This window comes from Crinia signifera, chromosome 4 (assembly GCF_055691185.1).
Source record: "Crinia signifera chromosome 4, ASM5569118v1, whole genome shotgun sequence".
Classification (NCBI taxonomy): domain Eukaryota; kingdom Metazoa; phylum Chordata; class Amphibia; order Anura; family Myobatrachidae; genus Crinia; species Crinia signifera.
In genome coordinates, this window is record NC_139220.1 from 255,343,115 (window position 1) to 256,460,218 (window position 1,117,104).

Here is a 1,117,104-nt window from a genome sequence, read left to right on the forward strand (position 1 = left end):
GGCGAGCGCAGCGAGCCGAGCAAGGGGACACGGTGCTACGTTACGGTGTCCATGTCACTGTGTTAACATTTGAGTAAAAAAGGGTGAAAAGTTCCCCATGTCAAACTTTTGACTGTCAACCTTCCCTATATCAACCTAATGACCCTGTCAACCTAACCATATGTCGACCTTCAGACATGTCGACCTTTGTGCATGTGGACCTTCAGTGGTTGACCTAATGCATGTTGACCCTATGACCAATACCCATTATGATGAATAAAAATGTTTGCTTAACAATTTACACCTAAGATGACAATTTCACTTGGCTCTCAAAGGGTTAAGGGCCTGATTCTGGTAAGATGCGAAGATTGCAGCTTACCGAGTGCCAGAGAGGACGCCCAACTGAATACCTTTCAGTGTGTGTTGTCCCTTTGTAAAGTTATGGAGGGCACAAATTTATAGTTTACAGGAGGGCACTAAACACCCTAGCACTGGCCCCGGCGGCTTACCCATGTATTTGCAAATATATGAAACCAATATCTCTACTGCCATGGTGGTTTTTATATCTGTGTACTGATATCCTTCAGTGAACATATTGAATGCTGACATTCTTCATGATGACAAATCATAGCTAACCTGTTTAAAAGCAATAAAAAAAATAACAAAAAATAGAAATATTTTCTACATCTTGCCATGTGCTTGATTTTTTACTGATTTAATTTAGCATCACCAGACGATTGTAATGAGAGAAAGGGAGGACAGGCTGCACCTGTTGGGATGCTCTTTTGCCATAAGGTTGTGCTCATGGTCATTCCCACACTCTAACAGGATTTGGAATTTTAAAGAACAGGTGTCCACTATAGGATGACTGCTGTGTAAGGGGTTTCCCGGTGCTAAATGATCCTGCACAGGAAAAATGCTAAATGAGTAGGTTCTATATGCGGTTGCTGTAGTTTTCATGCATTTTTACCACTATAATTAATTACATTGGGACCGATTCAGACCTGCTTGTAGAGCAGAGAATTTGGCCCCTCTGTCGATGGTGGGGGTCTACAAATGTGCATAGGTGCAAATGCAAAGTGTAGTCCCCCGCTGTGATATTTTTAATCGCCCGGGTGATTGACAGGAATTCCGGGGTGGACACCTGACGTTTCATGTGCATGCCCACAAAAAACGGTAGGCGTGCCCATAAGAAAGCTGGGTGGGCTCCAGGGAACGCCCATGGGTCAGTTATGACCACCTCTATCGTCTTGACATTCATTCAAACTTTGACTATATCAACGACTGCATGTTCGGAGCGAGGGCTGGGTGACGTCTCTGAATAACATCATTAGCGATATTCATTGTGTATGCACTATAGCGTTTGCACAGGACTGCCGCCAACATATATGATATCTCTCATTAAACGTTTCATATAGTGTGTATGCACCCACACATTTCACAACATGTGTACCCAGGGGACTATGTAAAAACCGGACCCAGTCTGAACCCCGGATCCGCCAGACCGGACATCAAAATCTGCAGTCCGGAGCTTGTAGTGTCCGGTCCTAAGTGTGGTCTAACAGTTGTACCGTAACCAGCCAGTGATATCGGCAGCAGCAGGGAGCCAACATGGTAGAGACTAGATCCCCTTCAGTATTGATTACAGGATGTGACGTTCAGTGAGGGCGGAAGTTGTTAGATGCCCTCACAACGTTTCTTATTTCATCTATAATTCACGTAGGTGAAGGTTATTTTGTTTTATTTTAGCTGCATTGTACCCTCGCGGGCTCGCTACGCTCGCATGCTTCGGGCACGGTGGCTCGTTTCACTCACCACAGATTTATTTCCCCCCTCCAGGTATACGTGGACCCAGGGCATGATGGGAAAATTGTCAAAACTGAAGGGGATCTAGACACTACCGAGCCAACATCAATGAATAGTGGGGTGGTGCGAGCGGGGGCCATGCTGCCCTCCTTAACAAAGTATTCTGTCATCTGTACATGGAGGACGGATGAAGGACATCGCAAGAGCACACATTGTTGACGATATGGAGCATACACACTAATCTATATTATAAACAATATCGCTCAGGAGGTGCTAAATGAGGGATATTGTTTAAAATATCACTAAGTATGTATTTATGGGGCTTTAGAACGTGTGAAAAGTACCATTGACTTTCTGTTTAATTTTTAAAACAGTGTATTTTTAATGTTTAAAAAACTATATGTTTTAAGGTGCGTACACACGGGGGCGATTTTGTGCAAAATTGTGGGAAATATGGTCGCTGAGCGACCATATTGCCCGCAATGGGAGTGTGCACCCGCGATATATCGCCGGGTGCGCGCTCCCGTTTTTGCCCCTGTGGTGATCGCTGGTCGCAGGAACATGCTCCACCCGGCAGTTTCTTTTTCATCAGCGACCATCTCTGGTCGCTGATGAACAGAAGAAACTGAGCAATATATTGCTCAGCCATATATTGCTCAGCCATATATGGCTGAGCAATATATCTCCCCCGTGTGTACACAGCTTAAGTGTTAAATGCTTTGGGCATATGTTTGAGATAAAGGAGAGGCAGCGTGGATATTTTGGTCTCTCGGAGACTCCTCTCATTTTAATGCAGGTGCTCTGCTCATCTGCTAGCCCTACTTTCAGCTGCCACTACTTGCTTGCTAAGAAAAATAACGTTTATTACTTGTATGTGTGATAATAGCTGTGTCCCAGCAGGTGGCGCCCTCTCCCTGCATACTGGAAGATGCTGTCATCCCTTTTCTGCTTTCATTGCAACTGTTTTTGGAAGCCCCAGTTCAGAAGCCCAGTGTCAGTGGACTCCTCCTTTATTAATTGTCACTCCCCACTGCTCTAGGCTTATTCCGTTTCAGTTCAGAAAAGGACTCAGATCTCTCTGGGCAGTTTTGGGAAAAAGAGATCTAGAATTTGGAGGAAGAATATTTTCACTGATACACAGAGTCCATAGGAACCACACTAGCCCTAAACATGCTGTATGTGAGAAGAGGGTTTGGGGATGAGAAATCCCAGCTAAATGAATTAAATCACCGGTTGAACCAGTACCTCTCCAGAGTGAGGCAACTGGAAGAGGAGAACCAAGTGCTGGTGGCAGAGATACACAGGCTTCGCCAGGAGCGAGGAGCGGAATGGGCACAGGGGTACCAATCTGAAGTCAGCACGCTGCGGATGAAGGTGGAAGAACTCACTGTTCAGACATGTGAAGCAGAGATACAGAAAGAGAACCTCTGGCTGGAGTTGCAGAACTTGCAGGAACTGTGGGAGCAAGTGAGGGCCATGAGGCTCAAAATTGACCAACAGCTGACACTTTACAAGCAAGATCTGCAGCAAGCAAAGAGCAGCCAGGCATCCTTGGAGGAACTGTATTTTCGCCTGCAACAGGAACGTCAGATGCTCCTGGGCTCCCAACAAGAGGAACTGTTAGCACTCAGAGATCGGGCCCTCCAGATTCCATTGCAAATTACCATGCAGGAGGTGGCACATCCCCGGCTGAGTCTGACAGAGGTGCAGAGCTTCTCGCTGGAGCTGTCAGAGTCCTGGAAAGATGCTTTCCTCATCTATCAGAAGAAGATTGAGGAACTGGAGAACAGCCTTCGGCTGAGTGAGGAGGACAGGCATGGGGCAGAGGAGACAGTCAGGATACAGAGGTTGCAGGTGGAGGAACTGCGCAGAGAGTATGAGGAGCTGCTGGGGATCCAGAAGATGCTGGAAGGAGAACTTCTAAGGATGAAGGAGAAGTACAGACTGGAAGTGGAGGAATATCAGGTAGGTGTTCCAGCAGCAAAATATCTATTTTAGTAAGATTATCATGTGTGGACAATTATAATCATTTACATCGTGTAATATTCAGTTAAAAAGCAACTTATTTGTTTATGAATCCTTATACATCCTCACATTTCAATTTTATCTTAAGCTGAGAGTTGTTGTCTCTCTTATAGACTTGTCTTTAGCAGGGTGCACACTGGAACGATGTCGGGCCAATTTATATTAGTAACAACAAATCTGCATGGACCAGAATATTCGCATGGCCTCGATTTCTGCGCATGTACATACGCCTGGTGCGTGCGGCCATGACGAACATGGTGTTTGGCGAGTGCACGCACCCAAGTGTTCGGGCGGGGGGCGTGGGGTGGCAAGCCATGCCATTTGCACATGGGAACGCCCAGCGTTTCATGGGCATTCTCATGCATATGCCCTGATGACGCGGGTCCTGGGGGCGGCCAGCTGACATCACCGGACTTCCTCCTGAGTGTCTACGCATGTGTAAGTGACTTGAGAGTCACTTTTATATGCGTGCACCTTCGCCATCATTCGATGGTCGTCTGGTCGCTGACCATCGAATGATGTGGGTGTATCCCACTAGACTCGGAGTGGATGTAACATCCATCCGCAGTCTCTGCGGGGGAATCGCCCTTGCGAATTGGTGGCGGCCAGGCCACCATTAACAAAGCAGGGTTTGGCGGACTCGCAAGGCTACGAATTTGCAGAATAACCCCCAGAATACAACCAGAATAACCCCCAGTGTGTACTGTGATAGCACATCCTCATGGTCGCTAGTGATGGATGCTAGGTTTGATGCGCTTCCAAGATGCCCCCAGCTGTGTTTCTTCCTTTACTGGATTATTTTGTCATATAATTATACATGGACCTATTGTACATAAGGTATCAGCCTGGCTAATGCTAACTCCTATTGTGTTTCCAAACATGGTATATTAGATGTGTGATCTGTCATCTAATAATAGTTTCCATAAACATTAATCCTTCTGAAATCTGTAGTGACTGGATGTCTCCATTATAAAGTGCATTGCCCAGGCACCTGCTGCAGATATAGACAGTGTGGCTTGGCCAGTGTAACCAGAGACCTGGGGGCATATACTGAAATAACTGCACTTGTTGCGCACCTCTCCATGCTGCGAAGCACGCACAGTGACTGGAGGAAGGGGCTTTTTCTGGGGATGATTTTTCAGATTACTATAACAGCTCTGTTGGTCCCTGTTGATTTTGACCAACTGGTATAAAGTTGTTACCACACAACTGTGGTTTTAAAGCTACTAATGGAGAAATAATTATTTTGTCCGAGCCGTACACAATGGGCCTGATTCAGGTTGGATCAGTACGGACCAAATTCGGCCCAGGGACCAATGTTGCGGGTGAATGGGTGAAAATGCGCATGTGCAGACACGCTGTGCGAACGCCTTCAGCAAATACCACACTCTCCAAGGTGTTCACACTGTGAGGGGTGGGTAGGGGGGCGGATAGTGGGCAGGAGCAGGGGAACAACCTGCATTTCCTGGGCGTGCCCGCAAGAATGGTAAGTGTGCCCAGGAAAACGCTGGGGGTCCCCCTGCGAATGAAGGCGTGTCGACGCCTGGTCAGGGTGGGCGGCTGATGTCACATGACGTCAGTGCCTGCCTCGAATTTGGCCATGTCCGTCGGAAATAAAAGCCAGCCTGGACTGACTTTTATTTGCGAAAGGGAAAAAAATCATACAATGGTTGGCGGCCACCTAATGATTTTTCGCCCATACAGCCAGGAGATCTTGCGAACGTTTAGGCACTTAATGTGCGAATTTTAAAATGCATGCGATTTTACCCATGTAAATTCCTGGGGAGCTATGCAGCGGCGGGGTCCGGGCTACGCTGAGTGCCCAAAGGGGTCTGATGCGTTGCAGCGGGTCAGGCAGTCCAGAGTGTCCATGAAGAGCTGAGCGGACCTGTGGTGGCAGAATTTTTTTTAAATTCAAAAGATAGGCGGGACGCTGATTGGCTGAGTGCTCTATCTCTCTGCCAATCAGCAGCGAGGAGGTTGGTATAGATTAATGACGGGAGATGCACTAGGTCCTGTCATCTGTGTGACAGAGTTTGTATAAGAACTTCTGTATTATCCTACAGATGGTCATGTTGTCATCAAGTGGCATGACATGCAGATTTACTATAAAGGAATTGTTTTGCATATTAAATTAAACTAGTGAAATAACAAGCTTAATGTTTAAAAAGTAATATAAGGGTCATAAACCTAGACTGGTTTGCCTGTTGCATTTGTACTGTACCTCAGGCTTGAGTACAGCATGCACCTACTATGTGTGGACTATTGCCATTGTTCTCAAGTAATAATGGGGGATATTTTTCTGCAATGTTTTCTTTCAAGGATAACCTGCCACTAACTGAGTCTGCCCCATTGCAAAATATTCAAACATACTGTATATTACATACTAGCATGTTTGACCCATCATTTTTATGAGAAGAGTTCAACTGGGTGTTGTGTCATAGGGTCAACAGCGTCCAGGTCGAAAGTCAATAGTTTGATCATGAATAGTCAACACAAGGTTGACATGTGAAAGGTCGACATAGACAAAAGATTGACACAACAATGAGTCGACTCATGAAAAGGTCAACATGAGGTTTTCATATTTTTGTGTCAATGTCGGTATCTGTCGACATGGGACCCAAATTAGTGTAGCACTTATTCTCCCATGGCTCGCTTTGCTGAAAAAATCCAAAGAAAAAAAAATGAATATCAACCTTTTTAGTGTGTCGACCATCGGCATGTCGACTTATTGTTTGTATTGACCTTTTGTCAATGTCGACCCAATGTAGGTGGGTACATTGTGCCTGACAACCATTCATGGTTGAACTATTGACTGGCAACGTAGACACTGTCGACCTATCATCCGAGACCGGGTACCAGTTGAACTTTTATAAACATGTAGTATTGTAATATGTTTGTCTATTTGTTGGCACAGATCAACTTTGCTTTGGCAATGTCAATATTTCTAAATGAAGTAACCAATGGGCTTGCATGGTGATGTCTGTTGTATGCACAGACACACACTCACACACAAAAAATAAACAACACACAGGCTCCATCCAGGTCCTCTGGCAGGCTGCCCCCCCCCCCCTGCCCCCACCCCAGAAGAGTGGCCAAATCTCCCACGTTCTGTCCACTTCCTAACGTGGGCAGGTATAATGGATGGTACTGTCAATCTCCAGTATGTAGGGAGGGGGCAGGACCCGGAAACCCTCCTGCATTTCCTTCTATCTCCCCCACCCCCGCGGGTCAAATGACGCATTTTAGCCCCGTCCCCGCAGTGCAATGCCTGAAAATCCCCCCTTCCCGGTGATGGCCCCACCCCCCTGCTTCAGTGATCCAGAAGGGATCTTCTGGAATCCTCTGCGGCAATGGCCGCTGCAGATTTAAAATATCAGAACATACTATAAAACAAGGGATAAGCTACTAAACATAGGTTGAACTAGATGGACGCAAGTCTTTATTCAGCCTCACCTATTATGTAACTATGTAACTATGTAAGATCGTGCATGTGCATAATGGAAACAGCTCACTGGTCTATTTAGAATGGGCGCAGTGTGCGATAGACACAAGCCCCAAAGGCCCACACTATACACCCTCAACCCATTTATTTTAATACTAACACTCCATAGTCCTGCTTTGGCAGCAGCAGCGCTGCAGAACTCACCAGGAAAATTCCACAATGGTCAGTTTTCTGATTCTGTTTCTAAGGTCCTCTAGTGACAATAGTGCCCAGAGCATAGCTGCCTACCCTCCTGCATTCTGCAGGAGACTCCCTGAAATAGCAGGAATCTCCCTCTCTCCCTCATTAGTGTAGCAATCCCGCTCATTTCACCTAGCCCACATTACACGATTAGCTTTTTGGGGAAAAAAAGAATGAGAGATAGATACATTTACATTGAATTATCAACACCATTTCCCAGCACTTTACCAAGTATAGTATATCTTACTAACGGCTTTGGGGCTCATCTACATTTGGATGTAAATCCTTTTAAAATATTCCTCTCCTCGGTACTTGTGTATAATAGCGGCGCCCATCGCATCGCATACCAAAAGGCATGCGATGGTATGCGATGCGATGCGATATCACGCGATGTTGCACAATGTCATACAATTTTAAAATTGTATGACATTGTATATGGCATACAATGCCATACAATGCGATGCGATTGAAAATTGTATAAGCACCCAAATGGGTGCTTACAATGTAAAATGCACCCCCACGCCACCCCCCCCCCCCCCCACTATAAACATGAACCCAAAGCGTGGCAAGCGCAGTGAGCCCGCGAGGGGCGGCAGTACGCGTCCTCCGACCTTTTCATACCCCCACTATCCACGTCGGCGTGGAGTTGAGAATATAAAGTGTGGCGAGCGCAGCGAGCCACCGAGCCCGAAGCGTGGCGAGGGGACGCGGATACCTGTGAAGCCCGCGAGGGGACGCGGATACATGTGAAGGTATCCGTGTCCCCTCGCGAGGCTCACTGCGCTCGTAATGCTTCGGGTTCGGTGGTTCGCTGCGCTCGCCACACTTTATATTCTCAACTCCACGCCGACGTGGATAGTGGGGGTATGAAAAGGTCGTAGGACGCGTACCGCTGCGCTCGCCACGCTTCAGGTTCACGTTTATAGTGGGGGGGTGGCGTGGCGGTATTTAACATTGTAAGCACCCAATTTTTCATCGTATAGGGGGCAAAATCGCGTCGCATCGCTTGCCTACGGGTGTATGGCATGCGATGCGATTCGATAAAAACATCGTACGACCAACATCGGGGGCGCCACTATAATACACAAGTACCCTCTCCTCTTCCTCTGTAGCAGTACACACCCACGCTTCTAGGTACCAAGTTTACAATCTCTTTTCACAATCTCTCCATGTATGGAACTAGACACGCCCTTTGGGTGGAGCATGACACGTCCCCTCAGTGGGGCACTTTGCAAAATTCTGCCACCAACTATAATCTCCCTGAAACTAGTTTTCAAAAGTAGACAAGTATGGCCTAGACTGTACAGTGCTGCTGGCTAGAGCAGAGGGGGCCCAGAAGGAATCTCCACCTGGTCTCCTCTTCTCTAGACGTGTCCCAGCACAGAAGTAAAATTATAACTTATACTCTCCCTGAGTGTGAGAATTAGTACATTCAGCCGAATGTTCATTTGATATTGCCACGATTAGCAGTGACAAGAAATTCTAATACTTTGGTATAAAACTCAATAATTAGTAAATATGCCCCTATGTACTTATCTCTGCTCAGGGTACTTCTATCTCATGTCTTGCCCCTACTTTTTGTTCCCCTGTTCTTCCACAACCCAATTGCTTTACACTTTATCCACTCTTTCCTTTACTACTTCCTGCCTTCTGCATCTTCTGCTGCATGTCATTGGCACGATCAATGCTAGTGACTGATCATATGGGATCCGGTCAGAATACCAACAGTCGGGATCTAGACAGTCAGAAGACTGACAGAGGAATCCAGATGGTCACAATTCCAACAGATTCCAGAATTAACTACGGGATGCAGTTTAAATCCCGGCAGTCCGGATCCCGGCGCCGGAATCCTGACCGCCGAAATCCCGACAGTTTCTCCCTCCGTGGGTGTCCACGACACCCCTGGAGGGAGAATAAATTAGCGTGCCGAGCGTAGCGAGGCACTGGGCCCGCTGCGTGGCGAGCGCAGCGAGCCCGCAAGGGGGGGGGGCGATTCACGTCCCCCCCTTGTCTGGATTTCGGCGGTCGGGATTCCGGCGTCGGGATTTTGAACGCCGGGATCCCGACCGCTGGGATTTCATACTGAATCCTTAACTACAGTGGTGGGGTTTAGGGTTAGGCACTAGGGGGAGGATTGGAGGGAGGGGTGCAAGGGCAGTTAGTTTTAGGCTGCATTAGGTGGAGGTTAGGGGTAGGCTGTGTAGGGTGAAGTAGGGTGGAGTAGGGTGAAATACTTACCCGGAATCCTCAGGATTCTGGCCTTCGCGATTCTACTGTCGGGATGCTGATTCCATGATTTCGTACCCAATCCTATGCAGCAGGAACAATTTGAAAAGCATCAGCAGGAAATGCTAGCTCAGTTTTCTTTACACTTCTGTTAAATGTGAGCAAAAATGATCAAGGATTTACTGTAAAGTCCCTACGTGTCCAGCTTTGTATCGCATGAGGTTCCAACAGATGGCCTCCACTACCTGAATGTCCTCCATAACTGCAAGAAAAAATACTGATGGTCTAAAGGTGCCTATACACGGTGTGATAGGGCAGTGCGATGAGATGCACACTCCCGTCACACATCTCATCGCACAGCTCAAAAGTACACTATGTGCTGCACATACTTTTTGTACTAGATCTCATCTCATTGCATCTCATTGCATTGCAAAACCTATGCCATGCGATGTGATCTAGTCCAAATTGTATACAATAATTGTACCGTGTATGGGCACCTTAACAGCTCTGTGAACTGGGAAGTTTGGGACGCACCACTGTAAAGTCCCAACGTGTTATATATCGCATGTCTCCCCCCAACTTTAGTTTCGAGTTATTCTGTCGGTGCCAGTATATGACATGACAGAATGCGGGCACTTGTCCTCTGAGATAGTTTGGGTTATGTGATGACAACACCATGGCCCTTATTCTGATTGATGCGGACTTTACCGCGTACTTACGGATCGCGTCTTTATGACGTCTGCGCATGCGTGGAGAACGCTACGCGCATGTGCCACGCATTGACTCCGTACCAGTTCGGCCAAATCCCGTCCAAAACTGTTCGCCGCTATCAGTCGGGAAATAGGGGCGTATTATGGGCGTCATGCGGAATGACACATGGGCGTAGTTTCAAAGTGGGCAAAACGGGGCGGAAACATGGGCGGACACGGGGGAGTACACTTATGTTGGGGGGCGTACATTCGGAAACCACTCCGAATGCACGCGATGAAAAAAGGGCAGAAATGTGCGGTGTCCACAAGTGTACTATTGCTTTGCGGACACCACTCGTTCATGCGGTAGGCGAACGTACGCCTAATGACTACAACCATTAACACCTGAACCCAATAGAATCTACTCCTTTACTCATTACTCACTAATAGGCCGCTTGTCAGTGCTTTAATAGAAACCATTGCACTTACATTGCTGTAAGGGTTAATGTGTGCTATGCATGTGTTAGGCATGCTTGTAAGGATATATTGGAATCTAATTGATTCCAATTCCAAATAAGCTGTTTTTTATGAGGGAAGTTAATTGAATAAGTGGGTCATGTGATGTATTGCAGAAGATACTTCATAGTGGGTTGTTTTGCGGAAATCCTCCGCTTACGTGCGGTAGCACCGCTTGGCTCCCGTTCGGATGCGGGATTCCCGAGCATACTCTGTAATACTCTGTAATACCGTGACGAATCGGAGTGTTTCTCCCGCACACGCATGATTTGTATGTCGTCCGTAAACACGCCCTGTTCTTAAAGAGTGAGTCCGTCCGAATGCGGAGGACACGTGGGCGTTTCTACGGACGATGGCCGCATGCGGAAAAACACCGTGGCGTGCGGACCGCACCGTAAGAATGCGGGAATATCCGCACCGATCAGAATAAGGGCCCATGTTATTGGCAGATCACTATTACTTATGTCATCTACCTTCTATATTCAGCAACAGTCTTACAGCATGAATCCGGCAACTGTAACATTTTCCAGCACACAGTGATGTTATCATCCAGCAGTCAGGTGACATAAATATAAATCTTCCTCTCTTATGATATGTACTGTGGGCCTGATTCAGACCTGTGTGCTAGGCTGCGTATGAGAACTTTGCATGAGGTAACGACTGTTGATGTTTTTCTTGAAGGCCATCACTCAGGTCGGAATCGGATTCATAAATCTCAAAACAGGATTAAAAGACTGACGATGGGAAGTGTACATAGCTTTCAGATTATTGTTATGCTGGGCAACATAGGCAATAATATGACCTCTCATAATACTTTGAAATCTCTCAAAAGAGAATGAGATTTTCAAAGTGTTCAACATCGTCATCATGAAACTCATCCAATTCAGGTTAAAGAATTTTTGAAAATTCTCAGATTTATACATATACGGTATGAGGGGAAATACCAAAAGCAGCAAAGCAGCACAGAAATAGGAGCATGGACTGAGAAGAGGATATCACCAACCTAAAACTTCGGAATAGGGTTATCACTTACCAAAATTTTAGCAATTTGAAAATCTATTGGTGAACTGCAGAATGAAATGTACAGAAATGACCCGAGGGATTGCAGCCTCACCGGAGATCAGTAAGACCATGAAACAACTTTAGTTGAGCGATAGACCGGCAGGCAAGTGGTCTTTGGTGGAGCAGTATTGGGAACCAATGAAGGAGAAAATTAACACTTTAAAATTGCCACCCAAAATGAAATTAGTTTAAATAAAAAAAGGAAGGATTTGAGGATTTCATGGAATAACAGAGTTGGCTATATGGGGAAAATATTCAGCAGTGTATAGGGTGCATTATGAATTTCTCTAAAGAACATAGTGGCTGCATACAGAATATATAGAGTAAGGTAAATGTTTCGATGGCAACACAACTAGAGTTTGTACAGTATATGGAGCAGAAAAACTTTCCGTCATGTCATATTTTAACCTCTTACACTGGGCAAGAACTTTATTATGTTTCAAGGGCATATTAAGGCCTTCCACATTCCCTGATATAACATATAAAGAATGCAGGGAAGGGATAGGAATCGAGGGAACGGTGGAAGCTGGCGCCACTAAATCACTCCCTCTAGCGGGAAAGAAACAGGACAAGTGAGGCAGCAACATAACAGCCTCCCTGTTTCCCACAGCAGAGAAAGAAAAAAAAAAGTATCTGAGATGGCTAATAACCAATAGTATATCATATAAATGCAGAGCAAATACCAATGCAAGGAAAATCCAAATAAAAAAAAGATTCAATACAATTTGTAACATTTTGCAAAACAAAATTGTGAGCAGTTGGGCTTTAGCGGAGTCCTGAACTTAACAGATATATTAACAATCGAGAAATATTAAACACCAAATTGAGTAAAGATAAGTAAGGTGAGCTGGGTGTGGTATAGCTTACAGACAATGTCTAGGTCGACAGTTATTAGGTTGGCACATGTCAACTATTGCTATGTGAACCTTTTCCTTGTCAAAAACACTTGTTACGTTGGTATGCCGCAAATATAGGGTTCTAAGTGGTTCTGCCTCCAATCTCTATGCTAATATTAAGTTATTAGCTAAAGAGAGAAAGATTTTTCTCATAGGTGTCTGGTTCAGCCTAGACTGAGGAATGTAACAAATGTAACAACAAATCAGTTTTCCACAAGGTATGAATAACAAATGTATCAAACAGTGGCTACCACAGAGTTTATTGTGAAGAAACACTAGTGGGCGAGATTTAATAGGATGAGATATTCAGAAAGTGAGAGATTTTGGAAGAAATCTCCAGTTTTTTTAAAGCGGCAATCATTTACACTGCAAAACCAGTTTGATTTTGCAGTGTAAATGATTGCCGCTTTAAAAAAACTGGAGATTTCTCACCAAATCTCTCACTTTCTGAAACTCTCATCCTATTAAATCTCACCCACTGTGTCTGATGAGAGATAAAACTCCAGCCTGTTGTTTGAATTTAATGAGGCAATTAAATTATATTATTTAGATGTGTTTATTAGAGCAGTAATTAAGCACAAAGTTTACTTTAACCCTCTATGAAGCGGTATCTACAGTTCACCACATTTAGTTTAAGTGAGACAGTTATAAATTAATGTCTATGGCTCTTAAAATATGCCATTGTTTTGTTCCGCAGCAGAGGATAATCAAATTATTTATATGAAAACCATTTTTAAAGAATCTTGGTGCAGGTACAGGTACATAAAACTTGAATAATTCTGAAATCATAAAGTAAGGGTTGCTCTTCCTCCTACCCTCAAGATGGAAAAGAAAAGAGAGAGTGGGAGAGAGATAGTATGGGAGAGAGATAAAGTATAGTTTGAAATATCCCTGATGGTCATGGATGTGTGTTTTCTATCCTACTTTATATACCTATGGCAAGAATGGGTTATTTGATCTATTACAGCAGTGGTTCCCAACCCTGGTCCTCAAGTACCCCCAACAGTGCATGTTTTCCAGGTCTCCACACAGAATCACAAGTGACATAATTAGCTCCACCTGTGGATCTTTTAAAATGTGTCTGAATAGTGAGTGCACCTGCTGGGTGACCTGGAAGACGTGCACTGTTGGGGGTACTTGAGGACCAGGGTTGAGAACCACTGTATTACAGGGAAGTCCCCTTGCCTGTTTTTTTAGTCAAATACCCTTAATAAGACTTGCCAGCTTCCACTGTCAATCAGTGGGCTACTTAGGTATTGCGGGAAAACACAATTTATTTAGGATTTGGGGGGATATGAAAGGAAAAAACCTCCTGTTCTTCCCTAATAGAGCTGCTACTGCCCGACTATATATACCTGTAAAAAAAAGTAGGGAATTAGCATTCCATCTTAGAGAGGTCACCCTTCTCAATTATCATGCAAGTCCCACGATTTGTCAGCTGCCATCAAAATAATTTAGTGGGCTCTTATAGGTATTGTGGGTGAGCGTGCTCTATTTGTAGGGGGAATTATTAGGAGGAAAGGTATGAAAAACTGCTGTCCCCTCTGGTCTGGCTGCCCCCCTGAATAGAGGAATCTCCAGCGCAGAGTAGGTTTGTACATATCAGGTTGGATGAGTGTTTCCAAATAGCAAAGGTTAAATAGTGCAGGTACAGCCCTTTTGGTGGTCAAATGTGCTTTGCTGTCCTCCACATACAACAATGTCCTAGTGGTGGGGGATGAGCGGCACACGGCCAGCAGCCCGGCTGTGAAGGAGGACAGGGATAGTGGAGAATGCAGGATAGATTGAGGTTGGTGCCGTCCTTAAAGGAGAGGCAAACAGCAGCTGGGAGTGGAGAGCGGAGAGGAGAAGCAGAAGAGTGTCTGGCTGTCCGGCCACGGGCGGAGCCTGAGGCTTTCACCGGAATCCCGCTGCGAAGGATGCAGAGAGACTGCATCTGGACTGTAACGCACACCTTGAGAAAGCCTCTTCTGGTGAAATGATCGTCAGTGAAGTCCAGATGCAGTCTCTCGGCAAAATTCATATAATGCCACATGGATTTTGCCAAAATTCACGTAATGCCACACAGATTGTTCCAAAATTAACATAATGCTACACGGATAGAGCCAAAATTCACATAATGCTACACAGATTAAGCCAAAATTCACAATATGCTTCATAAACAGGGACATTGCGTACTAAAGGCACACATTAAAAATTTACACCATAATGCCTATTACTTGTTAAGCCACACATCAAAATGTCCATTACATATTATGCCAAACACCATAATGCCTATTAAAAATTATGCTACATAAGTGATGCTTACCTACATGCTCATTGCCAAGGGTTCCATGCTCATTGCCAGGGGTTCCATGCTCGTTGCCATGTGGGATTACATGCTCATTGCCAAGGGGAAATACATGCTCACGGTTACTGGGGGACAGCTGCCGCCGGGCAGAAGTGACAGCCATTGACAGCCGGGCAGAGTTCGGGAGGCTGCCCAGCTATATTCAGAGCACTGCAGATCCCGGATATTTGAAATAATACCCCTTTCACACCAGAAAATGCAGGGATTTACCTGGGAATATGGTCCCAGGATCATTCCCGGGTTGGCCCCTTTCACACCAGCCTAGTCCCTGCATTTTCTGGTGTGAAGGGGAGAGAAAACCACCCCCCTCTCCCCCGCCCCTTTAACCGGCTATATTGTTTACCTTCGGAACCAACTGACCCATTTACATGAGACCAGTGTTATATTGAAGAATTTTTGAGTGGCCTTTGAATGATCTTGGTCCCGTGAAACTGGTCCGTTTGGTTCCAGAGTAATCTGCCCTCAAAGAATTACAAACAGCCATGAAATTACATTTCAGAAATAAAACAATCGGCTTACCCACAATATCTCCGGAACCAATTGACCCATATGGACCAGCCTGGTATCAAATTGAAGACCCGGTGATTTGGATTCGAATGTTATCAACCACAAACTTCTTGGATGCCAGCGGGAGAACTGGCAGCCATCAGAACCGGGTAGGGGTCGGAATTAGCGGGTCCCATGTTATCCTATGGGGAAAACTTTGGTATCTCCGGTTCCCGGGGGCTAGCGACACAAGGCTAGACTCATTGAAAAGCCCTGGTCCTCAGCTACAAAATTATGAAATAAATGGGGGGGCATTTGCCCAGGTACCCTCCCCCCCCCCTGAATCCACTTATGTAGCCAACGACCAAGCATGTTCAGCAATATTGTTCAGTGTGTACACTGAGGTGGAAATTTACTAAGGTGGGAGTTCTACTTCACATGAGATGTTGCTATGGGCAATCACAATCTACTTCTCATTTATTTAGCACCTTCTAGAACAGGGCTGGGCAACACCGGCCCTCCAGATGTTGATGAACTACACATCCCAGCATGCCTTGCATCAGTTTCAGCATGGCCACGTAGCAAAACTAATGCAAAGCATCCTGGGATGTGTAGTTCATCAACATCTAGAGGGCCGGTGTTGCCCAGCCCTGTTCTAGAATCGGATTGGTTGCCCATAGCAAGATCCCATGTGAAATAGAACTCCCATCTTATCTAAATTTCTCCCTGAATATCATTTGCGCGGGAGTTCATTGGGAGCACTGCTGATATTACTCATGGAGCATATAGGCTAATGTGTAAAGAGACAACGGTAATTATCCATACTATTATTAAGGCCCAGAAATAACCCGAATCCAGGTTGTGGTGCAAACGGGTTTCAAGCCGCAGTGACACAGATTAAAACCTGTGTTGAGTGACCTGGACTGAAGCCAGAATTGTGATGTGACAGGGGTTTATGCAAGAGCATTTACAATATTGGGGAGTATTCAATGTTTTGTGTTCTCCATGTGCAGCGAATCCTGTTTAGGATTCGCTGCATATTTGCAGGGTTCAGCATTCGCTGCCAGCCCTCCCTGTCAACCTATTCAATGCAGCAGGGGCCCCTGCTGGCGAATTTTAACCCCTGCGGCGAATGCCGCAGGGAGCCGGGGGACGGAGGCAGGCAGGGAGATGTAAGCCTCCCTGCCTGCCCCAGAAATTATGGGGGAGGGCTCCCGGGGCAGAGGCTGCCCCCGGGAATTCTGGCAGGGGGGGGGCACGTAACAAGCCGGGACCAGAATGCAGTGAAGATATGAATATTAATGAGCGGCTCCCTGCTGGCGAATGTGTAAAAAAAAAATTGTTTTAAAAAAAAAAATGACAAATATATTCATGCCCCTTCACAGAAAAAAAATCAGATTTTTTTTTACACCAAAAAAAAAAAAACGCTTTATTTTAAAAGATCACAGTCCAGTTCACCTAAAAAAGATGACGAATGTAAAACGGAGAATCATGGCGAAAATCAATGGAGAAAGCAGTTCTCCATTTGAGCATTGAATACACTCTCGGCGAATCCCAGTGAAAACCCCATTGAAATACACCAGCGAATTGCAGCGAGCATGAAACGGAGAACTGGCCGGCATTCACTGTTCGCTTACGGCGAACAGTGAACATTGAATAGGGTGAATCAGATTTTCAGTGAAAAAAATTCACCGCAAGGAGTGAAAACAGCCCGATTCGCCGAAAAAACGGTGAATCGGGAGCATTGAATACTGGCCATAGAGTGAATATAACTATTATGGCGGTTTACCACAACACTGTACATGATGTGGCTGATTCTGAGGCAGGATCAAAGCAAAAAAGCAAGTTAATGAAAACGGTCAACCCAATGCAATACTAATGCAATACAAGGGTGCCATTGTATGCCTGCTTTTGCTAGGGGTGCCCTGAGAAGAAAAAGGCTGATATTCTAAGGTGATTCAAGAAAGTTTGGGAACCACTGTACTATTTATAATCACCTGCTTGTCAACCTCAAGGCCCCCATACACTGGGTCAATTTGTCCTAAGGACAAGTCAGACCAGTTTGCCCTTGAGAGCCGCCCGGCAGCTTCCCGGGAGGATCACATGCGATTTGGCACTTGATGTGCCAGTTTTACATGCAATAAATCACACGCCGGCGGTGTGGCGGGAATGGGATGCAGCTGCTGAATATTTTGAAATGACTGGCTGGACACTGATTGGCAGAGAGTAAATGAGTTTGTGCCAACTTTCTGTATCATAGCCCAGCTGAGAGGGCTCAGATGTGTCATTTGCCTGTTCCTTCTGTATTACTTCTGGGTTAAAAAAACTATTGTGAGATAGTTAATGCAAACTAGATGTAAAAGTGGTAATCTCCACAGGGAATTACATCACCTGGATAAGTAATTAATGTGCTCATTTCCTCTGACATGGAACACTCAAATGTGTTTTTCTCTCTTAACTAGCAAGAAAAAGGATGGAAAATCTACGAAACAGAAGTTGACACTTTGGTTTTCCTCAGGGCCGGTGCTAGGTTTCTTTGCACCCTAGGCAAAACCTCTGTCCCCCCCTCCAAAAAAAACTCTGACACCCCCCCCCCCCAATATCCCCTCCCAAAACCTCTGATTCCCCCCCCCCCCCCCCCCCAATAAAACCTTTGACTCTCTCCCCCAATAAGTAAACACAATACCGTGTCTCTGGTGCAGGTACAGCTGCCAGCCAGGGAGCACACGGAGGGTGTCAATAGTAGGAGATGAGGAGCTGCAGACCTGCAGCTTGCTATTTGAAGCATACTGTGTACAGCCGGAGGTGGTGGGAGGTTGTTCCTCCCAGCGTCCTGTAGGCACCAGGCGGCCCGGGCAGCGGAAGCAGAGTCAGTGCGGACTGGTAACCGTGGTAATCGGCGGCGGCAGGGGGGGGGGAGAGCAGTGCGCCAGACGGGTGTTTGGCACAATGAGCACCAAAAATTGCAGAGCGTCTGCGCCTCTACTCCGGCCATCCTTCCCCAGCCCCAGTTCTGTGCTTGGGGCAGTCCGGAGTGAGGTCGGACAGGCGGCTGTTGAACAAAGGTGAGGTGAACAAAGAGCGCCCTCCAGTGGCCGGCGCTCTAGGCAGCTGCCTAAAGGTAGCGCCGGCCCTGGTTTTCCTACCTGTATGTTTAGTTCTTAGTCAAGTACATTCATTTTTACAGTACATCCAAAACACATAGCCAAGTATTTTGTAGACAGATTAGAACTATGAGCCTGATTCAGGCCTGTTAGCAAGGCTGCAATTTTTGCAGATCCGCAAAACCATGCTGCACTGCAGGTAGGGCAAATGTAATAAGTGCAGAGAGAGAGTTGGGTGAGTTTTTTTGTTTCTGTGCAGGGTAAATATTGGCTGCTTTATTCTTACACTGCAAATTAGATTTCAGTTTAAACCAGGGTTGCCTACCCTCCCAGAATGGCTGGGAGGGTCCCGAAAATCGGATCCCCCTCCTGGCCCCCCGGAAAGGTGGGCAACCCTCCCAGATACCGGCGGACTCCCACATTTCACCAGTGGCAGAGTTTTAAATTGCCGAGATTCGTGGCTTTCCGGTGGAGGGGTGGGGCTAAATATGCAACTCACGTCTATTTAGCCCAGCCCCCCTCCTCGGAGACTCGCAAATTGCAGGATTTGCATTACTGGGGGCAGGGACTAATGATGTCTCCATCAGCCCCGCCCCCTGAAGTGCTGCTGACAGTCTCCTCTCCAGGGTTCTGGCAACCCTGGTTTAAACACACCTCACTCAAATCTAATGGTGCATACGCATTGTGTTTATGCCAAGCGATCATGTGAAAATCGCTGGCTGAAAAATCACTCAGTGCATACACACTGTGCGATTTCCACCCAGCCCAGTGATTTCCACAGGTCAAACAGGCCGACAGCTGGCGGTGGCTGGCGATACTGAGGACTAGTGCATCAGCGCTCACAGCCCATACACACTCAAAGTAGCTCAAAACGTGAATACTAAGCTAATTTGAGCTCAAAATCACCTATTGGGTCTCCAATATTATATTTTCCCCACCCGCAATGCACCATGGTTTTTTTTCCATCAGCAAAAATTGCAGCATAGTTGCCTACCTTTTAGATTTCCTCTCCAGGAGATGCACTACTAGAACCAGTGCTAGTTGGTAACAGGTGTGATAATGCTGCTTCCAAAAAATCTAGGGACTTCCTTCATTTAGCATATTATTAAGTTTAAATGTGAACTGGTTGGAACGTCCCCTCTGCATAATCTAGCTTCCTATTGTAATTGGAAGATAGGCTGGAAATCTGGGAGCAGGACACTGTGTTCCTAATGGAATGGGTCTCGGTGACATAGTTGCTTCCTCATTATATAATGTCTGTTGTGCTGCAAGTAAGGAACATGGTCACATGATGTCCTGTAACATATCCTTTATAAAAAGGTTCTTATCAGCCAGACCCAGCTTGTCATGTCTCTGCTCTGGCTGCAAATGTTTTCTCTGTTAATAAACATATTTATATATGCCAAAATATTTATCACCAAGCAACTCCAACGTTTTAGTAACATTAAAATTAGAATATACAATAAATATGAGAAAGATCGCTTTGTTGCTAAATGTTGATAATATTCTGTAAAGGACATTAAAGATGTTTATATTCTGCCATCAAAATTATTTTTGTGTATATTTTGCATTAATGCATTAAAGTAATGTATTCCATTGTACATATTAAGGCCCCCTTACACATGTCCAACTTATTGTCCAACAAGTTGGACCTGATTGACTCAAGATTTATTTATTGCAGGAGGATCAATCTCTTGTAATCTCTTGGTTATACCCAATGGCATGGGATTGTGCAGTGGGTCCTACACATCAGGCACATCAGATTCAGTCAGATAAATTGACCCAATCCACCTGAATTGGGTCAAATCTGACAAAATCTCACAAGTGTGGGGCCCTTTAATAGCACAATGGCTTTTAACATGACTTGTAAGGGCGGCAAGCATAACCAGGCACAGCTAAAGCTGGCCATATATTAGAATGATTTAAGGGCTGAACACAGGTTGTGCAATGCCCTGTGTGTGTCCTGAGTGCACATGGGCCCTTATTCAGATCTGTTTGGAAAATGGACAAACCCATGTGCGCTGCAGGTGGGGCAGATGTAAAATGTGCAGATAGAGTTCAATTTGGTGTGGTGTGTTGAAACTGAAATCTAAATTGCAGTGTAAAAATAAAGCAGCCAGTATTTAGGGATGCTGTTAAAATCGGGATCCCGGCGTTCAGAATCCCGACCGCCGAAATCCCGACACATTCTCCCTCCGTGGGTGTCCACTACACCCCTGGAGGGAGAATAAATTAGCGTGCTGAGCGTAGCGAGGCACCGGGCCCGCTGCGTGGCTAGCGCAGCGAGCCCGCAAGGGGAGCCGATCCACGTCCCCCCCTTGTCGGCATTTCGGCTGTCGGGATTCCGGCGTCGGGATTCTGAACGCCGGGATCCCGACCACCGGGATTCAGTACTGAATCCAGTATTTACCCTGCGCAGAAACAAAATAACTCACACAAATCTAACTCTCTCTGCACATGTTACATCTGCCCCACCTACAGTGAACATGGTGAATGCCCATTTGTACTGCGATCAGATCTGAATAAAGGTCATGGTGAGGTGTTGTGGTCCAATGCGCAGGCCCACAGGTTGTGAGGTGGATCCTCAGACCTTATGTGCTGGACACTGAAGATGCTACTAACGAACAGTATGCTGGGAGTTGCAGATCTTACGATAGATGTGAAATTAACACATAAAATCTATCATGTGTCTGTGAGCTGCTGGGGAAAACCCCGTGTCAATGCAGGGCAGAAAAATCTGCTTAAAAAAATAGAGACAAGAAAGTAAGTCCCCAAAAACTTCTAAACATGCCACTTTAGTGTTTCTGTAGTCAGAAGTGAATATGAAATCAAAATAAGGGGAGGTATAAAAAAGAAAGGTCCACACAAGGTACAAGGCTGGGAGACATAATGTAAGGAATGGAAGAAAGGAGACACAGAGATAGCTGAGAGAGGACAGATTGGAGAAGGCTTTTAGGGAAGAAAGACTGCCAGTGTGGGCAAAATGTCATTTGCTGTAGTAGGTGGGCTGGTCGGGATGCTAGTAAATGTGGTTAATGCTGGCGATATACCAGGGACCAGGAGTCCTTGGCTGTGCAGGATTGTTCTCTGCATTGATGGAAAAGCAACAATTATCAATATCTCGTATACTACGCCGAGGTATCACATGCAGCTTCCCTGTATCGGATCAGAATCGGAAATAAATCTTATATACACTTTTCACACACACCGGGCCAATAAATTGCATATTTGTTCGACAAATACAGTCACATACAATAATATTCAGATTGTAAGCTTGCGAGCAGGGCCCTCCTACCTCTATGTCGGTTTGTTTCAACCCAGCTAGTTTAATCACTGTTGTTTCCAAATGTAAAGCACAACAGAATATATTGCGCTATATAGGAAACTAAATTAAATAAAAAATTGAAACTGTGCCTGCACATAACAAATAATGTTACACTGTTTGGCTAGGAAATACAGTATCAGAACATTTTTTCTGCAGATAAAATCACAATTACGTACAGAATATAGGTATGCTATATATCATTTTAATCACAAAAGCTGCTTATATGTATAATTAGCATCCCGGTGTGCAGAATATGTATTTAACAGGAAAATAAAATGCAAAAATGTACACATACAGTACATGAACTATTTTGACAAATCAAAGAATATACAGGTTGAGTATCCCTTATCCAAAATGCTCGGGACCAGAAGAATTTTGGATAACGGATTATTCCGTATTTTGGAATATTTTAATATTTAAATTATGTATTTTGAGGTATATTGCATTTATGCTGTATAAATACATCAACCACGTGAAATTAATAAATATGTCAGGAAAATATAAATTTGTGAAACTTTCATCCTTTTGACGTGATTGCAACTGACATATCCCTACATCAGATAAGTTATCTTTATCCTCCATATTAAATTAAGTTCTCACTATCATCTCTATTGGATACGTTATCTATGTTTTCTCCATTGAACAAGTTCTCTCTAGCCTCTCCATCAGATAAGTTATCTTCCCCTCTCCATCAGATAATCTCTATAGCGTCCCTGTCAGATAAGTACTCTCCAGCCTTCCTGTCAGATAAGTTCTCTCTAGCCTCCTTATCAGGTAAGTTCTTTCTAGCCTCCCTGTCAGATAAGTACTCTCTAGCCTCCCTGTCATATAAGTACTCTCCAGCCTCGCTGTTCTCTTAAGCCTCTCCATCAAATAAGTTCTCTCTAGCCTCTCCATCAGATACATTCTCTCTAGCCTCTCTATCAGAAATGTTCTCTCTAGCCTCTCCATCTTATCTGGAGATGTTCTTTCTAGCCTCTCCATCAGATACGTTCTCTCTAGCCTCTCCATCAGATACGTTCTCTCTAGCCTCTCCATCAGATAAGCTCTCTATAGGCTCCCTGTCAGATTAGTACTCTCCAGTCTTCTTGTCAGATAAGTACTCTCTAGCCTCACTGTCACATAAGTACTCTCCAGCCTCTCTGTCAGATAAGTTCTCTCTAGCCTCTCCATCAAATAAGTTCTCTCTAGCCTCTACATCAGAAACATTCTCTCTATCCTCTCCATCAGAAATGTTCTCTCTAGCCTCTCCATCAGATAAGTTCTTTCTAGCCTCCCTGTCAGATAAGTACTCTCTAGCCTCCTTGTCACATAAGTACTCTCCAGCCTCACTGTCAGATAAGTTCTCTCTAGCCTCTCCATCAAATAAGTTCTCTCTAGCCTCTCCATCAGATACATTCTCTCTAGCCTCTCCATCAGGTACGTTCTTTCTAGCCTCTCCATCAGGTACGTTCTCTCTAGCCTCTACATCAGAATCGTTCTCTCTAGCCTCTCCATCAGATAAGTTCTCTCTAGCCTCCATCAGAAATGTTCTCTCTAGCCTCTCCATCAGATAAGATCTCAATAGCCTCTCTCAGACAAGTCCTAAAGTGCCTATCCATCAGATAAGTTCTCTCTAGCCTCTCCATCAAATAAGTTCTCTCTAGCCTCTCCATCAGATACGTTCTCTCTAGCCTCTCCATAAGAAACGTTCTCTGTAGCCTTTCCATCAGAAATGTTCTCTCTAGCCTCTCCATCAGATAAGTTCTCTCTAGATTCCATCAGAAACGTTCTCTCTAGCCTCTCCATCAGAAACATTCTCTCTAGCCTCTCCATCAGAAACGTTTTCTCTAGCCTCTCCATCAGATAAGTTCTCTCTAGCCTCTCCATCAGATAAGTTCTCTCTAGCCTCTCCATCAGATATGTTCTCTCTAGCCTCTCCATAAGAAACGTTCTCTGTAGCCTCTCCATCAGAAACGTTCTCTCTAGCCTCTCCATCAGATAAGTTCTCTCTAGATTCCATCAGAAACGTTCTCTCTAGCCTCTCCATCAGAAACGTTCTCTAGACTCTCCATCAGAAATGTTCTCTCTAGCCTCTCCATCAGAAACATTCTCTCTAGCCTCTCCATCAGAAACGTTCTCTCTAGCCTCTCCATCAGATAAGTTCTCTCTAGCCTCTCCATCAGATACGATCTCAATAGCCTCTCTCAGACAAGTCCTAAATTTCCTATCCATCAGATAAGTTCTAGCTAGCCTCTCCCTCAAATAGGTTCTATCAGATTACTTCTCTGTAGCCTCTCCATCATTTAAGTTTTCTCTCTTGCCTTTCTGTTAGTTCTCTCTTTTGTCCCTGCCATATAATTTCTCTCTAGTTTCTCCATCAGATAATCATTATAAAGAACATGGCATATAACAGTGGCATACTGGGATGCACAGAGGCACTTGCAGCAGGGGTGCCCTGGATTCATGGACCAGGACAAATCAAATTTGTATGGTCAATCAAACCAGTGATTGTAGCTTCCATTCATTAACTCTGTGGACAAACAGAAGTAAATCCTGTCCCTCACCACATAACTGAATTTAAGGATGACATATAAACACTACTAACTTAATAGTTCTTTGTAAATTTCCCAATAATACCCGTTTTGGCCAATCTTATTACACGGCATAACCAGGTTAGTTTTGCTGTAAAAATGATTGATGTTTTAAAAATCTGTCCAAACATGGACAAAATCCCCCACTTTCTGCTTCTTGCACTAGTTCCTTGACAATAAAGGCAGAGTTTGGGAAAATCTTACTTACAGTAAGTTCTAGCAGCAAAGCCAAACTAATTAGTATAGAAACGTAATGAAATGCAGTTAGCATGTGGAAAAATAAAGCAAATATAACAACAAACAGATAATGATGACTGTAATGAAAGTGATATATAACAAGTACCAATGAGCATATAGCAAAATATAGAACACTTTAAAAATATCACCGTGGCTACAAAGTGACAACAGATAAACATAAACGTTGTCACTTTACAAATTAATCCTGGCACACTGACAAAGGACCATTACAGCTCTGACACAGGGAACCAGAGACCTCTGATTATACAGCCAAATGTAAGAGGCAATAGGCGCTAGTACCACAGGTGAAACAGTTTATTATTATTTTATTTATAAGGCGCCACAAGTGTTTCACAGCGCCATACAAAGGAACAGTACAGGGAGACAAAACTTAACATTACATTGAATAAATAACAAAAATAGAGTACAGGTAAAGAGTGCCACAGTTCAATACACATTACAGCTTAAATATAAGTAGTGAGGACTCGATTAATGTACTATAAGAAGCTTGTGGCCAATGATGGAGATGAGTATGCGGACGAAGATGGTCACTGAGTGTTTGAGTATAGGAGAGCTGTGAGTGAAATGTGAAGAGAAAAGGGCTTTGACAACAGGAGGGATGCGCTGCGTTATGCAAAGCCATCCACCCCCCTGCTAACAGCGCCGGGCAGGGGGGAAGCCACTCAGTATGTATGCACTGAGCAGATTTTCCCCCAGCGATGACAGCGGTCATCGCTGTCCATTCATGCTGGGCATAATCGCCCGGTGTGTATGGACCTTTAAGTGGCAGTGAAGCCTTAAAAACGCTCTTTAAAAAGTTGTCAAGCCCAGCAAAAAGAACTACTATGATCTCTAGGTGGTACGTAGATGTGCAATCGCTTGTAATCCAAGAAGTTTGCTTGCTTGTAATGAAAAAAGGTGTATCTATTACATGGGGTTCAATGAAAACTTTGTTGATGTTTGATGAGCAACAGTGTCTAAGATGAGATCATTGTAACTAACTGAGGAAAAGATAACATTGCAAAGGGCAATAGTAGGAGGTTTGCATCTTCCAGGCCAGGACTGAGGTATATGAAGAATACAGAAGTGCAGAGCTAAGCAGATCTGTATTACTGCAAGTCAGTTCCTAGTGTAGCTGTAGCTTGGGAAGTGACAGCAGATGACATCACAGTGGCAGTGCTGCTGAGAGGGGGGGGGGGGCAGGTACAATTTACCCGGGCCAGGGCCTGTCAGGGGGGCCCAGGTCTGGGGACACACACACAGTTTTTTTTAAATTCTTTTTTGGCCAGCGGTGGCGGGTGCGCGGGCGATGCGGCAGGGCCCTGTGACTGAAGTCGGTACTTGTTTCCTAGCACGGTGCCCATCGCATGCCATCGTGTACCTTATTTAGTGGTCTGCGATGCGTGCGATGTGATGCTTGTACAATTAAATATCGCATAGCATCGCATGCCAGCAAATGGGATGCGATGCGATTTTTAATTGTACAAGCACCCATGCCATGAGATGTGATAGGTGCTTACAATGAGATGTAACCCCCAGTATCCACGCCTTCACGAAGCGTGGCGAGCACAGCGATCCCCGCGGGGGGCGGCGGTACGCATCCTGCGACCTTTTCATACCCCCACTATCCACGTCGGCTTGGAGTTGATTATAGATAGTGTGGCGAGCGCAGCGAGTCACCAAGCCCGAAGCGTGGCGAGGGGACACGGATTACTTCACATGTATTCCACGTCCCCTCGCCACGCTTCGGGCTCGGTGGCTCGCTGCGCTCGCCACACTATCTAAAATCAACTCCCCACCAACATGGATAGTGGGGGTATGAAAAGGTTGGAGGATGCGTACTGCCGCCGCTCGCCACGCTTCAGGATGGCGTGGATACTGGGGGTTACATCTCATTGTAAGCACCCATCACATCTCATGGCATGGGTGCTTGTACAATTAAAAACCACATCGCATCGCATGCCGCAATATTCCAGAGGGATGCGATGAGATTTTTAGGAGCCCATACAATGGAAATCGTGGACGCCGTTCTAGGAAACAAGTACCCTGAAAATCAGGGAGCCGCTCTCCCCGCTAAGTATCCTATCTGCTGTGTAGTGTTACTGCCAGCTGCGCAGCCTGCGCCTGTCACACAGTGCGCGTCAGGCAGCAAGATCCGCACTTTTACAATTTTTTCTTGGTACTACCAGCTGTTTATTGATAATCAGCATATTTACTTGATTGTCTTTTTAATGTTTAATTCCTTTTATCGTATTAAATTTGAACTATATTTTTACACCTGTTGCATGTTTTGAGATATAGCGCAGTTTCAACCCCCCTTTCTACGCAAGTATAAGGGGGTCTACCATTTAGTTGCATGATGTGTATAAGAGGGTATATGGTGTGGTACACTACACTGAAGGACATGCTCCCTTTTGAGTGCCCACCCCCCTTTACGGGAGCGGCGCTCGCATGATTACAGCCTTCACTTTTCCATACCCCCACTTCTAAATGTCCTCTTTAACCACTGTAGATATGCCCTCCTATGTGCAAAACATGCCCCCAAAATGCTGTGGTCACACCCCCTCCAGGGGGGCCCTGGGAAGTTGTTGTACCGGGGCTGAGAATTTCTCTTGGCGGCCCTGCACAGTGGTCACATGTGTTTGCTATAAATGGTCCCTGTTTGCTCATTACCTGCTATGGCTGCTAAAGACCAGACCTGCTAAGAAATTATAAAAAATACAAAAATAAAAAAGATGAGATGTTTCAGGTCCCGAGCACATATAAAAAAAAGCAAATTCTCCAGACACATTGCACAAAATCAGCTCTGCATAACCACACATCCGTAAAGTGTTTATCATCAGCTGACTATCAATCTACTGTTATTTGTCCTTGCAGATCATAATAGAGGAGCTGGAGAGTGAGAGACAGACCGTTGCAGTAACCATCACAGAGCGTCTGAAGGATTACCATGACTTAATGCAAGTGAAGACGGGACTCAGCCTGGAAGTGGCCGCATATCGGTAAAGTACATTTGAAATTAGACCACCTAGATGTCCCCGTTTTTTCTCTGCTGTCCCAATATTTGATAGAATGTACATAACTTTATGGATACATGTTGCCACTGGCTCAACAGTAGCGTACAGTAGATTGTGTTTGCAGCAAGCGGTTTAGAAGCGACCCGCACCCGGCAGTATGGTCATTATTCAGATCCTACCTGCAGCAGGTAGGATCTGAATAACGACCGACCGACCCGCGGGACCGCGCATCGGATCGGTATCGGTCCACACCAGGACAGAAAAGGGCCCAATCACCACACAATCTACATCCAATTGGTCGGAATTGGGTCTAGATTGAGGGGATCGGGCCCTAGTCGTCCTTGTGTGTACCCAGCATTAGATCTCAGGGAGTGGTGGATTTGAAGGGCAGATTATGTCTAGTTTGACATTCAATAGGTCGACAACATATGGTCAACATGCATAGGGTCAATATAATCAAAATTGTTTTTCACAATTTTTTGGACTTTTTCATACTTTATTATGCATGTGAACTCCAGTTGGGAATGGTAAACTTGCCCAAAGTGCACCATGGAAGTGGAAAACAATATACTAATTTGGGATCCACTTGCTCAGATGTCGATATTGACATGAAAACCTGAAAAACTCATTTCATGTATCAACCTTTTCCATGTCAACTTTTTTCCAGTGTCGATCTTGTGCATTTTGGCCTATTGTGGTCTACCAAGACATTGTGGACTTGCTATACCACACCCCCCTACAGTAGATTAAATCCACCACTGGGACTCACTACAACACCTGTAATGTATAATACAAAGAAAGGAACCTGGGGCTAGTACTGAAATAAATATAACAGTATGCTGCTCCTAATTGAGGGATTATGCCACCATCATATATACAGTATATAAACTAAAATAATAATGATAAAGAAGCGCTAGTGTCAGAAATGTGTTACATCCAATCTATAATAAACACATAAGGGCAGATGTAGCTGGTATTACAGAAAAAAACATGCGGCAGATTGGTATGGGAAAAGCAGCCCAGGAAATTGATGGAAGCAGCCCTAATGGGGGCAGGGTCCAGAGGCGGATTGGCCCACCGTGAAACCGGGCCGTTTCCCGGTGGGCCGGACAAGATTTCACTCTGGCTGGGCCGCTTACCTGTGTTAGAAGCGGCCGCAGCCCAGCCTGGTCATAAACGGCAGCATTGCCCAAAACAAATATGGCCGCCGCATATATGCATATATTGAATGCACGCATGCTGCGGCCATATTTGTTATTGGCAATGCTGCACTGTCTGCGACCCCTGGATGCCGGCTGAAGCGCGGCGGCCCCCCCACACATGAACACCCGCGCCACCGCCTGTACGTCCGCCGCGGCGCCGCCCTCCTTACTGACCTGACAGACCTTTTCTGCTCGGTCACTTATTCCGCCCGACGCCCACCCTCCCTGCAGCTTGCTGCTCCGCCCACTCCCGCACGTTCAAACCCTCCGGTCAGCTCACCCCCCCGCAACAGCAGGGAACCCAGGTGGAAACTTTTTTAAGTGAGTAGTCGCCCACTGCCACCAATGTGTTAATTGTTAAAAGTATAATGCACACAATATATATATATATACATATATATATACATATACACCTAATAAATATATATATATATATATACACACACACACTATATATATATATATATATATATATATATATACACACCTAATAAATATATATATATATATATATATTAGTGTGTGTGTGTGGCTAAACATAGCACTTTCAAACATATTTTGCAAAATGAAAGGTCGACACAACAAGTCGACAGGGTAGTGGACAATTTTGGAACCAGGGCATGTCTGGCTAAAACATAGTCCCAAGTAATTTTGGAATGGGGTACATTAAAATAACCAAAAAGAACCCCCAGACTGTTGTTCAGCATGTTTTAATTCTAATATGCACTTATATATCTGAGTCCCCATATCTGCTGGTTATATTTGACTTGCAAAGGCACACAGGTCCTTTACAACAGCCGCGTGGAGTGCCGGCTCGCTGCTATCTGTATGTATATAATATATATGTGTGTGCAGGGGCGTAACTAACTATTCAGCGCCCCCCCGCCGCACGTTTATTCGGCACCCCCCACCTAACCTGCCCCCCCGTTCTTACCTGCGGTCTGCGTCGTCTCGCCCGGCTCTCTGTCGGGACCTTCCTGACGTCACGGTCCCGGCCGGCTCCTGCTGCTACAATGAAAACGGACTCTTAGAAAATGGCTGTCCCCATACTGCAGACAGAAAACTGTCTGCAGTATGGGGGCAGCCATTTTCTAATTGTCAGTTTTCATTGCAGCATGAGCCGGCCGGGACCGTGACGTCAGGAAGGTCCCGACAGAGAGCCGGGCGAGACGCAGACCGCGGGTAACTATAGCCCCGCAGCCCCCCCGGCGGCGCCCCCAATTTCTCTGCGCCCCCCCGCCACCGCGGGGGCTGCGGAGCTATAGTTACGCCACTGTGTGTGCATATATGTGTGTGTATATATATAAAATCCGGGAGACCGGCACTCAGGTCTTAAATGATGAAAGCCACTGTTACTTGCTCCGGTGCCCTCCGATGAGAGGGGATGAAGCCTCAGCGATGTATGTGCAGGACAATAAGCGGCACTCAGAGACTAGGTAGCGGCTCGAGCTGCTTATTATTGTCCTGCATATATATATATATATATATATATATATATATATAGCTTGTGGGGTTGCGGCCTGGCACTCTCCGATCCCTTAGCAGCTGCCCCGGTGCCTTCGCATTGCATAAACAACAACAAAAGCATGATTGGCGGCACTCAGAGGTCTTTTCAAATGTATATTTGAGCAGAAAAGCTTGACGTTTCGGAGCTTGCGCTCCTTTTTCATAAGCGTGTGGGTGAGTCTCACCCACACGCTTTTGAAAAAGGAGCGCAAGCTCCGAAACGTCAAGCTTTTCTGCTCAAATATACATTTGAAAAGACCTCTGAGTGCCGCCAATCATTCTTTTGTTATATATATATATACTAGGTGATTCATCGCGCCCTACGGGCGCTCTTCACACCGGCGTAAGGGGCTACGCCCCTTAATTTGTGAACATTTGTATTGTGAGAAATATGGTTAGAATTGTATGAAAGATGCCCTGTATTGCAGCTTCTGGCAGTGGGTGAGGGTCCAGCGTGGCAGCACAGGAGTACCGGACGGTGGCCCTGAGTCAGTGTCTCCTCCTACTGGGTGGGAGTTAGGGTGCATGAGAGCAGGAGGCTGGGATATGAGGCATGATAGGGGTATGTGGGCAACACAGCGTCAGCGATTACCCAGTGGTGGAAGTTACGGTTCAGGAGAGCAGGAAGCTGGGTAGTGATAGGGGTGTGTGGGCATACGGGGGACTAAAGAGGGTGGTGGACACTGTGCAGCTTCTGCCAGTGGGTGAGGGTCCAGCGTGGCAGCACAGAAATACAGGAGTCAGTGTCTCCTCCGACTGGGTGGGAGTTAGGGTGCATGAGAGCAGGAGGCTGGGCGGTAAAGCATGATAGGGGAATGTGGGCAACACAGGGTGAGCGGGTCTCCACTGGCGGAAGTTACGGGGCAGGAGAACAGGAGGCAGGGCAGTGTCCTCCCACATTGATGGCAAAAGTATTCAACATCGGCCATAAACCATCGATTATTTGAAAATCATTGATGGTCGATGGGCATCCCTAGAACTGGAGGAGGGTGGGGGACAGTATGCAGCTCCCGGCAGTGGGTGAGCGTCTCCTCCCACTGGGAGGGAGTGAGCGTGCATGAGAGCAGGAGGCTGTATAATAGTGGTATGTGGGCAAGACATTGATAAAAGTTGTGGCGCTGGTGCAGAGGGCAGTGGGGAAACCTGCAGTGCGGCAGCCAGGGCCGGATTTCCCACCTAGGGGCGGTACCTGCTTGTGGTGGTACAGGATCCCCCATTGTCACGGGGGTACGTGAAATGCGGGAGCGGGGGCCGCGGTGGTCCGCTGGGGGGTGGAATTGCCGGAAGGGTGGATAGTAGGGCATGAAATACCGCCTGTCGGCACATGTCGGCTCAATAAACAGCGAAAAAACCCATGTCGACCTTTTGACTGTCGACATAGACACTGTCGACCTAATGGCAGTGTCGACCTAAAAACATGTCGACCTAAAAACATGTCGACCTAATGAGCTGTCGACCTAATGAGCTGTCGACCTAATGAGCTGTCGACCTAATGACATGTCGACCTAATGGTATGTCGACCTAAAACCATATCGACCTATTGAGGTGTCGAACTAATGGTGTCGATGTAATGGCTGTCGATGTAAGTGCTGTCTAACAATAGTCCGGATACCAGGGTGGTCGCGGGGGTCCCGCGAATCGCGGGAGGGGGGTCGCGGGGGTCCCGCGAATCGTGGGAGGGGGGGTTCGCGGGGGTCCCGCGAATCACGGGAGGGGGGGTCGCGGGGGTCCTGGCAGAGGGTAGGGATGTGCAGGAGTAATGGTGAATGGTGGCTGTGGAGTAATGGTGGATGGTGGGCGTGTGCTGTAGCCCTGGCTTGGCGGGGGGAGGTGATGTCAAGGGGGTGGAACGTCAGACACATGAAAGTGAAACTGTTCTACACAGGAACGTTCTCCACAGGGGTTGAGTGACAGATCTGGCTAAATATATAAGAGATATATATATATATATGAGCCAGCAATGTATGTGTTGCCGCCATAACATAATGTACATTGATGGCCAGTGGCAGCGATAATGCATACATTGCTGACCTGCACCAGCAAGGTATGTTTTACCACCATACTATACATTGGTGGGCAGTGGCAGCGGTAACGTATGCATTGCTGGCCTGCGCTACCGCTGCCACTGACCATTAATGCAAAATATGTTATGGTGGTGATGCACACGTTGCTGGCGCAGGTGAATAGGTTTCTACCTACATTCCAATTGTAAAGCGCAACGGAATATGCTGCGCTATATAAGAAACTGTAAATAATAATAATGCATGGCTGCAAATTAAATTGTAGCCATGCACATGGGCGGGATTTTCACCCAGACAGGGCGGGACCTGATTGCTGGGCTCTGACTATAAGCAGCCCAGCAATCAGTCCTGAATCAGGCCGTGTGAACAGAAATGCACTGAATAAAATGGCCCCTGCTCCCACCCTTGGAATTCAAACCCGCCCATTATGTAAATAACCTTTTGTATGAAAGATTTTCAGCAAAGTCTTTTACCTCCTGAAAATCTCTCGCTCTTTGGCAAAAATGGCTCAGTGTGTATGCACTACTTTGGTGACAGATTTATCTTTCAGAGATTTTGGCAAAGTCTTTTGAAATGAAAATCTTCTAGTGTGTATGGGCCTTAAGATGTAATATAATACATTTTACAATTTTATACTGTCAGCTTTTATATTGAGCTAAAGAGGTGTTAGTGGGAGATGTAGTATCAGATGCAGACAGAGATGTGGTAGAAGTTTTGAGAGGATTTCGGACCTACTGTATTTACCAAATATTGCAGGATATTCCCCAAAGAAGCCATTTTTAGGAGACACCCAACCACACCCCCAAAGGTTTCTATAGAGAATGCAATCAGATTCATCAAGCTCTAGTCTAGAATGCAATGTATTCCAGAACTTTGGTCCAATAGAATAATACGATCTCTAGACAGCATTATCCTATAGTAACCCGTGGGCTACCTTTTTGCAAACTGAGCATGTGCAGTCTGTGGCAGGGACCCAAACCAGGAAGTAGTGTTTCTCATACTCAAGGATGGTAATGGGTAACCATGGCTATGTAACACTGACAGGGCCAATCCGCCCCTGTCAGAGAGAGCTATTAACCATGCCCCCACAGCGGCGAAAATGGGGCGTGACCTCATTGAAATAGGCCACACCCACAACAGCAGGCCACACCCCCTAAAAATTTTGGGCGCACCTCCGGCGCGCAAAAGGTACCCCCCTCCCCGAGGGCTGCTTAAAATTATTTCCCGGGCTGCTTTTAATTCCCAATCCGCCCCTGGCAGGGTCTGTTTATGGGGTGGGGTCTGTCAAGGGGGCAGGATCACTACTTATAGGGCATGGTTCTGATTAGTGGCCTTCCTGACATAATTTGCTGCAGCTGCGTCTGTTACTTTATGCTAATTCCGCCAGGGCCGCCATCAGGGGGGTGCTGTGGGGACAACAGTCCTGGGCCCGGCTGCTCTGACAGAGGGTAGGTCCTGGGCCGCTCTGTACCTGCAGCCTGCATGGCCGCCAGCACCAGGGAAGGATGCAGTGCAGGGCCGCCATCAGGGGGGTGCTGTGGGGACAACAGTCCTGGGCCCGGCTGCTCTGACAGAGGATAGGTCCTGGGCCGCTCTGTACCTGCAGCCTGCATGGCCGCCAGCAACAGGGAAGGATGCAGTGCAGGGAGGCGCCAGGCTGGAGAGGCACTCTCCCCGCACTGCATCCCCACTGATGTGCCTGTGTACTGCTGAAGCTCCAGTCTGTCCCTCCTGCCCTTCTGAGCAGCGCATACAGGAGCAGGAGGTATGCCTCCTCACACACTGTCTGACAGCCTGATCTCCGTCCGTACAGGCTGTCAGAAACTACTGTGTGTGTGCTATCCCTGTTACTTTCTGTTCGTAACACAAGGCAAGAAACTATTCTCCCTGCACTCCGGTTACTGAGCCCTCCTCTACTCTACAATGTGGCACTACAGTATAGCACAAAATTAATTAGGGCAATACTGTGTGCTTAACATTAATAGGGGCGCTACTATGATTCATAAAATAATTTAGCACCTGCATTGGTGCAGGTGCTATTATGGGGCTCATCAATTTCTAGCTACACCTCTACAGTTGTGGCTTAGGGGGTAGGGCTGCAGAACATTCCTAAATTCAAATAAGGGAGTCACACCAATGGCAGGAGGGTCTAGTAGCATCATACTATACAGAATATTGCATCTTCTTGAAACATATGTTAAAAATAAACATTACAGAGAAAAAATAAATGCATGATGTCACAAGGCAGAAACACATCAGACATAAGCATAAGCCTTGGACAATATTTTTTTAATAGCTTGTGTTCCTTTCAGTTTCCTGTGGAGCAAAACAGTGGGACTTGGCAGCCGTTATTATTATCAGAGAATCACTGGCTAGATTACATTATCTGGACGGATCATACTAGAAGGCTCCGCTCTGTTGTGTGCTGCGATTACTAGGCCTATCCCTTGTCTGCTTACTGCTTTATATGGTCATTCTGCATATATATATATATCTATATCTATATATATATATATATATATATATATATATATATAGATTATATATATATATACACATACACACAGACGCTATCATCGGTATAACTGCTTGATACAAATGCAGGCACCTGTCATCTTTGCGTGGTCTCATTTCTAAACCATGGATAACTGTCCTGCTGGGTGCGGTTGGCATGTTGGATAACATTTATATTCACACCTAACATACTGAAAATGAATTATCGCCAGAGAGCGAGAAGCAGTGAGTCAGTTTCCGTATCCCAGTAGGGTGGGGTCACATATGAGTCTGCTTTTATTTTGAGTCTACTACATTCTCACTACTGAGAGCTGGAGATTAATGCTGAGCTCCTGTTGCTTTGTTGCCACATGTGGGACGCGCCACTTGTGAATATATTTAGAACTCTCTATGGCTGCACGGACTACAGACAGCAGCAGCCAGCTATTCCAGGCCATCTGCCCAATCACTTAAGTTTTTGGTATGATGTCGTCTCTTCATCCATGATAAGGAACGCTTGGCTCCATTACACACAGTAGTTTATATAAATTAGAATAGGAGGAAGAAAAGAACAGTAATATAGAAAGTTACAAAACTCAATCTATGATCTCTGTTGCGCTAAAGCCCAAAACACACTAGGCCAGTGGTTCCCAAACTTTTTGAATCACAGCACCCTACAGTATCAGAATTTTTTTTTTTTTCGCGGCACCCCTAGGCCAAAAGTTGGTTACTAAGAATTTCAGAAAAAAATATTACATTAAATAAGTTGTGATTAAATCTTATCCTTAGGTCCAGTTATGTGGTGAGGAACATGATTCACTTCTGTTTACCCACATATTTTATAATTGGAAGCCACAAGCACTGATTTTGCCTATTTCATTGGCCATAAATAATTTTAATTGGTTCTGGACCACCAACCTGAGGAACCCTTGCAAGTGCTCCGAGGCACCCCAGGGAGCCTAGGTGCACAGTTTGGGAACCACTGCACTAGTCGATGGACTCTACCACCGATATCATTCATTGTAGTGACGGTAAGTGCGTCTGTACGATATTGTGCGTACACACTGAACAATAAATGATATAGTTCAGTGGCATCACCGAGTCCCTCGCAGTGCGAGCAGTTGATAGTGTTAGACTGAGTGTTAGATTGAGCTGCATGCACAGTTGGTGGGGGGTTGTTAATGATGCGTAGGAGTGCACATTATTAATGATATTGAGCATACTCACTAGACAATCTTTTAAACAATATCGCTTAGAAGGGCCCTTCTGCGCGATATCTTTTCAAAAGATGTCTAGTGTGTATGGGGCTCAACTGTTTCACAGTCCTCGAATGAGCTAGAGAGAGAGAATATGTTATGTTTTTGTTTTTTTTAAAACAATTTTGGTCACTAGTTAGCAAGCTTCGTATTTCTTATACATTGTCATACATTCTTTATTCAAAATGCTCGGGACCAAGAGCATTTTGGATAAGGGATTTTTTTCGGATTTTTTAATATATATTTTTTTCATATTTACCTGGTCCCCTGGTGGTGCCTCGATGGTCCCCGACGTCCACAGTGTCCCCCGGCGTCCACGGCGGCCTTTAAGATTCTCTGCAGCGGCATCTCCGGTCGAAGGGTGCATTGCGCGAGTGCACATGGATAAGGCCGATATGACCTGTACTATGTTCTTCTGATTTAGTAAGATTTAAAATGTGCAATGCCTTCTCTTCCTGGCAGGGCTCTTCTGGAGGCAGAAAACAAAAAGGGCAAAGTGATCTGGACGGAACAATCAGTGAGAACCAGGCCTGCAGGTAGGGATCGCTCTGTGGGCATGTCATCTTTATACACAAGGGGATACATTTACTAAAGCTTCTAAACAGTAAAGAGGAGGATTGTATTTTGATACCTGTAGTTGGAATCTGCGCGCTTACAATGACCAACTCCATTATTAATGAGATTTTAGTGTATCTAATCCAACGAGTATATAAGAGAACATGTCCTTATCATATTTTATAAGGTACTTTATTCTGTTTATAAATAAAATCTCAAGGGATGGTTATTTCACCCATGCCTTGAGATTTTATTTATGCTTTATATCCTTTTTAAAGTTCCCTGTTTTCGTCAGCCTTGTTATGTATCACATGTCCCCTGCTTTATAGCTCATAATTGTGATTAGTAGTGGTACAGATAAACACATCCCAATAAGATTTTATAGTAATAATTAGCAGAGTATTATTTGAGAAATTGGTAGAACATTATCCACTACCAGCTTCCCTATGATAGATACATAGAGATATAGTCATAGTACAAATGGGGGCAGATGTATTACGCTTTGGATGGAGATAAATTACCACCCAACCAACACCTAATTGTAAATTTTCAAACACAGAGCGGGATGCGCTAAAGTGAAAATGCGGAAAAAACTCGTTATTGGGTTTTTACCGCATTTTCGTATGCACTAAAGCCCCTCTGCCTGGGCACCCTATAGAAGCTTAAATAATTAATTTAACAGATTTAAAAAATAATAATAAACTAATGACTATAGAACAAGCAAAAGGTCAATCACAGTAGGCATTAATAAAAACATCCTTTGGTAGAAACCACTGCTTCGTAACATTTCTGGTAGAAAACTAAGAGTCTTTCCTAGCATAGAGGTAGATTAGGTCTTCTTGCATACATATGTCCCCACTGAGGAGTAATATACAACTTGGTGGACTGAGAAGACTTCTAAAAAAAGCTTCATATTTTATTTGTGGAAGCACATTATGACTCATTGCCTGCAGAGACCGTTTAACCTCTTCATTTAGAGATTCAGTAAAAAATTCAATTTAATCAGGGTTGCCCAAATTTTTACATACGTCTGCACGTAAAGCCATGTTTTGCCGTTTTATGCATATATTAAATACAAGACATTTTCTCATACAGTATGTATATATAATATTTACATTTTTATATTATTTCTAGAATATGTGACATCAAGTTTTGATGAGTCAACGAGATTTTCTCACAGAGGAGGAAAATATATTGAATACCCACTTGAAATAAGAAGGAAAACACAGAGCACAAACACAGACAGATTCCTTACTCGGACTGTACCGGCAACACAGATCAGATCGCAATATGCAAATGTTGGTAATACAAGTACTTCTTATACATCACGTGTTCATAACCCAATACAGGAGAAAAGATGGGAAACAAGTATGTCCTCCAGATATAACCTATCACCCAATACCAAACTCCCACAGACCACATATCACGCAGCAAAACCGACAATTGTAACACCGTATTCATCTACTCAGTCTAAAGTCATTAGTGAAACAACTAAAACAGAGCAAATGAAAGATTTGAAGCCAGTAGCTCGTCCAAGAACTCACTCCAGAGAGTCCAGAAAAGTTCAGGTGAACATTGGCACAGAAGACAAAAAACATGAATCAAGTTCACAAACGGCTTTGGAAACTAAAGTAATCGAAGAGAGGAAAGCAACTCCAGCGTCTGTAGAAGTAGAAAATATATTTTCAAAGATAGATAAAAAATATACCCCACAAGGTATAATATATAGTGAAGATACAGCAAGTGTAGCAGAAGCAGTACAGAAAGAGACAATTCAAGAACCTAAAGCACAAGACTTACCTGTCAAAAAAGAGAGAAAGAAAAGAGAACAAGCCAAAAAAAGAATAGAAGAGGTAGAGCAAGTTAAAATAGGTGACATGAATGTGGAAGCAGGATCAAAGGTTGAGGTCTACGAGACTACCCAAGTGAAGAAATCAGTTGTACTTGAAGAACAACCACAGGCTGAACAAATTATCTTTGAATTACCAATACAGGTTGAAACAAGAAAAAAGGAAAACAATTCACAAAAAAGCAATATGGAAAACAAAACAGCAAGAAATGTTAGTCATACATATGCCAATAAAGAATTTGCTTATCACAGCAGTGAAGAGGAGCTCAAAACAGGTAAAAATGTTGACAGCAGCAAAACCGGGGATGTAACAAGAACTTCGTCAGAACCCAGAGAAGAAATTACAATGGTCAATGATATTCTTAGACATATAGGCCACTCCTCTATGATGCCTGTGGAAACAAAACAACAAGGCAGTGGATCTAGAACAATTGTGCTAGGAGAAAAAATGCAGGGTGAACCAGTTGTCCTGGAGATACCAATAAAACTTGAAGTGAGCAAAACTCAACTTAGTTCAAAGAAAGGTAATGAGGAAAAGTCAGAGCAAGGTGCATTTGCAAGGAATGATAAACAAACAAATGTGAATGTAGAATCTACTTTTCAAAGAACTGAAGAAGTGCACACAACTCATAAAGATGTTGAAAACAAAGGAATCAGTAACTCTGAGGAATCTGTGGAGGTAGACATTTCATCTAAGAACTTTGAGAAAAAGGCTATGGTTGCGGATATCCTTAGACAATTAGGACATCCTTCTGGTCTGGATGATTTTAATGTAACCTATGCAGAAAAGAAGGGGCAGTGTAAAGATGGGTCTGTGAAAACTGAGATTGTTGTCCAATCCAGAACAGAAGAAGAGATAGATTTGTTTGATGAACCTGACTTAACAGATTTGTGGAATACGACAACCACTCAATCATCCCAAAAGAGTGGTACAGGAGCAGCTGAATGCTTGGATGAGGAACATCATAGCAAAAGGATTAAGAAAACTATTTTGGAAGATGTAACAGGAGCAGAAGCTGAAGAGTGGATAGGAAATATTGTCCACACTGGATTAAAAGGGTCACCAGGAAAGTCTGTCAATGTTGAGATTGTTGAGGAAACTTTTGAGACATTTGGATATGATAAAGGAGAAATTTCAACTCCATTTCACGTAGAAGAAGCAGAAGATAGCTATAATGTAGAGGGATCTTTCAATATAGAAGAACATGTTTCAATGAAAACAGAGAAACTGCATGATAAAATTCAATCTGCTCAAGGTCCTACTCAAGTTGAAGAAGTCACAGAGGGTGAAAATGTTGATGATGAGACAAGTTACTTTGTGTCTATTCCTGAAGATAGCCCATACATAGAAGAAGAGGAAGAAGACACTTTACGAGGACAGATTCATACAGAGGAAGAGTCCCATGTTAAGTATTCCTGGCAAGATGAATTCTTGCAGGGTTCCCAAGGTCGTAAGACTCTGAGTGAGCTTGTTAAATTTGCTTCAGCCACTGAACCAACCTCAGCCAGTCATATGACCTCAGACGACAGCAGTCTGAGGTTGGACAATGAAGAACAAAAAGAAGGTTCACTCACTGAAACTGTTGTGATTGAGAAAAAAATTCAAGTTCCACATGAAATCCAGTCATCAATAATGGATTTCCTTGCAAAAGATGTCAAAGATCCAAATGAAAAATTGAAAGGGGCACTGGAGTGCCTGCAAGGAAGCCTTCCACAAGACCTAGCCAAAGAACTAGCAATGTTGGCTGGAGAAGAGCAAACAGAAAGCAGCAGTTTCTCACTGGATATTAAAAAGGTTGGTCAAACTGGGGAAAGTGGTGAGGTCACTATTGTGGCAGAAATCAATATATCACAAACCATGGACATAGATAATATAGATGATTTAGACAAAATTGAAGGCTTTAAAAGTCAAGAGACAACCATAAATAAATATCATATAAAACCTTCTGAAGATTTAACATCATTCCAGTCAAAAGAATCTGGTGGAAGCAAAGAGTCTGTCACTGTAACATTGGGGGCAAATAATGCACAGGACTTTTACACTACTGACAGAATAAGTCAGAAAGCGCCAACTACTACAAGTGTTCATTTCAGTCCTACAAAAGATCTATCCTTAGGGCAACTCTCCACAAATGTGACCAGCTTCATAAAACATGTTGAACTTGGAGGCTCTGAACAAATCTCACAAGAGGAGTCCATGCTTGATAAAGATTTATCTGGTGAACTTTCTCCAACAGAAGTAAGCAGATCTGAGCATCATATCAAGCTTGGGCCAAGGGAAATGCTTCCCAGGAAAAAAATTATCTTTGAAGGTCCCATCTCTGAAACACTTAAACTGGACATAGTGAAAAATACAGAAGATACATCAGATCAGAATATATCTATTAGACATATAAAAATAAGTCCAACAGAAAAGTACCCAACAGAACAGATAGTGTTTCAAGGTCCTATTTTTAAAACAGTGGGAATTGGGGCCAATATCACAGGAGATATTGCGGTCAAAGAAAACCTCACAAAACAAGCTATGCCAAACTTGTCTACTGAGAAAATACAGGATAGCCATCAGGAAAATACAAGTCAGAGCCGCGAGTTTAGTACAGGTGTAAGTAAAACCATTTCACATTTTACACTTAACTCAGGTGAAACTCTGAACAAGGAAATTATATTGGAGGGATCCATTCCAAGGGCTCATGATATTGGTAGAGGTATCACAGTGGAGGATGAAAGTAAACCTATTGAATATAACTTTTCTGCTCAGAAAATCCATGTTGGGAAACAAATAAAATACCAGGGTTTTGTCTCTGAACATCATCAAGTGGCAGATACCAGTAATCTTGATGAGTCAAAAGATCAGTCCAATGTCAACACATCTATCCACCATATAAAATTGAGCCCAAGCAGGGAGCAAATAGTTTTTGAAGTACCTGTCTCTTCAAATCTGCCCATCATTGGAGAAGATAGCTCTCTTTTGGAAGACACAAACCGATCCATAAGATATATCCAGCTTGGTTCCCCAGAGGCATATACATCTGAGAAAGTAACATTTGAAGGACCGAGTACAGAATCTTACGAATCATCAGATTTCTTTGTTTCTTCTCCATCTGGAGACTCCAGTGAGAGTGAAAGATCAATCAAGCATATTAAACTGGGCCCAACAGAAAAGTCATTCACCTTTCAAATGGATATCACCAAAATTGCCAAAAATTATTCTGGAGAAGAAAGGGTTCAGGAGAGTGGACCGGTAGTAACTTCCAGAGAGTTTGAAGGACTGCCAGAATTCGGTCAGTCATACAGTGAATTAACAGATGACCCAGAGGTGACAGAAAGCGGATATGGTGAAGAAGAAATTGCCGGTGTCTCTCAGCTCCCATATAATGTCATGTCCCAGGGGAAAAGCATTACAGATATGTCAGAGCTTAATAAAACAGTGCAGCTGCAAAGAATAGTCCATCTGAGTGATGTTGTCTCTGAAGACAAGAAAGTGGCCGTTGTTTATCTTGATGATGAAGAAGAGGAAGATGACCAAGATTATTTACGGCGGTCATTTTGAAACGTTCTCACCTACACCTTGACAAAGGGGCGCAGCCCCGAAACATTGGTTGGTCTTTACCATTGTTCAATACACTTTGTTTGCAAGACCCCGGAGTGCCAGTCTCTTCTTTCGATTATCTGTTTCACCAAAGAAAGGCACCGGGGCAGTTGCCCACTTGGAGTGAGTGCCGGACCGGACTACAATATATATAATATATATATATATATATATATATATATATAATCCATCAATATTTTGGGTCCCTCTCTACAAGTGGAACTAACTTAATGTATTGCCAATGTATGTGCTTGGCCATTCAGTTATTGTTTCTAATGCATGAGTGGGGACATGATCCCTGCAAGGTTTATGCATAATACTCGGCCTACTATTCCGAGCCTTGTTCATCAGAGTCACGACTAATGTATGCATTCAGAATATCTTAAAAAATCTGTAATGATGGTATAAATACTAGACCACTCTTTAATCTGTACCTTCAGTTACTGCACAATACTATTCTTATTATCAGTAAGTTCAGCAGCCAGCCAATGAGTTTTAGAGTTAAATTGCACAACAGAGAATGAATTGAGCAGCTTTACTTTAGGACAAGGTAATGAGCTGAGCATTCTCCTACCGGTCGTTGAAAGTGGGAGTCAGTTCATGATTTGTTACAATGCAATAAAAGGAACACCAGTAAATTTGCAAATAGTAGTATCTAGACCTGATAGACTTAAGCAATGTTTGGCATATTGTAGGAATCGGCAGAAGGATGTGCCAAGCCTTATGATTGAAATAGTTGTTTTATTTTTATTTATTTTTTTGAATTTCCTCAATGAACTATGGGCCTAATTCAGCATAGATTGCTAATGAGAGCGAAAGCAGTTGCCTAAATTGCCGCCCAGACAGGAAGCAAAAGCATCTGCAAAAAACTGCCACCCGGACCCAGAGGAAGAATAAACACCCCTAGCAAAATTGCAAATGCATTGCAATTAATTTGTAGATCCATTCACAAACCCAGAACCATCAAACAGTTTTTTTTAAATCTGACTAAATCTAGGGCTTCCATTAATCTGCTAAAGAAACAAGCTGGAATTGGTCATCGCTGTTGTCTGGGTCCGCCTGCGTTTTCAAACACACCTAGAAAGCGCCATGTTTCCGCCCCTAAATGCTGGCTTCCTGTCACTCAAACTGTGACTGCTCTGCAACAGCTTTGTGTACAGATATTTATTTGAAAATTGCAGCCCTGAATGCCCACTGCAAGAATGCAGTCAATTGATAATTGGCCAGACTGCGAATTTTATAAATAGCGATCCATTCTGAATTAAGCCCTATGTTGGAAGAACATTAGAGTCATTAGAAAAATCAATGGTAAATAAATAGAGATAAAATCAAGTTGATACTTGAATTGCTCAAATATGTCAAATTCTCAATATAAATTACGGTACTTGTTTCCTAGCACGGCCACAATCGTGAGTAATCGTGTCCCTTACTTAAGGGACACGATTACCCACGATGGACCCGATTTCTTTTGAAATCAGGTCCATTTTGCCGGCTAGGATAAAATATCGGGGGCATCGCGTCGGTCGGGACCATTAACATTGGTCCCGACGCGACCGACGCGATGCCCCCGATATTTCCATAGACTTCAATGTTAAAAAATATTTTAACATTGAAATCTTGTCGGGAAAGGTAAAATATCGGGGGCATCGCGTCGGTCGGGACCATTAACATTGGTCCCGACGCGATGCGACGCGATGCCCCCGATTTTTGCATAGGATTCAATGTTAAAAAAATTTTTAACATTGAAATGGTGTAAAAATGTCAAAAAATGTGAAATGGGTCCATATGACCCATTTCACATTATAGATGTCCCCGTCGTCGCCCCACGATAGACGCCAACCCGAAGCGTGGCGAGCGCAGCGAGCCCGCGAGGGGCGGCGGTACGCGTCCTCCGACCTTTTCATGCCCTACTATCCACTAGGGCGTGGAGTGAGAATAGAATAGTGTGGCGAGCGCAGCGAGCCACCGAGCCCGAAGCGTGGCGAGCGCAGCGAGCCCCGCGAGGGGACGCGGATACCTTCACAGTTATACGCGTCCCCTTGCGGGCTTCACAGGTGTCCGTGGCGACGCGGACACCTGTGAAGCCCGCGAAGGGACGCGTTTACCTGTGAAGGTATCCGCGTCCCCTCGCGGGGCACGCTGCGCTCGCCACGCTTCGGGCTCGGTGGCTCGCTGCGCTCGCCACACTATTCTATTCTCACTCCACGCCCTAGTGGATAGTAGGGCATGAAAAGGTCGGAGGACGCGTACCGCCGCCCCTCGCGGGCTCGCTGCGCTCGCCACGCTTCGGGTATGCGTCTATCGTGGGCTGCTGTTTACGCGCTTCAATTTGGGGGGGTTGGGAATTTTTTTCATTGAATACAATGTAAAATTGGGTCCCAGGGACCCAATTTACATTGGATTCAATGAAAAAAATCGGGTCAAAAATCGGTCGGTCGCGTCGATCGCATCGCATGCGACCAAATCGCATGCGATGCGATCGACCCGATTTTTTTCAGCACGACCACCCCGATCTTAATCGGTGTGGCCGTGCTAGGAAACAAGTACCTAAATTACAATAGTGTACATAAAGGGGCTATGTAAGTAGCCACAAGGTTCTGCTGTATGTTAATATACTATGGATTATGTGGTCGGAAAACCTCACTTGTCTTTGCTTGCACCCCCATAAAGGAGTAATAAAAAATTGAGTAAGGTTTACTTGATTGTTAGTGGAATATTAGTCTATATGGAAACAAATGGTAAATTATAGCATACAGCGCAGGTGTGAATTTTGCGTATGTTTGTATATATTCATCCCTTTCCGGGTGAGATGAATCTTTGCTGGATTTGGGTGTTCCAGGATGGGAAATGGCCGTCAATAATACAATTTCATGGTGGGCGTGTAATGGGAGTGCTGTGGATGTGTACCTTAAGTTCCATGCGATTAGTCGCACACACGGCAAGGAGGATGGGGCTGATGCAAGTGCCATGCTAATTATGATGGCTGTGGCAGTAGGTGACATCACAGCTTCCCACACTTAGCATGGATCGTTGCATTAGCTGTACAGAATCTCGCAATAACATTTGGTGGTAAAAGTGGCTTCTGCGGCTACCGGTCAGGTTGCAGCTAAAAGGAATATACCCATAGTATACTCATAGCCATAGCAGCTGTTTAGTGGGCGTATTTATGAGAATGCAGGCTGTCAATTTACTAAGAACTAGCGATATTAGAATACTGTACTTACAGTACCAACTGTCCTGATCTGTGGACCACAAAAGAAAGGTTACTGGAAAGCAAGCGTGGTCAATTTCAAATGAGGCCTGGTCAGATGAAGACAGTGTTAGGGAGGTCCATACACACTGGGCGATTATGCCTATTGTGTATGGACAGCTATGACCGCTGTCATCATTTGTGCTGTCAGCGGGGGGCGGACGGCTTTGCATAGTGCAGTGCTATGCAACGCCCTCCACAAAGCCACTCCACCAGCAGATGAGTGGTTTTCCTGGCGATTATGCAGGAGTGCGCATCACTGCTCACCGCTCATTGTTGGGCCGCACACACTGGGCGGTTTTAAGCTGGAAGCTGCTCAAACTTGGTGTGTTGAGCTGCTTTCAGCTCAAAATTGCCAAGTGTGTATGGGCCTTTAGGGTTAATCAGAAGCACAAAGCATTCAGCTCTCTGTTAAATGTTGAGCTATATTTATAACTAAGAGAACAGGTGCTGCCTCATACCTCAATGATGCCACTAGATCTTGGTGAATGTTAGCCTGCATACATTTATCATGAATATAGTGTAGGTTAAGCCGTAGCCCACATAATGTCTGCCTGTATTGCCCTACTTAAATAATTGTAGCAGAAAATCACCTTATCCAGTTTTGTGATGTATACTGTAAATAATACTTTCCCTTTTTGTGGGACACAATGTAGATTACTTTGTTAACGTTGCTCATAGTCAGAATTCTGTGCTAAATCAATGTGTATTTTGCATTAAACAAACAGCTCATCACTGATTGGTCACTAAAGTCTTAGTCTAGATTTGCACCTTTGGACACACACAGTGATTTGCTTTGTAACTTTTAAATATCTGGAATTCTATCTCTCATGCGTATCAGTTCCCTGCACTCTGCTCATGTTTTCTCCCTGTGCCGCAGCAATGTGCTCAGCCAGCTGAGTAGGAGGATTAGTACAGAGGACTAGAAGTAAATTATCAGGAAAGAGGACTTTCATTTCTCTGAAAGCAATGTTCCTCAGTTGCAGGATCCGGTAGGCTTGGTCAGAGGCGGAACTACCATTGGTGCAGCAGGTTCAGTGCACCGGGGACCCCGAAGACTAAGAGGACCATTGCTGTCCCTGTCACCATTTTTCTGTCACCCACTGCCGTGTTGCATATTGTAAACTTGGGTAGGGGTGGATGAAGGAGTCCAAATTATATTTTTGCATGTGGGCCCACCACCCGCAAGTTCCTGCCACTACACTTGGTAGTACTTGTCACACTGCAGGATACTGGCACGGTTGTGATTCTGGCAAGTGCAGTTCTGGTGAGTTAGACCGTAGCAATAATTTAAAAGACAAAGCTAGGTTGCTTTTGCCTTTGAAATTATTGTTGCTTTAGAAAGAGAGGTTAACTCACTGGAATTGTGCCCAGGTTTGCATCACCGGATATTATATAAGGTGCTAGATATGAATAAAAGGTCAAGTACTGTAAACATGTGCCCCAATTGTTTGTAAAATAAGACATCGTTATTTGGATTTTGTTGCACATTTTGAGCCTGATTCAGTCAGTTGTAATTGTTCCACCCAGCACAGGACAAGGCCGCCTGCGACCCCTCCCAGCAATGCATTGCATGTTTCCTGCTGCCCCCTGGCTGCATAGCTTAGATGCGAAGCCCGGCGCAGGTCAGCTATATCTGCGTCTGATGTCATGCGGCCGCCAGGCGCAGGTCAGCTATATCTGCGTCTGATGTAATGCGGCCGCCGCAGCCCTCCCAGCATGCGATCTGGACATGCCTACATTGTCTGGATCTCTCCCGCAAAACAGTAGGTACCGGACCGTCACTGAAACTGAACAGCTACAGAAGTGCAAAAATCGCTGAATACCAATTTCCGCACTTCTACAATCATGTCTGAATCAGGCCCGTTATTAGGCTGGCAGCGTCACTTCTGAAGGTCCATGATTGTACAGAACCACTAAATGTAAAACTATTCTGTCACACATGTCCCAGTCATAATATTCTAATAGTATGACAAGAGGATGTCATGTCTGTGCAAATTAGTACAGCTGTGATTTTGATTGACTCATTTAGTCAACACAAGTAATATCCTATATATAGATCAGAGCGCACTGAGCTTATTGCTGCTGGAAGGTCACAGATCCGTCTAGTAATGCAGATCATATAGACAGCTTGCCTGTGATATATAATGTAATGAGTCATAGTGATAGACATACAGTAAGAAGGGTTCATATGTCATATCTACTAACTAGATCCACTTCACCCAAGACAGAGGGAGGGGGTATTCAATATCGGCCGTTATTTCCACCGGCAGAGATAGCGGCCGCCGCCAATTCAATGCTGCCGTTTCTGACAGTATTGAAGGCAGATTACGACACAACAGATCCGACTTTAAAACAAGTCAGATCTGTTTTGTCGGAAACAGCTGCGGATTGTCGAATCACAGCCGTTTTCACCAACACGCCCACTTCCCGACACTTGAATGCCACACCATTGATTACGAGCTGAGCGAAAATGGCCCAGGATTCCGTCTGTCGGGACGTTCCGGCAGTCATAATCCCGGATTAAATACATCCCAGCATCGTTGCTCATGGTCCTTCCAGGTGTGTATTATAAGGTTGACAGTGTCCAGGTCAACAGTCAATAAGTCAACCGCTATTGGTCGACAGGCAAAAAGTTGGCACATGAGAATGTCAACATGTAATAGGTTGACATGGACGACACAAGCAAAAGGTTTACATGGAAATGGTCAAGATTTTCACGGGTACCCCTTTATCTTCATCCACTGTAACTTTCTCCAAGGAATAAATGGACCCCCTAAACTCTCACCAACAGTGGATATACAGGTAGGCTGAGCAGCAAGTGTAATTGTAGAGAAGGCCTACCTTTATTAGCATAAAAAGATGGTGGTAGACCTGCTTGAAACTAATGGATGGTAATGGAACTAACAACACAATCCAATCATCGAGATCAGAATTCAGATATACACTGAAAACTTTTCAATGTGTCAACCATACAGTGACTTGGGGAGACTGAATGGATTGGGTCAAGTGTCTGGTGTTCCTGCATGACAGAGGCATGCACATAGACAGTGATTTAAAGTTAAACATAAATATGCCACTTGTGACTTGTATTTTAATGTCTGTATTTTGAGTATATGATTCATGCAATCCTAAATATAGTGCATAGATATGTGCAAAATATCTGTCTACATGGAACATACTTTGCACCTGTCTTGTGTGTGCACCCTATTCATGCTGAGCGAGACACTCTCGGACTACCATGGACTACCAGAACTGTAGGAAATGCACTCTGCTGTACTTTTCAGACACGTACATGCCTAAATTGTACCTCTTGGCCATACCTCTCAATTATCATTTCATCTGGGTAGTTCTGATTTCTGAGCTCACCCCTAACTCCCATGCTGTGATGAGTATCTCATTCTCTGCTCCTCTGCTATGAAAGGGTGCTTACACCTGCTACTGGGGGTGCCGGACGCGTTCCCGTCAGTCGGGATCCCGACAGTCATTTACCCGACACCGGGATCCCGACTGTCAAAACACAGACAGCCGGGTGCCCGATGGCCACCCGCTATTTTCCCTCGTGGGGGTCCACGACCCCCATAGAGTGAGAATAGAATAGGTGGCTCGTGTAGCGATTGTGTGTGTGGCAATTACATATTTATTTGGACAGGAACACAGGACAGCCTCAAACTTCAGAACTACTAGGCCCATTATGACATCAGAATGTCTACTTTAAAATATATATGTGGCCCCTTATCTTGCTCACGAATGGGAGGTAGACCCCTTGTCTGCACACAGTGGAAGCAGCCATTTTGTTCGCTGGCACTCAGGTCTGTCTAGTAACAATATTGGAACATGGGGTGTTAGTCATGTCACTAGTTTCTACTGATTGAATGGCTGTATTGTCTTGATTCTGGGTTCAGTGCACAAAGAATGTCTGCCTCCACTGTGAACCTTCAGCTCTCTAGCTGTTGTTGAAATACACATCCCAGCATGCTTTGCAATAGTTTTAGCATGGCAACATAGCAAAACTGTAGCAGGGCATGCTGGGATGTGTAGTTCAACAACATCTGGAGGGGTAATGGCTCCCTATCCCTCGTGTAGACGATAGACGCTTTATACAGTATTTCCAATTCGTCTATGAAGCATATTTAATTAACATTGCCTTATTTTAAACTAGAATTGTGGTAATTAAGGGAAAATAACTAAAGTCCAATGTTGTCTGATTTCCCCCTCACTTGTGTATGAGTGGTAACCTGGCCTAACCAGACTTCTTGTTAGGTGCTAAGGAACAGTAGGACTGTTTGACAACGTGTGGAAGCAACAGGCAATGGTGGCTTATACCAAGAATAGAGCATGTTTATGTTATCCTCCAGATGGTATAGAGCAGCTAACGAGACAGTGCACATTAGCATAAAACACAAGAACAACAACCAATTAATATTACAAGCCTTCTACTGGGTTCTAAGAGGACATAGACGTTTCATGGGGCTGATAAAATAAGTTGAGCACTTGGAGATAGGCTGGAATGTTGGAGGGAATCCTAATCAGACACACTAACTTGTATGGCTCTGAAGTGCCTGGATAACTTGGGGTAAATGTTCAGAATCAAGGGCCTTGCTTACTTTCTTGTACTCCTAGGTACAGTAGATAAGTCCCACAATTCAGCTGCTTTGCATATGAGTAAACCTATTGAATGAACTGGAGTAAACAACAACAGTTAATGGAATCAGTTTTAGGCTTTGGTGGTCCCAACTGGTCTTAACCTATGTCCAAGGAACCACCTCTCATTGCAACTTAATGGTGTGTGCACACAGCTAATGGAAGTTGTGTGTTTAAGCGCATTCTACTCAATCTTGTCCATGATCCACCACATGTTATTGTATTACAATCACACAAATACACCTAGCGAACTAGTGATGCTTCTGCTCACCATTTCTAAAACACAACAGTACCTGGTGTGAGAACTATTCCTTTGTGCACTAGGCCTTGCCATTGTAAAGCTATTGGTTACCTAAATGCTTTATTTTCACCACCATGCAAACATATTGATCATTTCCAGAGTTTTTCATGTTTGTCTGTTTTTCTACTGAAATAGAGTTATGATATAAGCAAATGAGATTTATTTTTGTAATGTGAATGGTTTGCAGCTCACAATATTGCACTCAGTATTATCCAATATAGATATCTAGGTTACTCTATCTGTACTTTTGATGATATGGATATTAGAAGTCACAGAGGAGTTGTATAAAAGCCAAGGCTGTAGGTTCTAATAGCCATAAATAGTACAGTAGGGAATGAATTGACCTTTCTAATAAACATTTTTAAATGAACACTGATGTAATGACATCATAACTCACAGATTATAAGTGATGACATCAGAACTCACTGTTTATTTAGATATTATTTACAGGAGTATAAATATATTAAAATCACTTGTGTGTTTTATATATATATATATATATATATATATATATATACATATACACAGTATATATATATATATATATATATATATATATATATATATATTCATCAACTTAAGTTTTGCTATTACGCAGGTTTTGAATGATGACTTTTTTTGGTGTATTCATATATTTACTTTTGTTTGCACTTTTTTCCCTTATGGTTGAACATTAAAATATATTAAAAAAATCAGCCTTGATGTTCTTCTTTAAACAACTGTATGGTATATCTGATGTTACAGAGAACAGTAATAGAATGATTTGGTCTAAAAGGGTCCCACTGATTTGTATGTGGTCAGGTTGGACTATTCAGCACAGAACGCATACAGTACCTATTCTTCTCCCTGCAGTTGGTCAGCTATTAATCTATCCTGTATAAGAGGGGAGTCCTGAAAGTGCTTGCTAGCCACAACCTAGGAAATATTTTTGTTTGTTTGTACATTCGACCCATATTCATTCATATCTTGCAACTTTGGGTGTTGTGGAATCTGTACTTTAAAAAAAAAATTGTTATAAAAACAGCTAAAATCATAGAATTTGTTGTTGTTGTTTTTGATCCTACAACAGTATTATTAACCTCAATAACATTAATTTCCACTCGTTTCCAGTCTATCCTGAACACCTTATAGCTCATAATATTGTTTAGGCCAAAATGTTGAACCAAGATAGCTGGATGACTAAGCTAAGCAACACAAGTGGGCAAGACAACCACTGGACTGATACGGCACACTGGGTAGCACCCCTGGAATTATACAGCACACATGGCAGCACCCCTGGAATTATACAGCACACTTAGCAGCACCCCTGCAGTAAAAAAATACATTTCTTCTATTAATAAAAATGGGCAGCACCCATGGACTGATAGGGCACACTGGGAAGCACCCCCTGGACTGATACTGCACACATGGCAACACCCCTTAAATTATATGGCGCACTTAGCAGCACACCTGAAATTATACGGCACACATGGCAGCACCCCTAGAATTATACAGCACACATGGCAGCATCCCTGGAATTATATCGCACATTTAGCAGCACCCCTGGCATAGTTGCCGACTTTTACGCTGCCCTCTTCGGGAGAGGGCAGCCAGCCAGCTCACTGAAGTAGGGGGGCGGGGCCATCACTGGGAGGGGAAAGGGCGGTTCAGGGGTCACGTGTGGGCTGCTCTATCGGGGGCGTGGCTATAGCAAACACTTCCTTTTAGCCCCACCCCCCCGCAGTGCAATGTCGGTATTTCAGTTATTGCACTACGGGGGGCGGGGTGGGGGTTCACGGGTGATGGGTGGATATGCGGGAGGGTTGCCCTCCTTTCCGGGGGCCGGGAGGGGGACCCGATTTCCGGGACTCTCCCGGCCATTGGCAACCCTGACCCCTGGAAATATATGGCACACATGGCAGCACCCCTGGAATTATATGGGGCACATGGCAGCACCCCTGGAATTGTACAGCACACTTAGCAGCACCACTGCAGTAAAAAAAAAAAACTTTTTCCTTTTAACCCTGGACTGATGGTGCACACTGGGCAGCACCCCTGGACTGATATGGAACACTTATATGTCACCCCTGGACTGATATGCCACCCTTGGACTGATGGCAAACCTATATGGTGCCCCTGCACTGATATGGCACACTTCTATGGCACCCCTGCAGTGTTTTTGGTGAAATTGCAGGCCTTTTCGCCACCCTTTTTTTTCCATTTTTTTGCACAAGCCTATTTGACCAAAAAAAAAAATGATTTGGTAAAAAAATACTAAAGTCTGTTTGTTCGGTTACCCGGGGAAACAAACGGACTTTATTGAATACCCTCATAGTGTGCTAGTTAAAATGCTGTACCACTGTTATCTCTTAAAGGTATAACATGTCTCTGATTTCTGGAGTTAAGGTAGTGAACTAGTTAAGAATGGGTGAGAAGGCACATCTTCCCAGCAGCACAGAACACCACACAGGAATAGCTCTTCTACAAGGAATGCTCCCACTGACAGCTTCAAAGGTCACGATTATTTTAAAAGGCAGCAGCTTCTCCTCTTGTTTAAAATACAAGGCACGGGCATTTAAATCAGAGTACACAAGGCAGCGGGAGAACCATTTTATGGGCCAAAAATGACTACCAAACATAGCCCAGGAATCAAGCAATCTAACACTCAAGTGTTTGTTAACATTAGACTTTCCATACGAAGACTTAATATAGATATAAATAATACACCAGGTGAGAGATCTTAGAGGTAGTTTCCACTTACAAATAAAACTCAGCTTTGTGTCAAATTCCAGAAGGTATTCATTACAAAGCCTGCTTCCCAGGTTCCGGTGATGCTGTCTCTATTGCAGCATGGCAACTGAACTATATATTTCATATGGGCCAGCTGGAGCAAAAATAGCAATAATAGATCATGGAAGAGGACCTGCTGCAGGAGCGGATTAGCACATCCAGTTATATTCTGTGAGAATTTACTGTGTACTAATAATATCTACTTCATGGATCTCCATGCATCAACTGATTTCCCATCTTTGGGTGAAGTTATCCTTTAATCCAGGACTGGCTAAACCGGTCCTCAAATCTACTAAAAATTCACATTTCCCAGACGGTAATGTTATAGAAGATTGGCGAAGTCTACAATGAATTGGTCGACCACTAATTACTAATTAGATGCCTAAAAAAAGATTGCAGCATCTAGATTGACAGTAACAGAAAAGCCCCATTTTTGGGGCTGACTATGTCGACATAGGTCAACATGGACACCGCATAAGTGTATGGTGTCCCCTCACATGGCTTGCTGTGCTCATCTTGCTTCAGGTATGGTACCTTGCTATGCTTGGAACACTATTTTTTTCTCCCTCTAAGTCCACTGGGATGGTAAAGTATGATCAAGTCAATTTAAAAAAAAAGATCACCACATGACAAATAACCATGTCATTGTCAACCATGTTCATGTTGCCCTTTTGCTTGTGTCGACCTTCGGTCAATATCATTCTAGTGTATGCCGATAATTTTTAGGCATCTCCATTGTCGCGGTAGACCATTAGTGGTTGACCAAGTCATTGTTGATCTAGACATCATCGATCCATCAACCAGATATGTCCCAGACCACCCAGCTGGTGCACACTAACACATTTTCAAACATGTGCTGTATTCATTCCTAACCGACACATTCTACAGATCCACAGGTGGCCCGGAAAACATGAACCTTTGGTAGATGTAAGGACCGGTTTGGCCACCATTGCTTTAATTCCTCGCTCTCTCTCATTGTCATGGGTGATACATTGCCAAAATCTTACACAACCATGAAAGAAACCGTTACATGAGGATCCATCGTGAGGCTAATGTAAGCATACAAGTGAGCACTTAAAGATACCTTGATATGTTTATTACCATCACTATGAATGTAAGCTTATTGTAAGCACCATTTATTACTGCCTGCACGAAGGATGAACCCATAAAGTGTAGAACCACCATCTTATATAAGAGGACTCCATACATCAGGGGTGGCCAAACCTGTCCTCAAGATCTACCAACAGTGCATGTTTTCCAGGCAACCTGTGGATCTATAGTAGGAATGAATGCAGCAGGTTTTAAAATGTGACAGTTAGTAATGACTACAGCTGTGCACCAGCTAGGTAACCTGTAAAACGTGGACCGTTAGTAGATCTTGAGGACTGGTTTGGCCACCCCTGCCATACATCATCCTTGTGAAGATAGCCCTAAAATTAACTTTATATAGAAATACTACACCATAAATTTCCTTGTTTACTTGTTTTTTTATGTACGAACGGTCCATGAGAAACCTGGTGTGATACAATCTACATTTTGGCCATACACAACAAAGGACACGTAATTATTCCTATTTATTTGTATTGTATTGAGCGCCATCTATGAAGAACCAATGTTAAAGGTGATCCCAAAGTGGGAATATATACTGTAGCACTGATAAAAGTCCATTCTAGATCAATTATTGCATCTAATATTGTGTACACATACTATTCATAGCACAAATTCATGCTAGAATACTGTACATGTCATTATTTCATTGCCGAATACAACTTATCCAAGAACAAAATAACTCTATGTCCAACTTTATTGAGCTGTTTTGTGTGAGCCTTTCTAACTTGTCTGTCATTACTTTCTGGCCTGCAACTGTTATACTTTGTCGCATTACGGTTGTTCTAAAAAAAAAGTTGCTTTCTGCTCTAAATATATCATCATACGTAGATCTAATTTACAGTCAAAACGTTAAAGGCGCACACCATAACACTGGCCAAGTTCTGGGGAAAAGTCATACATTTTACCGCCCGCTAAAATTGCCTCTCGTTATATCATGGTCATTGACTTAAGAATAAGTATTTTGGCGACTCCAAGCTTTAATCTTGCCAAGTTATGTTCATGTTAACAAACAAACAAAAATATATAATTTGATTTATTTTTAATTTATGAAATACAATTTTGAACAAGCATTTCAAGCTTTGGGAGCATTTTATGTAAAGTTGAAATAAAGTTTGTCTAAATTGTGTTTTATTCTTTAGCATTTTGGTTTAAAGCCATGACTCAGACACAATGTTTTTGCCTTGTGTTTTTTTTTTCAAAAAGGTTGGATGGAGCCTCGGCCAGTGGCGTAACTAAAAAATGGGCACCCCCTCCAGAAAAATTTGGCACCCCCAGGAAGGTTAACCCCAACCCCTCCTCATCCCTCCGTTTATCCCTGCCGCTGGGTCTATAGCTGGGAGTGGACCTGCAGATCTACTTGTTTGAGGTTCCAACACTCCTTCTGCTGCCAATAGAAAACAAAATGCCCCCCCCCCCCCCCCCCCCCCACAGCAGACAGGAATACTCTGGCATTTTCTATAACTGTCTGCACTAATGGGGCATCCATTTTCTGAGGGGTATTTTTTATTTGCAGCAGGAAACAAGTAGATCTGCAGTTTCCAGCAATCGCCCCCACAGATCCCGGCTCCCACACTTACTCAGCGCCTCCAAGCCATGAGGGGGTCTTCGGAGGCTATTGTTATGCAAATGGTCTCAGCCCTCCACTGTGCAACTGGCTGCATAATTCACTAATAAGTGCCTGCCCTTTTACACATACTGAAATGTAGATGCTAACTTTCCCTAATATCAATATTAAGATTTATTCCTAGAAATGTTTTTTCCAATACTTATCCTCTGTAGTCCCACATTACAGTAGCAGCACTGCAGAAATCACTGGGAAAATGGCACAGTGGCCATTTTGCCATTGTTCCATGCATGCGCAATAGAAAACTGCTGCCACACCATTTTCCAGTGACCTGCACATATGCACTAAATTAGTGGTCCCAACCTTATTTGGGGTGTGAGCTATTTGAGAAAAATGAAACCGCTTGAAGAGTTACTAAAAATGTTTTCAGTGCTTATTTCTCATGTGGTCCCCGTACCTGTCTGGCCAACTTCCAGGGGTTCCTCTCTCCATCTCGCAGTGACTCCCAACTACCTTCCCACTTATCTCTGTGGGAGTGTCAGCTGTCTCCCACCAGTGGTGTCTTCATGGGTCCCCCGAGCAGCCTCTCGTCTGCTATGGGACAATGACACTGCAGCTGCCAGTGGCTTCTGGATTCTCTCTTCCTGCCTTGTGGTGGCTCCCAGATTCAGGTCCTGATTTCAGGCACTTAGGGCCTTATTCTAGTTCACTCTTTCTGACAAAATCCTTCTTAGATGGACAAAACCATGTGCACTGCAGGTGTGGCAGATGTTACTTGTGCAGAGAGAGTTAGATTTGGGTGGGGTTTTACTTCAAAGTGAGATCTATATTGCAGTGTAAAAATAAAGCAGCCAGTATTTACCCTGCACAGAAACAAAATAACTCACCCAAATCTAATTCTCTCTGCACATTTTACATCTGCCCCACCTGCAGTGCACATGGTTTTGTCCATCTAAGAAGGATTTTGTCAGAAAGAGTGATCTAGAATAAGGCCCTTAATCCCAGCTGACAGCAGTACTGTAGCTAGGCGAGCTACCCAAACTATGACCGTGAGCTACTGGTAGCTCCGGAGCTACAGGTTGGAGACCACTGCACTAGACTCTGGGACAGCCCTTGTGACACTAGTGTCCAATTAACTACATGGCACACAGCACAGCCTTCTATAGCACTTTGCATCTTATCTCCATTATACACTACTATTCAAAAGTTTAGGGTCCTTATTTTTTAAAGAAAAACACAGTTTTTTTCAATGAAGGTGACATTCAATTAATCAGAAATACACTCTATACATTGTTAATGTGGTAAATGACTATACTAGCTGCAAAAATCTGTTTTTTAAAGGAATAGCTACATACTGTAGGTGTATAGAGGCCAATTTCCAGCAACCATCACTCCAGTGTTCTAATGATACATTGTGTTTGCTAATCATGTTAGAAGACTTATGGATAATTAAAAAACCTTGTGCAATTTATGTTAGCACAGCTGAAAGTGGGTTTGCTTGATAAAGAAGCCATGAAACTGGCCTTCTTTTGAGCTAGTTGAGTATCTGGAGCATCACATTTGTGGGTTCATTTATACTCTCAAAATGGCCAGAAAAAGAGAGCTTGACAGACTATTCTAGTTCTTCAAAATGAAGGCTATTCCATGTGAGAAATTGCCAAGAAGCTGAACATTTCCTACAATGGGGTGTACTACACCCTTCAGAGAACAGCACAAAAAGGCTCTAACCAGAGTAGAAAGAGAAGTGGAAGGCCCCGATGCACAACTGAGCAAGAAGACAATTACATTAGAGTCTCTAGTTTGAGAAAGCAGCTTCATTAAACGGTACTCAAAAAACGCATGTCAACGTCTACAGTGAATAGGCAACTCCGGGATGCTGGCCTTCTAGGCAGAGTGGCAAAGAAAAGCCCTATCTGAGACTGGCCAATAAAAAGGAAAACTTTAATATAGGCAAAAGGACACAGACATTGGACAGAGGAAGATTGGAAAAAAGTGTTATGGACAGACAAATTGAAGTTTGAGGTGTTTGAATCACACAGAAGAACATTTGTGAGACACAGAACAAGTGAAAAGATGATGAAAGTCAAGCATGGTGGAGGTAATGTGATTGTCTGGGGCTGTTTTGGTGCTGGTAAAGTGGGAGATTTGGACAATGTAAAAGGGATATTGAATAAGGAAGGCTATAACTCCATTTTGCAATGCCATGCCATACCCTGTGGACAGAGCTTGACAGGAGCCAATTTTCTCCTTCAACAGGACAATGACACAAAGCACACCTCTCAATTATGCAAGATTTCTTTAGGGAAGAAGCAGGCAGCTGGTATTCTGTCTGTAATGGAGTGGCCAGCACAGTCACCAGATCTCAAACCCATTGAGCTGTTGTGGTACGTCAAGTATGGTACCCAAGAAGTGCCCATCTAGCCAATCCAACTTGTGGGAGGTACTTCGGGAAGCATGGGGTGACATTTCTTTAATTTCTTTACCTCAACAAATTGACAGCTATTATGCCAAAGGTCTGCAATGCTGTAATTGCTGCAAAAGGAGCATTCTTTGACGAAAGCAAACTTTGAAGGACAAAATTATTATTTCAAATAAAAATAATTATTTCTAACCTTGCCAATGTCTTGACTATATGTTCTATTAATTTTGCAGCTCATTTGATAAATAAAGTCAGTTTTCTTGTAAAAAAATTAATTTGTCTGGGTGACCCCAAACTTTTGTGTATAGTGGTTATTTATTTATGGTGTACAGTATGTGTGTCAGTCTATCCACAAACATAAAATTCATACAATTCACACAGAAATATAAAATATATAATAAATGCTTTAAAATCTCTTCATAGACAGATAAAGTGCAAAGTGCGCTTTTACTTGTGGTAAAAGCGCACTTTGCACTTTATCTGTCTATGAAGAGACTTTAAAGCTTTTATTATATATTTTATATTTCTGTGTGAATTGTATGAATTTTATGTTTGTGGATGTTATCATTAAAACTGGATTACGCTATGTTACCCTTTTATCTTCTATGATTTACATACCACCGAATCTGTTGTGAACTACTGGAGAAATACTTTCATCCTCAAGGATACTGCTTAAAGAGTATTAAGTATTCATCCTGAGCGCTGGTGAAGGGTTGTGTCACCATTATTGTCTTTTGCCCACTATAGTTAGTATGCTCATACCCCCACTATCCATGTCGGCATGGAGTTGACTTTATATAGTGTGGCGAGCGCAGCGAGCCACTGAGCCCGAAGCGTTGCGAACGAAGCAAGCCTCATGAGGGGATGCGGAAAACTAAGCAAATAGCATAGTGGGCTCCCAACTAACATATAAGTACCCATTTCTTTTGTAAAGCCAAACGGTGTTCATTTTTTGGATTTCCCTTGTATTCTTACTAAACATACAGCTACAGTATTGTGATGTTCACACAGAACAGGTTGTGTGGAGGAGATATGTGTGTGTGTGAGACTGTGTTAAGTGTTAGAGAACTCTTGGAATGAAACCAAAGTCTGCATCAGAGAGAATGAAATAATTTCCAAACATGGTTCTCATGGCTGAATTGATGTCTTCTGCTTTGCTTCGAGCCTTAAACGTAACACTGGGAAATTATTTCTCCCCAGAAGGGAGGTAATTTATTTTTCTGATTATTTAACCCTCTCACTGACAAAATAGTTACTGAGTTAGACCCCAGCAGCCATCTGTACTGCACCGTAGTGTTCTAACAGCCGGCAGGTAAATGTATTCCGCTGGGCCCGGAGTATGTAGCAGCTTTCTATTTGCCATCAACTATGACCAGGGGCTGGCTGGCAACTTTCAGCCTGGGGGGGCAACACAAGCAAGTGGCCCACCACCATCACCATCGTTTCACCACCCTACCCTCTCCCCTCTATGTAGAATGCAGCAATTATTAAACAATCATTCCCCTACACACACACCCTCGAAACAGGGACAGCGCGCAAAATTTTACACTGTAATGCCCATTACACATAATGCCACACACCGTAATGCCCATTCCACATTAAGCCAACACAACAATCCCCATTACACATAATGCCAACACCGATATGCCCATTACACATATTGCCGCACACCGTAATGCCAATTAAACAATGCTCATTACACATATTGCCACACACCGTAATGCCCATTACACATAATGCCAACAACGTAATGCCAATTACACATAATGCCACACACCGTAATGCCCATTCCAAATAAAGACAATATTGCAATGCCCATTAAGCATGCCAATTAATCAATGCCCATTACACATAATGCCAACACCGCAATGCCCATTACACATATTGCCACACACCGTAATGCCCATTACATATAATGCCAACAACGTAATGCCCATTACACATAATGCCAACAACGTAATGCATTATAATCCTGTATAATATAAAAGTAATGCCATGACACCACTGGCTGCTCCCTCTGTATAATAATAATGCAATGGCACCAAAGGCTGCTCCCGCTGTATAATAATAATGCAATGACACCACAGGCTGCTCCCCCTGTATAATATAAAAGTAATGCCATGACACCACCACCAGATATATCGATTTTTAAAGGGTTTAATGCTAACTTACTTTCTTTTATCCCTCAGGCTCCTGTCCTGCTGCTGCTGTGGCGGCTCCAGGAATTTCAATTCCGCTCTCTGCGGCCTGTCCTGCTGCGGCTGCGGCACCCACGACTCGTCCTGCAGCCTGCCTTCCTTCCTCTCTGCAGACGTGTGGGTGGGAGGCATCATCGTCATGACGTCCCCACCCAGCGTCTGCCACTGCAGCCAGGGGATAAGAGGGAACAGGCTGCCGGGCCCTCCTCCACGTAGCCGTGGAGGCCGGCGGCCATGTTCCTGTGGCCGCAGACATCTTTAACATGGCAGTGGAAAAAAAAACGTTAAGGCGGCCTCGGACACGTCGCGTGTGACATTATGCACAGGGGGTGTGGTCATGGCTTCCCAATAGTACAGTGGTTTAGGATCCCAGAATGCTACATGGTGCTTATCTACTGGCTACAGGGTGCTGTTCCATGTACCCTAGAAGCCAGGAGTGCAGGCAATGGGGAAGATGACACTACACCCTAGCGTTTGGGCTTTGTGTGGTGCACCACTCGCCTACACACATGGTCTTGCTTAGCACTTCCGTAGGTGATCAAACATTATTAACATTGTTGTTATTTAGAAATGTACAAAAATCTTTTAATCCATCAATCTTCCCTTAATGCAGATGGCACATCAATACTTAGGATGTCACCTGGTCGTATACCTCTGGCCAGTAAATGACCACAAAAATAGCTAGGGGACTGCTAGATAGTATTTTAGAGTAGTGGTGTTCTGGACAAGATTAGATGTGGCTTTAACTATACAGACTATATGGGCAGTAAACATGTAATGAAAACCAATGACATGGGACAACATTATTATATAACATACACAGCAATACTCAATAATATGAGCAGTTGGATGGAATAACAATATCATGAAACACAATATGAGCAGCTCGAGCACCCATCTCAGAGATGTTATGTTGCACAGCATACACACAAGTATAATGCAGGCGACTGAGAAAGAAGCAGGACCAAACCAAATATGTGATCTGACCAAATTTACTATAAAAAAAAGTAAAAAAGAACCAAAACCAGGTGGAATTTCAGCAATGCCCGGCATGAAGACCACGCATGCACCACCCAATTCAAAAATTCAAATCCCGACGATTTTGGCCTAAAATCCCAGGGTTACGCCAATCCCGATCCTTGGGTTGGCCACCCTAATGGATACTGATAATTTGTCCCTAGTGGCAGGGAGGGGGCAGCGATGGCTTCCATTTTTTAAAACAGAGGTGTGTCAGGGCCATTTAGGGGGTGGTCAGAGGTCAGGAATGTCCCTTGTAGGACAGAGATTTTCTGGACTGAAGGACAAGTAGGTTGCTGGACACAATAGGTGCCATAAGCTGCCTGATGGTGGGAGAGAGATCTGATGCCCTAGGATGCTTCTGAGATCAAATCTGCAGCAGGCTTGGAGAACCACAACCACTTGTAGTCTTACTACAGAACCAATACTCCAAGAACATACACACTGTACACACAAACACAAACCTTTAAAAATAAAACTTATTTTTAAAGGTGTGTATGTTCTTGGGGTATTGAATGGGCCCATTAATGCCCTGCATGCTGGGACTTGTGTTTTTCCAATATTTATTTTTAACACTTTAATTTTTACACTTTTAACACCATTAGCCCATCACCCACAGCCCCGGGCATAAGCTAGCCACGGTGCTCATTCTTTGCCTGGGGGACCTTATGTAAAAAGTGTTTCCCCCGGCTGTGGCATGACACCGCTGGCTGTTTTTAGCGCAGTGCTGGTTTCTGAAATATGGGGACGCCTACTCCTTTTGTCCCCCGTATTTTTGGAACCATTACCAGGCCCAGAGCTTGGTGCTGGTTAAAGAAATACAAGGGGACTCCACTATGCTTCCTGTATTTTTGCAACCAGGACCTGCTCTATGAGCCCATAATTGTTTTTTTTATTTTCTTTTACACAGAGAAGCACCGCACGGATATGACTGATCCATGTAATACTTCATGCTCATCCATATTTGGCTGCCGGGAAACTCAGCAGCCAAATACGAATCACTTGACCACTGGAAAATATGATTCTGGATAAAACAGCAGCTTTGGAAATTCGCCATATTCTCCGTTCATATTTCCGGGCCAAATTCAGCTGATCCAGGTGTACCTGTTTATACACGGGATTGGCCGTAATCGGCCGACTTAGTAAATGTCCCCTGCTGTGCGCAAGGGTAAGTGTATCTGCTTACCTAATCAGCCGCTACAGTATTTCCGTGGATCCATCTGCATAGTGTGTACTCAGCCTAAGAAATGTTATAATGTATAACTGCACCATAACTCAGTAACTATGGATAGTAGAAAGAAATGAAAAAAGGCATTGCTATTTAATGTCTTATACGTCATAAATAATACTAATGTATAATAAAAGGAGTAATCTTATTTGACTGGGGTAATAACTAGGCAGTGACGGGCTGGTCTTGGAGTGCTAGAACTGAATCAGTAACTCCAATAGTCCTAGGATTTTAACTGTAATGGCTCATAATCATAAAAGGAAATAATGGAATGCCTTGTGGGCTGTCAGTTCCAGAGTTCATATTTTCCTCTCTCCGTCTGGCCTCTTTCCAGTTCATTTGATCTAGGTGGGAAAAATGGCTATAGCTCTCATTTCCACCAAGAGTTTGGTAACAGTGCCAACACTACGCCAGCCTGAATCAATGCAATCCTTTGTTTGCCTCACAGAGCACCAGTGACACCCCATCCAGAGGCACACTCACACTCACACACACATACACACACTTGGAATATAATAGGTAATGTGTGATACTGGAAACTTCTAAGCAGTGAATCCTTGCAAACTCATTGAGAGCAAATAATAATGGACAGTAACACCCATTTCCTGAGCGCTTGCTCGTCTTTTCCATTTCATAAGATTTTTTTTTTTTTACTTTTGTTTGGAAGGTCCGATCTCCATGGAAACCAGCTCCAACAAATTTCTTTGTTGAAAAAAGTGGTTTCATAGGAAAATGCACAGAGACATCAAGTCCGGAGGATTTGCATAATAACTATATATACCATTGTTTAGCATATGACATTAGAGAGTAGCTTACACCAGGATATTATGTAATGAAGTATATAGTATTACAAGGCTTTAGTGACAGGGAACGCTGCACAAGCTGCTGAGAGGCAAGGTGAGCAGCAGGAGGGGCTGTTGCACTTTGTATAGATATATATTTGACTCCTATTTGTACAGCATCTCTTTAATTATGAGCATGTTTTGTAAAACAGTTTATTCTCTGGAGTGAAAAGACAGCAATAAAGGCTGGCTACATAGACTTTAATTCAGAATTTTAAACCTCAGCAAGTTTTAATTCAATATACAATACACTTTCTTCCTGTAAGTATCAGTATAATGTGGGGTGAAATGTAAAGCTATTCAAATTTATTTTGAATATACAGTATTGTAAAGGGGTCCATACACCTATGTTGTGTTGGGACAATCTCCCAATCCCCTGGCCAGGGGCGGATTGGCCATTATAATTACCGGGAACTTTCCCGGGAGGCCGATGCTACTGAGGCCGAATTTAAAGTTGCAGGCAGCAGGGGCAGCACTGAGAACACAGCACAAAATATACAGCTGAGCGGCGGAGCGCTACAGGCCGGCCGCAGGGCAATAAAGGGGCCCGGCATGCTGAAGTCCCCCCTTTTTAAAAAAAAATGTGCAGTCACAGTGCCGCGCACGTGCACGGGTGCCTGGGGGTATGTGGCCGGTCGGCCTGGCAGGCAGGGAGTCAGGACGGATAAGGGAGGAGTTCGCCCCCCCTAGGCTTTGAAGCTGCCACCCGGGACGACTGCCACCCCCCTCAAAACATACACATATACTTGAGAAATGTAAACACTCCCGTCCCGCATTCTAACCTGCGGACCCCGCATGGGTATGGGCACGATGGGTGGCGAGCTTCACAGCCGGCCACACACTGTGACTTTGGGCAGCCTCACCAGCCAGCAGAACTTGAGAGTGGACACCTGTGAAAAAGTGCAGGCATTGGGAGATGAACCCAGAGCACATCTCTCCAGAGACAGCAGCGCTGGATCCCCCCTTCCCCGCTGCCAGTGGCGTAACTATAGAGGGTGCAGGGGGTGCAGCTGCTACGGGGCCCGGGGCATGGAACCTCTGGCAATGAGCATGGAACCTTTGGAAATGAGCATGTAGATAAGCAGCACTTATGTAGCATAATTTTTAATAGGCATTATGGTGTTTGGCATAATACATAATGGACATAATGGCATGTAACGTAACGTGTAATGGACATTATGGTGTAATGTTTAATGCGCGACTTTGATGTACAATGTCCCTGTTTATGAAGCGTATTGGGAATTTTGGCTTAATCTGTGTGGCATTATGTGAATTCTGGCTCAATGCGTGTGGCATTATGTGAATTTTGGCTCAATCCTAGTGGCATTATGTGAATTTTGGCTCAATCCGTGTGGCATTTTTTTAATTTGGCTCAATCTGTGTGGCATTATGTGAATTTTGACACAATCCATGTGGCATTATGTGAATTTTGGCTCAATCCATTTGGCATTATGTGAATTTTGGCTCAATCCATGTGTTATTATGTGAATTTTGGCTCAATCCGTGTGGCATTATGTGAATTTTGGCTCAATCCATGTGGCATTATGTGAATTTTGGCTCATTCCATTTGGCATCATGTGTAATGGGCAAGTATAGTGGGGTCTAGTATTTTGTTGCATAATGTGTAGAAGTTGTATAGTGTTGTACACTACACTCAAGGACATGCCCCTTGTTGAGTGGCCACACCCCTTTTCCTTCGGCGCACGCACAACTGCATCCTTCAATTTTGTCGCCATGGGGAGCCTGCGTACTTTAAATGCCAGGGCCTATTTTTAATCCCATTCCCACCCTCTCTCTGCCACTCTCTTAGCATGTACACTGGCATTACTAACACCGCCCCTCCCCCACCTAAACCTTCTTTTATCATGGTGCCCCCCTGTCATTTTATCCTGGATCCGCCACTGCAAACTACTACTGACCCGGACCCGGTGGCGGGTTGCACATTACATGAAGGAGGAGGAGGAGGGCCAGTTGATTCAGGCTCTCCCCTTCTCCCTCTCTGGTAGTACTGGTGCCGGGGCTCACGTCACAACCTAGTGACCAGCCCGGCGTGTGAACTAAATCTTCTGCTAGCGCAGTAGCGCTGTCTGACACGCGCTGACATGCGCCACTACATCTGCAGGAAGAAAGCTGCTGGAGCACGGGCCCGGCGCCTATGCACCTAATGGGAGACCTGTCCCTGGAGATCCGGTAGAAGGGGAGGCCTGTCCCAGGAGGGAAGGCCCTGGAGACTCAGCGCTGCTGGAGGTAATTGAACTTTACTAAACTTTACCTCTCCTCACCCTCTCTCCCTCCCTCCCACTCTTTCCCTCTCTCCGTCTCCCTCCCTCTCTTCCTCTTTCCGTCTCCCTCTCTCTCTCTTTCCCTCTCTCCATCTCCCTCTGTCTCTCTTTCCCTCTCTCCGTCTCCCTCTCTCTCTTCCTCTTTCCGTCTCCCTCTCTCTCTCTTTCCCTCTCTCCATCTCCCTCTCTCTTTCCTTCTCTCCGTCTCCCTCTCTCTATCTCTTTCGCCCTCTAAGTCTCCCCCTCTCTCTCTCTTTCCCTCTCCGTCTCTCTCTGTTTCCCTCTCCGTCTCTCTCTCCGTCTCCCTTTGTCTCTCTTTCTCTCTCTCCGTCTCCCTCTCTCTCTCTTTACCTCTCTCCATCTCCCTCTCTCCGTCTCTCTCTTTCCCTCTCTCCGTCTCTCTCTCTCTTTACCTCTCTGCATCTCCCTCTCTCTCTCTCTTTCCCTCTCTCCGTCTCTCTCTCTTTCCCTCTCTCCGTCTCCCTCTCTTTTTCCCTCTCTCCATCTCCCTCTCTCTCTCTTTTTCCCTCTCTCCATCTCCCTCTCTCTCTTTCCCTCTCTCAGTCTCCCTTGCACGACAAAAAGGGGCGTGGCCTAACACCATAATGCCCGTTGCACATTTGTCACATAAGTGCCACTTACCTAAATGCTCATTGCTAGGAACTTTATGCTCTATGCCAGGGGCTTCATGCTCGTTGCCAAGGGGGATTGTCCTTGCTCATTGCTAAAAGGACTGACCTTGCTCGTTGCCAAGCCCGCTCGCCCGCCCAGCTCCCCGCTGTGCCCACCTGAGTCAGAGCTCAAGTCTCCCGCTGGACTGCTAACCAATAGGCGCTCGCAGTTCAGCAGCCAATGCTGCTTCTGATTGGCTACTGGACCGCAAGCGCCTATTGGCGAGCGGTCCAGCGAGTAACTTTAATTACAGAAGTTACAAGTAGGGCGTCCCAAACCGGCGCATGCGCAGTGAGAGCGCTCGCCGGATTTTTACTTACCTTACCCCACTGAGACTGATGCCGGGCACAGCGGGCGAGCAGGGCGGGGGCACAATTTAGAGTGATGTTACCGCTCTCACCTATGTATCTAGTTAGCGCTGCCAAAACAAAGGATTCCCCAATCCTTTTAATGCAATCGAAATAGACAGTAGATTAGCGCTGCCAGTATTGAATGCCTTTTATGATTATGGAACTTCCTACGTGCCAACAGAGTAGTGCACTATGTGCTATCTCTATATGAATGAGTGAAATGGCTCCCCTTATTAGTTGCTATGTTAATAAATGGACGGTGCTGGAAAAGTAATAATAAATACTTTAATCTAAATAAATGGTGCACAATGACCAAAATACACAGAAATGTATGCAAGTGTCCATGCAAATGGAGCAGGTGAATGCAGTCTCTGTGGGCAGGGGGGTCGTGTTGCATGGAGCTGGCGTCCCGACTCCCTGCAGTGCACGCCCCCTGAAGGTACCTGAAAGAGTCCTGGCAATAGTATCAGAGTGGGGCAGAGGTCCCCTGCTGTTGCGTCGGTCCCCCGCCATCTGTTGCCGCTGTGCTGTGGGCTTGCTTCTGGCAGCGGTCATGGTGAGTTCTACACCAGAGCACACACGCCACTCAGTCCAGCACAGCTGCCTGGCGCGCGCCTGGTAATGATGTCACCGGCACCGGACTTCGCTGCATTGACTGATAGCTGGAATACACGCCGTGTATGTTATCAGTAGGGAGATTTAAGAGTCTCCTGGGGGGGGGGGGAGCCGGCGGCAGAGCTCTGGTGCCAGGTGACATGTCGCCACCTGGAGCTTGTGCTCCGCCGGCTCCACCGCAGCTACGTCTCTGCCTGCGGGTGCACCTTTGGAGTGCACGCGCCAATATATCTCCCTGCATTTTTCTTATGCCAGCCCCCTGCCATTTCCAGGCATATATAATTAGTTGAAAGTATTTACACAAATAGAGACACACCCATGAGCAGACCACCCAAACAGAACACTGGTCACGCGCCCCCCCACACACACACACATTATTAGGTGCTGGCTGCAACCCCTATTATTGCGCATAATAGGCCCTTGATCATTTTCAGCTCCAGGCCCATTTAGACCTTAATCTGGCTCTGCTCACATTGATGTGCCATCCTGGATGAGCTGCACTACCTGAGCCACTTGTGTGGGTTGTAGACCCCGTCTCATGCTACCACTAGAGTGAAAGCATCACCAGCTTGTGACCAAAGTGACCAAAACATCAGACAGAAAGCAGAGGAGCTGAGAAGTGGTCTGTGGTCACCACCTGCACAACAACACCTTTATTGGACCCCCATGAGGGAGAATAACCGACGGCCGTCTGGAACCCGGCCATCTGTTTTAACAGTCGGGATCCTGACGTCGGGTTAATGACTGTCGGGATCCCGACTGTCGGGACCCCGTCCGGCACCCCTTTCTGCTACCAAGGTAAAGCAGGAAGCTACAACTCACCTGCTGGAGCAGGTGAGTGGAAACTCCCCACTTCGGCAACCACTGCTACAGCACAAAGCACACATCAGTTTAGTACTGTGTATCCCTGCCAGGCCAACTTCAGTGCGCATGTGTGAGATCTCACATGCAGCCCAGAGACTGGACCTGCTGCAGCAAGGGAAAGAACACCTGGAGCTGTTGAAATCTATAGCTGCTGACCATTCTTACATTGCCCTGCATGCTATCTTTCAATGTGCGTACACACGTACAGATTTTCTGTCTGATCTATCTGATGGGAACAAATACCTGGAAATGTATGGGAGCATATGACAATCAAAAATTTCCACCTAAATGCAGGAAAACAGAAAAAAAAATATATGCTTTGATAAATTTGTTATATCAGAATGATTAAACAATTTGTCTGACTGATCACTGTTTGTTTTCAAGTGTTTGGGAACAATTTTTTGATTGTCATATGCGACCATATATTTCCAGGATTTTGTTCCCACCAGATAGATTAGACAGAAAATCTGTACGTGTGTACGCACCTTTAGATAGTAGTAATACATGGGAACGAAGTGGATTTTAGAGAATTTAACATGCACTGATACCACATCTCCCCTGTAACAGCATTTAATTCATTTATTATAGAGTCCGCTGTGAGGATTTGTTAACTTTTTGTTAGTATATATTTGCCATATTAGGTGCTAATTATTCTTCACATACTGTTTTGATTGATATATTAATCTAATCCAGTTTTCTGTTTCTTCTTGTAAGAGATTTAAACATATCCATCTATAGTACTTCTGGCAACTTCCACAGCAAAAATGTTTGGAACAATATTCATAAACTAGTTAAAAGACCATCAAATGAATGGCTTCTACAATGTACTTTCACTTTAAACTGTGACAGTTTTTAGCCCACAAAGTCTCCACCCAGCCCCCTATCTGCTCCTACCTCCAATATCTGTGTTCACAGCTCCCTCTCCATATCCAGCAAGTTTGAAACAGATCACTGTTCTTGCATCAATTGCTTTCCCTTTGGTCACAGAGGTGAGGAGTAGTTAGCCTTTATATATATAGATATATATGTGTGTGTGTGTGTGTGTGTGTGTGTGTGTGTGTGTGTGTGTGTGTGTGTGTGTGTGTGTGTGTGTGTAGAACAGAAACAGAGTGCGCCAATGATATAAATCTTCACCACCAAAGTTGCTGTAATAATTACAGACACATATTACAGTTTGACAATTTAATACATAATGGTAAAAAACAATAGTTTAAAATCTTTTCTTGAAATTTGTCGATTTCATATGACAGAAGTATCATCCTTGTTAGTTTCAAATGACAGATAAACACCCAACGCGTTTCGTCAACAAATTACTTCTTCAGGGGTAACAATTCTAGGTGGTGAAGGAAAGAATGGAAGAGATCATATTAGCTTGTGTGTGTCAAAAGCCATTGGATCGAAATAATCATTGTATGTGTACATACCAATATGTAGATTATATACTGGACACGCATATTACGTATACCAGCTTCCAATCGAAGCGACAATAGGGGGTCTTCTATGGATCCTAATAGAATGAGCAAATGAGCAGCATCTAAAAAGTATTATACACTAATGTAAGGAGGAGAGCGTATTTTCACAATGAAGAGAAATATATACAGAACAATAACAAATATAGAATATAAATGATATAGGATAAACAGGTGTCACATACCAGATTTGATCAAATATTCTAAAACCGGGTAATTCGGCAGAGGAGCAAACAGTGATTTTCTCACAAGCGCCTACAGAATTGAGAAGTGCAAGGGAGCATCACTATCGGGATAAGATTTCATAATACCGTCAAAGTATAACATTTACGTACATATATATGATACGTGAATCCAACAACATGTTTCATCTGAAGCCGAACTCCTGCTCCCAAGGGGGCACCTCTCCACCCCTGCGAGTTTTAATCAGTTAATTGAAAGCTGTCAATATCGCTTCTGTGGGTGACCCCCCCTTACCAGTGGTGTAGCTAGGTGCCGCGGTGCCCGGAGCAAGGGCATGTTTTGCGCCCCTCCCTCAGATTTGTAGTAGGTGGGCTCTTGTGCTGTGGAAAGGGGGTGTGGTCTACATTATGGGCCTTATTCTAATCCACTCTTTCTGACAAAATCCTTCTTAGATGGGCAAAACCATGTGTACTGCAGGTGGGGCAGATGTTACTTGTGCAGAGATAATTAGATTTTGGTGGGGTTTTACTTCAAAGTGAGATCTATATTGCAGTGTAAAAATAAAACAGTCAGTATTTACCCTGCACAGAAACAAAATTACTCACCCAAATCTAATTCTCTCTGCACATGTTACATCTGCCCCCCTGCAGTGCACATGGTTTTGTCCGTCTAAGAAGGATTTTGTCAGAAAGAGTGGATTAGAATAACCCCCTATACCACACACCGTGCCCATTGCACATTTTAGCAAACTTTGTAATACCCATAACACATAAACCACCATGCCGTAATGCCAATTACACATAAGGCCACACATGATGCCCATTACATACTATATAACAAACCATAGAAAACGAAGAGGAGTGATGTGGGCACACAGGGTAAGATGAGGTGGTTTCATAGGGTGAAGGTGGTCAGAGGGAATGATAAGTTGAGGGGGAGAACCCCGCCAGAATGAGGGGAAGAACCCTGATTCCCCCATCATGTACAGTAGCATCCAGTGGCATAACTATGGAGGGTGCAGGGGATGCAGCTGCTCTGGGGCCGGGCCACTTGGGGGGCCCGAGAGCCAGCAGCTATCTCCTGCACTGTTTAGCAATTGTTTTTAAATTTTAAAGCAGCACCTCAGGGATAGACATTATGGCGGCACTGCAGTGGGACGCGGCTGTTTTGTGAAAACACCCACCCCATAACATCCCATAAGCAGAGATGGTCACACAATGCTGATATCCAGCCTCTCCTACCCCTTTCTGATGCTGCTGTCCTCGGCGGCATGATCTGGCCCCAGCGGAAATGAAGAAAAGCTGCGCGCTTAACACTGACGTGTGGGAGGACCAGAGCCCATGGCAGGATACCCGGCCGGCGACTATGTGCAGGAGACCCGGCTTTCACAGAGCCGATGTACAGTGAGTCTGCGCTGATGTGCGGGAGATGCTGCGCTCACATGAAGAGACCCAGAGGTGCGGAGTACCGCTGACAGCCGCTACCTCTCATCAGAGAAGGTGAGCGTCACGGCCTGTCAGCGAGGCAGGCGCGGGGTGTAGCGAAGATCTGACGCGCTGCTCTGAGCCACACAGACAGGCAACTCAGTCCCGACCTCTTGGGACTGAGCTGTCAACCTATCAGCAACGGGTGAGAGCGGGTGGCACAAGGGCGCATTTTAATATTGATTTTTAAAAAGGCAGCGATATAGAGCTAGCGGCTGGGGGAGTGGGCGAGCTGGCGTGCACGGCACGGGCGCCCTGTGATCCTCCGGTGCCCGGAGCTTGTGCTCCACCGGCTCCACCCTCGCTACGCCACTGCACCTTCCTAGCAGGACCAAAAATGTTACATACATGCATACATATATTTATATATATATTGGGGGAGGGGGCAATATTTATCTTGCCTCCGGGCAACTGGGACGAACTTACGCCACTGATTAATTGTTTAATTATCCGCAGATGCATAACATTACAATAACCCCCCTTAACCAAAAGGTCATTCAGTTTGTACCCAGAATTCTGTATAAGATGCATCTACCTCTGAATTAGTCCTACACTTCTATGCATTGTTGCTTTCAGCTTCTGCTGCTGTGATGTTTATTGTGTTCCCATATCCATGTAACCTGATAAATACATTTTGGATAAAGAGATCAGTCTCAAACACTGTTCCCAGCAAGATCACTATTTATAAATTTGGATCTGTAAATCTGGTGTCCACCTGTTAACATGTATCATTTACCTCATAGATACGCTGGCAGTAAAATGGGCAACTATCGTACTTCCATTATCCTCTGCACCTCACTCATGCCTAGGGACATCACACAGAGTGCTGGAAGTATGAACTGGATCATGGGAAAATGCGTATTTCCCAAGATGGCGCATCATATATTCTATATTGAACACACTTATTTTCGGAAGATGAAGCAGTCAGTCAGGTGTAGCACATTAGCAATTGTAGACTATAGGCCACACTCCACAGCAATAGCCACTTGCACAGGTGATTACTTCACTCCAATAGGTGCGTACACACGGGGCGATATATTGCTCAGCAATCATAATGCTGTGTCCCGTTTTCATCTGCGACCAGAGATGGTCGCAGATGAAAATGCCACACTGCCGGGAGAAGAGGCAGTGGAAGTCACTGGTCGTGGCAGTGGAAGTCGCCCCCAATAACACATCACAGGGATAGGCCTTTGCCGCAGCCCCTGTCCCTGCATGTGTGTGTTTCCATAAATCTGGCAAACCCTTAATATCTTATAGAGGTGGCAAGAAATTATAATGATCGGGTGTGGATCGTTCGGTCTACACAACTAGGTCAACAAGCATTGGGTGGACACCACTAGGTTGACAGGCAGCAAGGTCGAGATGGGTTTAAGTCGACATGGGACAAGGTCGACAGAACATTAGGTCGACACAAGCATTAGGTCGACATGTGCAAGGTCGACAGTCAATAGGTCGACATGGGGTTTTTCACTGTTTTTTTACCTGAATGTCGACACTGTCGACATGGACATCGTTTGAAGTGCACCGCACTATTTTATTCTCCCACCACGCCCTAGTGCATGAAATACCGCCTGTGGGCACATGTCGGCTGAAAAAAAAACCCAGTGCAAAACCCCATGTCGACCTTTTGACTGTCGACCTTGCCCAAGTCGACCTAATGCTTGTGTCAACCTAATGAACTGTTGACCTACCCCCATATGGAGCTTGACCCATGTCGACTTAGACCCATGTCAACCTTACTGCCTGTCGACCTAGTGGTGTCGACCCAATGCTTGTCGACCTAGTTGCTGTAGACCCAATGACCGTATACCATAATGATCATACTGACTACACATTAAACAATATTTTTTAATGATATGCACATTATTATTAACAATATTTGAATGATATTTTCGTCAGTGACATAATTAGGGCTCAGCAGCCCTAGCGGTGTTGGGGGGGAGCCAGCTTGAGACTTGCCAGAGACTAGGGATGGCCATCGTTGCCTTTGCCATCGATGGCAAAAGTGCAACTGACCTTCGTTGGGCCACAACTATGCAATGGTTCACCATCGATGTTTTTACATATCGATGGTCATCCATTTTCTCTGACTGATTGGGCCAATCAGAAATTGAGGGCAGGGCTTCACGGGTGTCCTGGGCGGTGCTATGCCCCGTGTCCCAAGAAAAAGGAAAACAAAACTGTTCGTTTAACCTTGACATCGATGGTGGGAAACCATCTGGTTCTCCCCCATCGATGGCAAAACTATTTGACATCGGCCATCAATGTTTTTGAATCATCGATGGTCGATGGCCATCCCTACCAGAGACTTGCCTGAACTGGAGAAGTTACAGGGTGAATGCTGGGGGCTGCCGCTACTCCGCAGCCGCTCTTACTGTGCAATCCCCTGCACAGGCACACACTGGCAGTCAAGAGCATGGCAGTACAGAGCTGGTCTGTCTGCTCCGGCTGCTGTCAGAGAAGGAGACAAGTGAAAGCCTGTTGCTGCGCACTGTGCGCAGGCTGTTGGTGAAATAGAACAGCCTAGGCAGCCACAGGCAGACAGCCCAGATCCGTACTACAATGCACTCGGGTGAAGTAAACGCGCTGTTGTTGGTCAGGTTATGAGCTCCTTCACTATCCACACCACCACTGGTTGCCTTTAGTAACCAGGTGGCGAGCGAAGTGGAGCGAGCCACCGTGCCCGAAGCGTGGTGAGCGAAGCGAGCCCACGAGGGTCCGTTTGGGACCCTTCTTCCGACCTTGCTCCTCCTCTCTCCACCCCCTCTCCTCCCCTGTGATGTGAGGAGGTCCTTTACCCCACTACAATTTAGACCTAACATCAGGTTATGCTTTTGCAAGCGGCGCATGTTTACCTCACAGATATACAGTGCAGCTGTCTAGCCATGTGGGCTGCTGCCGGAGGTAACCAGGCAACGGGATGCTGTCTGAGCTACAAGGAAATTGGGTGACCACACAGCTAACCCACCCTAAGCCACCCACGGATGCACACGCCGACTGACAGAGCACCTAGAGATACATTCACTCACAGGTATTTAATTGATAATAATGGCACTTTTCTGTTTGTTTTGTTTGATTTCCACTGTCAACGAGCATAGATCCCCCCAGCAGCAAGCATATAGTTAAAAAATATAAATTACGCCACTGGGCAGGCAGACAAAGCGAGCAGGCATAGATAGGCAGAAAAGAGGGGCACAGATGGACAAACAGGAGGGGCATAGACAGACGGGAGAACGGGAGGTGGCATAGTTGGACAGGCGAGCAGATAGAGAACCATATGGGGTTATAGGCAGACTGGCAGGAGGGGCCACATATGGACAAAAGGGGGGCAAAGATAGACAGACAGATGGGAGTGAGGGGCATAGACATAAGCTGTATTATAAGTTTATGTGTATCCCCTTTTACAATAAATATATTATGCCAAATACGCACAATGATCGGTAATCAGATACCATTGCCATTTATTGTCATAACTCACTGTTGGTGCATGAAACCAGATGACATGGCTGCAGCAGCACAGTTCTCTACAAGCAGCGCTGTCTGCCGGGTCAGGTACTGTAGGATAATATAGAAGCCAGCACAGCATGGGGGCAATGACCTCTCCTCCTCCAGCCGCGGTTTCTAATCACTAGCTGGAGGAGAACTCTAGAGGAGGTGCCCAGGTAGAAGTGCGGGACAGTGCTGCCGCTGCAGCTCTGCTAAACCGGCAGCTAGAGCATGCAGCATCGCACCAGCGCAAGCACCCTGTCAGGAATGGCAACCGTCCGCCTGCCACCCACTAGAGATTAATGGGGATGGCTGCTGTGTCCTTGTGTCCAGCACAGGGCAGCGGATTGCGGATGACCGACGGGGGGGGGGACCCGCCGCCGAAGAATCCCGCTGGCGGCTAACGAACAGCCAGGGATGGGGCAGCGAGTTTAACATGGGCGGGCTCCGGCGCACGGGGAGGGGGAGAGAGGGCGGGCGGGCAGCCGAATCACTCACCAAATAGTTCAATAAGTGCTTGAGGGTGCTTGGCAGGGCCCAGCTTCCTTTCTCCTGCTCTCCTCTGCAGGAACTTTCTTGCTGCTGCTGCTCCTGTGGCTCACTACCGCCCTCCAGTGGCCGGCACCCTAGGCAAATGCCTAGACCTGCCTAGTGGTGGCGCTGGCCCTGTGTATATGCAGTAAAATAGTGAGGAGCTGCAGATTTATTAAGCCTGGTGAAGTAATAAAGGCCGGTAAAAATGCATCAGCCAATAAGCTCCTATTATTTTTTCAAACCCAATCAGTAACTTGACAGTTCAGAGCTGATTGGCTGGTACATTATCACCTTCCACTTTATCACTTGACCAAGCTTAATAAATCTGCCCCCATATCGTCAGCAACTGCTACATTACTGGATGTTGCCACTGAAGATATCTTTCAAAATACAATGGGCCAGATGCACTAAGCTTCAAAAGTGATAAAATGGAGAGTGATAAACAACCAACCAATCAGCTCCTGTCTGACATTTTTCAAACACAGTCTGTGACATGGCAGGTAGGAGCTGATTGGTTGGCTGTTTATCACTCTCCATTTTATCACTTTTTGAAGCTTAGTGCATCTGGCCAAGTATCTTTTGTGAAATCTTTTTCAGTTTTCACAAACTATATATATATACTATATCTTTTGTCCTGAAGCTCTGGGGAGTTCAAGGAAAATAGTTAATGATATCTTTCATGAAGCATACGTCTGATGTGTACCCAGCTTTAGAACCTGATAATAAATATGCCACCATATGTGAGTGTGTCCTTTATTTCAGGGCCATCAAACAGCACTACCTATTCAACCACTCACAAAAATGTCAATTATCACACTTAAGAAAGTGAAAATTATTTTTTTTTGCACTTTATCACGTTGAGTTTATTAGGTCAGCCGTCCCGATGAAGGGGCTGTGACCCTGCCACTGTCGACCTCCTGACTCCTGTTTTACACTTATGATTCGAATTACACAGTTTTGATTTTGGGGAGTGCTGCCTCCTGTCTTTATGACAACAAGTGAAGCAGGCATATATATTTATCATTTGGAAGGCACTCCCACGCTATACACATGATGATATACCTTAAAATAATATGGGCCCAGCTGGCAGCTGCTTACTTTTAATTTTTAAGTACCATGGAGTGAGGGGAGCCAGGACAGGATGCCAATGGACAGTGGAACAGGACTGGAGGCTCGGGACCTGGTGGACCCATGGATGACGACTTGGTGGTGGTGCGTGGCTGCCCAAGTCCTCAGTCACGAGACACAGTTGCGCAGCCACACTGCTTGCAGAGGCAGAACGGAAGTTTAACTGCAAGCAGGGATCCCGCCTCCCCCCTGAGCCGCCTCCACACCATTGGTTGGTGTGGCCGCCACGTGACCGCGTCCCTGACCCCTCCCACACTCCCAGTAATGCTGTGCGGGGCAGGTGTCGAGCATCGTCGGCTCCTCCTTTTTTTTTTATTCGAAGTATGTTGTGTTGTGCCATGCCATGCCACTGGGACCCGACATGTGGAGGTGACTGTGCGGGGGTACAGTCAGTGGGCGTTTATACTATTGCTTATACAGGCTGCGACCAGGGGGGCGACAGGGGTGGTAGGCTTTGGAGCCCTTAGCATTTTGGGGCCCTGGGGCAACTGCACTTCAAGCCCATGTGAAAAGATGGCCCTGCTTTGTTTGGTCTGGGTGGTGGTAGGATTGCCTTGTAATCCCTTGGGGAAACTAACCAGCAATAGCTCATGTCTCTCTCTCTCTCACTTTGGGGCTGATTCAGGACTGTTTAAACAGGTCTGAATTCGGCCCTGTCCCCCAATGGTGGGGGTCTGTGCATGCGCATAGTCGCTCATGCGCGTGTGCAAACCCCCGGAGCGAATGCCTTCAGTGAGTTTTACACGTTTGCAAAATGGTTGACAGCCAGGGGGCGATCGCTGGGGTCCACGAAAACAGTTGGGGCACCCATGGAAACACTGGCGTACCCCTTCGAACGAAAGTGTGCCCATGCCTGCTTTGGGTTGGTGGGTGAAGTCACATGAAGTAAGGGCCCTCCCCGAATTCTGCTCCTGCTCACCCGGCGACATTCTCCCTGCCTCAATCCGACTTCTTTTAAAGGCTGATTGAGATTGCCGGAAACTAGGCCAAAACCTTGCCGCAAAGCAAGTGGATTGGTGGCTATTCAACTGGTTTCCGACAGGTCAGAGCATTCCGACCTGTCGGAAAAAAACAGCCCTTATTGAATAGGTCGGAACCCCTTCCGACATATTCATGTCAGATACTACCCTCTTTCCGACAAGATGGCAGATTCTACAACAATTGAATGTATCACTACGTGTACTAATTTTCCGATGGTGTGAAATCAGAATAAACACAAACGACCGTAAATTAGTGTCTTATTGACAGGAATAGTATTATTATGTTGGTTGCAAGAGATTCTCACTAAGAAATCCATAGGCAATATTAAGCCATCTCTTTTCTTGCTACTGTTCCCCTTAGGGTTACCACCTTTCCCCTTTAATTCCGGACACATATTAATTACACAGGTTCTGTGGAAGTTTAAAACCAGGTGATATGGAGTCTTGAAGTCAGCTAGCCACAGAACCTGTGTAATTAATATGTGTCCGGAATTAAAGGGGAAAGGTGGTAACCCTAGTTCCCCTAGATCAGTGGTCAGGGAACTCTGTCCTCATAACCCTACACAGTGCATGTTTTGCTGGTAACCCAGCAGGTGCACAGGTGTACTAATTACTCACAGACACATTTTATAAGGTCCGCAGGTGGAGTTAATTATTTCACTTGTGATTCTGTGAGGAGACCTGCAAAACATGCACTGCGTGGGGTAATGAGGACCGAGTTCCCTGACCACTGCCCTAGATGTAATCACTGAACACAACAAAAATCAACAATTTTAGATAAAAAAAACCTTGGTTCCGTGGTCATTATATTATTAATTTGTCTTCAGACAGCTTTGTCAAATCCCAAAACATATTAGATCATGTTCAGCACAAATATACCATACTGAAGGCAGTTGAAGAGTTAAAGTAGAATCCTCCCAGTTCCACGGCCTGCGTGTTTGCAGCAGATGGAAAGTTAGATGTTTAAAGCATGAGAATAGTCAACAGTTCCATGAAAACAGCACTTTGCATCTGTCAGAAGAGTTCCAGCAGGGAACACTGGACACTGGAGACGAGACTGCTAGCCTTTTACTGCAGCTCAACAATGCCTCAGTAATAAGAGTCATTTACAAAAGTGCAAGACATATCACCCTCCCCACTATGCTGTGCTTATGATATTTGCATGATAGCACCTTTTATGGGGAAAAGCATATTTTGCATGGTGGGAGAGGTTGATAATTGCCAATGCTCCTTGCTGTGTGCAGAAACCACAAGCACAAATAGATTGTGTTATTCAGTTATTATGTTGTGAGAAGACAGGGGTACAGGGGTCCGACAGTCATTAGCCCGACGTCGGGATCCCAACTGGCCGGACCCAGACAGCATGGTGAGCGCAACTAAGCCCCTTGGGGGCTCGCTGCACTCGCCACGCTGCGGGCACGGGGGTCGTGGAAGCCAACGAGGGAAAATAGCAGGTGGCCGTCGGGAACCCGGCTGTCGGTGTTTTGACAGTCGGGATCCCGACGTCGGGTAAATGCCTGTCGGGATCCCGACTGTCGGGACCCCATCCTGCACCCGAGAAGACACACCTTGGGCATTCTCTGTTTAGCAGGGGGCCACACTGCTTATTTCCTCTACATTTGCCGACTGCACCAAAATGTCCCAAAAACCTCCTGCACTAGGGAGCTTAATCCTGCAATAATGCCTCCTGCCATAGGCAACTGCCCGGGGGGGGGGGGGGGGGGGGGGGGGCACATTAAGGAGACAGTATCCAACCCACATTCAATCCTACACTGTATCCAACCCACTCTATATCCCGTACTGTATCCAACCCACATTGTATCCAGCCTGCACTGTATCCCACATTGTATTCAACCCATCCTTTCTCCAACCTGCAGTGTATCCTACACTATATGCAACCCACACTGTATCCAATCCTCACTGTATCTAACCCACTTTGTATCCCTCTCTTTTTCTAATCTTCCCTGTATCCTGCATTGTGTCCAAAATGCTCTATATGCCGCAATTTATCCGACCCACACTGTGGGACCGAATCAAACCTGCTCACTTAGCTGCGAGAGTCCGAAGCCCAGCAAGACGGTAGCTGCTGCCCCACCGAACGCACGCCCCCGCACTTCCCTGCCCATGTGCACAGCTGCGAATGTGCATGCATGCACACATGAGGAAAATCGCAGTGATGAGCCAGGACTCACTTGGCACTGTGAAGGCTTTAGGGAGAGAGTGGCCGCTAATTAGGGTTACCACCCGTCCGGGATTACTCCGGACAGTCCGGTAATTAAGCCCGGTGTCCGGAGTCCGGACGGGTGTCGTTCCCGGACTATAAAATGTCCGGGAACTGGGCACATAAAAGAATCTGGCTGCCGTCCCTGTCCGTCCGTCTTCCCCCCCGCTGGTGAGAGCAGAGCTGCGATCCGCCTCGGTTCCCTGCTATACAGCGGCGCAGCTGTGGCTGGAGAACACAGGACTTCCAAAAAAAAAAAAAAAAAAAGCCCATACAAATGAATGGGAAGCCATTCATTGGCTGAGACCTCTCTCAGCCAATCAGCGATTGGCTGAAAGAGGTCTCAGCCAATCAGTGGCTGCCCATTCACTATGGGCTTTTTTTTTTTTTTTTTGAAGTCCTGTTCAGTTCTCCCGCTGCTGGCGCTGCACCGCACCCGGCAGCATCTTCTCTCCTTCTGCCCCGACTGCCCGGTTTCTTTGATGCTTCCAAAGAAAATTCTCCAGGTTGCAGAAACAAGGTGTCCTCATCCTCCTCTTCTTCTTCCTCCTCCACCACTAATGTTTACACCGTGAACTCAGCCTATTGCATCATATAATATCATACAGAGGTGTGGGGGTGATGGGTGGCTGGAATGGAAAGGTGTAGGGGGGATGGAGAGGATGATGGGGGCATGGATAGCTGCAGGAGTGGGGACAGAAATTCACTCTGTCTCTAGCAGACTTGTCCCAGCGAACTCACCTGTCCCTAACCCTGTCTCCTACCACACCTGACCCTGCACAGTCACCTGTCCCTAACCCTGTCTTCTACCACACCTGTCCCCACACACTCACCTGTCCCCTACCACACCTGTCCCCGCACACTTACCTGTCCCTAACCCTGTCTCCTACAACACCTGTCCCCGCAGACTCACCTGTCCCTAACCCTGTCTCCTACCACACCTGTCCCTGCACACTCACCTGTGCCTAACCCTGTCTTCTACCACACCTGTCCCCGCACACTCACCTGTCCCTAACCCTGTCTTCTACCACACCTGTCCCCGCACACTCACCTGTGCCTAACCCTGTCTTCTACCACACCTGTCCCCACACACTCACCTGTCCCCTACCACACCTGTCCTTGCACACTCACTCTGTCCCCTAGCATATCTGTAGTCGCACACTCACCCTGTCCCCTACCACACCTGTCCCGCCCACTCACCCTGTCCATAATCCTGTCCCTTACCACACCTGTCCCTGCACACTGACCCTGTCCGTAATCCTGTCCCTTACCACACCTGTCCCTGCACACTGACCCTGTCCGTAATCCTGTCCCCTACCACACCTGTCCCTGCACACTGACGCTGTCCCCGCACACTCACCCTGTCCGTAATCCTGTCCCCTACCACACCTGTCCCTGCACACTGACGCTGTCCCCGCACACTCACCCTGTCCCCGCACACTCACCCTATGGGCTTCTACAGCAACCCACCGCCACCCCGCACCGCCACCCGAGCCCCCCTCACCTGTGTCCAGGCAGCACAGAGCTGTGGTGCCCGGACCTTTGACCTCCTCCTCCCTGCACTGTACATCCTCTTCCGGGTGCAGGGAGGAGGAGAGCCCGGCGCTGCAGCACCGGGTAAGGGAAGGGAGAGCCGCTGGGACCAGCTAGGACCCGGCGACTCTCACCGCAAAGGACAGCTCTTAACGCAAGAGCTGTCCTTTGCCATAATTATCGCATATGTTAGTGCATATGTGAAAATTATGAATGCGGTAGTCGACGATAGGGGGCGGTAATTGGGCGCGGATGTTAGAGCATCCCCCCCCCCCCTGTCCCCTACCAGACCTGACCAGCACATTCATCATGTCACCCACTAGAACTGTACCCCATGCTCCACACACAATGAAAATTAGTGTGACTCGCATTCCCTGTAAGACCACTCCCCTGGTTTTGTGGCCACACCCAAAGGCACGCGCAATATTACCCTACACCCGGCCCACTTATTGTGGTGCCCCTCCTGTCATATTTTTCTGGATCCACCCCTGGACCTGATTAATGTTCTCTGCCTGCCACTGTCACCCTCACCTCCCCCATGGTAACAAGCATCTCACTTTCCTTGACAATGAGCAAGTAACCCTTGCATTGAGCATGATGCAACCCCTGGCATAGAGCATGCAATGCAACCCCTGGCATGGAGCATGCAACCCCTGGCATGGAGGATGCAACCCCTGGCAAAGAGCATTAAACCTGTAGCAACGAGCATGTAGGTAAGCGGCACTTATGTGGCATAATATGTAATAGACATGACAGCGTGTGGTATTATATGTAATGGACATTCCAGTGTGTGGCATAATGTGTAATGGGCATTACTGTGTTTGGTATAACGTGTAATGGGCATTACAGTGTTTGGTATAATGTGTAATGGGCTTTATGGCGTTTGGTATAACATGTAATGGGCATTACGGTGTGTGGCATAACATGTAATGGGCATTATGGCATGTGGTATACTATGTAATGGGTGTGTGATGTGCAATCGCCATTACTGTGAAATATTTTGATGCCGCGCGCTGTCCAAGTTGTCCCTACTTTAGAAAAAATTGCGTCCTGGCATAACAAGTAATGGGCATAATGTGTAATGGGCATCACAGTGTTTGGCATAACATGTAATGGGCATTATGGCATGTGGTATACTATGTAATGGGTGTGACGTGTAATCAGCATTATGTTGAAAAATTTTGCCGCGCGCCTTCAGCGCGCACTGCACATTTTGACCCTCCTTTAGGAAAAACATCTTGAGTCCAGGCATAACATGTAATGGGCATTGCGGTGTATGGCGTAACATATTATGGGCATCACAATGTGTGTCATAATGTGTAATGGGCATTACTGTGTGTGATCTACCATGTAACTGGCATTATGGTGTGCAAAATCAGGAATGAAATTGAAGCAAAGGTTAAAAAACCAACAACATAAGACTGGTCAAGGGGCGGGGTTGGGGCGGGGTTGGGGGCGGGTAAGTGGGTGGGCTGTGGGTGTGTCAAGGGGTGGGCCACTGTCCGGGAATCTCTCAACACAAAGGTGGTAACCCTACCGCTAATGTCCCTCCCGATGGCTGGAGAACACCCAGAAAACGCCAGCAGTACCATGCACAGGTGCAGTTGTTTGATAATCGAATTCTCAGCTTGTTCGAACGGGTCTGAATTCACCCCTGTATCTGACCCATACTGTATCCATCCCGCTCTGTATCCCACATTATATCTGACCCAAACTTTATCCAACCTGACTGTATCTTAAACTATTTGCAACCCACACTGTTTCCAACCCACACTGTATCTAACCCACTTTGTATCCATCTATTTTTCTAATCTGTGCTGTAACCCACATTGCATCCAACCTGCTCTATATCCTGCACTCTATCCAGCCCGCATTGTGATCACCAGGTAGGATTTACCACTTTGGCACAAACACAACTGAACACACAAATTATTAAACACCACTAAACACAATTGTATACACCATCAGAAAACAAGATTTTGTCCAACACAATACTCTGCACTTTGATCTTGAAAAACTCCCAGCGATGCTGATCGTGTTTAATCTCGACCACACATGACCCTGTAGAGTCTTATGAGTGTGTCAAAGGTATGCGCCGAGGCAGTATATACTTTGTATATGACATGGAAAGTGGCTGCATACAAAGACAATAGATCTCATTGTAAACATACCCTGAAGAATCTGCATATGGCTGGGGTAAGTTTTGATGTTTTGTCTGAACATACACTAGGCATGATTGCCATGTCCGCAGACATTCAAAATAGATGTCTTAAACCTTACAAATTCAAATACACGGAAGTACACCAGGGAAGGACTTTGTAGTAGCATAAAGCCACAGATCTTTCCCGATCTCACTGTTGCAGGAATGTTTATTGTTGGATAACATACTCCTGCATACATACTATACAATTACACTGGGGAACAGTCAATCTGTTGCCAGGGATTTAAGAGTCAATTCTGATTAATTTTGTGCTCCTGATCATTAATACTGCTTTCACATTGCAGAAATAGGTAATGACACGGTATTCTTAAATGGGACTTTAAAACGGGTCTGAGCCTTGAGACCTTTCACATTGCAGGTGAAAACCGTTTTTAAAAATCATTTAATACCATTCGAACATTCAACCCGTTTAACCCCCAAGGGACACGTTTCAAGCCATTGAAATAGAGCTGTTCAAACTGCCAAAAAAACAGCTTTAAAACGTGTAGGACTCTGCTTTTTAACCGTGTTGAAATACCGGTTAACTTTAACCGGTAAATCAACTCTGGCACTTTCACATTGCAGCCTTAAACGTTTTAAAATGGAAAAAAAACGGCAATATACCGTTTTAAAAGTGTGATGTGAAAGGGGTATAATATGCCATGCTTTAAATATTTTTTTTAAATATGTATATGTAAATATGTATATGTCTCCTTCCAGCGTTAGTGAGGAGATAGGAATGTATTGTGTGTCTCAAACATGACTACCAGCTACGTAATCACAAATAAAACTAATTCTTGTTTATTGAAATAAGTTAGTTGTTAAAAACAAAAAGGTGAAAGTCGAATCTGTAAAGCAGCTTAGACTAGTAAGGTACTTCAAATTAAGAAAATAACGGAATTTTATCATTTTTCCTCAATTTTTAAACTGGCGCCAATTCAGCTATAGTGAAGCTCTTCTGTGAAAATAGGACCTGCGCGTACTTGCAAATCGATCTTAAATCCTCAGCAAGGAAAAAATATATCGTTTTGCCTGATCATACAATTATCTTCCTATTTGGCTGATAATTGTATAGTGTATATCCATCTTTACTGTAAAATGAATATGGTTCCAATTCAGGTGGGCTTGGTAAGTTGCAAAGATCGCAGCTTACGTGCACCTGAGATGCCGACTGTCTGAATGCCTGACCTCCCTGTAGCCGCCGATACCCCTCACTAACATGCGAGGGGATGTGTAACGAAGACACATCCCCTCGCATGACTTTGCTGCAGGAGAAATCATTCCATGGTTGCCGACCATCGAATGATTTCTCTCGGCTTCACAAATAAAAGCCAGTGAGAACTGACTTTTATTTGTGAGCGTCAGGACGAAGACAGGGTGGGTGGATGACATCCTGTGATATCAGCCACACGCCCCCTGCAGACATCACCCTGCCCACATAACCATAGGAATGCCTAGCGTTTTCATGGGGATGACCATAAAACGTTGGGCGTTCCCATGGGCTATACCCGTCCTTGCCGCCATCCACCCCCGGCCCAATGATTGCGAATGGCTCGGCAACTATGCAAGTCGCCAAAGCCATTCGTAAAGGGTAGCTGTACATGCGCATAATAGACCATGCGCATGTGCAGTCCCCAAAACATTGGGATGGGGCCGAAATCGCTAAATAGAATCTCCCCCTATATTTGACCAATTTAGCTTCAATTTCCATTCTCTATTCCTTTTGGGCCACCAGTCAATCCCAGTCACAAATCTCACATTTGAAATGGATTCTTTAAAGAGACTTTTTACATTTTCACCCATTTACAGATATGGATATTTGGTACTCTTTACCTAGCACGGCGCCCACGATTTTGATCGTGGGCATCGCAGGTAAAAAAATCGCGGGCATCGCTGGCATTGAATGCACTAAAAATCGGGTGCGATGCGACCGACGCGATGGCCGCGATTTCCCATAGGGAACAATGTTAAATGTCTCAATTGACCCGATTTTCCTGTTCAATGCCTTAATTGACCCGATTTTCCATAGGAAACAATGTTAAATGGCCCACAGAGGCCAAATAGCCACCCTGAAGTGTGAAATGGCCCCCACAATTGTTAACGCCACCCCACGAGCCCACGAGGGGCGGCGGTACGCGTCCTACGACCTTTTCATACCCCCACTATCCACGTCAGCGTGGAGTTGAGAATAGAATAGTGCGGCGAGCGCAGCGAGCCCCGCGAGGGGACGCGGATACCTTCACAGGTAAACGCATCCCTTTGCGGGCTTCACAGGTATCTGCGTCCCCTCGCCACGCTTCGGCCGTGGTGGCTCGCTGCGCTCGCCACACTATTCTATTCTCAACTCCACGCCTATTTGGCCTCTGTGGGCCATTTAACATTGTTTCCTATGGAAAAATCGGGTCAATTGAGGCATTGAACAGGAAAATCGGGTCAATTGAGACATTTAACATTGTTCCCTATGGGAAATCGCGGGCATCGCGTCGGTCGCATCGCACCCGATTTTTTAGTGCATTCAATGCCCGCGATGGCCGCGATGGGCACCGTGCTAGGTAAAGAGTACCGGATATTTTTTAAATCCGGGACAGCTGAAATGTTTGTTTGCTAGTCTACAGAAAGCATCAGCTTCTGGTGCACTTCATCACTAGACCATCTACCAGTGCTTGGTCGCTTAGTGGCATATTTAAAGTAACATTTGCTGGAGTTTTCAGGGAGTAACCTCAAATATTAAATATCTCCTGGATGTATCTAGGAGGGGCTGCAGCAGGTAAAAATCTATACAGGTAGACCTAATGCTGAGCATTTTAGGCGAATGCTTAAAAAAATGAAAATGCTCATTGGTCCTCTGAACACCTTTTTGTGTGTTTTTTATTATTATTATTATTATTATTATTATTAATTTATTTATTTATTTATTTTGTGCCCGGACCTTCACAATGCAACCATGATTCCTGCAGTGATTGGGTTACAAGGAACCAAAGAGCTCTCCACTACAAAAAAAGCAGGATGAAGGGATTCAAATTCTTGCAGATATGTTTATCGTAACCAACACTATCTCACTGAACCGAAGCACGAAGTATGCAATTCCTATAAATAGTTCTAGAATTCTGTAAATCAAGAGTTCCCTCTACTGTCCGAGTCAGGTAACAGTACAAGCTCATTCTGTTTAATATGGCCAGACGCACCAAGCTTCAAAAAGTGATAAAGTGGAGAGTGATATACAACCAGCCAATTAGCTCATCTGTCATTTTTCAAAACCAGCTTGTAACAGGGTAGGTAGGCAGTCAGCCAATGAGCTCCTATCACTCTCCACTTTATTATTTTTTGAAGCTTGATACATCTGGCCCTTAATCTGTCAAAAGACACCCCAAACCTTATTGTGGGAGGTGATTTCAATTTATTATATGACACATCCTTAGACAGATCCCCCTCTCTTCCAAATAGACCTTCTAGATGTCAGGATGGACTAAGCCTAATGCTATCCTCTCACAACTTGATTGACTCGTGGAGAACACTCCCACCACAACAAAAAAGAATTTACATTCTTCTCTCATGTTCATCAAACCTCCTTCCAAGAATCCAAAGTGCTAACATTGAAAATGTTTTAATTTCAGATCATGTCCCTATACATCTGGACATTGCTATTCAAACAACCACTAATTCTAAGCTCACTTGGCGATTCCCATCCTATCTCTTTTCACAAGATGAACTCCAATTATATCTCAAGTCTAAATGGAAAGAGTACTCAGAAACAAATTCATGCCACAAATCAAACTCAATTCTCTTCTGGTTAGCATCCAAAGCTGTCATGCGAGGGCATATCATTGCATTTATGTCTCAAAGATGTAACAATCATAGAGACAAAAATTAAGAGCCTTTCTAAGAATCTTAATCAAGCCTATTCACTGGATACATTGCTGATCCGAATGAAGCCACCAAATCTGAGTATTCTCGCCATAAGCTCCTCATGGAGACATTCCTCAATCACGAAGCCCATTTGAAGGTAGACTATACCTTCATCTGCCCTGGCTGACTATTGAAAGCTGACTATTTTGTCAGATTTTAAAGTAGGAAGACTTTTAAGTAGGAAGAAAACTGTTAAGGCCCATACGCACTGGGCGACTTTGAGCTGAAAGTCACTCAAAACAGCAGGTTTTCATGATAGGTAATTCATATCACCTGCTATTACACCAGTATTGAACTAGCTGTTTTACATACTACAATGTTCTATATTTAGGTAATTGCGAAAATATTTTTCTAAGATTTGAAAGTGAGTTAGAATGTATTAGTGTCTGGGATGGTATATAACCTCTTACCATTGGTTTATCTTAGTTTTATTGCTAGTGGGAGAGGGGCACTGGCTTGGTGGGGTCTCAATCAATGAACTTACAAACAGCTTTTAGTACTTATTGAGGATAGAAGGTTGACTATAGCCTTGGCTGACTATTGAAAGCTGACTATAGATATATTGGGTTTTAGTAGATTTAGTAGGAAGAATTTTAAGTAGAGAGAAAACAGTTAAATAACTTTAGCCTGGACTTAAACTGGACAGAAAATGACAACCAACTTGGTATCTTAGAATGCCATGGTCGGCATAATTAAAAAATAACTGCAGCATTATACCAACGTCACACCAAAGTGAAACAGAAGGATAGAAAACAACAGCAACTCAGAAAGCCTAAACGCCCCCATACACTAGCCGATTTTGGTCAGATTTCGGCCAGATCAGTCGGATCTGGCCGAAATCGGACCAAAATCGGCTAGTTTTGATGTCCCCTCAGATCCGATGCGCGGTCCCGTGCGCATCGGATCTGCGTCGGGTGGTCGGACCTGCTGCACGTCCAACCACCCGACTTGGGACCTAGTGGGGCGGCGCGGCGGTGGAGGGAGCAGGGGGGGCTGGGGACGCTGCGGGAGACACAGGCAGCATAGAGCCGGGCAGGGGGAGCCGGGAGCTGTCAGTACTGAATAAAAAAAAAAGCCCATACAATGAATAGGCGGCCTGTGATTGGCTGAGCGCTCTCTCAGCCAGTCAGCAATTGGCTGAGAGAGCGCTCAGCCAATCACAGGCTGCCCATTCATTGTATAGGCTTTTTTTTCTAGCACTGACAGCTCCCGGCTCCCTCTGCCCGGCTCTATGCCGCCTGTGTCCCCCGCAGCGTCCTGGGTTTTTTACATGTGATAAATCGAGACGATTTATCACATGTAAAAAATGGCACATCAAGTGCCAATCTAATCAAGCTCCCCCGGGGAGCAGCCGGGGAAGCTCAGGGGGAAGTCGGGGGCGACTTGTCCTAAGGGTAAAGTCGGGGGCGACTTGTCCTAAGGACAAGTCGCCCTAGTGTATGGGGGCCTAAAGTGTGCTCTCCTATTGTGACAGATGACAGATGAAGAAGTGATAGAAAAGGAAATATGTAATTGTAAAAGGCAATTTATTATAAATGAAAAAATGCAGTGTTGTGATGAAACACAGAGCGGGATTTGTTAATCGCACAGGAAGATAGGATTTTTTGAATATATTTAGTGGCCCCTCAAAATATTAATTACACATAAGTATTTCCATTGCTTGGACGCCCCTGGCGGTGAGGTTTTGCAACATTACCAACCAGGAAGTGTCACTAGGCAATGTAGAGTGCCGTGGAACCAGACCTGGAGAGCCTGCAAACGCACGCAGGTCCCGGCTGAAGATTGAGGCGGCCGGGGACTGAGACTACATAGGGGGACCAGACCAAAGAAAGAAGCAATTGGATTTATATGGTCGTGCAAAAAAACTAAAATGAGCCTCAAAATCCTTCAAAGAAATAAAAAAGAAGGGGGTATTAATTTTCCTCACCTAGCACTTTATAATTAAGCTGCGATATGCCGATACATCAAAGATTGGCTCTCCTCCTCTAATTACTATGCAAACTTACGGTAGATCTGGAACAACTTATCCATGACATACACTTAACAGCCTTTCTCCATATGGATAAAAAGATATACTGTACCTCTCCCAGCTTTAGAAAATCCACTGTTGACCTCTACTAGATCAGTACGTTTTAAAATTCGGAAAAATTAGAAACTGAACCGCCTAACATCATTATTTCTTCCACTTTGGTTAAACCCCTCTTTCCAAGATGGGAAATCACATGTCCCTTTCTGCTTGTGGAGCCACAGCGAATTATCTTCCATCAGATGTATAACGGATATTGGCCCTTTTTGAGATGATTGCAGTACAAATTTGTTCACAAAATGGACAAAACCATGTGCACTGCAGGTGGGGCAAATGTAACATGTATAGAGAGAGTTAGATTTGTGTCAGTTTTTTTTTATGTACAGGGTAAATACTGGCTGCATTATTTTTACACTGCAATTTAGATTTCAGTTTCAACACACCCCACCCAAATTTTACTCTCTCTCTGCACATGTTACATCTGCCCCACCTGCAGTGCACATGGATTTGCCCATTCTGAGAACAAATTTGTACTGCGATCAGATCTGAATAATGGCCATTGGGTCCCATAAACCCTCACCATCACACAAATCAATAATAAATATAATTTCACTGGCCCCCATAAATTCACTATATATCAGGTGCAACACTATACCAACGCAGTTATCAAAACTCTCTCAAAAAACAACTTTTTTATATCCACTAGAGTCTAGACACAGTGGGTGACATTCTATGGAGTGAGATTTTTTTTTTAGATTTTTTTCGCAAAAACGGCGCATATTTAATGAGCTGCGAAAATGTGAAAAAAGTGCGATTTTGGCCAACAAATTGGACATTCTGGAAATGCGATGGCTGTCTCTCGCAGCACATCGCATCCAGATGTTTTCACATTAAAAAGTATACAAATCGCATATTTAATGGTATTTGATTTGTATAAATGTGTCTAAAATTCGCCCAAAAATCAGACCAGGTTCTGATGGGCGAATTAGCCAGAACCCTGCACAGATCATTGAGATCTGTGCAGGGTTCTGGTGGAAAAAAAGGGTTAAACAGTTAAAAAAAAAAAAACTGTGCGGGGTCCGTAGTAATCCAAAGGGGTACCTGAGGAAGGAAATCCTACTCACCTGGTCCCCGGCGACGACCCCGGCGCGCTGCTCCCGGCTGGTACCCACTCACGGACTGGAGAGACGCAGAGATTTTCATCTTCCGCGCCTCTCCTCAGACTGATTCTATTGGCCGCCTAGCGGCCAATAGAATCATCCAAAGGAGAGGCGCGGAAGATGAAAATCTCTGCGTCTCTCCAGCAGGGACGTGCAGACAGGGGAGGATGTGCCTCCCCTGTCATTAATGATTTAAATAATACAAAGAAGATACTTATGACACATATTCTGTCTCATAGGTATTTTATTTATATTAATTTAATCATTTTTAATTGTGAAATCATGTTTTAATTGATCTGGAGGCACCAAAAGTGGTGCCTCCAGTTGCCCTGTACAAATAGATAGAAGTATGGGGGCGGGCAGGGGTGGGGACAAAAAGAGGGCTGTAAAAGTCCACTAAAAGTGCATGCCTAAGCGGCACCTTTACAGGTGCCTCAGTGACAGGGGTGTGCCGCTGCGCCTGCAGTGAAGCTTGCCAGTACCTTTCTGCGCTGATCTTTGGGGCTGCAGACGAAGAGCTACTTCTCCTTAATGCCAGCAGCAGCCTGCCGTGCTCTTCTCATAACCTGGCCCATTTTTAGAGGCATACGAGCCGTCCAACTGCACAGGGCAGCACTGCACGTCTCGTCCGTCAGCACACCCGCCGGCTCCTGCTCCTCCCCGGCCGCCTGTACATTGCACAACTGCAGCCAGGGCCGGCCCGACTGTTTCACCTGATATGCCGCCGAGTGCAGTAAGGGGGTCATCAGGCAGTCTGATGACATGCCGCCGCAGCCTGCCCCGAAGCCCAGCTCATCCCGCCAGTGTGTCCACCTCAGTCAAAAACTGCAGGTGCCGGCATTGCAGTGCGGAGCAGAGCTGAGCTCAGCAGCAGGAGGATCAGCAGCACCGCTCCCCAGTCCCCTGATTGCCTGTCATGTCTAGCGCTGGTCCCTGGGGCTCCCAACTGCCAGCAGCAGGCTGCCGACAAAGAGTATCCGCAGATAGCCTGATGCCGGACCCTCAGCTTCCAAATAGCCCCTCTACTAAATGTGAGTAATAAAAAAATATGAAGGGGGGGGGGGGGGTATGGTCGTCTGTCAGCGGGGAGGGGGAGGTGCAGTGGTGGCTCTAGCTGTGCCTCTCTGTACACAGCCACCACCGCACGTCACTGCTCTCCAGTCCGTGAGCGGGTACCAGCCGGGAGCAGCGCGTCTGGAGCTGAAGATGCCGGGGTCGTCGCCGGGGACCAGGTGAGTAGGATTTCCTTTCTCAGGTACCCCTTTGGATTACTACGGATCCAGGACCCCGGAATCTTCAGCCCAGGAGCCCCGGACCAGCCCCGGAACCAGGACCAAGGCCCTGGAACCGGACTCTTCAGCCCAGGAGCCCCGGACCAGCCCCGGAACCAGGACCAAGGCCCTGGAACCGGACTCTTCAGCCCAAGGTAGGTAAGTATCAGTATGTGTGGGCTGTGGATGTATTAAACGTTTATTTTTCTGGGTGTCAGTGTGTTTTATTTAACTATTTCTTGTACTGTGGAACTATAAGTGCCAGCGGGCCCTTTAATGCCCCACATGCTGGGACTTGTGGTTCTCCAAGTCCCAGCATGCGGGGTAGGCTTGCTGGGACTCATAGTTCTACAGTATAAGACAATAGTTTTTATTCTTTTTTTACACTTTTCATCAGCCCGATGCCCACCGCCCAGGGGCATCGGGGACAGCCCCGGACTTTCAGCATGGGCTGGTAAGTCCTGGAGGGGGGGGACCCCTTCTTTGGGGGGGTCCCCACTTCCCCAGGACCCCTGCTGACCAGCCAGGGGGATAATGCTTTAGCCGCAGAACCTTATATAATAAGTGTCCCCCGGCTGTGGCATTACCCTGCTGGCTGGTTGGGTCTGGTGCTGGTTCTTGAAATGCGGGGGACCCCTAGTCATTTTGTCCCCCGTATTTTGGGAACCAGCGCCGGACCTTGAGCCTGGTGCTGGTTTCATTAAATCAAGGGGACCCCTATTTGTCGGGGACCGTGATTTTATGTCACCAGCACCGGCTCAATGAGCCCGGGGCTGGTTATGCTTTGGCGGGGTGACCCCGCACAGTTTTTTTTTTTTTTTTAAATTGCGATTTCCTTCAAATGTGCGTTTTTCGCATCTCATTAAATATGCGAAAAACGGCCCAATCTTGCGATTTTCAAAAGTGCGATTAGGTGCGGTAAAAATCATGCGGTTTTTACCGCTACACATAGAATGTCACCCAGTATTTCTTCTCCCTACTCAACCACCAAAACTTATATCCCTTTTTTACTCTATCATTCGTACCCCATTATTTAAAAAAAAAAATTAATTCAGGCATAAACACCTGGTTAACACACTTTTCACACTTAAAACAATCAGACAAACTAGTATCACTATCTTGCTCTCTATACACTATGCCTGCTTCTTCTTACAGAGAAGTGACCTACAAATTATATTATCGTATCTACGTCTCACCTTCTCGGGCAAATCAAATTGGTATAACTACTTCAGCATCATACCTAAAATGCAATCATACACCTGCCACTGTGTTCCGTTGCATTTGGGAATGTCCATTGATACAACGTTTCTGGTCCCAAATCAGCAACCATATAAAATCATTCACTTAACATTAAATTACATTTTTGGCAACCCCAGATTGGGCTATCTTGGGGGTAATGAAATCCCTTTCACATCTCTCAACTAAAGACAAATACTTTGGGTGACATTTAATGGGATGAGATATTTAGTCATTTTTCAAAATTGTACATTATCGCACTTTTTAAATTCACATTTTTTTTGTCACAGAGCTATATAAGCTGTTAGCCTGGTTGGCTCTATGCGTCTCCATGGAGACGCATAGCTCAGCCAGGGGCGTAGCAAGGGTGGAGCATGAGCTCCGGGCGCCAGTAGATCAGAGGGTGCCGGAGCCGTGCCGAAACCGCCAGCTCCCCTGCACGGTCCCTGCTCCGCCGGGTGACGTTTTCTGCCCCGCTGCTAATTTCAATTCACGTCTCCCGCTGGAATGCTAGCCAATAGGCACTTGCGGTCCAGCAGCCAATCAGAAGCAGCATTGGTGGCTGCTGGACTGCGAGCGCCTATTGGCTATCGGTCCAACAGGAGACTTGAATTGAAAATAGCGGTGGGGAGCCGGGCACAGCGGGGAGCCGAGAGCAGGCTGCTGCACAATTCAGTTCCCTTTGGCAATGCGCAATTTTAGTCCCCCTTGGCAACAAGCAATTTCAGTGCCCCTTGGCAACAAGCAATTTCAGTGCCCGTTGGCAACAAGCAGTTTCAGTCCCCCTTGGCAACGAGTAATTTCAGTCCCCCTTGGCAACAAGCAATATCAGTCCTCCTTGGCAACAAGCAATTTCAGTCCCCCTTGGAATCAAGCATGAAGCCCCTTGGCATCGAGCATAAATCCTCTAGCATCGAACATGAAGTTCCTTGCAATGATCATGTAGGTAAGTGGCACTTGTGTGTCAAATGTGTAATGGGCATTACGGTTTGTTATATAGTATGTAATGGGCATTATGGTTTGTTACATAGTATGCAAGTGGCATCATGTGTGGCCTTATGTGTAATTGGCATTACGGCATGTGGCTTCATGTGTAATTGGTATTACAAAAATCGCTAAAATGGGCAATGGGCATTATGATGTGTGGTATAATGTTAGGCCGTGCCCCCTTTTCACCGTGCAATAGCCCCGCTTACTACAAATCAGGGGGGGGGGGGGGCATGAGACATGCCCTTGCTCTGGGCACTGTGGCACCTAGCTACACCACTGAGCTCAGCCCGCTGTCAGTGCGGCTTTTTTACTGGCTTTTTTGCAGCCATACAACTGGTTTGGCTCGTTGGAACTAACAATATAAGAGCAAACGACAATTTGCGGTTTGCAATTAAATGCCTCACAGCGCTGAGGTCATGGGTTCGATTCCCAACATGGCTCTAACTGTGCAGAGTTTGTAGATTCTCCCCGTGCTTGCGTGGGTTTACTCCGGGTACTCCGGTTTCCTCCCACAATCCAAAAATATACAGATAGGTTAATTGGCTTCCAACAAAAATTAACCCTAGAATGTCTGTGTGCGCGTGTACACATGGTAGGGAATATAGATTGTAAGCTCCACTGGGGCAGGGACAGATGTGAATGTTCAAATATTCTCTGTAAAGCGCTGCGGAATATGTATGCGCTATATAAAAAACTGTTAATAAATAAATAAATAAATACCACATGAAGGATGATTGTCATTTGTTCCCACACATTACTAAATTTTCATTCCAACCAGCTAAGAAGTTGGGTAGTTAGGGGTGTATTTACTTCCATGAGAGTATGTAAATATGAATTAGGATATGCTGTCAATCTTAACATATGCTGGCCATTTTATAAAGTCAACTTCTCTACTCTTTATAAGGAATAATACACCTCCTCCATAGTCTTTCTCCCCCTCTCTCATTTGTGTCTGCGTGAAATGATCTGTTTATATTGTTTGTCCTATGCAATTTACGGTACTTGTTTCCTATCTGGGCGCCCAGGTTTTCTAGGTACGGCACCGTAATGAAATCGGATCGCATCGCATCGGATTCGGTACTCGATGATGTACGATGGTATACGATGCGATGCGATTTCCCATAGGAAACAATGTGAAATGGCTCAATTTAGCCAAATTATCATAGGAACAATAGTAAATGGGCCAAAAACACCCCTGAACATTGAAATGTCCCCCCAAAAGTAGTTGACGCCACCCCGCCATCAACGTGAACCCGAAGCGTGGCGAGCGCAGCGAGCCCGCGAGGGGCGGCGGTACGCGTCCTCCGACCTTTTCATGCCCTACTATCCACTAGGGCGTGGAGTGAGAATAGAATAGTGTGGCGAGCGCAGCGAGCCACCGAGCCCGAAGCGTGGCGAGCGCAGCGAGCCCCGCGAGGGGCCGCGGATACCTTCACAGGTAAACGCATCCCTTCGCGGGCTTCCCAGGTGTCCATGGCGACGCGGACACCTGGGAAGCCCGCGAAGGGACGCGTTTACCTGTGAAGGTATCCGCGTCCCCTCGCGGGGCCCGCTGCGCTCGCCACGCTTCGGGCTCGGTGGCTCGCTGCGCACGAGACCCGAGAGCTACCTGGTTGATCCTGCCAGTAGCATATGCTTGTCTCAAAGATTAAGCCATGCACGTGTAAGTACACGGCCGGTACAGTGAAACTGCGAATGGCTCATTAAATCAGTTATGGTCCTTTTGCTGCGCTCGCCACACTATTCTATTCTCACTCCACGCCCTAGTGGATAGTAGGGCATGAAAAGGTCGGAGGACGCGTACCGCCGCCCCTCGCGGGCTCGCTGCGCTCGCCACGCTTCGGGTTCTCGTTGATGGCGGGGTGGCGTCAACTACTTTTGGGGGGACATTCCACTGCTCTGTGGGTTTTTTGGGGGTTTCTGGCCCATTTACCATTCTTCCCTATGCTGATTTGGGTAAATTGATCCATTTAACATTGTTTCCTATGGGAAATCGAATCGGATCGCATCGCATCGCATCGTTCAATATCGTGTATGTGTATTTGTGGTATCCGATGCGATCCGATTTTTATACGGAGAATAGCATGGTGCGCAATTAACTTAGCGGGCGCCCAGATAGGAAACAAGTACCCAATTTACTTGTCCTCTGTACCAAAATATACATTTTCATGGGGGAAATTTACTAAGAATACGAATACAAAAATTTGTATTCATATTCTTAATATGAATGAGTACGACTGGCATAGCCATCGTATTTCAGTTACAAATTCGTAATCCGGAGGGGAATTTACAAAGCAGTTGTATTTGACTGATTCGTATCAAAGAGCCAGTCCTGGACCAAATTAAATAGGGGTTCCCTGTAGGGATGGCCATCGACTATCGATGTTCCCAAAACATCGATGGTTGGGACCTAGTGCTCGATGTTTTGGGCATCGATAGTGGATGGTCGAATAGTTTTATGCCATCGATGGATGGCTTCCGATGGTAAAAGTTGTGGGCATCATTGCGTCCAGCGTCATCGCTGCGGGAAGCCCGCCCCGCCGGAAGGTGCGCGCATGCGCAAAAGAAACTTAAACTGGATTGATGGCTAAAGTTTCTTCTGCGCCTATACGCAGATCCCGGCCGAGCAGGCTGCCCACAGCGACCCTTCACGTTGCTCCGCGCATGCGCGGCTAAGCGATGGCAGGAACCATCAATGGTGTGAGATAGAATGGTTTATAGCCATCGATGGTTCCTGCTCTAGAAGCCATCAATGGCAACCATCGATGGGGGATGTGCCGATGGCCATCCCTAGTTCCCTGTATTTTTTAAAACCAGCACCAGGCCGAACCAGCCAGCAGGGTAAAGCCACAGCCGGGTAACACATATTATATAAAGGTCCCGTGGCCAAAGCATTACCCCCTGACCGGTCAGCCTGGGCAGGGGTCCTGGGGACCCCCCCAATGAAAGGGTATCCCCCTCTAGAACTTACCTGCCCCGGCGGAAGCCTGGGGCTGTCCCCGGTAACCCTGGGCTGTAGGTACCGGGCTGATCTTTGTGTAAAAGTTAGAATAAACGGTACTCTTTACTTATCACGGCGCCCATCGCGGCCATTGAATGCACTAAAAAATCGGGTGCGACGCGACCGACGCGATGCCCGCGATTTCCCATAGGGAACAATGTTAAATGTCTCAATTGACCCGATTTTCCTGTTCAATGCCTCAATTGACCCGATTTTTCCATAGGAAACAATGTTAAATGGCCCACAGAGGCCAAATAGGCACCCTGAAGTGTGAAATGGCCCCCACAATTGTTAACGCCACCCCACGATCAACGTGAACCCGAAGCATGGCGAGCGCAGCGAGCCCGCGAGGGGCGGCGGTACGCGTCCTACGACCTTTTCATACCCACACTATCCACGTCGGCGTGGAGTTGAGAATAGAATAGTGTGGCGAGCGCAGCGAGCCACCGAGCCCGAAGCATGGCGAGCGCAGCGAGGCCCGCGAGGGGACGCGGATACCTGTGAAGCCCGCGAAGGGACGCGTTTACCTGTGAAGGTATCCGCGTCCGCTCGCCGCGCTTCGGGCTCACCACACTATTCTATTCTCAACTCCACGCCGACTTGGCTAGTGGGGGTATGAAAAGGTCGTAGGACGTGTACCGCTGCGCTCGCCACGCTTCGGGTTGACGTTGATCGTGGGGTGGCGTTAACAATTGTGGGGGCCATTTCACACTTCAGGGTGCCTATTTGGCCTCTGTGGGCCATTTAACATTGTTTCCTATGGAAAAATCGGGTCAATTGAGGCATTGAACATAAAAATCGGGTCAATTGAGACATTTAACATTGTTCCCTATGGGAAATCGCGGGCATCGCGTCGCACCCGATTTTTAGTGCATTCATTGCCCGCGATTTTTTACCTACGATGCCCACGATCAAAATCGTGGGCGCCGTGCTAGGTAAAGAGTACCGAATAAACAATTGGGTTCTGCTCTGGAACTATGAGTCCCAGCAAGCCTTAGTAAATTAGGAATCACCATTCTTTTGAGCAGTGATTCCGATTCTGTTGATGGCGTATGCATTTGTAAATATGAATGTGCCATGAATACGAATTGTTGTATTTTTTGCATAGTAAATGGCAAAAATACAAATACGCCAAAAATGTTCATAATTTCTAATATGAATACGAATTTTTTAGGCGTATTTGCCTTAGTAAATTTCCCCCTATATGTCTTAGGGCTATTTCCCACTGTCCGGCAGGAAGCCGTGTCGTGCACAGTAGTTGTGAATGGACACAACCATGATTAATAATTAATAATTATTTCTGCTCAGTATTCACTGCTGAAAGAGAGGGGAAGGGGCCACAGTTAAGTTGCAAGTATAGTCAGAAAACTGAGGGAGAGACAAGTACATTTACAGAGGAGAAAGTCCTCACAGAACTCTCAAAACTGAAAGTGGATAAATCAATGGGGCCAGATGGGATACATCCAAGGATACTAAAAGAGCTTAAAGGGGAGCTGGTAAAACCAATAACAGAATTATTCAACCAGTCACTAGCTACTGGAGTAATCCCAGAGGACTGGAAAACAGCGAATGTAGTCCCACTGCACAAAAGTGGAAGCAAGGAAGAGGTAAGCAACTATCGACCAGTGAGCCTTACATCAGTAGTAGGGAAATTGATGGAAACACTCTTAAAACAAAGAGTTGTAGAATATCTCAAAACCAGCAATTTACAGGATCCAAAACAGCATGGGTTTACTGGGGGAAGATCATGTCAAACAAATCTTATTGACTTTTTTGACTGGGTGACTAAAGTAATAGATCAAGGTGGGGCTGTAGATGTAGCTTATCTAGACTTTAGTAAAGCTTTTGACACTGTCCCACATCGCAGACTGTTAAATAAACTTGAAAGCTTGGGATTGGATTCTAAGATAGTTGAATGGATAAGAGCGTGGTTGCAGGACAGAAAACAGAGAGTTTTAGTAAACGGAGTACAGTCAAAGGAGGGAAAGGTTACAAGTGGAGTACCCCAGGGATCTGTACTTGGACCGGTGCTTTTTAATATCTTTATTGGTGATATTGCAAATGGAATTGAGGGTAAAATGTACCTTTTTGCAGATGACACAAAGGTATGCAACAGGGTAGACACACCAGGAGGGGTAAAACAAATGACTGAGGATCTAGGCAGATTAGAGAAATGGTCAAGAGAATGGCAACTACAGTTTAATGCCAAAAAATGCAAAATCATGCACTTGGGTCTCAGAAATCCAAAGACTCAATATAGTATAAATGGCACTATAATGGAAACTACTGAGGAAGAGAGGGATCTAGGTGTCACTATTTCAGGGGACTTAAAAGCAGGAAGGCAATGTAACAAAGCAATGAAGAAGGCAAGTCAGATGCTTGGTTGCATAGGGAGAGGTATCAGCAGTAGAAAGAAAGAAGTAATAATGCCACTGTATAGGTCATTGGTACGACCTCACCTAGAGTATTGTGTTCAGTTCTGGAGGCCATATCTCCAGAAGGATATAAATACATTAGAGACTGTACAAAGAAGAGCAACTAAAATGGTGCATGGCCTACATCACAAAACGTACCAGGAAAGACTAAAAGATCTTAATATGTATACTTTAGAGCAGAGAAGGGAAAGGGGGGACATGATAGAAACTTTCAAATATATCAAGGGCTTTAACAAGGTACAGGTGGGAGACATTCTTCACAGGAAGAGGAGCAACAGAACACGAGGACATGCACTGAAACTAGAGGGAGGAAGATTCAGGGGAAATGCGAGGAAGAATTTTTTCACAGAAAGAGTAGTAGATAAGTGGAATAGCCTCCCAACAGAGGTGGTAGACGCAAATACAGTAGTACAATTTAAACATGCTTGGGATAAGCATATTGATATCCTTACAAAAAAATAAGGATCAAATATGGTTTGAGGTAACATGTTTAAAAAAAGGGGCAGACTAGATGGGCCAAGTGGTTCTTATCTGCCGTCAAATTCTATGTTTCTATGACACTATTGTGTCCATTCACACGGGACGGCCACGGTCCGGCCGTCCGGTAGCAGCCGGATCCCGCCACTGGAAGGGACGGCTGCCGGGCTGTGGCCATCCCCTCCATGATAAAGTACTGTGTGCTTAACGGCTTTCAGGCCGTGCGGGTTTTTGCCGCCCGGCAGGAGCCGGAGTGTGTTAAACCGCCCTTACAGCTCATTGCTCACACAATTCTCATCCACAGCGACAGGCATTTCATCATTAGAAGCTGTGAGCAGTGTGCATTAGTGCCACCACAAGCCATTGTGCTTTTAGTCACCCGACAGTAATAATATACACACAGTCAGAGTCATAACTAGAGTGAGCATGTACCATGTGGGTGAAATTGGCTGCCTCCACCTGCGATCCACCTATGAATGCAACACCACCACTGACTATCTTCTGCCCACTACAATATATAATAGTAGCACATAAACCAAATATGGTGAGAATCAGATTCAATTTCTCTTCTGTTCAGCTACTGGTCACAGGACTATTACCAGTGTGTGTGGAATCGGATGCCTATCAATTATTCCCTATCATCGATGGTTTATGACCAATTTCGAATGTTTTGGATTGCCATAGTTGGGGGGGAAACCAGACGGCTTCCCTTCATCGATGGTACAAAACAAACAAAGATATTTTTTTTTCATAGCTCCGCCTCCGACAATAGTGATGCCCCGCCTCCACACTTTGATTGGGTTTACTGAAAGAACGGGGATTAATAAAAAATCAACCATCGATTGTCCCGTCCAGTGGTAACTCGTTGACACGCCGATGGCCATCCACATGAATGTGTGCCGCTTGCGCTAGGTATCGGTTTCATGCATACAATTAATATGGTGCATGATAATAGGTGCTCGGGCCTATCAGTTACATAGAAGCCAATCATACGCAGCCTAGCAAAAATCGTAGTAAGAGCCCTGGGCGAATAGGAGCCTTCCCATTTGCAAGTGATCCGGGGCCGGCAGCCAATAGGTGTTTAGGTAGCAAAATAATGCATGTTAACGTAAAACCGATTGGTCGTCGAACAATCCTCCCACTCTGTGTCCAACCAACCGCAGTGCGGCGCTTCCTCTCAGGCCAATCAGCTGGGGGGTTTTATGGCTCAGACGGCTTCATGTGTCTGGTCTTCAAGAGCAATAAAAAGGTGAGTGAGTGTGAGTGATGGTTTGAGTATGAGTATGAGTATGAGTGTCCCGGCCGGTGTCTGGGAGCTGATGTAGACAGGGAGGTCGTTACCTGCTCTTCCCTGTGTATGAGGTTGAGTCAGAGGGTGACACTGAATGCATGTAATCCCCATGCAGGGGGCAGCTGTCACTGCTTCTCTGTCACTTCTGCATCATACTACGTTATATGACTGCATGTAATAATCATGTATGAGGTTGTGTGCATGCCGTCATTAGACATGGGGATGTTGTTATTATAAATGTGTATTCGATATCAATGCATTGTGTGCATGCAACACTCATTTTAGCATTTATAAATATAGAACCAGCATAACTCATAGCGGAGCATATACAAACAAGACTGGCCGATTAAAGAAAGAGGGTCCTGCTTTCCATCTGTCATGAGATTATTACGTGTCATTCTCATACGTGTTTTCTATTCTTTATGTAATCCTACATGGTTTGATTATTGTGCATGCCATCATTGTATGATACATGCTTGTGCTTGAGCTCATCATGGCCAATACATTGGTTACAGGGCTGGGCTGGCCATTTGGTATTTCTTGCAAACGCCAGGTGGGACGGTCCTGGGTACAGAGAGAGCTGGGATGCACACAGCACAGCTTCCTTGCTCTCCATTTGTCTACCCCCTCACCCGCCATGTGTGTGCTGAAGAAGCCTGGCTCCAGAATTGTGGCACACCACTGTGAGCAGTGGCTGCTCCCCCTGTAACGTTCACACACTCACAAAATGCAAGGCCCATAGAGCAGCCCCAGTATCCCTGACTGGTCATCAAGATTGAATTGCTCACAATCATTTTGCGTTAATTTATTGGTATGGTAATCTCTTACTCGCCTCCGCTGGGTAATGACCAGACGGCATTATTCAGAAGTGTCTGCTAGAGTTAAGGTGCCCATACACGCAGCATTTTTGCTGCATCGCGCTCCCGCTGGCATCCCATCGCACAGTTCAAGAAGTATGGGCTGCTTGAACTAGGTCCCGATCACATCGTATGCGATGCTATAGAGTCCAAACGATATATTCAGCGTGTATGGGCACCTTGAGCCAATACAAACCTAATTTAATTTGCATAGACTGTGTAAAGCAAAAAATATGTTTTATGTGGCATTATGGAACCATATTTTAGTGAGGGGTCATTTACACAGGGCAGGAGTACCTAAAGTTCTAACTATGGGTGCTTAACGTGACCTTGTTGATTGTTATCATCCCATAAAGGTATCAGGGGGGGGTGAGGGGAGAGGAGGTTTATAATCCGCACACAAATGATTTTTCTATCCCTCTTATAAGGATTTCAAGGGCCGCCTATTCTTTGCTGTGGCGGGGGTGCTATCCGGGTAAGTTGAGTACAATTTCGATACAAGGGAGAAGAAAGATTTGCACTATGGAGGCACTCCTAAAGAAAAGAGAATTTATTCTAAAATTTTAAACTTTATTAGGTACTTGTGTATTTTGGCGGCGCCCATCGCATCGCATACCATAAGGCATACGATGCGACGCGATATCGCGCGATACTGTATAATGTCATACAATTTTAAAATTGTATGACATTGTACATGGCATACAATGCCATACAATGCGATTAAACATTGTATAAGCACCCTAATGTGACAATGTGAAATGCACCCCCACGCCACACCCCCCCCCCCCCCCCCCCACTATAAACGTGAACCCGAAGCATGGCGAGCGCAGCGAGCCCGCGTCCTCCGACCTTTTCATACCCCCACTATCCATGTTGGCGTGGAGTTGAGAATAGAAAGTGTGGCGAGCGGACGCGGATACCTGTGAAGCCCGCGAGGGGACTCCGATACCTGTGAAGGTATCCGCTCGCTGTGCTCGCCACGCTTCGGGCTCGGTGGCTCGCTGCGCTCGCCACACTTTCTATTCTCAACTCCACGCCGACGTGGATAGTGGGGGTATGAAAAGGTCGGAGGACGCGTACGGCCGCCCCTCGCGGGCTCGCCGCGCTTCGGGTTCACGTTTATAGTGGGGGGTGGCGTGGGGATGCATTTCACATTGTAAGCACCCATTAGGGTGCTTAAAAGCACCCTTTATGGTGCTTATACGATCTTTCATCGCATAGGGGGCAAAAATCGCGTTGCATCCCATGCGATGCGACGCGATGAAAACATTGCACAATGCACATCGGGGGCGCCGCTATAATACACAAGTACCCTTTATTAAAAACTTTACTAAAAGGATAAAGGGGGAGGTATATACTGTGGCCGTTTAGCTTATAGGACGTCCACAATTTTAGTTCTTCCAATATTTCACTAACAATAAGGAAGGACGTTATCTGTGATCCTATAAGCTAAACGACTACAGTATAATCCTCCCCCTTATCCTTTTAGTAAAGATTTCAATAAAGTTTAAAATTTTTTAATAAATTCTCTTTTCTGTAGGAGTGCATCCATAGTGCAAATGTTTCTTCTTCCTTGTATCGATATCATCCCATAAATAAGGATGTACCTCTCTGCATTTAAAATCTATAGATCAGGGATAGTGAACCTTCGGCCCGCCAGCTGTAGAACTACACTTCCCAACATGCCCTGCTACAGTTTTAGGATTGCCAAATAGCAAAACTGTAGCAAGGCATGCTGGGATGTGTAGTTCAACAACAGCAGGAGGGCCGAAGCTTCCCCATCCCTGCTATAGATTGTAAACTCCTAGATGGATTTTGATATTGTATATCACAAGGTAATAAATACCTCAGTGTAATTTGCAGGTAAGTAAATGATACATAACATTGGAGTATATGTGGCCAGTTCAGCAGCATTATCTAACTCAGTGGTTTTCAACCTCGGTCCTCAAGTACCCCCAACAGTGCACATTTTCCAGGTCTCCACACAGAATCACAGGTAAAATAATTAGCTCCATCTGTGACCTTTTAAAATGTGTCAGTAAATAATGAGTGCATCTGTGCACCTCCCGGGTGACCTGGAAAATGTGCACTGTTGGTGGGTCCTGAGGACCTAGGTTGAGAACCACTGATCTAACTTTTGCTTCTCTATGACACAGCTGAATAAGCAGGTGTGTGTGTGTGTGTGTCTCACTGTAATGCAGGGTGACAAGTGGGTGTATTGTACTGTAGTTTTTATATTTACTTATTCTTGTAAATATTATGTAGGATGTGCATAACTGTCATGTTTGCTTGCATAATTAGGGATATTTATTCACATTGCCCAAAGGTTCAATTTGCACAATATCCATTGTGCCATTTGCTTTTATTTTGGAACTAAATGCTCTTTACTGATTGGATGCTATGGGTTTGTCACATAATTTTACCTTTTGAGCAATGTTGGTAATAGCTTCTTATTTATTAATTATTTTTTAACAGTTTCTTATATAGCGAACACATATTCCGCAGCGCTTTACAGAGAATATTTGAACATTCACATCCGTCCCTGCCCCAGTGTAGCTTACAATCTATATTCCCTACCACATGTACACGCACGCACAGACATTCTAGGGTTAATTTGTTGGGAGACAATTAACCTACCAGTATATGTTTGGCATGTGGGAGGAAACCGGAGTACCCGGAGGAAACCCACGCAAGTCTGGGGAGAATATACAAACTCCACACAGTTAGAGCTATGGTGGGAATCAAACCCATGACCTCAGTGCTGTGAGGCAGTAATGCTAACCATTACACCATCCATACTGCCTTCTTATGCAGAGCTCTATATGCAAATACATTGGTGAGTACAGTACTTTTTGGCAAGCTTCAGTATGGTATGAACTTCCCTAGGAAGAATACAATGCCCTTCAGAAGAATAATACACATTCTAGTTAAGCATAACAGGAAACTGGACCATTTGCCTAGATGACTTTATTGCTGGCATGATTTGACTATCAAACAAATTATTGTCCCATTGCTTCATCTCACGCCCATTTCTCCTTGTGCAGTCTATGGCCAGTTAAAGACCCCTCCTTATAAGCAGTTTATGCATGCTTATTTTCAATTACACAATGCTCCTGCACCATACTTTATGTAAACATTCATCGCACCATTGTCTCTTGTTTGCTTTATAGTTCATGCCTACTTATTTATATATATATTTCTAATAATCTGTCATTTAGTTTACTTATACCACTTTTACACCACCGCAAAAACCCGGGTTTTCCCCTTGTGGACCAAGGCAGCGGCGGTGTAAAAGAGGTTAACCCGTGTCCCTACACGGGACTTCTATCCAGGTCAGGACAGGGGAGGAGGTGAATGGATGCCTGTGTGCAGCATCTATTCACCTTGTGGATAGGGGGCAGCTTACCTTGGTGCTTGCCCCCAGCATAGTGATCGGTGGTCCCGGTGCTCCTGTTTACACTGCGGGTCGGCACCGGCGTGTAAACGGACAAAAATCCCGGTTCCGGCATGGTTTGGGACCATCTTCCAAATACCGGTCGGATCTGGGATTTGGTGTAATAGGGGTATTATTGTAATATATTTTGTAGTAGTATCCACCTATGAAAGGTCACAACTGTAAAATGTAGGCAGAACTTTCAGTGTGGGAAATATGTCCTTTATAAGGGCTGTGATAATGTACCCTTTGAGTTTCAGCATCTGAGAGATGTGCAGCATAGCCGCTCAAAAAGCCAGTGTTGCTTATATTTGTTATATAAATTCAAATAAAAAAAATGTGTGAAAAAGATTATATTTCCTACATAAGGTAAACATTACAGGTCATTATAATGAATAAAAATGTTTGCTTGGCAATTTTCACACAATTTTGCCAAATTCACTTGGCACTCAAAGGGTTAAAGGTTATTTGGTAGCAAGCATTTTCTTTTCCTTTATATTTAGCAAATAATACAGTAGAACAAGCCCAGTGATATATTAATGTATGGTGGTTATTACGCTGTACAGAAGAGACCTTGTTCCTTTGGTGTAAATATCATTTTATTTTTTTAAGAAATCCTCTGTAAATGTCTATATTACAGCAAGGGCAAAGCCTCTGTACATTGATGTAGCTTGACTCACGGTCACAATAGTAGCGTCCCAGCATCTGTTCCTGCAGCTGTGCTCTGATACCGACATTTGATACTGGCCTCCTCCTGACTTTGTTGGCTGACACTGTGTACACGGCTAAGTGCAAAGTGAGTTGGGACAGAGCAAGCCAAGAGTTAGCTGTTTATTTGCTCGAAAGAGATAAATGGTCATCAGGGAAAAATGTTTTCCTACATCAGTGATGTGCAAATAGACCAACTACGTATCAGGTTTGCTCTTTTGCAGGGGTTGGTCTTGTGGAAATTGGTCTATGCAGGTAAAATAATATTAATAATTTCTGTTTTTCTTTTGTCTAATGTAAATCTTATGTTGTGCATGTATTATGCTGTGTACACACTGATACAATCTGCATAAGATCCAGATAAGATTTTGACTATATAGTCAAAATCTTATCTGGATCTCATGCAGATTGTATGGGTTTTATCCCAAGCGAACCAGATGCGTTCAAGATGCGCGCTCCCATATCTTAACCAGAAAGTCTTGGCTGCCCTGTCTATATAGTGCAGATCTGCACTATATAGTCTAAATTGAATGCAGATAGTGTAAATTGTATGCAGATAGTCTAAATTGTAATCGCATCTGGATCTTATGCAGATTGTACTAGTGTGTACACAGCATAGTATAATTCTGTCTCTGCAGCACTTTATTAAAGTTTGCTTAGACTGAACCATCTTTGGTGATTATAGATATCTGAAGAGTAAACCTATCCCTTATCCAAATATCCGTTATCCAAATGATTCCAAAAACCATCGTTTTTGTTTGTTTTTTTGCTAAAGCCTACTGGGGACATCTGTAACTGGCACTACTGGGGACATCTGTAACTGGCACTACTGGAGACATCTGTAACTGGCACCAAATATGTGTAAGACAATGATTGCTTGGCATTCAAATTCAGTATCTGAGATTGTACACAAACTTTTTCATATTTTAAAACCTTGTATCATGCACAAATAAAATATATTTGTGTGTATTTCATGTGTTTCTACAACATAAATGCAAGGTGCCTGAAGATACATCATTCAAATATAAAAATATTCCAAAATTCGGAATAATCAGTTATCCAGAATTCTTCTGGTCCTGAGCATTTTGGATAACTCAACCTGTATGTCAATTTTATCACAAACCTTCATTACTGCATCATACTCGTGCAGCTGAATTTCTTGCCTGTATTCTTGTTAAAGGCAGTACCTGGTTGGGTTGAAAATGTGTAGCTTTTTTTTATTAAATACTGTTTGCAATATGGTAGCTTGGGTTACTGTATGTGGGTAAATTTAGAGCCTTTGTTCTTGAAGTGAGGATAGTGGGTTAAAGTTTTGAATTTTAGACCTACACTACAGTATATGGACAAAAGTATTCTGATGACTGGCCATTACACCAACATGGACTGTAATGATCTTGTATTGAAATATAAATAGTGTGACAAGGATTACAAACACAGGCACTCATACCCCTTTCACACTGCAGCTCTTAACCGGTACAGTATGTTGAAGATTTTTTTAGCCTTTTAAACCAGTTAGAGCTGCAGTGTGACAGCGCCAGTCTGCATTTACCGGTTACAAATAACTGGTACTTGCAAACGGGTAAAAAGTCCTACACAGTTCAGAGCCATTTTTTATGCAGTGTGAATGGCTCTGAACCGTGGCTCTGAACCGGTATATAGGACTCAGGCAGCAGTAAGCACTGAGCTGGTTATCAGCGCAGTGACTATTTAATGAATGAAACCAGCTCATTACATATTTGCATATGTAATGAGCAGGATCCACTCCCTCCTAGTGACCGTGCATGCCAGTTGCCTACCTCACTGCCAGGTACCAGGGGAGGGAGGGGGTGTTACTAGGTTCTGGCTGTGTGTGGGGTGGGAAGGGGGGGGGGGGCCTGCTGCTTTACCGACACCTGTGGCTGCCACCCCCAGGTCACCCCCTGAACCCACTCTGCCTACTGCATGGTATGTTACTTGTTAATTACAGTGTACCTTTCACAACGGGTTCAATGTGAAAGGTACAAAAACGGTAATTATCCAGCAATATACCGTTTACAACATGCAGTGTCAATGGGGTTAAACTTGCTCTGACCCGGTTAAAGAAACGTTTAAAAAAACGGGTCAGAGCAGGTTTGGCAGTGTGAAAGCAGCATCAGATGAAGACTTTGTTGTTTGTTTTGAACATCAGGTCCTTCTCCATAGCTTCACCATACGGTTGCTTGGAGGATCACGACCTACAAACCCCCTGGAAAAGGCATCAGCATTGTGGTGCTGTTTCTCCGGACGATGCCTCACCTTAAACTTAATTGGTTACAAGGCCAAAAACCAACGGGTCACATCAGCATTCACCTTTTTATTTGTATGCATCCACTGTAAGGGTGCATTGTCTGTGACCAACAAAAACTCTTGTCCCAATAAATAATACCTTAATGACTCAGCTGCCCACTTAATGGCCAAGCACTCTACCGTTGAGTACTTGCCCTCTCTGGGCAATAATTTACGGCTAAGGTAGAGGATGGGCTTCTCCTCTTCATCTACCTCTTTGGGACAGGATTAGGAGCAGTCCTTTCCAGAGGCATCCGTCTGTAACACAAACTGTTTTTTAAAGTCAGGAGCTTGCAAGACAGGCTTGGTACACAGAGCTCATCTTAAATCCTGCCAAGCAGTTTCCACTTGTTTAGACCAAGTTATCTTGTCTAGGGGCGAAATATCGAATAACCCTGTGATATTCTCCCACCAGACCGAGAAATGTCCTGTTGTGACTTACATTTAGGTTTAGACCAGGTGAGGACTGCTTCTACCTTACTAGGCTGAGGTTTAACCTTTCTAATGCCCACAATGCACCCCAAATACTTGGCCTCAACCATACCAATGCCACATTTTCTTAGGGTTGGTGGTTAACCCTGGTGCCTCTAGAGCAGCGGTTCTCAAACTGTGGGTCCGGACCCCCAAGTGGGTCCCGACCTTCTCAGTATGGGGTTGCATCTATTCAAAAATCTGTTGAATTGTTTATTTTAGACTCCTCCCATCATTTTTTGCCTCCACAATGCTGCCATGCAGGTGCTCGCTGATGACTACACATGTTATGTGATCTTCTGCAGTAACTTTCTGGGGTCCCGTAATTATTTTTATTGTCTGATGGGATCCTAGAGCAAAATAGTTTGAGGACCCCTGCTCTAGAGACTGTAAAACTGCTTCTACCTTCGATACTATAGGTGCGACTCTCAGTCAGAGCTGAAAATAACAATGTCCTCTAAATATGCAGCTGCATATTTCCTGTGGGGCCACAGCAGCTTATTCATAGCTCTGTGGAAGGTTGCTGGGGCACCAAGTAAACCAAATGGGAACACTTTATACTGGAATAAGCCCTGTGGGGTAGAGAAGGGTGTTTTTGCCTTAGCAGCTTTTGTTAACGGAAACAGCCAATAACCTTTTGTCAAATCAAGTGTAGTGAGATACTGACTATTGGCTAAATTTTCTACCAACTCATCAACCCGGGGCATAGGGTAAAAATCAAACCAGGATTGATTTAGTTTACGGAAGTCATTGCAGCACCTTTAAAGCACCTGAAGGCTTAGGTACTAAGACAGTTGTAGTAATGCACTTGCTGGTAGATTCCTCTATGACCCTTAGGCGTAACCTCTTTACCACCTGCTGCTTTACCGCTCCCTGCTTTGCTACAGGTATGCGATATGGCCTTTTGTTTAATGACCAACCCGGGGGGAGTCACAGCATCGTGTTGGATGATCTGTGTCTTTCCCAGAATGGCAGAAAACACAACTTGGTAGCGCTTCACCAAGTTCAACACTTGCCGTTTCTGTCCAGGAGGTACGTGGCATTCTGAAACCTTTTTCGCTACCAAAGAGGGCTGAATAGCAGTTTCCTTCCAGGGTTTTAACAGGTTACATAGTAGATTTGTACTTCCCATCCTGTCAGACCCTGTAATTGACCGGTCCCACACCTCCATAATTTCATAAGGGCCCCGCCATTGTGTATACATCTTGCTTTCTGAGGTGGGTACTAGCACTAACCCTTTGTCTACCGGGTTAAAGGACTGCTTAACGGAGGTAATGTCATACCTTTGTTTCTGACGTTGTTTGGCCCTTTCCATGTGTTCATTCAGGAGTGGTGCAGTCTGCCTTAGACGGCTGTGTAACTGGGCCACAAACTGAACAATGTTAGTATCCTGGCACGGTTGTTCTTCCCACCCTTCTTTTAAGAGATCGAGAAGTTCAAAGGGACTAAACCCCTGTAGAGCAGGCATGTCCAAACTCTGGCCCTCCAGCTGTTGTGAAACTACAAGTCCCATCATGCCTTGCCACAGTTTTGCTACTAGGGAATGCTAAAACAATGGCAAGGCATGCTGGGATGTGTAGTTTCACACTTTACAACAGCTGGAGGGCCATAGTTTGGACATGCCTGCTGTAGACGATTGGGGTACCTCTCTGACCGAAAACATCACGTAAGGTAGGAGCAGATCCCAATCTAGTTTTTCTTGTGACACTACCCTCTTTATCATTTGCTTAAGGATTTAATTAAATCTTGCGACCAGGCCTTCTGTTTGCCGTGTTACAAGTTGGTAATCCTATCTGCTTTTAGCAACAGGCATAAATCCTTCAGGAGTCTAGAAAAAAAAGTTGTACCTTGGTCCGTTAAGACCTCTTTTGATTATTACTAAGCGGGTATACATGGTTAGTAGCTCTCTGGTAATGGTGCCAGATTTCATATTGTGCAGGACTATAGCCTCTGGTGGCATAATCAACTATCACCAATATGTATTGGTAACCTTAAGCAGATTTTTTTTTTTTTAACTGGCCCTATCAGATCCATACCAATCCACTCAAAAGGCACGGAAATGATAGGGAGGGGTACCAGTGGAGTCCTAAACAGCCGTGGGGCTGTCCTGTGGCACACTGGGCATTCCTGACAATGCCTCTTAACGTAAGCATAGATACCAGGCCAAAAGAACCTTAAATGGATGTGTTGGAGTGTTTTCTCCTACCCCAGATTGCTACCCCACAAATGCATATGTGTAGCTTCTAATACGAACTGTTCCAGTTTCAGGGAACTAATAGCTGATCTACCCTTTTCCCTTGTAAAGTAGCAACATGATATAGCAAATCATTTTTCAATACACAATATGGCACACCCTCTGATGGTAAAGCATCACTTAACCTGCCATTAACCACTTTAACAGTCTCAAGGGCATGTACCAAATTGCTGTCATCGCGTTGATCTCTCCCAATCCTGCAGTGATATCTTCTCGCCAACTGGTTTCTATTGGGCCTCGGACTCAGTCTCTTGGTGTGGTCCAGGACCAACAACATCTCTCCCGGATGCTAAACCTCGGTAGTCTCTGGTCTTTGGCCCCTGAGTTGCTTCAGTGGCTGACATTTTGTTGGGGTCATGCCAGGTAACCAGCTCCTACAGCAATGGAAAGTCATGGCCCAGGATCAGCGGATAAGGTGGTCTGGAGGTCACCGGTGCTACCACCTTTTAATGACCAGTCTTTTAATGGACAGTCAGTGGTAAGTGGGCACTCCTTGTCAGCTCCTGGAGTATCCACGTTGGCAGATCAATGGTGATCTCACTGCCGGTATCCACCAAGGCCCAGATCTCCTGGCATTCCAACTGTACCAGAATCTGGAACACGGAGGACTCTGCTTGTGATACACCTGCAGCCATCATGCTGACCATCGGGTCCGTGATATTTCAGAACTCTTCCGCTTTGGAATCAGCAGAGCGTTGGTGACTTGTACACACCATGCGTCTTAGCAGTCGTTGAACCCCGCTCTGGTTTTACACTTTGTGGTAGAGTTTCTGCTAGTCCTAAACTCTTCTGCTTTTTAATAATGGGGAAGATGTATTAAGCCTGGAGAAGAGATAACGTGGAGATCAAGTGAAAGGAGATAAAGCACCAGCCAATCAACTCCCAACTGTCATTTTCAAACACAGTTCATTGGCTGGTGCTTTATCTCCTTTCACTATACGTCTAGTTTATCTCTTCTCGAGGCTTAATACACCTTTTTTCACAACCATTATTGCAATGGGTCTGATTGAAATACCTGAATTCAATTAACAGGTGTGGTCAAATTTATCCATATAGTGTATATGTTGCTCTTAGCCTACTTGCTAACTTCTGATACACCTTTTAGATATCCTCCAAAATCCCGGATGTTTGCAAATGAACGTGCATCAACCTGGGATTTTGTTATGTCTGAAAGGCGCTAACCCAGGAACGTGTTTGCAGGTCTCCGACCAGGCAGTTGACCTGTGTTGTTACTGAGTCACCCCCTTGTTATGTGTGACTGATGCGACCTGGGAATTTGCTCTCTGGCTGCATAAAAACAGTTTTGATTGACCTGGAAGGGCCGTCTGATGCGTGCTGATGATATCAGTGGCAGCTGGAGAAGAACAGAATACACACATGATTTTGCAGAAGAAAAAATCCCCGGTCTAAGCATGGAAATTCCCGGGTCATATGTCTGAAAGGGGTGTAAGTGGGTTAAATATATGCTTTGTCATTTAATTCTAACTTGAGCCCTATTGGAAACAGAGCATTTAATAAAAAAAAAATGATAGACATATATTTTGGACTACAGTATTTCGGCTTTAAAGCACCTTCATCAGGCTTTAAGAACGTTCAGGAGTCCCCAGTCACCTCCATGTAATGGCTTCCTCACAAGCCACTGAGCAAGCTTACAGAATTCTGACACCTTTACATAAATTACGGTTTCCTTCAACACATGTAAAGGAATATTTATGTTTTTTTAATATAAACTCTGTTCCTGCATCCCAGTTTTTAAAGTTGTTGACATTCAAAAGCATTGGATGCAGGGACTACCATTTGCCCTTTATTTACGCGTTAGCCTTGAAGTGGTTGTACTACAGTGGGTGTAGCAGAATTTCAATCTTTTACCTCTGTTCTCTGGTCAGAGGAAGAAGCAGAATTTAATGGGGCTGTTCTTTACCCACCTCCATGTGCCATAGCCTCTGAGTGCTGCATTTATAGGAGAATAGCGCTGTGTCAGTGGAGACCATAATGCCCTTATTACGCTGTAGCTGCTGGCACTGCAAGCCATTAGAAGACCCAGAGTGCAGGGAACCTGCTGTCCTTGGGTGGTGTGACATACACTATGGTAATGGTGGTCATGCAATAGGGACCATTAATCAACTACATCCATCTACTGATTCCACAAATAACTTGTACAGCAATAAACAAAGTACATTTTTAATTGTAACCATTTTTGTCTATGCTGCCTTTTTAGAGATGATTTGAGATGTTGACGGGCAGTGTGTCCACTTGGATGGATCCCAGCGAATCATGGCTTCTGAACTGTGCCAGACCATCTCTGTGGCCAAGCTGGAAAGACACAAGAATCTCTTCTTAAATTACCGCAATCTAAACCATTTTCCTCTGGAACTGCTTAAGGATGAGGGTCTGCAGTATCTTGAGAGACTTTATATGAAAAGGAACTCTTTAACCACACTGGTAAGTAGAGTAAAAACAATAGTGTGAAACTGATGTGTGAGTTTGGGGATTTTGTATTGATAGTGGAACTTTGGTGCTCTGTACATCTTCACATACCACCATCTCTTGGTCCTTCATTTAAGAGCTGTTCACGGAAGTAGCACACTCCTAATGCTGTCACTGATTTTAAATGGGCGTGTTAAGGCCACAACAGTCATATTTAGCAAATGAGATGCACACTTGGGTGTAAAGTGATATATTCCCCCAAAAAGAGCAGTGTGGTGTATATAGCCCCATCAGCACCATGCTGGTTGTACATTGCACAGCATGTGCTAGTGATAGAGGAAGTAGACCGATATATACTGTAGGTCAGGCTGGGGAGATGTATACATGTTACATATGTGTGCGGCTACGTTTAGGCCTTAACACCTTCCACTCAGGCTCTTGATTCCCCTTCTGTCTCTCAAGGATTCCTTTTTTTTTTTTTTTTTTCGCCAAGTGACAGATTTGTCCCATTGGACCTCAAGAGGAGGCACGTTACTTTGCTGTATCAGCAGAGATAAGGCAGCCAGGCTGCAGGGTCACCCTTTCTCTGCACTGGCCATCACCAAACTCAGGGCCGGCGCCACCACTAGGCAGCTTTAGGCATTTGCCTAGGGCGCCGGTCACTGGAGGGCGGTAGTGAGCTGCGAGCAGCAGCAGCAGAGCTTCTGCCGGCGCAGAGGGTAGAAAGTGGCTGGGAGTCTGGGACTGGAGCAGGTGAGTAAGCCATACCTCCGCCCCTGGACAGCGCCTCCCGCACACCACTGACCCCCCTGCCCCGCCCGGAGCTGCGGCATCTCATTTCCCCCCCCCGCCCGGAGCTGCGGCATCCCCCCCCCCCCCCCCCAACCTCGGTGGAGAGGGTGAGCGCCGGGGTGGCCCCCCACCCTGCCTGGGGGCGCTCCGGCGTGTCGCATACTTATAATACTATGTAGTACTGCTGCTTATATGGTGAGATACAGGGGCAGGCACAGATACATTATTATTAATGGCCCCTGCCAGGCAGAAGCTGCTTGTACATAATAGAAATACTGTATAGATAAATCTCTTCAGCATAGTTACAGCAGTACCACTCTTGGAAACTGAGCAGTGTAGAGCACAACATTCTGCTTTATTTTTTATTTTTTTTTCCCCTCTTGAGGCGTGGATACGCTATAGTTTGGGCATCCAAATAAACTTTGGATTTGTTTAGCCACTTTTTGCCCAATAGTGGTAAGGGTTCCATTCTTAGCCTATTCTATTACCTACAAACAATGATCTTGGAATATAGGCTCACCTGGGGCTATCTAATTAGCCCCTAAAAGCCAGATGTCTCTGCCCCGGCAAAATCCCCTAAAAACAATTTCACTGAACTCGTGTGTTTTTCTTGAACTCGTGATTTTATCGGACCATACATATTGGTTAGTCTGGTTTATATATAAAAAAAATCTTCGATAACCCCTCTGGAAAAATTAGAAAAAGCCTGACTTTTTTGCACCTAGTGCTTTAACAGACATAATAGGATATACCTGTTAGATTTTTTTTTCTCTCATTTCAGATCAACATGTGGATTTTTTAAACACTGTGATATTTGAATTTAGTTTTGCCACATAGTTTAATATTTCTTTACACTATGTATGTGTTCCATATCAGATGTGTATGGTATGCATAGTGCATGCAGATGTATAATATTTCCTTCTATTTTGCAGCCAGAAAATCTTGCCCAGAAGCTCCCAAACCTTGTTGAATTGTAAGTGACTGGTTACTTTAACTGTTTTATTCCAGTTTATCCACTAGAGGGTGATAAAGACCTTGCTGACTTCAGTCTGTATTCTGCGTGTTGGTTAAGGAAGACATGGTATAAAATGAATTAGTAAAATTATTCAAATGGACAGTATTTCATGATTACCCGATGTGAAACCAAATATTGGAATATATTCAAATCTACCTGTATCAGTTGCAGTATATTGACAAACATTAGTATCTTGTATGCACTTACTAAGTTTTCACACTATTCCAACGTAGATTAACAGTGGACAAAAGCATGTGTTTGACATCCAATCCAATGCGTTGTCCCATGCACATCGGGTTGGAGGTCGGAAATGTTGCACATAACCTAAATTGGATGTGCAGCTGCCAGGGTACACATGTCGCATCCGATTTCCCCTAAACTCCCCCGGCAGCTCCCAGGGAATCCTTTTTTACATGGGAAAAAACGATCACATGTACAAATGACACCTCCATTGCCAAATCGGAAGCTAAAGGGAAATCTGGGCCAAGCCTCAGACAAGTCGGACTAGTGTATGGAGCCTTTAGATCCCCACACAGGTCACGTTTTCCAGATCACCCAGCAGGAGCACTGGATCACTACCTGGAACATTTCAGAAATCCACAGCTGACATGGAAAACCTCGACTGCATGGGGTTTGAGAACCCTTGGTCTCTATCTATTAAAATGTCATAAACCACCCCGTCCATGTTTTTTTTTTTTTTTCTCTTCTTTCTCCCTTCATGTAGACAAAGGGGGGTGGGGTGGAGTAATTCAATCTCTGATTCCGAATGTCGGGACGTCCTGACAGTTGGAATCTGGGACTTTTTTTGTTCCTTCTGACAGGAACTCAACAGTTGCCATTCAATGTACCGAGTGTCAGAAAGTCTGCAAAGCAGCGAAAACTGACCCAGATTGTCAAAAAAAACATCAGTGAATTTGACAATCCGTGGCCATTTTCGATAAAACAGATCTGAAATTGAAGATTTTTTTTTTTCACCAGGCAAAAAATTTGGCCGGGATTTAATACCGTCCTATAGGGCAGATTTATTAAGCCTGGTCAAGTGATAACGTGGCAGCCAGTCAACTGTCATTTTTCAAACCCAGCCTGTAACTTGACAGTAAAGGCCCCCATATACTAGGCACTGCTGCCAGCAGGAATCCACCTGCAATTTGTCTTTTTTTATTTTTTTTTCCTGCTATTGATCTTCATAATCACAATCGCAGGAAAAGAGCCCAAGAGAATTATTGCAGGTCCCATGCGCAAAGCATCGGACCTTGTGCAGGGCAAGAGAAAGATTACTTGCGTGTTTATTTGGTCCTCTAACTTTTTCTCAGTATGTAAAGCCCCGCAATGTGTATACAGGCATAGGATCTATTTTGCAGAATGCCAATGATTTTATGGTTTTCATATACTAAGGAAAGGTTATGCAACTTGGAGCCCCTTGCCTACACTCTAACAAATTATCTATGTCAGCGGTTCTCAAACTCTGTTCTCAGGACCTCACACAGTTGACCTTTTCCAGGTCACCCAGCAGGTGCACAGGTGCACTCATTACTCACTGACACATTTTAAGAGCCACAGATGGAGATCATTTACTTCACTTGCGATTCTGTGACGAGGCCTGCAAATCATGCACTGTGTGGGGTCCTGAGGACAGAGTTTGAGAACCTGTGATCTATGTAAAGGATTCCTACCTTTCTACATACTGTTTAGCAGTTGCTCATAGTAACTGTCTGTATATACTGATATAGAGCATCCCTGACAAAGGCTTCTAGTAGGACATATAACTTTATAGCATGTCATTCTGTATAACAAAATGTAGGCTTTAAAAACTTGTTTCCCTTCTGGGTGTCATCCTGGTCTTATCACTTTGTAATTGCTGTGCAAATATTGATTTATTTATTTTTTTTACGCATTTCAGAATTGTGCTGTTGCGCTTTTATATTGCTTTCTGGAATTCTATAGGGTAATTATGCCTAGGGTCACAGGATGTAATTGGAGAGAATCTGGATCTTAAACTGTGCAATAAATATACTGCAGACAGGGAGACGACTAACTTTATGCACAAATGACCATCCGAATTAGGTACACAAGAGTTTAAGTTAGTGCTAAACCTAAATAACTCTCGTTTTGAAAAGCTATCTTCCATGTGGTGGCTATACACCAGCTTGGTGGCTTTAAAAAATCTACTAGATTTAATTAAATTCGTTTGAACGGAGCATTAACGGTGAAGGAAAGGTTAAAGTTGCAGCCTGTACTAGACCAGGAGGATTCTGGTTCATAGATTGTCCTTGAGACGGGTGGGTCAGGCAGCAGTTAGCTTTGTCCCATCCCTTGTCATGTGAAGGGCAGGGAAGATCTAGTATCTGAACATGGCACTGCCGCCAGCAGGAATCCAGCCAGATCCCAGACACAGGTCTGTGTGTGCCCTTCACAAGGGTGAGAGGCTTCCTGGGTATCTGAGTGGGCACAGTCTGTGTATATCGACAGAAAAAAATAAGGAAGACTTTTTTTTTTTTTTTTTTTTTTTGTAATTTTAAGCTATAAGAAAAAAATACTGTGATCTGTATCTGCGGTGTAAACCTTAATGCTGCTGTGAAAGCAATGTATATGTTTCTTGTATTGGCCATGTACTTCTGTAACTGTATTAAGCCTGCACACAGCAGAAAACCAAGCTACAGCAGGGCTGGGCTAATAAATGTGGGCCATTGACTGCTTTCGATAGAACCCTCAGCAGACCTTGTGCGTTTAATTCCATCGCTCAGTCTCTATTATTGGGTTGGGATCGTTTGGTCTACAGCAAGTAGGTTCTAGGTCGACATGGGACAAGGTTTAGGTCAACAGTCAAAAGGTCGACATGGTTTTTTTTTACCCGAATGTCGACATGGACACAGTTTCCAGTGCACCGCATCCCCTCGCATCACTCGCCATGCTTTGAGCACGGTGTCTCTCTGCGCTCTCGCACACTTTTTTATTCTCCCATGAAATACTGCCTGTCGGCACATGTCGACTCGAAAAACAGTGAAAAAACCCATGTCCATAACAGCTTGGATCTCCCTGGTAAATGAAACAGTGAGTCATGAAAAATTTGTTTACCTGTCCAGAAATAGTGAGAAAAAGTTTCAATCCATATGGTATAAATGGTTGGAGTCTACTTATGCAACAAGAAATACCCCCTAATACCAGCGCCCTGGGGTTAATACTCTATTATGCAACAAATATTCTAATGTGAGTTGAGACCAATAATAATACTTTATAGTTAGTTAATGTGTGAATATACCTTGTCTGATGATTAGTGATGCCTTGTACCTATACAACTACAAGTGCCTCACATCGCAGTAGGGCATGATTCCCTGCCACGGGCAGAGCCCAACACACTCCTTGCACCCTTCTCTTGAAATACTTCCTATAGATTCCTCCACGCGATGCGCCTAAACCACACCTGAAGCTAATCCGCTCACTAGGGATGCTGATCGTTCTTTAACACCATGAACCGTATAATGACTGAATACCAATATATATATTCTACCACTGTATGTATAAATAACCATCACCCATTATATCTCTGTATAATGTAACCCTCGAATGGATGAGGGATTTCGCAACTGTACTAAGTCTTGCTTGTATTTGTGTACGTTTGTTCTTGTTTTGTTTTTTGTTCTTTTGTACTAATGCATATAAAAAAAACAATAAAAATTTATTGAATAAAAAAAAAAAAAACCCATGTCCACCGTCTGCCTGTCGACCTAATGATTGTCGACCAACTTGCTGTAGACCCAATGACCGTATCCCCCTATTATTTACCCATCTTTCTGTCCTAACACTTCTCCTCCCTCTCTTACGCAGTGCAGGGAACCCAAACCTTTCACCTTGCTCAGTCACATGACCAGGCTCACCTGTTACATAAAATATCTGTCACTGGAACATAGATGCTACTTTCCCAGCAGTGAAAGGGACCTTAGAGCACATAAGAACTCTGTCCCATAATCCTCCACTGGCCTTTGATTATGGTGCCAGATGCATACTGTGTGACTGGCACACTCCGGCTCCTGCCGGGCGGCGAAAACCCGTACGGCCAGGAAGCCGTGCAGCACACAGCAGTTTAGAATGGAGGGGATGGCCACAGCCCAGCAGCCGCCCCTTCCAGTGGTGGGATCCAGCTGCAACCGTGGCCATCCCGTGTGAATAGTATCCATTAAAAACTACTGTGCACGGCTTTTGGCCTGTGCGGGATTTCGCCACTCGGCAGGAGCCGGAGCGTGTGAAATAGCCCTAAGGCTGGTTCACATGTGCATCAGTTCTAATGTTGGTTATTTGGCCAGGCATATGGATAGGGTTGCAAAGATGCATCCAACATGGCATGGTAGCGAATATTTAATACAGAGGTGAACTCTGTATTAAATGAATAGACTGCAACCTTTCATGTAAATTATTTGTTTAGAAATGATAACTGCTGCCTGAAGAAAGCCATTAGACACTAGAAAGTTTATGTGTTCCCTTTTTTTTTGGGGGGGGGGGGGGGGGGTAGGTGACTGGTCCACTTTTTTGAAATGGTGTAACGAGTAGTGCGTAGAATTTGGCATGCTTGTATATTTCTGGTATCTGTTTGCCCTTGGTACTTCTAGTGTAATGCCAAGTAATTGGTGTCCTAGCACACATCCTTCAGCCTAACAGCTGTTCTGTTTTCTCTTTTATTTTCAAGGTATCTCCATTCAAATAACATTGTGTTTGTCCCAGAAGGTGAGTATATCCCTTGTAACAATACAGTTTGTCTGATTATTGTTTCATTTTATACTGCAAGTGCTTGCAGGGATGTTGCCGGTGGTTCAGTCCCTAATCAAATTATTAGGGTTGGCAAGTTTGAAGGCTGACTCACTGCGCTACCTCTGTTGTACCGCCATTGCATTTACACAGGTTGTACAGCAGGCTGTGCGTCCCTGCCCTTTCCATTTCCACTTAATCTTGCACATCACTACGTGTTCCTTTGGAGCTTATAGTGTGTACACACGGTTAGATTTGGCTTCCGATGTTCCCGATAGGGAACATCGGAAGCCAAATCGCATGCTTTTTTTAGGGCTTCCGAGCTCGATGCGTGCACCTGTGTGATCTCATATCGGCAGCCAGATAGAGAGGGCAGGCAACAATATATAGTGCAGCTCTGCACTATATAGTGTGAATTGTGCCCCCCTGGCAATGCCGTGAATTGCGAGTCCCGATGCGATCTGATCGCGTCGGGACTCTCATCTCACGACAGCATCTGCCATGTGTACACACCTTTACAGACAGAGGGCCAGATGTATCAAGCTTCAAAAAGTGATAAAATAGAGAGTGATAAGCAGCCAACCAATCCGCTCCTATCTGTCATGTTACAGGCTGGGTTTGCAATATGACAGGTAGAAGCTGGTTGTTTATCACTCTCCACTATCACTTTTTGAAGCTTGATACATCTGGCCCTAGGTAAACTCTTAACACACTTCTATCAACAGCCAGTTTGCTTGTCTTTAGGATGTGGGAGGAAAATTGGCGTAACCCACGAGAACACAAGGGAAACCTACATTCACCACACAAATGGGGCATAATCAGTAAACTCTTTATTACCCCATCACTGTGAGGTTGCACCATTCCCGCATTACTGTAGTAATGTGATGTTTGATCATAGGATTTTATCTTTTCAATAAATGCTCTGTAAAAGTCATATCAATCAACTCAGAAGAGGCAACCGATATATTCTCAGTGTAAATATGGTTGCAACCAGCCATTCTGTTCTGTCACTCCAAAACAACTTTTGGTCCCTTTTTTTTTTTTTTAAGACCAACTCTCCAACTAGAATGGGTATAATGTAATCCAGTCTATGTTCTTATCGGGGGCAATCACATGGCGATCTGTTCTTGTGTGCAGTTGTTTACTTATTATGCTGTGGTGCTGCTATACACTTAAGGCCAAGTTTCATCACATGCAGTCCCCCCGGGGAGCTGCTGTCAGAGGGAGCCAGGAGCAGAGCAGGGCGGCGGGGGGGGCTGCAAGCGCAGAGCCAGGCAGGGGACGCAGAGGCAGTTTACTCACTGGGTGGCGAGGGATAAGATTGCTGGGTAGCTTAGGGGAAGCCGGGCAGCAGCGGGCGCACATAGAAAAAACACACAGAAATGAATGGTCAGCCAGTGATTGGCTGAGAGCTCTCTGACTGAGAGAGCTCTCAGCCAATCACTGACTGTCCATTCATTTCTATGTGCGCCCGCTGCTGTCCGGCTTCCCCCACGCTACAGGGTGCCCATCACTGTGTTCACCGCCCCGGACCATCGGCTCCCTGCTTGCGGCGATCACCGCCCAGGTCAGTGCGCCTCCCCTGCCCGGCTCCTTGCATCAGCTCCCCCATATGCCGTGTCCCCTGCCTGCCTCCAGGCTGCACATCATTTACCAAATCTTATGTGCAGCCCGTCCGACCTCCCGACCCCGACCCGATGCGCACGGGACCGCGCATCGGGTCGGATGGCATGTCTGCACATACGATTTGGGCCGATTTTTACTGCCCGATCCCTCCGAATCGGGTGAAATCAGGCCCAAATCGCACAGTGTATCAACTTCAGCCAGCGGAACGGTTTATAACTTATATGGTTGCTGGACTAACAAGGGAGCAGAATGGCCCTTACATGACCGCTTGTTTCCTTTCCTCTCCACAGCCATTGGTTCTCTGGTAAAGCTGCAGTCCTTGGACCTGAGTGACAATGCGCTGGAAATCTTGTGCCCTGACATTGGGAGACTTAAATCACTACGCCATTTACGACTGACAAACAACCGTCTGAAATTCCTTCCTCCAGGTACGGCACCACAACATAAGTCCTTGCTGTTTTGTATCTTGCCTTGAGCTGACTGAGATAACAGAAGCTGGAAGCCGTCCTCTCTGGAAATGTTTCTTACCCGGTATAGCTGTTTGTATTTCTTGTAATAATGAGCTTTTTACAAGGAGACACAACAGGAAAAGGTAGTGAATGGAAATACTGTGTGGTAATACATATGCTGTGTGATTTGGGCCCAGTTTCACCCAATTCTGGAAGATCAGGCAGAGAAATCGGGTGAAATCAGCCTAAATAGCATGATGCGAGACATCCGATGCACGGTACCGTGCGTATTGTATAGGAGCCGGAGATCATACGTGCTACACATCTGGACCCACTCCCAGCGGTGGATAAAGGTGATCGCATGTGATGCATCACATGCAGAAGTACCAGGATACATGCGGTCCTGCCACCCGGGAGGGTCACAGGCGGCTGAAGGGGGATTGGATGCGACTTCTTCCAGAGGAGAAGTCGCACAATGTATACACTGGGAGATTCAGCTACAATTTGGGCTCTTTTCCTGTGATTGTGGCATTGGCTTAGCATCAGAGGAATAAGTTAATACCAGGTGCCCAGAGGTGAAATAGACAGTGGTGCCCTACCCCTGCCAGCCCCACATTCTCAGTAGGGAGAAATGTTTAGCACACAGTCACTGCAGAGGGACTTTTTGTACATTCCATTACTCTTTAGCTCAAGGTCCTGTTGGGACTTGTGAGCAAGGGCATCAGTCAGCAGTGACTCACTTCAGACAATAGCAATGAAATGTGTGAACAGAGCCACCGTGCTTTCAAAAATCTCCCAAAAACTTTGTTCTCATTGTCATTATGGGGTATTGTGTGTAGAAATTTGAGGGGAAAAAAATTATTGGAATAAGGCTGTAACATAAAAAAAATGTGGAAAAAGTGAAGCGTTGTGAATACTTTCCAGGTGCACTGTGGGCCTGATTCTGGTTCACTTGCAAAATCAAATTCTCTAATGGACAAAACCATGTGCACTGCTGGTGGGGCTGATTTAACATGTGTAGAGAGAGTTAGATTTGGGTGAGTTATTTTGTTTCTGTGCAGGGTAAATACTGGCTGCTTTATTTTTGCACTGCAATATAGATATCCGTTTGAAGTAAAAATCCTGCCCAAATGTAACTTTCTCTGTGTTACATCTGCCCCACCTGCAGTGCACATTGTTTTGTCCATTAGAGAGAGAATTTGCTTTTGCGAGTGAACCAGAATCAGGCCCTGTATGTCTACAGTATGCTCAGTACCTCCCTCTGTCCTTCCTCCTTCGTTACCACCCTGACAGCTGGAGTCAATACTTCCACTACCTTCAAGAGACAATACATGCTAGAAATAACACTTGATGTAATAAAAAATAAATAAAGAGACTTGAGTTGCTATGTTCAAGGGCCCTACACAGAGATTTGTGCCAGAGATTCATAAAGGGAGATTCAACATGAGATTAAAGGTGCGTACACACGTACAGATTTTTCTGTCCAATCTATCTGGTGGGAACAAAAACCTGGAAATGTATGGGAGCATATACAATCAAAAATATCCATGCAAATGAAGGAAAACAAAAAAATATATATATGCTTTGATGAATTTGTTATATCAGAATGATTTAAACAATTTGTCTGACTGATCACTGTCTTTTCAAGCGTTTGGGAACAATTTTTTGATTGTCATTTGCTCCCATAAATTTCCAGGTTTTTGTTCCCACCAGATCAGACAGAAAAATCTGTACATGTGCACGCACCTTTAAAGTCTTGCACAGAAAGTGTTTAGGTGACTTCAGGGCAATAAAAAAAAGTATTCAAATTTAAATAATGGGTTGGAATAAAGCCTGGGGGAGTGTCATCTTCTTTGTCTATAATAGAAAAATAAATAATGTAAAAAAATGCATGGGGTCCCCCCCCTAAGAGCATGACCAGCCCCGGGCTCTTGGAGTGGTACTGGTTCCCAAATACCTGGGACAAAATGAAGGGACCTCTGTATTTTGGGGACCAGCACCAGGCTCCACTAGCAGGGGGTGTAATGCCATAGCCAGGGGACACACTTGACGGGGTCCCATGGACAAAGCATTACCCACCCTAGCTAGTCAGCTAAGGCCGGGAGTTTTTGGGGAGGTGGGGACCCCCCCTCTCCAGGACAACCCAGGCGTTGGCTGAAGCCCGGGGCTATCCCCTGCACCCCTTGGCGGTGGGTGGTACTTGGGAGAACCACAGGTAACAGCATGTGGGGCATTAATGGCCCGCCGGTACCTATAGCCCACCTGTAAAGGGAATACTAAAAAAAAATACAAAAAAGGGTTATATTTTGTTAAACTGGTTAAGCTCTTTTGCGTTGCTGCCACCTCCCAGGACTTGGCCTCCAGGAGCTCTTCTCTGCTCCTCCTCCGCAGTTGGACTGCCTGCCCCCTGTCTCAAGGTGGCTAATCTAGCCAGCTCTAGGGGGTGGGGCAATTATGCGGCAAGCCGTGATAGGCTGGCCGTGGCCATTTTGAAATTCAGGGGGTTCTTTTTCCTTTCTCCGCTACCTCCGATGGATGAGGGAGACCCAGACTGCCGCCCCTGGGGACCCGGACCGCTGCGGTTGTTGCCGCTGAGAGCAGGACTCAGGGTGAGTGCAGCTCTGCAGATCCACATTCTGCAGATGGGGGTAGGGGGTGCCGTGTGGTGGGGTTCAGGAGGCATGGCAGTATTGCATTTGCCGCTCAGAAGGCCCTGCACATTGCCCGTTACAAGAACATACGGGTGATGTGCAGGACCTTCTGAGCGAGTGCTCTGAATTTACCAGCAGGGCCGTTCTTCATTGCTGCCAGATTCGGGGCTGTGGGCCGCGCTTTTTGCTGTTACACACACAGCGTTATTCTGCCATTTTCTGAACGATTTGTTGAAATTATGTAAAATGGCTGAATATCGCCCAGTGTGTATGGCCCATAAAGGTTAACCTTTGTGCTTGATCCTATCAAACTTTACCCAGAAAATAAGAAACCTCAGCCCCATCCCTGTAGCATCCCTAGTTTGTGATTTAGCACTGAGATCCCCAACTAGAAATTCCAGAGTTCCAATTGAGTAACACTGCTCTACATAAGAGAAATATTTTAAGCGTGCCTTGTAAATATGTTTTCTCCACGTGGAGACCTTTAAAAAAAATGCGTTATTGGTATGTATTTTAGTATGGGCATTGTTTTCCATTCATGTAACATCTAAATTAAATGAGTTATTGTGGTTTTGTTTTTTTTATTATGGAAGTGATGTGGGATGAAATTTAATTAAATGTACTGTAGACATGTCTTTTAAATGTTGGACTTCAGCACTTAGCCGGGAGAGGCAGGAATATTATGTAATAATGTCAGGGCACCTGTTACTGGTTATTTTCAAAGGCAAGAGGGCCAGTTACTGTGCGGTGTTTTGCATATGCTGCTACAATTACATGGCTGCTCCGTAACCAGTGGAAACATTTTTGTGGCTTTTTTTATTTTTTTTAAATTAAGCTGCCCCTGCAGTACATCCAAGCCCACCCTTATCCTGCAGTCTTAGGCTTTATGGGAGTAGTTGCCTCATACTTGCCTACCCTCCCGCATTGTAGCCACAGCACCTGCTCCCCCCTTCCCAGCGGTATAAAGTTTCCGAATTTCGCGGGTCCGCGGGGAGGGGGTGGGGCTAAATGACGCGAATCGCGTCATTTAGCCCCTCCCCATCCACGGACCCGCAAATTAATGCGGCTGCCTTCGTGGGGGCGGGGCTTAGTGACATCAGCCTCGTCCCTCACCCAAAACAGAGCCTCGTCCAGCCCCCCTTCTCCCGGAGAGGAGTTTTCAAAAGTAGGCAGGTATGAGTTGCCTGTTAGGACATTATGCACATTTGTAAAATGGGAGTATAATGTATTACAACTACACCATGTTGTATTTCCTCTGAAACTACACACATAACATTTTGTGTTTTATCTTGTTGGATCAATGTTACAATGTTGTATATAGTTCCTCTGCTGCAATGCTTGACCTGAGTGTCTTCCCTAAAACGATCTGATGTATTTAACTGGACGGATGACGTCTCCTTTATGGAAGATACATTTCCAAATGGCTTTTCCTTCCTCTGTAAATGACATATGTGTGTCTTTAGTTTGTGTGGCTTTCTCATTACAGTGACACTGACGCTTGCTCTTTTGTTTCTAGAAATTGGAAAGCTGAAAGAGCTCCAGACATTAGACCTTTCCACCAATCATCTGGTCAGTTTACCGGAGAAGTTGCACCTGTGCCAGTCATTGCAGTATCTGACTGTGGATCGGAACTTTCTGTGCAGCATTCCACGCCACCTCTGTCAGTTAGCCAGTCTCAATGAGCTGTCTATGGCTGGCAATCGCCTGGCATCTCTGCCTTTGGGTGAGTATGCTGGGGAAAGAATGAAATCCATTTCAAGCTACTTAAGAGACAAGAAACCTTTTGGTTACCCGTTTTTTCTGGTGATTTTAAAAGGCTGGAACGACAAATTGTGAACAATGCTTGTGCAGCTTGTCCTACTTTGTGCTTGTGGCAGGTGTTTCCTCCTAAGTTTAGTCCACACTAGTGCTGCCAGCACTAGGATTTGCCCGTTCAGGCTTGTCTGGGATCACATGGGATATATTGGGATATATTGTAGGCAAAAGGGCTGCATGTGATCCTGCCGCCCAGTAAGGTCCCAGGTGACTCGAGGGGGATCGCGGGCAACTTCTCTGAGGGAAGATGTCACCCTAGTGTACAGTATGCCTAGCTTAACAGTTGGATATAATGGAGGACAAGCACCGGGTGCATAAACATAAGCTTCATCAGCAGATGATACTGAAATAAATATCGGCTGTGAGAAAACTGCATGATTTTGGGCCATCGAAGATTGTTTAAGTAAGAGAAGGAAAAGCAAATGAGGGAAGAGGGTCCTGCTCATAACCCACAAATATAGTGGAATACATATGCTCCATAAATGGGATGTTGTGCAACTGATGTAAAGGTGATAGACCGCTCTGTGCTTTCATAATAACGTAATCCATTAGGAACTTCCCTGTATAGCTGGGACAGTGCTGACCATTGCCTGTAGGGGGAGTAGTGCGCTGTACGGCTCTCGCCAGCTTCAGCAGACTGACTGACTAACTGGATGTAGTAAGAAACTGTATAAGCAAAGTGCACATATTGGCATCTCTAGATAATTACATGTTCTTTGTAAAACGCATGCTTCTGTTGCCGCCTGATTATTAATGACATTCCAGTTATGAAGAAGCATTTCTGTTGAAAAATAAAATTGGGACGATTACTATGCTGTTCTGCCCCTCTGCTGCCCTGGTATGTGGTTCTCTGGTCTCTGAAGTGAAGGAGTTAATGCATAAGTAATCTTCATCGCTCCCTTCACCTTCCTAAAATATCTATTGTACCATATCGAAGTGCTTTTGGCAAGGTGCTCTATACAAACCTCATTTAGCTATGTCCATTCTGCACAGTTAGCAGAAGTTCCCTTCCCATATTTGGACATTGTGTAAGTTTTTGGCCATCTCCGCTAGACCAGTCCACAGCTCAGTGTAAATCCAAAGCCTTGCTCTACAGACAATACAGCTGCAGCTGCCAACATCTGAGCTGCGGTGATAAAAAATAATGTGTTGGGCTGCAGCCAAGGGGCCAGCAGAGTGACAGCAGCACACTGCAAGAGCAAGGGAACGCTTCTCCATAGAGGATGAGCTGATGAAACACAAGCACTGGTTAATACTGTACATTATGACTGGTGAAAGGCTAGGGTGAGCAGGTCCACTCGGTCTGTGCCCTGATGCGGCTGGGCAGGAAGCGGACCTTTCTGCCCTTCAGCCTGAAGGTAGTGGATGCACAGAGCCAGTCCCCAGAAGTGTTGTTGGTATAGTCCAATGACTTTTAATGTTCTGCTTGGCTGAGAGTCTTAGAACTCTTAGACCAGCAATAGTTAGGCATGTAAAGCAGGAATGTAAACAATTCAACCTGTAATCATAATAATTAGGAGAGGTCAAAACCTCTATTAATGCCATACTATATTATATATATATTTTTTTCCCTTTCATTCTCCTCTGCTTTGTAGCACAGGCAGAATTTACTCGATCCCCCTCCCTTCTAAATTAACTGTGCTTAGTGGAGTGGAGATGTTTGCCAAGAATATACTTTTAATATAATTATCTATTTTGTTCATTGCAATATTTTCGTGTTCTTTGTTTTCAGTTTGCTGTTTAGTTGTGGAGTTGTGTATGTATATTTGTGTAGACCTTAAGGGAAACAACTAATGTAACACCTGCTGTACACTGTATTAAGGCCCCATACACTTATCTGAGGTATTGCATGCAGCCTCGCATGCGATACCTTGGCTCCCCGGCAGCTGGGCCGCATACAATGTGTTGTATATACGAACCCCAGTAAGTACTGCAGGATCCTATAGATCTTATGTGCAGCACTTGGATCTGATCCAGTGCACATGGTACCGTGCATCTGATAGAAATCTGAGGTTGGCACATAGGATTTGGGCACTTTTCACCTGATTTTCTCAGCCTGATCCATCGGACACGGGTGATAAGGTGCCCATACAGTTATTCGAATTGGGCCCTTAAGTGAATACATGGTTTCCCCCAGCACAATGAATGATATCAGTAACTAGATTTAAACACAACATGGTAATAAATTTCAGAGATCTTGGTTACATATATTTTGCGAATAGATGAATAAGCCCTAAGCTGTTTTCAAGGCTACTTTGTGTATTGGGGGTCCCTATTGCTATATCTAGGTGTGGGATGGAGCACCCCAAAAAATCAGCATAAACCAGAAAGCCCAGAGCAATACACCAGTGAGGAAACTAAAGTGTTAATACATTTTAGTATTAAGAAGCCAGAGCTACTGTATGTACAGAAAGTGGTACAAAAGGGATGAATGTAATTAAGGAATAGTGTTAGTGAGATTAAATTATATGTGGAACATTTCATTCCAAAACCAGGGCCATAAACATGGATTTTGTCTCCTTTAGTTAGAACTTTCACACTCTACTGAGAAGACTTTCCACTAGATTGTTGTGTGAATTTTACATCTGTTAAGCCACACCATAGCTTCACTAGTGGGATGTTGACCTGGTCTAACCATTCAAGGAAGTGGCTCAAATCTTGGGAGTGTTGAACTGTGGTGTGATCACTGTTCTGGCTTCCTGTCGCTTCGGAGGAGCCAGCTTTTGGAAAGAGTAGCCTAGCATATCTGGGAGTGCTAAGCATGGATTGCTGGAAACTGGAGCATGCAGAGAGGTCGTGCCTACTTCGGACGTACACTGCTTCTCTTTGGTGCACTGGGTGATGCTGAACCCAGTGATGCCACTGCAGACACAACTTGCTTGGTGTATGAAACCGCAAAGTGTCTTTGACAAACTGTTCGACACACTCCAATCTGTACAGTATGCCTTCTTTTGCCAGAAGGCGGCCTCCTGGCTCCTGCTTAGCCCAGATGTGCAACATAGTGAAGCATTTACACTGCTGCCAATGTCTGCTCTCTCCATTACTCCATCCTACATATAGGATTGTGCCAGACCCCCTTGTACAGTATATAATGTATGAATGAACAAGCAGGATGCCCGGCACAGCCTCCAAAGTAGGTACTAAGTGGTTGCCGTCACACAAGAGAGGAATATAGATAGCAGCAAGTGCAGCACTCCAAATAGAATACAGTAAAATCGTAGCAAGTTTATTGTTCAGAGAATGTTTCAATAGTATATCAGGCGCTGTGCAGTTTGGCAGGTATGTGTTCCCTATGTCATAGCTATACTGTCCCTGTTTATATTGTTACCTATCTGGCTGCTGCAACGACCAGTGGCGCCATGGTCGGCTGCCTAGGCGCTGTGCAGCTTGGCGGGTATGTGGTTCCCACATGTAATGTCTTAATGTAATGTATAGAATGTCTCCCCCCCCCCCCCCCCCCCCCCCCCCCCCATCCCTGCTTGATGCTGCACTGTAATCCACAAACAATTCCTAGTGTGCGCATGTATGGCCAATAAAGTTGATTCTGTTCATTAGGCCTGATGACAATACTGATCTAGTATTGAAACATTCTATTTGGAGTGCCGCACTTGCTTCTAGCTATTGTCTCGTCAAAATGACGGCTTCTGCAACTTTCACTTTGAGCATTGACCATTTTTAGCCCACATACTCTCCAGTCCTTAGCTGCTCCTACCTCCAATCTCTGTCTTTTCAGCTCTGTCTCTCAATATCCAGCTTGTTTGAAACTGATCATTGTCCCTGCAAAACATGCTTTCGCTTTCTGTTAGGACATCTTTTTAGCACAAAGGAGTCCTATTTGATCCTTTGAGTGGTCAGTGGTGGTACTTCACCTCATCGTGGTGAGAAGCAGTTGGCCTTATAGATAGATATATAAACTGCATATTCATATAGTGTACGCATTGTCTATATTTGAATAATTCGTATTTATTTTTTTGTACTTTGAGACTTGGGAAGATCCCGTGAACTGCAGTATGTCTATGTGGATAACAATATACAGCTGAAGGGCCTTCCTTCCTATCTTTACAACAAAGTGATTGGCTGTAGTGGGTAAGCTCTTCCTATTTCTAAACCATATCACTGTCTTCTGAAATAAACATTGGTAGAATTATGAACTAGGGAGGGTTAAATTAGGTATACTACTAGTTAACTATAGAAGTTTATCTTCACATGAGATGGCGGGCACAAGTGCACACACAGTAATTTCATGCAAAAGGACTCTCAATTAAAATATGGGCGCTATAAGGGAAGAGGGGGGGACTTGTACTCCCCTGTTCTGGTGATTGGTCCTGATGTCCTTCTTCTCCCTTTTCCCTTGATCACGGTTTATATGAAAAGACAAGAGAGAAAAGAGGGCAATTGTCCTCGTGTAATACTGTTTAGTTGTGGTGCCGGTTAAGGTATTCAATATTGGTATCCCCAGTATCACAATAGGTCTATTAATTTCGGGGATTTTCCCCTTTATCAAACACTCACAATGTGTCAAATGTATAACAGCATATCACACTATAACCAGTGTATCCCAAAATAATGGAAGATAGTGTCACGGGGTTAATTTCCCCCTAATCAGCTTACTCACTCCGATAGGAATTTTAATTGCCTGTCAGGTGGGTCTTTTGTTCCGCCGTCTCCTCCTCCGTTCCCCCTGAGTCGCAAATTGGCAAACTTTATGGAGGTAGGTGGGAATTTCAAAAAAGGTACTGTTTATATAAAATAGTAACCTTTATTGAGAATGCACACACAGTAGTGTTCACTAGATACGCAGTCTGTGCAAATTAGCTATCTATACTGGTGTACTTTTAGTAGTACTTGCGAAATGAAAAGCATAGAACTGCGTTCTGTATACGATTGTAGCAGTATCCAGACCTATGTCTAGATGGACACGAGACCAGGTCAACATGAGGGTTTTTTTTGTGTTTTTTTTTCCCCGGGAGAGAAGAGTTTGGCTGGGGGCATGTCCGTCAGAGAGGAGAGTGTCTTCCATTGACCACGGCTCCAGCTCCCAGTGGTGCTGTTGCTGCTGCTCTCCTGGTGCCATCCTGCCTGCCTCATCTCCTCAATCTGATTTTTCAAAAAGTCTGATTGTCAGAAACAGGCCAAAACTTGTCGCATTTTCCAACAAAAGCGCGCAGATTGTCAGCTTTTTCGCCAATCCACGTGTTTTCTGACCGGTCAGAGCATTCCGACCTGTCAGAAAACTTTTTAAAAAATTGAATAGGTCGAATCATGGATCCGACTAAAAAAAAAAAATCGGAAACTGCCATTTCCCAACAAACGGCCGTTTCTGACTCTAATATGAATAATACCCCATTGTCTGCTAAATCACACCCAATTGTAGCCAATGGCTGTGGGGCTGCAGAGCTGTGTCCAAGGTAAAATAATCAAATGTGCTGCAATACTATAAAAAGTACAATTCAAGAGTGCACAGTAAAACCAGTAATCTAAAGTGATCTGAAAGTAAAATACTCTGCTGCGCATGCAAAGTGCAAAGCTATGAGTCCTGTGAGGGCCTTTGTGCATTGTGCCTTCAGTGTAGTAGTGATTTCCTGTTCAGAACTCTACAGAGTCTGTCTGCAGTGGAAAATAGTGATCATATACTGGCCAGCATCCAAAGGGATTGGAATGGCTACCCGCTGACTTCAACTTAATTTTTTCTGTATTAAATGTATTTCTTTTATTTAAAGACTGGGTTTAGCGTCATGATAATGAAGATGCTTTTTCTCATGAATTACAGGAAATAATAACACCTTTGTGATGTTAACAGTTTCCTTCCTTGCATACCCGTTACAGCTGCGGCTCTCCGCTTCCCATATCTGAAACAAAGCTGCTTACTTTTACCTCTGGACCACTCAGCGTCCATCTCCCAGTCGAGGTGAAGTCTATTGGATTGTCGGCTGATTCAGTGTTACCTCTACAAGAGCTTGCACTGCGCTCTCTCCATGCTGCTTTCTGCTCATTCTTACCAGGTGAAGCTCTTATTTCTAGACTACAGAGGTTTTATTTATTCACATTACTCTGTTTCACTTTATCATTGGAAACAAAACCGTAATAGAACAGTAATAAAACACTGGGGCGCTGCTAAGAGTGTGACACTAACTGCTGGTCTTATGAGTTTTAGCTCGGCTGAAAAAAATGATGCTTTCACTGTGTATGGGTGGTGTAGTTACATGTCAATTGTGACCTGCTTCCTCCCAACATTTTCTATATTAATTACTGGGTACTTGTTTCCTAGCACGGCGCCCATCTCGTTGATTGTATGCCTTAAGTTAAAGGCATACAATCAACGCGATGGACCCGATTTTATGTCAATCACCAGCTAATTTGCCGGTGAAAGACAAAATCGCGTCCATCGGGGCCGCGATGCGATCAACGCGATTTTCCCATAGGGAACAATGTTAAATTATTTTTGAAGTGAAAATCAACGCGATCAACACGATTTTACATAGGTGACAATGTGAAATGGGCCAATATGGCGAATTTCACATTGAATATGGTTGAAAAGTATGTTTAATTCCCCCCCCCCCCATTGTTAACGCCACCCCACTATTGCCGCCATACCGAAGCCTGGAAAGCGGCGGCGGTACGCGTCCTTCCGACCTTTTCATACCCCTACTATCCACGTTGGAGTGGAGTTGATTTTATAAAGCGAGCCCCGCGAGGGGACGGGGATACCTGTGAAGCCCGCGAGGGGACGGGGATACCTGTGAAGCCCGCGAGGGGACGGGGATACCTGTGAAGCCCGCGAGGGGACGGGGATACCTGTGAAGCCCGCGAGGGGACGGGGATACCTGTGAAGCCCGCGAGGGGACGCGGATACCTGTGAAGGTATCCGCGTCCCCTTGCGGGGCTCGCTGCACTCGCCACGCTTCGGGCTCGGTGGCTCGCTGCGCTCACCACACTTTATAAAATCAACTCCACGCCGATGTGGATAGTAGGGGTATGAAAAGGTCGGAGGACGCGTACCGCCGCCCCTGCGCTCGCCACGCTTCGCGGTGGCATTAACAATGGGGGTGGGCATTTAAAACATGAGGGGGGGGGTTTGGTATTAAAATGGGGGGGTTTTGGGGCTTTTTACATTGAAATCAATGTAAAATCAGGTCTCATGGACCATTTTACATTGATTCCAATGTAAAAATCGGGTCGATCGCATCGCATGCGATTTGGTTGGCATGCGATGCGATCGACGCAATTTTTCCGACCCGATGGATACAATCAAAATCGGTGGCGCCGTGCTAGGAAACAAGTACCAGTTACTGTTTTGTTTGTTTAGGCCTGGGGTGGCCAAACCTGTCCTCAAGATCTACCAACAGTGAATCTATAGTAGGGATGAATGCAGCAGGTGTGAAAATGTGACCGTTAGTAATGACTACAGCTGTGCACCAGCTAGGTGATTTGGTAGCCGTTGAACCGTTGGTAGATCTCGAGGACCGGTTTATCCACCTCTGGTTTAGGCATTACCTTGGCACTGCTAACCTACATTTTCTAAGTATCTCCTCTGTATAGCACACTTTGGGGTCATCCTATGAAAGCCCCACCTTCATTGTACAGAGTTAGATGGACTCTTAAGTACAGGACAGTTGAACTGATTATTGGACTGCATCTATGGCAAATTAACTATATTAACTTCAATATGAAAAAACAGAGATGTCCTTCAGCTCTAAATTCTCTTATCCATTGGTGCTGTCTAGTGACTACCACAAGGGACCATGAGTTGAGCCACAGCAGTGGAAACATACTTAATAAAAACCGAGCATTAATGATGGGAGTTGTGCTTCAGCTGGTCACTGGTTATATCCACTTACACTTGAGTTTCAAAACAAAACTGTGCAGCTCCATTGAGCTCTCCATCTGTTGTTTTAGTGCAATCTTCACACTCTGACACTTCCCTTACACATATCTGAAACCCCAATCCTGATAGGGATGATAATTATGCGAGGAGGTAAACCATTATGTGTGACGTAGTGTAATGTTAAGCCGCTAAAAGAATATACAAAATAGAAAAGCTGACCATACACATTCATAAATCCAGAACTCCCTGCCAAAAGTCTGAGTAGTGGAATGCATTTAGCGGTTTATGGGGGTTGGGGGTTATCTTGAATCAGATTTGTGTACATTTACCAGTTTGTTTTGTTTTCTAGATCTAAGCTGCCTGTCCTACATATCGTTACCCCGAAGTCTCTTGGAGCTGCTGCAGTGCCCCCTGGGGCACTGCCATCGCTGTAGCCAGTCCATGTTTACTATTGTTTATCCAAAGCTCTTTCCTCTGAGAGAGACGCCTATGGCTGGACTTCATCAAGGGTAATTCATGAGCTAAGAAAGAAGAGTGTTTGTGTAGTTGCATTGGGCTTGGATTCATGTATATGAGCGAGTGGGTATTATATTAGCTGAATCTGTAGAGGGATCGGTTACTAGCAGAGCATCCCTAGATCTGTACTTGGACTAGTACACTATAATATCTATAGTAGAACCACTACTGTACCAGGAGTGACTAAAGTCCCTCCACTCTGCTTTGAATAGAAAAGGTTTGTTGGGTTGCCTTGGTGCTCACGCGGTCAATTTCATTGTATAGTGATTGACAGGAAGGGACCATTTGGGGGCGGTAACAAATAGTGCTGGCAAAAATACAAGCGTGTCATGGCTTGAATATGCCTTCAGCTGCGATCAAGCGCATGAAGAAATATGGCTCCTGCACAGCTACTGGCGCTGCCTGTCTGCAAAGCCATAGGGCTACCCAACAGTCTATGTTCCTCTGGATAGCTTATTTATTTATTTACAGTATCTTATATAATTCAGCAAATTCCATTGCGTTCACAATAGGAAACAGTGGTAAAACAAACTGGGTAGTAACAAACCGACAGAGGTAGGAGGGCCCTGCAGGCAAGCTTACAATCTTTGTATGTGCATGCAGTTGCAAATGAGTTGGATCGCTGCGGGGGATGGTTGTCTTATTTGGGCAACAGCTTCATTTTTTGATAAAAATAACCATACCAAAGCCTTTAAAAAATCTCAATTGGGAATACAAACATCAATTAGGCCCATGGAGCATTAGGAGATATAAGGTTTTGAGATTAGACACGTTTTAGTCATTGTATTTCAGTAACCGTTTGAGTGCCAAGTGAAATTGTCAAAATAGGTGTAAATGATTACCAAGCAAACAATTTTTATTCTATAAGGTTTACCTTTTATATAGGAAATATATAAATTCAAATAAAAAAAATGTTGTGTAAAAAAAATATAACCAATGTGAGCGACGTTGGCATTTTTTAGCTGATATTTTGAACATCTCTCACAGGTGGCACTCAAAGGGTTAAGATGTAGCAGGGAGTGTGTTTAATAGACGTAATGATCAATTCCTTTATAAAAATGATTTTATGGAGGCTTTGTTTGTTTTTTTCATATTCAATTTATCTTCAAAGATGGACACAAATACCCTGTACCCTTTGAAATTCAATAAGGGAAACACAAGTACAGGTTCTGGGACATATACAGGTTATACTGAATTGTTATAGAATAAATAATGAACACAAGCAGCAATATCAAATAATCAAAAATGATTGAATTCTTGTAACTACAATGCTGGGTTTTTCTTGAAGCTAAATAGTTATTTTCCACGTTGCAGTACTACTCCTGACTATCTGCTTACTTTCTGTTGCAGGAGGACAGCTATTAGCTTTGTGGCTTACTGCTGCTCCACCCAGTGTCTCCAAACATTCGACCTTCTGAGTTGATAAACAATTCACTGTGGATATTGGACTACTCCATTTTGCACCATCCTCTGATGTTAGAAACCTGGAGAATAACCAGCAGCGACCTCTCCTGGGTTTGCAGATTAATATACGAGTGGTCTGGATCACCTCTTATCGGAGCTGGCTCAGCTACTGTAGCATCTCATCTTGTCTCTTACACTTTCCTGTTCCTTTCCCGCAGGTTACTCCATAAAGACTTTGTTCTCCTTGTGTGGTTATGGATGTCACTTGTATACCCAAGGGAAATGGAACTAGCATCCAATATACAAAGGAAGTGAGAGACTTTGCCGTGTATTTAGTACAGGTCGATATTCGATAAATTAAAATTTGATCTTAATCCATGTCTTCCAGGGCTAGAATACACATTTGCTAACACTTTTTAAGATGAATATAATAATCAATCTGTTAGTAAATGTTTGTATTAGCCCTGGAAGCCTCGATTAAGATCCGTTTTAGTTGATCAAAATTCGACCATTAGTAATATCCCGCTCTTCTGGTCTTAAACTATTTTTTTTTTTAGTGCATAAATGTTACATGAGTTAGACGAGGATGGAAATCTTTCTATACCCCCAATAACTCTAATCTTGCTTTAATTCTATGTACAGTGTTGATTCGGCAGTGGTTTCAATTAATTTAACTAAATGGGCCTATATATCCTTAATTTATTTTTTTAGTTCTATGAAATATGAGTTTGAAAGCAGGGTTGATAAATCTAAAATGATGACAAATACAAAATGATCTCTAACATGCAGAAACATACTCTTAATAATCATCGTCCATAGACCTTTTTAGTTGTCCTCTGTTAGCATAAATAAAATACGTATTCGTAGTCCCCTTTTGGTAAAGTAAGCAGCATATTGACCCAACCAAAGAGCCACCGTCTCTTCTCTCTGGTGTGCACTGCTTCACTCTAAGCCTACTATTGGCTCGGTCTGCCAGGACAGGCCTAGCGGTAGTAAATGTGTCTGGACCCTAATAACACACGGCCCAGGGCAGTCTTTACAAAAGCACACGTGGCGCTTACACAATAAATATGACCCGCTGCTGTTATGTGAAATTCTAACGAGGTCAGATTTTTTAAGTGTCGGGCCGCCTTTGAATCCTGAGATCGTAATAATGGTGCTTCGTCAAGACTGAGTATCTCAGGCTTTCAATCGTTTTACCATTTCACTGCCAGAAACTAAAGCAAATCCTTTTATAAACGATAATCCCAAACGGGGAAGGAAGTTTTATGTGTGGATACATCTGCCATAGGTTTTTTACCTCAGATATGAAAAGCTGCAGATGTTTTTTGGGATCGCCTGTGCCAACAGCAAATCTCAGCGATGTATGTGAAGAGGACAGCGGGTCTGCTGACCAGCCAGACCTGTTACAGGCACTGGAGGAGATCATCTCTATTTATGATCTCATCTAGGCAATTTCTCCACAAAATAAGGACTATGGATTGCAATAAAGCTGCTTTTTATGTGAATCTTAAGCGTGTTCATTCGTTCCTTAAAGTAGACAAAAATTCAAATACACTTCATCTAAAGAGACTTCCAGCCACATCACTTTTATCTGTATTATCCGACGTCTTATGGTTGCAAAGCATTTACACTAATGGTTAACTTATGCAGAGAAAGATTGCATAGTAAAAGCAGTGAAGTTGAGATTGAGTATCATGGTCTTTTGTAATGAGTAGGAAGGGGAGGAGGGATGTTAGAACCCAGAGTACTAAATAAAAAAATCTATATACAGGTTGAGTATCCCTTATCCAAAATGCTCGGGACCAGGAGAATTTTGGCTAACGGATTATTCCGTATTTCGGAATATTTTTTAATATTACACATCTTAGTAAATTTCCCACATCATGTCCTCAGTAGTGCTGTTACACATGTCCCCAGTGAGTTTTTTAGCAAAAAAAATATATATATATATATTTTTTCACTTTCTGGAATGTATGGTTTTCGGAATTATTCGGATAACAGATATTCGGATACGAGATACTCAACCTGTATTTGTATTTTCCTTCAAATTCTACAGTTGAAAATTACAAATATATTTTGTATATGATGGTTGCGGTGTAGTAAAAAGCTCCATACAACTGTACTGCATTCATTTGTATATAATCGGACAATTTGTTTGGTACTTGTTTCCTAGCACGGCGCCCATCGCATACCATTACATATGGTATGCGATAATTGGGTAAATGACCCGGATTGTACAATTAAATATCGCATGCCAGCAAATGGCATGCGATGCGATTTTTCATTGTACAACCCTCATGGGTGCTTACAATGTTAAATGCACGCCCATTGTCCACGCCACCCCCACCCGAAGCGTGGCGAGCGCAGCGGTACGCGTCCTCCGACCTTTTCATACCCCCACTATCCACGTCGGCGTGGAGTTGATTTTAGATAGTGTGGCGAGCCACAAAATCATACAAAGAACTAAAGATAAAATAAAAATTAAAACAAATGGTACTTGTTTCCTAGCACGGTGCCCACGATTTTGATCTTACTGCATCTTCTACATCTCATACAATATAGTGGGATGCGATGCATGCGATACGATTTTTAATTACAATGTTAAATGCACCCCCATTGTCAACGCCACCCCCACTATCAACGGCAACCCGAAGCGTGGCGACCGTAGCGAGCCCGCGAGGGGAGGTGGTACGCGCCTTTCGTCATTTTCATAACCCCACTATCCACGTCGGAATACATGTTAAGTCATCCACGGCCTCTCGCCACGCTTCGGGCTTCACTATATAAAATCAACTCCATGCCGACGTGGATAGTGGGGTTATGAAAATGTCGAAAGGCGCGTACCACCTCCCCTCGCGGGCTCGCTACGGTCGCCACGCTTCGGGTTGCCGTTGATAGTGGGGGTGGCGTTGACAATGGGGGTGCATTTAACATTGTAATTAAAAATCGTATCGCATGCATCGCATCCCACTATATTGTATGAGATGTAGAAGATGCAGTAAGATCAAAATCGTGGGCACCGTGCTAGGAAACAAGTACCATTTGTTTTAATTTTTATTTTATCTTTAGTTCTTTGTATGACTATTTTCCAAACAAATAAGCACCACAATCTTCTTTAAACTTTATTTATTGCCAGTAAAGGGACTTGGGTCACCTGTTTGCATTGATACTTGCCCAATGTTGCCCTGACTACACTCCACTTTTTCGCCCCAGTCACGTATCTCTTTTTCTGATGTCCATTTTAGATATTTATTTTATTATTTCTTATGTAGTGCAGCATATTCCTTTACGCTTTACAAAAGGAGACAGTGATACAACAAACAGGGTATTTACCCAGTCAAAAGGTATCAGGGCCCTGCTCTCAAGCTTACAATCTATAAGGAAATAGGCATTGATACATAAGGACAGATACTGTATTCTTTATTGAATTAATTCCACCAGAATGCAAGGTTCCTGGTGGTGCATTCCCCCCCTGCTCTCATACTTATACAGTTCTCAACTCCTCTCCTTAATTGCCCTTAATCAGATCTGATTGCACTACAAATTTGTTCTCAAAATGGGCAAAACCATGTGCACTGCAGGTGGGGCAGATGTTACATGTACAGTATAGAGAGAGTTAGATTTGTGTGAGTTATTTTGTTTCTGTACAGGGTAAATCCTGGCTGCTTTATTCTTACACTGCAATTTAGATTTCAGTTTCAACACACCCCACCCAAATTTAACTCTCTCTGCACCTGTTACATATGCCCCACCTGCAGTGCACATGGTTTTTCCCATTTTGAGAACAAATTTGTACTGCGATCAGATCTGAATAAGGGCCAATGTGTCCCATCTCCCTAGACATAAGAGATGTTGTGACATGCACTTTTAGATGCTGGGACAGACTTTATGAAATCCTTAAATAGATTCCTCCCTCTGATATCATTTTGAGTTGAATAATTCTTTTTAATGCAGACATGTTTTTGACAATATTCAAGCATCATTATTACACTGTGCTGTTAGATGATTCGTTCTTTCTAATATCTGTATTTAGATGGTTTCCAACTTGTCCTTTCAAGAGTTCCATGTTTATACCTGACATAATGGGGCAGATGTATCAACTAGCGTTAAGTGCATTTGCTGCACTTAACGCTAGTTAAGTGAGGGGAGGACGTTTTTTTAAATGTATTACTAGCACACTTAACGTGCGCTAGGGACAGCCCTCCGAGTAACACTCGGCGGGCTGTCCCCTGTAATCCCCCCAGCAATTAGCGGCCAGGGCGATGTATTAACAGCCTTTTAGGCCTTCATTAACCCGGGCCTGTTCGCCAGCTCGGGGCTAGCTTTGTCCTATCCCCACTACAGGGACAACGCTAGCCCTGCTGCTGGCTCCAGGCTGTGCCAGAGATCTCACGATAATAACGAGATCTCATGCATGCGCAGTAAGCCGGCTGGGTAGAGACCACGCATCAGTGTGAACTGATTCGCTGTCTCCAGGAGGGGGACAATGCCGGATGGAGGAGATTACGCTACTCCGCTTCAGCGGGCAAGATGTTAACACATCTTTTCAGTCTCACCTCCTGCTTCGCCTCGTTAATGACGCTAAGCGCCGCTATAATACATCTGCCCCAATGTGTGCTGCTGCATACCTCCCAACTGTCCCGTAGGAACATCCCGTCTATTCATTCCCTCACAGCAGCGAAACCAGGGGTGTGGCCTCGGAGAGGTGTCGCGAGGGCAAGAGAAGATTAAATTGCATAACTAAAATGAGCTGCGACGCTGACACATAACAAGCAATTAAACACTCATTAATTAATCTATATATATATATATATATATATATATATATATATATATATATATATATATATATATATATATATATAAAGAGAGAATAGGATGATCTGGTAAATATAAATGAAATGGGTACTGTTTATGTACTGCACTACATATGGCCTGTGTGCTTTTATTTTTCTGCAGCAGGAGAGAGATGGATCTCTCAATACATCTTCATTGCAGGATAGAAAACATGCTTGAAGTAAATGGATTGCATATACGGGAGGCAGGCCGGCTTAAGGGCCTAATGAGATTGGACCTGAAAATGTTCAAGGGCCAATTCTAGAAAGTGGAGGAGACCAATACATGTGGAATCCATACACCGGGGTTGGCCAACCAGTGTCAGACAAAGAGCCGATTTGATGCATGACAAAAATGGGGCATGGCCTAGCTGGTACAAGGACTGTCACATAAAATAAATTTAAAGAGCCAGATCCACATAAAATACAGTTTAAAATCTATAACCACATAAAGAGGGTTATTCAGGCCGGATCGCTGCTTTGCATATTTGCACAGCAGCTGATTATCGAATGCGCATACAAATGGTTCTTCGCGTGCATGTCCATTCAGTGGAATAATGAAGTGTCTTCTCTGATCACTGGCCAGCATTAAGTGACAGGAAGCTGGCATTTGTGGGTGTCACCCAGCCATTTTGTGGGACAATTGGGAAAACGCAGGCATGCCCAAGCGATTTCAGGAAGGGCCTGTGACTTTGATTAGTCTGTCTCTATAGCACAGGCAGGGTAGGTTCTGGGTTATTCACAAACTGGGAAATCCATTGGATAGTGAGTGAGCGGCGAATGGTATTACAGCTAGAAGCCAGTTGGCGTGTATTTCGTAAGCCATTCGCGGACTTGCAGAGAGTGGGATTTCACACTGTATGGGCAGCAGCTATCTGATCGCAGGGCTCTGCTAAATCACCCAGCAGTGATCATGGCCAGAATAACCTCCACAATGCATAGAAAAAGACAGATTCACATAATACACTATGGCTACTTCATGTGTCATTCCAATCTGCCCCAGCTCTGTATGCAGCCGCCACCACACTGTTCTCACCTTGATACTGCATCCACGACTACATCCTCCATGTAGACTCTTGAAGCAGAACGTAGCATGCTCCTCCCAGATGGTGAAGCCTCTGAACAGCTGCATGCCTGTCAAAGGAGGCAGCTGCCGGCGCCGCCTCACAACAAAAAGCCACATGCGGCTCAAGAGCCCTGGGTTGAAAACCTCTGCCATACACTATAAGCACCAGTACCTGTATACATATATAAAATACATAAATATGTAACATACAGTAGGAATGTAATTTTAATACTTAGGATTAATGCAGCTCCATCCGCCCCATTGTTATTCTGGCCCTCACGGGAGAGAAAGGTTACCAGTTGTGCACCCCAAGGGCTCTGTGCTTTGACCAATGCTCTTTAATAAAGTGGTTACATTTCAGATTGTTATGACACAAAGGTAAGCAACAAGGTAGACACACCAGGAGGAGTGAAACAAATTATTGAGGATCCAGATAGACTAGACGGGAATGGGCAGGTATTTGGCAACTACAATCTAATGCTAAATCATGCCAAAGGTTAAATTAAGGGAACTATAATGGAAACTACTGAGAAAGAAAGGGATCTAGCAGTTACTGCTTAAAATTCTGGTAAGCAATGAAGAAGGCAAGTCAGATATTTGGTTGCACAGGGAGAGGAATCCGCAGCAGAAAGAAGTAATAATGCAACTTTGTAAGTCACTGGCATGGCCTTCTCTAGAATACTGTGTCCAGTTCTGGAGACCATACCTTTAGAAGGATATAAATACATTACAGACTGTACAGAGAAGGGCAAGAAAAATTGTGTATGGTCTGTACCAGCCATTCTCAACCTTGGTCCCCAAGTACCCCCAACAGTTCACGTTTTCCAAGTCACACGGCAGGTGCACTCATTACTAACTTACATTTTAAAAGATCCACAGTTGGAGCTAATTATTTCACTTGCGATTCTGGGTGGAGACCTGGATAAAGTGAATGGTTGGGGGTTCTCGAGTACCGAAGTCTGAAACCACTGGTTTGTACCACAAAACTTACCTGGAAAGACTGATAGATCTTATGTAAGGTTAGGAGAAGGGAAAGAGAGGACATTATAAAAACTCCAAAAAATCAAAGAGCGTGGCTCATTAGGTGCACAATCATTAGGTCAACCACTGTTGGTTGACCGTGAAAAGGTAGACACAGGACAAAGATGAACATGAAAATGGTTGACACATAAAAAGGTCGACATGCGTTGTCCAATGTTGATGCTGGTCAACGTATCCATATTTACTATAGCGCTTACCCTGACTTTACTCGCCACGCCTCTGGCCAGGTGCCTTGCTATGCTATTGCTGTGTTCAGTAAACTTTACCGTTCCATGTCAGCCTTTTTACCTAGACAGAAAGGTGAACCTTGAGGCTTGTGATTATTCTAATTGTGTGATTATTTGCATTGCATTTGGCAGGAGGTGTATACAACGTAATACTGATAGGCTTACACATTTCTGATATAGATCACTAGAATGTCCACAAGGTTTGTACTGCCTGCATGCTATAGCCAGCAAAACTGCAAATGCCAGGCTCAGATAGGTCTGATGGAAGTTTGAGACTAGTACAGTTGGTTCTGATGTGTTCTTCATAGCGAATTATTGATCCCTGGATTTAGGTCTATTGTGATGGTGCATGCCTTCCCGTAAATGTAAGATTCTATTTAAAGACCAACATTTTTTTAGGGGGCAATAATTGTTTTGTCACCACTAATTCTGTGCACTTGATTCAGCTTAACCCCATCATTTAAATATCAAATCACATCCCCTTAGAATAAAATACCCATATGGCCTTCTTAATATAGCCATATATTAAACTCTCCTCCCTAACGCATTCACCAATAATTTATCCCAAATAAAATGAATATTGTTCTGCCTCTTTAGCCCATAAATAATGGCTGCACTGATAAGTATACTGGGCCTCCTCCTCTGCATGCTGATGGAGCTGACACAGACACTTATTTATTTTCTTAAGTGTTTCCGTCAGTTAGTAAAACCGCAGCTTGATAAATCTGGTGGTTTGTATATTTTTGCATCCAAAATCATCAGGACAGCATTGTGTATTGTAGCGGATTACCAGCTGTTTCATACAGTTTATGCATTTCGTAATCTGGGGATCTAACAACAGCCAGAGAAACATCCACACATTGTTTAGTAAATTAGTAAATTCCCCCCTGTGTGAATGAAATACAATTGTGTGATGGGTTGTCTGCTATTTTTACTTTTAGCATTGCCTTGCTAAATCTCAGGTATGATATAGATAAGTATTCCTGACCAATCAATAGCCTTAGTCATTTATTTTGCTACGTAAGCAGCGGCATCTATAAATCTTGATGCGTTCTACGTATTTGTTGTCTAAAAAGAACTTTCTGTTCCATACTGTTGGATTTGACTTTCAAAGTACGCTTTCAGAAGAATGAAAAATGCAAATGTGTGCTCCTCATTGACTTGCTGAGTCCCATATTTAATTTTAGGGGCCCCAAGGAACACGCTCCCCCCCTTCCTTAAATCTCTTGTATAGGAATTGCAGCTTCTCCCCCGGAGCATGCTGCGAATATGACTTCTAATCTGGGCATTGGTTCAAAAACCCACAGAGACAGACCTAGTGGTTACTTTAATTGAATATCGATTGAATTCCTGCCATCAATCTGTTTTTACTCTAGCTGCTCTGCTACGTGTGCGTGCATCCAGGATGATGGAAGTGATATATATGTCTAAGAAACCTTCACTGATTGGACTTACAAGGAGAGGACGGGTAGAGGCTTTCATCGACACAATGTGTTAACACGTTGCCAAAAGTAAAGAACTTAAGTAATATATTGTGCAGTTATGGTGTAAAGCAAGGATGGGAACCTTTAGCCCTCCAGCTGTTGTTGAAAGACACATCCCAGCATGCCCTTCCACAGTTTTAGCATGGTCAAATAGCAAAACTAGCAAAGCATGCTGGGATATGTAGATCAACAACAGCTGAAGGGCTGAAGGTTCCTTATCCCTCGTCTAAAGGGTCGAGTCGACCCCAAATGGTTGACAGACAAAATTGACACTGAAATTGTGGACACATTAAAAAAAATGAATAATAATTTATTTTATGTTTTTGGTGTCAAATTGTGGATTTCATCACATGGAACTGTATCCCCTTACATTGCTTGTTTCGCTCCCCACGATTCGGACGAGGTGCTTTGTTTTGATAACGATGCTCTCTCCACGCTTTTCCATTCCCAGTCGAAGTCCACGTGGATGGTAATGCACGAAAAAGTAAAAGAAAATTGTGAAACATTCAGATCAACCTTTTTTATGTCGACCATATGGTGTTATACTGACTGTCAGCTTAGACACTGTTGAGCTAAACCATATTGAACGTATAAGCTATAACAACATAGTTTTTAAGCAGCTAAAAGTGACAGGCACCCAATGGGACAATTCAGTTGTTTTGCCAATAAAATGCATCATCTTTAAATGTGTAATGTACTTAAACCCATGCAAAGTCCTTTCTGCTGATTTCTGGTCACTGCCTCAGTAGTCAGCGAGCAAAGCTCACGCAGTTGTACAGCTGAACAATCGAATAATAAAAAAGTTGGGCGCCCATGGCTGGCGGAACACTAAAATCCATTGAATTACCCCCCCCCCATATCTGTGCTGCATGCTTAATGTTGACTATATTACCAATGCAAGTTACTGTGGGGGGTGGTCGGGTGACATTATTAAAATATATTGTTCAGTGTTTACGCTCAATATTGTTTGCCCAGGTAACTTTAAGGGTAAATTGCTGGGGATATCGCTCACCGAGCGAGCAAAGTTACTAGTGTGTGTGGGCTTCATTCTACGTGTTAGATATTGTTATTACTGTCCATATTCCATATGGTGTATAGGTGGAAGTAGTGTTTGCATGTGTTAATATTTATTTATTGCCATTTATTACCCATGAACACAGCAACTAGGTCTAACTGTTGAAGAGCAGAGATTCTGTGCAACAGGTTCATGTTCAGCGGCCTAACATCGTGACGCATCTTCTCATAAGGCAGCTGCACATATCTTTCCTGGAGCATCGGGTGACATTATGGGATCAGAGCACCACTTAAATTGCTCAGACCCCATTGCAATGTAATCTATGGCTGGTTACACAACAATCCAATCATGTACTGCTTCAATACACTGTGCTCACTCTACACCATGGGTCTTCAAACTGTGGCCCTCCAAATGTTGTGAAACTACATGTTCCAACATGCATTGCCACATTTTTTCCTATAGGAGCATGCCAAAAGTGTCGGCATGCTGGGACATGTAGTTCCACAACATCTGGAGGGCCACAGGTTGAAAACCCATGCTCTACACCAGGCATGTCCAACGTTGACCCTCCAGATGTTGTGAAACTACACATCTCAGCATGCTTTGCCACAGTTTTGCTATTAGAGAATGCTAAAACTATTGCAAAGCATGCTGGGATGTGTAGTTTCAAAACATCTGGAGTGCCAATGTTGGACATGCCTGCTCTACACCATCAGAGTTACTAGCAGGAGAACCAAACTGTGGATCGGACAGATAATGATGTTTTGAGACACTAATTGTTGCATCACAACTAACTACAGCAAGGTCTGAAAAATATACTCATGGCAGCTCCTAATCACATTGTACAGATGAACTACTATGGCAGAGATATTTTTTAGAATGGTACCCTTTACCTAGAAGGGCGCCCACGATTTCGATCTTGGGCATCGCAAGATAAAAAATCGCGTCGGTCGCTTCGCATGCGACCAAAAATCGCATGCGATGCGACCGACGCGATTACCGCGATTTCCCATAGGTAACTATGTTAAATGTCCCAATTGACCTGATTTTCCATAGGGAGCAATGTTAAATAGCCCACAGAGGCCAAATAGGCATCCTGAAGTGTGAAATGGCCCCCCCAATTGTTAACGCCACCCCACGATCAACGTGAACCCGAAGCGTGGCGAGCGGCGGCGGTACGTGTCCTACGACCTTTTCATACCCCCACTATCCACGTCGGCGTGGAGTTGAGAATAGAAAGTGTGGCGAGCGCAGCGAGCCACCGAGCCCGAAGTGTGGCGAGGGGACGCGGACACCTGTGAAGCCCGCGAGGGGACGCGGATACCTGTGAAGGTATCCGCGTCCCCTTACGGGGCTCGCTGCGCTCGCCACACTTTCTATTCTCAACTCCAACTCTAACTCAACTGTTATTCACTGGTCTCTTGATTTCATGTGAAGACCAATTAATTTTATTTTTGTTACCTGGGGCAATGGGTTTTGTTTTTTTTCATGTGGGGGCAATGTGTTTTTTTTCCTGTGGGGGTCTAATGGTGTGCCTTGGCAATTTTATCTTGTTTAGTGTGAGTTGAAAATCATTGGCATACAGTCTGGTAAAGTGAGTAGGTGAGAGGTGAATCCACATCATCATGCACTTGCCAAGATGATCATTGTGACCCATCTGGGATCCAGTTGATTGGTTTCCAGGCAATAGGTCGACACATGAAACAAATTTGACAGGCTTTAGGCCAACATAAAAATGGTCGACACAGGAAAAGGTCGACATTAGTTTTTCATGATTTTTTTTTAAACCAACTTGTTGTTCACGATCCATGTGGGCATAGAGTTAGATTATAATAGTGCCCGAGCCATGAAAGGGGACGTGGTACACTTATACGGTGTCCATGTCAGCAGATTTCGACATAGACACCAAAAAAAAGTGAAGAACTCATGTAGATCTTTTCCTGTGTCGACCATTTTCATGTTGACCTTTTGCTTGTGTCTGTTTTGGCAATGTTGACCTTTCCCATGTGTCAACCTATTGTCTGTCAACCAGAAGTGGTTGACCTATTGACTGTCAACCTAATTACTGTTGACCTAATGATTCACACCTGACCCATCCACTGCACTGTGAAAGTGGACAGGTTCCAACAGCATGGTTTTTCTTAAGTAAGTATGTGTTTATATACCACCCCAGAGCCAGTATTGCCATGTCGGATTGGTGCCAATATACTCGCAGTCAGGAGATCGACATATCCTGGAGGTAAGTGCAGGAGTTATGGTAAGGCTGCGGGGATGGGGGAACTAGGCATAGACTGTGGGAGGGGGTGGCTAAAGTCAGGCTGTGGGGGGTGGTTTAAGGGTAAGGAGTATATTCCATCCATGACGAAAATTCAACTACTAAGATGATGAAAAGGGTTAAAAAATGTTCTTCATCTCCGAGATAATTGAGTGACAAAGAAATGTGTCCCAAGTGCTGCGGGACTGTAAGCTCGTTGTCTGGTACGAGTGGCTGCTCAAGGGATGGGGCAAAAATCAAATATAGGCAGTGTTTGGAGGGGGGATTTTTTTACATTAGAGCATCACATGATAACTTGGTTAAATTACCTTTTTGACCGTTGGCTCAGGAGAAGCCCAACAAGCCCTACAGTGATATGGCTAGAAAGAAACCCATGTTAAGTGTCCCAGGCTGGATCCAGAAAAGCAGTATTAGTGGTATTACTAAGTATCTACTTTGTTAACAGTACTTAACCTATTAATTAAATGGAACACAGTGACTAATTCTACTACTCTATGGTTAATGGCAGCTTTACAGTAAAAAATTACAACACATACAGTAGCTAGCTCTAAAGGATCCCATACACTGGTCTGATATGAGCCGATATCAACAGATCGGGCCAAGATATCAGGTGTGTGTGACATCCCGATTGCACACTGAGTGAAAAATAACTACATACAGTAATTACATATTAGGGACCCCTAGTGACAGAGTTGCCTTGACGTACGGCCTGGGGGCTTAGCCCTATATCTGCAGATATATGCAACCAAGATCTCTGTATTATCTGATTATTATGTAGTTATGTTTCACTCAGTGTGCAATTGGGATACCGAATGTTTTTTTTCCTTGACAGAATTACCCCTCCCTTTTGGCACCTGAGTGACACACCTCTGATTGAGCAGCTTACCAACAAATGTGTTGTGCAGTTGAGAGAGGCATAGATGGGTCAGCATTAGGAGGGATTGCTGACACCTGAATGCCATTGGAGAAGCCAGGGGTATCTCCAGGTAAGCTGGCTCTCAGATGTTATATGCTATTATCATGTGGCCTTACACTGGGCTATTAGACCCAGACATATATGTTACTGCTAATGGGATGGGTTTGGGAGTGTGGTGCCTCCTGTGTTGGTAGGGCTGGTCTGCTCCAGGTTAGCACACCCTAACACTTTATTAACACTTATTTTTTCCTATCACATTGTATATATTTTGAATTTTAATCACACCTTCACTTCCCTACATAGCACTTATGTGCTTCTTATTAACCCCTACTAATTTTCATTTGTGTGCTGCCCTGAAGTACTCAGCCTGTGTTGGCTTGTTGGGGGTCCACACCCCAGACCAATACCCAGTATTAGGGACCCCCAGTGACAGAGATGCCTTGACGTACGGCCTGGGGGCTTAGCCCCATATCTGCAGATATATGCAACCAAGATCTCTGTATTATCTGATTATTATGTAGATATTTCTCACTCAGTGTGCAATTGGGATACCAAATGTTTTTTTCCTAGACAGAATTACCCCTCCCTTTTGGCACCTGAGTGACACACCTCTGATTGAGCAGCTTACCAACAAAAGTGTTGTGTTTGACATCCCACCTGGTCTGATGCGTTATCCCGTGCCCATCGGAGTCAGAGGTCAGACCTGTTGCCTTTCTCTCCTCGGGAACAGGGTCGCATGCGATGCATCACATATCAAAGAAGTGCATGTGATCCTGCCACCTGGAAAGGTCCTGGGAGGCTCAAGGGGTATCAGATGGCCATACACTACTGCGAGAAGTCATATGGCCACCATAAGATTAGAGAAATTAAACTCTACATGTGTAATCATTTTAATTTCCAATGCAGGATGGAAGATTGAGAAAGACTTTTTGTGGATTTTTAACAATCTCGTATATTTTTTTTTTCTGTATTTATTTTTTATTTTCACAATAACACAGTAAACATTAATTTGCACTTGTGTAAAACAGCACAGAGAAAAAAAATAAGAGAGATGACAGTAACATCAGGCCATCGGTGAGATTATAATCTTCTCACTAGGTTTTTTATTACTGCCTTTCACCATTAAACCAAAGTTGAAAAAAAAAATGTGCTAGAAAAGCGAAGGGCTAGATCATTATCTTGCTGATAGCATGGAGCTGGCTGATGTCGGTGTAATGATGCAGCTGCATGTTCAGAATACAATTAACTGTTTCTGAAAATTAATAGTTCACACATTTTTATTCAGGAAAATGAGAACACTTGGAAGCCTGCAGAGCCCCTTAGTTTACAATTAAATCTGTCTACTTCCTTAACATAAAAATACAGAGTCTGAAGGTTATTAACGTATGAAATTCAAGGGCATTATTAATCAAGAAAAGAAAATAGATATTGATTTCCTCCTGCTGAGGGCATTGACCGAGGACAGAGCAAACGCGTTCCAAATTTATATGAATTTTAACTGTATATCGGGATTTTTGAATAGTTTTAGTTTGTGTTTATGTTTAACCCATTAACAATCCTTTACACCTCAGATTATGCACATGGGGACTAAGGGGGTTATTTTGGCTCTTCATTCCCCCAAAAATGGCAACAACATGCCTCTGTTTTCAGAAGTGGAGGCCATTGTCACCAACTCTTCGCCTCCCAGGCGACAGCAGACTGTCAATCACAAAGAAAGTGTTCTGCCGCTCTGTGTTCTTTGTTGCAGGACCCATTCACGCATGCATAGAATGGATCCTGCACATGCACAAAAATGAAAAACTAAAAATTTGCAACATGGTCGCATAACCAACCCAACCCGAATAAGGGGGTTATTTTGGTTCACTCTTTCTGACAAGTTCCTTCTTAGATAGACAAAACCATGTGCACTGCAGGGGGGCAGATGTAACTTGTGCAGAGAGAATTCGATTTGGGTGGGGTTTTACTTCAAGTGAGATCTATATTGCAGTGTAAAAATAAAGCAGTCAGTATTTTCCCTGCACAGAAATATAATAACTCACCCAAATCGAATTCTCTCTGCACATTTTGAGTATATAAAGCTCTCATTTACCGGAGCGCAGACTCCGATTTTTTAACTCCAATGCTCTTCTTGGATACATAACAGTATGTAGAGGGGAAAATAAAAAGCGTTAGAGCATTAACTCAAGGAGGAATCATTTATTGTTTTTCAAAGTACACACAGATGTTAGACACAAATATATATTAAAAAAAATGGACATGACAAACATTTAGGGGTGTATGTAATAGGGTGTGCAAAGCTAGGGGTGCAGGACTTTGCAAATGCTTTAGAAATTGCTCTAAAAATCAAAGATTTGGAACCCCACCTCCAGATATCCTAGTTTACTTTGGGTTCTTTAACCCAAGCACAAAACAGCTATTAGAATGTTTCCTCCCTTTCTGTTGTATAATTGACTGTGGCCGGGTTATGTTTTATATAAGGTGCCATACCTCCCAACTGTCACGATTCCGTCGGGACAGTCCCGATTTTCGGGTCCTGTCCCGCTGTCCCACCCGCGGCAGGCATTGTCCCGCTGCGGGGGGTGTCAGTTGGGAGACCCCCCAATATTCTCTTATGAAAATGAACTTTTTTTGGAGATTGATTGTGAACGTGGCACCCAGAAGCGTGGCTGTGTACTGCTACATCTGAGAGGAATCTTTTTAAATGACTTATATCCAAATGTAGATGAGCCCCAAAGCAGTTAGTAAGAGCCACTATACTTGCTAAAGTGCTGGTAAATGGTGCAAATGATTCAATGTAAATGTATCTATCTCTCATTCCTTTTTTTCCCCAAAATGTAACAGTGTAATGTGGGCTAGGTGAAATGAGGGAGATTGCTAGACTAATGAGGGAGAGAGGGAGATTGCTGTTATTTCAGGGAGTCTCCTGCAGAATGCAAGAGGGTAGGCAATTATGCCTTAGGGTCAGTTATATGGTAATGGACATGATTCACTTCTGTATGTCCACAATTTGCCTATTACATTGGTCATAAATAATTTTAATTGATAATGGGCGACCAATCCAGGGCACCCCTGAAAGTCCCTAAAGGCACCCCAGGGTGCCACGGCATACAGTTGGGAAACAACTGGTGTAGTGTATTTCTTGGTACTGGTTCCAGCTCTTACTTCATATACAGTACATCCCGCGGAAAGTTTCTGTATTGTACACGTTTACCATGTGATATGTGTAGTGCCAAAAAATGGTATATCTGGAAATGGACACTCCTCCATTAATCAGTGCCAAGCAATCGTTGTGTGAATTAGTATAATCATGGCCACTGGGGGGCAGTGTTACATTGTTATTTATGAAAAATGCCTACGTAGCAAGCATCCTGTGTGGTATAATCATGGTGGTTACAGTATAAAGGGTCAACAGGTCGACACAAAATGGTCAACATGGACAAGATCAGTAGAGACAAAAGGTTGACACAAGCACAAGGTTGATTGCAAATGATCGACTCATGAAAATGTCGATATTAGTTTTTCATGTTTTTGTGTCAATTTGCAGATTTCATCACGTAGACCCCAAATAAATGTGCTGAGTCCCCTTACTCCGCTACTGTCCCCATAGTGTCCCCTGACTCTACTAATGCTGCCCTCACCAGACTTTACTTTTCCATATTGGAAACCACGTGGGAGGTAAAGTATGAATGAGTTCTAAAACAGAATAACACTAAAAAATAACTAATGTCTGTCAACCAAGACACTATATTGACAGGATACCATCATGGTTAGGGTGTGGTACAGGGGTCCGATAGTCGGGATCCTGACAATCATTAGCCCGATGTCGGGATCCCGACTGTCCGGACTCAAACAGCATGGGGAGCGCAACTAAGCCCCTTGCGGGCGCGGTGGCTCTCTACACTCGCCACCTATTCCCTTCTCCCCCACAAGGGTAAATAGCAGGTGGCCGTCGTGAACCCGACTGTCGGTTTTTTGACAGTCGGGATCCCGACTGTCGGGACCACGTCTGGCACCCGATGGTTATAGGGGGGGAATTGTTACATTGTCATCTGTGAACAACTAGCATTCTATGATTTAGAACACTGGTGTCAAACTCATGGCCCTCCAGCTGTTGTGGAACTACATGTCCCAGCATGCCCTGCCACAGATTTTATATAATGGATTTCTAAAACTGTGGCAGGGCATGCTGGGAGTTCCACAACAGCTGGAGGGCCATGAGTTTGACACCACTGATTTAGAATGACACTGGCCATTTGGGACAGTGTTGGACTGCATTATATTGTTATCTATACACCACTGGCAACACAGCATTATTGGCTCACAGCATTAGCATCATGGGTATGATCATAATAGCAGTCCTATCTATGTTTCCTTTTATTTACACAGTTTGGTGAGTTTCCAGTCCACCATGTACTCAACTACTTGCTGTACTACGAACACATAGGGGCCGATTCAGGATCGCTCATTGCGATCAGAATTCGACCCCAGTCCCGATGGTCGGGGGTTTGCGCGTGCGCATTTCTCCACATGTGCAAACCCCAGCAGCAAATGGTTTCAGCGAGTTACACAGTCGCCGTCCGCGGCAGGGAGGGAGGGCCGGCTGCATGTAGGGTGCGGAAGCAGGGGAATGCCCAGCGTTTTATGGGCGTCCCTATGAAAATGCTGATCGTTCCCCCTAGGAGCACAGGCGGGCCAATGCCTGCTCGGGGAGGGCAGCTGACATCACATGACATCAACGCCCGCCCCCTCTTTGGCGGACTCCAACTGTTTAGACTGACTTTTATTTCCGATGGGGAGAAAAATAATTTGATGGCCGGCAACCATCAAATGATTTTTTTCCCCTTCAGCTGCATGCGAGGGGGTGTGTTTGCGTACACATCCCCTCGCATTGTACCAAGGGGATTCAGCAGCGTGGGGGGCGGGGCATTTGGCCGGACAGCGTTTTTGGGTTCACTAGACAGCTCGCGACCACTGCTTAGCGATCCAACCTGAATCGTCCCCATAATGACAAGTTACTTAGCTTATGATACAAAATAGCTTAAGGGTGCATTTACTAAAGTGCAGTTTTATAGAAGTAGATATGTTGTCCTTAGCAATAAATCAGATTCTATTTATTTATCTAGCACCGTCTAAAACAGGGCTGGGCAACACCGGCCCTCCAGATGTTGATGAACTACACATCCCAGCATGCCTTTCATCAGTTTCAGCATGGCCACATAGCAAAACTAATGTAAAGCATCCTGGGATGTGTAGTTCACTAACATCTGGAGGGCCGGTGTTGCCCAGCCCTGGTCTAAAAGATAAAAGCTAGAATCTGGTTGGTTGCTATTGGCAACATCTCCACTTTAGTAGATGCATGTGTGTTTATGGTAGGGAATATTTTCTATAAGTTAAAGGACTAATCTGGTGGAGATGTACTAAGTCTTAATGATAAATAAAGAGAGATACAGAACGAGTCATGTAACAGGCTGTGTTTGAAAAATGACAGTTACTGTCGGAGCTGATTGGCTGCTCCTAAATACGTTAGAAGTCCCCAAGGGTCTTGGCATTTAGTTACTGTGTGGACCAGCTGTAGAACGCATTAGAGACACCACTTCTTAGCGCACATTCTCTGGCAGTCAGAGTGTTAATGAAGTTGTCATAACGATGCTTAATCCCTTCTCAGACCAGAATGACCTTTGTGTTTGTTGAGTAGCTGGCTCTGCAGACAGAGATGGGTTCCTAGAAGTCAGGAGAGTGTTACTCACCCCATGCAGAGATGAGTGGGATTAGAGGAGGTGGCACGCTGCCTTCATGGTATCTTCATTATATGCAGCTACTTTACCAGTCTTTATTCTCCTCGGCAATGAGAAATAATGATGTCATCATTATCCATTGATGTGCCCCTGGTACGTGCACTTTCTGTGACTTGCTGTGTAAGTGCTGGTACCAGTATTGTCCATGTAAGCTGTTTAATACTATTTTGTGATCGAGAGAGTCCTAAGCAGCTTATGGGGTTCACACGAGTCAGGACTCCTTTCAGTTTAATGCCCTATAACGCTACACATATCCCAATGCCCTTCACCCCCTGCTCTGTGTGTGCGTAGCAAAGGCCTTTTAACCTTCTCTGTCCTGGTATGCCTACACTCCAAGATGTGACTATCACTGTGATAAATTAGGTTTTGCCTCAATGGATCATATCAAAGCAGCTCAATGGGACAGCTACAGTCTGCGATACTCAGCTCCCTGGCAATACTGGGTACCATTGAAAATTCAGAATCACACTTGCTCCCATTTCAAAGTAGTTTGCTCAGATCTAATCTGTTTTAGCAGCAGCTAGTTTGTTTCAATGGTAACATGATACAATGGGATTACTCACGGGTATGGTATGAGGTTCTGACGGTTGTATTTCCGCCCCCGGAAGCTGAACTGTCAGGAGCCCAACAGGGGAAGGTGAGCATATTCAGGCCCCTTGCCTGCAGTGCTGCTGGCTCGGTGGCGAGCTGCCACCTATTCTATTGTCCCTCTAGGCGGGTCGTGGACCCCCACGAGGGAATATAGCCCGTGTACAGTAAGTTGGGATTCCAAATGTTGGGCTCTTGACAGTCGGGATTCCGATGCCGGAAAAACGACTGCCGGAATCCCGAAGGTGAGTCATCTGACACCTTTGCTCACGACCTTTGTTTCTACCTATACTATGGATTAAAGCCACTCAGCAGTCAGCACATAGATTTCAATAGGACTTTTCCAATTGGCATCCAGTCCTAAACTTGCAAGATCTGACAGCATGACAACATTTTTCCTGGTTTTAGGATCTGAGGCAAGCGAACAGATCCGAGCCCCATCTCAGATCCTGTACGTTTGGATGGGCTGGGTTCTCTGAGAACAAACTCCAAATCTATATAGTAGTCTGACAAACTTAAAAAAATAGAACTCTGTGAGTGTGAAACACTCTAGGAATAGAAACTCTGACACACTCCAGTTAAACAGAACTCTGACACACTCTGGTTATTTAAACAGAACTCTGACTCTGTAGGTGCATCCTACAGATACTTCCCAACATGACCCTCTCCAATGCTCTGTTTCTGGACTTCCCTCTTAATGTATGATTGCCATCACCTGTTTTAAACAGGTTAATTGATAAGAAAGGTGGTTCCACACAGCCAGGGCCGTTTCTAGACAATTTAGCTCCTAGGGCGAAGAAAAGAAAATGCGCCCCCCCAATACATAACATGGTATCATAGAAATTGCCTTCGGCGCGCGCCGAAATAGGGGGTGTGGCTTAATTCTAAAAGGGGGTGTGGCTTAATGTAAGGCGTGGTCTAGCAGGAAAACAATTACCTTATATCACACTTTTGCAACCTGCATGACCAGACATTGGTTGCTGCAGGAATTGTTATTGTCCTCCCGCACTTAAGTTGGCGGGCTGAAGGCCACACACAGTGACCTAGTACGCCTCACAGATCAAGGCCAAACAATGACAGGCTACTTAAATCATTATACACTATTTATCCGTGATGACAATTACCCATTACGCCGTACACTGTGATGACGATTACATATTACGCCGCATACCGTGATGACAATTACATATTACACCGCACACCAAGTTGCCCATTAGACCCCACACTGTGATGGCAATTACACAATACTCCCCACATCGTAATGCCCATTACACATTATGCCCCATGTGCCGCTGCCGCACAACTGATGCTGTTTACTAATATGCCCCCACAGTGCCAGATATGCCCCCACAGCGCCACACATATGCCCCCACAGTGCCACAAATATATGCCCCCTCAGTGCCACACATATGCCCCCACAGTGACACAAATATATGCCCCCACAGTGCCACAAATATATGCCCCCACAGTGCTACACATATGCCCCCACAGTGCCACAAATATATGCCCCCACAGTGCTGCACATATGCCCCCACAGTGCCACAAATATATGCCCCCACAGTGCCACACATATGCCCACATTGCCACACATATGCCCCCAGTGACAGAAATATATGCCCCCAGTGCCACACATATGCCCCCAGTGCCAGAAATATATGCCCCCACAGTGCCAGAAATATATGCCCCCACAGTGCCAGAAATATATGCCCCCACAGTGCCACAAATATATGCCCCCACAGTGCCAGAAATATATGCCCCCCCAGTGCCAGAAATATATGCCCCCACAGTGCCACAAATATATGCCCCCACAGTGCCACAAATATATGCCCCCACAGTGCCACAAATATATGCCCCCACAGTGCCACAAATATATGCCCCCACCGTGCTACACATATGCCCCCACAGTGCCACAAATATATGCCCCCACAGTGCCAAACTCACTTTGTCTATGCTGCTTCCGAGGGGAGGGGAGCGCATCTTGCCTCTCTCCTTCCCCTTCAGTGTGTGTACCTGAGCTGAGCCGTCAGCCATTCATATCTCGCGCCCGAGCTCTGATTGGCTGACAGCGGCAGCCCAGTGACTTGAGCGAGGGGACGGAGAGAAGCACGATGCGTTCCCCTCCCCTCTCCAGCGTGTAGTCGGGCCGGCCGGGGAGACTACGGCGGCGGAAGCGGCTACGGGGTGTTGGGGGGGGAGACTGCCGGGCGCCCTGGCTGTTTCAGAGGCGGACAAGCCGTGCGGCGCCCCGGGCTGCTGCCCGGCTTGTCCGCCTCTAGAAACGGCCCTGCACACAGCTGATGGTAATCCAGGGTTGCCGACTTTTGTTATCTCCTCCAGGAGAAGCCCGGAAAAGAGACATTCAGCAAGAGTACGGGGGGCTGGCTTGAGCGATGTCATTAAGCCCCGCCCCCACGTTGGGAAATGGTCCGGTTTGCCTATCTCCATGGAGGGGGCAGGGCTAAAGGACAAGATTATGACACTATAGCCCCGCCCCCTACCGGAGATCGGCAAATCAGGATATCTAAACACCGCGGTCAGGGGGGGAGGAAGCCAAAAACGGGGGGGGGGGGAGGGTTGCCCACCTTTCTAGGGGGCCGGGAGGGGGACCCGATTTTCGGGACACTCCCGGCCATTCCGGGAGGGTAGGCAACCCTGTGATAATCATAAATTAAGAGTAAAGTCCAGGAATAGATCATTGTGTTCCTCCTGGAAAGGGTCATTTTGGGAGGTATGCAGTAAGGACGTTCTCTAGGTGAACATAAGCCTTGCACCCGGGGCGGTTGCACAGTTACAGAGCCCTTAGAGTAGCCCTGGATGAATTTCTTTCAATATTATTCACTGACACATTTTAATAGATTACAGGTGGAGCTAATTATTTTGTGTGGAGACCAGAAAAATGTGCACTGTTGGAGGTATTTGAGGACCAAGGTTGAGAACCAATGCTGTATTTGTATGTGAGCTCCTACCCGCCAGTAAGCCACCTTCTCCTGCATTACTACAACTCTGGCACAGAATAGCCCTCTCTTTCCTCTTTCAAACCCCCCTGATATAGATTGGTGTCAAATGAGTTTGATGTTAAAAGCCAGTGGAACATAAAGCTCTTGTAAGTTCCTATTTCCCCTGATGACCACTCTTGCCACCTCCAGTTCACTACAGACTATGTAAATAAATATATTAATGAAACAAATTATAAAACAAAAATCATAGGAAGGTGTGAGTAGAAGCAATGCTACTACCCCATGTAATTCCTGTAAATCTAGTAGAAATAAAAAAAAAATACCTTTTGCAACCAAGAATATAAATTGCAACACAGTTTTTTTTTTTTATATATAAAGTGTTAAGTATATGTGTGCTTGAGCACAAGTGGGTCATGAAAACAATGCGAGCACTCATTACTTAATCTCCATGATTATTGTTAAAATCTGGACTAGTGACCAACCATGGAGACCGTAAATGCATGGGCAGATGCTCCCTGCTCCCTGCATCCTTACTCCCTGCTCCCTACTCCTGCTCATAGGGGGCTTGGAGACCAACATTGTGAAATACTGGGTTAGACATATTGCCAGTTACTTATAAACATTGTTTAATCAAAGCCTAGGGTCTGTGCTTCTTCACAGAGAGCGGCATCTAATATGCTCAGTTCCCACAGGCTGTTCAATAGGAGAAGGGCACCTTTATCAGCCCTCAGTTCTATGAATCCACACTGAAAATAAGGTTGTTCAGGCTTTTTTTTCAGGGCCCGATAGCTGAGGTTCCCCTTTTTCCAGAGATACCAGAAATTGGAAAATCGGTCCTGGGGAACTGGAGATATCCAACTTCAAAGCAGCAGTTCACATCCGACCTGTTAATTGCAATTCCCAGTCATATTTCTCAGGTTCTCTCTGACTTAAAGTTTTTCTGAGAGTATATTCCAAAAGTTGTGACTCACCCCTTTCTGTCGACACTAGCAGCTTGTCTATATCCTGCCCAGAACCAGATATATCAGCCTTCCAGCAGCCGACCCCTGCTTCAGCTCCAAACGTCTGGTGTACAGTTTTATATTTTGTCAATGGATTGCTCTGGCTTCTGATCTCTGATCCCCAAGTCCCTAGCACTTTACTGAAAGTTGGGACTCTAGATTTTTATACTATTGAAGGCTAAGAAATCTATTTCCAGATAATGGCGATATCTGCAGTCAAACAAGCTGCACTTCGACCGGAAAATGACGAATATTAAGCCCACTCCATTTTCCAACCCTCCCTGCGTATAAAACACCCCCTACCTCCCTGGAAGTCATTTACAAGGGACCCTTCATTCAGCTCAGTGCCCCCTTCCACACGTTAGTGTTCTCCCTCCCACCACCTGTGCAGTAAAGGAGTAATTAGCAGAAGTTACTGCTCCTACATTATAAATGGAAGATAGAGCACCCCCTGCCACCCGTGGGACATCAAAGCTGCTGATGATAGTACCCCCACCCCTAGGGGGTGATAATGGGTAAGGGCCCCAGTGCATTGCTTTGCCCAGGGGCCCACACTGCTGTTAAGACGGCCCTGAGGATTTCTTACCAAGCCCATGATTCCGTAATATCAGGTAGTTACATGAGGGTAGTGCTGGGACATAGCCAGCTGAAGGGGTGATGCTCTGTGCTGTTATATAAGGTACCCTACAACCAGACCCCTTTTACCAGGTACAAGAAGCTCTGGCCTTATGTTATGGGGTCTGGTATTCTGCAGCACCTGCTGCCAGTTGCTGCATTAGGGAGGGGCTAGGGCATGTACGGGTGTAACACTGATGATATGTTTCACTGTCAAACCTACATCGGCAGAAATCACCTCCAAAAAGGTCTGCTCGCTGATTGACAAATCTAGACGTCATGAATACACCCTAAGTGGAGTAGTTCCCCAAAGCCACCAATCAGCTGCTGGCATTTCAGGGAGCTGATTGGTGGCTACTTTGTCTTTCTCTAAAGGTTGATTCACCTCCCCTTCAATGTTTTATACAGTTAACTTACAGTATATTTAGCTCTTCACATTTTTATCATACCCAACTGTCCATTCCCTAATATTTCATACCACACATCCAATTATGACTCTGTCATGGTCTGTCTAATCCTTTCATGCCACTATTTATGAACCCCCCCCCCGCACTATTGCACACTATTGCAGCACCTCCTGGAGACCGCTTGTATGGGAGTAAGTCCCAAGTCCTCACAACAAGGCTGCAGGGCTGCAGCTGCTCAGAGGGGGGAGAGTTCCGTGATTCACGGGTATTAAGGGGGCAGGGCTTAATGCAGTGAAATGCCTGCCCCCATCAGATACCTTGGCTGGAGCCTGGATCAGGTAGTGTGCTGGCCCCCCTGCCCCCTCTCCCTAACACTCTCCCTGATACTCTCCCTCTCTCTCTGACACTCTTCCACCTCTCTCCCTGACTCTATGTCCCACCCTCTCTCCCTGACACTCTGCCCCCTCTCTCTCTGATACTGCCCCCCTCCCCCTGACACTGCCCCACTCTATCTGTCTGACACTGCCCCCCTCTCCCTGACACTTCTCCCCCTCCCTGACAATCTGCCCCCTCATCTTCCTGACTTTCTGTTCCCCCTCTGTCTGATGCTCTGCCCCCATCTCCATGGCACTCTGTCTCCATCTGCTGTGTGTCCGGTGCATGCGCAGCAGCTACTGAAAGACACTGGGGCTGCAACCAGCGCCATTTAAATTTACACGACTGGCCGACACCTGGCTGCACTGGCTGCTTCCTGTCCATGTCCAGCCAGTCCCAGTGTGCCCAGTCCGCTGCCCCAGTAAGTCAATTGCAAGTGCAGTGCTACTGCGCTTCAGCCCTGTGTGTGCTGTCCCAGAGTCCTCCTGAGCATGTAATCCCCCATGGCATCGAGCATGAAAGCCCTAGCAGTTATCATGTAGGTAAGCAACATTTACTGTATGTGGTATCATATAAAACAGCTATTATGGTTGTGGTATAATATGTAATGGGCATTACTGCATGTGCATAATGTGTAATGGGCATCACGTGTGTCAAATAATGCACAATGGGCATTACAGTGTGTGGCATAATGTGTAATGGGCATGCGGTGTGTGGCATAATGTGTAATGGGCATCACAGTCTGAGGCATAACGTGTAAGGGGCAACGCGATCTGGGGCATAACGGACATCACAGTGTGAGACGCAACGTGTAATGGGCATCACAGTGTGAAGCGCAACGTGTAATGAGCATCACAGTGTGAGGCACAACATGTAATGGACATTAAGATGTGTGGCGTAATGTGTAATGGGCATTACTGTGTGTGGCATGTGTGATGGGTATTATGGTGTATGGCATTATGTGTAATGGTCATTATGTTGGGTGGCATTATGTGGAATGGGCATTACTGCGCATGTGGCATTATGTGTGATGGGCATTATGGTGTGTGGCATTATGTGTAATGGGTATTACTGTGTGTGGCATTATGTGTAATGGTCATTGCACTGTGTGCCATTATATGTAATGGGCTTCACAGTGTAAATTTTTGCAGCGCACCTTCGCTTTGCACTGTCCCTGTTTCTAGTATGTGTTGAGGGGAGTGATTCATTCTCAAGTGCATATACATAAATAAGTCACCTTCTATTTAATTTGCATTGATGCCCAATAGGCATTGATGGACACGCCCAGTAGGCTGTGATGGATCCGCCTACAGTATGGTGCCCCACGGGGGAACGCAGCCGACCCGCCTCCCCCTGCTCATGGATAGGCTGCTGTGAGATGAATGTCACCTGTGGAGAGTGCATGAGTCACCGCGCGGCGCACAGCAGAAGAGGAACGGCGCCGGGTGGGGGACGTGTGGCGGGGCAGGTAAGGTGATTTTAGGCATATTCAGTGACAGAGATCAGAAAGCGGCAAGCAGGGGGAGCTGTGTGACATGTGCTGCTGCCTAGGAGGAGGGGGGCACGCTGGGCTCTTGTCAACACAACCAATGCTGTGCACCCAGGATGTGCAGAATTGACCTTTACATACCCTCCAACTGACTGTACAATTGAAAGTGAAGGAAAGGGGGCTTGGCCACCCCCCTTTCACAGTGGACACACCCCCTTTACGTTTGTGTACAGATTTCTGCCCCTCAGATGTTGGAGGGTATGCTATTGCTGCAATAGTCCATACTGGTGCAAAGTTACAAAGCAAGTTTCTTTAATTACAAATGAATAAATAATATACTTTACCACTGACCACTAAACTGCAGGTTTTTAGACGTGGAAATCAGATTATAGCTAATTATATTCCGTATTTGCAACATCTCCACTACTAAAACCCCACACCTTAGTAAATATACCTTTTAGGGGTACATTTACTAAAGCTTTTAAAAATGAAGAGATGATGTTGCCCCTAGCAACCAATAAGTTTCTGTCTATTATTTTCTTGGATGTACTAAAGAATGATTAACAGGATCTCATTGGTTGCAATGGGCAACATTACCCCTTACTGTCTGGGATAGACTAATGGAAATATCCCACCATACAGACATGAGTTAAGGGAGTTACATATAGGGGTATCCTTTGTTATTGCACTGGGTTACACTGCACCCTACACCATCAACACATATTTTAGCAACACAAATATTGTTATTAGAGGGCAACTGTAATACAAGATAATAGTTAGAATTGTAAGTAACCAAAACCCACAGACCTCACTCCCTACTTGATGATCTAAATCCCACAGAGGAAGCACAGACCGCAGCTTGTCCACTACTGCTTCCGTCCCTGTGAATCACCAGCCAGCACTCACCCAGCTGCATGCAGTAAGACTATGAAATATGGAAGTGGCTGCAATTGACAAAACAGGAAGCCCATCGGTAAATCCCCCTCCCCTTCACACTCTCTAAAGAAGAAGTACCCACAAAATATACATTTTTACCACTAAACTTAAAATATAAATGGATTTGATGTGAAAAGCCATCTCGTAAAATAAAAATGAAGTAGAAAATAGTTAAGGGCCTTTTCACACCTTCAGCATTTGTGCGCATGTAATCTGAATGATGGGGGTACAAATACGCATGGAGGATGTGTGAATGAATTCATGTACATCAGAGGCCGAACTACCATTGGCTGAGGACTAAGAGGCCCACTGCTGCCCCTGTCAACCTCTTCCTGTCACCCACTGATTTCTCTGCCTCCCTCTGTCTCTCCCTGTCACCCACTCTTTTTCCCTGTCACACTCTGCCTCCCTCTGCCTCTCCCTGTCATCCACTCCTTTTCCCTGTCACATTCTGTCTCCCTCTGCCTCTCCCTGTCACCTAGGGTGACCAACTCATCCCTTTAATCCGGGACACATATTAATTACACAGGTTCTGTGGCTGGCTTTCACCTGGTTTTAAACTGCCACACCTCAAGACTCCATTTCACCTGGTTTTAAACTGCCACAGAACCTGTGTAATTAATATGTGTCCCGGTTTAAAGAGATGAGTTGGTCACCCTACTGTCACCCACTCAGTGGCGTAACTATAAATTTTGCTCCCCCTTGCCAAAAAGTTTGTGGCGCCCCCCCTCCATGCTCCTCTCCAGCGTGTTTCCCCAGCGTGTGACGTAATGACATCACATGCATAACAGAGAAGCTGAAGCAGAAGAGAGACCAGTATACACTGCTGCTTCCCTTGGCTCCGACGAATCCCAGGCCACCCTAGCACGCCCATCTGCCCGCCCATCCTGTACACAGTAGCCAATAGACGGCTCTGTGTACAGTCAATTGAATCAGTGGGGGAATTTGTCATCTCTGCCATGGCCCCACCTGCGCTGCGGCAGACTAGCCTCCGGTGCTCAGCCAGGGCAGCGGCAGGCAGCAGCATGACAGTGCGTCGAGCGGGTGCGGCGCCCACACAGACCCTGCTGCTGCTTGCTCCCCCAAGCGGCTGCTGGGGCTGCCTTACAGTAGTTACGCCACTGCACCCACTGCTGTGTTGCATATTGTGAACTTGGATTGGGGTGGTGTAAAGATACAAGTATTTAGTTTATTCCAGATCATAAAGTACCGAAATCCTATATGTACAAAGACACATGTCATCCTCAATAGCATTACATGTTCGGGTGCACCATTAACTTACATTTACTTTGAATGTAATTATTATTATTATTAGTATTATTATTAATAATACATTTGATTTATAAGTGATGCAGTCTAATTTATGGCCGGATTCAGTAAGGAATGCAGGTGGCAGCCTGGTGACGTGGAAGAGTATGTGGCCACTTTATGGAAATATTTCCAGGGCTAATTTAAATTCCCACTCCGTCCATGACAGCGGGGAAGGGTATTGAAATGGAATTAGCATAAAGACACAGTATATATACAAACAAAAATAGGTGACCAGTGCTGCAAGTGATATACACAGATGTCAATGGCTGATATTTCATTGATTCTTCTTTGATGGGAATAGGATGCCTGCACTTACATAAGATTTGTTTTACGAGTACACGTAAAGGTATCTTTGTATAGCTAGAAGTTCCCTCTTAGGGCCTTATTCTGCTTGGTGCAGTCTGTTCCGTCTTCTTTCGGACCGCGTTTTTTAGCCTTCTGCGCATGCGTAGGCAACGCAATGCGCATGTGCAACGTAGTGTCTCCGCACTCGTTCTCGCCAATACGTCTAGAAATGTGCACCGAAGTGGCTCAGGAAATATGGGCGTAACATGGGTGTCATGTGGGCGTACACAAGGGCGTGGTTTCAAAGTGGGCAAAACTGGGCGTATATCTGGGCGTACACGTGGGAGTGCACGAACTGTGGTAGGCGTGCATTCGGACACGACACCGACTGCAAGCGAACCAACACGCCAGAAATATGCAGGGTCCATAAGCAAGTTTCAGTTTGTGGAGAGCACTGGTTCATGCGCTAGGCATTCGGTTCGCCCAATTAGTACGCCCGGACCTGAAGCACTCTCAGCTGACCACAATACAATCCACTCCTCTACTCATTAGTGATTAATTACAAGCTTTTCACAGGTTCAATTGGAAGCATTGCTGCCTTAACATGATGTAAGGGTTAATCTAAAGTGCAAGTAATGTGTTTAAGTATCAATTAGGAAGTAATTGATTACATTTAAAAATAATCTATGTGTTATGAGGTAGGCTAATTGGATAAGTGTGTCATGTTACAGAAGCATGACTTCCGAATAGATTAATGAGGTTTGCGGAAATACACCAACTCGGTGCGTAAGGTCAGCTTCCCGTCCGTTCGGACGCTGTAAGAATGTGCAGAATCTTTGTGTTCCCACCGCACACTCACGTTTGGATGAAGTCCGAAGACACTCCCTCTTCTTAGAGAGTCCGTGCGGACGACCTGTGGGCGTGTGTTCTTAGAATGTCCGCACGGCGTGGCGGTTGGTCAGTTCCGAAAGAAGACGGAACGGACCGCAATAACCAGAATAAGGCCCTTAGTGTATGTATAACAGATAAACTTACATTTGAATTATTTCAGATGTGCACATAAAGGTATCTTTATCAGTAAGATTCCATATGAATAACTGCAAGTAGCGAATCAACACTTACACGCGTGCATGTAGCGATATCTTTCACTTCAAGAGATGGTACTCAGGTGCTTCCAAAATAATAATATTTTATCAAAAGGTAAAAATGAGGTACACATTAAAATGGTGAAGTCCATAGTTAAAAAAATAAGTAGGAAAGGAATTGTCAGACAGACAGCGGGGCATGCTGCAGACACAGCGGGCTCAGTGAGTCGGATAAGCATTGATTAGCGGTAGTCTCTCTGTCCTTCCTTCTTGATATGGCAGCGGCTCCTCATCAACACGTTCCGGATAATGGGTATATCCTTTTTCAAGATGTGCCGCTTTCCTTGCAATGTGACTTTTCAAGTTGGCATAAAGGCACAACTGTAGGAAAAGACACAAGGACAGCTGGAATTGTGTCAAACTCAGAATCAGGCCCTTTGAGGAGGAATACCGCCCATCAACAGACCCCACCCTGTGAACAAACCCCTCCTCCATAAGGGCTGCTTACAGAAATTTCCCAGCCCCGCCTCCCATCCCAATCCACCCTTGTATTGTAACAAGAACCTTTTAATACTGTTTGTCTATTTGCCCAAGGCTTCTAATCTATGTTTTTTTTAAACCACAGAGAAATATTTAGTTGTGTTGCTTTTGTTAACAGCATGGTCCCTTGGGTACGGATGTGAGAAGAGAAGGGGGTTCTCCATCAATTTGACCTTGTTTGGGTCCAAGCTCTGTTGCCATCACAGGAGGCTAATGAGTGATTTCAGCTGCCTGTGAGTCCTATAAGGCTGGCAGCCACTAGAGCTGCACAATACCTGAAGAAATGGAACCTGCAGATCTTCTGTGAAAGAAACCTGGTACTGGAAACAAGTAAGCTACTTGGTGAAACTTCCTGTATTTTTATGTAGGGAGTTGGGAATTGGGGGGGGGTCCAGCCTGTGATGTCATGATGCAGCGGCAGCTGCCACCGACGTCAAGTCAGTCAATAGCTGATGACTGCCCAGTGGCAGTAAAGGTTCTCATCAGGCACCACTCACCTAAAGAAGTGGTTGGGGTGAAAAATCACTGGGCCAGTCTGAGCCTTGACCATTTGCACAAGAAACCTTGGATCTGTGATTTCCCAGCTGATGTGCACTGCCCCATCTACCCCTACTGTAGTTTATTAAATAACTTCCATATATTAATCTAAAATATGCTGATGTTAATAATTAAGCTATCCAAAGGTTAGCAGGTGTGAAGTGGTTAAAAATCTTATCATTACAAAGTGCCGCCAACACTAGGTCATTGTAAAGCTGCAATCAGAGGCGTAGTCCCACTATACAGCCATCATCACAGCTAGCTTCAATGCACTGCACCACAGACAAGCCATGCATGGTGTATGGGTAAAATCAGAACCGGACAGCACACTGCAACACTGGACAGGTTCCATTCATAAATATCTATCATCCTGGAGTTGTAGTGTCCGGTCTGGGGTTGCTGTGACACCTGTCACCAGGGAGAGGAGAAGAGGGAGAATAAAGCATCCCTGCATGGTCCGGGGGGTGTACTGAAAACCGGAAGGAATGGTCCGGAACATATGAGGATGCTGTAATCTCTCCTTCCCCATGTCCCTGGTGAAAGCTATCTCAGGGCCCCCCCCCCCCCCCCCCCAGACAGGACCCCCACCTCCCGGACAGCCACCCCCTCCCCCCGGCGTTACGGGTCCGGTCCTGTGCCGGTTTTCATTTAGTTGCATGGGGCCAATTCAAATAACCGAGGTGTAGGAAAGCGAATTTGAAATGCCAGCAGCAGCACTTCATCTTGCCCAGACTCCCGGATATAGTAAGAACAACTGCAGGGCTGCAACAAGAACCTGTGAGTATGAACCTGCCAAGTGCAGAATTACTCATGGGGATAGCTGCAACACACCTTACTGAGGGCTAGATCAGTGGCGTAACTATAACATTTTGCTCCCCCCTGCCAAAAAGTTTGTGGCGACCCCCCCCCCCCCTCCAGGCTCCTCTCCAGCATGTTTCCTCAGCGTTTGACGTGATGACGTCACACGCATAATGGAGAAGCTGAAGCAGGAGAGAGGAAGAGAGACCAGAAGACACTGCTGCTTCCCTTGGCTCCGACGCATCTCAGGCCGCCCCAGCACGACCATCCTGTACACAGTAGCCAATAGCCGGCTCTGTGTACAGTCAATTGAATCAGTGGGGGAATTTGTCATCTCTGCCATGGCCCCACCTGCACTGCGGCTGACTCGCCTCCAGTGCTCAGTCAGTGGGCAGAGACAGGCAGCAGCATATCAGTGCGTCGAGCGGGTGCCGGAGCCCACACAGACCCTGCTGCTGCTTGCTCCCCCAAGCGGCTGCTGGGGCTGCCTTACAGTAGTTACGCCACTGGGCTAGATGTATTAAGCCTGGAAAGTGATAAAATGGAGAGTGATAAACCACCAATAAGCTCCTAAATGCCATGTCCCAGGGTGGGTTAGAAAAATGATTGGTTGCTGGTTTATTTATTTACTCTCCATTTTATCACTTTTCAAGGCTTAGTACATCTTGCCATGAATCAATCCCTCAGACTGCAAATAGCCTTGCTCTGATTACCTGCTCTTCTTGGATATTCTAGTTTGGCTCCAGTTTGTAAATGCCCCTTATACACATTAGTGGCAACATTGCCAATGACAAATAGCAAAACAGATGGAAAAGCAGTATGCATCATTAGGTCGAATGGTCTAAAGGTCAACATGGTAAAAGATTGACATGAAACAGGTCAACAGGAGCGCAGCGACCTTTTGGAATGGTCAAAAGGTCGACATGGAAAGGTCGATACGAGCACAGTGAGCCATGAAAGGGATGCGGTACACTAATACGCAACCTATGTCGACATAACCACCCAAAAACATGAAAACCACAGGTCGACCTTTTGACCATGTCAACCTTTCTCACATGTCACCCTATTCTCTGTTGACCATTAGTGGTCGACCTAACACACCCCGAAAACCTATGTTGTCGAAATGAATTAATTTCTCAGACTTGGAAGTACTTGTTTCAGTCAACATTTGAGTAAAATGAAACGCTTCAAATCATTTATTGTAAAGACTTAACAAAATAATGCACTTCTGAGATAATAAATCTATTTACGGATTCTGTTTTGATGATTATTTCCACCTGTAGCGAATTGGTGAGTGTGTACTACAATAAAGGTGGCCATACACTACTGTATGGCGGCAATGTATCCAATCCAATCCCCTGCGAGCTGTCTGGGCAAGATCGCATGTGGTCCTTTCACATGTGATTCTGAATTCACAAGAATATTTTTATATTTCTTTGCATTTATATAAAAAAAATATGACGCAAATGACAAATGAAACTACTGTTTACCCTTAATTCCGGGATTTTTGATCAGACATTGAAATAGTAAAATTACTTTTGTATCATTTCAATTTAACAAAATAGATACCAGTAACCTTCATACAGCTTTGTATATTCATATGTGCAGATATTTAGGAGTCAAAATGAAGTCAATGTAAGTTCCTATTCTTTCACAAGTTAAGACCATAACTACTGTATCAAACTATTATACAATTTGCCCCTTTCATCACTATTTTCGTCCTTAAAATTCTGCTTACAATGAAATGTGTAAACAGTGATATGTGTAGGGAATCCACAGTGTCACGAACTGCCGAATGTGACGTGTAAATCCGGTGGTCTCGGGTCAACTATTGTCTGAATCTGATGGATGACAACTGTTATAAATTTAGCTAGAGATCTATTATAATCCAGACAGAGCATTGTTTTCTGAGCGAAAGGAAGCAGTCAGTAGGACTTTTTCCATTACTTTGTTACATAGAGGAGCTGAGTCAGGAAGTGCGTCTCCCTCTAACACGGTAAAGAGGAAAAGTTATCGAATGTCTTAAGGGAAGGTTGTGTATGGTTGTATATAGCTGTGTATGATGCCATATTTATTTTTGGATTGCATAGCTATCTTCATAATCACGGTCATAATCCCGGCACCCATTGACCCACAGTCAAAATACTGGCACGGTTAAAATACCGACATTCATTATGGCGACATGTTAAAATGTCTATATGAGTATTAAAGGAATTTTTGCCCAAAAACAGACTTGTTTGTGCTTTAACATCCCAGTGGACCTGAAGGGAGAATATAATAGTGTGCTGAGTGCAGGAAGGCAAAGCATATCGAGCACAGCGAGCCTTGTTTACCTATGTCAATATATATATATATATATATATATATATTTATATATATATATAGAGACACCAAAAAATAAAAGCAGGAAAATTATGTTGACATTTTGACATGTAGGCATTTCAAATGTTGGTGTTTTAAATATGTCGGTATTTTGAACATGCCGGCATAAAGAATGACGGTATTTTGACCAAGACAGCTTTTGACTGTCAGTCAATGGGTGTTGGGATTATGGCCCTTATTCAGATCTGATCGCAGTACAAATTTATTCTCAAAATGGGCAACTGATACAATGTTTGGCCTGGTGCAGTGCAGTGGATGTAATGCATTTGTTTGTTGAGGGAGACATTCTGGAGACTTGGCTGCTGTCAAATCTGCAAACAATTTTCTTTGCTGCAGGAGGAGATAGCTAAACTGCATGCTGAGCTACGTAGGATGTCTGTGTCCTTGCAACCACCACTGCCTCAGAGAGCCCCCAGAAGACATTCTGCCTGGACTGCTGTGGGCTCTGAAAGGAAAACCCCATACACTATGCGATTTTCGCCCGATTTCACCCGATTTCGGCCCTTTGGGCCGATAAATCGGGTGAAATCGGACGAAAATCGCATGTGTTTGACATCTGATCTGATCTGATGCGCGGTCCCGTGCGCATCAGATCAGATCAGGGCGTCGGACCTGCTGCACATAAGATGTATCGGAATCTGACCCATCATGGGCACATCGTGGGTGCTTTTTAGCACCCACGATGTTTCAGATCCGATATATCATTATGTACAGCTCCAGGTACCTCCTTCCGTGCGGCTGTCCACTCCTCCAACCCGGCGCAGCAGCAGAAACACGTCACTGGGGGCAGGCACAACGGGAGCCATAGCAGCAGCAACAGGTGCACTGACTCAGCGTGACAGGTCGTCCCATCGACGCACGGCACACAGTACATTGACATTCTCTGGAGCTCAGCCTGAGCTCCGTCCTCCCTGCCCGGCAGAGACATAGCATTCCTGTAGGTAGGAGGGAGGGAGGGAGGAAGCAGCAGAATATTTGTGCTTAGAACGGGACTCCCCCTCTCCTCTGCTCAGTGCTGGAGGTGACGGTGTGGCCAGCAGAGCCCGAGCCCCCCCTTCCCTCTCCCCTGCTGCTGGGAGGTCGGTCAGCGTCCGTGCAGGCAGAAGAGCCCAACACCCTCCCCTCTCCCCTGCTGTAATTACACAGGCATATCCCTATTAGCTGCCTGACAGGCAGCAGCATGGACTGTCCTGTGACACTGTACCCAGTGGGATAGGTGGCAGGACAAACACTGCCCCAGTTTACCTGTGCCAGTGTCACATTGGGGCAGTGCTGGACTGGCAGTACTAGTACCCAGTGCCAGCCTGCATTGTCTCTGGGGCAGATATATTATAGCGGTGCTTATCGCACCGCTATAATACTTCCTGCTTCGCCTCATTAGCGAGGCGAAGCAGGAGGGGAGACCAACAAGATGTATTAACATCTTGTCTGCCAAAGCAGGGGAGCGCTAACTCCCCCCACCGGCGATGTCCCCTCTTGGAGATAGCGCATCAGTTTACACTGATGCGCTGTCTCCTGTCCCCCGGCCGGCTGGACTGGGCATGCTCAGGATCTCACTACTTGCAAGATCCCCAGCGCAGCCCAGAGCCAACAGCAGGGACAGCGCTGTCCCTGCTGTTGAGATAGGGCTAAGCCAGCCTGCTGCTGGCGCAAAACCAGCAGCGGGCTGAATGGTCAGCAGTGCTGACCGTTCATACATTCAGCCTGCTATCATTTCGATAGCAGCGCCGATATGAACAGAGGCGCATAGTGCCCTTGTCATTTACCGCATGCTGGCTCCTGAATACAATGGGGAGAAGCGGTTTCAGTGCACATAACATGCGCTGATACCCCTTCTCCCTCATATCGATCTTTAATAGATCTGCCCCTCTGTACCCAGTGTGCTAGGTGCCAGTCTGCATTGTCCCAGGGACGCTTTAAGGCCCCCATACACTATGCGATTTTGGACCGATTCCTCACGATTTCGGCACTTGGGCCGATAAACCACGTGAAATCGGCTCAAAATCGCATGTGCGCATCGGACATGCTCATCGTACCGGATCAGGCAGTCGGACGTGCAGCATGTGTGATCACGTCTGACCTCCTGCAGTGGGCGGGCAGCGGCGGCTCTTAAATGAGTGGCCGGCGGGTTGCGGCCACGGCAGTGATCATCAGTGTGCTGTGTGCAGCGGGCGGGCAGCAGCGGCAATTACAACTTTAAAATAATGTGTCCATTGACTGTCCGTCTTCTGATTGGCTGAGATAGAGTACTCTCAGCCAATTTTCGGCCTCCGGAGGGAGGCCGCTGATTGGCTAAGAGTGCTCTATCTCAGCCAATCAAAAGCCGGACAGTCATTCGACACATTATTTTAAAGTTGTAATAGCCGCCGCTGCGGCGGTGCACACTGATGATCATTTGAGATCCGCCGCAGCCCGCCCCCACTGCTCCTCACAGGAACCGCTGCTGCCCCCTGCCTGCTCCTCACCGGCACCGCTGCTGCCCGCCCCACTGCTTCTCACCGCCCTGCAGCTCCCCTTTTTTTTTTTACATGTGATCAATCGCATGCGATTGAGACAAGGCAATGGAGACCCAATCACAGAAACAAAAGACAGAGACAGAAGGGATTGTTTAAGGTAGGGTTTAGAGGAGTGGAAGGGAGTATGGAAAATATTGAGGGGGGGAGGGGGGGAAGAAGTGGGGGATGAGGGGGGGGGGGATACAATGGAGATCCAATATCGGTTATAACCTTTTGGTTTGGCATTCTTAACTATATTATAGGATATATTCCTATCTATTTATCTCAACTATTATGCAGAAAATAGCACTGTTCACATCAAAGAGATTGAGAGATTGCCAGTTCGAGGGAATTTAGAAAGTTAGGAACTGCTCTAAAACAGGTGGCAACCACTGTAACTTTTTCAGAAGTATTGCCAGTACACCAAGGGGAAGATAGAACTCTGAGAATCAGAAACTTCAATGTTTGGCTAAGGAATTGGTGCAATGAGGAGAGATTTGGATATTTAGGTCAAAGTCAAGCTACCTGGCAAGACAGAGCCTTATATAAAAGTGATGGCCTGCACCCATCTTCAAGGGGAACGAGAATATTAAGTGAGAAGTTTGGAAGCTTCATAAGCAACTATTTAAACTAACAGAGGGGGGCAGTGAACCAAATGAAGAAATCTGCTCCCCCAACCTAGAGGTATTGTCTCAGCAGGAAAATGGAACAGGAAGCCTATCCACTGCAACAAAAGATAATACCAATCAAAACCAAATAGATATAGGCAGAAAGATGAACATAGCTAGCAGCAGGAGAAGCACAAACACAACTTTAAGAGCTATGTGTGCAAATGCTAGAAGCTTAGGAAATAAAATCCCAGAACTAATTGCAATAATGACAAGGGATGAACTGGATATTGTGGCTATTACAGAGACATGGTGCAATGAAAATCATGACTGGGACATAGCTATACCAGGATATAATTTATTTAGGAAGGACAGAATGGGAAGAATTGGGGGAGGGGCAGCAATATATGTGAAAAAAAGTATAAAGACTACCTTAATACAAAGTATTGAAGAAAAAACTGAGGCCCTTTGGGTGACCATAGAAACAGGGGAGAAGGCGATTTTTCGTATAGGGGTGATCTACAGACCACCAGGTCAGGAAGAGGAACTTGACAAGAGCCTATTGCAGGACATCAATAAAATGGCATGAAAAGGAGAGGTGATAATCATGGGAGACTTTAATCTACCTGATGTAAACTGGGAGCTGCCTGTTGCAAGTTCCACCAGAAGTAGGGACATGCTGAATTCCTTGCAAGGAGCATCCCTCCAGCAATTGGTGAGGGAGCCCACTCGTAAGGACGCAATATTAGACTTAATACTTACAAATGGTGACAGAATATCTGACATAAATGTGGGTGAAAACCTGGGATCCAGTGACCATCAAGCAGTATGGTTCAAAATAAAGACAGAGACTTACTCATCGCACACAAAAACAAAGGTGTTAGATTTTAGGAATTTTGTAGAGATGGGAAACTCTGTAAGGGATTCTTTGGCAGAGTGGAGGAACTTGGAAGGAGTGCAGGATAAGTGGAAAATTAAAAAGTGCAATTCTAAAAGCAACAGAACTTTGTGTCAAAAGAGTTAGGAAAAACACACGAAAAAGGAAGCCATTGTGGTTTGCAAAAGTAGCAAGTATTGTGAAAGCAAAAAAGTTGGCCTTTAAGAAATTTAAGAAGAAGCAGAAGAATGAGGACAAAGAGGTGTATCTTGTTAGACAGAAGGAGGCTAAGAAGGTAATCAGATGTGCAAAAGCACAGGCTGAAGAGAAAATGGCCCAATCAGTGGGTAAAGGGGGGAAAACTTTTTTAGGTATATAAGTGAAAGGAGAAAAACAAAAAGTGGAATAATAAGACTAAAGACAGAGAGTGGAAGTTTTCTTGAGGGGGACAATGTAATAGCAGATAATATTAATAATTATTTCTGCTCAGTATTCACTGCTGAAAGAGAGGGGAAGGGGCCACAATTAAGTTGCAAGTATAGTCAGAAAACTGAGGGAGAAACAAGTACATTTACAGAGGAGAAAGTCCTCACAGAACTCTCAAAACTGAAAGTGGATAAATCAATGGGGCCAGATGGGATACATCCAAGGATACTAAAAGAGCTCAAAGGGGAGCTGGTAAAACCAATAACAGAATTATTCAACCAGTCACTAGCTACTGGAGTAATCCCAGAGGACTGGAAAACAGCGAATGTAGTCCCACTGCACAAAAGTGGAAGCAAAGAAGAGGTAAGCAACTATCGACCAGTGAGCCTTACATCAGTAGTAGGGAAATTGATGGAAACACTCTTAAAAGAAAGAGTTGTAGAATATCTCAAAACCAGCAATTTACAGGATCCAAAACAGCATGGGATTACTGGGGGAAGATCATGTCAAACAAATCTTATTGACTTTTTTGACTGGGTGACTAAAGTAATAGATCAAGGTGGGGCTGTAGATGTAGCTTATCTAGACTTTAGTAAGGCTTTTGACACTGTCCCACATCGCAGACTGTTAAATAAACTTGAAAGCTTGGGATTGGATTCTAAGATAGTTGAATGGATAAGAGCATGGTTGCAGGACAGAAAACAGAGAGTTGTATTAAACGGAGTACAGTCAAAGGAGGGAAAGGTTACAAGTGGAGTACCCCAGGGATCTGTACTCGGACCAGTGCTTTTTAATATCTTTATTGGTGATATTGCAAATGGAATTGAGGGTAAAATGTGCCTTTTTGCAGATGACACAAAGGTATGCAACAGGGTAGACACACCAGGAGGGGTAAAACAATTGATTGATGATCTAGGTAGATTAGAGGAATGGTCAAGAGCATGGCAACTACAGTTTAATGCCAAAAAATGCAAAATCATGCACTTGGGTTGCAAAAATCCAAAGACTAAATATAGTATAAATGGCACTATAATGGAAACTACTGAGGAAGAGAGGGATCTAGGTGTCACTATTTCAGGGGACTTAAAGGCAGGTAGGCAATGTAACAAAGCAATGAAGAAGGCAAGTCAGATGCTTGGTTGCATAGGGAGAGGTATCAGCAGTAGAAAGAAAGAAGTAATAATGCCACTGTATAGGTCATTGGTACGACCTCATCTAGAGTATTGTGTTCAGTTCTGGAGGCCATATCTCCAGAAGGATATAAATACATTAGAGACTGTACAAAGAAGGGCAACTAAAAGGGTGCATGGCCTACATCACAAAACGTACCAGGAAAGACTAAAAGATCTTAATATGTATACTTTATAGCAGAGAAGGGAAAGGGGGGACATGATAGAAACTTTCGGTACTTATGTAGTATCTGGGCTGCCGATTTTGTGATTGTATGCCTTACCTTAAGGCATACAATCAGATGCGATGCGATGCGATTCGATGCGATTTTGCATAGGATTCAATGTTAAGAAGGTCCTGTTCATTTCCCCACTATCCAAGTGGGCATAGAGTTGATTTTATATAGCGTGGCGAGCGCAGCGAGCCACCGAGCCCGAAGCGTGGCGAGCGAAGCGAGCCCCACGAGGGGACGCATATTTCTTAAAAAGTATTCTGTGTCCCCTCGCGGGGCTCGCTACGCTCGCCACGCTTCGGGCTCGGTGGCTCGCTACGCTCGCCACAGGTTTATATCCAACTCCATGCCCACTTGGATAGTGGGGAAAGGAAAAGGACCCCTTTTTCCCATTGAGTTCTATGTTAAAATGGACTCTTTTAACATTGAATCCTATGGAAAAATCTTGACCATCGCATCGCATACGATTTGGTCGCATGCGATGCGATACGATGCGATGCGATCCGATCCGATTTCTAAATCGGAAGCCCAGATACTACATAAGTACCAAACTTTCAAATATATCAAGGGTTTTAACAAGGTACAGGTGGGAGACATTCTTCACAGGAAGAGGAGCAGCAGAACACGAGGACATGCACTGAAACTAGAGGGAGGAAGATTCAGGGGAAATTACTTCACAGAAAGAGTAGTAGATAGTAGTAGATAAGTGGAATAGCCTCCCATCAGAGGTGGTAGAGGCAAATACAGTAGTACAATTTCAAGGAAAAGTGACTTTTGGAAAATGGCTGCCCCCATACGAAAGACAGTTTTTTTAAACAGGTTTTCCTATGGGGCAGCCATTTTCTGAAAGACACTTTATTTCATAAGTGCTTCCGACCATACTGAACTGCAGTGCCGGGATCCACAACGGAGGTACCGGCTGCACGGGGGGTAGGTCGACACGGGGGGCGTCGACACGCGCGGGGTCGACACGCACGTGGGGGCGGGGGAGCTGCACAGATGGGAGGGCTGAAGGCTGCACTGGCTTTGACCCTGTATTTGGAAAGTTTCTAAAAACGGGTCTGCCAGTGTCAAAAAATCGGCACTTAAACGGTAATATACCGTTTAAGAGCTGCGGTGTGAAAGGGGTTTTATCTGGCAGACCCGTTTTTGGAAACGTTTTCAAATACAGGGTCAAAGCCAGTTATGCGGTCTGAAAGCAGCAAGACATATCCTGCCCATGGCTAAAGGGCACAAATCACATAATGAAGCCTTGCTCCCTGAAGTGGTCTGTGGGGTCTCCACCCAGGCATCTCCTGGAAAGCAGACATAAAAGCCGATAAGTATGATACACAATTTTACATAGAACATTGCTATATGCCTTTTACAAGGGGGGAACATAAAGTACTACCAGTTTTAGGTAGGAAGAAGGGATGTTTTGGACTCTTCATAAGATTTGATAACATAATTTGGCTTCCACACAACACAGAAATAATTGTCGAGCCCTATTCATAAAATAGATAAAATGAGTGTGAATGTGACACCTCTTCTGTTCAAACAAAAGCTCAAACTTATAGAAATGACCAGTCCGATTTTGAACATCAATGTGATTGACTAGTAAGCCTGCTCAAAGCAAATGCCTCAAAAGCTAGTCTGCTGCCTTGTGATTGCTTCTGTGTTTGTGCATGTGTGATAGAGAAAGAGAGGTAGTTTCACTCACTGCCAACAGGTGGCAGTGTTTTTTTCTCTCTTATTTTGTCTTTCATCCTATTACCTCATTGCATGATTCTAATGGGGGAAAATCCCCATGTGAACATTAGGCTAAAATAGACCGAATGAAATTTTCAATATATGTGATATGTTCCCATGATAAAAGCCCTTCATACCCTTATTCCCAGTGTGACACAAATATCTCCTTACATGTGGGATTAAAAGTAAGGTTTCTCATATGTAGATATGCATACACATCTATAGTAAAATAGAAAATTTCCTTTCTTGAAGGTTCCACCCACCCTCAAATGTTCTATACAATGTTTGAATAGATGTATAGTGACACGATTAAAGATCCTAATTGCATGCAAGGATATTATTCAGCATCTAATATAGATCAATGATTGAGTATATACATATTGCAGCTAAACAATTGTTGGTTGGGAACTTGGGACACTACTGTTAACCTATCACCGATTTATAGAGGTCCAAATGGCCCTATTACCATACAAATGAATATCGGTTAAGTTTAGTTATGTGTATTATTTATTGATTTGGATTACTCATTTAACTACCAAAATTCTTTTTGGATGTTTTATTATTTATTGATTATTTATTATTCATTATTTATCGGTTATTAATGAATTAACGGACAATTATTTATTGATTACTGTATAATGGATGTTTATTAAGTATCGTTGATCGATTGAAGAACTCTCCCTCTAAATCTCTATTTCAAATACCACTATCAATATCTGTAAATGTTGAGTTTTTTTCCGAGTGCCTTGTGGCAATGGTAACTTTCTACCTGTCCCCTGCCACTCACCATTTGGTTAAGTTACTATAAATTTCTATAAATTTCTATACTTAAGAATGCAATGATCTCCCTAAAAATGCGAAAATAAAGAGTATAACTGCTCCAACACTATTACTATGGAAATCAGAACCAGCGATAAATACTCTCTATATAAAAGCCATATAGATGTTATAGTAGAGCCGACCAAGCCTGAAAAACATGCTTATTTAGCGTATTAACCGCAAATGCGTGCGTAACCTGTCTACACAATTGCAGGTCGACTATACTATAGTTGAGCTTATTAAATCTAAGAAATACTTATTTCCAGCGCATTATTAGAAAACATGTTTGCAAACCTGTCAACTCATTTACCTGTCGACTTTATTGTGTAGATAAGCTAGCTAGTGTGAGTCTATCCGCTATAGCAATATTATTTATTTATTTATATATTTTTTTCTTTTAGTATTTATGTGTTTTTTTAAAAAAATTGAACATATGCATTATTTTGTTCTTTATTATATCTTTAAACATATAATGCCCAAAGAAATACAAACTGAAGTATAAGAGTGGTTCACTTCCTCATTAAGGAGAAATTACAAGCGAGACCCACAGGGCTATACAGGTGTCCAATTAATTAGGAACACCTGAAGTGAACTAATGAGACCAGCATTTAAGGCAGGTCAGGGAGGATGTCTCCACACTCTGGTTGAGAAAGCCGCCCTGTGAGCGGAGAAACGCGTTCCACAAAGGACCCATAAAGGACACTAAAGAAGAACACCCCTGCTGCCGGCTTACGTCTTCCTGCAGAGCCGACTTCTTCAGATTCACCAGCCGCAGACCTGTATCACCTGCAAGGACGCAGGGACAGAGCGCCGTGGAAGGTATTTAACCTGACGCTTACAGACAAAAGAAAGCAGCTGCTGCCGGGGCATTCCACTAACATTATCTGTGTGAACACAGTGGAGACAGCCGAGCGGCACGAGAGGGGTGAGATAGCGCTGCGGCGCACTAAACTTTCAAGTATTGACTGTGCTTATTATATTGTGCCGTGCAACCAACACCAAGTGGAGGCAGGACGGACACTGTCACCCAGCTATCCGACAGAAGTCCTTGCCCTCCGCATGCACGGGCACTAACAGAACAGCGCCATTTGACATTGGTCCTTTATTGTTTCTTTAGCCCTCATTTGAGAACCTCAAGCAAATCTGGACATTTGCCACTAAATTCAGTTAGCATACTGGGACTCAAACACCTCCAATTTGAGGAATCAATCCCCAACCTCTGGCCACGAATAATCCCCAGAGCTAGATATAATGGTGCACCATTTATGAGATTTTAAATGCATTATATGATTGTGTATTCGTTGTTTTAATATTGTGGTTTGTTTTTTAATAAATTGTTCAATTCTTGTTCACCCTTGAGCGCCCTGCAATTCTTTTCTTGGGCAGTGTTTCATAGACACACAATCAGACACTAAACATAAAGTGTATGTGTATATATATATATATATATATTACCACAAGAAAAGTCCAATTAGCGCGCAAGTCCTATTCCTTTCAGTAGAATTCAAGTCAGTCCTTTAGCTTTGGGGGAGAAGGAGATAATTTCCCAGCACTTTAGGTCAGATGTACAACCGGCTGCTTCCTCTTAATTACCCTTGCGGGCACCTGGATTCTCAGGTAAACGGTATTTCTAGGAGAGGAAAGAGGAGCGCTCCAAATAGTGCTTTATCTTTTTATTTCAATCACAAAAATAAAATCATCCACAGGTACATTGTAAATGGTGTCACGTACCACAATAGACGGTTAGGCACAACCGCGGGTGATAAACAGCATGAACTGGGGCTGTCTCCGACAGCAAACAGATTGGCAAACGGGTGCTCTCACCACTCTCTCATCCACCACGGAGTTCAGACCGACGCCAGGCCACGCCCCTACGCGTTTCGTCACGAGGACTTCGTCAGAGGGCTGGTCCTGGCGTCGGTCAGCAACCCCTTTATAGCCTGGATACAGCCTGAGTCACCTTCTAATGACTAACAAGCTGTTGCAGCTGATATCAATTAAAAGTGCCTGTGCATAGTGTTACATAGTGTTACATAGTAAAAATTTGGGGTTAAGAAACCTTCTTTTTACTATGTAACACTATGTAACACTATGCACAGGCACTTTTAATTGATATCAGCTGCAACAGCTTGTTAGTCATTAGAAGGTGACTCAGGCTGTATCCAGGCTATAAAGGGGTTGCTGACCGACGCCAGGACCAGCCCTCTGACGAAGTCCTCGTGACGAAACGCGTAGGGGCGTGGCCTGGCGTCGGTCTGAACTCCGTGGTGGATGAGAGAGTGGTGAGAGCACCCGTTTGCCAATCTGTTTGCTGTCGGAGACAGCCCCAGTTCATGCTGTTTATCACCCGCGGTTGTGCCTAACCGTCTATTGTGGTACGTGACACCATTTACAATGTACCTGTGGATGATTTTATTTTTGTGATTGAAATAAAAAGATAAAGCACTATTTGGAGCGCTCCTCTTTCCTCTCCTAGAAATATATATATATATATATATGTATAGTTCAATTCTCAATCTGAGAAGTGAGCACTCACCAATATAACAAGAAAGTCCATTTGTTATAAAATCAATAGTGCTTTATTCCATCAAAGCAGACAGAGACAATTAAATGACCAATGAGCTCCGATGTTTCGGTCCTTCATATATGGACCTTTGTCAAGGAGCCTGAAATGTACAGAATAATGCATACAACTTAATGGATGCAGAATAGCAGTACAAGTACATGGCAAATATATATAGTCAAATTTACATTACTTGGTACAAACAAAGACATCAATAGTCATTATGGTGAATCAAAACATCACGGTAGAGGGAATGTGCTCATGACCAGAACTGCCCGGACCCGGCTTAAGTACCCTGTGTAATGTGATCAGGTGGGGCACGCATTTCCCGCTGCTGTCCACATTTTGACGCACTTCCTGCCGAATCTGGATGTGTGCAGCCGAAAGTAGCAGCTCCAATGAGCCGCACACTGACATGCACAGAGCAATCGGAAGTCCGGTGCTCTGTGTGATCAGCTTTTGACCCGCACAGTGGAACGCACCGTTTCCGGGCTAGCCGGAGCTGTGTGTCTTATGCGGGCGATTAGAGAGTACAAAGGGGATATTAAGTATGCACAATTATCTGTATTTAAGAACTGAAGTTAAATGCGGATAAGGATTCCTATTATGTTGCTTGGGTAGCTGTCTCAGGGTTTAGCCGGGTCCCGCTGTTGGACTTCACTGCCTATGCATCAAATTAGTGGGCTCAAATAGAAGTATTTACCTACGTAATTATGTGATTGTTCAATAATTAATTAATTGATTGATCAATAATTAATGAATAATGGATAACTTTGAATTGCGTGAATTTAGATGTTTTTTGCTGAGAATAAATGGCCCATTAGTTAATGGTGTATAGGGGTGGGTCCAAATCAGGACAATAAATAGGTCAGAACTGATTTAAACAATTGGAATCAGTTATGTCCCCTAATATATCTAATTAATGTAAAAACTGTCCCTGAATATATAGGGCAGTTTCCCAAAAAGAAACCTTTGTTAGATATTGCCAATACACTGAGCAATATATTGCTGAGCGGGTTTGATACGAAATCCCGGCGGTCGGAATCCCGCCATTCAAAATCCTGACGCCGAAATCCCGACAAGGGGGGGACGCTCGCCACGCAGCGAGCCCGGTGCCTTGCTACGCTCGGCACACTAATTTATTCTCCCTCTATGGGTCTAGTGGAAACCCATAGAGGGAGAAAGTGTTGGGATTTTGACGGTCGGGATTCCGGCGTCGGGATTTTGAACGCCGGGATTCCCACCGCTGGGATTATAACTGCATCCCTGCTGAGCAATATATTACTGAGCGATTTTAAGCCAAAATCTCTCAACCAAATCACACTGTGTGTACACAGCTTTAGGATATCCATGGTTGAGCACAAGTGCTTAAATTAAATTGACAGTGGTACTAATTAAGAAAAATGTATATATTTAAAACCTGGATTGAGGAACAAGTTTGGAAACTTCTGTTGTAATGTTTACCATAACAAGGGAGGAAACACTGCACCAGGCTTTATGATATAATACTGACTGTTCAAATAATCATATATAAATAATAATGAGTGGGTTCTTGATCTTACTATGAGGGCAGGATAAATTATATACATACATATATATATATATATATATATATATATATGTATAGAGTCGCGGCTTGGCACTCCAGCCCAATAGGATAAATTCCCAGGTGCCCTCAGGATACAATAGATAGCCAGGAGGTATAGAAGTATACACAAACAGCGGCACTCAATGGGTTTTTCAAACAGGTGTATTCAAGCGGTCCAACGTTTCGGGGACTAGCCCCTTTGTCAAGGTGCAGGAAACAACAATAACAGTGATCATACATCAAACTTATATAGGGTGAAAATTTACCGTGAGGCGTGTTCGTTCAGACGCCGGGGAGCCCGCTGCCGGAAGCCGCTCTAACCGGAAGGCGGATGCCTGCGTATGGGTGGTGAGTCATTTGCGTGTCAGCGTCATGGCGCTGGAACGCAAGCTTCAAATCAGCAAACCGCCAGCATATATTTGAAGCTTGCGTTCCAGCGCCATGACGCTGACACGCAAATGACTCACCACCCATACGCAGGCATCCGACTTCTGGTTAGAGCGGCTTCCGGCAGCGGGCTCCCCGGCGTCTGAACGAACACGCCTCACGGTAAATTTTCACCCTATATAAGTTTGATGTATGATCACTGTTATTGTTGTTTCCTGCACCTTGACAAAGGGGCTAGTCCCCGAAACGTTGCACCGCTCGAATACACCTGTTTGAAAAACCCATTGAGTGCTGCTGTTTGTGTATACTTCTATACCTCCTCCTTTTCTTTTTTTAAATTTCTTTATTATTATATCAAATTTTAATATGACAATCCAAAGGGATATACAATCCACTTAAGAAAAAAATAGAAAAACATTCAAGACATACAGAATAAAAAATACATTACAAAAACTCACAATAACTAAACAATGACAAGACAAGACATTATATCATCTTAATCAATGCTTTTAAATGTCATCATTATAATTATATTTATATTGGGGGGTAAATTAATCGATCGGGCGAGAGACAGGACCCCTACTACACTTTCCCGAGAAACACCGGCTCTACCTTCTTAGCATTTAACCCCTTTTTGATACTTCGTTTTATTTCTGTCATCCTTCTCAATATGTTTCCAACTCTCTCCATAACTTGACTATCCTGGAGTTACCGTTTTTCCCTAGGGTTTTCATCTTGTAGTTAAACTCTATTTTATTTATTACCTTCTGCAAGGTTGGGATCTGTTCTTGTTTCCATAATTACCAACTGCGATGTCAACTGGTTCCTGAGTCACAACATCTCAGAGAGGAAATTTTTCATTTCCCGCCAGAAGCTCTCTATTTTTTTGCAGGCCCAAAAGATAAGCTTAAGATCCCCTCTTTCTTAACACCTCCAGCATGTATCTGGTTGTTGAGGAAAGAATTTATTAATCTTTGCCGGTGTATAATACATCTGATAAAAGATTTTTAAATATCTTTCAATCTGTGTCGTAGACTTAGACATTTGGTGGACCGATTTAAATAATTGCGTCTATTGTGTTATTTCCAAAGAAAAATTCAGCTTGGCTTCCCATTTCTTTTGCCAACTGGTTTTGACTTCCTCTCTCTCTTGTAGTAGTATCTTGTACCAAAAAGTGATTCCACCCTTCCTACTCAGCCCAGATAAATGGTTCATCATTTCCTTTGGCAATGTGATCTGTGAGTATTTCCTTCTTTTTCTCTTTTTATGGAATTTCATTTGTGCATTTCTTTTAATGTAATAGTGACAATAAAAAAATATTTGATTTGATGATCAGGACTTATATAGCATCTGGGTCTCACGAGAATCCAACAATGGGAAGATGACATTCAGTCTCCTTAATGCTATATGTACTGTTGTATAATCAGATAATAGTTTGGCATGCAAAAGGTATGTCAGAAGTAATATATATCATATAAAATTGTTTTTTTTTTTCTTACCTTTTCTCTGATTCCTCAGGTGACATAGAAGGGCGACTACCAGGAGCATGGGCACTTTAAGAAGTGTGGCTAGCTCCTCCCCTTCTACTTCTCCTTCCCAGGCAGTCTGAGTAATTGTGCCCAGAGGGAGCTGGAAGAAAACTGCACACATACAAGAAAGCACAGGAAACAGTTAGAGCAGAAATTTTGAAAACAGAATAACCACACACAAATGACAAGGGCATTCCAACAGAGATCAATCGGAATCAATCCTGGCAGGAAGCTTCAACTAAAAGAAGTTAACCTGAATACCTAGAAGAGCAGCGCCGGTTGGGCGTCCAGTGTCACCTGTGGAATCTTAGAAAAGGATTTAACGGTAAGTACAAAATCCCATTTTCTCCTTCATCCACTAGGTGACACTGGAGTTCACAGTGGGGACGTCCCAGTGCTCCCATCACGGGTGGGACAGCAATGAGATCCTCCCAACACCGATCGGCCTAACTGAGAAGCCTGGGCCGTGAAGTGGTTGAAACAGTAGCTTGATAAAGCTTGATAAAGGTTCTCTGACCGGACCAAGTAGCTGCCCTGCATAGATGTTGAGCAGAGACCTCTCGGGCAGCTGCCCATGAGGGAGCAACCGAGCACGTTGAATGTGCTCCAATAGAAGAAGGCGGCTCCTGTGATAAGAACGGTGGGTGACATAATAGTCCACTTAAGTCCAAAACTCTTCTGACTGAAGCCAGTACCAAGAGTAGGACTGTCTTCCAGGTAAGGTACTTAGGTAAGGTCTACTGATTCCAATGGTTCGGACAATGGATATTGTAAGAACAAAAGCACCAGGGCCATGGCAGGATGGAAGGGGGGTTGGAATCGCAACACTCTCTGAAAGAAGGTTTGTACCTGAGGCATTAATGCTCTTTTTATTTGGAAGAAAATAGAAAGGGCAGACATATCACCTTTAAGGACTCCAGATGAAGACCTGCAGAGAGCCCCGCCAGGAGAAAAAGAAGAAAGGGAGCCAATTGAAGCTGGAAATGGTAATCTTTGATGGTGAAACATAGAAAAGCCTGATGTGCTTGCCAGATGGGAATGTGAAGGTAAGCGTTCTTGATGTCCAGGGACACCAAGAACTCAGGGGGAGGGGCCCTAAACTGCACACCCTGGACATATGAGGTGCTACCTGCTGAGACCTGTAGTGCAGCAAGCAGGAGGAGGAGTTTGCAGGTGCACACTAAATATAAATGCTACACCTTTTAATGTCATTGCTATATTGCATTTCTGAGGTTATTAGCATAATGATGGCCATTATTATCGGCTTGTCCACCACGTCCAGGTTACCTCAATAGGACAAGTCCCTAACACTACTCTGAGACAGGTCCAGGGCACAGGACCCCCCAGGCCAGCCCAGCAGAGCCACCCCATGGCATCACATTAGTGTGAAATTGAAGTGAAAGTAAAAGGGATAGGGGAAATTATATGTGATAAGACTTACCTAAGTAAGAGGTAATAATAAATGTGAAGGGTGCTACATATATATTAAACAAACTAAAGGGGTGAAGGAAAGTGTACGATATGATGCCATGGAGCAGCCCAGCAACAGCAGCCCAAAGAGCCCTGCGCCCCAAACACAGGAGTCCCAACATTCAAGACTGCACACCTCAGCTTGGCACTATGAGGGTAAGTCCTACTATACATATATGCTGAGTGTTAGTCTGTGGGACTGTGTTTGGGGCGCAGGGCTCTTTGGGCTGCTGTTGCTGGGCTGCTCCATGGCATCATATCGTACATTTTCCTTCACCCCTTTAGTTTGTTTAATATATATGTAGCACCCTTCACATTTATTATTACCTCTTACTTAGGTAAGTCTTATCACATATAATTTCCCCTATCCCTTTTACTTTCACTTCAATTTCACACTAATGTGATGCCATGGGGTGGCTCTGCTGGGCTGGCCTGGGGGGTCCTGTGCCCTGGACCTGTCTCAGAGTAGTGTTAGGGACTTGTCCTATTGAGGTAACCTGGACGTGGTGGACAAGCCGATAATAATGGCCATCATTATGCTAATAACCTCCAATGCAATATAGCAAAGTTATTAAAAAGTCTAGCATTTATATTTAGTGTGCACCTGCAAACTCCTCCTCCTGCTTGCGACACCAAGAACTCCCCTGGCTCCAAACCTGTGATTACAGAGTGTAGTGATTTCATCTTGAACTTTACCACTCGCAGGAAGGGGTTGAGATCTTTGAGGTTGAGTATGGGCTGTGCCGAGCCGTCCGGCTTTGGCACAAGAAACAAGCTGGTATATAAACTCTGCATTCGCTGGTCATGAGAAACTGGAATCACTACTCCCACTAAAGCAGTTTTTGAACTGCTGACATCAGGGCAGCACCTTTGTCTAGAGAAGCTGCCAAACCAGTTGTAGAAAACCGGTGTGGTGGCTTCTCTAGAAAATCTGTTTTTTCGCCGAAGGCCACTAAATCCCTGACCCAAGCGTCCTGACTGGATTGGAACCATATATCGCAGTAGAGGCGTAGACATGCCCCCCACTATGGGATCCCATAGTGTGGGATCCAAGTGTATTGGAAGCGCATCATGATGAAGTTTTTGAGCAAGACTTAGCCTCCTGCTGGACTGCAGAGGTGACTCCCCCAACATGGCCATTGGTACTGTGGGCAAAGGAAGAACCGGCCCCTGAAAGGACCATATCGGAGGAGGAGCTGCAGAGGGAAGAAACAGATACTTACCCCCTGTAGCCTGTGAAATTCATTTGTCCAACTCAGGACCAAATAGAAAATCTCCCTGAAAAAGGTAGTACTTCCACTGCCCTTTTGGACTCCGCATTGGCCTGCCATTGATGCAGCCAGAAAGCCATGCATGCGGAAATAAACAGAGCTGAGATACGTGATGCCACCACACATACATCAGTCGAAGCCTCTATGAGATACTCCGCGGCCTCCTTAAGTGGTCAGCCAGAGCCACCAACTCACCCGCAGCCGGGTCTTTTTGAAGTTCCTTGGAGATCTGGGCTGCCCAGGCCTCCATTGCCTTATTTACCTGGTGTAATACCCCTGCGGCTGGGTAGATAGTTTTTAAGGTAGTCTCCAGCTTCCTGTCGGAAGTTTCCTTAATGGAAGAGACACTCGGTATAGGTCTTCTTGGAGAGATGAGAGACCGATGGGTCCAATGAGGGTGGAGTCTCTCATACCTTTCTACTATCAGCAGGGAAAGGATATGAGGTTAAGGATTTGCTTGATACCTCAAAATGCTTATCAGGATGGAGCATTGTTTAAATGGAGGTAAAATTCCTCTGACACGGGAAATGCAGCTGCTTGTCTGCGTCTTTTACCAAACATCTGTGGACGAGCTTGCAATAAGGCCTCATCGTCTACTTTTAAGGTTGAACATGGCAATAAGGTCCTCCAGCCCCTGTGAAACCGGTTTTGGAGCCGGTTGTTCCTCTAATAAGTCAATGGGGTCGGCAAACTCGCCCTCTTCTAAAGGGGCAAGTCATCATCTGACCCATCTGTATCCACTGTGTCTGGAAACAGTCTTTTTGAGTTACAGTAGGTAAAACCGGAGGGGCTATAGGTTCAGAGTCTCCAGGAGCTAAAGCCCTGGTGAGAGACTCCACCGCTGATGTTAAATCAGTCTGTTTGGATCTGGCAGTTTACCTATCTTTCTGTGAGGCTGACAATTCAGAGGATAAATGAGAAATAACCTCTGTAATGCTGGGTACACACCAGGACGACTAGGGCCGATTCTGACAATTTAGATCCAATTCCGACCGGTTGTATGCAGATTGTATGTACTTTTGTGCATTTTTGTCATTTATTTGATCCGATTCCGATCCAATGCGCGTACACGCCACTCGTTTGGTCGCATCTTTGGTCCAACGTGCTGCAGGTAGGATCCGTCAATCCCAGGCCACCGACCGTCAATCGCATGCAGATCGTGAGTGTTTTTTGCCGCCTTCGTCGGCCGTCCGTCGGTGCGTCCGTCGTTTGATCCAGAATATTTGAGTGGCATTTCCTAAACACTCCCCCCGGTGCCATGTTTTTCCACATAGAAAACAGTGCTGGCGCAGCAGTTGGACTCTCCTTCTTGTCTCATCTCCCAGAACAACAACCTGGTATGTTTGCACTCCCAATGCTCTCCTATGCATGCCCACTGTTGCCACCAATGTATATAGTGTGTATAGAGCACTGGTTTGGCAACCGTGCACCCTACCATGTCACTTTTTCCTCGGGTGGGCCCCATGTGTGTGTGTATAAATATAACCATTGTCCACCATTGCAGTATTCCATGCACTCCTCTCTGCTAGGCCCCATTAACCTGTGTGTGTGTGTTTGTGTGTATATATAGATATATACATATAGATATAACCATTGTCCACCATTGCAGTATTCCATGCACTCCTCTCTGCTAGGCCCCATTCACCTGTGTGTCTGCGTGTGTGTGTTTGTGTGTATATATAGATATATACATATAGATATAACCATTGTCCACCATTGCAGTATTCCATGCACTCCTCTCTGCTAGGCCCCATTCACCTGTGTGTGTGTGTTTGTGTGTATATATAGATATATACATATACATATAACCATTGTCCACCATTGCAGTATTCCATGCACTCCTCTCTGCTAGGCCCCATTCACCTGTGTGTTTGTTTGTGTATATATAGATATATACATATAGATATAACCATTGTCCACCATTATTCCATGCACTCCTCTCTGCTTTCCCCATTCACCTGTGTGTGTGAATAGCAATCTGCACAATAAAATGTATAGTGGTTTTCATAAAAGTTTATTAACATTTTAAATACTTAAAACATAAGAACTAGGTAAACTGGTAACTATAACTATAAAAATGTAAATATGAAACAAAACATGGATATAACTATAACTATAAAAATTTAAATATGAAACAAAACATGGATATAACTATAACAACTAAAAATGGTTTGATCTTTTTACAGTCCCAATGTCCAACGCAAAAGAACAAGAATTTTTAGAAGGGTTTATCGAGAAGTATCGTTCCCATGAATGCCTGTGGCGAACAAAGTCCAAAGAGTATTCGAATAAAATGAAAAGAAACCAAGCCTTGGAGGACTTGTCTCGCTACAGTCTCCCATTTCATCCAGAGGCCAATGTACAATGGGTGCGGAAACGCATCCAGAATCTGCGCACGGTTTTCTTAAAGGAACACAAGAAGGTGGAGGCTGCAAAGAAGTCTGGTGCTGGAGTCGACGAGATGTATCAAACATAGCTATGGTACTACGACAGGTTGACGTTCACCCTCAGCCAGGAGTCGATGAGGACAGGAGTAGTCCTGATGGTCGAACACGAAAACCAAGAAGTCACGGCGCAGGAGGAGGATAATTCGCAGTCTGCATCGGTGAGTCTATTTTTTTGGCTATCTAATTGATTCCTCCTGCCAATCCACAGCCCCCTCCCCATTAAAGTAGGCCATATACTCTTCCCTCACCTGTTTGGCTCGTGTACTCCCTGTGAAGTGTTGTGTTGGGGTTTGCAAGGAGGATATCTGCACTACCTCCTCTGGCAGATCTTGGTCTTCTTGGAGTGCTGTGCCTGTAGCCCTTTGCTGTGTGGCTTTTCTGCGGAGCAAATTGTGCAGGACACAGCACACCGTGACAACCCAGTCAATTTTGTCCACCCTCAGGTTAATGGCAGTGTGGAAAATGCGAAACCGGCTAGACAGGATGCCAAAAGCATTTTCCACAACACGCCGTGCCCTGTATATCCTGTAGTTGAAGATCCTTTTGTCATGGTTCAGGCCCCTTTGCGCATATGGCTTCATGACATGCTCGTGCAGGCCAAAAGCCTCGTCTGCCACAAAAACAAAGTTAAGCCCCTGTTTAGTTTCCTGGACAGACGGCAAGTGAAGGGTGTTCGCTATGAGCCTTTCGTAGAACTTTGTGTCCTTGAAAGTGCCACCATCCGATGCACGGCCATTCCTTCCTACATCCAGGAAGATAAACTCATAGTTCGCATTAACAACAGCCATTAGTACAATGCTAAAATAGCCCTTGTAATTAAAGTAGTAGGAACCACTATTGATAGGCTGGGCTATGCGGACATGTTTGCCATCAATGGCTCCACCGCAATTTGGAAAGTTCCATCGCTGTTCAAACTCCTCTGCGATGACTTTCCATTCATTCACGCTGGTAGGGAACTGAAATTAGAAGTAAATAGAATTGATTAGTAAACATGTTCAATTTTTTTACAGCTTGCTGACTACCCACCTGCAACCCCAGACCTGTCTGTCCTATCAGATAATGCATGCACATCGAGCGAAGCTCCTACTCCGGCACGCACACCGCCACCCACCCTGGAACCCACTCCACCACTCCCCCGTGCCAAAAAAATGCGTGGCAAAGGAAAAAAAGGAGAAGCAGCAGCACATAAAGAATTTATGATGCGGGCACAGCGAGTCCTGCAAAGAAACCCGGACAAACATGACAACTACTTCACTTATGTGGCAGAGTGTGTTCGCAACATGGCTCTGGACCAGCAACTTACTTTTGAAAAGTTATGCATGGAGTTGGTGTATAATGGCAGTTTAGGGTATCTCAACAGTGGCACTAAAATAGTTGGCATGGGTAGTGCACCAGACACACCACTGTCATTAGAATCACCAGTGCCTACTCCGCCTGCCACCGGTACCAGGCCAGTCGAGCACAATTCCAACACATACCCAGTCAACACCTACACAGCCTTCTCAACCCTCCCAGTACCGTCAATTCTACAGTTCTTTACTGATAGAAGATCCGGAGTCTCCTGTTTTTGAGGATCTGTCTTAAAAAATAAGCTATTTTATCTTTTACCATCGACATGGTCTCAGCTGCAGGTATGTGATGGCCACTGCTCACATGGCGTATGGCGCACATCAATGGGGCCGGGACCATTGCATCTGCGCCATGCGCCATGTGGGCTACAGCCTTTACATATCTGCAGCAGACATCCTCTGCCACACAAGGGCCTGTTTCATAAGTTACCAGAGTGTCTTTTTTTTTTTCCTACGTATATGCTGCTACCTGTACCTGCATTACCAGAGGGAGAACAGGATTCTCCTCAATCTGGAGAGCAAACTCCATTTATTGCCCTTTTGTCTTTGCCAATAGTATGGGGTACTGTGCGGCAGACATGGTCTCAGCTGCAGGTATGTGATGGCCACTGCTCACATGGCTTATGGCGCACATCAATGGGGCCGGGACCATTGCATCTGCGCCATGCGCCATGTGGGCCGCAGCCTTTACATATCTGCAGCAGACATCCTCTGCCACACAGTACCTTATCCCTACTGTTGTAAGGGCCTGTTTCATAAGTTACCAGAGTGACTTTTGTTTTGGTTTTCTACATATATGCTGCTACCTGTACCTGCATTACCAGAGGGAGAACAGGATTCTCCTCAATCTGGAGAGCAAACTCCATTTATTGCCCTTTTTTCTTTGCCAATAGTATGGGGTACTGTGCGACAGACATGGTCTCAGCTGCAGGTATGTGATGGCCACTGCTCACATGGCTTATGGCGCACATCAATGGGGCCGGGACCATTGCATCTGCGCCATGTGGGCCGCAGCCTTTACATATCTGCGGCAGACATCCTCTGCCACACAGTAGCCAGTACTTATTGGGAAAGTTTAAACTGGGTCATACATACTTAAATGTTTATATATAGTGTGTTTTTTTGTACATTATCTTTTATATGGTATTATAATATATTTGTGTTGACACAATAAATCTATTTACTATTTTACATGTTTTACATATGAAAGGCCTAAAAAACCTGTTTCTGTCCTAGGCCTAAATTATAAATAAAAATTTTTTGTTTGCACAATAAAGTGTACGGTGTATTTTTCATCCTTACCTTGCAATACTGGTACTGCAGCACCTTCACAATGGCTTTGCAGGTCTCCGGGATGATGAGGCCCAAAGCTTGCGGGGAGATGAGGGATCCAAACTTCAGGTCAGCAAGAGACCGTCCTGTTGCCAGAAACCTCAGGGTCACCACCAGCCGTTCCTCAGCAGGGATAGCCACGCGATACTTGGTATCCTGCTTCTCGATGTGGGGAGTCACCAGACGCAGCAATTCCTGGAATGTGGCATCATCCATCCTCAAAAATTTTCCCTGATTTCCCTGAGCAGTGGCATGTGCGAACGAGTCTGATGCTGCAGTAGCCACTGCTTTGTCCAGCATGATCTTGCTCTCCTGCGCTGGGCCCTCTGACGCCTGAGCTTCAGCACTGCATAATAGAGCAGGTAATGTTGCTGGTGACTACCCATCACTGCATTCTCCATAGTGCAGGGTTAAAAGACACTTTGTAATGGCAGGCAAAACAAAGTAATGTGTAATAGCTATGTCCAGCGTTCAGCAGCTATAAAGCAAGCCTCACTAGTAACAAAGCAGAAATACACTGGTTTAAAATGGCTGCTGCTATTCCTATCCCCCTCTGCTAGTCCAGCCCCTTCATTCAAATTTCAAAGGCCAATCTGACGACGGTCGCATGTGTTCTTGCAAAAAAACAAAAACCAGCGATCCGACCGTCTTAACGACCATCACGGGCGCATCGGGATCGGATCTAGATCGTTCCGCAAAAAAAACACAATTTTTGCTAATCGTTTGCTCGGGACTGCCTGGGAGCTCCCAGGAAGTCCAAGGGAAATCGTTCCATGGTCGTCTTACAGTCGTGGACGACGGTGGTCGTCCTGGTGTGTACCCTACATTAGTTGTGAAGCCCATGCATGAACTCCCTGCTGGGGAGGTAACACGGGGGATCTGTACAATTATCACATATTACAGTATCCTCTGTTTGTGTTGTAAATTTGTTATTACATCTCTTACATGTCACCTTGGCCCTTATTCTGATCGGTGTGTACTTTCCCGAATTCTTACGGTGCGGTCCGCACGCTACGCTGTGCGGTGGCGTACGGCCAACGTCCGTAGAAACGCCCACGTGTCCTCCGCATTCGGACGGACTCACTCTTTAAGAACAGGGCGTGTGTACGGACGACATACAAACCGTGCGTGTGCGGTGGCCACGTACAGATTCTGCACGGTCTTCCCGCACAAGCACGGTCTTACCGCGTCAGAACGTACGGGAAGCTGTCCGTACGCACCGATGCGGAGTATTTACGCTCAATCCCACACTTTTGTACTGAGTACACACAGCGATCACATGACCCACTTAGGCAATTAGGCAACCTCATTAAAAAGGGATTGTTATCTATTTCAATCAATTAAATGCTCATCTATACTGACCCACATTCCTACTACATTCATTACACACATTAACCCTTACAGCATGTGACCCTAACATACATCTATATACACTATTTACATTTGGCTTATTTAAAAGATTTTAAACAAGTTACACATATACTTTTGCATGTTAGAAAAAAAACACTGACAACTTTAAACTGTAAATAACTATTTATTATTACAATGAACAAATGTTTGAAAAAAAAAATAGCAACAAAATTAATTTGGCCCATCTAGGAGCCGGTCCAATTTGGCCAACATCTGCCGCATGTGGCCTCTCATTTGTAGGAGGGCCCCTCCTCTGCTTGGGCAGGCTCATCTGTGGACCAAATACAAAGTGAAAAATTAATAATGATATTCATGCATAAATTTAACATAGTCATACCTAAATTTGAAACATGCACCGTCACAGGTGTGTGTGTATATGTATGTATATATATATATATATATATATATATATATATATATATATATATATAGACACATATATAACTATATATATGACACATACACCTATACATACATGCATACATACTACATGGAAAGCCTGATTTTTGCCCTATACCCTTTACTCTGTAGAACACCTCACAGTCATACTGCTCCTTCTCAATCCAAACCCACCCATGACTAAGCTCTGAGAAGCATGTCACGCGCTGCACCAATCCCAATTCGGCAAACAAAGTTCAGTGTCTGTTATATGATGGAGCCTGGCAGGGGAGTTACACAACTCTCAGGAATGCTCAGTACATTTGTGCAATCAAGCATGGCTTGCCTGCTGATGGTCTGCTCCAGAAATCATTGTCATAATGCCAGTTAGGGGAAGCTGCAGCACTAACCCACTCCCATGCTCCAAAGCATTACTAAGACCAAATCAACACACAATTATGGTGCAAAACATACATGCAGACCGCAGGGGGTGGTTAGCTAGAGGAGGGCCCAGGGGCACTGACCACTTGTTACTCCAGTCTAAGCCACGCCTGTCCATACTCCATTTATGCCATACTGAATCTAGTTTACAAAGATCAATCACCAGTAAACTCTACTCACCTATATGAGGCTACAGATTGTATGCTTGCAGCAGGGACATGTAACCCTTACATGAGCAAGTCATCACTTTCTTCCAGGATACAGATTAACTACACAGGTTCAGTGGCACTTAAAATCGACCTGAAAGCCATCCGCACAACCTGTGTCATTAATATGTGTCCAGGATGAAAGGGATGGTTTGGCCACCCTATCTAAACCCAAAGTGTGTCTGTTGCTACCAAATTTGTTGTTTGCCTTTATAGTATTTTCAAACACATTTGAATCAGCAGGGCTACATATCAAATAGTGGATGACAAAAGGAATAATGAATCTTTATGTATGCATACCACTTTCCTCCGCCTGCGCCACCTCACAGGCCTCCTCATCCTCCTCTTCTTGGTGGTCCTCCGCAGCTGGCACCACCTCCTCTTCAGCTGGTACCACCTCCTCCTCCACCAGCTCCTCCTCCTGTGGCACCACCTCCTCCTCCACAAGCTCCTCCTCCTGTGGCACCACCTCCTCCTCCACAAGCTCCTCCTCCTGTGGCACCACCTCCTCGCCCATCTCGGCAGTGCCCTCCTCCTGGGCCTGGGACGCCTCTGCCTCCTCCCGTGCCTGTCTTGCTCGATCACGTGCTGTGTTTGGGAAAAGTAAAAAAAGTGGCCATTAGTGGTAATTTGTATTAAGCCTTATCAACCTATAAATGCAAAGGTTATAAGTACAGATAATTGTACAGGCAAACAGCTCCTTAGTGGCCTTTACAAAACACAGCCTGTAACATGGCAGGTATGCTGTGACATTTGGGCCATTGTAAGCATCACAAGCATTAATCCTCCCCAATAACATATTTTATGACCATTACAGGGTGTCAAACAGGAAGTAGCACTCATATATTGTATGCCATGTTTAACTCATGATCAGGCTGGTGACCTTAGTGGCTTAAATAATGTCAGGTAAGCAATCATGTCCAAATGGCCATTTACTGTAGAAACACTCACATCTAGCAATGCTGGCCCTTATTTGCTGAAGCTTGTCTGGCTCCCTGCGCCTCAGGTCAGACCACCGCCGCTCCAGCTGAGCGATGGTCCGCCGCACCTGGGTGCGTGCGAATATACGGCGGCGGGCCACCGCATAGGCATTCCGCTTCTGGCGGTTAGTTATAAATGGGCCCGCCAGCCCCAGCCTGGTCTCCATAACGGAGACCAGTGTCCTGAGCTCCGCAGCTGAGAACGGTGCTGCTCTTCCATAAGCCGCCATCTTAGCAATGGCACAAATCAAGCTATCATGTGCTGTCATTGGTTGATCAGAGTGATATTTGGTATTAACTTTATTGTTAATTTTTACACTAACAGCGTGTATGCGCCCAAACAGACGGCTAACCCATTGCATCGCACACCCATCCTAAACAGACAGTGTAAAATAAGATGGAAACACATTATATATAATCTATAACATTCACCAAACATGGGTATAAGCAACAGGTGAAATAGTCTGCATCACTAGACACTTACACCTAACTCAACAAGGTACTAAACAGCTATTTTATAATGAAAGCTATGCAGCAGAAACATAGCAAATAGTGGCAGACCTTTTCCCAAAATTAGGCCATGCTGCCATGTGTACACTTACCTTCTACTGGCCCATACTACAGAGGTGGAATGAAAAGTAGCTAGCATCCAGCCTGAATTTGGAGTGCTTTCACATGTGATTTGGATGCTAGCACTGATTACTTGTGCTTAAGTGGTGGACTGGATTTACATATGGAATGGGTAGTGTCAGTTGTACTACATACCAAACAAGTGCACAATACAGATGTACATTCAAATATACATTTCATGTGTGACCTCAGTTTTATTTGGTCATTGGTGTTCAAATCTGCATTTAGCTACTAAATCAGACTTACTCAGTTTGCCAGGTTTTTGAGAAATATTTATCCACAGCAAGGGGCGTGCCGTATGCGCCGCACGGTTGACGCTGCCGTACGGAATGCGGCCGTACGGAACGCAGGTTGTAGCTGATTAACGCCAATTACAGAAATAGTATTTAAAGTTGTCCTAGAAAGGCAAACAGTTGTTGCAAACATGGCTGGCTCAGAGTCAGAGGAAGAACAGGTGGTGCAGAACCTCTTGGCCCGCATGGAGTCCAACACCACCTATGTCCCCCTCAACCCAGAGCAGCCAGATGGGCCATCAACATCACGACAATCGGCAGCTGGCCCATCCTCAGCATCAGCAGAATCATTGGGAACACAGCAGGTGGCTTCCCAACAGAGTAGCCTGGCCAGCACTTCAAGTACAGCAACCGGTGGCCGTGGCAGTGCCAGTGGCAGTGGCGGTGCCAGTGGTCGTGCCCGTGGCCGCAATCGGGCAACAGAGGAACCAACCACCAGAAACATGGCATATGAACCGCAGGAGCTTGCCATCCTGGTGACCCGGGCACGGGATTTGATCGAGTGCCCACCTGTAAAGTTGACACACACAAGGAGATGGAAGATCTGGGAGGCGATAACGGCGGAGATTAATGCGGTGGCTCCACAAGTTCGTGAGGCGGAGCACGTTAAGAAGAGGCAAGTTCATGTGTGTTACATTTGAGTAGTACAAGTCCAGTAATGTTTACATTCAATATTAGATGGAGTTGGTCAATGGGTGGTCACGTTGCTTGGAGGCACAGACATGTTTGCCATGTCATTGAATTGATAGTTATTGTAGGGTGACTGTGGTTGTATCTTCTAAGGGTTGTTTTTCAAAATGAATATAATGTAAGTTTGGTGTCAGGAGGCACATGTTGTATTATGTTTCAGATTGCAATGGGTGCTACAGCAAACATGAGGAGTGACATGTATTAATATGTACACTTTGATTGCAGGTGGCACAACTTCAAAGGCAACCTCAAGAAGAAATTGACCCAGCGGTGGGAACACAGCCACACCTCTGGGGCTGGCCCCATGCCTTCAAAGCTGCAGCTCACCCCCCTGGAAGAGATGGCCGAGTGCTGCATTGCAGTGGAGGAGGTCCGGGGGGTGAGCACCATAGACAGCGAGTCCCCAGCGGAAGTGATGGCTTCTATGCTTGAAGGTAAATATTTGCCAGGCCATAAGTAGATGTATTGAATTTTGCATGGAATGTGTGGTAATTGGTATTTTCTCTTTCAACAGCATCCCCACCGATTGGTCAAGAATCTCTTGAGGAGGTTGTGGAGTCCGTGCCACCTGGCCCCAGTAGCAGGCACGTGCAGCAGCAGGCGGCAATGTCCGCGGCTGAATTGTCCACGTGGGGGCATGTGCTTGAAAATATTGTGCAGCAGGGAGAGTCGGCATCAGAGCGGGTGCGTAGGGCCGAGGAGGTGCTGCAGGGTTTGACCACCAGCCAGCAGAGTATTGCTGCGAGCATGCAGGCTATTGCTGCTAGCCTGCAGGTGCTGGCTGATCAAGCCCTGCGGCAAAATGAACTCCTCCTCCGCCATAATGAACTTATGGTGGAGCTAATTACCAGCAATAGGGTCCTAATGTCACCAGTTTCTGGTGCAGTCACAACATCATCACTCCCTGCTGCCAGAGGGGGAAGAACATCCCCCCCCTCCCCAGCATGTGCTCCACGTGACCCACCATCTGAGCGTGGCCGTGGGCGAGGCCGAAGAGCTGCTGCTCGTGGCAAGGAGCCTGCCAGGGGCAAACGTGGCCGCAAATGAACTTGTGTCCCCATTAATCTCCACCCTTATGTCTTCCCAAATCTTCCATTGAGCTGTGTGTGTCAGCATCCTGTGTCAAATTCCGTGCCGAGGGTCACCACATTTGCCCGCGGTTCAAATGTCATGTTTGGTTCCCCTGTTGCCCTGTTTGGGCTAGCATTACTGTGTGCTGTACTTGAAGTGTTGGTGCTCTACTTTTGTTGTGAAGCCACCTGCTGTGTTCCTAATGATTCTGCTGTAGCTATTTATTATATATTATTTACTTTTAGTCCTGTTATGGTACTATTTATTTTGTGATGGTTTCGAAATTATTTTCTACGTTGATTTAATAAATGTTATTTTTGGACCCCAAATGTCTGGATTAATTGATACATGCAGAAGTGACATGTGTATTAGTATTATTAATATGAAGTTGTGTTCATTAAAGTGTGTGAAAACTGCAGCATATATGTGTGTGTTTAGTAATGGTCCATTTAAGGTGCATTGGTTTCAATTGAAGCAGTGAGAAGCGTGTATTTTACAAGTAATGAGTAAATTAGGTGATTGTATTGTGTTCAGCTGACATTGGTTGAGGTGCGTCCGTCCTGATTAGGCGTTCCGATTGCCTAGCGCATGACCGAGTGGTGTCCGCTAAGCAATACTAGCCTTTTGGACACCAGACATTTCTTCCCTTTTTGTTCGCGTGCATTCGGTGTGCTATCCGAATGCACGCCTACCAAAATAAGTGTACTCCGCCGTGTCCGCCCATGTTTCCGCCCAGTTTAGCCCACTTTGAAACTACGCCCCTGTGTCATTCCGCATGACGCCCATAACACGCCCATATTGGCCGAGTGATTGCGGTGCACATTTCTGTACGGTATTAGTGAGAACAAGTACGGAGACCATGCGTGGCACATGCGCATGGCGTTCCCCACGCATGCGCAGACGGCTAAAAAACGCGATCCGAAAGAATTCGGGAAAGTACGCACCGATCAGAATAAGGGCCCCTGTGAGGTGCCTTTGCGTTACCACCTGCCATAGTATACGCCACACAGAACACACTATGCACACAATAAAGGAGCAATAGGGTTAAAAAGTTAGAAAAGGACTGGACAGGAGAGTAGAAAGAGGAGGCTGCCACAAGTACTGCACTATGGCATATAACACTGGAGCGCTATGACTTACAATTTTGAAACACAGCCTATATCTCCTGAAATTGCTTTTAAGTCCCCACTGTGTAACTCCCAGATCCTGGGGCTGTATGTGAAGCCAGCGGCAAACAGATACCTTCTGAGGCCAGCAGCAGAACATCAGGTCCTGTCTCCTGCACAGACTCTGGAGCACATGTGCTAAGCCGCCTGTGAGGGGAAGTGCCAGGGAATCCTTGAGCCTGCAGCACTAAGCTCCGCATGAAAAGTTACCAAATCACATGCGAATCACCCTAGTGTATGGGAACCTTATATCTTGGCCTTTGGCTGTACAGACTGGACACAGCAGTAGCAATGCAGGCACCATGTTTTTGCACATACAAGCTGGCAGATGACGACGTGGACAGACAACAATGTGATTGCTATTTACTATACAGAGAAAAGATTTAATAATCATGAGCGGAAGTGATCTGCATTCTTCACAAATACCTACATGTAAGGAACGTGTCATTGAGTCTATCTATTGCGCTGTAAATATATGACATTTCTTCTGGGATAATGCCATGGTATAGCTGCAGCTTATCGTCTAGAAAGAAATAAATGAATCAATCAATATAAAGCCATTGACAGTCCAGATAACCCTACACAGAAGATGACATGTTATTTATAGAGAAACTAATCCCTAGAGCTCACAACACACGCTCAGGTGAGCATTACAGCAATGTGCTCTGAAGCATTAGAGCACACAGTTCATGGGTACTAGTACTACAGAGGTGAGGTCCAGGTTACACTAACAATAGACTCCAGAGAATTACAGTAGCCAGTTAATGGCCAATACAGAAATGAGATTCTCCATTCAGGGTTAATAGCGATTAGCTCCTGGGAATTACAGTACTGAGGTTGTGGACAAAACATGGAGAATCACAGGGGGAATGCCGAGGTAAGGTCCAGGTTATGACAGCAATCAACTCCTGGGCATTAGATCAGTGAGTTCATAAACAATAGACAGATGAATTCAAGGCGGATACAAAAGTAACATCAGAATTGGACACAAGTCCTTGTGGTTTTATACACAGTGCATATTCCACAGCCAGGCATATGCAACTCTGAGTAACTACAGTGATTCAGTCTCATCTCTACTTGTGGCATTTGCATGTGGGGAGATTTATCAAAGCTTGATGAGAGATAAAGCATGGACCAATCAGCTTTAATATTATATGCTGTGTTTGAAAAATGACAGAAGCTGATTGGTTGGTAGTTTGCAGAAGATTTATAAAACTTGGAGTGAGATAAAGGACAGAGATAAAGGACCAACTAATAAGCTCCTTACTGTCATTTTTTACAAACACAGCCTATAAAAGAACATGAGCTAATTGGATTGTATTCTCTCTCCACTCTATCTCTCTCCACGGTTTAAAACATCTCCCCTTAAGTGTTCTGAGAGTATCCCCTAGGGGTGTCATGTAGACGGCATTGCAGGCTTTTCAGAGATGCACCTACATCAGATTTTGGGTGACTTCTTGCACCAGGTATACGACTGTCACAAAAGCATGCAATAATGACTCTAAGCTTGTGAGCAGGGCCTTCCTACCTCTATGCCTATCTGTTATTACCCAGTTGTTATTACCCACTGTTGTTTCCAATAAGGTGCCCATTGTTTTACTGTGACACACATGAGCATAACCTTAAACTAGTTTATCACTAAGAAATAAAGAAACGGACACCAAAATGCTAGATTTACAGGAATTTATTGATTTTAATGACCTGAATATTAATAATGTATGGGACAATGGCAAAAGAAGGCACTACCAAACCAGCACCAGTCAACTAATCTCACAACAAATAACCAGGAGGGGAGTTATCATGGCCTGCTAATTGCATAACCTGCATTGTGTAGGACTCACCACCATTTAATCTTGCAAAGCACTGACATCCCCGCACAGGAACACCCATTGTCCAACCGTAAGGGAAGGACCACGTATGCAAAGCTTTGACCGCTGGTTGGCTGCGACTTCTCGTCCATCTGGCTATAAACTTAGCTAACTAATGTGAAAATAGCACCAATACAAAAAAAGCAACCAATCATAAAAAGAGTTATCAGAATGCAATTAATGGTTGTATTATTTAAAATTTCACAATGGGCGGTATTCAATGAGGCTGATTCTCCATGTTTTTATGGCGATTTTGTGCTGTAAGGCGAATTTTTGACTAAAACGGTGAATCACCCTATTCAATGACCAGATGGCGAATACATTTCAAGGTTTTTTTCGCCATGATTCACCAAGTAGTAATCGCTATCTTTTTATGGTGAAGTGGAATGTGAACTTTTAAAATAAAGTGTTTTGCTTTTTACATTTGGTGTCAAAAAATCAGGAATTTTATTCTGAGGAGGGGCATGCTATTTTTATTCATGTGCTGTAAGCACATGAATATATATTTAATTTAATTTTTTTTTTTTTTTTTTACACAGACCAGCCAGCAGGGGGCCGGAGCCGAGCCGCTCATTAGATATTCATATATTCACTGTACCCGATCATTACATATGCATGATCGGGTGTAGTTAATATACCCGGTCCCCTGCTGGCACCCCCGGGGGGCAGCCTGTGCTGCCTGGCACCCAGGGAGCCCACCTCTCCCCCACAAACGTTCTGGGGCAGGCAGGGAGACTTCCATCTCCCTGCCTGCCGCCGTCCTCGGGCTCCCTGCGGCATCGCCGCAGGAGTTAAAATTCGCCAGTCAGGGGCAGTGAGCCCCTGACTCGTTGAATACTGGAGCTGGCGAGGCTCCGGAACGCAGCGAGCAGTGGCGAATGTGCAGCGAATCCTAAACAGGATTCGCTGCACGTCGTCAGTATTCTCATTGAATACTGCCCAATGTCTTGAAAACAACTTTTGATGTTATTGTCATGAAAATATAATGCAATGCACAATAAAAGTTGTTTAAAAATAAAAAGAGTTATCAGGCGGGTCGGAGGGCTTCCAATATGACAAGAGAAAGCTGGAACTAACTTACACTCCTCCCACTAATTACTCCATAGTAAGGGAAAAACACATGACCCTGCACATGGGCATCATGGATGGTATAATGCAGGGCTGGGCAACACCGGCCCTCCAGATGTTAATGAACTACACATCCCAGGATGCTTTGCATTAGTTTTGCTATGTGGCCATGCTGAAACTGATGCAAGGCATGCTGGGAGGTGTAGTTCTTCAACATCTGGAGGGCCGGTGTTGCCCAGCCCTGGTATAATGGTTAGCATTACTGCCTCACAGTACTGAGGTCATGGGTTCAATACCCACCATGGCCCTAACTGTGCGGAGTTTGTATATTCTCCCCGTGTTTGCGTGGGTTTCCTCCGGGTACACTGGTGTCCTCCCACGACCCATTAAATTACTGGTAGGTCGATTGGCTTCCAACAAAATTAACCCTAGCATGTCTGTGTGTGCGTGTACATGTGGTAGGAAATATACAGTAGATTGTAAGCTCCACTGGGGAGGGGACTGATGTGAATATTCATCTATACTCTGTAAAGCGCTGCGGAATATGTGTGCGCTATATAAGAAACTGTTAATAAATAAATGTAAATAAATAAATGACCCAGTAAAGCTAAACCACTGACATAAACTAGCTGTCTGAGTAACTTTTAACTATTGCCACAAAAACCTCAGACAGTTTTATAAAGATCAATGGAATATGCTGTGCTACATGAGAATAATAATATTAAGAATAATAGCGATGATGATCGGGTGGCGAAGGCCGTATAGAGTATAGATGTGGACAACTTTAACCAGTGCTATTTTTCAGCAGGAACCAGCAGGAACTCAGTTCCTGAACCTCCAATTAGGAACTGAAAATGTACTTTTTATAAGATAAGTTTTATTTTAAAGCCACCTGTGAGTGCCTTTGTTTCTAAATACAATATATACATCTATCTCTCCCTCCCTCTCTCTATTATATGTGGGTTTTTTTTTATTTAATTGATCCACCCCCAGACCTGGAGTTCCTGAGCCTATTTTTCCAGAAAAATAGTACTGACTTTAACTATTGGAGTTGATCCATATTTATTTCATAAACCAGGCACTGTAGGTCATCCATAATCTCCTGGGTAGTCCCTGTGCAGCAGTCCCTGAGGACATACAGTAGGCTGATACAGTTGCTGGTACAGAACATGATATGAATTCATGGAATCCTGACTGCAGCTGCTCCTACACCTCACACAAACATGTGGTTCTTTTATGTGATCTGGAGACCAAATGGTCTGATGACAAAATCAGAACCTCCCAAGGCAAAGCGATTCCCCATTAAACGACATGTTTTACAGACATTTAAAACTGTATTTAACATTTTGACAGCGTTTTATATTCTAGTTAAGGAATATTTACAATTTGCATTTGAATTGCGATTGTGGTGTGTTATTTGTACCTCATATAGGGGTTTATTCTAGTTCATTCTTTCTGACAAAATCCTTCTTAGATGGACAAAACCATGTGCACTGCAGGGGGGCAGATGTAACATGTGCAGATAGAATTAGATTTGGGTGAGTTATTTTGTTTCTGTGCAGGGAAAATACTGACTGCTTTATTTTACACTGCAATATAGATCTCACTTTGAAGAAAAACCCCACCCAAATCTAATTCTCTCTGCACAAGTTACATCTGCCCCACCCGCAGTGCACATGGTTTTGTCCATCTAAGAAGGATTTTGTCAGAAAGAATGAACTAGAATAACCCCCATAGTTTGCTTAGGAAATATCACTTGAATGTATCAAAAATCACTCACAAGGAAAGAGCTTGCGAGAAAGCTCTGTCCCTCCGCTCAAAATGAGAAAGAGTCTTTGCATGTGTCTGACTCCCTATCACCACATCCCAGCAGCCTCCTTGCTTGTCCCTGCTGTACCTGCCCTAGTGTCTCTACTAATGCCAGGCTCTATTGACTCTTCCTTGAACCAGAAACGGGGGGAGGGTCACACCTTACTTAACGCCATCTCCAGGAGACGTTATTATAACAGGTTTCTCCAGCTGTATTTGTTAGAAAGCAGCGCTCCGCGTCTGTCTCCATATCCCTGGTTAGTGAGCAGCCTACAGACTGCCTTGTCCCTCTGCAGCCACTGTAGTTAGAGTGTCACCCTGAGTGACAGCTTGCGAAGCGAATAGCAGGGCAGAGTCCCCTGACCCTGCTGGCAGCGCGTTTTTCCTCTCAGTCAGGAAGTGATAGTGTGTGCCTTTAGCGCGTGTATCCTATCCTCCATGCCGGTTCACCGCTCCACATGTATCGGAGCGTGTAATAGCAAGCCCCGCTGTATTCTTCGTTACCAGCGCGTCACTTACACAGGGAGATCCATCCTGTGTAGCAGCAGCGTTACTGGGAGAGATACCGCCAGCGTAAACCGGTCATTGCCATTAACCCTGCACAAGCTGAACGGATCAGATAAGTAACATCTGTGACTGTGATTCCTGCATCAGTTATATTGCATGTGAAGTTAACCACTGAAGTACCGTTGTACACTGCAAGCTTATCACTTGAATAAATCTAAAGCTGGTTATATCTTCTAAGTGTGTCGTCTAACAACCACACAGCACGATCATACAAATACTCTGCCAATAGTATTTGCCATGACGAAATTGAGAAATGCGATCTGCTTACTTAATATATGTGAATTAAAGAGTTTGCAGTACTTTTTTTTACAAAGTTTCAAAAGCCCTTTAATACATTAAGTGAAACTAAAATAAGGTGAAAAGGTTGGTAAAACACCTGTTTACACATTATTTTACTAAAGAAATATAATAATTGATAGAAAAAAAATTGAAAAGATTACATTTGTTCTCTTTTAAGGTCCATACACACTGGGCGCTTACCACTCATCGCTGCCCCGTACACACTGGGTGGCTTTCAGGCTGAAAGCCGCTCGAACAACTAAACTGAGCTGCTTTCAGCTCAATGTCACCCAGTGTGTATGGGCCTTTAGTTGTGAGTTGGGCTTGTGGTCACTAGTTATGTATCCTTCCAGCAGCAGCCCCCAGATGCAGAGGAATTTTCACCCCACATACTGTATTGAAGAAGCTAATTAGAAAAAGAGGCTGCCACTTTAAAAAAACTGGAGATTGCATGTGCAAATCCCAAGAGTGAACGGCTTTGGCGCCCACCCCGTATTCGTCCATCTCCGGCTGAAATAGAAGTCAGTGAAAACTATTTCTGAAGGGAAGAGAAATCATTCGATGACCGGCGACCATTGAATGAATTCTGTCCCCTTCGGCCGCCACGTCACCTCACATGTCACCGAGTCAATCTGAATGAGGCATTATGTTCTGTTCATCGTAACTTAATGTATACAAAAGCAAGTGTATATTAACATTTTTACTTTTGTATAAATTATTTTCCAGGACCAATCATTATACAGGCAATTCGAGAGATAGGTACTCTTTACTTAGAAGGGCGCCCATCTCGGCCATCTCGGGCATTGAATGCACTAAAAAATCAGGTGCGATGCGACAGACGAGATGCCCGAGATTTCCCATAGGGAACAATGTTAAATGTCTCAATTGACCCGATTTTCCTGTTCAATGCCTCAATTGACCCAATTTTCCCATAGGAAACAATGTTAAATGGGCCACAGAGGCCAAATAGGCACCCTGAAGTGAATAATGGCCACCCGAATTGTTAACGCCACCCCACGATCAACGTCAACCCGAAGCGTGGCGAGCGCAGCGAGCCCGCGAGGGGCGGCGGTACGCGTCCTACGACCTTTTCATACCCCCACTATCCACGTCGGCGTGGAGTTGAGAATAGAAAGTGTGGCGAGCGCAGCGAGCCACCGAGCCCGAAGCGTGGCGAGCGCAGCGAGCCCCGCGAGGGGACGCGGATACCTTCACAGGTATCCGCGTCCCCTCGCGGGCTTCACAGCTGTCCGCGTACCCTCGCGGGGCTCGCTGCGCTCGCCACGCTTCGGGCTCGGTGGCTCGCTGCGCTCGCCACACTTTCTATTCTCAACTCCACGCCGACGTGGATAGTGGGGGTATGAAAAGGTCGTAGGACGCGTACCGCCGCTCCTCGCGGGCTCGCTTCGCTCGCCACGCATCGGGTTGACGTTGATCGTGGGGTGGCGTTAACAATTCGGGTGGCCATTATACACTTCAGGGTGCCTATTTGGCCTCTGTGGCCCATTTAACATTGTTTCCTATGGAAAAATCGGGTCAATTGAGGCATTGAACAGGAAAATTGGGTCAATTGAGACATTTAACATTGTTCCCTATGGGAAATCTCGGGCATCTCGTCGGTTGATCGCACCCGATTTTTTAGTGCATTCAATGCCCGAGATGCTTGAGATTTTTTACTAACGATGCCCACGATCAAAATCGTGGGCGCCCTTCTAAGTAAAGAGTACCGAGATATCATAAATATCTCCTGCTTAGCTTTTCAGCCCCTATCCGGCCCCCTGTCCCCATACACAAGTATGGGGACCTAAATTAATCTTCAGATGGCGTTTGTTCCTGCACCCCAATTGCAAAAAAGATATTTGCCTCTGCTCGGCTCCCTCTGCTGGTAGTCACGTATGTATGAACCCAAGACCACAGATGAGAACTGCACAGTATTTTTTTTAACTACCGTACCAATTTTACTAAGTAAAAAAAAATAGAGGTATGCACAGGGCTTATAGAAGAATGAATTTGATGGGAGATCTTACTAATGTTGCTTAGAGTAGCATCATATAAATACAGGCCAGCAATGCTCCTAGCTGGATTTACCGCGCCTTACATAATAACCCAGCTATTAAAGGACATTCTGATGAATAAAATTATTTCTGCTATAAATTCATATTCAACCTTCAACTGAAATGACAATAAGCCAGACTTTCTCTTTAAGATATATTTATGGTTTTGCACTGCACATTTTATAATTAAAATAAAACAAGTAGCTATTAAAATTTGACATGTTTCTTCAGAAAGTAAGAGTTTATCTTTTTATCAGTTAATATCTTTAACATTGGACACATCCTAAGCCTTGAAAGATATAATGCTACTTTAAGGACTAGTACCAGCTGTCATGTTTCTCAGAACACCTCAAACACTCACTGCCAAGGTCAAAATGTCCTTGTCCAGACCTTTGTCACATAACACTCTCAGACACAGCAGTCGTGCGTGGACTGATATTATGCAAGCTGGGTTTCCATGTACTGGGTTCTTCAGTTCAAGAAAATGCAGGAATCTGGCCTCTTTCTTTACACTCAAATGACCATAGCATCAAATCTGCAACCTCATGAGTGATTACACAGCAGACAACACTTGTTTCTGCATAACAGCAAATCGTTCTTTATTATTTGCGTAATGTTAGGTAACTTTCCGAACATATTAGGAAGCTTTACATACTTTTTATAATTTGCTGACCTATAGGTTTTTTTTTGTTTTTTTTTAAATTCAATCGTCTTTATTTCATTTTTTTCCCATAGAAAAGTTACAAATAATTACATCGCATATACATCCATTTACATCACATTTGCATGACAAATCCTTTACAATGCACAAGACCACATAAATATTAGGGATGAGCGGGTCCGGATCTCCGAGATCCGGACCCGCACGGACGTCCTGAATCCGAATCCGGATCCAGGACGTCCGCGGACTCCCGCGCAGGCCCGGATCCGAAATCGAGGCCCGACGTCACGTTGGTGACGTCGGATTCTCGCGAGATCCGGATCCCTTAAAAGCCGGGACCCGCCGCCGCCATCTTCATTCTGTGGGGAGACGCAGAGCAGGGAGCAGTGCTGCCAGAGAGGGGGGTTTTTTCCTTTATTGCTGGAGCGTTGTGTTGTGTGTGTCACTGTGCTGCTGCTACAGAGCTGCTGCTACAGAGTACAGAGTCAGACAGAGGGGGTTTAATAATTTTTATTGTGCTGCCGGAGAGGGTTTTTTTTTCCTATATTGCTGGAGCGTTGTGTTGTGTCACTGTGCTGCTGCTACAGAGTACAGACAGAGGGGGTTTAATAATTTTTATTGTGCTGCCGGAGAGGGTTTTTTTTTTCTATATTGCTGGAGCGTTGTGTTGTGTCACTGTGCTGCTGCTACAGAGTACTACAGACAGAGGGGGTTTAATTTTTATTGTGCTGCCGGAGAGGGGTTTTTGTGCTGCCTGGCTACCTGTTATACGGTAGTAAACACCTACCAGGCAGTCACCTCTGTTGTTGCCAGTGCCACTACCTAGTACCTACCTCTCAAAGTATATAAAAAAAAATAAAAAAAAAATAAAAAATATATAAAAATATAAAAAAAATAATTATAAGTTGTTGTTGTTGCTGACACCACTGGCTGCCGTTAGATATCGCAGTAATTAAATTTTTAACTCCGGTTTGCTGACGCCACTTGTGTTACCTACCAGTATATCGCAGTATATACACAAAATAAATATTGTATCTTGCTGCTGTTGTCACTGGCTAGTGACAACCAGCTGATATCTCGGTATCCAGTTTTCTGACACCGCTGCCTACCGTTAGATATCGCAGTAAATAACTCCGGTTTGCTGACGCCACTTGTTGTGTTACCTACCAGTATATCGCAGTATATACACAAAATAAATATTGTATCTTGCTGCTGTTGTCACTGGCTAGTGACAACCAGCTGATATCTCGGTATCCAGTTTTCTGACACCGCTGCCTACCGTTAGATATCGCAGTAAATAACTCCGGTTTGCTGACGCCACTTGTGTTACCTACCAGTATATCGCAGTATATACACAAAATAAATATTGTATCTTGCTGCTGTTGTCACTGGCTAGTGACAACCAGCTGATATCTCGGTATCCAGTTTGCTGACACCGCTGCCTACCGGTAGATATCGCAGTAAATAACTCCGGTTTGCTGACGCCACTTGTGTTACCTATCAGTATATCGCAGTATATACACAAAATAAATATTGTATCTTGCTGCTGTTGTCACTGGCTAGTGACAACCAGCTGATATCTCGGTATCCAGTTTGTCTTGCTTATCATAGTCATCCAGCTACCTCGGTGCAACATTTTGGCCTAAAAACAATATTGTGAGGTGTGAGGTGTTCAGAATAGACTGTAAATGAGTGGAGAAGAAAGCTATTGGGGTTAATAATAGCATAGGAGCAAAAAAACACCTAAATTATGCGATTTTAACCATTTTTATGCTTTTTTCAAAAAAATCAGAACCCAAAACCCAAAACCTTTAGGGGGTGTTTTGGCAAAACCCATTAGAACCCAAAACCTGAAGGTAATCAGAAGCCAAAACCCAAAACGCGAAAAAGTGTCCGGTGCACATCACTAATAAATATACACATTTAGGGCCTTATTTTGGTTCATTCTTTCTGACAAAATCCTTCTTAGATGGGCAAAACCATGTGCACTGCAGGGGGGGGGGGGGGCAGATGTAACATGTGCGGAGAGAATTAGATTTGGGTGAGTAATTTTGTTTCTGTGCAGGGAAAATACTGACTGCTTTATTTTTACACTGCAATATAGATCTCACTTTTAAGTAAAACCCCACCCAAATCTAATTCTCTCTGCACATGTTACATCTGCCCCACCTGCAGTGCACATGGTTTTGCCCATCTAAGAAGGATTTTGTCAGAAAGAATGAACCAAAATAAGGCCCTTAGAGAGAAAAAAAAAAACCATACAAGTCTGGTCGTTAGTGATTTTATGCACTTATCCCTGTCTTAAGGCCCCCATACATTAGGCCGACTTGTCCTAGGGACAAGTCGGACCCAATTTACCTGCGAGCCGCCCGGCAGCTCCCCGGGAGGCTCACATACAATTTGGCACTTGATGTGCCATTTTTTACATGGGATAAATCGCATGCGATTTATCCCATATTAAAAAAAAACCCGGGGAGCTGCAGGGCGGTGAGCAGTAGTGGGGGCGGGCAGCGGCAGTAATGGGGACGGGCAGCGGTGGTGGGGGCGGCCAGCGGCGGTAGTGGGGGCGGGCAGCGGCGGCGGTGGGGGGTGGGCAGCGGCGGGGACGGGCGGCGTTTGCGGTGAGCGCAGTGTACTTACACATAGCAGCAGCGGCGGGGACGGTACGCGCAGTGGCGGCTATTATATTTTTAAAATACTTGTCAAATGACCGGCCGCTCTCTGATTGGCTGAGAGCTCTCCGGCCAATCAGAGAGTGGCCGGTCATTTGACAAGTATTTTAAAAATATAATAGCCGCCACTGCGCGTCCCGTCCCCGCCGCTGCTGCTATGTGTAAGTACACTGCGCTCACCGCAAACGCCGCCCGTCCCTACCGCTGCCGCTGGCCGCCCCCACCACCGCTGCCGCTGGCCGCCCCCACTACTCCCCCGGTGTCTGTATGCATATGCCTGTCAGGTGATCCGGTCCGATGCGCACGGGACCGCGCATCGGATCGGATCAAATGTCACATACCTACGATTTTGGGCCGATTTCTTCCGATTATCGGCACAAAGTGCCGAAATCGGATGAAATCGTCCCAAAATCGCATAGTGTATGGGGGCCTTTAGTTTAGGTTATTATTTCTTCGTCTCCGATCCTTGCCAAATGCGAGTTCCTCCATCTATCCCACTTATCGTGAAATTTCTTTTGTGTATTCCTTGAGTAAAACATATATTTTTCATGTTTCATCACATCGTTGACCAATGCTCTCCATCTTGCCACTGCTGGGCGCTTAGGCGAGAACCACACTCGAGCTATCACCACTTTTGACAAAGTGATCAGGCTAGTAACATATGGGTAGAGCATTGGTGAACGATCCCCCCCTATTTCCACGCCCAGCAAACAGGCTCTAGGACTCATTTGTGCTATCGAGGGAATTGTCGTCTTTAGGTCCTGCCATACTTGTTCCCAGAATATGTACACTCTAGGGCAATCCCAAAGCATATGCTGGAAACCTGCCTCTGTTGCCGCACATCTTGGACACTTATCATTTTCTCTTAGACCTGCTCTATGCATCCCCACTGGGGTACGGTAGATTCTGTGGAGTTTAAAGAAGTGAATTTGTTGGTATCTAACTGATGATGTTGCATGCTTAATAGATCCTAATATATCTTCCCAAACCTCTGTGGACAATGGGCCCAGATCTAGGAGAGGCCCAGATCTAGGAGCGGGTACTAATTACCCGGGCCCAGGCTTGCTAGAGAGGCCCAACAGGAGCCCTGGTCCGACCCCTCCCTTCCCCCTCCATCCCTCCCAGGCTGAAGCAGCAGCACACACCTTCAGCATGTGCTGTGCTGATAGCAGGCTCAGTATGAGCGTCTCACTGACAGCATGACAGTTCATGCTGAGCCTGCTGTCAGCACAGCACATGCTGTAGGTGTGTGCTGCTGCTGAGTTTAAAGTTTTTAAAGTTTTCTTTCACCCCCTGTAAACATTTTAGGGGCGTGGCCTAAGCGAGGAGGGGGCCACATCTCCCACACTTAGGCCACGACCCCAAAATTTTACCGGGGCCTGGTATTCCTCTCGGCTGCCCTGGGCTTAGAATGTGTGTGAAGCATGCTGATTCCTGAGTGCGGCATTGTGCCATTCCCCAGGAGAACCATTCAGTACATAAGCAGTCCCTGCTGAACTACATGGTCAGCACTGTAGCCCTGGGACTGCAGCTACCGCTGTCCAATATGAAGAATGTCGCATTTATAAGGGGTGTTAATTTTGAGGGCATTAGTGCATTTCTTCACAAATAGGCCTCCAAGTAGCCAGTGAGAAGTAACTTTTTTGTTATGTATTTTATTTTCTAAACTGAACAAGGCTTATGCTATTTTATAACTTTTGGCTTTCATATATTTAACATGACAGTTCTCCGCTAAGCCAACCATGCAAATCTAAGAGGCACATTCATCCCTCCGGAGACCGTTGCAGAGTTGGCTCACACACTAGGACCATGTGCAGTAAATAGGAGGAGCCCCTGTGCGTTCTGCTGCTCGCTGAGTCATTTTGTGCACTTTGGAAGTCATTACCTTCATCTCAGCTCTCAGCTTTGTTGCAAGCGCATTAGGTATGAAGCCTCGGTAACAGTCGGCTGCTGAACCTGCCGGCAGAGAGAGCCACAGGTGATGGAAAAAGAAATTGGTCTCTGCAGGGTAAGTGGTATTTTCAGTGTGTATGGGATGTTAAGCATTCTGATGTGAATCCAGATGGATATTAACTATTACATTGACAGTAATGCATTCTCTTTATATACATTCAGATATTGTTTTATTTCGTAGAATCGAAACTAACATGTTTAAAATATATATAAATACTGAGTTTGAACAAATGGAATACTGTTTTTTTGTGAATTTGATGCCAAGAATGAAGATGACGAGGTCAGAGTTTTTCTGGATGGGCACCTTCTAGAAAACTATTGTGTGGCAAACTTTTATTGGGTAGTATTGCTACATTGCAGCATGAATGGAGAACATTGCTAAACAACTCATCATAAATGACATTCTTCTAAAATGTATTTACTCTCTGATAGGTAATATCTTGCACTTTCATGGCATTAATGACTAAAGGTCCATACACATTGGGTGTTTTTGCCCAGCATGTATGGACAGCGATAATGGGGAAAATCACTGGGCTGAAAATCACTAAGTAGATGTATGTAATGATAAGGGAGAAGTGATAAAGTGCCTGGTACTTATCACCGGCCAATCAGCTCCTAACTGTCCCTTTTTAAACCCAACCTGTAACAACAGTCAGGAGCTGATTGGTCGGTGATAATGTACCAGGTATTTTATCACCTCTCCTCCCTTATCACTGTTTCATACATCTACCCCTCAGTGCATATACTGTACACTGAGCAATTTCACCCATCCAAGCCGTCCACCCCGTCGCTCACCTGCTGGTAATAGATTAGCGGCAACGGCCGGTAATGATGCTGTAGCGCGCACCAGCACTCACCACTCATCGTTGGCCTGTACACACTGGGGTCTTTTGAGCTGAAAGCATCTCAAACTACAAAACTGAGCTGCTTTTAGCTCAAAATCGCCCAGTGTGTATGGGCCTTAAGCATATAAGTTTAGTTTCTGGTGCCAGCTTCCCTACTTTATCTCTCCCCAAGGCTTGATACAGCTACCCTTGAGAGAGTCCATACTAAGAGCATGTAGGTGATACTGACATGGAGCAGTTGTCTGGGAAGTTCAGTGGCAAACGCAGGATTTTCAGAAGGGGGTTTCCAGAGGGGCGGAGCAAAGCACGGAGATGGACACTTAGGTGACCCAGTATATGCCGGGTCAGTTAAAGTATTATAGATAGACCAAATGTATATAAATAATAATAATAATAATAATAATAAAATAAAAAAAATATATATATACATACATACATACAGGGGCGTCAACAGCAGTGTATGACCCGTGGGCATAGCAATGTTTTGGGGCCCCTACCGATCCTCCAGCGGTAGGGGTGTGGGAAGCTTTGATGTCCCCCGGGTGGTAAGGGGTATTATACCAACCGCTCAGCATGTAGGGCCTGGATCATTAATTTCCACTAATTACCCCTTTACTGCACAGATGGTGGGAGATGAGGTGGGAGAAGGGGCATTGGGATGAATGAAGGGGTCCTGATACATAACTTCCAGGGTGTAGAGGATGTTTAATATGCAGAGGAGGGGTGTATAGTGGAGTGGGCTCATTATTCATCATTTTCTGGTAGGAGGACAGCTTGCTTGACTGCAGATATCTCCAGTTCCCAGAAATAGATTTCTTAGATTTTAATTGAATTAAAAACTAGAGAATCCCACCTACTAATGGTACTGGGGTCTTGGGGATCAGAGTTCAGGAGGCAGAGCAATCTGCCCACGAGTATATAATACTACATACCAGGTGTGTGGAGCTGGAGCAGTAACCAGCTGCTAGAAGGCTGATATCTCTGGTTCTGGGAAAAGTAGAGACAAGCTACTAGTGTCCCTCAAAGGGGAAGAGTCCCAGCTTTTGGAATATACCCTCAGAAAAACTCTAAGTCAGACAGAACCTGAAATATCTGACTGGGAATAACAATTAACAGGCTTGGATGGGGACCACTGCTTTGAAGTCAGATATCTCCGGTTCCCAAGGGCCGATTTTTACAATTCTTATACCATTGGAAAGAGGGGGCCCTCAGCTTTCATCTGAGGGCCCTCAGACTCCTGGGGTGGTTTCTGGGTACTCAGAAACCCCCCCTGCGTGCGCTACTGAAGTTTACACAAGTCCCATCATTTTACTAAATTTTGTAGTTAATTCTTGAAAGAATAAAATGTATCAATTAAGAAAACAATCTTTGCACATAAGCTATCCTGCCGTACTACAGACTGGACTCTTATTTCCCAATATTACCATTTGGAACTTTGGTATTTATTAGTCGACACCCTAACCAGGGATGGGGAACCTTTGGCCCTCCAACTGTTGTTGAACTACACATCCCAGCATGCTCTGCTACAGATTTGCTATTTGGCCATCCTAAAACTGTTGCAGAGCATGCTGGAATGCATAGTTCAACAACAACTGTAGGGCCAAAGATTCCCCAGCCCTGCCCTAAACCATGCCATCATCTGCCCATGCCATACCCATTAATGACAAGACCACACCTTTTTTCTCAGTAGACCATTTGTGATAATCAGTGCTATTAATTGGTATGTGTTAAGTGCTGTCAATTGGGTCACTCCAATATGTTTGCTCCAGTTTTAAAGCAAGGCACATAGGATACAATAACCATACATCCGCAAGATAATTGCAGCTTATAGACCAGCAGCCAAGCAGCAGTGGCTAGTCTATAAACTGTGATTGGCCTGCAGCCAGCCACAAATACGAAATGCCACCAGAGCTACAGTCTTTCTTTTCAATGCTGGCTGTGGTCTACAATCTGAACCCAGTCACCTTGGTGTTCCTGCCAAGCAGGGGGTCCTTGGAGGCAGCGGATGCAGCAGCATCTGTGGCAGAATCTGCCTTCCACCATCAGCCAGTCCTCCATTCTCAGGTGCATGTCTCAGTGGATGCCCAGGTCCAGCCTGTTCTGCCCTGCACTCCCCAAGGTACAGCATTCCCTGTCCTCTGACCACCCCCAAGTCCAGCCTTCTCTATCATGTGCCCCTGCCACTCCATTCTTCCCTGCCCTTTCCTCAACCCCCATTAAGGAGTCAGGACCAACCTTTACTGCCCTTTTTCACCACCACACCATTTTGTCATCCCTGTGTCTCCACTAGGTCCAACCATCCCTGTCCTGCACTTCACCTAGCCCTCCCTTACATATACACATCAGGTTCAGGGGCAAATGCAGGATTTGCGGGAGGGGGTTTCCACTGCGCACTCCTGAAAAAGGGGAGTGACCTTGGAAAAAGGGTCATGACAGTCACTGTGGGGGCATGCCCAGTGTGCTGTGTGCTGCTGGCATGCCCCCTGTTCCTCTGTCTTGCTGTGAATAGATGCTGTGCACACAGCCACTATTCACTGCTGTGGTCGGGATACTGTAGCTGCAGGACAGTCCCCCCAAAAATGGGCCTGTCCCAGTAGCGCACGCAGGGGGGGTTTCTGAGTACCCAGAAACCCCCCCAGGAGTCTAAAAGCTAGGCTGAAAGCTGAGGGTCCCCTCTTTCCATGGGTACAAGAATTTTAAAAATCGGCCCTTGGGAACCGGAGATATCTGACTTCAAAGCAGTGGTCCCCATCCAAGCCTGTTAATCGCTCTTCCCAGTCAGATATTTCAGGTGCTGTCTGACTTAGTGTTTTTCTGAGGGTATATTCCAAAAGCTGGGACTCTCCCACTTTGATGGACACTAGTAGCTTGTCTCTACTGTTCCCAGAACCAGAGATATCAGCCTTCCAGTAGTTGGTTACTGCTCCAGCTCCACACACCTGGTATGTAGTTTTATATTCTCGTTGGCAGATTGCTCTGCCTCCTGAACTCTCATCCGCTAGTCCCCAATACCATTTGTTAGGTGGGATTCTCTAATTTCTAATTCCATTAAAATCTAAGAAATCTATTACTGGGAACTGGAGATATCTGCAGTCAAGCAATTGTGAAATTATGAATAATAAGCCCACTCCACTATACACCCCTCCTCTGCATATTAAACATCCTCTACCACCCAGTGGCGTAGCTACGTTTTGGGCGCCCCCCCTCGCCGCCGCACCGCCAAGCACCCCTACCCCCCTGCCCTGCCGCCCCGCCGCCTATGCAAACCCCCCAATCCCCCATGCCTTACCTATCGCTCGCTGGTCCCGGCGGCTCCGTTCTTATGCTGAGGACCACCACAAAATGGCCGCCCCCATACAGCAGACAGTTTCAGAGAACTGTGTGCTATATGGGGGCGGCCATTTTGTGGTGGTCCTCAGCAGAAGAACGGAGCCGCCGGGACCAGCGAGATAGGTAAGTCTGCAGGGGATTGGGGGGGGGGTTTAACTATAGCTCCGCAGCCCCCGGCGCCCCCACATGCACAGCGCCCCCCCGCGGTGGCGGGGGCTGCGGTGCTATAGTTACGCCGCTGCTACCACCCTAGAAGTTATGTATCAGGGCCCCTTCATTCAGCCCAATGCCCCCTTCTCCCACCCCATGTCCCACCATCTGTGCAGTAAAGGGGTAATTAGTGGAAATTACTGATCCAGGCCCTACATGCTGAGCGGTTGATATAATACCCCCTACCACCCAGGGGACATCAAAGCTTCCCCCACCCCTACCGCTGGAGGATCGGTAGGGGCCCCAATACATTGCTATGCCCAGGGGCCTACACTGCTGTTGACGCCCCTGTATGTATATATATATATATATATATATATATATGTATGTATGTGTATATATATATATATATATATATATATATATATATACACACAGTATGTGTGTATGTGTGTGTGTGTGTATGTATATATATATATATATATATATATATAAGTATTATTATTATTATTATTATTATTAATAATATACATTTGGTCTATCTATAATACTTTAACTGACCCGGCATATACTGGGTCACCTAAGTGTCCATCTCTGTGCTTTGCTCCGCCCCTCTGGAAACCCCCTTCTGAAAATCCTGCTTTTGCCACTGTGTCCTGCAACATTATAATATATATCTGCTTATGGGAGTGGTGCAGTTCGGCGCTAACACCCAAGTTGAGACACTAACACAGTGAACCTAATTCCAGGGCCCCTATAAATGTTCCACTGTCCTGGAGAACAGTTGTGTACACAATTCCACCTCTTCTGGGGCAGCTGCCTCCTCTCCAAAAGGTACTTGCCCAAAAGGACCTCAAAAGAGATTTACAAATAAAGTGAGAATTAGCGCCTTCTAGCATTGGATTTTTCTTAATGAGACTCATGTATCATCATCAAAATGAACACCCTAAAAGGTAAAAAAGTACCATGATAAGTGGTTCCTAGACCACTTATGTAGCGCTTAATGATAATCCAGCCCAACGAGCACAGCCCCTGTCCTGGCGATATCATAGAGATATATTGAGCTCCAGCTCCAATAGCACATACATATGATCAGTATATTCTGTAATATTCTATATAACTTAATAAACAGTATATGATAGTTTGTTGAAAACACAAACTGCATCGATTTGCGGAATATACCTTTGGTGTGGTTATGCACACATAAATAGCTTTAAGAAAGAGCATACAACTGTATATACTATTGTATTGTAGCCTTGAGCACAAAAACAGATTTAATCAACAAAGAGAAGATATAACAGTAAATATAGATAACTACAGTATGACTATTTACAGCAAACAGATACTTATAGCAATCTAGATAGTTACAGTAAACAGATACTTAAACCAACAGTCTCTAGGATGTCAGCAGATAGATATAACTTACATAGATGAGAATTACAACCAACAAATATACCATTACGTACGCAAGTGCATCTCGGATCCAGGAGTTATCAGTCTTCTGACATCATGTAAGTGTGTGGGTGTGTGTGTGTGGGTGTGTGTGTGTGTGACCAGATTCCTTTCTGATGCCTGATTTTATGTACTGTATACAATAGAGAATCAATAGTACACAATTAAATCTCTTTTCATTGGTCTGAGAGACACACACCCTTCAAGTCATCAATGGTCCACACACTGGCTTTGTTTAGTACTGTATATAGCAAAATGTAAAGAGTATACTCTGAACTTAGGTGCTCCTATTTTGGACACACTAGGTGATATGGCTAAAAGGAGAATTTGTAGAAGAAAAATACTCCCCTTTGGTGTTTTTATGTATATTTCAATATTTCAATTCTTATGAGAAACTTCTCCTCTCTTCTTCTCTCAATTATTATTGAGGGGTGTATTCAATGCCGAGGCGAGCGGCCAGCGAGGGGGTTAAACAGCGAGGATTGCAGAAAACCAGCGAACCCCCGCGTCGGCCGCTCGCTCTATTCAATGTTCTGGGGAAATCCTTGCCGTCACAGGATGGCGAGAATTCCCCAAAACAGCGAGACCCGTGGCTAATGCAGGAAACTCGCTGTATTTAGCCGCGAGTCTCGCTGGTTCAGGAGCCGCATACGCTAATTCCCCCTCGTTCAAAAAATGGAGCGAGTGGGAATTGGCGTATGAGGGGGCTGCGTTGAATACTGTCAGGGTGAGTGGTGACAGCGAGCAGGAAGCTCTGCTCGCTGTCACCACTCGCCCACAGCATTGAATACCTGCCATGGGGTGAAATGTAATAGGATGAGAGAATCAGAAAGTGAGAGAATTGGAAAGAAATCTCCATTTTTTTTTTTTTTTGAAGCGACAATCATTTACACTGCAAACATGTCCTTTTACACTGCAAAACCAAACTGGTTTGCCGCTTTTAAAAAACCTGAAGATTTCTTACCAAATCTCTCACTTTCTGAATCTCTCATCTTATTACATTTCACCCTTGGTCTTGAAACATGTTGACTCAGATCTACTGTTTTTCCTGCAAGATACTTCATGAGGAGAGTGTATAAGTGTATATGTGGCTGTCTACACTTGTCTAGATCCGGATCTCTAGTCCTGTGTGTTGACTGCATAATATCACTACCTTGACTTTGAATCTCCAGCAGATTTTATTGTTTTATCATTTGGATTTTTTTTATTTTATGTGATTTTTTCTGATTAAAAATCCATTTTATGAAGTCTAAAGAAACCTTGATATACGTTGCATGTCCCATCACACCGTGAGTACGGGTATGCCACCCATCTTAAAGAAACCTACATATGCCTGTTAAAACCCTTTATATAGTGAGTTGGATACACCATTCGTATACCCACTGCACTTTGATTTACTCACATTTTCTCATGGCAGGAACAGCATACTTCCACATGAGATGAATGTGGAAGATCCAGTCTAGGTTTTAGAGCAGCAGTAGCAGCAGGGCTAGTGAGATCCAGTCTGGGTTTTCCTAAGATGCAATCACTGTCTGATAATCAAAACATATTACTTCCTGTTATATGTTCATCCAGAGCAAAGGGTCAGTGTTCTCAATGCCTTTTAGTGGCTGGGCCATAGGCTGGGGGGATTTTATTAGGGATTTTCTGGAGTACCCGTTTTGTGATGCCTGTGTTTTTACCTGCTGAAACCTGCCATTGCTGTTGCCTGAGAACTGCACTGCTGTAACCTAAGAATTGTCAAGCTGTTATCCTGGTATGCTGTCTACCTGCTACAAATAAAGAACCAGACTTCATTTCAATCTCAGTCTATGTGATTCCTCATTACAATATATATATATATATATATATATATATATATATATATATATATATATATATATATATATATATATATATATATATATATATATATAGTAAGGTAGGTAGGTGGCACTCAAGGTCTTCAAAGTGTAAAGAGAGTCAAGCTCAAGTTGATTTTGAAAATCAACTTGAGTTTGATACTCTTTATACTTTGAAGACCTTGAGTGCCGCCTACCTAACTTTATTATTGCTTCTGGGAAGGTACCCGGCATATCCTAAACGTTTGGCTAAACCCAGAGTGCCAAGTACCTACTATATATATATATATATATATATATATATATATATATATATATATATATATATATATATATATATATATTACACAAACAGTATATATATATATATCTATACACACACACACACACAGTATATATATATATATATATATATAAAAAGAGAGAGACATTATATATAAATAAATTATTATTATTATTATTATTATTATTATTCAGTGTACTGTAAATAGGCTGAAATAATAATGTGTATGAGACAGCTTTCTCATTAATTATCTCAAAATATCTGCTAAACGAATACACTTGTTTTCCTCTTTACACATGTCCCTGTTAATGAATGCGGATGGTATTTTCTCCACTGGGGAAAGACTGCTACCCAATTAGTTACTATACCCCTAGAGAACAATGTATTGTAAAATTTCAAAGGAGAAATATTTAAAATGGAAATTGAGTTGTAAATATATGCCAGATCTTAATTAGTGTATCCATAAACATATCGCTAGCAGTGCTCCTACTGGGTGGTTTTAATATTAATTGGGACAACAAAAGTAGCTGTTCTGGCCAAGAAAGCTGATGTGTCTCTATTTTAAAATACATTTACAGTACTTTTAGTTTGGTGTTGGGAATTGCTGTCGGACTTTGTTATTGTGATCCCAACATTTGAAAATTTGCCTTTAGTTCATATAAATCATTTTACAATGAACATCAAAAAAGTCAACGGATTTTAGAGCAGGTCAGAGATGTGCAGGAGTTTGTAAAGTGCAAACATGTAACCTTAAATAAAAAGGCCAGACTGGGAATATAAAGGTAATATGTGAAATACTAATGCAAGATCAATACATATGGGAACACATTTTCTAGGAAAAACAAGGCCTAATAAAGGTAGTAATCTGGGGAAAGAGATAGTTGGTCTGATGATTGATTATGAGACAATAAGAAATAGCACAATATGTAACAAGGAAATCAGGGTACCAAAAATTGATTCTCAAGAAAAGTGGAAAAACAAAAAGCACAAAAACAGCTATAATATAAAGCTTAAAAAAAAGTACATCACATAGTTTTAGAAAATAAGCTGGTCATTGAACTGCTCCAATATTTACCAAGGAAAGAACATACCGATCTTCTGACAGGTTGCTATGACACAAATTACTTAAGGTATCATTTCTGAAAGCACATATCAGTGTGCCTGTATTAGTCACACAATTATGCTGCTTCTCCGAAATGGCAATGTTCCACTGTGGTTCAGTGGTACTAAAGGCTGGTAAGCACAGTAGCCTTAACACATTTCTCGACACGCAGCAGTTGCTACAAATGAAACAGTCTGAAGAAACTGCTGCAGGCAGAGAAACGCGTTATGCGTACTGCTCTTCTCTCCCCTTAATGGTGAAATGAACACCCAGCTGTTACCATCCTCCTTCATGGGCCATCTCCTGTAAGGAGAACTTACCTGTAAGTCTGTGTCTGTCTATACTTCCCTACTACTACTACTACTACTACTACTACAGTAAGGGAGTGCTGTATTTACATCTTCATGTCAGAGGTGGATTTTTCACAAACCAACCTAGGTGCCTGCGTAGGGCCCAGCAGCTCCCAAGCGGCCTCATAAAGATATCCTGACCATCTAAAACATTCCCAGAGGAGCATTGCGCAACTACATCATAACATCATGACATCTTATGGACCTGCCCACACACCCAAAGTCCCTTTAATGTTCTTTGATAGGATAAAACATGTTTGCAAAGTAAAGCGGGGGGTCAGATTACTTTAAATGTGACACAGGTAACATTTAAAGTAAACTGACCCCTAAGACTGCTTCCAAAAGACCTAGAGTCTGATTCGGCTTTGTATGCAATGAAAATGTTCATGCAGCTGAGCATTTGTTAGAATTCTGTGCATGCGCCAAGGTACTCTTTTGATGCCGTCTGCAATCAACCGCAAAACTATAGTGCTGTGGATTGTTGGAGGGAGGAAGTCCCCAAACTGGTATCTTGCCTAGGGCCCCATGAGGTCTAAATCTACCTCTATTTGGTGTGCAATCACCGAAAAGGACTACTCAGGACTCATTGCTGCCACTACAATCCGGGCTGTCCTTCCGGCAATGCGGGCCCCTGGGCAAAGCAATGCACAGGGGCACCTACCAATCCTGCAGCTTTTGAAGGAGACTGATGTATGGGAAGGTGGTGGGTTTATGCAATCAGGGGCTGTGATGTCCAGAAGGGGGGAACTATCAGTGGTGGCGGCTGTGACACAGTAGTTGTGACACTTTGACATTACGCCTACACAGTAGTGTCCCTTACACATTATGCCCACACATTGGTAGTGCTGTTACAACTTATGCAGCAGTGCCTGGCCCTGCCAAAGGGTGGGGGGTGCCAGTAAGTGGTACCAACCTTTGCAGGGAGTAGAATCAAATAGAAGTGGCAGCACCTGGTGGGCTTCCTGTGAATTTCTTCGCTGCAGTGCAGTGCTGGACATTGGTGCCAGTAACAATTCCTCCTGCTTGCATGTATGAGTCTCAATGCCGGGCACTGCCCTAGGCAGCACATCAGGTTCTGCCTCTGAATGTGCTGAGGGTAAGGAGTGCTATCGGCAGAAGCCACTGTGATGTACAATGGGAGGAGAGCGGGTTGGTGCTGTCAGGGACTGTGATGTCTGGGGATAAGGGGTACTTTCAGCAGCTGGGATTTAAACCGGGACACTCAAGGATTACACAGGTTCTGTGGCTGATTAAAACTAGGTGAAATGCAGCCTTGAATTCAGCCAGCCACAGAACCTATGTAATTCATTAGTGTCTCAGTTTAATAGTAAGCCTACATACGTATAAGGAGTACTCAGGATTGTGGTTGTCTATTCTTCCCTTCTGCCACTACAGTGAGGGAGGGCTGTAAGTACAACTTGCTTTAATCTGGTTAACATCTACTTATTCTAAATGTGTTTTGCATTTATTATCAGATCAAAAATCTGCTTACATTGATGCTAGGTAAAAGTGGGGGATTACCATTGGCACACTAACAATATGACGCAGCCTCTTATCTTGTCATGGTTACACCCAGGGCTGGTAAAAGGTTTCCAAGTGCTCTAGGCAAAACTTCAGCTTACTGATCCCATCACCCACACACCAATACCGACTTCCCAGAACCTCAGGTGAAAGTGGGGAGGTGGCGTTTTACAAGATCAACACCTGCAATTTGCATTAGGTTCAATAAGGATACCTCTCTCAGAGTCATCCTTAATTTTGTGATAGTTCATTTCAGATTTTGAAGCTCCTAGGCAGCTGCCTAGTGGTAGAGCCAGCCCTGGTTACACCTATACCCTGTAAACACTAATGACAAGAGATGGGGCACTGGTATGCTTAATCCTAACAGCAAGGCTTAACAATAAAGGAAAACAATCACTTACAGATGGAGCCAGCCTGAACTATCACCAGATCTCTTGAGCTGGCGCAGGCTGGTGGACAGGAGTTCCATCGGACTGGAAGGGGCAAGCGTCTCACATGCTTGCACATCCCAGTCAGCATGGCAGCGGGGAGTGGATTCCCTGCCCGTCTCCACTTCAGGGAGACGGGCAGGGCAAATGAGGGCAAGTGGGGGCTGCGGGGGGCTAAGGGGGAGCAGCTGGGAGCCGGTGAAGGGCGGCAATGGGCTCCGACAGACTGGGGAGCGTGAGTGCCTCATGCACGCGTGCCCCCTTCTGTTGGTTGGTGCACAGCAAGGATTTCTGTCATCAGGAGCAGCTCCATTGAAAGCACAGTGTAAGCAAACTTGGCTTATATAACACAAGGGTGATCCTTAAAAATTATACTGTACCTCCACATCCCATAGCAACATTGGGTATGTAGCCAGGCTAGTTGTGGAAATTTACCTTACCTTCTCTGAAATATTATACACTGATACTATCCCTCCTCATCTACATTTCATAAACCACACCTGAGAGGAAGGACAAGAGAAGAAGGCAGGGAGAAGGAAGGTGGTGAAAGATACCTTTATATGTATGGTGGCGTCTTACTTTATGTAAGCAAGTGTAAGCAAAAACTAACATCTCAACACTACGGTGACCCCATAAGAAGTAATCCCTTCACGCCCTAGAGTGGAACATATTGGGATTTTTTTGAGGAACTTATTTGTCAAGACTTGCTACACCATTGTATTTTCCTCTTTTCATTTTCTCCTATGTCACCGATGTGGGAAGGAATCCTGGAAAGAACAGAAAACTGAGAACTTTAAATCCTCCCTAATTTTAGATAGAGGTGGTAAGAGCGCTGTTTTGAGAGGAATATCTACTTGTTTTCTTGTATATTTGCCTTAGAGGGTTTGGCGACCCCCTATTTTGATATTCCTATTTGATAGCTGCTCTAAGCGCAGTCTAGATTGTCATTCTCTGTATTACCATCTGTACCTTTACAGATGACGTCTTCCTTTGACCATGCCTTGTGAGGTCAATTAATGATGGATATTGTTTTTCATATAATATCCCAATATTCCACTACGCGCTATAATTTTATACAAATAGAAGGATAAAGCAATTGAAAATAGGAGAATTTTTTAATTGGTATGTATTTTTTTCATACTTTTTCACTGAAATTAACGGTTCAAATCACCCAATTCACCTATACTTCCTAACCTACCTGTTTAGGGTAAAAAGAAAAAGGATTTTCATGACTTTTTAAAGGATAATATGAAATTCCATATCAGCTAAATTATTACCAGTTTTTTCTTCTTCCCCTTTTTTCCACATCACCTCTGGTTCACCACCACCTTCTTCGTTGTTTTCTTTTTTTCTTTCTCTGTATGGGACTATATGCTCATAAAATAGGTTCTTCTACAAAATCCTATTTCACACAGTTCAATATAAAGATGGTTACATTTTTTATTTATATTATTAAAGTATTTTATGTTTTACTGAAATAACTCATTTCTATTCATAGATTGTTACATTGTTCCCCTGATGAAGTATTTTTAAAAACGAAACGCGGTGGCACGTTTCCTTATTATCAGTTATCTGTGACAACCTATTGTAGGATCAATAAACAATTATTGTTTGAACTCCTCTTTGTTTCACTGAATTTGGATCACTTTATATGGACTGTGTATCTATAGGCGCCGTACCACTGTTGGGGAATACATTGTTTTTTAATATATTTATATAAAAAAGTCCAGAATAGTATAAAAAGTTTTCAACAATTTATTTCCATCATAAAAAGATTGCGTCCAAGAAAATGTATGAAATCATTATTTAAAATTAACAATCACAATGGTTAACAGTGGAGGTATTCACATAAATATGTGGCTGAGAAGTACTGTATATAGATGTCATGTAGATCAAGGCTCCTGAACTCTGGGCTAATCTTAAGGGGTGTACACACGGAGCAAATTTGTGCTATTTTCTAAGCAATCTGACTAGATTGCTTAGAAAGTAAGCACAGATCTCTCCGTGTGTATGCTCCGAGAGATTAAATATCTCTTGCTAACTAAGTCAGTGCATGCAGTCACAATCTAGTCATATTGCTTAGCAAATGACTGCAAATCTCTCTATGTGTACAGAATGAGAGATACTGATCACAATCTCTCATTCTGAACCATTACCCTGACTTTTTTTGCTTAAGCAAAATTGCTCAGCAAAATCACTTAGCACAAATCTCTGCATCTGTATGTGCTCCCCATGGGAGATCTTGACACCAGCAAAATTGCTTAGCAAAATAGCTTAGCAAAATTGCTTAGCACAGATCTCTACATGTGTATGCTCCTATACTCTGTGACAAGATGTAGCAATGCTGGAACTACTTTAGCCTTCAGTAGAGAGATCAACCTGTTATATTCCAACATGTACCACGCATCATCTCTTCCACAGGGCAGTGATAATTAGCCTATGCACAAAGGACCTTATTCTGGTTGAAACATTTCTGCGCATGTGCAGGTGCCGGGTGCAAACGTGCATGGCGAACTGCAAGTTCACCGTCCATAAGCACCCAACAGTGCGGGTGGGGGGCGTGGGAGGCAACGGATGGACACGCCCATGGGAACGCCCAGCATTTCATCAGTGTTTCCATGATAAAGCTGGGCGTTCCCATGGTTATGAGGCAGTGATGCGGCTGCCTGGGGCGGGCAGCTGACATAATCGGATATCAGTTGCTCACCCTGTCATCGCACAGAGTACATGTAAGCCTACGGCACCTGATGTGGTCCTCCCCCCCCCAAAGGCAAAACATCCATTCGTAGCCTTGCAGGGATTGTGGCGTGCGAGGGAAGGCTGACATCCCTGTGGTCGGGCTTACCAGAATATCCTACAATGTGCATTGGCTTATGACAGATATACTCTGATTGCAGACAGTTTATATATAGTTATTTTCTACAAGTAATCGTCCTATTTAAGCACTAAAAGTATCCCCTTTTCTATTTCTATATATGACCACCAACTACAGTAGTATTATGTTGTGCCAACTTTTGCCCTTAATATGACTTGAATCTTCACAATAATTTGCCTATTCGGTGTATATAGTAATAGCAAAGAGTTCAATTATAAAGCGATATTAGAAAACATATACATATTTATTTGTGAAACAGGTACCTTAGAAGTGAAGTCATTAATACAAAGATTTGTTAATTTAACTCTTTGTACTGAGGACCATAGAGAACATTAATTCTGAGTGGAAGAAAGATGTTTTCACCAGGAGCATAAGAAAGGGGGTCATTGGGGACGCGGTGCACTGGAAACTGTGTCCATGTCGACTGTGTCGACATTCAGGTAAAAAAAAAAAAAAACAGTGAAAAACCCCATGTCGACCTTTTGACTGTTGACCTAGACCCTGTCGACCTATTGCTTGTGTCGACCCATTGGCATATCTAGGTTATATCTAGGCATTTGTGGGCCTGGTCCCAAATTGACAATGTTCTCCCTGTACCACCCACATATGAATGCACACAACGTACAGTTGGTGCTATAACATGCTACCAGCTATTAGTGGTTTAGGATGATGTTTCTTGCCTCAGGCAAATTAATGGAGGCGAGTGTAGGAAACAGGAAAAAAAAAGTTTTGCTCGAGATTGCTGTCATTGGCCTTGTGCCTCTCCCCTTTAATTTTCCACATGATATGATTTATGAGATGCAAATTTATTTAATGTAAAAGAAGAGTCTTGGCACAGGAATTCTCACGCTGCTAATTAATCATCTCTGACAAAGAGTGAGAGAGACTCAGGTACACAGTATCCTTTACTTAATTATAGCTTAGTGGCGATAAAGGAGAAGCAAGATGATGGAATTGCTACAAGATTTTAATAGGCAGTCTCCTGTCTTAATTAAACACTTTTTCCAAAATCTGTACTTGCACATTTTTCACATGTCATTAATTTGCATGCTTACTAATGTGTTCTTGTGTCTCCCAGTAATAAATAGGTCACAGTTGCAGATAATGTACCTTTTGTATCATATGGCTGGAATTGATCCCACAGTACTAAAAGTCTACAGTCCATTGTGTTGAAAATTTATAAAATTGCTTCTTCTACAATTATGTATGGACGGTGTAGTGGTTAGCATTACTGCCTCACAGCGCTGAGGTCACGGGTTCGACCCCCACCATGGCTCTAACTGTGCGGAGTTTGTATCCGGGCACCTCCGGGTACTCTGGTTATCTCCCACAATCCAAAAATATACTGGTAGGTTAATTGGCTTCCAACAAATTAACCCTATAATGTCTGTGTGTGCATGTACATGTGGTAGGGAATATAGATTATAAGCTCCACTGGGGCAGGGAATGATGTGAATGTTCAACTATTCTCTGTAAAGTGCTGCAGAATATGTGTGCGCTATATAAGAAACTGTTAATAAATAAATAAGTAACTTACCCAGCTCTTGAAGTGTGTAATGTGGAAATAAATATGTAATTCAAGGCAAATGCAAAATGTGTATCTTGGTTCCCCATCAGTGTGTTTGACATACACTCAGTAAACAATTTATAAGGTAAATGCATGCATGAATATATGGTCAAAAGGTTCAGGTGTTGTTCAAAAAAACTATTTCTGAACCTGGAACAATTGTTGATGCCGAATGGGTTGGTTTGATTGTCTCAGAAACTGCTCCTGAAATTTACAAGCAGAACAGTCTGTATGGATGCAGTTGATAGCTCGATAAGCAAAATGTTAACAATCGATAGTTTGACGACTATTGGTCGTCAGGAAAACTGTCAACACATGAAGAAAGGTAGACATGGATATATATATATATATTACTTTCTGTAGTGGGCACAAGCACTAGCACCTTGTCTCCTGGGTTAAAAGACTGTTTGACTGTGGAGACATCATAACTGTGAATAACCACACCAGAGGGGATGCGGTCATTTGGTCTACAGCCTGATGGTCGACAGTCATTAGGTCGACACCATTAGGTCGACATGGGAAAAGTTCGACATGGGTCTAGGTCGACATGGTAAAATGTCAGCATGGTTAAAGGTCATTAGTTCGACAGGTTATTAGTTCGATTGTGTCTAGGTTGACAGTCATACGGTCGCCATGGGATTTTCACTGTTTTTTGAGCCAACATGTGCCGACAGGCGGTATTTCATGCAGCACCATCCACTAGGCCATGGTGGGAGAATAAAATGGCACGCATAGCGAGCACAGCGTGGGGATGCGGTGCACTTTAAACTGTGTCCATGTCGACATTCAGGTTAAAAAAACAGTGAAAAACCCCATGTCGACCTTTTGACTGTCGACCTAGACATTGTCAAACTAATGACCTGTCGAACTAACGACCTGTTGAACTAATGACCTTTGGACCTAGAACCATGTCGACCTTTTCCCACGTCAACCTAATGGTGTCGACCTAATGACTGTCGACCATCATGCTGTAGACCAAATGATCCCAACCCCAGCAGAGGCATATTACGCTAATAGACACAGTTTCGATCCACGACAAACTATCACATACAGTACTGTTTATTAAGTGTTGTAGAATATTACAGAGATGTACCTCCAACTCCGATCAGATTCACACGGGCTGCGTACCGAATCGGATGTCAAACAAGATTTCATTGATTTCTCGGCCTGATCTCCTGGAATCAGGTGAAACTGGGCCCAAAGCAGACAAGCGTATGGGAGCCTTAAGAGATAACAGATGATTTTCATACCTCTCGTTAGTTACAGTTACACAGGAAATCTAGTTTACATACATTGAATACACACAGAATGTCAACATTGTAACTACTGTTAGTCATACTTGCCTACTTTTGAAAAGCAAAATGAGGGAGATTTTAGATGCTAGCAAAATGCACCGAGAGCAGCGTCGCGCACCATTGAAGGGGTGTGTCATATTTCAAAGGGCGTGTTTAGTGACACATACTGTATGCGTATATATATATGCGTACCTATGCTGTTAATAGGATATTTATCATGGTGCTGTGCCTATTCAACTGTGGCCTCATTCTGTCTCCCCCATGCCAGGTCTCGGTTAACATATCTGTTCCTAAATAATCTTGGGGAGCTGTCCCTATTTGGAGACCTGAATCAGCCACTTGAGTGCTACTCCCATGTAGAGGGACTGCCGTCAGGCACCTCTTTACTGCAAATGTGTGGTGCCACCCTCACTGATAAATCCCTACCACCTACAGAAAGCAACCAAGCCACAGGGATTCACATATACACAGGGATATATATATATATATATATATATATAGGAAGGAGATTTGTGGTGAGGCACTCGTGGCAATTGTAATCCAGAACAAAGCTAGCCAACAGGAGATAGCAGCATTGGCTAGCTTTGTTCTGGATTACAATTGCCACGAGTGCCTCACCACAAATCTCCTACCAATCCTCTGTGTAGGCACCGGCGCTGCTGTTTTTGCTGTTACAAGGAGTGCCAAACCCCTGTCCTCTATATATATATATATATATATATATACACACACACACACACACACACAGTGCTTGAAGTGGAAATTTGAAAGTGGGGGTATGGAAAAAATAAAGGATTTATGTGCGCGCCGTAGGCGCGCGCTCTGGAAATGGGGGTGTGTACCACACCACATACCCCGTATACACATTATACACCACACTAGTGGGACCCCTTATACTATCTAGTACTAGTGCCCTTTACAGATTGTGCTACAGCAAATCCAAAGGGATAGGGAGAGTGACAGCAGAGAGAGACTGACAGTGGGAACAGAGAGAGAGAGAGAGACAGCAGGGACAGTGTGTGGCATATGTATAATGGGTATCACGGTGTGGGGCATATGTATAGTGGGCATCATGGTGTGGGGCATATGTATAATGGGCATCACGGTGTGTGGCATATGTATAATGGGCATCACGGTGTGTGGCATATGTATAATGGGCATCACGGTGTGTGGCATATGTAACATTCAGAGATCCTTACCTTCTGATGTGTGGGGTGTCTAAGAGATGCAGTTTGTGGTTCTTGGGGTGTGGGGTGCCTAGGCAGTCATAGATGGTTGAGCTGGGTCCATCCTGCTGAGGTCTGCAGTAGTCTCCATGTAATCGGGCTGGAGAAGAACCATTTCCCTCCTCGTCCTCCTCCCAGTTCTGGATCTTGGGGCTCTCATACTGCGTTCGGTCGCTGGGGAGTTGGACTCCTAGAAGGCCTCTAGTCTTTTCCCGTGCTGTCCACCTTCTCACAATCACTGTGGGATAAGAGTGCAGGGGGAAGCATGAAGCACGGATGTCCGTGGAGCACACTGAGGAATACGTGCCCAGTTGACATGGATGTGGACGTCTGCCCCACAGAGCAAATGTGCTGTGTGCTCAGTACCATCTGCACCACCCTAGTTACAACTCTGGGATAGACTGAGTATGGACAGAGTGCATAGGTGACTGGCTGTGACTGGTGGGTAGTGGGTGACAGTCTGTAAGTGGGAAGGTAGGTGTAGTTGGTGTAGGTGAGTGGAGACAATGGGTGTGGGGTGATGTGCTGTGACTAGTGTGTATATGCTGTGGAATAGCAGGTACTGACAGGCTGTGTTTGGAGTGGGAAGGTGGGGGTGACAATGGATGTTGGGTGACTGGCGGGTAGTGGGTGTGGGGTGACAGTCTGAGCAGGAAGGTGGGGGTAACAGGTGTGGGGTGACAGGAGGTGTGGGCACAATGGATGTGGGGTGACGGACTGTGACTGGTGGGTAGTAGGTGTGGAGTGACAATCTGTGAGTGGGAAGGTTGGGATTAAGGGTGTGGGGTGGCAGACTGTGGGCAGGAAGGTGGGGGGTAATGGGTGTAGGGTAACAGCAGAAGTGGGGACAATGGTGGGTAGCAGTGGCGTAAGTTCGTCCATGTCACCCAGAGGCAAGATAAAAGATGGTGCCCCCCATAGATAGATAGATAGCTAGAGAGAGGGAGAATTATAAATAGGGGGAGAGAGAGAGAGATAGGGAATCACGGAGAAAGAGAGAAACAAGAGTGTCAGAGAGAAAGAAATAATGTCAGGGGTAGAGGGGTGCATCAGGGAAAGTGAGGAAATTAGACGGAAGAGTGAGAGAGTGCCAGGAATAGAGAGGGTGTCAGGGATAGTGATAAGGGGGTGAGAGGATTTAAGCGTAAAAGAGAGGGGTTAGGTACAAAAAGAGAGGGTGAGAGGGGAGGTCAGGCAGAGGGGGGGGGGGTTATGGGAGAGAGAGTGAGAGTGGGGTCAGGTGTAGCAAGGGATGGGGTGAGAGGGGGGGGGGTTATATGCACACACACATATATATATATATATATATATATATAGATACAGAAGTACCAACACACTCGCCATTCCTAGAAATGGGGTGCAAACAGCACCCACATCCCAGGGTGGGGTGCGGTGGCCTGTGACCACACACTCTAGTAAATACAAACACAGGGGGCCCAGCACTCACTACAACAAAGTGAGTGCTGGGCCCCCTGTGTTTGTATATATATATATATATATATACACATACATATGCACACATATATACATATATATATATATATATATACACATATCTTTTAAGTGTCCCTTGTAGGAAGGCAGGCAGCTAATAAATTGTCTTGGGTGCCAGTCAGGGACCAGTCGTGGGGGGGAGGGAGGATCAATAAGCAGCAGGCTTAGTGGGTGGGGGGAGAGAGGTACGCTGTTACAGTCACAGAGTTATACTTACTGCAGCTGCCGCTCCTCACACAGCTGAGTCCACTCTGACTGACAGTTTTGCTTCCTGCCTCCAGTCCCGGCCGGCTCCCGCTGCCCGACTCACTGCCTCAGGCCACTGCCGCTCCTGATGCCGGACCACACAAGTTCACCGGCCAGCACTATCCTCACAGCCCCGCGGTGGCCATCATAATGACGTCAGGACGTCGCGCATTTAGGCCACGCCCCCGCAATGACGCATTCGCGCATGCGCAGTCACTTTTTTTTGGCAGAGGGGACGAAAAACCGGGAGGACCCAAGGGATTTGCGGGGGGCCGGGAGAATGATTGACAAAGCGGGAGACTCCCGCTGAATGCGGGAGGGTAGGCAAGTATGCTGTTAGTACACTGAATTATACTATTACTGCAGGATGATATGCAGATAAAACAAATAAAACAAATAGATATTATGCATAGAAACACAATAGGAATAGATGGATGTGGAGGAGAGCCCATATACTGTAGGTGCTCTTCATAGTATATAAGTCCCTGTGAAGAAATGCATTTCAATCCCGTTTGGACCTTCTTCTTGTAAGTTTTATTATACAGGTTTGTCTTTGTCAGAAAAGCTTCCAGATAGCACAGTATCATTGTTACAGTTATGAGCCGCATTGGACTGTATAGGTTTCAAATGAAGACAAAATTAAATATTTTGAAGCATGTTTACTGTGTATTTAGGGGGTCATCCTGATTGTGGCAGGGTGAGTGAATGTCCGCCCCAGCAGCACTCCGAACATCCGATGTTTTGCATATACATTCATTTAATGGGTAGCGTACATGGGCAAATCATTCGATGATCGCGTACCATGGAATGATTTTTTTCCCCTGCTTGCAAATCTAAGACAGTCTGTGCTGAGTTAGACCTGGGGCGTCCAAGTCCGAGAATGGGGCAGGCCGCTGACGTACTGTGACATTAGTAGCCTGCCTCCGCCTCCGCATGGGGACGCCCAGCATTTTCCTGGGCACCCCACCATTTTTGTGGTGGGGCGCCACAAAATATAATTAAAAAAACAGGGACAGAAGAACAACAAATATATTGATATAGCAACTTTTATCTATAAGAGTCATAAGAACATCTTCCCATTGCAGCATAAACATTTCTCAACATACTGTAGGGGCAGAATTAACAACAAAGATTTTCTCCTTATACCTTGTTACATAAGGTTAAATGATGCTCCAACCAATCAGCAATTTCCAAGCACATGACAGTTACTGTAGGAGTTGATTGGCTGAAGCACCATTTATGTAACAAGAATATTTCTTGTTGATAAATCTGCCCCATAATCAGGAATTCTAGCCTGAATAATATTACTATATGTCAAAGCAGGCGAGTGAAGAGAACGTTTTGTGTCACAGCAGTCATCCGGGAGCTGTTTATGCTGTTCCTGTGTTGTTGTTATTATTGACCAAATCCCAGAATGCCTAGGAGACTCCCGAAAATCCCCCCCCCCCCCAACAAAAATAAAATTGGGCAAGATAACGTTCCAGCCACATGCGTAACTAGACATTTGTAGGCCCCATAGCAAAAGTTTGTATGGGCCCCATATTTAGCAACTGTTGGTGATAAATGAATATAGCACATATACCTTATACTGTAAAGATGGGTCCCTTCAGCTCTGGGCCCCATTGCAGTTGCACCCCTTGCACCTATGGTAGTTACGCCTTTGGTTCCAGCCAATCAGCTGCTAAATGCCATGTCACTGGCTTTGGTAACAGCAAAATATGACAGAGCGCAAATCTACGGAACAATTCCAATCTGCTGCTGTTAAATGGGATACTCAACCCTGTAAAAGGATACCAACAAATAGCGCTTTTGGATTTGACCCAAAAAGGTTTTTATTCACAATAAAATATTGACACAATAATACATTATAACCGTCCGGTACTAAACGCAATTAAAACCCATGTTATGGATATAGCAATGTCCAATCAGCCGGATCTATATTAATGACATAGAGAGCGCATAGAAAATAATAAATCAGTTTATCTATTCAACTAAATGCAGCTGCATTGATGAAGAAGAGTCAGTAAACACTTATTCCTTGAGGCTTAGCGTATTTAGTAGCAATAAGTTGTAAGAAGCAGGTTTTAGTCAGAGACACTTAGGGCTTGATTCAGACCCTAACGAGCGGGTAAGTGCTGCATGCCACACGCCCGACCCTGCCGCCAGCGTTGCCTGCATGTCCTCAGTAACATGTGAGGGGATGTATCTGAGAACACAGCCCTTTGCATGCGGCTGACCATCGAATGATTTCACTCCCCTTCGGAAAAAAAAAATCTGTGAAAACTAACTTTTATTGCCATCGCTGTTCACCGAGAAAGGGATGGGCGATGCCGTTGTGTGATATCAGCCGCCCACCCCATGTTGGCATTGGCTCGCCTGTATTCCCAGGGGAACACGCAGCATTTTCATGGGAATGCTCATATTTATGGGCGTTCTCATGCCCCCGTCTGGTGTCAGCACCCGCCCCATCTAGAGCGAATGGCTCGGCGAGTGTGAAACTCACCAAAGTCAGGAACTTTTTTGGCAGGGGGGAACAAAATTTGTAGTTACGCCACTGTCGAGGACTACTAGCACCCTAGCTCGAAGCTCTCTATTGTTGATCTTAACTCATTCACATGTAGATTTGTGCAAGGCCACACCTCAATGTCACACACTCAAATCACACTCTTACCTCAAGGTTGTCATCCTTCTCTTCCTATGCATTTTTGCAGGTCCCCCATACCAGGGTGTGCTGGATGACCTCCTGACAGTGGGGATTTTGATGGTCAGTATACTGACATCTGAATCTCAACTGTTAAAAGCCCGAAAGTCGCTCATGGGGGTTCATAGAGGGAGAACAGAACCTGTGGTTTCGATGCGCTCGCCCCCCTGTCGGAGTACTGGCAGTCAGGATACCGATGTCGCTATATTGATCAACGGAATCCAAACTATCAGAATGCCATACCAAACCTTTCACAGAAACCTTTGTAAGAAACAGACATGCAAGGGTTTCAACTGCCAGTTATGTACCCGACAATTCTCTGTGGCAGCAACTCTGATTACTGGGTTTTTGAGGAGGAAGTAATACAGTAAACCTAATTTCCTGGTTATATTTTTCTGCTGAGGTACAATTGGGATTCGCATAAATGTACAAATATTTTAATTCTACCATGTGCCTGTCCCAGTGATGGAAACAGACATACCGAAGCACTGGAAGGCAATATTCCCCCAGTATAAATTATTAGCTCATTAGTGTGCCCAAACACACTGTATAAACACACAGCCTTCTGATATGTTTTCATGCCTGGCTGCCGGACTGGCTCGGCAAATGTCTTGGAGTTTCGACAGTTTTCCGTAATTATATTTTGTTTCTTGAAAACACATTTAAAAAAAATGAATAAATAAAGGCATACAAGGAAGGTTTCCCTGAGTGATTGCTCTGTAGTGATAGTGATCTATCTGGCGTAGCTGCTCCGTTCTCAGTTTTCTCCTGTTGAGCAAGCTGTACATACACTTCTTGTTCCAAGTTTCCAAGCCCTGCAGTATTGTGCTGCTAACTGAAACATAGCCTCCAGAATGAATCATGTAAATCAATTCATAAAAACATTATGTACCTCAAGCTCTGAACAATTAAAACAGCTTTTTCCACTATGAACCAAGTTTAAGATTATCATTCAAATTTCCCCTAATTTTATATACAGGTTGAGTATCCGGTATCCGGACATCCCTTATCCGAATTATTCCAAAAACCGTGGTTTTTGGAATCATTCGAATTTTTTTTTTAACCCCCTAACCCTCCTTTCATACTTACCAAGTCCCCGGGCGTCCACAGCAGGCCTCCGGCATCTTCTCCAGGGTCTCCAGCGGTCCCAGGAATGCATTGCGCGAGTGTGCGCGCGCGCCGGTGACGTCACCGGTGCGTGCGCACACTCGCGCAATGCATTCCTGGGACCGCTGGAGACCCAGAGAAGATGCCGGAGGCCTGCTGTGGACGCCCGGGGACTGCGTGGACGCCGAGGGACCACCGGACACCATCAGGGGACAGGTAAGTATGCTTTAAAAAATATATTCCAAAAACCGGAAAATTCCCCTATCCGGAATGCTCGTGGTCCCGAGCATTTCGGATAGGGGATACTCAACCTGTATATATATATATATATATATATATATATATATATATATATATATATATAAAATAAATAATCACAAGTCGGGTCACTCAGGGTCCAGTCAGGGCACTCACCAGCATTAAGCAATAAAATAATTTATACATATATCACCAAGTGTACAGGGGACCTCGGTCACAGTCAACATTTTGACCGATAAATGGCCTTTGTCAAGACAATAACAGCCAACAACAACAGCACAGCTCCCGGGATCAGAAGTTCAACTTCTGATCCTGGGAGCTGTGCTGTTGTTGGCTGTTATTGTCTTGACTATTACACTTTTAGTGCCGCTTATATGCATAATGCCCTATGTAGTGCCGCTTACATATAATGACCCCTGTAGTTCCACTTATACACAATACGCCCTCTAGTGACACTTCTACACATAATGCTCCGCTCCATCATTTGGAAACAGTGGGCTTGGTGCCAGCCTACACAGGGACAGTTCCATCCTATACACAGAGGGGGCAGTGCCAACCTACACACACAGGGTCAGTTCCATCCTATATACAGAGGGGAAGGTGCCAGCCTACAAACAGGGACAGTGCCATCCTATAGACAGAGGGGGCAGTACCAGCCTATAAATAGGTTGCAAGTAGACACTCGCCTCCTGGGACTGTTCACTCCACCCTTACACCCAGTACTCTCCCTCCCACACACATACCCCAGTCCTGCACCCTCCCTCCCTCACAGACACACACACCCATACCCCAACCCTGCACCCAGCACCCTCCCTCACACACACACACACACACTCACAACCACCCAAAGCCCAGCCCTACCATAATCTCCTGCATTATTTCAGTTCTGGTACTGTAGCAGCAGGAGCAATATGGTGGAATCTGCCTGGGCCAAGTTCTGAGTGTGAGGCGGAGTAGGGGGTGGCAGGGGGCGGCTGCAGGAGCTATGATGCAGCACTGTGACTGGATGGAGGAAGCCTGGAGACGGGCCCTGCACCCAGAGGAGAGTCTGTCAGTGGTGAGGACAGACTCTCTTCCCTCATCCCCCATATTGAAGCATGTCAGGCCACTGGGGCACCTTCTCCTGGCTGCAATGTTCCTCTCACAGTATGTGGAGAAGCATGCCCACGGGGGTGCAGGCATGATGTCACCAGGCAGCTAGCTGCTCTCTCTGTATATCGCTGCCGCACACTTGCACCCACAAGCCCCGCACCCAACTCCGGTCACCCGTTAAAACACCCCCGCCACCACAGCTGACTCACTTCACAGCACGTCCGCCACCCCCATGACACAACCATACTCCAGCCATGTAAGTGCATCCTACCCACAAACCACCAGCGGCTCCACTCACTGCTGAACCTGCTCTCTCTGTGTTAGGGCCATCGGCTACGGGTCCCCTGTGACACTGCGGCACCCCAGGGAGCCGCGGCACACAGTTTGGGAACCAATGAAATATACAATGTAAATTAATCAACAGTATGTGATTATTTCAGAACAAAAGACGGAAATGATGCCGCTGAACTAGTTTGTAATCGAATCCCGATGTAGTGTAATTCAGATAATTTTTCTTGTGATGTTCATAATATAAACATAAGTGAAAAGGAAAAAATTGTGTGGACAATGGTATACCAAGAGAAAGATGTCCAATGCTCTCAGATGCATACTTGGGTAACGGACGCAATAAAGTATAACGGTTTCTTTAACAGTCAGAGAACCAGAACATGGGGTTAATAATCCACAATATAACCCCATGTGAAGATAAGCACTTGGTTATCAATAATCCAGATAGCAGCGTACCATACCTACTAATTGAGAAGGCGCCTCCTTCATACACTAATAATTAGGTCTCCCATGGATGTAAATATAGGAAGAGAATAAACTGGTCTCAGTAAAAAATATTTAATAAAAATGAAAAACAAAAATGCATACACTTAGAAGTGGCCACACTGGCCAAATAGCCACAATCACAGTGAAGCACAGTAATAAAATTCACTAGCTCTCTGCCAGAGAGTGAGTGAATTTTATTACTGTTTTAATCTACTTTTTATCTGTGCTTCACTGTGATTTTTAATTTTTATTAAAATTTTTTACTGAGACCAGTTTATTCTCTTCATACTATTTTTATACAGTTTATTCTCTTTACACAATTTTTTCATTTTCACTTATGTTTATATTATGAATATCACAAGAAAAATCATCTGAATTACACTACATTGGGAATTGGGATTCGAGTGCAAACAAGTTCAGCGCCATAATTTCCGTCTTTTGTTCTGGTGTACGCTCTAGTGAGGATTGTGTTGTGGTCCTCCATCGGATTTGCGGCTGCAAGGACTGGTAGCGCCTTGGGACTTTTCTCACTGTTTGTTTATAGTATGTGATTATTTACTGGGAGGAACTGAAGGAAAAACTGGGTAAAAACAGGATTTAAAAAAAAATTGGTATGCAATTACTGCCGTTCCAATGTTCCGCTTTGAGGCGGAATACCATGTGACAGAATACCACAATAGTTCTCAGATGCAAAGATTAGAATTCCATAAATTGCAATCCCTAGGGGGGGGAATTATTTTATGTCTGTGAAGTGTCTTCAGGATGGTCAGAATACTTGCAACCAACTGGCAACCCATAGGCACCAGCAGTAACCACACAGAACAGATACTCCAATAAGGTGCCTAAGAAAATTTGGGAAGTTGGTGACCGTAACTTGTGTGATGTGTGCAGTTGAAATCATGACCTTGTGCCACATCTCAGAGAATTACATTTTCTGTAAATAATGAATTAGCAGTATTCTAATAGAAAAAGTAAATAGCCCACTGTTTACCTTGGATTTCATTTCTTTTTATTGATCAAGTTGAATCCATTTGCCTGGAGCCTAAATCAGTTGCCCAAAACAAAAAGGGACAAGATCAGGAACACATGTGCAATCATGGGTTACAAAACATAAATCCAGTTCTGTTACTATTCATTTTTACTTCAAAGAAACTGATTTGTGTAATATTTTGGTTCACCATTTTGTTATCGTATTCTTTATACATTACACATTGGGGGAAAGTTACTAAGAATACGAATACAAATGCATACAGCTGTTTTAGCCCATGCAAATTCATATTCCAGAGGGGAATTTACAAAGCAGTCAAATACGACTGCTTTGTATTTTCCAATGGCGTATTCATTCGCATTAGCTGCCGTATATACGTATTTTAATACGGCTTAGTATTTTAATATGGCCGCTTAGTAAATAAGGAATCATCATTCTTTTGAATGGTGATTCCTGTTGTATTCTATCGATGGTGTATCCATTCGTATTTGTAAATACAAATACGAATGTCTATGCAGAAACAGGGATTATCTGCAGCGCTGGGTTAATGTGCAATTCTTTATATGGGGTTCGCAGGTTTTCAAAAATAACAGATTATTCCAGAAGTTTTTTCTTCTTTTACTTAAAAAAACTTTTATTTATGAAGCCAATATATATGCAAAAAAAAAATTTGCCAAAGATATAAGTAAAAAACTTTTCCCAAAAATATGAATAAAAAATTGCAAAATATAAAACATAGTATACAGTCTCGTTCCTTGCAGAAAAAAAGTTTTAAAATAGGCTCACCGGACCTCTCGGGGGCAGAATCTCCTACCACTTAGATGTTTCTCAGTGGGATTTCTTTTAGCAGGATGAAATGCTGCTCCTGCACTGGTACTCTTCCCTTCAGGCACCACACTGCCACTGTGGTGACCCTTCGGGTTTTCCCTGTGTTTGGATAAAGTATTCCCTCGTGTGTAGGAGATAGGGACAGGTAATCCTTAGAGCAAAAAGAACACACAGCCTGCGTTCCTCTCACCAGCCAGCACCTGCCTGCGCTCGCAGTCTGGCAGGGTCACCGGGACGATGTTATCTGGATACCTCTCCCAGGCTTCACTTGAATGTATGTGAGCCTCTCGGGTGCGATTGTATATACCCCGGTACTGCTCCCGTGTGTCTGGCGGCTTTTTACTTTTCTGTGAGCTCCAATCTCCAGCTGCTCATCTACTAGTTTCAACCTCTTGGGTCTTTCTCAGTACCGGGTTGGGTTTAGGGAAATCTGAAGATGTAATACTACTTGATATCACTGAAGCTTTTGATATGGTGCCTCATAAAAAGGTTATTAATAAAACTAGGCTAACTTAGGGTTAGGAGATAAAATTTGTAATTGGATTAAAAACTGTTTGCCCAATCTGGGACAGAGAGTGGTGGTAAATGGCATACGTTCCAGCTGGGTTAAGGGTCAAAGTGGAGTCCTACAAGGTTCAATATTGGGACCCACTTTGTTTAATATATTCATTAATGATATAGGAAGTGACATATTGGGCAGTATTCAATGAGAAAAATTCGCCCTGGTTTATGGCGAATTTGTGCTTTTTTCGCCTTGGACGGAGCATTTTGCTCTCCAAAAGCGAGCAACCCTATCCAATGTGAAATATTCGCCGTCTTTCTAAGTGATTTTTGCCGTCTCTCTCCGTGTAGCAATTCTCCATCTTTTCATGGAGAGCTGGAATGTGAACTTTTAAACTAAAAGGTTTTTTTTTTTTTAATTTTGGTGTAAAAAAATCTGGATTTTTTTTCTGTGAAGGGGCATGTTATTTTTATTCATGTGCTTATAGCACATGAATATATATTTAATTTAAAAAAATATATTTTTTTAATTTTTTTTTTTTTACACGGAGCAGCCAGCAGGGGGCCGGAGTGCTCGAGCCGCTCATTAGATATTCATATATTCACTGCATCCGATCATTACATATGCACGATCGGGTGCAGTGAATACTGGGTCCCCCGCTGGCTATAGGGGGGGGGCAGCTTGTGCTGCCTGGGTCCCGGGGAGCCCACCTCCCCTCCACATATGTTCTGGGGCAGCCAGGGAGACTTTAATCTCCCTGGCTGCCACCATCCCACGGCTCCCTGCCAGCTCCCTGCCGTGGACGCTCGTCCGCTGCAGGGGTTAAGACTCACCGCGTGTGGCAGCGAGTCTTAACCACATTGAATAGAGGGAGCAGGAGTGGCAGCGAGCCCTCCGGAACAGGGCGAATGCATGGCGAGAGAAAAAATCTCTTGCCATGCACCACAAATTTTTTTCATTGAATACTGCCCATTGAGTAAAATTGCCATAATTGCGGAACACTTGAAATGAGTAAGGAAATTAACTTAGGAGATGATGTGGAAACACTACAAAGTGATAATTAAACTGGAAAGGTGGACTGAAAGGTGCAAAATGCAGTTTAACCTTGTGAAATGTAAACATTATGAGAACAGAAATGAACAAGCTACGTATAGGCTAAATGGAGTTATTATAGGGAATTCTGCTGTAGAGAAGGACTTGTTCAGTTCTGGCCACCGCACCTTAAAAAGGACATAAATGAATTGGAACAGGTACAGAAAAGGGTGACTAAGCTTGTAAAAGGTCTCAAATCACTAGAATACAAAGATAGGTTAACCAGGCTGAATATGGTTGCACTGAAGAAATGGAGGTTGAGAGGTGATATGATTAAGATGTTCAAATATAGGATTGAGAGTAATAAGGAACTTGCAGATGATTTTTTCACTAACAGGTCTATACTTAGGACACACGGGCATGAAATGAGGCTCCAGGAAAAGAAATTCCGTACTGAGTTAATAAGAGGATTCTTCACCATTAGAGCAGTAAAATTCTGGAACTCATTGTCGGTTGGGGTTGTTACAGCAACTACTGTTAATGAATTTAAATCAAAACTGGATACATTTTTGGCCACTAAGGGAATCACATAGGCCCTTATTCTGGTTGGTGCGGCCAGAGCCGCACACGGTGCTCTGGCCGCACAAACCAATCCCCGCCCACGAGACGGATCGCCACGGCCGTCCGTACACGGACGGCTGGCGATCCGCATAAAAATGGTGGAGGCGTACGCCTCCACCATGGTGGGAGCTGCCCCCTGCATTCGATGGTCGTCGACCATCGAAGGCAGGTCCGCACGCCCCAGCAGCTCCCGCAAGCTGAGACCACACGGACAATCGTCCGTGTGCTAGCTTGTATGGGGGCTGAGAGCTGACATCCGGCGACGTCAGCTTTCCGCCCCCATGAGTTGCGTCATACCCTCATTACCATGCATACGCCCCGCGTTTGCATGGGAACGCCCATGAAACGCGGGGCGTACACATAGGGAAATGAGGGTATGAAGCCCCTCACGCCCCTATACGCCCCCTTTGCGGCGGACGAAATACGTCTGCGGCGAAGGGGGCTGCACATGCGCAGATTGACCTCTGCGCATGTGCAGAATAAAAACATCGGCGGTACGGCCGCACGCGGGCCGTACCGTCCGAATTAGAATAAGGGCCCCAGATAGGACTTATTCAAGTCAGTAGTTACAAGTCAGATAGGTTGAACGTCTTTTTTCAACCTTAATTACTATGTTATGTTACATTATTGGTGTCCAAATGAAAATCTTTTGGACACCAGATTTATTCCCATTCCCCTTTCCCCACAATTAATGCATTGAAAATCTTTGAAGGAAGGTGTTGGTTGGCAAATATAGAATACTTTTAAAGTTTTACAATATATTTGCATGTTAGGAATAAGACCACAATAACAGTTATTGTTCTATAGATTAGCAATCAGGTTTACAAGCTTCACCATCCATTGTTTCTGTGCTGACAAATGAAAAAACAGAGTGACTATGGTCATAGCTGAGGATCAAGGGAACTCTGTCACGATCCGAGCTCTCAGACAGACTTTCTTACCGGCTAAGTGCCTCCGCAGGTTCAGCTTGCGGTCCAGACGTCATCCCTGCCGGCGTCCTGTCTGCCGTGCGCCATCACCGCTGCCATCCTCCAGTCTGCTCAGCGCTGCTGAGTCCGCGGCTGCGCGGCGCACCGCTCTCCTTGTCCCCAGTGACAGTACCCAGTGCACGGCAATCCACCTGTCCGCCGCCATTGCTCCCAGTATCCAGCATGGTGTGCGCAAACATACTTTCCCGCCATAGCCTGACATGGGGGCTGCCATGTTTTCCCAGTCACATGTCATTCCCGTCCAATCCTGTGTGATCTGATCTCCCAGTCATACCTGCCCGGCCAATCCTGGCCACCCAGTGGGTATAAGTATGCTGGGAGCTCTCAGATCAATGCTAGTGCTTCAGTTGTCTCCTGTATATGGTCAGCTGTCCTTGTCTCCGTGCAAGTGTATTTCTCTGCTGGTGTTGTCTTCCATGCTGCAGTGTATTCCAGGTTATTCCATCTCCTGTGAAGTCCAGGTTATTCCATCACCTGTGAGCCTGCCTCGTCAGCCCAGCGATCCAGCCTAGCTCCAGGACTCTGGTCCTCCGATGCTCCAGCATCATCCGCCTCCGATGTTCCACCATCGATAGTCCGACACTCCGGACCCACAGTCAAGCTTCCGTCCGTCATTCCGGACCCACAGTCAAGCTCCTATCTTCCGTCCGTCATTCCGGACCCACAGTCTCCATATCCGATATCCATCCGATGTTCCACCATCGATTCCACATTTCATCATTCCTGTAAAGTATTGCAATCTGCATGAACTGTCATTACTCCTGCATACTTTACTGCCTGTACCGTTACAACCTTCTGCATAATAAATCTGGTTGTACTTTTACCTCTGACTGCTTATTGGCTCTGGGTGCACTGTCGCGCAGTTCATGCGCAGGGGTCCTCTCCAACCTCCCCGGTTCAGGTACCGGTCCAGGTCCCCACCAGAGGTCTCAGTCTTGTCGACTGAGTCCCCTGGTGTGACAGTAAGCACTAGCCAAATGGATCCAGCCGCAAACCAAGCTTCTCCACCCAGCCCTGTACAGCAACTGGCTGTTCGCTTGGATCAGCAAGAGGCTGCGCAGAGCCAAGTGATTCATTGCCTGCAAGATCTGTCTTCCCGGCTGGATAAGTTACAGACCACTCTCAGTGGCCCTGAGCCTGTCAGAGAACTTCCAAGTCCCGTTCATCCTCCTGTAATGGCTGCTGCACCTCGCCTTCATCTGTCTGTCCCCACCAAGTATGATGGGAACCCCAAGACCTGTCGAGGCTTTCTCAATCAGTGTGAGATTCATTTCGAGCTGCAACCCAGTAACTTCCCTACTGAAAGGGTCAAGATTGCCTACATCATCTCCCTCCTGTGTGGAGCGGCACTAGAGTGGGCGTCTCCCTTATGGGAAAGATCTGATGCCATCCTGTCCAATTACAAGGACTTCGTGTCAACATTCCGGCGTATCTTCGATGAGCCTGGGCGACCAGCATCTGCCTCCACTGAACTCCTCCGTCTCAGACAGGGATCCCGTTCCGTCGGGCAATATCTGGTCCAGTTCCAGATTCTGGCGTCTGAACTCTCCTGGTGTGATGGGGCCTTATACGCAGCTTTCTGGCATGGCCTATCCGATCGTATCAAGGATGAACTCGCTACAAGAGACTTACCCTCAGGTCTAAGTGACCTTATTTCATTGTGTGTTAAAGTAGACCTACGCTTCCGAGAAAGGGCTATAGAACGTCACAAGAGCGCTCCAGTTAAAGTGCCAACTCCTCCGCCTTCTTTACCCACTGCTCCTGCGGTCCATTCCAAAGAAGAACCAATGGAGATAAACCGTTTCCGCTTGTCTCCAGGAGAACGTCGACGTCGACGGTTGGCACAGCTCTGCCTGTATTGTGCCGATCCTGCACATCAAATTTCTGCATGCCCAAAGCGTCAGGAAAACTCCTCCTCCTAGCCAGTCAAGGAGAGGGTAGGCTAGGAGTAATTAAGTCCTCTCCATCAGCAACCGATTGTGTCCTTCCAGTTTCCCTACAAGTTGGTCAGCATTTCAAGACTGTCTCCGCGCTTCTTGATTCCGGTGCCGCTGGCAACTTTGTTACTGCAGAACTGGTCCGCAAGTGGGGGTTGCCCACTGAAAGTCTTTCCAAGACTGTCTTCCTTACTGCTGTGGATGGCAGTAGGATTCCTGATGCGACAGTCTCCCGCAGAACTTTGCCACTTACAGTAAAAGTGGGAGTCCTGCACACTGAACTTTTGTCCTTCCTGGTTTTACCCCGAGCCACTCATGCTCTGGTTCTGGGTTTACCCTGGCTCCGTCTTCACAATCCTCGTCTTGATTGGAAGACATCTGAAATCCTTTCCTGGGATCCTTCCTGCTCCGGTACCTGTCTCCAAAAGGTACTCCCAGCTCGTCATTCTTCAGCCGATGCAGCAGACCTTCCGCCTCTTCCCTACCAAGGGTACTCAGATGTATTCAGCAAGTCTGGCGCTGATGTCCTACCTCCTCACCGACCGTGGGATTGCCCTATTGAACTCATCCCAGGCAAAGAACCACCCAGAGGTAGAACCTATCCTCTCTCTCTTCCAGAGACTCAAGCCATGACCAGTTACATCAAGGAAAATCTGGCAAAGGGATTCATCCGTCCTTCGACTTCTCCTGCTGGCGCAGGATTCTTCTTTGTCAAAAAGAAGGATGGAAGCCTACGTCCCTGCATTGATTATCGCGGCCTTAATGACATTACAGTAAAGAACCGATATCCGTTGCCTCTCATCACCGAGCTGTTTGACCGTGTCAGCGGTGCAACCATCTTTACAAAACTCGATCTGAGAGGTGCATACAATCTCATCCGCATACGAGAGGGCGACGAGTGGAAGACGGCGTTTAATACCAGAGACGGCCACTATGAGTACCTCGTCATGCCCTTTGGGCTCAGCAATGCCCCAGCCGTGTTCCAGCACTATGTCAATGAGATCTTTCGGGACATTCTGTACAGTCATGTAGTTGTATATCTCGATGACATTTTAATCTACGCCAATAACATCACAGAACATCGTTATTGGGTCAAAGAGGTTCTGTCCCGGCTGCGAGCTAATCATCTCTACTGTAAACTGGAGAAGTGTGTCTTCGAGGTGAAGTCTATACCCTTCCTAGGGTACATTGTCTCCGGTTCCGGTCTTCAAATGGATCCAGGAAAACTGCAGGCCATCCAAGATTGGCCAATTCCCTCTTCGCTGAAAGGTATTCAACGTTTCCTGGGTTTTGCCAATTATTACAGAAAATTCATTCGTAACTTCTCTTCTATTGTGGCTCCCATCACTGCCTTGACTAAAAAGGGGTCTAATCCAGCGAAGTGGCCGGCAGAAGCCATCGAAGCCTTCCATCTGTTGAAACAGAGGTTCACTTCCGCTCCTGTTTTAAGACAACCTGATACCACCTTGCCCTTTATTCTCGAGGTTGATGCCTCCTCCGTGGGTGTTGGGGCAGTCCTCTCGCAGAAAGCGCCCGATGGTCGTCTTCATCCCTGTGGGTTCTACTCCCGTAAGTTCCTGCCTGCAGAGCGTAACTATGCCATCGGTGACCAAGAGCTTCTCGCCATCAAGTTGGCATTAGAAGAGTGGAGATATCTTCTAGAGGGCGCTGTTCATGAGATCACAATTATCACAGACCACAAGAATCTTCTGTATCTCAAGTCTGCTCAATGTTTAAATCCCCGTCAAGCCAGATGGACACTTTTCTTTTCCAGGTTCCGTTTCAAGCTGTCGTTCTGTCCAGGGACACAAAACCGAAAAGCTGATGCCCTTTCCCGCTCATGGGAGCAAGAAAGTGAGTCAAAGTCCACACATCAACATTTTATTATTGATCCAGTGGCCTTCTCCGCAACGAGAGTTTCAAATCTCACGCCCCCTACAGGGAAAAGATATGTAAAGCCAGCTCTAAGAAAGAAGTTGCTCTGTTGGGCGCATGCTTCAAAATTCGCTGGCCATGCAGGCATTCAGAAAACTTACGAGTTTATCACCAGATCCTACTGGTGGCCGTCCCTCAAACAGGATGTACAGGACTTTGTTTCCTCTTGTGCTAAATGTGCTCAGCACAAGACCAGTCGTCAGTCTCCTCCTGGGCAATTGATGCCACTGTCAGTGCCACATCGTCCTTGGACGCATATTTCTATGGACTTTGTAACTGATCTTCCAGAGTCTGACAAGTTCACCACCATCTGAGTGATTGTTGATCGGTTCACCAAGATGGCTCACTTCGTTCCCCTCACCGGTCTTCCGTCAGCTTCCAAGCTGTCCCAGCTCTTCATCAAAGAGATATTCAAGCTTCATGGACTGCCTCTCGAAATCATCTCCGATAGAGGAGTCCAATTCGTAGCCAAATTCTGGCGAAGCCTGTGCTCCCTGCTTCAAATCAAGCTAAAGTTTTCCACAGCCTACCACCCTCAAACCAATGGCCAAACGGAGAGGGTGAATCAGGACCTTGAAGCATTTCTCCGCACATATGTCTCTTCTTCCCAAGATGACTGGGCTCAACTCCTTCCATGGGCAGAGTTCTGCCATAATAACCAATATCATTCTTCATCTAATGTCACTCCATTCCTTGCCAATTATGGGTTTCATCCTCGAGTTCCTGACTTCACTCTGCAACCTGTGTCCTCTGTTCCAGCGGTCGACACGACCATCCGGCAATTCGTCAAATCCTGGAAGCTCATTCGTTCTTCACTTCTGAAGGCTTCAAGCAGGTACAAAAAATTTGCCGACAGGAAACGCAGAGCTGTGCCAGCCCTCCGTCCAGGAGATCGTGTCTGGTTGTCAACTAAGAACCTTCGATTGAGAGTGCCATCGATGAAGTTCGCTCCCCGATATATTGGTCCTTTCCCAGTTGAGCGAGTCGTCAATCCAGTAGCTTACAAGCTCAAGTTGCCGCCCTATTTGAAAGTGCCAGCTACATTCCACATTTCGCTGCTCAAGCCGCTGGTCTTGAATCGCTTTCATTCCAAGCTCCCCAAGGCTCCTAAGGTCTGCACCCAGCGTGGAACAGAATATGAGGTCAGTAAGATCTTGGACTCTCGCATCCGATATGGTCGTCTGCAATATCTGATCGATTGGAAGGGCTACGGCCCCGAAGAGCGATCATGGACCAATGCCATCGATGTCCATGCTCCCAGACTCATCCGGGCGTTCCACTCCAAGTTTCCCCGCAAGCCTAAAAGGTGTCCTGGGGCCACCCTTAAAGGGGGGGGTGCTGTCACGATCCGAGCTCTCAGACAGACTTTCTTACCGGCTAAGTGCCTCCGCAGGTTCAGCTTGCGGTCCAGACGTCATCCCTGCCGGCGTCCTGTCTGCCGTGCGCCATCACCGCTGCCATCCTCCAGTCTGCTCAGCGCTGCTGAGTCCGCGGCTGCGCGGCGCACCGCTCTCCTTGTCCCCAGTGACAGTACCCAGTGCACGGCAATCCACCTGTCCGCCGCCATTGCTCCCAGTATCCAGCATGGTGTGCGCAAACATACTTTCCCGCCATAGCCTGACATGGGGGCTGCCATGTTTTCCCAGTCACATGTCATTCCCGTCCAATCCTGTGTGATCTGATCTCCCAGTCATACCTGCCCGGCCAATCCTGGCCACCCAGTGGGTATAAGTATGCTGGGAGCTCTCAGATCAATGCTAGTGCTTCAGTTGTCTCCTGTATATGGTCAGCTGTCCTTGTCTCCGTGCAAGTGTATTTCTCTGCTGGTGTTGTCTTCCATGCTGCAGTGTATTCCAGGTTATTCCATCTCCTGTGAAGTCCAGGTTATTCCATCACCTGTGAGCCTGCCTCGTCAGCCCAGCGATCCAGCCTAGCTCCAGGACTCTGGTCCTCCGATGCTCCAGCATCATCCGCCTCCGATGTTCCACCATCGATAGTCCGACACTCCGGACCCACAGTCAAGCTTCCGTCCGTCATTCCGGACCCACAGTCAAGCTCCTATCTTCCGTCCGTCATTCCGGACCCACAGTCTCCATATCCGATATCCATCCGATGTTCCACCATCGATTCCACATTTCATCATTCCTGTAAAGTATTGCAATCTGCATGAACTGTCATTACTCCTGCATACTTTACTGCCTGTACCGTTACAACCTTCTGCATAATAAATCTGGTTGTACTTTTACCTCTGACTGCTTATTGGCTCTGGGTGCACTGTCGCGCAGTTCATGCGCAGGGGTCCTCTCCAACCTCCCCGGTTCAGGTACCGGTCCAGGTCCCCACCAGAGGTCTCAGTCTTGTCGACTGAGTCCCCTGGTGTGACAAACTCCCTTTCACAATCAGCCAATCACAAATAGCTTATGTGTGAAACCACTTGTGGTTGGAGGCCAGTGAAGGATAGACCCGGGGGTTCCCTGCCTTTTTAATGGAGAGTTTTTTGAACCATGCAGACTTGATAACTACATAATTGGTTACTGTTTTACATACAGATTTCAGATCAGGGAGACCAAATAACTATGGCCCTTATTCTGATCGGATCGGTACGGCCCGCGTGCGGCCGTACCGCCGATGTTTTTACTCTGCACATGCGCAGAGGTGAATCTGCGCATGTGCAGCCCCCTTCGCCGCAGACGGATTTCGTCCGCCGCAAAGGGGGCGTATAGGGGCGTGAGAGGCATCATGCCCTCATTTCCCTATGTGTACGCCCCGCGTTTCATGGGCGTTCCCATGCAAACGCGGGGCGTACGCATGGTAATGAGGCCATGACGCAACTCATGGGGGCGGAAAGCTGACGTCGCCGGATGTCAGCTTTCAGCCCCCATACAAGCTACCACACGGACGATTGTCCGTGTGGTCTCAGCTTGCGGGAGCTGCCGCGGCGTGCGGACCTGCCTTCGATGGTCGACGACCATCGAATGCAGGGGGCAGCTCCCACCATGGTGGAGGCGTAGCCTCCACCATTTTTATGCGGTTCGCCAGCCGTCCGTGTACGGACGGCCGTGGCGAACCGTAGGGTGGGCGGGGATTCGTCTGGTGCGGTCGGAGCCGCATATGCGGCTCGACCGCACCAACCAGAATAAGGGCCTATGTGCTGTCAAGAAAACAGTAGTGTTGCAAATAAAAATCTGCCAGAACAACCACAATTTAGATTTTAGGATGCCTTAATTCAATCAGATTGTCGTAATTATAATGATACTGTAGCGTTTCTTTTCCAGCTTTACAAAATCCGCAGTTAGGAGTAAAGCAGCCATATCTGTCAGTCAACCTTTGCTCTAATTGTCTTTACCCAACAGGGAATAAACACAAATGTGGACAGTTTTACAGAGATTTAGATGCCTTATGACTATAATAATAGTTTATGGGAACTTTTTGTATCTAACAACACTCGTGCGTATACTGCACAATTAAATATGTAGCAAAAAATAAAGGCACCAAAGCATATACTGTAGTAGTGATTACTTCCAAATGCATTTCCGAGACAAGATATGAGGAAAGGAAAGAAACAATGATGGGCTTATGCAATCCATGCCAGTTGATCTATACACATTTGTGAAACGTATCTTGCTTGAGCCATACTATAAGCTTATATAATACTCTAAAAATGAAAGTACGCAAGTGTAGGGGATGCAGAGCTGTGTGCATTTCAATATATTTACGCAAGTGTAGGTGAGGCAGAGCTGTGTGCATTTCAATTTGTAGGGTGATGCAGAGCTGTTGTGCATTTCAATGGATTTACACAAGTGTAGAAGATGCAGAGATGTGTGTATTTCAATGGATCTATGCAAGTGTAGGTGAGGCAGAGCTGTGTGCATTTTAATGTGTAGGGTGATGCAGAGCTGTTGTGCATTTCAATGGATGTATGCAAGTGTAGGTGAGGCAGAGGTGTGTGCATTTCAATGTGTAGGGTAATGCAGAGCTGTTGTGCATTTCAATGGATTTACACAAGTGTAGGCGATGCAGAGCTGTGTGCATTTCAATGGATGTGCGCAAGTGTAGGTGAGGCAGAGCTGTGTGCATTTCAAAGTGTAGGGTGATGCAGAGCTGTTGTGCATTTCAATGGATGTACACAAGAGTGAGGCAGAGCTGTGTGCATTTCAATGGATGTACGGACAGTGTAGGTGAGGCAGAGCTGTGTGCATGTTTATGGCTACCATTGCTACCAAAGAGAACAAGATTCTATCACATCTATGTTTTCACCATGCTTCTCATTGGTTAATAGATGTATGAAACAGGCGTAACTCTGGGAGGCAATGGAGTCATCTGCCGCCGGACTCCCAAGGGGTAACCTCTCCTCCCCATGCGAGTTTGAATTCATTTGAATCAGTTATTTAGCCGATATCGCTTCTGTGGATGACTAACCCTCCTAGCAGAAAAATAGTCTTCTTCCAGTGAGATAGGATTAGAACCTATTAGACCTATGTATGACGACTACTTAGCAATGGATTTGTTTAAAATAATTAAGAATATAAATAACTATGGTAATATGTACCAAGATTTATAGAAATATTTTCTGGATTGTTTTATATGATGATGTTTATTGCTGAATAAGAACATTAAATGGAATCTGGCAGGGCCAAATTAAGGGGGATCTCAGTACCCCTGGGTCCTCCTCTATCTATTGTTAAAAATTGTTAATGGTGCTGAGCATCGGGAGCCAAAGCACACAGACTGCTCAAGTGTGCAGTGCATTACTGGGAGTTGACTATGTCCCATGAGACTGCACAAGAGGTCAGAGGCTGAGAGGCTTGTGCTGAGCTCTGATTGGTGGAGCTCATACCATGCTTCTCAGGCCCATGGAGGACAGCAGCAGCAGCCTTGTCATGGGAGGGTTTTTTAATCAGAGGTAGCGCTGAGCCTGTGAGGTCTTCTACAGAGTAAGGTACAGAGGGACAAGCATAGGCTTTTCATGTGGTGTATATATATTAATTCCCCCTGCAGTTACCCATTGACCATGTTTATACTGCCATTACTCTGTTTTGACAGTGTAATATTCTCCCATGCAGTTTGCGGCCAATAATGACAAATGAGAGGGGGCTCCACTATTTAAAGTGACCAAGGCCCCCCGAAAGCTTAATCCGGCCCAGGACTCTGGTCTATTTTAAAAGGAGTGCTGCTCTCTATATGTCTGTTTCATGCAGAGATGTTGTCTGTCTGTCTCTATATATATACTGTACACGTGCATGGGGGGGGGGGGGGGGAATAGGGCACAACTTACACCACTGTTATAAAAACTCCAATACTATAAGGACAAATAAATGTAATCAATGCCATTTTTTTTTTCATATTCTCAGCACTTATGCGCTAACTAGCCCTGAAAGAAGAAAAAAAACAAAATACTCTGCAATGGGACTGTATGAAGGATAGAAAAAAGTATGAAACTTTGGATTGTTTTATTTAAAAGAGAAAATGCATAATGTGGCTTGTTTGTGTTTCAGACAAGTAGAGGCTAAATTAGTGTACACACTGTGTTATTTACTTTCTATTCAATCTTGATTCGATCCCAATCCCACGGCGCAATGTACACATTCGATTTAGACAATATAGTACAGATCTGTACTACAGTATATAGTCATGCCTGCACAGTCTATTTTTCTATTCAATCTAGATGCTGAGGGGCCACGCATCGTGATCAAATTTGTTTAATTTCGATTTTGCTTATACTGTATAAGCAAAAACGAATAGAAAAATAGCCAAAACTGTGTGTACACAAAATGATGCATGAAAGGCGGTGCTACCCTTTCAGACCGGCTGTGGACCCAGGATATTGCAATGGAAACTTAGGTTCTCGCTTGGTGGGAAAGGGTCAACCCATGTTGTGTGTCCAATGAGGTTGATCTGACTGGCTGAGGTGTGAAAGGGTCATTTGACCCAGGTCCAAAATTAGTGGAATTGCAGCTCAGGAGTGATTAAAGATGAAGTCATCTCCAATTTAGATGAAACACACAGGTCCAGTGTAAAATACATCAATCTGGGAATAACCCAGGTCCATCCCACGGTGCGAAAGGAGGAAGTACAAATCTGGCTTCAAAATGTATTCAAACTTTGTGGTCTGAAAGCAGAACAAGTGTAAATATTTAGGTTAGCTGAACAACTTCATTATACTATGACAGCACTATAGATCTGCTAATAGAACACTTATTTTTTTTGCTATGCCTAACACATGAGTATTGCGTAATGAATTGTTTACCAACAGGAGATTTACCCATTTTGTTAAATACAGTTTATTGGTGCTTTAGTCCCCAGTGAGGCAGAAACACTTTAAAACGACACCATTATGGAAGTACGGACGGTGTAATGGTTAGCATTACTGCCTCACAGCACTGAGGTCATGGGTTCGATTCCCACCATGGCCCTAACTGTGCGGAGTTTGTATATTCTCCCCGTACTTGCGTGGGTTTCCTCTGGGTACTGCAATGTCCTCCCACAATCCCAAAACTATACTTGTAGGCTAATTGGCTCCCAACAAATTAACCTTAGAATGTCTGTGTGTGCGTGTACATGTGATAGGTAATATAGATTGGAAGATCCACTGGGGCAGGGACTGATGTGAATGTTCAAATATTCTCTGTAAAGCGCTGCAGAATATGTGTGCGCTATATAAGAAACTGTTAATAAATAAATAAATCACCTAAAGAGAAAATAAACCATTCAAATGTGTGCAGCTGGGTTTGAGCAGAATGACCAGTTGCTTCTCATTGGTCCTCCCTCACACACCCCATACACAGTTTAAATTTCCAGCAGTGTGTGCGAAACTTGTAGCAATATAAAGCTCCAAGTTATAGCTGCCATCATGCATTATTCTAGGGAATAAAAAGATTTAAAAAAAGGACATAAGGCAAGACCTGGCACCTACTGAAAGTAGTTGCTGTGATGCCTACTCCCACATATATATATGCAGCTAGTGTGAGCTGTGTCTTATTTTCTATTTGACTGAATGTTGAAAGTGTCCAGAGTGCCTATTCGTTGCAGCATATACCTCCCCCCCAAAGGGACAGAGAGCACCGGACCACAGAGACCTTTAACAAGGAGAGTGCCAGGCTATTATCCATATATATATATATATATATATATATATATATATATATATATATATATTGCAAAAGAACACTGGTAAAATTAGCGCTAGATTGAGTCCAACCAGCTTGCAAACACTTCAAGAGTTTCAGACTCTATGAAGGAAAACACCAAGTCCTCTTTCCAGACTGCTGCTCACTCCAAATTAGTTCCCAGGATTTAAGGAACGGGGGAAGATCTGTCAAAATAGAGGGCGTTCCTCTGACGAAGTTTTAATACGAAACGCGTTAGGGCGGAGCCAGGTGACGATCGCTCTCCTTACCGGGCATCCCCCTTCTACCCGCTGTCCCTGTGTCGGGTTCCCGAGACGCCGAGTCCACGTGGAGTGACCAGCGTTCCTTGCTGAGGCTTCCCCCAGAGCTCCGGAGGTGGTAGGAGTGATTGCCTGGATTGCATATATAATATCGTGTGGTAGCCATCCCACAGCAGTGTGTCCTTTAGTACGAGCACTATATTGGCTGTAACCTTGGAGCTTTTTATTGCCCATTAAAATATTGTGGTTTTACACTATGGAGCGCTCCTCCTTTGTTCTATTTTGACATATATATATATATATATATATATATATATATATATATTTTTTTTTTTTAAATATGTCATCCCCAGGACCTTCAGTAAAACACACCTTTCAAATTTTCAAATGACTGTCGTACCCATAGGCGTGTGCAGCATTTTTTATTAGGGGGTGCACCGTCAAAGGGGTGTGCCTAGCACCACATATTGGGCATGTATAACACCACCCATTGGGTGTGTCTATCAGCGCCAATCAGGTGTGTCTACCATCATCTATTGGTACTCGCTACAATATAAAACGGCTCTCAGTATAATAATACATGCAAATAAAGTAAAAAACATATATGGATGATATGTAGTGATATGACAATGATCTGGTACAAGTAACAATGCAAAACACACATAATTGATTGATGAGCGCTTCTTTCAATGGAATTCAGTTCTAAAAAGCAAGTCTTTGGAAAAAGGTATTGGTGTTAGGGAGGTGTTCATAAGGGTGGGCACAGCATTAGGTGTTGCCTGTGCACCCATAAGACTCAATGTGCGCACACCTATGGTCGTACCTACGATTTAAACCTATGACCTTCCATGTTTCATTCAGACCCTTGCTCATGGAGCGTTTTTACTGTTGTACGTTAAGTCAGTGGTTCCGAACCTGGCGTACTAGTACTCCCGGGAGTACTCTCCAGACAGGTTGGGGTTACTTGAAAATAATATTATTAATGGCAGAAGAAGTCTTCCATTGCCATGGAGACGTTCCTTGTTGCATTACCGGTTCAGTCTGCACTGTCATCAGTTTCTCCTCGTGCTATTGTGCGACCAGCAGGAACTCAGGAGAAAGTATTATTTACTTTTTCTATTAACAGTATCTTACTGTATATCGCTCAGAAAATTCCTTAATATAAGGACACACTCGTAAGTACTGTGGATATATCAAATTGAGAGGAGGTCGTACTCATAAATGAAAAGCCTAAGGCAGGGGTGGCCAAACCTGTCCTCAAGATCTACCAACGGTGCATGTTTTCCAGGCAACCTGTGGCTCTATAGTAGGAATGAATGCAGCAGGTTTTAAAACGTGACAGTTAGTAATGACTACAGCTGTGCACCAGCTAGGTAACTTGGAAAACGTGGACCGTTGGTAGATCTCGAGGACCGGTTTGGCCACCCCTGGCCTAAGGGGTACAGGAGAGAAAAAATGTTCGGAACTGCTTTGTTAAATGTATGAGTATTTTGAAATGTGTACCTTAAATAAAGGCATGTGTGAGATGGGGGGAAGGTGCTCCCGGGGATTAAAGATGGAGTAGTTGCATGTGAGATTGATTAAAACAGAAAACTGACAGGTGCTGCAGAACAGCGACCTTTGCCCTGATGTGCCTGTGCAGTGGCACATGTCGTATGACCCTTGTTATGGTCCTGGGATCTCACGCAACAGTTGTGCCCTCCTGTAATATAGCCATATTATTTATTTTTCCCTCTTGATGTTAGGCCATACACATATAACCATCCACTGCGGACGTGCAGTAAGGCAACGGGAACGCTATAAACGGAGACCTTGTGTGGAAGCGGCTCCAATATCATAATGAGGTATCATTTCTAAAACCAACAGCGCCCCAGGGTCGGATGCTTTCCTACATACTAAGTACTAAATTACAAGCAGACTACACTCTATGAGTGATTTTACCAATCCTCTGTCTAGTTAAACTGCTAACCTTTGTATTACAGTTGACATGACCAACATTTATTGGCCAAGACGCGACACCAGTAGAATGAATTAGTATTACTAGAAAGTTTCAAAAACTTTGACATTTTACAAGGTCAAGAGCGATTAGTTTCCCCGAAATTCTACTTGGATACAAATAAATATAGACGATATATGCTCTTTCAATAATTGTATGCATTCATGTAAACAACGGACAATGAATCCCCCACCTTAACTGTGTTCCATTTCAATGTTGGTGCCTAAAAGTGACTTGTCCAAGATTACATTATGGAAGCATTGCACTTTCAGTATATATTCGATAAAGCGTAGCTGTGGTTATAAAAAGAAATTTATAGATTGGAGGCTGTGTTTACCCCTGTATAATTCAGACATCCTTTTTTTTTTTACAATTACATTGACAACAAAATTGTGCAAGATGTACATAAACCAAGATTATATTGCTTTATTGAACTACATAGCTATGAAAGCAAATACCATACAACCTGCATAAAAACACAGACAGTGCAGACGTGCCAGAAATGTTGCCAAAATATTATCTTTTTTTTCCATCCTTTTAAAACATGAATTAAAAAGGGTAACTGTTCACAAATTTACAGGAAATACCAGAAAGCAAGGTTTCAGTTTTTTAGTACCAGAAGAATTCTAAGTATGTTTTGCGAGGGAATATTTAATTACCAGCTGGGATGTAATGAATGGATGCAGGATCTGAATGAGGTGCCCTCATGAAACGGTGAAATAAATTGCATTCCATGGATGGATAATGTAAACACTGATGGCATCTCTGACTTCTTGTCTGCAGAACATAACTGTAATATACTGTCCTCTGGGCGACAGGCGTCTGCCCATAAAAGAAAAGCAATTATAATAACGGTGAGCAGTAAACGTGTTAAACGTATGTTAAAAAAGAATGTACTCTGCATTTATTTATATTGTGTTATGTCCCCGCAGTGTCTTTGTTTTTGTTTGTAGGACTAAAAAAAAAAATAGTCCCTGAGGTAAACGGCTAAAATGGTGTCCAAGGCACGGATTCTGTTACTCGACCCTGTTACATCTTATGCACCAGTATACACACGTTGCCAGACATGGCTATTTACTGTTCCTTGAGGCTCCATAACCAGTGGACCGTACAGCGCATACAGTACATATAGAGTTAAAAAGAAGGAGAGGTATTTTGGCTATTTATGCTACCTCTCAGAACCCAAAACCTTCCCAACATAGCAATATTTTCGACATGGTACTGTGGAAGCACCTTTATAATACCATGGCTAAATTTAGATTCCCATCTCAATTTTTATCCTTTATAAAAATATTATCCATGCAAATTTCTGGCAATGCTTATCTATCCCAACCTTTTCAGATACAAAGAGGCACCAGACAGGGGTGCTCTTCTATTCCCATTACGGTTTGCCATTACATAGGAGCCGTTAGCTATAGCATTGATGCACTCACCCTTGTTTCAGGGAATTTTAGTAGATAATATTGATTTGCACCTAGACTTATTTGCAGAAAACATGCAGCTTTTCCTATCTAACCCCAAACTTTCTCTTCCATTAGTATTAGGTATTATAGCTATATTTGGTAGTTTTTCTGGATAAAAAGTTATTATTGATAAATCAGAAATGATGTCATTATCAGGAGACGTGAAGTTCCTTTCTTCAGATATAGGCTGAGTATCCCTCATTCAAATATACGTTGTAAATATTATTCCAAAAACTATAGTTTCCAGAATGTCATTTATTTATTTATTGCTTAAAGCAGAGATTCCCAAACTTTTTTGAATCACGGCACCCTAGAGCATCAAAACATTTTCAAGGCACCCCTAGGTCAAATGCTTCTTATCGATAAATTCAGAAAAAAATATTAAATTAAGTGCATTGTATTTGTAGGTCAAAGTTATCTGGTGAGGGACAGGATTTGCTTCTGTTTGTCCACATATGTTATGATTGGCAGCCACCAGCACTGGTTTTGCCTGGTACATTGACCATAAATAATATGAATTGATCCTGGTCTACCAACCCAAGGCACCCCTGCAAGTGTCCTGAGGCACCCCAGGGTGCCTAGGCACACAGTTTGGGAACCACTGCCTTAAAGCACTACTGGGGACATCTGTAACAGTATAAAATATATTTGTGTGTGTTTCATGTGTTTATACAACATAAATGCAAGATACTTCAAGATGCCTCATTAAAATACAAAAATATTCCTGAAAAATGAATAATCTCTTATCCGAAATGCTTCTCATCACAAGCATTTTGGATTAGGGATACTCAACCTGTATATCAATTTCAATTAGTTAAGACCCAATTTAAATACCTTGCAATGCACATCCCACCCAAATTAAGACAACTTTAGAAAGCAAACTTCTCCCCTCTTATACCACTTTCACATCAGAAACAAATTACCAGGTTAAAGCTTTTCAACCCGGGAATTTGCGGGAAAACCCGGGTATTTCTTTGATGTGAAAATCCTGGCACTCCGACCTAGCTCTTGACCAGGGTTGGAGTGCCGGTATTTAAGACCCGTGTTGATTCTTTCACACCACAGAAAAACCCAGGTCTTTCAGCAAATTCCCGGGTTTAAAAGCTTTAACCCGGTAATTTGCGGGTGGTGTGATTTGGGGTCAGGCTGCACCCGGTAAAATGACCCTGCGCTCAAAAATGCTGGGTAATTGCTGGGTGGCTGGTAAGAAAGGGGTATTATATAATAACTAAACTATTAGACAACTGACATTTTTTTACTGTTATCACTATTTGGACAGATTGTGGTCATTAAATCAGTAGTTTTTTCGTAAAATCATAGGCAATCCAGATGATCTTGTTAAAGTGACAAACTCTGATACCAAACACCTAAATTCAATAATTCAAAAATGTATATGGAAGGGTGGAAAACCTAAAATAGTGAGGGCAGACTCCAGAATATGCAAGAAAAATGGTGGTCCAGGATTGTTTGACATTTTAAAATACTCCCATTCATTATTTTTTTGTTATATTTGTAACACCCCCTTCTGTAGTATGCGAAGTGAGGGTATATATGTACCAGGTGATGTAGGTGTATCTCACCTCTGAACTTTATTGGCAGTGCCTCCACCCGAATCACGGCTTCTCTTCTGGGGAGTGTTCTGGAAGTACACCAGGGGGAGATTCGGGAAACCCCCTGCCCAGTACTAATACGCTGTGACACACTGTGTGCTGCAGAAGCCAACTTGGCACATTTATTTAACTGGGGCAACTAAATGCAGCTTTTATAATTTTATATGAAAATCATACATTGGAATGACATGACAGAATGACGGGAACAATACAATAATAGGACATTGGGGATGAATGCATAACACCAGCTCCTAGCTTATACTGTGGACAATCGGCTAGCACAATAACTCTAAATGACTCCAACAGTCTCTGACATAAACATCACTTGTCATACACTGTTACACTGACTCAGTATCTCAGAGACTAACCTTACAGGTGCTGGCTAATGGGAATAACCACATGTGATGTATGTAGCATATTTACTTATAACTCTACAATACCTTCCATGCACAATGATACCACACACAACCACACAAATGGAGCAGTGCACTGCAAGTTGGGGCCCTTCTATATTGATGTCAGCATGGCTTGGAAGCACTCTCTGTCCAGTTTACAGCTTTGCAGGAGTTGTTAATCCTTTGCAGGAAAGTAGAACAATCCCAGTGTGTACACATGTATGCAGCAACAAATAGTAATTCCTCAGCATGTATCCTTGCTTAGGTGTATCCTGAGACTTGTAGTTCCACAGCTTTTATTTATCATCAGGGGAATACCATGGAGTATAAGTTCAAATGCATGATGCTTGCTGCATATTTACCTGCCCTCCCATCTATCCCTAACTCTTCAGCCCTTGTGGCCAGACACAGTCCAAACCCCACTTAAATAACAGTTACTTATCTGCACACATGGGGATCACAAGACTTGAACTTGATTCTCACTCAAGATGGCTGACTAGCAATGTGTCCTTCCTCAGAGGTGCATGCAAGCCTCTCTCTGGTGCTCCTCACTGTCACTTCACAGCACTCCCTCTGGCTCTGGAATCCTTCTTCAAACTGTGAGTTCTGTCTATATCAAGAATATTGTGACTTCTTGTACAGGGTCCCCTCTCCTGGACTTCTCACAGAGCACAGTCTCTCTCTCTGGATACTCTTTGATCTCCTCTCCCTCATGCACTGGGGGATTCCAGTCCTCCCACACACAGATCCGTTTTTAGCTCCTCCCCCTTTTTACAGTGGCCTCCTGGGAGGTGTAGTTTCTCTTCCTGGAATGTTAAAAGACATTGTCCATCTCTCTCCTTATTTGTGTAGAAGTTATTAGTAGCCTCTGGGTGCTCAAGTCCAACTGCAGCACTCCCAGGGGTTACACACTCCCCCTGTGGGGCAAGTCCATAATGAACAGATGATGCGGCTTGTCCCACAACCTGAAAATTAATAGGGGTTAAGACATCCTGTCTAAATAAACTTTCACAGTCATACTCAACAAGCCCTGTCGTAATAGATATGGGAGTTACATAAGGCCACTGGTAGACCCAGCAAGGATGAATCATCCTAGGAACCTCACTAATTTGACCTGGACTATCATAAGTCAACATCATTGGAGCTCTAGGTGTTCTTTTAGGCCGACCTTGAACTGCTGGGGTCCCTTCCTCTCCCCCTGACACTCCTCTGGGGCATTCAGTATTCTTCACATCTGGAACAACCACATCCCTATCAATGTCATTGATTGGTTCAAGTCCTTCCTCTGGATGCTGGGAATCTAACCTTCCCGATATCCTTGGGTTGATGCCTATTTCATATGGTATGGAAACCATAGGTATACTTTCTTCTACTTGTGGATGTCTCATAGGGGCCCCCTCGGTAGACCCAGTGAACCTTGGGATATCTTGTGTGCAATTAATTTCTCTTGATGGCCCTGGAGCATCATAACCCCAATCATCTTCTTCCTCATTATCTTCTGTGAGAGGCTCTCTGAATCTTTTTGATCTTCTGCTTGTGGACACTTTAGGCACATCTTTTTCTTGCTCTTCCCAGAACCTGGTTTCAGCTTTGAGGGGGAGCAAATGCTGTCGGTGGTAGGTCTTTATAGGGCCTGTCTGTCCTTCAGGTTTTATCGTGTAGGCTGGGATGTCTGGCAATTTTGCAATCACAACATGAGGATCCTTTCTCCACCGATTGGCTAACTTGTGTTTACCTGGGATGCCCAAGTGTCGAAGTAGAACCCTATCACCAGGCTCCAGAACATGCTCCTTGACCCGTAAATCAAATCGACGCTTGTTTCGTTGTCCAGCTTTGGATGCAGCAGCTTCAGCTATTCTGTAGGCCTCATTTAGTTCCTGTTTCAGCTGCTGTACATATTTTAAATGGGGCCTTTCTTTAGGGTCAGCAGTGTCTACTCCAAAACAGATGTCGATTGGTAATCTAGCCTCTCTTCCGAACATTAGGCGATATGGTGAGTATCCTGTGGACTCGTTTTTCGTACAGTTGTAAGCATGCACCAACTGGCTGATGTGCCTACTCCAATGTGCCTTTTTATTAGTGTCCAGAGTGCCCATCATGCCCAAAAGTGTCCGATTGAACCTTTCTGGCTGGGGATCTCCTTGAGGGTGGAAAGGAGTAGTTCTTGATTTCTTTATCCCGCACACAATACACAGTTCTTTTATGAGCTTGCTCTCAAAGTCCCGACCCTGATCTGAATGAATGCGGGCAGGCAATCCATAATGGACAAAGAACTTCTCCCATAGGATTTTGGCCACCGTCACAGCCCTCTGGTCTTTTGTTGGGTAGGCTTGAGCATAACGAGTGTAATGGTCTGTCACAACAAGAATGTTACAAATGTTGCTCTCATCTGGTTCCACTGACAGAAAATCAATGCAGACTAACTCCAAGGGGCCATTGCTGGAGATGTTCTTTAACGGTGCTGCCTTCTCTGGGAGTGCTTTACGGAGTATGCATTTCCCACAAGATTTACAATAAGCTTCAATGTCTTTCTCCATTTTCGGCCAATAAAATCTATCTGAAATTAAAGTCATGGTTTTCTCTATTCCCAGGTGGCCGTGGTTATCATGCAAAGCACGGAGGACCATGGGACGGTGCTTCTCGGGTAATACAAGCTGGCTCCTCTCTCTTCCATCTTTGTGACTGGTTTGTCGAAACAGTATCCCCTGCTTTACCACCAAGGACTCCCTCTGTCGGTTCAGCAAGACCGCTTCCTCCATTTTTAAACTCTCCTGGAGGAGTCTTTGTCTGTGTTTTACAGACCACCTAACTGCTGCTATAGAAGAGTCATTCTGCTGATCTTCTCTGACTTGGCATGGACTCAGCTTTTGAAGATCACTGAGCTCCAATTGACTCAACCAGCAATATTGTCTTGGTAGTGCATCTATTGTGGCACCTAAGGCTGTTAGGCACTCTTTGACTGGGGGCACCACAACTCGCCCCTCGTGGCACATCCCCTTCACATCTGGAGCAGGCACCTCTATCCATTCATCTTCTTGAGACTCCACAAACCTGCCCGGTAATCTTGACAAAGCATCTGCATCTACATTGCTTTTTCCTGGTCTGTACTTTATGGTGAAATTGTAAAGGGCCAGGGCCGCCAACCATCTGTGCCCCGTTGCATCTAGCTTTGCTGTGGTTTGCACATAGGTAAGAGGATTGTTGTCTGTGTGCACTTCAAATGGTACTCCATATAAATAGTCATGAAGTTTGTCAACAATTGCCCATTTAAGGGCCAGGAACTCCAACTTGTGCACTGGGTAGTTTCGTTCACTGGGTGAGAGGCCTCGACTGATGTAGTAGACTGGTCTCAGCTTTCCTTCTTTCACTTGGTATAGCACTCCTCCAAGTCCCTCGAAGGAAGCATCTACATGAAGAATATATGGCAACTCTGGATCAGCATATGCCAGAACGGGTGCTTGAATCAGGCAGTTTTTCAAACCCTCAAATGCTTGTTCACACGATTCATTCCACCTTTCACCAAAGGTATCATTTACCCGGAACAATGGTTTTTCTTTCTGGTGAGAGCCTCTTGGAGCTGGGTAACCCCGAGTTAGATCTGTAAGAGGTTTGACAAGTTTACTGTAGTTGGGGACAAACCGTTTGAAGAAGTTACCAAACCCCAAGAATGACCTTAAGTCCTTCAGTTTTGTTGGTCGAGGCCACTCTATCACTGCTTCTATCTTTGCCGGATCTGTAGAAATTCCATTCCTGTCCACAATATGTCCCACATACTTGACTTTGGCTTGGCAGAAACTACACTTGTCAAGAGATAACTTCAACCCCTTCTTCATTAAGCGATCCAGCACCTTGAGGAGTCTTTCATTGTGCTCTTCTAATGTTCGGCCAAATACTATCAAATCGTCCAAGTAGACCAGCACTTCTCTGAAGTTCATGTCACCCACAACTTCATCCATGTATCTTTGGAAAGTGGCTGGGGCTCCTTTTATTCCTTGTGGCATTCTTTTAAACTGAAAGAATCCAACTGGACAGATGAAAGCGGTTTTGTCAGCATCCTTCCGACTCATCAATATCTGATAGTATCCACTGCGTAGGTCCAGCACAGAAAACCACTTGCTTCCCTGAAGACAGTCAAGGGCTTCATCTATCTTAGGGACTGTGTACTGGTCCGGAATAGTGCGCTTGTTTAAAGTCCGATAATCCACGCACATTCGTATTTTCCCATTCTTCTTTCTAGCTACTACAATAGGGGATGCATAGGGGCTCTCTGATTTCTCAATTACATCATTCTCGAGCATCTCTCTTAAATGTTCTCGAACATCATCCAAGTCAGCAGGTGCTAGGCGTCTTGACCGTTCTCGGAAAGGCCTGTCATCTGTCAGCCTGATGTGGTGTTCTACCCCTTTGGCTTGGCCCAAATCCCAGTCCCCTGAGGAGAAGGCAGCCTCTCTTTGCAGCATCTGCTCAACAAGCCATTGTTTGTCTTCTTGACCAGCATCACTTCCAGCAAAGCAGTGATCAAAACTTTGCATGTGTAATTTGGTATCTTTTGAAGAACTCTTTCCCTCTTCCTTCTTCTTATAAGCATCCAAACACATAGGGTGAATTTTAAGAGTTTTACCATAATTTGCCCCTCCTGCCTCTTTGCACCATTTGGCCAGTATCTCAAACAAGTGGGAGTTTGTTCCAATAATCACTGGGACATCTCGAGGTTCTCCTTCACTATTAGGGCAAACAAGTGCAACCACCTCTACCTCCTCTTCTATTCCAGCTATTTCTTTTGGGAACTTCAATGGTACAGTGATGTATCCGAGGTAGGGATAACTCTTGTCACTCAAGCCCCAGATAGTCAGTCCACATAATGGCTTGATGGGGAAGTCAGACAGATTCTTTCGGTACCAGTTCTCAAACACAATGGACACTTGAGAACCACTATCTAGCAAAGCTATACATGATCTTCCATTCAACGATGCAGGAACATGAGGCGTAGGGCCTAGCAATCCTTCAGGAAAATGGCTCCATCCTGGGTTAGAGTTCCCCACAGTGTTAATGTTCACTTTCTTTAGAGGGCCAGTGTGGGGTATCCTGGTCCTCCCCCTCAGTTTTCCGCCGGCTTCCCATTCCTTGGGCATGGTGAAGGAGACCTCCTCTTTCTCCACCTATGTGAACATTGTCTAGCGAAGTGCCCAACTTCTCCACAATTGAAACACTCTCCCTGCCTCCGAGCGGAGATATCTTCTGACATGGGTAGTCGTTCTGCAAGGTGGCCTTTCTGCATCTGGGACTGGATCTGTTTCTGCATCTCCAACAGCTGGGCAATCTGTTCCCCTTGTTTCTCCACAATCTTCATTAGCTCAGCACCGGGAAGGGCAGCATCAGGTTTTGGCTGTACAACCTTGACTTTCTTGGTCAACCTTTCTCTGGACTCGACTATAGATTCCTCTTGCTTAACATCCTCTATTAGCTGAAGGAAGGTAGGTGATGTTTTACCAAGTTGAGAATTTCTTATCTTCATTGCTACTGGGTCAAGGGACAAAGCTCCCCTTAACAACTGTTGCATACGCATGTTGTCCACTTCTGCTAGGGATATCCCTTTCTTTGATACGATAAAATGGATAAGCTTGTCTAGCCGATAGATATAACTGGACAATTTCTCCCCGGACTCCTGGTAAGTGTGTCGTAGCTGGTATAGAAGATCAGTGGCATCCCCTGCTATCCCATATTCCCGGTCCAGAGCCGCTAAGTACTCTTGAGCAGTGGCTTGGGAATTACTTCTCCTTACAGCTTGGATTAATTCTCCAGCTGGACCTCTCAGGCTCTCCACTACCCGTTGTCTCTTATAGGGTTCTGAGCAATGCCATTCTGCCAGGTATTGGGAGGCCATCTCCCTCCAAGCTTCATAAGTTTCTTCCCCAGCAGGGACTGGCGTTAGTCCTGAGAAGATTCTGAGCCTTCTGTAGCTCCCATCATGCTGTGACTTTCCTAACTGTTCCACCAATTGCTGTACTGCAGTGAGGAACAGTTCACTTTGACCCTTGTCAGTTTCACTAGTACAGGAGGACGGCATAGGATTTTCTTCCCTGGTGGCAGAGAATACTTGTTGGCTAATATTTCCATCAGACACTTCAGCAATAAGAGGTGTTGTAGCTAGGGGTGTTGGCTTCAAAGGAATAACAATGTTCCATCTTTGTTTACTTGGCCCAACTATGATGGAGGGAAGAAAATCTCTATCCAATTTTGCTTGTGTCTCACATAATATCAGGCTGGTCTTGTCAGCATCTCTATGTTTCTGTCCAAGTATTTTAGGCTGTTCAATCCCATAAACCCTGTGAAGCACCTGCATGACTTCATCCTCGGTCACACCTTGAGAATCCCCATAGATCCCTAAACATTGGGTTGGGTCTGCAGCCTGCTGTTCACACCACAAATACATTTCCTCTCTTATACTATCCATGGCGTCTGTGCTGAGTGGTGTTCACTGAGGGTGTCTTCAGAATCTCAGCATGTGCCTCCACTGTAACACCCCCTTCTGTAGTATGCGAAGTGAGGGTATATATGTACCAGGTGATGTAGGTGTATCTCACCTCTGAACTTTATTGGCAGTGCCTCCACCCGAATCACGGCTTCTCTTCTGGGGAGTGTTCTGGAAGTACACCAGGGGGAGATTCGGGAAACCCCCTGCCCAGTACTAATACGCTGTGACACACTGTGTGCTGCAGAAGCCAACTTGGCACATTTATTTAACTGGGGCAACTAAATGCAGCTTTTATAATTTTATATGAAAATCATACATTGGAATGACATGACAGAATGACGGGAACAATACAATAATAGGACATTGGGGATGAATGCATAACACCAGCTCCTAGCTTATACTGTGGACAATCGGCTAGCACAATAACTCTAAATGACTCCAACAGTCTCTGACATAAACATCACTTGTCATACACTGTTACACTGACTCAGTATCTCAGAGACTAACCTTACAGGTGCTGGCTAATGGGAATAACCACATGTGATGTATGTAGCATATTTACTTATAACTCTACAATACCTTCCATGCACAATGATACCACACACAACCACACAAATGGAGCAGTGCACTGCAAGTTGGGGCCCTTCTATATTGATGTCAGCATGGCTTGGAAGCACTCTCTGTCCAGTTTACAGCTTTGCAGGAGTTGTTAATCCTTTGCAGGAAAGTAGAACAATCCCAGTGTGTACACATGTATGCAGCAACAAATAGTAATTCCTCAGCATGTATCCTTGCTTAGGTGTATCCTGAGACTTGTAGTTCCACAGCTTTTATTTATCATCAGGGGAATACCATGGAGTATAAGTTCAAATGCATGATGCTTGCTGCATATTTACCTGCCCTCCCATCTATCCCTAACTCTTCAGCCCTTGTGGCCAGACACAGTCCAAACCCCACTTAAATAACAGTTACTTATCTGCACACATGGGGATCACAAGACTTGAACTTGATTCTCACTCAAGATGGCTGACTAGCAATGTGTCCTTCCTCAGAGGTGCATGCAAGCCTCTCTCTGGTGCTCCTCACTGTCACTTCACAGCACTCCCTCTGGCTCTGGAATCCTTCTTCAAACTGTGAGTTCTGTCTATATCAAGAATATTGTGACTTCTTGTACAGGGTCCCCTCTCCTGGACTTCTCACAGAGCACAGTCTCTCTCTCTGGATACTCTTTGATCTCCTCTCCCTCATGCACTGGGGGATTCCAGTCCTCCCACACACAGATCCGTTTTTAGCTCCTCCCCCTTTTTACAGTGGCCTCCTGGGAGGTGTAGTTTCTCTTCCTGGAATGTTAAAAGACATTGTCCATCTCTCTCCTTATTTGTGTAGAAGTTATTAGTAGCCTCTGGGTGCTCAAGTCCAACTGCAGCACTCCCAGGGGTTACACATTACACATTGGCTTTTGGAAAGCAGTAATTTTGTTATATGAGTTAGATTGCGTTTTGATGACACCCTACTCACCTTAGCATTACTCCATATTCCCTAAGTCTAAGATACCAGCATATGGTCTACAAAACCTTCTCTTTAGTAATACTTCTCAAACATGACAGTTATAAATAAGAAACTAAAAAGGCATCCTGGTTATACTAATCATATATCATTCTGGAGAAATCCACTCTTTCCCCTGGGGATGTAGGATAGAATTTTTCTCAGGTTAAAGAATAAGGGCATTAGATCAATAGAAGTTGTGTTGGTACTTGTGTAGTTTCACGGTGCCACTTACGAAGTCAGCGTAGTGTCCCTGTCAGCATCAGCGTTGTAGAAAAATTTGACAAAAAAGCCCTTGAACGCTAAAAAACTTTTGAATCTTGCTGCTGTATATCCACAAGAAAAATAGTCCAACTGTAGACTAAAGTAAGGAAATATTCAAAAAGAATCCCATAAGAATTTCTTTGTGAGTATCAGCGTTGTGTTCCCACAGCCAGCGTAGTCACTGTCCCTGTCAGCATCAGTGTCGCGTTCCCAAAGCCAGCGTAGTCAGCATAGTTAGCTTGTGTCTGCGACTGTGTGTACGTTCGCGCCTAACCGGAGCTGACCCAGTCAGTCAGTATTATGCAGTTAGCGTAGTCAGTCAGCATTGTGTCACCGCTTATTACATTGTGTGGGTATCATTGACCATTTTTCAGAGCCCGAAGCGTGGCGAGCGCAACCCGAAGCGCAAGGGGACGCAGAAAACGAGCCCGAAGCGTGGCAAGCGCAGCGAGCCCTGCGTGGGGCCGCGGATTACTTGGCATGTATTCCGAGTCCCCTTGCTGCCCTCACAGCACTTTGTAAAGTCAACTCCACACCGACATGGATAGTGGGGGTATGAACAGGTCGAGAGGACACGTACCGCGTCTGCTCGCCATGCTTTAGGCTGACATGGATAGTGGGGGTTTGAAATGGAGGCATTTGCCAGTATGTAACATGGAGCACTGGCAAATGCATCCTTTACTGTGCATGAGACGCACTTGCACCTGCACCCCCCCCCCTTTGTGCACAAGAGGCATGCACTACTGAACCCCTAACCCTGAACGTCTCCCTGATGCGGACATGGGCAGGGTTGCTGTACCCTGCCGCATGAATTACTGAGACGCACTTGCATATGAGACGCTCGTGTGTCCTAGGCAGATGGAGGGCCTCTCCGCGGGCGCCCTCATGATCGCCTCTCTGCCGGCGTCCGCCTACGCAGGTGATCTGGCGGTTACTGGCGCTGTGTGAGAGGCGCTCACTAGGGTTGCCAGGGACTCCAGGGACAGAGCTGCAGCTCGCGGGTACAGTACGGTGACTATGCTGCCTGATGGGGACACTACGCTGACTACGCTGGGCTGGCATTGGCCTACGCTGACTACGTAGCTTGGCCTACACCAGTGATGGCTAACCTTGACACTCCAGCTATTGTAGAACTACACATCCCAGCATGCCCTGTTACAATTTTGCTATTTGGCCATGGTGAAACTGTTGCAGGACATGCTAGGATTTGTGGTTCTACAACAGCTGGAGTGTCAAGATTAGCCATCACTGGCCTATGCTGACAACTTAGCGTAGCGTGGTGCCGTAAAAATATATAAGTACCGTTGTGTTTGACCCTGGAGGTAATTTACTTAATTTTGCAGACTTACGAGAAAATAAGGACTAACACAACATTCTTTATATGTATATATCCAAAATCAACATTAAATAAACTCTCTACCCCATAATAAAGATCCAAATTCAGCCCCAGACCTTATATTGAGGCTACTCAGGCAATTCAGGACCACACTGTTTAGGGCATGATATTTGTATTTGGACTTGTTGTCCTCCCCTCACCAAAAATATGGTCGGGATTAGAGAAGGCATTGGAATGTAACCTTCCCAGAACAGATAATGAAATATTATGATACAGTGATTAAGACATTACATTCAGGTTTCAATTAACATACAGTGGTTCACAATACATCTGAAAAATCTGGACTTGATCTCACTAGCCCTGTTGCTACTGCTGCACTAAATCCTAGACTGGATCTTCCACATTCACCTCATGTGCAAGCATGAAGTTTGGGGTCATCCAGACAATTTTGTGTGTTCACATGAAAACAGACTTTTATTTATCAAATGAGTTACAAAATTAATATAACATATAATGTAGTCAAGATATTGGCAAGGTTGTAAATAATTATTTTTATTGAAATTAATTGAGCACGGTAATAGTGACAGTAGCTAAAAAGATTATCCTTAAATACTAGACGACGAAAACACGAAGTCAAGGATTACCTACTTAAAATACTATATTAGAGAGACGATCTACTCTTCTGGATTTAGAAAAAGGTAATAAAACTTTTTACAAGAACTGGGCTCCATACATTGATACTATGGATTAACAAGCACAGTTAAAGGTTTTAAAATATTTGAAAAAAAAAAAAAAAACAGAATGGTGGGTATATAGGCAATTGTACACTAAATCAAATTAGTGAAATCTATTATACATCCAGGAACACAACCAAATACACATCTGCTTTAGAATTTGAAATAATTGTCATCCTGTATTTGATCCTATGTAAAAGACCCATATACTGTTAATATTACTCTATTGTCCCTAGATCCTTCTGACACTCCCGATAGAAGACATTTTACAATTCTAAACTTTTTGACTCTACATAAGATAGGAAAAAATCTGTACAATATCTGTTATTGTTTTGGATGCCAACTTAATTTTGCTGTTATTTCTGCTGAATATTCATGTAAATTTGTGTTTGCTATTGTACACTGTTTCTTTTTTTTTTCTCTCTGAAAACCCCAATAAATATATATGAAAAAAAAAAGTTAGGGAGAAAACTGTTCCTTCCCCTCTAATACCCTTCAGCCTGCAGTGAGGAAAGTGAAGACCAAGAGGTGATGAATAGCATAGCGAAACAAGGAAGAAACACCAAGAACAAAAACAGGCAGGTGACCAGAGCAGGGAAAGTGTCCAGTGTCCCATGCGGATTTCGATAAACTGATTTAGTGGTAGGAACCAAAATCCTCTTTTTTCGGTCATCCAAAGTTACCCCCACAGGTGGGAGAGCTCAGAGGAACCTGCAAAACTAATCATCCAAGTTGAGTGGTCGAGGAACCGAATGTATCGAACTGTAAAATTTCACAAATGTGTGAACTGAAGATCAAGTGGCAGCTGGACAGAGTTGTAAGGTGGATGCACCCTGGCTGCCCCGAGTCTCCCACTGACCTGGTAGAAATAGACAAAGGTAGTGGGCAATATGACTGGACAAATGCTTGGCGAATGGTAATGAAAATCTACCTAACCAAAGTGTGTTTGGAAGCCGGACAGCATCATAAAGGATAAACAGAGAATAAGTCTTTCGGAGAGAAGTCGTCCTAGTAAAATAGATCTGTAAGGCATGGACCACTCCAGTGTTGAAAGGTGACCAGTGTCCTCTTGGAAAGAAGGCGTTAAATCAACGGTTTTATGTGAAAAGTTGAGAGCACTTTAGAGAGGAACGAAGCTTGGGTCCATAGCTCAGCCCTATCATCATGAAAGATGAGATACTGCGTTTTCCAAGACAGGGCACCAAGTTCTGAGACACATCAAGCTTATGCCAAGGATAAAAAGGATCACCATTTTCCTCTGCACCTCTGGTAAAAGAGCTAATTTATATTGGAAAAAAATGGATAAGGCTGAAACCTGAACCTTGAAGGAACCCAGCTGAAGACCTGCATCCACACCTGCTTGCAGAAAGAGTAATACAGTAGGTGTCAGAGGTGTGTGTATCACATACATATTATTTTAATTTCACCAGAAGTCCAAAGCTGGTAAATACTACACTATGTGACAACATGGCGTTGGGATGCGGTGTGGAAGACTGTATTGCAAGTACATGCACAGTTGCTGATGCTGGCAGTGACAGATCAGTCGCAGCAACAAATCAGAGGCGGGGCCAGGCTGCATTCCAAAGCATGGCTCTCCCTTGCAATGTCCTCACAATGGAGGATGTCACTGACAACATGTGGGAGCACGCATCTGCAACATAAAGCATAAACACTGGACGATATGAACATTCTGTATTTCCGACCTGTCAGAATCAGCAAAATTGTACAAAATATCATTTAGTGCAGGCCTGGCCAACCTGCAACTCTTCAACTGTCCGGAGGCACTAGATTCCAAGCAATAGTTAAACAACTCCAACATGAGTGTAATAGAGTCATTTAAAAAGGTGTAAAACAAGTAGTCAAAGAAAATTAATTTAGGGGAAAAAAAACAATGATACTGTAAATGGTCTCTGTGTAAATTTCCACAGTACCCTGGAGAGCTGCAGAAGTGTGTCTTTACTATCTGCAAGTTATCCCGAACAATGGCTGCAGCTGCACTTCCTGAATAACAAAAACTTATTGTGTAACAAACAATTCCCGTATGGCTAGTAGATAGCAATGATGTAACCCACATACAGATGCCTTGCCAGTTTATTTGGCACCTACAAAACACATATAAATTTCACAAAGGCAAATAAACAGAATTTAAGGGTTAAAGGCATAATCCCAGTTGCGATTACTTGCTAACATGCATGAAGGCTTGAACACCACAAGAGACTTTTGGTTTAATACCCCAGACAACAATCTAAGTACTGCTAGTGTCAATATCAGTCTGTGGAGAGCAATAAGCTTAATGAAATGGTCTATTGGATAGCACTATGGTGTGTACCAGAACACTTGCATGCGCATCTTTAACATTATTAGGAAGGCTTACAAATGGCATGTCTAATAGTGCAGAGTATCTGCACATATGGTATGTGATATAACTGTTGTTTAGGGATACGGTCATTGGTTCACCACCAAGTAGGTCGACAAGGATTAGGTCGACATGCAGTAAGGTCGACAAGACATTAGGCCGACAGGGTCAGTAGGTTGACAAAGGTCATTAGGTCACATGGCTCCCCGAAGCATGGCAAGCGCAGCGAGCCATGTGAGGGGTGGTGGTGGTACCTCTCGGTGTCAATGTCGAGACAACATATGCTGACAGGCTGTATTTCATGCCCCTCCATCCACTATGTCGTGGTGGGAGTATAACTTGCAGTTCGCCATACCCGCTCGCACCCAGAATCTGTACATAAATGTGCATGCGCTCAACATGGCTCCCCTGCGTGTACACGCAGGGGAGCATGTTAATTAGTATAACCCCCAGAATATGGTGTGCAAGAAGCCAGAGCAAGTCAAGGACTTTATTCTGGTCAGTTCGCAGCCAGCATTCATTCGCACAGTGCATATGCCAGGTGTGTGCCGTCACGGAGAAGAGACTGTTCAGTGGATGCACGCACTCAAGGTTGCGGCTGGAGTTCAGGGGGCGGCGGCGGATAGTCGCACCCATGGGAATGCCCAGCGTTTCATGGACGTTCCCATGGTAATCGGGCCATGACATCGGTGCCGGGGGCAGGCAGCTGACATCACCGGATGTCAGCTGCCTGCTCACTTCCTCCCGAGGGTACACGCAAATCTAAGTGACCTGAGAGGCAATTAGATATGTATGCACGTTCCACATCATTCGATGGTCGGCCACCGTCAAATGATGTGGGTGTTCAAACATCCATTCACAGGCCCTGCTTGTGAACACACGCTGTGATGGGGTAAGTGCGAATCCACATCCAAGCGAATCAACCAGAATAACCCCATAGTCCCTATAGAATACGTGCTCTGTATAGCAACACTCTTTCGCAGGAATGTCTGTTCACAACAGCTGATTCAACCTGTTTCCTTCCTCTTCAGCCCATAGAATGGCCCATTCCACTACTGGCAAGGCCATGGCAATGGCCCACTGATTAAATGTAGTTTATCCAATAAAAGTCCTGGGAAATGATCTGTACGGATGGGAACCTGTCTGCTGCTCTATTAATTTCTGTTCCTAGTTAATAAGTGCAACCAAATACAGGTTGGGATACAGTCAATAGATCATCCCTAATTAGGTGGACATGCATTGGGTCGACCACTGAAGGCTTACATGAAATAGGTCGACATGGCTAAGGTTGACAGGGTTGGAAGGTCGACAATAAGAAGGTCGGCAGTCAACATTCAAATATGAATACGTGAAAAACCCATGTTGACCTTTTGACTGTCGACCTTCCCATTGTCGACATAATGCATGTGTTGACCTTTCTGACCCTCTGTGTCTGGCTGTATGCTATATGCAGGTTCACGCCAACGCCTGTAGGATTATTGCCGCTGCTTCCTCCATCTGTGTCAGCGCGGGGGAGATGAATGCTGATGCCTAAGGGCAGTGCGGGTAACTCTCAGTGGATTGCTGGTAGGGCAATTATAAATATTATTTTCAAGTACCCCCAACCTGTCTGTGATGTACCCCACGTTGGGAACCACTGAAATGTATGTTCTATAACTATGGCTGCAGCACTGTATAATATTACATTGTACATAACCATGACACAGGGTTGCCTACACTCTCGGAATGGCTGGGAGACTCCCGAAAATCGGGCCCCCCTCCCAGGCCCCCGTAAAGGTGGGAAACCCTCCCAGATACCTGCAGCACCCTCTGAATCTCCCTGGCCGTGGCGGTAAATTACCGCAATTTCCGGCTTTCGGGGGGGGGGGGGGGAGATGCAAGTTGTGTTGTTTAGCCCCGCCCCCTCCCTGAAGACCTGCAAATTGCGGGATGCCACCCCCCGAAGTGCCCCACCCCCCGAAGTGCTGCTCACAGTCTCCTCTCCGGGCTTCTTCCAGAGAGGAGACTTTAACCAGTGGCGGTTTTTACCTATGGGCTACAAGGCTGCAGCCCCCCAGGTAAAATCCGCCACTGTAGTGAAGCCAGATGCAGTCTGTGAGACTGCTCTGGCTTCACTGTGACTGGTAGTGACTTTCTATTGGAAGCCTGACCTGCCAGTCACCAAGGCAGTCCCATTGGGAGGTGTTCCCTCCAGAATGGACGCCTTTCTGCGTGCTGCCGAGCAAATTCCACGATTGTGCACGTGCCGGTGCCTGTCATTTGTATTATACAGGCAACGGGACCATGATTCCCTTCTATGGGCTGAAGCTGGCCACATGCGCAGTACAGATGTTTTTCCTGCGCATGCGTCAGTTCCGGTGCCTGACATCATAGCACATGCGACGGGAACTCTCACTCTGTGGGGGCCGGGAGGAGAGGCGTGGCAGCGGCAACAGGGGGCGGTGCCTGCATCACGGTAGAGGCAGTCCCCCTCCCCCCAAAAGGTATGAGCTGCTACTGACTTTAACAGTAGGCAACCCTGCCATGGCTGCATCAGCAGAGGACACTGGAGTAAGTATGAGCGTAGCAGAAAACCGCAGGATTTGATTTTGGCTTAAGTAAGAGAAGGAAAAGCACATGAGAGAAGAGGGCCTTGCTCGTGAGAGCTTACACTCTAAAAGGGAGGGGCAGACAAACAGGGGTGACACAGATGGGGAAGACAGTAGGCAGTAAAAGTACAAACACACAGGCATAAAATCGCTGGCAATATGGTCGCTGAGCGACCATATTGCCAGCGATTGGAGTGTGCACCGGCGACTTATCGCCGGGTGCGCGCTCCTGTTTTCAGCCCCCTAATGGTCGCTGGTCAAAGGAGCATGCTCCTCCGACCAGCGACTTCCCCTGCCTCTTCTCTCGGCAGTGTGACATTTTCATCTGCGACCATCTCTGGTCGCTGATAAATACGGGACACTGAGCAATATGATTGCTGAGCAATATATTGCCAGCGATCATATTGCTCCGTGTGTACACAGCTTAAGAGTTAAGGTGAGATTTGGCTGGGTTTGGTGAAGAAGTAAGTATTGAGAGCCCGTTTGAAGTTATGTAGGGAGGTGGAGAGTCTGAGGAAGAGGGGTAGAGAGTTTCAGAGGTACTGTAGAGTTAAGAGATTTGGCTGGGTCTTGTGAAGATCAAGGTCAAGATGAAGATCAAGACTCACTTCTCCTTCCTAAAACTGGTCCCATACATATTATGAACTGTAGGACGTGAGAGCTCATAGCTTAAGGTATGAATGAGATACCACTGAAAGAATGGATATATGAATATGATTAATGAGGGAGCCAAGCTGATATGTCCTTTGCTTTAATAATGTTTAAAGCAGAACTATTGCTAGAAATCTGAATTTTTTACTGTATCAGGTTATTTTTGTTGGTTCTATTTAGGGAAACTCCTGTCTGTACCATCACCTAAAATAAATGCCTGTAATGTGTGAGAACTCTTTTCTTGAAGCAGAATTATTTGCTTATCGCCCGTCATATGCTATCGTAAAAATGACATGATAACATCTTGTAGATTTCCCTGCCTTCCATTTGTTTTTAATGGCAGTGTGAAAGGATTTCCCTGCTAGGTCTTATATGACTCTCTGTGATAGTAAAACATTGTTCACTGCAGGACAATGGACTAGAAACACTTTAAATCATGATTTAGGATATACAACAGCGGCATATGTCAAAATGATAGTGGGCAGGCAGAATTAAAGTTTGTTTTGTAGCTTTTGAAAAAACACAAGAATCATTTGCTCGACTGATCTAGCATATATCTCGTTGTGTAACGCTGTATCACAACCTATTACCCATTTCCCCTTTTTCGTTCTATCTACCCTCCCTCCGGGATATGGTCATTGGGTCACCAGCAACTAGGGTGACAAGCATTAAGTCGACACCACTAGGTCCACTTGCAGGAAGGTCGAAATGCCGGAAGGTCGACAGTCAAAAGGTCGACATGGGGTTTTTCACTGTTTTTTTTTTTTTTTTGAGCCGACAGACAGTATTTCATACCCTACCATCCACTAGGGGGTGATGGGAGAATAAAATAGTGTGCCCCGAAGCAAGGCGAGCACAGCAAGCCATGCGAGGGGACGCAGTGCTACGTTTCAGTGTCCAAGTCAACTGTGTCGACATTCGGGTAAAAAAACTGCGAATAACCCCATGTTGACAATTAATTATTAGGGGGAAGTCAACTGTACAAGACGTGCTGCCAGGCTGCTGCCAGGCACTGCAGCACAAAAATCTGCCAGTAGTGCTGTCTTTGCAAGTTTTCACTTGCACCCTTTGCATACAATCAGATTCTCCCTTATCATTGTACTCTTCATTTAAAACAATGCCGTCACTTTGTTGCAGGTTCTTTACCTGTGGAGGGAGAATGCTAATTAGAACACTTATGCAATGGTGGGTTTAACCTGTGGGCCAGGCTAATTAGACATGAGATCATACACAAGCAGCATGTACAGTATAATGCTTCAGATGTCTCCCATGATCTGACCAGTTTTACAGAGTTGGATGGATAACTTCATGCATATCTGCCATATGCCCAAAAACATGGCAGCTGTTGCACCAGATTCTGGAGAATGCTTACCCATAACTGATAGCCCCTTTGCGGATAGGTATGGGTCATTGGGTTGACACATATTAGGTCGAAATGCATTGTGTCGACCATATAATAGGTCAACAAGGCTTAAGTCGACACATGAAATAGGTCGACTTGGCTAAGGTCGACGGGGTTGGAAAGTCAACAGTCAAAAGATCAACATGAGTTTTTCACAGTTTTTTTTGTCCCGAATGTCGACATGGACACCACCATAGTGCACTGCTTCCGCCATGCTACGCTTGGCACAGTATTCTATTCTTCCTCCACGCCCTAGTGGATGGTAGGGCGTGAAATACCGCCTGTTGGCACGTGTCGGCTCAAAACAACTCATGTCAACTTTTCAACCTAATGCTTGTGTTGACCTTCCAACCCTGTCAACCTTAGTTGTGTGTGTCGACCTAAGCCGGTACAATATGTCGTTTGTCAGTTTACAAACAATATATTGCATAATGTGTACTGGGCACTGAAAATCTTTATCATTTCACTGAGCTCTATTCACCTTACTGCATTCATCCAGGAAATCTTCGTCTTTGTAGTGGACGGGAGACGAGCTACTTGAAGTCAATGAGTTGATCACAGCATTCATAGAAGCAGAAGGTGAAGGAAATCATATTGTAGGAGGCAGTGTCCAATTTGTTAGAATCTTCTGTTTGAATTGAGAAGTAGATGCAATTAAATGATAACTCCACCAAGGCTAAATATTCAGCTTTGGGTGGAGTTCCATAAAAGAAATATAAATACTGAAAATGACATACCTGTAGTCAGGCAATTCTCCCAATCTGCCAGGTCTCTGGAACCTGCAGCAGACAGAGAAGACTGAAATAAATATTTACCTCTTCTTGAAAAAAATAATCAAGGTTGCCTTGCCCGAAATTGAGGAAAACCCCCTCTGCCATTGTCCTGGCTCCTAGTTCCTGCAGATTTTTTTTTCATGCCGGCAGTGTTGTCGAGGTGTGAGGACGATCTCCTCTAACCACAGAAGACCTGCTGGACACCTAATACTCAGGTATTTTTAGAATTGCCTTGAAATAACACACAGCAGACGATGGTCGGCAATATTACAAAATTCTAATGTCCCCATAATGGGGGTTCTTGTAATTACATGCTTGTTTCCAGGGATTACATCCTCATTCCCAGGTGATTACATGCTTGTTGTCAAGTGATTTATACTCCTTGTCATGGGGGGGGTGTTTACATGCTTGTTGCCATGGGGAATTACATGCTCATTGCCTAGGGGGATTACTGCTCTGGGGTCTCGGGTTTGTGTTCTGCGGTGGGGCCTGGGGATACGAAAGCGGTGGCTGGGGATAGGAAGGCGGTGGCTGCCGCTCATGGAGTAGAAGCTGCTGCGGCTGGGCATGCGCATCAGCCTCCCTCTATGACCAGCAGCCATTTTTGCCAAAGGCCATAACTAGAACGTTTGGGGTCCCATAGCAACGTTTTGAAAGGGCCCCCATATGCAGAGACAGGAGATATAGGGTATAGTATAGGTATTTTGCCCTCTCCCCTGACTCCTATTGGAATATACAGTATGGGTGGGGAACCTTTGGCACTCCAGCTGTTGTTGAACTACACATCTCAGCATGCATTACAACAGTTTTAATAGCAAAACTGACATGCTGTTATGTGTAGTTCAACAACAGCTCTAGTGCCAAAAGTTCCCCGTCCCATATTACTGAATATGCCCCTTCCAAAAATGTATTTTAAAAATGGTAAATAAAAACACATTGGGACATACAGCACACCTTTAGTAACTAATTTTGTGCTGTAGGCATCAGAGCAGACATTGATGCTGTATGCTGCTGCAGTAGTACTGCTTACTGGCAAGCTATAGGGGGGGGGGGGGCATACTGACCCCAGAAACCAATTCACAGCAGCAACATAAACCTAGTACTGAGTGAGCACCACATACCCTCCAACTGTACCGAATTTGCCGGTACAGTACCGTTTTTTAACAGTCTGTACCGGCAAATTGCAATTGTACCGAATGTACCGCTTTTTCAGCAGTCAGACTCACGTCGCCGCATATCTTCCTCCTGGCCCCGGCGGTGTGCTGCCTGGACCCGATGGACTGGGCCGGGCTGAGCTCCCCCTGCCCACCCATTCCCATGAGTGCAATGCGCGGGCCGGTGCCGTGCGTCATGAGGTCACGCGCCGGCACCGCGCACTCATGGTAAGGTGCAAATCATCTATTTTTACCCCACATCGGAAACGCTGGCCTGGCATACAGGAGTGAGCGGTACTGGGTTTGGAAGCGCTGCTGTACCTGCCGGCCTGGGCTGTGTGTGCACGCGGAAGTGCGCGGCCAGCACGCAGCTGCCTGGAAGAAGCCGGTGAATGTGCAGCCTCTGGCAGTGTGAGTGTTGCCGAGATGCCTGAGGAGGGCAGGTTACACTGGGCCGGGCTGAGCTCCCCCTGCACTGTAAATCTTCTAAAATCCTGTCCAGTGCAGTACACATTCGGAAAGGGTGTGTGGCCATGCCCACTTTGGCTGTGACCACACCGACTTTAACCCGTGGCCACACCCCCTTCCCAAATGTGTACCGATCTCTGCCCTCCAGATGTTGGAGGGTATGGCACCGTATTCCCCTCTCCGCACATCTGACCCAGATTAGGGTTAGGAGCGCAGTCCATTGCGTCAGGGGGTGACAAGGAAACTCCACTAAGTTCACCAGAGAAGGGAGAGGAGGAGAGATCAGCAGCAGCTGCAGGAGGGCGGACATAGTTGTAGGAGCCGAACGGCTCTTCCTCATCTCTCCGCCGGTGTTGGGTGCAATACAGGCCAGGAAGGCCCCTACTTCTCTACAGCCGATAAGCAGCGGGCTGGGTCCTGGGACGGGTGATCTGCAGTGAGCAGAGTACCCGCTCCCACGTCCACCATTTTTAGCAGCCGACAGGTGCCCTGCCCTAGTACTAGTGTGCCCTGTGCGGTTGCACAGTCCGCCAACCTGTAAAAACGGCGCCACCCCCAGGCACTGATCCGGAGACCCTGAGTCCCCCAGCGGCGGGGCTCTGGGACTATATAGATACAGTTGAGTCAAAATAAACATGTAAAGCGAATAGCAATGAAAATGAAACTTCATCTGGCTGTAATAGGAGCAGTAACCAACCGCATATAACTAATGTTTATCCATAGCAGCAAAACAAAAAAGTTTCTCTAGTAATATTTTAGATTGCGCGCTGTACACTCATATTATAAGTTATAAAGTAGCCGAACGATGCACGCCCAGCATATACACCATTCCCCATCCCCAGTATGCAGCAGCAGCTAATAAACATTGACCATAACAAGTATTATTGGCCCCGCCCCTCATCCGTCCCTATTAGCTTAGGCGCACGTCAATCATGCAGACTCCTGTCACTGTAGCGGCCAATCGCCCGAAGCTATGGGGTGGATGACGTCATCGGTTACTAAGAGGAATCCAACGTGCGAGCTGTCAAGCCGGCGGCCTCACCTTTACCCGCCGCATTTCTCGACAAGACGAGAGCACTGCTACCTCTGACTGCCGTTGTGTGACACGGTGCCATTACAGAGCCCGCAACCGGGACACTTAACCCCGGGAGGACGCTCTCTATTAATGTTATTTCTCTAAACTGTCGCTGACGTCATCAACCGGGCCTTGGCGCGGAGTGATCCGCCCTCCTCAGCCCCCCGAGCTTCTGGAGGTGAAGCGGTTGTAGCGGAGAGTTACTAAGAAGCACTTATTCGCCTCTGCTGGCTGTGTGTGTGTATTTGCTGGGGGCAGGCTGGAGAAAAGGAGTCCGTTTGGTCCTGTTGGCAGAAACGTGCACTCAGGTGAGTGAGGAGTATGGGGTGTTCGTTTACCCAGCAGGGGAGGCTAGGAGGGGTGCCTGATGTCACAAAGAAAGCACAGCATTAGTGACGTATAGCAGCACACTGGGTGAGTGCACAAAGTGGTCTTAATGGGCACTGGGACTTTATCCATGTGCTGTCATTGCATTTATTGTGCGGTGACAGGAGACTTTCCTGGAGTCATTTGTTTCTTTCTGTAGATCTACTTTTCTTAAGTAGTCAGGTATCCAGTCTGATTGCTTCATTGTAGCTCTGTGGGTCTGATCCCTGCCCACCCCTTTAACTGGGCATACACTGTATACTGAGGGTACCACCAGCCCTGTGCTGTGCCAGCAGTGACCCTGGTGATAGTGTTGTTACTAGTGCTTGTGCTCACCACACCCCCTCCCTCCAGGCTATATACACCCAGCAGGTTATGAGGAGGGGAAACACTGAGACCCCTGATCTTGTGCTCCCAGAGAGTATCTTCCTTGTCATCCAAACTGGGTCTCACACCCATATACCCATTGGGTACTAGTAAGGTAAAACACACCCATAAACACTCTGAAGTGTGTACCAAGCTTACCTTAACCATACACTTCCCAGTTTGTATACTATAGTTTGTAGTTTATTGGTGTATTCTGCTCAACTTGGCTAGTTTCTTGTGAAATGTATGCCTATGGTTATATTCTGCACAGCACTTGCTATTAATCCTAACACAATTCTAGTCTAACATCTGTAACGGGATTTTATCTCACTTGATACATAGATTATCTATCTATCTATCTATCTATCTATCTATCTATCTATCTATCTATGTATCATAGTGTAATTGGTTAGTTGTTAAGCTGTGGTCTCACCATATGCCTACTGTTTAAATAAGGCTGCTGTAAACAAATATTTGATTTGATAGTGATTAGCTAGGTACACACTGGGCGATTTCTGCGGTGCTGTGAAAGAACGATATAGTGCATACACACTGACCATTATCGGTCAGTGACATTACCCCCCCCCCCCCTTCCCTCGCATGCAGTCACTGACAATATTGTCAGATTGAGCTGCATGTACGGACCCACGGCCACGCGCATCTTTAACGATATTGAATGTACACACTGGATGATGTTGACACGATATCGTTAACGATATCAATAATGTTCATATCGTTAATGATATATCGCCCAGTGTGTGGTCAGCTTTAGACATATTTGATGATGCCTAGAGTCTTAGTACAACCCCAGATTTTTGATTGCAGCATGTGTGTGCGTTGGCTGTATTCAGAAGCTTATTAATAATATAACCGCCAAACAAACTGTGTAATTGGGTGAATGTGCTCCCAATGGAGCCTTGTGTAGTCACCTAGAGGCGTCTCCAGATGTTCCACTTGCTCGCTACTACGGTATTGTCTTTGGGGAAAATGATTGGTAAACACATTTGAAAAACAAATCTAATAGATGGGATTTCGTTTAAGAAGGTTCATTATTAACCCCCCACCTTCTAGTTGATGCTGAGGAACCAAGTAAAATGTACGAATAGCTTGGTATATTGATGAGAAACAAAAGTATTTCGTTATTAAAAGTGTATTTTTGTTTTACTTGTTTCAGTGTTTATTTTAAACAAAAAATATATAGATACATTGTAAAGCTGGGTAAACACTAGGACATTATGGAGAATTTACCATTACTAGAGAGTCCTCCTTTGGTGTCTATACATGCAGCTCAGTTTGAGGATATCGTCCACTACGGCTATACTCCTGGATGTTGCCACTGACCATATATCGTTGGTTATTTGTAAGATTGCACAGTGTGTATGCACTATATAGCTTGACTAGGAGTTCAAGGAAAAGCATTAACAATATCCTATCATTTGCACATTGTACAGTAGAGGTATTACTATTATAACTATTCAAGAAGTTTAGATTTGTTTGTATGATAAATAGTTCTATCTATCTATCTATCTATCTATCTATCTATCTATCTATCTATCTATCTATCTATCTATCTATCTATCTATCTATCTATCTATCTAATAGAGGTCAGAATGGTTGGCATAGGCATAACTTCCTCATAGCATTCAGGGGTCTATGTACTAAGCCTCGGATAGATAAAAAGTGGAAAGAGATAAAGTACCAGCCAATCAGCTTGTAACTGCCATGTTACAGGCTGTGTTTGAAAAATGACACTTCAAAGCTGATTGGCTGGTAATTTATTTCTTTCCTCTATCTTTCTCGAATGCTTAGTATTTACCCCTGATTCCTTGAGTTCAATGTCCTCCACAGCCCGAACTTGCGTATAGTTTGTATAGTCTCTTTGTGTTTTTGTGTTGGTTTTCATGGGGTACTCTGGTTCCTCCCTCAATCCAAAAATATACTTTTAGGTTGTTTGTCAAAACAAAAATGACCCCTTCATTGTGTGTTTTAGAGGTAGAGAATCGGTTGGAAGATCTACTGGGGCAGGGACTTGCATAAATGGCCAAATATTGGGGCAGATTCAGACCCATTCATTATGGGCCAAATTCGGCCTTGCCCCACATGCACAAACCCCAGTGGAGTTTCACAAGTCAGTTCAGGCTGACTTTTTTTCTTAAAGAAGGCAGAAAGGTACTTGTTTCCTAGCACGGCCACACCGATTTACATCGGGGTGGTCGTGTCGGAAAAATCGGGTCGATCGCATCGCATGCGATGCGACCGACCGATTTTGGACCCGATTTTTTTTTTTTTTTTTTTATGAAATGTAAATCGGGTCCCTGGGACCCGATTTTACATTGGATTCAATGTAAAATATTCCCAACCCCCCCAAATGTCACGGCGTACACCCCACCCCACGATAGACGCCAACCCGAAGCGTGGCGAGCGCAGCGAGCCCGCGAGGGGCGGCGGTGCGCGTCCTCCGACCTTTTCATTCCCCTACTATCCACGTCGGCGCGGAGTTGAGAATAGAATAGTGTGGCGAGCGCAGCGAGCCACCGAGCCCGAAGCGTGGCGAGCGGACGCGGATACCTTCACAGGTAAACGCGTCCCTTCGCGGACTTCACAGGTGTCCGCGTCGCCATGGACACCTGTGAAGCCCGCGAGGGGACGCGTATAACTGTGAAGGTATCCGCGTCCCCTCGCGGGGCTCGCCACGCTTCGGGCTCGGTGGCTCGCTGCGCTCGCCACACTATTCTATTCTCAACTCCACGCCGACGTGGATAGTAGGGGAATGAAAAGGTTGGAGGACGCACACCGCCGCCCCTCGCGGGCTCGCTGCGCTCGCCACGCTTCGGGTTGGCCTCTATTGTGGGGTGACGACGGGGACATCTAAAATGTGAAATGGGTCATATTGGCCCATTTCACATTTTTCACATTTTTTCAGGATTTCAATGTTAAAAAATCTTTTAACATTGAAGCCTATGTAAAAATCGGGGGCATCGCGTCGGGACCTATGTTAATGGTCCCGACCGACGCGATGCCCCCGATATTTTACCTTTCCCGACACGATTTCAATGTTAAAATATTTTTTAACATTGAAGCCTATGGGGAAATCGCGGGCATCGCGTCGGTCGCGTCGGGACCATTGTTAACGGTTCCGACCGACGCGATGCCCCCGATATTTTGTCCTAGCCGGCCAAATGGACCTGATTTCAAAGGAAATCGGGTCCATCGTATGGATCGTGTACCTTAACTTAAAGGTACACGATCCATACGATTGTGGCCGTGCTAGGAAACAAGTACCGGCAGAAAAAATCATTCGATGATGAGCGACCATCGAATGATTTTCCCTCACATACGAGGGGATGTGTTGGCATACACATCCCCTCGCATGCTAGTTAGGTAGTATTCATTGTAGGATTTTGTTTAGGGCAGGGTGCTGACTACCGGGCAGGGCACTTTTTTTTTGAACCGGGAGGGCACATTTTATATTAGAAATTTTCATTCGTAAAAAACAAATATAAATAAATTGCACACTGCACTAGGATTACGCCCATTAAACATTGTCTTACTCTGCTATGCCCATTACATATTCTGTCGTAATGACAAGTACACATTATGGCACACAATGTAATGCCTTGTACACATCCCACACACCATAATGCCCATTACACATGATGGCACACACCATAATACCCATTACACATGATGGCACACACCGAAAGTTCTCAGCGGCATGTCAGCACTGTGGGGGGCAGCGTAAGGGCACACAATGCGACACCCAAAACGGCCAGTGCGGCACCCTGCAAAAGAAGCTTAGAGGGAACACCATTAGGCGATTTCATCAGGGGGGCGTTTGGCGGGCGATGTTTACCTGTTCACTAGGCTGTGAACATACGCAGCGCAGTAAACAGGTCTGAATCAGGCCCATTCTCTATAAAAGTTCTACAGAATTTAAATCGGCTATACAAATAGTTGTTGATATGTTCCATTTTTTTCCATAGCTGTTGAATTACTTTTTCTACATAATTAGGTGGCCTCCATTAAGACTTGGTATATTTATCTATAAGACTAGATAAGTCATCTGTATTTCCAACCCCCGAAACATACTGCTCACTGTACTGTTGCCCCCCCACTCTTTTTCTGTATAACTTTCATTTCTTAAATATTACAGTGCTGTGACACTATAGTAGCAGTATAGAAAATAGCCCAAACACATATTTTATGACCAGTCCACTTTAATTGTACTGTTGTTGGACTTGCTCATGTCTGTACTTAATGTATTTTAACAGTATGTTCACAGCCAGATATGTGACGGCAAAGTTGTACTTTGTTAACTATGGCTAGATACAGCAGATTCCTCTTTTAAAGCCTGGTACATAAATGCACAATTGGTAATCGGGCTGATAATCTGGCTGATTTCAGTTCGTCCCGGACTATACCAGATTACCGTACACACTGCCCGGTGTAATGGAGGGTGGGGTAACCTGTCATGAGATGTTGCTATGAGCAACCAATCAGAAACTACTTCTCATATTTTTAGCACTTTGTAAAAGATAATAGATAGAATCTGATTGGTTGCCCATAGAAACATCCCATGTGAAATACAACTCACATCTTAGTAAATTTCCCCCAATATGTTCTGGTTGGCTGTGCAGCATGGCTGACCAGAAAATGTCATTTGCAACCCACATGAGCGTGCATTCTGGCATATACATCAAACCTGTACATTAAACATTATGCACGTTTAGTGATTCCAGTGAGGCAAAACGTTCCGATATCATTCTAATGTGTTTCCAGCCTAAATATAGTATTGTCCATTTTAAGCAAGTTTCTTCATTTTTATATGTATGTTGGTTTTTTATATGTACATTGTACAGCAGTAGAGAAGGGCTTGCAGACTACAGTAACTTTGGCTACTTGCGTTTCCTATCTCCAAGACACTAAATTAAAATATGCTCTGCACTAAATGGCTTTAGAGAAGATTGTACATAAAGCAGGCACCGGTTGCAACTGTCTCCAACCCAGGAGTACAGTATATTTGGAAACTGTACAAGTACTAAAAAATGAATGTGTTTATCTAACCATAAATGTAATATAGGTACTAGAAAATATAAAGTTTTTTTTTTTTTGTTTGTTTCTTTTTTTTTTTTTTACTACTTACTCTTTTGAACAGCTTCTAACCCTAGGTGTCTGCCACTATCAAATTTAATTATTTCAGTGTCCTGTCCCCTGGTGCAACTATCTTTATTTACCATGTACTTGTTCTAAATTTCCTTGTACTGTAAGTCATTAGGATGTATTGAATGCAGCCGGGATCGCCGAAAACAAGCGATCCTCGCCGTTTAACCCCCACGCTGGCTGCTCACCATATTCAATGCGTCGGTGAAATCCCCCAAACAGCGGGGCTGCATTGAGCCACGAGCCTCTCTGTTTTAGTGGCCGCATACGCCATTTCCCCCTCGCTCCAAAAACCTAGCAAGGTGGAAACTTCAGTTGAATAATGACCCTGCAAGCTGTGACAGCGAGCAGTCAGCACTGCTCGCCGTCACAGCTTGCAGAAACCATTGAATACCCCCCATTGTCTACTTGCTAATTTATGTATTCTGTAACAATAGATAGGGTAGGTTGTCACAAGATGGACAAACAACTTTACATATTTCTTGTTTAATGGAGTTTGACGTCCCACTTTCTATTTGCCCTGGCTGGTGTCTTCTGCATTCTATTCTGTATGGTGTTAGATGTAGAAGAGAGCGGGCTGCAGGGACAGGGGGTCGTTTTCAAATATGAAGAAATTTAGATTTTATAAGCGCATGTCCAAACTCAAATATAAATAACAGTGTATACATAAACCTGTCTGACAATTGTGTAGTACATGCAAAATCAGCCAATATTTACCCTGCATGAATAAATAAGGTAGGTTATATACTTACTAAAAAAAAAAAAAAATTAAATGTCCACCTATTAGATGTCCCACTTGCACTGCTACTTCAACTATAATTCTAAGCTGGACTGCAGCCATTGTGTTTGGGAAGCAGAACTGGGGAAGGAAAGAAGTGTCATGATGTAAGGAGGGAATGAAAGAAAGTGGGAAACCACAGACTGAAAGTTAAGCTGGGTACACACCATGTGATTTTGCATGGCACAATGATGTATCAATACGTGTACCATTACTCGCTGCATATAACAACATCCAATGGGTTATTCAATTAACGACAGCCTTGAACCATGGATTGGGGGTACACGCTATATGAAATGTTGTCCAGTTCCGTTCACGTCTCACAATATATCTTCTGTGTGTACCAAGCTTTATACAGTGCATTGGCCACCAATAGGAAAGAGGAGTAATAAAAGGCATTCATAAAACTGTTTTGTCAGACTCATCTGTGTACAGGATCCAACAAAGTTCATACAGTACATTGATTGTTTCCTTTTTATAGATGTGCCATAAATAAATGCCATTGTCAAGGGCCTTACACACAGGGAGATTTTAACCCCATTTCTAATGGCGTACACACGGTGAGATTCCCTTGCTATTCTACTTAAGATTCGATTGCTATGCAATCTTTGCTAAGTCTGTACAATTTATATACAATTCATGCTATATACATTCGATTTGCACTATTGTCATTGCAGTCCTGTCTATTTCGCTATTCAATATGTGCTGAATGGGAGCGCGCATCGGGATCGAAAGTTTAAAAACCTGTTCAATCACCATGCGATCCCGATACGATATTGACTGTATAGTCAAAATCTAATGTTAAATCTCACCGTGTGTACACACCATAAGCGATCTTACTAGATCTATTAGCAATGAAGCACGGATCACTTCATGTGTATGGCCCCAGGCGATGGTGATGCGCAGTCCTGTGCGACGCTATCGCCCACAGAGATACTGCTTCCTGCTAGATAAACATTAGGCTCAGCACAGATCACTCCGCACACATCACGGATGCATCGCTTCTGGGGGCACTCTTTTCTAAAGAGTGCCCCCAGAAAAAGAGAGTGCTTTTCTTTGCTTCTTTCTACGTATATAGACTCTCAGGAGTCCGTGTCCACTAATACTCCACATGAGTCCGTGTCCACTAATACTCTTAAGCTTGGACGATTATTATTGTGGAATCTATTTAAGCATTATACCTAACAGCTAGTGCACAGCTTTCCCATTCTCCCCCCTTCCCTGTTACTGTTCTAGAGGATAACAGCTAGAAAAAGATTGGTTGCTATGGGCAACATCCGTCACTTCTTAAATCTCACACTTTAGTCAATTTACCCCAATGGGTGAACATGGTAAGAAAGAAAGGAGGAAAGCAGGTATCCAAGAGTTGGAAAAGGGATAAAAGATGGGGCTGACATCCTCCAGCACCAGTACACTAAAATAAATGACTATAAGGAAAATAGCAAGAGCCTGTTTTAAAGTTTTTTTTAAGCAGGTGGCAAGTTTTCAGTTATTCAGGGGTAGAAAATTCCAGAGATACGGAGAACAATGGGCAAAGTCCTGGAGGTGGGAATGGGAGGAAGTAACTAGTTGGCAGGAGAGGTGATGTGCATTTGAGTGCGGGTGAAAGTGTAGAGAGATAGATATGTACAGATGGAGCGCCTGTCAACCAGACTGCAGGACCGGCAGATGTTCTGAGCTGGCGCAGGCTGGCGGACAGAAGCTTTATCTGACGGGGAGCTGCTTCCCTGCCCATCTCCACTTCAGGGAGATGGGCAGGGCGAGTGGGGGTGGCGGGGGGCAATAGGGAAGCAGTGGGCAGCCGGCGGAGGGCAGCGGCGGGCATCTGACAGAAATGCATCTCATACGCGGCGTGCCCCCTTTTGTCGGATGACGCACAGCGGCCATTGGCGATACTATCACCAGGAGTAGCTCCATTGAGAGCTGCTCCATCTGTAGGTGGGAAAGGAATTGGTGATGGCTTTATAAGCGAGTGTGAGGAGCTTGAATTGTATTCTTAAGGGAAAGGGAGCCAGTGCAGGGCTTGTATGAGAGGGTAGGTGGACACTGTACGTTTGGAGAGGAAGAAGAGATGGACAGCAGCATTGAGGATAGATTGGAGTGTAGAGAGGTATTTTACAGGGAATCTAGAAAGTTGGAGATTTCATTAGTCCAATTAACGGCTAACTGCAACCCAAGCAGGATCGTAGAGCCATCACAACTAAGAATCGTATTGGGGGTTTACAACCAAAATCCCAGACAAAGTAAATGCCTGTTAAGAACAAATAACAAAAACATGATACCTTTAATAAAATAATGCTGATCAGTTTGGTCAATTATTTACAAACACATTTAAATACTTTTTATATGGTCATAGAAGATCATATGTTGGCATCTTTAGATAATGGAATTATAATGAATGTTGCATTCTTTCTACTGTTGGCTAAAACAAACCTTTGTAATTTGACAAATATCATCAAATTTAGCTGTATGCATTATTTGCTACTGTATATAAAAAAGGAAAGACGCCTTCTGCATTTTGTAGTTCCATGAAAAATGACGTTCTCCAGGAATCCTGCTCACTCAGGCTCCAGCCATTTATTCAGAGCATTGTGTATTTGCTGTGCTGTCTCCCTGGCAGGAGAGCTGTGAGGTATAGAGGAAGCCGCCTCAGGAAAGGCTCACTACTGTCAGCCCTGCTGGCATCCTGTGTACCTCCCAGCTCTCCTGGTGGGAGCCTGCCTAGGAGAAAACATAGATCACAGAATAATATGCCTTTTCCTTAGAAAACAGTATAGAAGTGCAAAAAAAAAAAAAAAACCCCATTGTATCTAAACCAAGACACACTGTTTATTTTCGTTACTCTTAAGCTGTGTACACACGGTGCGATTTGGGCTGTTGATGTTGGCTATAGAGTCAAAATCGATAGCAAGTTTGCCAGTTTGCCCGCACTTGATCCAGATGTGCGGCATCGTAACCAAAAGGTGAAATGACTGCAGCACAGTCTATGGCTACTATCTCAGAACAAGGGCCATGCTGCTCAATTTATTCACATAAGCTGCATGTTATAATGGTTTCTCAATCCATACACACTGGTGGCTCACAAACGCTACACTACACACTTTTATATGCTGCCATATTTGGTGAACTGAAGGGGTATGGGTCATATGGTCGACAGCACAAAGGTTGACATGCACTGAGTCGAACAATATAGGCCAACATGCATCAAGGTCCGAAGGTTGACATGGAGTTGGGTCGACAGCATCATTAGGTCAACACATGCAAGTTCTGTACTTTAACATGCAGTCATTTATTTGAGTAATGCATCACTTCTTAAAAGCAGCAGTCACAGAAAACATAACATATATATATATATATCATAGACTAGTATTGCTCTTGCTGCACTCTCTGTAATCATACTGATGCAGTGGTTGCTTTCTTGCAACCCATTCAGTAATTAAAGGAGAAATCCCTTTAAGGTTGTACCTTTACAGATCAAAGACATGATGGGGGAAATTTACTAAAGGAAATTTGTTAAAAAAAAATAGGTGTATTTGTATCCAGAAATACACAATATTTTACTATCCGAAAATACGGCAATTCGTAGTCGTATTGATGTGTTATCAATACGAATACGAATTGCCGTATTTTCGGGATAGTAAATGTCAAAAATAAGTGTATTTCTGGATACAAATACACCTATTTTTTACAAATTTCCTTTAGTAAATTTCCCCCGATATCTTATGTGTGTATAATGGGCCTTATTGTAGTTCACTCTTTTGGACAAAATCCTTCTTGGATGGACAAAACCATGTGCACTGCTAGGGGGGGGGGGGGGGGGGGGGGGGGGGCAGATGTAACATGTGCAGAGAGAATTAGATTTGGGTGAGTTATTTTGTTTCTGTGTTGTTTTGTTTCCGGTATCTCTCCTAAATATTTGGTCAGACTGATGCAAGATTTATGATTTTTTAGGACCCTAACTAGACAGTGGTGGGGGAAAGAACGCCCTCGACTCTTGGCTGTGTGAACTGGTGGATATCCATATCTCAAAGTATAAACCATTTCTACTTAAGAATTTTATTAATGCTGTTGGAGCACTATTCCCAGTTTTCTGGAAGGCCCTGTACCATCCTCATATATCTGCTTAGTTCGATGGCTTTATATGTACATGAATATGGAAGATTTTCTCCCTTTTAGATAGGAGCAATATCAGGAATCTGTTTCTACCTGGTTTGCTTGGTTAGACTCTGCTCAGTACTGACTCCAGCTGTCGAAATATGGGCATTCAGAGCAGTCCTGTGCCACCATTTTTAAATCCTCCTGAAAACCACTGGGCCAGATTATAGCTAAGCGGTTCTCAAACACTGTCCTCGGGACCTCAAATAGATCACAATTTCCAGGGGCACAGGTGCATTCGTTACTCACGGACACATTTTAAAATATCCACAGTTGGAGTTAATTAGTTCACTTGTGATTCTTTGAGGAGACCTAGAAATCATGAACTCTTGTCCTGGGGACCGATTTTGAGAACCTGTGTTATAGAAAAATTTTAGCTTTACTACCATCCAACCATTTCACCATAATCTCCTTTTTCCTCCCGATATTTGCTTGTCTCTTACGTTTTCTTTCTTCCATCTATTTTATGTTCCTTTCCAATATTTTCTTTGGTTTCTTCCTTTTTTGCTGCTCTTTGACCTGTTAAAATGTCATTAACACTGTTGCTTGGAAGATGTCATCATTACTTATGTATATTTGTGAGTGCTAATAAATATTGATTATGCAAAATAAAATAAAGTCCAGATCATTGAAGAAAGTAAGTAAAGGGAAATAAGCGCTCATAAAGTCTTAAATTCCAATGGTCCTCCGTACATCTAGGTTGATTATTTTCTTTCTTTTTGAGTGGGTGGGCATTGAAGAAAGTGCTGGACCATACGACTGATCCGTCTATGATTGATGATTTGGATTTCCCTTTAGGTGGACAAAGATATACAAGACTCCCTAGAAGAATAAAGTAGGGTCAATGGGGCCGGTGAGCCTCTGACAGCGAGCTATACGACGAGCAGTGCCGATAGCTCGCCATCAGAGCGGGCTCACTGCATTTGTGGCGAACCTCGCAGTGGCGGGGAATCGGATTTCCCTGGAACATTGAATACAACAAGTGGCCGGCGAGGGGGTTAGACGACGAGGATGGCTTGTTTTCGTCGATCCTCGCTGAAAACAAGCCTTCCTCGCCGCACAAACCCCCTCGTCTGCATTGAATACTGCCCATAGCCAGATCCTCCTCCTTTGAAAGAAAAATACTACAGACAGAGTGCATATGCATAGCTGCTAAAATGTATCTATCTATAGAAGAGAGTCCCAGACACCAGTAGCCATGTTTCATAGTGCTTTCCCTTTATGATGGATATATAGTGACTAGGCCTTTTGTATTATTTGCTGAGAGCTAATTGCTCCTGCAATCAGATTTAATTGAGTGACAATCATTTTGGATGTACTCCTCAGTAAATGCATAACTATAACATATACAATATTCTTTGGTCATTGAGGCTATCACATGCTTGTAACTACTGTTGTAGATTGTTACATCATAACATACCCAGTAAACTGAAATGTTTATACGTTAGAATATACAATTTGATCACCTTAATTACCACTGGTAATCCATAATGAACACTGTAGCTAAAAAGTTGTGAATAATACATTCGCCTTGTCTCTGATTTTTCCATGGTCTCCAGCCTGAGATGTGACTCAGATTTTATTACTAGTAAGGCAATTCCAAGTTCTTATATACCCTCATTCGCATAATTTGTTTGCAGCATGTTGATTGCTGTCATATAAGCCCGGGGATAGCTCTGGTTCTTTCAATGAAGTCTGTTTAATAACTGTATACTTTGTCTAGCCAAATATAGAAATAGCAGCAATGGTATCTGAAGGCTATAGTAAAATACTATATACCTTAGATTAAATGTTTACTTACGTGTGCATAAGTCTTTTAGAAACCCAGATATCCTTTTTAGGAGGCTTATTTCTTGTGTGTGCAGGAAAGTTAATGCTATAACTTATGGGGCGGGATGCAATGAAGTCTGAGTTTGACGGCCACGCAAGATGCTCGCTCAATTCGGACATTTTTTTTTAAAGGGGCAATTATTGAACCAAAGTTTTCTAGGTAATATAAATGTAACATGTTTTCTCCACCAACACGACCAGGAAATACCCAGCCCTCTGAATTTAAACCCTCTTTTATGGTCCACTAGGAAAATTTGGCATATCATGCTTCATGCTGCAGGCTTAAACCAATATCTTTCCTTGCGCCTACCCTTGATTAATAACCCTGCTTTTCTGGACAGCATGGCTGCTCACCCCTTCACTATGTGGAGATTGGCAGGGGTCAACACCATAAGGTCCGTGGTCTCCATAGAGGATAAAAGCCTCTTACATTTCTCTGTCCTCAGTATGCCATGGTTAGACCATACCCATTAGCATTTTTGCAAGCCAGGTTTTATATTACTTATGTCCTCACACATTCTTTAAGGAGACTGGAATAATACTTTGGATAGCCTTCTGGCTCACCCAGTGCCTCATAGTACTACTATATCAATTCATTATATCTTCTTGAGAAAAATTCTTGATCAATGCTGAACTAACGGGAGGTATGTCTAAATGGCTGATACATTTCCCCAATCTGACTATACTAATGTTGGAAGCAAAAAAATACTATTGGCCCTTAATTCTTCAGGGATTGATACCACCTTTATTTTTAACTACACTTAATTTTTTTGTTCAGAATGGATTGGGTGGAGGCCATTGAAGATAATTGCAAACAAGTGGAAAATGTTTTCATCTTATGGGAATATTATATAACCACTCTTTCACCACGTAGGAACAGATACACTTTAGCCTAAAGAATACTACTTGGTATCTCATGAGATTAGCTGCACAAGGTCCACCTGCTCCTTTGGTTTAGAGATATCAAATTGGTTGATGGCTTCTCACATAATTTCCATGCATTAACAGTAATTAGATGAAAATGTAAACAAATCCTGTTTGTCTTTGAGAATATAATTTTATTGTATTATTTAAATTTTTATATGTATACCACTGGGGTAGCCAACCCTAGTCCTCGAGAGCTACCAACAGTGCATGTTTTGCAGGCCTCACAGAATCACAAGTGAGCTAATTAGCTCCATCTGTGGATCTTTTAAAATCTGTCAGTGATTAATGAGTGCAGCTGTGCAGCAGCTAGGTTGTCTGGAAAATGTGAACTGTTGGTAGCTCTCGAGGGCTAGGGTTGGCTACCACTGGTATACCACAATAGATTTCTGATACTTTTACTGTAGTTGTTGATTCACTGTATCAATTATCCATCATGTCTGAATCAAAAACTTCAGAGTTCGGCCAGCATCTTGCACGGCTGCCGAACTTTAACTACATTACATCCTACCCCATGATTGTTTATTGACCCTTACATCTTATAGTACTTAAATCATTTCTGATGTGGCTAATTATACGGACTTGCAGACATCATGGTTTAACATTTTAATTTTGAGGGCCGACTCAGTTCTGCTGTAGTGTTCCGGGAATAGGGCACCCCAAAATCAAAATGCATGTAAAAGTTGCAATTCAATTTTTTTTTCTCCCACCCCCCTGAGCAGGGTGAAAATGTGGAGAAAATTTTTATTTTAAGATTAAAAGGTTTTTTTAATTTTTTTTTTGTAATTTAATTTGGCCAATAAAGATACAGTACAGTATGTCCGTTTGTCAAGTTTCCTTTTCCCTAAAGAAGTTCATAAATGGGTTAAATGATGTGGGACATGTACATTTGGGTATTACAGGGTATAATGATTCAAAAGCGTTTTTGGCCTTGCACATGGGAACTAATAGTGTTTTTGTTGTTTTTTTTTTTCATAATTTTTCAATAAAATAATTTTGAAGACCCAAACTCCTGTAAAGATTTTAGTTTGCTGGAGAAACCATCGCCAGATATAATTTTTATTGGGCCATTTTTTTTACATTTAAAAATCAACTATTTTGACACCTACTTTGCCTATAACCTCTAACCACCTTCTGATACTGTTTTACTATTTTATTTCCCTTTCTTCTTTTTTCAAGTTTGATTGTATTTAATTGTTGTTTACAGTTGAATTATGAGAAATGCGGTGGTGTGCTTCTTGAAATTGAGGGCGTTATCCACGGTAAATGATAATGGGTTGACCAGGGTAGTATCCAATTGGCCCTGACAGCCAGAATTTATCGGGATTACGTTTCATTTGCCTCAGGCACGTGAAGCATAGGGGTTGATTCGCAAGGCTGCGAATTCGCAGCCTTGCGAGTCCACCAAACCCCGCCCGGCGAACGCACGCCCGCCCCCCCCCCCCAGCAATGTGCAGCTTCGGCCGCACAGCAGCGAATGGATGTTTTGCATAAACATCCATTCGCTTTGCTGGGGTGTCCGCCCACATCATTCGATGGTCACCGACCATCGAATGATGTTTAGCGTGCATGCATATATAAGTGACTTTTCAGTCACTTACATTTGCGTGCACGCTGGCGTGATATGGGCGGGCAGCTGACATCCGGTGATGTCAGCTACCCGGCCCACACACCCGCGTCACTGCTTCATTACCATGAGAACGCCCAACGTTCTCATGGGAACGCTGGGCGTTCCCATATGGTAATGGGGCAGCCCGGCGCCCCCCGCCCATCTCCGCCCCGCCCTCGCTGCCATGGGTGCGTGCAACCGGCGACCCGAAAAGGTCGCCGTGGGTGCACGCACCATTTGCCTGCACATGCTCAGATACCCGTCTGCGCATGTGCAGATGGCCAACATCGGATCTGCGTGCGAATGCACGCAGATCTGAATAAGGCCCATAATCCCCTCTAAGCAGCCGTCAGAACTGCGATAACACATGGGTCCGGATACTTATCCCGGATTGCATTTGTAACTGCACAAAAACAGCAAATTTTTAATAAAAAAAATGCACTTTCATTGGATAGCCCGATCTTAACCATCTGTGATTAATTGTGCCATCAGCCCATTTATACCCCTTTTTACACTGACCAACATTTCCTGGGTTATTGCACATGAATGCACAACAACCCAGGAAATTCGTCAGTGTGAAAGGGTCTTGAAAGTATGTCCCCAGTCCAGCGTTTCATTATTTCAACCCGGGTCTTGATCAGGACCCGGGATGGTCAAGGGTCCAGGGGCAGTGTACACAGGTAACCTGGGTCGAAACGACCCAGGTCCCATTCACTGCACTCTAAAGATGCTGTCATCTCCCAGCACCGCCACGGCCCTGCCTCCAGATATATACCGGGTCGGGTGACTAATGTTAAAGCGCTTGCAAGCCGGGTGCGACCCGGCTTGCAAGTGTGAAAGGGGTATTTAATTAGATACTGGCCTTAGGCAGCGGTGTACGAGGGGATGCGGAAGGGGGCGTGTACAAGCCCCCATTTTCTGTGTGAGTCTCTGTGTGTATCCCAGCCCAGATGAATGCCGCGCAACAAATTGGGGACGGGCGCTGACGTCATGTAATGTCATATGCCCTCCTCGAGCAGGCAGGCGCACGGCCTGCTTTTGCTGGGGTCCACCCAGTGTTTCTATGAGCACACCTAAAAAGTAAAAAAGTGAGGGTTGCTTGGTTAGAGGCTAGTCAATCCTCTATAAATCAGAAAGAAAGATCAAGTATACCAGCACTGGCTGAACAAAAACACATTTATCTTATTTACATTGTTTTATTATCAATTAAACATATACTTTTTAAAAATAAAATATAAGAGTATAATATCAAGGCTAAAAATGACCATTAGTTATTGGTAGATAAATGTCCAAGGACAAATGTACTTTTTCAGAGGTTTATATGCAATTTTGATATTACCAGTTCTTGGAGATAAATGGTTTATCCTGGCTCTGTGGTGCTTTTTAAGAGCTGTTGTCCCAAATGATTGTCACGAGATGGTTCTCCTCAGATGGTAAAAGCAAGATGGAACTGCAATTGTGGTTTTTACCATTATAAAGTATTCGCTTGGTCCAACCTTCTTGGTGCTTCTTAGGAACAAATCTGCAGTCCCAGGTTGTTTGCACAAAGGATTCCTCAGGTGGAGCCGAAATCAATTAGGTTGCTAAAGAACAAACTTTTCAACATGGACGCATGCACCCAGGCTTATGCACATGCGCAGAAATGACCCTGCGCATACGCCCACCATCTACGCAATCAAGAAAATATTCTGGTCTGTGCAAATGGACCAGAATAAGGGCCTTTATTTGCTTGGCTGTCTAAGTGTGTAGGAGGTACCACTGGGTTAAGTGCTTTTTCCACCCTTTATTTGTGACAGCAGTCGCACGTGTATGTCAGTAAATAGACATCGTTGCCAGAATCCCGCCTCAGATTAGAACTGCTGGCACACATCACATAGGATTTTTTTTCTAAACTCAATGCTGTTAATAGTTTTAACTGTAGCAGATATAGTATCCACTGAATGAGTATAATATAGCAACGATTCAAAATAAACACCCAAATAGATCTGCTCACTGTACTATGCAAGACTATTTCTGGCTGTCATATTCTCTGGGCTACTTTTCAGTCAACACTTGTAAAAGGCAGAAGATGTTCTCAGCCTCTGGGTTCCAATGACAACTGAGAATTTGTCAGGCCTGTACTTAGATTTTTATTTTTTATATGTCTGTTTGTCTATAAACCCTTTTGGACAAATCCTTTTTTTTTTATCGAACTACTAAATTAATTTACAGTATTTTACTTTTTTTTTTTTTTTTTTTTTTTTTTTAATACAATAAAAGAAATACATGTACATTTATGTTAAATGTCATTACAATTTCACTCTCCACCATTTGCCTTTGTCACGCAAACACAGGCATCCATCCCCATAGATCTGGATTTAGGCTCAGGGAGAATTAGGGGTAGTGCAAGAGGTATTGTTCAAGATTGGTTACTAATACCATTCATTGAGCTGGGGGAAACAATGTATTTTTTACTTACTCACTATTAACCCATCCCTCTCATGTACCTGAGTAGTATTTCTTAACTAATTGAGCATCTACCACTATCCATATGTGGGTAGTGCAAGAGGGTTTAGGGGCATCTAATTAGGATGCCAGTATAGGTCTTTTGATGGTCAACATACCAAACATTGGCAAATCATATGTATTCCAATTGTACAATAGTTGTCAGAGGAATATTGAAAAATAACTGTAGCAATGCATATTAGATCAGAAAAGTCATTTCTAGGTTCACATTGTTTGTACTTTTCATAGCTTCCTTGGATATTGAAATATTTAATTGGTAATATTCACTTGTGTACTGCACCCTATAAATAATTATACTGGAGTAATCCAACAATTGTTTAAAAAAAAATAATCATTCTAAAAGCGAAATATACATTTGTTTTTAGTTTGAGTAATGTTTTTGCTGTACATAAATGATGTGCCAGTTTGCCTTTATCAGGATGTGATTAAATAGGCTATTGGTTTACTCTTTTTAACTTGCTGTGCATGTAGATTTCACCTGAATATATGTGGCATTGGGAACATTTGCGGAGTGACAGAAATTTGGCTCATGTTAGTGGAACTTGTCTTACACCTCCACCTTTCTTTAGCACATTTATAGTCTTCAGAATACTCCAATTATCCACTTATACTTGACTTTTGTGGGTTTATATCTTAAATATAACAACCGACAAATATGTTTTTCCATTAAATTGTAAGTTCTTTACCTGGAAAGAGGCCCAATCACAACTGCTGAGACTATTTAATGCAGGCTTGGTCAACCTGTGTTTCTCCAGATGTTGTGAAACTACATATCCCAGCTTCCTATGCAATAGTTTTAGCCTTCCCTAATAGCAAATTTGTGGCAGGGGATGCTGGGTTTTCTAATTCCACAACAACTGGAGAGCCACAGGTTGCCTAGGCCTGATTTAAGGTATCTTTCATGTTGTCTTTCAATCATATGCATATACAGGTTTAGTATCCCTTATCCAAAATTCTGTTATCAAATATTATAAAAACCGTACTTTCCTGAATGAATTTGAACTATAATTGTTTCTGTGCTGCCTGACTATGTATCTGGGTATTATATAAAAACAATCCTAAATACAGAATAATGATATGTAACTGGCACTACTGGGGTCTATCTGGAACTGGCGCTACTGGGGTCTATCTGGAACTGGCGCTACTGGGGTCTATCTGGAACTGGTGCTACTGGGGACCATCTGTAACTGCCACTACTAGGGATCATCTGTAACTGGTACTGCTGGGGACCATCTGTAACTGGCACTACTGGGGACCATCTGTAACTGGCACTACTTGGGGACATGAAATGTTACTGGCACTGAATATGTGCAAGAAAATGATTTCTTGGCATTCACATTCAGTGCCTGAGCTAGTACACAAACTTTGTTTCATGTTTTCAAACCTTATTTTATGCACAAATAAAATATATTCTTGTGTGTATTTCATGTGTTTATACATCATAATTGCATTATGTGTTCACACATTGGTCCCGTCCTCAAGAAACCTCATTGAAATATAAATATATTCCGAAATATGCAATAATCAGTTATTCAAAATACTTCTGGTCCTGAGCATTATGGATAAGGGAGACTTGACTTGTATAATATCACTGATCCATATGTGATATTTGACTTTCTTGAAAGTCTTTCCAAACTGTTCTTCTGTTATCGGTCATAATGATCAGATGTCCTTCAAGAAGCTAATTCGCAGGGAGTATTTTTGGGTGAATGTGTGTCTGTATTATTTTGCAAAACAATCGATTCAAAAGGGACAATCTCTGCTCCTGATTGTATCCTAGCACTGACTATAATAACAGCCATATTATCAGCATGCTGTGTTCTGCTGGTTGTGCACAACAGGCCTATTACGAGCACTACCAGCTGAGGAAACTCATTGCTGTTTGTACCCTCTGCATTACAGGCGTGATGAGGAATAGCTGTCCTTCAGATATTTTACCATATGTCCTCTCTGATCTTATGACAGCTGTGAATTTATAGGTGCAGTGATAGACTGGTTACAAGTATTTTTATTGTCCTATGTGTAAAGTATTCTATGGCTAACAAGATCATTAATTGACCTTACTAGTAGTCATTTGGCTGCATCAATGCATTTTTTTATTTTATTAGATTCCTCTCTGGTAATTTGCAGTTGCACAAGCATGGCATAATGGATGTATTAAGCAAGCTGGGTCCAAACCAGGAAATAAGTGTCAGCCTGTGTCCTGGCATCCGCCCTCCATAAATAGTTTAGAATAATCATTTCAAATAGACCTTGGTAAGGGGCTAAATTTAATAGTGCAAGTTTAGTGCTAAGCTCTTACATTTTCAGAACTCACACATGTTTGGCAGCACAGACGGTGTAATGGTTAGCATTACTGCCTCACAGCACTGAGGTTTTTGGTTTAATACCCACCATGGCCCTAACTGTGCGGAGTTTGTATATTCTCCCCGTACTTGCGGGGTTTACTCCGGGTACTCCGGTTTCCTCCCACAATCCAAATATATACTGGTAGCCTAATTGGCTTCCAACAAAATTAACCCTAGAATGTCTGTGTGTATGTGCAATGTGGTAGGGGATATAAGCTCCACTGGGGCAGTCCCATGTAAATGTTCAATATATTCTCTGTACAGCACTGCGGAATATATGTGCGCTATATAAGAAACTAAATAATAAATACATGTACAATGCTAAAAAAATGCAAACTCTCATTTTCACCACTCACAAAGGGGAAACTCTCATCCAGGTGTTTTTTCCATTTTAAATATATATATATATATATATATATATATATATATAATCACTGGATGCGGCACTCACGTGTCTTCATGAAATAAGACAAATGACAACTGTCTTGATCAAGACAGTTGTCATTTGTCTTATTTCATGAAGACACGTGAGTGCCGCATCCAGTGATTATATATTGGGACCTCATCTCCTGAACGAGTTTAGAGGTTTTTGTGAAGGCACCCGTGCAAGCTTCTACCGCTGGTTGTTTGAGTGCCGGATAATCCACACTGCTATATATATATATATATATATATATATATATATATATATATATATATATATATATATATATATATATATATATATATATATATAACCTGCTATGAGTTATTACTGTATGTAAAAGTTATTAAATAGTTTTAATTCCAAAAGAGACAGCATGGAGTCTCCCCTAAAGCAGAATCAGCCCCTGGCTCTTGGGTCTGGCCTTCGGTCTAAAAATGTAATGAAGAAAATGACTAGGGGTCCACTGTATTTTTAGAACCAGCACTGGGTTCTATTAGCAGGGGGTAATGTCATTGCCAGGGGACACACTTGACTGGGTCCCCACTGAATCTTTTAAACCCTCCAACTACTTAGACCAGGCTGATGAATACTGGGGAAGTGGTGACAACTCCATTAAAGGGGTCCCCCAACTCCAGGGCATGCAAGGCCTGGGAGGAAGCTGGGGGCTTTTTTTTTTTTTAGCAATCAGTGAACGTTAGAAATAATATTGTCTCTTTACAGGAGGCCTACAGGTCCCAGCAATCCTCTTCCACATGCTGTTACTTGGATAACCACAAATACCAGTATGCAGAGCATTATGCACTGCTGATACCTATAGTCCTCCTGTAAAAAAGATTTAAAGGAAAAAATAGGAAACACACCAAGCCTCCACAGGCATATGGCTTGCTGAGACCTGCTGCCCCTCTTCCGCTGCCCGATGCTGGTTCAAAAAAAATATCTGGACACACCCATTCCTTGTCCCCCTCCCATATGTTTTAGAACCAGGACTGGCTATGTATTTTTTGGGGGAGAATCTCACTGATCTGTGCAGGCTTCTATTAAACTCTCATTATAAGGTGTGAGTTTACCCGCAGTAAAACTTGTATGGAGGCATTTTGTGCTAGCCTCGAGTTACGGTACAAACTCACAGCGAGTAGGTGCAAGGTTGTACTTGTACCCTATTACATTTATCCCAAGAATACTTTTTGATATTAAACTTCAGATAATCATACTATACTAAAATGATTGATTAATTCTGCGAATTGCTCCTTTTCTGCAATTAGGGGCCTGTTTATATTTTAGTATTTCTGCCTGTTGCACCCTAAATAAATACATTTGGTACTTATGTATTATCTGGACTCCCATGTTAAATGCACCCCATTTTTTCATACCCCTACTATCCAAATACGCATGGAGTTGATTTTATATAGTGTGGCGAGCGCAGCGAGCCACCGTGCCCGAAGCGTGGCGAGCGCAGCGAGCCCCGCGAGGGGACACGGTCTCATAAGAAAAACGGGAGCCCAGATATTACATAAGTACCATACATTTATATATTTTTTTATCTACATAATCTACCAAATGAAAGCCAGAGGTATCCTTTGAAAAGAAAAATATCAACTCAACCTCTATATAGAAGGTCAAGTTCATAATCTGTACGCGCCACTGCACCTGCAGAAGGAACATTATAGCTACATCTTAGCTTAAGCATGTGGCTTGAAGTTTTTAATTTCAGTTTCATTTTCTTGATGTTGTTTTACCAGAAAACATCTGTTGAATTTTCCATAAGACTTACTACTTCACTCGGGGGTGGGGGGTGGAAGGAGGTATTTTTTTCAGAAGTCCTTTATTTTTGTTTTCTCCAGTGCTGCATAAAGTGTTATGGGGTTGATTCAATACGGTGCACAGCACTGGGAGGGTGCTCCCGCAGCTATACCAATCTGTGCATCGCTAACTCAGACTGGTGGATTTCTGCTCGCAGAAATCTGGCGAAACTATGGCGGCACAAACAGCATGACGGCAGGGCAGTTAAGTTCGAAAATGCCAGTACTCGCGACTAAACACCCGTGCTTATCGGCATTCTCCAACTTAGCAGCACGCCGATTAGAATAGCGCTGGGAGCTCCCTCCCGGTGCTATTCACAGTACACCATATTGAAGCAACCCCTTTGGGTTATTGTTTTTTTCTTTATGGGGGGTGTTCAGCAGTTAAAATTTGTATATGCTTTGGATTTGTTATATAGTCTTTTTTTGCGTGTGGAAAGTACAATTAATGGATTATGGTATGTAACCTTAACAAATGTTACTTTTAGGTTTTTATGTTTCTGTGGGATGAGTTTGTTTATAGGGGCGAGAAGTCAGCCAACGGTGGACAGGACTACATGGTGTGTATAGAGGTTATGGTTGGCTAATGTTGGCAATGCTTGTGTTGAAGTGAGTACAAACTACACAATGGCAGGTATTCAATGCGGCCGGCGAGGGGGTTAAACCGCGAGGATTGCAGAAAACCAGCGATCCTTGCTGTTTAACCCCCGCGCCGGCCGCTCGCTCTATTCAACGTTCTTGGGAAATCCTCGCCGTCACAGGACGGCGAGAATTCCCCAAAACAGCGAGACCTGTGGCTAATGCAGAAAACTCGCTGTATTTAGCCGCGAGTCTCGCTGCTTCTGCAGCCGCATACGCCAATTCCCCCTCGCTCAAAAAATGGAGAGAGGGGAAATTGGCGTATGAGGGGGCTGCGTTGAATACTGACAGGGTGAGTGGTGACAGCGAGCAGGAAGCTCTGCTCGCTGTCGCCGCTCGCCCACAGCATTGAATACCTGCCATTGTATTTTGTGTATATCGTCTACTATGTACACACTAGTGTTCATTCTAGCACCCGCCAACTTTGAAATCCCATGCAGTTCCTCTTCCCTGCCTGGGGTGTCGCTGTCTGCTGTAGTGCTTCTAACACAGGACTCGTTTGCATATCAGTGCTGATATACAGACCAAACTGTGCTAGAAGCACTACAGCAGACAGCGACACCCCAGGCAGGAAAGAGGAACTGCATGGCTTTTAAAAGTTGGCGGGTGCTAGAATGAACACTACTCACTATATCATAAGTGAACTCGCCGGGCAGTGGCAAATGTGTATGCATTTGCCGATACTGGCTACCCTGCTGATATCCGTTTGGGTACACATCGTATAATGCATAGCCAGCTTTAGAATACCTGGCTTTTTTATAGTTAATACTTCTAGGTGTAGAGACAATTGTTCGGGTGTTTTTATTTAATTTCATAATGAGCAGCTGTAGCGTAAATATTGGCTCCTTCATATGGGGATATTTATTCATTTTGTATTTAGAGGACCTTAGTGACAGCACAGCTAGAAATATATGGTTTAAAAAAGACTGAGATTTAGGTTCTTGTAATAAAACCTTCATGTCCTGTTTACAAAACCACTAAGAATGAATTAGAATGTTTCTATTTGTACTGTGAGTCTGTTTCTACAAAGAAACTTCATAGAAATAAGTGAAATGCGTGTAACATTTCTGTTCTACAAATTGTAGTTGTTGTCTGTATTTTAGCTGTAGCCTTTCCTCTGCAGTTAGCCTCCTTACAGATATCCAGAGTAAAAGAGCAGTTTACAAACCACAAAAAAGGCAGACTACTAGTACTTTTAATGTATATTTTCCTGAGTGCGCCTCCTTGTATGGTTACTGCATTTGACGCTACTTGTTTACTTTCACATTCCCCAAGACTACCACCAGAATATTAGTGTACATCCAGATTTGTATTTTTTTTGCAGATTCTGAATGATGGAAACTATACGAAGGTTCCGCCTACTTTTAAAATAAAACCTTCCATTCATTTCAATCGTTTTTACATTTGTTCTAACATTCTTCATGTTTTAGCTGCATTTACAAATTAAATAAATTCTGAGTGAAAAGGGTTATTTTCATTTGTCCCATGTCTCTCGTGTGTCGTGTTATGTGTCTTGACCCCCGATTCACCCAACTCCTTCCCATTAGCTTGTACGCTTTCCTGTAAGACCAGGTGCAGTTATGTACTGTAAGTCCTAAAATATCCTTTGTACTTCAGATACATCTGATAAGCATGAGACCGATGCCAATTTTAATGAAGCACAGCAAGGCATAATGAGTAATACTGTTGCCATTGTTTTCACACTATTTCGTATGCACATTTAGGTCCACTAAATGTATTTGTAATAAATTCATAAATATGAATCAGACCCTTAGTTTGTATATTTATGGGTTATAGTTTTAAATGTCAAACAGAGATCAGTACCTGGTTAACGAATAGGCTGATTGGGCTGCAGCTCAGGGTGCCAGGACTAGGAGGGACACCTTGCAGGTGGCAGCCAAGGAATAAAATGAAGGCCTTATTTATTCCATGCTTGTTAGCTATTACCCATCCTGATGTACTGTGGGGGGTAAAGTTCCTAAGGTGACTGCCAGATGGCTGTGCCAATGTAACTTACTGATGGAACCATTGCTTTATAAACAGTGTGCTTCAGTGCCAGCTGGGCAGCCTAAAGCCTCATTCCCATGCCACAAGCATTAGAGCATACATGCCAGTTGTATAAAAGTATGTTACATGCACATGGGCAGTATGAATGGATGGGGAGTTCCTAAGCACCCATAAATGTGTCTAAAAAGACAGAAAAAAGGTGTGCTCCATGGTGCATATATCATTTAATAAAATTTAATCCATTAAAAAATCCAGCCGGAAGTACATAGGACGGGATAAACGTACCGCATTCAGTGGTTAACACAACCGCAGGAGAAAGGGATGCCGTCTGCTACAAGCAGTGTAGTTTGAGCGGTTACACTCTACGACTTGACCGACACCAGGCCCCATAAATGTGTGCTTAACAGCATTATAAGGAGAGCTACATTTGTACTAGCCTAGGGCACCATAAACTTTTAATCAGTCTTTGATCTTGATGCTACGCATGCCTGATTTTTAATTGCCAAAATGCACCCTGACCTACAACCGGCGCCCTGCCAAAACAGCCTGCCAGCTCCGTGTCCCTACCATGTAAATAGATGCTGTGGGAGCTTGGGGGAAGCCCATCACCTCCGGTAGGTGCTTTGCATGATCCCATGTATGCCCCAATTTGTGACGTGAACACCCTGCCACCCCCCCCCCCCCAATATTGAAGATGGCTGGGCCATGCCCCCTTTTTCATGTGTACATACTGCCGCTGTACCTCTGAACATTGCCTGCATCCTAGCGTGGTCACTCCATCTCTTTAGATGCGAAAAATTCTGGTAGCCAAATTTCTGCAAATAATTATAAAAAAATAAAACTAAAAACCTGAAACTATGGAAATGAAATCCGGTTTATGAAATTACATGTTTCAGTACCATTTGTGGAGCACAAGGATAATTTTTTACTGTTTTGATCCCTTTTTTTTATGTTTTCAAAAATGAGTCCAATATAGAAGCCTAAAATATGAAACACCTACATGTAGCTATAATAGTACTGTAGGGCGTTGGAGCTTCAGTCCCCGTTCTTTCTGTGGATTTTTTGTATCCTGCGACGAAAGTGAAACAACTTTAAGGACAAATGTTCCAAGAACAGCCCAGATAGAGATCTGTTGGGAGGAAATGAAGGCTATGGTGCTACTTTCCCACATTAATCACTTTATAATGTATATGCTACTTGGACGCAATCCTCTGTTTAGCTCACTTGGAAGAGAAGAATCCATTTCCCAACTGCCTTAATAGTGAGGGCTATTTTCTCTGTACATGGCAACATTGGATGATATGATAATGGTTACATGGCACCAATGTTATAGTTAAGGCATACCTGGTGATGGAAGGGCAGCACCTTGGCCCAGAGAAGGGGGTGGGTCTGTGACTATAACTATGTGATATTTTGCAGTAGTCTGACATGTTGCATTGTCATTTCAGAGCCATTGCAGAATGCCAGAGCAAGTTTATTAAAGTTTTCATCTATTGGGAATACATTATAAAAGTCAGCTGCCTGACTTTGCATGTACTTTGTAAGAGTGGTCTTTGCCAAGCAGCATATCTTCTCATATCATGTGACACCTTGCTAATCACATACACAGATACATTGCTGCTGCAGTGGAAATCCCTCCCTCCTGTGACTTTTCCATGGAACTGAAGGTTTGGAAGCTGGGCACTTTATGCAACCTACATTCTGCAATCAGAAACCCGCTATCTTCCCTGTGTGAAACCTCAGTTACAAAGTTGGGCCCAGTCCTTGAATCTGAATGTATCCAATATGAATATGTGCAGGCAAATAATATTACATTTCAATAGCTGCAAGGCTTGATGCCGCTATCTATGTCATTTTTTTTGTCCTGGTTTCATATAATTTAATACCAGTTATGCTGCTTTCAGACCGCAAAACTGGCTTTGACCAGGTATTTTAAAATGTTTCTAAAAAGGGGTCTGCCAGCTAAAACCCCTTTCACACCGCATGTCTTTAAACGGTATTTCAGTGCAGTTTTTGTTTTTAAATGGTATTTCAATGCAGTTTTTGTTCCTTCACAACACTGAACCCGTTTTAACCCATAGAAAACAGTGGATAAAAAGAAAAGGGTCTGAAACGGGTAGGACCCTGCTTTATTAACATTTAGAAATACCAGTTCAATAGAACCGGTAAATTCACTCTGCACCTTTCAGACTGCACAAATTACCGTTTTAAAACGGTAAAAAAATGGCAAAATAACGGGTAAAAATTGCGGTTTGAAAGGGGTATCAGTAAGCCTTGGTTTGTTATACTAATAACATAATCTGAACATGCATTTATAAAATGGCCTTCTGAAGCAGGTGGTGTACTAAGTTATACCCCTTTCACACTTGCAAGCCGGGTTCTAAGTTCCGGGTGCTACCCGAGTTGCAAGTGCTTTAACACTGGCCACCCGACCCGGAATGAAGTCGGGCAGGTGGCGTCATCTGGAGGCTTGGCCGGGGCGGCGCTGGGAGATGTCAGCACCTCCCAGCGGCGCATTTTCACTGCAGTGAACGGGATCTGGGTCACGCTGACCCGGAATACCCGTTCACACTCACCGCATCCCGTGTCGATTCCGGAATCTACCCAGGTCAGGACCTGGGTAGAAATCCCGGAATTCTGAACATGGGATGTGGTGACCAGACCCTTTCACTCTGATCTAAATCCCGGGTTGATGTGTGTTCACATTTTTCTGCCGTGAGAGTGGAGCATACAAGATTTTAATTTGAGGCTCTAAATATTTTGGTTCTGAGGGTGCCGCTCATGTCATGAGGGCTATGATCATTCCAAATACCCCTTCCAAACTGGTTATTTCCTCAATCGAATTACAGCGTCGAGCTAACCTTTTACGTTGTGGGTGTTCTATAAATTAGTGTTACACTCTAAGCAGTGGAGGTACTATTTGTTTGTAGAAACCAGTCTCGCGGTTTTAGGACTAGGCACAATGAAACCTATTTAATCTTTCAGTTCATCTTATTTTACCACATTCGCTTATGTACAATCATCCTAGAGGTAGAAGATCTACTGCATGCAATCTATGGCTGCTTGCTCCAACGGCTTAAAATGGGGTCCATGGAGCAATTAAGACCAACCACAAAGATTCAAGATAATAGATATACCAAATACATCCCTTTTTTTTTTTTCTTTTCGGTGTCAAAATATAACATTATAATATAATAATATAACATTACTCAACAGCACATTTATTGAAGGGCGACATTGTTGAGAGCTGTGGAAATGTCTTGCAACACACAATTTAAAAAAAAAAAAGGAATGTTTTACTGCCTTTTACTACACAGCACATGTTAAAATATACATGCCCTGTATTCTGCGTACCTACATAGGATTTTAAAATCTGATAAAACTATTTACACTGAAATTTCAATGTTCGCTTTCGCTCAATGGCAAAAAAAAAATTATTATTATTATTATTATCATTTATTTATATGGCACCACAAAGGATCCACAGCATCCAATTATAGCGTATGTAAACAAATAAGCAAAACAGGAAACGGTGACTTACTGTTAAATACAATAGAAGACAAGTACAGGGTACATAAACATAGAAGCATCAGCACATTGAAATAAGTATCGGGCTGGAAGAAATCAGCAGAATTTGGTGCCATCTAAGTAAGAGAAAGAAGAGCACATGAGGAGATTATAAAAAAAACTTTTTCCCAGCTTTCTAGCACCAGCAAAGGAGAATAGACCCCTACCCTCGAAGTAAAGGTGGCCATACACCTACAGATTTATCTTCAGATCTGGTTGGAACAAAAATCTGGTAATATCTGAATGACAGTTTGTCAGTTTTCCAGCATTTCCAAGCAAATGGTCAACTGTCATTTGCTCTCATCCATAACCATATTTTTGTTCCAACCAGCCAGATCTGAAGATAAATCTGTAGGTGCATAGCCACCTTTAGTGGTTTCATTAAGGCAGGTTTAAGATTCTATGTAAACTTTAAAATGCACCCCCCACACCCCACAGACATATTGTTTTAAGAACGCAGCCAATCTGTTTAGCTAGAACTGTTTGAAACATTAGTGATGTAACTAGATCTTTATGAATTAATAGATTCAATGTTGGCATAGCCCAAAAAATAGCTGCTTCTGCCTTGTAGTCAACCGTTTATGGCTAAAGTCTTAATATTACCTCAAGTTCTAAATATAAGCCTATTTTATGAATGTGTTCAGCAACCTGTGCCTACTAAGGCTATTTTATAAGAATATCTTCTAATGTGCAGACTTACTTGGCTGCTCATCTTTGTTTCTAAATTCCACCATGGGTTCTGTAAGAATCCATATTTGTGCCAAGTTCTACTTTGATGTGCTGTAACAGTCCATATATTACACAATGTTAGTATGTCCATGCACCATTGTTGCACTCTAAAATGATTTAATGGAAAATCAGATGATGATCTGTCATGTAATTGTTTGCCATCTTTAGAGACAGGCATCTATGAAATCAAATAATATTGTAACTAGCTTTATGTTCCTGGTAATTTCCGAATTTTAGTCTGTAAATGAGTATTGAACCACTAATCCAGGGCAGCCCTGCAAGTAGCCTAAGGCACCCCAGGGTGAAACAGCACACAGTTTGGGAACCACTGGTTTAGCTGCATAATAAGGGGATAATTATGGGGTAGGATAGAGATTGAAGAATAAACTTCTTATTCTGTTTAAGTAAATATATTTTATAGGTTTGTGATGAAATGGGTTAATGGCATCAGTGTCTCATCAGACATATTTTATTCAGACGCAGCTTCAAAAGACCTTTATTGTTACAGTTATACCCCTTTCACACCAGCCTAATTTCCCGGTTTGGGCCCAGGAACAACCCGCGACTAGCGCTGATTTGTAAGGTTCCCGGGCTTAAATCCTGGGAAAATTTGCCGGGATTTCAACCCTGCTATGGAGCAGGGTTGTTCCTGGGTTCAACCCGAGGTCCTGGCCAGTGTGAAAGGGGTAGGGGGTACTAACCCGGGTTGCCGGTCCACGGTGCGGGTTGTCAGGCCGGGGATCCACACAAATGGCGGGCGCAGATGACAGGACAGGCGGCAGATGAAGATGACTCAGCTCTCGGGCACCCTCACTGTCATCTGCACCCGCCGTCTGACCTGTCATCTGCGCCCGCCGCCTTTGTGGATCACCAACCTGCACCGAGGACCAGCAACCCATGGTGAGTACTGTTCACTGGCCTCCGCCGCCATCCCAGCTCCTGGCCACCTCCCACCTCCTCCCCACACCAGAAAATGCAGGGACTATTCTGGTGTGAAATGGGCTAACCCGAGAATGTCCCGGCATGATCCTTGGCCCAAATTCCCAGGTGGCTCCCCGCATATTCTGGTGTGAAAGGGGTATAAGAATATTCCATGTTTTGCTGTAGGTCGTTGTTTTTTCTTTTTTTATTATTAAACACTGTAAGGAATAATGTTATTGTTTGGAAACCTAAACAGTGTTTAACTGGGAGCATACGGATTTCTTATTTACTTCATGTACAGGTCTTTACTTTTTGTGCATTGATGTTATGTATCTATTAATGCTCCTACCCCTGAATAGCACAATAACAGAGCCTACCGCTACGGCTGATCAGCCTATCAAAGCTTCCATTCTCTGGTCATTGGTATCTAGAGAATCTTCAAACCATGGTGCTGTATTAATGGGACAGCGGCACCGGATTCCTGACATCGTTCTGAAAGTATTAATTTCCCTAGGGCAGTGGTTCCCAAACTGTGTGCCTAGGCTCCCTGGGGTGCCTCAGGACACTTGCAGGGGTGCCTTGGGTTGGTGGACCAAGATCAATTCATATTATTTATGGTCAATGTACCAGGCAAAACCAGTGCTTGTGGCTGCCAATCATAATATATGTGGACAAACAGAAGCAAATCCTGTCCCTCACCAGATAACTGTGACCTATACACACAATGCACTGCATTTAATATTTTATTTCTAAATTTCTCAATAATAAACATTTGACCTAGGGGTGCCTTGAAAACATTTTGACGCTCTAGGGTGCCGGGATTCAAAAAAGTTTAGGAACCACTGCCCTAGGGGGTGAACCCACCATTTAATTTTTACTAGTTGGTGGATTTAAACTCATTGGTGGTGTTTTTTTTTTTTCTTTGTTCCATCTTTAACCCTTTTATATTATGTGAGGTTTTGCTAAAAGCACATCAGTACTAAAGAGAGTTTGTATCTGATAATAGGAATAATAGTGGAATAGTAAATGTCTAATTTACAAGTCTGCCGTATATTCTAAATCTGTGACGGCTAACCTTGACACTCCAGCTGTTGTTGCACTATACATCCCAGCATGCCCTGCTAAAGTTTTACTATTTGGTTAGCCATCACTGCTCTAAATCAAACTAAATAAATAAAGCAGCAGCTACCGTTGAATAGAGTTAGTAAGATAGACTTCACATCTGAAGCCTCTGGGCAAGTTTGCCAATCATTTATATCTGCGGTGCATGTTTCAACACAGACTGAAGTATAAGAAGTGTGTGATGTATTTCACTGTTGGCTCTGCTTATGTAAATGTGTGCTATGCGTTTGAAATGTAACATTCTTTGCTGTGAGCCTGGCTTTTTTTTTCACGGTGCTGAAGCTTTCTCCTCAGTAATTAGCAGTGGTCTGATCCTGAGTGGATAATAATTACATATTAAGAGACGTTAAAATGCCAGTCTCACGTTATTTTCCTGTGTTAAGAAGTTGGCACCATGTCTCTCAGTAAATGGAGTGGAATCCAAAACCCTTTAGGGCCTCTCTCTATGTATCTGCTTCTGAACAAGGAATAGTCTGAACTGCTCGTGCAACACGTAATGAACCGCAAAACCCGAGATATTAACTGTATGCATTGTACATCACTGGTTAATGACCTTGAATTACGAACTGTGAATGTACATTGTAAATCAGAATGGCAGAGGACAATTCTGTATTGCAGCTGAAGCTTACAAGTACATCCGGCCACTTTTCTTGTTTCTAGGCATTCGTATACATCGAAGTAGTCAGATATACAGATGGATTCTTCCTCAGATGCACCTACAGAGGGAATACATTTTATTCATATGTATGTACATGTTTAATATATACCAGTTAACCCTTTGAGTGTCAACATCTCTGTGAGAGATGTGTAAAATATCCACTACAAATGCCAGTGTCGGTCACATTTGTTATATATAAATGAAAATAAAACATTTTGGGCCAGATTCTCTAAGCTTCAAAAGTGATTAACAGTCAACCAATCAGCTCCTGTCTGACATTTTTCAAACAGAGACTGTGACATGGCAGGTAGGAGCTGATTGGCTGTCTGTTTACCACTCTCCATTTTATCACTTTTGAAGCTTAGAGAATCTGGCCCTTTGTATGAAAAAAAATATATTTCCTATATATGGTAAACATTACGTGTCGTCATAATGAATAAAAATGATTTGCTTGGGCAATTTTCACACCTGTTTTGACAAATTCACTTGGCGTTCAAAGGGTTAAAGAGGAATGACAAAGGAATAGAGTAGTTCGCATTGTATTACTAACAATATATAATTAATTTGTGTAAGGAAGTTTGAGCGGTCTACATTTAAAATAATTTTCAGTTTTTCGGAACTATGCAAAATCTTCCACCCCCTCGATAATCTGCTGGTAATACCAGCAGATGAGCGACCGGGACAGCGATGACGCGGGAGTGCGCATCAGCGCTCATCGCTGGAACATACACACTGGGCGGCTTTTGACCTGAAAGAAGCTCAAATGAGAAAACTGAGCAGCTTTCAGAGCAAAATCGCCCAGTGTGAATGTGTCTTTACTGACTGGTACTGGTTATTAGATTTTACAGTGTCTAGATACAGTCAATAGGCCTACCCAAAAAGGTTGACATGCAATACAGATGGGGCCGTTCTCTGCCAGCCTGCAGGCGCCATCCACTGGTATCTAGCGGATGGTGAACGCCATTGGACGTGGACGTGAAAGTTTCTCACGTGTCCATTGCTGAGCATGGGGTGTGCGAGCGTCTCCAATGCATGTGCGCCCCATTTGGTGGACGGTGAGGGCTGGCAGGTGGTGGGATCGGCATGCCGGGAGCCGCTGTGATGAGAGCGCTCCATCTGCCATGCAATACGTGGGCAGGGTCAAAATGTTGACGTACATAACGTGGTTTGTTTATGCATTTGCCCATTTTTCTTTGGTGCTGGGAATAATTGGAAAGACCTAGGTATTTACCTTACTTTGTTGCCTTCTGTGGTTTGGATTCTGCTTCCTTTTGCAGCTGAGGTTATGTAACCATGAAGAGAACCCCAGCTGCTATCGAGTTTGATTGAGAGGAGTGTGTGTCCTCTTGTGACATTGAGTTTGTTGCTTTCGCCAAGCGATCATGGCACCTAATTCCTTAAATGTCACACAGCGTTTGTGATTTCAATCCGTAGGCCTTTCGGTAAAGACACTAGTATATTGATGCCCACAAACATTTAAACACACAATTGCTTTGCTGTTTAGGAAACAACTTGGACTGCCCTCAAACCTAAAAGCTAATACAACTATTGTTTCAAAAAAACAAAATTCCCATGAAAGGTTAGCGGTAATTTGACTAAGGCTAGTTTTGTGGCTTCCCAAACACCCCTACATAGCCATCGGTTTTCATTCCATGGTAACAAACGTTCCATTTTTGACTAAAATGATCATGTGAAATATAAGTTTTGGGGATTTTTGTGTTTTGATTATTTTGTGCAAAGTAAATGTTGTTTGTGTGGTACAGGATATGCTTTCATTATGATGCAAAGCTTGTCCTAAAAACGGGAAACAAACGTTAAATGAAAAGGACATTTTCGTAGAATGACCCTTTGCATATGGCTGGTTTGACTATTCTGTGGTTTGGGGAGATACCCACCAGTATGCCGATTTGCCACATTTATGGGGCCAATCGACAGGTGAGCACTGCTAATACCATTGTAATAATGGCGATCATAATGTGTTGGAAAATGAGGAAAACTTTATAATACTCTTATGGGAGCAATAATATTTTATTATGTTTTGGTGAAAAAATTATTATTAAGTGTGTGTGTTGGTGTTAAATATATGATGAAGGGAACATTTCTTTTATGAACCAATATAAATGGATAACCTATTCTAACTATAACAGCAATTAAAGATAATATTGCTTTCTTCGTCAAATTAATCATTACGGTTTGCACCCGCATATAGGCCCTTATTCTGGTTCACTCGCAAAGACAAATTCCTTCTCAAATGGACAAAACCATGTGCATTGCAGGGGGGGCATATGTAACTTGTGCAGGGATAATTTGATTTGATGGGGTTTTACTTCAAAGTGAGATTTACAGTATATTGCAGTGTAAAAATAAACTAGCCAGTATTTCCCTGCACACACACAAAATAACCCACCCAAATCTAAATCTCTCTGTTACATCTGCCCCACCTGTATTGGGGCAGATGCAAATCCCCATATTTGCATGCAAAGGGATGTGTACGCTGACCATCAAAAGATTTCTGCAGCCTTCGGTCTGAAAAGTAAACCAATACTGACTGGCTGATCTCCGAATTCAGGGCAGGCACTGAGGACGTGTAACGTCAGCCGCGCGCCCCAAGCAGGCATTGACACTCCTGCATTCCCAGAGGATCACCCAGCATTTTTATGGGGACGCTCTTGCCACCCCCTTCTGTACATTCCTCAACGATAACGAACGCTAAGTATGTAACTCGCTGAAGCCATTTACTCTGGGCGAAGAGGCCAAATATAGACCCAAATGAATGAGTCTGAATTGGCCCCTTAGTACATTTTAATGGCACTTACATAGAATACAACAGATGCTTTGTTTCTCAAGTGTGTTCGTCATATTGAATATCTTATAAACCTCAGTCTAGCGATAGGATCTAGTAATGTTTTTTTTTTACACATAAAATGTGTCTCCAACTCCCTAAATTATCAATACATCATAAACTGCTTTATTCTACTGCAATAATGTGTTCCCATAGAGCTGAAACTATATTGCTTCATCATTACCATTGTACGGTGGCAGTGCTGCTATTTCATTCTATCATCTGTACTTTTCCTGCCTCAATGTGTACTCTCTAGGTGCATGTGTTAGCAGCAGGGTACTATTAGCAATACAACCTCCTGCAATAGACTGATAAGTGTTCTGTTGCGTTCTGCGACCTGTCTTACCTGTCGGCACAATACATATTCGTATTTCTTCTGATGACACATTCTAGGACTAGCAACATTCTTGAAACTTTTTTTTCTCCCCTTGGTATTTTTAAAAGACTTTGTCCACATCAAAAGGAACCTTAAGACCAGCATCTTCCCACTCCCAAACACTATCTTTGCTGATGCAGGTGAAATGAAAGACGCAAGCCTGTGCTATCTCAGCTGTTACCGGCCAACCATCAATATTCATTGCTTCAGCTGCCATTGCTCCTCAAAAAGGAATCGGAGGGGGAGAGAGGAAAGGGGACGGCAGTGTACTGTGAGAAAGGTGCTCTGGGTAACAAACTTGCCAACACTGACTGTACTACATCTTCCCTCTATGTCTTTTCTGGCAAACACTGGGTGGATATATCTCAAGAAGCTGACAAGGTTTGTTTCTATGTAATGATCTGTCTGCGTATTTATCATAATTGGCTGGTTTTCCTTGATTGACAGCAGATGGGGTTTGCCGAAAGTGTTAAAGGAAGCACACAAGCAAAGTCCTTATATACAGGTTTATCTGCTATAGTGCAGCTGGATGCGATTTATCGGTTTCTTGTGGTTTGATTCACATTTTTGCCTCTTACTAAAGAACAGTAGGCACTATCATCATCATCATTTATTTGTTCTTTGCTTGTTTTAAATGTTAGCTGAGATGATCGTGGTATTTGTGGTTAGCTGGTTGGATCTGAAAAAAAGTGTAACTTGATAATTCCCAGCTGAGCAGGTGCCAATGTAGATGCCATTCTATATGCATTCTGGTATTGTCTAATGGCTGTGTAGTGAGGTGGAATGATCGGTACCCGCCCCCCTTCTCCCCCCATTCCCTTATACAGCATTCTGATCCGGGTCACATTTGTTTCTGCTTTTCATCCCCCCAATATGTACAATGGGGTCATTACTTTTCAGATTCAGTTTAATGGATATATTCACATCTAGAGTAGTTAACGGTTTTCATTATGACACAACCAGTGCTGTTTTAAGAATCTTTGTCTTCATGGATTGTTGACTTCTATCTGACGCATTTGAGAAATTAGTCCAACTTTGCACCCATTTCTATGAAATTATTATTATTATTATTATTATTATTTTCCTTTTTCCTTGCATGGATAAAGAAGCCATGGTGAACTGCTAATATCAACCTACACAAGACATCCTTGTTCCAAAGGTAGTTAGAGTAATCCTATATTCTGAATTGACCCCTCTTTGCTTTTTAGTTTTTTGTATTTTAGGTTGTTCATTGATCTTATTTTAATTGGTTGTGTAAGTAAAGGAACATTTGAGAGCTGACCAATGTTGTCGACTTTAAGAAAAATATATTATTATAAAAAATGATGGGGTGTGATGCAGGCACTGGCTGCACTCTTACGTTTGGCTGTTCTTTCAGCATTTCCTGAAGTAAAGATTTGCACGTGCCAAAAGTGACTGCTGTACCATTTATAACTATTACAGCTGCACTTCATGTATAGTATGTGGATGTTTCACCAAGTGTGACTTTCTGTTTTGTATATGAAGTAATACCAGTATTTACTGTAAAGAATATAAAACGACAACTTAAGAGAGACTTTTTTTTTTGTTTCTTTTTGTTTTCTTTTTCTTTAACACAGTTGGCTATACTTATGATTTGTAAGTTGTTTTTTATAGTGTAGTCTTAAATTGGCAGTAACTATATATAATCATATTTTACTCTATTTTGCATTTCCATGACACAAAGCCGTAATTTAATTCACTTATACTTGTGTTAGCCCCTGACATATATTTGTTTTTTGTTTTCTATAAGAAAATGACTGCCCGCTCATGGTCTTTTTAAATAATCTTAAATTTTTAGGGATATTCACACAATAATGTTGGAAGCACCATCAAAAACTGACCAATTTGTATGCACCAGCGATGAGCGCTGATGCACACTCCCGTAAGTCACCGCTGTGAAAATCGCTCAGAAGGGTACAAATCGCTCATTGTATGTGCACTGAGTGATTTCCAACCCAGCGATTTTTTTTTTTTTTTTTTTTTTTTTTTTTTTTTTTTTCCCTACCTGCAGCAGGGGACACTGCAGTAATTACATGTGGGATAGAGTGGGTGCATTGGAGGAGTTGGCACTTTAAGTGAAACATTTGCATGTGGCTGGCTCCTCCCCCCCGCTATCCCCACCAAGACCCCAGTCTTAGAAAAAGTGCCCGGAGGAGTCTGTCTCCTGGGCAATGATCTCCTCAGGGATTTTCTTTTCTTTTTTTCTTTATTTTCTTCATATATTTACTTTAAAAGTCGCTTGACCATGCTACCAGTTTGCGGGACATGGTAGCCCCGTTCACATCGCACCAATTACCGGGTCAAACTGGCATGAACTCTGTAATTAGGTGCGATGTGAAAGGGGTATTACTGTCCTCCACATTTTCAGTGTCCTTTCTTCCTAGTAGTATTCTGGAGCATTGCGGACGGTTACCGCACAAAGCCAGTTACAGCCTACCTTATTTCCAGTAAGTTTGCAGTTTAATAATAAAGGTATACAGAAAAAAAATACTGAATACCAAAGTAAATTAACCATGACTGATGTGTGCTGTCCTTCAGTTCCCTTCTGGCATCAGACACATCACAACATCTTTTTTGTTATTGCACACCATTTACAACCTGTATATTGGCACAGCCAACCCCCCCCCCCCCCCCCTTCCCATCCTCTTACCATCCTCTTCCTGTGGTGACACCTCATTACACAGATTACTGCTCCTTTCCATTGTGTCAGACCTTGGAAGAGCTGCTCCAAGTGTCATAAAACAAAGGGTCACTGATGTTTTCCTCACTATGATCTGTCATCCTGAGATCTGCACACCAGCTGATTTGTTACACTGTGGTGGGACATTGTTTCAATAAGAGGTCTCACAGCAGTTTCTAAGTACCAAACAACTTTCACAATGAACCTACTAATGACATTGATGGATTTTTTTGTGCATTCTTATGTAGACTTAAATACACCATTTTTTGGCAATACCATTGTCCCTTAAACCCACAGTTGAGCTGAAGATGGCTCTTTGGTAATTCTTTCCTAATTCCTCAGTGACTGTCCTTTTATATTTCTTGGTATATAATGTGTTTATATAATTAAACAAGAAGACCCTAAGGGGTATATTTAGCAAAGGTCAATTTTTGCAGTCATAAGATGTACTGTAATTGAATGTTTAATGTTATGCTGAAGTGAGCACATATTGTACAGTAGTGACACTGTAATCCACTGTATGTATCCTTTTGTGTTCTCTACACACATTTGGGACAATGTTTTTTGGGCTAAATAATACAGGTAAGAATACAGCCTGTACATTCAGTAGAAAACTGTCTCACTGTAGCCAAAATTCTGTGGACTGAACGGTCCTTACCGACAATGCAGCTTTGTTACCAGGGATATCACTGCATAGAAGACAGGTGTGCGTGTGTTGTATGTGTGGTACCACATCATGGGCTTGTATACACAGAATTGTTCATTTGTCAGGAATATACTTTTTTATGTTATTTACCTTTCTTTGAAATGCTATACTGTGTTGCATTTCTTGGATATGTGTATGTCCAGTTCACTGCTGTGCTTAGGTTTCCATGCAAGTAGACGTCCATTTGCCGGTTTAGGTCTTTATAACCAATCATTTAACTTGTGTATAGCATGAATGACTGACTTCCTGTGGCCATACCAATACAGGAAGTGGGTTATATGGCCTTCAGACTACCATAGCTAATTCAGAGGAAGCCACCTGTAATAAATGTAATACTATGTAATCTATATTTACTGATTATAGCTCTTGACCAAAATAATTACCACTCTTATACATTTTATTATATAACATTTTAATGTGTAAGCATATAAAGTAGCAGTGTTTTTTAAACGCTGTCCTCATGGAATTCTGACAATGCGTGTTTTCAAGGCATCCTCAGGAATACTTGGTATCCTCTGTAAAACTATTGCATTAGTCAATAAATACACCGGTGCTCCAGGTACATGATCTAGAAAACATGCACTGTTTATTACCAGGTTTGGGAAACCCTGACATATATTCTGAATCAATATAAAACTAGAAAGCTAGTAAGGAGAATTTGCAGTATTGTAACTATGAATTTTCTAGTTCTTGTAGCCATAAGAGGGCTGTATATGTATTATTCATTATTATATACTATTTAGTTAACTTTTAAATTCTTTGTATGTTCATTAAAAAAACATGTAGACCTAAATTGATCTTTTTCTGCATGTTGACCTTTACTACTATGCATACTGTATACGCTGAGATCCCTGCCTCTAGCGACCACATGTCTTGGTTATTGCCCAGCCCTAGCAATTAACCAGCACATTTCTCAGACATGGGATTTGCTTATAGGTTTGTAATGTGGTGAAAGTGTTAGTAAAACAGATGAATGCTTGTAATGGATAGTCCTTAGCTGAATAGCAAATGGTTTGAAATAAGTTAGCAAGACCGCAGTCTTATAAGCGAGCTGGTACACCGAGCGTCTTCTGCTGACAGGCTGCTTGTTCCATTATGTTCTTATTTCTGCAATAGTAAATGGCTCTTTATAAATATATTTGTGTGAACTCTTTGAGTTTACTATCTAGCTGAAGCAGAGGCTGTCATGCCATGATGCTGGGATGTGCACTTCCACAACAGAATAAAATCAACATTGGGCAGTATTCAATGCCGCCAGCGAGGGGTGTCTGCGGTGAGGGTGGCTTGTTTTCAGCCATCCTTGCCGTTTAACCCCCGCACTGGCCATTTACCCTGTACAACGTTCCGGGGGAATCCTCCCGGTCAGAGGACGACGAGGATTCCCCTAAACGGCGAAGCTCACAGCTAATGCAGGGAGCCCACTGCATTTAGCCGGCCCGTGAGCCTCGCCTTTTTGGTGGCAGCACATGCCGTTTCCACCTTGCTGTACAAACCCAGCGAGGTGGAAATGGCGAGTACAGGGGGGTTAGTTGAATACTGACCCGCGAGCTGTCTCGCCATCACATGAAAACCTAAAGAGCATTGAATATATATACCCCATTCTCTGCGAGTCATCTTAAGGTCCATACACACTTGCCAATTCCCCCTGCTGCCAGTATTGGCGGCGTGGGGGGGCAGGCATTGGCAATTGTGTATGCTTGAGATGAGCGACAGCAGGGGGGCGGCTGGTGGAGCGACAGCCGTGCTGCAGCTGCAACGTGGCCACCATTAACAAGGCCATGCTAGACGAGGGAGGAAGTCATTAGCGATACACGGGAGTGTGCATCGTTAGCGAGAGGGAGTGTACACAATAACTGATAGGGCTTTAGTTGGAAAGAAGCAAAAGTGTACATTTTTGTTCATTTTAACCCATGGCTATGTATTCCTATTTTTTCTTACCTGAGATGGTTATTTGACAATACATATTTTTAGGAATCTTTTTCTACGCTAGTTGTACAGCTCACATCATGACACATGCTTGTCTGTTTTCATGGGGTAGAGCAACCGATATCTGCCAACATACAGCAGGAGACATTTACATTCTAAAACGTTTTCAACAAGCAAGTCCCGAGTAGCCTGCTTATGTTTAATCTCTGACAGCCTTAAGTGGAATGTGTAGCTACATTTTCTGTCTGATTCCTCTGTCTGAATTTAATAAGATAACAAACCATTCTGTGGCTTTGAAGCGAGAAGCGTGTTGGCAGGACTTTCTTCTAAACCCTGCACTTTACTGCAAATGTAAGTGTGACTCGATCTGTTTTGAAACCTGACACAGCGATTGCTCATACAGAGATGCCTTTGAAACGATCATTTCTTTCCTGCTTTGCAGGATGGGAGGAACTTGGAAGGAGACTTTTTTTGACCAAAGAAAGTGCACACAAGTTGTCCTTGGAAGGGATCTGTGAGGTGTGATATTCAGTGTCATCTAGTCCAATCTCCTCAAGCAGTTTTACAGAGATTAAAGACTTTAGTGTTTAGCACAGGATAGCTTCAGGCCAGTCTGCCTGGCACGTCTCTTAGAACTCTGTTTGTCACCTATAATATATGGTAAGTCAGAGCAGTGTTTCTCCATCTCCTCACATACAGGTCATGTTTTCAAGATTTCCCATGTTTGAGTCAGTAAATATCTTGGCTGATCCACAGAAGGATCATGTATTAAAACATGATCTGTTGGCCTTGATTTGAATATGTTACACTGCCTCACATATACCTTTATGAAGGAGTGCCACAGTTGTGACCAAGGGGTACACAATTAGGTGTATTCAATGCTCTGGTGAGCACTGCTCCGTGTTCTCCATTTTTTATTCGCTGTGCATTCCCCATTTTTTTTCTACCCCTCGCCATGCCTCCTGTTCACCCTATTCAATGTGTCACCTGCATTAACCAATGCGGCGTTCAAGGATATATTTGCTTCATATATGCAGAAAAATGCAAATTAGCCTTAAAAAGCAATTCCAAAGCAGCTGATGTGTGAAAAGCTGATGCTTTAAAGTGAGCAGCTTTTTTGCGGCATCACTTTACTACATCGGGGGTTACAGCAGCAGCACGTGACCGGTAGACCTCATGAACCATCGTTCAGTGGACCCTACACTACACTACACTACACTACAGTGATCAGCTTGTGTGTCCACCCACTGTCAGTGGGTACAGGGAACTGCAGTGACCGATGTGATTATGCTATCTGAAGATTGTTTACTTCTTTTTCTTAACCTTTAGAAGTTTGGGAAATGACAAAAAAATGTTAATGAAAGGGTTTTGGAGCAGTTTTTCAGAAAAACGGCTCCAACATATCCTTAATACTTCTCAGTAAAATTTAAATAATATGAAAAATGTTTTTAGAACAGCCACCTTTTCACATTAATTTAGTAAACATAATGTTTCTAAATAGACCCCTTATTAACACAAAATATACACGTGTCATATCTGATTAATCTCCTGGTGCGTACTAGCCACATTGCGTTGCAACTAAGACACATTTTTGGCAAAAAAAGATGCCCGGCCCACTCATGCTAGGTATTTCGCTCTGCATGATGTATTAAGCCTGAAGGTGGGTATGAGGACACATCTGTATAATCCTTTCTAGGTTTATTTCAAAATAAAGCACTTTTACACCTTTTTATCAAATGATTGCAGTTGTTCTTTTGCAGTGGTAAACATTTCCTACTGGAAATAGTGACGCTCATAAAGCAGAAATGTAGCCTGGGTACTGTTTTATCGGAGGCACTGCAATGTAATCTGAAGACCGTTGAGACCAGCGTATTCCCATTGATCCATTTGTATAGTGATGCTTACACTTGATAAATTGGTAAAAGTCATACAAGCACATAAACCACTCAGGCTCCCCTTGTATAGAAGCCCCCTGCATGGCGGAGAGAGCTGACCATTAGCATCTTCTTTCTGCTGAGCCAGGATCTGCCATGTGCAGCATAAATACATTGTGGCAGATGAGGACAGCTCACAGAATATTTTCACTTAAAGCGCATACACGCTGGGCGATTTTGCCCAGCCTGTGTACAGCAGCAATGGCAAACATCGCTGGGCTGAAAATCACTCAGTCTAAGCGATTTTCTCAAGAGTTGTTCATCGACGCTGCAATGCCCGCTTCGGCTGGTGATGCGAAAGCATGCATTATTACTCACCGCTCAGCAGCTCAAACGGCAAAACTGAGCTTCTTTCAGCTCAAAATCACCCCACTGTGTATGGGCCTTTAGTACTTTCATGTACATACTGTACTTCATCCATTTTCAATAGTGTCAGAATTTTTACATTCAAACAGAAAAATCAATTAAATATTTTTGCTGTTCTCATTCAGTATAGCTATCTGCAGAGAAAATATTGCTAAATTCTAACATTTTTTTGTATCTATTCTATGATGTGAATTATAAGCAACAGCTGCAGAACTTGTGCAGGACTGGACCTTTAGTAGCTATTCCCCATTTAGCAACCACTGCCTAACGTTTTACACAGAATGACATATTATTTCATTCTTTAGTATCCCTATATACTATCTTTCATTCACTGTGAAGCACATTTACGAGATTACACATAATTCATTATGTGTAATAAAACAAAATTACATAATACAAAGATTGTAGCTTAGTATTTTCCATTCATTACATTACTTGGGATCAGATGATTTTACAAAACTACGGTGATAAAGTTATTTAACCCAAGGTCTTACATGATTCTTTTCTCTCAAACTCCACTTATTTCGCATAAATGAAATAGGAAATATGGCGTAAGTCAACAAAGTGAAGGAACAAATGTTTTTTTCTTTGACATGTTCTACTAAAATCATCACTGCTTGCCTCCTTTTTATCATAGGTTAATGTATACACCTAAGCCTTCCACCTTGACAAGTGCTCTATTGAATTGTTAACACCGCATTAGTCCAGTGGTTCTTGAGGTTAGCCAAAACAGACAGCCCCCTTTTACAGGGAATATATTGTATCCACATTTAGGCCCTTATTCTGATCGATGCGGTCGGATCAGAATATGCGGCCAGCACCGTGCGTCCTAAACCCCGCCTTCCATACGGATCGCCAACTCCGTCCGAACGCGGTAAGAAGCTGTCCGAACGGACCGCACGTGTATTTCTCATGAATACACCTCCTCCATCTCAGGGAACCTCCCCCATCATTCGATGGTCGCAGACCATCGAATGCAGGACCGAGTGGCCAGGCAGCTCCCGCAACCTCAGACCACATGGGCATTTCTCCGTGCAAAAGCAGGGATCTGGGCGGGCAGCTGACATCCGGCAATGTCATATGTCCGCCCCCTACACGTGCGTCACGGCCGCATTACCATACGTACGCCCAGCGTTTGCATGGGAACGCCCATGAAACGCGGGGTGTAAACATATGATAATGAGCCCAAACAGCCCTTCACGCCCCTCTCCACCCCCTGTTCGTAGTGTACACATTTCATGCGGAATGTGGCCGTGCGCCCCCCTCGCACATTCGCAGAGACGCCTCTGCACATGCGCAGACACAAAACATCGGCGGGACGAACACACGGGGATATTACTGCACCAACCAGAATAAGGGCCTTAATGTGGAGATCTAATCAGTGATGCCTTCCTGGAAACCTGTCTCTCTAACTTAAAAAGCATAGGTAAAATCCAACTGAACAATTGTAAGCTTGAGAGCAGGGCCCTCCTACCTTTTGACTGTCTGTTAATACCCTGTTTGTTGTATCACTGTCTCCTTTTGTAAAGGACAACAGAATATGCTGTGCTATATAAGAAACTTTTAATTAATAAAGATTTTAATTTTATTATTGACCCTAGTATCCCATCCTACAATTGGTCAAACAACTGGCATAAAGAAATGAATTGCATAATATATTGAGGGGAAATTCATCTATAGTGCACCATATAAGAATATTCTGACTTTAGGCGGGATTCTCTATGACAGAAATGCGGTAAAAACCCCGTTATCGGGGTTTTTACCGCATTTCTGTATTCTCTTACCTCCCTCCGCAGTGTCACCGCTGCGGAGGGAATCGCCAGCAAAAGCTGGCGGTTCCCTGCAGAAGCCTATGGGCTTCTTACCGCAGCGGTGTGTGAGGGATCCGTCACGGTCATTAGAAATGCGATGCCGGGCGAAGAGGGCTGCGGATTTTAGAGAATCCCGCCCTTTGTGTAAGTGGTAGAGGGACAAAATATAACTATATTTCTGAAAAAGTATGTCTTTGAAGGAAAATGTACTGACCTCATAGAAATAACCCATTGCTTTTAGTTACAGCAGGACTAATTATACTGTATGAAGTATAGCGTAGTTCTATGGCATGCCTTTATATAGGTCATGTAACCATTTCAGTTATAAATATGCTAGTTGTAGAGAAAATGTTCATCCCTAAACTGTAAACTACATGACCATCCCATATACATTTGATTGTAGGATAAAGGTATTATCAAAGCCAAATGATATCCTTATTGATTGGGTGATTGATAATGAGCATCTGTGGCTATGCCAGAAATCTACACAACACATTTGTTGGCAAGCTGCTCAATCAGAGGTGATGTCACTCAGGTGCCAAAAGGGAGGGGTAATTCTGGTTAGGAAAAAAACATTTTGTATCCCAATTGCACACTAAGGGCAGTATTCAATGTGAAATTTCGCCGTGTGCAGCGAATCCTGTTTAGGATTCGCTGCACACTCGCTGTGTTCCAGAGGGCTGGCTGCCACCCGCTCTCTCCGTATTCAATGTCGGAGGGGCGAGTTGCCCCTCGCGGCGAATCTTAACCGTGGGACGGTGGCAGGCAGGGAGATTGAAGTCTCCCTGCCTGCCCCAGAATGTATGTGGGGGGGAGGTGGGCTCCCCGGGACCCAGGCAGCACAAGCTGCCCCCCACTATAGCCAGCAGGGGACCGGTTATAGTCACTGCTCCCGATCATGCATATGTAATGATCGGGTGCAGTGAATATATGAATATCTAATGAGCGGCTCGAGAGCTCCGGCCCCCTGCTGGCTGCTCTGTGTAAAAAAAAATATATATATTTTTTTTTTAATTAAAATATAATTAAAATTAAAATATATATTCATGTGCTATAAGCATGAATAAAAATAGCATGCCCCTTCACAGAATAAAATTCCTGATTTTTTTACACCAAAATTAAAACAAAAAAACTTTTATTTTAATAGTTCACATTCCACTTCTCCATGAAAAGATGGAGAATTGCTACACGGAGAGACGCGGCGAAAATCACTTAGAAAGACGGTGAGAAGTGCACATTGAATAGGGTTGCTCGCTTTTTGAGAGCAAAAGTCTCTGTCCAACGCGAGAAAAGCACAAACTCGCCATAAAACACGGCAAATTTTTCACATTGAATACTGCCCTGAGTGAGAAATATACACATAATAATCAGATAATACAGAGATCTTGGTTGCATATATCTGCAGATATAGGGTTAAGCCCCAGGCCGTACGTCAAGGCGTCTCTGTGTCACATATGCCATAATTCTCTCTGGAGAAATTGTATAATAACGGATGTGAGATTTGCTACTGAATGGGATCAAACAATTCAGTATCTGTATGATAAAATATATATATATATATATATATATATATATATATATATATATATATATATATATATATATATATATATATATATATATATATATATATATATATATATATATATATAAAAAGGTCTAGCCGGAGCTTAATGATAAAAACTGTACATCCTTTTTTTTTTTTTTTTTCTTTTTTTTCTTCTTTCTTTTTTTTTCTTTCTTTTTTTTTTCTTCTTTCCAGTCGTTCTAGATCGTTATCCTGGGGGGTTTATACAGTTCCAAAGATGTTAGGGAAATCTGACTGATGAAAGTTAAATGTTTGGCCGCAGTCATTGTAATGTCTTGATTTAGATTAGTAGTTATCCATGTACAGACACCAAACAGTGTGCTTTAAACCTATTATTATAGAAGGGGTATTAAACATGTGGCTCTCCAGCTGCAGTGTAAATACAGATGTGTTCATGTACATTGAGCTTCCTTTTGCTTCAAACTGCCCTTATAGTCGTGCTGTAGCACCAGGGGTCTTCTATACATCTGCAGTCAAACACTGTATATAGACATGCCACATAGAATTTTAATCAGCAGAAGCTACTTGTGCATTCATTTTGCAAATAAGACACATGAACTGAAAAAGTTGCATGCAAATATGCCTGGCGCTACAGAATCATACAGCGCTCATGCGACTTGTATCACATGGAGTTTAAATGTATGAGGACACATCAATATACATCCCAGCATATCCTGCCACATTTTTTGCATGGCCTAATAGCCAAACTATGGGGGATCTGTAGTTCTACAGCAGCTGGATGACTGGATGTTTGTTACCCCTGTAGTAATGGGTCAATATAGAACTTATGTAGTGTTCATTCTAGCACCCTGCATCTATTCACTGAGGAGGACATATTTTCATTTTGAAGAGCACATTTTAGGCGAGCTGCGTCACTACAGCTATTTTTGCAATTGAAAAATGCTCATTGATTAGGTGTAGGGTGCTAAAATTAACATGTTTATCTTCCCTGTAGCATTTTAACTAAAGAAAGCCTTAGTTTTGTTATCTCTATGTAAAAACCTGAGAAATATTAATATTATTCATTTTCAATAACTACTATTAATATTGCTTTGTCACACCATAATCAAACTCTAGCAATAGCTTTTCATGAACTGGCTCCATGTATACCCCAGACTTCATGTACTGTAGACTTAAATATTAGTCATAGCATTTTCAAAATACATTTACAAAAACTCTCGCATAAGAACATCACTGGCGGAAATCTCATACATTAATTGATTTCTACACATATGATTATTACTCTTATTACTATTATATACATTTTTCTAGTACATTTTTGGTTTAAAGAGAGAAAAAAAATAGTAGAATTTTTACAAATAAAAAATAAGAGGTACAGAATTTACCAGTGAATGAATGCACAAAGCCACAGAACAAACATACAAGTCCAGTGAATGAATAGGGCTTCCATTAATAAAACCTAGTCAACAGATCTAATTTAGGTCATGAATTAAACCTGGAAATGTTCATTCTTTGGCTGACTCATCCTGTTGGTGTATTGTAGTTTGGTTAATGGGAAGATCAGTTTAACCGCTGCTTTCCGAATGGATTGTAGTGAATATTTGCTTTGGGGAAAACCAGTAAAGCGACTATTACAATAATCAATGCGTGAGGTAATGAGTGCATGAATTACAGATTTTTTAGTGTCTTGCGTAAGATTTGGGTGTATTCAGAATATACTGTATGTTAATTTGATGTATGTAACATGATTTAGAAACAGATTGAATCAAGAATGACACCTAGGCAGCGAGCTTGTGGGGTAAGGATAATTGTCTAGCTAGCAACGGTCATAGAGATCAGGTTTGTTACCGTTGAAAATATAATTCAAATTTGGAAAAATGAAGTTTGAAGTGGGAGATGACATCCAAGATGTAATAGCAGAAGGACTTCAGTAATGTGTGCCAATATAGATGGTGAAAATTCATGAGATGTTAGGTAAATTTGCATATCATCCACATACGGAGAAATACTAAAATTCAAAAGAGCTGATAAGTTTGCCTAGAGACATAGTAAAGACTGAGTATAGCTGTATACCTAGGACTGAGCCTTTCTGTGCTCCAACTTATAGAGGTAACGAGGAGGAGGGGCATTCAGGAAAATTAGCACAAAGTGATTTCATAGATAAAATGTAGTGTGTGTAGGAAAAGAGAGTGGTTAACAGTGTTAAATGCAGCAAAGAGATGTAATACATAGTAATGGCCTTTACACTTCACAGTAATCAAATCATTTACTGCATTAGTCAGTGCAGTGTCTGTGTCTGTAAAGTGTTGGGAATGAAAGCCTGACTGATCTGGGTCCAATAAGTTGTGTACAGTAAGTGAAGAAATAGGAATCAGGATCTTGTGCACTAATAAGGTTTGATTTCACCTGGAATACTGTGTCCGGTTCTAGCGATCATAACTCGAGAAGGATATAGATGGAGAACATGATAGAGACTATCAAATATACCAAGGTTTTTTTATAGGAGGGAAATATTCTTTAAAGGAAGAGAAGTACTAGAACACAAAGACATGCAATGACACTGGCAGGGGAGGGTGGTTCAGGGAAAATATAACAAAAAATAACTTTAGGAGTAGGGTGGCCAATCCCGGGATCGGCGGGATCCTGGGATTTGGCCCCGAAAATACTGGGATTTCAATCCCAGGATTGGAGTGTCCAATCCTGGGATTTTGAGATTAGACTGTGCATGCACAGTCTAATCCTGGGCAGCGTCTGAGTACCCGCTCAGAAGCTGCCCTGCTGTTCCTGATGCCCGGCATGCAGCTCTGCGCAGCATGACAGTTAGAGGTCACACTGCGCAGGCCAAACAATTGCTCTATCCATCCAGAGCCTCACTGCACATCCCTCCCCGGCCAGCGCATTAACTTTTGCCAGCACTGCCTCACAGCTGCCCGCCGGCACAGCTTCCGCCCGCACCCGGCCATAAAGGTAAATATGTGGGGCGGCCAGAGCATTTTATTTTTTTGCACAGCCAATCGCAGGATTCCTGGAATTGAGCATTTTTCAATCCTGAATTCCGGGATGTAAAAAAATGTGCCGCGATTGACTTCTCTATTTAGGAGTAGTGTTTAAATAGTATAGAGGAGCTTCCTTGTAAACAAATGGAATGTATCCAGTAGTTTAGCTTCTGCAGAGAGTAGCAAAAACTACATTTGCCTAGGAGAGAACATTGTATCCTACACCCTGCTCTCCCAACATGCTCCTTCTAGAGTGATGTGTAGAGGAAGTCTGCCTGGTAAGGAAAAGAATGCACAAACTGCAGATTTGCTTTCGTTTCAGAAGACTTGAGAAAGCGAGGGCTGCATAGGCATGAGGGAATATAAGAGCCTGTGCATTTTGTGATGGTATGACAAAAGCTGGAATAAGAGTTCACTTACCCATAGAAGTGCAGGCTTGTTAGGTAGCCAATCAGGTGTAGAAGGGGCGGTAGCTTAGGTAGAGGTATATAAAGGGTAGTCAGGTGATCCATCTTCCTCTTGAGTCTGGATTCCCACCCTCCCTCCCTTGTTTCTTAAACTACCACCGGCCTTTCGGCCTTCACCCAAATTTGGCTCTCAATATTTCTATTATAATTGGTGGGAGGGCGCTCTCGATCAGCGGTCAAGTTTGAAGTACAGGAGGTCACTGTGCAGTATTGCCACCCTCTGCCAGGAATGCTGGTGAGTCCTGCCCCCGAGGGGGGACGTTAGACACTTACTAGAACTGTCCTCACCATGCACTAGGAGGGGCGGCAAGACTGTCACAGAGCAGGCTGTGCTTTGAATCCAATGGGGGCGGTTCATCGCCCTGGTTACAAGTTGGGGCGTTGTAGTCGCCGCCATTGTTAATGTTTTATGACTTAGCTGGTCTCCAAGCGCTCTCCAGGCCATCCCTTTTCAATAGGGTCATACCACAATAAATACCGTTGACCTTTTAAACTTACGCAGTGGTTGTCCGTGTGGTTATTTCAGGTCATGTGTCCGTGTGATTTATTTCAGGTCATGTGTCCGTGTGATTTATTTCAGGTCATGTGTCCGTGTGATTTACTTCTAAGGGTAATCAAGGTTTAAGTTAAAAGAAAAGGTTAATCACAATAATTCAATAGGCGCCTTAAAGTTTCCAGTGAACCTTTTTTTGTTCTTCCTTTTCTTCTTTCTTTTACTAAGGGGCCTTGGCCACAAGGCACCATGTAGTGAGGCATGAAATATTACATCATAAGACCTGGTGAATCCTTAAGGTTATCTTTACGTTTGGTTTGGTCAGCACTGTGCACAATGATCATCTTGCTGCTCCACAGCATTGAGAGCCAGTAAGGAATATATATTTGTATACTTTGTGGTGTTCTGTGGTTATTTTTTATTGTTTGCCAGAAAGCAGAGGTAAAGATAGATCTGAAAATACACCTACTTTAGATCAGAGGCGTAACTACAATAATGTAGATGTAGGTCTCCACACAAGGACATTGTTTTTAGCCAAGTATTTAAAAAAGAAAAAAGGGTAAACTAATCGAACCAACAACTTAATTACAGTATATCTTCTATAGTACAGCAATTACACTACCAATATTTAGTTAATATAGGGGTCAAAATGCTCGGGTTCTTCTTTTATAAAAAATAATATATACAACGTTCTATCTAGTCTGCCGGTGGTGCAAATCTCACCGCTGTAGCTTGGTATAAAGGCCCCCATACACGATTGGGCCCGATATCACCCAAATATAATGGATCGGGGTGAGAAATCCGGTGAAATCAGACAAAATTGCCTGTGTTTGACATCTGATGCAATGCACAGTGCCAAACTTGTTGGAGGTTGGACCTGCCCACACGTCCAACCTCTGACTCTCCCCCCTCCTGGCAGCGGGGAACGGGGTCGCAAAAAGACTGCAGGGGATCGGATGGCCATACACACAGTAATGTATGGCCGCATTTAGCGGTTTATGTATTTCTGAACACTTTTAAACTTGTTTTTAATTTAAGCATTCCCATTTTCTTTTCTAAAGCTAAATTCCCTTCAACATTACAGCTTTCAACAAGGCACAGACATGTATATAAATGAAGAAAACCTCTCTCTACGGATGACTGCTATGTGATGGACAGTTATTTTTGGCCCATATAGACTGCAGTTTGTGGCAATTACTAGTAGATTCACTAAAGCTTCTAAAAATTAAGAGGTGCTTTTGTCCATAGCAACCAATCAAATTCTGTGTATGATTTTCTAGCATGCAATAGAGAAATTATAGACCTAATCTGATAGGTTGCCATAAGCAAAATCACCTTTTAATTTGTTAGAAGCTTTGGTAAATTTACCCCTAGGTCTAAATCCTGCTATATGGGGAATTCAGTTAGTCATAGTCATTTATCCTGCAGTTAATAAGGATTTTAAAAAAATCTGTGTTAAATAGTATATTTGCCACCCAGATTTTTCTGTGGTAATGTCCAATAACACAGTAGTTATCAGGTGAGAAAAAGGGGCTCTAATTAAATAGATCTTGGGTGTTAAACCCAAAGCTACCACCATTTTCACCTGCAATTAATTCTCATGTAGGAAGCCATCTCCTGCCTGATAGTCAGCCCTTGCTGGCTTCCATGGGCTGCAGTCAATAGAAGCAGGGGGTTTGCGCATGAACAGTCAAGCCACTACTTGTGCGCGTGCGCTGGTTCCAGAGCCTGCCAGTTCCATTGTGCAGGTGCCAGGACCCAACCAAGACCAAGGGCTCTCTTAATTCCGGACCAGGCAGCATGTCCATTGGCAGCCCCTATCAGCAACAAGGGGTGGAGCCGCTGCAGATAGAAAAATACATTTGGATTCAGTAGCTTTGCCCAGTCTAGGTTACTGCACTTGGAACAGACACAAGCATTCTGTCTGGTGTAATTAGACCTGTGTGACAATGAATTTACACGTATCCATGGTTTGAAGACCTCTCTAATACTGCATTGATACATGGTGTAGCGCCACGTCTTATTTAAAGGCAAACATACAGATGTGTCTATATAGAGCTGCTGTTTTTGCACCATACGGTGAGAGATGCCAGGCACAATTAGACGCTGTGAGACCGGTAGCGATTCCAATGCTTCCGTACTTTTCCCTGAATTCTGTGTTTTAATTCCCTGAACATGAACGAAGTACTTCGAGTTAGTCTTTTTTTCTGTTCCAAAGGAATTAGTATAAGGTAACAAACGAAGCGTAATGATGATGCGTCATGCTGGTGTAAGACCTTTGCCTTTTTTATTAGGATCATGTTGTTTCCTGACATATCTTACAGTGGGGCAGATGTATTAAGCCTTAACAAGAGATAAATGCAAGGGTGATAAAGAGAGATAAACGTCCAGCCAATCAGCTCCTTACTGACTTTTTTCAGACACAGCCTGTAACATGACAGTTAGCAGGTGATTGGCTGGACGTTTGTCTCTCTTTATCACCCTTGGATTTATCTCTTGGTAAGGCTTAATACATCTGCCCCAATGCTAGTAGTGTAGTATCTACTTAGGTTTAGCACTTTGTTGCAAAATGTAGCTGAATATGGAACATCATTTTAAAAAAGGTTGCATTGCACAGTTAAGGTACGTTAATTGACTTACAGAGGTTTGTGGCAGCCGGTAGATTTGTAATGTTTGCTATCTGTAATTGAATATAATTAAATGAGCCATTCACTTATTTAAAGTATTGAAGTTTAAATTTAATGTCGCCCATACACTTGTGCAATATTATGCGATCTGATATCACGCTGCGATTTCCCTTGAACTACCCATGCGATAAATCTCAAGTGCTTTTTTTTTTGCATTCCATGTGCTATAAATCGCATGCTGGTCTATCTGGGGGTAAATAAACTGGCAGATCGCACATCGCATCTGTTTAAAAACCATATGCGATCGCACATGCAATCCGCTAAATATGATGTGCAGCACATAATATCTTGAGATGCGTGATCTGACCAATGTGCCGTGTATCACATTGGGTGACACGTGATTGGTGTGCGATCCATGTGATTTGTCCCTGCAATTTTGAAATTGCTTGATTGTACCCTGTATCTCACAAGTATATGAGTCTGGAACTTTTATATTGGTTATTTATTTATTACCAGTTATTTATATAGCGCAAAAAAATCCACAGCGCTTTACATTGAATATGTGGCCATTAACATTAGTCATTGCCCCAGTTGTGCTTGCAATCTATATTCCTTACCATACATACACTCACACACATTCACACTAGGTGTAATTTTGTTGGGAGCCAATTAACCTACTGATATATTTTTGGAGTGTGGGAGATAACTAGAATACTCGGAGGAAACTCAGGCAAGCCTGGGAAGAATGGGTCATCGGACCCATGACCTCAGTGCAGTGAGGTAATAATGCTAACCATCACACCGTCCATATTGCCCATTGTAGATTTGGCAAAGAGTCCATGTTATCATGGAATCCTTTCCCTCCTGTAGTAATCTCTCTGAAATGGGGCATCCAAAGTTACTATAATTTCACACACATTCCGCTTCTGACTGACATAATGACATGGAGAAAGGGGTGTCTGCCTGTAGTATGCTGTGAGACCTTTACATGTATCTCATGTGACAACATCAGATTACAAATAAACCTACATATCGGCAATGCGTTCTGGTAACACAGATTATGCAGGGTTAACCAGCAAACAGGGAGCCTGTAGCTGGCACATTTTCTAGCAGTGTGTGATCATTCAGATGGCACACCCAAATTCAGCGTGCTTAGTGGGATATGGTACATGCTGTGACATAGAAGGGAGGATCTCAGAATGGTTTTATGTATGATATTTCTGTGTCTGCTCCTAGTGGGACCTGTAACATGCTGTTCTAAAGATAGAGAGATCAGAACCTTCATTTACATGACATAGTGATTGCCACTTATTTCAGTGGAAATTATTCGAATAAAAGCAGTGCAGCTAATGCTGGCAGTCCGTCCTCTCTAATAGTTTGCTGAAGCAACAGCTGAGTTTTATATGCAGGCTCAGCAGGAGAGGTAAAGGTTGACAGCAGCACCACCATGTCTAATCTCTTCTCTATGGTTTATTAACTGTTACCTGGTCATCTCTGCAAAGTCCAGCCGACTTAAACACTTAGTTTGCTGATCTTCTTAAACACAGGGACACAGAGCTTTCCATGCGTAAACTTGTTGCAGAGTCTGTTGTAAATCTATAGAGTGCAACAAGTTCACCTGCAGAGTAAGCAGATCAGCAGTCAGCCACATGTGATGCCACGGAGTATATTTCCCTAATAACTGTTTCTACAGGCTTTTAATTTATGTATCAACCTGACCGTAAGCTACAGTAACCATAGGCGTGTGCACATTAATTGTTAGGGGTGTACAGACCACCCCCTAATGTTGTGCTCACCCTTATGAAGACCAACCTGCCACTAGCAACACCATCAATACCTTTTACAGAAATCTTTTGCTTTTTAGAACTGTATTCCCATTAAAAGAAGCACCCATCAATCAATTATGTGTGTTTTGCATGAAAAATTGTACTAGATCAGTGATAGCCAACTCCAGTCCTCGAGAGCTACCAACAGTGCACATATTTCCAGACAACCTAGCTGCTGCAAAGGTGCACTCATTACTCACTAATAACCATACTTGCCTACTTTATAAAACTAGTTTCAGGGAGATTATAGTTGGTAGTAGAATTTTGCAAAGCGTCCCATTGAGGGGGCGTGTCATGCTCCACCCAAAGGGCATGTCTAGTTCCATATAAGGAGAGATTGTGAGAAGAGATTGTGAACGTGGCACCTAGAAGCGTGGGTGTGTACTGCTACATCTGAGCGGAATCTTTTATTATGACATATCCAAATGTAGATGTGGGCTAGGTGACAGGAGGGAGATTGCTAGACTAATGAGGGAGAGAGGGAGATTGCTGTTATTTCAGGGAGTCTCCTGCAGAATGCAGGAGGGTTGACAACTGTGCTAATTACACATATTAAACGATCCACAGGTGGAGCTAATTACTTCACTTGTGATACTGTGAGGAGATCTGGAAAACGTTAACGGTTGCGTCATCCATATATGTTTTTGACTTTATTTACATGTAGTGTTACACAAAGTAACTATAAGATTAAAACTGAAATAGGCAGGAGATTATAGTGCAGCTGAGAGACCTTTTATATTGTAGTGAGTGGCAATAGATGATGGTAGAAACGGCTGATTGGCGGTGTAAGACACACCCAGTGGGCGGGGTTAGACAAGCCCAATCGGTGGTGCTAGGCACATCCCTTTGACAATGCACCACCTTATAAAATGCTGCACATGCCTATGATGGTAACTACACGTATGCCTCTTCAACTCCTTTTTAGCTTCAAGGATGATTGGGAGTTACCTTTCTTATGCTGGCCATACACTGAACTAGATCAACTTTCATCCAACTACTTGGTTGGATGGAATAAAAATCTTTTACTGGTTGGGGCAAGTGTAATTTGTAATTTATTAATTTGTTCCCAAAAACTGTCGGTCAGACTAGGTGCTGTAGCTGAATCTGTTTGATTTAAACAATTTGTCTGAATGGTTTTGTCCATATCCCTGGGTTTGTTAGCTAATTGCTGACTTCCATACAGTACCAGATTATCAATCCAACCAACCAACTAGCTGGATGAAAGCTGATGTAGTGTTTGGCCAGTATTACACTTACAGGCATGTTAAGCATAACCTGGATACAGGGTACATGACACCTGGGCGACCAGAGCCATAACGGTAGCTTTATCACTTATGTAGCTGTCATGCCAACACCAATAATTGATTTTGTCATGGAAAAGGTCATTTGAAATATCCTTATATTCTTCAGTATATGAGCAGTATGTCATTCCCTATAGTACATACAGTAAACAATTACAAAAATTGAGGAAAAAGATAAAAAGTGTAAAATGCTAAAATCTGTTAGGAGCTGATAAGACTTCAGTTTGGTAGATGTTAGTTATTTATATACAGTGTGTGTTTATATATACACACACAATTTCCTCAGTATTTTAAAGGAGTTCTGTAGCATAAATGATAACCCTTTCAGACATAGGCCAATAACCTGGAGGTTTTCCTGTGCACACGCATCAACCTGGGTTTAGGCTATGCTTGAAAGCACTGAACCATTTTGACCATCCCCGTTCTGTTACTCACCATTTGACCAGGGTTTTTCCATGGACTTGCAACCCGTGTCAGTGACCCAGCTTACGACTGAAAAGAGTGACCTGGGTCTTGATGACCTCCCTAATGGAAATTTTCCAAGTGCCCACTGTAGGCTGGAAAACCTGGGTCTGGCATGAAGGCTGACAACCCAGAAATTACCATGGTTGTCGCCTGTATGGGAACAGGGCTGAAGTCACAGGTTTGAATTGGGTTAACGCTGGGGTTTTAGGTCTGAATGGGTATGACAAATACAATTTTTCCATTACATAGAAGTGTGTCAGCTGTGAAAACACTAAATGCTTGCTTCTATGTGATTAGAATGACAGGTTTCAATTCATCAATGTTGATGCCATACAGGGGATTCTAACACCTGCAGAATGCCATTGTTTTCTGTATACCATGTCATCTTGAAATGATCATTGCTTACTGTATATGTCCTCATTCATCTATCCTTCATATGTCTTGAGTCACGTTACACAAGGCGCATGAGAGCCACCTGGTCCTGTGTGCCAGCTTCTGGTGTCTTTTTTTTTTTCCTTCTCCAAAAATTTCCTTCTCAAAACTATATGTTTATAATCTTTGTGCGACTCGGCTTTATATGAAATCTTACATTACAGTGTCCGTGGAAAACAGCCACTGACTCTATAATGTGGCATTACAGATACAGCTGCAGTCGCATACAGAATCTAATCATCATTTTAATCGGCACTGTCTGCTTGTGCATATCAATGCGAATAACATGTATTCTAGGCGGACTAGAAGGACAATGTAACCTTACTGCAGCTACACTGGAGAAGGACACATCTGTCTTTAAATGTATTTCTGAGCACCATATCCAGTATGGCTCAGGCTGTGTTTAATAAATGGCGTGCGTGTGTGTGTGTGTGTGTGTCACTCTCTCTCTCCTACAAGGCCAGTGAAATCGATGTTTGTTTGCTTTCCCTGTCAGCTGCTGGTTGGATTGCAGCACTCTCATGTTGTGAAGGTCAGATGTGTACAGAGGTAATTGGTGATTTGTGTAACAGCTGCTCTCCTTCACTAGTGCGCAGGATTTCATGCTTTGACCAGGTACAGGTGCAGACTTATAACACCATTGCCATGCAGCAGCTGATGCACAGGTGCCTGAGTATGCCTGTCAGAAGGTGTACACACCATAATAAGTTACATGCGTCTCCATATTGTGCTTTCTTTCCTATTATCAGTTTCCTAACCCTGACTTTAATAGACCCTATTAAACCTTCCCTAGGCCATGAGTGCGGAATAACCTTGACACAGATTATTTTTCTGCTAGGGTGACATTGTGTTGCCATAGATATTATCATAGTTGTGCATAATATTAAAATGTATTTCACTTCACCTCGAGCTGGGCAGGTTACTGAAAACTAGTGGTCTGCGCGTTTTTATAGAAAATAGGAACAGTCTGTAGTGTACTCACGGTGCGAGTCTGACTAATTTTCGATCTGATTTTGACTATAAAGGCAAATCGAATAGACCTCAAATGATTTTTAGCCGCATTTGATGCCTATTCGATCCCGATGCACGCTCCCGTTTAGTGGAAATTGACCAGAAAAATAGACTTTGCAGGCAAGACTATATAATACAGATCTGTACTATATACAGTAGTCAAAATCGAATGTATTTTGCCTGCCGTCGATCCCGAATTGTGCAATTGCACCGTATGTACACAGTAGGAGTAGGTCTCCAAATGTCCTCACTTCAGCGGATGGAGATGTCTGTCACAATTTTCATGAAAAATCTCGTGCTTGAAAAACAAAAGTTTATCATAGTGTGATATCGCAATGTAAAAATTATACTCCCAGCGAAAAAGGGTTCTAAGGATGTGTTGTCCAACTTCCCAATTCTGACATGAGGGCAGCACAAATGTGACGTGGGTGATGATGTTATCACATGCTTTCTTACATATAGGGCGGGATGTACTAAAGAGAAAATGCGGTACCATTAGCCGTCCACCCCGTCTCCGCCTGGCAGAGGGTGGCGATACCCTATAGAAGCCTATGGGCTTCTATCGCCATCCGTGCGACGCCCCTCCCGTCCTCCATCGATCTCCTCCCCCAGCAGGTGTCACAGCCGGGAGGACATCCGGCTGCAGGGGGGAGGAGGAGATGCAGGGGGACACTGGCAGCCAATGGAATGTGACGGAGACCCCCGCACACCACATTACAGGTATCGCGGGGGTCTCCATCACCGCAACCCGATGCTAACCGCATATGTTAGTACATATGCAGTAGCATCACGGCGGCTGGATGGCGAAGGGTGGCGATGTATATTAATACATCCCGCCCATAATGTCTTTTTATATGCTTAAATGGCATTTTAATATCTATTAACCACTTCGGCAGTATGTGCAGAATTACTCTGGGCAAGCCGCTTATAAGTCTGTGTGCGCCGTTCGGGGTCGCTTGGAACTGTGGACACCCCAACACGTGAAGGCCCGAGCGCACCAGAGTGCAGGGGATGCTGCAGAAGAGAATCTAGTAATCTGATAGCCCCTTCAAGTGGTGAGTATGTTTGGGGCCCTGCCCTGGAAAACCCACCACTCAAGGGGTTAAAAGCAGACTGCAAATATACGTAGCCTAATAATTGAATATAATTGTTGCTGCTTCTGCCATAGACATGAGCTGCAAGTGATTAATGCATAAGATCTATTTTCACAGGTTTCCTAGCAAAAATATCGCCTGATTATTGTAATTTTATACATTGCCCTATTGACTTCTTATACAGGTTGAAGTGTGTGTGTGTGTGTGTGTGTGTTTTTTTGGCTTCTTCAGATGTTTGAGTCAGATTGTATATAATATGTACATATATAATATGTAAGCCAACCACTGCTGTTATAAGTGCTATGATCATTTACCTCCAGTGCTGGTAAACAGGAGAGGAGGAAATAGTCCATGCTAGTGGATGATATAAGAAAATATCTGATATGACTTTTCCCCTCTAGTCCTAGAGACTTGTATGTCTAGAATAGGTTGGAACCACTTTATTACTTTGTGCTAGTGCAAGGGTGGGCAATAAGTGGCCCTCCAGCAACTACACATCCCAGCATGCCTTGCATCAGCATGGCCAAATAGAAAAACTAAGGCAAGGCATTCTGGGATGTGTAGTTCATCAACAGCTGGAGGGCTGCTTATTGCCCACCCCTGTGCTAGTGGTTTCTAGTGAATTAATAGGCTACGATCTTATTACCTCAGGCTACAAAATGGCTGCCACCATTGTGTTTATACTATATGCACATTCCATTGCACGGGGGACCTATATCTCCTTGCTCTCTATAATAGCTAAAAGCACCAGAATGGCTTCGTGATGTAGGATCCCTACAGTATTTGGAATTGGTAACATCCCCTCTTGCATTATTTTCAGTCCTTTCCATTTTCTGTGTGCCTTAATGATTGACCTCTTCATCGGTGCAGGTTTCATTGTATTTTTTTTTTCCTCTGGTCCTTCATCCTGGTGTTCTAGTGTCTGCTGCTGATGTCATATTAAGCTATGTGTGACATTTCCCCCCATATCATGTACCCGCTAAAGTAATTTCGTGCTCAGAAGATTTATCCATTTCAATGGGATTTTGTCAGCAACAAAACCGTGGAGCTGTTAATTGGCTTGTTAGTGTATGTGTGAAAACTGGCATGGCTGTGAGTAGAAACCTTGACGATTTCTCAGTGAGGCTTCGGAATGTGACAAGATGAGGGAATCGTGTGAAATGAAGCAGATATGGTCTTTATAACCCGCACATTCTGTTTATTTCTTACTCACTGTTACAGATTTTATTTATATACTGCACAGTGACTACTGGACTGGCTTCTGTAACCCACTAAACAGCTTATATATACATTGGGCACAATTAAGGGAATATAACCAAATAAAAAAAAGTTGGTGCATTTCAACCAATGAGATGTTTGTTTCCGTTTTTTTATAATCGGCACTGGAAAATGTATTATTTGGTTGGTACAAGCAACCTTATTCTCTACACCAATTGCCAGAACGGTTTCCTTTCCAGCTTATGTTTTTATTATTTATACTTTGTGTAGAAAGAGTAAGGAGGACACAATACATAAAGGCCCGGATTCTAGTTGGTTCGGTCCCCTGCGTGTCTTCCCCCCCAATTAGTGTAGCGCGTGCCCTCGCATGGCTTACTTCTCTCTCCATGTCTCGGGCCCGGTGCTTGGCACATTTTACATTCGGAGTCGTTAATCAGATATGCTAATGTGTGAAAAATTTACAAAAAATAGAGAAAACGGTAAAAAAAATGAAGGCGGCATTTTTGTGTCAACCATTGATGTGTTGACCTTTTGACGATGTCGACCTATCATCCAGATCCCTTACAAAATGCTCTTCCCCCAAACATTCCCTGTGTTAACTGTTACCTGTACACGATGCTTCTGTTTGGTCGAATTTATATGAAGCAGGCAATTGCTGGGAGCAGGGCATTTTGTAGGGCTCAGAAAATCAGTGGGCTCATCTTTTTGTGAGCGTATAAATGTGCAGAGACTGGAATAGCCACTTTCAGCATCTAGTTTTGAGATGTCCCCATCAGTTGCACCAGCGCTATGACAAGTGCTGATTTTCCATCTGACTATGGCCTTCCACTGAGGTTAAGGGACTGATTCTGGTTCACTCGCAAAAGCAAATTCTCTCTCTCTAATGGACAAAACCATGTGCACTGCAGGGGGGCAAGTAACATGTGCAGAGAGAAATGATTGACACCTTCTTTATAAACCTCCAGTATATTCCTAATGGTCACTAACCGCCTTCTATGCGGTCCTGCTTGTTCAGTTGTCCGGGACAGTTTTATGCACTTCTCCCAGGTTGCCATCTGCAGAAAAGTGGCACCTAAATGAATTGACCCCCCTGATGTGGCATAAACACATAGTAAGTTGCTGAGCATTCTCAGTATAGCTAGGTCACTCAGCACACAGCGATGTGTCAGCGCCGTGTGCCGAGCGATCTGTCAGGGCCAGTGTTCTCTGGTGAGAACACTGGCCCGGCCATTAAGAGATTAATATCCAACATACAAAGGCGTAACTACCATAGGTGCAAGGGGTGCAGCTGCTATGGGGCCCAGAGCTGAAGGGGGCCCATCTTTCCTGTCTAAATAATATGTTTGACATACATTTATCACCATCAGTTGCTAAGTAGGGGACCCTTACAAACTTTTGCTATGGGGCCCACGAATATGTAGTTACGCCCCTGCCAACATGTTGTCTCACAGGGGCCCCGCATCGCTTTTGATATATCCCTACACACGGAGCGATGTAGGGGCATTTTCTAAGCAATCTAGTAAGATCGCTTAGAAAATGTCCGTTAATCGCTCCGTGTGTAGCCCCATTAGACTGAGCTAAAATGTATCACAACTAATGAAGCCAATCCCGGAGCATTTTTTCAATCCCGGATTTCGGGATTGAAAAATGCCCAATACCGGGATTCCCGGGATTGGCTTCCCTAATTTAAAAAACGCACCCCGGCCACCCCGCATATTTACTTACATATGTGGGGTGGGGTGCGGCCGGGTGTGTGGGTGGCCAGCCGGCCGGGTGTCTGTGGAGCCGGGCAGCCGAGGGGGTTGGCGGGCGTCAGGGGAGCCGGCGGGTGGATGGGCGGGGAGCCGGCGGGTGGATGGGCGGGTAGCCGGCCGGGTGGATGGGCGGGTAGCCGGCCGGTAGGATGGGCGGGGAGCCGGCCTGGAGGGTGGGTGGATGGGCGGGTAGCGGCTAGCGGGGCGGGCAGCGAGCCGGGGGTGGGGGGCGGGCTTCTGGGGAGCCAGCCGGGTTGGTGGGCGGGGGCGAACGCATGCTGCACAGAGCCACACTGGCTCTGTGCAGCTGCTTGGCCTGCGCAGCGTGACCTCTGTACTCGTCACGCTGCGCAGGGATGCACTGCCGGGGAAGGGAGAAGCCGGGCAGCGTCTGAGCACACGCTCAGACGCTGGCAGGCATTAGACTGCGCATGCGCAGTCTAATCCCGAAATCCCGGGATTGGAAACTCCAATCCCGGGATTGAAATCCCGGCGTTTTAGGGACCAAATCCCGGGATCCCGCCGATCCCGATCCCGGGATTGGCCACCCTTATCACAACCTTACACCTGAATGGATATAGATTGGAAGGTCACTCCTAACCAGCACAGCTGTCAGGGTGGGACTTGCCAGTGTGCTTGGCTGTGCTGAAGTAGTTAAGAAAAGCACAGCGTAGAATTATTTCTCACCAGACGCTGTCCACATGTCTCCTGCAGCTTTACATCTGCTTACAGTCTGCTAAACATCACACACTTTGCATGATAAATAATTCTAGGCAGCATGCAAATGAGCTGAAGTATGTCACTTATTGCTTCCTGCTTCCACTTTAGGGCTACCTCAAAGCGCCTTCCGACTATGGAGCGAGGCAAAGTGAAAGCTAGTTTCAGGTATCTCCAGCTGTGAATAAGCCTAGATTTCGCCATCATCTGAGATAGAACTTACAGTAAAAATGCAGATTGGCTGCATTACATCCAGATGCATTCTTAGCAAGGAAATATAGGTCACCGCTTTGTTTGCCTGGTCAACGAGTTCAAAACAAGGATCTATATCTCTGTATACTAAAGTTTAGATACTAAAATGTGTATAAATAGGTAGCGCTGTATTGTGCTATGTTGTTGATATTCAGATTGCTTTCAGTTAAACAAGCTGGTATGCAGGGATTTGCAGGTCCTGTTGCAATGCTTAATGTGTATGCAGAAATGTAATTTTGGGGCTGTTTTTTTTTTTATTTTTGTCCTTTTTTTGTCATTTTCAACCATTTCTATCTTGTTGCTTTAGGTTCCTGAAGCCTTGGGATAAATCGACAAAGCAATTGTAAGAAAGCTGCTGACAATGCATTAGAATTCGGGATACTGCCAAAAATTTGGATTATAACATTTATTCTGGATTGTGCAAGGGAACGAAAGCGACAATGGGGAGGAAGAAAATCCAGATTACTCGGATAATGGATGAACGGAACAGACAGGTACTAACTAGAAAGCTTATAAATGTATATTGGGTACTTGTTTCCTAGAACGGCGCCCAGATTTCCTACGTACGCTAAAGTAGGGAAATCGCATCGCATGGGCCATTATAGCGGCATGCGATGCAATTTTTTAACGTCATTTTTTCAATGCTCTGTGTGCCCCACTGTATCGCATCGCACCTCCCACAAAATTGCATTCTATCGCATGTGATTTTATAGGGTGTGCGATGCAATTGCATTAGCTATACAATGATATCATTGTATGTCCTAAAAAGACGTTTTACCCCCCCCCCCCCCCCCACTATCCACGCCACCCCGAAGCGTGGCGAGCAGCGGCGGAGCACGTCCTCCGACCTTTTCATACCCCGCGTGGAGTCGATTTTATATAGGGGGCCGAGCGCAGTGAGCCACCGAGCCAGAAGCGTGGCGAGTGGACGCGGATTACTTTACATGTATTCTGCGGGGCTCGCCACGCTTCGGGCTCGGTGGCGCGCTGCGCTCGCCACACTATACAAAATCAACTCCACGCTCCGCTTTACTAAAGGAAATTTGTAAAAAATAGGTGTATTTGTATCCAGAAATACACTTATTTTGGACATTTACTATCCCGAAAATACGGCAATTCGTATTGATAGCACATGAATACGAATTGCCGTATTTTCGGGATAGTAAATGTCCAAAATAAGTGTATTTCTGGATACAAATACACCTATTTTTTTTACAAATTTCCTTTAGTAAATTTCCCCCAATGACCTGTAAATAAATGATAAAACAGTCTGTTGCACATCATCTTTCCCAGTGCTCCAGAAGCTGCTGGTCAGCCACAGCCTCTCTCAGCACTGTGTGGATGTGCACCTCGTTTATCCCTGCTGCTCGGTGACACCAAAAAAGTAGAGCAACATCCTTATTTATGGTCACTGGACGTCTTACATGTGTAGTGTTCTCCATTTCTTTCTAGTTTCCCACCAGGCCAGAGCACGTAGACTACTACTTCCCCTAACTGCCATTAGATCCGTCTCCTATCTGTCATACTATTCCAACACTGAGGGTGTTTGTGTGATCAGATTTGTAAAGTGGACATTGGCAGCTGAAATTCATTGACAACTCATCAAGATGTTTTGGTTCAGTGTGCTGCGGTGGTGGATGTCCTTGACCACTGCTCATCTTGAAACATCTGACTTGATGTTCTCAAAAGCAGTGCAAAAAACCCAAACCTGCTTAGACCTTGACTTGTGTGTGTGTTTGTGTATGTGTATATAAGATATATATTACATGATGCTTGTTGCCAAGGGAGATTACATACTCTTTCCATAGGGTGTTCCATGCTCGTTGCCAGGGGGTAATACATGCTTGTTGCGATATTGGATTAAATGCTCATTGCCAGGGGGGAATACATGCTTGCTGCCATAGGGGGTTAAAAAAATGCTTGTTGAGATATCTTATCTTGCGGGGGGAAGTGCGGCAAAGATGGCCACCGCAGCATGGGAGACAGCTGCTAGAGGTACAAGAGTACTTCTAGCGTGTCTTCTCTGTGGCGGCAGCCACTTTTGAAGAGGCGCGGGGTCTCTGTAATGCTGTCAGAGACTCTGTGCCTCCGCGACACTGCTCCCCCTGAATGTGATATTAACGCGTGAACATGCCCAGCACTAATCTCCTATATATTTGGCTACATCTGTCACTCAAAGTGGGTGTCTGTGTCTATAACGCTCTGTTCCTGGACTTTCCTCTTAATGTGTGATTGCCTTCATCTGTGCTGAACACCTTTCTGAGAAATTAACCTGTTTAAAACAGGTGATGGCAATCATACATTAAGGGGAAGTCTAGAAACAGAGCATTGTGTCCCTCCTGGAGAGGGTTATGTTGGGAGGTATGTGACAGAGAACCAGCCCAGTGAGCCCACAGACAGTGCCAGACACCCACTGCCTTCCCATGTTGCCCAGCACTGCTACTCCACAGCCACCAGGTGAGCGCCCCCCTCCCGCGATTTGCGGCAAAACCTCCCCCCCCCCCTCCCGCGATTTGCGGCAAAAACACCCGCTCCCCCGCGACCCCCCCTACCGCGATTCGCAGCAAAAACACCCCCGCGACCCCCCCTCCTGCGATTCGCTGCAAAAAGAACCCCCCCACGACCCCTCCCGCAATTCGCGGCATAACCACCACCCCGCGACCCCGCCTCCCGCGAATCGCGGCAAACCCTCCCCCGTGACCCCCCCCGATTCGCGGAAACCCCCCCCCCCCCCCGCGACCTCCCTCCCGCGATTCGCGGCAAAAAGAACCCCCCCGCGACCCCCCTTTGCACGATTGGCGGCACCCCCCCTGCGACCCCCGTCCTGCGATTCGCGGCACCCCCCCCCCGCAATTCGCAGCAACCCCAGGATTAAATGGCACATGCAAAACACTGACATGGCTATGGTCGACAATGAAAAAGGTTGACATGAATTTTTGAAGATTTATTTTTAATTTTTTTAATTTTTTCATATTCATTGTCATGTGTCGACATGGACACCAATGAAGTGGCACACTTATGTCAACATTTACATGTGTTGACCTTTCTGTGTTGATTTTTTTCTTGTGGCGATTCGCGTCACACCCCCCGCAACCCCCCCTCCCGCGATTCGCGGCACCCCCGTGACCCCCCACCTCCCGCAATTCACGGCAACCCCCCACCGGAACCCCTGTGAACCCCGCCCTCCCGCGACACCCACCCCCGCGACCCCCCCTCCCGCAATTCGCGGCACCCCCCCGTGATTCGCGGCAGCTCCAGAATTAAATTGCACATGAAAAACACTGACATGGCTATGGTCGACAATGAAAAAGGTTGACATGAGTTTTTGAAGTTTTTTTGTCATTTTTTGAATATTTTCATATTCATTCTCATGTGTCGACATGAACACCAATGAAGTGCCACACTTATGTCAACATTTACATGTGTTGACCTTTCTGTGTTGATTTTTTTCTTGTGGCAATTTGCGTCACACCCCCCGCAACCCCCCCTCCGGCGATTCGCGGCACCCCCCTGCGACCCCCCCCCCTCCCGCAATTCGCGGCAACCCCCCACCGGAACCCCCATGAACCCCGCTCTCCCGCGATTCGCGGCACCCACCCCCCGCAAACCCCCCTCCCGCAAATCGCGGCACCCCCCCGCGATTCGCGGCAGCCCCAGGATTAAATGGCACATGCAAAACACTGGCACGGCTATGGTCGACAATGAAAAAGGTTGACATGAGTTTTTGAAGATTTATTTCATTTTTTGAATGTTTTCATATTCATTGTCATGTGTCAACATGGACACCAATGAAGTGGCACACTTATGTCAACATTTACATGTGTTGACCTTTCTGTGTTGATTTTTTCTTGTGGCGATTTGCGTCACACCCCCCCGCAACCCCGCCCTCCCGCGATTCGCGGCACCCAACCCCGCGCCCCCCCCCCCTCCCACAATTCGCGGCACCCCCCGTGATTCGCGGCAGCTCCAGAATTAAATTGCACATGGAAAACACTGACATGGCTATGGTCGACAATGAAAAAGGTTGACATGAGTTTTTGAAGTTTTTTTTTCATTTTTTGAATATTTTCATATTCATTCTCATGTGTCGACATGGACACCAATGAAGTGCCACACTTATGTCAACATTTACATGTGTTGACCTTTCTGTGTTGATTTTTTCGTGAGGCGATTTGCGTCACACCCCCCCCACCCACCCCCACAACCCCCACTCCCGCGATTCACGGCGCACACACACACACACACCTCCCCCGCGATTCTCGGCACCCCACCCCGTGACCCCCCCTCCCGTGATTCACGGCACACCCCCGCGACCCCCCCTCCCATGATTCGCCGCAACCCCCGCCCCGTAACCCCCCCTCCCGCGATTCGCGGCACCCACCCCCGCGACCCCCCCTCCCGCAATTCGCGGCACCCCCCCGCGATTCGCAGCAGCTCCAGAATTAAATTGCACATGGAAAACACTGGCATGGCTATGGTCGACAATGAAAAAGGTTGACATGAGTTTTTGAAGTTTTTTTTTTCATTTTTTGAATGTTTTCATATTCATTCTCATGTGTCGACATGGACACCAATGAAGTGCCACACTTATGTCAACATTTACATGTGTTGACCTTCCTGTGTTGATTTTTTCTTGTGGCGATTCGCGTCACACACCCCCCACCCCCCCGCAACCCCCACTCCAGCGATTCACGGCACACACACACACCCCCCCGCGATTCTCGGCACCCCACCCCGTGACCCCCCCTCCCGTGATTCACGGCACACCCCCCGCGACCCCCCCTACCATGATTCGCCGCAACCCCCGCCCCCGTAACCCCCCTCCCGCGATTTGCGGCAACCCACCCCGCGACCCCCCTCCCGCGATTCTCTGCAATCCCTCCCCTCCCGCGATTCGCAGCATCCACCCCCCCACAACCCCCCCTCCTGCAATTCGCGCCACCCTCCGCGACCCCCCCCCCCTCCCGCGATTCGCGGACACCTAAGTTGCAATACAGGGCATCTTTCATACAATTCTAACCATATTTCTCATATACAAACGTTCACAAATTAAGGGGGCGCAGCCCCTTACGACGGTGTGAAGAGCGCCCGTAGGGCGTGATGAATCACCTAGTATATATTATATGTGTGTATATATACTGTAGCTATCAATGTTGTATTACTATATAATCATATACAGTATATCACTCTATTGCTGTATTGTCTGTATTATAGTATTGCTGTATTATCATCCATACCGTAAAGGGACTAAATCGAATGGAAGAATTATCGTATCCATTTTTGTTCCCGCAGGTCACATTTACCAAGAGGAAATTTGGGTTAATGAAGAAGGCCTACGAGCTGAGCGTACTCTGTGACTGTGAAATTGCACTGATTATTTTCAATGGCTCTAACAAACTGTTTCAATATGCGAGCACTGACATGGACAAAGTCCTTCTCAAGTACACGGAGTACAATGAGCCACATGAGAGCAGAACCAACTCTGACATTGTGGAGGTAACAGCATTACTCCTATCTATTCACATGCACTAATAATAATAAACATTTTAAAAGATACGTATTAGAAGGGTAAACGTGTTGAACATTTGACCCTACAATGTAATAAATTATGCAAGTTTTTGAACTTGCTGCAGTAGCAAAGTAGGGTTTTGAGGATTATATTCAAATGTGTTTTCGTCAGTTGTTTTAATATAGCATTAATTGTAGTGCTAACTACAGTGCACTGCTCAGCCTAAGATGCTCAGAAGACTCTAATGAGGTTGGTGTATGTTGGACATTTAATATAGAAGTGTATTTGGTTAACTGGTACCTTTTTTTTTTTTTTATAAAGAAACTGCCCTTGTGACATACGGGGCTTATTAATATGGTTTGGGGGATGGTAACAGGTAGGTGCTTATGTCCATAGATTTAGGTCATACTTGCCTACCTGACCCTCTCCATAATGGGAGAAACGGCTCTGTTCCTGGACTTCCCTGGTAATGTATGATTGCCATCACCTGTGGTGAAACACCTTTCTTATCAATTACCTGGCTCCACACAGGTGACGGCAATCATACATTACCAGGGAAGTCCTGAAACAGAGCATTTACTCATGGAAAGGGTCAGGTAGGCAAGTATGATTTAAGGATATACCAGAAATAACAGTAGAAGGCATAGGTTCCCAAATGCGGTCCTCAAGGCACCCCAACGGTCCAGGTATTAAGTATATCCATGCTTGGCCACAGGTGACTTAATTAGGAACTCAGTCAGGCTGATTTAATCATCTGTGCTGAGCCATGGAAATACCTAAAACCTGGACCGTTGGGGTGCCTTGAGGACCGTGTTTTGGAACCTCTGGTATAAGGTATAATTTCCTATAATGATGTTGCATGGGTTAGCTTTTATAGCCTTTCCCCCTCCAAATTATGAGTAATTACTAATAATCACTTGTCTCATCCTTCTTGCGACGACATTGTCCATGACTTTTTTGATGTGCTACACGTTACCTTCTTTTCCTCTGCCTCCGCCATGGCAGCCATCAAGAATGGGTATCTCCCTGCTGGGTAGTGCTTTGGAAAGGAAAAAAAGACCTCTGGCCCCTATAAGAAGGCTCCTCCTCCGAACACCAGTGTCTTTTTTTCCTTTCCGGGTAGTGCAGGGCATGTGGACACCAGCTCACCTTAGATAGAGACTGTCGCTCCCTGCAGCTGCTTTGGCTTCATGCAGAGGAGAGAGGAGCGTAAGCTCCATGATGCCGAAGGCGGGCCCCATGGGGTAGCTATACGGCGGCGTCCAGGAGGAAGTATACGGTGGCGGGCACGGTGGTTGTCGGCTCACGCTTCCCCTGCCCCAGCTCTGTGCTAAGGGCGGGCGCCGAGTAGTGCGAGCGGCGTGTACACAGAGGAGGCGCGTCATTAGGGCGCGACTTCCGGTACGCGTCATGTCTTAGGGGCAGCCGGCGTTGGTTCCACGCTGATCTGAGGTGCGGTTTGGCTTCCCCAAGAGACGGTAGCAAGAGAGAGGTAGCGTCTATTGGCAGATCAGGCGTGGGGGAATATTGCAGCAAGGAGAGGCGCACTACTCATAATGGAGGAAGACAGGCAGTCTGGTGCGAAAACGGGGTGAGCTATATGTGGTGTAGGGTGTCCACATGGTGTAATGTTGTGTGGAAGTTGTAGTGACTGGTGATATCTTTTAGGTCGGAGCATAGTAAGGATAAAGGGAAGAGCAAGCAGAAGAAAGTGCTTAGCAAATGTACAGCATGTGACAAAACGCTGCCGGACAAACATGTAGGGACTGTATGTGAAGGCTGTAAGGCCTCTCAGCTGTTTTCCCCGGCTCAGATGTCGAGCTTAGTACAAATGCTGAAAACAGCCCTGGCTGAAACATTTGCACCTAAGGAGGATACAGGCAAGACACCCAGCAAGCGGAAAAGCTATGTGTTAAATGAGTATACTGAGGATACAGCGGGTCAGTCGGCCGGCCCTAGTAATCTTGGAGGGGACTTGGATGATGAAGAGGAGGAGGATCCAGGTCAGGATAGGTCTGAATCAGACTTTAACGCCGACATGGTCGACAACCTTTTGGTCCGGATTTATAAGGCATTGGATATTGAGGACAAGCAGGAGGATGTGAGCTTGCAGGAGATGCTTTTTAAAGATAAAAAGCAGAAAACTAAAACGTTCCCCCTGTCTCAAACCCTGAGGGACATAATAACTGAGGAATGGAAGCAACCGGATAAAAGAGTGGCTATTCCGGGGAAGGTTAACAAGATGTACCCCTTTGACAAGGCGCAGGTACTCTCATGGGAGGAAGCACCGAAAATAGATGCAGCGGTGGCGAGACTGTCAAAGAAAACGACACTGCCACTAGAAGAGGCCAACGCCTTTAAAGATCCAATGGATCGTAAGATTGAGTTGGGTCTAAGGAAACAACATCTAATTTCGGGGGCTTCTCTAAAAGCAGCGTCAGCTATGGCTGTGACGTCCAGGATAGTAAGAGGCTGGTGTCAGCAACTAGAGGGAGATATTTTAGATGAACTCGCAACTTCTGAACTGTTGAAGGTTGTGCAGGATGTGCAACTGGCAGTAGAATTCATTTGTGAGGCATCTATGGATGCGGTAAGGTTGTCGGCCAGAGCAGGGGCAGCAACGGCCGCAACAAGAAGGGCGCTATGGTTAAAACCATGGGCGGCGGACGCGCAGTCCAAAAATAAACTCCTGTCCATGCCGTTCCAAGGGGACTATTTGTTTGGCAAACAATTGGACGAGCTGGTGGCTAAAATATCAGGAGGGAAGTCGGTTTGGCTTCCTCAAGATAAGGGAGGCAGACGAGTACCTCCAGCCAAATTCGGGAGATTTCAGCCCCAGGACTATAGAGAGTCACGGGCTTATAGACCAGGGAGACCCTATAGAAGGGGATCCTGGGTATCAAGGGGCAATTTTCGTGCCCAAAGGAACAGAGATAAGTTCTCCTCCAAAAAGGAGGCACAGTGACGTCAGGTCACAAACAGTAGGGGCCAGGTTGCTGAAATTTGCAAGCGTCTGGTCCGGGACCACTGGAGACAAGTGGGTCCAAGAAGTAATATCCTCCGGGTACAAAGTGGAGTTCAACAGAGTTCCCGGAGAATTTTTTGTTCAGTCTCCAATTCCCAAGAACAGGGAGGAGAGAAAAGCCTTATTGGCAAGTTTGCAAGAGATGCTGGAACAGGAAGTAATCAGCGTGGTGCCAGAAGGGCAGGAGTTTCGGGGATGTTTTTCCCGTTTTTTTGTAGTAAAAAAAGCAACAGGAGGGTTTCGTACCATACTAGATCTGAGACGGCTCAATCAGTTCATAGAGGTGAAATCCTTCAAAATGGACAGTATCAAGTCAGTAATACTGGATTTAAGTCAAAAAGACTTCATGACGTCGATCGATCTCAAAGACGCCTATTTACACGTCCCAATTTGCATAAGCCATCGAAAATATCTGAGGTTCAGGCTGATGGGCAAGAGTTATCAGTTCAACGCCCTACCATTTGGGCTGGCAACATCCCCAAGAACATTCTCCAAAGTGCTAGTTGTGTTGATAGCCGCACTAAGGCAGAGCGGGATAAGATTATTTCCTTACCTCGACGACATTCTAATAGTCGCAGATTCCGAGGAGAAGGCCCAGGAGCACACGGACAGAGTGGTGCAGTGTCTGTTGGAGCACGGATGGCTGGTGAATTACAAAAAGAGCCAACTCATCCCGGCTCAAGAAATAACATACCTGGGAGTAGTGATAAATACAAAGGAGCAAAAAATTTCCTTAACAGAGGTCAGAAGAAAAAAGCTAATTCACCAAGTAAAAAACCTGAAAAGAAAACGCGTTGCATCCTCACGAGATTACATGGAAGTGCTAGGCCTCATGGCATCAGCAATAGAGGTGGTTCCTTGGGCAAGATTCCATACAAGAAAGCTGCAAAACTGTTTCCTTCTACAGTGGAACAAAAATTCAAAAGATTTGTCCCAAAAAATAATCCTGTCGACAAGGGCCAGGCAGGACCTGGACTGGTGGGCAGCAGGAAGCAGGCTGACAGCAGGAAGATACTTTGGCACAAAGCCACAGGTAACGCTGACCACGGACGCCAGCGAAACAGGCTGGGGAGCAACCTGCAATTATCAGGTAGCCCAAGGAAAGTGGCAACAAGACTGGAAAGAAGCTCACTCCAATCTGCGGGAAATGGAGGCGGTGGTCAGAGCCTGCAAGTGGTTTCAAAACCAACTACAAGATACAGAACTAATCGTGAGGACGGACAACCAGGTGGTAGTGGCCTATGTGAATCGACAGGGTGGCACACGAAGCAGAGCATTGATGGAAGTGGCCGCCAGACTGTTCGAGTGGGCGGAAACCTGGGTTCTGAGCATCACGGCAGTTTACCTAGCAGGGAAGGAAAACGTGGTGGCAGACCAATTAAGCAGGGTGGAGTGTCTGCCAGGAGAATGGGGCCTCAACCAAGAGGTGTTCGAAAATCTGGTGCAAAGATGGGGACGTCCACAGGTAGACCTTATGGCGACGGCAAGAAACAGGAAAGTACCCAGATTTTTTGCCAGGTTCTGGGAGCCGTTGGCAGAACAAGTAGACGCCCTGTCGGTGCCCTGGGACATAGAGAGGGCTTATGTTTTTCCCCCGATACCAGTGATCCAGAAATTACTAAAGAAACTGCAGAGGGAAAAGATAGAAGTAATAGCTATCCTGCCGTATTGGCCTCGCAGAGCATGGTTCAATACAGTCCAGAAGTTGGCAATAGACGATCCATGGAGACTACCTCCAACCAAGGACATACTAGTACAAGGAGAGGTATACAAGGAGCAGCCGGAATCGTGGAAACTGACGGCTTGGCTGCTGAAATCGGGGGTCTGAAGGCGAAGGGGTTCAGTGAAGGAGTAGTGGAAACCTTGCTGAAAGCAAGAAAGCCGGTAACCATGAAGATATACTATAGGGTTTGGAAGAAGTATGCGTATTGGGCGAAGGAGAATAAGAAGAATCCTCGCAGTGTGGTCACCATACTTTCTTTTCTTCAAGAAGGGTTACGGATGAACCTCTCCCCAAGTACTCTGAAAGTACAGGTCTCAGCGATATCATGCATACTGGATTGGGACATAGCCAAGAACAGATATGTACAAAGGTTCATGCAGGCTGTAAAGAGGATCAAACCAAAGATAAGAAGTCCGGTACCCTCGTGGGACCTGAATCTAGTACTGGGGGTACTAACAGAATCTCCGTTTGAGCCACTACAAGAAATAACCTTAAAGCTTCTGTCGTGGAAAGTGTTATTCCTAGTGGCCATGACCTCAGCTCGTAGAATATCGGAACTCCAAGCATTGTGGATAAAGGAGCCGTACTTTAAAATGTATGCGGATAAAGTAGTCCTAAGGACAAACCCGATGTTCGTACCAAAGGTGGCGTCAGAGTTTCATATCAATCAGGAGATTATATTGCCCACATTCTGCGCAAATCCGGCGAATAGTAAAGAAAGCAGGTTACACTGTCTGGACCTGGTCAGAGCCCTCTCCATTTACAAGCAAAGGACGGCCGAATTCCGTAAAGTCGACAATTTATTTATACTGTCAGAGGGAGAAAGAAGGGGGCAAAGAGCCTCTAAACAGACTTTATCAAGGTGGATTAAAAGCTGTGTGCGACAAGCATATGTCATAAGACAACAGGAGCCACCAGAAGGTTTTAAAGCACACTCAACGCGATCAGTGGCGTCGTCATGGGCAGAGAAAGGATCTGCATCACTGACAGAAATTTGCAAAGCCGCAGGGTGGGCCTCAGCGCACACGTTTACACAGCATTACAGAGTAGACGTCTGGTCTTCCGCTGATGCTAAGTTTGGGAGGAAGATCCTGAGCGCAGCAGTAAACTGAAACATGAGGAAATGTTCTATTGAGTTATGTATTATAGGGCCGGTGGCCTGTTCCTAATTTATACGTGAGTATACCCTCCCTACGAAATACAGTACTGCTTGGGCATGACCCATTCTTGATGGCTGCCATGGCGGAGGCAGAGGAAATACCGGATTATTACCTGGTAATGGGTTTTCCTCTACTCCGCCATGGCAGCGGTATTTCCCTCCCTTGAGTGAACGCTCAGGAAAGGGGGGGGGGATGTGTAATAATGATGTTCGTTTGTTTTAAAGCTGAAGAATATAAGACACTGGTGTTCGGAGGAGGAGCCTTCTTATAGGGGCCAGAGGTCTTTTTTTCCTTTCCAAAGCACTACCCAGCAGGGAGATACCCATTCTTGATGGCTGCCATGGCGGAGTAGAGGAAAACCCATTACCAGGTAATAATCCGGTATTTTCCCATGCGATAAAAACAAAACAAAAACAACACGCAGATAACTGCCCATTATGTAGTGCAATGTAATCTCATACAATGGCCATCAATATACTCTGTGCCACTGTTTATTAATCTGTGCTATTGAGCTAGACTTTCCTATGTGAGCTAGTAATCTGTGCTATTGAGCTAGACTTTCCTATGTGAAGGACCCAAATCATTTTACAGTATAGTGTTAAAAAAAATGTCCTACAGAAAACCTCTAATTATCTAAATGACCATACCGTGTGTGGGTGTCACCATAGTTTCAGGGCATAACCTGGGTCAGAAATAATCCAAGGTCTTTCTACCTAGTGATGCTCCTTGACGAAGGCCACCCAGTAAGCACGGGCATGCCCCCAAGATCATGTTGCGACGGCTCCTGCAGTAGGTAAAAAGAGCCCCTAATATTTAAAACTGGGTATATCCACACCCCCACCAGATCTCCAGATCTGCAGCATTGAGCTTCTAACTCTCATTGACAGCCATATGCCTCTGATGCTCATCACAGATAACTTGTATCTTAATTTACATGCAAAGTAATCTGGTTTGTCAACAAGATAATGTTTGTGTCATTTTATATTATTATTGATATTATTATTATGGCGTGCAATTAGTTTAAGATACAGTATAGTACTAATATAAGTGAGTATTGGACAGTGTTTTTTGGTTCACCTTATGCCATTGCATATTACTTTATCAACTGGACTTGGTGAACCCCTATCAAAATTGTTAAAGGTCTATCAAATTGTAGGTTACATGAATGGGTTTGCCATTTCTGAGGTTGTATGTTTAACTGGTCTTTTTTCTATTTGGTTGTTACTCAGCTGGAAATAAGTGTTTTGTGTAATTCTCTTGAAGCATAGCAGACTGATTCCATAATAAGGTGGTCTTATTTCTTGGGGACGACCTTCAGGTACTCCATAGTAAAACCATTGCTAACAAATGACCCCATCATCCCTATTGTAGTTCAGTGAATTGGGCTGTGCTTTGGTATAGTTTCACTAAGTACAGTGTATTTATAATTTGCAGCAGTTACTAACCTGAAGGTGCTTGGGTCTTTTCAAAGGGTATAGTGATAGTGTATTTTGGGGGGGTTTCATTTTATTTTTCTTTCCATTTTTGTCTTTCTTCACAAACCAAAATAGGTCCTATTTTATTTCTTCATAATGATATTTTTACCAGTGGTATATTTGCCGAGAGTGTTCCTCTACATTGACCTATTTAATGTAGGGTCTGGTCAACCCATATGGATGGAAGAGGAAGTGACGAGAGATTTTTTGTTTTGCTTTTTTAAGTTTTTTTTTTAATATCACCTGTCTATACGAAATGTTCTTTCAGCTCAAAGCCGCCCAGTGTGTATGGTCCGGCGATGAGTGCTGCTGCGCGCTCCCGCAACATCGCGGGGAAAGCCGTTCATCTGTCGGGGCCGGGCAGGGGGAAATCTGCTCAGTGTGTATGCATTTAGCGGCTTTCCCTGCAGCGAAGAACGCTATCATCGCTGTCCATACACGCTGGGCATAGTCGCTCAGTGTGTATGGACCTTAACTGTTGTTGGCCCTCGATGACTGGAGTTGGCTACCCCAGCCTTTATATGATTTATGTTCATGACAACAGGGCTGTATGGGATCAGAGCATTAGTGTGATAAGGTGGAGTAGGAATCAATGGGCACTACAGATTTATATTCCCAACACAAAGTGATGATGTGATGTGGGGCTCCTGAACAAAAAAAATACTGTCAAAAGGCCAGTGGTTGGCATTATGGCTTTAAAATAAACTCCATCATTTTGCAGAGCTGGCGCATTATATATTTTCATGAGCGAGACACTGATGACAAGTTGCAATGGCTGTGTACTTAAATACCCCACATTCATCTAGTAGCAAAAACAAGAGCCTGTAAAAACCTCTGGAGGGACACAATGAGCATTTGATGTCTGTGCTCACAGAAGACTTCCTGGTGTGGCTCACTCTGAATTCCTGCGTTTGGGAAGTGTTTTCACAGATGTTTTCAAGCTTCTGTAGAAATGCATTAGATTACATTGAGAGCAATGAAAATGGTAATTTTGGTAGCCAAATAAAACATAATACTGAAGTTTGGTACCTGGCAGCTCTTGTTTAATCTCATAACCCAAATCAATATTATTGAAGCTGTTGGGGCAAATTATAAAGCGTCCGTGTTTCAAGGAGCTTAATTATTTTTGCTCATGTGCTTCAAAATAGGGAGGCAATACATCTGGCAGGTTTATATGACAATTGAATGCTCTAGTTAATGAGTTTTGGCAAGAGCCTTCCGTGCCAGGAGAAATGAGATCAGTGGTTTTCTCCACAACGTCTTAAAGACAAATTGCAGTGTGTTCCTTGGCCCGGGCTTTAGTTGAAGAGTTGCCTGTCTATTTCGAACATTTTATTGGAACAAAGTCAATGTGTTTTTGGATATGTTGTGTTTTTCTGGATGGGACGGTTAAGATCTTAAGCTAGAATTAATGGCCATTTAGGTTAAGCACTTTCTTGTTTGTTTGGTGTCATTACTGAAGTGTGCCTGATACCAGGATGTTTGGACTCTACAAGCAGAACGTTGTGAGTTGTGGATGGAAGCCCTTTCCTGTGGGGTATACACTGCGCAGTTATTCTACTTTTAAACCTGTATCCTGTGCGCAGGATTTAAAGAGCACTGATAAAAAAAGCAGCTAAGAAGACTTTTTGCTTTGGAGATCATTCAACTAGCCACAGAACTTACTGCAGGTTTTTAGCTATTCTATTATCCAACACATTAAGCGTTTAGTTTATACAGTTACTACGCACAGTGAGCCGCAAAGGGCGCACTAAATGCATGTTTCTGTTTGCACCCTCCCGTAGCTAATTAAGGTCCTGATTCAGGATTGTTTGATAAGATGCAAACATTGCTGCTTACCGAACACCTGATATGCCACCGCCCGTCACCGAATCCTCTCAGAAACATGTAAGGGCATGTGTAACGAGAAGACATCCCCTCGCATGAGCCGCCAGCAGGAGAAACCATTAGATGGTTGTCGACCATCTAATCAGTTGTCCTGCCATCGCAAATAAAAGTCAGTCTCAGAGAGAGCCAGGATGAAGATGGGGCGGGCAGATGGGAACGCCCAGCATTTTAATGGGGATGCCCATAAAATGCTAAGCGTTCCCATGGCCCAGCGCCGTCACTGCCCTGGGCCCTCCCTCCCCGCTACGTATGGCCCGGCGAGTGTGTAGCTCAACGCGGCCATTCCCTGTCAGGGTTTGCACATGCTCAAACCCAGGCAGGGGCCTAATTCAGATCACTGCTGGTGATCCAGAATCGCCTTCAAAATTCCACCTCATTCAGTACAGTATAGAATGTTATATTGGGGCAGATATATGAAGCAGTTGATTATGGACGAGAACTGAGCCAATGGAGAAGTTGCCCATGGCAACCAATCAGCTGCTCTTTTATAATATGTGTGTGTGTATGTATGTATACAGGTTCAGAAGCACACAGATATTCAAGTGTTGCATCTCAAATAAATCTGTGCAGTCTTGCAAAGCTGTTTCTTATCCAATAGCAACTAGATTAACACAAAAAAAACCTCGTGGAGTAAGCGGAAGCTCATGGTGCACCGAGAAGGAATGTTTGGTGTGACTGCAGTAATAGTGAATGAGGACACATCTGTAGCCTGTATCTGAGCTAGAACACTAAGGCCCTTATTCTGGTTGGTGCGGTCGAGCCGCATATGCGGCTCCGACCGCACCAGACGTATCCCCGCCCACACTACGGATCGCCACGGCCGTCCGTACACGGACGGCTGGCGATCCGCACGAAAATGGTGGAGGCGTACGCCTCCACCATGGTGGGAGCTGCCCCCTGCATTCGATGGTCGACGACCATCGAAGGCAGGGCCGCACGCCGCGGCAGCTCCCGCAAGCTGAGACCACACGGACAATCGTCCGTGTGGTAGCTTGTATGGGGGCTGAAAGCTGACATCCGCCGACGTCAGCTTTCCGCCCCCATGAGTGGCGTCATGCCCTCATTACCATGCGTACGCCCCGCGTTTGCATGGGAACGCCCATGAAACGCGGGGCGTACACATAGGGAAATGAGGGGATGAAGCCCCTCACGCCCCTATACGCCCCCTTTGCGGCGGACGAAATCCGTCTGCGGCGAAGGGGGCTGCACATGCGCAGATTGACCTCTGCGCATGTGCAGAAGAAAAACATCGGCGGTACGGCCGCACGCGGGCCGTACCGCACGAATCAAAATAAGGGCCTAAGATATCAATGAACACAAAATATAAGCAGTGCTGCTTGTAGGAGTTCCACAGGGCAATCCCTGCAGACAGACTGATCTGTGCTTTATCAGGTTTATGGATAAACCTTAAAGTCTATGTAATCTTCAGCATTTTGAGGGCAAGGACAAAAGCAGGTGCTCTGCGCATTTGGAAAGCCTGTGCTTGGAAGTAATCTGCTTTCAGTGAGACGTGGCATCTTTTGTATGCAGTAGTCTTTCACATTCATGCCTACAGAATGTTTGGCTATGCTTAGCATTGTAACTTGTCTTTCAGTGCTAGAATAAATATTTTAGCCTTTTATATAGTTGTCACCTGGGCAAAGTCATGTTTAAATTGCGGTTCCACAGTTAAATCTTCTATACATAATACGGAGAGGATGCCATGCAAATGCTTTAATCACTAGAACAGTGTTTAAATGCAGACAGTGTTTTGGACAAGCATCCAAATCTCTTGACAAATACACTGTGTGATCTAGAAAGCATTAATATCTTCCAGTGGCAGTTTAAAAAAAATTTATATTTTTAAGGATTGTAAATCTAGAAAAGCACTGTTAAGGTGCCCATACACTAGTAAGATTTATCTTCAGATCTGGCTGGTTTGAACAAAAACATGGTTATGGATGAGTGACAGTTTGTCAGTTTTCCAGCATTTCCAAGCAAATGGTCAACTGTCATTTGCGCTCATCCATAACCATGTTTTTGTTCCAACCAGCCAGATCTGAAGATAAATCTGCGTGTGTATGGCCACCTTGAATACTGAAAACCTCTCACGGGACACTGCCCTTATGTGGGTGACTGTTTCTGATAATTATGCATTTCGTTGTGAAGGTACAGTACACTAGTGTTGTCATGATTGTGACTGGATGGCCTTATTACTCCGCTGGCTGGTACAGAGTTTGAGTTTATTGTATTCCTGAGTAACTTAAATGGACTTTGCTAATCCTGGAGTAAAGGCAGGGCCGGACTGGCCATCTGGCACTTCTGGCAAATGCCAGAAGGGCCGAAGACCTTGTGGGCTGCTTTGTGCAGAAAGTTCTGAGAACTTTCTGCAGTAGCGCTGAGCCCGCCCTGCTGCCTTGAGTCCTATTGCACCGCGCAGTCCCCCCCCCCCCCTACGCTTCATTACAGCGGTATTCAGCCCAGAGATCCACCAGATACCGTGAGAACCGGGGGAAGCAGTGCAGTGACGTCGCAGTTAGAGATGATCTGCACTCTCGTGAGAGCGGGACCCGCTGTCTGGCACCTGGGGAGAGATGCGATCTGGACTGTGAGTACGGAGGCAAGGAGACGCAGATACCGTTTGCAGCACAAAACAGTGAGTTGTGACAAACCTAACCGCAACCACTCAACATACGGAGTGGGACACCGCAGGTTAATCTAAGGGCAACATTGACACTGAGCACATAGCTATTTGTAATGGGAGAGGACATAGGCAGAATGCCTATGAGATTGTAAAGGGGTTCCCATGAATCGCCTGAAGCCTGCCTAGTCTCCCTCCTAGTTCTAAAGGTGCCCACACACGCACCGATCCCGGCGTGCGTTGTGGGCTTAACTAGCACACATAGCATCGCATCGTATGCCTTGTGCATACAATGTGCATGCGATGCGATGCTATGCTAGAAAAAGCTAGTACAAAAAGTATGTGCAGCACATACCTTTTGTACTGTACGATGAGGTGCCGCGGGAGCGCGCACCCCATCGTACAGCATCGCACCGCCGGGATCGGTGCGTGTGTGGGCACCATAAGAGCTCAAAACTCTAACTAATCTGCTTGCAGAGAGACGTTACCAATTACCCCACAAGTGACACCCTACTTAGACAGAGGAAGCAGATGGGCATTACGGTGTGTTCCATAATGTGTAATGCCTCCTTTTTGTGATGCCACGCCTCCTTTTCATGAGGCCATGCCCCCTTTTACGGGGGTCAGGCACCCTGTGCTCCTCCTGCCCCGTGCAGCAAAGGGTGCGTGGTGTATGAATGAGCCGGCAGCGGCAAGAGTTCTAGATTGAGCACAGCGCAGAGCCCCAAACACTACAGCCTCCCCACCACTGCTGCTGCTTACCCGGCGCCTTCCTCCCCGCCTCATCTCCCCAATCCGACTTTTTTAAAGTCAAATCGAGATGTAAGAAACTGGAAAAAACTGTTGAATTTGGCCCCGTTCTGAAAAAAGCACACGGATTGTCGGATATTCCACCAATCCACACTTTTTCCTACAGGTCGCTGCTGCTGCTCACCCGGCGCTGTCCTCCCCGCCTCATCTCCTCAATCTGACTTTTTTTTAAAGTCGGATCGAGATGTCAGAAACGGGGAAAAACCTGTCGAATTTGGCCCCGTTCTGAAAAAAGCATGCGGATTGTCGGATATTCCACCAATCCGCATGTTTTCCTACAGGTCGCCGACATCCCTTATTGATGGTGCTGTAGAATTAAAATGTATGCGATGTTGGCCATCTTGGCTGTGTGACTGTGTCCCCAAATGCAATGGCAATAGCCACTCGTAATTAGTGCAACGTTTTCAGTTCTGTAGTATCTAGCTGTGCCTGGTCTAAATACAGAAGCTACATTTTCACTCAATAGTTACATGGGAAATGGAGAGACATGCTTTTCAAAGGTGCGTACACACTATACAAGATGTTTTAACAATGTGCACGATAATGATATCACACATATCGTTTAGTGTGTATGCACTAAATCATTAATGATGAATGCTACCCGCAGCGTGTCTATATATCGGGAACGGAACTGTAAAGAATATGAATTTAAAGGAACACGAAAAGGCATATTAAATTACCACAAAATTTACCCTGCGGCTAATTGTTGGGTAGTTGCCACGTAACCTGTGGATTCAATGTTTTTTTCCTACATGTAAACCCCCAATTACGCCTATTTCTCGCTGACTTTTCCTTACGCCTTTTAAAGTTGCGAGGAAAGTCCCTGCTCAGGTAAATCCCTGCTAACTACAGTAAATCACACTGCTCCTGTAATAAGCCACCGGGTAAACATGACAGATTGATCTGCAGAAACCTGCCAGTGAATGTCCTGAGGAGTATATATTATATTATATTACAATATTGTCAAATACTAAATAAATGACCAGCTGCAGGGTGACTGTAAAGTGCTCCTCTTTGGTTGATAAAGACAAGGATATTAACGCTGGTAAGATGATGAGAGAATCAAGGCTAATGTGTCTCGTAACCATTTTGGCAAAGAGGATTTGATCCAAATTGCTTTAGTGTTGTTTTTTTATTTATTGTATTTTGTGTGCAATCTTGTAAGTCGTCCCAAAACAGCCAAGTGTAGAATGAGCTGATTAATGAACTCATTTTCCAGTGTGTTTCCTGAAGAAAGGAAACTTCAAATTTTGCATCATACAAAATGTTGCCATATGTTTTGTTATTATTGTGTTGGTTTTAATTTATTTATTATTATTATCATCATTATTTTTTTAAATTGCTTCATTTGGTAAAAAGTCACTTTTGGCGGTATCCAGACTGATCATAGACTGACTCATGATAGACAGTCATATGGTCAACCACTAATGGTAGTCAAAAGGTCGACAGGGTCAAAAGGTCGACACACAATAGGTCGACTGGGTCTAAAGATCGACATGGAAAAGGTAGACATCCATTTTTTTTACAAAATTTGAAGCCGACATGCAGTATTTCATTTCCTACCATCCGCTAGGACATGGAGGGAAAATAAAATAGTGCCCGGAGCATGGCGAGTGGACGCGGTACACTTAGACAGTGTCCAGGTCGACCTATGTCGACATAGACACCAAAAAAAACCATTAAAAACTAATGTCGACCTTTTTCCAAGTCAAACTTTTACCTGTCGACCTTGAGGCCCTGTCGCCCTTGTGAATGTCGACCATTAGTGGTCAACCATATGACTGTCTATCATGAGTCAGTCTATGTTTTATACCATAACCACTTTTGGCAACACAAATGTACCAGTACCAGACTACCAGTTTCTGCGCCTGTGACCAGATACTGTGTAAATGACTCTGATCAGGACACCGCAGCTTCTGTTTGTGCGACTTTGGCCACAATCACACATGCGACTTTTAATACCGCTAAAAGCCTGTCCCTGTTGTACAGACACGCGTCTCAAGGACAAGCACATTCAGTGTCTTTAGACACTCACATACTCTATACTGGTTGGTGCGTCTGAGACTGCAGCCACTTCTGCAACACGCCCATAAAATAGCCACCTCTGAGTCACCCCGGGGGAAGGGGCCCTCATTACTTGTGCAGTACATTTCAGAGTATGTGCATCTAATCTTCACTCTATAGTATTGCAATTTCATGCTAAACTCCTGCTGAATTAGGCCCTATGTGCACAGATTGGCACATGTACTGTGCATCTTTTTTTCTACTTAGACGCATGTATAGTTGAAAAACATAATTTTGCTTCATGAACATCAACATTGCTTCCAGCTCAGAGGTTTTCTATAGTTTCTTCTAGTGTTTTGGATGGGAGGGTTCAAAAGGCATAAAGCGCAACAGAACCTGCTGCACTATATAGGAAACTGTTAATAAATAAGCATAAATAAAAGGCTGAAAATAATAGAACTGGGAAATATGTGGCCAGCTGGCTCCACAGTCAGAAATGTGATGTGTATGGCAGTGTAAGGGTTAGGTATGGAATTGCATGAATTTACAAAGTCGTGTAATTTAGCAACGTGAATAAGCATCCAGTCCTGCTGGTTTCCTGGTAACGGTCAGAAGAGGAGCACTTACCTTCAGTAAATGGCTCTTTGACGTCAGTTCTGCTTTCCTGTCAGAAGCGCAAGTAAATGTTTTCCCAGACTCCACTTTTTCTGTTCTGATTATTTCTGGCAAATATTAGCCACAAATAGGTGTCTAACTGATCTTTTAAACCAGGGATGGGGAACCTTTTTTGTGCCAAGGGCCGTTTGTATGGGGAAAAAAATCCTTCGGGGGCCATATGTAAAAATTTCTCTTTCAAATTGTCCTGCTGCAGCCGTCCCACGCTCCGGCGGCTACCGCTGAATAGGACTGACAGTCTCTGGCTGCTGTTGATTAAGAGGAATCTCGCGAGAACTACCGACCTCTCTTGAGAATTCCCCTGTACTTGACTCCCGGCAAAGCCGCCGGGTGGGTGGGCGCGCCACTCAGACTGGCTACGGGCGCCGCATACGGCCCCTGGGCCTGAGGTTCCCCAACCCTGACTTAAACCATTTAGTAAGAACCCTATGTTCTTATTTAATAATAAATACCAGAAAATTATATTACAAATTCGCAAAGAATGAGAGTTCTCTTTCGTTTGGTCAAGTCTGGACCTCTACTACATTGCTTTCTGTGAGTGTGGATCATAGTGTAGACCCTAAAAGTTCAACAAGCAAAAAGATAACATGCTTCTCAGCAGGTGCCATTCTCCGCTGCGCTTGGCACCCTTCACCATTCCCAATCGTATTCCATGTGGATGGTAAGAAAAAGTTCCAGAGGAAAAAATCAAGAAAAACGTTTTCAGGTGTCGACCGTTGTAATGTCTACGTTTTTGTTTGTGGCGACCTGTTGACTATCGATCGACATACTGTAGACATTGTCGATCTATAATCTGGATCTTATTGTCACCCCGTATGTATGGGGATTAAGAATGACAATAACTTCCTCCTCCCACCCCTCCCCCCGCCATCACTTAAGGCCCATACACACTGGGCGACTTTGAGATGAAAGCCGCTCAAAACAGCATGTTCGAGCGGCTTTCAGACGTTTGTATGGTCTGGTGATGAGCGCTGAGGACAGCTTTGCATAGCTCTAGACTGAGCAGCTTTCCCCCAGTGATGAACGCAATCATCGCTGTCCATACACGCTGGGCATAGTCGCCCAGTGTGTATGGACCTTTAGTCATCAAAAGATAAAAAATTGGACATTCCACAGATCACTGTTTTTTTTTTCCAACAATTACATGGACTAAAATATAGGCACATATATCACATGCTCTAATAGATGTTTCGCACTTTTAGACATTAATCTTAGCATGCCTTCTTTGCAATCTAATTGGTTAATGTGGAAACACTGGAAATCTCTGTCAGTCCCAGGAAGAATAGCAGTCCTTTAAAATAACTGCAAATAATTATATCATTCCAATCTGCATTTAGTCTATTTTAAGAAGATTGGCAATTTTGCTATTTGTGGTTATAAAATATGTGACACTGGATTCTATGCTGACGGTGGTCTGTATGTATGTGTGACCACTGGTTTGCACATCACCGGCATTGCTTGGGATTAAGGGGAAGGACTTATAGAACTGCTAAAGCCTTAACAATCCAACTGTTGGGAGATTGTTAAATTGAGGAAGACCACCATTCTCATTGTATCCTGATGTTAGGTTGACACATACAAAATGTCGACACAAGCAAAACTGTTGACATGGCAATGGTCGCCACATGAAAAGGTTGACATGAGTTATTCATAATTTTCTTTAAATAGTTTTCACTTTCTTATTCTTAAGCATCCATGTGGACTATGATAGTGAATAGTAAAATGTGCTGATCGCAGTGGTAGCGCGGCACCTGTCCCAACACATGGTAAGGGAAGCGAGGGTACGCAGGACACTAATAAAAAGTTAAACACAACACAAAATGTCAACATTTTGCTTGTGTCGATCTCTTCCAAGTATCCACCTATTGATGGTCGACCTAGATCAGTGGTTCTCAAAAAAATTTTAAATCACCGCACCCTGGAGTATTACAATGTTTTTCACTGAACAACCCAGTGTTTTTCACTTAACCCCATTAAAATAAAATAGGAAACAATAGAAATGAAATTGTGTTTTATATCTCATCCTTGGGGTCAGTTACATGGTATTAAAAAGGATTCACTTCTAGTTGTCCACAATTACATTGGCCATAAATAATTTTAATCTGTCATGCAACACCAAACCAAGGCACTCCTGGTAGGCCCCCATGGCTCCCCAGGGTGCCACAGCACACAGTATGGAAAACACTGACCTAGACACTGTTGACCCTATGACCCACACCTGTTCTCATAGAGGACTAAGGGGTAGCGGTATTACTAGGTACATGGCTTGAACACCTGAGATATCTGAGGGATCTCCGATCTCCTGTTCAGTGTCCTCTTTTAGAAATATATAGATACATTTGTTTATAGAAGCATGACCTTGAATTGTGTCTGAATTAATATGGATGTATAGGGCAGATACAAATTTATCAGCTTAATCTTTGCCCTTATTTCCGATTTTTAGAAATAAGGGGATTTCGCTTTCCAATCCCAGCCATTTTTCACCAGGAAAACTGGCGGGATTTGCAGAGCCGGCTCTTTGAGAAGCCGAATCTGCATTCGCGGAAACGGTCACCATTTCTGCAGAAAGATACATGGATTTGTGGATCCACGTCTTCTCAGATTTTTGGATTGTTTTTTTGCAAATCGAAAAAATATTAAAAACTTTAAATAGACGGAATGCAAATTCCATCTCCACGAAAAAGGCGGCTATTTCACCATTTTTTGCAATGGATCAGATCATTAAATACCATCTATAATGGTTCATGTCCAAAAATCTCCACTATGGCAGGGACTAATATAAATGACTAAATATTTTCGGTACTTGTGTAGTTTCACGGCGCCACTGCTCTAGCTGTTCTCAGCACAGCGTGTGGCTGCTTTACATATGTAATATACGTTATCAGCGTAGCGCTGGCAGCAGCAGCGCGCGCTGCCCAGCGCTGACAGGTCATTGTGGTACTTGTAGTTTCACAGTGAAATAGACAGTCCTGCACACCACGGACAACGGGGGGCATGTAGTGTGCAGCAGTGTGCAGGACTGTCTATTTCACTGTGGAACTACAAGTACCACAATGACCTGTCAGCGCTGGGCAGCACGCGCTGCTGCTGCCAGCGCTACGGTGATAACGTAGATTACATATGTAAAGCAAGCACGTGCTGCGCTGAGAACATCTAGAGCGGCAAGCGCACAGTTAAACACAGAGTCTGGCAAGCTGCCAAGTTTCAAACACAGACTGGCGCCGTGAAACTACACAAGTACCATATTTTCTGTAAAGTGCTTTGTAATGTGTAGGCACTACAGTATATAAAAAATAATAATATGCTACTGACTAAATTACACTTGCTGCATCATTAGTTTCCAACTGTTTTTGCTATTCGAACACACAAGTTTCATAATGATTATATATCTAGAAATGTAATTCACCTGCCATGCCTATCACACAATTCCAATTCATTGTGCATTCTCTCCATATCCCGATGACCAGCCCGTTTCATGATACACAGCTGTGTCCCCACTTATATTGGACCGGGGGTTGTGTATGTATCGGTGCAGCTGTAGCTGTATGAGAGCAGGGCTTGTAGTTGACATGGAGAACTTCTAGTCACGTGTTGCAGGGGGTGTGTCTGAGAGCGTTTCTGGCAGCAGCGTTCGTCATAACAAAATTTGGACCTTATCTATGTGATATTAGCTTTTTTTTTAATTTTCCAATGCAAATGTAATTCCATATAGCTTTAAGCATAACATGATTTTTTTGGCAGTGAACCTTCTTAGGAATTCAGATGACTTGGACTGTTCCAAATTGATGACTTGAATGCATATGTCCACATTACCATACGCTGTATAAATGGGGTGCTGGATGACGGCCTGATAGTCAGGCTCCCGATATCGGAATCCCGCCTGTTCAAATTCCCGACAGTCGGGATCACCACTGGCTGGGGCTATTCTGCCTTCTGGGGGTCCCCATTAAGGGAGAATATAACCTGTGGTGAACTGAGCGAGCCACCAAGCCTGCAGTGGGGCGAGCCTGCAAGGGGCTTCTCTTAGTTAACCCCCTGACAGAGTACCGTCATTTGGGATTCTGATGTTTGTATATTGACCGTCAGAATCCCGACTGTCGGGTCTTCATACCACACCCGTGATTCACCATTCATTTCCGCATATGTACTAGGAGGTCTTCTCTGTAGCGCATGCCAAGACTTCCTGGTGGATGTAACCACGCAATAACCAGCAGCTCTGTAGCAATCACTATTATCTGTAAGATGTGGTAATAATATACACCGATGTTTATTTATATGAAATATTGAGTATTTCAGCAGGTGGCAGTGCAGCCTTGCAGAGCTAGTATAACAGTGTAATTGTATTCTGTACAAGGAACCATGTTTTGCACTTTTGTTTCACGTTTATCAGACGCAGCCTAATAGTTGTGTGGGCGGTTATCCATGTGTTCTAACATTGAAGCCTTCCGGGCATCCCCAGAGGAATGTGATGGCTCGCTTGTCCACAAGAGATAAAAGTAAAATCTGCCAGATATTGTAAGTGTTTCAGCGCCAGTTCACAATGGACCATTTCACAGGACACATCCATAGATGAATGGGTTTTACATTTATAGTCATTTTAGACGTTAACTGGCTGCTTATCGGAGCTTCTGTTGGCAGGAAGACTTCTACGGTAAGAGAGTGCCTACTTCTCCTGCCCTACTTACTGATTTCAGCCAACGTGCCTGATAACTGAATCATCAGTGCCGTACACATTCATCTACGGCCAAATTAGAAATCCAGTAGATCCAGGGTCTTTACGATGTATCACCACATAGTTTCATAAGAGCATTTAACATGTTGGAAAGACTTCACAAATCTTTTTATTTTCCATTCACATTTGTAAAGCATTCCTCTATATGGTGTGTTAGTAATAATTGTTTCTGTTTGTTTTACAATGTTATTGTTTGCTTTGAATTGTTCTATGATTTGAAAATTAAATCTTCACTTAACTTCCCCAATGGGCCATCCCCATGACAACCTTAGTTGCTGCCCATCTGTTTGCTGTTGTTAGAGAAATGCTTCCAATGTGTTGACTAGTATCGAGGAAGAAAATATATTACTGGTGATGTCAAGGAAGAAAATATATTACTGGTGATGTGTGTATTTTTTTATTTATTTATTTATTTATTAACCATTATTTATATAGCGCACACATATTCTGCAGTCCCTGCTCCAAATTTTCTTTTTTTGTTGGGAGCCAATTAAGCTACCAGTATATATTTTTGGAATGTGGGAGGAAACTGGAGTACCCGGAGGAAACCCACGCAAGGCTGGGGAGAATATACAAACTCTGCACAGTTAGGGCCATTGTGGGAGTTGAACCCATGACCTCAGTGCTGTGAGGCAGTAATGCTAACCAATAAACTGTCCGTGTTGCCCTATGTGTTTGACGATCAGGGGATTTCATTTGCAGCCCTTAGGGTACAAATAGGTGTTGTGCCATGACCTTGCCTTGTGTAGGTCTGGCTCCTCAGCCAGTTACAGTCTTACAAAACGATTCTCAAGTTTTTACGTATTGACTTCCACAAACATATTTTATCTAATAAGCCCATTGGTAAAAAGTTTGTGTTTGTGTCTATGTTGGGTGTGGCTGCTGATCTGCATGGTATTTTAGTTATAATACAGTGATTTTGGTACAGTATTCTTCCAGGTACTTGGGTTTCTCAGCGGGGCAGAGACTTACGTTAGCGATTATGTTCTGTAATGCTGTGCATGATATGTCTGCACTATATAAATAAAGGATATTATTAATTATGTGTTTCTGTACTACTTTAACCTTAAATACCTTTTAAGGGTATTTATTAGTCACATTTAATACCATGCGTTTATTTAGCTATAATGTCTTTTGATTAAAAATAATTGCTATAGAGGGTCACTTTATTTAAAATAAAATGTCATTAGTTGATTTGTTACATTGGAGTTGATGCGTGGAGAAGTTGGCTGTAGTAACCAAATGTATTGATAAAGGCTACCAGATTGATTGCCATGGGCAACATTTCCACTGGTTGACTACTTAACTGTCTCATTTCTTTCAGCCATGTTCTAGTTTGGGGGGAAAAACACAATTCCACACAGCCCTGAGAGTTCCGTGCAGAGAACAGCTATGTCACTGCCCAATATAAAATGTAAAACAAAGAGCCACCTTACTGCCCGCATTATCATGTTAGAGTTAAGAGGGAATGAATGGTAGTAATGCTAGCAAGTAAGGGGGTTAGAAACAAGTTCAGCATCTTTGTAACAGAAGGCAGCTCAATACATTTTATATTAAGCAAGTAGATGGGTGTAAATGAGCACTGAAGGTGCAGATCAAGAAAGTGACCGCCCAAAAATGATTTGGAAATGGAAGCCTGTTCTAATACTTGTTCTTGTTCGTGAAAATGCTTCTCAAGTCCCTTTTGTAGTATTTCCACTGAGGTATGGGTTTCTGGTGCTGCCTGCTCATAGTGCTGGGATTAAGGGAATTCTCTGACGAAAATGAAATATCCTCCATTTACTCTCCCGTCCACAAATGCTTATTCACCATGTGTCAGTGGTGTAAGTTCTTCCCAGTTGGCCGGAGGCAAGATAAATATTGTTGCCCCCTCTCTCCACACACACACACACACACACACACACACACACACACAACACCAACAACACCAACACCACCACATTCTATTATCCTGCTAGGAGGGGGGGGGTCAGCCACAGAAGCAATGTCGATGGCTTTCAATGAACTAATTCAAACTCGCAGGGGAGGAGAGGTGCCCCCTTGGGAGCAGGAGCCCGGCGGCAGATGACTACATTGCCTCCCAGAGGTTAAACCTCCTGGTGTCACTGTCGTTTAACACAAAACCAATGCTTAAGGGCCCTGACCGATATTATCATATTCCATTGTACCACTTATACATGTTTTTATTATTAATAATAATAATACCTGAAGTAAACTACAATATTTAACATTTAAAATTGTACACATATATGTCCCTCAAGCTGCCATGAAATTTAGTTTTGTGAATGTATTTAGGGGGTGATTCAGATCCGCTCGTAGTGGGCCAAATTTGCTCTCCTGGCCGATGGTGTGGGTTTGCGCATGCACAGACTCCCTGAGAGAGAACACCTTTGGCGAGTTTCACACTCTCTGGGGCATTAGCTCCAGGATGGGAGGGAAGGGGGAATTTTATGGGTGCGTCCATAGTGCTGTGCGTATCCCTGAGATGCAGGTGTCTCATGACGTCAGCACTCGTCCGGCATTCGGCCATCTCCGGCCAGGATAAAAGTCGGTTTATACAGAGTTTTGTCTACGAAGGAAAAAGAAAAATCATTCGATGGTGACCGACCATCGAATGATTTTTCGACCGTGTGGCCTCATGCGAGTGGATGTGTAAGCAGAGCGGCGTTTACCTGCTCGCTAGGCATGGAATATATGCTGCCTAGCGAACAGGTCTGAATCGGTCCCTTAGTGTGTATAACGTGCTTGCCAGGATCAGTGACCTCTCTGGGATGGCCACATATTGAGATGGGAGCCTCTATCTGTCTGAGCACCTGTGAGAAAGCAAAGGGCCACCCTGTCTCCCACATACCGTCATATCCTTGGCTAGAATGTTCTGCTAGAGTACAGCCTATTGCATATGTCTGATGGGTTACTCTGTCCTAAATAGTAAACCCACAAAAAAATAATGGAATTCATGCTACAGCGAGGCCTTTTTCCACTACTTCTGATTGCATGTCACCAGCTTAAGCATGACCTAACCATGTTGTATCACAAATGCATGGTACAGTTTCCCATGTCAGGGCTTATTAAGGTCCTTGGGCAGCGTCAGGAAGTATGATTTCTTAAAACATTGGGCCTAATTCAGAGCTGATCGCAGGACAAAGTTGTTCTCAAAATGGGCAAAACCACGTGCACTGCAGGTGGGGCAAATGTAACCCGTCTGAATTAGGCCCATGGCAGAAGTTGGTAAAGCTAGTGTGAAACATTTACCTGACCGATATATGGCACGGCCCTGCTTTACCGGGATTTGTCACAGTATGCCTCTACAGTTCTATTTTGCATTATATATAAAGTTGGAGAAGGGTGGGGTAACATCCATGAAATTTGGGGAGTGATACTGCAGAGATCAATGTAAAATACTGTACAAATCGGGCAAGCTCATTCGTGAAACAGACTTGGCACGCTAATGCATTCTCACATACATGTAGGAGGGCCTTGAAGCTGAGCTAGTCATATAATCGCTTCCATGCACTGCTATGATGGTCACAATGTGCTTGGCATTAGGCAGGGCTCTCGGCGTGGTGGGAGTTAACAATAACAAGCATATAAAGTGACCACAGATTACTGACAGCCCAGGAAGGTTTTGGAGGAGAGCAACATCCCGACCTTCAAAGCCTGAAACAACAGCTCCATGTATGGCTGTGCCCGTGCTCTTACCCACCTGATTGGCCGGGTCTTGTTGGGAGCTGTGACAGGTGCTAGAGAAAGATACACCTGTTCCTTCGTGTGCTGCTGTTGTAGCAAGGTTTGGGAGGCACACAACTCACGCCAAAGTAATACAAGATGATCTAGTTGGACATTTCAGCCAATAATCACCTCCAACCTGCCACACATTAACCAATTACAGTGTATTTGTTACTGTAAAATTTAACCCTTCTCTGATAATTTTTTTTGTATTAGCCACCTACTACTGAACAAATGTATGTACTAACCAGACAGACTGGTGTATGATTTTATTTGGAAAATCACTTATAACCACATGGCTGATACATATTTGATTTATTAACTGCTAGAATGCATGGTTCAATGAATAAGTGTATACAGCACTAAAGTGACTTAGATCATGCGGAACATTACATATGCTTGTACGGAGTTGTGCATTTAGTGTTGAGAAATAATTTGGTGTGTCATTATCACTCTGTGCTTGCTTTGGAAGATTAGGTCGTGTCGTCGTCGGCATGTGGTTTGGGTGAGGCCATACTCGAGGTTATTAATCTGGCCCATGACTTGCTAGATGAGTCAAAGCAGGCATGGAAATTCCCTGGTCTAACCCAGTGTACTGTCTGTGTGTGAGACACATAATTATGGGAATAGATCTAGCAGCGCAAAAATGTTCCTCCTTGAATAAAGACGCTCTCCAGGTAGAATTTTTTTACTCACATTCTACATTTTACTGGGATACTTGTTAATACAAAATGAAAGATAGGGGCATACACACGGAGCGATTTTGTGCTATTTTCTAAGCAATCTGACTAGATTTCTTAGAAAGTAAACACAGATCTCTCCGTGTGTATAACCCGAGAGATTAAATATCTCTTGCTAATTATGTCAGTCAAAATCTAGTCAAATTGCTTAGCAAGTGACTGCAAATCTCTCTGTGTGTACAGAATGAAAGATACTGATTGCAATCTCTCATTCTGAACCACTACCCGGCCTTCTTTTGCTTATGCAAAATTGTTTAGCAAAGTTGCTTAGCAAAATTGCTTAGCACAAATCTCTGCATGTGTATGTGCTCCCCATAGGAGATCTGGACAACAGGAAATAGCCTACCCTAAATAACTTAGCAAAATTACTTAGCACACATCTCTGCGTGTGTATGCCCCTATAGAGTAGCCTACAGTATACATTATCCGTGTTTATTTGGTTTGCTTCTTAATTTGTGTATGTCCTATTAAATTCTCCTACTTTATCTCTAGTTTCCATAGAGATTATATATAAATATATCTCTGTCGTCTCAGCCAGCACAAAAGGTGTGCCATCTCGCTCGTCATAAGTTACACAAAAGATTTTTGGATAATCCCAGCGCTCTAAATAAGTGTTCGGTTCTAGTAGGTGAATCCACAATTGAATAGAGTTTCTGGGAGGTTTCAGTCTCTAAGGGCTTCGCTCTTTTAGACCCAGATTCTGCCTTCTCGGTTAGCGCAGTTTGCATGTGAATTTTCCAATTGTGTTTCAGACTCTCAAAAAGAAAGGCTTAGATGGCTGTGAGAGCCCAGATGCTGAGAGATACTTTGAGGAAGACACATTCGCCAAATTAAATGAAGATAGTGATTTTGTTTTCAAGCAAAACCCTGTAAGTATTTTTCACCCTCCTTCCCTTCCTTGTATGTGTTGATCCTTTTTATTGACTTCACTGTCTAGGCCCTGAACAAGAAGGAACACAGAGGCTGCGACAGCCCGGACCCAGACGGCTCATACGTCCTCACCCCCCACACCGAGGAAAAGTACAAAAAAATTAACGAGGAGTTTGATAATATGATGCGAAATCATAAAATCCCTGTGAGTACAAGTGTTTGTTTTTCTTCCTTCCGATAACGGGAGAGCAGTACCCATTAGATGACATGAAAAGTGACTCGGTCGACATGTCGACACAAGCAAAATGTCAACATAACGTTGTGACATGAAAAGGTCGTCATGAGTTTTTCGTGCTTTTTTTATACGTAGCATGGCGAGTGAAGCCACTAATTGGGGGGGGGGGGGACTCATGTTGACGTATTGCTTGTGTCATCTGTTTTCCAGTGTCGACACTATGATCCATGCCCGTGAAATCTACATTAATGAACATGGCCATTAATCATCAGACAGGGAACTGGTAACACTCACATGTATATCTGACAGATGTTAAAGTATGATATCAGGGCCTGATTATTTTATGTACATTGTTAATTGGAAACATGGAGGAGAAATAGGAAAAGAGGCAGCAGCTTGGATTGATGTTGAAATTGGGTCAGCAAGTCGACATTGCAATTAAATTATCAAGCCACTCTCACTAAAAGAAAACATGGGCCCTTATTCAGATCTGATCGCAGTACAAATTTGTTCTCAAAATGGGCAAAACCATGTGCACTGCAGGTGGGGCAGATGTAACATGTGCAGAGAGATTTAGATTTGTGTGAGCTTTTGGTTTCTGTGCAGGGTAAATACTCTCAGCATTATTTTGTAGACTGAAATTTAGGTTTCAGTTTCAACACAGCCCACCCAAATCTAACGCTCTCTGCACATGTTACATCTGCCCCACCTGCAGTGCACATGGTTTTGCCCATTTTGAGAACAAATTTGTACTGCGATCAGATGTGAATAAGTATCATGGAGCATTATGGGTGTGATGTCACATTTCATGTGATCCTTTTATGTGTTTACACACATGGGCTTTTCCCACCTTCCTCACTGCATGTAAGAGCTCTGTTGGAGGATTTCCTGCTAACCTGGAGAATACAGTCATTAGGTTGACCCTATTAATGTCGACATGCATTGGGTCGACAGGTTGACAGCTGAAATAAATCAACAATGGGAAAGTCAAAAGCCAAAATGGCAACATGAGTTTTTCACGTTATATTTTAAGCGGACGTTCAGACTGGCGGTATTTCATGCTCTACCATCCACTACAGCATGCTGAGAGAAGCATGACGAACGCAGCGAGCCACGGCACAATTATACCCCTTTCACATCCCACATAGTTATCGGGAACATGTCGGTTTGAAAGGGATTTACTGTGTCCCGCAAATGGGTAGCAACACGGCTTTCGGTGTGAACGGGCTAATCGGGTCGAGCGGCCATTTCCCGTTCACACCAATGGAGGAGGCAGCGCTTGGAGCAGAGCCACCTCTATGCGCTGCCTCCTCACACGCCCCCGATAATGCTCCGTCACTCTGCCGCGCCCCCGGATGACGTCAGCGATCCAGCAATATTGTCTGTTCGCTGGCTATCTAAACAGACCAAAATGCAGGGTCGCACCGGGACTGAACCATTTCAAAGTCCCGGTGCGACCCTGCATTTTGCGGTCTGAAACCGGTATAAGACCGTGTCAATGTCGACATTCGGGACAAAAAAAAAACATGAAAAACTCAGATCGACCTTTTGACTGTCGACCTTCCCATTGTCGACTTAATACTTCTGTCAACCCTCCGACCCTGTTGATCTTAGCCATGTTGACCTAAAGCCTGTCAACCTTTAGTGGGCAACCCAATGCATGTTGACCTGAACTAGGTCAACATAATGACCAATAGCCCTAACCTGGTCTCCTACATCACTGAATATTCCAATAGGTAGACAGCTACCTTATAGCATGGTACCCACGGCCTACACACGGCTGCAGACAGTACATGGGCTATAATTCAAGACCTGGCAATCTTTTGAATGCACCCAGGTATTATGTGAATACATTTTTGGTTCCGCACACTTTATCCAAAAATAAACACTTATCCACTTTTATACCAAAAATAGAACTTTAAGACACTTTAAAAATGAAGTAGTCTTGTACAAAGGGCACTTGGTGTAACAAGCCTGTGCTGTGCCAATTTGTAATATTAAGTCTATTAGCACAGTGTTTGTCAGTGCCATTTATGAAGGCTATCCTCATGTAGCTATGATGATAATCGTGTTTACAGAGTTCATTAGGGATTCTTGTATTTGCCGCTTTGTGTACTCAGCTTATTCCAGGAATGCAATGCAATTACGTTGTAAGCAGATGGGCTTTCCTCACAATCTGTCAGACTGTAGCAGAACATCTTTGGATGGTTGTGACAGTTGTTCCCCTCTATGTTGTTGTGCACCCCTGTTTGTTTATTAATATGTTAACTTGCACCACTAAAGTATCCGTTGCCTAGGACTGGAGATAATGCCAGGTGGGTGATCTGCAGAGCCATCCTAGATTTCTGTAGCCTCATGACTCAAGATATCTTCAGTTAAGCAGATTGCATTATAGTAACATACCACAATTCCTATAGAGCCACATTTAGGGGGTGACTCGCAAAGCACATTTGGTTTGCTAATAGATAAAACCCTGTGCACTGCAGGTGGGGCAGATGTAACATGTGCATAGAGAGTTAGATTTGTGTGAGTTATTTTGTTTCTGTGCAGGGTAAGTGTTTTTGTTTTTACACTGCAATATAGTTATCAGTTTGAAGTACACGCCCCACCCTCATAATTCTCTCTGCACATGTTACATCTGCCCCACCTGCAGTGCACTTGGTTTTGTCCATTAGCAAACCAAATGTGGTTTGCGAGCAAACCTGAATCACCCCTTTAATGTATTTGTAAGGCTGCTGCTTCTTCCAGGATCCAAACTGTCAACAAAAGACCAGTCACAATAGTACAGCAGTAATCTTTTATGTCATTTGATAACCTTTTATGTCATTTGATAACTGCTTCATATGTGTCACTGGGGGTTATTCAGACCTGATCGCATGGCTTGGAATTTGCATGCTGTACAATTATCTTTAGACTCCGTATGCGCAAGGTCGTCTTGCGATTAAAACCTTCAAGTTTTTAAATGCTGGCTGTATGCAAGTTGATTGATGGGAAGTCAGCATTTGGGGGGTGGTAACTGGATGTTTTCTGGGAGTGTCAGGGAAAATGCAGGCGTTTGAGGGGAAGCTGTGTGACGTCCCCTCCAGCCCTAATCTGACTGCTTCTATCACATCCACCAAGTAAATCTCGGGCTATGCACAGAATGCACACCGTACACTGGAAAAATCGTTCGATGATGAGCAGCTTGCGAATGTAATCGCCGATCCAGCTAATTTTTGCAAGTCGTGCTAAGCAAGCTGCAGGCTTGCACAGGGCGGGATTTCAGGCAGTCTCTGCGGCAATTACGTTATTGCCAGGGTCTGGAAATTATCAGTCCAACAGTCAGGTCTGAATAACCCCTATTGTTCAGTTGTATACCGTTTGTTTCTATAACTCAGATTATTTATTTATATATATATATATATATATATATGTATGTGTGCTATAAACCAAGATGCATTTAAACTTTATATAAAGTGTGACTTTAGTTTAATTATTAATTAGTGAAACTTATTCAAGGCTTCTACATCTGACATTATTATGCATAATCTATCATTATTGTTGTATTTACACGCCTTTTATAATGCTTTACATTTTTGTTTGTACATGTTGTTGTTGTTTTTGCTTGTTTATTTTTTATTTTTTGCTTTTCATATATTTGTTTTGTGTGCGCACCCCATGTTCCATTTACCATATTCTCATCATTGTGGTATTCATTTTACGATACGTTTTTTTGTTTTACATTTAGGCATAACCAGCTTGTTAATTCTCTCTTACATGCACATAAACATACATCCATGCATGCACACCATGATCTATTTAGTGGGGTGTGGTCATTAGGTCGACAGCATATTGGTCGACAGTCATTACATCGACATGCTGAAAGGTCGACATGGGTCTAGGTTGACATTGGACAAAGTCGACAGTTCATTAGGTCGACCTAGTCTAGGTCGACAATCAAAAGGCCGACATAGGGTCTTTCACTGTTTTTTGAGACAACATGTGCCAACAGGCGGTATTTCATGCCCTACCATCCACTAGGGCGAGTGTAGTGAGGTACCGTGCTCGAAGTATGGCAAGCGCAGCGGTGCAATTTGTCCTGTGTCCATGTTGACTGTGTCGACATTTGGGTAAAAAAAAAACAATGACAACCCCCATGTCGACCTTTTGACAGTCAATCTAGACCATGTTGACTTTATACTTTTTTCACTTCTGTAGTATGTATTTTAGTAGTATACTTATGTAGTATGTATGCTCAATATCGTTAACGATGCGCGGTCCATGCAGCGTTAATGATACCCCCTCCCCCCAATTGTCTGAACACGCAGGCCATTGACCTGCACATTCAGGATATCGTTAAGGATATTATTCTGTGTGTACACATTCTATTGTCCACCCGTGGGTCGCCTAGTGTGTATGGGGCTTTATACTGCTTTTATACATCTTTTTTACATGTACTAGGAGTAAAGAACCCACTGTTCTGCCATTGCTCCCAGTGGAATGCAGTATTGGATACGCCATGTGATCTTACAGACATCAGTATGAATGTATAGTATCTGAGAGATTCAAGGCTGCATGACTCTGGTCACCAAATAAGTCTTATTTGATACTAATAAACCTGTGGTGCAGGGAAGAAACCTCATTTGGAAGTAGTGCCAGTTGAAAGTAGTGCCAGTATCTTATTTAGTATCCTATTAGCAGCTGTGAATTTACCAGGCAGAGGCATACCAATGGCACTGCAGCCCAGGGGGGTGGGGTGAAAAAGTATCACATCTAATTGGAAAACCCCCGAAAATGGATAAATATTATATTGCGATCAGGCACCTGCCAGCCATGGTGATACGAGACGTCTTTGCATTCTACATGAGCTATTAGCTGGCAGGAAACGTGGAGACTTTTAGTTCCACTGCAGCTAGCAGATAGTTTAGGCTCTTGCTGCATTGGAACATATATCTCTGTTACAGCAGAGGCGACAGGTTTGCTAGGTCTATTTAATATTCATCTATATGTGGGCCACGGGTGTAACATATTGTAAGTCTTTTCTTTTTATCAGTCACTTATTGAAGTTTTTATGTAATATTTATTTTAGATAGAAAAAGATGAAACCATTAAATAACTTTTATTTTTTGGGGGGTAACCTCCAGGAAATTTTTTGCTTACATTTTATTGTTAAAACACATCTGCTCAGTGCATTGTAGCCCACCCACTTCCTGCCTTTATACTGTACGCTAGAATATATGGTGATGACATTTCTTTGAGCACTTTTATGTTTATGCTGTTGACCCTTTAGAAGGGTATGATTCATTGTCATGGCTTGGCTTGCATTGCCATTCATATAGGCATGGCCGTAGTTTTTACAAATAATTTTAGTATGATTATTCTTTCATTTGTTCGCAGCCTGGACTACCACAGCAGAACTTCTCAATGTCTGTGACTGTCCCAGTGTCCAACCCAAACAGTTTGACGTACAGTTCTCCAGGGAACACACTCGTCACATCTTCCCTGGCTGCCAGCACCTCATTAACAGATACGGGCATGCTGTCCCCTCCTCAGACAGGGCTCCACAGAAATGTGGGTTCCCCAGCGGTGTCCCAGAGGCCGCCTAGCACTGGTAGTGCAGGTAAGAAGCTGTTATTTTATCTCTTGTATCAGTGTCACCTCCGTGTCCTATGTTCACCCTTATCCCTTTCATATCAATGACCTGCAAAGCATCATTCTGTGTATACCACCTTGAGTTATGTCCAGCAGAGCATCATTCCATGATCCTCCCCATATGATTCTCCTGCAGAACATAACGCTGTATACCCTTGCAGAGCCTCACTGTATTAATGCCTCTCACATTAACTAAATTAATGAAATAATACATCTTTATAATATACGCTCTCCTCCAATAACACCCTGCATAGTGATATTGTCATTCTGATAATCACCCCATTACCTAGCTGAGCATACTTTCATTGTCCACCTGCTGCTGACAGTTGTATTAACATTATATCTGCATCAGAATACGATGGTTTGAAATAAAACAAATGAAATGAACGGTAAAATGAAATCTTTTGTATTTCCTAACCAGCTATTACCACTTGCAATGATAGGATGCAGGAAGGCTCTTGTACCTGTGATTGGCGGGAGTGAGATAAAAACTAAATGTCATGTTCTGTGTCTTTTTGTGTCTCCAAAATGACCACATTGTTTCTTAAAAGAAATAAGACCTGGAGTGGCTCTACCTATATTTCCTAGGTGGAGCCTTGTTATTATGTTTGGGTTGGAGGTTTGTGTGTTTGTTTGTTTAATACTTTTAATTTAAATATATAATAATGTTTTACTACATTTTGCTCAGTTCCATAATTTGTCTTTTCTCCTCCACAACTGTGCAAGATACACCCATCCATAGTTTGAGAGAGTCGCTAGGGTCCAGTCCTCAGTGGAATGTACTGTATCTGGTTGGGTCTCTGGTGTTGCTGATTTGGTCCCACTCCCCTGCTTTGTAGCAGACAGGACACGGGCATTGGGCTAAAGGGTCATATTTAGCAGTGTAGGTTTTGAAATCTCTAAAAACTGCCTTTTGGTTTATGTCAAAAAGACTTGAACAAAGCCATAGGGCCTGATTCAGAGCCACGCACAATGGTTATGTTCACAGAGCTGAGAGGCTTTCTGCTTCTGTGTGTGCGCTCACATCCCCTCTGAGGCATAGGTGTACGCACAGCAGAGCTGTGGTGATTGTCACATGGTGTCAGAGATGGCTAGACCGATATGTTCTCTCTTGTGTGCCTGTCACTGAAGTGTCTCTTTACACAGATGATGAATCCTTTACTATAGAGGCCATACTGGGACAGAAGCTCTGCACCTGATAAGGTGACCGATGGTGTCACCTATAGAGGCTGGTGTATGTACACCAGAGAAGGACTTTGTATAAGTGGGGTTTATTCTGGTTCACTCCTTCTGACAAATTCCGTCTTAAATGGACAAAACCATGTGCACTGCAGGGGGGCAGATGTAAAATGTGCAGAGAGAATTTTATTTGGGTGAGTTTGGGTGTTTCTGTGCAGGGTAAATACTGTCTGCTTTATTTTTACACTGCAATATAGATCTCACTTTGAAGTAAAAGTAAAACCCCACCCAAATCTAACACTCTCTCTCTGCACAAGTAACATCTACCCCACCTGCAGTGCACATGGTTTGAGAAGGAATTTGCCAGAAGGAGTGAACCAGAATTTACCCCAGTATTTGCAGAAAGTTACAGACACTGGTGACTGCCAAAAACGCATCCACATCTTCGCCCCCCTAGGAATCAAGCCCATAATGTCAGAAGTGTTAATGGTCCGTAAACGAGTAATTGCTGTTTTGTCAAATGAATTATGAATAAAATTCTGCCTCACAATCTTTTTCAGTAACCTCCTATAATATTTTGGCAGGTGTGATGTTATGTCCGTCCGACATTTCTGTACCAAATGGAGCCAATGCCAGTCCAGTGGGTGAGTGCCATGACCGTATCTGTTTTCTGGGCAATGGGACTGTGTGTTTGAAATCCATCACTAGTTAGAGAAGAAATGTATTTCCAGAAACAGATTGTATAAATGACATATTCCAATCACCACAAGGGAAGCAGTGTAGAACGATTGGCTCTCATCTGTGGCACCGCGTGTGTTTATATTTATGTCATTTATATTGAGGGATCTTTCTGTAATCGGTGTGTTAAGGTTTATGTGTTTTCTATTGAGCTAGATCTTTCTATATTCAGTGTGTGTGTGTGTAATGGGGCCTACACACGTGGGGATTTCAAGGCATTTTGTAAGCGATCTCACTAGATCACTTAGAAAATGAACCTACATCGCTCCGTGTGGAGGGCAATAGCAATGTGCTGCCCCTCGTTGCTATCGCCTGGCGATTAATATCCAGCATGCTGGAAAATTCTAGTAATATATCCGGACAGGGCCAGTGTTCTCACAGGAGAACACTGGCCCTGACAGATCGCTCAGCACATAGCTGACACATTGCTGGGTGCTGAGCATTCTAGCATTGCTCAGAACCCTCAGCAAATCTTTACATGTGTAGGCCCCATTACACCTATGCAGATCTTGCCCTATCTATTCAAATTCTTCCTCTGTAGAGCTTAAGTATCCTTGGACCATTATCAAATCATTAAACATTTATGTTAAGCCGCATATAAGTAGAGTTGTTTGAATTGAAAGGTCTTGCTATATGTAGGAAATCATTAACTGTTACTGCAGCAACATAGAGGCTCTATCAACAGGACTCCTTACACACACATGTACTGTACAATGCAACAGATTAGAGGAATGGATCTACAGCAAGATTTGTTATAAGTGAAGTGGCCACAGTTTAGTAAGGTGACACTATTCATTAATGTATATAATCTGCCACAGTACATTGTGGGCAATGCTGTATTAAGGGCCGGATTGGGACCAAAAATAGGCCCTGACATTTTGAGCACACAGGCCCACCTGCTGTGTGTCAAAAGGGGGTGTGACCTAAAGGAAAGTAGGCGTGGCATCACAAAGGGGCGTGGCATAACAAATTATACTACACACCGTAATGCCCATTACACATAAAGGCACATTATATTATTAGAAGTAACAATAAATAAATTAGGAAAGAAATAGGGTGAGGGAGCAGAAGAAAAATGCACTGCAAGAAGTGCAAGTAGCCACAATGGGAAGCTCAAGGTTAATGACCACAATGATTAGGGTTAATGACCACAATGATGCACTGTGTACTAAGTGCAGTCACCAGCAATCACCCCAGTACACCCCACGCCACTGTGCAAAGTGCAAATGGCACTGTGCACTCTGCAGCCCCCCAAGTGGTGCCTACCTCCTTTCACTCAATTTCAGCCGCTGGGTTTCTGTACGCTGGCGCAGGGTCTCATACTGGTGCTGGCCGCCATGTCTTTTGATCCCTTGTGCTGGCCGCCGAGTCTCCTGCGCTCTAGCCACTGGTCTTTAGTCCCCCGGCGCCGGCAGCCACGTCTTCTATGCGCCAGCTTCTGGGTCTCCTCTCCTGTTCCCCGGCACTGACTGCAGCCAGATCACATGTTTCTTGCCGCTGACAGCTGGGTCTCCTGTTAGGCTCCCACCACCACTCAATAATCAAAACGGTGCAGGGGGTGCTTTCTGCACAAAATCGACCCACAAAGCCATTTGCCAGAAGTGCCAGATGGCCAGTCCGGCCCTGGCTGTACTGCAATCACAGCAGAGCACAAACCAAAGGTAGGTTTGTGGTGGCTCTGCCACACATCAGAACGACTTTCCTCCAACCATCCAACTAGTTGGTTGGATGAAATAAAAATCTGGTACTGGATGGGAGCAAAGGACAATCAGAAATGTACTCACAAACCCAGGAAAATGGACAAAAACATTCAGTCAAATAGTTTAAAACAAACCGGTTCAACTACAGTATCGTGTCTGAGCGACAGTTTTTGACGTTTTCCAGATTTTGGGAGCAAATTTCTGAAGTGAATATTACATTTGCTCCCATCCAGTACCATATTTTTATTCCATCCAAGCTACTAGTTGGATGGTTGGAGGAAAGTTGGTCTGATGTGTGGCCAGCAAAGAGTACATTTAATAATAATAATAATAATAATATAACTAATAACTTTACTGTCCCTGGTAATGCTGAGAAGATGTTTATGTTGCAATTTGCACAATTTTTTTTTAATCTTCCCATTACCTATGCACTTTTGTATGTGTTATACATATGTGGCACTCTTTACTTAATAGACTTCACATCTTATTCAGTGGAAAGAGACATTTTAGTCTGATGCAGATACAGGTCTGGAAGTGTACATTTAATGCACTGCAGAACAGTCAAATGAACTTGAACTCCATTAGTCTGCCCTGTCCTTCAGCAGGGTACAGGGCACTGTATAGTGATGCAACACACCACTGCCTTCGTTCAATTTGGAAATTAATTATCAGGGTACTATTGAGCTTTCATAAAATTGTTATTTTGTTCTTTTAATATTAAGTAGGCTCATCTTGTGTTCTCTTAGGATGATTGCATTTTTTCTTAATATTACATTTTTATTGAGTAAATGTCACATGTGATATGAGCAACAAAACAGCGGTAACTTATAATACAATAAAGAACATGGAATGAAGAGGGGAGGGAAAAAGGCCCTGAGTACAGCAAGTTGCATGGGAAGAAGATCCACCAAAATCTCTGGTGAAAATTCCAGTCTGTGTCCCGGGATCTTGGCGGAAATGCGGTATGAAGGGACATACACACAGAGCAATTTTATGCTATTTTCTAAGCAATTTGACTAGATTGCTTAGAGTAAGCACAGATCTCTCCATGTGTATGCCCTGAGAGATTAAATATCTCTTGCTAACGAAGTCAGTGCATGCAATCAAAATGTAGTCAAATTGCTTAGCAAGTGGTGTACAGAATTAGAGATACTGATCGCAATCTCTCATTCTGAACCACTACCCGGCCTTTTTTTTGCATAAGCAAAATTGCTTAGCACAAATCTCTGCATGTGAATGTGTTCCCCATGGATGATCTGGACACCAGGAAATCGCCTACCATAAATAGCTTAGTAATATTGCTTAGCACACTTCTCTACGTGTGTATAAGTAGTTAATCATATGAAAGCGAGAAAGCAAGCAGATAACCAAGAAACATAAACAAAACTATAGAAAAGGAAAGAACCCCAGCCTTTTAGGGCCCTAATGGGAGGTGTTCATTCGGCTTTGTTCACCAGCCAAAATGTTGCTAGCTAATCACTCCACCCAAACCATATCATCAGAGGGTTAGCTGCTTATGAAGAGTAAGGGAACTTCCACCATCCAAAAATTTACAGTGTGCCTGTACGTTAGCCTAAGTAGCTTTGAGTGTCTTTGTCATGCTGAATGACAATGGTAGGCAATGACTCCAATTTTGGACATGACCAGAACACGACAAGATTAAAAAACCGCAGAAGCACACCATAAATCATTACATCTCACAAAAAAAAAAAATCACAAATCCCGTATCAAAGCTGCTACCATCCTCAAAGGATGAGGTTAGTAGTAGGCAGTGGAAACTCATCTGATGGAGATATTTCTCTGTTGTATGCAATGTATTTAGAGAAACCATGAATGCTATAGGAAAGAGGGCAACTATTTTGTTGTATTACACGTTGGCCCTTATTCTGGTCCATTTGTTTGCACAGGGACCGATGTTGGCCGCATGCGCATTTCTGCACATGTGCATATGGCGGGTGCGTCTAGCCATGGTGAAATAACCGTTCACCGGGTGCACACACCCAAGACAGCAGGGGGGGGAGGGGATAGTTGCGCCTATGGGAACGCCCATCGTTTCATGGTGACGTGGGCACTGGGGGCGGGCAGCTGACATACACGGATGTCAGCTGCCCACCCACTTCCTGCCGAAAGGCCACGCATATCTGAGGTTACCTGAGAGTATCCTTAGATGTGCGTGGGACTTCCACATTCTTCAATGGTTGCCGACCATCAAAGGATGTGGGTGTACCCCCGCAACCTGCGAATGGATGTTTATGTAAAACATCCATTCGCAGCCCCTGAAAATGTACGTGGCATGCGAGGGGGGTGGGGCGAGGAGCGTTGGGGGGTGCGGGCATACCGGCATTTGGCATCTGGTGGACTCGCAAGGCTCAAATCAACCAGAATAAACCCCATTGTCCAATATATTGTATGGTATTCTACTAACAATGAATAATTAGCTCTGAAATATGTATTTAAAGAAAAGCACCCAAAACCAAATGTTGTTTTATTACTTGGAATTCATTATAATAGCACTAAGTCCTGTTACGCCCCTGCACTGTATACTTCCATCTACTGGGATTATGTAAATAGGAGCTAGCAGGGGTGTGGATCGTTTGGTCTACAACAACTAGGTCGACGTGACATTAGATCGACACAAGCATTAGGTCGACATGGGCTAGGTCGACAGTCAAAAGGTCGACATGGGGTTTTTCACTGTTTTTGGACCCGAATGTCAACACAGTCGACAGGGACACACTTTGAAGTGCACCGCATCCCCTCGCATCGCTCACAATGCTTCGGGCATGGTGCCTTGCTACGCTCGGCACACTATTTTATTCTCTCACCACGCCCTAGTGGATGGTACTGTAGGGCATGAAATACCGCCTGTCGGCTCGAAAAACAGTGAAAAACCCCATCTCGACCTTTTGACTGTCGACCTTGCCCATGTCTACCTAATGCGTGAGTCGACCTTGGCCCATGTCGACCTAGTGGTGTTGACCCAATGCTTGTCGACCTAGTTGTTGTAGACCTAATGACCGTAACCCGCCAGCAGGGTGTATTGTCATTGCAGTGTCACTCAACTCTTCTCCATCGTGCTCAGTACCCGCATATTCATCCCTATGGGGCTGCGAAGAGGAGTCTGTGAGTTTAGAGGTACTGTAAGTGCAGAGTTGATCCCTACTAACTTTCTTCTGGGGTATGCCAATTCTCTCCTATATGTGCATTTGGATGGGGGCGTTGCAACTAGTATACACTAGTGCAGTGTTTGATTAGTAGAGGTAGAGGCACATAAAAATAAGAGAATTTTAATGTCCACATACAGGACTCGGACCAACTCTAAACTGTTTTTTAGTTTCGTAAAAGATTATTATTGGCATCTGTTTATATAGTACTAGCATAGTCTGTTGGGAATACAGTAAGAAATCAATACTGGGTGATGACCAAGGCAGTGAGGTAAGAGGCCCTACTTTGAAGCTTACCATCTATAATACATTTGGCTACTTTTTTCGGTACTTGTTTCTTAGCACGGCGCCCATCTCATCGTATACCATAAGCCTTACAATGGTATGCGATACGACGCGACGGCGCCCGATGTTATACAATTTTAAATCGTATACCATTGTATATTGCATAATGGTGCTTTCAATGTTAAATGGCCCCCCTATAAGATTATTATTTGTATAAGCACCCTATTGGGTGCTTACAATGTTAAAAGCACCCCCACTATCAACGCCAACCCGAAGCGTGGCGAGCGGCGGCGGTATGCGTCCTCCGACCTTTTCATACCCCCACTATCCACGTCGGCGTGGAGTTGATTTTAGATAGTGTGGTGAGCGCAGCGGATACGGAATACATGTAAAGTAATACGCGTCCCTCGCGGGGCTCGCTGCGCTCGCCACGCTTCGGGCTCGTTGGCTTGCTGCGCTCGCCACACTATATAGGATCAACTCCACGCCGACGTGGATAGTGGGGATATGAAAAGGTCGGAGGACGCGTACCACCGCCCCTCGCGGGCTCGCTACGCTCGCCACGATTCGGGTTGGCGTTGATAGTGGGGGTGCATTTAACATTGTAAGCACCCATAAGGGTGCTTATACAATAAAAAATCGTATAGGGGGACCCTTTAACATTGAAAAAAAACCATTAGGGCGCTTATGCAATTTAAAATCGCAATGCATATGGCATGCGATGCGATACAATGAATACAATGCCATACGACTGAATATCGTGGGCGCCGTGCTAAGAAATAAGTACCCTTTTTTCTCCCCATGACTGGTATCTTAGAACAAATGTATGATGGTGATGCTCCATACACTAGAGCCATTGTAATAATCTATAGATATACTTCTAGTATGTGCAACCTAACAGTGGTACCTCAGGGTGAGAGACACAAGGTGGACAGGGAAATATGTGCATATAGGAAAGACAACGAAAGCTGAGAGTGGGTATAGATGACAATCTTTGCATAAGGACGTAGTATAAGGTACGCCAGGGGTTCTCGGTCCTCAGGACCCCACACGGTTCACGTTTTCCAGGTCACCCTGAAGGTGCACAGGTGCTTTTATTACTCATTGACACATTTGAACATTTGTGATTCTGTGAGGAGACCTGGAAAACATGCACTGTGTGGGGTCCCGAGGACCGAGTTTGAGAACCTGTGAGGTAGGCCATGCTATTTACCAGTCTGCTGCAAAGTTGTCATCTTGTCTCAGTTGCACGTAAATATACATTTTCTGTCATGGGGCACAACAAAAACTAGTCAACAGCTTGGCAGATGGCAATGTCTTTGCAGAATTGTGTTGTTCCAGCTTTACAGCTAATTTTCCAATGCCGGTGGAAAATCTGGTCACCCAGAAGTCACATTTTTAATTGTCACGTCTGGTTGGTTATTAGAGCTTGTAACACTTGTATTACACTGCCTGCTGATTTGGTTTTTAGTCACTCAGTGTCATTTTTTGAATCCATGTAGTTTTATTTCTTAGGGTAATGTGTAGCCCATGAAGTCTTTCAGGTGTACCCATCACTGGTTTATGCAGACATTAATAACAAATGTATTGGTATCTGTTGTGCATACATTTTTTGTATCATTTGTACATGAGATTTAGGGTCAGTTTGGAACTGTAAGCTTTACAAACATTTCACTTGATGTGTCTGTGCACGCTCCTGCTTAATGTTAAAGGCCTGTATGCAGGATATAGAGAGTGCTAAATTCATTGGTATAAATGATTGCTTACCAAGCACAATGACATGGTACTGATCCTCTGGATAGGTAGTGGTGGTTGGGGATGGCTGGATCTTGCATTTGCTGGATGGTTATGTCCCTAACATCTATGTCTTATGTTGGACACACGCACATCAGACCAACTTTCCTCCAACTAGTAATGTCGACACAGTTTAAAGTGCACCACATCCCCTCGTGTTGCTCGCTTCGCTCATGATGCTTTGGGCATGGTGCATCGCTTTGCTCAGCACACTTTTATTCTCCCACCACACCCTAGTGGATGGTTGGGCATGAAATACCGCCTGACGGCACATGTCAGCTCAAAAAACAGTGAAAAACCCCATGTTGACCTTTTGATTGTCGACCGAGACACTGTCGATCGAATGACCTGTCGACCTTGACCCATGTCGATCTAGAACCATGCTGGTCTATCCCCATGTGGACCTAATGCTTGTCGACCAACATACTGTAGACCAAGTGACCGTATCCCCTCTAGTCTGAGTAGACCTACAGTTGCGCTCTAATTTGCTGCCATGATTTACTGTAAGCTATACGTTGGTACTATGCAGCATGCAGCCTAAAGGCTGCTACAAGTTCTAAACAACAGGACTGTTTGTGTCTGTGGAACAGAACTATTTTATTTTGTTGAATAAGCACATTGGCAATTGTGATAATATTTTAACTAAATAATCAAAAGTAATGGCAATACTCTGAAAATATAATAGACTGTGTTAGCCCAACCACACTGTATGCTGTAATAACTAATTTGCTTAAACTATTACTGAACATAGCGTTCAGCATATACTGCACTCTTGCCTCTTACTCCTTTTTGGACGTTGACCATGATAAATATTTAATGATGTGAGCGTTGCTGTATCCCGCCACAGTAATAAGAGCATTATTATTGGCAGAGTTCCTGTAGACCTGATTCACAGAGGGAAATATGACCTGTATTGATTGATTTTTTTTTTTTCTTCATCTTCTTTCCTTCTGAAAAGCAAGCGCAAAATAATCTTCCTGGGATGCACATAATACAAACATTTCCATATTTTCCATATGCTACTGAATAAACCTGTGATTTCTCCATGATGAATGCCTGGAGAGAAAGACATACAATTTGTATCCCCCCCCCCCCCCCCCCTAACACACAGTAGATGGTGATGGGTACGATTGCTATACATGGGCTATTCGCTCATTGTGTGCCTGCATTGGAGGTAAACCTTTTGTCAGCTGAACCAATATTTATGGTAATTTTCCGGTGCAGTACTAGGCTGGCTGCTGCGGCTGATAATGGCGGCCTCTGCTCCATTCCTTAACATTATATAGCTACTGTTTACAGGTGACTTGTGCAGAGTATTTCTTATTCAAGTTAGTTGATCAGTAATTGTTTGAATACAGAGATCCGTGTTGGCCCCATTCACTTTTCCTAATGTTTTATGGTGTTTTATATGGCATGTGCTTCACTTTGAGGGAGATTTATCAAATGTCAGGGAGAGATAAAGGGTGAAGTTTAATAGGATGAGAGATTCAAAAAGTGAGAGATGTGGTAAGAAATCTCCAGAGTTTTTTTTTAAAGTGGCAATCATTTACACTGCAAAACCAGTTTGATTTTGTAAATGATTGCTTTACGTTGTTAAGGGATCATTTTTATTAAAGGAAGATTAATTCAATTTTTTTTTTTTTTTTTTTATTAGATATGGAGTTTTCTCATGTAACAACCTTCTACCGCTAATGAGACAGATAAGGTTGTATGGGGGACCCATATCATTAGGATCAATACTCTTATGTTGTGAACCCTTACAGGAAAATTCTACATGTGAATAGCCTACTTTAGGCTTTCCTAAAGCGATAATATTTCTAAAAACAGATATTAATCTGTTTTCCTGTAAACTGGAACTGGGGGCCTAAGTCCAGGCTTGCGGGTTCACTGTGCTGGAGCGGCTGTCAAAACGTCCTTTTATGGCTGCAAACCAGTATAGCAAGAGAGATGACCATCTCGCCAATGCTCCGTTGGTAAATTCCGGCAAGAGGATTTTCTTATTGCCGGAAAGTAATAAATATGACCAAACAAAATCATTGTAATGCAGCAGTAATTTACAGTTTTCCCTTCCCATATTTCTACAATATCTGGGTAACTGGCTCTCTGGTAAGAGACCTCATGCATATTTTCCCTTCTGTTCGCACCAGGTTTAGAATTAGAACGGTACTTATATGTTAGTTGGGCACCCAATTTACATACGTACGCTTGCGGAAGGAAATCGCATCGCAAGTTCCGTTTTAGTGCCATGCGATGAGATCCCAGTACTTTATATGCATATAGTACTGATGTATGTATTTAAAGTAGCGTAACTATGTTTTGTGAATACACTTAAGCACCACACCACTGTCCACACCATCCCGAAACGTGGCGAGTGGCGGCAGAACGCGTCCTCCCAACCTTTTCATACCCCCACTATCCACGTCGGCATGGAGCTGATTTTATGTAGTGCAGCGAGCCACCGAGCCCGAAGCATGGTGAGCGGACGTGGATTACTTTACATGTTTTACGCATCCCCTTGCGGGGCTCGCCACGCTTCAGGCTCGGAGGCTCGCTGCGCTCGCCACACTATATAGAATCAGCTCCACGCCGACCTGGGTAGTGGGGGTATGAAAAGGTCGGGAGGACGCGTTCCGCCACCCCTCGCGGGGCTCGTTACGCTCGTCACGCTTCGGGATGGCGTGGATCGTGGGGCAACGCTGCACTTGCAACGCGGTGTGGTGTGGATAGTGGGGGGGGGGGGTAGCTATGGGGTGCTGTGGGTAGTAGGGGGGGGGGTACCTAGAATTGGTAGGACACTGTAAAATCGCATCGCATTGCATGCGTGCGGTACAATGCGATGCGATAAGACCTGGAAAATAAGCACTGACTACATTAATTATTAATATCGCATCGCATCCTGTAACACACTGGACATGCTATGCGATGCAATGCGATTACTTATGCAGAATAGCCCACTAAGCAAATAGCTTAGTGGGCGCCCAACTAACATATAAGTACCATTAGAACATTTGTTTTATCCCTTTTCACCCCCCTAAGGAGTTGCATTTTAAAAAGAATCCCTGCTTAGTGGGTGGCTGCAAATAACTGTCACAGTTTTTAAACTACCCAACAGGTCACATGTTGCAGATTACCCAGTAGCTGCACAAGGAGAGTTCACTAACTGTCACAATGGTGACGCATTGTAAATGGCAGGTGGACGTTTAGCCACATAACTTCTAAATGAAGCAATCCGTTAGAATGGCATTTCATTTTTCTGCCAATCCACAGACAAAGCTCTATTAGTTTGGCATACAGTATGCTCATACAATGGCATCATAGAAATATGTCACTCCTATTAATATATAGATAAAATGTACACATTTTAACCACAGCCCACAGTAATTTTTTTTTATAATGGCAAAATGCTTTTCCGTATACATAAGTTATCCATCAGCCAGCATCGGGGGTGCTCGTTATGAGGTGGGAGAGCAGCCACCATTCAGCAGAACCGTTCTCTAAAGCCACTATTCAGACAGGATTGGCCCCTCGGCTGGATAATTGCCTTCTGTTATGACAGTGAAATGGGATTGAATCAGACATCATTAACAGCAGAAGTGACTGCCTGGAACTCTGAGATTCTGCTCCCCAGTTGGTGCCTGATTAATTTTGGAGCCCAGCTGCAGAAACCCAGATCGAGACGGAGCGGTTTTGTGACAGTAGTGACAAGAGGATAGGGATTGTATTGTGTCTTGCCTGTTAAAAATAAAATAAATATAAAATCTCCGTACAGCCCTGGTTGTAATTCGTGATTGATTTCTCAGCACAGGTCCTCCGTAGCATGTCCCGCTATTGACTAGTGACTTTCCTGTTATCCCGTGGGGGGGCAGCACTGGTCTCACCACTTACTTCTCTATTTCCATTAAAAATCATATTCGAGATGTTGCTATGCTTTTGGAACGTGCTAATAAGCACAGTGCTGTGTGAAATGCATAACCCTGGGTCTCTAAATAAATACACATTCTGTACTCCTAACCATTCCCATTTGTAGATTCGGAAAGGGGTGAAAGTGTGTGTGTGTGTGTGTGTGTGTGTGTGTGTGTGTGTGTGTGTGTGTGTGTGTGTGTGTGTGTGTGTGTGTGTGGAGGGGTGTATTTGGAAAGTGCGTATGATCAGGTTTATAATGGAGCTTTTGTTTTATTTTTAATAATGGAATAGGTGCATGGCTTTGCTGCAGCTAGTGTATAGATAATAAACAAGCAGGGCCCTCATACTTCATCTGGATGTTCAGTTATGCACAGACTTGTTTTATTACTGCATTTGTTCGTTAAATACAAAGTGTTGCAGAATATTCTCAGGGCCTTTACATAAACAGTATTAGTAAAGATCTGAATGTCCCACTTGATCTATTCATTCAATTATCCTGTGTCAGCCTGTAAGCCACATGGACACTGGATGCACAGTCACCTCAACAATATGACATCCCAAGTACAGTATGTGGCCATTCTCAACTCCCTTCCCCTTGTGTTGGCATTTTGGACTTTCAAAATGTACTAAAGCTCTGGGCTGACCTGGTTTACAGTTACTGGGGAGTGAATTCCGTTCTGGAAAAGTGGAGCCCACACATGGTGCAGTTGTTAGTTCTATTTAGCTGAAGTGGAACACATGTACCACTGCTAATCAGAATGGCTAACACATTTTCTTTGTGGGATGTGACCAAGAATTCACAAATCTCCTCTGCAGTTCTGAAATTTAAGGGAATGTACTGTATGTGACCAATTAAGCTGTCTTTATGCAACGTTTTATCTTCACAATGCTGCCACTTTATAAATGATGTGGTAAAATAAATAAAAAGGTTATACCATGTAATGGTTGATGTCTGTCTGCCGGTCTGTTTTTTAGGAGGTCGCTCAAAGTAGACTTTTGAGACTTTAATATGTTCATGCTAATAACTATTGCTTTTGTCCCTTCTTTCCAAGGCAATGGGTTTGTAAATCCAAGAGCTTCTCCGAGTCTGCTAGGACCTGCAGGGGGTAATGGACTGGGAAAAGTTATGCCAACCAAATCCCCCCCTCCTCCAGGGGGCAACCTGGGCATGAACAGCCGGAAGCCAGACTTGCGCGTGGTCATACCTCCCTCCAGCAAAGGAATGATGCCTCCTTTGGTTAGTGCCCTCTGTAATATGTGATGTATTATAATTGCAGGATGTGTATGTATAGTAAGCAGTGATTCACTCTATCAAAGGCAACTAAGTGCTGAAGATGTCTGCATCCGATCTGGGGTTTGCCAAAAGCTGGTGTTGGTAATTATCTGTCCAAGCCAGGTGATGTTTTGGTGAATCCAATGTGGAGAATGAATTGTGTCATCACTTGTACCCTGTTCCGCTGTCTGACAGTGCATCACCAGCGCATTACCCATTCAATACAGGGTATAGGAATTCTGGAAATCATTCCAGGGGTGGGTACAGTGTACTTGCCAGCCTCTCTACAATAGGCAGTGTATTATCCTCTATAATTCTGCTTTTCCTCATTTATGTACAGACAGAAGAAGATGAATTAGACCTGGTGAGTTTAATGTGTGCTTGCCAATAATATAAATATATGGTGAGAAATGTTCCCTTTGAAATCTCTGGAACATCAAAAAAAAAAAAGAAACTAAAAAAAAAAAAAAAAAAAAACCTGAAGAATTACTAAGTGAACGGGATGAAATTAATTCTCATTCGATGAATAAATAAAAGGTCTTTATCAGCTGTTTTTAAAGGGAACATTAGATGAAATGCATTTAGTTTTGTGTCTGGGAAAGCACTGACCACAGGACTGTACCACACATTATCTCCCACTCACTACCACCCCCCACCCCACAGATCCCCACTCCCCCCTGCCATATCACTATTCACCATGTCTCAGGTTATTATATGTTCCCCTCAGCCTGGTAAGAGTGCAGCACAGCAGCTCTGTCTCCTCACACTGAGGTTACATCATCCCTGATGAGGTCATTTCTTGACTGAGCTGTAAATGATCTCATCTTCCTCAGGAGGGCTCAAACACAAGTCTGCTATGTATACAGACAGCTTCCAGGCTCACACAGCACTCGTCAGAGTATTCTTCACACCTGAATATATATTTATTTATTACCCGTGTGAATGATTTCTGCTGTTCCTGGAGATCCACCCTTCCCTCTGTGCATTTTTCAATGGCAATCTCTATGCCATGGGTTTTTAAACATCTGAGCTTTTATACTGGTATTGTGTAACAGTGCCCCTTGCTGCAACTATGGGAAATGCCTACTGGTGTGTGTGTGTGTGTGTGTGTGTGTGTGTGTGTGTGTGTGTGTGTGTGTGTGTTTGTGTCACCACTACACAGTAACAGCAAACCTAGCATACCTCTATATCTGTCCTTTCTGCAATGTAACTCATTCTGCTTAACCAGTTAAGTGAAGTGGTACCTGAACATTGTCAGGGATATTTCCCCCCCATAGACCCCAATTACTGTACATCCAGTACTGAGTTACTAAAATGAGATGTGCAGCCAGATATTGGGCCAGATGCACTAAGCTTCAAAAGTGATAACATGGGCCCTTATTCTGGTTGGTGCGGTAATATCCGCGTGCATTCGTGCCGCCGATGTTTTGTAACTGCGCATGTGCAGAGGCGTCTCTGCGCATGTGCGAGCGGCGCGTACGGCCAAATCCCGCATGAAATTTGAACACTCCGAATAGGGGGTGGAGAGGGGCGTGAAGGGCTATTTGGGCTCATTACCATATGCATACGCCCCGCGTTTCATGGGCGTTCCCATGCAAACGCTGGGCGTACGTATGGTAATGCGGACGTGACGCACGTGTAGGGGGCGGACATATGACATCGCCGGATGTCAGCTGCCCGCCCAGATCCCTGCTTTTGCACGGAAAAATGTCCGTGTGGTCTGAGGTTGCGGGAGCTGGTGGAGCACTCGGTCCTGCATTCGATGGTCTGCGACCATCGAATGATGGGGGAGGTTCCCTGAGTTGGAGGAGGCGTATTCCGTGAAAAATACACGTGCGGTCCGTTCGGCCAGCTTCTTACCGCGTATGGACGGAGTTGGCGATCCGTATGGAAGGCGGGGTTTCGCACGCACGGTCCTGGCCGCATATTCGGATCCGGCCGCACCGATCAGAATAAGGGCCAAGGAGAGGGATAGCCAGCCAATCGGCTCCTACTTGCCATATCACAGGCTATGTTTATCACTCTCCATCACTTTTAAAGATTAGTGCATCTGGCCCATTAAGTGTACATAGGCACATGTACTGTAATCCATGTGTGAGGAACTGACTACCTAGCAGACTTGTGTCCTGAGGATGAGCACCAACAAATCACGGTCTGTTACATTGCATGTGCATGTCCTGCCATGCGGCATTGTTTCTGTAGTCTTGTGCATGATCTGTTATTAAGTTATCTATGTTTCTGTGCGCATGTATATAGTACATATTTATGTATCTCAATTGTAAGACTCAGCGGAATATACTGGCAACGATATATGTCAATTGTAATAATAAAATCTCTCACACGTGTGCTTTGTGACATGCAGGTTGTCCGTATGTGCATGATCTGCCATAAGCAGAACAAGACTGCCCTCTGCTGGTCACATTGCAGTCACCTATTTCATGCTTTATTGCTACGATCAATCTAATGGATTTGATCACATACATTTGCTCACACAAGCTTAGTATGTATCGTTTTGCAGTCCAAATTTTGTTTTGCAATTCGAATAGTCTGGTTTAAATGATTAAATGAATTGTAATTTTTTATTTTTTTTTATGCAAAAATGGTCTACATTGAATGTTGAACAATTTTAATGTTCTCATTTTAAAGTGGCTCACCATTGGATCTGCTACTATCGCAAGGGCTGTTGAGCCAGGACGAGACGTTGGACTTGATAGGCTTAATTTATAACACATACCATATACTTTCTATTGTAATGCTGAATAAGTGATGTGCTAAGGAATGCCCAGCTGGTTGTAGAGTATAGTGTTCATACAGATAGTGGTAGATGCTCAATTACAGTAGTTCAGTAATATTACTCAGGTGCATGAGGGAGGGGTTAATACTGAGTAAGTAAAAAAGACATTTTTTCCCTCAGCACACTGAGTAGTATTAGTTACCAATCTTGAACACTACATGATAATAGAATTCAGAGATATTCGTTACATATACCTGCGCAGGTGTATGCTATGCCCCCAAGCCGCGTCAAGGCTTCTCTGTATATTGGGGGTCCCTAGCGCTATATCTAGGTGCAGGGTGCGGCACCCCAAAAACTATCATAAGCTAGGAGGCCCAGTGCGGCACGCCAGTGAGATACTAAGTGTTAATAATTAGTGATAAGAAGCCGAAGCTATATATAAAGAGAGAGATAAATTAAATGTAATTAAAATAAGAGAGAGATAGTGTTAGTGAGGGAAAAGTGTTAATAGAATGTAAGGGCATGCCGCACTAAAGCCACCCAGCCCATCCAGTCCAGGAGCACCGCACCCCACACCACCGTTACCCTAAATTGGGTCTACGATTAACCAGCAAGGAGCCACATGATAATGGCTCCTTACTTGATATATCCAAACTAAGAGCTACCTACCTTGGAGCAACCCCAGACTACTCCATGTGGCATATCAGGACCCACATCTCCTCCTAATATGGGCTCCCTTCTGCCTCTAACAACATACATACAGATAGTGGTAGATGCTCAATTAGTTCAGTAATATTACTCAGGTGCATGAGGGAGGGGTTAACTACTGAGTAAGTAAACAAGACATTTTTTCCCTCAGCACACTGAGTAGTATTAGTAACCAATCTTGAACACTACATGATAATAGAAGTCAGAGATATAGGGGGAAATTTGTAAAAAAAAATAGGTGTATTTGTATCCAGAAATACACTTATTTTTGACATTTACTATCCCGAAAATACGGCAATTCGTATTCGTATTGATGTGCTATCAATACGAATACGAATTGCCGTATTTTCAGGATAGTAAATGTCAAAAATAAGTGTATTTCTGGATACAAATACACCTATTTTTTACAAATTTCCTTTAGTAAATTTCCCCCATAGTGTTCAAAAGATTTGTGCTGAATACTGCATTTATTAAAGCTGGTTTGGACCTTCAAAAAAGAACACTGTTTATTCCCATCGATTTCTAAACTCCTATGGAGAGGCAAACACTGCAGTTTACACACACTTGATAGATCCCTGGTACCGGGCAATTTTAATTAAAAAAAATTATTTTGATACATTTTTTAAAAAATTCTCAAAATAAAGAAAAAAAATGGCATGGCTCCCCCCACCAAACCTGACAACCAGCTGTAAGCTGACGGCACACATCATTGCATCCATCTGGTTTTCCGGCATCTGTTCAGGGTTTTCTACAAGCATGCCTGCCACTGTCAGGTTTCTATATAAGGCTTTGCCAGAGGGATTGTGGCACGTTCCAAATCTTCCAATTTGTACGTCCATTTTAATCAGAGGAGATCAGAATTTTAATTAGTTGAGGCTTCCATTAGATTTGAAGTGATACAGTAATGGGGACCAAAGTGGAATGGTCACCCATTTTTGGGCTCTGAGGCACAAGTTGAAAACTTCTACATTATACAGTCTGTTTTCTTCCTTAATTTGTTTCCTAGCCTCAGTTTTCAGCTTGCCAATTTACTGAGGGGAACTGTAATACAAGATACAGTAGTTCTATACATGGGAGAAATAATTTAATGATAAATATGTACTTCCGTTTTTTAATCCTTATGTCTGTTTGTTCACAGAATACCCAAAGGATAAGCAGCTCTCAGTCTACACAGCCTCTTGCCACCCCAGTGGTCTCTGTAACTACGCCCAGTTTGGCAACGCAGGGCCTGGTGTACTCTGGCATGCCAACTGCGTACAATACAGGTTAGTTTAACCAATATTGTCTATTGCAATAGTCCTATCTGTCTTATTGGGTTAATTACCTTAGCAAAATGATTGTTAACCAGTTCAGGATTTTTAACGGGGTATTCCATAATGAGACCTACAGTATGCTGGACTTGTGCAGCGATGATGAAAGGGAGTTATAGGATCTCACACATTGATTCAAGTACCAGCTGACTCCTGAACAGGTGGTGGCAACAGTAGCACAGCCATTGTCACAGTACGTACAGAAATATGTCATTGTATATGTACGTACTGAAATATGTCCTTGTATATGTTACAGGCCCAGTGGGAGATCAGGCATAACGGAGAATGTCCTACGCCTGAAATGTGTTAGGCAATGTTGGAAATGCTTGTCATAACCTACTTTCTCTACTAATTGATAGCAGTACCTGGGTGTGGATTCAATTACCTGCTGCCAGTAACACGCGTTGAGCCTTCTTGACCAGTCGCAGTAAACCGATTCAGTTCATACGTCTATAGAGGGAGAACTAAATCTTCCTTCTGCATGGAAGCCGGAGTCTTCCTGAAGAGGCTTCGTAGTGTGTGTTAGGCAATGTGGGAAATGAATTAATTTATTTGCCTTGGGAAATTGAAATGCATACTTTGTCTGGGAACCGCTTAGTCTGCCAGGACCACCTTACAAAGTATGCTGTCCTGTAACATTTTAAAACAAGTGCTGAGGAAGTGGCATATCATATAATTGACCGCTTCCCTGTTGACAGAACACCATTCATCCTGTAGTTCGACAATGGGAGAGTTTGCATATAGCATTTTCCACCTTGCTTAAGAGCAATTAGCCTAGGCTTTGTGGACAATTCATAGGCAAAGCGTGTAACAGTTTCTTAATTTTCCACTTTAAAGTGATGGGAGATTGGGGGTCGTTATGCAAATGTTTATTCTTAGCGCCCATAAGTGTTTATCTGTCTTACAAGGCTAAATTTAACCCAAGTACTGGTTGCAAAACGAAAAGTGCCGTTTGAACAGCCAAAGGTGTAACTTTTTGCATATTTCTGCTCACCAGCTATATGAAATGTGTCTCTCAACGGCTAATCACGCCCAAACAGCAATAATTTGATTGCTCTGTCGGCCCCATCTAGTGGTGGCCGTGGGGAAAAAACAATTGAATCCCCCCCCCATAGACTATTGTGAGCTATCTGCTTTCATTTAAAAGTGTGAGCGCAAAGGGCTTTTGTATGAAGAAGTCATATATCAGAATTTTTTTTTATTGGGAATGACCGAAATCTGACATTTTCTGATTTGGTGTTTTTGCATCCTTGATTTAACATGATGTATTTAGTTTTTGTCTCCTTGGTCTCATCTTGAATGCTGAAGTAAACCATCCCTTTCTTTTGTACAGATTTCTCCCTCACCAGTGCGGACCTGTCTGTTCTCCAAGGGTTTAACTCCCCAGGAATGCTGCCTATCGGACAGGTGTCGGCATGGCAACAGCATCACTTAGGGCAAGTCGCCCTCAGCTCCCTTGTGTGAGTGTCCATTCAGAGGCAATGCTTCTTCCACTACACCTCACAAAGGGCCTTATTCCAGTTGACTCTTAGAGGCAAATTCCTTCTAAGATGGACAAAACCATGTGCACTGCGGGGGGGCAGATGTAACAGGTGCAGATAGAATTAGATTTGGGTGAGTTATTTTGTTTCTGTGCAGGGAAAATACTGACTGCTTTATTTTTACACTTTGAAGAAAAGCCCCATCCAAATCTAACTCTCTCTGCACATGTTATATCTGCCCCACCTGCAGTGCACATGGTTTTGTCCATTTGAAAAGGAATTTGCCTCTAAGAGTGAACTAGAATAAGGCCCAGAGTATCAGATGTGGTGCAAGCAGGGTAACTGAGCAGCAGATAATAGGAAAATCTATAGTGTGTATACATTATTTATATGATAAAAAAGACTGGAGCCATGTTGGCATGTTCTCAAAAGAAAACGACCTATAAAATATTTTAAAGCAATATAAAATACAGAGAACTATTATTCAAAATCAAATGTTATATTTGAATTAAAAACTACAGAAGGATGAAGACCTGTCTAACATTACAAATAAGTCTAAAGGTGTAAAAATCATAGAATGTGAGATGTTAATGTTAATAAATTATGTTTTTAGCCATTTTGTATAGATCACATGCTTGTAGCAGCTTAAAATTACTGAGGTAAATACAGTTTTTGTAGCAATTATGCAGCTTCACACAAAGGGCAGTATTCAATGCCGCTTTTTATGGTGAATGTGTGCTATTTTCGTGCTCCACGGCGTATCTTTTGACTTAAAGTGATTCGCCCTATTCAACGCTCAATATTCGCCGACAGTGAACGGTGAATGACAGCCAATTTGCCATCTGTTAGTCGCTGCAATTCGCTGCTGTTTTTCAATGGGTTTTTCACTGTGATTCGCCGTGATTGTATTCAATGCTAGGATGGCGAATTGCTTTCAGCGTGATTTTCGCCGTGCTTCACCGTGTAGCAATCGCCATCTTTTTAAGGTGAACTGGAATGTTATCTTTTAAAATAAAGTTTTTTCGGTACTTGTGAGTTATCCGGACGCCCGATTTCAAAATCGGGTCGGATCGGGCACATCGCATCGCATGCGACCATCGGATGCGATGCGATGACCCGATTTTTCCATAGGAATCAATGTTAAAATGGACTGAGTCCATTTTAACATGGAATTCAATGGGAAAAAGGGGTCCTTTTCATACCCCTACTATCCAAGTGGGCATGGAGTTGGATATAAACCTGTGGCGAGCGTAGCGAGCCACCGAGCCCGAAGCGTGGCGAGCGTAGCGAGCCCCGCGAGGGGACACGGAATACCGTCCCCTCGCGGGGCTCGCTTCGCTCGCCACGCTTCGGGCTCGGTGGCTCGCTACGCTCGCCACAGGTTTATATCCAACTCCATGCCCACTTGGATAGTAGGGGTATGAAAAGGACCCCTTTTTCCATAGGAATCATTTTAACATTGATTCCTATGGAAAAATCGGGTCATCGCATCCGATGGTCGCATGCGATGCGATGCGATGCGATATCGCATCGCATCGTATCTGATTGTATGCCTTAACTTAAGGCATACAATCAAAAAATCGGGCGTCCAGATAACTCACAAGTACCGTTTTTTCTTTTTTTTTCATTTGGTGTAAAAAAATCAGTAATTTTATTTTGTGCTGCACATGAATATATTTCACTTTCATTCGTATGGGATACTGAGGTCTCAATACATTGGGGAATAGAGGTCATCAGACAGGAGACAGGCACATAAATTTCTTCCACCAGGGTGTGCTAAAACTCCACTAGCCAGTTTTAGAAAATGTGCCCTCAGGAGATGATGCACACTCCTGGAGCTCCAGAGAGTTTTTCTTCAATTTACTTTACATTAGTTATTTTGTGGTTGCTGTTTGGGCTAAACAGCTTTCCTGCTTCGTGGGAAGCCGGGGGAGGGGACAGTTGCAGGCCTCTTAAGGAACCGAACTAATCCCTGCATTGCGTTGCAGCATGCCGCACACCCTTGGCTCAGCCGGAAGCCGTCGAGTGGGGAGTGTTACCCGGGGTCCCCACAGTGGGGTACCCCGGTTCATGTGAGGCAAGATGGTGGCGGTGTCCCTGCACAGGGACTGCTGACAGCCCCGCGGACACTGGATGCCAGGGGCTGCCACTGGACCACCAGGGCATGTTCCATTTTTATTGTTAACATTAAGTTTAACACAGGCGCCAGTCTAAACATTAGTATAGCCCAGGTGCCATTAGAGGGGTGGGGCTTAGCTCAGAGCGGGACCAGAGCCTCAAAGCGCGCCTATACACTGCTTCCTGCATCTTTCCATGCTGTGGGCGCCATTACAGCAGCAGAAATCACTCCTCAGCGGTGCAGCCTTTGGGAGAGAGAGATTAAGTATAGCGCTTCCAATTATCGAAGTGTTTTAGGTCTACCTTCCCCTTTGACCCTGCTGGTAGAAAGGCATGGGAGGAGCCTCCAGTAGTGGACGCTTCCGTGTCCCGCCTATCCAAGAAGGTGGTGCTCCCGGTTCTGGGAACTTCGACCTTAAAAGATACGGTCGACAGAAAGCTAGTCGGCACAGTTAAGGTTATTTACACGGCAGTGGCGCATCTCAACGCCCAGTGCTTGCTAGTTGCTGAATGGCTAAGGCTATATTTACTTGGGCCAATCAAATACAGGAAGGTTTGTTGGGTGACATGGATGTGGCCACGGTAGCTGAAAAGCTGCGTCACATCCAAGACACAGCAAAAATGTTGTGTGAGGCGCAAAAAGAAATAGGCGCCATTAATGCGCGTAACTCAGCCATGGCGGTATCGGCCCGTAGCGCCTTATGGTTACGGCAGTGGGTCGCTGATGTGGACTTAATTTCTAAGGCTACGGCTGGCGGGGGACTTTCCTCCCATCTGCTTCCACACTGGTAAGACGCCCCTTTTCAAGGAATACCCAACAATCCTTTCGGACCTCCAAGTTTCGGCCAAAGGCCATGGGTGGCTCAAACGCCAACAGAGGTACTCGTGGTAAACCCAGGAGAGCAGCAACCTCTTCCACTCGTGACCGCAGCACAAGCACAGCTGCGCCCAAGCCCTCAGCATGACTGGCTCCTCCCACCTCGAGACATACTCCCAGTTGGGGCTCGGCTGAAATATTTCAGCCACGTGTTGAATGCATCATCCCTCGACCCTTGGGTCAGGGATATTATTTCACATGGTTACAAGCTGGAGTTCGAAAGACTGCCCCCTCACAAGTTCTTCAGGTCAGGACTCCCAGCAGCTGTGGAGGATCGCAGGATTCTCATGCAAGCCATGCAGAAATTGGTACATGCCCAGGGATACTTCTCCAACCTGTTCATAGTACTGACGCTCGGTCAGACAAATCCTTGAACCCTTATCTTCGGGTCTTCAAATTCCGGATGGAATCCTTAAGGGCGGTCATTGCAGGGTTGGAGGAGGGAGAATTCCTGGCGTCTATTGACGTGAAGGATGCCTACCTTCATGTGCCGGTGTGGGGACCATACCAGGCATATTTAAGGTTCGCCATACTGGACGAGCAGTTCCAGTTTCAGGCCCTACCCTTTGGCCTGTTCACCACTCCCTGGTTCTTCACCAAGGTGATGGCGGAAATTATGTTCCTTCTGAGGACTCAGGGGATAAATATAATTCCATACCTGGACGACCTGCTCTTAAAGGCGGAGTCAGAGAAGGCCCTGCAGGGCATGATCAAAACCACCAGGAGTGTACTGTTGGACCACTGGTGGATACTGAACATACCCAAGTCCTCTCTAGTGCCGACCCAGCGTCTCCAATTCTTGGGGATGATATTGGATACGGTGGAGAGGAGGGTTTTTCCCAGCAGAAAAGATCACCGCACTCCAACAGTTGCTGTTGGAAGTGCTGCACCCAGAGAAGGTGTCAGTCTACCTGTGCATCAGGTTGATGGGAAAGATGGTGGCCTCATTCGAGGCACTTCAGTCCGGGAGATTCCACTCCAGAGTGTTCCAGTGGGACCTATTGAGCAAGTGGTCCGGATCACACGTCCACATGCACAGGTTAATCCGCCTGTCAGTGCAGGCAGGACAGTCTCTACAGTGGTGGCTCCACTCTCCAAACCTCCTTGCGGGATAGAGCTTCGGAATCCAGGACTGGATTCTGTTGACAACAGAGGCCAGCCTCCTAGGCTGGGGACGGTGACACAAGGGGTGCATTTTCAAGGAAAATGGACACCTTTGGAAGCGCAGCTCCATATCAACACCTTGAAGCTGAAAAGAACAGAGACTTTGTGTTCAAATTTAATGGAAATAAGTTAACCTTTTGCTGCTAAAGAAAAGCTGGTTTTGTTTTGGACTTAATCTGCTGTTGATAATCCTCCTGTTAATTTGCTTATTAATAAAACCCTGTCTTGCTGCAACCTATTTCATTTGAGACCTGTCTTGGAGCCAAGATCTCACAGTACATAACGAGACACACCCAGAAAAGTATAACTTTAATAGACACTCCTTTTACACTTGAAATTCATTCACACATACTTACCTGGTCCAGCGCTGTTCTCTCTCTCTCCCACTGCTTCACTTCTATCAATCCTGAGAATAGCCACATCTGCCACGTATCTGCCGTAGCACAGCAACATCTGCTACATACAGTATTTGTCTTACTAGCCACATATGCCACCTTTGCTGTAACTTGGTACATATATCCCATTACCTGTTTAACGAGTGTCTGTTTGTTTATTTATTCCACAGGGCTGGTGGGCAGTTATCTCAGGGTTCAAATCTATCCATCAATACCAACCAAAACGTCAACATAAAGTCAGAGCCAATATCTCCTCCACGAGACAGAGTTGCCTCGTCTGCATTCCCTCCACAGCATCACCAACATCAACACCAACACCAGGCCCGCCCAGAAATGGGCAGATCACCTGTCGACAGCCTAAGCAGCTCCAGCAGCTCTTATGACGGGAGTGACCGAGAGGACGTCAGGAATGATTTCCATTCTCCTGTCAGCATGGGACGAAATTCCAATAACGAGGACAGAGACAGCCCCTCCATGAAGCGCATGAGGATGGATGCTTGGGTGACATAAAGCCTTCTCTTTCATCTTTTGTGGCTGAGTTCCCAGCATATCTAAACAGGTTTACAGAGGATGCAGGACCCTTAATCTATATTCACAGTGTATGGGTAATATATATATGTACTTATATAATATATATTAGGCATACACACAAATATATGGAGAGAGAAATATATCACAAATCTATCTTTTGTGTGTTTCTGTCAGCTCGCTTGTGTTTATCACAAATCAATCAGGTACCTGCTACAGCGACTGTACACAGACCTACAACAATCTATGGCAATGTGGCACTTACGTAGAGTTTGGAATAACCCTAATCTAAAGGGGAGAAAACTTTCTGCATCTTATACTGTACCACATTGAGACTTCTATAGTAAAGGGATGTTTCTTTAATATGGGGATGAGGGCAGCGAAAACACGTTTCATCCCCATAATGCAGTGCTGTGTTATCAGTCCCTTCACCACCTCACCCTTATTTCCAAGGAGGTATGCATTAAAATATAAAAAAAAAAACAAATTCAGCAATGCGATGTGTTTATAGCCCCTCTGTAAGCAGACGAGATCATGACATGGCTTTGCAGCAGGAATGAACACCCAAATGCAGGAAACAAAAGAAAGCAATACTGTATATGAAATGTTTTATCCTACAGGACCGAACCATAAATAAATACCCCCCCCCTCACAAGAAATATGAAGGGCTTAAGCCACATAATCTATTTTTGCACGTGCAACATAAACCGCAATTGTACCAGGGAAGAGAAAGGAGATTCTCCAGAATTGTGTGTTCTTTAAAAAAAAAAAAAATGTTAGGGGGGGATATGTTTAAGCATGAGAATTTATACGCCCATTGGAGGCATTAAAAAAATAATATATTAAGTTATAATTGGGATATGTTTCAGAACTTTTTTTTTTTTTTTACATTCATACCTTGAAAACAGATAAAATAAATGATTTTAGCTTGTGTATATTTTATATTCTTAAAATTTAAATAAAAAAATACCCATAAGAATTAATAACTATATATAAAAGTTATATACTTTTTGAACACTTTCTGTAAGGAATTATTTATAGAAACCAAAGCTATATGTTCAAGTTTTTTTTTTGTAGACTATAGCTCTATCCAGTTATTTCATGATTTTTATATATTTTTGTTTTTAAATTTCCTTTATTTTATTATTCTTTTTTTTGCTTTGAAAATAAAACAAAAAAGTAAAAATGAATAATGCAACATCTACAAAACGAAAACCAAGCCATGCTACACTTATAATTGTATGTGTAAATTAATCTTTTGAGCCAAACTTTGTATATAGCATCCTAAATATTTCACCAGAGGGTGTAAGTACCAATGTATTGTATGATCACCAAACTTAAACAGGAGATATATAATGTTATTCTAAAAATATTTTTGTGGATTGTTGCCAACTTGAACTGATAAAGGCAATATCCTATCATGTAGAAGAGTATTCAATGTGTAATGTACAATTTTGTCAAACATGCTGTATTCCCTTTTGGGTATTAATTGCTAGTACTGTTACTGCACAACTCCTTTTTTTCTGAGAGTTGTATAAAATTTTGTTTTGTGGTTTTCACAGTGCTGTGTTTTTGTTTATTATTTTTAAAATTTAATTTAATTCACTTGTATTTCATGCACAGCAACGTGGCAAAACATATGTTCTGGTTAAAGAAGAAAAATGCTCTGGTTTCAGAATGCAGCTGGATGGTTTAGTATCTTGTGAAGGTGGCGCTCTATAGTACACTAGCATAGAGTTGTGGGTATTGTACGCAATTGATGCCAAGTTTGTGTTATTGTTTACACAGCATAAACACATAGATACATAATGTATGTATTGGCAGTTAAATTGAACTAATTTAAGCATGTGGTTAATAGTATGACTTCTCGAGGGAAAGCATTGGTCTCTCTCCGTGTGACATCTGGTGGCAGGAAGTAAAACTACATCTAGCTTTTGAAGCATTTGCTTCAAGTGGGGGCATACTAATACTATATACAGTATGTTAAATCTGATCTTGGTGCTAGTAGAACCCTACATACCCATGTCCATGTAATGAATTTCCACTTACGTGTAATCTACATTGTCACTTGTCCAGTGGTTGTAGATGGCTGTAATGTAATGTGATGACTGTGAGATGGGTCATAAGATCACTAACGAAATGTGGATATTATTACAGGATGCTTTCTTTTGGAATAGTACTATGAAGAGGGATAGGCTCTACCAATAACTTCCTTGGTCTTTGTCCTGTGCCACAAGAAAGATATATTTTAGGGTTAATGCAGAGTCACAATTGCAACCCAAATTACAGGTCAAAAATGCAGCAGTTGCATGCAGCTATATTGTAAGGTGTGTGCGGGTGACACCATCATCATATTTGTCCAGTAAACATCCACTTTAATACATCAAAAACAAAATCCTTTACTACATCAAAACTTTATATATGCAACAGTGAAAGCACCTACCAGCATCAGTGGTGTATTTGCAATAAGCCAATCACATACAGTGTAACTTGTATTGGTACCGGCCTGCATATTGCACAAACATGCACTTAGTATTTGTGGCCCTTGGATGAATTCCCAGTCATACGTTTATGTTCCATGTTCACCAATCATCTGGCACTGGAGATTCTACGGAACCTTTTTTTAAATCAATTTTCTCCACCTTCTCATACATACTGGGATCCTTCCTGTTCCCTAATAGGAGTCACACAGTATCTCTCAGAAGAGGATTGGCTAGTTAGCAGGGCCATGGGGAAAACATGACTTCCTTGTAACAGCATCAACATAGAACATCTGAATAAAAGTTGTTGTTTCTCAGTTTACGTACAGACATGTAACTTTTGTAGTGGTGTTAATAGAATTTTACTCAGCCCTTACAAAAATACTTACCTCAGCATTGTCAAGCGGAACAACTGTAGCAAACTGTATATCTACTCCATGTCAAAACAGTACTCCCTAGTGAGGCCACTGCTGGGAAAGTGTTCTGAAAATGTATCTTGCTATACTTCAGGAATCGGGTATCAATCTACCAATTACATTTGTTTGCCACCTACTGTACGTGCAGATCCTTTGCCACGTTGCTATGTATGAAGTCAATTAAATGAAACCTGCAGTGGTGAAGATGAAACATTTTCATTTTTGTATAGAGGTTTATTAACTTATGGACGCCTTTCCCCTGTTGTGAGTGTAAATATACGCAGTAACACTTTCCCCTTTACTGTCTATTATCTTGTGTGCCTTACAAAATGGCTGTGCTGACTGTATTATTGTCCTATGCAGATGATTCCGCTTTAAGCAGAGGTTCCAAATGAATCCTTTAACTAAACTGTTCAGGATTGAGCTACTTTTTATGGGCCAGAGAACAAATCTATTTAAAAGCAAAAAAAGTACATTTCATTATTGCCACCTAAATGTTTAAATATAAGACACTAAACCGTAAACATGATATGTATCACTCCTCTTATAAAATATAACTTTTTGCATATGAGAAACTGGAGTGGGACTTGTTCCTTTACATTTCTCTATATTGATACATTTCTCTATATTGATATATAATGCAACAAGTTGCAATGTGTAGAGGGTTTTATGATTGAGGGTTGTCTGTCAGATGTGACTCGGGAGGTTTATTGCATCCAATTTATGTGTATAGATTACACAGGGCATGTCCAAACTGTAGCCCTCCAGCTGTTGTGAAACTACACATCCCAGGATGCCTTGCCAGTTTTAGCATCCCCTAATAGAAAAACTGTTGCAAGGCATGATGGGACTGTAGTTTCACAACAGCTGGAGGGCCATAGTTTGGACATGCCTGGATTACACCGTATGGTGGTAGATAGTGACTGTACATAGTGTATACCTTTTTAAAGAATAACTGACAAATATGCATTTAATTATGTTGTGTAAAAAAAAAAAAATTATAATATATATATAGAAAAACTGCAGTTTCTTGAATTTTGAAAATTTTATGCTAAAAATATTTATTACTTTTAAGTACTGCAGTCGCATTTGTTCACTTAGTTTAGGCAATTTAATTGTTTTGGGTGCCTGTAGATCCCATCTAAAATGACCGGGAGTGATACAGTTGTTTTGATGAACATATTACATATTTCTGCTCTTACCCTCTTGGTGGGCGAGAAATCCACGTAAAGGCACAAGTGCAGGGCACTGCAGCATGTCCGGTACTCAACATAGGAGATCTCATTTTACGTGGCTAATACCTGCATTTTCTGTGCAAGAATGCGGCCTTCACAACCAGCATCCGTTGGTTTGTCCATGCAAACAATTGAATAGCTCCCATAATGTTTAACAGATGTTACAGGCACCCAAAACATTTGGATGTGGCCCAACAGAGTTTTTTTTTTATCCAAAGTACATGAAGGCTAGTCAGATTATAGGATAAGATACCTGTGGTTCTCCAGCAGGACTGTTATCAAGTACTGCCCGCTTGTGTCCTTTGCGCATATGTTATAAATTCTTGAACTGATACTAGTGTCCCAAAATTGATGTAGAACTTGATCATCGTATTTAATTGCAATGTCGTGCTAAAAATAAAAAAGTTCAAGTCCTGCTTTTACCTGAAATGAGCTAAACAATAGTGGTCTTGTGGGATGTTTTTTTTGTTTAATTACTGAACATGTAATTGCTAACGGATCTTGTGTCCAAATTACCCATGTTATAAGTGCTACGGCCTTTAGAATGCACAGCGTGCAGTATTTGCAATAAGACTCGTATGGATCATTAGGTCTACAAGAGAATGGTCGACAATCATTTGGTTGATATGGGCAAGGTCAAAAGGTCGACATGGGGTTTTTCCACTGTTTTTTATTACCCGAATGTCCACATGGACACTGAAACGTAGCACCACATCCCCTCGCATGGCTCGCTGCACTAGCCATGCTTCGGGCACGGTGCCTCGCTACTCTCGGAACACTATATTTTATTCTCCCACCATGCCCTAGTGGATGGTAGGGCATGAAATACGACCTGTCGGCATATGTCGGCTCAAAAAACAGTGAAAAACCCCATGTTGACCTTTGGACTGTCGACATTGCCCATGATGACCTAATGCTTGTGTCGACCTAGACCCATGTTGACCTAATGGTGTCAACCTAATGACCGTATCCCAATAAGACAGGATCTGCCAGCCAGAATACACTAGGATTGTGTCATGCTGGCACTTGGGTAAACACATTCAAAATTTTGATATGTGAGGGAGCTGTAAAGTACACTGATTGTCGATTATTGCTAGAATATATATTGGGTCAAATTTATTAAGTCTGGTGAAGTGATAAAGTTGAAGTGGATAATACACCAGCCAATCAGCTCCTAACTTTTTCAAACCCAGCATGTACTGTAACTTGACAGCTGATTGGCTGGGGCATTAGCACCTTCCACTTTATCACTTCAATACTTAAGGCTTAATACATCTGCCCCACTATTCCTTAACCACTTTCATCCACTACAATGGCTATAAGTCTGATGTTTCTATTGGCTACAGAGAAAAGTCAGCTGACCGGGTCAGTGTATCTTGCTTAAAATGTTATCTGTTTTTGCTAAAGGGAAAAAATATTTATTTGTTGGTTTGCTTTCTTTTTATAATTACAGGGCATATATTTGGTCATGTAACCATCCTGTTTTTGTCAGTAAGCAGCACTGCTTAAACTCATTAAGAAAATTAGGAAAACCAAGTGCTAATATATGCAAAATGGCAGCTCCGATTACATTATCCCCCATATTTCAACAATACATGCCTAATTCAAAATATTTTTTATTTTTTTTATTGATACTAAAAAAATATAAAGGGTAGAAAAGGGGTCTGAAACATTTATGTTTCTCAGTTATTGTGGAACTCCAGTTCCCATTATTTATACCGAACTAGCTGAGAATTGTCCTTGCCTGCCTCCATTTGTGAATCCCTCTTAACACTTCCTAAATTAGAGGCCAGTAACTATTACTGCATTGGACTATTAAGACCAGCAGAGATGTTGAGCAATGTAGCATTACAAGTAATATACGTATTTGTCAATCTGCTACCTTACCAATCATTTTTTTTTAACATGACCCATATCTGCACACAAGAAATACATAGTAAACATGGAATTTTACATGGCTGGGAAACCGTTAATGAACATGCCAGACTTTAAGAATGGATCACAGAGCGAACCTTTTATGTACCGTGACAGCGAACGGTTTGCTTGAGCTAAATCTCAGATGTTTTTGAAAGTTGTCCATGGTAAGCGGACTATGATCTATTTGGCGGCAGAAGCTGGACTTTGTCGCAGTCACTTTGGTGTAAAGGGAATGACAAAACAATATTGAACTTGTGAGGATTTGCTCAATGGGTATATTATTTTATCTTTATTATACATACTGATATTCTTGTGACTTTGTTGAATGGTTATAAGAAAAAAAAAAAAGAATAGCGATTGTAAAATATTTGTATCCTGCACTTATGAAAGTAAATATACTGGCTTTTACCGTCCATCCATCCTGGACTGTGTCGTCTTTCAAACAAAAGTTTATGCAACGTCTATACCAAGTGTTTGCTCCATTTACTGGTGCTTTTTATTACTTTGGAGTCTGAAAAAGAAGTTTGTGCTATGCTCTGCTGGCATTTCAGCATGGCGAATATAAAGGGGAACTCCATTTAATGATTTTTTTTTAATATTTACAAGATTGGACCAAAATACTTCTGTCATTGCCCTATGAATGTGGTCAAAAGATGGTCCCCACACACACTGGCATTTAGTAACATGTCCAATAATGATCTGACCAACATGTCAACTACGTCAGGCATCATAGTCCTTTTTGGGCCAAGATGCTACATCTGGCTATTTGTGTGAGATCAGGTAGGGTATGGCCGCACGTGTGTAGATAGAACTATAGTTGATGCACATTCCTGAGTTTTTGCAGGCAACCAATCTCCCTGGACAGTTCCCTAAAAGTAAAGATATACCTAACCAAGAAAATGTGAGTTAATCATAGATTAAGGATTCAAAAAAAAGGTTCCCCTTAGATGTGTTCTGTATTGCAGCACTCGGTACTTGTTTCTTAGCACGGCGCCCACAGTATTCAGTTGTATGGCATTGTATTCAATTTAAATTGTATATGGCATACAATGCTATGTGATGCGATTTTAAATTGTATAAGCACCCTAATGGGTTTTTTCAATGTCAATTGGCCCCCCTATACGATTTTTAATTGTATAAGCACCTTAATAGGTGCTACAATGTTAAATGCACCCCCACTATCAACGCCAACCCGAAGCGTGGCGGTACGCGTCCTCTGACCTTTTCATAACCCCACTGTCCACGTCGGTGTGGAGTTGATTTTATATAGTGTGGCTAGCCCCGCAAGGGGACGCGCATTACTTCACATGTATTCCGCATCCGCTCGCCATGCTTCGGGCTTCACACTCGACGTGGATAGTGGGGGTATGAAAAGGACGGAGGACGCGTACCGCTGCGCTCGCCACGCTTCGGGTTGGCGTTGATAAGTACGGGTGGCGTGGGGGTGCTTTTAACATTGTAAGCACCTATTACGGTGCTTATACAATTATTTATCTTATAGGGGGCACATTTAACATTGAAAACGCCCATTAGGGTGCTTATACAATTTAAAATCGTATACCATTGTATATGCCATACAATTTCCATGGTATACAATTTAAAATTGTAAAACATCGGCTCGCATTGCATACCATCGTATGCGTTATGGTATGCGATGCGATGGGCGCCGTGCTAGGAAACAAGTACCCAGCACTCTTCCTCAGATTGTGGGGATCATTCTATATTCAGTGTCTAACAATTGATATACATCTTGCTTTAAGATTGAAAAATGGGAAAAAAGGTTGGTCTTTTAATTGATACTTTTCACTTTTCTGTATGCATAAATTGTTTAATTTTGAATACATTATCTATTGGTGTTTGACAAGTAGAATATTTTATATATAATTCCCACCTACCATGCACTGCCGAGGAACCATTCAGTTGGTCAGAGAGGAACTAGTACAGTGTGGACACAATGTGTACACTATTCAAATATGCCAGACTGCCAATAGTCAACGATGGCAGCAGTGCCACAAAAGAAATGACCTGCTGGTTAAACACTGAACAATATTTTTCAGCAATTTCAACGGGATCCCTGCCGATCATGCATTAACTGAAGATCTCTTCAGATTTGATTGCATGTTCAGACTATAAGGGGATATCCTTATTGATGCCCGGGTGCATACATCCTTAATGATATAGTGGGTACACATTGAATGATATTAACTATATTCCTATCATGCATATCGTTAAAATAAAAAGTATCATGTGTCCACCTAAAAGGCACTTCTACTATGGGCATAAGGTGTACTACTGTGTGGTATAAGGTTCACTGCTGTGTTATGGAACATATATACATATTATGCCACACTATTACCCATTATAAAGGGTTGCATTGTGTTGTGCAATATGTATGGGTACTAATGCGTTGTGTAATGTGTTGCGATCTAGTTCAAAATGCATGGAGCATATCACGGGATATATATATATAGAGATAGAGAGATAGATATAGATATAGATATATATATATATATATCTATATATTTATATATCTCTATATATCTCTATATATATATATATATATCTATCTCACTGGAAGGATGATTGGGGTCTGGCACTTCCACACAATACCACAGCAACCGCGGTGCCCTTCAATATGTAATATATTAGGAGGATATCCGATACCTTCCGGTGGCACGCATAGGGTTAACAAGGTCATGAAATAATACAGACCGACACCCACACTTTGGCCTGACGTTTCAGTAAGATGTCTTTGAAAAAGGTAATAAAGTGCGTGCCGCCCGAAGGTATCGGTGTTATCCACTTAATCTATATTGCTAAGTATATATATATATATATATATATATCTCTATATATATCATTTTTTATTTTTTTTGCAACATACAGCAATTATAACTGTTTGGTAACCGATCCAAAGAATGGATATTTATAAATACCAAGTACACTACCACCCATGGGTCGTTCTTTATGCAGCTCAATGTGTACCCAGCTAAAGAGGAAAATCAGATGATGCCCACCAATCTTACACAGAAATAATGTTTATTTGTATTTAGTCTTTATACCAAATCTCATACATTACAACTTTCCTTCACAGAAGAAAAAAAAATATATAAATGGTTTATTTGTATTTCATTGGCTTATAAACTATATTTCCTCAATATGGCAGGGGGACTTAGCTTGTAGGGTAAGACAGCAATATGTAGGACTGCTGTAAATCAAAGGAAGTAGATTTAGTTGATCAGGCAGCAAACACAGGAAAATCAATGACAAAATGAAGAGAATATATTAATGCTGTCTTTACTTCAAATGGAAACCTACTTCCACAGCCAGTCAATTTCTGTTAAAAGTACTTTGTATGTAATAGGTAAGATGCAGTATCAATCTCCAGTGCCTATGGAGCAGCAGCCAGACCCTCGGACACTAGTGAGTTATAATGCAGCCGCACTCGTGGAAACAAGGAGCTATGCAGCGGGGAGGAGGGGAGAAACACCTTTATCCAGTTATTGCAGTGGTTTTCCCATCCATTGCTTAAGTACCACCAAAATATTTTCTAGATGCCTTTATTCTCACACAGGTTAGTTAATCACATTTTCCTGGGTCAATTTGCCCACATGCATCTGCTGACCTGTTGGGAAAATGTGGGGCTGAGGTGGAGGACCACTCCGATATAGATTGACACGTGACATTACCATTTACAACAGAAGTAAGAAGCTAGCTGGTGTTCTTAGTAAGATTAGTTTGTACATCCATGTAGTAATATTACCTTGAATAATTTTATCTTGGAACAAAGTCAGATAACAGATCTTTTAGTTACTGGGTTGTCATCAAGGGGGATTACAGGAATAAATAGTGCAGGCACTTCTGGGAAAGATGAACAGGAAATGAAGCTGAACAACTATGAACCAAAAGAATAGGCAAACCACTCGTTCAGCTACTAACTTGAAAAACCCCTGTGCCCACCCCCCAAAAAATAATGTGTCAATGATTAATGGCTTATGTGAGCAAAACTTAGTAAAAATATGCTCATTTAGGGGGTAATTCTAAATCAATCGGTCCCCCGCGCGTTTTCATGGGAGACTGATTGTTTGCAACTGTGCATAAGGTTTTATGCGCGTGTGCAGCCGCTGTGTGCGAGCGCCTACAGTGCTCGCACGCAGAAGTCCAGGCATGGGGTGTAGGGAGACGGGCCAGGGAATTTGCCTATGGGAACGCTCAGTAGTAACTCCCTGATGGTGGGGGGTGGGCAATAGACGTCAGCAGATGTCAGCTCCCTGCCCTGTCCTCAAACAAGGCGCCCACAGGTCTGAGACCCAATCAAGGTGTCTCAGATCTGAGATCAGATCAGAGTGCTGAAGAAATCATTTGATGGTCACAAATAATTGAATGATTTCTCCCCCCACATCCACTCGCATGGGGGGGGGGTGGTCAACTGTGCGGGCGGCGTCCGGAGGGAATTCCGCAGCCTTGCGAGAAAGCCAGAATATGGCCCTTAGTGTATTGGTTCTCAGAACACTGCAGAGTTCACGTTTTCCAGGCCACCTGACAGGTGCACTCATTACTGACTGACACTTGAAAAGATCCACAAGTGGAGCGAATTGTTTCACTTGTGATTCTGTGTGGAGACCTGCAAAACATGCACTGTGTGGGGTCCTGAGGAATGACCGAGAACCTGTGATTTAGTGAATCATTAAACCCCACCTCACATGAACAACTACATTATTACGCATCTAACTGATTTCCCCAGCAAATCGGTTAAAGAATTACCACTGCTCGACACTGACCTCAGCCCACATGCTTATCCTACTGGATTCTAGTCATTTCAGTTACTGTGATATAATAGGTACTGTTTCTGTGTATGACAACCAAGCCACACTGTACTTCTACACAGTAACTGTGCAAAGCGGTCATTCCTAATTTGCACTACTGCCATAGAGAAGCAGCTCTTTGCTAACATGGCGACTTACACTAGAGCAGTGGTTCTCAAACTTGGTCCTCAACGTCAAGTTTTCCAGGTCACCCGACAGGTGCACTCATTACTGACGGACACAATTTAAAAGATCCACAGGTAGAGATAATTATTTCACTTGATTCTGTGAGGAGACCTGCAAAACATGCACTGCGTGGGGTCCTGAGGACCGTCTTTGAGAACTTGTGCTATGAGGACCAAAATTCATTATTGGTAATTTAAACGCAGTAAATACTTCATTTCTATTCTTCAGATCAATATAAAAGATTTAGATAAGGCTTTATTTTCTCATTAAAGAGCAAAGGTTGGCTTACCAAACTATTCCTTTAAACTGGGACACTCATGAATTACACAAGCCTGCTTTTAATCAGCCACAGGACCTGAGTTATGCCAGCTATATAACCTGTGTAATCAGGAGTATCCCTGTTTAAAGGGATAGTATGGTAAGATCAGTCAAATGACATTGTAGCTAGTACATATTTACATGAATCCTGCACTGGCTTACATTGCCGGTCTGAATGATAACTCCCAAAATAAATTAAAAAAGGAGTGTTATCTACAAAAACCAACACTGACTGAGAACAGGTTTTCTCCCAATGTGCAAAGGATCAATACAAAACTAAACATTCAAGTGTACATTTCTCAGCTTTAACAGAACAAATATACTAAATGTAGTAGTGTGCTCGGCTTTATTACTTTCATGAAGAAACATTGTAAATGCTGTTTAGATCTGCTTTTTATTTTGTGAATTAGTATTTAGATTAAAACTATATGGAATCAATGTACGGATAGAAGTTGAGTCTCCAATATCTGAATATCCAAACCTTTACTGAGATACCCCTTTTACACCGCACTTATAACACGGGTCGACCCAGGTCTCTATGCGGTGTAAATGCGCAAAAACAAAGGTCCGGCATTCCGACCCGGGTTAAATTAAGTGTTTCACCCGGGTTGCTGGGTAGTGTAAATAGGGAGGGGGCAGTGTCAACTTTAAGAGGTACTCTTCTCCCCCAGATGATGCACCACTGCTCCACTCAGCCCCGTGTGATTTCAGCGACCCAAGGGGAGCTTCACCTAGCAAAATGCTGGGTCACTTCCGGGACAGACCCGGTTTCCGAATCCCAGCATTTGCGATGTGAAAGGTGTAATAGGGGACACCTTTACTTTCTCATGACTGTGTTTACCATTATTAAAATATTGTCTCAAATTATCTTCAGGCTGTGTGTAAAGTGTATATGAAACAAATGCATTCTGTGTTTAGACTTGGGTCCTGTTCACAAGATGTCTCATTATGGTATGCAAATATTGAAACACCCGGAAAAGTCCAAACATTTCAGATATGGAAGACACAACCTGTACTAGAAAACACTTTTTACCCATTATTTTGCCATTTTAAAACGATAATTTGTGCAATCTGAAAGGTGCAGAGTGAATTTACCGGTTCTATTGAGCTGGTATTTCTAAACGTTAATAAAAGCAGGGTTCTACCCGTTTAAGACCCTTTTTTTTTGCATCCACTGTTTTCTATGGGTTTAAACGGGTTCAGTGTTGTGAAGGGACAAAAACTGCACTGAAATACCGTTTAAAGATATGCGGTGTGAAAGGGGTATTAGCTGGCAGACCCGTTTTTAGAAATGTTTTAAAATACCTGGTCAAAGCCAGTTCTGCGGTCTGAAAGCAGCATTACACTTGCAAGGAGGGAAACAAGAAAATCAAATCAATGGAAGAAAAATTCTAGTTCCATGTTCACCTGGGATTTTAAAAATCCTCATTTGTGCAAAATAGAATAGTATTTTTATAAGAAAATTATCATGTTAAAAGGGAATTATTTAGCACACATCTAAAAAGGTAAACAGAGGAAAGGGCATTACAGATCTGAGACCACACCATGGGTAGTATTCAATGTAAAAAATTGCGGTGTGCAGCGAATCCTGTTTAGGATTCGCGGCACACTCGCTGTGTTCCGGAGGGCTGGCTGCCACTCACTCTCCCAGTATTCAACGTCGCAGGGGCTCGTTGCCCCTCACGGCGAATCTTAACCCCTGCAGCGAACGAGCGTCCGCGGCAGGGAGCCGTGGGACGGTGGCAGGCAGGGAGATTGAAGTCTTCCTGCCTGCCCCAGAACGTATGTGGAGGAGAGGAGGGCTCCCCGGGACCCAGGCAGCACAAGCTGTCCCCCCCCAGAGCCAGCAGGGGACCGGGTATATTCACTGCTCCCGATCGTGCATATGTAATGATCGGGTGCAGTGAATATATGAATATCTAATGAGCGGCTCCGGCCCTGGCCCCCTGCTGGTTGTTATGTGTAAAAAAAAAAAAATGTTTCAATTAAATATATATTCATGTGCTATAAGCACATGAATAAAAATAGCATGCCCCTTCACAGAATAAAAATTACTGATTTTTTTACACCAAAATTTAAAAAACAAAAACCTTTTATTTTAAAAGTTCACATTCCACTTCTCCATGAAAAGATGAAGAATTGCTACATGGAGAGACACGGCGAAAATCACTTAGAAAAACAGCGAAAATATCACATTGAATAGGGTGGTTCACTTTTTGAGACCAAAATTGAAAAAACGTGAAAAAAGCACAAATTCGCCATAAAACACGGCAAATTTTTCTCATTGAATACTAACCCATATGTGCAAGGTCTAGGCTGAGCTGCTCTGTAAACTTGCAATCATAGGCAGCTATCTATAAATATTTGTACCATTATTCAATACTAGCGCCTCACAGACAGAACTAAAGGCAATATCCTATTAACATTGGATTCAAAAATATATATTTTTCACAATTTTTTTTTTTTTTTTTTTTTTTTTTTTTTTAATTCAGCTGTCCACTTTGGATTGCACTATAAAAACCATTAGTTCTCCCAAAAACACATAGGTTCAATAAAACCTGTGTGTTTTTGGTTCCCACAGCCACTTTTTAGCTGAGAAAGAGCTGTTTTTAGGGATTTTGTTTTGCCTGTCTGAGGCAGGCCAAACAATATCCCAGAGGATCTTAGATTATCCAGGCTAATTAGATTAGTCCACAGTGAGCCTATTCTGCTGGCGATAGGATATCAGGGTAAAGGGGCATACACATGTAGAGATCTGTGCGAAGCAATTTTGCTTAAGCAAAAAAAGGCAGGGTAGTGGATCAGAATGAGAGATTGCAATCAGTATCTATCCTTCTGTACACACACAGATTTGCAGTCTTTTGCTAAGCAATCTGACTAGATTTTGACTGCATGCACTGACTTTAAAGGGGTGTACACGTGGAGAACTTTTAACAGGAGATTTTGACTAGATAGTCAAAATCTCCTAGAAGGTTAGCCAGTATCTCCCTATTTTTCTCCTGCTTAGTTAATATTGTCTAGCAGAAATTGCTTAGCATAGATTGGCTGTGCAGGCAAGGCAATTTTGACTAGATCATAGACTATCATTGCTTAGACAAAATCGCTTAGTCAAAATCTCCAGTGCATCTAGCCAAAATCTCTCCCAAAATCGCTTTGTCAAAATTGTACATTAGTCAAATCTCCCCGTGTGTACACCCATTTAGTTAACAAGATATATTTAATCTCTTGGAGCATACACATGGAGAGATCTGTGCTTACTTTCTAAGCAATCTAGTCAGATTGCTTAGAAAATAGCACAAATTTGCTCCGTGTGTATGCCGCTTAAGGATTTCTGAGCAATGGCAAATCATGCAGAAGGACATCAGAAGCATGAGTTTTGGCAGATTGGTATCACAAACTCTTTAAAGGTCAAGCAAATAATTTATGTAGAAATACTGGCAACATATTGCCAACATCAAAAATAAAAAGGTCACCCTAAAATAGGCTCTTGTTTTGAGGAATGAGAGTTGGGGATGGTTTGAGGAGAAGAATGCGAGCAGTACAGAAATTTTCAGCTTATCTTGCGGGTGGCTGTATCCAACAAGAGTTAAAGTGGCAAGTGTTCGACTCCTGTCACAGGGAATGAAGAATGCGGTTTCTTCTTCACCGTTCTGCCTTCTGTGGCAAGAACTCTCTATGAATCACGTAGATTTCTTATTATTCTATTCACCATCTTTGTAGTTATTTTTGGCATAAGAGTATTAGTCACATTTGTAGAAATTTGCGATTGCTCTGGTACTTTTCGGGTCTCATAATAGAGAATATAAAATACTGGCAGCACAATTCCAATTAACAACATGATAACAACGGCATTCCACCACCGTATACCGCAATCTGCCCCCGAACTGGGGTCTTTTTTCCTTGGAGAAATGGGAATGGTGTCCGCTCCAGGAATCAAAGACCCACTAAGCAGGTCATGTGTCTGGGCGGCTGCCTCAAGGTCCTGGTCGATCTCCTGAAAGTACCGCGCTATGTCTCTGTCTGCTGTAGGACTAGCAGGCTCACTTGCAATGTCCTCAAAGTATACAGATTGGCCTCTGTGGGTGTTGGATTCCGCATGGTGTTCCGTAAAAATACCATGAACCTTGACTGGGATCTTAATTATCTTCAAGGCGTACATATCCTGCTCTGTAAGAAAGTTGTTGACTCTCTTAATATCAGCAACCTAAAAGAAACCAAAGTGATGAATAAAATAGAATGATTAATACCTAGATTTTGTCATAGGACACAGATTTCTGTGCAAAACTGTAAAATAGGATTACACACAACCATTTCTTATTTCTGCTACATAAATAGCATATTAAAAGGAAAAAACACTTTCTTAGATAACTCATAAAAATATCTTTACCCTCACATCTTGAATACATATTCCTACATTTTATAGGTATAACTCCCACCCTCGCCCCCTGCACCCTAACCATTACGTGAAAAGACAGGTTTCCTTCTCTCCCACAAATACCCACAATGTGATGACTAAACACAACTCCAGGTGCTACCCATCTGCCTCAATATGCCCATTATAGTACATCATAACATGTTAGTTTTAATAGCTCTGAAGTGGTTGTGTGGAAGAAATTAGGGTGAAAGCGCTTTTTTTCTTATTCTTGATTCTGTCATGCTGGTAGAAATGACATCATGTGTATAAAGACTACACTATGGACAGTTAGAGGAACATGATGGGGGTCAGGTATTACCTTGCAGCCATACTGTAGTGCCAGCTTGTTCAGGGTGTCATTTTCTGTGACGGCACACTCCAACAGGATGACATCGCCAATCTTCTCTCGGGAGTTGTTTTGGCGCATGAGTTCTCCACCCCGCGCACGCAGCTCCATGATATCAAGTTCCTCTTCTGAGGAGCTGCCAAGATCTGGCGACCCATTGGTAAACGTGTAGACACTGCTTCCCTGAGATGAACGGATTGCAGTTGGTGGATGAAAAGTGTGAGAGGGACCTTTTTTCAGACGCATGGTCAGTAGAGCCCTGTATGAGCAATGCAGAGAAAACCCATTATTCAAACAAGAGTGATTAAGAAGACTCGTCTGTATGAGAAAAGGCTACCAGAGGGACATGTGAGTGATGCTGGAATTTGCTAGATATTTTCAACATCTTACACAAAGATGTTGGCACTCAAAGGGTTAAAAATAACATCGGAAGTTAAAGTGATGCAAATAGAGCGACTGAAAGAATCCATCTGAACCGACTTTTGTAGTACATATCTAGGTATTGTAAACATCGAGGAGTAACCACAAAATATATTTACTGTCCAATAAACCACAAGAGCAACCTCACATAACACAGATCATTAGTGTCCAATGCTGTAGGAGAATAGATTTAACACGCTGCGTGCTTGGATCAAAGTATACAATTACAATAGTGATAACTCCTGTCACCAAACTTTACACTACTAAAGCAATTGCCAACTCTTCAGTTTAAAGTCCTGTGTGGCAATTATATTCCTCAGATACAGGTCTGTTAAGATTGTCAAGGTTTACCTAAAGTGATAACATATTAATAGTGTGTCTTTTCATAACTGAAGTTTTATAGATTTGTCACAGAGAAATACTTCCAGTTGACATTTCCTTCTAAGAAAAAAAAAAAAGGGGGGGGGTGTTAAGGGGGAGGAAATACTAAGTACACAATGTAAGAGTAAATGATCACTGGCATGGCCTTGTCTAACAGCAGTAAACGTGTCACTACATTGCGCTACCGCGCCTGGGATTTGGCAAATTTCCATTTAACCAAAAACAATAGTAACAATAGTAGAATGGTTTCAAATGCAAAAATATATTACCAGAATCTGTATGCGAGGGGACACTTTTTCTGTGTCCATGTCAAATGTATCAACATTCGGGATAAAAAAAAAAAGTGAAAACCCAAAGCTGACCTCAACCTTTTTCATGTGTCGACCTAAATTTGGTTGGCCCAATGACCCATACCCAGGCTGCACTTCATTCTGCAACACTTGAACCTTTTGGGCACCTATGCAAGAGTCCTGTTCGCCGAGCTCAGCACCATAGTCCCCAGCATCTTTCACCCTAAATTACTCCGTCTGAGTCTCGGAAGCTACCTGTTCCTGGATTGTGGACTGCTTGACAGACAAGGAACAGGTGGTGAAAGCGGAAGATTTAACCTCGAGCAAGAGATCTAGCGACATGAGTGCCCCCCAGGAATGTGTCCTCTCACCCCTTCTCTTCTTCTTATACATTAATGATTTACATCTCAGAGGCGCATTTGGTTAAAAATAAGGAATTTGGTACCATTAATTCCCTCCTTGGACACTGCAGTCTACTCCCCTCTATCCCCACCCAGACGGAAGGGGAGGAAGGAACGAACAAGATGAGGTTGGTAACAGGCAGAATATTAACAACAGTCATGACCACACTCGTAGAAGAAGTGTAAGCCAAATGGCAGGAGGACAGATGGGGAACTACCAAAGCACTAATACCAGGCAGGAGAGCGCTGAGACTCCTGCAATGCCGCTCTACCATTTTTAAAATGTGACAGTTGGTGATACAGAGGGCAGCTGCTGGTAACCTGGAAAATGTACACTGTGTGGGGGTCCTGAGGACAGAGGTTGAGAACCACTGCTCCAGAGGTTCAAAAACATCTGATTGATTGTAGAAAAGACTAAACCAGGGACACACGCTTTCCATATACAATGATAAATGTGCGGAAGTGACTTCCTTTCGTGCCTTCATCATTGTCGGAATAACAGCAGGTGGAATACCTCGCCTCTTTAACAAGTCGGCTTCAACAACCAGGCCACTAAAAAACGTAGACAAGCTAAGTCTGGGTAAACGAACGGATCTTGTTGCAGGAGGTCATGCCGGAGTGTAAGGCGCCATGGAACGTCCACTAGAAGGAGACGGAGGTCTAAGTACCACGTTCGTCTCCCCCAATCTGCAGCTATTAGAAGCACTGAACTGGACTTTTTTATTCATTTGAGTACCCTTGGAAGAAGAGGAAACAAATAAATATCAGTCATAGTTCCACAGAAGAGCGCATCCATCGCCACGCCTCTGGATCCTGGGATCTGGTGCAGTAAATCAGAAGTTTGTGGTTCAATCTGGACGCCATAAGGTCTATCTGATGCATCCCCTAGCGAAGGGTCAGCTGATGAAAAACCTCCGGGTTGAGGGCCCATTAAAAATCCTGGCGGCTGAGGAATTATGCCTCCCAGTTCTCTACTCCCAGGATGAAAAAAGCTGAGAAGTTGGTTGTGTAACGTTCCGTCCACAACAGTATCGGACAGACCTCCTTCATTGCCACCCAACTCTTGGTTTTTCCCTGGCGATTGGATATAGGCAACCGCCATTGCATTGTCAGACTGTATCCTGACTGTTTTTCCTTTGAGGAGATTGTGTGCTTGGAGTAACGCCAGTCTGATGGCCTTTAATTCTAGTATATTGATTGGAAGACTATTCTGGAAGAGACCAGCGACACTGAAAAGGTGTGACCCAGGGTCACTACTTTCCATCCTCAGAGACTGGCATCAGTCATGACAATGGTCCAGGTACAGGTTTGGAAACTGCAACCCTGTAGGAGATTGGGAGCAATGAGCCACCAATGTAGGGAGGAGCGAGCTTCCCTTGACAGGACTATCGTCTTTTGCATTTGAAGATGTGATCCTGACCACTAGAATAGGAGGTTCCACTTCAAAGATATGGAGAGTGGAACTGACCAAATGGGAGAACCTCGAAGGAGGCAACCTTCATGCCCAACAGACCAGTACAGAGATGGACTAATACCCTGCGAGGGTGTAGAACCTTTCTTCTGCAAGGCCAGGACCTTGTCCATTGGAAGAAAGACTTTTCCTACCTCTGTGTCAAAGATGAGGCAGAGAAACAGTAATCGCTGAACAGGTGTAATTGGGACTTGGGAAGTATAAAATCCACCCGTTTTGTACTAAAAATTGTCATGTTCATAGTGCCTCTGCAATCAGTTTTGGAAGAAGATCATCCATATATAGGATAATTGTTTATTCCCTGAAGCCGAAATCATGCAAGCCATTATTTTTGTAAATACTCTGAGTGCTGAAGACAGGCCAAAGGCAAGAGCCCTCAACTGGTAGTGATGATTTCGGATCACAAACCTCAGGAACATTTGGTGTGGTTCCCATATGGGTATGTGTAAATATGTGTATTTTATGTCTAGGGAAAGGAGGAGCAGCAGTCTGGTGCCCACCTTGGGATCCCCCAAGTCAGCGGGAAGCCTGTCATGCCACTGGCTTATCGACGGGCTTGGCATCCTGTCTACGTGCTGTTGCTGGGACAGAGGACGCTGATCTGGCACCTCTGCTTCTAAGTTCATGGAAGGAGGAAAATCCTCCTCTGGATCTACCTCTAAAACCTGTGGGGCCCCGAAAGGAAGTTCCCACAAACTTTGCTTTGGTGCAGGAGCTGAAGACAAAAGAAACGTTGACTTGCTTCCCGTAGCCTATGAGATAAGCTTGTCTAATTCAGGTCCGAAATGCATGTCACCTGTATAAGGTAATGCCTCAACAGCCTTTTTAATTTCTGCCCCTGCCTGCCATGAATGAAACCATGTTAGTACACAAGGGGTATTATTACTCTACACAAGCAGCAAACATAAATTTTGGTCAACCAGAATTTAAAAAAGAAGAGGATATATACTGGTCGCTATGGAAACCCCATCCACGTTTATATTGTATGGATGTTAGAAATATATCATATCTGGTGGTGCTCCCTTAGAGTTTAAATTATATATAAGAGAAAACGGAAACAAAGAAACTTTTTGTTGGGGAACTGCTTATTTACTTAGATCATGAAAAAAAATAATTAAAATACTTTATTATAATTGGATAAAAGGACATACATAACACTTAAGGACATACAAAGTCAGGCTATTACAATCTAACTCCATATATGGAAATATTATATTATAACTGCGGAGTGTAGGCCTTGATTGGATAGGTTTTATAGTTAACCGTGCATTAGGGTGCGAAAAATATATATGTCAATATACACTTATGCTGCTTTCCCACTGCAGACCAGTTTAAAGTACTGGTAATCTTAAATGGTCTTTAAAACGGTATTAGCATTCCCACTGCAGCAGATTACCATTTTAAATACCATTTAAGTACCATTTCCATTGCAGTGAACCATGTAAAATGTAGAGTGCCTAACCCCCCCCCCCCCCAGTGTAAAGAGTGCCTAATCCCTCCCCCCCCAAGTGTAAAGAGTGCCTAACCCCCGCACCTGCCCTGTGCCCCCACCTCCCCTCCCCTTGTACTTACCTGCACGGGGATGCAGGGCAGTGGGTAGGCAGCGGGGTCCATGCAGGGTCCATGAAGGGTACAGGCAGTCCCAGTGCCTGATGAGAACTAGTAGTTCTCACTTTGCGCATATGTAATGAGTGCATGTGCATAATAATGAATCGCTCATTACATATGCGCATATGTAATGAGCGGCTCTTTATTATGCACGTGCACTCATTACACATGCACAAAGTGAGAACTACTAGGTCTCATCAGGCACTGGGACTGCCTGGAGGCTAAATAACGTTTAAGAGGCATTCCCACTGCCTCTTAAACGTTATTTTAACGTGTAGGACTCTGCTTTAAAAACGGGTTGAAATACCATTTAGCTTTAAACGGTATTTCAACTCTGGCACTTTCCCACTGCAGCCTTAAAACGGTAAATTGCGCTGAAAATCGGAAATTTACCGTTTTTTTGCTGCAGTGGGAAAGGGGCATTATTGAAGTAGAAATCTACCAATTGCTAAGCTGAGATGTCCATACTGTCTGATCTCTAGTGTGTATAATACATTATAATTGTAACTTTTAATATGTTCCATAAATGTAACATTCTACTGTGCTATATAGGAGTGACTGTGATTAATTCTATCAAAGATGTTACCTAGAAACTTAAATGGCATAGATCACAGAAAATTATTGTCCATCAATAACAGTGGATACAGGATAGTAAGTGTATGAAAAGATCACGTATTATTACATTGGATGTAGCATGAGTTTCTTCTGTTAACCCAATGATCTATATAAAAGTGGGGAGAGATAGTTATACCCCTTTTCCACTTGCAAAAATATCCCGGGTTTTTGCACATGAACGCGCATCAACCCGGGATTTAGTGCAGTGTGAAAGGGTCTTGGGCGAATATCCCGTGTTCAGCATTCCGGGATCTCTACCCAGGTCCTGACCTGGGTAGGATCCGGAATCGACACGGGATGCGGCCAGTGTGAATGGTCCCGTACCCGGGATCGGGTACACGGGACTTTAAAAAAGCTGCTGATTGGAGCTTTGTTTGGGCTCACAATGCTGATGTCATCTGTAATCGCACTGGAAAGCGGAAGAGAAGCCCTGGACATGTGCAGATCGGAGCAGACGGGCATCATGGCAAACTGGGCGGACCAGGAAGTGAGAGAGCTCCTGAGCATAAGGGGCGAGGAGGAGATAAAACGCCAAATTACTGGCACAGTCAAAGATGCCGTGGTTTATAAAAACATATCAAAGCTGCTTGAAGCCAGAGGCATGATCCGGACACAACAGCAAGTTGTCAATAAACTGAAGACCCTGAGAAAGAAGTTCATGAAGGTGCATGACAACAACCGTAAAAAGAGTGGGGCTGGCCGCATCGAGTGGGAATATTATGACATCTGCGCAACCGTCTTCGGGCACACAGCTCTCTGCAATCCTGTGAGTCTGTCTTCAAGTTCACAGTACATTGCTGCAGAAAGCAGCCAAGGCCCTGAAGATACACAGACAAGTGAAGTCTGCCACTCATCACCCCTGCTAATTGAGGACACACCTGATTGTAGTGAGCATGAAACATCCACCCACCTGCCCAGCCCTGATGGCAGCATATCCGTCACCGTTGAAGAGGTCGTGGAAGCTGCGACCACTGACAGTGGGTTTCCACAAAGTGCCGTCTCCCCAACTTTGCAGAGAAACAGTAAGTTTATTTTTTAAAGACACATAGCACACTATAGGGTTAGGTTGGGGGTGGGGTGGAGGTGGAGCATAGGGTTATGCACAGCATAGTGGTCCTCCAGCAGTTGTGGAACTACATATCCCAGTATGCCTTGGCACAGTTTAAGCATTGCCTAATAGCAAAACTGTGGCAAGGCATGATGGGACTTGTAGGCTGTGGGAAGGGGGGGGGGGGGTGACATAATATACAGTTATCAAAGTATAACCTGCAGTGATGTCGCAGTGAAATAGTTTGCCAAAGCTGCTATTTTTATGTATGGTCATTTTCAATTTATATCTTATCTTTACAGTTTACAACGTTCCACCTAGAACGAAGAAAATGAACAAAGCGGGGCAAGCAGCTAGAGCCATGACAAGTGCCCTTGTTGAAGAACTCCGAGAAATGGACAATGCTATGTCCACACAGGAGAATGCAAGGATCGACAAATTTTTAGAGGCCGAGCGTGAAATGCAGGACTCATTTCTTTCTAAAATCCTGTCAATGCAGGAACGCATGAATAGAGAGGCTCTTGAGCGTCATAGGGAATTGCAGCAAATGAACATGGCGTTCATGGAACGTTTGTTCAATAATCCAAAAGCTCCTAACCAACACCACAGCTCACAATACCCTGAACCGGGTTATTCCACATATAATCATGGACCATACTTTGGTTCAAGCAATGCTGCAAATGAGCAAACCTCAGAGTTTTCAGTTTTTCGCAATTTGTCTTAAAGCTATAGGCACATTTGTTTGTTTTGCACTTAAAGTGCCTCGGCACTAGTTGACCTCAGTGTTTATGTACCTGTAGTTCATTGTTTTGCACTTAAAGTGCCTCGGCACTAGTTTACCTCGTTTTTTATGCACTACTAGTACATTTTGTGTTGCACTTAAAGTGCCTCGGCACTAGTTTACCTCAGTGTTTATGCACTACTAGTACAATTTGTGTTGCACTTAAAGTGCCTCGGCACTAGTTTACCTCAGTGTTTATGCACTACTAGTACATTTTGTGTTGCACTTAAAGTGCCTCGGCACTAGTTTACCTCAGTTTTTACATACCCTCCAACATGACCCACTCCATTAGGTACAAAATGTTCTGCTCCTGGACTTCCCTGCCAGTGGCAGTTACAGAGGTTGGACTCCAGCATAGTCCACAATTCAAAGAGGGGGGTCACATCAACTGTCAGTGAGTCCAGGACAGTGATGTTTTGAGTGGCATTAGGTGTGGCTCCCCTTTTTGAACATTGGATTGTGCTGCAGCTCCAACTCTGCAACTGCCACTGGCAGGAAAGTCCAGAAACAGAGCATTTTGTACCTAATGGAATGGGCCATGTTGGAGGGCATGCGTTTATGTACCTGTAGTTCATTGTTTTGCACTTAAAGCAGGCATGTCCAACGTTGGCCCTCCAGACGCTCCGAAACCACACATCCCAGCATGCTCCGCCACAGTGTTGCTATTAGAGAATGCAAAAACTATCGCAAAGCATACTGGGATGTGCGGCCTCAAAACACCTGGAGGGCCAACGTCGGACATGCCTGACTAAAGTGTTAATGCACAACTGGTTGTGCATTCGGTTAGCTTGAAATGCTAAACTTCAAGCAATTCTTGTTTGGGATGGGGGGGTTGGGACGAGGGAGGTTGGTATGGGGGGATTGGGACGGGGGCGGTTGGGATGGGGGTGGTACGGGTGGAGGAGGGTTTCTTTATTGTTTTATTGTTGTGTCTATACAAAGGCAAAATGAAAGGCAAATAAAAATTGCACCTACAATCCAAAGGTGCTAAACCAAATAAAAAAATTATAATTTTAAACACCCTTGTCATCACTTTTTTTTTAGTTAAAATGACCATTTCATATGGTATTTGCAGTGATTTCCTGGGATCAGTATGAATGGGGCTGTCCCGGGTCGATCCCGGGTCTGAATGCAGTGTGAAAGGGTACATTCCCGGGTAGTGTCCCGGGAAGCATCCGGGTACACATTCCCGGGTCTGACCCGGGACTGCAAGTGGAAAAGGGGTATTAGTGTTCGCGCTAGGCTTATTTTACAGGGCGCTGCGCCCTGCCCCTTTAAAAGCTGCCGAATTCCGCCCTGCCCGTTTTTGCCCGCCCTGTACAGTTAATAGGTGCGGACAAATTACTGTCAGTGTCCCTCCCCAGCCTTTGCCACGCTTCTATTACCTGCCCGCTGAGTGTACACTACTGAGCACGCAGCGTGTGGATACTCCCCTCAGCCCTGCAGTCTCCAGAGTCCTCCTCCATAGCCGCGCTGACAGGCTGCTCACCTTCTCCCATGTGAGCGGCTGCTGTCAGCTCTTCAAGGAAGCGTCCCTCCTCCCCCCTCGCTGCCGAGTGTGTCTGCTATCTCACTCAGGTAGAGGCTAGGATCCCCTAGAAGTCCTGCTGTTATGATGCAGCAGCAGAGATGGGCTCCCAGCACAGTGAGACAATGGGAGGCTGAGAGCGGCAGCACATATATGTAGAAAGTTGCCCAGGAAGTGCTAAAGAAAGATATGCGTGAGGGCCTGGAACAGCCGGGACTCGGGAGAGCAAGAGGCGGCAAGTTCAAAAGTGAAAGCATTGATCAGTGCGATGTGCACTATGTGATCAAAGCTGTGACTGTAGGGTATACCCTCACTGTTCCCTTGTACAGTTCAGTGATTTATTACTGTCCCAGCAAGCAGACTCTTCATTAACTGTTTGGATGCAGGAATTAGCTGTACTTTCCTGCATAGTTGTCTGATGCTGCTGTTTGTGACATGGGGAGATATGTAATATCTTAAATTTCCTTGCAGTTTATTTTTATTTGAAGGAAATAATATGTGGGTTATTGTGTCACTGCTTTGGGGCACTATACCCGTGTCACTGCTGGGGGGCACTATACCCGTGTCACTTATGTGTGTCAATTATACTGGCAGCATGGCACTACTGGTGGCACTTTGTCTAGGGCGCTACTGTGGGCATTTTGTCTAGGGCGTGTGTGTGTGTCGGGGGTACCCTCCCAATTGAAAAATGTGCCCTGCTCGGTGGTCAGCACCCTGCCCTAAATAAATCCTAGAGTGAACACTAGATAGTTTAAGAGAAGATGGAAAAGAACCTGTGCAGGACTAGCCACTAACACCTACTAGTTCCTCTCATGTATATATTAACAGCGGAGAGGAAGATTCGAGTGTTTACGCTTCGTGTCTCACACGTGACTCAGAAAGAGTAGAATTATAGGAAAGACATTCTGTCTAATACTTATTGTGATTTTATGATGGTATAATTTAAACTATACAAGTACAGATCTCTTATATCCCCTTTCACACTTGCAAAAATATCCCAGGTTTTTGCACATGAACGCGCATCAACCCGGGATTTAGCTCAGTGTAAAAGGGTCTTGAAAGAATATGCCAGGATTTCTACCCAGGTCCTGGCCTGGGTAGATTCCGAAATCGACCCAGGATGCGGTCAGTGTGAATGGTCCCCGGACTTTATAAAATCTGCTGATTGGAGCTTTCTTGGGCTCACAAATGCTGATGTCATCTTTCAGAGCCCTGGAGTCCTTTTCTAATGACATGCATATGTATTTGCAGGGATCAGTGTGAATGGGGCTGTCCCAGGTCGATCCCAGGTCTGAGTGCAGTGTGAAAGGGTACAGTCCCGGGAAGCATCCGAGAACACATTCCCGGGTATGACCCGGGTCTGCGAGTGTGAAAGGGGTATTAGTATTTAAATAGATCACACCAAAAGATGCCCTGCATGTAACATAGTACACAGCAGTACAAATCACATACTCCTGCCCACATCAGACTGGACCATCTGTCTGTATATAATATGAGTTGTAGAGAGCTAGAGTGTTTACATACAATGTATTAGACTCGTATCCTGAGATCTATACCAATCATAGATCACTCCCAGCACTGTTTGTATAGATTATTATGCTCATATGTATGAATAATTTATCGCTACACACATTTAAATCTCTTAATATTTAAATAGATCACAAACACAGATATCCTGTACGCAACATCACACCCTGCATAAATATAGGTCATACAATCCTGCCCACATCAAACTGGACCGTCTGTCTGTAGGCACATATAATATGAACTATAGTGAGCTGTATTGAGTCTGTAATCCTGGATGGGTGTGGTATAGGGGTCTGACAGTCGGGATCCCGTGAAGTCAAGCGCAACAAAGCCCCTTGCGGGCTCGCTACCTATTCTATTCTCCCTCTATGGGGGTCGTGGACGAGGGAAAATAGCCTACGGCCGTCGAGAACCCGGCTGTCAGTGTTTTGACAGTCGGGATCCTGACGTCGGGTGAATGTTTGTTGGGACCCCGTCCGGCACCCATCCTGGATTTATCTCAATTATAAACCTAGACAGGCACTAATGCAGGGGTTCCCAAACTTTTTAAAATCACGGCACCCTAGAGCATCAGAATTTTTTTCACGGCACCCCATGTCCAAAAGTTTCTTATTCTGTAAATTGATTTGTATGTCATACATGGGTTTATTTATGGGTGAGGGACAGGATTAGCTTCTGTTTGTCCACATATTTTATTATTGGTAGCCCACCAGCAATGTTTTTGCCTTTTACATTGACCATAAATAATTTCAATTGCCTCTAGACCACTAATCCAAGCCACCCCTGCAAGTGTCCCGAGGCACCCCAGGGAGCCTAGGCACACAGTTTGGGAAGCACTGCACTAATGTAAATATCTGCAGATTTATGTCTTGCAATTGACTAAATTGTCTGTATGCGGATATTTAGATGCGTAGTGAAACACAATATCTGTTCATAAGTTTCAGTGTGCCCTGATATATAGGAATACAATTAAATCCACAGTATCACTTAGAAAAATAAATTAAACATGCAGCATTCCATTGATTTAAGATAGCCATATATCACTAAAATCGCAAAGAATGTTATGGGTTACGTTATTACCTCCCATGAATCAGAATAGCGGGGTATTAGTGAATCCAGACGGCCCTTCTCTCCGCATGGTACTCGGCGTCCCAGAGCAGTAGGTTATGCCCGGCAAACACAGTCAGGGGTCATTTGGAAAGTTGAATGTTCGTCGTTAGTATAGTTTCCCATAGGTAGGAGATTGTACGTCCAGGCTATCACCCGCACCAGGATGGGAGATGAGCGAGAAGTCCCGACACCTTACTCAGTTGGTGACTGTCTGGATGCGATATAGATAGTCAGTATCCGCACTAGGTCGGAGGGAGAGAGTAAAGTCACAGCGTCCTGATTTGGTGTGTGGCTGCAGGGATTTGTGTATGGGCAGCCTGTTACCCGTAGTTTCACCGGCGGCTGGGCGGGAGGTCCCGTTGTCCTGCCTGGGAGTGCGGCTGCTGCTATAATAAACGGGCAGTCACTGGTCTGTGTCCCATGTAGCTGCAGTAGTGTAGTAGTAATAAAGGAATATATCGCCCCGTGTGTACACAGCTTAAGACAGCAGAAGCTGAAATTCTTGCTCTTAATTCAGACACGCCCGAAGACGCTTCAACAACATAGGAAGCTGCATCCTTGACAAAATCTGCTAAAGGTAACCGTTCTGTCCTAGGTATATTTTGTTGTAGTCCTATGGCAAGCTCGTCCACCCATTTTTCCATGACTCTACTGAACCACGCTGAAGCCAGAGCCGGCATAGGAAGGGTAGTATGCTTTGACAGGCATGACACTGAAACATCAGGTGCAGGTGGAGTTTCCCACTTCTCCCTTGAGTCGGGTGATAAAGGGTACACATTTTCATTCTTCTTGACATTTCTTATCGGGTGTTTTCCAAATGGCTAACAAAGGGTTGTTAAATTCAGAAAAATCTGGAAAGGTTACCTCCTGTTTCTGAGTACATCCAAATATAGACACGTGGAGGTGCGTCTACATCAGCAATATTAAGGGTTGACTTAACAGAACTTATTTAACCGTCAATATGCTGAGGTTCATCTTCGCCGGATATCTCCTGTGTGATTCCCGGTCAGGAACTAAAGGAAATTCTCCCTCCTCTAAGGAGGAATCTTCCTCTGAACCCTCTGTCTGGTAAAGTGTAGAAATAGCTTTGCGCTTAGCCAGGCCCAGCAAAAGCAGTCTGGCCTGAAGGACCCAAGACAGAATGCGTCAGAGAATCTACTAACTGCAATGGCAGATGCAGGATTTTACAGGGAGGTTTCCAAATGTAATCCAAAATCCCCCACTCTGCTGTGCATTGGAGTAAGTGCTGGGGTCTGCGGGCGTGGTAAAAGCCCTGAATATTGGTCTTTTTATACACTGGATACTGTATGAAATGCAGTATTAATATTTAACAGTACAGATGGTCTAAAGTTTAGGCAGGTTCAAACATTTAAATAATTGGTCAGGAAAAGGTTAAACATAAATAAATACTAAAAAATAATAGAAACAGTACTGCACTTTCTAAGCTCACAATCTCCCACTTCATGATAAGGCTCCGGTCTATTCCTCCTTGAAGCTGCTCTCTGGTCCAGTGCAATGTTTGAGGGCTCAACTCCTCACATACAGTAAATGTGGTAGAAGAGGTTGGAACACTGGGCATGTGCTGCAACTCCGCTATGTCCCTTAATATGCATAATGTGGCGGCAGTTCTAATAATCATATTATATACCAGTGCTATTGTCATCATTTAAGGCACTTGCCAAGGGGAGGGGGGTTTCCAGTCAACCAGAAACCCCCTCTGCGTTTGCCTATGGACTGAATTAGGGTTTTAGCCCATATTGGCTCAGTAGAAGCCATGTTTTCAAATTGAGCATGGACTTTTATCTCTGCGTGACGCTGCCAATTCAACTGCTAGATTAGACAGAACAGAATTAAATAAATCACCAGCTGGTTGATCTGGATTCGGTATGGAATGGCGGCGGTCGGAATCCCGGCGTTCAAAATCCTGACGCTGGAATCCCGACCGACAAAATTCCGACAAGGGGGGGGGGCACTGCGCTCGCCACGCAGCGGGCCCGGTGCCTCGCTACGCTCGGCACACTAATTTATTCTCCCTCTATGGGTGTCGTGAACACCCACGGAGGAAGTTTCGGGATTTCGGCGGTCGGGATTCTGAACGCCGGGAAATTGACTGCATCCCGTTGATCTAACTCTGCCTGTGCAGCAGGTGGTTATTGTGGGAGAGTTAAAGGGACCTGCACTGCAGCATAACATGTCTCACATAAGGAAATGCCCTTGATATATTGTTCCTTGCATGCATATTTGCATGAAAATACTTTGAGAGCTGCTTTTGAAGAAGTAGCCCTACCAGTCATTGTTCTTGATACACAGGTTAACAATAACCCCAACAGACTGTCACGCAAGGCTATAGATTTAACCAGGGCCTGGGTGACAATAGGGAGAGGGGAGCCACAACCCCACCCTAAAATTGTGTGGAAATGTATGAACCCTCCGGTGACTAGACTAGAGAGGGAGAGCTGAGGCTGTACAGGAACCAGGAGGACCAGGGCCTGCCGCCAGATGGGGAGGAGATTAGGGTGACAAAAAATGGCGACCGGTGCTGTGAAGGCGCCAGCCGCTAAAGCAGTGGTTCCCAACCCTGGTCCTCAAGTACTCCCAACAGTGCATGTTTTGCAGGTCTCCACACAGAATCACAAGTGCTATAATTAGCTCCACTTGTGGATCTTTTCAAATGTGCCTGAATAATGAGTGCACCTGCCGGGTGACCTGGAAAACGTGCACTGTTGGGGGTACTTGAGGACCAGGGTTGGGAACCACTGTGCTAAAGGACAACACTCCCCGGCACTGTCTCCTTCTGAGGGGGAAGAGGGTAATTAGGTGTCATAGAGAAATGAGTTCCCCCACCTCTGCATGACCACTTTAAGCCCTGTATATGTATATATATATATATATATATATATATATATATATATATATATATATATATATATATATATATTACACACACACACACACACTATTTTTCTGGAAAAATAGGTCCAGGAACTCCAGGTTGGGGGTGGATCAATTAAATAAAAAAAATATATATATATATATATATATATATATATATATATAATATAATATAATATAGAGGGAGAAATTAGAGATATGTGATATAATATATATATATATATATATATATACACACATACATACATACATACACACGCAAATTAATCCTCTTGTTAAAAGCCAGATAGACTGTAAACCAGAGACCCTGCGAGGTGACAGAGTATAGCCACATTCCCAGCCACAATATAGGGGGTGATTGAGCAGGCACACAATGCTGCACCAGGCAGCCATAGAGCCGAGTTACCTGTATTGCGCTATCCCTCCACAACCTCACGGGCCGCCAATCCCCGGTCTGTGCCGTCCATCCGCGCCGCTCTCCGGCCCCCGTGCTAGGCTCCTGGAATCGGCGAATTCTCGGACAATCAGCGCACGACTCCCGGTCTAGGAAGAGGCGGAGCTAAGCTGCGACCTATCCAATCACATACCGGGACGAAAGCCATCCAACCAATAGCAAAGCAGAGTGGCTGTGAACGAGCCAATGACAGAGGGGGAAAAAAACAAACATTGACGAGCCAATGGCAAAAGGCGGAAGCTGTGAGGTAACTGTCTGAGGAAGCGGGCGGCGGCATCGCAGGGTCTGACGTGTCTGTGGCCGTGCACGGTGCTAGCTAGAGGCATGGCCGGGGCTCCCGCCGTGCTAAGTCCTTATGTGGACATTGGTAATGGGTAATAATGGGACAGGTGGTGGCTGCTGCTAGTCCCACACTGGCTGTCTGAGCTCACAACCTCACAGGCAGCCGGAGAGGTGTTTGTCCCTAGAAATCATGTCAAAATATTTAAAATATAGAAAGAATGGGTCTATTCATGTAGCAGCAAAAAGAGTAGGGAAGTGTGCTATGACAACCAATCAGCTTCTACGTATCATTTTATTGCATGTGCCTTATAAATGTTACTTGGTTGCTGATTGGTTGTCATGGGCATCTTTACTGCTTCATCAACAGGTACCATAGTGACCAATCTGCTTTTCCCAGATAGATTGAAGCTGGAGTGCGACTGTTAAGTTGGCATGCACTGAGCATAGTTGTATACTTTTGATTTTGCCTCTGCATGAGAAGCCCGTAAAGGAGATCCAAATGCTGCTTGTCGGGAGAGGAGGGGGACGGTGACAAGGCTGACATCACCAAGGCACACATTCCACATGAACGTGATTCGCATCATTTAAGTCCCTTCCCTAAAGAGCAGGGAATTCTGGAATTTGTTTCAGCGAGTACGGGGGGCTCCGAGGAGCATGCGGGAGACTTGCTGACCAATCCAAGGTGGTAGGCAGGTATGGCACTAGAGTCAACATAGACAAAATGTTGACATGGCAATGGTTGACACATGAAAAGGTCGACATGACTTTACACTTTTTCACGGTCAACCATTCATGATCCACACCCCATTACATGTACTTATTATTATAGTGTATATCTATACAAAACTGATTAGAAGTGTGTAATATATCTGAGAGTACCTGGTGTATATATACACACATCATGGGCGCTTTGTATAAAAGTGTGGTGTGGGGAGTTATTACCCTTACACAGTCAGCTGTACAGACATTTACAAGCATTACAGTGATTGTAAACACTGCCAGTACTTGCATTTATTTGTTAAAAGAATGCTCACACTTCAGAAGCAGTAAGGCATCGGTAATAAAACATTTCTATATTTCCATCTAAAGTAATACATTAGTCATCCATGCAGTTTACCTGCTGGCTATAGGCAGCTATAGGGATTGACCATAGGTATGGTTTTCATCAATGGTTAACATTGACAGCAAGTGGCCATGGATGGTTGCTAACTATGGGCCTTATTTTGGTTCATTCTTTCTGACAAAATCCTTCTTAGATGGACAAAACCATGTGCACTGCAGGGGGGGCAGATGTAACATGTGCAGAGAGAGTTACATTTGGGTGTTTTATTGTTTTTGTGCAGGGTAAATACTGGCTGCTTATTTTTAAACTGCAATATAGATATCAATTTGAAGTACACCCCCCACCCAAATCTAACTCTCTCTGCACATGTTACATCAGCCCCACCTGCAGTACACATGGTTTTGTCCATTAGAGAGTGATTGTGCCTTTCCGAGTGAATCAGAATAACCCCCATTGTCCTGGATCCCAGATAAAGGGCATATTGCCACACTACAGATAGCGCCGCTCATCCGCCGGGGCTCGCCAGACCACCCCCACTGGTGAGTAGCAGGGGAAGCGGTCATCTATTAGAATGAACTTAGGTCTACAGTCATTAGGTCGACCCCACTAGGTCGACTGGCAGGAAGGTCGACCTGACTTAAGGTCGACATGGGCCAAGGTCGACATGACTTAAGGTCGAATTTGCATAAAGGTCGACATGAGGAAGGGCGACTGGTCATAAGGTCGACATGGGTTTTTCAATGTTTTTTGAGCCGACATGTGCCGACAGGCGGTATTTCCTGCCCTACCATCCACTAGGGCGTGGTGGGAGAATAAAATAGTGTGCCGAGCGCAGCGAGGCACCGTGCCCGAAGCATTGCGAGCGTCCGATTCTCATTGCCAACTGTGTCCATGTCGACTGTGTCGACATTCGGATAAAAAAACAGTGAAAAATCCATGTCGACCTTATGACCAGTCGACCTTCCTCATGTCGACCTTTATGCAAATTCGACCTTAAGTCATGTCGACCTTGGCCCATGTCGACCTTAAGTCAGGTCGACCTTCCTGCCAGTCGACCTAGTGGGGTCGACCTATTGACTGTAGACCTAAGTTCATTCTGACAGATGTACCGCTTCCAGTAGCAGGGGGACGGGAACCCTGCCCATCTCCGCTTCAGGGAGATGTGCAGGGTTAGGGGGGAGGTGGGGGAACGCAACGGGGACCCGTTGTATGGGGACGCATGCGCACGTCCCCTTCTGACGGCTGGCGGGGACTGGTGCGTGTCGAATCCACTGCCAGCCCCTGCAAAGATGAAAGACGCTACAACTGTATATGCCGATTTTGAAAGATCTGAGTTAATCCATCCCCTGGGAGCACTCTCTACCTAATCCAAGCTGATTGTGTAAGTCTTAAAAATATTCTGATTGTCTTCAAACTGTGATTTTACAGAAGGAAGAATGTTTTCCTGCTGTATCTGGCCTATTTTAAGGAATGTTTTCCAATTGTTCAAAGGTAGAAAAGAAGATCAGACGAACAAAAGTTAGTGCCCAAACATTAACACTTGTTCTCATAAGAGGTTTTATTTTCTTAAATGCTTTGAATATTCTTGCAACCTACGGTTAGAATATAAAACCCTTCCCACATCTGTAAAAGCTAATAACGCTAATGTTTATGTTAATGCCAGTGTTCAAGCTGAGATGTTTTTCAACATTTCCTCTTCAACACAGACAGATTCCTTCTAATGTCTCTATTATCTACATGTTTTCTAAAGTTTTAATAGGCTCTGTATTAAGTATTCTTCTTTGAATCCATTCAATTATAAGTGGTATTATCTGGTAGGGGGTAATTCTGTGTCCAATAAACTCACATTATGTAAAAATGTTATTCCACCAGTTCAGATTTTGTGAAAATTTGGTATGTGAAGATTATATGTGTAGCATAAGAAAATTACAAAATTTTATTGATATATTTCATGCTGTTTCCAAATTATGGCTATGTAAAGTTTTGAAATATTGGTCAAAAACGCACAACCAGAATATTTTCAAATCACCATAGCAGGTCTCCTAAGTAAATTTAGATTTCAGTTTGAACACTCCCCAACCCAAATCTAACTCTCTCTGCGCATTTTATATATGCCCCACCTGCAGTGCACATGTTTTTGAAAAAAAGGTGCTTTGCGATCAAGTCTGAATTAGGTCCAAGCTACATTCACACCTGATGCAGCTGAGCTCACTTTGGGGTTTATTCTAGTTCATTCTTTCTGACAATCCTTCTTAGATGGACAAAACCATGTGCACTGCAGGGGGGCAGATGTAACATGTGCAGAGAGAATTAGATTTGGGTGAGTTATTTTGTTTCTGTGCAGGGAAAATACTGACTGCATGATTTTACACTGCAATATAGATCTCACTTTGAAGAAAAACCCCACCCAAATCTAATTCTCTCTGCACAAGTTACATCTGCCCCACCCGCAGTGCACATGGTTTTGTCCATCTAAGAAGGATTTTGTCAGAAAGAATGAACTAGAATAGCCCCCTGTGTGAACTGCTTTGTAAGCGTCTCCTCCGCAAAAAAAATTGTTGTTTTTTTTTTTTACCACATTCCGATCAGGTAGTTTAGCCTATAATGCAGCTTGGGGACATACTGTACTATACAGTAGCATATAATTACAGCAGAAATTAAAGCATGAGTTAATAAATTATACGATCCTCGTGATTTTAAAGCAATCTTCAGCCCTCTATCCATGTGAAAGGCAGGCAGTACTGTACTGTATGTTCACATTTCTAGTTAATATGTGTGATCTGTAGTCATCTGCCCTGTAGCTCAGCGCTCATCTGTAAAGCATATTATCACTGCGTGTCTGCTGCCACACCTATATATTGCATTTAACATACAGTTTAGTAGTTCTCGCACTATATATTACTGTACTGTCTTTCATTGGAGACCTTACAAATGCGCTTTGGTGATGTTCAAAAGCCACTTCTGGTGGATGAACATAAGCATTACACTCATGACAACTCCATACACCACCCTAAACCACATTGCACAACTCTTCAACATGCCTGATGCATCGATCTAATCACCAAAGGTAGAATAGATGAGCGTGCCTACATCTGTAGGTAGCATGTCTGTGCAAGCTCTTGATACGTTTTGACACTGAACCCAATCAGTGCCCCCTCCCATCGCAGTCTGTGTCAGTATTGAGTACATATAAGTGCATTATAGTTCTGTTTTGGAAGATGTTTTCAGTTGATTATACTGTCATTTGTTATTACATTTTAGTATTATATTAACACAGTATTTTCAAAAAAGCTAAACATTCTGTTTTAATCTTTTTATTTAAGGTGAAAGAGTTAATAGCATGTTGTAAGTACTGTAATTTAACTAATAAAACTATCAAATGTATTGTTACATATTACTACTACATGTAATGCACCTGGCATTTTTTAATAAACTACCTTGCTTTAAAATTATGTTTGACTATGAACTAATTATCCTCCCACTTTTACATTTTGACAAACATTATATATATATATATATATATATATATATATATATATATATATATATATATATATATATATATATATATATATATATATATATATATATATATATATATATATATATATACAGGTTGAGTATCCCGTATCCAAAATGCTCGGGACCAGGAGAATTTTGGATAATGGATTATTCCGTATTTCAGAATATTTTAATATTTCAATGATGTATTTTGAAGTATCTTGCATTTATGTTGTATAAACTCATCAAACACATGAAATGCACACAAATATATTTTATTTGTTCAAAAAACAAGGTTTCAAGAACATGAAAAAAGTTTGTGTACTTCAGATATTGAATTTGAATGCCAAGCAATCATGTTCTTGTACATATATAGTGCCAGTTACATATAATGTCCTCAGTAATGCTGTTACAAATGTCCCCAGTGAGTTTTTAACAAAAAAAAATATTTTTTTTTCACTTTCTGGAATGTATGGTTTTCGGAATAATTCGGATAAGGGATATTCGGATACGGGATACTCAACCTGTGTGTGTGTGTGTGTGTGTGTGTGTGTGTGTATATATATATATATATATATATATATCTAAAATATAGAAGCAGAAGAGGAGCGCTCCATGGTGCGTGTAAAAGATTTTAATGGATATACCACACAATTCTAAAAACAGGTAAAGGCAGGTGCCTTTATATATACAGTACCATTTTTCTGGAAAAGGTTCAGGAACTCCTGGTCTGCGGGTGGATCAATTAAATAAAAAAAAAAAAAACGTATATAATAGAGAGAGGGAGGGAGAGATAGATGTATACTATATATTGTATTTAGAAACAAAGGCACTCACAGGTGACTTTAAAATAAAACTTATCTTATAAAAAGTAAATTTTCAGTTCCTGATGATGTCATATTTAATGAGAGGTTCAGGAACTGAGTTCCTGCTGGTTCCCCCTGAAAAATAGCACTGTGTATATATATATATATATATATATATATATATATATATTTTTTTTTTTTTTTTGTTTACACAAACGAGATATTTGTGATCAAAAATTTTCACTTGTATTTGGAAAAAGTTTTTCCTCACGAAGCCTATTGTGTTCTATATCATGACAGAGGGCATAAAAAACACAATAAAATGACCCCCCTCCCACCTCTCTAGATATATACTATATATACTCTCCATATAGCAAATTTAAGCAAATCTGAGCTGTATTTTCATTTTTGTCTATCCAATCCCTATTTAATTGTAGGATACATATTTTAACAGGTCTTAGGAAGATTTACATATCTATTACACCTGAATTTTTTTGTTTAATACCTGGAGAAGAGATAAACTGGAGATAAGGTAAAAGGAGATAAAGCACCAGCCAATCAAATCCCAACTGTAATTTTTAAACAAAGTTCATTGGCTGGTGCTTCACTTTATTACATCTGACCCTTTTGTGAGAACACAAAGTGGCACCGGTATTTACTGGACTCCTTCAGAACTCTTTATTGGATGATAATTAAGGGTGAATATTTCTCTTGCAATATTAGTGCACATTATATTTATCCACGTAACGTGTTGTTTGATTGTACATGCCTTAAAGGGGAGTGATTTATTATACATGTATTTTATATCCTTTTATCTGTGGATGAACATTTTTGGTACCTGTGTAGTTTCACGGCGGCAGCTTACGCTACGTTTGAAGCTACGCTAATAGCATAGCCCAACGGCTGCCTTACTTGTGTAGTTTCACGGCGGCAGCCTAAGCTACGTTATCAGCGTAGCTCAATGGCTGTCTTTCTTGTGTAGTTTCACGGCGGCAGCCTAAGCTACGTTATCAATGTAGGCTGCCGCCGTGAAACTACACAAGAAACTACCATATTGTTGCCTGGAACTGCATCTCTGTCCCCAGCGTCCCTGGCAAGCCTAGTCAGTGCCTTTCTCACACCGCCGGTGCCAGCATGATCCCCTCTCTTTGGCGGAGAGGGGATCATGCTGGCACCGGCAGAGAGGTACTCCATCTGTTTGATGCTCCAGCAATGAGACGCTCCTGCGTCTGAGTAGTTTTTTAAATCATAATGACAACTATCATTGATGTTAAAGGGGGCAATACACAGTGTTAAGAACTGGGGTATGTAAACTTTTGATCAGGGTCATTTGGGTAGTTTCTGTTGTCATTATGATTTAAAAAGAGAAAACACAGTTGTTTGACAATAAATGGGTTCACCCAACCACTAACCATGAGTGAAAGAAAAGTTTGTGAGATATCATTCATTTCTCTTTCGTCCATCCTGGCGACACAGCTAACCTTGGGATGTAGTAGGGTCCGCAGTAGCAAAGGCACCTATGCTGACTTCTTTTGGAAGCAGGCTCCTCTCTTCTGCATCCCAGAATGCTTCAGTTAGTTTTAGGTGCCCACTGGAGTGGGTGCTTTGCTGACTAGGCTGCTGACTGCAGCCGTTTATCTGATGGAATAGTATAGCTAGGTATTTATTTTTTTATTAATGCACTAGTTAGACAGGCTTTTACCAGTGTGTTACGTCTTAGCAGAAGTTCCCACACACTGAGGTTTATTCTGGTTCGGGCGGCTGGGCCATAAGCGTACGTTCCGGGTTTTTTTTTTATCTGCGCATGCGTACCTTCCGCAATGCGCAGGCGCGACGACTCCACAACGCTCACGGACGGTTCTTTCCGGGCGAAAAAAACTGTCCGCAAGAGTACGGTCATTGTGGGCGGCATAGGGGCATGTTGAGGGGAGCGGCCGAAATAATGAGGAAAACTGGGCGTAAACATGGGCGTACACGGGGTTGTGCACAAAAAATGTACGCTGCTACAACCGCTCGATCGGCGAAAGCAACGTGCATTTCGGACACAAAACAGGCGGCCGCCACCTCCAGACCACTGGCGTAACTATAAGGCCGCAGCCCCCGCGGTGGCGGGGAGGCGCCGGGGGTCTGCGGGCGCTATTTTTTCTCCGCCAGCGCCCCACTGCTTGTGGGTGCAGCGGGGAGCTGGCAGGGGGGTCCGTGCGGCGCGGAGGTACCTGTATTCAGGGAGAGCCTGGAGGTCCCTGCGCCGCTGAGTATGATGTTGCCGCCGCCGGGGTCCCTGCAGTGAAGTGGAAATAACGTGCTATCTCCGCCGGAGATAGCGCGTTATTTCCACTTCACTGCAGGGACCCCGGAAACATCATACTCAGCGCCGCAGGCGCAGGGACCTTCAGGCTCTCCCTGAATACAGGTACCTCCGCGCCGCACGGACCCCCCTGCCAGCTCCCCAGGGGGGTCTTTTAACAGGGGGGGGGGGGCACAGCGAAATTATCGGGGGGGGGGCGGCGAAATTGTCCCGGCGGGGGGGAGCAAAAGTTTTCGTTACGCTACTGCTCCAGACCACCCCTACAGATACCGGACTCCTGGGTCTGCTAATTAACGCTGATTACTACTCAAACACATACACCTGAATGTAATAAGCAATGCTGCAGCCTATTAAGTCCAAACCATTATTTCACTACCTGCAAGCCACACACAGCACTCAAACACATTGGAAGCATATCTTCCTACACTTCTCTACATGTAAAGGTTGGTTTCATTTTAGTTAAGATTCTTTTTAAGACCTGCTTATATATGCCAAGGTAGTTATTTGGTAACCATTTACACACATTCAGTAAGTGTTTTCATATACTTTAAACAGCAGCACACTCAATCTACACAAGTCGACATGTGTCAACGTTTACACTCGAATACAAACAATTTTTTTTTCATTTTGATAAAAATACATAAAACAATAATTGAATAACAATTAGAATAAATCATTTAATTGTCTTAATCATAGTTGAAAGGCTAGATTATGAGGGCCATATATGTGAAGGGTATGCCAGCGTGCACGGACGTACGCTAACTCTCACGATCGGTGACATACACTGAGTTTTCCATTGAAAACAGGCGAGACCCGTCCGTACAAGGTGGCGAACGCTCAGAAACGGAAGAGTCCCGTCCGTAAACGGTGGCTTACGCTCTGTTGTACGCCAGTTGTCGGTGTATAAGCGGTGATCCGTCCGTGTACGGTGGCGTACGCTCTGTTGTACGCCACTCCCCTTTGTCAGTGTTTGTGGCCGTCCGTATGCGGATGTTTTGTGGGTGGACTTTCGCTCAATGTCTGCGTACGGTAAACGTACGCTGATACGGAACGTACGTACATTTGGCCGCCGCAACCAGAATAAGGCCCACTGAGAGCTCAGCAGAGGCTGACAGAAGCACGTCCTGTCAGCTCTCTGTCTGCAGAGGGAAGCTCTTGGCACAGCGCTTAAACCTCTTTTAAAATAGGTTTTTCCTGGGCTCTGAGGGGTCCTGAACCGGCTCCCTGTGTAGAGGGAGATCATGGGGGATGGGCTCCCCGCGATGGCGGCCACCATCTTGCAGGGCTTACAGACTGAAATCCCCTAGGGAAAGTGAAGTCTGTAACAGTAGTCCAGCGGTGATGGACACTTCCAAGTGGTCCCAGAAAGAAGGGGAGGCACTGGAAGGAGATAACACCAGTGGGAGCGGCTGAAGGGGGTAAGGTGCCGAAAGGACTGCCACGTGTGGTCCAGCAGCCAATCAGAAGCAGCACTGCAAGCGCTTATTGACTAGCGGTCCAGCCGGAGACTTGAGAATTAAAAATAGCGGCGGACAGGCTCAGCCGGGCATAGCGAGCAAGCGGGCTGCAGTCCCCCCTGACAACAAGCTATTTAGTCCCCCTTGGTAATGAGCTATTTCAGTCTCCCTTGGCAACAAGCTATTTCAGTCCCACTTGGCAACAAGTAATTTCAGTCCTCCTTGGCAACAAGCTATTTCAGTCCCCCTTGTCAATGAGTAATTTCAGTCCCCCTTGGCAACGAGTCATTTCAGTCCCCCTTGGCAACGAGTAATTTCAGTCCCCCTTGGCAACAAGCAATTTCAGTCCCCCTTGGCATCGAGCATGAAGCCCCTTGGCATCGAGCATGAAGCCCCTGGCATTGAGCATGAAGTCATTGAAGGTTTGTTATATAGTATGTAATGGGCATCATGTGTGGCCCTATGTGTAATTGGCATTTCGGCATGTGGCTTTATGTGTAATGGGTATTACAAAGTTCGCTAAAATGTGCATTGGGCATTACGCTGTGTGGTTTAATGTTAGACCTCGCACCCTTTTTGCAGCACAACATATAATGTTAGTCCGCCCCCCCTTTTTGCCACACAAGAGCCTCGTCTACTACAGAATGGGGGGGGGGGGGTGCGAAACATGCCCTTGCTCTGGGAACCGTTGCACCTAGCTACACCACTTCAGGTGGCCATACACAGGTCTGATTTGGCCTATTTTCATCCGATTCCGTAGACCGGGACGATGTATCAGATGAAAACTGGCCAAGTTGAGGTGTTTGCTATCAGTTCAGATCTGATGCCAACTTAAGGGCCATAGATACATCTGAAATTGCTGGTTCGTTTTATATGCGCACCACTGAATAGGCATTCTCTCTGCACCCGAGCAAACTAATTCTTAGTGCCGTTACCGTTTTGATGTACTGATTAATATGAATGATCTAATCAAACTAATTGATACTTCCTGTTTGGTGGGGTAAATAGAGCCACCAGCCACACAATGCAAATCACCTTTGACAAAGCTGCCACGCAAGGCATGGAATCGCGTCAGGTGCTACATCGCTTTGCCTAAGGACTGATGCTTGAACCAGCCTGGGACATATACATATCTTGGGAGGAGACCCTATTTGATGAGGTAGACATTCTCTGCTCAGAGGGACTGCTATGTATCTACAAAAATCTGATTGCTGAATATCCAACAGGAAGAAGCGATTTGGACTCCATTACATCAAGGGGTACTGACTTCCTCTTACCTTGTGGCAACCAGTCCGGTAACTATAAAACCTCCGGAGACAACCCTTCACCTCCGCACACACAGTTAACATTATATGGCATTACCATCTGCCCCCAGGCATAATAGGAACAAGTGACTGATATAAAGGGGGAAATTTACTAAAGGAAATTTGTAAAAAATAGGTGTAAAAATAGGTGTATTTGTATCCAGAAATACACTTATTTTTGACATTTACTATCCGGAAAATACGGCAATTCGTAGTTGTATTGATGTGCTATCAATACGAATACGAATTGCCGTATTTTCCGGATAGTAAATGTCAAAAATAAGTGTATTTCTGGATACAAATACACCTATTTTTTACAAATTTCCTTTAGTAAATTTCCCCCAAAATGTCTATCCTTTTAGGCTTATCAACCTATATTGTATGTATCAATATTGTTATGCTTTTATTATTATTAAAAATTGTTATTATTAAAAATTGTGTATTCCACATCTGCATAGTACAATTGCTGATGTACCTATGTGCGCTGTATAAGAAACTGTTAATAAATAAAATAAATAATTGTACCCATTTACCTGGTGACCTCAATGCTGTTCTTAATAGCCCACAAACAGTAAGTGCAGAGATATGTATGTGTGCAGCTGCAGGCGAATTACCCGTAACCTTGATTTAGACCCTCACTCTAGAGCTTGTTTTGGTACTCTTTACCTAGCACGGCGCCCACGATTTTGATCGTGGGCATCGCAGGTAAAAAAATCGCGGGCATTTAATGCACTAAAAATCGATGCCCGCGATTTCCCATAGGGAACAATGTTAAATGTCTCAATTGACCCGATTTTCCTGTTCAATGCCTCAATTGACCCGATTTTTCCATAGGAAACAATGTTAAATGGCCCACAGAGGCCAAATAGCCACCCTGAAGTGTGAAATGGCCCCCACAATTGTTAACGCCACTCCACGATCAACGTCAACCCGAAGCGTGGCGAGCGGTGACGGTACGCGTCCTATGACCTTTTCATACCCCCACTATCCACGTCGGCGTGGAGTTGAGAATAGAATAGTGTTGCGAGCGCAGCGAGCCACCGAGCCCGAAGCGTGGCGAGCGCAGCGTGCCCCGCGAGGGGACGCGGATACCTTCACAGGTAAACGCGTCCCTTCGCAGGCTTCACAGGTATCCGCGTTCCCTCGCGGGGCTCACTGCGCTCGCCACACTATTCTATTCTCAACTCCACGCCGACGTGGATAGTGGGGGTATGAAAAGGTCGTAGGACGCGTACCGCCGCCACTCGCGGGCTCGCTGCGCTCGCCACGCTTCGGGTTCACGTTGATCGTGGGGTGGCGTTAACAATTGTGGGGGCCATTTCACACTTCAGGGTGCCTATTTGGCCTCTGTGGGCCATTTAACATTGTTTCCTATGCAAAAAATCGGGTCAATTGAGGCATTGAACAGGAAAATCGGGTCAATTGAGACATTTAACATTGTTCCCTATGGGAAATCGCGTCGTTCGCGTCGCACCCGATTTTTTAGTGCATTCAATGCCCGCGATGGGCGCCGTGATAAGTAAAGAGTACCCTTGTTTTTAATTGTAATAGTTATCTAAGAACTGTATTTGTCCTTTTTCTTTATAGCTACATTACTGTCTCATGATGTAATTAATGAAAATGGCTGATCTGCTAAGATGTAACGTCTGCTTTCAGCAGCCCAGCAGAGAAACCCCTCGATTTGCCATAACAAACTGTGGTCATTTGCTGTGCGAAGTCTGCCTGCAGAAAGGTACAGGAGTTTGTCCGCTTTAGTCTGAAACTTCTCCATAGGTTACGTAATGTAATGTTTTAAGGATTTTTGCTCAACTGTTTACATTAATGATGCAGTTTTGAGTGTTGCCATTCTCTTCTAATTTCACTACATTACGGGGTGTATTCAATGGGCCGTATTCAATGCGGCCAGCAAGGGGGTTAAATGGCCGTTTAACCCCTGTGCCGACCGCTCACCCTATTCTATGCTCCGGGGGAACCCTTGCTGTCAGATGACAGCAAGGATTCCCCCATACAGCGAGGCTCGCGGCTAATGCAGGGAGCCCACAGCATTTGTAGGGAGCCCGCAGCATTTACCGCGAGCCTCGCTGTTTTAGCGTCCGCACCCGCCATTTACCCATCGCTACAAAAACCTAGCGAGGTGGAAAAGGCGTGTGCTGGGGGTCAGTTGAATACTGACTGTGCGAGCTGTGACAGCTTGCAAAAGTTATTGAATACTGCCCAATGACTTTTGAATACGGCCATAAGAGATGACAATAACAATGGATTTTACATTTGCATGGCTGTATTACAATCCTTTATGTATTAGTGTAATTAGCAGTTTCTTTTGATGACTGTGTGCAAGCTAAATCTAATAGCCTTTGATTTGCTGGACGTGCTAGTGTGCCCGTTTTTAAAACAGTAATCATTGACAATGAAAAACCAACCTGATTCTGCCTTGTAAATGATTGCAGCTTTAAAAAATGGGCAGAGTCACAGAAAGTTCTGCCTCCATGGCTACTCAGAGGATATTACATTTAGCCCTTCATCTTGTCTCACACCGCACACCATGCACCCATATTTTAGTACGTACCCTTCCATGATCCGACGTCGATGACAGCTGTGCTGCCGAAAATTACCGCCATTACATTCTCCCAGAGATCTGCACATCTGAGAGTCTGAGTCCTTTAGAGCTCATACTCAACAGTTCTGCGCTGCTGCGGTCAGAGAGGACAGGGGGACCAGGAGGGGGAGGCTTCACATGGGCCTCCTCCTCTCTTAAAACGCCCCTGTGTTGAAGTGCTGTATGTGAAAAGTAAGTTCTAGTGCTATCTTTGATGTTTACATTAGTGTCTGTTTTCTCTTTATAGGACAAAAAGAAGAGTGTGGTGTGTGCAGATCACAGTGCCGCACAATATTTCTTACCAATGAGGTATAAGTATAAGAAAATTGTGTTTTTTAACTATATGCTACAGGTTGAGTATCCCATATCCGTATACCCAAAAACCGAAATATTCCAAAAAACGTGTTTTTTCAGAATATTTTTTTATTTTTTGGTTCCCCCCGCCCCTTTTTTCATACTTACCATGTCCTCCCGCATCCACGGCGGGCTTCAGGATCCTCTTCAGTGACATATCTGGCCCCAGGGGTGCATTGCGCAAGTTCGTGGGCACGCCTGTGACATCACCGGCACACCTGCAAACTCACACAGTTCACCCATGGGACCACTGAAGAAAATCCTGAAGGCCACCGTGGATGCCGGGGGACCATCAGGGCACCACCAGGGGACCAGGTTGGAATGTTAAAAAAACTACTCCAAAATCCCAGGAAAAATCCCTTATCCAAAATGCTCGTGGTCCCAAGCATTTCAGGATACTCAACCTGTATAACCATTGCTTTTTTCTGTATAAAAGTGAATAGTTATCACCTAAATTTATAAGCTGATACATGATTTATAGTATCTTGTATAAGAGAGAGAAAAGGGTGCCAGTGGCACAGGACTATTGTATTTAAGATATTTGACCCCCACTTATCGATTATTTGTCAAACTCTATTTTCATATCATGAAGGGGTTGTGCTACCATTGCACAATAAAAGATACAACAAGCATTAAAGCGAAAAAGTATTGTCCTTGATTGTGGTGCACCTCATTATAATTAAAATGTAACTTTTATTGGCTATTAAAGGAAAAAACTGCGAAAATATTAAAAAACACACAACATATAGGGAAATCAGACCATACAAGTGATGTTAAAATAAGGTGGCAGGCATGCAACACATTGTATGTTACTTTATTTTTTAATAAAAGTTCTGTGAGTTTGTCAGTGTTTTAATTCTTTTTCACATGTATATTTAACTGTCATACGTATAGTGTGTGGTGCTTATACTGTGTTCACCCATGTCTTCTGAGTATTTTATAATTTGTATCAATACTCTGGTAAATTAATGTTTGGGGAACAGAGTTTTACTTATCCTTATCTCAGTGGTTTCACCGGAATTGTGCTTTGGAAAACAGTACTTAAATGGTTAATGATTAGAGTAATGAAACCACCGCTGTTTAAGCAGTCCTTATACTATATATGTGTGTGTGTGTGTGTGTATATATATATATATATATATATGTATATAGTGTTCATTCTAGCACCCGCCAGCTTTGAAAACCCATGCAGTTCCTCTTCCCTGCCAGGGGTGTTGCTGTCTGCTGTAGTACTTCTAGCACAGTGTGGTCTGTATATCAGCACTGATATGCAATCCATATCTGTGCTAGAAACACTACAGCAGACAGCGGCACCCCAGGCAGGGAACAGGAACTGCATGGGTTTTCAAAGTTGGCGGGTGCTAGAATGAGCACTATGTATATATAAATGTGTATATATATGTGTGTGTGTGTATGTGTATATATATATGTGTGTGTGTGTGTGTATGTATATATGTGTGTGTATATATGTATATATATATATATATATATGTAACAGAAGAAAAAGAGGAGCGCACAGGTGAGCGAAATTTGAAACAGCGTTTACTGAAAAAAGTGCAGGCTCACATACATAATAGAAAACAGCAGTCAGCATATGCGGAAGTCACCGTCAGTACACCGTCGGATAGCACGGACACTAGACACTAGAGGACATCCAGACGACCGGCAAGATGGACACAGCGGCGGCGGCGGCGTTCTCCACACACGGACTCAAGACGGACAGGTAGCACAAGATCAGGATCTGATACGTCGGGTGACCACGCCCCAACGCGTTTCGTCACTGATAACGGTACTTATGAGTTATCCGGGCGCCCGATTTCTAAATCGGGTCGGATCGGGCACATCGCATGCGACCATCGGATGCGATGCGATGACCCGATTTTTCCATAGGAATCAATGTTAAAATGGACAGAGTCCATTTTAACATGGAATTCAATGGGAAAAAGGGGTCCTCTTCATACCCCTACTATCCAAGTGGGCATGGAGTTGGATATAAACCTGTGGCGAGCGTAGCGAGCCACCGAGCCCGAAGCGTGGCGAGCGTAGCGAGCCCCGCGAGGGGACACAGAATACCGTCCCCTCGCGGGGCTCGCTTCGCTCGCCACGCTTCGGGCTCGGTGGCTCGCTACGCTCGCCACAGGTTTATATCCAACTCCATGCCCACTTGGATAGTAGGGGTATGAAGAGGACCCCTTTTTCCCATTGAATTCCATGTTAAAATGGACTCTGTCCATTTTAACATTGATTCCTATGGAAAAATCGGGTCATCGCATCCGATGGTCGCATGCGATGCGATATCGTATCGCATCGCATCTGATTGTATGCCTTAACTTAAGGCATACAATCAAAAAATCGGGCGCCCAGATAACTCATAAGTACCCTGATGACTTCGTCAGGAGGCGTGTCTGAGGTGAGTATGGTCTGGGTTTTTATCTACGCCGGCTCAATCAATAAAAAGTAAACAGCTGATGCTAATTACACATAATATACATGGAATAAAGGAGAGACATAATGGAAGTACATAAAATTAACAGTATCCAAACTGGCAGCAAAAACAAATATACGCCCCTGTAGGAATTACATACAATTCATAGGACAATTACAATATTTAATAATGTTAAATATACAATATAAGAAAAAAATATATAAATACAAAAATACAAAGATATGAAGACAATTAAAATACCTATAGTTGATATTAAAAAGAGTATATATATATATATACACAGATAAATGCATATAATATATCAATATAAAATACAGAGATTCATATTAAAAATGACTGGATGTTTACTGTTGAGGGAAATGAGAGGCATGCTATGATGGAGACAAATAAATATATATGTGTGTATATATATATATATATATATATATATATATATATATGTATGTGTATATATATATATATGTGTGTGTATATGTATGTATGTATGTATATATATATATATATATATATATATATATATATATATACAACGTTGTGGGAGACGCACACCAATCTCAGGTATAGGTGGGTGCCAGGTCAATTTAATTTGTATAGTCCTATATCACAGGCCATTCAACCAGTGATATGACCAGCACACCATAGACAATGCAAAATGCAGCTTGTAAATTTAAGCACATTTATTGTGGAACACATGGGCCATAAGCAACAATACTTATCCACGGGCAGCAATCATAAAGCAGCACATTCAGAACCGTGGAGTCATGTTTCTACCCTCTTTAGGGTAGAAACATGACTCCACGGTTCTGAATGTGCTGCTTTATGATTGCTGCCCGTGGATAAGTATTGTTGCTTATGGCCCATGTGTTCCACAATAAATGTGCTTAAATTTACAAGCTGCATTTTGCATTGTCTATGGTGTGCTGGTCATATCACTGGTTGAATGGCCTGTGATATAGGACTAATATATATATATATATATATATATATATATATATATAAGAAAGGCAAGGGGTACCCAACACCGCGCCCTATTAGCCCAAAGCTGCACCTCTGAAGGATCCCTGTTAGCTGAGACCCGGGACGGACAGAAATACAAAGAAGATCAGGGTGCGCTAAGGTAAATTACACAACTTTCTCATTAAAACATAAATATTTAATAAAAAGCCTCTGATAAGGCTTAGAATAAATCAAATCAAAAAGAGTTACACAGCCATTTCATAGAATAATTTAACAATCCACAGTATGGAACAGGCCCAACGCGTTTCGTCACCCACGTGACTTCATCAGGGGCGCTTTGGATGTTGATTGAAATAAGGTGCGATAGCACTGCAAATGATAAACATAAATTCAACATAATGCATAAAACAGCAGAAAATAGAAATACGTATTTTTTATATGCATTCTGCTGTTTTATGCATTATGTTGAATTTATGTTTATCATTTGCAGTGCTATCGCACCTTATTTCAATCAACATCCAAAGCGCCCCTGATGAAGTCACGTGGGTGACGAAACGCGTTGGGCCTGTTCCATACTGTGGATTGTTAAATTATTCTATGAAATGGCTGTGTAACTCTTTTTGATTTGATTTATTCTAAGCCTTATCAGAGGCTTTTTATTAAATATTTATGTTTTAATGAGAAAGTTGTGTAATTTACCTTAGCGCACCCTGATCTTCTTTGTATATATATATATATATATATATATATATATATATATATATATATATATATACACACGACCAGGATCCTGGAGATCAGGAATAACACGTCACTGCAGCATAAGTTAAAGCGGATGTAGATCCAAATTTATTGCATAGCATATATGCAATAAATTTGGATCTGCATCCACTTTAACTTATGCTGCAGTGACGTGTTATTCATGATCTCCAGGATCCTGGTCGTGTATCTTATTACTACAAAGGCACGCAGCTCTTGTTGAAGTGCCGGTCTAATAGCTGGATATATATATATATATATATATATATATATATGTTGTCAGTAAAGCTGGCTGCTGGCGGCTGGTTAAGTTTGTAAGGTTAGAGCTCCTATTGCGGGCCCGCAACTAGGAGAAATACAATTGCCAAAGTCCGATTCAGGCTGCCTATCAGTCACTCCTGCTGGGGTGTAAAGTGCAAAGTGCTGGGCAGTACAGAATGGGAAACCAAAGGAGAGGCACCGCATGGAGTGGTTCCAGCTGCCCTTACAAAGGCTGTGGAGTCACCGTGCTGACAAAGACAATGAGCTGGTCTGCCTGCGCACCGCTAGCCAGCATGCACTTCGCAGAGTAGCCAACCAAACCGGAGATCTGACATGGTTTAAGTACCCATGTGAGTATTGGCACTCCAATCAGCAGGTATGTGGTCGGTTCCGTTCGGGGAACCACTCCCTAAGGCCGGTTTCACACACTCCGGCTCCTACCGGACGGTGAAATCCCGCACGGCCAGGGAGCCGTGCCACACACATTAGTTGTGAATGGACACTATTGTGTCCATTCACACAGGACGGCCACGGCCCGGCCGCACGGTTGCAGCCGGATCCCGCCACTGGAAGGGACGGCTGCCGGGCTGTGGCCATCCCCTCCATGATAATCTACTGTGTGCGGCACGGCTCCCTGGCCGTGCGGGATTTCACTGTCCGGCAGGAGCCGGAGTATGTGAAACTGGCCTAACACTGCGCTGATTGACAGCATGTATTCAGTATGCCAAAGTCCATGGTAAAGAATAACTTATTCAATATGGGTATGTTCCTTTGCTCCATTATTAATTTTTAATCAACAAAGTATTCCATTGGTGTCCGTGTGTAGGATCAATGTATCAATTACTGCTTTTATTCATCATTTTGATATTGCGAAATGGCAAATCAATGGTATGTATTGTATGAACCCCAATGATACCATGTATCAAAAATTACATATGGTTGTTGTTCAACTGTTAGTAGGGGGAATTGGATGAAACAAGTATATATATATATATATATATATATATATATATATATATATATATATATATATATATATATAGAATTGTAGGACAATAGGTGGGTGAAAATACATTTAGTGTTCATTCTAGCACCTGCCAGCTTTGAAAAACCATGCAGTTCCTCTTTCCTGCCTGGAGTATCGCTGTCTGCTGTAGTGCTTCTAGCACAGTGTGGTCTGTATATCAGCACACCACAGCAAACAGCGACACCCCAGGCAGGGAAGAGGAACTGCATGGGTTTTCAAACCTGGCGGGTGCTAGGATGAACACTATTACATTATTATGTGATCCTTTATATCTGTAATATAATTATTTATAATTCTATGAGATATTCAAATTATCTGAGACCTTGTTGGTTATTTATTTAGAGCTATATAGATGAATCTTAAGGAGCCCATACACGGTCCGTTGTGGACCGGCTCCGTTCTGTACTATGCGATGCGCGCTCCCGCGCATCACATAGTACGGTACAAAAAGTATGTGCTGCACATACTTTTTGTACTAGGTAAACATCGTATCGGATCGCAGTGCATGCACAATGCATGAACGGACCGTGTATGGGGGGCTTTAATGTGATCTATATGTGAATATGAATAAATATAGTGTGTAAGTAAATACAAACACACATGTTAAACATTCATGCAAAAACAACCTTGAAAGTGGAAAACAAAAACAGAAAACACACTGAAGGTTAAAGGCCCCCATTTAGGTTAAAGGCACCCAATTCTCCTCCTCACCGCCCGGCAGCTCCCCGGGAGGCTCACATACGATTAGGACTTGAGTTGCCATTTTTTACATGTGATAAATCGCATGCGATTTATCACATGTAAAAAAAAATAACAGGGAGCTGCAGGGCGGTGAGGAGCAGTGGGGGCGGGCAGCGGCGGCTCTAAAATGAGTGGCCAGCTGGGAAGGAAGGAGTGGGGAAGCAGCGCTAATCAGAGGACTCACTGTGTCCAGCACCGCAGCGGGCGGGCAGCAGCGGCTATTACATCTTCAACATAGCATGTCAAATGACTCTCCGGCTTTTGATTGGCTGAGATAGAGCACTCTCAGCCAGTCAGTGGCCGCAGAGGGAGGCCACTGATTGTCTGAGAGTGCTCTATCTCAGCCAATCATTAGCCGGGCAGTCATTTGACATGCTATTTTAAAGTTGTAATTGCCGCGGCTGCTGCCCGCCCGCTACGGCGCTTGAGTGGACACTGATCATCATTCTGGTCACTGTCGCCCGCCCCACCGATTGCCGGATCTTATGTCCCGCCGGTCCGACCCCTGGGGCCGGGTCCGATACGCATGGGACCGCGCATCGGACCCGACGCCATGTCATGGAGAAACGATTTGGTCCGATTTAACGGGCCGATTGATCGCAATCGCCCGAAATCGGACCAAATCGTCTCGATGTATGCCCACCTTAAGTCAGTAAATTTCTATTGACTTAACCTTCAGTGTGTTTTCTGTTTTTGTTTTCCACTTTCAACCCAAGCAATAAAGTTAGGACCTACAGTATACCAAATTTGGATAAGGTCCTAATTTTATTCAAAGATGCAGCTGCTGTGTGCCATGCGTCCATCTCTGAATCGTGTGTTGTTTTTCTGTATTTTTGCAGACACATCCTGATATCAAAATGCTTTTTATGGATGTTAGTGAATTGTGCAACAAGTATTCCAAGGAGTTCACACATGTAAGTTGGCATCTGAAAAAAAAAAAATATCAGTTCTCTAAACTCATGCAGTTTAATTATGTGAAGTATAAAATTCTATTTATTAAAATATTATTTTATATTTGTGCTTCTAAAGGTCCATACACACTGCCCAGTATGTATGGCCAGCATGTATGGACAGCGATGATGACTATCATCGCTGGGGGGAAAGCCGCACAGTGCTTACACACTGAGCGGCTTTCCCCCTGCCCGGTGCCGATGGAGGGGGGTGGATGGCTTTGCATAGCGCAGAGCTATGCAAAGCCGTCCTCAAAGCTACTCATCTGCTGGTAATACCAGCAACAGCGCTCACCGCTCACCACCGGGGCATACACACTGGGCGGCTTTGAGCGGAAAGCTGCCCAAACCTGCTGTTTTGAGCGACTTTCAGCTCAAAGTCGCCCAATGTTTATGGGACTTTAGTGGGGACTGCTTAGTGTGCGGCGTCTCACCAAACTACACCTGGGGGTGATTCATAGTAAGATGTAATTATGCTAACCTTCGCAAAATGACTGATGCCGGCGTTAGGCTGCAGGGGGTTCGCCCATTGGAGGGTAAGGCCTCCCCACTCACCTGGTTCCTAGCACAAAAGGGGAGGTAGGTGGCAGTCATAAGGGGGGGGGGGGTCAGAGGCACAACTGAGGAGGCACTGGTCAGGGGCAGGGGAACAGGGGGCAAAGGTAAATATGGAAGGGAAGATGATAGGTACACATTAAAAAGCTGTGTCATGGAGTGTCACGGGCGTGTCATTGAATGCGACTGTATTCCCAAATGCAGATCCAGAGCCAGAGAGGCCATTTGCATATTAGCACAACCGTGGCAAATAAATCAATGGTTTGCATGAATTAGTATCCACTTCTGAATCAGGCATTTACTCTTATCACCCAGCTTTTTTAAATCTAAAATCTGGCCCCACAGGTGGGAGGCGTGGCCTGGCTCCCTCCCGGTTTCATCACTCTGGGGGCGTACGCTGCACTCGTGGATATGCTAGTTTGCCTTCAGAGATTGTCCCTGCATTGTGTGACTTATGGTGGTTATTCTGACCTGATCGTACGGCTGTGAATTTGCAGGCAGGGCGATTATCGAACAACTGCTTGTGCATATGGTCCGTGGTACGCATGAGCAAGGCCATCCTGCAATGAAATCCTGCAGAGACAGAGAGACAGTATTTAGGGGTGGTAACAAGCCATTTTCTAGGCGTGTCAGGGAAAATGCAGACGTCTCCAGGCATTTGAAGGGAAGTCATGTGATGCTATGGGCAACATTACCTGTCAGAGAGTTAAGCCTCGTACACACCTGGCGATCCCCACCAACACCGATTTTGGAGTGCGTACACACTTGCCTGTGTGATGGCAGGGGGCATTGGGGGAGTCGCAGCCAAGCTACTGCTACAACATGGCCGTCATTAACGAGGTACACGGTACATGTTCAGACGAGGGAGGGGGACATTAATGAAGTGCGGAAGCACACAATATCGCATGTACACACTGGATGAGTTATTTATTTAAAGATATCACACAGAAGGGCCCTTATTAGCGTTATCTTTTAGTGTCTCATCTAGAGGGTATGGGGCTTAACATGTAGAACAGAACTAGAGTAAATAAATAATATATACATTTCCCAAATAAATAAATAAATGTGTTTGTGGTTAATGCATTTTAATATTAAGAACTATAAAGAAAATGCTTATTTGTAGGTTGCAGACTTTCAGGACAGTCACCGGCGCCGATCAGTAGCGCATTACAAAGGAAAGGTAAGTGATATATATATATATATATATATAGATTGTAAGCTTGCACCTCCAAGTCTGTCTGTTGTTACCCAGTTTGTCTTATCACTGTCTACTATTGTAAAGGGCAATGGAATCTGCTGCGCTATAAAAAAAATAATATATATATATATATATATATATATATATATAATGAAAATGCCTGTATCTGTAAATTAGAATAAGGCATATTGCACACAATTTATTTGTGCATCATTATGATAATTTCTATTTATAGAAGATAAATATACAGATGTCCAGATAAAACACTGGAAACAACAAGGAATATGTGGTAGAGATGTGCACCGGCCACTTTTCGGGTTTTGGGTTCTGATTACCTTGAGGTTTTGGGTTCTAATGGGTTTTGCCAAAACACCTCCTAAGTGTTTTGTGTTTGGATTTCTTGGGTTTTGGGTTCTGATTTTTTTGTTAAAAAAAGCATAAAAACTGCTAAAATCGCAGAATTATTATTTTTTTTGCTCCTACGCTATAATAACCTCAAAACCATTCATTTCCACTCATTTACAGTCTATTCTGAACAGCTCACACCTTACAATATTGTTTTTAGGGCAAAAGGTTGCACCGAGGTAGCTGGATAACTATGATAAGCCACACGAGTGTGCGGCACAAACACTAGACTGATATGGCACACTTAGCATACCCTCTAGGCTGATACTGCACACCTAGAATTACCCCTGGACTGATATGGCACAGGTAGCATCACCCCTGGACTGATACGGCACATTTAGCATCACCCCTGGACTGATATGGCACACTTTTTTTTTTTTTTTTAGTTCAATATTCTTTATTAGACATGTTTTCAAATAGCATACAAACATTTACATTCTTGTTTTCTTATATTCTTTATACCAAAATACTTTATACATAACAAACATACATCTTCTATAAAATCACTGGTGGCACCTCATGACCCTCCCTGTGTCTACAGGGGCACCCAATACGGATCCACCTACTGTGTTCCCATCTTCTTCTTCTTCCATCTTACTCCCCCCAATCATTCTCCCGCATTCATACCCCCCACCCCCCCCCCCTCCCCCCCTGTTTCTTCTCTATAGTTATATTACTGGGTTTCTTTAGTTCACTTATCTTATCCTTCATTTTGGTTTCCACCTATGTTTTTATTTCCTGTTTTACACTAATGTGTCTCATTTTGTAACCCCACCTCTGATATTTTTATATATAAGTGCCACCTTCCTTTCCTATATCTATAAATATGTATATGTTTTAACTACTATACCTTTCTATTAAGTTTTAAAGTGCTATTTGTGCCCTAACCTTTTATAACTATACATTTACTTTTATTTCTCACATCTATTTGTTTATGTTTTTTATTTATTTCTAAGTGCTTTTATGCATAAAAAACTAAAGATACAAGGTGCTGGCATAGAGAGGCCCAATGGAACCCTCCTTTCTATTCTACTCTAAAGTATGATTTCAATTCATTGTGCACGCTACCATTTGCCATTTTAACGTTCGTGTGTGTATTTTTTTTTTTTTTGTTCAACGTGTATTTATTCATAATATTTTGATTTCATCCATTTATCCCATATTCTATTGTGCTCACTTATATTATGCATTTCTCTAATTGAGGCATGTTTCTCGTGGGCTATCGTTTTGTTTACCAGGTTTATCCACTCATTCTTTCTCGGGCTTTTGTGTGACATCCAGCCTCTCGCTATTAGTACTTTTGCCAAAGCCAACATTCTTTCTGTTAGTTTATTATTACACCCCCTCCTTCCTTCTTTGATATTAATGCCTAACATGCAGGCTTTAACACCTATACATTCCCTATTGACCCCTATTTCGGCCATAATGTTCTTCACTTCTCCCCAAAATTTTTGTGTTTTTCTGCACTGCCATATCAAATGGAAGAAAGTCCCCTTCGTTTGGCTGCATTTTGGGCACTGGTCATTTTTACTTCCGTCATACTGTCTCAACCTCTCTGGCGTGATATAGGATCTATGGATTATGTAGTATTGGATTTGTTGAAATCCAATCGACCTCGTCGCTCTTGTATGCGACGACATCGCCTGACCCCACTCTTGGTCCGTCATGACCCCTATGTCTCCTTCCCACTTTTCCCTGGTCTTTTCAATCTGGGGGTTTTTTAGTTCCTTTATTAGTATTTTGTAGATCCCTGCCACATTGACCTTATTCCCCTGTTTTAATATCTTTTTTATCGGGGAGTCCTGGATATCTATTGTTTTTCCCCCTAGCACTTGTCCCAATCTGCTCCTAAGCTGTAGATACCTAAAACCATATCCTTTTGTGATATTATATTCCATTTCTAATTGATTATACGTCTTGAGTACCCCAGTATGATACACCTGGCCAATAGTTTTTATCCCTACCTTCTCCCATATTGTTTTGATCTCCTTGGTCTTATTCCTTAGTTCTAATTTCCCCCTGTCCTCTCCGACCCATATTGGGATTTCTGGATCCAGACTTTCATTCCCCAGCATCTTGTTCGTATATGTCCATATTTTCGTTGCTTGTTTAAGTATTGGATTTTTTACTCTTAAGATATTACTTGAAAGAAGTATTTGCCTCGGGTCATAATTACCATATGTCTGCGTAATCAATGTTCTTATCTGCTCTGTCGCCTCTCCTTTGATCCATGTCTGCAGGTGGCTTAATTGTGCTGCCGCGTAGTATAACCTAAAGTGGGGAAGGCCCATTCCTCCCGTCTGTTTAGTTCTCCTGAGAGTATCCAGTTTGATCCTGGCTCTCTTTTTCCCCCATATGAATGATGTGGTTACACTATCTAAACATTTAAACAATTTTACAGGTATATACCAGGGGGCTTGTAAGAATATATACAATAATTTTGGGAGTATTACCATCTTTATTAGATTTATTCTACCTGTCATCGTAAGGGGAAGCTTGCTCCATGTTTTAACCTTTTCTTGGTATAATTTAATTGTGGGGATAACATTTAATGTAATATACTCCTTAGGGGCGTTTGACACTATTATACCCAAATACCGCGTATTGTTGGTCCATTTTAGCGCTGTACTTTCTATGTTCTCTGGGCATTTCCCCACCAATGGCAAGATGCTGGACTTTCCCCAGTTTATTTTTAACCCGGAATACTCTCCATGTTCCTCCATAATTTCCAACACTACCGGTATTGCCTGCATGTAGTTGGCCAAGTATATCATCATGTCATCCGCATACATCGATACTAGTTCTTTTTTCTGACCCATTTGTTCCAACCCCCTTATTTCCTGATTATCTCTTAGTCTACATGCTAGGGGCTCCATTGCCAGATTAAAAAGTACTGGGGAAAGCGGGCACCCTTGTCTGGTTCCTCTAGTCAGAACAAAGGGTTCTGTAGTGTACCCGTTCACCTGGACTCTTGCCATTGGCGATTGGTACAGTAATTTTATCCACTTTATTATTTGTGGGCCAAATCCAACTTTCTCCAATACTACCCAAAGGTAGTCCCATTCGACGCAGTCATAGGCCTTTGCCGCGTCCAGGGTAACCACCGCTGCTTCACCTCCATATTCCCTTTCCACCTGGGTATTGATAAAAAAAGTCTGATATTTATGGCTGTACTTTGCCCCTTCCTAAACCCGGTTTGATCGGGGTGGATAATTTTATTCACCACTCCCTCAATTCTGTTTGCTATTACCTTTGCTAAGATTTTTGCATCCAAATTAATTAAGGATATGGGTCTATAGGATTCAGGGTTCATGGGATTCTTCCCCTCTTTTGGTATCACCACAATGACTGCTTCATTCATTGATATTGGTAGTTTCCCCTCACCCCTACAGACATTAAATACCTCTGTCAGACTTCCGGCCCCGCCCCCTGATGTGAGCGGCAGCACACAGCAGAGCTCCGCTGCCACCCCGGCTCCCTAAAACCCACAGAGCCAGCCAGAAGTTACACAAGCTGCCCCAACTGACCTGCCAGCCTGCGCAGCCCCCGCGCTGGTGCATGGACAAGTTTCTGTCCCCCCAGATGCCGTCCAAAGCCGCGAAGGAGAAGGCAGAAAAGAAAGCTGCAAAATCCAAGATGGCCGCCGCATCGGAGTACACGCAGGAGGAACAGCATCAGGTATTACTACCTTCTCACACGCAGCACTCCCTGCTAGACACTGACTCCCCTGCCCTTTATGATACAGTAGTAAAAGCTATCCAGGCCACCATGGGCCCCCTGATGGACGCACAAGCTGAGAAGCTATCTCTAGCTGTGCAGGACATTAAACAGCAGCTGCAGCAAATTACACAGGCTCAGTCTGCTACAGAAGGCAGAGTTGGGGAACTTTTCCAGGATGTGGCTGAGCTCAAGACAGATACATCTAACCTCCAATCTACAGTTTACCAGCTCCAAAACAAGCTGGACAGCCTGGAAAATAGGTCTAGGAGAAATAACCTACGAATTATAGGTCTAGCTGAATCTCTTAAAGGGCCAGACCTATTTCACTTTCTCCTGAATACCTTACCGGAACTGTTGCACGTACAGGACGAATGCAGGGGCATGGTGATTGAAAGAGCCCACAGGCTGGGCCCTCTACCCAAAAGCCCAGACAGCAGACCCAGAGTAACCATATTCAGATGCCTAAACTTCTTACATAAGGAGGCACTGTGGGCAGCTGCTAGAAAGCAGAGAAGTCTATCCTGGCAGGGATCCAAGTTTTTTATCTCACAAGACTTCTCGGCGGAAGTAACGAGGGCGCGTAAAGAATTCTCCCCTGTTTGCACCAGGCTGTTTAAGGCTAGTGTTAAATTTACACTAATCTACCCCGCAAGACTGCGCATATTTGAGGAGAATGGCTTCAGGGACTTCATGACAGCCGCAGACGCAGTGGGATACCTGGATGAAAAAGAGGGCACCCCACTTTCGGCGCCTGTAGATGCATGTAGGTTGTCCCCTACATAAAATCGCCACTATGCGGTTCATCGATGCTCCATCTATACCCGAAGTGACATATAGATTTGTGACGGTATTTGTCTGTGACGGCTGTTGCGGGAGATGAACACGGAAGTTCAAGTATATGTGCCGTAGCCCTGCTTAACACATGAGGCCTGATGGAATATGTTGACCAATATAAAATAAGCCACGGAAGATGCCTAACACCCTGAGTGTGTATGGACCCAACCTGCAGAAATGAGCTATGTTGGTTTTTACATAGAAAATTGATAGAGAGGTCCTCACATCAGGCTCTAAGACCTTTTAAATGTAGCAGGATGTAATCCATAATCATGCGTTTTGGTGAATGTACGCAGCTTGTCACCTGTATTTAGCAGATTCGAGAATATGCCACAGGAACGCCTTTTGGGCTCAGCAAAGTTTAGATATTTTAGTATCTGGTTGTGTTTTGTTATAAACATATATTGTTTCATGGTTAATACATAAGTTAGGTGAGCCGGGGTCGGCTAGGACCGACCCGGGAAGTAGAGTTGATATGACCTGGTTTACCGACCAGCTTCCTGATTTCTGGAAGTCAAGATTCTACACTGTAAGTGTTTTTGTGCACTGGTGGCACAAAACTTGTACTATTTTTGTTCTTTTGTGTTTCCCCCTGTTTGTTCTTGTCTGCCCTTGTGTGTCCTGTAGTTGCTCCCTCAGTCAAATTTGTACGGCAAGATGCCCAATGATGGTATGCATTTATGGCTAGTCTGAAATTTGGTACGCTGAATGTTGGGGGCTTCAATACCCCGGCAAAAAGAAAGAAAATATTAATGTATTTAAATAAGTTGAAAATGGATATTGTCTTTTTACAGGAGACCCACCTTCTCCCCCCTGAAGTAGCCAAGCTTAACATGCTCCAATGGAAGGTTCTGGCCTCGGCCAGTTACTCTTCCAAAGCCAGAGGGGTGGTGACATTGGGTAAAGCCAACTTAGATGTGTCTATAATTAAGTCTGATATTGACCCACAGGGGAGATATACCATATTAGAGGTATCGATTAATAACCATGTTTACACACTTTGTAACGTCTATGGCCCTAACTACGGGTCTCGGGAGTTCTTCCTTCCTTTGATCAACAGGTTGCATGCTTTTTCTGAGTCCGAGATCATAGTTGGTGGAGATTTCAACTTAGTGTCGTCGCCTACACTAGACAGGAACATACCCTCTAGGAGAGCTTGCCAACGAGTAGACCCACTTTTCAGCAACATACTTCACCAACTAAGGGTAGTGGATGTGTGGAGGGCCTGCTATCCCACCGAAAAGGAGTATTCATGTATTTCAGCAGCACATGGTACAATGTCCCGTATTGACTATATCCTAACTTCAAAAAGCTTATTTTCCAGAGTAATTGATTCCAACATGGAGACAATTAGTGTTTCAGACCATGCGCTGTGTTGGATGACAGTAGCCATGTCCACAGAAAAAGGCCCCATACGACAATGGCGCTTTCCATCACATTTAGCTAACTTGCCACCCTTTAGGAACATGCTGGAGGCCACATGGGCAGACTATATCAACAATAATGGGGAGTTGGATTTCACAGACCCGGTGTTACTGTGGCAAGCTTTTAAACCCATGGTAAGAGGTCATATCCTGTCTTATTGCAAGCATAGAGAAAAAACTTTAAGTACAACATACCTTGAAGCGCAACAAGAATTAACTAATGCTTTCCAGATCTATAAACAGGCCCCATCGCACACAAATAAGAACCTATATCTTGAGAAGAAACAAGCTTTTGATAATATCTTATCAGCTTTGGAGGCTAAGTATACATTTAGGAGAGATGCAGCCATTTACAGATTTGGAAACAAATCTGGAAAATTACTATCCAATTTACTGAAAGGCAGACACCCAGCGACCATTATACAATCTATTAGAGCCCCGGACAACACATTGATCAGACAAGCCTCAGGTATCACCCGGGTCTTTAGAGACTTTTACTCAAAATTATATTCAGCCCCCACGGTCGACTTTGCAAAGCAAGAACACTTCTGGTCTAAAATTAAAATCCCCCAAGTATCCGAAGCCCAAGCAACCGAACTGACTCAACCCATAACAACGGAAGAGATAATAAATACCATCAAAACCTTAAAAACAGGGAAGGCCCCTGGCCCTGACGGGCTCACCAACGAATTTTACAAAATTCTAGCCCAAAAAATAAGCCCATTATTAGCCAAAGTCTTTAACCGGCTCTTGGAGGGACATCCGTCGCCTTTATATTATAACATGGCCACTTTAAAAGTACTGCCCAAACCTGGAAGGGATCTGGAGAACCCGGGGTCATACAGACCAATATCCCTCCTTAACTCGGACTATAAAATATTGACAAAGATTTTTTCAGACAGACTAAAAGTGATAATGCCCTCCATCATACACCCAGATCAGTCAGGCTTTATATGGGGTCGACAATCCGTAGTTAATATCAGGAAAGTAATTACAGTTATGGAATGGATAAAATCTCACCCATCAAAGACACAAAATGTAATCCTAACATTGGATGCGGAGAAGGCATTCGATCTAGTGACATGGGAACATTTATTTGACGCCCTGGGGAGGTTTGGGCTGCCAGACAGGTTTATCAAATGCCTGAAACAGCTATATACCAAACCGACAACCCAGGTCTTGGGCAACGGTTTTCTTTCCCAGCCATTTGAGATTCAACGAGGTACCCGACAGGGATGCCCCCTTTCGCCATTGCTCTTTGCTTTGGCGCTAGAACCCCTAGCTATTTCGCTAAGACAATCTGACACCTACAAGGGGATCCAAGTAGGGAAGGTAGATGTAAAATTAGCAATGTTTGCTGATGACATGCTTTTGTTCGCTTCTGACCCGAATCAATCTATACCCACCATAGTAAACCTAATAGAAGACTTTGGCTCTTTTGCAGGATACAAGGTGAATTTTAATAAATCAGAGCTCATGGACTTGTCTGGCTGCCCCGGCTCACTAAACACGACCCCTGGTATAATGCAATTCCCACTTGTCAAATCCTCATTCAAATACTTAGGGATACAGATTCCCAGACGTATAGAACAATTATACTCAATTAACTTTAAACCAATTATAGCAAAACTATCTAAACTTCTGGGAGATTGGACTAAGCTTCCTTTATCGTTGCTGGGAAGGGCTGCAGTCATCAAAAGCATAACCTTTCCTAAACTATCTTATCCCCTCCAAATGTTACCAATGACACTTACAAAAGCTGATAATAATGAGATTGGCAAAATTTTCTCCTCATTCCTGTGGGTCAACAAGAAAGCAAGAATTGCATATAAAAAATTACAATTACCCAAGGCGGAGGGTGGCCTGAATATTCCTGACGTAGACACCTTTAGTAAGGCTGTGAATTTCAGATATATTAACGATTGGCTTTGGCAGAGATCCATGTTTGTTAACTTTGACCTAGAATCGGCCTTTTTCTACCCATATTCCCCCAGTGCTCTTATACACTCCCCTAGAGAACAAATTCCACCACAACTTAGGGATAGTATTTTATTTAAGGAAACATATAGAACTTGGAAAATCTCAAATAAAAAATTGAAACGCAACCCACAATCATCAAGACATATATCCATATGGGGCAACCCCATGTTTCTCCCAAGCATGGAGAATGTCACATTCCTGCAGTGGAATCAAAAGGGCATCTCAGCAATCCGGGATGTCTATGATCCGGGAGGCAGGATGTTGTCATTTGCTGACCTGAAAGAGAAACATGGATTGCACAACTCTCAATTTTTCATGTACCTACAAGTAAGACATTATGTTCAGTCATGCCCCCCAGCCATGCAGGGTGAAAACACCCCAGATCCCATAAACTCTCTGCTTGCAATAACACGAACTATTCCTTATAGATTAAACATGTATTACTCGCTCATACATCAAACCAAGGGCGGGATGCTATATAGCAGAAATGCGGTAAAAACCCCGTTTTCGGGGTTTCTACCGCATCTCTATATGCTATATGGCGCCTCCGCAGTGTCAGCGCTGCGGAGGGAATCGCCAGCTAAAGCTGGCGAATCCCTGCAGAAGCCTATGGGCTTCTTACCGCAGCGCTGTTTGAGGGATCCGTCACGGATCCCTCCCAGCGTGCCCTGCGGCCGGCGACGGGGTCTGCGCATGCGCAGATGGACTCCCGGGTCACAGACCCGGAAGTCCAGCGCCGGCACCGCATCGCAAGGGACAGCTCTTACCGCAAGAGCTGTCCCTTGCATGAATAACGGCATATGTTATAGCATATGCCGTTATTAAAAATGCGATGTCCGGCGAAGGGGGGCCGCGGATGTTATAACATCCCGCCCCAATAGAGATGCGATATGGAAAAATACAATTCAAAAATGGCAGTTAGACATCCCCACCATAAATACAGTGGATGACATTTTAAAGTACTCCCTGACAACATATAAACATATTTTTTCTGCCTCACTTCAAGAGGTATATTTTAAAATCATCTCACGTGCATACATTGCTCCTGCGCAAAGAGCGCATATGGTCTTAGGAGCCTCGGATAGTTGTGTGAAGTGTACTCAACGCAATGCATCCCTTTTCCACAACCTATGGGAGTGTGGAAGAGTAGCTAACTTCTGGAATAGGGTTATTGCATACATAAACTCTGTCTTTAAACTACATTTAAGCAAATCGCCTCTGGCATGCGTGTTTTTAAACTTCAAAGATTGGGATCTGGGTGTAGCGGGGAAATCTTTAATTCCGGTACTAACAGTGATCATGGGCACCGCCAATAAGTTGATATTAACGTATTGGATCAAACACTCTATACCGACGGTTACCGAACTCAAGAGAGTAATACTTAAAGTCATCTACATGGAAAGAAAAGCGACCATGTCTGATTTAGAAAAAGGCATAGTACGCTTTTATAAGAAATGGGGTCCATATGTGGAAACATTAGATGACATTACGAAAGAACATATCTACAAGCTGTTTGAGAATACTAACTGGTATCTGTATAGGCAATTATCGAATCTTACTTGTACTTGAGGTAATATACTAATGGTATAAATGTATATGAACACAATGTTAATCCATATCCCTCATAATATCTATAACTGAGAGTTTTGGCTGAGGGTTTTATTATCGAAGACGATGCCATTTTCCGAATAACTTGCTTACCTATATCGATGTTTATTCCTGATGTCTTATTCCCCCCTATTGTGTATGTCCTTTGTCCGTCTTTGTCTATGTTTGTATGTGTTATTATTGGTTCCATCCATGTTTTTGGTTTTTATTTCACGCTTACATTACAATTGCTAAGCAGCAGCTACCTTAAAAGCTGCACTCACTGAGGAAGCCAGAGAAATGCATAGAGGTAAATATGTATCCCTAACAAGGGGTAAAGAGGTATTAATGATGAGGTATATTACTTGTGTACCCTTGAAGATATTGTATGGCGCTTTCTCTGTATATGCTATATTGTGAATCAAGCTTTGAATGTTCATCTGCACTCTTGTTTAAAATCAAATAAATTACTTTTGAAAAAAAAAAATACCTCTGTCAACCAGGGGGCAAATACTTCCATATGTTTTTTATACAGCTCGGGTGGTAACCCGTCACTGCCAGCCGCCTTTCCTTTTGGCAGTTCCTTAATAGCCCATTTAACCTCCTCTATCTTTATATTTTGCTCCAACCCTTCACGCTCTTCCTGGCTAATGGCAGGGAGGGACACCTTATCCAAATATCTTCTTATCTCCTCCTCATTTTTCTGTAGCCCCGATGTATATAACCCTTCATAAAACTGGGTGAATATCTGTGCCATTTCCTGGATCTTGTCTGTTACTACCCCGTTCTCATTTTCCATCCTTAATATATTTTTAGAGGGAGTGTTATTACTGATTAGGTGGGCCATATAACTGCCTGGTCTATCACTGTTTAGATACCTGCTGTGGGATTTGAACATTTCCTGTCTCACTGCTACTTCTTTGAGTTCGTTAACCCATATTTTATTAACCCGCGCCCACGCACTCTTATCGCTTTCTGATTTAGTTTGCCAATATTTGATTTCCAGGTCCTTACTTTCCTTCTCCAACTCCTGTTTTTTTTCCCTGGAACCCTTCTTTATATTTGCAATTCTTTTAATTAGTGAGCCCCTGATTACTGCTTTACCCGCATCCCATACTATGTCCTTTGTTGTTGTTTCGTCGTTATTATGTATTCCTGCCACTCTTGTACCAATTCGAGCCCATTCCCCATTTGACCCAACCATACTGGATGACATTTCCAGAGGCTGCACCCTCTCTCCACATTCTGTTTTAATTGTATCATTATGGGTGCATGATCCGATATGCCTCGGGGAAGATACTCTATTTTTTCCACTTTAACTAATGTCCTATCATCTACAAACGCTATGTCAATGCGGGACAGTGCTTCATATGATTGGGAGTGACATGAGTATGCTTGGGTGTTGGGGTATTTCTCCCTCCATACATCCCTCCATCCAATATTTATCATAAATTTATCCAGGCCCTTGTTTCCCCCTTTCCCCACCCCTAATTTCCTTGACCATCGATCTATTTGGGGATTCATGACATTGTTGAAGTCCCCTATGCAGATCATATCTGCCCCCTGGGACCTTGACACAAAGTCCACCGCACATAACAACACCTCATATTGAAAAGGAGGAGGTATATATACCGCAATCAGGCACATTGGTTTGTTAAATATCTCGCATTGCAGAAATATGTACCTCCCCTTTTCGTCTATCTCCTGTCTAATACAATGAAAAGGTGCATTTTTATGTACGATGACCGATATACCTCTTGAGTCATGGGTGAAGCAGGCGTGAAACATCTGCCCCATCCACGCCCTCTTCAATACCATAACCTTATCCTGTACCAGATGAGTTTCACTTAAACATGTTATATGAGCCCCGTATTTTTTGGCCTGGTTTAAAACTGTAGCTCTCTTAATTTTTTCATTTAAGCCCCGAGTATTCCAATATAGTACCTTAACCATATCCTACTGCGATTTTATAACCATTTACAATCCACACGTGGAACCAACCCATCTTATCCCTCAATCGCTGTTTGTGAACCATGTATCCTCCCTCCCTCCCCCCCCTACCCTCCTCCCTATATGCCACCCCCTTGACAGCATATTTTATACCTCCCCCCCCCCCCACTCAATCATATCCCCCCCCATCCCCATTCACCCTAGGTTATAAGGCTAGGGTTTTTTATGCCCTGCCCTATTCCAACATCCACTCTTCACTAGGGGCACTTTCTACCCTAATGACCTCCCTGGATGACCCGCTTTCCGGCGTGCTGCCATTTTACCCCATTTTTCTTTTTCTTACTTCTATTTCTTGGTACAGAGGAACTGTCTAAAGACAGAGGAGACAGATATGGCAACACAGATATACGAGAGGGAAAAAAAAAACCTTTGGAGAACACCCATCACCAGAAATACATTTTATCTCGGGGGGGGGGGGAGTCGGATCAACCTTGTTTCATCTCCTTCATCACTAAAGATCCAAACCGGCCTCCTACTCCCGAAGGCAAAACACAGTGAGTTTTTATAGAAACATAGTCCCAAAAGTACAGTTATCTCGTAGGTATCTAATTGACCATGTTTCCATCTCCTTTATCATTAAAAGCCAAAACCCGGCCTCCTGCTCACGATTTTTCCCTCAAAGCACCAGGGAACCTTTTTTACAGAGACACAGTCCCAAAAGTACAAGTTTTCTCGGGGGGATCGAGTTGACCATATTTCCATCTCCTTTATCACTAAAAGGCAAAGCCCGGCCTCCTACTCACAAATTTTTCCTCAAACACAAATTGAGAAAAAAAAAAACCGCTCCATCTCCCTTTTTTCTACTAATTTTATCTCCTTATATATTTCCAGTCCCGGATTTCCCCTCCCCCCGCTACTTTCTTCGACCATCCAACCATTTTGAGATTTCTTCGGGGGATGAAAAAAATTTTGTTACTCCATCAGCAATTATTCTCATCTTTGCCGGGTACATCATCGAGTACTGTAAATCATGCTCTCTCAGTCTTTTCTTAATATTCACAAATTTCAACCTCTCTTTCTGTACCTCCCTTGCGTAGTCTGGAAATAACATGACATTTGATCCATTTATCTCAAGCTGGTTCTTGCCCCTAGCCAGGCGTAATATACAGTCCCGGTCCCGGTAATTTAGGACTCTTGCAATCATAGTCCGTGCCGGAGCCCCTGGTGGTAATGGTTTACTGGGTACCCGGTGTGCCCTCTCCACACAGAACAGGGGGGACAGGGCCTCTCTTCCGAATTGATTTACTAGCCAGCTTTCCAACCACTTTTCGGGGGTTATACCCTCCATTTTTTCGGGTATCCCCACTATTCTAATGTTGTTCCGGCGGGCTCGCCCCTCCATCTCTGACATCTGGTTTTGTAATCCTGCCACGGCATTTTTTAATTCCTTCATTTGGGACTCAATTGGTACCTGTCTGTCTTCGATATCTGAGATTCTTTTTTCAGTCTCTTCTAATCTTGCTTGAGTTTTTTGTACATCTAGCCTCAACAGGCCAATTTCAGTTTGAGTTTGCTCTATTTTTACTCCTAGCCGGGTTTCACTGCCCTTGATTGCCTCAAGCAGTTTTTGCATCATTAACTCATTCATAGACTCAGTATTTATTGACTTAGACAGTATTGATGTGTCAGGGGATAATGATTCTCGTGAATCTTTGTCTAAGTTTTTACTCTGGGGATTGCTTCTGGTGAATTTTTCCAGCTTTGCGGCTGCCGCTGCTGCTGCTTGCCCAGCTTTCCCCTGTTTAGACATTTTATCACCGGTATCTCTCTTTAGCCTTCACCCCTGTTCTCTTTATGCTGCTTATCTCAGGTACACTTCCCACCTGGTATGTCCACCCCACCGCTCCTTCACAAAAACACACTTGAGCTGTTTACCAATATCAGGGATTACAACAGTTTGTCTACAGTCATGTACTCACGCCTTCCCTTGCAGTACTTCTGACTTGATTAGACTTGCAGGGTTTGCGGGGGTTAACTCACGTGATGTGTCTCAGCTTTCTTCCACGGGAGACTCTCACCTCTTAGGCTGTTACTTGTACCAGGGAGAATTCCGGTTTCCTGTGTCTCTACCGTGCTTTCCTTGCTGAGGTTGTGGGTTCTCTTGTGACTTGTACCTATAGTTCAAGCATGGAGGTACATGAGCATTTACAGTGTCTCTGGTACGGATGTGCCTCCCCTCTCCAACGCTATTCAGGGCAGTAAACTTAATTAGGGAGTCAGGTTAACAGCTGCCAGTTATTTGCACTGCGTCCACCAATATCTTCTGCTGTACAGGCAAGCGGCCATCAGATTGAGCCAGTGCTGTGTGTGCTTTACAGCTTAGGCTTGCTTCTCCTGTCCCTGCTATGGGCTGGTCTGCTGCTGTAAATGTACAGGGGTCGGCGTCCAGTACCTGGCGTCCCTCGCACCTCCAGGCTTATTTTCCCTGCTTTTCAATCATTCATTGCGGGGGGAGCGTCCGACAGCAGGTTGCTTCTTAACTCTCCGCAGGCACCCGGTGGACACGATCATCTACGTGTCTAACTACCTCCTGCCATTCAGCGCCGGGACCCACAGCACAGGTCTGAAATCACTCCAGGGGAGGCGCTCAGTATGAGACGCCGGCTCGAGTATCGCGTAGCCGGGGTCATAGGGGATTTTTACCGCCTCCTTCTCCTTCTCAGAACCTCCGTCCTACAGCAGCACGCCGCATCGCTCCGGACCTCCGTCCTACGTCATCCGCTCCGAGGTCACGCCCCACCCGTCTCCAAGGTCCGATATGGCACACTTAGCATCCCCTCTAGTCTGATACGGCACACCTAGCATCACCCCTGGACTGATATGGCACAGGTAGCATCACCCCTGGACTGATACGGCACATTTAGCATCACCCCTGGACTGATATGGCACACTTAGCATCCCCCCTAGTCTGATACGGCACACCTAGCATCACCCCTGGACTGATATGGCACGCTTAGCATCACCCCTGGACTAATACAGCACACTTGGCAGCACCCCATGAATTATACGGCAGACTTGGCTTACCCCAGAAATTATACGGCACAGATGGTGGCACCCCTGACCTGATACAGCACACATGGAATTATACGGCACAGATGGCAGCACCCCTGGACTGTTACGGCACACATGGCGGCAGGCATGGAATTATACGGCAGACAAATTCCTGCAGTAAAAATAAAAATGTGTATTCTTTTAATTATAAAAAAGAGCAGCACACCTTACTTAGCAACACCCCATGAATTATACAGCACTTTTGGCTCACCCCTGGACTACAGCGCATTTAACAGCCCTTGCAGTAAAAAAAAAAAAACACCTTAATTTCTCTTTCAATGGTCCTGGTGACACAGCTCAACACTGGGATGTAGGAGGGTCCGAAGGAGCCAGGCACCTATCCTAAAGTTTTAGAGGGTAGGCTCCTCCCCTACTGCATCCCTGGACTCTTCAGTTCGTGTTAGGTGCCCACTGGAGTGGGTGCTATTCTAAAGGGCTGCAGGAGCATCCGAAGAATTAGAGTAGTTAGGGGATTTTTTATTGTTTTATTAACTTTTACCCTAGCTAGGTAGGCACAGTGTGAGGATTCTCATAGTGAATCCTCACACTGCTAGCGCAGCAGGAGCTGACAGAAGCGCGTCCTGTCAGCTCACTGTGCACAGGGGAGACACTGTCTGGTCTCCCTGTGCAGCGCTTATAGCCTCTTCTAAGAGGCTGCCTGGGCTCCGGAGTACCCTGAAACCGGCTCCACATTTAGGTGGGGATCATGGGGGACAGGCGCTCCGTGATGGCGGCGGCCATTTTATGCGGAGCTTACACGCTGAGCTCCTAGATGAGAGGACAGCAGCGTTGTGACAGGCATGTTCCAAGTGATCCCCAGTTGAGGGGGAGACACTGGAACTAGGAAATCCTACCTAAGGAGCGGCTGGCTGGGGGTGGTTGGCGCCAAAAGGTCACGGACCCCGCAGCAGCAGGGACCTGTGGTCTCTTCCTTCACTCTGACATTGGCGCCTTTCAGAACGCTTGCAGCGGAGCTGAGCTGGCTTACTGATCCTGGCAGAGTGACTTGGATTTCCTGGGCATCGCTTCCCCGCAGTTGAAACCAACAGACAGATAAGTGACTGGGTGCATTACCTCTGTATAAACGCTTGTACATTGTTTGCACTGTGTATACTGATAGATATACATTTATCACTTGCATCATGTCTGAGCATCAGGCTGTGGTTTTGGGGGAGGGAGCCCTTAGTGCACTGAGCGCGTGCAATGTTTGTACCCAAAAGTTTGTCCCTGAGCAGATGGCCAAGGGGGGCTTATGTATTACTTGCGCTGATGTGAGACCCATGGGCAGTGAACCCCATAGGGCAGAGCAGATGGAACCTGCGTGGGCCAGGGCCCTAGGCAGGTCAGTAAACGCTTTGGTGCAGCTTTTGGACAGGCAGAGTGATGGGCTGGTAGAATCACAGAGACCTATGCCATCATCTCAGCAGTCGTCTGGCTCCTTGCCTCTTACCCAGGCAGATCCTGCGCTGATTCAGGTGATGCAGGATACTGCAAAAGGGATCAACAGGTTCGGTGAAATGCTGGACAAAATGGATGATGTGGCAGGGACCCCTAGAAGGTCTTATGCTTTGACTACTGTGGTAGATGAGGAGGAAGGAGAGTATACTGACATCCCCTGGGATCAGGGTGATGATTTGGAAGAGAACTCTGCTGCTGGTATAGAGGATCTCATTGTAGCTGTGAAGCAGGCTTTAAAGCTGTCTGTGGAGGATAAGACTCCTGTTAAAGGTGTTTTTAAGCGACAGCGGAAGGAGGCTGTTACTTTTCCTTCAGATGAGGGGTTACAGGAATTGTTAGAAGGGGCTTGGAAAACTCCTGATAAGAGGCTTCAGATGCCTAAGCGATTCCTTAGTCTGTACCCCATGCCAGAGTCTCATGCGGAGCTCTGGGAAAAGGTCCCAGTTGTGGACGCTTCAGTGGCACGGTTGTCCAAGGCTACTGTATTACCAGTACAAGGCGGTGCAGCTTTTAAAGATTCTGTGGATAAAAAGCTGGAGGGAAACCTCAAGGCTATCTTTGAAGGGGTGGGGTTTACCTTACGGCCCCTTATTGCTTCAGCCTGGGTCTCTAAGGCCACGATAGAGTGGGCTGGTGAATTATGCACCATGCTGCAGGCTGACCCTGGTGCGTTACTGCTTGCAGAAAAGATTAAGGCAGCTGCAGAATATGCAGTGGAAGCAGAGGAGGAAGCTATTAAAATGGCAACCAGAGTGTCCACAGTCTCCATTAATGCCAGGAGAGTGCTTTGGCTTAAAGCCTGGGAAGCAGACAATGAGTCCAAGAAGGCTCTGGAAACATTAGCCTTCAAAGGAAAGGTACTCTTTGGTACCGAATTAGAGGAGATTATAAAACAGGCCACGGGCGGCAAAAGTACATTCCTGCCGGCCTCCTCAGCAAAGCAGACGTCCAGATTTTCTGCTTTTAAGCCGTCCTTTCGGCCCTCCCCTAGAGGTGGTGCGTCCTTTCGAGGACAGTCTTTCAGGGGAAGGTTTCAGTCCTCTAGAGGCAAGACACAAAAGTCAAAATTTGGCTCTTTTCACAAGAAGCCTGCCACAAAAGGAGAGGACAAACCCTCTGCATGACTGTCAGGGGCTTCGCCCGACAGTGACAAAAGTGGGAGGGCGTCTCACACTCTTCAGGGACGCTTGGGCTTCTCTAGGCCAGGATGCCTGGGTGTTAGATATTATAACACAGGGTTACAAAATCCCTTTCAGAGGGCCGCCTCCGAAGAGGTTCATTCCCACATCCTTACCAAAGGAGGCACGGCTTCGTACAGCTCTTGTGAGAGCAGCTCACTCCCTTTTGGAAAAAGGGGTGGTTACACTAGTCCCCAGGGCAGAGTGGAAGAAAGGCTTTTACTCCACGCTGTTCCTGGTGCCCAAACCAGACGGGTCTTTCAGACCAATACTAAATTTGAAGTCTCTAAATGTTCATTTATGGGTAGACCATTTCAAAATGGAGTCCCTACGGTCAGTACTCCTGAGTCTGGACCAGGGAGAATTTTTGGCATCCATGGATGTCCAGGATGCATATCTGCACGTCCCTATACACCCGGAGCATCAGACCTTGTTGAGGTTTGCCATAGGAGACCTGCATTTACAATTCCGGGCGTTACCCTTTGGGCTAGCAACCGCGCCAAGGGTATTCACAAAGATAATGTCAGTGATGGCGGCGGTGCTGAGGCTCAGGGGAATCACAGTAATACCCTATTTGGACGATCTCCTGTTCAAAGCAGAGTCAGCAGCCATGCTGCAGAGTCACTTGGCAGAGGCCATCAGTTTTTGCAGGCTCACGGCTGGATTTTAAATTTGCAAAAATCTCAGTTGGTACCGTCACAAAGGCTCCAATTCTTGGGAGTCATACTGGACACCCATCTTCATCGGGTTTTCCTCCCGGAGGTAAAGGCCAGGGATCTGGTCACCCTAGTCCAGGAGATTCTCAGGGCTCAGAGCATTTCAGTATGGAGGTGCCTCAAGCTCCTGGGGAAAATGGTGGCGTCATTCGAGACGCTTCTATTTGCCAGGTTCCACTCTCGGAGGTTCCAATAGAACATTTTGTCAGCCTGGTCAGGAAACACTTTGACCATGAAATCCGAGATGATAGTGCTGTCTTCGGACACTCGGGAATCCTTGAAATGGTGGACAGAGGTAGATTCCCTTCAGTGGGGTCGGTCATTACAGACCTGGGACTGGTTGGTAGTAACTACCGACGCCAGTCTCAGGGGCTGGGGGGCAGTAGTCCTGGATCTCAGGCTTCAGGGCCTGTGGACGGCAGAGGAATCAGCGTTACCAATCAACATCTTGGAGCTGAGAGCTGTCTGGAAAGTGATTTCCTTGGCGGGAGACAGGTTACAGAACCTCCCTTTGAGGATTCAGACCGACAATGCCACAGCTGTGGCGTATCTGAATCACCAGGGAGGTACACGCAGCAAATTGGCCATGTGGGAGGTGTCCAGAATCTTCCTATGGGCGGAACAGAATGTTCCAGCTGTATCGGCTATATTCATTCCAGGAATAGAGAATATAGAAGCCGACTTCCTGAGCAGGGAGGAGCTCAAGGAAGGGGAATGGAGCTTACACCCTCAGGTGTTTCACCAGATCACTTCGATGTGGGGAACTCCGGATGTGGACCTGATGGCATCCAGGGTCAACCGTCAAGTGCCCAGGTTCTATGCCAGAACGAGGGATCCACTAGCGGAGGCAGTGGATGCCATGACTATTCACTGGCAGGGAGATCTCCTTTATGCATTCCCACCAGTACCAATGTTACCGAGACTTCTGAAGAAAATACAGGGGCAGAAGGTTCCAGTGATCTTAGTGGCCCCAGATTGGCCAAGGAGGTCCTGGTACTCGAGGCTTCAGAGGTTGTCTGTGGACTCATGGCGTCTACCTCTGAGACCAGACCTTCTAAGACAAGGCCCATTCAATCACCTGGATTCCGATCGATTGATTTTGACGGCCTGGCTATTGAAACCACCATTTTGAAAAGGAAAGGGTTTTCTGAGGCAGTAGTACAGACGATGATAAAAGCCAGAAAAGCTGTATCTTCGGCAAATTATTATAGAGTCTGGAAGACTTACATTCGATGGTGTGAGAGAAGAAAGGCTCATACATCTCATTTTAAGCTATCAAGAATGATGGAATTCTTACAAGATGGTTTTTCATCGGGTCTAAGCCTTCAGTCACTGAAGGTGCAGATTTCGGCCTTGTCCATCTATTTCCAGAAAAAGATAGCCATTTTGCCGGAAATTCAAACCTTTTTACAAGGAGTATCCAGGTTGAAACCTCCATACAAGCAACCAGTAGCACCTTGGGATCTATCACTGGTTTTGGAATGCCTTCAGAAGGCACCATTTGAACCTTTAAGGTCGGCTGACTTTAAGTTTCTCACGTGGAAGCTAGTGTTTTTGTTAGCAGTAGCATCTGCTAAAAGAGTTTCAGAGTTGGGAGCCTTGTCATGTAAATCTCCCTTCTTAATTTTTCATGATGACAGGGCTGTTTTGAGAACAGTGCCTCAGTTTTTACCGAAGGTGGTATCTACCTTCCATTTAAATCAGGAGATAGTTCTACCTGTGTTTCAACCCCCAGAGGGTTCTAAGAAAAGGGACAAGTTGAGAACTTTGGATGTTGTGCGTGCTTTACGCATATATGTGGACAGAATGAAGAGTGTCAGGAAGACTGACACATTGTTGGTATTGTATGACGTACACAAAATTGGTTGGCCTGCATCTAAGCAGACTATTGCTAGGTGGTTGCGGTCTGTGATAGCCTTTGCATACACCAAAGTGGGTAGACCGGTACCGGCCAAAATAAATGCGCATACCACCAGGTCAGTTGCCACCTCTTGGGCGGTTCGACATGGGGCCACAGCTGAGCAGGTTTGCAGAGCTACCACTTGGTCATCTGTTCACACATTTGCCAAATTCTATAGATTCCATGAGTTCGCGTCGGAGGACGCATCATTCGGGCGAGCAGTGCTGAGAGCTGCAGACCTGAGCGTACCCTCCCAAAGGACCGGCTCTGGAACGTCCCAGTGTTGAGCTGTGTCACCAGGACCATTGAAAGAGAAAAAGGGATTTTTGTAAGAACTTACCGTTCGAATCCCTTTCTCTGATATGGTCCTGGTGACACAGCGATCCCTCCCTTACGCTCAGTAAGTATGCCAGAGTTTTCATGATGTTCATGTTAAAATGGTTAAAAGTTAACAGTTTCTGTTATAAAATGTGCATATAATATGTGCAGGCGTTTGTACTGAGTTAATGTATTCCAGTGGCTTTGAAAGATTGAACTGAAGAGTCCAGGGATGCAGTAGGGGAGGAGCCTACCCTCTAAAACTTTAGGATAGGTGCCTGGCTCCTTCGGACCCTCCTACATCCCAGTGTTGAGCTGTGTCACCAGGACCATATCAGAGAAAGGGATTCGAACGGTAAGTTCTTACAAAAATCCCTTTTTTATTTTCATTAAAAAAAGGGCAGCTCCCCTGGTCTGATATGGGACACATGGGGCACCCCTGGAATTATACGGCACACATGCGGGCACCCCAGGACTGATACAGGACACATGGGGGCACCCCTGGACAAATACAGCACACATGTGGGCACCCCTGGATGGATACAGCACACATGTGGGCACCCCTGGACTGATAGTACTGGTAGCCAGTGGAAACAGCAGATTGGAATTATATACTGCAATAAATACTGGTAGCCAGTGGCAACAGACTGGAATTATATACTGCGATAAATACTGGTAGCCAGTGGAAACAGCAGACTGGATTTTTATATACTGTGATAAATAATACTGGTAGCCAGCGGCAACAGCAGACTGGAATTATATACTGCGATAAATACTGGTAGCCAGTGGAAACAGCAGACTGGATTTATATACTGTGATAAATAATACTGGTAGCCAGCGGCAACAGCAGACTGGAATTATATACTGCGATAAATACCGGTAGCCAGTGGCAACAGCAGACTAGAATTATATACTGCAATAAATAAAATACTGGTAGCCACTGCCAGTGGCAACAGCAAACTGGAATTATATACTGTGATAGGTACTGGTAGCCAGGGGCAACAGCACACTGGAATTATATACTGCAATAGGTACTGGTAGGCACTAGCCAGTGGCAACAGCAGAGAGCAGACTGCAGCAGACACTAGGCAGTGCAGGGCAGGCAGTGGCACTAGCAGCACCAGTGGACTATCACACTGTGACTGACTTTACAGGAGCAGACGCAGAGGCAGGCCCCAGCACAAAGGAGAGACAGAACACAGCACCAGTCATCCTTGCAATGGTGATGTCTTGACTGAGCAGAGACACAGTACACAGCAGCACGGGCCCCAGCAGAGACCACACACAGCAGCAGCACACCCTTCCCTACCCTTCTCCGAGATTGGAGTGAAGATGGCGGCACGAGGTTGCGGAATTTAAGGGTTCCGTGATCTCGCGAGAATCCAACGACGGGCGATGACGTTTTGCCCGTGCGCCCGGATTCGAGTAAGGCGGGAAGCGCCGAGCGCTGCTCGTATCCGAGCCCGGATTGATGACGTCCGTGCGGGCTCGGATCTGTGGAATCCGAGCCCGCACATCTCTAGTCTGTGGTGGAGTGGGGATTCCAAGTGCAAATCTTCTTCAGTAAATGGAAATAAAGCACATACTCCATGAACCAGGGCCATGTAGAAGTAGTGACGGGTGCATGGAGATCTCACACTGGTTTTGTATAGAAAATTAGGTACTTATGTAATATCTGGGCTCCCGTTTTTCTTATGAGACCGCGTCCCCTCACGGGGCTCGCTGCGCTCGCCACGCTTCGGGCACGGTGGCTCGCTGCGCTCGCCACACTATATAAAATCACCTCCATGCGTAGTTGGATAGTAGGTGGCGATGAGGCATGGGAACTCCCAGCATTTCGTGGGCATTCCCATGACGCAGCCGCCTGTCCTATCCCAACTGACTTATACTGTGAGTCCTGGAGATCATTAGATGATCAGTGACCATCAAATAATTTCTCCGTCACCGGGACATGCAAAGGGATGTTTTTTCATAACACATCCCCTCGCATGGTTGCGACGGGATACGGCGGTGCCCGCGCGGGGGGGCTGTCACAATTTGTCAGGGTGGGCCCTCTGGGAGTCGGTAAGCTGCGAGCTTCTCAGCTTACTGAGCCAACCAGAATGAGGGCCTTAAAACGCTTCCCAATTAGATGATCACAGCTGCAATTATTTGCTACGTCCATTTTGCTGTGCACATAAAAAGTCAGAGCCACTTGTTTTTGCCCCCAGGCAAAAAGTTGTCAGCCAGCCCGTGCTACGCACTGGGTGTTATCACACCTGGTGACGCCTTTCATTATGATGAATAAAAAGATTTGCTCTGCAATTTTCACACCTATTTTGACAAATTCACTTGGCACTCAAAGGTTTATCGGAGAGCCCTGGACTTAGTACCACCTAGTCAATTATGCAGTAATCACTGAATAATACACCAATCACACTTCATATGACAATTCCTTGTCCCCTTCCAGAATGACACGTGAGATTAGTTTCAGGATAAAAGTTCTTTATTGAAACCCAACACGTTTCGTCTGAACGACTTCATCACGGGTGTGACAAAAGAGTTTAATATTAGGCCTGTCTGGCAATTAATGTTTATTTCAAACAAGATAAAATCAATAAGAGGATTGATTTCGGGGAAGCCAATCCGGCTTAACGTGCCAAATTTCTCCGTAAGGGTAAAGTCCTTAACTAATGGACTCACAGGGCCGTTTTAATACTGATGCACCTTATAGGCCAAATGAAAATAGATCCGGGTAAGCGTAATCACCTCTCAAATAATCACCGCAGTGTAGTGAAATCCCAAGCTCCTTCACTGGTTGATAGTAATAGTAATTGTATTTATAAATGTAGACGTGTGTGTATATATATATATATACATAAATGTAGACGTGTAATTTTATTGTTGTTTTAGATAGCAAAGTTAGAAGAAACAATTAAGGAATTGACTCAACAATTACAGAAGTAAGTTTTATTTTGTATTTTGATCTTGTATTTTTCATGTAGATATACAGGGTCTCCTGCATTGCAAGCGTGGGATTCAAGGTGTACAGTATATTTGCCTGTATGTACAGTTACATCTTTAAGGTCCACACCCAACCCCCCTCTCTATCCATATACTTGATTTTGTATAGGTCATAATAATAATAATAATAATAAGCGTACTTGCGCTGGACTGGTTACATGTATGTATGTACTTACCTCCAGCTCCATTGTGAGAACATCCTTGTTCAGTTAGTTACACGTCTTCCGTTGCATGTGGAAATGTGACTCCACTGCACATAGGACCGGTTCCTGTTCCCAAAATACGGAGGACAAAACGAGTAGCGGTCCCCTGCATTTTGTAAACCAGCCCCAGGCTCAACCAGCCAGCAGGGTAATGCCACTTATACTATAGTATGTCATGTATATTACACCACATTACAATATCTCAGATCTGTATTGTAAAACACATGTTTTTTCTTAACATTACAGTGTGAGAGCGTCTCAGTCTTACAATCGATTGCCAGCCTCTGCAGAATTAAGACATCTAGGGCCCAGTAAGTAGACTGCCTTACAATTATGCATTCTCCTTGATACTGTAGGTCAGACTGAAACAGAACACTAATCCTTTGATGGAAAATGTGTTGATATGAGCGCAAACACGGTTAGGTAACAGCAGGGCCGGCGCCACCACTAGGCAGGTCTAGGATGGCGGTACTGAGCCGCAGAGGAGGAGAGGTACCATAGAGAAACCAGGATGTGCCGCGGGGACTGGGAGCAGGTGAGAAAGGAAGCGTATCTTCCCTCCCCCCCCCCCCTGGACACGGTGCAGTATCGTCCGCACCCCCCGCCCGCCCGCTGAAATTTTCCCTGCAGCGGGGTCTGGGAGCAGGTGAGAAAGGAAGCATAGTTTCCCTCTCCCCTTCTGGACACGGGGGTTGCGGGCGCACGCCGCAGTGTCGCCCGCACCCCCACCCTGTGGTGCAGTATGGTCTGCTGCCCGCTGAAATCTCCCCAGCGGCGAGCGGGCGGGCGGGGGATTTGCCTGGGGCGGGGGGGAGGCTTCCACCGGCCCTGGGTAACAGCTTACAAATTAAATGTACCAATGTTTTTTTTCCAGTTAAGGTGAGCAATGGTGGATTTTACCTATGGGCTGCAGGGCTGGATCCCCTTCCCCAGGTCAAATCCAGACACTAGGAAATCACATATAAATGTGTTTCCTTTCTCTTGGACTGCCAGTCCTCGATTAGCAGGAAGCCACTTGCTGCCTTTTGCGCACCACTAGTCGGCATGGGCTTGGATGGTGCCTTTGGTGCCGCACTTTGGGCCTTATTCGAGTTCACTCTTTCAGACAAAATCCTTCTTAGATGGACAAAACCATGTGCACTGCAGGTGGGGCAGATGTAACTTGTGCAGATCTAATTAGATTTGGGTGGGGTTTTACTTCAAAGTGAGATCTTTATTGCAGTGTTAAAATAAAGCAGCCAGTATTTACCCTGCAAAGAATCACCAAAAAATCACCAAATCTATTTCTATATGTACATGTTACATCTGCCCCCCTGCAGTGCACATGGTTTTGTCCATCTAAGAAGGATTTTGTCAGAAAGAGTGAACTCGAATAAGGCCCTTTGTCCTAGTGGGACGTATGAGGTTTGTAAACGGTGATAGATATACTCTCCTTGCACTTGTTTGCAAATAGAGTTGTTGGCTTATATTCCTATATGAAATTATATTTATGTTACCATGATCATGATCTGGGTCAATACGAGGGAGTATATTTACTAAGGTGCGGGTTGATAGAAGTGAAGATGTTGCCCATAGCACCTATCACATTCCAGCTAATATCTTCTAGAAGATGCTAGATAAATAATTAGAATCTGGTTGGTTTATTTGGGTTGCACCAATCCAATTTGTTGCACCTTAGTAAATATACCTCCAGGAGAGGAGTACTAAGTGCCCGATTCAGACCTGTTCACTAGGCTGCGTACACTCACAGCCTAGCAAACAGGTCAGTGCCGCCACGCATATTTATGTGTTATGATTTAAGGGGCATACACATGAGGCAATGTAAGCCGTATTTTGAAGCGATCTGACTAGAGAAATGAAGCACAAATCGGTCCGTGTTTACACCCTATAGCAATGGAATACCCTATAGTGATGGGACTCTGTGTGTACACCCTATTGTAATGGAACACCCTATAGCGATGGAACACCCTATAGTGATGGGACTCTGTGTGTACACCCTATAGCGATGGAACACCCTATAGTGATGGGACTCTGTGTGTACACCCTATAGCAATGGAACACCCTATAATGATGGGACTCTGTGTGTTCACCCTATAGCGATGGAACACCCTATAGTGATGGGACTCTGTGTGTACACCCTATAGCGATGGAACACCCTATAGTGATGGGACTCTGTGTGTATACCCTATAGCAATGGGACACCCTATAATGATGCGACTCTGTGTGTACACCCTATAGCGATGGAACTCCCTATAGTGATGGGATTCTGTGTGTACACCCTATAGCGATGGAACACCCTATAGTGATGGGACTCTGTGTACACCCTATAGAGATTGAACACCCTATAGTGATGGGACTCTGTGTAAACCCTATAGTGATGGAACTCTGTGTGTACACCCTATAGTGATGGAACACCCTATAGTGACGGGATTCTATGTGTACACCCTATAGTGAAGGAACACCCTATAGCAGGGGTTCCCAATCTTTTTTGAATCACGGCACCCCAGAGTATCAGAATTTTTCCACGGCACCCCTAGGCCTCAAAAAAAATTATATACAATTAAGTAGATTTGTGTTTATATGTGCTTCTTAGGTTCAGTTATGTGATAAAGGGCAGGATTTGCTTCTGATTGTTCACATATTTTATGATTGGCAGCCACCAGCATTGGTTTTGTCCATAAATAAATTATCATAAAAAATTTGAAGTGGCACCCCTGCAAGTGTCCTGAGCTACCCCAGGGAGCCACGGCACACAGCTTGGGAACCACTGCCCTATAGTGATGGGACTCTGTGTGTACACCCCATAGCGATGGAACACCCTATAGTGATGGGATTCTGTGTGTACGCCCTATAGCGATGGAACACCCTATAGGGATGGGACTTATTCTGATTGAGTCGGACGGCTGCGTGTGCGGACAGACGGCCAATGTTTTGTGTTTGCGCATTTGCAGAGGAACACGGCGTGAATTCCGTGCAGAAAACGATCGTACGGTACCATCCGAGCAGGGGGTGGAGATGGGCATAAAGGGCTGTTTGGGCTCATTACCATATGTGTACGCCCCACGTTTCATGGGTGTTCCCTTTAAAACGCTGGGCGTACGTATGGAAATCTGTCTGTGAGGCACGTGTGGGGGGCGGACAGCTGACATAGGTGGATGTCCCATATCCCTGGTTTAACACGGAAAAATGTCAGAGTGGTCTGGAGCACTCGGGGCTGCCTGACCCCTTGGTCCATCATTCAATGGTCGGCGACTATCAGAGAATGAGGGAGGGTTCCCACATATGGGGGAGGTGTTCACATGAAACATCCACTTGAGGTCCATTCGCTTGGTGTCTTACCGCATTCGGACAGCGTGAGCGATCCGTACGGTAGGCGGGGCTAAGAACACTTGGTGCCCGTCCGAAATACGCATCCGTCCGATTCATCCAGAATAAGGCCCCATGTGTGTACACCCTATAGCGATGGGACCGCACATTCCTATTGGCGGTAGAAATAGACAGTGTCTATACTTGCTCAAGTCGCTTTATGTGTACGAGGCCTTAAACTGCAAAACACTTTTTTCTGTGCTCGCTATGCTACGGGCACCTTTGGTCAATGTCGATCTAGACCATCTTGACCTTTTTCATATGTCGACCTATTGGCTGTCGATCAATTATAGTGAACCTATTGACATATTGCCTGGATACCATCAGTAGGAAGCAGGGTTTTCAGTGGCTGCACAGATAGAACACTCTGAAAGGTTTGTATTACAGTAAGCAGGAATGGAAGTGTAGGCTATTGGCAGAGATTTCCACATTGTTGAACACATTTGATGTAAATCAACACACTCTGGCAGGTTCTAATGGTTCTCCACAGCTGCTCCAGTCTGAAAATCTTGTTACTTATTCGATGACCATCCAATGACTTCTCCTGCTAGTGGATGCATGTGAGGGGATGTGTTAGCACACTGAGGGGATTCTATGCTGGGAGGGCAGGCGCTCCCCCAGGTGGTGTTAAGCAAACGACTGTTGCTTACAGAGCAGTGTTGAATCACCCCCAATAGGTTTATCCAGTGAGGTTGTGAAAGGGGTACTCCTGGGGGAACTTCCACAGCTAGAACTGGCATTGGGAGGAAGGGGTGTGCATAATGTACTCCTTGTCTTTCTCAAAAGTAGTTAAAAATAATGTTGTACCTCTCTCAATCAATCTGCAAAACAATGGCGTATTTCTTTTTCTATAGCAGTACACCCAGAGGAACCAAACAGAATGTCACCATTTTCTGTCTCTATATCGCGTGCCCCCAAATCCAAAACGTAAGTATGGCGGGCGAATGCACAACCCTCATCACAATAAACAAAACGTGCTTCTCCTACTGTATCTTTCCATCTTTCTGCGCGTATTGTACACACACAAGTGTATATCGCCAATCAGCAATAGGCAGATTTTGCAGCAGCTTCCTTGGCTAGCACTACTGAAACAGTCATTTCTTTACAGTGTAGGCTTGCCAGGCACTTAGTGCTCTTATTCGTGATTTACTTTGTTAAAAATTGTAAAATGATGGATTACTGATGTTTAATATACATACAGTAAGGTGTATTTAGGATTGTTATCATTTATATTTGGACAGGGTTGAGTCAATGGACTTTGCGCCTAGTGTTTCCAAGACAAATGTAAGTATTCCTCATTGTGGCATTTATACAACCGTTCCACACGAAGAAACATTACATGGAGGGTGAGGGAGGAGCAGTTATGGAGCATGGAGATTTGGAGGGAAAAAAACTATCAACATTCCATTATGGGCAGTTGATGTTTTTTTATTTTCTATCTATTGCTCTGATTTTATATGTCATATCATATATGAGCATTTATCTATTTTATGTCTCCAGTTTACAATAGCTGGGCCAACTAGATTGTCCATGATAAGTCCCCGTCAAGATGGGCATTTGGGTAAGTTATTACAACTTGCTTAAACCAATTTGTGCTGAGAGATTTGAATGAGTTTATCAGATCTCAACCAGAGTTTGTTATTGAAGTGGGACATTCTACCAGCGATAAGTCACAGTCCCTAGGTCTGGTGTCAGATACCGCCATATTCTCTTACTCAGCAGGTTCTAGTTCAACATCAGTATCTGGAGAAACCAGGAGAAAAAAACAAACACATTATATTTATGCATACAATTGTAGAACATATTTAAATAACTGTTGTTTTGCTTTCCCCTTGGATAAGAAGCAGACTGGATTTACGCACTTGGAACTTTGAAAATAACGAATTAATAAAGCTTAGGCTTTAAAAATGTGTAAAATAGATATTAAGAGAAGTTACGCAGTACATGTAGTTTGATTGTTGGTATCTATCTATGAAACAAAGATGCTCAGCACTGTTGCCGTTAAGACAATGATGATGATGGGAACAGCAGAGCAAAGAAGATGATTTCTGTCTTTATATTTGTCCTCAGGTCATCAAAATAATTTTTCAGGTCATCTAAAAGGTAAGTTTGTTTGTGTGAAAATTTTGCACTTAACCCCTTGGCAAGTTTGTGCTTTTCTCGCGTTGGACGGAGACTTTTGCTCTCAAAAAGCGAGCAACCCTATTCAATGTGCACTTCTCGCCGTCTTTCTAAGTGATTTTCGCTGTGTCTCTCCGTGTACCAATTCTCCATCTTTTCATGGAGAAGTGGAATGTGAACTTTTAAAATAAAAGGTTTTTTGTTTTAATTTTGGTGTAAAAAAAAATCAGGAATTTTATTCTGTGAAGGGGCATGCTATTTTTATAGCACATGAATATATATTTAATTGAAAAAAATATATATATATATATATATATATATATATATATTTTTTACACAGAGCAGCCAGCAGGGGCCCGGGAGCCGAGCCGCTCATTAGATATTCATATATTCACTGCACCCGATCATTACATATGCACGATCGGGTGCAGTGAATACACGGTCCCCTGTTGGCCTGTGCTGCCTGGCTCCCGGGGAGCCCACCTCCCCCCCACATACGTTCTGGGGCAGACAGGGAGACTTCCATTTCCCTGCCTGCCGCCGTCCTCAGGCTCCCTGCAGCGTCACCTCATACGCTGGATTGGCTGAGACTCACCGCGAGGGGCGGTGAGTCTCAGTCACATTGAATAGTGTATAAAGTGCCGTGACGGAGAGTCTCCAAACATGGAGAATCTCCGCAAAAAAAATGCTCGCCATGCACAGAGAATATTGTCATTGAATACTGCCCTCTGTGAGAGATGTTCAAAATATGCCAGCATCGCTCACATTTGTTATATAAATTGTAAGGTCATTATAATGGATACAAATATTTGAGTGGCAATTTTCACAGGTATTTTGACAAATTCACTTGGCCCTCAAATTAAAAAGAATGCAAACAGCCCTTGACTGAAGAGGCGTACGCACTGGGCGATTTCCGCCCCTTTTCTAAGCGATCTGATTTGATTGCTTAGAAATGTAGCACTGATCGCTCCGTCTCTATGCCCTGCAGGGAAAGCCAGTGCTTCTAGTTCCCTAGATTGATTCCCTTGATTGCAGGGCTTTGCCGTTTAAATCGCTCAGCCCGCAGCATTGCGTCTGATGCATGGTCCTGTGCGCATCAGACGTGAGTCTGTGGTCGGACCTGCTGGCCACCCAACCACCCGACCAGGGACCACCCTCCCAGTGGCGAACCGGGTGGGGAGCAGGGACGCATGTGATCCATCACAACAAATTGTGATAAATCGCATTAGTCTTTGCCGCCCAGGAAAGTCCTGGGCAGCTCGCAGACTATCAGGTGGCCGTACACTGCTGCGAGACATCACAGCAGTCTATGGTCACCTTCAGAGTGAGTGGTGTAATGGTTGACACATGAAAATAATTGACATGAGTGTTTTTTATTATTTATTTTGAACTTTTTCATACTTTACCTTAAAGTCGACATCCCAGCAATAGGGTTTTCGGTGCCAGTATCCTAATTGATGTCTTGCTTCCGGCGCTGGTCTCCTGGTGGTAGTTGGGATTGCAGCGCTGGTTTTCCAGCAGTGGTCGGGTTGCTGGGTCAGTATAGTGATCACCTACATTCTGCCGGGATTCATAGACACATCCCCAGGGAAGGGCTGTGTAGCAGCATCAAGTATAAAGTCCATCAACAATAGACAAATGGAAGGTTGCAGCTGCCTTCGACTCAGAATCAGGCCCTATGAGAAAGGAGTATCCTGCCACCTCCATAGACCACGCCCCCATTAGGGCTGCTTCCAGAAATTCCCCAGGCTGGTTTTCCATTCCAATCCGGAACACACCAATAGGTCAGTCTTTTGCTGTAATGCTAAATCCTTTGTACTATTTGGGTAATTCAGATCTGTTCACTGGGCTGCTACTTTTTGGAGCCCAGTGATCAATTAGCCGCCATCCCGCCAGAGCGAAAACCTGCAGGCGTAAAGTGCTATATAAATAATATTATTATTATTATATATACTATAATAAGTGGCTTGCCCAAAAGTAATATCTTTCTGCAATTAATCTGAAAAACAAGTCTTTTTTTTTTTTGGTTTTAAGCAGCACATCCAGAGAAACAAAATGTAATGTTACCATTTTCTGTGTCCATATCGCGTGCGCCCAATGCCAAAACGTAAGTATGGTGCATACATATGCTCTTTAGACAGTTATTTGGGATGGCTGGGTTGGGGTTGGGTGGGGTCATGTGGAGTGGTGTGTGTGTGTGTGGGGGGGGGGGGGGTAGACCTCAAGCACAGATGTGCATCTCTTTTTGTGGTTTGCACATTGCACATAGAGTCTAATTCAGCATGGTTCGCTAATTAGATATATGGACTCGCAATCCAGTCCACTATTGAATGACTGCACGTACACAGCGTTAGCACTGCGCACACATACACGTATTGTGAAAAACTGTGCGTACAGATAGCAGTTGAAATTGGATTGACGTGAAGCCAGCACTTAGGTGCAGAAGCATGGCATTTTCTGGGTGTGTTTGTGAGTGCACCGCTCACATCCGCGATTACCTCTTCCAGCCTGGTTCTTTTTCAGATTAGTGGGAGCACTAAGGCACAGATGGAAAAAAAAAACTGTTTGCTGGTTTGGTTTTTGCAAATGGATCTACAATACATTTGCAATTGTGTAAGGGGCATTTGTTCTTTCTTTCTGGGTGGCAACTTTTTGATGGCAGACACCTGCTCTTTTTCTCTCATCAGCAATCCATGCTGAATTAGGCCCATAGACAGTTGTGTATCTCCAGTAAGCATCTGTGCATATAATGTGTAATTAGCATATTTATCATTTATAATTGGACAGGGTTGAGTCAATGGACTTTACACCTCCAAGTGCGTCCAAGAAGAAGAATGTAAGTTTTATTTTAAGTATCCTATATAATAAAAGGCTACTGCTGCTCCTTATCTCTATGCTATAGATATCAGAATTTTTAAAATCGGCCCTGGGAAACTGGAGATATCCAACTTCAAAGCAGCAGTCCAGATCCGACCTGTTAATTGCAATTCCCAGTCAGATTTCTCAGGTCCTGTCTGACTTAGAGTTTTTCTGGGAGAATATTCCAAAAGCTGGGACTCTTCCCTTTCTGGAAACACTAGCAGCTTGTCTTTATCTTGCCCAGAACCAGAGATATCAGCCTTCCAGCAGCCGGTCCCTGCTCCAGCTCCAAACGTCTGGTGTACAGTTTTATATTTTTGTCAATGGCTTGCTCTGGCACAGTCCTGATCTATGATCCCCAAGTCCCCAGCACCTCCTGAAATGTGGGACTCTAGGTTTTTATACTATTGAAGGCTAAGAAATCTATTTCCAGATAATGGAGATATCTGCAGTCAAACAAGCTGCACTTCCACCGGAAAATGACGAATATTAAGCCCACTCCATTATCCAACCCTCCCCTGCGTATAAAACACCCCCTACTTCCCTGGAAGTAATTTACAAGGGGCCCTTTATTCAGCTCAGTGCCCCCTTCCACACGTTAGTGTTCTCCCTCCCACCACCTGCCCCCTTCCACACGTTAGTGTTCTCCCTCCCACCACCTGTGCAGTAAAGGAGTAATTAGCAGAAGTTACTGCTCCAGGTCCTACATGTTGAGTGGAAGATAGAGCACCCCCTGCCACCCGTGGGACATCAAAGCTGCTGCTCACCCCTAGGAGGGGAGAATGGGTAATGGCCCCAGTGCATTGCTTTGCCCAGGGGCCTACTCTGCTGTTAAGATGGCTCTGTCTCTATGGGGGGAATTCATGTGTTTTGTGCACCAGCACCCAGATGGTGTAGCCCAGTAGAGCAATTGAAGAGTTGCTTTGTTCAGGCGCGTACAGCCACCAGCGCCGACATTGCTGTTATGGTGATGTTATGTTTTCATGTGAGTAACTAGTAAATAATAATTTAATGCTTCATCTGGCATTTCTACAACTGTTCCACATGAAGAAACATAACTAGAGAGGGTGAGAGGGGAGCAGATTGTAGAGTGGGTAAAGAAAGCCATAGTCTCAGTCAGGGGGAACCTCCATTCCATTATGGGTAATCAATGTTTCTCTTTTCTATTCATTGCTCTCATTGTTAATTAACCCCATATACATGTTGTATTTGTTTATTTTAATGTCTCCAGTTTTCTATGGCTGGGCCAACTAGATTGTCCATGATAAGTCCACCTCAGGACGGGCGCATGGGTAAGCTAATACAATGTTGTTATTCTTGTGACTCTCTCTATATACAGTATGTACACATATATTTTGGCTGAGGGGGGTGCAGGGGGCTGTGGGACATGTTCCTACCTTTTAGGGAGGCCGGGGGAGACACTCAATTTATAGGGAGGATGCTGGCATTCTGTCAGGATAGGCAAGTATGATTTAGAGCTGCGGCAGATTAAGGGGGTTATTCAGAGTTGATCGCTCTTGTGTGAATTCACAATTCTACTGATTATCGAATGATTGTGCATGCATACGGATGTGTGAATGCGCAAGGCCAAATAGCGACAGAAATAGCGAAAATATTGAATCGCAATTTTGAGTGACATGAAGCAGTTATTTGGGGGTGATACAGTAACTGGCCATTTTCTGGGAGCATCAGGGATAACGCAGGCGTGACCAGGTGATTCCAGGGAGGGTGTGTGATGTAAGCGCAGGCCTCCATCATCCTGATTCTGTCACAGAGTGGGGAAGGCTCAGAGCTTTTCATATTTGGCACGCCTGGGTGTATAAGCTATTAAATGTATATACAGGTCCTTTCATTTGTGACCCTTTCAATTTACAGGCCACGTTCCCTACAGAAGTAACCCAACAGGATCATTAAGGTAAATACATAAGAATAAACACATACAAAAATGGAACTAAATATGTTAATAGAATATCTGTAGTGAGTACTTACCTTAAGGAAAGTTCAGCGTTTAATTTGTGGCTCTATAAAGTTATTGGTACTTGTGTATTAGCCGGGAGCACGGTACGTAGTTAGCGTAGCGGCACTGTCAGAATCAGCGTAGTGTTCCCGCGGCCAGCATAGTAAGCATAGTCAGTCAGAATTGCGTAGTGTTCCCGTGAGCGTCCCTTTCAGAATCAGCGTAGTGTTCCCGCGGCCGTGTAGCCAGCACATGCATAAAGGGGGTATGCGGGCGCAAGTGCGTCTTATGCACAAAAAAGGAGGTATTTTCAAACCCCCAGTATCCACGCCAGCTCGAAGCATCCAACTCCACGCCGACGTGGATAGTGGGGTATGGACAGGTCGGGAGGACGCGTAACGCGTCCCCTCGCGATGCTCGCTGCGGGCTGGCGTGGATACTGGGGGTTTGAAAATGCCACCTTTATTGTGCATAGGACGCACTTGCGCCCGCATACCCCTTTTATGCATGAGGCGCACGTGCTAATAATTACTGAGACGCAGGAGCATCTGAGACGCACCTGCGTCTCAGACAACTGGAGCGCCTCTCTGCCGGCGTCCACCAGTGCAGGGGATCTGGCAGTTACTGGCGCTGTGTGAGAGGCGCTCACTAGGCTTGGCATGGACGCCAGGGACAGAGCCATGGACGCCGGGCTGCTGTGGAGTCACTACGCTAACTACGCTAGGCAGCCGTTGGGCTGCCACGGAGTCACTACGCTAGCTACGCTAAGCAGCCATTGGACTATGCTGACAGCGTAGCTTAGCCTATGGCTGCGTACGTATGCTAATAGGGCGCCCGGCTAATACACAAATACCAACTTATTATATACTCTGCAGTGAAACATGGTATTGATTGGAAAATGCTTTCTTTAGATCTGATGACACTGGGTTTAGACGTATCTGGTGCTGTTGTGTGACAGGGAACACGGTTTCACATTTATTATCTCTAATAGGAGTGTGTCACAGATCCTTGCCCAAACAATCCTATATTCACTGGACTATCTATAGTGGATTCAGATTGTGCTGTCCACATGGGCCCCTGAGCCTAGTGGGGCCTGCAACACCCACCCTTAATCATTTAATATAATCTGCAGGCTCATCTCTGGGGAAATGGTGGCAGTACATGCATCAGGGGGCTCACACCTCACACCCTGCAATCCTTCCTGACATCTTGTGGTATATTACCCTGGTAAATGGATTCAGCAATACAGAAATCAATGGTAAAATGTTACCAGCGCAAGCACCTCCACTCCCCCAATGGCTGCTGCCTCATCTTCCTCTGGGCCACCTCCTCCCACTCCCTACTCTAGAATTCTTCCCATGCTGCTCTTTTCTTCTGTAATGCCCTCCCGCACTCCATCCGACATTCATCCAGCCTCCATGCTTTCAAATGTGTCACAAAACGTATCCCTTCCTCCATATCACTCTGTCCTCTACAACACCCAATTGTGATCCCCATTTCACATTTGTGTCCACCCTAATGCACTCTTTGATGTAAGCTTTGACGTTCAGGGTCCTCTCTCTCTCTTTGATACCATGTGATTTTGTAATCTGCTGATTTAATGATATATGTCTGTACACATAGCTTGTATACAGCAACCTTGTAGCTCCTTGCACCTTTTGCTCTGTGTATGGCCCTGCTGAACCCTTGTGGTACCTAATACACATGAATATTATGGTAGGGCTAGCATTCCAAGGGTGTGAGTCTCTGTATGGGGCGGCCTCATTCACACTTGTACATAATGCATGTTGCTGGTGAGCTTGAAACAATAATTTAGGATTTAAAAAAATTTTTTTTTATGTATTTAAAAAAAATAGATATGTGACAGATATAATAAATGTAACAGTTCTGCCTCACAGTACTGAGGTCTTGGGTTCAATTCCCACCATGCCCCTGACCCTGCTTGCGTGGGTTTTCTCCCACAATCCAAAAATATGTTCATAGATTAATTGGTTCCTGAAGAAAAGAAAAAAAAATAATCTTACAGTGTGTGCATGAGGGTAGCGGATATTGGCCCTGATTCTAACTGGCTCGGTAAGCTGCGAAGCTCGTCGTTTACTGAGTCCTTATGATGCCGCCTTGGAGAATGCATGGCCCGCCATCGCCATTTCCCCTCACAATGTGAGGGGATGTGTACCGAAGACATGTGCCCGCTGGTGGAGAAAGCATTTGATGGTCACCAACCATCGAATGCTTTCTCCAGGGCTCACAAATATGTCAGTGGCGGTTGACTTATATTTGCGGGCTTCCGGCCGAACACAGGGCGGGCGGCTGATGTTGTGTGACGTCAGCCACCGGCCCCAGAACACCTAGTCACCTGCATTCCCATGGGAATGTCGAGCATTTCCATGGGGAAACCCATGAAACGCTGAGCGCACCCGTGGGAGACACCCATCCCGGTCGCCGCATGCCCCTGGCCCGCACCACTCCATGCGAATAGCTCGGTGACTATGCAAGTCACCATAGCCATTCGCACAGGGACCCTGCACATGCGCAGTAAAAAAATGGTCCTCCTAAGTAATTAGAATGACCCCCATAGATAGTGAGCTCCACTGGGGCAGGGACTAGATGTACGCACTACATATGTAATTGTTAGTAATAATATTGTCATCAGGTTACGTATTATTCACTGTTGCAAATCTTGTGCACACATAAATAAATGTGTATTACTTCTCTTTATACAGATCAGCTGTGGGTTCCTCACAGCTCAATGTACACAGCCAGCTGTCACAACCTGTATCACAAAGCGACCGCACAAGTGTTTTTGACTTATCTAGTCCAAGAAGCAGCCAGATATTCCCACAGACACCTCTGTTTACCCCGTCACAAGGTGCAAGGCCGCCAATTACTATTGCCAACATTTTGCAGCGACGCCATTAAAACTAGCCACTTCCAAATGATAAATAGTTATTGGGATATAGTGGAATTATTGTATCTATTTCATGCTGTTTACTTGTTCATATGGTCCAGTTGTTTTTAATAAACAAATGTAAATCTGTGTTTACACTTTGTGTCTGCTATACAATGTGTAACTGAAGTCAAGGTATGACTTTCACAGCAGAAAATAAATCAGTGGCTTCCTGTGATGTACACGGAGATGCCGGCACAATGACCAGACTATACTGCACACAGATGCACTGCTACAGGTCAGGGTGATTCCGCTCTTCATGCCACATAATAATTAACATTAGGCCGACTAGACGACTAGACAAACATCGACATATGAAAGGGTCGACATGGTTTTTTACACTTTTTGGGTGTCAACACGTGAGCATGTAGACCACCAATTAGTGTACCATGTCCCCTTGCATAGTGAGGGATGCTACTTTACTGTTCCCAGTTCCGCGTGAAAGGTAAAGGGGGGTATTCAGACTTTTGCGTTAGGTAGTTTTTAGCGTAATCTGTTCACTTTTTCTTATTTTTTCGAATTCGAACTGTTATCGGGTATTCACACTTTGATTTTTCCACAAAATCATTGTTTTCGCACTTTTTTTAGGTGTATTTACGCGAATTCTGTTAGCGCTTTTTTTCTGCCGCGTTACCATGTTACATTATCATTTTCCTTTTTATTTGTTATATTCGTTTGTTCCTTTAAATGCATTTGTTTAATTTTTCCCATTTCCCAGAATTTATGTTATTGAATATATATTTAATTTTAAAGTAATATTATTTTTCTCCCATGATGCTCTGTTCTGTACAAAGTACTCCTCCCTCTTCGGCAAATGGCGTCTGATCACGAGGAGCGAATACTTATATAGACTACGTAGGACGGAAATGCGGAAAGAGCAACTCCCTCTTTTCACCTCGTTGGTCAAATTTCGCAGGTGAATATCTTTTCACTTTTCAAGTCTGAATACACGAAAACTTCGCATAAGTGAAATCCCTTCGCATTGCGAATTAACAGAAAAAAAAAACACATCGCATTTTATACACTTATCGGACATCTCTGAATACCCCCCAAAGTATGATAAAGTCCCAAAAGTGAACCTTCTCATGTGTCTACCATTGCCATGACATGTCAACCCTACGCTTATGTTGACCTTTTGTCTATGACGGAATTGTATGTTGACCGGGACCCTATCGACCCATTGACCGGATCCCATCTCACACTAGAGAGCAGGCAAGGCACACAGGTGGATAAACTGGCTCATGTCTGGATAACTCACCTCTAGAATTCACTGTAGTCATAAATGCTGGTCATGTTTCTATCCATCTCCAGCATTCACAATAGTGAATATGTCTTGAGTAATCAGGAGGAGTCATGCCCATTTGCTATATTGATTAATTACACCATAGCATGAGTGATATATGTATGTCAGATACTGTTCTGTTTCACAAATGGAGAAAAAAAGGTCGAAAACTGTTGGTGTGCAGATTGTGGTACCATAGCATTGATCAGACTACAGCTAAATAACAAGTGATTGCTTGTAAGTCAGTCACTAAACGCAAGATACAGAAACAATTTATAATGGTTTAATAAGTTGTGACAATTACACAGAGCTGCTTGTTTCAGTGGAAAAAAAATAGACACATTTTCATTACATTTATGTTTTGGTTATAGCTGCCTCCTACATGCTAATAAGCTGCAAATATCACTGTTGCTTTGCATGGAGTGGTCTCGTCATTTGCCCATATGAAACAGCCCCTGAGTCCCAGGCAATGGCAACATTTGATGCTTTAAATCTATGGTCTACATCGTTGAAATCTTGCTGCAGCCGCCAACTTGCAGACTATTGTATTTGGGCCACTGGCTAATTATGTAGATTTCCACAGCATGAAATCTACTGCAAGTAGAACCAGCAGAAAGAGAATCACAGGTTTTATAATAAAGTATAGTATAAAATACTCTTTAGAACTGTACTGTGATAACCCATAACTGCTATGTCAGTGGTCGGGCACGTAAGTAAACGGTTTAGGCTCTTTTGTGGACAAGAAAGCTGGAGCATACGGATGTAACCCATATAATACTAGCCTATTCTGCAGAGGGGTTGGCGACACTGGCACATCTTGCTACTATGAAAGGAGGCATCAAGTTCTGGGGCTGAGCCACAATGGACATGAAAAGAGCCATTGCAACCAATTACAGATTTGCTTTATCTACAAAATTATTGTTATGGGCTACATAGCACGTTCCGTGAACCCCAGCCTTCATACATGTCCCCCGTAAGTTACTTTTTACCTCACTTGCAGACCCCTTGTTGCCACTCTACTATATAAAGGCATGAACTTCTCTCAGTTACAGTAATATTCCAATGACACATGTGACATAGAGGTTATAACCCTGTGTTCTAAAATGTATCAAAGCAACAATGACATCACTTTGTTTTCATCAATACAAAAATAGCACCACAAACACTTGTAAAATGTACAGTACCATAGTAACAAAGGAATAACTCTAACAATACACACTATTAGCACCATTGTGAAATGCTACAAAGAAGCTCATTTATCCCATGCTACAGACATACCTACAAACCAAGAGTAAGGAAAAGATTCATGTTTTGGTCAGGTTTGTTCATAGTATGTATTGGATTCAATGTAAAGAAACTGCTACATAAATAGTTTTCCAATTGCAACATAAAGGGGGCCTTTTCATTTTTAGGTATCACAATACAGTTAATATGCGGTTGTACAAACCACAAAGCTGCCGTACAGCCATAAGGGGGGAAATATGTGATCCCCAGCTCCACACTGCCCCCTGCTTGTCAGCGGCCAGAAGGACACTGGCATAGCACCTCAACAACTTCATCATTCAGTCCTGTTGCCAAATATAATAGGGTGTGAGAATCAGAAGGCGAGAAATATTAGGAGAGTTTTCCCATTTTTTTGTAAAGCGATATTTTGCATCGTAATCAGTTTAATTATAGAATATTAAAAATAAAAGTACAAGAAGTTCACTATTAGCAATGTATCAAAATGTTCTGTGTTTTGTTTTATAAGGGAAGCTAATGTTTATCTCAGTTTAAAATGATTCAGACACCCTATTTACCAAGTACTTAAAAGAATTAAGGATATACTGTGGTCTGTAATATCCATAATATCCACTAGATGGCAGCAAATAACAATGTAGCGAGGATTCTACAGTAGTTGAAGAATTGCATTATGTGTGCTGCAATTCACTATGAGGCTGCAGGAATATGGTGACTGTATTTGCTGGAAGCCAGGCTTATTGCATTATCCTAATGCGAGATTCCCGTTCAGCTAATACAGTGGTTCGTGCATTTGCAAGCTGATACCAGTGCCATACATTGATTTTATCCCGGCCAACCCAACTGTGATTAGAGTTTTCATACTAGGTGCAAGCAGGTTTCTTTTCCCTGTATGCACTACTCAGAATCATGCAGACCTTTTGGTGCATGCCCATGGCACTCCCACACACCTGGTTGGTTACATTTAATTGCATTGTCACAACCCAGTTCTTGCCCCCAAATGCCGTAATTGTAATTCACACAGATCCAGCCAAGTTCCATTGAACTCAGAATAGGACTTTGCTATTTGTGTCTTCGCCAAGAGATTTGTCCAACTTACATCAGTGCTGCATGTAATATCTGACCTTTAGCAGGAACAAACATTTTAGACACAACTTCTTAAATTAACAGAAAAAAACTAATTTAAGGCAATACAAATGGTTAAAGTTAAAGAAGTTTTTTTGGTACTGTGGAATAGTTATATAGGGTCATAATAATTATAGAATTTATTCATGATATTGGGAAGGTCTTCTATAAAAAGTGGCGGACCACAAAGGTTTTCAACAGTTTTACCACACTTTTGGTTATAAACTGGAGGTCGGCTTGTGTTCTGTTATATAGATAATACAGCTATTTACCCCCATTCTAAGCAGATTTTTCCACCACATTCTTCTTTTTCACATTTATAGAACTTCCTCTAACATCTTTTTATATATATATATTTTTATATAAATATATATAGACTCTTGCAGTATATAATATCTACAAATTCCATCTGTGATATGCACTGTAATAGTGGTATTAATAGAATGAGTTTGTCCCTCATAGTCATAGTCATAGTTGCTGGGGGAAACATATTTTTGGTAAAAGTAAGGCCCTTATTCTAGTTGGTGCGGCCGAGCCGCATATGCGGCTTCGACCGCACCAGACGAATCCCCGCCTACAAGACGGATCGGCACGGCCGTCCGTACACGGACGGCTGCCGATCCGCATGAAAATGGTGGGGCGTACGCCTCCACCATGGTGGGAGCTGCCCCCTGCATTCGATGGTCGATGACCATCGAAGGCAGGGCCGCACGCTCCCCCCGCTCACGCAAGCTTAGAGCACACGGACAATCGTCCGTGTGAAAGCTTGTATTGGGGCGGGCAGCTGACATCCGGCGATGTCAGCTTTCCGCCCCCATCACTGGCGTCATAGCCTCATTACCATGCATACGCCCCGCATTTGCATGGGAACGCCCATGAAACGCGGGGCGTATACATAGGGTAATGAGGCTATTAAGCCCCTCACGCCCCTATACGCCCCCTTTGCGGCGTCTAAATTTTATGCTCGGAGAATTCCCCTGCACATGCGCAGAGTGACCTCTGCGCATGTGCAGAGTGTAAACATCGGCGGTACGGCCGCACGCGGGCCGTACCGCCCAGATCAAAATAAGGGCCCAAGATACATAAAACAAAACTGGAAGCAGTCCCTCTGTCCCCTTTGTGACAATTTATAACTGTTTTCTGCATTGATCCACCTGAATCCCGCAATAAATCTACATTTCCTACTTTTTGGCTCCTATTAAGGTGGACTGGTCAAGGTGGACTGAGCGGTTGTATGGAATGAACCAATATTCAGCCTGGCATGTCACATGATGCCAAAGTGATGTCCCTATTCCAGGAGATTTCATAGCAGTGGCGGAACTTGTGGAACCAGGTGCAAAAATATAACTTGGGCCTCCTCCTCCACCCCACCAAAGTTCACAATAAGCAACATGACAGTGGGTTACAGGAAGAGGCAGGGGTTGACAGGGGGAGGCAGAGTGTGACAGGGAAAACAGTGGTTGACAGGAAGAGGGTAACAGGGGCAGTAGTGGACCCCTTAGTCCTCAGGGGCCCTGGTGCACCACACCAATGGTAGCCTCTGCTTCATAGACTGCATTTCTATGGATATTGGTTTAACTCACAACTTGGCTGTCTGTACTATGGGGGTAGAAATTGGGACACAGGCATTTGTAATTTGCTAAATAAAATGATTCCCATAATCATATAATATAAGGACGGAGTAGCAAGAAGGGTCACTATAAAAAGAAAATCAAAATATACAAGAGTCACCCTGGAATCTAATACTTCAAAGTATCCATATTCATTATTTTTTGTAAAATGTTTAAAAATGCCACTGAGACGTCACAAAGAAGGTGAGTGTGGCAGCTGTGGAAGAATTTCCACCTGTCATTAAAAAAAAAAAAACCAAAGTATACAAACGGTGGATGGGAAGTAGCGGCGGGTAACATCAATAATATATTATTTCTTGCCTTATGCAATGGGATATAAATAAAACAGTCCAGGATCGCCAAAGGTGCAGGATATCAACTAAACTGGAACAGTTGTTTTTTAAAGTGGCAATTAACCTTGACACTCCAGCTGTTGTTGAACTACACATCCCTGCATGCCCTGGTACAGTTTTACTATTTGGCCATGCTGGGATGTGTAGTTTAACAACAGCTGGAGTGTCAAGGTTAGCCATCACTGATTTACAAGGAAAAACAATGCCGCTTTAAAAAACAACTGTCCCAAGTTCCCCCGGCATCCCGCAGCTCCAGTGAACTCAGATCTGATTCCTGCTGATAGAATCTAATACCGGAATATGCAAATTTGGAACCCATAGCAATTAATGATATTCCATTTCAGTTTGGAAAGTGAAAGTAAGTCTGTATGATCTGGGTTACATATTGGAGCACAAGGCCTCATTATACTAATGACTCCCCAAATTGTGGAATTATTATAGTGCAGTGTAGTCCTGATACATGGGGGACATTTAGTGAATTTTGCTTACTTAAATCCTTATTCCATGAACTGCACTTTGTAATACATCTGCAGGTTATTCCCTGTTCTCTTGCTGCACTGTTCTGGCTATGTATATGCAGCAGTATTAAAGAAATGGTTACAATTAAACCCTGCGTAAACCACATATAAATTAAAACATAGAAATTTCTTTACCAGCGGACTGGGGCATAGAGCATTATACAGAAGATGTATTCTCAAAGACATCCCTTCCATCTGTTGCATTTACAGTAACACCCCAAAACTGGAGGGCAGTTGGAATTTCAGAAGGGAACACACTGTGCCCCCCAATTTCACATTGTAGCTAGAATGCAGTTTTCCAAGAGGGAAGACATAGTGATTTACAGTTTTCTTATTCTATGGTGTGAAATTATTTAGACAGCAAAAAGCATTACGGAAGTTTGTTTTGATAGAAAGATAGAAGTCTTTGCCTGTAATAATCACAGGGAAATACTCACTAAGCACCTCTGACAACGTTATGGTGTGATGCTCTACGTCTTGCACCACTTTACAGTGGACGACTGCTCAGCGCAGCAGATTCTCTGAATGCGCCACTAGCACCATAAGAAATCATGTCCTTTTGCACCTGTTTTCTGTTAGCTTTTGGGAAAACGATCAAATTCTACCAGTTTCCTCCAGCTTGATTTGCCTGAGAATATAACATTACTCAGTCTAGATGAAGTCATTTTGTGTGACAAAAAGCCATGAGAAAACCAATGAAGCAGGAGGGCAAGCACAGCGGTATACAGGATATGTGATACTTGTTCATTGGTTTAGGAGCTGGCAGCATGGACTCTCCTGGCGGCACGAGCCAGCACCATTGTGTTCAAGTCTTGTATGATGGTTACAGAACTACAGACATAGAGGGCAGTGCTGTAGTCAGTGCCGTGATGTCACTAGCTCTGCGGTGGCAGCTTGTTGGCATAGAAGTCCCTGCAGGTCTGGCAGCAGCGCTGGTACCACCGCATGTCCTGGCATAGATTCTTTTCCCGGATAACCCTGCAGTACACTGTCCACTGGTCACCTGTGCACTTATACGTCAGGGCGGCTGTAAGAATAAAGCAAATATATAGGTTGTTTATACAGCATTAACTGTGTACGCTGTACAATATGGAGGATACAGCACTTTTCTTATTGTATGTTCTATTGGTGACACTGACCATTGTTATCGCACCATGGTGAAATATACTTGGTATTACATGTGATGCTCCAATACAAACATGTTTCAAAAAAGAACAAGAAATGTAAATTGTTCATATGGATATGCAGACTCGACATCCTGATGTTCTATAGCAGGAGTTATAGAATATAATGAATAGGGGACCGGTTCTATGTCATATTAGAATATCACAGCTCACAAAGGGCCAGATGCAATAAGCTTCAAAAGTGATAAAATAGGGAGTGATAAAGAGCCAGACAATCAGCTCCTACCTGCCATGTCACAGACTGTGTTTAAAAAAATATCAGGCAGGAGCTGATTGGCTGGTTATTTATCACTCTCCATTTTATCACTTTTGAAGCTTTGTGCATCTGGCTAAAAGCATTGTAGACAGCAGGTAGATGTCAAGATGCTGCTTACCGAGCCTGGGTGACGTAATGGTATTAGCATTCACTTTTTCATTACAAACGTCTTGGTGACATTGTCTGTAGGCTACTGGCTTGGACAGGGAAGAGCATTCATTTCCATGACGCCCAGTCACCTTGTGCATACACTGTACCACGCGGGACTGCAGGCCTTTACCACAGGTAGACGAGCACTACGGGTAAAATAAATATAATTGATTTAGAATAGACACTTCACCAGTACAGAGAAACATTGCAGAAGAACAATGGAAGCTGATGTTTGCATTATTATATATAAATTCCTAAATGATACATCGCTTGCAGTCCTTTCACATATGATGTACCGCATTTGACCCCACTTCCAGCCGTCGGGAGGTGAGCCGAGTCGGAGGTCGGACGGGTAACAGGTACGACCTCCGGCTCAAGTCCGATGCGTACAGGACATCAAACACATCTGATTTGGGCCAAATCGTACTAGTGTATGGGCACCTTTAGATCACTGAAATAGTGTGGTACTGATGGAAATCTACCACTTTTTGGAATGATAATGTCTTTCCCCATCATGCATGTATGGCTTAATTTATGAATATGCCAGCTCACATGTTTTTTTAATAACTTTATTAAAAGGCATCAGTGAACATATGGGCCACATGGATGGTGTAATGGTTAGCATTACTGCCTCACAGCACTGAGGTCATGGGTTTTATTCCCACCATGGCCCAAACTATGTGGAGTTTGTATATTCTCCCCGTGCTTGCATGGATTTACTCCGGGTACTCCAGTTTCCTCCAACAATCCAAATATATACTGGTAGGTTGATTGGCTCCCAACAAAATAAACCCTAGAATGTCTGTGTACATATGGTAGGGAATATAGATTGTAAGCTCCACTGGGGCAGGGACTGATGTGAATGTTCAAATATTCTCTGCAAAGATTACTAACTGTCACTAGGTACAGTACCACATTGCAGCAACCTTTTTGTTTTCTCCTTAATAAGAACCACAGCCCAGATATACACCACTCATTTATGTCTAACACCCTCCTGAGATCTTCATCCCACTTTTGCTTATGAGGGTCGTTCTGTTTTTGCTGAGGAGAGAAGCTTGTGTGAGCATCCAGGGATCTCGCTGTCAGCTTGGTCAAAGAGGGAAGATAAAAAGGTATGAGAGCAAATGGAAATATTCCTGTCTTGGGACGTCAGAACACAGCTTTCGTGACAGGGCGAGAGCTAGAGAAGAAAGCTAATTGCCTTTGGTGCAAATTAAAAAGAATAAAATAACCACTGGGCTTTGGATTACTGACGTAGCAGGGGCTGGTAATTAAGGAAACCTCCTGGATATAATATCCACTCATTGGACAAAACACATCTGGACTCGATAAGGGATATAATGTCCTTGTGGAAGGGAATCAGCTGGGAAGTGCTTTCACAAGGGTAGGGACATCTTGGGAGAACAGTCAGGGCAGCGCAAGTGATGAGACCAAGCCAGGAAATGAATGATTGGTTTCAAGATGATGAGTTTTGGGACTTTTTCATAGGTTACCATCCACGCCGACTGCAATTCGGAACAGTAAAGTGTACCAAGTGCAGTGGTAGTGGAGTGACGTACCTGGCGAGGGGAGCAGTAAACTAATTTGGGGTCCATATGCCGAGGTGTTTACACTGACACCAAAAAGTGAAAACCTCATGTTGACATTTTTATGTGTCAACATTATTTATATAGCGCACACATATTCTGCAGCGCTTTACAGAGTATAGTTGAACATTCACATCAGTCCCTGCCCCAGTGGAGCTTACAATCTATATTCCCTACCACATGTACACAGACACACAGACATTCTAGGGTTAATTTTTTGGGAGGCAATTAAACCTACCAGTATATTTTTGGATTGTGGGAGGAGACTGGAGTACCCGGAGGAAACCCACGCAAGCACGGGGAGAATATACAAACTCAGTTAGGGCCATGGTTGGAATCGAATCCATGACCTCAGTGCTGTGAGGCAGTAATGCTAACCATTACACCATCCGATCCGTGCTGCCCCAATGTCTAGGTCTGTAATAAATGGGCCGATTCAGACCTGTACGTTGTGATGAAAATTCACGGGCGTTTTGGGGTGGCACTCTAATGTTTTGTGGGATTGTCCCAGAAACCGCAGGCGTTCCTCAGCCGTTGGGAGGGAGGGCTTCTGATGTCATCAGCGGCCTCCTTCTCCTCACGGCATTTGAAGTGCTGAGTAGGTAGACTTACTTGGTGCTTGCGAGCAGGGGGGAAATCATTTGAGGGTGAGTGATTTTCCCCCCTGTGTGCACAGCTGCAAACACATTCGCAGCAAAGCACAGGGGCTGGGGGGGGGCTCAGCAGGGTGGTATTTACCTGCGATGGCCCAATGTCACATACCTGGACATTGTCTGTGAGCCACACCCTGATTTGATAAGAGATTAAGAGGGGAGAATATTCAGCCTTTAAATCATTATCTAAGTTCTCTGTAAATGAAATATCCAGATACTTAAGTGAAAGTTATCTTCAAGTAAATCTTTGGGTCAAGGGAATAGAATTAGTCCTATCAGTGCTCATTTCTGAAACTGAACAGAATTTGTATTGGTGGATTTTTTATGAACACATCAGGGGGGTAACTCGAGGTTTGGATGCCCCCAGGGCCTGCTAGGCTGTGATGTTGCCACACTGTAACACTAACAACAACATTATTAAAGCAAAATAAGTAGCGAGAGAGAGCGATCAGGTCGTGTGCCATATTTCATTATAGGACAGCCAATCACCAAGAGAAAAGGAATTGGGCTACCAAAGGTCACACTTTTTGCAGTCATGTTTATACTTGCATTTATTAAACTTATGTAGCCAGCTTACCTTGGACCAATCTGCTGTCTTCCACTCATAGCAGCCGGTGTAATCCTCACACTCCTCCTCCTCTCTCGGCCTTGTGGCTAAATCACATTTGCCCCTGGTATTGGTGCAGGATATCTGCCTCTTCTTAGCGCCCCGCCCACAATCTGAAGAGCACTACAAAGACACATCAAAAAGATCTGAGAATTCCACAAATCCAACAATTATTCTGTAAGAACATTGCAGGCCAAGATCCCACGTCTGCAGTTATTATACATTACAATCGTCTTGTCTTCTAAATGGAACTACAGTATATGTTATCAGCAGACCCTTTCTTGGGTGTTCTTTACATTGCATATTTTTTGATCATTAGTAAATATTCAGTTTACAGTGCTTGCAGATGAACGGTTGTACACAAATACCCACATAACACAAAGGCTGCATACATACACACAGCTGACACGAGGGATGTGCGGAAAGTACAGTACCTTGTTGGTAGGTTCCCCAATATACTGTATACAGCACAGAAAGTGGTCATTCACTAAATGATCCTTAAAAAAATCACCAAATCTGGTCATGAGGCAATGACAAAGGTCAGCTGATAATTTGCTCCTGGGTAGCGATAAATTAGCCTTATGTGTCAGTGACATATTTTTAAGAACATTCACTGCACCTGGAAGAATAAAATCACGTTGTAGAGAATGTATTAGAGCAGTGGTTCTTAACCTCGGTCTTTAGGAACCCCCTCCCCAATAGTTCACGTTTTCCAGCTCGCCTGACAGATTCACAAGTGAAGTAATTAGCCCCACCTGTGGATCTTTTTAAACGTGTCAGTGAATAATGAGTGCACCTGTGCACCTGCAGGGTTACCTGGAAAACGTGAACTGTTGGGGGTCCTGAGGACCGAGGTTGAGAACCACTGTATTAGAGCTTCCAGAGAAGGGAAATGATCGTGTACTGATTAGTCTTCTTGTAATCTAGCTGGTTACATAAGAAACGGTAATGCAGAGACATTGTGTTACACTTTGCAGGAGTGTCTGGGAAAAGGACAGCTACACATATAACACAGAAGGGACACATGGAATGGTCACATGACCTCATATTCTTCCATGTTCTCTTTCAACATAGTTGTGATGCCACTTAGGCTGGCCTTACATCTACAGATTGATTGTCAGATCTGGCTGGTTGGAACAAAAACCTGGTAGTATCTGAATGACAGTTTTGGGCAGTTTTCCAGCATTTCAAAGCAAATGGTCAACTGTCATTTGCTCTCATCCATTACCAGGTTTTTGTTCCAACCAGCCAGATCAGACAATAAATCTGTAGATGTATGGCCATCTTTACCCTGCATCATGAAGTCTTCGGCAGACATGCTGCCATAAAATAAAGGGGTATATGTAAATGTGGTCAAGTACATAGATGTGCAAACATTCCATATGTATCTGTGTCTTTGTATATACCACATTTTAGCTGTGGCCCTTAGCATGGGGTTTTCTAGCATATGTCTGGGAACCTCTTGGAATGTAGGTGCGGGTCCTGGTTGTAACACAACTGGGCTGCACAAGGTTGTATTTGGGAGGCTAGATTTAGATTGCTGTAATTTATGTCAGTTATCCGTAGTCTTTAGAGTAATATTTTTATGTTGATAGTCTGTTCGGTATAATAACAGTGCAGAGATGAGATGATAACTGTGCATGGTTAGACTGGTACACTTCTCACACACAGATCTGATGGACAGATTAATAAACATAACCAGCGCCACAAGTCATTGTGCTGTGTAACAGCGGCTTCCTGACACACTGATAAATGATACTGCTCCTGGCCATAGAGCTGGCTCCATGATATGAAATAACTGTACTCTGGCAAACAGGAGACATAAACTCTCAAATCACGATTCATAGCTGCAACAAAGCACTTTTTATATTTGATACTTGGACGTCATCCATTTCATTTTTTCCTAAGTCTTGACTTGCTGACCTTCTCTCGGAAGTAATTCCTTAATAATGAACACAAGGCTGCGGAGGCCAAGTTACAAAGTGAATTCCCAGGATCATTTGGCCACATGAAATGACATTCTGTATAGTAATCTCCATCTTGATGCCTGTGATCTAAATCTGTAATCCTGGGCTTTACTACGCAGACCATTCAGACTACCAGTGCCGGGCTGGGAGACACTGGTCTTTTTAAAGTCTGTTTATTAGAGAACATTGTCACAGCTAATATGTAGAACTATATTCTGTTGTCACAGCTAATCCGTGTCACTTGTCTCATCATTATTTACACACTCCCTTTGCATGTGGGGCCCAGCCAGGCCTGCTGAGCAGCGTGTCCTGCTCCTGGCATGCACATTGTGCTTTCTCAGCCAACAACAACCTATTCCTACAGTGTGGACCACTTAGAGCAAAATGGCTAACAGGAATATTAACCATAGACAATAAAATGAGTAATCTTTACAGTCACCAGCAATAGCAGTAAGTTTATATGGATGCTGATGTGAGGGAAATGCTGCAGGTGTGGTCATCTTACAGGACTGTGTGCAACCCTGCATCTGGTAATCCAGTCTGACGTCTGGACTCCCTCAGCATTAAACACAGGATCCTATCTGAAAACATGCTATACTACAGAATTGCTTATGGATTGTTCAATTTTATTATTTGAAATAGACATAATAAATAGTACAGGTCGGGTCTCCCTTATCCGTGTATTCCAAAAAACAAAATATTCTGAAAACCGTTGTTTTTCTGAATATTTTCTCCCCCAACCACGCTTTTTCATACTTACCTCGTCCCCTGAAGGCCGCCGTGGACGCCGGAGGACACCGTGGACGTTGTGAGAACCATTGGGGCACCACCAGGGGACCAGGCATGTATGAAAATTTATTTACAAAATCCAAAAAAATCCCTTAACCAAAATGCTTGAGGTCCCGCACATTTCAGATAAGGGATACTCAACCTGTATTTACTTTCCAATAATGAAGATAAAAAAAAAAAAACGAAAAAAAGGAAGAAGAGAAAGAGGATGTTGGTTATGCGCTCTTACCCTTGACCATTCCGATGCCTCCCAAATGGACAGACAGTCTTGGCCATCACAGGCCTGCGTTGTTGCTGGCTTAGTTCCAGTGCAGTAAATATCCTGAGTGGTTACATCAGTCCCATTCTGCAGCTGGTACACACAAGTCACCTGTCTCTGCTGGAAGCCTTTCTCACAGGTGGCCGAGCACTGACCCCATGAACCTGTCACCCATCTGAGGAATGAAGATGATCATTACGTTATATACAGACTGTATTCATTGTATTTAAATGATCAATTCCATCAATAAAGACTAAATAATCATGATATCAATGTTTCAGTCATGTTTCAACTGTCCTTAGGATAATGACAGTTGAAATATAACTGAAACGTTGAGATCACATCTGCCTTTATTGTGTTTTATGAGACCTGTGGCAAATATCAGGTGTTCCACCAAAGCAGGTTACCAATATTTTCCTTAGAATAAATATTTTCCTTAGAATAAAGTAATCACAGCAGTGCGGTTTCACCTTGAGCCACAGCCAATGTACACAAGAACACTAAACCCACTGCGGCCCGGTCTATCGCCTGCCCACCTTACTCAGCATCAGGAGCCTTGAAACTTGTTCCAAGCTTTCAGGTGTTGACTAAAGCCTGACTGCTGAACTCAGCCAGCTATGGAACCCAGAGGCGGAACTACCATTGGTGCAGCAGGTGCATTGCACCGGGGCCCCTGAAGACTAAGGGGCCCACTTCTGCCACCCACTGCTATGTGGCATATTGTGAACTTGGTTTGGAGTGGAAGAGGAGGGCCCAAAAATGTAGTTTTGCACCTGGGCCAACCACTCGTAAGTTCTAACACTGATGGAACCTGTACCAGACCTGCCATATACTCTACATCCAGATAACCAAGCAGTGAGTATGTCCCCACCAGACATACCCACCAGACCACACAGACTGCTGTGTCAGAAAAATGCAACGAGCAAGATGGTGCACAGCAGAGGTTCAGGGCGCTGCCTTCTGCAGACTGCTGTACATCAGACTATAACATCTGCCACTGGAATATTTACATTCACCAACATCCCCATATTTGTGTGCTTGGTAATATTGATACAATCAGTGGTCCACTTTTCATGTTAAGGCATGGAAACATTTTACCCATTATATTAGTAATTAGTTTATTGTTACTTTGCCTTAGACATTGTTAATTCTTTCTGACCCAGCAATATGATTGAGTCCTGTTATTATGTATTATTATGAGAAGGCTGGGCACCTATAGACAACAGGATTAGGTCTCAGTGAGCGAGGACATGTGTATACCTCAGCACTGAACCAGAAAGCACTGCTAGTGGAGAAGGCCACTATAGCGGTGCGTACGATTGGCTGCACATCTCACAAAGAATCTAGTCTGTTCTGCACCCAGCCTCTTTTAGGTTTTTCTTGCCAGTAACAGTTATGTTTGCCCCGTGGGTGCTATGAAGCCAAGCCAGTTGCCCGGTGCCACTTATTGGTATTGGAAGGCCATATAAAGTATAATTTAGTAAAATGACAAAAACAGAGTGGAGGGAGAAGGGTGGGGATAGAGCATACAATATAATGTGTATACACAAACACTGCGTATACATATGCTATCAGAAAAAATCAAAAGGAGGCGGCGCCCAAGTGTAGTATATCAATAAATAAACCTGTGCTCAGTAAGATGCAGATGTGCCTGCTTCATAGGACAATTAGTGTGGGCTTAGCTCCATGTATTCCAGCCTTCCTTGCATCAAACTGTAATGTTCCCGTGGGAGAAAAGCAGACAAATGACAGTACATCGGGCCCAATTCAGAATGGATCGCTAATCAGAGACTTCCAATTGGAAATCCGCTGTTCAGAAAAGATGCCCCTTGCAAAATTGCGAATAGCGATGTATTTGCAGATCCATTCGCAAAAACCGAACCATCAGATTTTTCCATCTGCGTCAGGTTGGAAGTGTTTATCACTGACTTCAGAGACACAACCAAAAACTGCCTGGGCAGGCATGTGTTTTCCAAAATACATTCCACCCAGAATACGCCATGTTCCCGCCCCTAAATTGTGACTTCTGTGCAACTTCTATGCACAGGGATAGTATTTCTCAAGTTAGTCCCACACAGTCGTTCAATAATCGATTGATTAGCAATCCATGCGGAATTAGGCCCATAGTGCAATGTATTTAAAAATGTAAAACAATAAAAACACACAAACTTATACCAACATTCAAATCATTGTATCTGAGAGGTCCTAACGCCATCCATCAGGCCGAGATCTCTATGCTGATGTCTAATACATACTTGCCTACTTTTTTTTTCTCCTCTTCACGAGAAGCTCAGAGAGGAAACCAGATAGTACGTGTCAGGGGAGTGGGACAAGGCTGACGTCACCAAGCCCTGCCCCCGTTAGTCAAACACACCAATTTGTGGGTCTGTAGATTGGGGGATGGGCTAGAATGACGTGATTTGCATCACTTTAGCCCCTCTCCCTCACTGCGGACCTGCAAAATTGTGTATTTGGTGCAGTGGAGAAGGGGATGTGGGGGCGCTGCGGGAGACTTGCCCACCTTTCCAGGGAGCAGGGAGGGGATTTGATTTTCGGGAGCCTCCCAGCCATTCCAGGAGGGTAGGCAAGTATGCTCTAATGCCTTAAAGTTCCTGGATGCCAGGAGAAAGGTAAAAGGAGATATAGACAGCAGAACTTTTTTGTTGTATACTTACCCTCCCACTGCCTCCCATAACCCTTGCTGCAGTTTAGCCCTAACCCCCCCCTAATCTGAGCCTAACCCTCCCTACTAGTGCCTAAACCTCACCTCCGCAACCTGCCAACTAAACCTAACCCGTCCACCCACCAGCCTGACCCTAACCCTCCCACAAGTGCCTTATCCTAACCCCCCTCCCCATGCTTGGCCACCCACTCCTCTCATACACACCAATTGGGTTGCCAGCTGTCAGGAGCCCACAGCAAGGCTCCTTAAGGGCCCCATGTGTGACCATTAGAGACCTAACCACCTGTATGCAGCAGCGTGCACATAACATTCTGAGCGTGCCAAAATCGTATGCAGAATGTGGATGAATGTGGATATCTGCAGTGTCTTTCAGCGAGATAGATGGGAAGAAATCATATGTTCATAGTAACATACTACAGTAGCGCACTCAGGGGGGGTTTCTGAGTACCCTAATCTAAGTGTCCTAGTCTGAAAGCTGAGGGTCCCCTTTTTCCATGGGTACAAGAATTTCAAAAATTGGCAATGGAGAACCGGAGATATCTGTCTTCAAAGCAGTGGTCCCCATCCAAGCCTGTTAATTGCTCTTCCCAGTCAGATATTTCAGTTTCTATCTGACTTAGAGTTTTTCTGATGGTATATTCCAAAAGCTGGGACTCTTCCCCTTTGAGGGACACTAGAAGCTACTACTACTGTGCCCAGAATCAGAGATATCAGCCTTCCAGCAGCTGGTTACTGCTGCAGCTCCACACACCTGGTATGTAGTTTTATATTCTCGTTGGCGGATTGCTCTGCCTCCTGAACTCTGATCCCCTAGTCCGTACCATTTGGTAGGTGGGATTCTCTAGTTTTTTATTCCATTAAAAGCTAAGAAATCTAGTCCTAGGAACTGGAGATATCTGCAGTCAAGCAAGCTCTCCTCCCACCTGAAAATTATGAATAATAAGCCCACTCCACTATACACCCCTCCTCTGCGTATTAAACATCCTCTACCACCCTGAAAGTAATGTATCAGGGCCCCTTCATTCAGCCCAATGCCCCCTTCTCCCACCTCATCTCCCACCATCTGTGCAGTAAAGGGGTAATTAGTGGAAATTACTGATCCAGGCCCTACATGCTGAGCGGTTGATATAATACCCCCTACCACCTGCGGGACATCAAAGCTTCCGCTCATAGCACCCCCCACCCCTACCGCTGGAGGTTAGGTAGGGGCCCCAATACATTGCTATGCCCAGGGGTCTACACTGCTGTTATGTATATATATATATATATATATATATATAATTATTATTTTTATTTATATACATTTAGTCTATCTATAATACTTTAACTGACCCGGCATATACTGGGTCACCTAAGTGTCCATCTCCGTGCTTTGTTCTGCCCCTCTCTGGAAACCCCCTTCTGAAAATCCTGCGTTTGCCCCTGTACTATATGATCGCAAGTTTGTCTCACATATATTCTGCGCTGACCAGCTGAAACTTTTGCATATGTTGTAAAGCGCAATGGAATCTGCTGCGCTATATAAGAAACTGTAAATAAATAAATAAACACAGTAGTATATACTGTACATATATTTCTATGCAATGTCTCATACACACTGGATGATATTGTGGCCACTGTACAAGCAGGTCATTCGCTACATAGCTAGCCCATGACCTGCATGCTACATAGATAGTGCAAAGTAATGATACTAGGGAGTTATTTACCAGATGGTGGCTTACAAAACCTGTTGCTTCACAATGTGTTTTAGCCCTATATTTAAAACAAGAATGATGGTAAAAGCAAAATGAGTGCTTTCCTGTTAGATCAGTACAGTTATACATTTGGGGCTTTAACAAAGTAATAGATAAACCCCTGATAGACAATCTCCAGCACTCCAAGTGCTATGGAACTACATATCCCAGCATATACTGTTCCCCAGCAGCCTGGATGCCACATGCTGCCTTCCCCTGCCATAGTCATTGGTGTTCTATGTGACTGCACAGTACTCTAGTATCCTATAGAGGGCAGCAGCAAGCCAATGTCAAATTCATGTTAATTGCTCCCCTTAGTTATCATCCAATTGCAATTTGCTGCTGATAAAGACATTATCTACATCAACTCAAGAACGTTCTGTTACAGAAGTGTTGCTGCAGCAATGAGTGACACCTTTCATTCATACGATAATCACTTGTGACAGGGGCTGGAACAGTTCATTTGCACACTATCCCTGGTTAAATATGATCTGAATGTCCCACCTATTTTCCTATTTTGCTTTTAAACATCTCAGTTAGGGGATATGTATCATGTTTAGACAGAGATAAAAGAGAGAAAAAGAAACTTCCATCCAATCAACTCCTATCTTTTTTTTAAATTTCAGCCTGTAACACGGTTGTTAGGAGCTGTCAGAAATCACTGTGCTTGTACACGCATCTTACCGGTGTGCTGGAGTATCCTGCAGCACAGGGCTGGCAACTGTAGCGGCTGGTATGACTCCCCAGATTCTGCCATGGCGTTCCCCATTCTTTTCCATACCACAGAAGTGCCACCATGACAGCAGGAGTCAGCTGACCGCTGCACTTCTACTCACAGCCTACAGGGTAACCCTTGATCCAATCCTGGACCCTGCTGCGGTCATGTGTCTGGACATTTAAAGGGGATTAAATGTAGCCATTTGCGGGGCTATAAGGGGAGCTCCCACAAGCCTCCAGCGCCTTGAACAAATTTTCTCATCCCAAAAGCTGTGTTCTAGGCTCCAGATCCCTGTCACCTGTTACCTGTGAAATACCGCTGCCTTGCTGCTGCTGACCAGCCTTTTCCACCTGCAGCCTAACAAATCCTGCTACTGAAGATACCAGCTTCCAATACACTATCAGGATTATCTGCTCTGGCTTCTGCAACACAGGCCTGTACTTCAAACCATTGACTCCCAGGCCAATACTGTGGTCCATCGCTTCCCAGGCCAATGCTCTGTACCATCAGTTCCCAGGCCAATTATCTACTATCTACCAAGTTCCTAGTGTACTTACAGATAGGTATAAAGAGACCCAGACAGGGCTGTGACCTGACCATCAGTAGCAACTAAACCCATATTGTGTGTCCAGGACACGGTGGTGCATTAGATCCCATTGCTTTACATTTTTACTGTTTTTAATATTACAACTGGAATGAATGGGGCAATTCTGCTTCTAAGATAACAAGATCCCCACGAGCTGTACAAGGGAACCTAATCTTCCACAGTTATTCAAGTAAAACAAAAAAATACAGAGAATTCAGGATTCCACATATTCTGAACAGAATTCTCTAACAGCTGTCATTCTGCAACAATTGGACATAACCATCTGACCAGCAGAGGGGGTAGGTACACATTACTTGGCACAGCAAATCTTCTATAGGAGACGGAGTAAATGAGACAGAGCTCAGGGGTTAAACCTTTGCATCCATCCAGACAGAAAATAATCAGGTGAATGTGGGTTTGGGTAGCAGGTCCCACCACACCCAGTCCCCTCAGAATAACAGGGAACGCTTTAGGATAATACAGCTGCACCAGTCCAGCCCTGCAGTCCAACACTAACATTCCAGTGTGATTGCCGAGAGAGGCTCCCTGCACATTTTCCAGCCCGGTAGTCTGACAGTCTGGCCTGCCAGCACTAACAAGGAGAAATCCCTCCTCTGCTGATTAACACAGATCAGCCACAATTCTTAAAGTATCCGTCTAATGTTGCCAGATCAACCGTGTAAACCTGGACACGTACTGTACTAATGCATGAGCTGCAGGGATCTTCTGCGTTCAGTTCTACATTATTCTGCATGCCAACAGCTGCTACTATGTGTACATGCAACATATACACTGATCACCATGCAAACAATACAGCATATTTACTTCATATGCAGATGTGTCCTCATTTACCTATCCTTTTATGTTATATAGCACAAGGAGACTGTGCTGATTAACATGATATATGACACTTGTATATCGTGTGTGTGTGACTGAGTCAGTATATGGAGAAGAACAGGACTTGTATTGGAATAAAGCTACAGCTGCTGCATTGTAGTACTTTCTGTATAGGTTCAGAGACTCAGTCGCACACTGATATACAAATATGACATAACAAATCAATCGGCACAGTCTACTCATGCATCCTGGTCACGCAACACTAGGACGAAGAAGCTAGAAGGTTCTCGCGCAACCTGCATGCCAAGAGGGGCATGACTGCTACACAGGTGTATGAGGACACGTCTGTACTTATAGGGGGACTCCGGTTCACCTGCAAAGCACATTTGGTTTGCTAATGGCCAAATCATGTGCACTGCAGGTGGGGCAGATGTAACATGTGCAGAGAGAGTTATTTTGTTTCTGTGCAGGGTAAATACCGGCTGCTTTATTTTTACACTGCAATATAGTATCAGTTGATCAGTACAAACCCCACTCACATGTTACATCAGCCCCACCTACAGTGCACATGGTTTTGTCCATTAACAAACAAAATGTGCTTTGCGAGTGAACCTGAATCAGTACCCTATTAGCAAATTAAGACACAAAGTCTGCCTTCTTAGTCAGAATTTAGAACCCTAAATTTTACATCTTAATTTGCTAATAGAGTACTAAGTCACAAATAGGGTACTGCTTAGTTAGGATTAGTATTAAGGCACATACTTTAAGGAAAACTCCCACAGCCAACTAAATCCCAGTCTGTGACGAGCCAAGAGGATAGGTGTATGTAGACACATCTGCATGTCTGGATTTAAATGGCTGAAATGTTAAGAGGCCATACTCGAATGATCTGCATCTGAATGATAGGGCTGTAAGGAAGGCTGCAACTGCGTTTAACTCAGGGGTAGATTTATTAAACTCAGTGAAGTGATAAACTGTCTGATTTTTATCACCGGCCAATCAGCTCTTACCTGTGAAGTTACAGGCTTGGTTTGAAAAATGACAGGTAGGAGCTGATTGTCCGGTGATAAAAACCAGACACTTTTTCACTTAACCGAGCTTAATAAATCCCAGAGTCAGGCCCCATAAGGAAAGATCCTGCCACCCTTGACTGGCCCCACCCCCTCAACTGACCCCTCCCCTATTTGGGCTGCATCCATCAATTTCCTGGGCTGGTTTTCCATCCCGATCTGCCCCTGTTGCAAGTTATTATAGAAACAGGTGGTAGAATGGGCTTTGTCAGCATGCAGTGACACCAGTCTCCCACAGGTGGCAGGATTGTAGGGTCTGCCGGAAGAAGGGTTATTTATATTTAATTTTGACACAAACAAAACCAGTTACTCTGCAACGTGAAGTTCCCCAGCTTGCTCCCAGGATAATTCTCATCTCTCCTTTGTACCGTACTCCCACTGTCATTCCCCACAGGGCCCATACACTCATCACACAGTCAACACGTCACATGTGAGACAATAGGCCTAATTCAGACCTATCGATAATCGTCCGCTGTGTGAATTCGCACAGCAGTGATCAGGTCTGAATCAGGCCCAATGATCACACTAGCCCTCCACTCAGTCTGGGGGGTATTCAGATTCAATCGGTCCCCCGTGCATTCGCATGCATCAGCGGATGTCAGCTGCCCAACCTGTCCTCGCACAGGGCGTCCGCAGGTCTGAGACACCACTGCAAGCACTGAAGAAATCATTCAATGGCCACTGACATCTAATGATTTCTCCTCCTCACCCAAGGCTTCTAATGGATGATTATACAAATCACCTATCTGCTGCTAGGATCATTCTTCCTGCTCCTCCTTACATCTCCAGTCTCATTGCCTCACACTTTGCTCTTCCAGTGCGTCTCTTGCTCCCTGATAACCTCCTCCCATGGCCAACTCCAGGATTTCTCCTGAGGTGTTCCTATCCTCTGGATTGCCCTACTAATGCTATCAGACATATGGGGCGAAAAGTAATAAAGTGCGATTTTTTTAAACAGTTAAAAATTTGCCCCATATCGCATATGTCAATTGTGCGATTTTTAGTCAAGAGAATGCGCTGGGACTTGGCCAACTCCAAGTCCCAGCATGCGGGGAATTAATGGGCCCACTGGTAGTTCTACTGTGAGAAGAATGTAGAAACCGCTAAACAGCGGTTGTTCGTTGCTTAGCAGGCGGCTTAAATGCCGCCTTGGCGAACGCCCCCCATTGCCGAATCCCCTCAGTATCATGCGAATGAGGCCCTGCACATGTGTATAATTGCCCATATGCATGCGCAGAGCCGCACCATCGGTCCCCGGAGCGAATATGTCAGGGACCGATCCAACCAGAATCAGGTCCATAGTACAGTAAAATTTTAATATACACACCCAAACCCTCATTTCACATACTTTACTCACCATTCCAGGTTCCAGCGACGGAGTACCTGCTTCCCAGCATTGTCTGCGGCACTGTCAGCAGAGCCCCTATGACTGACAACACAGGGAATCCTGCTCAGCCCTGATTGGCTGTAGGCGTCTCCACGGATTGGCCGCAGGCGTCTCCATGATATGTGTAAAAAGCACTCTGGCCCTGGGTCTAAGACAGCAGCTTCAGGGCCGGCGCTACCCACTCAGCACAGCCTGCAAAGCAAGTAGGCGCCGGCCCTTAGAGGCACTTTCTCCCCTCCTTCAATACACTGTACTATACTCCGGGCTGCCGGCTGCCGCAGCCTGCGCCTGTCAAAGTATTTGAGAGGCAGCAGCGCCGGCAGCAGGCTTAGCCCACCGGACGGAAGCTCTCCACAGCAGGACCACATGTCACAGTCCTGCTGAGTGACACTGCCCGCCTCCTGTCCGGCGGAGCTTGTGGAGTCACAGTGCCGGGACTTCCCTTCCCCAGTGTCAAGCAGGGCAGGTGACATAATGACGCTCTTGCGCCAACAAATGCCTGCAGGGGGAAGTGTCGGCGGCTGGTTTTTAATGAAGCAGGATGATGTACAAGCTGTGGGAGCCTGTATACATAGTCAGAGAGGCCATGCTGGCAGGCGCTGATGTGTGACAGTGTATATAAAAGGTACGTGCCACTGTAAATAAAAGGGTAATTACCCAGTGCCAGAACGGTGATCCAGTATACTAGACACTGTGGCATTCCCCCTACATGACAGGCACAATCTGTAGTAACACAGACTTGGCAGTGGCACTCTCAAAATTAAGTTTATGAAGAAACACTTGCATATTATAGAGATAGAAGGGGCATTGTGCTGGCACAACTCTGGGCATTATATGCAAACAATACAGTGGTTGGCATTATAGCTATGGTGTGCTACTCTGGGCATTATGTGTAACTGTCCCAACTCTGGGCATTATGCGTAAGCGTCTTTACTGTGGGCATTATGTTTAATTGTCGCTACTTTGGGCATTACGTGTAAGTGACACTGCTGTGTGTCTTTTATGTATGCAATGCTAGTCTGGTCATTATGCATAAGGGGCGTTACTCTGGGCATTATGCGTAAGCTACTGTGGGTATTATTTGTGAGCAGCATTACTGTTTGCGTTATGTGTAAGTGGCATTACTGTGTGCATTTTGTGTATGGAGCACTACTCTAGGCATTATGCGTAAGCGCCATTATTGTGTGCATTATTTTTATTCTGCATTACTCTAGTCTAGGCATTATGTGTAAGAAACTGTACTGTAGGCATTATATGTAACCTGCATTATGTGTAAGTGGTATTATTGTGGGCATTATATGTAAGCAGCATTACTTTGGGAATTATGTGTAGATGGCAATAATGTGGATATTAGGTGTAACTGCATTATTCTGGGCATTATGTGTAAGGCTTATTACTGTGGACATTATGTGTAAAAGGCACTACTACTATTAGCATTTTATATAAGGGGGACTACTGTGTGGCATAATGTGTATAAAGGCCTGATGTAAAATAAATAATGAACTCTACTTTGTTTCGTAATGGGAATAAGGGAATCTGATGTGTGGTATAGTTTGAATCTGTTTCACTACATGCAGTGTAATGGCAATAGATTGTGCTGTGTGATGTACTCTGAGAACACATTCCTTGTGAGAACACAACCTCTTTTTTTTGTGGTGCGTGCCTCTAGCGTGCGCTCTTTTATAATACATGGGAGGGTGCAAATTTAGAGTTTGCAGGTAGGCGCCAAACACCCTAGCACCGGCCCTGAGCAGCTTCATTCATCATTGTCACAATTGCCCTAACCAAATCTGTTGCTAAATGTGTAACAATAACCGGTTGACATTTGGAGAACAAGTTGGGTTCTAGATCCAAGGCCAACATACTGTATCCATCTCCCGTAACAGACCAATAAATCTGTCTGTCAGGGCAAGTGTGAGCGGTTCCATTCATTATCTTCACAGGGCCTGGAAGCACACACTCGGGGATTAGAGGTTGTTTAACATCCCCCGGACGTGTGTTTAAGGCTTGCACACAAAGCTCGGCATTCACACAACAGTCCTGCAAGGCATCTGGCATATTGGGTTTCAATTTTTATTTCCACTACTGCACCAAGAAACAGGAAAGATTCTTTCTAGAGAGAAAGTTACAAGACTGAACCTCGCATAGCCTCTGCCCAAACTGGGCTTCTCTAATTCAAGCTCTGTGTTCTATGTAGTAACATTTGTAACAGGCATGGGTCGCACTCTACCAGAGTTCCCAATTAAAAGCATCTGCGTCACATAAGTTACGGCAGCATGACAGAAATTGCAAGAAATTTCAGAAAAAATGTAAGCAAAGTTTGCAATCAGAACGTTATTTCGGGAAAGAATGAATACTTTGTTGCAAAAGGATACTAATAGTTAAGAATATGACAATAGAAGCTAAAGCAACTATTCAAATACCGTAAAAGACCGTACACTCTGAGCGATTTTGAGCTGAAAGCCGCTCAAAACACCAAGTTCAGCTCAAAGCCGCCTAGTGTGTGTGGCCCGGCGATGAGCAGTGATACACGCTCCCTCAACATCACTGGGAAAGCCGTTCATCTGTTGACATTACCAGCAGATGAGCGGCTTTGTGGACAGCTTTGCATAGCGCTGCACTATGCAAAGCTGTCCGCCCCCAGCTGACAGTTCCGGGCAGGGGGAAAGTGGCTCAGTGTGTATGCATTGAGCCGCTACCCCCCAGCGATGACAGTGGTCATCGCTGTCCATACACGCGGTTTCTCGAACTGTTACATTTACCCCATCTGTTGAACTCCAGTCACACCCCAGTTAAGCCCCTTCAACTAGCAGTGACAATATAGAATTGTGTACTATATAGTGTAGAATGTAAGCTTGCGAGCAGGGCCCTCCTTCCTATTTAACTATCTGTAAACACCCAGTTGGTTGTATCACTGTTAATAAATAAATAAAATACTCTGAATTGCCCAGTTGTGTATGCTTGGCTCCGGAACATGGACAGTGCACAAATACACAAGATAAATCAGCAAAATCGACTTGGGTTCATCTGTGTATCAGCCCTTTATTCTTCATCCAGCTCTTTGGACCAGGGAGTTCTTTTGTCAGATGTCACACACAACAAAAGGTTCTCTAGAAATTAATCTGGGAGTCACTGAAATACAAACTGCTCTTGGAAGCAGCTATCCAGAGAGTAGATAGAAAACAGAAGACCGTTAAAGACTGTCCTTGTTCCATGATCAACATACAGTAGCAGATATTATGCTGAAGGGAAAGTTAGAGCTACTGTACGTTGGATAGTCAGAGAGTGGGTGGAATAGTGAGATTTGTGAATTCAGATCCAGAACGAGAGAGAATGGGCAACTTCTGGAACCTGCATCCGCACAGTCAGCACGTCTAGTACCTGGGATAGGAACGTGGCTGGAAACAGGCTACAAGAGGTTTAAGAAAGAAACCACGCTGCTGACAGAGATCCCAAGATCGGCACTTGAAGTGTGAATGTGGTCAGTGAGCGTGGGAATGCGGAATGTCAAGTCGATATGGAGCTGCCAAGTCTCCAAGAATTTCAGCACTTTCACACAGCCATGTACTCTGAGTTAAGGAGGCAGGAATAGACAGTAAAGATGAGAGGGGCCTGGGAAAGAGAAAGGACCTTTGTAAAACAGGGCTTGCTCGGAGGACATTAACACCTGCTAATGAAAACACATCAACGCCTCAGCTGGGCCAGTAAAAGGGATTACAAATCAGTAAAATCAGGTGGGCCCGGTACGTCTCACACTGTAAACTTCTCATTCTCTGAAATATGAGATTCCAAACCGTGCTGGAAAATTATGTAAAAGACAGGCACACCTGAAGACATGCATTTATACGCCAGGAGGGAGAAGAGGGCAGGCTGCCAGCACCAATCACTTCTTCATCCTTTCTATTCAGAAGAGATTTGGGTGTGTGTGGGGGGGATTGTGTTTTTATTCAGTTTTGTTTTATTGTATTTGTGCAGCTGTCATTAAGTAAACCTGTATCTTACAGCAAAGGGTGAGCGGCCACACACCAGATCCATATCATATAAGTGCTAACTTCATTATTCCCCAACCAGGAAGGAAATCTCATAGCTGCCTCTTGCCTGTAACAAGTATTTATCCACAGTTAAGGTTTGGTCATATATGTGTGGTTTGTATGAGGCTGTCTTACTGTACCTCTGCGGCTCTCTGCCAAGAGGTGAAGACGAGGGTGTGAAGTTTAAACTGGGTTCTGTGAGGGATCAGGAGCCAACGGAGGAATAGGTAGAGATGGGAGATGAAAATGGCAGAAAGAGTAGTCTGGCGGCAGTGCTAAGGACAAACTGAAGAGGAGAGAGAGAGATGATTGAGGGGAAGACCAGACAGTAGAAGGTAGAAGTATTTGAGGTGAGAGATGATGAGGGAATGAAAAAGTGTTTTTTTTAGCGTTTAGAGAAAAAACATATTCAGAGATGAAACTGGCGGGATTGGGTGAATGAATGCATGAAGCTAATGACAGAGCAATTAAGGGTGATACTCAAGCAGAAGACCTGATAAACGAAGGAGACTGTGATGTTGTTGCCAAGATTGAAGACAAGGTGCTCACTCTTGGACATATTAAGTTTGAGAAAGTTTCAAGACTTTCAAGGGGAGATAGCAGAAGGGAAGGGGAGAGGTCAAAGAAGGACAGGTAGATTGGGTGTTATCAGCACATAAACAAAGTATAAACAAATAGAAAATATATAGCACAATTTATAAGTAGTACTAAATTATTTACATACTGATGAATTATATTAGTTACGCCCAGGCATTTATCATTATTTTAAGGGCTCACCTAAGTTTTAGGATAGTAAATAAGTGACATTACTAAGACATACAGTGGAAACACGTCATTTTGTTGGCTGGACCAACATTCCTGGGAATGCAGCCTATCAGCTCCAAAGCAGGAAGTGATGTCACCTACTGAATGGAACATCTGTATTATGAAAACAGATGCTTTCCCCGTGTGTAGATGATTGGCAGATTTTACAGAGCGCATTTGAACCTTTTTAAATGCCTTCCTCAAACATTATTCTTATAAAGCTTCCGTACAGCTTCCTGTCTGCACTTAAAATAATAAAATGAATGTTATGCTATTTTAAAATCACTTACATGAAACTCACAATTCTAGTTCAGGATTGTAGCCTCCTATGGAAGCAGACATAACAAAGTGGTTTATGATTTGACTTTTGTTGATTCAATATAGATCAAAGTGCTCAGTGGACATGATGTACAGTAGCTGTCTGCGACAGGACTCACCTGGACTGACATAGATGTGTGTTGCACTTCCGGACTTGTGCAGCAGGACGGGGCACATGAAGGCACATGCTCTCATTCACAATTAACATTGTTTTATTCACTATTTTTGTACAGGACACGAGAGTCTTCCTCTCACCTGCAAAAAAAAATACTAAAGAATGAGTGGAAGTATACACTAACTTATTGCGCATATACACTAAGAACATATTGCATATATGCATGAAGCACACATTGTATATATTTATTAAGAACACAATGTACATATACACTAAGAACATATTGCATGTATTTGTTAACACAACACACATATACAGTACAATAAGAACACATTGCATATATACATTAAGAACATATTGCACATATACACTAAGAACCAGTGGCCTTACACTCACCTCCGGTGACTCCTGAAAGCCACGCCCAACTAGTTTTGTCATGTTTGGACTTCAGTTGAATTCCGCACATGACAAAACTAGTTGGGCGAAGCTTCTAGTAAGGACGTAAAAGCACTGATCCTCCTCCAGGAGTCACCGGATGCGGGTGTAAGGCTGTTCCTGTCTTCAGTTCGCTTTCGTGGGTCTCTCTGGAGGTTCATGTTATACCATGCTGGTAAGCAGTTCTTCTTAATTTATTATGTATGTGAGCCTGTTACATCTAGTAAAGTGTTGTGAATTTTAAGCTCATTGGCCCTTATTCAGATCTGATTAAAATACAAATTTGTTTGGAAAATGGGTAAAACCATGTGCACCGCAGGTGGGACAGATGTAACATGTGCAGAGAGAGTTAAATTTGGGTGGGGTGTGTTGAAACTGAAATCTAAATTGCAGTGTAAAAATAATGCAGCCAGTATTTACCCTGCACAGAAACAAAATAACTCACACAAATATAACTCTCTCTGCACATGCTACATCTGCCCCACCTGCAGTGCACATGGTTTTGCCCATTTTCCAAACAAATTTGTAGTGCGATCAGATCTAAATAAAGGCCATTGTGCACTTCTCCCTTCTTTTTGCATATGTAAATATATTATACCCACCATCGGGTATCCTCCCGGTTTACACCTTGTCTGTTGACAAACCTAAACACAACCTTAACTCTAAACTTAAATAACTTAACCTAAAATAAGACACGGACACAAAGTGCTGGCGTTTCAAAAGAATGTCAAATTTATTTTGACAACTAAAACTATGACTATAAATGGTGGTGGCACTAAAGAACGGTCACTATAGGAAAGGTGGGGTTAAAGATCACTATGCATACATACATCGCTGGTGATCACTCTCCCTGGTCAGCCACCCGGCCTGGTGGTGATGGCCATCCCCCGGACAGAAGCATGGCCCATGACAATCGATGTCGAGGGAGAGTGCACCCCACTACCTACACACACACAGAGCTCTTAATGAATGACTGTTCTTTACCGCCACAGCCAGGCCCTAGGCCGCAGCCACCGCCACCACTAATAACGCTCAGCACCTTGAAGATAACCATGAAAAATGTTGCCTAAAAAACAGAGCCACGCCCTCCGTGCTCAGATGAACGCCATCGCTCCTGTACAGCTCAGGACGCTGGAAGTCAATGGCGTCATGGCGAATGACACCCCCGCCGTTAGCTAGCAGGTATCTCTCAACCGCAGCGTTCATCTTCTTACGTGAACGCTCCAGGCGGGGGCACGATCTAGCGTTCCTCCAAACTCTCCTTGAGATCATGGAGGACCACACTAGCACACAAGATGGCAAAGACTGGGCAATGATGTGAAGGTCCCGGATAACAACGGAGCGTAGCTCCAGAGCGGATCCCCGCCCAAGGTCATTCCCGCCTAAGTGGAATATAACGACCTCCGGGACCCCAAAATGCTTCACAGCCCGCATCAGCTGAGCCTGCAGCGCACACCACCTCAAGCCCCTCACACCTAGCCACCTAACCTCCCCAGCTTGTGGGAACATGCATACATCAGAGGCGAGATCCGCCTGCGAGGCCCAGTACACAAAGGAATGGCCCAACATCCACACGGACTTAACGTCCCATCAACCTGAAATATGCACACAAGAGGTTAGTTAGCAGGAGACCCAATTGCAACAAGCACTCACACACCAACCAGGTTAGAGAGAGAGAGAGAGAAGGAAGAGAAAACCTTGGCCGACCAGCTCTTGAGGCACAAAACACACCGCCCGGAGTAAACTAACAGGTACGCCATGTCAGATTGTAATTGAAGCCAAATTGTGCCCCCGGGCGGATGCGAAAACACACCTCAAGGCCCCCACTGGAAGTTGGCGAGCGCTTATGCGTCCAGTCGACCATGGTGAGCAGTGATAAAGTCGGCCAAATGTACCTACGGAATGCTGCCGAGCGCCATCGACCCAGAGACTAAATCTCTGAATCGGAGCGGCCCTCCGCAGCCGCCGAGGTAGCAGCCCCAAACCGAAAGGAATGCGACCCAAATTCCTTTGGATCGAGACCCGTGGCCTCCAGCGCCCATCCCAATCCGTGGCAAAACTGATACTTGTTGAGCAGTGACCCATCATCATGCTTCAGCCATGCACCAGGTAGGTCTGGGTGCACCTGCGCGAAGGCTGTAACCAACGCCACGGGCACACCCCTTCCACCGCACATGGTCAATCTTGGAACGGCGCAGGTGACATAGCACCGAATCCACATGGACCACCAGGTCATCCACGGTCAGTGGTGAGGGCATTCGCTTTGACGGCGCCACCAGCTCCCCAATCCTGAAGGCACCATGCATATGCCATTCAGAACAACAGGACCTCATAGTCAGGCCAGCAAATGTACCTGTCCCTGTTAGAATGATCAGATAGGTTTCATAAATCAGATTATTTTCCATTTTTGAAAAGCAGTAAATTATACAGCACCCTTATACCCCTTTCACACTGCACTTTTAAAACGGTATATTGCCGTTGTTTCCCATTTCAAACACGTTTAAGGCAAACGGAAAGTGCCAGAGTTGATTTACCGGTGAAAGATAACCGATATTTTAAAACGTTTAAAAGCAGAGTCCTACACGTTCCAGGGCCATCTTTCATGTAGTGAGAACTGCTCGAAACGGTATTTAGCAAAAAAACAACAGACTACATTCTGCCTTGAAACGTGTTGAGGGGATCAAAACGGGTTGACTGATGTGAATGGTATTCAAATGGCATTCAAAACGGCAATCTACTGCAATGTCAAGGCTCAGACCCGTCTTGAATACCGCCTTAAAATACAGCTTTGTAAAAACGTTTAGGCAGTGCGAAAGCGGCACTATAAGGACCTATTTATTGTTTAGCTCTGCAATATTTATCCCATTTTGGTTATTATTTTAATTTCATAATATGCAAGTAAAATACCCAAATTCAGAGTAATATACTGTCATTATTTTTTGCTTTTAAAATACAGTATTTAACATGTCCCTTTTCCCCAATGTAACTGACTTTAGAGAGAGATAAAGTAAAGAGTTTTCAAAATATCCAGTCAGTTTCTGTCATTTATCTTGCACAGTGTGAAATGTAACCTAAGCCGATCGGCTGCTAGGGGAAACTGCTCCACATTATGTATTATGAAGGTTCATACATATTCATCTTTGTCCTGTGGAGTAAACAGAGCTACAATATATAACATACAGCACCCAGCACTGTGTGTGTGGCTGATTGGGAGTGTAGCTCGTGACCTAATATGAAGGCAGCATGGCAGTGCATACTATAGTTCTGCTCCATACACACAATATATGTGCCTGAGCACGGCAGTGCCACACATGGCAGCCCAGAGGCACTGTACAGTCTCATTATGGCTGTATGAGTCAGAGATTAGTTCAGGGATCTGTAGGAAGTGAAATAATTGAACTACTGAACTATTTGCATGACTCGAGTCATCAGGACAATGTAGATCCGAAGAGTCCAGACCATGTCTGAGCTCAGCACTGTCACCTGTGGTAGCTAACATGCACTGCCTCCTGTATATTACATAATGAGAGCTGAATAATACCCCTTTCCCACTGCAGGCTTTACACGTGTAAATGCCGTTTTTTTAGCCTTTTTAAACGGCTAGAGCTGCAGTGGGAAAGCTCCAGGTTGCTTTACACGGGTAACAAATACCGGTTTTTGTTACCCGTGTAAAAAGCAGTGTTTTTACCGTGTAATAGCCGTTTTTTCGGCAGTGGGAAAGGGGTAGCCCTTTACCCGTTAAAAAAAAAACCGGCATGGGGTCCCCCCCCACTGCCGAAACCAGCACCAGGCTGAAGGAGCCGGGGCTGGTAATAAAAAATCAGGAAACCCGACAAATAGGGGTTCCCTGATTTTTTACAACCAGCCCCAGGCTCCAGGTCCGGGGCTGGTTCCCAAAATACGGGGGACAAAATGACTAGGGGTCCCCCGTATTTTAAGAACCAGCCCCAGGCACAACCAGCCAGCAGGGTAATGCCACAGCCGGGGGACACTTATGATATAAGTTCCCGCGGCCAAAGCATTAACCCTACGGACCAGTCAGCCTGGCCAGGGGCCCTGGGGGAGTGGGGACCCCCCCAATAAAGGGGTCCCCCCCCTCCAGGACTTACCTGACCAGGCTGAAGCCTGGTGCTGTCCCCGGTGACCCTGGAGCGGTGGTCACCGGGCTGATGGTATTGTGTAAAAAATAGAATAAAAACCATTGTCTTTTACTGGTGAACTATGAGTCCCAGCAAGCCTCCCCCGCAAGCTGGGACTTGGAGAACCACAAGTCCCAGCCTGCGGGGCATTAAAGGGCCCGCTGGGTCTTGTAGTTCCACAGTAAAAGAAAGAGTTAAATAAACACACTGACACACGTGAAAAATAAAAGTTTAATACATACATAACACATACATACTGATACTTACCTATCTTGAGCCCGTAGGTAGCCCTGGTCCTGATGTCCTGGTCCGTGTCGGCGTCTGTATCCAGTCGGCATCCCTGTCGGCGACGGCGTCGGCGGTCCGGAGTCCGAAGAAATCCATTTGGGAAGCTGTGGAAGGAAATCCTACTCACCTGTCCCAGCGCGACGTAGTCCAGGTAAGTGTCTTTGCAAAAAAAACAAACCGACACCCGAACCAGACCGGACTGACGGAGACGCACGTGTGTTTGTTTACATCGTGCGGCTCCGCCTCCCGAATGCCGCTATTGGCCGCCTTGCGGCCTAGCGGCTCCTGATTGGGCGCTAGGCCGCAAGGCGGCCAATAGCGGCATTCGGGGGCGGAGCCGCACGATGTAAACACACCGTGTGGCTCTCTGCCTGTTCGCTTGGTTCGGGTGTCGGTTTGTTTTTTTTGCAAAGACCTTACCTGGACTACGTCGCGCTGGGACAGGTGAGTAGGATTTCCTTCCACAGCTTCCCAAATGGATTTCTTCGGACTCCGGACCGCCGACGCCGTCGCCGACAGGGATGCCGACTGGATACAGACGCCGACACGGACCAGGACATCAGGACCAGGGCTACCTACGGGCTCAAGATAGGTAAGTATCAGTATGTATGTGTTATGTATGTATTAAACTTTTATTTTTCACGTGTGTCAGTGTGTTTATTTAACTCTTTCTTTTACTGTGGAACTACAAGACCCAGCGGGCCCTTTAATGCCCCGCAGGCTGGGACTTGTGGTTCTCCAAGTCCCAGCTTGCGGGGGAGGCTTGCTGGGACTCATAGTTCACCAGTAAAAGACAATGGTTTTTATTCTATTTTTTACACAATACCATCAGCCCGGTGACCACCGCTCCAGGGTCACCGGGGACAGCACCAGGCTTCAGCCTGGTCAGGTAAGTCCTGGAGGGGGGGGACCCCTTTATTGGGGGGGTCCCCACTCCCCCAGGGCCCCTGGCCAGGCTGACTGGTCGGTAGGGTTAATGCTTTGGCCGCGGGAACTTATATCATAAGTGTCCCCCGGCTGTGGCATTACCCTGCTGGCTGGTTGTGCCTGGGGCTGGTTCTTAAAATACGGGGGACCCCTAGTCATTTTGTCCCCCGTATTTTGGGAACCAGCCCCGGACCTGGAGCCTGGGGCTGGTTGTAAAAAATCAGGGAACCCCTATTTGTCGGGTTTCCTGATTTTTTATTACCAGCCCCGGCTCCTTCAGCCTGGTGCTGGTTTCGGCAGTGGGGGGGACCCCACGCCGTTTTTTTTTTTTAAATTCTCCCCCCCCCCCCCTATCTTTACACTGCTTAAACGGGTTTTTAAACGGGTAAGTGTGAATGTGACAAAAACAGCTTTTAAACGGTAATTTACCGTTTAAAAGCTGCAGTGGGAAAGAGTCTTTATGGCTCTTACCCGTTTAAAGACCCGTTTAAAAAAAACGGGTCTTTACCCGTGTAGGCAGTGGGAAAGCAGCATCACATGGCTGCTGCAGAAGCACCTACACAGGTCCCAGCAGAAGATTTAGCCCAGCAGTATGCTCAGGACTCAATACCAGAAGCAGCAGCAGTAAGTGTTTGGGCATCTGGACTAATATTATAGTGATAGGATCACATAAAGGTGAGCAGCATGAGCACACATGCTCACTCAGACACACCACACATAGACTTTGGCTAGGCACAGCGGTGTAGCTAGGTGACATGGTGCCCGGAGCAAGGGTATGTGTGTGCCCCCCCCCCCGCACCACCTAATTTTTAGCAGGCCTCCCCACTTTCCTATAATCAATTATTACATTATTGCATTACATACATACACACAAACACAAATAGCATGTACAGTATGCATACACACACACACACACACACACACACATAGCATACCTACACACACGAGATAGATACACACACAGCATGCAGTACATACATACATACATACAGCATAAAGTCATACACACAGCATACATATATACACATACACACAACATACATAAATACAGCATACATACACATGCAGGATACCTACAAAAATAAAAATAGCATGCATACACACAAAACCCACACACAGCATATCATATACACACATACAGCATGCATAAACACACACAGCATATAAACCTACAAACATACATTTACTGCAGCACACTCTGCCAGTGCCCCCCCCCCCCCCAGGGGCGGATTTAGGGATGAGGGTGCCCCTAGGCACAACAATAATGTTTACTAAGTAGGACAGTTTATAGGGGCAGTATCTGCATGTCCTATCCATTTACACTCTATTTAAGATGGAATATAGTACAGTACAGTGGATATTTTGCAGTTATTGGTACATTTTGGGCTGACAGTACTATCACAGGCATCCAAGTGCCGCCCCCAAACATGTGCCGCCCCTAGGCCGGTGCCTCACGTGCCTAATGGGAAATTCGGCTCTGCCCCCACCCCCCCCCCACCCACGGAGCACTTGTTAGATTGCAGCGCTCAGCGCCTGTCTCCATACACTGTCTAGTGTAAGGCTCACAGTCTGCCTTGTCCCCTTGCAGCCAACGTAGCTAGGCGTCACCCTGAGTGACAGCTCGCTTAAGCGTATAGCAGGGCAGAGACCCCTGACCCTGCTGGCAGCGTTCCCTTTCCTGTTAGGAAGTCCCCGCGTGATATAGAGCGAGTGTGCCTCAGAGAGAGCGTGTGTGACTCCATCCATGCTGTTTGTAGCTCCACGTGCACCGGAGCGCGTAGGAGCAAGCCCCGCTGTAATCCCGTTACAAGCGTGACCTTTGCACATGGAGATCCACCATCATCATCATTGGCAGCAGCGAGACTGGGAGAGATACCGCAGCGTAAACCAGTTAACTGTCATTAACCCTGCACGAGTCAAACGCCACAGCTAAGTAACATCAGAGACTGTCATACCCAATGTACCAGTTGTATTACTGTTTGAAGTTAACCACAAAAGTACTGTTGTATCCTACAAGCCTGCCACTTGAATAAACCCTCCAGTTGGTTATATCTTCTAAGTGTGTCGTCTGACAACCACACTGCACGTATTTATAGACACTCTGCCAATAGGTTATGGGCCCAGCACGTCACGTGCGCGAAGATTAACCCCCTGAAGACAAAGTGCTAGCGCAGTACATAAAAGAACACAAAGGAATTATTTCTAAATTGCCATTTGTGGAAAGGTTAACGAAAATGCACAGTACAGGGCATAGCATGAACTTTCCAAAGCTCAAAGGCTCAGAGAATTATACTACATGGAAGTTCGCTATGGAAATGCAGCTTAAGAGGGAAAAGCTATGGAAAGTCACAATAGCCCCAGGAGATAGTCCAAACCCAGAAGAGGTAGACAAGGCCATTGGCACAATAGGCCTGGCTGTGGAGCAGCATGTTTATTCTACTATCTGTGGGAAGGAGTCCGCTAAGGACATGTGGACAACTCTACAAGGTGCTTATGAGAATAAAGGCTTAATGAGAAGGATAAGTCTGAGACGCACACTGTATGGAACAAAGTTGAATGCATGCAAGGACATGAACGATTATATTGATAAGATACTATCGATAGCTCAGCAATTGGCATGTGTAGGAGCAAAAGTGGATGAGGAAGAAGTGGCGATGGTAATGCTGCAGAACTTGACAGAAGAATTTGACTTTCTGGTTGTCGCACTAGAGTCAAATGAAACCAAGCTTACAACTGAAGTTGTGAGAGCCAAACTACTACAGTTCCAAGAAAGAATCCACAAGGATGCCATAGCTGAGGGTTCTGCCTTAGTAGCAAAGGGTGCGAAACCCAAGAAATGCACATTCAAATGTTATGTGTGCCACAAAGTAGGGCACAAGGCTTCAGAATGCAGGATGAAGAACACTAGTGGCATGCACAAGCGGCATGACAAGAAGAACGAGTCAGCACTAAATGTAACAGACAAGCCAAGGAGGGATCTCTGGTACATGGACTCGGGAGCCTCTAGACACTTCAGCTGCAACAAGGAGTGGTTCAATTCTTTAACACAGTGTACACCCACAACAGTTACCGGGATTGGTGAAAAGGTCCTTACTGCGTCAAATGTTGGGACAATCACAGTGAGACTAAGAATTGAGGGACAGACAGTAGTCACAGATATTCAAGACGTCCTGTATGTACCAGAATTGGGAAGTAACCTCATCGCTATCAGCGTACTCGAGGCAAAAGGCTACAGAGTCCAGTTTGCAAAGGGCAGGTGTATGGTGCATAATGAAAGAGGGACTGTAATTGCTTCAGCAACCCGATGCAACCAACTATACGTCCTAGACACAGATGAATGTGTAGCTTTGGCAGCCTCTGCTGAAAATGAGTCGATGGAACTCTGGCACAGACGTTTGGGACACTTAGGATATGATAATGTCCAGAAATTAGCTGATGGGATGGCAACAGGAATCACAGTGAAAGACACCAGAAGACCTGTGTGCGAGAGTTGCATAAAAGGCAAGCAGACCCGCAACCCATTTCCCAAGTCAGCAGGCAGAGCAGAATCACAATTAGCTCTGGTGCACACAGATGTGTGCGGACCAATGGAAGAGGAATCAACCAGTGGTTACAAGTACTTCATAACTCTCATCGATGACGCCACAAGAATGACACACGTATACTTCATAAGGAAGAAAAGTGAGGTGGTCAAGAAAATTGTGGAGTACAAGAACCTAGTGGAGACTCAGACGGGCCTAAAGCTAAAGGTCCTGAGATCCGACAATGGGGGAGAGTACGAAAATGAAGAACTAACCGACTTTCTCAGAAAACATGGCATAAAGCATCAGCTGACGATGGCCTACACGCCTGAACAGAATGGCGTAAGTGAAAGGGCGAACCGAACAATCGTTGAAAGAGCACGAGCGATGGTGAACGATGCTGGCCTGGAGAAGAGTTTTTGGGCAGAAGCTGTATCTACTGCAGTATACCTGAAAAACAGAACACCAACAGTGGCAGTGAAGGGAAAAACCCCCTTAGAGGCCTGGTCTGGAAAGAAGCCAGACATCAGCCATCTCCGTGTCTTTGGGAGCAGAGCTTATGCGCATATACCAAAGGAGAAAAGGAAGAAACTTGACCCAAAATCAAGACAGTGCATATTGCTAGGCTATTGTGAGGAGAGCAAAGGGTACAGGCTCTGGGATGCAGAGAACAGACGTCTTCTGAAATCAAGAGATGTGATATTTCAAGAAACAGCATCACCCACAAAAGCAAAAGAGCAAGAGAAGCAAGCACTAGTAGAGGTGTGTGAAATAGAAAGCATACCTGAAACAGAAAATACTGAAGAAGGAAGCGAACCAACAAACAGAGCTTCTATAAGAAGAAACAAGGGCATACCAGCCAGAAGATATGAGGAAGAATATGCGAATATTGTTTTCAGTGAACCTCAGAGCATTCAAGAAGCGAAAGCGTGCAGTGATTGGGCGAAATGGAAATCTGCAATAGACACAGAGCTATCAGCACTAAGAGAGAACGATACTTGGACCATAGTAGATAGGCCAAGCAACCGCAAGACAGTCAAGAACAAGTGGGTCTTCTGCAAGAAGTTAAATTCAGACGGAGAAGTTGCCCGTTACAAAGCCCGTCTTGTTGCAAAGGGATACACACAGAGATCCGGGATTGACTATGGGGAGATATACTCACCTGTTGCGAGGTATAACACTCTCAGGTTAGTAATTGCAGTCGCCACCTTACAAGACTTACTGCTATACCAACTAGACTTCGACTCAGCGTTCCTAAATGGAGAACTACTTGAAGAGATCTATATGGAATCGCCAGATCATTATAATGAGGATGAACTTCAGACAGAAAAGGTGTGTCTTCTGAAGAAATCCATATATGGCCTAAAGCAGAGTGGTCGTTGCTGGTACATAAAATTGGACACAGTACTACTTGAAATGAATTTTATTAGATCAGAGACTGACCACTGCCTTTATCACAAAACTCTAGGAGAAAAGTTGTTCATCATAGCAGTCTATGTGGATGATATACTTATAGCAGGTCACGAAGATCACATCACAAGTGTGAGAGATCAACTAAAACAGAGATTCAAATTGAAAGACTTAGGTCCAGCCAATCATTTGTTGGGCATGAGAATTGTTCAAAACTTGCAAAAGGGAACAGTCACAGTCGACCAACAAATGTACATCGAGGCAACAATCTTGAAGTATGGGATGGCGGACTCCAAGTCAGTAAATACACCAATTGACAAAAGCATCAAGATTACAAAAGGTATGTCACCAACCACACCAGAAGAAGCAGAGGAAATGCAAGATGTTCCTTACAAGAACGTGGTTGGAAGTCTAATGTATGCAAGTATTGGAACCCGTCCAGACATCACTCATGCAGTCAGTCGGGTGAGCCAATTTGCAATAAATCCTGGAAGGCAACACTGGATCGCAGTGAAGAGGATTCTGAGATACCTAAAAGGTACAAGTTCCTTGAAGCTAAAATTCGCCAAGACAAGCAATTCAAATTTGAAAGTCTTCTGCGATGCCGACTGGGGAGCAGATGAGGATGATCGTCGTTCCCACACCGGTTACCTGTTCACACTGGCCGGAGCAGCAGTTAGTTGGGCGAGTAGGAAACAACCAACCGTTGCCCTCTCAACAACTGAGGCCGAATACATGGCTCTTACAGAGACATCGAAAGAAGCACTCTGGATCAAAGAGACTTTGTGTGAGTTAGGTCTACTTTATGAAGAAGAGACTATCAGTATCGCATGTGATAACAGAGGAGCAATAGATCTTTCTTGTACTACCAAGCACCATGGAAGGTCGAAGCACATCGCGATAAGACACCACTTCATCAGAGAACTAGTGGAGAACAAGTCCATCGATGTTGAATATATTGCAAGTGAACAGAATGTCGCTGACATGCTTACTAAAGGACTGTCGAGAAACTTGCTTATTAAGTTCGTGAAGGACTGTGGACTTGTCTAAGTTCAAAATGTTGATCTGAAGTTTTGATGTTCTGAATGTCTTTTCTCTCTAACCATATTTTCGGTTACAGGTATCACAAAAGGACAAAGCATTGTATTAAGTTCTTTTATGTAGCCGAAGACAGCCTTGAGCGAGGGGGAGTGTTAGATTGCAGCGCTCAGCGCCTGTCTCCATACACTGTCTAGTGTAAGGCTCACAGTCTGCCTTGTCCCCTTGCAGCCAACGTAGCTAGGCGTCACCCTGAGTGACAGCTCGCTTAAGCGTATAGCAGGGCAGAGACCCCTGACCCTGCTGGCAGCGTTCCCTTTCCTGTTAGGAAGTCCCCGCGTGATATAGAGCGAGTGTGCCTCAGAGAGAGCGTGTGTGACTCCATCCATGCTGTTTGTAGCTCCACGTGCACCGGAGCGCGTAGGAGCAAGCCCCGCTGTAATCCCGTTACAAGCGTGACCTTTGCACAGGGAGATCCACCATCATCATCATTGGCAGCAGCGAGACTGGGAGAGATACCGCAGCGTAAACCAGTTAACTGTCATTAACCCTGCATGAGTCAAACGCCACAGCTAAGTAACATCAGAGACTGTCATACCCAATGTACCAGTTGTATTACTGTTTGAAGTTAACCACAAAAGTACTGTTGTATCCTACAAGCCTGCCACTTGAATAAACCCTCCAGTTGGTTATATCTTCTAAGTGTGTCGTCTGACAACCACACTGCACGTATTTATAGACACTCTGCCAATAGCACTAACCAACACCTTTGAGGAGGAGAAGAGGAGGACATCAGTCACAGTGGCCGGGAGAGGAGCTGATGCTGCTGCTGCCTGCACAGTGCACATGCTTCCTGTCTGTGTGATCCGGTCAGCTGAGCTCTGCTGTGTGCTGTTTGAGCTCTCTGTGAGGAGCCTCAGCAGCTGAGCTGCTCTGAGCAGAGTGGCCCCAGAAAGTGCAGAGACGGGGACAAGGCTGTCTTCGTCTCTGCAGCAATTAAATAAAAAAAAAAAACACATTGAAACATTGTTTCCGGCTGTGGCTCCAGCTGATATTGTGAGCCGGGGGCACAGCAGAGAAGACAGAGCAGGTGCCGTTAGCAGTGCACGGTGCCATTTCAACCTCTGGCGCCTGGAGCTTGAGCTCCAGTGGCTCCATGCTAGCTACGCCACTGGCTAGGCAGTGCATACTTTCATTTCATTAGATCTGTATTTGCTGGGCATTGCTGTACTTTTAACTATAGATTCAGTAATTAAAGATGCAGTAAATTAGCCTTATGTAGCTGCTGGGCTCTGTATCTGTTTTTTACACTGGGCTCTGTCTGTCTGTGTGTTACACTGGGCTCTGTCTGTCTGTGTGTTACACTGGGCTCTGTCTGTCTCTGGGCAGTATTCAATGACAAATTTTCTCCGTGCATGGCGAGAGATTTTTTCTCTCGCCATGCACTCGCCGTGTTCCGGAGCCTCCTGCTCCCACTATTCAACGTATGTAAGACTCGCCGCCACTCGCGGCGAGTCTTAACCCCTGCAGCGGACGAGCGTCCGCGGCAGGGAGCTGACAGGGAGCCGTGGGACGGTGGCATCCAGGGAGATTAAAGTCTCCCTGGAAGCCCCAGAACATATGTGGAGGGTAGGGACCCGGGACCCAGGCAGCACAGGCTGCCCCCCCTATAGCCAGCGGGGGACCCAGTATTCACTGTACCCGAACGTGCATCGGGTGCAGTGAATATATGAATATCTAATGAGCGGCTCGAGCGCTCCGGCCCCCTGCTGGCTGCACTGTGTAAAAAAAAAAAAAAAAAATAAATTAAAAAAAATATTTTTTTTTTATTAAATATATATTCATGTGCTATAAGCACATGAATAAAAATAACATGCCCCTTCACAAAAAAAAAACCCTGATTTTTTGACACCAAAATTAAAAAAAAAACCCTTTTAGATTAAAAGTTCACATTCCAGCTCTCCATCAAAAGATGGAGAATTTCTACACGGAGAGAGACGGCGAAAATTACTTAAAAAGACGGCGAATATTTCACATTGAATAGGGTTGCTCGCTTTTGGAGAGCAAAAGTCTCCATCCAAGGCGAGAAAAGCACAAACTCTCCATAAAACACGGAGAATTTTTCTCATTGAATACTGCAGTCCGTGTTACACTGGGCTTGCACACAGATAGAGAGGGACAGAAAAAGAAAGAATCTACAGGGGAGAGAGAAGGTGAAAGATTTTAGAAAGATTTAGCAAAGATAGAGAGACAGTATAAGATACTTTCTTAGATATTGCTGGGTACTTCTTTACTTTCACGGCGCCAGCATGGCGCCGCGCGTCAGAGTCCCCTTGCGGGGCTCGCTTCGCTCGCCCACGCTGCGGGCTCGGTGGCTCGCTACGCTCGCCACGCTAATTAAAATCAACTCCATGCCAACATGGATAGTGGAGGTATGAACTATCCATGTTGGCATGGCGTTAACTTAGTTTATTTTACTTAATTAGTGGCGAGCGTAACCCGGAAGTACGCGCGGCGCCATGCTGGCGCCGTGAAAGTAAAGAAGTACCGATTGCTGCAAAAGCAGCTCTTGCCTTACCAGTTTCTTCAGACAGAGGGTTGTCACTATAACTCGTGATCCCTTCCTACCCTGTCTAGAACCCTCCCCCTGCTCTGATTGGCCTTGTGCCCATCCTCATTAACATACATGTGACCAACAGCACTGTGTAACCTGTGAAGAACCCTCAGTGGTTTATGCCCCTTCAGGCTTAATCAGCCCTCTGTGTTTCTATATAATTGTGTTTGTGTGTGTAAATATATATATATATATATATATATATATATATATATATATATATATGAAAAGAAAAGGTTTCAGAGGCGCTATATAATGATAAATTTATTTTGACAATACGCAATGTCAAATTTAGAAAACAAAAATACTTTAAGACATGACATAAAAGACGCATATATGTGTATTACAAGAGTAAACAGTTTTGGTTATTTGGTTGTTAGTCGCTGTTAGTACTGTTCTTTGACTGTTTGTTGGTAGGAGTTTAGTCGGTTAGGATGTAGAGCCCAACGCGTTTCGTCAGTATGACTTCCTTAGGGGCGAAAGCAAACCGATACGTGAAATAGAGTACTTCTATGAAGATAGTTAGCTCAAAATGAGCTCAAAATATATGGCCTTTAGTCCTGCCAACAACCATATATAACTGATGTTTCTCAGTTGGATCCCAAAGCGACTAACAATCTGTCAAAGGAGTGTTCATGTGAAAAAATTGAAGTGTCTACGTATAACCAAACTGTTTACTCTTGTAATACACATATATGTGTCTTTTATGTCATGTTTTAAAGTATTTTTATGTTTTCTAAATTTGACATTGCGTATTGTCAAAATAAATATATCATTATATAGCGCCCTCTGAAACCTTTTCTTTTCATACCTATTTCCGGATTCTTCCTAACAGAGGATCCTTCAGAGGTGCTGCTCCTTTCATCTTTGTGCGCAGGTTGGGGAACCCCTATATATATATATATGTATAGGTTCTTAAAATAAGGAGATAATTAGCGCCCCCTTGTGAGCAGGAGCCTGGCTGCAGATGACTCCATTGCCTCTCAGAGTTACACCTCTGCTAAGAACACACTGCATATAGGGAGGCCAATCCTGGGATCGGCGGGATTAGTACCCCCATGCAAAAATTAACTTTCTGTTTAAAGCCGGGCAGCGCTGAGCACCTTAGAATATGGCTCAGACGCTGCCCAACTGACTGCTCCTTACCCCCTCCCGGTGCCACTGTTCTGAGTTGGGACATTTTGCTGCACTGACAGGCATGGCGGCGCCCAGGCGACATTGTGCTGCGCAGCCTGGCCGCCGCTATACCTGTCAGCACAGCACACTGTCCCAAACCCGGACAGACACCAGCTGTGCCACCACCAGCCGCCCATCCGCCCACCCGCCAGAGATAGACGGTGCTGCTGCTGCCTGTGACCTGTAACCGTGGGGGGGAAGGGGGGGGGGCAGGATTAGAAGTACTTTTATAGAGACATTTGATGGAGGGGCCTATTTTATTTTTATTAGGGAGGCCAATCCCAGAATCCCGGGAATCCTGGAATTGAGCATTTTTCAATCCCGAATCCCGGGATTGAAAAAAAGCCTCGGGGTTAGCATCCCTAATTGCATATACACATTAAGAACACATTGAATATATACATTGATAACACATTGCATATCAACAGTAAGAACACATTGCATATATACATTAGGAACACATTGCAGATCATTTACTCAGAGGCGTTCAGAAAAACTCTACAAAAACTGCAGTTCGCTGATTTGCTGATACTTGCTGTTTCCGTATTAGGTCATAGAGTCCCCAGTGAGCTCTTTGTGCAGCATTTTTAGTCTATTATAAAATCTGTTTATGGTGAGCTATCCAAGAGAGTTCTGTATTTCATAGGACATGTTCTAATGAACATATTGTACTAGTCTAGTGAACGCACTGTGTCTTTTTGTATTGATTGCACTTTGCATCTTTTCTATGCACTTTCTATCTCCGGAACATCTGAAACAAGCATCTGGCACTCGGCACAAGAAGTCTCTCATTGCACACATGTACTCGGAGTATAATGAAAGCATCACCATGGTTATACAAGTTCAAAAGTGCACTGGGGCACTAGTTCTGCACCAATAAATAGAGCTGTATATGATAAACACACACACAAGGTAACCTGCGGCAACTGTGCACATATCGAATAACTAAAGAAAACTATCATCAAACAGTCACCCTATTGGGGTGTGAGGTAAAATAAGTGATCGTGTCCCTGAACTGTGCTGTTGTCATACGTGTCCCTACGCGGCTTCACCGTTCCAATAGCACGTGGTCAGCAACACTTGACTCGTCACCTGTGAAGCGCATAGCTTACATGTAAACATTTGCTAGCCATTAATTTTTGGGTGATGCCAGAGTGAGTAGAACACAGCGGAATACATCTCTGCATAAACCAGAGGGGGCTGGGTACTTTTTGGAACAATGTAACTTAGGTATAACAGCGCACTAAAAATCGTCAGCTTAGTACACACTCAGGGAGCACCACTCCCAAAACTATCCCGTATACAAAAAACAAAGAGAGTGATAACCCAGCGAGGATTATTTAATCGAACCACAGGATTAATCTCGGATAGTTTCTACCAGATGATATCCACTTCTGGGTGAATTCCCATAAAGGACCACACTAACCTAAATGTTGGTCCCTATATTCACTCAGAGCTTTCTTTGTATCACATTAGTCATGGACAAAATTTCAGATGATGGAGGTGGAAAGATCCCTGGTAAGAAGTACTGACCTGGGTAATTGTCCCTATAGGCCCATAAAGGTTTCTTTGCTCCAATGTCTACAGTATCTCCAACAGACACCACACACGCTTATATGTATGTTACTGACCTGGGATAAATTTCCCTATAGGCACCTAATGGTTTCTTTTCAGTGCCAACAAAGGATTATTGGATGCAGACGGATATATTCCTCCAATGTGTGAGGGGAAGTGGTCTGCAGGAGGAACCCATAACATTTGCATCATCCTGGGCACTTTGATATGACTCAGTCTGGGTGAAATAGTTTCTTAGTTGTCTTATGAGTCCCCTGCCACCACCACCCCATTTAAAAAATGTTTTTTTTTTTATATTGTTATGGACTTTTTATCTGTCTTGCTGTGTGGAATAAAGCATTTTTTGGAGGAATATATCCATCTGCATCCAATACTCCTTTGTTGGCAGTGAAAAGAAACCATTAGGTGCCTATAGGGAAATTTATCCCAGGTCAGTACCCTACATATAAGCATGTGTGGTGTGGTGTCTGTTGGAGATAGACGTTGGAGCAAAGAAACCTTTATCAGTACTTCTTACCAGGGATCTTTCCTCCTCCGTCATCTGAAATTCTGTCCGTGACTGATGTGATACAAAGAAACCTCTGAGTGAATATAGGGAGCAACACTCAGGTTAGTGTGGTCCTTTATGGGAATTCACCCAGAAGTGGATATCATCTGGTAGAAACTATCTGAGATTAATCTTGAGGTTGGAATAAATAATCCTTGCTAGGTTATTGCTCTCTTTGTTTTTGTATACAGAGGGGGCTGGGTTAACCTAATGGACTCAGGACTCAGCCTTGCCCCGATGATGGAGCAGTTATATATTATAGCTGCTTCATCATCAGGGCAAGGGTGAGTATAAAGTGTGCTAAATACTCTGCTACATAAATATTATAAGAAAGCATATAGGATCCTATGTTTTACTGCACTTGGCAACCATAAGGAAACATTTGTGGTTAATATAGTCTGAGAAAACTTCATATCACATGATGGTTCCAGTTTACAGATAACACAACATGGATCCCTCAGCCTGGCTTCATCTACACAGTGGGAATCTGCATGGGTCACAGGAAGGTCTGTGTCTATATCTCTGTAGCATTAGCTGCTGCAACTACTGCACAATAAGATGATCTGGATCATTGGCTGTGATGTGACCTTACCTCCTCCACACTGCACACTGCACCCCTCCCAGCTGCTATGTGTCCACATGTACAGTGGGTCTGTTTGCCGCTCCAGCTCAGTCCTCTGTTCTGCTGATTGGTTCACCGGGATAGTATATTCATAATGAATGCCAAAGTTCTGATCATGGAACAGGAGAACCTAAATCAGAGATGTAAACAATAAAAGTTCTCAGACTCACAGAACCTCTACTTCCTACTACTGTACATCAGCACCTAATGCACAAGTATAATATAAAGATGGACCTGCTATAGTAGTACTGAAAAGAGGTACTACTGAACAATGCACTTATGAAAAGCGGATGTAATATAATCCACTTACCCAGCTCTCTATTGTGTGGAAACTCACCAATGGCGCACTCTGGAGAAGTAGTAAGCACTCAGACATATCATGCGGAGTGCAGTTAATAAAGGTAATATACAGTACAAACATGCAGCCCAAATGTCCCATGTGTCCTCTGTTCTAAATCTGCCCACACACGGTGAGATTTTTTTATTGATATGTCGGTACTTGTGTATTATCACGGCGCCCATCACACCCCGATTTTTTATTGCATGCCATACACCCGATGCACAGCGATGCGATGCAATTTAAGCCCCCTATACGATGTTAAATTGTATAAGCACCCTAATGGGTGCTTACAATGTTAAATTCATCCCCACGCCACCCCCAGTATGAACGTGAACTCGAAGCGTGGCGAGCGCAGCGAGCACGACAGGGGCGGCGGTACACGTCCTCCGACCTTTTCATACCCCCACTATCCACGTCGGTGTGGAGTTGACTATTTATAGTGTGGCCAGCGCAGCGAGCCACTGGGCCCTTAGCATGGCGAGGGAACGCGTATTACTTTACATGTATTCCGCGTCCCCTCGCCACGCTTCGGGCTCGGTGGCTCACTGCGCTTGCCACACTATATAAAATGAGCTCCACGCCGACGTGGATAGTGGGGGTATGAAATGGTTGGAGGACGCGTACCGCCGCCTCTTGCGGGCTCGCTGTGCTCGCCACGCTTCGGGTTAACGTTCATAGTGGGGGTGGCGTGGGGGTCCATTTAACATTGCAAGCCCCCATTAGGGTGCTTATACAATGTATAATTGCATTGCATCGCATTGTATGGCATTGTATACAATGCCATACAATTTTAACATTGTATGACATCGGGGAACATCGCGGAACATCGCATCGCATGCCTTGTGGTCTGCGATGGGCGCCGTGATAATACACAAGTACCGATACGTCTGTTTTCGAATCGTTAAAAACTTTCCGTGTGTGGGCATGATCATGATCGAATGTGCGCACAAGCCGGTCATTCATCTTGCTCGCTGATCCATTCAGCAAGTGGAAAGATGAATGATCCCTCAACTTGGCACACATCATCTCATGTGTAGGCATGATCAACTATGCTGGAAATGATGTGTTATATGATTTGCAGACGCTAAACGACCCATCTAACCCTATGACTATTTACCCAATGGTTCTGCATGGGTGCACCATATTTAGTGGCCAGGAGTGTTCTTGATTGCAAGGGAAATTGTACAAAACATTGGATTGTTCATAAAATCTATCCCTGTGTGATAAGGGATAAGTTGAACAAAGTACGAGCACGGTCACATAAGAGACTTGGATCATCCCCAGATGTACTTCTTAGTAGTTGGATCTTCAGTAGGTACCAGAGACAGGTGTAAAGTTATTCCAAGATGATAATGATGATGATGATGATGATGATGATGATGATGATGACAACAACCACATTCTCCAACAGCTTCTGATTGGGAATATATAGGGGGGCTGCCTGCTTATCTCTAGATTTTGAGAAGATGTATTATTATTATTATTATTATTATTAATTGCACAAGCTATTTCCTCATAAGCCACTTACCGTCTTATAGTGTAAACCAGGTGTTTTAATATAATAGATTTACAAATAGACCTACAGTAAATGCCTTATATCCATTCTACATTGTTAAAGATTGGATGACAATGATACACAGCATTTTAATGTTGCATCTCATGAATTATGGACTGATACAGAGCCACTCGCTGCCGAGCAAGCTGGTAAGCCCCGCCCACCCCTCCTGCTGCCAATGCCACCCGCATGCGATGTCTGAGAACACATATCGTCGCAAGCGGCTGAAGGGGACAGAAATCATTTGATGGTTTCCGACCATCAAATGATTTCTCTACCCTTCGGAAATAAAAGCCAGTCTGACTTTTATTTCCGGCACTTATCGCTGAAGAAGGGGGAGGGCGCTGACTCATGTGATGTCAGCTGCCCATCCAGAGCAGGGAACGCCACTCTTGCCTTCCCAGGAGAACGCCCAGCGTTTTCATGGGAACGCCCATAAAACCCTGGGTGTTCCCATGCAGCCGCCCCTCTGACTGCCCGCCCCTACCGCAAAAACGCCCATGTGCATACCCCCCCCACCATAGGAACAGGGCTGCCTTTATAGCTGTTGTGCTGTATTTCATTCATTCTATTAAATGTCGAACAATATGATGTAATAAGAGAACACCCCATCCCACACCCCCCTCAAGGTTAGTTTATCTTTTCCATAGGGATTTAGAATATTCAAAATAAAAAAGTATACCTTAAAAAAAAAAAAAAAATTATTTGGAGGGGGGGGGGGGGGGGGGGGTGGGTGGAGGAGGGGGGTAGGAATCATCTCCTTTATCCCTAAGATGTACTTGTTAAAGAGCCTAAAGTTATGATGTGCAAGGAAATATTTTATCATTGAGTGATTATCTAGTTTTTAATATTTGTAGCATGTTCCTGGACCCTCATTTTTAAATGGCGCTGAGTGTTACCTACGCAGCTTAGGCCACACGGACACTGTAGAGCACAAACAGATGTGCTCACACGGTGCAGGGAAGGTTCTGCAGTATAACTGAACACAGTTATGGAATTGTACATTTCTTGTTTGTTAGATAGCACAACAGTTACTGCATACATTACATTACAATAGAAGAAGCCTAATATTTTAGATTATTTTTATTACCCAACAAGTAGTGTCCTTTATTGTCAGGTCAGATCTGCCTATTGACTATTGACCGAACGATCGCATACCTTCCTCCATACTGGAAATGCTCACGGTCAGATTATTGAGGAGATGAGTAGGGCATCCACTCCACATGCTGTGTCCAATCCCCCCCCCCCCCCCATGTGTACATTAAGGGGGTTATTCTGGTTCACTCACAAAGGCACAATCACTCGCTAATGGACAAAACCATGTGCACTGCAGGTGGGGCAGATGTAACTTGTGCAGAGAGAGTTACATTTGGGTGGGGTTTGTACTTCAAACTGATATCTATATTGCAGTGTAAAAATAAAGCAGTCAGTATTTACCCTGTACAGAAACAAAATAACTCACCCAAATCTCTCTGCACATGTTACATCCCCCCCCCCTCCCCTGCAGTGCACATGGTTTTGTCCATAAGAGAGTGATTGTGCCTTTGCGAGTGAACCAGAATAACCCCCTAAAGGTGACCGGGTCTGTTATGGGACAGGGTATCCTCAATTTTTATATTATATATAAAAAGAGATAAAGATGCTACAGATACTTGTAGCATTCCATTAGAACGTATATAAGCCATGAGTAGGAGAACACTGTATAATGCCATATTATGGGAACACAAACTGCGTGCACATCAGAGGGCTATTGTTGTTACAGGCAAACACCACTGTGAAATCCATTTACTGAACTGGATTTTCATGGTCAATACAACTCCTTAACTGGCAGTTTTGGGCGATGCTTTGTTCTAATGCCGCTGTATAATTGTTTTCTGAGGCTGCTAACAATGGCTGAGCTTCAAAGTGCTGTGTCTTCCTCTACATTGTCCAAACAACAGACCTCTATTCACAGCCTCCCCTTTCAGACCTCTCTTTGATTAGGTTTTTGCTGCCCGCCTGTTTCCTATGTGAGGTGCTGTTGGGTGTAAGTTCCCTCCCGGAGTGTTTGTCAGTTGATGGAAACAATTCTCTGAGCCGCTAAGCAAGCTTTGTCTGCACTGGGAAGGGTGCCCAGGAAAACACAGCACCAGAATAGTACAGCCTGTAATGGGTTCATGGCTTCATATCTATGATATGACACTCAAACTGTTACTGTAATACTTTCCTCAAAGGTACTTGTTCAATATTGTAATCTGCACAATGTTGTACGTAGTCCAGTTCCTTTTCACATTTAATTTGTATTTATGCTAAACAGGTCCTTAAAGCTCGCTCTCTGAGCAGCCACTTATTTCTATACATGAAATGGGCATTACTGGGTGGAAACTGGGCGGTTATGATGCGCATGCACAGAACAGATGGCTCCCATTCAGGGGCAAACGCAGGATTTTCAGAAGGGGGTTTCCAGAGGGGCGGAGCAAAGGCGGGTCAGTTAAAGTATTATAGATAGACCAAATGTATATAAATAATGGTACTTGTGGAGTATCACGGCTCCCATCGTATGCCATATGTAGTGGCATACGATGCGATGCGATGTTTTACCGATTTTTGAGCATTTTTGCTCAAAAATCGTATGCCATCGAATGGCATCGTATGCCATATGTAGTGGCATACGATGGCATACGATGCGATACGATGTTTTACCGATTTTTGAGCATTTTAGCTCAAAAATCGTATGCGATCGGATCGGATGCCATACGATGGCATCCGATGCGATGCGATGGCACCCGATTTTGCACTGAAATGCATCAGAATGCATTGAAATGTGTATTAAAGTAGTGAAATGCCCCCAAATGCCATTTTTCATAGTGCACCACCCCCACTATCAACGTCAACCCGAAGCGTGGCGAGCGCAGCGAGCCTGCGAGAGGCGGCGGTACGCGTCCTACGACCTTTTCATACCCCCACTATCCACGTCGGCGTGGAGTTGAGAATAGAATAGTGTGGCGAGCGCAGCGAGCCACCGAGTCCGAAGCGTGGCGAGCGGACGCGGATACCTGTGAAGCCCGCGAGGGAACGCGTATAGCTGTGAAGGTATCCGCGTCCCCTCGCGGGGCTCGCTGCGCTCGCCACGCTTCGGGCTCGGTGGCTCGCTGCGCTCGCCACACTATTCTATTCTCAACTCCACGCCGACGTGGATAGTGGGGGTATGAAAAGGTCGTAGGACGCGTATCGCTGCCCCTCGCGGGCTCGCTGCGCTCGCCACGCTTCGGGTTGACGTTGATAGTGGGGGTGGTGCACTATGAAAAAATGGCATTTGGGGGCATTTCACAAGTTTAATACACATTTCAATGCATTCTGATGCATTTCAATGCAAAATCGGGTGCGATCGCATCGCATGCGATTTGATCGCATGCGATGCGATTTTTAGCATACGATCTGCATACGATGCAGGTCGTGGGAGCCGTGATACTCCACAAGTACCTAAATAATAATAATAACTATATATAGTGGAGTGGGCTTATTATTCCTAATTTTCTGGTGGGAGGACAGCTTGCTTGTCCGCAGATATCTCCAGTTCCCGAAAATAGATTTCTTAGATTTTAATGGAATTAAAAACTAGAGAATCCCACCTACCAAATGGTATTGGGGACTAGGGGATCAGAGTTCAGGAGGCAGAGCAATCTGCCAACGAGTATATAAAACTACATACTAGGTGTGTGGAGCTGGAGCAGTAACCTGCTGCTGGAAGGCTGATATCTCTGGTTCTGGGCAGAGTAGAGACAAGCTACGTGTGTCAATCAAAGGATGAGAGTCCCCGCTTTTGGAATATACCCTCAGAAAAACTCTAAGTTAGACAGAACCTGAATTATCGGACTGGGAAGAGCAATTAACAGGCTTGGATGGGGACCACTGCTTTGAAGTCAGATATCTCCGGTTCCCAAGGGCCGATTTTTAAAATTCTTGTACCCCTTGAAAAAGGGGACCCTCAGCTTTCAGCCTCGGGCCCTAAGACTCCTGGGGGGGTTTCTGGGTACTCAGAAACCCCCCCTGCGTGCGCTACTGCCATTCCCTTACAGAATCCTCTTCAGACTCACATACAAGACCCTTTCTAACTCCACTGCTCCCTACATTTCCAACCTCATTTCCCTACAGACTCCCTACCACCTCCTCTGGTCAGCCAATGACCATCGCCTTTCCTCTACCTTGGTCACTGCATACCATGCGTGGATCCAAGATTTTGCCTGCACTACCGCCCTTCACTGGAATGAGCTCCCTTGCTTTATTAGACTCTCCCCAACCTTGCGACTGTCTGCTGAGTGACTGTGCAGCTATGAATGAAGTAAGCTGGACTTTAAAAATGATTCTTACTTTTCAACATAAAATTTTCAAATGTAATACTCCTTTCACATTGCACAAATAACCCGGGTTATTGCCGGTTCGACCGGGGTCGGATTTCGATTTGAAAGCAACAAACCTAATAAACCAGGGTAAGCCAACCTGGCAATTAAACCAAGGTTATAATAGGGTTAAACCCGGGTCCGCCCCATGTATGATGGGCTTAGTTTAGTGTAAAAGGTTCGGACCCGTTTTGGAGCCAGATTGGATCTGGGATGAAGAACCCCAGTCCAAACGGCATTGCAATGTAAAAGCAGAATATGTGAGCATCCTGCTATACTCTAATGGTGGGTAAAGACCAGAACTACCATGATCGTAAAACAATCGTACGATGGTCACGCGATCTTGTGTGAACATAAGATCTGCTCAAAATCTGTACCCAATCTAATGTAGACTGACAAATCTTTAGTGCAGCTGGTAAAATCTCCCAAAACGACTGACCAAACTCTGCGTACAATCAGTCGAAATCGCATCGAAATTGGGGAAATTGTGCCCAACTCGTTCTGGAGTGTACCCAGAATAAAGGTGCCCATACACTAGTAATGGGCCCCATACATCAGCAATCACAATTTATGGATTTTCAGATATAGGGATATTTTGGACAGATAAATGGATTTTACAATCTATCTGACTTTGCCCACACATTACAGATTTATTTCAGTGATCGGCAGATTTATTGCATCTTCATATCTGGAAATTGCATCTTCATATTTGGAAATTGCCCCAATCGATTGTCATTTCAGCTGTTCTTAATGTAAATACATAAAGACGACGAATTGGGAATGCCCACACATATAAAAAAGATCCGCAGATAATACCAGATTATTAAGCATGTTTAAAAACCTGATTAAGCAATCGATTGGCGATTTTGATTGGGATTGCCAAAAAGGGGAGCCCACACATCTAAAATTAATTGTGGCAATCATCTCCATATCTGAAAATTGTCACAATTAATTGCTGATGTATGGGGCCCTTAAGATTTATCTTCAGATCTGGCTGGTTGGAACAAAAACATGGTTATGGATGAGTGACAGTTTGTCAGTTTTCCAGCATTTCCAAGCAAATGGTCAACTGTCATTTGCTCTCATCCATAACAAGGATTTTGTTCCAACCAGACAGATCTGCAGATAAATCTGCGTGTGTATGGCCACCTTAAGGCTGGGGTGGCCAAACTGGTCCTCAAGATCAACCAACAGTTCATGTTTTGCAGGCTGTGTGTGGATCTGTAGAATTTGTCAGTTAGGAATAACTTTACCTGTGCACCATCTAGGTGAAATCTGACAGTTCGTAATGACTACACCTGTGCAGCAGCTACGTGCTCCGGAAAACATGACAGTTAGTAATGACTACACCTGTGCACCTGCAAGGTGGTCTGGAAACTGTGACAATTAGTAATGACTACATCTGTGCAGCAGCTACGTGCTCCGGAAAACATGACAGTTAGTAATGACTACACCTTTGCACCTGCAAGGTGGTCTGGAAACTGTGACAATTAGTAATGACTACATCTGTGCAGCAGCTACGTGGCCTGGAAAACATGACAGTTAGTAATGACTACACCTGTGCACCAGCTAGGTGGTCTGGAAACTGTGACAATTAGTAATGACTACACCTGTGCAGCAGCTACGTGGTCTGGAAAACATGACAGTTTGTAATGACTACACCTGTGCACCAGCGATGTGGTCTGGAAACTGTGACAATTAGTAATGACTACTCCTGCTTTAAGGGGTAAATTTACTAAAGCTTCTACAAATGAAAAGAGGTGATGTTGCCATAGCAACCAATCAGATTCTGTCTATCATTTTTTAGGAAGCAATAGAGAAATGATAGACAGAATGTGATTGGTTGCTATGGCCAGCATCACCTCTTTTAATTTTTAAAAGCTTTAGTAAATTTACCACTAAGGGGTTTGTTTACTAAGAATCTATTTTTTTTTTAGTTAGCACCTCCTAGAAGATAATAGATAGAATCTGATTGGTTGCCTAAGGAAACATCCAATCTTCAACAGAACTCCCATCTAAATAAACCCCTAAGAGTGCAGGTGGGCATTTTTCTAAAACAAAATGTTCTGTGTCGCCACACAGATTGCAGATAGCAGATGTCCTAAATGCGCTCAGCCAGTTATTTCAATTATTACACCCATAATCCCATTTGTCCATTTCAGATGCATAAGATAACAATGGCCAAAGAGACTTCACAATACTAGCCCATCACAGCCCCTAACTGGTCAGAGATTTAAACATCTGTACAGCCATAGGTAAAAATAAGAGATGTCTGTACTTAGCATGGGAGAGAGAGATAAAGTAGCATCCAATGAGATCCGAAATGCCAGGTTACAGACTGGGTTTGAACAATGACAGTTAGGAGCTGGTTGGTTGGTAGTTTATCTTCATCCACTTTTTCTTTCTCTGAGGCTTACTACCTATACCCTAAAGTCTGATATATGAAATTCCTTTCATTTCAATATAAAAGGGAGTTAGTTGCTGAGCCTCTAAGAGACGATTTCAGTCTTCTAAAGAATAGCATGCTCCACTATAAATGTACAATCCTTACATCCAGTTACTTATTTAAACATGTACACCCATACACAGAATTGTTATAGACCCATCCATGTCAATATATTACCATCAGATGTAGTGGCGTTTTTGTGGGTCCTTTGGCAGATATCTTCTCCCACAGTCCCCGCCGAACGTAGCGAACGGTGGTCCCCGCGATTTGAAACTCCCCAGGAAGCTCAATTTTCCAGTCACTGTTAATGGATTTCTTTATGGAATCTTTCAGAGCTGAAAGAGTTAAGCACAAGATACAGTATATACTATACACATCAGTTGCATGCTGGACCGTTTCCTTCTATATGCCACAGTAAGCAGCCCGCCATTTATCTACAGGTTCAAGTAAATATATCCCATGACGTAAGGTAATGACAAAGCCCTGCACTCCTTTCACACAAGTGGGTTCCCTACGTCTCTGTAATCCCCTCTCCCTACACTGTGGTCCCCAGTACACTCTCTCCAATCCCCACATTCTCTGTTCTCATTATGACGTTTTTCCATTACTCTCTCTGCCAAGTTCTCTTCTTTTCCTGCTACCTATAGCCCCTGTGCTTCAATTCAGCATCAAATGGCTACAAGAATCAAATTACTTTCTTATATCCCTACTTTATTTCCTAGCAAACATTCTATTTTCCTTGGCGTTTGTAGACAAAGTAGTCTATGGGAGGACTGCTGCTGGCGCCAGCACACTGTTGTGGGATGTGATGATATCATTATTTTTGTTCTTGTTCATCAAACATGTTAAAAAAGCCTTTGCAGTATGAATGTACAGTAGGCCCGATCTGCATGCTTCCTGTGCTCACACTCTACAGACTCTTAATCAAAACATAAGACGCTGCCTACCCAAGGTGAACTCGATTGGACAGATCTGGATGGACTGCTTACAGAAATGACTTTTCCAGGTTAAAAAAACAGAGCTGCCATAACATAAAATTAACCCGGGTCGCCCATTATACACACTGCGACCCAGGATTAACCTTTCTTTTAAGATTGAAATGCCGGGTTGATTGACTCAGATTATTCCCTTTGGTGCTTTCGCACTGCACCTCAAGCCGGGTCGACTTGCAATGATCTGGGTTATTTTTGTGAAGTCAATGTAGGACAAGTACAGGGTATATAAACTGAAATAAGTATCAGGGAGGCAGAGAACTGAGGAATTTGGTGCCGTTGAGGGGAGTATGGAGTAGAAGTTAGTTAAAATAAGAGTAGGAAAATAACATGAGGCGAGATGGCCCTGCTCATGAGAGCTTACATTCTAAAGGGGAGGGGCAGACAGCTAGGGAAGACACAAATAGGGTAGACTGAGTGTGGAACAGAGGGTCAGGATGAGTGTTGGCTGAGTTTGGTGAAGAAGAGGGTCTTGAGAGCCCGTTTGAAGTTTTGTAGACAGGTGGAGACTCTGAGGGGGAGATGTAGAGAGTTACAGAGAAAGGGAGCTGGTGCATCCGTGGCAGGAGATTTTCATCCATATGCAGTATGACTGTGTGGAATCATCTGCACCTTCCCACCCTGATGTTCTGCTAAGGTTCCGGAGACTGAACAGAGCCAGAGGAGTGGTGTGGTGAGACCTCCTACAGCTATCCATCTTATCACCGGCTGGTGATGATAAGCCTTTTGTTTTTTTTAGAAATTGTGAGTGCAATGTATAAATAAACGTTTTCCTTTATACCAAAAGGTGTTGCACTACCTGTTTCTCTTTTTTAGAGTTGCCAAAAATTGGTGGTTTTAATTGTCTATGACCGTGATTTATTGTGTGGAAGCCCTCTATAAGAAATTATATATGGGAGGACTCTGAGGACATACATGGATTGAAACCTACAGTATACACTTTTTTTAAGTGTAAGTTGTTCTTATCAAAACTCTTAGCAATCCTTGAGCGCTGAATGCACCGTTTTTTTTTTCCGTTTTGTTAGAGAAAAGGAGACGCACATGCAAAATCTTGGAGGTAGGAGTGGGAGGAAGTAATCAGTAGGCAGGAGAGGTGGGGTGCATTAGCGGAACTAAGAGAATGGGTGGGAGCATAAAGGGAGATATGGCCAGAGATGTAAATGCAAGAGGAGTGGGTGATGGCTTTGTAAAGGTGGCCATACATCAGAAAGATATTGTACCCAATCATACAATCTCAATTGATTGTAAGATGGATTGTATGCAGATTGTGCGCACATCTTGTGTACACAAATCATACAATCAATCATCAGATGGATTGTATGACTGATTGTATGATCGATTGTATGCAGATTGTGTGCACATCTTGTATACACAATCATACAGCAGATGGATTGTATGACTGATTGTAAGATGGATTGTGTGTAGATTGTGTGTCCAAAAACCACCAAGGACTGCCGGGGATTTCAAGGGAAATTGTACACAATCATGAGCGCAATCGATCTTAAGATCGATCTTTCTGATGTATGGCCAGCTTAAGTGAGTGCGAGGAGTAGATTGAAGAGAATGGTTGTTAGGGATGCCACATAGTAGTAGATAAAAGTAGTCCACTCTTGAGATGACCAGTGAGTGAATGAGGGTCTTAGTAGATTCCTGGGTGAGAAAGAGTCTGATCCTGGTAATATATTTGAGATAGAAGCATCGGATTTGTGAGAGGTACTGAATGTTTGGTTTGAAGGACAGGGAGGAGTCAAGGATTACTCCAAGCCATCACATTTAGGAGCTGGATGAGACAGTGAGTTGTGCCATCAATAGATAATGAGATTGTGGGAGGTGAGAATATGCCACAGTGGTCACATGATCAGCTCAGACTTGTTGAGTTGAAGGAAGCACTGGGTGTAATATTCATATGCGCCTATATCGGAACAAAAGTGTAGTGTGTACCATTCATATTGCAAGCACGGCGGTGTACTGGCCATTCTTGCAATAATACTCAATAACTAATCATTTTCTTGCGAAAGTTTGGACGGAAGGAGATCGAATATCGCAAGCAAAATTGTATAGGTGTGTAAGCCCATATCAGCTGTAGTTTGGGGACGTTCATTTGGGAGTAGGATCAATCGAACAAACTAGATACAGTAGTTTATAGTCAGCGTTTGGCTATGTTCCACTATGACAGGGAAACACAGCACTGCAGGTATCCTTGTTATAGTGTGTCCCATGGCTCCTGTGGGAGGGCCATACACTGCTGGCCTCTGAGCAAATACTTGGGTTCATTTTGCTACTCACTATCATCAGTGAGCACATGCACCAGCCTACACCAGGGACAAAAGCACAGCCCTCACTCTGCATAGCCCGTCTCTCCGTCCATATATCCTGCGGACCTCTGTGTGTATGAGAACGCCCCACTGCAGCCCAGTTGTAAGTGGAGATTTGAAAGGCTCTGCATTGCATGTACCAGGGCACACTCAGTACCAGAGCATGTGCAGTGCACAAACATGCCAGATATGCTCTACTCTGCACCACACTACCCAAGATACATATGTGACAGAGAATATTAGCTATTTTATGTATGAGGCACATTTACTAAAACTAAAAATGAAAAAGAGGTGATATTGCCCAAGGCAGCCAATTAGAGTCTATCTATAATTATGTAGGATGAAATAGAGAAATTATAGCTATAATCTTATAGGTTGCTACGAGCAACATCACCTATTTTGATTTTAGCAACCTTAGTAAAATTAGACCTAAGTCACAGGATTCCTTTGCTATCCCTTTAATGCAGACATCATCTGTCTGCTAACTAGCACACTACCTATGACACACATTCAGTAGGACTAGACATTACTTTCCATGTGTAGTGCGTTATTGTTATTCGGTGCCACTTCCAACTCTACACAGAGCTTATTCCGCACAACACCATTGAACAGTTACAAATCCCCTCCATTGTCCTGCATTATGTATCCCCTGATGGACACATCTGCGGTATAACCCCCTGCACTGCCAAACTATCATCTCACCACAGAGAGGAATTGTACAAACCCCACAGAGTGCTAAACTCCCAACCAATCAGCTCCTGACACTTTACAGAGTGTGTTTGAAAAACGCCAAGAGCCACAACCGGTGGGTATTTTATATCTCTCCAATGTTTGATAAATCTGCCCCCCCTAGATCTCTTTCCTTTGGAGCTATGCTGATAATCCCTGGAACTGGTGGCCAGAAAGGTAATGGCACTTGAAGAAACTGATTTCATACATGCTTCATTTATGAGGGGAAAGTAACTCTATAGGAAAAAGAAAGAAATGTTGCCATAATTCTTAGCAGTATCTGAGTGACATCACTGGAGATATATAATAATATACCCAAAAAGCTGTGTGCTGGTTTATCCTCCACCACACGGATTCTCCTGGCTCCTGCGGGGATGACCACTGCTTCAATATAGCCTGTAAAGAGAAGATTGCTGTTAGCACAGGACAATATCTCAGAAACCAATACAATGTTTAACGAAGATTACATATACAAAGTGTGGTGGGTGCGGTGCCTGGGAACAGATGTAACGAGTAACAGCGACACAAGGAACATGTGAACGATGACAGGACACCCCTATATAGGGGATCATGCAGATACTAAGCCAGTTTGAATATAGTAACTTTATTGGGTACTTGTTTCCTAGCACGGCCACAATCTTATGGATCGTGTACCTTTAAGTTAAGGTACACGATCCATACGCAGGACCCGATTTCCTTTGAAATCAGGTCCATTTTGCCGGCTAGGACACAATATCGGGGGCATCGCGTCAGTCGGGACCATTAACATTGGTCCCGACGCGATGCCCCCGATTTTTCCATAGGCTTCAATGTTAAAATATTTTTTAACATTGAAATCGTGAAAAAATGTGAAAAATGTGAAATGGGCCAATATGACCCATTTCACATTATAGATGTCCCCGTCGTCACCCCACGATAGACGCCAACCCGAAGCGTGGCGAGCGCAGCGAGCCCGCGAGGGGCGGCGGTGCGCGTCCTCCGACCTTTTCATTCCCCTACTATCCACGTCGGCGTGTAGTTGAGAATAGAATAGTGTGGCGAGCGCAGCGAGCCACCGAGCCCGAAGCGTGGCGAGCGCAGCGAGCCCCGCGCGGGGACGCGTATAACTTCACAGGTATGCTCGCTGCGCTCGCCACGCTTCGGGCTCGGTGGCTCGCTGCGCTCGCCACACTATTCTATTCTCAACTCCACGCCGACGTGGATAGTAGGGGAATGAAAAGGTCGGAGGACGCGCACCGCCGCCCCTCGCGGGCTCGCTGCGCTCGCCACGCTTCGGGTTGGCGTCTATCGTGGGGTGGGGTGTACGCCGTTAAATTTGGGGGGGTTGGGAATATTTTACATTGAATCCAATGTAAAATCGGGTCCCAGGGACCCGATTTACATTTCATTCAATCAAAAAATCGGGTCTAAAATCGGTCGGTCGCGTCGATCGCATCGCATGCGACCAAATCGCATGCGATGCGATCGACCCGATTTTTCCGACACGACCACCCCGATGTAAATCGGTGTGGCCGTGCTAGGAAACAAGTACCCTTTATTGTATCACTCTGCACATTTTCACAAGGTGAATACAGCATATGCGCCATTGCAGACCTGAAAATATGTTCCACACATGGCCCCTTACTACTGGAGAGGTTAAATGGGGGAGGGAATGAGTAGTCTCATAGGTCAAGTATACGTCAAAATGTGGCTCACATAGAAATACGCATATATGCCCGATCGCAAGTACTAATACGTACTGGAACATATGAGTTGCACTGCACATGTGTCCTGATGGTTTACTCGCAGAGGGCAATTTTGGTGAGAGTTCCTGAGAGGTAATGTGGGGGTGTCACAGCAGTGACTGACAGACCAAGCATGCACTGGCAACAGTGGCCATGTTTATACAGAAATTCTGAGCAACCATATGATGTACCAACCGTATTACAGATGATGTGCGGTCAATGCTAGGATTTTTTAATGCAAGCCAACGGAAGGGCAACATAGCAGATGGGTGCAATCTCAAACTAGCCCGTGGGTACTGGAAGATTCACCAGTGGGTCCCGGTGATATATAAACCTGGACACTTTTTAGAGGGGCGGGGCCTGACGCAAAATTTTGCATTAATGCCACAGGGCAGTCATCCACTACTGACTGACCCATCAGCTGTAAAATAACTTTGTTTCGCCACCAGGCAGTCATCAGCTATTGACTAACCCAGCAGCGGCTGCAGTCTGGGAGGCTGATTTCATCTCTCTTCCAAGAGGAGCCATGCATTGTATCATGACATCATGTTGCATCATGACATCATACACTATACCTGCAGCCTACATTATCTCGATGGGCCCTTAACGTCCCAATCCGACACTGGATGGGTGTCTCTGTAAGCACTCCATTGGCTGCAGCACTAACATAAAGACACAGTCGCGGCTGCATTAGCATCCACCTATGAAGCTGGCCCTGAATGTGCTGGCATAAGGGGCATAAGGAGGGGCACTTTTTATTTCCAGGCAAATTTCCCTTGGGAATTCAGTCTCTGGTGGTATAGGCTAGACCTTATGGACAGGAGGACCCCCATACAATGGGTTTCCTTTCTGCACTCCAACCAACCCAGGTTTTTCAGGGTGAACCCAATATTATTTGTCCCCTTAACGTTTGCCTATGACTAGGAGAGCCAGCTGTCACTTTTTTTTATTATTTCATGTGCAAAGTGATTTGACTCCATTTGCATCAGAGTGGCTTTGTATTCGCTGTGCATCAGACGGCCAGGACCACACACATGGTGAGATATGTACTGATTGGGAGACTATGCACATTAAGGAACTGATGAGTTAGATGGACCACTGTGCGTGGACACAAATGGCGTGTTTTGGCATATAGCACATATGCAGATCCAAAGCTGTATGGATCTCGCCCATATCTGTAAATCCTGTGAAACTGGTCATTCTGCAGTGGCACATAGCACCGCTCTAACCTTTGAGAGTGTTATAGGCGTGTAAAAAAAAGCTGTGAGTCGTGCATATGGGAAAAACGAATCCTGTTTCTGGCGGTTCTCTTGCACGTAGGAAGGGGCTGGTGCAAGTGTCGCTGCTAATGTTGACAGTTGCGGTGGCTGGCGTAAAAATTAATGGGCAGATGCACAAACCGCTGCAGAGGTCCTACAGAATCTTGCATTAGCATTGTGCAGTCAATCTGCCTTCCGCAGCCACTTTGCGTGTGATGTAGACCCTACTGTGCATACAGGTTTTCTATGCATATTAGACACACACACAAACCATGTGTGTGTTTTGCTTAGGGGTCACAAAGGCTGCAATATACAGTAAGGGCAAATGCACATTGCAGTGGATAGCGCAGCGTATGTAAGTTCTGTAACTGCTATTCGGAAGACAGGACAAGACGACAAATGTGAACAACAGAAACTCCATCTTTTACAGTAAGTGTATGCATGGTGTGGATTCATTGTAAACCAGAAAATTAACCCATTCCACTCAAACAACACAGATCACCACGGAACAGCCATGCGAAATCCCCCAGTAATTCACCAGATCCGTACTTGAAAACAGGTCATGGTTTTGACAGTAAACACACAAGGAAGTCAATGTCAGTCTGAGCAAACCCCAAGATCAGCACAATGTTGCTGTCGTGCTTGTCTTATACTCTGGCGAAGCTAGAACAAACACATGATATCACACAGACTTACTAAACATGCGTGTGAGCCGCTACACTGTAAACAGTCTGTGGATGTTGGGTTTGGCAGCGAGATGCTTATGTTGCTCTCATGCCAGACACTCTGACACTTCATCATCTGTCATCGTGAGGGATGACGTTGCAGGGCACCGGTCTCTGGAGTGCAGCGTTTACTATGCATGGGCTCAGGAGGGATCCGCGGTGGGGCCAGATCTCGGTTTACGCTCAGAATGACATCACACCAATATTTTTTGACACAAACCTTGTACTCCCTGGTACTGGGGAGCACTGGGACTGCCACGAAAGGCCAAGCATGCAAACACAACCACAGAAATCCCCGCAGAGGGTTCCCATTTACCCCGTAATCCCCACACTGAGAGATTGTTTATAAAAGTGTTTCTAACATTTTACAACCAGGTCAGACCACACTGAGATGGTAAAATGATCTAATGCTGTCTTTTCACTTGCGGAGCCTAGTAAGTGACACTGCACAGAACCAATCCGAAGCTCAGCAGACCTGCCCCATTGTCAGCTGTGTATCTATTTTTACATCTAAACAGGTTCCACTAAAAAAAATGTAAATTAAAGATTTAGAAACCCAATCCTTAATTCAAAATTCATTTTTAATATAGTAATTAGATGTATGCCCCTCCAGGTAAATAATATTTGCTTTCGAGGAAGAAACACTTTGATAAACTGCTGTGTATATAAGTAATGCCAATGAGGACATTTAACCCCTTCAGTGCTGACCAGCATGTCCTACGCAGTACCTCTAGTACCTCTAAAACAGGGATGGGGAACCTTTTGCCCTCCAGCTGTTGCTGAATTAGACATCCCAGCATGCGCTGATACAGTTTTGCTATTTGGCCATGCTAAGACAGTAGCAAAGTATTCTGGGATGTGTAGTTCAACAATAGCTGGAGGGCCAAAGGTTCCCCATCCCTGCTCTAAAAGATCCAAGTTGATGATTATCGACCCAATTACCTAAACTTTCAAAATGAACAATAACAGTATCACCCTGTGCTAAAGGGCAGAGGGTTATGGCAAATACACATATGTTTATCCGAAGCGTCTCAGCAAGAGGATATCTTACCTATACCCTGGCAGATCTCCAGGCCCCATACAATGCAGCTGGGAGGTAAGTGATACAATATCTGATATGGATATTATTATTGTCTTGTCACCTCATAATTAACCCCGCATTTTCCCTGACATCTGTTATGCCTTTGAGTATTGCTGGCCTCCCAGTAACTCCACAATAAAACAGAGTCAGCGGTACTGCCTATTGCTATCGAGCTGTTCTAGGCTTGCGGCAGTGAAGGGGTTAATGTGCACAAGAGAGGGTGGGGGGTGTTCGGCAAAAGAGAACAAGGATCCACCAAAAAAAAACATCAACCAAACACCAAGCAAAGGTGCCACACAGTCACTACACGGCTCTTACATGTGAAACACTTGGGCAATGTCTTTGGCTTTGTCATGACACATGTGGAAACCTTCTTACAATTACTACTGTTGACTGAGGAACACAAATAAGTCATGAGGTGACAAAAGTAAACAAGTAGAATTTCCCACGCCAGATTGCCCGCACACACTTCCCAATGGCACTGCCCAACGACATCTCATTCCGTCCTTAACTGACCAGCACATCGTCGGATACAATATATTTTGATTGACCGTGCAGCAAGGTCAACCAAAACATTTTGTACAGTATGCCGCCCATGTAAGCACGCAATCAGGCACAAACACTAAAGGATGGGGGTGATTCTGATTAGCGAGCTCACCCATGCGCAGGGAGTTCGGTGGTAAAGTTCTGCGCATGGGCATATTCGCCTCTGCAGGGCTTCTAAGCAGGCACCTTTGGAGACTTGCATAGTCTCCAAGGCACTCGCAATGAGGGGGGAAGGGGCGTGTAGGAGGCATGAAGGGTGCGCCCAGGGAAACGCTGGCCATTCTTTTACGAATGGGGGGTCCCCTGCCTACCGGGGGCGAGCGGCTGATGTCACCGGACGTCTCTCCTAACAGGTAGCCGCTAATCTAAGTCACCAGAGACTGACTTAGATTGGCGAGCACTACAGAAATCATTTGATGGTTGGTGACCATCGAATAATTTCAGGTCCACGCGCAAGCCTGCGAATGGATGTATTTGCAAAACATCCATTTGCAGTGCTGTGGGGACATTCGGTGTGTAGCGGGGGGGGGGGGGGGTGAGCATTCGCACACCTGGCGGCCAGTGTTACATGGCTCACAAAGCAGCGAACTAATGCTGCTTTGGGAGCCAATCAGAATCAGGCCTGATATGTACTATTTTTCATACCAATATAGCAAATCGTGCCGATATCGTTTGAGTGTCTACCCAGCCTAAAACCATAAAATTCTACATGACATATGTACAGGTCAGATAGTGCTTTAGCATTTACACCCATATTACAGGCTGTATAACAATAAAGACCAGGGGCCAGATGTACTAAGCTTGAAAAGTGATGAAATGGAGTGATAAACCACCAGCCAATCAGCTCCAACCTGTCATATCACAGGCTGTGTTTGAAAAATGACAAGTAGCTGATTGGTTGGTAGTTTATCATTCTTTACTCCCTAAGGCATATTACAAAAGCAACAAATTAATTTTGCAATCATGCTAATTTGGCCAGGACTGTTTGAACATTAAGTTCATTTCCATCAGTGTTATTGCTTTACCCTCTTATTCCATAACCTACCTACAAGGCTGGGGGAAGATTATAGTACATTTGAGGAAGTTACACATGTTTTTGAAGATTTATGCCTGGAATGAGGTAAACGGTGGTAATTGCCTCTGGCAGAGGGCTTTTGGGGGGTATAACAACCCAAGGATTTATTTTCTCTTGGTTTCTAAGAAAACAGCCGCTGGCTCCCAAAGTAATTTGCCTTGGCCGACCTTGCTACAAGATGAGTGATGCACAGGAGGTAGTCAGGCTATTTAAAGCTCACAGAGTTACTTGGTTAAACTATTTTAAATGTAGAACTCTGTGGGAAAGATTTATCAAAGCTTGGAAAGTGGAAAGAGATAAAGTACCAACAAATCAGCTCCTAACTGACATGCCTCCAACACAGCCTTTAAAATGACAGAAGCTAATTGGTTGGTACTTCATCTCTCACCAATTTATCGCTTTGACAAATCTTCAGGAGACTGTTAGGAGACGTGTTACAAGATATTTCTCTGTCGCAGGTGCCCATACAGCAATACTGTATAATGGCATTTTGTAACATAAGTGGACAGCTTAACATTTTACCAATGTTGGGAGGTATAATTAGCAGTCTACAGTGGCTCTATTTTAAATTAGATGTAGTTATTACTAGAGGACTACACAGTCCACAAAATGGCTGCCTCCACTGTGTATATAATGCTGGTCTACTTTAGTGTCAATATAACTTCCAAGGTACTAATTAAGTTACCTGTAGATTGAATGTCCTCACAATCTGGAGTAACTTCTGGACCAGGTTTGGGAAACACTGCTATGATCAACATGCACCAATCAGATTAGTCCACAAGGACTTGACCCCAATGATGTGGTACCACCATATTAATATTTAAAATAAGCTCATTGCCAACTTGTATGGGCCAGAATACCTCAGAATTCTAATTAGTAATGTTTCAAAAAGTGCACCTGCATCTTTTCCCTCTTGTGTGTTGCAACACCTGTTGTTATTACATAGGGTGTGTAGTCTTTAGATCCTTAGAATGTTAGCGACCTACCCTATGAGGTTACCTAGATGTGGTGGTTAAAGCAATAACCATTTACTGCATCTGGCTGACTGTTTCTGTTATGGTCATTTGCTAACTCAGCAGCTGACGCGTATTTGGTCTGAACAATTGACCAATAAGACTGAGGCACTAGACTGCTGCACAGCTGTACAACATCTGTATTACTCACTCACCCATTCCCTTGGTGTGATTAAAGTCTCCTTTCACGACTTTGCAGGTTTTGCCGTCACCATTACACACCCCACAACGGTCTTCTTTGGCAGCAGAACCAATGATTCCATCGCAACCAATTTTCTGAAATTTAAATAAAAAAACATAGTATTTTTTACCTTGTTTGGGAAAGAGTACAAAGGAGGAACCCCAATAAAAACGAAAGACAGATTATCATTATTATGCTTTAATGCGCCATGAGGGTTTACAGAGCCTTACTCACTATGTAAGCACAAACAGTGCAAACAACATGCACAGAAATAAGAATGCAAAAGACTTGCAGTGCCCAACATTGCTGAACACGAGTTTACATGTTATATTTACACTGACACACACAATACCCACAGAAGTTGTAACTACTGTTGAACCTAAAGCTTTGGTGCCATTGTGGGCAGTGGGTGACAGATGGTGGGGTAAGTGAGCAGGGAAGAGCACATGAAGGAAGAGGGCCCTGCTTGTGAGCTTACAATCTATGGGGGGGGGGGGGGGGGGTGCATGTGTAATAAAGAGCAGAGAAACTGGGGATGAGGAGGAGGATAGTGCTGTGGGCTAGGTTGATTTCTGGAAGGCTTTAATAGAGGTGAGGGTATTATAGCGGCGTATTGTGTATTATAGCGGCGCCCCCGATGTTGGTCGTGCAATGTTTTTATCGCATCGCATCGTATGCCATACAACCGATGTGAAGTTATGCACGTCCGCTCGCCACGCTACGGGCTCGGTGGCTCGCCACACTATATAAAATCAACTCCACGCCGACGTGGATAGTGGGGGTATGAAAAGGTTGTAGGACGCTTACCGCCGCCCCTCGCGGGCTTGCTGCGCTCGCCACGCTTCGGGTTCACGTTTATAGTGGGGGGTGGCGTGGGGGTGCATTTAACATTGTAAGCACCCATTAGGGTGCTTATACAATTTATAATCGCATCCCATCGCATTGTATGGCATTCTATGCCATATACAATGTCATACAATTTTAAAATTGTATGCCATTGTACAACATCGCGCAATATTGCATCGCATACCATCGTATGCCTTATGGTATACGATGCGATGGGCGCCGCTATAATACACAAGTACCAAGGTGAGTATTGAAAAGCCATTTGAGATGGAGAGTCTGACTGGGGGCGAGATGTAGTAAAGAAAAAATGCTGTAAAAACCCATTTTCTGGGTCTTTACCACATTTTTTAATGTACTAAAGCCCCTTATGGCCGGGCTCCGCTATAGTGGGTTATGTCAGCTCTAGTCTTCTCTCTCTGATGTGTTAGGAATTCGATAAGGATCCCTCCCAGCATGCCCCACAGCCACCTGTGTCTGCACATGCACCTTCAAATAATATTCCCTGGGACCTCTCTCCAGAGGGTAGACAACATCCCAATACACATACATGAAGGGGTCATCCACGTAGAAAGTATAGCTTTAAGGCTTGGACCACATATAGCGGTTAGGCAGGTCATTTTCAGCAGTGCCCACTTAGCTGGAAGGAGGCTGTGTGGGATCACACACACAGCGTTGTGGCCAGATCCTGCAAAACAGTATCCGGGCCAGTGCCAACTGGATTTTGAGAGGAACACAGTGCGGCACAGTGTTAACACATACATTCAAATGTATGTGTTCGCTCTGAAATCCGGTCATTCTGCCATCCAGTCCGGGCTCCTTCCGCGAAAAGGGACCCGCTTGGCCGCTATGTGTGGCCCACAGTTAGGGGAACCAAACTTTTGCATGTCTCCATAATGCAGTCCTAGAGATTCTAGCTGTCAGGGTAAAAAAATGAAATAGGGAAAATGAGCTTATAAATTACAATTTCTAAGAATTTTATTAAATGTAGATTTGTCTCCTACTACGAAGCAAATAGGGAATCGAATGTGATACAACACAGTGCTGAATGAGAGAGAGGGGTGGTCCCTCCTTAATGCTAATTTAATAAGGAAGCAAGGCATGAGGGAACCTGCATGAGTACTGAATTATTGATCTTGCACATACAAAGGAGAGTTTGGGCCAGAAGGTCACTAGAATAAATGTGCTATAGAGAAGAGACAAATAGGGTATATGGCATATTCTATTGCGTTCTAATAACAGCATACCAGCAGCTATTAACCCATGTTCTACAAGGACCTCCATTCATCCAGTCTACCCGATACAACCGACAGTATGGGAATGGGGGAATTTTATGATGACCTTCTTCTTAAAGGAGACATCAACATATCACAGGTTACATAAGATGGTAGCAGGGGAGCAATATTGGTATTTTAATACGGCATTATCGGCCCAGTTACTGTGTTTTTACAACAAACAAGGTCAGAGCCTCAACCCAAATCAAGTCAGAAACATCTCAACGAGTTGACGTAGTTCCTAATGTCTGCCATATGTTGCTGTATTAGACTGTCTCACAGGGTGATTTACCCTTATGGATGCCAGATGTTACGTCAGGGACTTTATTTTCCACTGTGAGGGATTAATAATATGACAGATGACTCTCTTAGCAAGCACTTTAGACTTTGAGAGGGTCTTGTGATCTGGAATGCGCTGCTATGTATGTGCAGGATGTATAAGGGGTTAATGCAGAAAAATACAATGTACTAAATCATATATACACTTTATACAGTATTATATAATTGTTTTTTTTTTTTTTTTTGGTATAACCTAGGCACATTACCCACAACCTCTCTCATTACTGAAACCTTGCATTGTGAATTTTCACATCTTAGGAATGGTGAGATGCCTCACGTCAGGTAATTATTCATTCCCTACAGATCCACCAAGAACCAGGAAAATGATCTAACAATCTGGGCTGGGAGTGGGCGGAGCTTGGCAAAATTCCACAAAACAAAGGTATGATGGCTCCATTTTCTGGGAATGCTGAAGCAGTGGCGTATTTATAATGAGTGCCAAGGGGACCCACACCATGCACACTGCACCCATTTTACTTACCCCTCCGGAGTCCGGTGATAAAAGACAGCAGCTTTGCCGGAATCGCCGCAAAAATGGTTGCCCTGCCAATTTTCGGAGGTCTGTGCAAGCCCAATAGAGTCTGAGCCCTCTAGCGCTCAGACACTATTGTGCCGCATGGCAGGGTGTTGCGGCCAGGAGAGAGGTGGGGGCCTGAATGGAGCTGCACAGGGGCCTACTCCTGTCTTAAAGTGCCCCTGCGGTAAGAAGCCCATTGGCTTCTGCGGGTAATGATTCCCTTCGCTGTGGTGACACTGCGGAGGGGGGACAGAACATACAGAAATGCGGTAAAAACCCTGATAACGGGTTTTTTACCGCATTTCTGTGTTAGAGAATTGCCCCCCTGGACTGCTAATCCTGGTCTACAAATAATATATCTGACACCCACGCTTTTATCTTGATCCTTTTTCCATCTTGAAAGAACCGATCTATGAAATTCATGTCTCATATGTATGTCTGTTGCAATGTTTAAAATTATTTAAACACGTGTAAATTTTACATGAAGGTGGTGGCTATCATCTAGTGCAGTGGTTCCCAAACTTTTTTCTCTCCCGTACCCCTTGATTAAGCTTTTCATTTATAAGTACCCCCTCCTCTCAATTTGAACTATCCACAGTACTTACAAGTGGAGTGGAAGTGAGCGGTATGTGTGTCCTTATGCGTGTCCTTATATTAAGGAGTAGCTGAGGAGTAGTGTGTGGTCAGGAATTGAGTCGCTCTGTGTCTGGCCGCTGGCTGTGTACTGTCTCCGGGGTTCCTGCTAACGCCTGTAAGATTAATACCACCACCTGTGGCAGCGCAGGTAGCTCCCAGTGGATTGCTGATCGGGCAAAAACATGAGAAGATGCTAATGACGATGCAGACAGAACCGGAAGTGATGCAACGTGATTCGTCTCCATGGCAATAGGAGACTTATCCTGGAGACTTCTTCTTCTTCCGCCATTACCAATATTATTTTCAAGTACCCCCAACTGGTCTGCAGAGTACCCCCAAGTTGGGAACCACTGATCTAGTGCTATATATATATATATATATATATATATATATATCCCCAGCCCAGTACCGAATTCACTTTATAAGTTCTGTATTAATAACCCTTTCAGTTCTAAGTGAATTTGTCAAAATAGGTGTGAAAATTGCCAAGCAAATATTTTTATTCCTCATAATTTATACACACAGCCTATTGGCTGCTTTATATAGAATGGGTGTGCAGGGGTGGGACAGCTGAGCCAAGCGGAGTGGCATGCCCAAGCTCAGTGTGTTGTTGTTCCTCCCTCCCTCTAGGTCCTCCCTCCCTCTGGGTCCAGTCCAGACTAATGCGTGTGATGTCATCACGCCATATGCCTAATGGGGGGCGGCCAAAAATGTTTTGCCTAGGGGCATCCTGACCCCTAAATCTGCCCCGAAGATAAATGTGTGCATTTCTTTTACAGAGAGCTAAAAAAAGAGGAATTTAGGTCATACCCTTCTTGGTCTAACAGAATAGGCTTTAGTTGCAAGACTTGGGTCTCTTAGGCACAGTCCACCTGTGCTTAGGCAGATGTATCCTAAACCTTGGCTCGCTGCTGCACCCTGACAATTACACTTAAGTCTTGGTTGGACCAGTGTTGAAAGCTAAAGAACTCAGATATATGACAGGGAGACACTTCAGGAATTAGCTCCAGCCCAGTCACTTCTCTGGAACACAAAGTGTATGCTGGATTGCTCACATTTTCCTTTACAATTACAAATGTGTTCCAGCATCTCTGTGTTTGCTCATGTTTATTGTTTCACAATCCTGAAAATGTACACATATGAAATGCAAAGTACTCAGAGGACATTAGAGGAGTCGTTAAAAGGCACACACATGCTTAAATGGGGCCAGTGATTGTATTTAATAATACAATTTTAAAAAAATTGCACAGTTTTACCACAACAGAAATTCTGCTCAGCATCAAAATGTCACCTGGGCGGGAAGCCAGCCAATCAAATTAGGGAGATTGCAGATAAACATAATCTCCAGTGAGATCTAACTACGAGCATAACATCAATGTCTATTGGAAAAAGCCATTAAGCTCATGAGTAACCCTAATACTACAGGTAATGGCGCTGTATGAGTGTCTTAACCCTTTGAGTGCCAACAACTCTGTGTGAGATGCTCAAAATATCCACTAAAAATTTCAACATCTCCTCTAGAGATGCGCAAAAAAAATTTGTGTCAAAATCTCTGTGAGCGATGTGCAAAAATCCACTAAAAATGCCAGCGTCACCCATATTGGTTATATAAATGTAAAAAAAAAATGTTGTGTAATAAAGATTATGGCGGACATTTACTAAGCCAAATACGGGTAAAATAGGCGTATTTGTATTCGAAAATACGCATATTTTATTCGTATTTGTAATTGTCAAGATCTGACTGATCCGTGCAAGCTTCAGTGTAAAAAAATATGAATAAATAAATAAATATATATATATTATTTTTTTTTAAATGGTGTGGGGTCCCCCCCCACAGTCATAACCAGCCCCAGGCTCAAAGAGCCAGTCCTGGTTTTAAAAAATCAGGTAACAAAACAAGTAATTATTTCACCTGATTCTGAGAGGAGACCTGGAAATTGTGCACTGTGTGTGAGGACTGACTTTGAGAACCTGTGACTTAGAGGGAACATCTTGTAAATACATCCTATAAAACTGTAGGCAGAAGCTGATTGGTTGCTATGGGCTATCCGCCACCCCCCCCCCCCCCCTTCCCCCTCGCTCAGCGAGTTCTCCACATGGCTGTGAACGGATGTTTTACATAAACATCCATTTGCAGCCTTGGGTGCGGGGCAAATCATTTGATGGTCACTGACCATCGATTGATTTGGAAGGAGGACGCAAAACTAAGACACTCTCTGATGTCTTAGCTTAGCATGCTCCCAGTATGGGAAGACGGCGGGTAGCTGGCATCCGGTGATATCAGCTGCCATGGGAACGCCCAGAATTTTCATGGGAACACACATGAAACGCTGGGCACTCCGATGGGTGCAGTCAGTCGCTGACGCCCCATGCCCACTGCCCACACTGGTAGGTGCGAGCGGGACAGCGAACCAGCAGTTCACCGTGCCTGCTCGCACCAAGCATATGCACATGCGCAGAGATGTGCATGCGCAGTAGTAAAACAACAGTCCCCGCACGAACATGCGAGGTACCGAATGAACCAGAATAAGGCCCAGAGTTGCAAGCAAAGCACACAGCTGGGCAAAACCAGGTTCCACTGCAGGTCGGGCTGATATACTGTAATGGGGGAAATTTACTAAAGGAAATTTGTAAAAAAAAATAGGTGTATTTGTATCCAGAAATACACTTATTTTTGACATTTACTATCCTGAAAATACAGCAATTCGTATTCGTATTAATAGCACATCAATATGAATACGAATTGCCGTATTTTCGGGATAGTAAATGTAAAAAATAAGTGTATTTCTGGATACAAATACACCTATTTTTTTTTACAAATTTCCTTTAGTAAATTCCCCCCAATGTGTGCAGAGAGATTTAGGGTAAATTTACTAAGATGGGTGTTCTATTGAAGATGCTAAATAAATGAAAAGTCAGGGTAAATTGAAGGGAATTTCATTGAAGGTGGGATGTTGCCCATAGCAACCAATCAGATTCTACTTCTAGCATCTTCTACAACAGGGATGGGGAACCTTTAGCCCACCAGCTGTTGTGGAACTACACATCCCAGCATGCCCTGCAACAGTTTAGCATGGCCAACTAGCAAAACTGTAGCAGGGCCTCCTGGGATGTCTAGTTCGACAACAGCTGGAGGGCCGAAGGTTCCCCATTACTGATCTACAAGATAATAGAGAGAATCTGATTGGTGGTTATGGGCAACCAACATCCCATCTTCAATAGAAATCCCATCTTAGTAAATTGACCCTTTAGGTTTGGGCATGGTGTGTTCAAACTGAAATCTAAAATACAATGTAAGGAAAAAGCCATCTAACATGCAAAAGCAGCCAGTATTTACCTTGCACAGAAAAAAATAACCCGCCAAGTCTCTCTGCACATGTTATATCAGCTCCCCCTGCAGCTCAGCATGGTTTTGCCCAGTCGTGTGCTTGTTTCAACTCTGAATTAAGCATTTTGAACATATTTAAAACCAATTCCTGTGCGGATAAAGCCACAGTCTGCATCTCTTGTACAGATTGGTGTTTCTGCAGTGCGAACAATGTATATTTAAAGAAAAAGTCGCTGAATGCGGCTAGCTTGCACCGGGTATCTCGCATCGCGTGGCTTTTAGAGGCTTGGTGTAAGAGAACACATCTGTATGCAATAATAGAATAATATCCACATTTCCACCCCGAGGTTAGGATCTCCTTAAGAACAGTGACTATGGATTGCCACTTTGAGTTAATGCACGTAATTCTGGTATCCTCCTCATTATGGAGAACTGGGGCCCCATACAGCAACTGTGCCTCCTCCATGGCCCCAGTCTGCTGACTGAGCACTCCCAGCAGTTCTCTGGTATAAACATCCCCAGCTGTTCTGCGGAACTGTTTCCATCTCTAAGACTGATAAACAAATCTTTATGAGACTTAATCAGAAATAAATGCTGCGATTAGCCATTGCCCGAAAGCACAGCAGAGCCACCCATCAAATAAACATTGCCGGCTGACTGTCACTATATCACACATCTGTAGATAAAATTGGCCAAAGGGGCCAGAACCTACATGAGACATTATCTCACTGGTTTGCCAAGTCTGAGGATATGATACACATTACCAACACGCACCAAGACCATGCCAGCATCTGGCTGCTCTGGATTGGCACCTCTAGTGCAGCAGAGGTTGAGCTTGCTGGGCAAAGAAAACATGTGACTTATCATACCCCTAGCAACCAATCAGAATTAAGTTCTTATGTTTTTAGCACCTGAAGATAATACATAGCTTCTAATTGGTTGCCCATAGCAACATCCCATCTTCAATAGAACACCCATCCTAAGTAATTAAACCCTAAGAGCCACAGTCACCTGAAAGCTCTTAGTGAGCAGAAATCTAGGTGTACGTAAAAGATATGTGAGCTACTCCACCTGGCACCTGCCATGGACGCAGAGATCCGTCTCATAAGGACCACACGGGGTTCCATCCAGGACTCTATCTGACACCAGCACTGGAGTATCTCGGCCAACGGGGGTGCAGTACAGCTCACATGGTTTATCTAGAAAACACATATTCCAAACAACGAGAGAAGAGCTGTAAATAGATTTATAAAACCTGAGAAAATGTTACAGATAACAGGGAAAGCAACAGGTGTCACATATACAGTACCACACATACCATCAAAGATCACAGCTGTAAGCGGACTCCTCTTCTTTTTAGTGTTGCGCTCATGGGTTTGACACTGATGGTCCCTGAAGCTTGAAACTCCTTTTGGACACAGCAAGTTCTCACACGCCATGTGCTCTACACTCGCTCCTATACAGCTCCTCCCTCCCGGACCCGGGCTGTCACAGAGGAAACATCTGATCAATACTGGTACATCACAATAGGATATATACTGTTATTTCCCCAGTGTACCTGTTCTAATAGAGAGAACAATGCAAATCTATTTCCATTCCTTGATTCATGTTTCCTGGAAGTCTCTCAGCTTGGAGGCTAATAAATCTGCATTTGAATTAGGCCCGTGAGCTAATGCTATGTCTTTCTGCACAATAGTCTTACATTTCCGTTCCTTATCCAGTTACTACAAAGAGCTCACTACAGTGATTTATGAGACACATTTATAAACTCCACTGGAACTCTAGGCGATAATTTAGAGAGAAATCCAAACTCAAAGCCATGATTACAAGGAAGGGACATGAAGTGCAGTTTGGGCTCTTTTACATTTCTAGATGAGCAAAGCAAATTGTTGCAGAATATGCCGACATTCTCTATAGGGGCTGACGTTTCTACCTGCAAGTAGAAAATACAAACTCGCATCAGTCCCTAGTAGATGGTGACAATCCTCAGCAGTGGTAGAACTTGAGGGTGGTGAGCCCAGAAGGTGACGGGGCAACACTGGGCCCCTTAGTCCTGAGGGGCCTCGGTGACCTGCTGCACCAATGGTAGTTCCGCTTTTGATCCTCAGGGATTGTTGAGGCAGGGGGAAGAGGGGTACAGTACCATATCTGGAAGTTGGAGTTTTCTGAGGAGAAGTAACCATACCCCCAAGATATCGTGACCACAACCTCCCAGTGTGCACTGCGGCAAAGTGGAGGGGAATAGTTTGACCAAAGCTCACATGCCAGGATGACGTCAAAGAGCCATGCCAATAACTGTGCCACATTGTTTCATTAAAATGCAATTTGAGCCTTAGCAGAGCGAGACCACTAGTTGAGCTTGTCAACATATCATCTGGGTAAACAAGATGAATACCGACATTGTCACTGTCGACCTACTGAGCATGCCAACAGTTCAACCCTTTTGACATTCTCACCCTAACCTGATGACTGTCGACGTGATAATTATCGACAAGTAATACCACGCCAACTGAGGGCTGGATAGCAGAAGGAGTTAGAGTTCCCCAACAGCACATGGTTTTGGTGTAAGGGAATTGTGATAATAAATAAATGCACTTCTAAATGGTCTGATCCATCTTTTACCACTGGATTATTGCCATAAATCCGGGAAACAGGATAAAAAAACACTTCTGATGGTTGACATAATTCTGTGATATTACAGGTAGCATATATAATGGGGGTTATTCTGGTTGATTAGCAAGGCTGCAAATTCGCAGCATTGCGAGTCCACCAAACCCCGCCTTGCGAATGGTTGGCTGATGCCACCCATTCGCAAGGGCGGTTCGCGCACAGGGGTTTGCGAATGGATGTTACACGGTAACATCCATTCGCAGGGCAGGGGGAACCTCCCACATCTTTCGATGGTCACCGACCATCAATAGACGTGGAAGATGCACCCATATAAAAGTGACTTACAGATGTGTGCATGCTGGGAAGGAAAGGTGATGTCAGCTGCCTGCTCCCCGCACCCGTGTCATGGCCTCATTAGCATAAGAACGCCCAGGGTTCTCATGGGAACACCCAGAAAACGCCATTGGTCCCTGTGCGAATGTATTCTGGCTGCGAAGGTTCCGATATGTGTTACCCCAATTAATGGGCAAAGCATGCAGGGGCTGTAGTTCTACAATAGTTTATAAGCCTTTTATGCAGTGGTTCTCAACCTCAGTCCTCAGGACCCCCAACAGTGCACGTTTTTCCAGGAATTTTCACAGACTCACAGGTAACATAATTAGCTCCACCTGTGATCTTTTAAAATGTGTCAGTGAATAATGAGTGCATCTGTGCACCTGCGGGGTAACCTGGGAAAAGTGCACTGTTGGGGGTCCTTGAGGACCGAGGTTGAAAAACACTGGTGTAGTGGGTTACCCTATGAGTGCTAATTGCCAGTGGCGACTCGAGAGCTGGAGCTTCAGTGCAGTCCAAAATCCAAATAGGGGAGATACACCTTCGGACGTTGAGTCCCGGACTGTGATGACTGCCAGTGTTCAGGGTGACAGTTGGTGTGGCTCTATGTAAATGTTGTACTACACAGCTCTGGATTCACCACTGCAACTGCCTAATGCCTCACTTATTATAAACTACGGTACTTGTGTATTATCACGGCGCCCACTACGGCATTTGGGCTATTCAGGGTAGTGAAATCGCATCGCATCGCATGCCATTATTGTATGGCATGCGATGCGATTTTCCTATGTAATGTATTCACTGCTCTCTGTCAGTGAATAAATTACAAAAATCGGGTCCGATAAAAAATCGCATCGCATGCCATTATTGTATGGCATGCGATGCGATCAGATATCGGTTCCGATTTGACATATTATAATGGCATTTAATGTGCTATACAATTAAATGACATATAATGTCATTTATTTAGGCCTCCCCCCCCCCCCACTATCCACGTCGCTGGCGAGTGCAGCGAACCCCGCGAGTGGCAGCGGAACGCGTCCAGCCGACCTTTTCATACCCCCACTATCCACGTGGAGTTGATTTTATATAGTGTCGCGAGAGCAGCGAGCCACCGAGCCTGAAGCATGGCGAGCCCCGTGAGGCATACAATTATGGCATGCGATGCGATGCGATTTCACTACGTTTGCGTACGTAGTAAAATCAGGCACCGTGCTAGGAAACAAGTACCTAAACTACTGTTGTTTTGGTAGAAATTGCTTGGACAGCTCTTTGAGTATCTTTTCACTTGTATACGCCTTGTTTCCACTTGACAAGGGCATGTACCTTCATGAGACAGAAACTGCTGCACTATGGGGTAGTTACAACAAGTGAGTCATGTTAAGCTAAATAATACACATAAAATATATGCAGGCACAATGTTGGACATGAGAACATTGATAATACCTGCCAACACTGACTGTCAACCTTCATGACCCTTTGTTCTGTTTTGTTTGCCGTTACTGAGTAATCTGCCTTGCAAAGCAATATAGAAACAGAAAAAACAAGATCTAATGCCCTAGTTCTACACCCCGGACCACCTGATACACTGCATCGTAGCCAGCTGGTTCATTTAATCAGACCCCACTGCGTCTGCCCTGGAAGCACCTTTCGTGTTGCTGAGTCCGCTTATTCCATGGACTGTCACCAACAAGTGCTCTGGAACTGTGAAACTCACGCAGCTAAAAAAACCTATGAGGTCACTTGATAATTGATGGCTACATAATGACACTATGATGCAAGTACTCCACATGAGAGTCCCACGTCTGGCCATCGGCCTAGGATGAACGCTAAATATAAGCATTTGATTTCAGTGCAAATATAGCATCATTTAAGCAGGGTAACGTAACATTTGGAACACACAGGCAGCATAATACTGTATGTATACAATCCTATGCTGTTGACTGCTCTCCTCACTTCACATTATGCAGCCAGTTATTTGCAGCTGTGATAATTAGTAGTTTGCAGACACTGGTAGATTCAGAAATCCAGATGTCAAAAGGTCTCATAAACTCAGCTGAAGAAAGAATACCGGAGAGCCAACTGCATCCCTACTGAGACCTGCAACTTATATCAGCGATTCAGCTGTTATATGACAACAACATTCTCCTGCTAACCGTATCATCCATAAACAGGTAACTTCAAATAACTAGCAAAAAATATAAATTGTAGGGGTGTGGTATGCGCCTCCGACAGTGGGGATCCCAACAGTCAGTATCCCGACGTCGGAATCCCAACTGCCGGTGCTCCGACAGGGGGGGTGAGTGAAAAGAAGCCCCTTGCCACAGGTTCTATTCTCCCTCTATGGGGGTCGTGGACCCCCACAAGGGAGAATAGCCCCTGTGAGTCGGGATCCCCCCTGTTGGAGCACCGGCAGTCGGGATTCCGACGTCGGGATACTGACTGTCGGGATCCCCACTGTCGAAGTGTCACCCGGCACTCAATTATAGCTGGTTCACATGGCACTTATAAGCCCCATACATCTACACAGAAATTGGGGCACTTCCCCGAAGCTAGGTTCAGGGGATCGGGGAAGTCCACCATGTTGGATTTCTTCGATTTGCTGGTCCTGATAAAAAATGACTGGGATTAGAAAATCTGGGATTTTTAACATGTAGAATTTCCCTGACTCCCCAACCGATTGCTGATCATTGGTGTCTTCAGAATGGCATAACTCAGTAGTCTGTATAAATCCCAGTTTAGGAATAAGGCTGTAAAGGGAGAATATGAGGTACTTTGGCCAATGTAAACCAAGGGTCAGCAACCTTTTGCAATCAGTGTGCCAGCTAAAATCTAGTTAAGCTCAGTTGTACACATATTTCTTATTTGATTATACAAATGACAGATTAATGTGTTGTCATCAGTCCAAGAGTTTTTGAAGGCACTTTTTTTATTCTTAGAACAAGACGTTTAATTTGGCTAAAACCTAACACAACAAAATGTACTATTTGGATGCAAAAAACTGACTGTGGGCTCTATGTACTAGATCAGTGGTTCCCAACCTGGGGTACTAGTACCCCTGGGGGTACTCTGCAGACCAGTTGGGGGTACTTGAAAATAATATTGGTAATGGCGGACGATGAAAAGGTCTTTTGATGGCTTAAGAAGTCCCATTGCCATGGAGACACACCATGTTGTGTCATATGCCTGACCAGCAATCCACTGGGAGCTTTCTATGCTGCCCTCAGACATCAGCAGTCATCTGCCCAGCACTGACAAAGGTGGAGGAAGCAGCGGCATTAATCCTACTGGTGTTAGTGGGAATCCTGGAGATAATACAGGTTCCAGGTAAAGCTTTTTCTGTTGTGGATCTTACACGGTTCACAGACTGCAGATTCCTTGCATGTGCATTGCAGTCAAGAAGACTCGTCCACGATTAAGGAGACCCATAAGTGCTGGTACTTCTATACAGCCACAAGCCCTTGGCTGATTGCCACTATTCTAGAAGCGTGGACGAGTCTTCTTGACTGCAATGCACATGCAAGGAATCTGCAGTCTGGGAACCGTGTAAGATCCACAACAGAAAAAGCTTTACCTGGAACCTGGCAAGTTATTAAACTTTTAAAGCATAAACTGACTGTTAAGTTGACTAACCATATACTGGAATATGCATGCCATTAATTACTAACAGCTAGGGGCTGTGAGAGAGCCACCTGTTGCTAATTGGATTAAACCTGCTTATATACTGTAAGCCACCACAGAACTTTCTGCTTACTAAGCCATGCTAGGTTACTCAACATACCTATTATCCTTAAAAGGACAGTCATACTAATTGCACTTCTAAACGTTATCTTATTTTATTTCTGAGAATTTTATGGTTGTTTTATGATTTGTAAATTACCGGCCGGTGATTAATGTTTATCAATTAAACTGTACCAATTTTTAAATTCAAATATTGAATGATCACTTGAATCAGCGCTGTCCCTAATTTCTTTTGGAAGTATGCAGCATGGCACCACTGGCTGTTGGAGCCCGGTGCTGGGTATAAAAATACAGTGGGACCTTATTTCATTCCCCCCCCCCCTGTAATTCTGCAACTCTGACCCACTCAGAGAGCCCAGAGCTGGTTATGCTCATGGGGGTGGGGGGACCCCACGCCATTAAAAAAAATAAAAACATTTAAGTATTTTTATATTTTTTACAGAGAGAAGCCTGCATGGATCTGATGAATCCATGCAATGTTTCTAATCTTTTTTACCCCACATTTTTTATTTGATTTTATATAACAAAAGTGAACGACACTGGCATTTTCAGTGGATATTTTGCACATCTCTCACAGAGATGTTGGCACTCAAAGGGTTAAGAAACAATTACTCAAGCCCACTAAACCACTCATTATTCTGTTCATGAATCCCCTACCTACCTTGCCAATAGTACATGCAAATTCTAGATGTCCCACTGGAAAATGGTATTGTTGCGAGGTATGCAATGAGCAGGAGAACACATGCAATTTAAAGCTGTTGGGGGAGGGTGGAGAGAGGCTTCAGGGCCATTTAACCATCTTCTAACAGTTTATCATTACTAATGGTGATAACTATAATTTGTTGACACACCCCTAAAAAATCATTATTCATCCCCCATTTATGAAGTCACCTTCCAGGACAGTGACTCTGTTTGGACCCAGCAAGCCTAATGAGGATCCTTAGCTTTTAGATCCCTCCCTGAAAAAAAACTGCAACAGTGACACAGAAGCCTATAGGCTACAATGGCCTGCATACAGAGCTGCGCATGCCCCATGCGGCTGAGATGGGAGCGTATGACCTGCATGAGATGTGTCCTGCAGCTGCTGCTCAATTACATGATGTATTCTTTATGTACTTGGATGGGTTGCATGAACGACCTCATTTTCAGGATTCACTTTTGGCTGTCATAAGTGGCAGAGGGATACCACAGACGGCAAGGTTTTAATTCGGTAAACACTGAGCGCAAACATCTCTTTTACTCCTGTGATTAAACAGCATTCTGTCCTGCACTTGCCGAGCATCAGTGTAGCTGAAGTTTGACCAGCACGGAGTTATCCTCTAGCCCTCCTGCAGGCCATTTTGAGCAATGGCCAAGCGCAGGGAGCAGGGTGGGCCCCACTGTCTGAGGGATCTGTCCCATTCCTTAGGAAGGCAGGAATGACCTTGTGACTGATAGCAGAGTCCTGCCGCCTATGAGTACTGGTGACCACAGGCACATGCTGCCTCTAATTAAAAGACAGCTGTATATTCTGTCAGATTCACTTCTGTCTGAATTAAAGGCAGCTCACAACTGATGTAATTGGCATTGCCAGACTATGGGCGGGATTCTCTAAAATCCGCAGCCCTCTTCGCCGGCCACCGCATTTCTAAAATCTCTAAAATATGCGGTCATTAACGCAAGGGACAGCTCTTGCGGTAAGAGCTGTCCCTTGCGATGCGGCGCCGTTGCTGGACTTCCGGGTCTATGACCCGGGAGTCCGTCTGCGCATGCGCAGACTGACGCGCCGGCCGCAGGGCATGCTGGGAGGGATCCGTGACGGATCCCTCACACACCGCTGCGGTAAGAAGCACATCGGCTTCTGCAGGGAACCGCCAGCTTTTGCTGGCGATTCCCTCCGCAGCGGTGACACTGCAGAGGGAGATTAGAGAATACAGAAATGCGGTAAAAACCCCGATAACGGGTTTTTACCGCATTTCTGTAATAGAGAATCTCGCCCTATGGGCTAGATTCTCTAAGCTTCAAAAGTGATAAAATGGAGAGTGATAAACAGCCAGCCAATCAGCTCCTACTTGCCATGTCACAGACTGTGTTTGAAAAATGTCAGACAGGAGCTGATTGGCTTGCTGTTTATCACTCTCCAATTTATCACTTTTGAAGCTTAGAGAATCTGGCCCTATGTCTGTCCGAGTGCCAAACTGAGGAAACCCAAGGGGTGAGGGTCCTGTGAAATACAGAGCAAGAGCCACTCTGTTTCTGCCTCCACCAAGGTACATGCACCCTGTTCTCCGCACCATGCAGGACATTGTGCTTGTACTCATGACCCACTGTCTTCCCTGTCATTCTCTCCCTGTCACCCACTCTTTCTCCCTGTCACACATTGCCTCCCTCTACCTTACATTGTGCCTCCACTTGTCATACACTGTTATCTCTCCCTGTCATTCACTATTGTGTTGCATATTGTGAACTTGTGTTTGCCACTGATACAAGACACAGGATTGTGTAATTTCTTTGACTATGCAAATCTCTGCATTACTGTATACATTTTCAATGTCAGCAGAGGGAAGATGTGGGAAATGCAGGTGTAGTGTACAAATGTTAGGAGACATGGGAGGTGATCTAAGGTGGGAATGTGTACAGTGTGTGCAAAAGTCTCAAAATGGGGGTGAAACAAGGAGAAGAACAAGGATTATAATCAGGCATGTCCAACGTTGGCCCTCCAGATGTTGTGAAACTACACATCCCAGCATGCTTTGCCACAGTTTTGCTATTAGAGAATGCTAAAATTATTGCAAAGCATGCTGGGATGTGTAGTTTCAAAACATCTGGAGGGCCAACGTTGGACATGCCTGGATTAGATAGAGGAGTAATGAACAAAGGGGCGGAAAATAGTAGAAGGACGAGGAGAGGTCCTAAAGGAATGAAGGGTACAAGAGAGGAGAGAGAGAAGCTGTGAAGAGATAGAAAGGAAGAAGAAAACAAAACCAGAAATAGGGAAGAACAACCGAATGATGCAGGGAAATAAGTACATGGGGAGGCAAAGCTTCAACTCAAGAAGAAAGAGATGGATAATGAAGAAAAGAGATGGGTTATAAAGATTATAGGAGATGGGTGATGAAGATGACGAGAGATGGGTGATGAAGATGACAAGAGATGGGTGATAAAGATGACAAGAGAATTTGCTTTAGCATGAAAGGGACAAATTGGTCTGTTATACTGTAGGTTGGGTTTCTGGTTAGTATGTAGTCTCCCTGGACACACTTGACATGTAATTTGCATTGCTTTTTATGATCTCCCCTCTCATTTATACTGTAGTGTATTCTGAATAGAGTTCACTCGTAATTACAAGATAAGCTAGTCCATGTTTTGTCATGTGACCTCTATTTCTAGAAGGCCAACAACAAGAGAATGAATGACTATAGGCAGAGAAGGCAATGTAGAATAGGGACGAAGCAAGTGTTGAACACGAGCAGGCAACAGGGAGAAAGACACAGAAGAGCGAAGCACTGGGGCAACAAGAAAAGAAGAAATACAGAAGAGCAAAAGGTGACATACAAAGAACGATTTTTTAAAATAGAAGAATACCAATATACGGGTGGAAGAAAACATGCTATAAGGATTCTTTCTTACAGCGTGTTCTTCCACCCTGTATTGTATGCAGCAAAACACACAAAACAGAGCAACAACTAGAGAACAACAGAAACAAAAGAATAAAGGGAGAACATGTGGTAAACTTATAAGTCTATATTAAACAAACATGTGACTTGTTCCCCTGCAAAGCATGCTGGGCACTCACGGTGGGTTGTCACACTTTCTCTGCCTGAAGCGTGCTCCGGTTCCACACGTACGGCTACACATGCTCCAGGGACTCCATGCACTCCAGTCTCCATCCACATGCTGAGGGATTGGGGTCTTGCTCACACACTCCCCAGCTCTGCACCACTGCAATATAAACTCCCAGCGTTGACAGGATTGTCCAATCTGACATACAATATATTAATGTGTATACTGGCCTAGTGCGATCTACCAGTTATGTAAGAACTATGGAGGTTATTCTGATCGGAGCGGCCAAACGTGCGTACGTTCACTATTAACGTACGCTCTCCGTACGCGGCCGTTGGGGTTAAGTCCACCCACAACTCAGCCGCATACGTACGGCCAGAAACAACGTCGAAGGGGAGTGGCGTACAATTGAGCGTACGCCAACGTACACGGACGGACCAGCCCTTACACTCCGACAACTGGCGTACAACAGAGCGTACGCCACCGTTTACGGACGTCTCTCGTCCGTCTTCCCACCGACTTCTTGCGGCTATCTGAGCGTACGCCAGCTTGCACGGACGGGTCCCTATTGTTTTCAATAGAAAACTCAGCTTATGTCACCGCTCGTGAGAGTGAGCGTACGTCCGTGCACGCTGGCATACCCTTCACATATATGGACCTGCAAATCTTGCCTTTCAACTATAATTATGAAAATTAATTAATTGATTGAATTAATTAATGTGCAAAATAGTGGGCATGGGCTTAAAACATTACTGAAACATCCTTTGTAGGTGTTAGATGTGGTTTATGTTATTGTATCATAAATACAAAACCTATGTTTGTATTAGAGTGAACACGTTGACACATGTCGACTTGTGTAGATTGAGTGTGCTACTGTGTAAAGTCTATGAAAGCACGTAGTGAATGTGCATAACTGTTTAACAAATACCTACCTTAGCATATATAAGCAGGTCTTAAAAAGATTCTTACCTTAAATTAAACAAACCTTTAAATGTAGAGAAGTATAGAAAGATAAGCTTCCAATGTGTTTGAGTGCTGTGTGTGGCTTGCAGGTAGTGAAATCATGGTTTGGACTTAATAGACTGCAGCATTGCTTATTACATTCAGGTGTATGTGTTTGAGTAGTAATCAGCGTAAATTAGCAAACCCAGGCGCACGCTGGCATGCGGTATCTGTAGGGGTGGTCTGAGGTGGCGGTTGGCGGCCGCCTGTTTTGTGTCCGAAATGAACGGTGCTTTAGGCGATCGTGCGGTAGTAGCACCGTTCATTTTTGGTGCACACCCCCGTGTACGCCCATATGTACGCCCATTTTCCCTCATTATTTCGGCCGCTCCCCTCAACACGCCCCTATGCCGCCCCCAATGCCCGTACTCTCGCGTACAGGTTTTTTCGCACGGAGAGACCCGTCCGTAAGCGTTGTGGAGTGTTCGCGTCTGCGCATTGGCGATTGTACGCATGCGCAGATCATGAAAAACCCCGGAACGTACGCGTACGGCCCGGCCGCACCAACCAGAATAAGGCCCTATATTACTTTGCTGGAAAGCCCATTCTATGCAATGTATCGAGAGGAGACGGACTTACAAAATTGCGGTATATGTCCCCCTAGTCTGCCACATGTTCTTATATGGGATAACACTTTAATCATTGTTAGATGAAAGGGTGGAACTGGGTGGAACAGATGATCAGCAAAAGCTTTTGTTTCTACCTTGCTGCGGTAATAGGCAAGCAATGAACAAGAATGTATGTGCAATTTTTTCTATATCCTATAGATCAGGCATGTCCAAACTATGGCCCTCCAGCTGTTGTGAAACTACACATCCCAGCATGCCTTGCCATCATTTTAGCATTCCCTAATGTGAAACTACAACTTCCATCAGGCCTTGCCACAGTTTGCTATTAGGGAATGCTAAAACTTTGGCAAGGCATGCTGGGATGTATAGTTTCACAACAGCTGGAGGGTCATAGTTTGGACATGCCTGCTATAGATCCTCTGCAGCTACTCACCTTATCTGCTCCACATTCTGTGCCATCTAGCGGCGGGTCCAGCTTGGTTTTGCAAGAAGCATCTCCCTCTACCAGGCACCACAGACCCGCACACATCAAATGCTGCAATGAAACGGAAAACACATTACTTTCACTGCAGCTCTTCCCTGTGTACGTGAATAAGTATGTTTAATTTATATAGCGCACTTTCTCCAAAAGGACTCAAGGAGATTTACAGACATTAAAAACAATGCACACAATACAGAGGATGTAGGTAGTACAGTAACAGACAAGTCACAGACAAAAGAAACCCTTGCGCACATAAAAACGGTGAATGCAGGCGGGCACCTGCCTTCTGGGGGAGGGTGGCTGGCATCACAGGAAGTCAGCTGCCCACCCCGTTCTCGGACATGAACGTCGCAAGTCTAGGTTAGTCTAGACTGACAGATTTGCAAATAAGGTAAAAATTATTTGCCCATCGAATGATTTTGGCACTGTACGCTACCCAGCGAATGGATGTAAATGCAAAATATCCATTCGAAAAGCGGTGGGGATGTGCGGACCGGTACGGAGGGCGGGCACCATTTGCAAAGCGCTGGACTTCAACTTCACCACTTCAGGACATTTCATTGTTTGACATGTAGACCGCTGTAAATCAGACCTTTCCATTATCCCATAACATCCATATCGGTGACGTGTGTGGTCTATTGTTATCACATTCATCACACCTGTGCCAATAGTTGGAACTATTGGCAAATGCAGGTTCTCACCTGACCCCACAAGGGTCAATAGCGCAGAGACCAATGAAGCTCTATCTGTAGGTGAGCTACGGAGATAGGGGACCCAGCTGAGGTTCTGGCTCAGACTTTTCTGTCATGCCCTTGCTTTTATTGCCAGTACCAGGCGGGGACTAGCGCATTGTTTATGTGACTGTGTGCTGACACATAATCTGCAAGACAGGTTCCATCCATCCATCTCATCTCCATGCCTGTGTATAGTGCATGTTATCCTGGTGGCAGTGACAGCATCCATGCCCTCTGCTGAGCACCGACAAGGCCAGACTGACTATAGTGATTGATGCTGTATAGTGCTTGGTGCTTGCCCCTGGCCCCTCTGGCAAGATGCTGTAATGTATAATGGTCCACAAAGAGCCACTGATGAACAACACGGCACCATGAAGAGCATGACGTCATGTGATGCCCGCCACCAGCGAGTAACGACCACTAAGCGTCTTCATGCCATTCCCAATGTTTTTGTGGGCACACCCATGAAACGCTGGTTGTACTCCCACGCCAACTCCCTGCCTGCCCCCGAGCCTCCCTTCTCAGGGCGAATGGCCGAGCGAGTGTCAAACTCGCCACAGCTGTTCGCCCCCCCCGCACATGCGCAGACCCTAACGAACGGATCTGAATCAGTCTCCATGTTTGGTGCAGAGCAGTGCTGTATTTAACTCTCTTTCATAGATTATGCCAGTAACAACAAACAATGGTATTCCCGTTAAGTACTCCGTAGTCACTTTATATATGAAACAGCAGAATTCACTAAACATCAGCCTTTGACGTGGGCCGATAAATGTAAAGCACATTGGGGCAGATGTATTAAGCCTGGCGAAGAGATAAACTGGAGATAAAGTGAAAGGAGATAATGCACCGGCCAATCAACTTCCAACTGTCATATTTCAAACACAGCTGATTGGCCGGTGCGTTATCTCCTTCCACTTTATCTCCAGTTTATCTCTTCACCAGGCTTAATACATCTGCCCCATTGCAGGAAACAATTACAGCATACAAGTAACTGAATCTGTGTTCTGATGCGGCCACATACAACACTACAGAGCTGAGGCTGTATGTAACAGCAACACTGCACCAGACACATGTTATGCAAGTGCTGAAAGTTCCAAATGATTCTTGCATAAGGAGAATAGGCGGCTGTTCTAATGCCAGGAGCTACAGCTGGGGAGGAAAACACATGCGTGGTTCTGCTCTGACTTGATATTATTATAGGTATGCAGTTGGCTGCGCTGAGTGGAAGAAACACTTTCAGTTTTTGAACTGTTTTGGGTCAAATCCTGATTACTTGGGTCATTCACCAGAAAGTGTGGATGTTGTAAGTGATTTGTGGCAATTTCCTGTGATCAATTTTGACCTTTAGTAGTGTGTATGTTAAAGAAGAACTCCACCCATAAATAAGAAATGACCATAATTATAAGAAATTACCAGAATTGCAGGCTGTGGGAGTCTTGACATTTATAATATACTCACCCCCCTCATCACTTCCTCAGTGGTTAATTCTACCACTGAGTGACACAATTGAAAACCGGTGACACCTGTTGTGCAAAGGGCACTGATGTGACAGATGATCTGTCATTCACTCACTACTCTTTTCATAAACAGCTCTGACTTAACAGTATTGCAGTATTGTAGGCCTGGGCAAAGCCAGGGCTGGTGCAAACCCTGTCTGCGCCCCAGGCACTACATGCGCTTCGGGGGGGGTTTCACGGGTGGGATCTAGGCGGGGGATGGGGTGGTGCTCACTGACTCACCTGCTCCCAGCTCCCTGCTTTCTGTGGTACCTCTCCTCGGCGGTTCAGTACCGCCCTCCAGTGGCCCGGCACCCTAGGCAAATGCCTAAGGCTGCCTAGTGGTGGCAACGGCCCTGGGCAAAGTAATAAGCTGGGGCCCATATAACCCTTCAATCCACATAATATTTGGCTTTAGAAAGATTAAATGGTTGCCTACCCTCCCAGGATGGCTGGGAGGCTCCTGAAAATCAGGTCTCCCTCCCGGCCCCCCAGAAAGGTGGGCAACCCTCCTCGATACCGGCTGCACCCCCCAAATCTCCCTGGCCCCAGGGCCCAGCGGTAAACTACCGCGTGGACAGGGCTAAAGATACAAATTGTGTAATTTAGCCCTGCCTCCTCCTTAAAGACCTGCCAATTGCTTGATTTGACGTCTACATCAGGCCCCGCCCCCAAAGTGTTGCTCGGGGGCGGGCTTCTCCCAGAGAGGAAACTTTAAAAGTAGGTAACCCTGAATTAAATCTGATCAAAATTCATCAATGTAACAATTCACCGACCAGAGGGTCCCTGGTCCTTAACTCTCTCACCTCCATGTTTTTGCAGAAGGTGGCATTGCTGCCAAACAGGATCTGGCACTGCTCACTGGCACTATAATGCATCCCAGGCAGTTTGTGGGGAAGCCTAACGGCATGGTGACTGCGGGGGTCCGTCGCCAGCAGACAGGAGCTCACTTTCGATCTGCATACAGTTCGAAAGAAGAAGAAAAAAACACTCTGAGATGCAGCAATACAATACAGTAAGGTCACAAAGTGACAGTAACTCCTCAATTATGGTGTGTACACACGGCGGGATATGCCGTGAGATACGAGTCCCGATACGATCAGATCGCATCTCACGGCATGCATGCAGAGGGACAATTTGGACTATATAGTGCATATCTGCACTATATAGTCTTGGCGGGTGTGGTATGGTTCTCCGACAGTCGGGATCCCGACAGTCATTAGCCTGACGTCGGGATTCCGACTGCCCGGACTCAGACAGCATGGCGAGCGCAAAAAAGCCCCTTGCGGGCTCACTGCGCTTGCCACGCCTATTCTATTCTCCCTCTATGGGGGTCGTGGACCCCCACGAGGGAAAATAGCGGGTGGCCATCAGGCACCCGGCTGTTTGCGTTTTGACAGTCGGGATCCCGACGTCGGGTAAATGACTGTCGGGAAGCGTCTGGCACCCATCTTGGCTGCCCTCTCTATTTCACTGCCGATTTGAGCTCACACGGGAGCGTGCAGCGGCAGCGCAATGGGCTCGCAAGCCCTAAAAAAGCATGAGATATGGCTTCCGATGTTCACTATATCAGCAACATCGGAAGCCATATCGGCCCGTGTGTACACACCATTAGTCATTGGAAACATTTTATACACTGAATAAACTAAAATCTGTATGTTTAAATATATATATGAATTATACTCCTGGTACAGGTTATACACATGTTCTTTCCTTCCATTATATTAATATTAAGCATGGGCACTTCTTTCATGTGCAAAAAAATAAAAACATTGTTACTTTTAAACATACATATATTAAATATTTATTTAGAAGCATTTAATTATATAGTGCTTTACAATTGGTCACAAAACATTAATAAAACAAGACAATAACAGACAAAAAAGGTAAGAAAGTCCTCCTCATAACCTTTTATAATCTATAGGGAAATAGGCAGTTGATACACAAGGATAATTGATCTACAGTATATTACTGATCCAGGCTCTGCAAAAGTCTCTTGTACTGCTTTCACATTGTCGGTATTTTGAAACGGTATTTAAAACGCTATATTACCGTTTTAAACCCCTTTCACACCGCACATAAATACCGGGTCTTACGCAGGATTGCAGTGTGAAAGCAGGACAGACAGTAGCTATAAGATAGCGCAGTGCATATTTTATGAGCGGGAGCCACTCATTACATATGCACATTTGTAATGAGCGGCTCATTACATATGTGCATATGTAATGAGCGGCTCCCTCTCATTAAATATTCACTGCACTGATAGCCAGCTCAGTGCTCACTGCTGCCTGAGTCCCATACACCGGTTCAGAGCCGTTCACACTGCATAAAAAATGGCTCTGAACTCTGCTTTTTTTTACCCGTTTGCAAGTACCGGTTATTTGTAACAGGTAAATGCAGACTGGCACTTTCACACTGCAGCTCTAATCGTTTTAAAAGGCTAAAAAATCGGCAATATACCGTTTAAGAGCTGCAGTGTGAAAGGGGTATTGGTGAGTTGTTTGATCCAGTCATACAGTAATGTTGCTTTGAAGACAAAGGCCAGTATTCAATGTTAAATTACGCTATGTGCAGCTAATCCTATTTAGGATTCGCTGCACATTCGCAGGGTTCCGGAGGGCTGGAGCATTCGCTGCCAGCCCTCCCTCTCACCCTATTCAACACCGCAGGGGCTCGCTGCCCCTGATGGTGATTTTTAACCCCTGCGGCCGGGGGACGGGGACAGGCAGGGAGATGGAAGCCTCCCTGACTGCGCCGGAATGCGTGGGGGGAAGGAGAGCTGGCAGGGGATGCGGTGGAGTGAGCCGCTGCGCTGGTCCCGTCCATATGTAATGAGCGAGGCCAGTGTGAAGTGAATATCTAATGAGCGGCTCCGCGCCCCCCTGCTGGTGAAGGAGTGTAAAAAAAAAAAATGAAATGTATATTCATGTGCTGCAAGCACACGAATAAAAATAGCATGCCCCATCACAGAATAAAATTTCAGATTTTTTTTAACTCCCTTTATTTTAAAAGATCACTTTCCAGTTCACCTTAAAAAGATGTCAAATGCAAAACGGAGAATCATGGTGAAAATCATGCTGAAAGCCGTTCTCCATCCTAGCATTGAATACACTCTCGGCGAATCCCAGTGAAAACCCCATTGAAATACACCAGCGAATTGCAGTGAGGATGAAACTGAGAACTGTCCGACATTCACTGTTCGCTTTCGGCGAACAGTCAACATTGAATAGGGTGAATCAGATTTTTAGTGAAAAATATTCACTGCAGGGAGTGAAAACAGCCCGGTTTGCCGGAAAAAAAACCCGGTGAATCAGGAGCATTGAATACTGCCCAAAGACTTGTGTGACTGTACAAGGAAAACACATGTAAGTTTTGTGAGAACTGTGTATAAGACAAGTCATTGGGAAGCCTTGTTGTTGAGCCTTTCAAGAGTGGGTACAGGCTTAATAAAGTCCTGTAAGCTGAACGGGAGCAGGTAATGAGATTGGATAAGGAATGCAGATTTCAGCATTTATTATGATAACGTCAACACAGCAAATATATAAAATACAAAACAAAATAAAAAATAAGGTTGGGTATTCTACAAAAAAAAAAAAGTAACGGTTCACTGTTCACAAGCTTACACGCTACATGCAATTAGGACCTACCCTCCCAGGCATCAGTAATGTGAGAAAAGTGGAGAAAACGTGTTAGTAGCACCATTCTGTCATGGTATTCTTACTTTAACTGCAATGGAATATAAATAAGCCTGAACATCATAAAACAATATAGTAGCATGCCTTAATGCCGTGGTGGTCCTGAAGGAGAAAGAGGTATAAATAACCCACATTCCCCAGGGAAGAGTGACCACTGCTTCAAAAAGGGGACATTTTGGGCCTGAAAAGTTTTGTCCACTTAGGTGTTTTGTCATTGTGATGAGTAACTATGGTGATAAAAACACGTCTTTCCTACTTAATTACAATGTAGTACAGTGAAGGGCAAGGATTACTTTTTTTTCTCTACAGGCTGCAATGCCAAGAGGCCATTTGCTTCATCCTTACACTGCCAACTAAAGCTTACCTTCTTCTAGTTATATACGGCACCCTGGGTATGATGGCCACGATGGCCACTGAGCTAGCACATGAAGACGGTACAGTATGCTGTGTGATATTAGCATATAAATGTGAAGAGTGAAAGTATCAGAAATGGTATGTAAAGGAATACTCACCTGAGGAAGTTCTCCAGCTCATCACGACTGCAGGTCGACCAAGAGAGATCACTTGGACTGCGGCCCTTAATCCACTCGCCTGACATGATATGTGACCGTCCAGCACAGGTGGGGTGGTCGTCATCGTGACTCATTCCCATGCTGCAGAATAGGAATAAGGCTCAGTTTATGCTTTATCTATTTAGGGAAGGAGGTCATACAGTAATACAGTATGCAGGGTTTTTGTAAATAATACAGCATTAGAGGAATACAGTACTGCAGAAATAAGTAGACTCCATTTTCTCATCACAACCGAGACTGACAACTTCCAGATTTTGGGGGTTATTCTGGTTCAATCAGTCCTCCGCACGCACGCATGACCCATGTTTCGTTTGTGCACATGTGCATGCACCAGGTGTGTGCGGCCACGGCGAACAGTGTTCACCGGGCGCACACATTCAAGACTGCAGGCGGGGAGTTGGGCCGGGGGATTCGCCCATGGGAACATCAAGCATTTCAATGAAAATGCTGGGCGTTCCCATGCAAATAACCCCGTGACACGGGTGCAGGGGGGCGGGCAGATGACATCACTGGATGTCAGCTGTTTGCCCTGTTCCTGTCAAGGTGCGCGCAAATACTGGGATATCTGCACTATTCTTAATCCAGCCATACAAGGAGACCACACGCCTAATAGGGAGGCTTGAGCCCTTGGAATTATAGGGCAAAGGACTTTTTGGGTGGGGTTACCTATCCCTGGACATTCCTAATTCTCCCGGGAGACATAAAAGGATGGTAATATAAAAATGATTTCTACAAATCATCTTGATGGAGTCCTAGACCCAAATTCTCACAATAACCAGAGAACATTCTATATTATTGCTCAATTGTTTATCTATAAATTTTTTATCCATACATTTTTTTATTAATGTATACTTTATATGATCTATGATAGATGCTTAATGTGTTATTATTAATTAATAAATAAATATATTTTTTATGAGAGCCGTGTTGTCTACCTAATTAGAACAGCTAGCGCTGGCACACCACTGTTTATATTTCTATATTTTTTGGGGCCTGACAACCCTGTGCCGGCTGCTATTGATAGTGCACCACTCCACCTCTTTTTCTTCTCTATCTGTGAATGTACATACAGTATGCATGTACAGTATGCTAAGTTCTACTGCTCTGCGTGTGTGTGTTTTTTTAACAGTGGGCATGCTGTGGGACTAAAAGTCCCAGTGAGCCCTTTAATACCCGGCATGCTCGGACTTGTGGTGTTTTTTTTTATTTTTTACAGAAATCAGCAAGGCACCCACCACTGCCCCCACCACTGCCCAGGGGTGCCAGGGACAGCCCCGGGCAAATTGCGTCATTGTATGCTGCTGCATCATATAGTGCGTAAGGACGGTGCAATGCATCATGCTGTTGCTGGGTACACACTAAACGTGTATAAGATTGCTAGCTATGTCTTTTGATTGATGGTAACACCCATTCAGGAACCCGATTTCATTAGTTGGAATAAAGCAATCTCGTCTGGCACTGGAAATTCAATAATAAATTGTAACACTATGACCTCTCTCTTGCTAGAGTACACAGTATATGTTGCTCCACAGACAACCTCTCACACATTTGCCACCAGTCCTGCCCTCAGTACCCAGAGGCCTCTCGCCCTGCCCCTCTCTGAATTCCACCCTGGGGGTCATCTATGGGCGTGTCTACCGTTTTCAAAATACCTGGAGAGGATGTATGAAAAAACGTGTATACAGTATAATGGCCCTTATTCTGATTGATGCGTACTTTTCCGCATACTTTCGGATAGCGTCTTTACGGCGTCTGCGCATGCGTGGAGAACGCAACGCGCATGTGCCATGCATTGACTCCGTACCTGTTCGGCCAAATCCCGTACAAAACTGTGCACCGCAATCAGTCTGGAAATATGGGCGTATTATGGGCGTCATGCGGAATGACACATGGGCGTAGTTTCAAAGTGGGCAAAACTGGGAGGAAACATGGGCGGACACGGGGGAGTACACTTATGTTGGGGGGCGTGCATTCGGATAGCACTCCGAATGCACGCGAACAAAACCGATAGAAATGTGCGGTGTCCATAAGTCAAGTATTGCTTTGCGGAAACCACTCGGTCTTGCGGTAGGCGAACGGAACGCCTAATGACTACAAGCATTAACACCTGAACCCAATACAATCGACTCCTTTACTCATTACCAGAGGCGTAGCTAGGGTGGAGCCGATGGAGCACAAGCTCCAGGCGCCGAATTATCACCGGGCGCCGGAGCGGTGCACCCTGCCACCGGCTCCCCCCGCCCTGCTTGTCCGCTCTCTGCTATGCCCGGCAATTGCAGAGGCGTCACTAGGTGGGCTGCACCCCACCTCCGGAAATAACGCTGCTGTCCGCGGAAAAGGTCTCTGGCATCGCCGCCTCGGAGATCTGAGGATCTCTCCCCCCCGGGCGCTGAAAAGTGAGACGCCTGTGCTACTCTAACCCCCACCCCCCGCGCGCGCAGATGCCGAGTTCCGCCCTCTCCCTGCCCAACAGCCCCGGCACCTGCATCGTCATCGCACGCAGACGGCCTGCAGCGTGTGTGAGCAGTGCTTGTCCTGCCTCCTGCTCCCGCACGGGGGTGACTTCCCCGTGCATCCAGCCTGTCGGCCATGGCATCTGTTTGCTGCAGTACATCCGGGATTCCAAGTCAGGATTTCCCATTCACCCACTGCCTATGTCCACGGACCTCACTAACACCCATACATCGACCAACACATTGGTAAGTGCCTGGTGAGCCCAGTGTGTGAACCCCTGTGTATGTCAGATCTTATCGCCCCCCTACACCTTGTTCCCCCTACCACCCTAATCTCTGGTGTGTGACCCCACAAGCCCTGTATGTGTGAAACCTTGTCCCCCACTTCTTTCCTCTCCCGGTGTCAGACCCCCTGTACCCCTATCCCTGTGTGAAACCTTCTCACCCATACCCTTTAATCCACAGTGTGTGTGTGTGTGTGTGTGTGACCCTCTCTAACCCTTATCCTGTGTGTGACCCCCCCCTGTAGCCCACTACCCGTGTGTGTGTGAAATCCTGTCCCTCCTACATCCTTCCTGTGTCTGTGTATTAGGACACCTTATACCTGCCAAACATCCCCTTCCCGTGTATGACACTGTGTACCCTCCTAACCCTGTGTGAATGTTTTTGTGACAGATTTTATCCCCACACTACCCATGTGTCTGTCCCACTGTACCCTTTATCTCTGTGCGTAACCCCCCTGTAGCCCACTACCCATGTCCATGGAAACCAGAGCACGTCACCAGCGGGGACGAACTGGAAGTGACGGCGATGAGCTCAGACGCCGGCTCTGAACAACGATGTGATGGAAGTACGCGAGTTCGGTACACTTGTTGGGTTATAAGGTAAGATGTTCAATAGTTATGTTGTTGTCACACCTTGAAAACGGAGCCGGTATTATTGATGTGATGTTTTAATATAGCACAGTATTTTGTTGAACAGTCTCCAAGTGATGCTTATTTCTTCAGCATATATGTATATGTATCAATGTGTATGTATATATATATATATATATATATATATATATATATATATATATATATATATATATATGGGATGCAGTTTAAATCCCAGCGGTCGGGATCCCGGCATTCAGAATCCCGACGCCGAAATCCCGACCGCCGAAATCCCGACACTTTCTCCCTCCGTGGGTGTCCACGACACCCCTGGAGGGAGAATAAATTAGCATGCCGAGCGCAGCGAGCCCGCAAGGGGGGGCGATCCACGTCCCCCCTTGTCAGGATTTCGGCGGTCGGGATTCCGGCGTCGGGATTTTGAACGCCGGGATCCCGACCGCCGGGATTTCATACTGAATCTATATATATGTGTATCTATCTATCTATCTATATATATATATAGGAAGAAATATGCGGCACTCGGGAGTCTTCATGAAACAAGGTAAAATTTATTCCAACATGTTTCGGGAGTACATACTCCCGTCGTCAGGGATAAGTTACAAGTGCACACAAACCAAACTTTATTCATCACACCCAGTACCTCCACCAATGAGCAGCTTCCATCAATCAGTCTGAACACCTGTGCTCACCTGTGGGTCAAGACTAAATCATCAAGTCCACAGGGAGAACGGGGGCCAGACCAATCAATTTAACTAGTAACACACAGTAACAGTGCAACAAAATATATATAAAAAAATAATATATAAACATAACAGGTTATATATACACAAAACCATAACCAAATTATATAACAAAAAATATATACACAAAATTGCTGCACAACAGAGATAAATCCACAAACAAGTAAATATAACAAATGATAAAGGTTGATAAAGAATAATTAATTTGTATAATAAAGTCAGGATGCCAATGGCAGCCCGCTAATATTAAATATCCATTGATAGCTGAAATATATTTAAAAAACGCATTTATAATAAGATGTTTATTTAATAGGTTAATTTTATTTAATCACATTTTATATTGTTATAAAAAGCAGTGCATCCCTAATTTTTCATTTAGACCCCGTGGAGCCAGGGTATCTAATTTCATTATCCACTTGCTTTCACAGCGAAGTAGTAACTTTCCCCTGTTACCACCTCTCCTTAAGGGGGGGATATGGTCGATGATTTTAGTACGTAAACTGGAGACTGAATGTCCTGCGTCCAAAAAGTGCCTGGGCACAGGCATATCAGTGTTGCCTGTCAAGAGCGCTGATCTAATAGTAGTCCTATGATTGGCCATACGTTCCCTAAAACTTGTTTCAGTTTTACCAACATAAGTATAACCACACGGGCAGTACAAAAGATATATAATAAATTTTGACGTGCAAGTGAGGACATGTCTTATGCTGTATTTTTTACCGCTGTACGGGTGCATAAAATATTTACCTACCAGTAAGGAACTACACGTAGTACATCCCGTGCAGCGGTAACAGCCCGGGGATTTGGTCATAAAATGTGCTGGTTTCACTGGTTTGGTCAGATCAGACACATCAAGTTTGACCAACCGATCACGTAGGTTAGGGGCCCTCGAATATGCCGGCATCAAACGTACATTGTGTAATGTCGACAGATTCCTGTCAGTATTGACAATGGGCCAAACCCTCTTTACAAATTTACTCAGAGTTGGGCTACTATTAGTGTACTGATTAACCCACGGGATGATGGTCTGTGATTGATTTTCAATAGGAGATTTTTCAAGGCATTCGTTTCTAGTTAAAGACAAAACTCTAGTTTTCGCTCTATTGAGTTCAGTGGCAGGGTACCCACGCTGAAGGAAGCGTGTGACCATTTTATCGATAGTGGTGTTAACCTCTTGTTCATCACTCACTATCCTCCTAGCTCTCAACATTTGCGAGAACGGTAAGCCTTTACGTAAAGGCAATGGGTGACAGCTATCATGTTTAAGCAGTGAATTTCTATCCGTCTCTTTAATGTACAGACCTGTAGATATTTTGCCAGCATTATGATTGATAAGTACATCCAAAAAAGATACCCTGACATGGCTAGTAATAAACGTGAATTTAACTGCATGTTTCTGAGAGTTATGTTCATTCAAGACTTGTAAGAGGAATTCCTCTTCACCCTCCCACAAGAATAGTAAGTCATCGATGAAGCGAACATATAGCCGCAATTGGCCATCAGATTTGAGGGGGGAAAACAGTCTAGTCTCTAATATTACCATATAAGCATTGGCGTACGACGGGGCCACTGAGGACCCCATCGCTACGCCAAGTAGCTGTAGGTAATATTGGTTGTTAAAGAGAAAGTAGTTTCTCGTCAATACAAGTTTTAATAAATCCATAAAAAACCAAATCGCAGGACCCTTATAGTGTGGGTTATCTGTGATGAGACTCTGTACAGCCTGCATGTCCTCATGGTGGGGGATGCAGGTGTAAAGACCCACTACATCAGCTGTACAAAGAATAAGACCCGGATCCAACTGGTTTAGTGATAATAGTCGTTTCAATAAATCGTTGGTATCTTTAAGATAAGACTCTGTCGCCTGCACACACGGATTTAAAAAGCTGTCAAGGTACACAGAGATTGGCTGAAACAAAGATCCCCTGGCAGATATAATAGGTCTGCCAGGGGGATCAACCAATCTCTTGTGTACCTTTGGGAGAGTGTAAAACAGAGGAGTAATAGGGTATTGCACTGACAAAACTTTTAATAATTCTTGACAAATAACACCTTCAGAAAAAGCCTTCAACAATATTGCATCAAGTTCACATTTAAACTGCGCAGTAGGGTCAGATTCCAACAATTTATAAACACATGTGTCATTTAATTGACGTTGACATTCCTGGACATATTTAGCAGTAGACTGTATAACAACCCCACCCCCTTTGTCGGCTGATCGCACGACTATATCTGTTCGTTCACTTAATGATTTTAAAGCTTTGGTCTCAACAGCAGACAAATTGGGGAAATATTTACGGGGGGTTGAACAAATTGCTGGAGTGTCAGTTAATACACGAGTGAACGATTTAATAGAGGGAGAGTGCGATGGGGGATCAAAGGACGATACCTGTTTCAGCTTGTGTAGCTGTGGTGGAATACTGGTAATGTCCGTGCTTGTAGGATTAGAGCCAAAATGTTCTTTTATACGTAAAGTTCTTGAAAACCTATAAGCATCGATCTGCCACTGTATAGGATCATGTGTTGCAGAGGGAATATAAGAAAGTCCTTTGGACAAAACGGACAGTTCTGCCGGAGATAAAGGTACATCCGTCAGATTAAACACAAGTTCTTCTATTGTCGACCTGTACGCGGACCTCCTCTCCCTTGTGTTCTGTTTCCCCCTCCGCGTCCTCCGTGGTAGTATTGTGGTTTTTTCATAGCTACCTGTCTTTTGGGACGTCCGTCTAAAGGGGGTAGTGTAGATGCAGCGGCACCATGCAAATTTTCCCCTTCACTTAATGATGTGCTAGAATCATGCACATTAGGGCGTGGAGGACGACTGTATCGGGATCTGATGTGTGTAGGAGGATTGTCACGAGTACGCTGGGGGTTGAGCCAGGCATACACATTGTTGGTCTCATAATCTCTTTGAACTTTTTTGGCTTTGTCTTTTTTAAAGTTTATAAGTTCTTTGGTGTAGCGGTCGATAGAAGACTCCATTTTTTCCAGCCACCTATTGTCCTTATCTTGAATTAAGGCAGGTTTTTTATCAGCATCAAAGGCGGCAAGCAAGGTCTTGGTGTGGGCTAGCTCTTTGGCAGATTCCTCCACAACAAGTAATACAAGGTCCATAGAACACTTGTTGAGTATGCCGATCCATTTCTTACAAAAGGTGCTGTTTTGGCGTCCAATGGTCGGTACGTTGTTTACTCGGAAACCCCTTGGTATATGTTTTTGGCGATAATAATCGGATAATGTAATGCCATGGTAGAGAAAATCCACCTCACGTTTCCGTAGTTTATACCATTCATTATAGAGGTCTCTGCAGTCGGGCGCTGAGGTGTCACCTATCAAGGTGCGGGTGAATAGGATGTTTTCCACTTCAACATCAGAATAGCTGAAGTGATCACAGGAATCAAGCTGGGAGAAGGACACATCTGTGTCGATACCTTCAGCCATAATGGATCTGTGGAAACAATGGGTCGGATAGTCTCTGTTGAGGGCGGTCAGGTCCCAAATGACGAATATATATTTAAAGTCGTGGGTGCCTTGATTAGAACTTAGCTTGTTCTCAAATAGATAGTTGCGGTATCCGGCACTCCCAATGTTCAGCTTGAACCAAATGCTCAGGTGCCCTCATTGAACGGTGTGTCCAAATAAATAGGAAGAAATATGCGGCACTCGGGAGTCTTCATGAAACAAGGTAAAATTTATTCCAACATGTTTCGGGAGTACATACTCCCGTCGTCAGGGATAAGTTACAAGTGCACACAAACCAAACTTTATTCATCACACCCAGTACCTCCACCAATGAGCAGCTTCCATCAATCAGTCTGAACACCTGTGCTCACCTGTGGGTCAAGACTAAATCATCAAGTCCACAGGGAGAACGGGGGCCAGACCAATCAATTTAACTAGTAACACACAGTAACAGTGCAACAAAATATATATAAAAAAATAATATATAAACATAACAGGTTATATATACACAAAACCATAACCAAATTATATAACAAAAAATATATACACAAAATTGCTGCACAACAGAGATAAATCCACAAACAAGTAAATATAACAAATGATAAAGGTTGATAAAGAATAATTAATTTGTATAATAAAGTCAGGATGCCAATGGCAGCCCGCTAATATTAAATATCCATTGATAGCTGAAATATATTTAAAAAACGCATTTATAATAAGATGTTTATTTAATAGGTTAATTTTATTTAATCACATTTTATATTGTTATAAAAAGCAGTGCATCCCTAATTTTTCATTTAGACCCCGTGGAGCCAGGGTATCTAATTTCATTATCCACTTGCTTTCACAGCGAAGTAGTAACTTTCCCCTGTTACCACCTCTCCTTAAGGGGGGGATATGGTCGATGATTTTAGTACGTAAACTGGAGACTGAATGTCCTGCGTCCAAAAAGTGCCTGGGCACAGGCATATCAGTGTTGCCTGTCAAGAGCGCTGATCTAATAGTAGTCCTATGATTGGCCATACGTTCCCTAAAACTTGTTTCAGTTTTACCAACATAAGTATAACCACACGGGCAGTACAAAAGATATATAATAAATTTTGACGTGCAAGTGAGGACATGTCTTATGCTGTATTTTTTACCGCTGTACGGGTGCATAAAATATTTACCTACCAGTAAGGAACTACACGTAGTACATCCCGTGCAGCGGTAACAGCCCGGGGATTTGGTCATAAAATGTGCTGGTTTCACTGGTTTGGTCAGATCAGACACATCAAGTTTGACCAACCGATCACGTAGGTTAGGTCATCTATGGGCGTGTCTACCGTTTTCAAAATACCTGGAGAGGATGTATGAAAAAACGTGTATACAGTATAATGGCCCTTATTCTGATTGATGCGTACTTTTCCGCATACTTTCGGATAGCGTCTTTACGGCGTCTGCGCATGCGTGGAGAACGCAACGCGCATGTGCCATGCATTGACTCCGTACCTGTTCGGCCAAATCCCGTACAAAACTGTGCACCGCAATCAGTCTGGAAATATGGGCGTATTATGGGCGTCATGCGGAATGACACATGGGCGTAGTTTCAAAGTGGGCAAAACTGGGAGGAAACATGGGCGGACACGGGGGAGTACACTTATGTTGGGGGGCGTGCATTCGGATAGCACTCCGAATGCACGCGAACAAAACCGATAGAAATGTGCGGTGTCCATAAGTCAAGTATTGCTTTGCGGAAACCACTCGGTCTTGCGGTAGGCGAACGGAACGCCTAATGACTACAAGCATTAACACCTGAACCCAATACAATCGACTCCTTTACTCATTACCAGAGGCGTAGCTAGGGTGGAGCCGATGGAGCACAAGCTCCAGGCGCCGAATTATCACCGGGCGCCGGAGCGGTGCACCCTGCCACCGGCTCCCCCCGCCCTGCTTGTCCGCTCTCTGCTATGCCCGGCAATTGCAGAGGCGTCACTAGGTGGGCTGCACCCCACCTCCGGAAATAACGCTGCTGTCCGCGGAAAAGGTCTCTGGCATCGCCGCCTCGGAGATCTGAGGATCTCTCCCCCCCGGGCGCTGAAAAGTGAGACGCCTGTGCTACTCTAACCCCCACCCCCCGCGCGCGCAGATGCCGAGTTCCGCCCTCTCCCTGCCCAACAGCCCCGGCACCTGCATCGTCATCGCACGCAGACGGCCTGCAGCGTGTGTGAGCAGTGCTTGTCCTGCCTCCTGCTCCCGCACGGGGGTGACTTCCCCGTGCATCCAGCCTGTCGGCCATGGCATCTGTTTGCTGCAGTACATCCGGGATTCCAAGTCAGGATTTCCCATTCACCCACTGCCTATGTCCACGGACCTCACTAACACCCATACATCGACCAACACATTGGTAAGTGCCTGGTGAGCCCAGTGTGTGAACCCCTGTGTATGTCAGATCTTATCGCCCCCCTACACCTTGTTCCCCCTACCACCCTAATCTCTGGTGTGTGACCCCACAAGCCCTGTATGTGTGAAACCTTGTCCCCCACTTCTTTCCTCTCCCGGTGTCAGACCCCCTGTACCCCTATCCCTGTGTGAAACCTTCTCACCCATACCCTTTAATCCACAGTGTGTGTGTGTGTGTGTGTGTGACCCTCTCTAACCCTTATCCTGTGTGTGACCCCCCCCTGTAGCCCACTACCCGTGTGTGTGTGAAATCCTGTCCCTCCTACATCCTTCCTGTGTCTGTGTATTAGGACACCTTATACCTGCCAAACATCCCCTTCCCGTGTATGACACTGTGTACCCTCCTAACCCTGTGTGAATGTTTTTGTGACAGATTTTATCCCCACACTACCCATGTGTCTGTCCCACTGTACCCTTTATCTCTGTGCGTAACCCCCCTGTAGCCCACTACCCATGTCCATGGAAACCAGAGCACGTCACCAGCGGGGACGAACTGGAAGTGACGGCGATGAGCTCAGACGCCGGCTCTGAACAACGATGTGATGGAAGTACGCGAGTTCGGTACACTTGTTGGGTTATAAGGTAAGATGTTCAATAGTTATGTTGTTGTCACACCTTGAAAACGGAGCCGGTATTATTGATGTGATGTTTTAATATAGCACAGTATTTTGTTGAACAGTCTCCAAGTGATGCTTATTTCTTCAGCATATATGTATATGTATCAATGTGTATGTATATATATATATATATATATATATATATATATATATATATATGGGATGCAGTTTAAATCCCAGCGGTCGGGATCCCGGCATTCAGAATCCCGACGCCGAAATCCCGACCGCCGAAATCCCGACACTTTCTCCCTCCGTGGGTGTCCACGACACCCCTGGAGGGAGAATAAATTAGCATGCCGAGCGCAGCGAGCCCGCAAGGGGGGGCGATCCACGTCCCCCCTTGTCAGGATTTCGGCGGTCGGGATTCCGGCGTCGGGATTTTGAACGCCGGGATCCCGACCGCCGGGATTTCATACTGAATCTATATATATGTGTATCTATCTATCTATCTATATATATATATATATATATATATATATATAAACAGTGATGAGCGGCACTCGACTCCACTCCTAGCCCAACAGGTAGTATGCAAACACGGCGGTGCATTCCAAAGCAGTGGGTGATCCCCAGGCTGTACATACGATTCGGACGGCGGCACTCAAGCAGGAATAACAAGTCCCACTAAGGTCCTTTAAACCAACGTTTAACGTTTAAGAAATGTTTGTTTAACAGACCTTAGTGGGACTTGTTATTCCTGGTTGAGTGCTGCCGTCCGAATCGTGTGTATATATATATATATGTATATACATACATGCAACGGCGCCTTTGACCCAAGCCAGAAGTGTGCAGGAGAACACCCGCCTCTCAAGTGCCATTCATTTTTGGACTTTGTATATAGATAGATAGATATATGTGATATATCTATCTATCTATCTATCTATCTATCTATATATATATATATATATATATGTGTGTGTGACAATCAAATCTAGTGAGTGCTAGAGGGATAATGATTAATATCTAAAGGAAGGAATAGGAAACTGTGTGTGGTATGTTAGGCCCTGCCCCCTTTTCGCTGCGCAAGAGCCCCACCTACTATCCGGGGGGGGGGGGGGGGGGGGCGCGAAACATGCCCTTGCTCCGGGCACCGTGGCACCTAGCTACACCACTGCTCATTACTCACTAATAGGACGCTTGTCAGTGCTTTAATTGAAACCATTGCACTTCAATTGCTGTAAGGGTTAATGTGTGCAATGCATGTGTTAGGCATGGTTGTAAGGATATATTGGCATATAATTGATTCCAATTCCAAATAAACATTTTTTTATGAGGATAGGTAATTGAATAAGTGGGTCATGTGATGTATTGCAGAATAGACATAATAGTGGGTAGTTTTGCGTAAATACACCGCTTCCGTGCGGACGGACCGCTTGCCATCCGTTCGGATGCGGTATTCCCGTGCATACTCTGTAATACCGTGCAGAATCTGAGTGTTTCCCCCGCACACGCATGGTTTGTATGTCGTCCGTAAACACGCCCTGTTCTTAAAGAGTGAGCCCGTCCGAATGCGGAGGACACGTGGGCGTTTCTACGGACGATGGCCGCACGCGGCAGCACAGCGTGGCGTGCGGACCGCACCGTAAGAATTCGGGAATATCCGCATCAATCAGAATAAGGGCCAATATTATCTGCACGTTTTTGTTGTAGTTTTGTATGTGGACATTTATGGCAAAAATAAACAGTAGAAAAATATAATTAACTTTTCTATGGAAACGTTCATGCTTAAGGTATGTTACTATTACCCAAGGGTGGAGTTCCAGTGGCTGGAGCCTGGGGGCGCAAGAGGGTCACAGAATGAATATAGATAGACTGACAGGAGAACTGAATTACAGTAGCAGGTCAGGAAGATTTGGTTCGGGACATAGTAAGGAACTCTGGCTATACATGTGTACATTTCAGGCAAAGCCAGTTTCAGGACGCTCACAAAGCAGCTTGCAAGAGTTCATAGACAATATTGGTAAGGTGTGGTAGAGGATTTGGGTAACAGTAGTAGCATAGTCAAACCAACAGCTTGGTACATGTGCAGTACCATAAGAACGTCAGCTATAACAGATCATCAAGCATTGGGTGAATGACCAGGCCAGCTCAAGTAGCTCTGGAGCAGTTGGCACCTGCGGATGATGCTGCTGCAGTGGCATAGGCCAGTGGGAACAGGTTCCATAAGTGCAGCATAGCCTCTATGAACTCAATGACATAGAAAAGAGTATTTTGGCTTACTCAGAAAGCCAACGACCATGGCCAATAAGTCACAGTGGTGATCTGATGTTGCATCTTCGGACGCAGCACTGAAATGCAGGCATTTGCATATTTTTGAATTGCTGCTGCATCCAGAGGTATAACAGTGATACAAATAGCAGCCACCTCTGAATCAGGTACAATATTGCGCATCTCTTACATCCACACTAGTCCCGGCCCCAGTGGAGCTTACAATACATATTCCCTACCACATGGGCACCTACACACTAGGGTTCATTTTTGTCATAAGCCAGTATGCTTTTACAGTGTGTGATGAAACCAGAGCACCTGGAGGATACCCATGCAGATATGGGAAAACACACAAACTCTGCACAGATGTGCCTTGGCCAGCAATGTAACTCATGACCTCAGTGCTGTAAGGCAGTAATGCTAACCACTGTGACACCATGCCGCACCAGATATTTCAGACTTCAGGTATTTTACCAAGTAGGCGTTGGTAGCGGGATACTTTTCATAAGCATATTTTATATAGGTGAAATCAAATATAAAAGTAAAGCAATAGGTACTTGTGGATCGCTGGTGAATCAGGAGGGCATCAGGACACTGCCCAGCTTGGTTCTGCTATGTTTTAGGAATGTATCCATATAAAGGTGGCACCAATGTTGCTAAAAGGTGTGGTGGAATGCTAATACAGGCACCAGTACATTTTTCATAGTAGAACTGGAGTCATGAGTTTGATTCCTAATAATAATATGTGTAAAGTTTTTATGCTTTGTCCATATTTATGCTGAATTCCTCCTGAAAACATACTGGTAGGTTGTCTGGCTTCAGACTAATGTATACCAGTGTGTATTGCTTGTGTTTTAGGAAATATGTATTGAAGGTTAAGGGGCCTACACACAGGGAGATGTGGTGAGCTTGCTCGGAATGCTCAGCAAGATCACTCAACACATACTGATGTGTCAGCACTGTGTGCTGAGCGATCTGTCAGGGCCAGTGTTCTAATACAGAACCTGGGTCTCTGAGTCCATTTTTTAAAATAATTAATTCTCCTAGAGCCCAACGGTGATGGCAGCAGCACTGCAGAAATCACCATAAAAATGGCCGTTGCACCATTTTTCGGGAGACCTGCGCATTAGAGTCTGAGCCCTCTAGAGCTTAGATTCTATGGTGCTGCGCAATGTGACTGCCAGCAGAGAGGAGGGGCCTGGACGAAGAAGGCTGCACACTGGTCGTCTCCTGTCGTCAAGGTTCCCCCTTTATATTTGCAGTTAGTAAATGACCTTACATGACCAATAATGTTGCACCGAAAATGTTATTCCACTCACTGACGCGGAAAAACCTGCTGACGATTCTGGTTAGAATCTTCTGTATGAGCAGCTTCTATATTTGGTAAGGGTTCTTCGTCTCCCTGTGCATAGCCATAAAGTAGACTGTAAACAGGTTAACGAGAGATGTTGTATGTACAGCTATGCGTAAAATTGTGGCTACTGTTTAAAAACCAATAAATAGCATCAGTGACATAGTTGGGTTATACCTTTCTAGTTCATGTTGACTCGAGAAATATCACTGCACAATGCATAGTCAACAGAGAGCCCATGTGTCAGGTACCGAAAACACAGCACAGCGTTTGTTGGGATGACTATGACTACATTCTCATGTAAGTAGACAGCATCTCTAACCCCTTACAGGACTGTATATTGGGCTTAATTCAGACCTGATTGCATGGCTGCTCATTTCCAGTGCCCAGAGACAGGAGCGTAACTAGAATTGTGAGGGCCCCATAGCAAAAATTTTAAAGGGCCCCCCCCCCACCACTGTCACTACAAATTGTTGTAGTCTACAATGCCCCTTATGGTGGAGGGAGAGTAAAGGGAGTGAGAGAGTAATAGACGGTAATAGAGTGTCAAGGAAAGAGGGAGAGAGACAAAGTATCAAGGAGAGAGGGGGGGTGTTAGGGAGAGGGGGACAGAGAAGTAAATAGACAGGGTGTATGGGCAAGACAGTGTGTCAGTGAGAGAGGGGGAGAAACAGACTATGTAAGGGGGAGCAAAATAGACCATTTCAGGAGGACAGACAGACAGACATTAGGGAGAGAGCGATACATAGACGGACAGACAATGGACGGGGAAGGGCTAGGCCAACGAGGGGACAAGTACAAAATGACAAGAAAGTGCACCATATGGGGGCATAGATGGGGAGAAGGATGGAAAGGGGGTACAAAGATGGACCTATGAACAGGCACAATCCCAATATAGGGGCACAGACTAAAAGATCGATGGGGGGCACATAGACAGATGGGCAGAGCACCAAATGGGTGGACAGATGGACAGGGGGGTATAGAGGACAGACTAACAGACAGCCATAGAGACAGGACAGGACAGAGCACCATAATATGGTGGGGTGCACACCATCACCTGGGTCTGTTGTCTGCAGGTAGGCTCCGGACAGTGGCGCCTCTTCCCTTCCCCTCCACTAAAGGGAAGGGTCCAGGCAGCAGCAGAAGCTCGAGTCCAGGCAGTGTCCGGCCAGCAGCAACAGCATCTACCTCCATCCCCTCCATGGAGGAGCTCCATGGCATGGTCAGAAAAGACAGCAGCAGCTCCAGGCAGCAGCACCTCAGGCTCCTCCCTCCCCTTCATGGAGCAGCTAAAGGGCAGGGTCCAGGCAGCAGCAGAAGCTCCAGACAGCCGCACCTCCTCCTTCCATGAAGTGGAGCGGGGGTTCCAGGCGCAGGGTAGGATGCGGCCGGCAGGATGTGGCCGGGAGGATGTGGCCAGCAGCCGCAGAACCTCCTCCCTCCCCTCCAGGCAGCAACTACAGGGCAGCATACGTCTGGCCAGAAGCAGCAGAACTTCCTTCTTCCCCTGCAGCCAGAGGCTCTGAGCAGCGGCAGCTCCTCCCGACTCCCTTCCCTCCGGCCTCCATGTTCACTATAGACCTCTGGGGCAACTGCATCTGCAGCAGCAGTGACTCCTTCCCTCCCGCTCAGGTAGTGAAACGTGGCCCCGGATCCGCACACAGCAGCACTACTATTTAGAATAAACACATTTAAAATAGAGATGTGCAGGCTCTGATTTACTCTGGTTTACTCTGATTTCAAAGCAGGATCTATCAACTGTCAACAACTGTCATATGTTTTGGGATAGCCAATAAGATCCTGCTTTGAAATCAGGCTAAATCAGAATCTGCACATCTCTAATTTAAAAGGATGCAGAGGAGTGTGTGCCAGGTCCACGGTCCCCCCCAAGCCCCGGGCCCCATAGCAGCTGCATCCCTTGCACCCTCTATAGTTATGCCACTGCCCAGACATCAGGGGCGAAATGTAATAGGGTGCGTTTTTTTTTGCGATTTTTCCCGCAAAATATGCCGTTTTCGGCCATTTCCCGAAAATCGCATATTTTATAGGGTGCGATTTGCGGGAAAAATCGCATTTTTTAAAGGTGCGATTTTTAGTTAGACTAAAAATCGCATCCAGATGTTTTCCCATTAAAAAGGATAGAAGTCGCATATTTAATGGGTTGCGATTTTTAGTAAAGCTTACTAAAAATCGCAAAAAAAATAGACCAGGTTCTGCCTGGCGCTTTTATCAGAAACATGCACAGATCATTGAGATCTGTGCATGGTTCTGTTGTAAAAAAATAGTTAAAACAAAAAAAAGAAAAAAAACGGCGTGCGGTCCCCCCCCTAAACATAACCAGCCCCGGGCTCAAAAAGCCGGTGCTGGTATCATAAAATCAAAGGAACAATCAAGTTGGGGTTCCCTGGATTTTATAAAACCAGCACCAGACTCAAGGTCCGGCGCTGGTTCCCAAAATACGGGGGACAAAATGACTAGGGGTCCCCCGTATTTTAAGAACCAGCACCGGACACAACCAGCCAGCAGGGTAATGCCACAGCCGGGGGGAGACTTTTTATACAAGTCCCCCCGGCCAAAGCATTAACCCCCTGGCTGGTCAGCATGGGCAGGGGTCCTGGGGAAGTGGGGACCCCCCCAATGAAGGGGTCCCCCCCCTCCAGGACTTACCAGCCCATGCTGATAGTCCGGGGCTGTCCCCGATGCCCCTGGGCGGTGGGCATCGGGCTGATGACTTGTGTAAAAAAAGGATAAAAACTATTGTTCTTTACTGGCGAACTATGAGTCCCAGCAAGCCGACCCCGCATGCTGGGACTTGGGGAACCACAAGTCCCAGCATGCGGGGCATTAAAGGGCCCGCTGGCACTTGTAGTTCTGCAGTGAAAAAAATAGTGCACAAAATCACACTGACACCCTGTAAAATAAAACTTTAATACACACAAAACACACACACACTGATACTTACCTACCTTGAGCCCGTAGGTCGGTCCCTGGGTCCGGGCTCCGGGGCTCCAGGGCAGAAGAGTCCGGTTCCGGGGCTGCTTTGGCCGGGGGGACTTGTATAAAAAGTCTCCCCCCGGCTGTGGCATTACCCTGCTGGCTGGTTGTGTCCGGTGCTGGTTCTTAAAATACGGGGGACCCCTAGTCATTTTGTCCCCCGTATTTTGGGAACCAGCGCCGGACCTTGAGCCTGGTGCTGGTTTTATAAAATCCAGGGAACCCCAACTTGATTGTTCCTTTGATTTTATGATACCAGCACCGGCTTTTTGAGCCCGGGGCTGGTTATGCTAAGGGGGGGGACCGCACGCCGTTTTTTTTCTTTTTTTTTTTTTACAACCAAAATCGCATATATGAAAATGCGCACATTTTCAGGACTGAAAATGCGCACATTTTCAGGACTAAAAATCGACCTAAATCGCGGCAAATCGCATTTTTTGCCGCTAAATCGCATCTCATTACATATGCGAATTAGCGTCTAAAAATGCGATTTTTAAAGGTGCGATTTCTGGCGAGTTTGGAACTCGTCCAAAAATCGCACCCTATTACATTTCGCCCCAGGTATATGCCGCCCCACCAGAGTGAAATCTTGCTTTGCAAATAGATGTGTGGGGCTTGTGAATCTATTCGCAGCCATGCAAATATTTAAAAATCCATTTGCAAGCCACTTACCATCGCATGACTTTCCCAGTGTGTGCAGGCTCTGAGTAACTCTAGACTTACTGGGCAGCTGTGATAGAAAACGGCTGATCGTGGCCGGAGCTGATGTCGCACGTCTGCAGTTTTTTTGGGCACTCCCAGAAAATGGCCGATTACCACACCCAAATGCTGGCTTTCAGTCAATCATCTTCCAAATGGCCAGCGATCAAAGAAAGTAGCAGGATGCAGGATGGCATAGATGCAAAAGCTGGTGATACGCTATAGGAGCCTATGGGCTTCTATCCGCAGCACTGTATAAAAGATCCATCACGAATTCCTCCCAGAATGCCCCACGCCCAGCACCATCACTCTGTACATGCTCGGAGGGACTCTTGGGTCTCAGACCTGTAAGTCTAGCGCCAGAGTTGCATTGCAAAGGACAGCTCTCATCACAAGAGCTGTCCTTTGCGTTAATAATCGCATATGTTAGTGCATATGCAATTATTAATAATGCGGTAGCCGGTGAATACCGGCAAAGTGGGGCGGTGGGTGTTTGTGCATCCCCCCCTCTCTCTGGGGCCTCCAATAGATGCCTATCCTGCAGAAAAGCAGAAAGCAGTGTTATAGGGTAAAGTTATGGCACTGCTTCCTGGTTTGGGTATGCAGTGCATGCAACCCACTGGCAGGTGACAAAGAACAAAAAAATGCAAATTAGTTAGCATTATGCTATCAGGGCCCAGCTCTAGAATGCAATTAATTCCATAGCTTTGTAAATCTGACAGTTTCCAGGCACCCATAAAAACCTATGGGTGCTGTTGCTGCGGTATTGCCTTCATACATTCTTAATACTTTCAGGTATCCCAGGAAACAAATATTATCTGGTAAATACTATTTGGTAATTAGGACCTTATATCTCTTACATATTTATCGTCCGTTAGATTAGGGTTACGGCCATTAAGACCCCCAATCTCGACCCCCATGGGTCCAAAAAGGGGTCTGGCCACTACACAAGCAAGATATGACAAAGTTGCATAACATAGAGGGGGTAGAGAACATGAGGTTTAAGAAAAAAAAATGTGGCCAACTCTGGGATAATACATACAAAAATACAACAAAAAAAAGCTACAGAAAAAAATGCAAAGGCATTGCCCTCCAAAAAGCAGTGAAAGAAAAAAGCTGCTCAGAGAAAATCTGGGGATTATGGCTACAGGCACAACCCCATCAACAAAAATGACACTATGCAGCCACCTCCTGGGTCTGTTGGAAGACCTGTCACCAGAGGCCTAACTAGAACTGTGTGGGCCCCATAGCAAACTTTCGTAAGGGTCCCCCCCCCCCCCCCCCCCCCCCCCCCCCCCCCCCCCCACACACACACACACACACACACCAGAGAGACAGAGAAGGAGCAGAAGGAAAGAAAGAAGGGATGTCTGGGAAGAGAAGAGGGGAGGAGAGAGAGGAGAAAGTGAGAGACTTGGGCAGAGAGATATAAGAGAAAGGGGAGACGGAGAGGGAGTAAGAGAGAGTGGAGAGAAAGAAAGGCAGTGAAAAGAGAAAGAGAGGAGAGAGCATGGGAAGGAGAGGGGGAAGGGGAGAGAGAGCAGGGGATAAAAAAAGGAAAGAAAATGGGATGGTGAGAGGAAAAAAAAGAGTAAAGACAGGGTGGGGGAGAAAATCTGGGGGAGAGTTAGAGAGAGTGAGGGGTGAGGTGTGCAGTGTCTCCTGTGTGCAGGGGCTCCTGAAGTGTGCGCTGGGAGTGAGGTGAGGAGGGGAAAGAGCGGGGGGAGACAGAGAGGATGGCATGAAAGCCATCAGCACCGGGTCTCACCATTCACTAACACCGGCACTTCTCTTGCGCATCCTTAGCCCGGCGCCTGGCTTGCTCTTCAGCGCACCGAGTCTCACTGATGCACAGGCAGCTGACGCTCTACTGTGTGCGGCGTGCCTGCAAGTGACTCCCGTGTGCTGGGTGTCTGTGCCGCCGATCTCTGCCCTCCAGGTGTGCTGTGCGCAGGGGCTCCAGCCTCCTGCAAGCATCCAGCCGCCGATCCCGTTCCCGTGCGTGCCGGATGTCATGTGGCACGGGCTCCTGCAAGGGAATCAGGAAGCCGCTGATTTCCTGTGCGCTGGGTCCCGCCACTGAAGGTAGACCGCGGCCGCGCTGCAGCAGTATATGGAGGAAAACAAATGGGTGCAGGGGATAGCCTGCAGGGCCTTCAGGCCCCCCAAAGGCCCGGGCCCCATAGCAGCTGCATCCCCTGCACCCACAGTAGTTACGCCACTGCCTGTCACGCTTAAAACAAGAGAAGGATAAGGTTCAAGTAATGCTAATTGCATAACTCAAACTGAGCATTACTAGCTTAGTTACCTGAGCAACGCTGGGTACCTCAGCTAGTATGTATATAAAAATAGCCCAGTTACAGTAACATCATCTATTTCATGCTGGGCAGGTGGCGATTGCAGGCCACACCCCTTCTGTGCCCTGTGTCTGCTCTTCAGTGTGCGCCCATCTGGCACAGGATAGTGGCGATCCAGGCAATTAGGAGGTCACAGGGAATTTCTATCTGTATAATTTTGATTTCCCTGAGCTGTAATTTTTTTATATTTTTAGTTCTGAGGTTGAAACACAATCTTGGATTCCCTTGAATCTATTATCTTTGGCACCAAAGCGCTTTATGGGCAAATCACAGTGTTAAATGTGTCTTCACTTGTACGCAGTCCCTTCGGTTTTTGGAGAACACCCTTACAGACATGAAGGAAAGGCCACGCACTGCCAAAAGCTAGATTACTGAGGCTGTATGCATGTGGTTTATGTCACTAAATTCAGATTGTTATGTTTGGTCTTAGTTCCATTTGATGGTTACAAACTTGCTGTCATACTAATTCTGCTAGACCACCCGTCCAACTTGGAGTTTTACAACGTTGTAATAATTTTTTTTTTTATATAAAAATCATTACAAGAAAGAACGCGATAACATTCCAAGAAGAGACTTTAGGGATTATTTTATCAATAGATGCCTTACACAATGGGCATCATGCCATCGCAGGGGAGCTAATAGCTTCCCAATGCACAAAATGACGTTGAGACAACGATGCCTTATATAGTTCATAGATATACAAGGCATCGATGTGTTTGAATGAACACACCCCCTGACAAAGTCCTGGCATTGTGACGAAACGCATTAGGCGTGGCCCTATCTGAGAGGACGTGGTGATGTCATTCACCATCCGGCTGGTGTGACATGGGAGGTGGGCGTTTGAATTCAGGCTCCTATGTTGAGACGCTGTAAGACGCTGTGTACCTGCTTTGTTCAGTCACTAAGTCATTCCCGGATTCCATGCTGCCAAGCTGATATTTTAAAACCTTGATGTATGTGAGCACATATTGTGCAGTAAAGTTATGCTATATTTTGCTTATGGTGTGCTCTCTTCTACTTTGTTTCTAAGCTACGTTCTTGTGTGGATTGGGGTTAATCCATGTGAATGGAAAGCTGCACACATCGAGGAGGACATTTTCATTCCCACATTTGAGGACTTTGGGAATGGTGGCCCGGTGTACCACCATTCGCAAGGCGGGATATGGTTCACTCGCAAGGGTGCGAGTTCGCATCCGAGAGAATGAACCAGAATAAGGGCCTATATCACCATGGCTGGTTAGAATATATTTCCCAAAGGTCACTAATGTATTACATATTTTTATATGCTTACAGTGTTTTATGCTTACAAATGTTTTCCACTTAAGGCCCCATACACTAGTATAATTTAGCCATTTTCTTCTCGGGAGGATAAATCGTGTGAAACCTGTCAAATCGTATGACATTACTTGCAATTTCTGGAGATTGCCAGTGGATCTGGAGATTCCCAGTGCTGCAACAAGGATTTATCATATCCCTGTCATGAACCTGACTTGTTTCACATTTATTTTCTGATGTTCCATGTCTGTCTGTTTCCTTGCTGCTGCTGCTGCTGTTGCAGCTGCTCTGCATTCTCAGTGATTAAAACTCCAGTGAGGCTCCCTGAGTTCATTACCAGTCACATGATCCAGGTAACTCAAGGCATACTTCCTGGTTCTGTCTGCTGCTGCAGACAATCAAGCATTCACCTGGAGGAATATAAGCCAGCTTCCCAGAGTCCTCTTTGCCTTGAACATATGTTCTTTCTGCTTCCTGTGTGGTTACCCCAGAGACAGAGAATTCCAAGGCTCCTGGCTATCCAGTCTCCAGCGATACCTTCTCCTAGTGTCCTGCTGCTACTTACCTGGTTCCGTTCATCTCCAGAGACTCCTGCTAATTCCATCACTGCGGTTGAGTGAGCAAGCTATCCCCTGCAGAGGATACCGCGGGCACTGGCTAGCAAATCCCCACTAGCTCCTAGGCTAGACCCCTTGGCTCCCAGGCCAAACTACCTTCAAACCTATCAGTGACTTTTTTCCATCACAGTCCTGATCTATCGACAGGCACGGTCTACCTCACAGTCGACACTCAGCTTGTGCCGTCTATCCCTGACTAACAACATCCGTGTCATCCCTGACGTCCATCAGTTGCTGCATCCAAGTATTGTCACATTATCGCCTATTGTCGACATTGTGTCAACTGTTTTCCAAAGTGCCTCCAGAGACTCTGTGCTTCTGTCATCTCCTGGTGACTAACAACATCTGTGTCATCTCCGACGTCCACCAGTTGCCGCATTCAAGTATCGTCACACATACACCTGTTGTCGACATCCTGTGTCAACTGTTTTCCAAAGTGCCTCCAGAGACTCCGACATTCTCTCCTGGTTATCGACATCATAGACCAACGACTCCCAGGTCGTCATCTCCGGCTTCCAGGCCATCCTGCAGCTCCCAGGCTGCCAACTGTCATCACCGGCTCCCAGGCCACCCCGCAGCTCCCAGGCTGCCAACTACAACCCCGGCTCCCAGGCCGCCTCGCAGCTCCCAGGCTGCCAACTACAACCCCGGCTCCCAGGCCGCCTCGCAGCTCCCAGGCTGTCTGTTATCATCCCCGGCTCTCAGGCCGTCTGCAAAGACATTCTCAGCATCCCTGGTTATTCCACTCCTGCCAGAAGCTCCCACGAGTTCCATCTGCCGTGTGATCCAGCCTTCTCTGTGCAGCCCAGGTTATCTCCTCAGCGTCCGGATATCAGTGGGTTCCCGAGCCCGTCTCCTCTCGGCTCCCAGGCCGCCCCAGTGATCCCCAGTGTCGGCTCCCAGGCCGCCCCAGAGATCCCCAGCGATCCCCAGTGTCGGCTTCCAGGCCGCTCCAGCGATCTCCAGTGATCCTCAAGTAATCCCCAGTGATCTCCAGTATCGGCTCCCTAGCTGCTCCAGCGATCCCCAGTGGTCTCCAGCGTCTTCCTGTGTTACCCTCGTGTCATCCACGGCTTCCAGGTCGCATCTCACGGTACTCAGTTCTCCAATACTGTGTACTCCCTGCTATTCACATTCCTCAGTGTCCTCCGTGTTGCTGTATAGCATTCAGTGCCATCGATCACCATCGATGGTTTAAGTACCCCTCAAAAGACTCTTGTGTTTCAAACCCTGCCAAAGCCACAGGGGAACCTGGGCAGAGGGCCGCGACCTGGTCGGCAGTTGCAGGGAAATCCATATCCCCTTGCGGGGGTCCCTGGTGAATACCACTGTCGGCTTAGACCCCGCGCCTCTGCTTTAGGTCTCAGCCAATCCTCTGTGTCCCCGGCAGGTCGTCTTCCGCCATCCTCCGTGCATGAGTTCCGACTACCTCAAACCTCCTTCGTCCTGATTACCCAGTGCCCTCCACTGGTCCACCACGGTCACAGCCGGGAACACAAGGAACCCCGGTGCTGACAATCCCGAGGCGATGAGTGGGATAGCATGCAAAACATCATATGCAAAATGACCACATATGATATATGGCGCTGCTGGGTCATTTCAAGAGGTATCACATATGAGGCTCGCATGTGATACCTCCCCCTAGTAACGCTTAAGGAGTTATCCCAGTTACTAGGAAATAACACCCAAGGTATTTGGCGTGGTGAGGTGGGAGGAGCGCACGGCACAACATGGCAAATAGAACGTCTTTAATTGACAAAGCAGAAGTTCTTTTACTGTGTCCCCGAACTAAAGGTGACTTTACAAGTGTCCTGGAGGTAGCAGTATAACATCAGTGAAAAGGAAATGAGAAGGAAGATGCTCGCTGTATAGAGAAGCTATAGGATAACCTCTCAATCTGAGGAATCCTTCCCTCATTTTGTGTTAACCTCATGGTTCCTAAGGGCTTCAACCACAAATTCAGCTACAAAATTCAATAACATATTTTGAACCTGGTAAAAAGTTTGCTTGCAAACTAGAGCGCTCCAGGGACGACAGCTGAGCAGGTACTGGAATGAGTAGGAGTGCGAGCCAGTTTATGTTGGCACCACAATCCTTTTATCAGTGAAATACCGATTGTTTAACCACTACTGTTCATTGTGTTGCAGTACACAAGAGCTGACGGTATAGATATTCCTAATAATATTTGTATAATCAGCATTTAGCGACATTATTTATAAGATCCATTTAGTATTACATTATAAATGACTAAGGGGTGTATGCATTCCCGGATCACGCAGCAAATCGGTAGACGGGATTCAATGTTCCGCCTGCCGATAGGCGAAAAGGGGGCATGCCCGCAAAACCGGCCGTGAATTGTCAATCTTTGGCTGGGATTGCAACAATAGACCATTATCGTCAGAATGGGCCCGACAGCTCATTCTGCCGTGATCGCTCTTCAATGCTGTCGGTAAAGACAGCATTAAATAGGGCCCCACCACCATTTCCCCAGTCGGGAATATCTGTGGAGTATTTACATACTCCCCTAAATGAGGAAACGAAAACTAAAGTCACCTTTAGTTCAGGAACACAGTAAAAGAATTTCTGGTGTCGACAAGTAGAATGTTGACATGGTGACTGCTTCCCCATCTGTATCCCTCTTTTGTGTTCCATTACATTTGCAGCTGAGTTCCATTTGGGCTGCAGGGAAATCTGAGGATAACTATGTTTATTTCAAGTTATGATCATGCAACGATGTAGCCAAAAAACAAACCCCATAATAATAATGCATATCTCAAATTTCTGAAAATGTCACAACATCCAACACGCAACATGGTCCAGCGATACGCATAATAATTGGGATTGGAATCATGTGAAATATAAAGTGTCCTTGTCATTCATAAAGCAACATTTAGCGCATACAGGAATGTGACCCCAGCTACAATATAAATTACATTCCTTCTAATAAATGTGAGCAAACAAAGCCGTCGGGAGATCCTATTAAGCTGTCCTCTGTGTTATTATAACCATTTGTTTAGTTAGGACTTCTAGCAAGTGTCATCTGGGATAGTCCTAGGAGATCAACATACATTTATCATTTAGAGTGAAGTATATATTACATTTTTTTTAATATGATTAATCTTCGGAACGGCATACATCTGCAGAGACTGTCAGCTTCCAATTGGTTATGTTGTACAAGACCTGGCTGCAGGCAAACATCATAAATATTAAAAGACTGTTATTTGAATGGATACGGCAGTTTTCCACGCTGTGTTTCAAACTCTTTATACTGCACAACTGAATTCCACAGCCAAGCTTAGGGGAACCTGTCACTCTCTACGGCCTGAAAAAAACACCTGATGTGTTCTGTGCAGTCCGGCATGATCGCACGCTGTCCCCCCTTAACTGCAGCATTACTGACATGCTGCAGCATTTGGGGGCAGTGATAGGGACAGTTCCACAAAATGGGGGGGGGGGGGTTGCCCCTCCTTTTGTAAACATTTGAAGTCCAAGGTCTGCATCTACCAATGCAGACTTCCTGCATCTGACAGAATACCATCGGCAGCAAGTCTGAGTAAGAATTGACTTACTCAGATGGCCAAGGGCTGTGAACATGGATGGTCACAATGGTAATTCAATGTTGCGTCTTTGGATTAGTTGTACGGTACTGCACAAGAACAGTTGATTTCCTGTAGCTGAGCCACACTGCACATATCACAATCATGCTCTATATCAGGGGTGGGGAACCTCAGGACCGGGGGCCGTATGCGGCCGCCGTAGCCGGTCTGAGTGGCCCACCCACTCGCCCGGCGGCTTTGCAGGGAGTCAAGTACAGGAGAATTCTCGCAAGAGGTCGGTAGTTCTTGCGAGATTCCTCTTAATCAACAGCAAACGGAGACTGTCAGTCCTATTCAGAGTCAGCCACCGGAGCGTGGGACGGCTGCAGCAGGACAATTTGTAAGAGAAATTTTTACATATGGCCCCCGAAGGATTTTCTCCCCATACAAACAGCCCTTGGCGCAAAAAAGGTTCCCCACCCCTGCTCTATATGGACTACCTAGTAGTGCCATGCTTTTTTCAATACATACAAATACACATTCAAATCTGCAACCCAAGAATAAGAATGATCTTTCCTTGCAAGTTCCTACATGTACCACATCTATGCACTGCATAAAATTGAAATTAACCATGTACAACAAAATTGATGTTCTAGGTTTAGATAACTACAGGTATCCTACAGAATCCACACTTCCGGGAGGAGGTAGTATGGGCAGACACATTAAATACATTTAAAATAAGGTTGGACAAACATTTATTGGAAAAAATACCCAGGGGTAGTAGTAGTACGTTTATTTATAAGGCGCCGCAAAGTGTCCGCAGCGCCGTACATAGCAAACAAAAAACAAATGACAAGGTAACGTACAGGGTGTGTTGAAAAATACAGTATAAATAGGGGTATAGCTGGTAGAAATAAAATCAGTTCAGAAGTAGGTGTCAAAATTGTCGAGGAGACTGAAGATGAAGTAGAGGAAGGGAAGAACAGGACAGGAGGACAGGTGAGGTAAAGAGGTAGGGTGAGTACGTGAGGAAGGAGGACCCTACTCATAAGAGTTAACATACTAAAAATAGGTGGGTGGACAAACGAAAAACAACAGGATAAGTAGGAACGGAGGGGAACGGAGGCAGGATAGAAGGATCAAAAGAGGTTAGGAGGAGGGATAGGCTAGTCGAAAAAAGTGGGTTTTGAGGGAGCGCTTGAAGGAGGTAAGGGAATCAGAAAGCCTGATGGGTGGCGGGAGGTTGTTCCAGTGCAGGGGGGCAGCGCAAGAGAAGTCTTGGACACGGGAGTGGGAGGAGGTGATTAGGTGAGAGGTCAGTCGGCGGTCAGCGATGGAGCGAAGAGGACGGGAGGGAGTGTGGATAGAGATCAGTGAAGAGAGGTAAGGAGCGGTGGAGGAGGAGAGAGCCTTGTAGGTGGTGGTGAGGAGTTTAAAGAGAACTCGGAAAGGAATGGGGAGCCAGTGAAGAGATAGACAGAGGGGGGAGGCGGAGGTAGAGCGGCGGGAGAGGAAGATGAGCCTAGCAGCAGCGTTAAGAATGGTTTGGAGAGGTGCGAGGCGGGTGAGAGGTAGCCCAGAGAGAAGGATGTTGCAGTAGTCAAGGCGGGAGATGACAAGAGAGTGAATGCGAATTTTGGTCGCGTCAGTGGAGAGGAATGGTCTGATGCGTGAGATGTTGCGTAGGTGAAAGCGGCAAGACTGTGAGAGAGCCCGAATGTGGGGGGTGAAAGAGAGGGAGGAGTCAATGATGACACCGAGGCAGCGCGTTTGGTCGGTGGAGGTGATCTCGGTTTCACCAATGCTGATGGAGATAGTGGGAGAAGAGGGGATGTTCGGGGGATGGAAGATTAGAAGTTCAGTTTTAGCCATGTTTAGTTTCAGGAAGCGTTGGGTCATCCAGGCTGAGATGGCCGTGAGGCATCCGGAGACCTTGGACAGGAGTGATGGGGATAGGTCGGGGGAGGAGAGATAGATTAGGGTATCATGAGCATAAAGGTGGTAATGAAAACCATAGGAGCTGATGAGGGTGCCCAGAGAGGTGGTGTAGAGGGAGAAGAGGAGAGGGCCAAGGACTGACCCTTGGGGAACACCGACTGGCTGCGGGGTAGTAGGAGAGGAGGAGCTCGGAGTGGAGACGGAGAAGGAGCGATCGGAGAGGTATGAGGTGAACCAGGAGAAGACAGTGCCAGTGATGCCAAAGGAGCGGAGGGTGTTGAGCAGGAGAGGGTGGTCAACAGTGTCAAAGGCTGCCGACAGATCAAGCTGGATGAGGATAGAGAAGAGGCCTTTGGATTTAGCCGATAGTAAATCGTTAGTGACTTTGGTCAGGGCAGTTTCAGTGGAATGTAAAGGGCGGAACCCGGATTGGAGGGGGTCTAGAATGGAGTTAGCAGTAAGGTGGCTTAGGAGACGATTATAGGTCAGACGTTCTAGGAGCTTGGAGGCAAAAGGGAGGAGGGAGATGGGCCTGTAGTTGGATGGAGAGTTGGGGTCCAGATTTGTTTTTTTGAGAATTGGGGAGACAAGAGCGTGTTTGAAGGAGGAAGGGAAGATCCCAGAGGATAGGGAAAGAATAAAGAGGTGAGCCAGGTGAGAGCAGACTGACGGACTGAGACGACGGATAATATTGGAGGGGATAGGATCGAGCGGGCAGGTGGAGGGAGAAGCGGATTGAAGGATAGAGTGGACTTCAGCAGCAGTGGTGGGGTAAAATGAGGACAGGGGTTGGAAGGAGGGGAGTGGAGATGTAGGAGGGGAGGAGGGAGAGGGTGAGGTCATGGCAGCAGTGATGGCAGTCCTGAGAGAGGAGATTTTGGTTGAAAAGTAGGTAGCAAAATCAGCGGCTACTATGGAGGACGGAAGAGCTGGAGGAGGGGGGGGAGAGCAAGGAATTGAAGGTGGCGAAGAGCCTGCGGGGATTGGATGATTGGGAAAGGATGAGGGACTTAAAGTAGGATTCCTTGGCCAGAGCAAGGGCAGAGCTGAAGGAGGAAAGAATGAATTTGAAATGGAGATAATCCGCAAGGGAGCGTGATTTCTTCCAGAAGCGGTCAGCAGTGCGAGAGCACTTTTTAAGGAATCGAGTGATAGGCGAGTGCCACGGTTGGGGGCACTCCAACCGTGGCATAATCATTATTTTGCCCAAGGCTATACCAAGTAAATCATTTCACAGGGGGAGATCAGAGCTAGACCATACACTTAAGTGAGACCGGTAAAAAAAAGGTTGAAGTTGATGGACGTAACATCTTTTTTCAACCTCAAGTACTATGTTACTACTATGTTTCTATATAGAAACAATTACATTAATTCTATCACATCAAAGACCACAATTGTCCATTCATGATGGCAAAAAAAACCTTCCTTTATCATAATCTCAATAAGACAAGCACAAACGTGACTTCAAACAGAACAATTTCTGGTTAATCCGAGAAGAAAGTCAAGAGAATAGACAACATCCAACGCTAAAAATCCCCACTTTACTCTAAAAGTAAGATAATATCACTCAGCATTTACCAGACTTCAGACTAGCGTATCACTCTGATGAAATTTAGTTATTACTAAAATACTTGGGGAAAACACATGATTTATGTCACAGAGTCAGTGGCAGTGGTACTACCATGGGTGCAAAGGTTGATGTATTGGCAGCAGTGCTGGAAAGGTGAATTTACCTAATTTCAAGGGAAATTTCATACAAACCAGAATCAAACTTTCCTGTAAACAGACAAATGAACCTGTAAGTGGAGACACTGTATACACATCTATATGGCAGCCCCAGGGGCTATGAAATAACTGTCTTGCGGTAATTAATGCCATGGGGTGGGGTTCCAGTGTGTGGTATAGATTTAATATTAGAGTATGTGTTATGGGTTTTCTGTCAATAGGTCGACTACTATTGGTCGACAGCCAATAGGTCAACACATTAAAAAGGTCAATGTGCAAGCGGTCGACAATGACAAAATGTCAACACAAGCAAAAAAGTTGATATTCTATTGAAAAGGTTGACATTGGTTTTTCATGATTTTTTTTTATTTAACCAACGTACTTCTCTATCCATGTCGGAAGCAAAGCCTGCCGGGTAAGAGGACGTGTTACACTAATTGGGGGTCCATGTCGACATATGCTGACATAGAAAACAAAAACCATGGAAATCTCTTTTCAATTTTACTGGGTCGGCCATTTCCATGTTGACCTATTGCTTGTGTCAAGCTTTTGTCCATGTCGACCTACTGCATATCGACCTTTTCATGTGTCAACCTTTAGCCTGTTGACCAATAATGGTTGACCTATTAACTGATGACATACTGTAGGCAGTGTTGACCTAATAATCCCCACCGACAAGAGGATAGCTGTTTAGAACACTTGGAATATTCTGTCAAGGGCAGTTTTTCACTCTGGCGGGGAGGCGGCTAACTGTTTGCTGGGCTCCAAAGATCTGCAGCTCAGCGAATAGGTCTGAATCAGGCCCAAAATGATGGCACAACATAACAGAAACGTTAGCAACAGCAGCTGTGCCCGGCTGTATGGAGCAACACTTGAATTGCTCCTTCATGTGCCATCTAGTGCCCGCCAGTGTGCGAAACGCTTTATTTCCTGCCTCAGAGGTGAGGAGCAGTGTTAGTCTTTTTATTTTATTATAGGATTTTTATGTGTTTGTTCTTTATCAGTTATAATTCACTGAAAACTTATTTTGTCTTTGTGAAAAAAAAATAAAACAGTAGAAGAAACAGCTGAGTACAAGTATTTCTGGTACTTGTTTCCTAGCACAGCGCCCATCGCATCGCATACCATAAGCCATACGATGGTATGCGATGCGATGTTACGCGATGGCAGCCGATGTTATACAATTTAAAATCGTATACCATCGCATTGTATGCCATTGTATGGCATATACAATGGTATACGATTTAAAATTGTATAAGCACCCTAATGGGTGTTTTCAATGTTAAATGGGCCCCCTATAAGATTATTAATTGTATAAGCACCGTAATGGGTGCTTACAATGTTAAAAGCACCCCCACGCCACCCCCACTATCAACACCAACTCGAAGCGTGGCGAGCGCAGCGAGGGGTGGCGGTACACGTCCTCCGACCTTTTCATACCCCAACCATCCTTGTCGGCGTGGAGTTGATTTTAGATAGTGTGGCGAGCGCAGCGAGCCACTGAGCCCGAAGCGTTGCGAGCCCCGCGAGGGGACGCGGAATACATGTAAAGTAATACGCGTCCCCTCGCGGGGCTCGCTTCGCTCACCATGCTTCGGGCACGGTGGCTCGCTGCGCTCGCCACACTATATAAAGTCAACTCCACGCCGACGTGGATAGTAGGGGTATGAAAAGGTCGAAGGACGCGTACCGCCACCCCTCGCGGGCTCGCTGCGCTCGCCACGCTTCGGGTTGGCGTTGATAGTGGGGGTGGCGTGGGGGTGCTTTTAACATTGTAAGCACCCATTAGCGTGCTTATACAATTAAAAATCGTATAGGGGGGGCATTTACCATTGAAAAAACCCATTAGGGTGCTTATACAATTTAAAATCACATTGCATCGCATGCGGGTATATGGCATGAGATGCGATACAATGCATAAGATGTCCTACGACTGAATATCGTGGGCGCCGTGCTAGGAAACAAGTACCGTATTTATTATCTACCTCATCTACCCTGTATGTGTTTGTGTTGTGTTTGGCTTTTTCTGATTCCACATTTGTAGGTGCTGTATAATTCTGTGCTCTCTATATATACATATATGTTAATGATAACAGATATGGGACAGGCCTATGGGTTAAATAAATATCTAACAGAAAGAAGACGTTAAGTAAAGTAAACCATTAATTTAAACAATGGTAGAGTAATTAAAATACTACAATGATTTTATGGAGGGTCATAAAACTGCTTTTCATGCATTATAAGGGACAATACACCCATTACTACTAAATATAAGGAATAATAGAAGTCACAGGGGAATTCCGTGATCATATAAACCAAATAGTCAACAATAGTGCCACCTAATACGTATGTTATAATCCAGAAAGAGTGGTCCTGCTTCTGAAAGGACTGCTGTTATTTAGGCAGCTGGAAGGTGTCCAATAAACCAAGCTCAGGCTCACACTGAGCATCTTAAAATTACAAGCGTACAAATACAAAGGAGCCACAAGAGGCCATGTACACATATTTGACCATGTCAAATCCCTGATTGCATACAGATGCATTTTCCCAAGAAGGTTAATGGCTCGCACTAATTATAAGCCAGTTTGATGTGTATTACCTAATAAGAGATCTCTAGGAAACCCTTTTAGGACTCACAAAGTTTCTCAGACTTTAATCACAAAGCAAAATCACTGATTAGTGTTTCATTATTAGCGCCGACTGTCCAGAAAAGTTTGCCTGCGCTCTGTGGCTTATCTATCATGGGAGCAGAATGCTGTCCCTCTGTATAAACCAATATACTAATGCACAAGACATACAAATATTGGAGGAAAGATACCCTATTGGAATCATCTGGTAATCCTACCAGAAATCCATAAATAGAGCAGCTCAAAGATATATCATTAACCAAATCATTCTAAAACCAAGAAAAAGGCCTGGTGAAATCATAACAAAAACTTGCTGCTATATACTGTAGGCAGCATCACTCATTCTCAATACAAGATAAAGGGGGGGGATGCACTAACATCCACCACCCCACTTCGCTGCTCATCGCCGGCTACCGCATCGATAATAATTGCATATGCACAAGGATTTGCGATTATTATCACAAAGGGCAGCTCTTGCGTTAAGAGCTGCCCTTTGCGAAGCAGCCGGCGACTTGTCAGCAGGTCACCGGCGGCTCTCCCCCTCCTCCTGTGGCCGGTGTGCCACGCTGCTTGCTGCCGGCTGCTCCTCCCTGCACCCAGAAGGGGAAGTGCAGTGCCAGGGAGGAGGAGGTCACTGTTCCAGGCTGCAAAGCAGGAGGCTACCCAGACATCAGGTGAGGAGGGAGCGGCGCAGCCAGGTGTCGCGAAAAGAAGCCCATAGCTTTTGCTGGCGATACCCCTGCGATATGCCGGTTTAGTTCATACAAAAATGTGGTAAAAATCCATTTACAAATGAATCTAGCTCCATACTAGCTACAGCAAAGCATTATGCACCCACTGTCCACATGTGGTTCCGGTTGATAGATCTACAGTGTCTAGACAGACAGTCAATTACCCCAAAAGCTTGGCAAGCATTATGTCAACATGAAAAAGGTCGACAAGGTCAAAATGTCAACATGAAATAGGTAGACACATAAAAAGGTCAACTTGAGTTATTTATGATTTTTTTTCAAACCGATTGTTCTAACTTCACAATCCATGTTGGCACAGAGGGAGAATATAATGATGTGCCCCGTGTAATGAGGCACAGAGCCCAAAGCATGCCCTAGCATGTCAATAGGTCTACTCTCGTACACATTTCACTAACAGGGAAGACCTAGTAATCCACACCCATCCCGGTGCATCCCCAGGGATTAGTTATTTAACGTAATAAGAGCCAGATTCAGACTTGATCGCTCTTCTTCAATTTGCAGATGGCGCCGAGTGGTTATCCACCACCCAGAAAGCGGAAAAACCTGCCCTGTGTAAATCTGCGAGTGAATTGTCAAAATGTTTAAATCCGCTATCCTGTCACACATCCATACACAATTCACACACCATCATTTTTTTTTTTCAGTCACGACAATATAGTCGTGTCTGTACAGTCTATTTTTCTATTTGATTTCAATGCCAAGGGGCTGCACATCAGGATTGAATCGAAATCGAATGATTTCCGTTCAATTTCGCTTTGCGTTTTGCTTATGTATGAAGATGGCCGTAAGCCCAAAACGGTGTAGACCACACATAAAGTTTATCTGATTTCACCAAGCCCTGAAGTGACCCTTATTACTGCTACAACTACATAAGGAGACTGCAAAATGTCTTTTTGAGACGGCAACCAGGCAAGTTATTCAGACCACTGCATAAGTGGCGGAGTGCCAGACCGAATGCAAACACTATGGGTGGTATTCAATACTGCTGGCAAGGGGGTTTGTGCAGCGTTGATGGCTTGTTTTCGGCGAGGATTGCCCAAAACATGCCATCCTCGCCTTCAAACCCCCTCGCCGGCCGCTCGCTGTATTCAATGTTCCGGGAAATCCTCATCATCAGAGGACGGTGAGGATTCCCTTAAACGGTGAGGTTCACCGCAAATGCAGCGAGCCTGCTCATTTTGTGGCGAACCCTGCCATTTAGATGGCCACACTCGCCGTTTCCACCTTGCTGAAAAGAACCAGCGAGGTGGAAACATCGAGTGAAGAGGGGGGGTTGAATACATCGGCACTGCTCGCCATCATAACTTGCCCTCAGGGCATTGAAGGGTGTCTGTATAATGCATAAATCTGTGTAAAATTAATTTTTTGTGGCAGCTTTTCCAGACACAGTTTAAAAATGAAGTGCTGCATACAGCGGTCACAACCACAGCAAGTGTAATCAGTGAGCATACAGTAAACATAAGGGACTAGACCGCATCCAGACGAGTGTCTCCCGGTTGAAGGTTGGAGGAAACAATTGCAGACTTTACAGTGTTTGGAAGACAGTTTCATTCTATGACAGTAGAAGTCTGGGACTTGTAGTTCCTTAAAGGAATATTGTGAGATGGACTCTCTAAAATTACTTTTTTATTTCATTACTTCTAGAAAGTATTGTTGACACAGGGGGCCATACTTGCTACTCGTCATACTGTCTCCTTGAAAATGACCTACCTGTAGGTACTTGATTATTGACAGTATAGTGTAATAAATGCTTTCTGAACCTCTGCACATGCTGACATGATACCACTGATATAAAAACTTACTTGTGGCCAAGCTCATGAGCAACAGTAAACGCCAAATTGAGACCATTGTCTTCTGCCAGGACACACTTGCGCTTAGCACTGCATGCTCCCCCAAGGTAGGCGATTCCTGCAGATAAAATAAAAATGGTTAGTTTTGAGAGAATTCCAAAACTAGTCGTAACTTGTAGTCATATTACCTACCATGCCATGGGAAGCCATGTAATAAAATACTACAAAGAGGAACCAGGGGCGTAACTATAGCACCGCAGTCCCCGCCACCGCGGGGGGGGGGGGGGGGGGCGCTGTGCATGTGGGGGCGCCGGTGCTATAGTTAACCCCCCCAATCCCCCGCAGACTTACCAGAAAATGGCCGCCCCCATATAGCACACAGTTCTCTGAAACTGTCTGCTGTATGGGGGCGACCATTTTCTGGTGGTCCTCAGCAGAAGAACGGAGCCGCCGGGACCAGCGCGATAGGTAAGGCTGTGGGGGATTGAGGGGGGTTTGCATGGGCGGCGACGGGGCGGCGGGGCAGGGGGGGGGTAGGGGTGCTTAGCGGGGCGGGGGGGGCGCCCAAAACGTATCTACGCCACTGAAAGGAACATATGATATTGTATTTACCAGCTTATAATGGGTTACCATTTCTATTTGCCCATTTAGCCATGCTGTTCCTCCTCCAATACATACTAGCTGGAGCAGGTTACTGTACAGTTGTGTGTACACTCTATAGGTATCTGACAAATTTCCATTGGTTTCCCTAGGCACCTATTAATCTCATTAAACAAGTTAGTGCTGTACAGTATATATACTAGTAAGCCCACTTGAAGCAAATGCTTTGAAAGCTGGTCTGCTACCTTGTGATTGCTTCTGTGTTTGTGCATGTGTGTGAGAGAAAGAAATGTAGTTTCACCTGCTGCCAAGAGATGGCAGTGTTTCTGAGACACACAAATGGACAATAGACATATATATAGATGATTATCTACTGGATGTTGCCTTTTGCCTTAAATAAATTGTTGCTGATAAGACCTTGGTGAGTGCCCATTTCCTTCTATGTTATATATGATTATCTATATATATGTCTAGTGTCCGTGTGGCTCTCCAAAACACTGCTATCTGTTGGCAGCAAGTGAAACTACATCTACTAGCTTTTGAAGCATTAGCTTTGAGCGGGCTTACTAGTGTATATATATCTCCTATATATTTGGCTACATCTGTCACTCAAAGTGGGTGTCTGTGTCTATAACGCTCTGTTCCTGGACTTTCCTCTTAATGTGTGATTGCCTTCATCTGTGCTGAACACCTTTCTGAGAAATTAACCTGTTTAAAACAGGTGATGGCAATCATACATTAAGGGGAAGTCTAGAAACAGAGCATTGTGTCCCTCCTGGAGAGGGTCATGTTGGGAGGTATGTGACAGAGAACCAGCCCAGTGAGCCCACAGACAGTGCCAGACACCCACTGCCTTCCCATGTTGCCCAGCACTGCTACTCCACAGCCACCAGGTGAGCGCCCCCCTCCCGCGATTTGCGGCAAAACATCCCCCCCCCGCGCGCCCCCCCCCCCCGCGATTCGCGGCAAAAACACCCGCTCCCCCGCGACCCCCTACCGCGATTCGCAGCAAAAACACCCCCGCGACCCCCCCTCCCGCGATTCGCTGCAAAAAGAACCCCCCCACGACCCATCCCGCAATTCGCGGCATAACCACCACCCCGCGACCCCCCCCCTCCCGCGAATCGCGGCAAACCCTCCCCCGTGACCCCCCCCCCCCCGATTCGCGGAAAAAAGAAACCCCCCGCGACCCCCCCTTGCACGATTGGCGGCACCCCCCCTGCGACCCCCCTCCCGCGATTCGCGGCACCCCCCCGCCCCGGAATTCGCAGCAGCCCCAGGATTAAATGGCACATGCAAAACACTGACATGGCTATGGTCGACAATGAAAAAGGTTGACATGAGTTTTTGAAGATTTATTTTTAATTTTTTTAATTTTTTCATATTCATTGTCATGTGTCGACATGGACACCAATGAAGTGGCACACTTATGTCAACATTTACATGTGTTGACCTTTCTGTGTTGATTTTTTCTTGTGGCGATTCGCGTCACACCCCCCCGCAACCCCCCCCCCTCCCGCGATTCGCGGCACCCCCCGTGACCCCCCACCTCCCGCAATTCGTGGCAACCCCCCACTGGAACCCCTGTGAACCCCGCCCTCCCGCGATTCGCGGCACCCACCCCCGCGACCCCCTCTCCCGCAATTCGCGGCACCCCCCCGTGATTCGCGGCAGCTCCAGAATTAAATTGCACATGGATGAATGAAGTGCCACACTTATGTCAACATTTACATGTGTTGACCTTTCTGTGTTGATTTTTTTCTTGTGGCGATTCGCGTCACACCCCCCGCAACCCCCCCTCCGGCGATTCGCGGCACCTCGGCACCCCCCCGCGACCCCCCCCCCCTCCCGCAATTTGCGGCAACCCCCCACCGGAACCCCCATGAACCCCGCTCTCCCGCGATTCGCGGCACCCACCCCCCGCAACCAGGGCCGGCAATAGAAATCTTGGGGCCCCATACACTTATATCTCTGGGGCCCCATTCTTCCCCAAATACCCCATTCTTCCCCAAATACCCTCTGAGGGGCCCCAGAGCTGCCAGTCCATGTGGCACAAGGTACATCCTCCCCCTATTCCGAGAAAGCGTCAGCGACCGCGTCTCAGTGCAGGGGAAGTGGCGGGTATTACACTCGGAGACAGTCAGTGCAGAACCCGGGAACCCTTAGCATTAGCAGCCGCATCTCCCTGCTCCAGTCATTACCCCCTGCTGTCTTACCCACACGCTGCACCCCCGGCGCTGCACTTCTCTCCTCTGGCGCTCCCGGACAGTCACGGCATGAAGATAGCGGAGTGACCCCTGGTGCTGCACTTCTCTCCTCTGGCGCTCCCGGACAGTCACGGCATGAAGATAGCGGAGTGACCCCTGGTGCTGCACTTCTCTCCTCTGGCGCTCCCGGACAGTCACGGCATGAAGATAGCGGAGTGACCCCTGGTGCTGCACTTCTCTCCTCTGGCGCTCCCGGACAGTCACGGCATGAAGATAGCGGAGTGACCCCTGGTGCTGCACTTCTCTCCTCTGGCGCTCCCGGACAGTCACGGCATGAAGATAGCGGAGTGACCCCTGGTGCTGCACCTCTCTCCTCTGGCGCTCCCGGACAGTCATGGCATGGAGGGCAAACCCCTCCATGCCGTGACTGTCCGGGAGCGCCAGAGGAGAGAGGTGCAGCACCGGGGGTCACATAGCTATCTTCTTGATCGGCGAGCAGCGTGTGGGTAAGACAGCAGGGTGTAATGACTGGAGCAGGGAGATGCGGCTGCTAATGCTAAGGGGTCCTGGGCTCTGCACTGACTGTCTCCGAGTGCAATACCCACCACTTCCCCTGCACTGAGACGCGGCCGCCGATGCTTACTCGGAATAGGGGGAGGATGTACCTTGTGCCACATGGACTGGCAGCTCTGGGGCCCCTCAGATCGCTGGGGCCCGTCACAACTGTCCCCTTTGACCCCCCCTGTCGCCGGGCCTGCCCGCAACCCCCCCTCCCGCAAATCGCGGCACCCCCCGCGATTCGCGGCAGCCCCAGGATTAAATGGCACATGCAAAACACTGGCACGGCTATGGTCGACAATGAAAAAGGTTGACATGAGTTTTTGAAGATTTATTTAATTTTTTTGAATGTTTTCATATTCATTGTCATGTGTCAACATGGACACCAATGAAGTGGCACACTTATGTCAACATTTACATGTGTTGACCTTTCTGTGTTGATTTTTTCTTGTGTCGATTCGCGTCACACCCCCCCGCAACCCCCCCTCCCGCGATTCGCGGCACCCCCCGTGACCCCCCACCTCCCGCAATTCGTGGCAACCCCCCACCGGAACCCCTGTGAACCCCGCCCTCCCGTGATTCGCGGCACCCAACCCCGCGACCCCCCCCTCCCGCAACTCGCGGCACCCCCCCGTGATTCGCGGCAGCTCCAGAATTAAATTGCACATGGAAAACAGTGACATGGCTATGGTCGACAATGAAAAAGGTTGACATGAGTTTTTGAAGTTTTTTTTTTCATTTTTTGAATATTTTCATATTCATTCTCATGTGTCGACATGGACACCAATGAAGTGCCACACTTATGTCAACATTTACATGTGTTGACCTTTCTGTGTTGATTTTTTCTTGTGGCGATTTGCGTCACACACCCCCCCACCCCCCCCCCACAACCCCCACTCCCGCGATTCACGGCACACACACACACACCTCCCCCGCGATTCTCGGCACCCCACCCCGTGACCCCCCCTCCTGTGATTCACGGCACACCCCCGTGACCCCCCCTCCCATGATTCGCCGCAACCCCCGCCCCGTAACCCCCCCTCCCGCGATTCGCGGCACCCAGCCCCGCGACCCCCCCTCCCGCAATTCGCGGCACCCCCCCGCGATTCGCGGCAGCTCCAGAATTAAATTGCACATGGAAAACACTGACATGGCTATGGTCGACAATGAAAAAGGTTGACATGAGTTTTTGAAGTTTTTTTTTTTCATTTTTTGAATGTTTTCATATTCATTCTCATGTGTCGACATGGACACCAATGAAGTGCCACACTTATGTCAACATTTACATGTGTTGACCTTTCTGTGTTGATTTTTTCTTGTGGCGATTCGCGTCACCCCCCCCCGCAACCCCCACTCCCGCGATTCACGGCACACACACACACCCCCGCGATTCTCGTCACCCCACCCCGTGACCCCCCCTCCCGTGATTCACGGCACACCCCCGCGACCCCCCCTACCATTATTCGCCGCAACCCCCGCCCCCGTAAACCCCCTCCCGCGATTTGCGGCAACCCACCCCGCGACCCCCCTCCCGCGATTCTCTGCAATCCCTCCCCTCCCGCGATTCGCAGCATCCACCCCCCCCACAACCCCTCTCCTGCAATTCGTGGCACCCCCCGCGACCCCCCCTCCTGCAATTCGCGGCACCCTCCGCGACCCCCCCTCCCGCGATTCGCGGACACCTAAGTTGCAATACAGGCATCTTTCATACAATTCTAACCATATTTCTCATAACAAACGTTCACAAATTAAGGGGGCGCAGCCCCTTACGACGGTGTGAAGAGCGCCCGTAGGGCGCGATGAATCACCTAGTATATATATATTTGGTGGAAGTGTTGCTGGGCAGAAGTCTCCTCAAGGCACTGACATTTGACATTTTGATATTGGATCCCTGCTTATATTAAGATCCTTCCACTAAATGGTGTGACAGGTTTTCTTTCCATATTTGGCGTTCCGCCATCTTTGATTCTTATTGTGAAAAAAACAAATTTAAAGACCTATTTCCTGGGCTGTTGCCACTGGACCTTTTAAACCACTATTGTGGAAGTTTTGCTAAAAAATCCTCACTTCCACCAGCGATTAAATTTATGCTGGCACTGTTCATTCCGTGTACACCGTTAAAAAAAAACCCTGATGAAGCCTCTGTAAAAGGCGAGACGCGTTGGGTTGCTTTGGCGTCTTGAAAGAAATGAACGAATGCTTATATGAAATTTTAGAAGGAATTTTTTTTTAATAAATGTTGGTTGTATAATCTGAAGTTGTACACTTATTTATATGCGGTGTAAAATCACATCATAACCAGGTGGTGGAATTTAATCCAGCGCTCTCTATATTTCTATATCTATCTATCTATAGATCTATCTATATATATATATATATATATATATATATAATATATATATATATATATATATATATATATATACACACACACATATACGCATATGTGGGTGAGGGAGAATACTTGTTTTGTTTACATATATACTAATCTGTGTGTTACTGTAACCTATTAGCATTTTACTAGAACCATGCAGCTAGAACAGTGGTTCTCAAACTCGGTCCTCAGGACCTCTCACACTGTTCACGTTTTCCAGGTCAGCTAGCAGAAGTACAGGTGCACTCATTACACACTGACACATTTTAAAAGTTCCACAGGTGAGGCTAATTATTTCAGAGGAGACCTGCAAACCATGCACTGTGTAAGGTCCTGAGCACCACGTTTGAGAACCTCTAGCTAAACCAATAGTGAAGAAGCCAATGATACCATTTTTGCCATTTAATTCCTTACGTTTTGCTGTCCCGTTGCCTGAGAAAGCCACAGTTTACCTTATTACAGGCACATCCCTGTTATACATACTATTTATGGGGTGTGGATTATTAGATAGACAGTGTCTAGATCAGTGTTTTTCAACCACTGTGCCGTGCACACTAGTGTGCCTTGGGCTGTTCTCAAGTGTGCCCCCAGATCTAGAGATGCCCAAACCAGTTTACAGCCACCACCAGTTCAACTGTTATTTACTGGTCTCTACTTTTCATGTAAAGGGCCAATGTATTTTATAAACCTCACACAGTCAAATGCATTCATCCACGCTTCATCGCTTATCTAAAATAAAGACACGGACACCAAAGCTGGGCTTAAAAGGGACGGCTTATTTATTTAAAGCAGGGCGGCCTATTTTCAACTAACTAATTATTTACGTCCCTGCTCTAAACTAAGGTGGCGGGTAAGAACGGTGATTAGCAATTTATACTTCAAAACAACAAACTAAAGAAAATAATAAACGGTGAGGATAAGGGCCAACTGCCCCTTTCGCGAGGACCGGCCAACTGCCAGCGTCCCCGTCAGCTGTACTCCTCCACCTTCAAAATGCCACGGAGGGGGGCCACCCGGCCCTAAGGTCAGGGGTTGACCATCTGCCTTTGCCCCTGACCCTAATTCACATATCAAGGTGAAGCTAAACTCCACCCTTACACACCAAACATTGGGCCACCTGCCCTAACATACCAGCTTCACCTCCCAGCGGTCTGTCATTAACTGCAAGCTTACTGCTAAGGACAAAACGTGGACCCACCTGGATCGGTGATGTCCACGTCTTGCCATTCCCGCCAAGACACAGCTTAATACCGCTTAACCCAATTCACCGTTCTCCGGCCACCCCATAAGCCGCCATAACGCAAACTAGAAAACACCAACGATCTAACAACAGGGATGGGTGGGTGGGCAATTTCTTCAAGCAAAAGAGGCCGAAACTTCCAGAAGAATACCAGTTAACCTCTTCAGTCTCCTCCTAATCTCCAGTGACCAATGGACTACTACCATGCAAATAGACCGCCCGCCCCTCTCAAGCAAGAACGTCACGCCCATCAGCCCCAGCTTGGCCAGCTAAGAATTCCTGCATCAACCTGGTGAGTTTATGCTGCATTTGGTCAGACTAAGCTTTCCTCTGCAGTCTTAAACCTCACACAGTCAAATGCATTCATCCACGCTTCATCGCTTATCTAAAATAAAGACACGGACACCAAAGCTGGGCTTAAAAGGGACGGCTTATTTATTTAAAGCAGGGCGGCCTATTTTCAACTAACTAATTATTTACGTCCCTGCTCTAAACTAAGGTGGCGGGTAAGAACGGTGATTAGCAATTTATACTTCAAAACAACAAACTAAAGAAAATAATAAACGGTGAGGATAAGGGCCAACTGCCCCTTTCGCGAGGACCGGCCAACTGCCAGCGTCCCCGTCAGCTGTACTCCTCCACCTTCAAAATGCCACGGAGGGGGGCCACCCGGCCCTAAGGTCAGGGGTTGACCATCTGCCTTTGCCCCTGACCCTAATTCACATATCAAGGTGAAGCTAAACTCCACCCTTACACACCAAACATTGGGCCACCTGCCCTAACATACCAGCTTCACCTCCCAGCGGTCTGTCATTAACTGCAAGCTTACTGCTAAGGACAAAACGTGGACCCACCTGGATCGGTGATGTCCACGTCTTGCCATTCCCGCCAAGACACAGCTTAATACCGCTTAACCCAATTCACCGTTCTCCGGCCACATCAGTTTGTCTACAAACTGACCCGCCACCATCCAACCTACACTACCCCTATCCTAACACTCCAACGCCCTCAAGGTATCAATGATGTCCTTAAAGAACAGGTCCATCCCCACTACCGAGAGATGAACTCCATCTGGTCGGTAAAGGGCTTCGCTCCTAAAAGAGATGGCTTCGTGTTTCACGACCACCCCCCCCTTGGAGACTATAGCCCGACCGACGACGGAGTTCACTCTCCTTCTGACTAGATCAATGGCACCGGGACTAACAGCATCCCTCCAAATCCGACGGGGAATTATCTCCGACCAAATAATCCTACAGAAACTCCACTCCTTCAACAGCGCCAATAACCCATTCTTTATCTGAAAGCGAATGTTCATCCCAGAGTCATGGGTCAGGTCATTCCCTCCCAGGTGCACCACTAAGAACAAGGGGTAACCGAAACTACCAACTGCCTCCTGCAATTTGCTGCGCAACGCAGCCCACCTCATCCCTCTGAAACCGAGCCACCGAATGAGTCGCGCCTCGGGGAAGCGCTCCACATCCGCGGCAACCTGCGAGATGGACAACCAATAAATATATGAGTGTCCAATAAACCAAATGCAACTGGGGTCCAACTTGCAGCCTGCAATCAAGATTTTAGAGACAAAGTTAGCTATCTGGTCGTACATGGAAAATGGGAAATCCCGGGGGGAACCCTTAAGGTGACATTTTAGCCTAACCTTTAGAATTATCAAAATCAGGACTGGTGAAGAAGGGGGCCTATTTAAGCACTAATTTTATTATTGACAACCCGGCCCACTTTTTAAACTAACCTAACTCCGCAAGCGAGGGGGGTGCGGAGCCCTGGGGGGGGGGGGGGGGGGGGGTATTTGGGTCGCCCGGTTTGACTTGAGGCAAAAACGGCAAAACATCCACCGGCCGGCAGAAGCCGAGGTTACCACCGGTGGTAAAACAAAAATTCCTCAAGGCCCCCCAGACGCTAAGGCGCATCTGAGCGAGCGGCTACTCCTCAAAAGGGGCGCACTCGTCTATAGAGGCCTGATGTAACGTTTAAATGCACCAGACCTCCACCGACCAAGTGTCCGGATGCTACTGTGGGACAAGCCGTCCGCCGCGGCGACTGATGCCGCGCCGATGCGGAAGGAGTGCGTCCCAAAGTCGCCCGGAGAAAGACCCAGGTGCAGGATGCAACGCCGGAAGACCGACCGAAATTGAAACCTAGTAAGGGGCGAACCGTCCAAGTGCATCAACCATGCGCCCTGCGCAGAAGGTCTGGAGCCCAAATACGCCCTGGCAGCCGCCACCGGACAGGTCCGATGATCACTACCCTGACGGAGATGCACCCACTGGCCTCTGCCGGCTACGTCGGTCTTGGAACGTTGGATCCTGCACCAAATGCCGTCGCTGCGGACGTCGATGTGCCGAAACAGCATGGGTGAACTGGCCGTTCGGGAAGCCGACACCAGCTCCCCCACCCTGAAGGCACCGTGGAAAGCCATTGAAAAAGCCGTTCTGAACAGGAGAACCTCGTGGCCAGAGGAGCAAACCTCCCCTAATGACCCCAAAATTCGCCTCAACAGACTGCCGTCAATAGGCCTTCTCCTGTCTGGCAGAACTGGCCTTGTTCTGGCCCATCCCTTAAGCACCCTCGACAGGACAAAGGACTTGGTGATGTCCCTATGTCCATTGAGGCGCAGGAAGAATGAAATTCCGGCGAGGGTGCGACCGACGCAACTCCTAGACCTCCCCTCGGAATACAACTTCCAAACAAAGCTGAGGATCATTTTACGCCTGCTCTTACCTCCAGAGCCCTGCTCCAGCACGAAAGCGTTCCATCGCTCCCATGCCGACAGGTATGCTCTCAAGGTCCCTGGTGCAAGGGACCGCAGGGCCAGGTCCTCCACCCCTTCACAGGTACCTGCCACAGAAAAACCGGACATGGCTCACCCTCTAAGCAAGCTTCTGGCGCGAGCGTTCTGAATCTATGCCAGTCAAAACGGGACAGCGCGTCGGCTACTGAGTTGTCTACCCCGGGAACGTGCCTAGCGGTCAACTTAATATTGTTCTCCAGGCACGCTAACACTATCCGCGCCAGTATGCGCAAAACAGGCAGGGAGGTGGACTTCTGGCGATTAATCGCATGCACCACCCCCATGTTGTCACACCAAAAGTCCACCTCCCTATTCCGCAGTTCGCTGGACCATAGTTCTAAAGCCACCATTATTGGAAAAATCTCCAACAATAGTAAGTTCTTAACCAGCCCCGTAGAGTTCCATTGCTCCGGCCACGGCTCAGCGCACCATCGCCCATTAAAAAAGGCCCCAAAACCGCAGGCCCCCGCCGCGTCCGTGAACAATTCGAGAACCGAATTGGACACCGGTGGTGCTAACCAGATACAAATTCCATTAAAGCGATAAAGGAAAACGTCCCAGACCCGCAAGTCCTCCTTTAACTCCTCCGTCAAGCGTAAGAAGTGGTGAGGCCTGCGAATCCCGACCGTGGCCCTCTGAAGCTTCCTGCAAAAGGTTTTGCCCATGGGTATAACCCTGCACGCAAAGTTGAAGAGCCCCAAGAGTGACTGAGCCTGCCTCAAGGTTATTTTGACCGCCCCCAAAGCGCAAATAATTTCGCTATGCAACCGCTGAACCTTATCCGCGGGGAGCCTACACAGCCCCTCCTCTGAATCTATTTCAATCCCGAGGTAGGCTAACCTGGTTACGGGCCCCTCCGTTTTATCCGCCGCCACCGGAACCCCGAACTCCCTGAACAGGCGAAGCGCCGACTCCAGGAGCCCTGCGCACTCAGCGGAACCGGGGGGGCCCACAAACAGGAAATCATCGAGGTAGTGTGTTATGTACGGAGACCCAGTACACTCCCGCAGGCACCACTGCAGGAATGTACTAAAACGCTCAAAGTAGGCGCAGGATATGGAACAACCCATGGGCAAACATTTGTCGATATAAAATCCACCCTCCAGCCTAAAACCCATGTACTTAAAGGAAGATGGATCCAACGGCAACAGCCTAAAAGCGGACTCAACATCTAGCTTGCACATCAAGGCCCCTCTGCCAATCTCCATGACCATGGACAGCGCTTCCCCAAATAGGGCATATTGCACTGTACATAAATCCTCAGCGATTGCGTCATTCACCGAGGACCCTCGTGGGCAAGACAGATGCTGAATAAGCCTGAATTCTCCCGGGACTCTCTTAGGAACTACCCCCACGGGGGATAATATCAAGCCTGCCACAGGAGGATCACTGAAAGGACCTGCCATACGTCCCAGGGCCACCTCTGCGTTAATCTTACGCCTGATGACATCAGGGTGCTCCCTGGCTGACTTCAAATTACCCCTGGCACCAGCCGCCACTGTGCCTGAAACAGGTAAGGAAAAACCTTTTGTAAAACCTGACTGCAAAAATTCTGCCGATTGTCTATCGGGGTAACGAGCCAACCATGGGAGCATCCTGTCAAGCGTTACCGGCGTAGGGGCTTTACCCAACGGCAGGTGCCGCTGGACCGCGACTTTGCCTAGCCGAGTTGGGCCCCCCGGGGGTCCCCCCTGTTGGTGGTTTAGAACAGTCTTTGATGGGGTGCGTTCCCCCGCACCTAATGCACAAGTGTCGGAAACGACATTTCCCCCCAAACGTACACTGGCCATTGTTGAAGGAGAAACACTTACCGTGGCCAAGCTTAGTGGAGTTCCCTCTAACATTCCCGGGTCGACTACCCCCCTGTCTGAACCACCCCCTGTTCTCCGCTGCCCGCATTGGTGTTGCCGATTCGGTGACTTCGACGTATAATTCGACGTCCTTTTTCCCGAAATCGAACACCTCCTTGCCGTGCTGCTTACGACGAAATTCTTCGTCGTAAGTCCTCCAGGCAGTACCCATATAAGACGAGTAGAGTTTGTGAATTAAAAACTGATAACGCACCAAATTAACGTACTCGTCCGGATGGGTTTCCAGGTAACAGGCAGCGAATATCAGAATGCCTTTTACCCAGTTGCCGTAAGACCGAAACGCCTCTTCGCTTGCTGTGCCTTTTTTACGTGCGGCCAGGAGCGCTCTCCTGTCTTTGCTAGTGAGCGCAAATATGTCGACGTAGCGGCCTTTTCTAATGCGGTCCCTAGCCCGGGGGCGTAGGCCCCTCTTAACCGCTGTGTTGGCACATTGCACCGTGTCGGATTCGACGGATACGTTGGACGAACCCGAACTAGGTGAACGATGTGGCCTACGTCTTCTCCGCTTAGCGTGACGCACCCCACCGTCCGAGGATGAATTTTCCTCGGACGATGTTGACGCCAAGGATGAATCAGAATCCCTATCCCTGCGCTTCCTCTTACGAGACTTCCTGGACTTACTATGCTTCCTGGACCTGGAACCAGAGGATGTGCTACCCGAACTATCCCCCTGAGTGCCAGTGTCTTCCCCACTGTCCCAATCAGGGTCACTTGTGGACTCACCTGAGCCGTGCTGCTGCGCTTCCACAGCTGCTCTCCCAGACCTCCGAGTCGATGTCCCGGCCGCATCCATGCCTGCAGTAGTCGCTGTTGAACCTGCTAACAGAGGTACATAAATATCTCCTTGTGACACAGATTCCTGCTCTGCCACCCTTACTCCGGGTAGGCTCTCCCTTGCATCCGTGGTCCCTCTTAAGGAGGGCCCAATGGCCCTGGCTATAGCGTCGGACACCGTTGCCAATGAGGCATCGACCGCTGAACCCCCATGCCCACCTGGACCGGTGGTTAACATGGGGGCGACCGCGGACACTACGGCAGCGCAGATTGACGACAGCGCCGAGGCATTAATGCTCACCGTGCCGTCTGCCGGCCTGACGCCCCTAACCACATCTGCGAAAGAACGATTGGGTTGCACTGCGGAGGAGAGCCTGGCCACCTCCCCTTCGATAGCTGCCCGCTCTCTGCTCAACCGCCTTAGTTCTCTCCGGCGGGCCCTTGCGTTAGCAATTCCACCCGCTCCCACTAACGGCGCCATGGACGTTAACTCCCCATTTACTGAGGAGGAGTCCGATCCACTGTCCTCAGTTACAATAGGGTCCCCTGAGGACACACTGCCCCCTAAAGATCCCTCACCTTGCTCTGCGAGGCCCAGCAAGGCTAGCTCCCTATCGGAGAGCCTCTGCCTTAATTGCCTCATAACCTGTGCATCATCTAGCTGGGCCCCGTGCTGGCCACCAGATGGCACTGCTGCCTGCTGTGCAGCATTATTGTGCCTCTGGTCTCCCCTGCAGGGGGCACTATGCTGCAATGCTCCCCTCCTAAGGGCCTTATTGCGTCCGCCATTACCAGCCCTAGCTGGATTTCTATGGCGGCCGCTGACCCCCTTTTGGCCTATACTTTGATTTTTTGGCGGCCGACGGGGGCGGGATCCCATCCCCGCCGCCTCATCTGCGGCAACCGCCAACAACGTGGCTGCGGCCGTACCGGCCGCAGCAATCCTGTGCCCCCGCCGGGGAGCCGCGCGGCGAGCACGCGAGCTCACCCCGGCCGCCGCGTCACTACCCGCGCCCGTGTCATTGTCCGCGACGGGAGCATCCATCGTGGCCGCTCGCGGCCTAGCCGCGCCAGCCGCCTGCGCACCGCCGGAGGATGGAGCTGCAGCTCTCGCCCTCCCCCGGCCTCCACGCGCTGCTGCGGCCGAGTCACCGCCCGGAGCGGAGGCGCCGGGCGGCGAGGCCACCGTACCCCCAGATGCCGCCCGTGCCCTGGTCCTAGGGGCGCCCCCCGCTGCCCCACTCATGTGTTCTGGGCCACCCGCGGACCCCCTGATGCTCCGGCCCCGCGCTGAATGGCCTGCACCACGCTGGGCGGGCCCCCTCCTAGGTGAGGGGGACCCCCCACGTTGAACCCCCCGACTGGGGGCCCGTGCCCTGGTCCTAGGCTTGCTCTGCAGGCCCCCACCATCAGCATATCTGGCTGGGGTCCCTGCAGAGCGAGTGGGCCTATCCATAGCAAGAGTAGGACAAAGGGGGCTTAAAGTTAGAAAGAGACAGGGAAATATAGCTTAAAGAATGTGTAGAGGAAGAATAGGAAGAAATAGAGAGATAGGATAGAAATATTCCCTTTTTTATTTTAAATGAAATGATACTAATACCGCCTTTTCCTTGCAGATACCCAGAGTCTTCACTCTTCAATTTCTTCAAGCAAAAGAGGCCGAAACTTCCAGAAGAATACCAGTTAACCTCTTCAGTCTCCTCCTAATCTCCAGTGACCAATGGACTACTACCATGCAAATAGACCGCCCGCCCCTCTCAAGCAAGAACGTCACGCCCATCAGCCCCAGCTTGGCCAGCTAAGAATTCCTGCATCAACCTGGTGAGTTTATGCTGCATTTGGTCAGACTAAGCTTTCCTCTGCAGTCTTTTTGTTACCAGTGTGTTTGTTTTTTATATTGGGGCCAATAGGTTTGTTTTTTCCTGTGGGGGCCAATGTGTTTTGCCCCATGCGGATCTCATGGTGTGCCTTGGCAATTTTAAAATCATATTTAGTGTGCCGCAAGGTAAAAAGGTTGAAAATCACTGCTCTAGATGGACAGTCAATAGGTCTACCCAAAAAAGTTGACAAGGCAAAGGTCGACAGGGTCAAAATGTCGACATGAAAACGGTAGATACATGTAAAGTTGAGATTGACCCCCAATTAGTGTAACGTGTACCCACGGACGCTCGCCATGCTTTGGGCTTGGTGCCTCTCTATGCTTTGCACATTATTATATTCTCACTCATGTCGACCTTTTCATGTGTCTACCTTTTTCATGTCAACATTTTGACCCTGTGGACCTATTGCATGTCTACCTCTTGGGGTAGACCTATTCACTATCAATCTAGACGCTGTGGGTGAAATTTACTAAGATATGAAATACCCTTCACTTGATGTTGGTATGGGCAACCAATCAAAAGCTACTTCTTATTTATTTACCACCCTCTACAAGATAGTAGACAGGATGTGATTGGTTGCCCATAGCAACATGACCTGTGAAGTGTATTTGACATCTTAGTAAATTTCACCCTGTAGATCTATCAACCGGAACCACTATTTACATAATCTTATGCTGGACATACACTGTCCAATTATCGCCTATTATTGAGATCTGCTGTCCTTCGGATTGCTACATGGAACAGTTCACACTAACATGAGATAACATGCAGTCCATGATATATTGATGAGTGTTGTTACAGACCTACATTAGCTATTGGAGACAGTATTGAGGTTCATTTATGCGGATCACCTCTTATTTTTTAATTATGTGGAGAGTGTACATTATTTCATTCCCTATTCATTCATTCATTCAATAGCAGGGAAAAGAAAATGCAAGCTTGCAGATTTCTTAGCCACAACATTTAAGCACAGCTGACATTTCATCGGTAACATTGCTTTATTCAGACAGATTAATAGCTACGTGGTGAATGACAGGCCTGTATACACTTGTTAGTCAGGGTTACACTCGGTTTCCTAACATGCTGCTTCTAAGTGGGTTACCCCAGGACAAGGCTTGAAACTGTTCAGAAAATGTGATGGAATCACTTTGCTTGCATGGAAAATCTGATGGGATCTCCTCTCATAAACTAGTTATTTTTGCTTCTTCAAGTGACCTCAGATAGAACATCTGTGGCTCAGTCTCTCTCTGACATTCGGTTGACATTAGGGTCACCGCTGCATAAATGAATAGACCAAAATAATAATGCCACTTACAAATAAAAAATAAAATTTTGGTAGCAGAGGACAAGCTGGGTACACACTATCTGATTTTATAGATATTGTTTAGTGTTTACCCATGGGTTGTTTTTGTGATGCCAATTTGTACGGACCTTTAGCTTATAGACTTATGCTGGCCATACACTAGAAACCAGGTGATAGGTTCTTGTGACCACTGGAATTACCGTTTGCTTTTTAAAGCTTTCTGTGAGCTCCACTGTGTTATATGTAATGCATCTCAGGTGAAGGGACCAGCTCTTTGCAAGGCAGCAAAGGGATTAGCGCCATTACAGAACAGCACATTGCGGCCAACAACATCACTAGTTTTTCCCCATAGAGTAGCACAAGAATATTAGTAATGTTGAACTAATAGGTGGAAAATTATGTATGCAGCCTAGCACAGTGGTGATGTTTCGCCGGCCTATCACTTGCAAATGAATTACCCCCAAAATGTCTTAAATACACTTTTTTACTGTTTTATTATTATACAGATTTCAAAATGGCACTTTTTTGCTTTCTGTCAAATATGTTCAAAGGGAAATAAATATATATATATATTTTTTTTTTACTGGTTATTATTATGTACTAACTCACACAGCATTTTACAATGTGAAAGTGTTTATTCACATCAGTGTATGTTACACAGAAACTCAATTCTTATTCCACTCCACAGACAAACAACCAGATGCACAAAGAGATGAAGTACCAACAAATTACCTCCTAACTGCCATATTACAGGCTGTGTTTGAAAAATGACAGGAGCAGATTGGTTGCTATTTCATCTTTATACACATTACCACTACCAAGGTTTGATGCATCTCCTGCTAGTGAGCACTAGAACAGTTAATTATTTCCAATAAAGCTTTCTCATCCCACCACCCGCTGGAGAGAGAACACTGGTGATCACAAGATATATACTGCATGCAGTATATACAGTATCTAGTCAGGCTATAGCAATGCACGGCCCGTCACCGGGTGCCATAAACACAGTGCGATCTGTGACTCATTTCTAAGCGATCTAGTCAGATCGCTTAGAAATGGGGCTTTAATTGTCCCATGTATGTGCCCCATTAGGCTAGGAATGATTACATTGGAAAAAAGGCGATTAAAGGAGATTTCACATGCAGATTTCACACGCAGCAAAGGAAAGGGTTCGTCACAGTTGGGGTAGTTAAGATCTGGAATCATCTGTCTGATGGCCGATTGCCTTAATACATTTTTACGAAAGGGTTGAAACACTGCTGCCCCTGTCCCCCACTGTTTTTCCCTGTCACACTCTGCCTCCTGCTGCTTCTCCCTGTCACACTCTGCCTCCTCCTGTCACCCACCGTCATGTTGCATACTGTGAACTTAGCTTGGGGTGGAGGAGGGGGGCCCAAATGATATTTTGCACCGCCGTCAATTTCCGCCGCTGAACCTAAGGCACACGCATCTCAGACGTTTCTCTATTTCAGTGCTTGAGTGTGTAGAGGATGTTATATGGAGTCGTGCAAATTCAGTGTGGGTGCCACATTAATACAGAACTTTAAAACCTACATGGTGTAGGGGGTGCCGGACGGTGTCCCGACAGGCATTCACCCGACGTCGGGATCACGACTGTCAAAACACCGACAGCCGGGTTCCCGAAGTCCACCCGCTATTTTCCCTCCACATAGAGGGAGAATAGAATAGGTGGCTCGTGTAGCGAGCGAGCCACCGTGCCCGCAGCATGGCGAGCGCTGCGAGCCCGCAAGGAGCTTAGTTGCGCTCACCATGCTGTCTGGGTCCGGCCAGTCAGGATCCCGACGTCGGGATCCCGACTGTTGGACCCCTATACCACACCCGGTGTAGGGGGTAAGTGTAGATAATGATGATGACAATGACAGCTGTCAATGGCTGACTGGGGCTGTGCAGTCGTAAGGCTTTATAGAAGTGTATAGTTGCACTAGCTTTCCATTCGCAGCTGGTGTCCAGAGTTGCATTTGCATTACATACGGCTCAGGCCCTAACTGTGCACAAGGATAGTCTATCATTGTACCACATTTAATTAAATTCTCCATAATAATACTATCAAAGCCAATAAATACATTTTAGCCGGCACTGCGGTTAGCAGCAGATTGTTTTAATCAGTTAGAAGAAAAACGACAAACCTTAATTGTTTGGTACAGAATGTCCTAATCACATGTTGCAGCTCTGCATACCTAATCTAGAAATAACCGTAGTATCTTTATATCCTCATCCTGAATTGCAGAGGAGGATGCCAAGCCATGCACAACAACTTTACAGCAATAATTATATTCTATTAATATAAATAAAAGGATGTATGCTAAAAATACACATCTACATTGACTGTAGTCTGTCCTTCAGAAGTCCAAATGTTACTGAAGTACTACTCCAATGATGCTCAGCAAACAAGAGCCAAGGTTACATGAGGATACATATGGCCACTTGTGTGCTCCCAATCAACGTACTGTACATTGGGGCAGATGTATTAATCCTTAACAAGAGATAAATGCAATGGTGATAAAGAGAGATAAAAATCGAGGCAATCAGCTCCATACTGACTTTTTTCAAACACAGGCTGTAACATGGCAGTTAGGTTGTGATTGGCTGGACGTTTATCTCTCTTTACCACTCTTGCATTTATTGCTTCTTAATGCTTAATACATCTGCCCCAATGTGCCACACAATGGGGTCATTTTGGTTCATTTGCACAGGAGACCGATGGTTTTTATCTGCGCATCCGCATAATGATTTATGCGCATGTGCAGGGTCTCTGGGTTAAAGGACTCGGGACGGGATGTATTAATATACATCACCGCCCTTCGCCGCCCGGCCGCCGCGATGCCAGTGCATATGTACTAACATATGCGGCTGGCATCGCGGTGCGGTGACAGAGGCCCCCCCCGATATCTGTAATGTGGTATGCGGGGGGTCTTCGTCACCTCCCTGCCGCCTTCTGCTCCCCTCACACCGGGGACAGCTAAGCAGGCTGTCCCCGGCGCCTCCTCCTCCATCTGCAGCCGGAAGGACGTCCGGCTGCGTTACTAGGGGGAGGAAGGGTTTACCTTCCAGGTCCAGGAGTAGTAGTAGTAGTACGTTTATTTATAAGGCGCCACAAAGTGTCCGCAGCGCCGTACATAGCAAACAAAACAAAAAAAAAAATTACAAGGTAACGTACAGGGTGTGTAGAAAGATACAGTATAAATAGGGGTATAGCTGGTAGAACTAAAATCAGCATCAGTTCAGAAGTAGGTGTCAAAATAGTCAAGGAGACCGAAGATGAAGTAGAGGAAGGGAAGAACAGGACAGGAGCACAGGTGAGGTAATGAGGTAGGGTGAGTACGTGAGGAAGGAGGGCCCTGCTCATAAGAGTTAACATACTAAAAATAGGTGGGTGGACGAACGAAATACAATAGGATAAGTAGGAACGGAGGGGAACGGAGGCAGGATAGGAGGATCAAAAGAGGTTAGGAGGAGGGATAGGCTAGTCGAAAAAAGTGGGTTTTGAGGGAGCGCTTGAAGGAGGTAAGGGAATCAGATAGCCTGATGGGTGGCGGGAGGTTGTTCCAGTGCAGGGGGGCAGCGCGAGAGAAATCTTGGACACGGGAGTGGGAGGAGGTGATTAGGTGAGAGGTCAGTCGGCGGTCAGCGATGGAGCGAAGAGGACGGGAGGGAGTGTGGATAGAGATCAGTGAAGAGAGGTAGGGAGCTGTGGAGGAGGAGAGAGCCTTGTAGGTGGTGGTGAGGAGTTTAAAGAGAACTCGGAAAGGAATGGGGAGCCAGTGAAGAGATAAACAGAGGGGGGAGGCGGAGGTAGAGCGGCGGGAGAGGAAGATGAGCCTAGCAGCAGCGTTAAGAATGGATTGGAGAGGTGCGAGGCGGGTGAGAGGTAGCCCAGAGAGAAGGATGTTGCAGTAGTCAAGGCGGGAGATGACAAGAGAGTGAATGAGAATTTTGGTCGCGTCAGTGGAGAGGAATGGTCTGATGCGTGAGATGTTGCGTAGGTGAAAGCGGCAAGACTGTGAGAGAGCACGAATGTGGGGGGTGAAAGAGAGGGAGGAGTCAATGATGACACCGAGGCAGCGCGTTTGGTCGGTGGACGTGATCTCGGTTTCACCAATGCTGATGGAGATAGTGGGAGAAGAGGGGATGTTCGGGGGATGGAAGATTAGAAGTTCAGTTTTAGCCATGTTTAGTTTCAGGAAGCGTTGGGTCATCCAGGCTGAGATGGCCGTGAGGCATTCGGAGACCTTGGACAGAAGTGATGGGGATAAGTCGGGGGAGGAGAGATAGATTAGGGTATCATCAGCATAAAGGTGGTAATGAAAACCATAGGAGCTGATGAGGGTGCCCAGAGAGGTGGTGTAGAGGGAGAAGAGGAGAGGGCCAAGGACTGACCCTTGGGGAACACCGACTGGCTGGGGGGTAGTAGGAGAGGAGGAGCTCGGAGTGGAGACGGAGAAGGAGCGATCGGAGAGGTATGAGGTGAACCAGGAGAAGACCGTGCCAGTGATGCCAAAGGAGCGGAGGGTGTTGAGCAGGAGAGGGTGGTCAACAGTGTCAAAGGCAGCCGACAGATCAAGCTGGATGAGGATAGAGAAGAGGCCTTTGGATTTAGCCGATAGTAGATCGTTAGTGACTTTGGTCAGGGCAGTTTCAGTGGAATGTAAAGGGCGGAACCCGGATTGGAGGGGGTCTAGAATGGAGTTAGCAGTAAGGTGGCTTAGGAGACGATTATAGGTCAGACGTTCTAGGAGTTTGGAGGCAAAAGGGAGGAGGGAGATGGGCCTGTAGTTGGATGGAGAGTTGGGGTCCAGATTTGTTTTTTTGAGAATTGGGGAGACAAGAGCGTGTTTGAAGGAGGAAGGGAAGATCCCAGAGGATAGGGAAAGATTAAAGAGGTGAGCCAGGTGAGAGCAGACTGATGGACTGAGACGACGGATAATATTGGAGGGGATAGGATCAAGCGGGCAGGTGGAGGGAGAAGCGGATTGAAGGATAGAGTGGACTTCAGCAGCAGTGGTGGGGTAAAATGAGGACAGGGGTTGGAAGGAGGGGAGTGGAGATGTAGGAGGGGAGGAGGGAGAGGGTGAGGTCATGGCAGCAGTGATGGCAGTCCTGAGAGAGGAGATTTTGGTTGAAAAGTAGGTAGCAAAATCAGCGGCTACGATGGAGGACGGAAGAGCAGGAGGACCTGGACTAAGGTGAGCCAGAGTCAGGAGGAGGGGGGGGGGGGGGTCGGCGGTGGCGATACCCTGCTATGCGGAAACGTGGCGGCGGGGTGTTGGTCACAAAATGGTTTGTGACTTAGGGTCTAATTCAGACTTCATCACAGTGCAAAATTGTTCTCAAAACGGGCAAAACCATGTAATGTGTACAGAGAGTTAGATTCGAGTGAGGGGTGTCGAAACTGAAATCTAAATTGCAGTGTAAAAATAAAGCAGCCAGTATTTACTCTGCACAGAAACAAAAGAACTCACCCAAAACTAACTCTCTCTGCAAATGTTACATCTGCCCCACCTGCAGTGCACATAGTTTTGCCCATTCTGAGAACGTACACCCATTCACACTGGACGATTTGCACTATATATCGTTAACAATATCAATATTGTCCATATCCTTAACGATATATTGCCTAGTGTGTATCCAGCTTAAGTCACTGTTTTCTTGTTTTGTTTATCTGTTTATGTACTTTGTAACTGGGCATTGCAGATCCTTTGTGGCGCTATACCTGTATATTATTATTACATTTTATTTATAAGGAGCTACATGTGTTTCGCTGCACCGTACAAAGGCCATACAAAAGAACAGAATGCATTAAAAGATGGTCGCTGTGTAGGAGAGAGGTGTAAGTGAAATGTGAGGAGAAGAGGGCCTTGCTCTGAGGAGCTAAAAATCTAGTGGGAAGGGGCAATAGACAGATGGCATGCGGTGCAAGCAAGTAGGATGTGGTCTGATGGCAGGATGCAAGCAAAGCAGAGATGGGGAAGCCATGAGGCAGGGGGTTGGAGGAGCAGCCTCAGGACTAGGTTATGCAGCGGAAGGGTACACTTAGATGCAATGCAAATAAATGATAATAATATTAATAAAGTGTCCATGAGTGAAAGTAACAGGGGACAGTGCAGAGTGAGGAGGGCTATTAGAAGGATCATTCATAATACTAAGGGCTGTGAGGATACATTCATTTGTATCATAGATGTGTCCTCATACATCATTGCTGTAGTCACGCCAAACAGCCCTTCACTGCACGACAGGTCTCATGAGAATCTGTGAGACTGCTAACATTGGGCATCTTTTTCTGCCAAAAAGGTGTCTAAGTCACAATGAGATGCATTTAGGTCACCCCAGAAGAGTGTGCAGAATAATTACATATTTAAGACTTGTATATCTGTGAGTCACTTAGTCTGAATCTGTAGATGAATTAATACGATGAATGTGCGGCAGACTCTTTCCATGCCAAGTTCGGTTGAGCTTCCTTCTCAGTCGCACACAGATATACCTATTGTGTTGCATACTAAATGAATCAGCAGAGTCTTCTATTGCATCCTAGATGCATTGCATTGCAGCTGCATTTTCAGTAAAAAAAAGACAACCAAAAGTAGGACGGGATCTGGTGGTTCACACCTTGTTCTGCATGCGAAATGAGACTGGCGGCCAATCTTTAGAAATTGATCAAATGGAGAGTGATTAACAGCCAGACAATCATCTCCTACCTGTCATGTTATAGGCTGGGTTTGAAAAATGACAGATAGGAGCTGATTGGCTGGTTGTTTATCACTCTCCACTTTATCAATTTATGAAGCTCGATACATCTGGCCTTAAGGCCCTCATTCTAGTTGCTTCGCCCCATTGCAAATTCGCAATTGGGATCGATGTTGAAGATCTGCACATGCGCATAATCACTTATGCACATGTGTAGGTCTTCACTGCGGGTGGCCTCTGAGATTTGTATAGGGCGCACGCAGCAGGAGGGCATGTGTTTCGTCGTCAACCAGAATGAGGGCCTAGATCTGTAGTTTGCTGCAAATGTGCTTAGTACGTGATTGGTTGCAGCTAATGGATCTACAGAGTCTAAATAGGTAGACACATGACAAGGTCAACATGAGCTTTTCAAGATTTGTATTTTAAAACCGGCTTGTTCATCATCCATGTTGGCATAGAGGGAAAATATAATAGAGTGCATAGCGAGGCACTGAGCTCGAAGCATGGAGAGTGAAGCAAGAAATGCGAGGGGTTCAGGTAAAACGGTACTTGTTTCCTAGCACGGCCACACCGATTCAGATCGGGGTGGTCGTGTCGGAAAAATCGGGTCGATCGCATCGCATGCGATTTGGTCGCATGCGATGCGATCGACGCGACCGACCGATTTTTGACCCGATTTTTTTCATTGAATCCAATGTAAATTGGGTCCCTGGGACCCAATTTTACATTGGATTCAATGAAAAAAATTCCCAACCCCCCCAAATTTAAGCGCGTTAACCCCAGCCCACGATAGACGCCAACCCGAAGCGTGGCGAGCGCAGCGAGCCCGCGAGGGGCGGCGGTACGCGTCCTCCGACCTTTTCATGCCCTACTATCCACGTCGGCGTGGAGTGAAAATAGAATAGTGTGGCGAGCGCAGCGTGCCACCGAGCCCGAAGCGTGGCGAGCGCAGCGAGCCCCGCGAGGGGACGCGGATACCTTCACAGGTAAACGCGTCCCTTCGCGGGCTTCACAGGTGTCCGCGTCGCCACGGACACCTGTGAAGCCCGCAAGGGGACGCGTATAACTGTGAAGGTATCCGCGTCCCCTCGCGGGGCTCGCTGCGCTCGCCACGCTTCGGGCTCGGTGGCTCGCTGCGCTCGCCACACTATTCTATTCTCACTCCACGCCGACGTGGATAGTAGGGCATGAAAAGGTCGGAGGACGCGTACCGCCGCCCCTCGCGGGCTCGCTGCGCTCGCCACGCTTCGGGTTGGCGTCTATCGTGGGGTGACGACGGGGACATCTATAATGTGAAATGGGTCATATTGGCCCATTTCACATTTTTTCACATTTTTACAGCATTTCAATGTTAAAAAATATTTTAACATTGAAGCCTATGCAAAAATCGGGTGCATCGCGTCGGGACCAATGTTAATGGTCCCGACCGACGCGATGCCCCCGATATTTTACCTTTCCCGACAAGATTTCAATGTTAAAATATTTTTTAACATTGAAGCCTATGGAAATATCGGGGGCATCGCGTCGGTCGCGTCGGGACCAAGGTTAATGGTCCCGACCGACGCGATGCCCCCGATATTGTCTCCTAGCCGGCAAAATGGACCTGATTTCAAAAGAAATCGGGTCCATCGGGGGTAATCGTGTCCCTTAAGTAAGGGACACGATTACTTAAGATTGTGGCCGTGCTAGGAAACAAGTACCGGTAAAACATTTGTCGACCCCAAAAAAAAAAGAAAAAAGGAAAAACTCATATCGATCTTTTCATGTGTCTGCCTTTTTTATGTCATCCTTTTGAAGTTCAGACCCTGTCAAACTTTCCCATGTCGACATTTTGGCTCTGTCAGCCTGTTTTGAGGTTGACCTATTGACTGTCTATCTAGATACTGTTTATCTAATAATCTACATCCGCCTGTGAAAACTCCAATACCCAGAGTTTGAGGATTACACTTCTGGGGCGCCACCTTCTGGAAGCCTGTCGGATCGGCTGATCTGTCTGCCAGGTATGTACCCTTAAACTGTAATGATTCTACTTGGCTGTATCCAAGCTGCCAGAAAAATTCAAGAGACACTACGGAACCAAGCTGACCAAGGTCTTGTTCACACGTGCGCTCGGTGTTGGTGAAATTGGTGAAATGCATGAAAACTAGTGCACTATAAAGTTTCAGAGATACACTTTTATACATTTGTAAATGTTTTTACAAGCATTGTACTTGTACTAAATAGCGTAAAATATGAAAGACAGCATAAAAGTTTTAGGGTAAGTTAAGTTTAATTTATATAGCGCAGTTTCTCCAACAGGACTCAATAGAAAGATAAAACTACTATAGGGGTGAATTGCGCATAAGATACAAACACTTATACTGTATGTAATTATTTGACCTAAACTTATATTTGCCTTTTATTAATAAAGAGATCCACCGTGCACAATTTTTTTTTCGTTTTTGTTGATGACTTTTTAAATGCACGGTATTTTCAGACATTGTCTCGCAGAAATGCTACATTCCTACAACCACAGGAATCTCTCTTACACATTTTATGACCAACCTTTCAGCACACCTGAGCCATAAGACCTACTGTATGACATCGGGGATGTCCAGGAAAGATGCTTTAAGTTATGCTAAACCCTCCCTGCTGACATGAAGCTGCCAGAATGGAAGACCCCTCAGGAACTGCTCCCCTGGATGAGGTGATATCACTCCCTGCTGCGCGTGTAAGAACCTATTCAGCGGATGATTGCCAGGGGCCCTGAGGAGGAATCCCTTTCAAGTCTGTATAGTTACATGTCCATAGAAAGTACACAAACTCGGTTATCCTGCTTACATCAGAATTAGCCTAACATTAGGAATTGTTTTTTTGAGGTCTCATCATTTTAAAACAACATAAAACCCTGACACAATATGTTATGAAGGTTATATATTTCCTTCTTGTGTTATGGATTTTTTTCTTTCCAACATTTTATTCCCACTATTCCTGTTTCTCTGTGGGCATACTATTGGGCAGGTTTAATTATCGCATGGCTGCACCTCCCAGGTTTAATTCCTGGGGGCTAGCCATTTTCCTAGCATGGTAGTAAGCCCATGGCTAATGCATGTTAATGAATAGTTAAGTGTCCGGCGGTATGGAATTACACCGCGTGGTAAACCCTAGAGGGGGCACTTAACGCAGATTTTTTCCTTCCTCCCTCAGGAGGTGCAGGAAAAAAACAGTGTTAAGTGCACCCTCTGGTCCTGGGGTGTTTTAAGAGTGGAGAGGGCCCACGTGCAGCATCCGTGGCCAGTGTGCATGCCAAATCATAAGCTGTCACAGCTGCCATTTTTCCAAGTAATTTCAATCTGCACTGCTGGGACGATGTCGCGGGATTCCAGTAGGGTAAGTATAATATATGGGTGCAAGGCGTGCAGTTTGGAGCCCCCTGAACCCATGGGCCTGTGTGCACAGCACATCTCACACCTATTATAGAAACTCCAATGCTTAGCGGTTCTCAAACTGTGGGTCCTGACCCCAAAGTAGGTTGCGGCCATCTCAGAATGGGGTCGCGACTCCTTGTTGCTGACAGTCAGGCTGATGACTTCTCTTATCTCTTAGTCTGTGATACAGGGCCTGAAAAATCTGTTGAATTGTCAGTTACTTCAGACTCCTGGCATCATTCTGTGCCTTTACAACGCTGCCGCGCATGTGCTGCCTGCTGACCACACGTGTGTCATACCCTCCAACTGTTTTAGCCGGTACAGTACCGATTTTTAACGGACTGTACCGGCTAAAAAATAAATGTACCGATGTACCGGTTTTATAAAGCGGTGGCTACTCCTCGGACTCCGCAGGCAATGGCTCATGGATGGATTCGACCGGGCCCAGGGGAGGTAATTGTGTGGCTGTCCCCGTTCCCAGTGGTGCCTTGCGTGGCATCCTGACAGCCAGCATGCGAGCTAAGCGGGACGTCAGCACGCCGCCCAGCTGACCCGCTCCCGCGCTATACTATGGGGCTGTCCGCACACGCACAGTAAAGGCCGGCAGCCCCAGCTCATGCGTCCTTGACTTATCTGCAGTCTAGGTCAGTGCAGTGACTGACTGAGCACCATGATCTGACTAGCGTGGCGGGACTTGGACCATGGAGCAGCGCCTGGTGTTGAGGGGAGCGGCCGGCCGTGCAGCCAGTGTCGTCCCTCAGTCCTCAGCTCAAGTGGGTACATTTACACAACACATTTAAAATTAATGTCTGTCCATAGGTGGGGGTGTGGCCAAGTTGACACACCCCTCTACAACTGACCACACACCCTAAATTTGTGACCACGCCCCCTGTACCAGTTTGCACGGTTAAAATGTTGGAGGGTATGGTGTCGACCATTCCTTGTTAACATGTTGGGGTCCTATAATTTTTACTGTCTGATAGGGCCCCAGAACAAAATACTTTGAGAAACCCTGCACTAGTATGTCAGATATTCAGACACCACATACTGTAGGCATATCAGGGAAGTCAGCTTGAAGAATACATTATTCATCTAGTTATTTCCAATTACTGATTATACGCTCTATATTATAGCTTGAGTTATCGCTTGTGTGTGGGAATCCTTCTATATACTGCAATTGATAAAGTATTTCTGAAGATCAGAGCGTACTGTAGATCAGGAATGATGTTGCAATTCTACTTTTGGCCAACAGGTGGTAATATATACAGGGACATCACTATAATAATGCAGAATGTAAAAATACTGTACAACTGTGTTTACATGTTCATGTCTTTATGTAAATTGGAGTTATACTGTATTACACATATATGAAAAAATGTAATAGCTTGTGTTTGAAAACGGTGTCCCACACATATTATGGATACTTAAGGTTTATGCCATATTATTTTGCTGCCATAATAAATACTGTATTCTTATCCCTAATCCTTTTCTGCGAGAACTACATAAGCCAAATTACACTGATGGTGCAATTAAGCAAACACAGGGGCGGTTCATCTAACTACATCTGCACAACCTAGGCTGCACTAACCATACTCCACCAATACTTCGTTAAACCTAATCAAACAATGCTGCACTAATGCTGGTCCATCCACACTATATTGCATCAACTCCAGCAATGTGTCACCAACCCTACCTCCCAACCAACTCTTCTCTTACAATGCCACAACGCTTCATTATCAGAACTCTAGCAATGCTGCACTAACTATACACTCACAATGGTGCCCTTAACCTGCTCTAACAATGCTGCCCTAACCCTGCTTTGACAATGCTGCCCTAACCCTGCTCTGACAATGCTGCCCTAACCCTGCTCTGACAATGCTGCCCTTAACCTGCTTTAACAAAGTTCCCTTACCCTGCTCTAACAATGCTGCCCTAACCCTGCTCTAACAATGCTGCCCTAACCATGCTCTAACAATGCTGCTCTAACCCTGCTCTAAAAATGCTGCCCTAACCCTGCTCTGACAATGCTGCCCTAACCCTGCTCTGACAATGCTGCCCTAACCCTGCTCTGACAATGCTGCCCTAACCCTGCTCTGACAATGCTGCCCTAACCCTGCTGACAATGCTGCCCTAACCCTGCTCTGACAATGCTGCCCTAACCCTGCCATTGTCATGGTGCCCTAACCCTGCTTTAGCAATGCTGCCTTAACCCTGCTTTAGCAATGCCAACCTCACATTGCTCTAAAAAACTGCCCTAACCTTATTCCAACAATGTTCCCCTACCCTGCACTAACAAATTTTCCCTACCCTGCTCTAAAAATGCTGCCCTAACCCTACAATGAACCCCTAAGCCTATTCTAGCAATGTTCCCCATCCCTGTTCTAACAATGTTGCCCTAACCGTACTGTAGCAATGCTTCCCTACTGTAACAATGCTGCCCTAACCCTGCTAAAACATTGCTTCCTTAACTCTACTATAGCAATGTTTCCCTAACCGTATTCTAACAATGCTGTCCGAAACTTACTCTACCAATGCTGCCTTATCCATACCCTAACAATGCTGCCCTACCCTACTCTACCAATGCTGCCTTAGCCATACCCTAACAATGCTGCCCTACCCTACTCTACCAATGCTGCCTTATCCATACCCTAACAATGCTGCCCTAGCCTACTCTACCAATGCAGCCTTAGCGATTCCCTAACAATGCTGCCCTACCCTACTCTACCAATGCTGCCTTAGCCATACCCTAACAATGCTGCCCTACCCTACTCTACCAATGCTGCCTTATCCATACCCTAACAATGCTGCCCTAGCCTACTCTACCAATGATGCCTTATCCATACCCTAACAATGCTGCCCTAGCCTACTCTACCAATGATGCCTTATCCATACCCTAACAATGCTGCCCTAGCCTACTCTACCAATGATGCCTTATCCATACCCTAACAATGCTGCCCTACCCTACCAATGCTGCCTTATCCATACCGTAACAATGCTGCCCTAGCCTACTCTACCAATGCTGCCTTATCCATAACCTAACAATGCTGCCCTACCCTACTCTTCCAATGCTGCCTTATCCATACCGTAACAATGCTGCCCTAGCCTACTCTACCAATGCTCCCTTATCCATGCCCTAACAATGCTGCCCTACCCTACTCTACCAATGCTGCCTTATCCATACCCTAACAATGCCGCTCTACCCTACTCTACCAATGCTGCCTTATCCATGCACTAACAATGCTGCGCTACTCTACTCTACCAATGCTGCTTTATCCATGCCCTAACCATGCTGCCCTACCCTACCAATGCTGCCTTATCCATACCGTAACAATGCTGCCCTAGCCTACTCTACCAATGCTGCCTTATCCATAACCTAACAATGCTGCCCTACCCTACTCTTCCAATGCTGCCTTATCCATACCGTAACAATGCTGCCCTAGCCTACTCTACCAATGCTCCCTTATCCATGCCCTAACAATGCTGCCCTACCCTACTCTACCAATGCTGCCTTATCCATAACCTAACAATGCTGCCCTACCCTACTCTTCCAATGCTGCCTTATCCATACCGTAACAATGCTGCCCTAGCCTACTCTACCAATGCTCCCTTATCCATGCCCTAACAATGCTGCCCTACCCTACTCTACCAATGCTGCCTTATCCATACCCTAACAATGCCGCTCTACCCTACTCTACCAATGCTGCCTTATCCATGCACTAACAATGCTGCGCTACTCTACTCTACCAATGCTGCTTTATCCATGCCCTAACCATGCTGCCCTACCCTACCAATGCTGCCTTATCCATACCGTAACAATGCTGCCCTAGCCTACTCTACCAATGCTGCCTTATCCATAACCTAACAATGCTGCCCTACCCTACTCTTCCAATGCTGCCTTATCCATACCGTAACAATGCTGCCCTAGCCTACTCTACCAATGCTCCCTTATCCATGCCCTAACAATGCTGCCCTACCCTACTCTACCAATGCTGCCTTATCCATACCCTAACAATGCCGCTCTACCCTACTCTACCAATGCTGCCTTATCCATGCACTAACAATGCTGCGCTACTCTACTCTACCAATGCTGCTTTATCCATGCCCTAACCATGCTGCCCTACCCTACTCTACCAATGCTGCCTTATCCATGCCCTAACAATGCTGCCCTACCCTATGCCACCAATGCTGCCTTGTCCATGCCCTAACAATGCTGCCCTACTCTACTCTACCAATGCTCACTTAACCCTGGTCCACCAATACATGACTTAATCCTACTCCAACAATACTTCTCTACATAACTCAACCAATACTTCACTCACTCACATTATTATTTCTGCAATTTATTGATAGATTTTGGGCGAGATGCACTAAGCTGGAAAAAGTGAAGAGTGATAAACAACCGGACAATCAGCTTCTACCTGTCATTTTTCAAACCCAGTTTGGAGCTGATTGGCTGGTTGTTTATTACTCTCCATTTATCACATTTCAAACTTAGTACATCTGACCCTTTGTCTTAAGTTGTGTACACACAATGCAATTTGCGGCACCGCCGACATCGTTAATGATACTATTGGTGCTGCTGGACGAACAATCTAGTGGTAAAACAGTGAACAGTATTGTTAATGATCTCATTTAGTGACGTAGCCACCCCCCACAGAACATGCAGTCGCTGATGATATGGTCAGATTTGACTGCATGTTCAGACGACCTGCAGGAGTGTGCATCGTTAATGATATAATAGGTACACACACACTAACACACTACACAATATGGACTATAATATCTCTAAGGAATAGGGGATTGCATGTCCTCGGTGCTGGATGCGATACCAATAAGTGAACAGGGAAGGGGGGGTGGGGGGATTCAGGGGGTTATTCAGATAGATCCGTCCCCGTGAGTTCGCACGGAAGTCCGATGTTTTGCGTCTGCAAATTATATGTTCACGGTCCCGCTCGCACCTAGCAGTGTGGGTGGGGGGCGGCGGTGGGGGGGTGGCACCGCCCATGGAAATGCCCAGAGTTTCATGGGTGTTCCCATGAAAATGATGGGCGTTCCCAAGGAGATCCGGCGATGGTGCGGGGGGGGGGGGTGGGTAGCTGACATCAGGGGATGTCAGCTACCCACCTGCTTCCCACACAGGGCACTCGCAGATCAGAGACACCATAGAGGTGTCTGTCGCCGACCATTGAATGATTTCTTCCCCGCACCCAAGCCTGCGAATGGATGATTATGCAAATCGTCCATTTGCAGCCCTGTGGGGTGATCGTGGGTGCAAGGGGGGCGCACCGAGGGTGGTGGGTGAAAATCCTAGTTCAGCCCTGCCTGTAGTAAAAGCACATAGGGCCTTATTTTGGTTAATTCTTTCTGACAAAATCCTTCTTATATGGGCAAAACCATGTGCACTGCAGGTGGGGCAGATGTTACTTGTGCAGAGAGAATTAGATTTGGGTGGGGTTTTACTTCAAAGTGAGATCTATATTGCAGTGTAAAAATAAAGCAGTCAGTATTTTCTCTGCACAGAAACAAAATTACTCACCCAAATCTAATTCTCTCTGCACATGTTACATCTGCCCCCCCTGCAGTGCACATGGTTTTGTCCATCTAAGAAGGATTTTGTCAGAAAGAATGAACCAAAATAAGGCCCATAGTGTGTATCCATTTTGTTTGCAAAACAGAGATGGAGATACTTCTACACATAAGAATATGTCACTTATTACAGCCCATACATTTGGTGGAATTATATATGTATCACATTTATGTGTGATAAATGATGCCTTTATTTGTTTGTGCAATGTGCGCAGCTCGTGCGCTGTTCTCCGTAACCGGGATTTTATTTAATCAGTGTCATACATTCTGAGGTAATGTAGCATATTGCTTTTACCACTCAACCATCAGAAGTGCAGGAGTTAACTAGATGTTTCTCCAGCAGCCCCACAGCAGCCAGACTGGGTACCCTGTCTTTCCACTGGTCAAGCTATGAGGTAATGCAAGGTATATGGAAAAGACATTCTGTGTTATGCACAGCTCTCAGTTTTAGAATGAACCACGCAGTGCCCAACAGCAAACTCTGATTCCTCAGCCCCCTGATCCCACCAGTGTTGTGCACAATATGACAAGCAGGCAAGCTCCTTAATCCCACATCCGTGCAATCAGTGTGCTTATGTAAGTTTATACTATGGAGGTATGTTCTCATATGGATGTTTTACCATTAGCTATTTTAGTGCCAGAGACACAGGCTTGGAACAAAATACGTAACGTAGGATTACTGCTTCCAATAAAGACGTCAGTTTTGCTTTATGTTATACATTTGTATGACTTGAAAGTTTTTTTTAAGTAGGCAAGCGGAATGTCATTTCTCTAAATATGTCTCCAGAAGGCCACGATCTGAGTCTCATGCTGAGAGCAAATATGTCTATCATCACTAAAAGGAACGGTGTGATATATCTCGGAGTCAAAATGAAAATAATATGCCAACATATCAGCTGTTTAAAATCGTTAACCGCAGCGAATGCAGCTGATTTGCGCGGACAGCTTAGTGGCAGCACTGCAGCTATTCCTGTCTGTGTCATTTCCAGAGAATCCACAGATGTATTGTTGCTGGTGTAACCACTTCCAAAGTTATTCTGCAATGTGGTTAGGGAGAATGTCCCAGTATATGGATAAGATAGCATTGCAAGGGTATCTGAATTACTGTGTGATATATATATATATATATATATATACATATATACATATATACAAGCTTGCGTGCAGGGCCCTCCAACCTCTATGTCAATTTGTTTCTACCCAGTTTGTTTTATCACTGTTGTTTGCAATTGTAAAGCACAACGGGATATGCTGCACTATATAAGAAACTGTAAATAAATAATCATAATATCTGTGCAGGTATGGCGACCAGTGGAAAAAAGGTGACCTCTCAAAATATATATTATAATGACTTGTGAAAAAATAGTACTGTCTATGGGTTGTTTTAGCGAAAAATCTGCAGCTTTATATCATTAGTGTAACATTAACTTAGTGAATAAATAAACCCCAAAGTAATTTGTGATATACTGTCACCCCCGGATAGTCTCAAAAAAACATACATCCTCTCTGGGTGGTTATTGCTTGTCCCTTCTTATTGCTTCTGGGACTCCACCTTAAAACCAAAAAGTCTCCCCACAGGGAAAAGGCTCATAGTGTAGTATTTTTTATATAAAAAAATGTATTTCACATGAGACATAAAAACATATAAAAACTAGGTAACGGACTTGTACAATATAAAGTAATAAATATGCTTATCTGATCCTCATTGTGCAATTAAGGATAGACATGACCCAACGCGTTTCATCTTTTCAAAAGGAATTTAGGACTTCCTCAGGGGTAATGGGTAATAGTTATTACTTTAGATTGTACGAGACCATTTCCTATTTTTATATGCTTTTAAGTCTTATGTAAAATAAATATTTTGTATCGAAAATACTGCACTACTAACTTTTTCCCTGTGTAGAGTCTTTTTGGTTTTAAGGTGGAGTCCTAGAAGCAATAAGAAAGGAGTGGGACAAGCAATAACCAACCAGAGAGGATGAATGTATTTTTGATACTATCCAGTGGTGACAGTACATCATTAATTACTTTGAGGTTCAGTTATTCACTAAGTTATTGTAAAACTTCACATTTTTCACTAAAACAACCCCTATAAAATACTATTTTTCACTAGTCACCATAATATACATTTTTAGCAGTAACCTTTTATACCTGCACAGATATATATTTATATATCAAATTATTTCCTTCCCACCTGCCTATCTGCATCTGTTGGGGTCCACAGCTGTTGGTCGAGCCTAAAAACGTGAAGGAGCAAGGCCGGACAGAGGGAGTAACACATAGACATCACTATAAGCCTGATATATGGCTTAATCTGGTACGACGTTTCAACACATACAGTAGAAGCACTAAAGGCGCAGAGTTTTCTATTCTGGTCATATTATTTGGACATTCTTGAAACAGGAGTCTCACTCTGAAACTTTCAAATCAATCTCCATTCTCTCTCTTTCTCTATATTATATAACTTTACTTCTTCACCCCTGAAGAAGGCTGCATATAGCAGTCGAAACATCATGGGTAATACGTAATAGGATGAGATATTCAGAAAGTGAGAGATTTGGTAAGAAATCTCCAGGTTTTTTAAAGCGGCAATTATTTACACTGCTAAATCAAACTGGTTGTGCAGTGTAAATGATTGGCGCTTTAAAAAAAACTGGAGATTTCTTACCAAATCTCTCACTTTCTGAATCTCTCATCCTATTACATTTCACCCCATAATTCTTAATACTGTGAATGATTAAACGGATTGTTCATTAGGAAAGCCCCTGGAGAGTGCATCTCTTCTACTCTATTGGGTATCTATAGGTAAGTATATCTATCTAACTATTTATATATATATATTAGGGCGGAGTGAAAAAACTGAAATTGAGAAATTCAAAATCGGCTAGTGTGGGAAAGTTGTGACTTTACCTGAATAAGAAACGTGCAAAAGCTTTTTGATCTGAGTCAACATCTTCTGTTCTGGCAAGAGGCCTGAAGTTTCACTATTTTGGTGAAAATGATGAAACCTATGAAGAAGCTCCGATCTAGTTAAAATTATGTCAGGATGTCTTAGAGTGGTTTATTAATATACTTTAGCTTAGTAAAAGAGAGTACAAGCTTGTCCTAGTGCAAAGTGACTGACTTTGGTGGGAGAAAAAATCCCTGATAAATGACCCATTTTCATGGTCACAATTGTGAATATTGTGTGTTTTCTCCTGAACGTGTTTATAATAGAAGAAGCACAAATACTCTAAATGGAATTTCAGTGACACTGTGTGAAATAGAGCACTGCATAATGGCCCTTAATCAGACCTGATCGCAGTACAAATTTGTTCTCAAAATGGGCAAAACAAATGCTGCATTGCAGGTGGGGCAGATGTAACGTGCTGAGAGAGTTAAATTTGGGTGGGGTGTGTTGAAACTGAAATCTAAATTGCAGTGTAAAAATAATGCAGCCGGTATTTAACTTGCACAGAAACAAAATAACTCACACAAATCTAAAGGTGGCCATACATCTACAGATCGATTGTCAGATTGGACCGGTTGGAACAAACACCTGGTAATATCCGAATGACAGCTTTTCAGCATTTCAAAGCAAATGGTCAACTGTCATTTGCTCTCAATTTTATCAGGATTATGTTCCAACCAGACAGATCGGACAATAAATCTGTAGATTTATGGCCACCTTAACTCTCTCTGCACATGTTACATCTGCCCCACCTGCAGTCCAGCATTTTTTTGCCCATTTTGAGAACTAATTTGTACTGCGATCAGGTCTGATTAAGGGCCATTATGCAGTGTTATATTTCACACAGTGTCACTGAAATACATGAAATTGGATTTATGCTGCCCTCTTTGCAGTGCATATACAAAGACAGACAATCCTGTGTGGATAAATAAGAAATAACTGTTGCAGTCTGTTATTGATAAACAGTAACAGTTACAATAAGTGTTACAAGTAACAAGTGACAAAAAAACAGTGTTGCATCCCCTATACTGGGAACATGATTGGGCTGCATTACAGCATATAATTATGCCAAAGATAAGCCAATATATTAACAGTTAAATACGTTGAAGTCTATTATGATGTAATAAATTGTAAGCTTGCAGCAGGGCCCTCTAACCCCCAAGTCTGTCTGTTGTTACCAAGTTTGTTTTATCACTGTCTACTATTGTAAAGCACAACGGAATCTGCTGCGCTATATTAGAAACTGTAAATAAATAAATAAACAAATACATCTAATGTTTAGAAAAAAAAACCAAGAACACTGATTCAAAAAATAACAGGTTAATCATTCTATGAGTGGTGTCCAGCAGTACATATATGCCAATCACTGTGTTCATTTCTAGGCAGGATTGATCAGCAATACTTATTACACTTATTACAGCAAAATGTACTTTAACGTATTTAACTATTAATATATTGGCTTATCTTTGACATAATTATATGCTGTAATGCTGTAGCATGTGGGGCAGATGTAACATGTGCAGAGGGAGTTAAGGTGGCCATACATCTACAGATTTATTGTCCGATCTGTCTGGTTGGAACAAAATCCTGGTAATGGATGAGAGCAAATGACAGTTGACCATTTGCTTTGAAATGCTGGAATTCTGCCAAAAACTGTCATTCAGATATTACCAGGTATTTGTTCCAACCGGCCCAATCTGACAATCGATCTGTAGATGTATGGCCACCTTTAGATTTGTGTGAGTTATTTTGTTTCTATAAAAGGTAAATACCGGCTGCATTATTTTTACACTGCAATTTAGATTTCAGTTCCAACACATCCCACCCAAATTTAACTCTCTCAGCACGTTACATCTGCCCCACCTGCAATGCAGCATTTGTTTTGCCCATTTTGAGAACAAATTTGTACTGCGATCAGGTCTGAATAAGGGCCATTATGCAGTGTTATATTTCACACAGTGTCACTGAAATTCCATTTAGAGTATTTGTGCTTCTTCTATTATAAACACGTTCAGGAGAAAACACAATATTCACAATTGTGACCATGAAAATGGGTCATTCATCAGGATTTTTTTCTCCCACCAAAGTCAGTCACTTTGCACTAGGACAAGCTTGTACTCTCTTTTACTAAGCTAAAGTATATTAATGAACCACTCTAAGACATCCTGACATAATTTTAACTAGATCGGAGCATCTTCATAGTTTTCATCATTTTCACCAAAAAAGTGAAACTTCAGGCCTCTTGCCAGAACAGAAGATGTTGACTCAAATCAAAAAGCTTTTGCACGTTTCTTATTCAGGTCAAGTCACAACTTTCCCACACTAGCCGATTTTGAATTTCTCAATTTCAGTTTTTTCACTCCGCCCTAATATATATATATATATATATATATATATATAGTCAGGCGGTTGGTAGCTCGGCACTCTGGATGAACCAACAAGGCAATTGCCGGGGTGCCTTACACAAAGGATAATATAACAATAGGGCGTCACACACTAGCCAAAGCGTATGTGAAACAACGAGGCAGCACTCCACGGACTTGTAGAAATTGGTGATAATTTATTCAAAAATGGTGTACATAGAAGATGACGACGTTTCAAGACCGGAGCGGTCTTTTCATCAGGTCAATGGTACAGAAGTGAACAATATACAACAGCGTCTTACCTGTGTGGCTATACTTATAGCAGTGCACGCGCTGGATCCCGGTGTACACAGGAGGTAGGGATTTCCGGGGTCTGAACCAACCAACCTTCCTACAACACACGACCCATTTGCTCAACATTCTCAGCAAGGTATCTCATGTCCCGGAAGACATGATTATGTGCACCCTTGACGTTAAGAACTTGTACTCAGTGATCCCCCATGCTGCAGGCTTATTATCCATCAAGACTTTTCTTCATCGAAAAAAATTCGATATAATCTCCGTCCCACTATTTATGCAGCTTCTTGAATTTACATTAACCAGGAATTATTTCCTTCACAATGGTCATTTTTTCATACAGAAGACTGGGTGTGCGATGGGGTCGCCAGTCGCCCCATCGCTAGCGAATATATTTATGTTCGAACAGGAGCAAGAATTATTTTTCAATGATCCGTCTATTTCCTCCAAAATCTGTCTATACACACGGTATATAGACGACCTGCTGGTGTTCTGGCGTGGGTCTGAAACTGAGCTACGCACTGTAATTGAGGACATCAATGCCCGCCAGTCCCCAAACAAATTTACTTCTTGCATGAGTACAAAAACCATCACTTATTTGGACGTGTCAATCAACATAGTGGACAATCAAATCGTCACATCAGTCCACACGAAGGAGACGGACAGGAACACGTTCCTTTTGAATAGCAGTTGCCATCCTCCAGCCCTTAAACGGGGTTTACCCCGTTCCCAGATGCTCCGTGCAGCCCGTATCTCCAGCACCCCGGCAATTCTGTCGGCTACACTGGACGACATGATCGTCAAGTTTTCAGCTCGGGGATACCCGTATAAAACTCTGCAGCAAAACAAACTGGAAATCATGCAAATACCCCGCACTGATTTATTAAAGAGAGTTGATAAGAAACCATTGCTTCAAAAAATTCCATTTATAACCGATTACACTCCTGCAAGCCAATCTTTATCCAAGATCTCACGGACCCTTTGGCCGATAGTTGCCAATTATAAGGAATTGGGCTGTTTTAAACATTCCCGGCTGATGCCGGCTTTCAAACGTGGACGCAGCATAAAGGACATATTGGTTAAAACCAATCTAACCCCAATATGCAATGAACCTACCCCAAGAAAATTGGGCAGTATCAAATGCGTGTCGTGCACCACATATAACTATATGGAAGCCGGTCCTTACTTTAAAAATCCCCACACGGGACAACAGTACCGTATAAAATATGCCTTATCGTGTACTACAGCATACATAATATACATAATCATTTGTCCCTGCGGACTTGTATATGTGGGTCAAACCATCCGTGACCTCCGCACCAGAATGGCACTTCATCGATCTGCGATAAAGGCGGCGTTGGAAGGTAAACCGATGGAGCAACCCGTCGCGAAGCATTTCAAAACCCATGGGCACACTCTCTCCAGCCTCCGCTGCAAAATCATCGATCACGTCCCTCCGATGCCGCGAGGGGGCGACCGGCTGAAAAAACTATCACAATGTGAATCCAAGTGGATTTACACATTGAACTCTATTGCCCCAAAAGGCTTAAACGAAAAATTCTCGTGGAACATCTTTCTTTGAACTGGCAATAACTCGATGTGGTAGTTAACTGTGTATAATGGAACACAGGAGTACAGGCTGTCCTGGTGTCGACACATGTCGGCATGCCCAATATATATGTTAAGATAACCATACCTATTGATTGGCTATCTAGGGATATTCCCACTAAGCCTTAAACCATATAAAACACTTGTAGGTATGCTCGCATTAATTGTACGCTTAATGTTGGTTTAATTATTGGCCATTACATGTACACACCAGGCTACAGCCCTTTTTCCTGCTCATTGGGTCTCTACATTCAGTTGTTATTTATTAATAATGTTTTTTGAGCAACATCAGTATTTTCCTATTTTTATCTTGTTTGTTTGTCCTTATTTAATGCTTGTGCACCTCCGCAAAATTAATCACTTACACTTGTTGTTTGCAAAAACGTTTATGCACTTTGTGTGGTTTATATATACCCTTTTTTTTCACTTAGTTGATCCGGGTTACCAGGGAGACGGGAGGACAGAGGAGGCCAGAGTATACACCCTTCTTAGGGGCGGCGCTCAGACCCCGGAAATCCCTACCTCCTGTGTACACCAGGATCCAGCGCGTGCACTGCTATAAGTATAGCCACACAGGTAAGACGCTGTTGTATATTGTTCACTTCTGTACCATTGACCTGATGAAAAGATCGCTCCGGTCTTGAAACGTCGTCATCTTCTATGTACACCATTTTTGAATAAATTATCACCAATTTCTACAAGTCCGTGGAGTGCTGCCTCGTTGTTTCACATACGCTTTGGCTAGTGTGTGACGCCCTATTGTTATATATATATATATATATATATATGTTAACTCTTCTCATGGAAAACACATTACGTTTCCATGCTCCCCACTCTAGATTGCTTAAGCAGAGTTTACATCATGGGAAAATCAGCAAAGCTTTATACGGAAATGTCTTTCTGTGAGTGTCATTTGATGTTATTTGCTAACATTGCATTTACTGTTGGTGGAAATTTGCAATAAACCATAGCAACCACTCATTAGCTTTAATTGGAACTCTCTCTGTATAGTGCTAGTTCTATTGAAAAAGTATAGTATGATTGGTCCCCGTGATGCTGCCGCCTAACGGATGATACAGAATTAAATGCAAATTGACTGCAATTACACAGGTATTGTGTGCAGCTTGGGAGACACAGGTTTATTCTAATGTCATGTGAATGCTATTAATTTAGTGCCAGGGCTGAGTGAAGTAAGTAAGGCCTCATTGCTAAACAGAAGTTGCAGTTCAATAGCATTAGGTCTATTTAGGAGAAGGTCTTAAGGCCCATACACACTGGGCGACTTTCAGTTGAAAGTCGCTCAAAACAGCAGGTTAGAGCGGCTTTTAGGTCAAAGCCACCCAGTGTGTATGGCCCGGCGATGAGCGGTGAGTGCTGTTGAGCACTCCCGCAACATCGCCGGTAAAGCCGTTTCATCTGCTGGTTATACCAGCAGATGAGCAGCTTTCAGGACGGCTTTGCAAAGCACTCCGCTATGCAACGCCGTCCTCCCCCCGTCCGTCGGCGCCGGGCAGGGGGAAAGCCGCTCAGTGTGTATGCACTGAGCGACTTTCCCCACAGCGATGATTGTCATCATCGCTGTCCATACACGCTGGGCCTTAACATTAATCACTCATTGCAAAGCTTTCTATATTTCATGTACAATGTCCTTTTTTCAACAGGGCCCCAACATTTCAGGGTCCAGGCAAGCCGCAACTGAGTTTAAGCATAACCAGCACCTGGTTAATCCCTTTAACGCACAAATAACCCGGGACGGACCCAGGTTGATGACATGTCAACCCACGTCGTGGTCAACCTGGCATTTCAACAATGGTTATAAGAAGGGTAAAACTTGGGGCACCCTCTGTATGGGTATGGATCATTGGATAGACAGCAACTAGGTCAACAAGCATTAGGTCGTTATCACTAGGTCAACATGCATGAAGGTCGACATGAGTGAAGGGCAATATGGAGTTATGTCAACATGGTCATTAGGTCAAGAGAGTCATTAGGTCCACATGGGGATGGTCGACAGGCAAAAGGTTGACATGGGCTTTTTTCATTATTTCGTCCCGAATGTCAATATGGATGATGGTGGGGCATGAAATACCTTCTGTTGGCACATGTCGGCTCAAGGAAAAAACAACCCAAAACCTCTTTTGACTGTGGACTTTCTCCATGTTGACCTAATGATCCTCTTGACCTTCATGCATGTCAACCAAGTGGTGTCGACCTAATGCTTGTTGAACTAGTTGTTGTAGACCTAGTGACCATATACCCTCTGTATAATGGGGAACCCATCTCTGAAAGCACCAGACTGGGTCGGACCCGCCATTGCGATCTCAGGTTTGAGATGAAAAAGGGGTAGCAGTGACAGCTACAAGTACAGGTAGAGGAGAGCAGGAGTAGCTTGATTCTGGTGCTGCAATTCTGATTTTGGATGACTGTACATTGGGTCAGATTCATTAACATTTATTTATTGTTCTATAATCTCAGACATTTGTTTTCTTCATTGATCTGGAAAACTATACACACAAGTGCGCCAATGGCCACACTCACTCTGCCCAAGTCTTTTCCCCAGCAGAAACAAACACCACCATCCCCTTCTGACCGAGTCAGTCATGTTGGGCTAACCTCTGCTGCCTAACTTGCTGTAGATATGCAAATAATGATTATGGATGGATTGCTATGGTTTGGTGGAAATATACACCTGACTGCAGAGTTAGATTACCTCCGGCATGTCACCAAATGACTAGTACTGCAGAGTGCTAAATTCTGAATTTGTCATGAACAGGTTCTCGGCACGGTTGATTTTAATCTAATTCCTGGTTCTGGGATTACATCACTTTTCCGAGGTCACAAGTAAAGGATGTTGGCATTCAGATTGGGTCTCCAGCATGTCTCCTATTCATTTTAAACCAAAAAAACAAATAAATATATATATACATGGGGGTGAAAGATTAACCATAAATGGAAACAACTTGACTAATGTTCCTAAAACATCACGTGGGAAACCAACTGTCTTAAAAGTTCCCATGGAGTAAATTATGAGTAATCCTCCACCCATCTGTAAGTGCATTCTATCCTCCCTGGTATGTATTACCATGGAGGACTATTACTTGTTCCCATTTTTCCTGGGCTGCAGGTGATGTTGGTGATTAGTAAGGGTTGGGATCAATTGGTCTACAGCATGATGGTTGACAGTCATTAGGTCGACACCAAAAGGTTGACATGGGAAAAGGTCAACATGGGAAAAGGTTGACATGGCTCTAGGTCGAAAGGTCATTAGTTCGACAGGTCGTTAGTTTGACAGGTCATTAGTTCCACAATGTCTAGGTCGACAGTCAAAAGGTCGACATAGGTTTCTTCACAGTTTTTTACCTGAATGTCAACACAGTCGACATGGACACAGTTTAAAGTGCACCGCATCCCCTCACATCGCTCGCGGTGCCTCGCTACGCTCGGCACACTATTTTATTCTCCCACCACGCCCTAGTGGATGGTAGGGCATGAAATACCACCTGTCGGCACATGTCGGGTCAAAAAACTGCGAAAAACCCCATGTCGACCTTTTGACTGTCGACCCAGAGACATGTCGAACTAACGACCTGTCGAACTAATGACCTTTCCACCTTTTCCCATGTCGACCTTTCCTCTATGTCGACCTTTTTCCATGTCGACCTAATGGTGTCGACCTAATGACTGTCTACCATCATGCTGTAGACCAAATGACCGCAGTATGCATGTTTCATAGGTAGCTGCTGCTAGCTGACTCCATCACCAGACATTATCCTAGGTCGCTCCTGCAACTTACTGCTGGGATTTATGAATGACCCAAATTCCCCCTCTCTCTGTTCCTGTCTGAACCCCTCTCTGACAGCTCTGTCAAAACACTTTCCCACATCCTGTGAACTGACTGCTGTAAAGTTGTTGCCTTTTACTGAGGTCAAAATGCAGCTGCTGTATATCTGCTTTTAACAGTAAAGTCAGAATTGCCTGAGACAGCCAGACAGGGTCATGTAATAAGCATATTTATACTTGTACCAAGCAGCATACTACTACAGCACATTAACCTATGGCTTGCCAGTAACCATCACTTACTGACTGCAGACATACATTCACTTGTCCTGAATCACTCTGTACCTCCTTGCTTGCTTGGGCATGAGAAATGATTCAAAGATTGGAGAGATTATACTGTAGTTATTCTACACTTTCCAGTACTTGCGTCTTAATGCAGCCATATGATACCCAAACACACACATATTGAATACACATATGTGCAATGTGTGAAACAAGATGACAGAATGGGCAGCAGTAGCTTAGTGAAACAGAGAACATTATATATCAGCTGCTTAGGGGGAGATTTACTTATACCCCTTTCACATCGCACAAAATTACCGGGTTCATGCCGGTTTCTTGCTAGTTCGACCCAGTAATTGATGCAATGTGAAAGGGGTTACCGGTTACAGCTAACCAGTAGCAACACAACAACACAAACCGGGTTTAAAGAAGGGTTCTTACCAGTTTGTTGCCGTGTTGCTGTGCAGTGTGAACGGGTTAATCGGGTTGAGTGACCCGTTTCCCGTTCACTCTATGGAGGAGGAAGTGGTTGGAGCAGTGCCAGCTCTAAGCGCTGCCTCCTCCCCTGCCCCCGATGACGCAATATTGCCAGTTTGCCTTTGCGATCTGAACATACTGCACATGTAGGGTCGCACCGGGACTGAACCGTTTCAAAGTCCCAGTGCGATCCTGCATTTGTGGTCTGAAAGCGGTATACCATGGGAGTTCTATTTCACATGGGATATTACTAGTATAGGAGATGCTATCTATTATCTTCTAGAACAGAGATGGGCAACAAGCGGCCCTCCAGATGTTAATAAACTACACATCCCAGCATGCCTTGCATCAGTTTCACCTTGGCCAAATAGCAAAACTAAGGCAAAGCATGCTGGGATGTGTAGCTCATCAACATCTGGAGGGCCGCTTGTTGCCCACCCCTATTCTAGAAGGTGCTAAATAATAAAAGTAGATTCTGATTGGTTGCCCATAGCAACATACCATGTGAAATAGAACTCTTGTCTTAGTAAATGTCTCCCTTAATATCTGGCTTGACCAAATCAACACAGCCAAATAAATTCAGTTCCAAGGCATGTACCCTTTTAAAGGGCTGTACTTGTGGTATTGTAATCTATGTTGGAAACAAGTCTAATGCTGGCCATACACTATTATTATCATCCCTTATTTATATGGCGGTGCAAGGGATCCACAGTGCCCAGTTACATCAGTTACAGAGAACATAAACGAATAAGCAAAACCTTAAATAAAGTTGAATACATAAGAGAACAAGTACAGTGTACATAAACATACTGTAGCTGTATCCGCAGAGGACACTGGAATAAGTATCAGTGTGCGAGAAAACCGAAGGATTTGGTGCCATCAAAGATAGTTTGAGTAAGAGAAGGAAAAGCACATGAGGGAAGAGGGCCCTGCTCGTGACAGCCACTAGACCAAGTTTCATCCAAGCTCCCAACTAGTTGGTTGGATGGAATAAAAATATGGTACTGGGTGGGATGCTATTTGTAATTCAGTAATTTGCTCCCAAAATCTGTTTATGGGGAAAAAAAACTGTTGAGGTACTGTAGTTGAATCTGTTTGATTTAAACAATTTGTTGAAATATTTTTGTCTATTCTACTTGGTTTTTGAGCAAAATGCGAGTATGGTTGATGAAAGCTGATCTAGTGTATCCCCCCCCCCCCCCAATCTGCCAATGATTTCAATAACATAAGGCAGCTTTGTATACACAAGGATGGTAAATAGGAGCATGTGTCCATAATGAAATATACTGAATTCCTGCAAGGGTCAGTCACTTTTTGGACGTGTTTAGGGGCACAGATTAAACTTTGTTCAATATGTGGACTATATACTGTAGGGAATATGGAAGAGAGGATAGGCTGCAGTCAAGTGAGGAACCGGATGCATTTTTTTTCACTTTTAAACATTTGCACACAAGGTGGAAAGCAGAAATTCCTGTAATAAATTAGATTCAGGAAGGCTATTCTCGTGGAAAACTAGAGATATTCAGAAATTAAAGGGGCCGAATGAATTCAGAAAATGGATGTACACATTTTCCAGTGGTAGATGGAACAATACACTGTACTGTCCTGCAGCCCTACAGGGGTTGTAAGCAACTGCCTCCTAAACATGAAAGAGGACACTGCAAAAAGAAACCACAGGGTCCCTGGTTCAGAGTTCACATATTTGGAAATACAATAATATAACTATTTCACATGAATTATGCTCAGGCCTTGAAACACATTCCATACTTCCTTTCAGGTCCCAGACAAGGTACAGAATTCATATGAATCTATGATGTGAATGATCTGGTAAGTGCCCAGTCTAAAGGCCATTACTCACTACTTATTCTTCTAGATCTTTCTGCTGCGTTTGACACTGTGGATCACACTCTTCTACAAACACTACACTCCCTAGGTGTTAATGATACAGCCCTTTCCTGGTTCACATCGTACCTATCTGATCGCTCTTTCAGTGTTCGCTTCTCTGACTCTACTTCCTCTGCTTTTCTCAATCTATACTTCCTCTCTTGGCAAACTAATCAGCACTTTCGGATTTCAGTATCACTTATATGCGGATGATACTCAAATCTATCTATCAACCCCAGAGTTGTCACCAGTGGTTTTGGGCCGAGTCTCTGAATGTCTCTCTGCCATCTCATCTAGGATGTCTTCTTGCCAACTCAAACTCAATATTTCCAAAACAGAATCACTTATATTCCAGCCAACTAAGAACAGTTACCATCCTGATATCTCCATCGCTGTTGACAAATAGACAATCTACCCTACCCCACAAGCTCGTTGCCTGGGGGTCATCCTCGAATCTGAACTGTCCTTTGTTCCCCACATTCAATCTGTCACCAAATCATGCTACATGCATCTAAAAAACATATCCAAAATACGACCCTATCTCACAGAAGACACTACTAAATCTCTTATCCATGAACTCATTATATCCCTGCATGCTTGCTTGGGATAGGCATATGAATATCCTTACAAAGAAATAAGGATTAAAAAGGTTGAGATTACCTGAAGGGTAAAAAAGGGGCAGACTAGATGGGCCAAATGGTTCTTATCTGCTGTCAAATTCTATGTTTCTATGTTTCTATCCCACATTGATTATTGCAATAGTCTCCTAACTGGTCTTCCCAAGAACAGACTTTCACCACTGCAATCCATTCTTAATGCTGCTACTAGGCTGATCTTCCTAGCAAGACGCTCATCGTCTGCTTTTCCGCTCTGCCAGTCCCTCCATTGGTTGCCTGTATTTTACTGTATTCAATATAAAACCCTTCTGCTAGCCTATAAAGCTATTAACCATACTGCACCAGCTTATATCTCTTTACTTGTCTCAAAATATCTCCCATCTCGACCACTCCGCTCTGCACAACATCTGTGTCTCTCTCTTCTGCACGGATCACCAGCTCCCATTCACTATTACAGGACTTTCATTGGGCTGCTCCTACCCTATGGAATGCTCTTCCAGGCACAATAACACTCTCCACTAGTCTCCACACTTTCAAGTGTTCCCTGAAAACTCACCTCTTCAGGCAAGCCTATCATATCTAAGTTCTACACACATAACCCTCTGAGGCACTTTTGTATTATATAGCTTCCCTTCTGGACCTACAAACTATGCTATTACTAGTGCCTGTCCTTGTGTTTCCCTCCTATATCCCTAAAGATTGTAAGCTTGCAGCAGGACCCGCTTACCTCCAAGTCTGTCTGTTACCCAGTTTATTTTATCTCTGTTTACAATTGTAAAGCGCAACGGAATCTGCTGCGCTATATAAGAAACTGTAAATAAATAAATAATAAAAATGATCAAGTATCCTGTTAGTTTTGGTGTGTTAGGAGACAAATTTATGAGAGGACACTTCACCTTTGAAAAGTTCAGTAATTATAATAAATAATGACTACAACAACTATATTCCTGAAATACATTAATACCAGAAGAGAGCCATTTTGTATCTCTGTGATTTCACAAGTCCATACTGCCAATATGCTTGTTGGCCATTAAACTGCTATGTGTGACCAGGCCCTTTGCTACCATTAGGCAGTATAATGGAGGTGCCATATTGGATCCCCACCCTCCGCCCTCACGATCAACTGTAATGCTGTGGAACTTCCTCATGAAACAGAAACTCCTCAGCAGCCTCTGATGTGCTCTGATTGGTTGGGTGATATCATGCAACCACTCAGCCAATCGGATCACAGATATTTTCAGAAACCTGTTTAATCTATTTACCAAAAGGAGAATTATGGATGGTAGAATTTACGCTAAAAAAAGGCCTCACTATAACAATAAGTAGCAAAATGAAGTCTTTCAGATCTTCTAGAGGATATTGGGGTAGATGTATGAAGCAGTGATAAGGAAGGAGAAGTGATAAAGGGCCAGATGTATCAAGCTTCAATAAGAGGTACAATGGAGAGTGGTAAACAACCAGCCAATCAGCTTCTATCTGTCATGTTACAGGTTGGGTTTGAAAAATGAGAGGAAGGAGCTGATTGGCTGGTTGTTTATAACTCTCCACTTTATCACTTTTTGAAGCTTGATACATCTGCCCAAAGTGCCTGGTAATTTATCACCAGCCAATCAGCTCCTGACTGGTAAGTTACAGGCTGGGTTTAAAAAGGGACAATTAGGAGCTAATTGGCTGGTCATAAAGTACCAGGCACGTTATCACTGCTTCATACATCTACCCCATTGTACCAGTCTTCAGCTGGAGAGGCCTTTCTTCCTTTTGTAAGCAAAAGAAAGTCTATGCACTAAAATAAAGCGCAACGGAATCTGCTGCGCTATATAAGAAACTGTAAATAAATAAATAGTAACTTTCTTAGTACTAAAATGCACAATATAAAACGGAGGCAGTAAACAATACTGTGGGACTACAAGTGACAACATGCCTTGCCTACAGACATGTTCCCCAGCAGCTGGGAAGCCACAGGTTGAAATAGGGACAAAGTGGTAACACAGATTTAACTACCCTGAGGCAAAAAGTCAGGATTCAGAATGTTATGACATTTCCACAAAGCATTTAACAAAATGAGTCATGACTGAAAAAAGAGAAAAAAAAAAATGTTCAAGTTCTATTTTTTTGCAATTATCCAGACAGGCCTCAGCTATATACAAGATCCACATCTCTGATAAATAACTGATCTCTGCCTGAACCGCAGACTTCTCATCTCTGGTAAGGTCTGACAAGGTCGCTCCGCTAAAGGACCATGGCGGAATGCTGAGCATTTACCCGCAAATCCAATGGATTAATGACAATGTAAACAGCTTCTTCGCAGCCACATAAAATATGCTGAATAAGTATGAACCTGAATGATCATAATCACATTATAAATGACCAAAGCTGTGTGATTTTTCCTTTTAGCACTTATTTGATCCATGTGTTACATCTAAAATAACAAGGTCGGCAACTTTGTGGGCTTGGGCAGTGGTGTAGCATGAAGCCATAGCCCCCGGAGCAAGCTCCTGTCATGGCGCCCCCCCCCCCCCTTCATATTTTCATGCGTGGTGCAAACGCAGGAATTTTATAGGGGGGTTTTCATATGTATGTGTGCAATATATATATATATATATATATATATATATATATATATATATATATGCTTAGGGGGAAGTTGAGTATACTTACCTGACCCCTGTGTGTATTCCCTCCTTTGGGAAGGATTATGAGCCACGTCTTCCCACCACAGGTCATTGCTCTGTATTATATATATTTAATATATATATATATATAATATATATGTAATATATATAATACAGAGCAATGACCTGTGGTGGGAAGACGTGGCTCATAATCCTTCCCAAAGGAGGGAATACAGACAGGGGTCAGGTAAGTATACTCAACTTCCCCCTAAGCAGCCTAACCCTAACCCTCCCCCCTGCAAGCTATCCCTCCCTAACTGCTAGTACTTAACCCTAATGCCCCACTGTCTAATCCCTAGCCCCCCTCTTTTAGGTTCCTAAACCTCCTCTCCCCACAGCCTAGATCCAAGATCATATTAGTTTCTAAAAATTAAAGGGTCATTGTTTTTTGCATAAGTTTTTTGCATAACAAATACATACATACATACATACATATACACACATACACAACACACCAGACATACACACAAGACACACAGCATGATGCATACATAACACACAACATACATACACCCAACATACATACATACATACAGTACATACATACACACAACGTACATACATACACAGCACACATATATGATACACACAGCATACATACATACATAGCTTACAAATAAGCATACACAAACAACATAAACAAAGCACATACCACCAGCAGATGATGAGGACAGGATGAGGTTTCTGTAGCTGTTAGTCAGTAGCTCTCTCCCTGCTGTATCACCCGGAAATGAACTCACTGCAGAGAGGAGCAGCAGTCAGCTGTTCTCTCACAGTGAGTATGTGCCGCGCAGGTGTCCCCAGCCTGTCGCCCTCTCTGGGGGGGGGGGGGGGGGGCCTGGGGGACTAAGAGGCAGGGGGGCTTGGGGTGAGTACCCCCTGGGCTCCCCCTTAATCCATGTCTGAGGGCAGCCAGTCAGTGTTATAGACAGTGAGATAGCGCTGGATTTCATCTCAGCTCACCAACAGGGGAAGTCAACTAAGCTCAGCCCGGCTACTGCCTGTCACTGCTCCGCATCAGGTGGTTTGCTAAAGGAAGCCACCTGACGCGGAAGCGCTGAGTGACAGCCGCACAGTCAGTAGCCGGGCTGAGCTTTTATGACTTCCACTGTGGGTAAGCTGCAGCTGCGATGAAAGCCAGCGCTAGCTCAGTGTCTAGTACAACACTGACTGGCTGCGCTGGGTTTAAGGGACAGAATGGGGCTGTCAGGGGGCTGCCGCTGCAGGCATCCACAACATCAATTGAAATAAGCTGTGTGCGCCAATGAGAGGTGCTGCCGCCCGGAGCACAAGCTCCGCCGGCTCCACCGTAGCTACGCCTCTGGGCTTGGGTGCCCTGCTTATATAAAGCGTTTAGATCACCCTAAAAAAATAAAAAGGTTACCACTAGGTGGATGAACAAGAGCTTATTAAAGTAACAGCTGTCTATACGAAATGGACAGACAGATATATTTATGTATATGGAAGCACATACAATATTTATTTTATTGACAATATTCCTGTCGCTGGTTAACCTCTTTCTCCACGTGTGGCCTGTAGTGTTCAGCTCATTTAATGGAAATACTCATCACTAATACATAAGGATTGGTATAGTGCAGATGTTCCGATGTGGAACAATGGGGCAGATGTATTAAGCCTTGATAAAGATTGGAAATCGAAACGCGTTGAGGGCTATCTGGACCTGCACTTTTTTGGACTACTTTCTATCACTGCTGGACATTTATTTGAGGTATTTTTATGATCTCCTCACCAACATTGGAGACTTATCCGGAAGGTCTTTATTTGTTGTATAGAGAGTCTTTTTGACATCCTCCACTTGCCTTGTTGATTTGTCTCTTCAGTGTATTTGAAGTTTGACCCAATTTTTTAAAATATTTTTGGTATTATTAAAAAGTTTTTTATTCGAATTTTCGCTATTGGTTGTCTCAAAATTCAAGAAAAAAACCCCAGCTTACTCAAAAGAAACCATTATATGTGTGCATCTTTCATTTTTCCAGTGAGTGAAAATGTATGTTTAAAAACTCTCCGAACATGTGGTGAACTCTGGTGAAGGCTATCCACACCATTATAAAGATACCTTTATGAGTTTTAACGCACACACTCCACTGTGAGTGTGGTACGTTTTATTCCAGTAATACTGTATTTTCCTTTCTAAAGAAAAGTGACAATCCAACACATTTAGGGACAGATTCTGTAAGCTTCAAAAGTGATAAAATGGAGAGTGACAAACAGCCAGCCAATCAGCACCTGCCTGACATGTTTCAAACACAGTCTGTGACGTGGCAGGTAGGAGCTGATTGACTGGCTGTTTATCACTCTTCATTTTACAGAATCTGGCCCATAATTCTTCTCTTTGTTCCACATAAACATCGTCCGTAAGAACTGGAGAAGTAGGAGAAATTAACACAGGCAGCACTCTGGATATATCCTAAAAATTGTTTTGTATTTCATTGTCTTTGCTTATTTTTTGGTTGAACAAGTTTGTAGGATATTTGAGCTGCTTTTTTGCACCTTGAAATCCTCTAGTGTACATTTCACATTAATACATCTGCCCCATTAATCCAAAAGTGATGGCAATATTCTCTATAACTGATGACATCACTTTTTAACAAATATAATGACATGTTATATTGCATTTTTTACATATATACATTCCACTTTTGCATTATATAACTATACCGCTCTATTGACTTAGCTAAGCTTTCTGCAAATTTAAGAAATATAACATTGTTCCATTGTATCCTTAAGAAATATGCTGCCAATTACCCAAGGAGTCTGTTTAAACAAGAACCAAAGGAGTAGAACATCCCCCTGACACTGATAGATATCCTGTTTAATGCACTGACACCTCTTGTGAGGAAAGGTCACTCTGCAGCAGTGGAAGGGTTAAAAGAATTCCATATGATTGGTGAGGCATGAGCAACATCCTGCGTAACATGAATCACTGTGTACATTGTGCAGTCTGCCTACTGAATTCATACTGGATTCTAAAAGTCTGCTGGCCACACATCAGACCAACTTTCCTCCAACCATCCAACTAGCTGGTTGGATGGAATAAAAATCTGGTACTGGATGGGAGCAAAGGACAATCAAAAATGTGCTCACAAACCCAGGAAAATTCAGTCACATTGTTTAAATCAAACAAGTTTAACTACAGTATCGTGTCTGAGCGACAGTTTTTGTCCTTTTCCAGATTTTGGGAGCAAATTTCTGAAGGAAATATTAAATTTGCTCCCATCCAGTACCATATTTTTATTCCATCTGAACAACTACAGGTAGTTGGATGGTTGGAGGAAAGTTGGTCTTATGTGTGGCCAGCAAAGAGTACATAAAAAAAAACCATCTAATTCATGAAGGGTCTATGGTTTCCTATGAATCCTATGTGCTGCAATAGTGTTTAAGTATTTTACTATTTGCTAAATGCTTCTGTAATTGTAATTCCACAAGGATATCCATTTATGGTAGAAGGCTATGGTCTGACCTAAATCAGGCATCCCATGGTAGGCAATACTAAAGATAATTGGATCAAATAGTAACTGCTACCTTAGTTGTTTCCTAATACTGTACATCACTGTATCTTTGAGAGCTGAAAACACTGCCGATAATTCTTATAGAGCATATTAAGGGCTTTAAGCCCCGTACACACAGGGGAGATATATTGCTATGTTTCTCCTTTTCATCAGCGACCAGAGATGGTCAATGATGAAAGGGAACCTCTGCCGGCTAAGACCAGCAATTAGAACGGGGCTGAAAACGGGAGCGCGCACCCGGTGATTTATCGCCAGGGCACACTCCCATCACTGGCAATATGGTCGCCTGCGACCATATTTCCAGCGATTTCAGCCCCTATCGCCCCCGTGTGTACACAGCATTAGAGGCATCAACGGACACGGTGAATCAGGGAATCCAGGTGTTCTTTTCTTTCCTAAATCCTAAACTAACTTTTAAACAATCTCCGACTTGTCTACCATTAGTATTCAGTAAGAATTGTAAAAGTTTTAAAGGTAAGAGTACATTGAAGAGGGTATTGAATTAGAAGCCCACATAACGGGGGTCTCAATGGGAGTAAATTTTAGTTTACAGCCCCTGAATAAAAAAATATATACATAAGGCTGCTCAATGTCCCAGTATTACCTGGGCAGTCTGGGATTTTTATAATGAAAATCTTAAAGATTTAGAAAGATTATCTGGTACTTGTTTCCATTACTGATATGTTGTTCTGTGATTCTACGTTTCAGTGTCCATGTCAACCGTGTCGACATTCGGGTGAAAAAAACAGTGAAAAACCCCATTTCGACCTTTTGACAGTCGACTATGCCCATGTCAACCTAATGACATGTCAACCTTTTTGCATGGCGACCTAATGGTGTCGACCCAATGCATGTGATCCATACCCGTCCATCAGCAGGAAATGCAATTTTTACATGGAAATAGCAACAATACTGGTGGTTAATTAGTATCCTCCAGCCTTAACCTAATCTGGGAAACATCCATAAGGGTTTTGAGAGTCTGGAAATGAATAATGGAATCTCGCAGTAGCATCAAATAATCTGTGTGTGAACTCCTCTTCCTTTCACAACCCAAAAAATAGCTGTGTCCTCATGATTCCATACAGGCTACAGCTTTATCACAAGCGTTATGCATGCTTCCCAGATTGGGTGACGGCTGGGATATTCAATCAACCAGATACGTGTGCATTTAAGGGGGATATTCAGGGGGGTATTCATAGTTGGGTGTTAAGGTTTTTTTTGAAGAATCTCTTCACTTTTTCTTCTTTTTTCGGTTTCGAATTGTTATCGCGTATTCACACATTGGTTTTTCACTTGATTTTTAATTTTTGAATTTTGTAAATGTTTAGTTTCTTTCGACCGTTTAATGCGAAAACTGATGAATTCATCATTTTGCGTTTTCGTATTTTTCACTGTAGTATGATTTTGCTTATTCACTCTTCTATTTTCAATGTTTTTTTGCTTTTTCTGAGGATGCCTTTCGCAATTTTTATTGCGCTTTTTTTCTGCCGCGGAACCTTGCCACATGTTAAAAATGCTTCGTATTCAGTAATACACCCATCCCTAGACAAATCGGGCCATCTAAATGACTCCACTCCAATTCCCGGCTCGACAGCCCTTCGAAAACACATGGCCGAGGCAGGCCTTTTTGATGTATACACCCTTAACCCTACAACCAGGGATTATACTTTTTATTCCAACCCTCATGCCTCCTACTCACGCATCGATATGTTTCTAGGCTGCGCCTCCCTTTCCCAAGTAGCAACTCATTCAACGATTTCCACCAACTCTTGGTCAGACCACTCCTTTCTAGAAGCGTCCTTTGGACTCTTGGAGGCCACCTCAGGTAGACCCTCCTGGAAGCTAAACGAAATGCTCATGAAGCTTTCCCAATTTCGCGAGACAATAACAGGCCACCTCCAAGAATATTTCTGTTTCAATTCCACTGACGATATGCCAATTCCTACAATGTGGGAAGCACACAAATCCGTGATTAGGGGACACATGATCCAATTTGCCTCCCGTCGAAAAAAGTCCCAGGAAGCTCTGAAATTCATTGAATTCCGAAATTGCAGCACTAGACAGAGAACATAAAAGAACACTATCTAGACACACACTGTCCAGACTTTCCCTTAAACGAGACGAATTGCAAATCATATTAGCAGAGAAGGTTGAGAGGAGTCTCAGATGGGCGAACCCAAAATTCTATGACAAGAGTAATAAGGCCCAATCTCTCCTAGCTTGTCGACTGCGGTCCAAACAGGCATCTCAGACCATTGCCTCAATTAAGGACGCGTCAGGCACCGCTTTATATAACCCTAAAGAAATTAATGAGGTCTTCGCTAAATACTACAGAGCTTTATATAACCTGGATGCTCCGTCTGATGTCTCTTCTCACACCCATGACATTTAAAAATACCATTTGACCGCATCCTATGGCCTTTTATGTTCACTACTTTAAACTCTGCAGGCATTACCGGAAATTTTTTACAGGCAATCAAATCCCTATACTCATGCCCGACGTCTACCGTCATGACCAACAGTCTCCAATCCCCAAGGTTTGCTCTTGGAAACGGGATGAGACAAGGCTGCCCCCTGTCCCCCCTCCTCTTCACCTTATGTATAGAGCCACTGATGGCTAGAATTAGAACGAACCCTGATATACAGGGCGTTGAGGTCGGGGGACACCAATATAAACTGTCACTCTTTGCTGATGATATTCTCCTCACCCTGACTAATCCCCTGATCTCCCTACCTTGCCTGCAGTCAGAACTCATCGCATACGGTTCCCTCTCGGGATATAAAAACAATAGTACAAAGTCTGAAGCTATGGTCCTATGTACCCCCCCCCCCCCAACTTCTCTCAACACTGAAATCCTCCTTTCCCTTTACATGGCGCCTCCAGGCGATTAAATATTTAGGCATATATATTACTAAATCCTACTCCCTTCTATACCAAGAATATAAATCCTACTCCCTTCTAGTGCGGATTATGGGGGTTAACTATGCCCCCATAATCCGCACTCTGACCACAGACATTGCACGCTGGCAACCACTTTATATCTCATGGATAGGAAGGATCAATGTGGTTAAAATGAATGTCCTCCCAAGATTACTTTGCCTCTTTTAGACCTTGCCATTGTCTGTCCCATACACGGCCTTAAATTCCTTACAAACATTATGCAACCGCTTTATTTGGGCAAACGGTAAACCCCGTATCCGCAAAACCATGCTAGCCAGAACGGCATCAGATGGCGGACTTGGCCTCCCAAATCTCCGATTGTATTACCAAGCGGCTCAAATAAATCAGATAATATTATGGCACTCAGAACCCGGGTGTAGAAAATGGGTCGACCTTGAAAACGCTCTGCTCCAGGAAGGCCGGGTTGATGAGATAGTCTGGCTCCCGATGTCACTGAGACCAGCCTCGGCCTATGAGGCCCCAACCATCCGATTTACGCTGACACTGTGGGACAAACTCCAATCTCAGATGAAACTAGCTCCACACCCCTCACCTATGACCCCTATATGGAACCATACCCTTTTTCCTACAGGCTGTGACAAACTGTGGGCCAAGCCCTGGCGTGATCTTCACATCACTAGATTTAAACATGTTAAAGACGAGTCCATTTCTATCCTAGCCCAACTACGGTCTTCAAGTTCGGCCCCCGCTATGACACACTTCCAGTGTATGCAGATCCTAAGTTTTGTTACTTCCCAATACTTATCTAACAGACTACGCACACTGACACCATTTGAACGTCTCTGCTCACACTCAGTGGGTCGACGGGGCAATATTTCTTTCTTGTACAACAACGTTCTGGCCTCTGTCCCTACAAACCGAGAACCACACGAAATAGCATGGGAAAAGGACCTTCCAAACTCCATAGCTGAAGAGGACTGGCCTATTATCCGATCTAGGATCGCCAAGGCCTCCATTAGCGTGGCTATCAAAGAGACATGCTATAAGGTCTATACACGCTGGTACCTGGTCCCAACTCGGCTGCATGCCATGTTTCCCTCAACATCTGACCTATGCTGGAGAAACTGTGGCCAAGTGGGCACGTTCTCTCACATCTGGTGGGAATGCCCAATAATTAAGACCTTCTGGACGACAGTATGGTCACTGATATCTCACTTACTCTGCACGCCCCTCTCACCATCAGCCAAAGTTGCATTACTGAATGCCCTGTCCCCAAATGTCAGTAAACCCCAGGACAAGCTTATTGTCCACATTTGTAATGCCGCAAAAACCCTGATTGCCAGACATTGGAAGCGTGCTGAGTCGCCGTCTAAGACAGCTCTCCTTTCTCGAATCAATTTTGTAGCCTCAATGGAATACATTACTTGTTTACAAAATGACTCCATCGCTACCATCCCTGGACTCTGCTAATTGTATTTTACTGTATTTTATTCTATGTTAAAAGTTATCCATCTGTATTTCTTCCTTCAGATGTTCCTATATTAACCTTACTTGATGCTACAATTAGGTGTAATGGAACCACCTGCTAAAGTGTATAATTGTTTTTGTTCTTTTTTCTCTGTAAAAGAAAAATTCAAATAAAAATTCATTGTTTAAAAAAAAAAAAATGCTTCGTATTTTTCTCTTTTTTTTAATGGTTATTTGTTGTTTTAAATGTGTTCATTTCATTTTTCCAAGTTCCTTAACTTTAAATTATGTTCTTGAATTTATTTCTGATTTAAAAGTATTATTATATTTGTCCCATGATGCACTGTTCTGTCATGTGATACATATTTTCACCCATAATACAGTTCTTCCCTAGTTTGCACACTTCCTAGTTTGAGACTTCAGGGAGTTCACAGCATCTTGCAGTCTGCTGGAGTTTGGAATCGATGTCCTTGTTACTCTAGGCCGTTCTTCCGATGGGAACTCCTCCTCGTCTGACATGCAAATGGCGTCTGACTACGCAGATCGAAAACTGATATAGGCGAAATAAAGGCGGGAAAGCGAAAAATATACGTCCTCACATCGCGTGATTGGTCAGATTTCGCGCGGGGGCGTAACACACCTTTTGAAGTTAGAATATGCGAAAAAACTTCACCTACGAAAAAGGATTTCGAATGCCGAAATAAACAATAAGTTAAAAATATCGAAAATGAAATAACAACGGTCTGAATACCCCCCTCAATCTCAGCAGATATTTCCGATATTCGTGAAGAATGCTGTAGATCAAATTCACATTCGATCTATTCAATGTTTTTCATTTTGAAAGTCAGAAAAGACGTGGATCGGCAAATCCACGTCTTTCTAAGCAGAAACGGCCGCTATTTTGCACATTTGCTTTTCAATCTGCAGCGTCCTGGCTGATATTTCAGAGTATAGAAAATATAGGGATGAATACCAATTTAAGAATTGTATTTCCTGCTCATTGGACTATTTTATTGATGAATGCCTGGCTGGATAAGGCTTAAGGGCGGTATTCAATGTCAGGGTCACGGCAGTCGAGCTTGCTCGACCGCCGTGAGCCAGTCCCGTTCTCGGTCAGCTCGCCGAGAACACGCAGGCGGGATTCAATGTCCCGCCTGCTGGGGAGCGAAAAGGGGGCGTGGTGGCGAGTTGCGGCTGGGAAGAGGCGAGCTGCAGCCGGCAGCTCGTCACTTCCCGGATGTTCTCGGCAGAACGAGCCCGACAGCTTGTGATGTCTGGCTCATTCTGCCGAGATACCCTGCTCAATGCTGTCGGGGAAGACAGCATTGAATTGGACCCGGCGGGCATCTCCCCGGTGGGAGATGCTCGCCGGAGATTGAATATCCCCCATAGTGTCTTTAGTTTGGATTTACCATTGTAATCTAATCACTTTTACAGAACAGGTTTCTACAGAATGTTTTTTTTTTAAATAATATATTGAGTATTTTAAATATACATTGTGTATTATGTCACTAACACCTATTAGTCATTCTCTGGCACCTCTTATTATTCCTTTCCATTTTTGCACAATTTAATTTTTTTTAAATATTTTATGAGCTGAATCACTTTTCAGTCTATTAACTCAATAGGAATAAGTGACATCACAAAGTATCTTATGCTCAGTGATGTCCCTGGTTCCAAGGCTACCTTTGTTTTGTGCAGGTTACTGGTTCATATAACTATCTCAAAAGCTATATAATAGGATTTAATGTTCTGCAGAGCAGGGCTGGAGAGAGACAGAGTGTGTGTGTGTGTGGGGGGGGGGGGGTGTGAAGAGAGAGCGAGGGATGGGGAGAGAAAGAGAGAAAAAAAGAGGAGGGACAGAGACATGAACACACCCCTGTATTCAATGCTTTTTGGGGCAGGTGTATTAAGCCTTAACAAGAGATAAATACAAGGGTGATAAGGAGAGATAAACGTCCAGCCAATCACCTCCTTACTGACTTTTTTCAAACACAGCAGCCTGTAACATGGCAGTTAGCAGGTGATTGGCTGGGCGTTTATCTCTCTTTATCACTCTTGCATTTATCTCTTGTTATGGCTTAATACACATAGGTGTGCGCAGCCCATTTTATTAGGGGGTGCACCATTGGAGGGGCGTGTCCATCACAGCCTACTGGGCGTGTCTATCACAGTCTACTGGGCGTGTCCATCACAGCCTACTTGGCGTGTCCATCACTACCTATTGGGCATCAATGCAAACTAAATAGATGATGACTTATTTATGTATATGCACTTCAGAGTAATCATTGCCCCAAACAGGGACAGTGCATGCCAAAGGCGCGCTGCAAAAATTTACACTGTAATGCCCATTATACATAATGCCATGCACAGTAATGCCCATTACACATAATGCCACACGCCATAATGCCCATCACACACAATGCCACACACCGTAATGCCCTTTACACATTATACCATACACCGTAATGGCCATTACACATTATGCTACACATTGTAATGCCCATTACATATAATACCACAAGCCGTAATGCCTATTACATCTTATACAGGAGGACTGAGTGAGTGTCACATGGAATGGTGGTACATTCAGTGGTGTAATTAGACATCCCCCCCCCCCCCCAACTTGGAAGTACTGTATGTTGTAGGATATAGTTTATGCCTGTGGATCCAGTGACCTACTCCTCCTATCGGGCTAGAAAGCATATGGCCAGTGTAGGTGACGACCACCAATGGTTATGGTTACCCTCCCAGGGATTATCGATATAAACTCTGCTGCAGGTGCTGGGTCCCCGCGGCCGGGGATAACACTGCATGTACATGGGGCTGGCAGTGACAGACACATACCTCCCAACTGTCACGATTTCCGCGGGAACGTCCCGATATTCGGGGACGTTCCCGCGTCCCACCCGGGGCCGCCATTGTCCCGCAGTGGGGGGGACAGTTGGGAGCCCCCACAGCTTGCCGAGAATAGACGCTGTGCGCATGCGCACAGCATCTATTCAGCGCCGACGAGCGGCGAAAACGGGGGCGTGGCCGGAGTTCGTGTCACCCCGTGAGGCCACGCCCCTTTCTCGAGGCCACGCCCCTTTTCGGTCCGTGCGGTCACGCCCCCTTTTCTCGAGGCCACGCCCCCTTTCGGGAGCGCGCACAGCTTCGCCGCGCGAACGTCCCGACCTCCCAACTTCAAAAGTTGGGAGGTATGCAGACAGATTAGTGATGGCATGGTCTCCATAAATGGTAGGCAGGGGGCACTGTCAGGGCTCGGGGGTGAAGGAGCCCAGCTGAGCGTGTGACTGTCAGCATGTGAGAGATCAGCCGCAGCCGTCTCTCCAGTCTTACCGCACTCTGACCCGGACGTCACATAGAGCAGTCCCGCTGGAGCAGGAGGAGAGCACATCACACGCACTGTCCCTCCTCCTTCTACGAGCGCGCGCCGAAGCAGTATGTGCATCAGTCACAGTGAGTCATGTGGGGGTGCGGGCCGGGGGGAGTGTCATCAATGGGAAAAAATAGGCTGGCCGGGCCACGGGCTTGTGGAAGCTGCAGATGCCGGTCATTGGAGGTGCTGCAATTGTGACGTGCAGGGATCAGAGGTGCATGTGCACTCCTGGCACCCCCCGTGCGCACGCCTATGTTAATACATCTGCCCCTTTGTGAGTTGTGACAGCGAGCAGTGCTGCCTACTCGCTGTCACAGCTTGCAGGGTCAGTATTGAACACGTAATTTCCCCCTCGTTTGGTCTTTGGAGCGAGGGGGAAACGGCGTATGTGGCCGCTAAAACAGCGAGGCTCGCGGCTAAATGCAGCAGGCTCCCTACACTAGCCTTGCTGTTTGGGGGAATCCTTGCTGCCCTCTGACAGCAAGGATTTCCCTGGCGCATTGAATAGAGTTAGCGGATGGCGCGGGGGGAGGGGGGGTATTCGGCCCAGAGTTCTGGTGACATTTAAAGAGATACAGGGCGGGATGTATTAATATACATCGCCGCCCTTCGCCTGACAGCCGCTGCGATGCTGCCGCATATGTACTAACATATGCGGCTAGCATCGGGTTGCGATGATGGAGACCCCCGCGATACCTGTAATGTGGTCTGCGGGGGTCTCCGTCACATCTCGGCTGCCAGTGTCCCCCTGCGTCTCCCCCCCTCCCCCTGCAACCGGATGTCCTCCCGGCTGTGACACCTGCTGGGGGAGGAGGAGATCAAAGGAGGACGGGAGGGGGGGGCGTGCGGACGGCGGGCGGCGATAGAAGCCCATAGGCGAAGATGGGGCGGATGGGTATTGGTACATAGGAAAACATGTGTTCAATAGGAACAATACAGTAAAATGTAGCTAACTATAAGTTGGTAGTGTTCTGCTCACTAGAACTGACCATTTAAAAATGTCGACCAAAGGGTGGAGTGTAATGATGATCCATTCATTTGGACAAGAATTTGAAAGCAAAAAGCCAACTAGAACACATGGCAGCCTCCAAGACCTTGTTTTGTACCATGGACCAACCATATATATTTTTAAGTTTCCCTTCAAATGGGACACAGTATTACAAAATACCATACATCAGGTCAGTAGTCCGATGGCTTGAAACGGAGAGTAATGACATCTGTCTGACACTAGTTACTGCACTTTTACACAAATCGCCTCTAAGAATCAGCAGCCAGTAGCTCCGTGGTCTGGCAGTGAAAATAACTGCACAGATGGAGGGATATAATTGGTCTGTGACTTCATATGAAGCCGGCAAGTATCAGTCATTACTAAGACCTTCCACTAGAACTGTAGGGAAATATCTCCATTCATGAAGAATGCGAGAGTTAAATAGGGTAACTCCATACTTAAATTACTGTAGGGTTTAAATATGTATTACATGGATGAGAACAGAGAAGGAGCAAAACTGCAGATACAATTACAGAATACTGTAGCAAAGAAAAATAGAAATCAGAGAAAATAGGTCATGTACTGCAGTTCGAGAGGAGAGCTCCCATCGGGATACATCTACTTAGTAGGTGATCATGTTAACCAGCAAGGGTAGTATAAAGTAGTACACAAAACAAGGCTTTTTTCCAATCGCACAGGCAAAAAATAGGTTGTATATATTTCGTACCCCTTTATTTGTTTAACACTCACTGAGTTTTTATCTCTTGGGGTGTGCTACCACTGAGACAGAAATTAGACACAATTTATAGAAGAAGAGAAAAGGCTGTCATGAGTGTGGCGCACTCGAGAAAGAGAAGATTGTTTATCGTAAAAAATAACTTTTAATATTTAATTTTAAAATGGCGACATATAAAACACAACATACATGGGTAGAAATTGGGATAAGAATAAAAAAGGAAAAATAAAGAGAGATTTTTCCTGCTTAGTGAACCCCACTATCCCTTGATTCACTCTTTAAGGTATATCGATTGGACTGGTGCACAACACGTGTCCTTTGTAGTTCTCACTATGGAGTTGACATGTGTGTGCACTATCCTTATTGGTTAGTGTGAGTCCCCTTGAGATTTAGATCTTATCTAATCGGGTGCGTTGTATGCAATATCTCCTGGTGTGTACTTGATGCTCAATAAATAGGTTATCACACAATCATGGTGCTGACAAATAGTTGCTCTCAATCTACAGGGAGGTTTTTATGTTAAATAATAATTTATGCTGTCACATAGGAGACGCATAGGTTTGTAGTTCAAAATTCTCAATTGTTTCGGGTGTCCTTACAACGTGGGTTTCCCCAAATACTGTCTATTGTGACCTAATGCGTCCTTTTGGTGACAGAAGCCGCTGTCCCTACAAGCCTGTGGGGAAGCGTGGTATGCGTAGTTCTCTGATATGCATTCAGTGTTTTTCACAGTAAATTGATTCTCACACAATTGACATAATTGGTTGCCTTTCTGTTTGATAATATTATTGTGCCTTCACATTAAAGGCGCATGGGTTTTAGGGTCCAAGTTATTCAGTTACTTGGGGTATTGCCCCTGGTAGGTCTCCTTCAGAAATTATCTGATTGACTTAATGAGTTTTTGGCTGAAATCGCCTAGTGTGTACACATGTGCAGAAATAGGCAAACAGGTTAATCAATAGTGAATCTGGTACTAAATCGTTTGTGGGTGGCAATAAACCTTGCTATCCCTACAAGTCTGTGGGGAAGCGTTTGGTCAAAAGGTGGATTGGGTAAAGGCAACAATCTAACAACACATGTCTACACACAACTTCAGAGCCGGGTTTAATCAGTGCAATCACCCGCTATTAAAGATTTGTGAGTACGTAGCACCACTAATGGATGCTTTCTAGGCTGGAATTGCCTGGTGTGTGTCTGTTTATAGTAGTGTGGGTAACTGTAGTATCTTTATTGGTACCATGAGTTTATTTATCACATAATGATACATTCAGTTAAATTGTTGTAAAAAGATACTTCTCCACATCTTACAAGCAGACTAAAATATGTGGTAGATAGTGTTGCTTATACTGAATGCAATGAGAACTGCTATATCTAGTACCAGGAGGGTACTAACCAATAAGGATAGTGCACACACATGTCAACTCCATAGTGAGAACTACAAAGGACACGTGTTGTGCACCAGTCCAATCGATATACCTTAACCCCTTCCCGACATTTGACGTACATTTACGTCATGGTCGGGAAGTACTTCCCGACACATGGCATAAATGTACGTCATGCCATTTAACTGCCACCGCGTCTATAGACGCGGTGACAGTTTAAACATGTCTGCTGTCCCTGACAGCAGACATGTCCCTGCATGCCCGGGGGGGCTGCGATGCCGCCCCCCCGTCGGCGATCGCTGTGATTGGCTGTTCAGTGTGAACAGCCATTCACAGCATTTTCTGTGTCACCGGCGAATAACGTTCGCCGGTGACACAGGGATCGGAGGTGATTGGTGCTGTAAAGTACAGCACCAATCACCGCGGGGTGTAAGGGTGACACTGGTGTCACCCCACCTCACCCCGCCCGCCCCCAAAGGCCGTGATTGGTTCGTCGGACCGACGAACCAATCACAGCCATGGAGGGGGGTTTAAACTAACGGTGACTGCACTGCAGACGCCATTCCGGTCTGGAATTGCATGCAGTGCGGTCACCGTGCCTAGCTGCCGCAGTATACTGACCTGAACCTTGCAAAATACTTACCTGATCACTGCCTGGATCTTGCTACTTCTTGTGACTTCCTGTGCTGTGTTGTGCTGTGTTGTGCTGCTGCAGTGTCATCGAGTTATAGATAGAGAGATAGAGAGAGAGAGATAGAGAGGGCTAGTGACAGAGAGTGCTATATTTTGTGCTGCTGCAGTGTGATAGAGTTATAGATAGAGAGATAGAGAGAGATAGAGAGAGATAGAGAGATAGTGACAGATTGTGCTATATATTTTTTATATAACTGACTGCTGCCCCCCCTTTTGTGCTGATCAGTATAAATTAACTGATCAGCAACTTTTTGGGGGCGCAGGTTTTTTTTTTATATATATATACCTGTCAGTGCTGCTGCTGCAGTGTCATAGAGTGATAGATAGTGAGAGATAGAGAGATAGAGAGAGATAGTGACAGAGAGTGATAGAGACTGCTATATTTTGTGTCTGCTGCCCCCCTTTTGTGCACCCCCAGCAACTTTTTGGGGGTGCAGGGGTTATTTTTCATATATATAACTGTCAGTGCTGCTGCTGCAGTGTCATAGAGTGATAGATAGTGATAGATAGAGAGATAGAGAGAGATAGTGACAGAGAGTGATAGAGAGTGCTATATTTTGTGTCTGCTGCCCCCGCCTTTTGTGCTGATCACTATATCTGAGGTGATCAGCAACTTTTTGGGGGTGCAGAGGTTTTTTTTTTTTATATATACCTGTCAGTTGCTGCCAGTTGCACTGTCAGTTGCACCAAAGGTTGTGCACCTGCTGCCCCTCACTGGTAATCAGTGTCGCATCACTGATCACCTTTTCTTTTTTTGAGGGTGCTGTGGGGTCTTTTTTTAATTTTTTTTTTACACACACTGTGATTTTGTGGGTGTCCTGTGGCCACTGTGCGCTGATCAGTGACGTACATCACTGATCAGCTTTTTCGGCACAGGGTTGATCTATTTTTTTTTTTTTTTTTTATCAAATTCCTGTTGCCTTTGAGCGCTGTTCAGTGACGGACGTTACTGACCAACATCTGTGCTCAATTTTTGGCGCAGGACCTTTTTTTTTTTTTTTTTAACCCCTTCAATTTTTTTTTTTTTAACCCCTTCAATTTTTTATTTTTTTTTATTGGGATCAAATTCCTGTATAAAGTATTTTTTTTTTCTGCACTACATACACACTACACACTACATACCCCCCGGGTTGAAATAAAGTTTGTACCCCCCCCTACACTATACACGTGTTGAAACATTTCAATACCAGTAACACAAAAATAAAAATGGCATCCCAAATGTCATCCCAAATGTCATCCCAAATGTCATCCCAGTCATCCAGAAGAATGTATTCAGCGGAGGAGGCATATGCCATGCTTGCCTCTGACTCTGACACAGCCAGTGAGGCAAGCGGGGAATTTGAAGGATTCGTCTTAAGCTCCTCTTCCTCCTCTGGTGATGAGGGACCCCCTCAAAGACGCCCCCGTAGAGCAGCTGAGACCCCCCCCCCAATAATTGATCTCGTATGGACCCCACCACCAGACAATTTTGAGCCCCAGGTTCCTGAGTTTTTGGCCATGCCAGGAATCCAATTTGATTCCACAGGTCTCAGAGAAATTGACTTTTTCAAATTATTTTTCTCTGATGATTTTATAAATTTAATGGTGGACCAAACTAATTTATATGCCCAGCAGTTTATTGCTCAAAACCCCACGTCATCATTTGCTAGGTGGACCCCTGTAGATGCAGTAGAGATGATGACGTTTTGGGGTCTGGTGTTTCATATGGGCATAGTAAAAAAGCCAGAAATTAGGCAATATTGGAGTACAGATGTTCTGTACAGCACCCCATTTTACCGTATGGCCATGACTCGGGCTCGTTTTGAGATGATCCTTAAATTTTTGCATTACAACGATAATGCACAGTGCCCACCCAGAGATGATCCCACCTTTGACCGGCTATTCAAAGTCAGGCCGGTCATTGATCATTTCAGTGCCAAATTTGCAGAGATGTACATCCCTGAAAAATTTATTTGTATTGACGAGTCCCTTATACATTTTAAAGGAAGGGTTAAATTCCGCCAGTACCTTCCCAGTAAGAGGGCAAGGTATGGCATAAAAATGTATAAGCTGTGTGAAAGCACCTCAGGGTACACCCACATGTTTAGGGTATATGAAGGGAAGGATTCAAGAATTGAACCGCCAGAATGCCCCCCCTCCCTCGTAGGTGTTAGTGGAAAAATTGTCTGGGATTTAGTGCACCCCTTCCTGGATAAAGGTTATCACCTCTATGTGGATAACTTTTACACTAGCATCCCCCTGTTTAAGGCCCTTGGTTCAAGAGGTACAGCAGCTTGCGGTACTGTGCGCAAGAACCAAAGAGGCCTCCCAAAAACGCACATTGCCCAAGTAATGAGAAGGGGTGAAAGCAGGGGAATATGCACCGAAAATATGTTGTTGGTCAAATATAAGGACAAGAGGGATGTCCTTATACTGACAACAATTCAAGGAGACAGTACCACCTCCGTCCCTGTACGAGGTACCAGTACCCACACCTCAAAACCTAATTGTATCCTGGATTACAATAGGTACATGGGCGGAGTGGATCTTTCAGATCAGGTACTGAAGCCGTACAGTGCCCTGCGGAAAACAAAAATCTGGTACAAGAAGCTGGCCGTGTATATCATCCAGATGGCACTGTATAACGCTTACGTGCTATTCCGTTCTACCGGCCAGAGGGGGACATTTATGCACTTTCAAGAGGAAGTCATAAAGGGCCTAATATTTGGGAACCAGCAGGCAGAGGGCCCCAGTACTTCTAGTACTGGCCCCCGTATTGTACCAGGGCAGCATTTTCCTGATGAAATCCCCTCCACTGGAAAAAAGGGCAGGACACAAAAAAGGTGCAAAGTTTGCTATAAAAAGGGAATAAGAAAGCAAACTATTTTCCAGTGTGACACTTGCCCCGACAAACCCGGCCTATGTATAAAGGAGTGTTTTAAAATATACCACACATCTATGGATTATTAGGTTCATAATTTCACCGTGCTTCGGGGGTCTTGCTAATGCCACATAGCACCCACCATTCATTTCACCAGAATCTGAGCCGCAAAATCCAAAAATCACTCCTTCCCTTCTGAGTCCTGCCATGCACCCAACTGGTATTTTTGGTCACATGTGAGGCATTGCCGTACTCGGGAGAAATTGGGGCACAGATTTTGGGGTGCTTTTTCTCCTTCATACCTTCTGAAAATGAAAAATTTTGAGCCAGAACTGCATTTTTGTGTAAAAAAATGTAATTTTTCATTTTCACTGCCCAGTTGTATCAAAATTGGTGAAACCCCTGGGGGTTTGAAATGTACACTATACCCCTAGATGAATTCCCTGAGGGGTGTAGTTTGCAAAATGGGGTCACTTGTGGGGGGGTTCCACTGTATTGGTGCTTTGGGGGTCTTGCTAATGCGACATAGCACCCACCAACATTCCACCAGAATTTGTGCTGCAAAATCCAAATATCACTCCTTCCCTTCTGAGTCCTGCCACTTTTTGGTCACACATGAGGCATTGCCGTACTCGGGAGAAATTGGGGCACAGATTTTGGGGTGCTTTGTCTCCTTCATTCCTTGTGAAAATGAAAAATTTTGAGCCAGAACTGCATTTTTGTGTTAAAAAATGTAATTTTTCATTTGCACAGCCCAGTTGTATCAAAATTGGTGAAACCCCTGGGGGTATGAAATGTACACTATACCCCTAGATGAATTCCCTGAGGGGTGTAGTTTGCAAAATGGGGTCACTTGTGGGGGGGTTCCACTGTATTGGTGCTTGGGGGGTCTTGCTAATGCGACATAGCACCCACCAGCATTCCACCAGAATCTGAGCTGCAAAATCCAAAAATCACTCCTTCCCTTCTGAGTCCTGCCATGCACCCAAATGGTATTTTTTGGTCACATGTGAGGCATTGTCGTACTCGGGAGAAATTGGGGCACAGATTTTGGGGTGCTTTGTCTCCTTCATTCCTTGTGAAAATGAAAAATTTTGAGCCAGAACTGCATTTTTGTGTAAAAAATTTAATTTTTCATTTGCACAGCCCAGTTGTATCAAAATTGGTGAAACCCCTGGGGGTATGAAATGTACACTATACCCCTAGATGAATTCCCTGAGGGGTGTAGTTTGCAAAATGGGGTCACTTGTGGGGGGGTTCCACTGTATTGGTGCTTGGGGGGTCTTGCTAATGCGACATAGCACCCACCAGCATTCCACCAGAATCTGAGCTGCAAAATCCAAAAATCACTCCTTACCTTCTGAGTCCTGCCATGCACCCAAATGGTATTTTTTGGTCACATGTGAGGCATTGCCGTACTCGGGAGAAATTGGGGCACAGATTTTGGGGTGCTTTGTCTCCTTCATTCCTTGTGAAAATGAAAAATTTTGAGCCAGAACTGCATTTTTGTGTAAAAAAATGTAATTTTTCATTTGCACAGCCCAGTTGTATCAAAATTGGTGAAACCCCTGGGGGTATGAAATGTACACTATACCCCTAGATGAATTCCCTGAGGGGTGTAGTTTGCAAAATGGGGTCACTTGTGGGGGGGTTCCACTGTATTGGTGCTTGGGGGGTCTTGCTAATGCGACATAGCACCCACCAACATTCCACCAGAATCTGAGCTGCAAAATCCCAAAATCACTCCTTCCCTTCTGAGTCCTGCCATGCACCCAAATGGTATTTTTTGGTCACATGTGAGGCATTGCCGTACTCGGAAGAAATTGGGGCACAGATTTTGAGGTGCTTTGTCTCCTTCATTCCTTGTGAAAATGAAAAATTTTGAGCCAGAACTGCATTTTTGTGTAAAAAATGTAATTTTTCATTTGCACAGCCCAGTTGTATCAAAATTGGTGAAACCCCTGGGGGTATGAAATGTACACTATACCCCTAGATGAATTCCCTGAGGGGTGTAGTTTGCAAAATGGGGTCACTTGTGGGGGGGTTCCACTGTATTGGTGCTTGGGGGGTCTTGCTAATGCGACATAGCACCCACCAACATTCCACCAGAATCTGAGCTGCAAAATCCCAAAATCACTCCATCCTTTCTGAGTCCTGCCATGCACCCAAATGGTATTTTTTGGTCACATGTGAGGCATTGCCGTACTCGGGAGAAATTGGGGCACAGATTTTGAGGTGCTTTGTCTCCTTCATTCCTTGTGAAAATGAAAAATTTTGAGCCAGAACTGCATTTTTGTGTAAAAAATGTAATTTTTCATTTGCACAGCCCAGTTGTATCAAAATTGGTGAAACCCCTGGGGGTATGAAATGTACACTATACCCCTAGATGAATTCCCTGAGGGGTGTAGTTTGCAAAATGGGGTCACTTGTGGGGGGGTTCCACTGTATTGGTGCTTGGGGGGTCTTGCTAATGCGACATAGCACCCACCAACATTCCACCAGAATCTGAGCTGCAAAATCCCAAAATCACTCCTTCCCTTCTGAGTCCTGCCATGCACCCAAATGGTATTTTTTGGTCACATGTGAGGCATTGCCGTACTCGGGAGAAATTGGGGCACAGATTTTGGGGTGCTTTGTCTCCTTCATTCCTTGTGAAAATGAAAAATTTTGAGCCAGAACTGCATTTTTGTGTAAAAAATTTAATTTTTCATTTTCACTGCCCAGTTGTACCACAATTGGTGAAACCCCTGGGGGTTTGAAATGTACACTATACCCCTAGATGAATTCCCTGAGGGGTGTAGTTTGCAAAATGGGGTCACTTGTGGGGGGGTTCCACTGTTTTGGTGCTTGGGGGGTCTTGCTAATGCGACATAGCACCCACCAACATTCCACCAGAATCTGAGCTGCAAAATCCCAAAATCACTCCTTCCCTTCTGAGTCCTGCCATGCACCCAAATGGTATTTTTTGGTCACATGTGAGGCATTGCCGTACTCGGGAGAAATTGGGGCACAGATTTTGGGGTGCTTTGTCTCCTTCATTCCTTGTGAAAATGAAAAATTTTGAGCCAGAACTGCATTTTTGTGTAAAAAATTTAATTTTTCATTTTCACTGCCAAGTTGTACCACAATTGGTGAAACCCCTGGGGGTTTGAAATGTACACTATACCCCTAGATGAATTCCCTGAGGGGTGTAGTTTGCAAAATGGGGTCACTTGTGGGGGGGTTCCTAAATTTTAGCATCTTATGGTGCCTAGAAACCTACATGGTGCCTAAAAAATAATCTCATAAAAAGGAGGCTCCAAAATCAAGTAGGTGCTCCTTCTATTATGAAGCCTGTAGTTTGGTCAACGTGCACACTAGGGCCACATATAGGATATTTATGAAAACAAAAGAATTGGGGGAATCAATTTTTAGTCACATTTCTCTAGTAAAATCTACGGTGTTCCTTAGAAAAATGTATTAAAATTGCAAATCTGCAAAAAAAAAGAAATTTTGAAATTTCACCTACACTTTGTTTTAATTCCTGTGAAACACCTAAAGGGTTAACAAACTTCCAAAATGCTGTTTTGAATACTGTGAGGGGTGCAGTTTTTGAAATGGCATCATTTATGGGGGTGTCTCACATACAAATCCCTCAAAGTCACATCAGAACTGAACTGGTCCCTAAAAAAATCAGTGTTTGAAATTTTCTTGAAAATTTGAGAATTTGCTATTCATATTGTAAGCCTCCTAGTGTCCAAAAAAATTAAAAGGAAGTTGAAATAATGATGGAAACATAAAGTAGACATATGGTCTATGTTAGTTATTAACTATTTTGAGTGGTATGATTATTTGTCTCACAAGCAGAAAATTTAACATTTTGCAAATTGCTAAATTTTCCATTTTTTTACGACATTTTGGTATTTTTCACAAAAAAACACAGACTGTATCGACCCAAATTTACCACTAATTTGAAGTACAATGTGTCACGAGAAAACAATCTCAAAATCACTGGGATAAGTAAAAGCAAAAAAAAGTTATCCCCACTTAAGTGATACCTGTCAGATTTGAAAAAAAGGGCTCTGTCAGGAAGGCAAAAACATGCTGTGTCAGGAAGGGGTTAAAGAGTGAATCAAGGGATAGTGGGGTTCACTAAGCAGGAAAAATCTCTCTTTATTTTTCCTTTTTTATTCTTATGCCAATTTCTACCCATGTATGTTGTGTTTTATATGTCGCCATTTTAAAATTAAATATTAAAAGTTATTTTTTACGATAAAAAATCTTCTCTTTCTCGAGTGCGCCACACTCATGACAGCCTTTTCTCTTCTTCTATAAATAGTATAAAGTAGTAAACTATCCACTGATACTTCAGAAATAGAAAAGCCTCTCAATACAAAACATAGAAATGTGATAACAGGTTACATTTTAATGCAGAACATATTACACACGCTTGACAAACTAAAAAAAAGACTATTAGGCTGTGTATGCCTGGTCTATACATAGCGATGGTGTCATTTTGTGGGGGGAACCAATATTCAGCAGGTATGGGTCATAGGAACAACACAAATAAGGTAGTTAGTCAATAGGTTGACCACTACTGGTCAAAAGGCCACATGAAAATTGTCGACATAGCTCAGGTTGACATTGCCAAAAGGTCAAGACAAGCAATAGGTCTACATGGAAATGGGCGAGGCAAATAAAAGACATTCTGGACTGAATTTTATTTGCGAATACTTGTAAGCCAATGGATGTGTGTGTGAGTGTATACATTCATTCGCATAGTGGAGCGTATATCCGCTCAGCGTGGAGTGCGGGTGTTGATTCGGCCGGCATTGGCCCGCTCACTAAGCAGCGAAAGACTGCCTATGCCCCAAGAGTATAGGAAATTACAATTTTTCCCCAAAAACGATGCTTTTGTGACCTGGACAGAGATATTTTGAAATGTTCTTATTCTCTAGGACAGTGGATTCCAAACTTTTTTGAATCACGGCACCCTGGAGAATCAGAATTTTTTTCACTTGCACCCCTAGGCCAAAAGTTTTGAAAAAAATATTAAACAAAGTAATGTGTTTATATGCCATTCCTAGGTTCAATTTTGTGGTGAGGGACGCGATTCGCTTCTATTTGTCCACATGAATTATGATTGGAAGCCGCAAGCACTGTTTTTTTGCCTATTAATTTGACCATAAATAATTTGAGTTGGTCATGGACCACCAAGCCAGGGCACCCCTGCAAGTGTTCTGAGCACAAAGAGAGATAAAGTACCAATCTACCAGCTCCTAGCTGTCGTTTTTCAAACACAGCTTGTTAGGAGCTGATTGGCTGCTACTTTATCGTTCAGTTTTTTTCCAAGCTTTGAGACATATGCATTAGTAATACCATTTTTCCAACAAAATCCCGGGTCACACCCAGGAACCACTGCTCTAGGACATTTCTGATACTTCAGTGCAGTTGCAATATGGAGGCTGCAGAGAAGCCCACGTGAGGGAAGCACAATAACACTGACTGTACCTCCATATGCTGCTCCATATTGCCCATATTGCTGGGTAAAGCACTTAAATACGCATCTGAGACCTCAAATTGGTGGGATTCCTGATGGCGGTTTTACCAAGATAACCCACTTTATTTGCTTTTGGGACACCAAGGCACACTATAAAGAGAATACTGGTTACAGCGGGCAGTGTTCTATGTGGTTAGAATAACATAAAGTGAGAGCCACTGGTTGACTCCAAGTAGATGCTGATGCCTCCACTCTATATATGGCATATCTATAATGGGTTCAAGGTGCATTGTTATGGGCCCCTGGGCCCAGGGTGGCCCACGCTCCGCACATTCTGTGCCCACACACCATGCTCCGGTGGCCAAGCGCTGGCCGCAGAGTTGCAAATATCATGCAGCATGCACAATGGTGCTCGCATGTCAGAATTCACTGCATGGCTGGAAAAGAGGGTGTCCAATAGAAGCCTGCACACAGGCCCCCTCCTCTCTTAAAGTGCCTCTTCCTCCACCACATCCACGGCTTCAAAAGTGATAAAATGGAGAGTTATAAACAGCCAGCCAATCAGCTCCTATCTGCCATGTCACAGGCTGTGTTTGAAATATGTCAGGCAGGATCTGATTGGCTGGCTGTTTATCACTCTCTATTTTATCACTTTTGAAGCTTAGAGAATCTGGCCCCCTATAGGCTCCTTAAACAGCTTGGTTGTCAATGTTTTAAATTAATAATGCAAACCTTGATAAGTGAAATCTCTGTACCCCGGAGGGACACATTCTAATATAACAGTCCGTAAATTGTGCAACTACTAATAAAACTGGAATAGACTGTAAAATAAAGAACACAGTGTCAGAGCAGAATATTGGTTTGTCCCAATTAGGTTTTCCAGGCTCCATTTATTGCAGTGTACATTTCACCATGTAACTAAATACTAATGAGAAGTTTATACCAGCAAAGAACAACTTGTCCCCTGAGTGCTATGCAAATGAAAATAATAATTTTTAATAACTGAATGGTTTACAAACATCTTTATTCAGATTGCTGTACAAAATAAAAGCATTGGTTTTAATATCACCTCTTTTCATATTTAGGCATCTGCATCCAACAAGATATTTTCTGGGCCGTTACTGGCATCAGTCACAGTGCCAAAGATTTAATATGGAATTAGTATAGTTATATAGCCTGTAATTTATATTAGATTATCTCTGGATTTGCACAAAGAATCTGATTTCATATCATCTGCCATGTTCTAAGACATTGGCCCTTATTCTGGTTCACTCGCAAAGGCAAATTCCTTCTCAAATGGACAAAATCATTTGTACTGCAGGGGGGGGGGCAGATGTAACAGGTGCAGAGAGAGTTAGATTAGGGTGAGTTATTTTGTTTCTGTGCAGGGAAAATACTGACTGCTTTATTTTTACACTGCAATATAGATCTCACTTTGAAGTAAAACCCCAACCAAATCTAACTCTCTCTGCACAAGTTTCATCTGCCCCACCTGCAGTGCACATGGTTTTGTCTATTTGAGAAGGAATTTGCCTTTGCGAGTGTAAGGGCCAATGTATTAAATATGACTTTGGAGCCCCAATGGAGAGAACAAAGTCAGTCTGTAAGGGGAGCTTCCATTGGGCAGCTGCCTAGGGCAATGGATTAATGTGTGTGTGTGGGGGGGGGGGGGGGGAGGTAATGGGTGCTGGGTGGAGATCTTTTTAAGGAATGTTGATGGAATGAACAAATGTGTTAATGGGTACTGTAAAGGTAAATTAATTAATGGATTAGAGAGGAACAAGTTAATGAGTGCTGGGTATGTGAATTGGTAAATGGCTTCACATGGGGGCAGTTATTAGGGCCTGACAGGTAGACAAATGTGTTAATGTGCTGTGAGGTCAAACTGATAAAGGGATTCTGATGAGCAGGTTAATGAGTGCCGAGTGTGTGTTTTGATTAATGGACTCTTAACAGGTTAATGGGTGCTAAGTGTAGGGCAAATTAACAGGTGCTGGTGGTGAATGGATATATGGGTTTCTGGCGGAGGGACTTCATGGGTGCTGACAGTATGGACAGATGTTTCAATGGATGTTGGGAGGGTGAAATGACTAATGGATTTTTGATTAGGAATGGGTTAATGGTGCTGGTTGGGAAACGTTTATGGATACGGATTGGCGGTTGATTTGTGTGCACATGGTGTGGTATATCGGTATGATGAGCAGTCCCGAAGGTCAATCCTCAGATCATATGTGCTGCACATTTGATCTGTCGGCTTTGCTTGCGGTTGTAAGCAGATCGTATGTGCTTTTGAAGCACATACAATCGCTTGTTCCATCGCTCTTACGTCCTGCCTATGATCAGGTTGTATGCAGGTCGTTCTAGTGTATGACCAGCGTAACACTTTCATAAACACGTATGTGTGGTTTTAAGTAAATGGATAAAAGGATATACTGGGGTATTGGGGACTGGTAATATAGCATGTGCTGGGGAATTAGGTTCCGGTAATGTAGCATGTACTGGGGAATTAGGGATATGTAATGTAGCATGTACTGGGGAATTAGGGACATGTTATGTAGCATGTACTGGGGAATTAGGGACATGTAATGTAGCATGTACTGGGGAATTAGGGACATGTAATGTAGCATGTACTGGGGAATTAGGGACATGTAATGTAGCATGTACTGGGGAATTAGGGACATGTAATGTAGCATGTACTGGGGTATTGGGGACTGGTAATATAGCATGTAGGCAATTAAGGACTGGTAATATAGCATGTGCTGGGGAATTAGGTTCCGGTAATGTAGCATGTACTGGGGAATTAGGGACATGTAATGTAGCATGTACTGGGGAATTAGGGACATGTAATGTAGCATGAACTGGGGAATTAGGGACATGTAATGTAGCATGTACTGGGGAATTAGGGACATGTAATGTAGCATGTACTGGGGTATTGGGGACTGGTAATATAGCATGTAGGCAATTAAGGACTGGTAATATAGCATGTGCTGGGGAATTAGGTTCCGGTAATGTAGCATGTACTGGGGAATTAGGGACATGTAATGTAGCATGTGCTGGGGAATTAGGTTCCGGTAATGTAGCATGTACTGGGGAATTAGGGACATGTAATGTAGCATGTACTGGGGAATTAGGGACATGTTATGTAGCATGTACTGGGGAATTAGGGACATGTAATGTAGCATGTACTGGGGAATTAGGGACATGTAATGTAGCATGTACTGGGGAATTAGGGACATGTAATGTAGCATGTACTGGGGAATTAGGGACATGTAATGTAGCATGTACTGGGGTATTGGGGACTGGTAATATAGCATGTAGGCAATTAAGGACTGGTAATATAGCATGTGCTGGGGAATTAGGTTCCGGTAATGTAGCATGTACTGGGGAATTAGGGACATGTAATGTAGCATGTACTGGGGAATTAGGGACATGTAATGTAGCATGAACTGGGGAATTAGGGACATGTAATGTAGCATGTACTGGGGAATTAGGGACATGTAATGTAGCATGTACTGGGGTATTGGGGACTGGTAATATAGCATGTAGGCAATTAAGGACTGGTAATATAGCATGTGCTGGGGAATTAGGTTCCGGTAATGTAGCATGTACTGGGGAATTAGGGACATGTAATGTAGCATGTGCTGGGGAATTAGGTTCCGGTAATGTAGCATGTACTGGGGAATTAGGGACATGTAATGTAGCATGTACTGGGGAATTAGGGACATGTTATGTAGCATGTACTGGGGAATTAGGGACATGTAATGTAGCATGTACTGGGGAATTAGGGACATGTAATGTAGCATGTACTGGGGAATTAGGGACATGTAATGTAGCATGTACTGGGGAATTAGGGACATGTAATGTAGCATGTACTGGGGTATTGGGGACTGGTAATATAGCATGTAGGCAATTAAGGACTGGTAATATAGCATGTGCTGGGGAATTAGGTTCCGGTAATGTAGCATGTACTGGGGAATTAGGGACATGTAATGTAGCATGTACTGGGGAATTAGGGACATGTAATGTAGCATGAACTGAGGAATTAGGGACATGTAATGTAGCATGTACTGGGGAATTAGGGACATGTAATGTAGCATGTACTGGGGAATTAGGGACATGTAATGTAGCATGTACTGGGGTATTGGGGACTGGTAATATAGCATGTAGGGAATTAAGGACTGGTAATATAGCATGTGCAGGGGAATTAGGTTCCGGTAATGTAGCATGTACTGGGGAATTAGAGACATGTAATGTAGCATGTACTGGGGAATTAGGGACATGTAATGTAGCATGTACTGGGGAATTAGGGACATGTAATGTAGCATGTACTGGGGAATTAGGGACATGTAATGTAGCATGTACTGGGGAATTAGGGACATGTAATGTAGCATGTACTGGGGAATTAGTGACATGTAATGTAGCATGTACTGGGGAATTAGGGACATGTAATGTAGCATGTACTGGGGAATTAGGGACATGTAATGTAGCATGTACTGGGGAATTAGGGACATGTAATGTAGCATGTACTGGGGAATTGCAGACCTGTAATGTAGCATGTACTGAAAAATGAGGGTTATGTAATGTAGGATGTACTTAGCAATTAAGAACCATTAGGGACTGGTAATGCAGAATGTACTGGAGAATTAGGGATTTATAATGGGATAGGGTCATTTAGTCTACAGCAAGTTGGTCAACAATAGTTAGGTCAACACCATTAGGTCGACATTGGGATAGGTCGACATGATTCTATGTCAACATGGGTCAAGGTCAACATGGTTCTAGGTCGATATGGTCTAGGTCGACAGTCAAAAGTTCTACAGTCAAAAGGTCGACATGGGGGTTTTCACTGTTTTTTGAGCCGACAGGTGGTATTTCATGCCCTACCATCCACTAGGGCGTGGTGGGAGAATAAAATAGTGCCCGAAGCATGGCGAAAGTAGCAAGGACGCGGTGCATTTAACCAGTTTCCATGTTGACTGTGTCGACATTAAGGTAAAAAAACAATGAAAAACACAATGTCGACCTTTTGACTGTCGACCTAGACCATGTTGACCTAATGCTTGTGTCGACCCAATGACCTGTCAACCTAAAGCCATGTTGACTTTGACCCATGTTGACCTGACCTAATGGTGTCGACATAATCACTGTCGACCAACTTGCTGTAGACCAAATGATCCCATTCCTATATAATATAGCATGTTCTAGGGAATTAGAAACATGTAATTTAGCATAGCATGTACTGAGCAATTAAGGACCGCTAGGGACCAGTAATGTAGAATGTTATGGAGCATTAGGGACAGGTAATATAGCATGTTCTGGGTAATTAGGGACCAGAGGGGGTTTGCAGATTGTTATTTTAATAACGATAAATGATAATGAATAATGATCAATTGAGGAAATTTCAAAATGGAGCCAGTTTAAACATGCATAGACATAAGGATATTCTTAAATAAGGATCAAACAGGGTTTAAGGGTAACAATATGTTTAAAAAAAAAGGATGGTTCTTATCTGCTGTCAAATTCTATGTTTCATCTTTCATATGGAAACATATTCCCATCAGATTTAATTGAAGATTTTGTAAAAATAGAACTAGTCACAAGTATTAAAATAAACCTGTGTGTACATGTTGTTAGAACAATTGCACCAAGCTTATACCCATAATGCCCCATCTAGCACTTACCCACAGTATCACAGGGTTCATCTTTGTGAACGCAGAAGTCAGTTCTAAGGAGAGAATACAGATACCACATTATTTGCATACGTAACCAGAGGGCACAGACAGTCTGACTGCAGCTTTTTTTTATGGAAAGATAATATACAAGAGCTGAATATCTCTACTAATTAAAAAGCATCTGACGTCATACACTACTAAAATATTACAGACAGTGAAAGCACCACCAAAACCAGAACACACAGGAAATTATTAGGGAGGTGGAAGTTTTGTACCTGGTCATAAATACAGCAACATCAACCGGGATCTCATCCCTGGCTCCGGGCACATAATTATTCCCCAAATACTTAGTTCCTCCATGCTCCTCGTTCTGCCAATGGCAGAAACTCTCCAGAGACCTCTCCCCATGATGCCCAATAGACAGCTTGGCCTAGAAAGCAGAAATACATATTAGTCATATGAGGTACTAATATACTGACCATTACTGGGAACTAATACCATGAGTATGGGCATACATTTATATCCCAAGCATTCCTCATATAAGCTAAGACAGGGGTGGTCACCCGGTCATCGAGATCTACCAACAGTTCATGTTTTCCAGGCCGCCTGTGGATCTGTAGAATGTGGTTTTAAATTGCGACTATGAACCAGAATCATGTATCAAGCTTCAAAAAGCAATCAGGTGAAAAGTGATAAACAACCAGCCAATCAGCCCCCAAATGCCAGTTTTCAAACCCAGACAGCAACATGACAGTTGGGAGTTGATTGGCTGGTGTTTATCACTTTTTGAAGCTTGATACATTTCAGTGGCAAACGCAGGATTTTTTAGAGGGGGGGTTTCCGAATGTAATCCAAAATCTCCCATTCTGCAGCGCATTGGAGTAAGTACTCCAGTCTAGGGGGAGGGAGCCTGGGGGAGTGTTAACAGCCCTGAAAATTGGTCTTTTTATAACTGATACTGTATAGAATACAGTGTTAATATTTAACAGTACAGATGTTCTATATTATAGGCTGTTTCAAACATTTAAATAAGATAAGTGGTCAGGAAAAGGTTAAACATATCATAATAAATAAATACACAAACATATAGAACCAGTACTGCACTTTCTAAGCTCACAATCTCACACTTCGTGGTAAGGCTCCTGTCTCTTCCTCCTTGCAGCTACTATCTGGTCCATTGCGATGTTTGAGGGCACAGATACACACACATATACACAGTAAATGTGGTAGAAGAAGCTTGTACACTGGGTGTCACAGTTTTTGGGGATGTTCCCACGTCCTGCCCAGGGCTGGCAGTGTCTCGCGTGGGGGGGGGGCAGTTTGGAGTCCCGCCCGTCTCCCGTGAATAGATGTCTATTCATGCCCACAGCAGGGAAAAACCCTGGGCATAGCCTCGCGGGAGTGTCGCACACATAGGCCACACCCCCAAAGTGCCTTCAGCACACATGTGGGCGTCCCTCCTCCCGATGCCTCAAAGTTGGGAGGCAAGCATGTGCACTAGCCCTGCACTGTCCCATAAACTGCATGATGATGTGGTGGTAGCTCTATTGATCATATTATATACCATTGCTATTGTTGCCATATTTAAGGTAGTTGCCAAGAAGAGGGGGGTTTCCGGGCAACCAGAATTCCCGCACCTGCGTTTGCCTATGCATCTGGCCCTTCATAATGACTGCACCTGTGCATTAGATAGGCGTTCGGTGAAATGTGGACTGTTGGTAGATCTCAAGGACTGGTTTGTCACCCCAGATCTAAGACAGTCCCTATATTGTTTCTATACTGTATTACATTCATTCTATCTGTTAAGCGCCTTGAGTCCTATTGGAGAAAGAGCGCTATATAAATAAAATCATTATTATTATTATATGATGCCACCTTTAAACACAATGTTTATACCTTAGTAATATATAAGGGTTTATTTGCATTCTCAGCTTACCGGGCGGCTGTGCAGCAAAACCAGCTTACTGACACGGATGTTCACTTTGATTCCCAGGCTCTGGTGTTGAAACATGTTGAAAACCTGAAAGATCAGAAAATGTACAATCAGGCTTACTGCATAAGGCGAGGGAGAAGCTCAGTGCAGTCATGTTCCTCTCTAGCATAATTCAGTAGCAAGAGAGTCAGCCGTTCCCTGTGTTTTTAATGTCCCCAATTATGGGTTCTATGTACTGAGCCTTGGAGAGAGATAAAGTGGATGGAGATTTAGGAACAGATGTATCAAACTTCAAAAAGCGATAAAATGGAGTGATAAGCAGGCAGCCAATCAGCTCCTAAGTGCCATGTTACGGGATGGGTTTGATAAATGACAGGAAGGAGATGATTGGCTGGCTGTTTATTACTCTCCAGTTTATCACTATTTAAAGCTTGATACATCTGGCCCTAAATTTCCCTTTTTAAATCCAGCCTGTAACTTAACAGTTAGGAGCTGTTTGGTCGGTGATAAAAGACCAAGAACTTTATCACTTCTCCCTTATCACTGCTTCATACATCTGCCCCAGAGAGATTCTTCTGGAATATACTCATCATCACCAATGCCACTTCCATGTAGTGTCCCACAGGGTTTTATACTATTTAACATGCTTTCTGCACTATTCAGGCTCCCACTGAGTGGCATAATAAGATGCCATGGCTTGGTTTACCACTGCTATGCAGATGACACACAACTGTACCTGTCTTTTGCTCCGGGTATTTAGACCCAAATAACAACCCTAAATGGCTGTCTAGCTGAGCTCCAGGAGTGGATGGGGGTCAGTTGGCTGTGGCTGAACCCTGATAAAACAGAGGTCCTTATGATAAATACCATGACAAGGCTGCAGTATAGCCTCAACACTAAAATACACTGAGCATGTGTGGAATCCTGGCGTTGTCCTGGACAGTGGCTTGACACTTAATCAGCAGGTATCAGCCACAATCAAATCCTCATTCTATCACCTAAAGGTGCCCATACACGTTACAATTATTGTATACAATATTGCATCTCATCACATCTCGGTTTTGCGATGAGATGAGATCTAGTACAAAAAATGGTACTTGTTTCCTAGAACGGCGCCCACGATATTGATCTTAGGCACCGCAAGGAAAAAAATCGCGTCGGTCGCATCGCATGCGGCCAAAAAATCGCATGTGATGCGACCGACGCGATTATCGCGATTTTACATAGGGAACAATGTTAAATGGCCCAATTGACCCGATTTCACATAGGGAACAATGTTAAATGGCCCACAGACCCCAAATAGCCACCCTGAAGTGTGAAATGGCCCCCCCAATTGGGAATTGAGTGCTTGATTCTGGATATATTCCTTAAGGTGCCCATACACGTTACAATTATTGTATACAATATCGCTCATCTCATCGCATCTTGGTTTTACGCTTCGGGCTCGGTGGCTCGCTGTGCTCGCCACACTTTCTATTCTCAACTCCACGCCGACGTGGATAGTGGGGGTATGAAAAGGTCGGAGGACGCGTACCGCCGCCCCTCGCGGGCTCGCTGCGCTCGCCACACTTCGGGTTGACGTTGATCGTGGGGTGGCGTTAACAATTGGGGGGGGGGCATTTCACACTTCAGGGTGGCTATTTGGGGTCTGTGGGCCAGTTAACATTGTTCCCTATGTGAAATCGGGTCAATTGGGCCATTTAACATTGTTCCCTATGTAAAATCGGTAATCGCGTCGGTCGCATCGCATGCGATTTTTTTGGCCGCATGTGATGCGACCGACGCGATTTACATTTTATCATGCATTTCTATGTAAAATCGCAGACATCGCATCGGTCACATCGCATGCAATTATAATGGCATGCGATGCCCGCGATGGGTGCCGTTCTAGGAAACAAGTACCCAAAAAGTATATGATGCACATACTTTTTGTACTAGATCTGATCTCATCTCATCCCATCGTAAAACCAAGATGCGATGAGATGAGCGATATTGTATACAATAATTGTAACGTGTATGGGCACCTTAAGGAATATATCCAGAATCAAGCACTCAATTCCCCCGCAAGATCTGCCTACAGTCATACATGCATTTGTATAATCCAGCCTACACTACTGAACTTCCCTCTACTTTGGGCTCCCTGCAAAAGAATTGCACTGCTTGCAGATGGTACAAAACACAGCTGCCAGGCTATTAACCAATCAGCCCCGCTCCAGCCACATAACACCCATTCTGTACTCCCTTCACTGGCTGCCTGTAAAATGGCAAATTATCTTTAAGATTGGCTTAATGTCTTGCAAAGCCCTTCATGACCATAACCCAAAGTACTTGAAGCAGGATCTGATTTCTTACTGCCTATCATGATTACTGCGATCTGCAGATGATGGGCTATTAACTGTACCTAGAATCTACCTGAACTCATCTGGGGGTAGTAGAGCTTTCAGCTTCGTGGCTCCAATTCTGGAATTCTCTTCCCTGCACAGTGCGAGAGGCACCAACTCTGGGTTCCTTCATAAATAGACTGAAGACTTTCCTGTTCTCTCAAGCATTTCACTTGTATCCATTGTTAAACTCATCGCAGGGCCACCTACTCAGTGCTAAGCAGAGGCGTAGCTTTGTTTGGGGCGTTAATGGGGGGGCGCCCCCCCTCCCCGCCCGCCCGTCCATCTGGCGTGCCCCCCGTGCCCCCTCCCCCCATTGCCACATGCTTACCTGTCCGCGCGTCCCGGCTCCCCTCCTGGCTTCAATAAATTCTATGCAGACGGACCACGATAAAATGGCCGCCCCCATACCGCTGACAGTTTCAGAGAACAGTCTGCTTTATGGGGCGGCCATTTTATCGTGGTCCGTCTCCATAGCATTGATTGAAGCCAGGAGGGGAGCCGGGACGCACAGACAGGTAAGCATGCGGGGGATGGGGGGCGGGGGGATTACTATAGCACCGCAGCCCCCCCCCCCCCCCCCGGCGCCCCCATATGCACAGCGTCCCCCCGCGACTGCGGGGGCTGCGGTGCTATAGTTACGCCACTGGTGCTAAGATGAAAACAGGTATACCTGGCCTGTTGCTGACATCACACACGCTCACCTAAAAAGTTTAGGCACGTCTAAGTTTTTCCTAGGCATGTCTGCATTTTTCTTAGCACCCCCACTAAACGGCCGGTTACCATGCCCATATGCCTACTTCCTGCCAATCACCTTGTGTGTCTGGCCAGCTACCAAAAAACGTAGCAGGAGTTCATCCCTGCCGGGTGTCATACATGCACATTGTAGCCCATACGCATGCGCATTAGATCGATAATTGTCCACCGTGCAAATATGCGGCCCTGTGATCAGGTCTGAATTACCCCTATAATCTAATAAAATCCATCCAGGAATCTAAGGACAGTTATGAACCCTTGGTAAGGACTGGAATGTTCTGGACCCAGTCATTTATGGTCACGTTAAAATAGTTCTTGAGAGTTTATAGGTTGGATGTTTATTTATTTGTGGTCTGGCTGACATCACACTATCCTATGAAAAGCCACCAAGTTCAAAGACATTCCAGACAGTGGCTCTACGTTTATGGATGTTTCTGAACAGCTGCCATAGAGTTCAAATAGAACAGTCATCAGTGTTATAGATATGCATGGGTCTACATTCATAGAACACATAGTAAGTGAATGCTCAACAAAACCGGCATGCATTAAGGCACCAGAATGTGGCGAGCAATCTGAACCACCTACATTAATGCCATTGTAAGGTACTGAGAGATCTGCTGACTCATACAATACAACATTAAAATTTTCTCTGCTGATGGACTATCTACCCAGTCTCTCCCTGGCTAATATTAGCTGAAGATAGTGGGTGGGGTGATGATGCGATGAGCAGTGTTTGGCTTGCCGCAGCACCATTTTTGAAAATCCAAGATGGCCACCGCGAGCCAATGCCATTAGCCATGGCAAGCTCATACACAGAAGCCCTGGATGGGTGGCAGCCACGCAAAAAAGTTTAAAGGTCCACCAGGTGAAGAGAATAAAATATGCTGTGGAGGTCTTGGGAGAGCCTATGGCCATGCAAAAGCACATAAAGATGGCAGCCACCCCCAGGTAAATAACAAAGAAAATGCCATGAAAGTACTCGGGGAGGCGGCGGGCCCCCCTTCTCTCAATCTCTCTCTCTCTCTGGATGGTGTTTCTTTTTTTGTACTTGCACAGTTTTTATTATTATAATTTTTACAGATGTAGCTCTTCCCACATTACCCACAACTCCACCCACATTACCACCAGCCCTGTCCACATCTGCCCACCCCAAGGGTTACTATTTTTCTACAAAAATGAGAAACCGAATGATTGCTATAAGAAATTAGGTAATTGAAATCTCTTGGATGGGGGCTGGCATGAAGGAACACCACATGACTTAGCCTGCCTATAATGTGGCAGAAAGTATTCATGACACACCTCATCCGATAGTTAAACTCTGAGGGCCAGATGTACTAAGCTTTAAGTGATAAACCGGAGAGTGATAAACCACTAGCCAATCAGCTCCTAACTGCCATGTCACAGGCAGGGTTTAAAAAATGACAGGTAGTAGCTGATCGGTTGGTGGTTTATCACTCTCAATTTTATCACTTTTCAAGGCTAAGTACCTCTCGCCCTGAGTAACTTTGCTAACAAGGTTTTGCCCACAGTATCCAATCAGATCCCGCCATTTTCGGTTAGTTTAGAAAATTAAATCAATGGTCTGATTGGATAGGTTACACACACCTCATGTTCCCAATTGACCTTTATTGTGTCTGCACGCTATGCACAGAGATAAGTAAAATTGGCCCAAATGGATAAATTGTTTCCAATATTTAAAGTTTTAACAATTTTGTGAATACTTACGAGTACTTTGCCTGCCATGTTGGTAATTCAATCCATGCTTTGCTCCACAGTCTGCTTAAAATAACTAAAATAACTACACTGCTGACACCGGCACGTGTGCTATAAATGTGATAACTTTAGCAAACCAGCTTTGAAATGTGTTTTTTTTTTTCTTCTTTTGTTCTGTTGCACGAATAGTTGTCTGGATTTAACTTAATGAAATGGCAAGTTTTCAGTTTTTACATCTGACGTGCTTATTTATCCATTTAGTTAGTAATTTATGGTGAGCGATTGCAATAGCGAGCTAAATTCCAAAATGGCTGAAGTGTTTTTATTCTAGTCTATCCTATGCTTACTTAGGGCCCATACACATTATTCAATATTGTACATGATTGTAAACATTTAGTTCAGTTCAGTACAATATTGTATAATGTGTACACACCATCTGTCACAAGATGCACACGCCCATGCATCTCATAAGACATTGGGCCAGATGCACTAAGCTTCAAAAGGTATAAAATGGAGAGTGATTAACAACCAACCAATCAGCTCCTGACTGACATTTTTTAAGCACAGTCTGTGACATGGCAGGTAGGAGCTGATTGGCTGGCTGTCACTCTCCAATTTATCACTTTCGCAGCTTAGTGCATCTGGCTCATTGTCTGATTGTCATAATGTGTATGGGGCCCGTACAGTCATAAAGATACAATAATCGCAGTTGCCTTACATACGCCACCTACTGTACATTTAATGGAACTGCATGTAAATCTAGACTACCCTTTTTGTACAGTACTTAACGTTATACCAACCATATTCATGACGGTAAGAATAAATCTCTGTGCAGCTTCCGCTCCGTGGTATTGCACCATGTCAGCATCAGCCACAACAAGGGTCTCCACCGTGTGCTCCTCTGTGAGTCGGATGGCATTCCTCCGTTTCCTCCAATCACTGCCTTCTTCACTCTTGTGCAGCTTTTTTTTCCCTAAAATGGGCAAATATAAAGGAAACATGTTGTTATAATAATAATCATAATAATAATAATAACAACTACCACACACTTAGTGGTGTAAGCAGTAACTGGTGCCATAACATATTGCAGAGACTCAGGAAATAACGTGTGACTGTCTGCATCACAGGAAAGTATCCATTTTACACTAATGAGGCTTTGCTGGAAAATATTTGCTACAGGAGCCTCACAGAAATCTATCCATTATTGCAGTTGCTCAGCGTCACCCTCGCCGTAATGAAATTCCCAGCTTTGCTTTCTCACATATTTTCATGTACTGGCAAGCTGCACCAAACAGCTACAGTAGCGTAATGGCCACCAATGTGCTAAACTAGTGACTGTTTCATTCATTCTCAGTGGTCTATTAATCAAGCGCTGATAACTGTATTCTTCGGCATCTTAGCAGGTGAACCAATCTATCACTGCACCATGCAATTTATGAACAGGCATAATGCAGTGAAACCAATCCTTTCTCATGTAGGGCGGGATGTTCTAACATCTGCAGCCCAGCTCCGCCCCCCTTCGCCCCCCCCCCCCCATCGCTCACATAATTATTGCGTATGCTCTAACATATGCGATAATTATGGCAAAGGACAGCTCTTGCATTAAGAGCTATCCTTTGTGGTGGGAGACAGCGGGTCCCATCAGGTCCCGGCGGCTCCCCCCTCCCTCCCTTACCCGGCGCTGCTGCTGCTGCACCGGGCTCTCCTCCTTCCTGCACCCAGAAGAGGATCAGTGCAGGGAGGGGGAGGTCACAGGTCCGGGCAGCACTGTGCTGCCCGGACACAGATGAGGGGGGTCGTTCCGGGCGGCGGTGGGTCGGTGCGGGGTGGCGGTGGGTCGCGGTATGGGGCTTTTATGGGGCATGGGGCTTTTATGGGGCATCACCACATTTTTCGTCAGCGGGGGATGCTTAGAGCATTTTTAGTTTAAAGAATCTCCCCCGTAGTCTCTTTAAGGTGCCTCTGAAAAGTGTCTCCATAGTCTGTTATAGGGATAGTGATCTGTCCACAATGTATCAAACTGTAAGGGCCAAATGCACTAAGCTATTGTCTGACATTTTTCAAACACAGTCTTTAACATGGCAGGTAGGAGCTGATTGGCTGGCTGTTTATCACTCTCCATTTTATCACTTTTGAAGCTTATTGCATCTGGCCACATGTCTTTATATGTGCAAATAGATTTCTGAAAATGTCTTCTATCACATTGCCAGAGCATTACACTTTTTGCAAAGGCAAAATCTGATTATCATTAGAGGGGTGGATTTTGCGCGGAACCTTGTAAAAAAAAATAAAGTGAGTAGCAATAATTAGTGACATATTGTGAATCACTGAGGGGGGCAGTGATACCAAATGTTACATTATCACTGCAATATCACATTATATGATAAACAGAACCCTTTATGGCACTTATAGACTATCAAAATTCAAATGTGCAGTAACCAATAGCAACAAATTTGCTTCATCAATCCACAGCGTCTCTGGCATGCGCAGTGAGGATCAAGCGTTGGTGTGCATACTCCCAAGCATTACAGGCCAAGGTACCCCATTGCCATTAATAGTAGCTCTGTTTGGTGGTTGCTATGTCCAAACAACATTGCTACAGCAAAACTGAAGTTTACGTTTACAGAGCGGGAGATGCAGGTCCTGGCGCATACTTGCCTACTTTTGAAAATTAGTTTCAGGGAGATTATAGTTGGTAGTAGAATTTTGCACAGTGCCCCATTGAGGGGGCACCACCCATGCTCCACCCAAAGGGCATGTCTAGTTCCATATATGGAGAGATTGTGAAAAGAGATTGTGCACGCTGCACCTAGAAGCGTGGCTGTGCACTGCTACATCTGAGAGGAATCTTTTAAAATGACTTATATCCAAATGTAGATGAGCCCCAAAGCAGTTAGTAAGAGTTACTATACTTGGTAAAGTGCTGGGAAATGGTGCTGATGATTCAATGTAAATGTATCTATCTCTCATTCCTTTTTTCCCCAAAAATGTAACAGTGTAATGTGGGTTAGGTGAAATGAGGGAGATTGTTAGACTAATGAGGGAGAGAGGGAGATTGCTGTTATTTCAGGGAGTCTCCTGCAGAATGCAGGAAGGTAGGCAACTATGTACCTGGTGTAAGATGCAAGTGAAAACAAGAAGTACTGTAGGTCTGAACCCAGAGACTTAACATTTGACTCACTTTATTTCTGTTACTAGAGCACACTCAGTACAGACAACAGTAAAGTCTGCAGATAGCACATTCACCCCACTGCAAAGACCCCCAAATCAGAGCTGGAAGCATTGCTATGCTATTCAACCACTCAGTTACAGCCAGCTTGGCTCATGCTGTCTTGCTGGAAGCGATCGTTCCCAAGGGTTAGCATTAACACCTCTTTAAAAACCAGACTCTGCTCACTGGCCAGACTTCCATAGGGAGACTGGGCTGAAAATAAACAACCTTGCCACCCAGGAAAGAATATGTAGCCAGGAAAGTGATAGTATATATGCCCTACATGTTTAGTATAATGATTAACCATACCTCCCAACTGTCACGATTCCGTCGGGACAGTCCCGATTTTCGGGTCCTGTCCCGACGTCCCACCCGCGGCAGGCATTGTCCCGCTGCGGGGGGTGGCAGTTGGGAGACCCCCCAATGTAGTAGAATAGACGCTGTGCGCATGCGCACAGCGTCTATTCTCGTATGAAAATGAGGTCACGGCTAATTAGCATAAGCCGCGCCCTCATTTGCATACGCCACGCCCCCTTTTCGGGCGCTCACGCGGCTTCGCCGCGCGAGTGTCCCTATTTCTTAACATGAAAAGTTGGGAGTAGAGGATTAACGCATAGTTAATAAAATAGGGTTGAAAGGACAATTCTGTCCACAACAGTGTAGAACGGGCCTTTAACTGTATTGTATTGTGAACATAATGTTAATTTAAATCTTATAAACAACAAAGGTGTAAAACCACTGCTTAAATGCTCTCCTTTTAGTGAAGCTGGCACTTTTGTGCAAGTAGCACTGGTTTTTGTTTTGTTGTGTCCCTAACACAGCACAGTACACCTTGGACACTCCTCCTGATGAATAATGATAACGTATTTAGGGGGTTATTCTGGTTGAGTCCACCATACCCCTTTCACATGCGCCACCCATTTACATACATGATTAGCATGCAGGCCCTGCGTTACTGTGTAACATCCATTTGCAGGCCAGGGGATCTACCCACATCTTTTGATGGTTGCCGACCATCAAAAGATGTGGAAGGTGCATGCACAAGGATGCTCTGAGTAACCTTACATCATACTTGCCTACTTTAACTTTCACCTCTCCGGGAGAAGCCCGGAGAGGCAACACATCAGGGGGGCGGGGGCAAGGCTGACATCACTCTGCCCCGCCCCCCATGCCGAAAAACTCTGTGATTCGCGGGCCGCGGAGAGGGGCGGGGCTTAAATACAATTGCGTCATTTAAGCCCCGCCCCCATCACCGCAGACCCACGATTTGCGCTAATTAATCCAGCAGGCAAGGGGGGAGCGGGGGCTGTGAACAAAAAGCGGGAGACTTGCCCACCTTCCTGGGAGACGGACCGGATTTTCGGGAGGCTACCGGCCATTCCGGGAGGGTAGGCAAGCCTGCCTTACATATGCGTGCACTCTGGGAACTGGTGATGTCAGCTGCCCGCCAACGCACCATGGCCTCATTAGCATGAGAACCCCCAGCGTTCTCATTGGGTGTCTGTCTGTTGGCTGTGGGTGCACGCACCCTGAGTATGCGCATGCGCATTAAGACAACATCGGTCTCCGTGCGAGCGCAGCCCTGCTGCAAACGTACCAGAATAAGAAAGCAAGGTACTCTTTACCTAGAAGGGCGCCCATCGCGACCATCGCGACCATCGAATGCACTAAAAATCGGGTGCGACGCGATGGCCGCGATTTCCCATAGGGACCAATGTTAAAAATCAGATTGGACCCAATTTTAGTGTTCAATGCCTCAATGCCCGCGATTTTTACATAGGAAACAATGTTAAATGGGCCACAGAGCCCTAATAGTCACCGTGAACTCTGAAATGGCCCCCACAATTGTTAACGCCACCCCACGATCAACGTCAACCCGAAGCGTGGCGAGCGCAGCGAGCCCGCGAGGGGCGGCGGTACGCGTCCTCCGACCTTTTCATGCCCTACTATCCACGTCGGCGTGGAGTTGAGAATAGAATAGTGTGGCGAGCGCAGCGAGCCACCGAGGCCCGAAGCGTGGCGAGCGCAGCGAGCCCCGCGAGGGGACGCGGATACCTTCACAGTTATACGCGTCCCCTCGCGGGCTTCACAGGTGTCCGTGGCGAAAAGCGGACACCTGTGAAGCCCGCGAGGGGACGCGTTTACCTGTGAAGGTATCCGCGTCCCCTCGCGGGGCTCGCTGCGCTCGCCACACTATTCTATTCTCAACTCCACGCCGACGTGGATAGTAGGGCATGAAAAGGTCGGAGGACGCGTACCGCCGCCCCTCGCGGGCTCGCTGCGCTCGCCACGCTTCGGGTTGACGTTGATCATGGGGTGGCGGTAACAATTGTGGGGGCCATTTCAGAGTTCACGGTGACTATTAGGGCTCTGTGGCCCATTTAACATTGATTCCTATGGCCAAATCGCGGGCATTGAGGCATTTAACATTAAAATCGCGGTCAATCACCGTTTTTAACATTGATCCCTATGGACCCTAATGTACCCGCGATTTACCCGCGATTTTTTACCCCCGATGCCCGCGATTTCAATCGCTGGCGCCCTTCTAGGTAAAGAGTACCGAAAGCAATTATATGGTCAATATAGAATTTTTCTAGTATTTTTCTCAGAAAACTGAATAAAATGATGTGGGAGACTGCAGGAAGTTGCAAGTGTTTTCTCAAGGAACATGGCACCTGCGCTAAGGGCCTGATTCAGTAAACGCCACCCACCCCCCGCCGTGCGAATGTCCACGTCTGCATGTGAATGGATGTGTACGCGCAACCCACCATTCCCATGCAACAGCCCACTGTCCGTCCCCCTCTGTGCAAATGCCTTTTTCGCCCAATAGGCACGCGCAGACCCGCAACATCGGTCCCCGGGCCGAACTCGCTATTTTGTGAGTCACCCTGAATCACCCCTTATGTTCTAGTGACTTATCTCTACAGCACATGTGCAAGTCACTGTGAAAATAGCAGATGTGACATTTTCCTAGTGATTTCTGCTACAATGCTGACACAGGACAGAGAGTTAAGTGATTAAACATGGGTGCAAGGTGTGCATTCATTATAGAGCCTGGAGCAGGAAGGGGCTGGCCCTGCTGTGGTGAATGGGTAACGACATCTGCAGCTGGCAAAACTGATAGCTGTAGTTGTAACGGAGAATCATACATCTATCCCTAAGTTCGGCCTGTGGACTCTTCAGAGTAACCAGGCATTAGCAACAGCCATGAGAGGTCTCTTGTGTCTTCTGTGGTCTCTAGTAAAGCTAAGAAGACCACACTGGATTTCTAGAGCAGTCTGTAAAGGGGCATACACACGTAGAGATCTGTGCTAAGCAATTTTGCTAATTAATTTTGCTGGTGTCAAGATCTCCCATGGAGAGCACATACACACGCAGAGATTTATGCTAAGCAATTTTGCTAAGCAATTTTGCTTAAGCAAAAAAAGGCTGGGTAGTGGTTCAGAATGAGAGATTGCGATCAGTATCTCTCATTCTGTACACATAGAGAGATTTGCAGTCATTTGCTAAGCAATCTGACTAGATTTAGACTGCATGCACTGACTTAGTTAGCAAGAGATATTTAATCTCTCGGAGCATACACACGGTGAGATCTGTGCTTACTTTCTAAGCAATCTAGTAAGATTGCTTAGAAAATAGCACAAATTTGCTCCGTGTGTACACCCCTTTAGAATCTGATTGGCTGATGGGTTTTCACTCTCCACTTTATTACTTTTTGAAGCTTGGTGCATCTGGCCTAGGGATGGCCATCGTTGCCTGACCATTGATAGTGTATAAATATTCAATGGATGACCATCAATGTTTTTACATATCGATGGTCATCCATTTTCTTTTATTGATTGGTCTGTGGAGGGGGGGTGGGACTACGTGGATACCGGGGGCGGAGCTATGCTCCGTGTCCCGACATCTTGGGGAAAAAGCAAAAATGAAACTATTCATTTAAGCTTGACATCGAAGGTGGGAAACCATCTGGTTCTGCCCCATCGACATCGGCCATAAACAATCGATGATTTCTGTCGATGGCCATCCCTAATCTGGTGCCATGTGAGCTGCACACTGGACTAAAGGGGCATACACACGTAGAGATCTGTGCTAAGCAATTTTGCTTGTGTCAAGATCTCCCATGGAGAGAACATACATACGCAGAGATTTGTGCTAAGCAATTTTGCTTAAGCAAAAAAAGGCCGGGTAGTTGTTTAGAATGAGAGATTGCGATCAGTATCTCTCATTCTGTACACACAGAGAGATTTGCAGTCATTTGCTAAGCAATCTGACTAGATTGCCACGACCCCCATATAGGGAGAATAGAATAGGTGGCTTGCGTAGCGAGCCACCGTGCCTGCCGCGTGGCGAGCCCACAAGGGGCTTAGTTGCGCTCACCATGCTGTCTGGGTCTGGCCAGTCTGGATCCCGACATCAGGCTAATGACTGTCGGACCCCTGTACCACACCCCAAGTGCATACCCTCCAACATGACCCATTCCATTAGGTACAAAATCCTCTGTTCCTGGACTTCCCTGCCAGAGGCAGTTACAGAGGTTGGACTCCAGCACAGTCCAAAATTCACACAGGGGGGGACACATCAACTGCCAGTGAGTCCAGGACAGTGATGTTTGGAGTGGCTCCCCTCTTTGAATATTGGACTGTGCTGCAGCCCCCCCTCTGCAACTTTCCACTGCCAGGGAAGTCCAGAAACAGAGCACTTTGGGGTAGATGTATTAAGCCTGGTGAAGAGATAAACTGGAGATAAAGTGGAAGGAGATAACGCACCAGCCAATCAACTCCTAACTGACATATTTCAAACACAGCTGATTGGCTGGTGCATTATCTCCTTCCTCTCCAGTTTATCTCTTCGCCAGGCTTAATACATCTGCCCCAAAATTGTACCTAATGGAATGGGCCATGTTGGAGGGTATGCAAGTATGGGATCATGTACCCAGAAAACTGAGAAAGCTCACAAGGTTTAAGTTGCTGTTGCTCCGAGGTACTGTCTTGTAGACAGATACGTTTGGCAAGCGTCTCTTCAATACAGTTAAAGTCAGTAACACATAGTAATAAGCAAGAGGGAGGATGCCAGGTGCCCTGAGGATGCCATAGGGTAACCACAGTTCCGTTAATAGATGTTATACCTGCTTCTAACGCTACACTGGCCTGTTATAGATAACCCCCACCTTCCTTCATAGGAAACACTGAATTTTAAATGAAATGACTAAGAAGTGCACTTAGGGTGAGGCAGAATTAATGTTATGCCTTTGAGCGGTTTCTGAAAGACAGAAGGTGCTATCATAACTTTGTAGCATTACAGGAATGAAAAGGGATATCCTGTTCATCAAAGCAATGATAACAAGATATAGAAGTACAATTATATGTAATTAAAGTGACATGTCAGGACATGGCGTGCCCTGCACACAGATATCACTTCACAGTTACGTTTCAGAGGAGGCAGACTAATAAAAGGCAAAAATTCGATTGGCTGCTGTGGGTTTCAGTTTAACATGTGAAATATTGTATATGTATTATTAAGAATGGAAACATAACATCAGGTAGGTTTTTACATTTTCAGAGTTGAACTATCATTAAACAAAAGTAAAACAACTCATGAATAGATTCCTATGGCCTCCATGAGTAGCTATGGCAGTCAACACACAGAAAAAAGTAGACCCATGTCGACCCTGATCCATGTCGACCTTGCTGCATGTCGACCTAGTGGGGCGGACCCAATGCTTGTTGACCTAGTTGTTGTAGACCAAACAATCCACACCCTCTGATAATGGGCGGCCCAATGGCAGCTGGATCCCTGTGCATACTCTTTTTGGGGCTTCTTAGCGGTTTAGCACAAAAAATTCTCAATTCTTTGAACTGTTTCATAAAGCAATCAGACTAAACTCCACAGGAAATAACAAAGGGGGGGGGATCTTGTATGTCATATAGTATAACTTTAATGTTCCGAACTTTCGTCTACCAAGTCCTACAAAGTAATTAGACTTTTGAGTTCCAAGCCATTCTCATTATAATTCCGTTCCGAGAGGAAATTAAGATAGACGTCTTCTATCCAAAGTAACTGGACCATAATAATACAGGTAAATAGGAATTACTGTGCTCTAAATGGTATTAGTGGTGGCATTCAGCAAAGAACAGAGTATTTTACTCAATCACTGTGCACCATTTCTCCAAAGACAGGGTTACATGTAACTTGTCTTAACCCTTTGAGTCCCAACATAACTGTAAGGGATGTTCGAAATATCGGCTAAAAATGCCAGCGTCGCTCACATTTGTAATATCAATTCAAATAAAGAATTTTGTGTAAAAAAAAAATATATATTTCCTATATAAGGTAAAAATTACAGAATAAAATCCTTTGCTTGGCAATTTTTTACACCGATTTTGACACCGATTCACTTAGCACTCAAAGGTTTAAGCAAATAGCCCCTTATTCTGGTTGACTCGCTTGAGTGCAAATTCGCACCCTTGCAGGTCATCCAGAACCTGCCCTGCGAATGGTGGTAGGTTCGCCCCCCTTTGCATGCCGGGTTCAGTCGCCTGGCATGCGAATGGATGTTTTACATAAACATCCATTCCCATGCCAGTGTGACCTTCCCCTATCTTTCGATGGTTGCCGACCATCGAATGATGGTAAAGGCACACACATATATAGGGGGGTCCAGAGAACTTGTACATATGTAGATTTCCAGGGAATTGGGCCGGCAGCTGATATCCGGTTATGTCAGCTGCCCGCCCCCCGCACGTGCGTTACGGATGCATTACCATGTGTACTCCCAGCATTCTCATGGGAACACCCATGAAACGCTGGGCGTTCACATATGCTAATGTCCCAGGCCGGCACCCCACACCCCCCTCCACCCCCCGCACGAAAGGCAGGGAGCATGCCCTCGGCGAACAGATTTTGCGCGCTTCCAGCGTATATACATGCACAGAAATGCTGCTGCGCATACGCAAACCATCGGTCCCGGTGCGAATTCATGCCCGGCCGAATCGACCAGAATAAGGGCCATAGTCTATACGGGAAGCAGCATGTGAAATACAGCCCATTGTGCTGTATCATACAAGTGACAAATCCAGCCTCACATATAGCTAATGAAAGCCCATAAAGAGATAGCAGGAGGAAAATATATGCAGCATGATTCTTCGATTATTTGTAGTCCACTGACACAGGCACATCTAAAAAATACAGATCACACATCACAATACATGCATTTCGCCTTCAATTCCAAAGCCACATGCCATCGTAAAAACATATTACTTCTATACTCAATGGGAGAGGACCAGTTTCCTACAACGCACCTGATAAAACTTGGCAGCTGCTATGTGGAGTGTTAGTGGGGAGAGATGAAGATGGAGCCAATGCTTGACGCTTGTGCCTTATTATATGTTCTCTTCCTGAGAAGGGCACTCCTGGGTCTGCCGTAGTGTTGGTTGGGTGGATCATCAGCTGCTCTTCTCCTACCTGAATATATCCAGTCTGCAAAAAAAAAAGAACATCACAGAGGGTTTAAGTTGCCATATGGGGTAGAGAAGCCCTTTTCTGGGGGAAGATGTGAGTTACTGTCGTACTCACTCGTGTGATTATTTAGGCAGAACCAAGATTTAGGAGAGAATGGACCAGATGCACTAAGCTTCAAAAGCGATACAACGGATTGATAAACAACCAGCCAATAAGCTCCTGTCTGGCAGTTTTCAAACCCAGCATGTAACATGTCAGTTAGGAGCTGATTGGCTGGATGACTCTGCATCACTTTTTGAAGATTAGTGCATCTGGCCCTATGACCCCTCAAATCAGTGTCTCATGACATGTTTCCATGATGTAACTAAATACTAGAGAATTGCTTAGATATTAGCTATAACATGTACATATATATGTGCTTAGTGATACCCCCACTGCATGGTCAGCACTGGTTATTTACTGTATATAACACACATATTACGCAGTGTTTTACAGAGAATATTTAGAGATTCACATCAGTCCCTGCCCCAGTGGATGCATATCCTAGGGCTGTGGGTTCCCAGTCTGTGCCTAGGCACCCTGGGGTGCCGACTGACTCTTGCAGGGGTGCCTGGTCCAGGACTAAATCAAATTATTTATGGTCAAAGTGACAGACAACACCAGGGCTAGTGGCTGCTAACCTTCAAACATGAACAAGCAGAAGCACAACTGTACAGTGTACACCACCACATAACTCACCCTAAGGATAACAGAAAGGTACAATTTACTTCATTCAATATTTTTTCCCAAAATGTATCAATAAATAACTTTTATCTTAGGGGTACCACGACAAAAATATTGATAGTCTATGGCGCCATGATTCAAGAAAATGTGGAAACAACTGAGCTAGGGTTCATATTTTTGAGGTACCAACTAATCTATCAGTATTTTTTTTTGGTACCCAAACCCAGTGCTGTTAGGCAGTAATGCAAACCATTAAACCAACCAACTGTACCTCCCCAAGTAATGCAGTAATAGAAGTATGGGCCCTGGAAGCACCAGATAGTTCCCAATATGGGAAATGTTTGTGTGTTCTTTCCTTCCCCCAAAAAGTGAACAAACAGGGTCACCAGAAGTTATCATTTTGATAGCGGCCATACCATCACTAAACAAAAAATAACAATTAGAATATAGACACTTGAGGCCACAGCGCATAACAGCTGTAGAGCGACAATCATGAGGCCAGTGATATCATCTTTGCAACAATAAAAAAACTGGATGATGTGCCTGGTTTCAACCGGGCAATGGTTTGTTATGTGTAATATTTTACTCCTTTTAACCCCCTTAGGAGTCACATTTTTTAAAAACCTTGCTTTTCCACCAAAATCACACACAGGATGTTTGACCCAGGATTTTGGTGGGTCGAACACTGTCCCCATTTCCACTGCCCTGCTTCCCGGGTGGACGTTTCCACTGAAACGGAAAACCCAGGAAAGCAGGGCATGGGGGGCACTGCCATGTTTCCAGGCAGCAGGGGCTCCAGCGGGCGGCCACTGCTGTGTGTGGGCAACAGGGTCACTGGCAGGTGGGCACCGCCATGTGTACAGGTAGCAGGGGCAACAGCGGCTCCGGGCATCATTGTGTGGGTGATCAGTGGTTCCCCTGCTGAATCGCCCCCAGTAACTGTGACTGCAAATCATATGACAGTACCCACTAATGCCTGCTTTCTTTCTTAGGAAGTCAGTCAGCAATACAAAAGAAGGTGAAAGGTAACATGTTTAAAAAAGGAACAGAATAGATGGACCAAGTGGTTCTTATCTGCTATCAAATTCTATGTTTCTAGGAAATAATGCTATGGTAGAGATACAGCTGATCAGTGTTGCATTCAGCTTCCAAATGTTCCATTCCGTTTTCCCCAGGAGGTCAGGTGTGATAAATGTTATTTCCATGTGAACATGAAGGCGTAAGTTTAAATGGATGTGAAGTCCCGCAAGCAGACATCCGCACAGCTTACTCTGCCAGTGTGCTTGCGGCTGGCAGGGAAGTGGTTACTGAGAGTCCCTCAAAGACCTGCAAGCCACAAAGAATCACCCAGACCCTAGGGCTCAGGATAGACTTCCCTTCTTCACACAACTCCTGCCAAGCATAACAGAAGGATTTACTTGTAAAAATAAAACCCTTGAAGCACATGGAAGACCTACAGCAGAGATATATCTGGAAAACTTGTGATAATTCCTATTCAGTTGAAATGCTAAGAGGGTGTGGATGAATCAGAGGTAACACATCAGGGGAGAACAGATTGCTCTGCTCTCTAGGAAAACATCCACTCTGCAGTAAGTTACAAAGCATGACCTTTCCGGAATCACACATATATTAGTTCCAGCATGAGGTGTGCAGATAAACAAAGGTCTAGTTCTGCTGTATCGCACAAATAGAAATGCTCACTAATGAGAATGTGAGGTGTAAAACTAAGCCCACAGACAGAGTACGGCCCCTTTCACACGTGCGGCGAAACCCCGCACAGTAAAAAGCCATGCCGTAGACAGAACCTAATAATGGACATGATTGTGTCCATTCACACGGTACAGCCACGGCCCAACAGTCTGGTTGCGGCCGGATGTCACCACTGGAAGGGGCGGCTGCCGGGCTGTGGCCATCCCCACCATTCTAAACTTCTGTGTGCAGCACGGCTTCTTGGCCGTGTGGAGTTTCATCGTCCGGCAGGAAAGGGGCCTAAGTCCAGCCTCAGAGATGCATACAATGTTCCATATGGTGGGAGTAAACGCATTTACTTCTGTTTAGGCAGCATGAGAGTAATGGCAGCTATGTAGCAATCACCTCCGTCTCCGCCCCATAATGGGCCCAATACCTGCATTTGTGATTCTAACAGCAGGGGTCGTGGCCATACCCCTGTGGGAAAAAAAGCTAAATGGCAGGGGGCATGGGCTGTGTGCCAGCGCACAGGCTGCGGCTGCCTCTATCTCCCACTCAGGACACGGCACTGAGCTGCATGGGGGAGAGAGGCTGTGTTGTTGCTCTGTACTCCCACTGCCCGGTCTCTGCAGCGGGGGAGGGGGGTACAAGACCCGCGCCCCTCCAACAGACCCGGGCCTCGGTAAAAAGTGCCCGCTTTCCCACCTGTCGCGACGACACTGAATACAACACAATAAATAGGCTCCCTTAAATGGACCCTTAACCCCTTGAGTGTTGGGTTTTCCTGGGGCAGGACAACCTACCAGGGCAGGTTTGTTCTGCCCCAGAAATACTCACCACAGAAGGGACATTCTGCATTATGCAGCAGCCACTTATCCCCTTGGGCTGCTGTTGCTGGCTTCGGCTGTTTGCGGTCACTTGGAGAAGTTCGGGCCACTTGGGGGGGGCTTGGGAGCACTCAGGTGTTTGGGCGCTCAACCGTTCATCTGTTTGTGTATTCCTGTGTTTGGACGGCCGAACGGCCATTCATGACGGAACCTCCCCGAGTGGTGATGGCGAAGATAAGTGACAAAGGGGATGGTGGTACGCCAGTGGTTCACTGCTGGAAGCACCACTGGTGCACCCTTTATTTACAGTGGCATGCATGGAAATTTCTCAGGAGAGTCCGCTCAGCCAGAGAAATTTCCAGCCATACCACCGAAGGGCTAAAAGCCTATAAAGAGTCCATTAAATGAAAAACATGTTCACTTTACAAGTGGAGGGGGGGGGGGGGGGGGGGGGGGGGGCAAATTATACTTTTACACCTGGGCTCACCAACCATAGGTTTCACCACTGAACATAACATATGTGATGTGCGGTGTATCAGTGGTTAATATGTGCTACACGCATTCCCATTGAATTTCTTAATGCAAAAAGATGCAAATGGCATGAAACTTTTCCCATTCAATAGCCCACTCATTTCAGTGGAATTTCCTGTGTCTAGAAACTGCATTGAACTGAATGGGCTAACTAAATGAATGGGAGAATCTTTGCTTATTTTTTTTTTTTAAAGAGACACCTGATCCCCAAAAATAAAATCAGCAACAGTGTTAGACCACCTAGAATGGGACACAACAAGCATCAGGCAACCTGGCTAAAATGGAAACCAAACCCATACTATAAGAGAAATACTTCCCCTTTCATAGAAAAGAAAAAAAAATTATAAAACACACATTAAAAAAAAAGTAATTTAAATAAGAACCTCCCCAAACCCTTTTTCAAAACGTATTAAGAAATAAAATCTAGTTCTCCATGGAGGCTTGTTAAATTCTTTTGTCTATGTAATCTATTGTGAAATCCTCTCGTCTTTGTAATTCAATGGAAAAAAAAACATCCATGCTGAATGACTATGACTAGGAGTGACCACAAACAATATCAGCTGCCCAGCCAATCACAAATAGTTTCCCACACTGGGTGCATGTTATTGGCTAACAGATCAGGGTAGTACTGGTCAACTAAGGACACAGGCATCACAAAGACCGAAAATTCCCCGTTATGTTCTGATGAAGAACAAAAACTGTTTTTTGTTTTTATATATTAAAGTGAACAAGAGTTTGGAAACAATCAAACTTTATTCACATTTTTCTTTTTTTCTATTATGGAGCTATATGTCCCAGCAGGCACTGGGTGTGCATACTGGTGCTTGTAGTTCAACAGTCTGCAGTATGTTGTTACAGCTCTAAAATCTAGTTTAAAAAAATTGCTGGCTTATTAGCTCCCAACAACATAGTTCATTAAACTGAGTGGATGTTTAAAGCTGTAATTAATACTAAATGTAAACCATTTGGACACTATGGGGGAGAATCACAGTTTTTTTCTGGGCAGCGGTAAGTAATGAGTAACACTTGGAAATATTCAATTACTTCTGCTGACGGGCAGGAATATATTACTTGCCCCAATTTTACAGAGCTAAACCTGTCTAATATCCTGGTTTGTGCACCCAAAAGTTATGGTGTGTACACACTGTGAGATTTGGCATGAGATTTTGACTATATAGTCAAAATCGCATTAGGATCGCACAGGTTTTTTAACCTTGCGATCCAGATGCCCGATCCCGCACAGCACAAATCAAAGCCAGATAGACAGGACTGCATTGACAGATCTGTACTATATAGACAAAATTGCATGCATATCTCAAGTCTTGCCATGCGATTCGATCCCAATATGATCCAATCGCATGTCGACCATGTGTACACACCATTAGAATTCTCAAAAAGCTTCTCACCATTAGAATGCCTGTCGTTAGAAACAATTAAATACAATTCTCACCTTTAAAAACTATGTCAGTTGGCACTGGCAGGTATGTGAGTTTTAAACCACTTAGCATACTGTTACCATAAGTTTTATTATGATGTGATAGCAGTTGCCAAGTTTAGAATTCTAAGTGATTAGAATAGGACTTGCAGTGAAATGGGGTCCCTTGACTTTGGGATGCAAGCTTAAATGCATTAATCAATTGATGAACTAAAACCCCACGGTGTATTATGCTGAATAGGTTTCTTATGGTGAGTGCTGAGTTCTTTGATTTTTAGTTACACAATCTGATGGCGAATGTTGTAGTAGTAGTAGTAGTACGTTTATTTATAAGGCGCCGCAAAGTGTCCGCAGCGCCGTACATAGCAAACAAAAAAACAAATGACAAGGTAACGTACAGGGTGTGTTGAAAAATACTGTATAAATAGGGGTATAGCTGGTAGAACTAAAATCAGCATCAGTTTTGAAGTAGGTGTCAAAATTGTCGAGGAGACTGAAGATGAAGTAGAGGAAGGGAAGAACAGGACAGGAGCACAGGTGAGGTAATGAGGTAGGGTGAGTACGTGAGGAAGGAGGACCCTACTCATAAGAGTTAACATACTAAAATAGGTGGGTGGACGTACGAAATGCAATAGGATAAGTAGGAATGGAGGGGAACGGAGGCAGGATAGGAGGATCAAAAGAGGTTAGGAGGAGGGATAGGCTAGTCGAAAAAAGTGGGTTTTGAGGGAGCGCTTGAAGGAGGTAAGGGAATCAGAAAGCCTGATGGGTGGCGGGAGGTTGTTCCAGTGCAGGGGGGCAGCGCGAGAGAAGTCTTGGACACGGGAGTGGGAGGAGGTGATTAGGTGAGAGGTCAGTCGGCGGTCAGCGATGGAGCGAAGAGGACGGGAGGGAGTGTGGATAGAGATCAGTGAAGAGAGGTAAGGAGCGGTGGAGGAGGAGAGAGCCTTGTAGGTGGTGGTGAGGAGTTTAAAGAGAACTCGGAAAGGAATGGGGAGCCAGTGAAGAGATAGACAGAGGGGGGAGGCGGAGGTAGAGCGGCAGGAGAGGAAGATGAGCCTAGCAGCAGCGTTAAGAATGGTTTGGAGAGGTGCGAGGCGGGTGAGAGGTAGCCCATATGCAGTGGAACAATGTTTATATACACTGTATATGTATATAATGTGACAAGGAATTACATACACTGGATATAGATGAAGTCTTGGTCTTTATTTTGTACCAGGTAAACAGCGTACCAGGTTAGGAGCTCGGCAAACGAGGTTATACCATCGCATGGGTTTTGCCACAGATTTCACAGTCAGGGCACACTCCAAAGCACTTAACGTAATATTACATTACCGGCCTGTCACCCATCTGCTTTTCAGCATTGGGAGCATCGGCACTCACCATCATATATATACCAGAGAACAAGTACATGTTAATTTAGCTAGTGTTCACTCTGATTTTTTTAGGGCAGGGTGCTGAACATCGGGCAGGGCACTTTTTTTTTAATCGGGAGCGAACATTTTATATTAGAAACAAAAAAATAAATAAATTGCACACTGCACTAGGATTACACCCATTAAACATTATCCTTCTCTGCTATGCCCATTACATATTCTGTAGTAATGACAATTACACATTATGGCACACACTGTAATGCCTCTTACACATTATACCACACACCATAATACCCATTACACATAATGGCACACACCGAAATTTCTCAGTGGTATGTCAGCGCGGTTGGGTGGGGCATAAGGGCACACAGTGCCACACACAAAAAGGTCAGGGTGCATTTTGAGGTTTTACAAACGGACAGGGTGCAGTATCCTGCAAACTAAGCTTAGAGGGAACACTATTAGCTATAATGTGTCAGCAGTTGACAGGTTCTTAAGAGACTAATTGCTAGTGTAGTACTTGCAGTGAAATGGGGTCTCTTGGCGATGGGCTGCAAGCTTAAATGTATTGATCAATTCATGAACTAAGACCCCATTATTTATTTGATTATTTGGATATTAAGGTGAGTTAGTTTATTGTGGTGAGCGTTGAGTGGAATGGCGAGTGCGGTGGTATCCTGTATGTATATATTTATATACTATTAAGCCCGCTCTATCTATGGTCTGTTTTCAATTGTCCCACTGGTTGGAAGACTCGTTCCACCATGGGGTCTATATACACATAAAGTATACAATCTACTGAAAACACGTATATGAAATAAATGTTGCCCAGTACTTCTTTTTATTCTTCTTTGTACCATATGCATCTCAATTCAAGCACCAACACACACTGTGACCACAGCAGGTATAAATTTATAACATGGCATGGCATCAAGGATTTCAAACATGCAGTCTACAAAAGAGTACCCTATCATAACACTATCATAACCGAGGGGCTACTCAGGGATAGGTTTGGAAACAGCAACTGATCCTCCAGTAGAGCTTCCCAGGCAATACTCAAAGCGTTATGCATCAAGCATTGCATGAATCCGGCCACTCTCTGCATGCATATCAGCATCCACTAACACCATATGCTTGATGGAAATCACAAGGACAACTCCAGTGGTAAGATTTTGGCTCTCTGAGGAAGCCGCCAACAGAGAAAGGAGGAGAAACGCATTAGAGCCCTCTTTCTGGTACCAGTATATGCCCTGAATTAACAGTGGCTTCTTTATGAGACAGACGGACATTACTTCACTACATTACACTATTTTAATGCATATCGGCATCCACTAACACCATATGCTTGATGGAAATCACAAGGACAGCTCTAGTGGTAAGAGCTTTTCTTTAAGATGATAAGACTTCTGCATTATGACCCGGGGTCCTATCTGCTCAGGGGATGCTGGGAGGGATCCAATTAAATTCCTCTCTGGAGAAATGCGACACAAGCCTATAGGCTTCTATTGGGCAACACCAACTAAAGATGGCGTTGCCATAGCCTCCAACATGACCCATTCCATTAGTTACAAAATGCTCTGTTCCTGGAATTCACTGCCAGTGGCAGTTACATATGTGAGCCTGCAGGTCAGTCCAATATTCAAAAAGGGGAGCCACACCTACAGCCACCCCAATCATCGCTGTCCTGGACTCACTGACAGTTGATGTGACCCCCCTCTTTGAATATTGGACTGTGCTGGAGCCCAACCTCTGTAACTGCCACTGGCAGAGAAGTCCAGGAACAGAGCATTTTGTACCTAATGGAATGGGTCATGTTGGAGGGTATGCGTTGCCCACCACATCCAAGCATTGGACTCTATTGCATTCTTGGCTTGGTGCATTTTCTGAGGTTAGCCACATCTATAACAATGATGCATCCAATCCTCAGCCTGAAGCTGTTGCCATTCTCCAATTATCTTTCCCAACAGTGTAAAGAATCAAAAAGTGAACCAGTGAATAAGTTGCCCATGGCAACCAATCAGCATTGAAGTAACATATATTAAGTGTATTCTATAAAAGTATAAGCAACAGCTGACTGGTTGCCATGGGCAACTTCTCCACTCCTTTCACTGCTTCATACATCTCTTTCTATACTCCTATAGCTTGTGATGTTTTTGTCCACAGCTTTGTACCAATCAACCTTACCATCTTTTCTTGTTACACTTGATGTCTGTGTTACACTTGTCATTAAACGTCCATTTGTACACTTATGTATTTTTTCCCTTCAGTGAGTATACAGGTTTGGTTGCTGTGCAAGGTCTTAATTTCCGCTTCAGTTGTTTTTGTCCATCTGTTGGATTCCCTTTCGGAAAGGATAGAGATGTTTTCCCAGGATATGGCTTCATGCATAATATTGGCACTTGCTTTGTATGAGAGGTGCACAGGTGGTCTGTGCTTGTTTTCCCACATTGAATGCCTGACTTCATCCTGTCCTCAGCTGAGCTAATATGCAGGATCCTACACACTAAATGATAAGAGTATTCCCCTTTTTCCTCTGGTATATATGGGACAATCTTTTGACACTTGTGCCATTTGTTTTAAGAAGTTGTCTATATGTGATGTCCTCTAAATTCACCTCCACTGTCATTTTTAAATGTGAGTGCATTTTGCAAAATGTATTACTTGTCATTGGACTGTGACATTGCTGCGAGATGCCTGACAGACATGCATTGAAAATGTCCGTGACATGACTGCTGTTTGACTGCCACTATGTAGTGTCCATTTGTGTGTCCCCGAAACTTTGCCATCGGTTGTCAGTGAGTGAAACGACATATCTCTCTCTCTCTCACACACACATGCACAAACACAGAGGCAATCACAAGGTAGCATACTAGCTTTCTAAGCATTTGCTCTGAGCGGGCCTACTAGTTGTTATATATTTATCATATGTCTACATACTGTATATGGAGTACCCTGTGAATGTAGGTATATGGCACTGCAGCAGATGCTGGAGAGATTTCCTGAGGTTCCAAAATTTCAATCACAAATGCTTAATAGCCAAATTTATCCAGCTCCGTAAACTCAACATTCTGGAGCTTGGCCCCGACACCTAACCGTATCCGGATCTACGATGTCTATATCGACCATGTCATAGTCACCCACGCTTAGTCAAACCCATCTATTTAGATGCCTAAAGATACAGTAGTCAGTCGTGTCTAGATTGATAGTAACGATAGTAAGACACAAGCGTTAGATTGGCGGGAGCATGTTCGATGGTCGACATGAGGTTTTCATGTTTTTTTTTGGTGCAGGTCGACTTGGTTCATACTATCCAAGTAGACATAGAGTTAGATGACCATAGTGAGCCATGTGAGGGGACACTGTGCACTTATACACTGTCCATGTCGGCCTATGTCAACATAGCCACCAAAAAATTTGAAAAACTCATGTCGACCATGCTACTGTTGATCTAGACACGGTTGACTGTCTTTAGGCATCTAGATGGGTCCAAATAAGGGTGATCAACCATAACATGGTCAATCTACACAGCGTTGATCTGCTATACCAAAACCCACCTAACACCATCTACAGATGAGTTAGCCATTGTAACGTATGGGATTCATTCCGGAACTGGACGGATCCTTCCCCCGAAACTCTCTGCTCATGCCACCTTGCCACGCTTCCCCAACAGGTCTGTCCTCTTCTCCAGTAGGGTTAAAAAAAATGCTACACCAACACCTGAACTGGAGAAGCCGCCTGTGTGTATACTCACAGATGGCTCTCCCCTGCTACTGATAGGGAATCCCAGTGACCTGTCAGCCCTGAGTGAATGTAGCCATCTCCATGGAGACGGCTATATTCAATCAGGTGGGGACCTACCCTGGAGGTCAGCACTGATTGGGTGAGAGGAGTCCCAGTGACGGGATTCCATGAATAGCCACACTTTATAAAATCAACTCCACGCCGACGTGGATAGTGGGGGTATGAAAAGGTCGGAGGACATGTACTGCCGCCCCTCGCGGGCTCGCTTCGGGTTGGCGTCAATAGTGGGGTGGCGTTAACAATGGGGGGCATTTCAACCATGAGGGGGGGTTTTCAATTAAAAATTTGGGTTTTGGGGCTTTTTACATAAAAATCAATGTAAAATTGGGTCTCAGGAACCAATTTACATTGATTCCAATGTAAAAACCGGGTCGATTGCGATTTTTGCGGCCGCGATCGATACAATCACAATCGCGGGCGCCGTCCTAGGAAACAAGTACCATTGTAAATTTACTTGCAGCACAATATATTTACATACAGTAGCTAATTATTCATAAACTCACATCTAACTGTGTTCTACCACACAGGTCAAAGAGGTCATGTCTGGGGCAGCAGATATCAGGTAGATTCTCAAGTCCACTCCAATCCCTCTGTTCCTACTTGCTGGACTCCAGTCTCCTCCTTTATTTTGCTCCGCCAGTGATGCCCACCTGTTTATCCCCCTGCCCCCCTTCTGATAGCATTGGAAAGCCAGCAGTGACTGTGCTTCTTCCAGAAGTAGCATCAAGTGGTTTGGCTCTTACACTTCACTGCATCTGCTACGCTTGGCAGGCTGTGACTGGCCAGACAGTGGTGGCACTGATCCCAGTTGATTGCTTGCTCTGACATCCTTCTCTTTTCTGCCTCAGCTGAGGAGCTAAGGGTTTTTTTTTTAGGGCAGTTGCAGCAAGAGCATCCACCCCAGGAAAAGAGGGATTAGCAAATAGAGCTGTGTCTCCCAGCCATACGGCAGTCCTCTCCTGTGTCTCTAGTTCCCCTGGGTCCCTTGTCAAGTGCATCCAAAATCCACACACCCTATGACTGTAGGTTCATCTGATGATCAGACTCTGCCTGTCCTCTTTCTTATCACAGCCTTTATTAGTAACATTATGGGTGAGATGCAACGGGCAAACCTCCAAAAATGCGGTTTACTGAAGTTTGTCTGCATCCCCCATATGCACCAAGCTCTGAATGCAATGCATTCCGGGGCTTGGATGCGGTGGGCAACGCATTTTTAAAATCAGCGTTGCACATCCCAGCATCCCAGGCGGTGCGAGCATCACTTGACGCATGCGCAGACAGCACTCCAGGTCCAGAACCCGGAAGTCCTGTCATCACAAAAGACGGCTCTGACTGCAAGATCCGTCCTTTGCAAAGTCTTTATGCATACGGCGTTACTAAATGCTGGTATGCATGCGGAGGCCGGCGTCAACATTCTTATGCTCTCACCCCTTTTCTGTTTGTAGTAATAATCTATCATAAGGCTTCTTTTGATGACAGTATCTCAGTATAAAAGTGATAATAGTCATTATTCAGTTTAGAAACTGGTGGTTTAAACTTCTTTATTCCACTTCGAACAAGTTCAGGTACTCATACACTTTGTAGATTTCACATGCTCAGTGTGCACAGTGTTAGCTATGTCATCTGACCCTGGTCACGCTAAAAGTATAAAGAGAGCCGGATCACCGGCGTTTGAAAATGATGTCATCTCTAAACACTGGCAATAACCTAGGTCCGGCCTGTGTTGTCACAGCTTGAAACTATGGACCTTATTCTGATTGACTTGCAATTCCAACAGACTCCGCCCGCCACCTGCAGTGCCGGACAGCCCCCCCCCTCGCACACTCGACTGAAATTAGTATAGTATAGTCAACTAGAATATACACAGTAAGAGTTTAGGAAACAGGGCCATCTGCTGTGCCTTACTCAGCCTGTAGCTGTTGTTATATGCCAAAAACGTCAGCACTCTCAGTTATTTAATGGCCCTATGCTAATAGTCAGATAGACATGGAAACTACTCAACCCAAACATGCATGGATAAAATAACTTCCCATTGGTCAATAAGCAACATGCAGTTCAAATTGGGTGAGCAATCACAACTAAATGTGTTTTGTAAGAGAGCTCAGACTGCACTTTCCGGCATAATCCTACTATGGATAGAGGCTTCCAACATATTACTCTTGTCAGTCTCTGGCCAGTGACAAATTGTTATGTTTCATTAATGTACTGCAAAAAAACTCAATAGCTGCCATGTAAAGAATGTTTAGTTTCCATTACATCGCACTCCCACTATACCATACTGCACTATCCTACCACTCCCACATGTAGGGGTAATGTGCAAAAGCTCTTAAGAGGGGAATTTTTCTTAATTAAAAGACAGAATCTGCAATTTGTCATAACTCCTAGATAGACTTCAAAGCACAACATAAGATAAGAGATAGACAGCTCCATCCCTGCACTAACATAATTATTCTCCCACCTTGCACTCCTGAACTGCTAAACTTCCAGTATTAGGTGTATGAGTAAATACAGTATGGCCACTGGGTCAAGACTCCCACTGAAAAATGTCAGTGCCATGCTAATTGCTTAAGATTAGACAGAAATGCAATTACTAATGACAGCATTGTGTAGACAAAAGGTGGCCATACACGTTACAATTATTGTATCCAATATTGGATACAATATCGCATCTCGGTTTTGCGATAAGATGAGATGATGTGCAGCAGATACTTTTTGTACTAGATCTCGTCTCATCGCAAAACCGAGATGCGATATTGTATCCAATATTGGATACAATAATTGTAATGTGTATGGGCACCTTTAATGACAGATAAGACAACGACGAGAAAGAAGGGCAATTACAAAATATTAAAGGAATTCTCCACCTTCCATTGCAAAATTGAATAGAAAGTTAGTCAAAACCGAACTGTGTGTACACTGCATAACACAATTGTAGGAGCCAACTGGATTCAATAATGAATCTAGGTAATACCCAATAATACAAATGATACACTATGAATATTGATTTTAAGATAACATATATCTTTCTTTTTACACGTTAAGTACAACCCAGTCTGTAGGTACTACTAACTACATTTGCAGGTAGATGTATGAAGCAGTGATAAGGGAGGAGAAGTGAGCCAGAGGAGAAGTGGCTCATAGCCAGGGCCGGCGCCACCACTATGCAAATCTAGGCATTTGCCTAGGGCGCCAGCCACTGGAGGGCGGCACTTTGCCCCTCGCCTCTCGCATGGAGGCTGCAGGGTTGTCCGTGCCGGGTACCTGCGGCACTGTGTGATCTGGCGGCAGGGTCCCTGCAGTGATGCGCGCTATCCGGCAGCCAGGCGGCGGTGCGGGAAGCGCTGCTGGGTTTGAAAACATTCCGCATGCTGATTGGCTGAGATTCAGCCAATCAGCGTGCGGCGAGTTTTCAAACCCATCAGCGCTTCCCGCACCGCCTGGCTGCCGGATAACACGCATCACTGCAGGGAACTCCGCCGCCAGATCACACAGCGCCGCAGGTACCCCCCCCTCCGTAGGCACCGGGGCGCCCCACCCCCCCTCGCCTGGGGTGCCTTGCACCGGCCCTGCTCATAGCAACCAATTAGCACTGAAGTAGCATCTATAATTTGCATAATATAAATTTATACAGAGCAGCTGATTGGTTGCCATGGGCCACTTTTCATCTGGCTCACTTTTCCTCCCTTATCACTGCTTCATACATCTAACTTCTAGTCAAGGCCGGATTTGTCGACAGGCCTGTGAGGCACGGGTCCAGGGGCGGCACCTATTATGGGGGGCAGCTGGCAATCCCCTGCAGCGCTCCCTCCCACCCCTCCAGCACTGGCGCAGTCCCACGCTCACCCCGCTGCAGTGCCATTGCCTCCTCAGTCCCATGCTCCCCCTCTGCTGCAGTCACGCTCCCGCCGCCACCGTTCCATGCTCCCCCCGCCAGCGCTGGTGAGAGGGAGCTACCAGAGCCAGTGAGCCGCGGTCCCGTTGTACTCCAGTGGCGTCACCTCAGTCCCGCACTCCTCCCTCCAGCACCGCACGCGACATTTCATGGTCCCCCCACCAGCGCTAGTTAGAGGGAGAACCTGAGGCTGAGCTGCTGGAGCCTGGGCAGGATGAAGCTGAAAAACAGTTCAGGTGCAACCTGGTCTGCACAAGCATGGTAAATGCTTTTACAGTAGAGATCACTGACATTTCTGTGTTTACAGGACTGAATCAAGGGGTAGCTGACATAGCCGTCACCCAGAGTGCTCTAGCCTGCAAGACTGCAGCTGCCGATAGCTTGGCCCTAGTCTCTGCTAGTGTTACCAGATTTTGCTGTGGGTATTACAGGCCTGGGCTCTGTATTATTCCCTCCACCAGCAGGGCACAATGAGAATACCCTCAGGGGTGGGAGATGGTATAGAGGAAGACTTCCCTTCAATGTCCCAGAGGCTAGATCACCCATACTCATGTAACAATGGGGCAGATGTATTAAGCCTTAACAAGAGATAAATCCAAGGGTGATAAGGAGAGATAAACGTCCAGCCAATCACCTGCTAACTGCCATGTTACAGGCTGTGTTTGAAAAAAGTCAGTAAGGAGCTGATTGGCTGAACGTTTATCTCTCCTTATCACCCTTGCATTTATCTCTTGTTAAGGCTCAATACATCTGCCCCAATGTGTGTATGGGTGATCTGTGCAAACCAGTGGTCTGGTTAGCGGTTAGCACAGGCCAGCGATTTGACTAGATCTTGACTACATATAGTCCAGATCTAGTCAGGTGATGGTGATGCGCGGGTGCTCAGGGCATAAACACGGAGCGATTTGATTTTAATTTCTAAGGGATCTAGTTAGATCGCTTAGAAAACAGGGTAAACTCTCCTCTTAATGGCCCCCATACATTATGCGATTTGGGCCCGATTTGGATGAATCGGGCAGTGAAATCGTCCCAAATCGCATGTTTTGGCACCCTGTCCGACCCGATTCGCGGTCCCATGCGCATCGGATCGGAGTCGGGCAGTCGCACCGGCTGCACATAAGATTTCCTAAATCTTATGTGCAGTCCGGTCCGGGCAGGGTCAGTGGGCGGGGGACGCCGGGGAACTGCAGGGTGAGCTGACAAATAGTCAGCAGGCGGGGACGCCAGTGAGCCGGGCATGGGGAGAGGCTGGGAGTGGACACATAGTCAGCGGGCGGGGGGACGCCGGTGAACCGGCGAGGGGAAAAGCTCACGTGCTGGGCAGGAGGTCAAGGCAGGCAGCCGCAGCTTCATGGAAGAAAACCCCCAGTAAAAACGAATGGGCAGCCAGTGATTGCAGCCAATCAGCAATTGGCTGAGAGAGCTCTCAGCCAATCACTGGCTGCCCATTCGTTTGTATTGGGGCTTTCTTCCATGAAGCTGCGGCTGCCTGCCTGGTCCTCCTGCCCAGCACGGACGTGACCTGTTCCCCTGACTATGTGTCCACTCCCAGCCTCTCCCCATGCCCGGCTCACTGGCGTCCCCCGCCTGCTGACTATTTGTCAGCTCACCCTGCCCGGAACGTCCCTGCAGCTCCCCAGCGTCCCCCACCCGGCTCTCCCCCTGCAGCTCCCCGGTCGTTGCATATGATAAATGGCATGCGATTTATCATATGCATAACTTGGCACATCAAGTGCCTAATCGTGTGTTCCCCTCCTGGGGAGCTGCCGGGGAAATCAAGTCCGACTTGTCCCTAGGACAAGTCGGACTAATGTATGGGGGCCTTAAGAGAGCAGCATTTGTGTCTGAGTCATTGTCCCAGTATCCATGATACCTACACACAATCTTACTTACTGTCCTCATACTTCTATCTGAACTGTATAGCTGTATTGTGTTTTTGCGAAGTAGCAAAAGAAACAAAAGAAAATTATTTGTCTGGGACACGCTTAATCAGAAAACATAACTTTCATTATATAATACCTTAAAAGTTTATGTGTTTTAGTATTTAATCCTATATTTCTATTTGTTAGTAAATTTGATCACATCAGGATTCTCTATATTTTGTGGATTCTACTCTCTTTTTGGGCCAGATGTAGTAAGCTTGAAAAGTGATACAATGGAGAGTGATAAACAGCCAGCCAATCAGCTCCTACCTGGCATGTCACAGGCTGTGTTTAACAAATGGCAAAGAGGAGCTGATTGGCTGGCTGTTTATCACTCTCCATTTTATCACTTTTCAAGCTTAGTACATCTGGCCCTTTGTGTGTTACTGAACTGTATACTTGCTTAGAAACAGGTTAGTGCCCCTGCCTCTCCAAGTCCTACCACTTTACTCCCTCATTAGTCTATCAATCTCCCACATTTCACCTAGCCCACATTACACTGTTACATTTTGGGGAAAAAATGGAATGAGATAGTTACATTTACATTGAATCATCAGCGCCATTTCCCAGCAACTTACCAAGCATAGTAGCTCTTACTAACTGCTTTGGGGCTCATCTACATTTGGATATAAGTCATTTTAAAAGATCCCTCTCAGATGTAGCAGTACACAGCCACGCTTCTAGGTGCCACGTTCACAATCTCTTTTCACAATCTCTCCATATATGGAACTAGACACGCCCTTTGGGTGGAGCATGACACGTCCCCTCAATGGAGCGCTTTGCAAAATTCCACTACCAACTATAATCTCCCTGAAACTGGTTTTCAAAAGTAGGTAAGTATGGCGGTACTTGTGTAGTTTCACGGCGCCAGCATGGCTACTTCCGGGTGTACGCTCGCCACTAAATATGTCAAATAAAGTAACTTAACTCCATGCCAACATGGATAGTTCATGCCTCCACTATCCATGTTGGCATGGAGTTGATTTTAAATAGCGTGGCGAGAGTAGCGAGCCACCAAGCCCGCAACGTGGGCGAGCGAAGCGAGCCCCGGAAGGGGACTCAGACGCACGGCGCCATGCTGGTGCCGTGAAACTACACAAGTACCAGTATGGATTACTTGTTTAGTTGCTTATTCCTCTATTTTCATTTAGCATTGCCTACGTGAGTGGGACCCTTTATAAACCCCTCTACAGTGTTAGGTGTAGGAGAGTGTAATGCACACAGCTTTCCTGCACAATGCAAACATTAATTCAACTCAGCACCAGCCCCAAACTCCTGTTCCTACGGATCCAGTGATGCCGGCTCTGTGTGGAGCTATGGCTATCAGCTACTTACATGCATGTGACCGCTGTGACTTACTTACCAGTGTGCTAGCTAAACGGAAACCAGTTAAGTGGACTTGCTGTTTTATTTAATCATAAACAGATTTTTCACCAGAGCGGGGGTTTCTCCCGTTTTCTCTGCTACATGGCTCTCCTCGGTAAATGCACCAAGTGATTCAGGTCTGTTCTGCTTAGAATTATGCTGCTATGAATGGGCCTGTCTGTAGTGTACCTTTGTGTACTGCTCTGTAGTCCCATCAATAGGAGTGGTGTGACTGCTATTAGGACTGGGCACCTGATCTCATCCTGAACAAGAGAGAGTGCATGCAGGAGTTGATACAATATCTAGACATAATCATTTTGACACTTTACATATAAGAATAAACAGGTACACACCAGTCCCGCACACGTGCTGATCGATGCAAAGGACTTGCTGTGGTTAAGAACTTCTCCAGTGTAGAAACATAGCTCATCCACTGGGATTTGGGTTTGGACATTGTCTCCAGCTGCCGTTCTTTCTTCCACCACGAAGCCTGCAGCCAGAAAGTCATGGGTTCTCTGCAGACGCAAATTCAGGTTCCTGCCAAAGGCAGGCAGGTGGATATACATATTGTCCGGGTGGGACCCTGTGTCTTTTGGAATGGAACGAACCCTTCGGATGTTAGCGAACATTGACTCATCTCCTCTCAATGGCGAAGGATTCTGCCCGGACCATATTAACTGCGGGACCACAATTTCGACTTCTGGGTCAGTGCATTCAGCTACAAGACAAAATGTGAGTCAGACATACTGGTGATGTCATATAGTATTAGGCCAGTTATAACATTGCCAAAACATCAACTTCTTATTCTAACAATATTGCAATACTTCTAAAGCATACAGAATATACAGTAGTATGAACTAGATTTACTGTGCTTCATGTTATACAGTTTATTATTTACTATAGTCTAGCGTCTTCATTATCATCTCAATTATACCATAGGAATGTTTGAAATGGTGCAAGTAGAAAACATTTTCTGCATGTAACCCATAGCAACCAGATATGGGATTGCAATAGTGTACCTTTTACTATAGTGAATAGCTAATATTTTATTGGTTGTAAATGGTTACAGCCACTTGCTACTCTCTGCTCAAATTTACTGGGTTGAGTTGAATTCTGTTAGAACATAATAGGGGGAATTCAATTGTTTTGGGGGTCCATAACTAATGGGTGCACAATGGGAGCTTATCAATTGCTTTGCTTTTGGACACCAGTGTCGCGGTAGCCCAGATTGCACTAGTTTAGCCAGTTTATGGATCTAATCCCAGTGCAGTGTAACAAGTAATGGTCTCCCATAGAACAATGGAATATAGCCAGTTGTGGACTCGTTACTTAGACGAGCCCATAGACCAGTGGTTCCCAACCTTTTTTCTCTCCCGTACCCCTTGATTAGGCTTTTTATTGAAGAGTACCCCCTCTCAATTTGAAATATAGACAGTACTTATGAGTGGAGTGGAAGTGAGCGGTATGCGTATCCTTATGCATGTCCTTATACTAAGGCATATCGGACAGTAATCGTGCCCTTCCGTGTCTGGACACTGGCTGTGTATTGTCTCCAGGGTTCCCGCTAACACCTGTAGGATTAATGCTGCTGCTTTCTCCACCTGTGTCAGCGCAGGACAAATGATTGCTGATAGCTGAGGGCAGCATGGGAAGCTCCCCGTGGATTGCTGGTAAGGCAAAAGCACCAGGAGACGCTGATGACGCTGAAGACAAAACCGTAAGTGACAAAACATGGTTCTTCTCCATGGCAATGGGTCTTCTTCTGCCATCGAAATACTTTTTTTCATCTTCCGCCATTACCAATATTATTTTCAAGTACCCCCAACGGATTCAGTATTGAATCCCGGCGGTCGGGATCCCGGCGTTCAGAATCCCGACAGCCGAAATGCCGAGAAGGGGGGGACGTGGATCGCCCCCCCTTGCGGGCTCGCTGCGCTCGCCACGCAGCGGGCCCGGTGCCTCGCTACGCTCGGCACACTAATTTATTCTCCCTCCAGGGGTGTCGTGGACACCCCAGGAGGGAGAAAGTGTCGGCATTTCGGCGGTCGGGATTTCGGCGTCGGGATTCTGAACGCTGGGATCCCGACCGCCGGGATCTTAACTGCATCCCCCCCCAACTGGTATGCAGAGTACCCCAGGGGTACTAGTACTCCAGGTTGGGAACCACTGCCATAGACAATTGAATTCCCCCTACTAAGAAGGACTTCGTATATGGATTATAGCTGGGCAGTGTCTAGGTCGACATGTACTAGGAGGACATTGACGGTTTGACACAAGCAAAACTTTAAAGAAGGAAACGGTAGACGAGTTTTTCATGGTTTATTTAAATTTTTTGGACTTTTTTCATGCTCGACAATCCACATAGACTCCAACTGGGAATAATGCAAGGTTATGCTACAGTTGTCAACAATGACATGACATAAACGTGAAAAAAAAACCTCATGTTGACATTTTCATGTGTTGAATATTTCCATGTAGACCTTTTGCTTGTGTCAACCTTTTGTCAATGTTGACCTAGTGCATGTTAAACTTTTGTCAATGTCGACCTTTTGGTGTCGACCTAGACACTGTTGATCCACACCCAAAACCCTTTTGAGAAGTTTTTTAGGGCAAGATTTATCAAACCTTTGAAAGAGATAAAAAGGAGAGTTTGCCCTTATTAGCCAATCATCTTCTAGCTTTCATTTATCAAGCACACCTAAAAAAAGAGTTAGAAGCTGATTAGTTGTTTTGGGCAAGATCTCTACTTTCACTCTCTCCTAAAGGTTTCATACATGTTCCCCTCAGAAAAGGACACAGAGGGCCTGATGCCTAATGCCAGAGGGCCTGATGCCGAGATTTGGACATTTTGTCCATTGCCAAGAATATTCACCCACCAGCAGAGCTGTAGACACCTGGCAGCGTGCTTGCTCCTAATCCAAATACTTGTCATCATCATCATCAATGCACACCAGCACCATCCATACACTTGAAGCAAAAGATAGCCCTAGAAAAAGATCTATTTATGCCTACATCCAACCCTGCATGCCCCGAACATTGCCTACACAACAGTGCCCATTACCAGCCAGTTATGCCTCTTCAGCTATAAATGTACAGTAGCTGCGACTGCATGGACCATGTTAATAGTTACCGGAGCACGTGCTGTACAAGAGCAACCATAGGTGCAGTACAATGGGTTATAATATAGTTATATTTGTCCGCTGTGGTCTTCGGTACCTTCACAGTCTATCACCACTCTCATCTACTTTAAGCTACAGTAGCTTGTGGGTGGGATCACAAGCAGAGACATGGACACAAGACCGCTCACCATGACACAGGCCAGCAGTAAAGGCCCCCATACATTAGTCCGACTTGTCCTAAGGACAAGTCGGACCTGATTTCCCCTGCAGCTGATTTCCCCTGCATCGCATGCGATGTATCATATGCAACTCCCGGGGAGCTGCAAGGTGAAGGGAGCAGGGGGGCGGGAGACATTGAGGTGGTGGGCGGGGGATGCTGCGAGGTGGCTGTGGAGTGCTCTCTCAGCCAATTGCTGACTGTCTGAGAAAGCGCTCAGCCAATTACATGCTGCCTATTCATTGTTTGGGCTTTTTTTTTTTTTCAGTGCTTACAGTTCCCAGCTCCCCCTGCCCGGCTCTACGTTACAGCCGCCTCTATGTCCCCCACAGCATCCGCTGCCACTGCCCTGCTCCCTCCACCTGCTCGAAGCACTGACAGCTCCCGGTACTTGTGTAGTTTCACGGCGTCAGAGTCCCCTTGCGGGGCTCGCTTCGCTCGCCCACGCTGCGGGCTCGGTGGCTCGCTACGCTCGCCATGCTATCTAAAATCAACTCCATGCCAACATGGATAGTGGGGGTATGAACTATCCATGTTGGCATAGATAGTTTGCAGAGCGTAGAAACCGGAAGTAGCACGGCGCCATGCTGGTGCCGTAAAACTACACAAGTACCCAGCTCCCTGCTCCGGCTCCCCCTGCCCGTCTCCCTCGCCGGCGTCCGCCGCCTCTGTGTCCCCCACCAACCACCTCACAGAGTCCCTTGCCCGGCTGTACAAAGATTTAGCAAATCTTATGCGCAGCCAGTCCGACCTCCCGCACGTGTCGGACCGGGTGTCTAAACATGCAATTTGGCCCGATTTCACTGCCCGATCCATCATCGCATAGTGTATGGGGGCCTTTAGAGCAGGGTTACAGACACCACCAGAGTTGGTGGCCACCACATGAATGGTAGGTACTGTTTCATGTTTTATATTAATTCACTGCTCTAATTTTTTAAAGTTTGCATATGTTTATAAAACACAACATAGTAGACACAGGTACAGATAGAGCCATCCTCCTCTAGCCCTTTTATAGGATTACGTGAGCCAGAGCTGTGGGATTTAACCCTATGCTAATCCCCTACTGTATTGTTCTATGTATTGTATTGCAGCTGAGAACAATAGGCCTTCGCTAACCATGGCTATCCAGAGAAGGCTAGCTGAAGAAAAATATTGGGAGGGCACAATTGGGAGGCATAGTGTAAGAAGCTGGAGATAAAATACAATCACTTGTAAATCCACCTGATTAATGGTGATAGAAACCACAAAAGAGAGGACTTCTAAGCAGAGCTGTGAGGTCTCAGGACAGCGTAAGGCATTGAGAGGTTAAACTGCAAGAGCTGTAATAATAGAATAATTATAGATATTGTAGCCCACACTATATTCATATGTATGTGTTATCTCCATAACTGTTGACAACTCTACGATCTACCCTACCCCACAAGCTCGTTGCCTAAGGGCAGGGCCGGTGCAAGGGACCGGAGCGCCCCAGGCGAGTCGGGGTGGGGGGGGGGGGGTTCTGGGGGGGGGGGTGTGTACCTGTCCTGCGGCTGTGTATATAAAGCTTGCGGCGGCAACGGGGGTCCCTGCAGTCAAGAAATAACGAGCGCTATCCGCCTGGCTACGTGGAAGCGCTTCTGTTGCGAAAACACTGGCCGCACGGCGCACGCTGATTGGCTGAATCTCAGCCAATCAGCGTGCGGCCAGTGTTTCCACACCAGAAGCGCTTCCGCGTAGCCAGGCGGATAGCGCTCTATTTCTTATTGACTGCAGGGACCCCCCGCTGCCGCCGCAAGCTTTATATACACAGCCGCAGGACAGGTACCCCGCGGCACGGGGGGGGGGGGGGGGCGAAATGCCGCCCTCCAGTGGCCGGCGCCCTAGGCAAATGCCTAGATTTGCCTAGTGGTGGCGCCGGCCCTGCCTAAGGGTCATCCTTGACTCAAAACTGACCTTCATTCCCCACATTCAATCTGTCGCAAAATCATGCTACATGCATCTAAAAACATATCCAAAATACGACCGTATCTAACACAAGACACTACTAAATCTCATATCCATGCACTCATTATATCCCGCATTGATTATTGCAATAGTCTCCTAACTGGTCTTCCCAAGAACAGACTCTCGCCACTGCAATCCATTCTAAATGCTGCTGCTAGGATGATCTTCCTAGCAAGGCGCTCATCGTCTGCTGATCCACTCTGCCAGTCCCTCTATTGGTTACCTGTGTTTTACTGTACTTCTACTCACATATAAAGCTATTAACCATACTGCACCAGCTTATATCTCTCTACTTATCACAAAATATCTCCCATCTCGACCACTCTGCTCTGCACAAGATCTGCGTCTCTCTTCTGCACGGATCACTAGCTCCCATTCACTATTGCAGGACTTTCATTGGACTGCTCCCACCCTATGGTATGCCCTTCCATGCACAAAAAGACCCTCCACTAGTCTCCAAACTTTCAAGCGTTCCCTAAAAACTCACCTCTTCAGGCAAGCCTATCATATCTAAGTTTTACACGCATAACCCTCTGAGGCACTTATGCATTATATAGCTTCCCTTCTGGACTTGTAACTTGGTGGGACTGCTATGCTATTACTGGTGCCTGTCCTTGTGTTTCCCTCCTATATCCCTATAGAAGCTTGCAGCAGGGCCCTCTTTCCTCCAAGTCTGTCTGTTACCCAGTTTGTTTTATTACTGTCTACTATTGTAAAGCGCAGCGGAATCTGTTGCGCTATATAAGAAACTGTAAATAAATTATTGTGTGTTTTATTTTCAGATCAGTAAGGAAAAGCCACTATACCCAGACAAGTGAGTGCTACAAATTATTACAAATCACTTGAAATGAAGAGCTAGGTCTATCCCCGTTCTTCAGCCCAGAGATCCTTAGCTGACCCACTAGTGCCGCCCTTACTTCCCTGCACCTCTACCAAGAGAGGGTCAGAGAAGCCAAGCTTCCCAAAATCAGCTGTGCTAGAGGCTGCAGAACCAAGCGCTCAGCTTCCAGCCGGACTCCAGCTCCTAATGAACGGAAACTATGATGTTCAGCAAGGGGGACCCTGCCAGGATCGGCTCAGGTTGAAACATCAGCTATGAAAATATAAAGGGCCTCTTCACACGGCTCCCCCCCCCCCCCCCCCCCCCCCCCCCCCCTCCCACAGCACACGCACAGCAAGAGGTACAGGGATATCTGGGAGAAGTCTGAGGGGCTCCAGTTTTACATCAGCTGCTTTTCTACACAGACTAGAGCTGGTTACACTGATCTGTTCTAGTACCCTGGATAAAAGAGAAAAAAGACAGATTGCAAATTACTCTCCGCCAGTTACCCAACCAAACTATTATACAACAGTAATAGCATAGTTTAGTTATTTCTAAATTTATTTTAGCTTTAATTTCCAGAATCCCTGCCTGGACTTAATTAGAATGTTCTGTTTAATCCGCATTTCAGAAAAAGGTTTAACCCCCTCAGTAAGGTGCGGATAGGTTTAGCACTTGAAAGGATGTGCCAATCCAGATCTGCTGTCAGAGGATCCCGTCTGTGGCACAGGCACAGTACTTGGAAAGGCTACACGTCTCCTAGATTATATTACAGCCCTTTGATGCAAGAAGGGGCTTGCAGTGCATTGCTTCACTTACAAAATGAGTCGTTTTTGGTTTCTAGTAATATCTAAAGGAGATCATTCAGAACTGGACAGCTATTCACAGAAGTCAATAATAATCACCAAACAGCGTGCATAAGACAGCAGCCTATTGTCTCGGGCTATATCCTAGTGTTTTATAATATAACAGGTTAGCAGTGATTTCTAAACTTAGTGATTAACAATGCTTAATACTTCAAACCAGCCGGGTCCCAAATAACCAGGTATGATAGACGACTGTGTCTCAGATCACTCCGTCCAATTTCGGAAGTCTATGGACCACCTGTGAGCCTATTCTATGAGGCCAGACACAAACATTTATATACAGCAACATCCTGCCACTCAGGAGAACCTGCTCCCAGTAGAACAGTTTAACAAGCAATATTTCTTTAAACGTTATAGAACCCTCTAACAAGACCAGAGCAATTTTTTAAAATGAGACCATCGGCTTCTCCAAGTCCTACATAAACTGTTACCTATTCCTGCCCAAAATAGTCTCTTAAAGGCCTTCGAGTAATTCACTGAAGACTAGAGGTTCCCAGAACCAGTCCAGATGTGTTCTTCACTACTCTGAAGTCTAGTGCATGTGTGGCAGTCTACAGCCTCTGGCTGCAAATAGAGACCTGGAAGGTCCAGCAGTACAAACAGACAGGATGCCTGGAAGAGGGAGGACTGCGTCAAGCCAGGATCAGGGAATATACAACGCGCATGCGCTGCCAAAATGACGTTAACCTGTTAGCTGCCAGCAGAGGCCCACAGTGTAAGAGGGATTCAGGTCATTGAGGACCACTAGCTTACGGGTTTTGTGTATTGAATAGGGAGCATGTTCAGTGATCCCAATGGCTACATAGTGATGGCATGTGTGCACTTACTGCTTTTATTTCTTATATGTGATAACACCTGATTTACAGTGACAACACAAGCAGGTTTAGGCATTTCATTGGTTGCATTGGAAGAAGTGACAGTTATGGAAAACTGACAAATAAAACATATTGTACTTACCTGTATGAAGCAGGAGGCAGAGCAGTGTGAGGAGCAGCATGTTTTTAGAGTTCTGGAATCTTTAGGATGGAAGTGTTGCCTGCATATACAGTAATGTGTTGCTGCTCCAGCAGTAATGGAATGAGGTGCTGAGCCCTTGCAGTGCAGTCCCAGGTAGTACTGTAAATCCCTAATTGCTAAAGTAATTGTAGTGCAATGAAGTTCAGAATACAGTACATGTAATAAAGTACCAGTGAAGTGTAGTAGGTATTCCAGTGATGAGCGCACTGTCCCCTATTGTCCTGCAGAATGCCCGGCAACTTACATTTACCTTCGTGCAGTGCAGGTTATATAGGACAGCGCCGAGTATTTGCAGTGCACTGGAATGACATGCAATGCAATAACCGGTGTGTCAGAGTTGCAGTCTAGTGAATGCAGCGCAGTCCCTGATTCGTGCCCGGTGCAGTGCAGACGATGCAGTGCAATGCCCGGTATTTTGCAGTTCCTCAGCCTTTGGAAAAGCAATTAACACAGCAGAGAAAGTCAACTGGATATTCTAGACCCGCCCGCCGGGCACAGGGAGCACCAATCAGAGCTCGGCCGGGATGAAGGAGTGAAATTGTCAGTTCAGGTATTGGGAGAAGGAGACAGCTCTGGGAGGGATCTCCTGCAGTACACGTGGTTGGGGCGCAATGTGCACGGATGGACACTAGGGGGAGAGCGAGGTGTGAGAGAAATGGAGCTCAGACAGGTGTGAGGAGCAATAGCATAGTACAGTGCGGTATATTGTAATTAGCATACAAGCACAGTACTGGCATAGGTAGCACAGTAATACTAGCGTAGCATGGCACAGTAACAGGAGTACTGGCACAGCACAGTAATACTAGAGTAACATGGGACAGTAACAGGGGCACTGCAGTGAAACTTTGAGCCGACCACAGAAGGGTTGACAGGGCTTAGTTTGACACCTGAAATAGGTCGACATGGCTAAGGTCGACTGGGTTGGAAGGTCGACACAAGCATTAGGTCGACAGTGGCAAGGTCGACATGAGGTTTATACGTGTTTTTAAACCGACGTGCCGACAGATGGTATTTAATGGCCAACCATCCACTACAGTGTGATGGGCAAATATAATAGTGTGACAAGCGCAGCGAGGCACCGTGCCTGAAGCATGACGGTGTCCATGTCGACTGTGTCCACATTTGGGACAAAAAAAATGTGACCTTTTTTTCTGCATCTATTCCCCTAAGTGGCCTCCGACTGCCAATTTCTCTGTGAATAAATACTCCCAGTGAGGGGTATCTCTAAAGTACCATATCACGTAATCATGACACATGCGTATTCGGATGATATTCACTCAACTGCGCAAATATCGCCATTGCGCACATGGATTCCTATTGTTCCATCTCCTTTACAATGTCCCTAAGAAGCTCTGTACTTTTATTACAGTGCTGTTATAGATTGGAAGTTAGAGGGCACCTTCCTTTGTGGTCACTTAATGCTGCAGCACTTACTTCATCTGTACAGTTACATTTACAGCTCAGTACTGTATACAGTATATGTCTTTTCAGGACACACTGATGCATTTATAGGAGTGTGTATATAAATCAGTGGCTGAGGCTGAGCCATTATGCACCAATGATTTTATGTTTTAACAGTGTTGAATAACAGTATATACAGCATACAGAAATACAATGTTCTAGCAGCTAAAAGGGATTGGAAGACTGTCAGTGATGTAGCTGAATTTTACTGCAAGATTTTTCGTTGTTGCAGATTTTCCATTGGAAATGTTCATAATCTGCAAATAAAGTGTAATATTTTTGATAGATTTAATATGTTGTTAATAATATCACTTATGGTTTGTTATGAGTCTGTCTAGTTCCCATTTGGTGTTTTTTTTAACATAAGAGCACACATGAGTAATACAAATGAAATGTATATGTCGACATGGACACAGGATTGAGTGCACCCCATACGCTCGCCATGCTTCACGTACAGTATTTTATTCTCCCACCATGCCCTAGTGCAGTGGTTCCCAAACTGTGCGCCGTGGCTCCCTGGGGTGCCTCGGGACACATGCAGGGGTGCCCTGGGTTGGTAGTCCAGGACCAACTAAAATTATTAATGGTTAATTATTTATAAGCAAAACCAGTGCTGGTGGCTGCCAATCATAAAATGTGTACAAACAGAAGCAATTCCTGCCCTTTTACACATAACTGACCCTAAGAATAGCATATAAATCCAATCTAATTAAAATAAATTTGGCCTAGGGGTGCCGCGGAAAAAATTCTTATACTCTAGGGTGCCGTGATTAAAAAAAGATTGGGAACCCCTGCCCTAGTGGATGGTAGGGCATGAAATACTGCCTGTCGGCACATGGCCCAAAAAAAAAAACGAGTGAAAAAACCCATGTCTACCTACCATGTCGACCTAATGCTTGTGTTGACCTTAACACCTGTCGACCTTGTCCCATGTCGACTTAGGCCCATGTCTACCTTGCAGTATGTCCACTCAGTGGTGTTGACCTAATGATTGTCGACCATCTTTAGGTCGACCAAATGACCGTATCCCGCATAGACATGTACAGTATATTAATTTACATTTAATTAAGAATATAAACTATGTATGAATCTTTTTATATGTACAGTAGACTACATATTATTAAAATGATATTAAGAATTGCAATTGATTATAGCACAAAAACAATACTGTTCCGATGATAGCGTCCCTAAATTATTCAATGCAAAAGAGAAATCATTTACTAAATCTTATAGAATGAGGACAAATTCAGTATAACATCCCACCAGACCCTCAGTGCTCTCCCTCCTCCCTTCCCAGCTTACCGTTCCCTGTCCATCTTCTTCCCATTCCTGCCACCAAGATTTTCCCTTTTAAATTATTGCCGCTTTAAGAAAAACTCCAAGACCTAAACAATTTACCTCGTAACATTGCCAAGCCAGTCAGACATACTTCACATGTATTCCTAAAATGCAGATATATATATACCCATGTGATGTATTCATGCACATTAAAGGGGGTTATAAAAAATACATTTAGTGTTGGATACTGTTTCTGGGGGAGATTCTCTAACACAGAAATGCGGTAAAAACCCCGTTATCTGGGTTTTTACCGCATTTCTGTATGCAGCGCTGCCACTATGGGCTTCTTACCGCAGCGTTGTTTGAGGGATCCGTCACGGATCCCTCCCAGCATGCCCTGGGGCCCGGCGTGTCACTCTGCCCATGCGCAGATGGACTACCGGGTCACAGACCCGGAAGTCCAGTGCCGACACCGCATCGCAAGGGACAGCTCTTATCGCAAGAGCTGTCCCTTTTGTTAATAACAGCATATGTTACAACATATGCCGTTATTAATAATGCGATGCCCGGCGATAGAGGGCTGCGGATGTAACAACATCTCGCCCACTGTTTTTAATCTTTAACAAACTCGATAATTACAAGTACAGCCACTATAATATATGATGTGTTAGAGAAATACAATTATTTACTGCACATTTCATCATATGTATTATATTAGCTGAAATCAGGCTAAGGGCCTGAAAGGGTTAAATTGCTTCCTCTATGTTATGTTTTTTTTTTCTTTTATAAATAATCTGATGTGTATGTGTTATGGTGCAGCAATACACCTATTTTAAGACCCCTGTGTCTTGTCACCTGAGCGTGGTGTTCTGCGCTCTAGTAAGGAAATCCTAGCATTACACATCTCTCAGCTGTGAGACGAGGTGAGAAATACAACTGACTTGTGTATCGTCTTAAATGCACATGGCAAGCTTCCCGCTAAGAGCGCAATGCTTTGGCCAAAAATAGCTGATTCTGGGAGCAAAAGAGGACACAAGGCTTGGAATCTAGTGAGCAGCCCTAAAGTGCTGGGTCAGACAGGACATGGATGGCTCTTTACTCTTAACCCTTACACTGATAAACTCACACTTGGGGGGAAAATGTATCAAGAACTCTAAAGACTGTAGAAGTGGACAAATTGCCTGTCGAAACCAATGAGCTTCTAGATAGCATTTATCCAGAGGCGGACTGAGCCCATTACCAGTGGTCAGCAGCAGAAACACACGCCTCAGTCTCCCTCCATCTGGTTACACTGGGGGATGCATTTGTTTGGGCACACATGGTACAGATAACCAGAGTTGGTGTTATAGTCAACAGATTTGTAGGAGCATATGGCTTCCTCATAAATATTTCTCCATAAGATTTGGGCACTCCACATTATTCAGATATTATTATTATTATTATTATTATTATTATTATTATTATTATTATTATTATTATTGCATGTGGTGGATGCACATATAAATAGTGTGAGTATATTTTCTTATACTTATCTAAAATATTCCATCAATTCATGGTCTGATTAATAGTCCTGCTGCTCTAGGCTAAATAATTATGTTGCCTCCAAGTCCTGCCACCCACCACCAACATACACAACCAATGTCTCTAGATGTTTTCCCACACCACACCTGAGAGTCGGCCTGACCGTAGTGTCATGTGTAAAGCCACATACACACAGAGCGACTGAGCCTCTGTGCTAAAGTACAGATCACTCAGCACACAACGATGCACCAGAGATGTGTGCTGTGCAATCTGTCTGGAGAGAGAACACTGGTGATGACTAGATTTATACTGCATGCAGTGTGAATTTAGTCCGGCGATGGTGACGTGTGGGACTGTGCATCGCCGTCGCTTGGTGCCATACACATGGAGCCAGTGGCGTAAGTTTGTCCCAGTTACCCGGAGGCAAGATGAATATTGGTGCCCAACCACCACAAACACACACAAAACTTTACTCAAAATATATATAGTCTGTTATGAAATATATATTATATACTGTATGTATATACAGAAAGAGAAGGAGAACACATATATATTTCAGAGCTCAGATACAGAAGCGATTTTGATGGCTTTTAATTAATGGATTTAAACTGGCAGTGGTGGAGAGGTGCCCCCTTGAGAGCAGGAGCCCGGCGGCAGATGACTCCATTGCCTCCCAGAGTTCTGCCTCTGCATGGAGCAATCCATTCTTCATTTCTAAGCAATCTAGTCAGATAATCAGGATATAACTCCCAAAGCTGCAGATATTACTAGCTGCAGCTTTCTCTGATGTTTTAATCTCAGTTGCTGCTTCTGGGTCATGGAATGTTGGGGCCCATTTTGAAAAAAAAAATAGTTACATGGCATCTGGAAAGGCTAGCAATGATTAACACATCCAGACCTTCATTCCTTTAACCAGTTAAAACAATTGCACCCACAACCAGCCCCATTATCAGAAACGCTCACATATTTAAGAAACAGACCTACTGTATTTCCACTCACACATTCCATAAATAAACCTATTTTCATCCCAAAACAGCTCAGACATGAAATAATTGGTATTTATATTGAATAAATAGTCCTCCTTTTTAGCGAGGGTGATGGAATTTTTTTCTGTTGTCGGCCACCAGGTGTCACCCGAAAGCAGCAATTCAATTGTTCATCATTTATATCTATTAATTTATTTACTACCAGTTATTTAAATAGCGCACACATATTCCGCAGCCCTTTAAAAGAGAATATTTGAACATTCACATCAGTCCCTGCCCCAGTGGAGCTTACAATCTATATTCCTCCTTACCACATGTAAACACACACACAGACATTCTAGGGTTAATTTGTTGGCAGCTAATCACCCTCACTATATATTTTTGATTATGGGAGAATCGGAGTACCTGGAGGAAACACACTCAAGCATTTCTGCACTGTCTCCCAAGGTGGCGAGCAGAAATTTGCGAAAAGTGTCCCTGTGCTAAAAATGGGACATTTTGCATTCCAAGCACTACTTTAGATGGGATTAGTTGCTGTTCGCAGCTAACCTCTATTTGCATGTGCAAAGAAAGCCAAAGTAGGGAATTCGCAGTGAGCCCAGTGATTCGTCAGCTGAAGCTCATTGTGGGTTTGTTTTTTTCACATTTTTATTTTAGTAAATTCTGCCAGATCGCATTTCCCGTCATAATTATGGGAAATGTGATCTGGTTATAAATAAAATGCGAATGACGTTTTTCCAAAAAACTGCTCCAAAAGCCCTTTAATGCATTTAGGTGATACTAAAATATTGCAAATAGGGTGTGAAAACACCTTTTTTGTAAAGATAATGTTAAAAAATCGGACCCTTAGTGTGATGGTGAACTTGGGGCACAGTCTATTGCAAGCAGGATTTTTCCAGAATCTGCATAGCTTTCTTATTTAATTGTATGCAGTTTTTTTCTTCTTTACTATGCAATTAAGTTGTTGTTTTTTTTTTCATCACAGCTTCAGAGCAAGTCCAGTTTTTCCCAAAAACCCTTATTCTTAGAAAACATTGGGAGGACTTGACACCCCTGCCCCCTCTCACCCCCAAAATATGATGAATTAAGCAATTAGCCTAATTGGATCAATATTGTCCAACAGTGCTCTCTTTCTCTGCTGCTAAATGTCTCTTCTCCTCATCAGCATTTCCACAGCACCGCGGCTAGCGGTGCAACCTTTTCCTACTTCTACAATTTATCCTGGCCCTTCCTTCTCCTTGCTAAAGATGGATAACATTGCTACTCCATCCCACACTCTCAATGGTGCAGCTAAGGGCCAACACCTCCATAAACTCCTCCTCCAGCACATTGGTGTACAGCTGACACAACACATATATATATATATATATATATATATATATATAAGTAATCGGAGGTCCGGCACTCCTCACTTGCCCCTGCTCCACTCTGTACCTTGACCTGGGTGCCCGCTGCGTGCTGGCTGTACCAGCGCTTGTATGGATAGCATGTAGTAAGTAGCGTCACTCCAGGTACTTGTTCAAAAACGAGTTTACTGTAGGTCAACAGTGTTTCGGGCCGGAGCCCGTCTTCAGGAAGGCCCGGCCCGAAACACTGTTGACCTACAGTAAACTCGTTTTTGAACAAGTACCTGGAGTGACGCTACTTACTACATGCTATATATATATATATATAAAATGTTCGAACAGAAATAGTGGCACTCCGACGTCTTCAACAATCAACTTTATGTGCAAAAGATTAATGCATGGTCCGACATTTCAATAGCCTCTTTTTCAAGGTGAGTATCAGCTTGTATTGATCTTTTGCAAATAAAGTTGATTGTTGAAAACCTCTGAGTGTCTCTATTTATGGTTGAATTTCACAGCCTTGTGAGTCCACCAAGGTCCGTCCGCCACCCTCTCACCCCTCCCCCCGCTGGCATGTGAATGGATGACTGATTGAATCAGAATATCCCCCATTGTGTTTTGTACTGAGGGCACCAGAGGTAGTTGCTAATCACAGGGAGTGCCAATCAACTAAGTATCATATACTTTCTTGACAGTAAATATCAAAATAACAAGTTATAATTAGGGATGAGCGAGTTTGGATTTTATAAATCCATTTCGGGAACCGAACACTGTTCGGTTATTCCCACCAGACTTGGACTTTAGAACGAGGCAAAATGTCACCATCCCACCCTCGGATTCTCACAAGATCCGGACTCAATATTAATCCCACCATCTTCACTCGGGTAGTGGGAGGGTCTCCTTGTCTTTGGTGTCTGTTGAGCGTGTGGGGTGGCGACCTGATCCTGTTCAGTGGTGGTGTCCTGTGCTTACATAAGTTGTAGTGCTGCTGTATAAGTCCAGTCCTGTGCTGCTGTGCTATCTAGTGCTGGTGTCCTGTGCTGCCTAATGCTTGTGTCCTGTGCTGCCATAAGTCCAGTGGTACAGCTACTAGTGTCCATCAAAGGGGGAGAGTCCCAGCTTCTGGAATATACCCTCAGAAAAACTCTAAGTCAGACAGAACCTGAAATATCTGACTGGGAAGAGCAATTAACAGGCTTGGGCGTCAGCAGTGTAGACCCCTGAGCATAGCAATGTATTGGGGCCCCTACCGATCCTCCAGCGGTAGGGGTGGGGGAAGCTTTGATGTCCCGTGGGTGGTAGGGGGTATATCAACTGCTCAGCATGTAGGGCCTGGATCAGTAATTTCCACTAATTACCCCTTTACTGCACAGATGGCGGGAGATGGGGTGGGAGAAGGGGGCATTAGGCTGAATGAAGGGGCCCTGATACATAACTTCCGGGGTGGTAGAGGATGTTTAATACGCAGAGGAGGGGTGTATAGTGGAGTGGGCTTATTATTCATAATTTTCTGGTGGGAGGACAGCTTGCTTGACTGCAGATATCTCCAGATCCCGGAAATAGATTTCTTAGATTTTAATGGAATTAAAACCTACCAAATGGTTTTGGGGACTAGGGGATCAGAGTTCAGGAGGCAGAGCAATCTGCCAACGAGAATATAAAACTACATACCAGGTGTGTGGAGCTGGAGCAGTAACCAGCTACTGGAAGGCTGATATATCTGGTTCTGGGAACAGTAGAGACAAGCTACTAGTGTATATCAAAGGGGGGAGTCCCAGCTTTTGGAATATACCCTCAGAAAAACTCTAAGTCAGACAGAACCTGAACTGGGAAGAGCAATTAACAGGCTTGGATGGGGACCACTACTTTGAAAATATGGTTTCCAAGGGCCGATTTTTTAAATTCTTGTACCCATGGAAATAGGGGACCCCCAGCTTTAAGCCTAGGGCCCATAGACTCCAGGGGGAATTTCTGGGTACTCAGAAACCCCCCTGCGTGTGACACTGCATTTAAGTCCACTCCAGTGCTGCCATAAAAGTCCAGTGGTACAGCCATATAAGTCCAGTCCTGTGGTGCTGCCGTATAAGTATAGTGCTACAGCCATATAAGTCCAGTCCTGTGGTGCTGCCATATAAGTCCAGTGGTACAGCTGTATAAGTCCAGTCCAGTTATACTGCTGCATAACTCCAATCCAGTGATAGGACAAATCCATCTTGCACCTCTTTTTTTTATTTGCGTTAAGTGCTCTTTGGGGAATAGTTTTTAAAACTGCCATCCTGTCTGCCACTGCAGTGCCACTCCTAGATGGGCCACGTGTTTGTGCTCACTTGCGACGCTTAGCATAGTCATCCAGCTACCTCCTTTTGGCCTAAAAACAATATTGTGAGGTGTTCAGAATAGACGAAAATGAGTGGAAATGAATGTTATTGAGTTTAATAATAGCGTAGGAGCAAAAACAAAAACAAATAATTCGATTTAAATGGTTTTTATGTGTTTTTCCAACAAAATATAGATCCAAAATATAAAACCCGGAAGGGTGGTTTTAGCAAAACAAATCCAGATCCAAAGCACAAGGAAAGATCCATATCCAAAATCAAAACACAAAAAGTGGCCAGTGCACATCCCATAGTGGCAGAGGCGTAGGGAGGGCGGAGCCACCGGAGCTCATGCTCCGGGCGGCGATTGGTTGACTGGCGCCGCCGGCCCGCCCCCCCTCCGCAAATGATCCCTGCCTGCAAGTGAAGTGCCCGGGCACCGTGCGCAGCGCCGGCGGCTGCCCTGCCCGGCGCCTGCCTCCTGCCCTGCTCGCCCGGTCCCTGCCGCCAAGCGTCACGGGCGGTGAGGCCGGGCGGCGGGCTGACACAGAGTCGGACCTAGGCTATGTCCTCCGGCTCCTCTTATTTCTGAATTGCTGCTGCTGCTGCTGCTCGGTATGGCTTCCGGGCAGCGCAGGCAGCGTAGCAGCACTGACAGTGACACACTGTCCCAGTCCCAGCGGCAGCCACGCACTGACATGCGAGCAGGGCAGCAAGGGGTGCTGCACTGGCAGGAGGCCAACGGTGGGGTGTCATGCTGGTGCGCGACAGGCGAGGGGGGACAGGCTGGTGTGCGAAGGGTGAGCGGGAACCGTGGGATTGATGGGCTGTCAACGGCGGATGGGCAGGTAGCAGGCTACGCCTGCACAACGGCAGACTCCCCTGCCCAGGTTTCTATTTTCAATGGAAAATGGGTCAACTTAGAAAAATCCCTAGTTTGGGTTCTTTGACCTCCTCCCTGGCTACAGCAGCGTCACTCATCAGCCTTCCCAAGCGCTGGCTGTAGCCTGGAGGAGGAGAAGGTGTCTTGCTGGCAGCCGCCCGTGCCTTATCCTGGCTGTTATTCAAGGTATTTATTTATTTTACAGCTAAAAAGGGGGGAGGGGAGGGGGAGAGTGAATCTCTGGCTTCTGCTGCTGCCCTGGCCTGCTGTGCTGTATGTATCTATCTTTATTTATTTTTCTTTATTTACAGCTGTCAGCATGTTATATAGCGCAGCAGATTCCGTTACAGTGTCTTATATAGCGCAGCAGATTCCGTTACAGTGTCTCATATAGCGCAGCAGCTTCCGTTACACCTTATTATATAGCGCAGCAGATTCTGTTACAGCGTCTTATATAGCGCAGCAGATTCCGTTACAGCGTCTTATATAGCGCAGCAGATTCCGTTACAGTGTCTTATATAGCGCAGCAGATTACGTTACAGCGTCTTATATAGCGCAGCAGATTACGCTACAGCGTCTTATATAGCGCAGCAGATTACGTTACTGTGTTTCTTAAGTTATTTCTTTTTAAATGTGACATGCCAACACATGTTAGCCACGCCCCCAATTCATTATCGGGGGGGGGGGGGGCGCGAAATATGCCATTGCTCCGGGCACCATGGCGCCTAGCTACACCGCTGCATAGTGGCAACCACCCATGAGTGAGTGGAGACACCAGGGCTGTTTTAACGGCATTGTAGGCCCAAGGCATAACGTCCTACGGTGTCTCCCCTGCTATCAGTGATGCATCATCATCCTTCCTCTCTGCTTTCCCTTTCTTCCGTCTTTTCTGGCACTGCCTGCATGTCCATTTCTGATGACACACTGAAGTGAGACTGTCACTGATGTGCATGCTGGGAGTCTATGTAAGGTCAGGTGACAGGGAGGATGCACTGCAGCCCACCTGTCCAGAGCGCCCCCGCGCCCAGCCCCAGCAGCAGGAATTAGGAGGATTGAGTTTGCAAAGGAAGGGGTCTGGACTCGGGAAAGAGCTACTAAGAGGTTCGCCACCAGCGCACCAGCACTGACGAGACTCAGACAGTCAGAGAGACAGAGACAGATGGGTAGATTTATTATCACGCCGCTATAACACTTCCTGCTTCGCCTCATTAATGAGGCGAACCAAGAGGCGAGACCCACAAGATGTATGCTGAATCGGGGGAGTACAAACTCCCCCCCTCCGGCGATGCCTCCTCCTGCTGACAGCGCATCAGTTAACACTGACGCTCTGTCTCCTTCCCCCCGGCCGGCTGGACTGGGCATGCGTGGGATCTCACTACTCACGCAAGATCCCCAGCGCAGCTCAGAGCCAGCAGCAGGGACAGCACTGTGGGCATAGGGCATCGCCACCTGCAGCTGTCAATAGCTGCAGGGGGCAGAACGGTCAGCGACCATTCATACATTAGTAGGAGCCAGGTGCTCTATTTAAAATATGGCAGCTCCACTAAGCGCCGCCGATATAGTACTGGCATCCCGGGTGTCATAGATCAGGGGAAGCGCTATCCCCTGCCATAACGCCAGGGATAGCGCATATTCCCCTGATCCACTGTTCATAAATCTACCCCAGAGAGTGACTGAGTAAGACTCAAGGTGAGCAACAAACTGTGATTGTATGAACCTGAAAATACTTCACACATGTGTCTGTTAATAATGATGATTATCAACTTTTTCAAAATAATGGTGTATTCACACATTCAGGATCCAGGATAAGAAACGGTTATTCCTTATTATCAGCACCAGATTAACAATGGAGCGGATGGAGCCATAGCTCCATTGCATTCATATTTTATTTATTTATTAACAGTTTCTTATATAGCGCATACATATTCCGCAGCGCTTTACAGAGACTATTTGAACATTCACATCAGTCCCTTACCCAGTGGAGCTTACAATCTACAGTATATTTTACACACGTATGCAATTTATATATTAGGAAGACACTAGTGGTTATAGTGTATGGGGTTTGCATGCTTAAATGGCATTGGCATCACCTTTTCCAGTTATCAGAATTTGCCCTTGAACATTTCCAGCTCAATAAAGGCCTATTAGACCCTTAATTCGGCCCTGCTTGTTGTTTCTTGTCAGGATTCAATTATTTACCTTTACACCAGGTTTGAATATCTTTTAAATCTTATAGTAAGTAGGGTTAAAGTTTCAGCTTTATGAAGTACCTCAATTACTTTGCACTTTAGCAATGACTGCCCAATCACCACACCCTCACAGGTAAATATTTGGACTGGGGTGCAGAATCAGTTCCTGATGTAGAAGGATTGACTGGAATGACAAAGTCCAAGGCTGCTCCTAAACCCTTCCTATGAACTGGCAACACGGTTTTCTTGGATATGATAGGGTACGTATTCCCTGTGGTCTAATGGCCTGCCCTTATTTCAAGACTGATTGTCTATAGATGTTTTTCATTTTGTGCCCACTCACTTCTGCCAGTCAAAGAGAGCCACAAACTTTAAAGCCAGAGTCTGTGGTCGACATAATCCAATCTGGTTCTTAGATGGGGAGCCATGATCTTGCAGTCTCCGATGTTGCCTCCATCCCAGAGATTTCTTTATGACATTTGCAAGTCTGATAATTTGGTTGAGAGACTTTGAATTGTGAGGCCTCTGACTAAGAAAGTCCAATTGAAGAGAAAATGGGGGAATGTATCAAACCTTCTAAAGAGTGGAGGGAGCAGTTTCCGATAGCAGCCAATCAACTTGTAGCTATCATTTATCAAGTACATTCTATAAAATGATAGGTAGAAGCTGATTGGTTGCCAAGGACAACTTCTCCACTTGTCCAGGTCACTCTTTAGAAGGTTTAATACATCTCCCCCAATGTTTTACCAACATGATTTGCTGAGTCTGAGGTTGATAAGATAGATGTTGAATTTGGCCAAATATTTCTGCTGACAACGGTACTATGTTCCTTTCTCTAATCAGCTTACTAAGATGTTGACTCACTCTTGGGTAGCTGCCATGAAGTTTGAAAAGGAACTCATAACTTTACATGTCAGTATTAACCAGTACATTAATTCTAATGTGTATCACAATACGGCTTTCTAGACTTGTTATCTCTGTGATGTCTCTGATTTCACTGGTCTTTTTACTAAATCTCTTGGCATGTTTGAGAAAGGCCCATGTGGGTCAAAGTTCACACAAGCACTACTTTTCTCATAATGCAAAAACCCATCCTCCATAGCTGATAAAGCAACTCAGCTGGTAGGCAGGAGTGTAACTTTGGGGATTGTTGCTGCTGTGGGACAGGCAGCCAATGCTCATTGCAGATGCTGGGTCCTATGCCACTCCTGGCTGTCCTCATCAACTGATGTCACATTTTGCTCCAGCAGCTATGGAAAAGAAAGTCGGCTTTTTAAGGACAGTGAGGGTGGTATTTCTAGAATCCTTTTAGGCCTCTCTTGTTCTTGTTACATCGCTTTTGGGAGGCGTTAATAAAATACAAGACTTGATTAGCTCAGCCTTTACTTAGTACAGTAAACTAGTTTTATTTTTTTCTGCAGCCAATAAACAATTAATTTATGAGTGGAACTGGAAGTCCTGATTGTTATCAAGTTGTCTACAATCACAAAGATTGGTTGTTTAATGGGAGGAGTACATGAGGTGAGGCAGGGGCAAACGCAGGATTTTTAGAAGGGGGTTTCCAGAGGGGCGGAGCAAAGCACGGAGATGGACACTTAGGTGACCCAGTATATGCCGGGTCATTTAAAGTATTATAGATAGACCAAATGTATATAAATAATAATAATAATAATATTAAAAAAATATATATATATAACAGGGGCATCAGCAGCAGTGTAGACCCCTGGGCATAGCAATGTATTGGGGCCCCTACCGATCCTCCAGTGGTAGGGGTGGGGGAAGCTTTGATGTCCGGCGGGTGTTAGGGGGTATTATATCAACAGCTCAGCATGTAGGGCCTGGATCAGTAATTTCCACTAATTACCCCTTTACTGCACAGATGTGGAGAAGGGGGTTGGGCTGAATCAAGGGGCCCTGATACATAACTTCCAGGGTGGTAGAGGATGTTTAATATGCAGAGGAGGGGTGTATAGTGTAGTGGGCTTATTATTCATAATTTTCTGGTGGGAGGACAGCTTGCTTGACTGCAGATATCTCCAGTTCCCAGAAACAGATTTCTTAGATTTTATTGGAATTAAAAACTAGAGAATGCCACCTACCAAATGGTATTGGGGACTAGGGGATCAGAGTTCAGGAGGCAGAGCATTCTGCCAACGAGAATATAAAACTACATACCAGGTTTGTGGAGCTGGAGCAGTAACCAGCTGCTGGAAGGCTGATATCTCTGGTTCTGGGACAGTAAAGACAAGGTACTAGTATCCATCAAAGGGGGAGCATCCCAGCTTTTGGAATATACTCTATGTCAGACAGAACCTGAAATATCTGACTGGGAAGAGCAATTAACAGGCTTGGATGGGGACCACTGTTTTGAAGTTAGATATATCCGGTTCCCAAGGGCCGATTTTTAAAATTCTTGTACCCATGGAAAGAGGGGACCCTCAGCTTTCAGCTCAGGGCCCTTAGACTCCTGGGGGGGTTTCTGGGTACTCAGAAACCCCCCTGCGTGCGCTACTGAGGTGAGGTATGACTAACTAGCAGCATACAAAGGTATACAGCCTTTTGGGTGTGGTAAGCGTCCCCGACAACTGGGATTCCGATATCAGAATCCAGACTGTCAGTAGTCGTCAAGGGGTCGAGTGCATTGGAGCCCCTTGCGGGCTTGCTGCACTTGCCATGCTGCGGGCTTGGTGGCTCGCTGTGTTCTCCAACAGGTTCTATTCTCCCTCTATGAGGGTCGTGGAAGTTGGAACCCCACAAGTTTTAATAGCCCATCAGTGGGCATCCTGACTATTGGCATTTAGCAGTCGGGATTCTGATATCAAAGAAACAACAGTCAGAATCCCAACTGTCGGAGCGTCATCCAGCACCCCAGCCTTTCTAGGAGAAAAATTCCTTTTCAATTCACATAAGTAAACTTTATTAAACTGGGAGATGATTATAATCCTGGTATAACGTGTAATCCTCAATAACAGTGGACAGCTTTAGTCAGTGGTGAAATATCGACTTTCAGTAGGTACATCTCCACATATTCCACACAGGGACATGGCGGGAATAAAAACCCATTACCTCAGTACTGTAATAACCATTACACCAGCCGCAGTCCCCTAGATTAAATGCAATGATAGATGTAAGAGAGCAAGAAAGAGAAAGATAGAAGGCTGTATGCTGAAGATGAGCAGAATCTAGAAGGCTATTTGGAGCTTGCTTGGTGAGGTGACATACAGTATCACAGATCTGACATATTATTGCTTGGTGGCTTCAGACGATTTATTATCTAATACACCAAACACACAGGTCTGACCCGAGTAATTGAACAAGGTTTCATGCCATGTCACAGCAGCTTGAAACCCAACCATACCGCTGGCTGGACCTGTCTTTAGTGACAGATCTTCCCTCTGCCGGAGCTTGGAGGTAACATCAACTCCAAGCACTGGTGAGCTGGCTCTCTATAGGCTTCTAGCAGGAACTGGATCGGATGACCTGGGTCACCATTTAAACCGCAGAGAGCGTTTACACTATTCCGCAACAGGGTTATTGGGGCAGTGGAAAAGGGTTATAAATATATTGACAGAGCACAACATATTGCTGATTAATTTTTTGTTTAAATAATAAACTATGATAATTTAGATATGTGACTGAAACCCCCCAAAAATTTGAAGGTCCTTTATGTTCCTTGAATTTTCAAAGTCCATGGCAAATACTCTTTTCCATAGCCTGATAACCATCAGTTATAGCCCAGTTATATGGCACAGCAATATATATATATATTTAGTATCCAATCTCCCAAATTCCTATCACCCTTGCTTGAACTGTATAGGGAATTTTAGGGATGTGGGAATAAGGAGGAAAGATTACTACAAATGCTAAATTAACCAGACATGTTTACAAGATTTTCCACCCTCGGGTGCCTGTGCATGGAACCATTTATGTATCCCTTTGTGTTATCTGTCATGACCTTTAAATCCTTTACTTCTTGGCGGCTGAAAAAGTATTGGAGCACTGGATTTTCATGGGGAAATGGACAAAGCACAAAAACTATAATTAAGACACAAACCACATAATCACCTCTGGGAGTTACAGCATGTCAAAAACAAAATAAATAAATAAATATATTGACACAAAAAAACCCACATACACTGGATAAGATGAAGTCTTGGTCTTTATTTTGTAACAGTTAAATAGCATAGGCAAGGATGGATACAGCATTGCAGCATACAGATGTCACAACATAGTACAAACTGCAGTGGTTCTTATCATAGCCCACACCCCTGGGCCCACTGACGAAGTCTCTGACAAAATGCGTTTGGGCGACACCTACCAGACGCACTGACTAGGCGGATGTGTAGGAGAGGAGCGCTGCTTGCTGGTGCCGGGAGTGTTCGGCTGAACACAGACGCCGCAGCAGGACCCCGCGGATGCATGCTAGCTGATTGCCGATGGACTATTGTATTTTAAATCATGTGGTATTCTAGCCCACACTGAGGAACATATTCAATCATTGTGGATACTTTTATTGAGATTATCTCTTTTTATTAAAAAATTATATGGCACCGTGAAGCGGTCCTTTTGTTTCCATTTCTAGATGTACTATAATCCCATTGGGATCCTGGGATTCCCCTATCAATTGGAAGCATTGGTCTTTCCCTGACTAAGATCTAGAGCTAAGAAAGAGGGACTCTGTTGGAGTGTTTTATTTTAAAAGACTGCAATTATTAGCTATGCAATTGTCCTACTTAATATGCAATATAGACTAGCGCACCTCTAAGTATTTTTTTGTTTCATATATTTATATATATAGTTATCGGATCATTGATCATGTCCCACCAATGAAAAGTAGTGTTTAAAACACTGGACAGCCCTCTGATTGGCTGAGATAGCTCAGCCAATCAGAGGGCTGCCCAGTGTTTAAACACTTCTGCTGCCACCACTGACCTCCATCGCCTGCTAGCGCTACTGTGGCGGCAGCATTGTTTAAACACTGGGCAGCCATCTGATTGGCTGAGCTATTTCAGCCAATCAGAGGGCTACCTAGTGTTTTAAACACTTCTGCCTCCCCCCCTGATTGACCCCCGCAGCCCGCTAGCGATACTTCTAGCGCTACATAACGCCGCCCTCTGCCCGCCCTCTTCCAGCACCGATGTACCATCTCAAGATGGAATGCGACATCGGGTGCTGTAAAGGGGGCACTTTGGCACCAGAAGATGCTATCGGGTTCAATGGACATCGCACTTCGATGTCGCATCGATTCCGATCGCACAAGTGTATGGGCAGCATAGGACGTAGAATCACGATCTTTGATATATGGCTTCCTTATGTTGTCACCTTATCCTCTGAGGAGTGTGACCATGTGAGGAAGGCTGTTAGCTTAACAGTTACAATATGGCTGTCCTGAAGACAGGATCCCCTCCCTTTTGATACCGAATTCTATATGCTGGACTGCGCTTTATTCAAATACTCTATGTATGTTTAATACTGTTTCCATATTACATTTTGTGGGATATTTTCGTTCTGTACTGAGATGCTCATGTTTTTCTTTAATGTTCAATAAACTATTATAAAAAAAGAATGTGTTATATATTTGTAAATATTTACACAAATATGTTGTCATTGTACCTGTATGAAAAATTGTAATATAATGAATTGCATAATACAAGTCAGTTTAGACTTTTATTACTGAAGGGGACAGAAATCAGTCCATGGTGTGCAACCATCAAATGATTCCTCTCCCGTTCGTCCACATGCAAGGGGGTGTGTTAGGAAACACATCCCCTCACGTGCTAGCAACGGGATTCGGGCAGACGTGAGGGGTGGGCGTTCATTCAGCCTGGCGGCAGCCGGCGTTTCCCTGTTCGCTGGGCTACAAACATATGCAGCCTAGCACACAAGTCTGAATCAGGCCCTTTGTTTCATGCCACAAGTTATTCAAACTGTTTTATAAACTCACCTTCAAGCTATGTATATAAGGTGTATATGACCTATAAATGCATTGTGTGTTTAGATTTGGGTCTCATTATGGTATGCATGTATTCCAACATACAGTATGGAAAAATCTGAATTCCAGAATACTTCTGATAATAAGAATTTGGGATATGGGAGACAACCTGTATTGAAAACACACAATTAGTAGATAGCACAGTGGCTAGTATTGCTGCTTCAAAGTACTATACTCTTCCTGATCCTGAACCAGTGTGTTGCCTGCATGGGATATGTATGGTCATCTGCCTATCTGCCTATAAATACATAACAGCCTTAAAGCATCACTGTTAGGTTAATTAATTATGACTAAAATTCCAATTAATATTTTCTTTGCTACAGGAACACAAATACATCTTACCCTCTACTTATGTGAGACATACATATAAGTACATAATGGAGGTATAGTGATTGCACATTGCTGATTGTTCAGAAAAGGTTTATAATGAAGTAAACAATAACAGGCAATTATAGCCAAACAATATCCAGGGATCTACAGGTAGTTTATGACTAAACCTGTGTTTTTTTTTTTTTAAATCTCAGATTACTATTTAGTAAGATTGTTCTGTTAGTGTAACTAGTTGTTCAATACTAGTTGTATATTTAATATGTGTATATTTCCAGTTTTGTAAACCCAGGAGGTACTGTCAGGGCTGCCAAGAGGTATGCTGGTCCCTGGTAAAAATTTTGGGTATGTGGCCTAATTGCTTATTAGGCCATGCCCCAAAACTTTTATGGGGGTGAAAAAACACTCTATAGTCGAGGGGGCCCAGAGGGAGTGTTATTGTTGGTGTGTGTGTCGTCCCCCCCTCCTCAGCAGCAGCAGCAGCAGCACACACCTACATGTGCTGTGCTGACAGCAGGCTCAACATGAGCTCTCACGCTGTTAGTACAGCACATGACAGCGTGGAAGGGGAAGGGGGGGTTGGAACAGGGCCCCCACCAGGCCCCTCCAGCAAGCCCAGGCCCGGGTAATGAGTACCCGCCCCCCCCCCCCACACTTTTAAAATGTGTCAGTCAATAATGTGTGCACCTGAGGACAGAGTTTGACATGAGGACAGAGTTTGAGAACCACTGCACTACACTATCCTGGCCCAGACTTGCCGACACTCCCGCATTTTGCGGGAGGCTCCTGCTTTAACCATCATTCTCCCGTTGCCCTGCAAAGCCTCCCCAATCCCCCGGAAAATCATAGCCCGAGCTAAAAATCTGGACATCGCATGCGCTAGTCTGGCGTGATGGGGGCGGAGCTAGGCACTAGTACCAGCGTGAGAGCCGCCTGTGAGAGCCTGCTGCTAACGGTCAGCAACAGCAAGCAGGGAGACTTTAACAGCAGCAGTGAAGCCCGCCCCTCTAGTCTCTTCCCCTCCAGCTGCATGCTGGAGACACAGAGGAGGGGGAGAGACAGGGACCAGCATAGAAAGCAGCTGTGGGGACTCGGAGACTGACAGGCCAGACCAGCTGGGAGCTCGGAGGAGAGGCTGGGGGAGGAGCAGGAGTGCTCCGTTCCCAGGTTAGTGCATGTTGTTGTTCTGCCTCAGAAGCTCCATAATGGCTGGTACTGTGTGTAGGCCGCTATGTAATGTGATCTGTTTGCTTTTGTGTTTATTTTGCTTGGCACTGACTTTAATGTGTGTATGTAGGTGACCTCTGGGTATATCTATTAGAGCTGGCACTACTCCCTTTGTGTGTGTGTGTGTGTGTGTGTGTAGTCAGTGGGTCTTACTCAGCAGCTCCATTTGTCCCCTTTTTTGTATGTGTGTGTGTGTGTGTGTGTGTATAAGTGACCCTTGTTTTTTTGGTCAGTGTAAGCTGGCCCCGAACCCTTATCTGCAGGCCATGCAAACTCTCTAGAATCTCATACCTCCCAACTGTAACAATTACAGTTGTATAGTCTCGCTAATTGCAGACTGTCCCGCTGTACCTAAGGGGGGGCGGGGGGGGGGGGCAGAGATCACAGATGATCGCTGAAGAGATGCTGCGTGCATGTGCATGGCATCTCTTCAGTGCAGGGAGGCAGGTCCCCAAAATGTTGAAAATGGGTGTTGCTACACTGGGCCACGCCCACTTCTTGGTAGCCCCACCCCCATTCTGGGTCGGACGCGCCTCCGGCATGGCAGCCCCCTTTTTCAACCATGCATAAGTTGGGATGTATGGAATCTCCCTGAAACCAGTTTCAAAAAGTAGGCAAGTATGTCCTGGCGACGGCTGATGTCATTAACAATATTGGCTAAATTGAGTGTACACACTAAACATTATCAATAACAATATTAAGTGAATTACAAACTATTGACCAGGATTATGGCGGAAAGATTGAAATATGTTCTACCTACAGTAGTGGACCTACAGTAGTGGACCCGGACCAAACGGGATTTATATGTGGCAGGCATTCTGTAGTGAATGTCCGCAAGGCATTGTCGGTAATTGAAAGGATGGGGGGGAGAAGGAAACCCAGGTGACCAAGCTATTATATCTATGGATGCTGAGAAAGCGTTTGACTTGGTCACCTGGGACCACTTATTTGAATCTTTAGCTCGATTTGGATTTCCGCCCCCTTTTATAGACTTGCTCTTAAATTTATATTGGCACCCGCGGACCCAGATAGCCGGTAATGGCTACCTTTCTGACCCATTTGAGATACAGAGGGGCACCAGACAGGGTTGTCCCCTATCCCCCCTCTTGTTCGCCCTGGCTCTGGAGCCACTGGCGGTGGCACTGCGCGCCAGCCAGACATACAGGGGAATTCAGATTGGTGCCACGACATGCTTTTATTTGCTTCTAATTTAGAGACATCTATGCCAGCAATACTAGATGTAATTTCGTCTTTCGGGTCATTTGCGGGGTATAGAATCAATATGGGCAAGTCCGAGATCTTAAAGGTGGGGAGACAGGGACCCCCTCAGGGGAGCCCTCGGTTTTAGATCAGTTTAGGGTTACGATAGACTCCATCAAGTATTTGGGAATACAAATACCAGGAGATTTGAACAGATTGTATCAGCTAAATTTCACTCCCATAATAGACAAAATTGTAGCCATGCTAGAGAATTGGAGGAATATACCTTTGTCCATGATGGGTAGGGCAGCGGCTCTACAGTCCATAATTTTCACTAAAATATCATACTGCATCCAAATGCTGTCCATTAACTGAAGAGGAAAGATATAGTTAAATTGAATAGAAGCTTCTTCCAATTCCTGTGGCAGGGGAAGAAACCATGTATAGCTAGGCATAAGACATTTATAAGGAAGTCGGAGGGGGGGTTGGGGGTGCCGAACATTATGGCATTCACTCAATCTGTGTTTTTACGCTACATCTTCGACTGGCTACTAAACAGTCAGTGTTATACTCATAGGGCCTTAGAGGGCAAAATGGTGGCTCCACACTCTCTGGCGGCTTTACTCCACATGCCAAGAAACACACTCCCCTCTGGAGTTTTAAATAACGTGATGTTTGCCGATACCTACTGGTGTGGGTTAACATTAATAAAAAATTGAAGAGATGCCATACGGTTACCAAATATGCACCATTGCTAGGCAATCCAGCCTTTCCGGTGGGAGAGGCCTCGGCAGGGTATCACAGATGGAAGGAAAAGGGGAATTTTGTCCATAAAGGATGTGTTTGATCCAGGGGGAAGGGTAATGTCTCTTCAGGACCTTAAAGAAAAATATAATATACCCAACAGTGATATGTTTATGTATTTCCAAGTACGCCATTACGGACAATCCATGCCACCTCCCATGTTGAATCCTGATTTGCCTGATATGCTGCATTCAATATTTGTGCTTAGCTTGACTGGACCTTTTAGACTTTAATATGTGTATGCTGATCTTCTGCCGGCACAGCCAGACAAGATCTGGACTGACGCCATTGCATCTTGGCACAGAGATATCCCGAACATATCGGAGGCTAAGATTTTTCTGAAGCCAATGGTAAAAACATTAAAAACACTAAAATCTGCCCAGATGCAAGAGGTACATATTAAGACCCTACATAGGGCTTACATCTCCAAGACACAGAGGCGACATTTTGTCCCTTGGGAGTCGGGGAGATGTTTGGCACAAACGCTGATTTATTCCATAATATGTGGGATTGTGGTTGCATTAGAAAATTTTGGGACAAAGTAATGGGCTTTATAAATAGGGTGTGCCACTTGCAATTGACTAAAGACCCCCTGGCAATGTTGTGTGCAAACTTTACCAACTGGAATCTGCAGGGCCGAATGGCCGCACTTACACCTTTTCTCACTTTAGTGGTGATGGTAGCCAGGAAGACCATCTTGAGAAACTGGACGGTGTCCTCTCCCCCATGTCTTCATTCAGTTAAACAGAATTTGCTGAGTCTCCATCATTTGGATAGGCGATCCACAATCCCACATGTAGAACAAGGGGTTAAAGGCTTTATGCACAAATGGGGGATATACATAGAATCATTGGATGGCGAGTCCCAACAGCGTATTTACTCACTTCACGAGGGCACAACTTGGTACTTGACTAGATCTCTTAGCGGAGAACCAATTGCACCCAGGACCTGACTGGTGCGAGGGGGGAAGGGGGGGAGAAGGGAGGGATCGTTAGGGGAGGGGGGGGAGGAAGAGAGGGAGGAAGGATAGTTTAATAAAAATGTTGATGTTTATTTGAGTGTTTGTATGTTATAAGAAAGACAGTGACGGCATGTTTTTCTAAATCATTATGCTTTATTGATGCTTTAAATGCTGTGACAATGCATATATGTCAAAAGATGTGCATGTACATGGAAAATTATCTACTGTTCACTGTCTTACCACAAAATAAAAGAAAAATTGTTTTTGAACAAAAAAAAAAAAAACAATATTGAGTGTACACACTACACACTATTTTAAAATATATTTCTAAAAAGCCCCTCTCTGAGCAATATCTTTTGCAATATCCTTAAGTGCAGGGATAGAGAACCTTTGGCCCTCCAGTTGTTGTGGAACTACGCATCCCAGCATACCCGTCAAGAGTTTTAGCATGGCCAACAGAGCAAAATTGTAGCATGGCATGCTGGGATGTGTAGTATAATAACAGCTGGAGGGCCAAAGGTTCCCAATCCCTGCTCTGGTGTGTATGGGGCTTGACCAGAAGGTGAAAAACACTGCCACCTGGCTGATCTACTGAATATTTGTCTTCCAAAGTCAACCAAACATTCTGATGTTGCGGATTAAAGGGATGATAGTGCCTAAATCGACTGTCAATAGGTTGTAATGCACAAAGTCGACAATGACAAAAGGTCAACCTGGCAATGGGCGACACAGGAAATTGTTGACATGTGTTCTTTTTTTTTCATATTTGTTTCGTCATGATACAGAATTTTATAATACCATGCAAAATCTACCTTTTTATGGGTCGACCACTGTCATGTTGAAATTTTGCTTGTGTCGACTTTTTCTCAATGTCGACTTTGTCAATGTCAACCTTGTTCTTGTCAAACTTTTTGTGTCGAGCTAGTGGCTGTCTATCTAGACACGGTTGATCTATCATCCAGATACCAAATACAACATTGTACTGATTGTGATGATATCATTGCAACAGCACAGGTTTGGCTTATACTAATCCTGCCCGCTTCACTAGAAAGGAGGTTGGATGTGGGAGATCTTCTGAGGGTGCAGTGGGCTGCCTGCAAAATCAGGAGTCTCCCGGCACTAGTGGGAGAATAGGCCAGTATCGGATATCATATTCACATAAATTAGCCTGACAAACCATATCTGTACATTTGGATTTCATAGCTATCATCATTTTCACTGAAACACATGTACCGGCCCAGGTTGGAGTATACATACAGGTTGGAGCATAACCATCTTATCTTATAAAAAATAAAAAATAAACTACAGTGGGTGATACAAACTGCTACGGCCATTATTGGCTGTGACCTGTCTTCTATTGAGGATGTTTTTATTTGTAATTGTCGGCGAAAAAGGAATAGCATTGTGCAGGATTGCCATCATCCTAAAGATGCCCATACACGTTACAATTATTGTATACAATATCGCATCTCATCCAATCTCGGTTTTGCGATAAGATCAGATGAGGTGCTGCACATACTTTTTGTACTAGATCTCATCTCATCTGATCTCATCGCAAAACTGAGATGCGATGAGATGCGATATTGTATACAATATTGTATACAATAATTGTAACATGTATGGGCACCTTTAGAATTATATCTTCTCCTTTTTACCATCAAAAAAACGGCTAAGGTGCATCAAGTCAAGGAAATCGCATATGAAAAATAGTTTCTTCCCAGCGGCAATTACCGATTTTAACCAAAATTGTTAAATTGCCTTTCTTGGTGTCTCAGAATGTAATTTAGTTGTTTTACAATTTTATGTTGTTTACAATGACAATAAACTATTATCTTATCTTAACCAAAGGAGGATGCAGAGTGGTACTCATCTCCATCACTTCTACATTTACAACATAAGAGGCAGAGGGGCAGATGTATTAAGCCTTAACAAGAGATAAATGTAAGTGTGATAAGGAGAGATAAATGTCCAGCCAATCACCTGCCAACTGTCATGTTACAGCCTGTGTTTGAAAAAAGTCAGTAAGGAGCTGATTAGCTGGCCGTTTATCTCTCCTTATCACACTTGAATTTATCTCTTAAGGCTTAATACATCTTCCCCAGAGTTCCTGTTCCGTGAGGGCTAGTCAGTGCGAAAAGCGACTATGAAGAGTTGGATGAAAGTGTTCCAAGTGTACACATTTGTATCTACATTAGGTTAGTTGTAGGTGTGCACCAAGCATACACATATGGGGTGACACCATCACCAGATGCATAGAACTCTGCACTCACAAATGTATGCATGCAGCCAGTTTACTTCCAGCTCTCTATCAGGCCATTTGTGTGGCCACTGTGAATACATTATTTGCATGTAGTAAAGGTGGATACGCTGTATTGACTTAATATAAATTACCGTGCCAGTTTCATGCTCTATAGCAGGGATGGGAAACCTTTGGCCCACCAGCTGTTGTAAAACTACACATGACAGAATAGGGCAAAAAGGGTGACAAAAAGGGAACACACAAAGTTTTTTTGGGGCACACTTAGGAAATAATGGGAATAATAGATAAGTGAATGCAATAAAACTTAACTTTTAATTAGGATGCTAAACTAAAATATAAGCGCATATACATGATACATAAATTAATTATATTAAGAAAATAGCATACATATATGACAAGATAGGTAAGAATACTGCAGTCACTGTGGTATGATAATAAAAAAAAAACAGTTAATGGCGAATAATAAAAGATAAAAGAAAAGTAATTAGCGTTATCTCTCTCCATTTTATCACTTTTAAAGCTTGATACATCTGGCCCATGGTAAGAGATGCTATCATGCTGGTGCTTGTAGTTTGTTCTTATTTCATTTCCAAATTGGAAAGATAAATTACATTTTTATATATAGCATCTGTAAATGTTGTATACATGAAGCAACAATTTTAGCTCTTGTTATTGTTAAGTAGTGATTCATTTCGATAATCAGGTCAGTGTTATTTACCGTATAGCTTTCAGCTTCTTTTTGGTGAAATTGAACTATCCGCCTATGCAGTTTTAAGCCAATCGAGGCAGTTTTTCCCACTAGGGACGAGGCCCTAGTGATTAGCATGGTTCCGCCTCCAGCAAAGCCTACTTGCTTCTCTCCTCCGGGCATCTCCTGGAGAGCAAAAAGTGAAAGTAGGTAAGTGTGACCCACGTAAATAATTAATAGACGTATTATAAACATCCTGATTGGGTTTTGCATAAAAGTCTTTGTTGAGAGCCATGCATAAATAATACATTAAATGAATATATGAAACAAGGCTCCAGGGAGTTATTAGCAAATGCAAATAGGAATAAACAAGAGACGATAGGCTGGCAGATGTAGATGAAAAAAACAGTTGGAGTCCTTTACAAAAATAAATTACATGTTACTCTGATTCCCCCTAGTGGACTCATAAATAAGCACATGCTTGCTAGAAGTGAAAAGTATTATGGGAAACTGTAATTCCAAATGTAAAGTACCTGTCACATGACAGTTATCCATAATTATAAATTGTATCCTGTGTCCATTTAAATTGTTTGCTGCTGTGATTGAGCCCTGATACACTTGTTAGTTGCCTTACAGAGCCTGACGAAAGGTTTCAGGTCCCCTAGGCCAGTGTTTCTCAACCTCGGTCCTCAAGTACCACCAACAGATCACGTTTCCTAGGTCACCCAGCAGGTGCACAGGTGAACACATTGCTCACTGATACATTTTAAAAGAGCCTATGGTGGAGATAATTATTTTGCTTGTGATTCTGTGTGTAGACATGGAAAACATGCACTGTTGGGGGTACTTGAGGACCGAAGTTGAGAACCACTGCCCTAGGCTAATACACACAGTTATCTAAACCAGGGTTGCCTACACTCCCGGAATGGCCAGGTCTCCCCCCCGTGCCCCCCGGAAAGGTGGGTAGAGCTACACACACACACCCTGCCAGCACCCCCCCCCCCCCCACCACCACCACCCATGCGCTGCCACGCATCGTTTAGCTCCGCCCCTCCTCGAAGACCTGCAAATTGCTGGATTTACGGTACTGGGGGGGGGGGGGACTACATCATGCCACGCCCCCCGAAGTGCTGCTGACAGTCTCCTCTCCGGGCTTCTCCCAGAGAGGAGACTTTAAAAGTAGGCAACCCTGTTCTAAATACACCATACTTGCTGACTTTTCCTGTCTCCTCTCTGGAAGAAATGTTGAATGTTGACTTTATTTTTTCTATTTCTTTATCTTACGTAAGATAAATGTTTTATGGAGAGGGGGCATTTCCTTCTTTCAGGATTCTCTAGTCTCTTGTTCAATGGTTTTCGCTGGGGTTTGAGCCCCCCCCCCCCCCCCCCCCCCCCTGCAGTATTACTTGCAAGTGGCTGGCCAGTATTGACAGGTGGCAGCAGCAGCACCCGGCAGGTGGAGGAGATTGTTGCGGCAGGAGGTGGGCGATGTTGTGCCTGGAACTTGTGTGGCTGGCAGACAGAAGCACTGCGGCTTGCTGGTAGGTGGAAGATGTGCGGTGCCACAGATAGAAAAGAAACATAGAAACATAGAAACATAGAATTAGATAAGAACCATTTGGCCCATCTAGTCTGCCCCTTTTTTTACCCTTCAGGTAAACTCAACCCTTTTTAATCCTTATTTCTTTGTAAGGATATTCATATGCCTATCCCAAGCATGTTTAAATTGTTCTACTGTCTTAGCCTCTACCACCTCTGATGGGAGGCTATTCCACTTATCCACTACCCTTTCTGTGAAGTAATTCTTTCTAACATTTCCCCTGAACCTACCTCCCTCCAGTTTCAGTGCATGTCCTCGTGTTTTATTACTTGTTTTCCTTTGAAGAAATTTCCCACCTGTACTATGTTAAAACCCTTGATATATTTGAAGATTTCTATCATGTCCCCCCTTTCCCTTCTCTGCTCCAAACTATACATGTTAAGATCTTTTAGTCTATCCAGGTAAGTTTTGTGATGTAGGCCATGAACCATTTTAGTTGCCCTTCTTTGTACACTCTCCAATGTATTTATATCCTTCTGAAGATATGGCCTCCAGAACTGGACACAGTATTCCAGATGAGGTCGTACCAATGACCTATAAAGTGGCATTATTACGTCTTTTTTTCTGCTACTGATTCCTCTCCCTATGCAACCAAGCATCTGACTAGCCTTCCTCATTGCTTTGTTACATTGCCTCCCTGCCTTTAAGTCACTTGAAATAGTGACTCCTAGATCTCTTTCCTCCTCAGTAGTTTCCATTATAGTACCCTTGATACTATATTGAGCCTTTGGGTTTTTGAGTCCCAAGTGCATAATTTTGCATTTTTTTGCATTAAACTGTAGTTGCCATTCTCTTGACCAATTCTCAAGTTTACTTAGATCATCAGTCATTTGATTTACCCCTCCTGGTGTGTCTACTCTGTTGCATATCTTTGTATCATCTGCAAAAAGGCATACTTTCCCTTCAATACCATTTGCAATGTCACTAACAAAGATATTAAAGAGCACTGGTCCAAGTACAGATCCCTGGGGTACTCCACTGGTAACATGTCCCTCCATAGAATGCACTCCATTTACTACAACTGTCTGTTTCCTATCCTGAAACCAGGTTCTTATCCATTTAATTGTTTTATAATCCAATCCCACACTTTCAAGTTTATTTAGCAGCCTGCGATGTGGGACAGTGTCAAATGCCTTACTAAAGTCTAGATATGCCACATCTACAGCCCCCCCTTCATCTAGTATTTTGGTCACGGAGTCAAAAAAGTCAATGAGACTTGTTTGGCATGATCTCCCTGCAGTAAAACCATGCTGTTTTGGATCCTGTAAGTTGTTTAATTTAAGATATTCCACTATTCTTTCTTTTAATAGTGTTTCCATTATTTTCCCTACTACTGATGTAAGGCTCACTGGTCTGTAGTTACTTGCTTCTTCTTTGCTTCCGCTTTTGTGCAGTGGAACTACATTTGCTTTTCTCCAGTCCTCTGGAACTGCACCTGTATCTAGTGACTGGTTGAATAAATCTGTTAATGGCGCTACCAACACGTCTTTTAGTTCTTTTAGTATCCTTGGATGCACTCCGTCTGGCCCCATTGATTTATCCACTTTCAGTCTTGAAAGTTCTGTTAGGACTTTCTCCCTAGTAAATGTACCTCCATCTACCTTATTTTTATGAATGTCCTTGCAACTTAACTGTGGTCCCTTCCCTTCTCCTTCTATAGTGAATACAGAGCAAAAGTAATTATTTAGATGATCTGCAATTGCCTTGTCTCCCTCCACCAAATTCTCAGTGTCTGTCCGCAGTCTTATTATTCCTCCATTTGATTTTCTCCTTTCACTTATATACTTAAAAAAGGGTTTTGTTTCCTTTATCTACCGACTGAGCCATTTTCTCCTCAGCTTGTGCCTTGGCACGCCTGATCACTTTCTTAGCCTCTTTGCGTCTGGCAAGATACACTTCTTTGTCATTATTATTTTGAGTCTGCTTGTATGTCCTAAAGGCCATCTTTTTTGCTTTTACACTAGTTGATACCTCTTTAGTAAACCACACTGGCTTCCTTTTCCTGGTACTTTTCTTAACCCTTTTGATACAAAGGTCCGTTGCCTTTAGTATTGCACTTTTTAATTTTCTCCACCTCTCCTGCACTCCTTTCATGTTCATCCAATCTGCTAATGAGTCGCTTAAACATCTCCCCATTTTTGCAAAGTCAGCCTTCTTAAAATCCAACACCTTAGTTTTTGTGTGACTGGAGTTGGACCCTGCCTTGATACTAAACCATACTGCTTGATAATCACTGGATCCCAGGTTCTCAGCCACATATATGTCTGATATCCTGTCACCATTTGTGAGTATTAAATCTAATATTGAGTCTTTGCGAGTAGGCTCCCTCACCAATTGCTTGAGAGAGGCTCCCTGTAGGGAATTTAGAAATTTGCCACTTGTAGATGATCTTGCAAAAGACTCCTCCCAATTCACATCAGGTAGATTAAAGTCTCCCATGATTATGACTTCTCCCTTTAAAGCCATTTTAGTGACATCAAGCAATAGGCTCCTGTCCAAATCCTGCCCCTGGCCTGGTGGCCTATAGATGACCCCAGTACGAATAATGTCGTTCTCCCCCATTTCTATGGTCACCCAAAGGGCCTCAGTTTTTTCTTCAATGTTTTGTATTAAAGTAGCATTTATGTTTTTCTTTACATACATTGCTACCCCTCCTCCGATTCTTCCCATTCTGTCCTTCCTAAATAAATTGTATCCTGGTATAGCTACATCCCAGCCATGGTTCTCATTCCACCATGTCTCTGTGATAGCCACAAGAAAAGGGTATCCTTCCTCTTCTCCAATATACCCATCTGAAATAGCCAGTATGGGTAATAAGAAATATATATCTTTACGAATCCTATGTTCCTTACGGTGTATTTTCAGTGGTGTTCATAGAGATTTATTGTAAAATCTAGCACATCCATACTTCTCATGAAAAAATCCGGTACTTATATGTTAGTTGGGCGCCCACTATAGTCATACTTGCGGACTTTGGCAAACTCCTTTCCGGGAGAAGCCCGGAGAGGAGTGAAAGGGGGCGGGTAGAGGCTTTGTTTTGGGGGCGGGGCACGGGTGATGTCATCAAGCCCCGCCCCCATGACGGGCTGAAGCCTCAATTTGCGGGTCCGTGGGTGGGGGAGGGGCTAAAAATGACGCGAAATGCTGCGAATTGCGTCATTTAGCCCCGCCCCCTCCCCGCGGACCCGCAAAAGTCATAGTTTTTAGACCGCGGGGAGAGGGGGAGCCGGGGCTGTAGGGAAATGCGGGAGACTTGCCCCCCTTCCCAGGGGACCGGGAGGGGGACCCGATTTGCGGGACCCTCCCGGCCATTCCGGGAGGGTAGGCAAGTATGACTATAGTTAGTACGCTCATACCCCCACTATCCATGTCAGCATGGAGTTAATTTTATATAGTGTGGGGAGCGCAGCGGGCCACCGAACCCGAAGCGTGGCGAGCGTATGTGGAAAACTAAGCAAATAGCTTAGTGGGCGCCCAACTAACATATAAGTACCAAAAATCCAGCACATCCATACATAAAAAAGGGAATTTTCTTGAAGAGCTTCTTCTCGTTTCCTTGGACCTAGTATGCTGGGGTGCCGGACGGGGTCCCGACAGTCGGGATCCCGACAGGCATTTACCCGACGTTGGGAACCTGACTGTCAAAACACCGACAGCCGGGTTCCCGCTGGCCACCTGCTATTTTCCCTCGTGGGGGTCCACGACCCCCATAGAGGGAGAATAGAATAGGTGGCTCGCGTAATGAGCCACCGTGCCCACAGCATGGCGAGCGCAGCGAGCCCGCAAGGGGCTTAGTTGCGCTCACCATGCTGTCTGGGTCCGGCCAGTCGGGATCCCGACATCGAGCTAATGACTGTCGGGGTCCCGACCGTCGGACCCCTGTACCACATCCGTATGCTGCAAGATGTCTCATGCAGCAAGGCTGTAATGCAATGACACACTGGTATCAGTTGTTTTACAATGTACCTGTATCTATTTTTTTAAGAGGCACTCCAGTCTCTGTCACAAACGTTTGTAGCGGCCTGGATACTCCATTGTAGAAGAAGTCGCACCTGTTTTCAGTGAGCCCTGCATGAGTAAATACTGTATGTGATGACAGTCAAGTTTCATGAAGCGTATAGTCTTTAAGATCACAACCAATTTCTGGGGGATGATGGCATTGTGGTATAGTAGGCAGACACCTTAATGTCTTCCCCACTGCAGGCTGCCTGAATAGTAATACTGCTGGTTTTGTTTTGTTTTTTCAAAACAATATTAAAGTGCTCAAACTAGGGTGGCTGATCCTGGGATTTGGTCCTAAAATCGCATGGATTTGGATCCCGGGATTCCGAAATCTGCCTAAGCATGCCCGACCTATTGCCAGGCAACATCCGCTCAGACACTGCCCAGCTGCTCCTTCCGCTGGCTGTGCATCTCTGTGCAGCGTGTTGTGGTCAGTAATCATGATGCACAGCCGGCGCACTATATGCACTTTCTCTTTCATCCTTCCAAATGAACACCGCTGTTTATTACTCTCCATTTGATCACTTTTGAAGCTTAGTGCATCTGGCCATAGGCGAATCTAGAATTATGGTAATGGGTGGTCCTAGATCTAGACACAACAGCAGGGGGACCTTTGCGCGGCGCAGCCACGCGTCAAAAAGGGGGTGTCGCCTCATGGGAAGGAGGCGTGGCATCACAAAAGGGGTGTGGTATTACACTTTAGACCATACACAGTAATGCCCATTACACATTTTAGCAAACTCCGTAATACCCATTACACATAAAGCCACACGCCGCAGTGCCAATTACACATAAGGCCACACACCATAATGCCCATTACACATTGTGCCACACATCATGATGCCCATTACATACTATGTAAGAAACCGTAATGCTCATTACATATTTGCCACATAAGTGCTGCTTCCCTACGTGCTCATTGCTAGGGGGTTCTTGCTTGATGGCACCATAGTACCCATTACACATGATGCTGCACACCATAGTACCCATTACACATGATGCCGCACACCATAGTACCCATTACACATGATGCCGCACACCATAGTACCCATTACACATGATGCTGCACACATAATGCCACTCACACATGATGCTGCACACCTTAATGCCCCTTACACATTAAGCCACACATTATGCGTAATGCCCCCACATACCGCCACTTGTAGCGTCCCTTAAGCAATGCCCCCAAAAGTGCCACTTACTGTAAATTTTTATATGAGCCTTCGCTGCTGCAGGGAGAGATGGAGAGCGGTGCAGCTGCTTCTATGGGGAGAGGAGCAGAGCACAGCGCAGAGCATGCTCCCACTCCCCTCCTGGTGTCCCCTCTAGCCAAGTGGACATTTGAAATATTGTGCACGCTATTGTTGTGCGTGACGTCGGGGGAGCACGCCGGGCGCCGGCACCACATGATTAAAAAGGGGGCTGAGGTGAAAGAGGGGAGAAGAATTGGAGCGGAGGCTGCAGGGATGACAGTCATTGACAGCTGGGCAGAGAGCAGGGGGCTGCCCGGCTGTATTCAGAGCACTGCAGGTCACGGCTGTTTGAAATAATACCCCTTTCACAACAGAAAATGCAGGGATTTACCCGGGAATATGGTCCCAGGATCATGCAGGGACATTTTCTGGTGTGAGGGGGAGAGACAACCACTCCCCTCTCCCTACCCCCCTTTAACCAACCAGCTATATCTTCGGAACCAACTGACCCATTTACATGAGACCAGTAACTTTTGAGTTGGCTTCGATTGATTTTGGTCCCGTGAAACTAGGCTGTTTGGTTCCAGAGAAATCTGCCCTCAAAGAACATAAACAGTTATGAAATTACATTTAAGAAATGAAAAAAAAAAAAAAAAAACGGTTTAACCTCAATATCCCTGGAACCAATTAACCCATATGGATCCATCCTGGTATCAGATTGAAGGCCCAGCGATTTGAGTTCAACTGAGATCAACCTCGAGCTTCAGTGATGCCGAAGGGGGAACTAGCAGCCATTGAACTGGGTGGGGGTCGGAATTAGTGGGTCCCATGTTATCCTATAGGGAAAACGTTCCAGCTTTGCCTGGCAGTATCTCTGGTTCCCAGGGGGCTAGAGACACGGGGCTGGGCTCGTTGGGAAGCCCCATCCCTCAGCTACAAAATGGGCTAATGGGTGTTCCTGTGCACCCCCGGACCACCCCCTAGATTCACTTATGCATCTGGCCCATAGTCTCTTATACTGTACATGTAACTTTCTATAGGGAATAGCACATTTTAAAAGCCACATGGAATTTTGTTATAATAACTGAGTGCATTAAAACCACAATTTGTTTCCATGCACCCTCGACGACTAAAGTAAATGGGTGAAATGTAATAGGATGTGAGAATCACAAAGTGAGAGATTTGGTAAGAAATTTCCAGTTTTTTTTTAAAGCGGCAATCATTTACACGGCAAACACATTTTGATTTAGCAGTGTAAATGATTGCCGCTTTAAAAAAAAACCTGGAGATTTCTTACCAAATCTCTCACTTTCTGAATCTCTCATCCTATTACATTTCACCCAATATGTATGGATGACTAGCACGTTTCATATTCTCATTGGTTCCATATGACCCCCCTCCGCTGCGAGCACCATGGAGACTATGCAAGTCTCCTCCAAGGGCGCCCGCAGTGAAGACCTGCGTATGCGCATAAGTGATTATGCAGGCGCGCAGGCAGTAAGCATTGGTCACCATTGGGAACGTAGTGACCAGATCAGAATCACCCCCAAAATTTACTTGGCTAACTGCTGTATATACTCAATGTAGCCCATTTCTTTGTATTTCTTCAAAAGAGCTTGAATAGTATATATTCAAACCCCAATCTGCTTCAAAATCTTTGCCTAGGAGAAACCTTGCTAATGCTACTGTATATAACTGCCTTGTGTTTTGTGGTCTTACCATAGTGTATGACCTGGACCATGAAGCTGTCTTCTTCAACTTTGGCAATTCCTCAGCCAGTTTTTAGCCTCTAAGAGCCAGATGTATCAAGCTTCAAAAAGTGATAAAATGGAGAGTGATAAACAGCCAGCCAATCAGCTCCTACCTGTCACGTTACAGGTTGGGTTTGAAAAATGACAGGTAGGAGCTGATTGGCTGGCTGTTTATCACTCTCCATCTGGCCCTTAACCTGTCTCTGTTTTCAGTTAATGACTGTGTCTCCGCCTACATATGAAAATGATGATCACCTGTTTGGTATGATTGGTTAAGTTTCTATCATGTCCCCCCTTTCCCTTCTCTGCTCTAAGCTATACATATTAATATATTAGAGTGTTTTGTATTGTAGGCCCTGCACCATTTTAAAAATAGAAAAGATGTATATAATTATGTGTGAAATTATAGTCACACATATATTCCTTTTCAAGAGAGAGCGCCACACAGCTGTATCAATTTAATAAAATGTATTATCTGTTTAAATATTTATATAGCAATAATATACATATAAAACCAATATCACAAATAATGATACAATAGTAGCTGGAAACCACACGCCAATATAATTACACTCGGCTTTCTCCACTCTGTGGGAGATAGTGCCCCGTGCTGTAATAAATGAATGAATGAAAAGAATGTACAGAAATAGTGTTTTTTGTGGCACCTGTGGCATATAAATATCCGCAGCTGTTTTAGGATCCTTTATATTATTTGGCAGTTATATAGCAGTTTCACTTCCTCAGTGGCATAACTTGAAAACCATTTTAGTTGCCCTTCTTTGTACAGTCTCTAAGGGCGAGATGTATCAAATGGAAAATGCGGTAAAACCCCGGTTTTACCGCATTTTCCTATGTATCAAAAATGATACCGCAGTGAAGGGTATCGCCACCTTTGGGTGGCGATACCCTATAGAAGCCTATGGGCTTCTTTTCGCCGCCGCCGCAAACCCGCCGCCTCGCCGACCCCCCCTCTGGCTTACCTTCCTGAAGGGTCCTCCTGGACCCTGGAAGGTAAACTTCTCCTCCCCCTAGTGACGCAGCCGGACATCCTTCCGGCTGCAGGGGGGAGGAGGAAGCGCCGGGGACAGCGGCAGCCTGCTTAGCTGTCTGTCCCAGGCGTGAGGGGAGAGCGTGGCGGCAGGGAGGTGATGGAGACCCCCCGCACACCAGAGTACAGGTATTGCGGGGGGCCTCTGTCACCGCACCGTTATGCCAGCCGCATATGTTAGTACATATGCGGCAGCATCGCGGCGGGGGGGGGCGGCGAAGGGCGGCGATGTATTTTAATACATCCCGCCCTAATATATTTATATCATTCTGGAGATATGACCCCAGAACTGAACACAGTACTCTGAGGGGTTATTCGCAGCCTTGCGAGTCCACCAAACCCCGCCTTGTGAATGGTTGCGTTGCACCACCCATTCGAAAGCAAGATTCACACGCAGGGCATGCGAATGGATGTTACACAGGCCATTCGCAGGCCAGGGGAAACCTCCCACATCTTTTGATGGTCGCCGACCAGCAAAAGATGTGGAAGGTGCATGCATATGTAAGGTTACTCTGAGCAACCTTACATAAGCGTGCACGTTCAGGGGGAAGTGGGTGGGCAGCTGAGATCCGGTCATGTCAGCTGCCCGCCCCCCGCCTGTCTGTCATGCCCGCATTAGCATGAGAACGCCCACACACACACACACACACACATAAGTGACTCACAATATAAAACATTACAGAACAAGGACAAGGTTTATAAACATAGCTGCATCAGCAGTCATGAGGCCCGAATCGGCAGCCGCAGGGTCAAACTCAAATGAGAGATGATATAATGATATATAAAGGGATGCCAATTTTATTGTAACCAGTTCAGGGATGCAGGGGCATGTCCGCTGGCTTGATGTGATAGGGGGCTGGCTCCTGGGCATAGGCTGCGTTGGTGGCTTGGCCACTGCGTTCGGGTCATTGTGGCCACCCCCGCTACACAATGCCGCTATCACAGCGATGGATGGGGTCGCATCATTTGGTTTCCATGGATACCTCCAGCCAAGGGTAGTGGGGGTTGTGGGAGACAGGGGGCATTGGAGGGGATTTGCCCCCTGTTCCCAGGTGGGGGGGAGGCAAGTATGGATATAGCAGATATCTCCTGTGGTAATGATAACTGATACCCCTTTTACACCAGACTTTGGACCCGGGATATTGCCGCTCCAGTCCGGGGCAGGGCATGGTGTAAATGGGGTGAAAAAAAATAACACGGGTACTGTTCCCCGGGAATCTGACCCGGCAAATGTTCAGGGTCGGACACGGGGCTTATCCGGGGCTCAGGGCAGTGTAAACGGCCATTATCCGGGTTATTTGGTGGGTAGAGGGGCGCAAAGAGCTGATTGGAGCTTCTGCGGCTCTGGCAGATGATGTCATCAGCTGGAGACCCGCACAGGGCGCATGTAGCAGCGCAGCAGCAGCGTTAACGCGCTACCACGCTACAAGCACACTCCAGTCTCATCTGCTGCAGCACACACTGCCTGTGCAGTGTTAACCGCTTTGCCTGTGCAGTGTTAACCGCTTTGGCTGACCCCAAGCCTGATCTGACACACTGCCTGTGCAGTGTTTTCCACTTTGGCTGACCCCAAGCCTGATCTGAGCCATCATGTCCAATACATCCAACTGGTCTGACAAGGAGGTACGTGAGCTCCTGCAAATCAGGGCAGATGAGGAGATTCGCCGCCAAATGACCGGCACCGTTCGGGATGCAGTGGTGTATCGCAATATTGCAGAATTGCTGGCATCCAGAGGTATTCATCGCTCCCAACAGCAGGTTGTAAACAAATTAAAATCTCTACGGAAGCAGTTATGCAAAGTGAATGACCAGAAGCGCAAGAAAAGTGGTGCAGCTAGGCCCGATTGGGTGCACTATGACCTGTGCTACAGTGCTTTTGGAAACACGGCACTCTGCAACCCTGTAGCCCTGTCCTCCTCCATAGCACCCCATTGCAGCCAGACGGACAACAGCCAGGACAGCCATGATGTACCGACTACCCAGGCTTCCCAGCTGTCCCCGCCAGTCTCAACACCTTCTGAAGGCACGCAGATGTCAGCACACATGAGCCCGGCTTCACCGCTGCTGTTTGGTGATGATGGTGCAGCAGAGAATATAATGGATGCTTCCATGCAGTCTGACAGCGCCCAAGCAGCCACAGATGATGTTGTGGAAGAAAACAGTCAGACGACGCTCCCCAATCGAAGCACTCCATTACGTTCTAATTGTAAGTAGACATTCTATATATTTACACACATTTGACATAGTAAAAACAACCAACGTGGGGTTATGGCGGGATGAGGCCCAGTATCTGTTGCAGTATGTTGCTAGCATGCAGGTGGAAGAAGGCCACTAGCACATTTTGGCAAACAAAACTGCTGTTTATTATATAACACTTAACATGGAAGTATAATGTTAATTTTTTTTTTAAATTACAGTGTACAGCGTTCCTGCCAAAAAGAAAAAGCTTAATCGGTCTGAAGTAGCGGCTAAAGCGATGACATCGGTGATAGTTGACCATCTACGCCAATTGGATACTGATGTCCAAGCAAAGGAGGATGCTCGCATGGACAAATATTTGGAAGCTGAGAGACAGAACCAGCAGGCATTTATGTCTCAATTGCTGGCAATGCAAGATAGGCAAATGTCCTTTTTAGAACGTACATTTGGCGGTTTTTTCACACAACCTGCACCACATCCCCACCACCCACCTAAGTACCCACCCAACCCATATGATCATTACAATAGAGGTGTCAGTTTCAATCCTGCCACATCTACTAACACCCAACCAAACCAGCTGACACCAGAATATAGAGGGCCCAATTATAACTTTGGCAATAGTGCTGCTAGTAGTGACCCACCAATCCTAGAGTCCCCAGAGTTTTCCGTGTACCGGAATTTGAGCTAAGTTTTCAACTTTTAGTCTTAAAATATTGTTCCAAAATGTTGCACTTTACTTATTTTTCAAATCTTTCAAAAGGTTGCACTGATGTTTTTATAGTCTTTAGAAAGGTTGCACTTTATTTCTTAAGATTTGTGTGATTCTCTATATATAGGAGCAGTCACCATACAGTTCTATTTTATAATGTGTCCTATGACGTTAAACTGTATGGGCACAAAGTTTTACAATTGTTCTCTATTCCCAGTTGGACTCTCATATCTTGGTCTTTCATTATGAATAACATCTATAAACAAGATGTGAAATGTATGTACAGTTTGATCCATATTTTCATTATAAAGCAAACAACTGGAAGATTTGTGTCTGATTTTTATTTCAAATCATTGAGGGAAGGTTTGCTGCAATGGTGGCCCTGATTCTTTCTGCACTGTCAACATGCTCCCCCTCATAATCTGCTGCTTCAGGATTGCCCCCTGTGTCCTGCACATTCCACTCTGGAAGAAAGTGGTCCTTTTGTATTTCACAAATGTTATGTAGAATACAGCAGGTTGCAACTACGTGGGGCATCAACTGTAGGTCCACATCGTTCCTCTTCATCAGGCAGCGCCAACGTCCTTTTAACCGGCCAAAGGCATTTTCCACTACCATACGAGCAGAACTTAGGGTGTGGGTGTAGGTTATCTTTTCCGTGGACAACTCAACATTTTGTGTGTATCCCTTCATGAGCCAATGTAGTAGAGGGTAAGCAGCATCCCCAATTATGTGGACCGGGATCTCTACTTCATCTATGAAAATAGATTTCTATAAAAAAAAAAATAGCGATCGTCACTATTTATACAAAGCAGCCTTAAGAGTATAGTTACTATAAAGAAATATTACACGTCTAAACCACACACGTCTAAACCACAGTAGAATAAAAAACATGGGCCCATCACACCTGATCCTGTCCTTGCAAGATTGCAATCACCTGCGAGGAGCTAATTGTAAATGTTTAAAAAATAGGGTATTACCACAGGTGATAGCAATCATGCATGGAGAGGAACAGGCAGGCAAGTCTGGTCCATCTGAGGAAAAAAATGTGTACAATATATTTTTACCTGTCTAGGGAAAAGCCATCCCCCACGCTTGTCCTCACCAATCTCATACAGCTGAGAGTTAGCAAACACTCTAGCATCGTGTGCACGCCCAGGCCAGCCAATAAAGACATCTGTAAAACTAAATGGGGGAAAAAAATATTTTTTATCGTTAGAGCTATTAAAATTCATTTACAAAGGTTCCTAATATGGAAACTGTAAATATGTACATACCGGTATTGGTGGTCCACAACAGCCTGAAGTATAATAGAATGCCACCCCTTCCTGTTATAGTAGTCCGCAGGGTTGTCATGGGGAGCAATGATGGGGATATGGGTCCCATCTATAGCACCTGCACACTGCGGGTAACCACGCCTCTGGAAGCCTTGGATGGTGTCATCAAGGCGCTGTCCTTCCGGCAAACAGATGAACCGCTGGTACAAAGGCCTGTGTCACCTGGTAAATGATCCTGCAGACAGTGGCAATACCGACTCCAAACAAACAGGAGATTGTGCGGTACTCCCCAGGGGTAGCATACCACCAAATGGCAATGGCTAATCTCCGCATTGGGCTGATGGGCCGACGGTAGTGGGTGGTCTGCATAGTCAGGACTGGTCCAAGTAGATCCAAGATATAATAGAAGGTAGCACGTGACATCCTGAAGTGGGCCATCCACTGCTCCTCCTGAAAAGATTCCACGGTCTGCATGAAAGCTTCTCCGTGGCACCGGTCTCTGACCCAGATCCTGCGATCCCGCATGGTCGTCAGCCGCAAAATCGAGGTAAGGCTGGATGATATCAGCGCTCTCCTGCGGCACAAATATTGGTGCCGAGATCTAGACCTCTCAGCCAAGAATTGTGCTCTCCTACTCCAAGTGTGAAGCAAGTAGCACAGGGTGAGAAGCTGCTTCAAACTCTCTATTGCAGAAAAGTACAGCACAAACTGCAACACAGCTACTCCGTCTGCCATCTTTGCTGCAATGCTGGGAGCAGAACCCACCCCCTCCCTTTTCCCTTTCTTGTGACCTCATCTCAAACAGCCCAAAGGTCCATTTTTAATGACACCAGCAAGGAAAGACAGGGCTGATCCGTTTTCAGTGTGAAAGGGCCTTACCCGGGAATAACCCGGATTGAAGTGCAGTGTAAATGGGGTCTGAGGCAGGGCATGCCCTGGCAATATCCCGTGTTCAATTTCCCGGGTCCGATCCGGTATTCTGGTGTAAAAGGGGTATTATAGGCCTGTTACTGACGTGGTTGTGCACATGCTCATATTTCTCAAACAGAAAACCAGCACCCGCCATAGGTCTGGTAAGAGTTTTGATCAGTAGCGGATTTTCCACTAGGCAACGCAGGCGGCTTTTGTGTTCACGGGGGGCCGGGGACAATTAACTGTTTTAATCATTTTAAGTTGCATGCCGTTGAAAGAGGGATACCCAAACTGGTCTTTGTCTAGAGCCCCATGAGGTCTAAATCCATCTCTGGTTTTGATGGTGTAACCGATAGTGGTGTCTGAAAATGCACTATTTGCAGGACCGGCCCAAGCTTAATTAGTTTGATAAGCAAATCTAGATTTTGGTGCCCCAAAATATTAAAGGCATGTCACAAAAAAAGGGGTTTGGGCTTGCAAGGAAGGGGCATAGCAGTGGAGTAAAAATATCATGCAGAATTTGCGGTGGCAGAGGGGGAATCCAGTGCTGCAGGGTATCTATCAGCAGATTCCATGCAGTCTGGCCACATAGAATCTAAAAACGGCCTACCAAACGGCCGCCACATTGGATGACACAGTAGGACCTCTATTGTCTGTTAGAGCAGCACAGTATATACAGTGCTATCCTGAAGTGTTGGATTCCAGGAACGCTGGTGCTCTATGAACACCTACCCCCTGGCAATGAGTGTTACGGTAAAGATGATAGGCAATGTCTAGGTCAACAGTCACTAGGTTGATCACTCATGGCCGAGTGACTAGGTTGACACCTATGAATGGACGACATACCCTAGGTCAACATTGACAGAAGTTTGACACAAGCTTTAGGTCATCATGGACATGGTCAATACGAATAAGGTCCACATTAGGTTTTCATGTCCATGTCCATCTCGACCTTAAGCTTGTGTCAACCTGTCAATGTCTACCTAGGGTATGTCGACCATTCTTAGGTGCTGACCTAGTCACTGTCGGTCATTAGTGGCAACCTAGTAACTGTAGACCTAGACATTGTTGACCCAGGGACCGCATACTGCAACAAGCATTTTACCCCCTGGCAATGAGCATGTCACTCCCTGGCAACAAGCATGTTAGCCCCTGGCAACAAACAATAAAACACCTGAAACCCCTGCCAATGAGCAAGAAACCCAAGGCAACTAATTAGCAGGTAAAAAAATATATAGGGGTGCAAAATTTCAAGTTAGGCCACTGAGGAAGTGAAAGTAAAAACAAATGCAAATATACTACATACCTTAATAATTATTAACAGCCCGCAACCCCCGCCCCCGCTCCCCCCCCCCCCAACCCCGTTTATTATTTGCTTTTAGCTGCAGCTCACGGGCAGTAGCCGCCACTGAACCTTGCACATTCATACACATTTATGTAGACCAGCGAATGGCTCCGTAGACGTGCCAAAAGACGCAGACCCACTGTCAGGGGAGAACTCAGCAGGGTACACTGGTAAAAGCAGCAAAAGTAAAAGCTTAGCCTTTGCTAAAACAGTTGCTTATAACCAGAACCACTGTCCTGGGCAGGAATAACTTGATAAATAGTAGTGTAGACCCGGCACTCCACAGACGTGATGGTATATACCTGGGTGTCTTTGCTGAGTAGATAGATAGTTGTAGAGATGTATCCTACTTCGGGTGATGCACCGCACGGCACTCCAGGACTTTTAGTGAATTCAAAGCAAGTTTATTGCAACGGTTTCGAGGCTACTAGGCCCCTTCGTCAGGCTTACAGCAAGAATTCTTGGAGTGCCGTGCGGTGCATCACCCAAAGTGGGATACATCTCTACAACTATATATATATATATATATATATATATATATATATATATATATATATATATATATATATATATATATATTTGTGTTACTTGCAATGCCTGTCCATTCCCTGCTTACATTTCCCTTCCTGATTTAATCATCTACAACAGTGGTTACTCAGCTGAGTTACTGATTTGCAGATATATTGATAAGACAGGCACAAAGCTACACTGATGCGTCTTCCTTTTGTGTTTGCAGAGCTTGGAACCCGGACGTAGGAAGGGAAAATTGCTTATGAAGGAAAGAAGTAAGTCATTTTCGCTGTCCATTCATATAACCTATATTCCATAAGTGGCAGCTTTTTCCTACAGGCTGTAAAACAGCTGCCGACGATAATTTGATCCGTGGCCTGAATTTAACTCATAACTCAAGTTATTCCCATTTCTTACTGTGAGAGCCAGCAACACCTCTGCTGAAAACCTATCCCAGGATTCACTATTGTTATTTTTTTGTGAATCGTCTGCAGATCCTGGCTCTGTCCTGCTGAAGGGCCGCGCAGTTTCCAGCATTGGCTTTGCTACTTCTGTTAGCTTTCCCTGCTGAAGTTTTTGGAATGAATCACTTACTGTATGTGAAAGGTTTCTATCGCAAACCCCCTCAGCCTCAGCTTTTCCTGGCTGGATGTATTGCACAATCCCACTGTGCTGGCTCAGCTGCCACAGCCACAATTTGTTAACCTACATTTTAACTTAAACGTTAGAGTCTGTGCGCGTTACATTTTGGCCCTTATTCTGGTTCACTCGCGAAGGCGAATTCCTTCTCAAATGGGCAAAACCATGTGCATTGCAGGGTGAGGGGCACATGTAACTTGTGCATAGAGAATTAGATTTGGGTGGGGTTTTTCTTCAAAGTGAGGTCTATATTGCAGTGTAAAAATAAAGCAGTCAGTATTTTCCCTGCACAGAAACAAAATAACTCACCCAAATCTAAATCTCTCTGCACATGTTTCATCTGCCCCACCTGCAGTACACATGGGCCCTTATTATGATCGGTGCGGCCGGATCCGAATATGCGGCCAGCACCGTGCGTCCTAAACCCCGCCTTCCATACGGATCGCCAACTCCGTCCGTACGTGGTAAGAAGCTGTCCGAATGGACCGCACGTGTATTTCTCATGAATACACCTCCTCCATCTCAGGGAACCTCCCCCATCATTCGATGGTCGCAACCTCAGACCACACGGGCATTTCTCCGTGCAAAAGCAGGGATCTGGGCGGGCAGCTGACATCCGGCAATGTCATATGTCCGCCCCCTACACGTGCGTCACGGCCGCATTACCATACGTACGCCCACCGTTTGCATGGGAACGTCCATGAAACGCCGGGTTTAAACATATGTTAATGAGCCCAAACAGCCCTTCACACCCCTCTCCACCCCCTGTTCGTAGTGTACACATTTCATGCGGAATGTGGCCGTGCGTCCCGCTCGCACATGCGCAGAGACGCCTCTGCACATGTGCAGACACAAAACATCGGCGGCACGAACGCACGCGGATATTACCACACCAACCAGAATAAGGGCCATGGTTTTGTCCATTTGAGAAGGAATTTGCCTTTGCGGGTGAACCCGAATAAGGGCCTTTATCTGAGGCATGCTCGTGTTTGCTGAGGGTTCATTGTAAAAATGGCCTTTGGGCTATTGCTAAACAGCCCCTGGAACTTCCAACTATGTAATGGACTGCAAAGGTTTAGGGAGGGTTTCTGCTCAAGAGCTGGGGACTACAAGCGCCCTACCATTGTTTTACAAGGATTAAGGGCCTATCTATATAATTGAGGATTGTCTGTACTATCTCTGACATTGCCCAATGACTCCCACTACCGCACAATGATCAGGTCTGAACAACCCTCCTAATTATAAGGTCAGATGTAAGAAGCCTTGAAAAGTGATAAAATGGAGAGTGATAAAGTACCAGCCAATCAGCTCTTTACTGTCATGTTACAGGCTGTGTTTGATAAATGGCAGTTGAAGCAGATTAATCATCTCCACATTATCACTTTTCAAGCCTTAGTAAATCTGACCTTAAATATGAAAAATACATCCAGTGACAGTGCTTGTTAGAGCACACTGTTAGCGAGTGTTTTTTAGCATTTTCAAAAGACTGCTCCCCACTTAATAACACTGGGCGCAGTGCCGTTATTTGAACGACTGTAGGAAGTGTCGGAGGCCAAAGCAAAGGGATTGCAAACACAGGAACAAGCCAGTTAACAACATCTAATGATGGTGTGTCATTAGGTCGGAACATGAAAAAGGTTAACATGTCGACATTAAGTTGACATAGTCAGGATGTCGACACGAGCAAAAGGTTGACATGAGAAAAGGTCGAGATGAGGCTTTCACGTCTTCTTTTGGTGTTTAGATCTACAGAGGTGGACATGGACAGCGCATGTGTACCGCGTCCCCTCGCACGCCATGCTTCGGCACGGTGCCTCACTATGCTCTGCACACTATTTTACTCTCCCTCTATGCCCAATGGGATGGTAAAGTATGAACAAGTCAGGTTTTTTTTTTAGAAATCACGAAAAACATATGACGACCTTTTTCATGTGTCGCCCTAATGACTGTTGGCGAATAGCGGTCGACATAATGACTGTCGACAGAGATGCTATCGATCTAATGACCACATACCAGACACAGAACTAGGCTGATGCTCTATTGGTCTTGTACGGATCGCCAGTGGGGACAGTTTTCTCTGATATGTTAATATATCGTATACCTGTATGTTACTATATCTCTGCGTTATTGCTTCATGCTTCTCCTTAATAAGTGGCTAAGCAGAAAGACCTATAGCAGCATGATATATGCATTGTCACCTGACCAGAGACGGCACTACCATTGGTGCAGACCAGGAGACACGCATTGTCACCTGACCATAGACTGCACTACCATTGGTGCAGCAGATGCAATGCACCGGTGTCCCTGCGGACTAAGGAGCACGCTGCTGTCCCTGTCACCCACTGTTTTTTCCTGTCACCCACTGTTTTTCCCTGTCACCCTCTGCCTCCCCCTGCCTCTCCTTGTCACCCACTGCCATGTTGCATATTGTGAACTTGGGAAGGGTTGGAGTAGGGGACCCCAAATTATATTTTTGCACCTGGACTCACCACTCACAACTTTCACCACTGCACCTGACTTCTCAATGGCAAACATCTGGCTAATGATGCAAGAAAGGGGATGGGCACAAAAACCTAGGTTCCATGCAGCACCAATCCAGACGTATGTACTTTTAATTTGTCCTCTCCCGGAGAAGCCTGGACAGGAAATCATTTGGGGGTTGGACTGGGCTCCACCCAAACTCCAGGAAACTGCTGCGAATCACGGGACCACGGGAAGGGGGCGAGGCTAAATTGATGTGATTATTTGGCATTTTAGACCCTCCCCACGGACACACGAATGCCAGTGATTATCTCTCAATCCCGCCTGAATCACTAGGGTGCAGGCAGGATGCGGGAGATCTGCCTGCACTTCCGATGGGTACGTGGGGCTACCGCAAAAAAAACCCGCAAGCCTCCCGCAACTTCCGGGAGTGTGGGCAAGCATGCATCATACCCACCCAGAAAAAAACAAAAACAAAGGTCAGTTCAGGTAAATAAAATACTAGAGTACTACACTGATAAGGCTTTAAATAATGTAAAGATTACCAAAAAGTTGGTAATCCCTTAAAACACAACAAACATAAAGCTATTTATAGGCTGTCCCTTTAATAGGGCTGCCTTTATTATAGGTTTAGAGATCACAAATGCAGCTTTGGCAACAGGATGCGAGGTGTAATGTCTCCACTTATTCGGTATATGAGCAGTTATTTATTACCGGTATCTCTGTAAAGTCAGTATCTCATTGTTTCCACCCATTATTTTATCAGTTATTAAATTCAAAATGAATCTGTAGTGCAGCATAAAGGCAAATGATTTGCTCGCTTATAGTTGTACGAGGACAAGGAAAAGAGTGATCCCTTGAACCCGGAAGCGCTGCTGCTCTTTTACATGATGAAAGAGAGGAAAAAACTCGCTGACAGATCGTTCTCCGAGTCACTGCTGGGCAGCTTCCTCCAAAATAACAACAATTAGTAACTAGACCCGTATCTGCTGACTGCAGAACATGTGACACAAGCAGCATCATTCTCAGGTGCTGTCACTAAATATTTTCATTTCTAGAGTCCATGTAAATCAGTTACTTAACCCTGTGCAAAAATGATTGATCACAATTTTGCTAAAAGATATGAACATAAAGTTCTTGTTTGTGCATTCCCAGCCTGCTCGCTGGCTTATTTGCAGTGGTGCCAAGAGGAAAAGGGGGGGGGGGGGGGGGTACTAATTACCTGTGCCCAGGTCTGATGGATGGGGCCCAGTGTTGGCCCCATTTCCTGGCAGCAGCAGCAGCAGCTATTCTCAACCCAATACATGCTGCAGTGTGCTCGGCTGCAGTGCCACCAAGGAGGTGCTTAAAATGCAATTTATTTCTGTATTTTATTCAAAAAGTTTATAGACTCGCCTCCTGCATTTAGGCCACACACCCTGGCAAGTACCTGGTTCCAGCCAGGCCTAACTCAGAGCTGAGTGCTGGGCTGTTAATTTTCCGCAACCAGGTATACGCCGCCCCGCCAGAGTGAAATCCCGTCCTGTACAAGTCTGTGGATGCTTTAGCACAGCTAGCCAGACCTGCAAATCCATTTGCGAGCATTCTCCACTGAATGGTGCGCAGTCTGTGGCTGTTCGGGGCCAGAGCTGACATCACACGACTTCCCCTAACATGCCTGTGGTTTCCCTAACACTCCCAGAAATTGGACTGTAGTATGGCGATTAAAAAAAAAGTAACAGGATTTTATCGCAGGATGGCATCGCGGATGTGTACTTTAGGCCATATGCAAGTGCAGTCTATCCATAGCCCCCCAGCCTGCGAATTAGCAGCCGTGCGATCAGGTCTGAATTAGGCCCTTTGATTCATTGTCAGTCTAGGTAAGAAGATGGATGACTGCGCTAAACGTGAATAAACAATTGGATGATTTTGTACAAGATGCTAGAACCAATCCTGAATTTATTTAATATAATCAAAATAAATATAAAAATAAAATAAAACACATAAATAAAGGACAAAATAAGTCCAAACAATTGATAAATGGATCTGTTAAAATTGATCGGTGCAACAATTTTTGCTATTAAAAAAAGTGGTGACTGAGATCTCAAGTCCATACGGTACCGTATCTGATAAAAAAAAAGCCCAGCTGGGTTGTGTTGCCTATATGAGTCCATTCCTATTTGGCCTCACTGGTTGTAGCTGCTGCAGTGCTGATGTGATAATAGGCACAAACACTGTGGCTTTATGGAGGGTGCAGAACTCGTGCTGGTCTGTAGCCAAAAGATGGGGTGGGGTCCTCTGGGAAAGATGGAGTCCCAGGATAGAGGCAGCATGTGAGTCTTCAGAGGCTGGTCCAGTTGCTCAAATGGAGAAGTGGGTAGGCAGGATGGGAAGAGATCAGTCACATCAAGGAATCAACCAATGCGTTTCGCTTCTCTGGGGGGCTTTCTCAAGGTGTGACAAAGGGAACAGGAGTAAAGGCTACAGGCAGGTACAGACATTGCACTTATCTGGGGCTGAAACTTCTGAAAGAGAAAGTAGCTCCTGCAGGATCCTGCATGTATACCCCTCTCCTAAGCTCACGCCTCATTTCTCCCTCATAGGCTACCAGAACAAACTACAACTGCAACCAAACTTGAGACATCTAGCAGTCATCAACTTCTACTGCAAACCCAAAAATGTAATCCTCTTAACTGCGCACTGGCTTAGGCAGCCCTCGCTTAATCTAATGAGAGTCACCAGACTAGTGTATCTTTCTTGGAAATTGTTAACAGAGAACACAGACTTAAAGTACCCCTGATCATAAAATATGTGTAATAATAATAATAATAATAATAATAATAATAATGATATTAATAGCTATTATTCCCATAATTTGAGATATTTAACATTTACACAGTAATTATGCATACAAACTATTGTTCATTGGCTAAATGGGCATATGACCTTCCACACGAGAGGTATGCCAGCTGTGCACTAAATAGAATGCCATGGACACAGTAGGGTAAAGAACACAGCTCAATAAATGTCAGGTTTATAATATCTAATATAGAATGGATGCGTTCTCTTTCAGTGGTATTACTGACAGAAGGTTTGCTGTGACCCTGTAAATTTCTTCTCTCATGATTATAGTTCCCATAAACTACATGCAGGACCAGCTTTACCAATGGATGATTGTTTTGTGTGCTATGGTTTAGATTAAGCCTGAAACAAAAATCCCCAATTATGCCCATTTGTCGGCTGCTAAAGCTGCAGAGTTTTGACCAATGGTGGGCATTTCTGACTTTGGGGGAGATTCTCTAAGAATCTCCGCCCCCCTTCGCATTTATAATTATCGCATATGTTCTAGCGCCGGGCTCTCCTCCTCACTGCACCTGGAAGAGGATCAGTGCAGGGAGGAGGTCAAAGGTCCGGGCAGCACTGCGCTGTGCTGCCCGGACACAGGTAAGGGAGGAGGGGGCGATGCGGGGCGGCGGGGGTCGTTGCGGGGCGGCAGTGGGATGCGGTAGAAGCCCATTGGCTTCTATGGGGCATCGCCAGATTTTTCTGGCGATGCCCCCCGCCGCGTTAAACCGGGCGGGGGATGCTTACAGCATCCCAAAATGCGGTAAAAACCCTGATAACTGGGTTTTTACCGCATTTCTTGCATAGAGAATCTCCCCCTTTATGAGGTTGTATCAAGGAGTTTGCTGCAGAGATCTGGGGCAGGGCCTACTTCGTCTTGATTTGGGATGTGCCAATGTGGACCTCGCAATCCAAAATCAGGAGAAAATAGTTGAATGTGCATCAGGTAATGCGTAAATATTCCAACATTTTAGGAGAGGGGGCACCTAGGGTAATTCTGCTGCCCCGACAAATATATCTATGTCATATATTGCATATTCCAAGCAGCATTTACAATTTACTGGTCTGTACTACAAGTTAACTTTATATAAATAGATTATAAAATCCAATTAAATATTTGCAAAACTGATTTATTTATAGTTTATTTTTATCAATGAATTATGACTTCTTCAACCTCTCTCTGCAGCTGTTTCCGCTATCAACTATATGCCGGATATCCTATGGCAAAAAAACAAAAACAAATAAAAAAAACAATATTATTTATAAAGTTAATTCATAAACTTGTAAATAAACATAGATGCAGTAATGGCACATAAAACCCCAAATTAACCTGTCAAAAGGATATAGGGCCTGATTCAGTACCAGTTTCACAAACTTTGCAAAATGACAACTGTGTACCTCCCTGTGATGTGTCTGCAAGATTTTCCATGTGCATTGCTGTTATGCAAGCTCTTCACTACATTATGTTGCAGGTTGTAGCTGCCGTCGCCCGCCCACCACAACAGTCCAGAGCTGGGGTGAGAGGCAGCTGCTGCAGAAGCAGCCTGTCCTCTTTCTCTGTGTGTGTGATCTTTCCCTCCCATCCACCCACCTGTTCTGTCAATTAAATATTTTTTCCCCACATGGGCATGGCCACAGACCTCTGGTAACCACGCCCCCTCTGGTGATCACGACCCCTTCATTTTACTGGGGACCAGCCGTCCTGTAGGCACCCCTGCCTGTGATTAGGCCACTGTTTCTGCTAATCAAGGTTCAGACATGCAGAACCAGGGGAAGAAAACCCCTCCCAATGTAACTGCCTGTCTGGCACTTGGTAAGTAGTTAGTGCTTCCAATATTAAGCCACTGCCAGAGGAGAAACTCAGGTTGCCATTATAGCAGAAAGGTACACCAACAAGATGTGTTAACATCTTGTCCACCAGGGCAGGGGAGGGAATCTCTGGCAATCCCCCTTGGGTGCACAGCGCATCAGCATGCTGATAATGTTGGACCAGTAAATGAGACAGTTAGCCGTGAGAAAGAGAGAGTTGGCAGCAGGTGGTACAATGAAGTTGTTATTTTAATATTTAAGTACCATAATGAGCAAAAATGATGAGTGTGATGCAGATATTGGGCAGACTGTGTTGGCTCACTGCCATATATTATGGTCTACCTTCTTTCTCAAATGTAGAAGAGTAAACAATTATGCAAATTGGGGCATGTGGCCTGCACCATTACATGCTCGCTATTCAATTCAGCACGCCTGACAGAAATCCGATTAAACGAATCCACCTTTGTTACATAAGGTTACATAAGGCCCTTTACCAGGTGATTGCCAAAATACCTGTATGGGTAACAACCCAAGGGGCATATTTACTAAAGTGCGGATTTTCAGAAATGTAGATGTTGCCCGAGCAACCAATTAGATTCTACATATTTATCTATCACCTTCAAGAAGATAAAAGCCAATGTCTGATTGGAAAAACTCTAATTTTAGTAACCATGACTTGATTTTCCAGCAATATTAGGCCAGGTAAATGATAACCAATGCAACTTTGGACCACACATTTCTAACTGTAACAAGGTTTATCTGTCTAGCTGAAATAATTAACTATAAAGAATAGCAGCAGGATTTCAGCAATTGATTGGACTGGTCTGACATATCTAGTCATTTTGCACAGTTTAGCCCCATACACAGTAGAAGGGTCCTTCTGAGCAATTCAGCGGCACATGCAGGTCAATTTTGGCTACATAGCCATCCACCTGCATGTTCAGCAGCCGTGAGTGATGTAACTAAACAAGATCGGTAATCAATATCGTTCAATGTGTACTATCTAGTTTGACCAGCGGCAGTGCCCCTAATAGTCTTGTGTGTATAGGACTTTAGAAGAGCTTTGTAGGGCCATCAGACTACAGTACGCTCAGAAATATAATGTTCAGTTGATCTTGCTAACGACTGGACTCGGAGTCCTGACATAGGGGACACCGATAGTTCTACACACATGGCAAAAGAGTTTATTTTTTCTGTTGTCAAATTAAATGTTTGGACTATTAACAGAACACAGCAAGCAAATGTCAAAAGATTCAATTATCTTCCTCTGCAAAGTAAACTACGTCGACCTGAATATACTGTAAGCCGAGGCACCTAATTTTACAACAAAAAAACTGGGAAAACTTATTGACTCAAGTGGGACCCTCACTCGAGTAAAAGCCTAGGGGGGCTTTTTAAGCTTAAAAAATGTTCTGAAAAAGTAGGCTTATACTCGAGTATATATGGTATTTGTACTTATGATTCTTATATATTAAAGCAGCTGTGTGAAGGGGAAGCGGTCCTCTATTAGAATGAACTTAGGTCTACAGTCATTAGGTCGACCCCACTAGGTCGACTGGCAGGAAGGTCGACCTGACTTAAGGTCGACATGGGCCAAGGTCGACATGACTTAAGGTCGAATTTGCATAAAGGTCGACATGAGGAAGGTCGACTGGTCATAAGGTCGACATGGGTTTTTCACTGTTTTTTGAGCCGACATGTGCCGACAGGCGGTATTTCATGCCCTACCATCCACTAGGGCGTGGTGGGAGAATAAAATAGTGTGCCGAGCGCAGCGAGGCACCGTGCCCGAAGCATTGCGAGCAAAGCGAGCGATGCGAGGGTCCGATTCTCATTGCCAACTGTGTCCATGTCGATTGTGTCGTCATTCGGATAAAAAAACAGTGAAAAACCCATGTCGACCTTATGACCAGTCGACCTTCATCATGTCGACCTTTATGCAAATTCGACCTTAAGTCATGTCGACCTTGGCCCATGTCGACCTTAAGTCAGGTCGACCTTCCTGCCAGTCGACCTAGTGGGGTCGACCTAATGACTGTAGACCTAAGTTCATTCTGACAGATGTACCGATTCCGTGTGAAGAAGCTATGCGCTGCACCAGTAGTGTGTTCCACAGACTTCTGACCTAACGGAATCTATTGTTCATCTGGAAAGTGTGCAATGAAATTACAACACACCCAGATGCATTACCATGCTGTAACTAGATTATTCTTGCTCAACAAAAACATTAAGCAGACTGCCCACTATATGACTGTACATACTGCCCATGGCATATTGTACACATACTGTAAGACTAGAGGTCACGTCAAGGAAATGAGCGCTTAGGTGGTTTATATTAGTGTACAGCAGGGTTGCCGGTCGTACAGCAGGGTTGCCGACTCAAGCCCCGCCCCCAGCTGCAGTTTGGGGCGGGGCTTGAGCTTTACATCATTAAGCCCCGCCCCAATTCACGGATCTCCGTGGAGGGGGCAGGGCTAAAATGACGCAATTGTGGACATTTTAGCCCCTCCTTGAGACCCGCGGATTAACGCTTTTTAATCCAAAGGTATGGGGGAAGACGCCGCAATGGGGGTTGGCGTGGGGTCCCCCGGAATCCGGGAGGGTTGCCCACCTTTTCGGGGGGGCCGGGAGGAGGACCCGATTTTCGGGATCCTCCCGAATTCAAACTGCTGTAAAGAATGCAGGTGACAGTGATAGAGATGGCTTTCAAAGATTGCTGGAGTGTTCAGCATAGTATGTTGAGAATGTCAAGTAGCTTAGTTCTTAAGTAAGCGGAGAAGGATACCTGTTCTGGCAAGCCCTTCAATAGATGTAAGGCAATTTCTTCATTCAAATGTTTACTGGCCCTTATATGCCCAGTACTTTATCTTTCCACCTTCCCACTGGGTTTCCAATTCAATGTTGCTATGGGCAACCAATCAGAATGTACTTCTTATTTATTTAGCACCTTCTAGAAGATAATAGATAGTATCTGATTGGTTGACCATATAACCATAAGCAGCTCTCTCATAGCAATTTTTACCACTGAATCTGGGAGAACATAAACCGCTGTGATAAAAACAGATGTAAACTCCTGTGTCAAATAACCATAAAAAAATTCAAGATCAGCTGAGCAATGTCATTTCACAATCACAGAGTCCATGCACCAAGATTTATTAATATAGATGCACAGCTTTCCAGGGTCAATAGCAGGGTTGTCTACCCTCCCGGAATGGCCGGGAGGGTCCGAAAATCGTGTCCCCCTCCCGGCCCTCCGGAAAGGTGGGCAATCCTCCCGGAATCCTGGGCACCCCCGCTTAGCCCCCTGATTACCGCTACCTCCATCCTGCAGATAGCGTTTAAATAACCCTATCTGCAGATCTCCGCTGAGGGGCGGGGCTAACGTGTCACAAACGTGTCATTATAGCCCCGCCCCTCCACGGAGATCGGCAAAACGGGGTATTTCCCATCCTGGGGCGGGGCTTAATGATGTCACACTCAAGCCCCGCCCCCCGAAGTCATGCTGAAAGTCTCCTCTCTGGGCTTCTCCCGGAGAGGCGACTTCAAAAGTCGGCAACCCTGGTCAATAGGTGTTTATCTGCCTGCAGTACATACCGACCAGCAACCTCAATAATACTGTCCAGTATGCCATGTTTAGCCATGTCTTAGTGAAAATTGTTACATTGCAGTGCATAACTCTTTTACTATGCGTCTTAATTCATACATTTCATTTACTATGGACCTTACGTTAGCCAGAAAGATGCTAGGCAGGGGAATCCGAGTGTGTGCCTGTCTCAGCCTCTCACGCAGTCCTCCACACTTCCCTCTCTTCTGCTTCTTGTCCCTTCACCACCTCCTCCCTCCTCCACCCAGCCCGATCTCCATTATCTCCCCCGGAAGTACACAATTCCGGCAGATCCCCGCTTCCCAAACAGCCTCAAAATGAGTAAGTAGATTGCCGCTATACTGAAAATCCGGAGACGTAGGGCCTCACGATCTGCTTGTGCCTCCATCTTGGATATCTGCTGTGCATACACCATCTCTCACCTGTGCATCATCTACATGGCACAGATAGATGCTATCTATTATCTTCTAGAAAGTGCTAAATGCATATAAATAAATATGAATTAGAATCGGATTGGTTGAAATTGGCAATATCCCATCTTAAATGGATTTTCCATCTAAAGGGGTGTACACATGGTGCAATATACTTTTTATTCAATCACGATTCAATCCTGATCGAATCGGGATCAAATCACACGGCGCTGTGTGCACATTCAATTTAGACTATATAGTACAGATCTGTACTATATAGTCTTGCCTGTGCAGTCTATTGCTCTTGTGGATTTCGGTGCTGTGGGACCGCACATCGGCATCGGGAAGCAAAACTGAATAGAAAAATAGACGAAAATCGAACCACGTGTACGCCCTATTAGTAAATGTATCCAACTGTGCAATTTTGGCTATGTTAAGATTTTGGCAATGTAAGATTTTTACTATGATAGAACACTAGATTATACATAATATAGTCAATATTGGCTTGCCTGCACAGTCTGTTGTTTCTTGTGATGCCCATCCCTCTGGGGTGTGCATCAGCATTGCAAACTGCATGTACTGTACACAGTGCATTTTGGGCAAGTTTCTATGTGCTAGTTATCGAACGCGTGGGGGAGCTAGCAAATCAGAATAACCTCCCATGTGTATGCACCTTTAGACACTAGAGGAGTGGTTCCCAAACTTTTTCAAACCAGGCCCCCTACAGTATCAGCAATGTTTGTGTGGCACCCCTAGGCCAGAAGTTTTTTATTAAATAAATGATGTTTATATGTCATCCTTAGGGTCAGTTATGTGGTCAGGGACAGGATTTGCTTCTGTTTGTCCACATATTTTATGATCGACAGCCACCAGCTAGTTTTGCCTATTACATTGACCATAAATTATTTTGATTGGTCCTGGACTATAAACCCAGGGCACCCCTTCAAGTGTCTTGAAGCACCCCAGGGTGCCATGGCACACAGTTTGTGAACCACTGCACTAGAGAAAGGATTAGTGTAGGGATAATGGTCAGGGAGAAGGGAGGAGTGGAGGCACAGCTTGCTTGGCTCCAGCTGTCAGAGGGGCACCAAGAAAGAAAGGCAGAGAGGGCTATGGAACTAAGCCATATCTCTCTCCACTAATTTTATATTCAATCACTACAATCACTGCTGACTGCTGTCCTTGTTCACAATCCCCCTTTGCAGCCCCATTGAGCTGAAGAGTCTTGAAATATGTGATATCATATTAAAGGGTTACTGTATATAGTGAGCTACAGCTCTGCTGTTGTGTCTTATGTAATGAAAGGGAAGACATACCGATGAACGATGGTCAGAATGCTGGCGGTCAGAATACCGATGCTGGCATCCCGAAGGAGGGAATCCCTAAAGGGGTAAATTAAGTATACTTACCTTCCCCTTACCCCCTAAGGGTGTCTTAGAATGCACACCATATTTACATGAGGTCATGAGGTGCTATCATGCTAGGACTTGTAGTTCTGCAAAGAAAAAAAACATGGTGCAGATGCACACTCCATATTATTAATCAATATTAGAGGTTCTTGGTATATTAATTGGCCAATAAATATGTGCCCACCAACCAGCTTCACAGTGACCTCATTTCTGGTGGGTCCCTAACACTAAGTTTGAATCTAGGTTCCGGAACCCCAAAAAGGCCGGCATAAGCCAGTCACCCCAGGGCAGCACACAAGTGAAAAACTAAGCTATAGGTGTATTAATAAGAAAGAAGCAGAAGCTAGAGGTTAAAAAGTGAAGTGCTAGAAAGTATAATATTAGTGGAAAATAGTGCTAAATAAGGCAACTCAGCCACACCAACCAAAGGGGAGCTGTGCCCCAAATCCATCCCTAAGACTAGCAATAGTGCCAGTTTTTAGGTCTTGCCTTCAGTTTGCAGACTGTGGCTACCAGGTACCAAGCTGGTAAAATAATGTTCAGATCAGGTGGGCAGGGTGCTACTCTAAGTTGAAGGAGTCCCAACCTTCGGGGGGGGGGGGGGGGGGTGTGTCTTAGAATGCACACCTTATTTATATGATGGCAATCATAAATTACCAGGGAAGTCCAGGAACAGGGCATTTCTCCCTCATGGAGAGGGTCAGGTAGGCAAGTATGCCCTGACCCTTGTACCCAGCCACCTAAACTTAACCACCTGCCCCACAGCCTAACCCTAACCCTCCCTGCATCCTAACCCTAAACTCCCTCTCCACACAGCCTAACCCTAAGCCACCCCCTAGTACCCAAATATTACCCTCTTCCCCTATGCCCGGCATAACACTAACCCATCCCAGTTACTTACCATTTTGCAACCCGGCATTCTGGATTCCAGTGCCAGAATTGCAGTTGATGTCAGGGTTCTGTTGACGGCCTCCCAGGATTAGTCAAGATGTCAGTGTCGGTATAGTGAATGCCGACATTCTGACGACCAGGAACACATCCTGCTGAAAGAAAGGATAGCAGAAGTTGTTTTAAGGAACGTCACTAATTATTATAATAATTATTTTTGTGGAGGTTATTAAAGCTTGGAAAGAGATAAAATTGTGAGCGATAACCCACTCCTGTCATTTTGCAAACACAGAATACCCTTTTAGCCTCTTCATTGCAGAAACTGGATTCACAGTTGATGTAAACAATCAACACAGACACTGATATAAAGTGAATGCACCTGCACAACTTGCAGACTGATGGGAGAGAAAGGACCACGGTCGCACAGAAGAGTATTAGGTCCTGGCGTTTACACATAGGATTGGCTGCACGGTTACAGAATCAATAAAAAAAAAAAAAGAAAGTTGATAGAATAAATGGGACTACAATATAACCTTGTAGGCTTTACAACTAAATGGTCATTTTCAGACAATGTACTCTGTGAAAAGGTTCGCTATTAGCAAGGCTAGGACATTTTTAAGAAGCTATTTAGCACGTTAAATAATTCAGTCTACATTACTGACTCATTTTCCCAGAAAAGCAGCAAAACGCATAACCTAATGATGCAGACCATTGTATGACAATTTACTTCATTTATACCCCTTTCAGACAGAAAAGTCTGAAAATCCCGGCAAATACACGGCATTTCAAATGCCGTGTCAATTTGCCGGGAGCAGCCTGACCCCCCTTCACACAGAAGAACAAAATTACCGGGTTGAAAATTTCTACCTGGTAATTTGCTGAATAACACGGGTAATTCTTCTGTGTGAAAGGGTCAACACGGGTCATAAATCCCGTGTCCTCGACCCTGGTCAATTCCCGGGTCGGAGACACGGGATTTACGACACGGGTGTGCCCTTTCACACAGAAAAAGGACCCGTGTATTTAATGAAATTCCCGGGTGGAACTGCTTCACCCGGGTATTTCATTTTCTGTGTGAAAGGGGTATTATTGTAGTTTCTTCATGCCCAGAGTACAGGGAAGCATCAGATATATGGGCATGATATGGAATTGTACCCCATACCTCCCAACTGTCACGATTACAGCGGGACAGTCCCGATTTTCGGGTCCTGTCCCGCTGTCCCACCCGCGGCAGGCATTGTCCCGCTGCGGGGGGGTTACAGTTGGGAGACCCCCCAATCTAGTAGAATAGATGCTGTGCGCATGCGCACAGCGTCTATTCTCGTATGAAAATGAGGTTGCGGCTAATTAGCATAAGCCACAACCTCATTTACATACGCCCCGCCCCCTTTCCCTATTTCTACAGGTCAGAAGTTGGGAGGTATGGTACCCTGAGGAGTACAACCAGTGGGTGGAGATGAATGTCTCTACAGCTTAACATAAACCAGGCCTGTCAAGATGAGTAATCATTACCTGTCAGCAACAGGTGCCAGATATCAGCTGCTGGTAGAGCATGTGACTTTAAGCATACACCACTTACAGTTATTTGACAATAAATGGCTTCATCCAACCACTTACCATGAGTGAAAGAAAAGTTTGTGATTTATCATTTATATTCTCTGACAAATGGGCAGAAAATCACAAATTCTGCTAGGGTATGTAAACTTATGAGCACAAGTGTATATCCTTCTATAGCCCCATACATACTATAAAGGCCCATACACACTACGGTGGGAATTTACTAAGATGGGAGTTCTATTTCAGATGGGATGTTGCTATAAGCAACCAATCAGATACTTTCTATTATCTTCTAGAAGGTGCTTAATAAATATGTAGATTCTGATTGGTTGTCCATAGCAACATCCCATGTTAAATAGAACTCCGATCTTAGTAAATTCAGGGTTGCCAACTGGGAGGGTCCAAGAAATCAGGCCCCCTCCTGGCCTCCCGGAAAGTGGGGCAACCCTCCTGGAGAGCAGTCCGGCTCCCGCGAGCCCCCTTTGGAGGGTCATGGTTAGTCGGCTCTCATGTATCACGATAATGAACAGAGCCGGTGCCATCTATGAAGCCTATTGGCATAGGGGTCTCCCAAACACAATCCACTTAGGTGGCACTCACGGCAGATAGAATGAGTGAATTATTTTATTATTTTTTATTTATTGTATTGAGGCATCAACTTTCAATTGCACAATGAAGGTAAACATATGTCCAGGGCCGGCGCCACCACTTGGCAGCTCTAGGCATTTGCCTAAGGCGCCAGCACCTGGGGGGGGGGGGGCAGTTTGCCCCTCACCCCCAGCGAGCTGTGGAAAAAACTTGCTGGAGCGGTCAGGGGTGTCCGTGCGGCAGTGGTACCTGTGGTTAGGTGTGTGCGTGCGGCAGTGGTACCTGCGGCGCCATCATGCGTTTAAAGCTGGCTGCGGCCGGCGGAGTCCCTGCAGTGAATAGAAAATAACTAGCGCTTCCTGCGCCGCCGCGCGCATAGCGCTAGTTATTTTCTATTCACTGCAGGGACCCCGCCGGCCGCAGCCAGCTTTATACACATGACGGCGCCGCAGGTACCACTGCCGCACGGACACCCCTGACCGCAGGTACCACTGCTGCACGGACACCCCTGACCGCAGGTACCACTGCCGCACGGACACCCCTGACCGCAGGTACCACTGCCGCACGGACACCCCTGACCGCTCCTGCACTGCAGGGACACCCCTGGCAGGGATGCCGCCCGCCCGCCCCCCACCCCCCCCCCCGGCACCGGGGCGCCCCGACTCCGACTTGCCTGGGGCGCTCCGGTGCCTTGCACCGGCCCTGCATATGTCAATCGTTATATGAGTACAGTTACATAAATGCTATGTGTGGTTGTACAATTTTCCAATAATACTACAGCAATCATTTGCATATTGTAATCTGATATGACATCAAGTGATACAATAAATGTATCCTATTTGTGTTATTTCAGAGTCATTGTTCCTATTGTTATACACACGAGTCTTGCCCCGGAGCCTGGGTAGCACCACTCCACAATGCAGATTAATTGGGCGATCATTAACAGCTAGTCTAGTAAGATACCAGGTAGTATTTCCAAGACTACTATGTAGCTGTTTTCTCACAGGTAGCGGCAGAGTGTCTATATACGGTTCCCATAGAGATACCAATTTGGCCACCTTCTTTTCCTTATTTAGCAATGTATCCATTCATCCATTCTAAAGATGAAGTGGAACTTTTGTTTAAATAATGGGATCTGTGGGGGCATACTGTCAAGCCAGCTTTGCAATATAGTTTTACGTCCCTCTGTGCTGAGGGCCAATTGTTAGATTACAGCGCTCAGCGCCTGTCTCCGCATACACTGCTTAGTGTAAGACTTACAGTCTTCCTTTTCCCCCTTGCAGCCAACGTAGTTAAGCGTCACCCTGAGTGACAGGTCGCTTAAGCGAATAGCAGGGCAGAGACCCCTGACCCTGCTGGCAGCGTTACTCTTTCCTGTGAGGAAGTCCCCGCGTTAGAGTGTGCCTGAGATCGTGTGTGACTCCGTCCATGCTGTTTGTAGCTCCACGTGCACCGGAGCGCATAGGAGCAAGTCCCCGCTGTAAACCCGTTACCAGCGTGACCTTTTGCACAGGGAGATCAGTCATCATTGGCAGCAGCGAGACTGGGAGAGATACCGCAGCGTAAACCAGCAGACTGTCATTTACCCTGCACGCGCCAAAACGCTACAGCTAAGTAACAACCAGAGACTGTCGTTACCAAATGTACAAGTTGTATTACTGCTTGAAGTTAACTACTAAAGTACTGTTGTAACCTACAAGCCTGCCACTTGAATAAACCCTTCAAACTGGTTATATCTTCTAAGTGTGAGGTCTAACAACCACACTGCACGTACTTATATACACTCTGCCAATAGGTTATGGGCCCAGCACGTCACGTGCGCGAAGATTAACCCCCTGAAGACAAAGTGCTAGCGCAGTACATAAAAGAACACAAAGGAATTATTTCTAAATTGCCATTTGTGGAAGAGTTAACGAGAATGCACAGTACAGGGCATAGCATGAACTTTCCAAAGCTCAAAGGCTCAGAGAATTACACTACATGGAAGTTCGCTATGGAAATGCAGCTTAAGAGGGAGAAGCTATGGAAAGTCACAATAGCCCCAGGAGAAAGTCCAAACCCAGAAGAGGTAGACAAGGCCATTGGCACAATAGGCCTGGCTGTGGAGCAGCATGTTTATTCTACTATCTGTGGGAAGGAGTCCGCTAAGGACATGTGGACAACTCTGCAAGGTGCTTATGAAAATAAAGGCTTAATGAGAAGGATAAGTCTGAGACGCACACTGTATGGAACAAAATTGAATGCATGCAAGGACATGAACGATTATATTGATAAAATACTATCGATAGCTCAGCAATTGGCGTGTGTAGGAGCAAAAGTGGATGAGGAAGAAGTAGCAATGGTAATGCTGCAGAATTTGACAGAGGAATTTGACTTTCTGGTTGTCGCACTAGAGTCAAATGAGACCAAGCTTACAACTGAAGTTGTGAGAGCCAAGCTACTACAGTTCCAAGAGAGAATCCACAAGGATGCCATAGCTGAAGGTTCTGCCTTAGTAGCAAAGGGTGCGAAACCCAAGAAATGCACATTCAAATGTTATGTGTGCCACAAAGTAGGGCACAAGGCTTCAGAATGCAGGCTGAAGAACACTAGTGGCATGCACAAGCGGCATGATAAAAAGAACGAGTCAGCACTGAATGTAACAGACAAGCCAAGGAGGGATCTCTGGTACATGGACTCGGGAGCCTCTAGACACTTCAGCTGCAACAAGGAGTGGTTCAATTCTTTAAAACAGTGTAACCCCACAACAGTTACCGGGATTGGTGAAAAGATCCTTACTGCTTCAAGTGTTGGGACAATCACAGTGAGACTAAGAATTGAGGGACAGACAGTAGTCACAGATATCCAAGACGTCCTGTATGTACCAGAATTGGGAAGTAACCTCATCGCTATCAGCGTACTCGAGGCAAAAGGCTACAGAGTCCAGTTTGCAAAGGGCAAGTGCATGGTGCATAATGAAAGAGGGACTGTAATTGCTTCAGCAACCCGATGCAACCAACTATACGTCCTAGACACAGATGAATGTGTAGCTTTGGCAGCCTCTGCTGAAAATGAGTCCATGGAGCTCTGGCACAGACGTTTGGGACACTTAGGATATGATAATGTCCAGAAATTAGCTGATGGGATGGCAACAGGAATCACAGTGAAAGACACCGGAAGACCTGTGTGCGAGAGTTGCATAAAAGGCAAGCAGACCCGCAACCCATTTCCCAAGTCAGCAGGCAGAGCAGAAACGCAATTAGCTCTGGTACACACAGATGTGTGCGGACCAATGGAAGAGGAGTCAACCAGTGGTTACAAATACTTCATGACTCTCATCGATGACGCCACAAGAATGACACACGTATACTTCATAAAGAAGAAAAGTGAGGTGGTCAAGAAAATTGTGGAGTACAAGAACCTAGTGGAAACTCAGACGGGCCTAAAACTAAAGGTCCTGAGATCCGACAATGGGGGAGAGTACGAAAATGAAGTACTAACCGACTTCCTAAAAAGGCATGGCATAAAGCATCAGCTGACGATGGCCTACACGCCTGAACAGAATGGCGTAAGTGAAAGGGCGAACAGAACAATCGTTGAAAGAGCACGAGCGATGGTGAACGATGCTGGCCTGGAGAAGAGTTTTTGGGCAGAAGCTGTATCTACTGCAGTATACCTGAAAAACAGAACACCTACAGTGGCCGTGAAGGGAAAAACTCCCTTAGAGGCCTGGTCTGGGAAGAAGCCAGACATCAGTCACCTCCGTGTCTTTGGGAGCAGAGCTTATGCACATATACCAAAAGAGAGAAGGAAGAAACTTGACCCAAAATCAAGACAGTGCATATTGCTAGGCTATTGTGAGGAGAGCAAAGAGTACAGGCTCTGGGATGCAGAGAACAGACGTCTCCTGAAATCAAGAGATGTGATATTTCAAGAAACAGCATCACCCACAAAAGCAAAAGAGCAAGAAAAGCAAGCACTAGTAGAGGTATGTGAAATAGAAAGCATACCTGCAACAGAAAATACTGTAGAAGGAAGCGAACCAACTAAAAGAGCTTCTGTAAGAAGAAACAAGGGCATACCAGCCAGAAGATATGAGGAAGAATATGCGAATATTGCTTTCAGTGAACCTCAGAGTATTCAAGAAGCGAAAGCGTGCAGTGATTGGGCGAAATGGAAATCTGAAATAGACACAGAGTTATCAGCACTGAGAGAGAACGATACTTGGACCATAGTAAATAGGCCAAGCAACCGCAAGACAGTCAAGAACAAGTGGGTCTTCTGCAAGAAGTTAAATTCAGACGGAGAAGTTGCCCGTTACAAAGCCCGTCTTGTTGCTAAGGGATACACACAGAGATCCGGAATTGACTATGGGGAGATATACTCACCTGTTGCGAGGTATAACACTCTCAGATTAGTAATTGCAGTCGCCACCTTACAAGACTTACTGCTATACCAACTAGACTTCGATTCAGCGTTCCTAAATGGAGAACTACTTGAAGAGATCTATATGGAAACACCAGATCATTATGATGAGAATGAACTTCAGACAGAAAAGGTGTGTCTTCTGAAGAAATCCATATATGGCCTGAAGCAGAGTGGTCGTTGCTGGTACATAAAATTGGACACAGTACTACTTGAAATGAATTTTATTAGATCAGAGACTGACCACTGCCTTTATCACAAAACTCTGGGAGAAAAGTTGTTCATCATAGCAGTCTATGTGGATGATATACTTATAGCAGGTCACGAAGATCACATCACAAGTGTAAGAGATCAACTGAAACAGAGATTCAAGTTGAAAGACTTAGGTCCAGCCAATCATCTGTTGGGCATGAGAATTGTTCAAGACTTGCAAAAGGGAACAGTCACAGTTGACCAACAAACGTACATCGAGGCAACAATCTTGAAGTATGGGATGGCAGACTCCAAGTCAGTGAATACACCAATTGACAAAAGCATCAAGATTACAAAAGGTATGTCACCAACCACACAAGAAGAAATAGAGGAAATGCAAGATGTTCCTTACAAGAACGTGGTTGGAAGTCTTATGTATGCAAGTATTGGAACTCGTCCAGACATCACTCATGCAGTCAGTCGGGTGAGCCAATTTGCAATAAATCCTGGAAGACAACATTGGATCGCAGTGAAGAGGATCCTGAGATACCTAAAAGGTACAAGTTCCTTGAAATTAAAATTCGCCAAGACAAGCAATTCAAATTTGAAAGTCTTCTGCGATGCCGACTGGGGAGCAGATGAAGATGATCGTCGTTCCCACACCGGTTACCTGTTCACACTGGCCGGAGCAGCAGTTAGTTGGGCGAGTAGAAAACAACCGACCGTTGCTCTCTCAACAACTGAGGCCGAATACATGGCTCTTACAGAGACATCAAAAGAAGCACTCTGGATCAAAGAGACTTTGTGTGAGTTAGGTCTACTTTATGAAGAAGAGACTATCAGTATCGCATGTGATAACAGGGGAGCAATAGATCTTTCCTGTACTACCAAGCACCATGGAAGGTCAAAGCACATCGCGATAAGACATCACTTCATCAGAGAACTAGTGGAGAACAAGTCCATTGATGTTGAATACATTGCAAGTGAACAGAATGTCGCTGACATGCTTACTAAAGGACTGTCGGGAAACTTGCTTACTAAGTTCGTGAAGGACTGTGGACTTGTCTAAGTTCAAAATGTTGATTTGAAGTTTTTGATGTTCTGAATGTTTTTTCTCTCTAACCATATTTTCGGTTACAGGTATTACAAAAGGACAAAGCATTGTATTGAGTTCTTTTATGTAGCCGAAGACAGCCTTAAGCGAGGGGGAGTGTTAGATTACAGCGCTCAGCGCCTGTCTCCGCATACACTGCTTAGTGTAAGACTTACAGTCTTCCTTTTCCCCCTTGCAGCCAACGTAGTTAAGCGTCACCCTGAGTGACAGGTCGCTTAAGCGAATAGCAGGGCAGAGACCCCTGACCCTGCTGGCAGCGTTACTCTTTCCTGTGAGGAAGTCCCCGCGTTAGAGTGTGCCTGAGATCGTGTGTGACTCCGTCCATGCTGTTTGTAGCTCCACGTGCACCGGAGCGCATAGGAGCAAGTCCCCGCTGTAAACCCGTTACCAGCGTGACCTTTTGCACAGGGAGATCAGTCATCATTGGCAGCAGCGAGACTGGGAGAGATACCGCAGCGTAAACCAGCAGACTGTCATTTACCCTGCACGCGCCAAAACGCTACAGCTAAGTAACAACCAGAGACTGTCGTTACCAAATGTACAAGTTGTATTACTGCTTGAAGTTAACTACTAAAGTACTGTTGTAACCTACAAGCCTGCCACTTGAATAAACCCTTCAAACTGGTTATATCTTCTAAGTGTGAGGTCTAACAACCACACTGCACGTACTTATATACACTCTGCCAATACCAATACCATTTTTTTGCTATTTAAAGTCATGCGTTGATTCAGGTCAAGAACCCCCAATACTGCCCAGTCTGGTGTGAATGGGACATGATTTATAAGTGTAGATTTTGCATATCGTCGGATAAGGTGCCAGAAATATTGTACAAGAGGGCATGACCATAGACAATGAAAGAGATCAGCCCCTGATTGATAGCATCAGGGGGAACAAGGAATTATCAATAGTTCCCATGTAAAAGAGTCACAATGGGGAGATATATGTGCAATGAAATGTGTTAAGAAACAGTTCTGTGTACATGCTAGCAGTGTCTTTCTGGAAAACTCCAGTGCCTTTTCTATGGTCCGCATTGTAAGGTGGCGGAAATGCGACAACCAATTACACATTCCTCCTGATACTTTCTCATTGTCTATTATAGTTCTCAAAAAAGTATAATGGATCGCTATTGCCCTTTTATCTGGCACCACATATGTTGGTATAAGGTTTTAAATGTATTTTGCCAATCATTTGGAGGAAAAGTGACCTATAACATGTAAGAAATAGGTGTGATAATCGTGCTTGGCGCCAAAGTTTAGGATATAACAGGGTTTATTGATACAAACACAATTAAAATGTTAAGAACATGTAATACACAATACAGTGTGTAAACACACAAAACACAAGAAAATATTGGAAGTGTGAATCTTCTTACCCCTAAGGGTATTTGGAGCCAGCAAGGATGGAATATGGCAGGATGCAGTCCGGATTGTGCACCCTGCTTGAGGCTCCAAATACCTTAGCACTGGGTTGGTCCTGCTTGGGATTGTGGATACCAGTCACTGCCGACTGCATCTGGGTGCTCTTCTTCCTGGGCGCAGAAGAGCACCCAGATGCTCGAAACGCGTCGGCAGTGACTGGTATCCACAATCCCAATCAGGACCAACCCAGTGCTAAGGTATTTGGAGCCTCAAGCAAGGTAGCCAGCCGAAGGAGGCACGCAGGACCCCCAAAAAACCACAACCAATATGACCTATAACATGGTTAATGTAAAATCTCATTTGTAGGTATGCTAATGGCTAAGGAGCTATCATTGCAAATCTATCAGAGAGGTTTGTATACGTCAAAGCAGTTTTCTCATCAATAGATACTAAATCTCTCAATGATGATATTCCCGCTAACCTCCACATAGTGCATCCAGGAAGTTGGAATTTTTTATCAAGGGGAGATGTAGTGAATAATAGGAATTGAGACCCATATTGTGTCGTAAAATATGCTATAATCTTCGTCTGGTCCATAATAAGGGGTTTAATTTAATTAAATCAGGAATCTCCTGATCGTGGAGATGAAGGAAACAGACCAACTCACAGTTGTCAAGATAATTCTGTTCTAAGCCCGTATCTTTATATATTGATGTTAGCACAAATTTAATGGTACAAAGGGATCCCTTGATAAAGTCCTAGAGACGAAACGTGTTGGGTCCATCTGCTGACTCCTCTATTAGATAAATTACTATTTTACTATATTACACTTAGTTTTAATAGGAAGTACTCTTTTAAAAAAAACTTTTTTCTATGTAAATTGTTTCTCGGTTTGTACCATTAAATTTGTGCTAATGTGCACACTTGCAAAAAAAAATTACTTATATATGCTGTACACTTGTTTCAGTATGGGTTATTAGTCGCTGAACCCCTATTCTGTTTCTAAAAAATCTTTTATATAATACCTCTTACCAGGGTATTGTTAATATTTAGGGGATAGCTGACGCCCTAGATAAATAAGGGCTTACTCATCCAGTCTCTATATTCCCCCTGCTATATAAATTATAGAGGAACACTGACCATGTCAGGACATAAGTGGCGCCCTATATCTTCTTTTGCATATATATATATATATATATATATATTTTTTAGACTCATTGATATGTGGGAGGGGGGGGGGGGTTGTTTTGGCTTCATCGCATTTACAATTTAGGATCAAAACAACAGATCTCTGTCCTTTTTTCAACACCCTGAACTGTGTATCTAGTAAATGTAGCAGCAGAGTATGGCCCGGATCCAGTTGTGTTTGGCAGTTTTTACGTAACACAGATAATGACTGTGCTGCAGCCTGTTACTCAACAGTTAAAATGATATTGTAGCTCAGCAGCAGACACAGCCTGATACATGCAGTGGGTTTTACACACTGTAGCCAGCACTTCTGATTCGCTCTGACACTGGATGGGGCGGATCATTTGGTGTCTCCCCATCACCAAACCAGACTGCCTTCCTAACACACTGTCATGAACTGGCAAAGACGCTGCTACGTAAGCTTAATATCATGCTCTGTGAGACTCACCAAAAATGGCCACTTCTCATTTGTATTGTAAGGGAAGCACATCAAGATGTCATATTCCACAGGTTATAGTTATACTATGATGAAAGTTTAAAAATAGACTCAGTCAAGTGTAAAACAAAAGTTCGGAGTCCAGATAGGTTTATAAAATTTTAACACTCGCCTCCCCATGCTGTGGAGAGTGAGGCAAAATATCTATCACTACCAAAGGTAAATCATGTCCACAAAAAACAACAACAGTAGTAGCAATCAGTAGTTGCCCGACAGCTGTTCCAACGCCAGTTTTCCTCATGCGCACTGCATCGAACAGGGGAGTTGAGCCAGGTGGGCTACCCCGCTACTAAGGGAGTGCAGGATAGGTCATGTTTTTTACCCCTACTATAGAGATAGGTGTATTACCCCTTTCACAGTAGCACATAAATCCCAGTTTTTTGCAAATGAATGCACATGTGTGAAAGGAAAAAATCTAGGACTGAAGTCCTGGGCCCACATCCTTGCTCCCAACCAGGGTCATGGAGATGACAACCAGGAGTTTGCTGGCTGCTAGACACAGCAAATTCCCGCGGGTCGGATGGTCGTTATTCAGATCCTACCTGCAGCAGGGGGAAGCGGTCATCTATTAGAATGAACTTAGGTCTACAGTCATTAGGTCGACCCCACTAGGTCGACTGGCAGGAAGGTCGACCTGACTTAAGGTCAACATGGGCCAAGGTCGACATGACTTAAGGTCGAATTTGCATAAAGGTCGACATGAGGAAGGTCGACTGGTCATAAGGTCGACATGGGGTTTTTCACTGTTTCTTGAGCCGACATGTGCCGACAGGCGGTATTTCATGCCCTACCATCCACTAGGGCGTGGAGGAGGTTATTAAAGCTGTGGCGAGCGAAGCGAGCCACCGTGCCCGATGCATTGCGAGCGAAGTGAGCGATGCGAGGGTCTGATTCTCATTGCCAACTGTGCCCATGTCGACTGTGGATAAAAAAACAGTAAAAAACCAAGTCGACCTTATGACCAGTCGACCTTCCTCATGTCGACCTTTATGCTAATTCAACCTTAAGTCATGTCGACCTTGGCCCATGTCGACCTTAAATCAGGTCGACCTTCCAGCCAGTTGACCTAATGGGGTCGACCTAATGACTGTAGACCTAAGTTCATTCTGACAGATGTACCGATTCCGCAGCAGGTAGGATCTGAAAACTACCATACACCCGGGTGCGGGTGAGCGATTGGATCGGAACCCGCTCATGATGCACTGGACGAGACACTGGACAAGACACCGGATGAGACACTGACGACCCGCTCACGATGTGCATCGTGAGCAGGTCATCCTGGTGTGTAAGGGGCATAACTCCCCTGCCACTCAACCTGACCCTAACCCCCCCGCCCCGGCCTAACCCTCCTCCCTCGGCATGACCCTTATCTGCCCTGTGCATAGTCACTTAAAGGGATGCCATGGGTATTCTGGCATCGGAATCCTGATGTTTTTGGCATCAGTCTTTTAACGGCAGTTGGGACGCCAGCGTCAATATACTGACTGCATCCCACGCAAAGCGCTGGATGAGTATCTGTAACACTACATGTAATTTATTTATTGAAATATTACGTGAGGAAGAAAAGTACTGTAGAGTTCATTAGAAGCTATTGTATTCGGTAAGCAAGGTGAACATCTATATTTTTCCCCCTTTTGCTTGCTAGGAAAAAAAAACCCAATAAAATCCTGAGTTTAAGGGGGTTATTCTGGTTGAAATTCGCAGCCTTATTTAAGGGGATTATTCTGGTCGAATTCGAAGCCTTGCGAGTCCACCAACCCCCACCCGGCGAATGACCGCCTCCCTGCCGCCCCCTCAAAGTGCGGCTTCGTCCGAACAGCTGCGAATGGATGTTTTGCATAAACATCCATTCGCATGGCTCGGGTAACCGCCCACATCTTTCGATGGTCGCCGACCATCGAATGATGTTTAGCGTGCACGCCTATAAAAGTGACTTTTCAGTTACTTACTTACTACCCGCCCCCCACACCCGCGTCGCTGCCTCATTACCATGAGAACGCCCAGCGTTCTCATGGAACGCTGGGCGTTCCCATATGGTAATGGGGCAGCCCGGCGCCCCCCGCCCATCTCCGCCCCCCCCACGCCACCATGGGTGCGTGCACCCGGCGAACCGAAAGGTCGCCGTGGGTGCACGCACCATACGCCTGCACATGCGCAGATACCCGCCTGTGCATGTGCAGACGCGCAACATCGGTACTGCGTGTGAATGCACGCAGGACCGATGTGATCTGAATGAGGCCCTAAATGTAGTGTTATTTATCTATATTACAGGTAATAGAAAGCCATGGAGGAGTTTCAATTAAATGTGAGATGACTCGCACATCATTTTACAATAGCTAACACACATTGACTGATTCAATTATTTATCCTGTGATGAGCATTGTGCCTGGAAAGGGTTTTAACATTGCAATCTGGAATGTTAGCAGATATGAAAGATCTGAAGGTTTGTTTACACAGCAGACAACCATAGGTCATTACAGTCCCTTCTCCTTTATCTCCCATCCCCACCCCCTCCAAACTAATAAGGAACAAAATTATGTATACTTAGGATAAAGGGAATGCTGCATGCACATACTGTAGGGCCTAATTCACACCTGATTGCAGGACTACTTTCACAAAATGGGCAAAACCATATTGCATTGCAGGTGGGGTAACTGTAAAGGTCCATACACATTGGGTGACTTTGAGCTGAAATCCGCTCAAAACAGCCTGTTTGAGCGGCTTTCAGCTCAAAGCCGCCCAGTGTGTATGCCCCTGCAATGAGCGGTGATAAATTAGGGGGCTCTCTACAGACTTGAGGAAACTGTTAGAAAGGGACCTTTAATCCTGTTTTGGGGATTCCCCCCCCCCCCCCCATCATCATCAAGAACATGCTATCCCTAATGATGGAGGTAAACCCAACGTTTAAGATTAAAGGAATGTATTCATCAACTCTGCTGAGTACTGCCTCTAGGGTGTTGTCTGGTTCTGGTTTTTACCCATAACCATTCCTGCAGTGTACAAATACATAGCCGTAGAAGCTTTTTAAATTGGACCAGACCGCAGTGCCCATTGTAAATAATAGGGGATTGCAGTTTGTAGCATTAGTGGGGCAGTAAGGATGGTGTAATGGTTAGCATTACTGCCTCACAGTACTGAGGTCATGGGTTTGATTCCCACCATAGCTCTAACTGTGCGGAGTTTGTATATTCTCCCCGTACTTCTGTGGGGGTACTCCAGCTTCCTCCCACAATCCAAAAATATACTGGTAGGCTAATTGTCTCCCAACAAATTAACCCTAAAATGTCTGTGTACATGTGGTAGGGAATATAGATTGTAAATTCCACTGGGGCAGGGACTGATGTGAAAGTTCAAATATTATCTGTAAAGTGCTGCGGAATATGTGTGTGCTATATAAGAATCTGTCAATAAATTAGGTACCATAATGTACAAGATATAGCTGCATTCAGAGGGTAAGCTAATTACTTAAATCAGTGTAGATTTTTTTGTGGGGTAATCAAGTTTATAAATAGGCCCCTAAATCCTAAACAGTGCTTTACAGTCTGTCCTGCTAGACCCATGCCTGGTCTCACACACATACATATAGAATCATTTAGGGTGCTCTGTCTGGTGGGGCTGCTGTGACACCTGTCACCAGGGACAGAAGAAGGGGGAGAATAAATCCTCCCTGCATGTATTAGGGGTGTGTGTGTAATAAAACCGGAACGGTCTGGACCATGGCACTTATTCTGACGGCTGATGTTTTTTTTATTGCGCATGTGCAGAAGCGTTTCTGTGCATGTGCGAACGCCACACAAATCCGAATACGGCGTGAATTCCGTACAGAAAAAGATCAGTCAGAACAATCCGAACAGGGGTGGAGAGGGGCGTGAAGGGCTGTTTGGGCTCATTACCATATGCGTACGCCCCACGTTTCATGGGCGTTCCCATGAAAATGCTGGGCGTACATATGCTAATCCGTCCGTGATGCATGTGTGGGGGGCGGACAGCTGACATAGCCTGATGCCAGCTGCCTGCCCATATCCCTGCTTTCACACGGAGAAATGTTCGAGTGGTCTGGAGCACTCGGAGCTGTCTGACCACTCGGTCCATCATTCGATGGTCGGCGGATGATGGAGGAGGTTCCCACAGATTGAGGAGGTGTTCACATGAATCATTCACTCACGGTCCGTTTGATAGGTAGGGCACCGCATTCGGATAGTGTGAGCGATCCGTACGGTAGGCGGCCCTAAGAACACTCGGTGGCCGTCCGAAAATACGCATCCGTCCGAGTCAACTAGAATAAGGGCCCATATGCGGAGGCTGTAATCTGACACTTTCCCATGTCCCCGGTGAATGCTATCACAGACACCCCCGTTCCAGGGTCCGGTCTGGTTCCCACTTAGTCACTACAGTAGTGATAGTGCATTTTTCCCATTCGCTGGCATAGCAGAGTATTAGAAATGTCCCAGATTATATTTATATGTGTATTGCTGTGACTTGGAAAAACACTTATTGGGGGCCAAAGTGCTATCAATCCTAAGTAGGCCTGTAATCAGTGTGGTCAGAGTCAGACCTACAGATAAATTGAGCATGCAGGTTAGCAGATATATTGGAGTCTGATCTGCCCCTGTCCTTGTGCTGCTGCCCAGGTAACCCATGCTACTGTACTTTTAGGTCATGTGAGGGGTAAACCAAAGAGCACCATTTTTAAAAGCAGTGTCTGCAGTAAGAGATGCAGTTTATTAGAAGAACTGATTGACCCTACACAGGGCAATCCTCAGCAATGCTAGGTGTGTCAGTAACTAGTGTCCTCCTGTGTGACATGTCTGAGTGTGACTGTGTAGCAGGAGGTGGCACATGCCCTCCCTGGGCTGCACATGGACACTCTATCTCCACAGTCCCACTTTATAAAGCTGGATTAGTAAAAAAAAAAAAAGTCCGGGGAAAAAAAAAAGTCCAGCGAGAGAGACCTGATCCCAGAATGAATCACTTCCCCTGTGCGAGCTCCCCGCCAGCAGCAGCAGTGTAGTGTAGAGTTTAGAGTGCAGTCAGTAGTTAGTGTGAGCGAGCGGCTGCTGCGCCCGGCGGGCCATTTGCATCAGGCGGAGGAGAGGAGGATCCGCTGCTGCCGCCGCCGCTGTGTGACTGTCTCTCTCTCTCCGCTTCTAGGATGCTGCAGACCCTGAGTGAGTGGTTCTGGTGGGATCGCATCTGGCTGCCGTGTAACTACACCTGGGATGACCTGCAGAACAGCGAGGGCACCGGCTACGTCTCGCCCTCCCAGCTCTATGTCACCATCCCCTTCGCCCTGATCTTCATGCTGCTTCGGTTCTGCTTCGAGAGGTAAGAGTCCGGCCGCGGGGAGGGGAGAGGCCGCATAACGAGCTGCCAGTAACAACTTGTTGATAGCGCTGCTTGTGCGGGACGCGTCCTGCGGGGAGGGGGCACTGGCATGTATTACTGCCGCCTGTATGCGGGGCTGCTCCGTGCCCGGGCAGGGTGGCTCACCGCGCTACAGGCTGCAGCATCCGGGTAGTGAGGGAGGGGGCACAGCTCTCTGCTGCTCTCCCCGGGTCACTGAGGCCGTGCCACTGCTGCTGCGGGATGTGTGCGGGGAACTGTAACATACGTGTGTGTACGGGGGGGAACCTCGGGCCTACAACAGCAACAAGTATCCGGGTGATGGAAGGGTGAGCGGGCAGAGCTTATGATACATAGAGGGAGATAGCGGCTCCTCCTTGCCAGCCTGGCAGCACACTGCATAAGAGGAAGTTGGCCCTGGGGTGATCGGGAACCTCTATCGCTCTCTCGGAGAGAAGTAGCAGCCATTCTACTTCTACCTCTTATGTTACAGGCTGTGTTTGTAAAATGACAGGAGTTGGTTGACACACACACACACACACACACACACACACACACACACACACACACACACACACACACACACACGTAAGACAGGAGTGATTACCACCAAATAACAGGGGCACTATGGACATTATTCATGTCCGTTTGCACGTGGACGATGTTTGCGCATTTCTGCACATGCGCTGGGTGCGTGCACCTATGACGAACAAACTGTTCGCTGGGTGCGCGCTAATGCGGCCATGATGGACATGCGGGGGCAGGCAGCTGTCATCACTGGATGTTAGCTGCCTGCCCACTTCCTCCCCCAAGCGTACACGCATATGTAAGGTTGCATGCACCTTCCACATGTTTTAATGGTCGGCGTGGCATGCGAGTGGATGTTTATATAAAACATCCATTCGCAGCCAGTGTGAACGTATGTGCCTTGCAAATGGTGGACCAACATACCACCATTCGCAAGGCGGGATCTGGTTCACTCGCAAGGATGCAAATTTGCTTCCGAACAAATGAAGCAGAATAACCCCCTATGGGAGCTAGCGCTCCGGTACACTGGGCAGTGGTGCTGACACTTGGATCAGCCAAGCCCAATCCAGCAAACAAAATGTTCATACATCTTGGTGGCATTGCTACCTGCATAAACTCAGTAAAAAGACGAAGCAGGAAGCGCTATAGCAGCATATATGCAGTCTGTCTCTTTCTCTGTGTCTCTTAGCCCTGAGGTGACAGGGTCCAACAACACTCAATCATTACAATACCATATTTTAATGTCAAACACAATAAGGCATTGCCATGTGTGTGTGTGTATGTGTATGTGTATATATATATATATATATATATATATATATATATATATATAATGTGTGTGTGTGTATATTATCTTATCTCATATTGCATTATATATACACACACACACACAGTATATGTTTATATAAACAGCAGAGCCATTCTGTGCTGGCTACTTTGCTTTCCTGCCTCACCTTGTATTGTCACACATTCCTCTCTCCCGGTCTCTGCAGGTGGGATGACTCACTTCACCATGGCCAAGATGCTCAATGCCTTCATGTAGTTTTGCAGGAAAGCCCAAGGTTGCGGCTAAATTTAACTGGTCTGAAGGACCTATAATATTACAACCATGTTACCCCTGACTGCAGGGGGAGGAGCAAGTTCTACCCTCGCGGGTTTGCCATGTATAGTAAAGCGCAAACCCACTGACCATGCTCCTCCCCCTGCTGCAGCCGTCCCACGCTCCGGCGGCTGCACCGGAATAGGACTGACAGTCTCCAGTTGCTGTAGATTAAGTGGAATCTCGCAAGAACTACCGACTTCTCGCAAGAAGTCCCCTGTACTTGACTCCCTGCAAAGCCGCTGGGTGGGTAGGAGGGCCACTCAGACCGGCTACGGGGGCCGCATACGGCCCCCGGGCCTGAGGTTCCCCACCACTGCATTAGAGGACCTTTAACCCGCTTGGATCTAGTATCTGCCCAAAGCCCAAGCAATTGATGTTATAAAAACATACAATGTATCACTGCAAATATTCATGTAGTAGAAAATACCTGTATATCAGCTGTTTAATCACCAATTAGAATTCATTTATTAAAGTGTCAGTGTATTTTTTGACCGTCTACTCACCTTCGCTCCTAGCCTATGTAAAGATAATTTTCCAGTGAGCCACCCTTTCTCTTACAGCACTGGCTGAGATTGGGGTGCCCTTGAGAGTGTTGACCAATCACAAAGCAGCAATACACATATTGTGACTGGTTCTCCGCACAATACCCTTTGCCGCCATTTGAAGATTTTAAGCTTTATCCGTTAGCTAGTTGTGTTTCAGAAACATCATTGCTCTTGGTAAAATCATTGTATGTAGCAGCTCCCAGCAGTTTTGTTATGGGGCGGGGCAATTTAGGAAAATATGTTAATAAACTAAACATGATTTGGGTTGTGCGTATCCATGTGTATAATACATCTGTTATTGCTGTAGATTTGTAGGCCATACATAAAACTAGGACATATGAGGTAAATAACATAAGTTGCTGTGGGGGTGCTTTAGAGCAGGTAGTCTAGGTGGGTAGGACAATCTCTAATAAAGTGTTGGTTTTCACATAGCGTTAAAAGGCTGTGAGACAGTCTGATTGGCAGTGGTAGCTACGCGCTAGAAGTCTTGAAGATGGGAGTAAGCAGTTACCAGAGAAAGGATCTAGTACCAGGATGACTATTGTGACTTGTGATTTATGAAGGGATGGTGTTTGTAGGGCTTTGTAGGTGAAAGTTAGTTTTTGGACTTGTGGAGCAAGTATAGGTATTTACAGATTGGTGTAGATGTGGAAGTACATTTAACATGTACTGAAAGATAGTTGGTGAGAGGATGCCAAATATCAAGAGATGACAGGGTGGGGAGAGAAACTATGCAGAATGATGGCAGCAAACTTGGGAGTTTCTAGATTGTGGAAGATTTGAGGACACATGGTGACTTTCAACCTTATTCTAGTTCACTCTTTCTGACAAAATCCTTCTAAAGGTGCGTACACACGGGGGCGATTATTGCAAACATCACTGGAAATATGGTTGCTGAGCGACCATATTGCCAGCGATGGGAGTGTGCACTGGTGATCGCAGAGTGCGCGCTCCCGTTGTCAGCCCCTGAATGGTCGCTGGTCGGAGGTCAGCGACTTCCCCTGCCTCTTCTCCCGGCAGTGTAACATTTCTCATCTGCGACCATCTCTGGTCGCAGATGAAAACGGGACACTGAGCAATATGATTGCTGAACAATATATTGGCAGCAATCATATTGCACCGTGTGTACGCACCTTTAAATGGATAAAGCCATGTGCACTGCAGGTGGGGCAAATGTAACTTGTGCAGAGAGAATTAGATTTGGGTGGGGTTTTACTTCAAAGTGAGATCTATATTGCAGTGTAAAAATAAAGCAGTCAGTATTTACTGTGCATAGAAACAAAATAACTCACCCAAATCTAATTCTCTCTGCACAAGTTACATCTGCCCCACCTGCAGTGCACATGGTTTTGTCCATCTAAAAAGGATTTTGTCAGAAAGAGTGAACTAGAATAAGGCCCTTTGTGAGGAAGGCAGCACTTGGCGAATCCCCTCCTTTTTCTCCCCTGGATTCCCCTCTTGTGATGATCATAAAATAAAAAATGAGAAAGAACATCACTGCCTAGTTCAGTAATATGGGGTCATAAAAGTATAGCTATATATCAGTGTCAGTATATTTTATTACCACAATATTATGAGAACACAAGTTTATTGCCCATAATGGCAGCTGGACTGCAGCAACTTGATATGTGACCTAGGATGTTGACCCATTAGGGTAAGCCCCAACTATTGAGATATTTCCTTAATTTACCCATTGTGTTGCTTTTTTTTAAACTAATATATATTTTTTATTTTATGTCTCAGCAACATAGTTTTCTTTCTTCAGATCTCCACTCTGTCCTACAGACAAGTGTTAATCATGGCACCCTAGAGTATCAGAAATGTTGTTGTGGCACGTCTAAACCAAAATATTATTAGAGTTATTTAGAAAGAAAAAAAATTATATTAAGTAGATTGTGTTTGTGTCATCCTTAAGCGGCCTACACACAGGGAGGTTTGCTGAGTGTTCTGAGCGATGCTAGAACGCTCAGCACACAGCGATGTGTCAGTTCTATGTGCTGAGTGATCTGTCAGGACCAGTATTCTCCGGTGAGAACACTGGCCCTGATCAGCGATTAACTAGCTTTATCCAGCGTGCTGGAAATTAATTGCTGGGCGATAGCGACACACAGGGATGTGCACCGCTATCGCTATGGCCCCTGCACACAGAGCAATGTAGGGGATTTTTCTAAGCAATCTACTGAGATCGCTTAGTAAAATTACACTTAAATCGCCCCGTGTGTAGGCCCCATTGGGTTCAGTTATGTGGTGTGGGACATGATTCACTTCTGTTTGTCTACATGTTATATGATTAGAAGCTACAAGCACTGGTTTTGCCTATTACACTGACTGTAAATATTTAGAATTTTTCCTGGACCACCAACCCAGGGCACCCCTGCAAGTGCTCCAGGGCACCCCTGCAAGTGCTCCACTGCACCCCAGGGTTACATGGCAAACGGGCAGATTTATGAAGCTCGGTAAAGTGATAGTGTGTTTTTTATCACCGGCCAATCAGCTCCTAACTGTGAAGTTACAGGCTTGGTTTGAAACATGACAGGTAGGAGCTGATTGGCCGGTGATAAAAACCAGACACTTTATCGCTTCACCGAGCTTAATAAATCTACCCCACAGTTTGGGAACCGCTGCTGTAGACCAATTCAGTTACAGGCTTCAACCTTCTGTAGAAGGTTATGTATTAGCTGGTGCGTACTGTATTCTCCTGCGACTCTTACAGCAATTCCTTACTTGGTTTAGGTTCTATGCTGATTTCTTAGGTCATGTTTTGCTGAGTAATTTTGCTCTGTAATAGTTTTCAGTCAGGCTTGTTAATTTTGGTTGTTCTGTAATACAACCGAGTGCTGATTTCTGCATGCAATTGTTTCAAAAAGCACCCTAAAGCTATTTTGTAGTACAGGGCAACAAAACAAGTGTATTTTAAATTGGGGTTGGCTGGTTTAAACCACATAGGTTTAAAAAAAGAAGAAAGAAATGCACTTTATTTTTTGGGTTAATTATGCTGTAACTACTGTACTGGCACAGTGCTGTGACTTAAAAAAAAAAAACTATTATAAAGTGTTTTTTTTTTTTGTGCAAAATGTTTAATGCCAGTGGTATGCCCAATGCTAATGCTTAAAGCTGGGTACAAATGAGCCCATGTGTGCCCTGATTGACATTGACAGGACCTGGCGATGGCTTTGGCAAGTGCATACACCACAGGTTCCCAAACTTTTTTGAATCACGGCACCCTAGAGTATCAGAATATTTTTCAGGGCACCCCTAGACCAAAGTTTGTTACCAAGAATAAAAAAAAAAAATTAAATTAAATAAGTTGTGCTTAAATGTTATCCTTAGGTCCAGTTATGTGGTGAGGAACACAATTCATTTCTGTTTCCCCACATTTTATAATTGGAAGCCCCAAGCATTGATTTTGCCTGTTTCATTGGCCATACATAATTTGAATTGGTTCTGGACCACCAACCTGAGGCACCCCTGCAAATGCTCCGAGGCACCCCAGGGAGCCTAGGCGCACAGTTTGGGAACCGCTGGCATACACACTTAGTGATTCTGGCAGTGAGAAAGGTGGCTGTGCTGCATGGGCCTAGCTAGTGATGTCTTCTGATGGTGCTGACAACAAGCTGGAGCTCACATAGTCAGCGACATAGTGGGGTATACACTGGACAATGTGCCCCAAATGTCGCTGATTCGCCTTGTCGTACCCAGCTTAACTCCTCTATATGGGGGTATTCAATACTGGCTGATTTCGGCTTGGTGGAAATATCTATGAAGATTGGATACCCCCTGACTTGTGTCTGCCTGCCTTGTCTCTGAAAATGCTTGCGTGTTATATATATTATTACACACTAGTAAAGGCCGGCACTTGTTCTTGCTAGGCAATGTACCGTGGTGCCTTCCAAAAGTCTTTGAGAATAATCCAGTGAAGAAACAGGCGGCACTAACGGGGTTTACAAAGTGGAAAAACTTGTATTTCAAACAATATAAGGTCACATCAGTTGCCCGACGTTTCGAGGCATTAAGCCCCTTTTTCAAGGTTTGAGGTTGTTTTAAATACAAGTTTTTCACTTTGTAAACCCCATGATTAAGGTTTCTAATACAGGATTCAAATATTAATGTCAAAAATAAAAACTTGTTTAAAGGCAAAAACAAAATCCTTTTTTTAATCTGTGTTTTTTATTTTTTTCCTAACCCTATTTTAAAAGACGTTTAGTGGTCAGAAATGGTTATCTCCTTTCAAACTGGATGGAAGCTAAATACAATTTTTATACCTGTATGTAAGATTGTAGTAATGCTTGCTTTCTTGTATGGAAGCGCTACAGTACATGCCTCTAGCCAATGCTTCATAACAGATCCCTGCCTCCACCATGCACATTGCTTCCCCAGGTCCTGTCTTTTAAAGGCATCATGAGTCAGTCATTTCCCTGTGTTGCTCAGACTCAGGCGATCAGGAAGCATGGGGTGTGTAGCAATAATGAACGTATGTAACATAGAGGCTTCAAATGTGAACACTCCTGAATTGCATAAATAATATCATTGCTTTTAAATGCCTCCCGGGGAAAAGTAATGATGAATAAGACTGTGAATGCTTATACTAAATAATTATGGAAAAGCAAATTGATTTCACTGTATTTAAATGAAGGTGTTTGTTTATCAAATATATTGTTTTGGAATTTGTCCTATTTATCAATGGATGCAAGAGGTGATTGCTGTCGCTGGGACATTTGATGCAATTACCTCCCCATGTAATGCACAGTGGATGCTTTTTGCTGACAAATTATCAAATACTATTTATCAACGGCTGTCTCTGGATGTCCTCTGTAGGTCCCCATACATTAGGCCAACCTGTCCGAAGGACAAGTCGGACTTAATTTCCCCTGAGCTCCCCTGGCAGCTGCCCGGGAGAGCTCCCTACGATTTGGCACTAGATGTGTCATTTTTTAACAGGGGATAAATGGCATGCCATTTATCCCATCTAATTCCCGGGAAGCTGCGGGGGGCAGGAGGTGCGGGCTTTGGGTGCAACATTGCGTGGGTGGGTAGTCCGTAGTGTCTGGGAAGTGCTAAGCGGACAGCTGCGGCAGAACGTGATTTTTTTTTAAATGGGCCTGCTGCTGATTGGCTGATCTCTCTCTGTGTGTGTGTGTGTGTCTCTCTCCCCTGAGAGAGAGAGACAGAGACCAGCCAATCAGCAGCAGGCCCATTTAAAAAAAAAAAATCACGTTCTGACGCTTCGGTCAATCAGCGACAGGCCTATCTTTAAAAAAAAAAAATCCACGTTCTGCCACCACTGTCCACAGTGTCTGCTCAGCGCTTCCCGGGCACTTTGGACTGCCTGCCCTGCACAACTGCACCCGCAGCCTGGACCCCACGCTGCCCGGCCCCTTCACATAGTTGTGTGCCAGCGAAGCTTCACTGCTGGCACAACCCTCCGGATAGGACCAACACATTGTGGGTGCTAAAATGCACCTGCGATGTGCCTCTGATGGGTCCGGTCCAACTGATTGAACCTGCAGCAGGTTCAATCTGTAGGGTCTGACCCGATGCGCACAGGACCGCGCATTGGGTCGGATGGGATGTCAAACACATCCGATTTGGGCCGATTTCTCAGCCCAATGGGTTTGAATCAAGGGAAATCGGCCCAAATCCGAAAGTGTATGGGGGCTTATCTGCTGTCCACATCTCAGGATGGAGATAGCTGATCTGGTAAAGTGACAAAATTGTTTTATTCCAATACAGCATTGTAATAGGAGATCACTAGAATTTACCTCAGTGGTTTGGTAGCCAGTTTTATTATTTTTTGGGGGGTTCATTGCTCAGCTATAAAGAAGAAATCCCCCAAAAATGTATACAAATACTGTGCAAAAGTCTTTTTTTTTTTTTTTTTTTTTTTTTTTTTTAAGCCGGTTTGGTAAAATGCTGAAAAGTATGTATACTTTTGAAAATAGAAGTGTCAATACTTTTTTTGTCAATTAACAAAATGCAAAGTGAATGAACATAAGATAAATCTAAATCAAATCAATATTTTGTATGACCACCCATTGCCTTCATAATGGCATTGATTATTCTAGGTACACTTGAACAATCGGGCGTATGATGATCATTTTCATATGTAGGTTGAAACACAGTCATTAACTGAAACAGAAACATCTGTGTAAGAGGTTTAGAACTGGATGAGGATCAATCAAACTAAGCTACAAAAGTGAGGTTGTGGAAGACCATTCATATCACATTTCATGCACCATTCCAGGAAGAAGGAAGCAACAAGACACAATATAGGTATACTGCATCAGCAAGGTCTCTCCCAGGCAAATCTTTAAAAGCAGATTGGGCTTAAAAAACAAAACAGTGATTCAGAGGACCGTAGATGCAGTGGTCTGCTAAGAAAACTTAATGATAGACACCTCATGCCTACTTCCCTTTAAAATTGGAAGATGTTCATCAGAAACCAGTGGCACCCAGGCACACTCCTCTACTGTTTAAAGAAGTCTAGCCAACAGTCGCCTTCATGAAAGAATTGCAGAAAAAAAGTCATACCTCAATGTGGATTCATGGCCAAGCGACTCAACTGTGCATGAAAACATAGGAACTGGGGTACAGAAATATGGCATCTGGTGCTCTGGGCTGATGTGTCAGAATTTTTTATATTTGGCTGTTACAGAAAACGGTATGTTCAGCGAAGGGGTGGTATTGAGTGTCTGCAGACAACAATGAAGCGTGGTGGAGGTTTCATGCAAGTCTTGGGGCTGCATTTCAGCAAAATTGAGTTCGGTATTTGGTCAGGATTAACAATGTTCTCAGTGCTGAGAAATATAGACAGGTACGTATCCTCCATCATGCAATATCATCAGGGAGGCATCTAATTGGCTCCAAATTTTATTCTGCAGCTGGACAACGACTCCAAACATGGCCAATATCATTAAGCATTATCTTTATGGGGAAAAAAAGAGAGAGTCCTGGAAGTAATGATATAGCCCTCGGGGTGCCCTGATTTCAACATCATATAGTCTGTCTGTGATTATATAAAGACAGAAGAATATGAGCAAGTTTACATCCACAGGAGATCTGTGTTTAGTTCTATATGATGTTCGAAACAACCTTCCTGCCAAGCTCCTTGAAAAACGGTGTGCAGCTGAAAGAATTGATGCTGTTTTGAAGGCAAAGTGTGATCACACCCAGAAATCACTTTACTTTATTGTTGCGGCCCTACTGCACATACCCCAATGGCTGTTACCGGGGAGGGATCCAGAAAATCTAAATTGTGTTATATAACCCATAGACTACAATAGTTATCACCATTGCTATTGCGATGGGAAACCGGTAAACTGCAGCGCATGCAGTATATTTGATATCTGCTGCTGAACCCCAGTTATACTGTCAGGGGATACTTACTGTACATGTTAAGCATACTTCAATTTTTAGAGTGATTTCCCACAAAATTTTATAATTTTCAAACTATTATATAATTTATTTCCGAAATATGAACTTTTAAAAAACAAAGCTGATCCCACTGAGCAAAATGAGTTAGATTTGTGAATAAACCCAGCACTAAATATAAAAGATCACCTATGAAAACCGTAACCTCAAAAATGACGCATACCAGGGTCATTGGATAGTGTGTATACAGGTGCGTTAGGGCTTTTGAAGCCAGTATACTCGTCTAAATGCTCCAGCAATGGTCAGGGCACAAGGTTGATGCAGCATGGATTGCAAAAATTTATTGTGTAGTTTGTACCCAGCTTAACATATAATGGGGGGGGGGGGTATCCAATTATCGTAATTGCTTTGTCAGTGGTTATCCTATGAGCCCCCATAAGCCAGCACGATACACAGCTCATCAGGGATTTCCTGTCAACTGCCTCAGCCGGTCAAAGCAAAATTCCTGGAAGGCGGCAGTTTTTCGGAACTGTGGCTGCAAAAAGATAGGTTCCGCTAAACCTGTGTATTTCCGCACTAAACATTGTTTATTGGAAATTGAATTGGATACTGCTTAAAAAATCACATGAAATTGATAACCTCCTATAACTATAATCTTATAAAATGTATTTGTTTTGTCTTTTTATGGAAATGTAACAATGTGCAAACCGTCTTTTTTGCAAGCTGCTATCGTCAACTGGAAAAGCCTTGTGTGTTTTTCCCTGACATTACTTCAAGTGTTTTTCAGCTCCTTTTTCACTTGGGTCATACATTGCCACAGGTTCAAAAATCCTGCCTCAGGCATTTTAGAAATTAGTTCTTGAGTTAGCAAAAGTTCATGAAACACTGAGCTTACTTGATCTGCCAAACACTGGCAGCAACCTGGGGGTGTCACTGAATGTTTCACAGAAGCCAGATGAGCATGCTCCGGCCAATGGGCATTAACTGTCTTTTTTGTTTTTTATAAGATTTTATTTTTATTGAAACGTAAGCATCAGTACAAATCTTAGAAATGTATAGAAAAGTCATACTTATGCAAAATAAACTTCTAAAATAATAATACACCACCGCACTATATACACCACCGCACTCGCTATTCCTACGAATGGGGTGCAAACTGCACTTGCCATTTCCCAGTTGGGGTGCAGTGGTCTGTGACCACATACTCTAATACATGCGTCTTCAAACTGTGGCCCTCCAGATGTTCTGAAACTACATGTTCCAACATGCATTGCCACATTTTTTCCTATAAGAGCATGCCAAAACTTTCAGGGCATGCTGGGACATGTAGTTCCACAAGATCTGGAGGGCCACAGTTTGAAGACCCGTGCTGTAATAGATACACATACAGGGGGCTTAACCCTCAACATAATAAAATAACTCCCCTTAGCATACAAATAATCGTATCGATAATGGGGTTTTAGTTCATGAATTGATCGATGCATTTAAGCTTGCAGCCCATCGGCAAGGGACCCCATTATTTATTTGATTATTTGTACATTAAGATATGTTCATTATGTTGAGCCCCCTGTATATGTCTGTCTGTCTCTCTCCCTCGATTAAGACTAAATTACATTTTTTTACTAAAATGTGACCTAACAGTTTGACACATTTTAGGAAAGTGACTATGGGCAGTATTCAATGTAAAATATTCTCCGTGCATGGCGAGAGATTTTTTCTCTCGCCATGCACTCTCCGTGTTCCGGAGCCTCCTGCTCCCCCTATTCAACGTGTTAAAGACTCGCCGCCACTCGCGGCGAGTCTTAACCCCTGCAGCGGACGAGCGTCCGCGGCAGGGAGCTGTCAGGGAGCCAGGGGACGTAGCAGCCAAGAGAGATTAAAGTCTCTCTTGGCTGCTGCAGGGGATATGGGGTGGGGAGCAGGGCTCCCCTGGACCCAGGCAGCACAGGCTGCCCCCCCTATAGCCAGCGGGGGACCCAGTATTCACTGTACCCGAACGTGCATCGGGTGCAGTGAATATATGAATATCTAATGAGCGGCTCGAGCGCTCCGGCCCCCTGCTGGCTGCACTGTGTAAAAAAAAAAAAAAAAAAATGTAAAAAAATATTTTTTTTTAAAATTAAATATATATTCATGTGCTATAGGCACATGAATAAAAATAACATGGCCCTTCACAGAAAAAAAAACCTGATTTTTTGACACCAAAATTAAAAAAAACACCCTTTTAGTTTAAAAGTTCACATTCCTGCTCTCCATCAAAAGATGGAGAATTTCTACACGGAGAGAGACGGCGAGAATCACTTAGAAAGACGGAGAATATTTCACATTGAATAGGGTGGCTCGCCTTTGGAGAAAAAAAACCTCTCTCCACCGCGTGAAAAGCACAAACTCTCCAGAAATCACAGCGAATTTTTCTCATTGAATACTGCCCTATGAGTAAGGGAGGGTATTCAATCCCCGCCGCTATTTCCGACAGGGTAAATAGCGGCCGCCCATTCTGTTGATCTGTCTCTTCAATGCTGTCGGGAGAGGCAGATCGATAGAACGGGCCCGTTTTGGCAATAACGGCCATGAATTGTCGCGATCACGGATGAATCTTGACAATTCAAGGCCGTTTATTTGGATTTCCGACTGACAATATGCTGTCATGCAAAACGAAAATGAGCCAGGGTCACGGCTGTCGGGACGGATCTACGGTCGTGACCCGGGATTGAATACTCCACCAAAACTAAATAATAAAAAGAAAACCCTAATGAAGCTATACACACACACACACTAGTAAGCCTGCTCGAAGCAAATGCTTCTAAAGCTAGTAAGGCAGCTAAATGTACATATGGTACTTGTGTATTTTGGCGGCGCCCATTGCCTTGCATACCATAAGGTATGCGATGCGATATTGCGCGATATTGTACAATGTCATACAATTTTAAAATTGTATGACATTGTATATGGCATACAATGCCCTACAATGCGATGCGATTAAACATTGTATAAGCACCCTAATGGGTGCTTACAATGTTAAATGCACCCCCACGCCACCCACCCACTATAAACGTGAACCCGAAGCGTGGCGAGCGGCGGCGGTACGCGTCCTCCGACCTTTTCTTTCCCCCACTATCCACGTTGGCGTGGTGTCGTGAATAGAAAGTTTGGCGAGCGCAGCGAGCCACCGAGCCCGAAGCGTGGCGAGCGGACTCGGATACCTCTGAAGACCGCAAAGGGACGCGGATACCTGTGAAGGTATCCGGGTCCCCTCGCGGGGCTCACTGCGCTCGCCACGCTTCGGGCTCGCTGCGCTCGCCACACTTTCTATTCTCAACTCCAAGCCGACGTGGATAGTGGGGGTATGAAAAGGTCCGAGGACGCGTACCGCCGCCCCTCGCGGGCTCGCCACGCTTCGGGTTCACGTTTATAGTGGGGGGGTGGCGTGGGGGTGCATTTAACATTGTGAGCGCCCATTTGGGTGCTTAAAAGCACCCTTTAGGGTGCTTATACAATGTTTCATCGCATAGGGGGCAAAAATCGCGTCGCATCGCATGTCATCGGGTGCATGGCATGCGATGCGATAAAAACATTGCGCGATGGACATCGGGGGCGCCGCCAAAATACACAAGTACCGTACAAACCACCAGTTCCAAATACTATAAATCTCAGTATGGAACTACTTCGCATGTGTGAGAGCCACAGATGAAGTTTCACTTGCTGTCAACAGATGGCAGTGTTTCGGTGAAACACAAACACTATATATATATATATTTATATTATATGAAAAAGTCCTTGCCAGGAGGAACACTGATTACCTTCATACTTGTGCTGCAGTCCAAATTATCAGGGATAACCTGAAATCAAGCCTTCTTATATATAGAAGGTGGCCATTTATGACACTGCTCACCTGCCTTTCTCTTATGTTGAAATGATGTTACTAACTCCTAGCAGAAATACTGTTGCTATTTCAGTCATTTAGGGGACCTTTGTCAAGACGTGGACAATGCCTAGAGCAGGATATGTGCAAAAACCACATACACTTCCTGTGCTAGAATTGTTCATTTGTTGACAAAGAAGCCCTAGAGGACTGAAATGTTGAGATTGACTGACTGCTTGTGTCCCCTATATACTAAAAGCCTGTACAAAGCTATATATAAATAGATAGCTAGACATTATTATTCCTGTAGATTGTCAGCTTACGAGCAGGGCCTTCCTACCACTATGTCGGTTTGTTACCACCCGGTTTCTTATATAGCATATTCTGTTGTGCTTTACAAATGGCACCAACAGCGATAGAAGAAACACAGACATAGGAAGACCCTGTTCACAAGCTTAAAATCTATATAGAGATAAGGCATTGATACCCAATAATAGGTGGTATCTATAGCAAAATAGTCCAGCCAGATTGCAAAAGGTCTTGGTTGGTTGAATGATAGTCTCAAAGCAATGGAAGTGTAGTAGCAGAGCAATGAGTCCCTCCTGAAGAGGGTCATGTTGGGAGTTATGCATCTGCCCCAATTACATATCTCCCAATATGGCCCTCTCCAGGAGGGACACTTTTGTTATGTTTCTGGACTTTCCTCTTAATCTATGATTAGTATCACCTGTGGTGAAGCACCTTTCCTATCATAGAAACATAGAATTTGATGGCAGATAAGAACCACTTGGCGTAATCTAGTCTGCCCCTTTTAATTAACCTGTTTAAAAAAAGTGATGGCAATCATACATTAGGAGGGAAGTCCAGAAACAGAGCATTGTGTCCCTCCTGGAGAGGGTCATGTTGGGTAGTATGCAGATGTGAAGTGTATAAAGACAAAATATGTGTGGAATAGGGGATGTAGTTGAGCAGGATAGCTTATAAAGGTTAAGTGGGCGGTTCCGGAAATTGATAAACTTGCCTGAAGAGATGAGATTTGAGTGATTGTTTAAAGGTTTTCAGACTACAGGAAAGTCTAATTGTGCATGGGTGGCCATTCCACAGAGTGGGTGTAGCTTAAAGAAAACCCTGCAATAGTGATAATAGTGTAATAAGTGGATGAGAGATGCAGATCTTGTGCAGAGCGGAGAGGTCTGGTTAGGAGATATTTTGAGATCAGAGAAGATGACGTAAGGCTTTTTAATTTGGGTAATAGCCTTGTGGGGAAGTAAAAGTATTTTATATTGAATGTCGTAGAAGACAGGTAACCAGCGGAGGGATTGGCTGACCAGGATTAGCAGATGATGAATGTTGAGAGAGAAAGGTAAAGCTGGGTACACATATGTACAATTTCCTTTTTCTTGCGACCGTTCGATCGACCGAATACACGTTCGGCCGTCCAAAACATACGACCGTTCTGCGCGTACACATATGTACAATTTTACTTGCGACGTCCGATGTACTCCCGTCCAAACAATCGCAAGAAGAAGTATATGAGAGACCCTGTAACCCTTTGCCTGCTGTTTTAACTAATGTGTGTTTAATGCCTCACTGCTCAACACTTTAGACGCATCACTTTAAGACATTAATCAATGTTGAAGTTTTAATAGTGTGTATGGTGCCCTGAAAAGAGCTTCCAGCCCACTCTATTAAAACTTCAACATTGATTAATGTCTTAAAGTGATGCCTCTAAAGTGTTGAGCAGTGAGGCATTAAACACACATTAGTTAAAACAGCAGGCAAAGGGTTACAGGGTCTCTCATAATGCAGCATACCACCTTGCTTTGTCAAACTGTCAAGCATATCGATCGAACGTGCGTACACACTTCACTTTTGTTCCGATATGGAGCCGTCCTGTCGGATGAAATATTAAGCAGCAAAGAACCTTCGACCGACCGACCGTGGACGGCCAAGAGCGTTTTTGACCGTTTATCGGTCGCACAGCAGCAATTGGGACAGCGTACACACCTATACAATCGAACGGCCGTTTGCCCCCAGATTGGAAGAACGGCCCGACGATTGTATATATGTGTACCCAGCTTTAGCCTTCAGAATGGATTGTTGCAGTCGGTCTGTTCTTGCTAAGACAAGTAAGGAGACAACTCCTTTAATTGGGGAAGATAATGGGAGAAATGTACTAAGATGTGAGCTCTATTTCAGATGGGGTGTTGCTATGAGCAAATCTGATACTATCTGTTATCTTCTAGAAGGTGCTACATAACTAAGAAGTAGATTCTGATTGGTTGCCCATAGCAACATCCCATGTGAATTGAACTCTCATCTTCGTAGATTTCCCCCAATGGGTTCAGTGTCCTGTGTAAAGCTGGTTGCACACTATGTGGTATGCTCAGTCAACAATATCATTAACAAATTCTCATGAACTCTCTGGAGCTCCAAAGCAAACAGTATAGGGGGTTATTGAGGCTGCTGTGCGATGTTGCAGAACCCTGAGATCAGATATTTGCCATCCAGATAGAATAAAAACCCACCTTTTACAAGTCTGCATATGGCATGTGAAAATATTGCAAATCCATCCGCAACTCTAATGATTTTTTTAGGGTGTGCCGTCTTTGCATAACCCTGACCCTTCCACAACTATGTTATAGAAACAGGCTGATCGAGGCCGGAGCTGAGGTCACACACCCTCCCTGAAAACTCCTGGGCACACCTGCTTTTTTTTGACACCCCCAGTAAACCTTAGGTTGCCACCTATAAACAGGGACTTCCTGTCAGTCAAGTTGGAAGGGGATTGCTATTAGATTCTTCATAGTTTTTTTTTATATTTTTTGGCTGTATTGCTTGGCGCACATACACTATGATCCATAGGAATGTGCAATTGTTTGATAATCACTGATCAGCGACCAGGTCTGACTAACCCCCATACTGCATACACACTGAATGATTTGGCATATAATAAAGATAAAATATTTAATTTACCAATGACCATCTTGTTTTATGAAAAATTAATTTTTTATCTCTATCGTGTGTACACACTGAACAATATGCACCCAGTCATAAAAAGACCCTTGGGAACTTGCATTGTTAACGATATAGTGGCTACACACAATAATATTGTTATAATATCCGTATTGTGCACATCATTAGGATATATCTTTATAGTTTGTTTGATTGTATTTTCAAAATGCTTTTTTGATGTGTATATATAATGCTTTAGAGAGCTTTTGGGGTAGGGTTGATTGTCAGATTCTCAACAGTGATCGAGATATCAGGTTGGTAATTACGGTTTCGAAAATATTAAGCTTGTTGGTGAGACGATCAATATGAGACTGCAAAAGGGCATTTAGTGACGTGGACCAGTACGGATGGTGTTAAATGCGGGGAAGATTTGAGTATCCACTGCATACAGATTGTGTGCAGTGGATACTCAAATTGTAAGCTCCTTAGAGCAGGGCCCTCTTCCCTGCTGTTCTCACAGCCATCTTCTTGCATTTCAATGACAGCTTTCTTACCAACAATCTATACCTGCATCTCTTCTCACTCAGGCAGATTAATTAAGCTTGGAGAATAGATAAACTGGAGATAAAGCGGAGAAAAGGTAAAAGGAGATAAAGCACAGCCAATCAGCTGTGTTTTAAAAAGACAGTTGGGAGTTGATTGGCTGGTGCTTTATCTCCTTTTACCTTTTCTCCGCTTTATCTCTAGTTTATCTCTACTCCAAGCTTAATAAATCTGCCCCTCACTTCTTTATATCTCAGCTGAATTGTGTACCAAGATTTGTGCTGTTAATTGTGCTCTGTTTTTGTTCTTCTGTCATTGTTGGTCTAGTTCTGTATAGCTTGTACTGTTCTATATGTACGGCTCTGGGTACCACTTGTGGCGCCTTATAAATAAAAATATAATACAGATGATACTGAAGTCCAGAAGAGCTGATTACTTTGTCAAGATATGTGGTCCAGATTGAGGAAAGCAGAGGACCCAAGGCTGAGCCCTGAGGTACTCCACCAGATAGAGGTGATCCGCTCCGAAGGGCTAAAATGAGATTTATGTCACTGACGTTCCACTTTCCGTAAAAAAATCTTTTAGGTGTCTTGTTCATTTAGAGTGCCATGGTTGACGTCTAAGTCTATGTGGAGTGTGATAAATAGCTGAAGCCTCTTGAAGGACTATTTCTATAGTCCGGTTCAGGTGTGATACAGCAGCCCCGGGAGAAGTGAAGATAGAAATCGGGGAGAGCAGTTGTTGCAAAGAAGTGGAAAGTGCTTGTAAATGAGTTGTGTTGATATTTCTAGGGTTGGAGGACTTGAATATGAAGTAATGGAGGAGAGCTTGCAGGTGCGAAGTATGTGACAGAAGAGAGGAAATATTAAATACAAATATATAAATGTGTAGTTATGAATAAGGAAACTTTCATGTTATACCCACATAGGTATTACATTAAAGACTGTGCTTTTAAAGTAATGCTTCCCATACACTTGTGCAATATTGTATACAATCCTTCGATTTCGACCTCGTCTGGCCGAGAAATCTAATGATTGTATGCACAAAATGTGTACCATTCAACGCGATGCGCGGCCACGCCGCTCGAATGTCACGTCTCACGGTCTTATGTGCTGCACCTAATATTTCTCGAATTGTATGTGCGGTCGAACAATGTTTTGTGCGCATGTGATTTTTCTAAATGGCGACGTGCGATTCTTGAAGAGTTCTGGACACTTCCTGGCCATTCCATTCGATCGCATGGAATGTATTGTATGATTGCATGCACTAAAATGCTTTTTTCATGCGATTTATTGAATGCTGAGCTTCAAGGGAAATCGAACCCGAGATCGCATCGAATGTAATCGCACAAGTGTATGGGCAGCATTAGATTCATAACATTTACTTCCATAAAAACACACACACAAGGTAAATTTGCAGTTTAAAAAAGTTTATTAGGAGCAAGAAGTCATTCGGGGATGGTTCAACGTGTTTCATCCTGACTTCATCAAGGATTTGCCATCGCCAATTAACTTTGGGATTAGCTGATGCCCTTGATAAAAAGTCCATTAATTGCTGGTCCATATTTGCTTTCCAGTGCGCTAAACAATATTCACAAGTGCTGCTGTTTTCCTATCTATATAAAATGCTGTTTTGCTCCACACCTTTCTTATAGAGCAGGCATTCCCAACCACGGTCCTCAAGGCACACCAACAGTGCAGGTTTTAGTGATATCCAGGCTTCAGCACAAATGTTTAATCAGAATCCCTCAGATACTAATTAAGTCACCTGTGCTCAAGCCTGGATATCTTCAAAACCTGCACTGTTGGTGTGCCTTGAGGACCGTGGTTGGGAATGTCTGTTATAGACCCACGAATCACTGAATTAGTTGATAGGTTACTAACCTTCACTATAGAGACAGACTGCTATCTCAATGCCTGAGAAAATAAAAGAAGTCAGTCGGTGAATATCCTGGGTACTCTTAGAACCCCTACCTGTTTGCAGTGCATATGTTTAAAAAGTCAAAGCATAAGGATATTGACTTTTTGTTAACGAAATGCAACCACTTGTTTGTGCTTTTGGCTGGAAGATTTAATCCCAAATGCAAACCACTCCTGCAGGTCATTACAGGGTCATTACAGGTATTTTGATTGTTGAGACTTATTAGGCATGTGCATAGTCTCCTTCAACCTTCGCTAAATAGACGTACATTACTTTTAATTCCTGGGTACATTTTGTGTTTCGTTATATAAAGATCTATATCTCCAGAAAGTGGTGTCATGTTTGTTGCTCTGGAATAGCGAACACCACTTTTGTGAGGTTTAGTGATATGCAAAGGTTGGAGGAGGCCATGTGTGAGACCCAGTAGATGTCATATGTCAGTTGTGTAAATATGCATGATACTGACTTCTAGATTAGATGTGGTTATGCCACTTTACTTTGAGTGCAATGTTTCTTAAACTTCATGTAGTTGTGCGTTATTAGTATGGCGCAAATACTTTTCCTGTGTTCTGTTTCTGTAGCTGATGCAATAACTTTAGTTTCTCACGTTTACAAGTTGATAATAACCATATCAGTCACTTAAGGTGCCCACACAATCGAACGATTTTTTCGATGATTTCTGATAAATCGGGTGATATATCGCCTGATGTTTACCGATAATCGGTTGAAAATAGACCAATTTCAGTCCGATGCGTGCTCCTGTGGATCTTTGACTAAATCTTCTGATCTTAAGACCCCCATACATTAGTCCGACTTGTCCAGGGTCAAGTCGGACCTCATTTCTCCAGCAGCTCCCCGGAGGGGAACACACGATTAGGCACTTGATGTGGCAAGTTTTGCATATGATAAATCGCATGGATGGATTTTTATCATATGCAGTCCCCGGGGAGCTGCAGGAGTAGGGAGCCATGTGGGGGATGCCGGCTAATAGAGAGGCAGGGGGAGGCTGCATAGGGAGCTGGGCAGGAGGAAGCTATTGCGGTGACAGCTGGAGCCGGGCGCAGGACAGGGAGAACTTGAAGATTCTGGCTGCCGGGCAGCGGCGGGAGCCGGGAGAAGCAGAGCACTTGAAAAAAAAACCTGCCCATACAGATGACGAGGAAGCCATTGAAGCCACCTCTCTCATCCAATCAGCGATTGGCTGCTCCCGCCACTAGCCAGCGTCTTCAAGTTCTCCCTGCCATGCGCCAGCATCCTCTCCCTGCCCGGCGCTCTGCTCCTGCTGTCACCGCAATAGCTTCCTCCTGCCCGGCTCCCTACTCCTGGCTCTCTATTAGCCGGCATCTCCCTGCTCCCTGTGCCTGGCTCTCTATTAGCCGGCATCCCCCGCCTGCTGACGACCCTTGCACGGCTCCGGGACCGGGCTGCACATACGATTTACCAAATCTTATGTGCAGCCCGTCCGATCCCTCCCGACTCTGATCCGATGGACGGGATGTCTACAAGTGTGATTTGGGTCGATTTCACGGCCTGATTTATCCGAATCGGGTGAAATTGTGCCCAAATCGCAGAGTGTATGGTGGCCTTTACATGCTGCATCAAAGATCAGAAGATTTAACAAAAGATCCATAGTTAGGATAGTAATGGTTAGCATTACTGCCTCATAGCACTGAGGTCATGGGTTCGATTCCCACTATGCGGTGTGCGGAGTTTGTATATTCTCTCCGTACTAGCATTGGTTTACTCTGGGTACTCCAGTTTTTGATTTTGACCACATCTGTTCAACAAATCGAATGATTGTATGCACCTTTTGTGTACCATGCGACGTGATGTGCAGGCTCGCCAGTTGAATCTCAATTAAACCTGCAATTCAATAGATAGTATGTGCAGCACATCACGTCGCATGGTACACTGAATTGCAGGAGCGATTGCATGTTGTTTTTAACCACATGCGAGTGCTGGAGTGCTTTTGGCTGACGTCAGAGAGGGGGCTGGAGGGGAGCGCTGACAGCCAGAGTAGCATAGCGCTGTAAATGAGAGCTGGTGGGTGGTGGGGGTCAGTGGTGGTGGCATAATAAAAAAAAAACTTTTAAAAACTAGGATGGCCCTCTGATTGGCTGAGCCGTCTCAGCCAATCAGTGGACACCTGAATGTGAGGCCTCTGAATGGCTGAGAGCTCTCTCAGCCAATCAGAGGGCTGCCTAGTGTGTTAAACTGGTTTTTGAAATTCTGCCTCCACCGCTGAACCCCAATGCCCGCCAGCGCTCCTTCACAGCACTACGATACCTCGCAATTTGCACTCTTCTAGCACCAGATGTGGCATTGTAGATGGCATGCGACATTGGGTGCTGGAAAGGGGCACTTCAGGCACCATAAGATGCGATGAGATGCAATGGGACATTATAATTTAAGTGGTGTACACACGGGGCAACTCTACTAAATGATTTTGACTACATAAACAAAATCTTTTAGAAGGTTTGCTTGAATTGCCCCGTGTGTACACATCGGATGATGGTAATGTGTGGCCCCACAGTGTCGCTATTGGCTGGCCAAATAGATGGTGCAGGCAAGAATATTCTTCCTAGACTGTGTATTTTCTGCGGTTCCCAGGGCTGGCAGGTTGTAGTTAGCAGTCTCTCTGATGGCTTAACTACATCTTGATACACTTGGGGCTCAGCCAAAATCGCCAGGGCTGAGTCCCTTGTTTTTTATTGTACTTAGGAGGTCATTCTAGTTCATCCGCACCCATGCAATCTTGCAGCTGTGAGCGATGTTGATGAGCTGCGCATGCACTTATGTGCATGTGCGGGCCCCCATCTGTGCGAGCAGACGCAGTGACTTGTATAGTCACAAGCCTGTTTGCATGGATCACTGCTGGCGGGGGGCGTGAGGCTGCAGACTGGAGTTGCGGCCATGGGAACGCCCAGCGTCCCCACAAAAGCACTGGGCATTCCCATGGTAATCCACCCGTTATGCAGGTGCTGGGGGGGGGCAGCTGATGCCACCGAATGTTAGCTGCACCCTTCTTCCCGTACCAAGGCGCCGCATATATAAGAAGGTAATAAGAAGGTTACCATATGTGCAAAAGCTCAGGCTGAGGAAAAAATGGCCCAGTCAGTGGGTAAAGGGGGGAAAACTTTTATAAGTGATATATAAATATAAGTGAAAGGAGGAAAAACAAAAAGCGGAGTAATAAGACTAAAGACAGAGTGTTGAAGTCTTCTTGAGGGGTACAATGTAATAGCAGATCATATTAATAATTATTTCTGCTCAGTATTCACTGCTGAAAGAGAGGGGAAGGGGCCACAGTTAGGTTGCAAGTAGTGTCAGAAAACTGAGGGAGAAACAAGTATATTTACAGAGGAGAAAGTCCTCGCAGAAATCTCAAAATTGAAAGGGGGTAAATCAATGGGGCCAGATGGGATACATCCAAGGATACTGAAAGAGCTTAAAGGGGAGCTGGTAAAACCATTAACAGAATTATTCAACCAGTCACTAGCTACTGGAGTAATCCCAGAGGACTGGAAAACCGCAAATGTAGTCCCACTGCACATAAGTGGAAGCAAGGAAGAGGTATGCAACTATCGACATCAGTAGTAGGGAAATTGATGGAAACACTCTTAAAACAAAGAGTTGTAGAATATCTCAAAACCAACAATTTACAGGATCCGAAAAAGCATGGGTTAAAAATCTTATTGACTTTTTTTGACTGGGTGACTAAAGTAATAGATCAAGGTGGGGCTGTAGATGTAGCTTATCTAGACTTTAGTAAGGCTTTTGACACTGTCCCACATCGCAGACTGTTAAATAAACTTGAATGCTTGTGATTGGATTCTAAAATAGTTGAATGGATAAGATCTTGTTTGCAGGACAGAAAACAGAGAGTTGTAGTAAACGGAGTACTGTCATAGGAGGGAAAGGTTACAAGTGGAGTACCCCAGGGATCTGTACTTGGACTGGTGCTTCTCAATATCTTTATTGGTGATGTTGCAAATGGAATTGAGGGTAAAATGTGCCTTTTTGCAGATGACACAGAGGTATGCAACCGGGTAGACACACCAGGAGGAGTATAACAAATGATTGATGATCTAGGTAGATTAGAGGAATGGTCAAGAGCATGGTAACGACAGTTTAATGCCAAAAAATGCAAAATCATGCACTTGGGTCTCAAAAATCCAAAGACTAAATATAGTATAAATGCCACTATAATGGAAACTACTGAGGAAGAGAGGGATCTAGGTGTCACTATTTCAGGGAACTTAAAGGCAGGTAGGCAATGTAACAAAGCAATGAAGAAGGCAAGTCAGATGCTTGGTTGCATAGGGAGAGGTATCAGCAGTAGAAAGAAAGAAGTAATAATGCCACTGTATAGGTCATTGGTATGACCTCATCTAGAGTATTGTGTTCAGTTCTGGAGGCCATATCTCCCGAAGGATATAAATACATTAGAGACTGTACAAAGAAGGGCAACTAAAATGGTGCATGGCCTACATCACAAAACATACCAGGAAAGACTGAAAGATCATAATATGTATAGTTTAGAGCAGAGAAGGGAAAGGGGGGACATGATAGAAACTTTCAAATATATTAAGGGTTTTAACAAGGTAAAGGTGGGAGACATTCTTCACAGGAAGAGGAGCAGCAGAACACGAGGACATGCACTGAAACTAGAGGGAGGAAGATTCAGGGGAAATGTGAGGAAGAATTTTTTCACAGAAAGAGTAGTAGATAAGTGGAATAGCCTCCCAACAGAGGTGGTAGACGCAAATACAGTAGTACAATTTAAACATGCTTTGAATAGGCATATTGATATCCTTATAAAAAAATAATGATCAAATAGGGTTTGAGGTAACATGTTTCAAAAAAGGGGCAGACTAGATGGGCCAAGTGGTTCTTATCTGCTGTCAAATTCTATGTTTCTATGTATATAAGTCACCAGAGAGTGACTGTGATTTGCGAACGCCTTAGAAATCATTTGATGGCCGGCGACCATTGAATGATTTCATCCTTGCACGCAAGCTGCGAATGTATGTTTATGTAAATCATCCATTCTCATTCGAGCGGGTGAAATCAAGGGGATGGGCATTCGTGCGGGTGTCATTTATTTGACTCCCGAAGCTGCAAATTTTTCAGCTTTGCAAGCCAATCAGAATGACCTCCTTAGTTCTCTTTTTTCAATTTTCCTTTAAGCACAATTTTAATTCCTTTTTCTTGTGTTTAAATAAATGAATCCTCTGCCAAGGAGTTATCATTTGCCTGGTGGCAAAGTGCAAGGGTAATATGTTTTATCGTCCGTCCGTTTTGCTTACTCTGGTATCACAGGTGTTATCATATGTTTTTGTTATGTTTGTTTATTCAGGAGAATAATCAGTGATTATAAGGAAATAACTGTTGCAGATCGACATCTACGGCTGGTGTCATGCTGTATCAACAGAGAATCATGAGATATATTCATTGACAGTGGTTTTATGTTACTGGGATAGAACATGCAGGTTTTATAGTGTGTAATCTTCTTTTTCCATTGCATAAGATACATATATATGTGCTCTGTAAGTTTACTAAAAAGGAACTTGCATTTACAATGTTTGTGTAATCCCTGTTTTATATGGAAATGTGCAACTTTTTAGAATTTTTTTTTCTGAGAATATTCTCTCTTGTGAATATTACATTACAAATAGGGTAATGCAAATATTGCATTTACTACTAATACGGTCAGGCCACACTTCTCTGTTAGGTATACGTTCAGAGGGGGGAATGCAATTTTTTTCGTACACCGCAGCTTCTGTCTAAATTGACCGGTCATATTAATTTCTTTGGGCAGCGGGTGCTCATTATTTATTGAGCATGTCGTTCTTCAGGGGGGAAGAGGTCTAATGATGAAACGCATTGAGAGATTTCCTGCCTCCTGACAAATAAGTTAAGATAGATCTCTTAAAAGCTCGTTAATGTCCTATTTTTTTGTCCATAATTTTATCTGGTGTTATAGACATATCCTATATACCGTTCTATATTGGTAGACCCTTTGTTCACTGGACCCAATAAATGTTTCCATTTATTTTTTCTAAGTAACTTACAATTACTTTTTTTTACTTCGGGGAAAGAGCTGATGCCCTATAGGACATGGGAGTGTTGCATTGCTTTTTAATTCAGTGAATAGCTAGGAAATATCTATCTACAAGTGGTGCCTTACATCTATTTACTATAATATATATATATATATATATATATATATATATATATATATATATATATATATATATATATATATATATATATAGTGTTCATTCTAGCACCTGCCATCTTTGAAAACCCATGCAGTTCCTCTTCCCTGCCTGGGGTGTCACTGTCTGGTGTAATGCTTCTAGTACAGTGTGGTCTGTATATCAGCACTGCAAGCCAGAACTGTGTTAGAAACACCACAGCAGACAGCGACACCCCAGGCAGGGAAGAGGTACTGCATGGGTTTTCAAAGATGGCGGGTGCTAGAATGAGCAATAAATAATATATCAGAAAATGATGGCACTCCACTCCATTTAAGTAAATGACACCATAACACTTACTGATACGGATATATAGATACAGTATATGCATGTATGTGTAATATAAAAATTTTTCTAATCTGCTCACAAGCATTGCTCAGTTTTCTCCTGGTTGATTTTCTTTTTTTTTTTTTAACCTAGCAATGAATAAGGGTATTCTTTATACCTATTATATGTTTGTAGAAATGTTTGTAGAATTGTGTGTAAACATGAATATGTAAAATCTTTTAGTTACAGTACATCAGTGAGGTACTTTTAACTATGGCATACGCCACAGTAGTATTTAAAATGCTAAATCCATGCCCTGCAGAGCTACACATTGGGGGGTCTCCCCTCTTTTTGGAATTATACAGAGCTGCTGCTATTTTTAGCCTCTGCAGAGGTGACTGCATATCTGGGTCACCAGCTTCAAAGCATAATGTACTGCGGTGAAGTCATTTTTAAAGGGGTTTAATTATATACTCAGAACTGCATCAGATGCAGTCCAAGCCCTTTGATTTTGTGGCATTGCTACCATCTCATCTGCTGCTTGGGCGTGTACTTGTGGGCTTTTCCTTTTTTTAACTCTAGTAACCACAAAGCCCACGTGGTATCCAGCAGCATTGCTAGTCCAACATACAGTATGTAAGCATGGTGTCCTAAATTCTTGTAGTGCTCCTGTTATAACTTACACCTTGTCATACATTGCTTTGATTTGCCTTCACTGCCAACTGCTCATTAATGCACTGATGGAGTGATTCCTATTAGTAATTCCTGTTATAATAAATACATACATTATTACCAAGTTGAACATGTACCAGCAAATCCTTAGCCTCGTCTTATGCAAATATAAGGTGCTTTAAAAACTCACTATTGCTTGCAATGGAAGTATGATTGTTGTAAAATCACCCAGTCCTTAGATGGTGATGGGATGCATTGAAACTGTTCTGTTGAAATGTTCAGTGTGTCGTAATGATTATGAATAAGGACACATTTAGCTGGCCCTCTGGGTCTGAACTTTACCTAATATAATTACTGATGACTCATATCTGCCTAAAGACAGCGTGATCGCTTTCTGTAACTACAAGAATTGGATGATTTGTAAATTATTACTTTTTGGGGGTAAACCAAGCAGAGCCAGTCATATACAGTCTAGGTACATGCCTCTGGGCATGTATTCTAAAGGCCCCCATACACTAGCCGATTTTGGTCAGATTTCAGCCAGATCAGTCGGATCTGGCCGAAATCGGACCAAAATCGGCTAGTTTTGATGTCCCCTCAGATCCGATGCGCGGTCCCGTGCGAATCGGATCTGCGTCGGGTGGTCGGACCTGCTGCACGTCCGACCACCCGACTTGGGACCTAGTGGGGCGGCGCGGCGGTAGAGGGAGCAGGGGGGGCTGGGGACGCTGCGAGGGACACAGGCGGCATAGAGCCGGGCAGGGGGAGCCGGCGGGAGCTGTCAGTACTAGTAGTACGGAATAAAAAAAAAAAGCCCATACAATGAATGGGCGGCCTGTGATTGGCTGAGCGCTCTCTCAGCCAGTCAGCAATTGGCTGAGAGAGCGCTCAGCCAATCACAGGCTGTCCATTCATACATAGCAGCAGCGGGGACGGGCAGCGCAGTGGCGGCTATTATATTTTTAAAATACTTGTCAAATGACCGGCCGTTTTTTTTTTTACATGGTTTTTTTTTTACATGGGATAAATCGCATGCGATTTATCCCATGTAAAAAATGGCACATCAAGTGCCAAATTGTATGTGAGCTGCCGGGCGGCTCGCAGGTAAATTGGGTCCGACTTGTCCCTAGGACAAGTCGGCCTAATGTATGGGGGCCTTAAGTCTAGGGCCAGCTCAGCTTGAAAGAAGGTAGCGCAGGGATGGGGAACCTTCGGCCCTCCAGCTGTTGTTGAACTACAAATCCCAGAATGCTTTGCTACAGTTTTGGCATGGCCAAATAGCAAAACTGTAGCAGTGCATGCAGGGATGTGTAGTTCAGCCACAGCTGGAGGGCCAAAGGTTACCCATCCCTGAGGTAGCGGCAGGACAGGCCAAAAGTGGTTTTCGGGACACTTATCCTGTAGGTGTAGATGGTCCCGTGGCTATGCTCTGGCTGCCCTATCACTTTCGGTACTCTTAGCTCTAATCAGACAGCAGCACATACAGCCAGCAGGAGCTGGGAGCAGAGACAGTAGTAAAAATGGCTGCATGGAGCTCCTCCTCCCATGGGCCTTCGTGGAGTCCAGCAAGTTGAGCCTGCATGGACTCCCTGCAGCCAAACGTCAATATTTGCAGTCCAGGAAAACGAAGGGTGGGGTCACAATGTTTATTGGCTGGGTGAGTTCTGTGCAGGGTATGTAGGGGACAGCGGCACTGGGGTATAATGTGTAAGGGGCATTACTGTGGCATTATATTTAAAAGAGGTGCTATTATTGTATGATATCAGATTAATAAGCACTACTGTGAGATGTAATGTGTATAAGGTAAAGTGGGGTTACTGTAAATAAGGGATGCTACTGTGTGATGCACCTGTTGAGTGATGAAATGTGAATAAGGTTGCACTATTGTGTGGCTTTATTTGAATTTGGGGTACTATTGTATCCATGCATTTAGTCCGCACTGTCCCTATTTAAGTTTTGGGGGGGTTGGGGCCCCAATGCTCCTTCTGGACATGCATTAGGATAGTTTTGGCTCTGTGGATGAAGATTGCTTTGGGTTAGGGCTGATGGATATTGCTATGCTGGGTCAGAAGAGGAACTTGAAAATCTTTTGTAGGGTACGCACCAGAACAACCATGATCGTACGATGATTTCCTTGAAATGGTACGATGGCTGCATGATCTGTTGGAGCACACGGTTTGTACCCAATCCAATGTAGATGAGGAATCTTTAGTGCAGCAGGTAAAATCTCCAAAGTGACCAAACGACAGTCAGGGACGCGGATCGAATTTGCATTGAAAACATGCCCAATTCTGCTCTCTTTACCTACAGTCGGTAAAAATTCTGAGAAATTGGGGGAATTGAGACCAAATCGTTCTGGTGTGTACCCAGCATAACCTAGGGCAGGGGTTCCCAATCTTTTTTGAATCACGGCACCCTAGAGTATCAGATTTTTTTTTCACGGCACCCCTATGCCAAAACAAAATTAATTAGATTGGGTTTATATACGATTCCTAGGGTCAGTTATGTGGTAAAGGGCAGGATTTGCTTCTGTTTGTACACATTTTATGATTGGCAGCCACCAGCACTGGATTTGCTCATAAATAATTAAGCATTAATAATTTGAGTTGGTCCTGGACCACCAACCCAGGGCACCCCTGCATGTGTCCCGAGGCACCCCAGGGAGCCACGGCACACAGTTTGGGAACCACTGACCTAGGGTATCAAATTGGTTAGGGCCGGCTCTGAAACAGGGCACAGTTTTTGTTTAATCAAAATAAATGTTTTCTTCTTACAGACCCATGATAGCCAGGTTAGTGTGCTGATATGGATAATTGTTGTGTGGATTGGAATATTGTCAGTATGTTGTCATTTTTACATTTTGGTTTCAGTGTTTAATATGAAACAATTTATCAACACAAGATCTATTAATAAGAAATAGTTTAAAAATAGTTCCTCATTTAACAGTGTATGTATAAAAAGTGAGGACACAGAGAATGGTGTATTATTATAATCTAATATATAAAAGAGAAAATTTGTCCTTCTGTCTATCTATACAAATCCAGTTTACAAGCGAAGATTTTGAAATTTTACATATAAGCGTATTAAGACAGGGCCGAGGTAACTAAAAAAAAAAAAATCAAAATTCATTATCGGGGGAGAGGGGAGCTGGAACGCAGGGACAGATGACAGGGGAGAGGGGAGCCGGGACATGGGGATAGATGACAGGGAAGGGGAGAGCCGGATAAAAGCAGCACTTTTGGAAAGCAATTCACAGGGGCTGCTGGTAATGGGAAATAAACTGGATCTGCTGCCCAATCACAGCGGCCCATGTCAAAGAAGCACTTCTAGAAGTGCCATTTTTTGTATTATATTTAATGTGTTTTTCTAGACAACGGTTTAGCCAAACTAATTTAAATGTCACAAATTGCAAAAATAATATAAAGAAAATACTTATGACACAGAATGTGTCATAGATATGTATAGTCTTTGTATAATTCTAAACCAAATTACAGGGGAAGCACTGCCTCCCCTTACTGCGCATCCCTGCATTTTTGGGCCTCACAACATATGGGTAGGTCCTTAGAGCGAGCGTTCTGTGTTGTCCTGTTTTGTTATGATCTTCATGTTTATTATCGAAGTGAGCTTTTAGCAGCTTTTGCCAGCATTCTCAGCTCTCTGATGCCCCTTTCCCACTGCAGCTAAAAAACGGTAAATTGCCGATTTTCAGCGCAATTTACCGTTTTAAGGCTGCAGTGGGAAAGTGCCAGAGTTGAAATACCGTTTAAAGATAAATGGTATTTCAACCCGTTTTTAAAGCAGAGTCCTACACGTTAAAATAACGTTTAATAACGTTGCCTCTTAAACGTTATTTAGCCTCCAGGCAGTCCCAGTGCCTGATGAGAACTAGTAGTTCTCACTTTGTGCATGTGTAATGAGTGCACGTGCATAATAATGAGCCGCTCATTACATATGCGCATATGTAATGAGCGGCTCATTATTATGCACGTGTACTCATTACATATGCGCAAAGTGAGAACTACTAGTTCTCATCAGGCACTGGGACTGCCTGGACCCCGCATGGACCCCCGCTGCCTCCCCACTGCCCTGCATCCCCGTGCAGGTAAGTACAAGGGGAGGGGAGGTGGGGGCACAGGGCAGGTACTGGGGGGGTTAGGCACTCTTTACACTTGGGGGGGGGGGGGATTAGGCACTCTTTACACTGGGGGGGGGGGGGTTAGGCACTCTACATTTTACACGGTTCACTGCAATGGGAATGGTACTTAAATGGTATTTAAAACGGTAATCTGCTGCAGTGGGAATGCTAATACCGTTTTAAATACCATTTAAGATTACCAGTACTTTAAACTGATCTGCAGTGGGAAAGCAGCATGACCATACCAAATAATGCTTTGTGATCGGAGGATGAATGTAAACAAACTTTGTTTGTTGCCAATATTACTTCAGAAAGTATGGTGGACACGAAACAATAAATTGGGGTCAATCTCACCTATTATGTTCTCTAGATGGTTACTGGAAATCTCCCTTATTGTCCATGAAAGCACCAGATCTTTTCATGGACAATAAGGGAGATTTCCAGTAACCATCTAGAGGAAAACATAATAGGAACAAGTGAGATTGACCCAAATGTATTGTTTCGTGTCCACCATATATACTACAGGTTGAGTATACCTTATCCAAAATGCTCGGGACCAGGAGAATTTTGGATAACGGATTATTCTGTATTTCGGAATATTTTAATATTTCAATGATGTATTTTGAAGTATCTTGCATTTATGCTGTATAAACACACAATATACACACAAATATATTTTTTACCACATAAAATACACACAAATATATTTTAATTGTTCAAAAAACAAGGTTTCAAAATGTGAAACAAAATGTGAAACAAAATGTGTATACTATCTCAGCACTGAATTTGAATGCCAAGCAATCATTGTCTTGCACATATATAGTGCCAGTTACATATCATGTCCCCAGTGATGCTGTTACAAATGTCCCCAGTGAGTTTTTAGCAAAAAAAAAATTTTTTTTCACTTTCTGGAATGTCCGTATTTCGGAATAATTCGGATAACGGATATTCGGATACGGGATACTCGACCTGTACTATTGAGTGCTCTTCTGATTTGATTTTATGTGTATGCGCAATTTCTTTTATACACTTCCTATGTTTTAATATGAATATATGCTAGTATAAAATAAATAATATATTTTATGTGATGCCCAATTGATCATTGCAAATACATAATATTAATGAAATATCAATTAGCACTCCACCGTATTTTTCTCTCAACCAATCAGAATCTACCTGTTATTTATTTAGCACCGTCTAGAAGATAATAGACAGGATCTGATTGGTTGCCCATAGCAGCATTTCATGTGAAATAGAACTCCCATCTAATACCACTTTCACATCGCCAAAATAACACGGGTTATTGCCGAGTTGAGGTGGACTCTCAATGCACCACTATTAAATATCCCTTGTTGAGAAACCGGGCATTTTAAACCGGGATATAAGCAGTGTTATACACGGGTTGAATCCGGGTTAAATGGTTTAACTCGGGTTATTCAACCCATGGTTCATTGTAAACTGGTTATTGGCTGGTCATTGTGTGTCTGATGACATCAGCAGCCTGTGCCTGGACAGCAGAGTGCAGAGGAGAGTACAGAGAGGATTTTGCTTACATCCTGCATACACAGCCATGGCAAATTGGAGTCCTCAAGAGGTAAAGGAGTTGCTGAGAATAAGGGGTGAGGCGGAGATTGCCAGGCAGCTGGCAGGAACTGTCAAAGATTCTGTTGTTTACAGAAATGTTGCCCAAGTGCTGGAGTCCTCTGGCTTTCACAGAACTCAGCAGCAGGTAGTTAATAAACTGTAAGCTCTAAAGAAAAAGTACCTGAAAATCCATGATCACAATAAAAGTAAAAGTGGTGCTGCCATGATAGAGTGGGAATTTTATGCTTATTGCTACAATACTGTGAGCTGGCCCTACCCTCTCCTGTTGACCCTTTCTGACTTGTCATCTTCCTGAGCCAAAAAATTGTCCATTTAATATGACATACATGGTGTTTCAATGGCTAACCTGGGGTGACTGAAAAGGTGACAGCCCGGCAATAACGTGGGTCAAAAGTGCAATTAAAAGGGTTTGACCTGGGTCGGAGCTGGGTTGTAAATCGCGGGGTGGACACGGGTGTGCGATGTGAAGGTGGTATTAATAAATTTCATCCTTTGTGTTTATTATTTAAATTTTTGCAAACAAACATTCTTAAAATCCTGGGCAACGCCGGGTACTCCAGCTAGTCTATAATATTATTGTTTATTTGTATGGTAAGTTATTCCACAGCACGCGTATATTTAGATGTGATAAGTGCATATGTGGACATAAAGCTTAGGGAAAGCCTTGCTCTTGAGAGCTTACAATTAGTATGAGATAGGATGACCTGCAACCCTCTGATAATGTCCTTACTTTATATTCATGTTTGTTTTTAAATACAGCAAAGTGCAGAGGTTTCTTGTATATTACTGGTTTCCTGTAATTAGTAATATTTTATTTAATACGCCTAACTATTTTTTATTCATTATAAGTTAACTCTTTTTACTGGTGTATTTTAATTGTACTTTTTACCTAGGTTTGTGTTTAAAAAAAAAAAAAAAATTTTTATTAAAACAAATTTTGCTTGAGTGAAACATGAATGCTTAGTACATGTTTGACAAGTATGACAGTGACAATATGTAAGATTCCTATATAATAAGTGTCACATATAGGTTGTCCTATGAGTAACGAAGCATTGTGCAGCAGACCGTTCTGACTTTCCAATGGTTGGATTTTATTGGATGGCACCCTAGCTGGTTTTCTAAGCGCATCCTTTCCCCTACATGGCATTAATAGTTATATAAATGCTACAGTTTCCATCAATGTTTGTTTGTCTGCACTTGGTTTATGGTGAAATATTAAAAAAAGAATAAACAAACACCCCCCTTCCCTTTGGAGCGCATCGGGAAGGGGGATCAGCTGACACATCCCTGTGCGCTGAGTGATATTGCTGAGTAATCTCCACGTGTGTAGGCCCCTTGAGGGGTTTACACACGGTTTGGAGGATGAACAGATTTTGCTTAGTCAAAATTGCCCAGTTGCTGTCAGAGATAAGTCGACGACCATCGGCAGCCCGTGTGTACAGCCGAATAGACACTCCGGTGTCTAGTCAAAATATTCTTGCCTGCAGTGTCTATTCAACCAGGCGATTGTGACGCCGCAGGGCTGCTCATCGATATCGCCTGCTGTGCCCACACGGGGCAATTCAGGGAACCCTTCTAAGAGATTTTGACGACTTAATACTTGCTGTGGAACGTCCACTTCAAACTGAACAATATGTGCTACCTTGGTTTATAGTTGAAATAGTGGTACTTGTGAGTTATCCGGGCGCCCGATGTGGTCATCGCATGCCATTATAATAAGCATACGATGCGACGCGATGCGACGCGATTTTCCATCGCGTCGTATCTCGTCGCATCGTATGCTTATTGTATGGTTGCGATGCGACGCGACGCGATGTTTACACTTCCCGCCCATTTTTAAACCCGCCCTCTGGCACATCTGGCAGAAAAACAGTGTGAGGTAGTTTCCAGAGGAGAGAGCAAGTGTTTTACTGAGAGAGATATTGATTTACAGCGTTGTTCCATATTTGTGAGGTGAATTTTTGGACATTTACCCCAATATTGCCCCATTTGGCCCCTTACACCTGCCCCATTTCACCCCTTACACCATTATTGCCAAAATGGCTTTGGTTGATGGCATCTTCAGCCTCCCAAAAACTGAGGAAGAGACAGTCGCATTCCTGCAGGAGAAAGGGCTGCTCCCATTGACTGCCACATGCCCAAATGGGCACCCTATGCGCCTGTCCCTGAAAGAGCGCAAATGGCGCTGCTATATTAAAAGCTGCAGCAAAAAACAGAGTCTGCGGGCCTCCCTGTTCTATCCTGGGTGCAGGCTCCCATTCATGACGATCCTGCGCTTTATCTGGTGCTGGTGTGATGAACTGACATCAATCGAGTTCTGTGCAAAGAATTTAAAACTATGCAATAAAAGCACCGTTTTTTATAACGCCTTGATGCGGGAGGCATGCCAATGTGACTTAATGGCACAGCCTCAACGGCAGATTGGAGGCCCAGGGCAAATGGTGGAGGTTGATGAAACCCTGTTTGTAAAGCGCAAGGCCAATGTTGGCAGAATACTCCCACAGCAGTGGGTGTTCGGAGGAGTGTGCCGGGAGACAGGGGACTGTTTCATGGTCGCAGTTCCCAAACGAGATGCAACCACTCTCCTTGGTGCAATTGTGGAGCACGTGGCACCTGGCAGCACCATCGTCAGTGATTGCTGGCGCGCCTACCAAACCAGTGAACTGGAGCGGGCTGGTTACAGCCACTTGCGGGTAAATCACCGCTTTAATTTCGTGGACCCAGAGACTGGTGCACACACACAGAACATTGAGAGACTATGGGGGTGTGCAAAATGGCGCAACAAACGCCAGCGGGGCACAGCCCGCCATCATCTAGATTCCTACATGCAGGAGTTCGTGTGGCGAAAATGCCTGGCGAGAGACAACGCATTTGAGCGTATTCTGCATGCGCTCACGTTAGTTGATAAATCATGATGTTGATTGATTATTGTGTGCTTTATGATTATTTGTTATTGTTATTTATTTCATTCTTATGTTAATTACACAGTTATTACCTTTAATTCAGTTGTCCTTAATGTGTCAGATATGCATGATATTGATGAATGATATTGGATGCTCACAGCCACTCCACTATCAACGTGAACCCGAAGCGTGGCGAGCGCAGCGAGCCCGCGAGGGGCGGCAGTACGCGTCCTCCGACCTTTTCATGCCCTACTATCCACTAGGGCGTGGAGTGAGAATATAATAGTGTGGCGAGCGCAGCGAGCCACCGAGCCCGAAGCGTGGCGAGCGCAGCGAGCCCCGCGAGGGGACACGGATACCTTCACAGGTAAGCGCGTCCCTTCGCGGGCTTCACAGGTGTCCACGTCGCCATGGACACCTGTGAAGCCCGTGAAGGGACGCGCTTACCTGTGAAGGTATCCGTGTCCCCTCGCGGGGCGCGCTGCGCTCGCCACGCTTCGGGCTCGGTGGCTCGCTGCGCTCGCCACACTATTATATTCTCACTCCACGCCCTAGTGGATAGTAGGGCATGAAAAGGTCGGAGGACGCGTACCGCCGCCCCTCGCGGGCTCGCTGCGCTCGCCACGCTTCGGGTTCACGTTGATAGTGGAGTGGCGTTAACAATGGGGATGGGACTGACATTGTGTCACTTTTTGGGACACTTTCTAGGGGTTTTACACTGCAAAAATCGGGTGGTATCGCATCGCATGCCATGTGGTTAACATGCGATGCGACGTGATCACTTTACATGGTACCCGATGTAAAATCGGGTTCGGGTGGTCATCTCGTCGCGTCGCATCGTATGCCATTTGGTTAACATACGATGCCATGCGATGTAAAATCGGGTTCGGGTGGTCATCTCGTCGCGTCGCATCGTATGCCATTTGGTTAACATACGATGCCATGCGATGCGACGCGATGCGTATACGACCAAAAATCGGGCGCCCGGATAACTCACAAGTACCGAAATAGTTTTTAGTGGTGCATACGTTTTACAAAGTCTTTTGCTAAAGTTAGTAATGCAAAAATATATCTGATGTATTATTTCCTTTACGATCAGCACTGTGTACTTGTAAGTAGGTTTTGTGTAAGCCTTTTATACTAGTGTTATGTAGAGTTTGTCTCAGTGGTGTAACTAGATATTAGGCCCCATAGAAAAAGTTTTTAAGGGCCCCTATATACCACCCAATTGTTGGGTGGTATACAAGGTGTGCCCCATAGCAGCTGCACCTATAGTAGCTACACCCCTGTATATAACACATGGAACGGTGACATTTAAGGTGGCCCCTCTCTGCTCTGGGCTCCAAAGCAGCTACACCCCCTGCACTTATGGTAATAACATCCCTGGTTTGTCTAATACAAATTGTTAAAGACTGTCAAGAAGTTCTGTGTATTTATCACTAGTATCAGTCAGTGGGAGTCCCACAGGCAAACCTGCTGCAGGAGGGTTACCTGTCTCTGGGAATTCCTGCTCGGACAGAGTTAATAATGTGGCTTGATAGTAAGATATCTGTCTGACTTTGATCTGTATCTGTATTTCCACAGGGCCGTTGCTACACCTGTGGCCAGATCTATGGGGATAAAGAGCAAAGTCCGACTAAAAGCCTCATTTAATCCGGTCTTGGAAAATTTCTACATCTCGTGCTCCAAACACCCATCTCCAGTAAGTATTTCAGCTGCTGAGCCACGTAGGAAGCAGCGTCATGTTCTGTTCCTGTCCACGAGAGCTTGCACTTTCTTGCTGCTGGCATTTCTTTTGCTAAAGTCTCAGCACAAATGGCATATTCTGGTTCGTTTCACATAGTCAGGCTCTGTGTCTCTTGTAAACATGATTATAAAGCACATGCCTTGCTTAAAATGGTCCCACCAGTGTCTTGGTGCCAACCACAAAACAAAGTCTGTGCTTATTCTGTTTGCTGTTTCCTGTCTATCTCTTACAAGGCTGCATTGGTGCCCTGAGTACAAATCATGGGTGTCTTGGGCTGCAGTCAGTCCTGTATTTTTGAAGCCATGTATTTTAACATTTTATAAATGTTTTCATGACCTTTTTCTGGGCATTTTTTATTTGCTGTGATATCAATAGTCTCTACAGTTTGCATGTAACCGGTTATAGAACATTTTAGAGTTCTCTCACTGGACATTGGGTTCAGCAAGTAGAAGGAGCTATGGGGCCAATTCAGGCTTTCTCAGTGAGCAGCAAATTCACCCCGGTTTTCAATGGTGGGGGAGGATGCATGTGCATAGTCGCTCATGCGCACATCCCCGTAGCGTATGCCTTCGGCGAGTTTTACACTGTCTGCAAAGAGAGGAAAAATCGTTCAATGGTGATTTTTCCTCTGTGCGGCTTCATGCGAGCCGATGTGAATGTGTACATATTCGCTGACATCGTATTGTGAGAAATAGGCCGATGGGGGGGGGGGGGGGGACTGCTTACCCCTTATAAGCAGTTCTGAATTACCCCTTATATGCAGTTTGTTTAAGTATACTGTTCGAAGCACCGGATCAACGGTGTCTAGCTTAGACCGCCAATAGGTCGACTGTGGGTGCCCGACGCTGAAATCCTGACTGTTCAACATGTGCGGCCGAGGGAGTCCTCGTTAACGCAGCATGACTATTGGTCTCCCTGCTGGCAACTGCTCTGGGAGTGGGAGGAGGACTGCCAAGATAAGTCACACGGATCTGTAATGTGCATACCCCCATCTAACTATAAAACAACTTTTATTTTCATAAGCTCTTTTCAGAAATCCTCTTTACTACATTTCCGTTTTATAGTAGATAGGCATATAAGCAGCACCTTTTTAGTACCCTATTCTAGTTTACTCGCTACTCTGCGCGATTTTTAGCGACTGCTGTTTCATGGGCGTTCTCATGAAAATGCTGGGTGTTCTCATGGTAGTTCCCCAATGGGATGGGTGGCAGGTAGCTGATGTCAGTGGATGTAAGCTTCCTGTCCGCTTCCCGCACAGGGCACCCGCAGACCTGAGACACCACAGAGGTGTCTCAGATCTGTGAGCGCTGGAGAAATCATTCAATAGTCCCCAACCATCGAATAATCTCTCCCCTGCACCCAAGGCTGCGAATGGGTGCTTATGCTAAACATCCATTTGCAGCCGTGCAGGGATCACAGCGTTTGAGGGTGGGGGCGAGCGGCATCTGGTGGACTCGCAAGGGGAGTCATCAGAATAATCACAGGTTGTTTGAAAAATGACATAAGCTGAATGGCTGGTGGTTTATCACTCTCCATTTGATCACTTTTCGAGACTTGGAACGCCATGCATGCAAACCGCCCATGAACAGCATGACCTTCAGTCAGCTTTCCCTTATGCACCACACCCACGATCCTCAACCTCCACCTTCAGTGTACCCCTTCGTGCAATTCCCCCCTCCCCCTCTATGATCAGCCCCTCTCCTGCAACAGCACCTTCAACTGCTGTTGCCAGCAGATGGTGGGCCAGATGTACTAAGCTTGAAAAGTGATCAAATGGAGAGTGATAAACCACCAGCCAATCAAATCCTAACTGCCATGTCACAGGTTGTTTGAAAAATGACAGAAGCTGATTGGCTGGTGGTTTATCACTCTCAATTTTATCACTTTTCAAGGCTCGGAACATCTCACCCAGGGTCAAGCCCATGCCGGAGAAGAGCTGGAAGCAGCGTTATACTTTACGTTACAACCCCGCCTCCAGGTTTGGGAGGCGGGGTTATAACAGCAAACACTGCACAAACAATACTTTGTTTATTGCCTGGTCCCGCTGTCCAGAAGTAGGTAAAAGGGTACATTTTAAAATAATGGACATGCAAACCAAAAGTTTATTTTTTTTTTTCCGCTTTAAAATACCAAAATATGTAAGTATTCAAAACATGCAGAGGTAGGCAGGACCTGACTACCTCTGTGACATTACAAGTTGGAGAGAGGCTGGTCTAATGTAAAAGTTTCTAAGGTGTGTGTGTGTGTGTGTGTGTGTGTGTGTGTGTGTGTGTGTGTGTGTGCCAGTAATTTAGTTGGAGAGCAAGGTTGGAGGAAAGTTGGTGTATGGCCAGTAAGTTTTGGGTCCCCTGTTTATCCACAAACTATGCCTCATCACCGTCCTTCATTGATCTGTTGATCACAAAATTGTTTAGGTGTATATGTGCTTTCACAAGTACATACTGTTTGCTTTACAGGGGGAACATCCCTAACAAAGATGCAAGATGATTATGATAATAATTCTAAAAAAATGATTGCAATGAGAGCAGTTACACAAGTGCAGCCTGTGGCTTTGCAACTGTTGTGTAACTACAATCCCCAGCGCAGCGTGCCACCATATGCAGAGATTCCATTACAGCTATAACCATTTATGTACCACTCTTGTGCAGTCGTTTAACGTATTGTTAGATCAGTGGTGGCTACTTGCACAAAATATGTATAGGGAATATGAATATTGGTCTAATGAGCCCATTACATTAAAAAACATTTTGAGTTTTTACAAATAAAATAATGATTATAGTAAATGAGATTTATAGGGTGGTATTCAGTGCTACTGGCAAGGGGGTTTATTCTGCGGGGATGATTTGTTTTCAGCAAAGATCCCCCAAAACCAGCCATCCTTGACGGCCGCACGCTGTATTCTATGTTGAGGGAGGATGGCAAGAATTCCCAGAAAGGCAAGGATTGCCGCAAATGCAGCAAACCCGCTTCATATAGCAGCGAACCTAGCCATTTTAATGCTCGTACTCACCATTTCCACCATGTTGAAAAGTACCAGCGAGGTTGGACATGGCTGGTCTAGAACCGGTGGCCATGTTACTGCATGCAGGATATCAGAAAGCGGGCATCTGTGACTGCAGGTGCAGGCATGTCTACACAGGGAACGCTGAAGCTAGCATTTGTACATTGTCGATCCTGTGACTCCGCCTACAGATTTAAGTTCGGACACAGCCGCATCACCTCTGAATCAGACCCAAAGTCTGCTGTAATATAATGATCCTTTTTTGCATTCTTTTCAGGTCTTGTAATCTGTCATTATTGTGACATTACTCTGGGGCTGCTTACATTGGGAGGGTAGAAGTAGGTCATGTTTTGATTGGGGATTGGATATTGGATGACAGAATTCTGAGACAGTATCTATGGCTGATATTAAAAATAGATTGATATATTAATGTTTTAAAATATAAATAGTAACTTGAAAATGAGAACCAGAAAATCTTGGCAAGAGAAGTATACCTAAGATGGAACAGTTGGGTCTATGCACCAAAAATGCTTACACCTGAAGAAACTGGAAGAGATTTGGTTGGAGCTCGAGGCTAAGAATGATCATGTTTGCGAATAAAATACGATTTTACAGTTAGGGCGTGGAGATTGTCACGTAATGGTCATTTCTGCAGGTAGAGTAGAACATCCTGCAGATTCCAGACACTTTACACCAGGCAAACTATGGCCCTTCAGCTGTTGTGAAACTACAATTCCCATCATGCCTTGCCACAGTTTTACTATTAGCTAATGCTAAAATGATGGCAAGGTATGCTGGGATGTGTAGTTTTATAACAGCTGGAGGGTTTGGACATGCTTGACCAATAAAATGTGGACTTTTACCCAGACAATACCAGGGAAATGGTGCGCCTTTTGGCCAGGATGAAATTATGGTGTTATTGGTTCATTGAGCTGGTAGCTAATATTATGTAAATCCGAGCGGAACGTTTAAGGCACCCAAAATCTGTAAAAAAGCAATGCGACCACGCTGTCCCAATTAACAATAAAGCCAAAAAAAGATAAAGAATGTCTTTTTTGTTGTCGCACAGAGGTAAATTGAAAAAGTTCTATATGTATTCATGCCAGAAAATTTCAGTATTTTATTGGATAACGATTAAAAACTGTCCAGATATGTGAAATATCTTTAAATTGTACACAAATAAACAAACAATTATGTTTAAAAAAAGGGACCAATTAACAATAAATTTTGGGAAATAGTGCCGTCTTTTGTAGAATTAGGAAAGCACTTTGTCAAGAAAATATACAGAATATCAGACAAACATAAAGTAAGCAGAGTTAGCCAAGCTATGAAAATTAAGAGTATGTGTTAGATATATTTATTTTCAGTTATTTCTGATATGATGACATATTAAGCAAATACTGTATGTTTGGTAGATTGGAAGTTGTGAGCAAGGCCCTCTTCACTCTTTGGGGTATATTCACAAAAAGACTTCACTTTTCAACATGAACAGATCGGAAGGGGTTCTGACCTATTCAGTGCTGGCTATTTTTTTCGGCAGGTCGAAATGTTCCGACCTGCGGGAAAGCAGGTGGATTGACGGAATAGCCGCTAATAGATTTGCTTTTGACGGAAACAAAGCCAAAACCGAAAGCATGCCGGATTGAGTGAGGGAGGATGGCGCCGGGTGAGCAGCAGAAGCTTACACTGTGCCGTCCTCCTGTCCACCACCTCCCGTCGCTGCCCTACCCGGCTCACCGCACTCACCTGTCCTGCCGCTGGGCGGTATTTGAGGGGGTTTTCAATGTACTTTTTTCGCTGTATACAATGATTGGCCAGAATCAGGCAAGGATCCCCTTAAACAGGGAGGTTTGCCCCAATTGCAGTGAGTCCGCTGTATTTTGTGGCAAGCCCTGACGTTTTCACATGTTTTTCTTTATTAAATTTCCATTTACATACATCCCTATTAAAGGGAAGGAAAAAAAAATAACATAATATTGGGGTACAGAAAAAAAAGGGGTACATTCCAGGGGTATACAATACAATATTCATTACACCTCAGTATAGTTTTCACTATTACTTTAGGGGTCATCCTGTCCACCTTCCACAGCCCTTCCGTTTTAATGGCCACACTCACCGTTTCCACCTCGCCAAATTGAACCAGCGAGGTGGAAACTGCGAGTGAAGAGGAGTGCGTTGAATATTCTGACTGCGAGCTATCAGCACTGCTCGCTGTCATTGCATTGAATACCCCTATTTGTTTGTTTGCAGTTACCCAGTCTTCTCTTATTAATGTTTTAATCCCATTATAATGCGGCATAAAATATACTGGTCCTATATAAATAAATGTTAAGCAGAAGGGTCCTGCTACTGGTCTGTGCCCAGTGTGCTTCCTATACCATATTCATGTATATGCCCATGTCATGGGTGGCTATCGAAGTGGCTCGGGGTGTCGTTAAATGAAACTGCTTGGCTTTCCCTTTTCGTATGTATGTATGTATGTATGTATGTATGTATGTGGCATATACTGGTATTTGGTAGATAATGCTTCACTTCTTTATCCAGCTCTCCAAAGGGGAATTCATTTACTTTTGGAAAGTTTTATCATTAACAGGAATTGTAACGTTAGAAACCAGCAAAACTCTAGCAATATAATGTGCAATACCCGGGTTATCTGGAGAGGTTGTTGGGAGACACTGATATTGTTCTAATGATGAAGATAGTTCAAGGATGTGCAAAGGTGAAAATGTGCTTAGGCCAGGGCATGTTTTCCTGTAGGGAAATCTATAAAGGTGCGTATGCATTATGTGATCGTTAATGATATATTGCTGACTATCTCATCAATGTGGCTGCTGAACGATAGTGGGGGTTATTTTGGTTCACTCGCAAAGGCAAATTCCTTCTCAAATGGACAAAACCATGTGCGCATTAGGTGGGGCAGATGTGCAGAGAGAATTAGATTTGGGTGAGTTATTTTGTTTCTGTGCAGGGTAAATACTGGCTGCATTATTTTTACACTGCAATATAGATCTCACTGTGAAGTAAAACCCCACCCAAATCTAATTCTCTCTGCACGTTACATCAGCCCCCCTGCAGTGCACATGGTTTTGTCCGTTTGAGAAGGAATTTGCCTTTGCGAGTGAACCAGAATAAGAGCCAGTGTGTATACTATATATTGTTTGTCCACGAGTACAAGCAGTTCAAGGGGGAAATTAATGATCTGGCATAATGTGTATGCACCTGAAGATCATTTTTAAATTTTTATTTTAAGCTCAGGAGACACTTCCTGCTTCCCTGTGCTGAGCATTGTAAGGTTCCTGGCACTTAGGGTGTGCATGCTTATGTTAATAAACTAATTAGGTAGTTTGCACACTTCTAAATACAATAATTATATAACTGAACACAGACCCTTTTGACTTTAATTCTTTTAATTTATATTTTTACTAAGTAGCCAGATGTAACCACTTGCATTATTTTAAATGTCATATATGTCTGTGTAACCTGTGCTGATTCGGCTTGATATATGCCTGTTTGTATGAAGGTGAGGCACTCCTATTTATGGCTGTGATTAGTAACCCCACCTTATGATAACATATATGACTGTTTTACTGCTGTACCATTGTGATGCACATCAGTATTAAAGTATCTGTAACCGGTTAGGAAAATATTTACAATAGCATATATAAGCTAATATAACTGATGGACCAAACCCTGGAAAATGCTGCTTGTGGGAACAAGACAGATGTGTCTGTTCCATCGCTGTTCGGGTGCATCCATGTAGAAATGTATGCAGAAAATGAACTGCGGGTTCTTCCCTATCTCATTATAGAATGCAGTATCATGATTTGCTTCAAATATTTGACTGTGCAAATCATTCATGTTTCATATTGTACAGACATGCAAAGCGTGTGTTCTCTGGCACATTACAAATTGTCATCTCACAGGGATTCTGCATTTTGATATCTCAGATTGGCTAAACAGTGCTACTCCCATCTAGTAAAATATACTGTACACCTCAGGCATGGAGGAAGTGCAGCAGCCAGTTGTTGCTCACCAAGTGAGACGTATAATAAAGCAGTGACTAAACTGCATAAATGTCACAGGCAAAGTGTAAAATCGAGGCATTATATACATATTGTAAGAAAAAGGAGGCTGTCACATGCAGTAACTACTCCCTTGCGTAGCTGACAGACATTTTGTATTAAACATTTTATTTATTTAAGTCATTCGGTTTAGAACAGAATGCAGAATAAGTTGGGTTTTAGATTCTTCTGCGTGCTTGGTTACCCTATGGTCTCGACACACACTGCGGTTAAATGAGGGCACTGAAATTACTTGTGACTTGCTGTGACAATAGGGGGTGTGTCCAGCACAGAGCAAGGCCACCATGCTCACCGCATGTGCGCACAAGGTTTTGCAGGTACTTCGCTAAATTGCAAGCCCTTCGCTACACACTGACTCGCATAGTACTGTCTGCCCAGCCTAGCTGCATTACCTGGGTAACGCGGACATGTCTCAGGTTGAAGTGTCTGCATGTAATATTATGCGCACACCTGCATTATCCGGACTGCTCCCACAGAACGCTTTTTTTGTCACCCCCAACGGTCAGTTGATGCCCCCCCCATTACTACTTAAACTGCGATCGCTGAAAGACCACAGTTTAGGTGCTCACATGTGCACATTGGCGTGTGCGCGCGTACGCGGATCTCCTGAAATCGCAGAGTATCGGGTTTTGGAGATCTGAGAGGGAGCCTGAATTAGGCCCAATGTTTGGCTGTGCCTTAATCAGCCAGTTACAGTACATGCAACATTGTTTTCCTGCACACCTCATTGAGCTAGGAATATACTAGTTGAATTCGTAAAAAGGCATGATGCACATATAGCACATGTATCCTTAGATACTAACAGCCGTGGACAAATTGAAAATAATTAAAATAAACAAGGAATAACATTTTAAAAAATAAAAAATTAAAAAATAAAAAACAGTATATAAAAAAATAAAAAAATAGAAAAATGCCAAATATCATAATGAAGAATCCAGATGCAATGAAACTTATGACATCTTAGTGAAAAGTTATTATGATGTCAGATTTAGACAAAAACTGACTAAATATTAGAAGAAATGTATCAGGAACCCCTTTACATATAACGGATAGAGAGGGGGAGTATCCATATGAAAATGAACAGTGACACTCATCCAATGAGAAATGAAGGCGGGGGATTTAAACCCGTCCTGGAGAACAGTCTGGTTGATACCTTGAGGAAGCGATAGTGAAACGGTCGTTGGTAGTCAGATTAGAATGTAATGTATGTGTAGTCAGTCAGTATAGCTGTTCCACTTAGGGTTTATTTATATGAGCATATAGTTATCCTGTTAATACAGTCTGTATAGGCACTTAGCCTGACATTGAAGCCGACAGCGGCATTAACGCACAGCAACGCCGGGAGCACAGTTACTGTGCTACCCGGGACCTGTGCTAGTAGGCAGCCTGTCACAAAAGCCGACAGCGGCACAAATGTACAATTACGCCGGGAGCATACACTGAATGCTACCCGGGACCTGTACTAATAGGCAGCCTGACACGTCAGCCGATAGCGGTATACATATGCGATTACGCCGGGAGCATACTCTAAAAGCTACCCGGAACCTGTACCACTATATATCTTGTGACCGTAATAGCGGCAAACAGTCTGCTACGTCGGGAGCACACTCTTAGTGCTACCCGAGACAAACTGACAGGCAGCGGCGCAGCATACTGTGTGCGACCGCTGAGTCAGGGAAACAGACTGATATTGCCGGGAGCATACATATTGTGCTACCCGCAATTAAACAGACAGGCGGATACGACCGCTTATTACTGTATGACACTTATAATTGACACTGCTTCACTGTGAACCAGCACTTAGCGCTCCCTACCTTGGCACATTTAACTGTCATAACCCCTATAACGTTGGGGTGAATAAAGGGAATTGTGCGCACGAACACACAGAGAATAATACCCTATTGTGAATACAAGTGTTAAATAAAACAATAATTACTGCTCAATATATGTGAAAAAATTCTTTGTATGTACACAAAAAAAGATATTAAATGCTGTATGTCCAACTGAGGCATGTTTAATTACAACTGGCATGTTTAATTACAACTGAGTATATGTGAAACATTTAATTTAACATATTTGTCACGGCACTTCCCGGCGGTAAACCGCTTAAATACCGGGATTGAGGAGAGGTGGGGAATATTATAAGGGGTGCTAATATAAATCACCCTAGGACCAAGAAGTACTATCTAATTATCAGTCCGTTTATGACTGTCACACACCTATATAACCATTTTTTACCCAGCGAGGACATCGCTTAATTTTTGGGTAACAGAGATCCTATTGATGTAAATAGGCTATATTATATTAACTTAACTCCATCTTAAGGAGAGGTGTGACAATATAACCATATGGTCCAACTGCACCCGGTCTGGCGGTAAGTCCGCTTAAATACAGAAACAGGGACATGCAGAATAAAGAATAAATATTGAAGGGACATACTCTTGATAATTCGATCTATAAAGGTCCTTTCCATCCCCACGCACCTCTATAGTGCGGACGTGTATAAAATCATTACTCAGTTGGGAGAAAAAATCAGAAAAATCACATATTACTGAGCAGCAGAAAACATTGCTCATATGAGGAAAAATTAACACTGTCATATGATACAGTGCTCCCTCATTGAATATATAATTTAATAAACCCTGGTGGCAACATTACTGTTTGCTCAGCTGCAACATAGTAACAGCAGCAAGCAGAAATTTATTATAAAGGCAATTCAAGCCAAGAAATATATAAATATCTGACACACATACGTTCATCCTTTTCTTCTTATTTTAATTCTTTCACATTTTTTCAATTCTTATCACATTGTTCTATCTTTTAAATATTTCACTCAGAGACAAGGTCATGTGGTCTCCATCTGATGAAGAGACCTTTTTATAGGAACTATTAAAAGTTATATTTTATAATAAATATTTTGATTCTCAGTGCACCCTATAAGATACTTCTTTCTTTGTGGGTGTATAGGTTTAACTTTAAGTAGTGGGTGGCACCCCCCGGACTAGTCTAGTGGAAGATTGGATCTCCACTAAGTTTTTGAAAATAACTGGGGGAGGAGAATCCAAACAAAAAAAGATACTGGTGCGGGAATTCCTTCTTTTGTGTCTTAGAATGCAGAATAAGTTGGGTTTTAGATTCTTCTGCGTGCTTGGTTACCCTATGGTCTCGACACACACTGCGGTTAAATGAGGGCACTGAAATTACTTGTGACTTGCTGTGACAATAGGGGGTGTGTCCAGCACAGAGCAAGGCCACCATGCTCACCGCATGTGCGCACAAGGTTTTGCAGGTACTTCGCTAAATTGCAAGCCCTTCGCTACACACTGACTCGCATAGTACTGTCTGCCCAGCCTAGCTGCATTACCTGGGTAACGCGGACATGTCTCAGGTTGAAGTGTCTGCATGTAATATTATGCGCACACCTGCATTATCCGGACTGCTCCCACAGAACGCTTTTTTTGTCACCCCCAACGGTCAGTTGATGCCCCCCCCATTACTACTTAAACTGCGATCGCTGAAAGACCACAGTTTAGGTGCTCACATGTGCACATTGGCGTGTGCGCGCGTACGCGGATCTCCTGAAATCGCAGAGTATCGGGTTTTGGAGATCTGAGAGGGAGCCTGAATTAGGCCCAATGTTTGGCTGTGCCTTAATCAGCCAGTTACAGTACATGCAACATTGTTTTCCTGCACACCTCATTGAGCTAGGAGGCAAACTTGTGTCATGGATCGTGTTCTGATTTGTTCAGCACCACTGATGAGGCATAAATATCATTGTTCAGGACTTGGCCAAATACGTCTTGTCACAAACTATTCTGCAGAACCTGAGTTTGAATATTAATGTTAGGGTACTTGTTTCCTAGCACGGCGCCCATCGTGGTACATCGCATGCCTTAAGTTAAGGTACTTAAGGCATGCGATGGACCCGATTTTCTGTCTTTAACTGGCTCAATTGCCGGTAAAAGTGAAAATCGCGTCCATCGCGGCCCCTAATAAGGGGCCGCGATGCGATCAACGCGATTTCCCCATAGGGAACAATGTTAAAGTGAAAATCAGGTTGATCGCGTCCGTCGCGGCCCATTATAATGGCCCGCGATGCGATCAACCCGATTTCGCATAGGTGACCATGTTAAATGGGCCAATATGGCCCATTTAACATTGAATATGTGTAAAAAGCATGTTTAATGGCCCCCCCACCCAATTTTAAACGCCACCCCGCTATTGACGCCAACCCGAAGCGTGGCGAGCGCAGCGGAACGCGTCCTCCGACCTTTTCATACCCCAACTATCCACGTCGGCGTGGAGTTGAGAATAGAAAGTGTGGCGAGCGCAGCGAGCCACCGAGCCCGAAGCGTGGCGAGCACTCGCGGATACCTGTGAAGCCCGCGATGGGCCGCGATACCTGTGAAGGTATCCTTCTCGGTGGCTCGCTGCGCTCGCCACACTTTCTATTCTCAACTCCACGCCGACGTGGATAGTAGGGGTATGAAAAGGTCGGAGGACGCCATTTCAAACATCAGGGGGGGGTTTCTATTACAATGGGGTGTTTTGGGTCATTTCACATTAAAATGAATGCAAAATCGAGTCGATCGCAATTTTTTCCGACGCGATGCTCACAATCAAAATCGGTGGCGCCGTGCGAGGAAACAAGTACCAATGTTAGTTTGTAGAGACTTAAATGATAAAATCTGCACACACACAAATTTATAGATCTTACAAGTTTTTAGTATCTGACTTAATTCCAACCTGAACGCTGGAATTGGTGCATCGAAAGCATTTATGGCTTTCAAATCCAAAACAAACAGCTTTTATTCTCACATACTAGTTCCCAAGGGTGCTCCGTGTTGTGACACACCTTATGACATGTCTTAAACAATTACAGATGCAGTCATGCACAGATATAAGTAAACAAAAGAAAAGCCAAACTTGCCTCAGTCTTTTAAAAGTGCAGTGTGATTCTGCCGCTCTGGAACCTCTTTCCAGAGATTTCTCCTTTAACGGTGTACGGATGGCTCAAAAACAATATGATTGACATATATCTGGTCAAAAGTCTTCATTGCAATTGTCATGAATTTTTTTCAAATTTTTTTGGACTGTTTCATACTTAACCTTCCACATGAACTCAAATTGGGAATGGAGCACCGGGCCTGAAGCGGTACTCTAATCTGGGGTCCATGTGCTCGACATAGACACCCAGAAAAGGGGAAAACCTCATGTCGACACTTTGCTGTGTCGACCTAGACATACTACACCCTCCTTTTAACACCTCCTGTTGTTTTGACACAATCAGTAGTTAAATCAAACGTTTGCTGCTGCTATGAAACTATTTTGAACTGCCTGATGGCAGACATGGATGCAGGTAGGAGGTAGCACAGCTGCTGCTTTTTTCTTTTTTTTTTTGGACATGGCAGCTGTGCTAAAATATGCAAAAGTTACTAGTGAGTAAAGATGTATACACACGGATAGATGTGGAATTCGATTCAATATGCCGGTCAATTCAATCTGGCATTTGATTTCTCCTATGTAGTCTTGCCTTGCAAGACTATTTTTCTTTTCGATTTCCACTAAACGTAAACATGCATCAGGATCAAATGCTGCTAAAAAGCATTCGATGTACATTCAATTTCCATTCGATTTTGACTAAATAGTCAATATTAAATTTTGTATCTAACCGTGTGTTCACAGCATAAGCCAGTCACTGCAGGCTCTCCTGCACAGCGTTGGATCATAGGGTTTTGGGATAGCTCCGATGTGCGCCTCTGGGTGTTAGCTTCACTTGCAATGAGTAGCAAGTCAAACAAATTAAAGCTGCCCATACACGGTCCGTTTAACGGATCCGTTTGGGACTTAAACAGCACACATCGGATCGGATCGCATCCCTTGTGCATGCACTGCGATCCGATACGATGTGTACCTAGTACAAAAAGTATGTGCGGGAGCGCGCATCGCATAGTACAGAACGGCTCCGTGTATGGGCAGCTTAAGCCTTATTTTCTTATTTATAATTTTGTGATGCCGCTGGTTACTTGATAGGCTGCATTCAAATTCATATTGGCTGCTCTCAAAACCTTTCCGCCAACGCTGCCTGTGTGTAGATGACAGGTGTACAAATCAGACAATATCCTGTCCGATGCTGCAGATCGGAGCGTCATGTGCACCCTCAGTTACGCCGCTCCCTTGGGTTGTTAGCGGTGCTGTCACATCTGATGATCTGCGTGTCAGATAGGATGAGCTGGCGGACGAGACTGTATCATTCTGTATGTAAGCGCAACCGATATATATTTTTTGCATTGGTTTTACTAATAGCTGCGATTCATGTTGTTAATATGTAAGTTTCTAAAAGTATTTTGAGCCTCAATCACAATTCGCCAATCACCTGGGTTCCCAGGGATACAAGTGGGGTCTTCCACTCATAAACTGAGTCTATTTGCGGACGACGTTTTACTGTTTGTCACCAAACCAGCAACTTCACTACCGGTTATACATAAGATTATTGAAGATTACAGTGCAGCATCATTTTATAAACTTAACACAACTAAAACAGAAGCGTTACCATTCAATATTGAAGCCCGTAAACTCTCCCAACTTAAACAGAGGTATAAATACAACTGGAGGATAGACTCTATAGTTTACCTCGGCATCCACATCCCTAGTGATCTCTCCTCGACAGTAGATATCAATTACAAGCCACTCATAGCACAAATAGATCTATTATTAAAAAGGTGGATGAGTCTGGAGGTCTCATGGATGGGAAGACTAGCTGCATTCAAAATGTCGATCCTACCGAAGCTGATGTACTTGTTCCGCTCCATTCCGTATCTTATCCCTCAGAAAGTTGTTTCACAAATCCATACCATTATTCTTAAATACATCTGGAAGAAGAAGCCCCCTAGGATAGCATATCAGCGACTGACTAGATGTAGAAGGTTGGGTGGGTTGGCAGTACCAGACCTCAGAAAATACCAATTGGCAAGCTTAGTAGCCCAGATCTGCGACTGGTCATTACCAGCAGATACAAAACCCTGGGTAGACTTAGAGAAACAAATGTACCCCAGACTCCCCTTACTTGATTTACTGTGAATCCCGGCACAACAGAGACCTTTAGCACACGACTTTCCTTGTACGCTCAAACACTCCCTAAAAGCATGGGATGAGATCCTGGCCGCTTCAAAGAAGATTTCTTTATCCACTCGCTCCCTATCGCTTCAGGCCCTATCTAATATAATCCCAGATTTAGCACTTGGCGGATGGGTTGCTAGGGGCATAGACAATATAACGGACCTCATAGACGGCAATATAACTACCCCTTTTGCTACACTGCAAACGCAGTTTAATCTACCCCATACAGAATTATTCTCCTATACCCGCATTATTCACTGGCTAAAAAGCTCAATCAGAACATCTGGTCCAGTGCTTCTCCCTCCCCCTGAGATCATAGCCAAGATCTCGGCTGGTAACTCTAGGGGCTCTATTAAGTTCTGGTATCAGCTGACAAATAGAGATGATCTGGTCGCTAAGTCAGCTTCACAAATGAAATGGGAGTCTGACTTGAACCTGTCGTTCACACAAAAGCAGTGGGAACTAATTTATATGGCGTCTCACTCCATGTCTAAATGCAGCAATCATATAGAGATGCACTTCAAATTGATACACGGCCTCTACTTCACACCTGCAAAGCTGCATAAGATATGGCCCTCAGTCTCTAAGTACTGCTGGCGAAACTGTACAGAAGTAGGGGATAGCTTCCATATATTCTGGGCATGCCCCAAAATCCGCCAGTTGTGGAGCGACGTATTCGCACTAGCCTCTAAGGTCCTACAGATATCTATTCCAATGTTGCCATCTCTAGCCCTACTCCACGTCTATCCAGAGGCCATCCCTTCCTCAGCCCACTATGTCCTTGGACATATACTAATAGCTACTAGAGCAGCGATAGCGCAAAACTGGAAATCCCCAGATCCCCCTCCCATTGCAAAGATCATCCGAAAAGTCCACTTTGCATACCAGATGGAAGCAGTAGGTATACCTCCCCCTACCAGCCTTAGATCACCCACATCTAAATGGACCAGCTGGCATCAATACTCAAACTCTGGCGAAGGCCTTGACAATATGCTCTAGAACAGTCGAATATTGATGACAGAGGGAGTTAGCTTTCTTTTCGGATCGTAGATATAAATAACATTGTGGTACGACAGGATCACTCACTTGTGATGTACAGTATATACGTATATTTGGCAAAATTGTATAAATTACATACTATTATGTTGTTGACTATGCTTGGACTCTCCCCCCACCCCCTACCCCTTCCGATTTTATTTTCTGTACCCTTCCGTGGTTAACGGAACAAAACTCTCAATAAAAACTATTGATGCAAAAAAAAAAAGTATTTTGAGAATACAAAGAAGCTACCCATCTCCCTTCTGTCACTGGGCAGTACAAGAACAAAGTTGTGTCTTATACTGTGTATATTGCTTAAGGAACTCTTGAGCATGTATTTCTTCTGGAATCGGGTAATATGCAGTTTTAGAATTTCCTTTTACCAACTGTTAATTCCACTCATTTTGCCATTGGTGCATACTTTGGGAATACAAGGCATTAGCTTCCATGTAAACCATGTTGTTGGTCACAATATTTAAATGTACTGATTGATGTTGTAAACGTATCCCTGTCCTGTAATCACATGACAATCTGTGTTCCGCCGGCTCACTCTGATTTCATCTTGTGTTCCCAACACGCCTTGTTCTGTCACAGCTCATTGTTATTGCAGCTATCAGTGTCTCTTTGTTACCAAACACAATGAATAATGACACGGGCCAGCTAGATAAAAATCAATCTATTTAAAGGTGAAAGACAGTGATTTTTTTTGTTTTTGCCATTTGTTATCATTTAGATTGTGGTGTTTCCTTAATATAAGTTCAGAGACACTGTGTCAATTGTGTCTTCAGGGGCATACACACACACACACACACATGTTGAGCATTTGTGCTAGCAATATGTGCAAAGCGATTTAGAGTAGGCTTTTTTTCCTTGAACTTTCTGTTGTCTAGATTGCCTTACACAGGTAGCAAAGAATAGGTTATTTAAAGGGCAGGGGAACGGTTCGAGTGATCTAGATTGCGATCTCCGTTTCTGACCCTGCGATAGTGATGCGCGGGACTGTGCATCGCTATTGCATTGGGCTGTACACAAGGAGCGATTTGTGCTTACTTTCTGTGTGCTTAATGTGTGTGTGACTATTTCGTTTCTGAAAATGTTTTAATTAAGAGCCTGGATATTTTAAATAGTAAATAAGAAATCATGGAAAAGAGTGCAGAAAGTGGCCCTAACATCATTGTAAAATGTGGCAATTATTTATTTTTATATTTCTTTAGTTATTAACAGTTTCTTATATAGCGCACACATATTCTGCAGCGCTTTACAGAGAATATTTGAACATTCACGTCAGTCCCTGAACCGGTGGAGCTTACATTCTATATTCCCTACCACATATTCATTTTTGTTAGGAGCCAAATAACCTACTAGTATAATTTTGGAGTGTCGGAGGAAACCGGAGCACCCAGAGTAAACCCACGCAAGCACGGGGAGGATATCCAAACTCCACACAGTTAGGGCCATGGTGGGAATCTAACCCATGACCTCAGTGCTGACCATTACACCATCCGATCCGTACAATTGACAAGAATCCCCTTTATCAAAATAAAGGCAGATACAGTGACTATGCCCACAATGGTTCTTGCCACTAGCCACAGCCTGCTGTGATGGAGCATCTCTCAGGAATAATGGTAATAGAATACCGTTATACAGCAACCACACAATACTCCATTGCAGACCTGCTTCCACCAATTTACAATGCTATTGAGTTAAAATAAAAAATAGTAAATTATATTTACCGTAATTACCCTTTCATAAAACAGTAGGAAGACCACAGACCCCAATGGATCAATTCCTTCCAACTCCCTTTCCCCCCATTACACTAACTAAGCTTAAGAAATACACAAATTGCTATTTAAGTTATAAAATAGTGGGGCTTAAATTTACGCTGAACCTGCATATGGGTCCTAGCTTTTAAATCATTTGATACTTTCATGAGACATTTAGAACTGTTCTGCAAACCACATATGGCATTAGCATGGGCAATGTCGGCCTTTAATATAGATGAATAAAGGTATGAAGGTGATGACTGCTGCTTAGCGGAAGTTACGTTGTATAAAATTGGCGCATCAAGCCTATGAGGCTTCTGTCGAAATGGCTCTGGCACTGTTGACAAAGCGAATTTCATGATGCCATGTGTACTTGATGGAGACAGGTTTGTGGTACCATAAGATCATTATTTAGTGTGATATAATCATTTCTCCTGTGTTACTGGTGTTCTTTGTTTTGAAGCAAAGGGTAGTTTAAATATATGGGCATGTTTCCTAGTCTGTTGCAAATGGCTCATATTATTTAGGAATAAAGGACTCCTCTGTCTTGATGGAAAATCACTTAATCAGATGAGAAGAGTTTTCTTCTTCTTTTGAATGTTGATAGAAAATTAATCGTTATGCTACAGAGTCCAGTAAATAAATGGTTCCTGCTCAGTGTTATCGTCTAATAGTAAACATTAATAATCGTACTACAGATTTATTGACAGATGAATGGATGAGTATTCTGCCCAAATGACTCGGAAGCTGGCCTCAAATTGCATGATGGTTGGCGTCCCAGTTTAAATTCTCCTTGAATTGTCTTGTGTCAATCTGATTGGTCCTCCTTTCTTCTCCTGGTGCTCTTCGTAGAGTGATGGCATTGGGTTAAGCTCCAGTACATAGAGCCAACGGAGTATTGCTTTCACTTTTGAAACCTCTCAAGCCATGAGCCTTAACTTTACCTGTTGAAGGTTTTCAATGACCTTGTGGTCCAGAAAACATCGGCAGATTAACTATGAACCTGTCTCGAAATTAAACAAGAATTTCAGATATCAATTTATAGAGTTTGCTATTGGTTGATGTTCAAACCTTTGTCAGAGAATTATTTTTAATGGTAGTACAGTATTTATTTTTTATTTTTGCTATGTTGGGATCATTAAAGAAACTCCTTAATTTTATTTACAATCGTGATTATTTACACTCTAACCTTCATAATGGTAGCAGAACTTGGCTGTCTGTTAAATAGCCAGCCCATTGTGGAGATATGAGTTTTGGGGAGAGAGAGTTCAAATTAACCAATCAGCTGCTGTTACTTCAAAGTCTGTTTTGGATAAATGACTGTGAAGAAGCTGATTGCTTTAGTCGACTTCTCTTTTTTATCTCACCAGAAGCCTTGATACATTTCCAAGTCTGTTGAACAACAAACAGTTTAGTGTTGCAGATATAGGTTGTGTACAGATGACCTTACATAAAGAGGACAATAAAAACTACAGATCTGAAAAATAATTATGATGGCTACAAAGATTTATGCTTGGGATATAGGCCATACCGAATATGTGAAGTGATGGATCAGTAGTGTACCGAACATTGGTAATGGGGGTATCAACCTTAGGAGTAGAAACACAAGGACTTTTCTATTGGCCAAATTAATTTTCTTTTATGTTGAGAAGCCTTAATTTGTAATGACCTTGGGTACAGAGAAACCAGGATCTTGTTTAGTATTAATGGGATGTTCTCTTCCTCTCCTGACACTGCTGAGCTTTCCCTCCTGGCACAAGTTAAAGGCTTAAAGCCCCATATTAAAAAAATCGGAAGTGCGAGAAGACTCCCGGGTTTCATTTAATTCCTTACTTTAGGATTTCCGGCTAGACTGTAAAACACATTACAGGGCAGTAGAAGCTGCATGTGAAGGTGCAACTGGCGATTGTTACCATGGTAAATAAAAATTTGGCTGGCCTCTTAGGGCAGTATTCAATGAACAAGTTCTCCGTGCATGGAGAGCGTTTTATTTCGCTCTTCATGCACTCTCCGTGTTCCGGAGGGCTCGCTGCCACTCCTGCTCCCTCTATTCAATGTGGTTAAGACTCGCCGCCACTCGCGGCGAGTCTTAACCCCTGCAGGGAGCAGGGAGCTTTCAGGGAGCCGGAAGCAGCCAGAGAGATTAAAGTCTCCCTGGCTGCTCCAGAGGACTGTGGAGGGGAGGGGGGCTCTCCAGGACCCAGGCTGCACCCCCCTATAGCCAGCGGGGGACCCAGTATTCACTGCACCGTTCGTGCATAGTTACGTTCGGGTGCAGTGAATATATGAATATCTAATGAGCGGCTCGAGCGCTCGGGCCCCCTGCTGGCTGCACTGTGTAAAAAAAAAAAAAAAAAAAATATTTTTTTAAAAATTAAATATATATTCATGTGCTATAAGCACATGAATAAAATTAACATGCCCCTTCACAGGAAAAAAAACCTGATTTTTTGACACCAAAATTTAAAAAAAAAACCTTTACGTTCAAAAGTTCACATTCCAGCTCTCCATCAAAAGATGGAGAATTGCTACACGGAGAGAGACGGAGAAAATCACTTAAAAAGACGGAGAATATTTCACATTGAATAGGGTTGCTCGCTTTTGGAGAGCAAAATGCTCCGTCCAAGGCGAACAAAGCACAAATTCTCCACAAAACACGGAGAACTTTTCTCATTGAATACTGCCCTCAGTGCAATGAATAAGCCATCAGACCTGACGAGTGGAAAACTACTGCAGTCTTTATTTTGCAGATTTCCTTTAAGCTGTAAACATGGCAATAACGGCCCTCTTCAACCTAATTTGGATGTATATTACTTTATTGGGATCCTTGAGTATGCAGCGCTGTAGAACGTGTTAATGGAGAACATAGCTACTTAGTATAGCTTCTACCCAATGCAATGGTGGTAATGGATTGCAACTTGCTGAGCCTTGAATCTGGTTGTATACTCGGGCGTCTTTTCAGGTTGGCCGCACGATGGGAGTTTCATCCCCATAAGAGAGGCTGAGCTCCCTGGTCAAATAGAGCATGGCGAGACATCGATTGTTTCCGATCATGTGGAGGTGTGTAGGAAAATGATTTGGATCAGGAATGAATGTGTTGGGCAGTCTGGAGCCTGGGAGGGTCTGCCCAATTTACTTTGCCTTTTGAACTAGCGGTACTTGTTTCCTAGCACGGCCACATATCTTATGGATCGTGTACCTTTAGTTAAGGTACACGATCCATCCGATGGACCCGATTTCCTTTGAAATCAGGTCCATTTGGCCGGCTAGGACACAATATCGGGGGCATCGCGTCGGTCGGGACCGTTAACAATGGTCCCGACGCGACCGACGCGATGCCCGCGATTTCCCCATAGGGTTTAATGTTAAAAAATATTTTAACATTGAAATCGTGTCGGGAAAGGTAAAATATCGGGGGCATCGCGTCGGTCGGGACCATTAACATAGGTCCCGACGCGATGCCCCCGATTTTTACATAGGCTTCAATGTTAAAAGATTTTTTAACATTGAAATCCTGAAAAAATGTGAAAAATGTGAAATGGGCCAATATGACCCATTTCACATTTTAGATGTCCCCGTCGTCACCCCACGATAGACGCCAACCCGAAGCGTGGCGAGCGCAGCGAGCCCGCGAGGGGCGGCGGTGCGCGTCCTCCGACCTTTTCATTCCCCTACTATCCACGTCGGCGTGGAGTTGAGAATAGAATAGTGTGGCGAGCGCAGCGAGCCACCGAGCCCGAAGCGTGGCGAGTGCAGCGAGCCCCGCGAGGGGACGCGGATACCTTCACAGTTATACGCGTCCCCTCGCGGGCTTCACAGGTGTCCGTGGCGACGCGGACACCTGTGAAGTCCGCGAAGGGACGCGTTTACCTGTGAAGGTATCCGCGTCCCCTCGCGGGGCTCGCTGCGCTCGCCACGCTTCGCGCTCGCCACACTATTCTATTCTCAACTCCACGCCGACGTGGATAGTAGGGCATGAAAAGGTCGGAGGACGCGTACCGCCGCCCCTCGCGGGTTCGCTGCGCTCGCCACGCTTCGGGTTGGCGTCTATCGTGGGGTGGGGTGTACGCCGTGACATTTGGGGGGGTTGGGAATATTTTACATTGAATCCAATGTAAAATCGGGTCCCAGGGACCCGATTTACATTTAATTCAAAAAAAAAAATCGGGTCCAAAATCGGTCGGTCGCGACGATCGCATCGCATGCGACCAAATGGCATGCGATGCGATCGACCCGATTTTTCCGACACGACCACCCCGATGTAAATCGGTGTGGCCGTGCTAGGAAACAAGTACCGAACTAGCTTTCATTTGACCATAGCCATGATGCTCCCTTTTAAGACTCTACTATGTTATTTAAATGTAAGAAGATGAAAAAACTATTTTGTCATTCATACTGTATGCACTCTGTCTGTCAATCTTTTTACTTCAGATGTTTAGCTTTTCCATGAGGCAAGCAGTGTGGATTCCTTAGCTAATGTGTTGCTGTTAATGATTCAGAGAGGCAAATGAACAGTATAATGTGATGATTTGTAACCTTTGCTTATACAGACAGACACATATGGCCTGGCTAAGAAAATCAATCGGACAACGCTGCAGGTGGAGCGGTGGTTCAGGAGGAGGCGTAATCAGGACCGGCCAGCTGTGCTGAAGAAGTTTCAGGAATCATGGTGAGAAAAGGTCTTCTGGGTCTGAGCGCACCTACCCAGCACTATCTTACTAACCTTTCCGGGGTAGGCCTTTATCTGCTGTGACAGATATAGTTAGCTATATTGTCTGTGCCGCTGGGCAAATGATGTAGGTCATACACACTGACTGATATTGGTTATCATTCAGTGACGTCACTGGGACTGCTATGCATGCATTCCATGACGATCTAGCAGAGTGAGCTGCATGCACAGCTGATGGGGGAGTGGCTGTTTGGTAACGATGCATGGGATTGCGTATCATTAATGATATTGTGCATACAAACTACTTGGGGTTTATTTATCGATATCACTCAGAATGGTCCTTCTGAGTCATTTTTTTTTTTATTTAAATCTCGTGTGTACAGCAAGGTTTTAGGCTTGGGTCCTATCAAAGGTTATTCTGTTGTAGTATAATGCCTATGGGGAATAGCTGGGATCGTCACATCCTGATTACAGGCACTATGTAACTGGCTTGACCTACTTTTTTTTTTTTTTTTTAAGAGTTTTAAGCTGGTTTATATGCATTAAATCCGTAAACCCAGAAAATAAGAAAAGTGACGAAAAAAACGTTCCTATAACTCACTTTGGGGCAGATGTATTAAGCCTGGTGAAGAGATAAACTGGAAATAAAGTGGAAGGAGATAACGCACCAGCCAATTAGATCCCAACTGTCATATTTCAAACACAGCTGATTGGCTGGTGCGTTAACTCTTCCAAGTTATCTCCACTTTGGGGCAGATGTATTAAGCCTGGAGAAGAGATAAACTGGAGATAAAGTGGAGATAACTTGGAAGAGTTAACGCACCAGCCAATCAGCTGTGTTTGAAATATGACAGTTGGGATCTGATTGGCTGGTGCGTTATCTCCTTCCACTTTATCTCCAGTTTATCTCTTCACCAGGCTTAATACATCTGCCCCAATGGACCTATACTTTTAGTGTTGAGAAACTGAAACAATGCCTGAACAGACATTTGCCATATTTATGCATTACCGATGCATTGTTTGTTCGATTTTATGACTCAGGATGTAGTCTGTGCCTGTGGTGTTTGTTGACTGTGATTTCTGTCATCTGGCTTTTATTTGGCTTGTGCTGGAGTGGATTGCTTTTGGAAAGAACTCAGTCATTGTTCATATAGAGAGCAATGCGATGAATGCACACAGCCCATGTTCATGTGACACCGGCTCTCCTTGCTATGTGCTTGTGTGTGCAGCACCTCTAGCTGTCCTCTCTGCACTGAATGTGTGGAGCCTCTCTGGCCACACCCTGCTCGCACTCTATGGCTGCATCTAGCTTATGAATCATAGCCGCCCTCTCTAAGGGATATTTTGTTACTGGAAATAGATCTAAGCCCAGAAAGGAAACTCTTCATCTCCAGCATCCCCAAAGGGTTTGACATAGGCAGGAGCACTGCATTCTGGGAATGTCTGCTGGACCCTCCAGCAGGTGAACTCCGCACATTGTACCAGTGTAGAAATGTGCGCTAACCAGGTCTATTTGTACTTACTATCAAATTTGCTTTCTAAATTGCACTAAGAAAAGGACAGGCTGTTTTGGCCACCAATGCCACATGTTGTTTTTTTGTACATTTGCCTTCAAAATGTCTTAACAAGTTTCATAATGTGTAATACTGTTGTGGTAAAGAGGCGGAATATTAGGTCAGTCCACAATATGGCTGCCCCTCCACTATATGCAGCTCAAATCCTCAAATCGTATTTAAAATGTCCTGGCATATCGCTCACAATCATCTTGCATATGTTACCTGTTGATACAAAATAAAAACATACTCCTTGCCTCTATAAGGGGAATTCAAGTGTCATTTTGACAGGCTGCTAATTAGTAAAGTCATTTTTTGTCATGCATGGTGTAATGGCATGAGTTTATACAATACAGTACAAAAATTAGTGTACACTATGAGGCAAATAAGTTAGTCCACAATGCAAACATTTCCATGCCACCTGTTCTTCTCCATGCCAGCTTGACTGCCTTATGCCTGCCATATAGAGTCAGGTACAGCCTCATGGTTCCATGTCATTTATCCGAGTCCTGCTGCGGCCGTGACACAAATTGTGGCATCTTCTTAATCACTCTGCTCATTTCAGACGTCTACATCCTGTATAATGGCTGCGAAAGCCATGTGTTTTTTGTTGTTGGTTATCCTTGACCTGTCTGCTTGTAAACCAGGAAGGGTAAGCCAACCCACCATAAGCACTGCTAGGGCTTCAGACACTTTTTTTCTCATGGATGTTGACTATGCGTATACTTAATAAGTAGCATTACCAACAGTGCTGTGGTAACTGAGATTATTCACCAGGGCTGCCATGTAGAGGAAGGGGTGTATTTACGAAGCAATATTTTCCAAAGACACCTTTTTACTAAACTTATTATTCACTTACTTTTTATCCCATGATGCAACATTCTCCTCACTGTCCTCTCAGCTCGCTTCCCTCCTTTCAGTTCTCAACTCTGCATCTAGACTTATCTTCTCCCATCGCTCCACTTCTGCCAAATCCCGCCAACAAAATCTGCACATTCCCCTACAGAATCCTCTACAAACTCCTTAACCTTACAAACAAGGCCATCTCTAACTTCACTGCTCCTTACATCTTCAACCTCATTTCCATAAATACTCTCTCCTGGCCTTTCCAGTAAACCAATGACTCTCCTCTACTCCTTGAAAGATCTCTCTTGTTTTATTACTCTCTCCATGCAAACTTCAAATTGAATATAAAAACCCACCTGTTCATCAAAGTGAACACTTCTGCATACCTCAGTACTGAGGCCACACTCCGTACCTCCCGACTCATGTCTTGGCTGTCCCTGCCGATGTGTCTTGGCCATCCCTGCCATGCTCACTTCCTGCCTTTAGACCTCCTTGTCTGCCCCCTCCATCTAGAATGTAAGCTCCTTGGAGCAGGGCCCTCTTCCCAAACCCCTCTTCTCTCGCACTTCAATTAGAGCTGTCTCCTACTCCGTGACCATATATAACCGCAGTTATTCTCACTCCTAATCGTTCATCTCTGCCAACGACAACTCGCCTCTAGTAGTATGCGGACAACTCATTTGCTTTCCTACATCTCAGATGTATTGCTACCTGTGCTCTGTTTTTAGTTTTTCAGTTACTGTAATGTTCAGTTTTGTGTACCCTGTATTGTTTGGTGTGCAATATGTACGGCGGGGCGAACAATCCTGGAGCCTTTATAAATAAAATTTAGTAAATGTGGTAATAAAAATGCTGCAGTTTCATCAGCTGGATCTCAAGGGGGAAAAATGTTTAATACAAAACACACCATGTTTTTTTTATTTAATATTATTGCACCTTTAAATCCAGTGGCCAATAAGCTCTGAAGATGATGCATCTATGGGGAGTGCAGCTTAGTAAATTTAACTCCAAGATGTTATTTTTGGCACTTTACTTTACAAATAGACATGCTGCACATTTGGGTCGCTAGACATACGTAGCAGGCTATGAATCTGCAGCGTCTTGTCTACAGGGAAGCTGCTTTCCAGTGCACTAGTTAACATAAAGGGCCTCAACTTTAATGTAGTGTAATTAGAGGCAGCATGAGATCTCTGGGGTCTGTAATTACCTATCTCCAGGGGAGCAATCAGCCTTAATTTAGGAATTGGATGGTGCAATTGGCAAAAGCCACTATAATTTCATTACAAAGACAATGTACGCACAGGGGCTAAGTTTCCATCTGCTAATATTCTCATGTGAAACGGTAAATCGGAGAAATAGAATATAGATGAAGTAAGAGTTTAATTATGTAAGCAGCTAAAGGAGACGCGACTGAGATTTTTATCACTAACTAGTAACCAAAATAAATGCTTTTTATTTCTTTAATAAATAAATATATTGAGAATATACAGGAATTTATGTGCATGACATCGGTGATTTAAGACACATTACAGAAACTCGTGCAAAATATTAATTTCTATCATTTTGAAATAGGGCTATTAATACCCATTATTCATTAAGCATTATCCCTTATGTAGGGTACACACCAGAATGATAATTATTGTGAGAAGATCATACGATGGTGGCACGATCTGTTGGAACTCATGAACTGCGTACGATCCAATCACGATCTGTACCCAGTTGAAGGGATAATTTTCAAATCCTGACTGCAGCAGGTAGGATCTGCAAACAGCCAGCGGGGACGCGCATTGGATTGGAATCGGATCTAAAACATGCCAAAGCATGCCCAATTTACATACAATCGGTGGAACTGAGGTCAAATCGTTCTGGTGTGTACCCGGCATTACCCTGGTCTATGACAAAGGTCTAGTTACTTGACTCTATTACAGTGAAATTTGGGACATTTTTGTTGCAAAGTACAGGTTGAGTATCCCGTATCCAAAATGCTCGGGACCAGGAGAATTTTGGATAACGGATTATTCCGTATTTCGGAATATTTTAATATTTCAATTATGTATTTTGAAGTATCTTGCATGTATGCTGTATAAACACATAAAATACACACAAATATATTTTATTACCACATAAAATACCACAAATATATTTTATTTGTTCAAAAAACAAGGTTTCAAAACGTGAAACAAAATGTGTGTACTATCTCAGCACTGAATTTGAATGCCAAGCAATCATTGTCTTGCACATATATAGTGCCAGTTACATATCATGTCACCAGTAGTGCTGTTACAAATGTCCCCAGTGAGTTTTTAGCAAAAAAAAATAAAAAAATGTCACTTTCTGGAATGTGTGGTTTTCGGAATAATTCGGATAACGGATACTCGGATACGGGATACTCAACCTGTATTTCTAAGCATTGCATGCTGGATCTGCCCCGGTCTCGCTATAAGTACCTCTTGTTCTCCTCTCAACGTCTGTCGTGGGGCCGGTACTTCTTTTCCCACTGCGCATTATAGAGATGGGACAAATTCACCTGTATTATACAGATGTACTGATCATGCATATTAATATGACAAGAGTTATGTGATTGCTATGTCTCTCATAGGATTTTTATGGTTTACTCTCTGCTTTATGCTGTGGTGAGCATGTCTCTGAAGAGCCGGGGGCCCTGGGAGGAGGTTTGTGGGCAACAAGAAGAGCATAAAACTGCACCAGACTTCCACGCACCCTAGGGTGGACAAGCAGCACATCCAGCATGAAACAAGAAGGCTAATGGGGCAGTTCATGATTCCCACAGCTAGGTTTATGGCCACATGGTCATGGGTCTGACAATGATCAAGGGGCTATATTGAGAAGCCCTACATTATCCGCACCGATGTCTCCTAAATCTATAAAAGCCAGAAAATCGCATAAAAAAAAAAAATGGAAACACAAGTTTAATGCTATAGTACTTAAAACTATAGTGGTTATCATCTTGCCACTATGATGATGGTCCCCCCCCCCCCCCCCCCCCCCGGCTCATTTACAATCTAGCTGTAGTAGTTTCCCTTTTTTTGAGTGACTTGTTGGAAGGTCTGAGGCACTGGTGTTCTGGGGCAAGTGAATGGCGGATGTGAGGGGGAAGAGGGCAGTTTGTGGCTTCCTTCCCTTTATTATGCACTGAAAAGTATCTTTATTTGGGGAACAGTTTATATCATTTTTTATGTTAGATATAGGTTAATGTGTTGCCCTTGTGAAGACTATAAGGGCCACTCTAGTCCCAGGTTAATCTGCATTCTCCTTTGTTTAGCCAAAGATACCTTTCAGTTCTCACCACTTTCCAAAATTACTTGTCATAGTCTAAAAACAAATCAATTACATTATTCATTTAGCACCTACTAATCTGAGATTTCGTTCAACCTAGTTACTAAGGGCCTTATTCTAGTTCACTCTTTCTGACAACATCCTTCTTAGATGGACAAAACCATGTGCACTGCAGGTGGGGCAGATGTTACTTGTGCAGAGAGTATTAGATTTGGGTGGGGTTTTACTTCAAAGTGAGATCTATATTGCAGTGTAAAAATAAAGCAGCCAGTATTTACCCTGCACAGAAACAAAATAACTCACCCAAATCTAATTCTCTCTGCACATTTTACATCTACCCCCCTGCAGTGCACATGGTTTTGTCCATCTAAGAAGGATTTTGTCAGAGTGAACTAGAATAAGGCCCTAAGTGTAGAAGAGCAGAGACATGTTATGTAATAGAGGCGGCGTCACCATGTTTTATATTCATCACTCAGTACATGATCTCTTGGCAGGAAAGTGCTTCATCCAGGATTCATACTGTAATTTAAGGGTTTGATTGTTCTTCTATATGATATAATGAAATTAGCAACAGAGAATTTATTGTAGCTGTGGGCAGCGTCTGCATGTTTACTACAGGCATGTACGTAAAACAAAGCACATTGTAGATGATAATATCTGATACAGGCCTGTTTCCTCTCCAGCTGGCGCTTCACCTTTTACCTGGGTGCCTTGATCGGGGGCTTCGCGGTCCTGTATGACGTAAGTATGGTCTGTCTGTCAAACAATCATTGATGTCAAATTAATGTAACAACTTTAAGGCTCCGTCTAAACGGAAACTTTCTTGCACTCCGATAAGCTCTTAAATCCCATTAACATTAATTTTAGATGTGTTGTGAAAGCTCTAAAATGCTCATAACCATCTACAGTATGAATGGCGGAATATAGGAACTAGAATTGTAATTACAACAGATGCACACATTTCCATTGCATGGAGTTGCAGAAACTCTGTCTTGTAGTATCTGAATTTATTAGATTGTGAAAAAAATTGTGCTTTTTGTTCAAAACAAAGGGAAGTATTCAATGTGGTCGGCGAGGGGGTTAAACGATGGGGATCGCAGAAAACAAGCGATCCTCGCTGTTTAACCCCATCGGCGGCCGCTCACCCTATTCAACACGACGGGGAAATTTTCACTGTCAGAGGACGGCAAGGATTCTCCCAAAGGGAGCCTGCTGCATTTAGTCACCACATACGCCATATCCCCCTCGCTACAAATACATAGCGAGGGGGAAACTGCGTGTGCAGGGGGGTCAGTTGAATACTGACCCTGCGAGCTGTGACCGCGAGCAGGCAGCTACTCGCTGTCACAGCTCGTAAAAATCATTGAGTACACACCACAGTGTATGGCTTGATTGTAACCTTGTGATGAAATGTTTTATAAAATGTGTGATATATCAGATTTTCATGTTGTTTTTTTATGTCCAAATCTTGCCTTTGCAGAAACCTTGGTTTCATGATGTTTGGGAAGTGTGGGTGGGGTATCCAAAACAGGTAAGACCATGTTATTTATTTAGGCGAGACACTGAATACTACTGTAGAAGGGGAAAATGTATGTGCTCTAAAACAAGTTTTCTGGATTTCTGTAATCATGCACAAGCCGGGTAATCTATTTTGTTGTGTAAGTAATGCCTACACTTTCTACAAAATAAAAGCCATCTTAAAATGGCCATACACCTACAGATTGTTCTGACCAATCTAGTGGGAATAAAAATTAACCATTTAGTCCCAGACGCTGGAAAATAGACAAAGAATGATTGTATAAATTTGTTAAATCAAATTGGTTTATCCAATTTGCCTGAATGACCATTGTTTGTTTTCCAATGTTTGGGAGCAAATAATCGATTCTCATATGCTCCCATACCAGGTTTTTTTGTTTTCACCAGATAGATTGGACAGATAAATCTTTAGGTGTGTACCCAGCTAAAAACATCACCTTTCAGGATTGAAGTAGAAAAACCACTGTACTAGGAGAAGTGAAGTAGAAGCTGCTGGTTATATTGGAATAAGGATCAAATGTTCACAAGTGCACGTACTGTAGTAAGATATTTGTCTTCCTTGGTCTAACTTACAAAGTGTGTTACACATCGGCACGGTGGTTACCGGTGCTGTCTCCCAGTGTTGGTGCTAGGGTCCAATTACAGGCCACCTGTTTTGGCTTAAAGCGGGAATTCAGATTGTGTGATACTGTATAATAAGGAAATTAGATTGTAATCTCCAATGTGGCTTAAATAAAAATGTCACTTATTGTGCAATGCTCCGTAATTTGCTGGCACTATACAAATGAAAATTGGAAAATAACTTGATCCAATTACATAACAATAACTTTATTTAATCTGTTATCTGTACGATTCAATTCTGTGTAACTACTCGCACTCAACTGCATCTGCATTAGTGTAAACCTGCACCAGACTGTGATAAGAGACAACAGGTTCCATGGATCAGTGGCTGTGACACACGGTGCGGTAGCTGAGAGTGCCTGCTCCCATAGGTGTGCATGCTTGTGAAGGTGTATGGATTTATGCCCACTAAAACATTGCCACTTGTGTGGTGCACCACCTTGTACTGACTGGCACTTCCAGCTGCTGTCCATACCTTCTCCTGGTGCATTGGAGCGGTCTACCTCCTCTGAGACATAATCTAGGGAGGTGCGGGGGTCACACTAGGTGATAAGAGCTGCTCTGCTATTACAGAGTCACCCCCTCAGATAGAGTCTCAGAGGAGGTAGACAGCTCCAATGCACCAGGCGAAGGTATGGACAGCAGCTGGAAGTGCCAGTCAGTACAAGGTGGTGCACCACACAAGTGGCACTCTCAGCTACCGCACCGGGTGTCACAGCCACTGATCCATGGAACCTGTTGTCTCTTATCACAGTCTGGTGCAGGTTTACACTAATGCAGATGCAGTTGAGTGCGAGTAGTTACACAGGATTGAATTGTACAGATAACAGATTAAATTAAGTTATTGTTATGTAATTGGATCAAGTTATTTTCCAATTTTCATTTGTATAGTGCCAGCAAATTACGGAGCATTGCACAATAAGTGACATTTTTATTTAAGCCACATTGGAGATTACAATCTAATTTCCTTATTATACAGTATCACACAATCCTACTATGATTTACTCACTACTTTATGCCCTAGTAAGAGTCACTCCTTTGACCATTTCTTAATGACCTAAACCAGTATTTCCATGCTTTAGCTTAGGCCTTGTCAATTTCGGATTTATGGAAGTCTGTGAATCAGGCCTCAAGTCCGAATTCTTGAGAAAACAAATGTGTCCAGTGTATGTTTGTTGTTGTGCTTGGGTTTAACATTGTACCTGTGTTGTCTTCTGTAGGAAGTGCTGCCATCCCAGTACTGGTACTATGTGATGGAACTAAGCTTTTACTGGTCACTTCTTTTCAGCGTTGCCTCTGATGTTAGACGGAAGGTAAGAAGAGAACTTCTCTCTAAAAATAGATGTTACAGTCCAAGTTTTAAGGATACCCATGCTTGAGCACATTTGTAGTAATTTGTACCTCAAGCAAGTTGATTTAACCAACTGGACGCAAGTATGGATATTACTATCTGGACTACAGTGGCTGAGATTGGGAAACTGGACTCATTGTACACTATGGGGGTTATTCAGGTTCATTCGCTCGGATGCTAATTCGCATCTTTGCGAGTGAACCAGATCCTGCCTTGCGAATGGTGGTACGCCATCCCACCATTCGCAAGCCGCGTACGTACGCAATGTCTGCGAATGAATGTTTTACATAAACATCCATTCGCATGCCGCTGGGACCGTCCCACATCTTCCGATGGTCGGCCACCATCGAAAGATGTGGAAGGTGCACGCATATGTAAGGTTGCTCTGAGCAACCTTACATATGCGTGCACGCTCGGGGTGAAGTTAGCATAAGAACGCCCATGAAACGCTGGCCGTTCCCATATGCTAATGGACAAGCCCGCCGCCCCACGCCCCCCCCCCCCCCCACCTCGGGTCACAAAGATGGGTGCGTGCACACAGCGAACATTTTTTTCCGCTGTGGGCGCATGCACCCAGCACATGCGCAGAAATGCAAAGCGCAAACATCAGCCGCGCGCGAATGCACGTGGCCATGCGAACATAACTGAATAAGGTCCCACGTTATTGATTGTTGTTTTAATGGTCAACATTGTTTGAAACCTCCAGTAGGTCACATTGCACATTCAGCATTGGACCGTGCTGCGGTGAGTGATCACGGTCCTTTCCTGTAGCTGTGAAGGCACAGGAAATCAAATGCTTTGTGACTGTAAATCCTGCTATATTCCCTGAATTTAAAGAAAGTTAAAGGAAATTGAAGGATTTCTTTTCCTTCTGACTTGAATGTTATGATGGGTCGTTTTGGACAGATGCACCATATAAATAACAGAATCACATTGTAGAGTTGAACTTTGGAAAACCCTCCGGGGTGAGGTTTCATTCTTCTCTGCTCTTTATCTCTTCTTCCAGGATTTTAACGTACAAGTCGTTCATCACCTGGCTACTATCTTCCTCCTGAACTTTTCGTGGGGTGTTAAGTATATCCGAGTGGGTACACTCACTATGCTGGTGCACGATGTTTCTGACATTTTGTTGGAGGTACAGTAACATTATTAAACCAATCTTGCTACCATGCTATTTAAGGGGGATATTTATCGCAGCTTGTAGAGAGATAAAGTACCAACCAATCAGTTACTGACATTTTTCGAACAAGCTGGTTCCTGAGTACTTTATCTCTTTCTACTTTTCAAGCTTTGATAACGACCCCCCTTAGTGTCCGGCTATGAGAGCTGCGCTAGTGCTGTGCTTTTCATCCTGATTTCCTTTGTTCTTTCCCAGGCTGCTAAAATGTGCAGTTACGCTGAGTATAAGAAGGCGTGCAATATCCTGTTTGGCATATTTGCAGTGGTATTTGTCATCAGTCGGCTCATTGTTTTCCCATTTTGGTAGGTTCTCATCCTGAAACACTGATATCCTATATGAATAGATAGAGTATTTTGTTTGAATTTTAGGCCGTTTTACAAAGAGATAAATGTGTAAACCTTTAGGTGCTACAAACTGGTGGAGAGTGATGATTTGCATTAGACTAAGATCAGCCTGTGGCAGTGGCGTAACTACCTGGCGCCGGCTCCTGCTGCTATAATGAAAAGTGACTCTTAGAAATTAGCTGCCCCCATACTGCAGACCGTTTTTAAGAATGCTAGAGGACGCCGCCGCCGCCTCCTCTAGCATCCTCAAAAACTGTTTGCAGTATGGGGGCAGTCATTTTCTAAGTGTTAGTTTTCATTATAGCAGCAAGAACCGGGACCGTGGCGTCAGGCCAGGTACCAGCAGACAGCAGCGGGTAACTATAGCCCCGCAGACCCCCGGCGCCCAAACTTTCTCTACCTCTCCCCGCCACAGCGGGGGCTGCGGAGCTATAGTTACGCCACTGGCCTGTGGGCAGCATTATAATATAAGGATTGCCTGTTATAGTATACCAGATCATTGGTTCCTGGCCTTCTTCATGCTGCCTGTATGTCTACCCCATTAAGTATTACTAGTTTTTCTTTTGAAAGCTGGTCACTGGGGACCCTATCAGCCTAGCCATGTCAAACATTTATCTGTCCTGCCACAAGTTGGACATTGCTACCCAAGACCTTACTCCATACTTTTTGACTTCTGAGACATCCTTTTGTTGGAAGATCCCAGAGGTGAAGTCCAAGTAAGCAAGTCCAACGATGTGCCTGTGTGGTTTGCATCATCTCGGGCCACTGCCCACAATGTAATGCCATTACATCATGGGAGTAAGGCTTGATAGCATGTTAAGCAGTGAGGCGTGTCATTTAATCCTCAAAAAGTTTCCAGGCTGTTTCAGGAGTTAGGGTGAATTCCCCCAAAAAGTAATACTACTTTAAGTAGAGTAGTCCTAATATTTGTATATTAGAATAGAAAGTATTCAGCATGTCCATCAGGGCTTCCATAAGCTTGTCTACCATGTGGTGCCACACAGTGGTTAGAATGTGCACTTGCATTCTTTTTTTTCTTAGAACACAGACCACCAGAACAATTAAAAGAAACTTTACAATTAAACATTGAGTTAAATTGAGGTTCTTAGCATAATTCTTGCTGAAAAAATCTGGTCCCACCTACCACAGCCTGGTGACCTCATCAGGTGGATCTTTATCAGTCCTAAGGCTCAAGTCTAGAGGACAGTCCCCTCTGGGCCAGCACAACCCAAATGGCTGACAGATTAAGGGGGGTTTGCAATCTGGGATCACGGCTGTCGATCCCCACCGACAGCCGTGATCCTGGCCCGTTTGCGGTCAGATCGACTGCATAACGACAGACGTGATTCAATGTCCCGCCTGCCGATGGGCGCAAAGGGGGCGTGGCCGCGAAAACGACCGTGGATTGTTGATCTGCGGCCTGGATCACGGCAGAACAGGCCCGACTGCTTCTGAAGTCGGGCCCGTTCTGCCGTGATCCCGCATCAATGCTGTCGTTAATGACAGCATTGAATAGGGAGACGCCGCTATTTCCTACGTCGTAAATAGCGGCGGCACATTGTATACCCCCTAAGAGTATATAAAAGCACTGGATAGTCTAAAAGTTGGTTTTTCACTTTTTTTGTTTTAGACTTGATTCTATTTTATATGTTTCATCATGCCTATAAGGAGAAATGTTTGCGTGAGGTTTCACTGTGTTGTAATAGTCCTTAATAAAGCCTATGGTTCGATCTCTCTGGAGCACATTTCCTGCCAGGCTACGGACACTGCAAGCATTACACAACATTTGTAGTAATGTAGGCACACTTAACGGTTCCTGGCAAAGTTCTCCTGTACAGCCAAATAGAACAGTAGGGAGTAGTTATAATTACTGATCAACCATAACCAACAGCTTCAAAGTTCACAGGCATTGCTTGCTCATTCCAGCCCTGCTGGTGGGATAATGATCAAAAAGTAGTTACCTGCTAACAAGGAACTCTTTGAATTTATTTTAACCCTGGAGGTCCAGGGATGCGTCTTTGTGGTTTAACTGCCTGCCCTGAAATGGTGATAAGTGGAACGTTTTCTCTATGCATAATAAGAAATTGTGCCTTGTTTCAAGCAAAACAAATGAAACTGAAGGACCATTAATAAGGTCAATACTTATAAATAAATAGGGTATTACCACTTTTTTGGAGTAAACGTCATGTTTTTGTTTTGCAGGATTATTTATGCCACGGTGGTCTATCCCCTGTACTACTGTCCTCGATTCTTCCTCTACTACTTCTTCAATATGCTTATGTTTGTGCTCCAGTTCCTTCATATATATTGGGCATACCTTATCTTTAAGATGGTGATGAAAATGCTCTCTGGAAAAGTAAGTTCTAATGTACCCATGGCCTGTGTGTGTGTCTGTGTGTTGTGTGGATCTGTCATCCCCTAAAAGTGCCCATACACATTACAATTATTGTATACAACATTGTATACACTATCACATCTCGGTTTTGCGATGAGATGAGATTTAGTACAAAAAGTATGTGCTGCCCAAAACTGAGATGCGCGATGAGATATGGTATACAATAATTGTAATGTGTATGGGCACCTTTTAGAAATTTAGAACACTACTCTAGTATAATCGGCAATGTATTTCTAACCGCAAATGATCATATGCCTTGGTTGTCTTAGAAGATGTAGATGGAATTATATCTGTTGGTGACCTACAGATCCTCTTCCATCGTTCGCTATAAGTTGCGGCATAGCATATAATGGCGCATTCACCTGCTACTCCTTGAACAGTACACTGCACAGCCAGCATGGGTAACACACAATTAGGGATCAGTGTGGGCCAAGTTAATAAAAAACACCATTCTGTATCGTTATTGTAGTGTCAGAATATCCTTTATTGAATCGCAAGGTAGCTCTAGACTAACTGATTTTTGTTCACAGCCCCATAGGGGGGGTTAGATCTGGATGCGAGTGGGTGTGATGAGGTGCAGTTGAAAGCCTTTCTATAACATTGTGGCATCAATGTTAATGTAATTGACTTTTTAAATGTAACTTGGAAAGTGAGAGTTTAGAAAATAGTAATCACAACATGGTCAGTTTTTATTATTTGTATTATTAACTTAACCAAGGATGCCACAAAAAAATCACAAAATTTCCAGCGGTCAATTTGAGCAGCTTATGGCCCCATACACTACTTCGACTTTGCCTAGCAGTGAAGTTGCAAACAATCCACCTTAAAATGCCCAGGATATATCATATTTGCATACAATATATCGCACTCACGATCCCAGCAAGGGCTACAGGACTCAAGAAGCCCTTGCGATCTCTAGCTCCAATCTGATGCGCACGGGACAGTGGATCCGAATAGGAGGTTAGGCACATGCGATTTGTCACTTTTCACCCGATTTCTCTGACAGATGCGTCTAAATCAGATTAAAAGTGCCCAAATTGCACTAGTGTATAGTCCACTTTAGAGAAGCATTAAAGCTGGTTGTCGGATGCTGTTCTTTTATAAAGCATAGAGCAGTGGTAGCCAACTCCAGTCCTCGAGAGCTACCAACAGGTCACATTATTCCAGACCACCTGGCTGCTGCACAGGTGCACTCATTACTCACTGACACATTTTAAAAGATCCACAGGTGGAGCTAATTACTTCACTTGTGATTCTGTGAGGTGAGCTGAAAAACCTTAACTGTTGGTAGCTCTCGAGGACTGGAGTTGTCTACCCCAGGCATAGAGGCAAAATAGGACACGTCAGCAGCCTTAGCATTACCAACCCTTTTAAAACAAGACACTTGTGGATTGCACAGGTTCTGTGGCTGACTAAAACCATCTGAATGCAGGCTTAGTCAGCCAGCCACAGAACCTGTGTCATTTATTAGTGTCCTGGTTTAAAGGAGAGTATGGTAATCCTATTTCAGTATTGTTGCAGGAATGCAGCTTGGGCAGGTAAGCATACTCATAATTATGGCTTTGAGCATACATGGACACTGATACCCTCCCTGACATTGATATCTGTATATCCTAACAGGTGCAGTGATTATGATGACAATCATTCACATTAATTGATTTTTAGGTACTTGTGTATTTGCAGGGCTATTTGCTTAGTGGGCTATTTGCGAAGTGAAATAGCATCGCATGGCACTAGTTAATTTATTCACTGCACCCTGGCCGCGGATCGCATCGCACGCAAAATCGCATGGGATCACTTGCGATTTTGCGTGTGATGCGATTTAGCGCAACACCCCCAGTGTACATGTCTATGCGATGCAATGGGATTTAGCACACCCCCACTATCCACGTCACCCCGAAGCGTGGCGAGTGGATGCAGAAGTGGCCTCCCGACCTTTTCATACCCCTAATATCCACGTCGGTGTGGCGTTTACTTTATAAAATGTGGCGAGCGCAGCAAGCCACCGAGCCTGAAGCGTGGCGAGTGGACACGGAACACATGTAAAGTAATCCGCGTCCCCTCGCTTGGGCTCGGTGGCTCGCTGCGCTCGCTACACTTTATAAAATCAACTCCACGCCGACGTGGATAGTGGGGGTATGAAAAGGTCGGGAGGACACGTAACCGCATCCCCTCGCGGGGCTCGATGTGGTCGCCACGCTTCGGGGTGGTGTGGATGGTGGTGGTGTGCAAAATAGCATGTGATAAAATCACATGGGTGCTTTTAAAACGAAGTACCATCGCATCTCATCGCGGTGCTTATACAATGAAAAATCGTATCGCACAGCAAATGGCATGCCATGCGATGTGATCCGCAGGTAGGGGTGCACTAAAAATTAACTAAGGAAAATCGCATTGCGTGCGATGTGATGTGATTTTCCTACGGTGCCGTACAATTGTAAATTGGGCGCCCGGCAAATACACAAGTACCGATGTTTTATTTGGACTACAGCAGGAAACCAGGTTTTACATGCCCATTAAGAGGCACAACATTTTCTATTTGTTCCAACCTAGTTTTTGGCCACCCCTATGTGTGGCCTGTACACTATGGAAGCAGCCTTTTCATATAGGTTGTTAGTGCAACCTACTAATTTGCTAGGAAATAGTGACATCACTTGTTTCTTTCAGCCCTAAACCAGTCTATGTCTTGGGTACCATGGGGTCTTAATCGACCCTGTATCTGCCTCTCACAAAATGGCTGCTTTTATTGTGTGCTGTGAATGGGTGCAGATCTAAAACAACATGGCTAAACACCCACAACAAATTGAATCCATGTGTTTTATTTATGACATAAAGTGGCATCAAACTAGTTGCAGGCAGTGAAACGGTATATTTCTCCACTCAGTCTCCCCTCCTATTGGGGTGAGTTTCTAGTGCTGATGGAACAAAGCTCCCTGCATGTGCTGGCAGCCAGAGGCTTATGCTTTTGCTCTTTGTGCTTCTGCCAAGTCAGGATTTAAAAGCAGAGTTTTGCAATAAGCCACAGATCTCACACAAACCAGGCATGGCCTGCAGGAAACTTACCAGCGCCATTAGAACAAAAGAATGTTCTGCCTTCAGCAGAAAGCTCTGCGGGAATAAACTGCTCATCTGTAGCAACTACATTCTAGAACTGGGATTCTGACTCAAGAAATAAGTGATCTTAAGTAACAGGGTAATACAGATTCTCATATATTGCTGTGCACAGGAGCTGACAGTGTTGACAGTAATCTGATGTGGTTTATGACTATGGATTACTAGACCAGTACCTGGCACTAAATTGGAGTTTTCACAAAAATATCCGAAAGCTTTTAAATGCAATGCTACATATGCATTGGGATTTTGTCCCTGTCTGGGTTTCCATTTTTCTGTTAAGTCTCTTTCTCTTATGTCTCACTTCTTTATTTAATTCTCCCTCAGGCAGCCCGTCTCTCGCTCGCTCGCTCTCACCTTCTACTCCTCTTTCCTCCTCCTGCTCCCCCCCCCCCTCTCCCCTGCCTATTGTGTCATTATCTATCCTCTTTCTTTTTAGACTGCATGGGCCCGGTTTAAGTTCTTCCAGTTGTCACATTGACACACAGACTGTAGCGCACGCTGTTGGGCCACACAGGTCGAAATGCATAAGGTTGACAAATGAAATGGCCAAAGTGAGTTTTCCATTGCTTCTTTGGTTTCAATGTTGACACCTGAGCACATGGACACCCAATGCGTCACCTCGCTTCCCTTGCCATGCTGCGGCCCAGGCGCCTCGCTCTGATGCCACGGCACTCCTCACACTTTAACATTCACAAGGTCTCCGATTGGAAACGGTAAAGTGTGAAAGGCCCAAAACTGAAATGAAATTGTAAAAAAACTAACGCTGACCTTCTCATGTACCGACCATTGCCATGTCAACCATTCGTATGCCGGTCATGCATGGTCGACCTAGACATTGTCTGTCAGCCAGTCTAAATACACAATCCTGGCGTATGCATGGTAGGTTCACCATGGACCTAGTGTGCTCGTGCTTGGATTGCATTTTTTAATATTCATGGATGACTAGTATAGAATTCTTTTGTAATGTGGAGGGGCAGTGTAGTGTATGTATGTGTGTTTTTATATGGTGCTGTGCAAAAAGTTTTAGGCAGGTGTGGAAACGTTGAAATGCTTTAAAAAATAAGTGTTAACAGTTTATTTTTATCAATTAAAATGTAAAGTGAATGAGCAGAGACAAAAATCGAAATCAATATATGGTGTATTAAAGACTCGACAACAGCTGTGGGTGACAATCTCTGTCGTTTCGACATTGTGTTCTGCTGTGCATGTCAAAGAACCTTGAAATAAGGAAAAATACATATAAAACATGGAAGGTACTATGGGGTCCATTACGAGAAAGTTAAGTCCTTACGAGAAAATACATGAAAGGCAAGGTCACTATTCATGATCGTTTCAAAGAAACAATGGTTCAAAGAGGAGTGGGGTTAGATAGACCCCATGGTACCACACCAGGGTTAAGCCAAATATTAAAAATGTTTACTCCTCAGACCAGACCACCTGCTGCCATTTTACTGCACCCCAGTTCCTATTTTTTTCATGCATTAGTGAGTCACTTGTTTCCACGTCTAATGTATGGCTTTTTTACCACAATTCTTCCATGAAGACCTCTTCTAAACAGACTTCTGCGAACAGTAGATAAGTTTAGCTGGGTCACAATGGTTTCTGCCAGTTCTGAGCTGATGGCACTGCTAGACATCTTCCAATTTCAAAGGTGAATTAAGCATGATGTGTTTTCATTGATGCTAAATTTCTTTGGCCACCCACTACGGTCCTGAAAGTTGCCCATTTCTTTGTGCTTCTTCAAAAGGCTTTGAACAGCACATCTTGAAACCCCATTCTACTATGAAATCTTTACCTGGGAGAGACCTTGCTGATGCAGTATAACTAGCTTGTGCTTTGTTGCTGGGGTTTGGCGGTTTCTCACTCAGTTTTCTGCCTCAGTTTCTCACTGCTGTTTCTTTTTTAACCTACATATGATGATCATTATAACCTATTTGGTATGATTGGTTTATTATATACCTGCCTATAATCCTACAAAGTCCCTGAGTTAGTTCAAGCGTTTCACCAAATATTGATATGATTAACATTTCTCTTCTGTTCATTCACTTTGCATTTTGTTAATTGATAAAAATATACTATCAAAGCTTCTATTTTTAAATGTATTCTTCCTTTGCAGCATTTTTTCAACACCTGCCTAAAAACTTTGCACAGTATTGTATATCTGGATGTAGGAGCACACCTTGCGTTTTAGGTCCAATATGTATGCCACTAGTATATGGCCAACTTTAGGCTGCAGTCCTCCTCAGTCCTATTACAGTAATTCACTATCATGTCTGCGCTATCAGAGTACTGTTCTTAACTGAAGTTTAAACATTTTTACGTATATATCTTCTTTCGGCTTGGTTACTGTATATAATCTGGCCATATCTTAAAATGTCTTAATTTACATTATACATACCAAAATTCATACATTGTAAATATGAGAGTTGTCAATTACTTATGTGGGGTATTATACATCATCCCTCTTCAGGTACTGAATCAGTCTCCAATGGCATCTTGTATCTGATGTATCTCTTACACAATTGTCTCTCTAGTTCCTATATAGCATAAGGCTACAAACCAGTTTCTGTGGTTGTTCTCATAACCCTGCACAGATTCCAGTAAGCTGCTTGTATTGTTTACTCCACAGAATCCAATCAAGTACTTCTCTCCATAATAAACTGCCCATCTGCTAATCATCACACATTATCTTGGTATCCTGCATCACAATATTCCAAACTGTTCATCTTAATTGTAACCAATGTTTAATGACCTGGATAGCATATTAGCATCGGCAGTATAGATGAGCATAATGGTTTGCATTATCCCCCGTACACACGGGGGAGATATATTGCTTAGCAATATATTGCTGAGCGTCTCTCCTGTTCATCAGCGACCAGAGATGGTCGCTGATAATCAGGAGACTCTGCCGGGGGAAGAGGCAGGGAAATAGCTGATCGCAGGAGCCAGCGACCATCAGGGGCTGCACACGGGAGCGCGCACCCGGCGATTCATCGCCGACAGCACACACAAATCACTGACAATATGGTCGCTCAGCGACCATATTCCCAGCGATATGTGCTGAAATTGCACCCGTGTGTACGCACCATAACTGTTTCACATCTCTGAGATTATGGTTCCATTCCCACCACAGCCTGAACTGTGCAGCGTTTATATATTCTTCCCATGTTGGCGTAGGTTTCCTCTGTACTCTGAATGTTTCACACACGTCCAAAATATGCTAGTAGGTTAATTGGCACCCCACAAAGAAAAATCATCCCCAGTGTACTAGATAGCCCAAGTGGTTCTGGTCTGTCATCGAATTCCATATCTTACCTTTACAATATTAAACAAGCTGTTATTTCTTATTTTCCATTATAACATGCATGTTAACCATTGTAGAGTGCACACAGATTCCAAACTCCTTCACCACTATTTTCTTTTTAATGACCGCTCAACAGTCACTGGCTACTATTTCTCATCAGTCATACTAACAAATGACCTTAGCCCAGATTCCTTCTCCCCCAGATTAGCTGTCCATTGACACCCCCAAATTGTCTTTAAAAGGAAGGCTCTAATGTATTTTAATTTGGTCAATCAGGCTGCTAAACTCTCCTGGTTCCTTTGTAACACACTGCCCCCATGAATACACAAAATCTTCACTTTTGGCAAACAAGGCACTGACTCTCATTCCTGGTATTCACCAAGGCCAGGACCACATTCTGGTTAACAAATGACGGTTTCCCGCAGAAATGAAACAGGTTACTTTGGCTAACTCATGGTACACGATCTAGGGCAGGGGTGGGGAACCTTTTTTGTGCCAACAGCTGTTTGTATGGGGGGGAAAAAAATCATTTGGGGGCCATATGTAAAAATATATCTTGCAAATTGTCCTGCTGCATCCGTCCCACGCTCCAGTGGCTGCCGCTGAATAGGACTGACAGTCTATGGCTGCTGTTGATTAAGAGGAATCTCACGAACTACCGACCTCTCGTAAGAATTCCCCTGTACTTGACTCCCGGCAAAGCCGCCGGGTGAGTGGGAGCGCCACTCAGACCGGCTACGGGGGCCGCATACGGCCCCCGGGCCTGAGGTTCCCCACCCCTGATCTAGAGTATAGTGGCCCTGGCTCCTGGGCTAAGGAGCAGTCCATTGACTCCTGTAGTGATGGGCGCTTTATCTGAACAAGTCCAGGTTCTACACATTTAAAACTTGTTATCTTAGCTTGCCTGAATTCATTTTTTTTGTCCAAGGGGATTTTTACAGTCAGGTGGTTTCAGGCCAATACCAGTTTTTGTCTTTGCAAGGGTTTTGGCATAAAGCCAGGAAGCGTGGGTGTTTTCTGCAATGCCCCAATACACTCTACCAATTTGATGCATTTTTGAGGGGTTTGGGAGTCTGTCTGCATTTCCCATTTTGCAGTTCTTGATCAAACGTCTGGATGTAGTGGTCAATCCCCAACAGGTCCACCATCAATTGGGGGGAGTTCTTTTCCATCTTTAACCCAGTCAGCATTTTGATTTAAAGCTGCCAACGTCTGTGTCACTTTTTGAGTAACGCCACTCATGGAAGCACTGAGCCTATCCTGGCCCTGTACACCCACACGAGCCAATAGTTCTTTATTTATTGTTGAGTATACAAACACCTCTTTCTCATCTAGGTCCATATAGATTTGCTGAGCTGCACCAGTCATGTATGGTGCTAACTTCTTCACACAGGTTCCAGTGGCTGTTTACCTATTCAAAGTTCTCTCAAAGGGGTTGATATAGGCAATGTCAGCTGATGATGACAGAAACCTAAGCTTGGGCTCCTTAGGACCTGACTGCTGTTGCTGGAATTGTTATAGCAACTGTTCATGCCGCAATTCGCTGCAGTTGTCTTTGGTGATTTGTGGGTTGGGAAGCAGAAATGGGCTTACTTTTATCATCCTACTCTGACACTTGTGGTAAAGTAGCCTTATAGTGGAAGCATGCACACTGATTTGTGTTTGTTTCTTTTTAATGACTGCAAAATAGTGACCTTAGCAGAGTATAATGTGCACAGCCCTGACAAGAGACCGATTCCCTAGTCACCGTCCACTATTTGGCATTTTTCATCCAGACCAATGGCATGCATTGGCCTTTTATACCCCAGGTATCGCCTCCCCCTTCCAGACTGAGAGGCTAACCACACCCCTCCTTGCCTTCAAAGGTGTCTTGATTTGGTCAGTCAGACTGCCAAACTGAAAACAACCAGCAGGCAAACACACATTTATCCTTGACTCTCTCTGGGCTTACTAGCTACACATTCCTGGTTCCTTTGTAGCACGCTACCCTTTTTGCCACAATGTATATTTATAAGTTATATGATAACATAGTATCCCTTGAAATAATTGCCTGGAAACTGCTCTTCGACTATCAGACAAAAACAGGCTTCCTGTATGGTCACCACAGTGCTCTCTCCCACCATCTACTCTTATAAGCATACAAAATGTATATAAGACCATTTGCAAGTTAATAGTCCTTTTCAGATCAGTCTGTCATGTCCTTATCTTTGTGCAGATGTCTGGTGATGATCGGAGTGACAATGAAGAAGACGACAGTGAGGAGAATGAGGACCAGCGAATAACTAACGGGGACGGCAAGAAACACATCGTAAATGGCCAGCATGACCGCTAGCTTAAAAGCACTCTATAAGCAGCCATACTGTACCCCTGATTTACAGAGAAGGAGCAACACAAGACAACAAGTATCATCATTGGTCTGGTTCTAGCCAGACATTCAGCAGGGGACAGAGAAGAGGACTACAGCTGGAAGTGTTCTATCTATAAGGAGGCGCATGGTCCTATCTCTTGGGACCAACTATTTTTGAGATACGGTCCAGCCTATTTTTGGTTCCAAGTATAAACCTAAAATAAACAAAGAAATACAAACATAACAAAAAATAAAATAGAGCCTGCTTGTTCTGCTTTCTTGAAAGGCAACAATTCCACCTTTTGCTTTTGCTAGAGCGTTGTGGAGTATGAAGATCAACATATCACAGCCTCCTCTGGAAGTATAAATGGTTAATTAACAATGTGCGGGGGTATGTTAACAAGTTAATCAAATTTACTGTATATTTCATTAGTAGATCTGACTGGCAAATCCATCATCTTTTCTTTTTGGATACATACAGTCCAACTATCCATAATGGAAGAGAACAGTCGCTAATTGCACTTAACCCTCATTCAGCGCTACCCTGCAGGAACCTTACTACCACAAGAGGGTTAACGTCCCAGTGCTCTGATGACAATGTCACCCCCACCTCATCCTTGCCTCTATTTATACCACATACAGGAACACAAGAGGAGCTCTGTGTAAAATACACACAAGATTAGCTGTGCACATGCTGTGACCTCATACACGAGGTGTGTGGGAGGGGACAGCTTGATAACTCTCACCCAGCCTGCTTCAGAGATGACCACGGAAGAGCTGGCATTTCCTTTTGCCATTAACACACATCACTTATGTGCCTGCTTGCAGCCAACGGCAAGAGACTGTCTGGGATGCTGCTCTTGTAAAGGATATGCAACTTTTTGTAAGACTTTAAGCCAGTATACAAATGGGGTAGTCACGTGTGTGGTCCATGCACACCTGGGGAGGATGGGAGTCTAATTATAGCTTTAATGCATACGTATTACACACGTTTTTTTTTTTTGTAGCTTATTTCTAACTAAAAATGAGTTACTAGTACATATCGGCCTTTGCTAAATGTAGAACTCGTAGACTGTTCATCCTTCTTTATGGTAACTTCAATTCCTGATGCCTTGTTTTTTTTTTAAATACTATTTTTAAGTGCTGCCTTAATGTATGTGTAGAACCTGGGTCATGAGAAGCTAAGTGCAGTGTTTGTGACACCTGCAAGCTAAGTGCTCCATTATAATATTCTCTCTGGTATCATGTGGCTACAAAACAGATTTTACATTACTAAAGAGGTGTCAATTGGGGTTTGTCCCAATTATTTTTTATGAAGACAAAGCTGCATGAAGTGATAGATAAACACTCTGTAAGTATTGTCTGCTGTGGACAGGTCAGGAGAAGACATTTTTATGTTAGTCCTAAACATTCTTTACACACTAATTTTATATTGTAATTTTGTCCACATGTAAATAAAACCACAACAATGATAAAGCAATTATATTTTATCTGCTTTAATTGGCGTTTGGAATTTATCTTTATTTTGGATCTGCAAAAGAATTTCTGGGAGAAAGCTTTGTGCTGCAGTATTTGGGTTACTCAAAACACAACCGCAAAGTTCCTGGGTTATGGTATAAAACAGACAGTCATATGGTCGACAGGCAAAAGGTTGACACCATCAAAAGGTCGACATGAGTTTTTACTGTTTTCAGGGTGTCTTTGTTGACCTAGGACGACATGGACACTGTCTACGTGTACTGCGTGCGCTCGCCATGCTTTGGGCTTGGTGCCTCGCTGCGCTCGGCACACTTATTCTCCCTCCATGCCCTAGTGGATGGTAGGGCATGAAATACTGCCTGTCGGCACATGTCAACTGAAAATTTTGTAAAAAAAAATATGCATGTCTACCTTTTCCATGTTGACCGTTAGACCCTGTCGACCTATTGTGTGTTGACTTTTAAACCCTGTCAATGTTTTGACTGTCGACCATTAGTGGTCAACCATATAACTGTGTATCATGAGTCAGTCTATGATCAGTCCGGATACCAAGTTCCTGACCATTCCTGTATGTGTGAGTGTATGCGAGAGATAATTATTACTCAGTACTTTATTTCTACAGCACAGATTTATTTTCCCAAGTGCTCAAGAGTCTTGCACAAAATTCTGACTAGGAAGCATGAGTCAGAAACATGTGACCGTAGAACTGTGCAGCTCAGGGCTTACAGCAGGGATGGGGAAACTACACATCCCAGGATACCCTGCAACAGATTTAGCATGGCCAAATAGCAAAACTGTAGCAGGGCATGCTGGGATGTGTAGTTCAACAACAGCCAGAGGGCCGAAGGTTCCCCATTCCTGGCATACAGGAACCACTGCTGTAGATCACTTAAAGTGCACAAATACACCTAGCTCTATAAAGGACAAGGAGAAAATCTCTTGTTACTGCAAAATAAACAGAATACAAGACAACAAAGGTAGCCACACAGATCACTTTTATTTTAATGTTTCACAAAACAGACACTGGGAGCATTAAGCATTTCAAAACTGGGTCTAATGTCTTTGCTGTGCTTTTTGAAAGTATTGTAAAGATTGTATATGTAATCCATAATCCCTGCCCTGCAAACTGATAAACAAGAGGTATTAAAGTATAGGGGTGATTAATATGAGCCGTCCCACTGGGAGAGCAGCGACTGATCTGTTGCAGCGGCCAGTGGGAGCACTGAGGAATTTGTTGCACAGAACATTCTTACACCTCCCACTGATAAGAAGTTTGGAGACATTGTTGAGCTGAAGGAGAACAACAAACATAGGCTGAAAGTGTGACATTCATCTGACCTAAAACTGTATTGGCGCCTACACAGGGCGATATTTCAGGGCATGTTCTAAGCGATTTGAGTAGATCACTTAAGGTCCATACACACTGGGCGATGATGCCCAGCGTGTATGGAAAGTGATATCAGTCGCTTTCCCCCTGCAGGCAGCCGGTAATACCAGCAGATGAGCGGCTTTCCTGGCGATTATGCGGGAGTGGTCATCACTGGGCGGCTTTGAGTTAAAAGCCCCTCAAAGTTGCACACTGTGTATGGGCCTATAGAAAATCCCCTTACATCGCTCCGTGTGTAGGGGCCATAGCGATACACGGCCTGCTCTTTGCTATTGCCAGCGATTAAGATCCAGCATGCTGGATAAATCTAGTTAGATCGCCGGTCAGAGAAAAATGACCCTGACAGATTGCTTAGCACACATCACTGTGTGCTGAGTGAGCAAAATCTCTACGTGTGTAGGCCCCTTATCGCTTGGGAAATTTAAATGGAAGTTATGAAAAGCTTAAAAAGGTTCCATAGCAATACCTTCAAGTAACATGCTTTAATAATAGAGTACTATAAATGCATATTGTCCTATGCTTTTTGCCAATGACTTACCCATATGTGTTACACTGTCTAATGGACACAATGTTCTGTCTACAAAAAAAATGGCCCCCAATTGGATTTCATCCACCATGTTGTTTGCTTAGGAGAGTGTAAGATCTAAAGGTAAAAGCCATGGTCATTTCTGTAATATCACACACGCCAACAGCTGTGCAAGTGGGATATTCATAGTTCAAGGTAGATCCTTTTATCTCAGAAAAAAATCCTCCAATAACAGAACATTGTAACCTCACTAGTCACAGGACCCAGTGCTTGAAATATTGCATTCTGTGGCTGCTGTTGGTTAAAGAATCCTACAATGCTTCTCAGAGACCATGCCCCATCCATAGCCGACCTCCACTATATTATCCAGCATTAGCGCCTGGGAGATTGACAGGTTTCCCCTGCCCAGCATCTCAGGATCTGTAAACATATACTTTGCCCATTTTCTTATTTTCACAGTGAACTGTCCCCCTATTACTATCAAATGATCACTATATATTATATATATATATATATATATATATATATATATATATATATATATATATATATATATATATATATATATATATATATATATAGATAGATAGATATAGATTAGTTACCAGACATGATTAAAGGAGAATTCCTGGAAGTCTTTATTAACATGTGATCCTTCATCTCCTAGTTAGTACAAGATGTTTATATACACAAACAGTGTGACTGTATGGGCGTGTATGATCTACCTAGTACAGGTTGGTGCCTAACACAACATGACCTTCCTTCACCTGTGTGTATCGTGCTTCTTTCTGTCCTTGAGACTTTGCCACTAGTTCAGTGGAGTTATAGCTAGCTTTAGATGGTGAAGACAACAGGTAAAGTGTATAGTCAGCTGAACACAGTATAGGCGGTCACTTTGTGCAGTTAGCTGGCAGTTCTAAGAATCCCACTGATTAGCTAGGAACTTGTGACATTACTGACGTTAAAAGATGCCCACACGGTCCAAATGGCCAGAAACGACCAATCGTTTAAAAAGGAACATACATTAGTCTTACAGGTGTTTGAGGTTTCTAAACATGAAGGCACGTCTCTGCCTTATTTGATTCAGCTTTGCATTATGTGGCCGTTTCAGACCCAATGTTACGGGCCGAATTCGATCCTGTTTCCAATGTTCGGGGTTTGCGCATGTGCAAATCCGGTGAGCGAACGACTTCGGTGGCCCGTTTGCTTCGGGAAGAGAGGGGCGGGCAGGGGTATGCCCAGCGCTTCATGGGCGTACCCTTGAGAACATAGGCGGGTTGGTACTTCTGTATTATCTGGGCTCCCATGTTAAATGCACCCCATTTTTTCATACCCCTACTATCCAACTATGCATGGAGTTGATTTGATAGTGTGGCGAGCGCAGCGAGCCACCGTGCCCGAAGCGTGGCGAGGGGACGCGGTCAAATAAGAAAAACGGGAGCCCAGATATTACATAAGTACCGGCGGGTTGATACCTGCTAGGGGCGGGTGGCTAGCATCATGACGTCAGTGCCTGCCCCGAATTCAGCCATCTCCAGCCAAAATATCTTGATTGACTTAGCGAACAGAAGAGAAATCATTCGATGGTTTCCCTTCCATTCAGCCACATGCGAGTGGATGTGTATGTGAACACATCAACTTGCATGCTTGCAAACGGACTCCGGGCGGGTAGCGTTTACCTGTTCGCTAGGCTGCAAGTATTCGCAGCATAGAGAACAGGTCTGAATTTGGTTATTTACAAGAATGTGGCCTAAGACAGGCATGTCCAAACTGTGGCCCTCCAGCTGTTGTGCAACTACACATCCCAGCATGCCTTGCCAAAGTTTTAGAATTCCCGAATAGCAAAACTGGGGCAAGGCATGATGGGACTTGCCGTTTCACAACAGCTGGAGGGCCATAGTTTGGACATGCCTGGCCTAAGTGAACAAATAAAGAACACCCAAGGATTTATTGATGGTCCCCCCTGGTGTTCTAACAGCCCTCTGTCCTGGTTGGATTACACTGTTGACATTGCCTGCTGGTTGAACACCTCTAGAAGAATCTAATGTTGCAGTCGCTCGTTATGTAGGGTGGTTCTAGGTTATGCTTTGCTGAGAATACTGACGTTTGTGAGCAGTCTCAGCAAAGCAGTTGGGTTATATGGAAATAGCTTCTTTCTGTGTAGTCTACAAATGGCTTCTCTAAGATCTTCCAAACACTGTGCTGACTTCTGCTGGGTGCTTGTGATTGGACATGTGTTGCTTCTGGCTTGTGCACTTGCTGGTGTGGACAGGAATACTGGATGGGCTGTTCTCAGCTTCAGTCTCTCCATGTGTTTATCTATATCTCTACTGTCAGCCCCAGCACTATTTGTGGTGACAGGGCAGTTACTTTCTGCATATTCCGATTCAGAATCTTCAGAGCTGTCATATGCTACAAGGCGCTGTAGGGCGCTCTGAGAGGACGAGCTTTCACAGCCAGACATGCTAGGAGGTGTTGAAGACCTGGAATTATCGTGTGCACCAGAGGCAGGAGGACTAGGAACCAAAGAAGTAAAGGTGTGCAGATGTGGAAGGCTAGTGCCTGCTCCTTGCAGTGGTGACATGCCTGCTGTTTGCTCTTGTACAGAACAGACAGGAATACTAGATAAGGTATGTGACTGGAGAGACACTGACTCATCAAAATAAGTGCAAGTTAAGCAGAAGAGAGGCCAGTCTTCCTTCACCAGTTTCAGATACCTGACAAAGTATTCCAGAAAGCAGGTCTCTGAGGAGATCAGGAAGTCCAGCAGGACAGAAGCATCAAACAAAACATTGCTAAGCAGGAACAGGAAGATGCAGTGAGGGTTGATGCCGCAATGATGTGAAGGACAATTTGTGGCTCCCTTATCTCTGTCAGAAGGACAAGACCGAAGGCTGAAAGAGAAATGAGATATAATATGAGGTGCCGAGAAATAATGTGTGTCAGATACAGCTGCTAGTCTGGTTACAATGCCTGAGACTGTGTGCGAGCTGTTTACTTACGTTTAAAGTGCAATGTTGTCTCTATTTATTACCACTAATTAAATGTGATGAAATACTAAAGCTGGGCATATAGTACAAATCAGGCATGGGCACACTGTGGCCCTCCAGCTGTTGTGAAACTACACATCCCAGGAAGCCTTGCCATAGATTTCACATTCCCTAATAGCACAACTGTGGCAAGGCATGATGGGACTGGTAGTTCACAACAACTGGCCATGCGTGTAGTACGTGTACAGATAACATTCCTGTCAGACCAACAGGCATTTTATCTGGCAGCTTCAGACTCTGCAGCTAGCAGGGACAGACACTGAGATATCTCACAGTGGGGAAGATGTATTATAGCTATGTGATAACACTTTTTGGTTCCCTCTTGGGTGAAGCAGGAAGGGACAATAACAAGATGTATTAACTTCTTGTCTGCCAGAGTTAAAACTCCCTCTGGCGAAGCTCCTGCATGCGAGATCTCCTGCGCAGCCAGCGGTCGCTACAGCCAGAGACAGCATTATACCTGCTTTCAAAATAAGGCATCACCACCTTGCATATCCGCGTGCTATCTTTTAGATAGCCACGCCCCTGTCATTTAACGAATGCCAGTTCAATCATACATTGGGGCAGATTTATTAACCTTGGAGAAGAGAGAAACTGGAGATAAAGCGGAGAAAAGGTAAAAGGAGATAAAGCACCAGCCAATCAGCTCCCAACTGTCTTTTTCAAACACAGCTGATTGGCTGGTGCTTTATCTCCTTTTACCTTTTCTCCACTTTATCTCCAGTTTATCTCTTCTCCAAGCTTAATAAATCTGCCCCATTGGGAGAAGCGGTATCAGCGCACAACTTCTCCCTCTTAAGGTATTTTAATACATCTACCCATGTGTATTGGCTATGATATAGGCACTCCACCCATATGACAAGATGTACTAAGCCTTGAAAAGTGATAAAATGGAGAGTGATAACCAGCCAAACTGCTCCTACCTGCCATTTTTCAAACATAGCCTGTGACATGGCAGGTAGGAGCTAATTGGCTGGTTATTGATCACTCTCCATTTTATCACTTTTTAAGCTTAGTACATCTGGCCCATAGGAAGTAAATATTTACCCATTCCGTCCCACATGAACCATATGAAGGAACATGGGAAATCAGTCGGTTGGCTGCAGCAGGGCAAACACTCTCCAATGCAGCCAACTTTCCACACCACATTACTTACCTTACATTACACTGGACGATCCAGACATATCGGTCACCTACTGTACATACATGCTGCAGCTATCTGGGTAAACCACTGATATCAGTTGGATTGACCAGATAATCACAGCATTTATGCCCAGTACAGCCTCATATGCAATACATAAATCAGGCATGGCCAAACTTTGGCCCTCCAGCTGTTGTGAAACTACAAGTCCCATCATGCCTTGCCACAGTTTTGCTATTATTATGAATGCTAATATTATGGCAAGGCATGCTAGACTTGTAGTTTCACAACAGCTGGAGGGCCACAGTTTGGACATGCCTGATATAAATGTATTATCTCAAAAAAACGCATTTTCTGGAAGGCAGTACACCAGGTTTGCCTACCCTCCCGAAATTGCCGGGAGGCTCCCGCAAATCGGGTCCCCCTCCTGGTCCCCCAGGAAGGTAGGCAATCCTCCCGCAATTGGCAAGCAGCTCCCGCACCCCCTTTCGTGCCGCACTAATTACCGTGTTTTTGTGGGTCCGCGGCAAGGGGCGGGTCTAAGATGATGCCAAACGCGTCAGCTTTCAGTCATCAGCCCCGCCCCCCGACCTGGAGATCCGGCTGTCCTCTCCGGGCTTCTCCCGGAGAGGCTATTTGAAAAGTCGGCAGTTATGCAGTACACAGACCATGCCTACCTTGGGTGGTGAAGATACAGCTGGAGTAAACAGTTTGCTACCTCGAACATGTCATCATCCTGCTCTATGAAAGTGAGAGAGACCCATTCACAAGGATGCACTGGTTCCTTCCACCTTAGATGATACTTTAGAAAATCCAATACGCGAGCCATGACGGTGTGCAGATCCATCCCCACGCCAGCATGACCTGCAATGACATAACATTCCTGATCAGCCTCCTTACCTGACGATAATCACCAGATCCTACTCCAGCTCCCCTGTAGTGTTTGTCTGGCTTCTGGCAGGACACATCAATGATACTTAGCTCTGAAATACTCTTGGAAAGGAGGACGTTTAAGAAAACACAAACTGGAAATCAGATAATGAATTAGCCATACATTGATCATACCGTTTCCCCATATGAACTTAACTACAGTCTAATAGATCTGTATGCATTAATGATCTATATAGTTTGTATCTATACTGGCTATAAACACATGAAAATATCATGAAGAGCCTAAGGACTGAAGCTGGCGGCTCTACAGTTGTCTTTTTATTACTAAATCTGATTAGTTTTAACTTTGGAGAAGGAACCCACTCCCCCACCTACGCCGACAGGAGCGGTTCTCCCCTGGGAAGTGGTAATGATCTATTATTGGGGTAAGAGACATGGGAGTAGACGAGTTCTCATCTCTAAAGCAGTGACTGGAATATCTACAGTTATATCTGTTCACATGATCACGATGCGCGTGTCCATGCTTACACATTTCAACAACAATATAAATGGAGGTACTTGTTTAGTTTCACGGCGGCCGATATATCGGCCGATCCAATGCGACTTTTTACCTGTTCATAACCCCACTATCCACTACACATAGAGTTGATTTTATATAGTCTGATGAGCACAGTAATCCGCGTCCGCTCGCCACGCTTCGGGCTCGCCACACTATATAAAATCAACTCCATGCGTAGTGGATAGTGGGGTTATGAACAGGTCAAAAAATCGCATTGCATCGTCCGATATCGCATCCGATATATCGGCCGCCGTGAAACTAAACAAGTACCTAAATGGACATATCTGTATGGTGGTACCAGATATAAAAGTGATATGATTGCCATGGGAAGTATTTTATGGGATAAGAGGATTATATTTCCTTAACATTAACATACCAGTATATCATAACATTGTTACTCCTCCCGTAGCACAGAGTCTCCTGCAGCTGCGCCGGTCCCCTCCACAGCACAGCAAACTACAGTTACCATATACACATGAGTATAAGCCGAGGGGGTGCTTTTTCAGCATAAAAAATATGCTGAAAAAGTCGGCTTATACTCGAGTATATACGGTATATGAAAATAGATTGAAAAGGTCAAGAAGATGTATGTGGGAAATTCATAATTATTAATAAAAAGAGGTCAGACAGGACAGAATATGTGGGCTGACTGGGGATAGTCAGGTTTTTACTGGGGTGGGTGGTAAGTGTACACATGATGTTTAAATGCCTCCATACACTAGTCCGACTTGTCCCAAGGACAAATTGGAACAATTTGCCCTTGAGCTCCCCCGGCAGCTCACTTGCGATTTAGCACTTGATGTGTCATTTTTAAATGCAATAAATCGCATGCAACTTCCGGGGAGCTGCAGCAGGGGCAGGCAGCGGGGTCCGGACAGCTGGTAGCAGCAGGGTCTGGGCAGCTGGTAGCAGCAGGGTAGGTGTCCTGTCTGTTCTGGCACGGGTGGTGAGGAGGGCACCTGTCACTACGAGCTGGGGCAAGATTAGCGGTTATAGTGGGATCTTATCAGTTTTATTCTGGAATAATAGGATATTAAAGCTAAGGTTTGATATACATGCTGGATTGAAGGTAAGGAATTATAGCAACAAGTATAGCTGGTTCTAGTATGATACTTGTGAGAAATTGACTTATAAAAATGTAAAAGAAAAAGAAAAGTAACTTACATTATTATGTGTACCCCGGTGCTTGATAGTTTGTGAACCCTTTAGAATTTTCTGCTGAAATTTGGTCTAAAATTACCTTTTAAGACACATGTCCTAAATGTAGAGAAAGATAAACAAATCAAACAAATGAGACAGTGTGTGTGTGTGTGTGTGTGTGTGTGTGTGTGTGTGTGTGTGTGTATGAGGGTAGTACTGCTATCAAATGGTAAAAAAACTACTATCGAATAAAAAAACAAAACATTGATGGTAGTGATATGCCATACTAAAAATGTATGCTTGTCACCCTCTACCTCTCACTGTCACCCTAGCATCACACTCTGCCCGTCTGCCGATCCTCTCTCTCTCCAAGTCACCCTTTCCCTGTAACCCACTGAATCTCTCCCTCTCACCGTCACCTCTCTGCCCTGTCATCCACCACCTCTTCTCTCCTGCCACCCACTGCCTTTCCCCATCTCTCTTTTGTGTCACCTGTTGACTTTCACCTGTCATCTTTTTCTCTTGCCACCTACTGACTCAACCCGTCACCTTTCTCCTTTTACTCACTACCTCTCCCCTGTGGTCACCTCTCTTTCCCTTTACCCACTGACTCTCACCCTCTATCCATCACCTACTCATCTGTCACCTACTTCCTCTCCCCATCACCTTTCTCTCCTGTCATCCACTGACTCTCACCCTTTCCCCATCACTCTCTTTTGCCCTATATCCATGTCAACCTCTACCTCTCACTGTCACGTATATGGCCTCTCCCTAGCATCACTCTCTGCCATGGTGCCTACGCTCACACAAATGGTCCATGCCTAGTCGCAAGAATTATACGTCCACATGTGGGTAGGATGAGAGTGGCTGTATTTGTAAGAGAAGGCCGCCATACACCCTAGCACTGGCCCTGATTGTCATCCCATAGACTGAAAATACCTGATTTCATCTTCAAAACATTTGCTAACTCTAAACGGTGCACATACTTTTGATACTCACAGGTATGCGATATTGAATCATTTTCCTCAATCAAAAAATGAGCATGTCTATTTTGTTTCTCAATTGTTTGATTTGGTTCTCTTTATCTATTTAGGATTTAGGCCAAATTTTAGCAGAAATTTTGAAAATTCTGAAGGGTTCACAAACGTTCAAGCACCACTGTGGCCCTTATTCTGATCTGTGCGGAAATTCCCGCATTCTTACGGAGCGGTCAGCACGCAACGGTGTTTTGCCGCATGCGGCCATCGTCCGTAGAAACGCCCACGGGTCCTCCGCATTCGGACGGACTCACTCTTTAAGAACAGGGCGTGTTTACGGACGACATACAAACCATGCGTGTGCGGGAGAAACACTCCGATTCGGCACGGTATTACAGAGTATTACAGAGTATGCTCGGGAATACCGCATCCGAACGGGAGCCAAGCGGTGCTACCGCACGTAAGCGGAGTATTTACGCCAAACAACCCACTATGAAGTATCTTCTGCAATACATCACATGACCCACTTATTCAATTACCTATCCTCATAAACTTGACTGTGACATGAATATAAATAAATGTGTTTACTTTACCCAAAATGTGTGGTTTCATGAGTACATGTCAAATACACATGTGTATTGCTAGTATTAATATTCTGTCATGTCCATTGTTAGCAGTTTGAAAGTGTCTGACAAGTACAGCATATGTGGGGGACTAGTAAGGTTTCCTTGAAGCAGCAATGGTTTCAATTAAAGCACTGACAAGCGGCCTATTAGTGAGTAATGAGTAAAGGAGTAGATTCTATTGGGTTCAGGTGTTAATGGTTGTAGTCATTAGGCGTACGTTCGCCTAGCGCATGAACGAGTGGTGTCCGCAAAGCAATAGTACACTTGTGGACACCGCACATTTCTGCCCTTTTTGATCGCGTGCATTCGGAGTGGTTTCCGAATGTACGCCCCCCAACATAAGTGTACTCCCCCGTGTCCGCCCATGTTTCCGCCCCGTTTTGCCCACTTTGAAACTACGCCCATGTGTCATTCCGCATGACGCCCATAATACGCCCCTATTTCCCGAATGATAGCGGTGAACAGTTCTGGACGGGATCTGGCCGAACTGGTACCGAGTCAATGCGTGGCACATGCGCGTTGCGTTCGCCACGCATGCGCAGACGCCGTAAAGACGCGATCCGAAAGTATGCGGTAAAGTCCGCGTCAATCAGAATAAGGGCCCGTGTATTGACTTACAGTATATTGATATTTTAAGCAAATAAGCACTTTACATCAGACTTGTAACTATGAGACATTGGCTAAAATATCCTACCACGGTAGTTAAACAAATCTGGTTGATATTCATCTACTTTAAAATGTGCTCCAGATGAAAATGTGCAAAATGGCCGAATAAGTGGTTGGTAAAAATGATCCAAACACCAGCATGATTTTGAGTCTATCTTCACTGTTGGTGTCTGCCTTTGTATACAATATCGATGGGACAGGAAACAATGACATCCCTTCACCTGTATTAGTAACCACAAAACATTAGCATATACGTGTATTATTTCACCCAAGCTTTGTATATAACCCAGCACAACCCAGAGCAAGAATACTTTCACATGGAACTATTCATGGGTTAATCATATATAGAACATAAAAATACTGACAAATCTCTTCAACTACGTAATAAAACAGCGCCATCTTGTGGTTGACATCCTATGCTGTAAATCAGTTAACCAACCTGTGCATAGCCCAAGATTTCCATTCAATCTGGGATTCATACTGTCGGAACGTCCCAACAGTTGGAATCCTGGGATGTTTTCGTTCGACCCAACAGTAACTCGACAGTTGGAATTCAACGCTCTGACTGTGGAGAGTCGGAAATTCCCATGGAGTGTCGAAAACAGCGGTGGACTGTCAGAAAACGGGCGTGAATTTGACAATCTGCGGCCGTTTCCAACTAAACAGATCTGACTTCAATAAAAGGTCGGATCTGGCACCCTTCAATGCATGGAATAGGCGAGTTGACTACCCCTCTATATACTAAAAGATAAAAATAAAAAAATCTGCAATATATTAAATGTCATCTCTCAGCATTGGAAAAAAATTTTTTTTCCTCTCCTCAGTCGTATAATGTATTGTGTATTGTTATGTGTACATTACCTGTAACTCTACTGCCAAATGCTTCATCGCGGAACCAGATTTCCAGGGCTTTGACAACAGAAAGACTCACTGCTCCCAGCATCCCCAGGTCAGGGCCAGGAGTGGATCTATCACTGACACCTCCAAAGCTGCTCAATCTGTCACTGACTGTTATGTGTAGCAGCCAGCCTTTCTGCACTGCCCTGAGCAGCGACCCAGCCAGGGCACCCATGTCCTGTACCAACACTGCATCTTGCTGGTGAGATACAAGGTGAGAAGACGGTAGGTAATCTTCCCCAGCTTTATATAACAGACATCTCTTTAGCACCAGGATGACCTGTTTCTTTACAAAGTATAGAACAGGTGAGGAAATGAGGTTCAAGGCCTGAGGAAGGGTCACTGACAAAACATGTCTGCAAAGGAAGACGTTTAATTTCAGCTCAATCCTTAAGGCAACCAAGACTTCTAAGAAATCCAAGAGGCAGGAGAACTGGCTGCTGGATTCTGCACCCAGTGCAAGGGGTTGGCATTGAGCTGTTGAAAGGTAAGTGATGTAGGTAGAGCAGAATCTCTCGATGATATTTTCAAGCGGCACCAGGATTCCCAGCAGATAGTCTGGAACACATACAGTAAATGTCTGATCATACATGCTCATAATATACAGTAAGAGATTTTAAGCCTCAGTATCTCTATGGTTATTACTGCTAATCCTGTGTAATACAAGTATGGCTTCAGCACTGCTGGTTGGGAATGTCTCTCTTGCACCTACTCTGCATACCAGCTGTCTCCCTTCTGCACTCATCTCCTTATGGTCCCTTAATCACTGCGCCATAGCTGGTACTTTCTGTTGTTAGATTTATGCTTCTGTCTGTCAATACTAATAAGCCTTTTTTCTACCTTCATCACTTACTGTTGATTTAATAGGTCTCCTTATGTTCATATTTACTACTGATAATGTACTACCTTCTTGTTAATTTACTGCCTCATCATGGTTAGGCCTCTTACTCACCTTCCCTTCCCCCAGATCTCCACCTATTCACACCCTCGACTTCTCTCACCCTCATCAATTGAATCCCAAGCCTTCCCACCACTCCTGCAACTCCTCTGTTATCATCCACATTACTCCTCTTCTTTCCTTCCCCTTCTCAAATGTTATCTGGAACGCCAGGTCAGTTTGCAACAAGCTGACTAGAACCTCCTTGCTTTGGTACCTCTGACTGACACCACCTCTCCAGCTGCTCTACGTGGAATTTTATCTATCCGACTCCCCGGGTCCTGCTGGGTAAACCAAAGGAAGGTGTTGGTACTTCTATGCCCTAAATGCACCTGGAAGCATCTGTCTAAATTCTCCTCCTTTGAGGTTCACTTGAGCTACCTCTTCCATCTTATCCACATTTGCATGGCCACCATTTATCTACCCCTGGACCAATCCTCTGATTTCTTGATAAACTTCTCAAGCTGGCTCCCCAATTTCTTTTATCTGACCTCACTTGTCTCATCCTGGTAGATTTTAACAACCCAATCGATGATCTCTCCAACACTACTACTTCTAAACTTTTCTCCCTATCCTCCTTGCTTGGCCTCTCCCAATGAAACTCTATTTCGCTCATCGAGATATCCCCTTGACTGTCTTTTCTAACTAGTGTCTGACTTCAGCAACTCTACACTTCCACTCTCTGACCACCAGCTACTGTCGTTTGAATTATACTTTCCCACAACTCCACACATCTCTCCTATGACAGACTTAAGTGGTATCTTGACACCCTTGATAAACACAAATTTCTCCTCTTCTGAAGACTCCCTTCTTTCCCTTATTACAAGTGGTCGCCTTCTGTAACCATGCCCTTACTTCTGCCCATAGGTGACGAGGATCACCGAAAAACAAGTCATCCTCACCATCTAACCCCCTCGCACTATTCTATGTTCTGAGGAAATCCTCCCTGTCAGATTCCCCCGAACGGCGGTTTTAACAGCCGCACTCAACGTTTCCACCTCGCTTTTTAGAAACAGCAAGGTGGAAACTGCAAGTGCAGAGGGGTGGATTCAATACTAAGGGCGGGCTATGACGGCGACCAATAGGCACTGCTCGTGTCGTAGCTCGCCAAAACGGCATTGAGCCTTTTGTGTGTGCCTATTCAGAGAAGAGTCCAGGAACAACAATAAAAATAAATAAATAAAAAAGTGATTATTTGCTCTTGAAACTCCTACCTGTCTTTTGGATCCTCTTATCTGCAAGGATTCCTTTGCAAACGGATAACAGAGATGTCAGACATGGTATCACTGTGATAGATCCTGGATCCTGGCACAGGCTCTTCTGGCAGAACTGTAGCCAGTGACAATTCACCAAATTCTAGAGAAACAAACACATCACACTTCATGTAAAACCCATAATGTACACTGATGGAAGGGGCAACAAAACCGGTATCCAGATGGCTCACAAACAACACCAAAGACATTGACAAAGGGTCTGCTTTCTCTATTTGTCATAAAAACGAGAGAAAAAAATATCTCACCTGAAACCTAAGTTGGAATAGCACCAGGTATGAGAGGCACTTGGAGGAGATGTGTGACAGCACCTTATCAGGAGTATGACACAGTGTGATCTGCAGGGAGAGTAACAATACCCAGTCACATACACTGTATATATGGCAAAGCGAGTAATGGTACCCAGTCACCTACACTGTATACTCTGCAGAGAGAGTAATGGTACCCAGTCACATACACTGTATATATGGCAAAGCGAGTAATGGTACCCAGTCACCTACACTGTATACTCTGCAGAGAGAGTAATGGTACCCAGTCACCTACACTGTATATATGGCAAAGCGAGTAATGGTACCCAGTCACCTACACTGTATACTCTGCAGAGAGAGTAATGGTACCCAGTCACATACACTGTATATTCTGCAGAGAGAGTAATGGTACCCAGTCACCTACACTGTATACTCTGCAGAGAGAGTAATGGTACCCAGTCACCTACATTGTATATACTGCAGAGAGAGTAATGGTACCCAGTCACCTACACTGTATTCTCTGCAGAGAGAGTAATGGTACCCAGTCACCTACATTGTATATACTGCAGAGAGAGTAATGGTACCCAGTCACCTACACTGTATTTACTGCAGAGAGAGTAATGGTACCCAGTCACCTACATTGTATATACTGCAGAGAGAGTAATGGTACCCAGTCACCTACACTGTATATCCTGCAGAGAGTGTAATGGTACCCAGTCACCTACACTGTATATACTGCAGAGAGTGTAATGGTACCCAGTCACCTACAATGTATATTCTGCAGAGAGAGTAATGGTACCCAGTCACCTACACTGTATATACTGCAGAGAGTGTAATGGTACCCAGTCACCTACACTGTATATTCTGCAAAGAGAGTAATGGTACCCAGTCACCTACACTGTATATACTGCAGAGAGAGTAATGGTACCCAGTCACCTACACTGTATAGATGAAAGAGAGGGGGTTGGAGAAGTTTTAACACAGGCGCTTATGGTCAAATGTATAAAGGTCCCAATATACTTATTTAAAAAGGTTTATTTTCTAAATTGCATGAAAAATATTAAAAAGATATTTTGCAGAAGAAACAAATATTTAAAAAAAATGGAAATAGAAAAAATAGTTCACTCACAAAGAGGTCCGATGAAAGTGGTGTGCTCAACACATCCTAGCGCTAGCAGTCCAGGATATGAAGGGTGGATTTTTAAAACCACCTGCCGCTTCTGTTTTACTGGTTACTATTGCAGGCAGGGCCGGTGCTAGGGTGTCCGGCGCTCTCCTGCAAACCATACATTTTGCGCCCCTTCACATTGCCATTGCAACAAGCTGCAGCCCGATTGTGGGAGTGTATGCAACATGCGATCCTATGGAGAATCTTGGGTGCATGTATGCATACACCATCTCAGTGCTGTGTCCGCAAAATGTTGCAGGCACTAAAGGTGCCCATTCATGCTGCGAGTATCGCATAAGTTATGGGCTAGATTGTATAGCACGGCATGCATGCAATGTGTGTGCGATGCGATCCAAAAGCAGTACAAAAAGTATGTGCAGCACTCATGACTGAGGGGGAAAGGAGGGGAGAGAAGGAGGAGATGGAGGAAGAGGGGAGGAGATAGAGGGGGCGGAGTGTTGAGGACTGGCAGCAGCACTGGCACAGCACACTGAGAAGAGGGAAGGAAGGGGAGGCGGCGCTGCTGCCTGTTTGTCATTTGATTGACAGCTGACAGGCACAGGGAGCAATGGGTAGGGGGCGGATCCGGACATGACATGTCATCCAGGCATTCACAGGCGCTACATGCCTCAGCGCAAGTGTCCGTGAGGAAGAGGGGGCAGGTCGCAGGAGGAGGACAGTGTGTGCACAGTTCAGGGAGCTGCTCAGTCTCTCCATACTTCCGCCTGCTGTCAGACAGGCGCTTTGGGCGGTGTGCAGGAGGCAGTGACAGTGAGGGCTGAGGCAGCTGTAGCAGAGCAGGGAGGGAGACAGCGCCTTTTCAGCATGGCGCCTCCCTGCTTTGCAGGAGCTGCTGAGTGGGTAGCGCCGGCCCTGATTGCAGGTTACTATTGCAGTATTTTGTACTTCACAACTCCCTACTACCTCCCGCAGCCGTGGTCCCGGCTTGTAGGTAGAGAGAAAAGTCTGTCTGATGCTGATATGCAATGCCGGCTCCGTTGTGCGGCTCCGTTCTGGGGGGTGGTTGGAAGGTAGAAAAAAGTGACCACGTTCACCTGGCCAACGCGTTTCAATCCACAGCGGGATCTTTGTCAAGGCTGAGGTGATAGTGGTCACGTGGTCACATTTATATCCGTCCGTATTATTCATCCATATTCCTCCTAGGTTATTTTTTATCCATATCGCCTGGCGTTCTTAAAGGCATATTAGGTGTTCTCCGCAAGTGTATTACCTACAAACTCTGGCTATTTTAAAACATGAAAAGGTGTTTTCATCTTTATTTAATAATTTTATTTAAAAACGGGATATATTCTATTTTATTCTATCCTGGTCAGGACAATACCTATTTTATCTGTTAGTTACGGCATATATTTGTTGCAAATATCATGCAGACTCTATTTGTTTTATGTATCTAAAATGTTGCTAAAAAATCCATTTGTTTTTATGGGAAGAGAATTGTATCTTTATTTTATTTCATTTATTGGCTAAAAGACCCATTTGTTTTTATGGGAAAGGAATTGTATCTTTATTTTATTTCATTTATTGGCAAGTGGTAACCTCTTCTGTTACATGAACCATTTGAGCTCGAAGTCACCTACACTGTATACTCTGCAGAGAGAGTAATGGTACCCAGTCACCTACACTGTATATACTGCAGAGAGAGTAATGGTACCCAGTCACCTACACTGTATATACTGCAGAGAGAGTAATGGTACCCAGTCACCTACACTCTATATACTGCCAGGGAGTAATGGTACCCAGTCACCTACACTGTATATTCTGTAGAGAGAGTAATGGTACCCAGTCACCTACACTGTATATACTGCAGAGAGAGTAATGGTACCCAGTCACCTACACTGTATATACTGCAGAGAGAGTAATGGTACCCAGTCACCTACACTGTATATACTGCAGAGAGAGTAATGGTACCCAGTCACCTACACTGTATATACTGCAGAGAGAGTAATGGTACCCAGTCCCCTACAATGTATATTCTGTAGAGAGAGTAATGGTACCCAGTCACCTACACTGTATATACTGCAGAGAGAGTAATGGTACCCAGTCACCTACACTGTATATACTGCAGAGAGAGTAATGGTACCCAGTCACCTACACTGTATATACTGCCAGGGAGTAATGGTACCCAGTCACCTACACTGTATATACTGCAGAGAGAGTAATGGTACCCAGTCACCTACACTGTATATACTGCAGAGAGAGTAATGGTACCCAGTCACCTACACTGTATATACTGCAGAGAGAGTAATGGTACCCAGTCACCTACACTGTATATACTGCAGAGAGAGTAATGGTACCCAGTCACCTACACTGTATATTCTGCAGAGAGAGTAATGGTACCCAGTCACCTACACTGTATATACTGCAGAGAGAGTAATGGTACCCAGTCACCTACACTCTATATACTGCCAGGGAGTAATGGTACCCAGTCACCTACACTGTATATACTGCAAAGAGAGTAAAAATACCAAATCACCTACAGATGAAACCACTTCCATCTATGCCGCCACCAAGATGGGGACGCGTGAGCATCTCATTGGTGGTGCGCCGAGAGTGGCAGAGATGGATGTGGCTCCATCTATACACTATATTCTGCAAAGGGAGTAATGGTACCCAATCACCTACATTGCATATACTGCAAAGGGAGTCATAATAGCCAATAACCTACCCTGTATACACTGCAGAAAGCACAATGATACTCAGTCACCTACTCTGTATATGACAATTCAAGTCTGTAGCCAGAAGCTTTGCCTGTCTCTTTTCTAATAGACCAGACACCACTAACCTCTCTGATCAATACTTGTTTTTATGTGATTCTTGTTGAAAAAAAAAACAATCTATTGTTCTTGCAGCCAATCATTTCATATTTTATGTCACTTTCCCCAAGTGAAATATCTCTGTCTGTGAAATGATGTCAGCTCTTACTATTGTGTCATCCAGTCCAGCTTGTAGGAGAAGCTGCACTATGCGGGAATACTGACGTCTGACCGGAGGCTCAGTGCAGAGGTTCTCAGCTTTGATGATCAGGATCTGGATGAGCGATAGCTGCAGCAGTGTAACATCCCGGGGGACGCATGATACGGACACATTTCCTGCACACAGGGAAGGCGCCGGCTCAGGAACTTCTGTGTCTAATCAAATATATGCAAAGAGTAGATAGTAAAAGCAGACTCCATGATGTATTCATAATAAGTCAGTAAACCTGACACCTTAAACCAGCCAAGGGATAGCGTTCAGAAATTAGTAAAAGTCACACCTCGATATGACTAGCGTCTGTAGTGAATGACCATTGCTATGCCTTCTATAAGGCTTGCCTGGCATCATCGAAAGCAAGCAATGAGTTAGAACTGGAATGAAGTTTTAAAACCATCTCTCATCTCCTCTGTACAGGTACATGAATGCCATTTTCCAAAACCTGATGCTTTTCATTTAAAAGAACAGTCTGCAATGGGAATGTGTTTTGTTACTGGGAGCCTACAACATCCCCCACCTTTAATCAGATAAGCTGAGCAATGTGTGCAAACACCAACCCCTCCCCCCTGTACCAGCTGACCCAAACTTTCCTTTAAAATGGGACATTTGGAGAAGCCTGGCCAAGGCTTGCCTGGCATCATCGGAAGCAAGTCATCGAAAGCAAGCAATGAGTTAGAACTGGAGTTTGGACTGGATTTGGACATAAACCGAAACACTGCCATGTTTTATTTTTGCTTTTCCCAAGATACCATCTATCTCAGCCTCTTAGGAAAGCTATGTATTACTCTTTGTTTTACTGTTTCTTTACCATGATCTTCATCATATACCTCTGCCCCCACTGTATGCAAAGCCTGTATGCTGTACATTCGCTGGTTGCACACCCCGCCAGCAACAAGCTGGCAGGGTGTGTCAGCTTTGGAAGAAAAGTGCTACATAAATACAAATATTTTTACTGCTGCCTCTGAGCAGCATGATCAAGATGGCGCCGCTGATGGCTGCCTAGGAGCTGTGCAGCTCAGCCAAATATGTTCCCTGTGTGATAACTGTACTGTCTCTGCTTGTATAGTTACCTACCTGGCTGTTTCGGCGACCAGTGGCGCCGCTGATGGCTGCCTAGGCGCTGTGCACCTCGGCAGGCATGTGTTCCCCACATGTAATGTTTTATTGTAATGTATGTAATGCCTTCTCCCCCTGCCCCCCCCCCCCCTTCATCCCTGCTTGATGCTGCACTGTAAATCCACAAAAAATTCCTAGTGTGCGCAAGCATACATGGCCAATAAAGTTGATTCTATTCTATTCTATTCTATAATATAAACGCAAAGAAAATAGAAATCACTGTGCACTGAGGAGCAGGAACAATAGCAGTTATCTAAAAGTTATCGCAGAAAGTCCATGTAGGTGGGACATACTGTGTGGCATAATATGGATTTTGGCTCATTCCATCTGGCATAATGTGTAAGGGGCACTAGTACTAGATAGTATAAGGGATCCTACTATTGTTGTGCATAATGTGCATAAGAGTTATATGCTGTGGTACACTACACTAAAGGACACGCACTTCTGAGTGGCCACACCCCCTTCTCTGCAGCGCATAATTACAGCCTTCACTTGTCCATAACCCCGCTTCAAATTTTCCACTGCATCGACCACTGCATTGCAATTAAGAAACTGGGACCACCCATTACCAACTTTCTCCTATGAATGTGGATACAAAAGAGGGAACCATGGTATCCAAACCATGCTTGAATATCATAAATATATATATATATATATATATATATATATATACATATACACACATTTTCAAAGGGTGTCCTATTTCTAGTACATGAGACTAGGCCTCTACTGAAAGTTATAAAATGCCTTGCTTGTAAATAAATCCAAGAGTTCTGATTAGGAAAAGAGGTAGCAGTAGAGTTCCTGATAGGACCGGAATTTACACCCTAAACCAGTGGTTCCCAAACTGTGCGCCTAGGCTCCCCTGGGGTGCCTCAGGACACTTGCAGGGGTGCCTCGGGTTGGTCGTCCAGGACCAATCCAAATTATTTATGATCAATTATTTCTGAACAAAACCAGTGCTGGTGGCTGCCAATCATAAATTGTGTACAATCAGAACCAAATCCTGCCCTTTACCACATAACTGAATCTAAGAAGCACATATAAACACAATCTACTTAATTTGATATATATTTTTGGGGGCCTAGGGGTGCCTTGGAAAAATTCTGATACTCTAGGGTGCCGTGATTAGAGAAATATTGGGAACCCCTGCCCTAAACCATATATATATATATATATATATATATATATATATATATATTATAATGCAACTTAGTGGCATCACGTAACTTCCAACTGTAATACAGTTGAAATAAATATAAATATATATATATATATATATATATATATATATATATATATATATATATATATATATATATATATATATATACATATATATATATGCGCACCATTTTGTAGTATGGATATATTGTATCCCAAGATTTAAATGACATAAAAACCATTTACTATATGTAAAGAAATGGATGTTATCCAAAGCAATGTCAGCTGTCTCAGACAGTATAATAGAGTGCCCTTCGGCTATGGGAAACATGGGAAGCATGTAGATCACGCCCCCTGTTATACATACAACTCATATCCACAGTGCACAGGGAGTTATCAGCATTCCTGCCTACTGCTGCATGCTCTCAGCTGTTTACTTTAGATTATAGCTGTGCTGGAGCTATCACAGGGTTGCCGACCCTCCCGGAATTTCCGGGAGTCTCCCAAAAATCGGGTACCCCCTCCCGGCCCCCCGGAAGGGTGGGCAACCCTCCCGGATTCAGGGGGGACCCCCGCTGACCCCCGGATCGCGGCATTAAAATGCCGCAATCCTCGGGTCTCAGAGGAGGGGGCGGAGCTAAAACGGCACAATCGCGTCGTTTTAGCCCCGCCCCTCCACAGAGATACATGAATTCGATGCTTTACCAGCATGGGGGCGGGGCTTAGTGATGTCACTCGTAAGCCCCGCCCCCCTGAGCGGCTGCTGGAACTCTCCTCTCCGGGCTTCTCCCGGAGAGGAGAATCTTAAAGTCGGCAACCCTGAGCTATCAGCTGGAACAATGGGTGGCTAAACATGAACAGTAGAAAACGTGCACTGGTTACAAGAGACATACATTTAAAGATAAACAAATAAAAAATGAAAATCAGGAAATAATAAAAAGAACTGCGTATAAAGAGTTCATGAGTAACCTGGCAATTAAAATATTTCAGTGACTGAAACCAGACAACTAAACAAATACAGGGAAAATAATGTTTTGCATCTTGCCAACTGTAAACCAGCCCTTTAGAACAAAGACCACAAGATTAACTAAGCAGCAGTGGAGTAACTAAAAATATTGCGGCCCCAGCCCAAAAAAAGTTTATGCCACCCCTCACCCACACACAGCGTGCCCAGAATCCGCTCTTCCAAGTAGCCCTGACAGACCCTAGAGGTCGAGTAGGACCTCTAGTGTCTTTCTACGAGAAAGCAACGGCGACCATTTTTTTTTTTTTTTTTAATAATATTTTTATTAAAACACTGTTCAATACATCCAGTTACATAAACGTATTTCAAAATGCAGATAACAAATGTTCATACAGTACGAAGTTATTATTCGTGAAAATAAGCAGTATAAAATTTCAATGAGGGAAAGAAACAGGCATTACATAACGAATCTCACTTGGTTTTCATGTTCAAACAGGTAGGCCTCACAAGGTGTCCAGTTTCCCACATATCATAGGAAACATGGAGAGATTTAACGGTTCCCCCAGCCACGCCCTCCTTGTCTAGAAGAGCGGCTCAGGGTGTAGGAGCCAACAAAGGGGTCCCCCTCTCCTGTAGTATCGCTACGAGACCTCGATGGGTGGGTCCCCAGCAATCATTCTCATAATATACCATTGGGTGCCCTTAAAGGAGTCATGCAGTTTCACTCTTATCTCAAGGGATAATGTTGAGATATAGCTCTCCCATGTATTAAAGAATTTTGCGGTTCGTTTATCTTTCTCCAAAAGGCACTCAATCCAATCCATATTAAATACATGGTACAGTTTTTCCTGAAAAAGTCTCAGGGTAGGGGGTGTGGTGTCGATCCATGTCTGCAGTACAGCTTTCCGTGCCACCGCGCTTATAATCACCAGTAGTCTTTTACATCCCCTAGTCACTCTTTGGCCCTCCGGCAGTATTCCGAAAATGGCCCATTGGTCCGTGAAAGGAATGTAATTTACCAAGTGGTCAAGAGAAAACTTCCTGACCTTAAGCCAGAAAGTTTTTAGAAGGGGGCAACTCCAAAAGTAGTGATAAAGACCCGCTTCCCTGTCGTGGCAACGTGGGCAGGCCGCCGACCTCGTCATCCCAGCCAGGAATTGACGGTGTGGGGAAAAATAGGCTTTATGGAAGATGTTCAGGAACATCTCTTGATATTGCATGGCCGGTAGCAATTTTCTAGATGTTTGTAAGGTCTTTACCAGTTGGTCACATGTCAGTGAGGGCATCACTAAGGTCCATGCTTTCATACCTGAGCTTATATGATCATGATCTAGAATTTGGCGTAAATAGTTATAGTGTATAGAAATGGCTTTGCTCTCCGCAATACCCGCGGAGAGCATGGTATCTAGTGTGTTGTTCCAATCGGCTTCTGAGAAGGCACGAGTGACCGTATTCACATAGTGTTTGGCCTGTATGTAGGCAAAAGGAAATTTTTTAAAGGTTGGGAAGATGTCTGTTGCCTGCGTGTATGACATTGGTTTCATTGAGTCCCTGTCAATCAGGGCATGTATTGTTTTTAGGCCCTCTTTTTTGAGGTTGAGGAAAGGTTGAGAGGCAGTGCCACCCTGAAATTCTGGGTTGTTTAAGAAGGGGAGAAACAATGATTTATGTGCATTAAGATTATTTTTATGCCTGAGTATGTGCCAGACTCTCTTTGTCGACCATAGTAAGGGGTTATTCTTAATCTTTTCTGGCACTTCTCCATCATGCATGTGCAGGAAACCCACCAGACCACAATTTTCCAAAAATTCATTCTCGATTTTTGTATTAGCATAAGTCTCATTGTTATGAATCCAGTCCCTAAGAAATCGTAGGATGGCTGCATGGTTGTAATTCAAGATATGAGGGAAGTTAATGCCCCCGTTGAACGTCGGCTGCTGGAGTTTGACCAGACCGATGCGTGGGCGTTTTGAGCCCCATATAAATTTTCTGAATAACATATTTAATAATCTTAAGTCTTTTCGGGTTAACAAGAGAGGTAGGGCCTGTAGAATGTATAATAGTCTGGGGAAGGTTACCATCTTAATGAGGTTGGCTCTGCCAACATAAGATAGACTCAACTGTTTCCAGCCCTCTAACTCCCCAGCAGTCCTATTCACCGCCTCTGTGATGTTAGCCCTGTACAGGTCGGAAGGACGCTTTGGGAGGCGGATCCCCAGATAGTCAATCATCCTCGGTTCCCACTTTACCGGGATGTGTTTCCCCCAGTGTGGTGTAGTCACATGAGGGTGTAGGTATAGTCCTGAGGACTTGGATAAATTAATCGTGTACCCGACATCTCTCCAAAATCATTGAGTTTGTCCAGTATTTGGTCCAGCGACTGTTCTGGATTTCCTATATATAAAAGTAAATCGTCAGCGAACGCAGACAACTTTAACTCTGACCCACCTACCATTATTCCTTTGAAGGACTGCCATGACTGTAAGATCCTAAATAGGGGATCGATACATATATTAAATAACAAGGGTGAAAGAGGGCAACCCTGACGGGTGCCTCTAAACATCTGAATTTGTTCCCCTCTTTGCCCATTTATTAGCAATTTGGTTAGGGGTGTGGTGTAGAAGTATTTGATTAGTTCAATAAATGAGTCGTCAAAATTTCTCTTTCCCAACACCGCAAATAGGTAGGGCCAGGCCACTGAATCGAAAGCCTTATTTGTGTCCAGGCTCAATAACGTGCCTCTAGGGTGTGTTTTTTGGGTTTCCGCTATCACCGCCGCTATAGCCATCCGTATGGCCCTTACTGAGTGGCGGCCCTTCACAAATCCTGTTTGATGGGGCGTGAGCAAGACTGAGGTCAATAATTGCAATCTATTGGCCACTATTTTGGTGAGAATTTTAAAATCTACATTCAGTAGGGAGATTGGCCTATAGGACTCTGCTAGCTGGGGGTCCTTTCCCGGCTTAGGGATCAGGGATGTTTATGCCTCCGTGAATGACGGGAGTAGGGGCTTCTCCTTCAATATAGTGTTATACAAGTTCAACAATGTCGGTGTGATCCCTGGCTCTAGTATCTTAAAATATACTCCCGAGAACCCGTCTGGGCCCGGAGCTTTATGGGAACGTAAGTCTTTTATTACCGAGTGGAGCTCTTCGGCCGTTATTTCCTTCATAAGGCTATCCTTTTGTTCCTGATTAAGAGGGGGCAAGTGGGCGGAAGTTAGGAAAGATTCTTGTTTAGCTTCTTGTACCGGCCTTGCTTTATACAGGGATCTATAATAATCCTCGAAATGTGCTAATATGTCTTTGGTAGTCAGGTAAATTTTATTGTTTTTGGGGTCTTTAACAGTGGTGATGAATGAACGCTTTCTGTAAGGTTTGGACATTAATGATAATAGTTTACCCGACTTGTTACCCCATTTATAGTACGTTTGTTTGGTAAAATCCAATTTGAGGCGGGCCTGTGCTGTTAGAAATGATTCCAGGATCTTTTTGTTGTTCAGGTAGGCTTCTAGATTATTATGTGTAGGTGTGTCTTGATATGTTCTAAAGGACTGTGACACCATGGAATGTAGTTCTCTATAATGTTTGGCCTGTTCCCTTTTCCGTCTAGAGATGTACTGGATTATGTGTCCTCGTATTACCGCCTTGGACGCTCCCCAGAACAGACCAATATCCTCCCAGTGTTCTAGGTTATCGTCATGATAATTGTTCCATGCGTTAGTCAAGAATTGTTTAAAATCGTCTGATTTGTCTAGATAGTCCGGGAAGCGCCAGAGGCGGTCCGCTACATTGCCTGAGTCCAGCCATAGGCTCAAGGAGATGGGGGCATGATCTGATATTAATATGTCGAAGATGTCAGCCTGTGTCACTCCTGCCATTAAACTGTTAGAGACTAGGAAGAAGTCAATTCTGGACAGCGTTTGGTGTGCCCTGGATAGGTGTGTATAGGACCTTTCCTGGTCATGAAGAAGGCGCCAGGGGTCGCTTAGCTGCAGGTTTGTCTTTAAAGCTTGGATATGGTACCAGGAAGGGGGTAGGGTGCGAAGTAGCGGTGGTGACTTGTCTATCTTAGGGTCATCAACAGAGTTAAAATCACCTCCCATAATCAATCTATGGACAGTGCGGGTCGCGAGAAATTGAGTTAGTCTGGACACAAATCTGTCCGGAGAGATGTTTGGGGCGTACACGTTCAGGAGTGTATACAAAGTTCCCTCTATCTTTACATCCAAAAGAAGGAACCGTCCCTCCACGTCCTCCACCCTGTCCAGAACCTCATATCTAAGACTGCTGTGGAAAAGCACGGCTACCCCTCTAGATTTTGTGCGGTATGAAGCGGAGATGCAATCTCCGATCCATCGAGCTCTAAGCCCTGAATCATCGCCTTTCCTCCAGTGGGTTTCCTGCAGCATGACAATATCCGGCCTTAATTTTTTAAGGTGTGTAAGTACCTTTTTACGTTTGATAGGGGTGTTCAGGCCCGCCACGTTCCACGAGATCAACTTTAGCTGAGGGGGGGTTTGGGGTATTTCACCTGTGTTCAGCTGTGCAGACATGGATCGCCATCAGGGGAGAATAGTTGGCTCGAGACATGCGAAATGAAAGGTACAAGATTAAACATGAAAACCTGTTCCCAACAATGAGAGATAAAAATGTATATGCAATAACATGGGATTCCACCATTCTTGGTGTGCATTTTACTTAATGAACACATCTTTTTTTCAACATTACTGATTAAATGGATAAACAGTGCTTTAAACATTTTTTTTTTTTTAATCCTATAGAGTGGTAACCACTCTATATCTTCATCTGAGGACCCCATCATATTTCGGATGGGGTGCTCCGGTGAAAATGCTTGGGTCAATGTGACAACTTGAAATGAAGAAATGGGAAAATGAGAAACGGGGGCCTAGGGCCTCCCACCTTCCCCTACGCATCTAATCGCTGGAAATGAAGGTGACTATACAACTTATTAATTCAAACAGGCAATGGAGATGTAAAGTCTTGTATCTCCAACTTGGTAACTCTAGTAATATTCAACATTTACTTATTGTACCCTTGGCCGCCGACGTTGGGCCTCCAGCGAAAGGTGTTATATCTAAGAACACAAAAACCTTCCATAAGACGTGTGGAACCTTTTGTAAGTTATTTGCGTCTCCAGATACCATCTGGACATTTGTGGATATAGTCTCCAATCGCGGTAGCTTGGTTCCAACCATTAGGTTTCACGCCTCCGGTTGTGAATCTATCTGGGGCCAACGTTATCACCCTGGGCATTTACAAGCGGCTCAATCATCCTGTCCATCTGGAGGATGTTGGGGCGCCCTCTCTATGAACTCCCTTGCCTGCTTTGGGTCTGTAAAAAACAGTGTGCGGCCATTATCCACTATTCTCAGCTTCGCCGGGTACATCAAAGCGAAGCGCTTGTTTTTCTCCACTAATATTTTACAGATTCCTGAAAATTCTTTCCGCTTTTGGGAGACCAAAGCGGAGAAATCCTGAAATATTAGGATTTTCTGATCCTCCACCATTAGGGGTTGGGTTGTTCTATATGTTGTTAGGAATTTTTCTTTGGTCCTATAATCTAAGAATTTGGCAATGGTGGGCCTCGGCCTGGAGGATTGGTCATGTCTCTCAGGCCCTAATCTGTGTGCCCTCTCTATTTGTGGTATCGCTGACTCATCATATACCCCCAGGGCCCTTGCTATTCGGACACTGATATATTCCCCCAGTTGTGGGCCTCTAACTGTCTCAGGGATACCTATGAAGCGTAGGTTACATCGTCTATCTCTGTTCTCCATTTCGTCTAGTTTAGACGCCAAGGTGTTTATTGTTTGTTCCCTGTTTTCTAGCTGTCTCTGCAAATCATGCACGGCATCCTCGTTATCGCTAATCCTCTGTTCGGCCGTAGCTATCCTAGCAGTGTTAGCATCTATTTTTGTTAGTGAGGTTTCTAATCTGGTGTGTAAGTCCTCAAATTTCTTGTCGAGCAGGGGCATTAACATTTGAATGGTCACCTTGGCGTTTTCCTCCGGTGTAGGGATCACCGGCGTTTGGGAGGATGTAGACTGGATCCCGCTAGAGGTATTTTCCGTAGGAAATAGAACTGGGGATGGGGGGCGGTCACGGCGACCATTTTTATAAGACAGTTTTTGAGGATTCCATGCTGTCTGCATAAGGATTTTGGTGGATTAACAGCGCACTGAATCTGGATATTTTGGGTTAGCAGCCGCACTCACGGACTGTCTCCGTTCGGGTTACAAAGTTTTCTGGGGGGTGGTGCCGCGCTCTACCTCTGTTTGTCTAGTGCAATGTAGTACTAAGATGCTTTAGTCTGTAGATAATATAAGTATTTTTATTTAATTGTTCAGGTTTAAAACATAAAAAAATGTTACACTTTATTACGCGTCTGTTTCTGAATCATATATACATGTATACAGTTCCTTACTTATGCTGATTTACCATTGACATTAATTGCATGCAGGTAAATGTATAAATAATGAAGCAAACTAAAAAGAAAAGAAAAAGGGGGGGGGGAATATAAATAAATATGAAAAGTTATGGTATAGGCCAGTGGTTCCCAAACTTTTTTGAATCACGGCCAAATGCTTCTTATCGAGAAATTCAGAAAAAAATATTAAATTAAGTGCATTGTGTTTATATGTCACAGTTATCTGGTGAGGGACAGGATTTGCTTCTGTTTGTCCACATATATTATGATTGGCAGCCACAAGCACTGGTTTTGCCTGGTACATTGACCATAAATAATATTTATTTACAGTTTCTTATATAGCGCAACAGATTCCGTTGCGCTTTACAATAGTAGACAGTGATAAAACAAACTGGGTAACAACAGACAGACTTGGCGGTGCAAGCTTACAATCTATAGGGATATAGGAGGGAAACACAAGGACAGGCATCAGTAATAGCATAGCAGTCCCACCAAGTTAGAAGTCCAGAAGAAAAGCTATATAATACATAAGTGCCTCAGAGGGTTATGCATGTAGAACTGTGATATGATAGGCTTGCCTGAAGAGGTGAGTTTTCAGGGAACACTTGTAAGTTTGGAGGCTAGTGGAGAGTCTTATTGTGCGTGGAAGGGCATTCCATAGGATGGGAGCAGCCCGATGAAAGTCCTGTAATAGTGAATGGGAGCTAGTGATCCGTGCAGAAGAGAGACGCAGATCTTGTGCAGAGCGGAGTGGTCGAGATGGGAGATATTTTGTGATAAGTAAGGAGGTATATGCTGGTGCAGTATGGTTAATAGCTTTATATAGTAATATAATAATAATTATATAGTTAATATAATATGAATTGATCTCGGTCCTCCAACCCAAGGCACCCCTGCAAGTGTCATGAGGCACCCCAGGGTGCTTAGGCACACAGTTTGGAAACCACTGGTATAGGCAAATGAAAAAGCACCAAAAAATTGATAATTGGGGCACACAAATGCCGCTTTGGGGTGTAGGACACCTAGACTGAGAGTTCCTTATCTTCAGTCCGTAATGCAGCGGCGTCCCGCTATTTGAGTTCTTTTCCTTTTTAACTGTCTTTTTTGCGTGGGTTTAAATTTAACTTTGGTTACAATATGCTTCAGGTACCTCTTTAGTTTTCTCGACCGTCCGTGTTCTTGTTTTCCTGGATTGGGTACTCGTGAGGCCTGTGGGTGCTTTGGGTCCCAGACTTATTGAGCTGCGTGCGCCGTCTGCTTGCTCCGGGGGCTGTGTGTGTCACACAGCTTCCCATGCAGCAGTAACGGGCCAGATGCTGCTCCTTGTCTGTCGGCGGTTACTGGGCTCAACCTGCAGATATCTGGCTCCCCATGCAATGTAGTTCCAAGCAGGGTCAGGAGACCAGGGAATGATGACACTTGTGGTTCTCCATGTACCAGCCTCCTGGCTGCATTTACATATTAAAGCATTGCTGCTGTGTTGGCACAAGTGTGAATCAGGCCCTATGACTGCTGATGCAGCAATGTATATAAACCTGTACTGTAATGGGGCCTACACACGAGGCGATTTCAGGGCATTTTCTAAGTGATCTCACTAGATCGCTTAGTAAATGCCCCTACATCGCTTTGTGTGTAGGCATGCTGGATAAATCTATAATCGCCGGGGGCAGGTCCAGTGTTCTCAATGGAGAACATTAGCGCTGACAGATCGCTCCGCACACAGCGGTGACACATTGCTGGGTGCTGAGCAATCTTGTTGAGCGTTTTGAGCGATCTAGCATCACTCAGCACATCTCCCCGTGTGTAGGCCCCTTAAGTCACTTTTTATTGTTTTGTTCATACTATTCCTGTTCATTGTAGGGCACTGTGCAGATGATAATAATGATAATGTATGCAATAACCCCATGATGTCTTCTACTTATTAAGACACTAAATTTCTTGTAAACAAATACATTTTATTTTGTTAGACTTTTCCATCAAAAAATAAAAAGTTGGGGGGAAAAAAGTAATTTTTAGTTTAAATTGGAAATAAGCTACCACAATAATACTTGCTACAGCAATAAAAACAGTCTTGCTTTGTTTTTTTTGGTTATATCTTAAAGTTATCAACTTAAGCTGTGTACACACGGTGAGAATTTGTGTTCGATTTTGACTATATAGTCAAAATTAAATCAAAATCGAATGGGTTTCAGCCTCATTCGATGCCGATTTGATCCCGATGCGTAATTGTGTAAATCGAACAGTAAAATAGACTGTGCAGGCAAGACTATATAGTACAGATCTGTACTATATAGTCAAATTGAATGCATTTTGCGTACCGTTTGGAAAAAAAGTGAAAAACCCCATGTTGGCCTTGTGCATATCGACCTAATGCTTGTGTCAACCTAGATGCATGTGCGACCTAATGACTGTTGACCTTGTTCTTATCGTCCCTATGACCCATACCCTTTTTTTGGGGGGGGGTGGGGGCTGGTTATCATCTTTCTCTGGTTGCCAAAATCCCTAGTTATGCCTCTCTGTGGCACCCGTGGGTTGGTGACCTAAGACCAAATCTAATTATTCAGGATACAAGTGATAGGCTTAACCAGAGATGGCGGCATCCAATCATAAATATGTGAAAAAGCAAAAAGCGCCACCATGCCCACCGCCACATAAATAACCTAGGCATGACAAGGAACCACAATTTACTTAATTTAACAAATTTTGCGGAATTTCACAAAAATAAACTTTTGGACTGCGGTACTATGACAACAATGCTGATACTCTACGGCACCATGATTTAATAAAGTTTAGGAACCCCTGCTATAAGCTATATTGTACTATGTATGATTCTGGTACGGATCACAATATATATTGTACACGTCGTATTGCAAATACACCAATCTGTTAACTCTTCCCATTGGGTGTGCTCTATTGCAGACGCAATTCTTACTATGCATTTTGTATAGACATATATGTTATTATTTAATACACTTATCAATTACCTGAAGCGTTAGATGATTCAATTGGGACGCATGGTATTAAAAGAGATGCGGGTTCTTGTACATTTTCATGTAAGAGGGCACCTTGCAGTAACTTCTTGTGTAGCTCCCTCAGGCCTGGGAACGGGCCCTCCATCTCCTGCAGCATGCTGCAACTGGAAGGTCATCATGTGACTCCCTGATGCTCTAAAAACACAGAAATACATGAACCCATAGTGGTAAATTTAGGTCACTTTACCTGATAACACATATCACCATGATAATATTCCATAGGTAATCTTGTGTTTAGTCTTCTAGGAAAGGCGACCTTTCTTTGCTGAGGGAATAACTTCTATATCTGGCTCCTACCTAAAAGTTTCGGTTTCATGCATTGCTTTGGGCTATTTCACACGCTGTGGCTCCTGCCGGGCAGCGAAACCCCGCACGGCCAAAAGCCGTGCCGTGCACAGTAGTTAATAATGGACACAATTGTGTCCATTCACACGGGACAGCCAGGGCCCGGCCGCTCGGTTGCAGCCGAATCCCACTACTGTAAGGGACGGCTACCGGGCTGTGGCCATCGCCTCCATTGTAAACTTCTCAGTGCGGTATGGCTTCCTGGCCGTGCAGGGTTTTGCCGCCCCGCAGGAGCCGGAGTGTGTGAAATAGACCTTAGGTAGTAAGTGGTGTGCTCATCACAAGACCAAGGAATAAACATTTTCTGTTATTATTATTATTATTATTATTATTATTAATATTATTATTATTAAAAATATAAAAAATATATATTTTTTCTAAAGACACCATAGTTTTTTTTTTTACTAATGTATTTCAAAATTAAATGCTACGGGGCCAATGCAAGTATAATTGGGGTGAAGTCTTATTGCAACAGCATGGATATACTGACAAAAGCACACCGGGCTTGTGGACTTTAAGCAGCCTATAGGGCTATGGAAAACAATACAAAAGTCCAAAAAGCCAGCATATGGATACACTAAGGGGGTTATTCTGGTTCTCCTGCAAAGGCAAATTCCTTCTCAAATGGAGAAAACAATGTGCACTGCGGGGGGGGGGGGGGGGGGCAGACGTAACATGTGCAGAGAGAATTAGATTTGGGTGAGCTATTTTGTTTCTGTGCAGGGAAAATACTGGCTGCTTTATTTTTACACTGCAATATAGAGCTGACTTTGAAGTAAATCTCCAACCAAATATAATTATCTGTGCAAAAGTTACATCTGCCCCACCTGCAGTGCACATGGTTTTGTCCATTTAAGAAGGAATTTGCCTTTGCGAGTTAACCAGAATCAGGCCTTAGGGCCTGATTCTGGTTGACTCAGTTAGCTGCGAAGATCGCAGCTTAACGAGTCCTAGAATGCCCGCCCCGCCACCGCATCCCCTTGCATGTACCCGCAGCAGGAGAAATCATTCGATGGTCGTTGACCATCAAATGATTTCTCCTGGGCTTGCAAATACAAGTCAGTGGAGACTGACTTATATTTGCGGGCTCCCGGACGAAGACAGGGCGGCGGCTAACGTCATGTTTCCATGTCCTAGTGCCGCCACCGCCCTCCCCTTCCACAAGTACCACGCCAATTGCGCAGGTCGGTGAAGGAGCCTGCACAGAAGCCCAGCATATGAGAATATGTGCAGTACTTCACCATCGGTCCCCCATGCGAACACGTGGGGGACCGAACCAACAAGAATCAGGGCCTTACTAGCCAACTGGTCTGTGGCTAATGGAACTGAGCCCTTAGTATGTTTTCAGAATTTTCGAGAGATTCTTACAGTACTTCTCATCTTAAATATCTACATCTGGAGCAAACTTCATTACCATATGTGCAGTGCCAGCGCAAGGCCTGTGGGCATCTTTGGAGTCAATGCTGCTTACTTTGGGTGGTAGGAACAGAACTCTTTGCTTCCCGGACTCGGTGTGTGGTGCTAAAATATGGCATCATAACCAAGGAGCACCATGAATTACTATTCCCATTAGATGACCAAATGTATGGTGAAACGAATAGCCCAATGTCCCATGTTGTTATTATTATTATAACTTTATTTATAAGGCGCCACAAGTGTTTTGCAGCTCCGTACAAAGGAACAATACAGGGAGACAAAACTTGGCATAACATTGAATAAATAACAAAAGTAGAGTACAAATAAAGAGCACCACAGTTCAATACACATTACAGCTTAACTAGAAGTAGTGAGGACTCAATCAACATACAACTAGAGGCTTGAGGCCAATGATGGAGATGAGTATGCGGACAAAGATGGTCACTGAGTGTTGGAGTATAGGAGAGCTGTGAGTGAAATGTGAAGAGAAGAGGGCTTTGACAACAGGAGGGAAGAGGGCCCTGCTCGGAGGAGCTTACAATCAAGGAAGGGGAGACAAACAGATTACAAGAGGTGCAAGCAAGTGGGTGGTGACTAGATAGTAGGATGTAAACAGGCAAGGGGTCGGAGAACCAGCTAGTTTATGCAGTGGAAGGGTACGCTTTGATGAATAGGTGAGTTTTCAGTGCCCGTTTGAAGCTTTGCAAGGTCGGAGAGAGTCTAATGGAGCGAGGGATTGCGTTCCACTGAAGGGGTGCAACAATGTTCTGAACTTGAACAGATTTCGTTATATAAATACATCACAAATAATATGATTAATAAATAATGGCCACATATGACACATACGTAGGGCTGGTGTGTGCAGGCTGCCACCCAATTTTATGATGCACATTTATTTTTCCTTCTGCTCACTTCTCAATATGCTAATACTAGGTGTATGAGCCATGCTGCTGGGACTGTTATGTGGGCTCAGTGCACTATCCACCTAGTATAAAAAACCGGCATCTAAAACGTATTAATGAGTATTATTGTATTTTTGTTTGAATTATTGAGTATTATTCATGGCGTATTATTGTCTGCCCAGGAGCCAGTGCCCGTGTCACCACCTACCAGCCCCAGAGCCGCATTCAGCCTCTAGCACGCCCTCCTGTCGGGCCCGGACGTTCTTTCAGATGAAGCACAGTAGCACCATGTTGGAATTGGAATTACGGTATAGGGGAAGATGGGACATGTAGTCTTTAGGGCATACAGCGCTACTGCGCAAGCGCCAGAGGTACTGTCAGGTCGCCGCCGCCGCAGCAGCAGCAGCAGCAGCAGCAGCCTGTCTCAATTGCTGTCAGTGCCTCCGCCTCTTGTTGTAAACAGAGGTATTGCTGTGTGCTGCTGCTGCGGCTGCGGCTGCTGCTCTGCCTCACGCTGTGTAGTGAATATCCTTTATGTTATTAGGTGCAGTTATTACGATATTGGACTATATTTACCAAGCTTTGTAAATATAGACCGTAACTAGTCCAATTCTTTAGGGTTAATAAACAGATTGAAGAAAAACATTTACTTTGCAGTTGAGTATCTTGTATTTATATACAGGGTCATAATAACTAGGGTGGTGTAGTGTGCCACTGCAAACAGTACTGCCAGAGGAGGAACTACCATTGGTGTAGCAGGTGTAGTGTACCTGGGCCTCTGAGGACTAAGTGGCCTACTGCTGACTCTGTCACCCTCTTCCTGTCACTCACTGGTAGAGATGGGTAGCTCACAATTGATGCGGTTCTTCTATAAGAACTGAATGAGCTGTGATAAGTATGAGTCGTGAAAATTGAACAGAGGTTCCTGGAGCGAGATGGTTCTTTTTCAATCACTGTTCACTGGCTCAGTGTTGGAAAAGAATCGTCTCGCTCCAGGAACCTCCGCTCAAGTTCCCATCAGGGACGTGCAGGTAGGCTTCATAAATGATAAAAAAAATAAATACAAACATATTTATAACACATACTGTTTTTTTTATTATTATTTATGTGTGAGGGACAATGTGGGGAGGCTGGGAGGCATTGACCGCTGACCATTGTAAAATGTCAGCAGTGGGTGGCGGGGCTAATCGCAGGCAGAAACAGAGGTTGCAAACCCCATTGAAAATCAATGGGGAAGTGGCACCTGTCGCTCTCCCTCAGTGACAGGGTGACGCATGCCCCTGTCACTGAGACAGATGTTATAGGACAGCGGAATGCGGATCAGACTGTCACCACTGTCCTGCTGCTCAGTGTCAGTGTGACACTGACAGCCTGCTTACCATTACAAGTTTGATGAGCAGGCTGGAAGAGGTGCAGGTAGCGGGGATAGTGGGTATTGTTGACGGGGTAGCGGGCCGTTCAGCGCCCAAAACAATATATTTTTTTACATTTGAAAATGGCGGCCAGTGTAGCAGGCATCGGTGGTGGGGGTAGCGGACTGCAAATTTTTTTTTTAAACATTTACAATTTAAAAATGGCGATGGCCAGCCAATCACGGCTGGCCTTGTCATTGCCCCACCCCCTGAAGCTGGCTATATTGGCCAGCGCAAAACAGAGGGAAGGCAGTCCAACGAAGGAGGGGGAGCAAAGAAGAGCTCCGCAAGTAGACACAGAGAAGATGCCACAGAAGCCCTGGGAGGCAGCGACCATGCAAAAGAGCTTAAAAGGTCGCCGCCCCCAGGTGAAGACACTGCAGAAGCCATGGGGGGGGGGGGCTAAATAAAATACGGGGTCCCCTACTCCTTTTGTCCCCCATATTTTGGGGACCAGGGCCAGCTCAAGAGCCTGGTGCTGGTTCCTAAAATACAGGGGACCCCTATTCACTTTGTCCCCCGGATTTTAGGAACCAGGGCCAGCTCCAAAGGGGGGAGTGGATGCGGGTGCCTCACCATCCTCCATGGTTTCCCACCTTCCTCTGTGGCTCCTCCCACCACCTCATCTGCCTTCGGCACCTTTCGTTTCTACCTATCTTCAATTATTAATGTCTATAAACTTTATTTGAGGGCTCTTTGCCATTCAGTCACATTGTTCTTTATTACATTTTTGACATACCCAGGTTCAAAACTATTGCCTGTGACATTGCATTCAGATGCTATATTCATTGAGATATCTGACTGCAGAAGCTAGAGAATTCAAACTATTTGAAGCTCACCCTGTAAGTCATGAAAAAAAATTATTATAATTGTATCTAATCTATGTGTGTGGCTGCACAATACATAGATCTACTCAAATACAATGCTGATTATTTTTTTCACAATGTAAAAGTAGATTTATATAGTTAGAAATCACATATATGTTGGATCATATAGATCGATGAGTAGGGTATTTTAATTGGAATGCAATATATTGTCTCACCCTGTCTTTACCTCTCTCTGTCCCTAGTCTTTTTTTCTATATCTCTCCACTTCCCACCTCTTTCCCCACACTTCCACTCTCTCTCTTTCCTTCCTCTCCTTCTCTCTTACAGTCTCTCCGAGGGAAATTTACTAAGACGGGAGTTCTATTTCACATGGGATGTTGCAATGAACAACCAATCAGATATCATCTAATCTTCTAGAAGGTGCTCAATAAATAAGAAATAGATTCTGATTGGTTGCTTATAGCAGCATACCATGTGAAATAGGACTCACATCTTAGTAAATGTCCCCCTCCCTCTCTCTCTCTCTCTCTCTCTCTCTCTCTCTCTCCCCTTGATGCCCACTCTTTTACTCCCCTTTCTTTCCCTGACACCCTCTTTCTTTCCCTATCTCCAGGGCAGCCGAGAGGAATGCTGGGCCCCGGTAAAATTTTGGGGGAGTGGCCTGTGTGTGGTGTGGGCACCTCCCGCACTTAGGCCGCGCCTCCAAAATGTTAAGAGGAGGGTAAAAGAAAACTCTAAAAACTGTAATCTCAGAAGCAGCACACACCTACAGCATGTGCTGGGCTGACAGCAGGCTCAGCATGACCTCTCACACTGTCAGTGAGACACTCATGCTGAGCCTGCTGTCAGCACAGCACATGCTGTAGAAGTGTGTACTGCTGTTGCTACCCGGGAGGGACGGAGGGGGAAGGGAGGGGTCGGACCGGGGCCCCTGCCGGGCCCCTCCAGCAAGCCTGGGCCCAGGTAATTAGTACCCGCTCCCCCCCCCCCCCTCTCGGCTGCCCTGCCTATCTCTCCCAGAAACTCTTTTTCTTTCTCATTTTGGCACCCTCTTTTATACTTTCTTTCCCTGATACCCTCTCTCTCCATAACACTCTCACTTTCTTGCTCCCCTCTTTCTCTCCTCCATGACATTCTCTCACTCCTGAACAAGATGTGTGTGGAACAATCTCTCTGTTAAGGTGGCAGCAGCCATACTCAAACGATTTAATATTGCTGTTAACTTGATGTGATCTCAGATCTCCCAGCGGAATCAGCCAGCGCTACTGAGTGATCCTTTCACTCTCCACCCCCCTTCTCTCACTCCTGCTTGCACAGGTCCCTCTCTCTCCCTTGCTCCTCCACCTTTCTAAAAAAAAGAGAAAGGATAATAGCGCTAGACAGTAATTGATAAAATTAGCAGGGTTTATTACACACAGAATTAAAAAATTCCACAGTATTAATAAGCATATGCAAAGGCTTTGGCACCTATTTGGCTACTGGGTAGGGTGGGCCATTCCTAGTACACCGCCATAAGTGTTTCCCAGATAAATGTCCGGTGGTATAAAGTATTCAAGGTAGGTATATATTTACCGCAGGGAAATGTCCAATTGAAGATAATTGATCCTTGGCAAGGAAAGCAGTAACTGCAGGAGTCTTCAGATGGTTTGTATGGAGTTCCCAAATAATATTGCGGAGGAAGATGTAAGCAAAGTAAGCTCCGGTGGCAGCTGGTCTGGGCCAAATGGTGATGAAAGTAGCAATGTGGATGCCAAAGTGCCTGATCCTGACGCGTTTCGCTGTCTCAAAGTACAGCTTTATCATTCCTCTGATAAAGCTGTACTTTGAGACAGCGAAACGCTGGTGCAGTGAGCGTTTGGAAAAATATGCTATGCACCCCAAGGATGTGCAGGAAAAAGGATCGTTCCAGTTTTGGGAATGTTCAGTGACAGGTGTGTACCTAGAGGCGATACTGGGTACAAACCTGTCACTAGACGTTCCCAAACCTGGAACGATCCTTTTGCCTGCACATCTTTGGGGTGCATAGCATATTTTTCCAAATGCTCACTGCACCACGGGTGTAAAGAGGAAATGTTAAACCAACAGGCTTATCAGTCCCTCCTACCTGTTAATTAAATTAATAAAAGTTATATTTTAAAACAAACTTTTTTTCAAATCTATATATTAAGAGTGCCCCACAAAACGAGTCCTCTTTTTCACTTTGCTTGCCTACATCTACTGTTTGTGCCAGCCTCTCTTACCTTCTTCTGAGCAATCCTATCCTCTATAGTGATAGCCTATACTACTGCACTAGCCTGAAGTGTCTGCCTATCACTATCTGTCCCAGCTTTAGCATTTGCCTTGTCTGGAGAAGCCTTTCCGCAATTGCCATGTCTATTAAAGAATTAGTAATGGGCCCCACACACAGCACGATATTCATGCCTGAAAATGCATGTAAATCGCTGTGTGTATATAGCCCACACAGCGATTTACATGCACGCCCCCGCCGTTCTGAATCTGTCCAAGATTCAGAACGGATGGGCTGTACAATTCAGAGCAATTGCTCAGAAAGCTCCTGCTTATCTCCCGCATGTGTGGCTGCGGGCAGATGAGCAGGGCCGAGCGACTGCGGACACCACAGACCCGCCGCAGACCGTGCCGCTGAACCCGCCACCACAGCCGCCACCCCTGACCCCCCTCCCCTACCAGCAGGAGCACCCATCGCCACCCCCACCTCACCTCCCCTCTCGGCGGTGCGGCGGCATCGGGACCTAGATGTTAAATTAAAAAAAAAAAAATTAAATTTCAAAATGGCCGCGGCCAGCCAATCACGGCTCACCGCGTCATTGCCCCGCCCCCTAGAGCTGGCTATATTAGGTAGGGGCAGTCAGTCTGACGGTGGAGGACAAGAGAAGAGCTCCTGAAGTCCTGGGAGGCGCGGCCAATGCAAAAGTGCTTAAAAGGCCGCCGCCCCCAGGTGAAGACGCAGAAGCCCTGGGAGGCAGCGGCCATGCAAAATAGCTTAGGGGGCTGCCGCCCCCAGGTGAAGACACCGCAGAAGCCCTGGGGGGGCTGGAGCCCCCCTGGGTGAAGACAAGTTGCTGTTTAATAAAATACGTAAAACCTGTGTTTGTGTTTTTATTAAATAAAACATTTAAAACCAGTGTTTGTGGTTTTATTTTAATATTTCCTTTACAGGGGGCTATAGGTACCGGTGGGCTTTTAATGCCCCACATGCTGGTACCTGTGGTTCTCCCAAGTGCCTGCATGTGGGGCAGGCTTGCTGGGACCTGTAGTCCTACTGTAAAAAACAATATTACTGTTAAACAAGCTATCAACCCTGCACCCACCGCCCAGGGGTGCAGGGGATAGCCCCGGGCTTCAGCCCAGGCCTGGGGTGCCCTGGAGAGGGGGGGGACCCCCTTATTTGGGGGGGTCCCCACCTCCCCAAAAACTCCCGGCCTGGGCTGACTAGTTAGGGTGGATAATGCTTTGGCCACGGGACCCCATCAAGCGTGTCCCCTGGCTATGGCATTACACCCCCTGCTAGCGGAGCCTGGTGCTGGTCCCCAAAATACGGGGGACTCCTATTCATTTTGTCCCTGTATTTTGGAAACCAGGGCCAACTCCAGAGCCTGGTGCTGGTTCCCAAAATATGGGGGACCCCACTCACTTTGTCCTCCGTATTTTGGGAACCAGGACCGCTCAAAAAGCCCGGGGCTGGTCATGCCTGGGGGGGTGGGGGGGGGGCATGCCATTTTTTTATTATACAAAATTATTTTCTGTATGACTTGAGAGGACGAGACGCTGGACCCCAGACTTGGTAAGTATTTACTTCATTTTCTGTGACAGTTGTGACAGATTTGAAATCTCCCATGCTGAATCTCCCATTATGAATCTCTGACACTAATCTCTCTGTATGTGGCTCATTGTCTGAAAGAGTGAAATCTCTTGTGCTGAATCTCCCGTTATGTATCTCTGGCACAAATCTCTGCGTATGTAGGGCCCTTAAGTGGTGCTCTAGCTACAGCTGCTGGGATTGGACACTACAGAATTGTTCAGCAGTGATAAATTGATAAGTCATTGCCATTAGTTATTGGTAACTAAGCACCCATGATGTCCAGCATCCAGAATCTGTATCTAGAGCGCACCTTACCCTAATATTCACAAAGAAAAGATTTTGGTGATTATTCCTATATTATTACACTGAACTTTATAAGTTAAATATATATAGATAAAAAATAAATAGATACTGTACATAAGGTAGGGTGAGGGCATGGGGGATTTTGACCATTGTGATGTACCCAACCTGATAGATACAGCAATAATGTCATGGGTTCAATTCCCAACATGGCCCTAACTTTGTGGCGTTTGTATATTCTCCAGATGCTTGCATGGCTTTCCACTGGGTAAAACGGTTTCCTCTCACAATAATAAAATAGAGGTAGATTAATCAGCTATTGATACAAATGAACCCTAGTGTGTAAGTGTGTACATGTACATGTGGTTAGGGCAGAATAGATGGACCTAATGGTTATCATCTTCCACCAAATTCTAGGTTTCTAAGTAAAACATAATACATATAAAACAGGGACACTAATAGGTAGAGTAATAAATTCCCAAGTACAACCAAGATAAGCAATTGAAATAGGTATTTAGGAATTAAGGTAATATTTTTGGTTTTACAGTATTTTATTTTGTTCTTATTTTTTGGTTTGATTTTGTTTTTTTCTTCTTTCATTTTATTCTCTCTTATTTATCTTTGTTTATTTGCAAAATGTCATGGAATCCTCTTCATGATGATGTAGCAGCAGATATAATCAAGTATTTATCCCCAAGTTATGATATCATTATTATTGTATTGTATGTACTGTATCTCCTACTTACATACTAATAAAATATTTCTCTACCTAATTCTTGACCACCTATCAGCAGCGTCCATCCATTGTCATCATTTTCCCATTAACATGCTCATTTTTATTATCAGCACACTGTACGCCTTTCCCCATGCTCTATAGTATATGTACTGTAGATTTCTCAGCTCCCGAACTACTGTATTATTTCCCATTACCCATTCTGGTCTCACTGACCTTGGTAGGCCTCACAGCGCCTTCATCTTCTAGATTAGAGGAATGGTCAAGAGCATGGCAACTACAGTTTAATGCCAAAAAATGCAAAATCATGCACTTGGGTTGCAAAAATCCAAAGACTAAATATAGTATAAATGGCACTATAATGGAAACTACTGAGGAAGAGAGGGATCTATGTGTCACTATTTCAGGGGACTTAAAGGCAGGTAGGCAATGTAACAAAGCAATGAAGAAGGCAAGTCAGATGCTTGGTTGCATAGGGAGAGGTATCAGCAGTAGAAAGAAAGAAGTAATAATGCCACTGTATAGGTCATTGGTACGACCTCAGTGGCAAACGCAGGATTTTCAGAAGGGGGTTTCCAGAGGGGCGGAGCAAAGCACGGAGATGGACACTTAGGTGACTCAGTTAAAGTATTATAGATAGACAAAATGTATATTAATAATAAAAAAAAAAAAAAAATATATATATATATATATATATATATATATATATACATACACATACATACATACATACATACATACATACATACAGGGGCATCAACAGCAGAGTAGACCCCTGGGCATAGCAATGTATTGGGGCACCTACCGATCCTCCAGTGGTAGGGGTGGGGGAAGCTTTGATGTCCCCCGGGTGGTAGGGGGTATTATATAAACATCTCAGCATGTAGGGCCTGGATCAGTAATTTCCACTAATTACCCCTTTACTGCACAGATGGTGGGAGAAGGGGCATTGGGCTGAATGAAGGGGCCCTGATACATAACTTCCAGGGTGGTAGAGGATGTTTAATATGCAGAGGAGGGGTGTATAGTGGAGTGGGCTTATTATTCATAATTTTCTGGTGGGAGGACAGCTTGCTTGACTGCAGATATCTCCAGTTCTAAAAAATTGATTTCTAAGATTTTAATAGAATTAAAAACTAGAGAATCCTACCTACCAAATGGTACTGGGGACTAGGGGATGAGAGTTCAGGAGGCAGAGTAATATGCCAACGAGAATATAAAATTACATACCAGGTGTATGGAGCTGGAGCAGTAACCAGCTGCTGGAAGGCTGATATCTCTGGTTCTGGGAACAGTAGAGACAAGCATCAAAGGGGGAGAGTCCCAGCTTTTGGAATATACCCTCAGAAAAACTCTAAGTGAGACAGAACCTGAAATATCTGACTGGGAAGAGCAATTAACAGGCTTGGATGGGGACCACTGCTTTGAAGTCAGATATCTCCAGTTCCCAAGGGCCGATTTTTTAAATTCTTGTACCCATGGAAAGAGGGGACCCTCAGCTTTCAGCCAAGAGCCCTTAGACTCCTTGGGGGGTTTCTGGGTACTCAGAAACCCCCCCTGCGTGCGCTACTGGACCTCATCTAGAGTATTGTGTTCAGTTCTGGAGGCCATATCTCCAGAAGGATATAAATACATTAGAGACTGTACAAAGAAGGGCAACTAAAATGGTGCATGGCCTACATCACAAAACGTACCAGGAAAGACTAAAAGATCTTAATATGTATACTTTAGAGCAGAGAAGGGAAAGGGGGGACATGATAGAAACTTTCAAATATATCAAGGGTTTTAACAAGGTACAGGTGGGAGACATTCTTCACAGGAAGAGGAGCAGCAGAACACGAGGACATGCACTGAAACTAGAGGGAGGAAGATTCAGGGGAAATTTGAGGAAGAATTACTTCACAGAAAGAGTAGTAGATAAGTGGAATAGCCTCCCATCAGAGGTGGTAGAGGCAAATACAGTAGTACAATTTAAACATGCTTGGGATAGGCATATTGATATCCTTACAAAAAAATAAGGATCAAATATGGTTTGAGGTAACATGTTTAAAAAAGGGGCAGACTAGATGGGCCAAGTGGTTCTTATCTGCCGTCAAATTCTATGTTTCTATGTTTCTATGATAGTATACATTCATAAAACAAAGACACAATCAAGCAAAGTCGATTTTTAAAGTAAAATAACTTTATTGATTTTTTTTTAAATAAATTACGCCTTTTTTTTTTTTTTTTTTTTTACTCTGCATTATAAATTAGGAAATATTTGACCAAGATTGGTCAGTCCTTAATACAAGTTTATCCTATAAGAGGACCAAGCTGGTGGTAGTCTCGTGGCTCACATAGAGCCATCCCCCAGCATTCAGGAGAGGCAAAACCCCCTGTGGGGGGAAACCTCTGGGGACCCATGGCTGAAGGATTGTCCATCCGTGTATATAGATGAAATATACATTCTTATGAAAAGAAACATACACATATACCCTAATAGCTAACATTGGCTGATGTCATTAATAAAGCTCCTTTCCACATCTCCTGATATTACCCAAGTCCCATTCCTCACAAAGCTGCGCAATTTTCTGAAGAGGCCGGCCATCCCCTTTTGAGAAGCATCATATTTATCTGCTAGAACCTCCATTGATAGTAAACAAGTACCAAGGTCTCTTTTTTTTTTTTTTTAGGGTAGTCAAACTCCAAGTCTGCAGGCACATCCAAATTAGACACCTTGCCTGTGACAAGATACTTACCTCCCACAGGGATCTCTCCCCGAGAAGGCTGGGTATATATGAGGAAACATCAGGTTGCAGGAGATGTATCTGGGGGATAGTAATGACAGCAATGTGTATGCTGTGTCAGTGTCCTGGTTGTGTGAGAGAGCCAACAGCAAAGCATTGGTATAGTAGGTAGTTACCATTATATCACAGCACAACCTCATTCATGTTCTACCTTTCTTAAAGGAGAAGCGCACAATCTCTAGTGATGTGTGATATGTTTATATTCCTCCATAACACCACCACCTCCTATTATACATCTCTCATGTAATACACATCTGTCCCTTTTACCATCTCCATATTTGCCAAAGTGTATTTAATTCATCAGCTCCTGTAACCTCTCAGTTTATTTAATTATTGTGCTGCTTTTCTCTACTGTCTATTTTTCAAGACTGCTACCAGGGTAGAAAACAAGCAAAAAGACTGAAATAAAACCAAAAACCAAAAGGAAAATAATAATGAGAGAAATAAGAGAATAAACGGTACTTGTTTCCTAGCACGGCACCTGCGATTTTGATTGTATCCATCGGGTCCTAAAAAATATCGTCGATCGCATCGCATGCAATGCGATCGACGCGATCGATGTGATTTTAAATTGGAACCAATGTAAAATGGTCCCTGAGACCCGATTTTTACATTGGGCCCAATGTTAAATGCCCCCCAGACCCCAATTGTCATTGTATACCCACCCTGATGGGTCAAATGCCCCCCTATTGTTAATGCCACCCCACGATGAACGCCAACCCGAAGCTCGCCACGCTTCAGGCTCGGTGGCTCGCCACACTATATAAAATCAACTCCACGCCGGCGTGGATAGTGGGGGTATGAAAAGGTCAGAGGATGCGTACCGCCGCCCCTCGCGGGCTCGCTGTGCTCGCCAAGCTTCGGGTTGGCGTTCATCGTGGGGTGGCGTTAACAATGGGGGGGGCATTTGTCATGTAAAATACCCATAAGGGTGGGTATACAATGAAAAATTGGGTCCATTGCCCCATTTAACATTGTTCCCTATGTAAAATTCTGTGGATTAAGACATGCGATGGACGCGATTTTTTAATTGTCAGGGAAAAGGCTAAAAATAGCCCTGAAATTGCGTCGGTCGCGTCCATCGCATACCTTAACTTAAGGTATGCGATCACCTACGACGGGCGCCGTGCTAGGAAACAAGTACCGAATAAACTGATATTGTGAAAGATATAATTCAGAAAGGGCTTTCTGAACGATGCTTTCACATTATCTTCTAGTGTGTATGGTGCTTTAGGGGTCAATTTACTAAAGTGTGAATTTTTAGAAGTTAGAAATGACCAATCACATTCTTCTTTTCATTTAGCTAGCAACTTCTTGAGCAGGGATGGGGCCCTACAGTGGTTGATTTAGATATCCCAGCAGGCCCTATAATAGTTTAAGCATGGCCAAATAGCAAAACTGTAGCAGGGCATGCTGGGATTTGTAGTTCAACAACAGCTGCAGTGCCAAAGGTTCCCCTTCCTTGTTTAGAGGATAAATAGCTGGCTGTTTATCACTCTCCATTTTATCACTTTTTGAAGCTTAGTGCATCTAGCCCATAGTGTTTAATTTAACTTAATACAATATAAAAATAAATCCCATGCTGCATAAAAAAGGCTGGTGAAGGACAGTAGGCACACAAAGGTCCACTGATGTCGGTATTCCGCTGCAGGTGTTGTGGGTGTATACTTGTATATGCGTGTGGGTGTATAGCATGTGGGTGTATACTTGTATATAAGTATATACTTTATTTGAAGCAAAAGGGGCCCCTTGTGTACTTGCACCCAAGATATATCTCATGCGTTTTATCTTGGCTTCATCAATCGCATGAGATGACTAAAGTACCAAATTGGATGCAATCACTCCCGGGAAGGTCCAGGGGAAGTTCAAGGGAAATTGCATCCAATTACAGCATCAGATATATCGTTCTAGTGTAAGGGGCCCTTTACCCTTTTATTCCCAATGTTATGCGGTCAGATAGAGAATCACCTCACTGAAGAACAGGAGAGGCGCAGTTACATACTGTGGTAAAAATACTTGTAATGCCAAAAATGAATAGCAAGCTTTTAAGAAATAAACAAGGTGGTATATAACATAGCATAACACCAGGTGACATAGCTTTGTTTTTCAATTGCCGGGGCGTTCGCAAAATGATTGACAGGCAGGCGGCGGTCACTGGCCCAGTGTTTCATGGGCATGCCCACAAAAATGGTGGACGAGCCCATTGAAATACTGGGCGGATGCCAGCGAAGTAAGCATGCCCCTGCCTGCTTGGGGTGGGTGGATGACATCACATGATGTCAGCGCCCACCACCATTTCGCACAAGAACGGCCAGGATAAAAGTAAGTCCAGGCTTACTGTTATCTGCGAAGAGAGGAGAAATAATTTGATGGTGGATAACCATCGAATGATTTCAGCTCTTTGTGGATACATTGTGTAATATAGTATAATACCTTGCACTCACCTTAAATGAGAGGTGTAGTATGTGTTTTTTTCATTTCACTTTATTTTTCTTTACTTTTGTTCATTACCAGCATCAATAAATTACACCAATACTTTTAAAACCACAACTGACTCCACCTCTTCATTTCTCCCACATATACTACACCTCTCATTTAATGTGAGCGCAAGGTATTATACTATATTACACAAGTTATGCTACTGGGTGAATTGGACACACCCCAATACCTGGCAGCTCCCTCTTCATAAACATTCTGACGAAATTTGAGCGCTTGGTCGGTGGGTGTTAAGGGGTTCCACGAGGTGGCATTTACCTGCTTGCTAGGCAGCGAATATACGCAGCCTAGCAAGCAGGTCTGAATAGGGCCTTAAGATCCATATGAACTGACAAACATAGGTAACAAGGGTGCGTCGTCCTAGTACACACAATGCATAACAAATGACAAATGTGATGACAATAAACATGAAAGCCATTGGCCCTGTACCAAAATTATGGGTCCCTTCTGACTGCATTTTTTTTGGATCAATCTAATTAGCTGTGAGGGGTGAGAGTTGCAGTTGCATTAAAACAGCGTCAATGGCCCTTGAGGCCAACTCTATGTCATAATTCCATATCAGTTGTGTTTGTAGCCCTCCGGGGCTGAGGGTAGTTCTGAGCAAGCTCAGGCTGCCATGAAGTGCGGCTAATTGGACTGACCCAATCAACTGGTATCTTAATGCTTAAACAGATCAGCAGATTCTTGATATGAAAATGTTATATTTGATTCCAATGTAAGAATGGTTCAAGTAATACAGGATTACATTGCTACAACTAGCTTAACCCCTTGGGTGGTATGCTCGGAAATTTTCCGGGCTCAGCTACACTGCCGCAGCGGGTTGTCCCGGAAAATTTCCAGGCATACCACTAATATAGGATAGGTGCGCGCCAGTGGTGTGCACCACCTCTAGAGCCCCCTGTCACACCCGCCAGCCCCCCATCACCTCTGCACCGGCGACCGCATGCCGGAGTTCCCTGACTTACCCAACCGCCATTCATTTTACAGCAATGACGTAGGCAGCAGGTTGGAGGGGGGGGGTGGCTCCTACAATCTATGATGGGTTTTCAGTGGCAAACGCAGGATTTTCAGAAGGGGGTTTCCAGAGGGGCGAAGCAAAGCACGGAGATGGACACTTAGGTGACCCAGTATTTGCCGGGTCAGTTAAAGTATTATAGATAGACCAAAAGTATATAAATAATAATAATTATATATATATATATACACATATACATACATACATTATATATATATATATATATATATATATATATATATATATATATAGAAAAGGAAAAAACAGAGTGCGCCCCTAATGTATATTCCACCACCAGAATAGAACCAATAATCAATGATCAATGGTAATTACAGCATAAAATCCACAATTTTTGATTTAGTACAACATTTATTTAAAAACATGTAGTTTTCATCTGTGCAGTATGATTCATACAGAAACAAGGAAATGCACCCAACGCGTTTCGTCGATACGACTTCCTCAGGGGTAAAACAATTTTCTATGGTGGTAGAGAAAACTTCATTAGCTTTATGACACTTTAAAAAAAAAAAAAAAAAAAATTTTAAATTTTATTTAAAATATAAATGGACAGGTACATACCCGTATGTTGGTGGGTAGTGAGAATAATCACACCCGGTATGTAAACCTTCTAAAAAGCAGATCCTATGCGGATCATTAATGTATAGTGCTCAGCTGCATCTATAATGTAAATAATGAATATAATCAATTAATTAATTAGTACAAAAGGAGGAGAGCAAGGGGGGATAGGAAAATGTGAGGGTAATCGGTGCAACTTTGAGCACGTACCGCGTTCCAACTTTAATTTGGATACGGATCAAAAAATGTAGAAGTCCTTCTAAGCGGTCAAATCTCGTAGAGGATCTTAATATTTAAGACTTAAATCACAACTGCATCTAAAATATAAATAGTGAATATATAGTTTATAATGGCAAGTGGAGTGAAAAGGGGAAATAATCTCAAACAGATTTAGCACATACCAAAATTCAGTCTGACAACGTATGAGGGTCCTAAGAAGCGTAGAATGCGGACTCCTATAGAATCAATGGGTAAGGACTGATCAATCATATTAAACAGAAAAAATAATTTACAATATACAATTGAAATTTGTGTAAATTCTACTCTATCGACATTTTGGGGGCAGTAATTAACCGAAATCACAGTGATTCCATAACATTCAGTGTTTGAATACAGACACTACATTACAATTTGATACAAAGTCTCATGATGTGTATAGCCATCAGTGGGACAAAGGAGAAACATTTACATACAATTTGATACAATTTGATATAGTATCTTATGTTGTATATAGCCATCAGTGAGATAAAAAAGGAACAGTGACACTTCAGGTATTCCCGTGTATCGTGACAGTTTTTTCAATAATAAAGCCGACTGGATAATATAATACATATTGCAATTCCAAGAGTACATAGCCATTTATGCATTTACTAAGTTCTAGCATATCCAGTGCCTTAGTCACAACAGGCATTACTAAATGCATAATCTATTTCACAAGCCAGACAATTCAGTTAGAGCAAATTTCAACCATTAACATACCTCTTAGATAAGGAACACAGCATAAGAATGAACCAACTGCAGGTAACAGGTGGACAGACTGGCCGGGTATATATAGGGATACAGCGATACGTCACTTCCGGTTAGGGAAGAGAACGAAAACGACAAAATACGGTACTTTCCAGTAAATATACAATCAGGGCTTACCCTTAATGGACAGCTTAATTATAGCGGTCACTGCCATAATGAACCACCTTCAATTTATATCGATATAACAGGAGATCAGTGTTAATACCGTCGCGTGCGTTCCACGTGACGTCAGTGGTACGCACCCAATATGCGGTCCAAGCGGCATCTCTAAAGGTTCACAACTGATAAGGGGGAAGATGACTGTGCGTTCCACGCTACGTCATTTCCGCATGTAGATATGCGGTCCAGGGAACGTCACCAGCGTCTGCTGATTAGATGGAAAAATATGCGTTCCACGCTGTAACTTCCGCGTTCCAACGTGCGGTATGAGCGTACTGCTGATTAGATGGAAAAATGTGCGTTCCACGCTGTAACTTCCGCGTTCCAACGTGCGGTATGAGCGTACTCATCTGAAAAGGGTTGATAATATCACGCAATAATAGTATGGGTTATACAAAAACTACCTGGGAATAAATGGTAGTAGAGATGATACAATTAATCGGATTTATAATACGTTCCTTACAGTGAGGTTAGTGACATCATCGTCATAGATGGTTCTTCCTATTTTAATATTAGATTAATTTATATAATAAGCACTATTAATATTCCTTTTAATAATTATTTCTTATTTAATAAGATTTATTAGATGGAAAGACCATTATTATATGTGACTATAAACTATAGTTAACTTTATTAAAACACAATAGCACCCAATAGTACCTATATTCATGAACAGCCTTATAAAATATAGAATTTTAATTATAATTAAATAGGTAGGAGGTCGAGGAATTAGCCTGGTATGAAATTTGCTCTATTACAATGTACTCATATAACATTGGGATGGAATGGCCATATGCTGTGGCCTTACAGAGTATGGATTTATAATTCATCATTTACATAAAGGTAAACCACCTTAGTGACATTATTGTGCTTGATAGAAAATGTGAATCATGATGGTGCACTTAGTAAGAGCAGGGGTTTCAAAAAGTGAACAAAACTTAATTGGTAGGTGCTGAAGATGTATTAGCACTAACCCATACTTTATGAATATTGTGCGAATTGTACAAGAAATTTGGAGTGTAAATATCGGAGTATAAAGAAAACCCCTAGTTCAAAGTGAAAAAAGTGACATATTAGAATTTATAGTCCCTTCATAATAGATATTTAAAATATTTACCATTCATAAGAGGTGAAAAGAAGAGACACAACAAAAAGTGACCCATAAATAATGGGGTGTGAAACCATTAATTGCAAAGGTAAATATTAATATACATTTTTTAATTTTTCAAAGATCATCCCAAGAAAGATACGATATCAATGCTTTCATTGAGGCCTTGTGGCATGAGTGAATTGAGGGAGTAAATCCAGTAGGTTTCCCTCTTGGACAAGGTGAGGTTCCTGTCCCCTCCCCTAGGATCTTGAAAGATCTGTTCGAGAACAGTGAAAATGAAATTATGAGCATCAACTGATGAATTGTGAAACTCAAGAAAATGTCTAGAAAGACTATGGTTTAACAATTTATGCTTTATGTTGCGTACATGCTCCTGTATTCTAATTTTCAACTGGCGTTTTGTTTTGCCTATATAAGTTTTGTTACAACTGCACGTTATCCTATATACCACATAGGTGGAGTTGCATGTAGTCACTGAATTCGCTGTATATTCCTTTTGATTAATGGTACATTTAAAGGCTTTTTTATCTACATGCTTGCAGCAGAAACACCTATTGCAGGGATTGCATCTATTGACTCTCTCCAGAAATTTATTCTTCTCGTTAATTTTAGGAATAAGTTTCAATTTACTGGGAGCCACCAGACTCTTCAGATTAGTTGCTCTTTTGAAAACAATGTTGGGTTTGGGAGGAAGATGTGGCCCGAGAATTTGATCCTTAAGCAGAATGTCCCAGTGCTTAGTCAAGATTCTTTTAATGGTATTACTTTCTCTTGAGAACTGGGTGATGAAAGGTCTTTTGTACTGGGTGATGGAAGTACCTTGAGTTCCAGTTACTTTGAGTATTTCATCTCTGTTTTTATTGGCTGCACGTTGACGGGCCTCTTCAGTTTTTAAAGGGTCATATCCTTTCTCCAAAAACCGTTCGGATAACATCAGAGACTGGTCATTGTAGTCTTCAAGTTTACTACAGTTTCGTCTGATGCGGTTGAACTGCGCATACGGCACATCATTTTTCCACCTAGGGTGATGGCAACTGCTAAAAGGAATGAAGCTATTAGTATCAACTTTTTTAAAAAAGGTTTTGGTGTTTATGCATTCTCCAACTACGCCGGTCAGTTCAAGATCCAGATATTCAATCTTGGTTGCACTTGATTGGTGCGTGAACTTCAGATTGTAGTCATTAAGTTGTAAATGCTCCATAAACAAATCAATGCTAGTTTGGTCACCACACCAGATTAAGATCAGGTCGTCTATGTATCTTTGGTAGAATCTAATATGATTTTTAAACCTCGACTCATACACAAACTCCTCCTCCCAAACGCCCATCAGAAGGTTGGCGAACGATGGGGCAAATTTTGTCCCCATCGCCGTGCCTGTGGTTTGGAGATGGTATTTACCGTTGAACTCGAAATAGTTATGGGTAAGAATGTACCTCATACTTTCAAGAACAAAATTTATTTCCTCTGGGGTATGGTCCGTATAGCCTGACATAATGGTGGCCACTGCTTCGATCCCTTTTTCATGCGGTATGGACGAATATAATGCTTGAACGTCAATGGTGAGCCAGAGCAGGTTCTCTTCCCATTTAAAATCACTCAGCTTTCTCAAAAGTGAAGTGGAATCTTTCAGATGTGATCTGTTCCTCAACACATAAGGCTGGAGGAGTAGGTCTATAAAGTGGGATAGGTTACTGCTTAAAGATTGAATGCCAGCCACAATTGGACGTCCAGGAGGTTTTAGACTGTCCTTGTGGATTTTGGGAATATGGTAGAAAATGGGGGTTAGAGGGTGTTTGACATACAAATACTCGAACTCTTCATTGGTGATTAGATTTTTGGTTTTTGCATTATATAATAATTTATAGAGGTCGTCACGAAATGGTTCAGTAGGGTCTTCTGGCAGTTCAGTATAGGTGCAGCCGTCACAAAGTAGTTTAGTGGCCTCCTCTAGATATATTTCTCTGGATTGCACCACTACTGCTCCTCCTTTATCCGCATTCCTTATAATAAGATTTTCATTTTTCTTCAGATTTTGTAGAGCCTTTTTTTCTTGCGGGTTTAGATTCCCTCGATATTTTGTATTAGAAGTCTTGATTTTCTTGAAGTCGTCATTCACAAGGTTATAAAAGATGTCTAAGTTGCTCCCTTTGGATTCAATTGGATAAAATTTGGAATGATTAGACACTCGTGGTGGAATTCTCTCTTTAGATTCAATTGGCGGATTCTTCAGGAAATGCCTTTGCAATGTCAGATTTCTCAGGTATTTATTCAAATCAATGAATAGGTTGAACTTATCTGTGTGATTATCCAGAGCAAACTTCAGGCCTTTGTTTAGTAGTGTGATCTCTGTTGGGGAAAGGTCCTTCTGAGAGAGGTTAACAACCCCGGTTTTGGATTCCCTTGTAGATTCGGGAATTTCCTTTTTGGGCTTACTTCTGCCGCCTCTGCACCCTCTTCGCCGCTGTTGAACCCACGTTTTGTGCCTTGGGGAGAGTCTAGTCTGTCGTATAATATGTCCTCTTTTTGGAGGTATGAGGTCTTCCTCTCTCCTAAAAAATGATGTTGGTTCGGGTTGAGTTTTTCTTGTGAAGGAGTTCTATACCTTCTTGTCCTCTCTCTATGGGAAGGTATTCGGTCTCTTTGATAGCGGTTCTTTTCATATTCATGGGGTCCTCTATTCCGGTATGTATTATATCTTTCTCTAGGGTAGTAGTCCCTCTGGAACCTAGCTGGAGAACGGTCGCCCCTTTCATTATTGTGGACAGGTTGTTGCCATCTACGATCTTGGTATCTTTCAGAATCACGACGTTGATATTGCGCTTTTCTATAAGGTCTGTATTGTTGAATGAATCTATTATTAGGTCCTCTATGGGGGTCTTGTTCCATCCTATTATTACTAGACCAGTTGTAAATTTGGCCATTGACATAGTCATTTTTGTCACGAATAAACTTTTTTTGCTTTCTTTGAATAATTTCGTTTTCTGTTTTGTCTAGTTTTTGTTGGAGGTCACTTAGATCCCTTTTGAACTCCTCGCTGTCGTTATATTTTTCAACCATTTTCTCAATTTTGTTAATTTCAATTTCGATCCTCGACATTTCTTTCTTCCTTTCGTTTATTAGTAATGCCATTAATCTGTTTGAACAATCCTCAAGTATCATATTCCATGAGGAAATGAAATTCTCATTTCCATTCCCAAACGTTGGTATTTTATTAATTCTAAGCCCTCTTGGTATTCGTTTTACTTCTAAATATTTCTCTAGTGTAGTTATATCATACCAGCTTTTCAACTCTTTTACGGCCAGTTTCTCAACATTATTCAAATGATTAAAATAATCTTCATCCTCCGATACAAACACTTGCTCATCCTCCAAAAAGATATTTTTGGCTCTTGCCGATCTCTTAGATCTATCATTAAACAAAGGCATTATGCCCTTATAAGCAGCAAATCTCGGGGTAGCTAACAGACGATAGGAATAGAACAAAAGAATACCCTTTCAATGCGCTAGACGATATCTGTCAGGGCAGCACCTCTATTTGTCCCCCCTGTTAGTGGGGGAATGGAAGGAATAGAGAAAAGGAAAAAACAGAGTGCGCCCCTAATGTATATTCCACCACCAGAATAGAACCAATAATCAATGATCAATGGTAATTACAGCATAAAATCCACAATTTTTGATTTAGTACAACATTTATTTAAAAACATGTAGTTTTCATCTGTGCAGTATGATTCATACAGAAACAAGGAAATGCACCCAACGCGTTTCGTCGATACGACTTCCTCAGGGGTAAAACAATTTTCTATGGTGGTAGAGAAAACTTCATTAGCTTTATGACACTTTAAAAAAAAAAAAAATTTTTTAAATTTTATTTAAAATATAAATGGACAGGTACATACCCGTATGTTGGTGGGTAGTGAGAATAATCACACCCGGTATGTAAACCTTCTAAAAAGCAGATCCTATGCGGATCATTAATGTATAGTGCTCAGCTGCATCTATAATGTAAATAATGAATATAATCAATTAATTAATTAGTACAAAAGGAGGAGAGCAAGGGGGGATAGGAAAATGTGAGGGTAATCGGTGCAACTTTGAGCACGTACCGCGTTCCAACTTTAATTTGGATACGGATCAAAAAATGTAGAAGTCCTTCTAAGCGGTCAAATCTCGTAGAGGATCTTAATATTTAAGACTTAAATCACAACTGCATCTAAAATATAAATAGTGAATATATAGTTTATAATGGCAAGTGGAGTGAAAAGGGGAAATAATCTCAAACAGATTTAGCACATACCAAAATTCAGTCTGACAACGTATGAGGGTCCTAAGAAGCGTAGAATGCGGACTCCTATAGAATCAATGGGTAAGGACTGATCAATCATATTAAACAGAAAAAATAATTTACAATATACAATTGAAATTTGTGTAAATTCTACTCTATCGACATTTTGGGGGCAGTAATTAACCGAAATCACAGTGATTCCATAACATTCAGTGTTTGAATACAGACACTACATTACAATTTGATACAAAGTCTCATGATGTGTATAGCCATCAGTGGGACAAAGGAGAAACATTTACATACAATTTGATACAATTTGATATAGTATCTTATGTTGTATATAGCCATCAGTGAGATAAAAAAGGAACAGTGACACTTCAGGTATTCCCGTGTATCGTGACAGTTTTTTCAATAATAAAGCCGACTGGATAATATAATACATATTGCAATTCCAAGAGTACATAGCCATTTATGCATTTACTAAGTTCTAGCATATCCAGTGCCTTAGTCACAACAGGCATTACTAAATGCATAATCTATTTCACAAGCCAGACAATTCAGTTAGAGCAAATTTCAACCATTAACATACCTCTTAGATAAGGAACACAGCATAAGAATGAACCAACTGCAGGTAACAGGTGGACAGACTGGCCGGGTATATATAGGGATACAGCGATACGTCACTTCCGGTTAGGGAAGAGAACGAAAACGACAAAATACGGTACTTTCCAGTAAATATACAATCAGGGCTTACCCTTAATGGACAGCTTAATTATAGCGGTCACTGCCATAATGAACCACCTTCAATTTATATCGATATAACAGGAGATCAGTGTTAATACCGTCGCGTGCGTTCCACGTGACGTCAGTGGTACGCACCCAATATGCGGTCCAAGCGGCATCTCTAAAGGTTCACAACTGATAAGGGGGAAGATGACTGTGCGTTCCACGCTACGTCATTTCCGCATGTAGATATGCGGTCCAGGGAACGTCACCAGCGTCTGCTGATTAGATGGAAAAATATGCGTTCCACGCTGTAACTTCCGCGTTCCAACGTGCGGTATGAGCGTACTGCTGATTAGATGGAAAAATGTGCGTTCCACGCTGTAACTTCCGCGTTCCAACGTGCGGTATGAGCGTACTCATCTGAAAAGGGTTGATAATATCACGCAATAATAGTATGGGTTATACAAAAACTACCTGGGAATAAATGGTAGTAGAGATGATACAATTAATCGGATTTATAATACGTGCCTTACAGTGAGGTTAGTGACATCATCGTCATAGATGGTTCTTCCTATTTTAATATTAGATTAATTTATATAATAAGCACTATTAATATTCCTTTTAATAATTATTTCTTATTTAATAAGATTTATTAGATGGAAAGACCATTATTATATGTGACTATAAACTATAGTTAACTTTATTAAAACACAATAGCACCCAATAGTACCTATATTCATGAACAGCCTTATAAAATATAGAATTTTAATTATAATTAAATAGGTAGGAGGTCGAGGAATTAGCCTGGTATGAAATTTGCTCTATTACAATGTACTCATATAACATTGGGATGGAATGGCCATATGCTGTGGCCTTACAGAGTATGGATTTATAATTCATCATTTACATAAAGGTAAACCACCTTAGTGACATTATTGTGCTTGATAGAAAATGTGAATCATGATGGTGCACTTAGTAAGAGCAGGGGTTTCAAAAAGTGAACAAAACTTAATTGGTAGGTGCTGAAGATGTATTAGCACTAACCCATACTTTATGAATATTGTGCGAATTGTACAAGAAATTTGGAGTGTAAATATCGGAGTATAAAGAAAACCCCTAGTTCAAAGTGAAAAAAGTGACATATTAGAATTTATAGTCCCTTCATAATAGATATTTAAAATATTTACCATTCATAAGAGGTGAAAAGAAGAGACACAACAAAAAGTGACCCATAAATAATGGGGTGTGAAACCATTAATTGCAAAGGTAAATATTAATATACATTTTTTAATTTTTCAAAGATCATCCCAAGAAAGATACGATATCAATGCTTTCATTGAGGCCTTGTGGCATGAGTGAATTGAGGGAGTAAATCCAGTAGGTTTCCCTCTTGGACAAGGTGAGGTTCCTGTCCCCTCCCCTAGGATCTTGAAAGATCTGTTCGAGAACAGTGAAAATGAAATTATGAGCATCAACTGACGAATTGTGAAACTCAAGAAAATGTCTAGAAAGACTATGGTTTAACAATTTATGCTTTATGTTGCGTACATGCTCCTGTATTCTAATTTTCAACTGGCGTTTTGTTTTGCCTATATAAGTTTTGTTACAACTGCACGTTATCCTATATACCACATAGGGGGAGTTGCATGTAGTCACTGAATTCGCTGTATATTCCTTTTGATTAATGGTACATTTAAAGGCTTTTTTATCTACATGCTTGCAGCAGATACACCTATTGCAAGGATTGCATCTATTGACTCTCTCCAGAAATTTATTCTTCTCGTTAATTTTAGGAATAAGTTTCAATTTACTGGGAGCCACCAGACTCTTCAGATTAGTTGCTCTTTTGAAAACAATGTTGGGTTTGGGAGGAAGATGTGGCCCGAGAATTTGATCCTTAAGCAGAATGTCCCAGTGCTTAGTCAAGATTCTTTTAATGGTATTACTTTCTCTTGAGAACTGGGTGATGAAAGGTCTTTTGTACTGGGTGATGGAAGTACCTTGAGTTCCAGTTACTTTGAGTATTTCATCTCTGTTTTTATTGGCTGCACGTTGACGGGCCTCTTCAGTTTTTAAAGGGTCATATCCTTTCTCCAAAAACCGTTCGGATAACATCAGAGACTGGTCATTGTAGTCTTCAAGTTTACTACAGTTTCGTCTGATGCGGTTGAACTGCGCATACGGCACATCATTTTTCCACCTAGGGTGATGGCAACTGCTAAAAGGAATGAAGCTATTAGTATCAACTTTTTTAAAAAAGGTTTTGGTGTTTATGCATTCTCCAACTACGCCGGTCAGTTCAAGATCCAGATATTCAATCTTGGTTGCACTTGATTGGTGCGTGAACTTCAGATTGTAGTCATTAAGTTGTAAATGCTCCATAAACAAATCAATGCTAGTTTGGTCACCACACCAGATTAAGATCAGGTCGTCTATGTATCTTTGGTAGAATCTAATATGATTTTTAAACCTCGACTCATACACAAACTCCTCCTCCCAAACGCCCATCAGAAGGTTGGCGAACGATGGGGCAAATTTTGTCCCCATCGCCGTGCCTGTGGTTTGGAGATGGTATTTACCGTTGAACTCGAAATAGTTATGGGTAAGAATGTACCTCATACTTTCAAGAACAAAATTTATTTCCTCTGGGGTATGGTCCGTATAGCCTGACATAATGGTGGCCACTGCTTCGATCATTTTTTCATGCGGTATGGACGAATATAATGCTTGAACGTCAATGGTGAGCCAGAGCAGGCTCTCTTCCCATTTAAAATCACTCAGCTTTCTCAAAAGTGAAGTGGAATCTTTCAGATGTGATCTGTTCCTCAACACATAAGGCTGGAGGAGTAGGTCTATAAAGTGGGATAGGTTTCTCCTTTGTCCCACTGATGGCTATACACATCATGAGACTTTGGATCAAATTGTAATGTAGTGTCTGTATTCAAACACTGAATGTTATGGAATCACTGTGATTTCGGTTAATTACTGCCCCCAAAATGTCGATAGAGTAGAATTTACACAAATTTCAATTGTATATTGTAAATTATTTTTTCTGTTTAATATGATTGATCAGTCCTTACCCATTGATTCTATAGGAGTCCGCATTCTACGCTTCTTAGGACCCTCATACGTTGTCAGACTGAATTTTGGTATGTGCTAAATCTGTTTGAGATTATTTCCCCTTTTCACTCCACTTGCCATTATAAACTATATATTCACTATTTATATTTTAGATGCAGTTGTGATTTAAGTCTTAAATATTAAGATCCTCTACGAGATTTGACCGCTTAGAAGGACTTCTACATTTTTTGATCCGTATCCAAATTAAAGTTGGAACGCGGTACGTGCTCAAAGTTGCACCGATTACCCTCACATTTTCCTATCCCCCCTTGCTCTCCTCCTTTTGTACTAATTAATTAATTGATTATATTCATTATTTACATTATAGATGCAGCTGAGCACTATACATTAATGATCCGCATAGGATCTGCTTTTTAGAAGGTTTACATACCGGGTGTGATTATTCTCACTACCCACCAACATACGGGTATGTACCTGTCCATTTATATTTTAAATAAAATTTAAAATTTTTTTTTTTTTTTAAAGTGTCATAAAGCTAATGAAGTTTTCTCTACCACCATAGAAAATTGTTTTACCCCTGAGGAAGTCGTATCGACGAAACGCGTTGGGTGCATTTCCTTGTTTCTGTATGAATCATACTGCACAGATGAAAACTACATGTTTTTAAATAAATGTTGTACTAAATCAAAAATTGTGGATTTTATGCTGTAATTACCATTGATCATTGATTATTGGTTCTATTCTGGTGGTGGAATATACATTAGGGGCGCACTCTGTTTTTTCCTTTTCTCTATTCCTTCCATTCCCCCACTAACAGGGGGGACAAATAGAGGTGCTGCCCTGACAGATATCGTCTAGCGCATTGAAAGGGTATTTCTTTTGTTCTATTCCTATCGTCTGTTAGCTACCCCGAGATTTGCTGCTTATAAGGGCATAATGCCTTTGTTTAATGATAGATCTAAGAGATCGGCAAGAGCCAAAAATATCTTTTTGGAGGATGAGCAAGTGTTTGTATCGGAGGATGAAGATTATTTTAATCATTTGAATAATGTTGAGAAACTGGCCGTAAAAGAGTTGAAAAGCTGGTATGATATAACTACACTAGAGAAATATTTAGAAGTAAAACGAATACCAAGAGGGCTTAGAATTAATAAAATACCAACGTTTGGGAATGGAAATGAGAATTTCATTTCCTCATGGAATATGATACTTGAGGATTGTTCAAACAGATTAATGGCATTACTAATAAACGAAAGGAAGAAAGAAATGTCGAGGATCGAAATTGAAATTAACAAAATTGAGAAAATGGTTGAAAAATATAACGACAGCGAGGAGTTCAAAAGGGATCTAAGTGACCTCCAACAAAAACTAGACAAAACAGAAAACGAAATTATTCAAAGAAAGCAAAAAAAGTTTATTCGTGACAAAAATGACTATGTCAATGGCCAAATTTACAACTGGTCTAGTAATAATAGGATGGAACAAGACCCCCATAGAGGACCTAATAATAGATTCATTCAACAATACAGACCTTATAGAAAAGCGCAATATCAACGTCGTGATTCTGAAAGATACCAAGATCGTAGATGGCAACAACCTGTCCACAATAATAAAAGGGGCGACCGTTCTCCAGCTAGGTTCCAGAGGGACTACTACCCTAGAGAAAGATATAATACATACCGGAATAGAGGACCCCATGAATATGAAAAGAACCGCTATCAAAGAGACCGAATACCTTCCCATAGAGAGAGGACAAGAAGGTATAGAACTCCTTCACAAGAAAAACTCAACCCGAACCAACATCATTTTTTAGGAGAGAGGAAGACCTCATACCACCAAAAAGAGGACATATTATACGACAGACTAGACTCTCCCCAAGGCACAAAACGTGGGTTCAACAGCGGCGAAGAGGGTGCAGAGGCGGCAGAAGTAAGCCCAAAAAGGAAATTCCCGAATCTACAAGGGAATCCAAAACCGGGGTTGTTAACCTCTCTCAGAAGGACCTTTCCCCAACAGAGATCACACTACTAAACAAAGGCCTGAAGTTTGCTCTGGATAATCACACAGATAAGTTCAACCTATTCATTGATTTGAATAAATACCTGAGAAATCTGACATTGCAAAGGCATTTCCTGAAGAATCCGCCAATTGAATCTAAAGAGAGAATTCCACCACGAGTGTCTAATCATTCCAAATTTTATCCAATTGAATCCAAAGGGAGCAACTTAGACATCTTTTATAACCTTGTGAACGACGACTTCAAGAAAATCAAGACTTCTAATACAAAATATCGAGGGAATCTAAACCCGCAAGAAAAAAAGGCTCTACAAAATCTGAAGAAAAATGAAAATCTTATTATAAGGAATGCGGATAAAGGAGGAGCAGTAGTGGTGCAATCCAGAGAAATATATCTAGAGGAGGCCACTAAACTACTTTGTGACGGCTGCACCTATACTGAACTGCCAGAAGACCCTACTGAACCATTTCGTGACGACCTCTATAAATTATTATATAATGCAAAAACCAAAAATCTAATCACCAATGAAGAGTTCGAGTATTTTTATGTCAAACACCCTCTAACCCCCATTTTCTACCATATTCCCAAAATCCACAAGGACAGTCTAAAACCTCCTGGACGTCCAATTGTGGCTGGCATTCAATCTTTAAGCAGTAACCTATCCCACTTTATAGACCTACTCCTCCAGCCTTATGTGTTGAGGAACAGATCACATCTGAAAGATTCCACTTCACTTTTGAGAAAGCTGAGTGATTTTAAATGGGAAGAGAACCTGCTCTGGCTCACCATTGACGTTCAAGCATTATATTCGTCCATACCGCATGAAAAAGGGATCGAAGCAGTGGCCACCATTATGTCAGGCTATACGGACCATACCCCAGAGGAAATAAATTTTGTTCTTGAAAGTATGAGGTACATTCTTACCCATAACTATTTCGAGTTCAACGGTAAATACCATCTCCAAACCACAGGCACGGCGATGGGGACAAAATTTGCCCCATCGTTCGCCAACCTTCTGATGGGCGTTTGGGAGGAGGAGTTTGTGTATGAGTCGAGGTTTAAAAATCATATTAGATTCTACCAAAGATACATAGACGACCTGATCTTAATCTGGTGTGGTGACCAAACTAGCATTGATTTGTTTATGGAGCATTTACAACTTAATGACTACAATCTGAAGTTCACGCACCAATCAAGTGCAACCAAGATTGAATATCTGGATCTTGAACTGACCGGCGTAGTTGGAGAATGCATAAACACCAAAACCTTTTTTAAAAAAGTTGATACTAATAGCTTCATTCCTTTTAGCAGTTGCCATCACCCTAGGTGGAAAAATGATGTGCCGTATGCGCAGTTCAACCGCATCAGACGAAACTGTAGTAAACTTGAAGACTACAATGACCAGTCTCTGATGTTATCCGAACGGTTTTTGGAGAAAGGATATGACCCTTTAAAAACTGAAGAGGCCCGTCAACGTGCAGCCAATAAAAACAGAGATGAAATACTCAAAGTAACTGGAACTCAAGGTACTTCCATCACCCAGTACAAAAGACCTTTCATCACCCAGTTCTCAAGAGAAAGTAATACCATTAAAAGAATCTTGACTAAGCACTGGGACATTCTGCTTAAGGATCAAATTCTCGGGCCACATCTTCCTCCCAAACCCAACATTGTTTTCAAAAGAGCAACTAATCTGAAGAGTCTGGTGGCTCCCAGTAAATTGAAACTTATTCCTAAAATTAACGAGAAGAATAAATTTCTGGAGAGAGTCAATAGATGCAATCCTTGCAATAGGTGTATCTGCTGCAAGCATGTAGATAAAAAAGCCTTTAAATGTACCATTAATCAAAAGGAATATACAGCGAATTCAGTGACTACATGCAACTCCACCTATGTGGTATATAGGATAACGTGCAGTTGTAACAAAACTTATATAGGCAAAACAAAACGCCAGTTGAAAATTAGAATACAGGAGCATGTACGCAACATAAAGCATAAATTGTTAAACCATAGTCTTTCTAGACATTTTCTTGAGTTTCACAATTCATCAGTTGATGCTCATAATTTCATTTTCACTGTTCTCGAACAGATCTTTCAAGATCCTAGGGGAGGGGACAGGAACCTCACCTTGTCCAAGAGGGAAACCTACTGGATTTACTCCCTCAATTCACTCATGCCACAAGGCCTCAATGAAAGCATTGATATCGTATCTTTCTTGGGATGATCTTTGAAAAATTAAAAAATGTATATTAATATTTACCTTTGCAATTAATGGTTTCACACCCCATTATTTATGGGTCACTTTTTGTTGTGCCTCTTCTTTTCACCTCTTATGAATGGTAAATATTTTAAATATCTATTATGAAGGGACTATAAATTCTAATATGTCACTTTTTTCACTTTGAACTAGGGGTTTTCTTTATACTCCGATATTTACACTCCAAATTTCTTGTACAATTCGCACAATATTCATAAAGTATGGGTTAGTGCTAATACATCTTCAGCACCTACCAATTAAGTTTTGTTCACTTTTTTTTTTTTTTTTTGAAAAATATTTTTATTAAGCACTTTCATGTACATTATGAAGTGTTTTGTTGTAACAATTGAATGACAATTCAATAAAAAGAAGTTTGACATCACATTTTGACATTGACCGTTAATTTCACATTATTCAGTTTTCCTATTTCCGTCACATTCGGGGTGTATGAGTAGTTATTTCTGTTCAGATTTTACATTTAGACATAGCATAACAGTCAGAGTTGTTCTCATGGTTTTTTTTTTTTCTTTCCCTTCCTCCCTCCTACATAGTGATGTTTTGGTAATTCTTCAATATTAACAATATTATGAATTAATTATAAGTACAAAATGTTGTAATAAAAATAACATTAATAAAAAAAAATTCAAATATCGGAAGAAGTCCAGATGTGGACCTGTAAAATCAAAAAGGTGTGTTCCTCTCTCTCTCGCCTCCCCCCCCCCCGCCCCCGCCGACCCCCGAAAGGGAAAATAGCGTGAGTAGTGGATAAAATAATAATTAAATAGAGAAGAAAAAATGTCAAAGTGGGGGAACTATGTCACCGTCACAGGGTGATCCTCGGCTATTGTACGTAACAAGTACCAGGATGTGTCCTTTAGACTATTGTGAATTTGTTGCCTCACTTCTAGGGATAATGTTGCTATGTAGCTTTCCCACATTGAGAAGAATTTTTTTACCTTGGATTCTTTACTTAAGGTGGTCTCGACCCAGTCCATTCTAAAAAGATGGAAAAGTTTATGCTTAAATAAGGGGAAGGTTGGGGAGGACGTTGAAGTCCATTCCTGTAGTATGGTTTTCCTTGCGGCTGCACTAATGGCCAGCAATAGGTCTCTGCAGCCTTTTGTTACCCTTAGGTCTGAGGGGATTACGCCTAACACTGCCCAGTCATCTACGAGTGGGACATAGTTTACTAGGTGTGTTTCTGCATATCTTTTTACTTGGAGCCAAAAGCTTCTGACTATTGGGCATGACCAGAAGCAGTGGTAAAGGTCTGCCTCAAGTTCCCCACATCTATAGCAAGCGCTCGAGTTTGTTCTGCCCATTAGGTGGCTCCGGTGGGGTGACAGGTAGGCTCTGTGATATATGTTAAGGAACATCTCGACATATGAAGCTGAGGGTAATGTTTTGCAGGATTTTAGGAGGAATTTTATTAGGTCATCTGTGTCATATTGTGGGAATTTTTTTGTCCATTGGGCTATGCCTTGTTTGCTGGTTGTATAGTCTAGTATGATTCGGAAGTGTTGATAATAACAGGATATGGCTTTTTTCTCGAGGGGTGGTTGTAGTAGGAGTGTATCTATGGTGTTGTTCCAGTCTTTGTCTGAGAAGTTACGAACTACCGTGGAAATATAATGTTGGGCTTGTAGGAAGGCCAGAGGGTGTCCCGTTAGGCATGGGAATTTTTCTGTCGCCTCTGAGAAGGTTAAGGGTCTACGCGCTGTTCTGTCGATCAATGATCCAATGCCTGTGACGCCCCCCACCCTCCTTTTGTTCACTTTTTGAAACCCCTGCTCTTACTAAGTGCACCATCATGATTCACATTTTCTATCAAGCACAATAATGTCACTAAGGTGGTTTACCTTTATGTAAATGATGAATTATAAATCCATACTCTGTAAGGCCACAGCATATGGCCATTCCATCCCAATGTTATATGAGTACATTGTAATAGAGCAAATTTCATACCAGGCTAATTCCTCGACCTCCTACCTATTTAATTATAATTAAAATTCTATATTTTATAAGGCTGTTCATGAATATAGGTACTATTGGGTGCTATTGTGTTTTAATAAAGTTAACTATAGTTTATAGTCACATATAATAATGGTCTTTCCATCTAATAAATCTTATTAAATAAGAAATAATTATTAAAAGGAATATTAATAGTGCTTATTATATAAATTAATCTAATATTAAAATAGGAAGAACCATCTATGACGATGATGTCACTAACCTCACTGTAAGGCACGTATTATAAATCCGATTAATTGTATCATCTCTACTACCATTTATTCCCAGGTAGTTTTTGTATAACCCATACTATTATTGCGTGATATTATCAACCCTTTTCAGATGAGTACGCTCATACCGCACGTTGGAACGCGGAAGTTACAGCGTGGAACGCACATTTTTCCATCTAATCAGCAGTACGCTCATACCGCACGTTGGAACGCGGAAGTTACAGCGTGGAACGCATATTTTTCCATCTAATCAGCAGACGCTGGTGACGTTCCCTGGACCGCATATCTACATGCGGAAATGACGTAGCGTGGAACGCACAGTCATCTTCCCCCTTATCAGTTGTGAACCTTTAGAGATGCCGCTTGGACCGCATATTGGGTGCGTACCACTGACGTCACGTGGAACGCACGCGACGGTATTAACACTGATCTCCTGTTATATCGATATAAATTGAAGGTGGTTCATTATGGCAGTGACCGCTATAATTAAGCTGTCCATTAAGGGTAAGCCCTGATTGTATATTTACTGGAAAGTACCGTATTTTGTCGTTTTCGTTCTCTTCCCTAACCGGAAGTGACGTATCGCTGTATCCCTATATATACCCGGCCAGTCTGTCCACCTGTTACCTGCAGTTGGTTCATTCTTATGCTGTGTTCCTTATCTAAGAGGTATGTTAATGGTTGAAATTTGCTCTAACTGAATTGTCTGGCTTGTGAAATAGATTATGCATTTAGTAATGCCTGTTGTGACTAAGGCACTGGATATGCTAGAACTTAGTAAATGCATAAATGGCTATGTACTCTTGGAATTGCAATATGTATTATATTATCCAGTCGGCTTTATTATTGAAAAAACTGTCACGATACACGGGAATACCTGAAGTGTCACTGTTCCTTTTTTATCTCACTGATGGCTATATACAACATAAGATACTATATCAAATTGTATCAAATTGTATGTAAATGTTTCTCCTTTGTCCCACTGATGGCTATACACATCATGAGACTTTGTATCAAATTGTAATGTAGTGTCTGTATTCAAACACTGAATGTTATGGAATCACTGTGATTTCGGTTAATTACTGCCCCCAAAATGTCGATAGAGTAGAATTTACACAAATTTCAATTGTATATTGTAAATTATTTTTTCTGTTTAATATGATTGATCAGTCCTTACCCATTGATTCTATAGGAGTCCGCATTCTACGCTTCTTAGGACCCTCATACGTTGTCAGACTGAATTTTGGTATGTGCTAAATCTGTTTGAGATTATTTCCCCTTTTCACTCCACTTGCCATTATAAACTATATATTCACTATTTATATTTTAGATGCAGTTGTGATTTAAGTCTTAAATATTAAGATCCTCTACGAGATTTGACCGCTTAGAAGGACTTCTACATTTTTTGATCCGTATCCAAATTAAAGTTGGAACGCGGTACGTGCTCAAAGTTGCACCGATTACCCTCACATTTTCCTATCCCCCCTTGCTCTCCTCCTTTTGTACTAATTAATTAATTGATTATATTCATTATTTACATTATAGATGCAGCTGAGCACTATACATTAATGATCCGCATAGGATCTGCTTTTTAGAAGGTTTACATACCGGGTGTGATTATTCTCACTACCCACCAACATACGGGTATGTACCTGTCCATTTATATTTTAAATAAAATTTAAAAATTTTTTTTTTTTTAAAGTGTCATAAAGCTAATGAAGTTTTCTCTACCACCATAGAAAATTGTTTTACCCCTGAGGAAGTCGTATCGACGAAACGCGTTGGGTGCATTTCCTTGTTTCTGTATGAATCATACTGCACAGATGAAAACTACATGTTTTTAAATAAATGTTGTACTAAATCAAAAATTGTGGATTTTATGCTGTAATTACCATTGATCATTGATTATTGGTTCTATTCTGGTGGTGGAATATACATTAGGGGCGCACTCTGTTTTTTCCTTTTCTCTATTCCTTCCATTCCCCCACTAACAGGGGGGACAAATAGAGGTGCTGCCCTGACAGATATCGTCTAGCGCATTGAAAGGGTATTTCTTTTGTTCTATTCCTATCGTCTGTTAGCTACCCCGAGATTTGCTGCTTATAAGGGCATAATGCCTTTGTTTAATGATAGATCTAAGAGATCGGCAAGAGCCAAAAATATCTTTTTGGAGGATGAGCAAGTGTTTGTATCGGAGGATGAAGATTATTTTAATCATTTGAATAATGTTGAGAAACTGGCCGTAAAAGAGTTGAAAAGCTGGTATGATATAACTACACTAGAGAAATATTTAGAAGTAAAACGAATACCAAGAGGGCTTAGAATTAATAAAATACCAACGTTTGGGAATGGAAATGAGAATTTCATTTCCTCATGGAATATGATACTTGAGGATTGTTCAAACAGATTAATGGCATTACTAATAAACGAAAGGAAGAAAGAAATGTCGAGGATCGAAATTGAAATTAACAAAATTGAGAAAATGGTTGAAAAATATAACGACAGCGAGGAGTTCAAAAGGGATCTAAGTGACCTCCAACAAAAACTAGACAAAACAGAAAACGAAATTATTCAAAGAAAGCAAAAAAAGTTTATTCGTGACAAAAATGACTATGTCAATGGCCAAATTTACAACTGGTCTAGTAATAATAGGATGGAACAAGACCCCCATAGAGGACCTAATAATAGATTCATTCAACAATACAGACCTTATAGAAAAGCGCAATATCAACGTCGTGATTCTGAAAGATACCAAGATCGTAGATGGCAACAACCTGTCCACAATAATGAAAGGGGCGACCGTTCTCCAGCTAGGTTCCAGAGGGACTACTACCCTAGAGAAAGATATAATACATACCGGAATAGAGGACCCCATGAATATGAAAAGAACCGCTATCAAAGAGACCGAATACCTTCCCATAGAGAGAGGACAAGAAGGTATAGAACTCCTTCACAAGAAAAACTCAACCCGAACCAACATCATTTTTTAGGAGAGAGGAAGACCTCATACCTCCAAAAAGAGGACATATTATACGACAGACTAGACTCTCCCCAAGGCACAAAACGTGGGTTCAACAGCGGCGAAGAGGGTGCAGAGGCGGCAGAAGTAAGCCCAAAAAGGAAATTCCCGAATCTACAAGGGAATCCAAAACCGGGGTTGTTAACCTCTCTCAGAAGGACCTTTCCCCAACAGAGATCACACTACTAAACAAAGGCCTGAAGTTTGCTCTGGATAATCACACAGATAAGTTCAACCTATTCATTGATTTGAATAAATACCTGAGAAATCTGACATTGCAAAGGCATTTCCTGAAGAATCCGCCAATTGAATCTAAAGAGAGAATTCCACCACGAGTGTCTAATCATTCCAAATTTTATCCAATTGAATCCAAAGGGAGCAACTTAGACATCTTTTATAACCTTGTGAACGACGACTTCAAGAAAATCAAGACTTCTAATACAAAATATCGAGGGAATCTAAACCCGCAAGAAAAAAAGGCTCTACAAAATCTGAAGAAAAATGAAAATCTTATTATAAGGAATGCGGATAAAGGAGGAGCAGTAGTGGTGCAATCCAGAGAAATATATCTAGAGGAGGCCACTAAACTACTTTGTGACGGCTGCACCTATACTGAACTGCCAGAAGACCCTACTGAACCATTTCGTGACGACCTCTATAAATTATTATATAATGCAAAAACCAAAAATCTAATCACCAATGAAGAGTTCGAGTATTTGTATGTCAAACACCCTCTAACCCCCATTTTCTACCATATTCCCAAAATCCACAAGGACAGTCTAAAACCTCCTGGACGTCCAATTGTGGCTGGCATTCAATCTTTAAGCAGTAACCTATCCCACTTTATAGACCTACTCCTCCAGCCTTATGTGTTAAGGAACAGATCACATCTGAAAGATTCCACTTCACTTTTGAGAAAGCTGAGTGATTTTAAATGGGAAGAGAACCTGCTCTGGCTCACCATTGACGTTCAAGCATTATATTCGTCCATACCGCATGAAAAAGGGATCGAAGCAGTGGCCACCATTATGTCAGGCTATACGGACCATACCCCAGAGGAAATAAATTTTGTTCTTGAAAGTATGAGGTACATTCTTACCCATAACTATTTCGAGTTCAACGGTAAATACCATCTCCAAACCACAGGCACGGCGATGGGGACAAAATTTGCCCCATCGTTCGCCAACCTTCTGATGGGCGTTTGGGAGGAGGAGTTTGTGTATGAGTCGAGGTTTAAAAATCATATTAGATTCTACCAAAGATACATAGACGACCTGATCTTAATCTGGTGTGGTGACCAAACTAGCATTGATTTGTTTATGGAGCATTTACAACTTAATGACTACAATCTGAAGTTCGCGCACCAATCAAGTGCAACCAAGATTGAATATCTGGATCTTGAACTGACCGGCGTAGTTGGAGAATGCATAAACACCAAAACCTTTTTTAAAAAAGTTGATACTAATAGCTTCATTCCTTTTAGCAGTTGCCATCACCCTAGGTGGAAAAATGATGTGCCGTATGCGCAGTTCAACCGCATCAGACGAAACTGTAGTAAACTTGAAGACTACAATGACCAGTCTCTGATGTTATCCGAACGGTTTTTGGAGAAAGGATATGACCCTTTAAAAACTGAAGAGGCCCGTCAACGTGCAGCCAATAAAAACAGAGATGAAATACTCAAAGTAACTGGAACTCAAGGTACTTCCATCACCCAGTACAAAAGACCTTTCATCACCCAGTTCTCAAGAGAAAGTAATACCATTAAAAGAATCTTGACTAAGCACTGGGACATTCTGCTTAAGGATCAAATTCTCGGGCCACATCTTCCTCCCAAACCCAACATTGTTTTCAAAAGAGCAACTAATCTGAAGAGTCTGGTGGCTCCCAGTAAATTGAAACTTATTCCTAAAATTAACGAGAAGAATACATTTCTGGAGAGAGTCAATAGATGCAATCCCTGCAATAGGTGTATCTGCTGCAAGCATGTAGATAAAAAAGCCTTTAAATGTACCATTAATCAAAAGGAATATACAGCGAATTCAGTGACTACATGCAACTCCACCTATGTGGTATATAGGATAACGTGCAGTTGTAACAAAACTTATATAGGCAAAACAAAACGCCAGTTGAAAATTAGAATACAGGAGCATGTACGCAACATAAAGCATAAATTGTTAAACCATAGTCTTTCTAGACATTTTCTTGAGTTTCACAATTCATCAGTTGATGCTCATAATTTCATTTTCACTGTTCTCGAACAGATCTTTCAAGATCCTAGGGGAGGGGACAGGAACCTCACCTTGTCCAAGAGGGAAACCTACTGGATTTACTCCCTCAATTCACTCATGCCACAAGGCCTCAATGAAAGCATTGATATCGTATCTTTCTTGGGATGATCTTTGAAAAATTAAAAAATGTATATTAATATTTACCTTTGCAATTAATGGTTTCACACCCCATTATTTATGGGTCACTTTTTGTTGTGCCTCTTCTTTTCACCTCTTATGAATGGTAAATATTTTAAATATCTATTATGAAGGGACTATAAATTCTAATATGTCACTTTTTTCACTTTGAACTAGGGGTTTTCTTTATACTCCGATATTTACACTCCAAATTTCTTGTACAATTCGCACAATATTCATAAAGTATGGGTTAGTGCTAATACATCTTCAGCACCTACCAATTAAGTTTTGTTCACTTTTTGAAACCCCTGCTCTTACTAAGTGCACCATCATGATTCACATTTTCTATCAAGCACAATAATGTCACTAAGGTGGTTTACCTTTATGTAAATGATGAATTATAAATCCATACTCTGTAAGGCCACAGCATATGGCCATTCCATCCCAATGTTATATGAGTACATTGTAATAGAGCAAATTTCATACCAGGCTAATTCCTCGACCTCCTACCTATTTAATTATAATTAAAATTCTATATTTTATAAGGCTGTTCATGAATATAGGTACTATTGGGTGCTATTGTGTTTTAATAAAGTTAACTATAGTTTATAGTCACATATAATAATGGTCTTTCCATCTAATAAATCTTATTAAATAAGAAATAATTATTAAAAGGAATATTAATAGTGCTTATTATATAAATTAATCTAATATTAAAATAGGAAGAACCATCTATGACGATGATGTCACTAACCTCACTGTAAGGCACGTATTATAAATCCGATTAATTGTATCATCTCTACTACCATTTATTCCCAGGTAGTTTTTGTATAACCCATACTATTATTGCGTGATATTATCAACCCTTTTCAGATGAGTACGCTCATACCGCACTTTGGAACGCGGAAGTTACAGCGTGGAACGCACATTTTTCCATCTAATCAGCAGTACGCTCATACCGCACGTTGGAACGCGGAAGTTACAGCGTGGAACGCATATTTTTCCATCTAATCAGCAGACGCTGGTGACGTTCCCTGGACCGCATATCTACATGCGGAAATGACGTAGCGTGGAACGCACAGTCATCTTCCCCCTTATCAGTTGTGAACCTTTAGAGATGCCGCTTGGACCGCATATTGGGTGCGTACCACTGACGTCACGTGGAACGCACGCGACGGTATTAACACTGATCTCCTGTTATATCGATATAAATTGAAGGTGGTTCATTATGGCAGTGACCGCTATAATTAAGCTGTCCATTAAGGGTAAGCCCTGATTGTATATTTACTGGAAAGTACCGTATTTTGTCGTTTTCGTTCTCTTCCCTAACCGGAAGTGACGTATCGCTGTATCCCTATATATACCCGGCCAGTCTGTCCACCTGTTACCTGCAGTTGGTTCATTCTTATGCTGTGTTCCTTATCTAAGAGGTATGTTAATGGTTGAAATTTGCTCTAACTGAATTGTCTGGCTTGTGAAATAGATTATGCATTTAGTAATGCCTGTTGTGACTAAGGCACTGGATATGCTAGAACTTAGTAAATGCATAAATGGCTATGTACTCTTGGAATTGCAATATGTATTATATTATCCAGTCGGCTTTATTATTGAAAAAACTGTCACGATACACGGGAATACCTGAAGTGTCACTGTTCCTTTTTTATCTCACTGATGGCTATATACAACATAAGATACTATATCAAATTGTATCAAATTGTATGTAAATGTTTCTCCTTTGTCCCACTGATGGCTATACACATCATGAGACTTTGTATCAAATTGTAATGTAGTGTCTGTATTCAAACACTGAATGTTATGGAATCACTGTGATTTCGGTTAATTACTGCCCCCAAAATGTCGATAGAGTAGAATTTACACAAATTTCAATTGTATATTGTAAATTATTTTTTCTGTTTAATATGATTGATCAGTCCTTACCCATTGATTCTATAGGAGTCCGCATTCTACGCTTCTTAGGACCCTCATACGTTGTCAGACTGAATTTTGGTATGTGCTAAATCTGTTTGAGATTATTTCCCCTTTTCACTCCACTTGCCATTATAAACTATATATTCACTATTTATATTTTAGATGCAGTTGTGATTTAAGTCTTAAATATTAAGATCCTCTACGAGATTTGACCGCTTAGAAGGACTTCTACATTTTTTGATCCGTATCCAAATTAAAGTTGGAACGCGGTACGTGCTCAAAGTTGCACCGATTACCCTCACATTTTCCTATCCCCCCTTGCTCTCCTCCTTTTGTACTAATTAATTAATTGATTATATTCATTATTTACATTATAGATGCAGCTGAGCACTATACATTAATGATCCGCATAGGATCTGCTTTTTAGAAGGTTTACATACCGGGTGTGATTATTCTCACTACCCACCAACATACGGGTATGTACCTGTCCATTTATATTTTAAATAAAATTTAAATTTTTTTTTTTTTTTTTTAAAGTGTCATAAAGCTAATGAAGTTTTCTCTACCACCATAGAAAATTGTTTTACCCCTGAGGAAGTCGTATCGACGAAACGCGTTGGGTGCATTTCCTTGTTTCTGTATGAATCATACTGCACAGATGAAAACTACATGTTTTTAAATAAATGTTGTACTAAATCAAAAATTGTGGATTTTATGCTGTAATTACCATTGATCATTGATTATTGGTTCTATTCTGGTGGTGGAATATACATTAGGGGCGCACTCTGTTTTTTCCTTTTCTCTATTCCTTCCATTCCCCCACTAACAGGGGGGACAAATAGAGGTGCTGCCCTGACAGATATCGTCTAGCGCATTGAAAGGGTATTTCTTTTGTTCTATTCCTATCGTCTGTTAGCTACCCCGAGATTTGCTGCTTATAAGGGCATAATGCCTTTGTTTAATGATAGATCTAAGAGATCGGCAAGAGCCAAAAATATCTTTTTGGAGGATGAGCAAGTGTTTGTATCGGAGGATGAAGATTATTTTAATCATTTGAATAATGTTGAGAAACTGGCCGTAAAAGAGTTGAAAAGCTGGTATGATATAACTACACTAGAGAAATATTTAGAAGTAAAACGAATACCAAGAGGGCTTAGAATTAATAAAATACCAACGTTTGGGAATGGAAATGAGAATTTCATTTCCTCATGGAATATGATACTTGAGGATTGTTCAAACAGATTAATGGCATTACTAATAAACGAAAGGAAGAAAGAAATGTCGAGGATCGAAATTGAAATTAACAAAATTGAGAAAATGGTTGAAAAATATAACGACAGCGAGGAGTTCAAAAGGGATCTAAGTGACCTCCAACAAAAACTAGACAAAACAGAAAACGAAATTATTCAAAGAAAGCAAAAAAAGTTTATTCGTGACAAAAATGACTATGTCAATGGCCAAATTTACAACTGGTCTAGTAATAATAGGATGGAACAAGACCCCCATAGAGGACCTAATAATAGATTCATTCAACAATACAGACCTTATAGAAAAGCGCAATATCAACGTCGTGATTCTGAAAGATACCAAGATCGTAGATGGCAACAACCTGTCCACAATAATGAAAGGGGCGACCGTTCTCCAGCTAGGTTCCAGAGGGACTACTACCCTAGAGAAAGATATAATACATACCGGAATAGAGGACCCCATGAATATGAAAAGAACCGCTATCAAAGAGACCGAATACCTTCCCATAGAGAGAGGACAAGAAGGTATAGAACTCCTTCACAAGAAAAACTCAACCCGAACCAACATCATTTTTTAGGAGAGAGGAAGACCTCATACCTCCAAAAAGAGGACATATTATACGACAGACTAGACTCTCCCCAAGGCACAAAACGTGGGTTCAACAGCGGCGAAGAGGGTGCAGAGGCGGCAGAAGTAAGCCCAAAAAGGAAATTCCCGAATCTACAAGGGAATCCAAAACCGGGGTTGTTAACCTCTCTCAGAAGGACCTTTCCCCAACAGAGATCACACTACTAAACAAAGGCCTGAAGTTTGCTCCGGATAATCACACAGATAAGTTCAACCTATTCATTGATTTGAATAAATACCTGAGAAATCTGACATTGCAAAGGCATTTCCTGAAGAATCCGCCAATTGAATCTAAAGAGAGAATTCCACCACGAGTGTCTAATCATTCCAAATTTTATCCAATTGAATCCAAAGGGAGCAACTTAGACATCTTTTATAACCTTGTGAACGACGACTTCAAGAAAATCAAGACTTCTAATACAAAATATCGAGGGAATCTAAACCCGCAAGAAAAAAAGGCTCTACAAAATCTGAAGAAAAATGAAAATCTTATTATAAGGAATGCGGATAAAGGAGGAGCAGTAGTGGTGCAATCCAGAGAAATATATCTAGAGGAGGCCACTAAACTACTTTGTGACGGCTGCACCTATACTGAACTGCCAGAAGACCCTACTGAACCATTTCGTGACGACCTCTATAAATTATTATATAATGCAAAAACCAAAAATCTAATCACCAATGAAGAGTTCGAGTATTTGTATGTCAAACACCCTCTAACCCCCATTTTCTACCATATTCCCAAAATCCACAAGGACAGTCTAAAACCTCCTGGACGTCCAATTGTGGCTGGCATTCAATCTTTAAGCAGTAACCTATCCCACTTTATAGACCTACTCCTCCAGCCTTATGTGTTGAGGAACAGATCACATCTGAAAGATTCCACTTCACTTTTGAGAAAGCTGAGTGATTTTAAATGGGAAGAGAACCTGCTCTGGCTCACCATTGACGTTCAAGCATTATATTCGTCCATACCGCATGAAAAAGGGATCGAAGCAGTGGCCACCATTATGTCAGGCTATACGGACCATACCCCAGAGGAAATAAATTTTGTTCTTGAAAGTATGAGGTACATTCTTACCCATAACTATTTCGAGTTCAACGGTAAATACCATCTCCAAACCACAGGCACGGCGATGGGGACAAAATTTGCCCCATCGTTCGCCAACCTTCTGATGGGCGTTTGGGAGGAGGAGTTTGTGTATGAGTCGAGGTTTAAAAATCATATTAGATTCTACCAAAGATACATAGACGACCTGATCTTAATCTGGTGTGGTGACCAAACTAGCATTGATTTGTTTATGGAGCATTTACAACTTAATGACTACAATCTGAAGTTCACGCACCAATCAAGTGCAACCAAGATTGAATATCTGGATCTTGAACTGACCGGCGTAGTTGGAGAATGCATAAACACCAAAACCTTTTTTTAAAAAGTTGATACTAATAGCTTCATTCCTTTTAGCAGTTGCCATCACCCTAGGTGGAAAAATGATGTGCCGTATGCGCAGTTCAACCGCATCAGACGAAACTGTAGTAAACTTGAAGACTACAATGACCAGTCTCTGATGTTATCCGAACGGTTTTTGGAGAAAGGATATGACCCTTTAAAAACTGAAGAGGCCCGTCAACGTGCAGCCAATAAAAACAGAGATGAAATACTCAAAGTAACTGGAACTCAAGGTACTTCCATCACCCAGTACAAAAGACCTTTCATCACCCAGTTCTCAAGAGAAAGTAATACCATTAAAAGAATCTTGACTAAGCACTGGGACATTCTGCTTAAGGATCAAATTCTCGGGCCACATCTTCCTCCCAAACCCAACATTGTTTTCAAAAGAGCAACTAATCTGAAGAGTCTGGTGGCTCCCAGTAAATTGAAACTTATTCCTAAAATTAACGAGAAGAATACATTTCTGGAGAGAGTCAATAGATGCAATCCCTGCAATAGGTGTATCTGCTGCAAGCATGTAGATAAAAAAGCCTTTAAATGTACCATTAATCAAAAGGAATATACAGCGAATTCAGTGACTACATGCAACTCCACCTATGTGGTATATAGGATAACGTGCAGTTGTAACAAAACTTATATAGGCAAAACAAAACGCCAGTTGAAAATTAGAATACAGGAGCATGTACGCAACATAAAGCATAAATTGTTAAACCATAGTCTTTCTAGACATTTTCTTGAGTTTCACAATTCATCAGTTGATGCTCATAATTTCATTTTCACTGTTCTCGAACAGATCTTTCAAGATCCTAGGGGAGGGGACAGGAACCTCACCTTGTCCAAGAGGGAAACCTACTGGATTTACTCCCTCAATTCACTCATGCCACAAGGCCTCAATGAAAGCATTGATATCGTATCTTTCTTGGGATGATCTTTGAAAAATTAAAAAAATGTATATTAATATTTACCTTTGCAATTAATGGTTTCACACCCCATTATTTATGGGTCACTTTTTGTTGTGTCTCTTCTTTTCACCTCTTATGAATGGTAAATATTTTAAATATCTATTATGAAGGGACTATAAATTCTAATATGTCACTTTTTTCACTTTGAACTAGGGGTTTTCTTTATACTCCGATATTTACACTCCAAATTTCTTGTACAATTCGCACAATATTCATAAAGTATGGGTTAGTGCTAATACATCTTCAGCACCTACCAATTAAGTTTTGTTCACTTTTTGAAACCCCTGCTCTTACTAAGTGCACCATCATGATTCACATTTTCTATCAAGCACAATAATGTCACTAAGGTGGTTTACCTTTATGTAAATGATGAATTATAAATCCATACTCTGTAAGGCCACAGCATATGGCCATTCCATCCCAATGTTATATGAGTACATTGTAATAGAGCAAATTTCATACCAGGCTAATTCCTCGACCTCCTACCTATTTAATTATAATTAAAATTCTATATTTTATAAGGCTGTTCATGAATATAGGTACTATTGGGTGCTATTGTGTTTTAATAAAGTTAACTATAGTTTATAGTCACATATAATAATGGTCTTTCCATCTAATAAATCTTATTAAATAAGAAATAATTATTAAAAGGAATATTAATAGTGCTTATTATATAAATTAATCTAATATTAAAATAGGAAGAACCATCTATGACGATGATGTCACTAACCTCACTGTAAGGCACGTATTATAAATCCGATTAATTGTATCATCTCTACTACCATTTATTCCCAGGTAGTTTTTGTATAACCCATACTATTATTGCGTGATATTATCAACCCTTTTCAGATGAGTACGCTCATACCGCACGTTGGAACGCGGAAGTTACAGCGTGGAACGCACATTTTTCCATCTAATCAGCAGTACGCTCATACCGCACGTTGGAACGCGGAAGTTACAGCGTGGAACGCATATTTTTCCATCTAATCAGCAGACGCTGGTGACGTTCCCTGGACCGCATATCTACATGCGGAAATGACGTAGCGTGGAACGCACAGTCATCTTCCCCCTTATCAGTTGTGAACCTTTAGAGATGCCGCTTGGACCGCATATTGGGTGCGTACCACTGACGTCACGTGGAACGCACGCGACGGTATTAACACTGATCTCCTGTTATATCGATATAAATTGAAGGTGGTTCATTATGGCAGTGACCGCTATAATTAAGCTGTCCATTAAGGGTAAGCCCTGATTGTATATTTACTGGAAAGTACCGTATTTTGTCGTTTTCGTTCTCTTCCCTAACCGGAAGTGACGTATCGCTGTATCCCTATATATACCCGGCCAGTCTGTCCACCTGTTACCTGCAGTTGGTTCATTCTTATGCTGTGTTCCTTATCTAAGAGGTATGTTAATGGTTGAAATTTGCTCTAACTGAATTGTCTGGCTTGTGAAATAGATTATGCATTTAGTAATGCCTGTTGTGACTAAGGCACTGGATATGCTAGAACTTAGTAAATGCATAAATGGCTATGTACTCTTGGAATTGCAATATGTATTATATTATCCAGTCGGCTTTATTATTGAAAAAACTGTCACGATACACGGGAATACCTGAAGTGTCACTGTTCCTTTTTTATCTCACTGATGGCTATATACAACATAAGATACTATATCAAATTGTATCAAATTGTATGTAAATGTTTCTCCTTTGTCCCACTGATGGCTATACACATCATGAGACTTTGTATCAAATTGTAATGTAGTGTCTGTATTCAAACACTGAATGTTATGGAATCACTGTGATTTCGGTTAATTACTGCCCCCAAAATGTCGATAGAGTAGAATTTACACAAATTTCAATTGTATATTGTAAATTATTTTTTCTGTTTAATATGATTGATCAGTCCTTACCCATTGATTCTATAGGAGTCCGCATTCTACGCTTCTTAGGACCCTCATACGTTGTCAGACTGAATTTTGGTATGTGCTAAATCTGTTTGAGATTATTTCCCCTTTTCACTCCACTTGCCATTATAAACTATATATTCACTATTTATATTTTAGATGCAGTTGTGATTTAAGTCTTAAATATTAAGATCCTCTACGAGATTTGACCGCTTAGAAGGACTTCTACATTTTTTGATCCGTATCCAAATTAAAGTTGGAACGCGGTACGTGCTCAAAGTTGCACCGATTACCCTCACATTTTCCTATCCCCCCTTGCTCTCCTCCTTTTGTACTAATTAATTAATTGATTATATTCATTATTTACATTATAGATGCAGCTGAGCACTATACATTAATGATCCGCATAGGATCTGCTTTTTAGAAGGTTTACATACCGGGTGTGATTATTCTCACTACCCACCAACATACGGGTATGTACCTGTCCATTTATATTTTAAATAAAATTTAAAAATTTTTTTTTTTTTTTTAAAGTGTCATAAAGCTAATGAAGTTTTCTCTACCACCATAGAAAATTGTTTTACCCCTGAGGAAGTCGTATCGACGAAACGCGTTGGGTGCATTTCCTTGTTTCTGTATGAATCATACTGCACAGATGAAAACTACATGTTTTTAAATAAATGTTGTACTAAATCAAAAATTGTGGATTTTATGCTGTAATTACCATTGATCATTGATTATTGGTTCTATTCTGGTGGTGGAATATACATTAGGGGCGCACTCTGTTTTTTCCTTTTCTCTATTCCTTCCATTCCCCCACTAACAGGGGGGACAAATAGAGGTGCTGCCCTGACAGATATCGTCTAGCGCATTGAAAGGGTATTTCTTTTGTTATATATATATATATATATATATATATATATATGAAAAGAAATGGAGAGGGAGCGCACCATGAGCATAAAATTCAATACTTTACTTAGCTCACATACATGAAAGTAAACAGAGATCTATCTATCTATCTATACTTCTTTTCCCCAGTCCGCAGATTGGAGATGTGGGGCACTCTCCACAAAACAACACTGCTTATGATGTGTGTTGTCAATCAAAAGGTTGTAATAATCCAAAAGTTTAAATCAAGTCAGCAAAGGTAATACATTTATTAATTGTAATCCATTCACATGCCCCGGTACTTATAATGCCGAGGTTGTGAGTGGGGCATGTGAATGGATTACAATTAATAAATGTATTACCTTTGCTGACTTGATTTAAACTTTTGGATTATTACAACCTTTTGATTGACAACACACATCATAAGCAGTGTTGTTTTGTGGAGAGTGCCCCACATCTCCAATCTGCGGACTGGGGAAAAGAAGTATATTGTGGGTACACATTCCCTTTGTAGGGCACCCCACCATTGTGACATTATTGTGCGAGTGCGGTCTCTCCCCCCCTCCTTATATATATATGTATATATATATATATATATACATACAGTGGCGTCAACAGCAGTGTAGACCCCTGTGCATAGCAATGTATTGGGGCCCCTACCGAACCTCCAGCGGTAGGGTAGGGGAAGCTTTGATGTCCCGCGGGTGGTAGGGGTTATTATATCAACCGCTCAGCATGTAGGGCCTGGATCAGTAATTTCCACTAATTACCCCTTTACTGCACAGATGGTGGGAGATGGCGTGGGAGAAGGGGGCATTGGGCTGAATGAAGGGGCCCTGATACATAACTTCCAGGGTGGTAGAGGATGTAATATGCAGAGGAGGGGTGTATAGTGGAGTGGGCTTATTATTCATAATTTTCTGGTGGGAGGACAGCTTGCTTGACTGCAGATATCTCCAGTTCCCAGAAATAGATTTCTTAGATTTTAATGGAATTAAAAAGTAGAGAATCCCACCGGATTCAGTATTGAATCCCGGCGGTCGGGATCCCGGCGTTCAGAATCCCGACGCCGGAATCCCGACAGCCGAAATGCCGACAAGGGGGGGACGTGGATCGCCCCCCCTTGCGGGCTCGCTGCGCTCGCCACGCAGCGGGCCCGGTGCCTCGCTACGCTCGGCACACTAATTTATTCTCCCTCCAGGGGTGTCGTGGACACCCCAGGAGGGAGAATGTGTCGGCATTTCGGCGGTCGGGATTCCGGCGTCGGGATTCTGAACGCCGGGATCCCGACCGCCGGGATTTTAACTGCATCCCAATCCCACCTACCAAATGGTATTGGGCACTAGGGGATCAGAGTTCAGGAGGCAGAGCAAATCTGCCAACGAGTATATAAAACTACATACCAGGTGTGTGGAGCTGGAGCAGTAACCAGCTGCTGGAAGGCTGATATCTCTGGTTCTGGAAACAGTAGAGACAAGCTACTCATGTCCCTCAAAGGGGGAGAGTCCCAGCTTTTGGAATATACCCTCAGAAAAACTCTAAGTCAGACCGAACTTGAAATATTTGACTGGGAAGAGCAATTAACAAGCTTGGATGGGGACCACTGCTTTGAAGTCAGATATCTCCGGTTCCCAAGGGCCGATTTTTAAAATTCTTGTACCCATGGAAAGAGGGGACCCTCAGCTTTCAGCCTAGGACCCTTAGACTCTTGGGGGGGGGGGGTTTCTGGGTACTCAGAAACCCCCCCTGCGTGCGCTACTGGTTTTGCTGGGGCTCCTACGATCTGTGATGGGTAAAACCCACCACTCAAGGGGTTAAGGCCTAACCTCCTGGAATGGCCGGGAGGCTCCCAAAAATCGAGGGTTCCCTGGGACCAAGTGATATGGATAATGTAGCCCCACTCACTTCTGTGAAATGCCTGTAATACCGGCATTGTACGGCTGGGGGTGTGTCTACGATGATAAGAACGCACTGGCCATGCCCCCCAAACATAGCATTTTGCTCATAGCTCCGCCCTTACCCCTTTTGTATCACGCTGACAGCCCCGCCCCCCGTTTCATGACGCTGGCTACCAAAAAGTAGGCAACTGTGGTTATGGGGGATATGGGTGCTTCAAATTAAGAATATAAACATATTTGGCACTTTTTAGAGCAGCACGGAAAATAAAATCAATAAGATTGATAATAATAAAGTAAAAAAAAATAAAAACAGGTATGAGAGAAAAAAAAAGTAGTTTATTATAAAAGTCACCCTAATGATCCATACTTGCCTACCTGACACTCTCCATGCGGGAGAAAATGCTCTGTTTCTGGTCTTCCCTGGTAATGTATGATTGCCATCACCTGTGGGGAGCTAGGTAAAGGTGTTGGCAATCATACATTACCAGGGAAGACCAGGAACAGAGCATTTTCTCCCGCATGGAGAGTGTCAGGTAGGCAAGTACGCAAAACATACACAAATGCCAGCATCTCACTGAATATAATTGACCCCATAATAGTGTGTATGCAGCTTAAGTAAAGCAAAAAAAAAAAAAGCATCGGCAGCTCTCCCATTACAGACTGGTTTGTGTCCATGCTGTCTCCATGGTAATTCTAAACTTCCTGATTTAATGTAACGGATAGCGCACGTCAGTAAGCATTCCCATAAACCACAGTAAGCCTGTCCGACTCCGAGACAAAGCCTCCAGTCCAGTCCAGTCCCTTATAGCCGCTTCCCGGGCATTCTTTATGTCAGACTCAGACAGGCTCGTTGTTGCTGCAACGTTCAAATACTCCGCGAAAGGGCGGACGGGAAATGTAGTCCTCCAGGTGACTGAGCGTGGCAGGGGCGCATGTGCAAAGCCCGTGACTGCCGCCTACAGCAGCTGGTCGCTGTTGCCTGGCAACTAGCAGGGACTCTGCAGGGAGGGGAGGAGTTCCTGGTTTGGCGCCTCAGCCAATCAGCGTGAAATCCGGTGCGCGCCGCCGGCCTATCCCGTCACTCTTGCGCATGCGCCTCGCTTGGCTTTCTCGCTCTGCTTCGCGGCGTCTCGGGCTCGCTTTGCGGCAACGCGCTCTGATTGGTCGCTGCTCAGGGGGCTTCTCTGTGTGTCTGCTTCCCGTTAACGCGGAGGGTTATGGGGCAGGCCCTGGGAAGTACGGACCGGTGTGAGGCGCTGGGCAGTGGTGTGTCCCGGGGGTGAGTGTATCTCTCCAGAAGCCCCCAACCCCCCACTGCACACACCACCCCCCAGGCAGGCCCTCACACCCAGCACCATGGCCAGCTGTGGCCCCCACTCCCAGCACCGCTCTCTCCTCACCCAGCGTAAGATATCTGCGGTGCAGGGAGCTCTGTGTGGCCTGGCTACGGCCATATATATGTGTGTGTCCTGCCCCACTGTCCCTTCCTGCAACTGGAACACTTTCCCTGCGCTGTGTCTATTGTGTATCCCAATCAGCTGCTAACAATAAACCCTGCTGTGCTGCTGGCCTTTCCCCCGTGGCCCTTACACTGCTGCACCATTGGTAGCACTGCTTCCTGTTATTATCTCTACTCTAGTATTGTAACACCGATATCCCAGACCTTCAGCCACCTGATAAAGGTGTGTCACTATTGTGTGCCCCCACCTGCCAGTATTGCTGCACATCTGCTGTAGCTGCCTTTGCCCCGGCACCTAAAGCAACACACAAAAATACATAATTCTTATTCAGTGTGTTGTGAAGTGCTGTATGCTGCCTCTGCATGCAATGCAACACAGGTGACTTAAAGTTTACCGCTAAGGCTGGACTATAGTGTAGGTGGCGCATCTCCCTGCAGCGCCCATTGTCTTGTTATTAAATCTAATGTTAAATTCTTGTCCTTGAGCTACTTTGTTTTGCTTAATAGACGCATGTAATTAGTTAGTCAGTCTTTTACCTTACATCGTCACAATTTGTTGTCATACCATGCTGCCATTATTTCTCCACTATTCCAGCCTGCAAGTTGCAGTTTTGTTTAAAGTTTTCATGCAATCTATAACACAACTCATGTTATTAATGGAAATCTGTTTGTGCTGGCTGTGTGGTGTATGATGTTACAGTGGCGGGTGGCTAAAATGCCTGTGCTGTCAAACCTCATGCAGGCTAGATGTGGTGTACTGATTGGCATGTTGCATACAAACATCATTTTACATGACTTTAAAAAGTCTTAAGGGATTTGATCTTTTGTACAGAATGCACATTTATTTATATAAAAGCCAAGTACAGGTTATATAGGTTCAAAATGGTAATAAACAGGACTTCTCATATGTTTTCTTTCTTGTTATAAATACAGTGGTGCTTTGTATACCAGACTCTTAACATATTTGTTGTTTTTATAGATCTTCAGTCACTGCTTTTGTGGAAGTGAAAGGAAAAGACCAGAGGTAAAGACAAATTTATTTCAGAATTATTCATTTGTTATTATGAGATGACAAAGAAAACAGAACACAGAAGGTGCATACACACTGGTCTATATATCAGCCATTTGATTGAATGACCGATTATATCGAAAGACCACCAGCCAGTGTGTACCCTCAACATATCTGTGAACAGCAGTTATCACATCGGCTGTGCAACACAGCAAATGCCTGATATATCTAAAGATATATCAGCGCATACTTCTGTGTGTACATGCGATCTGCTGACCACCCGTACAACCGACTGTAGATATATCTGCAGATATAGCTACTAGTGTGTATTCCGCTTTAGTCATCATTAACGTTTTGTCTTTTGTTATATATGTATAGTATATTTCTACTTCTCCAGACACTGCACACATACACAGAAAACCTGCTTTAGCCATGGAGATGGATGTACGTTGTACATGATTATATTCTATTTATAATGTGTTGCATAGTGTCTGCAGCTTTGTCCATGTTTCCCCATAGATGCAGTTCTAGATGTATGTATGTATGTGTTTATGTAATGTTAGGCCTGAGACCGTATTTGGTCATAAAACCCTATGGGGGTTATTGTGATTGACGCACTCGCATGCGAGCGTGATGTTTTTGATATGTGCATGCGCCGGGTGCGTGTGGCCACGGCAAACAGACACAGCAAAAGTGACCTGCAAGTCTCTTAAATATGCATGTACCTTCCACATCATTCAATAGTCGTCGACCATCGAATTATGTGGGTATTTCCCCCTGGCCTGTGAATGGATGTTTGTTAAACATCCATTCGCAGGCCGTGCGAAGAACCTGTGGGGCGAGGGGAGGCGGACCGCCATTCTGTGGCTGGGGGAGCGTCTAGGGGACTCGCAAGGCTGTGATTTTGCAGCCTTGCGAGTGAACAGAATAGGAATAAACAGCATTATCACTATGGCTTAGAATTGACATAATGTCTGTTACCTATTGCATAATAAAAAATTACTAGGTTGCCCGTGGGGAAATTTCCCATGCCAATAAAATTAGATTAATTTTATAGCGAGGGTGGTGGTTTGTAGTAGGATGAAAGAAGAACCGGCTCATTTGTAGTTATTTCGAGTAGGTGATCAAAACTGATCATCTTAAAGAGCCTACACGCTGGGAGATGCTGAAGCTTTCTGAGGGATGCTAGATCTGCAAGATCGCTCAGCACACAATGATGTGACAGCGTTGCGTGCTGAGCGATTTTTCAGGGCCAGTGTTCTCCGTTTCTAAATGATGTAGTGAGATCGCTTACAAAATTCCCCTAAATAGCTAGGTGTGCAGGTTCCATTAGCCGCATCCAGGGAAAGATATCTAGTGCCAAAAGTCAATGTTTTGCTTTGATTTAAAAAAAACAATACAATGTGCAGTTCTAAATTTAAAAAAAATCTTTAAAATGGTATCATTTATTGATTTTGGTTAATTGTGAAGGGGTTGTCACAAAAAATCACCTAGAAATAATTAATGACAGTAAATATTTGAAGATAATGTATAGCAAATTCTTTGAACATTTTTTTTTTCAGGTGAGGATTTCTTTTTCCTGATGAGATGAAGTGCGCCAGTGCCACAAGCCCGAAGGGAACCAGCCACTGCACCACAAAGAAATAGTGCAGAGCCGTGAGAGGTATTTAATTTGACAGTTGCTCTGTTCCAAGTTGGTATTATTGGCTCTTGTCCTATACATACCACTTACAGGTGCATCCACGTATCCTCCTTGCGCTACACACAATGCATGAGCTCCTTGTGGCTCAGTAACACTGAGAGTTCTTGTGTGAAACTTTTTCGGCCATTATACACACACACACACACACACACACACACACACACACACACACACACACACACACACACACACACACACACACACACACACACACACACACACACACACACGTGAATAGAACACAGAAACCGCCTTTGATGATTTAAAAACTGCGTGTCTATATTCTGTATGCAACCTCATTTGCATCCAAAATTCTATGTGGTGTTTTCCAGTAAAACGTAGCATTTCCTATGCAGAAACAGTCATGGTGGCGCACCAAATACAGGCATGTTGCATAGCATTTTAATCAGCAGTCAGGCTTGTGCACCTTTTTATATTGTTTTGTGTATAAGATGCATTTTAATAGAAAAGTGTCAAACAAAAACACTCAGCGAAACCAAGTAATGGCATTGGACAGCTAGGGCTTTTTTTAGCGCATGCAGGCTAGATGGATGTGGGCACATCTGTAAAATCTTAATGACAAATCAAACTTTTTTTTTTCTAAAGGGTGGGGATAGAAAATGAATGTTAAGTAAGAAGAATGTTGCAGACAGTGCTGGGCTCTTGTTTATACCAATATGGCCTCTTGCAATTAGTTTTCTATTGATAACACACTTAAGGGGTGTACAGACGGTGTGAGGCATGTGTGATTTTGACCTATGCCGATTTTGACTTTAGCCCATGGTCGATTTGGCCATAAGTCAAATACATTACACTGTAGTCAGAATTGCCTTGCCTGCACAGTCTATTTGGCTGGCTGATAGCAACACTGCGCATCACTATCGCCCAGTGTCCACGGTGTGAATCTGGCTATCTTGCTAGGCAATTTTGACTATCATAGTGTGTACTTGGCTTTACAGCAGAAATGTAATAGGCAAAACTGCATGGGTACAGATAGATACATTTTTAGCTTTGTATGATAATAATAATATGAATAATGATGAGTTGTTACTTATATATAGCTTGTAATCAATTTGAAAATGTGATACAATTATAACCCTATGTACTGATCCTTGGAAGGAGATAAAGTACCAGCCAATCCGCTCCTGTTACAGTGTGTAACATGGCAGTTAGGAGCTGGTTGGCTTGTACTTTTCTCTGTCCACTTGCTCTAGCTCTAATGCTTAGTACACAGCAGTCTTAAAAGTACAAACTACCGATTTATACTTTTTTCTGAATAGTAAATCGAAAACATGACACATTTCTTTTAGAAAAACCCAGTGCCCCCCATGTACCAGTAATTTGTAGTAATCCTTTTTCTGTTTATCACTCACTTTATAGTTCAGGAATGGTGTCCTACTTTCTTATAATACTGCTTCAATTCATTGATTTTTGTAGGAATGTTATAAAACTGGTGTTTTTTTTTTTTTTTTTTTTAAACTGTGTGTATAGGAGTTGAATTATTGCTGGGTGTGAATCTGCTTTTTGGAAGCCATTGTGCAGTATTGTTGTATAGAGGCATGTGCTCAGGAATAATGTTCTTGAATAGTCAGACAAGCATGGCAGCTCATTTTTTACATTTGTATTCGCTATACGAACTTTATTTAAAAACCCTACGCAACTGCTAGAGTTTTAAAGTATACAAATGTGGAAGTGAGTTAATGTAATTGAAGGGGCTTTAATGCACGGTTTGATGAATTAGAAGAGTGTCAGAGGGGGCTATACTAGTAGGATCTTTACAATGCAATTCACAGGTTGGGTTAGGCGAGTAGGCTATGTCTGATGTAGCAGGTACAGGTTGAGTATCCCGTATCCAAAATGCTCGGGACCAGGAGAATTTTGGATAACGGATTATTCTGTATTTTGGAATATTTTAATATTTCAATGATGTATTTTGAAGTATCTTGCATTTATGCTGTATAAACACATAAAATAAACACAAATATATTTTATTACCACATAAAATACACACAAATATATTTTATTTGTTCAAAAAACAAGGTTTCAAAACATAAAACAAAATTTGTGTACTATCTCAGATACTGAATTTGAATGCCAAGCAATCATTGTCTTGTACATATATAGTGCCAGTTACATATCATGTCCTCAGTAGTCCTGTTACATATGTCCCCAGTGAGTTTTTAGCTAAACAATTTTTTTTGGAAAGTATGGTTTTCGGAATAATTCGGATAACGGATATTCGGATACGGGATACTCAACCTGTACAATGAGGCTGGCTACATATGTATAAATATATAGATATTAGTCCATGCACTGCCCTAGCATCAGAGGAAATTCAGAGAATACATAATATGCCTGATTGAGTAATCGCTGCTGCATCCTTTGTTGTGAAAATGATCTGCAAATCGCTGTCAAATTTCTGATGGATGGTATACAATCCCAGGGTCGACCATGTCTGTGTTGACAGTGACTAGTTTGGCACCTAAGAATGGTGGACATTGACAGAAGGTCCTCACTTTCTTTCATCCACCTCTACTGCTCCCATGAGACCAGGACATTTATGACTTTATCAAAATGATGATTCCCAAATTTTCACCCTTTCATTGGTTCCCTGCAAAGGTGTTTTTATTCCCCCCCCCCCCCCCACGCACACACCCCTCCTTCCCCAACAATGTATTTCTACCCCACCATGTGCTATTCCTGTGTACCTCCACTGATTGCACACCCTGCCAGCAGTGACCTACGCAGTGCACCCCAGCTAGATGCCTCGGATGGTTCCCCTGCGGGCAGGATGTGCTGAACGTGAATGTTTCCATACACTGTATATCATACTACTACACAAGCATCCACTTTACCATATCTGCTTTGGTGCTTATATGGCTTACCACTCACAGTGTATCCTTCATAGTGCGCCCAACATGGCTGCCTCATCTGGTACATTTGTGGATGGGATGAAAAATACATGGACCCGAATGTCTTGTTGGGACCCTACTCTACACTGCAATCAACTCCATTTTGTGTAATTTTTTTTCTAGGGGTAACCTATTCCACCAAGGGTAATACTACGCAGTGCGCCCAATATGGCAGCCTCCCCTGGTACCTTGTTAGGGTGGAATACACAACTCCTGGAAGTTGTTATCCACAATGCCTGCACCAACACTGCACTCTGCCTACTGTGCTCTCAAGTCTTTCTTTTATGTCTGTTTGACTTGTGTATTGCTGTACTCCCCAAATCCTATGTATTATGTGTGTTGTTTTGATGTCCATAACGTACCTTGAGTCCTGTTGGAGAAAGTGCACCATATAAATAAAACTTAATTACTCTTTTTTTACTGGCATAGAATAAAATAAGAAAATTGATTTAATGTTTTCAGGAATAATATAAATGTATTTGAACCCTCAGGTGACTTGGCGCGGGGCCCCATGAACCTATGGTGAGAACGAGCAGAGCGGGAGGATGTTACATCATCACTGCCGCAGGAATCCTGAGCTACAGGAGGAGCTGCGGATCCAGGCAGCAGTGGCTGCGGGGGACGTCCACACCGTACGCACTATGCTGGAACAGGGCTACTCCCCTAATGGTCGGGATGCCAATGGATGGACTCTGCTACACTTCTCTGCAGCCAGAGGGAAGGAGAGATGTGTGAGGGTATTCCTAGAGCATGGAGGTGAGATTGTCACACAACATTTAGTAGCTTTAGGGCAGTATTCAATGAGAAAAGTTCTCCGTGTTTTGTGGAGAACTTGTGCTTTGTTCGCCTTGGACGGAGCATTTTGCTCTCCAAAAGCGAGCAACCCTATTCAATGTGAAATGTTCTCCGTCTTTCTAAGTGACTTTCTCCGTGTCTCTCCGTGTAGCAATTCTCCATCTTTTGATGGAGAGCTGGAATGTGAACTTTTAAACTAAAAGGTTTTTTTAAGAAATTTTGGTGTCAAAAAATCAGTTTTTTTTTTTCTGTGAAGGGGCATGTTATTTTTATTCATGTGCTTATAGCACATAAATATATATTTCATTTAAAAAAAAAATATTTTTTTTAATTATTTTATTTTTTTTTTTTTTTACACAGTGCAGCCAGCAGGGGGCCGGAGCGCTCGAGCCGCTCATTAGATATTCATATATTCACTGCACCCGAACGTAACTATGCACAAACGGGTGCAGTGAATACTGGGTCCCCCGCTGGCTATAGGGGGGTGCAGCCTGGGTCCTGGAGAGCCCCCCTCCCCTCCACAGTCCTCTGGAGCAGCCAGGGAGACTTTAATCTCTCTGGCTGCTTCCGGCTCCCTGAAAGCTCCCTGCTCCCTGCAGGGGTTAAGACTCTCCGCGAGTGGCGGAGAGCATCAGCCACATTGAATAGAGGGAGCAGGAGTGGCAGAGAGCCCTCCGGAACACGGAGAGCGAAATAAAACGCTCTCCATGCACGGAGAACTTTTTCATTGAATACTGCCCTTAATCTGGCCATACACCTAAAGATTTATTGTGCAATCTGGCTGGATGGAAAAAAAGTTGGGTAATGTATGGGAGAAAATGTCAGTTGATCATTTTCTCCAATATGCTGGAAATCTGACAAAGATTCTCATTCAGAATATTTGGTGGTACTCTTTACCTAGAACGGCGCCCATCGCGACCATCGTATGCACTAAAAAACGGGTGCGATGCGATGCCCGCGATTTCCCATAGGGATCAATGTTAAAAGTCAGATTGGACGCGATTTTAGTGTTAAATGCCTCAATGCCTGCGATTTTTCCATAGGAAACAATGTTAAATGGGCCACAGAGCCCTAATAGTCCCCCTGAAGTCTGAAATGGCCCCCACAATTTTTAACGGCACCCCACGATCAACGTCAACCCGAAGCGCAGCGAGCCCGCGAGGGGCGGCGGTACGCGTCCTCCGACCTTTTCATACCCCCACTATCCACGTCGGCGTTGAGTTGAGAATAGAATAGTGTGGCGAGCGCAGCGAGCCACCGAGCCCGAAGCGTGGCGAGCGGACGCGGATACCTTCACAGGTAAACGCGTCCCCTCGCGGGCTTCACAGGTGTCCGCGTCGCCACGGACACCTGTGAAGCCCGCGAGGGGACGCGTATAACTGTGAAGGTATCCGCGTCCCCTCGCGGGGCTCGCTGCGCTCGCCACACTATTCTATTCTCAACTCCACGCCACGTTTTTTATGTGCATGCGATGGCCGCGATGCCGCGATTTTTTGCCCGCGATGCTAATCGCGGGCGCCGTTCTAGGTAAAGAGTACCTATTTGGTTCTATCTAATGGATTTAACCAATTTGTCTGGTTGGTCATGTTGTCTGTTTTTCAGTATTTTGGAGTGAGTAAATTATCAATAGTCATTTGAACCCATGTATTACCAGATTTTTTTTTTTCCTACCAGCCTGATTTGACAATGAATCTTTAGGTATATAGGCACTCAAATGAAACATTGTATATATGAGGCTCTTCAGATCTGATATCTGGCTAATGCCATTGTATTTATGCAAAGTACGTTTCAAGGGCACATTCATTTTTCTAATTAGTTTAGCTATGTGCATAACTTTAGGAAATGCTACAAAAGTTACTTATACTACTTTTAGACAGCGACTGCCGAATAACCCGGCAATTACCCGGCATTTGACATGCCGGGTTATTCAGCCGCCGCTGTCTGACCACCTTCACAGAGAAGAGCAAATCTCCGGGTCTAAAATTAAGACCTGGAGATTTGCTCTATTACACAGGGTTTTCTCCTGCGTGAAAGGGTCCATAAGCATCTTAAACTCCGGTCATTTGCAGGGTTGGAGACCCGGAGTTTAAGAACCGGATCGACCCTTTTACACAGAGAAATAACCTGTGTATTTAATGAAATTCCCGGGTGGAACTGCTTCACCCTGGAATTTCATTTTCTGTTTGAAAGGGGTATAAAAAATGCTTTTGCATTAACGTGCTTAATCATTTCATAGGTTTCCCTCATGCCTAATGTACGTTACAAAGCCTCCATAGTAAGATACCCTGTCTCCTATTCAAAGATACATAATTAATGAGGTAAAAAAAAAAGACGTTCAACCTATTTAAAAGTTTAAAAATAAATTTTGAAGAGGCACTGCTGAAGTATTTTCCTTTCTGTATTGTTCAAGGATTTTAAGCTAGAACTCTCGATGTCCCATTGACTGTTATGTTGAACACCGGTCCACTATTGTGTATTATAATTTATGGCTGTTTCCCTGGATATTATTATCTGAAAATGTGTCAAACCCTTTCTTAAATCTATCCACTGAGTCATCACAACGTTTTCCGGCAGAAGGTTCCATATTTTGAAGTCCATAACTGTAAAGAATCCTTTTTCTTTGCACGGTATGAAACCTACTCTCCTCTAAACTTAGGGCCTGCCCTTGTGTCCTGTGCACAGTTATTATAGTAAAATCTCCTGACCATTTAATGTAAACCTACCTAAACTGGCTAGCTCATTGACTCTAAACCCTTAATTGATTTAGTTGTCCTTCTCTAAAACCTCTCAGTACCTAAATATCTTTTTGACCAGTTCCCAGATTGGGCACCGTATTCTAGATGAGGCCGCACCAAAGCTTTAGAAAGTGGCAATTTTATGATGTCATCCCTAGCCTCTATGACTCTCTCTTTATGCAAGCTAATATTGTGTATCTTGGCGGCTGCTCCTTGACATTGCGCATTACAGCTAAGTTTGTCGATATACACCCCCAAGTCCTTCTTCATTAAGGATTCCCCTAACTCTACCCCATTAAGTTGCGCACTGATTCTGTTCTCAAAATGCATGACTTTACATTTATCTACGTTATACCTGATTTTCCATGTTGCTGCCCAATTATCTAGTTTTTTTTTTTTAGAGCTCTCTGTAGAGTGGCAACATCTTTTTTTTTTTTTTTTTTTTGGCCTTACATAGTTTAGGGTCATCTGCAAAATTGACACTTTGTTTAATGCCAAACATGAGGTACACCACTTTAATACTCCCAAGTCCCCTGTTTTGTGGATCAACCAGGGTTCACAAATACGCTCTATAGCGCGTATTTTACTCCAAATTGTGGGCCGGGGACTTTAAAAAATTGAGGGGGTCCCCAGGGACACACTCTTCTTCAGGATTCGTGATATCTGGAGATGCCCAGTAGCGCTTTCTCCTTCCCTGTAGCCGGGCATCTCAAGAAGGAGAGGAGCAGCAGTGGCACCCAGCTAGCTAGAGCCGAGCGAGAGCAGAAGTGGGGACCGGCACTGCAGTGTAAAGTAACAGCGGTGCCCGGTATGTAGAGGGAGGAGCAGTGGCGCCCAGCTGGGAGATGGAGACCTCTTTCTCTCATCATCTCGCTCCCCTCACCTCACTCCCTCGTCACCTTCCCCCCCTTCATCATTCCCTTTTTTTTGCTCTCTCCCAGTCCTCTTTTCTCTGTCACCCTCTCTCCCCTGTTGTTCCTCCTTTCTCTCCCTTTGTCCCCCTCTCCTATATTTCTCTCTCCCCTCCTATCTTCCTTCTGCCCCCTCTCTTTATCTCTCTGCCCCTAATCTCTATCTCCTCTGCTGGCCTCTCTGACCCTAGTCTCTTCAGCTCTCTTCCTTTTGTCCATGCATTCACCCTCTCTGACAGTCTCTCTCGCTCTCTCTCTCCGCTCCCCCCCTCTCTTCCCGGAGCTGTCTCTCTCCAACACCCTCTCTCACTCCATCTCCAATCCCTTTCTCTACCTGACAGTCTCATTCTCTCTTTCTCTTTGACACTCATTCTTGCACCCCTCTCTCTTTCTTTCTTTCTTTCTTTCTTTCTTTCTTTCTTTCTTTCTTTCTTTCTTTCTTTCTTTTCTCTTTTCATGGAAAAAAAGAGGGAATCTCTATTTCCATGGAGCCCTCGCTTTCTCACTTCCTTTCCCTGACATCCTCTTTGTCTCTCACTTTACTCACTCTTTCTTCTGTACCCGTCCACCCCCCACAGGCAGTAGGGATGAGACCCAGAAACATGAGACCCCAATTTTATAAAGTGAGGGGTCACTTTTCACGAACTGAAGTAAAGTCTAAATAAACCATGTCTACTGTGTTGCCTCGGTCTAAGTTCCCACTAACTTCCTCATAGAAACTAATTAAGTTAGTTCGACATGATCTATCCCTCACAACACCATACTGGTTCCCACTTAACAATCATATTACAAACTAAGTATGCTTGGACACAATCCCTTGGTATAACTTAGCTTCCCAACTATTGATGTTAAGGTGTCCGTCCACTATTCCGATTTGGGCCTTTTTTCATCTGATTTCGAAGGATCGGAACGAGAAATTGGATGAAAGGTGTCAAATCGGATGAGTGTGGTCTAAGAATCCAGTCTGATGCGTGGTTCCATGTGCATCGGATCAGAGCTGACAATGTCTATTGAATGTGACATGTCAAGGCAATTGAAACATTACACTCCAGTCTGTGGAGTTAATAATGTGGGCGGGCTGCATGGCATTTAAGGCTGATGGAGTGGTCTAGGTATCATTGGCAGCAATGAACATGAAAAGGGGACCTTGCATGTTCATTGCTGCCAATGATACCTAGACCACTCCATCAGCCTTAAATGCCATGCAGCCCGCCCACATTATTAACTCCACAGCCAATCAAGACTGGGTAAGTATCTCAAGACCCAGCATTAAACAATCAATTATTCATACCTGTTGCAATCAGCTTAGTTACATGTGCGGCAGCCGGCGCCATCCTTCCACACTCCGGAAAGGACGCCAGCATCACAGCATTGCCCATACAACGTGCATTCCACTAGCAGGAAGCTCTGCTGATGCCGCCGCGTCATACATGCGGCGTGCGTTCCACTGAAGAGGAAGTAGTATTGCTTCCTGTAAAACTACCTCATCGTGCTCTCAGCCTATTGCCTGTGCTTAATATATCACGTGTGTTGCAATCTATGTGCGTTCCACACTCCAAGATATCTATACATCCTCATTAGTATGCATTCAGTCTCCCAAATGTATTTAGCTTATTAGTTATTTATAACACGGCGGCTGCATGCATTACAGACATAATCAGAGAGGTCCGGTCTCGTATCACAAACTATTAAAATGATAATAAAATGTGAAGTACAGTATCCACGAGAGGAGGACCACCCACTAAGTGGTAAGTCCACCCCATGGAAAATGTACTCCACCCACACCTACAAATAACCCTAACACTTCTACAAATAAACAATACCACAACTTTAAGAAAAATACGTAAATAAAAAAAATCCAAACTTATACAAATGTACAACCTATCAATAAAAATTAAGAAAAACCTATCCTTCATTTGTCACGGGCTTGATACCACGTGATATGGACAAGGCATATATAGCTCAGAATCAATTATCAATAAACAAGGACAGAGATTTTTTTTCATTCAGTCCCCCTGGTGCTATTGTGTCTAGATGGTGTATCCAGAAGGCCTCTTTTTTGAGTAAAGCTAGTCCTCGATCACCACCCCTAGGGAGGGGAGCTATCCAGTCTATGATCATATATCTAAGACTGGAAACTTGATGTCTCTCTTTCAAGAAATGAGCTGCCACAGGTTTGTCAGTGGTACCAGTTGCTACCGCCGTTCCGATGGTATACCTGTGCTGGCTCATCCTTTCACGTAGGGTCCTCACAGTTTTCCCTACGTACAGCGCAGGGGCATGTAAGAAAGTATACTATTAAGATCAGACCTGTGCTAGAAGCATCACAGCAGAGAGCGACACCCCAGGCAGGGAAGAGGAACTGCACGAGTCTTGAAATAATATTGTGGCACAAACCTAGAGACAGGAAAAATCACATGAGGGGAGAGGGCCCTGCCCATGCGCACTTACATATGGTTATGGTTAGGGTGCAATTAGTGCTAGTTTGAGCTACATGTTTACATTATGCATGCATTGTTTACACATTGAATGTTTACTTTTATACACTGTCTGCCTTCATAATGTTGGCATTTAGACCATGTCAACACTTTTGCATTGGGATTTTGATTGTTGAACTTGTATACCACAAGCTTACCCACTGAATGCAAAATTGTCAGTACTTTATGTGTACTTTGCGTGTTAAGATTCATATACATAAGAAACAATAGTGTAGGGCAATATATCAATAAATTTGAAAGTTGCATTTACCATGTAAAATATAATTAAATACAGGGACCAATACATAATAAAAGTACAAAACCAATTAAATGCAAATGTCTGTTATTTCTGTTTAATAAACAGATGGGAATCTTTCCTGCGGTAGTCCAAATGGATATAATATAGTCCCGCTATTGAATTAAGTCAGAGGTTCCCAAACGCGGTCCTCAAGGCACCCCCCAACGGTTCAGGTTTTAGGTATTTCCATGGCTCAGCACAGATGGTTAAATCAGACTGACTGAGTTACTAATTAAGTCACCTGTGGCCAAGCATGGATATACTTAATACCTGGACCGTTGGGGTGCCTTGAGGACCACGTTTGGGAACCTAGGAATTAAGTACATAACTGTGGGAGGGGTTAAAATAAAATCTGCATATTGGAAGCAGTAACTAATATTTCTGGTTGTCATTATCATAAGGGATTAGATTTGTAGCCGTACCTTCAAAAGTTAGTTGTCCCAAGAGGCTTGTCCTTGTTCACAGCTACCAATGTCTCATTTAGGAATATGCCCTTGTTGCTCCCTGTGCTTACCTTAGGTCGGGCCACAAATCAGAACGATGTGTAGTGACCGGTGCCTGGATCCTGCCTTGGCAAGTGCATACACCACACCTGCACCATGCAAGGGATGATGGCGTGATATAACATGACAGGCTGCATTCGGAAGCAGCTTCTTCTGCAGCAGGACCAACCAAAGGCAATGCTTGCAATAGCAGGACTGTGCAAATTGGGCATACACAGTGCTCAATATGCCCGATTAGCCCGAAAAGGTGTCATCGTGCCATTATCGTTCTAGTGTGTCTAGTCTAGTCTTCCCACCCCGATATATTTATACCACACAGGATTCTAATGAATACAGAAAGGATGAAATCCCAAACAACTTTATATAACTAAAAATATATACCTGCAGTCTTATTCCTAATCTATAAATTATAACCATTGTGAGTAAAAGCCAAATTGTTTTTTATTTTATTTTTTATATACGGAAGTAAGCAATCTTATGGTGAGATGTATCAGAAGGAAGGGAACTTGTATAATTTGTCATTGTCACACTTCTGACGCAGCAGTTATACAATACCTTCATTGGTGCTATTTAATGCCAATCTTTGGTGTTTAAAAGCAGAACAAATTGTGATGCATTACTACGTTTAATACCCAAATACCCAATCTAATATATTGTTGCCTCCAGCAAAGCTGATTAATGTGGTATTTAGAAGGGAGTATTACGGTTTGGCTGCGGGGTATGGGTGTTGGGCAGAGGTGGGAAGCGGCTGCAGGGAAGAAGTTTCACAATACAATATTTACTTGTAAGAAGGCGTGTGACTATCTGCCCCTTACAGTTGTCACTGGCAACTGACCACGATATATGGCAAGAGATTCACTTTTCTTCCCAGCCAGCACTGTATATTGCACTGGTACAGGAGTCCTGCCAAAAGGGAAAAGTGGGTGAAAAAAAGGATTGTAAGAGAGATTGAGGAGGTTGTGTGTGTGTGTGTGTGTGTGTGTGTGTGTGGGGAGACTGGAGGGGAGTGATGGTCAAAAATAGTAGTGCTAATAACTGCATTACAAAATACACAGATCAATTCATTCCCATACTCGCCAATCTGTTTAATGTTGGGAGATTTTACTCTGCTGGGCAAAATGTTTTTTCCCTCCAATGTCTGTGCTAAAGAAGTGCACTATACTCAGTGTTCTTTGAAATGCATTACCCATAGCGATGAGTGAGAGAGGCATGTGGTGTACATGCTGGGATGTTGTGACTGGCTGAACAGATATTGACCTACAATTATACTGAAATCAATGGAGGCAGTAGAAAATCAATGAAATATAACTCCGGAATTTTTAGACTATGTTTAAATGTAGATGGTACAGCAGTAACTGAGGCATCAAGGGAAAAAAATCAGCTGCTATAATAATGGACACGGTAAAGCCCTGTGCACATGGGGTAATTTTAAGGGGATGCGGTCAATTTGCCGGCAATCGGAATCCCGACCGCCGAAATCCCGAAACTTTCTCCCTCTGTGGGTGTCCACGACACCCATAGAGGGAGAATAAAATAGCGTGCCGAGCGTAGCGAGGCACCAGGCCCGCTGCGTGGCGAGCCCACAAGGGGGGGCGCTCCACGTCCCCCCCCCCCCCATGTCGGGATTTCGGCGGTCGGGATTCCAGTGTCGTGATTCCGACCGCCGGCATTACATATCGGATCCATTTTAAGCCATTATTGCTGGCTAAATGGTCGCTGAGTGACCAAATCGCCAATGTTTTTTTTTTTTTTTTGTGTTGTGGGTGATAAATTGCTAGGAGCGTGCTCCTGCAGGCGGCCCCTAGGGGTCACTGGTCATGGCTAAAAATAGCTGGTTGCTGGTGCACAATGTAATGCATGTACCAGTGACCAGCGACCTCTAGTTAAAATGAGGTAGAGACAGAATTGCTTGCACTGTTCAGCCAAAATAGTTGGTCGCTGATGAAAACAGTACACTGAGCAATATTGCCAGTGACCATATTGCACAGTGTGTACACACCTTAAATATTATTTTCTTTAAAATGGAAATTTATAGTATTTTAAATAAAAGGAAAAAGTTTAAGGATGTACATTTAGATACACACTGCTTACACATCAATTATGGGAAGTGTTTTTTTTTGTAATGTTTAGTTAAAAAAGGTTTTATTTAAAAATTACTTTAATAAAGCCCTATTATTTTTATCCTTATATGTTCTAATCCCTCCATACCCAAACAAAATGTTATTGTGGTTTCCCAGCACAAAGCAAAAAAAAACTTGCATGTCTAGTCACATTGTGCCACAAGATGGCAGCACAATACATTATATTTGACTGAAGACCCCCCCCCATGCTTCAAATAGCAAAGTCAACCAACGTAGTTTATAAGTTTTTGCCTTCATAGTTCTTAAACCCACCTCTTTTAAATATAAACCATGTTATGTTGTACTGCAAAGTTTACCGTCTAGGTTTTATATAAAATGTACTGATTTAAACTGTACTTTAGCATGTCTTTGTTATTGAAAGCACACATTCTATGATATCTTTTCATGCTTAAATATGTATTACACTTTTTTATATTTTTTTTATTTATATTTGAAATCAAAATATACTATTCCAAAAAATAAACCTTAATTTTTTTTTTTTTTGCATCATTGTTAGTAAAATGAACATGGAGACAATAGATAGCAAACCCATATGTTTAGAAAGCCTCACGTCACAGTGAAGTCACCTTATTGCTGTCCCGATCTCCTTGTTTACGTTGCCAAACAGCGTGTTGTTACGGCTTATGGTTTTCATTGTGGAATGAATGTCCTCATGTATTTTATTGCCATCACTAATGGGAAGCATTCTGAATGGCTATCATCATACAGCGAGGCTGGTGTACTGTGCACAGGGCACAGTTGCTGGATCCCAGAACATGCAGTCTGCTTCTGTCTATAGGTGCGTACAGATTTATCTGTCCAATCTATCTGGTGATAACAAAAACCTGGAAATGTATGGGAGCAAATGACAGTCAAATTTCCACCCAAATGCACGAAAACAGAAAAAAAATATATGCTTCGATAAATTTGTTATATCAGAACGATAAAACAATTTGTCTGACTGATCACTGTCTGTTTTCAAACGTTTAATAACAATTTTTTGATTGTCATTTGCTCCCATACATTTCCAGGTTTTTGTTCCCACCAGATGGATTGGACAGATAAATCTGTACGTGTGTATGCAACTTAATATTTATATGGTAAAGCAGTAGTAAACCTACAGTATATGCTTTCTTACTGTGGTCTAGTATGTGCTATGCGATACACCACCTGATTAAACCGAGGAGGTTTAGGTTGTGGTTTGGGTAGTTTGTGGTCCAGTAGACCGGTAATGGGTTCCCATGGTGTTACCATTATGTAGCATTGCTTGTGTCTTGTTCCTATTAGTCATCTCCTGTGTAATGTAGGGAGGGAAGGTCTCCTGATAAGGGTCATATGTGGGGTGAAATGCAGTATTGTGAGAAATGTACATAACATACATATGACAATATATAGAGAAGCTACCGGAAACAAGCATGTGACGCAGCATAATTCTCAGGTACGGCACCGAATGGAGAATGTGGGGTACATTTACTAAGATAGGTCTATTGAAGATGGGATGTTGCTCATAGATTCTGATCGGTTGCTATCTATTATATTCTAGAACAAGCATGTCCAACCTGCGGCCCTCCAGCTGTTGTGAAACTACAAGTCCCATCATGCCTTGCCACAGCTTTGCTATTAGGGAATGCTAAAACTATGGCACGGCATGCTGGGATGTGTAGTTTCACAACAGCTGGAGGGCCACAGGTTGGACATGGCTGTTCTAGAATGTGCCAAATAAATAAGTAGAATCTGATTCTTTGCTATGGGCAACATCCAATCTTCAATATAACTTACATCTTCCGATATTTACCCATTTATCCCCATTGGATGGAAAACCTTGATCACCAGTTACCAATTGCCATTCCTAATGTGTATGTGGCAGGTTTATGATAATGAACCATGTGTTTAAAAGTAACACCTATAGGGTTATTTCACACGCTCCGGCTCCTGTCGGGCGGCGAAACCCCGCACGGCCAGGAAGCTGTGCCTCACACAGAAGTTAATGTAAATGTGTCTGGTTGCAGCCGGATCTCACCACTGGAAGGGACGGCTGCCGGGCTGTGGCCATCCCCACCATTCTAAACTGAGTGCGGCACGGCTTCCTGGCATGCGGGGTTACGCCACCCGGCAGGAGCCGGAGTGTGTGAAATAACCCTTAATGGCTCAGTTTATGTATATGGGCACAAATACTACTTTACATTTCTATGTATTGCACAACACTTCTCCATCCATTTACACACAGTGACTTGTCCCCGGCCTCGTGCATCAGTACAGTGCTTGGGACACCTTACTTGACCCCACCAGGTGTTTGCATTTAGCGTTGCATATTGGTGGTGATAGAGTTACATACGTAGATTGTGCTGTAGCATTGGATGTGTACTGTACTTCCCACATTTACTCCTTATTGCGTCACTGTCTTCTCCCATATCTGCATTCTCTAATTGCTAGCAGGTAATTGATGAATGTGTTCTATTATGATTTCGCTTCAAACGACTTATTAATCCAGCTACAGACAGATGATAGCAGATTTTGATTGCCTTCTTCCTGTCCCAACATTTGCATTTAAATAAACTACAGGGGTAAGTTCCCTGTAAACTGAACATGTTGTACCAGGAGACCCTTAAATAATGTATGTTGTATTGTTTGGAACTCAGACAAACCACAGAAGAGCATGTTACCTCAATTCCTTAAACCATCTATGCCAGACCACAGGAAATCCACTGGTCGGCAAATGTTCTGACACGTGCTTTCTCTTAATGAGGGGATGTGAAGGCAAGAGAGGACACGGCAGGGTGGGAAAGGCATGTTATGTGTATTTGTGTAATCTAATATGTCATACTGCTTTTTGTAGCTTGTCTGAAGTTTCCAGGGTGGGCAAATCAGTGGTATACAACAGCAAATAAATGACCATAAAGGCCAGAGAAAATAGTTCCTCATTCCGAATTTGTTGTAAAATCTGCCTCATACAAATACAGATGTCTTTTTACACTGCGACTTCATTCGCTCCAAATAGCCCTTCTCTGTGCACCGTGTCCTGGGTCACTCGGGCGTTCTAAGCATCTTTCTTGCTCAAAATGTTATTTTATTCGCAGAAATAAAACAGACCGCAACAAAATGACATTGCTAGATTACAGAGATTAATTTTTATGTGCAATATTTGTGGATCCGGGTGCGACGGAGTCTGACCGTATGTACAAAGTGCTACTATGTGGGGGGGTTTTCTCGCGCAGACTTCTCTTCTGCTTCCACTGCAATTTTGTAGTGGTTTAAAACAGGTTCCTGTGCAGTTAGTGGACTGTGAGTGGTATTGTGCTTCACCTGCAGTGGGGCTAAAGGTATGATTTGACCCTTTTCTGCATGATATTGGTGCAGCAGGCCAATAAATCCTGTGAAATGTTATGTCATTTACTGTGCTTGAGATGCCAGTGTTCAGGACACAGAGGGGTCAATCCTATTAACCCCTAACGGTGTGGATGATTCGCGAGTTGCGAATCATCAGGACACCGGGTGCACTTTACGGCGGGCCGAATTAGCTGAAAAGTGCTCGCACCTCCAATTTCAGAGTAAAAACGGCACCCGAACGGCAACTCGCACCCTTTGGGGTTAAAAGGATTGACCCCAGAAAGTGGCACCCCAATGGTTAGGATACTGACAACTTTTAGGTACGTATGCTTACCCTCGCCACCACTCTTCCTCCTTCTTTCCCTCCCTGAACTCTAACCCTACCACCTTAGAGCCGAGACCCCCACAGCGTGACCCTAACCTTCTTCGCCCCCCCCCTCTCTTACTCTGCAATCTAACCCTAACCTTCCTGGCATACTGAAGATCAGGATTCTGGTGTCAGGATTGTGAGAGCTATGTTATTTTGGGATTCTGGCCCCAGTGTTAGAAAAGTGGCATCGGTATTCTAACTGCCTTCATCCTGCACGCCGGTATGTTAACCGGTTCCCAAATAAAGCGTTTTGATGTTATCCCTTACTGTCTGTGGGTTTGGATTCCATAGCTCCAGGAGGATATTTGTGTATTATATGTAAGAAAGTGTAAGCGTCAACCCTCCTACCATCTTAGATTTCCCCTTTTTTTAAAGGACCAATAAGTAGGTGATCCAATGTAGATACCTTTACCGATGTGCAACCATGATAGTAGGTAATCTCTTTGGACAAAACACTGCACAGGGTCTAAGCAATATTGGATGGGAGTTATTTAGTGTATGAATAAATAATAAGCAATTTTACTATTGTATCTAATGTTGTTACTCTCTAGTGATTATTGCATAATGCAGAATACAAGAATCGCTCAATTTTTATTGGATGAAAGCAAAGATCAGTGATAAAAAGTATAGTATTCATTTTCTAACACCACTTTTTTTTCTGTCCTATATCTATACAGCGGACCCTACGGTAAAGGACCTGATTGGGGGCTTTACAGCACTGCATTATGCTGCCATGCACGGACGAGCCCGGATCGCACGCCTTATGCTGGAGTCTGAGTACCGCAGTGACATTATTAACGCCAAGAGCAATGATGGCTGGACGCCGCTGCACGTGGCTGCCCACTACGGCAGAGATTCTTTTGTCAGGCTGCTACTGGAGTTTAAAGCAGAGGTTGACCCATTAAGTGACAAGGGAACGACTCCGCTGCAACTCGCCATCATCCGGGAACGATCCAGCTGTGTAAAGATCCTCCTGGACCACAATGCCAACATCGATATTCAAAACGGGTTCCTGCTACGCTATGCTGTGATCAAAAGTAACCATTCGTATTGTCGCATGTTTTTGCAAAGGGGGGCTGATACAAACTTAGGGCGGCTAGAGGATGGGCAGACCCCACTTCACCTCTCAGCTCTGCGGGATGACGTCCTGTGTGCCCGCATGCTGTACAATTATGGGGCAGACACGAACACTAGGAACTATGAGGGTCAGACCCCTCTAGCTGTATCTCTAAGCATCTCTGGAACTAGCCGGCCTTGCCTGGATTTCCTACAGGAAGTAAGAAGTAAGTAGCCCTATCAGAACAGCTGGCATTCTGAGGTATCATTTGCCAACTGTAACAACTATAATATAAATGATGTTTATGCATGCAGCGAATTAAGAACCAGATCTTATAACAAAGTAGTATAATGTAACATATATATGTATAATCCTAGTGCAGAGTATGTAGCCTTTTCCTCAGAGGAGAGGGTGTGGCCCACCATGTGTTTCCCTGTGTGCCAGTCCCACCATACATGCATACACGCTTTTATGGAATGACGGTGCTATGTACAGTGCACGTGGCATTGTACACAATATCAGTTTCTTATTTTCTAGGATGCATTGATATGATAGCTTGAATCTGGTTGGTTGCTTGAATCTGGTTGGTTGCTTGAATCTGGTTGGTTGCTTGAATCTGGTTGGTTGCTTATGGCCATCATCTGTGAAATATATTGAAGTCCAAGTGCAGACAGCACAAAGAAGGCTCTCTACACACCCCTAAAGGTCTTGATCTAAACAACTGCATCATTATAATTAATTGAACAAGAAACCTGTACAGTATTGTAACTTTATCTACAAAGGGGGTACAAAGAGTCTGTATATCAAATTGTCCAAACACCTGAACATTTTAAAATGATTCTGTGTAAAAAATGAATACCCATTTGCTAGTTGACATCCATGATGGGTATTTGTCACAGCATGGTTTCCTTAAATAATTACGTTTTGGCATTTTTTTCACCATTCATGTAGCACCAAGCTGATGGGTGCATGAGTCTCACTCCTGCCACAACTTGTAGTCCCTTATTTACCCTGGTACGTAAGAAAACACCACCAGTGACAAACAGTTGGGATTTCAACGTGCCCCCACCACCCCTTTTATCAACACCTAATTACATTATTTAACAGGGAAACGTTCTTTAGGTCGACAGGGTCATTAGGTTGACATGTATTTTGGTACTCTTTACCTAGAAGGGCGCCCGCGATTGGAATCGCGGGCGTCGGGGGGTAAAAAATCGCGGTCATCGCGGGTAAATCGCGGGTACATAAAAATCGGCTGCCCGCGATGACCGCGATTTTCCCATAGGGAACAATGTTAAAAAGGATGATTGACCGCGATTTTAATGTAAAATGCCTCAATGCCCGCCATTTTAACCATAGGAATCAATGTTAAATGGGCTACAGAGCCCAAATAGGCACAATTAACCCTTAAATGTCCCCCCAAATTTGTAACGCCACCCCACGATCCACGCCAACCCGAAGCGTGGCGAGCGCAGCGAGCCCGCGAGGGGCGGCGGTACGCGTCCTCCGACCTTTTTATGCCCTACTATCCACGTCGGCGTGGAGTTGAGAATAGAATAGTGTGGCGAGCCCGAAGCGTGGCGAGCGGACGCGGATACCTTCACAGGTAAACGCGTCCCTTCGCGGACTTCAAAGGTGTCCGCGTCGCCACGGACACCTGTGAAGCCCGCGAGGGGACGCGTATAACTGTGAAGGTATCCGCGTCCCCTCGCGGGGCTCGCCACGCTTCGGGCTCGGTGGCTCGCTGCGCTCGCCACACTATTCTATTCTCACCTCCACGCCGACGTGGATAGTAGGGCATGAAAAGGTCGGAGGACGCGTACCGCCGCCCCTCGTGGGCTCGCTGCGCTCGCCACGCTTCGGGTTGGCGTGGATCGTGGGGTGGCGTTACAAATTTGGGGGGACATTTAAGGGTTAATTGTGCCTATTTGGGCTCTGTAGCCCATTTAACATTGATTCCTATGGCCAAATCGCGGCCATTGAAGCATTGAATGTAAAATCGCGGTCAGCACAAAATTTAACATTGAACCCTATGAGAAATCGCGGTGATTGCGGGCGTCGCGGCCGTTAATGTACTGCCCGCGATGCCCGCGATCACCACGACGGGCGCCCTTCTAGGTAAAGAGTACCTGTATTTTTTTTTGAGCTGGCATGTGCTGACAGGCGGCATTTCATGCCCTACCATCCACTAGGGCGTGGCGGGAGAATAAAATAGTGTGCCGAGCATAGCGAGGCACCGCACCCAAAGCATTGCGAGCGGACGCCGTGCTATATTTTTGTGTTGATGTTGACTGTGTTGGCATTCCGGGAAAAAAACCCAGAAAACTTTATCGCTGTTGACATTATGACCCTGTCGACCTTTCTGCTTGTCGACCGAATGCTGCTGACCTAATGATCCATACCCATTTAACAAGATCAGTCGGGTGGATTATAATGCCCTGTACATTCTAGCCAACCAGCGGCACTGCCGGTATAGGTAACTATATTGGCTGTGCTGCTGGTCAAACGACAGAGTGCGTACTTGTTTGACATCTCCCACCCCTGCTCCTCATGTAAGGCATTAGCAATGCGTGGGAGCACGCATCGTTAATGATATCGAGCATCCTTTTTTTTTTTTTTTTCAGAAGGGCCTTTTGCAGCGATATCTTTTAAAACTTTGTCTAGTATGTATAGAGCTTTAGTCTTTTGATTGCATCCACTTTCCTGCCTCCTTTAGTCATACATAGGCCATTCTCTAAACCCCTGTATGACTTTGTTATTCTGCATGAACTTTATTTTTTATATTGCATTATTTTACAATACTTTTACAAGGATTTATAAGGATTTTTTTTTTTATTTCTGCATTTGTTTGGGTCGGACACCTTGGTCTCCAAGCTGCTCACGCCCAATTCTCCCCACCCATACCTGAGCAGTGATTATTCTGTCCAATACCCTAGTGCAGGCATGTCCTAACTGTGGCCCTCCAACTGTTGTGAAACTACACATCCCAGCATGCCTTGCCATAGTTTTAGCATTACCTAATAGCAAAACTGTGGCAAGGCATGATGGGGCAGTAGGACATTGATACAAGTGTTTTGGTATCTCTATTGATGCAGTAGGACAGATACAAGTGTTTTGGTATCTCTTCTGGAATTGAAAAAGACTGGCAAAGCGAGCTGGGTGTCATAATTGTGGCTGTCCGCATTGAACCATCCAATCTTAGCAAATGTTTTTTCAATTATTTTCTACATGCCCCATAAGAAATTTTAAATGTATATTTACAGTTCGACTTCAAAGCCCAGGTACTCATTTTTAAACGGTGTGAGATTTGGGCATGGCAGAGGGAGTTTCTTATGCATAGGTACTAGTGATTATGTATTTAGACTCTAGTGCTTTCCTTCTTTACTTTGATTTCCTGACAGACTGCAGGGAAATAACCACAGATCTGTGTTTTACTAGAAGAGCAAACGTGCATGTCTAACCAAGACAGGATTAAGTGCTTATACTTGTGTTTCTTCTGGTTGTGCAAGCCATTAAATGAAGCACGTCACTTTAGCTTGCAGCGTGCCAGCACTGTTCAAAGGACTGACCTTTTTAAGCATTAAATCTTCAGAAGTTTGCTTTAATGAAGGAATATAAATCTTTCCTGAAGTGTTGGCAAGGCTCGGACCCTTCCCATGATGAAGATGGAGTGCTGACCAGGGAAATAAGATTTGTTTGAAGAATAGAGCGACAGACTTAAAGAAAACAATAAACACACAAAAAAATTACTTGTTAAGAAACCGCAAAATGATAAACATCTTGGATCAGAGTATTGGGAATACCGTAAGATAATGAGCCCTAGGTACAGTAATTTACTCTGCATAAAAGATAAAATATCATCATTACTGTTTCCATGCAGTCAGCAGCCTTCTATAGTGTGAATACAATTGCATTAACCCATTCCTTAAAACCATGGTGGGTAATAAAGATTTAATGTTGAAAAAAAATAAAATAAAAACCATGGTCGGTATTTTGCTCTACAATGCAGCCCATTACCGCAGAAGCAGAACTGGCTAATCCCACCAATCACAGTACTAATGTCTAATGCAGGGGTTCCCAAACTTTTTGGAATCATGGCACCCCGAAGCATCAGAATTATTTTGCGGCACCCCTAGGCTACAGGTTTCTCATTGAGAAAGTTAAAAACAAATATTAAGTTAAATATATTGAGTTTATATCTCATCCATAGGATCAGTAATGTGGTAATAGACAGTATTCACTTCTGTTTGTGCACAATTTGACTATAATGTTAGACATAAATAACTTGAATTGTTCCTGGACCACCAACCCAGGGCACCCATGCAAGTCCTCCAAGGCACCCCAGGGTGCCACGGCACACAGTTTGGGAACCCCTGGTCTAATGAGTTTCTGAAACACTGCCATCTGCTGGCAGACAGTGAAACTACATCTTTCTCACACAAGCACAAACACAGAAGGTAGCAGGCTAGCTTTCATACCTTATGCTTCCATACCTCCCAACTGTCACGATTCCGTCGGGACAGTCCCGATTTTCGGGTCCTGTCCCGATGTCCCACCCGCGGCAGGCATTGTCCCGCTGCGGGGGGTGGCAGTTGGGAGACCCCCCAATCTAGTAGAATAGACGCTGTGCGCATGCGCACAGCGTCTATTCTCGTATGAAAATGAGGTCGCGGCTAATTAGCATAAGCCGCGACCTCATTTGCATACGCCCCGCCCCCTTTTCGGGCGCAAGTGTCCCTATTTCCTCCGGACAGAAGTTGGGAGGTATGTGCTTCGAGCGGGCTTGCTAGTTTACTGTATATTATGAAAGCTGACGATAGTTTCCTTCCCTACTGTATTTTTTATTTGCAATGCTGTCCGTCGGCTCAGATACTTACAGATATATTTGTGCATTTTATGCATAATGGATTTACGTAAGACAACTTGCATTTTAGATGTGCCATTGCTGCAAACGGCACCCGAACTCGCACCCTTCACAGGCTAAAATCAGCAGACTTTGCACAAAAGTCTTAAGGTGCCCATAGATTAGGCCGACTTGTCCTAAAGACAAGTCTGACCCAATTCTCCTGCAAGCACATCGGTGGCAAATTTTTGGTACTTGTGTATTATCACGGTGCCCATCGCATCGCATACCACTAATTAAGGTATGTGATGGCATGCGATGGACCCGATTTCAGCCTTGTCCCGGGCTGAGTATACAATTTTAAAATCGGGTCACATCGCATGCCATTACAATGGCATGCAATGCGATGCGATTTGCCATTGAGTCCCATGTTAAATGGCACCCCCAGACCCGATTTTTAATTGTATACCCACCCTGATGGGTAATAAATATGTAAAATGCCCCCACATTGTTAACGGCCCCCCACTATCAACGCCAACCCAAAGCGTAGCGAGCCCGCGAGGGGCGGCGGTACGCGTCCTCCGACCTTTTCATACCCCCACTATCCACGTCGGCGTGGAGTCGATTTTATAAAGTGTGGCGAGCGGACGCGCATTACTTCACAGGTATACACGTCCCCTCGCGGGGCTCGCCACGCTTATCATATCACATGCGATGCGACGCGATTTTTCATCGTACAATGCCCTGCGATGGAAATCGGGGGTGCCGTGATAATACACAAGTACCGAATTTTATTATTTTTTTTAACGTGTCAAATGACTGTCCGCCCTCTGATTCGATGAGATATCCAGCCAGTCATTTGACACTTTAAAAAAAATAATTCTAATACCCATTGCTGCCCGGCGTGCCCGTCCCTCTGATCACCACCTGTCTTACTGCACATCCCCGCCCGCAGGTGCTGAGCACACGCCGCCCTGAGTTAAGTCACACAGAAAGGTGTGTGCCAGTGGTCTAGTACCGCTGATACACACCTCGGAAGGAGCCTGATGAGGCAGTGAATGCTGTTGCACCTGCCAAATTATTGGTGCTAATGGATTGACCCCTTAGTGTTTGTTTTTAAATGAGTTTATGTAATGAAGTAAGCTTATAGCTGCCCTTTGCAATTATTTGTGTGCAGAAAGGGGCCATACAGTATGTGCCATCACAACAGAGAATCACACATTGTGCAAATAAATTCCACATCTGCCTGATGGCAGACAGCAGCCAAGTGGTAAAGATTGAAAGGACCCACATGGTTCTTAAACACAGCCAGATGTCTAGCACTGCTGTGGCTAGTAGACGGGATTGGCCCATTCATATGTCACTGGGCCTCTCTAAATCCAAGGTGTTTTGCATGTTCATTTTCACGGAGGCTGTATGTCACCGCAGGATATCCCAGCCAGGCAGCTTTACACTAATGTTCTGTGCCAGAAAAGACACGGTCATCTATGGCATATGTCCCAGTGGCACCTGCCATGTAGTACAAGATGCTGCCCTGCATATTTGTGAGTCTGAGAAACTGCAGGGGCTGAGCTCATACTCTTGTTGTTGCTGAAAACCCGTCATGAATTCTTGTAATGTTCATGGTTTGGTAGTCATGGAAAGATATGCCAATCTGCCTGAAAGTCAATCTGTTGCTGTTTTGCATTGTATTTGTCCCAGACGCTCACATGGTGTGCTGTTACTTCCTCCATCACCTGCTCAGTGTGGCAGAATGTTATGGGCACAGAGCAGAAAGGAACTACAGCATTGCCCATTGATAAGCAACTGGATGTATTTTCTATGTTCCCTAAAAAGAAACTGCTGTAATATGTTGCATTATAGGGAAATATATAAATAATAACTTCCTGTGTCTTGGACAGGACCAGATACATTCTAGATGCAGTCTCCTGTATGAGTTTTTTTTTCCAAAATGTAATTAACTATAGTTTCAGTCTTTGCCATTTGTATGTGGCCAGCATCAGAAATGTCAGTCCAAAATCCAATGATTAGGTAGGTGACACAGACCTTTTGGGTGTAGTACAAACAGTTGACCTTTAGAATGCAGAAACCATAATGAGACTCAATAGAAATGCTAAATTTACCTGGACATATTTGTTGGCACCCCTTAGAAAAAATTATAAAGAATTTTATATACTGAATGTACAATAGCAAATGTTATTAAGTTTAAAGTCCATGGGACTGTGGGCAATTTGCAAGGATGCAGATGCTATAGGAAATTTGATATCAGATTAAACGGGATGATGAGAATTATGAGAAAGGTAAAGGAATAGTTTGAAATGGATAAAAGCTGAACTCCATAGTCAATGTCTGATCACACTATCCAACACACCATACCAGCTGTGAAATATGAAGGAGGCTTGGGTATATTTTAGGGCTGCTTTGCGGCACTTGTCACGGGATGCCTTGAATCTGTGTACGACACAATGAAATCTCAAGACTGTTAAGGAATTGTGGAGTGAAACATACTGCGCAGTATCAGGCGCAGTATGGGGGGGGGGGGGATCATTTATTTATTTATTTACAGTTTCTTATATAGCGCAGCAGATTCTTATATAGCGCAGCAGATTCTTATATAGCGCAGCAGATTTTATTGCACTTTACAATAGTAGTCATGTCAAACAAATCTTATTTACTTTTTTTTGACTGGGTGACTAAAGTAATAGATCAAGGAGGGCCATAGATGTGGCTTATGCCCCCCATACACGGTCCGTTTTGACGGTCCGTTTTGTACTTTCATAGTACACATCGCATCGCTGCGCATTGCTTGTGCATGCAATGCGATGTAAACCAAGTACAAAAAGTATGTGCAGCACATACTTTTTGTACCGTACGATGAGATGCGCAGGAGCGCGCATCTCATAGTACAGAACGGACGGTCCGGGAACGGGAAGCTTGGGATTGGATTCTAAGATGGTTGTATGGATAAGATCTTAGTTGCAGGATAGAAAACAGAGAGTTGTAGTAAATGGAGTAGTTACAGAAGGGAAAGGTTACCAGTCGCGTACCCCAGGGATCTTTACTTGGACCGGTGTTTTTTTATATTTATTGGTGACCTTGCAAATGGAATTGAGGGTAAAATATGCCTTTTTTTAAGCAATGAAGAAGGCAAGTCCGATGCTCGGTTGCATAAGAAGAGGAATCAGCAGTAGAAAGAAAGAAAAGTAATAATGCCATTGTATAGGTCATTGGTACGACCTCATCTAGAGTACTGTGTTCAGTTCTGGAGGACATATCTCCAGAAGGATATAAATATATTAGAGACTGTACAAAGAAAGGCAACTAAAATGGTGCATAGCCTACATCACAAAGCGGCTTTTGGCCATGCGGAGTTTCACTGCCTGGACTCAGCCGGAGTTTGTGAAATACCTCTAAAGGTGCCCATACACGGTACAATTATTGTATACAATATCGCATCTCATCTCATTGCATCGCACAGGTTTTGCAATGCGATGAGATGAGATCTAGTACAAAAAGTATGTGCTGCACATACTTTTTGTACTAGATCTCATCTCATTGCAAAACCTGTGCAATGCAATGAGATGCGATGCAATATGGCATACAATAATTGTACCGTGTATGGGCACCTTTAGTCTGCTGCTGTGGATTCAGTTTAGCTCTAATGCTGCCCATACACGCCCCGATACGGGCGTGCTTTCCGTGCTTAATTAGCACGGATCACATCGCATTGCCTGTGCACACGTTGTGCATGCAATGCTTTTGTACTGTGCGATGAGGTGCCGCCGGAGCGCGCACCTCAAAGCACACATCTTGACTGCCCGCATCGCAGCGTGTATGGGCTGCTTTAGTGTTTTATGAAATAAAGTTAGGGTTTATATCTGCAATGAGTCTTGCAAGCACTTTATACACCGCACCTTAATATAAGTTCATTATTGTGGAGAAACTGCTATTTATTTTGTAATATTGTTTAGCATAGTATTGCTATATCTAAATATTCACGTGCCTTAGTTGCGGCTGTTATTTGTAGTTTGTGGTAAAAATGTGGCACACTGTAGGTGACTTGTACAATTTCATGTTGACAAATGACATCCGTATTTTGATTCATGTGATATCAGAATGGAATATCCTCTCAATTAAAAAAACATGAAAGGGACAACGGATCACTTTGTTGTGTAGCCAATGAAATAGTAGCTGACCAGGTGATTAGAGTGTAATGGCTGCCTGGAGACAGGAGCCGGCGGTTGGCGTTCGGGTTATGTCTTGTGCCTCCCAGATGGTCATACGACCCTGCTAACTTATTTTCCAAACTGTCTTACTTCACCCCAGATTCAAGTCTGTCTTTAACACACAAGAGTGAGCTGTACTTAGCCTTAAAAAGTGATAAAATGGAGAGTGGATAAACCCCCAACCAATCAGCTCGCACCTGTCATTTTTCAAACACAGCCTGTGGCGTGGCAGTTATGAGCTGATTGGTTGTTTATCACTTTCCATGTTATAACTTTTCCAGCTTAGTGAATCTGGCCCAGGAATAGAAACAATTACCATGGTTTCTGTGCTATACTGTCACATGTTTTCCTGATAAATTGACACACTTCAATTTTTTTGTTCTTTCCCCCATGTGCAGGACAACCCCGATTTCTGCAGGATTTATGCCGGATTAAAATTCGCCACTGTATAGGACTGCAGAACCTCAAGCTACTGGATGAACTCCCCATTGCCAGGGTCATGAAGGACTACTTAAAACACAAATATGATGATATCTGAGTGCAGTTTGCACAGCAGCTGGGACTTGAATCATTTTAGGTGTGAATATTCCAAAAGCTGGGTAGGCTGTTGTCTTGCACAAGTATATCCTATGCAATTTCTGATGTGCGGTAGTGTCAGAAGGCAGGTATACATTTTTTTTATTATTATTGTCCCTCTCCTCCCCCCCCCTTTCTTTTTTTTTTTTACATTGTGTGAAGAAGTCTTAATTTGGGGTCCAGGTTTTGAGGTCCATCCTTTCAATTTCACATGAAAATTAATACTTTTTACACATTCCCCCATCCTTTCCATTACTTACATGGCACAGAGCAATCGTGGTCACAATCTTCCTAAACTGGGTTCCTCCAATTTAAATTTAGTCTGTCGCTTTACACACAGGAGAGGTGCCATTGTTTGAGCTGATCCAGTATTCTGTTACCACTGCGCTGCTGACATCACAGAGGTGTGAGGTGCAAAGTGACGCTAGTTCCTGCTGAACTGGTTGGCTGCCTTCTCATGAATATAGTTTCAGACCATAGAATGACATTCTTCTACTGAATGTTCTGTAGACAACCGGAACATTTTAAGAGCTAAAACTGTATGAAATCTTTCTATACAATTTTTCCCAGGGTGCTGTCTCTTAAAATAGGAGGCAGCCAAAGGGTTAAAACCTGCAAAATAATACCATTCTTTCATTTACAGGACTTTCTTTGGTATCTCCAGAATAAAAAAATAATAACTTTTTGTAATGTTTTCTACATGTATTATACAGCAGAACAAATCAGTCCGTGGGACTTGGTTATATTGTAATTGTTTCTTTATCCACATGCTGTGATATAATATTATATATTATATATTTAAAATTATATTATATAATATATAATAACATTTATCCCTCCCATTTTAGGCAGCATTATGTTTGCAGTTTAAACATAGTTTTATGTTTATTTTGTTATCCCCCCTCCGCTCTGTGACTTTGTTTTCTTTCATGTGTATGGTGCTACGGTGTCTTATTTATATACATAAATAATAAAAGTCACATTTTGAGAAGTTGTGAGTTTGGACTTTATAATGTTAACATTTGGTAAATTACTATACTTCACTAGGTAGTTTTTTATGGGCCTCTGTTGGCACTGTACAGTTCTGGGAGCCCACTTGTTAGCGTGGCATGGTTCTAGGAACTCATGTGTCTGTATGGCATGGCTCTTGAAACATGTGTCTGCTTAACATGGTTTTAGGAACCCTTGGGTCAGTGTGGTATGATTCTATGAATCTGTGTTAGGGAATCTGTTCCAGAATGGTCAGAGCGGACGGAGGAGACCCCACGGTAAGAGGGCCGGGGGAGAGGGAATGGAGGCAGCATGGGCAGGGCAGTGCCAGTACAATGCATTAGAGAGGAGGGTGAGGCCTGTCCGTGCTCCTGGGGGCTGTGCTATGCATCTTGATCAAATTGAATTACAGATAGTTGGTGTTAAAACCAGGGAGGTACTGCAAGACAGCCTGCTTCAGTCTGTTAGAAAACTAAAGTTTTCAACATAGACTTGATCCCAAGCACAAGCCCAAAGCAGCATTGGCGTGGATGAACAACAAAAAAGTAAATGTTCTACAAAAGTCAAAGGCTTGGCTTGAAAAATGACTGCATACGGTGTCTCCATTGCAGTCCTGCCAACCAGAAGGTTTCAAGGGCGAATTTTTAGTTCAATTTGGATTTAAAAAAATAACAAGCATCATCCAAGCAACCTTAAAAGTTTTGAAGAAGGAATACTTGCCAATCACTCCCAAGCAGTGTGCAGACCGAGTAAAAACTTACCCCAGCATACTTTAAGCTGCTAATGCAACTAAAGTTCTCCTTTGCAGCATTTTCCAGTTTCAATTTTGAAACCAATAAAGCTGCAGATAAATAATTACAAGCCTACTGGTTTTCAATCAAAATACTGTTTGGATTTTAGTGTGTAAATCATTTGTAATGGGGCACATACATGTAGCGATCCTGCTTAGTGATGTAGGTCAGGCGATTTCCCCAGTGGCTAGATCGCCCATACATACGTAGCAACGTGTGTTTGGGCTTGTACGAACGCTGTGTTCTTTATGCACATGCAGGCAATCAATCTAGATTTTGACTACATTTGCTAAAGATCTGTGCTGGTGATGTGTGGGGCGGCTCATCGCCATAGCTATGTGTACACATGGGGCGATTTTGTGTTTAATTTCTAAGCAATCCAGGCAGATTGCTTAAAAAACAGCCAGATCGCACACCCCATGTGTATGCCCCTTAATGGAGAGGTCTGACTTTTACAGATTTGGATACTTTTGCAAGCCAATGCATATAAACAAAAAGTAAGATAGCACTATGTGTAGCCATAAATATTAGTTTCTAAAGTTTAATGATCAGTATAATGCATTTGTGAGGCTTAATACAGCATATATTAACCACATCTTTTCCCTCTAATAGATATCCGATAGCTGGAACCTATGGTAGATAGATATATGTGACCTTTAAGAAAGAGGAAAACTCACCTAAACATTAAAGGTGCCCATACATGGTACAATTATTGTATGCAATTTGGACTAGATTGCATATGTTTTGCAATGCAATGCTATGCAATCTAGTCCAAATTGCATACAATAATTGTACTGTGTATGGGCACCTTTAGAAAGAGGAAAACTCAGAACGAGAGAGGTCCTTGTCTTGCTCCCCATGGAGTACAACACTGCCTAAATTGACCCATATATCCATCAATTGGATAGAGTCATCCCGAAGAAAAAAAACTACATTCTCAAAAGGAATTATTTCAGTAATCTCCAACAAGTGGAATAGTGTTCTGTGTAAGTACAATACAAACCTCGGCTAGTCCACTGCCGTATCGGGACTGTAGTAGGGCTAGTTCTGTACGTAGTTGCTGGTTATTTTCTTTGTATTATATTTATTATGGAAAACACAGAGTATGGTCCAGGTATTGCGCTAATAGAATCCAATAACTATCTGCTACTCTGAAACGTCTCATCTGTTATTGAGACACAAGGCAAACCATATGGAAGGGGGTTATTCAGAGTGCGCTCTAATGGTACCACCTAACAACAATATGATATAACAATCACACTTTTTCTGAGAATTCAGATGTTCAGCAATGAGATGTAGACTTCGTTCAAAAGAGTAGTCCTTTATTTAAAACCCCAACGCGTTTCGTCAACACAACTTCATCAGGGGCATGGCGTAGCACAAAGTCTGATCTCTAGGTTATAACAATGAAAGGTATACCTTATACCGAACAATACGTTTAACATGCATATAAATAAAGGTGAGTTTGGAATTCACCTGCGCTAATGGAAAAAAGCTGCTCAATAGAAATACTAGTACAATAAGAAAAAAATGAGCGCTAATTGAAGAGGGTGGATTATAGGTAAAAAGAAAATGTTTTGAGATGAACAATAAAAAATATATAGATGTGGTTATAGGATAAATGAAAAGCAGGGGATTTTAAAACAAGCGGTGACAGGTTATATGACAAGCGGTAATTAAGTAGAGAAAAGAATGAGAGAAAGTAAGAATAAAAGGAACGGCACCTGTAAGGAAAAAACGGTTAATAGAAAATGTTTACACTCCTTTATGGAAGTGTTTTTAAAGTCCGTGGTGAGACCTGTAGCTTTCCCTACCTCTAACCAGACGCTCGCGTTCAAGCTGCAGCGTGTGTGGAGCGGGCGGCGGTGATGTGAAAAGCCGCGTCTGTCTGCGCTCCGTTACAGCGTGTCAGCCTGTCAGCGTGTCCGACTTTGCTGGATGTTGTACTTCGCCGGACTTAGGCTGGGAGACGGGGTGAAGGCAGTCAGGTCTTCTGTTTTCTTCACGGTGTTTTTTGCAGGGATCAACGCGTTTCATGCGCCAAGCGCACTTTTTCAAGATAACTGCTGTTGTATTCTATAGGTCCTTTTATGATAAAACTTTATTAGTAAAAACGGATGTGGTCACACAAAAACTGGTGGGAACCACGTTGTTAAGCTCAGCTTAGAGCTTAAAGAAATAAGATTATGTATCAATTTGTCTTTTGATTGTTTAAAAAACTTTATTTAAAAAAAAAATTTTTATGTTCTAGTAAAAAACTTTTAAACTTGAATACAGGTGCCTTTTTTGTAAAAGAATATATATAAAGTAAATATAAGAGAATAGATATAGATGAAAAAAAGCAGGGAAAAGAAAAAGAAAAAATGAATAAATGAATGAAAAAATAAATAAAAAAATGAAATGAATTATAAAAAAGCGTTCAATTCAAAATCGATATTCATGCCCTTTGGTTGGAGGCTTTGCAATTCGAAGATCCACTTAGCTTCTATTTGTTTCAACCGTCTAATGTGGTCTCCCCCTCTCCAACTGGGTTGAACTTTTTGTATACCGACAAATGATAAACCTTTTGGGTTTTTTTCATGGCAAGTCAGGAAGTGGTTGGAGAGGCTGTGTGTCGTTAGTCCGCGTTTAATATTATAAATGTGTTCGGATGTCCTTATTTTTAATTGGCGTTTCGTTTGGCCAATATATTGAAATCCGCAGGGGCACTGGAGAAGATAAATCACTCCCTCTGAGTCACAAGAAATGAAATCTTTTACTTTATATTCTTTCTTGGTGCTATGTGAAATGAACTTAGTAACAGGTTTGGTGGATGTTTTACCTTCATTTTTGCATGCTCTGCATTTTAAGCAGAAATGAAAGCCATTTGTTTTAGCTCCTTCTTTATTGGCTGGGCTGATGGTACTCGTGACTAGTTCTTGTTTAAGATTCCTGGCTTTCCTGTAAATAATTCGTGGTCTATCCTGAAGGTGTGGTTTTAAATCTTCATCCAGTTGTAGGATATGCCAATTTTTCTGTAATATTTGTTCAAAGGCTTTGTGGTTACTATTAAACTGTGTAATAAAAGAATGTTTCTGATAATCTGTTTCTTTGTTTTTAGTTTTGTATTGAAGTGTGGTTTTCCGGTCAAGTTTGGAAACTGTGTCTAGTTGCATTTTCAATGTTTCTTCTTTATATCCTTTCTGGATGAAGTTGTTGGTCATTGTTTCTCCTTGCTTCAGAAAAGTCGCTGTGTTGGTACAGTTCCGACGAATTCTTCTGTACTGGCCTATAGGAATGTTTCTGACCCAGGTTGGATGATGATTGCTTTGTATAGGGAGAATGTTATTGCCGTCAACGGGTTTTGTATAGGTTTCTGTAGTGAGATGATTGTCTGCTATGGAGATTGTGAGGTCTAGAAAGGTGACACTCTTCTTGCTCGTAGTGGTAGTGAATTGGAGGTTCAGGCAGTTATTGTTCAGATGTTGTTTAAAGCCCTCTAGTTCCTCTTCGGACCCTCCCCAGATAAAAAATACATCATCGATGTACCGTTTCCACAAAATTATTTTTTCCAGATACTGGTTGTTTGACCAAATGTTGTCCTCCTCCCATTTTGCAACGAATAAATTCGCGTAAGATGGTGCGAAGGAGGTTCCCATCGCGGTTCCGCATACTTGGATATAATACTCGCCTCCATTCCAAAAATAATTGTGGTGCAATATAAATTCAATGCCTTCCATGATGAAAACGACCTGTCTGTTGGATAATGGCGATTTGGTTAAAAAATAATTTGTGTGATCGCAACCTTCTTGATGTCTTATCGACGTATAAAGAGATGTTACGTCGCTGGTGCCCAGAATGTAGTGACTTTTCCATTCCAGGGTCTCGAGTATTTGTAATATGTGGATTGTATCTTTAAGAAAACTTTGTTGAACTGAAACTAAAGGTTGTAAAAAGGAGTCGATGTAAACTGAGAGATTAGATGAGATGGAGTTAAGACCGGAGACAATGGGGCGTCCAGGGGGATTAGTGAGATGTTTATGGATTTTGGGGAGGCAGTAAAAAGTGGGGATTTTCGGATATTTAACAAGGATGAAATCATATTCATTTCTATTAATCAGTCCTAAAAGAAGGGCCTCATTAAGAATGGAAGTTAGTTTGTTCTGAAAGGTGGTGGTTGGATTATTGGGAAGAATTTTGTAAGTTGAGTTGTCTGAAAGTAACCTGTTGAGTTCTTCTTCATATTTGTTTTTTTCAAGGATCACCACCCCTCCGCCTTTGTCGGCGGGTTTTATAACAATACTCTGATCGTCTTTCAATAATTTCAATGCTTGGCGTTCTTTTTGAGAAAGGTTGATCTTTCTTTTCTGTTTGTCCGGAAGATTAATAATCTCTTTTTCCACTGCCTTTTGGAATGTTTCTATGTGCGCACTTTTGCAGAATGTTGGGTTGAAGGTTGAAGCTGGTTTGAATTTGGTCTGGTTAATTAGTTCTTCTGTTGGTTGTATGATGGTTTTCTTTGCAAAAAATTTCTTTATGTTCAGTTTTCTAATGAACTTGTGTGTATCTACATACAGATCGAATTTGTTGGCTGATGAATCTGGCGCAAATTTAAGTCCTTTCTTGAGGACTGCTTGTTCTTCAGTTGTGAGTGCACGGTTGCTTAAATTAAAAATAGTGGTTTCTACTGACTCGTCTGTGGTTGGATTTTTCTTTTTTCCACCTCTGCAGCCTCTGCGTCGTGTGCGGTAAAGTTGCGTTGTTTTTTGTTTTTTGGAGTACAGTCGGGGGGCTTCCTTGTATCTCGTCCTGTCCCCAAAAAATGAAGATCAATGTTGTTGTCATCTTCACTTTCTTCCTCGGATTCTTCCAGATGAGAACGTTTGGTTGGGATCTTTTTCCTCACTACTTGTGTTTCAGATGGTCTAGATGAAATCTTCATTAGAAGTGAGGTAAATTCTTGTTTCTGTTCAAGGATGGCATCTCTTGTCCCTTGTTCAAATGAAGACTTTGCCAGTGTTTCTGCATAGGAAAAGTTTTTTTTATTATATAATGGATATGTTCTTTGTCCATTATTTGGGGTATTTTTTATTAAGGGTTCTTTTCTTTGGTTAGTGTATTTGTAAGTAGGTGCTTGTTGTTGTTGAAGTCTCTGTGGATTTAATTGTGGTTTTTTGTATGTTTCTCTTCGCTGATTATAACGGTGTGCTTCATCGTGTTGTACATGAGATCTGTTTGTCATTTGCCTTTTTTCTTCTTTTGAATACAATGGGAGTTCTTTTAGGTCTCTTTGGAATTTTCTTTGTTTGGTTTGGATAATGTCCTGTTCCACCTTATTTATTTTATCATTTGTCATTTTTATTAGAGTCCTAAAATCTTCCATTGTGGATAGTGTTTCAAAACGTTTTTCATAAATGGCAATGTCATCATTGATTTTGGTGAGACTCTCGGATCTGTCCTTTATAATGAGTTTCATTAGATCTGTTGCACACTTGTCCAATATTTCATTCCAATTTTTATGAAAGGTGGTCATGCTGGGGTCAAAGGTGACATTTTTTGAAATTCTCAAACCTCTTGGGATGAGACCGTTTTCTAAATACTTGTTCAGAGTTGTGATCTCCCACCATTGTCTGGCTTCTTGTCCATATAGTTTCTCTAATTTGAGAAACTGTGTCTGGAAGCCGTCGTCATTATTTATGGGTGCTTGTAAAGTGCTGGTACGTGAAAAAATGTTTTCAATATTGGTTCTTTGTTGTTGGTAATTTAAATGGATTGATTTGTAATGATTCATGTTTCAAAAGCAGCAGTGAAATAAAAGCGATAATAGGGAAGTTTGGAATTCACCTGCGCTAATGGAAAAAAGCTGCTCAATAGAAATACTAGTACAATAAGAAAAAAATGAGCGCTAATTGAAGAGGGTGGATTATAGGTAAAAAGAAAATGTTTTGAGATGAACAATAAAAAATATATAGATGTGGTTATAGGATAAATGAAAAGCAGGGGATTTTAAAACAAGCGGTGACAGGTTATATGACAAGCGGTAATTAAGTAGAGAAAAGAATGAGAGAAAGTAAGAATAAAAGGAACGGCACCTGTAAGGAAAAAACGGTTGATAGAAAATGTTTACACTCCTTTATGGAAGTGTTTTTAAAGTCCGTGGTGAGACCTGTAGCTTTCCCTACCTCTAACCAGACGCTCGCGTTCAAGCTGCAGCGTGTGTGGAGCGGGCGGCGGTGATGTGAAAAGCCGCGTCTGTCTGCGCTCCGTTTCAGCCTGTCAGCGTGTCCGACTTTGCTGGATGTTGTACTTCGCCGGACTTAGGCTGGGAGACGGGGTGAAGGCAGTCAGGTCTTCTGTTTTCTTCACGGTGTTTTTTGCAGGGATCAACGCGTTTCATGCGCCAAGCGCACTTTTTCAAGATAACTGCTGTTGTATTCTATAGGTCCTTTTATGATAAAACTTTATTAGTAAAAACGGATGTGGTCACACAAAAACTGGTGGGAACCACGTTGTTAAGCTCAGCTTAGAGCTTAAAGAAATAAGATTATGTATCAATTTGTCTTTTGGAAAAAATAATTTTGTGGAAACGGTACATCGATGATGTATTTTTTATCTGGGGAGGGTCCGAAGAGGAACTAGAGGGCTTTAAACAACATCTGAACAATAACTGCCTGAACCTCCAATTCACTACCACTACGAGCAAGAAGAGTGTCACCTTTCTAGACCTCACAATCTCCATAGCAGACAATCATCTCACTACAGAAACCTATACAAAACCCGTTGACGGCAATAACATTCTCCCTATACAAAGCAATCATCATCCAACCTGGGTCAGAAACATTCCTATAGGCCAGTACAGAAGAATTCGTCGGAACTGTACCAACACAGCGACTTTTCTGAAGCAAGGAGAAACAATGACCAACAACTTCATCCAGAAAGGATATAAAGAAGAAACATTGAAAATGCAACTAGACACAGTTTCCAAACTTGACCGGAAAACCACACTTCAATACAAAACTAAAAACAAAGAAACAGATTATCAGAAACTTTCTTTTATTACACAGTTTAATAGTAACCACAAAGCCTTTGAACAAATATTACAGAAAAATTGGCATATCCTACAACTGGATGAAGATTTAAAACCACACCTTCAGGATAGACCACGAATTATTTACAGGAAAGCCAGGAATCTTAAACAAGAACTAGTCACGAGTACCATCAGCCCAGCCAATAAAGAAGAAGGAGCTAAAACAAATGGCTTTCATTTCTGCTTAAAATGCAGAGCATGCAAAAATGAAGGTAAAACATCCACCAAACCTGTTACTAAGTTCATTTCACATAGCACCAAGAAAGAATATAAAGTAAAAGATTTCATTTCTTGTGACTCAGAGGGAGTGATTTATCTTCTCCAGTGCCCCTGCGGATTTCAATATATTGGCCAAACGAAACGCCAATTAAAAATAAGGACATCCGAACACATTTATAATATTAAACGCGGACTAACGACACACAGCCTCTCCAACCACTTCCTGACTTGCCATGAAAAAAACCCAAAAGGTTTATCATTTGTCGGTATACAAAAAGTTCAACCCAGTTGGAGAGGGGGAGACCACATTAGACGGTTGAAACAAATAGAAGCTAAGTGGATCTTCGAATTGCAAAGCCTCCAACCAAAGGGCATGAATATCGATTTTGAATTGAACGCTTTTTTATAATTCATTTCATTTTTTTATTTATTTTTTCATTCATTTATTCATTTTTTCTTTTTCTTTTCCCTGCTTTTTTTCATCTATATCTATTCTCTTATATTTACTTTATATATATTCTTTTACAAAAAAGGCACCTGTATTCAAGTTTAAAAGTTTTTTACTAGAACATAAAATTTTTTTTTTAAAATAAAGTTTTTTAAACAATCAAAAGACAAATTGATACATAATCTTATTTCTTTAAGCTCTAAGCTGAGCTTAACAACGTGGTTCCCACCAGTTTTTGTGTGACCACATCCGTTTTTACTAATAAAGTTTTATCATAAAAGGACCTATAGAATACAACAGCAGTTATCTTGAAAAAGTGCGCTTGGCGCATGAAACGCGTTGATCCCTGCAAAAAACACCGTGAAGAAAACAGAAGACCTGACTGCCTTCACCCCGTCTCCCAGCCTAAGTCCGGCGAAGTACAACATCCAGCAAAGTCGGACACGCTGACAGGCTGACACGCTGTAACGGAGCGCAGACAGACGCGGCTTTTCACATCACCGCCGCCCGCTCCACACACGCTGCAGCTTGAACGCGAGCGTCTGGTTAGAGGTAGGGAAAGCTACAGGTCTCACCACGGACTTTAAAAACACTTCCATAAAGGAGTGTAAACATTTTCTATTAACCGTTTTTTCCTTACAGGTGCCGTTCCTTTTATTCTTACTTTCTCTCATTCTTTTCTCTACTTAATTACCGCTTGTCATATAACCTGTCACCGCTTGTTTTAAAATCCCCTGCTTTTCATTTATCCTATAACCACATCTATATATTTTTTATTGTTCATCTCAAAACATTTTCTTTTTACCTATAATCCACCCTCTTCAATTAGCGCTCATTTTTTTCTTATATAAATAAAGGTGGTGAAAACAAATTCACAAGAGCACTGAGGTAAAAAGATATCTCCTTTGATGAAGAATAAAGAATAGGGCCGTATCAACAGAATATACGCCAACAAATGAAACCACACTAGTGTATAGCCTCCTAACTGTTAGAATTCAACAATAAGAAAATAACCCACAATATGGACAGAGTTGTTTACTCCACTGCAGGCTGAAAGTCTTGGTATAGATGGTTGCACTTTCTTCAGCAGCCCAAATAGCAATGCACCAGTCCAGGGTATTTGGTACACAGTCTCGGCAATTTTTATTTGTAGCAAATGTAAAACAAAATAAAACTGAATTTCTAGCCCATCTGGGCCCTTATTATACACAATGTTTCCCCTTTTTATGTATAGGGAAGGACTTGCTCACCAAAACAGCAGTTCAACACTGCACTTCTAGTAGAGATAATGTCTCGCTCAGCAAGTCTGCTGCTTGCTCCTGATGCAATGAGAAGCCTCCTGTCCAAGTGGTAGCACTGGTATATTTTCGTTAAGGCTGCAGTCCTTCAAGACACAGACTGGGACTACTAAATGTAGCCCCCCCCCCCCCCCTCCATTCATACACCTCCGGACCTTTTTAGCTGGCTTTAACTAAAAGGGTTCTACAAGTTACAAACTTGGTATGGAGCTCAACAGAGGCTACTGGAGAGCCATGATCTTTAGGTCTACAAGAGTGGCCTGCTACAGCTGGAGAGCTGTGACAGACTGCACCATGCCGTACCACTGTGCTTAGAGTGCTTTTCAGAATTTTGATGTGGGACATGGTCCCTGGAAGATGAGAAGCGCAGCAGCTGATCTGTGTCTGCCATCACCAGAGTCAACATTGCTGTCATGCAGCCCCAAGGTGGGCACCAGAGTGACCATGCCCCAGTTAGAGAAGCATGTAGGCATCTCATTGGGATGCATCCACTTCATACTTCTCAAAGTTTAGCCTGAGCGTGACTGTTACACCAACCAGTGCCTCTCCCAAGTGATGGAAGCCATTTCAAGATGCCACCCTATAGTTTGTGATCATGGTGTCCTTCTCTATCATGAAAATTCACCTGCCCACAAGTCCAGAAATGTGGATTTTCTGACCCATAAACACATCTAGGATCTTCAGCGCTATCCCCACTCTAATTTAAATTTCCTTGAGCAGATCTTCAGTGTTGCTTGAAGCTAATTTAACCCTTGTGTTCACTCCGATACCATCAAGGTAAGAACCACAAAGATCCCTACTGACCTCTAAAAGGGTCCCTATGTTCACGTAAGGGTATCTTTATGTTCCTTTTCAACCGATAAATGCTGATAACATCGACTAAGATCTTCACACACTGGAAAGATATCCGTTACTGACCTGTATATAAGGCCCTATTTTCACGTAAAGGTATCTTTGTTTCAGGCTTCAACAAACTTCAACATATAGTTTCCACCAATTATATGGACATCAGAGGTCCTATGGGTATACACTCACCTCAAATTGAGGCCCTATGTTCACCAAAAGGTATCTTTGGTCTTTTGCCCAGTGATCAAGAATATCATCAAACCACGATCCTCCGTACAAAAGGTATTTATTCCAGGTAAAACAAACAGTAAAAACAAGTATTAAAAACTACACACAGATGTGTGAGACCAAAAAGCCACACTTCCTCCCTGCATCCGGAACAGGGTGAAAGGTGTTTGTAAAGATGTAAAAAACAATGGTCTCACCATCAAGTGTGTCCCCTCCTCCTCACCGACGCGTTTCAGGCTCTGTATGGCCCTTTTTCAAGGTGTGAGGGGTACATGGTGTAGGACGGTATTTATACCTGTCCTACCTTTCTTAATAAAATGATCATAATAAAATCCGGAGCAGAGTATGGGAGTGTATTGCTCACCAAGTCCTATTCCTAAATACCGATCTAATACAGCAATATTCCTCTCTACAATGCTACATATCGCTAACATTATACAGATTAATTCTGACACTTTTATACATTTCATAGAGTTATACACGCTATAAAGCGCTATAACCCCTTTTCCAAGTACCGTCTATATTTTGTATTTTTCCGGGCAGCACCTGAGGAGACTGATTACAGCGTTGGTCCCGACTTCCGGTTCCGCGTACTGCACCTATCAGCCCTCCGATGTATGTGGCTGCAGATAACTAGTTCCCCTTTGTGGCTTCGCGGACATGGCGTTTCCTCCCTTTGGAACGCATATTCATTTCCTTGTGGAGCGCATCCTTTCATTGTAGTCCGGTCGCCATTTTGTTTGTGATATTCGTATAGGGGATAATGATAGCATCAAGTGTCCTCATTTATGCGTTGCTCCATGTTGTGGCTCACAGCGTTCAGTACAGCAAGACAAATACAACACATAAACAAAGATATTAGTATTTATATACTTTATAAGGTGTTAGTATTTCTTTTTACAGAAAGCACTTTACTTCAAAGCCTATGTTTAGCCCATTGGGCTCTATTGTTTTATGAGAATATATTTTTCTCATTTCTGTGCAGGCAAGTCGTTTTTCTTTATCATTCATTCGCCAGTTATCCTTAATTATACATATGCCACAAAAAGAGAGAAGGTGTTTTGTATCACAGTTATGTATATTTTTAAAATGCATGGATACATTATGTGTCTCAGTACCCTTCTTGATGTTCCTTACGTGCTCGGCCATACGGACCTTGAGCATTCTTATAGTTTTACCTATATATTGTTTGTGGCACGTACATTCAATTAGGTAAACACAGAATTTGCTATTGCAGGTGATGAAGTCTTCAATTGTGTGCAATTCATTAGTTTGCGTGCATCTGTATTGATTTATTACCTTGCTGTCACCTTTACACACCCGGCACATGGAGCAGGTGCCGCACCGGAAAAATCCTTTAGATTTTATATAATTCAAAGGAGATGGTGTGTTTATGGCACTCTTTACCCTGCCCACAAAAGGGGTTGTCTAGTGGAAACCTTTGAAAAATTAGTCAGAGAGGATCTTGATAAAGTACAGATAAAACCCCCTAAAAATCTTAACTTAACAAAGGGAGAAAGGAATGCCATCAAAACTCTCAGGGATAATGACAATATTATAGTAAAGCCTGCGGACAAAGGCGGGAGTATAGTTATTTTAAATACCAAAGACTATAATAAAGAGATATACAGGCAGTTGTTGGATACGAAAACTTATAAAAAACTAAGGGGCAATCCAACGGCAGCCGTAAGTAAGAAACTCGAGGTATTTCTCAATCTATATTCATTAAAAGGCGTTCTGGAGGAAAAAATCAAGGAATATATCCAAATTGAAAGTCCATCAATACCTGTAGTATATATACTACCCAAAATACACAAGAGTATGGTGGAACCCCCAGGACGCCCTATAGTAGCAGGCACCAACTCAGTCCTCTCTAATTTGTCCCATTACTTGGATACTCTACTGCAACCCCTTGTGCAAAAAACTGCCTCTTATCTTAAGGACACCCCAGCTACCCTGGAAATGCTTAAAAATATACAATGGCGAGCAGGTTATACACTCGTCACATCTGATGTAACATCGTTGTATACGATTATCGATCACACGGTGGGCCTTAATGCAGTGGAGTATTTCCTAGATAAAGAAGGCACTTCAACTGATAAAAAGAACTTCATACTAGAGGGGATATCATTAATCCTGAATAATAATTATTTCTGGTTTGATGGAGAGTTTTACTTGCAGCTCACGGGCACTGCTATGGGCACCAGGCTGGCACCGAGCTATGCCAATTTATTTATGGCAAGGTGGGAGGAACTTAACATCTTTGATGGCCCACAGCTCGGTGCCAGCCTGGTGTCCTGGAAAAGGTACATCGACGACATACTGTTTGTCTGGAGTGGCGACGATGTGTCCTTGAACAGTTTTTGTGATAAGCTAAATGAGAACTGTATGAATATTAAGCTGACGTTTGACAGAAGTCAGAGCAATGTAAACTTTTTGGACCTATACATTTATACTGAGGATGGTATTGTCAAAACCAAGAATTATGAGAAGGTGACTGACTGTAATTCATTCATCAACTATGATAGTAACCATCATATTAATTGGTTGCGCAGCATACCAAATGGGCAATTTCAAAGGATAGGTAGAAATTGTACCGAGGTAGAGGTATACGACTCACATGCTGATAAAATGGAAAAACAATTCCAAAATAAAGGGTATCAACCTGATATCATCAAAAAAGCAAGGGAAAGAGGTCTCAAATCAGTACAAAATTACACAGTTAATACAGCCGAGACACTTGTAGTCCCAAGAACCGAAAAGAAAGACAGAGGCATTAACTTTATTACCAAGTACACTAGCCAATCTAAACTAGTTGAAAAAATCATCAGGAAGCACTGGAGTATTTTGACCAGTGACCCTATTCTCAAACAGTTTATTGACAAAAATCCGCACTTTGTGTACAGGAAGGCTAATAACCTAAAAAATTTGATAGTAAAGAGTGCCATAAACACACCATCTCCTTTGAATTATATAAAATCTAAAGGATTTTTCCGGTGCGGCACCTGCTCCATGTGCCGGGTGTGTAAAGGTGACAGCAAGGTAATAAATCAATACAGATGCACGCAAACTAATGAATTGCACACAATTGAAGACTTCATCACCTGCAATAGCAAATTCTGTGTTTACCTAATTGAATGTACGTGCCACAAACAATATATAGGTAAAACTATAAGAATGCTCAAGGTCCGTATGGCCAAGCACGTAAGGAACATCAAGAAGGGTACTGAGACACATAATGTATCCATGCATTTTAAAAATATACATAACTGTGATACAAAACACCTTCTCTCTTTTTGTGGCATATGTATAATTAAGGATAACTGGCGAATGAATGATAAAGAAAAACGACTTGCCTGCACAGAAATGAGAAAAATATATTCTCATAAAACAATAGAGCCCAATGGGCTAAACATAGGCTTTGAAGTAAAGTGCTTTCTGTAAAAAGAAATACTAACACCTTATAAAGTATATAAATACTAATATCTTTGTTTATGTGTTGTATTTGTCTTGCTGTACTGAACGCTGTGAGCCACAACATGGAGCAACGCATAAATGAGGACACTTGATGCTATCATTATCCCCTATACGAATATCACAAACAAAATGGCGACCATACTACAATGAAAGGATGCGCTCCACAAGGAAATGAATATGCGTTCCAAAGGGAGGAAACGCCATGTCCGCGAAGCCACAAAGGGGAACTAGTCATCTGCAGCCACATACATCGGAGGGCTGATAGGTGCAGTACGCGGAACCGGAAGTCGGGACCAACGCTGTAATTAGTCTCCTCAGGTGCTGCCCGGAAAAATACAAAATATGGACGGTACTTGGAAAAGGGTTATAGCGCTTTATAGCGTGTATAACTCTATGAAATGTATAAAAGTGTCAGAATTAATCTGTATAATGTTAGCGATATGTAGCATTGTAGAGAGGAATATTGCTGTATTAGATAGGTATTTAGGAATAGGACTTGGTGAGCAATACACTCCCATACTCTGCTCCGGATTTTATTATGATCATTTTATTAAGAAAGGTAGGACAGGTATAAATACCGTCCTACACCATGTACCCCTCACACCTTGAAAAAGGGCCATACAGAGCCTGAAACGCGTCGGTGAGGAGAAGGAGGGGACACACTTGATGGTGAGACCATTGTTTTTTACATCTTTACAAACACCTTTCACCCTGTTCCGGATGCAGGGAGGAAGTGTGGCTTTTTGGTCTCACACATCTGTGTGTAGTTTTTAATACTTGTTTTTACTGTTTGTTTTACCTGGAATAAATACCTTTTGTACGGAGGATCGTGGTTTGATGATATTCTTGATCACTGGGCAAAAGACCAAAGATACCTTTTGGTGAACATAGGGCCTCAATTTGAGGTGAGTGTATACCCATAGGACCTCTGATGTCCATATAATTGGTGGAAACTATATGTTGAAGTTTGTTGAAGCCTGAAACAAAGATACCTTTACGTGAAAATAGGGCCTTATATACAGGTCAGTAACTGATATCTTTCCAGTGTGTGAAGATCTTAGTCGATGTTATCAGCATTTATCGGTTGAAAAGGAACATAAAGATACCCTTACGTGAACATAGGGACCCTTTTAGAGGTCAGTAGGGATCTTTGTGGTTCTTACCTTGATGGTATCGGAGTGAACACAAGGGTTAAATAGCTTCAAGCAACACTGAAGATCTGCTCAAGGAAATTTAAATTAGAGTGGGGATAGCGCTGAAGTGTATATTCATTTTTTGTTGGTGTATTGGAGTTAGTGGGAGTGTAGTGACCCACAGAATTTACACTCAGCAGCAATCCTGGGCGCAGACATTCTCCTGTCAATTCTTTTTCTTACATCTAGGATCTTGGTCATCTGCTGTACAGACCAGACATAGCCTCCTTCAACTTCATGTTCCCACAAATCAAGCGCGATGCGTAAAATTAATTTCGAGTCACCTGAAGCTGCAGTGGAGACCTTCATCAAGCATGCAGAAGACATAGCTGCTTCGGACTGGTCCAGCTGCTTCACCAAGAGGTTTCAGATAATGCAACTTGGCACACCTCTCATATACTGTATGCCAGTAATTCCCAAATCCAGTCCTTGGGAAAATCCTAAAGCTGGCCATACTGTACACCTTTTAAGATGATCTTTACATCTAGCTGACTGTTAAAAAGTAAATGTGAAGTAAATTGAGTAATGTAATGGATGCCAATGAGAATTTGCCACTTGCCCCCAAATAAAGGAATATGGAACAATAGCGTTGTTCAGATAAGTTGGTTAAATCCAAATTCGATTTAACTAATTAGTCTGAATTACCCTTTTTTTTTTTTTTTTTTACTTGTTATTTTAAGGTGAATTGTCATTTGCTTCCATACATTAATAGGTTAGCTGGTTGACGAGATATTTTGTAGGTATATGGCCAGCTTTATTGTATTTTTTTTATTCAGACCTCCTAGTGCAGCATCTCCAAAACTTTACAATTACGGACCAGGTTTTAATATGATCCATGCTTGAACACAGGTGACTTAGTACCTCAATGTAATTTGGCCAACTGGACTCAAGCATAAATATCCTTTAAAACCGGCACTGTAATGGTGGTGACTGGGGAAACTCTGTCCTAGTGGGTGCATAAGTGTATGGTTGATATTTAAAAAAAAATCCACAGGTGGTTCTAATTATTTCACTTATGATATATCTAAAACATAATCAGTTAATCGGGACTGGATTTGGTAAACACTGCTGTACGCTACGAAATGTTCATCAAACGCTTGTGTGCTATGTGTCTTCGGCCCTTATTGTCCCAAAATGTTAATGAATTTTGTGCAAGGTTCCTTTGCAAAGTTCATCTTTTTGCTGTGTGTGTGTGTGTGTGTGTGTGTGATTAAGTCATGCACTTCTCACACCCCTATCACTGATACTACACGTCTGCTTTGCTCTCTGTAATTTTCTCATTCTACATGTTTGATTTATTTATTAACAGTTTCTTATATAGCGCACACATATTCCGCAGCCCGTTACAGACAATATTTGAACATTCACATCAGTCCCTGTCCCAGTGGAGCTTACAATCTAAGATTTATTAAGCTTGGAGAAGAGATAAACTGGAGATAAAGCGGAGAAAAGGTAAAAGGAGATAATGCGCCAGCAGATCAGCTGTGTTTGAAAAAGACAGAAAACCACATAAATCTGCCCCTATATCCCCTACCACATGTCCACGCACACACAGACATTCTAGTGTTAATTTGTTGGGATTCAATTAGCCTACCAGTATATTTTTGGATTGTGGGAGGAAACCGGAGTACACGGAGGACACCCACGCAAGTATGGGGAGAATATACAAACTCTGCACAGTTAGAGCCATGGTGGGAATCAAACCCATGACCTCAGCGCTGTGAGGCAGTAATGCCCTAATAATATAAGCTAACAGTTATGTTGCTGTGTGCTGCTGAATGAGATGTTTAGAAGACCTAGTCCCCAGTCTAATAAAACTGGGATTGGAGTTGTCAAACAACAAGCTGAGAAAAATAAATTTCTAAAGGAGAACCTGAAGAGCCCGGTAATAAAGGCTTCTCTGGACAACTTTCATTCTGTCACTCACATTCCTTATATATCAGCAGGCCTCAGCAGCTCTTTATTACTTATTAAATCAAGTGCAAGTCAGTGGGTGAGTGTAGTGTGTCTACTGCTCCTTGGCTCACAGTGAACAGCTAAGTGCGTCCTCTGTGTTACAGACTGGTGTCCTTTCTTGGCTTGACATGTCCAGGTCATACCCCAGTCTGTGGTCACACCACCTATTTTGTTGGAGTTCACAGAGTGTGTCTAATGAGCTTAAGGAACCTGTCACTTTAACACCTTCACTGATTGCTGTGCTTTGCTCTATGGTGAGGAACTAAACCACTGCCTCTTTCATAAGCCCCTTGATCCTCTTCTAATTAAAATTCATACTACAGGAAGCCCAATCTTTCGCACCCGATATTTCACGGCCCATTACCACATTCTGCAGCCACTGCACCCTTCACTGCTCAAACGAGCAGTCCTAATTGCAGACAGCTGGGCATGCACTGCTTACTTGCTGATCCTTGTTTTCTGTCTGCCTTGTATATTGATGGTATTTAATTGTTTTGTGAGGGCTTTCTAAGGCTCCCATCCATGATTAGAGCGAGGTATCGCATGCAATACCCTGCCATCTTACACGGCACCTACCGGACAGAAGGATTGCATATGATACATTGTGTGCGGTCCTTCTTGCATATAATGTATCGTATTCGATACTAGTAAGGACTCAAGGGCGCCATTCAATAGAACGATTGTGCACAATTTCAGCCGATTACGACCTTTCGGGTTGATCTATCATCTGTAAAGTGTTACATTGTACGGTATGTGTTTTTTCCATCCAAAGCGCGTCCGAAGAGAGATCCTTGATCGGTCATACTGCACCAAGGTTTATGTGAATCTGATGGAGAAAGGGAGTGCTTTTTGTGCATGCGATATATTGCAGGAAGTTTGACTGACGTTTCCAGTCCATCTAGCCCCCTAATCCATCCCATCAGATATGTCTTATGGTACAATTGTATGCAATAAAACAATATTGCATGTAATTGATCTCGGCTTCATCAATCGCATGAGGTATATCTTATGGAAAAATGGCACCAAAGTACAAGACTTCAGCGCGTATATCATTGTAGTGTATGGGGCCCTTAAGGGCTGGGATGAATATTCATGGCAGCCTATAGGATCTGCAACTGCGTTGCAAGGTGCACGGTAATTCGCCCCACATTGCAGTCCCAGGAAAATTACATGCAATGTGTCACGTTTCATGAGATCCATTTCAGCAATGCATTAGAATCGCATAAAAAGGTGCTACATATTGCACTAGTGGATGGCAGCCTTGCTGCCATCTCCACCAGAAATGGTCTCCTATACAGTATGTCTAATACAGTATGGCCTCCACACTTCTGACACTATTTCTGCACTAACGTGTATACAGTATAATTTGCTTTATTTGTACACAAATCATGAACATGTAGTTGTGACATAGGGGGTTGTTCTGGTTGATTCTCAAATCTGCAAATCCACCAAACCCCTTCCGGCGAATGAACATCCAACCTGCCCCCCCCTTACAGTGCGGGTTCGCCCGCACAGGCTGCGAATGGATGTTTTGCATAAACATCCATTTGTATGCCTCGGGTAACCGCCCACATCTTTCGATGATCGGCGACCATCGAAAGATGTGGTGTGTGCACGCATATAAAAGTGACTTACATATGCGTGCACGCTGGCAAGGATATGGGCGGGCAGCTGACATCCGGTGATGTCAGCTGCCAGTCACCGCCTCATTACCCTGAGAACACCCAGCGTTCTCATGGGAACGCCCATGGAACGCTGGGCGTTGTCATATGGTAATGGGGCAGCCCAGCGCCCCCCGCCCGTATCCGCGCCTCCCCCCCCCCCCCCCCCAGGCACATCGTCATGGTTGCGTGCACATGGCGAACCGGACTCTTCAGCCCTGGAGCCCCGGACCCAGGGACCGACCTACGGGCTCAAGGTAGGTAAGTATCAGTATGTGTGGGCTGTGGATGTATTAAACTTTTATTTTTCAGGGTGTCAGTGTGTTTTATTTAACTATTTTTTGTACTGTAGAACTACAAGTGCCAGCGGGCCCTTTAATGCCCAGCATGCTGGGACTTGTGGTTCTCCAAGTCCCAGCATGCGGGGTAGGCTTGCTGGGACTCATAATTCTACAGTATAAGACAATAGTTTTTTTCTTTTTTTTGCCCAGGGGCATCGGGGACAGCCCCAGACCTTCAGCATGGGCTGGTAAGTCCTGGAGGGGGGGGGGACCCCTTCATTGGGGGGTCCCCACTTCCCCAGGACCCCTGCCCATGCTGACCAGCCATGGGGTTAATGCTTTGGCCGCGGGACCTTATATAATGTGTCCCCCGGCTGTGGCATTACCCTGCTGGCTGGTTGGGTCTGGTGCTGGTTCTTAAAATACGGGGGACCCCTAGTACTTTTGTCCCCCGTATTTTGGGAACCAGCGCTGGACCTTGAGTCTGGTGCTGGTTTCCTTAAATCAAGGGAACCCCTATTTGTTTGTCCCTCTGATTTTATGATACCAGCACCGGCTTTTTGAGCCCGGGCTGGTTATGCTTAGGAGGGGGGACTGCACGCCGTTTTTTTTCTTCTTTTTTTGTTTTAACTATTTTTTTACAACAGAACCATGCACAGATCTTTTAGCGAATTTTTGGTAACCGTTACTAAAAATCGCAACCCATTAAATATGCGAGTTCTATACTTTTTAATGGGAAAACATCTGGATGCGATTTTTAGTCCAACTAAAAATCGCACCTTTAAAAAATGCGATTTTTGGCACAAATCGCACCCTATAAAATATGCGATTTTCGGGAAATGCCCGAAAACGGCATATTTTGCGGAAAAAGAACGCAAAGAAAAAAATCGCCTCCCATTACATTTCGCCCCAAATGTCTTTTGCTTCTGCAAAAAAAGGGATGTGGCTGTGAGTAGGTGGCGTGGACTCAAGGCTCAGATCACTGTTTTTTTGTCACTCCAGGAGAAGCGGGCTGCCCCCTTGGTGGATGACACCTGGGTGTCGGGACCACACCCCCTTGTGATGCCACTGATTTTAAACATGGTAAATGAGTGTATGCACTATAACCAAACAATGTTAATGCTTGCTGTTGCACAGAGTCTAAAAGGCCACCAGTATTCACCAGAAACCAGCAGCAGGATAGGTTGAATTTTGCTGTTGATGGACTGCATATAAAGACCCTCTAACCTGCCCCTTACTGTAACCTAATAGCAAAAGTAAAGTCTGTGAATCTGAGGTGAGGAACTTAGAAAACATTGTATGGTATAGAGCAGCGGGTTCCAACCTGGGGTGCTCTGCAGACCTGTTGGGGGTACTTGAAAATAATATTGGTAATGGAAGTCTCCCTCTGCCATAGAGACAAACCAGTGGCGTAACTATAAAATTTGCTCCCCCAAGCCAAAAAAGTTTCCTGCGCCCCCCCCCCCCCCCCGACTCTGTATGCCACTTGTTTTTACATTTTATATATATATATATATATATATATATATATATATATATATATATAGTCGAAGTAGGAACTGGGGTGTGTGTCACATTGAAGCAGTCATGTTAGTGCCCCCTGTTCACATTATACTACACTGCCCCTTACATACATGCCCATAGTAGTAGAACAGATTAAATGCACAATTCCCACAGTAGTAGAACCACTAACATGGACAATACCAACAGTAATACCACTTATACACAATGCCCACGGAGGTAGCATCCCTTACATATAATGCCCAGAGTAGTAGCACAGCCTACACTTAATGTCCACAGTAGTAGGGGAAGAGAATACTTAAATGTGAGCGGCCATTGCCCAGCTCTGCTGCAGGTACTTCTGTTCAGTCATCACCCACATTGAGGGCATGGTTATCCCAGGAAGGTCATCATTGCTGCAAGGGCCAGGGCTCCTTTATGGCACAGCAACTACTCTGCCTGCGGCTTCTCCTCATAGCTCCATGCGGCATGCACTGGGCATGATAAACACTATAACCTGAGGGGGGGGGGGGGTTCTTTTAGGAATGCCGGAATTGGGAATTTTTCAAACTGGAATTCCGGAATTGAAAAAATGCCCCAGGATTGGCATCTACCTTCAATGTTGAGCACACATCTTCCTGGCACCTTGAGTGCACAAGAGAGAAAAAAAGTCTGTATTTGCTTCTATAAGCCTCTATAGTGGGGTTGCTATGTTGTGCATTAATAGTCTGGACGTAGTAGGGGGTACAGCTAGCGCTCTTGATGGGATGACTTAAAATACTGCAACAGATATGAGGAAAACTGCAACAATTAGAATAGCCAAATTAGGGGTTCCAGTGATTGCAACACATCATTATAAATACCAATATTCAGCATTGCTCCATAAATATTGGCAGTGCAATTGTTTTTCTTTTTACCCTACCACAGCATCTAGGAACAGCTATACGGGGGAGAATACCCTGTTCGTGCAGATACACAAGGGTGCATCGACTGAGACACTCACCCCGACTCCGGCGGCAGACGGGGCTCAGCTCCAGGGACCAAGTCGTGCCGGGTTCCATATCTCCCGCGCCCGACGTCACTTCCCCGTCACAGTGCATTATGACATCCGGCTGTGCGGAGTGCCGCTGCCAGTACCCGGTGCCTGCGCCCGTACATTGCCGGGGTGGGCGCAGCGCTTAGGTCACACTGGTCACACGCAACTCAGCGAACGACGGGAAGGTGTGATGGAGGAGGAATGACGCGCCAAAGGGTGTACTACAGGAGAGGTGGCAGCAGTAGTCAGGTTGTTCTTAACAGGCGCCGGCGCCCACCACAGACACCGCGGGCGGTCGCGCCTCCAAGCGACCGCGGGGGCTGCCTCACGGTGGCTACGCCCCTGAGACAAACCATGTTGCATCACTACCAGCGCTCATCTGCCCCGCGCTGACATGGGTGGAGGAAGCAGCAGCATCAATCCTACAAGCATTACCAGTAACAATGGAAACTGTACACAGCCAGACACAGAGGGACCTGATGCCTGACCACATGCTACTCCTCACTTCCACTCCACTCGTAAATACTATATTTCAAATTGAAAGGAGGGGTACTCCTAAAAGAAAAGCATAATCAATGGGTACAGAAAAGGAAAAAAGGTTGGGAACCGCTGGTATAAAGAAGCCAAAGGAGAAGATTCAGAATAATCTGGCACCCGGACCCAGAATACGTGGTCAGGAGCTAGCTAGGCTGGATCACCAAAATCAGACAGAAGAAGACTGTGGCAACAGTAATGTAAGAGGTAGTAGACCTAACACACAAGCAGTGAGCAATTCATGATACTCTGTAGAGACAGGCATCAGTCTTTATTTAATGATGTCCATGTTTTTGTGCTGATAGTAACATCGATGCTAAACTGGCCCATCCCTAAACACTGCTTATATACCCAAAGCACCGTGGTGACATCTGGTATCTGCGGTCTTCAGCAAACATGTAACCTGCTTGGCCGAACAACAGTGAGCATTAGAAGGGGGGGTCCTCAAACTATTTTGCTCTGGGACCCCATCAGACAATAAAAATAATTCCGGGACCCCAGAAAGTTACTGCAGAAGATCACATAACATGTGTAGTCATCAGAGAGCACCTGCATGGCAGCATTGTGGAGGCATAAAATGATGGGAGGAGTCTAAAATAAACAATTCAATAGATTTTTGAATAGTTGCAACCCCATACTGAGAACATCGGGACTCACTTGGGGGTCAGGACCCACAGTTTGAGAACCGCTGCATTAGAAGATCGGTGGCCACCGGATCTCATCAGTACCATAGAGTCTGCTTTGTTACAATATGAATGAAACGGTCTAGTTTGGAGTGATATTACCAGGGATGAGTGACATGTCATGGAGTATTTATTACATAACATGCTTCGCCTTATTTCAACCACAGGCTAGTATTTAAGAAATGCATATAAATATCACAGGGAACCTTCCTGAGGCAAGGGTGTTGTGGTTGGCTGTCATCGTTTATTAATGCCAGTTACTCAATTGTTATCAGAAGATGTGACCATCATGGTCGTTTAGATGTAATGCCACATTTACCTTCCAAAGATAAAATGTCCATCAAAAACCAGGTGAGTTTTGTACTAATGGTCCAAAGACGACTGCAGCGGACATAAATGTATCTACGTTCTCCGCACAACATGAACCAAGCAACAACTATCTGATAGACTTTCCCCTACAGGAGGAGCAGGAGAGTAAGAACATTGTTTCCCTGAGTATTGTTTCCCTGAGTATTTCCCCTGGATATTAATCCTTGTTCCAGTTATCCTTAGAGACTTTATAAGGAATGAATAATTAGAATGGCCTCAGTGCACCAGTAGATATCACAGTACGAATTGCTGTACATGGTCCCCCCCAGAATGTAGTTGTCCTTATTAATTGCAGCTGCCCCATTTCATTTTCCATTGCATCTAATAATTGAAAATTGGGACCTGATGGGGAAAAAAAATACGTTGCCAATATATTTGAGGAACGCATAATCTGAGAGACAATTATCAGATATTTAGTAGTTGGTATTAATGAGTCCTATCCCTGCAATAAAATAAAGAACTGGCACTGATTTCCGTCTGCATTTTTCACCACTTCCGTTTTAATTCTCAGAACATTAGTCAATGACTATGCATTCTTCACGTTCGCAATCTGAAGATCAGAGAAGGAGGAGTGCTCAGGGAGAAAGTAATCACAAGGAAGAACATAATAAAGCAACACGGAGCCACTGTCTAGACGTGTTTCAGAGTGAGGGTAAAGAGGTGGGGTGGGAAATGTGTGTGGATGGAAGACACGTAATCCTGTCCGGAAAGGCCAGAAGTCATATTACTGGTAATAGTCATACGCTCAATTAGGCAGCAATTAAAACTGTAAACTATTCATTTATTACAATACACTATTTTGTATACACGACGAAGGAATGTGTCTCGATCCTGGAAAGTTGTCTATTCATTTCAGTAGCTGTAATTTCTTACAACGCCACGTCCATGGTAGCTCTTTATCTATGAAATAAGCATATTTTTTATGTTTAGACAGAATTCCGCATACAGACTTGCTCCTGATTTCAGTGCAGGATAGGAGTTAGGGGTGTATTAACAGAGAAGGCGACCCGCTTGCAGACTCTGCGAGTGCCCTCTTCTCTCTATGGTGCAGTAGGCTCTGGCATTGTGTCAGAGTCTAGTGCACATGAGCAGGTCTTCGTAAAAATGGCACCCGCCATGTTGTGGAGACTACTTTTACTACTGTGTTGGCTCAGCACCAATTTTTTAGGAATAAAAAAGGGAAAGTCAAAAAGCAAATAAAACACCAACTTTCAGAAGGACCTGTAACTTTCTCATACATTTTACGATGGGGAGCCAACAAATGGAGGCACACTGGCGCTATACAACATACACTTTAGCTTCCCTTTTGGTGTGAATTACTTCCAAACGCTCCTCAATGGAAATGATGTATCCTCCTATGCACGACTATTTTGCATGTATGTTATGTCCATGCAAAGAGAAAAAAAGTACATAGAACATATATGGTGAAGTACGTCTTGGAAAGGCTTCTTTATTTTCCACACGTGTTTTTAGAGGAAATAGTGTACGGTTTCCCTTTCACTAGATCCACTTTCCAAGCAAGTGATGCGTACCCAACTCACTTTAAACCTTGTATAGCGCCAGCGTGCCTCCATTTGTTGGCTTTTGCATAGTGGATGTATTTTGAGGAGAGGTGTCTCCTTTACATTTGTTGAGACTAACTTGGCTGCTGCGCCAGAGGGTGGTCCACTGTACCTTTCTTTTTAATTTTACGATGGGGAGCCTACGAAATAGGAATGTATTTGGTTTCCCCGAAATATTGTGGTGGGAATTCAATTAGCAGTAATTTACTGCGATCAAACTTTTTGTGGCTATTGCATGAGAATCATTGTGAAAGGTGGCTTCCACAATTCAACCTATTAAATTACAAATGCATAAAAATGGTATTTGTGCGATAATTCTTGTCAACAAAATCAGAAAAATGTGTAGTTGAAAATGGAGAAATTTGCCTTTACCTTCCAAAAAGCTAAACTAATATAGGATAACAGTATAGTACTTTGTTGGTGGTCATAAAAAGTATTTTGGGTACTTAAATTGGGTTAACTGGCTGTTTATATGCATTTTTTTTATTTTTTAACAAAAAAAGTGAAAAGGGTTATAGAAAGCAAGTGTTTTTCACCACAAAAAGGCCTCAGATTAAATTGGGGGTACATAAAAAAATGGATATGGTACTCTTTACCTAGAACGGTGCCTACGATTTTGATCTTAGGCATCGCAAGGTGGGGGGCCATTTCACACTTCAGGGTGGCTATTTGGGGTCTGTGGGCCATTTAACATTGTTCCCTATGTAAAATCGGGTCAATTGGGCCATTTAACATTGTTCCCTATGTGTAATCGCGTCGGTCGCATTGCATGCGTTTTTATGGCCACATGCGATTAGACCGACGCGATTTACATTTTAACATGCATTTCTATGTAAAATCGCGGGCATCGCATCGGTCGCATCGATGTACATGCGATGCCCGCGATGGGCTCCGTTCTAGGTAAAGAGTACCATGGAGATAAATATATATATTTGGGTACTTTAAAAAAAGCTCAGTAATTCCTAAGTAATTTCCATCATTTGGGACATTTAACCCCAAAAAGTTGCATGTAATTATTGGCCAATTAAAAAATGTTAATTGCCTAATTAATCATTCAAGGCTTTGAACCAAATCCCAATTTCTTTACCTTAAAATGGGGATTTTTTTCTAACTTTTCATCTACTCAAGAGGTGGAGAAAATAAATTTGCAGGCAAACCTACGGAGAATTATCATCAATAACTTTCCGTGGACCGCTGATTCGTGTCTTTATACGGGTCTCGATGAAAGCCCTGTTTTTATTGCGATAACGACATTTTGTGGATAATTGAATTCCCTCCTATGTTTCCCTAGCCCTTTACCTTCAATAAATGTAGGAATGACCAACTTGGTTTTACGAAACACTAATATTCTTGTCATCACTATTGTGATGACAATAGTTGCCTTTCCTATTAAGCCATCTAGGTTTAGAGACACAATTACCTTTTTTTCCACTGAAGTCCCAGGTCTGACCCATGATTTGGAACACAGTGGCGCCATTCTGGTCCACACTGAACCCTATGGAAGTGGTAGATACCACCTGAATTTGAAACAGAACACATTACATAACCCTGTTTCTGTCGAATACTTTGGTCCTTTAGCTGTCATCTAATTATCCCATAAATGGAGCACAACCGTATCTAATCTTAACATGCAACAGGCACACAATTAGAGCAGAACCCACCCCTTGATAACAAAAGTAAGAATGTAAAAGATGATTCATTGTCCACACACAGGTGTTAGTTGGTAACCCATAACCCAATAGGGGCATGTTGTTTGCTATAAGCGCATAGGAAAAGAAAAATAAGTTTGGGGATGGTCCAGAATTCCTCTCATACAGAGCAACCTATTGCTATCATTCTGTGTTGTCTCCAAACAATGGGCCTGATTCTGGTTTGTCACGATCCGGGTGTAAGAGCAAGTGCTCTTACCGGCTAAGTGCCTGCACAGGCTCAGCTTGCGGTACCATTCCCGATGCAGCCGGCGTCCTGAGTGCTGTTCGCCTCCATGTCAGTCATCCTCCAGTCCTCTCAGCGCTGCTGAGTCTGCGGCTGCTCGGCGCACCGCTCTCCTCAACCGCAGAGACAGTATCCTTTGCTCAGCAAGTTCCATGTACGCCGCCATTGCTCCTCTCAACAAGCATGGCGTCTCCAAACTCTGTTTCCCACCTTAGCCAGACATGGTGGCTGCCATGATGTTGTCAGTCACATGTCTGGTTCATCCAATCCGGCAATGAGTTGATCTCCTAGGATACCTGCCCGGGCCAATCCAGGCCAAGCCATGGGTATAAGTATCCTGGGAGCTCTCATATCATTGCTAGTGCTTCATTTTTCATTCTGCTATGCAAGTGTTGTCTGCTGGTATTCTCTCCTTGCTGCAGTGTTCCATCCAGGTGCTCCAGTCGCTGAACAATCCGGGCCCACCATCGCCTGTGTCCATCCGGGGCTCACCATCGCCTGTGAATATCGGGTTCACCATCGCCTGTGTCCAAGCCAGGTTTACAGTCCTGTGTCCATCCAGGCTCCCCTGTGATATCACCTGTGATTCCACCTGCTGCCATACTTACCTACCAGCTCCAGCCTAGCTCCATCGATGGGCCACCATCGATCCTAACCGATACTCCAGTTATCATCTCCAGCTGTCTCCATCCATTCCATCTGGATTCCACAGCTCATCCTCTGGTCCGATACTCCGGACATCTCCACTCCAGTATCCATCTGATGTTTCACCATTGATCCGTCATCAGTGCAAGTAGTATTGCTTTCTCATCATAGAGACTGTATTTTCCATACCATCGTTTAAGCATACTGCCTGTACCATCATTATGCTTCTACAATAAAACCTCTTGTATTTTACCATCGTCTGCTCTTCTCTGGGTGCACTGTCGTGCTCATATGCACAAGGGTCTCCTACAGCCTGCCTGGTTCCAATACCGATCTAGACCCCCACCAGAGGTCTTTGTCTCATCGACTCAGACCCCTAGTGTGACAGTAAGCACTAGCCAGATGGATCCAGCTTCCGGCCAAGCAATGCCACCCAGCCCTGTACAACAACTGGCTGCCCGCTTGGACCAGCAAGAAGCAGTGCAGGGTCAAGTGATCCATTGCCTTGAGCCCGTCAGTGTACCTCAAGCTACGGTTCATCCTCCTGTATTTGCTGCCGCACCTCGTCTGCACCTATCTGTCCCCACCAAGTTCGATGGGAACCCCAAGTTCTGCAGGGGCTTTTTAAATCAGTGTGAGATCCACTTCGTTTTCATTGCAACCTAACAACTTTCCCACAGAGAGAGTCAAAGTCGCCTACATCATCTCCCTCCTGTCTGGAGCAGCACTAGATTGGGCTTCACCATTGTGAGAAAAATCAGATGCCCTCTTGTCTTCTTACAAGAACTTTGTAGCCGCATTCCGGCGTATCTTCGATCTGCCTGGGCATGCAACTTCTGCCTGCACTGAACTACTTCGTCTCAAACAAGGATCCTGCTCCGTTGGACAGTATCTGGTCCAGTTCCAGATCCTTGCTTCTGAGCTCTCCTGGTGCGATGGGGCTCTGTATGCAGCATTCTGGCATGGTTTGTCTGAGAGAATTTGTTTCTGTGCAGAGGGGCTGGGGGCATAGCCAGCAGCTCACGGAGCTGCTGGGCATGCCCCCACAGCAACGAAAATGGGCGCGTGGCCTCGCTGCAGCGCCACGCATACAGAACATGCCTCCTTCCTGCTAGGCCATGCCCCCAAAATGTTGGCGAGCGCCTCCGGCACATGCACTGTCCCTCTTTGACGGGATGAAAAGTTGGGAGGTATGGATTAGTGAATCTATTAATCAAATAGTGATCTATTGGCCCATTACCGATTTGGGGGAGATGAACTAATATGATCAGGGATAGGGATAGAATCTGCAGTTATGGGACATGACTATACAGACAGGCATTAATTACAAATGCTGGCTGTCAAAAATACATTCCTGCAAAACTATATAAAAAAAAAAGCTTTACAAGCGCTGGCAGCCATGTCTCGGCCTCTGCTGTCTGTTCTCCTGTGAGATCATCATTCTTCTCAGTATTGAGTCATATAAGAGAACATTGTGCTGTGAAGTTAATGGATTGTTTGGTGGTGAGTCAGCGCTACATCAGATGCCCAAAAATGCCTTACAATCCTAACATATTTTATATGTAATATTTTGTATACCCCAAGGATCTCATTGGTTCTCTCTGCTATTTGCTTTATTGAGAAATATTGTGCTCCACAACTTTTTATTCTGGGAACATTAAAACTGTGTTCTTGAGAGCGTATTGACACGTCAGCTACTCTACTGAGAGGAGAGCTAATTGTCTAATAGGCCAGCAGCAGTCCAGTTGGCCCAGGGACGTAGTTAGAGGTAACTCCCATAGATAGTACCAAATGTTACACAGAACTGATTATAGCATAAATGACATGATTAGTTGTATAAACCAAACCATGGTTCAAGAGCTTACAATCTAAATGTCAAAGTGAAAAAGTACAGTATAAGGGCCAGATGCACTAAGCTTCAAAAGTGATCAAATGGAGAGCGATAAACAGCCAGCCAATCGGCTCCAACCTGCCATGTCACAGACTGTGTTTGAAAAACGTCAGACAGGAGCCGATTGGCTGGCTGTTTATCACTCTCCATTTTATAACTTTTGAAGCTTAATGCATCTGGCCCGGTGTCTGTAGGATGTGATTCCATATTTTCACTATGGTTGGTCATGGTATGCTTTTCAGAAAATGAGATACGGACAGCTATATTTGAATAAGGTGCAGTCTGACTATGAAATCCATATTGGACATGGGCATTGGTGGTCTTGATGTTTTAATGTTCCATATGGACATCTAAAATGTATTAGGATTACTTGTATTATTTAAGGAGCTTTCAATAAACAGGTCATCATCCAAACAAGACAGTACCATGGCAATAAGATCCCAGATAACCAGTCGTCCCAAAGGTTGGGGAACTTATCCCGGATCCTATGTCTTTTCCTCCCAAAATATAACAATTTTCATCCAAACAAAATGGGTGTAATTGATTAAGATGGGAAAAAAATCGTGAAACACGCCCACCCCCACGCCCACCCCCATTTCACACCCACCCCCATTCCACACCCACCCCCATTTCACGCCCACCCCCATTCCGCTGTTAAGTTGCAATACATTTCACAAATAAATACCTTTTCCATTCCTCACGCACAATATAGGATTTTTGTTCTGATCATTCCATAGAGGCTGCCCTGCCTACAGGGGCCACTGGCTTGATTACTGCTAAATCTTATTTTCCTGTACCTATGATCGCAGCCTAGAGAACAGGTAACCAGCTCTTGATCGAATGCCTCCCCCCCGGGCAAATCCATACATTCGAATGCGAGAGATTATGTACGCTTACACGTCCTCTCGCATGCGACCGCACAGGTGAAAAATCATTTGATGGTCACTGACCATGTGTACTACAAGGCTTAGTACATCAGCTCCATGATGAGAATGAAGAATGAATATATACAAAACAAGCTCACAAGATGGCATTTCCAGGAGTGTCCATGAGAACGCAGGCATTCCCTGGCCGTTGGGAGGGAGAGCCGCTAATGTCAGCAATGGCTTCCCTCTCCCCACGACCTTTGCAGCACCAACTGAGGGGGTTATTCTAGTTCACTCTTTCTGACAAAATCCTTCTTAGATGGACAAAACCATGTGCACTGCAGGGGGGCAGATGTAACACGTGCAGAGAGAATTAGATTTGGGTGAGTTATTTTGTTTCTGTGCAGGGTAAATACTGGCTGCTTTATTTTTACACTGCAATATAGATTTCACTTTGAAGTAAAACCCCACCCAAATCTAATTCTCTCAGCACAAGTAACATCTGCCCCACCTGCAGTGCACATGGTTTTGTCCATCTAAGAAGGATTTTGTCAGAAAGAGTGAACTAGAATAACCCCCTGAGTCTAGACTTCCTGAGTGCTGAGATCAGGGGGAAAATCATTAGATGGTGAGTCATTTCCCCCCTGTGTTCATGGCTGCAAACACATTTGCGGCCCTACACAGGGGCGTAGGGAGTGCACTTGGTGGTACGGTGGCTACCTGCTCACTGGGTTCCCAACACTCGCAGCCCAGCAAGTAGGTCTGAATTGTGCCCTTTGTGATAAATATACTAAGATGGGAGTTCTTTTGAAGATGGAATCAGATTCTGATTGGTTGCTATGGCAACATCCCATACCCCTTGCAGTATTATTTAACTCCTGAAATTGTATGACACCTAGCCACCCACTTAAAGTAAATCCGCCAGCTCATAACGTAACTTTGAAAGAGAAGCAACAGAGTCAGTGTTTTCTTTGATTTACTTCTTTCACTATGAGAATTGTTAATTGAATTGCAGTCTGTCTGCTTCTCCGCTTCCACTCACAGACCACCGCCCGGCACCCGACCTCATCACTGCTGGGCTCCAGCACTGCTTGCCACCTCCCAACCACCGCCATCCCAGCTACCAATCACAGCCGCCTGGCTTGCACACCACTGCCCACCTCCCGACCACCGCCACCCGGCTCCCAATCACAGCCGCCGTGCTACTAACCAACCCCGCCCAGCTCCCACACTGATGGCCAGGTAAATTACACATGTTTTGGGGGGGACAGAGAGGGATTAAAGTTCATCATTATATTGGCATCCCTAGTTGCGAGTGATGTAGTTAGACAAATTCTACAAATGCGCAGAGCCACAAACATTGAATCCGTAAGAAAACCTTCGTGTTAGCGTACAAATCAAATTTAGGCCCACTGTCCACTACAGCTGGTCAGTATGGGGACATAGAACATTTTGCATTAGATTGCAAAGTGATTTATAGCTGAGGGATTTAATATGACTGCAGCTGCAGCATATGTTAGCAATGGCTGGATGCCGTAAGTAGACTCTGAGCAGACTCGATATTATTTGTGTTCCAGCAGGTGGTCAGGAATCAAAATTTCCACTATGTATTTTGCTAAGCATTTTGTATCGGTGACAAACACAATGGGCGAAATGTAATGGGATGCGTTTTTTGTTTTTTTTTTGCGATTTTTCCTGCAAAATATGCCGTTTTCGGGCATTTCCCGAAAATCGCATATTTTATAGGGTGCGATTTGCGGGAAAAATCGCATTTTTTAAAGGTGCGATTTTTAGTTAGACTAAAAATCGCATCCAGATGTTTTCCCATTAAAAAGGATAGAAGTCGCATATTTAATGGGTTGCGATTTTTAGTAAAGCTTACTAAAAATCGCAAAAAAAATAGACCAGGTTCTGCCTGGCGCTTTTATCAGAAACATGCACAGATCATTGAGATCTGTGCATGGTTCTGTTGTAAAAAAATAGTTAAAACAAAAAAAAAGAAAAAAAACGGCGTGCGGTCCCCCCCCTAAGCATAACCAGCCCCGGGCTCAAAAAGCCGGTGCTGGTATCATAAAATCAAAGGAACAATCAAGTTGGGGTTCCCTGGATTTTATAAAACCAGCACCAGGCTCAAGGTCCGGCGCTGGTTCCCAAAATACGGGGGACAAAATGACTAGGGGTCCCCCGTATTTTAAGAACCAGCACCGGACACAACCAGCCAGCAGGGTAATGCCACAGCCGGGGGGAGACTTTTTATACAAGTCCCCCCGGCCAAAGCATTAACCCCCTGGCTGGTCAGCATGGGCAGGGGTCCTGGGGAAGTGGGGACCCCCCCAATGAAGGGGTCCCCCCCCTCCAGGACTTACCAGCCCATGCTGATAGTCCGGGGCTGTCCCCGATGCCCCTGGGCGGTGGGCATCGGGCTGATGACTTGTGTAAAAAAAAGGATAAAAACTATTGTTCTTTACTGGCGAACTATGAGTCCCAGCAAGCCTACCCCGCATGCTGGGACTTGGGGAACCACAAGTCCCAGCATGCGGGGCATTAAAGGGCCCGCTGGCACTTGTAGTTCTGCAGTGAAAAAAATAGTGCACAAAATCACACTGACACCCTGTAAAATAAAACTTTAATACACACAAAACACACACACACTGATACTTACCTACCTTGAGCCCGTAGGTCGGTCCCTGGATCCTGGGTCCGGGCTCCGGGGCTCCAGGGCAGAAGAGTCCGGTTCCGGGGCCTTGGTCCTGGTTCCGGGGCTGGTCCTGGGGTTCCGGGGCTCCTGGCGTGAAGAATCCGGGGTCCGGGATCCGTGGTAGTCCAGAGGGGTACCTAAGGAGGCAAATCCTACTCACCTGCTCCCCGGCGGCGACCTCCGGTGACAGCGCTGCTCCCGACTGGTACCCGGCTTCAAGGACTTTCCCCGGCGCTGAGATGTTTCCTCTTCGCCGTCTGTGAACAGAATGATTTCTCGGCCAATCAGGAGCCGAGAAACTCGGCTCCTGATTGGCCAGAAATCATTCTGAATACAGACGCCGACGGAGTAACATCTCAGCGCATCCAGAGCAGAGATGTTACTCCGTCGGCGTCTGTATTCAGAATGATTTCTGGCCAATCAGGAGCCGAGTTTCTCGGCTCCTGATTGGCCGAGAAATCATTCTGTTCACAGACGGCGAAGAGGAAACATCTCAGCGCCGGGGAAAGTCCTTGAAGCCGGGTACCAGTCGGGAGCAGCGCTGTCACCGGAGGTCGCCGCCGGGGAGCAGGTGAGTAGGATTTGCCTCCTTAGGTACCCCTCTGGACTACCACGGATCCCGGACCCCGGATTCTTCACGCCAGGAGCCCCGGAACCCCAGGACCAGCCCCGGAACCAGGACCAAGGCCCCGGAACCGGACTCTTCTGCCCTGGAGCCCCGGAGCCCGGACCCAGGATCCAGGGACCGACCTACGGGCTCAAGGTAGGTAAGTATCAGTGTGTGTGTGTTTTGTGTGTATTAAAGTTTTATTTTACAGGGTGTCAGTGTGATTTTGTGCACTATTTTTTTCACTGCAGAACTACAAGTGCCAGCGGGCCCTTTAATGCCCCGCATGCTGGGACTTGTGGTTCCCCAAGTCCCAGCATGCGGGGTAGGCTTGCTGGGACTCATAGTTCGCCAGTAAAGAACAATAGTTTTTATCCTTTTTTTTACACAAGTCATCAGCCCGATGCCCACCGCCCAGGGGCATCGGGGACAGCCCCGGACTATCAGCATGGGCTGGTAAGTCCTGGAGGGGGGGGACCCCTTCATTGGGGGGGTCCCCACTTCCCCAGGACCCCTGCCCATGCTGACCAGCCAGGGGGTTAATGCTTTGGCCGGGGGGACTTGTATAAAAAGTCTCCCCCCGGCTGTGGCATTACCCTGCTGGCTGGTTGTGTCCGGTGCTGGTTCTTAAAATACGGGGGACCCCTAGTCATTTTGTCCCCCGTATTTTGGGAACCAGCGCCGGACCTTGAGCCTGGTGCTGGTTTTATAAAATCCAGGGAACCCCAACTTGATTGTTCCTTTGATTTTATGATACCAGCACCGGCTTTTTGAGCCCGGGGCTGGTTATGCTTAGGGGGGGGACCGCACGCCGTTTTTTTTCTTTTTTTTTTTTATAACCAAAATCGCATATATGAAAATGCGCACATTTTCAGGACTGAAAATGCGCACATTTTCATGACTAAAAATCGACCTAAATCGCGGCAAATCGCATTTTTTGCCGCTAATTCGCATCTCATTACATATGCGAATTAGCGTCTAAAAATGCGATTTTTAAAGGTGCGATTTCTGGCGAGTTTGGAACTCGTCCAAAAATCGCACCCTATTACATTTCGCCCAATGTGTTGCCAAGTAGATCCTGATTATGTCCAGAGAGATGAAAGTTTATGAAAGAGACACAGAAAGTGTCATTTTTAAATATATATATTTTTTTAAACTCACAAAGAGACCAGTGTGGCGCTGGTGAGTGGAGTTTGGCACTGTGCCATATTCCCTGTGATTATTCTATTGTGCAAACTCAGTTCTCTGGAAATATATATTGCCACACCATTTCCCTGGTAATTTATGCAGCCCGAAGTGGAACCCTGGGGAGGTGAGTATAATATGTGTGCGAACCCTGCACCGTTTATAGATACCTCACTGTATGAAGCTATGATTGCCTACTATCTACCACAGTAAGGTGACTTCATTCAGAAGGAGACCTATATCAGGTTGAATTAAAGTTATATTGGTAGGGATCTGATCTGATCTAGAATACTTTTTTATGGACAGGTGGGGTGCTGGATAAAACAAGCAACCTTCAAGTAATACCAATTTCTGAAAAGCACATCTGGCACATGGAATCAGGGACGTGCAGTCAGGGGAGGCAGTGCTTCCTCTGTAAATCCTTTAAAAACAATACAAATAATATACCTATGACATATATTCTGTGTCATAAGTATTTTCTTTATATTATTTTAGTTATTTGTAATGTTTAAAATAGTTTAGGAGGCACCAATAAGTGTTCCTTCTGATAACAAGTGTAAAGGGAAAAGCGGTAGGGCGGGCTAAAAATGCCCATAAAAAATAATGGCAAAAGCGGCACTTAGAAATGCTTCCTTAACCAGGGCTGCTGTGATTGGACAGCAGATCTAGCTGCTGTCCAATCACAGCAGCCCCTGTCATTTGTGCTTCATTGGGGAGTGCACTGATGACTATGACACTGCCTCTCTGCTCACAGCCACCACCGCATGTCACTGCATGGAATATGTAGACATCCACCAAATGGAACACATATTGATGTCGGGTCATTTTGCCGGAAGTCAGAGAAATAGCGGAATGTCATTTCTGGTGATGAGTATGTGCCCAAGAGTGGGGGAAATGCTTGTACTGTAAGAAGAATATGAGGATGCACTAAAGAGAACCAAGTTTGAGCGGCTTTCAGCTCAAAGCCCGCCCAGTGTGCATAGCCTGGTGATTAACAGTTGTGGGCGCTCCCGCATCATCGCCGGGAAAGCCGCTCGTCTGCTGGTATTACCAGCAGATGAGCGGCTTTGTGAACGGCTTTACATAGCGCTGCGCTATGCAAAGCCCCCCCACTGACAGTGCCGGGCAGGGGGAAAGCTGCTCAGTGTGTATGTGGAAGAGGCACGGGGCAGGGCCTGCGCCAACGCTCGCTGCACGTACTCACCTCGCTGCCCTCCGTCTCTCACTTTCGGGCCGATGATGGTCCCGGTACTTCCCTCTTGCTCCACTGGCTTCAGATGCAACGCCACCTGTAGGGGAAACGGGGGAGGAGAATCCCACTATGGGGGGAGGGGATGATCATCACAGGCACTACTTGCCTCAGACTGGTTACACCTATCGGGTGTAACCCGGGTGGGGAAACGCTTCGGGGAGGGGAAGGAGCATGAACAACACAACAACAGATATGACACAGGTTATACTCACCAGTCGCCTACCGGTCTTTCGACTCGCTTAGGATGCTGGTACTGGCTCCTGAAAATGAACACATGTAACCTCCTGCTCCCTAGGGCAGGGCAATATGCAAACTCGCCTGCAGCTTACCGCCTGCAAACCTGCGACCTGAAGCCGTGTTACGTAACCTGCGACCTAGTGCTGGATCCTTAGATGCCACAGCCTAGCGTCACGTAACCTGCGACCTAGCGCCAAATCCTCTGATGCCACGGCCTAGCGTCGCGCAACCTGGCACCTAACGCCCACGCAACCTGCGACCTAGCCTTGCGCAACCTGGAAAGAACACAATCTGCAGGGGGACACAATTGCGTGGACCCCAGTACAGCAGTGCCAAATAAAACAGTACAATGCAAACAAGACAACACTGCACCAGCACATTAGCAAGGGCTTACCTCCCTCTGGCTGCTCCCAGCCATGCCACTGTGGTGATACCTGAATCCACGGCCTGCTGCCGCAGACCTATTATCCCTACTTAGGGGCCTCAGACCTAGGAGGGTCTGGGCCTAATACACAACAAGGGCCTGCTGGCCTAACTCACTCACCTAAAAGCCCTGGCTGCCGCCTAACCAGGCTAATGGGCTTGAACCTGCCACGGGGGCCTAATGCCCAACTATTTGGGCCTAATGCCCAAACCACCAATGGGCCTAATGCCCCCTTTATCACCCCTAATAGCCCATGGGCCTAGTGCCCGCCTGCTGCGCCACAGGCCCGGTGCCTGAATTGGGCCCATGGGCCTACTGCCCGAACACCTGGGGGTCTAGGGAGGGGCCCCACTTACCCGTCCTAGGGCTTCCTGCAGTCTTCACTGGGGCAGCGGGCGGCCGGGGTAAGCTCTTTTGCGTTGCACCCTGCTGCGCCCGGGCTTCTGGCATCCTCGCCGTCGGGATCCGCCGCTCTGTTCTTCGCCCGGCGGGCGGCAGCGTGTAGCAGTACTGCGCACACAGCTGTTACATTCCTGGGCTTCCGCCGTCTTCTCCTCTTCTGCGGGAGCTCCTGCTTCCCTGGTCCTGGCTGAGTTCCCGCTCCCGGCGCTGGCCAGTTCAAACTAGCACCAGGGGGCGTGGCTATGACATGGTGAGCCGGGATTGGTTCGCCATTGCCACCTCCGATTGGCCACCAGAGTGGGAGCCATGATTGGTTTCCCTCTGGCGCCAAATTCAAATCTCTGGATTTGGTGGCAGGTCCGCCACCATTGTCGTCTGAGTTTCCAGCTCCATGGGGGGTGCTGGGCCACCCCAGGTAAGGAGGCAGGCACCCACCAGCAGCAGGGCCAGTGACTGCATGAGTACACTGGCCTCAGCTGCAGGGGGCGGACGCCACGCTCCGGTGCAGGGGAAACGTCCCTGCACCGGGGTGTATTCCTACATATGCACTAATTTGCTTTCCTCCAGCGATGACAGCGGTCATTGCTGTCCATACACGCTGTGCATAATTGCCCAGTGTGTATGGACCTTAATTGATGTTTAGAAGGGGCATAAATAGAGGGCCGGTGAAGTAGTATATCATTATGCTTCTGATGAGGGACTTTTGGTCTGAAAACACCTTCAAGCATAGGATATACTACTCCAATGGAGACCATTGGTGTGTGGGAGGAACCATTAAAAAGCTCAGGAGAGGGAAGGTTTCCGAGACCCGTGTTCCAACTGTGACTTACTGCCTGGATCCGCTGAACAGAATTTGGTAGGTGATATGCAATGTTAAACTATTTTCATGAGTGAAATTTGTAATAAATTGTCCTGTTGAGAAAAACAGAATTGCTCTATGTTGCCTTTGTTTGAGTTCCATACAGTTTAGGACTTTGAAGAGGATCATTCCATCTACTGTTGAGTTATTCAATTGAAGGATCTATATTTGATTTAAATGTTACTCAAGCAGAGAAATAAAATATATTCATCTATTTGACAATACTGTACTATGTCTGCCTTTCCGTAGTCTCTGTGAAATGTATTACAAGGCACATTTAACAGGAAAATATTATTGGATGTAGTTAGCCCCAGTGCAGGTCGCGAGTTTTCTTTTTGCGTGTATGTTATTGGAGCATTGGTGAAAGCTCCTTAGTGTTACCACAGGCTGTAGAGGTTTGCGCTTTTGTAGACGACTTTTTCTTCACTTCCGATGGGAAGCTATTCCACTCATTCACTACCCTTTTTGTGAATTCGTTTTCCTTGAACCTTCACAGCAGTGTTACACCTTTTGATATATTTGAAAAGTAAAGCGTGTAGAGGAACCTTCCCCATGGAACTTTGTGGATGGTGTCCTGTTCATATCATAATATGAACTATCGTCTAAACACTATTTTTGATTGTATCTGAATTGGATCCTACTATTATAAACTTGCTTTTAGAATGTACCAATGTGCAGGCAATCAACATACCATATTTTCTTGGACTTCCTTGATGTGTTGGAGATGTTGGCTACAACACTTATTTGGTGATTTGGGGATCTCTGTCTTTGATGAACCAAACGTCTGGTAGTAGACTCAAAGTAAGTGGATATACTGAATTGAAAACTTTATTTCTCTCGAAAAATGTTATATTGAGAATAACTGTATATAATTATTCATTTAAGATATGTGAGATGGGTGAGGGAGCCTCCATGCTGAGCGATACTGCTTAGCATAGATCGCTCAGCCCAGATCGCTCAGCACACAGCGCTTCTCCAGCAATGTGTAATGAGCGATCTATCCTAGCCAGTGTCCTCTGGTGAGAGAACATTGAGGAAGACTAGAGTTATACTGCATGCAGTATAGATCTAGCCTGGCAATGGCAACGCGCGGGACTGCACATCACCGTAGCTGGGGTACCTACACACGGAGCGACCCGTGCTTTATTTCTAAGCAATCTAGTCAAACCGCTTAGAAATAGGGCTACAATCATCCCGTGTAGATCGATAAAGTACCAGCCAATAAGATCCTAACTGCCATGTTACCGGCAGTGTTTGAAAAATGATGGCATAGGATTGGTTGGTAGTTTTGTTATCTACAATTTACCACTCTCCAGGGCTTAGTACACCTTCCCCACTTTTTTTTAACAACTGAATTTACATCTATTTTCTCTAGTAAAACAGTTATTTGGCAGAGTATTGACTCTCACTGCCCACACTCTCTCTCTCTCTCTCTCTCTCTCTCTCTCTCTTTTCTTTACTTTTTATGATTTAGATAGTTTGGGAGAAATCTATAAACAGTTCCTCAGCAAATCCCGTTTTTCCGGTAAGGCGCCTATAGTGTTTGATCTTCTGGGACCCTGTTTCCTGTATCTGAAGCATCCTTCAGCAGCCGCCCTGCTAATTTTTATTGTTTTAGCTGTCTTCCTCCTGATCGGACATATTTGTAATATTACATTACACAGCCCAGCCCTTTATACTGCAGTTCCTCTGCTGCAGAACTGTGTTGTGACACCTCTGACTAATTGAATCATACATTCAGAATTCAGGAAAATATCGTAATCAATAGAAGATCTGCTCCAGGTACAACACCATACTAGCCATGGTACCACAGAGAGATACTGTTAGCCCCCCTACAGGGTTGCCAAGAGGGGGGGAGCAGGTACTTATTACCCTGGCCAGGGCTTGCTGTAGGGGCCCAGCAAGGGCCCTAGTCTGACCCCCCCCCTTCCCCCTCCGTCCCTCCCGGATGTGCGTGCTGCTGCTGCTGCCACTGCTGTTGCTGAGGGAGGGGGGACAATAACACTCCCCCCTCGACTTAAGAGTGTTTTTTTCACACACACCTTAAACATTTTGGGTGTGTGGCCTATTCATGGGAGACCTCCCTTAATTAGGCAATGCCCACAAAATTTGACCTGGGCCAGACATACCTCTCGCCTGCCCTGGCCCCCCAAAAGGGATGGACTGTGGCTCACAACCTTGGCATATTACTGGGCATGCATGCAAAGGTGACATGATCACAGCTCAGGGAGGCGATACACAGGGCTGCCATCAGGGGGGGTGCTGTGGGTACAGCTGTCCCAGGCACAGCCTCTCATTCTGCCCCCCCCCTCCCGCCACCGACTGCCTCCGCTATGCTGCCTGTGCTCACTGCGCTGAATGAAGCCCAGGCTTCTTCACCTCCGGATGCTGGCGGCCAATTTAAATGCGGCACTGGCTGGTGAGCTTAGCCGAATTCTGGTGTATGAATGAATACACCATCGATAGAACTCAGCCGTATATGGCCTTAAGTTCTCTGGTGGTTGCTCATTTACTGTCATTCGTACTGCTGAAGTTGGACGGTAATTTCAGCAGAAAATACGACTGGAAAATACTCATCATTTTGCATGCGTATTTGGCTGAAGCCTGCATGGATCAGTCAGATCGGTGCAAGCTTCTCTTTGTAAAATAAATAGAAAACTAAATAAATATTAAATACAATGGCATGCCCCCCCCCCCCACCACCCTACAAGCATAATGAGTTCTGGGCTCTTTCAGATGGTCCTGGTTTCTCGAATACCTGTATTAAAGTAACCAGTACCGGGCTCCAACAGCCAGCGGTGCCATGCCACAGCCAGGGACACTATTTATATTAGTTCCCCTGGCAAAACATGACAACCTGGCTGGTCAGCCTGGGCCAGGTCCCTGGGGGAGTGCAGACCTCCCCCAAAAATGCTTCGCCGGCATCCGTGGGCAGTGGACGCCAGACTGATGGTGTAAACAAAGTTTAAAAAGTGTAAAAAATAGATATTGGGTTCTGTAGTAGAACTATAAGGCCCAGGAAGACTACCCTGCATGCTGGAATTTGGAGAACCACAAGTCACGCATGCAGAGCATTAATATACAGAGTTTTCCCTGGCTCTGGCATGGCACCGCTGGCTGTTGTAGACCGGTGCTGGTTATATAAATACGGGGGACCCCATATTTTTATAACCAGTGAAGCATCTGCCTTGTCCGTATTTGGCTGCCGGCAAACTCTGTAGTTAAATATGAATGACATCAACATTGGAAAATACGAATCCTAGTAATTTAGCCGTATTCTCCGGGTGTATTTTCGACCCTATTACGGATGATCCCGGTAGTACCCATTTGTACAGCAGATAGAACGTAATCTGCATTCTTAGTAAATTTCCCCCATTGCTTTTTCATGACAGTTCTAGTGGATTTTTGCAGCACACTGAATTGTAACCTTAATATTTGTAGCATGCCAGTTCTTCGCTGCCTATAAGTTGTTAAGTATAAGACAGCAGAAAAACCAACAAAAAAAACCCTGGAAATAGTTTTAGTATAAAATTATGAAATGATGGGAAAAAAAGTTTATGGGGCAAAATGATTAATTATTGGGTCCTAGTCAGTGGTCGAAGTGGGGCGGTATACGGGGGTATGGCATACCCCCACTTTAATCTGAAGAGAAAAAAAAAGTTTTTTTTCCCCCCTCAGGATGCTCTCTGATCACTCAGCAGCACATATTGTGCTTTTGTAATACCCCTGTACAACGGGGCAGTCTGGCAGGGGACGTTGATGGACAGGGGGGTGTCCGAAGGTACGCACTATATTCACTCTTTACTTTTCCATACCCCCACTTCAAAATTTCCATACCCCCACTTCAAAATTTCCACTTCGACCACTGGTCCTAGTCCCAATAATGTCTTATTGCTGCTTATCACAATAACAATGAATGATCTCTGGCATTTATTTATTTATTTACAGTTTCTTATATATCGCAGCAAATTCGGTTGCGCTTTACAATAGGAATTTGCCACTGTTCACATACAGGCACTGAAGCTGGCAGGAGTCTTTCCCTACTATCAGTGGCAAATGCAGGGTTTTTAGAGGGAGTTTCCAAATGTAATCCAAAAATCTCCCACTCTGCAGTGCATTGGAGTATGGGAGTCTGGAGGAGCGGTAACAGCCCTGAAAATTGGTATTTTTATACACTGGATACTGAATGAAATAAAGTATTAATATGTAATACTACAGTTGGTCTATAGTATAGGCTGTTTCAAACATTAAAATAAGATAAGTGGTCAGGAAAAGGTTAAACATATCATAAATAACATTGTTAATGTAAAGATATAATTGATTATCTTGTGATAGTCATATAAATGTTTGTAATTTTTATTTTTAATTTTAATTTTAATTTAATTTTTCTCTAGTTTAAGTTGTAGTTAGGTTTGCTTTGTGAAAAAATAATAAAAATTACTCAATTCAAAAAAAAACATATCATAAATGAATGCACAAACATAATAGAACCAGTACTGCAATTTCCAAGAGGATGGTGTTTCCGGGCAACCAGAGACCCCCCTGTGTTTGCCTATGAGTAAATATTATATATAATACACGTAAAGTGATTGATAATGCAAACACTTTGCTTACAGGTTTGGGACCTGGCAACGCCATCTGTATCTGATCGCTCAAGTGCAAGTGACCATTTCCAGGGAGGGATCCCACAGATTCCTCTCCTGGAAGGTTTTGTGATATGCACCCAAAATGCTATTAACACCATTTTAAGATGGCGTTAGCTACCAAGGCCACACTCCATAAATCTTGGTCAATTTAGCATTTTAGAAGACCCCAAAGGGGATTTGCTTAGTGATTGAAAATGGGACTTTGCAGCAAATATGTGCTGCAGTCCCACATACCTGTACATACATTCAGGGGAGCCTTGGTATCTGCAGGTAGCCCCCAAAAGGGGCGTTTTCGGGGGATATTCTGCAAATAATTTCATTTTAATAATTATTCCTCTATTTCTTATGTAAGGGGGAGCAATATAATTCAATGTGCTAATAGCATACTGGACAGCTCTCTGCTCCTTCGCCAGACACTACTTTCTGTTCTTACCACATTTTATTTAATCTCACAAGTAGTACAAAATGTGTAATTCCAATAATTAACCTCCTAAACTATGAAATGATAGAGAAATAGGGATGGCCATTGACCATCGATGATGCAAAATCATCGATGGTTTATGGCAGATGAAGAATAGTTTTGCTATCAATGAGGGAGAACCAGATGGTTTCCCTCCATCGATGTCGAGCATAAACAAATCATTTTTTTTCTCCCTCCCCCCCTCCAATGTTTTGATTGGCCCACAGGCTAATTATTAAAAGAAAATGGATGATATATTATGACATATTATGCCACTATCGATGACCATCGATAGCAACGATGGCCATCCCTATAGAGAAATGGGCATACCACTGTATAGTGCAGGAGCTCAGGACTCGAGGAGAGAGAATTGCACAAGACACATGTATCAAAATCATGACTTAAACAAGTATCACTTTCTATGTTATTTCTTTGTAACTTCTTTTAGCAGCTGGAGAACTTGATATATGAGTTTACATAATCTGAATGAAGGCAATAAAGTAAGTGTATGTTTTCAGAATCTGGTAATGATACAGCACACTGTTTAAATTTCTCCAGCCCCTGGGAAATCAGGATTTAGGGAAGAGAAGAGAAAGAAGCTACAGCTCAAGAACAAAATGTTATTTTAATGACCATAATGAATAGCCCCCGATGATCTTGGCTGTACTCACTGATTTTAAAGTTGGCTCTACCTCGTACAATTTGCATTTTGAATTCCTTTGTGCTTCTCTCATGGACTCTGCTGCTTCTCATCTCCTCTGAATTTCAGACTTCCGTTTACTTAGCGACACAGTGGATGATGAGGACACAATGGGCGATACTCGTGTTTTGCCAAAGGAGCATTGTAAACTACTAGATCCACCCAACTGTAATAACAGGATGAATCCAATCTATGGCCAAGGGCCTTCTTCAGACTTGATTGCAAGGCAACTTTGTTCTCAAAATGGGCAAAACCATGTAGCACTGCAGGTGGGCAAATGTAACATGAAGTGTAGAAAGTGCACTGGTATTGGCGCAAATACCATAAAAGATGTTTAAAACACACTCTTATTTAAAAGGGTTTAATAAACAATTTATTTGCATAAAAAGAATATAAAAACATACATTACATCAGGTGCATAAAGAAGAACAAGTATTGCCGGTGAATACTCTGTCCCCCAAAGGAGAGTAAGTGTCTCACCCCAATTCGAGGCTGTGGTGGGCTAATGCTGACAAAAGCAAAATGTTGGTCCGAGTGTCAGTGGCACCACCGCAATAGGCTCAGTGGGTCCTGTAATCTTTGTCTTGGAAAGCGCAGCAGCTTGCAAAGCGCTGGACATGCGCTCCCAGCATGATGTGTAAGTTGGAGTGTGGCGTGTGCATGTGCTGATGGCAGTGACGGACTGGGCCGCTAAGTCGGCCCTGACTTTTGTCGCCCTCCTGCAAACGCCGGGCTTGCGCATAAGCACGCTGCCTCTCCTGGCTTGCAGGCGAGAGGGGAATAGTGTCCCCCCTCTCTCCTGGACCTCAGTGGCGCACAGAGAGAGTCATCGGACCCGATGCGAGTCCAGCGGCTCTCTCTGTGCGCCAATCGGGAGGCGGAGCCTCCACCTTGCAAGAAGAAATTGGCCCACCTGGCCATTTGCCAGAAGTGCCAGATGGCCAGTCCGGCCCTGGCTGAAGGCACGCATTACAATATCCCAAGATCTCCAACGTTGCGGTACATTTGTTTATCAAGAATTTGCATGTTAATTATACAGTTAGATAAATTGCCCATGCCAGCATTCTTATAGTATTGGTTATATTGGCAAAAAGTCTTTCCGGATGTATCAGTTTGAAATAACACTGGCACTGGAAACTGTCATATCTAGATGCGAGGACACATGCTAGTTTTTATTTAGTCACAAAACCCAGACTCAGTGTAGCTGTCAATGAAATGGAATGATGCTCTGTATCACGGCAACAGATGGAGAAATGTCCTGGCGTGTCATCGATTACGGCAGAGATCCATCACACAGTAGAATTTCATTTAAAACAGGTGCTATGAGATTGAGAGAGAGAGGCCTGTTCTTGGGACTGTTGGAAACATATTTCCCAGCCAGTAGTGCATGTCAGTCTGAGACCCAGACAGCAGAATGCCCCTTACTGAGGCGTTTCACTCAGCAGCAATTTGCAACCAATATTTATCCACCGGTTACTTCATATACGGCTTGTATTCTAGACATAATTAAAAGCTTTCAGCACAAATGCTTCTTGTGAGTGAAGTGACAGCTACCTGCAAGCTAACACCACTTTATGGGTTCAGGTATCTCAGACCGAAGCCCTTTCCAAATTTCGCATAATTATTTGCTCCCAAACAGAAAGGGCTTTATGTAAGATAAGACGTTTGAAAAGGAATATGAAACATGATCTAATTAGCCGGGATTCAAAGGCAGGACCCAGGTATGTGTCTGCACAAGAGCTTCTTATAACAGGAACCAAAAAAAGGCAAGAGGCCACAAAAAGCCGCTAATATTAAAGAACAAATAGCTTTCACTTGGATTCCCTCAGGGAATGTGACCTGCTCAGGTTTCTGTTATTTACAGGAGAGATGCAAGATGTGGGCAAGTCTGCGAAATGCGCCTGAAAATCCCGCCACAGGTTCAAGCAGTGTGAAGAGTTAAGTCTTCAGCCATCTTTGTTTAACGAGAAATTATTTTACTTCATCAAAATGGATTGGATAGACTCTACCCTTCATAAAGAAAAGAAGACAAAACAATTTTTTGAAATATGGGAAAGTTTTATTGACACCTTAGATACAGATATAAGAAAACAGATCAAACACTGCTTTCATTGAACGCAATGGTGTGAAACAAAAATGATAATGCTTGATCCTCCTATCAATTACTCTTGACATTGGAGAGTGTGTTGGGACCTGGACAAAAATGACCCCCCCTTCCTTCCCTTATCCCCTATATTGGGCATCATGGACAGTGTAATGGTTATTATTACTGCATTACAGTGCTGAGGTCATGGGTTCGATTACCACCATGGCCCTAACTGTGCGGATATTCTCCCTGTGCTTGCGTGGGGTTTACTCCGGGTACTCCGGTTTCCTTCCACATTTCAAAAATATACTGGTAGGCTAATTGGCTCCCAACAAATTAATCTTAGAATGTCTCTGTGTGTGTGTACATGTGGTAGGGAATGTAGATTGCAAGCTCCACTGGGGCAGGGACTGATGTGAATGTTCAACTATGCTCTGTTAAGCGCTGTGTAATATGTGTGTGCTATATAAGAAACTGTTAATAAATAATAAATACATTCTTCTTACCGTAGTCACTTTATCATGACTTTAATATTGGTTGGAAAATATGAAAATGGTGATGATGAAGCCCTCCACCCTTTACACCAACATTCTTGAAGATATCTATGAGTCAAGAAAACAGAAAGATTTTGACATATATATTTTAATTGTCGTTTGTGCTACAATCTTTATTGTGAAGCTGGTATCTGTATCTAGTAACCCCAACATATTTGTGTGGCATTGTCATGTCACACATTGTCATTTTTTTATGCAATAGTTTTTTTTTTTTTTTTTATAATATGCATATACAAGCATAAACAATAAAAAAAAGAAAAGAAAAAGAACAAAACGTTAATAAAGCATCTGAATATTATCTAGTAGTGGCTCTTGTCTCTTATTACTGTTTACAATCAGCAATGCAGTCGTGACATATTACATATAAATATAAACACATAACACTGTGGCATATAATAATGAATGTGCATCCAAGGGGGAGGGGTGGTGTCCGGCCGCAGCTGTCAAGTCCTGTACTTGTCACTAGGTCAGCTACATACCGGGTAATGTGTAAGGGGAATCCAGCCATTGGACCACACTGACAAGTATTTAGTCTCTGCTTTCCTGGCCAGAAATCATGTCACTGACTAGTGATATCCAGGAGTGTGTAGTTGGGGAATTTTTAACCAGCCATGTCCTGGCAATACATACCTTGGCCAGGGTGCAGAGACCAATCACATACTGTTTAGTTGGTGCGTTGAAAATTTCCTCATGGCAGCTAAATGACAAACTGTGGGCGATAAAACATCTTTTGGGATACCGGTATTGCTTAGAATGTCTATAACTCGTGATCAAAAAGTCGCTATATGGGGGCACGGCCATATTAGGTGCCAGAAAGAGCCTTCACGGGCTCCACATTTGGGTCCCTGTGGGGTAGAAATGCTTCCCATGCAAAAGAAAGGGCGAAATGTGTTTGATCACACGGGAAAGTTCAAAGTAATAACTGATATCACCACTTTGTTATAGAGTAAATTGGACTTAGTCCATATCAGATTTAAGGTGTGCTACCACAAGACAATGAATAGGTTAATTCAGGGGAAACAAAAGAATGTATGTTGTGCGGTGCACAAGGAGTGAACAAATTAAAATATACTTTTATTATTGGTCTCTTAAAATTTAAATGAAGAAATACAATCTAACATACAACATATAAAGACTCAAATAGGACACAATTTTAAAAAGGATTAACATTCATGACGTAGCGGGGGTTAATTGCTGGTTTGTTAGTGTGTATAGTATGTATCAAAATGAAGTAGTGATACAGTGACACTTGTAGCAATAAGTACTTGTGATAATGTTGATGCGTGTAGTGACACTGGCCCTTATTCAGATCTGATCGCAGTACAAATTTGTTCTCAAAATGGGCAAAACCATGTGCACTGCAGGTGGGGCAGATGTAACGTGCAGAGAGAGTTACATTTGGGTGGGGTGTTTTGAAACTGAAATCTAAATTGCAGTGTAAAAATAATGCAGTCAGTATTTACCCTGCACAGAAACAAAATAACTCACCCAAATCTAACTCTCTCTGCACATGTTAAATCTGCCCCACCTGGAGGGCACATGGTTTTGCCCATTTTGAGAACAAATTTGTAATGCGATTAGATCTGAATAAGGGCCACTGTATCACTTGCAGGTAGACAGCGTTCTTGCAATAATAATTAAAGTGGGAACCATGTCCCTATTAATCAAATCTGTTCAAGTGCTAACTGGGTACTGGGAGCAGGCAGTGTCCTGGCCACTCCTGTCACCCCTTAGGACCAAGTTAATGTCAGCCCTGATGCACTGCCGGGGCATGCAAGATAATGTTTCAGTCTGGTAGTGCTGAGTGTATATTTGAATATCAGGTATCGGGTATCCATATGACATTGGGTAATAGTTATACACCCCAGTGGAGGCATGTGCCGTCGCTGACAAATATGCAGCGGACTGCTGTGGGTGTGAATACCCATATACACACTAACTGAATTCACAGTTCAAAATACAGTGTTTATAGATAACCCAAACAAGCCACCCCCCCCCCCCCCCCCACTAGGAAGAAACGCTGACACGTGTTTCTCTATATGCTTTTTCAAGGCCAATCAGCGGCCTCCAATCTGCACATAGATGTGTGCCAGCGGTACTTCACCACTGGCACACACCTAGGATCGGACCCAACACATGTGCCACTGATGGGTCCAATCTGATCAATTTAATGTGCAGCCTGTCCAACCTCCCCACTCTGATCCGATGTGTACGGGATTTGGGCCAATTTCTCAGCCTGATCCATTGGAATCTGGCAAAATTGGCACAAATCGGATAAGTGTATGGGTCACTTAAATAAATGACACTACTACAGTGGGCATTATCTGTATAAGTGACACTTTGTGTAAGGTCTCTACTGCTGTGAACATTTTGTGTATAAGGGACACTATTACTTTGGGTATTGGCACTACTGGCACTACTACTGTGGGCACAAGGTATAGAGGGCACTACTACTACTGTGTGGTAAGGCCAGCCCCCAGCCCTCCTGGCTCACTTCTGCCTCTTCTGAGCATAACCCCTCCACTCCCATCTCCCATTCCCATATGACCAAGCGGAAATGTAAGCACATCCTCTTTGGCTGTTGCCTGGCTCCATCTTCCAATCTGCTCTGCCATGCTGTCTCCCAACCAGAGGACCAGATGTGACCATCCATCCATCCATTGTACAGAAGCTCATAGTAAGTTTTTGTGGTGGGAGGAGCTGAAGTATGTTTAATTTTGTGAGGAATGTTGTTTAGCATAGTAATGTAGTGTGGCATGAAGGGGGATGTAATGTAATGTGGCATGTAGGGGAATGTAGTGTAGTGTTGTAGTGTTGCGTGTTGGGGGATGTAGAATAGTGATGTAGTGCGGTGTCTAGGGAGATGTAGCGCAGTGATGAAATGCTGCAGGTTGGGCAATGTAATGCAGTGACATAGTGCGGCGTGTAGGGGGAAGTAGCGTAGTGATATAGTGCGGCATGTAGGGGGATGTAGCAAAGTGTTGTAACGCTACTTGTAGGGGGATGTAGTATAGTGCTGTAACGTAATAAGGGGATGTTGAATAGTGATGTAGCGTAGTGATGTAGTGCAGCATGTAGAAGGATGTAGCATAATGATGTAGTGCGGCAAGTAAGGAGAATGCAGCGGATGGATGTAGTGCGGTGTGTAGACGTGATGCAGCCTAATTAAGTGTTTTTTTTCATTAACACTCAGCCCCCCCCCCAAACACACACATGCACACCTTCACCTGTCATGGTGCCCTCTCCAGTCATTTTGTTCTAGATCTGCCCCTGCATATACACAATAAAAAATATTGTGTGAACAGTTATTAATACCTTTAAATCTATCTCACATATAACTTGAAATACATATAAATACAAACATATCATCAAATAGGAATTAACCTTTAAAAATGAAATGGAATCTCTTTTCCTGTCACAGTCAAGTAATACCAAATAATACATAACTTAATATAGCCTCACTGATTAGTTTTAAGTATTGTCAGTAAGGGTCCTATCAGAATCAAAAGAGATTGGTGCTGCTGATCATCCTCCTCCTTCTCTTTCTCATCATCATCATCCTCATCTATGTGTCTCTTTGCACCCAGTGAGGGGAGGAGTAGGTTGGGATCTATACTAAAACCAATTTCCATTTATTAGTAAATACTATATTATGGGGATGCATTCAGAATCCCGGCAGTCGAATGCTGGGGTTCACTATACCAATGCTGAGATGCCAACTACAGCTAAGAGACGGTGCTAGAATTCTGACACAAATTAGGATGCCAATGCTGTAATCCTGACTGTTGGGATGCCAAATGTAAGTATACTGGGGGCAGTTTGGGGTCAGTCTGGGGAAGGGGAGATACGTTTATGCACTAGGGGGGACTTAGGCTGCTGGGGAAAGGAGGGGTAGGTTTTGGTTGAAGGTCAAGGTATTAGTTTTAGGTGGTACGGGGGTTAGGTTAGGCAGTAGTGTGGAGGGTTAGGGTCAGGCTGGGGGAAGGGGAGGAGGAGAAGGTAAGTATACTTACCATACTCCTATCAGGATTCCCACCTTCGTGGTGTCAGTATTCTGATCACCATCATCCCACCACCGGTCATCCGTATATATCCCATATTCTAGTGCAAAAACACAAAGGTTAAACCTGAACCTTTCTGAACACTATTTAGTAACACACATTATTTTAGTTGGTTTAATATCAACAAAATATTAAAGGGAAGATAGAGGTAAGGATCACATTTTGGATCCAATATGTCCCAGCACTTATTGCATGCACAGCAGTGATAATAACCCCAGTATACACGTACAAATCTGAATAAGCACAGCTCTCTGATCAGCGCTGTCCTGCATAAAGAAGCCCATAGGTTTCTAGGTCTAGTTTTGGCCGATTTTCACTTTAGTACATAGAAAACATTAGGTACAATATGTATTGTACTCTATGGGGAGTACCAGCATTGAATGTTGACAATGTGGCTGTAATACACAGTACACAGGGACAATTCCATCAAACTGGGGAGTGATCGTCTGAGAACTAAAATTCCCAGTGATACTGTATCCCGATCCTATCACTGTATCAGTCTCAGCTGTTCCATTGTGTGACATTTTACACTGACTTATAGGGTAATGTTATTACCGGTTTACATTTCAGTCTTAAACCTACCAAGAAGCAAGTAACTCTAGTCCCTTTCTTTGTGATGAGATGTGTTCCATGTTTCCAAATACTTACCAGTAGGGATATCCATATCGTTAGCATTAGAACCAATAACTATTATGGATACATGTATTTAATATGGGCAATGATAAAATATTTCACTGAACTGTTTAACTGTTTAACCATAGCTGTTGCTACTGACTACATTCATTCAGCCCTATTTCAATAGTGTGTGTATGTTAGCAGCTTGACAAACAGGTAAACGCCTTTCGGCCGAACGGCCGACCCCCTGGCACCCAAATCCCATCGCTAGCATGTGAGGGGGCGTGTTCTCTAACACATCCCCTCACATGTGGCCGATGGTCGCACACCATTGAAAGATTTCTCTCCCCTTCGGTAATAAAAGTCAGTCTAACCTGATTGTTATTCCATCCACAGATCAGCGAGAAGGGGGCAGGCAGTGACGTCATGTGGTATGAAATGTACCAAAGGTCTCTTAAATACCTGGAAATACTTGATCAGAATTAATTCCACTTATTGCTTCTAACACTGTACTGTACTACACATTAATGTGACCAAAAGGTTTAAAGGAAAGATGCATTGAAACTGCTGCACTATATATATATATATATATATATATATATATATATAAAACGTACAGTATCTCTAGAATTTGCGCTATATTAAGGCGGTCGCTTGATAACACTAGGTCCCCTACTAGAGGGACCACCACAATCCAATATCCAAAACAATAGTGTTGTATAGCGCCCATATACAATTTACTGGGTGATTCCTGTCTTTCCTTCTCTTTATGAGACCATAATCAACATAAACATTTTATTAAATATAAAACATTTATTTAAAAAACATTAAAACAAATCAAACTTTTTCTTGGAAATGGATCTTGTACAGAAAGTTTTTTCTTTAGATTATGGATCACAACAAATACTTGACGCGTTTCGTCTCTTTATGAGACTTCATCAGGCGTGTAATACTTTTTGAACCGATCTTTAAAGATTTTTTAATCAAGTGTACTTTAATGGAATTTCAATGAATTTCTCAATTGCGGCTGGTCCAAGTATGGGCGTAAAGCCTTACTGTAACTTATGCTTGTGGTCGACCAGTATTCAATCAGTATCCCTTCATTTTTAACTCAATAAATACCATTTGTAGATAGACTTGTAGTCTCTTCTCTTTGTAATTACACCTGGAAATATTTTCGTATGTATATAAAGGATAAGCTCGAAAGCAAATGTATGGTCCCCTTTTGTTTTAAAAAAGGTTCAATCAGAATAAAAAGGCACCTTAGTGGCTCCTGTATGTGTGTGCTCTCCTGTGCTGTCCTTGGTGTTTGGACACATGGATGTCATTGGTGCAGATTTGTATGGGGTGTATCCTGCCAGGCTTAAAGAGAGACCCTCAACGGATATTCTATTTTTTTCCTGCCTGTCGGGTAGATTGCCCTTTGCTGATTTTTATTTTTGAGTGATTTTTATTCTATTTTCCATTTTATGATAATGTTTTTATAACCGTTCTTCTCCCCGCCACCATCATTAGAGGAGGGCAAATTTTATCATAGCTAGTTTCAAATTGTCCGCCCTCCTAAAAAATAAAGCTGCCCCTTTCAAGCCAATTCAGTTGTCCGTGTTGTCATTTTAGGTAGGTTGGTGTGGATGAAGTGTGGATGCATGTGGCTGTATGAGGCATCATGATATCACAGCAGAGCATATTTCTTTTTCCTCCTCTCCAGGAGAAGCCTATAGAGCAGATTCTCAGCTACACTTCTTGTAGCGGGGACGGAGCCTGATGTCATGAAGTCCCCACATTACACTACATGCCGCAATTCACAAGTCTGCGTGGAGGGGCTAAAACATCTTGATTTCCCCACAACTTCCCTGAAGTGTTGCAAATGCCGGTATTTGAGCAGCTGAGGAGGGGGGATGCAGTGGTACAGGGGTATGCAGGAGGCTTGCCCACATTTTTAGGGGGCTGGGAGGGGGACCAATTTTTCAATAGCCTCCCTGCCATTCTGAGAGCTGGAGATGGATGCAACCTAAGAATGTGCCCATGGCCTTTCTGCCAAGGCAGTAAGCATGCCAACCCCTTGATCTTACTCCCTGGGATGCTGCTCCGATCACACAGCCTGCAGCTGATTTCCAAAGAATGTTATGTGCGCTGGTTCTTCTGACAGTAGATTGCAATTAGGCCTTTACTTAGCATGTGCTATTAATTATTATTCTTAAGCTGTATGATATATACTCTGTGAAGAGTCAGAGCTCAAGCTTTATCAAGTGGAAAGTCCCTGAGCTAAAAACCAAGATGTTTCTACATAAATAATCCAAAGTATCACATTTTAATTAATTCCGCAAATGTATCGGAGTCCAACGGATGAAACCATTCGTTTGTACAGCTTCTGGCGGAAGTTACAAAAATACCTTGAATGAATTGTATCGGCTATTATCCATCCCTATTAATAACATCAATGTTATTCCCCTATTCTTTCCTCTGCAGATCCCCCTGTGATGTCTAGTTTATTAGTATTATCTCTGGGATTCCCTGAAGTACAAAAGTCCCCGTCAGTCTGAATGGAATCCGTCTGCTTTACTGTAAAACGCTTTTGTTTGTTTGACCTCTCATCCTTAATATGTCAAACAAATATCCACTTCTATAGCCCACACATAGCATTCACTTCCACCTCAAAGGGAGAGGTTACATAATATGATGCTCTTACTTGTCTTGGCTTCTGGTCCTGAAGAATATGTTGCAGATGTAACGCATTATATGAAGGCACATTTCTATTCTGAGAGGCACAAAGGGCATGAGACACGATGACAGGGACAGCTTAGCACAGAACAAATGGAGGTCATACAAAGACAGTCGGGATGAGACATAACCTGTGTACACATTATGGAATTCATCTTTATCCTCTAGAACACTCCACTCACCCACCATACACACGCACTTTCCCCTATGGTAGCAAATGTGGTGGATAAAGACTTCACTATCAAAGTAAAACGTTTCTTCCATAAAAAAAAAAAAAAAAAAAAAAAAACATTTAAAATGGGATTATTTTCATTTTCTGAGGAAGCTGTACTAAGCATTGGGGAGTGATAAAGTGGAGAGAGATAAAATACCAGCCAACCAGGTCCCATGCAACAGGCTGTGTGTGAAAATAACAGGAACTGATTGGTTGGTACTCCACTTTATCACTCTTTACGGCTTTGTATATCTGCCCCTAAAAATAAAAATAGTCCCCAGTTTTATGGAACTTGATCAGCTCACTGGGAGGCTGATTCTTTTATGTAAAGGGCAGATTCAGTTGTTTCCTCACCGGCAGCCAGCTGATGATGCCCAAAGTAGCATTGTTGCTACATTAAGATGCGATTGGTTGCCAGATATTGGGGGTGGCTTTAGTTGTTGGCACAACAACTAAAGCCACCCCCAAGGCTGTGATTTAGCCTTGCAAGTCCACCAAACCCCGCCCTCCCGCCTCACAGAGTGTGTTTGCACGCAGGGCCTCCGCAATGATGTTTAACATAAACATCCATTCGCAGCCCGTGGGTGAACACCCACATCATTCGGTGGTCGACGGTGGTGCACGCATATGCAAGAGACTCTCAGATTTTCATGCACCCTCAGGAAGAAGTGAGCGGCCAGCTGACATCCGGTGATGTCAGCTGCCTGCCCCCCGGCACCGACATCATGGCCCGATTACCATGAGAATGGCAAGTATTTACATGGGAACGCCCATGAAACGCTGGACGTTCCCACGGGCACGACTATCCGTCCCAAGCCCCCGGCGCAGCCTTGGGTGCGTGCAGACGGCAAACAGTCTGTTCGCCGTGGCTGTACGCACCCGGCATATGCACATGCGCAGGAATGACCCTGCGCATACGCCCACCATCGGCCCCTGTGCAAATGTTCTGGTCCATATGGACAGACCAGAATAACCCCCTTAGTTCCTAATATAGTAATGTAATAGTTCCCAACTCTTCTACCCCTCCAGGGGTGTGGCAGCACCAATCGCATCATCCGGTCCCTTTGGACTGCCCACATGTGCTCTGCAAGTGAGTGGCTAAGGGAGGATGTGGAGTGTGGGTGGGGAAAACGGGATACTTGCCCACCTTTCTGGGGGTTGTGTGGAGTAGCACCTGATTTTAGGGAGCCTCCTGGCCATTCCAGCAGGATATGCAAGTATGAGGAATGGGACTATTCATTCAACGAATGTGGAAGCTGTGTGCATAGTTACATAGTAGGTAAGGCTGAAAAAAGACTTGCATCCATCTAGTTCAACCTGGTATAGATATCCATTGCTGATTTGGTAGGTTCTGATATTTTACAGACAGATTATATTTCTTATTTGTACCCATGGATGTTTTTCTCCAGTAAATGTTTGTCCAACTTTGCCGTGAACGCATTTAATGAGCCAGCCTTTACCACCTCTCTGGGAAGAGAGTTCCAGAGTTTGACTGTTCTGACCATAAAGAAATTCTTTCTACTAGCTGAATGAAATCTTTTTTCTTCTAATCTATACGCATGTACAAGCGGAAACCTGACTTTACACATCTGTGCTAGGTGCAAGAGACCCATCAGGAACCGGTCACTTTCCCCGCACACAGGACTTCGAATCGGACAGCGCTTTTCATACTCTCGCACATGACACTCCCACAAGACAATGTGCTTACTTGAGAGCTTGTGATTGCATTGCCACCTCCCATTTCATCCTATGATTTGGAAAGACGGTTCTACGGTAGCCAAATTGCCCTGGGATAGTACAAAACTGCATAATTCTCATCTGTGCTATGCTGTAGGCTAACACTCACTGTTTGCATCCATGAACTGAGACTGAGAATCAGCACTTGATCATGTAAGAATAATAATCTGCACACACGTGCCACTGCGATAGAACAAGGTTTTCCACGAATGTAAGAATAGGAAGGAGACTGCGCTAAAATAGAGACCAATTTAATAAAAATGACAATAATTATTAAAGAAATATAAATAATGGACATACATAGAAAAAACGAATGGCTCCTGGCTCGGTTAGCATTCCGACCAGACGAGAAAACGGAACTCTTCCCTCCTGTTGTCAAAGCCCTCTTCTCTCCACATTTCCCTCACAGTTCTCGCATACTCAAGCACTCAGCAACCATCTTCGTCCGCATACTCATCTCCATCACTGGCCACCAGCCCCTAGTAGTACGTTGATCAAGTCCTCACTACTTACATTTAAGCTGTATTCCCTTTGCTATATCATAATCATTTAAAATACTTCTGTTTCTCTGTCCAATAAAATGATGCATTAGACATCTATGTTATTATCTGTAACCGTAATACAGATTATTATGGGGTCATTGACTGCTTGAGGTTTGATTGTAGTGTGATAGTAAGGCAAGGAGCAACTGTAAACCGTCTGCTCATGAAACACATATCGGTTGTGGCAGATTTTTGGAATAAATTGTATGTGCGTGATGTAAACACACATGTTCAGAAGAGCAGAGCATTGCCTCAGAGGGGTGGAACAAAATATCCCCAAATTTTGCTATGGGGCTTGGAGATCTTTTGCCTCTAGGTCTATTGTAAAAGGAATCAGTTATGTCATCAATCTCCACAGCATCAGTATTTCCTAGCCAGAAAAACAATATAAACCTTATCAAGCTTGTAAGCTGCAGAACATACTTAGTGACACACATGTTCAATGCGAAATCATAAGTACACAGCTAATTTGTAAATAACAGTTAATAGTAGTTGTTTACAAATAATATCTCACACGTAAGGCCCCCATACACCTATGCGATTTGGGCTGATTTCACTAGATTCTGACAGATCGAATCAAGAAATTGCATAGGTTTGAAATTCCATCCGATGCGAATTCCCATACGCAAACAGGTCGGACCTGCTTTAATGTCTGACATTCAACTCCGACCCCCTCCCGGTGGCCATACACTACTGCGATTTCTCACAGCAGTGTATGGCCATCCGATCCTCCTTAAGCCACCCAAGACCTCCTGGGTGGCAGGATCGCATGCTGTCCTTTTGCATGTGATGTATCACATGTGACCTGGTTCCCCACTGCCGGGGGGGGGGGGGGGGTGTCTGAGTCAGAGGTTGCATGCATGTGTAGGCAGATCCGACTCCTATCTGATGCGCACGGGACCATGCATCAGATCTGATTGCAAGCACATGCGATTTTGGACGATTTCACCCGATTTCTCCACTCGATCCATCGAAATTGGGTGAAATTGGCACATATCACTTACGTGTATGGGGGTCTTTCAGTGGCGTAGCTACATATCTGGCAGACCCTGCGGCGGCTTGGGGGAGCAGCACCAGTAGGATCTATGGTGGGTGCCGCTGGCTGGCTGTATGCTGGTGACCAAGGCAGCAGTGAGCGGGGACACAGTGCAGTCCATATTGAATGAGCAGGTCCCCACCCCGTGCATATGTAATGAGAGGCCAGCTCAGCGCTCACTGCTGCCTGGGTCGTCTGTCAGCTCAGCCAGCGGCGACTGTAGTCCATCACCTCTCCCCTTCTTGGGGGGGGCTTAGAATTATTTTGGCAGGGAGGTGAAAAATTTCTAGCTACGCCACTGGGGTCTTTAGCGCATGATCCAGGGTTACACACAATTTTGTTTGTGGATGTGAACTGCACATGTGCCAGAGCCTACAAATTCAAATTACGGAGCAGCACAGCTGGTAGAGATCTCAGTTATATATTCACTTGCAGCTGAGTGGCATTAACTAGCTTTCTCATGAGGTATAGGTATGTATCCAGATGGCTCACAGTGACAATGGGCAGTATTCAATGCTCCCGATTCACCGTTTTTTTTTTTCGGCGAATCGGGCTGTTTTCACTCCTTGCTGTGAATCTTTTTCACTGGAAATCTGATTAACCCTCTTCAATGTTCACTGTTCGCCGAAAGTAAACAGTGAATGCCGGCCAGTTCTTCGTTTCATGCTCGCTACAATTCGCTGGTGATTTTCAAAGAGGGTTTTCACTGTGAATCGCCGAGAGTGTATTTAATGCTAGGATGGAGAACATGATTTTCGCCATGATTCACCGTTTTGCATTCAACATCTTTTTAAGGTGAACTGGAAAGTGATCTTTTAAAATAAAGGTTTTTTTTTTTGTTGTAAAAAAATCTGTAATTTTATTATGTGAAGGGGCATGCTATTTGCTTGCAGCACATGAATATACATTGTTTTTTTTTTACACATGACGTCAGCAGGGGGCGGGGAGCCGCTTATTACATATGCACACTGGTCCCGCTCATTACATATGCACGAGCGGAACCAGCACATCCCCTGCCAGCTCTCCCGGGGGAGGGCAGCTTCTGCTGCCTGTGTACCTGGGAGCCCTCCTTCTCCCCCACAGTGTCCGGCGCAGGCAGGGAGGCTTCCATCTCCATCTATGCCGCCCGCCCCCCGGGACCGTGCAGCATTCGCCGGGGGGGGGGTTAAAAATCGCCGTATGGGGCATCGAGTCCCTGAGGCATTGAATAGGGGGAGAGGGAGGGCTGGCAGCGAATGCTCCAGCCCACCGCAACGCTGTTAATGTGCAGCGAATCCTAAACAGGATTCGCTGCACATAGCGATTAATCTCATTGAATACTGCCCAATGTCTAGGTCATTCACCATTGGCAGCTTAAGAAGTGGGGCTGCAGCACAGTTCAAAATTCAAGTAGGAGAAGCCCACCCACTGCCAGTGATTCAGTTTGGAATGGCAGTTGGTGGCAGTGCGTTTGTCTCCCCTATTTGAATTTTGAGCTGTGCTGCAGCCACTCTACTGTAACCACCACTGGTCATCAACAAAAGGTCAACATGGTCGACACATGATAAGGTTGATATGCATTTTTCACAATTATTTACATTTTTTGGGAGGCTGTATCATGCTTTACCATCCACGCCGAATCTGATTCTGAATAGTAAAATGTTCCAAGTGCAGCAAGGCACCTGGTTTATAGCAAGAGGTACACTGTTTGGGGATCCAGATGCTCAGGTGTCAACAGTGACAAAAAACCCTACTAAATACTTTACCAAATGCCCAAACTTTGGTCCTCAGTCTCTTTATGTCTTTCACCCAAGTCTATGACAACGAACGACCAATGTAAAATTTGTAAAAATGTAACGTAAAAGGAACAAAGATAAAATAATTCTACATTCCAGGATGTTTTTAGAACTTCTCTGCACCTTCACTGATGACATCCTTATACCCTTTTTAGCCATACTACCTGGCAAATACCCGGCATTTTGACTGCTTGGTAATTTTTCCGGGTGCAGCCTGCGCCCTTTTACACTTACAGCAGCAAATTACCGGGTGAAGAAAAATTCCGGGTTTTTCTTATGTCTGAAAGTGTCAACCCGGGTCGTAGATCCTGGGTCCTCAACCCAGGTAAAAAGAAGGGTTTTAAAACCCGGGTTGACCCTTTCAGACATACCAAACTCCCGGGTTGACTTGATACGCGTTCATGTGCAAAAACATGGGATTTTGGAGTATATCTGAAAGGGGTACTAGTTTCTTGAATTTACTCCTTTTATATACACATATTATATGATTTTCATTTCTCTTTATGAGTTTGTTATGCACAGACAAAGGTTCATTTTGGCCATCTGAACTTCTGTATGTCATTTCCATGTCACCTGGCACAGGCTCTCAGCCAACAAGGCAGCCTATTGTGTGACAGAGGGATTGATGCATTGTGACTGTACAGCACATCAAAGACATTTTGATGATTTTAGCTCTTTGTGAAATAAAGGTGGTAACCCCCAATTTTGTCTATGTCTTCCCTTTGTGTGTATGGCGCATTCACTGTCCCAACATACAAACAATTGAGGCAGAGCCCATGTCCTGTAAGACCAAAGTGTATCATCGCTTTCTTATTTGGTGAAACCTATGCACACTGTCAGTAGACTTTTGCCTTTCCTTGTATACCATCAATGGAGTAACAGCCTTGATGAGAGATTAGCTTATCATATATGTGGGAAGTTTCGCTCTTTTCTTTACTGTGTGCATAATGCTCTCAGCATAATTGTACATTTCATATCTGTGTTCCTCTCATATTTGCCTACCTTCCAGAATCCTGTGGGAAACAAATGATTTTTGGGGTAGTAATCAGCAGCCCCGGAAGACTAGGCACCCCTTCCGCATCCCGGTTACTTCCTGATGAAGTATGCAGAAATAGGGAGATAAGTATATTAAACCCAGGGGGTCCTCGAGGAGACAACATGAAAACTTCTAGAGACAAGGAGGCCCATGTTCATAGTCCATCTGGGACCCTCTTCTCTAGCTGACTCTGGGCACTAGAGTTACTAGGGGACCCTATTGTTGTCCCAGAGTCAGTGGCGTAACTACATAAACTGCGCCCCTTCGACGGAAAATTTCGGCACCCCCTCCACCCTGAGTAAAGTAAAAAAACCTCCACCTTGCCTTACCCCTCCGCATCGCCAATTGCCACCACCGCCACCGTGTCTGTGGCCAGGACCTGTTGAGATCTCCTTGTCTGTGTGTCTCTTCCTTGCTTACCGAGCGCCTGTGTCAGTGCCCCGCCGAATCCCCACCCCTCCGACCGAATCCCTGCGTTAAAATCTGAGGGGATATGTAACAAAGACACATCCTCTTGCATGTCTCCGCTGCAGGAGAAATCATTCGACGGTCGGTGACCATCGAATGGTTTCTTCCGGCTCTGCGTCCGGACCAAATACCCATGAAAACACTGAGCGTTTTCATGGGGTCGGTCATGAAAAGCTTGGCGTTGCCTTGGGTGCCCCCAGCCCACCCCATTCCCTGTGAATGGCTCGGCGACTATACAAGTCACCAAAGTCATTCACAAAGGGGAGCTGCACATGCACATAAATGACCATGCACAAACACAGTCCCACAAATATCTGTGCCAAACTCACTGTTGTTTGATTCACCGGGACTATTCAATTAACCCCAGTTTATTGGGGATTATGCTACTGGTGCCTCGTGCACCTGTAGCATAATCCCCAATAAGCAGTCCTCAGAGCCAGAGGCAGATTTCTTGCTAGACACGTGCCTAGGGATGCCACCTACTGGGAGTGGCACAGCGGCCACCCCAACCCCTGCATCAGAGACACTGAAGAGGTTATAGGCGGTGGTTAGTGTGCAGTAGCTGTGGGAGAGGTAGGGGACACTGGCCAATTTGTTGTCTATTGGGAGGCTACAGCTTTGGGACCAGGTTTGCAGAGCCAGAAGAAATACTATAATGCTGTATATGCAGAGCTGGCTCTGTAGCTATGCTTATCCCTTTGAGTCCCAACATCGCTGTGACAAAATATCCGTTAAAATTGCCAGCGCCACTCATAGCGACTGTTATTTTTTGGGTGCAATATTTAACTTAACTTTAATTAATTGACTTGGCTGTGTTTCTATTTATTTATACTAAAAGAACAGTCGCTGTGAGCGATGCTGGCATTTTTAGCGGATATTTTGAGAATCGCTCACAGCAATGTTGGAACTCAACAGGCTAACAGCCATAACTGCAGAGGCTAAAGGCAGCTTTACATTTTTATTATATGGGATTAAATAATGTGGGCAATAACAATGTATTTATGATGAGAGGTATTATTTAAATGAGATGGGAAGTTTATAAAGACAGATGGCTGGAGGCTGAACATTATCAATAACCAATAACCACATTATCAGATGAGGGCACTTATATGAAATATTTCTGACAACTTTACGTAATTACTTAGATTACATTATTTTATGACAGTATTATGTTATTAGATCATGACCATATGGCTTAATGGCTTATTAATACAATGTAAGTATTTCTTATGAAGCAAAAAAACATTTAACTTTACAATGTGTTTTGATCGTATTGTTGCTTTCCCAAGTGCGTCAGTAGTCTGCTTGTCTTTCTATTTGTTGATAGAGATTGGCTCTCTTATTTGCAGCAGCTGGGGATAATAATTATATCATCATCTATATTTATTTCATTATTACTCATTTCATAGCTCATTGGATTCATTTGTCTGTTTGTTTTCAACCTAATTCAATCCATATTGATAACACTCCAGGTTTTCAAAGTTTCTGAAGCTGGCAGCACTTCCTCCACCCCAGGGGCTGCCACACTATTGGGATTCCTGCAGTTCCTTCGCATTATGCACCAGATGCTGCTGGTGAAGTCATAAACCACTTGTAAAACCGAATTCACTATTAAGTAGAAAGCAGTCATCTGCTTAAGTGCTAATCCCTTCGCAATATTATCTGTGCACACACTGACTAGGGGAGTAGCCAGATCTTTGTGGGCACCATAGCAACATATTGAAGGGAGACCTTTCCCAATGTTTGTAAAGAGACACCTCTCAGCAGCAGTTTTTAATTGTATTCCTCATACTAGTGCCCTAGTACAGTGGTTCCCAACCCTGGTCCTCAAGTACTCCCAACAGTGCATGTTTTGCAGGTCTCCACACAGAATCACAAGTGTTATAATTAGCTCCACCTGTGGATCTTTTCAAATGTGCCTGAATAATGAGTGCACCTGCCGGGTGACCTGGAAAACATGCACTGTTGGGGGTACTTGAGGACCAGGGTTGGGAACCACTGCCCTAGTAGATCTACTAAACAATAGTAGGGCATACTTAATGATATCTAAAGTGCCTGCACCGGGAGAAGCAGGTGGCCTGAGATGGAGGTGGGACCGGATTAGTTGTATCATTAGGCTATCCTAATGGCCAGTGGCAGATCTAAAATTCAGGCCACCCCTAGGCACAGCATCGTTGCCCCCCCAGAGATATAGAGATGGCAAGCCAATTGCGGTTTGTCACATCTTTACCCGCCCCGTGCATCAGCTAATATTAGCCTGCATGAGGGCAGAGAGACAGTCTGTCAGTGGAGTTGGAATGATGTAGACACAAGACTTCTTGGAAGTCCTGGATGGGTGTCGGCCACACAAAAGAGCTTAATGGCCACCACCCACAGGGTGAAGAATGCTGAAGACATAGTGGAAGGCAGCATTGGAAAAGCGGTAACTGCTGTGTCACCCCTCAGCAGTTGCCGGCCCATAAACACGTGCCTAGTGGGGAATCCGGCACTGCCTATGGCTCCTTCTACGCCACCCTAACCGGAACGAGGAAACAGCATGAAAAGCTTTATGCCTTCGCACTGTTTTCAGCTCTTTGCCAGAATGGAGCCCATTATCTGGCAAGAGAAACATAGTAAATTTGTGTGGAATATTAATTTCCATTTAGCGAATTTCCATGAAAAATATTTATTGCATCTACATTAAAAATGTATATTGTAATTAATTAGCCCCTAATGTAAACTTACTGAAGAAAACTGGTGCACTTGCGTAAAACAGAATACAGGAACAATGAGAATATTTAAACTCAGATAATGCCCTTGTGGAAATTGAATCCATGCACTGTACGATGGTAATGCTAACCATTGTATTGCCATGCCTTAAAGATACAGTATCTGTACTATTGTTATGGTTCTGTAGTTCTTCTAAGACATTGGGCAAAAAACGAGAAATGGGGGATGTTCTACCCTGCACTTTCCTGCCTATGAGGGGTAATTCATCTGACTCAAGGGCAGTGGAGAATAATTTCTGTGTTGGGCAAGGTTCTCCAACCCTTCGAAATTCAAATGGACAACATCAACTCTTTTCATTTTTAGAAGCTTCGTGATTTTGAAGCTTCTAAATTTTTATTTAGAAGTTTGGAGTTACGTGGATGCTAAAGGATGTTGGAAAGTGGAAAAATGAGTAAAAAACATGAAAAACTAATTTTCATGAGTCAATTATTGTCATGTCAACCTTTTTCTTGTGTCAACTGTCTATCTAGACCAGGGGTGGGGAACCTTTTTTTGTGCCAAGGGCCCATTTGCATGGGGAAAAAATCCTTCAGGGGCCATATGAAAAAATGTCACTTACAAATTGTCCTGCTGCAGCCGTCCCACGCTCTGGCGGCTGCTGCTGAATAGGACTCACAGTCTCCGGCGGCTGCTGATTAAGAGGAATCTTGCAAAAACTACCGACCGCTCGCAAGAACTCCTCTGTACTTGACTCCCGGCAAATACGCCGACCACTCAGACTGGCTACGCGGGCCGTTTACGGCCCGCGGGCCGGAGGTTTCCAACCCCTGATCTAGACACTGGCAACCTTTCCCCTGGAGACTCTTTTTTTAAATGACAAAATAACAATAATATTAATAATAATAATAATAATATATGCCCTTATTCTAGTTGAATCGGACGGATGCGTATCTCGGACAGGAACCGAGTGTTCTTAGCCCCACCTACCGTACGGATCCTGTCCGAAATACGCATCCATTCGATTCAAATAGAATAAGGGCATATATATTATTATTATTATTGTTATTTTGTCATATCAAAAAAGAGTCTTTTCTCCAATATGACTCAATAAATTCTGGGCCTGAAATTCTGGGAGTTGATCGCAAAAGCAAAAACTTTCTCAAATGGACGATACCATGTGCACTGCAGGTCGGTAGATGTAATATGTGCTGAGAGACAGATTTGTGGGAGTTATTTTGTTTCTGTGCAGAGTAAATACTGGCTGCTTATTTTTTACACTGCAATTTAGATTTAAGTTTGAACACACCCCACCCAACTCTAACTCTCTCTGCACGTTACATCAGCCCCACCTGCAGTGCACATGGTTTTGTCCATTAGAGGGAGATTTTGCTCTTGCGATCAACACTGAATCAGGCACTCTGTCTTTCAACATGCACTGGTCCCAATTCATAGCTGCTCAGGCCCGTTTTCGATGGTGGGGGGGTCTGTGTATGCGCATGTGTGAATATCCGCATGTACAAACCCCCTGTGTATCACACTTGCAGAGGCAATCGCTTTGTGGACAGGGGGCTCTGAACGCCAATACCCATATCCATGACTACGTGCCCCAAGGCATGAAAGGCATTGGTGAACGAAGGAAGCAGAGATCTGAAGTCCGTACTGCCATACTGTACTAACCGGAAGTAGCCGCACAAGCCTCTAGCTGCTGAAGCCTGGAGCCGTGACAAGTAGAAGACCGGGAGGCCAGCTGAGATCCGCATTCATACTGAAGATGGCGAGTAGGAGACGTGAAGGCCAGTTAAGACCCACATATATAGTAAGGGACAGTTAGTTTCCACTGCACTACGGCAAAATCTTTTACATTTTGGCGCACATAAACTCTTACCTCTGCATAACTTCACAAAAAGATGTAAACATTGGTATTGCAATATTTTTTATTTTTCATGTTTTATTTTTATTTTATTTTTATATTTAGCGCTTTGTTTTTTATTCATTTTACAAACAGTGCGTTCCCGCACACTTTCCAAAACATTAATTTTGAGTTTCATTGACGATGAGCACAAGGTTCAGAAATCATAGTTCATAATGAGATGGCTGCAAATGTTTTGGCCCACCCTGCACACTATAAACCAAATGTCTAACTGTCTAACCAGTTTTCCTAGCATGACAGCAAATGTTCTGAGTTAGAATGTTGTCATTGTTTTGAGGTGTTAACGTCTATTGTTTGTTTGCTGTCTCCACAGTCTTCCAGTTGCTAGAACATTTGGAAGATCTGTTTTCACCTGAGTTGGGGCAAATTGAACTGACGTGTTGCGCTAAGAAAACTTGTAACTCAATCTTTCCTCCTGGAGTCTCTGTTGCGTCTTGTCCGTGGTCCCAGGCCGGCTGGTGGATATGTGTCCGTATTGTGCGGCTGTATCGCATGTCTGTTAATGGAAAACTCATCCTGGAGCGGATTACAATAATACGCTCTTTCTCCTCACTCTTCCACTTTCCAACATGCTTAACCTCTTAATGTAACCGACGTCTTCCGAAACACATTCACAACTAATTCCTGTTATTATGAAGATTTTCCTCCCGGCCAGCTGAAATGTGCACTCTTTCACATGCAATTAAAATTAAACCATATGCACTTTTGCGTGTTGGAAAATCATTTCTAAGTTGCTTTACGATAACAAATGGAAACTTTAGCAATATTTGTGTTTTATTATCTGAAAGAAGACATCTAGGGGGATTCGGCATGAAAAGATGGCGGTCGGGATCCCGGCGTTCCAAATCCCGGCGCCGGAATCCCGAACGCCGAAATCCCGACAAGGGGGAGACGTGGATCGCCCCCCCTTGCGGGCTTGCTGCGCTTGCCACACTAATTTATTCTCCCTCCGAGGGTGTCGTGGACACCCACGGGGGGAGAAAGTGTCGGGATTTCGGCGTTCGGGATTCCGGCGTTCGGGATTCCGGCGTCGGGATTTTGAACGCCGGGATCCCGACCGCCGGGATTTAAACTGTATCCCATCTAAGGGGTATATTTACTTAGTTGATTTTGGCCAATTTTTTATCGATTTGCAGATCACTTAAAATCGATCTTACTCAATTTTTTATTAATATTTAAAATGTTAGTAAATGTGTGTTCTAGATGTGGAAGCCCAACAACTATTACAATTGAGTTTTAAGTGATCTGAAATCAATCAACATCGATCGGCCTTAAGTAAATATAGCCCCTAAAGTTTTAAAGGAATGTAAGAATCAAAAAAAAAAAAAAGTTATACTACAGGCCAGATTCTAGAGGCCAGGAGTCCTCAAACTGTTTTGCTCTGGGACCCCATCAGACAATAAAAATAATGACAGAACCCCAGCAAGTTACTGCAGAAGGTCATCACATCACATGTGTAGTCAGCAGACAGCACATACATGGCAGCATTGTGGAGGAACAAAGTGATGTGAAGAGTCTGAAATAACAGACAATCCAACAGATTTTTCAGACTCTTTAAATCACTAACTGAGATTAGAAAAGTCATCAGCCTGATGGTCAGCAACATGGAGTCGCGACCCCATGCTGAGAAGGTCGCGACTTACTTTGCGGTCAGAACCCACAGTTTGAGAACCGCTGCCATAGGCTGAACCTAGGTGTGTGGCTGACCACTGGCCATAATTACCTACTTTTGCATATTGCATTCTGGGAGATCGTGGTGGGAGAGGTGGGGGTTGGCACCATGAATTACAGCGAGCTGTGACATCACACCAACACAGCCCACTACACTGGAGAAGTAGGCGGAACACGGCAGGGTAGTCTTCTCTCTCATAGGCAAATATGCAGAGTGTTGTTTGAGAGAGCGACTGAAATGGTGTCGACCCTTTATGTTTCACTGACATTCACTGAATATTTAAATATTTAAATATTTAACGCTTCCCTTTCCATTCTGATAACAGCCCTGGCTACATCTATCATCAGGACAGAAATTGAAATGCATGATGGGAAAATGCACATCGCTCCAAAGATGCTAACATCAAAGAGTAATATCATGGGAAATAAAATATATTTCTTAATGATCGGTCCTTTATATGCCTTCATTGAATACATTTATTATAAAGCTTTCTTTCTGTATCAGAACCAATACCTGTATATTGTCATACATCAGTGTATAGTTCTAAGTGCCAGATGTATCAAGCTTCAAAAGTGATAAAATGGAGAGTGATAAACCACCAGCCAATTAGCTCCTACCAGCCATGTCACAGGCTGGGTTTGAAAAATAACAGGTAGGAGCTGATTGGCTGCCTGTTTTTCACTCTCCACTTTATCACTGTTTGAAGCTTGATACATCTGGCCCTTAAGTACCTTCAGCCTGATTTGGAAAGTTAGTAAAACTGTAGCCTGGCATGACGAGAGTTAACGGAATACAATACAAAGCCCAATGTGCAGATTGCGAAGGAATTAGCCGTCCCTTTGTCAGACATGATGAAATAGCCACTAAAACGGATGAAAGCAGAGATAGAAAAAATGGATCAAGATGTTGACTAAACTGAATACACCCAATAAATATTAACGTAATTAGGCACTTCAAGGGCTTGTTTAATCCAAGCAGCAAGGGGTGTGTGGCCTGCAGGAAACACATTATCCTCTTTTGACCCTGCACAATTAGTATGTCAGTTTTTGTATGGTAGCAGCTCAGGGTTCAAGACTTAGCAAAGTCATATAACAACAGGTAGGTTTTACAGGTTGTCACACATTACATGGGCAGAAACAAGTTACAAGAAATATCAGAATACTTAACTCTTGGTTTGTCTATAATTTAAATAGTTTTAGGCAGGTGTGTGGTCTGCACTTAGTCATCAATTGTGTTATTTTGTGTTAAGCTGGGTACACACATAACAATTTATCTGTCCAATCTGGTTATGTATGGGAGTAAATGACAATCAGCCATTTGTTCCCAAATGCTGGAAAACAGACCCTAGTTAATTGGATAAATCGCCAACAATCGTTTTAATCTGATTTCAAGTGTCATGGAGTACACAGGTCATAGCATATGTACTGAGGGCTAGAACAGGTAGTATATTTCCAGGGAATGAGGTGGGAAAGCAATTGTAGTGTCCTGCGGGATAGGTGGGGGACAGTGACGTGCGGTGAGGACATTGCCTGGGGAGGCACTCACCTCCCCGCACTGCGGGCACAGGCAGCAGGGGGTACATGCGGCAGCCTAATCACCCCCCCCCTGCGCATTGCCGTGGGCGGGCACAGGCAGCAGGGGGTACATGCGGCAGCCTATTCTCCCCCCCGCATTGCCGTGGGCGGGCACAGGCAGCAGGGGGTACATGCGGGAGCCTCTTCTCCCCACCACACTGCCGCGAGCGGGAACCGGCCTCTCCCCCCACCGCACCTTCCAGTGGCGCCGCTGATGGCTGCCTAGGCGCTGTGCAGCTTGGCGGGTATTTGTTCTCTGTGTGATACTGTACTGTCCCTGCTTATATTGTCACCTACCTGGCTGCTGCAGCGACCAGTGGCGCCGCTGATGGCTGCCTAGGCGCTGTGCAGCTTGGTGGGTATATGTTCTCTGAGTGATAATGTACTGTCCCTGCTTATACAGCTGTGCTGCTCGGCGGGCATGTGTTGCCAGCATGAAATGTGTCAATGTAACGTATGTAATGCCTCCCCCCTTCATTCCTGCTTGATGCTGCACTGTATATCCACAACAAATTCCACACATGGCCAATAAAGTTGATTCTGATTCTGATATTTCCAGGGAATGAGGTGGGAAAGCAATTGTAGTGTCCTGCGGGATAGGTGGGGGACAGTGACGTGCGGTGAGGACATTGCCTGGGGAGGCACTCAACTCCCTGCACTGCGGGCACAGGCAGCAGGGGGTACATGCGGCAGCCTATTCTCCCCCCCGCATTGCCGCGGGCAGGCACAGGCAGCAGGGGGTACATGCGGTAGCCTCTTCCCCCCCACCACACTGCCGCGAGCGGGCACAGGCCTCCCCCCCCCCCTGGGCGGACTCACCTGTCCTCTCCTCGGCTGTGGCTTTCTCCCAGCAGCGCAGGACTCCCCCCTGGCCGCGCTGCTGCATCTTCACCAGGCGGGCCCTGCATGTGTGTGATAGGACAGCGGATCCAGCACTGGATCCGCTGGCCCAATCACATCTGGGGGCGTGCATTCATACTGGTTCCCCTGTCATTGCGGCATCAGTATAAGTGCCGCTTCCCCATTCATTTTCAATGGGCTTTTACAGCCCATTGCTGCACCCTGCCTCCTGCCCTCCCCTACCCGCCCCCCGCTGCCCGGAGTTTTAATGTTAACAGCGGGAGGCACCTCTCCCACTGCCTCCCACCCTCACATGCAGCAGTGTAAGAGAGTGGGAGGCAGCCGGAGAGGTAGAAATTATGAAAATAATAAAAGAAGATATATAAATATATCTTCTTTTTATTATTTACATCATTATGACAGGGAGAGCCTCCCCTGCCTCCGCTGACTGCACGTCCCTGGTGGGGGAGCAGGTAGTGTATGTCCCAGGGTGTGGGTTGGGAATGGGGTTTAGAGCGGGTAATGTATGTCATGGGGAAAGGGTTCGCCCATGTCCAGGAACAGTGGGTTGCACACCCCTTGCCACGAGTCTGTGGACGCCTATGTTAATGCAAGTGTTTTAATTGCACAAACCTAGGCAGGTGCTTCAGCACAATTGGTAAAGAGTATCTAAGATACATACTGAGTAACACAATTGGCCTAATTCAGACCTTTGTTCTACAATTTGGGCAAAACCATGTGCACTGATGGTGGGGCAGATGCAACAGAGTTATATTTGGGTAAGTTATTTTGTTTTTGTGCAGGGTTAATAGTTAATACTGGCTGCTTTATTTTTACACTGCAATTTAGATTTCAGTTTGAACACACCCCACCCAAATCTAACTCTCTCTGCAAATGTTACATTTGCCCCACCTACAGTGCACATGGTTTTGCCCATGTTGAGAACAGATTTGTCCAGTGATCAGAGGCCAGATGCACTAAGCTTCTAAGTGCCAACCAGTCAGCTCCTAACTGCCATGTCACAGACTGTGTTTGATTGAGCAGCTCTCACATTGTTTTATTATGTGTTTGAAAAATGTCAGGCAGGAGCTGATTGGTTAGTTGTTTACCACTTTTGAAGCTTAATGCATCCGGCCCCAGGTCTGAATTAGGCTCAAAATCAGTAAACCAGCATTTTTATTGCCCTTTTGATGCACCCACATGGATTGCTGGATAATATAGAAGAAACAGGCAGTTTACTGCTCTATATCCTTAGTTCATATTGCATTGTGTGTATGCCCCATAAAATAAAACCCATGTATACAGTACTTTCAATGGACACTGTGCAGGACAACATAACACAGGCGGCCCATGTACTGTTCATCCCCGCCATCCTATGCAAGTACTCATAGCCAAGTGCCACACCTCTAATGCCAGGAGGAGGGATCTGCATTCTGATCTGCATGTCTGAACGCGGGAGCGATGTTTTGCTACTGCGCATGCACATAAGCATTTATGTGCATGTGCAGGGTCTGTTTGCCAACGGACGTGATGACTTGTACTGAGCAGTGCGGGCATGGGGAATCGTGGGGGGGTGGACATGGGTCACACCCATGGGAACACGCAGCCTTTCATGGGCGTTTCCATGCTAATGGCGCTGTGATGCGGGTGCCAGGGGTGGGCAGCTGGCGTCACCGGATGTCAGCTGTCTGCCCTATTCACGTAGCAGAGTGCCACAAATCTGAGTCACCAGAGAGCGATTTAGATTTGCGAACGCTTGAGAAACCATTCGACGGTCGGCGACCTAGCTGGCTGGTTGGACTGAAAATCTGGTACTGTATAGGAGCAATGGACAGTCAGCAATGAGCAACAAAATCCAGGAAAATGGATAAAAACTTTCAGTACAATTGTTTAAATCAAAAAAATTCAGCTACAGCACCGAGACAGCAAAAGTTTTTGTCCATTTCCAGATTTTGGGAGCAATTGACTGAATTACAAAGTACATTTGTTCCCATCCACTAGTACCAGATTTTTATTTCATCTGACCATCTAGTTGGAGTCTGACATATGGCCGCCATAACTAACACAGCATGCACTTTCTAACAAAACAATAGAAATATCACTGTAATAAAACATTACTATTTTTCCAATGAAGAAGGTTGCAAGACTGAATTATATTTTATTGTATACAGCATGTGAGTTGTATTTTAATTATAGTTTATAATGGATAGTTTCCAGCTGTTTAAGATGCGTCTCTTTGAAGGACACCCAAGCTTGTCAAAACCAACAATAAAAAAGCAATTGTTCATTTCAATTTTGGAAAATTCTATTGTCTCCAGGGTGGAGGTATCATAAAAACAAAAATTGATTTTGACTTTGGAAGTTACAGAGGAGCTGAATAATTCAGAGGGAGCATTGACCCTAGAAAATTGTTCACAGCACGGCCAAATGTTCTCCAATGACTTACAGTACGTATACGGTAGATTGTGGAGACTTACTAAACCTGCCACCATGTTTATTTATATAGGTAATAAACCCTAATTATGTCTAAGAGTAGGACTAATTATCTATTGCTCTATTTTCTGAACCCAGAGCCAAAGTTAGAGCTCATGTTGCTTTAGGGAAGTTCCCCTATTTTTATATACAACAAAACATGACCTCAATAGGAAAAACAAACAAAAAAACACTTTAACCTCAGACTGGTACACATTGGTTCCAACAAGAATAAATAAAACACATTGGCCCCTGACAGGAAAAAAACAAAACACCACATTGGCCCTTAAAATAAAATAACGCTGGCCCCAATAGGAAAAAAAAATAATTCCGTTTTTTTTTTTCGTTTAGAATAAATAACCCCCCCTTTCATGCACCTGAAGAATATTGCTAAACTGATTGAGCAGCCGCGATCATAACACTGTATATTACAGCTACTGCTATAATGACCTACACATAGGCCCTTATTCAGATCTGATTGCTGTATAAATTTGTTCTCAAAATGGGCAAAACCATGTGCACTGCAGGTGGGGTAGATGTAACCAGTGGCGTAACAAAAAATTTAGCTCCCCCAGCTGAATATTTTGTGGCGCTCCCCTCCACCACCAACCACTATGTAACCTCCCAACATTTCAGCACTGCATTACATGCCTGCACTAAATCGCTTTGTTATATACCCACACTACATCCCTGCAATATACATACCCAAACTACCTTACTGCATTACCTCCCCACACTACATATTACCAACATACAACTTTGCTAACTCCACACGCTACACCTTACCCATATACTACTACACTACATCACTACGCTACCTCCCCACACTACACATCACAATGCTACAACAGTATACCACTAAACCAGTGGTTCCCAAACTGTGTGCCGTGGCTCCCTGTGGTGCCTCGGGACACTTGCAGGGGTGCCCTGGGTTGATGGTCCAGGAACTATTCAAATTATTGAAGGCTACATTTTTATGGGCAAAACCAGTGCTGGTGGCTGCCAATCATAAAATATGTACAAACAGAATTAAATCCTGCCCTTTACCACATAACTGACCTTAAGAATTGCATATAAACCCTTTCTACTTAATGTTATATTTATTCTGCTTTTTTTTTTTTTGGCTGTGAAAAAATTCTGATACTCTAGGGTGCCCTGATTCAAAAAAGATTGGGAACCCCTGCACTAAACTATCTCAGCACTATATGCCTGGACCACATCCCACGCTACAAACTATACACAAACCCGGCTATCGTGCCCATCCGAAGAACAACCCTGGCCTTGCCTCAGACCCCGAAGCCGTGTACCCGTCAGAAACTCGGCTCCTGGACCCATTGGAAGCTCCGCTCCTGGACGACCACTGTCCAACTCCCACAACGAACTTTATGCTCCCGGAGGGTACCCTGCCCGTTTTCCACGGCAGGCCTTCAGACACCTGGTGAACGCTCCACTCGCGGCCGTCGCTCCTGTTCTCGGGGGACACTCCTTCTGTGTTCTGTGGACGCCCTTCAAGCTGACTCCTGTGTGTCACCTGCCCGCGGTCACTTATCCAGCTCCCGGCATGCATTCCACCCACAGCTGCCTGGACTGGCTGCTCCCAGGCACCGCTCTTCTGTGCCTCCAGTGACTCCATAGGTGCTGCTCCTATCCCGATCTGGAGACCACGGCTGCTGCTGCTCCTCCTATTCCGGGCTGGCACACCATTCTGACGGATCTCTTGATGTTCTCCCGTGAGCGGCGTCCAGAGTGCCAGTTGCCTGCCTTTATCTAAGGGGAGACACACAGGTGCTGGCAGGGGCGTAACTACCATAGGTGCAGGGGGTGCAGCTGCTATGGGGCCCAGAGCTGAAGGGGGCCCATCTTTGCTCTCAATCTAATATGTTTTGCATATATTTATCACCATCAGCTGCTAAATAGGGGGCCCTTACAAACTTTTGCTATGGGGCCTACGAATATCTAGTTACGCCTCTGGGTGCTGGGGGGGGTCAGCATGTCACAGACCGGGCAGAGTAAGAGTCTGCGATGGCTCTCAAATGTCCTAATCACAGTGAAAGGACGCATAGCTCAGGCATTTGAAATCTGGCGCTGGCCAAACCGCTGCTGATTGGCTGCTGTTATGAACACGATTGGCTAAGTCACAGCCAACATCACTCATCATGGCCGCGTAGTAATGGGCGAGCGGTCCGGCCCTTCTGAGTCCACTAAACATCTATCACACAAATCCTGCGCCCCTGTGGGGCTGGCTCCCCCCGCCACCGCGAGGGCTGCGGAGCGCTAGTTACGCCACTTGATGTAACGTGCAGAGAGAGTTAGATTTGTGTGAGTTATTTTGATTCTGTGCAGGGTAAATACTGGCTGCATTATTTTTACACTGCATATTAGATTTTAGTTTCAACACACCCCACCCAAATTTAACTCTCTTTGCACATGTTACATCCGCCCCAACTGCAGTGCACATGGTTTTGCCCATTTTGAGAACAAATTTGCACTGCGACAGCTTCTGGGTCAGGGCGAGATGTATCAAATGGAAAATGCGATAAAACCCCGGTTTTACCGCATTTTCCTATGTATCAAAAATCATACCGCAGTGAAGGGTATTGCCACCTTTGGGTGGCGATACCCTATAGAAGCCTATGGGCTTCTTTTCGCCGCCCGCCGCCGCCGACGCAAACCCACCGCCTCGCCGACCCCCTCCTCTGGCTAACCTTCCTGAAGGGTCCTCCTGGACCCTGGAAGGTAAACCTCTCCTCCCCCTAGTGACGCAGCCGGACGTCCTTCCGGCTGCAGGGGGGAGGAGGAGGCGCCGGGGACAGCTTGCTTAGCTGTCCCCGGCGTGACGCCGCGTGAGGGATGCAGGAGCCGGCTGGGAGGTGACGGAGACCCCCGCACACCACATTCCAGGTATCGCGGATTGCCTCCATCACCGCACCGCGATGCCAGCCGCATATGTTAGTACATATGTGGCGGCATCGCGGCGGGGGGGGGGGGGGGGGCGCGAAGGGCGGCGATGTATTTTAATACATCCCGCCCTTAATGTGGCAAAGTAGACACAAAAGGAGTTTGTACAAGCTCCTCGTGCTCATTCTGGGGGAGCCCCTAGGCCCCTAGGCAGAGAAAGCTGTGCGAGGACTGGGCCAGTATGATCAGCTATATGTCCCTAGCTGTGCTAGCACAGGGGATTGGGAATTTATCCCGGATCCCATGTGTTATCAGACAAAAACTGCCAATATTTCAACTGAAAAAAAAAAAGGTAAAAAAAACAACAATCGGGCTACAATCACATCAATAGTTGTTTTTTTGGTGCTGAAATGTATTGCATCTAATTGAATACTCCCCTGGTACTCCTTTCACATCTCAAATGCTGGGTCGTACCAAGGATTTGGACATGGGAGCGACCCTGCATTTGCAATGATAGTCACTCACAGTGACAAATGTGGGTGGGCAGGCGGCGGTGCATCATTGGATGCAGTGCTTAGAGCTGACGCTGTCTCCAAGCATTGCCTTCTCTCTATAGTGTGAATAGGACACAGGTCCATACTGCCCAGAAACCTGGGTGTGACCCAGGATTAACCCTTCGTTTAACCCGGGTCAGAATGCAGGTTTGCTGGACCCGCATAATTTTAAAAGGCCCTTTCATACCACACGGACAACCTGGGTCGACCTGGCAACACCTCGGGTCGGACCGCGCTAGCAGACATGGAGACAGGCTGGTGATCAGCGCAATGGAAGCCACTCAGATTACAGCGGCTTCATATGTAAGTGTGTGATGTTAGAACTACCAGTAACCAATGAGAGAATTAAAGTATTAGCTGCAGCACATACTGTCTCAGCTCAATCAGATCCTCTGTATACACAAGTAGACAGGACTGAGATTGGATAGGCTATCTGAATGTGTCCATGCCTCAGTCAGTACACAGCACTCTTCTATGAAACTGAAACGTGATGATTGAGATACTGTATCAAATCTCTCTAAAAAATGTATTTATTTATTGTTTTAATACAGGTTAAAGAATGAACAGTCAATGCTTTTCATGTTGTGGTTTCCTATCATGCTTTGTCGTTCTCATACTTCACCAAGTGTTATCCAACGGACACGTTGGTAGTCATGTACAGTAACGGGCGATGCACACCAGCACTGGGTAGTGCTTGATGGCATTGTGGATGATGGTACTCAGGTAGCCCATATACACTGAACCCAAGTTCACCTGGTTGGTGGTCAGCAGCCCCAGAGCCGATATCAGATCTCTGAATTACCTACTACTTTCATGTGTTTTTTATTAAATCTTAAGGTGCCCATACACGTTGCAATTTTAACATGCGTATTGAACTTTTAAATTTCAAAACGTATCGTATTGTATAGAATTGAACCGTGTACCTGCGGGGAGATTGTATAGCACAAAAAGTATCTGCAGGCAGTAATTTTTGTGCTACATCGCATCGCATCACATCACTTTTGTAGTACATGCGATGCGATGTCCATTAGGTAACTATAAACTTAAAAAAACCCAGTCAAAAATCGCATCGCATTGCAACAGTACAGTACTGTACACCGCATCGCATCCCCTTCAAGTGCCAAAATCACACGGCACCTTGAAGTTCAAATGCACAGCATGTTAAAATCGAAGAGAGAGTGTATGGTCACCTTTATTGCTAATGCCCCCTGGTGTGCTGGAGGAAAACATGTTTTGTGTGTCTAGAACAACCCCCTCCCTTTCAGCACCTGAGGGGCATTACTAATTTGATTGAACAGTTTTCAATGTTTTTATTTGATATACAGATGTGACTATTCTCATCTTACCCATGACAGGGCTGCATCAGCATATACATTGCCTGGTACGACCCATTTATGCAAGTGCATGGATTGCAGGCCTGCTACTCACTGCACCCACCAGTACAGTTGCGTCCCCCCTCATTGTTGCAGCGATGCCTACACATGCATTTTAGCAGCGGCTACACATACCTAGGTGTGAATAGCTGCCACTGCGATCGCACATTGTATTCCTGTGGATTGCAGGTATTTGCATGTGCCCAATAGCATGCACTCTAATTCCGGCAAACCAGTTACAGGTGTGAACAGTCCCCCCCCCCCCCCCCCCCCCCACACCATCAGCGTGGACACATCTGTAGATAAGATGAGCAAGGACTTATCAAAGATGTGGAAAATATTAATAATGTACAAATATTCATCATCATTAGCGTTAGTTCACAGCATGTATGAAGTAAGTCTGTATTATATCAATAGCTGTACATTCCCGAAGACTCTCTTATCTAGTAGTTGGCAAGATGCCTGGTGTGGGTGTCAAAAGGAATGTGGGAGAAGTGATCTTCTGCGAGCTGACTCCCCACACGTATAATACTACCGCATGAGGTAACATCACTAACAATTATTGCAGATGGTGCAGGAAGTGGGAGACAACAAGCACAGTATGTAACTCCCTGTTACTGGCACTTCATGCCTGATCCATGAGACAGAGATAAACCCACCTGGGTCAGCTCTAGAACATGGCACCGGTGCCCAAGCATAGGGTAATGCATCAATCTAATCAGATTGAGTCATTGTGGGAAGAGTTGGGGAAACAGATCAGAATACATTGTGGTGTGCGGAGCCAGGACACATTTTGGCTAATTTAAGCAGATTCTTATGGTAGAGTTGAGCAGTGACATATTGAATGAGGCAGGGGTCTTGTGTTCTCCGCTCCTCAAGGACATATGGCTGGAATTCTATCCAGATGATAATTAAAGATGGTATATGTGACAGAGAAGTATCTTGTAATATGCATCAATGGCATATGCATTACATATCACCTATAATGATGCTCCACGACTCTGGTCTAATTCTCTTGTTCATAGCGACGGGTCTGCTGCTGGCCTCTCCTGTACCACGTCTTACTTTGAATTGATACAAATTGATAACATATATTATATGTAGGTGATGTAATGCACCCTAGTCTCTTGGGATTTTTTTTGTTTTCATTACTAAGCTCCTGTCTCTAAATATATCAGATTCCCTGTCTGCTCTGTATATTGTGTTTATCTTTCCACCAGTGGCGTAGTTTCTCTCCCAGAGGCACCTCATTATGAAACCACATGGTCTATGGTGGGCAGTTCTGGTGGCGACATCTGGGGCGGTTGTTATAGTCCTAAGTGGGGCAAATACTGTGGAGACAGTATAGAGCTGTGGGCATTTAGCGTAATATGTGTGTGCTATATAAATAACTGGTAATACATAAATAAATAGATAAAATGACAGGGTGACCTATATAATAAAAGAGCCTCCTTAGAGAAACAACACAACTAACCATTTAACCTTTTACTATCTAAGGAATTATTTGCTGCTTGGGAGAAAAACAAATGCTTTCTGGATGAACCCGAGCCCCCCCAAAAATCTATTTTAAAATTTTAATATTTTATTTACGACAACATTTTGTTGGTGTTTCTATAGCGGGTGCTAGGTGTGCGGGCCTCTGGGTTCAGGAGTCCTGCGCCGATTCTGCAGTCGTGTACAGTAGGAATTTTGTCTCCAGAGCATGGAAGACGCCATGTTACCAGAGACCTGCACAATGCCAGAGTCTGCTGCACTGTGAAGAGGAGGGGACCCACCCGTGGCCTCCTCCACTGTTAAAATGCCCCAGACCAAATCAAAGCTTTCTTTATCAAAATGGGGGTAAAGGTTACAGACCATTTAGATATTACTAACACTTTTGCAGAATATGATAGGAGCTTTTTTATTTCAGATGCTGACACCAACACTGACCAGCCGTCTCATACAGTTATTAGTCATTTTAAAGAGATTTGCCCCTCTCTCAATTAGATCATGACACCTCTCAAGACCTAAAAGCATAGACGGAGGCAGGGCCGTCTTTTCATATGGGCTTAATGGGCACTTGCCCAGGTGCCCCAGGTGTATAAGGGCCCTATGCTGATAGGGCCCTGGGGGACTGGAGATATCCAACTTCAAAGCAGCAGTCCACATCCGACCTGTTAATTGCAATTCCCAGTCATATTTCTCAGGTTCTCTCTGACTTAGAGTTTTTCAGAGAGTATATTCCAAGAGCTGGGACTCTCACCTTTCTGTTGACACTAGCGACTTGTCTCTATCATGCCCAGAACCAGATATATCAGCCTTCCAGCAGCCAGTCCCTGCTCCAGCTTCAAACGTCTGGTGTACAGTTTTATATTTTTGTCAATGAATTGCTCTGGTTCCTGATCTCTGATCCTCAAGTTCCCAGCACCTCCTGAAAGTTGGGACTCTATGTTTTTATACTATTGAAGGCTAAGAAATCTATTTCCAGATAATGGCAATATCTGCAGTCAAACAAGCTGCCCTTCCACCGGAAAATGACGAATATTAAGCCCACTCCATTATCCAACCCTCCCCTGTGTATAAAACACCCCCGACCTCCCTGGAAGTCATTTACAAGGGACCCTTCATTCAGCTCAGTGCCCCCTACCACACTTTAGTGTTCTCCCTCCCACCTGTGCAGTAAAGGAGTAAATAGCAGAAGTTACTGCTCCAGGTCCCACATGTTGAGTGGAAGATAGAGCACCCCCTGCCACCCATGGGACATCAAAGCTGCTGCTAATAGCACCCCCACCCCTAGGAGAGGAGAATGGGTAAGGGCCCCAGTGCATTGCTTTGCCCAGGGGCCCACACTGCTGTTAAGAAGGCCCTGGACGGAGGATGATGTTGTCCCTTACCAAAGATTATGTTCTGGTTTAGGCGGCTATAGTAACCATTTTTATTCTGCATTCCAGAAGGGTTTGATCCTAACACATGTATTCAATGAAGCCTCCAGGCACGTTTCCAAGAGAAATGGCCCAAATCATAACCTATTCTGAGCTACAAAAAAAAGCCGTATTTACCCGAAATTATTGACTGCCCACTTTAATAAGTATGGCTATAAAATGGTGAATACACTTAGAGGATAATTCAGACCTGATCGCTAGGCTGCGTACTGTATATGCACAGTCTAGCAAGCAGGTTAACAATGGCCCACCAAAAGCATGCCTCCCGCCGCCTGAATCCCCTCGATACGATGTGAGCAGATGTGATGTCATGTGATGTCAGCCACTCACCACAAGCAAGCAGGGGAATGCATGCGTTCCCTGGAGCACACCCAGCATTTCTATGGGCCCACCCACCATTTTTGTGGGCATGCCCATAAAACACCAGGGGTCCACCCTGGAACACTCCCTACCTGTCAATCAGGCTGCGAGCGCCGTGGCAAATGAAAATTTAATCAAAGGCACTCACTGCGGGGGACTGCACATGTGCAATAGTGCCTGTGCGCATGCGCAGTCCCCCACCATCAGGGACGGGCCGAATTCTGACCTGTATGAACAGGTCTAAACCAGCCCCTTAATCTTTTGCTCCCAACACTGGTGAAACCAGACTAGGTTCTGGGTAAGCCGGCCCTGACAACACGTACCCGGATATTTAATTATGCAAACTTCAATAAATGATGTGGTATTCTGACTTGTAACTATTAACCTTTATTTACTAAAAACGATAGCCTTAAATCAAAGGGGTTATTTAAACCCAATCACATCCCTGTGTTTTCGCACAGTGGCCGATTACGAAACGACCGTGCATGCATACGGATAGTGGCACACATGCGCAAGGAGGCCGTTCAGCGAAAAAAATCTAGCGTCTTTTCTGATTGCTAGCCGTTTGCATGTTGATTGAAAGGAAGCTGGCGTTTGGGGGTGGTAACCTGCCGAGTTCTGTGAGTGTCAAGATGCAAGGTGTTTCTCATTGGTGGTTGGAATTCAATTTTGAAATGTCACACCGTCCACGTTGTTCCCCATCACCGTGCACAGTCCAGCGCTGGGAACCAATAGATGGCCCCAGCCCCCGGACACCCAACACTGCAGCCCGGTCAGCACGGGGATCAGACAGCTGTGTCCTGCCAAGGCTGTGGGGTTTTAAGCCATACTAAGCCATAATTGTCTAACTGGTGGCTAGATAAATCAGCCACATAGATGTGATTGTCTTAGCGGGGTGAAAATTGAAGTGACTGTATTTGTAGTGTGTGTGTGTGTGTGGATTATAGAACCTTACTCAAGTCACATCACCCTACTCCCTTAAAAGGAAGGAAAATGTGTTACAGAATGTGCTAAAATGAGAATAATGTTACCAGCAATGCATTTGCACGCCCCATTTGTTCTCCTGATATGCTGTGTATGGAAGTAATTACATCTCAGCTGGTCAAAGAATGGGACATCACTGATGGATTACAGTGGTTTTGGAAATGGGGGCTGAACTGATTTGACCTATCTGGGCCGTATTAATTAAAACTTTGCACAAACTGTTTTCTTTAACTCATTACTGATGAATTACATAGAAATGAAAACCACTGTACTGAATTTATACAGCGCACATGTACTGGGCCTTTATCAGCATTTCACACTAATTGCTGGGTGCCAATCTGGACTAAATAGAATGAAGGAACAATATAAATTCCATTTGATAAACAAATTAAATAGTGAATAAATTTGGGCTTACATTAATGAGGCCTACACACGTAGCGATCCCTGGGCATTTTTTTAAGCAATCACACTAGATCACTTAAAAAAAGCCCCTACATTGCTCCATGTGTAGGGGCACTGCCATAGCACTGTGTGGCCCCGCGCAGCGATATCACCCCAGTGATTAATATACAGCATGCTGGATAAATCTAGTTAATTGCTGGGCTCAGGGCCAGTGTTCTCATGGAGCACATTGCAGGACCGTAACTGGGGGGGGGGGCTGGGGGGGCACGCGCACCGGGCGCTGGAGGGGAGGCGATGTCCAGTCCGGGGACAGCCAGCGGCAGCTTGACTCCGTCTCTACGCTCTCCTACTAGTGCGGCGGCGGGAAGCGCTGGTGATGACTTTGAAAAGACTTGCCGGACGCTGATTGGCTGAATTCTGCCAATCAGCGTCCGGCAAGTCTTTTCAAAGTCATCACCAGCGCTTCCCGCCGCCGCGGCTTGACTCCATCAGTCTCTTCTCTCTCCTACCAGCGCGGCGGCGGGAAGCGCTGGTGATGACTTTGACAACACTTGCCGGACGCTTATTGGCTGTAAGACTTGCCGGACGCTGATTGGCTGAATTCAGCCAATCAGCGTCCGGCAAGTCTTACAGCCAATAAGCGTCCGGCAAGTGTTTTCAAAGTCATCACCAGCGATTCCCGCCGCCGCGCTAGTAGGAGAGAGTAGAGACGGACGGAGTCAAGCTGCCGCTACCCGGACCCCGCTGCCTGTCACCGGACCCCCGCTGGCTGCACACAGGAGGTAATTTATGTTGTCAGCGGGGCGGTAAACGGGTGTGGGGTCTCCGGCGCCAGGGCCAAGACGGTCATTTGGTACCCCCCCGTCCCCGTCCAGTCAGAGGGGGGGGGCAAATGACTGCCTTGGCCCGGGCGCCGGAAACCCTAGTTTCGGCCCTGCACATTGGCCCTTGTGATCTGTGGGTTCTGAGTGATCTAGCATCTCCCAGAACGCTCATCTCCCCTTATCTCCCTGTGTGTAGGCCGCTTAAGCTTACCATTGCTTATACACTTCTACATCTGCAGATTGGACCACTGTAATCTCCTTCTATCTGACCTCCCTGACAAACATCTCTCTCCACTCCAATATATCCTCAATTCTGCTGCCTGGCTCATCTTCCCCTACAAACGTACTATGTACACCTCTACTCTGCTTCACATCCTACACTGGCTTCCCTTCCCCTTCCAAAACCAGTTCAAGCTTTTAATGATACGAACGACACATTGCTAGTCAGATGCAGAGACAATGTGGGTGTATGGGAGGTGTTGTTAAGGATTTTGTAGGTAAGGATTTTGCAGCAGTAATTGAATTATGGAGGAAATAGGAGGTTACCGAAGGGATTTGCAGAGCTGTATGTCAGCTGTATAGTAAAAAGTTTGTCTTCATTTTAAAAAAAGAACCTTTCTATAAATCAACACGTATATACCTCTTTCTTGTATGTGACTGAAAGTAGCAATAAATGGATTCTATAATAAAAACACAATCATGTGATATACAGTGGCGTAACTACTGTAAGGCAGCCCCAGCAGCCGCTTGGGGGAGCAAGCAGCAGCAGGGTCTGTGTGGGCGCCGGCACCCACACGACACACTGACATGCTGCTGCTTGGTACTGCCCACTGACTGAGCACTGGAGGCGAGTCAGCCACAGCGTGGGTGGGGCCATGGTAGAGATGACAAATCCCCCCACTGATTCAATTGACTGTACACAGAGCCGACTTTTGGCTACTGTGTACAGGAGGGGCGGGCGGATGGGCGTGATAGGGCGGCCTGGGATGCGTCGGAGCCAAAGGTTTTACAGAGTAAGCAAATCAGTGAGCTTAGTTTTCTACTACAATTTGTATAGGCAAAACCCAGTATTTTCGGTTGGAAAATATATATTACCCAACACAAAATGCTGCCTTTTTGCTGTACAAAAATGTGCTTTAAATCCATGATTTCTAAGATTTTGATGTATTGTTCTTCAATATATTTGCCTCGTTGTACAAGAATATTGAAAACAAATGTATTCGGAATTCATTAAGTGTATAACTGTATAACCCAAGTAAAAATATATATGCTTTTTTAAAAAAAAAAGCCAGGTCATCTACTAGAGCAGGGCTGGGCAACACCGGCCCTCCAGATGTTGATGAACTACACATCCCAGCATGCCTTGCATCAGTTTCAGCATGGCCACATAGCAAAACTAATGCAAAGCATCCTGGGATGTGTAGTTCATTAACATCTGGAGGGCTGGTGTTGCCCAGCCCTGACCTAGAGTGTAGTAATTGTGCATCTTTCTGTGGAATTCTGTATCACTTATATCCCCACCCGACCTTTCCGCTCTGCACAAGATCTGCATCTCTCATCCACACTCATTACTTGCTCCCACTTACACTTGCAGGATTTTTGTCAGGCAGCACCCACCACCAGTGTTGAAAGTAAGGGGGTACGGCGTGGTACGGAGTACCTGTAATAAATATGTTGCAGGTACGCAGTACCACTTACCCACTGACCCACTGTCAATTCTATTTTTATTTTAAGTTTAAATATAATGCATCTGCAGCCCGACCCACCCAGCATTATGATTGGTGCTGTATGCCGAAAGCAGGTTTCACAATTGTAAGCACAAGCGGCCAGCTCTCCACCAAGCAAGAACCAACCCACCCTCAGTCATTCCCTGTTTCCTGATTCCACACCACTATTGTCATTTAGTCACTCCTCTAGCATTGTGTGACCACGCCCCCTCAGGACACATGGCCGTGCCCATTTTTGGTGGAGGCTATCAGTACCACCAAGAAAAAAATTCTACTTGCAGCACTGCCCACCACATGGAATGTCCTTCCACGCACATTAAGACTCTACTCTAGCCTCCAAACTTTCAAGCGTTCCCTACAAACTCACCTCTTCGGGCAAGGTTACCATATTCCGGAACCCCCACACAACCTCCAGTAGCATTCATATCTAATTGCATCCCATCAGGACTGTCTTGTAATCTGATGGGACTGCCATGCTATGGAATTCTATCCTTATGTATCCCTCCTATTATGCCTATAGATTGTAAGCTTGTGAGCAGGGCCTTCCTACCTCTATGTCGGGTTGGTTCTACAGAGTTTTAAGCACTGCTGTTTCCAAACAAATAAATCACTTATGTTGCATTTATACATGTAGCACTGTTACCTGTTTGGAAGTGAAAGGGGGGACAGCATAGAAACCTTCAAATTATTTTAACAAGGTCCAGGAGGGAAACATTCTTTAAAGCAGGCATGTCCAAACTATGGCCCTCCAGCTGTTGTGAAACTACAAGTCCCATCATGCCTTGCCACAGTTTTGCTATTAGGGAATGCGAAAACTATTGCAAGGCATACTGGGATGTGTAGTTTCAGCACAGCTGGAGGGCCATAGTTTGGACATGCCTACTTTAATGGAAGAAAAGTATTACAACATGAGGAAATGAGCCGAAACTGGAGGGAGATACCGTAGGTTCAGGGTAAACGTAATGAAAAACGACTTGACAGAAAGTGTAGTGGAGAACAGCCATTTAGAGGTGGTAGACAGTAGAGCATTTTAAACATGCTTGGGATAGACATAAGGATATCCTTACAAAGAAATAAGGATCAAAGAGAGCTGATGTTACCTAAAGGTTAAAAAGGGGCAAACTAGATGGGCCAAGCGGTTCTTAGCTTGGCCCATCTAGTTTGAACTATGGTGAACTATGAGATAAATAATCCCACAAAGCACTTACGTTTAAAGACTGTACCTTGGTGTGGGCCTCTTTTTCCACCGGCCAGGATAATAACCGGGCAATTAAGCACTTGTTGGAAGTGCATATATTGGATCCTATCCCGTAAACAAGTGGTTAATGATAATAACAGAACATGAGCTCTTGTGTGTGATGCTGACAGATATCTTATCCGTGGTCTCTTTATTAACTCTGCTTCCCTCTGAGTTTGCAAATTGCTCTGATCTGAACAAACAAAGGCATCTCTCATTCACCAAATCACCACAAATCCTACACAATAATTTGGGAATTGGGAAGAAAATATCCTGTCTCACATCAAAGCTGTGCCTCTTTGTCATCTCCAGGTATGTCATCACAGTGCACTCTTTCACTGCCAGGAAGCTCTGTAACAGAAGCACGCCAGCTATCGCTGTAAGTTTGTAGCTATGACAATTTTCTGTGAGAAGCCATATAGTAAAATGTGCGCTTTCCTGCATGGAACTCTGGATAACCCTGTTGCACAAAACTAGGCACACTGCACTCTGTACGTTGGGAGAAATGTCTTCTCTCCGCCCAGCTCCTCCCATTGGCCGCTGCAAGCTTCTATTTTTCTGCCATCACATGGGTCAAGGGTGAATAATAAGCGATTGCGCCCAAATGAATAGTAGTTACATTTATTATGTCGGTGGGCCAGATTCTATGTGATGCTATAAAAATGAGTCCAATTTTAAAAGAAAAAGAAAAGAAAAAAAAAAGTCCAAAAACTTTGGAACTAATCTATTTTTGCTAAAAATAGAATTACGAATAAACTGGGGGGTCAGTCTGTCAGATATATTGTATATTCACTGTAATGAGTTATACACACAGAGTAGTAAGCCCTTTCCTGTCCATTGTTTGTGGTATGAAACTTTTAGTTTAGTTTATCAGGATCTCAGGAGAAGTTTACACGTTGGTTGAAAAATAATAGGTAGAATGTCAATGGAGCAAATACTATTTATGTTGCTCTTACCATGTTAGATGCAGGCTCACAGGAAGTAATGGGCATACAACAATATTAATGTGCATGGATTGCTGTTTATCAGACTGCTTTTAAAGAGGGGGGTAGTTTGTCTGTTCTGGGAAACATGACAGGTTAAATAGGTGATCTATTCGCCATCTTTTTATGCACAGGGAAGTATTTTTCAGTCACCAGTCGTTTCCAAACCCAGTCCTCAAGACACCCTACCTGTTCAGGTTTAGGGTTATCCATGGCTGACCACAGATGGTAATATTAAATTAACTAAGGTACTAATGAAATCACCTGTGCCCAAGCATGGTATCCTTAAAGCCTTGACCGTTAGGATGCCTTTTGGACAGAGTTTGGGAAACTCTGAGTTAAGCGGAAACTATGGATTTTGGCAAAAATTCTGTTTAAACAGCTGCTGGCACCAGAGTGGAGTACAGGTGGAGTTTGGAGAATTCCTATTGGCCACTCAAATGTGAGCATGAGAATAATGTGATATTTAGGTTACAATAAAAAAAAAAAACAAGTCACCGGAATCCTCTTTAGGTCGATGATGACTACAATCAAATCACACATTAAGCTGTCAGTCCAAGGTAATCCAGTGTACATAGCATCTGGCTTTTTCACTGAACTGGCTGTGGGTTAAGAAGAATGGCAGTGCAGTACATTCCATCTGTCTAAGGCACAGGTCTTCAACCTGTGGCCCTCCAGATGTTGTGGAACTACATTTCCCAGCATGCCCTGACCGTTTTGGCATGCTCTTATAGGAAAAAATGTGGCAATGCATGTTGGAACATGTAGTTTCACAACATCTGGAGGGCCATAGGTTGAAGACCCATGGTCTAAGGCATCAATTCATTTGAAGGGTCATATGGTTTACACATTAGGCAATCCACGATGAGGACGATATTGGCAGCGGGGAACCCAGTGGGATGCACACTTGCCAATGCTGGTGGGGTGTGATCGACGGCGGGGGCATCGGGGGTGCAAGGAGCTGCAGCATGGCTGTTGTTAAGGAAGCCCTCCCTCGTCTGTACATGTAAGATGAGGGTGGAGGTTGTTAATGATGTGCAGGCGTGCGCAGTGTTAATAACAATTGAATACAGCACATGAATGGATTATTGATATGGAAATTGTAGGATGACACAGACGGGGAACATTGGATAACTTAGTATGATTCAAAAAGTACCATTGATTTCTCTGCTACATTTTTTTTTAAATTGAGTAATTTGGGGGCTGTTGGGCGGTTGCCTATGAATGCATTCGCAATTTTGCAAGGGGCATTTATTCTACCCCCATCTTCTCGACAAGTGGTTCAAATTATGTCAATAGCAATGGTATATAATATGATTACTGGAGCTGCACATGCCCAGTGGTAGCTGCTTCTTCTATCAAGTTTGCTGTGTGTGGATCTGTGTCCTCAATCAGTGCACTGGACCAGAGAGTAGCTACCAGGAAAAAGAGACAGGAGCCTTACCATGAGGTGTGAAATGCATACTTAGAAAGTGCAGTACTGGTTTAATTATGTTTGTGTATTTATTTATTATGGCACGTTTAACTTTTTTCCTGACAACTTATTTATATTATTTAAAAGTTTGATACAGCCTATAATATTATAGACAAATACAGTATATAGTGTTAAATATTATATTCAGTATATGAAAAGACCAATGTGTACAGTACATTAATGCTCCCCCAGACTCCCACTCTTGCTCCAACGTTTCACATAGCGGTAATTTGTGTACTGCATTTGGAAACCCCCCTCTAGAAATTCTGCCTTTGCCACTGGCATTTGCAGATCCATTCGCAAAAACTGAAACATTGACGTGTTTTTCCTGTAATCTGCTAAAGAACCAGGCTGGAAGTGGTCATCGCTAATGTCAGAGACCCACCCAAAAAACACCTTGGCACTCCTGCCCTTAGACAAACATACACAGAAAACACCATGTTTCCACTCCAAAAGGTTGACTTTGGCAATCAAACTACTACTGTATGTACGGATGTTTATTCTCAATGGCAGGAATTCAAAGCTGCCGGCGAGGGGGTGTTTGCGGTGAGGGTGGCTTGTTTTCGGCAAGGATCACCGAAAACAAGCCATCCTCGCCGTTTAACCCCCACGCCAGTGGCATTAAAACCCACACCGGCAGCTCGCCCTATTCAATGTTCCGGATGACTCCGGCATTTAGCTGTGAGCCTCGCCATTTTAATGGCCGCACTCACCATTTCCACCTCGCTGGGAGAACCCAGCGAGGTGGAAACGGCAAGTGTAGGGGGGTCAGTTGAATACTGACTCGCAATCTGTGACGGCGAGCTATCAGCACTGCTCGCCATCACAGCTCGCCAAACAGCATTGAATATACCTCAAAATGTGTATTTGCATGCGCTATATGAATGCTGTACGCATGCGGTCATTCGATAATCGACAAGACTGCAAATTCTCTAAATATTGATCTGTGCTGAATTAGGCCCATGGTACAAAAGAGCATTACAATATATTAGTTGTGCCTACACATATAACACAAAATAAAAGGAAAAAGAGAAATTAGCAAAAAGTTGTTCTGGCTGACCCAAGATTAGTAGCAAAAAGGGAAATATAAAGGATGTATACTACTACACTCTGCTACCCTGCTGAGGACTATATATTACATATAAGGGGCCAGATTCTCTAAGCTTCAAAAGTGATAAAATGGAGAGTGATAAACAGCCAGCCAATCAGCTCCTACCTGCCATGTCACAAACTGTGTTTGAAAAATGTCAGGTACAGGGAGAAGGCCTTCTCCCTGTACCGTATATAATAATTGTCCAGTGGTAGCACACCCCCATGGTCTCATAGTGACTGTACTACATATACCCAACGGGGGGCCTTTCTCTCTCCTATATCTACGCACAATCTTTCTGCCCTGTGCGTCTGACCAACCCCAACCCTGTATATTTGAAAAATGTCAGACAGGAGCTGGCCCCAAGTCTGATGACTTGCTTTACAATTAATCATTTTCATTGGAGGGTCAATTCTTAGAAAGGACTGGCATGCTAACATTACCAGTTACACATAGAGAGAATGTGAGAGCAAACAGTTATGGTACCATATACCTAGGGGTGGATTAGACTTTGTTCAAACAACTACACATATAACATTCCAGGACATTTCGCAATACATTATCCAGTAACAACAGCAGTCAACATCAGAGGATCTACTGATTTCAGTAGTGTCTCCTAATTGAAATTATGGGGCCACAGAGGCCGGGTGAGAGGGTTCTAATGCATACTGTAGATCTTCCCCACCCTGGTATCATGGCATCTTCATCTAATGTAGGTTGGCCACTTTTTTTAAAATGATGTGTCTGTTGTCCATTTTGGGGCAGATGTATTAAGCCTTAACAAGAGATAAATGCAGGGGTGATAAAGAGAGATAAACGTCCAGCCAATCAGCTCCTTACTGACTTTTTTCAAACACAGCCTGTAACATGGCAGTTGGCAGGTGATTGGCTGAATAATTATCTCTCCTTATCACCCTTGGATTTATCTCTTGTTAAAACTTAATACATCTGCCCCTTTATTCCTACACATTTATGCTTTTCATTAAACTACAGGTCGAGTCTCCCGTATCCATAGATCTGTTATCCGAAATATTCCAAAAACTGTGTTTCTTCTAGAAAAATTTTTTCCCACTGCCCCTTTTTTCATACTTACCAAGTCCCCCGATGTCCATGGCGGCCTTCAGGATCTTCTTGAGTATCTTCAGCGGTCCCAGGAGTGCATTGCGTGAGTGCGCGGACACACCGGTGACGTCACCGGCGTGCCCGCAAACTCACGCAATGCACTCCTGGGACCACTGAAGAGGATCCTGAAGGCCTAGGTGGACGCCGGGGGACTCTGTGGACATCATAAGACCATCGGGGCACCACCAGGGGACCAGGTAAGTATTAAAAAAAAAGTATTCCAAAAACCGTAAATATCCCTTATCCAAAATCCTCGTGGTCCCAAGCATTTTGGATAAGAGATACTCGACCTGTACCAAAAAAAATTCTATTTTAAATGACTAAATTTGTCCTTAAAAACTATGTATAAAATCGGTGTTTTTGATGGACAATCAAATTACTAATTTTAGTATGAGACCAGTCCAATAACTGCTTAATCCAGGGTTGAGGAAAGCCCCAGTGGCAAAGTGGTTAATATTCTATTCACCTGCACAATACTGGATTAAGACCATACTAAAGCTAGCCATACGCTAGTGTGATTTGCATATTTTTGGCAATTTTTCACCCAATTCAGATGGATTGGGCTGAGCAATTGGATGAAAAGTGTCAAAATCACGATTGATATCTGATCCAATGCGCGGTCCCGTGCGCATCAGATCAGAGTCGGAGATCCGACCTGCTGCAGAAAGGATCTGTACGATCGGACAGCCTCCGGCATTGGTGAATGGTATCAGATACAATATCTCACATTCAAATGACCGCATGCGATATGCTACATGCGATAATGATGTCCGGAAAGCTCCTGGGCGGTTCAAAGGAAGCCTTATGCGTCTTCTCTCTTTGAGAACTCGCATAAGTGTATGGGGTCTTTTAGGGGTTCATTAATTAGGCATTGGGTATTAGAACTTGTCACTTTGTAAATAAACCCCTTAATGTTTTAATGATGAAGATTAGTGAGACACAACAGAAGTGGCTCCATTGTCCATTGTGTTACTACTATACACATTAGACATCTCTATATGCAGAAAGAAAAGCAATATTTCTTGTACACACTTGTATTAAGTACATTTAATTTAAAGTGCCTCTATTACACACAGGGTGACATTCTATGGTTTGCGCTAAATGCGCATGTTTTATTAGCGCACCATATCGCCGCAAATCGCACTTTTTCAAATCGCATTTTTCAGCCAAAATGCGCATATTTAATGTGATGCGCATTGGAGGCTGAAAAGTGCGAAGAGGGACGATTTGCAGCGAAGTGGTGTGCTGTATTTAGTCCTAAAAATGTGCGATTTTCAAGTCTGAAAATCGCACATTTGCAGGACAGCGCAAAGTTTAAAAAAAAAACTCCTCGCCGTCTCTGCACAGAATGATTTCTCGGCCAATCAGGAGCCAGAAATCATTCTGAATACAGACGCCGAGGAAGTAACATCTCAGCGCATCCAGAGCAGAGATGTTACTTCCTCGGCGTCTGTATTCAGAATGATTTCTGGCCAATCAGGAGCCGACTTTCTCGGCTCCTGATTGGCAGAGAAATCATTCTGTGCAGAGACGGCGAGGAGGAAACATCTCAGCGCCGGGCAAAGTCCTGCAAGCCGGGTACCAGTCTGGAGCAGCGCTGTCACCGGAGGTCGCCGCCGGGGAGCAGGTGAGTTGGATTTGCCTCCTTAGGTACCCCTGGGGACTACCACGGATCCCGGACCCCGGATTCTTCACGCCAGGAGCCCCGGAACCCCAGGACCAGCCCCGGAACCAGGACCAAGGCCCCGGAACCGGACTCTTCTGCCCTGGAGCCCCGGAGGACGGACCCAGGATCCAGGGACCGACCTACGGGCTCAAGGTAGGTAAGTATCAGTGTGTGTGTGTTTTGTGTGTATTAAAGTTTTATTTTACAGGGTGTCAGTGTGATTTTGTGCACTATTTTTTTCACTGCAGAACTACAAGTGCCAGCGGGCCCTTTAATGCCCCGCATGCTGGGACTTGTGGTTCCCCAAGTCCCAGCATGCGGGGTAGGCTTGCTGGGACTCATAGTTCGCCAGTGTAAAACAATAGTTTTCATTCTTTTTTTTACACAAATGATCAGCCCACCGCCCAGGGGCATCGGGGACAGCCCCGGACTATCAGCATGGGCTGGTAAGTCCTGGAGGGGGGGGACCCCTTCATTGGGGGGGTCCCCACTTCCCCAGGACCCCTGCCCATGCTGACCAGCCAGGGGGTTAATGCTTTGGCCGGGGGGACTTGTATAAAAAGTCTCCCCCCGGCTGTGGCATTACCCTGCTGGCTGGTTGTGTCCGGTGCTGGTTCTTAAAATACGGGGGACCCCTAGTCACTTTGTCCCCCGTATTTTGGGAACCAGCGCCGGACCTTGAGCCCGGTGCTGGTTTCATAAAATCAAGGGGACCCCTATTTGTCGGGGACCCTGATTTTATGTCACCAGCACCGGCTCAGTGAGCCCGGGGCTGGTTATGCTCGGGCGGGGGACCCCGCGCTCGTTTTTTTTATTTTTTAACCATTTCTATTATTTTTTACAGCAGAACCCTGCACGGAACATTGCGATCTGTGCAGGGTTCTGGCTAATTCGCCTAACAGACCCAGGTCTGAAATAAGTGCGATAATTAGTCACTTAAAAAATGCGATGTGCAAATGCGCATTGCATTAAATAAGCGACTTGTATACTTTTCTGTGCGAAAACATCTGGATGCGATAAAAATGCGAATTAATCTCGCATTTTTATTCACCAGACCTTAACGCACATAATATGCGATTTCAGCCCCTGTGCGCATCCCATTAAATAAACGATTTCATGGGAAAATGCGATATCGCCATTTTGTGGTCTAATTACCGCAAAAAAACGATAATCGCATCCCATAGAATGTCACCCACAGCCTCTATTACACACAGCCATCACTTGTAGTGTTGCCGTATCCGTTGTCACTGTTACCAGCTTTTGCTTGTGTTGCAGCAGCATTGTGTTTCTGTTCCGATTTTTATAACAACCCTTGCTCTGTAGTGGTTTTGTACCTACAAATACAAGCTGAGTTAATTTCATAATTCCTAATAATCGTAATAATTTTTACATTTTGAAATCCAAAAACTTTCTTGTTAATCAGATGCTGCTTCAATAAAATAAAATGTAGTCAAAATAAATGCACTGTCAAAACCAAACCAAAAAAACAAAACACCAGTAGTTACTGCTTTGCCATATAGGCAGCACAAATAGTTTAAATACTTAGGATTTGACACATTACTAGATTTGACTCCAGGTGGCAGACGGGTTAAAAATCTCCACTACTTTTTAGTTTCACAGCAATTGAGTATTTTAGTCAAATTACTCATGTCTTTTATAAGAGGCCTGACTGTATACATACACAGCAATACAACCAGCTGGGAACAACCCATTCAAGCAGCACGGCTTCTGTATCCTCCCAGGACAGTGAAAAGGTCCTTTGTTCTGGACCAAAACACCTGGGTGAGTCCTGGCTTCGGCTGTTCTTCAGTGAGTATAGCAGCTGCTACACGCATGGGAGAACATGGCTGAACCACAGCCAAAACCAGGGTACCCAATGATCTATCTCAGTACAGTTGTGGTGCAATATCTATATAAAACTAACCACAGCAAAGAAAATTATATATATTATATATTATACACTAACATATTATACACTAAACATCGGCACTCACCTTTCCTAGTTTTGGGGTGCCCTGTGGCTTGTGACCACATTGTTTAAATAGAAATTGCAGGGACTCTGCACTCGCTAAATTAACTGATATTAATAAATAGTGGAGATTTAGTTCATGAATTGATCAATACATTTAAGCCTGCAGCCCCTGCATGGGACCCCACTGTTCTGCAGGTCCTAACGATATTGCTCAAAATTATTACAATAAACATAGCTCACATCACATTAATGTAAGATTTCAGTCATGCTATCTGGTCTAATGTCACAGCAGACTATGCTTTCAAAGGTGAGCAATAACCAACCCACCTGTTACTAAGCATCTAGGAAAATGGTTAACATAAGCTATGAAAAATAGGGGCATGAGAATGTAACCACAATAAGACTAGTTAAGCCTACCTGACCCTTTCGATGAGGGAAAAAATATCTGTTCCTGGACTTCCCTGGTAATGTATGATTGCCATCACCTGTGGTCGAAACACCTTTCTTATCAATTACCTAACTCCCCACAGGTGATGGTAATAATACATTACCAGGAAGTGCAGGAACAGAGCATTTTCTCCCTCATGGAGGGGGTCAGGTAGGCAAGAATGGTGTAGACCCCTTAAGTTTATAGTAGACAATCAAATCTTATCTTCCACAGTAATCAGTGGAGCTGGTGAGCGCCTTTTATCTGACTGCACTTTATGCCTTGATTGCACACGATGCAGATAAGCTGTTATCTTATTACATATTTGCCTGAGTCTTTGGTGCATTTCTATAACTGCTGATACATCACTGATGCTACAGATGATTGTAGATGATAGGGTACTGCTTTCCTAGCACGGCGCCCATCTCATTGATTCTATGCCTTAAGTTTAAGGTACTTAAGGCATACAATCAACGCGATGGACCCGATTTTTTAATCTCATAGATCTTATGCATACATAAGATGCATAAGATGCATGAGATCCATGAGATGCATGAGATAAAAAAATCGTGAGCCCCCAATAACCATTGTTAACGCCACCAGCACTATCAACGCCAACCCGAAGCGTGGCGAATGCAGCGAGCCCACAAGGGGCGGCGGTACGCATCCTCCGACCTTTTCATACCCCCACTATCCACGTCGCCGTGGAGTTGATTTTATATAGTGTGGCGAGCGGACGCGGACTACTTTACATGTATTCCGCGTCCCCTCGCGGGGCTCGCTGTTCTCGCCATGCTTCGGGCTCGGTTGCTCGCTGCGCTCGCCACACTATATAAAATCAACTCCACGCCGACGTGGATAGTGGGGGTATGAAAAGGTCGGAGGACACGTACCGCCGCACCTCGCGGGCACGCTGCGCTCGCCACAGGGTGGCGTCAATAGTTTGGTGGCGTTAATAATGGGGGGGGGGGGGCATTTCACCCATGAGGGGGGGTTAGCAATTAAAATTGGGGTTTTGGGGGCTTTTTACATTGATTCCAATGTAAAAATCTCGTAGATCGCGTTGATTGCATCATCTCATGCATCTTATGCCGCACAAACACATAAGATGCATGAGATGCTAATCTCGTCAATCGCGTCGATCGCGTCGATTGCATCATCCCATGCATCTTATGCCGCACAAACACATAAGATGCATGAGATGCTTGAGATATCAGCCCCACACATACAATCTAGATCGTGGGCGCCGTGCTAGGAAAGCAGTACCGATGATAGTGATAATTTGCACAATACATACATTACACAACAGACTGTTGTAAGTGAACTCTGCCAGAGACAAGTACTGTATGCAGCCCAACTGCCCACTTTACAGTTAAGGTGCCCGTACACGGAGCAATGTGCTCTGTACTTTTTGTACTAGATCGCATCACAACTAGTACAAAAAGCATGCAATGTGCTACAGCGGTGTGCTCTTTGTAGTAGATGCAATGCGATCTAGTACAAAAAGTACATGCCGCACATACTTTTTGTGCTGTGCGATGTGATGTGCGTGGGAGTGCGCATCGCACCGCACCTAAACATCGCTCAGTGTATGGGCAGCTTTAGCATATACTGTACGAGACATTGGTTTACTCTCTTGGTCTGCTCATTTGTTACAGCATGCTATCCTGACAACATGTTTAGTTTTATATGAACAGTTTGAAAAAATAGGAGGGGAAAAGTGGATCCCTGTTTTAGTCTATAGAATATGGACACACATGGAGTTGATATACAGATCTGTCCTCCATATCCTTGCTGAGATGTGCTTTCATTTCAAATTGATGCTGCTTATCTATAGTGCTGTTCTATCCTTCTCCAGTCATATGTTAGGAGTCTCATCTCCTCTCAGTCCTCAAAATCCTCAGCATCTCTTTGCCACTTTCACCCCCTCCTTTTCTAGCCTAAAACCCTCACTCACTGTCCTTGACTTTGCTACCTACTTCACATTTAAAATTGGCTACATATGTCAGGACATCACAACCCACCAGACCCCCAGCACCCAATCCCCCTCCTTTTCCAGACCATCCCTCTCCCTCCTTTTAGCAACTCTGACATCTTTCAACCTTGTTTCTGGTGAAGTCATGGCCCTCATCTGGTCGCCCGCTTCCACCTCCTTCCTTGATGCCTCTGTTGCCTGTACTTGCCAACTTCTTCAATCGTTCCATCAATTCAAGCACTATCCCACAGCTGAATTCAAACATGCCCCTGTCTTACTTGTTCTTTTTAAAAAAAATCCACCCTTAATCCTAACTCTCTCATAAATTTCTTCCCCATCTCTCTCCTCCCATTTGCCTCAAAGCTCCTTGAGCGTATTATCTACAACTGCCTCACTCCTGGTTTTTTAATCTGTCCACTCCACTGAAACTGCCCTTATGATAGGCAGCCTTTTCCTCGTTGCTGTTGCATTTCTGTACATTTTTCTTGACTTCTCTGCTTTTGTTTTTGAAAATGTGGTCCACCCTGGATTCCTGCAGATCCTTCACTCCATTAATCTGTGTAATACTGTCCTCCTACCTCTGTGACCACTCTTTTCCTGTCTCCTTTTATGGCTCTACACAAGAATGTTGCCTCTCCTGCCAACTGATCACTTCCTCACACTACCGCTGCCAAGAATTTGCCTATGCTGCTCCCTATCTGTTGAATTTACGCCCTCTCCCTATGACTCTCGGCCTACAAATAAACTCTCAAGATCCTCCTCTTATTTAGTGCCACCCACGTCTCATCCTATCCATGGTTCCCTGCTCCTGTCTCAATGTCTATGCCATCTTTGTCAACCACTGTCTGTCTGTCCTTATGAGCCTCTTCCCTCATGTGATTCTTCCTTTAACTTTACTATCATCTACTCCATACACCCTACCATGGCACCAAACCCATGTAGCTACCACCTGCTACTTATAATTGTTAATGCAGGAAAGTTAATAAATGATATTCTTGTTCTGCTCATTTGTTTATGTACTTTGTAAAGTGCTGCAGAACCCTTGTGGTGCTATATAAATACAGGATAATAATTATAATAGAAAGAGAGTATATACTTATTGTTTATTTATTTACAGTTTCTTATATAGCACAGCAGATTACATTGCGCTTTACATATATTTCATCTTGTGTGGGAATTAAACTGTTAAATTATTACATTTCCGCAATAAATTGAATTGTCCCCATATAAAACCAGAAGAAGAGCTGTCCCTGCTTATTCCTGCATAGAGTAAGCCCTGCATGTAACCTCTTACCCATGCTATCCGAACATTGAATACTCTGGCATTAGAAGCACCAGGATGCAGATCATGAAGCAGAACTTGCTCTGGTCAGTATGACTGCAAATGAACACTTGAATGCAGACTAAAGTCCCACACAGCTCTGCAAAATCACAAAGTTACAAGGACTAATGGTGCCAGCGGTGTATCGGGGCAATCCCCCGATCCCCTGATGTTTGCATTGGGGGATCAGGGATTATAAACATGTAAATCCTGATCCCTTGATTCCAGAATGAATCAGGGAATCAGGACATTTTAACATGCTTTATATGCCCAATCACCCAACTGATCATGATCATTGCTGCCTGCTGATTGGTGCATCCAGGTGGTGGGTCGCAGGATCAGAGGATAGCCACACCGCACCATGTTTCAGGAGACCTGCACACTGGCATAATGCCAGTCTACGGTGCATCTTTCGGATATATAGATCAGCATTGGCTGTGCTGCAGGGCCATTGTGATCTAGCATTTCTCAGATCGCTCAGCAAATCTCTCCTTAAGAGTTTAGTTTAGTGATATATTGTTCTGAGTCTTTTTTTGCACTTGTTACTACTTTCAAAGTCAATATAATGAACACTTTAAAACAACCGTTTCTATATATGATTTAGTGAAGTCTGACTTTTATATACCTGACCAATTGCACGTAAAGGCATATTTGTCATTTGAACTTATTCTTATTATAGACTTTTTCTATCTTCTATGAACAAAGAAACACAATTATGGCCTTTTGTACTGCTAATAATTATTCTAGATGTAGCTTATGGACTGAGCTCTGTCATTACTTCCGACACACATGTTCGCATTTATCTGTACACTGTACCCAGGATCCGGCCTCCGCCAATGGGTGGGAGATTGGAAAAAAGTGTGAAGCTACTGATACTTTCAGTGTGTGAAGCAATTAGTAAATATTTGAAATTGAACCAATATAAACACAAATACACATCCTACGCTTTCTAATTGGGAAGGCTTGGGATCAGCCAAGTATTGTTATGGGTTAATAGAAGGATGAAACGCTCTGTTATTATGTTAATTAAAAGAGATTTCTTTTGTTTGCAACAATTTCCAACTTGTCCTTGAATAAAATAAACAGCAACAGTAAAACATATAAATCGAAGATGAAAGAAAACTTAAATGAATGAAGTTTATTCTTTTCTATACAGGATGGCTTATCAGCAGACTTATGCGAAACCGATATCAAAGTGTATCAAAGAATTGTAAGTTGTAGAATATTTTACTACTAATTTAAAGTTTATATTTGGGACGGGATGGAAGTAATGTTTTTACCTCTGCATCCCTTTGCATAGGTAGGTCTACCCGAAATTTATTAGGAAAATAGATTTAATGCATGTATATATAAAGTGGAAAACATCTGTAAATGAATGAATAGTCCTAACCCATTAATAGTATGGACTAGGGTGACCGATTTGGCTCTAAAATTGTTGGGATTTCAGGGGTAGATTTATTAAGCTCGGTTAAGTGATAAAGTGTCACCGGCCAATCAGCACCTACCTGTCATTTTTCAAACCAAGCCTGTAAATTCACAGGTAGGAGCTGATTGGCCGGTGATAAAAACCAGACTATTTATCACTTCACCGAGCTTAATAAATCTGCCCCTCAATTCCAGGATTGGAAATTTCAAACCCAGGATTTCAGGATTAGACTGCGCATGATTTCTAGTACCATCATTTATCAAAATCTGAAATGCTTGGGATGAGAAGTAATTTGGATATTTATACATTTTGGAAAATTTGCTTATCATAATGAGATATTGAAATATATATATATATATATACAATATTGAGATTCTTGAATATCTGCATACCATAATGAGATGTTGCAAAATGTACATATCATAATGAGATATCTTAGGGATGGGACCCATGTGTATACCACCATTTCAAATAACCCCACATAGTAGCTTAATCTTATTTACATTCCACCACAAGTAGTTCCCTTGATTCATATTGGACTACATACTAGTGCCAATAATCCACATAACACTACACATTAGTGCCCCTTACACATAATGCCTACAGTAGTGGTACACCAGTGCTGTAACTGGACATTTTGTTGCCCTGTACCAGGATGGGAATTGTTGACCCCCACATACACAAAACAGGAATAGTGCTTGCTCAAGGGGTGCGCCAAAAATCTAGGTACATGGCTTCATGGAAAGGGGCTCGGCTGCATAATAGTACCAATAACACCATTATGCCCAATACACATATCCCAAACACCGCAATGCCCCTTGCACATTATGTTATGTCGCTCATGGAAATGCCCATTACACATTATGCCACACACCGTAATGCCCTTTACACATTGTGCCACACACCATACCTATTACACATTATACTATGCACCATAATGCCCCTTACACATTATGCCGCACACTGTAATGCCAATTACACATTATGCCCCACACCATACTGCCCATTATACATTTTGCCACACACTTTAATGCCCATTACACATTATGCCACACACACTAATGCTCATGTCACTGCCTGTCAGACAGTGTGACAGGCACAGCAGCCAGCAGCAACAGGGGCCATCAGCAGGGATGCAGAGGAGGCAGAGCACTCTCCAGCCTGGCGCCTCCCTGCACTGCATCTACTGCTAAGCGGCTAGCCCTGGTTATCCCTGTCCATTTCATTACTTTTCAAGCTTAGTACAGTTCATCTGGCCCATTATCTGTCCCAGATTTTGGAATATTCTGAATATTGGATTTTTTGGACATGGGCAACTAAACCTGTAATGAAAAATGTAAAAAAAGATACCAGCATTAACATTTAAAGGTAAGTGGATTTAGTGGTGTATTACTATTATTTGGAATTAATACATAGAAATATAGTATAGTGAAGGTTGCAGCAGTTTTCTGGAAAATGTCACTAATAATGAAAGAAAATAATGTAAGAAGTAGCATTTACAGAATTTGCAATTGGCAAACAATAAAAAAAAAAAACATTGCAAATACAGCACTGAGTTTTTCTATTGTTTTGTTGCCTTTTTTAATTAGACTGTAACTTATTAAAATTCCAGAATGAATTAGGAAAATGCAGGTGCTGCCTTTCTACCAGTTTTGCAACAGTAGTTCTGCACTTAAACAGACTTTGATAAATGACCCCAGCGACCTTGTTAAGTGGCACCCTCTGCCCTTCTCAATAATGTTTTCCTGTATGGCTCCCAACTCTCATCACCCAGCACACCCACAAGGCTCTCTAAACCTTCCATCGTTAGGAAGTGTTAGAAAGCTGGTGAAGTGACAAATGAGCCTGTGAAAGCTCGTTGTCCTAATTAAACTCTGACAAGGAGAAGTGACAAGAGGCAATGGAGGGGAAACAATGAGAACAGTGTGTGAGGACAGATCCTGCGCTGGGAACCATGGACAAAAGCTCTTGTTTCCATGTGTTAAACCATATTAGACTTTACCAATACCAACAACTCCCAGGGCAGCACACTTGGACCAAATCTTTCTATCCTAAATCACAACCCACATCCAATCACAAGGAAGGCTTTTCAGGGAATTTCACATAGGGATGAAGATGTTGATGGAGGTGCCAATATCCTGGAAGGAAGAATCAAGTCATGGGACTTCTTGCCATCATTTTTTCCTTTGTAATGCCATCAATTGGTGAATTATAAAACATAGAGAAACCCAACGTTCTGTCTGCCAAAAGGCGGATGAACAAATCATTAAATTACGGTCCTTTTGCATATGATCTAACATATACGATCGCATTCACCACTGCTGGAGGCTGTCTGATCTTATGTTCATTACCTCCAATCTCCGATCTGATGCACACGGGACCGCACAATGGATCGGAATCGGAGACAAAACAACCATGGAATTCCCGCTGCGGGGGTGGCAGTTGGGAGACCCCCCAATCTAATAGAATAGACGCTGTGCGCATGCGCACAGCGTCTATTCTCGTATGAAAATGAGGTTGCGGCTAATTAGCATAAGCCACGCCCTCATTTGCATAGGCCCCGCCCCACTTTCGGACACTCGCGCGGCGATCAGCACAGAAGTTGGGAGGTATGGGTAATTACTGTTATTACAGTTTATTTATAAGGTGCCACAAGTGGTTTGCAGTGCTGCACATAGAGCACACATTAGAAAAATAAATGGTACACAGGACTAAACATAACGGTTACTGAAGTACTAAAGCAGAGCACAGGTAACAGCAGCACAATTCGGTACTCTTTACTTAGTAGGGCGCCCGTCGCGGTCATCGCGGGTACATTTATGTCTGGCCGCGACGCGACCGACGCGATGCCCGCGATTTCCCATTGAAACCCATGTTAAACATGGAAATCGTGTCGGTCGCGTCGCGGCCGGCCATAAATGTACCCGCGATGCCCGCGACGCGATGCTCCCGATTTACCATAGGAATCAATGTTAAAAGGCGCGATGGACCCGATTTTACTGTTAAATGGCTCAATGGACCCGATTTGGCCATAGGAATCAATGTTAAATGGGCCACAGAGCCCATTAACCCTTAAATGTCCCCCCAAATTTTTAACGCCACCCCACGATCCACGCCAACCCGAAGCGTGGCGAGCGCAGCGAGCCCGCGAGGGGCGGCGGTACGCGTCCTCCGACCTTTTCATGCCCTACTATCCACTAGGGCGTGGAGTGAGAATATAATAGTGTGGCGAGCGCAGCGAGCCACCGAGCCCGAAGCGTGGCGAGCGCAGCGAGCCCCGCGAGGGGACGCGGATACCTTCACAGTTATACGCGTCCCCTCGCGGGCTTCACAGGTGTCCGTGGCGACGCCGACACCTGTGAAGCCCGCGAGGGGACGCGTCTACCTGTGAAGGTATCCGCGGCCCCTCGCGGGGCTCGCTGCGCTCGCCACGCTTCGGGCTCGGTGGCTCGCTGCGCTCGCCACACTATTCTATTCTCACTCCACGCCCTAGTGGATAGTAGGGCATGAAAAGGTCGGAGGACGCGTACCGCCGCCCCTCGCGGGCTCGCTGTGCTCGCCACGCTTCGGGTTGGCGTGGATCGTGGGGTGGCGTTAAAAATTGGGGGGGACATTTAAGGGTTAATTGTGCCTATTTGGGCTCTGTGGCCCATTTAACATTGATTCCTATGGCCAAATCGGGTCCATTGAGGCATTTAACAGTAAAATCGCGGTCAATCAGCCTTTTTAACATTGTTCCCTATGGAAAAATCGTGGTCATCGCGGTCATCGCGGGCATCCCGATTTACCCGCGATGACCGCGATTTTTACCCCCGACGCCCGCGATTTCAATCGCTGGCGCCCTTCTAGGTAAAGAGTACCCACAATTCTCAGTACACAATACAGCTAAGATATAAGTTAAGTAGGGGAGTTGTCCGCATGCTATCAGGGGCAGGTTGTCATTGGTAGAGATGAATGAGCACAAGTGACAAGAGATGCAGGTATAGATGGTAGGTGAGTTATGCTGCTTTCACATTGCCTAAATATTTAAGACCCGGTATTTAAAACGGGTCTAAACCACTAAAACCCCTTTTACACTGCATGTTGTAAACGGTATATTACTGGTTAATTACCGTTTTTGTACCTTTCACATTGAACCAATTTTGAAAGGTACAAAAACAGTAATTCACCAGTAATATACCACCCATCCCTTGGTACCTGGCCTGCGCGCCCCCCCCCCCTGGTACTAGGCAGTGGGTACCCCCACCTTCCTCTCTCCTCTGGTACCTGGTACTCCTGCTCCTCCCCTGGTACCTGGCAGCTGGTACCCCCGCTCCCCCCTCCCCTGGTACCTGGGAGCATGCGTGGTCCTCATCTTCACTGCAATACTGTGTGTGGGCACAGGGCTAGGTATGCATAGTAGGCAGCGGGCGTGCCAGGGCCGGGGTAGCTAGTTAGCATGTACCCGGCTGATGCATGAAAGGAGGAGGCTGCAGCAGGTGCACAGACAGCGCAGTTTGTAGCAGGGGCACTGGGGATCTGGGCAGCGCGGTAGGCATAGTAGGCAGTGGACTTGCCAGGGCCGGGGTTGCTAGTCGGCATGTGCCTGGCTGATGCATGAAAGCATGAAAGGAGGAGGCTGCAGCAGGTGCACAGACAGCACTGTTTTTTAGCAGGGGCACTGCGGATCCGGGCAGCGGGGTCCGTTACGAGAATGTGAAGTCAGGGGCGGGGTCCCTGATGCCTATGGGAACTAGCTAGTGTGGGGATGTGGCTGCCACTCCACGGGTGGTGGAGGTGGTGTGGGCGTCACTCTCCCGGCTCCATTTGCCGCCCTCCAGTGACCGGCGCCCCCAGGCAAATGCCTAAAGTTGCCTAGTGGTGGTGCGGGCCCTGTGCCATCTCTGTTAAATACTGTGAAAGGAAAATCTGCCTCCCCTGGCTGGAAATTGTTATTGTTCAAAAAAGTCACAAATAAGCTTTTATGGGAGTGTAACGCATAATTTGTACGGAAAATTTGCCATAAACAAATAACAACCATAATAAAGGGTTCTCTTTATGTTTTATATCGGTTTCTGCTTCTAACTCATGGAGAAAAGAGATGTTGGGTGAGATTTAATAGGATGACAGATTCAGAAAGTGAGAGATTTAGTAAGAAATCTCCAATTTTTTTAAAGCGGCAATCATTTACACTGCATTGTTGATTGCCGCTTAAAAAAACTGGAGATTTCCTACCAAATCTCTCACTTTCTGAATCTCTCATCCTATTAAATCTCACCCTAAGTTTCCTTTGTCAAGAGAACACGTTTCCAGAGTGGTATTTGTATATATTTCAGTGTTTTTTTTACCAATCTCTAAGAAATCTAAACAAGCTGGCGTGATTGTAAGCCCGTACATTAGGGCAGCCAATACCACCATTGAATTGTGCTTGCTGTAGCTTTCTTAGTGCTATTCTTGATCTTTCCTCCTTCCATATAAAGTTCCTAAAAAGATTATTTATGCGGTTCATATCTGAGTTTCTAAGTAGAATGGGTAAGGATTGTAAAATATACAATAATTTCGGGAATATTTGAGATATTTTAATGGTGTAGAAGCTGTGACAGGGCAGAATGACATGATTTGATATAATGTCCTATTGTCATTTTTAAACGTGAAAGTTCCCAAAAAAATTCAAATAAACAGTTTAAACAGTTTGTTGTGTTTTATGATTGAATATGTCTGCACCACTAGAGGGACTGTCTTCTATTTCTGGTTGATAGATGTTGAGGAATCTAAACTGCAGATGGGAAGCCTTGCATGTACTTGGTCCACCTTGAACCATAAGAGATCAAAATACCACATACACATCTGCCACTACTGCTCCGGATTTCTTTAAAACATCCATCTTTTTTAACACATTCCTCATATTGACAATCTTCCCCCAATCCAATCCGCATTGGCCTCTGGGAAATATAGCTGGCTCACCACCAATATCTCCTCCAATGCAATAGTTCTCTTTTGCCGATTGGAATATTCCTTTGTTTTTGTGATCAAAGGCAGGGCTAGGGTCTGTAGGCCTAAATTATGCTTGAATTCTGTTTTACTTTCTCCGCCATGATGTATGAGTGGGGGAAACAATTTATATTATATTATATATTAAAATATATTAAGTTATTATATAATCTACATAAGTATAATTGAAAGATGTTTGTGTGTGTGTGTGTGTGTATGAATGTTCCATGATAACTCTTGAACGCTTTCACTTACAGTATCTTCTGCAAACTTTGCACACTTATCATCATAAGGATCGATCGAAGTTAAAAGATGGGATTAATTGGATGAACCCTTAAGGGTGCTGTCATAAGGGTTAATGCTATTTCTGTTGTTTTCATCGTTGGAAACTTGCTCTGGCTACTGCAACAGCTTCTGCCCTGCTGTGGTTGGGAACGGAAGATGAATGGTTAAAGATCTGCTCTGGTTGCTGCAGCAGCTTCTGCCCTGCTGTGGTTGGGAAGGGAAGGTGGATAGCTAGAGACCTGATCTGGCTGCTGCAGCCAGATTGGGAAGGTTGGGAAGGTGGATAGTTGGAGACTTGCTCTGGCTGCTGCAGCAGCTACTGCCTTGCTGTGGTTGGGAAGGTGGATAGTTGGAGACTTGCTCTGGCTGCTGCTGCAGCAGCTTTGGCCCTGCTGTGGTTGGGAAGGTGGATAGTTGGAGACTTGCTCTGGCTGCTTCAGCAGCATCTGCCCTGCTGTGGTTGGTAAGGGTAGGTGGATAGTTGGAGCCTTTCTCTGATTGCCGCAGCAGCTACTGCCCTGCTGTGGTTGGCATGGGTAGGTGGATCATTGGAAACTTGCTCTGGGTACTGCAGCAGCTTCTGCCCTGCTGTGGTTGGGAACGGAAGGTGAATAGTTAGAGACCTGCTCTGGCTGCTGCAGCAGCTTCTGCCCTGCTGTGGTTGGGAAGGTGGATAGTTAGAGACCTGCTCTGGCTGCTGCAGCAGCTCCTGCCCTGCTGTGGTTGGAAAGGTGGATAGTTGGAGACTTGCTCTGGTTGCTG

General features: G+C 44.2%; 11 protein-coding genes and 1 long non-coding RNA gene across 29 annotated transcripts; 8 read left to right on the forward strand and 4 right to left on the reverse strand.

The window, feature by feature from the left end:
* The first annotated feature begins 2,850 nt into the window (after nucleotides 1-2,850).
* SYNM (synemin) lies at nucleotides 2,851-43,970 on the forward strand. Its single transcript, XM_083184255.1, has 4 exons — nucleotides 2,851-3,750; nucleotides 27,837-27,961; nucleotides 36,917-36,990; nucleotides 38,144-43,970. The coding sequence occupies exons 1-4, from the start codon at nucleotides 2,956-2,958 to the stop codon at nucleotides 42,406-42,408; spliced, it is 5,259 nt and encodes a 1,752-aa protein (XP_083040381.1). The 5' UTR covers nucleotides 2,851-2,955; the 3' UTR covers nucleotides 42,409-43,970.
* Nucleotides 43,971-101,384: 57,414 nt separating this feature from the next.
* LRRC28 (leucine rich repeat containing 28) lies at nucleotides 101,385-138,378 on the forward strand. Of its 3 annotated transcripts, none has more exons than XM_083184256.1 (10): nucleotides 101,385-101,541; nucleotides 113,829-114,052; nucleotides 115,762-115,802; nucleotides 120,526-120,563; nucleotides 122,501-122,638; nucleotides 126,827-127,033; nucleotides 131,109-131,211; nucleotides 132,952-133,127; nucleotides 135,300-135,459; nucleotides 136,817-138,378. In XM_083184256.1, exons 2-10 carry the CDS (start codon nucleotides 113,885-113,887, stop codon nucleotides 136,887-136,889), a joined length of 1,104 nt encoding a protein of 367 aa, XP_083040382.1. In that variant the 5' UTR covers nucleotides 101,385-101,541; nucleotides 113,829-113,884; the 3' UTR covers nucleotides 136,890-138,378. The 3 variants fall into 3 exon arrangements, with proteins under 3 accessions (XP_083040382.1, XP_083040383.1, XP_083040384.1); XM_083184257.1 differs by lacking the exon at nucleotides 101,385-101,541 and adding an exon at nucleotides 106,669-106,836; XM_083184258.1 differs by lacking the exon at nucleotides 101,385-101,541 and adding an exon at nucleotides 107,357-107,442.
* Nucleotides 138,379-253,573: 115,195 nt separating this feature from the next.
* Nucleotides 253,574-280,765, reverse strand: LOC146075246 (uncharacterized). Of its 2 annotated transcripts, none has more exons than XR_014473541.1 (4): nucleotides 280,291-280,765; nucleotides 279,029-279,070; nucleotides 278,773-278,919; nucleotides 253,574-254,198 (listed from the first exon to the last, which is right to left on the reverse strand). It is a non-coding gene; the product is annotated as an uncharacterized LOC146075246 (long non-coding RNA). The 2 variants fall into 2 exon arrangements; XR_014473542.1 differs by lacking the exon at nucleotides 253,574-254,198 and adding an exon at nucleotides 277,776-278,035.
* Nucleotides 280,766-281,654: 889 nt separating this feature from the next.
* MEF2A (myocyte enhancer factor 2A) lies at nucleotides 281,655-408,267 on the forward strand. 8 transcript variants are annotated; one of them, XM_083184259.1, is made up of 12 exons: nucleotides 281,656-282,069; nucleotides 344,843-345,029; nucleotides 349,828-350,031; nucleotides 375,374-375,490; nucleotides 375,559-375,696; nucleotides 381,103-381,325; nucleotides 383,121-383,180; nucleotides 395,173-395,357; nucleotides 395,734-395,757; nucleotides 399,974-400,100; nucleotides 401,479-401,605; nucleotides 406,351-408,267. In XM_083184259.1, the coding sequence occupies exons 2-12, from the start codon at nucleotides 344,976-344,978 to the stop codon at nucleotides 406,688-406,690; spliced, it is 1,599 nt and encodes a 532-aa protein (XP_083040385.1). In that variant the 5' UTR covers nucleotides 281,656-282,069; nucleotides 344,843-344,975; the 3' UTR covers nucleotides 406,691-408,267. The 8 variants fall into 8 exon arrangements, 7 of the variants coding, with proteins under 7 accessions (XP_083040390.1, XP_083040392.1, XP_083040385.1 ...); XM_083184260.1 differs by lacking the exon at nucleotides 281,656-282,069 and adding an exon at nucleotides 317,156-317,270; XM_083184264.1 differs by lacking the exon at nucleotides 375,559-375,696 and having other exon boundaries at nucleotides 281,655-282,069.
* Nucleotides 408,268-418,397: 10,130 nt separating this feature from the next.
* On the reverse strand, nucleotides 418,398-437,458 carry LYSMD4 (LysM domain containing 4). The gene is made up of 3 exons (XM_083184272.1): nucleotides 437,304-437,458; nucleotides 422,799-423,084; nucleotides 418,398-422,269 (listed from the first exon to the last, which is right to left on the reverse strand). Exons 2-3 carry the CDS (start codon nucleotides 423,069-423,071, stop codon nucleotides 421,739-421,741), a joined length of 804 nt encoding a protein of 267 aa, XP_083040398.1. The 5' UTR covers nucleotides 423,072-423,084; nucleotides 437,304-437,458; the 3' UTR covers nucleotides 418,398-421,738.
* Nucleotides 428,141-430,343, forward strand: LOC146075247 (uncharacterized). Its single transcript, XM_083184267.1, has 2 exons — nucleotides 428,141-429,033; nucleotides 429,362-430,343. Exons 1-2 carry the CDS (start codon nucleotides 428,397-428,399, stop codon nucleotides 429,781-429,783), a joined length of 1,059 nt encoding a protein of 352 aa, XP_083040393.1. The 5' UTR covers nucleotides 428,141-428,396; the 3' UTR covers nucleotides 429,784-430,343.
* Nucleotides 437,459-437,492: 34 nt separating the features above from the next.
* RNF212 (ring finger protein 212) lies at nucleotides 437,493-497,049 on the forward strand. Of its 4 annotated transcripts, none has more exons than XM_083184269.1 (16): nucleotides 437,493-437,598; nucleotides 449,660-449,804; nucleotides 450,916-450,977; nucleotides 458,053-458,127; nucleotides 459,842-459,898; nucleotides 483,390-483,439; nucleotides 483,950-484,014; nucleotides 487,924-487,996; nucleotides 488,311-488,353; nucleotides 488,570-488,630; nucleotides 489,140-489,172; nucleotides 491,225-491,297; nucleotides 491,978-492,026; nucleotides 493,281-493,341; nucleotides 493,925-493,964; nucleotides 496,730-497,049. In XM_083184269.1, exons 2-16 carry the CDS (start codon nucleotides 449,687-449,689, stop codon nucleotides 496,923-496,925), a joined length of 1,056 nt encoding a protein of 351 aa, XP_083040395.1. In that variant the 5' UTR covers nucleotides 437,493-437,598; nucleotides 449,660-449,686; the 3' UTR covers nucleotides 496,926-497,049. The 4 variants fall into 4 exon arrangements, with proteins under 4 accessions (XP_083040395.1, XP_083040394.1, XP_083040397.1 ...); XM_083184268.1 differs by lacking the exon at nucleotides 437,493-437,598 and adding an exon at nucleotides 437,618-438,326; XM_083184271.1 differs by lacking the exon at nucleotides 437,493-437,598 and adding an exon at nucleotides 437,618-438,326 and having other exon boundaries at nucleotides 491,228-491,297.
* A 1,485-nt stretch (nucleotides 497,050-498,534) lies between these two features.
* On the reverse strand, nucleotides 498,535-744,677 carry ADAMTS17 (ADAM metallopeptidase with thrombospondin type 1 motif 17). Of its 2 annotated transcripts, XM_083184273.1 has the most exons (24): nucleotides 744,181-744,677; nucleotides 736,572-736,936; nucleotides 718,498-718,675; nucleotides 708,786-708,958; nucleotides 703,139-703,222; nucleotides 701,478-701,632; nucleotides 701,212-701,255; nucleotides 623,889-623,994; nucleotides 589,338-589,478; nucleotides 585,937-586,087; nucleotides 582,853-582,954; nucleotides 580,862-581,007; nucleotides 571,721-571,887; nucleotides 571,474-571,601; nucleotides 563,440-563,560; nucleotides 560,969-561,043; nucleotides 556,177-556,257; nucleotides 552,003-552,160; nucleotides 543,076-543,235; nucleotides 524,818-524,953; nucleotides 510,502-510,706; nucleotides 507,487-507,639; nucleotides 504,639-504,816; nucleotides 498,535-504,107 (listed from the first exon to the last, which is right to left on the reverse strand). In XM_083184273.1, exons 1-24 carry the CDS (start codon nucleotides 744,218-744,220, stop codon nucleotides 503,956-503,958), a joined length of 3,399 nt encoding a protein of 1,132 aa, XP_083040399.1. In that variant the 5' UTR covers nucleotides 744,221-744,677; the 3' UTR covers nucleotides 498,535-503,955. The 2 variants fall into 2 exon arrangements, with proteins under 2 accessions (XP_083040399.1, XP_083040400.1); XM_083184274.1 differs by lacking the exon at nucleotides 560,969-561,043.
* Nucleotides 744,678-763,528: 18,851 nt separating this feature from the next.
* Nucleotides 763,529-898,000, forward strand: CERS3 (ceramide synthase 3). 2 transcript variants are annotated; one of them, XM_083184276.1, is made up of 12 exons: nucleotides 763,529-763,705; nucleotides 786,451-786,499; nucleotides 816,337-816,510; nucleotides 852,778-852,895; nucleotides 874,494-874,612; nucleotides 880,992-881,049; nucleotides 881,789-881,839; nucleotides 883,686-883,778; nucleotides 884,823-884,951; nucleotides 885,192-885,298; nucleotides 887,543-887,696; nucleotides 896,369-898,000. In XM_083184276.1, the coding sequence occupies exons 3-12, from the start codon at nucleotides 816,338-816,340 to the stop codon at nucleotides 896,483-896,485; spliced, it is 1,119 nt and encodes a 372-aa protein (XP_083040402.1). In that variant the 5' UTR covers nucleotides 763,529-763,705; nucleotides 786,451-786,499; nucleotide 816,337; the 3' UTR covers nucleotides 896,486-898,000. The 2 variants fall into 2 exon arrangements, with proteins under 2 accessions (XP_083040402.1, XP_083040403.1); XM_083184277.1 differs by lacking the exon at nucleotides 816,337-816,510.
* LOC146072564 (uncharacterized) lies at nucleotides 780,390-782,455 on the forward strand. Its single transcript, XM_083179776.1, has 2 exons — nucleotides 780,390-781,478; nucleotides 781,690-782,455. The coding sequence occupies exons 1-2, from the start codon at nucleotides 780,863-780,865 to the stop codon at nucleotides 782,157-782,159; spliced, it is 1,086 nt and encodes a 361-aa protein (XP_083035902.1). The 5' UTR covers nucleotides 780,390-780,862; the 3' UTR covers nucleotides 782,160-782,455.
* A 2,506-nt stretch (nucleotides 898,001-900,506) lies between the features above and the next one.
* Nucleotides 900,507-932,176, reverse strand: LINS1 (lines homolog 1). The gene is made up of 8 exons (XM_083184278.1): nucleotides 932,052-932,176; nucleotides 929,133-929,315; nucleotides 916,407-916,612; nucleotides 912,296-912,385; nucleotides 911,991-912,132; nucleotides 909,804-910,397; nucleotides 904,761-904,947; nucleotides 900,507-902,786 (listed from the first exon to the last, which is right to left on the reverse strand). Exons 2-8 carry the CDS (start codon nucleotides 929,275-929,277, stop codon nucleotides 901,973-901,975), a joined length of 2,178 nt encoding a protein of 725 aa, XP_083040404.1. The 5' UTR covers nucleotides 929,278-929,315; nucleotides 932,052-932,176; the 3' UTR covers nucleotides 900,507-901,972.
* A 47,893-nt stretch (nucleotides 932,177-980,069) lies between these two features.
* Nucleotides 980,070-1,011,355, forward strand: ASB7 (ankyrin repeat and SOCS box containing 7). Of its 3 annotated transcripts, none has more exons than XM_083184281.1 (6): nucleotides 980,070-980,099; nucleotides 981,483-981,527; nucleotides 983,075-983,175; nucleotides 986,618-986,882; nucleotides 1,000,340-1,000,945; nucleotides 1,010,187-1,011,355. In XM_083184281.1, exons 4-6 carry the CDS (start codon nucleotides 986,672-986,674, stop codon nucleotides 1,010,324-1,010,326), a joined length of 957 nt encoding a protein of 318 aa, XP_083040407.1. In that variant the 5' UTR covers nucleotides 980,070-980,099; nucleotides 981,483-981,527; nucleotides 983,075-983,175; nucleotides 986,618-986,671; the 3' UTR covers nucleotides 1,010,327-1,011,355. The 3 variants fall into 3 exon arrangements, with proteins under 3 accessions (XP_083040407.1, XP_083040405.1, XP_083040406.1); XM_083184279.1 differs by lacking the exon at nucleotides 980,070-980,099 and adding an exon at nucleotides 980,131-980,323; XM_083184280.1 differs by lacking the exon at nucleotides 980,070-980,099 and adding an exon at nucleotides 980,348-980,449.
* Nucleotides 1,011,356-1,117,104: the final 105,749 nt, after the last annotated feature.

What these genes read in the sequence shown, in the direction of transcription:
- CERS3 (XM_083184276.1), top strand. Translation starts at nt 816,338, where the DNA reads ATGCTGCAGACCCTGAGTGAGTGGTTCTGGTGGGATCGCATCTGGCTG. An exon ending in GCTTCGCGGTCCTGTATGAC is followed by an intron (nt 881,050 to 881,788) that starts GTAAGTATGGTC and finishes TTGCCTTTGCAG; the next exon opens with AAACCTTGGTTTCATGATGT. An exon ending in TGAAAATGCTCTCTGGAAAA is followed by an intron (nt 887,697 to 896,368) that starts GTAAGTTCTAAT and finishes ATCTTTGTGCAG; the next exon opens with ATGTCTGGTGATGATCGGAG.
- LYSMD4 (XM_083184272.1), bottom strand. Translation starts at nt 423,071, where the DNA reads ATGCGTCTGAAAAAAGGTCCCTCTCACACTTTTCATCCACCAACTGCA. An exon ending in CACTACAGTATGGCTGCAAG is followed by an intron (nt 422,270 to 422,798) that starts GTAATACCTGAC and finishes GGTTTCTTTTAG; the next exon opens with GTTGCTGATATTAAGAGAGT.
- LOC146072564 (XM_083179776.1), top strand. Translation starts at nt 780,863, where the DNA reads ATGTCCAATACATCCAACTGGTCTGACAAGGAGGTACGTGAGCTCCTG. An exon ending in CACTCCATTACGTTCTAATT is followed by an intron (nt 781,479 to 781,689) that starts GTAAGTAGACAT and finishes TTTAAATTACAG; the next exon opens with TGTACAGCGTTCCTGCCAAA.
- SYNM (XM_083184255.1), top strand. Translation starts at nt 2,956, where the DNA reads ATGCTGTATGTGAGAAGAGGGTTTGGGGATGAGAAATCCCAGCTAAAT. An exon ending in TGGAAGTGGAGGAATATCAG is followed by an intron (nt 3,751 to 27,836) that starts GTAGGTGTTCCA and finishes TTGTCCTTGCAG; the next exon opens with ATCATAATAGAGGAGCTGGA. An exon ending in AGTGAGAACCAGGCCTGCAG is followed by an intron (nt 36,991 to 38,143) that starts GTAGGGATCGCT and finishes TATTATTTCTAG; the next exon opens with AATATGTGACATCAAGTTTT.
- LRRC28 (XM_083184256.1), top strand. Translation starts at nt 113,885, where the DNA reads ATGGCTTCTGAACTGTGCCAGACCATCTCTGTGGCCAAGCTGGAAAGA. An exon ending in TTTCTGCTCATTCTTACCAG is followed by an intron (nt 133,128 to 135,299) that starts GTGAAGCTCTTA and finishes TTTGTTTTCTAG; the next exon opens with ATCTAAGCTGCCTGTCCTAC. An exon ending in ATGGCTGGACTTCATCAAGG is followed by an intron (nt 135,460 to 136,816) that starts GTAATTCATGAG and finishes TTTCTGTTGCAG; the next exon opens with GAGGACAGCTATTAGCTTTG.
- LOC146075247 (XM_083184267.1), top strand. Translation starts at nt 428,397, where the DNA reads ATGCTGATGTCATCTGTAATCGCACTGGAAAGCGGAAGAGAAGCCCTG. An exon ending in CCCAACTTTGCAGAGAAACA is followed by an intron (nt 429,034 to 429,361) that starts GTAAGTTTATTT and finishes TTATCTTTACAG; the next exon opens with TTTACAACGTTCCACCTAGA.
- ASB7 (XM_083184281.1), top strand. Translation starts at nt 986,672, where the DNA reads ATGTTACATCATCACTGCCGCAGGAATCCTGAGCTACAGGAGGAGCTG. An exon ending in GGTATTCCTAGAGCATGGAG is followed by an intron (nt 986,883 to 1,000,339) that starts GTGAGATTGTCA and finishes ATATCTATACAG; the next exon opens with CGGACCCTACGGTAAAGGAC. An exon ending in TTTCCTACAGGAAGTAAGAA is followed by an intron (nt 1,000,946 to 1,010,186) that starts GTAAGTAGCCCT and finishes CCCCATGTGCAG; the next exon opens with GACAACCCCGATTTCTGCAG.
- ADAMTS17 (XM_083184273.1), bottom strand. Translation starts at nt 744,220, where the DNA reads ATGCTGCTCCTCACACTGCTCTGCCTCCTGCTTCATACAG. An exon ending in TACAGCTGTGATCTTTGATG is followed by an intron (nt 571,602 to 571,720) that starts GTATGTGTGGTA and finishes TGTGTTTTCTAG; the next exon opens with ATAAACCATGTGAGCTGTAC. An exon ending in ATTGCCCAAGTGTTTCACAT is followed by an intron (nt 556,258 to 560,968) that starts GTAAGAGCCGTG and finishes TTCTCTTTACAG; the next exon opens with GCTATATTGAAGCAGTGGTC.
- LINS1 (XM_083184278.1), bottom strand. Translation starts at nt 929,277, where the DNA reads ATGCTGCAGGAGATGGAGGGCCCGTTCCCAGGCCTGAGGGAGCTACAC. An exon ending in CTGGACTGGATGACACAATA is followed by an intron (nt 912,386 to 916,406) that starts GTAAGAGCTGAC and finishes CTCTCCCTGCAG; the next exon opens with ATCACACTGTGTCATACTCC. An exon ending in CTGTATCTTCACCACCCAAG is followed by an intron (nt 902,787 to 904,760) that starts GTAGGCATGGTC and finishes TTTCTCTTTCAG; the next exon opens with CCTTCGGTCTTGTCCTTCTG.
- MEF2A (XM_083184259.1), top strand. Translation starts at nt 344,976, where the DNA reads ATGGGGAGGAAGAAAATCCAGATTACTCGGATAATGGATGAACGGAAC. An exon ending in TGGATGAACGGAACAGACAG is followed by an intron (nt 345,030 to 349,827) that starts GTACTAACTAGA and finishes TTGTTCCCGCAG; the next exon opens with GTCACATTTACCAAGAGGAA. An exon ending in AGCCAATGCCAGTCCAGTGG is followed by an intron (nt 383,181 to 395,172) that starts GTGAGTGCCATG and finishes CTTCTTTCCAAG; the next exon opens with GCAATGGGTTTGTAAATCCA.
- RNF212 (XM_083184269.1), top strand. Translation starts at nt 449,687, where the DNA reads ATGAAAATGGCTGATCTGCTAAGATGTAACGTCTGCTTTCAGCAGCCC. An exon ending in ATTCCAAGGAGTTCACACAT is followed by an intron (nt 458,128 to 459,841) that starts GTAAGTTGGCAT and finishes GCTTATTTGTAG; the next exon opens with GTTGCAGACTTTCAGGACAG. An exon ending in CGTGCGCCCAATGCCAAAAC is followed by an intron (nt 491,298 to 491,977) that starts GTAAGTATGGTG and finishes ATAATTGGACAG; the next exon opens with GGTTGAGTCAATGGACTTTA.